The 1,153,433-nt window shown below is 46.7% G+C and overlaps 2 protein-coding genes across 3 annotated transcripts; one reads left to right on the forward strand and one right to left on the reverse strand.

Moving 5' to 3' along the window:
- The first annotated feature begins 602 nt into the window (after positions 1–602).
- Positions 603–553,903, forward strand: TTC39A (tetratricopeptide repeat domain 39A). Of its 2 annotated transcripts, none has more exons than XM_069232685.1 (18): positions 603–975; positions 216,801–216,905; positions 282,721–282,852; positions 305,070–305,146; positions 365,664–365,731; positions 381,107–381,171; positions 408,386–408,485; positions 410,621–410,686; positions 441,290–441,398; positions 442,934–443,001; positions 443,104–443,163; positions 444,906–445,067; positions 449,066–449,157; positions 455,978–456,098; positions 476,234–476,345; positions 500,894–501,008; positions 503,784–503,900; positions 552,037–553,903. In XM_069232685.1, exons 1-18 carry the CDS (start codon positions 926–928, stop codon positions 552,161–552,163), a joined length of 1,746 nt encoding a protein of 581 aa, XP_069088786.1. In that variant the 5' UTR covers positions 603–925; the 3' UTR covers positions 552,164–553,903. The 2 variants fall into 2 exon arrangements, with proteins under 2 accessions (XP_069088786.1, XP_069088787.1); XM_069232686.1 differs by lacking the exon at positions 603–975 and adding an exon at positions 121,428–121,546.
- A 79,880-nt stretch (positions 553,904–633,783) lies between these two features.
- RNF11 (ring finger protein 11) lies at positions 633,784–736,142 on the reverse strand. The gene is made up of 3 exons (XM_069232687.1): positions 735,688–736,142; positions 660,713–660,882; positions 633,784–643,087 (listed from the first exon to the last, which is right to left on the reverse strand). The coding sequence occupies exons 1-3, from the start codon at positions 735,808–735,810 to the stop codon at positions 642,916–642,918; spliced, it is 465 nt and encodes a 154-aa protein (XP_069088788.1). The 5' UTR covers positions 735,811–736,142; the 3' UTR covers positions 633,784–642,915.
- Positions 736,143–1,153,433: the final 417,291 nt, after the last annotated feature.

A 1,153,433-nucleotide genomic window follows, 5' to 3' on the forward strand; every position in this document is an offset into this window, starting at 1 on the left:
GCCTAAGACAGATTTGCAAGCACAATACCATATTCTTACACTCAATTAAATGAATTCACTCACAGACACTGTTGCTCACATAAATACACTCGTACCCACAAGCACACACACGAAACATACATTTAAATGCATTTTTACTTACCTTAGCTGCCATTAAAGCTCCATTCTAGGTAATTGTGCTCCTTTTGATATTCCACTAATAGTGAATAACACCTGTCCTCCTGCCTGCTTTTCCACCACTGCCCACAACCATGCTTCTTGAACAGAAACCTTTAAAAGGACACTTTTGTAAATGCACATGTGGCCGTTTGCCATCTAGTCCTAAATATGCATTGCAGCGACTAATACAGCTACCTAGCAGTTGATGTGTCCAGGGATGCAGTAGCCAGAATTTTACCAGCAAAGCGAGTATTTTTTCTTTGAGAAAGTTGGTAACACTAGCACTGTGCATTTCTTCAATTAACTAGTATGTTCTACCACTCTGTGGGTATCCACCGTCCACATGCTTTACTGTCACGTGATTTCTTCCTCGTGTGCCCACAGCCAAAGTTAAACAGAGTTCCCAAGCCGAATTCGGTGTCTGGAGATGAGGAAGCGAAAACAAGCGAGTGGTGAGGGAAAGGAGGCGGCGCCGGAGGCACTGGACGCTGTCCTTCGAGTCCCAGTCCCATCCCCCTTGTCCCACTCGAAGTCTGCGGCTGTCAGCTGGTTCCTGTCGATCCCCTGGACCCTCCCCGCCTGGTCTCGCTTCACAGCAGCAGCAGCAGCACAGGTGTTCTGAAGCTGCTGCAGCCTCACGGGATCAAACTCGAACTCCGCGCCTGCAGCTTACTTCCGGGTAGGGGGGCTTCACGGGGGCCGCCGACTCTCTGGACCCGGGCTCGTGCCATACAGCAGAGCGTGACCGCCGGCTGCACCTCCGCTCATGGATTTTATATCATTCTGGAAAGTGAACTCCAGGAACCGCGGCATCAGGTCAGACACCGTATTTATTATTCCTTGCTTCTAATTGTAGGTCCATTTCGTGCGTTTATTATACTTTCAGGGTGGAATGGTGACTGCTCAAAAAATAAAGCAAGTTGTGCCTGGAAAAAACAACAACTGGTAATTAAATGTACATGTTGAGGAGGGGCATTCTGCGTGTAAATCAGGGGCGTGTAGTCATATGTGGGCCATCACCACTAGCGAAGTAAGTAGTGAAATATCAGGTGCCGCCAGTTTAGTTAAAAAAAAAAAATACATGAGCTGCGTAATTCGTTAATGTGGACCGTGTGTCTCAAATTATTTTTATAGATTAAAACAAATAACGTCCAATACAAAGCTCGTCATCCTGCTTGTTTCGGGAACTTTACTTCAGGAAGCGTATTCGTTACCATCATTATGTCGTGCAAGTCTTGTGAAAGTTCTGTTATTGTAGCCTTGTTAGTGATACATGATGTGAAATTTTGTTCGTTTTTTTTTATTTAAAAAAAAAAAATCTGTTTTGTTTAATTGAATTTATACCAGCACAATAAACCAAACAACTTGTTATATGTGTTTAATTGAATTCACATGTCAGAGGTTTTTAATCAGAGCGGATATGTTTTTCTTCTCAACAAAACGCCGTCACAAAAAAGGGAAAATAGCCATAACGAACGACTCTAATTGAGACAACCCACTGACGGATGGGTGTTGTATTAAATGGGCGCACTGCCGGTTTGTTTGCTGTTTGAAAGGCACCAGTATTTAATTTAGCCTAAAGACGTCCGTGCTATTAATATTCGCATCAGTGGCGTAGCAAGGGTGCCATGGGCGTCAGTGCAAGCAATGAAAATGGCCCTCCTACTGTTTGTTGGAGACTAAAATACAACATTAATCAGGGCTTGATGCAGCCCGGGCCTCGGTGCCACTGCACCTGCTTCACCACTGATAGATATGCCCCTGCTTGAAATGTGGAAATATTGTAGATTTTAGAGTGCAATGCTCTTCCACATGTACAGTTTTATTTAACATTAACTGCTTTTCAAATGCTCTACAGATAAACAGCGATGTTTATTCAAAGAGAAGCCTACTGATTTGTTTGGGAATGTGTTCAGCCACTTATGGGAATGCTCTATAGAAATGCACCTATCTTACACGAGGTCATCAAAAAGCATACATGACTTAGCCAAAACTTTACCCATTCAAACATCTCTGCCAAAATAGCGGAAGTGGGAGACGGGTGTAAAGCCACATTTTGTAAACGAAATGATCTGAACACGTCGGGGAGGAGGCTCCTTATATGTGCTATGGCATGCCAAAGAAATCGTTCAATATAGGTTTGTCAACGTGTATTTTGATAATAGCACACAAAGAGTAGCCAAACGGGACACTACCAAAACATTAAAAATCACAAGTAATTAGGTGGCTGAATCTGTCAGGGCCTGTGTAATAAGATTATTAGAAAAAAGGGGTGGGACTGAAATGTGATCAACGATTCTTAAGTAGCCCATGAAAACTTTCAGGTGTTCTCCCACTGCTAGCCCAGCGTCTCACAGCTGCACTTAACATCAGCTGTACCAGCAGGAAGTATCGTAAACATAGGAGCATTTAGATAAATATGAAAACAAAATGGAAAACTTTAACCCTTTCGCTGCTAGGCCTCTGAGCCCTTTTTGACTAGTTGGGGTAGTTTGCGCTTAGGACCCCATAACATTTTGTCCACATAAGCCATGCACGCCAAATTTGCGTCCTTTTTTTCCCCAGCATCCCGAGGATTCTAAAGATAGCCAGAGTTTGTGGATTCCCATGGTGGAGGACCGAGAAATTAGTCAAAATATTGATTTTGGGGGGGAATGGAGAAAAAAGTGCTGCAGAAAAAAGTGTTATTTTTTCCCCTGCAAATAGAATCAACAAAGGGTTTGCAGTGCTATAATCATCATCTTCCCAGCTTTCAGGAGCATGCAGAAAACCACATTTTTCAACACAGTTTTGACCTTTTACTGGGACATAACCCATTTTTCCTATTTTTTGTGCTTTCAACCTCCTCCCAGTTAGTGGTAGAAGTAGGTGTGAAACCAATGGTGGATCCCGGAAAGCTATACATTTCTGAAAGTAGACAACATTCTGAATTGAGCAAGTGGTCATTTGTGTAGATTCTTCAAGGTTTTCCTATAGAAAGTATCAGTTGAAAAACAATTTTGAAATTGAGTTGAAAGAAACAGCCATTTGTGCCTACGTTTGTTTATCTGTAACTTTTAACTATGGCACATTTTCGAAAGCAATATACCATTATGTTCTCTGGACCCTTACGGTTGCTGGGTATAGGGCTTGCAGGTTCACCAAGAAACCTAGGTACCCAGAGCCCATAACTGAGCTGCACCTTGCAATGGTTTTTCCTTGTGTACCTGGCATACAGTAATTCATTTGTTAAAATATAAACAGTGAAAAATAGGTACCAAGGAAACCTATGTATTTCCAAAGTAGGCACAAGATATGGAGCTTAGAAACAGTGGTTATTGGCATATCTCTGAATTTGTGGATACCCATACTAGCATGTGAATTAGACAGCATTTCTCAAAATGACTTTTCCTACACACTGTTACATTTGGAAGGCGCAAATGCAGAGAAAGACAATTGATAACAGCACTTGTTTTACTATTCTATGTTCCCCTAAGTCTCCTGATTAAAAATAGTACCTAATGTGTGTAGGTAGGCCTAGTGCCCAGGACAGGAAACGGCCAAAAACACAACGTGGACACAGCACATTTATCCACTAAAACCTGACCCCTTTCTTTGCAATTTGCCTAGCTGTGGATTTTGGGCTGTAGCTCAGCCGGCAAACCTAGCACACCTGTATATTTTTGAGAACTAGACACCTACGGAAATCTAGGATGTATGACTTGGGTGGCTCTCACCAGTTTCTGTTACCCAGAATCCATTGCAAACCTCAACATTTGTCTAAAAACACCTTTTCCTCACATTTCTGTGATGGAAAGTTCTGAAAACTGTGGGGAGCCACAAACTTCCTTCCACCCTGCATTCCCACAAGTCTCCTAATAAAAACGGTACCTCACTTGTGTGGGTAGACCTAGTGCCTGCAACAGGAAACGCCCCAAAACACATGTATGTAGAGCATTTTTCCACTTAAAACTGACCCTCCTCCGATGTGGTAGCTCTAGATTTGTTACCTTAGCTCAGCCAGCACCTAGGGAAATCTAGCAAACCTGTACATTGTTGAAAACTAGACAACTAGGGGAATCCAGGGTGGTGTGACTTACGTGGATCCCATTAGGTTTACTTGCTCACAATGCCCTGCAAACCTCAAACTTTTCCTGAAATGACCAATTTCCTTACATTTCTGTAATGAAAACTTCCAGAATCTGCAGGAATCCACAAAATTCCTACCCCATCTGTGCCAATACAAATTTTGTCCCACCTGTGTGGCTGGGCCTAGTGCCCAGACAGGAATGGATTAAACCAAGGGCAATGGAAGTGCTTGCACGGAGACTCCTATTGACCTGTCGCTGGCACTAGGCCCAGCCACACAAGTGGGGCAGAGTTTTCGTCGGCACAGGTGGGGCAATGCTGGGTGCATGACTTCAGGCACAGCTGGAGTTTTCAAGGGCATTGTGGGTAAGAAAATGATGTTGGGTGCATTGAAGCACACCACTCTGGACTTCCACAAATGTCTACTTTTCAGAAGTGACTTGATGGGGTGTGGTAGGTTTTTCCAGGTAGCAGTCTACCCAAGCTCAAAAAGTGTAGCCGCTCATCATTGCAAGTGGAACAATATTGAGAGTTAGCCAAGCTCTGCAGGCCCCTATGTGAAATCCACACCCAAAAGAGTCAAATCTCCTTTTCCTTGCTTTGGAATGAGATACTTTAGTCAGCAGGGGAAGCAAAACAACTATGCCCATTTTGAGGGGTGGGGGCTTTGCTATGCCCATTCTGGGCAGCTCCAAACCCCTAACAGTCCCTGATGCCTAGTAGACTTTATGCCTCCCCCGGGGGGGGGGGGGAGGTAGATCAGGGGCTTTTGTCCCATCTGCTCTCCAAGGGGGCAGAAAGACTATGCCCATTTTGTCAAGGTGTGGCATTGCCATTCCCACACTGTGCAGCCCCTACACTAATTTAAAAAGAAAAACATAATCCCTGGTGCCTAATGGGTTTTCTGCTCCTCTGTGGGGCAGATCGGGGACTATTGCCCTCTGTGCCTCTCTTTTTTTGGGGGGGGGGGGGGGAGTATTAACAAGGCCATCATGGCCAGCTCCCAGCCCCTACACTAGTAATAACAAATATTCTGTGGTGTGCTAGTGGGCTTTCTGCCCCCCCTGGAGGCCAGATCGGGGACTAATGCTCCACCCTCTGCCCCCTAAGGGGGGTCAGAAAGATTGTGCCCATTTTTTTTAGGGTGAGAGCTGACCATGATGGCCCTGTCAATACCCCCACCCACAAAAAATGGGCACAACCTACACTAATAATAACAAATATTTCCTGGTGTGCTAGTGGGCTTGCTGACTGTGCCCATTTTTCTGGGGGTGGGGGCATTGAGAGGGTCATCATGGCCCACCCACACACCCCTTCTACACTAGTTAGATACAAAAAAAAACTGGTGTCCTTGTGGGCTTCCTGCCACCCTGGGGGGGGGGGGGGTGCAGAGAGGGGGCTATTGCTTCCATCTGCCCCCCTCCCAGGGGGGCAGAAAGGCTGAACTTTGGCAAAAAAACACAAGGAGGGGGGCAAAAGCCCTTGCCCAAGGGGCCACTACCCCTTCCTGGGGTCTAGTGGAGTGGATCCCTGCTTGGGGTTTGCCCTCCTTAGGAAATCTCAGAGCAGGGATCCACTAGGTAAGAGTATCATTGGAAAGGGGAGATTCTCTCCTTTCCAACGATACCTCTTCTGTTTGAATCGATGCTTGGGGGGGCTGAGACTGCCCCACGTTCACTGATGCAGAGAAGATGAAAGGAGCCGATCAGCTAATTTCACATTCATTTTTAGGAAAATTACATCAGCGTGCTGGTTGAGCGCACAGAGGAACAGGAGATCTGACAGGGCACTGTCGGACAACAGCAGCAGTGACAGGAACAGCCGGGGCCCAACGGAACACAGGTGCTTTAACCCGCTCCGTGAGACTGGCAGGTGAGAGCCAATACCCCCAGTGAGCCCCCACTGGGTCCCTACTGTCCCTCTGGTCTTTTTTGTTGGGTCTGCTGCCCGGTCTGGGTCCGAGAACATGCTGTGTGAGGTGCTTAGGTGTGTGACAGAAGGCACTGCACTGACTTGCTCCGCTGGGGGAGGAAGACCCCAATTTGGCGCCACAGTCAAAGTACACAGCGGTGGACGGAGCAGCTGCGCCCTGCACATCCCGTTCAGACCATCAGAGCACACCGCCCTCCTTCGCCGTACTGCCAGATTCAACCGACCGCTCTGCTCTCCACCATTTCCAGTCACAACGCATCAGGCTGAGGGGAGCTCACAGAGGACATCCTGATCTAAAACAGTCGGGCACCCAATTCTGCAAGCGCCTAATTTTGTCCACCAGTTGTTGCCGCTTTGAGACTTCTCCAGATATTGCACTCATTTTCTACTGGACAAACACTTCTTGCCCACTCAGTACACGAACATCGTCAGCGATAGGGAGGTTTCAGTCTGACTCCACTTCCTGACCCCCACCAATGACGGGACAGGTGTTAAAGGGTCAAAATTATTCACCTCCCTCTGACAGTACCCCCCTCCACATACAACAAACTAGAAAGGGTACTAGAGGCCAGCGAACAATCCTGAGCCTCTATTGAAACCAAATTCGCCCACTACCGACAGAGCTGGGCTTTCTGTGGGATGACCACTGCAAACTAGCAGACAAAGTAATGACCAGCGAAATTACACTTGCCACTTTACAACCTCTGACAGCAGACCACCAGGCGGCAATCTGTGACCTAAAGGGCAGAGTTGCACAACTGGAAGACCGAGCTGACGACTTGGAAGGGCGATTCCGCAGGAGTAGCATACATGCCCTAGGACTCCCAGAGCGGACAGAGGGTACAGACCCTCTTGCATACTTAAAAACCTGGTTCAAATCCTTCACCCCAGCCACGGAACTCTCTCCCTTTTTCTCCCTGGAGTGGACACACAGAGTGCTGACCTGACGCCCAACACACCTGTTAGCCAGACTATTGTGCTTCAAGGACAGTGACGATATCCTTCAAGCGGCCAGACATAGACAGGCGGGCCCCCTCCGAGTGGATGGTGCACCCATCATGCTTTTCCCAGATTATATGCGCAATGCAGCACCAACGCTCCTCCTTTCTAGAAGTACAAAAAAGCAACTGCACCAGCTGAGAGTGCAGTATTCCTTGTATGTAGCCCTGCTCAAAATAATGAAAGCCGGAGCAACTTCATTCTTCACGAGCCCACAGGAACACCACCGAAATGCAATGCTGCCCAAGCTCTCTCATCCCTCCTCCATCTGGTCCACCTCCAAGAGGTGACGCTGGGGAAAACCAGAGAAGAAACCCTCAGCCCATTCATCAATGGTCTTGTTGCCCAATCTTGAACAGATCATCACGGATCGCAGAAGAACCATACAGGCAAAGCTGGGACCCCACCGGATGCCACTGACAATGAAAAAGAGCCACACATCTTCTGCTCACATGAGGACACCGCAAAATCACCGGACTCCTTCAGGGCCTCACAATTAACCCCTCCCACCCCTTGTGACACTGCAAACAGCAGACACTATAATTTAGGTCACCCCCCCCCTCCCCAAACCTTTTCTTTTTGGCTCCCTGTAGGAAGTTGGCTCTGTATATACTATCTCAAAGTGAGCGATAGTGTGCACAGAGTCCAAGGGTTCCCCTTAGAAGTTGATAGTGGCAATAATAGATAATACTAATGCTCTATTTTGTGATAGCGTGGTCAAGCAGTAGGCTTATCAGAGGGTAGTGTTAAGCATTTGTTGTACACACACAGGCAATAAATGAGGAACACACACTCAAAGACTTAACTCTAGGCCAATAGTTTTTATATAGAAAAATATATTTTCTTTATTTTAGAACCACAAGATTCAAGATTTGAGGTAAGTACATAAAATGCAAGGTACTTCACACAGTTAAGTATAGAACTTTGATTTAAAACAGTAATAAACATAGTTTAGGTTAAAATGTCACTAAGCTATTTTAAAAGTGGGCACAGTACAAACATCAACAGTTCCTGGGGGAGGTAAGTTTGGTTAAGTTTCTCAGGTAAGTAAAGCACTTACACAGTCAGTCTCCTGGGCATAGGCAGCCCACTGTTGAGGGTTCAAGGCAACCCCAAAAAGCCACAGCACCAGCAACACAGGGCTGGTCAAGTGCAGAAGTCAAAGGAGGGCCAAAAACACATAAGCGCCTATGAAGAACAGGGGTGCTCCGGTTCTAGTCTGCTTACAGCTAAGTACCTGCATCCTCGGGGAGCAGACCATGCGGGTTTTGTAGAGCACTGGGGGGAGGGACACACACAAGCCCACAAAACACACCCTCAGCGGCACAGGGGCAGCTGGGTGCAGTAGGCAAAGTAGGCATCAGGTTTGCTATTGAAAGCAATGGACGGACCCGCGGGTCACTTAGGCGATGCAGGCAGGGCACAGGGGGTCTTCTCGGGCCAGCCACCAACTGGGCTAGGATGAGGGCTGCCTGCTGGTCACTCCTGCACTGGTAGGTCGTTCGTCTCGGTCCTAGGGGCTGCGGGTGCAGTTCTTGGTCCAGGCGTCGGTTCCTTTGTTACCAGGCAGTCGCGGTCATGGGGAGCCTCTGGATGCTCTATGCAGGTGTCGCTGTGGGGGTGCAGGGAGGTCGACTCAGGGTGTCCACATCATTGGAGTCGCCTGGTAGTCCTCACTGCAGTGTTGGTTCTCCTGAACTCGAGCCTGGGGCGTCGGGTGCAGAGTGTGAGGTCTCATGCTTCCGGTGGGAAGGGAGAGTCTCTTTAAAAGTTGCTTCTTTGTTACAACGTTGTTGCAGGTTCTGAACAGTGCCGCTGTTCTTGGGAGTTTCTTGGTCCTTTAGGTTCAGGGCAGTCCTCTGAGTCCGCAGAGGTCGCTGGTCCCTGTCGGATGCGTCGCTGTGCAGGTTCTTTGAGTCTGGAGACAGGACAGTAGGGCTGGGGCCAAGTCAGTTGGTGTCTCCGTCGTCTCTGCGGGGCTTTCAGGTCAGCAGTCCTTCTTCTTTCTTCAGGTTGCAGGAATCTGATTTTTTGGGTTCAGGGTTGCCCCTAAATACTAAATTTAGGGGTGTGTTTAGGTCTGGGGGGCAGTAGCCAACTGCTAATATCCTTGAGGGTGGTTACACCCTCTTTGTGCCTTCTCCCTGAGGGGGGGGGAGGGCAAACCCTTATTCTTATTGGGGGAATCCTCCAAACTCAAGATGGAGGATTTCTAAAGGCAGGGGTCACCTCAGCACAGGGCACCCTATGGGCTGTCCTGACTCCTCCTTGTTTTCCTCATTATCTCCTTCAGCCTTGCCACTAAAAGTGGGGGCAGTGGCCGGAGGGGCGGGCATCTCCACTAGCTGGGATGCCCTCGGGTGCTGTAACACCAGGCTTGAGCCTTTGAGGCTCACCGCCAGGTGTTACAGTTCCAGCAGGGGGATGTGAGTAGCACCTCCACCCAGTACAGGCTTTGTTCCTGGCCACAGAGTGACAAAGGCACTCTCCCCATGTGGCCAGAAACTCGGCTGGTTGTGGCAGGCGGGCAGAAACTGGTCAGCCTAGCACTAGGAGTTGGACTGGTATTCAGGGGGCATCTCTAAGATGCCCTCTGGGTGTATTTTACAATAAATCCCACACTGGCATCAGTGTGCATTTATTGTGCTGAGAAGTTTGATACCAAACTTCCCAGATTTCAGTGTAGCCATTCTGGAACTGTGGAGTTCGAAATTGACAGATTCCCAGACCATATACTCTTTATGGCTACCCTGCACTTACAATGTCTAAGGTTTTGCTTAGACACTTTAGGGGCATAGTGCTCATGCAACTATGCCCTTACCTGTAGTATAGTGCACCCTGCCTTAGGGCTGTAAGGCCTGCTAGAGGGGTGACTTACCTATGCCACAGGCAGTGAGAGCTGGGCATGGCACTCTGAGGGGAGTGCCATGTCGACTTAGTCATTTTCTCCCCACCAGCACACACAAGCTGTGAGGCCATGTGCATGTGCTGAGTGAGGGGTCTCCAGGGTGGCATAATACATGCTGCAGCCCTTGGAGACCTTCCTTGGCTACAGGGCCCTTGGCACCAGGGGGTACCATTTACAAGGGATGTATCTGTGTGCCAGGGCTGTGCCAATTGTGGGAACAAAGGTACAGTTTAGGGAAAGAACACTGGTGCTGGGGCCTGGTTAGCAGGGCCCCAGCACACTTTCAATCACAACTGGCATCAAAAAAAGGCAAAAAGGGGGTAACCATGCCAAGGAAGGCATTTCCTTACACTCCCACTTCAACAGATCCAAGTGGGAAGACACCTTAGATCCGCCAAACGCTGCCTGAAGGCCTCAGCCACTCACTAAAACTGGAAACGTGCAACTCAACGACATCCCAGCACCCACTCTTGGATACCCCCTACAGAACGCTAAAGTAAACGCACACTTCAGTTTGGACGTGTCACCTGTTGTGACAGGTCCCCTGAGTTGAGTTCATTCCACCCCCGCGCTTGGTTGTTACTCCTCTCCCCATCTCCGAATGCAGCCACAGCAGCAACAACCTAGTGAATCCCAAACATTACACTTGTAAGATATTGATCAGCAGCCAGCACCCTTTCTCCGAGTCGAAGCTTGTCATTCCACACATACACCACACCTTCAGGACACCACATTCCTCATGTTCAGTATCCGAGGGATGCACACACCTCCAGAAAGATATATGTGCTGTACTCCTACATCAAGTGACAGCAGCCTCAAATAGCACTACTGCAGGAAACCCAACGCACTTAGAGCGGGAGCACCTACAGAAGTGATAGCAAATTTACGGCACAACTCACTCTGCATATGCCAGAGGCGCTATGATATGGGTCTGTCCTGGTGTTCCGTTTCAAGAACTAAGCTCTACTATGGATAAAGAAGGTCGCTACATCCTGCTGGAGGGCCGGCTTGACGACCAACCTCTGCTCATTGGTAGCGTGTATGCTCCTAACACCAACCAGGGCCCCTTCTGGGACTTACTCTCCACTGAGGATATGCCATAGGTACTGGGAAAATGACTGCTTAATAGATTGCACCCCCCACTATCCCGATCCCTCCGCAAGCACAGACACAATGTATCCTCACATGGACGCAGCATTGGGCGTTGATGGATGCATGAGGCACTCAAAACCCACAGATCGCCTCTGTTCTTTCCACTCAGCGGCACACAATCTTTATGTGGCACTGGATAGATTTGTTTGTTCTCCAGTGCTCTTATCTTGCCTGTAATGCTCTGACTACCTCGGATGCATTGTATCCAATCACAATGCCCACATCCTAGATATCTGCTGGACGTCTCCACCCCGCCAGTCCCCACTTGGAAGCTCCCCAAAGACTGCCTGGAAGACCCCATCTTTCAGCAGTAACAAAAAGAGCACATTTGACATTACTTTACAGAGAACTTCTAGGGTGCTTGAGTGGAACACCTTCAAGGCAGTAACCAGAGGGGTTTGCGTTCAAAAGATAGTGGGAATCCACCGCATTTTGGAGAAACACTTAGGCAAAATAAACTAGCCGACCTTAGCAAAGAGGTGGATGCACGTCCAGAACTTGCCCCATCTCATGGAGGTAAAGACCACCTATGCAACCCTTATAGAAGACCTACTCCGCTATAACTTCAAGGCCTGTGCCTCTAGAGTGCACAGGGAGGGTGATAAAACCAGCAGACTCCAAGCCTGGCTAGCTCGACAAGAGCTCCATACAGGCCCATAGCCATCCTGATCACTGAGCTAGAGAACCCCAATTGTGTCACAGTGTACACTCAAACAGACATCCTGCATGCTTTTGCAGACTATTACTCTACACCATACCAACCTCTTGCACTCCCCTCCACCATATCACCAGAGGCCTTTCTCGTGCACATCTGCTTCCCAACTATTCAGGTCCCTACCACTCACCCTTGATGAAGTCATCACGGCTATAGATGTCACGCAGGCAATTTGGGACCTTGCCTTGAACAAAACACAGGGCCTAGACGGCATACCGATAGAATAGTACAGCACCTTCTCGTCTTTACTTGCGCCTCACCTTGTGAATTTATACAAGGTAGCACAGCGCTCCAGGGAGCTCCCCAGCACACAATAAGATTCCTTGCTGGTTTCCATCCTGAAGCCGGATAGAAATCCTACCTGTTTGATCTCATACAGGCCTATTGCCATTCCGATTATAAAATAATCAGAAAAATCCTAGTGAACAGGTACTCCCAAATCCTCCTGGGTCTCGTTCACGCTGACCAAAATGGATTTATGCTGGGGCACTGCACTGACTCTCTCTGCTGTAGGAGGAGGACCCCTGCGTAACACCTCTCCCAACATTTGCTGCTTGTTCCATATACAGGATCAGATCGAGGACCACTACCCTCATTCTGCCTGCCTTATCCTAGATTTAGAAAAAGCTTTCCACACCCTGACATGCTCTTATCTATTCGAGGTTCTACATCGTGTGGGAGCCGGGCCTAAACTACGGGTATATACAAGACTCCTATACACCAACCCATCCACTTGAGTTCGCTTAGGCCGTCTCATCTCAGCACCATTCCCAATTGGGAGGGGCACAAGGCAGACGTGCCCACTTTCGCCCCTGTTAGTCACACTTACTATGGAGCCCTTAGGTCTACGGCTTTGTGCAAGTGGAGAGGACTGGGACATATCACTGGCAGATGCAGGCCATGCGGTATCCCTCTACGCCAATGATCTAATTTTATATGCCCAAGACATCACCATGTAACTCACCCCAATCCAACGCGTACTAAAGAACTTTGCTTCTGCCGCTGGGCTTCGAGTCAACTGGGAGAAACTGACCACTATACCCAGGGCAACCACCACGTGACCTGGCACTCGGAGACGCCCATCTTGGCTGGCACCCTCAAGCAGTCCCGATACCTTGGGGTCCATCTGTATCACACTCCTGCCGATCTCTTCGATGGCAACTACCGTCGAACTCTTAAGTGGGATCGGCTCCTAGGTGCGCTTCTAGCAGACCCTCTCACTAGCCCCCATCAGCAGGGTGGCTTTGGCGAGGATGATTATTCTGCCACCCTTGCTTTATTAATTTACAAACCTCCCACTCGTACCGCCCGCTCCTTTTTTGTGGAACTAAACACTCTCCTTACCACACTAATCTGAGACACCTGCCGACACTGGGTTGCCCTTGCCAAGCTACAATTACCGACCGGCTGTGGAAGCCTGGGGGCACCTTCCTTTGGGGCTTACGTTCTAGCAGCACAGCTTCAATCGCTCTCTCACTGGACAGCAGGCTGCAATCTGAGAGAAGCCACTGACACCCAGGGACTCATCCCGATGCCAGGGTTGAGAGGATTCCTTCTAGAAAAGCCACTACCTCCATATACCTGGCCATTTCAGGTGCCTGTGGCTCTGCGGTGTGCAGCCCGTATACACTGACTGTCCCGCAACATCCCATTATACACCACATTGTTCCCCCTTGTTGGGCTCCCACACCAACATGGATATTATATTACTGAGAAACTGCGAACATGGTCAGACAACTCGATCCACACAGTCGGCAGTCTCTTCCAAGGAGGTCATCTCCTCCCCTTTGCATAGTTGGCTGAGGAGAAATGCCTTCCGACTGGATAATTCCTTCTCCATACTTGACTGGTCTTCATGTCTATCACACTAGGACATAACAGAGGCGGACCCCCCACACACCCAGTGCTAAACTCCATCTTGTTGATGTTGGCTGGTCGCCACCTAATCACGTGGTTATACAGAGCAACCAGTGAACTTATACATGCTCCACTGACTGCTCTGTGCTAACAATGGGAGGACGATTTCAGGAGGGCGCTTCGAGACAAAGAATGGGACACAGCTCTGTGGTCCCCCAAGATTGTATCGCGCAACTAATACTTCAAAAACATACAGCTCTTCATACTGCACAGGGCATACCTTAGCCCAACGCACATACACTGCCTATTTCGAAGTGCACCATCAAACTGGCCGCCTTCGGAAATGCCTGATGTCACCCCATTGGGCCACACTACTTGCACACTTCCATCAGGAGACATCACACGCTGCCAGTCCTTCTCTTCCTCAGGAATAATTTCAGGGTCCCAGTCTGCCCTGTTAGCAATATTGCTAGGATGCCTACTTGGCGACTCATCACCATGAGCCTACACAACCCCTACATTAACTGCTGACCCAACTAGCTGGATTTCCCTCCTACCCCACTGAATATGGCTGCTCTCCCCCAACACCTGGCAATTCCGAGTTCATCTTCACCTCCCCCTACTTGTTTGTTATTGATTTTCCAAAGGAACACAGTACCACCATTCAACTTTTAGATACTACAAGGGGCGTGTGTAATCATCTCATAAACCACCGTACTTCTTACCTGATGTACACAGAACGCATTTCGCTACCTATCTGAGTCCCCAAGCAATGTTAATCGCTATCTCTGTGTTCTCACTTTGCTTGCCCGTAATTGCAAATTGAAAATTTAATAAAAATAATTTTTTAAAAAGAAAGAGATTCGGAGGTAGGGAAGCTATCCCCCAGCTCCCGAGGCTGTTCTTTGCTAAGTAAATCTCTCTGTGGTGCACACACCAAAGGGAATTCCAGTGCCGTGTTTATGTTGGGCGGCCGGGAGCCGTCCGACGTGGATGACCCTTGTTTACGAGTCTAGTGCTTCTGGGCCCAAAACCTGGATTGACAGAGGTTGCCTCCTTGATATGGTTCCATAGAACTGGAAAAGATAATGAATCATGGAGGTTCAGCATTGTCAATTGTTATAATAATGGGAACATTGTCATTTCGTTCCCCCAAACGGATTTATCAGGAGTCGTAAGGAAAGAGAGAGAGCAAAGAGTGTGCTTCCATAGAAAACCCATAATCCTCTGTATCTTTTAAGTCTTTTAGTATCAAAATGTGGTTTAGAATTATTGTATTGTATAGTTTCACAATAACTATACAATCATAAATAAATTGCTAATTACGAAACTTGCCAAGATATTAGAGCTAAACTATGGGTGCTTCTGCAAGCTAAGGCATTTTACCAGTGTCTCTGGCACACCGTGCTTAGTTTTTTAAAGGAAAAAAATGTGCAGAGGATCGCAGTTTTTCATATGCGCTACTAAATGGCGAGTTGTGAAATACCAATATGGCCAGTGAGGTGCTGAGGTCCCTGGGATTAAAGTGATCCACTACCCTGCCCTCGTATCCCGCCTGACATCCACCAGTGACCTAGCCTGGGACCATCTTTGGAGTTGAGATCCAAAGAACTCGGGCCATATTTTATTGTACACACAAAACAATTATTCACATTAAAATGTCAATCCCTCCTTCTGGCTCTCCCTCTGGGAGCTCTTGTGCAGGGGGGCCGTCTTCCCCTAGGATACCTACTTTGGGCATCCCCTGCACCCATTTTTTTCCTCCCCCAAAGGGCCTGCGCTCTCTCACACCCATTGCTTCTGCACGGGAGGCGACAGGTAAGGACCGTGTGTCAGTGACTGCCCCAGCCCCCCTGCAACTTCCTTACAAATTGCCGCCAGCTCGCACCCCTTTGAGTTTCCTCAGACACTGATGTTTTACCCGTTGTTTTGCTGATAAGGATGCTATGGGGGACCGAAGAGTCCCTGCCAATCATGACCTTGCCCGCATGAAAAATTCAACAAATCAGCATTAAAATGACACTTCGATCTGAAAGGAAAAAGTAATGTTGGACAATGCACACAACCATTTTACAATGCTGTGAACTCCTCCTGGTGATCTAGACCTTCCCCTGTCCCTTGCTGTGGGGATGGTGGCTGGGGAAACAAGTACCCTGCCCATGTGGCTCCCGAAGTGCCGGGGACTGAGAGGCCGGGAGCTGGGGTGTGATAAGGGTCGTTGGAGTTGCGGTGGCATGAGGGGTCCGTGACGGAAAGCGGGCTACAAAGAGGCCCGCTTCCCGCCTCCCGCCTCAATGCCCTTTTTAAAGGCGGGCCTGCTCTCCAGCCGGAACTGCGTCTAACCCCGGAAGGACTTGGTCCTTTGGAGGGTGACGTAGCACTGTCCATGCCCCCAGGCCGGCACTGCCATGCCAGAGGTGCGATCACCATCATCTGCTTTGCAGCCCTCTTAGCCCCTCATAGCCGTCGGTTCCCCTGATCTGGGGGAGTCTTGCCCAGTCTGCTTAGTCTTTTATTCCGTTTTTTGCCTTTCTTTTACCTCCTACACTTCCTGCCTCTATCTCCCTCTTGCAGGTTCTGTTTTTATGCCCGTTTTCTCCCTTGTAAATGATTCCTCTCTGTCTCTTCCTGCTTTCTTCTTTTTCTGCCTTTCTTAGGTCTGGTGTTAGCCCATGACCTTTTTGATTTTACTAAAACATGTATAACATACCTAAAGGAGATTCTAAAGCCAGGCCTCTTCTTCCTTTGACTTTTCATTGTGTCATTCGCATTTTTCTTCTGCTTACTTCAGCATACAGCATGGGCAATGCATTATACTCATTTAGCCATTAGTTAACTTCACTGTGAGCGATGGCACTCTGTCCTTTCACAAGCAATACATCAACACACAATAATTCACTTAAATGACAGGGACTACTACAGCATTGTATGCTTTTCGGGACCAAAAATATTTTCATCCAAAGTGTTTCTGGGTTAAAAAACAGAACTGGTTGAAGGAGTAACACATGTCATGGGTCTGCTTAGCAACTGTGACCTTATATTGTACTAACTTTGGTTTATCAAACACAGATATTTGCTGGCAACCAGACTTCCCACCTCTTCCCCTTTTTCATTATGTCTCATTCTCTCTGGACAAAATTGTATCACTTTCTGCTTCCAAAGTTATCTCCCACCCCCTGTCCACTGTGTGGTGAGGCCGGGACTGCTGTGGTTGTGCCCTCCTATAAATAGTCGAATCCATGGGCTCTCTCGAGATGGTCTTTAATAAGAAGCAGTGTGTTTACAATTACCCCTGGAGGCAGGAAATCCTAATTGCATCTACTGGCGAGCAGCTGAGATCCTATCAGTGAAGAATGGGAGGCGGCACAACATCGTTCCTGCATGATCATGGCCTTTCTTTCTTTGTGATCAAATGTTCTTTCGTCAGTTCTCTCCTCCTTAGAAAGTACAGAGCAACAATAAAAGGCAACCAGGTATAAATGTGCACACGAGGGTTCATAATAACAAAAGAACAGTAATTTAAGCATATGCTCCATTGGCAACAAAACTGTACAAAAGGTTTTCACTGAATAAGTAGTTATTAATTACTGTTACGGTTGTCTTATACACGCGCATATAAATACAAGCCAGTATATGCTCCACAGAACTGTACATTGATAGCGGTTTGGGAGAAGTGATCAAAAATGTGCTGGTGTTCAATTTGAGAAACACAAGCTCAAAAATAAAGTTCAGGTTTGAGAACTGTAGTATGCATTAGTTTCAGTCAACATATGCATATCTAAACATTTCTACCCCTAATCAAAGGGATTTCCAACAGGGGCTTCATCGGGGTGACTTATAAATATTTAAATGAAAGGTTTAGGACTGTCAAAAGGGGTTATTTCAGTATCTCCCCAAATGGAGACACGCTTTCATATGATCTATGGCTAATCAAGATAAGGACACTATTAATACATGGAAAATTGTATATGATTTAGCAGACAAATCTTGTCAGTTCAGCCAATTATGGAATCCAGTTTTGCTATACTTCGACAAGGACTATGGGAACCATGCCTGCCTGCGTTCTTTGGAAGCCTGCAGCCGTGTTGATTACACCACAATGTCCCACTTCGGGACGTTGTCCCACCCATACAGTTGGTGTGAGACCGCACTAGCGGTTACATAAGTGGTCAGGGGTAGAGGGTAGGGGTATTGGAAGTTCAGTAGCAGCTTTAGATTAAGGGAAGGGTTTGGGGGGGTTGAGTTCCGGTGGGTATTCCCACCTTAAAGTTGTTCCGTATGTTTACTCAACAATAAAAACGATTGAAACAAAAAAAATATAATCAATAATAATGTAGCTTATCAACCAGTATATAACCTGGGGAGGGATGCACCGAGTGTACCCTCATTATGGGAAGAAGACAATTGTACCTAGCAGAGCCACCTCTAGGAATGCCACAAGGACTTTGGTTAGCAAGGAACTGCTGGTCAGTCTTCCTGAGCACTGCATTTGGGCTGATTTCGGCCAGGTGCAGAAACCTCAACCTTTGTTGTGAGTTCTCCATTTTGGAGTCCGACCCAGTGTTAGCTTCTGTGGAAGGCGGAATTCTACTGAAAGGCTATGTCTGGAGAGCAGCCTCGGTGGGGCACTTAAAAGAATAACCACCCCAAACCAGTTGCACAGGTTGAGACAGTGAACCCACATCATTTGTATGGAAAAGATAGGTAAAAGAGGAACTCAAACCAACCTAATGTGTTCATATTCCAAACCTTTTATGACCAGGGAAGTTAATGCTTCGCAGAGTACTCGAAGGTCTGCTGTGCAAGCAAGGCTGGTGTCTGCCTAATAGCCAGTCTCTGAGTAGTGAGGGGACATCAGCTGAAGTTTTCTTGTTCTGTTGAAGGAGCTGAGGATCTGTCCAAGTACCTGGAAGCCTACCTGCTTGCTGAGAGAAGGAAGGAGTTTGTCTTACCCTGCAGTAAGAGAGTGTGCAGGAGGAGAGAGGACCAGCATGTCCCTGGGGACTGAGGGACATCTAGTGAGAACTACCTTGCGGAGATTAATCTGGAAGTGACCTGTGTTGTAGGTTGTCTTCCTGGGCTATTATCACTGGTTCCTGGTGGGAACCTTTGCACGTTGCTGTGCTGCTCACCAGGTCAGGGCTGCATCTGCTGTGATCATCAATAAGCCCAATTGTGGCCTGAAACTGCCTTTGGCCCGATCGGGACTGCATCTGCTAAGGTCTTCATTTGTCCCGTTCATGGCTGTAAATGTCACAGGCCAGTTTGCCACAAGGTAATTGCTGAAAGTTTGTGTCAGCCTTTGTGGAGGCTTTCTTGGTGTGTCTAAAACACTGCAGTACACAAGCAATGGCAGACTTATAGTTGACTTTCTTGGCAACGTTCTAGGTGTCATTATCATCAGTGGCCTACCTTTGACATGTACAGGGAAAATTCTGCAATGTTCTTGATTTCCCTGGCTTAATAGTGGCCCATCCTTGACCTATTGTGAGCATTCATGTTGACTTCTTACTGTTACTGGTATAATAGCGGCCACTCCATATCATATAACTGGCATTTGTGTGACATTCTGTGTGTCCATCAGTTGAGTTCTCCATCCTTGACAAATAGTGGCCATTCTTTGGCTATATTCTGGCCATCTTTGGCATAATAGTGTCCCATTGTTGACATATTGTGTTTACTCTTTGCTGCATTCTGGATTTTTTGCATAGTTTGGACGTTCCTGAGAGGGATCTGGCAGTCCCTGGCATAGTGCTGACATACCCTTGACATATTGTGGACATTTATGACAACATACTGGGTATCATTGACAATATGGACCATCCTTGATATGGTGGACATTCTTGGCAAAATGATGGCTATGTCTGGCTTTTGAGTGGGCCCCATCCTTTTACATATCCTTAGCATTTCAGGAGACCTCTGGTTAGTCTGGAATAACAGTCGTCTGTCATTGACATAATTGTGGCTATTCCTGGCCACAATGGTGGGGTACATGATGGGCAATCCTAGTACTTGATGATGCTGATAAATGGCCATGAAAGGTAGAACCAGTCCACTTGTTTGGTAGTATATGTGAACTCTTAGTGAAAGGATCTGCTTTTATGTGTCGACCAAATATGGATTTGCTAAAAATGAAAATGTAGCACTTTAAGACAAAAATACAGCTCTTTACTGAAAATTATAAGTTTATGTTTGCAGGTATTGATCTTATTTATCAAAGATTAAAATGATGTATTGTACGGTGAAATGTCTGGATTTTGAGAAACTGGCAGGCTGATGTTTCAGACAAAATGACTTCATTTCAGCAGTATAGCTTATTCTGATATTTGAGGTATAGCCAATGCCAAGTTTATAAGGTGTATTTGCTGATTCTCAGTCCTAGCACATGACTGACAATCAATTTGGAAGGGGCAACATTGCAAAGTGAAGTGAAGAAACATTCTATATCAGTGTTCCTACCTGCGGTTCGTGCCCCACCAAGGGGTCCATAACACATTCCCAGTGGGTCTGCAGGCCTGGGCTGGCAGGAAGGCACTTCTCCCATAGAAGACAAAAACATGTGTGATTGTATCTTTGTTACTTCCTTTGTGCAGCAGTTCTAAAAGCACTGCAAAGTTCCTTGTACATCCAGCAGCTTTCCGGCAAAAATAAAAGTGTCAAGATAACTCTTGTGATTAATGTATCTGCTGGAGAGAGATGGGAGTTTACTCTAGTGGCAGTTTTGACTCGTCTAAGGTAGCGCAGATGGTTAATATGCCTGAAGCAAAGAACGTGTATTGTCAAAGAACAGTATTTTACGTGCATAGCACAGTGGGTTACTACTTTTGTCATAGAGATCCTTTATTTACTGCGCAGTCCATCAGTTACAACCTGATCTTGCACAGTGATCTATTAACTGCCATCAAAGAGCTGCATGCAGTCTGCATGACACAAATGAGAATATGTTTTTTTTCTCAGTCTTTCATTTTCCGTATACTGGAAAGAAAATTTTGCTTGCGTAGAAATACATTATTATTAAAGTCAATGTTAACCACTGTGTTATGTTCTGAATCCTGAGTTTGTGCTTCTCCAGACCAAGTACTCTTTGAAAATGCCTACCAGTGTGGATGACATGTGAATCCTACACCTTGTAGTCCCCTGTAAAGTGCTCCGACACCCTGCCCTGGTATGAGGGGTGCTATAAAACAAATTAATTATACGTGACGGACAGGCTGAGAGATGAGGCCCTTATAGTTTTACCTCCTTTCCCCACTACATATTTGTGAAAAACCTTTCTCAGATCCTATGTACTTAAAAAATAAAAACGGAAATTGCTTGGGAAATGTATAATCTCACTTGAGGATTTAGCTTTCCTAAATAAAACTAAAGATTGAAAAGTTAGTCGCTGAGATGCAGCTCCAACCTTCCTATTAAAATATTTTGATTTTCACTTTTTTTTTAAAAATATAAAATAATTATATTATGTAGTAATTCGCATATTTGTTTGGTGTGTTCTTGTTTGTGTATTTTTGCAAATTACTGTTTTAATGTTTGAAATTTAAATCATACAAATTGATAGGGGGGCTCACCTGCTTCCAGTTGTGATTCAGTGTCAAAAGGTTGGAAACCACTGTTCTATGTTAAATAATGGATTGTATGCTGTGTACATGCCTAATCAGATTATTTTAACTGCAGTATTATGTGTAGATCTTTACTGAGTTTTTAAGGAAACTGTTTTGCCACCATTTTTAGATCTGGCCTCAGCCAAATGCTTTTGATTTCACTAAAGTTTTATGTATAATATGCTAAAAAGGGTTTTTATACATTCGTCTTCGCCCACTGGTCTGTTATTGTCACTACCTTTTCTTCTGCTCACTGCTATTGGCTAAATTCTCTGTGAGTGACAGCATTCTGCCTTTCACGGAGGGCACATACACACTTACTAGTTCCCCTGAGTACCAGGGATTACTACAGCACTGTATGCTTTTCGAGACAAAAAAATATTTTTGCTTATAGCATTTTTTTTCATTGGCGAGGACCCAGCAGCTTCCGCAACAATAAAGTTGTATAAACACTATGAAAAAACAAGCATTGACAAGTCAGGTTGGCAAGCAACACCAGTCCTACTGGATGTGCCAAAGCTTGTTCAAAGTTTTCTTTAGGAGGTTTGTGGTTTGTTTTTTGAGCCAGCACCCTTAAGGTCAAGGCTTACCGGTATGCAAAAATATTGAAACTTCTTTGGTGTCTCTCCAGAAATACTTGATTTGCAAGTCAATATATACACCTTGTGGGGACAACCCGACTCCCTCCGGATCCATAAGTGAAACTCTCCTTTTACTCGCTAGGTCCAATTTGGGGCACATATTCACGCTTTCACTCTGCAAACTGGTGGTGGGCGAGCCACTGAAAGCTCAAGCCAGGCTCAGCCTGAGACTTGGCCCAGATTGAAGTCCTATTGGAACCGCAAGCTCTTAACAAGCTGAGCTTTGGCGTGGCTTCTTCCTGCCACCCTCGCTCTACCCTCCTGGCCAAAGGAGTAGAAACAAAGCATTAACATTTCAGTTAAAAAGGAGAGACCAATAGATACCCCTTTAGTGGCTGATTTGTACAAAGTGAAACGAGAAACCTATATTAATCGCGATTCCCCAACCTAATTGTGTGATCTTAGGCAAATATTTTATTTTGACGATCCCCCTTTTTCTTCACTATTGCACATAAAAATACCTTCATAAGCGTGAGTACACAAACCTATTTTGTTTCATTTAATACACTTTATTATTGCTCTGTCGAGAAGAAATGGGGCCACTCACAGGGTCGCATCAACTGTCTTGCTTCTTAGTTTGCTAATGGCACTATCACCAGGGAGGGGGCGGGGGAGGCGTGGTTCTAAATTAATGGTTAAAAAATATCACTTTGAGTACTTCTCAGTACACAGGTATAATGTGACATATTGACATCAAAGCTCCCAGGTTTAAGAAATTCACTTTTTTTTTTAATTTGGAAGACGCTCTATCATATTTTACGTGTTGTTTGTTTTATGATATACTTGGCAAATATTTGCAGGGCTCGACTCGTGCACCGGCTCCAAGAGACAATCCAGACTCTTGGCTCGGCTCGCCCCGTTTATTTCTCGGCTTGCCGACCTACCTACCTCTCTATTCTGCTGCCTCGGTCTGAATTTATTCTCTTCATCAGTAATGATTGCTTATGAACTGGGATACGTTGGTGCATTAATAATCGTGATTAAATTAGGATTTATAGATTGGTGAAAAACTGTATTAATTAGTTTAATAAAATGTGCAGTGTACCTGGTGATTTCGTTAATTGCATACGATCAAAGCCTAATAAAAAAAAAAAGTTGCCTTCATCTGTCTCATAGAGTTAAGCAATCGTTGATGGTATTTGGTGTGACCTACAGCTGATGCGTGTTCATTTCTGCAAAGGCCAAATCCGCCTTTTTATATTCTTTAAAGTCGATAAACTGGACAGCTTCACCATTATCACAGTGAGCATTAAATCACATCTAGAAAAACCATACAAAAATCACGTTTTAGGATAATGATAGGAAGCTACCGCCGCCTGCTGGTTGACTTTCAGTATTGTCATTAATCAAATTCGATTTCTGCTACCCTTCAGATACAGAGGGGCGGCGGTACTTTTCTAACCTGTCTCGTTGCGTCAAGCATTAGGTCAAATAATACTCGCGCATTACATGCATAGGGTTATTTTCTGTGACGGAATATAGGAACTCGTTTAGGAGGCCAATGCAGCCTAGTAAACTGGGGGTCATTCTTTAGTGTCCCAGCAGCAACCGCAGTGATCGGCGCCGATACAGCCGCGCCCTGTGCCGTGAAGATTCCTATAAAAGAATTCAAATGTCGCATAAGATAGACACATGTTTAAGGGACATCTGTTTCTGCACTGGAAAATGTAGTGTGCAGCGACGGACAGTAACTGCCTCCTTCCCCTAGGGAGATGGACCGCAGCATGTGTGTGTGTTGTGGCTGTACATAGACTGATGCCCTTTCATTCAGTCCATGACACACACTGACTCCTTACAGTGCTGCGCTGCCTAAATATACTCGTGGAATCTCTGAATAATGGCCGAGGTCTCGTGACTTCTGTTGTATGTAGAAGCAGTTATTTTACAATGTCTCAATTTCCCAAAATAATTATTAATTTCTTTACGTTAGTAATGTAAATAATCGCTCTCTCTCTAGTGATTGTAGAGGATTATCTGGTTCTTCAGGCAGTAGATCGGAGCGTGCTCAATTTGTGCCGGGGCTGCAGGTGGGCACAGACACTAATTATTGAGGATCAGGACTTATTTTTATCATTCAGACTTTGACCTACAGAAAGAGGGAGAATAGCAGAAAAGGGCGAAAGAAGGAGTAAGACGTAAACAGGAAAACAGCGAAAAAAGGAAAAACAAGTGTAGGAAAGTACCACCTTGCCTGGCATGTTACCCCCATTTTTACTGCATGTATGTTTTTGGCTATGTGTCACTGGGATCCTGCTAGTCAGGACCTCAGCGCTCATAATGTATGCCCTGTATGTCTTCCCTGTGTGGTTAATAACTGTATCACTGAGGCTCTGCTAACCAGAACCTCAGTGTTTATGCTCTCTCTGCTTTTAAAATTGTCACTGCAGGCTAGTGACTAATTTTACCAATTCTGATTGGAACACTGGAACACCCTTATAATTCCCCTGCATATGGTACCTAGGTACCAAGGGTATTGGGGTTCCAAGAGATCCCTATGGGTTGCAGCATTTCTTTTGCCACCCATAGGGAGCTCAGACAATTCTTACACAGGACTGCCACTGTAGCCTGGAGGAAATAAATTCCACGTTATTTCACAGCCATTTTACACTGCACTTAAGTAACTTATAAGTCACCTATATGTCCAACCCTCACTTAGTGAAGGTTAGGTGCAAAGTTACTTAGTGTGTGGGCACCCTGGCACTAGCCAAGGTGCCCCCACATTGTTCAGGGCAAATTCCCCGGACTTTGTGAGTGCGGGGACAGCATTACACACGTGCACTACATATAGGCCAATACCTATATGTAGCGTAGCCATGGTAACTCCGAACATGGCCATGTAACATGTCTAGGATCATGGAATTGTCGGGGACAATTCCATGCAACCCCGGGTACCGCCAAACTAGCTTTCCGGGGTCTCCACTGCAGCTACCGCTGCTGCCAACCCCTCAGACAGGTTTCTGCCCCCCTGGGCAGCCTGGTCCCAGGAAGGCAGAACAAAGGATTTCCTCTGAGAGAGGGTGTTACACCCTCTCCCTTTGGAAATAGGTGTGAAGGGCCTGGAAGGAGTAGCCTCTCTTGGACTCCGGGAAATGCTTTGAAGGACATAGATGGTGCCCTCCTTGCATAAGCCAGTCTACACTGGTTCAGGGATCCCCCCAGCCCTGCTCTGGCGCGAAACTGGACAAAGGAAAGGGGAGTGACCACTCCCCTCACCAGCACCTCCCAGGGTAGGTGCCCAGAGCTCCTCCAGTGTGTCCCAGACCTCTGCCATCTTGGATGCAGAGGTGTGAGGGCACAATGGACAGCTCTGAGTGGCCAGTGCCAGCAGGTGAAGTCAGAGACCCCTCCTGATAGGTGCTTACCTTTCTCTGTAGCCAATCCTCCTCTGTGGGCTATTTAGGGTCTCTCTTTTGGGTATCTCACCAGATAACGAATGCAAGAGCTCACCAGTGTTCCTCTGCACTTCCCTCTTCGACTTCTGCCAAGGATCGACCGCTGACTGCTCCAGGACGGCTGCAAAACCGCAACAAAGTAGCAAGAAGACTACCAGCAACATTGTAGTGCCTCATCCTGCCGGCTTTCTCAACTGTTTCCTGGTGGTGCATGCTCTGAGGGCTGTCTGCTTTCACCCTGCACTGGAAGCCAAGAAGAAATCTCCAGTGGGTCGACGGAATCTTCCCCCTGCCAACGCAGGCACCAAACCTCTGCATCACCAGTCCTCTGGGTCCCCTCTCATCCTGACGATCGTGGTCCCTGGAACACAGGAGCTGGGTCCAAGTGTCCCTGACAGTCCAGTGGCCCTTCTGTCCAAATTTGGTGGAGGTAAGTCCTTGTCTCCCCACGCCAGACAGTAATCCTGTGTACTGCGTGAATTGCAGCTGCTTGGGCTTCTGTGCACTTTTGCAACACTTCCTTTGTGCTCAGCCTAGCCCAGGTCCCCAGCACTCCGTCCTGCATTGCCCAACTCGCTGAGTTGGACTCCGATGTCGTGGGACCCTCTTTTGTTGCTCTGAGTTGACTGTCATCCACAGATCTTCTAAGTGCCTGTTCAGGTGCTTCTGTGGGTGCTGCCTGCTTCTGCATGGGCTCTCTGTGTTGCTGAGCGCCCCCCCCTGTCTCCTCCTCCAAGGGGAGACCTCCTGGTCCTTCCTGGGCCCTGGCAGCACCCAAAATCCTCAACCGCTACTCTTGCAGCTAGCAAGGCTTGTTTGCAGTTTTTCTGCGTGGAAACAACTCTGCATCCCCCAGCACGCCGTGGGACATCTTCCGACCAAAGGAGAAGTTCCTGGCACCTTCCGTTGTTGCAGAATCTTCGGCTTCTTCCACCCGGAGGCTGCCCTTTTGCACCTTCATCCGGGGTTTAGTGGGCTCCTGCCCCTAGGCCTATTTCTCCCTATTGCATTCTATTGTGTTCTACGTTGTTTGCACTACTTTTCTAACTGTCACTTACCTGATTTTGGTTTGCGTGTGTATATTACTTACCTCCAGACGCAGCAGCCATGGTATTAACCCATCCATTCTATACCTATGGAAGAGGATTCCCAATAAAAAAATGTATACGCTTGCGCTTTTTTTTTTTTTTTTTTAACTAATGCAAATGAAACGCAGGCACTGAGCTATCCACAGCTAAAGGTGACTATTGCCTTGCCTTTCCCTTTCTTTCTCTAGGTCAGGTCAGATGTTTTAAAATAAGTCCTGGTCCCAAAAAATAAGTGGTGGTGTCACCACATGAAACCAGCAGCAGAAATTAAGCGCTGGCCTGTTGTCCTTTGGACCCCCTCCACCCTAAAAAAAACATACAACTAAGAAACAGACAATTGGTCCACTAATTGATTTAAAGTTTGGTATTGGAGCATAGCTAATGGCATTTATCAACCTACCGACCTTAGAACTGCCAATAACTAGCCTTTCTAGACAAGAGACCAACAAAGATTCTCTTCCACCGTTGACATGTTCGGTCAGCCAGTGGAGTGGAGCCCAAGAGGCTGCTGACAGGCAGCTGACAAAGTCCACCGGCAAAATAAAATGCAAGCACAGCCAAGTGACCTTTAGGTGCTACTTTTGCAAATATTTTGTCAAGCTTTAATGCATTTTGTAGCAGAATAATACTCCAAAGGGCTAGTATCTTATGTCCACTAATTATGCTTTTCTTTGCCTGGAGGAGTTTTCCATTCATCCAGTAGGGTAAAGGAGCTGTCCTTCATTAACCGACTCATTGGACACAGCGTAGCAGTTCACTCCAATGCATACCTAAGGTGGGTGGTGTTTTTCTCTGGTGCTGGCCACTGATAATCCATTGTGTACCAAGCCCTGCATGTAATAGTCCTTAGAACACCTTATATATTTTGTTCAATGTCCTATACAGACTACATTGAATGGTTGTGTGTTGGGATATCAAGTAGAAAAATATGGTGGCAAAAACACCAAGAAGGTAAGTGCATATAAGCAAGTAGATTCACAGTTCTGAAATTCAAATCTGTGTATTGTCAGGATACATAGATGTGAAGCTAAGTATGGTAAACATATACTTGCCTTCACAATATTTTGGTTCTCAATGTGTACATCTTGATATTTGGCACTATGATATTTTCAAATTAATACTCAGGTGAAATCCAGATTGAACGGATGGACCACTGGATCCTTCTAATCTGCTTATTTCCCTGCTTAGCGTAACACAAGCAGAGTGACTGGACCAGAAGGCGGTACACTACGCATTATCTTGGCTTGACACCCCCCCCTTTCTGTAAGCATGGCCAACAAGACGGACTAGGCAAGTGCTCCATGGAAAGATATAACAATATGAAGATGACTGCAACTCTCTCTGATCCCAAATGTTAGTTTGGGTATTACAACTCCATCATGCTTCAACCCATATTTTAAATTGCTGAGAACAGAGATGTTTCCGGATTTGCACGGCCATGCCTTTCTACAGCATCTTCAAAGGATATGCTGTACTTGATATTGGTGAATACTTAAATACTAATTGGAGTCCAAAGTCGACAACCACGTCTTCTGTAAGTATGACAGGGATTTGTAGATAATCAGTGGTATTCATGCTTCCATCCACCTCTCAAAGGTGTTGCACACAAAATAGATAAAACCTAACTTGGTGACTAAATTTAAAGAGGGGTTTGATAACTTTAAGTCAACATAGCACTGAAGACAGTCTCCCATTCGGCACAGCAGTATCAATGGTCTGATTGTGGTATGTGTATTAAATGGACCCCATCATTTTATTGGTACCGTAGCTAGACAGATAGCCAATACTTTCTGATTCATGACCAAAGGTGAATGAGGTTCTCGGAGATAATCCCACTGTCAACACTGGAGAACATTGTGACGAAACAATAACAGCCTGACGCCTGCCCTCCAACAGTAATATTTCTGTAGTTTTTATGATATAAAGATCAGTTTTATTCAAATAATTTCAGCATCTTGTTCCCCTATTCCACCCCCCGGATCCTCATATTATTTTTTCTTAATGTTCAGTTTACCTGTGAGTTATTCAATCAAACTTTTTCTGGGTTTACTGTGCAGTCCAACCTAGTTCAAAACATGCCCTTTACTAGAGGGACTTCTATAAATCATAATCGTACATGGCTCTAAGAAAATGGTAATAAATGAAGTTTGCGCAATGCACAGCCACATACTCAGATTTCTCTCACGAGCTGGGCATCGTTCCAGTGAGGCTGGTGTAAAACAATTATAAGACCAGACGTGGTAAGTGGATGATTGGTCTGGGTCATCCGACAGGATTCTGTGATAGCCAGGGTACATAGATTGTTTCAAATGATTCTGTCTTGGAGGTAATAGCATGAATCACAACAACCGAAAATTCAACAATGCCCAGCTAGAGTTCCAAGCTCACATAGAGATATTTCTTGACTATGCGATGATTGAGCCGAGTGCATTTAAGGGTTTGATCCTAAGGAAGCAGATAACTGCAGATGTTGCAGCCTGCCACTAGTCCATATAGATTAATGCTCCCAAGGCTCAACTGCATCAAGTGACCCTGGTCAAAAGGTTTCTACAAAAAGCAATCCCTCAATGGATGGACAATTCGAGCTAAAACGAAACCCTGCAAAAATAGGTTACTATGTGTGAGATAACACTCAAGGTGAGGATGCAAGAAATCTAGCCAGAACTTATGGGTAAAAACACTTTTTGCCCCTCCAGCCCCAGTGTGCTGCTTCAACCCTGTCTTTGTGAGGTAACGCTCGGCCCCCTCAATTTTTGTTAATTTCATGGAAAGGTAGAGTCAGGACACTCTGCTGATGAAGCACAGATTCTCTTTTATGCATCGTAGCTGTTTCTCTCAAGGTGCTGCCGAAAAAGCCACCTTCCCTTCCTTTCTACGGGGTGCCAGCGCCACCCCTTGCCCTGCTTAAAGCAACCCTGATCACCCACAGCCAGAACAAGCATTGGCAAATGCAAGAGGCCCCGCCTGTTGACCTTTTGGATTTGCCAGTGCTTTTATCGATGTTGTGCAGCATCTATTTTTAAACAAGCAGTTGCAATGCAGTGGGTCTTACATTTGCTTGAGTTTGAGCTAAAAGCGTTGTAAACTCCTAACCGGACTTTTCCTGCCACATAAACTGAAAATGAAAAGTAAAACAGTTTCACATAATCAAGCCGACGACCACCATGAGCGTGAAGGAGACACACAAAATGAAACAGAAGTTCGCTCGCAGTCAAATGTATCAGCAAAATTGAAATTATCCATTTAACTGGCAAAACTGCAACTGCAATTATCCATGTAACAGGGTCGATATCATGTGAACTACTGCCCAGCAAGATCGCGCTGTATAGGAAATAAAACTAAAAAGTAGTCCAGAAGCCATGCAGCAAACACAGAGCCTTGTATGTTTTCAATAGTTTATCGGTGCTCTTGAGGAGGGCTAAACACCGGAAAAAGCATTACATATGCATGCCTTTCACAAATGAAATCAAGCAAATTTTGAAAGGCAAGCCCACAAACCAACCAAACTGATGGGCGTGACAAGGGCGTGCTTAAAACCCACAGAGAGATTACATCAGGGGCCAGAGCGCTTGCACGCTTGACCCTAAAAAAGAAAAAAAAGAAACAAAAAGGAGTGATGCAACCGCCGCTGCTTCCCTTCTCCTTCTATCTGCGCATGCGTGTGTGGTGACGTATGCATCTGCATGCATTAGATCACTACATTTAATTGGTATGAAAGTCTCTTTTGGATAGTGGAGCAGTCCAACCGCAAACACCAACTCCTCGGCCCTCCAGCAAAATGTTAAAAATAAACAAATAGCTGATGGGGAGGTATGGGGTAGTAGCAGAGGAGTGTGAGAGGGGTAGTGGCAAAGCAAAAGAGGAGTGGGGAGGCAACAGAGGTGCACAAAAGCACCAGAATGCTAGCAGCTTGGCAAAAAAACAGCAACTGCCGGATTCCTCCAAAAAATAAAATTAATTAAAAACATATGTCTCAGGGGCCGAGAGGGGTAGGGGAGCAACAGAAGTGCAGGTGGGGGTGGGAGAAGTGGAGGTCAGCTATTTGAGAGGCTATGGTCTAGAGGAGCTACAAACACAAGAAGAGGAAGGGGAGCCTTCAACTAGAAGCTAACAAATGAGTTACAATAAAACCAGCCTATAAGCTTACTGTTACATTTTTGGTCTGCTCCAAGAGAGGCTTTTGCCTACAAGCAGCTAAAAGTTGTCTGTACTTTGGACTTAGAATTGAAACCTCTCTTGGCTAATTGGGTTGAGTTTCAAGTGAGCCATCCTTTTATCCTTTCACAGTGCGGAAGTCCATAGAAGGAGGGGTGCCTGATGCCAAACAGGACCCTTCTCTGTACATTAGAATGCACAGTGGCAGTCAAAGATAAGTGCTGATCTGCTTAACACAAAGTATTTCTTCTTTCAGTATAATTTTATAATTATATATTTGTGTGTGTGTGTATGTGTGTGTGTATATATATATATAATCACCTACTGGCACCAGCCAATAGGTAGTTGTAGTTAGGACTGACTTTTTCCAGAGACGTAGCGTTTTTTGTTTTGCCAATAACTTTGGCCCTGTTTGCCCAATCTTCATGAGACTTTCAAAACTAATATGGCAGTCAGTTCAGCTGCTGTGTTGAAAATGTCTGGGTGACTCGTGAATTGGGGACCAAGACAATTGGGGTTGGGGGGGTCTAAAACACTGTTTCCCCATTCTGTGTCTATGGGGTATTTGCATTATTTTAGACACAGCTGCAGCCCGAACCGCTGAACAGAATTACGTCAGATTTGTCAAGAAGCTAGATCTCGGTCCGTAGATCGTGCTTTTGGTGCTTTGTTGTAAATCCATTCAGTAGTTTAAGCGCTATTAAAGGAAAAAATATAGATATCATGGAACACAGATCCTCCGCGGATCTAACAGTCCTGGTGCTCATATCTGATTGACTGCCAACACTTCAACCAGGATGATTTGGCAGCATTTTGGGACTTTGCTTCAGTCAATTTCCCCCAAAAAAGCAAAAAAAGAAAAGTGTAGAATTTTTTTTTTTTATATACTTTTTTGCCCAAAGTCTGCAGTGGATTTGTGGATTTTGTGGAAAAAAAAAAAAGCATGGTCTCTCATACTTGTTTTTCATTTTGCTCCAGGTGGGCTAGGTCCCGGGGACACGCTACCTTTAATAAATACTATAACGTCCCTGTAACCTTTTGGTTCTTGTCAGTGAATGAAAATATATATATATATATATATATATATATATATATATATATCCAAAATCGGATGCCAGATATCCTTTATTATAGCAAAACTATTTGGCAGAGCAACATTGTATGCATTTAAGAGATAACAAATATTTTATTGCAAACAACATAAATACCAAGTGTGCATTTGTAATCCTCATAAACAAAAACGAAGGACAAAATTTTGTGGAGCCTTATACCATTGTGACACAGCAGCGGCCATCTTTTCCTAGTCCTGGCATTGTGCATTCTGTCTAAAAAAAAATAATATATACTGAAAAATCAAAGGTTACAGGGGCATTATAGTTAGGAAATAGGATTTAGAAAACCTTAGAAACTTAAAAAACAGAGGTTGCAAGGATGTTGGAGTTACATTCAGAATTTACATGCACAAAACCGTAGAAATTCAGCTGTTAGTTATTTCAACTGAGTATAACTCGTGCCGGAAGGTAAGTTGTTTAACTGGCGGCCCGCCATGCACCGTTTTTTCATCAGTAATTTTATTGGATATGTTGCAGTGACATTATCAATGATGCCAATCACAGATCCTCCATTGATTTGCAGTAAAATTCACAAAAAAAATTGGAGGCTCCTGGCAGCGTCCTGTGGGACCTCAGCACCAGGTGTAGGGATGAATGTGTACCACGAAGGGAGTAAATAATGGAGAAAGGGCACAAATTAACCTGCAAATTATATAAATATAGGAGAGGTGGTGCATATAAACAGAGGCTTAGCTAACATTAGTGCCGGAGGTGCAGTTGTAGAAATGAGACCACTGCAACAATCTGCCCAGTCTCTGCCCAGTCACTGCCACCGCTCAAGCCAAACTGACAACCGTCCTTTTCAACATTCAACTCACGAGTCTCGTGCTCGACAAAGCACACAAGGCTACACGATTTATACCACTACATTATCCTCTTCCCTTACAAATGGCAAATAAAACACTGCAGATAATCATTTCGAAATACCCATCAAGAAATGTAAACAACATGAGAACAAAATGATAAAAAACATAAAATAAAGAACATTGAAGAACAGCAAGAAAAACACAAAATCATAACATTACTAATACATTTCAGCAGAAACTGTAAAGAAAACCTTACAAAAATTTGATATCAATAAAGTAGATGAAATCACAAAATCAACGGTATCTCAAAGGTTTTACCCTTTTTCTACCACTCCTGCGTACTCCCAAATCTGGATCAAACCTATTTGCAGCTCCTGGATTTTTTTTGTCAACAACATGTTTGCTTGGGAGTACATTGCTCTGAAACACAAAAGGTTGATTAGAATCATACATTTTGTTAGACATATCCTTGACCTTGACCACCTTATTAACATTCCACCAATTTCGCATATTGACCCTGACAGGATTACCACATATTTTGTCAATAACCATTGGTTCAGAAAACTTATTTTCTCCCTTCTTCCTGTGAACTGGTATTTTAATTCTAATCTTATCCCCTACCACAAACTGGTGGGAACAGACTTTCTTTGATGAATCAAAATATTCCTTTTGTTTGATCTGTGCCATCAGGACATTTTTCCTGATCATATCATCAATCACACTCCACTCACTTTGTGTAACCCACCTGGACATCCAACCAGGACAGATCTTTGAAGATGGTTTTCTGCCAGCAACAACTCAGAAGTAGAAACTCCAGTTGACAAATGGGGAGTTGTGCGATAAAGCCAAAGCATAGATCTTACAGAAATTTCAACATTTGACTTGTTAACAATAGCCCATTGCACACAATTCCCCATGCGTTCTACAAGACTATTAGTTTGAGGATTATATAGTGAACTCCTTATATGTTTGGCATCTCCTTCTAGTAAAAATTCCTTACATTCATGACTAACAAATTGCACACCATTGTCAGAGACAATAGAAGAAGGAAACCCCTCACATAGAAAAACATCTCTCAAAAATTCAATCACATTCTTTGTTGAGGAATCACCTATAAATTTAACTTCTGGCCACTTAGAGTAATAGTCAATTAAAACTACGGCAAACCTCAACGAGACTGGTAACGTGTTGAATGGACCAATACGGTCAATTCCCAACTTTTCCCAAGGTCTAGAGGGTAATTCAATAGGTTATAAAGGTGGGGTCAAACCTTTTTTCACAACTGTTGCATATTACACATTCCTCCACACATGCATCAACACACTGATCCATTCCAGGCCACTGAAATGTTTCATGTAACCTACGCTTAGTAAGTGTCCTACCTAAGTGACCCTAATGCGCACCAGCAACTATTATTTTCCTCAAGCTCACCTGGGGAGCAAACCTCTCACCCCTCATCAGAATGTCATCTTCAACACACATTTCACTTGATACTTTGACAAATGTTTGGAACTGAATTGGAACTTTTCTCTCTCTGGGCCAACCATTTAAAAAAACAAAAACAAAATTCATGACCTGGGCTAAAGCCAAGTCCTTTGCTAATTCCATCTTCCACTCACTTTCACTTATTGCACACATACCTTCTAAATCTACCGCTGCTATAATCCACATCATCTTCCTCCCAAACCTCACCAACACCAGCTTCTTCAAGTTTCGGGAATCTAGATAAAAAAATCTGCCCTGACATTCTTGTTGCCTGGAACATAGTGGACTTCAAAATCATATTGCAATAATTTTGTGACAAGTCTTGAAATATGAGGTGTCAATTCCTTAATCTTGTCTTCAGTCAAAATAGAAACAAGAGGGCTATGATCGGTGCACAAAACAAACTTGTTTCCCCATATTGCTAATAGCCCACCAACATGCTAACAATTCCTTTTCAATAACTAAAAAAATGTATTTCAGACCCTCTCAAAACCCTTGATGCATAACCCAAAGTATTTTCCACACCTTTTTTCACCTGAGTCAACACCGCACCCACACCTAAACTGCTAGCATCTACAGTTATAATACACTGCACATCTGGATCAAAAGGTTTCAAAATTCTTGGTCCAACTAATTGGGACTTGAACTAATCAAATGCCTCCTGACAGTCTTTACTCCATTCGAATGTAGCATTCTTCTTTAACAAATTTGTAAAAGACTTTGTTTTAGCTGCGTAATCATTCATGAAGCGTGAATACAATTCACACATACCAATAAAAGACGTCAATCCAGCTTTGTCACAAGGTGGTGACGCCTCCATAATTGCTTTGACTAAACCAGGTCTAGGTTCAATTCCTTATTCAGACACAACATGCCCCAAATATTCAACTTTATTTCTCAAAAATTGGAATTTCTCACTTCTTCACAAAACTCCTCTATCCTGCATGATCTTTAACACTCTTCTCACAATGAGATCATGTTCCTCCTTGGATGCTGCATGAATCAAAAGATCATCCTGAACAACAGCTACACCTTTAATGTCTTTTAACATCTGAGACATAACCCATTTGAAAGACAGCTGCCGCAGAAGCTAATCCAAATGGCATTCTGCACTATTGAAATGTACCTAAAGGTGATACAAATGTGGTAAGATGTCTTAAAGCTGGATCTAAAACAATTTGATGGTATGCTGCAGCTAGATCCAATTTGGAAAACCATTTAGACTCTCCAATAGTAGCCAGCATCTCTGTAATCTTGGGTAAAGGGTGCGAATCCACCCACATATGTTTGTTCAAACTGCAAAGATCAACACAAATTCTCAAATCACTATTTTTCTTCCTGGCAACGACCAAGGGAGATCATTATAGAGAGGATTCTATGGGTTCAATAATACCCTTCTCACTCAAATCCATCAATTCTTTTTCTAATTTGTCTCTTACACTGAATGGTACACTCCTGAATTTATGCTTGACTAGTATGACTCCCTCCTTGACTTTTATTTCATGAGTAAAGTGCCCAATTTTTCTGAGAACACCAAAGGAAAATCTTCTATTAAAATGGCCCCTTAATCACTTGATTCTCTAGAAAAGGTGGCGGTGGATTCACAGACTGCATTGGAAGACTGTCACAATCCTGGATACATAGTGCTGCGTTCAAGCAAAATGTAAGCTACGCACTATAAGGTCACTGGGAAGGTAAAGAAAAAAAAAACCTGTTGAAGATGAAGTACCCAGTTAGTTTCCCTTTATCCTTTTCTTCATGAAAGATGATCCTGTAAACATTACTTATGCGGCTTCAGTGCTAACTCTTTGCTGTTCGTATTATGAACAAGAAATGCAGATAGTCTCCGAATTTATGCCGTAATAGTGCCCACAAGGACTCGTGCACAGCAGGCCCTGAGAAAATGTATGATTTTAGCAGCCAGTTCACGCAAATAGGCTTGCAAAATTAAATTTTTCCTTTAACAATGAACACAGGGTGCAGTACCTTTTTTCCCCAGTAGGTGGCAGTATTGTGCTTCCTTTGAATATAAAGTCTTTTCCTTCTACTGGGCTCGTCGACAGAAGACGTTGACAAATACCCAATTAGGAGCCTTCCTGTGCATCGACAGGAAATCAGCGTCTATTCCTTTGATGCTACAGCAGAGGAACAGAGAAAAAGTATGTGGGTCCAACGCAGCGGTCTATAAAGCTCGTCACCAGATTTCCTTGTAAAGATAAAGTCTCACAAGGATCTGTAAGTACCACGTTTATTTATAGAAATTAGACCGCCGCAACGATCTGCCCAGTCGCTGTCACCGCTCAAGCCGAACTGGCAACCGTCCTTTTCAACATTCGACTCGCGAGTCTCGTGCTCGACAAAGCGCACTAGGCTGCATGAGATATACCACTACACATTTACTAAAAAAGTGCCCGTAAATGAGATACTGTGAGGCGAGTGAGAGGCTCCTAAGTGTACCAATAGGAGGAACTAAGGTGGCCTAATAAGTTTTGAAGCACAGAAAAGGACATAATTGAGGGACACAGGACTCAAATGAGGGGTATTGTGGCATTGAAATTGTCACACTGAGTACTACTAATGAGGGGCAATAAACAGTACTCATAAGTTTAATTGCCTCAGAAAACAGAGGAGGTCATCGAAAGTGGAGCAGAGTTTTGTGAAACCTGTGAGTAAGTTTTATCAGCACTTGATATTGCCTTGATGTTTAAAATTCTGCTCAAGGGGGATTACCTAGATCTACATTTGTTTGAATTTGGGGTGCCCATTTGTGATGGAAGCTATTCATAGTAATTCTGTTCGAAATGAGAAGGAAAATAAGACATAAGGGGCAGATGAGCACAAATGGGGCTGTGATCAACACAAATGAATGAAACTTGAGGGCACAAATGAGGGATAGATACTGAGAGACCTATATGAGGGAAACAATGACACAAAAGAGACACCAGAACACAAACAGGAGAGACAGACGGTACAAATGAGGGGCACTCCCCGAAAACCAACAATGGACAAAAATGAGCTAGAAGGGATCCCAATGAGAAATACTCGAGGGTATGAATGACTAGACCATTGAGGACACTGAGAATGTAAATGATGCAAATAGAAGAAATTAGATGATATGGTTTGTGGTTATAAAAGAGGCTTACAAACAATGGGCACAGACTATGCGTGTGAGTGTAACCCAGAGTATCAACAAGGGCAGTGGCAATACAAAGTATGGCCATTGGCTACTAAAAATAGTTCAAATGGGAAGTTTGAAACGGACGCTGAAGGCATTAAGAAGGAGCATTGATAGGCTGAATGTGGGACTTTGAAGGGCCCAAATTGGCATTAAGGGGTGCAAATTATAATGGTAAGGGGGCAACGGATGATCAGACTATTGCTAATGAGGGCCATGGTGATCACATATACGTTTTTTAGAAGAATATTCTGGCATCTACTTTTTCATCTTATTTCTTTGCGTTTTTTTTTTTTTTTTACTTATTCAGTTGCACCAAATATATCACTACAAAATGATAATTCTATTTCATTTTTAACACAAATACTCTTTTAACATACAAACAATTACAAGTCATTTAACAGCAATACATGGCTCATTTGGTAGAAGCTAATTATCTTGGCCAGGAGTCCTCTTTATTCCCCATTGTGGGTATATCCAGGATCTAGTAACAAGAATCGTCCTTGACAGGCCATATTCACAAAGATAACTGCAACCATTAATTTTCAGAACAAGCCTAGAATTTCTTTGTGTCTCTCCACCAGGGGGGAAATATCTGTTTTAAACGTGGTAGATGGGAGTAATCTCATCTCCAAAGGGGAGTGACTAGAGGGAGAGCTGCAGCTGGAAGAAAGCTAGGGCCAACTTAGGTGAGGGAGTTTGGGAAGGTTTACACTAAACTGAGAGAGGAAGTGCTAAAAAAGGAGGTGGTAATTCGGTGAGAAAATGTCTACAATCGGCTGTGAGGAATTCTGCAAACACTTGCTAGATCACAGGATGAGACTAGTACACCTCCCCAAGTTCAGGACATTCCTAGACCTGGAAATAAACATTTTGAAGAAAGAAAAAAAGTGTCTGACTGCTGGAATAAATAAGGCACAACGACTTCTGACTAATATTGGCACCCAAGGACTGGACCTGCTCTCCAAGCAGCAGGTGGGTTGTTTCCGGTTACCTGGTACAGGTACACAAAAGCAGAAGGGCTCATGACTTCAAGAACCCCCATCTGCCCACTGTGCCACTGGACACTGCAAAAGCTTTGATTGGCGAGAGACCTGGTGCCCAAATGTTTTTGTGGGTACCTGGGAGCTGCAGGAGTGACCATGAGTGGGTTGCAGCACCGATAACTGAGAGAGACTTAGGTCCTCATTCAGAGTTTGGTGGGTGTTCCTCCATCCATCAGGGTAGTAGATGTCATTACCTCCACCACCCTGGAGAACTATCACTGGCCATATTTATAGTTCTCCACCAGCCTGGTGGAGCTTTCTATGCCCTCAAAGCAACCACTGTTGCAGTGATTCACCTGAAAATTTGCTGAGCTGTCACCATGTTTCATGCCACCACTCAACAAACTTTTTGATTTACATAAATAAACTACCAAATAAGGAGTTTGCTTTTGTAAAAGTCACTGTTCACAGTTAACAAGGACCCAGGTGCAATTTGAGGCTCACTGTAATAGTGCATAGGTCAGATGCACCAAGCAGATTTTACCTTCTGATTTAGTCTCTGAAATAGAAGTAAATTTTTTAGAGTGGGACAGGGTCCTAGGCTGAGGTGTGCTAGGGTCTCTCTAATTCTGATATATAGTCATGTGGGATCCCACTGACGTGGATTTTGGTGCCAAATGCTTAGAATGGGACAAACCTGGATTTCGTAGCCATAGCAATTGCTTCCACTGTGAAATAGATTTGCCACCTCACCCTGGTCCAACATTTTACCTCCAGACTAAGGGCCTGATTTAGATGTTGGCAAAGGGAATTCTCAGTCACAAACGTGACGGAAATCCCGTCCGGCGTTTTAAGATCTCCATAGGATATAATGGGATCATAATACAGCGGACAAGATATCCATCACATTTGTGACAAAGTATTTCCCTCTGCCAACATCTAAATCACGCCCTTGGTCATTTTTTCGGAAGTTGAAAGCCTCTGGTGGGGTAAGGTTTGAAGTTATAGCTGGGCAGAGCTCCATGAGGCCAGATACCTTCTCAGCGAGGTCCTGCTGAATCAGTTTTCAGTGTGGCAAAAACTCTGAGCTGTTCAAACCTGATTTTCTTCCCTGGATTGGGTGTGATCTTCTTGGGAACACTTAAGCATCTTGTCCTGGGCCACCGGAGTTCAAGATAAAACTAAGGGCCTGATTTAGAGTTTGGGGGATGGGTAACTCTGTCACAAACATGACAGATATCCCATCCACTGTAATACCATTCTCATAGGATATAACATACTTGTAATAAGATGTATGGAATATCCCTCAAATTTCTGAAAAACTAACCAATTCACCAAACTCGAAATGGAGTTCCGAGGTTTAACTTTTTCAAAGTACTAGGAAATTCCTCCTTGTCCTGTAGCACTAAGCTCTTCAGGGAAAGGGTCTAGGTACGAAGTCTCTCCCACCAGGTCTTGTGGAGAGTCCAGTACACAGTAGTCTGCTGTGCCATTTTTGGATCAGGAGCAGATTTGATTATGTCCCTGAAAGAGGAAAACAAGAAGCCAACCACTTGACCCCTTGGAGAGCAGTTCTGATTCCTGTGTTATTCATATTACAGAAGGGGTCAGGAGCCTTTTCCCAGCAGGGCCTTTTTCTTCAGACAGAGGCTTCCAGGAATTTTATGAAAATGTGGTGGTGGAGGTAGGAGATGTACCCTGTGCACTAGCCAGTGATTTAGAAATTCTGCCACCAAATCCTAACTATTTTCTATCAGTTCCACCATGTGCATTTGTAGCACTTCCACTTTGTCTTACTGTAAAAAAAAAAAAAAAATCCCAGGAGCCCCAGTTTGAAGATAGCAAACTCCAGCTGCCACCATGCAGGCCTCTCTTTAGGTCCTAATGTCTCCCCTATTTAGATTACGTTCGGACTGGCTGTAGCGGGCATCAGGCATTTTCCCCGGAGTCTGGAAGAGTGGGGGCCGGTTTTGCAGCAGTGAAGGCTAGTTTTGTGACTTGAGACTGGTTTTGCAGAGGTGCTGCAATATCGGCCCCCAGTAGCAAAAGCAGCAGTGCTTAACACTTGCACCTGACACCCCGCCTCCTCACACTACCCAGGGCCTTGTCCAACAAAATTGCCAGGGCTGCTCTGGGTTCCCAGCGTGGCCCTGAATCAGATGACCTCTCCTCCCACCTTTTTTTTCTTTTCTACTGTAAGCCTAGCTGTCAAGGAGGGTCCAGGAATGAAAAGGAAATGTCCTCCTTGGCATCTTCATGTCAAAAGAGGGAGTGCTAAAGTTGCCCTTTGTTCTGTCAACTATTCCTGTCTGCTCCCACATAGGTAAGTTGTTAAAACCCATTGACCCTTCCTTGGCTTAGAGGACGACCAGGGCCCTCAGAGTGAGGGGTGTGAATTCTCACTGCGAAGGATGTGTATTCCAGCTTCGGAGGTATGATGACAGTAGAACTGGTCTTAAGCCAGGTCTGGCTCAGACAAACTAGAGTACATTTTTAAAGTTATTTTCCCGCGTAAGTTATCAAAATATGGCTTCACCATTAAATCAGGGTTTAAAAACCAAGCAGGAAATAATTGTCGTCATTTTTCTAGCCATTTCCTAGTCAGAAATAGGGAGTAAGATTTTATTCCCATCTAAAGGTATTTGGGGAAAGGTCTATCAAGGCTTACACAGTGAAATAAAGTGTTAGCTTTTTTTCATTGTTACATAGTGTGCCCTATTTGTATGTTGCAGCCTACCAGACAGAGTAGCTGTCTGGTTTGCTAAAGACATCTTGAGGACTTTCAGAAAGTTAACCTAGGAATGCATTCTGGGCTTTGTGGTTTGTAACTCCCACTTTCTGGCTTTCGATTTGCTGGCTTTTATTTGCTTTAGGCTCTCCAGGTTCAGTTTGTCCCTCCCGTTGCTTAAACTTTGTTTTCTGGATCGTTCCACGAGCTTGCTTTCTGTTAACAGGCCTTTAAATCTTTTTCTTATCTCATCACATTTACAGTACATTCGAAGATTGAGGTCAAATGTCAGGCACTGTCTTACAAGGGCGCTTGTTTACTTTTCTTTCTCTGACTTCAAAGTGAAAGGATTTATGTGACAATCTTGCTGAATGCTGGGGGGGTAGGAAAGAGTGTTTTTTCTAGCACTCAACAACGTTTAAATGAACTGTGTAAGTATTTCAGAATATATCAGAATTATGATTTAAGCACATTTTTGTTGTTGTTCCTGAAGTGTGTTAGAAACAAATACTTTAACCCCTTACCTGCTTGACATTTCTCCCTAGTGTTGAGCCCTTATTTGTCTATTTAGGGTAGTTTGCACTTGGGGCTCCATATCTTTTTATCCACACAAGCTATCCATGCCAAATTTGTGTCCTTTTTTCCAACATCCCGGGGACTTTAAAGATACCCGGAGTTTGTTGATTCCCTTGGAGGGGACAGACAACAGGTAAGAATAGCAATATTTTGAGTTAAAAAAAAATAAAAATAGGGAAAAAGTGCTCCAGATAAACGTGTCTGTCCCCCCCCCCCCCCCCCTAAAAATGGCATCCACAAACTGTTTACTGTACTGATGTCACGACCTTCCCAGCTTTTAGAAACATGTAGAGGTGAATCTAAAAACCTAATTTTATACTACAGTTTTAGCATTTTTCTAAGAAGTAGCCTATTTTTTCCTACTTTTTGTGCTCTCAAACTACTTTGTTAGTGGTGGAAACCAGTGTGAAACCAATGGGTGATCCAGAAAAGCTATAGAATTCTGAAAAGTAAATAAGATTCTAAATTCAGTAAGGTGTCATATGAGTAAATCCTTCAAGGTTTCCCCAAGGAAAATAGCTGTTGAAATAAAGAAATATTTAAAATGAGTAGGAAAAAACAGGCATTTGTGATAGCATTTTCATCTGTACCTTTTTGTCATTATGGTCGATTTACAAAAGCAATATACCATTACGTGCGCTAGACCCTTTTGGTTGCAGGGATATATGGCGTTTGCAGGTTCTCCAAGAACCCAAGGTACTCAGTGTAAACAAATGAGCTGCACCATACTAATGGTTTTTCATTGAGTAACGAGTATAGCCCATTACCTATAGCGAAATAGGGAGGGTGAAAAATGGGTAGTAGGGAAAGTTATGTATTTCTGAAATAGGCACAAGATGTAGAGTTTAGCAGCAATGGTTATTTCTGCATTTCTGAATTTGTGGGTACCTGCACTAACTTATGATTTTGAGAGTATTTTTCAAAATGTCCTATTTCTTATACACCAGAATACAATTGAAAGGCATAAATGCAGCGAAGTCCAATTGGTAATAACAAGTGTCCTACTATTCTATGCTCCCACAAGTCTCCTGATAAAATTGGTACCTGACTTGTGTCAGTAGACCAAGTGCATGCAACAGGAAATGGCCCAAATGCAACATTGACGCAGCACATTTTTCCACCAAAAACGGACCCTCTTTTTCCAATATATGTAGTGCTAGGTTTTGGACCCTAGCTCAGTTGGCATTTAGGGAAACCTAGCCAACCTGTACATTTTTGATAAGTAGATACCTAGGAGAATCCTGGGTGGGCCAACTTGCTCAGCTCTTGCTGTGCTTTTTTACCCAGAACCCATTGCAAACCTCAAACTTTAACTTAAAAAAAACACATTTTCCTCAAATTTCAGTGATAGAAAGTTCTGCAATCTGCGGGCAGCCTGCAACAGAATAAATCAAACCACAACCAATGAGGGTCCCTTTGCGAGGACTGCCATTGATGTTAGTTTGATCTATTCCTGTCACAGGCACTAAACCCGGGCACACAAGTGGGGCAGCATTTGTTTTGGGACAAGTGAGGAAACTCTGAGTGGTAGGACTTTTGTGGTTCCATTCTGATAGCAAATGACACAGAAATGCAAGGACAATTTGTGATTTTATTCACATTTTGAGGTTTGCAGGGCATTGTGGGTAAGAAAACTTGTTGGGATCCATGAGAGGCACAACACCCTGTACTCCCCTGGGTATCTAGTTTACAAAAATATCTGGAGTTGGTAGATTTTATCTAGAGACCGTGTACATCCTGGCAGAGAAAGAGAGAAAAGACAGATATTACTGCACAACCATCTATTCCTCAAGTACATACACATACTGGTTGGATATGGCACGAGGGTGACTGAAAGGTACATTTTATTTACAAGAGATTAACAGGGAAATACACTGTTAATAATTGAAAGATCAAAAAACTGAACCAGTGACTTGCAGCCATGAGCTGTAAAGCTCTGACAGGGCACCAGCCGCTTTACAGGCCATTCACACACATTTCATGCATAACACAAACAAGACCATTCACACAGCCAACCGTGGACCCAGCACATTATAACACTTGCATCAACAGACAGTGCCATTCATCACTTCCATACACCCACGTGACTGTCACAGCAATCACACCGGCTGGCGGTTGATGTAGTGTGTGGACTGGCGTTTGGCTAACAGTGTGTGTAGTGACCAGCAGCATGTCACGTCACTACTCACACACCGCCAGCCAAATGCCAGCTCACACATCCCGCTAGTCCGAGCGGAACAAAAAAGAAAGCACAAACTAGTTGAAAGTAGATGAAAAACTATTAACTACAACCACAGATACTCTAACTAAATACATCACACTAATGGCAATTGTGAAATCTGAATAAAAAAATAAAAAATGATACAGACCAGTCAGTTCACTTTTACGCTCACGGTTGCTCCAAATAACTCAGTTGAGTGTGATCCAAGTTAAAACATGTGGGCAGACATAGCCCAGGAACAGAAGGGCACTGGGGGCAGTACATATGGCTCTCCTTCCTCACTCCTCTTTGGACACAGACTCCACATCTCCTACAGGGAAAGTTTGTTTTGGGTGTGGGAGGAATGTAATCAGAAAAGTGGCAATCTTTCAATCTAGCCACATCTTCTGCCACTCCAACTCTAGGAACACTTGCCTGCTCCACTACAACAAGGCTGCCTATCACAGACTACTAAAACTGAAAAAAAAAATCATCTTTGAATCTGGAGAACAATGGTTGAATACAACAAAAGCATTGAAGGTTGCCAAATGAAACAAATGGATAGTCAATGTCTTATGTGAAATGTATGACTTGTGATCAGCACTGTAAGGCTCCAACCTCTGATCTACTCTCTCTACACCACCCATTGTGGTCTAAAATGCACACAGGTTTGCGTACTTCAGCAGCTTGGCTCTGAAGAGTCGCAGGTTAAGTACTTTCTTATGAATGGTAGTCAGCATGCTAGAATTTCATCACTACGCAAGGCACTGCACTGTCCCCCTCAAGATTTTTTTATTTTTACAAACAAGCTCTTTAGAGTAACCTTTACAGTTCAAGCGTTTTGCTTCACATACAATAGTGTCCACTTTGAACAATTCCCTGAACAATTGCACACCAGTGTAGAAGCTATCTATGTATAAATGGTGGCTTTTGTTAAAAAGTTGCCACACAATTTTTTTTAATGACTACAAAAGTGGACGGACAGCCAGGGGGGTCCATAGTGGAATCCCTACCAGTGTACACCCTAAAGTTATAGACATATCCAGTACTACTCTCAGACAGCATATACATCTTAATTCCATAAGGTGCTTTCTTGCTAGGAATGTACTGCCTAAAAACCAAACATCCCTAGAACAGGACCAAAGGCTCATCCACAGCTATTTCTTTCCCTGGAAAATAGATCTCTGAAAAGCGATCTACAAAATGATCAAGAACAGGCCGAATCTTGAAGAGATGGCCACAATCAGGGAGATCTTGTGGCAATGCTGAAGCATTATCAACAAAATGCAGCATCCGAAGCAGAAGCACATAACGATCATGACTCATTGTTGCAGGAAATATTGCTGTTGCCAGCAAGGGACTAGTAGAGTAGTATGAAGACATCAACAGCTTCCCTATCAAGCCCCTCAAAATTTAAGAACTTCTTAAACTCATCTAGATTTGTGTGATTCCACCCGCAAGTTCTAGAGCGGGGCTTAAGCCTGGCACTGTTGTCCATCAAATACTGTTCAGCATACAAATAAGTCTTTTCAGCAATCTCATCCAAAAATACATCGTCCCTAAACAACTGAAAGAAATGTATAGACAAAAAGTATCCGTATTCCCTCTACACCCTGCAACACCAGTAAAAGCAGGCAAGACCGGCTGCACCATGTTTGGGGAAACTCAGAGTTCAGTGCTTCCAAAGTTCAATGTGAAGCCTTCCAGCCCCAGGCTGCAATTCAGATGCCTCTTGCTGCACTATCGGCACATCAGTGTCCTCCTCTAAAAGAGACACTACCTCTGCACTGAGAGTGGCTTCAGCAACAGATGATTCCTCTTGGGCAGAAAAATCACTGCCAGAATCTTGGACTTCCTTCTCTCCCTTAGATGCAGAGTCAGTCTCACAATCATGGTCAGAGGAAGATTAAAAAAGCATACCAACAACCTGCTGAACGGTAATACTGTGGCTAGCCCTGATCCTTACTAATAAAAGTAACATGACAAATAAGTCAACAATAGTTAACAATATGTAAAATAGGTAATAAACTAAGTGTGGCTTTATCAAACAGAATGTAAAACTACAGGCATATAGCAATCTGGACAGAAAAGTCAATCAATGCAAAGCACACAGAAACCTATATACTCAAATATGAAACCACGCAAATGCCAGAGACCGCTAGATTAAGGATCACCTGCACCTACTCTGCACAGACACAGCAGCCGCCAATGATATCCCACTAGAAAAGATAGACAAAAGAAGATTACACACAGGATAACACAATGCACATTGTGCACAAATCCAATGAGAATTTCACACACAATAAAACTGAAGCTAAATATGCTGCTGTTATTACACCATTTACAATAAATGCATTCATGCAGGGCAAGGATACTCATTTGGAGTAAACCGTACAAAAAACATGTTCTTACCAAACAAATGCAACTACATAAACTGCAGATATACCAGTGCTAAAACCACAAGCAGCAGTTGCAGCAAAGGAAAACAAAAGCTTTGCACTAGAATAAAAACGAGAAATAAAACAATATGATCACAAATGCAAATGATGGCAAGAAATAACAGTTAATATTATAAAATACTATGAAGTCTGCCCATCACCATTCAATTGTTAGCCACACACATCACCAGCCAGAAGCCAGTCAACACACACTGTCAGCCAGAAGCTGGTTGACACACACTGCCAGCAAAATCCCCAGTTCAAACACACTGCCAACCAAGCACCAGTCTACACACAGCGCTAGCCAAGTGCCAGTCTACATGCATCCCCAGCCAAGTGCTAGTCCACACACCGCCAGGAAAAATGCCAGTGCGCACACAGCCAGCCAAATGCCAGTACATACAGACCTTCAGCCAAACCCCAGTTTCCCCCCCCCCCCCCCCACACACACACAGAAACATTCCCTGGTATCTAGTGGTTTTCTGCCCACCTCCTTGTGGTAGATGAACCTAAAAATATCACTGATCTGCCCCCAAAGGGGGCAGACCAGGCCAAAATATGTTCCCAAAAAAATGGGAGCGACACTTGCTCAAGGGGTCTCTCTCCAACATGCTCAAATAAATATACCTGCCTCCCTTGGGTGCAGAGTGGCCTAAAAATATGGCTGATCTTCCCCCAAGTATGACAGAAATGGCCAGAATATACTGTATGCCCCCTAAATCGGAGCGACCCTTGACCAAGGGGACGCTCCCCAACATGCCCAACGTTTCGGCTATAAGCATCACATGGGCTGAAGTTTATCACCATCTATGGACAGATCTATAGAGACTGGATAATTGGATATACATTATATGAACTGGAGTCACCTTTATTGGCTGATGCCTTACAGACAGTGGACTTTTTGAGTTTCATTGTTGAATGGAACTTCATATGAATGGACATTAGTTTTTTATTGTGCTTTTGGAATGAGCAAAAACTGTTTTTAGTTTCCCATATATCTATATGAATTTTGGACTCTATAATGTAATTTGTTGATTTTTTTTCTTTGTATATAGAAATGTAATAATATTAAAGCTATTAATGAATGAATTGAATTTGGACACCCATATCATTCCACATATTTGATTGTCTCTTTTCTCTCATTTATTACTGTTTTGAAATACTTTTCCCTAAATGGTCCTATTAGGTACTGTATTAAGTTTTCAAAATATAATATCTGAGTGCTCCACTATTATTCAATGTTCAGATTAACTGGTATTTCCAGCGTACACATGGTGGCAACGGATGTGTTATAGTGTTAATGAGCACCTTTAAGCTGATATCTTGCCATTTGGATGTGCGGCTAGCTTATAGTCATTGTTGCCATGTTTTTCCTTTCAATTAAAAAAAATCCCTGGTAACTAGTGGCTTCTGCCCACCCTGGGAACAGATCAACCTAAAAATATGGCCGATCTGCCCCAAAGAAGGGCTTTGTGGGGCAGGAATGGCCAAAATATATGCCCCCTAAACATGGGCCACTCCCCAAAACAACACAAAAAGAATCCCTGGTGGCCTAGTGTGTGCATTACTCCAGCACGATTGCAGCCCCACGCAGGCTTGTGCAGCAGGAAAGCACTTCAAAGAGACACCAGGGGGGAAAGGAAAATCTCTTTCCTTTCCTGCTGGTGCCTCTTAGCAGCCCTCACCTCTCCCAGGAGGAAAACTCACCTTTCTCTTCCTGGTGCTGGAAGCAAATGGCATCCAGCACCGCCGGCCTGCTTTGATGATGCCTGTGAGCGCGTGGATGCCATCAGATGATTAGGGAGGAGGCAGGGGTGGCACTTCTGCTGCTATCCCTGGGGGAGCCATACTGTGGGCTGGTCCACAGGGGGAGCACCAGCGCTTCCCCCGCGGGTGGGTGTGAGGATGGCTTGGAGCCGTCCTTCGCACACATCCACCATGTGCACGGATGGCTTCAAGCCATCCAGCACATGCAAGAGGTTAAAATGATCAAAACGAATCATTAAACTAGGTGATGCAATTGCAACACATTTTGTCTGTGCACTGTATAGTTTTATTAGTAAAGCTATATGTCTGTGCAAATGTAGTGGTAATTTCAATTGAAAATGTTTTGTTTGTTATGGCAGTACCACCACACCTTTTATGCTCCACTATATGCCACTCCACTCTTTTCTGCACCACCACTCCACACCACTACACTCTACTCGGCACCACTCCACCCCACCCCACTCCACTCTGCACCACTCCACTCTGCACCACTTCACGCTACTCCTCTCTACTCTACCCTCTACCACTCTACTCTATGCCAATGCACTATTCCCCACTCTACACCACTGCGCTCTTCGTCTCAGCACTCTACACCACTCCAGCCTAGGCCACACCAACTAACTCTACACAACTTCACTCTACAGAGTTATATGCCACTCTGCAACACTGCAGTCTATGGCACTGCACTCTGACTATACACTATACGTCAATGCACTTTACTCTGTAACACTCAACTCTCTGCCCCCCCACTATACGCCAGTCCACTGTACCTGACTCTAATCTACTATGCACCACTGCACTTTACACCACTTTACTCTATGCCATTACACTCTACGCCACTCTACGCAACTGCACTCAACCCTGAAACACTCTACTCCGATCCACTCTACTCTGAAACAATCTACTCTACTGCACTGCACTCTGTCACTCAACTCCAATCTGTGACACTCCTCTTTATGCCACTGCACTCTACCCCACTCTACTCTTAATCACAGCACTCTAAGCCAGTGCACTCTACGCAACTGCACTCTGTCACTGCACTCCAAGCCACAGCACTCTACTCTGCATCACTGCTCTACGCCACTCAACTACACTCTACACCACTGCACTCTGATACACTACTCTGCAACATTGCACTCTCTGCCACTGAATTGTATGCCACTCTATTGTGCACTACTCCACTGTATGGCACTGCACTCCATGGCAGTGCACTCAATTCTACTCTGCATCACTCTGTACTACTCTACTCTCCACCACTCTAAGCCATTGCACTATATGCCACTCTACTCTGCACTCTATGCCACTCTACTCTGCACCACTGACCCTCTGCAGCACTCCACTTCTATGCCACTGGACTGTACACCACTGCACTCTACTCTGCGCCACTCAACTCTGTGCCACTCTTATCTGCTCCACTCTGTTAGCTGAATTCCATGCCACTTCACTCTACACTACTATACTCTGTGTCAATGCACTCTGCAGCAGTCCACTCCACTCTACTCTATGCCGTTCCAGTGTCTGCTACTCTACGCAACTCCACAGTATGACACTCCAATACACAATAGTCTCTGCCACTCCACTCTACAACACTCTACTCCACCCTTTGCCATTCTACTCTAAGACACTCCACGCCACTCTCCTCTATGCCACTAACATTTAGCCATACTGAACAGCAGCCAGGCTGGTGAACAACATGGCTAAAACACATTGGCAAAACCAATAGCCCTTGCGTAGGCAAGACATATTGGTTTTGCCAATGCATGTTATATATTAGCACCCTGCCCTGTGGGCCTACTGTAAGGTATACAAAATGTGATTGATGGAATGCTTGAATTAATCTCTGCCACTGGTAGTTACTCAGGCTTCATATCAGTCCATCGTTAGTTTGCACATCATGCCACCTCAGTTTGGACCCAGCCATATACAAATCAGTCTTGACCCTGTACCAATGGGAACAGAACCGCCCGAACTGCCAAGTCAAGTCTTCCCTAAACCAGGACACAAGCAACCCAGGACCGGTTTCTCCCTAGTAAAGGCTCATCAGCCTGATATAGCTTGATTCCAGTGACTTAGGACTTCATTACGAGTATGGCGGTCTGTGTACTGCCACGGTGGAGGTGGCGGTCGCACCGTTGTGGGCCGGGCGATGAAGACCACCATATTATGAGTAGGGGGAAGGCAACTGCAGAACACAGCAAGGTTTCCGTCCGAACCACCAGTGTGGACAGACCATCACAACCACGGCATGCATCTCCAGGTCGGCGGTCAGGCAGTTTTCCATGTCCGTATTACAAGGGTGCACACTGCCAGGATTTCCAGGGCGGTCTCATCGCCACGAAAAGCATGGTGGAAATAAACTACATTAAAGGGAACACTCACCTTCAGGAGCACAGGCATGTCCAGAGGCGTCATTGCACGCAAATTCTTCCCAATGCTCCTGCTGGCCATTGACCTCCAGGACCAGCGACGCTGACCAAGACACCAACCGTAAGTACACCGGCCTAGCACACACTGAAGGGAAGGACATTAGTGCATACACAAACACGCATAATTGCACATTCACCACACATTCACAGCGAATGAAAGCCATGACAAGGTTGTTACCATCGACATCAACGGTGCAATGGTGCACATATATTGACAAATTAAAAATTTGTAAGAAGCAACTATATACAAAGGGACCCAAGGGACAGTCCAAAAGTTCTGCAGTGCGAGTACACTGGGCACAGTAGCACGCCCCAACTTGACTCCTGACTGCAAAGTGCTGGCCTCCACAGGGCAGAGGCATCTCTCCCACTGGTCCCCTCAGCTCCACTGGTATCAGCCTCCTGGGTCCCGTAGGCTGCAGCTTCCCCACTCGTTGCTGCCCCTTCTTCTTTGTCAGATAATGTTGATGCACACAAAGGCCGAGTAATAGAGTAGAGTAGAGTAGAGGGAGGGAGGGAGGGTTGGTGGGAGAGAGAGAGAGAGAGACAGAGAGAGACAGACAGGGTGCAATCGGTCAATACCAGCACAACAGTCAAACAAAGTAACTATATCATCTTCTGATGCCATGCCATGACACGCCATGCCCTCACCTACACATGCTACAACAATGAAACACCATGGGGGAAACCACAGCGATGCACATGTATACCGCTGATACAGAGGCAATCGTGTACATGATGAGAGGCATACCTGCCAGATCTGCCCAGGACCTGCCCTCTTCACATGCTCGTAGAGACACACTATTCCTGGACTATAGAACCAACAGAATCCTGCATGGCTAGTTGGCATGCCCACTAGGCCATTGTCAAATAGCACAGTGACATCTTGCCCCACCCTACCTCACTACACCTACAGTACCTGGCAGCAGATTGAGGACTCTACATTCACCCCTGGCTCAGTGGTTGGCATCAACTGATTACAATGGCCTGACACCCCATGTACTATGATTCTGCTGGCATGTGCTGCCTAGCACATCTTGGTAGTAGGTGACAACACAGATACCACATTGGAGCTAACTGCCCCTCCATTCATAGACTGCATGGCCACACATCTATGATGCCAATCCTGCCCGGCTGTCTAATACCCATAGTGGACATGACTCCACCTAGTACCCACGCTACAGCTTCCCAGTAGTACACACTCAGAGCCACTATGGCGACACATATCATAAGTGAGAGTGTGTACGCACCCCCTCATGGCTGCTGTGTTGCCCTCAAGCACCCATCCACCTCAGGGTAGGCCAATGCCAAAAGGTGGGCCATCAGGTGGGGTCAGAGTCCGACTGGCACCCCTCCCATATTGGGCGGACCTCCCCAGGTGGGCCTCTGCGGTCTTCCGGGCCCAGCGTCTCAGGTCCTCCCACCTCTTTCTGCAGTGGGTGCTCCACCGGGCATGGACCCCCAGGGTCCGCACTTGCTTGGCGATGACACGCCATATTCCCTTCTTCTGATGGGCGTTGACCTGCATGGGTGACACAGACAGAAGGACATATTCATGCAGAGTGGCATCACAGGGACATCAGTGGACAGCACACATCTCACGACCACACTCACAAGTCATCAATCCTCGTAGGCTCAGACTCAGAAATGGCAGACACGGCTGCCGCAGACATCACCGTCAATGCTGGCGGCGATCACCGTTGGCTCCTGTCTCCCGTAGGCAACCATGTTAACCAATGGGAAGTTGCATGACGCTTAAGAGCGCCTACCGCCATGACGTGTTACGCCGGTGGGATGAGCTCACTTCCATCTGTCCTGTGCACGCAGGACAGGCAGATGCCATTTTACATGTGCAATGTGTATTGAGGGTGGATTTAGGTGTGTCATGGGTGACATTTGGTGAGCTGTGCACAGCTCCACTACGTCCACACAGTCAATGATGTACACCATGATTTCTACTCCCTCCTATTTGCAGGTACAGTGGAAGGTTGAGGATGAAGAATGCTCCAGTGTTCAGGCCCCTAGTCGACCTTGCCACCCTGGAAGAGTGACATGTCATTCAGACCTATTGTCTGAACAATCAGACCATCCAGGAGCTGGTAACCCAGCAGGAGCCAGAACTATTACCTGCCATTCGTCAACCCAATGCCATCCCTCCCACAGTACAGGTGTTGTCAATCCTACACTTCCTTGCCTCAGGGTCCTTCCAGATGACAGTGGGTTTGGCAGCAGGGATGTCACAGCCCATGTTCAGCAACGTCCTGAAGGACGTCCTATGTGCCGTGCTACAACCTCTGCAGAGCTACATCAGGTTCCCACATCGTGCTGATTTGCCCAAGGTAAAGGCTGCCTTCTACGATCTAGCACATGTCCCTCATGTGATGGGGGCCATAGATGACACCCACATTGCCCTGGTTCCACCCAGGAGGAGTGAACAAGTGTATAGGAACCGTAAAAACTTCTATTCCACCAATGTGCAGGTGGTGTGTCTCGCTGACCAATATATCACACAAGTGGCGGCCAGGTTCCCTGCGTCTGTGCATGACTCGCACATACTGCAGAACAGCACCATCCCTCACATAATGGCACCACTACAGTGGGACCGGGCCTGGCTCATTGATATATATCCTTTCATATGTGTGCCTCTCTGCTCTCTACACTCTTCTCAACCTGCCCTATCACCCTCCCAGTCTTGACATGGTTCTTACCTCTGTGCACACAGGTGACTCTGGCTATCCCAACCTTCCTTGGCTACTGACGTGAGGCATCTGACTACAGCTGCCGAGAACAGTTACAATGAGGCACACGGTAGGACAAGACAGGTGGTTGAGTGGACCTTTGGCCTGCTGAAGGCCAGATTTCGGTGTCTGCAGATCTCTGGAGGTGCCCTACTCTACACACTGCAGAAAGTGTGCCAGATCATTGTTGCTTGCTGCATGCTACGCAATCTGGCCCTAAGACGTCACATCCCATTGCTGGATGCAGAGGAGGTGGCAGCTGTACCAGTGACTGATGAAAGGGACTTGGAGTGATGAGGGTGTGGTGGTATGTGCAAAGTGTGCAATGTGAAGGTGTTTGTTGTGTGTGGGGTGTGCTTTGTGGCTTGTGGCTCTCTGGCTGGTAGTGATAATCGCAAGGGATTGTGGGTATGTGGGGGGTTGTTATATGGTACTGTGAGCAGGGGTGTGTGGTGTGTGTATGTGTTTCAGGTGTGAGGTATTCGAACAGTCCAATGTGGTGTTGGCTACTATTGGTGGTGTCTTTTTGTACCGTGGCAGAGTGGACTGCTGTTGGTTTACCTCCATGTATGTGCCACTGAGCTGAAAACTGACTCGTAATAGGGCGGTCGGAATGAGGTCGGTGTGGCTGTGGAGGTGCCGGCTGTGGGTCAGTCAGCATTTCTCCGTCGGACGGCCTGGCGGTGTTGGTTTTGTGCCTGTATCTGGGAGGTTTGTTCTCTGTGATTCGTAATACGGCAGTCGCTGTACCACCACCACTGGCAGTATGGTGGCGGCATTTCGCATGGCGGTCTTGCCCTCAAACCGCTGAAGTCATAATGAGGGCCTTATTGTGCACGGGACTCATGTCTGGGCATACCCATCCCACTCAGGGCGACACACTGAAGTATGCAAACCGTGATGGATGGAAGCCCTCTGAGCTTACTGGACACACTTTAGGGGTGGCTAATGAATACAAAAAAAAATCTTTCGTACATGACAAAGGTATTTTTCCCTGCCATGTGTCACTGCAGGGAATATAAACTGCAGGATCACATTGGTGCTCCTGGCAGACACATTTTTGTTATGTACATGGGTGGTGTAATTACATTGCAACCACCACATCACATTCAACTTTCCATTGTATAGATGTAGTTTAGGCATCATCTACATGCACTTCTTGGCAAATGGAGGGGGCAATATACAGCATGTGGTTTAGAGGGGAAGTACAGACACTTTACTACTATTTAGGAGTGGTAAAGCACACAACGTCCTAAAGCCAGCAAAAACTGGGATCAGAAAAAGGCAAAGAAATCTTAAGTGACTTGGCTGAAAAGGTGGAATTTCTATGCTATATCTGATTTAAACATTATATGGAAAGAAAAGTGAGAAATGAGGAACAAGAAGTAAGAAAGACATATAAAAAGAAAGGTGTTCCTTTCTCATAAACTTCCAGTAGGTCATCCGACCAGAATGGCAAGTCACTTTTGTACAGCTAGGAATTAAATTACATTTCAGCATAACAAATCTATAAGGAATAGAAGAAATCACAGGAGACTGAAGAGAAAAGGCAGAGGCAGGAGTGGTTCCCAAGATATCGCCTGATAGGGGTTAAGACTGAGGCAGAACCACCATTAGTAAGAATGACACAAAATGAGGTGAGATGGGGATGAAAGAAACTCAAAGGACTAATCTGATTTTAAAAGCCCTGATGCAATATGTGCATTTCTATCGTGCATAGGAATCTACAAAACCCCCTAATTATCATATAATATTGAAGATCAATTCATATCTCAAACTGTTGGGTACACGTGCAGACATTGTCCTTCAGGATGAAACACTGGTTATTGAGAAAATTAAAAGTGAAAAGTTCAGTAACCATCAACATATTTTTAGCAACTGGAGGTGTTATAGAGTAATACCCCACAGGGGGCCTCACTAGCAATATTGCAACAAATTTTAAATGTCAGAAAAAATGCAAACACTGTGCCTACAAATGTTAATGTAAAATGTGCTGAACTGGTTATTACTGAAAACGTCTTATGAAGGAAAGTTACTACAAAGTAAAAAGACTACAAATGATGCAAAATGTTGAAGAGAAGCATATTTATAGCGATTCCAGCAGTAGTAATGTCAGAAATTGGAGTTGCTGTATTTATGATTTGCTCTTCATAAGGAATAGTTAAATGTAGAGCTTAAAGGAACTCTGTACATTGAAAAACGATTAATAAAAAAATCCACTTTTAAATTCAGTAAGGAATAAATTGAGTTCCTTGACCTGCTGACATCTTGGCAAGAAATAACACGAATACAATGCTATATATATAAAAGAAATCGAACATGACACACTACTTCACTACGAGAGTGACCATAAAATGAGTCTTAAAGAAAATGTATCTTATGATCGAGTTCCCCATATTTGGAGGAATATGTCAAGTTACAATAAATATGAGAAACGTGCAACGATTTTAAAAACAAAACTAGTACAAAAATTATTAAGTACATTCTGTGACAGGGTTAAATAATATTACGAAAATATTTTAATGGATGTTGAGAAGAATGGAATGATGACTACAAAATAAAAAATGCACTCTTTACAAATAGGAGTTTTACATATGAGAGCCAAATTGATGCTTAAAAATCAGTCAGTCTTTGCAGGGATTCTGAAGCTCCACTGGCTACCAGTAAACAAACGCAAATTTTAAAAACACTTTGTATTGTTCACAAGGCCTTGTACAACATTGGGCTTGAAGGAATTGGAGCCATGTTACAATGGTACATTCCTTCCAAGCAACTTTGATCTTCAAGCCTTGTTCCCCAAATACCAAAAGGCAAAGTGGGGAGGTAGAGCCGTTTCAGTGGCCACATCCAAGCTAATGAACTTCTTTCCTTGTTCAATCTCTTGTCTTCAGTCCCATACCCTATTCAAAAAGCCTTAGAAACCTGCCTGTTTACTCTCTAAAGGGTGTTATGTGTACTTAGATCAGGTTATGCTTTATGCTCTCTTTGTTTTCATTACACTAATGGTGAATAATAATATTTTTTTCACTGTTAGTGTAATAAAAACGTGAATATGCCCTTCCACAGCAGCTAAGATAAGTAAAAATGCTTTTAAAGGTAAGTTGTGTGCGTGCTTGCGAGTGAGAGTCTGTTTATGTGAGAAAGTGTGTGTGTAAGTGTGAATTTGTGTATTTGTAAGTATGTGTCTGTGAGTGAAAGTGGAGGTCAAAGGACATGTGATGTCACTTCCGCTACCGTGGCATTTTGTTGAATTGACGTCCGTATGGGTAATGGGTTAAAATTTAAGCCTTTACAAATACCTGAGACGCATTAAGTAATATGAAAAGAAATTAGCTTAAAACATGCAGTTCAATAAAGAATAATGTTGGTGAACATTGGAACAAATGAATAAGGTAAAAACTAGAGACCAGTGTACTTTCTGTGGCATGTACGTTTTAATAATCAAAGTGTATTTATTGATGTGCATAGTCACCTCTTTGTAGATTATATAAAAAGGTATGTGGTAAATACTTAATGTGAAAAATAGAACGTATACGTACAAATTACTGTTATCAATAATGATCATAATGTGTTTTTGTGATAACTATTCTACATAAGTGGAAATGTATTTGTTTTTAATGTGCCCCATAACTAATTTCATACCTTAAGGAAGGCAAAAAATAAATTGCCGTCAAAACTTTGTACTATCAAAAAATGGCAAGGGTACAGGAAACTCATAGATCAAATATTTGTCCATCATTACTCTGATAAGAACATTGGGGTGATTCATGTACCTAGATCTCGAATGTGCCTAGAAATGTGAATTAAGAGAATGTCTGATAATGGTAGTTAGAGAATTTTTATCATACGTGGGGTGTATCAATATTTTATGACTTGAAGTTATTTAGTAAAGAAAGTATTTTTAAAAATATAATATTAAGTTATCAAATATTTACATAAGTGATATTGTATGAACTTATGTATTTTGTGCTACTCAATAAGTAAAAACAACAGTAGTGCACATGTACTCAAGCGTTTGTTCATGCTTTTCCCACCATGTTCCATTTGCTAAAGTTCTACAACAAATCTGTTCTGACCTGTCCTCGTCATAGGTAGTGTTTCATCCTGTGGTGCATTGGTGTTTTTATGTTGTTTGATATTTGGAATAGGGCGCAAGTTAAGCTCACCTAAGCAGAAAGATGTGATGGTGTCAGTTTTAATGTAAACTTGAAGAACAGATAAACATTGTTCCTAGAGTAATTGTTTTCCACAAAACTTGAAATTTCTTTTGTATCTTAAGAAAGAGAAGGAACTAGCCAATTAAGGATATGTTTTATGCCCCAGTGGCAAATTCAATTTGTGATGCATAGGATACATTTCTGTGTATTGGAAACTTTTCATCTTTTCAGAGTTCCTTTCTTATTATAATGAGTTTGGCTCCACATTAGAGATCATATATTTTATAGCCCCTATCTCATTATCACACCACATACTTGAAACTTAGAGGAAATACGTCCTAATTCTAAATGAGTTTACTTTGATGCTGTTTTCCCTATTAAAACCAAAGTAAATTAAATAAATGTTTTATGCCCCAATGGCAAATTTAGTTTATATGACACTTAGGATAAATGTCTGTGTATTGTAAATATTTTTCATCTTTTCAAAGTTCCTTTCTTATTATGAGTTTGGCTCTGCATCTGAGATCAGATCTTTTATAACCCCCATCTCATTATCATGCCACACACTTGATACTTGGAGGCAGTAAGTCCTAATTCTAAATGACTTACATGGGTGCAGTTTTCCCCATTAAAAACAACAGTAAACAACACACTGTGAGAACCGATTAGTTGAGAAGTATTTAATGTGTAGCTTGAATTTCATATTTTGTGCTAATGCCACTGGTAAATATTTGCAGTGGGACACCAGTTCCAACCATTCGCCATCCAAAAGTCAACTTGTTTCTCATTTGGTATTTCTGAAAACCATGAACATGCTTTTCTCATTACTGATCTTCAAATAGTGCAAGCCTGCATACAGATGCGGGGCTTTGAGACCACTTTGAAACCCATTAGCTGTTGGGTCCAGGGAAATTACACTGTCTGCATAAAGCAGAACAATTAGTTCATTACCACATAAAGTAGAATGGAATTTTGAAGTTGAATCAAGTACCTTTGAATGATCTTGTAAAATTAATATGTATGAGGAGAGAAAGATGGGGCTAGCAGACAGCCCTTTTTAGGCCTATTCTTTTGATAACAGTGGTAGAAGACCTCATTGCTCTAGCTCATGTGTCTGTACATAAAGTGATTAAAGCTTCAAGAAGATCCCCTCCTATTGCTAGGGCAACTAGTTTGTGCCGTAAAACAGCCCTACCAATCTTATCAAAGTCTCTGCAAAAATCAATGCATGCTGCATAGAATGGTTGCTCTATACAGACAACATATTTTTCAGAAATGAATTTGAGGGTAGTGAAAGTTTCTAATGAAGCCCTATTTGCTCCTTGGGCAGTGTGCCTTTATATTTCACCTGTGAGTGTAAATGATCCAAGACCGTGTCCGAAAATAATATACCAGTCACATCTAATAATGCAGTTTGTCCAAAGTTTTGCAACTGCAAAAAATAACCCTGCTTGTGATCAGGGAGAATAATCTCCCCTGTTCCAATACTCTAGACCTTTGTCCTGACTGTTGTATTCAGCAAACATGGGGCCTACAAATTGTCATATAGTTTGGGCTTTTTGAACTAGTGTTGTTCTTCCCTATTTAATGCTCTTTACTATTAAAATGGACAAGGAAGCTTACAGAATACCTCAGGTATATTGGTTACTTTCCCCACTATTAAGGGCTTCACATCATTGTGGAATAAAGCAATAGAACATAATAAACTCAGGATCCTTTGGGGATATACACTATATATTACCAGATTTTTGAAACAGAGAGCTTAGTGATAAGTCTCCAAAGCTCCCTGGTATTTTTAGGTCTCAGCTAGACAGTGCTTGCGCTGCCTCTTTGAGACATGTTGTATATACTTTATAGGCTTACGGCCCGCCCATTGCCTTTTTATTAATTCCTTCCATTTTCCTTTAAAAATGCTTACTTGCTAAAGGTGAATTCTTCGTCTTTGTTCCTCCCTTTTATGTTTTGTTTCCTCCCACAAAGCATCACCCAAGTACTGTGGTGGTCATTACGAGTCTGGCGGTCACTAGACCACCAGACTCGCAGATGGTGGTCGGACCACTGCCAATGCGGCGGTCCGAGCGCCACATTACAATCCTGTTGGGCGGGTCGCAGGGAACTGCCAGCTCCGCCAGGCCTGGAGGTGGTGGCTGCTTTGCAGACAGTGAACATTGAGAGGGTACTGGTGCACCCTACAGGCTACAGCATTGCCGCTGGCTCGATTTACAAGCCAGAGACAAAGTGTAGCCTGTTTCCTGCTAGGCCAGTGGGCGGAAACTCAAGTTTCCATCCACTGACCTAGCGAGAAACTCTTAATGGGGCCAGCGGGGAGGTAGCCTGTGTGGCTGCAACCTCCCAGTCAGAAGTTCGGCAGATGATAAAAACTGTCCGCCGAACTCATAATGACCCCCTGTTTATTTATGCTTTAGTTGTTTGTGTTCGTTTTGTGGGACTCTTTTTTTTTTTTTTTTTTTTCCTTCCTTTCCTGCCCTTGTTTGCTGTTGCCTGTTTATTGTGTTGATCATCCTTTACTGTTAAGAAGTCTGTGGGTGCTTGAGATTCTTTTTTTAATAATTGAAGGCTGAAAAGTGCGATGTATTACAAGCAAGAAAAACTATTTTCTTTAAAATGTTGAGCAAAACGTGCTCTTAAATGGGTTTGAGTCTTGGCAGTTTGCTCCCGGTCTTCTCTTCTGAATGGCCTGTGCCTGCCCCTTTAACAATCCTCGTGTCCCTGGGCTCCACTTCGCCTTTAACTCTGCCCCTTTTAATTTCCTAGCCTTAGCTGGAAAAGACCAGCTTTTGTGTTTTGATCTGAGGGGCTGCTCTGCTGTTCGGTGGGTGCAGGCGCTCACTGTCATTGATACCACTAGTTTTTGTTCAAGCTTTGAAACACTCACTTGCACCCTCTTCACTTTGCTGTACACCCTCAGTCAGTCACATACCATACTCCCTATGTAATACTCTTCTCCTTAAAAAAGGAACACTTCCCCAGCCTCTTGTTCTCTCAGCGCAGTGTAACATCCCTGGATGTCTAGCTGCGCTAAGCTCTGTATCGATCTGCTTTATGAATTCTATGGGAGCAAGCACAGTGATGTGAGGTGAACAAGAGCCCTCCCTTCCTAACGACTGCGAGTGTCAGCAGTCTGACTATATTAGGCATATGAGAGGAAGAATGACCACCAAAGAAAACATTCATTCAAATGTAACCCTGCTGCTGTACCACAAATACTTGTCAACAACATCAATGGTCACGGACACACTGCTGACACCTACTTTAGTGTGCACATGATGCACACTCCATCACACCTAGCCTTCTGAATTAATCGCAGCTACGGGTGAAAAACAAAAAACGGTGAGGGTGTCTTCGACGCCAGCTCTAGGTATTGCTCTCATTAAGGGGCCATCATCTCTGGAACTTCTCCTAAGCACCGAGCTGCATTAAAAGCTTGCATGGCTGATGCAGCCCCACCCCTCCACCAACACTCTGACCTTCATCGGGACGCCTTCTGTGTTGTGTACGATTTCCATTGTACTCCTCACACTTTGTAGCACATAGTGTGGACGGGTGTATGTGAGTATAACCGCCCTCCTCCCCCGCTCAGTCATTCTCTCTTTAGGTCACCCTCTGCACTGTTAAAGACTCAATTTCTTGCCCACAACAGCTGACTAATAACTTATTTTGTATACCGACTCCTCCTCCAACACTTCTAATACTAAGAACATTTTTTTGCATGTAGTGCTTCTTACCACACTTCTGATTTTAAAGTCTGTTGTTAGCATAGATCTTCTGATGTCAGTAAAATTTGTATAATGTACTTAACATATAGGGGATTTTACCACCTCTCTTCTTCCATTGGTCTCCTGTTGTGTCATTCACATTATATTTCCGCACATTACATCATACTGCACTAGGCAAATAGAGACTCTTGAGCGCGCCTCAACAGAGTCATCTAGGAATGGAACCATGTATTTATTTTGAATGAGGGAACCCTCTATTGAAAGACAAACATGGCACATTTCTATTTTGTGAATTTCTTAGGTTCAAGTGAAAGCAGTTGTGAAAGCATACAAGTTGCGATGTTGGCCTCTGGGGGTGGGGGATGGGGTACTGCCCGTGAATGAATACTACTGCTGGGATATCAATAAAACCAGCCCTAGAGCTATATACAAATGTATTACATTGCCAATGCCTATAGCTCTTGGATTACCGAGACCTATTGGCTTTGCCAATGCTTGTTTGTAGCAGTAGCTCCAGTTGACAAAGCCCACACTTGAACCTCTTGCTCCTCTCACAGATGTATCTTAAGTTGGGGAATTTCTTGAACTAGGGTTTTGATAGGATTCACATGTTGACACCAAAGTCTCTCGGTTGTTTGAGTTGGAGACTAATGTTTTAAGGGATTCCCGTTGGCTAAAAGAGTTACCCAGATGTTTCCTTTCTGAGACCAGTTGATAAATTAACACTTCAAAATCAGTGAAAATATGCCCTTCTCAAGATGAAAAACCTTTAACCATTTTCTCAGTAATTTAACTGGGTAACTGGCCAATAGACTATAATGTGGATAATGAGTATGCAAATTGTTTTTAAAAATTAATAATGTTCAATTAAAGTATAGCCAGGGATGCAAGCAATACGCAACCTCTCAAGTTTACCTAAAGTCAAAGTTGGCCAATCAGTAGGAATTACTCATGTTTGAAAACAGACAAAATATATTTCTGAACCTGGGACTATTACCAGTGAATAGGGAAAGAATAGCACTCTTAAATCTCCCATGTTATACTTCCACAGCCAACCTGAGTTAAATCGACTAAAGGTTGTTTATTATGTTTGTCCGGTTTTGGAGTTGGCAGAAAGGTTTTGATATACCCTAATGTGTAGGATATTACTCATTTGCCATCATTTTTCGAAGAGATGGTGTGATTTTATTATTAAAATCTCCCAATGAAAGCAACTCAGTAAGATCTTCATTCAAGAGCATTCCTTTTAGCTCATCACAAATTTCCTGTACAAGTATCTCATTTGAGCTCCCATGGGAAAAGATATACATGTTACAAAGAGGGAGACGTCAACATTCATTCAGTTAAGACGTGGGAACGGTCAACTTGATACTTGATAAAGTGAATGTGTTAACACCTTAATAGTTCCACAGTGTTTTGGTATTTAGAAGAACTGAAAACCCTGCACTAGAATGACCTCTAATCAAGACATTAGTTGGTTTGTAGAAAATATTATTTTTTAGGAAATCCAGTTGTGCTACTACATAGGTTTCTTGTAAGCAAACTTAAAGGTTAATTTGGAACATTAAAAAAGGCTTTGCCTCTTTTGGACTCTTAATAAATCAAGGACAGTCCCAACTCAAAATGCGTTGTTAAACATTGAAAGAAGTTACATCTGGGATAGTTGAGGAGTGTATTGCCACTGAAAGCCAATCCTAAATTAAATCCTGCATACTAGAAGTTTCAGTAGTAGGAACTGAAACCATTCTCCCACACCTTGAGAACTGAATGGTCCAGTTAGGAACAGAATGGGTTGTTAATGTAATCTGCTATGTTTGCCTTTTGGGCACATTTGCAAAATCATGCTCAAAACCATCAGGCTATGATGAGAATGTAAGCCTAATGGTGTAGTAAGAGACAGTAAAATGCCAATATCTTCCCATGAAAAACTCAAGATTGGATAACATCAAGTTAGCATTTGCTTTATTTGCTAATATCACTCTAGAGATCACTATAGATACAAATGTTCCTCAGTTGAAAACATCTGCATGAATGTGACAGTGTGCTATAGGCATTGTGGAGTGGACATAATTCAACAGTGTACACCGGTACCCAATGTTCTAACAGCTATCAAGTGATAAAGGACATAACCATTAACAACATGCAGAACACTTAAGATATCTGCAAACTCACCCACATTTGGTGATGTCACCCTGTTTATACTCGTATTCACACATCTAACAAACAAAATACCTCTGTAGACTTTAATAAAGTGACACACTTTTTAAACCTTGTACGTTTGTTCAAAGTTTGTTTCTCTATTCAGGTTAATGGGATTACACTGTTAAAGACCTCTCAAGACTCACAATTTTGAATCAAGAGGTTATTTATGTGTTTGCCCCTATAAGGGCACCTCCATCCTTTTACTATGCGCAACTTCATAATTTGGTAAAATGCACTGGAAACATTTCAGAGAAGACTAGAAATGCATACAACCTTAAAGCTAAAGTTGTAACCACACTCTGTTACACTATCTGTAATTGGCTCACCTTAGATTGTACATTGATTAACAAACTGCAAAGCCTTAATATTATGAGAGAAATTCTAGAAATAATTGTTCAGAGATTATAATTTCCCTGTTTACTTACAGTATATCTATATTTGTATATGACATGTATTTAGCTATGTGCCCAAACGTCCACAGGTCTGACCAGAATCTCTCCCCCTTTTCTCACTGAGTTTTGAAAAATGCCTTTGTGTTCAATCTGCAGCTGGTTCTAAAACATGGCCGTGCGGCCCCCATCAAGTGCGCTTCTCCTTCACCTTGTTGAACATGGAGGAAGCAAAGCACTTATAATTGTATTGGTAGGTTCACCATGCAACATATAACCCATTTTGTGCACAGGTACACTTGGCTCCATGGCCTAGACTATTTCGATTCTATCTACACAGTAAATGTATGCTGTATTTGACCATATTCAATTACTACTGTCTTTATTCTTTTAAATAATGTAAATGTTTACTGGGTAACGAGAATAGCAGTATAATGGATGATATCATCAGTGGTGTCATTTGAGATGTCAACATTGAAGTTATTAATGATGTAATTCCCCCTTGTCGTGTGTTGTAATATCTGCAGTCATAAGCAGTGTGTGAGGGGGGCACAAGTTCTAGTTAGTTAAGAAAACAATAACCATTGAATTTCTGTAGTTTTCTTTTTTAAACATTAGTTCTTCTGTCACTTCGCCACCTAATCATGTCAGTGAGTTTTGTTAGTTCACTGAATATCTCTCTCTCTCTATCTCTTTTTTTTCTCTCTCTCTCTCTCTCTCTCTCTATATATATATATATATATATATATATATATATATATATATATATATATATATATATGTTCGATGGCACGTGTAGCTGCAGATACACATGCTTTGCACATCCCGCCATCTAGTGTTGGGCTCGGAGTGTTACAAGTTGTTTTTCTTCGAAGAAGTCTTTTCGAGCCACGAGATTGAGGAACTCCTCCCATTTCGGCTCCATTGCACATGGGCGTCGACTCCATCTTAGATTGTTTTCTTTCCGCCATTGGCTTCGGACGTGTTCCTTTTCGCTCCGTGTTTCGGTTCGGAAAGATAGTTAGAATCTCGGAAAATTCGACGGTATTGTTTGGTTAGTTACAACAGATCGACACCGATATTTGGAAGAGCTCCGGTGGCCCTTTGGGGTTTTTTCAATCCCCCGTCGGGGCCTGGTCGGCCCAACCACGTGTCTCTTCAAGGCTGATGGAACGGACCCCATTCCGCTTCTGTCCCAAATGTCACAACAAGTATCCTCATACAGATCAGCATCTGGTCTGTAACTTGTGTTTGTCTCCAGAACACAGAGAAGATACTTGTGAAGCCTGTCGAGCATTTCGGTCAAGGAAGACATTAAGAGACCGAAGAGCAAGAAGACTGCAAATGGTGTCGGCACCGACAGGACAAAGACACTTCGAGGAGGAAGAAGAAAACTTCTCCGTCCAGGAGTCGGACTCGGACGAGCTCGATCCCAAAGAAACGCCTAAAACCGTGAGTAAGATGTCGACACACAAAACTCACGAGAAGACCACAAAAGCCCAGGGGACACCACCGCCAACAGGCCATGGCTTAACCCGAAAAATAGGTGACCGATCATCGGCACCGAAAAAGGGCACGCATGTGTCGAAGTCATCCGAATCCGATCGAGATACCGGCACACAGCAACCTCGACCCCGAGACAGCGGGTCCGAGCAAGTTCGGCACAGAATCAAGCCGGCACCGAGAGACCGGGACGCCGAAAGTAAACAAAGTGTCGTCGGAGCCTAAAAAGGCTACCGAAAAGGTCTCCATTCCGAAACATCCAGCCTCGGAACCGAAATCAGGTTCCTACACAGAGGAACAGGGACTGTCCTCACAAATGCAAGGACATAAGTTCAGACAAGAACTAGAGTCAATGGAGCCAAACTACACTCGGAGAAGGCTCCACATCTAAAAGGACACAGGGAAGATAAGTACTCTTCCACCAATTAGGATGAAAAGAAGACTTGCCTTTCAAGAAAAAGACAAGCAGCCACAGGCAAAGGTGGCAAGACAAACAACTCCGCCACCGTCTCCATCACCATCAACCCACACATCACCGGTAGCCACTCCACCACTGATGCAATCCCCAACTCATACTGGAATGAGTCAGGATGATCCCGACGCATGGGATCCTTATGATGCGCCGGTGTCAGATAACAGCCCAGACTGTTACCCAGCGAGGCCGTCGCCACCTGAGGACAGTACAGCCTACACACAGGTGTTGTCAAGAGCAGCAGCATTTCATAATGTCACCTTGCACGCAGAACCTATTGAGGATGACTTTTTGTTTAACACACTGTCCTCCACTCATAGCCAATACCAAAGCTTACCTATGCTACCTGGAATGCTAAAACACTCAAAACAGGTGTTTCAGGAGCACGTGAAGGGCAGGGCCATTACTCCAAGGGTGGAGAAAAAGTACAAGCCACCGCCAACAGACCCTGTATATATTATGCAGCAATTAACACCAGACTCTGTGGTAGTAGGGGCAGCTTGCAAGAGAGCAAACTCTCACACCTCAGGAGACGCACCACCTCCAGACAAGGAGAGTCGCAAATTCGACGCTGCAGGGAAAAGGGTTGCAGCACAAGCGGCCAACCAATGGCGCATTGCCAATTCGCAAGCACTGCTGGCAAGATATGACCGGGCTCATTGGGACGAAATGCAGCATTTCATTGAACACTTACCCAAAGAGTTTCAAAAAAGGGCACAACAAGTGGTGGAGGAAGGACAAAGTATCTCAAATAATCAGATGCGGTCTGCAATGGATGCAGCAGATACAGCTGCTAGGACAGTAAATACAGCAGTAACCATAAGGAGACACACATGGTTGCGTACGTCAGGATTCAAGCCGGAAATACAACAAGCCGTGCTGAATATGCCTTTTAACGGACAGCAGTTGTTTGGGCCGGAGGTGGACACTGCTATCGAAAAACTTTAAAAAGACACTGATACGGCCAAAGCCATGGGCGCACTCTACTCCCCACAGAGCAGAGGCACATTTCGCAAAACACAGTTTAGAGGGGGGCTTCGAGGACAAACTACAGAACCCACAACCTCACAAACAAGGCCCACTTATCAGAGCCAGTATCAGCGGGGAAGTTTTCGGGGACAATATAGAGGGGGACAATTCCAAAAGAGTAGAGGGAAGTACCAAAGTCCCAAAACTCCTCAAAACAAGCAGTGACTTCTACGTCACAAATCCCCACACATAACACCTGTGGGGGGGAGACTAACCGAATTTTACAAACATTGGGAGGAAATAACAACAGACACTTGGGTCCTAGCAATTATCCAGCATGGTTATTGCATAGAATTTCTCAAATTCCCTCCAAACGTCCCACCGAAAACACATAATCTGTCAAAACAACACATGGACCTTCCAGGACTAGAGGTCCAAGCGCTGCTACAAAAAGGAGCAATAGAATTAGTACCAATTCAACAGAAAGGAACAGGAGTTTACTCTCTGTACTTTCTCATACCCAAAAAAGACAAGACTCTAAGACCTATATTAGATCTCAGAACATTAAATACCTACATCAAATCAGATCACTTTCACATGGTGACATTACAGGACGTAATCCCACTGCTCAAACAACAAGACTACATGGCAACACTAGACCTAAAGGATGCATATTTCCATATACCGATACATCCTTCACACAGAAAATACTTAAGGTTTGTATTCCAAGGGGTACATTACCAATTCAAGGTGTTGCCATTCGGAATAACAACTGCGCCAAGAGTTTTCACAAAATGCCTGGCAGTGGTAGCTGCACATATCAGAAGGCAGCAAATACATGTATTCCCGTACCTAGACGATTGGTTAATCAAAACCAACACGCTAGAACGGTGTTCACAACACACAAAGTACGTCATAGAAACCCTCCACAAAATAGGTTTCTCAATCAACTACACAAAGTAACACCTTCAGCCGTGTCAGACACAGCAATACTTAGGGGCGACAATCAACACAACAAAAGGGATTGCCACTCCAAGTCCACAAAGGGTACAAGCATTTCACAATGTAATACAGGCCATGTATCCAAAACAAAGGATACAGGTCAAGATGGTGATGAAACTACTAGGCATGATGTCCTCATGCATAGCCATTGTCCCAAACGCCAGATTACACATGCAGCCCTTACAACAGTGCCTAGCATCACAATGGTCACAGGCACAGGGTCAACTTCTAGATCTAGTGTTGATAGACCGCCAAACATACACCTCGCTTCTATGGTGGAACTATATACATTTAAACCAAGGGCGGCCTTTCCAAGACCCAGTGCCTCAATACGTAATAACTACAGATGCCTCCATGATAGGGTGGGGAGCACACCTCAATCAACACAGCATCCAGGGACAATGGGACACTCACCAAAGACAGTTTCACATAAATCACTTAGAACTACTGGCAGTATTTCTAGCGTTGAAAGCATTTCAACCCATAATAAGCCACAAGCACATTCTTGTCAAAACAGACAACATGACAACGATGTATTATCGATACAAACAGGGAGGAACACACTCGACACAGTTGTGTCTCCTGGCACAGAGAATATGGCATTGGGCGATTCACAACCACATTCGCCTAATAGCACAGTTTATTCCAGGGATTCAGAATCAGTTAGCAGACAATCTTTCTCGGGATCACCAACAGATCCGCGAATGGGAGATTCACCCCCAAATACTAAACACTTACTTCCAAAGATGGGGAAGACCACAAATAGACCTATTTGCAACAAAAGAAAACGCAAAATGCCAAAACTTCGCATCCAGATACCCACAGGATCAGTCTCAGGGCAATGCGTTATGGATGAGTTGGTCAGGGATATTTGCATATGCTTTTCCCCCTCTCCCACTCCTTCCATATCTGGTAAACAAATTGAGTCAAAACAAACTCAAACTCATACTAATAGCACCAACTTGGGCAAGAAAACCTTGGTACACAACACTACTAGACCTCTCAGTAGTGCCTCATGTCAAACTACCAAACAGACCAGATCTGTTAACTCAACACAAACAACAGATCAGACACCCAAATCCAGCATCGCTGAATCTAGCAGTTTGGCTCCTGAAGTCTTAGAATTCGGACACTTGGGGCCAGATGTAGGAAAAAAGCAATTTGCGACTTGCAAATTGCGAGTCCCTGCGACTCGCAATTTGCAAGTCGCAAATTGCTATGCAGTACGGTGTCTCAGACACCGACTGCAACTCGCAATGGGGTCGCAATGACCCACCTCATGAATATTCATGAGGTGGGTCGCAAATTGCGGCCCCATTGCGAGTATAGGCACTCGCTAACATGGAGGCCTGCTGACGTCAGCAGACCTCCATGTTAGCGACCTGCTTTTAAATAAAGCAGTTTTTTTTTTTTTTAAGTGTAGCCCGTATCCCCTAAGGGAAAACGAGCTGCACTTAAAAAAAAAAAACGAAACCTTTAGTTTCGGGGTTTTTTCAGGGCAGGGAGTGGTCCCTTGGACCACTCCCTGCCCTGAAAAAATATTTTGGGCTCCAGTCACAAACTGGAAGGGGTCCCATGGGGACCCCTTCCAATTTGCGATTGGGTTACCATCCACTTGAAGTGGATGGTAACTGCGATGCCATTTGCGACCGCATATGCGGTCGCAAATGGTATTGCATCCCAATGCGACTCGCAAATAGGAAGGGAACTCCCCTTCCTATTTGCGAGTCTGAAATGCATTTTGCGAGTCGGTAACGACTCGCAAAATGCATTTCTGCATTGGGATACGCGTTTTGCGACTCGCAAACGGCAAATTTTGCCGTTTGCGAGTCGCAAAACGTTTGCTACATCTGGCCCTTAGACCTTACACAGGAATGTATGGAGGTCATAAAACAAGCTAGGAAACCAACCACTAGACATTGCTATGCAAATAAGTGGAAAAGATTTGTTTATTATTGCCATAATAATCAAATCCAGCCATTACACGCATCTGCTAAAGACATTGTAAGCTACTTACTACATTTGCAAAAGTCAAAGCTAGCTTTTTCATCCATTAAAATACATCTTAACGCAATTTCAGCTTATCTGCAAATTACGCACTAAACTTCATTATTTAGGATACCAGTCATAAAAGCGTTTATGGAAGGCCTAAAGAGAATTATACCACCAAGAACACCACCAGTTCCTTCGTGGAACCTCAACATTGTCTTAACACGACTCATGGGTCCACCTTTCAAACCTATGCACTCATGTGAAATGCAATACTTAACATGGAAAGTTGCATTTCTAATTGCTGTCACATCTCTAAGAAGAGTAAGTGAGATACAGGCATTTACCATACAAGAACCATTTATTCAGATACACAAGCATAAAGTAGTCTTACGAACAAATCCTGAATTCTTACCAAAAGTCATATCACCGTTCCACTTGAATCAAACAGTAGAACTACCAGTGTTCTTCCCAGAGCCAGATTCTGTAGCTGAAAGAGCACTACATACATTAGACATCAAAAGAGTGTTAATGTACTACATTGACAGAACAAAACAAATTCGGAAAACAAAACAATTATTTATTGCTTTCCAAAAACCTCATTCAGGAAATCCAATTTCAAATCAAGGCTTTGCTAGATGGATAGTTAAATTCATTCAAACTTGTTATCTCAAAGCAAAAAGAGAACTGCCTAATACACCAAAGGCACACTCGACTAGAAAGAAAGGTGCTACCATGGCCTTTCTAGGAAATATTCCAATGACTGAAATATGTAAGGCAGCCGCATGGTCTACGCCTCATACGTTTACCAAACACTACTGCGTGGATGTGTTAACGGCACAACAAGCCACAGTAGGCCAAGCAGTACTACGGACATTGTTTCAAACAACTTCAACTCCTACAGGCTGAACCACCGCTTTTGGGGAGATAACTGCTTACTAGTCTATGCAAAGCATGTGTATCTGCAGCTACACATGCCATCGAACGGAAAATGTCACTTACCCAGTGTACATCTGTTCGTGGCATGAGTCGCTGCAGATTCACATGCGCCCACCCGCCTCCCCGGGAGCCTGTAGCCGTTTCGAAGTTGATCTTGAACATTTGTAACTTTGTAAATATATCACTTTAAACTACATTATGTACATACATATTCACTCCATTGCATGGGCACTATTACTATAATACACAACTCCTACCTCACCCTCTGCGGGGAAAACAATCTAAGATGGAGTCGACACCCATGCGCAATGGAGCCGAAATGGGAGGAGTCCCTCGATCTCGTGACTCGAAAAGACTTCTTCGAAGAAAAACAACCTGTAACACTCCGAGCCCAACACTAGATGGCGGGATGTGCAAAGCATGTGAATCTGCAGCGACTCATGCCACGAACAGATGTACACTGGGTAAGTGACATTTTCCATATATATATATATATATATATATATATATATATATATGTATATGTATATATATATATAAACTTCACCCAGCTATTCCTGAAATACTGAGGCTCATTAACGTGGCGGTCCAACCATGGATTCGGGGATTTCCATAAAACATACAAAACCATTTCCTTGCAATCAAAGAAAAGGTCAGGACACTTCCAGTCAGTTGCAAAAGAGTTTACTTTCACACAGAAAGTTCCTCCCAATGCGTTTCAGCCGTAGCCTTGTTCACGGATGGGGGAAATGAGCACATTAACCCATGAAATACATCAACACAAAAGACAGACTCCTTAAATAAACCCAAACAAACTACACATAACGGCAGTGGCCATATTGGAATGGTGTGTAGTGCCTAATTTGCTCAAACAGAAGAATCAAAAGTTAGAAGCTTTTTTAGAAACTTTTTTGGGAAACTTTTTTTTTTAATTCCTCAAATATCAAGGGTCATCAGCATCATAAAATTATAATTATACTATCAATATGCATAAATAGCATTATTCATGTGTTCCTTAAATACACACATAGTAACTGAAGGATGCCCTGCACATATCATTGGATTTACCAAAGGTCCCTTATTGTTTGCACTCAATTAGGTATACTGATCACAATTGCATACCACTGCCGGAGAGTCTATGTTTAAAAGTGCCCAATAACACCCCACACCCCATATTAGAAAACCCTTTCAAAATTACAAATATTTACACTCTAAAAAATATAATCATTAATAGCATCACCAAAATATATACCTAACCCTCAACTCATCTAATACCCAGAATTACTTTCCTAAATGACTGATAATTTCCTCACTGGAATTAAGTCCCCCAGGGGAAAGAGTCATGAATCTAATGATGTATTTAGATTCCAATATTCGTAATGTTTTTTGTCTGTCACCACCCCGCATATCTGATCTAACTTGATCACAAACCAGATAGCAGAGCAATTTCTCATTACCCTGATGTTCTTCTTGAAAATGTCTTGCCACAGGGTAATTACGGTCATTATTACGAATAGCTCTTATATGTTCCAGGATTCTCTTCTTTGCTTTATGTATAGTGCTCCCTACATATATTTTGTTACATGGGCATTTCAAACAATATACACAGAATTCTGTATTGCAATTATAATGACCCTGAATCCTGTACCTATTCTGTCCATTACCCCAAATGACATCCAGGCGATTAGCACTATACCTACAAGCCTTACACTGCTGACAGCAATAGAACCTGGAAACACTTGAACTATCCTGTGTCCTCTTATACGAACTGACCACCATATTATGGCTCAAGCTATCCCGTATAGATCTCCCTCTCCGGAAGGTGATGGATGGCAAATCACAGACAACATTCATCAAATGGGGATCTGTCTGCAGAATATGCCAACTCTTATTCAGAATCTGTCTCAACCTTAAAGCTTGACTTGAAAAAGTCATAATAAATCTCATTTGTTGTTCATTAACGTTGGTTTTATGTGATGGTCAAAGTAGGTCTGTTCTAGACCGACACTCTACCTTCTTCATAGCTGTATTGATAATTTGCTCACTGTAACCCCTCTCTGCAAATCATTTGCACATTACCGTGCATTCTTGTTGGTAATTATCATTGGTACTCCAAATCCGTTTGGCACGCAATAGTTCACCATATGGAATGCTCCTAATCAGGTTGGGGGGATGAGCACTCTTAGAGTTTAACAAACTATTGCCAGCTGTTGCTTTTCTATACAGTTTTGTCTTCACACAATCATTTTCAATGCCAACTTCACTGATACACAGGCACATAGTAATCCAATTACGAATTTGGAAGTTTTGGGTCTGGAAACAGATATTGCATGCCCTAGCCCATTCAAACCTAAATCTACTATTTTTACCAGCTATACAGAGTGATGCCATAGAGGTTTTTGAGAGGGACGTGATTAACCAGCTTAAAAATACTTTCAATTCCTCTTCGGTATTCCAACCTAGTGGACACTTAGCTTCTATGTCGGTGATGTTTCTAGACTCCTTTGTCTTCAGTGTCCATGTTCTGCTACCAGGCCCCAGGCCCCAATATTGTGGAAAATCTGCCCAGTATGAGAGTTTATTCCTGTTAAATAAATGTGCCTCTTTGAAATGCCTAGCCATGGGAGAATGCGGATCATTGCTATCCATGACCCTCATATGCTTTAGGACCCCCTTCTTCACCTGATCTATGGTGCTCCCCACATACCTCTTATTGTAGTAGCAACTCTAAACCTAGATGACAAACTGTGAGCTGCAGGTAAGGAATTGCACAATTTCCTTACTGCTTCTGCCATAACGTATGGAAAATTACTTTTTACTGCTGCTATTTCTACATGCTCTGCATTTACCACAGGGAAAAAACCTTTGAGCTCACTGCAACTGGATTTCTGTTTTCCTGTGATGTCACTATGGACCAGTATGTCTTTCAGAGACTGACTCTATCTGTAGGTGATGCAGGGTTTATCACTAAGTACCCTCCCCAATTCCTGATCACTACACAGGATGTCCAGTTCCTTTTGTAATAACTTCGGCAGAAGCCACCACTAGAGTCCAGGTCTGGTAGAGTTGGCACTGGTCAGCAAGGTACTTCAGGAAAAAAGTCTCTGGTAGTTTGTTGTGTCCCTGTAGCCACACAAGAGGCCAGCCAATTGGCCCTTGGAGTCCTTGTATCAAGTGGGAGCAGGGCCAGCCCTTCAGGACTTCGCGCAGGTCTCACATAGTAGCTGCTGTCCTTCTGTTCCTCCCCAGGTCCAGAGTTTTCTGAGGATGGCATCTTGGGGGGCAAAATGTATGCCTGGCACTAGCAAGTGGGTGGCTCCTGGCCCCTTCCTAACCAATGGAGTAATCGTTCCCAAGGGTAAACCTAGCCATTTTTAACTGGTCCCTATCCAAAGATAGCAGAATCAACATTTAATATTGCTTCCCAGTGTTTCTGCAGTGCCAGGCAGCCTTCCTACAGTGAAAAAAGCTTTTGGGTGCTAGTCACTGCAATGACATGTTAACTTTAAATTTCTACATGTCCTACTTTTAAATACCACGCACCCTGGCTTGTGTGCTGCAAGGCTTACGTAGGGGTGACATTAATATATAAAAGGAGGTTATCTCCCCTCAAGAAGAGTAATTTTGGCCGGTCGAGCTTCAGTTTAAAAAGTGCAACAGCCAGGCTACAGTAGTAGGCCTCGAATAATGCTTGTCTGCTCATACTAGAGGATGGCACAGTAGTGCTATAGTCCATGGGTGACTGTGGGATAGCACCATTTTTGACATGGTTAACTGCCACTTTTTGCCTGGTTTCTGACGTGGCTTTGACTGCTAGTGCACTGAGTCCCTGATAACCAGGTGTCAGTGTCCCCAGTCCTAGATCTTTTTCCCCAAAATGCACAGTTATTGTGCACAATTGACACACTCTTTAGCACCCACTGTAAGTCCCTAGTAAATGGTGCCTGGGTTACTACGGAAGGTCTCTGAAAGCTGTAGCACCAGTTGTGCCTCCCATAGGGGACTCCTCACCAAAACCACACAGTAATGACATTGCAGAGTGCGTGCGTTGGTGCAGGCAAATTGAAAACACGACCTGTCACACACCCCTGTGTGGCAATCTCCCTATCACTGCATGTGCCAGGTCTAAGTCACGCCTAAGGCAGGGTGCATGAAGGCACATGTGAGGGCATATATGCACGAGCAGATATGCTCCTGCTATATCTTTCGATTCTGAGACATAGTAAGTGAACAGGGAAGCTATTTTAAATGCATATGCGGGACATTGGTCATTACGAATTCCCCAGCTACATTATGGCTTCTCTGAATCCTGGGATATTTGGTATCAAACATCTCAGGATAATAAACCCTCACTGAACCCGGTGATGGATTTATTAATAAATGCACACAGAGGGCACCTTAGAGGTGCCCCCTGTAAACCTACCAGCTCCTAGTGTGCTGACTGACTGGTCCTGACTAGTTCAGCCACCACAGACGTGTTTCTGGCTCCCCAAGGTGAGAGGCAGAGCGCTTGAGGGCCTGAGACAAAAGCCTGCATTAGGCAGAGGTGTTATCACCTCACCCAGCCAGGATGGACATACCAGGGCCGGGGTAGCAGCCCTTGTAATGTGACCCAGGTCTCTCCAAATGGTGGATATGACGACCCCCCCGTCCCACTTTTGGTGCCAGCACAGGTGGGGAAATTAGGAAGAATAGGAGGTGTGCCCACTGCATGTCAGTCCCACTCCTAAGGTGGACGAGCTGAAGTGGACACTACTTTTTAAATTCATCCTTGGAAGGATTTAGGCCACTAGGGTTAGGATTATTCCCAATTCCCAGCAGAAGTGGTCATGGAAAGTGTGTAATCACACTAAAGGTGGGCAGCTTATTGGCCACCACTTGACACTCCCTGTAATGCCTCTAAATTGAGTATTTAGGTGGCACCCCTGAACCCCAGAACTCAGATCCTGACTACCCACGAAGCAAAGGACAAAGAAGAGTTGCTCCTGCAGAAGAAGAAAAGAAGAAGCAGCTGACTTGGAACTAGCCCCTCCGGCCTGCCTGCTGACCTCGATGGACTCTGCCTAAAAGACGACTCGTCCTGCAGCTCAGCCTCCAAGAAACCCAGGAGGACTGCATGCCTTCTACAAAGATTCAGGTGCTCATTTCGACTTCTGCAGTCTTTTTGAAAGAACGCTGAATCCGTGGGTGCCAAAAGGCCACCAGTGCTGGTGGTCCGAAGACCGCCATATTACGACGTTGTGCCAATTTCTGTCCAGTTTCAGGCCGAAATCTGACACTGTTGGCCTGGCCCACGTCGTAATAAAGGCGGTTTCCACCGCTGGCACTGCCCTCCAATAGGGCGCCACCCGCCGCATCATGATCCGTAATACGGTGCAGCGGTTTCCTGCACGGCGGTGAGGTGCTGATGGTGGAATGCGCCTGGCCCATCCCCTGCTGGATGGCCACCTCACCAAAGCAGGTAACTTGATCGTCTGAAAGGGGGGGGGGGTGTTGTGTGAATGTGTGTGTGTATGGGGGGAATGGGGTGTCTGTGTGTGCGTTTGTGAGTGAGTGTATGCCGAAGGGGGGGTGCTCTGTGTGTGAGTGCGTGTATGCCGAGGAGGGTGTTGTGTGTGTGTGTGAGGGCGTGTACAAGGGGGGTGGTATTTTGTGTGTGTGTTGGTTTGTGAGAATGCAGAGGGGGAAATGGGGTGTCAGTTTGAGTGCGTGCATGCAAGTATATGTGTTTGATTGCGTGGGTGTGCGTGAATGGGTGCGAGTGTGTGTGGGTGTTTGTTAGCGGATGCGTGGCTGAGTGGGTAGGTGAGAATGTAGGTGTGTAGTCATGTGGGGGGGGTGTCTGCCAGCGACAGGAATGGAGATTCCTGTTGCCGGGTGCATGACCGTCAGCATTTTTGTGGTGGTGCGACCGCAACGAAAATGCTGGCGGTCTGCCGAATCGTAATACTGATGGCGGTATGACAGCTACCGCCAGAGGTCCGGCTGTCCTGGCGGTACAAGCGGCGACATTGCGGTTTGCCTTTGGGCAAACCGCCAAAGTCGTAATATGGCAATTTTTATCACTGGCGAGGCAGCGGTAAGACCGCCACTGCGAGTCTGGCTGAGGGCCTCAGACTCTTGTGTGTAGCAGAACTGCTCTGAAACAATGTTTCATGAAAGGACTCTGAATCCCCTGGAACATCAAGGACCCGACACCTGAAGTGACCTCTGCACCCGATGACTACAATCAGAGGTGAAGCCAACCAACGGTGCCAGCCTGGTTCCCCAACCGTCTACAGTCCGAGTCCACTCAGGATTCTCTCCTCTTGGACTCCACCAAGTTGCCTGCAGCCTTTGCACACAGGCCCCCTCTCCTTCAGTCTTGCGGTGAGAGGAAGCCTGACACCTCCAGCAACCACTGCATCTGTTACCCCCTGACCACGTCTGAGGTGACTCATTGGTGCCAATGACATCCCCCAGCTCCCCTGAGCTTGAGTCCACCTTTGGTCCACCCCTGCTGGACTCCCCGACGACGCCAGCAGCCTCAACACACGGGACCCCCTGACTGCGAGTGCTCCCGGATGAGAAAACCTGATACCTAAAGACGCTCCTGCCTCCGTTGCCCTTGGGCACAGGAGAAGAGCACCAAAGGTGCACCTATGTCCCAGAACACACCAAGTCTTCTACTTACCTACCTGCTTGTTGTCCCTTATTGGCTTCCTAGCCAGAGCCTTCAGCCTGTTTGTCACGAGGTTCAAATCCCATGGATAACCATTGGGCACCCGCTGCTTTACTGCACCCCTGCACCCTGCAGGGGTCAGAGCACACGAACTGGGACCTGGTTAGCAGCATCCCAGTGACCACAAAAAATGGAATGATCTCACAAAAAGAGCCACTTTCTCACATATATATTTTTGCATAAAACTCTTTTAAAGTTTTAGCACATTTTCCTTTTCAAAAAGACGTTTCTCACCAGATATATCTGCAGTCTGTCAAACAATGAATACTAAATAGGTGCCACTAAAATATTTCCAAAAGTACTAAAATAATTCAATAAATCATTTAATATAGAAAAAGATATAATGAATAATATGAGCCTATTTTGCCATATATGGGTTAAGCCTTGTGGCTTATAAATTTGACCGAATTACCCGTTATATATTATCTCTCTCTCTCTCTCTCTCTCTCTCTCTATATATATATATATATATATATATATATATATACACACACACACAATGCTTATCAACTGACCTGTAACGTAATGTGAAGACTCCTAATGTGATTACCTGTGAAGTAAGTAACAACTGACATTACCACTCTGCGCTCTATATAGGATGCCCTGTGAGCTGATATAAAATTAGTTCACTTCCGGCAAGCATTATCTGAAGTGGGGCAAGCACCTGCCTGTGTGTTACTGTATTATTCCTCTTCATTGCATATGTTAGGCAGACCGCTAAATCTGTCAAGCAGAGCTGCACCCGAGATCTATCAGTGATGATATAATTCTATTTTTAGACCCAGGCTTCTCATGTGTATTTGTTTAAACACTCACTCTGTCAGCAGGGTACGTTAGTCTTGGGCGTGCAACTAGGCTTGTTTCATTGCTTAACTTTGAGTGTTATATGGTACCAGCGGGTTTCGCCCTAGTTTTTAACTAGTGAAAGCGTGCTGCTCGGGACACGTTTTATTTGTTCTCCCAGTTTTCTCACATTTCTACAGCAGTCATCTCACTGTGATGCACACACACCTCACGGCAACGCAAAATGCAGCCTCGTGCTTCCCATGGCGAGATGGGACTGGCCCGGGTACTCCGGTGAGTCACAGGGAAGGTGCCTGAGAGTTGTCTCTCGGTGTCCGACTGCCCGTGTGTCCGCACAGCAGCATCAAAAGGAACAAACAACCGTCGACAGAGCAGGGTGCGAGGTGCGATCTCTTTGCCAACAGAACGATATTAAAATATAATATTCTGCTTAACCTTAAGTTATGATCTCAAAAAACGAATGTTTGCCGCCTAGAATTGTCTGTGACAGGGAGTGGCCTCATAAAGCTGCGCGGTTGTCGTCACCCTGCCAACATACTCAGAGGCAGTAGATAAAGAAGTAGTTTCAACCCTCTGGGACGGGCAAAAACAGGAAATTCAGCTTCTTGCAAAATCAAAGGTACATGAAGAGTCTGGAAAGGCAGTAACTACAGCTGCTGCTGTCCTCACTGGTTCACAGGACGGGGGAGAGGAGTCTGCGTGCTGCCGACCTGTGACTCCACTTCTCTTACACGAGCCTGAATCGAATCAAGTGCCAGGGCGTTATTGCACCTCGGTGGTTTTCTGCTCCACATCCATGTTGTTGTCGTGCTGTGCTTACTCCATTTCTGAGCAATGCTGGTTTCCTGCAGCATAAAGGAGTGTTCGTATTTCGTTTACTAGAACAAACACGGTGAGCGATTTTCGCTGCCACAGATCTACACAACTCGCTGCAAAAAAGAAATAACAACCATTGGCAAACCCACTAGGACTGGCTCATAGCAAGGTGGTGCAACGTTTAAATATATTAAAGTGTATTTTCCATTGCAAGCATATACCACAACAACAAAAAAGAAAAAAATAGCTTGCTTCTGCCTAAACGTGAAGGCCATATGCTGCCAATAATAATTTTACACTAAAAAAGAATCAACATTGCATAAAATTGTAATCGATCGTTTACTTAGAACGGGTGTAGGACCCCTTATTATTACTTTTACTGCATTTCGCAAGAAAATTGCACATCATATCGACACCAGCACTATCAGGAGCAAGGAAATCTTCACCATCATTTCACTGCGCCTCCTGGCACCTCCATCAACATCACCCACTCACAAGACCTGTGCGCAAGCTCTCGGAATTCGTCTGTAACAAAATCACTCTATATACAGCAACTTCTACCCTCGACTGGTCCCCGTCCACTATCGAATTTGCTGCTACCATGAAGACCATTCATTTGGAGCTCTATCTGACTCTTGCCTCAACCACTCCTTCACCGAAGGACTCCTGCCGATCAGCAAAGCACTAACACTCATCCTCAACACCTCCATCAACTCGGCCACAGTCCCAGATACCTGGAAACATGCCATCATCTTGCCCTTGCTCAAGAAAACCATCAACTGACCCAGCAATGCTTTCCAAATACAGACCGATCTCCTTCCTACCATACCAGGCAAAAGTTTTATAGAAACTAATCAACTGCCTGTCTCAGCAACCACCAGCTCCTTGATGCCACACAGTACAGAAACAGCACACATCGCAAATGACAACATCCTTGACTGAGGAAACGCGGCAGCCCTCATTCTCCTGGACCTCTCTGCAGCATTTGACACCACCTCATACCCCACCCTTGTCAGGAGCCTGCACGATATTGGCATCCAAGAACCCACTCTCTACTGGATCTGCTCTTTCGTAACAAATAGAACACATGCTATAAGCCTGACACCTTATTCCTCAAAAGCCAGTAAATTCCTCAGTAGAGTGCTCAAGGTTCATCACTCAGCTCCACCCTCTTCAACACATCCGTTATCCTTTTGGCCAATGTCATATGTGCGTATGACATCAACATCCTCTCCTGCACAGATGACTCACAACTCATACTCTCCCTCTCAGACAAGACCCCCAGAACAAGAAACAAGTTCACCTACTGCATGTCCAAAGTCAGTAACTGGACGAAAGCCAACTGTCTCAAGCTCAACACCAGCAAGACAGAAGCAGTGATCTTCAGCAATAACACCTCAGTATGGGACTCCAGCTGGTGGTCTGGTGAACTCGAACCCACACCAAGAACCCATGCCAGGAACCTCTAAATAATCATCAACCGCAAACTGGACATGACCGCACAAGTCAATGCTGTTACTGCATCCTGCTCCCTCACTCTGAAGATGCTGACAAAGATCTTCAAATGGCTGCCAAGCTACACTGGAAACACTGTTACTCAGGCCCTAGTAGCTAGCAAGTTGGACTATGGGAGCACCCTCTATGCCTGTATTACCAAGCAACTCACTAGAGGACTACAAACTATCCAGAATTTGGCAGCCAGACTCACCCTCAACCTCCCACACAGAATATGCATCACACCACACCTCCAGGGACTACCCTGACTCCAGATAGACAAACACAACTCAGGGCCCACCTACCTGAACAGTCACGTTTCCATCCACCAACCACCCAGACACCTCCGCTCCACAGGACTCCTACTCGCACACATCCCACACATACACAGAATACACATAACCAGATCAGGAGTACCGGTGGTCTCTTACATCCCTCCTAAAACGTGAAATGACCTCCAACTCCACATCCAAGCCTCCTCCTCTCTTTTTGAAATCCGCAAGAAGCTGAAGGAATAGCTTTTCAATTAGCCAACCTACCATAGGCAGTGCTAGGCACACACAGCTGTGAGGATACCTTCACGGGTGATAATGTGTTTTACAAATACACATAACAAAACATTCTGTTAGAGGGAACAAAGCAGCAGCCTGTCAGGAATCACCAGCTGTTGCAACCTTCAGGACACACACTTTTATTACTCCTACCTCATTCACCATAACATTCTGATATATGAGGTCCCTATTCTTATATCACAGACCTTCTCCTTTCTTAAAACAGAGATTTAGCACGTTAGATGTCGTTTTTTAAGTAAAAAGATTTAACACACTTTTGATCATAGGAAAGAAATAATAATGGAAACTTCTTCATCAATCTTAATGTTTTCATGATGAATCAGTTAAGAATAAACTCCTGCAGCCTAAAAGGCACCTAAACTCGCATACCCAAACAGGTGAGTCTCAAGGCGTTACACCCCCTTTATGAACCACGCAAGCCAGCATCAACTTGTACACCTCCCAAACTTACAGGAGCCATCCTGTCATGCACATACAATACACCAAGAATGCTTGGAGTACCTGCAATCTCCATGAAGTCTGTAAATCGTGCTCTCTATTCCACTTCTGTCCGGACACATTAGCTAACTTGCAGTCTCTATTCACATTCACCATCCACCATCCTTCAGACACACTAAATTCTTTCCAACTCTAATCACATTGCTTGGTATATAATATTTTATGTACTTTTGACTTGCAAACTTGGCTTTGTTACTCTGACTGGATCACCTGACCTCACACAGACAATGACAACTTCTGGCTTAGTATCATGATAGTTGTATACTTCACCTGACTTATATGTATCCTGTAGGAAAGTACCATCTTGCTTGGCATGTTACCCCCATATTTCACTGTATATATGTTGTTTTAGTCTATGTGTCACTGGGACCCTGCCAGGCAGGGCCCCAGTGCTCATAAGTATGTGCCCTGTATGTGTTCCCTGTGTGATGACTAACTGTCTCACTGAGACTCTGCTAACCAGAACCTCAGTGGTTATGCTCTCTCTTTACAAATTGTCACTAACAGGCTAGTGACCAATTTCACCAATTCACATTGGCATACTGGAACACCCATATAATTCCCTAGTATATGGTACTGAGGTACCCAGGGTATTGGGGTTCCAGGAGATCCCTATGGGCTGCAGCATTTCTTTTTGCCACCCATAGATGATCTGACAAATCTTACACAGGCCTGCCAGTCCACATTATTTCACAGCCATTTACCACTGCACTTCAGTAACTTATAAGTCACCTATATGTCTAACCTTCACCAGGTGAAGGTTGGGTGCTAAGTTACTTAGTGTGTGGGCACCCTGGCACTAGCCAAGGTGCCCCCACATTGTTCAGGGCAAATTCCCTAGACTTTGTGAGTGCGGGGACACCATTACACGCGTGCGCTAAACATAGGTCACTACCTATGTATAGCATCACAATGGTAACTCCGAACATGGCCATGTAACATGTCTAAGATCATGGAATTGTCAGAATGGCATTGGGGAGACAATTCCTGGGTCTCTAGCACAGAACCCGGGTACTGCCAAACTGCCTTTCCGGGGTCTCCACTGCAGCTGCTGCCAACCCCTCAGACAGGTTTCTGCCCTCCTGGGGTCCAGGCAGCCTTGGCCCAGGAAGGCAGAACAAAGGATTTCCTCTGAGAGAGGGTGTAACACCCTCTCCCTTTGGAAATATGTGTGAAGGCTGGGGAGGAGTAGCCTCCCCCAGCCTCTGGAAATGCTTTGATGGGCACAGATGCTGGCCATCTCTGCATAAGCCAGTCTACACCGGTTTAGGGATCCCCCAGCCTCGCTCTGGCGCGAAACTGGACAAAGGAAAGGGGAGTGACCACTCCCCTGACCTGCACCTCCCAGGGGAGGTGCCCAGAGCTCCTCCAGTGTGCCCCAGACCTCTGCCATCTTGGAAACAGAGGTGTTGTTTGCACACTGGACTGTTCTGATTGGCCAGTGCCAGCAGGTGACGTCAGAGACTCCTGATAGGCTCTTACCTCTGTTAGTAGCCAATCCTCCTTCCTAGGTAGCCAAACCTCCTTTTCCTGGCTATTTAGGGTCTCTGCTTTGGGGAATTTTTCAGATACCGAATGCAAGAGCTCACCAGAGTTCCTCTGCATCTCCCTCTTCACCTTCTGCCAAAGGATCGACCGCTGACTGCTCAGGACGTCTGCAAAACCGCAACAAAGTAGCAAAGACGACTACTGCAACCTTGTATCGCTTCATCCTGCCGGCTTTCTCGCCTGTTTCCTGGTGGTGCATGCTCTGGGGGTAGCCTGCCTCCTTTCTGCACCAGGAGCTCTGAAGAAATCTCCTGTGGGTCGACTGAATCTTCCCCCTGCAACCGCAGGCAACAAAAGACTGCATCACCGGTCCTCTGGGTCCCCTCTCAGCACGACGAGCGTGGTCCCTGGAACTCAGCAACTCTGTCCAAGTGACTCCCACAGTCCAGTGACTCTTCAGTTCAAGTTTGGTGGAGGTAAGTCCTTGCGTCCCCACGCTAGACTGCATTGCTGGGTACCGCGTGATTTGCAGCTGCTCCGGCTCCTGTGCACTCTTCCTGGATTTACTTCGTGCACAACTTTCTGAGTTGTCCTCTGGCGTCGTGGGAATCCCTTTTGTGACTTCGCGTGGACTCCGGTTCACTCCTCTTCTACGTGCCTGTTCCGGTACTTCTGCGGGTGCTGCCTGCTTCTGTGAGGGCTCCCTGACTTGCTGGGCACCCCCTCTGTCTCCTCATCCAAGTGGCGACATCCTGGTCCCTCCTGGGCCACAGCAGCATCCAAAAACCCTAACCGTGACCCTTGCAGCTAGCAAGGCTTGTTTGCGGTCTTTCTGCGTGGGAACACCGCTGCAAGCTTCTTCACGACGTGGGACATCCATCCTCTAAAGGGGAAGTTCCTAGTCCTCTTTGTTTTTGTAAAACACCAAGCTTCTTCCATCCGGTGGCAGCTTCCTTGCACCCTCAGCTGGCATTTCCTGGGCTCCTGCCCACTCTTGACACTGTCGCGACTCTTGGACTTGGTCCCCTTGTCTTACAGGTACTCAGGTCCGGAAATCCACTGTTGTTGCATAGCTGGTGTTGGTTTTCCTTGCAGAATCCCCCTATCACGACTTCTGTGCTCTCTGGGGGTTGTAGGTGCACTTTACACCTACCTTACAGGGTCTTGGGGTGGGCTTTTTTTCTAACCCTCACTGTTTTCTTACAGCCCCAGCGACCCTCTACAAGCTCACATAGGTTTAGGGTCCATTTGTGGTTCGTATTCCACTTTTGGAGTATATGGTTTGTGTTGCCCCTATACCTATGTGCTCCTATTGCAATTTATTGTAACTTTACACTGCTTGCATTACTTTCTTTTGCTATTACTGCATATTTTTGGTATTGTGAACATATATCTTGTGTATATTTGGCATCCTGATACTGAGGGTACTCGCTGAGATACTTTTGGCATATTGTCATAAAAATAAAGTACCTTTATTTTTGGTATATCTGTGTATTGTGTTTTCTTATGATATTGTGCATATGACACCAGTGGTATAGTAGGAGCTTTGCATGTCTCCAAGTTCAGCCTAAGCTGCTCTGCTATAGCTACCTTCTATCAGCCTAAGCTGTTAGAAACACCTCTTCTACACTAATAAGGGATAACTGGACCTGGCACGAGGTGTAAGTACCTCTGGTACCCACTACAAGCCAGGCCAGCCTCCTACATATCCTTTCTTCAAATAATTTTCTGTTACTATTATTCCTCTGTTCCACACAAAGTTTATCGTTCCACAACAGCATCCAAGGGAACAAAGTTGAAGATGGATTCCTAACCCTTATAAGAAGAAATACTCCTTGGTAGCATTGTAACTAGTAGTTCTATGAACCCAAGTCGAGAATTGTATTGCCTTAAAGACATCCACTTTGGCATCAATAGCCCATTGTAAACACTCTTTAAAATTATGGTTATCTCCCCCTGCCAACCTATTAGGTTTTGGGTGATACAACACACACTGCTTGTGCGAAATACCAAAAGATGACAAATAGGCCTTTATCTCTTGAGACGTGAACAGTCATAACTGGTCATCACCGCTGGATAGCCTTTGCTCACAAAAGTGTCTTATAAAAGCTTGATGTCACAACATGAGTATCTCGCCAGTAAACCTCCACTCAAACTATTTGGTGTGATATTCAGTTTAAATAATCAAATATCTAATTTCTGTCTCAGAGCTTAACAAAGGGCATTAAAAATCAATTCCCAGGGCATGCTACTGCTACATGAGAAATTCTACTGGCTCAAGAAAGACTTCATACATAATCAACAAATTAACAGCATTGGAACAAATTTCATATTCTTGCACCAAAGCATCTATGTCAGAATCCATACCAGGCCACTAAAACATCTGTTGCAACCTTTTCTCAGTAAGCATTTTTCCAAATAAATGCTAAAGTATGATCCTGAAAAGCAATTATGCCTATCGAATCATGGAACAGATTGTACATTAACGATGATACACAAAAGAAGCAGATTCTAGTCTGAATGGCATCCTTGTGTACCCAGGTGCAACAGCTAGGGTGACAAACAAAGTAAAATCCCAAGATTCCATCTCTTGTCAGATTTGATGATCCACACTTCTTAAATCTAATGTGCGGAACAAAATGGCGCCTTAGAGGATGGACACAAGCTCATTGATTTTTGCAGGGGTTGACGGTATACCAATATGTTGCAATTAACTGATTGGTGAACAGCCTGATTTCTCCATTCTTTTGCTTTGCCACCACTATAAGAGATAACTACAAAGATGTCTTTTTAGGCTTCGTAATGTCCTCATCACACATTCTTCAGAGTAATATGAACACATCCTGCTGAGTTGACAATAGTATATCCCAAACTTTGTTTTATGGGGCAACTACCATGTTTCAGTTGTATGGCATGCTGAAATCCTCTTAGTTTGCCCACTTATCTGAAAAGACCTTATTATACTCTTGTAATACCTGAGGTCCTGAACACGGATCAAAGTTCATCCTAAGAGTTTGTAAGTATTCCTCCTTATGATACTCTCTTTTTCTTATGGTATATAAACTTTTACAAAAGTATTCCTTCCCTGTAATTACATTTTAGCCTGAAAGTACCCATCTAACTTTATGCTGTCCTTTCGATAACGCCTGAGGTTATGTCAGGCTCACGTATGCTGAATCCAGACCATTTGTTGTTGATCACATCATTATCAATATTGGTGATAGACAGACAACCATGAGTCTGCTACGCATTCAGTAATGCAATTTTGGATGTTTAATTTGTATATCGGGTTGTGCTGAGATCTGCAAATTACCACTAGGACTAGATCATCCCTATTCTCTTCTTCTTCCTCAACTGCATCCACCTTTTTCATGTGTGATTTTGATATTAATCTCCACAACATTACCTTTGAGTCCACATTTAATGCATTCTTTACCATACAAGGCACAGTATTGAGATTTAGCATTTAACATGCGGTGACTATAACCACAGTTATTGCAGTCTCTCACTTGCACAAACATTTTTTTAGAATATACAGTTTCATATTACTTTCCTTTGCTATCTTTCATATTGGACCTATCTTTATCAACTACTGTCAGACACGAGTTCTCTTGTTGAGACTGCTTCAAAACTTCAGAAAACTGCTTTTACTGGTCTCTGCCCATGGCTGTAGATATCACCTCCTCTTAACTAGAATAAGTGCAAGCCAGCAAGTTTTTTTGTACTGTCTTGTTGTAAAAATGGCAAAACAATTTGGCCTCTTATCATCTAGTCTACAAAGCTTTTGTTCTCACAGGTGACTGCTAAAAGGCAAAGCCCTGCCACATACTGGCCAATGGTAAAATGCGCTTGCTGGTATCGCATTAAAGATTTTCTTCTTTTCACAACAATGCTTTGTTCAGACACACAATTGCATTCTAAATGCAAAACTGCTTCTTCCTATATTCCCAGCTATAAAGATTCATCATCAGGCACATACTGCCCTTCATTGCCCAAAAAATGAAACCATATCTCAAATTTTCTTTCAAGTGAAAACTTTTCACCATCAACGGCAGTCAGATAATTACTGAAAAACCTAAGCCAACTTTAAGATTTTTTCTTGGGCTCTACTGGTGAATCTAAAAACATGGATGAAGCACTAAAACCCCTTATATGGTATAGTGAATATAAAAGATCTTAATTTGTGCTTGCAAACCACAGAAGCCTGAGTTTACTTTGGTCAATATATCTGTTCTCCATGGTCCAGAAACAGCCCCATAGTGTAACCTTATATCTCTACACGAACACCATAGAACAGGGCAGTCATTGATTTTTTGACGCCTTAGAAACAAGTGTGTAGAGTTTTTTTTTTTTTTTTTTTTTTAACCAATCTTCCTCAATATGTAATCAAAAGGGACTGAAAGGCCTTAGTCAGATTCTCCTGTAAGATTACTGGGAGTGGTGACGTTAAGCATGTGCGTCACTGATTTCGTTTTAATTAGATATGCCTACTTGTACACCATTAATCAAGTAAATCAAAATGGTTACTAAGCAAGTGCGTAATTGGTTGCCACTTATAGTCATTACATGCTTGCAAATTAATTGTAGAGTTTAACCTTTGGCTGCTAAGATTTGTGTTCTTTATATATTATGCAGTAGCACAATTATAAATAATCATGTTAGCATTCCTTTGACTGCTGTGGAACACATGTTCTTACTGTCTTATATATGAGCTCCATCATACTCAACTTACACTTCACAACTTAAACACACAAATAGGCAGTCAATCTTAATAATGCACAACAATACAAATCCATAGAAATCTTTCACAACACTTAGACATATTTTTGTGGGGAAATTCTTGAGTTCAGCCGCAAATTTCACAAAACTCTGAATAGTGATTCTGGCACGAACACTGTGAGAAAGTAGCCTCTTTCTAGCCTTGTTACCCCCATTTTTGGCCTGTTTGTGAGTGTATGTCAGGGTGTTTTCACTGTCTCACTGGGATCCTCCTAGCCAGGGCCCAGTGCTCATAGTGAAAACCTTATGTTTGTTATGTGTCACTGGGACCCTGCTAGTCAGGACCCCAGTGCTCATAAGTTTGTGACCTATATGTATGTGTTCCCTGTGTGATGCCTAACTGTCTCACTGAGGCTCTGCTAACCAGAACCTCAGTGGTTATGCTCTCTCTTTACAAATTGTCACTAACAGGCTAGTGACCAATTTCACCAATTCACATTGGCATACTGGAACACCCTTATAATGCCCTAGTATATGGTACTGAGGTACCCAGGTTATTGGGGTTCCAGGAGATCCCTATGGGCTGCAGCATTTCTTGTGCCACCCATTGGGAGCTCTGACAATTCTTACACAGGCCTGCCACTGCAGCCTGAGTGAAATAACGTCCACGTCATTTCACAGCCATTTACCACTGCACTTAAGTAACTTATAAGTCACCTATATGTCTAACCTTTACCTGGTAAAGGTTGGGTGCTAAGTTACTTAGTGTGTGGGCACCCTGGCACTAGCCAAGGTGCCCCCACATTGTTCAGTGTAAATTCCCCGGACTTTGTGAGTGTGGGGACACCATTACACGCGTGCACTATACATATGTCACTACATATGTATAGCGTCACAATGGTAACTCCGAACATGGCCATGTAACATGTCTAAGATCATGGAATTGTCACCCCAATGCCATTCTGGCATTGGGGAGACAATTCCATGATCCCCTGAGTCTCTAGCAGAGACCCGGGTACTGCCAAACTACCTCTCCCGGGGTTTCACTGCAGCTGCTGCTGCTGCCAACCCCTCAGACAGGTTTCTGCCCTCCTGGGGTCCAGCCAGGCTTAGCCCAGGAAGGCAGAACAAAGGACTTCCTCAGAGAGAGGGTGTTACACCCTCTCCCTTTGGAAAAAGGTGTCAGGGCTGGGGAGGAGTAGCCTCCCCCAGCCTCTGGAAATGCTTTGATGGGCACAGATGGTGCCTATCTCTGCATAAGCCAGTCTACACCGGTTCAGGGATCCCCCAGCCCTGCTCTGGCGCGAAACTGGACAAAGGAAAGGGGAGTGACCACTCCCCTGACCTGCACCTCCCCTGGGAGGTGCCCAGAGCTCCTCCAGTGTGGTCCAGACCTCTGCCATCTTGGAAACAGAGGTGCTGCTGGCACACTGGACTGCTCTGAGTGGCCAGTGCCAGCAGGTGACATCAGAGACTCCTTCTGATAGGCTCTTACCTGTGTTGCTAGCCTATCCTCCTTCCTAAGTAGCCAAACCTCCTTTTCTGGCTATTTAGGGTCTCTGCTTTGGGGAATTCTTTAGATAACGAATGCAAGAGCTCATCAGAGTTCCTCTGCATCTCTCTCTCCACCATCTGCCAAGGAATCGACCGCTGACTGCTCTGGACGCCTGCAAAACCGCAACAAAGTAGCAAAGACGACTACTGCAACCTTGTATCGCTGATCCGGCCGCCTTCTTTACTGTTTTCCTGGTGGTGCATGCTGTGGGGGTAGTCTGCCTCCTCTCTGCACTAGAAGCTCCGAAGAAATCTCCTGTGGGTCGACGGAATCTTCCCCCTGCAACCGCAGGCACCAAAAGACTGCATCATCGGTCCTCTGGGTCCCCTCTCAGCACGACGAGCGTGGTCCCTGGAACTCAGCAACTCTGTCCCAGTGACTCCCATAGTCCAGTGACTCTTCAGTCCAAGTTTGGTGGAGGTAAGTCCTTGCCTCCCCACGCTAGACTGCATTGCTGGGTACTGCGTGATTTGCAGCTGCTCCGGCTCTTGTGCACTCTTCCAGGATTTCCTTTGGGCACAGCCAAGCCTGGGTCCCTGACACTCTAACCTGCAGTGCACAACCTCCTGAGTTGTCCTCCGGCGTCGTGGGACCTTCTTGTGTGACTTAGGGTGAGCTCCGGCTCACTCTTCTTCGTAGTGCCTGTTCCGGCAGTTCTGCGGGTGCTGCTTGCTTCTGAGTGGGCTCCTTGTCTTGCTGGACGCCCCCTCTGTCTCCTCACACAAGTGGCGACATCCTGGCCCCTCCTGGGCCACAGCAGCATCCAAAAACCCTAACTGCGACCCTTGCAGCTAGCAAGGCTTGTTTGCGGTCTTTCTGCGTGGGAACACCTCTGCAAGCTTCTTCACGACGTGGGACATCCATCCTCGAAAGGGGAAGTTCCTAGTCCTCTTCGTTCTTGCAGAATCCACAGCTTCTACCATCCGGTGGCAGCTTCTTTGCAACCTCAGCTGGCATTTCCTGGGCATCTGCCCACTCCCGACTTGAGTGTGACTCTTGGACTTGGTCCCCTTGTTCCACAGGTACTCTCGTCCAGAAAGCCATCGTTGTTGCATTTGCTGGTGTTGGTCTTCCTTGCAGAATTCCCTTATCACGACTTCTGTGCTCTCTGGGGAACTTAGGTGCCCTTTACACCTACTTTTCAGGGTCTTGGGGTGGGCTATTTTTCTAACCCTCACTGTTTTCTTACAGTCCCAGCAACCCTCTACAAGCTCACATAGGTTTGGGGTCCATTCGTGGTTCGCATTCCACTTCTAGAGTATATGGTTTGTGTTGCCCCTATACCTATGTGCTCTCATTGCAATCTATTGTGACTGTACATTGCTTGCATTGCTTTCTATTGCTATTACTGCATATCTTTGGTATTGTGTACATATATCTTGTGTATATTTGCTATCCTCATACTGAGGGTACTCACTGAGACACTTTTGGCATATTGTCATAAAAATAAAGTACCTTTATTTTTAGTATATCTGTGTATTGTGTTTTCTTATGATATTGTGCATATGACACTAGTGGTATAGTGGGAGCTTTGCATGTCTCCTAGTTCAGCCTAAGCTGCTCTGCTAAGTTACCCTTTTCTATCAGCCAAAGCTGCTAGACACCTCTTCTACACTAATAAGGGATACCCGGACCTGGTGCAGGTGTAAGTACCCCTTGGTACCCACTACAAACCAGTTCAGCCTCCTACAAACACTTCTTTGTATCCCAGTCCAGACTTAGCGGTGACCTCGGAATGAAGAGCTAATAGGCAGTATTTTCATATAACGCTCCAAGACTTTGATAAATTATAAGCATTGCTCATCCTCTCGCTCACCAAAGACCCACGCACAGCCAAAACCAACCTCCACGAGGGAATGGAATCCATCGCCGAATGGATGAAAAGCAGCTGTCTGAAACTCAATTCGGACAAGACTGAGGTCCTCATCCTAGGACCCACCCCCTCTGCCTGGGACGACTCCTGGTGGCTGACCGCACTTGGAACCCCATTGACACCAACCAACCACGCACGCAACCTGGGCTTCGTCCTCGACTCCTCCCTTACTGTGTCCAAACAGGTCTACGCAGTCTCCTCCTCCTGCTACAACACACTCCGCATGCTCCGTAGGATCTTCAAGTGGATCCCGACAGAAACAAAAAGAACGGTGACACAAGCCCTCTTCAGCAGCAGGCTAGACTACGGCAACTCTACACAGGCATCCCAGCAAAAGAACTACTACGCCTCCAACGCATCCAAAACGCCTCCGCCCGGCTGATCCTCGACATACCCCGCTGCAGCCACGTCTCCCACCACCTGAGAAACCTTCACTGGCTCCCCGTGGACAAGAGGATTACTTTCAGGCTTCTTACCCACGCTCACAAAGCACTCCACAACACCGGACCAACCTACCTGAACAACAGACTCAACTTCTATACCCCACCCGTCAGCTCCGCTCTGCAAACCTCGCCCGCCGCTGTCGTCCCCCGCATCCAACGAAAAACCTCCGGTGGCAGATCCTTCTCATACCTCGCCGCCAAAACCTGGAACTCGCTCCCTACCAACCTGCGACAGACCCAAGACCTACTCACCTTCAGAAGACTCCTCAAGACATGGCTCTTCGATCAGTAACATCAGCTCCCCCCCCCCAGCGCCTTGAAACCCCCGCGGGTAGGTAGAGCGCTTTACAAATTACATGATTGATTGATTGATTGTTTAACCTTATTATCCACATAACAAGTAATGGCTTTTGTAGGTCTGCCTTTGTGTCATAATTAAACCTCTGTTGTATGACTATATATTAGACTGCTGTAGTATGATACTAAAGGGGATATATTTTAAATGTTGTGTCTGTTTTGAAGAACAAAAGGTCCCCATTATCACTTATTTTTTAAACATCTTTTTATTTTTTCATAACAAACTCAGCCAATGCCAGGTTCGAGCAATCAATGTATTCAGTACGATATGTTGCCATCTTCCTGGTAGGAGCACAATTTGTCCCAAATCTTTTCTCATTTTTCCAAACCACCCTCCCTTGATTTACCACTTTTTCAACATTGTGGCACTAGTCCATGTCCTTCTGCCACTCTTGAACCCAGGGAGGCAGTGTCGCTCCCCACGCTGTTGCTGTGTTCCTTTCTACCTCACGTTATCACTTAGGATTGCATTTGCAACTGAGGAATCTTTTGTGGTCCTGCCAGGTCTTTCTACTTCCTAGAATGGTCTATTTCCATGCATAACACATGTCCAGCCAGCTACGCAACTGGATCATTGGAACCCTCTGGCCGAATAATAACACTGCCCCCATGAAAACTCATAAGGCCTGGCAATAGTCTTCAAACTGGGGTAGGTATTCAGGAGAGCCTATCTATCAAACCAGTTTATTTTGTAATTTATCACCCTCCCCCTTTTGCTTGTGCTATTTATGTACAAAATGTATAGCATACACAGCACTATTCAAATCCCCTCTAGGCGACATGATACAAGATGCCAAATGAGCCTTGGAATTCGCACAGCTTTATGTGAAACTAAGGGTTTCAGCAGCTTTCTTAAAAGTGAGAAGTCAGTCAAAGGTGTGAGTCTACAGCAGCTCACGGCTACACAGCTTGAAGAGAAACAGTGATCCTCAGGGTTCAATACTCTGCACTGAGGAACGGTAAGGAGCTGGGGATTGGCAGAAATTACCTGTGGTGGAGAGTAGAGTGGGATTTTCTCGGAAAGCTTCATCGGCTCTAGGACTGACGCATACTTTTAAGTGAAGCAGAGTATTTTATACTTATAGCTACCCTTACCAGAGGGACGTTGGCATTCATATGGACAAAGGATCCCTTTTGATGAGACTGGCACTGAAGCAACCTGCTGCGTCCTGGACCCTTTGAAGGAAGTTGACCTGGTAGTTGGACGTCCGATTAAAGCACTTTAACAAAGCCCAGTATAGAGTTCACAAGGGTGACAACCAGGAACAAATGGATTCTGGGAGTGGGTAGATATGAAAGGGTAGATTGTTTTGTTGAAAAAGGAAGAAACCACTTTTTACAGAAAGATTCTTCTAAGATTTCATGCTGAGGTCATTTAACAGTACAACTCCCAACTCTTCAGGCTGGGTTTGAACACTGGCTTGTTTTGTCAAAAGAAAAGTGGAAGGGAAGATATGATGTATATATTGGCTGAGTTTGGTACCAATGAGCATGACATCTGTTTATAAGCCATTTGGCATAACCCGCCTCTTACCCATTCATTTCTCAATGACAGAGAGAGGTCTGAGAAAGAATTGGGAACAGGAAGAAACATTGGAGTAGGGGTGCAAGGAACAAACATGCATTTCGAAGCAGTTTTTGAGAACCAGTATGTAAATATTGAAAAGGTGTGCAGGAGGTGGAAAACATTGAGGGATCCCGCAAGGGATGCAGGCAGCTTCAGACATGAAAGTGTGGACGCTGACCTGATGTTTTCAGTCAAATGTGACTGTTACGTGACTCTTAAGGTAAGCAGCCTGAATAACTATCAAGCTTGAATAGAAAGATGGGCCCTTATCAGGCACAGTTGGAATGCCATACAAGATGGCAGCTTAAATAGTTTCAGTGCTGTGAACGGGCAGAAAATTTGTTGGCGAAGCAAGAATGTAAATGGCTTCAAGGTCGTACTGGAGTTTGGGAAAACCTGTCCCTTACAAGATTTTGACCGTGGGGGCAGCATGTTAAGTGGATAGTAATTAGACATTACCACTTTTTTTTTATTAAAAAGAGGAGTGTGAATAGAGCAGTGTAAGACTTTTTTCAACCAAACCTCAATACTAATGAGGAGCCAATGCAAAGATGTGGACTTGACAAGTGACCACTTTACAAAATCTTTAAAATGTGCAATAAAAATATATAAGCAAATGTTAGACCTGGCAGCCTTAGGGTGGTCACCTCTAACTTTTTGCCTGCCTCCCTCCACTTTTTGGACACTGTTTTTGCTGGCTTTTAGACTCTGTGCACGTTACCACTGCTAACCAGTGCTAAGGTGCCTATGCTCTTTCCCTTTAAACATGGTAACCTTGGATCACACCAAATTGGACTATTTGATTTACTTGTACGTCCCTAGTAGAGTGCACTATATGTGCCCAGGGCCTGTAGATTAAATGCTATTAGTGGGCCTGCAGCACTGGTTGTGCCACCCACTTTAGTAGCCCCATTTACCTTGTCTCAGGCCTGCCATTGCAAGGCCTGTGTGTGCAGTTTCACTGTCACTTCGACTTGGCATTTAAAAGTACTTGCCAAGCCTAAAACTCCCCTTTTTCTACATAAGTCACCCCTAATGTGTGCCCTAGGTAGCCCCTAGAGCAGGGTGCTGTGTGGGTAAAAGGCAGGACATGTACCTGTGTAGTTTACATGTCCTGGTAGTGTAAAACTCCTAAATTCGTTTTTACACTACTGTGAGGCCTGCTCCCTTCATAGGCTAACATTGGGGCTGCCCTCATACATTGTTGAAGTGGTAGCTGCTGATCTGAAAGGAGTAGGAAGGTCATATTTAGCATGGCCAGAATGGTAATACAAAATCCTGCTGACTGGTGAAGTTGGATTTAATATTACTATTTTAGAAATGCCACTTTTAGAAAGTGAGCATTCCTCTGCACTTAAATCTTTCTGTGCCTTACAATCCACGTCTGGCTGGGTTTAGTTGACAGCTCCTTGTGCATTCACTCAGACACACCCCAAACACAGGGTGCTGAGCCTCACTTGCATGCATCCGCATTTTTAATGGGTCTTCCTGGGCTGGGAGGGTGGAGGGTCTGCTCTCACACAAAGGATTGCCACACCCCCTACTGGGACCCTGGTGGACATGATTGAACTGAAAGGGGACCTGGTGCACTTCTAACCCACTCTTTGAAGTCTCCCCCACTTCAAAAGGCACATTTGGGTATAAAACAGGGCCTCTGCCCTACCACCTCAGAAACTTCCTGGAGAAGAAACCTGAACCAGAACCTGCACCCTTACAAGAAGAACTGCCTGGCTGCCTAAAGGACTCAACATACTGCTTTCTACAAAGGACTGCTGCCTTGCTGCTGCCCTGCTGTCTTGCTGCTCCCTTGCTTTGCTGCAGAAGTGCTCTCCAAGGGCTTGGATAGAGCTTGCCTCCTGTTCCCTGAAGTCTCAGGACCAAAAAGACTTCTCTCTTGCAACTGGACTCCTTGTGCGGCGAAAAATTTGATGCACAGCTTGTTCCACAGTGAAAAATTCACTGCACGCCGAACCGGAAAGACGCCGCTCGACTTCGCGAGGAAAAGATTGACGTGGCACCTGTGGTGCGACTGGAACTTCGACGCACGGCCCGCATAGACAACGCTGCCCGACTTCCAGAAGGGAAATCGACGCAGCGCCTGTCGTGAGGGAGAAAATTTCACGCACCGCCCACCGGAACGACGTGCAGCCGGTCAAGCAAGACCAGGATTCCACGCACAGACCCCGGGGCGTCTGAAAACCCGGCGACCCAAAGAGGAGACCTGTCCGCGCGCCGGAAATCGATGCAACGTCTTCCTTGCGTGAAAAATAACGACGCAAGTCTGTGTGTGAAGGGGCGAAACCGATGCACACCCCATTTTCCACGCATCTCCTCCTCTGCGGCCCTTTGTGGAGATTTTTCACTCCAACCAGGTACTTTGTGCTTTAAAGAGACTTTGTTTGCTTTTTAAAGACTTAAGACACTTTGGGGGTGATTCTGAGTCTGGCGGGCGGCGGAGGCCGCCCGCCAGACTTCCCCCACCAAAATACCGCTCCGCGGTCGAAAGACCGCTGAGGGTATTTTGGGATTTGCCCTGGGCTGGCGGGCGACCGCCAAAAGGCCGCCCGCCAGCCCAGGGCAAATCAACCTTCCCACAAGGACGCCGGCTCAGAATTGAGCCGGCGGAGTGGGAAGGTGCGACGGGTGCAGTGGCACCCGTTGCGTATATCAGTGTCTGCAAAGCAGACACTGAAATACAAAGTGGGGCCCTCTTACGGGGGCCCCTGCAGTGCCCATGCCATTGGCATGGGCACTGCAGGGGCCCCCAGGGGCCCCGCGGCACCCCCTACCGCCATCCTGTTCCTGGCGGGAGACCCGCCAGGAACAGGATGGCGGTAGGGGGTGTCAAAATCCCCATGGCGGCGGAGCGCGCTCCGCCGCCATGGGGGATTCACAAGGGCAGCGGAAAATCGGCGGGAGACCGCCGGTTTTCCGCATCTGACGGCGGCCGAACCGCCGCGGTCAGAATGCCCTGCGGGGCACCGCCGGCCTGTCGGCGGTGCTCCCGCCGACCCTAACCCCGGCGGTCTCTGACCGCCGGGGTCAGAATGACCCCCTTTATATCACCAGTGGCGTAGCGTGGGTTGTCAGCACCCGGGGCAAGGCAAGTAATTTGCGCCCCCTAACCTGTGGATTTTAGCACTCGCGAGCGCGCCCCCCCCCCCAGATGTTGCGCCCTGTGCGGCCGGCCCCCCCTGCACCCCCCACGCTACGCCACTGTATATCACTTTCCAGTGATATCTTTACATTTTCATATTGCATCTTTTATCCTTTTGACCTTCAAATATCCAGATAAATATTATATATTTTTCTAAACACTGTGTGGTGTATTTTTGTGGTGCTATATTGTCTTATTGTATGATTTATTGCACAAATACTTTACACATTGCTTTCTAAATTAAGCCTGACTGCTCAGTGCCAAGCTACCAGTGGGTGGGCACAGGATAATTTGGATTGTGTGTGACTTACCCTGACTAGAGTGAGGGTCCTTGCTTGGACAGGTGGTAACCTGACTGCCAACCAAAGACCCCATTTCTAACAGCAAAGTATTTGGGAGACAGAGGATTCATGTGTAGTCACTGTGGACTAACGTTTTGAATACATTCAGTCTAAAGCTCAGTCATTTTGGATGTTCGTTAATAACTTAGATTTACTGTATCTCTCAACGACGAACAGTATCAAGCAGATTAGCTGAATATTGTTCATTGAATCTTTGTAAATATTAGCTGCGGGAGCCTCTACTATACCCCTGACCAAACGGTGGACCAAAAAAAAAGGTCATGCCTCTCTTTGTGTAAAACCTAAACCAATTTTGGAAGAATTTACTAAATAATATATCTTTGTGCATTTGAGCGGGCTATTACCCCTGATTCTTGGAAGGAGTAGCATGAGAGCGGCCCATTTGATGACCCTAAAAAACTTTGAACGATTGCTCTTCTACATGTTGAGGCCAAAGATTATGCCAAGACTTTTTTAGAAGGCTTTGAGACTTATGATGAAGACAATTAGTTGCTTCCACTTTACAAAACAGTTTTTTGTTCCCAGTGTGCCACCATGGATAAAATTATCCAATTAAATGTACTGACATATAATTATGTCCATACCGTAGAGGCAAGACTCTTTGTGTGTTTCATGATGGATTTTATATATGTGTCAAATGCTATCAAAGCACTATTTCAAATACTGGCACTTAACAGTAATTGGGTTAGTGCTTTGATATCATAGTTCAGAGCATTTTTATGTGTGTTTTATTTGTTTTCATTTATATGTTTACCAATGACATATAAAAAGGAAACTCCCATTATGTTTATATTGTTCTTAATATTGATGTAAGTTTAGATGCAAACCTTATTTGATTGTGGGTTGGTGAATAAATACAGATTATGTTTTTATATTATAAGAGCATCTGTCAATTTGTTTAGAAATATATGGTTTAGACTTGTTAGAGCATTTTCATCATTCCTTACCTAAGTATAGTAGCCCCAAAGAATTGTTTTTAATAAGGATGTTAGCATGAAAGGGAACTTTTATTGAGTTTTGTTTTACTCTGATCCTGTCCTTTTCGGTTGAATAGGGCGTCTCTCTTCCTGTATTGGTTGGACTTTTGGAATATTTCACATTCCCCCTCTATCTCACCGGCACTATTCTAAGTGGATGCAAACACCACTGATGACGGGATACTGTATTAATACAACTAACATAAGCGTATGAAGAAATTGAATACATTTAGTTGATTAGAGGTTGAGTGATTTTGTGTTTTGTTTTCTTCACCATCTCTAAGGAGTAAAACGTGCCTAGATTGGTTTTCTTCCCCTTTTTCATAAGCCTCGGGACTACTGGGTATTTTGGTGATGGTCTAATATAATTACAAAGCCCCTGCATACTTACCGCGTTGTTGCTCCCTTCCTCCGAGTGTATTGGCGGGCGTACATCCGGGAATCTGAAAAGAAAAAGGAGAATAATATTACCGCCTAGCCCCCATCAAGGCTTACAAGAAAAGCCTCCAGAGCCATATTTCCGTCCCTCCCTCCCACACCACTGTTCCTTAGAAATAGCATACGGTTCTGTAAGGTGGTTGTCCGCTTTTATTTCAATTGCACCTATCCCATTTTCTGAGCAAATGTTATCACATTTCTATCTTGGGTACCCAAAATTACCTGAATTCCAAAAGGCGTAATTATGATTGTTTGAAAACAAGACTCCTGGCTCTTGATAGGCTTATCTCTTTATTGTTCCAGAGACAAGCTTGGGTGACTCTGTTTTAGTTCATGTAATTGTTAGGCAAGTCTTGTCCATGAAATAAATGTTTTTAATGTTCTATCACGGAATAGTTCTCTCATTGTGCATTTTACTGTAGTGATTATAATTAATTTGTACAATAAATATTTACTAATTGACACGTTACCTTTTTGAGTGATAACTTTGTTCCATGATGTTACTTCCGGTTATGACAAAGCTGTTGGCTGCAGCACGCGCTGCCACTGGAGGCCTGAGAAGGCCATGACACAGCCTGCTTCACCACAGCGTTATCTGCAAGGATGGCACACATCAGCATGGCGCCCAGAGCTAGTCGGCACTTTTGTCCTTGTTTTATAAGAAATCATTTAGCCTGAATACACCACTGCGTGGTTTCTTCTTTAAGAGAGAAGAAACGTGCTACTGTCTTTGTGAAGAAGGTCCCTTGGATTTACATTTTTATGCAACAATTTTTCTCATGTAACGCGTCATAACAATCTTGTGCTGCTTCTACGAGCTTTAAGCAATAACGTTAATGTTTAATTGTACTCAGTTTACAGAGTGGAAAGGACGGCTTTGCTAGAATTTGAAAGTGTCCTCTGAAGATCGCCGCATATTTCAGTAGCGAGCGTTTAACTCACGGAGCCATAACTGAATACTGTGAATAAATTAAAATGTACAAACGAGGCAATCATCGCCAGTATGCACCTGTGTACGTGATCATTGAAGATGCAGGCGACACAATTCCCTGCAGCTAAACTGAAGGATATCACGTAGCAGGTGAACTACAAAACCTCTGCGTGTGTTGTGTGCAGTATAATTAAACCTCTCGCGCAACTTCTCCAACCCACACTGACTCTCCCTAATCTGTACCCACCCTGCTGCATGCCGTGTTCTCTGCCCCGAACTCACACCCTCCCTCGTCACCACCTCCCCTCTGTGTCTGTCCGCTTTCTTTTTCCACTTGTGATTTTTGATATTTTAAAAGGCTGAACTGGACGGTCTGGTTCGGTCAAACAATCAAGCGATTTCTGAGAAGAAACCAGCCTGTGTATAAAAGGAATCTTTGTCTGCTCCGCTCCTGCATAGTGTGTCTGGGCGAAACGAGTTCTTGGTTGCAGTTTCGGCATGCAATTTCTCTTCATAGGGAAGTTTTAGTATTTATGGTTGTTGGGACTACTGCGCTACTCAATCAAGCGCTGCAAACACCTCGTAGCGGGCATACATTAAATATCAAATGCCAGCCGCAGTCCGCACGTGCCAACACAAAGGCCCTGCCATGTTGGGACATCGTCACAGGTGAAAAAGGCTTGTGCTGATAATTCACTGGCGATCTATCCACAACAAAACGTGCACTTCAGCTCAGTCTACGAGTGCTTAGCATTGCGTCCATCACTTATGTTAATGGCGTTACTCCTTGTCCTACTCCCTTACCTCCCGTCCCTCCCTCGCCTTTCTTATAACCAATGAGATATAGCAAGAGAAAACAGGAGACGGACACTGAGTTGCAACAAGTTTAATCACAACCAACAAAGGACACCGAAAAACCACCCTCCTATTACATCATAGAGGACAAGACACGGTGACCCAATACCGACTCCAAACTGCCTGAGTCCGCCAGTCTGTAATGACGAACAAAGGTCAAAGGTGAGGCCCAAGTAGCGGCCCTGCAAATTTCCACCACAGAAGCGCCCTGAAGCTCCGCTACTGTAGCAGCCATACCCCTGGTAGAACGGTCCTGAATCCCATGGGGCGGAACCACCCCTTTCAAAGAATAAGCCATCAAAATCAGAGAGCGAACCCACTGACTCAAAGAAGCCGTGGACGGCTTCTCCCCTTTTCGAGCTGGACCGAAATTCACAAACAGAGAATCACCTTTCCGGAAAGGAGCAACCACCCGTAGATACTCCAACAAAGCCCGCCGCACATCTAACGAATGCAACCGAACCTCCTCATCCAAGGAAGGTTCTAGACAAAAAGAAGGAAGGATAACGTCCTGGCGTGCATGGAAAGACGAATTCACTTTGGGAAACAAACAAAGGAACCGAGATAAGCACCACCCGATCCGGAAAAAACGTACAAAACGGAAAAGAGCAGGCCAAGGCCCCCAATTCCCCCAAACGGCGGGCCAAAGTAATGGCCACCAGAAAAAAAGTTTTCAAAGAAAAATGACGCAAGTCACAGGAACCCAGAGGTTCAAAGGGACAAACAGTCAAAGCATCCTACACCAGCGAAAGATCCCAGGAAGGAAAGGACCACACCGGACGAGGAAACAAATTAAGAAGACCCTGGAAAAACCGAGGCATCAAATGACCCTCATCAGACAGATTACGCCATGGACCCCTAAAAGCCTGAATCGCCGCCCACTGCACCCTCAGGGAAGCCACAGACAAACCCAACTGGGCTCCATCCTGTAAAAACTGCATCACCTCAAATAGAGAAGCAGACATAGGATCTAACCCATGCCAGAAACACCAAGAAGAAAAAACCTTCCACTGCCGACCATAAGACATCAAAGTGGAACGCCGCCTCAAAGCCAGTAAAGTAGAACTCAAAGCTACCGGAACCCCTAAACCCGTCAAACCCCTTCGTTGAGCTTCCAGGCCGTCAAGTGCAATCGCCTCAACGACCCCATCGGGAGGCAAGGAAACTCCAGAGGCGATGAACAGAGAGGAAGAGTCCACACGTGATCCGAAGCCATCAACCGAAGCAACGGAAACCAATTTGCCCTCGGCCAATTGGGCGCGATCAAGATAACCCTGGCTTTCAGAAGACGTACCTTCACCAGAAACGCACAGAGCAACTGGAAGGGCGGGAATGCGTACAAAAGACCCTGAGGCCAAGGACACAACATCCCGTCCACTGCCTAAGCCTGAGGAAAACGAAACCGGGAGCAAAAGCGACTGACTTTCGCATTCTCTGGAGAGGCAAACATATCCACCACTGGAAGACCCCACAGGTGAACCAGGTGACGAAACAGAGACAACTGGAGACAACTGGAGGGAGAAAAGCTGAGACGAAGGAATGACCCTGCTCAGACGATCCGCCCAAACATTGACCACCCCTTGAATGTAGGTGGCTCGCAGGGAAAGAACCCATCTTTGTGCCAAACAAATATTTTCCTTGCAATGCGGAACAGTGCCCACGACCTGGCCCCCCCCTGCCGGTTCACGTAAGCTTTGGTCACCAAGTTGTCTGTCCGAATAGAACCGCCAAACCTTTCAGGGAGTCCTGAAAATGAATCAGAGCTAGAAGCACCGCCTTCAACTCCTGCCAGTTCAAGTAAAGTCTGGCTTCCAGAGGCGACCAAAACCCCTGTACCTGAGCCGACCCCATCCAAGCCCCCCAACTGTAGAGGCTGGCAACGGTCGTCACTACCACCGTGAGAGGAGGAGATAAAGACACCCCTACACGAAGATGAGCCGGCACCAGCCACCAACCCAACTCCCTGTGTACAAACCCCGACACAGGAATCCGTTCCCAAAGAAAACTCGACCCTGGAGACCAATGAACCAGAAACCAGTTCACCAGGCAAAGAAGATGGAACCGTGCCCATGGCACTAGAAAAATCACCGACGCCAAATGACCCTGCAGACGCAACCACTGAAGGGCTCTGGGAGCTGGCTGCAACAAGATCGACCACACCAGTGACTGGAGGCCCACTAACCGCTTTTCCGACACAGTCACCAAGCCTTGAAGAGTCAGAAACCGGGCCCGAGTAAAATCAGATCCTGGGAAGGAACCAAATGTGACTTCTCCCAGTTGACCAAAAATAACGTGGTTTTGCAGGACCAACAGAACCCGGGCCACATGCCTCTGTAACATAATCTGAGAGGGCGCTTGGATTAGAATATCATCCAGATAAGGATGTACAAACACCCCTTCGGAATGTAAAAGAGCCACCAGAGGGGCCAGCACCTTGGTGAAAATTCGGGGAGCGGACTTGAGGCCAAATGGTAGAACACAAAACTGAAAATGGTCCTGGCCCACCACAAAGCGTAGGAACCTCTGAGAAGACAGAGCCACTGGAACATGCAGGGAAGCATCCTGCAGATCCAGAGATGCCAGGAAATCCCCTGGACCGACCAGAGGGGAAATCGCCTGAATGGAAAGCATACGGAAATGCACAGTCCTGATCCAGGAATTCACCCCCTTTAGATTGAGGACAGGACGAAAGCCCCCTGACACCTTTGGAACCAGGAACAAGACGGATTAAGTGCCCAGACCTCTCTCCCCCAAAGGAACATGGGAGATGGCCCCCTTGAGAAGCAAGTCCCGGACCCCTTCCAACAACGCCTGCCTATGGGCTCCGTCCGCAGGCAGTGGAGTGGGACGCACCCCGGAATCTGGAGGTACAACTTCGAAATCTATGGCGTAGCCATTGTTCACAATGTCCAGCACCCAGCGATCGCTGAAACTCTCCTGCCAAACAGAAAGAAAGTGCCTCAGCCGTCCCCCAACCGGCCCTTTGCCAGGCCCACAATGATTGTCAGGACCCCTTCTTGAATCCTCCCCACCCCGAAGGAGCAGACTTTTTAGGAGAAAAACGGGGCTGAAAACGATGTTTCCTGAAAGAAAAAGATTTGGAATCCATTTTGGGAGAGGACCGCAAATGCTTCCGCCAACCCTTGCCAGAAGAAGAACCACCTTTGTAAGGCAAGGCGTGTTTCCTCTCCTTAAAGGCCTTCGAAAGCATGGAAGGCAACTGATCTCCAAATAAATTGCGCCCTACAAAAGGCAGTCTCAGGAGAGCAGATTTCTCCCCAGGATCCGCCTGCCACATCCTCAACCAGCCGGACCTACGAGCCCCAATCAAAGCTCCTGACACCAGAGCCGAAGTGCGGACAACATCAGAAGACATGTCCGCCAGCAACCTGGCCTGCTGCTCCATAACAGCCAGAAGTTCTGAACACTCCGAACCTTCCTGAACAGCAACCGCCAGCTTGTCAAAATACTGCACCAAAGATTGTGCCAAATAAGCAGAAAAAATACCCGCTCAGAGGGCCAAATTCTCCACCACAAATGCCCTTTTAAGACCAGAATCCACCTTACGGTCAGTGGCATCAGCAGGAACACAATCCTCCGGATTGACCGCCGTCTTGCCAATCAGAGTTGCCAAAATGGAATTCAGTTTAACTGATGGTGGCAACACATCTTCCCCTTCCAGCAAGTACAGCTTCTGAAGGAACTACGGAACCTGAGACTTGTCCACATCCTTCCACTCCCGGAGTACCATATCCTTAACAGGGCCCTGAAAATGCATGGCAAACCTCGAAGGCGTTTGATACTGAGGGAACAAGTGCGAATCCGTCCCCGTAGGTTGAAAAACAGGAAAACCTAAATTGTCCCGAACATGAGACATAACCTCCCACATCTCTTCCCTGGCGACATATTTCCCACCAGAAGAAGTAGAAGGTGCGTCATCATCATCATAAGAAGAGGACCCTTCCGCAGCCCCAGGAGAACGGGCAGCCGAAGAACATCCAGGCCAGGCTGCACCAGCTTGTAGAGCTCGAGACACAGCCACCTCAATCATGTCCTGAACCTCTTCTCTGGACATGAGAGGGGCAGGAGCCCTCACCGTCCCCTGGTGACCCCCAGGAGTGGAGAGGGGAACCTCAATATCCTCCCCTGAAGAAGAGGAAACAATCCTTCGTCGCTTTGCAGGAACCTTCGACATAATCCCAACAAGAAATGTAGGCCAGAGGTCCCAGCCCCCATTGAGTAATGGAGAAAGCCCTCCCCCTAAAAAAAATAGCAGCAAATGAAAAAGCGGTAACAATTAGCCCCAAACTACTAAAACGTGGGCAGAACGCCCTTCCTACCATCAAAAATGCTGAAAAACCACAACCGTCACAACCCATCTACGTGAGCCGAAGATCCGGAAGTAAAGCCCCAGACGCAAAGAACCGACTGACCCAGTCAGCCGACTCCTAGGATGCGTCTCCAAGGCAGTATCGCCTGCCTCCAGAAGACGCGACTGCCGGGAACTCTCGACAAGGAGCTCCGCGCTCGTCGAGAGTGAAGCCGATGTCCCCAAGGCCCCGCCGTGGAGGAAGAAGAAAGGTAAGTCTAGCGGGGCTAGACAAAAATGAACTGGAGGTGGTGGGGGTGGGATGGCTTTTTAAAAGGAAGGGAGGGGTCTAGGGGGAGGCAGGGAGCCTCATTGGTTATAAGGAAGGCTAGGGAGGGACGGGAGGTAATGGCGCTTATTCTTTTAGACACATATTCTATGCGCTTGCGTGGCAAGGGCAGTGAATAGTCCCGTCCCATTTGTGTGATGATTATCCATGTTTTCTTTGTGTATCCTTATTATCCCCTTCTCCAGTGGCAGTGTCTAAGGTTCCTATTTTTCTCCTTGTGAGAAATTGCCTCTTTGTGTTGTCACCCCATTATTTACTAACTAGTATTGCTTGTTTTTGAACAGTTGAAACGTTTAATACTGCTATCCAGACTCCAGTGTATGTGCTATGACCCCTAAAACATGGTCAAGTTACCTAATGAAATAGGACATGCCTTCCAGCGGCTACTCTCCACCACCTTGACCCAACACCTTCTTGAGGCACCCACTACTGAGGCTCCATGGCCCCGGGCTGGCACTCAAAGCTGGAGAAATACCTTAGACTAGTAGAGAGTGAAACGACTTGGCGGCTCTCCTCTTCTGGTGGGTTGAGTCTCTGCACCTGCTCCTGGCTGCGCAACCCTGAGAATGTGCAGCTGCCATCGTGGGGACTGTGCCGGTGACTACTTTGCCCCATGTCCTACTGTGGTATTACTACACTGCGGTCCCCACTGACTGACGGATGGAGCCCAAGCCATCCACAGCTTCAGTCCTCCTCTCTTTGAGCCCCCTCAGAGCACGTGGCCCACCAGAATCTATGACCGCCATCTTGGGTGCTGCTCAGGCTGTTGGCCTGCTACAGAATCACTACCGGTGGTAGTGACACACAGCAGGTGCTTAAAGGCCCTACGTCTGTACAGACTAGCATGCGAGAGCCACTGATCAGCCACACAAAGACAGAGCAGGATTACACTTTTATCAGTGTTGCTATTGTCGCCATTTATAGCCCCATTGTGCTCTGAGACCGCAGCTCCTCTCCTCCACCAGTGCACCTGGCGCAAGGCCACCGGAAGAGACAATTGGAGGTGGTATGTGGACTAAACTGGGCTGGATGCATGCAGCACAATACATCACCTATGTCCCTGTAACATTGCCCCTCTCGGAAACACTCTGGTGCCTAAGGCAATGGCTAAGGTTCAGTGATCTGTGACGATGCTAAACAGCCACCAAGCCCACCATGGAGCTAACATTGGCCTCCCTGCTTCTGGATGGGATACACACTTCATCAGCACAACAGGTGTGCAGATCTCTCCTGGTGGGGACTGAGAAGCACAACACATAACCCGGGTGTTCGATGGGCAGAGTTACAACCTTGTGCCTTAGCTAGTACGTGACTTGCAACCCATGTGGACACAAAGATCTTTAGCTTAGTAGCCACCTAGCGGGAATAAGATATAATGGGGGCTCCCAAACCCTGGTGCACCATCTGTTTGCCACTGTGCTACTCTGATGAGGCCGACCATTGTTACCATGTGTCTCAAATCATGGTAAAAGACTCACTGCTGAACACAATAAGAAACTGGGTCCCAACTTGTAGTCCAACATAAGCATCGCTCCCTGCTCATAGTAGCCCTGTTCTTTGGACTTGCAGCCCAGCGGCCTCCTCCATGTCAAGGGAAACACCACCAATCTCATCCAATGTGTGGCATACTTTAGACTCATAAAGTATACCAATATAGCCCCCCCACTAATCTATTGACTAACCAGCAGAGTGACGCCTCTAGCAACTACCCACTTGAATTACAACTGTGGGAGATAGACGTTTATCTCACGTATCACCCTACCTCATTAAAGCATCATAGTAAGGGGCAAGCCCCAGAATGAAAGCTCTGTGGTGGTGATGAGGGACTGTTTTGCAATGGGGATAGTGCTAAGAAAATGAAGGAAGCCACTAGCGGCGCAGATGAGCCTGCAGCAGTCCGCATACTGCAGGAAATCGTGGACTGCTTCCACAGTGACCTCCTCATGGAGATTAGGTCCACAAACAATGACTTCTAATCATGTATCCAAGGCCTTTGCAAAGACATCTCAGAAACTAGTGATGGAGTAGATGACTTTAAACAGTAAGTGGATGCCTGGACAGAGAACCAGAAGATGCTTAGGCGCAGAGTCCAGGGTGTGGAGGAACAGCATGTCGAACTCCTAACAAAGCAGGACGTCCTTGAAAACAGAATTAATCACAACAATAGTTGCATCCAAGGTGTCCCCAAAGGAGCAGAAGGAGAAGACATCCTGACCTTTACTGGGGAGCTGCTTCAGACCATTGGGTGGGCGGACTAAGACGCCCCTCCAATCCAACTAGACTGAACACACATAATTCCCTCCATTGCAATTCAAGCAGACAACCCTCCGGGTATCGTAACACAAAAAACGTTTTGTGGACAAAGAATCTGTTATGAAAGTGGTCAGAGCTAAAGTAAACGTTATCCTTCGAAGCTCTGCTGTATGTCCTTATTTGAAAAAAAAACACACGTGTAACTCATGTAATGATTTGGTACCCTCCCTTGCAAATGCTTCTCCCAACCAGAAAGTCAGCCATGTTATCCCAGACTTAGCTGCCCCCAATTATCTCTTCCCTCTTTCTCTCGAAAGTAGTGTCCAGCACTTTCGAGCTAGGCTCGCATTGTATCAAATAGTTAAAAAATTGAAATGTATTACCCCCCACCAAAAAAAACGTATCTGCAAGAAAACGAAATTAATGTTTTATTGAAAAGTTAAAATGTCTGCTTCTTCACAAAAGTGGTGTAGAAATCTAAAAAAACAAATTGCACGTCAATGATTTTGTGTGGGTGTGGTATCAAATGTAGCGTACACCAGAATGTGGGGTGAGAGCAGGTGGGGACGGTCAGCACCTAAAGAAGTGGAAACATAATCAATTCATTCTGGAACACATCTTCAAAAAGATTCTTATTTATTGAATCCAAAGTGCAGAAGCGTGCATGGTGCAGCCACATGTATATGTCCCGATGCATTTCGGCGGACTCCGCGGCCTTTGTGAAAGGAATGGCAAAATAGTAGCAACACTGCAGCATTCAACTTGCAACATATCTGAAGATAACGAGGCGTCATTTCAGTAACAACATAGGCAGGGCTGGTCTTTAGAATGGGCGAGTTGGGCCCAGACCCAGGGTGCCATTATTCCGAAGGAGACATGGAGCTGTGTGCTTTCAGGTTATGCAAACAGGAGCACCCTTCTCATCTTGCTCCAGCCTCTTCCTTGTCCAAGCCTGTTCGTTTCTGTCTGATTTGCCAGTTTGAAGTGGTTTTAGTCCTTCATCGTCATCCCACGGGTGATGTTTTAACACCCCTTTAGTTCCCTTTCTTGCCCTCCCTTCACCCTCTGACACACATCAACAAAACCATCATCTATATGAGGCAGCTAAGCTATCAGTGATTAAGTTGAGCTGGTGAGGTCCAGGGATGTTTGAGCTCAGCGGCCATTTGCAGCTTATCCAGGTACTGACCAGCGAACACAAAAGGTATCTCCTGCTGCCTTATTTAATTCAGTACTATCAGCAAGGTCGCCAAATTTCTCTCATCCCACGCCTAGGGCACTATCATAGCAAAGGTCAGCTCTGAACACAGGGTTCCAAAAGTGATGTCATGCTGATGGGGGCTGGGAGAATCCATGACAGAAGATTCATTTTCAAACAAGCATACACCAGGCCAGGCAGAAGCAAGTGGCAGGTGACAAATTCCATCAACTGAAGCCAGTTGCTTGTATTTCAATTTTTCCTACCTGCACCACGTACAGTGCAGATAACATGCAACAAGACTCAATGCTTCTCCCCCCTTTTTGATTCAAAGCCAGGCACAAATACAGAATAAGTAAACAACATTGTTCAGAACATCAAAATGCATACTTGAGAACAGTGTGTGCAGAGGTTACTTGCCCTAAAGTGAATGATCGCTCATAACCTCTGCCACAGCGGTGTTCTTGAAACTCTTGTGACAACTTGCTAAACGCTTTCTCCATCCCACACTGGTTCTCCTGCTACAGAGGATGTTGTGTCTGATTCTACATCTGTTCTGTGTTTCATCCTTTTCAGTCGTTCCCCTCACCTATTGACCATTGATTGTCTTCAGGTGCAGGACCTTATCTTTCAAGGCTGAATCTCGGCACTTGGTTTTCCCTTCTTGAACACACCTGCCAGCGTCAGACACGCTAGTTCACTAACCAACACATCTCTGGTCTTTGTCCCACTTTTTCCATGATTACACTTGCAAGCCTCTTGCCTGGTCCTGACACTGCTCCTAATCTATTCACCAGCCACCACCACCAGTTTGTCACCCTGGGCCACTCTGGCACAAGCAATGTCATGGCTCTTCATCCTCTCCACCTTCAGAGATCTGGTCGTAACATGTCACTCATGCCTTAACTGTACACATTCTGTGAGTAATAAAAGCTTATTCTAGTCTACCCTGCTGAATATGCTCTTAATGAAATATAAGATTGCTCCTGCTGTCTCCGTTATTTATTTTTTTAAACAAACTTTTTTATTAGCAGTTATGACTTCTAAGTAACCGTACATTAACATTGCAGAGTACATTTGTCATCCTGCATTTTTCACCCAGTAATACCATCAAATGTCATGTGCTTAGTAAATGTTTTTTACCCCATCGCTCTGCCCCCCCGATGAGTCATGTCCAATATGCTTAGGGTGTAGTGTGTCATTAGGCCATCTGTGTCACATTTTCATGTGAGTGAGGTATCTTGGTCTCTTGTTCAGGGGCGATCCATATTACCAAGGGGGAGGTGGTTGTGACTGAGCGGCCCCTATTCAGGGTCTGGGGCATTCTGAATCATCTCCTTCATACTTTCCACAAGGGTTTCCCATGCTCTTGCCATATCTAGAGGTCTCATCCCCCTCTTGGCCTCCCTGAAGAGAGCATCCCCTCACAGATTGACCATCTTTCTAGTTCCCTATACATTCTAGTTACCTTCGGGACATCCGGATTTTTCCACTTCATGGCAATTTCCCTCTTGGCTAGAATATAGGCCAGGTCCTGGAATCTGCTGGTCACTTTTGTCTTAGGTGTATGTGGAAACCACCCCAGCAAACAATGGCTCAATGTTCAAGGGACTTCCCTATCTATCACATCTGTCACCTTCTGTGTCACCTCTTCCCAGTATGTTCTAAGCTGTGGGCAGTCCCAAAACATGTTTAAATTCCACTCCTAATGCTCTACATCTTGGGCAGTCCGCCCCTTCTGTGTTGAAATGTCTGTTAATCTGACCTGGAGTCAAGTATTCCCTATGTAATATGTAGAAGTTTATCAACTTAAAACTGACCTTCCTCGAAACCTTGGGGTTCTTTCCAGTATAATTTCCCAAGACTTGTCTGGGGTGCAGGTTCCTAAATCCTCTTCCCATTTAAGCCTCTGAAAATCTAGTGAGAGGATCATATCTGTTCGTATTCTATTATATAAATTTGTAGCTGCCTTTACGGTGCCTGTTGAAGCCGCTAGATAGTTACAGGTGTTCTCTGTTTGGGGTTCAGCTAAACCTGCACGCCAATGATGAAGAGTACCTGCAGCGACCAAGCCATGCAACAGAAAATGTCCCCTCAGTAGGTCAAACTCTGCGCTGCGGTCTTCAAATGAGATCAAAGTGCCATCTCTAAAAAGACTGGCAACTGTTTACAATCCTGGTATTCAGCGGGATTGTTACCTCTTCCATTTACCCATTTGTGGCAGTGCTTGCAAGAACAGTAGAGGGCGGTCCGGAGCGTAGGGAACGTTTGTCTTAGCCTTACGTAAATAGCGTGTCCAGCATTGAGTGAGTACTTTCAATTCGGATGAGTCCATCCCCCTGGGTCGTCGGATTCTCAGCAAGACTTCTATCAATCTCGTCCGTTGAGGGATAAAAGGCTTTACCAATGCCCCAGGGGCACGTCTACTCGACAGCCATTGTGTAAACCATTGGAGTTGTGCTGCAAGATAATAGGCTTCAAAGTTCGGGACTGCCAGCCCCCCATCCGCCAACTGTCTTTGCAGTTTGGCCAAAGCCACCCACTTCCGGTAATTCCCCCATAAGAATAACGTTACCAGGGTATCTAATTCCATAAAAATTGCCCTGGGCAGCCTCACCGGTAACACCTCAAAATAGTACAGCAACCTCGGCAAGACTAACATTTTGTGTTGTGCCACCCTACCTGCCAGTGACTGTAGTAATGTCTGCCAAAAGGCCATACTTGATTGGGTGGATCACACAGCTCGCCCCACATTACCGTCTAGGATATCGTGCATATCATGATATATTTTAACCCCCAAGTACAAGAGACCTCATGGTTTCCATAACAATGTACGCAGGTCAGAGGGGGCCACCCCGGCGACCCCCAGGGGGAAGAGGCAGGTGTTCTGCCAGTTCACTCTGAGTTCCAAAAGGGCCCGAACATGGACAACATGAGCAGGACCCTCAGTAGATCTCTCTACATATTACTCAGAAAAATAAGCTGGTCATCTGCATAGTATCCCTTGTCCCACGCCTCCCTCGCGAGCCAAGGCTGTCAGTGGTTCCATGCTATCATAAATAACAGAGGGGAAAGAGGCCAGCCCTTTCTGGTGCCCCACTTGACTGCATAGCTATCTGAAATTGTCCGGCCAGTGCGGACTCTAGCCATTGGGGCAGTATAGGGTAGTTTTGCCCATGCTATGTAGTCTTTTCCCAACCCCATCTTTGTCATCGCCGCATAGAGAAAGCACCACTCAAGACTGTCAAATGCCTTTTCAGTGTCCACTGCCAGCTCACCTACTGTTGCTTCGTCATGACAGCCAGCAGTCTGTGTATGTTACCAGCAGTATTCCATCTTGGGACAAAGCCTGATTGGTCCAGGTGTTCCAAGAGCATCATATGAGGGAGGAGTCGCATTGCCAGGATTTTACTAAGAATCTCATAGTCCAGATTCACCATGGACAATGGACTATGCGCCCCACATTCAGTCGGGTCTTTGCTGGGTTTCAACAGGGGTTACCACTGCCTCCCTTGTCGTTGCCGGCAATAGTCACATCTGCTTTGTGGCCTTATAGAGGGCTACCAACTTTGGAGCTAACAGGTCAGCGTATGTGGCATAAAACTTCAAGGCGAAGTCATCAGTCCCCGGCGTCTTGCCCCAGTCCTTAATGGCCTTCATAATCTTCTGCAGTGTAATGGCTGCCCCCAGCTGCTCAGCCGCCTCTGGTGTAAGTGCGTTGAGTGGTACCTGATCCAAGTATGCATTGGTGGCCTCCATGTCATAATGAAGGGCGCTTTTATATAGCCTCTCATAATAGTACATGAAATGGGCATTAATCTCCTCCTGTTTGTAAAGACTGTTCCCTGTATCCGTTTTTACCTCCATAATGACCGTTCCTCTCTTGGTCGGTGATGTCACCCATGCCAGCATTCGACCCGTCTTATCTCTCTCTGCGTGAGCCTGTGATATGTAGTTCGTATGAAGTCACTCACCATGTTCCGCTACTGTCTCTTTTAATTCCAATATTCTATGTTGACTGCATGGTTGTTCTGGTCTATTCTTTTCCTCCTCTCTCAGTTTATCTTCCACCTCTATTGTGTCTCTGATCAATGCTCGCCGCACTCCTACTGACCCCGCTATACACCCCTCAGCACTGCCTTGAAAGCATCCCAGTCGAGCAACGGGCTGATAGCTGTGGCATCATTTTCCATGAAGAATTGGACAATATGTTGCTCTTGCTGTCTTCTGAGAGAGGAAAGCTTGCCTTGCTTCTGCCATGTACTACCTGTTCTTTGAAGAAGCAAATTTGTTCTGCAGCCGGTGCTGCCATGTGAGGCACCAGGACCTTTAGTCTTGAGGAATGTTCAAATGCTGAAACACATGGATGGAAGAGAGAGACAAGATCCGTTGCTGGAATGTCCTATTTTTAATATTGTGTTAAGAAGACAACAGAAAAAAACATTTTAGCTCAGCCACATGTCATTTTACTATAGGTCTGACACCAACAAAGGCAGACATAAATGTTGACATAAGAGACCATAACCTCACCTAAACTAGGGAACCCAGAACTAGGAGTCAGTACAACTAGTGAACAATAGTACTATTGGATGCTTCCCTGTGCACAATGTGGAATCCCCCATATCATACTAAGTAGTTGAGGGCTCATTATCCTATATGAATACATGAATATATGGGAATTCCATAAAAGGTTTGTCTGTTTCTTCTAGGAGTTGTGTACTTATGTTTATGTTTGTTTGTTTACGGAGATCATACAGTAGTTCTTTAACTCCTCTGACTCTCTTTGTTAGCTATCCGCCCTGTATGTGTGAGAAAACTGTTATTTTCCACCTGCCCTTTACTTATTCTTTGTGACAGGGAAGTTTGCACTGCTTTTGGCCATGTTGTACCTTTCTTGGGATGTTCAGTAAAAAAAGTCCCACTATAAAAAACAGACAAAGGTCTTGATTTAGACCTTGGCGGACAGGTTACTCCGTCTCAACGGTGACAGATATTTCATCCACCGCTATATAAATTCCATTATATCCTATTGGATTTCTATTTCGGCGGACAGGATATCCGTCATCGTTGTGACAGAGTAACCCATCTGCCGAGGTCTAAATCAGGCCCAAAATGATTAGCTTTGCCAAAGCAAGTTTTAATGCGTGGTGTGAAATAGAGAGTTAACCCTGACAAAATGTGGGAGCAGAGTCTGTTTGTTTTTTGTTTGAAACAAGCAGTTTTTAAATGGAATAAACAACTTTTAAAACCTAGTTGGGAAATCTGGCCTTTTAACCAACAGCATTTTGCATGCAGGGGTTTTGAGTCCATAAGGACAGTGTTGAAAGCAAAACTACCAGCCCCTCTGTGCAACATTGTTAGACCTGACAGCCTTAGGGTGGTCATCCCCCAATTTTCTGCCTGTCTCCCTCGATTTTTTTTAACCCTATTTTTGCTGGTATTAGGACTCAATTTACCACTGCTGACCAGTGCTAAAGTGCATGCGCTCTCTAAATAAAAGCATGGTAACATTGGCTCCTACCCAAATGGCATATTTAATTTATCTATAAGTCCATAGAAAAGTGAACTACATCTGTCCAGGGCCTGTATATTAAATGCTACTAGTGGGCCTGCAGCACTGATTGTGCCCTCCACATAAGTAGCCCCTTAACAATGTCTCAGGCCTGCCCTTACAAGGTCTGTGTGTGCAGTTTCACTGCCACTTCAACTTGGCAATTAAAACTACTTGCCAAGCCTTAAACTCGCACTTTTCTACATATAAGTCACCAGCAAGGTAGGCCCTAGATAACCCTTAGCGCAGAGTGCTATGTAGGTAAAAGGCGGGACATGTACTTATGTGTTTTTCATGTCCTGGTAGTGAAAAACACATATATTTGTTTTCCATTACTGTGAGGCCTGCTCCTCTCATAGACTAGGATTAGAACTGCCCTCATATACTGTTAAGTGGTAGGTTATGATCTGAAAAGAGTGGCCCTGTCATGTTTAGTATGGCCAGAATGGTAATAGAAAATCCTGCTTACTGGTGAAGTTGGATTTAATATTACGGTTTTAGAAATACCACTTTCAGAGCGTGGGCATTTCTCAGCACTTACTGCCATCTGTGTCTTACAGCCTGTCTCCAACCCCTGTCTGGCCTGTGCTGGTTGACAGCTCCCCTTGTGCATTCCACCCAGACAGCCATAAACACAGGACACTCAGTCACATCTGCATTTATCTGCATACTGAATGGGTTTCCCTGGGCAGGAAGAGTGGAGGGGCTCCCTCATAAATTTCAAAGGCCAGTGGCCTGCCCTCACACGAAGGACTGATAACCCACCACAGGGATCCTGGCAGACAGGACTGGGCTGAGAGGGGAACCTGTCCACTTCAAAACCCCTCTTTGAAGTTTCCCCCACTTCAGAGGCATTTTTGGGTATATAAAATGGGTCCCTGACCCCACCAAATCAGACACTTCTGGATCTACACCTGACCTCTGTCAGAGGAACTGTCTGGCTGCCCAAAGGACTCATCTGGACTGCTTTGCTGAGAAGGACTGCTGCCCTGCTTGTTGCCCTGCTGCCTGCTGGCCTCTGACTTTGCTGGGAGGACTCTGCCTTCCCCAGAAGTGCTCCACAAGGGCTTGGATTGAGATTGCCTCCTGTTCTGAAGTCTCAGCGACAACAAAGACTTCATCTAGTTGCTTCTAGCTAGTTTTCCGACTCCAGGACCGACTTGAGCGACTCCAGCACAAATGCCGCTGCCTGACGCCACACTGCTGCCTGACGCCACACTGCTGCCTGACGCCACACCGCTGCCTCCTCCAGCTCCATGACCCTCACTGCATGCAACGACTGTGGCCTGCAACATAAGACTGATGTTGCTACGATGCCTTTGACATCATGCAGTGTGATCGCGACACTGCAAAGTCAACTCATCACGTTTTGACCGACTGGATTCATTGACTACACTGGGTGACAAGGAACAGATGACTCACCACCGCCGCCGTACCAACTCCCCCTGCAACCAGATGGAACCGATGCCTTGTCTCCCCTGCCTTGCAGTACGGCACCGACACCTCACCTTCCCAGACTTCCTAAGGGACTGATTCCACACCGGCTCCAGCAACGCTTCATCTCCACGACTCCATGCAACATCTCTGTTTCTCCATTTTCAAGGCTACTGCACCTGGGGGTTCGTGCGACTCTGACTGACGCCTGTGGCATTGGATTATTGGGAACTACTCTGTCAACGACACTCCAGTTAGAGCTATTGAGTTTCTAAGTGCTTCAATGGGATTTAATCTTTAAGAATTAATAGCTTTGCTTGTGCACATTGGATTTTCATCATTTTTACTTTATTTAATTCAGATAAATATCTATTTTTTAAACCTATGTGGTGTATCGTGGTGTTTTCACTGTGTTACTGTATGAGTTATTGCACAAATACTTTACACATTGCCTTCTAAGTTAAGCCTACCTACTCTGTGCCAAGCTACCAGAGGGTGAGCACAGGATAATTTGGGTTGTGTAGTGACTTATCCTGACTAGGATTGTGATCCCTACTTGGACAAGGGTGTATACCTCTGCCAATTAGAGATCCCAAGTTCCAACAAACATACTGTTGTCATGAAAGCCAGGAATGGCTGCTGGTATCACGCCATAATCCCACTTTGCCAGCTTTGGAAATGCAAAATAAAATTCAGTTCCTGGTTTTTTGCCTTGTTTTATTCACCCAGCCCAGTGGGTGAGAGGGTAGAGATAGCTTGCCAAATGCAAATGTGAGTATCTCACTTGTAATGAGCTAGCTTTAAGCTCGATGGAAAATCAAATTGGTGCATTAAGATGTTATCTAGCAGAACAAAATGAGTAGCAGCAGCTAAACATCTGAAGAGACACTAAGAATGGAAGAACATTGTTCTTCTACCTGCATCCTTCCAGGTGTCAGGCCTGGTAGTCATTAAAAACTGTCATGAAAGGGGTCCCTGTATTCATATACATAACTTTACTGACAAAAACCCTGATCGATTTCTGAACAATGACTGTAAAAAATATTGAGGTAGTGTATGTCAGCGATTTACTGCCTGTTTCTATTTCACGTTTTACTTAATCTTGCATTCCATAAGCATATTAGCTATTCCCAGGATGGAGTGTTTATGCATTTCTTTTGTGTGGCATATTACTCTTGTAAAGTCCATACTTTGAACCAAGTCACAGCCAATTGTTTATAAAGGGTCAAGTTTGAGAGCTCTGGATTTGAGGCTGAAGGCAGTGCGAGTTTCTCACGGCACCTGTCAGTGGGTCAAAAAGGTGTTCAGAATACATGGTCATCCAAACCCTGGCCCTTCTGCAGAGTGCACAGAGCAATTGCCACGTAGTCCAATTACAATTGTTATTCTGTGAAAACGTATGTGAAGTACGAAAATAGTTGTCACAATAAGGGAAAAGTAAAAGAAAATGAGGTGCTTACAAGTGAGTCGGTTCGTTCGGTGTTTGGGAGTGAAGTGAACGAGGTGCGTGGAATTGCATTCAGGAGAAGTGTAAAAAGAGATTCTATAGAGGAAAGAGATGAAGTGCAAGATAGGCAAATTGATGAGGTGTGGAGAGGAAAAGGGCATATATGTCTAACAGAGTGCACATAAAGGGAGTGTTTGTAACATTCTGAAAACCAATAGCCCCTGCACAGGAGTCAACAATGTTTAATTCAGTGTCACAATTTCACAATTAAAACATTTTCATTATTAATTATTTTGATTACTCATTTATCTTAAACAGCTAACAACCATTGACAAAAGCAACTGTTCTGTTTGGTTTTAAGTGTATGTCACTAGTACTATAGCAGCTAGGTAAGAAGTATAGCACATCCAGATTCAGCCCCAATTATCAAGTTGGTGCACAGTCTGTACAGCACCAACAGCTAATGGTGCTGCTCGAGCAGAATAAATGTAACGAAGAACATCAGGGTGCTCCCAAATGAGTATTGATCATCTAAGAGTTCAATCCAGTTAGAAGTATGGTCTTGCAACCATAATTGATAATTGTTTACCTTAAGAATATGAGCGAAGAGGAAGATTTGGGAATCCATTGCCCATTTTTCTGTACCTTGAGTCCTATTACAGCATATATCCGGTGACATCAATAGAGCGAAACGTGTTGACTGTGGTTGTATCTATGTTCATATAATAATAAGATTTTTTGGAACTTAATACAGAAGAAAGAAATAAAAAACTTCTGTGGTTCCTGTGAACATATTCAAAATTGGATTGAACTCTGTCAGTTCATGTGCTATATATTTGGATGCAATAACAGAAAACTCAGAGAAGACCCAAACTACCAGCCTTGTGGCACAATCTGAATCACAGAAATGTAGTATATGTGTTTAAGCCATGCCCTTAATTACAAAGGCCCAGTGCTTTAAATGGGCAGGTGCTGTCGGGTACTGAATACCAGTACTTCTCGGGAGCAAACAAGTACTCTAAGTAATGAGTTCCTGCACTTCTTTTTTTTTATTAGTTTCAAAGAAAGATATATATCTCAAACTGAACACACCAATTCCATATATAATCAGAATAAACAGGTGTCACACATTGCAGTTCTGGGGTACATAGGAAGTATACAGCAGCAAAGAGGCGAAAGCATGACACATCCATGATTAACAACGACCTAAGAGGGGCAACAATAGTCTCATTTCAGTCACTAGCCTCTTCAGGGGTCGATAACTGAGTCACAGCAGGATCAGACCCAGCTCAGCCAAGGTAGGCAGGGTAAGGCTCCCATAAGATGCTGGGTCGTGCCATAGGCAGTTGCTCCTTTTGCATATTTCCGCCATGTCACCACAATAGTTCACGATCATAGCCATGCTGTTACTGCAGGACTTCTGTTACTCAACCATATCATAGCCACCACCCTCCTAGCCAGGACGAGTAAGATGGATATGAGAAGTCTGCATGCTGCAGACGGTCATGACGTGTCCCTCCAACAAAGCAACCTAAGGAGAGGGGCCCAGTGCACTGCCAACGATTTCAACTAATACATGGAGAACATCTTGCATGTGTTGGTGACATTCACACAGCTCCAGGACAAGTGTAGGATGTCAGCAACCTCCATCCCACACCACTTGCACGCACTATGTTCCATACTCCTGAATCTTACCAAACGTGCAGGTATATAATAATAATGTTGAAGAAACTTAAACTATATCAGTTTGTGCCCATAATTAATGGGAGTGTCTTTTAACTGAATGCAAGAGTGTGCCCCTGTTTTATCTAGAAGTGCACAGCCCAGGACTGCCTCCCACCCCGCCTTGCCCTCCCCCACAAGATTCCCATCCACAGCCAGGAAGGCAGATTATAGAAAGGATATGGAGCAACCGTCATCCACCCGCTTAATACATGCAGTAAAAAGTAACACTTCAGTTGGTTCTGCAGGGTAAATAGTGCCCCTTGGTTCGGCCCCATCACCCCTTCGGGTGGGGGGGATATAGCTGGACCATGGGCCTTAGTGGAGGCCCTCCCCCAGGGAGCAGAACCTGGACTTGGCAGGTGTAAGGGAGGGAGATAAGGCAGGCAAGGAACTTTACTGGTTAGGAAATGGGACACTGGGTCCAGCCCAGTCGTAAATTTAGCAATAGGAATGTGGCAGGGAAGGTATTTAACTGCGGGCACCTGGCACGGGCCCTCTTTCTCCTGGGGATTCTTCAGAGGACACCCACCCGCAGAGAAGATAAGGAGCAGCGATTGAGTACTCTAGGGGATAACTGTCGCAGAGGCATAGGAGACTTACAGGAGGTGCTGGAGGTGAACAGGCCACAAACAGGTGACAGTCAGGACCCAGGGTGGTACTGACAGGCTACCACAATGGCCTTGTGTGTTAAACCGGAAGGAAACAATCAAGGGCAGAGCCTGTGGCCCGGAAGAAGTTGGTGTAGAGGTGACTAGGTCAACTGGCAAAGAAGGGTGGAAACGTTCACCCAGGACACCAGTTCATTATTGGGCTGGAAGCTGACGCTTGCCCTGATTGAAATGAATAGTGATATCGGAAGTGAATAGTCACCCGGTGGGCTGGAAGCAGACGCTTGCCCGAAAGGAAGGTGTGGTGGTGCCTGAAGTGAAAGGTCACCCGGCTGGGTTGTAAGCAGATGCTTACCCGGAAGGAACTGAGTGGATGCACCGGAAGTGAAAGGTCACCCGGTGATAGGGCACCTGGGTCAGACTGGCCAGCGCTGAATGTAGGGCACAGTGCTTGGGGCCGTGACAAGGAGGGCACAGGCTCGTTCCGGTTGGGGCTGGAAGCAGACGCTTGCCCTGAATGCAAACAAATGGTTTCTGGTTGGGGCTGGAAGCAGATGCTTGCCCTGAATGCAAACGAATAGTTACATACCCCAAGGTGATAAGGCACCTGGGGCAGGCTGGCCAGCACTGAATGTAGGGCACAGTGCTTTGGAGGCCCATGAAAAGAAGGGCAATAGCTCTTTGAAGAATTGAAAATGGCGGTTCAAGGATCACTTGTAAGTTGAAAATTGCCTAGTAAACTGCGGCCTCAATTCTTCCACAAAAGCAAAAATTGCTGTGGTCTGAGTTTGTGGGATCCGGGTGGGAGACCAGGTGGGAGGTGCCGCCGCTATGAAGCCAGCCTTTACAGCAGACCTCAGTCTTTGGTAAGCTAAGAGTGGCAGGGTGGACTCATCTCAAGCCTTGAAACTGACCAAGGACAGGAAGCTGCCATTTTCAAAGAGATCACCAAGCTTCATCAAGTTAACTCTTCATAGCAAAGTTCTAATGGAATGTTCACAGGTTCGGGACAGCAAAGGATTATCCAGCAGGGGGATGAAAGCCTCCCTGCCAGAAGCCACCACACCCTGATCCGCCCTCACCCCACTGGGCCAAAGGGACTTCCTATCTATAACAATACTAGACCTAGCAAGCGCCCACTCTACTCTGGCATGTGTAACAAGGGGTATAGCAGGGGTTCAATAGCGCAAGTAATGCGCCTACGTAACTAGATAGTAAAGGTAGAAGTCAGGTCCAAAGTTCCTCCGCGGTTTAGTAAGAATCTCCCACCATATCCTATATTGCCACTCACCCATATCACCCTGTGGCGCAGTTGTCTGAAAAAACTTTGCAGGAGCTAACTGCAATATTGGCGTATAGAAATAAGAACTTCGGCACTACCTCCATTTTCACCGGGGTGATGGGGCCCATCATGGAGAAGGGCAGGAGCAGCAACCTGTCCACTTGTGTTTGTAATTTATCCAGTGCTGTCCCAAAATTGGTTCTAATCAGGTCAGTCGCGTGTCACCCAAATCCCCAGGTATCTGACCCTGTATGGCTCCACTGCAGTTGATATTGAACAGCGATTTTTTTTCAGTACGGTCAGAAAGTGGGATTATTTTGGAATTGGCCCAGTTAACGCAGAGGCCAGAGTGTTCCCAGAAACAAATGACATCTCAGATTATGGATGACAGGTTCTCGTTTGGGTTTTGAAAATATAGGATGACATCATCCGCATATAGCGATATGATGAGGGAGTGACTACCAAGCCGCAAGCCGCAAGCCCCAATGCCTGTGCAGTTTCCAAATACTGCACACCAATGGCTCTATTACTAAAGCAGATATCATGGGAGATAAAGGGCAGCCCTGACTCGTGTCATGAGCGATCTGAAATGTGCTTGAGTGTAAATCCTGACTCTTGCACTGCGCTTAGAACAGGTGTAGCTCGTGCTGCAGACGCTGGCCGCGAGAGCCGCCCGCGGACGCGCACTTCCTTTTACGTGGATGTATACATGTAATAGGGTTATGCTGTCCCTCACAGTGCAAAACAACAATTGGATGAGGTGGGCTGACACATTGCTCCATGCTGTATGCTGGAAACAAAATACGAATGACAGTTAACTAATGGATTTAAAGTGATGATGCAAAGCCCCTGCATGTATGTATGGAGGTATTGATTTTTCTTTGATTATCTGGGGCCGATGGCACACTTTAGGCCAGACCTAAACGGCGATTACCAACAGCTACTGAAAGTTAAAGGACGTCTTATTTCAATAGACGGTCATTGAGTCGGGATACGTGGCCGGGGTCACAAGCAGCAGTGTAGTACCCCGGTGTGACGTCCCTGTCGTGCACTTAGCGTGTGCTGGGAGTGAATCACCACTGAGCGCGGGGCTTTAAATTAAACTAAAGCCGCCAATGAGTAAGCCTGATGCAATCAGTGTGCACAGCGTGCCCTGCCCCAGGCTCTGTGTGTGACAGTCATTCAGAGCTGGTAACGCAGTGCTGCTTCCCTGCGGACTGAGGCCGGACGCACTGACTGCTGCGGGCACTTTACGGAGAAGCGCCATGTCTAGAAACGCGAGCGCCCCCCCGCCGCCAGGGTAAGTGGGCACCGGTACTTCTCGGTTGGCTGCTGTTTGCAGGGAGGGAGTCTGCAGGAGTGAGCTCCCTAGGACGGTGGCACCGTCCCGCACTCGGATGAGCGCAGGTGCCTCACTCAGCGGGCGCTGTTCGCTGCCGGCTGTGTAGCGCTGTGGTTTGAAGGTGCTGGTACTTAGGCAGGAGGGGTGGGGGGATCTGTGCAGGTGCCCCAGGGCCGCCCGCGAGAGTCCCACTTTAAGACCTAAAGCGACTATACGCGCTTCTTTAAAGGAAACGTTTAATGTCTCCCTACACAGACTAGTTCCTCTGTTTAACAAAACATCGTGTCACCGACATGAATGTACCCAAAGCTCGGCGCCGCTCGCACATACAGTCTAAGTTAAGAATGTAGCGAAAACTTAGAAGAGGCAGTGATGTTTTAACTGCGCTCTCGCTTTGTCTGTTGTTGCATTTCTTGGAAGACGAAGGACACTGTGTTCATCTTCTGCTGAGTTAAAATAATGTTCAAGACCGAAGAGCAGCTGTCACGGATCTGGAGGAGGCGCTGACCCTTCAAACCCTCAATGCCTTTGTTTGCCAAGGGCCGGATGAACTGAAATGACTGTAAGGATAGAGCCGATGCATTTAAAAGAAGGACGCTGTCCTTCAAAGCAATATTGTTTTAAAAGGAGTACACCTTTTAAGCGGTAATTTGTCCTCTTATCACGTTGGGTCATCCGCTGCTTTATAATTCTGCATATAGTGCTCCCACTGAGCAGAGCTTTGCCTGCGCTGGGAGTCTCCGCAGGGCCTATGGTCAGGGCCACTAGAATTATGCGGCAGGAGAGAGCCACATTATGAGACAGCTTTGAGTAAATTATTCAGCAAGTAAAGTCAAATTATGCATCGTAATGTGGCACATTTTGCGATACTTTTATTTTATCTTAACATTTCTACACGTGTTAACACTGTCTGGGTAAAGATTTCACATCATTACTACTAGTTTAACACCCAAATGTAGCAATAAGCAACAGAAAGGTGATCAGTGAACCTTTTCAAAGGGCCTTCCACTGCACGGCAGCACAGTGCAGCGTTTTTAGTAACTTTTAAACCGTTTGAGCTAGAATTTTTTTTTTAAAATCTGCAGATTATACAGCAGATGATGGATTGTTTGCCAAATGTGGCATACGAAAAATGCTGTGGCCTCACAATTACATATTGCCAGTGGCCATGCCTATGCTCTGGAAGTCTCTGAAGGGCCTATGCTATAAAGAGCTATGCCCCGAAAGTCCTTGAGAGGCCTATGCTTTAAAGAGGTTTGCTCTGGCAGTCTCTGAGAGGCCTAAACTGCCACGTGCTGTGCTCTATGCGTCTCTGAAGGGCTTACGCAATGAAGAGCTGTGATCTGACAGGTTCTGAAGGGCCCACTGTGCCATGAGTTGTGCTTTGATAGTCTCTAATGGGACTGTGCTGCCTTGTGTTATGCTCTGCCAGTCTCTGAAGGGTCTGTCCCGTCATGAGCTTTATGCTCTTCATTGTATGTGAAGGGCCTATGCTGCCATGCTTTATTCTCTCACCGTCTGTGAAGGGCCTATGCTGCCCCGTGTTATGCTCTGACAGTCTCTGATGGGCCTTTCTTCCTTGGGTTATGCTCTGACAGTCTCTGATGGGCCTTTCTTCCTTGGGTTATGCTCTGGCAGTCTCTGAAGGGCCTGTGCCACCATGTGCTATGCCTTGACAGTCCCTGGAGGGGCTACGCATATGCTATTCTTTGACAATTTCTGAAAGGCCTATGCTGATGTGTGTTATGTTTTGGGTCTCTGAAGGACCCGTGCTGCCATTTGTGTAATGACACTTTAAAGGCCTATGCTGCCATGTGTTATGCTCTGCCAGTCTGTGAAGGGCCGATGCTGCTTTATGTCTTGAAGGGCCTATGCTCGGACATTCTCTGAAGGGCTTTTGCTGACGTGTTATGCTCTAAAACAAAAACAATATGAAATGCCATACAATAGAGAAAGCTATATCTATTATTACAGCAACAGTGAAAACATCAATTGATCACTGGAGAAAATGTCAAAACCTCTTTCTGCAGTTATTTGTCGCACACTGTCCCACCCTTCACCATAGAGGCACACATTGACTCTTACATGTGGAACAAAACACAATACAATCATACATATCACACAACTGATAATCCAAATAAATGTATATACCAAAAAAGTAGTTGTAACGTACAAAATGAATAAAAAGGAGTGGAATAACCACCGCACTTCAGTCTTCCTGTATTATGCATACGTGAAGTGGCTGTAAGTCCAGTTTACCAAACACAGTCCACGTGACGAGGTAGTAATAGTAGGAACCGCAGATGGGAAATATTCTTTATCCGTGCTGATTCGATGCAGATCAATCCCTTTTCATATGTGCCATTCTCAAATAGGACAATACTCCTCAATGGGTAGACGCGTTTCGGCTCTGTATACTTATGGACCTCATCAGGACATTAGAAGATAGAAGTACGGTTGTCTGTCACCAAGTTATCAAGAGCTGTTGGTGAAGCTTGTATAGAAATCTGGAGTTTGCTGCCAAACGTGCTAATCCTAGTTGCGAAAGGCGTTAACACTCAGGGATATTTTTGAAAAGCAGTAGCCACTGCGCAGATCCAATTCGATCTTTGCAGTATGCTGGAAATGCAGAGAGACAAATTGTTTGGTTTCCACTTCTCTCGGAGCAGGTGCCTTGACGAGAGATTAAAAGGGCACAGCCGTGTTATGCTCTGACAGTCTCCGAAGGGTCTTTGCTGCCACATTTTATCCCCTGACAGTCTTTAAAGGGGCTTGCTGCCATGGGTAATCCGCTGAATGGTCTAGGCTGCCTTGTGTTGTGCTCTGACAGTCACTGAAGTGCCTATGCCGCCATGTGCTATGCCCTGATAGTCTTTGAAGGGGCTATACTACCATATAGTTTGCTCTGGAAGGCCTGTGCTGGCGTGTGTTATGCTTATGTTAGTCTCTGAAGGACCTGTGCTTCCCTGCTGGGCTTTGACAGTGTATGAAGAGCATATGGTGCTATGTAGTATTCCTTGACAGTCTCTAAAGAGACTTCTGTGTAATGTGTTATTCTGTTAAGGGTTTAGTTTGCAACGAGCTTTGGTGGCAGTCTCTGAGGGGCCTATGGTGCCATATGCTATGCTCTGACAGTCTCTGAAGGGCATATGCTGACTTTTGTTATACTCTGACAGTCTCTAAAGGACATATGCTACCTTGTGTTATGCTGTGACAGTCTCTGAAGGACCTAAGCTGCCATGTGTAATGCTCTGACAGTCTCTGAAGGACCTAAGCTGCCATGTGTAATGCTCTGACAGTCTCTGAAGGACCTGTGCTGCCATGTGTTATACTCTGACAGTCTCTGAAGGACCCAAGCTGCCTTGTGTTATGCTCTGACAGTCTCTGAAGGACCTAAGCTGCCATGTGTTATGCTCTGACAGTCTCTGAAGGACCTAAGCTGCCATGTGTTATGCTCTGACAGTATCTGAAGGTCCTGTGCTGCCAAGTGTTATGCTCTGACAGTCTCTGAAGGTCCTGTGCTGCCAAGTGTTATGCGCTGATGACAGTCTCGGAAGGGCCTACGCTTCCACGTGTTATGCCCTGACTCTCTGAAGGACCTGTGCTATGTTCTGGCAGTCTCTGCCCATCTTGTGTTGTGGAGTGCAGAGCCCTGTCACCTTCAGAAAGATCCATGCCGCAAAACGCTGTGCTCTTCCCTCCGACCACAAAGAGGGTTTGATTAATTCCGACAGGGGTTCTGCGCGGCCACTCACTCACTCATGGTCTCTGGGAGCCCGAGACTTCATTGGTCCCTCGCCCCCAGTCTTCCTTTATTTCACGCCCTCCACTGAGTGTTTGACAGCCACAATGTTTGCTTTCTCATGCCTGCACTCCACGCCCAAAAAGTACACAATGCCGGGGCCTTCCGGGCATCCGCGTGCGCCTTTACAGAGCTCTCCCAGTGTCTAGGAGGGGCTGACACCCAGAGGACTGGTATTTGGCACCCTAGCGTTATGTCACACTATATTATTCTGCATTTATTGACGCTCCTCCATGCTATGATGATAAGTTTGTAGTGCTTCGCACTCCACTTCTGCTGTCTCTAAGCGCTGTAAGTTACGAATGTTACTATGACCCAGTTCAGTAGCACTCAATGCTATCCAGTTATTCCACAGTACGCCTTAAGTGGTTTACTGGACGTACTGCGAGCCTACCGGCGTGCATACATAACGCACCGTTTTCTATCCTTCTGTCTTCCGACTGATGACGAGAGATCCTGACAAGAATCTAACTGGGAAGCTGGGGTCTTCAAGAATAACCCGAGACATCCATGTCCTGTGTGCAGTCTGTCTGGAACGGGTAAAGGGCGCCTCAGCATCTTGCAAGTCCCCCTGTAGCTGGCTTGGCTTTGAGTTGCACAGTGCTTAATTTGTAAATAAAAAGGTGCCGGTGCCCAAAGCTCTCCTCTTAAACACGCGACTCCTGCAATTAAACGTGCGAGCACGGAATACTGAGGCAGCGTAATTCTGAAGCCACCTCGGGCCTCTTCAATCCATATAAAGCCACTCCCTGCCCCTTCAGCTCACTCTTGCAGCTTTCTGCTTTTCCCCTTTCTGACACTTTTTTGTTTTTCTCTTCTTCCGTCTTTCCCATATGTGTATTTTGCCTGCAGCACATGCTTGAGACAGAAGAATAAGCCTCGGCCCTCAAAAACAAGTGCCGGTGCTCAGCACCGGAAATAACAAGCACAAATTAAGCACTGGTGTTGCATCACTTTTCAATGTCCATTTGACCGCAGGGATCTTTTGGGCCAATCCCTTTTAAGCCGTAAACAGAGGTATTTTGGGACTTTCCTCTGAAAATCTGGTATCAAATTCACAGAGCACCAAATGGCCTTCTTTCCACCATTGGTATCTACTGACGTGTTTCATCCTTTGGCACGTGTATACCAGTGCTTTTTTTCAATGTCAGTCGAGCTGCAAGATGCTATAGATTTTGTAATAAGGCCGAGCGTTCGATTTACAAAAGCAATGTTCCAATTGAGGTCTTTGTGTAGCATTACATTATTCTGGTGGAGGTTGCACCTTGCAGAGGAAACGTACTCTTAGTTTCTCTTAATTCTCCCAGTTGGGGTGTGTCGAGAATGGTGTGTCAGAGAAGTGGGAGGACAATTCCACTCAAATGTTGTTCATATGCACACCGGTGCAACTTTCTGGCTCTTTATCAAACTTTGTGAATGCATTTCTCGTATTTATCTGCACTATTAAGTTACAACTGAAAGGTAAAGACATAACTGTGACCGAAAGGGCTGGAGGAAGAACCAACAATTTTCACAAGAGCGGCGGGAAAAAAAGGACGTGAGAGCGAAACATAGTTTCAAGGGAGAGAAAAAAGGATGTTTCTGAAGTTATTTTAAGAATGTGTCATATTTCCTTCACGGGTGTTTTGCTCAGTATGTGAAATATGCAAAGTTAGGACCAGGAAACAGATTTAAATGTTTTTAGTAATTCACATACTTATTACTATTCCTTATGCCAGTTAAAAGTTACACCCGTTTGAAAAGTGGGATTGAGTAACTACATCCGTAAATCATTTCTATTTTAATGAACTGGTCCCATATTTTTGTAAGGCTCCTCGGTGCAGCTAATTGCAGTAGACTGGCCTGGATCAGACAGATGCCAGGATGAGAAACATATTTCACTTGTCCGCTTCTTAATCCGTTTTAGATAGTTGTAGCTTCTGGCCTTGGCCATGAACTGAGTAGAAGGTTGTGTTTTATTGCCAAATCACATCACTGAACAACTGCCCCCTCTGCTGGGGCTTGGAATACGTCCTTCATGTGATGAAGTTAGTGTTCTTAAAAATGTGCCCCATATAGACTGTAGGGAGCAATGTTCAGGATCATCTGAGCCGCTGTTCTATCCCTAAAACTGTGGGGCCTTTGAGCCGGAGGAGCCCATCAAACTGCAGACCAGGTGCCGCTCAGGGACACCCTGTGGTGGGCTCTGAGCCCGGGGAGGTCATTCATTGGTGTCCCCACCGAGTAGCTCGAGGAGACCTCTCTGCAATCTAGGTATAAGGTGAATTAGCTGTGTCCAGGGTACTAATCTTCCTTAAAAATGAAGTTCAGTGGCTTAGTTGCTTGTAATGGTCCCAAACATCTTCATACGTTTTTTAAGAATAATTATAAGCATCAGAACGTGTGCATTTGGAAGATAGTTTAGGATCACTAGCTTTGGGGTTATATTGTCTGGTTGCAAAAATCGTTTAATTGGTGACATAGCAAGGATGGCGAATGGATGCTGCCCACAGAGTGAAACAAAGAAATCCCTTCCCTGTTCCTTTTTCCTTGTCTGTTGCCTGTCAGTATGGAACACACGAGGCCTTCCCAGAGAAGGCGCCTGGAGGCTATAGATGTCCAGCTGCTTGTTTACAGTGAATTCCGAGAGTGTGGCCATGGTACCCTTCTCAGAAAACTCTGATGAGGAAACACTGCTCCGGTCTGGATGGCTGGATTATCAAACTGCATAAGAGAGTCCGATTGGCTGCTTCTCAGCTGCCAGAACTTGGTAACATAAACTAGATTGTCTCTTCAGAATACCAAACGCCTCTTTGGACCAAGACGTGTAGACCCTGCTGCTTCAGTACATCCATAATATGGTGCCGGAACCTGCCCATTTCTTATTGGCTGAGAAGAAACAGGAAGGCGATGCTAAATGTGCAATTGCCTGAATTATTGTTACAGCTAACCTTCCCTTGTTTGGAGCGCACAGCCAGATCATGGAGTCTGAAGAACGGACACAGCTCCTAGAAGCCATCACTGTCTCTCACAGTAGGGGAGAGGAGGGCTGCCCAATAAACTGCAGCTAAAAGTGCAGGTGAACTGAGTGGCGACCTGCTAGTAAACACACTCACTTGTGCACCAACATTTATTCTTTGTTTGTCCCAGCTTTCATGCAGAGGTCCAGCACTCAGTTGGCCTGTCTGCTAGCCAGATAAAAGCAGGCATGAATGGCCCAGAGTGAACTCTTTGTGCCTGTGGTGTTGTACACCACATTCCTAGACCACACCCCAAATACCTCTACACGACTACCTCTTCACCATTAGCGAGGGCTCCGTGGTTGTGAGGGCTCACCATGTTTAAATGACTAACACCCCCTAACCTGAAAGTTTGCTTGTCTTCCTGGGTTATGGTATCCTGCTTCTCAAACACAGAGATACTTTTTAATTCATTTGCAGGTTACTGTTGCAGCTTATTTTTGTTTGTTTCAGCTATATTTAGAAATCGTGATCAGTAGGTTTTCAAATGTTATTAATGTTTACGAAGTAACCAATTTCTTGCAGTTGGATTGCAATCACTCATTTTACAATGCAATTGTGGTGAAGGGATAGCTATCATGAACATCACTGTAAGAAATGTGGTCGTTAGTGGGCTGATGTGGGAGCCCTAGTTAAGCAGCAACCACAGTTCTTGTCAGAGTAAGGCACAATCCAACCCTAAATTAATCTGTGCTAAACTCTCTGGTGGCTTGGTAAGAGTAGTCAGACTTAACTGTGAGACAATGGGTAAAGTATTTGTGCAACACTTCAAACAATAATAAAGTGACAAACACCACACAAAAAAGGATTCCACACCAAGTTAGAAAAATAGGGTTTATTGTAATAAATAAAACAAGACCAAAGCAACAAAAATCGAATCAGTAGAACAGTAGATATGCAGGGTTAAAAATGTCAGTAAAAATAGTTCAAAGAAGCACAAAGCGTCAACTATGGATGGATGGTCCCACCTGACCCTGACAAAGTCGCAATTTCAGACCAACTACAATGGTGTGGGGGCTGGGCACAGGGACCAGGTAGGCCCGCTGAACAAAGTACCTTGAATCCTGATTTGCAAAGCGTTGCGAGGATTCATGGTAAAGATGTGTTACGCAGCCAAAGCTATCCATCAGTTCCGAGATGCAACTAGGCTGCAGTGCAGAGTCCGCAGCCGTTGACGAGGGATTGAATGATTGGATGTGATATGGGGCTTTGCGGTAGTACTGTTCCACGCAGCAGCAATGCATCGGTTCTGCTTGGGGTTGCATCACACAGCAGAGGAGATGCGTTGGTTCTGCTGGATCCACAGAAGCTGGCAGAGCACCTTATGCCCACTTCCAAGGGTCGAGGACCGGGTGGCACCACTTGTCAGGCTAGATTCACAGATGGCAGAATCCGGGTGCTGGGTTCAAGGTTGTTGGAGCCTCCTGTCCCTGAGGCTCTAGTCGAGAGACTAGTCAACTAGCCCTTGGGGCCCTGGGTTCAAAAGATGCAGGTCTAGTCCTGGTGCCTGCTGCCCTCCTGCCTGGGTAGGCCTTCTCACCCAGGCAAGATAGCAGCAGGTCAGCAGAGCAGGGCAGTAGTCTTTCTTCCTGGCAGAGTTTCCACAGGTCTGAAAATGTACTGAAAAGTCGGTGTCTCAGGTCCAGTATTTATACCCAGTTGCCCCTCTGAGGTGGAGAGACATTTCTAGAGGCATACCTTTGAAGCCTTCCTTGCCCTGACCCAAGACTAAATACAGGGGTATGCATTCCTTTGTGTGGAGGCAGGACACAGCCTATTCAAGTGTAAGTAGGGCTGTGCTCAGCTCCCCCCTCCAGTCCTGCCAGCGATGGCCCTTCTAGGCACACCTAAGCTTCCTATTGTGTGTGGCTGTCTATGAAGAATACATAAAGCCCACCCCGCAGGTGACCCAGAGAGAGGCTGCGGGCACTAAATGGCTGAAGCAGGAAAATGACAAATGTCTAAAAGTGGCATTTTCAAAATTGTAATGTAAAATCTGACACCATAAGTTAGGATTATTCATTACAATTCAAAGACACCAAACATGAATGAATATCTTGTTCCCATTTGAAAGTTACAGCTTTTTCCGTACAATAAGATAACTCCAATGCTACTGTATGGGAGAGGTAGGCCTCGCAATAGTGAAAAATGAATTGAAGAGTTTTTCAATGTCAAGACATGTAAAATTAAGATGTACATGTCCCACTTTTTAAATACACTGTACCCTGCCCCCTGGGCTTTCCGGGGCCTACCCAAGGGGTGACGTGCATGTATTTAAAATTAAGGTTTGGTACTGGCAAACATTTTAGTTTGCCAAGTCTAAATGGCAGTTTGAAACTGCTCACACAAGCTGCAATGGCAGGCCTGAGACATGTTTAAAGTGCTTCTTAAGTGAGTGGCACAATCATTGATGCAGGCCCATTAATAATATTAACTTTACATGCCCTGGGCACAGGTAGTGCCACCTTACTAGGGACTTACAAGTAAATAAAATATACCAATCGGGTTTGAGACAATCTTACCATGTTTCCAGGGGAGAGCACAAACACTTTACCGCTAGTTTGCAGTGGTAAAGTATGCAGAATCTTACAGCCAGCAAAAACAAAGTCAGCAAAACAGGAGGGTTGAAGGCAAACGTGTGACCTTCTTCAACTTAGGCTTACAGTTATCTACAAAAATGAAAAAGTGATTGGTAGAGTGCTTGAATTAAACTCAGCCACTGATAATTACTCGCAGCTTTTGTTACCACTGAACTACATTAGACTGAGACTACCTATGTGCAAATCAGACCTGTTCCTTCTCCAATAGGAACAGTCCAACCTGAACCCCCCAGATATGCTCCCTCTGAACAGGAATATAAGCAATCCCTGACTGGCTTGGGCCTATTTGGGCCTAATGCGCTACATGCAATTTGATTCCAGTTGTAAGAGAATGTAGGTCCCACGTTTGGGCATATCTGTTTCTCTTAAGGTGTGTCACTTAGAAAAACAAAAAAGTGATGGGTGGAATGCTAAAATTAATCTTAGCCAATTGTAATTATTTGAAGCTGCATGTCTGTTAATCATCTTTGTGCCTACTGTGTCACTTTAGACCGCAAATAGCTATCTGCATATCAGACTTAGTTCTGCTCCCGTAGGCACACTCCAAAATGAACCTCCAGGCCAGCGAGCTTGGAGTGATATTCCACTTTCTGATCATTCTCTTTGGGCATGAGCTAGGGGGTGCAGATCAGGACCCCTACTTTTTAACTGTGCTCAAAATGTCAGCTTCTTTTATTGGGTGGAATTTAAATACAAAATTAGCTAGTGGGTGTGATCCGTGGTTTTACAGTTATTATTTACTGTGTGTGTGCCTTTCATACTTTTCGGCTCTGATTTACCATTATCTTTGAAAAGGTTAGAGCATACTTTTGCAAATGTTTGAGAAGACAAGAGGTGAGGCAAATGTTAGCTGACTTATCTGTTTTCTACAGAGTACAGGCGAGGAGGTCGTTGATGAGTCTATCTTCAGAGTGAGTTGGAGAGTTTGTGCTCTCACAGTTACTTTGTCTAATTCCGTTTGGTGGACACAGTACTTGATAACACCAATGTGTACTTTAATTTTGTACCATTTTTACACAGTTTGGTATGTTTTCTTACTTCTGTACAGTTCTGAGGTACAACTTGTTGCTTATGTTTCTATGTCTGAGTTAAATAGCTTTGACTTTAGCAATTACAAAGCACATTCTCTTGGGTTTTAAGTGGGTTGTGTTTTTGGTGTGGACATTTTAGGGGTTATCCTGGCTATCTTTTCGCAAAAACAAATATTTTGTCAAGGACGTTTTCGAGTAATGTATTGCAATCTACTCTGAGCTAGTAGTGGCCGAGTGGTGCTCCTCAGTGACCTTGAATTTACGTTGACATGGGGAATTAAGTGATTTATCTCCATTGAGTGCCCATATCGGAGGAAACGTATATATTCTAGATGAGGTATTGTAGAATTGGCTGTTGGATCTAAACACCAACAGAATACTCTTCATCATGAGAGAAGATATATTTGTGATTGTGTCAGTTTAAACCATTCAGCATCTGTTATTGCTTTGCTCATTCTAGAAAAAGGTTGGGTCAAAGCACTTGAAACCTCTCGTAAAGTAGCATGTAACCAGAGACAAAAGGCTTTCTTTGCCATTTATGTGGTACTGTGGTATCCTAATATTTATGGGAAGTGGCAGCACAAACTATGCATAAACATGTGAAATGTTAGTGCCAGCTTGTTGGACATCAGTGCTGTTTACCTGTACACCTTATTCGTGCAGTCTTGGCACCTGTGCTGAGCTCTCAACACTTTTTGGTGGGAGACCATTCCAGAATTTGTTATTGACCATTATACCGATTGACTGTTATTGAAATATCTACTTTCTACAAGACAGACAACACAGAAGTTTCGATTCTTAGTATAGTGAATTTTAATACTAAAGAACCCTGAGGAAGTTGTTGAATTTCCCAGCTGTTTGACTTAACGTGGTGATGGAAGGAAGAACAGGATGACTAGAAAGTGTGGCCATAACAGATCTGGATTGCACTGTATATTATGATGGGTTCCTGACAAAGAATCGTGAGGAATAAGTAACCAATGGACTTAAATACAGCATACAAGCATCTGTATACAATTTGTACAAGGATCACAGATGTGCTTTTCTCCTGGAGATCCATGGTGGGAGGTCATTCTTCATGCTGGCGCATTTGGTAGTGAATTTGAAGCATTGTATGTGGTGTGCGTCTTCTATCCTTTTATTGCCCTCAATGTTGTATCCTTGCTTGTAGTTATTGTTTCTGTTGCAAACAAAAAAGCCCTTATTCCACGGGCCACTAAAATCCATCAGATTAGGATTGCACCTCTAAACATCCACGATTTCAGCCAAGCAACACTTAAAAGTGACCAGGTAACTGCCTCAAAGTGTTGTGTGGGATTAGATCCTGCGTGCAGCAATTTTAATAACCCTTGATTTGTTTGAGCAAGAAACAAAGTGTATTTTTGTTAACATTTTCAAATTATGCAGCAGATGTTGGATTCCCTGATAAGTGCATCAAATTCATGTTTACCTGGAAAATACCATGGCCTCAGAATAAGTCTGTTAGTAGCCCTGCCTATTACCCACAACCGTGGCTAATTACGTCCGACACACCTGCATATTTCTTTTCTCCACTAGTCTGGTCAGCAAAATGTCAATGGAAATCTCTAAGCGATAGCCTTAATCTCAGTCTTGATCTCTCCCATTAACTCAGGAGTAGTCAATGAACTAATCAGTAACTTTCTTACATGAAGAGCTAAAACATGTCAGATTCGCTTGTATTTACTAGTATAGAGATGTTTATATTTTGACACGGGGGCACCATAGAACACCAACAACAACTTCTCTAACTGCTAAGATCCTGAAAACACTGTCTGCCAAAATTATATAACTATAGAATCTCTTGGATGCATCACATATTACATTTTGCTGTATGAACGTGAACACAGAGCAGACCGTATCCTCATACTCAAGGAGTTTACAAATGCTGAATTGTTTCTTTCTCTGTTTTGTTCTAATTACTATTACTATGAAAATATGTTTAAAAAACAATTGCTGGTGTTCTAAGAAAAAAACCTTACTGTATCCTCTATGACTGCATTTTTCTCAAGTCAGATTCAATTATTTTTAAACTTTTTTTTTTAGCTTGAAAATTCCTGATGTTATACCCATATTCACATGTGGTTCCATAGATTTCTTTGTGCCAAACATAACATCCAGGGCCACGTAGCATAAAATCTGCAATGGTGCACAAATTGGGAAGATCAGTTTCCCATCATAAGTGAAGCTTACATAATAAACAATGAAGAACATAGATCTTTCTAAAGCCCACAACAAGTCTGCTACTCGTGAGGAGGGACACAGGAGCACATCGTCCTGGCCTGAGGTGGTTAGTCTGCCTTTCCTGCTACAGAAAGACTCAGCAAGAGTTGGACCTTGAGATTACAGAATGTCAGGTGAACCTTCAGGAGTCTGTGGTGCTGAGGGAAAATCAGTAGAACTTGTTTTGGTTAGACAGACAGGGAGGACCTAAGCATTCATTGAGTAAGAGAGCAGAGCCCGTGTGGTACTCGAGTCCCTGTGTTTACCCCAAGAGCTTACACTGGTCTGCTGCAGGCGCTTTAAACTCGGGTTATTCTCGTTACAGCAGAGAGGTATCATGTTAGATGCACTGCTTTGTATTTTACTGTATCTCCGTCCTCTGGCCAGAGCATCGGGGCTTTGGAGAAGGATTACACATGCAAGGTGACTGACATTTTCTCACTCTATTCTTAGAAATTAAACTGTCTGGTTTAAGGAAGGCGTTCATTTTTGCATGCGAAAAATGGTGTTCCCATGAATTTGTGTTTTTCGTTTGGCAGTCTCTAGTTTCTTAAACTCCCTTTGGAGAAATTATTGATTAGCTTTTTAGTGTTAAAGTATAACATTTCTTGTAGACTATCTATGTAGAAAGATGAATTGAAGCCATAAATAGCACAATTGCAGAACTTAATATATATGCATGAGGAAAGGCAAAAGTGCTATCAAGTCCTAGAGGCTGATGAGGCCATAATTTTCTTTACAGCGGATGTTCTTTCACATTTGAAGTTGTTTATACAAAGTGTATTGGCAATGTACGATTGTATGTATCGTTCAGCTGTTATACAACGACCTGTGTGTACTAAAGTTGAAAACCACGAATAGGAAATAGGGGAGGGCAACGTAGAGGCCGACTTGCATTTGGATAACTAAGCTGGAACAAGGGGCCAAGGAGGCTGTAACCGATACATGGATGAGTGAATGTTTAGAGGGAAAGAGGAATGACTGTCTCTCTACCAGCTAAGATCTTCATCTATGTCGTTGGTAACAATCATCACATTCAGTGCTGAGTGATAGATGGTAATTTATTTGGCTTGAGTTTGATCGTTTTACTGATTTACATGTTCGCCATCGAAGGAGCTTTGGTAAATTAATTGTAGGGCCTGCCAGCACTCAGTTTGCTTTTTCTTTATTCGAGGTCTCAAGAGTGCAGTAGCCTGTGAATGATTTTAAACGTGGCTTTGAAATGTCTGAACTGCAAGATGCAAGAGGAGTTTGCTAGATGTCAAATTGATGTCCATGTTTCTGAACTGCAGATTACGAAGAAGAGTGCCCACATAAGGCCATTGATCTTGGCTTACATAGACTTCCTGGACAGGGCGAGGATGGGGAATGTAGTCAAAAATGTGACTGCTGCAGATTACAATTGTAACTTTGTCTAACAATGACTGTATGTCCCAGCACTGCATTGAGACTTTATACTCTTCTGAAATCCCTTGTCATTTTGGATTTTGATCAGTCTGCACACCACACCTTTCAGGCAGGAATTGTTTACGTTGGTCACACATTTTCTACTTCTTTAATGGATTTGACAGCCAAACTTTCCTCTGCGGTACCTAGTTTTTAAAATAATAAGTGCCAGGGCTCATGTCAGGAGGCCACTGCAGTGTACGCCACCCGTTGCCCCAGCTAACACTGCCAGTGACAGCCCCAGCACTGCTACTAACAAGCACACTCCTGCAAGTGTGACAATCCAGACTATTTCAGGCCCCAAAAGCTATGAGAATGTCTTGTGTATTGAATTAATAAACAACTGTTGTTGTGCTCATCTCTAAACTAGACAAGCAGCACTACCACGTGGCGTGCTAGCATAAGTGCTAGTGTTGACATTTAGGTACAGTTAGGTTTTGAGCACCGGAAATCACATGCTCAAATTAAGCACTGTTCCTCTGGCGTAACTGCTACTACAATTGTAGCTATTTTCTGTCTTGTTCTCATGTTGTAGCGCAGAAACTCTGACACCAGATTTGTGGAAAACAGGGCTTTTATGTTTAAATCAACTCCAGACATTTAGCTTCAGTGTAATAGAAGGAAAATTAAATGTGATGTTTGATAGCTGGTCTCGCAGATGTAGGAGGTAAAATAGTTTTAATAGATCCGACTCTGTTCGTCAAGAGAACAGAAAAGAGAAGGCAGGTATTAATTTGTGGGTATTTCAAAATTATCCCAAGACCCTTTTCACCCCATGCAAAAATATCTTACAAGTGGGAGGGTGGAGCAGGCAAGTTAAATTCCTGATGTCTCCTTCTTGTTAAATACTCCAAGCAGTGGAGGTGTGGGAGATAATAGCGCTCTTAATACAAAGTAGAAAAAAGATGTTAAGAATCTCCTTACAACATGTGAGGAGGGATAGTAAGCTTATTTTTCAGGTGTGACACACAGTCTCCTTTACTTGCCGTAAGCCACGGTCCATCCTCATGACTGTAGTGGTTGGAGACACAGTGTGTGGTGCTCCCTAATGACTGAAATAAAAAAATAACTATTCCAGAAGACTTTAAATCAGTGACTAATCCATCTGTCCGAAAAAAGCTCATCCACCTCAGCTACTTCCTGGAAAGTTTTGAGGTGATCCATCAAGCAGGGACCAAGGAAACAAGCATTTGCAATGCAATGGGTGTTGCATTTGCTCAAGTTACAGCTATTCGCATTTCAAACTCCTAACCAGACTTTTCTTGCCACATAAACTACAACGTAAAACAGTTTCACATATGTGAGCCCACGGCCACCATGAAGCATGATTGAAGACACACAAAAGAAAACAGTAGTCCGCTCGCAGTGAAACGTATTGGCTAAAGTTCAATTATCTACGTAACCGGCAAAAGTGCAATTATCCACGTAACCGGCAACAGTGCAATTAGCCATGTAACAGGGTTGATGTCATGCAAAGCGCTCGACTCTTTTCCAGTGAGATCGCACTGCCTGCGAAATAAGAAGAAAAAGTAGTCCAGAAACCATACAGAAAAAAATTGAGCCTCGTATGTTTTCAGTAGTTGGCTGGTGTGCTCGAGGAGGGCTAAACACCGGGTAAGGCATGACGTATGCATGCCTTTCACTAATGAAATGAAACTAAATTTAAAAGGCAAGCCCACGAACCAGCCAAACTGATGGGTGTGGTTAAAAGACCATACAGAGATTACACCAGGGACAGAGCGCTTTGCGCTCGACCCTAAACAGAGAGGTCCCAAAATGTTGCTTTCCTATGTTAATTTCTATAGGAAATTTTGGGAAGCAATACCAAAAAAACAGTTTCACAGAATGACTCCAAATTTGTCATAAAGTTAGAACTTCAGTCAGAAACTGTACGTTTTGTTATTTGGGCTAAATCTGGTCAGCCATTTTGAAGAAATTTGCAGTTAAGGAGCCACTTGAGGTAGTCATTAAAGGGTTAAACTCATAGTGATATATGGACTGTTACTTCAGTGGGAGTCCTGCAGTACTGCAAATTTAAGAAAACTAAACCGATTTGATTAGTAAAGAGATCTTTTTCCCCAACAGGTATTTTGGTCCCTCTGGACCAAGTGATCTGACTGGCTGGCCTCAACATGAAGTAAAATGTTGTGGAGCATTGATACAGGACTATGTCGTAGTGGTGGACTGCCGTGGAAGGCCTGGTACAGCGAGACCATGCAAGCTGCAAAATGTGAAGGTTGTGCAGTCTGGCGGTACTCCGGATGGTTTTTCAGTTGTAGTGCGTCTGTACTCCCATGGGAGGTATGGTACAGTGAGACCTCTAAAACTTCAATAAGTGAAACTTACACGGTCATGGGTGGCGCATCAGCTGCGATACTGTGTGAGTACTGTGGTACCACAAAACAAGTTACAAAAATAAATAAACAAAGAAAGTGTGGAGTGGGTGCTTGTTGGGGGGTAGACCTTCTACTGCGACACAGGCCAGGCCCTGCGGCCAACCCCATGTTGCACCCAGTAAAAAGCTATGCTAAGTGGAAGAGTTGGGTAAACATGATAAAAAAAGAAAATTCACTGAAAAAAACAAAGGTTAAAATAACATTATTAGATATGGCAATACGATCTTTCTTTACTTTCAATACATGGAAAATCGCTGAAAAACAAAGCTTAAAGTGACATCATAGTTAGGTAAGATACTAAGATCTTAGTTTGCATTTGAAAAACTCTTGGAATTTCACAGAAAATAACAAACGATAAAGTGACATTATAGGCAAGAGTTCAAATAAAATAAAAACTAATGCTTAGAATGAAAAAAATGCTGAAATTCATAAGTTATATTTTACAGAGCTAACTAGAACTTCCACCCCTAACGTATACTGCTCATATCCTCACATATTACATCACTCATGACATAGTAAAGGACATCATTGGTGACCTCATCCAATGGATACAACAATTTGCTATAAAGTATACGTAATTTGTTATCATATAGAGACCCTTTTCCCTCCTTTCTCACATGGGCCTGGGGATCAGGGTGTGCTCAACCTTTCTTTTTATGTGCCCTTTTAGTTTTTTTCAGAATATGGGGGAATAGTCACAACATCCTGTAATGCTGGGCACAACACTTTCCCTGATGTTGCTGCTGACAAGTTGGAGGGCCATGGTTTGCAGTCTGTAACTGGGTGACTGTGCACCCCTCATCATATCCAGACACAACCAGGGTGTTGCACTGGCTGGAGATGGGGGGCCTTCTGTTGCTTTGGGTGGTGGGACAGTAGACAGACTGGAAACTAGCAATTCATATCAACTGCTAAAACCAGATCCTAGAATTCCATTATTCTAGCTCTGAAAGATAACACTGTGTAACATTGTCTGTAAACTCCAGTGCTACCTGTCTTTATGATAGTGGGTTGAGTCAGAACTGTGGCCCAGAGGGTAGTAGAGACTTCTAGTTTTTATAACTTAGTTTTATTTTTATAATATGCCTTAAACTGTTTTTATTCCATAATAGTTTTTTTACATTTTTTTTTATTGGTGTGCAGTTGCATGCATTATACACAGTATGGGGAACCACAAACATCACAGCCTGAGAACAGGGTGATACAAAGCACCATCCAGGACTTGGCCGGAGTGGACCCTAAGTAAGAACCTACACATTTTGGGTATAAGAATGTCCAACAGCCACCCCCTTCCCCTCCTGTCTAAACTTAGCCCTATCACCCCTCTCAGCCCCCCCCGGTGCCAACAAGTCACTTCCTATAGCACTGTATCTGCCTGCAGTAAGAACAGAAATAAGGGTCACACCGTACTACACTCCCCAGAGAGCTTGGGGACAGCCACACCATCGACATGTCAAACCATATAACCGACCCCCTTAAGACCCAGTGGTCAAATTCTAGATGAGAAAATCCCCAAACTGCCCTCATCAGGGCAAGTGTCATCCCTGAAAATTAATTTAAAACTGTTCCAGCAGAGAAACCCAGGCCTGTGATATGTTATAATTCTGGAGACCTGCCCATGCCTTTCTATGCAACAGTGTACTGTCTGCACAGCCCCACACAATGAACCCCTGCGACCAAGAGGTAATGGAGTGGACAGAGGACTGTTGTCACTTTATAGTGACTTTGTGCTTGGCTAAAAGGAGAGCTAGATCCTGGAAGCAAGTAGTGGGACGGCCAAGAGGTGGGCAAGGGAATAGGCCAAAAAGCAGGCCTGTTGGGGAGTCGGCAATGACAAGGCCAGTTGTGGTAGTCTGAATATTGAAAATCTGGGCCCAGTACTGTTGCAGAGAGGGGCAAGCCCACAGCATATCAATTAGGTCCTCCCCAAGCAGTGTACATCGTGGACAAGTAGGGTGGAGTTCGGAAAAGTCATGCTGAACCTAGCTGGTGTGAGATAGGCCCTGTTAAGGATTTTAAACTGCCTATACTGGAACGTGGCCCCACAGGACTACCTGGATCGGTAAGCAAGTATCTTACACTAATCAGAGTAGCGGAAAGCACAGGCAAGGTGCATCTCTCAGGCTCTCCGGAGTGCCACACGCATCTGGTCCCGCCATTGCAGAAGCCTATGGAGAGCCATCTAATGAATTTGCCCCACAAGCCTGCCATGCGTAGAGGCTGGAAAACTTTGTGTGTGGATGGCACCACATCCCAGACATGAAACAACTGCTGTAAAAGATGTGTAGTACATTCATGTGTCATGAATTGCCCAGCCGGGAGGCCGCTCTCAAACACTAAGATAGCAAAGGTCATCATTTCCCCATTCTGGAAGAGATCCTTCTATCGTGGAGATTGCAAGTCTCATGCCAAGTCTGCAGATAACTGAGCTGCAAGCGACCTGTGGTGGTTGGAAGGCCCAGTAAAGAAATAGCAGGAGCAAAAGGGGTGCATCCTACCATCAGTTTACCCACCCCGGCCAAACATGCCATGGCCACCCAAAGCAGGCCGTAGGCAGAACCATAATTTGTGTTGAGGGGTGGAGCATAATGCAACAGGTCATTCCATAAGTCCCTGTGACACAGCCCCGTCTCATGGAGGCAGCTGCCCGCCAGCCATTTGGCCACCCATTGCAGCTGAGCCTCCAAGTAATAGCATTTGAAATCAGGAAGAGCAAGCCCCTCCACCTGCAGCCACTACATGGTAAGTGCAATATGGTGGTGACCAGCACCCCACCACAGGGTCACAAGAGAAGAATCAAGTTGCTGAAAAAAGGATTGAGAAATGAGAAGAGGAAGATTAACACCATCCTTCCCAAAGCTACCCTCCCAATCAGTGATAGAGGCAGAGATTCTCAGAATGCTGTCTGGGACCAGAGAGCATGAGTAGCTTTCCCAAGGTTACTTTCTAACAGATCCACCGGTAAGAGATAAATCTGAATACCAAGATAGCGGAATTTTGTATCTTCGAACGACAGGCAGTGGTTGGGGGGGCAGCAAAAGGCACAGACAAGATCATTTGAGCGGGGAAAATACTGAATTTATCCCAGTTAACCTAGAGGCCGGAAAAACCTGCAAACTCAGTAAGTATCTGTGCAATAGATGGCATTCTGCACATATAACAGAAACTGGTTAGCATACAATGAGATCGTATGTGTCCAGCCACTGTCGGAATACCCCACTCCACCCCTCGCCGGTGCATACATGCCGCCAACAGTTCCATGGTAAGGGCGTTCCATGGTAAGGGCAAATAACAAAGGGTGTAACAGGCAGCCTTGCCTGGTGCCCCGAAAATGTTGTCCAGTTTATCAGGGGCAGGTGGTGATACAGCCAAATCCATCCCTGGTTTGGGCACCGAGTCAGAAGCCATCGGAATGGGGTTCTCCAAGCAACCCAGGAGTGGAGAATGTAGGTCCCTGGTAGGGGTCTTGGGACAAGGGCTAGTACTTTGCGTGCTCAGCCTCCTCCATCCTCCGATAGGGCCCCCCAAAGCACTCTTCCAGCATGGAGCAGCTCCACTTCCAGATCCAGACCAACATGAATACCACCCTCCATGGCACCCACATCTACAGACCACCCCCTGGGCCCCGTTCCCCTCTTCAGCGAATCCTTAGACTACTTCATCACACACCACGCTCTCACCTCAGCAGACTACATCCTCTTCGGTGACCTCAATTTCCACCTGGAAAATCTCAACGACCACAACACATCCTCCCTACTGGAGAACCTGGCCACCCTGGGACTCCAGCAACTGGTCACTTCGCCAACCCACTCAGCAGGACACACACTCGAACCCGTCTTCTCCGCTAGCAGCGTCATCCTCGTCATCCACACCTCTGAACTGCACTGGATGGATCACCACTGCGTCCACTTTTCCTTCACATACCTACCCAGCACCACCGCATCCACTGCCACCCACAAAGAAGCTGGGACAAGGTCTCCGAAGACCAACTTGCCACCACCCTCTGACAAATACCACCACCAGCCACCACAGACCCCAGCACATTAGCACACAACCTCCACCAGTGGATCTCCAACTGCGTCAGCACACTAGCCCCCCTCAGGAAACCCTCCGACAAGCACCCTCCCAAGAAAGCCAGCTGGTTCTCCCCTACGCCAAGAGTCCAAGGTTACCTGCAGATGGCTCGAGAGAAGATGGAGGAGCAACAAGACCCCGGCTGACCGCGCAGCCTTCAAAACCTCCTTCACTACAACCACCATCTCAGTAGAACCACAAAGAATAGGGCCATTCAGGAACGCATCAATGCCAATGCACACATCAGCAAAGAACTCTTCACTGTGATCAAATAATTCACCAAACCCAGCATGGACTCTACAGACATTTGCCCCTCCCAAGACCTGTGCGACAACCTAGCCACCTTCTTCCACCGCAAGATCTTCTACATCTATGACAGCTTTGCAATCCAAGACCCAACCACCGCACCCAAAGGCTCCAGTTCCCAGCCAACCCTGCTCATCTAGACCACTCTCTCCACTGACGACACCTTAAAGATGATGAAATCCCCCTCAGACCCATGTCCCCACCACGTCTTCTACTGAGCCAGCGTCACCATTGCCCCCGAACTATGCCGCACCAACACCTGCTCCATCAAGACAGCCACCTTCCCGTAAGATTGGAAGCACGCAGAAATCTACCCACTGTTGAAGAAACCCTCTGCCGACCCGATGGCCTTCAAGAACTCCAGACCCATCTCACTGTCTCCTTTCCCAGCCAAGGTCATTGAGAAGGACATCAACACTCAATTCACCAAATTCATTGAAACCAACCACACCGTGGACCCCTCCCAATCAGGCTTCAGAAGCAACCACAGCAGCAAGTCCGCATTCCTCACAGCAATGGATGATGTCCACATTCTCCTCGGCCGAGGTGAAACCACAGCCCTCATCTTCCTGGACATCTCTGCCACCTTCAACACTGTCTCCTATCGCACCCTCTCCACTATACTCCACGGTGCCATCAACAACTTCCACAACAGAATGAAGGTAGTCGCTACCTGGATGAAGGACAGCTGCCTGAAACTCAACTCTGACAAAACAGAGGCCCTCATCCTGGGTTCCAACCCCTCTTCCTGGGACGACTCCTGGTGGCCCTCCTGTCTCGAACACCCCTCAAACCCACCGACCATGCACACAACCTCTGCATCACCCTTGACTCCTCACTCTCAACGAACCGCAAAGTCAATGCCGTCTCATCCTTGTGTTTCGAGGTCAGGAGAACAGTTACCCAGGCGCTCGTCAGCAGCAAATTAGACTGCAGTTATGCACTCTATGCCGGCACCACCCAAACATTGCAAAAGAAACTACAGAGAATCCAGAAAGCCTCGGCCAGACCCATCCTGGACACTCTCCACTGCAGCCACATCTCTGGTCACCTGAGAGACCTCCACTGGCTCCCGATCAACAAAAGAATCATCTTCAAGCTTCTCCTGTACACCTACAAGGCCCTCCACAACATCTGACCCGCATACCTCAAGCACCGCCTCACCTTCCAGACGTCTACTAGACACCTCCTCTCTGCCAAACTGGCTCAGTGCTCTTCCGCTACACCTCAGGCAGTTACCATCACTACCCCAATTCTGGAAGGACCTCCAGACCTGGCTCTACAACTGAACTCATAATCCTCCCCCAACCAGGCGTTTTGAGACCCTTACAGGTGATTAGGCATGCTCTACAAGAATTTGATTGATTGATTGAGTGCTCCACCAGATGGGGTAACAGTTCAGAAGGAGCCAACGAAGCCAAAAGCATCAGACACCTGCTACACCTAGAGCCAGCGCACTGTAGGGTAATAGGGGCACAAGCAGTCTCTGGGTTCAACAGTAGTTAGGTTGAAGGCTGTCCCCACAGCAGATCGAGAACTGGGACAGTTTGAAATGCAGCACTCCCGGAAGTAAGGTCTGGCCTGAGTGTGGACTCATATCCAAGGGGGACGCACCTGGACCAGGCAAAACCTGGTTGGCAGCACTAGTGATCCGCCATGGTGATGGGTCAAGGTCCTGGCCAGCTCCAAGGTCTTCCATTGCACAGTGTTGCCAGTTTCAAAGTTTGGAGCTCCCCTCCACCCCAAGCCTTAGGTCGATGAAGTCCCTTGGTTGGCCTAGCCCGCTCTCTTCAGTGTCCCAAGCGCATAGTCATGGCCCCCCCACAGGCCGGCGGCACATTTCAAAGAACCCACGGTCCAATCCCAGGTGCAGACTACGGGGAACAGAGAGGGGCACACTCAACCCGCAGGCCCGGGTCCTCCAATTATTGAGGGCCCGCCAACTCCCAGACTGAAAGAATTAGAAGCCTCTGCGGCCCAGGCCCGAGCAGGCAATGCCATGCCGCAAGGCTATGGAGCCCAGGTTCGGACCTCCGGACAGTGTGAAGCACTCCTCTGGGAGTTCAGGCACAGCCCCTTGCACTCCAGGGGGCCAGGCGTAGCCGCACAATAATCTGCCTTAGATGGAAGCCCCCAGCCGATGTATCAGGATAGCCGCGGGTTGGGAGCTTCTTCCCTTCACGTCCGCCATGTTAGGTGGTCAGGCCACACACAACCATTTTATGACGTATGCACTGAATGGGCATGGTTCTTATTAGCTGATATTACAGTGTAAAATGTATTCTGATTGTCAAAACAAAAGCAGAGTATGTTTTGCTTCAATGGGTGCAGCTGAAGCCCAGTAATCCCCGATTGCCTGAACAACTCAGGAATAAGGTTGTCTTAATTGGTTCTAGGGTGGATTTCTTCAGGAGACAGTCTTGAGGGCTTCTGGTAGGATGTTTTAGGTAAGAGAGGTGACGACTATGGCTAGTGGGAATGAGACCTTCTCCATTAAGGGCTATGATGAAGAAAGAAGTTAGGACATCATATGTTTATGAGAGATAAGAGGTTGAAGCTTCACTGATGCTGAATGTTGCCTTGTGGAGCTGTTGATAGGGAGAATCAGGCTTTATGCTGTTGGTGTGCTGTCATATCTAGATTAAGAACTCAGAATGCTTTGAAGGATCTTAAGGTTGGTCTTCCTCTTTTGGGTTCCCTGGATGAGTTGGTTGGACGTGAGGCAAGTTGATAGAAATGTTAAAGTGGTTGTGGATTTAGTCTTTGGAGTCTACTTTGAGCTGGTTTTTGCATTACTGCAGTATCCCACCAGTCTGTACCACTTACTCGTCTCTGGTTTCTCACTTTATTGCAGCTGGTGCAGCGAACTCCCAAACTCCTGCTTGTGAGTAAGACCTTCTGTAACGCTCACAATCTATGCAGTCCAGAGTATGAACTCCAGTCCAGTGTTTCTCGCTCACTCCCTTCCCTTGGACCACTACAGTTAGTGCGTAATCTCCATTGTTCACTCCCACAGTAATTCAAGAGCGACTAGGGCCTTCAGTTTTAAATTATAAGAACATAAAACATTAGTGGATCTAAGAAAGGCCTAGTCTTATCCCTTAGGAATGAGCTCCCGAGGCCCCTAACTTCATCTTGTGCACAGACAAAGGCAATGACCAATGGGAAACTATCTTGCAACGAGGAAATACACTCTAGTGCAGGGTGTTTTTTCTCCATCAACCCACCACAATGTCTTTCAGCCTTTTAGTTCAGTGGAAGTTGGAACCTTTTTACAAAAACGGCAAAACTTATTTTTGAGGGGTACATGTTGTGCTGTATATCAGAAAAAGATGCAGATTGATTTCCCAACTTCTGATTAAAGTGAATACTTGTGTAACTTAGTAAAACATTATGTCGACTAGGATGTAAGAATTCATAGCCCCAGGAAGGTTTGACATTTAGAGCAAAGTGGGTTCTTCAAGTAGATCCAGTTCTGGGGTTGATGAAATCAGGTGAAGTTAGCATCCCTGCCTGACTTGACAGTGCAACAGAGGGAAGCATAATCGGAATGCGTGTTAAAGTTTTTACATAGGGCTCACAGTTTTATGGTGCTTGTCGAACATTTTCGTTTGTATTTATCCATATTTATATTTGGCCATCTTATCAATGTTTATCGATATTTATTTTGTATTTTATGAATAAATGAAGCTGTAAAATTATATATTTTCCCATTTATCTGGGACATGCGCGCTCATACTTTGATGTCTGTTGTGTTTTAGCAAATATAGCAATGCATCCAGAAGTAAATATTAGCATTATACTATCAAATGATGTTGATACATGCCATCATTTAAGGAAATGTCTTCATATGTTTAACTCCCCATGCTGTTTCTCTGCTCAAATGTTGGCCTGGCATTCATGAAAGTCAGTACGAGGAGTCACTTAAAAGAAGTCAAACTTTCTGTATTTTTCTGCTTTTAAAAATAAATGCAAACAGAAAACACAATTTGTTTTCCGTCTAAATTTAGCTATAAAAATCAGAACAAATGGAAAACGGCGAGTTTTATTTATACAATACCGTTCTACTGTATAGTTCGCAGCTCTTTACTTTCATTTTGCACAGGTTGGTTTCCCTACCGACACATCATGTTTTCGAATAAACAATATAGCGCCGATAATTTGTGTGACGGGTCTCAGTCGGCGATAGGAGGTGCTGGCGCTGGCACGGTTGGAGCAGGTGGCCCGCCCAATGTTTAATATCAGGGCACGGCCTCGAGTTGCACCTTTTGATAAAAGGTGAGTGGGCACAGGCCATTCTTGGGTTCCCTTTATGACTTATTTGAATGGCGTTCACCGACATAGCGCAGTCTTGAAGAAAACTGTGGCGGGTGTGAACTGCAGGGGTTCCTACAACATTCTCGGCCTGCAGCTCGAGCGGTGACCCGCCCTGTACCCGGCCGGATCATGGAGAGGGAGAGAGGGGAGTGGTGAGGTGAGGCGAGGCCGACAAACAAAAAGGCGCTAGTTGTGCCGGTCAGGGGAGAGGCCATAGGGTAGTGACGTAATCGGCATACCTCAGAGTTCTGAAGATGCTGTAAAGCGTGGCGCGTTCACCCAAGTAAGTACACATACCATGTGATCTGCATGCCAGGATATGTTTCTGCTACTTTGTATATTCGTATGTTGTTGAAACGCATAAAGCGATATTTCTATCCCCATTTCCCTGAAAAAAGTGCTAACCCATGAATGCATTGTTACTTGGACAAGTGATGCATATCTCATCCATGAATCACTGGAAAGGACAAGGTTATTCACTGCTCTTGAAATTATGTGACATTTTAAGAACGTGTCACCGTGCCAATTCTGTAAGGTCCTCTGTAGCAAGGCCAGTATTACAGTTGTCCCTTCATGATGTTTACTGTGAATGTTACCTGGCAGTGCCGGTTAATGGTGGGCGTTCCCCAAACTTTACCCCTTGCTCCTTCACGGGTATCGCTGGGGTATCCCGAATGATCCCATTTATTGATGTTTGCCTTCCATGACCGATTCCTCCCAGGCCAGATTAGGACATTAACGGCAGAGATGGATGGAATGCTTGAATTAATATCAGCTACTAGTGAACTCTTGGGGTCAGACCCCAATCCATTTGTTTCGTCAGCCATGCCACCTCAGTTTGGACTAAGCCATATGCAAATCAGCCTTAACCCTTCTCCAGTGGGAACAGCTCAACCTGCCAGACCAGGTCCTCCCTGAATCGGAACACAAGTAACCCAGGACTGGTTTTGCCTCTATTATGGGCTCATCAGCCAGGTAAAGCTTGATTCTGAGGTGACATGCTGGGCAAAAAATGATGGCTGGGATGAGGCCCTAAGCGGTCACTAGTGGCTGAGATTAATTCAAGCATTCCATCCATCTCATTGTTTTTTGCTGCCCCAGAGAAGGACATTACCACTGGTGTCTAATGACACCATCTCTTTGTGAATTCTGCTGGGTGTTGTGATAAAATGCCTGACCCTTTCTGGGCAATTTTTATCAAAACGTTTTCCATCATTTGCTTTCAAAAGACAAGAGACTTGTGTAAAGTTAATTTATAGAAATTCAATACGTTGACTAATACTGCTACCAAAGGATCAAATGCGTCACCCGTCTAAGGGCTCATGATTTGTACTTCTGTTGACATCAAGGCTTCAGTTACTCTATAGACTTGCATAGACTTGAACAAAAGTGTGTAATAGGATGTCAAAACCTAATGTTGAGTAATAAGTGTTATGTATATTAAATGGGCTTTTTAGCATTTGTGCATGATCTGTTATGAATGGAAGAAACCATGCTGTAATTGTGCAGGATATCTTAACTCACAGATACAACTAGGGGGGTTACAATTATGGAACTTCTTTGAGGTAGAGAAGACATAGGACATTCCAGAAGTGTGCTACTGTTCAGTAATCACCAGCTGTCCACCAATTAACAAACTTGATAGTCATCCATTTGCCTTTGTAACAATAGGTTTCCAGAAGACAAACCACCTTCAACCCTTTTGAGTATTTTGCTAGGTTACAATCCGTCTGTGTGGATGGGAGGCAATTCTTTTACAGCTTAGACGTTTATATGCCGCTTGAGAGCGGCTGTGCAATGAACATCTTTGGAAGAGGCACTACAGATGAATTTTTGGCTACTGATTAAATGGCAATGTCTTTCAAGATCAAATGGATAAGCTTGGGCCTCTCAGAAATTCTTCCGGCTTCGTGAAGCAGGTTTTAATTGTACATCTTGGTAATTCTGTAAGGTAGGTATTTGGACAAAGTGCATATTCTTGAATTCAACAGGTAGGTTAGGAATCAGATAGGTACCCTCTCTCAAAGATTTTTGTCAGACAAACCCACACACTTGGTTTCACAATGTGTATCTAGAGGCTAACTGTAGTTGAACTCTACTAGTGCAAAGATGTTTAGTAGTTTGAGTGAGTCAAAAAATATAATAACTATCGAAGAAAAACTTACATACATTAAACTCATCTGATCTCTAACAATGAAAATCAAATGAAATTTTGGAAATGGCTGACTCATAGTGTCCAAGAAGTCCTAATGGAACCACAGTACACTTCCCAGAGAGGGTGAGGTTCACCTACTACGTTTCATAACTATATGTTACAGTAATATCAGATGAAGTCAACTAAAGTGGCATTTGATCTTGTAAGTATTAACAAGGAAGATGTCCCTAAATTAATGAACTGCTGAATTAATACACTTACAGCACATACGCTGCCAGCAATAGGTTTCTTGACTTGTGTCTTAGACGTTACCCAGAATAAGTAGGATTTTAATAATAGGTGGAGAAATTGGAGAGATTCTTGATTTTTTCATGGCAGAGTATTCCCGAAAAAGAGGTAATTAAATAAAGAAACCTTTCCCACCTATGTATTGGAGCGTTTATCAATGAACGGGGATGAACAACTTGTCCTGGTTCCTAAGGTCACAAATGGGCAAATGTAAGACAACACCATTGGGCAGGGAAGGGGTAGCATAATATTACTGCTCTAGATCATACGATTTCTTAACTTGGCACAAATAAGGTAATTGAGTGAAAGCCATGTAGATGTCCTCTTGCTTGACAAACCTGGTGTCTTCTCTGTGGTCTGGCATTTATGTGGGCCCTGGCATTCTGCAGGTGTTGCATTTGGAACAAGGGAAGGCTGACCTAAGTTATGGTAGGATTCTAGGCTACAGATGACAACTGCTTCTCCACTAAACCTTTTAGAGTATGTTACAGTAGAGGCAAAATAGTCCTTTACTTGGCAAGTTAGTGGCAGCAGCCTCCAAGTGTAGGTCCTATCTGTTCATCAGATGCCATGCTGGCATCAAACTGATCCCTGACAGCAAAACAGCTAAGGGGGTGTCCGTGAAGACAGACTGGCTAATTATTTTGCCCAAAAATGATCATCTGCAATTTAGTGCTATTAATGGGGATATAGTTACTTTGCATTCAGATCTCACGAACACAGACCTGCTTGGTATTTGAAATCCAGCAAGTTCAAACACCAAGGACTTATCCAGTGAAAATGTAATGTATAGCTGTGTTACGTCAAGTGAAGGGACTAGTTGTACACTGAAAAAAGTTAGTGATGAAGGAGACATCTGCAGGACCCCACATGGAGGAGATACCTCCTGGGACAAGTAAGGTCCCAATGAGATTCTGTGAGATCATGTTGATAGAAACACCGTGAACCAGATGATAGTATTTTCCTTTGCATTGACTGTCGAGGATAGCTTACCCAAAAGGGCCAGGTGATCCACCCTATCAATGGTAGTGGAGAGGCCAAGTTTAGACAGAAAAAAACATCATCTTGGAAGCTAATGAAGATGCTTTCTGTCCTGTGACCGACCGGAAAGCCAGATCGCATGTTGGAAAGAATATTTGTCTTAACAAGGTATTCTTCGTCTTTTCTTGTGTTTTGTCCAAGACTGATAAGTTAGCAATGGGTCTGTGACTGACAAATACGGACGGGTAAGGGTGCAGTTTATTTAACCGTAGAATGACTAAATGTGTTTTATTAAACTGAATTGAGGTAGAGCTTAGAGACAGTTACACGGTGGGGCTGATGATTGGTGCAAGGTCAGGTGCTAACTGTAGGAGCTATGCTGGAACAAGCTAATCGTGAGGGTCAGTAGCTTTAAAAACGTGGTTGCGGTTCAAGCTCTGCTGGAGAAATAGGATGTAAGGAGAGCCCCAAATTAGTTTGAGGTGTACAGCGTGTCACATGGACACAGTGTTTGCCATTCACATCCAACCTCTGCCTTATTTTATTCATTTTATACTCTTGTTTAACAATGCAACAGAATTGTGGTGAACAGTTTTAGAGAACCTCTTTGGCTGCTTTTCACCTTTATTGACATTATTTGTTGTATTTCTGTTTTTTGAATATAACGAGGTAGGTCACTTTATTCTTCAGTGAGTTGTGTTAATGTCACTTGGACTCGAAACTCCGCTTTGCCTACTTCATGCATTTTTGTGTCATCTGTACCATGGGTCTTCTGTACCATGGGGTACTATTGTTTTGAATCTTTAGCTTGGTGTATATATGGTGGTGTTTTTCAAATAATTAGAATTATAGTGTAATAAAAATGCTTGGACGCTTTGGGCCAGTGTATAAGGTGGAGAAATACAGCCCTGGCATGGAAAGGTATATGTCACTCTTGGACTGTAGCACCTATTGTGCCATCTACTGTAGTCACAGTGAAAACATGGCTTCAGGCCCACCCCTTGTAGCCTGCCAGCAATAGCATGAACCCTGCTGGCCCGACCTGGCAAATAACCCCTTTGACAAATAGGAAAACCGGATTTCAGTTAATAAATAAGTCACCCCCAACCACAGGCTGCTGCCCACAAGGTAGGGTGCATTGTATTTAAGAGTGGGATGTGTGACTTTAGAAATGACATGTTCCTCCAGTGACTAGGCCCAAAACAACATTGCCATTGGTCAGGCTACATCAAGTACATTGGAAAGGTGAAAGCATAGATCATGCACTCTAATCAATAACTTTTTACCTGTACCAGCTACAGACTCCATTCAAACACTTGAGTAGAATTTTTATTGCATTTACAGGAAACATAACCTTTAGAAAGTAACCTTTAGCCTGCCTGAAGATGCTGGAGGCTAATTTGCATTAGTGTTCCAGTTACTCCCTATTCTGAATTAGGTATGAAAGAGGTATGGAGCCGAGATAATGGCCTGGGAGTGAGGAGGTGTTTTCTTCCCTGGGCTGGAAGACAAAATGGGGTATGCCCATGCACTTAATTCAGTTCAAAGGGTCATGCTCTGTCACTGGTAAATGTTAAGTGACACCTGAAAAGATTGGCCCAAGCTGTGTTCACCTAGTCAGGCTGGCACCAAACCCAGTGGGATGAAAGCTACCCCCAGAGCTGGTTTTGAAGGACCAAAGAGGAGGAGACTTCTCATTATCACGAAGTCCCATATTGTGTTGGTACTTAAAATATTTATAGCAAGGAATCTCCTGAGGTGCAGAGGGATTAACTTGCTTCAAGAAGCCGACCTCTGGTTCTACTGCAAAGGCTATAATTTCAGTGACAGCCTTCTCAGGGAGGGTTTTTGTTTTAAAAAAGTGACAAAGTTCCTCTCTGTATTGGGACTTTGAAACTTTCACACACTTTTTGAATTCCAGGGTTTCGCTTGTTGTATCCGGTCAGGACTCCATCGCGGTCACCTTCAAATCACACCCAGGTACAGGTTCTTACGCTATCATTGGTGCTTTTTGGTGCTACTTTCAATTAAATCTTAAAAAATTCCCATCTCAGTTCCCCTTATTGGAGTTTTGTTGTTTTGGTCTTATTTTACCTATAAAACATTTGTTTGTATTTCTAAATTAGTTTCTGGAGTTTATTGAGTTTTGTGGGACTTTTGCTACTGTGTATATTGGAATTTTGCTTAAATATTTTACCCTTTGCTTTTGATTTAGGCCTGACTGCTTTCTGTCACTTTACCAGGTATTGAGCACAGGTTTATTTTATTTATTTTGTGAGACATCCAGCAGGCAGTGGCTCGATCCTTTCAGGAGGACACATGCCCATCCCAATTATTCCCTTTAATGTAACCCACATCGATACCTTTGCCTGTGAATGCTTGTTAAGAGACGTGAAAGAATCTCTAAATTCCAAGTCACTGAAACAGTTGAACAAAGCTGTGTGATGGCCTTTACCATACTACAAAGAGTTCCTCAATACGTGACAATTTGGCATGTGTGGATTAATTCATTTAGCAACCGTGAGCATATGACGTTTGGTGGACTCATTTAGGAGAAATATTCAAAAGACAACCCTTTGAAGAAACTAAACAAGGACTGCAACAGAACTGATAATCATTTGATTTATCGGTTAGACAAATATGTGTGTATCATGTGTTATGCTGATTGATTATGCAATATATGTACAAATTTGGTACCCAAATGAGTAATAAAAGCAAATTCAAGTTGCAGATGTAAATAATTGCGTTCTCCAATAGTGAACTAAGGGCCTGATTTAGATTTCAGTGGATGGAGCACTCGGTCATAAATGTGACGGATATCCCGTCCACTGTATTACAATCTCCATAGGATATAATGAGATCGTATTATGGCGGATGGGATATCCTTCGCATTATAACAGCATTACATTTCACTATTGTCAATGTCCCCATAACTCCCCTGCCCCCCCCCATAAAGTGTCCCCATAAAGTGTCCTGTGATTGGTACAGTCAGTATTGGACATTTGACGTGACAGTAAGAGCAAACCAGCGCCGTGAAAGTGTATATAGTGAGATAACCACAATCGTGATTAAATGTGACCTAGTGTTCCCCTAAGGGGTCTCCTGGAGATGCATCTCCAGGGTACCACAGCACCGCTACCAATGGATGTGTAGAGAAGGGTTCTGAGTATATCCAGGTCTCACTCATCTGGGTTCAGCTGCGCATCCGCCAGGGCCGTCCATGCTCTTCCCCTTTTAATGGAGTCCTGCCCCACTTAGCCTCCTGAAGTCTAACCTCAGATTCATAGCTCGCCCATTTGCTTAACTCCCTCTTGCAAATGATTGCACACAGGCCTCTCTGACTTTTCCAGTTCTGGGCTATTTCTCTTTTACCAAGGATGAAGGCCAAGTCCTGAAAACGACTTGTAACCTTATTCTTGCTTGTATGGGGGAACCAAATCAGGAGACAGTGTTATGCCAAGCACAGGACCTCACGCTCCATAATAGTTGAAAGCATCCCTGTTATTGCTCTCCATAATCCGGTGAGCTCGGGGCAGTCCCAAAACCTATGTAAGAATGTAGCACCTCCCTCACCACAGACAGGGTATTGTGCATCCTATTACTTTCTCCAGAATCAAATATGCTCTGTGCAGCACATAGAAATTAATTAACTTAAATCTAGCATTTCTTGTGGCGTTTGCCGAATTGTACAGAATATTGCCCCAGACCTTGTCCCCGATAGGTTTACCAAGATCTGCTTCCCATTTATCTTTCCGTTTCATTAGGCCTCCTTCTGTTACCGGCCTCCGAAGGGTAGCCCGAGTCCCAAAGAAAGCTCATGACTATTTTATGGTTGTCTCTGAAATATATACGTAGCACTCAGAGGGCAAGTGTTGTAAGATAGTACAACAGCCTGGGAGAGCCACCATTTTCAGAAGGGCCATCCTCCCTGCTACAGATATCAGAAAGGTAGACCAGAAGACAGTTCTCACTCTGAGTGCTCTGACGGCCCTCCCCAGATTACCTTCCAGCAGATCCTCTGCCTTATGGTAGATATGTACCCCCAAGTACAGAAGTGAATTGGACTGCCAGACCAGGGATCCCAGTTCAGCTGGGGGCAGTCTGCCAGTTTGTGTAGGGAATAAACAGGATTCACCCCAATTGACTTGGAGTCCGAATAATGCCCTGAACCTTTCCAGCAGGGCCCAGGCACCCCTCAGGCTGTCCTGGGTGTCGTGAGAAAAAGAAGCAGGTCATCTGCGTATAGGGCAATGTACTGTGTCTCACCACCTACCTACAGACCCTGGTATGTGCCTCCCATTTGGGCCTGGCACACCAGTGGTTCCACAGCGAGAGCGAAAATCAAGGGTGAGAGAGAACACACCTGTCTAGTACCCCTCTCCACCTTATAGGGTGCCAATATCTGTCGCCCTTTTCGGACTCTAGCTGCTGGCTTTGTGTAAGGTAAACGAGTCCAAGCTATAAATTTGCTGCCCGTGGTTCCATACAGGAAGCGCCATTCAAGGCTGTCAAAGGCCTTCTCTATATCCACCGCTAGGACCACTGCATGTTCTTTATCGTATGTACAGGCGCTCAATATTGCACAAAGGCGCAGGATATTATGGACCGTGCTTCTCGCACAAAGGCGCAGGATATTATGGACAGTGCTTCTCCCTGGAATGAATCCCGCTTGATCAGCATGGATCAGAAAAAGCATATAAGGTAGAAGACGTGTGGCAAGAATTAGTATTCAGTAATCAGTATTCAGCATGGACAACGACTGATAGACTTATGTGTCACTAGGCTCCTTGCTAGGTCTCAGTAATGGGACAGTCAGGGCCTCCCGAGTAGTCCTCAGCAGTATACAAGCATCTTTGGCCATGTTAAACATGGTAGCCAGTTTAGGGCCCACAGCCTCTGCATTCAGTCCCTCCTCTTAATATATTATTGTAGGGCCCATATTATTCAGCATCTCTATTAGTGATGATTCGAACTGACCATTAAAGGCTACTTTGGGCGCCCCTGTTTCAATAGTTGAAAAACATTTTTTTCGCTGTTTGGGTACCATGTAGTAATGTAAATCTTCCCAATTAACGTGACTGGAGGTTTCAGTTCTATGAAAGACAAGGAGGTGAAGATTGTGGCTTAAGTCTCCTTTACTGAAACACTAGCAGCAAAGAAATGGATGAAATAAAAGTTTATAAGCACATATGAACAGAAGGCCAGTTTTGCATTCCTGGTTTGACCTCATAATACATTAGTCAATCATAACACACTGTGAATCATGACAATCTCTGGAGAGCAACGAACGTTCTCTTCTTTGCAATTGGAAGAAACATTCTTATAAATTAAATAAAGAAAAAGTGAAACTTCTGAGGGTGCATATCTCCTGCTTTCTCGAAATGTTTGAAGTTGTGAACCCTGAACCTGCTTTGCTGATGCCGGACTGTAATGCGATGTCTCTTGGCCTGGCCACAAATGGATTTTCCATTCCAACCATCCATCTGGGACAGCCACCTCCCCTCTCCCCCAACACCTCCTTTGTCTCTGGAGAAAGGGAAATTAATGTTGAGTAATGGACCCTTATGAAGATGCAGTGCCTTTAGATGTGCAAGCTACTAATAAAGAAGGAGAGCTGGAAAAATTGTGTGAATGGATGCAAAAAAAAAAAGCCCTGCAATCCTGGCTAATCTCCTAAGGGAAATCCTGTATATTCTGAGAGGCACCTTTATATCCTTCCTTAGTCATTTAATCGTCTTCTGAGGAAGAAAGACTCTATCAAAAAAATCTCTCTATTATAATCCCCAGAGCCTGAACAATCTGAGAGGAAATGAAGATGGACTTCTTCTGGTTTTCACAAAACCAAACTGCAGAAGCAGAGATACCACCTATGTTATGTGTCTTGTGATGATGTTGTGAGAATTAGCCATTATCAACATATTGTCTAGATAAATCTGAATTTGGACCCCGTGAGATCTCAGAAAACACACTACTGGTTTTTAGAGGGTTTTGAAACACCAGGAAGCCAATGACCGATTCAAATTGAGAATACAAAAACAATTCATCTTGTCCTTCCATCTGCACTAAAGAAATTGTCTAAGAGTAAGCAGTAGACCCCGGGCATACTGCCTACTCTTAAAAAATATTATCTTCAACATTCTCATTTACGAATGACTTAGTTTAGTTTAGAGTTTTTGTAGAGCGCATGGCTACCCAGAGGCATCCCAGCACTAAAGCAGAACTAAACAGACCAACAAAGGGGTTATGCTCTAAACAACCACCAGGAGCCAGTGGAGAAGGGAAATAGAAGATTTCCGGATGGATTCATGTCTGGGGATGCGCAGCGGCATTCTTGACCACCTGCAGCCTTTTTACTACATACTTGGGGGGGCAAGTTAAAGAGCATTGCCATAGTCAGATACAAGATAATCAGGGCCTTGACTAACAGCTTCCTGGCTAAGAATGGGAGGATTTTGAAAACTTTCCTTGAAAGACTTAGAAGACTAAAACGAGTCGCTGCTGTCACTTTGGATTGATGGTCCATGATAAGCCGGGAGTCAAAGCAGACTCCCAGGCTTTTTATCTTATCTTTGGGAAGAGGCAGGACTTTAGGGGACTCCAGGGTAGATGACTGGAGCCCTTGGGAGAGGTGGTTCCCTAACAGATTTACTTCAGTTTTGTCTTCTTTAAGTCTTAGTTTGCAGTCAGACATCCATCTGGTCACTGCTTGGAGACCAGGGGTCAGAGAGGAGTGATCGGTATTAGATTGAGTGGAGAAAGAAAAAAACAATTGAGTATCGTCAGCGTAGGACACCAGCGTTCGACCAAGAGGTTTTATAACCTCGGCTAACAGACACATGTAAAGATTAAATAAAGTGGGGCTCAGGGAGGAGCCCTGAGGGACCCCACAGTTGAGCGAAACACATTTAGAAAAATAAGAACGATTGAGAACTTGAAAAGTCCTATCCTCCAAAAAGGACGAGAGCCATTTTAAAGCACTGCCAGAAGTCCTGGCGTCTGACATTCTCTGAATCAGCATGGAATGGTCAACCGTATCAAAGGCTGCACTGAGATTGAGTAGGATGATAGCTGCTGCGCCCCCTTGATCGAGGCGCCTTCTGACCTCTTCCATAACTGCAAGAATTGCAGTCGCAGTACTATGCTGAGGCCTAAAACCTATTTGTATGGGGTGAAGGTGGTTATGATCAAGGAAGCCTGTGAGATGTTTATTTACATGTCTTTCATTTATTTGGACACCATGGGAAACAATGAGATCGGCCTGTAATTATTAAGAAATGCTGCATCAAGGTGGGGCTTTTTCAATAGGAGCTTAACTATGGCATGCTTCCACTGATGCAGGACATGGCTCAGGGTAAGGGAAGAGTTGAGGAGATTGGTCAGGACCGGAGCTATGACTGCAGACCCCAAGGCCAAGATGTGGGGAGGTGCCGGGTCAAGGGGAAAAACCTTACTTTAGAGACTGAAGAAAGTTGATAACCAGATCTTCTGTGAGAGGGAGAAAGGATGAGATAGTGTGAAGTTGTGGCGCTGAAAAACTGAGGGGTTCTGTTGTCCGGTAGGGATTGTCCAGGAAAGGAGAATAAATGTCAAGAATTTTCCCTTGAAAAAAGTGAGCAAGATTGTCGCTATGTTCTTGTGAAGCATCTGGAAGGTCAGTGTGCGAGAGGGGGTGGACAGTTTCTTTAAGAATTTGAAGGACTTCCTTAGGGGTATTTGAGGAATGTTCAATTGTAGACACATAATAAGATGCCTGAGCTGCTCTGATTTCTGAGTGAAAGTGTCTGATTGCTTTCCAGTACTCATCTTTTATGAGGTATGTCATAGGTCTTTCTCCATCTCCTATCAAGGCATTTACATTGCTTTCTTGAAAGATGAAGGTGGGGAGAAAGCTAAGGGGCGTTTGTTTAATGTCGACCTCGTGTTTTAGTAACTACTGGTAATATTGTGTCAAAGGCATCGGTAATCCATTCAACAACCTTTTCAAAGAGGCGAGTGGGGTGGTCCATAAGCTTAGGTTTAAGACCTTCTAGAGCAGTGACCCAGTCATTAGGATTGAGCTTATGCCAGTGGTGTTGTAGTTGTTTTATTTTAGGGGGTGTTCTAGGAACAGGAGGGGTGGGAAGCTTCAGTGTGATTAATGAGTGGTCAGTTCAGACCAAGGGGCGGGGGTGAAGGGAAGTCAAGTCAGTAACATTACTGAAGACGAGGTCAATAATGTGACCCATGGAGTGGGTCGGGCCACTAATTAGCTGATCCAAGCCTAAAGCTGCCAGATCTAATAGAATACTTTTGGTGGCTGAATTGCATACATTATCTACATTGCATACATCGTCTTACATCTTACATCGTCTACTTACTACTTCATGTTTGAAGTCTGTAAAGTACTAATGTTTCGGACCAGATTTCAGTCACAAAAAATTAATACATGCCAATTCTATTCGGTATTTAGAAGGGATGAATCGTAATGTAGTATTGTACATAAGAAAATGCCTTTTTGAGGTTTGCAAGTTGGACCCTTTGCAAACAAAAAGAGACTACGTCCATATGGCCCTTACAATCTTTTGAGGTACCGGTGCTCTTTTTAGAGCGTGGAGGTAAGTTGTCAGTCGGCTAAAGTATGAAGTTATGGAATGACTAATGGCATTCTGCATTGATTGAAGAGACCCAGTCACTGCTGACTGGTTGACATTTCTTAAAGTAAGTTGATCCTCCTTGACAGATTTCTGTCTAGACAGGTCTTCCTGACCATCCTCCTCTCTGAAGTCTGAGACCCAATGTCATCTGAGCTCAAAGGAGGTTACTCATTGCAGCTTTTCTCAAGTCATTCTTGTCAGTACTGTCCATGAACCTGAGTAGCAAGTAACCAAAGAAAGTGAGCAGCCTGTTAAACAATGCAGTATACTGAAAGTTGCACATCTATATGTATTGTATGCAACAATAAATAATGACATCTAAACTTTTCCAATTTAATATATATATATATGTGTGTGTATATATAGGTATATATATATATATATATATATACATACATATATATATATATATAAATGTGTGTGTGTGTGTGTGTTTTACTTACTTTACGTATACTTACCATGGGTATACGAGGTAAAGGCTGTGAGGAAAAAGCATGCATGGCAAATAAGTGCTTAGATGCGTTGTAATGGTGGCTTAAATTGTGGTAAGTCTCCACAACGAATCCATTTGCCCTGCCTCTTAGAAATTCTGTGATGTTTTTGGCTCTTTCCTTACATTGTACAGTTATCAAAATATTGAATTGTTCCTTCTGGAATGTTATACATTTTTCACCAAATCTGTACAGGGTTAAAATATTTTGTACCTTTAACGATAAAAACTTGAGCCCCAGGAATAACTGGCCCCAGGAATAGCTATGATAGTTTGTGCTGTGCTAAAATTATGTGCATCTGGTTCCTACTGTTGTGATGCTTGTCTCTGTGGTTAAGGGTTTCCATGTTGTATTTTTCAAGTCTGTGTTTGTAGTTAGGTATAAAGCCAAAAAAGCAAAGCTGTTTAATCCTCGTTAGAGCAGCTGACCTTATCCACCAGTGATATATTGAAGGCAGAATTATATTTTTTCACATTTATAAGGGAGTCCTCCGGGTCCACAATTGAATATATAGCTTCCATCACAGATGTCTTAATTTCGTCTTGAATTATTCTTTTTCAAATCGTCTGACTGACACTTCCCTCAGGAATATCATCAACCATACCCTCCTGCTCAGAAGCCGTAAATTCCTAATCCATAAATATATGATATAAAAAATCCTTCAATATTTGTCTTTCAACAAAATCTGACTAGCGCATTCACTGTCAGCTGTGAAAAAGAAGAACCTAAATTGACAGTTTACAATATAACCATCAGCTGTAGCAATGATGTAAGCGCAGTAGCCATTCTGAAGTTAGAGTTAGAATTCAGAGAAATAGGAATGCCTCAAATTTTTTACCTTTAGTAACTGTCGCCTGTTTGATAACATAACGTGTATTTGTAAAGCGCACATTCACCCGTAGGCCTCTTGGTGCTGAATAACAGATGTTCATTGTTACCCAACTCAATGGTCCTCATTTTATCGACCTCAGAATTTCGGATGAAAGGCTGAGTGGACCCGCCGGGATTTGAACCTGTGACCGTGAGGTCAAACACAGGCCCCTACAGTGGACGCATTAGTCCACTAAGCCACCAGATCCGCTAATGAATCTCCATGAAACTTTGCAGACATGTAGGTTTTTCTACATTGGTGGAGGATGCAAAGTTTTGAGATGAGTGACCAAGGGGATGCAAAGAAAAAAAGGGGAGTCTCAAAATGCATTTTTACTGCACTGTATTTCACATAGACTTTTGAATCCCAAGTAGCGGCCAAGGATTATAGATAATGGTGTACTGATGATCTTTAACTACATTAGCTATAACTCGCCATTCTACCATGCACTGTGTTCTCACAAGTTATATCATTTACGATGTCATAAGTATAATTATGAATGCTATGATTCCATATGGTATATGTGATGTAATCCGATGGGTAAGTTATAGTTAATGTAGGGTGGTTACCCAGTTGACTACACTGTGTATGAGGTGTTCAAGTTATAATCATTTGAAAATGGTAAGTAAATTATACATTTAAGGTATATCTATAACTTAAGGGTTTGTAATGTGTGTGAAATTTGTTTGATTTGTACAGAAAGAATAAATCAAATTATAGTAATTTAAGGGTGGTGTGTAAATTATAAAGTTTTGGTTTAACTATAACTTTAGAATTTCTAATGTTTGCGTATTTCAGTTTGGTTTGATTTTTGTATATATATATATATATATATATATTTGTGTGTGTGTGTGTGTGTGACAGTTCTGCACTTCTGGTGGTCTTGTCCATCTATTCGGGCTGGTGCTGGTGAAAAAAGAGTGCCAGATCCTGTTTTAAAATACAAAGAGTTCCTAAGCATACATATTGCAAAGGAAATACCTCACACAGTGTGTCAGCATCTTAAAATGATTAATTTGTGTATGTATATATATATATATATATATATATTTATTTTCACTAAATAAACATACGTTACAGGGACGTTATAATTAGGTTCAGATTTCTCACACACAAAACCATAGACATTCATTTGTTATAGTTAGTTGTTTCAAGTAACTATAACTCGTGCAATAAGGTAACTATAGCTTGCGCCCTCACCATGCACAGTTTTCATAATAATAATTTTACTGCAAATGTTAGTGATATTATCAATGATGTCATAAAAGATGCCATGAGTGCTGTAATATCTGGGGTAATTAGTGCATGGCAAGGGTGCTAGTTATAGTTATCTTAAGCCACGAGCTATAGTTACTTGAAATAACTCTAAAACAGCTTAATTTCTATGGCTTGTGCATGTAAAATTGGAACTTAGATATAACGTCCCTGTAACCTTTAGTTTTTTTAGTGAATTTCCAAAGTTTTTTTAAATTCTATTTCCTATCTATAACGTCCCTATACCCTTTGTTTTTTTTAGTGAATTTCTATGTTTTTTTAATGCAGCGCAGCCAATGCCCCGCATGCAGCCAACCCCTGTGCATGCTTCCAACTAGACGCCACACCATGCACACCCTTTGAAGGAAAAGCAAGGAGAAGGCACACAAAAAACTGTTGAGAAAGCAAGGAAAATGCAGTGAGAAGGAGAGAAAGGCAAAGACAAGGTATGCAAAAAATGGGGGGTGGAGAGCAAGGCAAAAGCAGTGAGGAGGGAAAGGCAAGAAACAGGCATGCAAAAAATGGGGGTGGAGCAAGGCAAAAGCAGTGAGAAGGAGGAAAAGGCAAGGAACAGGCATGCAAAAAACGGAGGTGAGAGCAAGGAGAAAGCAGTGTGAACAGGGAAAGACAAAAAGGGCAGGTACACAAAAACAGGGGTGAGAGCAAGGAGAAAGCAGTGAGAAGAAGGGAAAGGCAAGCAGCAGGCAACCCCAAAACGGGGCTGAGAACAAAGATAAAGCGGCAGTGAGAAGGAAGGAAAGGACAGGAGCAGGCACACACAAAATGGGGCTGAACGCAAAGGAGAGCATTGAGAGCAGGGAAACACAAGCAGCAAGCACCAGCAAAACAGGGGTGAAAGCAAGGAGAAAGCAGTGAGAAGGAGAGAAAGGCAAGCAGCAGGCATGCACAAAACAGGGGTGAAAGCAAGGTGTAAGTAGTGAGAACGAGGGAAAAGCAGGCAGTAGGCACAGACAAAATGGGGCTGAGAGCAATGACAAAGCAGTGAGAATGAGGAAAAGGCAAGCAGCAGGCATGCACAAAATGGGGATGAGAGCAAGGAGAAAGCAGTCAGAACGAGGGAAAGACAAGCAGCAGGCACGGAGTAAGTGGAGCTAAGAGCAAGGAGAAAGCAGTGAGAATGAAAGAAAGGCAAGCAGAAGGCACACACAAAACAGGGCTGACAGCAAGAAGAAAGCAGTGAAAACGAGGGAAAGGCAAGCAGCAGGCACGTACAAAACAGGGCTGAGAGCAAGGGGTAAGCAATGAGAATGAGGGAAAGGAAAGGAGCAGGCATGTAACAAACCGGGGGGGTGGACAAGGAGGAAGCAGTGAGAACACAGGAAAGGTAAGCAGCAGGCACACACAAAACAGGGCAGAGAGCAAGGAGAAAGCAATGGGAATGAGGGAAAGGCAAGGAGCAGACACGTCCAAAATAGGGCTGTGAACAAGGAGAAAGTAGTGAGAATGAGAGAAAGGCAAGCAGCAGGCATGCGCAAAACGGGATGAGAGCAAGGAGAAAGGAGTGAGAGCAAGGGACAGAGGAGGAACAGGTACACACCAAATGGGGGGGGGGTGAGTGTGAGAAAGTAGCCTCTTTCTAGCCTTGTTACCCCCACTTTTGGCCTGTTTGTGAGTATATGTCAGGGTATTTTCACTGTCTCACTGGGATCCTGCTAGCCAGGTCCCAGTGCTCATAGTGAAAACCCTATGTTGTCAGTATGTTTGTTATGTGTCACTGGGACCCTGCTAGCCAGGGCCCCAGTGCTCATAAGTTTGTTCCCTGTGTGATGCCTAACTGTCTCACTGAGGCTCTGCTAACCAGAACCTCAGTGGTTATGCCCTCTCTTTACTTTAAAATTTGTCACTAACAGGCTAGTGACTAAATTTACCAATTCACATTGGCATACTGGTACACCCATATAATTCCCTAGTTTAGGGTACTGCGGTACCCAGGGTATTGGGGTTCCAGGAGATCCCTATGGGCTGCAGCATTTCTTTTGCCAACCATAGGGAGCTCTGACAATTCTTACACAGGCCTGCCAGGGCAGCCTGAGTGAAATAACGTCCACGTTATTTCACAGCCATTTACCACTGCACTTAAGTAACTTATAAGTCACCTATATGTTTAACCTTCACCTGGTGAAGGTTGGGTGCAAAGTTACTTAGTGTGTGGGCACCCTGGCACTAGCCAAGGTGTCCCCACATTTTTCAGGGCAAATTCCCCGGACTTTGTGAGTGCGGGGACACCATTACACGCGTGCACTATACATAGGTCACTACCTATGTACAGCGTCACAATGGTAACTCCGTGCATGGCCATGTAACATATCTAAGATCATGGAATTGTCACCCCAATGCCATTCTGGCATTGGGGGGACAATTCCATGATCCCCCAGGTCTCTAGCATAGTACCCGGGTACTGCCAGACTGCCGTTCCGGGGTCTCCACTGCAGGCGCTGCTGTAGCCAACCCCTCAGACAGGTTTCTGCCCTCCTGGGGTCCAGGCAGCCCTGGCCCAGGAAGGCAGAACAAAGGACTTCCTCTGAGAGAGGGTGTAACACCCTCTCCCTTTGGAAATAGGTGTGAGGGCTGGGGAGGATTAGCCTTCCCCCAGCCTCTGGAAATGCTTCGATGGGCACAGGTGGTGCCCATCTCTGCATAAGCCAGTCTACACCAGTTCAGGGATCCCCCAGTGCTGCTCTGGCGGCGCGTAACTGGACAAAGGAAAGGGGAGTAACCACTCCCCTGACCTGCACCTCCCAGGGGAGGTGCCCAGAGCTCCTCCAGTGTGTCCCAGACCTCTGCCATCTTGGAAACAGAGGTGTTTGTGGCACACTGGACTGCTCTGAGTGGCCAGCAGGTGACGTCAGAGGCTCCTTCTAATAGGCTCTTACCTATCTTGGTAGCCAATCCTCCTTCCTTGGTAGGCAAAGCTCCTTTTCTAGCTATTTAGGGTCTCTGCTTTGCTTTGGGGAATTCTTCAGATAACGAATGCAAGAGCTCATCAGAGTTCCTCTGCACCTCCCTCTTCACCTTCTGCCAAAGGATCGACCGCTGACTGCTCAGGACGCCTGCAAAACCGCAACAAAGTAGCAAGACGACTACTAGCAACCTTGTATCGCTTCATCCTGCCGGCTTTCTTGACTGTTTCCAGGTGGTGCGTGCTCTGGGGGTAGCCTGCCTCCTTTCTGCACCAGGAGCTCTGAAGAAATCTCCCGTGGGTCGACTGAATCTTCCCCCTGCAACCGCAGGCACCAAAAGACTGCATCACTGGTCCTCTGGGTCCCCTCTCAGCACAACGAGCGTGGTCCCTGGAACTCAGCAACTCTGTCCAAGTGACTCCCACAGTCCAGTGACTCTTCAGTCCAAGTTTGGAGGAGGTATGTCCTTGCCTCCCCATGCTAGACTGCATTGCTGGGTACCGCGTTATTTGCAGCTGCTCCGGCTCCTGTGCACTCTTCCAGGATTTTCCTCATGCACAGCCCAGCCTGGGACCCCATCACTCTTACCTGCAGTGCACAACCTTCTGAGTTGTCCTCCGGCGTTGTGGGGCTCCCTTTTGTGACTTCGCGTGGACTCCGGTTCACTCTTCTTCCAAGTGCCTGTTCAGGTACTTCTGCGGGTGCTGCCTGCTTCTGTGAGGGCTCCATGACTTGCTGGGTGCCCCCTCTGTCTCCTCCTCCAAGTGGCGACATCCTGGTCCCTCCTGGTCCCTCCTGGGCCACAGCAGCACCCAAAAACCTCTACCGCAACCCTTGCTGCTAGCAAGGTTTGTTTGCGGTCTTTCTGCGTCGGAACACCTCTGCAAGCTTCATCGCGACGTGGGACATCCATCCTCCAAAGGGGAAGTTCCTAGTCCTCTTCTTTCTTGCAGAACTCCAAGCTTCTTCCTACAGGTGGCAGCTTCCTTGCACCCTCAGCTGGCATTTCCTGGGCTCCTGCCCACTCTCGACACTGTCACGACTATTGGACTTGATCCCCCTGTGTTAGATGTACTCAGGTCTGGAAATCCACAGTTGTTGCATTGCTGGTGTTTGTTCTTCCTGCAGAATCCCCCTATCACGGCTTCTGTGCTCTCTGGGGGTAGTAGGTGCACTTTACACCTACCTTTCAGGGTCTTGGGGTGGGCTGTTTTTCTAACCCTCACTGTTTTCTTACAGTCACAGTGACCCTCTACAAGCTTACATAGGTTTGGGGTCCATTCATGGTTCGCATTCCACTTTTGGAGTATATGGTTTGTGTTGCCCCCATACCTATGTGCTCCTATTGCAATCTACTGTAATGTTACACTGCTTGCATTACTTTTCTTGCTATTACCTGAATAATTTTGTTTGTGTACACATATCTTGTGTATATATCTTATCCTCATACTGAGGGTACTCACTGAGATACTTTTGGCATATTGTCATAAAAAATAAAGTACCTTTTATTTTTAGTACTTCTGTGTATTGTGTTTTCTTATGATATTGTGCATATGACACCAGTGGTATAGTAGGAGCTTTACATGTCTCCTAGTTCAGCCAAAGCTGCTTTGCCATAGCTACCTTCTATCAGCCTAAGCTGCTAGAAACACCTCTTCTACACTAATAAGGGATAACTGGACCTGGCACAAGGTGTAAGTACCTTTTGGTACCCACTACAAGCCAGGCCAGCCTCCTACAGTGTGAGCAAGGAGAAAAAGTGATAACAAGGGAAAGACAAGCAACAAGCACACGCAAAACGGTGTTTTGCGTGTGCTGTGAGCAAGGAGAAAGCAGTGAGAATGAGGGAAAGGCAGGCAGCATGGTATGCACAAAGCAGAGTAGAGAGCAAGGAGAAAGTGGTGAGAAGGAGGGAAAGGCAAGCAGCAGGCATGCACAAAACGGGGCTGAGAGCAAGAAGAAAGCAGTGATTATGGGCACAGGAGGTGGTGGTCCCAGGGGAGGGGGTGTCCATGAGCCCCCTTACAATTTTTTGTAATATATTTTCCCCAGGAGGTGGTGGTCAAATGGTTACAGGGATGTTATAATTCGGAAATAGAATTAAAAAACCCTTAGAAATTCCCACAAAAAAAACAAAGGTTACAGGGACGTTACAGTTAGGTTCAGATTTTACATGCACAAAAGGATAGAAATTCAGCTGGTATAGTTAGTTATTTCCAGTAATAACTCACGCGCTAAGGTAACTATAACTCGCGGCCTCGCCATGCACTGCAAGTTACTCCAGATATTACGCCACTCTTGACATCTCCTGTGACATCACTGATAATATCACTGTAACATTTGCAGTAAAATTATTGATGAGAAAACTGTGCATGGTGAGGGTGAGAGTTATAGTTACCTTAGGACACAAGGTATAGTTACTCAAAATAACTATAACAGCTGAGTTTCTATGGTTTTGTGCATGTAAAATCTGAACCTAACTATGTCATCTCTCTCGCTCTTCTTTCTTTCTTTTTTCCTCTCTTTCTTTGTTTCTTTTCTTTATTTCTTTCTTTTCCAAGGCTTGCATTGTACAAATAGCTATTTAAAATATTGACAAAGAAAGAATTCCCTTTACAAACAGGAAAAATTAACTTCAGGCAACAGAAAGCTTTTCTAAACTGGACCGCTGCCATGAAATAAAAAACAAACAACATTTCTTTGACTTGCATGCTTTGCTCAAACACAATGCCTCCAGACAGGGACCTCCTGACTGAACCTGAGAGGAATTAATTTGCGCTGCAGTATTGTCCTGAAGGTTTGAAATGTTAACTAGAAACTATGTGCTCGGTATATAAAAGCGTTTCAACACAGTAGAGGAAGCATTGTGAATGAAAACCACCAGTTAAAGACATAACCAAAATAAGCAAGCACCATAATACTAGAACACAACGGTAAATAATGTACAATAAAGAGAAATGCGACATTGTACTCCTCTGCTAGAGCAACAAAGAAGAGGACGTTTGTTGCTCTGCAGAGCTATTTATGCTTCACCATACGTTATGATTGGTTAGTGTAGTATGAGGTCACAACAAAACTACAATGCTGACATTCTGTTCATATGTGCTTGTTAAGGCTTTTATCATCCATGTTGGGCGGTTCACTTGCTTTTCTTTGCTGGTAGAGTTACAGTAGATGACACTCAAAATCTGATTTAGACATTGGCGGATGAGTTACTCCGACACAACGGTGAAGAATATCCCGTCTGCCAAAATCTAAATCTCATAGGTGTAGGAGGCTGGCCTGCCTTATAGTGGGTACTGGATGGTACATACACCTTGTGCCAGATCCAGTTATCCCTTTTCAGTAGATTAGTAGTGTTCTAGCAGCTTAGGCTGATAGAGGTAGCAATAGCAGAGCATCTTAGGCTGAACTAGGAGACATGTAAAGCTCCTACTATGCCACTTATATCATATAGCACTATATCATAAGAAACACAATACTCAGAGTTACCAAAAATAATGGTAGTTTAATTTAGTGACAATGTGCCAAAAATATCACAGAGGATATACTCCCTTAGGAGGTAAGTAAAATACTCAAAATATACACACAAACCAAAATCAGTTAAGTAAACAGAGAAGTAGTCCAAACACTGTAGAATACAATAGGATGCAATAGGCCTAGGGGCAACACAAACCATATACAACGAAAGTGGAATGTGAAACACGTAGGGACCCCAGGCCCAGTGTAGTGTGTAGAGGGTCACTGGGAGTGTAAGAAAACACCAAGAGTGTCCAAGATGCCCCACCCCAAGACCCTGAAAAGTAGGAGTAAAGTTATCCTACTTCCCCAGAAACACACTAAAGTTGTGATAAGAGATTCTGCAAAGACAACAACTGACTGCAAAGCACTGAAGATGAATTCCTGGACCTGAGGGCCTGTAAAGGAAGGGGACCAAGTCCAAGAGTCATGAAAGTGTCCAGGAACTTCTCCTTTGCACAGAAGATGTACCACGGCGTGCTGGAGGATGCAGAGTTGTTTCCACGTAGAAATACCACAAACAAGCCTTGCTAGCTGCAAAGGTCGCGGTTGAAGAAAATGGGTGCTGCCTGGACCCAGGAATGACCAGGAGGTCGCCCCTTCAAGGAGGAGACAGAAGGGGTGCTTAGAAACACGGAGAGCCCACGCAGAAGCAGACAGCACCCGCAGAAGCACTTGAACAGGGGTTCAAGAAATCTGAGCACAGCGGTCATCTCAACACTACAAAGGAGGGTCCCACGAAGCCGGTGGTCACCACAGCGAGTTGAGCAATGCAGGACGAAGTTCTGGGGACCCGGGCAGCGCTGTGCACGAAGGATTCTGTGCAAAAGTGCACAGAAGCCCTAGCAGCTGCAGTTTATGCAGTACACAGGATTACTGTCTGGCGTGGGGAGGCAAGGACTTACCTCGACCAAATTTGGACAGAAGGACCACTGGACTGTCGAGGTCACTTGGATCCAGCTCCTGTGTTCCAGGGACCACGCTCGTCAAGATGAGAGGGGACCCAGAGGACCAGTGAAGCAGACTTTTGGTGCCTGCCGTAGCAGGGGGAAGATTCCTTTGGTCCACAGGAGATTTCTTCTTGGCTTCCAGTGCAGGGTGAAGGCAGACAGCCCTCAGAGCATGCACCATCAGGAAACAGTCGAGAAAGCCGTCAGGATTAGGCGCTACAATGTTGCTGGTAGTCGTCTTGCTACTTTGTTGCAGTTTTGCAGGCGTCATGGAGCAGTCAGTGGTCGATCCTTGGCAGAAGTCGAAGAGGGAGATGCAGAGGAACTCTGGTGAGCTCTTGCATTTGTTATCTGACGAGAAACCTACAGGAGAGACCTTAAATAGCCCTCAGCGGAGGATTGGCCAGGGAAGCACCTATCAGGAGGGGTCTTTGCCATCACCTGCTGGCACTGACCACTCAAAGGCCTCCATTGTACCCTCACACCTCTACATTCAAGAAAGCAGAGGTCTGGGACACACTGGAGGAGCTCTGGGCACCACCCCTGGGGTGGTGATGGACAGAGGAGTGGTCACTCCCCTTTCCTTTGTCCAGTTTCGCACCAGAGCAGGGGTTGGGGGATCCCTGAACCGGTATAGACTGGTTTATGCAAGGAGGGCACCATCTGTGCCCTTCAAAGCATTCCAGAGGCCAGGAGAGGCTACTCCTCTCAGGCCCTTAACACCTATTTCCAAAGGGAGAGGGTGTAACACCCTTCTGTCAGAGGAAATCCTTTGTTCTGCCTTCCTGGGACTGGGCTGCCCAGACCCCAGGAGAGCAGATGCCTGTCTGTGGGTTGGCAGCAGCGGTAGCTGCAGTGAAAACCCCAGAGAGCAGCTTGGCAGTACCAGGGGTCCATGGAGCCCCGGGGATGCATGGGATTGACACCCCAATACCAGATTTGGCATGGGGGGACAATTCCGTGATCTTAGACATGTTACATTGTGAAGCTACATATAGGTATTAACCTATATGTCGTGCACGTGTGTAATGGTGTCCCCGCACTCACAAAGTCCGAGGAAATTGCCCTGAACAATGTGGAGGCACCTTGACTAGTGCCAGGGTGCCCTCACACTTAGTAACTCTGCACCTAACCTTCACTGGGTGAGGGTCAGACATATAGGTGTCTTATAAGTTACTTACGTGCAGTGTAAAATGGCTGTGAAATAACGTGGACGTTACTTCACTCAGGCTGCAGTGGTAGTCCTGTGTCAGAATTGTCTGAGCTCCCAATGGGTGGCAAAAGAAATGCTGCAGCCCGTAGGGATCTCCTGTAACCCCAATACCCTGGGTACATAGGCACCATATACTAGAGAAAAAGGGTGTTCCAGTGTGCCAATTAGAATTGGTAAAAATAGTCACTAGCCTGCAATGACAATTTTAAAAGCAGAGAGAGCATAAGCACTGAGGTTCTGGTTAGCAGAGCCTCAGTGACACAGTTAGGCACCACACAGGGATCACATTCAGGCCACAAACTATGAGCACTGGGGTCCTGGCTAGCAGAATCCCAGTGAGACAGGCAAAAAAAAACTGACACACAAGTAAAAATGGGGTTAACATGCCAGGCAAGATGGTACTTTCCTTCAATAGGATATCATGGGGTTTTTATTTCGGCGTACGGGATATCCGTCACCGTTGTGAAGGAGCAACTCATCTGCCAATATCTAAATCAGGTCCTTTGTTATAATTGAGCCTCCTGCCTTGTAATGAAATTCATACTAGAACAGCATCCTGGATAGTCATTGGGGATGATTTGTTTGACTATTCAGCTTGATTACAAACCACTTGAGGTGAACTATAGATGGAATGAATGCAAGCACGTGTTGCAGGGGTGGCGGGTCGCTCACTTTACCTTGGCTTGTCCCAAAAGAACATGAAAATTAACCTTTTGAAAATCAGCTTTTTAGCTTTCTTTCCTTAGACAACATTAAATTCCAAGTTATTTGTAAATGGTAGCGTGATCAAAAGGTCGAATGTCATCAAACTATGAGACACTTAACACTCCAATTAGGAAAAAACAGAAAAGGGTAATGCATGTAGAGCCTTCCTTCTCTGTAGGTTTAAATATTTGATGCGAGGGCGAGTTTCTCGAATGAAGATGCATGGAATGCTTAAGTGCTACCAGAATCAATGTATGGCACCGAGTTTTGGGGACCGAGTTTAGCAGGAAAATAAAGCAAACTGGAAGCTTTTCTTCAAATCATGAATGCAGCTCAGCTGTAGCAGCATGCCTAAGGTGTTTTGGAAGTCAGACATTTTAAGGGCAGCAAATAGATGCTTGCTTATGTAGGCCATCGTAGATCTGCCTCCATATCATAAGGTGATCATAAGGTGATTTAGGATGTACTGCCTACCTCTGCTGGTAAACAGTTGCCTTTGCCTTGTATTAAGATACTTCTGTTGTTATTAGCATCAAGCTTTACTCTTGTAATCTCTAATTACAAAATCTGGCACTGTGGTCCTGAAGAAACATTTTTGAAGCTGAATGGAGAAAAGGCTTTTGTTAATACTAGGCTAATGGCATAAGTCATTTTTGGAGGTCACACCTGTTTTGGGAGAGAGAAATAGCTTAATTTAATTTATTCAATTTACTACAGAATTTATTTAAACAATAGGCTGGGCATATTTTTATTGATCTGCTTTAAAATTGAAATCTACCGTAGATAACATATACATGCCACGTTTGTCCCCTCTCTTTTGAAAGTGTGGTGGTTTTACTCTTTCTCTCACTTAAGAGACAGAAGAGAAGGTATTTGCATAGGCCATTGCTCACCAGCTTTAATTTAAGGAATGCTATCTCTGCATTGCTAATTTTCTGATACGCTGCTGCTGTTTTAGCTGTTGCGACTATGTTGGGAGCGCTTGTAGTTATAGAAAGATGTTTCTTTCTTTGCACTGATTGTCACCTTTCATATCTGTTAATTACTGAAACACCAGGGTGTTTTGTAGAGGAACAATGTCCTTTGGGAAGTAGTTCAGAGAGTAGTGATCTAAATCTTAGAGAAAATAGTTTCTTGAGTAATAAAGTTCTCAGACCAAGTCTGATTAGGTCATCTTTAAAGGCCTAGAATATTTGCGCACCTGTTGTTTATCGGTTTGCTACCTAAGATTAATGTTTCAGTAATTGTTTTTAACTGATTCTTCAACATAAAAGGATATTAAGTCTTCTACATATTTTAGATAGATGTGTAAATTGTTACGTCTGTGCTAGGTGAAAAATATATCAGAATAAACATAGTAGAAGAACTAATGTTCTGAACAAATTAAACAAATATGCTTGCGAACTAAATGCACAAACTACACGTTTCAGAATCGACACAGTTGATCACAAAAGCAAACAGTATCAGGTTTCAATGTGAATTCAGCTTTGACACCCCTTTTGTGTATTTTTTTGTTCTGTATATTACTTAATAATAGTATTGTCATTCTATGGAAAGAGCATTCTGTGGCAACCACTACGTGGGTGCCACCTCCCCCTTGGATGTCAGCCCCTTCACATGTTCTGCTCTATTCACAGTTTTGTTTTGTAAAATGGTGTGTTTGGTGTCCTAGGACTTTATAAGGGCAGTTCACATGAAGCATGACATTTGCATTTTTGCTGGTGAATATACTTTGCCATTGTTATGTGTTAAGCTGTCTGTAGGCAGACCTATTTTTTAAAATATACAACATATACCTAGAGTTGGCTTTTAGTTCACCCACTTGCCCATTAATGGATATTGTTCTTGATTCAAAAGCTTTCCTCTCTATTCTTGTCTTTGTCCTGCCTAGAGTCATTTTGGTCTTACAGTGTCTTGACAGGATGAGTTATGCCTTTCCATGGCATACTTGAAGAGACTGTGTTTTTTCTTTTATTTATAATTGAGCTCTCCGTTGGAGTGCCTGTGTTTCTTTGATTATTATCACTCCTACCCACCCTCTCACTTTTTCATTCCTTCTTTACTACTTTGCATCCTACACGACATCAATCGAGGCTTACTTGTTTATGTAGTTTACGAGGCCCAGCGGCTTATAATAATTTTTAACATGCACTTAGCTACCATAACTCTTGACTTTTCAAGGCACAGATGATCGCAGAATTTCGCCCGGCCAAGATTCAACTTGTTTGGCTCTCATAAAAAAAAAAAAAAAAAAACTTTGAGTTTTGAAGCAATACATAGAATGGAATACACAATGGCCATACACAGGATCAATTACATGACATCATGCATGCATCGTACATTGTATTTACGTCCAGCGTTGGCTCCTCCGCTACGGTATCATAGTCAGGGCCAGTCTGGAGTGTACGAGTGAGCTCATCCCATGCTACTGCTATGGAATGCTTACGTAGACCTCAGACTTGCTCTTGTCGCAGCACCCCAGATTCTTCCTGTGCCCATTTGACCATTACGAATGGGCCCAGTGCATTAACCAGGGTGACAGGGTGGTTAGAACTAGAATTGTCCAGTATTGCGTAGGTAAACACTATCCAGTCATCCCGCCATTCTGGCCAATATTCTCTTCACCAGGATGTGTGACGCCCTACTGAGTCTACTGCAACTTGGCTGAAGGGGACTGCTGGTCAGATCCCTATGTGTCACCCCTCTTGCATACCCGGAGTAGCCAGTGCCATAGCACTGGGCCCTCCTGCGCTTTTGGAGTTTAGTATTTTCTCCCTTTGCCAGATGGGTTTCCGCCATTTACCGAATCATTCTCTATGATGCACAGAGTTTGTGTGTCCACACTAAGCAGGATCAGGAACTAGTGGTGGAAAACTCATCCACCGAGGCCCACCGTCCCTCAGCTGTATCCTCCAATGCATGCGAGCTAGGAAGGCGTAAGCAACCTTGTGATGTGCTCCAGCATTTGTAGGCCTGACAGAGGGTGAACGACAGAAAGGGTCCAAGGAGGGTTCTTTTTTCTGGTTGCCACCCTTTGCCATGTTCCCCGTGCACAAGATGAGGGGAAGGCCACTCATATCAATACTCACCAGTGTCAATGGGATGGAGGGGTTCAATCTCTGCCAAAATCTCTGTCCCAACCTGCCACCACAAAAATGGCGGTGACCGGTTCAGAGGTGTGAACCCTCAGCTGTCTAGGTCCACCATCGCCCAGCATCATCTACCTCGTTCAGAGGAGCTGGGCAGGCATGAGCAGCCTCATGGCACATTTCAAGGTTCGCCCCTCAGAATGGCAGCTGCCAGTGTGGTGAAGAGGGCAACACAAAGGAAGTCCATGCTGCCAATAAAGTCACTTGATTATGCCACCCTCTAGGTCCAGGGGTACGGGACTGCGTGGAGACGATTAACTAGAGCATACCACAGTTTTACCACTGCTGGTGCACCTTGACTCTGTCTTGGAGGGGGGAAGGAAGTATGCTACAATGGGGGATATCTGCCCCTTCAACTGCAATGTTCCTTTTGATGATGGCCCATGCCCTCCAGTCCCTGCCATGCTTTGTAGGCCAGACTTTGCAGTACAGGGCCCAGTGAAAAGGCAGGCCTCCAACCAGTTCTGCGCCTGCCATGCCCCTCGTAGGCAGTCACACAGTCAGTGTGTGGGCCAAGTGGCCCTTGATCAACCCCTACACAGGTGGCTCAGGATTCCCTGCGCACGGATGGGGGGGCAAAACTATCTCCGTTTTCAGTAGACCCGCTCCTTGAGTCCCCAGGGGAGGCAGCAGCTGCTATGCCAACCCTCGGACCAGTGTGTGGGCCAAGAATCCTTGATTGCCCCTCATCCCCTCTGTGGATGGTGCAAGGCTCACGCTTGGTCCTGCGAGGGGTTGTGGTTAAAGGATTATCCCAGTTTTCGCTGGCCCCTTTCTTCAGGTCTCCTGGGATTGAAGCGGGTTGCTAAGTTGCCGTTCCAACCATGGCTTCCTGTAATGTGTCCCCAGTCAATCACTTCTGCGGTCTGCTCACCCACTGCAAGAGTGCTTCATCGAGTCTCCAGGCCCTTTCGATGCTATCCTGACAACAGCAGCAGCTATGTTGTCCCCTGAGTTTGTATGCTCCCTCAGGGCGCAGAATTAAAGTGGATGTATGCCCCCATGTGGCGGAGCTCTAGTCAGACGCCTTCCCATCTTGTGGAGTCTGCCCACCCTTGCTGGACTCTCAGGAACGGACTCATAGATGGAAAAACCCCTTTCAGCCTTTATGATGGAAAGTCAATTGAAAACAGCATGCATAATCTCCTAGAGTGTATGGTACTCCAAGAGTTGAAAGAGCTAAGGAGAGTTCAGTTTGAAGAACCCTCCACTGATCTCTGCTTAAGGGAGACTATTGCCAAGAAGTCATTTAAAAAGTAGCAAATTTCCCAAGAGCAATCTGGAAAATTAGAAATGCAATTAATACTACCGTTGGTCAGTACTTTAAAAGGCCAAACAGGAGCGAATAAGGCAAATTCTTAGATGCATGCTGACATAGCTTATTTTCGGTTCAACTGGGCACCTATTTTGGGTTGGATTGGTCTAATCCACTAAGATTTGGACCACAATGTAATGATAAAATAAAATGACCATAAAAATGAAAAGACGGCAAAGCTGTCAAAAACATGACTACAGAGACTTGAATTTTAATATAGAATTTACCATAGTTTATAGACGGTCTTCATCTATTCTGTAATTATACTCACCTTCTCCACTATGCGCCTGTCCTCGCAGGCCTGCGGACACATGACAGTCTCAATTCTTCTCTTTCCTTTCCATCTATTTTATTCTGTTTTGCTGGGTGCTGTGATGTTGTATTCAGAGACCTAAATGATTAATAAAGTTAGAAAAAGTAAAGAGCACACATTGGACTGCACCTGTTTTCTCGCTCTTTACCGTGTGACCCTCCTGCTGTCTCCTGTCACTTCTCCCGGTCCACTCATCATCCCACGCCCGATGCTAATTTTATATCATCAGGACATTGAAGCTGCAAAGTGCAGCCCGGTCACTCAGTTAATTTTTTTCACAACCATCTTGACATTTTCATTTTAATTTACCATCCTAACCTTGCCATCTTCCTTGTTAGAACAGTAAATCAAACGGGCTTCTCTGTGCCCTGACAGACTTATGTGCTTCCCTAATAAAGCATGATTTCTGGCCCAGTACCACTAAGCATTGGCAAAGCTCAGCTTTTTAAAGGTGAGATCTTTTGACCCTGCCAAAGCTTACTTGTCCCTGGGAACAAGAAGAAATGTGCTGGTGTGGATGAATTGCCCTAATAAAGAAGGGACAGTACAAAATAGATAAGACATGATTTTTGCAGCAATGTAAGTAATTTTTTGACGGTGTCACTGTAATTTGATCCACTGTAGGGAGTTTTCATCATGTTGAAAATATTCATACCCTCCCTGGATTTGATACACCATCTTTGAGAGAAAACCGTTTTTGATAATAGAAATACGATTCAGAAAGCTTTTATGAGGACTCGTTCTATAAATTCGTACATATCTTTCTCATCCATCTCAGAAGAAAGTCTAAGTTGAGTGAAATATAATTTACAGGTTAGCAGTTCATCACTACGTCACCAGATAGACTGGCCCATTATCCAGTTGGTGGTTCTGATCAACCCCGATCCCGTTCCTCTGCTTCACTTCTCATAGCTCCCCCAGGATGAATAGCCCCTTCAACAAGGGCAGGCTGGGTAGGCAAGAAGAGTGGTCATTCATTTGGATCACTCCCCTGCCTCCAGCTCCCTCAATCCAATCTTGTGTGTCCTACCATGGTGGGAGATCAAGGTGTTCTGGGTCACGGGGAGGTGAGGGTTACCCCCTGCGACACCAGTTCTGCCCCATTAATTCATCAGAGGACTTCCAGTTGAGTGTAGGTGAGCATGAATTGTACTTAGCCTAGCTTATAGAAAACTGAGAACACAGCGACACCATAAGGGCAGCGGGTTTGGTTGATATAAGTCCAGCTCCTGCACCATCCCGAGACAGAGCAGAAGACTCGATACCCTTTCTCACATCACTTAAATTTAGCAGACATTTTTGATGCAGTACCAGGAGTTATTGGCAGTTCTGCATAAAGACTCTTGCCCAGGGGGGCTGAGGCTACAGCAGCCAGAGCCAAGATAGAAAGAGAGTTGCTCAGCTTCCTCCGCAGATGAATAAGCGTCTTTCTCCCAGTTCGATCTCCTTGGATATTAACCCTACTACTCATGCAAAGCAGTCATCAATTGTCGTAGCAGCTGAGATAGAGGAAATTGCCAGGCCTCAGGTGCATGCCACAGCACTCCAAACCTCTACTCCAGCGAGAGTGGGTAAGACTGAATACAAGGCACCCAGGCCTGGTACAACTTGCTCTGATTGACATGCTACAGCACAGAGTCCCTTTGACGTTCACAACCCCATTATGGCACTTCTAAGACTTGAATTCAATAGGGGGGGCTAGCTGGAACATTTCTTCCCATAAATGAGGAATAACTACTATCCTTTGAAAGGGAAGTGGGACTGGAGTATTGTCGCAGGGAAAGCTAGTGTGCCTGCTCTCGGAAGAATGTACATATTATTTATACATCAATACATGGATGGATGTACGGAACGCCCATGCACCAACCATGTAATGCCTACCGAACACACGGTAGTGAAAGGCAGTGGAATGTGCTGCGTGGCGTTAGATATTTTTTTTTTACAAAGCCATGCAAAAACTATCCTGTGAGGCTGTTTCCTCTTTAGAGAGTTTACATCTAGGTGTTAGGCTCCAGGTAGCTCCTGGCCAGGATACTTAAACAATAGGAGGCCTGACGGCCCCTTAAATTCAGCCTTTGTAATGGGCCTAGCTGGAGTTTAAAAAGACCCCTCCTTGCCTGCACATTGTTGCTTGGATTGAAAGCAGATAATGTGAAAGTGCTACTGAATGTGCCTGGTGTTTGAAAATTACACCGGAATGAGTTCAGCATCTTTTAACACATGGCCAACTTCTTAGCAGGGTGGATGCTGTCCACCCTTTGAAAATAGTGGGTGGATGCTGTCCACCCGTGTCTACCCCAGACTTGTGCTCGGACTGAAAGCCAACCCTCTGCCACTTGCCGGCATTGGGTTTGAAGATGCAGAGAAGGGAGAAGGGGAGCAGCAGGGATCTGTTGGCAGGCACGAGCATGGCAGCATGGAGGTGCTCTATAAGGTTAGTTGGAATTTTCCCTGCTCTACCATAATAGGTAAAGTACGCCCTCCACCACAAATGAGTGACATATGCCACTTAAGAAACCATTCATAAACAAATATATTGTGCGGTTGGGCTGCAAGCCTTGCTCTGAGGGAACCCTTCTGATTAACTAAGTCTATCCCATGTTTTACGGTACTTTTGTTCAAAACCCATTTCAAGAGTTACAAAAAAAAATTTGAAATTCTTCTGTTAACTTTTTGTGTGGTCTTCTAGTGCCAGTGGCTTTTCCTGACACTTGTTTCTCTTTGCAGGTTTCAGGTTGCTTTTGACACTTTTAGTTCTGCTGTTATCATTGTGTGGTGAGCTCTGCCACTGCTCCTACTTCAGTGTCTTCTACCTCTTCTTGAGCGCAACCACTCCTCCGCAAGAGAATCTCGTTGGTTGGTTATTGCTGTTTGTCTATGCTGTTTATCATTTTGCCTATATTGAAGTTTTTTTTGTTTTTTATCAATCTCTTTATTGATTTTTACAAAGTGGCCACCCTAACGCAAACAAACATAAAATTGAGGTATAAAACATATAATGTTGCAAAATCCCTTATCTGAGGCACCAGCCCAACCCTTATAAGGCCAGAACATGGATACACAAAGTACGGCCCGGTGGCCGCATGCGGCCCAGTTGACTTTTACATGGACAACAGCAGTACAGGGTTGCTCTTCACTCGATCGTAAATAAAGAGGCAATTGTTTATTTCAAGGTTAACTGGTGTTCAGGAAAGAAAGTAACCAGGGAGTCCTGAGCTTCACTTTAGAAGCAAGTTCATTTTTAAAGACATCTTGCAGCAAAAGTGTACAAATATAACAGTCACTTCAAAAAAGTATATTAAGTTAACACGCAGTCCATTTCACCTAAGTATAATTTATTGTATCAGTGCAATGAGAAGTAGTAGTTTAAATGTGATCGTTTTCAATCAAGAATTTAGAAACATTTATTTTTACTTCCACCCTGACAAATACGCCAATAGTAAATTAAACAAGTAAGCCAGATGTTATATGCACTTTCTGAGTGGCCTGGGTTCATATTATAGATGAACAACATTCTAGTTTATTAAATCAAACACAGAAGCAGATTTGTACGGTGCAGACCCTGAACCTAAAATTAAGCAATTGCCAAGATCACACAATTTGGAAAAGTGGAGAAGCTAAGATAAGCCCAGGTTTTCTAGTTTCATATTGCTCAATTCAGCCACTAGATGTATACCCTTCGCTTCACCTACTAATTCTTAACTGCCAGTCCTCCCAACCCCCTCGCTTGACTGCCATTCCACTGGTATTGATGCGGCCCTCAGTCACATCACAGACCAAACTTTTTGGCCCCTGGGAAAATGTTTGCGATTACCCATGGCCAGAATATGAGGGGATACCCACTATAAACCTCGCCCTATGGTACTGACTATAAATCCTAGACTCGACCAATTCCCCCTCCTGGGCCCCACCCTCATGAGAAGTCCTCCATGGCCTGGCACCAGGGCCTCCACACCTTATCAAATTTCTTAGGGTACCCATGCACCCTATACAACATTTATTAAAGGTTGTTTTTGATGTGTTTATTTTTGTCTCATGTAGTACGCTGGGCTCCTTCTCCATGCATGCTTGCTCATATGTTACCACTGTGGCAAGGACGAGGGACAGCAAGATAATGCCCAGATTGCTTATGGGTAATCTTCATCACTCAGAGTCCGGCTAGTCTCAGTCCTTCAATAACCCCACCTTCTCAGAGGGAGCGTATGCCCACTTGCTACAAGCCTTAAATAGGTAATCGCAAAGGGAAAATGCTAATACTTTTTAACTATATTATGTGGAGAGGTGCTTGTCTAATGGAAGGTAAAACCTCATCTGTTAGAACTGTGATGAGGAAGAGCAGGATTTTGATTAATGAATACCCCTGGTAAGTAAGCGAGCATTCCCTGGATACAGAAATGTATTTGTTGTATACTCTGATTTGAGAAAGAGTGGCTTTAACCATTTTTCAGATATTTAGGCGCAGTGAGTGTCACAGATACACTTTGAGGATTACCCATTCACTCCTCGTACAACCTTGTAGCTGCAGAGTTAAATTTTTCTGCATGGTAAGGAAGGGAGGGGACGCAGTGGGTGTTGTGCTACTGTAGGAAATCCCATCTTGCCTGGCATGTTACCCCCCTTATTTCACTGTATGTATGTTGTTTTAGTTGTATGTGTCACTGGGACCCTGCCAGGCAGGGCCCCAGTGCTCATAAGTATGTGACCTGTATGTGTTCCCTGTGTGATGCCTAACTGTCTCACTGAGGCTCTGCTAACCAGAACCTCAGTGGTTATGCTCTCTCTGCTTTCCAAATTTGTCACTAACAGGCTAGTGACTAAATTTACCAATTCACATTGGCATACTGGTACACCCATATAATTCCCTTGTATATGGTACTGAGGTACCCAGGGTATTGGGGTTCCAGGAGATTCCTATGAGCTGCAGCATTTCTTTTGCCACCCATAGGGAACTCTGACAATTCTTACACAGGCCTGCCACTGCAGCCTGAGTGAAATAGCGCCCATGTTATTTCACAGCCATTTACCACTGCACATAAGTAACTTATAAGTCACCTATATGTCTAACCTTCACTTAGTGAAGGTTGGGTGCAAAGTTACTTAGTGTGTGGGCAACCTGGCACTAGCCAAGGTGCCCCCACATTGTTCAGGGCAAATTCCCCAGACTTTGTGAGTGCGGAGACACCATTACACGCTTGCACTATACATAGGTCACTACCTATGTATAGCGTCACAATAGTAACTCAGAACATGGCCATGTAACATGTCTAAGATCATGGAATTGTCACCCCAATACCATAGTGGTATTGGGGTGACAATTCCATGATCCCCCGGGACTCTAGCACAGAACCCGGGTACTGCCAAACTGCCTTTCTGGGGTTTCCACTGCAGCTGCTGCTGCTGCCAACCCCTCAGACAGGTTTCTGCCCTCCTGTGTCCAGGCAGCCCTGGCCCAGGAAGGCAGAACAAAGGATTTCCTCTGAGAGAGGGTGTTACACCCTCTCCTTTTGGAAATAGGTGTGAAGGGCTGGGGAGGAGTAGCCTCCCCCAGCCTCTGGAAATGCTTCGATGGGCACAGATGGTGCCCATCTCTGCATAAGCCAGTCTACACCAGTTCAAGGATTCCCCCAGCCCTGCTTTGGCACGAAACTGGACAAAGGAAAGGGGAGTGACCACTCCCCTGACCAGTACCTCCCAGGGGAGGTGCCCAGAGCTCCTCCAGTGTGTCCCAGACCTCTGCCATCTTGGAAACAGAGGTTTTGGGGGCACACTGGACTGCTCTGAGTGGCCAGCAGGTGACATCAGAGGCTCCTTCTGATAGGCTCTTACCTCTCTTGGTAGCCAATCCTCCTTCCTTGGTAGCCAAACCTCCTTTTTTGGCTATTTAGGGTCTCTGCTTTGGGGAATTCTTCAGATAACGCATGCAAGAGCTCACCAGAGTTCCTCTGCAACTCCCTCTTCACCTTCTACCAAAGGATCGACCTCTGACTGCTCCAGGACGCCTGCAAAACCGCAACAAAGTAGCAAGACGACTACCAGCAACATTGTAGCACCTAATCCTGCTGGCTTTCTCGACTGTTTCCAGGTGGTGCATGCTCTGGGGGTAGCCTGCCTTCACCCTGCACCAGAAGCTCCGAAGAAATCTCCTGTGGGTCGACTGAACCTTCCCCCTGCTAACGCAGGCACCAAAAGACTGCATCACTGGTCCTCTGGGTCGCCCCTCATCCTGACGAGCGTGGTCCCTGGAACACAGCAACTCTGTCCAAGTGACTCCCACAGTCCAGTGACTCGTCAGTCCAAGTTTGGTGGAGGTAAGTCCTTTCCTCCCCACGCTAGACTGCAAAGCTGTGTACCTCGTGATTTGCAGCTGCTCCGGCTCCTGTGCACTCTTCCAGGATTTCCTTCGTGCACAGCCAAGCCTGGGTCCCCAGAACTCCGTCCTGCAGTGCACAGCCTTCTGAGTTGTCCTCCGGCATCGTGGGACTCCCTTTTGTGACTTCATGTGGACTCCGGTTCACTTTACCTCCAAGTGCCTGTTGGGGTACTTCTGCGGGTGCTGCCTGCTTCTGTGAGGGCTCTCTAACTTGCTGAGCGCCCCCTCTGTCTCCTCCTCCAAAAGGCGACATCCTGGTCCCTCCTGGGCCCCTGCTGCCTCCAAAAACCTCTACCGCGACCCTTGCAGCTAGCAAGGCTTGTTTGTGGTCTTTCTGCCTGGGAACACCTCTGCAAGCTTCTTCACGACGTGGGACATCCGTCTTCCAAAGGAGAAGTTCCTAGTCCTCCTCTTTCTTGCAGAACTCCAAGCTTCTTCCAACCGGTGGCAGCTTCCTTGCACCTTCAGCTGGCATTTCCTGGGCTCCTGCCTCCTCTCGACACTGTCGCGACTATTGGACTTGGTCCCCTTGTCTTACAGGTACTCGGGTCCAGAAATCCATTGTCAGTGCACTGCTGGTGTTTGTTCTTCCTGCAGAATCCCCCTATCACGACTTCTGTGCACTCTGGGAGTAGTAGGTGTACTTTACTCCTACTTTTCAGGGTCTTGGGGTGGGGTATTTTTCTAACCTTCACTGTTTTCTTACAGTCCCAGCGACCCTCTACAAGCTCACATAGGTCTGGGGTCCATTCGTGGTTCGCATTCCGCTTTTAGAGTATGGTTTGTGTTGCCCCTATACCTATGTGCTCCTATTGCAACCTATTGTAATTCTGCACTGTTTGCATTACTTTTCTTGCTCTTACTTACCTAATTTTGGTTTGTGTACATATAACTTGTGTATAGTACTTACCTTCTTACTGAGGGTACTCACTGAGATACTTTTGGCATATTGTCATAAAAATAAAATACCTTTATTTTTAGTAACTCTGTGTATTGTGTTTTCTTATGATATTGTGCATATGATATAAGTGGTATAGTAGGAGCTTTGCATGTCTCCTAGTTCAGCCTAAGCTGCTTTGCCATAGCTACCTTCTATCAGTCTAGGCTGCTAGAAACACCTCTTCTTCACTAATAATGGATAACTGGACCTGGCACAAGGTGTAAGTACCTCTGGTACCCACTACAAGCCAGGCCAGCCTCCTACAGCTATAAACTATTAGAAGTCACTCAGGACATTAAGTTTTGTGTTGACAGAGGATTGTAGCACTATTGGCATATCAAATCTCTGTAATGATGTTGTCAATGATATTCCATACATTTTGTGGATTGCTTTAGTTTATATTTGTCTGGCAGATCCTTCAAGAAAGTTATGTATTATTTACCTAGGGATGTTGGGACGCATGTTTATGTATGTGCATTTCAACACTTTACCCTCTGTCTAATCAATATAATGAACATAAATAATATATACTATTTCCATAGTACTCAGTTCCACTGTGTGTGTTTATAAAGGTTTTATAACTTACAAGGGGACGATGAATAGGTCGATGAACATTTTGACTCACAATTAAGAAGTTATTACCATAGCTCCAGTACATACTCAATAATCAATACACAATAATGAATAATAATTATTAATCAATAAAATCAATAATGAATGGAGTCAGTAATTGTCATGCACCATCACCTTTCAGTCATGAATAACCACACCTTTAGTAAAAAAATTAGTATGTTTATTTCCCTATATTAACAATGCCAAGGTCATGTAGATTAATCTCAAAATCAAATGAAACACATACAGAAACAACACTGGTTCTTTAAAGTGGCGGAAGAAACGCAATCTAATCAAAGCTTGAACTACAACACATTCTAAGGTTACGGTGCAAATCAATAGCAGAGTCAGCTGCGTCAACGTTATGGTGTACATGAAATTCAGCAGAGAAATTCATCAAGCATTAGTCCCAGTTATCATAATGCAATTAATGAGATCCTTGACTTACATCAGATTAGCATCAACATGTTGGGCTTCATGCAAAACAATTTAGTAACACAAATTTGGAAAAACATCTATCTATCTATCAAAATCGGCGCAGTTGGTACCTAGAAAGGAAAAGCAAATATGCATAGTAATCACAGTTATCACATTATACCTATCCTCAGTTAGGATCTGCAAAGCAGAATCAGTCTTCGTCCTTAGGACATCAGTTGATCAACAAGGCATCAGGCTCTCAGTCAGGGAATATGAGCCCATTGAGCCAGAATATCGGAATGATCTATTTTCTCTCTCCTAAAGTCTGAAATCTCTCATAATCTGAATAAATCTCTCTCCCTAAAATCTCCAAAAATCTGAAGTCTCTAGTCTCTGGTCTGAAACTTTTCTCTCTGTCAAGTTGTTATATCAAAGTCACCTAAACTATTCCCTAATTCCTTATTGGTCAGTTAGTCGTACATTTACACTCTTGTCCAATGAAATAACTATACCAAATCTGTGAATTCTAATATTTCTCTATTCTCATATACTTGATTGGTTCGTCTTGTGATGTCCTCATCATCCGGCTGTCAGGTAACAATATTGTTGCAGCTTCCACTCTAGTCAGTATCTTCGTTGTTCTTGAACTGGGAAAGTCAGTCCCACACATATTACACATAAAATGTTGCATTAGAAAGAACAACATCTCCTAGCAGTCAGTTCTCATGCAAAGCTTCTGTTATGAGCACATTTAAACAATACAATAGACATTTCACAGTTTAATTCATTTGGTCAGCATTTTCTATTAAACGCTAAGACATACAGCTTCTGCATGAGGCCTGGCAAAATAAGCCAAGACACTCGCTAAGTTAAGGCCTACAATTTATAAAGTAAAGGCATACTTCATAACCCTTAATATGACATATCACTGCATTAATCTACCATATATTCAATATTTCATAAGTATTAATCATTGATTAGTACATTTCGTTAACATTAGTGGCCATTCTTCGTGATCACATTTTCAAATTTGTGCATTATTTTTCTACGTTATTTCTTTTTCTGCATTAACTCATTATTCAAAATACATAAACATTCATTTATAGTTTTTATTAAAAACACCTGCGCTAGCAGATACACTTTGATTTAGGATTACCCATTCACTCCTCGTGCACCTTGTAGCTGCAGAGTTAAATTTTTCTGCATGGTAAGGAAGGTGGTGGCGTGGTGGGTGTTGTGCTATAAACTATTAGAAGTCACTCAGGACATTAATTTTAGTGTTGACAGAGGATTGTAGCACTATTGGCATATCAAAGCTCTGTAATGATGTTAATGATATTCCATACGTTTTGTGGACTGTTTTAGTTTATATTTGTCTGGCAGGTCCTTCAAGAGAGTTATGTATTATTTACCTTGGGATGTTGGGACGCATGTTTATGTATGTGCATTTCAGCACTTGACCCTCCGACTAATCATTATAATGATCATAATAATACATACTATTTTCATAGTACTGAGTTCCACTGTGTGTGTTTTTAAAGGTTTTATGCATCAGGTGTTTATATTGCCCAAGTAAATGATTTATTGACATCGGAAGGGTGGAAGACTGAGCTGGCTGTGCTGGAATGCCGAGTGTATTCGATGCAGTGTTTGTATTGTTTTTTAAAGAGGAGACGCGCAATAAACGGGTGGTTTAGTATTACATCGTTCTGTATTTGCAGAAGACTTGAATGGAAACGTTTGTTTGATATTTCTGAGGGGATATCACATTGTGAGCCCTTAAGGCAACCCTTATATTTTACTGTGACATCACCACAGGATCTTGACGTTGGTGTCATGAAAAAAAAAACACTAGAACAGTATTTTATATGAAATCACTAGCCTGAGTTTCACAGAGGCAAATGAAACAATTTATGGAACACATTGATGGAAAACAGCACTCCCCTCAGTAGCACATTTGGCAATACAACTGACTAGTGATTTTGGGTGGACGTTGTGGTGAAATTGCTTACTAAGTAAAGTGGACTGGGACATTTTCTTATACCACTTGATTAGTCATAGTAAAGCAGTCTGCCGGGACAAAGGTGGCTAAGGGGATAGAACTTGAGCGTGGGCGATTGCATCATCAGCTGATGTAACAATAGGTGCCAGCACTCTCTAAAGAATGGTGAACACTTCCTGGCAAAGACGGAGAGAGCAGGTGTACGCCCGGCCCACCTCAAGTTATTCTGCAGATGACGCCTTTCCTTTAGCCAACATGCTGGTCCACAAGACGTAAATAATGAACTTTTTTACACCATTGATGTGAATCAAAAATTCAAAAATTGCTTTAAGGAATTGTAATCTGTTTTCTTCCCTGCGGATTGTAATGTGGAACGATGCGGACACTTGATTCACGCGCCAGAAGAGACAGTCGGCCATTTGCTATCCCAGCCAAGAGCTGGCTTGGGTATTTGAGAAAGTTTGTGTATGATGACGTTCCCCCTAAAGTTTTGGATGTGTCAGGTTCTTTCTCTTGACAGCAATTATATAAACCAGATACTCAAGACCACCTACTGTTAATGTTGTGTACCGCTTCTGTTTCTCACAGTAAATGTTGCGTACCACTTCTGTTTCTCACAGTAAATGTTGCGTACCACTTCTGTTTCTCACAGTAAATGTTGCGTACTGCGTACCTGCGTACCACTTCTGGTTCTCACAGTAAATGTTGCGTACCACTTCTGTTTCTCACAGTAAATGTTGTGTACTGCGTACCACTTCTGTTTCTCACAGTAAATGTTGCGCGCCACTTCTGTTTCTCACAGTAAATGTTGCGCGCCACTTCTGTTTCTCACAGTAATGTTGCGTGCCACTTCTGTTTCTCACAGTAAATGTTGCGTTCCATTTCTCAATATCTTACCCCTTCAGCATGAAATACAATCTTATCCTCATAAAATGCCCTCTGTAGTGTGCTGGTTAGTTCTGTCTTGTTTATAGTTACCACTTAATGTTGCTTCACTGTACGCCGTGGATTCTGTTAGCAGTTTCTTGTCTGGAATGTAGGGTGCTGGGAGCAGAGCATTAGGTGGAGTGTGGAGTAGGAGACGCAGAAGCGGATAGCTGTACATATGATTGTTGGTCAATAAATTGCTTTTGGAACTTAAAAGTGATCGGCATTCGTTACAAGGTTAGCAGGGAGCTCTTCTGCTAGCCCAGTGGAGATCCTAAGCAAGAAAAAAGTGATATGGAATAAACTGAGTCCCAATAGCCTACTAATGCCATCCTATGTGGTATGGTATTTAAATGCCTTTATACTTGTAATACGTTTCCTATGTCATTGTGTAGAGTGTCTCTTGTGTGTTTAATACTGGTCAGTTGCTCTAAGCTTTCATCGTAGCTGGTCGTCTATCGTTGTGGGCGTTGCTCATTAAAGCTTTTACCAACTTACCTGGCTGGAAACCTCATTAAAATTACCAGATAGTAGTGCCCAGATTTCTGGCACTGTGGAGCCTACCAACCTTGCAGACATCGTAGGGAAGACCTTGCTGCTTTGAAACCTGTGGTTTGCTTCATGTTGGAGATTACAAGGCGGATCCAACAAGCAGGAACTAGCCCTGCAGGTCATGGAGAAGTTCCGTGTATGGGGAGTACCAGACTCTGGGCAAGTAAATTGCACGTGTGCAGCAGTCATTCCTGCGGAGGCAGCATGATGTTCATTCAGAAAACACTTGCTCGCTCTGTCTTTCACTGACACCGCATGTCATCTGTGATGCACACACTTGAATCGCCCCACAATGCTTTGCTCAGTAAGAGCACGACAGTGGCCATCTTGGATTGAGCAATAATGGCAAAGCACACTGTGCTCTTTCATTGAAACAGGTTGGCAGCATATGTATATTTATAAAAAAAAAAAGCTTTTACTTCAGAGTGTAACATTATTGAGGAGTGTTTAATACTATTAATTGCACTACTTGTGGAGAATTTTTCAAAAATAACGGAAAGAAGAAAAAGACAATAAAACATTGGAAGGTGCAATCTAATATCTTCTACTCATCCTTGCCTGGATCATTATTACAATAAATATTTTTCTAGCTAACGCGTCAAGAATTTTCAATTCTATTAAGGACACGGAGGCGAGGATTATGCTCCTCTCTCTATGCTTTATTTCTACAGCAGCCAATCAAAAGAGAGTATCAAAACAAAAACATATCCCAACATTAAAGATAATACATCATAACCATAGTGTCACGGGGTAGGTACTCCTCAGACTCGGTGTGATGCAAACAAGGTCCACCTCCTGACACCACCAAGTCACTGATAAAAAACCACAGTGCATTGGAGTAATCAAGCGAGGGAAGGAAGGGGAAGGATCAGCAGGGACGGGATAACTGTAAGAAAAATACACAGTGTTAATTATCACATTATCTGTCTATTCTCATAAGGTCTCACTAAAACCAAAACGACCTGGACTGCCCATAACTCATAAGGGCAGAACTAGTCCAAAGCCTGACTATGTTCCATCAGCATCACCAATGGATGCCCCAAGCCACCTACGGCCACTAATAATCACCTAAGGGTCTCACCGCCCTTCCTCCTAAACAATACTACGGTACGTATAATGAAACGAACATGAGGAGAAAGAATAAGGTGAAGAAAATCTATTTTGTACTTCTTCCTGTGATTCAGTTAACCCACTAAGCCTTTCGTTAATGTCACGTATATTTGAAGAAGTACTTCGTTCATATCTCAGTGAATGTTGACAAGAATTATTTGTCCCGGCTGTTTGGAATCCTGCAAACAGTAAATCTCATTCTGAATCGCCGCCAACTAAAAGCCAAAAGATTATGTCTCATAAGATCGCCGTTCCTTTATTATGGTACTTCAAAAAGTAAAGTGCTCCAATTTATGACAGTCACCCCCAACCTGGCCGTAAGGAATGCAGAAATAAAGAAAGGCGATAGCCTCCGGCAAGTAGCAAGCTTGCCGCCTACCACCTTCTTAGTACTTGGAATTCGAAAAGGAGGAGCAGCTCGGAACTCCTTCTACCGGTAAAAGGTCAGTTTCCATGAGGGGGCCATGCTGAATCTCATTCCTCTTTTCGGGCCGCCGATGAATTCCCCCCTGGGGAACGCCGTCCGCTCCAACTTCGTTGAGGCTCCGACCTGCCTCATTAGCACAAATAACGCACACCCTCTCCAGGGTGCGCCGACTTTTACGCGATCTCTACCGCGCTGGGCTTCATGGGAAGTGTAGTCCTTAATGACTACAATCTCCCGATCGGCCCTGTAGGCGCCGGCTGGCACCTGACACATAGAGACTGTCCATATATATAACCCAACGAGGATAATGAACTTCCTCTTTCTTTGCGAATTCTGAACCAAAGTCAATAGGAAAAGTCAATAAAGGAAGGACCCCCAAATGAAACCCACAGACCATGCTGTTAACAAAACCAAGAATCCAGGAGAAAAACGACTCGTGAATACAGGGAGTGTCCAACATCTTATTGTTTCTGGTCAAAACCTAGAAAAAAGAAACATAACCAGTCATAGACTATGGAAATTTCATAGCCATCAATATCATAGTCAACATATGCAGTGGGAGGGAATGCAAGAAAAACAGGAATATAAATATAAATATTAAAATACTGAACTCTTAAATTATAGTTAGTCCTGTAATCCGGGTGGGATAATCCTCGCCTCCGTGTCCTTAATAGAATTGAAAATTCTTGACGCGTTAGCTAGAATTTTGTTTCTTCTATTTCAGGACCGGAGGCTTTGTATTATGCTAGTTCAAAGCTGACTTACCACCACTGATGCTATATCTACAATGGGTTTGTAATAGAAGGTCTTAAAAGTCGACTCAGCAGACCAGTCAGCTGCTCTCATAATGTCTTCTAACCTAACTCCCAAGGAGAAAGACATCAAAGCCATAGCTCTGCGAACAGAATGAGCTCCAAAGATGGAAACGTCAATACCAGCTTCCGCCAGAATCCATATAATCCATCTCGCTAAAGCAGCCGACGAGACAGGGTTCAAAGGCTTTTGAAGAGCAATCAAAAGTTGGCCTCCAGGATCTCTCCTGAGCTCTTCTGTAAATGCCTCATAAGCTTTCAAGCACTGAACTACACAAAGTTTGGGGTTAAGAGGGAACGCAGAATAGGAAACTGAGGAGGTACCAGTCTTAGTACGTCTGAAAATAGCAAAGGAGACTCCAGACGGAGTGAACATCCTTCCAGCTAGATCCAGAGCTCTAACACCAGAAACTCTTTTACACGAAATTAGACACAGAAGTAATGCAAGCTTGGCTGAAAGTTGCTTACGTGACAAAAATCTATTGTCGGGCCAAGAGGAAACAAATGACAGAACTATGTTAACATCCCAAAGAGATGAGTAACGAGGAAAAGGAGGTTTAGCAAGACGAATACCTCTCATCAATTTGCAAACTACAAAGTGTTCACCAATAGGTTTACCTGATACTGGAATATGGCCAGCTGAAATGGAAGGTCTATAATTATTAACCAATCTGTAAGCTAGACCTGAAGCTGCCAGGGAAGATAGAAAATGAACTACGAGATTGACATCCACCTTAAAGGGATCGGTATCCCGTTCCGCACACCAATTAACCCATCGCTTCCAGGCGGAGGCATAACGTTTATGTGTGTTAGATGACCATGCCTGATGGATGAAGATTGAAGCTTGTTCAGAAATGCCTGGCATAAGCTATTGTCTCCGGAAAGTTTCCACTCTACCAGCTTTAACTGGCCCGACATAATCAGAGGGTGTGGATTCCCGAGAGGGTCCAGCAACAGATTGTACTGAAGAGGAATCAGAAGGGGAAAATCGCACAACAACTCCAGAGCTAGAGGAAACCAGGCCTGAGCTCTCCAAAGGGGAGTCACAAGGGAGATTACCACTCTCTGTCGGCGAACCTGGGACAAGACTCGAGGGATCATGCTGAAGGGAGGAAACTCATATCCCCAATGGAGAGACCAGTCCTGGAGGAAGGCATCCGTGGCCGCTGCTTCCGGATCTGGTCTCCAACTGAAAAATAATGGAAGATGACGGTTCAGTCTCGAGTCAAATAGGTCGATGGAAAACAGACCCCACAACTGGTGGAGGTGAAGAAACACCTATGGGGGGAGTCTCCAGTCGCTGCCGTCCCGCAGGAATCTGGAGTTCCAGTCTGCCACAGTTTTGTTCACTCCCGGAAGGTGTTCCGCAATCACTGAGATGCGGTGCTGAAGACAGAATTGCCAAAACTCTTTGGCAATCTGAGCAAGAAACTGAGATCTCGTACCACCCAGTTTGTTCACATACCTGACCGCAGGTATGTTGTCCATTCTCAAAAGAATGCAACAATCTGACTTCAGGGGCAACAGACTTCGTATTGCAAAAGAACCGGCAAGAAGTTCCAGGCAGTTGATGTGGAAGTGAAGTTCCTCCTGCGACCAACGACCTCCCGTGGTCAGAGAACCGCAAGGATCTCCCCAGCCCCAACTGCTGGCGTCCGACTCCAGAATCTCATCCGGCGAGGAGCCGAATATTGCCCGGCCATTCCAGGCTTCCATGTAGTTCAGCCACCACAATATCTCTGATTGAGCTTCTGCCGACAGAGGAACCTTGTCTGAATAAGAAAGGCCCTTCTGAAGGTGAGAAATCTTGAGACGCTGCAGAGCCCTGTAGTGAAGGGGACCCTGGAAAATGGCCTGAATCAAGGAGGATAAAAGACCTACCATCCGGGCTAAGCCCCTCAAGGACACACTCTGTTTGGATAGAAGAAGCCTCAACTCTTTCTTTATATTGCAAATCTTCTGGGATGGAAGAATCAAAAGGGTTTTCACGGAGTCTATTTGGAGTCCCAAGAACTCCATCTGTTGGGAGGGAATGAGGCAAGATTTGGGTTGGTTGATCAGGAAACCCAGATTCTGAAGAAGGTTGATTGTCCAAGACAAGTGATCTTGCAGGACAATCGGATCCTGGGCCATAATTATCAGATCGTCGAGATAGACAATTAGGCAAACTCCCCTGCCGCGCAGGGATTTCACTACTGGTCTCATCACCTTGGTAAAGCACCAAGGAGCGGATGAAAGGCCAAAGGGGAGAACCTGAAACTCGAAGCATTGGTTCATCCTGAAAAACTGAAGAAAACATCGATGGGGAGGAAAAATAGGAATGCTTAGGTATGCGTCTTTTAAATCTAGACGAACCATCCAATCTCCTTCTTGTAGGATGTCTCGTAGGAGGTGGATTCCCTCCATTTTGAAATGCCTGTAAACTATCAAGGCATTGAAATCCTTGAGATTTAGAACCAGTCTTGAACCGCCGCCCTTCTTGTCTACCAGAAAGATGAGGCTGATGAACCCTCTTGGGTGGGGATATGAAAGGCAAATAGCTCCTTTTTTGAGAAGGGAAAGAATCTCTGAATTTATTACCTCTTGGTCGAGACGGGAAAAATGGGGAGGGGGGTGGAAGAAACGTTGAACGGGGGAATGATAAAACTCCAGCTTGAAACCCTGGACGGTCTCTAACACCCAAGGGTCCTTGGTTATTTTCTTCCATTCCAACAGACATGTCTGGACCCTGCCACCCAGAATTACATCTGAGAAAGGAATGAGTCTCACCTGAAGTGGAGGCATCTTGGGAGGATCCTTGCTGTCCCTTATAGAAGTTCTTGTGGAAGCGGGTTCTCCCTCCACAGGGGTGTAAGGGGTAGAAGGTGGTATCCGCTTGTTGGTCTCTGTAGTACCCCTGGCCACGGGCAAAGGAATCGCCTCTGAGGCCTTGATAGTAGAAGCGGCCTGACGAGCGACCCCGCATACATCCGGCCCTGCGAAAAAGGGTCTCTCTGAAAACCTTTTTTAGAGATAACTGAGCCTTGTCCATGGAATTAAAGGTAGCTGCAACAATAATGAAAGGAGCACCGAAGAGGAGACCTTGGGCTACCTGACCTGCTTCAGAGGAAGCCAGTTCATTGAGGTGGGGATCAATGCGCATCAAGATAGAGCGTCTTCTTTCTGTCGAGATCGCAATGTTTGCATTACCCAGGAGGCAAATGGATCGTTGGGCCCAACCCACGAGAATATCAGGGTCAATGGGGGGGTGTTTGATTCTTTAGAAATGGATGCTAGTTCCAGAATCTTTGCCAGCGGCCCGCGAGGTCAAGAAGTTTGTCTTGACACGATCTCAATGCTCGGTCTAGGCCCTGCTTGGGGTCCTTTGTCTACTTTTTCATGAATGTAACCATTGTGGGGTCAATGTCCGGTGTGTCAGAGACCTTACCCTCCAGATCCGGTCCAGGGCATTCCACTCGTAGTCTTGCCATTACTTCCTTGTCGAAGCTAGCTCTAATGTGCTCTTGCATGTAAAGCGCTACCTCAGGGGGAGTGGTCCAGCTGGAGGATCGAGGGTGGACAATGTCTTCAGGATTGAAGTTAAGAACTCGAGGAGTCTTGGAGGCAGGGTTCTTAGCCTTGTCAGTCCTCTTGCGCTTACTAGGGCCCGGGAGCCCGCTCCGAGCAGAGTCAGATTCTGAGTCAGAAGAGGAATCTGAAGAGGATTGATCAGAAGACTGGTCTGAATCCTGGGCCTCCTGTAGCTTGGCAGAGCTATAACCATGTTCGTTCTGGATGGAGGAGGTTAGTTTATCAAAGAGTTCTGAATGAGCCCATTTCTTTGGTTTAGATTTGCCCTTGGAGGTAGAGGGAAGACCTTTATGGGCATCTTCAGCAGGGGGGATGGGAGAAAACCATCCTTTCTGGCGAGCAAAGCTCTCAAAGTGCTGCGTAAGGGGTCCCAAGGTTTTAGCCGGAGCCTTATTCACAAATAGCTGAACGCTATTGTCTAGAGCACCCACCAAATTTTCTTCCAAAGAAGGGGCGTCGTCGCCAAAATATTCCTCCTCATATGAAAATGAGTGAGCCATATTAATAGACAGTATGGGTAACTGTAATCAGGGGTAGTCAAAGACTACAATCAGGGGGAGTGCGAAACCCCAACAGGCTATAAGGCACCAATATAAAATATAAAACATGGAGGGAGCAGCCTGCAGCACTCTAGGCAGAGCCTATGCAAATTATTTCAACCCTGGGCTGACCAGATGGTCCCAGGGCGTCAGGGAGCACAAAAGTCCTGAAAGAATGTCAGGATATGGAGTAACCGGCTCAGGGGGATGAAGCGCTGCACAGGGGAATCCAAGAAGAGGCAGAATGCCTCTAGCGCGCGATCGTTCCGCTTGGCAAACCGCCAAAACCTTGAAAAGAAAGGTAATGGGCGGAAATGAGGCAGAACGATCGCGCGCGGGTGAAATGTGGCTGGTACTCTGGTCCCAAGGACTGATTTAATCTACGGGCAATGCCTCGTAGAAAAGCTCCTGCTCCCACTCCACACTTAGGTGCCAATGAACGCTGAGCGCGCGCTATATGCGTTAAGTAAATATCACTAATTAAATACATATATGGGAAAAGCACTTAACTGGCTGCGGCAGCAGCAAAGAAAGAGGAAGTTCATTATCCTCGTTGGGTTATATATATGGACAGTCTCTATGGTTATGACGTATTATCTTGAATGTTGGGATATGTTTTTGTTTTGATACTCTCTTTTGATTGGCTGCTGTAGAAATAAAGCATAGAGAGAGAAGCATAATACGAAGCCTCCGGTCCTGAAATAGAATTAAATTCATTCTGATATTTGTGTATCTTGCTACAACATGGCGTCTTTATAACAAGTTCACCACCACCGTTCAATTCCAGGGAAAACAGAAATAAAATGGAAACAGTGGTCACGTGCATTCAAAATCTAGTTAGCAACAATAGATTCTATGAAGTATGAACCATCCAGGAAAATTGCACTTTTGTTTACCCATGCTGGGAAAGCTGGGCAGCAGATTTTTGAAAACTTACACGAAGAAGCATGCAAGGTCAATTTACTATGTGGAATGAGTAAAGTGAAGCGAAATCAAGACTAGGACAATGTTTTTCTGAAGAACCGAGCATCCTGCTTGATCAACATCATTTCTTCAAGAGGAAATGAGGACGTGATGAAAATATGCACTAATAAATGTCTACACTATGTAAATTAGCTGTCACTTGTGATTTCAAAATCAAAAGTGATACATCAGAGATCAACTCGTATTTAACTGGTATTAAAAAAGATACAGGAACGCTTATTGGCTTGCAGGAATCCAACACTCCAGGAAACTGTGGACATAGAAAAGAGCATTGAAAGAACATTATTATCATCTCTGGCACTTGCTGTAAATTAAAGTGCTTCTCCAGTTAATTTTGGTCAAGACACATTACCTATATCTGCAGTGAATATGAAAGATAGATTTAGCTGGTTCAGCAATTAGAGAAGTGGTGTGGATCAGAGATCCATATTGGAAACAAACCCAAGTGTCCACTACAAGGAAAGAGGTTTAATCATTGTGGGTAATCTGGTCATATTTAAACTGTTTGTAAACCTGGTGTACCCAGTGTAAAAGTTAATAAGGTTGAAGTTGCACAATGTAAGAGTTGCACAATGTTGTACTGACAGTTGAAGTAGGCAGAGTTTGATGGTAGGACGGCATTTAAAGGCACCACATGTGATGCACATATTGATGGTGCGTCAAAGTTGTGGTGGCCCTGGGTTCACCGATAGCAATACTTTCAGATGTTAAAACTGGGACAGTATAAATGTGAAATTAGAAAGTACTGAACCTTAATCTGAAAACTTTTGATGACTCTGATATCAAAATAGCTGAGTTTTGTAAGTACTTTGGATGTTTGGGCAGACTTACCAAAACTAAAATATATCTAACCATTAGAGGAAGAGATATTCTAGGGTGGCACGATTTGGCCAAATTATCTCTACTTCTAAAATGTGGATACAATAATCCCATTATTTTGCAGAATTTACCCATTTTCAGGATGTGAATTAAAATTTTAAAGTTGTGGTTGATTTATTGGCAACATTTTCTTATGTTTCCATTAACAAAGTAGGTTCAGTGAAGGGTTTTGCACATTCTATTGGCTAAAAACATTTGATGTACCTATTGTTAGTAAGGTTAAACCTGTTCTAAGGAGTATCTGCATATTCACGATATGCTGACAATTTTAGCCAAAGCTACATATTTCTCTGTGATTGATTTGCACTATGCGTATCACTAAGTTCTTTTGAGCAAAACTTCACAAGAACTTGCCAGTTTCATAACACTTTTTTGGACCTACAAATATCTTAATTTGCCACGTGGTTTAGCTTAGGAGACTAGTGTGTTTCAGCATATGTTGGACTGTTTATTTGGTAACACATCTAATGTACTAGATTTTAGGGATGAAATCTTGATATTAATGAATATCCAGAGGAACATCTTGGGTCTCAGAAAAAGTTTTTCGTACATTGAGAGATCATGGCATGACTGTCGGGCCAGGAAAGTGCAAACTTTTCACAAAAGAGGTGGAGTATCTTGGTCATACTGTACAGAGGGGATCAGACCAAAGCTCAGTCTTATTAATGTCATTAAAGAAGCACCTACACCAAAAGACATATATGCCTCAAGATCCTTCTTAGGGCTGTGCAATTATTATACAGGTTTTGTACAAGGATATGCAATTTCTGTGCAGCCATTAAGACTTATTTTAAAGAAAGGTAGTACATTTGAATGGACAAAGAATTTTACTGAGGGATTTGAAAATATTAAGACAATGGTAATAGAAGCACTTGCACTACATTCTTTTGTCAGTGGTAGAATGTGTTATTAGTGTACATGCTAGTTTTTCTGGTTTAGGTGTAGTTCTGTGACAATACATTGGAAACAAGGAACACACCGTTACCCTTGCATCAAGGACTCTAAAGAAATCAGAAAAATATTGTAGCACTATAAATGATACTTTTTCCACCTTAAATCTTAGCAACTGAAACAACTGGGGAGAGTCAGTGCTGCACCTCATTTTCCAAACAACCCCCGCAAGAAGAGAATGATACTGACTGTATCATAATAGGGGAACTTCCGTTGATAGATCTTTCGGATACTTGTTCAGATACACCTCAAGGCAATCAGATCGCAAATAATAAAACAAAACTGAGATCCATCTGCAGCACAAGCTCACCAAGGAAAGATCACTCATTTTGTAAAACAATAACCACAGCATCTGACACGCATGGAACTTCCGTTGTCACGGCAACGGAGCGACAAGAGGAAACTGATGCCCCATTGGATCATATAATGGGGGCTAAATCTAATGTTGATCCATCAACATCTGGAGACTCGTGGAAGGCCTTGCTATCAACAATGGATGTGATGTCAGCAGCTATCCAATTTCAAGCAGACAAACAAGACACTCAGGTAGACTTCCTCAATATCCTGGTGGTCCACATTGTGAGCATCGATAACAAGCTTCAGACTTTGAATGATCTGATAAAGAGGGCTCAAACCCACTCATATACCCAGCAGGTAACATGTCAGTGCGCCACTATAGGCAACAACTCACAAAGAACCCTGGAAATCTTAAATGACATCTTGAAAGAGGTAAAAGTCCAGACCCTCAGAACTCAAGATCACCTTAGTAGTAGTGGCGAGAAGGCCCTAAAAAACCCAGCGAATAAGGAAAGCACACAAAATGTGGAGGATCCCCCACAGGAAAGCACTAATCTTACGGAAAATTACTTATCTGGACATGAAAGGCCTCAAAGCAACACAGAGGGTAGATCATGCCTCAGTACACAAGAAACAGACTCCTCCACGGGCAGATCGAAGAAATCAGTTCCTAACAACTCAATAGTGGAGGACTCCTCCCTCACGAAAAAGGAAAAGAAATGACAAAGGAAAGCACAGAAAAAATCAAAGGGGTTCCAGCAACACAGTATATGGAAATCATTTGCTAAATGTAATGGCTTGTAGAGTAAGGAATCAGGAAGAACAGACAACAGTAATAAGACAGTAAGCAAGGCAAAATCTGTTAAGATGAGGGAAGAACAGCCGGCTAGCGAGGACAACCCCACGTGCAAACCAAGTGTTCCAGCTAATCAATTAACATCACAGCAACAGTCTCCTAAAACCCCTCTTTCCAGTAGCCAGCGGGACAGAAGCCTCTTGCATGGTGAGGCGGCCTCCAGAGATCCACAGGGAAAAAGAACAATTTTCGTCACTGCTCAGAACAGGGAACTCAGCCGGTTAGGGACAGGTTGGAAACCGTCAAACTCTGGGAATATAACCCTCAATGTGCAAGCTCCGAACATACCCCGATCACAATAAACCAATCTGCTGGAAACAACCAACAGATTTTAGATCACGGCTACTATCGTTGGTCAGACGACTGCACATACACCGCAGACAAAAAAGAATTCCAGGACACCAGACATTTCATGATAAGGTGGCTTCAAAGGACAACAAATTACTTTCAATTCCTTGCTATGATTCGAAGGGGGTATTTGACATTCTAAATAGAGGCACCATACTGAAGCTAATAAACGCGATTCACCCCCGGCTCATATCTCAACAACAGAACTGATGACTGTTGAGTTAATTCCACATACAAACAATAAAGACAAAGAGCAACGTTGACATCCTGGGTCACGTCTGCCATAATTGACCACATTTTAGTACATCAAGACACGTTTAGCTCATGGGGCATCGTCCTGCAAAAATTAGAACAGCCCTGATACCCCAATCTTCTGATACCGCAACAAAAGAAAGGCGGTTCAATTTTAAAAGGGGCCATGGGAGTAGAAACCTCCTCAGGTAGTCGTGAACACTTAATAATAGTAAAGCACCAAAGCTTGCTTCACCACGGCATGTACCAACAGGTCTTCATTGGTACGCCCTCGACAGTCAAACAGGTTGGAAGGCAATATTTAAACATCAATCATAATTGGTCCTGATGAAAATCCAGAAAATATCCATGTATGCTCCCGGAACACGCATGGCCTAAAAAATCTGGTTACTGACAAGGCGGCTCTGAGTTTCCTACAGGAGTTTGAAATCATTATGTTGCAGGAAACATGGTGCATGGAGCAAATACAAATTTCTGGATACACTGGGACGGACGTTTCTGCAAAACAACCTCAGAGACATGGACACCCCAAGAGGGGCCTCACAACTGATTGCTCCACGAAAATTAACTGGGTGATCAAACAGATCGACCTGGAAATCGATTGGCTGCTACCAATAAAGTTGGAACATCGGGCTTCATCAGGCAATAACAGAACTTTACTACTGATCAATGTATACATTCACCCTAATAAAACTCAAACAGCGAAAATATGGAAACATTGATCAGCATTTTAAATATGCTGCAGAAGCAAAACAAGGACGCAAACCTCATAGTGTCCGGCGATGTTAACCTTGATTTGAGAAAGGGCAGCACAAAATCCCTCAATGGAACATATGTGAATACAAAGCTTGAAAACTTGGCTTTGTGCTGCCTGATGCCTCTCCCCAAGGATGCTTCATCCGCACAAGTTAACCTTCTTAAGTGGTACAAAAAAATCCTATATTGACTTCACATTAATAAATGAAACTGCACTGCCATTGATCTTAGCGTATAGGATCCAACAACGCACAGAGAGCAATCACTTCCCACAACTCATTAAGATCCAGAATTAATGGAATCGGCTCCCCTCCGCTAATATCATAATTTCAGCCCAGTGACTTATAATACAAAAAAATTGAAATGGAAAGGGCCGAGCCGGCCCTTGGTAAAGTAATCGAAGAAGTGTACCGCAGTGCAGGTACAACTGAAGAGCTCAAAGAAACCTTAAGAATCCAGGAACAAGAAGATCATCCTCCAGGAGAACGGGTGACTGCTTGGATGCACTTGTGCGATTCCTTAATGAATAAATTTACCATCAAAAAACGTCTCCCAATTACAGTCATAGCCACAAACAACAAAATCAAGAGAGGCAGAGCAGAAAAGCCATTGTATAACCAAACACTGCGTAATCAGAAAAATCAAGTCTCTAGAGAACTACAAAAAGTCCTAAAGAACATACACTGGGGAAGGAAATCTGATAACACAAGGCTTTCTGAACTAAGAGCCAAATATAAGGAAAACTGCTGGAAGGCAAAACAGAGATATCATGAGGACTTGTGGACCAAGCTTCTCATGTCCAACAAACAGAAAAATAACAAAAAGTTCTGGGAACTGATAAATGGACTAAATCAGGGAAAAACATTGTCATATGAACGCAGGCACTGACGCGGCTACATGGGAAGCCTGCTTACAAACAATGTTCTAACCCCCAGAGCACCACGTGAAGAAGGAGGTCATTCAGGCAGCTAATGACTTAAGTAAGATAAACTTTGGCTTTAGTGTGACAATACAAACTGATTTATCTGTAAATGATAACGAACAAAAGCACGCTTTAATGAACATAGACATCGAAAAGCTTACAAACCTAATCAAGAAACTAAAACTGGAAGAGGCAGCTGGCGAAAACGGAATTCCGAAGGCCCTTTTCAAAGGAGACCCTTCATTCTGGGCTCATTATCTGGCACTGCTTTTTAATGACCTCCAGAGCACTATGAGACTACCAGACGCATGGAAAGGCAGTATTATTCACCCAATATACAAAACAGGAAATCCTGCACGCCATTCAAACTACATGCTAATAGCCTTGATAGATGTGGAAGCAAAACTCTATGCAGCCTGTCAACTGGCAGAATGGATTCATGATAGACATCTAATTCCACAATGCCAGACAGGCTTTAGAGCTGGTATGGGAGCCTCTACTAACCTGGCAGTCCTGGCTCTGCTGGGAAACAAAGCCAGGCTTAAGAACAAAAGGCTGTTTGCGTCCTTTATTGACCTGAAGGTAGATTTTGATTGTGTACCAAGAACCCGCCTATGGGAGAAACTGAAAGGTTGGGGCCTACCTTGCAGCCTTGGACTTGTACACAGGCACTTGGGCGCAAGTAAAAATCGGAGAGGGTGGCCATCTCACCAACAGAATATAAACAGCAAAAGGATTAAAACAAGGGTGTGTGTTAGCCCCCACGCTGTTAAATTTATAAATTGCAGACCGAGCCGAGGCTTTTGCACCTGTAAATAGCCATCCACCAGTATTGGCCAGGAAAGGAGTAGCATGGCTACACTATGCAGACGACATAGTTTTACTCAGCCAAACACCAGTCGGACTACAGCATAGCAATGACGCACTTTTTACATACATAACAATGCAAGGTCTGGAATTGAACTTGAGTAAAACTAAGGTCATCCGCCTAGTCGATAAGAAGTTTAAATCTGCTTCATGGTTCATGGTTCATAAATAGAACCCGGGTGGTGGCCGCCCCCACGTACAAATATTTGGGATTCACTATGGATCGCCTTTTGACTTTCAAGCCACAGCTTGCTGTTGCTCAAGCTAAAGCCCTTTCACTGACCTACGGCTTCAAAGTATTAAAACAAAACCTGAGCTGCCTGTCATACACTCCCCTGCTTTCTGTTATGGCAGCACGGCTAACACCCATTGTCACTTATGGAGCCGAAATCATTCTGGGGAAGGAGGCACTTTTTTCAATCAAGTCCAGACGAAGGCCTACAAAACAGTCTTTCGGATTCCACGACTAGCATCTCTAGCCCATGTCCGCCTAGAATTGGGTCTGAAAAACTACGAATTTCAGAGTGTTACAAATGGGGTCTTTGGTTGACAGTCAGGTTACCCCCTGTTCAAGCAAGGACCCTCACTCTAGTCAGGGTAAAAGAGAATCACCTGCAGCTAACCCCTGTTTACCCCCTTGGTAGCTTGGCAGAGCAGTAGGCTTAACTTCAGAGTAGTAGGTGTAAAATATTTGTACCAACACACACAGTAACTTAATGAAAACACTACTTACTCTGGCAGAAGCAGCAACTTCAGGATAGCTCCACAAAGCACAGTCACAGGCAGGGCAGCACTTCTCCTCAGTTCTTCTCCAGGCAGAGGTTCCTCTTGTCTCCAGAAGTGTTCTAAAGTCTGTGGTTTTGGGTGCCCTTCTTATACACAATTTCTCCTTTGAAGTAGGCCTACTTCAAAGGAAAGTCTCTTTTGAATGCGAAATCCTGCCTTGCCCAGGCCAGGCCCCAGACACTCACCAGGGGGTCGGAGACTGCATTGTGTGAGGACAGGCACAACCCTTTCAGGTGTAAGTGACAAGTCCTCTCCTCCCTCCTTGCACAGATGGCTCATCAGGAAATGCAGACTACACCCCAGCTCCTTTTGTGTCACTGTCTAGTGTGAGGTGCAACCAGCCCAACTGTCAAACTGACCCAGACAGGGAATCCACAAACCGGCAGAGTCACAGAAATGGTATAAGCAAGAAAACGCTCACTTTCTAAAAGTGGCATTTTCAAACGCACAATGTTAAAATCAACTTTAATAAAAGATGTATTTTTAAATTGTGAGCTCAGAGACCCCAAACTCCACATGTCCATCTGCTCCTAAAGGGAATCTACACTTTAATCAGATTTAAAGGTAGCCCCTATGTTAATCTATGAGAGGGACAGGCCTTGCAACTGTGAAAAACGAATTTAGCAATATTTCACTGTCAGGACATACAAAAACATTACTATATGTCCTACCTTAACCATACACTGCACCCTGCCCTTGGGGCTACCTAGGGCCTACCTTAGGGGTGCCTTACATGTAAGAAAAGGGAAGGTTTAGGCCTGGCAAGTGGGTACACTTGCCAAGTCGAATCTACAGTTAAAATTGCACACACAGACACTGCAATGGCAGGTCTGAGACATGATTACAGAGCTACTTATGTTGGTGGCACAACCATTGCTGCAGGCCCACTAGTAGCATTTGATTTACAGGCCCTGGCACCTCTAGTGCACTTTACTAGGGACTTACTAGTAAATCACATATTCCAATTATGGATAAACCAATCACATACAATTTTACACAGAGAGCATATGCACTTTAGCACTGGTTAGCAGTGGCAAAGTGCTCAGAGTTCAAAAGTCAACAGCAACAGGTCATAAAATATAGGAGGCAGGAGGCAACAATACTGGGGATGACCCTGCAAAAAGGGCCATTTCCAACACAGAGCAAATGTGCCTTCACTAAATTATGTTGGAGAATGCATGCAGCAGGGATTGGCACCATAAATAACCTATGTTGGATGGAAATCAAGGAGCAACAGCGTCACAACGATAAAGGCTCCTGGGGTCATCATTTAAACAACTGTATAAAAGTGCTAGGTTTGTGAGAAGCCTGGGAGCGGAACCTGGGCAAAGCGGAGTTTTATTGAAGGCAAATGCTGTCACTAAGATGAAGTCTTTAATTTCTGACAGACAAAAACTGTCAAGAAGACAGCATGCCTGGACAGTAATAACATCATACAAAACATTACGGGCCCAGGAATATCTAGCGGCATCTTTCAACCAGTCGCTGAAACATCAGTTCATGCTTTTTCAATGTAGGTTGATAGAAACGAAAGATATGGTCCCTTTATGGAGACAGCAAGATCTGACATATTTCTGTTGATTGTGTGGGTACAGACAGGAGTCATTAGAACACATCCTTTGCGTGTGCTCGGCTTTGCAAGGCCTCAGGACATTGTATCTGAAAAATATCCTTAGGACATTGAATATACGCTCACCCAGGCCGGCTGTCATCAGTTGGGTTAGTGGACTCTCAATTCCATTTTCTTGTCGAGGGACCAAATTTATGGTACAGGCCCAGAAAGAATTAGAGAATAAAGTCTAGTAAACTGAGTGTGCATGGTTTATCAACTTATGCTTGAAGAGCTCTCAAACGGTCCACTCCAGCCAGAAATTAGTCACAGGTACAACTCAGTATTAATTACTTTAGGATATTCCCTGAGCTTCACTTTCAGAAACCAGGACGCAATCTAGTTTTAACACGGGAGTAAGAAAGTCCTAAATTTAAGCCCAAAAACAAGGATGGTATCAGTGGAGTAGGTCTTTGTCACGCTCAATTTATTACCATGACAAGATTTAGTTTTAAACTATTTAATATAGTGAGTATGCTAAGTTTTTGTATAAGTATGTATGTCTGAATTGCAATGGTTTTAATTAACCGTGCCAATAAACTTGAACTTGAATTGTAGCACTATTGAACACGAGGCATTGGCCTTTATGTTGGCAGTTCAGGAATTTTATTTGGGGTAACATATATACTGATCACAAACCTTTTGTCTACCTACTCAATGGTTGTGGCACGGGCAAGGCCTCTGCAAGACTTGAGGATTCTTTCAAAGCTACAAGAATACAATCTTATGGTTAAATATGTCTCTGGGCAAAAAACTTCAGGGCAGATTGCTTGTCACAAATTTATTTACTAGTGGACTTCGTGAATAAAAGTTTTGATAACCATGAATGTGTTCTGGCAATAGTGGATGCATTAACTGAATTTAAAATGATTGGCTTTAGGCTATGGAGAGAGACAGCATTCTTCAGAAAGGTATGAAACATATTAAAAGAAGGCTGGCCTAAAGATTTATGTCTAGATGTGAGCCTTTGTGGATTTGCTTAGGTAGCTTCCAAAATATCTGTAGTTTACAGCGTAGTTAGGAGACATAGGCCCTCATTACGACCCTGACGGTTGGCGGTAATTTGGGGAAAGGTACTGCCGACAGGATGGCGGTACCTTTTCCCAAATTATGACATTGGCGGTTTGACTCAGGCCAAACCACCAGTGTGCCAAACTGCCAATGTACCACTCTATCCGCCAGGGTGGTAACGGCCGCTGGGCTGGAGACATCAGTGTCCAGCCAGGCGGCCGTCACAATCCCACCCTCGGATTATGACCCCCACCTATTGCCATGGTTTTCGTGGCAAGCATACCACCACAAAAACCATGGCAGTAGGCACTATCAATGCCAGGGAATTCCTTCCCTGGCACTGATAGGTGTCTCTCCCACCTCCCTCCCCCTTCCTCTCCTGCCCCTGCACATTTTAACACCCACATGCGCACACACATACACACATGCACACATGCATACCCACATCCACCCCTGTATGCACACATACATACCCACACACCCCAGCACACACCAACATACTCTGCCGCACACATGCATTCACAACACACAACATACACATACACTCACATTCAGGCATTCACGCACTCATTCAACGCGACTCACACCCGCATGCACGCAATCATAAACAGACACCCTCCCACACCCCCCACACACACAACACCCCCCACCCCCCTCTCCTGTTGGAGCACCCGACTTACCTGCGAGCAGGGGGTCATCCAGCTGGAGACAGGACGCAGCGCTGCTGTCAGCAGCAGCGTCCACCAGCTAAACACCGCCAGGCTGTATCACTGCTCATGATACGGTAGGCAGTGTTTTGCTGGCGTGGCGCTGCTGCTGACAGCAGCACCACTTTACCGCCGTCCGCCGCCATGACCGTCGGCAGTATTCCGCCAGCCTTCTGGCGGAATTCTGTCAAGGGTCATATATGCGGGTGGGCGGCTGGTAGCCACGACGACAGTATGTTGGCAGCCGTTGCCGTGGCGGCAGTTACCGCCAATGTCTTAATGAGGGCCATAATCTTTTTTGCCTCCAACCCAATTGAGAGAAGAATAGATTAGCATAGCTAAGGAGTGTCATTTGGGAATATTGGCCACATGTAAGAAAATAAAATTGTATTACTGCTGGCCATTGATACATGCTGCACTTGTGCTTGTGGCTGAAATGCGCAAAGAGTGTTTGTTTCTGATAACCACTGGAAGGTGAAAGAGAAACAGCTACAACTTGTCTTTGTGCCAGGTGGTCAGTGGGAAAAATTGGCCATAGATATTTCCAAAGCATATAATTAAGTACCACAATATTAAGTTTTTAATTGTTTTGGTGGGTTACGAACAGTGCCATTACATTCCTGGGTAGTGCTTTTGACTATAGAGGCCCATGGAAACCTATACCTACTGATAGTGGCACTCCATTTGTATTGGCTGTAAAATGTAATTTGATGATATTTAATTATGTAAAACAGTTGAGAGTGGCTCTTTATAGCCCTCCCTCATGCGGATTGGTTGAGAGAGTCAGTTGTGTTTTAAAGGACACTGTTCAAATGGCATTGGCATCTGGCTTGAATGTGGATAACAGCATCAGGTAAAATGTGTGGAATTCAGTTACTGCATCTCAAAGTACTATTGAGGGTTCTCCATTTAGATTTTTCAGAGGAAAAGAGTCTAAGAGTAGACTTATGCCAATGTGGTTTAAAACTTATACCAAAACTACAAGTGAGAGGCTGGATGGGCTGTCTGAGAGAGTTTGTTCAAATGATCGAGAGTAAAATGTATTTTAATGAACACAAGAGAACTAAAGCAGTATCCAGGTTATTGAATGTTGATAAAGACACCTAGCAAAGTGTTTAAAGAAGAATCAAGATTTTCTGGACCCATCATAATTTTTAAAACCAATAGATTTTCAGTGTTATTGAAAGAAAACGGCTGGTGGAATGTGAGAAGTTAGTTAAAATTTCACCTGAACTAGCTAAGATTTGTAGTTGAGTAAGGCTTTGGGTGAAAATTCTCCTTCTGGTTTTATGTTTGATGCAGCAAAAGCGGTGTCTGTTAATTGTGATGTATGCTCATTTGATTACAATACAGATGCACATCAGGGCACCAACTTCAACTCAAGTTTAATCATGAGCCTGCTCCTTCAAGATTCTACTAACCTCAAATATCATTCTGAAATGATACACTCTTATACATCTGAACCTAGATGTCCTTAAACACACAGCAATATATCTGAATTTAGCTATTCTTATACCAGTGTAACTTGGTCAAACGGTTTAATTGTTTGATTGTTATTCCAAAAATAAAATATTTTTTTATTTTTTTAAATATTTAGTTTGCAATTTTGTTTAGCATCTTTAGTAGACATTATTTATTTCTATTCATTAATATGAAAACATATTGGTGTTTAAAGAAAACAGAGTTTATGGTATGGTGTAGGAAGTTGGGTCTGTGTATACTATCTCAAAGTGAGAGATAGTGTGCACAGAATCCAAGGGTTCCCCTTAGAGGTTGATAGTGGCAAAATTGGATAATACTAATGCTGTATTTTGTGGTAGTGTGGTCGAACGATAGGCTTATCAGAGGGTAGTGTTAAGCATTTGTTGGACACACACAGACAATAAATGGGAACATACACTCAAATACTTAACTCCAGGCCAATAGGTTTTTATATAGAACAATATTATTTTCTTAATTTATTTTAGAACCACGTGATTCAGAATTCAAGTAAATACATAAATTGTAAGGTACTTGGCATAGGTAAGTGTGGAACTTTGAAGTAAAACAATAAGGTACACATTTTTGGCAAAAATGGCAATAAGCTATTTCAAAAGTGGACACTGCAAAATTCAACAGTTCCTGGGGGAGGTCAGTAAAAGTTAGTTTAGCAGGTAAGTAAACACTTACAGGTTCAGTCTCTGGGGCATAGGCAGCCCACCGTTGGGGGTTCAAGTCAACCCCAAAAACCCAGCACAAGCAACACAGGGCCAGCCAGGTGCAGAGGTCAAAATAGGGCTCAAATGACATAGGCACCTATGGAGACTAGAGGTGCTCCGGTTCCAGTCTGCTGGCAGGTAAGTACCTGCATCCTCGGGGAGCAGACCAAGGGTGTTTTGTAGAGCACTGGAGGGGGGGTCACAAACAGGCACACAAAATACACCCGCAGTGGCACAGGGGCGGCTGTGTGCAGTGTGCAAAGTAGGTGTCTGGTTTTGAATAGAAATCAATGGAGGGACCTGGGGGTCACTCTGGCAATGCAGGCTGGGCACAGGGGGGCTTCTCGGGCCTGACACCAACTGGGCAAGGGTGAGGGCCTCCTGCTGGTCACTCCTGCACTGGTAGTTGGTTCCTCTCGGGCCTGGGGGATGCGGGTGCAGTGCTTCTTCCAGGCGTCGGGTTCTTTGTTACTGGCCAGTTGTGGTCAATGGGATCCTCTGGATTCTCTCTGCAGGCGTTGCCGTGGGGGTGCAGGGAGGTCGTCTCGGGGTGTCTACGTCATGGGAGTCGCCTGGGGGTCCTCGCTGCAGTGTTGGTTTCTCTGGGCACGAGCCGGGGGCGTTGGGTGCAGAGAGTTGGGGACTTACGCTGCCGGAGTGAGGCTGGTGTCCCTTTAAAGATGGTTTCTTCTTTGTAGATTAGACAGAGCCACTGTCCAATGGAGTTTCTTGGTCTTTTGGGTTGCAGGGCAGTCCTCTGAGTTGACAGAGGTCGCTGGTCCTGCTGGATGCATCGCTGTTGTAGGTTCTTTGAGTCTGGAACAGGCCAGTAGGGCTGGGGCCAAGTCAGTCGTCTCTGCGGGGCTTTCCTGTCAGCAGTCCTTCTCTTGTTCAGGTCATCAGTAAATCTGTTTTCCTGGGTTCAAGGTCATCCCTAAATACAAAATGTAGGAGTGTATTTAGGGCTGGAGGGCAGTAGCCAATGGCTACTGTCCCAAAGGGTGGCTACACCCTCCTTGTGCCTCTTCCCTTTGGGGAAGAGGGCACATCCCTAACCTATTGGGGGAAATCCTCCAAAGCAAGATGGAAGATTTTCTAAGTAAGTGGTCACCTCACCTCAGGACACCTTAGGGGCTGTCCTGGCTGGAGGGTGATGCCTCCTTGTTTTTCTCATTATTGCCTCTGGACTTGCCGCCAAAAGTGGGGGCTGAGTCCGGGGGAGGTGGGGGGCAGGCATCTCCACTAGCTGGAGTGCCCTGGGGCGCTGTAACACCAGGCTTGAACCTTTGAGGCTCATCGCCAGGTGTTACAGTTCCTGCAGAGGGACGTTTGAAGCACCTCCACTCAGGACAGGCTTTGTTCCTGGTCACAGAGTGCACAAAGGCACTCACCCCATGTGGCCAGAAACGCGTCTGGATGTGGCAGGCTGGCAGAAACTGGTCAGCCTAACACTAATAGTTGGGCTGGCATGCAGGGGGCATCTCTAAGATGCCCTCTGCGTGCATTTGTCAGTAAATCTCACACTGGCATCAGTGTGGATTTATTGTGCTGAGACGTTTGATACCAAACTTCCCAGTGTAGCTATTATAGAACTGTGGAGTTCGTATATGATAAACTCCCATACCATATACTCTTTATGGCTACCAGGCACTTACAATGTCTAAGAATTGGCTTAGACTCTGCAGGGGCATAGTGCTCATGCAGCTATGCCCTCACCTGTGGTATAGTGCACCCTGCCTTAGGGCTGTAAGGCCTGCTAGAGGGGTGACTTACCTATGCCACAGGGTTGTGGGCATGGCACTCTGATGGGAGTGCCATGTCGACTTAGTCGTTTTCTCCCCACCAGCACACAGAAGCTGTGAGGCAGTGTGCATGTGCTGAGTGAGGGGTCCCCAGGGTGGTATAATACATGCTGCAGCCCTTAGAGACCTTCCCTGGCCACAGAGCCCCCGGTACCGGGGGTACCATTTACATGGGACTTATCTGTCTGCAAGCGCTGTGCCAATTGTGGGGAAAAAGGTACAGTTTTAGGAAAAGAACACTGGTGCTGGGGCCTGGTTAGCAGGGTCCCAGCACACTTTCAATCGTAACTAGCATCATCAAAAGGCAAAAGGTTAGGGGGTAACCATGCCAACAGTGGCATTTTCCTACACATGGTATTTAGATATGTTTATCCTTTGTAAAACGTCTTCTATGTCACTGTTTAGAATGTATAGATGCAAGTTCTAGATCTCTGCTTCTTTTATGTTCTGTTCTGGTCAGTTGCTCAGACTTTTCATCCTAGCTGGTCATGTATTGATGTGGGCTTCACTCATTAAAACTTTTACCAACCTCCCTGGTGGGAAACCTCTTCTTTTAACTTACAACAGAGCAATCATTGCAAAGCTGGTGATGAGCTCTTCTGCCAGCTGAGTGGAGAACTCTGGCAAGGAGGAAGTGGTATGGAATATAGGGTATTCCAACACAACCTGCAATAGCCTACTAATGCCATTGGCTTGACAAAGTCAATTCTTAATGTTTGAATTATCTGACGCAATCAACTCTACAGAGGATCATCGATTCATCGATCCTTGTATTGAATGGTAGTAGCTACATTAGCAGAAAAATTGAGTGCATGTTGGAGTCAATGATTCTGCAGACCTACAGCAAACTTAAACATTAATGTGACCAGCGTCACTACGCAATTAACACGAGTCATGCAATGTCATGACCATCTTAAAGTCACTGTTCATGAAAAGGTACTACCAGTACGAGACACAGATTCCACATACAGGTGTTTTCAACAGCTCTGCTTTGGAAAAACACTTACGTTTTATTTAAAAGAAGAAAACATTCCGATCAACTGTAAATGTATTGTTAGATTTCCTTGTTCCGGATGAATGCAAAAAATGAATGTGGAACTAACTGAAGGCATTATTGTTTTATAAGACAACAGCTTACTATAGTTGCTTAAACAACAACTGCCTACAACAATCTGTAATTGAATCTACAGTTGATCAATACATTAAATCAATACATTTTAAAACGAGGAGTTACTCATATTGGGCTCGGCAAACGTTATTTCCTAAAAATATTGTATTCCACCATATAGGCAACAAATGTAGTCAAGTCTACAAGTATGATTCTCAATCATCCAATTATTGTCTTAACCGAAGATCAGCAGTAGTTGGTGCCCAAAGATATCATATTTGTTTTATATTTCTTTATTCATTATTACAAAACAGTTTACATACTGTTTTCCCTTCATTATTATCCAAGTCCAAGTATGACTCAACAATATGTTGCTGTGTTACATATATTGATAGCATATTGCAATTAGAAATAGTGGAGATCATTACACTTTATATTATAGTTTTGAAGTATAGCACAAGATGGTGCATCATACAATCTACTTACATTGTTATGCTAGTTTATCCCATGTTGTGTAGTTTACAACCGAATTCGGCTCCAAGCCTTCATGTCAACACCACCTCGATTTTTTTTTTTTCAGCTCCCAGTCATTAGCTGTATAGGGTGAAAGAATATTTTCCTAATTACGTATCTACAATAGAGGACAAGGCACTTACAAAAGAAAAGAAAAATAATATTCTTCATTCTTTGGGATTTGACTGACATCAAATGTTGAAGCAACCAGTGAATTCACCTCTAATACCAATGGTGGCAGTGGTTGACACACACCTGAAGGTTCTGGTAAAGAAGTAGTAGTGGCATATTCTTCTGTTTTATTTTTCTCCCTCCGAAAAACAATATTCAGTAGAGAAACATGAGGCATTTTCATATGTCAGAGCGATGGAACACATTGATAAGTTTGATTAGGGAAAAACTTTTTCTACATTGTAGTCCCAAACCATTGACCATATGTAGACAATAGGTGGTTTATTTATTAAGAGCGCCAGCAGGAATTTCTAGGTTGTCTGTGTGCATTCAAGACTTCAGTCACAAGGTTTAGTATGTCACAGGAATAAAAAATGTTGTGGCGGAGTTTGTTAACAAAATGTCTTCAACAATTAAAGAAAGTGGCGGACATTAAAGGAACAGATGCTATATAGAAAAGGTGTTAAAGGAGAATGAAGATGGTGAGGAGGAATAGAGTGAACAGAAATTCATAGATGCATATGAGTGTGATTCCATTTTGTATTCTATTATAGACAATTTGAAGAAACGGGGGCCCAAAAAAAGAACTGATGTGTCAGGAGATAACCCTTTAGCAAGATTTGTTATTAAATACGATAAGATGTATACTTAGTACTGAAAGGTAAAGTAATTCCTTCCATGTCACTAAGCAATCAGTTATTCAAATGTACCATGAAGGACACATGGGAATAGTAGTGACAAAAATTAGGATAAAGATTGTGTGGCAAGGAGTGGAGGGTAGGAGATCGAAGAGGAGTTGTGTGGAATGCAAATGAGCAGACAAACCCAGAATTCTTTCAATCCACTATTGTGCCCTGCAAAATGTCCCAACATGCGAAGGGATTATGGACCTAGAACATTGTTGGGCCTGTAATGTGGCTGACAATGGTTTCAGGTAGATAATGGATTTGATGAATATACTCTATGAAAGCCGAACTTTGAAAGTGTGTCAAGAGTGCACACCATTGGTATAATACAACTCTTGAATCTGATAGTTTTAAAAGGCCTATTGCCTGTTTGGCATGCAGATTAAGTTGAAAAGGACTGAGAAGTTCTTGGAAGTCCAGTCTGCAACATAACAGGCTGTAGAAATGTTTAACGCAGTTACAAAGGGAACACTATACTGTTAGCTGGAAAGAGTACTCACGTCGTTGAATCAGAATAGGCGAAAATATTGTGGACCTTGAGGTGACCCTTTTTTGTATAATGACTTGTGTTCCTGGCTCAATAATCAATCCAATTTATATAGGTAGAGTGAGGAGAGCAATGTGGGATATGGAGGACGTCAAACAGTGCTATAAATGTACTTGGATATGGACATCTGAGATGGACATTGGATATGAGTTAAGAGTGCGGTTAGGTTAGCTGAAGGAGCTGGTATATTTTCTGAACAAATTAAAGTTATCCCAGAATTAAAGAATGCTGTGGGTTTGCCATCTGTGCTGTGTGGTTGTTGTCAATAAAATCAGTAATGCAGAATTGGACAATAAAGGACAGGAAGAGTTGAGCTAATGGTGAGTGATTGGATGATGAGGATGATCCATGAAGGAGATTCGGGTGCCATCAGATAGTTAACGTATCAGAGATCCTGTTAGTGTGGAAGTATTTTGACTGAGTATGTAATAAAGTGTTATGAATGGTTATCATGCAACACCATTGTCTTTACAAATGAAAACTAGGTGGTTTGGAAGCAGTATTAAGCCTCCTTTGAATCTACAGGATTATGAATGTAACTAGTCACATTTATAAATATGAATTAGTTATTTGTTCCACAAGATGTTGCTAGCTTGTGCTCTGTGTATCAGCAATTGTGTAATTTTAATATTTTTTGTTAGTTGTTATTTTTTGGTGGTAAGGTTGATGTGGAGTATATGGAGTTGGTTTTATCTTTCATAGTGTTACATCCTCATGTTGCCCCACCTTAAAATGTACTAAATCAGCACTGTTCTGGTCTGGAATGAAGGATGCTGAGAAACGTTGGTTTGGCAGATGTTAGAAATGGGGTCTCTGGTTGGCAGTCAGTTTGCACTCTGTCCAAGCAGGGACCCTCACTCTAGACAGGGTAAAGGAGTTACATTCCTACCACAACCCCTGCTCACCCCCTTAGTTGATAGCTTGGCACAAGCAGTCAGGCTTATCTCAAAGGCAATGTGTAAAGTGTTTGTACCAAAACACAGAGTAATACAGTGAAAACACTAAACCCTGGGCACTATACCAGTTTAGCAAAATAGCCAATATTTATATAAACCAAACAAGACCAAAGCAACAAAAATCCAATATACACAAGTAAAGTTATGAATATTTAAAGTAAAAAGAGTCTCACTCCATAGAAAACAATGGAAATGTTGTTGTTACACAAAGTACCTGGTTTGCATCCCCAACAAAACTGCCTGGGTGAGCGTGCGTCAAACAAATCAGCGATGCAATGTTTTCTCACTCACAAGTGAGGCCATACTTTATTTTCCTGGTGGGGCACCTTGGGTCCGTGCAGGTTTAAGTTTATTTTGACACCCAGCGATGATGTGTGAAATGTCCGGCCGCACGGTGAGGGAAAACTGTGTGGGGTTTGCGTTGTTTTCAGCAGCCGAAGTGGGTGTTGCGTTGTTTCTCCAGCCACGATACAGGTGATGTGTTGATTTCCCAGCCACGATGCGGATGGTACATCGATTTCAGCCGCGAAGCAGGTGACGCACTGTTTCTACAGCCACGTTGCAGGTATTGCGTCTAAATTTTCCCCACACGGCTTCTTGTGTGTGGATTTCAGTCCTTGTTCTTCCAGCTTCACCTTTTAAGGGCAGAGAGACTGGGATAGGGTACCACTTGGCAGGCTAGGAGTCTCAGCAGAGTCCAGATGCTGGCAGAGGAAGTCTTTGATGATCCTGAGACCTCATAACAGGAGGCAAGCTCAGTCCAAGCTCTTGGAGACACTTCACAAGCAGGAATATACCACAAAGTCCAGTCTTTGTTCTCTTTCAGGCAGACGCAGCAACTGCAGGCCAACCCAGCAAAGCACAGTCACAGAGGGGCAGTACTCCTCCTCCAGCTCTTCTTCTTGGTAGAGGGTCTTCTTGAATACAGAAGTAATCTGAAAATCTGGGGTTATGTGTCTACTACTTATACCCAATTCTGCCTTTGAAGTAGGCAAACTTCAAAGGAAAGTCTCTGTTATTCACAAGATCCTGCCTTGCCCATGCCTAGCTCCAGACTCACACCAGGGGTTTGGAGACTACATTGTGTGAGGGCAGGCACATCCCATTCAGGTGTAAGTGATCACACTTCCCTCCACTCTAGCCCAGATGGCCCATCAGGATATGCAGGCTACTCCCCAGCTCCCTTTGTGTGACTGTCTAGAGGGGATTCACAAACAGCCCAACTGTCAGTCTGACCCAGACAGGGAATACACAAGCAAGCAGAGTCACAGAATGGTTTAGGCAAGAAAATGCTCACTTTCTAAAAGTGGCATTTTCAAACACACAATCATAAAATAAACTTTACTAAAAGGTGTATTTTTTAAATTGTGAGCTCAGAGACCCCAAACTTCACATATCTATCAGCTCCCAAAGGCAATCTACACTTTAATCATATTTAGAGGTAGCCCCCATGTTAACCTTTGAGAGGGATTGGCCTTGCAACAGTGAAATACAAATTTAGCAATATTTCACTGTCAGGACACATAAAACACACATTACTATATGTCCTACCTTAACCATACTCTGCACCAGTGCTTAATTTGTGCTTGTTGGTTCTGGTGCGGAGCACCGTCACTTATTTTTGCGGGCCAGCGCTTATTTTTCTGCCTCATGCATTTACTGCGAGCAAAAGACACAAATGGGAAAGATGGAGGAAGAGAAAAACGAAAAAGTGTCACAATGGGAGAAAGCAGAAAGCTGCAAGAGTGAGCTGAAGGAGCAGAGAGTGGTTGTAAATGGATTGAAGAGGCCCGAGATGGCTTCAGAATTACTCTGCCTCAGTATTCTGTGTCCACATATTTAATTGCAACAGCCTCATTTTAAGAGGAGGGCTTTGAGCACCTGCACCTTTTTGTTTACAAATTAAGCACTGCACTCTGCCCTTGGGGCTACCTAGGGCCTACCTTAGGGGTGTCTTACATGCCTGGCAAGTAACTTAGTCAAAACTGCACACACAGACACTGCAGTGGCAGGTCTGAGACATGATTACAGAGCTACTTATGTGGGTCGCACAGCCAGTGCTACAGGCGAACTAGTAGCATTTGATTTACAGGCCCTGGGCACCTCTAGTGCACTTTACTAGGAACTTACTAGTAAATCAAATATGCCAATCATGGATAAGCCAATTACATATACATTTTGTATAGGAGCACTTACACTTTAGCACTGGTAAGGTGCCCAGAGTAACAAAAACAGCAAAAACAGAGTCCAGCACATATCAACAACCTGGGGAACAAAGGCATAAAGTTAAGGGAGACCACGCCAAGGATGAAAAGTCTAACAGTGTATTTGTATAGATCAGAATTATTTACGAACCAAAATGTATTACCATCTCATAACGTTTAATGGTCGGATCGTTCTGTTCAGAGTGCCTGAGGGCCCGTTGTGAAAACATTGAACTGAATAAATCATTTATATGCTCTTATAGTTGTATAAAACTGTTATTAACCATACGTTATGTATTGGGTAATGATTACAAGAAAGCCTTTCCCACGTGTTCGTCTGGATCAGCTACCATACTCACTTTCTCTGCATTTTCAGTTGGGTTGGTTCCCCTCAAAGCATTGCCTCATTTGTTAAAGTGATATTTATTTTCATCTTTTCAATCCATTAAAGTTTTTTGGTACTTTTTATAGCGATAAGAGAAGGAAATTGACCCTGTGGATTCTAAACTAGCTCTGTTTTAGGACCTGTAGCCTGCATTGTTAGCTTTTATTTAATGACATTTTTTATTAGAACTTGTGCGATTAACAAGGTGCTGTTTGGCTCAAAAACAAAGACCAGAAAACGGATAATATTGCAAGACCCAAAGTGATCCAACCATGGGCCTGGGTCTTGGCGTGCTTATTTGGACAGCCCCCTTTTGATAAATGGGCTTTATTCAACATCAAACACCTGCCCTTTCCCAGCCGCCATTCACGGCACCTTCACTATTTGGCAATGACTCTCTTGCCACCTGGTTAGCAATTTCATCTTGAGCTCACCTACAAAATGTTCTGCTGTAGCAAAGCTTTCTCTTTCAGGTGTTACTCATATAGGAACTATAGTCTAACACGCCCCTATGGGGCGAAACACGTGCTGGGTGAGTGTTCAATAATGTAATTGATTACATGACATGTACCTGAAATAAACAGTCAGATTTCGCATATTCTTTTGCTTTTTGGTATTTCTCAAGACTGATGTGAATATCTACAGAAAGGATTTCTTTCTGACAAACCTAAATCCAGAATCGTGTATTCATTGAAGAAACAGTGACTCATACAAACCCTTTTACTAGGTATTTTCATCTCCTCTGTGCATACAAATTGGTTTTGGAGGCGGTTTTGTGCTTTTACTTATACAGGTGCATTTACAATCAATTAATTAACAAATTGTCAGGGTTTAATTGGACCAAGGGTACCCATAAATAGCCCACTTCTTGCCACTTATTCATGTAGGAACTAATCTCTAATTAGGGGATAACTTTACTCTTTGTGCCATCGCACATTTTTTATTTGAATCGTGCGTTACTCATTTTTGGGGGATTTTCTTGAATAGTTTAATTATATGGAATTATTTTGCATTAAATGTTGGCAGGCGTCCAAACAAGAGCTCCGAGTCCTGTATTCAGATCTATTTATCTGCTTCTTCTGTACAAGGTCATGATGAACGTCTGATGTGCATATATGTGGACTTTATTAATAGCATAATACTGTTTTACATGTGTCTCTCCTGCACAGGGCATCTCAGTCGGACCTGAACGTTGCACTCAGCGAATGTATGACGGCTCTAGACTTGTTTCTAAGCAACAGCTTTCCAGATGCGCTGGCACACCTGCAAGCCAAGTAAGATATGATTATGCCTGCGAGCTTTGCACTGATTGTCTGAAATGGCCGAGGGAAGTGGGAATTACTCGACTAATAGCGTTTACTGGTTCTAAATGTTGATTATCCTGTATCCATTATGGGTCGTCTCACCATTAAAATCTCGAAGTAATGATTCATGCGAAAGCACAGAACGTGTGTCTACAATGGGAATGGCTGTGGGCCTTAGGTGCGATTGCAACCCAGCAATGCGCACACGGATTGGTTTGCAAATGCAAATTGTGATTTGATAGGTCACATCGCAAATTATACATCGACAAAAGGTCTCAAAATGGCCTTCTGAATGAATATTAATGAGAAAGATCACAATTTGCAACCCCCTGTGATTGGCTGCTGATGTGGGGATGGTGGACTGCATGAGGTGGCACAGATGGCTTCAGGGATGGGCAAAGTGGGCACTGGCTCAGGGTCCCAAACAGTGGTGTAACAAATCGCCTGCGGTGGGGGGGGGCGAGCTTCAGGGTGCCCTTGGAGCACAGTGCTCTGGCTTTGGAACTCCTGTGTGGTCTGACGGGGAGCCTCCATTTACTGTGCAGGGGGGGGGGGCTCCATGTACTGTTAAGTATCGTTACGCTACTGGCCCCAACCTTTCAGAGGACTTCCCTCCATCACCCCCATCCCAATAAAGCCAGCTCTGTTCTGTAGTCTTTCGCACTGAAGGCCTTAAATAGCTCTTTAAAAGATTGTTTTAAATACGGTTTCCTTTTATGTTTAATGTGGGTGATGAGTTAGAGGCCATTACAGACATTTTGCTGAGAAATGTTTAATTTATGGTTCATGCAACATCCATAAAAAAGTTTATTTTAGATCAAAACAGGAGGTCGCCTCTGAGAAGTGGGAGGACGTCACAGAGACTATTTGCAGAAATACTAGTGAGCTGGTGCTGTGTCACAATATTGAAACACACCTCACTATCCCTAAGTATTAGATATAAACACATTTAGAATTTGGATGAGTGTGCCTGTGCAGTGTCAGTGACCTGACTAAAGAGGTCATGAAAGAGCTGAAATTGTGTCATAAATTCAAAGCTGTTCTGAACAGGGGCTCCCAAAATACGTTTGGCCCAGGGCCCCCAAATCCCTACGATGTCCCTGAGAATGGGAGACCTCCATCCCCGCTTTTGTATTCCCAAATAGGAAACATATTTATTTTTTACATCAGCCACTGTCTATTAAAGGGACAGGTGCTGCATTTTTGGGAACATTTTTCGGAGAGTGGTCCTATGGATCTCTGCCTGCTACCCTTGAGGCCACCAAGACACTTGCCTAAAGGGAAATCTGTCCTAAAGGGACAGCGTCCCCTTTGCGAATTCATTACCACCCCCACCTTGGTGATCGGTAACTGATCTATGGCTTGCGACCGCAATTACAGTTGCAAAACGTTTATACTTTCCATTTCAAGTCTGCAATAGGGGGAGAACCTGCCATTCCCTTTGCTACTTATGGCTCACATTTTGGAAAACTTTTCCCCCTCATGAAAAGGCTCTGTTATATTTTAAAAGGTGTTATGGAGTCACAGACCCCATGTTTCCCTGAATCACAGACTTTGAGATCACAAAACACCTTTACATGTGAAGCCCTAGATCGTTTCCCATTAATTTTTATGGAGGAGACTTTTCTTAATAGTCTCAGTGCTTATGGAAATAAAGATATTTTCCTAATATGAGGGGGGTGCTTTGCTGCTCAGTGGCGCTGCCTAGGACAAAATTAATTTATTCAAATACACCCCTCTCACCTTTCTGTTTATTATAGCCCCAGGTAATAAAGGAGCCAGAAAAAACACATTACAAACGGTATCTGGCTTTGTCCACTTTACCCGTCGCCTGAACCAACGAGTCATACTGATGACACTTTCGTCCATGAAAACTCTATGTACTTATTATAATCCATCCAATCTCATCCATCCACATGATGTGACCAGTTCCTGACTTTGTGCATTGCCGTCAGACATCTAGGTTCACATGGAGCAGTGGCCGAAGGAAAGAATTCTGCACACATTTGCGGTTTTCCCCTTACCTATGTTATAGGGTTGACTACATTATGAGATCAGACAAGACAAATTAGGGGGCAAGGAAATAAAATTATGAGGTAAAGTCTGATAATAAAATCCAATATTGCACATTCTGTGGTGTTAACATATCCATTTTAACATTTAATGCACATTCATGGAAAAAGAATAATATTACCGTTTTTTTTCTTTGACGAAAAGAAGCTATCCTCATTCAGTAGATCTTATTGAAAAAAATATGAGCTAAGAATGGGTGATTTTCTCTTGCATGGAGGCACATCATACACTCCATCTTATCACCCCATTCTTTCTAGCTCATAAAGTTAAATTGTTAGTTTATGACATACAGTGTTACACTCAGTAGAAAAAAGACTACATAGATACACTTCTTCCAATAAAAGGTGTGCCTCATTCATTTAGTGCATAAGAGTTGTGTCCTGAAGTATGTTCCCGGTTTCGAGTTGCTGTGTGTGTACCACAGGTCCTCTAGAGACAAGTCTTGTCCTCTGCTGCGGGTGCTGTGTGATGCAAGCTTGCACTTCTGCTCTTTATGTGGTACAGATTCCATCGTGCTCGTCATTGATGTTCTGTAAATCTACTGACCATCCTTGGCTGTCTTTAGTAATCACCGTGACTTAAAATTGCTGATTAAAACATGAAAATGATTTCAGTAGTGAGAAAACAGCCAGTTTAGTTACTACAATTACTGGTTCTCTGTCAAAGTGCACAGCATGGATCTGGGTTCTGTTTCTGTTCTGTAACATGTTTTTAGCTGTTTGAAACTCCTGGAGCGATTTTGTGTGATGAATTTGGAAAAACAGAAATCGCTTGAACGTTTTTATTGACCGTACCTACAAGTCACTGGCCATGGCTAAGCCACAGATGAGTGCAGGGCAGTGCAGAGAAGGGCACCTTTTGCATAGAATGTTTGACTATTTGGAAAGTCAGGGGCATCATTGTTTGCCTGTGGGTGCAGTCTGTGGCACCATTCACTCTAGGGCGTGTGAGAATTAGTGAAGTCAGAGGTGCCCCTCCTTGTGGGGTGTGTTTGTAGCGGACAATCATTTGCGCCCATCCTATTTACTGTAAAATTGCCTGTACATTTTTTATAATGTGTAAGCAAGAATTGTGCAGAGTTACCGGCCAGGTGTACTTAAAATATGTCATTATCAGATAATTTCCTAAAAATAGAAACAACACACAAAAACATAACCCCTTGTGAAGCCAAAAACTTACTCATGCAGACAGGGCTGACATAAGAACATCATTGGGGAAGAGGGGGGCATTTTATTATTTCATTATTGGCCATGGCAACCATGCTAGATCTCTGTTCTTTAACATGTATTATAACCATATGTATTATACATTTGATTTGCATGATTATATTTATTTTGTGCAAGGACAGCTACTTCTGCTCAAAGAAAACCATTATGAGTTAGTAACTATGATTAACAATCAGCTAGCAGGTAATCTAACGAAGAAGTGATACTTAAATTATCACCCAGTAGGACAACCACCAATGGAAAACCAGGCTGAAAACTGGTGGGGGACATTGTCTAAGGAAGAACGTCAAGGGAACTTCAAGGGAAGGCAAAGTACTCACGAAACTCGTACAGATTGGTAGTCGCACAAAATAGCATGTAAAATTGTGCTGGTGTGTGACTTCAGAGAGGGTGGGAAAGAGTCTCCCTTCTTTAAGTCATTTGTCTTATTGCCTTATGGTTCATGTAGTCTTTGAATTTCCAATATATTTTTATTTACAAATTGATCCTTCCTTGGAGCACGATCCAAGCACAGTGGATCAGAGTGGAACACACTGGTTTGCTTTCTGTTAAGCGTATTGGAGGAGCATTGCCTGGATAGGAAGTCCTGGTTTGAATCCATTTAAAAGATTCAAACCACTTATAACATTGTATTTGTTCTGCTAGGAATCCCTGGTGCAAAACCTTCAGACCCAACAACCCATAGATTTATAACCAGGGGGCATAGCTTGGTCAGTAAGATTGGGGGGTGGGGGGGTGACGCGTCCACAATCACTCTGGCATAGCTTGTTAACATATGTTGCCTGAGAAGTAAGACATGAGCGGGGCCTAAGGGGCAGTGGAAAGGGAAAGCAATGTGGATTGTTAGTGGTACTTATAAAAAAATATTTTGTAAAATAACCACCATTTTTTAAGAACTTCAAAACAGAGAGGAGAAAGCATGTGTGTGTTGTAGTCTGTCTATGCTTGTAAAAATCCTAGATGAAATCTGACAGACACCTCAGCATACTCGACTGTTCCCAACTATTTACTACATTTATAAGAGGGGTGTAACACCTCAAACACCCCCCCTGAAGCCATGCCCCCCTGTTCATAACTCACAATCTATAGCAACTGCACGCAGACTAACCAGTATGCATGTGTAAAGAAAAGTTTATTAGGCCATAGTCCGTTAAATATACCACATTAAGCTAAATATATACAGTTAAAAAGAATAAAAACAAAGAAAAATTGTTTACAATCCAGTCATTAAAAGTTCCTAACTGCGGCATCCCTTTCACCCAGCATACTAGCTACTAATTTAACCAACGTTATTCCCCTCATGAAGGGCCGGCGCAGATGCCCCATAGCCGCCAGCTAGGACACACTGATGGGGGAGCTGCGTGCTAACCTGTGCGGTACTGACCGCCCCCTTTAATACACAACAGTAGCTGCACGGTTTATTCTGGTCCATAAGGCAGGTGCGGGCTAGTCTGGCAACTGCTGTTACAAAAAGTTTCCATTCCATCAATGCTCGTGTACTCATACATTTCGTCTCCACTGAGTCGCATCTGACTCACTGTCATTATAGATTGCAGCCACCCATACTTCTCTAACAACTTGTTCAAGAAATGGTGAAAATATAATGAGCTTTGATGTGTCAGTAATGTTTGGCACACCTCTGAATTGCAGTCTGAGCTGTATATTGTGATATGTACCTGTAAAATGAACAAGAAAAAGTTTTTTAAAAAAATCATTCCTCTCATTAAGATTGATCAGAGATTTTACTATTAATTGACAATAGAAAATATCCAATTGCGTATTTCACTTAAAGGAACTGCATGCAGAATAAGAATTTCAAATCTTCCCAACTATTAAATACCCCATATTTCATTAAAATAGGCTTTACAATTATCTATCTTTCCATCATAACATAAAAACAATCCCAAAAGTTATGAGAGTTGGTACATTTCATCTCCAACCCACAATTACATACCCTGCCTTTCTCATTAAAGAGCTTAGCTGTCTCTGTAAAGAAATACAAGTGATTAAGACCAATTCTGAGTCTAAAATCTTCCGGTCTCATTTCACAGATAGCCAAAAAACATAAATATGAAAATGATGGGTAATTATGCCATGCGCCCCACGAGTTGGTAGGTGACTTCTCTGTAAACATGTACTTAAAGTCCCTAAATCTAGAGTTTATAGCCATTCTTAAACACACTTCATTTCTGGGAGGTTTACTGGTACGGATATAATAGGAGAGTCACAGGAAAACATTTAAGACCTCTTTTCTTAGACTTGAAGCCCATTTCAACTCACTTTTCACAATCTCATCTCTACAGTAAGATTCAACTGTATCTTTACCTGCACCTTGTCTGTTCCGAAATTTCTAAGTGGCCATCTCGAAAAGGTTGAACCAAGATATAAGCACAGTCTCCAGCCTTATTGCTTGGGCCGTACCCAATTTAGGTAAATGCAGTATACGTTTCAGACACGGCCCCTCAATATTTTTCCATTTTGGCATGCCCCTCAAACATTGACCTAGAAAATCAGTTATTACCTTTAGTGAGTATGTGTAGTCAATGAGGCTCTGCAACCAATGCCTTCTTTAAATGAAACACAGTGTAAATAAAATATAATCCAAAAACCCAAAGGTTAGCCAGGCTAAGACTGAAGGTCAAGGTGCAAGCCCTCCAAAGGACAGTAAACTAGTGCCTTATTAGGGCTTTGAGAAAATCTATTCTTAACCCCTAGTAGTAAAGACATAAAGCAGCAGCACCAAAACAACATTACATTTAAGACATCAGGAAAATTGCCAAACCAGTTTAGTAAAAATTTGAATAATGTAATGAACAAAACAAGATTAAGTTGACACAGGATGAGTAGACCAGGAGATAAGATGTTTTGAAGAAAATCTAAAAAAATGCCCATTCACATGTAATTTAAGGCGTTTCAGGCAACATGAAATTAAAATTGTTTTTGGTGACTTATTGCATAAGGCTCTGAACAGACTTAGATCTGTGGCCAGTTTAAAGATTTTAAACTGGAATGTGAAGGTGCTTAACTACCACAGTAAGCATCAAATGAGAGGGGAGAAATATCGACCAGGGATATTGTGTTCACAGGAAACCCACATTGCTACGGTATGGCAACTTGAATTTGACATAATTGGTTTTCATTCAAGACAGTGTCATGTGGGGTAGCTATCGTGGCTTGCTGTCTTGGCTAGGTCAGGGTATTTGCTGATGGAGTGCATGCGGCCAGCACCCAAGGTCGATGGGTGATAGTTCAAGACAGTCGAGATTTCAAAACCTTTGTCTTGTGCTCCATGTATGACACTAATGTTGACTATCCATCTGTTGGATTCACTGGCTTTCATAATTCTAAACCTAGGAGGAACACAGTATCAACTATTCTGAGGTGAAGTACTTTGCTTATTTCATTGTTGGCAATCTTCACAGACTAAGAAGCTGCGCTGTCACAAGGTGCCAAAAAGAGCTAAGTAAAGCGCGCAGGGGCACTTTTGAGGTCATGAATAAATGAAGCCGAGTGTAAGGCATACATATGTACATACATTATAGAATGTTTGATCTACAATTTTAACACTACACCAATATCAGTTGTTTGGGATACCATGAAAGCTACGCCTGGCTATGTTACTTCAAGAAATAAAAAACAATATAATGAGAATATGATGTTGAGATGGCAGGTTCACTTATTGGAGATCTAGAACCTCTGTCTTTCAGGAGGCCTTCATTTTTAATTAGGGCATTTCACCTTCATGGAGCAGAATGTTCTAATGGCCTTATGGCCCACTATAGCGGGCTGAGTGATGAAAGCTGTAATGCCCCCTCAGGCCTGCCTTCGATAACTTGGCTGTTGGCTCCATGGTCACAGTCTCAGTGTTCTCCTTCTATCTTAAATTGGAGGACCTGATTCCCTTTCAAAGATTATGGATATCAGGTAGTCCAATCTACATTGCCTGCAATTGTTGAGGGTAAATTTTTAATACATTTTGAAAATTGGCAGCATTGGCTCTATGAAAGGTAATTGTTTCTGCCCCATGATACAGCTTAAAGATACTTTGTCATTATATTATTTGAATTTGGCAATGATTGTGTGGAACCTTTCTCGCCACAATCTTCTCTGCTACCTGTCCAATTATAACTCCTTTTACCTTAAGTCATCAAGTTTCAGTGTGATTTCTTCTCTTCTTTCTTGTTCAGCTACCGTCATTCGAATCTAATCTTCAGGGCCAGACAATTTGGGTTGGTATGCTACCAGTCCTGATACTTTGTCTTCTGACACCAACAGGCTTCACGTAATTTCCTTAACTGACCCTGTTAAATATGTGCACCACGTTTGCCGCTCCTCTCGGTTGCTTTTTATGCTTTTTGTAGCACCTCTGACTTGTTCAGTTTCTTTGGCTGCCACTGGATATTGTTGGTGGCTTGGCCTGCTTTTCTTTCCTCTTTTATACTGCTGAAACATTTCCTTCCTTCAAAGTAATGTGTGATCCTGTGATGCTGTTGAAATTCAAGGATGTAAGTACCATCTGCTTTCCGTATCACAAATCAGTTTCAAAGTTGTTTGAGAGCCTTTGACACATACACGTCTACTATCGAGGGGCTTTTAAATATGAGGGATGGATGTGAGTTATTCCCAGAACCACATGAGTGCCTGAGTAATGACTCTTTCACCTGCTCATTTTTTCTTAAACCACACGTTCAGAAAGATCTGGTCTCCGGACTGATTGTCACAGCAGAATCCACTTATCAGAGCCAAAAGTGTTCACAGTCAATCAGCTCCTATGGCTGTTCAGGGTAATATTGGTTGGTGTTACACACTCCAATAGCCTTTGAATAGCTCCCTTTTCTTTGTTTCTTCCTGACTTATTTTTATGACCCTGATGCCTCAAGAGATCAACTGTTCTGACTTAACAGTGGTATTTAATTCACCACAGAAGGTAAGAGCTTAAGGGTTTGACTACAATGGAATCCTTCTCCTATGTTCTGTTCTCTTCTTAGTCTTGTCTCCATCTATCTATGTTTTATTCTATATCCATCATCTCCTATGTTCTAAGGGTCCCATACTTTCCCCAACTCAGTAATTTACATGGTCAGTTTTTTAACTAGAGGTTCCACAATAGGTAATTTGAATCACTCATTCAGGGCCCTGATTTTCTATATCTCTGTGCTCTCCTCATAGTTTACAGTCTTGTTTACTCTTTAGGTCTTCACATCTGTTCTCAAGAAACAAGAAGGAAAAACTAGCCTTGACCAGTAGGTTTGTGTTTAATGTTCTGACACACAGAGTGTGAGCTATCTCGCAGGAGGGAGCCAGCAGGAGCAGACAGAGAAGGTTATAGTGTGAAGTAGTTCCTCATGCAGTTCAAAGTAAATACTCTAGTGGAGGCAGAAGACTTCACCCCAACAGCCAGTAGCATTACAGGAGAGACATACTACACTGGCTGAGTCAAAGCATGATTGCCAAAAACTCAGGTCAATGGCAGAAAGAGGCTGATCAAAGAAAGTCAAAGGCTGGAAGAGGCAAACATAAAGCCCACTCTATATAAATTGTAAGCAATAGGTGAGTTTGAGAGCTGCACTGTTAAATCCCAGACCTAAAATTTAAACACGGTGGATGCCAGACTCGCATAAGAAGCCAATATATTTTAAGAGTGCTGACGGACAAGACGTTTATCTGGGTAGTAGCTCTTATATGGCTCCTCCCAGAGAAGGGCTGACAGTTTTTGGGCAATAACAAAGTTCTTACGGTGTTCAGTTGGGGTACCAGTTCAGGTGGGTGCAGGTGTACATGACAGCTGTGACACGTAAGAAGGAAGAGGGACATGGAGGTAATGTTTCCTGTCTAGTGCTATTCACTGCCTAAAAAGATCTATTTCAGATTGGATTTCTGTTTCATATGTCTGTTGTGGAACATGCTATAATTGTTCGTCCCGAGTTAGCCTATAGGTCTGAAAATAGCAGGATAAAGTTGTTCTGCTGATTTTATTTTCTTATTTATTTTCGGTTTTCTATATTTCTGATTATGTTTCCTCTTTGCCAGTTTTTACATCATATTTAATCATTGCATTTTTTTAGCCCTGACATGCTTATTCCTTTCTGATTAGTCCTCCTGCATCATCTTTCTTCCTATAGAATTAGGGTGACCACTCATTCGAGATCATTACAGGCACTGTCTCCTGTCCCGAACCTTTCACCTGCAAATCATTGATTTGTGGTGTGTTAGTGTAATTCGTTCAGTGGGAGCAAAACAAGACTACCACACCCAGAATGGAGCGTTTAGGAGAGGTTGTACTTTAGTAGTAGGGCTGTCTAGCTGCATGCCTCTTCTAGTTCCACACACTTCCTAAATTACCTGGCATGTTGCTGGAGCTCTTAGACATAGATGGTCAGCTATCCTTCAGTATCTCTTGGTGAGCTGGAAGTCAGAATATCACAAAAATGGAGAGAAGCATATGAGAACATGCCCCTGGGGGAAGATGCCACAGGGAGGCTAGAAGTGGACTGTCAGTACAAATGAGATGGGTTTTCAGTGAGGATGGAATGCAATGCATTCTGGGAACCCCTGTTGCTAGTCACCCATGATTCACCCCATAATGAGTCTGAGGGCCAGCATAGGAAGCGTAGAGTTGAATTGTGTTATTGTACAACCGTTCTCGTCCCATCACTACCCATTCAAGGTCCTCCGTTTTGGCATGAAATCAGCATACGTAGCATTCATTAAGCTACTTTGGTGTGTTTATTTATGCACAAGAAATTGTGCTCAATCGCTACCCTGACAATTGGTTGGTTAAAAGCCCTTCTCTGATAGCAGTGAGAAGCACACAAGAAGTGTGAATTATTCTGCAGGCTCATACATTAAATGTAGACCAGTGGTCCCTAACCCACAAAGCCTTTTCAGGGGGCCTGTGGGTGCACAGAAAAATAATATGAACAGATTGATAAAGTATGTATAACTAAAGAAGCAAAATGTAAAATGTAACATTTTAAAACATTCTGTAAATGTAAAGTCATTTGAAATTGCAGGTTCATGGTGGATGCCCTAGTGGATGCACTAGTGGCACAATCCCCACAATCAGAATTCTCACTGTGGAGATTCTGCCACGGGATGGAAGACTCCCCACCACTACGAGGCCTCCGCCACAAGTGCAGAGACCCTTTGTGAATCAGGCCCTCATTTAGTATCCTCAGACGGATTCACGGGAGCAGTGCAAGTGCATCAAACAGAATATAGCATGGACAATTTGTGGCCTCAATTGAATTTAGAAAAGCTCCAACCTTCCCATTCAAATTAACATTTCAATGTTTTCTGTTTGCTTGTGAATTAAATTCAATTTTTGATCATTTGAATATTTGTTTGATGAATGTTTCTGTATTTTTGTGTGTATTGTTTTGCAGTTCAAATAATCAAAAATGCTTAGGCTGGGGTCCTCGCCTCAGTGTCTCAGTGGGGGTCCCTGGATTCCAATAATGACTCAGTGGGGGTCCCAGGTTTCCAGTAATGGTTGGGGGTCCACAGACGTTAAAAGGTTAAGAACTACTGTTGTAGTCTCCAGGCATCAGCTCTGGGATTTAGCAGGCTTGGTGGTTCTTTGTGAGGAAAGGCATAAATAGGCACCTGTGCTTTGCTTATTGCTTATTTCTGCTACACAGGTAAATACACCATCGGCTATAAATGAAGCACAATCAGTTAACTATGTGAAATCATCCTTTAAACAATATGTTACAATAATGATTGAAAATAAGTCTTGGAACTAATAGAGCATCCTGCAAGTGCTTAGAAGCAATTAATTTCTGCAATAAGCATTGTAGCACTAAACAGAAAGACCTGTGCTTAATGTTCTAGCGATGTGCTAGGGAGAAAGACATTGAAGGCTGTGAAGGGCGCAGAGTTTGTACAGTTTCTCCACCACAATTCCCATGCAGGTATGGAGATTGGGGTCTTATGCAAAAATTTGTGTGCACTGGTCACAGCCCATCAGTGGGCAGTTGATGAAGGCCTCTGCATTCCTTATAGCGCTTTGGCAATAGATTATGTGCAATTTGGCGCATGTTTTTAAAAAGCACGTGTTAAAGACAAAGAGCAAACATGAGGCCTGTTATCAAAGGATCTCTTCACACTCAGTTCTCTCATGATGAAGGTCAGAATACCAGAGACTCATCCTGTAGCTCACCCAGTGGTAGCTGCCCACTGTCTCCGCACACGGGCGCCATTTTCCTTTGTTTATCACTGAGGACAGAGAGGAAGTAAAGTCCTTCATTTCGGGGAGAAGCAGGGACACTAGAGGGAGGGCGGGACACCTGGCACATGCCACAGATCCTGGTGAAATAACCCCAAAGAGGGAGTCAAGTGGGTCCTACTAGAGCTGAAGGAAGAAAGATACTAAGAGTAACTTCTGACTGGTGTATTTGTGTATCTGGGGGTCATAGGGTGTTTGACAGCCGGGATATAGTGGCACTGTCTACACACAGAAATGACCCACAAAACACTGATTGGTGAGGTGTATATAGTCTCAAAGGTCTGGCCTTACCTTGTGCTACCAGGGGCGTAGTTTCAAGGGGGTGTTTGGGGTGTTCCACCCCAATCAATACATTTTCTGATAGTTGGGTACAGGTGCTTTCAATCGGGTATTGTGAGATGTCAGTTGGATTTCAGCCGGGATTTGCACATACAAACAGACGCAAACACACACACAAGCTCACTCTGTTTTGAAAATCCTCAAAAATATTGGTTATTTTACAGACGAGTGTGCTTTCTCTCCCAGTCTGCATTCCTCTCCTTTTCCACTGCCCTTTAGACCTCTCTTATGCACCCTGCTTGTGGTATAATGTATTTAAACATTGTGTGCCAGCCTGATTGTCGAAAAACCTAAAGCCCCACCCCCCATCTTACTGGCCAAGCTACACCACTGTGTGCTACGGACGTGCAAGGAGCATGCGGGACGGTTTACCAGGGCATGCTGGGAGTCTGGCCTGTAATTAAGGAGCCCGCGACTCCAGGACTAATGCCTATTTTGAATGCTGTTATTTTAATGACTTTGTTTTGTCAGCGAGGGAATGCTGTTGAGGTACAGATGTATTTAAAACATCAGTTTGCGTGTCAGTTTATGCTACAAAATAAAAGCCTGAAACCCTACAGGCAAGAATAGCGAAAGCGTATCTCTTGGAGCCTCAATTAACTTTGCGGTTTCGCAGATAAGTTCCAACCACTTTCGGGTAGCACCCATCACGGCAGGAAGAGGCGAGGACAGAACGCCTAAACCCCAAGGCGGGAAACATCACATGAGAAGGCCCACATCCCAGGGCAGATATTTTTACACCTACGGTACCAGGTTAAGGGTATGTTTTTAATGTAGCAACACAAAAGGATGATGGACGGAGTGCTGAACAATGCAAACACTCACCCCCAGTCACAGATCTGGGTGTAATCCGTCGTTCTTTTGCTCACCATGCTACCCCAGTTTGGACCCAGCCATATGCAAATCAGTCTTGACCCTGTTCCTGATGGGACAGTCCAGCCCCAACTGCCAAGCCAGGTCCTCTCTGGACCGGAAACAAGCATCCTGGGACCGGTTTCAGGGTTTCACCCTTCATCAGCCAGGCTAGCTTGAATCCAGTGGCACAGTGAGCATATGGCTGGGTCCAAACTGGAATGGCATGGGCAGCGAAAAAACGATGGATTTAGGCCCAGATCTCTGTACTGGGGGTGAATGTTTGACATTGTTCAGCATTCCATCCATCACTTGTTCTTTTTGCATATGTTATTAATGTAGTCTGTGAATCAAGGTAAGATAATGACCACATATTGATAGTCTTTTTTTTAATAGAACTCAGTTGTTTCCTTAAGCAAGAAGCTAAACAAGGAGGAATGATCAATGGGACATGAATTAACAACGGTTTGAAAACGGATAGGAATTTATTTATGAATTAATTTTATTTGTTAGGTATAGGCAACAACTACATTTGAAAACACATTATTTAAAACTTGCAGACAACTCAAGAATAAAGACGTGTCAACATTAGCCATCTAACAGACATGGTTGACTAAATAAAGAGAAATATCTCAAGATATTTTCTGAAACTCAGCTAATTAGGCATTTATTGTATACTCTCCGGGGGTGATTTCCAAATTGCCCATCCCAACAGGATAAACCTGTCATCTTCTTCTCAGTGGAACTCAGAACAAATGTCACTGTGAGAGTGGGTGGGTCTTCAGGTCTAGGACTGCATAAGAGGCACTTCTGCCTCCTCCCCTCACAAACATCTCTCCTACCCCAAAACACACAGAAGCTTACTGGGCCTGCTGTCGATGTCCTGGTGTGATTTTAAAACCTGTAATGGACACCGGCTGTTGGAGCTCCAAAAGACATTCTGAAAACCCACTGTTTACCAGGATTTCCTCCTCTCCTTCCCTGTTTCCAGGTGATATCTGCTCTTCTTCAGGTGGATGTGTGAGGGGAGCTGATATCGTGTCACACACAGTGGCGCTGTGTGAGTTGGCAGATTTTGTGGAACTGCTTTTTCGGAACAGACCAAGTCATCTAGATGACAACCTGGTGCATATCGTGAAGACTGCAAGGGGCCTTGAGCCACTTGAAAACTAGACAAGCCAGTTTGAAAGTCACACATTTGGATATGGGTACCCAATGAAGGGAATAAAGGCCTACGGCGATAGTATTGCATTTCCTGACTTTTCAGCCTGAGCTGACATGTCATGATTTGCACTTGTTGCACTTTTTGGAATTTGGCCACCTGGCTCTTTGGTAATCAATCCAGTGCTTAATTTGTAAACTAATAAGTGCCAGGGCCCAAGATATTTCTCAGAAGGCCACTGTTGCTTGTCCCATTTCAGGTCTCTGCCCGCACTGCCAGATACCAAAACCACCAATACCTATTTGCTATTACAGTCCTACAAATGTTACAATTTGTACTGGACTAGTTTACTCAAAGCTTTAGGAATAGCTAAGTACCCTGGTAGTATTATTTTTTTATTATATATGTAATTGTTAAACTCACTGCTCATCTGCTTTTTTTTTTTTGTAAAGCAATAGATTGCCTTAAATACGTACCGGTGTTACAAAACAAGTGCTGGTGCTAAGCACCGAAAATACTATATTACAAATTAATCACTAAATCCATCCAAGACAGAGTTGAAATGATCTAACCTACTTTGGAGACAAGAAGTGAGCCTCCTTTTTTCCAGGCCCTTGCTTTATTCATGTAATTGTAGAGCACTAAAGGCGCACCTTGACTTTCTGCGGAAATAAAAAGCCTTTCATTGTGTCAGTGACATCAGCGAGAATATTGGTTATTGTTATTGTGCATAGATAGACCCGGCGGGTATTTTCACTTTTTTTTACCCTCAGCTCTTAAATTATCTCTTCTCAAAGGTGTATTTTGCCTACAACTTAGTGAAAAGCTTTTCCGGTACGATATCATCCGGGTTACTTTTTTTAATCTCGTGCACAACATATAAAATATGTTTGTTCAATGCTGAACGAAAGGTCAGGCCTTTCCAAATGAATTATATTGTCTTTGTTACTTTTTTTTTCAAGGACAGCTCACTCATTAACCATGATAGGTGTCATGGGATTTTGCATTGTCAGTTCCAGGGTTACTGCCTTTCTGTGCACAATGGTCTCCACCCTCACACACAGTGAGGTGCTGCAAGCTCTCCATTGTGTGCTGCCTGCTCACCACCTCTGCTGACGGGGGGGGTGTTCTCACTTCCACCCTTCAGTGTGATTTTTTTTTTTTTTAGCTTGGTGTCGGTCCACGTTCGGCAGGAGGCTGCTCGGAACCAGGAGTGAGAGCGATTAGGTATTAATTGATAATAAGAGACCTGCTATACAGATGTAGTTCCATCATTCACTCATGCATACACAGTTGCGCAACGACCACTGGGCTGAGAGTGGTTTAGTTAGGTCCTCTGGGCTGAGAGGGGTTTAGCCCTATACCTCAGTCAGCCCCTCTGGGCTGAGAGGGCTTAAGCCCTACACCTCAGTCAGGTCCTCTTGGCTGGGAGGGGTTTAGTCAGGTCCTCTGGGCTGAGAGGGGTTTAGCCCTACACCTCACTCAGGTCCTCTGGGCTGAGAGGGGTTTAGTCAGGTCCTCTGGGCTGAGAGGGGTTTGGCCCTACACCTCAGTCAGGTCCTCTGGGCTGAGAGGGGTTTAGCCCTACACCTCAGTCAGGTCCTCTGGCTGAGAGGGGTTTAGTCAGGTCCTCTGGACTGAGAGAGGTGTAGTCAGGTCCTCTGGGCTGAGAGAGGTTTTGTCAGGTCCTCTGGGCTGGCCTTACTGGGGCTGTGGCCTGACCTTTAGCCACAACAAAAGCATTCGTGCAAGGACAGATACAGCCCTGGCAATCCTCTGTGTGTCTTTTATTGCTCTCTATAATAGCTGCTGACTTCCTGTCTTGGCAAAAACAAATCCATGCTATTGTTACATGAAGCGAGTGTTTCATGTCTATAATAAAGAGCTGCGACTCGCTATGTAATGTGGATAGCTGGAAGGTGTAAGAGGCTGGACTGGCTTGTAGTGAGTACCAAGGGGTACTTACACCTTGCACCAGGCCCAGGTATCCCTTATTAGTGTAGAGGGGTGTCTAGCAGCTTAGGCTGATAGAAAAGGTAGCTTAGCAGAGCAGCTTAGGCTGAACTAGGAGACGAGTGAAGCTCCTACAGTACCACTAGTGTCACTTGCACAATATCATAAGAAAACACAATACACAGATATACTAAAAATAAAGGTACTTTATTTTTATGACAATATGCCAAAGTATCTCAGTGAGTACCCTCGGTATGAGGATAGCAAATATACACAAGATATATATACACAATAACAAAATATGCAGTAATAGCAATAGAAAACAGTGCAAACAATGTATAGTCACAATAGAATGCAATGGGGGCACATAGGGATAGGGGCAACACAAACCATATACTCTAGAAGTGGAATGCGAACCACGAATGGACCCCAAACCTATGTGACCTTGTAGAGGGTCGCTGGGACTGTAAGGAAACAGTGAGGGTTAGAAAAATAGCCCACCCCAAGACCCTGAAAAGTGGGTGCAAAGTGCACCTAAGTTCCCCAAAGAGCACAGAAGTCGTGATAGGGGAATTCTGCAGGAAAGACCAACACCAGCAATGCAACAACGATGGATTTCCAGACGAGAGTACCTGTGGAACAAGGGGACCAAGTCCAAAAGTCACGATCAAGTCGGGAGTCGGCAGATGCCCAGGAAATGCCAGCTGTGGGTGCAAAGAAGCTGCCACTGGATGGTAAAAGCTGAGGATTCTGCAAGAACGACAAGGGCTAGAAACTTCCCCTTTGGAGGATGGATGTCCCACGTCGTGAAGAGTCGTGCAGAAGTGTTTTCCTGCAGAAAGACCGCAAACAAGCCTTGCTAGCTGCAAGGGTCGCGGTTAGGGTTTTTGGATGCTGCTGTGGCCCAGGAGGGACCAGGATGTCACCAATTGTGTGAGGGGACAGTGGGGGCATCCAGCAAGACAAAGAGCCCACTCAGAAGCAAGCAGCACCCGCAGAAGTGCCGGAACAGGCACTACGAAGTGGAGTGAACCAGAGCTCACCCGAAGTTGCACAAGAGGGTCCCACAAAGCCGGAGGACAACTCAGGAGGTCGTGCAATGCAGGTTAGAGTGCTGGGGACCCAGGCTTGGCTGTGCACAAAGGGAATCTTCGGTGAGTGCACAGGAGCCGGAGCAGCTGCAAAACACGCGGTTCCCAGCAATGCAGTCTAGCGTGGGGAGGCAAGGACTTACCTCCACCAAACTTGGACTGAAGAGTCACTGGACTGTGGGAGTCACTTGAACAGAGTTGCTGAGTTCAAGGGACCTCGCTCGTCATGCTGAGAGGAGACCCAGAGGACTGGTGATGCAGTTCTTTGGTGCCTGCGGTTGCAGGGGGAAGAGTCCGTCGACCCACGGGAGATTTCTTCTGAGCTTCTAGTGCAGAGAGGAGGCAGACTACCCCCACAGCATGCACCACCAGGAAAACAGTCGAGAAGGCGGCAGGATCAGCGTTACAAAGTCGCAGTAGTCGTCTTTGCTACTTTGTTGCAGTTTTGCAGGCTTCCAGCGCGGTCAGCAGTCGATTCCTTGGCAGAAGGTGAAGAGAGAGATGCAGAGGAACTCTGATGAGCTCTTGCATTCGTTATCTCAGGAATTCCCCAAAGCAGAGACCCTAAATAGCCAGAAAAGGAGGTTTGGCTACCTAGGAGAGAGGATAGGCTAGCAACATCTGAAGGAGCCTATCAGAAGGAGTCTCTGATGTCACCTGCTGGCACTGGCCACTCAGAGCAGTCCACTGTGCCAGCAGCACCTCTGTTTCCAAGATGGCAGAGGTGTGGAGCACACTGGAGGAGCTCTGGGCACCTCCCAGGGGAGGTGCAGGTCAGGGGAGTGGTCACTCCCCTTTCCTTTGTCCAGTTTCGCACCAGAGCAGGGCTGAGGGATCCCTGAACCGGTGTAGACTGGCTTATGCAGAAATGGGCACCATCTGTGCCCATGAAAGCATTTCCAGAGGCTGGGGAGGCTACTCCTCCCCTGCCTTAACACCTTTTTCCAAAGGGAGAGGGTGTAACACCCTTTCTCTGAGGAAGTTCTTTGTTCTGCCTTCCTGGGCCAAGCCTGGCTGGACCCCAGGAGGGCAGAAACCTGTCTGAGGGGTTGGCAGCAGCAGCAGCTGCAGTGAAACCCCTGAAAAGGCAGTTTGGCAGTACCCGGGTCTGTGCTAGAGACCCAGGGAATCATGGGATTGTCTCCCCAATACCAGGATGGCATTGGGGGGCAATTCCATGATCTTAGACATGTTACATGGCCATGTTCGGAGTTACCAATGTGAAGCTACACATAGGTAGTGACCTATATGTAGTGCACGAGTGTAATGGTGTCCCCGCACTCACAAAGTCCGGGGAATTTGCCCTGAACAATGTGGGAGCGCCTTGGCTAGTGCCAGGGTGCCCACACACTAAGTAACTTAGCACCCAACCTTTACCAGGTAAAGGTAAGACATATAGGTGACTTATAAGTTACTTAAGTGTAGTGGTAAATGGCTGTGAAATAACGTGGATGTTATTTCACTCAGGCTGCAGTGGCAGGCCTGTGTAAGAATTGTCAGAGCTCCCTATGGGTGGCAAAAGAAATGCTGCAGCCCATAGGGATCTCCTGGAACCCCAATACCCTGGGTACCTCAGTACCATATACTAGGGAATTATAAGGGTGTTCCAGTATGCCAATGTGAATTGGTAAAATTGGTCACTAGCCTGTTAGTGACAATTTGGAAAGAAATGAGAGATCATAACCACTGAGGTTCTGATTAGCAGAGCCTCAGTGAGACAGTTAGTCATAACACAGGTAACACATACAGGGCACACTTATGAGCACTGGGGCCCTGGCTGGCAGGGTCCCAGTGACACATACAACTAAAACAACATATATACAGTGAAATATGGGGGTAACATGCCAGGCAAGATGGTACTTTCATACAGAAGGGGTCAAAGCTGCTTGTGTCACATCAAAGACCCACCAGCAAATAACCGCAGAGCCACTCCGCAACACTGTCACACCAAAGAATTAGGGTAAAAATCCATCAAACAGTAGTTAAAAGCCGAAGGAATTTTGCCTTCCGAAAAACTGCATAAAATGTATTTAAATATAACACATTGAAATAGTATTTCGTCTTATGTTTTCTATGTGCCGTGAAGCTATTGATATTATGCAGCACTTTTTGAACATAAAGTGCACAAAGCAAATATTGCATTTTGATGGTAAGGAAGAAAGAATGTTCCACTCTGCTTAATGCACATTGTAGGCAATTGGATATCAGCCGTATTTGGTACCATTACTGTGCCATCTGCAGACGTCTATGCACAACCTGCAGACGTGGAATTCCAGTAGGGGTGTCTCGCTCAACCTTTTATCTTTCCGAGATTGATAAAATGGATAATACTTAGATAAGGGCAGCACACGTGCCGTTTACAGTCATGCAAAACTGGAGCAGGACCAAAGTTGATTTACAAGTCACTGGTTCCTTCCTGAAGGTGCATGTTGGCCCAAAAAACTCCAATGGGCTGGAATGTGGCTCTGAGCAATTATCAGGAGCTGAGCTTAATTCAGGTATTCCACCCATCACTTTTTTGCTTTCTTTAGTGTGACGCCCAAAGAGCGACAGGTTTGCCCAGATCTATGTTCGGTGTTCACTATGCTATAATGCTCAAGCTGACCCCCATTAATGAGGCCCAAATAGATAGAAACTGGTTTAGGGTTGCTTGTGTTCCCATTCATAGGTTCCTGGCTTGGTAATTTAGACAGGAATGTTCCTAATTGGCAGAACCAAGGCTGACTTGCATATTTCCCCTTCCTGTGTGGGGAGGCATGGTGGTAAAAAAAAAAAAAAAACATTTGACTGGATTATGCTCCCAAGTAATTACGATTGGCTGATATAGTTCAAGCATCCCACCCATCACTTTTTGCTTTATGCAAAATCTGATGTAGCAAACACATTATATATTTGTTAAATGAAAAAGGTTCCATGAATTTCATTAGTGTGTGTCCCTTGGCCTGCCTGGTACTTTTGGATAGGTTGTGACAAAATCCTAATTGGTAATGCAGATCCTGCACGTATGTCTTTTTAAAGTGCTTTGGATAAGGTGCTAATGTAAGTACACTCAAATAATAAACAAATACATCTATAAAAGACGGAACGAGGGGTTGGGGAAGGTTTAAGAGGAAGTGGAAGAGAGGAAGATAAACAGAAAAACAGGACACCAGTGGGGAAAACGAACAGAAGGAGATTGAGTAAGAGTCTCTCGAGAGCCAGCTAAGAGAAACTTAGGTCCTTTGAGGGGCAGCAAATGGTGTCACATGGTGGGCTCATAACAAGTTGAGGGTGTCAGTGGAAAGGTGGACCCTGAGTACAGGGAGGTATGATAGAATGAACTCGTTCACAGAGGGTCTGAGCACCGACAGAGCTGGCCTAAATGTAACATGAAAGGTTGAATGCCAGGTGAAGGTTTTGATGGTTGATTTGTTTGCTAGCACAAGGGCTGGATGAGGGTATCTCAGGGCCAGTAGAGGGCTACTGCAGGTGGCTGTGAGCTAACTTAGATTTGGATGAAGTCTGTCTTATGATATATTAGCAATGGCTCAGTGTGTATGTACGAGGGCCAGAAGCAGGTATCTCAGAGCTAGGTGGAAAAACAAGAAGAGCCCTCTCATGCCCCTGAAAGCCAGCAGCCAGTCTGTGAAGGTTAACTAAGAGGTCTCGTGACAGCTGCCTAATGGCCTCCTACAAGCCAGAAGAGAACGTGTAAGGGGCTGGGTGGCTCGCAGATCAGCACCGAGGGAAGAGGATGGGGGATGACAGAGCTGTCAGCAGGAAGTCGGTGCCCCCCCAATCTGAGCTAGCGTGTACACTCACCCTTCTTCTTGCATTCATTGTGGGGCCTCAAAACCGACGTCTGTGCTTACTCAAACATCAGACACACACTTCAATGCCAGGAAGCCCCCAGCAAACCGTGCCCATCACACGGCCTGCATACACTGTTGGGACCGGGGAGACCAAAGCGTCTGCTTTCTGCTTCACATGCTACACATGTGAGGAAAGCGCGTATCGGTCTGCAAATGATGTACCTGTTTTGTTTGGGAGAAAAATATGTATATTTTCTACTTAGGCTGTGCCAGTTTAGTATGTATGCATGGCAAGCTTACAATGTTGCCACTGCCTTTGATGTATGATATGTTTTTGAGAGCAGAGGAGGATAATGTACCAGAAAATACGTGTGTTCTGTTATCTTTCAATTGGGCCCAAATAAGTATTCCAAACGTCTAATGTGGAACACCTTCAGTATTCAATGTTCACTGTTAAACATTTTAACAGGTTATTTCATGGCTCGGGGTTGGGGTAGGGGCCAAATTATCTTTACCTTAAGTGTGGCTCAGCATAAAATATTTGAAGACCACAGCATTAAAATGTGCCCCCTTGATCATTCTACACTACATGCTTTTATAGCAGCATTGCCAAAGACGTAGCCAGGCTACTGACAAAATACATGGCCCATGTGCCCCATCAGCCAAAAAAACGTGCAGCTGTGAATTGACTGCTGGCAGTTAACATCAGTGCTTTAAATGGGCCGGTACTCTCCGGTACTGAGTACCGGCACTTTTTTATTTTGAGAGAGAGAGTACCGGCATATCTCAAGAAAAACGTAATACTTTTAATTGGAGAGTACCGGCACTTCTCAGAAACAATCAGGTACTCTATTACACAGTACCTGCACTTCTATTTTTCCATTTAAAGCACTGGTTAACATGGTGACCATCGAGTAAAAAGCGTCCCCACTAGTTGGGTGTTCTAGTTTCTGACTGTTTGATCTGTGTTTGATGTACATAGCACTTGCAGCTCACCCTAGAGAACACTTCTCCCAGGTTTCTTGTAGCAGATCTGGTATCTCAGTGTGGTGGGGGACTGGGGTGAAAGTAGATGAGAGATTGATGAAGAGAGCAAAATGATTTCGGGTGGAGATTAACGGTGGAATAAGCATGAACGTCAGTTCACTAAAAGGCCAGGACTAGCGGAAGTGACATCACACACAATTTGACCTTTACATTCACTCACACACACATGCTTATACATTTAAACACGGTCCCATGTACAATCACTCTCTCACACATAAATGCACTTCACCGGCAATCACACACACAACATACATTTAAAATCATTTTTAACTTACCTCAGCTGCCAAGGAGGGTCATATTCCAGCTAATTGTACTTCATGTTTATTATACCAATAGAGAATATTCTAATATTATTCACAGTTAGTGTACTAACAAAATGGACAAAAAACTAGAAAAGTGGAGCACCAACCAGTGTTAATACAGGCAAGCTTCCCATGAGTTCCTGCGACTGATATTGCCACCTTCGAGGCCAGGTGTCGCAAATTCAGTGCCAGGGATTGCAAGGGAGAAGCCAGGGGTCACAACTGTGACCCCTGGTGACTCCTAAATGACGTCCTTGGGATGAAGGTCAGCAGAGAAACTAGTAGAAGGGACTTTGGTGGAAGTTGGGAAAATGTGTAAGGGAAGAGGATGTGGACAGCGAAAGGATGAGCAGGGCTAAGTGGAAAAGGAGGAGGAAAAGCTCTGTGGTAGATCTGGCGAGAGAAGAATGAGTAGGCCAGTCACCAAGGGGAGATGGTTAATGGTAGTGAAGTGGTAAGTGGTTGAAGGATGATGAGCAAAGGAGGGGCACAGAAGGATTAGGGGATGAGGACAGGCCTGTTAGTGTAGGCCAAGTGCATGATGAACTTTGTAGCCGAGACTGCAGGTCTGTTTGGTGGAAGATAATAGAATGAAGGGTAACCGAGATTACAAGGTCCCCTCAATGACTCTTGTTTTCCACACTGACTCTCTGCACAGGCCAACATGGGGCACTTAAAAGAGAGATCTAGGGGGAATGGAATAGAGAGAAAAATAGACTGAAAGAAGCCTAGTAATATAGACCCAGACAGACACGTTTTAAGATAAGAAGAGAGATACTCCGAGAGCAACAGAGCAACAGAAAGCGGGAGATAGAGAAACACATTAGTGGTTCAAAGTAAAGGAACTGTTAACTTATAATTTCAGTGCAAAAGAGACTTCAGTTGTTGTGTTTGTTTGTCTTAAGATGTTATGTTGCATAGTTGTATAGCTTTTCAGGCCATCATAAGATCATCTCAAAGCACATAGGGAGTGGGAGCGAGTAAACATGGGCAAGACAGAAAGACTGAGAAAGACTTGTGGATGAAGTGGGTATTCTCAACGACATTGGTATCTCACTGGACAGGCACCAGTGCCTTATGGGTGACAGCTTTAGGCATCTGACAACAGGTAGGTAGTGGAGAAAAGGCAAAACAATAGGTGGCAGGGGGGCTGAGGAGAAGGGAGGAGGGTTTTGGGGTGACGGTGAGAAGAATCAGATGATGACAATGCTTTGTAAATCATGGTATACTATCAAAGTTATGCTAAAGAAGGTAAGGCAGAATACTGCTCAGCTGCTCCACAGTACCGAAAGGTTGATTTCTCACAAGCCTCCTCCTAATAATAACATTTAATGTGAACCCACGTCTGAAGATGGACATTTGGAGGAAGACTTGAGAACCTGGGTGGACAGGGGCATCAAGGTTAGGGATTATGTCTCTTCACAGTTATTTAAGAGGTGTAAGTGATAGTTAGGTCAGCAAGAGGGGCAGTGCCCATTACTTCTGTTTATACAAAACTGTTTTCTCATTTGTTACTTTGGCCACAGCCCTTTTGTTGGAAACCAGTCTACCATTGTTCATCTAGTACTTCGTTACGCTTCTACCAAGTATTACCACTAGAAGTCACATTTCATTATCCCTTGGCCTTATACAAAGATTCCAATTACATATATGCTGCATGTCATTTGTAAAATGGTATGTAAAATTTCCACAGACTTAAATTGCAGCATTTTCCCTGTGCACTGTTGCTAACATTTTCTAGAAAGTATTACTGCTCAATACACTCCTGCTAATAATATACATGTATGCAGTGCAAGCTCTTCATAATCTGGCTTCTGTTGGGAGCAACTTCCTTGTTAGCATGCATTGCCATGTTCATGCTCCTACCTTGGATTCAGCGTGAGAGCACTGATGAACAGTGGACTTAATTCTGTACATCTTGGAGTTGTGCCCTGCACTTAATCTGTAGAGAAGTGCAAGAAGGTATATCATGTTCTAATACATATTTTTGAGTGCTTCATAAATGCAACATTACGTAAAGGTGTTGTACTTTATTGAATTCCACAAATTAGTTTTGTTACTTCACGTTGGAAAATGTAGATTTTCCTAGTAAACTCTGAAGGAAAGTCTTAATTTTATTAAAGACACGGAGGCGAGTATTATGCATTCTTTTCATGCTATAATAAAATAGCAGCAGTCAAGAACTACACATCCCAAGGGGCTTATCAACAGCCTAGCCATGGGAACAAAAACATAGGAATAGTCAGCACCAATGGGATAACACCTAGGACCTTAGAGTACACACTTGACTGCAAGCAGCCCTCTTTTCTTGTGTGAGTAGGTCAAATAGAGTCATGAAACAAAGGTAATATTGAACCAATAATAGCTATCGCCAGAATGAAGGGTAAAAGTTCTTGGCAACAGGAGACAATCCAGGCGTAACTTGGAGAAATCTGAGAATCTTGAATTAAAGAGATCCAGGAAGTCCGCAGCCCAGAAGCGGAAGAGGCAAGCAAAGAACATTTGGCATCATCAAATGGAAGGAGGTAATGCCAGATTCGATCGGAGGGAAAGAGAGAAAACATGTTAACAGTAAAAGCGGTGGGATAATACTCGCCTCCGCATCTTTAATAAAATTAAGACTTTCCTTCATAGTTTACTAGGAAAATCTACATTTTATGTCAAGACTGGAGGCTCCTATTATGCTAGTTTAAAGCATATCAACCACCAAAGAAGTTGCAGTTTTAACAGGTTTACAATAGAAAGTTCTAAAAACATTGTCGTTAGACCAATCAGCCGACCTCAGACTGTCCTCTAGTCTAGAGCCTACTGAAAAGGCTTTTGAGGTCATGGCACCCCTGGAAGAATGGGCCCCAAAGGTGGCGATATCAATCCCAGCTAAAGACATGACCCATTTAACCCAACAAGCTAAAGTAGCAGAGGAAACTGGTTTGTGGGGTTTACAGAAAGACATCAGGAGCTGGTGGAGGGAGGACATTCTGAGGTTGAGAGTACGTTTCTAGTATTCCTTTAAACACAGTCCCACACAGCGTTTAGGTTTGTTAGGAAAGAAAGGATAAAATACTGTATGTAGATTGGTTTTTGTGCGCTTAGTAATGTGGAATAACACTCCTGTATGCATGAATTGACGAGAAGAAACCTCTAAGGATTTGATATCAGACACACGTTTAATGGATATAAGGCACAATAACATGGTCAACTTTGCTGAGAGCATTTTTAAGAAAAGATCTGTGTTCTTGGGCGATGAGAGGAACAAATTTAAAACTAGTGATACATCCCACAGATATGTGTATTTAGAAGAAGGCGGCTTGGAAAGTTTTACTCCCTTCAATAGTCAGCAGACTAGGAGATGTTCTCCAACAGGTTTGCCGTTGATATGTTGATGGTGCATGGAAATAGCTGATCTATAGTGATTTATGGTTTTGTAAGACTTACCTGAACTGGCTTCAGCAGCCAAGAAGTTAATGATAAGATTTATATCTGTTGAAAAGGGATTGATACAATTTTCCACACACCAGCTTGTCCAAAGAGACCAAGCTGATTTGTAGGTTTTCCTTGTGCCGGTAGCCCAGGCATTGTTAATGAGTTCTGAAGCTTCTGCCGAAATAAGAGTGGTTTGTTGGGTCATCCAAAGACCCTCCAGGCTGAAAGAGTTAGGGAATTGTTGATTATTAGATTGTGGTGAGATCCAGAAGGATCTAGAAGGAGAGAAGGGAAACAAGGAAAAAGAAGTGGAAAGTCTGTTGATATTTTGAGGAGAGGGAGAAACCAAACTTGAGACTGCCAGAAGGGGATCACTATGACTAATGAGGTTTTCTGGCATCTGACTTGAGCTAAAACTCTGTTGATTAAAATGAAAGGAGGGAAGGCATAGTTGGTTTTCAGGGACTAATCTTGTAAGAGCGCATCTATTGCCATTGTTAAAGGATCTGGACGCCAACTGAAAAAGAGTGGTAAATGAGGCTTGAGCCAGGAAGCAAAGAGATCTATACGGAAAGGGCCCCATTTGTTCAGAAGAATTTGAAAAACAGAGGGATGGAGTTTCCAATCGCTGGTATCTTTGAGATGACAGGAGTGCCAATCTGCTATGGAATTTTGGGAACCTGGAAGATACTGTGCTAGAAGAGAAAACTTGTGGGACAGGCAGAATTCCCAAATAATTTTTGCTAATAGAGCTCAAGGTTTTGATTTGGTTCCTCCAAGGTGATTTATATATTGGACTGCCGAAACGTTGCCCATGTGAAGAAGAATAGAACATTGTACTTTGTGTTTTGCGAAGCTTCTGATCGCAAAGGAGCCTGCAAGCATCTCTAAACAGCTTATGTGCTATTTGGACTCCTCTATGGACCATGTACCGCCAGGCGATATTGGTCTACAGCGGGCACCCCAGCCCGTGAGACTTGCATCTGATTCTAATACAAGATCGGGCGCAGAAGGGAAGATAGTCCTGCCGTTCCAGGCGTCTAAATGGTGTATCCACCATACTAGCCGAGATTCTGCATCTAGAAATATAAGATCGGAAAAGGCGAGACCTTTGCGAAGATGGAGAATTGTTAGGCGTTGTAGAGCTCAGTAGTGAAGAGGTCCTGGGAAAATAGCCAGAATGGAGGAAGAGAATAGCCCTACCATTCTTGCCAGGGACCTGAGGGAGATCTGATCTTTGTGAAGAGTGTGAATGAGTTCTTTTTTTCTTCAAAGACACCTTTGAAGGGGGAAGGTGGAGAGTAGCTGTGGTGGAATCTATTAGGAAACCCAAGAATTCTATTTATTGAGTAGGGATCACAATAGACTTTTCTGAGTTTATGATAAAGCCCAGATCCGAAAGGAGTGAGCTTGTGAACTGAAGATGGGAGTAAAGAGATTGTACCTTTTGGTGCATGAGAAGGATATTGTCTAGATAAATTAACAATCTGATACCTAGCGATCTGAGACGGGCAACAATCGGGTTCATTACTTTTGTAAAGCACCAGGGGGCTGAAGAAAGCCCGAAAGGAAGGGAAGAAAACTGATAGGTTTTTGAATGCCATTGAAATTGTAAAAATATTCTGTGAGATGGGTGGATAGGAATTGTAAGATAGGCGTCCTGTAAGTCCAGTCTCCCCAGCCAGTCGTTCTGAAGTAAAATGTCTCTGAGATGAATTATGGTTTCCATTTTGAAATGGCAATAAGTTACGAATTGATTGAATGATTTGAGATTGATTACTGGTAATAACATTTTGTTTTTCTTTTGGACAAGGAACAGAGAACACATAAACCCTGAGGGATCGAGAAGAGAAGGCTGGATAGCGTTTTTCTCTAGGAGTGACTGAATTTCTGTTGTAATGAGAGATTTCTATAGAACATTTTGGAGAAGGTGGAAAAACATTTTGGATTGGAGGGGAATATAGCTCTATGCAATAACCCTAGAATGTATTTATTAACCAAGGGTCTGATGTAATTGAATGCCATTTTGGAAGACAATATTGAAGGCACAAGACCACAGGAAGGCCAGAAAACAGGCTAACTTTTGGAATTATTTGATTTGGAATATTGTTGTCCGTGTCGCGGAAACCTCTGGGGGGAAGAACTGAGGCTTGTAGTCTTGGACATTGTAGGATGTGTTGAAGGAGCCTCTTGAACCTTGATTATGGTAGGTGCGGCCGGTAAAGTGGCTCCTGCCTCTACCGGTCCGTGCAAAAACATGTTGGTTGAAGACGTTTTTTAAAGATGGTTGAGCCTTATCGATAGAGGAAAAAGTTGTAACATATCGACTAAGATTCTTGATGAAAGAATCTCCAAATAGTTTACTGTCCGCTTGAATACCAGGATCAAGGGAAGCGAGATTTGCCAGTTTTGGGTCCAGTTTTAAAAGTATACCTTTTCTTCTCTCATGGATAATAGCCGAATTGGCCTTTCCCAAAAGGCAACAGGCTCTTTGGATCCAAAGAGAGAGATCTGTAGGATTGATGGTTGTCTCATCCAATCTGACTGATTCAGCCAGGTCAAAAATGCGGGCTAGAGGGCCAACCACATTGAGTAGTTTGTCCTGGCAGGTAGTCCATGCTTTATCAACCACTTTAAGAGGGTCCTTGCCAAATTTAGTAAAAAAAGGTTATTAGGGATTGGTCAGTGGAGGGAGTGATAGTTATGTTGGACTGTAAAGAAGGTCTAGGGCACTCCGATTTCAAATTTGCTACAGTTTGTTTGTCTAGGGGAAGACGCAGGCGGGAAGAAATATAGTCCCCAACCTGGGTAGAAGGTTACCATTCGGTGGAATTGGGATGATGGATAAGGGTAGGTTCAAACATAGGGACTTTGTGGTGTCTAGGTATGTGTGTTCTGGAATCCCTTTTGGGTTTTAGAAAGGAATGTGTGGGAGAGAATGAATGTGAGAAGGAGGCAGTTTGAGAGTTGGTGGTTGGGGTCTTCTCCACTTACTCATTCTTGGAATACACGTTTAATGGATGAAACTTTGGTCCCTGAGATATCTTCATACATATCACAGACTCCTTCGGTATCCTCAATGGAGAAGGACAGATCAGAAATGGATACTTTGCTTTTCTTAGCAGGAGGAGGGGAAGAGGTGGAAACGTTGTCACCAGCCATATAGGATTGATTTAAATCATCCAAATCATCGTCATCAGTGTCCAATACATTTGAAACAATAATCTTTTTTGGCGCTTCATCAATATTTTTTGATTTTTATTTGCATTTAGAAAGCAGGGTAGAGGAGTTCTTAGTATTTTTTAGAACTTTTCCCCTCCTTACACAGAGGCCTGGGAGGAACTAAGGCGGTCATTCCGACCCTGGCGGTCATGGACCGCGGGAGCAACGGAAAACCGGCGGTGTACCGCCGGTTTTCCGCTGCCCTGGGGAATCCTCCATGGCGGCGCAGCCTGCTGCGCCGCCATGGGGATTCCGACCCCCATACCGCCATCCTGTTCCCGGCGGTTTTGGCCGCCAGGAACAGGATGGCGGTATGGGGTGTCGTGGGGCCCCTGGGGGCCCCTGCAGTGCCCATGCCAATGGCATGGGCACTGCAGGGGCCCCCATAACAGGGCCCCACCACGATTTTCAGTGTCTGCCATGCAGACACTGAAAATCGCGACGGGTGCAACTGCACCCGTCGCACCCCTTCCACTCCGCCGGCTCCATTCGGAGCCAGCATCCTTGTGGAAGGGTGTTTCCCACTGGGCTGGCGGGCGGCCTTCTGGCGGTCGCCCGCCAGCCCAGCGGGAAACCCAGAATACCCGCGGCGGTCTTGTGACCGCACAGCGGTATTCTGGCGGCTCCTGCGGATACCGCGGCTGGCGGGAGTCAGAATGACCCCCTAAGTCTCAAAACTTGTCAGCTGTGCACCATTAGAGGAAATGTTCTTTTTTATTAGAGGAATCAGTTTGCGTTTTCTGCTTTTCCCTGCATAATGGGCCAGTAAACTATTGGACATCATACTCCTGACAGAGTTTTCAATATTTTTTTACATTTTGTCCATAGAAGCCTGTAGGGCTTGTTCAACGGAAATTGAATCAAAACATTTAGTTCCTGTTTAAAAGATTCCCCATCGTCATTCATGTCAGGCATCAAAGGGGAACTGTCTGACTCCATGTTAATAAAAAGGCTGTATGAGGAAAAACGGCAGATAAACGGTTAAAAATAGCAAAGAAAAAGAAGAAAGAAGGTCCCAGTGAAGCAGAACGAACGTCCGTAAGAAGCGTCTGGAGGAGCTGAGGCCGATTCGGCAAATGGCCCAAAGAGAGGAATTATGCGCGGCCCCAGGAACAAGTTTTGCATGGCAGAACGCTAACGATGACAGAGGCACTGCAGTGAGGATTTCCTCGACGGTTGAAAACCGTTATAGAACGCGCGAACCTCTGAGAAGGACGCTGCAGCAAAAGGTGGGAGGGGAGGGGAGGGGAGAGGAGAGGAGGGATGGTCGGAAAACAGGATAAGCGCAAGCAGCCCAGAGCGAACCCAGAGAACGGAAAGAGTACTTTCCGAAACCGCTAAGTAAAACAGTGAAATACCATATAAAACAGTACAATATATAAAGTTGAAGAAACAATAAGTTGAGTACTTATCTTGACTGCGAGCAGCAAGAAAAGAGGGCTGCTTGCAGTCAAGTGTGTACTCTATGGTCCTAGGTGTTATCCATTGGTGCGGACTGTTCCTACGTTTTTGTTCCCATTGGCTAGGCTGTTGCAAAGCCTCTTGGAATGTGTAGTTCTTGACTGCTGCTATTTTGTTAAAGCATTAAAAGAATGCATAATAGCAGCCTCCGGTCTTTACATAAAATTATCGAAGGGCCTATTGGAGCCTTCCATTTCTCTTAGTGAACTAGATCTTCTATGGACCAAACTGTTATAGTGCAAAATACAAGGCATGGGGTTGGGCAAGACTTTCAGTGGCTTAGGCCAAGGATGGCACTGTATGTATTTTTTGATGGATTTTTATTGTGCACATACATCCTTCACAGCATGTCGGCGGTTGTGAGCCTAGAGGAAACATGTATATAAAAGAAAAGAAGAAGTAATCGTGGTGATACAGTGCAAGATATGGCTAGTCTGTAGGATAGTAGCAAGATGTAACTTTGATGGCCCTCTTGTACTGTAGATACTGTGGCTGTGGACAAATGCTCCAAGGCTAAAGTTCTCCCCTACTGCCTGGCTCACAACAAAAATCTTGGAGCTCCATGAACATAATTGCAAGTATATGTCGATCTGCTCCTAGTGGAGTTTGGCTGTAAGACATGTTGTACGTCTCGGTACACAGGATAGACTGCAAACGTTAGTGTTGAGTGCAGTACATACCAATATGGTAGGTACAGAATCTAGGACAAGCATGGAGAAGGGAACAGTTCTTGACTGAGTGCATTATAGCATACGGTCTTGAAATCTGGCGGAGCTTGGCAGGTCCTTGTCAGTGCACAATGTAGCATTTGAACGTTTGTCCATGTAGGATCAAAGATTCTTTAAGGTGAGCCACACATCTTGAAGTCACAGATTTGACAGGCAAAATGATTTGGAACAATCTGCAGCTCTTTTTAAGCATCATTGACAAGCCTTCAGCTTTTTATAACAATAGTTCGATTGTTGCATGGCTCACTGCAGATGGTAAAATACCTTGAGGATATCAGAGTTTACCCATGCATATAAGGTACCACTGTGGAAATACAGGTTCTGACATCTATTATAGGGCAAGGACCAGAGAGTGCTCTATTTTTCCACAACAAGACGTTTACAATGCAGAATAATGTGTGGTTGCTGAAATGACGCACCAGAACTGATAGCAGTCCTTAGGCGTGATAAATGCATGTGGCCAATGAACAATTGCTTTGATCGGTGAGAGAAACCTGACCAACCCCTGGTTTGCTTTTTCTGTGTGGAGCTTGGCTATGTGAAATCTGAATACAGTTTGTTGATGAAGTTGGCTGTGGAATGTAAAGCTTCGATTTATTAATTTTTGCTAAGCTAGTGTCATGGTACTAGGCTAGTCACATTAATTTCTGAAGAAGCTGTTTGACCTTTAGTGACATTCATGGTTTCTTGATGCCACTGTTATTGAGGGACCAAGCATTTATGTCGTAGCACAAATAATTCTTGTTTTTGTATACCTTGATTATGACTTTGTGCACATGCTTAGTCTTCTTACAACAAAACAGCCAAGGCTGACTTTACGACTTTAAGAATATCCTGCTACAATGAATGCTATGGGAATACGGTAGCAGTAAACTATCTTTTCCCCAAATGTTTAATTATGAGCATTATTCTGACTGAAACTTTGCTAAATTCATTTTCCCAAGCATAATTGTGTTATTTTCTTTAAAACCTTTTACAGTCACTTTAATTCATGTGTATTTCCTCACCATATGCCGGCGGGGTGCAAGAATACAGGACCTAGTTGAATAGAGAAGATGCAGCTTTTGTCCTTTCTAGGGAATTCTTTTAATGTCACCTGAAAGAGAAATCTATTCATAAAGAAAAACCCGGATACACCCCTTACAGTTCAATGGGTACACGGAAAGCTAAGTCGCACTAGGCCTTTAATCTGCCAACAAGTTTCTGACCGTGAAAGTAAAAATAAATGCCTCTCTTTTGTCAGAAGAAGAGGAGGTGAAAACAGTGCAAATCCAAAGTTCCTATGCAGTAAAACTCAAAGACCTAAGGGGAAATGGGAAAGCATTATTTAGTAATAGAGTTCGCTGTAGAGCCCTTATTATTCTATTCCTTGTCTCAAGATACTTTGGAGCAGTTCAGGGACATTTTTAATAGCAGCCTACACCAACGTGCAACTCCTTGCCTGGCGCCATTATGCGAGAACCTGCACTCAATCTTCTTGAATCCTTTGCCATTAAGAGCTTTTTACTACATTCTTTGTGAGGGCTTGAACCGAGATTGTTGTAACAGCAGTTTGCCTGCAATACAGGACCTATTATCATGACTGCTGAAGTTCTCGAACTATACCCATCTGTAAGAAATTGGGTTATTAATTGAGAGGAGTGGAAGCCCTACTCAAATAATAAGCACAATCTTCATCAGGGTGAACCATACAAATCTCTAAATAAACCTGTGCCTAACCCTCTGGTAGCTTGGCACAAAACAGGCTCAACTTGGAAGCATTGTGTGAAGAATTTATGCAGCACTTAAACAGTAAGAAAATGAAAACACAGTACAAGAAAAATCCCAAACTAATTTTGAAAAAGAGAATCAATTAAAAAAAATGGCACTACAATGCAGAAAAACAATAGAACCGAAGGTATTAATTTGTGTAGTTCTAGGTGGAAATAGCTCCAAAAAGTACAAAGCACCTCTCACGGTTATCTGGTCATGCTGGACAGAGCAAAAGTCACACTTTTAGGCCGACCAAGATAGAGCTTGGGTCTGATACAAGGAGCAGGTCTCCATGTCTGAAACAAATATACAATCATAAACACAAGAGGGACTGGGAGATTAATGGTCCAGTGTACTATCTCCCTATACATGAACCTATAATCAAAGTGAGTACACTGTTCCAGGGTGAATTGTCACAGGGGATTATTGAAACAAATACACAACACAACACAGGAGAGACATTCACAGTCATATGATCCTGGACACTGACAGAAAACTCATTTGTTTTATGCAGAAAAATGGCAGCTTCCTAAAAGTAGCATTTTCAGATTAGTAACTTAAAATTCGACTTCACCATTGAAGAGAGTTTTAAATTACAATTCAAATGAGTGGAAGAAGCATTTCTCTATCTATTTCAAAACTTTAGTTTTCACTTAGTAAGTGCAATAAGATAACTCAGTGTTAATTTGTGAGATTGACAGTCTTAAAACAGTGAAAAATATATTTTGGCGCTTTTCACTGGCAGGACAAGTAAAACCTAAGTACACATGTCCTACTTTTTACGGGTGAACACAAAGCGCTCTGTTCCGTGTTGTTATCTCTCTTTGGGCTTCAAACCACACCCATGTTACCTCATTGTCTTTCATTGGTTCGTGAGCTTGCCTTTTAAAATCTGCTTGCTTTCATTAGTGGAAGGCAGGCATATGTCATGCCTTTTTCGGTGGTTAGCCCTCCTCGAGCGCAGCGTCCAAGTACTGAAAACATATGAGGCTCGCTGTTTTCCATCGGGTTTGTGGACTACTTTTTCTCTATTTTCACAGCGCGATCTCGCTGGGCAGAAGTCGAGTGCTTTGCATGACATCGACCCGGTTACATAGTTGATTGCACTTTTGCCAGTTATGTAGATAATTGCACTTTTGCCAATAGGTTTCACTACGAGTGAACTGTTATTTCCGTTTGTGTGTCTGCTTTGCACTGATGGCGGCCGTCAGCTCGCTTATGTGAAACTTTTACTTTTCAGTTTATATGGCAAGAAAAGTCCAGTTAGTCATATGAAACTGTTTTATTTTCATTTTCAATTTATGTGGCAAGAAAAGTCCAGTTAAGAGTTGACAATGCTAATTGCTCAAGCAAACGCGAAACCGTTTGCATTGCAAATGCTTGTGATTTCTGCTGCCGACTAGCAGCATTTAATGCACAGCCCCTGTGTACATGTAGTACCATTTTCTAGGGACTTATAATAAGTAAATGAAATGTGCCAAATAGGTGTATGTCAATTTTTTCATGTTTAAGGGAGACAGCACATGCACCTTACTACTGCTTAGCAGGGTAAGGTACACAGAGTCTTAATTCCAACAAAATGAGTTCAGCAAAAACAGGTGCTGGAAGACAAAGAACTCAGGGGAATATTACACCAAGGATGTCAGGTCAAATATCACTGAATTAGTGAATTAGTTGCTATGATAGTGAGCCTTTTAACCTGTAGCTTCCTGATTCTATGATGTCAGTTGCTGGATGGACCATGTAGAAAAAGTGGAAGTATACGTCTTGTGGTGATTGCCGTTACCTGGAAAGCCAACTTTAATTCTGGTTTGGGAAACCAAAGCTGATGGCTGATGACCCAGTGAGTGCTGTTCCAATTTCTCATCCAGCATCATGGGCACTGAAGCAGGTAAAGACTGTGGCCCTCTTTAAGACCCTGTCGGTCGGTGGTAATATGGTGGAAAGTCCTGCCAACAGGCTGGCGGTACTTTCCACCATATTATAACATTGGCGGTTTGGCTAAAGCCAATGTACACACCGACAGCCACAGCGGTAACAGCTGGCGGGCTGGAGCTAGCAATCTCCAGCCCGGCGGCCGTCACTGTACCGCCTGTGGGATAATGACACTGCCCACTGCCATGGTTTCCGTGGCTTCCTTACTGCCACGAAAACCATGGCGGTAGGCACTATCAGTGACAGGGAATCCTTTCCCTGTCACTGATAGAGGTCTTCCCCACCACCAACCCCCTTTAGAGAAACTCCCCCCAACCCCATCTTCCTCTCCAAACCCCCCTACATTCACGCCCCCTTCACACACACACACACACACACGCATACACACCCATACCCACATGCATCCACACATGCACACATCCATTCACACACACATCCGCACACACTTTCATACATACATGCAGACATGCATTCACAGAACACAACATACATGCACTCACACCTACATACATGCACGCACATTCAACATAGTACACACACCTGCATACACGCATGCAACACCCCCCACCCACCTCCCTTGTCAGAGCACCCACTTACCTGTGTTCAGGAGGTCCTCCGGCAGGAGACGGGTGGGGGAGCAGCTGCCAGCAGCAGCGTCCACCAGCAGAACACCACCAGGCCGTATTATGGGTCACAGCCGGATTTCCGCCATTCTTGTGGCGGAAATCTGGCTGTGGTCATATTATGGCAGACGGCTGGTAGCTGCGGCGACGGTCTTTTGGCAGCTGTCGCTGCAGCGGTAGACGGGTTTTACCGCCAATATCATAATGAGGGCCTGTGTTCTTCTGGTGATTTTCAGATGTTAAGGACCAAGAATGTCAACAAAATGTTTATGCAAACTGTTAACGACATCTGGTACCCATGTTTTCATGTGAAAGATTTCATAGCAAGAAACGTTTAAATTTAAAAACCTCTTTGTAAAATTACACTGGATGCTGGACCGCTAAATCTTCTTAGATTTCCCTAAACTCTATACTGATGCTTTCCATACCCAGGACATACAGTTACTTAGAGCCCTGACCTCCTTCACAGTGATTTTTATCTCCAGATATATTGGCATTTGAGTTTAAGCCTGCATCATAACTGTAACCTATGCAGACAGTATTGTCATGTGATTTTTATGGCCATAATGCCCTATAATACTCCTAAACCTGTCGTCAGTACCGTGCTGATGTATAAACATTATATTTTCGGTTTATCATAGAAAGGATTGCCCTCATTTATACTTATCATCAAACCCAACCTTCATCAGAATAAAGGTCCATCTATAATTGGGTCACATGCACACAGAGGGCTTACCAGAGGTGGTGAGGGCTCGGGAGAAGCCAATGCGCTCACCATGCAGTGAGGTAGAATGCCACTCTCAGCACGTTGTTATGCATCTATACTCCCTGAACCATGTTGGTACTGTTGTCGTGATAGCTCAAAGGTATGCTCAATGTCTGACAGGGAGTTTTGAGCGAGGTGGGCATTGATTGGACAGCAAAGTTCTGCATTTGGCAAACATGTAAAATCTGTGTTTCTTCTTCGCATACTAAGCGGATTCCCTGACTTCGTGGACAAGAACAGTGTAACGTTTTATGAACTGCCCTTCCCAAAGTTGTGGTCTGATTAGAGGATTCTGTCTGAGGCTCCAAACCCAACATGAAGATGAGTCTTTTCCTGTGATGCCAGTTCTTTTTAAATCATATGTAAAGGAGGAAATAACAAGTGAAGGATGTGTTATAACGCATTCATCCCCTTATTTTTTTTTTATTGCTTTCTTCTTTCTTCTATTTTTGCCCATGATTTATGCTCCTTTGCAGATGGATGTCTGTTTGGATTTTCTCCTAGATTTCTTGCTCGGATCTTTAGTCTCCCCTGATATCGGGGACAGCTTGTTGTCGATTTTATTTTCTTCTGCATTACTATTCATTTTTAATAAAGAACCATGAGCTTGCCAAGGAGGTTTTTTGCATTGTGATTTTTTCTACCTAAAAGGGGCCATCTTAAGAAGACACTTGACAATTTTCATAGTCATATCTAAGTGCAGCGTGGCACCTTGGCTACTGAAAGAAGTCGCCTTTCCTTTGGCAGTGAAGCTGAAAACTTAATGGTTCTTGCCAGAGTCGTTAACAATTTGTAAAATGTGCCAGTCATTGGGCTCATTCAACTAAAACCCTACATGTGTCTCTTTTCCAAATGTCTCTAGTCCTACATGGTACATTCAGTGTAAAGGTGCATTTGATTGGCACTAATAAAATTTTATCAACTTTCTAATAAAACTAGTGTACATGTTTTGCACCATTGAGTAGTAACATAACCCAAAGTTCTACTCTACCAGTTAACCAGGTCATATTCAGCATGCGTTGTTTATAACATCTAGGTACTTTCTGCTGCCTTATTTTCCACATTTTGTAATTTCTCTAAAACCATGTCAAGCACGCAGTTCAAGTTCCAGCTCCACATTAGATCATAACCCTAGGTTTTAGATTGTTTGACTCACAGAATTTAAAAACTTATGTTACTTTTACAAAGGGATTACTGATACCCTGTACATCCTCCTGTAGTCATCTACCTTCTGAGATGTTACATGCTTTAAGAAAAATATACCCGTATTACCGTGGAATAGATGTGGCTTGCCCTTCTCCAAACCCTATACTCTGATCTGCTGAAATGCATCTCCTCTACATAGGCCATGGTACACTTTTGTCTCAAGCATTGCATTCGCTGCCATTTGATAGTATTGTTAATCCATTAGCATTCAGGTATATCCACTGGGCTTCCTCCATCCCCAATTTACAAATAATTTTCAAGCACTTCCTTTTGGGACTTCTGTGTTTTTCTCATGCATAGCTGTTGTGCTCTAGTTATAAATAATGGTGCTTTCAGAGATAGAACTATTCATTTCTTAGTTACTCATTCTCCCATACCAGTTCTCATCCTCAATTTAGAAAATGCAGAACTTTGCAAGAGATAAAACCTTCACCAATACAATAATCATTTGTACCCAACTCAGGATTAGCCTTTCTTCTAATATGTTTTGTGAGGATTGTGGGGTATTATAGGGTGTGGTTGTGTGTCCTTACTGTGTAATGCACTCAGAGGAGCATGTTGGGTCAAATTAGGCTCGTTTGTAAATCATCTTGCTCACTCGGGGTAGCGGTGGCTTTGAGCAGTAAGGCTAAAACAAAGGAAAATAGTGTAAAGCATTTAGACGCACCAAACAACAAAAGAAGAAAGTCACACAAAATGAAAGAAATCCGACATCAATTTAAAACAAATAATTATATTTATATGAATTTGTAGACAGCAAGATGAGTAAAATCCACTGAAAGGTTCCATGGATATAGATTTTTAAGGGAAACCTAAACCTCAGCTTTTTAGTCCTCAGTACAATCATTGGTAACCGTAAAGTTTGTAAACTTTTAAAAAATTTGAAAGAGTTGTGCTTGGCTACTCCAACTTGAGTGGGACAACTAATTCCAACAGGGGGAAGGTCAATTATGGCCAATAAGGATTATTTGGACAGTTCCCTGGACACAAAAGCAGTCTCATGTCCCCAATCTTTAAATCAAGACCGCCCTAGACTTCCATGGAGCGGTTCTGATGCTTGGAATGCAGGATGCTGAAAGATGCTCTGGGTGCTGTGCGGTTGATGGGGGCATCCTGGGGTTATTCCTTGGTCCAAGGGTAAGGTGGAGTGACTTTGGCCACAGGAGTTAGAGCCCCCCGAAGGCCTCTTTGAGCCAATAGAAGTCCAGCTGTGGCTGGACTACAGATTTCCAGGCACAGCGCGTCCAGCGATATCCTTTGGTGATGGCTAGTGTCGTTCTTTGGTGACTAATCTACACTCTGATGACTCACCCAAGTCTGGCAGACACAGGTCCAACTTTTGATTCAGGGGAGGAGGTCTTCCACATCAGTGTTCAGTGGCAGATCCTTGCGAGTGGCTACTGACGGTTCAAGATGGCCAACCAACCTCAGTTTTTATGGCCCAGTGCCAGACCAGGGGGTCAGCTGACTGACCCTTGGAGTCATAACTTTGATCTGGGGCTCAGGAGCAACTTTTCCTCTGGCCAGACACTGCAGGCACAGTCCAATCTTTACTAGCCCACAGGGCAGCAGGAGCAGTCCAGTGGTTGGTGCAGCCTCTCTTGCCAGGTCCAGGGGTCAGCAGGGCAGTCCTTTTTTGGTCTTCTATCCAGTTCAGAAGCTTTTTGAGGTTCAGGGTGCCAGGGGTGCCATATTTATGCCCAGTCAGTGCCCTGACAAGATGATGCAGTCACTAGGCATTGGGCCACCAGGATACCTCCTGCCCTATGATGACGTCTGGCTATGTGTGACATCCAGCAATCCCAGAGTGCACTTTTCTGCTCACTCCTGAGATGTCTGAACCCTTCCTTAGATGTTAGGAGCTTGGTAGCTCACTCTCAAAACGTGGCTACCTGTGGGCTACACGCCCATGGGAAAAGAGATTTGGCAACTGCTTTCCTCCTTCTGTTGTCACCGCCATGTTTTCTACCTGAAGAAAGGGGCAGCCCTTCACGAGTGTGAATGCCATATGCTCAACAAAGGCGCCTTCCCCATTGAAGCTCGCCTTTTGGCTTCCTGCAAGGGGGAGATAATACCTCTCTCTGTGGGAGGCCTCTATTGTTCTTGAGACTGGTAGCTGTTCATAGTACTCCCCGGTAGGGCAGAAGGCTGTCTGGCGCCCAGCAACTGTGAAAGGCCACTGGATATACTAGGCAAAAGTGGCAACTTTCTAAAAGTTGCCTTTCCGTAAATGTAACATTACATTTGATTTGAGCATCGTCTGGTTTAATGCCATGATTAATTTGATACCATGAAATACCCATTTTAGTAGTCCATTCAGTTAGCAGGACTGAGATGTCAGTCTAACTCTGTAGTAGCCAATGGGGCTACACACTTTCCACAGCAAAAATGACAATTCAGAAGGTTTGTAATTAGGACATATTAAAGTATACGTCCCACTTAACAATATACAGCTCCCTTCCTTAGGAATTGATAGGTCTTCCTTAGGGCTTTGCTATTGGTTTATGAATCAATTCTGTTTATTAAATCCACCACAAGTTAAAATCATACACAGCTGGATGCCTTCAACCCAACGGGCTGGCAGCGTCGAGTGATAGACACAGTGCTAGTGGAAAACAGCTTTTCACCTACAACCCGGAGGCCGGCAGTGTAGTCAGTGGCAGTGGTTTAACTGTTCATTAATCGTAAATAATACATGAACATGAAGATATCAACGATCCCCCCTTCCACCTTCCTCTTAGGGATTTCGATAAGCTTGCTAAAGTCCAGGCCTGCCAGGGGGTGGGGGTGGACAGTTGTTAGTGTGGGTGAGGGTTTTTAGCTTGGTGAGGGGATCAAGCGCAGTAATTTGATATTCAAATGATATGTTAGCTCTCTAAACTCAGTCAATAAGATGCGTATTAAGGGGGCCCAATCTGAGGTATATCTGTTTAGTCATTGGCCCAGGGCTATCGATAGCTGTTCGATGTCCAATATCTGACACAGTTTATGCACCCATACGTTATGCTGGGGGATTCTGTTGGTGCACCATATGGCCAATATCACCTGGTGTGCAGCTCCTAAGGCTAGGGCCATTTACTTGCCCCTACGGGAGCGGAGTGGGAATGTGAGAGGGTTGGGTAACCCCAGGGCTGTATTTTGTGTGACATACCTAGAGTCCAGAGAAAGGTGCCTGAGTCCCATAGGAGCAATATTCAAGCACTAAAACATGTAAATAGAACAAAAGCAGGGTCCATTGCTCAACCTTCCAGCTTCTAAACTTGTGGTAGTAAGACAACAGAAAAAAAAAACACATTTAGCTCCCACAGAGTGTTTTTTAAATAAAGGTCTTACAGTTTAACAAATGCAAAAGGGTTTGAACAACCCAACCAAGCGTCTGGTCATCCTTTCCTACCTGGAAAACACCAGGGCGGACCTATGTCTCATGCAGGAGACCCATCTACGTTCCGCAGATCGTCAGATGCTACGTTCGCAGGCCTTCCCAATACAGTACTTTTCCTCAGAAGAGAAGGTAGTGGGAGTGCCACTCTTAGTTTCACGATCCTTCCATTGGAAGGTGGTAGACAAAATCGTGAAAATACCGAGCTGGCTACTGGCCTTCAGGATACACCTGGGGGGACTTTCAGGTCATCGTGGCTTCCATCTATGCACCTAATGAGAAGCAGGAGGGGTTCATAGGTCACGCGCTGGGCGAGGTTATGACACACAGGATAGACAGGTACTCATAGGGGGGCACCTTTAATATTGTCCCCAACAATGACTGGACAGGTCGGCCTCCAAATATGGGGGGGGGGCGGGAGCTATGTCACTGAGGAGACTGCAGAGACTGTAGGGGCTTGGCCTGAATGACTTGTGGAGAAATAAACACCCCACAACCAGGGACTACACGTTTTACTCCCACCCACATAAAATCTACGCCCGCATTGACTACTTCTTGGCTACTAGAGACATCCAACAATCTTTGAAGGAGATAGGCATAAAACCATGTGCGGATCAGGCAGCAGTCTCCCTTACACTGACCATTCCTACACAACCCAGGACCACTCTCTTGTCAAGGCCTGAGGTAGTGGCCCAGATATAGAAGGTCATCTCTAGCTTTTTAGATATTAACGACATAGCCGATACTCCGATCTCCCTATTGTGGGAAAGATGAAGACGGTCATGAGAGGCGAGTTCATTGTGATCTCAGCTGCAGACAACAAGACTCCATGAGAAGAGGACCCAGCTACAGCTGGAGGTGACAGAACTCCAGAAGATTCACAAACGTACTGGAGCTCCAAGGGTCTGGAGAAAGCTAAGTGCACCCAGGGCTCAGCTAGCCAATCTAGACATTGATAGGGCAGAGACCGCAGCACTCCGGCTGCGTCATTCCTTTTACATGGGGGTGTAGGAAAGTACCATCTTGCCTAGCATGTTACCCCCATATTTAACTGTATATATGTTGTTTTAGTGTATGTGTCACTGGGACCCTGCCAGCCAGGGCCCCAGTGCTCATAAGTGTGCCCTGTATGTGTTCCCTGTGTGATGACTGTCTCACTGAGGCTCTGCTAACCAGAACCTCAGTGGTTATGCTCTCTCTTTGCTTTCCAAATGGTCACTAACAGGCTAGTGACCAATTTCACCAATTCACATTGGCATACTGGAACACCCTTTTAATTCCCTAGTATATGGTACTGAGGTACCCAGGGTATTGGGGTTCCAGGAGATCCCTATGGGCTGCAGCATTTCTTTTGCCACCCATACGGAGCTCTGACAATTCTTACACAGGCCTGTCACTGCAGCCTGAGTGGAATAACGTCCACGTTATTTCACAGCCATTTTCCACTGCACTTAAGAAACTTATAAGTCACCTATATGTCTAACCTTTACCTGGTAAAGGTTGGATGCTAAGTTACTTAGTGTGTGGGCACCCAGGCACTAGCCAAGGTGCCCCCACATCGTTCAGGGCAAATTCCCCGGACTTTGTGAGTGCGTGGACACCATTACACGCGTGCACTATACATAGGTCAATACCTATGTATAGCGTCACAATGGTAACTCCTAACATGGCCATGTAACATGTCTAAGATCATGGAATTGTCACCCCAATGCCATGGGGAGACAATTCCATGATCCCCCGAGTCTCTAGCACAGACCCGGGTACTGCCAAACTGCCTTTTCCGGGGTTTCACTGCAGCTGCTGCTGCTGCCAACCCCTCAGACAGGTTTCTGCCCTCCTGGGGTCCAGCCAGGCTTGGCCCAGGAAGGCAGAACAAATGACTTCCTCAGGGAGAGGATGTTACACCCTCTTCCTTTGGAAAAAGGTGTTAGGGCTGGGGAGGAGTAGCCTCCCCCAGCCTCTGGAAATGCTTTGATGGGCACAGATGGTGCCCATCTCTGCATAAGCCAGTCTACACCGGTTCAGGGATCCCCCAGCCCTGCTCTGGCACGAAACTGGACAAAGGAAAGGGGAGTGACCACTCCCCTGACCTGCACCTCCCAGGGGAGGTGCCCAGAGCTCCTCCAGTGTGCTCCAGACCTCTGCTATCATGAAAACAGTGGTGCTGCTGGCACACTGGACTGCTCTGAGTGGCCAGTGCCAGCAGGTGACGTCAGAGACTCCTTCTGATAGGCTCTTACCTGTGTTACTAGCCTATCCTCCTTCCTAGGTAGCCAAACCTCCTTTTCTGGCTATTTGGGTCTCTGCTTTGGGGAATTCTTTAGATAACGAATGCAAGAGCTCATCAGAGTTCCTCTGCATCTCTCTCTTCACCTTCTGCCAAGGAATCGACCGCTGACTGCTCAGGACGCCTGCAAAACCGCAACAAAGTAGCAAAGATGACTACTGCAACCTTGTATAGCTGATCCTGCCGCCTTCTCGACTGTTTTCCTGGTGGTGCATGCTGTGGGGGTAGTCTGCCTCCTTTCTGCACTAGAAGCTCCGAAGAAATCTCCAGTGGGTCGACGGAATCTTCCCCCTGCAACCGCAGACAACAAAAGACTGCATCACCGGTCCTCTGGGTCCCCTCTCAGCACGACGAGCGTGGTCCCTGGAACTCAGCAACTCTGTGCAAGTGACTCCCACAGTCCAGTGCCTCTTCAGTCCAAGTTTGGTGGAGGTAAGTCCTTGCCACCCCACGCTAGACTGCATTGCTGGGTACCGCGTGATTTGCAGCTGCTCCGGCTCCTGTGCACTCTTCCAGGATTTCCTTCATGCACAGCCAAGCCTGGGTCCCCGACACTCTAACCTGCAGTGCACAACCTCCTGAGTTGTCCTCCGGCGTCGTGGGATCTCCTTTTGTGACTTCGGGTGAGCTCCGGTTCACTCCTCTTCGTAGTGCCTGTTCTGGCACTTCTGCGGGTGCTGCCTGCTTCTGTGAGGGCTCCCTGTCTTGCTGGGCGCCCCCTCTGTCTCCTCACGCAATTGGCGACATCCTGGTCCCTCATGGGCCACAGCAGCATCCAAAAACCCTAACCGTGACCCTTGCAGCTAGCAAGGCTTGTTTGCAGTCTTTCTGCGTGGGAACACCTCTGCAAGCTTCTTCACGACATGGGACATCCATCCTCCAAAGGGGAAGTTCCTAGTCCTCTTCGTTCTTGCAGAATCCACAGCTTCTACCATCCAGTGGCAGCTTCTTTGCACCCTCAGCTGGCATTTCCTGGGCATCTGCCCACTCCCGACTTTGTTGCGACTCTTGGTCTTGGTCCCCTTGTTACACAGGTACTCTTGTCCGGAAATCCACTTTGGTTGCATTGCTGGTGTTGTTCTTCCTTGCAGAATTCCCTTATCATGACTTCTGTGCTCTCTGGGGAATATAGGTGCACTTTACACCTACTTTTCAGGGTCTTGGGGTGGGCTATTTTTCTAAACCTCACTGTTTTCTTACAGTCCCAGCAACCCTCTACAAGCTCACATAGGTTTGGGGTCCATACGTTATTCGCATTCCACTTTTGGAGTATATGGTTTGTGTTGCCCCTATACCTATGTGCTCCTATTGCAATCTATTGTAACTATACACTGCTTGCATTACTTCCTTTTGCTATTACTGCATATTTTTGGTATTGTGTACATATATCTTGTGTATATTTGCTATCCTCAGACTGAGGGTACTCACTGAGATACTTTGGCATATTGTCATAAAAATAAAGTGCCTTTATTTTTAGTATATCTGTGTATTGTGTTTTCTTATGATATTGTGTATATGACACCAGTGGTATAGTAGGAGCTTTGCATGTCTCCTAGTTCAGCCTAAGCTGCTCAGCTATAGCTACCTTCTACCAGCCTAAGCTGCTAGAAACACTCCTTCTACACTAATAAGGGATAACTGGACCTGGTACAGAGTGTAAGTACCCCTTGGTACCCACTACAAGCCAGGCCAACCTCCTACAGGGGGGTACAAGGGCGGACGCCTATTGGCCAACAGACTCCACACCCAGGGGCAAGCCACATTGGTGGAGACAGTGAGGTCAGGGGTTGACACAGAGGTGACCACTGTCACGGGGATAGCTGTGGCATTCCGAGATTTGTACTGGGGTCTGTATACTCCCCAACGGCCCAACATAGATGCCACCCGGCAGTATCTCATTGGCACACACATGACACGCCTCTCAGCGGATGACGCATCTCTGCTTGAGGCTCCCATATGAACTGAGGAGGTTATATCAACAATAGCCAGGATGGACGTTTTGAAGTCCCTGGGAACAGATGGCTTCCCGGGCCTGTTTTATAAAACCTTCTGTGGTGAGCTTGCCCCGATACTGACTCACCTTTTTAACACTATCTCTGGACCGGACATCCATGTTAGATGCAGCCATCGTGGTCATCCCTAAACCTGGGAAGGACTCCACCCAGTGTGGGTCGTACAGACCCATTTCCCTACTCTATGTCGACATTAAACTGGTCATGGGTATCCTGGCTTCCCACCTGAACCCACTGATGCCTGGCGTGGTGGATCCGGACCAGGCTGGCTTCATACCACACAGACAGTGCGGGGACAATACCAAATGGATCATGCACATCATTGGTAAAGGCCCGTGCTCGGGGAGAGAACAAATGCTGCTCAGCATTGATGCTGAAAAAACATTCAACCATGTCCACTGACCACACCTGCAGGCAACGCTGGAGCACTTAATAGCACTTTACGCGGATGATGTGGTGGTGGCTCGGGTTGACCCACTGAGGGCACTGCCAGCATTTCTGAGGAAGGTGGAGACTTTTGGGGAGTTGTCTGGCTTTAAGATAAGCTCTCAAAATCACGGGCTCTTAGCCTCATTCTCCCGAAGGAAACAGTGGAGTTGCTGGCCCAGCGATATCCTATCAATGGCAGTAGCAATTCATTCCATATTTAGGTATTCAGATAGCTAGGACAGTTGCGAGTCTCATGTTTGAATTATCAGCACCTCCTCCAGAATGTCAAACGAGATGTAGCCCAGTGGAGAACCCATCCCATCTCATGGCTGGGCAGAGTAGCCGCCATAAAAATGTCGGTCCTGCCCAGGGCTCTATTCCTCTTTCAGACGCTTCCGGCGGAACCCCCGCCCGACTCCCTCCAAGCGCTAGAGCACGATATTAGCCACTTCATATGGGCCGGTGGGAGACCTAGAATGGCGAGACCCCTATCTCCTCAATCCCCGCTCAGGGGAGGACTGGGCTTCAGCAATACTACAGGGTGGCCGAACTCCAATACCTGATAGTGGTCCTGGCCGGAGTCCGATAGGAGATGGCTCTTTATGGTTCGAGCAATTGCGGGAACTACCATCTGGAATATCCCCTTTCTTCTGCAGTGCCATAGACCACGGGGTTTGTACTCCTCCCCCATCACCAGAGCAACCATGAAGGCATGGGACCAAGTGGCCCGCACTAAGGACCTTACTACCTTCCCGTCTCCACTGACCCCCTCCCCATAGTGGGGAACCCGGAATTCACAACAGGACTGCGCCAGGGCTCCTACCGGTTCTGGTCCACCACAAAATGTCGCTGCATCAGACACTTGTTCGACGAAGAAGGCATATTGCCCTTTGATAGCTTAAGGAAGGCACATTCATAGCCTTGGACCGAGAGAATGTGATATCTCCAGATTCGTCATTATGTGAGGCACCTAATGATGCGCGAGGGAGCAACTCAACCCCTTCTGAAGTTTGAGAGATGGTTTTTGACTAAGAACACAGTTAAACAAATCTCAGACTTGTACGATTTGCGGAGACATAGGTACACTAACACACCTCCTGTGGGAATGTCCAAAGCTGGCTCCATACTGGGAGGGTATCCTGGATGAAATAGACCATCACATGACCACTCAATGTCTGAGATTCCCAGCCTACATCGTTTTGGGCCCTCCGAACCCCTTGACATTTCCACTCAAATCACTAAAAGGACCCCAGATTAGTGTTGCACTAGGCGCAGCACTGCAGAATATTTTGACACATTGGGGTTCCCCAAAGTCTCCACACAGCTGGGCTGGCTACATCGGCTATGGAAGATCCTGGAGCTGCAATGTCTTGCTCTTACTGTTAAGGCACAGGAGAGAACTATGGCACCCCTTCCTGACTCTACTTGCTGAAGAATTTCGATAGCTGACCTGTCCTACATACTTAAGACACTTGCGTCTCACATTAGACGACAGCCCCCAGAGAAATGAGAGGCAGTAGGATACCATAATAGTACTCCACACACACTTCATAGTTCACGAGCTGTAGGGGCCCCTTGGGGGAAGGGCAGGGGAATGGGGGCTGGGGAGGTACTGGCCGAGGCCTTTATCTCCCCTTTTGTTTCCTTTTTTGGAGGGCATAACTCAGCCCTGGTTTATATTGCCTGTTGAAACTCAATAAAGAAATGTAAACATATAAAAATACTTAGAAATTTACAGAAAAAAACAAAGGGCAAATTGGTATAGTTAGGTGAGATTCTCAATTACAATGTAACATTATAAGCATACAAAACCACTGAACACCGCCAATTATAGTTAGTTCTGGTAACTATAATTCGTACCCTAAGGTAACTAAACCTCGTGCCCCTGCCGTCCACAGTTTTCTAATGAGTAATTTAATTGCAAATGTTGCAGTGATGTTATCAGTTATGTCATAGAAGATGACATGAGTGATGTATTATATGGGGTAATTAATTGTGGGAATTTGAAGCAAAATAATAAAAAAAAAAGCTTTTTTTGGCCCCAATCTGGTTCCCTCTGGAACTCCACTGCCAGGCCTCTGTGGTCAGGGTATCCCTACCCTGTCCCTTTCTGTTTTGTTGTGTTTTTTAAGCAGTCAGGACTGAGTCCCGAGTTCCAAGATGGCTGTCACAACTTGGTTGATGTGGTGGCGTCCAGTCAGATCTTAGCAGGGGATCTTTGGTCTGGGGTGCCTCTGCCACACGAAATGTGCATTAATTGCTCAAATTTCTGAACTGATTTACAACAAATCACAACAAAACACTGTTTCTGGACCAATATCTAGCTTTCTGGCAAATTTGATGTAAATTCATTCAGCAGTTTTGGCTGTAGCTGTGTCTAAAATTCCTATGGAAAAAGGAATGGGGCAAACGCATTTTGGGACCCCCCTTTTTCTCAGCCCCTGTCCAAAACTTTTGTGAAAAGAGCTGAGGTGAGACTAATTGATTTTAGAAGGCTTCCTGTAGATTCAGTTTCCGATCCAGGGAGGACCTAGCCTGGCAGTTCAGGCTGGACTGTTCCCATGGGGAACAGGTCTAGACTGATTTGCATAGGGCTGGGTCCAAACTGGGGTGGCATGGTGAGCAAAAGAACAATTGATTTAACCCAGATCTGTGACTGGGGGTGAGTGTTTGAAAAGTTTCAGCACTCCCACTCCGTCCATCATCTTGTTGCTATTTGCCTATGCGTCATACCCCAGGTCCTCCCTGTATGCTCCCATCTTGTCACCAACCTCTGTCAGGCACACCTTTCTAGGAGGCTCTCTGCACTCCCCCAAAATCCATTCCAATCTCTGCCCTGTGATCCCACCATCGTCCCACACCCTGTCATCCCCCCCCTTACTCCATTCTATATCTGCTATCAGCCGCACAGTTCTGAGGTTGCACTCAATCCACTCCCCCAGTACCTCTGGAGCCAACTGTTCTCTCGCTCCCATGGGCACCCTGTCAAGTAATCCCACCTGTAATAGGGAGACCAACACACTAGAAAATTCCATACTCTTGAACCTGCCAGAGCTCCATTGCTGTCTGCTCTTCCCACACAGTCCCTCCTCAAGAGCTGCCCAGAATTGGGCCCTCACAGCCATGCTCCTCTCCTCCCAGCTGCCACCTTCCCTAACCTGTCCCTCCTCCTCCTCCTCCTTCCCAACTTCCTTCATAAGCCTCATACCTGCCCCAGAGAAACCTGACAACTCAGTGCCAACCCCCTCACTAACCCACTATCCCCCATCCCCTTCCCTGTTCCTGCATGGACTCTCGCATTGGTTTGGGCCCCATCCCTCCTACCATACACACCATGCTGGGTCTCTCCTTTTTGCTCCTCATTCTTCAAGGCCCATGCCATCGGTTGTGTTATTGCAGGCCCCGCCCCTGGGCTCCCGCGCATGTTCTCTGAGCCACTCTCCGCACTTTGGAGCGGCCCTGTCCTCATACCTGTGACAGTGCTGTTGCGGAGGTTAATCTCAAATAACTATAACGCCTGCCCAAAGGTAACTATAACTTGCACCCTCACCATGCACTGCTAGTTACCCCACAAATTGCGGCACTCATGACATCTTTGATAACATCATTGATAATATCACTGTAATATTTGCAGTAAACCTTTGGACAAGAAAACTGTGCATGGAGGAAGCACGAGTTATAATTACCTAAGGCACGAGTTATAGTTACTTGAGATAACTATAACTGGTGAAGTTCTATGGTTTTGTACGTTTAAAATGTGAGCCTAACTATAACATCCCTGTAATGTTTGTTTTTTCAATGAAAATATATATATAGAAATATATATGTATGTATGTATACACACACATACTCCTAATGTAATAATATGCAATGTGAAGGTACTCCCTTTATTATAACCACGCTATAATGACTCCTAATGTAATAATCGGCAAAGCAACAACTGACATTCCTTCATCATATAGTTGTGGAGCATCGGGAACACTTGCTACTCACGAACATGTAATTCCTGATTTTCCATAACAGCTCAAACATTTTTTTTTAAAGTGTGCACAATGAAATAACATATTAGACTTTCATGAAATGATTGATTAAATGCAGTCCCCTTATACCAACATTTGAGGTATACTCCAGCCCTCATTACTTGTTTTGTTGTAAAACCGATTTGAGCAGAAAAGATGGGGGGGTTCTTTCCTATACTGGTTTCATAAAAAATATTGGAATACTGCACTGTATGAGACTTTTGCAGACCAATTTTGTCCGGTAAAACCTCGTGGACTATATCTGTGGAAAATTGCCTGAAGCACGGGAAAGCTGTGGGTGCCACATTTATTAAAATAGCTCTCTCGCGTGTGTTACAGTACCCATCTATCCATGTAATGTCTTGTAGTCATTGCCGGCCTATTATATCCATGCCTCCAGCATTAGGTTTTAAAAGTCAGAAAGATTAGGTCTATGTTTGCTGAGAGGTTTAGCCCTGGCTTAATCATCCAGTGCAAACATAGGACTGGAAAATCTGTGTGTTGTTTATTGGCTAAAGTGATATATGAGCAGGGCTACACCTGTACCCGGAACTCACGCAGTAAGTGGTCACGGAAGAGACAAAATACAGTTGTATCTTGAAGACAGCCTAGAGAACCACATAGAGATTTTTAGTCAATGGAAATTTAACAAATGAAGCCAACACAGGAGCAAATAGAAGGCCATTGAGAAAATACGATATGCTACACTTCAGTGGTGTCCATGACCATTTAAAGGTGCGACATTCAACATGTCTTCAACAGGACTACCACTTACCTTAACAAAGAACTCACACAATATTTTTAAAACGTAAATTCTGCTCTTTTGCACATTTCTCTTTTTTCATGTTCACCAGTCTTCACTTGTACATAGTATTTCAAACAATAACAATACACTTTAGAAAAAGCATAAGTGTAAACAGTATACAAACAGTACACATTACAAAGATCATAAGTGCATCAAACCCAGATCGTCTAGTTCAAAATAATAATTTCTAGAGAAGCGGTTCAAATTATCACTGTGTGTGTCAGGAACTTCACTTTTCACATGCGTTAATTGCTCAGACCCTGGAGCTATTCTGTCAAGTATGAAGTCTCATAAATATGTATACAGTCCTGTATTTAAATTTACGTATGTAAAAAAGAGCACCTTAAGAACAGGAAAGGCAAACACAGATTGCAAACATGCCTTCCTTTGTCTAGGTACATATCTCCTGTGGGCTTTTTTTTATTAAATGTTGGCATGAAGCATGTGTTATACCTTCAGATACGGTCCACTAACTTTGGAAAGCTGGCCTGCTTGAACGTTATAATCATGTATTGGAAAATAATGGACTTACTGGAATGCTCAAGCTGTCATGTCAGGTCATCATGAAAACCAGTGCTGGAGACCATTGAAAGTGAACCATAAATGGTCCAAGCCCCTGTGTTCAGTGCTCATGTTACATCTCTCCCCTCACTAGTGCAGACTAAGATCACTCTTAAGAGGCTGTATCACATATAATGGGCACAAGGTATGACAGTCTCTTCCACAGTTTTGGGCTGACTGATGTCTTAAATAGCTGAAGCAGAGCTATGGTACCACCTTAAACGGTGTTAAATTGTATCTTGGCATCTTCTTGTATTCAATTTCATAAACATCAGTCTAAGCTAAAATCTTCTCAGAGTAGTCAGAGGGTCATCAGATCATACTATGTATAATAAAGTTTCATTTGTTGTTCCACAAGATTGGTAGGTACAATTGCCCTCTGTAGGAGGCCCGCTTGGCTTATAGTGGGTACCTTGTGGTACTTACACCGTGTGTCAGGTCCAGTTATCCCTTATTAGTAGAATGGAGGTGTTCTAGCAGCTTAGGCTGATAGAGGTAGCTATAGCAGAGCAGCTTAGGCTGAACTAGGAGACATGCAAAGCTCCTACTATACCACTTATCTCATATAGCACTATATCAAAAGAAAACACAATACTCAGAGTTACTAAAAATAAAGGTACTTTATTTTAGTGACAATATGCCAAAAGTGTTTCAGACGATACACTCCCTTAGGAGGTAAGTAACATACAAAAATGATATGCACACAAACCAAAATCAGGTAAGTAACAGTTAGAAAAGTAGTACAAACAATGTAGAATCACAAAATAATACAATAGGGAGAAATAGGCCTAGGGGAAACACAAACCATAACTCCAAAAGTGGAATGCGAACCACAAATGGACCCCACGCCTAGTGTAGGTTGTAGGGGGTCACTGGGAGTGTTACAAAACACTAAGGGTGTCCAAGATACCCCACCCCAAGACGCTGAAAAGTAGGAGTAAAGTTACTGTACTACCCCGGAAAGACAGTAAAGTAGAGATAGGGGATTCTGCAAGGACAACAACTGACTGCAAAACACTAAAGACAGATTCCTGGACCTGAGGACCTGTAAAGGAAGGGGACCAAGTCCAAGTGTTCGGGGGGGGGGCAGGAGCCCACTAAACCCCGGATGAAGGTGCAAAAGGGCTGCCTCCGGGTGGAATAAGCCGAAGATTCTGCAAGGACGGAAGGTGCCAGGAACTTCTCCTTTGGTCAGATGATGTCCCACGGCATGCTGAAAGATGCAGAGTTGTTTCCACAGAGAAAGACTGCAAACAAGCCTTGCTAGCTGCAAGAGTCACGGTTGAGGATTTTGGGTGCTGCTTGGGCCCAGGAAGGCCCAGGAGGGGTGCTCAGCAACTCAGAGAGCCCCCGCAGAAGCAGGCAGCACCCGCAGAAGTACCTGAACAGGCACTTTGAAGATCTGAGGACAGTGGTCAACTCAAAGTCACAAAGGGGGGGGGGTCGCACGACGTCGGAGTCTAACTCAGTGAGTTGGGCAATGCAGGACAGAGTGCTGGGGACCTGGGCTAAGCTGAGCGCCCCCTCTGTCTCCTCCTCCAAGGGGGGGGCATCCTGGTCCTTCCTGGTCCCAAGCAACAGCCAAAATCCTCAACCGCTACTCTTGCAGCTAGCAAGGCTTGTTTGCAGTATTTCTGCCTGGAAACACTACTGCAACATCCAGCACGCCATGGGACTACATCTATCCAAAGGAGAAGTTCCTAGCCCTTTTTGTTTTGCAGAATCTTTGGCTTCTTCCACCCGGAGGCAGCCCTTTTGCACCTTCATCCGGGGTTTAGTGGGCTCCTGCCCAACCGGACACTTTTGTGACTCTTGGACTTTGTCCCCTTCCTTTACAGGTCCTCAGGTCCAGGAATCTGTTTTCAGTGTTTTGCTGGTGCTTGTGGTTCTTGCAGAATCCCCTATTACGACTATTCTGTCTTTCTGGGGTAGTAGAGTAACTTTACTCTTACTTTTCAGGGTCTTTACTGTTTTCTCACAGTCCCAGCGACTCTCTAAAACCTCCCATAGGTCTGGGGTCCATTCGTGATTCGCATTCCACTTTTGGAGTAGATGGTTTGTGTTGCCCCTAGACCTATGTCTACCTATTGCATCCTATTGTGACTCTACATTGTTTGCACTACTTTTCCTACTGTTACTTACCTGTTTTGGGTTTGTGTACATATAATTTGTGTATATTACTTACCTCCTAAGTGAGGGTATCCTCTGAGATACTTTTGGCATATTGTCACTAAAATAAAGTACCTTTATTTTTAGTAACACTGAGTATTGTGTTTTCTTATGATATTGTGCTATATAAGTGTTATAGTAGGAGCTTTGCATGTCTCCTAGTTCAGCCTAAGCTGCTTTGCCATAGCTACCTCTAACAGCCTAAGCTGCTAGAGCACTGCCTACATGCAAAAGAGGATTCTCCAGTTAGAAGAAGTCTGCAGAAGAGCACCAAAGACGATGGTTGTGGGTTCCTGCATGGTGCAGGAGATGTCCCACGTCGAGATGTTGGATGCAGGCAGTTTGCGGCACTGGATTCATCCAACAAGCTTTGGTTCAAGCAAGGTTGCGTTTTGCGTCAAAATGGTGCTGCCTGGACCCAGGAGGGGCCTGGGGGCCTCAACTCAGACTGAGGAGGCAAAGGGGGCTCCCAACACTGGAGAGAGCCCACAGATGAGCAGGCAGCACCCACGGGAGTCCCAGGAACACGGACAAAGAAGGTGCAAATTGCGGTTGGTGCAGCACAACAAAAGAAGGTCCCATGCCGCCGGACAACACCTCAGCGAGTTGTGCATCACATGAATGAGTGCTGGGGACCTGGGCTACACTGTGCATGAAGGATTCTTGGCAAAAGTGCACAGATGCCCCAAGAGCTAGAGATGACGCGGTGCACAGGGGTACTGTAGCAAACAGGGAAGGAAGCTCTTACCTCCGCCAAATTTGGACAGCTGGACCTTAGGACAGTCTGGGTCGAAGGGGTCCACCACCTGTGTTCCAGGGAGCACGCTCGTCGCCAGGAGAGGAGTCCCAGAGAACCGGTCGTTGTCTTGGAAGGTGCCTGCTGGAGCAGGGAAGTGACTCTGTCACTCCATAGGAGATTCCTTCAGTTTTTTGTGGTGCAGGGTGAAGGCAGAGAGTCCTCAGAACGTGCACACCTTGGAAACTTTTGCAGTTGCTGGCTGTAGCTGAAGTTGCAGGGTCACAGTAGCCTTTCTGTATACTTTGTTGCAGTTACAGCAGTTCCTGGAGCAGTCTGCGGTTGATTCGACGGTCAGAAGCTGATACAGAGGATTCCTAGAGGAAACTTGCAAGCTGAATCTTAAGAGGAACCCACAGGAGATACCCTAAATAGCCCCTAGAGGGGGATTGGCTACCTACCCAGGTATGCACCTATCAGGAGGGGTCTCTGACGTCACCTGCTGGCACTGGCCACTCAGAGCTCTCCAGAATGTCCCCACACCTTGGAAAACAAGATGGCTGACACCATGGACACACTCGAGGAGCTCTGGGCACCACCCCTGGGGTAGTGATGGACAGGGGAGTGGTCTATTCCATTTCCTTTGTCCAGTTTTGCACCAGAGCAGGGACTGGGGGTCCTTGAACCGGTGTAGACTGGCTTATGCAAGGAGGGCACTATCTGTGCCCTTCAAAGGATTTCCAGAGGCTCTGGGAGGCTACCCCTCTCAAGCCTGTAACACCTATTTCCAAAGGGAGAGGGTGTATCATCCTCCTCCCAAAGGAAATGAATTGTTCTGCCTTATTGGGACTGAGCTGCTGAGACCTCAGGAGGGCAGAAACCTGTCTGTGAGGTGGCAGCAGCTGTAGCTGCAGTGCAAGCCTCAGAATGCTGATTTGGCAGTACTGGGGGTCCATGGTGGAGCCCCCAGGATGTATGTGATTGGCCCCCCAATACCAGATTTGGAATGGGGGTAATTCCATGATCCTAGACACCTAACATGGCCATATTCGGAGTTACCATTGTGATGCTACACATGGGTATTGACCTATGTGTAGTGCACGTGTGTAATGGTATCCCCGTACTCACGAAGTCCAGGGAATTGGCCTTGGACAGCATGAAGGCTACCTAGGTACCATATACTAGGGACTTATAAGGGGGTGCACTTTGCCAATTGGTATTGGAATATGAAGTCCGTAATCTATAGTGACTAATTTGGAAGTGGAGAGAGGATAAGGGCTGGAGTTCTGGTTAGCAGAACTTCAGTGACACAGTTAAGCACTACTGACAACACACACGTTAGACCACAAACTATGAGCACTGGGGTCCTGGCTAGCAGGATCCCAGTGAGACAGGCAAAACACACTGACTAATAGGGTTTAAACTATGAGCACTGGGATCCTGGCTAGCAGGATTCCAGTGAGACAGTAAAAGCACATTGACACACATTCACAAACAAGCCAAAAGTGGGGGTAACCATGCTGGAAAGAGGCTACTTTCTCACATACCTTCAGAATCCTGTTTTCGTAGCACGATGGTGAAAGGTATTTGGAGCAAGCACTGTGTCAGCTTACCACCAAGGACATGAAAAAATGCCAGCCCATAAGGTTTTGTTATCTGACCTATAGTCTCACATCGCCGCAACACCAACTTAGTGATTAGCTGAAGCTAGCAACAGGAGCATCAGCTAAGCCATAACAGCGCCAAAGCATTCTAGGCGGGCACCCATCAGACAACAGGAGCAGCGAGGGCACCCTCGCAATACTCTGACACCTATTAAATATCCAGAGCATCATAGAATCCACAGAGAGAAATTATTCCAAATCACCAGAAAGACTAGTTTGCTTCACTGGAAAGTGTCTTATGTCACTTCAGACGAAGTACTATTTCACAACATTGTAGGTAACCAATGTCGAAAAAAAGGAAAAATAGACATGATCTCTCTTTTTCTTCCTAATAATTCACGTGTTTTGTAACGCAAAGTGGTGTTCTTTCCAAATGTGGCTCTGAATAAGACCTTAACGTTCCTTTGGAGAGCTAGAGGCAGCCTGGATACTAGAACCAAAACAATTAATTTTAGCTGCTCTTATAAGAGATTTGGCAGGTGAAGCTCTGCGTACCTTGTGGGCGTTTTGAGACAGAGGAAGATTGATGTCAAGTATTTTCTTACTGTCTGGTTGTTATTGTCTGACTAACCAACATGCCCTTATCAGGCTGTAGCCTTGGAAACATCACAACAGTGTGTACATTTCCCCAGGTGGAGCAAATATTAAGTCAATAGGGCTTAATGGTTGGGTCCTTATTGATCCTCGGTGGACTCCATATTGTATTTTGCTTGTGGCCTAGCTGTGCCACCAGGGAAGGATCCTCTACCCCTCCAGGCTGAACTCTGTTGAGTGTTCAAGGGTCTTAACAGTGCCCCAGCGGCTGGTATTCCATCACTCCTCAGTGAAATCCAAACAGTGTTCTGCTGGTATCTTAAGAGTGCCTCAGGGGTTAGGCTCCTTTTACGGCTAGGTGGACGCCATATAGTTTTCTGCTGATCCCTTAAGAGTGCCTCCGGGTTTAGGCTCTTATCACGGCTAGGTGGACACAATATAGTTTTCTGCTGGTACCTTAAGAGTGCCTTAGGGGTTAGGCTCCTTTTACGGCTAGGTGGACGCCATATAGTTTTCTGCTGATCCCTTAAGAGTGCCTCCGGGTTTAGGCTCTTATCACGGCTAGGTGGACACAATATAGTTTTCTGCTGGTACCTTAAGAGTGCCTTAGGGGTTAGGCTTTTTATCATGGCGTGGTGGACTCACTATAGTTTTTTGCTGGTACCTTAAGAGTGCCTCAGGGGTCAGGCTCTTATCATGACTTTGGTGGTCTCTATATATTTTTCTGCTGGTACCTTACGAGGGCCTCAGGGGTCAGCCTTTTATCACACCCAGTTGGACTCCATATAGTCTTCTGCTGGTAGCTTAATAGTGCCTCAGGGGTTGGTCTATTGCTCCTGGTGTGGCCCCAATAACTGTTTTACAAGTGACTTAAAAGTCCCCCAGGGATTGAATCCCTTTTGCTACTGGGTGGACCCCATGTACTGTTCAATGTTCTGCTGGTCCCTTAAGAGTGCCTCAGGGGTTGGTCTATTGCTCCTGGTTTGGCCCCTAATAAACAGTTTTCACAAGTGACTTAAGAGTGCCCCAGAGATTGAATCCCTTTTGCTACTGGGTGGACCCCATATACTGTTCTACCGGGGCTGAACAGTGCATTGCGGGGTGAATCCCTATCTCTTCTGGGTGGACTCCATGTGGTATTCTATTAGTGACTTAAGAGTTCCTTGTAGGGGTTAAGTTGCTATTATTTCTGCATTTACTCCACGTAGTGGCCTGCTGGTGGCTTAACAATGCCAGAAAGGTTCAGCTTCTTTTACTTCTGATTGGACTCCATATGGTTTCCTACTGGTGGCTAAACAGTGCCCCAGCACGTAAATCCCTAATGCTGCTGGGTGGACTCTACAGTGTTTCCCTAAGGTTAAACATGTCTCTGCATATTGCTGTTGACCAGAGAAGCAGGGGTGGTTGGAAGTACTCTTCGTAACACAACTAATTGTCAGACTGGCATCTTTCTTCAGTTCAAATTCCTTTACAGTAAAGGTCCCTGTTAGAATCTGAGCCATGCAAATAATTCTAACATCACGTCATACACATTACATTCCTTGTTAACTTTTCTTCCTCCATTTTACTGAAAATTGAGACGCAGCTGCATACCTTTACGATTTAACCAGCTATTTCTTTGTGCCTGATGCATGCAAACAAAGGCTTTCACGAAAGCAGGTGCTAGCACTTCAAAGCCAAACACACTGGGTTTGCCAGCGCCTATTGTCTTTGACACGTTTAATATATTAAAACAGAGGACGAGAATGATTGTGCGGAAGATAAATGAGCCAACTAATTTGAAAGCATTTTCCTCTTACCTAACCACCTGTCCCTGACCTTTAATAAATGTTTAATATGTTTGGCAGGGACTGTGTTCTCTGAAAAAAGAACACGTAGAGCCATGTACAGAAGCATGCAGGCCTTGTGTTTGAGGAGATGTACGATAGTTGGACACAGTAGCCCTTTTAGGCAATGTCTTTGTGCTTTTTGTATATGTTGCAATCCAAGTAACCCTCACTCCACAAGGCAAACTGGCACAGTAAAGGCACTCCTTAACGCACCACAACAGGCTGTAAGTCTCTTCGGCTCACATTACATTTGAAATGACTGGCGTCTCCCCACTGCTGGCCCTGGACAATTAGAACAAAAGGTGAAAGGATTTCACTGAAAGGCCCTCTGCTCTGATACCCAGGAGGCTCAACACAGATTCATTGTACTCACGCCACGCCTTTGAATGGGAAACCGAGAGATGTGTTGGCAACAGTGTACAGGCACATAAACCAACGCCAGCAGATGTCTCAGAGAAGGGTAAACGGGGCATTTAATTAGGTGAAACGGGTGCTGAGGCCTGGTATAGCTCTGCATGTTTGGTGGACCTATATAGAAAACACAACAGAAAACAGGCTGAACCCATAGACATTGTTTATACGATGCATTGGTACGTCTTTGTGGTTTCCTTGCAAATAACGTGGATACACTTGCAGCAGCCAGGCCCGTTGTCAGGATTTGTATCTTTTTACACTCTCACACCTAGCTGAGATCCTGGAATCATGTGACCAGACAATCGCTTATTACACTGTTTACAATTGCATTTTATGAACAAACCTCAAATATCCTTATTAAAAAAGTTAACATTCAGACCCTGGCTTAGGAATCCTTCCCCTACTGCTCCAATGTCCCGCGGTTATTTGATGCTCGGCTTGAAAGGGCCCTCCTAATCATAATGACTTCTGGCACAAATTGCTTGGGCCCTCATTACAACCTTCCGCCCACCAAGGTTGGACCGCCGGACGGCCGCCAATGCAGCCACACTCCCGCCGTGGTCATTTTGAGATCCCCGCCGGCCCAGCGGAGATCACAGCCGCAACACAGGAGCCGTTGGTGTTGCGGCTGTGCGACGGGTGCAGTTGCACCCGTCGCGCTTTTCACTGTCTGCACAGCAGACAGTGAAAAGCGGCACAGGGCAGTGTCAGGGGCCCCGCGACTCCCCATACCGCCAGGAAAAGGCTGGCAGTAGGGAGACTCGTAATCCCCTGGGCAGCTCTGCCCTGGCGGATTAAAACCGCCGGTACTGAAGTGGCGGTAAACCAGCGGTGTGACCGTGGCACTTCCGCGGTCGTAATACCATGGGAAACACTGCCAGCCTGTTGGCGGTGCTTCCGTCGGAACAGCCCTGGCGGTCTTTGACAGCCAGGGTTGTAATGACCCCCTAAGTCTTTTAGATTGTGGGTCTTAATTGTTTTAACAAGATACTACACGTCCTCAGCCCATTGCCAATTGTCTCACAGTCAGCACTTCAGATGGGGAAATTAGGCCCTCATTCATAGTCGAGCTGGGGATCGTGGGTCAGGTGCAAACAGGAATTGCATGAGAGTCAGGATTACAATGTAAGCGGTAATACCGCTCCTTTTCCATGCACGATTTTTACCAGGTAAAACCTGGTGGGGTTTGTGAGCGGCTCATACTGCATATTCCATGTTTTACAGCTCTGAATGAAGGGAAGCATGCAGCATTACCACTCTAGCCTCATTCCAAGGCAGGCAATACAGAATGGAGCTACAACACTGCACCAACTAAATACTACAATCCACGGTATCGGGCATCTCATAAGGAGGCCATTAGCCGCATTCTGGAAATCTATTTTGGCAAGTCTCTGGAGCGCACCACATCACACATGGCTGCCTTTCAGAAACACTGGAACCCCCAGTAGAGGCGTTCCAGTCTCTCTTGTAAGGGACCGCTGTGAGAGACTGCCCTTCAGTATCCTCCTCGCTGCTCTGGTCAAGTGCGCCTAATTTTCCTCATTCTTTCATAACAAAAGAATTCTAGTCACGCTATACCTTTGCAACCATACGATAATCCATTTGGGGCCTTCGCATATTTTTTCATAAACGGAAGGCACAATATGAGGGCGCGGTTCAAACAAGAAAGGCGACTTTTTCTGCCAAATGCCTGTTGAAGGTTCATTGCAGGGGCAGCGTGGGATGTGAGCAGGTACGTCACTGTAAACACGGTAGAGGTGTGTACATGCTGAGGCTGCCCAATGAGAGAGTTTGAGGAATCCTTTACTCATCTTGTGTTTGTCTTGTCTGGGTGTTGGGAAAGAAAAACAAAACAAAAAGCATGACAGGTGTTTCAGTCTTGTGATCCAGATGTCATCTCCAGCTCACATGAACCCGTCAAGAGCTTTGCATGATGCTGTTACTCAGGTATTTCTTCCCACTCCCGTACCTAATGAAGAGGCCACCTGTTCAGTCCTTAATTTGAGTCAGTGGTTGCCGGTAGTGGCCCTGGCACTCATTTCTAGGGACCAGCATTTATTTGTTTCTCCTGAGGCACTTACAGACTGTAAGAGTGAGAAAACAAACAAAGCGGAAAAGTGAGAGGAAGAGAAAAATTGGAAAACTATCAAAAAAAGAGACAGCAGGGGATAAAACGGCAGGGAGAGTTCTGAAAGTGCATTGCAAAGGCCTGAGGTGGATTCTTGATGAGTGCGGTGGGCGGGGGACGAGTGGAAGGGGACTGTAATTATGTGTGTGTATTTACAGAAGTATTTTTATGCCTAAAATATGTTTCACCTTCTAGGAGTCGTGACTGTATTGTATGGGTTTTTGTATATGAATCATGACCATGTCTGTGATCTTCATGAAAACAATGAGCAAACACACTTTCTATTAGTTTAACATAACAGAATAATGTCTACATTTGCAGAAGGTATGCTTTCTTAGTTCAACATGAAACCATGTCTCCTGCGTGGGAGCAGGTCTTAAAATTATTTAAAAAATAATAATAATAAAATAAAAACGTACCTGCTCCTCATGCGCCGCTCCTCTCCTTTGTCTCCTGCCTCAGGCACATGCTCCCAGCCTGCCCTGTGGCAAGTCCTGACGCTGGCAGACTTGGACCATGTGCAGGCACTCTCCAGCCAGCATCCGTGTTGCTGGCCTGGAGGGAGCCTACAGCGCATGTGTTTTTGGCCGGCCCAAGACGGCCGGCCAAACACAGATGCGCTCTGAGGGGAGTGCACAGTGCACTCGGTGCTCGCACCCCGTGGCCTCGCCCCTTCCACCACTACATAGTTTATTATCCCTTCGTGGTGAAAGGTTTGCAGCTTCTGCTGCTGGTGGGGGGTCATGCTCCTCCGCCTATACGGAGGAGCCGCCCTGATGGCCCAAGCCCTCTCTTTAATGGCTTTCTTTGATAGCAATCAGTTAAAGCACGTAGGGCCTGATTTAGACTTCGGCAGAGGGGTTACTCCATCACAAATGCCATATTAAAAAGGGAACCACAACTTGTTGTGTTCAATTGCCACCCCTGAGTGCCTGGCAGGCATCATTGGAGGTATTTTTTGCCGTAAATGTACAGTTGTGTCCGAAAATACATTTCTGAATCTGGCCAACTCTGTTAAAGTTGCATATTTACCTGGGTCTTCCAGACCTAGAACTTTACTATTACGCATCCAAGCTGCAACGTGCTGCTCAATGGGTGTTGGGGGATGACAACTGGGAGACAAGGATACTGTGTGGGACATACGGTGCTCACGCCTTGATGGAGCTGCTCATTGGAGGCTCACGCACAGTATCAGATACTCCTTATCTGGTTAGACAGGTGGCAAAAGTCAGGGAACAAGTAGTTACGAGGGTGTTTAAAAGACCTCCCTTTGCTAGGGAGCTAGATAAATAGATGTCGCTCCCATTACAACATATTAGGGAAGACGTCTGTAGTAAGATGGAGGGAGGGGGATGTGAAACACTGAGCAGTTTGTACCCAGGAGAGGTGTTCCTCACCTTTTCAGAGGCATGAGAGATATTTGAATTTGGGATGAGGGGAGGTATTCCTCCAGTACGCTAAGCTGGTGAGCACAGCACAAGAGATACGGACGGAATTCCAGAGCATGCACAGAGTGACGGAAAGCCTGCATTTATTACTAATGACCAGGTCAACAAGACATATGGTGACGCACCTCTACAAGATACTCAACACAGACAGGGTATGGGCAGAGCCTGTTGTGGGGCGAGCATGGGGTGGAGGAGTTAGCAGCACCCTTTACTGACCTGGAATGGGCCACTACCTGCAAGTTGGTGAAGACCATCTTGTGAAATGGTACATTCAAATTGGCCCACTTTATCTACCTTCATTGCATGTATTTAAAACCAGTTAAACTTAGCAGGATGTATGTGGGTAGGGAAGCAACCTCATGTAGATGTGGGGGGAAGGGGGCCTCCGTCCTTCATATGGCATGGAATGTCAGAGCCTGCATGATTAATGGCAAAGGGGTGGTGGCGAAGATGCGGGAGGTGACAGTGTTAGAAATAGAGGAATCACCCCAGGTGTGTCTGCTTGGTATTATTAGAAAGACCCAGAGGAGATAAAATGAGCTAGAAGTTCCTGCAATTGGCGATACTACTGGCCAAAAGGAGGGTGGCCATTGGGTGGCTGAGTATGAGGGTCCCTTCCATCACACTGTGGTGCAGGGATGTGGAAGATTGGGTAATCACTGAAGAGGTACAAATGAAAAGTAATCGTAGAGAGGACAAATTGCAGGTAGATTTATAAACGTGGGCTGTATTACTGGAGAACATGCACACACCCCAGGAAGGACATGATGAACGGGGACCGCAATCATAGGTACAAATCTTGCCACACTCAAGGGCATGATTTGGGGAATGTGGGGCAGCCACGATCCCACTGGGCCACAATGAGTGGGCAGAGAATAGAACTGGGGAAACAAAGGAGACCCTAGGCAAAGAGAAAGGTGTGGTAAATCGGGCTGCACAGTGGGTGTTATCTACAACCAAATTGACAGTACCAATGGGAACCTCAGGGTTGGAGAATGAATTAAGAGAGGCGTAAGACTGATTTCCTTGTAGTGTATCATTGATGAAGATGCAACTGTATGATGACTGTACCATTTCATGTTTTTGTTGTTATTGTTACTATTCAATTTGCTCTACTCATTGGCAGAAACAGCAATTGTATGCATGTTATTACTGCAAAGTTGTGTATTGCCCCATAGTGGGCCAATGGCTGACTACAGATTAATAAAAGTAAACTTTTTTTTTTTTTTTTAAAGATGCCTATTTACAAAGGAATAGCAGGATTCTTGGGACAGGGGGCCACAACTGTCTTTTTGCCCCAACCCTTGCGGTGTAGGGTACAAATATATGCTATTAACATTACATGGACTTTACATGCAGTCCATTTTAGAACACCAAGGGCCAGATGTACAAAGGTATGTAGCGGTCGCAAATGGCCACATTTGCCGTTTGCGATCGCTAAATGGGCTTGTACAATGTATCAACCCTATTTTGTGAGTCGGTAAACTGTTAAAACATTGCAAAATAGGGCCTGTGACTTGCTGTCAGGAAGGGGCATGCCAAAGGTGTCCCTTCTTAATAGCAAGTCCCAGGGGGATGTATGATTGTTTTGCAAATGTGGATGTGGTCCCCAAAAAATCACAGTTACCACCAATATCAAATTGGTGGTAACCCATTCACAAATGGGAAGGGGTCCTCTTTGGACCCCTTCCCCTTTGTGAATAGGGGTGTCAAAAAAAAAATCAGAACACACAGGCAGTGGTCCCACTGACCACTGCCTACTCTGAAAAAAATTAGGAGGAAACTTTTCATTTTCTTTGTAATACTTCCCATTTTCCCTTAAGTAAAATGGGCTGCATTTAAAACAAATGCTTTATTTAAAAAGCAGTCACAGTCCTGGTGGTCTGCTGACCACAGCATGCCGCCACCCCTGTGATTGTAGCCATTCACAATGGACCTGCCTCATGAATATTGATGAGGCAGGTCCCTTGTGACCCGTTTGCCTATCACAAAAAGTGTTGAAGACACTTTTGTACATTAGGGATTGCGACTTGCGAATCGCTAAAATTAGCAAATTGAGTCGCAATCCATAGTGATCGTACATATGGCCCCTAGGTCCCTGCGACAAATGAATGATCCTACTTAGCTCTGTTACTAGGATTGAAACCTGTGAGCTACAGCTGATGCAAAAGACACATTAATTATCTGAGCTATGTTGCCATGTCTGTATCTGCCTGAGAGATTCAGCAATCTGCCCTGTTCACCATAACCCAGTGAGTTATACATAACACAGATTACGGGCTGCATCAGAATTACAAGGCCCACAGGTTCTTGCACAAAACAGTCTAAACCCCAGGGTGAAATACAGTCTATGAAATGAGGAACAGCCAGGCGATTTCCTGTAGTATTCTTTGTTTCTTAAGGGGAGCTCCGCATCGGCTTAGCTATTCTCTGAGTTGCATAGACCACACGTTTTAAAATGGTTCCCTAGTAATATAGTCCTTTTAGGTCATGTCCAACTGTTCTTTAGCTAAACCCAATATAAATCTTCTTTTCTGACGCTGTAACACCTGCCCCTTGTTTTCTTTCCACTTAAAGCTTTGCCCCAGTCTCCAGTAACCATCACTTGACCAGAAATAGCAGCTTACTATAAACACTCTTGCTTCTTGTAGACAAGTTACAGGTTTTAGCTTTTTGACAGCTTTTATCATAATCTCTCCAAGAGGATCATATGTTAAACTTTGGTCATCCTTGTTAGATGCATTTTATAGACTTTGAAACGTTTTGATAATACGCTAATTAGATTCAGGTTACCACCAACATCACATTGCTTTTAATTTGAAAACACAAGGATACTATCCTGTTGCTGTTGTCAAGTTCATCATATTGAACAATAATCTCTGCCCACCTAGGCTTCTGGTGGAAAACCATGTTGGCAGTAATTAAAGAAAATCATAATAGCCCAAATGGCAAAACAAAACATGCTATGATGCTAAATGTTTCTGACATTTTCTCGATTTTCTGCAACTTTCGTGAAATTTGCTAAGTTCAAACTGAAACAAAAACATTCTGAGAGCATGGGTTTCAGTGAAAAAATATCTCACCTAAAACATACTTCTAAAGGGCAAATTATGCCATAAACATATTTTTAAGAGAGAGTTTTTCTAGAAGAGTGTTTCACTAGTTTATTGAACTTTGCAAACTTTTGTTAAATTTGCAAGCGAAATTTAAATTATGTCCTCTCTTAAAAATCATATCATGTTATAAATATGTGCAAATTATTTACTTTTTTTTTCTCCTCGCTAAATCTCCATTTATTGTTTAGGTTACATCCAAAAATGCATTGCACGTTTGCTTTACATTACAAGTATAGTTGCGCGTGATCATTTGAATACTCAATCACCACTCTTTGGAGCCGATCTACTCATATGGAATATTATACCATACTAGGGTAATATAACGTGGAAGTAAATAGATGTACAAGTGTGAATACAAAATGTGAATTTGCAAGAGTAAATCAAGCCATTTGCACATGTAATTTGAACGCACACACTCAAATGGCTTTGTGAGTCGGTCTCGAAGTAGCAATCCTACAGAAGATATCGACTCACAACCATAGTTAGAAACTCTGAGTGAATGACTGGTTTTAACTGGCTTTTGGATGCACTAACTGCATTTGAAAGCTTTTAAGTGTTCCTCACTCCACCCAAGAGGGACAGAACCCAATTTGCATTCTTTTCTTGCTATTACCTGAATAATTTTGTTTGTGTACACATATCTTGTGTATATATCTTATCCTCATACTGAGGGTACTCACTGAGATACTTTTGGCATATTGTCATAAAAAATAAAGTACCTTTTATTTTTAGTACTTCTGTGTATTGTGTTTTCTTATGATATTGTGCATATGACACCAGTGGTATAGTAGGAGCTTTACATGTCTCCTAGTTCAGCCAAAGCTGCTTTGCCATAGCTACCTTCTATCAGCCTAAGCTGCTAGAAACACCTCTTCTACACTAATAAGGGATAACTGGACCTGGCACAAGGTGTAAGTACCTTTTGGTACCCACTACAAGCCAGGCCAGCCTCCTACAGTGAGAGCAAGTTCAATTAATCACTAGTGTATTTGCACCAAAATATACTGTCTAGTGCAAAAATATTTTTTTTACAGGGCTGAGGGTCCTACAAATAATATTCTTTCTCTTCTCTACAGAGCCAAAGACAGTATGTACCATGCATTGACATATGCCACCATGTTGGAAATGCAAGCAATGATGACTTTCGATCCTCAGGATATACTCAATGCTGGGAACACCATGAAGGAAGCTCAAGCAATATGCCAGAAGTAAGTATTTTTTCAGATTAAAATAGGATAGAGTAGAGCAAATTCTGTTTTCTTGAAGCAGCACCTTAAGATATTGTTAAGATGTGGCTTTCATGTCTCTGTATTGTTTGCAGTCTATTACAAATATAATTTATTTATACACTTATTTAGGACATCCTAGTCTGATAAAGGGAGGGTCTCTGTAAAAAAAAGAAGAAACAAACATGAATAATTTAATAAATACAAATACGTGAATGAAAAGAAATGTTACTATTTCAAATAAATTCAAAGCCTTAAAACAGGAGCAAATTAGACCTACTAATGGATAGATAATTAAGCATAAATGTCGGGATGGGAATGTCCTTTGCATGGCAAATGGGTGTGTACCCCTGCCCTGAGTGACCTAATTGCGGGTGGAATCTGATATCCTAACTTTTTGTTGGCCCAGCTTACCTGCTCATCTGGTGTTTACTCTGAGGCCTAGGGTTGTCCATGATGATTCCAAGGTCCGGAATCTGTTCTGTGACCTGGAGGACCACACCACATGTGCCCCCTTTATTGACATAGGACTCCTGTGCTGTTGTTATCAAGCACTAGTGGAAGCATGCTGATGGTTTCATAGATTTATAATGCTGAAAAAAACGTTTTTTCTGGTTCGAGGGTTACTCGTGAAAAACTCTGCTTAAATGTGACTCCCAGGCCCAACATTAACATTTTATGTATATATTGAGTATGTGAATGTGACGTGTGAATGGTAGCAAGGCTTTGTGTTGTGGTGATAGTCTAATTGCTGGGACAGTGAAATCCATTGTGATGAGTCCTCTTCTGACATGGCACAAGATGGAGGATGGAATACAACTTCTTCAGACAGTGGAAATTTATTTCTTGCCTTCCTAGAGCTTAAGGGAGATATCTTAGGCACTGAGGCATGGGAGGATGAAGACAGAGCTAACCTTAGAAATGCTAAGAAGGCCCTTTTTGTAGGGAATTACTGATCAGTCCTTGAGCACTGCCATTAGGTTGATGGTAGGGGAGTGAGGGTGAGTCAGCAGATTCTGTGATTAACCACTTCGCTGCCAGGCCTTTTCCCCCTCCTGTGCCAGGCCTTTTTTTGCCTATTTGGGGCAGTTCGCGCTTAGGCCCTCATAACTTTTTGTCCACATAAGCTAACCAAGCCAAATTTGCGTCCTTTTTTTCCAACATCCTAGGGATTCTAAAGGTACCCAGACTTTGTGGGTTCCCCTGAAGGAGGCCAAGAAATTGGCCAAAATACAGTGAAAATTTCGTTTTTTTCAAAATAATAGGAAAAAGGGGCTGGAGAAGAAGGCTTGTGGTTTTTCCCCTGAAAATGGCATCAACAAAGGGTTTGCGGTGCTAAACTCAGCAGCTTCCCAGCTTTCAGGAACAGGCAGACTTGAATCCGAAAACCCAATTTTCCAACACAATTTTGGCATTTTACTGGGACATACCCCATTTGTGCAATTTTTTGTGCTTTCAGCCTCCTTCCAGTCAGTGACCGGAATGGTCATGAAACCAATGCTGGATCCCAGAAACCTAAACATTTCTGAAAAGTAGACAAAATTCTGAATTCAGCAAGGGGTCATTTGTGTAGATCCTACAAGGGTTTCCTACAGAAAATAACAGCTGAAAAAGAAAAATATTGAAATTGAGGTGAAAAAAACATCAATTTTTCTCTACTTTTTACTCTGTAACTTTTCCCTGCAATGTCAGATTATCGAAAGCAATATACCGTTACGTCTGCTGGACTCCTCTGGTTGCGGGGATATATAGGGTTTGTAGGTTCATCAAGAACCCGAGAAACCCAGAGCCAATAAATGAGCTGCACCCTGCAGTGCATTTTCATTCTATACCGGGTATACAGTAATTCATTTGCTGAAATATAAGGAGTAAAAAATAGCTATCAAGAAAACCTTTGCATTTCCAAAAAGGGCACAAGATAAGGTGTTGAGGAGCAGTGGTTATTTGCACATCTCTGAATTCCGGGGTGACCATAGTAGCACGTGAATTACATGGAATTTCTCAAATAGATGTCTTTTTTACACACACCCCTATATTTGGAAGGAATAAATGTAGAGAAAGACAAGGGGCAATAACACTTGTTTTGCTATTCTATGTTCCCCCAAGTCTCCCGATAAAAATGATACCTCACTTGTTTGGGTAGGCCTAGCGCCCGCAACAGGATATGCCCCAAAACACAACGTGGACACATCACAGAAAACATAGCTGTTTTTAGCAAAGTGACTACCTGTAGATTTTGGCCTCTAGCTCAGCCGCCACCTAGGGAAACCTACCAAACCTGTGCATTTCTGAAAACTAGAGACCTAGGGGAATCCAAGGAGGGGTGACTTGTGTGGCTCGGACCAGGTTCTGTTACCCAGAATCCTTTGCAAACCTCAAAATTTGGCTAAAAAAACACATGTTCCTCACATTTCTGTGGCAGAAAGTTCTGGAATCTGAGAGGAGCGACAAATTTCCTTCCACCCAGCATTCCCCCACGTCTCCCGATAAAAATGATACCTCACTTGTGTGGGTAGGCCTAGCGCCCGCGACAGGATATGCCCCAAAACACAACCTGGACACATCACAGAAAACAGAGCTGTTTTTAGCAAAGTGACTACCTGTAGATTTTGGCCTCTAGCTCAGCCGCCACCTAGGGAAACCTACCAAACCTGTGCATTTCTGAAAACTAGAGACCTAGGGGAATCCAAGGAGGGGTGACTTGTGTGGCTCGGACCAGGTTCGGTTACCCAGAATCCTTTGCAAACCTCAAAATTTGGCTAAAAAAACACATGTTCCTCACATTTCTGTGGCAGAAAGTTCTGGAATCTGAGAGGAGCCACAAATTTCCTTCCACCTAGCGTTCCCCCACGTCTCCCGATAAAAATGATACCTCACTTGTGTGGGTAGGCCTAGCGCCCGCGACAGGATATGCCCCAAAACACAACGTGGACATATCACAGAAAACAGAGCTGTTTTTAGCAAAGTGACTTCCTGTAGATTTTGGCCTCTAGCTCAGCCGCCACCTAGGGAAACCTACCAAACCTGTGCATTTCTGAAAACTAGAGACCTAGGGGGATCCAAGGAGGGGTGACTTGCGGGGCTCGGACCAGGTTCTGTTACCCAGAATCCTTTGCAAACCTCAAAATTTGGCTAAAAAAACACATGTTCCTCACATTTCTGTGGTAGAAAGTTCTGGAATCTGAGAAGAGCCACAAATTTCCTTCCACCTAGCGTTCCCCCACGTCTCCCGATAAAAATGATACCTCACTTGTGTGGGTAGGCCTAGCGCCCGCGACAGGATATGCCCCAAAACACAACGTGGACATATCACAGAAAACAGAGCTGTTTTTAGCAAAGTGACTACCTGTAGATTTTGGCCTCTAGCTCAGCCGCCACCTAGGGAAACCTACCAAACCTATGCATTTCTGAAAACTAGAGACCTAGGGGAATCCAAGGAGGGGTGACTTGTGTGGCTCGGACCAGGTTCTGTTACCCAGAATCCTTTGCAAACCTCAAAATTTGGCTAAAAAAACACATGTTCCTCACATTTCTGTGGCAGAAAGTTCTGGAATCTGAGAGGAGCCACAAATTTCCTTCCACCTAGCGTTCCCCCACGTCTCCCGATAAAAATGATACCTCACTTGTGTGGGTAGGCCTAGCGCCCGCGACAGGATATGCCCCAAAACACAACGTGGACATATCACAGAAAACAGAGCTGTTTTTAGCAAAGTGACTACCTGTAGATTTTGGCCTCTAGCTCAGCCGCCACCTAGGGAAACCTACCAAACCTGTGCATTTCTGAAAACTAGAGACCTAGGGGGATCCAAGGAGGGGTGACTTGCGGGGCTCGGACCAGGTTCTGTTACCCAGAATCCTTTGCAAACCTCAAAATTTGGCTAAAAAAAACACATGTTCCTCACATTTCTGTGGCAGAAAGTTCTGGAATCTGAGAAGAGCCACAAATTACCTTCCACCCAGCGTTCCCCCACGTCTCCCGATAAAAATGATACCTCACTTGTGTGGGTAGGCCTAGCGCCCGCGACAGGATATGCCCCAAAACACAACGTGGACATATCACAGAAAACAGAGCTGTTTTTAGCAAAGTGACTACCTGTAGATTTTGGCCTCTAGCTCAGCCGCCACCTAGGGAAACCTACCAAACCTATGCATTTCTGAAAACTAGAGACCTAGGGGAATCCAAGGAGGGGTGACTTGTGTGGCTCGGACCAGGTTCTGTTACCCAGAATCCTTTGCAAACCTCAAAATTTGGCTAAAAAAACACATGTTCCTCACATTTCTGTGGCAGAAAGTTCTGGAATCTGAGAGGAGCCACAAATTTCCTTCCACCTAGCGTTCCCCCACGTCTCCCGATAAAAATGATACCTCACTTGTGTGGGTAGGCCTAGCGCCCGCGACAGGATATGCCCCAAAACACAACGTGGACATATCACAGAAAACAGAGCTGTTTTTAGCAAAGTGACTACCTGTAGATTTTGGCCTCTAGCTCAGCCGCCACCTAGGGAAACCTACCAAACCTGTGCATTTCTGAAAACTAGAGACCTAGGGGGATCCAAGGAGGGGTGACTTGCGGGGCTCGGACCAGGTTCTGTAACCCAGAATCCTTTGCAAACCTCAAAATTTGGCTAAAAAAACACGTTCCTCACATTTCTGTGGCAGAAAGTTCTGGAATCTGAGAAGAGCCACAAATTTCCTTCCACCCAGCGTTCCCCCACGTCTCCCGATAAAAATGATACCTCACTTGTGTGGGTAGGCCTAGCGCCCGCGACAGGATATGCCCCAAAACACAACGTGGACATATCACAGAAAACAGAGCTGTTTTTAGCAAAGTGACTACCTGTAGATTTTGGCCTCTAGCTCAGCCGGCACCTAGGGAAACCTACCAAACCTGTGCATTTCTGAAAACTAGAGACCTAGGGGAATCCAAGGAGGGGTGACTTGCGGGGCTCGGACCAGGTTCTGTTACCCAGAATCCTTTGCAAACCTCAAAATTTGGCTAAAAAAACACATGTCCCTCACATTTCTGTGGCAGAAAGTTCTGGAATCTGAGAGGAGCTACAAATTTCCTTCCACCCAGCGTTCCCCCAAGTCTCCCGATAAAAATGATACCTCACTTGCGTGGGTAGGCCTAGCGCCGGCGACAGGAAACACCCCAAAGCGCAACGTGGACACATCCTAAATTTTGGAAAAAAACAGAGGTGTTTTTTGCGAAGTGCCTACCTGTAGATTTTGGCCTCTAGCTCAGCCGGCACCTAGGGAAACCTACCAAACCTGTGCATTTCTGAAAACTAGAGACCTAGGGGAATCCAAGGAGGGGTGACTTGCGGGGCTCGGACCAGGTTCTGTTACCCAGAATCCTTTGCAAACCTCAAAATTTGGCTAAAAATACACGTTACTCACATTTCTGTGGCAGAAAGTTCTGGAATCTGAGAGGAGCGACAAATTTCCTTCCACCCAGCATTCCCCCACGTCTCCCGATAAAAATGATACCTCACTTGTGTGGGTAGGCCTAGCGCCCGCGACAGGATATGCCCCAAAACACAACCTGGACACATCACAGAAAACAGAGCTGTTTTTAGCAAAGTGACTACCTGTAGATTTTGGCCTCTAGCTCAGCCGCCACCTAGGGAAACCTACCAAACCTGTGCATTTCTGAAAACTAGAGACCTAGGGGAATCCAAGGAGGGGTGACTTGCGGGGCTCGGACCAGGTTCTGTTACCCAGAATCCTTTGCAAACCTCAAAATTTGGCTAAAAATACACGTTACTCACATTTCTGTGGCAGAAAGTTCTGGAATCTGAGAGGAGCGACAAATTTCCTTCCACCCAGCATTCCCCCACGTCTCCCGATAAAAATGATACATCACTTGTGTGGGTAGGACTAGCGCCCACGAAAGGAAAGGGCCCAAAACACAACGTGGACACATCACATTTTTTTATAAAAAGCAGTGCCTACCTGTGGATTTTGGCCTGTAGCTCAGCCGACACCTGAGGAAACCTAGCAAACCAGTGCATTTTTGAAAACTAGAAACCCAGGGGAATCCAAGATGGGGTGACTTGCGGGGCTCTGACCAGGTTATGTTACCCAGAATCCTTTGCAAACATCAAAATTTGGCCCAAAAAACACTTTTTCCTCTCATTTCGGTGACAGAAAGTTCTGGAATCTGAGAGGAGCCACAAATTTCCTTCCACCCAGCGTTCCCCTAAGTCTCTCGATAAAAATGGTACATCACTTCTGTGAGTAGGCCTAGCGCCCACAAAAGGAAATGGCCCAAAACACAACGTGGACACAACATATTTTTTCACAGAAAACAGAGGTGTTTTTTGCAAGGTGCCTACCTGTGGTGTTTGACCTGTAGCTCAGCCGGCCCCAGGGGGGGGGGGGGCAGAAATGCCCTAAAATAAATTTGCCCCCCCAACCCCCACCCTCCCCCGCCGGGAGCGACCCTTGCCTACGGGGTCGCTCCCCCTGCGTGACATTGGCACCAAAAAACAAATCCCCGGTGCCTAGTGGTTTCTGCCCCCTTGGGGGCAGGTTGACCTAAACTCAGCCAATCTGCCCCCAAGGGGGGCAGAAATGGCCTAAATACAATTTGTCCCCCAGGGGAGCGACTTTTGCCTGATGGGTCGCTCCCCATCTCTAAAAAAAAAAAAAACAAAGAAAAAAACGAAAAATTCCCCTGGCGCCTAGAGGTTTCTGCCCCCCCCCCCCGGGGGCAGATCGGCCTAATAATAGGCCGATCTGCCCCCGGGGGGGCAGAAATGGCCTAAAATAAATTTGCCCCCCCAACACCCACCCCCCCCGGGAGCGACCCTTGCCTACGGGGTCGCTCCCCCTGCGTGACATTGGCGCCAAAAAACAAATCCCCGGTGCCTAGTGGTTTCTGCCCCCTTGGGGGCAGATTGACCTAAAATTGGCCAATCTGCCCCCAGGGGGGCAGAAATGGTCTAAATACAATTTGCCCCCCAGGGGAGCGACCCTTGCCTGATGGGTCGCTCCCCATCTCTAAAAAAAGAAACAAAAAAAAAAAAAAACACACAAAAAAAATTGCCCTGGTGCCTAGAGTGTTCTGCCCCCCCGGGGGCAGTTCGGCCTAATAATAGGCCGATCTGTCCCCCGGGGGGGCAGAAATGGCCTAAAATAAATTTGCCCCCCCAACCCCCCTCCCCCGGGAGCGACCCTTGCCTACGGGGTCGCTCCCCCTGCGTGACATTGGCGCCAAAAAACAAATCCCCGGTGCCTAGTGGTTTCTGCCCCCTTGGGGGCAGATTGACCTAAAATTGGCCAATCTGCCCCCAGGGGGGCAGAAATGGTCTAAATACAATTTGCCCCCCCAGGGGAGCGACCCTTGCCTGATGGGTCGCTCCCCATCTCTAAAAAAGAAACAACAAAAAAAAAAAAACACAAAAAAAAAATTGCCCTGGTGCCTAGAGTGTTCTGCCCCCCCCCCCCCCCGGGGGCAGTTCGGCCTAATAATAGGCCGATCTGTCCCCCGGGGGGGCAGAAATGGCCTAAAATAAATTTGCCCCCCCAACCCCCCCCCCCCCCCCCCCGGGAGCGGCCCTTGCCTACGGGGTCGCTCCCCCTGCGTGACATTGGCGCCAAAAAACAAATCCCCGGTGCCTAGTGGTTTCTGCCCCCTTGGGGGCAGATTGACCTAAAATTGGCCAATCTGCCCCCAGGGGGGCAGAAATGGTCTAAATACAATTTGCCCCCCCAGGGGAGCGACCCTTGCCTGATGGGTCGCTCCCCATCTCTAAAAAAAGAAACAACAAAAAAAAAAAACACAAAAAAAAAATTGCCCTGGTGCCTAGAGAGTTCTGACCCCCCCCCCCCCCCCCGGGGGGCAGTTCGGCCTAATAATAGGCCGATCTGTCCCCCGGGGGGGCAGAAATGGCCTAAAATAAATTTGCCCCCCCCAACCCCCACCCCCCCCCCCCGGGAGCGACCCCTGCCTACGGGGTCGCTCCCCCTGCGTGACATTGGCGCCAAAAAACAAATCCCCGGTGCCTAGTGGTTTCTGCCCCCTTGGGGGCAGATTGACCTAAAATTGGCCAATCTTCCCCCAGGGGGGCAGAAATGGTCTAAATACAATTTGCCCCCCCAGGGGAGACACCCTTGCCTGATGGGTCGCTCCCCATCTCTAAAAAAAGAAACAACAAAAAAAAAAAAACACAAAAAAAAAATTGCCCTGGCGCCTAGAGTGTTCTGCCCCCCCTCCCCCCCTGGGGGCAGTTCGGCCTAATAATAGGCCGATCTGTCCCCCGGGGCGGCAGAAATGGCCTAAAATAAATTTGCCCCCCCCAACCCCCACCCCCGCCCCCCGGGAGCGACCCTTGCCTACGGGGTCGCTCCCCCTGCGTGACATTGGCGCCAAAAAACAAATCCCCGGTGCCTAGTGGTTTCTGCCCCCTTGGGGGCAGATTGACCTAAAATCGGCCAATCTGCCCCCAGGGGGGCAGAAATGGTCTAAATACAATTTGCCCCCCAGGGGAGCGACCCTTGCCTGATGGGTCGCTCCCCATCTCTAAAAAAAAGAAAGAACAAAAAAAAAAAACACAAAAAAAAAATTTGCCCTGGCGCCTAGAGGTTTCTTCCCCCCCTGGGGGCAGATCGGCCTAATAGGCCGATCTGCCCCCAGGGGGGGCAGAAATGGCCTAAAATAAATTGCCCTCCCCCCCAGGGAGCGACCCTTGCCTAAGGGGTCGCTCCCTTTGCGTGAAATTCACGCAAAGAAAAAACTCCCTGGTGTCTAATGGTTTCTACCCCCCTTGGGGGCAGATTGGCCTCATCAAAATAGGCCAATCTGCCCCCAAGGGAGGCAGAAATGGCCAAAATATAATTTTCCCCCAAGGGGAGCGACCCTTGCCTAAGGGGTCGCTCCCCACCAAAAAAAAAAAAAAATGAAACCAAAAAAAAAAAAAATGAAACCAAAAAAAAAAAAAAGGTCCCTGGTGCCTAGAGGTTTCTGCCCCCCCTGGGGGCAGATCGGCCTAATAGTAGGCCGATCTGCCCCCAGGGGGGGCAAAAAAGGCCTTCCCGAAAATATGCCCCCCCTGGGAGCGACCCTTGCCCAAGGGGTCGCTCCCTTTTGTCAATAACAATAAAAAATAAAAAAAATCCCTGGTGTCTAGTGGTTTCTACCCCCCTTGGGGGCAGATTGGCCTCATCAAAATAGGCCAATCTGCCCCCAAGGGGGGCAGAAATGGCCAAAATATAATTTTCCCCCAAGCGGAGCGACCCTTGCCTAAGGGGTCGCTCCCCACCTCAATAAAAAAAAATGAAGCAAAAAAAAAAAAATGGTCCCTGGTGCCTAGAGGTTTCTGCCCCCCCTGGGGGCAGATCGGCCTAATAAGGCCGATCTGCCCCCAGGGGGGGCAGAAAAGGCCTTTTCAAAAAAATGCCCCCCCTGGGAGCGACCCTTGCCCAAGGGGTCGCTCCCTTTTGTCAATTGCAAAGAAAAAAAAAAAAATCCCTGGTGTCTAGTGGGGTTTCAAAAGCCGGATTGCAAGCAATCCGGCTTTTGAAACCCTCGGAGGGACTTCAAAGGGAAGGAAATACTTTTCCTTCCCTTTGAAGCCCCTCTGGGCCTCCCAAGTGATTGAAAAAGAAATGCTTTTGCATTTCTTTTTCAATCGCGCTGGAAGCAGAGCTTCCAGTGCGACTAGGGAGGCCCCTGTGACAAATCAGCGCGCGCTGACGTCACCGGGGGGGGTGGGGGGGGGGTCGGGGGTGGAAGGGGAAGGGATTCCCCGGTCAGCCCTGACCTAGGGGGGTGGGGGGGCGTCCCTCGGGAGGAGCGCTAGCGCTTCTCCCGAGGGAAGCATTCAGGACGTAATGGTTACGTCCATGGCGCCACACGGGCGCTGCCATGGACGTAACCATTACGTCCGTGGCGGGGAAGGGGTTAAAGAGGAGGGAGTTTCTAGGCAAGCCATGACATTTTATCTTATTATAATTGCTACCTCAGGGAGGCTGATGAAGGCAACATGCCGAGTCTTCACACTTCAGCGTTTCCATATTTTGGATACTTCTTCTTGGAGCCAGTATCATCAGTACCTGCTGAGTGGGTAATCCCCTTGCACAAAAGCTGTGTCTGCACTACAGCCAGAAAATGAAATTTGAAAAGGAACCACCCGAAACCAGTTCCTGGACTTTAGAACATGGATTAACATCCCTTGTCTAGAGAATGATAAAAAGGGAGGGGCACAAACCATTCAACTTTGTTCCATTTCCTCTTCTTTTTACTAGGGAAGGAAGTGGTCTATAAAGTATGTGAAGAAATGGTGTGATCCAGGGTTTATGTCTGCATGACAGCCAGTCTCCCAGAGGTGAAGGAACCACACGTGACCTCTGTAAAACCTGCTGAAGAAGCTGTAGGGTTGTCTAGCCCCTTGAGGTCTGCCTGCCTGCTGGTAGGGGGAAGAATGTGTGGCCCTGCAGGAGAAGATGCTGTCCCAGAGAAGAAATACAGCTGTGTTCCTAGTGTCTGAAACACCAAGAAGTGCTGACTCGGTCTCAGTGGTGATCTGAGCTGTGAGGGGTCGCCCTTCCCTGCACGATTCACGTAGCAAAGTACATAAAGTAGCAATAACTCTCAGCAATAGTGTTATGTCTATCATCCATGCAGCATAACTGGAGGTAATGTTTCTGCCACTTCCTTGACATTCTTTGGGCCTTGCGAGAATCAATGACTCTTCTATTGCGGAGACTTTCCCAGTAGCCTGGAAACCGAAAGTGCTGAAGATGAGTAACTGCTCTCAAAGCATGCCATATTTTTTGTTCCCAGTGGCAAAGTTTGAAAAATGGGTGCCATACCCGCAATCCTGAATCCACTGCGGAAGACGTTGAGGGTGTGACTGTAAAGAGCACACCATCCTTCTCTTTTCTAAATTGTGTTCCAGTAAATGGATAACATGGGGCTAAACTCAAACACTGAGAGACTTGTTCTTGACCTCGTAACGATAAGCCTACCCATTCGAACGATTGCAAATGCCAGTGTGAACTCTTTTGCTCAAGACCTAAAAAAGCTGACTGTCGAATAGTGAGCTTGCACCCGTGTCAGCCTCTGTCTTTGACCTCTATCTTCACTAGACACAGTAGAAATGTGGGCAGCATTGGAATTGTGTTGGATCACTGTAGAGCAGGACAACTGCACTGGGCTGCTGTTTACTGGACCGAGCAGTAACATTGAGAAAGATGTTAAATAAACAGTAGGCATTTAATTTAACTAACTGAAGTAGAAGAGAAGAAGCAAGTAAGGTGTCCTGCACCACTTAACTTAAGGAACCCATTAATCTTTAAAGACATTTAACAAGAAGCGTGGACAAAAAAGTAAGTCTCTTCAAAATTCCAAAAAGTGTATTTAAAAAAAATGCAAATGTGTTTCACCTTGGTATATCACATTATATCCGTGCTTTTAGAAGTATTTTGAAAAATGATAGTTTTAAAAAATGAATGCAGAAACTTTTATGCCTCCGCCCACCATGACAACAACGCCAATAGTAAAATAAGGGCAAGTCAGTTGTCACACAGAACCTTCTGGGCGGTCTGCGTTGTTATTATACATGGAGAACATTATAGTTTATTAAATCAGACACAAGAAAAGCTTTGGTACAGCACATATCATGACCTCATGTATTTCATGGTGCTCTTAAATCTCATTATGAACAAAAAGGAGGCAAAGTGAAATTAGACAATTCTTTAGGATCGCACAATTTGGTCAAGTGGGGAAGCCATTGATCCCAGGTTTTCTCATTTTACATTGTATAATTAATTATATGTCATTCAAATTCAATAATCTAGTTACTTCCTTTTCACTCTGCAATCTCCCAAGCTATCAATATCACCCACGTTAACTCCTACCCTCACAAAACCCTACTCCCACGTGCTGGCATCAGAGTGGCCCTCAGGCACACCACAGACCACACTTTGCAGCCCCTGGGAAAATGTTTACCAGTACCCATGCTGTAAAGGGTGTGAGGAATGTCATAACAGGCTAGAGCAGGAACTGTGGCTGTAGAACCTAGTAGCTAAATCCTCATTAATTTGTGTAGTATTTTAGTTTGCTGTGCTACTAAAGTACTTATCTTTTTTACTAAGACAAGCACTGGTCTGGAAAGTTAGTTATTGTGTCTCTTGTTTGAGTTCTGAGTCTCTGCCCCTCACACTACCTCCCTGAGAAGCATTTGACTGCTCATCCACCCTCCCCCGAGTGTCAAGACACAGAGGGTCTACTTGGCCCAGTTTGCACAGCTATAGTACAATGGACCCCAGGACTTCAGCTCTGCCTGCCCTATGGTCCTCCTGAATGGGATCTGACAGAAGAGACTGGTTACATAAAAGGTGAATCTTCAAAGCACGATGACCGGCCAGTAGATCTAGGATAAAGACAAACATGTACTTAAAGATAAATCCACAAATGTGGAATGCATGTTTGGAGAAAGTGAGTTGATGAAAAGTTCAAATGTGTCTATTATAGTAATGATACAATCCGAACCTTTCCTATCATGAAGTTACATGTTTCTCATGTTGTGTTTCACAGCGTTACAAGCTTTTCCAATGCATTTCGGGCAACTTGTGTCCTTCATCAGGGAAAAATTACAAAAGATCGCAAAAGTATAAATTAACTAAGGAAACTCTCATTTTCCTGCACGCCTATGGACGGGCAAACATTATCTGTATGAATCACGTGTATAAAAGGCAGGATCCGTAACTGCAGGTGTCTCCTAGTTCACTATTTTACTCACTAAAGTTTATTTGCTTTGAACACTAGGTGCATCCCGACGGTGTTGTTTCTGGCCGTCCGGAATTGTTTCCTGAGTTAATTTATACATTCTTCCCAACTTGGAAACTCCTGTAAATGTTGTCTTACTAACACCAATGGGATATCTTAGTTTAAAAGCCTATAAAAGAGCACTCTATAAATGATGGGGTGGAAGTGGATTTCACTTTGGATCAAAACGTTTTTGCCTGTGCAAGAAAATGGGACATTAAAAAATGACTTTTTATTTAGGCATTAAGTGGAACTCTACAGGTTCATTTTGAGACTAAAGGCCAGATGTATGAAATATTTTTGCATTTGCAAAAGGTCCGATTTGCGGATCTGGGCCACTTGTGACTACAAAAAGGCTTTTGGTCATTATGTAACCTAGATTGCAATTCAGTAACATGTTGTCGAATCTCAATTTGGATTTGTGACAAATGTTTAGGGAGTGCCTTCCAAATACTGAATTAGAATGATGTGTTAATGGTTTGTGACTGAATTCTGGTCACAAAATATTAATACTTGACCAACTGTAAACATGTAGTGGTAAACACACAGTGGTTGCTAATCGAAGGGGCCCACAAGAGACCCCTTCCCCTTTGTGTATGTTGACACATACCTTTTTGAAGAGTGCCTACTCTTAAAAAAAAAAAAGGCACTTACATTTTTCCCTTTTTTAAACACATCCAGTTTTCCTTTAAGGAAAACAGATTGCATTTAAAAACCTTTAATTGTTTAAAAGAAATCACAGACATGGTGTTCTGCTGCCCCCAGCAGGCCTTGACCCCCATGATGGCTGTGCTTCTTAGTGTGTTGCAATTTGTGATGTACTTCATTAATAGCATGAGGTAAGTCAAGTTGCAACCTATTTGGAAACTTTATTAATTAATAATAATTTTAAAAAAACCTCCCTGAATCGTTGCCGTCGTCACCTCCGTACTGCTTCTCTCCAGCGCAGACAGGCTGTAGGCACTGGCTCCCAGCCGGCCCTGCGGCCAGTCCTGACACTATATTCAGAGCAGCGTTAGGATTGGCTGGGAGCAACCAGCCAGGGCGTTCCCAGGCAGGCTGGTAGCCTGTGCCTGCTCTCTCCAACCCGACAACACAGTGCCGGGCTGGAGAGAGCCTACTGCGCATGTGTGTTTGGCCGGCCCAAGACAGCTGCCAAACATACATGCGCAGTGAGGTGGAGTCAATCAGTCAGTCAATCAATCAGGGATTTGTAAAGCACACTACTCACCCGTGAGGGTGTCAAGGCGCTGAGGAGGGGATGGTGAGACGGTGGGGGTGGACAGAGGTGCTGCTACTGCTCGAACAGCCAGGTCTTCAGAAGTTTCCTGAAGGTAAGGAGGTCTTTGGTCTGGCGCAGGTGGGTGGGAAGAGTGTTCCATGTTTTGGCGGCGAGGTGTGAAAATGATCCACTGCTGGTTGTAGTTCTGCGGATGCGTGGGATGGGCGCAAGGGCGAGGTCAGCGGAGCGGAGATGCCGGGTCCGGGTGTAGAAGGAGAGTCGTTGTTTGAGGTATTCTGGTCCGGTGTTGTGCAGTGCTTTGTGAGCATGGGTGTGGAGTTTGAAGGTGATTCTCTTGTTGACTGGGAGCCAGTGCAGATTTTTCAGGTGGTCTTTGATGTGGCAGTTGCGGGGTATGTCCAGGATGAGGCATCCGGAGGCGTTCTGGATGTGTTGCAGCCTCTTCTGGAGTTTGGCTGTGGTTCCTGCATAGAGGGCATTGCCCTAGTCCAGAGTGCTGTGCACTCCCCCTCAGTGCATGTCACAGCCTGTGGTCCCGCCCCTTTCACCCAAAAAACGATAGTAAACATAGTTTGTAATCATTTTTTGGTCAAAGATTTGCAACTGCTGCTGCTGGCGGGGGGGGGGGCGCACTCCTCCGCCCTAGCGGAGGAGCCGCGCCTGCTTGTGGGCACATCCTGCGTGATTCGTGAACTGTGATGCATGTGCCATTGTTCTGTCCACTGCTTTTAGTTTCAGCAAATACGTTTAAAATGCTGTTTTCAAATTATCTATTCATAATAGTCAAAGCAAATCTCTTTTCTAATAAAAACACAACTAAATTTTTGGACCTGTAAATATTTGATAATGCTTGTATATTATTTTAATAATGGAGCCTGTTTCCTGATGGTTTAAGTAGTATAATCAGTGACGTGGATGAGGCTAATATGCTTCTCTCCAGTATATATGTGGTTTCAGATCCATTTTAGCAGTTTGTGTTGTTCGGTGTGTGTAGCCGCAGGTTTTAGAAGTTCAAGTATGTGCCATCTCGAGGACTGGCATGTGCATTTTCCGGCTTGAAGTATGTGTTTGAGATAATTTAGTGTGCTGGCGGTTACCCAACTATATGAAATATAAGAGCGAGATGCGTTGGAGGTTGCTTAAGGTTCTGCCTATTGTGTTTTGTAGGATGTTGTCTGTTGTCACCTATTGGTAGGTGCAGTTGTATATACAGTGACCTCCAAGTGCCGGTCTCACCCTCAAGGGACTCCATTCAAGTGTGCACCCCAGGCTTGGTGGAGTGTGCTGTTATGAGGTCATTAATCCCCTCAAATAAAGATTGACTGAAACTACATAAAACACCTTTAAATAATTTAGGCATACACACATACAAAATATAGTTAGTTTGAAAATATGTTATGTTAAATTGCACCTCACATACGAAATTATTTACAAATGGATTTCGCAGAAAGAGATAAATTGACTACTGCCAGCAGCTCTCATTCTAAAAAACATAACTGTTTACAAAGATTGCTTCTGTTTTTAAAACATATTACGCAACTTGGATTTGTAATTGAGCATTAAATGAAGTGTTTGTCTTCGAAGTCGTTGGTTGTGCACGTTGATGTTGTTTATCTTCCTTGGGTCACAAGATTCTGGGTGCCATTAATTTCAAAGGGCACATGAAGTACTTGATTGAATCATAACAGCTGTTAAATCTAATTGATTCCTTCACTGTAGTGTTTGGCCAGATGTTTTAAGATACGGGTCACATTTTGCAACCAGTATTTGATTTTGTGAACCAACCTACACAGTATTAGTTCCACTGTAAAATTCACCATTCCCAGGGGGCAGCAGAACGACCTGCCTAATGAATATTATCTAGTCAGGCCACAATCCGCTACAGACACGGTGATGGTAGCTTGCATCTTGGGGTTTCCAGTTCCAAATAGAAAACTGCTTTTTTGTTTTGAAAGCTGTCAAAAATAATCACTTTGAAAAGCCATGAGGAGGAGTCCATCCAACCAGACGCTGCCAACAAGATTCCCAAAGGATTGTCCTTTGCAAATCGCTAGTCAACACCTCAAAACAGGTGGTAACCCTAACTGCAAACCACTGACACGTTGCATACCGAATTGCCTCGTTTACGCCACTTCCAATTACGATTCACTACGGATTACAAAACCCATTTTAGGAGCCAGAAAAACGTTTCTGAATCTGAAAATGAGTTGAGTACATTTGAAACAGCCATTTCGCTCACAACCTGTGATTTTGCAATCTCATACTTGCCAAGTCTGGCCCTTTTTACCTTTGCAAATCCACCTTACTAATTCACTACATTAGGTGGACAAATGAGTTACTAGTTTTCGTGTGCCCAGTGTTCTGCTAGGTAATACTGTGCCTGATAACTGCCAATACCGCCAGGCGCGGTATTTACCAGGTGTGGTATTAGAACCGCATCCAGAGTTCAGCTCCCTGAAGTCAGGGATAACACAATAATACCCAATGCTTTCCCCTATTCCGAGCTGCAAAACTCTGATTATTGCAGTGTTTCTTTCCATAACTTACCTTGCAAAAAAAATATGTTTGTAAACGTTTGGCAATTTCGCTCAATTGATTCAGACTCAAAAGATCTCAGCTCAGGGAAAGATGGCTGCGTAGAATTGATTTTCATTTTGTAGTTAATAGGCATGGCTATCCACTCTCATTTGTACTGCGTGTGTGATAAATACTAGTATGAGATGTAATTGTGCTAGCACAGTGAGTGACGCCCATTAATTAAAGCTACAACTCTCTTTATATCTGTCTCTCTCTCTCTCTCTCGTGTGTGTGTGTGAGCTAAAATATTGCACTGCAAGTACAGGAGAAGTTTTTATAAGTAAGCCATGCTACATTAGATTTGTTTGAATAGCTTGGTTTCTCCCGTTATTATTGTTCTGAAACACTAATCTACTAAAATAAATACGTTTTTTAAATTTGATTTTTCCAAGTTTCAGCTGGATCATCCACAAACAAAGATGCCATGGCTAATCTGACATACAAGGGCGGAGAGTATCCAAAACATTGCTTCGTAAATTATAAGATTATTTTACCACATTCAGTTTAGGGGGTGAGTGAATGGCCACGATCAGAGCACTAGCTTCATTGGCCAAGAGGTCAGTTACTCATTTAAAATTTGATGACTTGTTTCTCTAATGCAAAACAGGTCTTGCTCAATACCTGAGATGCTTTTATGAAATTCTTATAAGGTTATGTATATATTTAACTCTAGGTTATGAATTTGGAAAGTATCTTTAAAAAAGCCTCTTTTCCTGTTTAAAAAAAGAGTTGAGACCACGAAGCGAGCTCCATTGCCCATAAAAAGGACATTGCTGCACCTTGCTGTCAGACATGGTAATGAAACAGGCTACTGGGAGAACCAATGGGCCTGCTTTTGTTGAGAATGTGGCCCTCACCAAACCAGGGGAGCACACAATCGAAGTAAATTTGTTCTTTGCTTCATAGCATCTCCGAGGAAACTTCATCAAATTATATAGCAGTTACTCATGCAAATAAGGGACCTGCATCTAAACCTTATTTTGAGTTCCCAATCATGGCAGCTTGTGTATTATCAGACAAATCGAAGACCGTTTAGGTGCAGACTTAAACAATTAATTCAGAAAAACTGAAAAGGTCTCCCATTGAACCAGCTCGCTATGCATTATATACCACTCATCTTGAAACTAGATTAGTGTGGCGTTTTTGCATATTACACGTAATGTTTTTTTGTGCAGTCAAGAATTGTAAACCTAACTCAATCAAGAGGTTTTTCTGGAGCATGGCTTGTCACTCTGAGGGGGTCTCCAGGTGCTGGTTTGGTATTTTGCGGTCGGACTCTCTGGTCTGGTGGAGGTGATGATCGAAAATCCAGTTCTTGAGCTGTTGCTTGAAGTCTTTTAGGGACGGGGCAGTCCGCAGGTGGGGGCTGGGGGGAAGGTGGTTCCAGGATTTGGTAGTGAGGTGGGAAAAGGGAGTTACTCTGAGGCACTTGCGTCAGATGCAGGGGACATGTGCGAGGGAGGACGAGCAGAGGTATCTGGTGGACCTTGAGGCACTGGTTGATGTAGGTGGGCCCAATGTTGTGGAGGGCTCTGTACCTGTGAGTGAGGAGTTTGAAGAGGCATCTTTGCTGTATAGGGAGCCAGTCAAGGGCCCTGAGGTGGGGAGTGATGCTGGGTCTTTGCGGAGGTCAAGAATGATTCTGGTGGCGGTGTTCAGGTGATCTGGAGGTGTCCTATGAGTTGTTTGGTGGTCCCAACGTAGAGAGTGTTGCTGTAGTTGAGGTGGCTGGTGATGAGGGCCGGAGTGACAGTCTTCCTGGTGGACAGCGGTAGCCAGTAGAAAAGCCCGGGTAGCACGTGGAGGGTGTAGAGGCTGGCCACAGAGGCAGTGTTGACTTGTTTTCTTATGATGAGGTGGGTGTCCAGAATGATCCCAAGGTTGCATGTGTGGTCAGCGGGGGGGTAGTGGAGAGGCCGAGGGCAGAGGGCCACCAGGTGTCATCGCATGGTGAAGGCTTGTGTCTGAAGATAAGTATTTCCGTTATGTCCCAGTTACGCTTGATGCAGTTGTCCTTCATCCAGAAGGCAATATCTGTCATGGTGTCTTGGAAGTTGGCTCGGGTGGAAGTGGCATCGTTGGTAAAGGAGAGGACGAGCTGGGTGTCATTGGCGTATGAGATGATGTTGAGGCCGTTCATGTGGACGAGGTCTGCTAGCGGAGTCATGTACACATTGAAGAGGTTGTGGGGCTGAGGTAGGAACCCTTAGGGATGCCGAAATTGTTGACCTGTTTCCAATATCCTGTGAACAGTTGTGCAATGGACACTTTAGATGTTGAGAAAAACAATATCGGGGTGATCAGTGAATACTGGCTTTTTTAATTTTGAACCATCGAGCATGAAACAAATAAAAGCTTTTGCAAGCAAAGATCATAACTTTTTGAGCTTTCTTCAAACATTAATCAGCAGGTTCCTCTTTCTTTATGAGTTGGGTTTTTATAATATCTCTTTTTGAACATTTTATTTGCAGATCTCCTAAAAAGAATCCTAGTATTGTTAAAATTTCAGACTTGCGTGTTGTCAGGCTCTTGATTCGCACCTATCAAGCACATGTCCATCCAAAGATTTTGAGCTTAAAAGGTCGTTAGTAAATTCAGTCAATGGTTTACACATGCTGAATATCTAGTTTTAAGAATTGTTACATCGCCTTTCTAAATTTAAAGAATTTATTTTTCATTTCACCATTTGCAAAGATCCCCATCCCATAAGAAAGTAGAGACCTTTATGCAAATCAATCTTGTTAGTACCACTCTTATCCAATCCTACTTCCATTTTGTTCTTAAAATGAATTCTGTGGCATATGTGAAGGGATCTTGACTAGTGACAAATAAGTCCACATTAGATAAACTGTTTGATTATTGTTTACCATGTAGATCCCTTGGTTCATCCACAACTTGTTGCTATTGTGAAGCCCTGAGGTCCATCAGGTTATGGCTTTTGCACTTGTGGTCAAGAAATAGCCAATACTATTCTTGCGAAACTTTAGCAATTTGCAAGAGTTCACACAAGATCTAGCGGGGTGGGTAATGTTTGGTTTACCTTCCTGGTTTAGTAGTGTTGTATTGTTAGCTGTCAGTGATATTCAGAATGTCGTTAGACTGGTGTTTTCTGATCTCCATGGCTTTGTAAGTATGAGTGATGACTTCATCAGCTGTGTCATATCCCGAAGACTTCATAAAGTGCAACTGAGTAACCACTGTGCCATGGATGAATGTTAGTTCTTTGGATGTATCCTAGAGTCGTTTTGGTATGTTTTATAGCAGGCCGCGTGCTAGCAGACCACACCCATTGAAAAATCAAGATTTCAAATATGCTTTCATGCTTTACAGTGTTGAGAAATGTTTTGGAATTAGTGTCTTGCGGCAGGAGGCTTATATTAAATTTGTAACAACTCTCAGATCCATGTATGCTTCATGTAGTGCAGCCAAATGTTATAAAGCTTGGCCCAAAAACACAAAAAGGCATTCCAGGTCACCTTGCACGCAAGTATGGAGTGCTGGTTAACATTTAGCCTTGTGGTCTGGTGGCGATGAAAGTGCATTATTACAACCAGGAACATTGGCTGCTAGTGTCATGTTCTAAAAGGGCCCTTACTTTTAAAGAGCCTAATTTAGTGGATAAATTACTGACTTTGGAACGTGTACACCTGATCCTAATCCTGTCTTCAGCATATGACAAAAAATTGTGTGGTTGTGGACAACTCACTTAATCTCATTTGCCTCGAATTTATTCTGAATATTTTCAACATAATTGAACTGTGTAATGTGAAAAGATGCGTAAAAAAGATATGTAAAAGCCCAATTTAGGTATGCTCTCTTGAATGATCTTCCATACTCCTTTCAGCATACAGTGCTCTGTTACTCTTTAGGTGCATTTAAGCTACATAAATACTACTACACAAGTTCTCATTTTTATTGTTCAGAAAGGCCATAATCCACATTTTGCTCATATCTAGTAGGATCATATAATAAATAATCAGTGTAATAAAAAAACTATAAATAATCATGTCAAAACCTCAGTTAAAGGACCATTATCGTTATGATGTACAACCTCAACACCACTGAAGTTCACCAGTTATGGTGAGATATGCGAGTAGAACTCCCCCAGTGCACACCTCATGGCCTCACATACGACGTTCAGATAACATGAATCACAACATCGAAGACAACACTTCTGACTTCTCATATTTCACTCCTGACACTATTGATAACATTGGTCTTGACCAGTAGCCTCTGAGTACAGGACCTGTCCTACGGCTACATTTTATGTCCCATCCTCTTCCTCCTGAGTCAACAGGGCAAGGGTTTACAATGCTCTTCAGGCTTGGAGCAGAGTGTGGCTGAAACCTGACCGCCAATCCCCAAGACCCACGGTACTAGGCCTTCAGATGAGCACATCATACTCTGGTTGCATGGTGTGGCCTTCAGTTGCACCCTCTGTCTAGCCACCATGTCCCAAGAGTCAAAGCATGGCCTTTGGCCTGGCCCTATCAGCTCTGGACATGGCATGTGATTATGCTGTACACACAGACCCCCTAGATCATGTGTTGCATTTCCCTCCCCTTCTGCAGGACGTCCATAAGTATTTTTCACACATATGTGTGTTCTAAAGGCTTTTCAGGTGTGCACACTATATTGAAATGAGACTGACAAACTAGTTCAGAAATGTTTTTTAAATTATCGTTTTCTTTCGGAAAACTATATTTCATTCCTCCTGGTTTTGCCATTGTCCCTTTTGGTTTTGGGGTGTGTTCACTTTTCTTATTATTCATACTGATTTATGAACCTCTTAATTACTTCTAGAGAAAAGGTTCCTCCACTAATTAAAATATGATTTATAAACTACATTTGGGTAAATGAATCTTTTAAGCATCTCAGTAGTCCAGACAAAAACTGTTCCATGGAGTCACACTAGCCTCAGTAAGGTGTTTCAGTTAGGCTGATTTTGATCTTCATGTTATAAATACTATAATTGTCCCCAGTGGTCTTCACAATACCAAAAACTCCAATAGGAATTTCAGTGGTGTTTGAGTAACAAAGACATCTTATGCAATTTTTTTAATCGGTTCCTGCAATAATGTTTCTTCCACTTGTTCCATAAGCATGGCATTCTGATTCGTAACATGGCTGGTGGTCCATGGGGATACTCCATGGGGATACTGGATCCCAGTCGAGTTCTGCCCTCAGTATAGACCATCTCAACAACTTGCCTGCTGACAATGTTTGAGAAGGTGCCACTCATTGATGATAAAGAAGTATGTTAACTGGCTCCAACAAGTGTTGTTCTGTATCATAACTGCATAGTAAGAGTTGCATAGTTAGATGCGCAAAAGGCATTTAGTTCTGTGAGGTCAGAATTCAATTTTGAATGGCTGAAATATATGCCATTTTTCTCACATTATCCGAACAAAAATCAAATTGTTACTCACCAAACCCTGTGTACGAATGAGTGGGAACACACAAACATCTGGGAAATAAGGGCTGTCCCCTCTCCTCGTTATTATGTGACATATCAAATGAGGCCTTGTATCAGTACCTACACCTGCCATGTACTTACCCCTATGACTGTATTATAAATAACTCACAATGTCTTCTTTTCTCTAGGTATAGAAAAAAGTCTACAGTAGCAGATTCTTTCAACAGTTTGGTACGCGGCCAAAGTCTTGAACAGTTTACTGAAGGTACATATTCCATCCAATGAGGTTTCACTTTCAATTTCTTAATTTGTCTAATGGGGTTTCTATATGGCGAGGATTAACTGGAGGTATGAATTCTTTCAAAAGGGTTTTCTATTTGGTGGATGTTCACTCGAGTCATGTGTTCTATCTAGTTGGGTTTCGCTGAAGGTGTGTGATCTATCCAATGTAGTTTCACTGAAGGTATGGAGTCTATCAAAAGAGATTTCACTGGAGGCATGTATTCCACCTAATGGGCTTTCACTAAAAGTGATCTTTCTGTCTAATGGGGTTTAAAAGAATAGATATACGTATTGAGTCCAGGTGGTTTCCTTGAATGTGTGCATTGTATCTCATGGAGGTTCACTTAAGGATACACAATCTGTCCCTTGGGGGTTTTCATGAGTAATTCTCTTTTTTGTATTATCTTGTTGAGAAAATGACTTGCTGAAACAATTTATGAGCAGTCAACGTGTGCTGCGGCATGATCTAGCAAGTGAACTTCAGTATCTTAAATGTAAATCAAGAATTAGTACCCTTTGCAGAAATGTGGCCCAGAGTCCAGTCCTGGATGAATCCTGAGGGCAGACCTCAACACTTTTTGAAATTGTAAAATGGTTGCCATGTTCCTGTCTGTCATTACCATCTGGTCACAGGTCTTGTCTGTGCCACTGTGCCTTGAGGTGGATCAACATACAGTGTGAGTCCCAAACAGTTTCCATCCTTATTGTCTAACCAGTGCACCTGTGGGCATTCTGCCACTCTGGCATTCTCCTGGTGGGCTGCAGTTTAGGGGGCAGCTTGATCAGCTGCCATGAGCCAACCATGAGCACCAGTGTTGGACTGGAATGTCGGACAGTCTGTCGCTGCCAGATGGGTCAGCTGGAATGGCTGATTGTTTGGTCCGTGGTCCATAACGGACAGACAGATTCATTTGTCTCTAACTTCACTTTTCATGCACTGTGGCTTGAGTGCAAGGTTAGCGCAGTGCAAGGTATTTGTTTGACATCCATCTGTGCTCGGAACACATATGGTGCTCTAAACTGGGCTGGGCCTGATACCTGTAAATGATTAAAACTTCTGTTAATAAGATACTGCATCCTGTTTCGTGGCTGCTCTTACTCTATTGATCCAGTTCACCTTCTGAGGTATGTCATCACTAGAAAATCAATCGAAAGCCAAGTACCTTTCCAGTTAGTCACTGGTTTGGCACCCCACCCAGCACAGGCGTAACCTTACAATTCGGCTGGTTCCCATCGCTTTGTTTTGTTTATACTTGTACATGGGAATGCAATACTTTTCTGTCGGTCAGCTTGTTACAAAATGGTGGATTTAAGATGTTTTCTCCATAAAAGAATCACAATTCAACATGAACATTGCATGTACCAGACTGTATTAGAACTGGTTCAGGTGGGCTGACAGTCTGCTCCTCTTCACTGTTTAGAAAGCCAATATTCTTTAAGCCTTTTGTCTTTCTAGCATTTCCTTACATCATTTGCCAAGAGTGATGTATACTGCAATGAAATCACTTCATTTACGTTCATAGTCTGGGAGCTTTGGAAAACAATAAATTATGTGATTTTTTCAGTCTATTGGGTGCACACACCATCGGTTTAGATCATGGCATGGACATTTCTGTGCCTCTCCAGAAGGCTCTAGGAAACTGTGTGGACGTTATCCACCCCTCCGAACTTGTAGGCTGGATTCTGTGGCCACAATTCCTTTTGATGGTGGACATTCTGTAATTTTTGCTTGTATACAAGCCAACTGCTCTCTTTATCGCTGTTGGTAAACACTTCTTTCAATAATGCGTTGTCTTCTCTTGCCGTAGAAATAGGGTGCTCAGCTCTCTCATTGCAGCTGGTTTAGTGAACTCAGTCTTGCTACACACTAGAATCAGCAGAGTTCATGGATGTGGTAATTGTGGGGAGGTTGTGGGACAATGAAAGGAAGAACATTGCTCAGTAACTCAGGGGTCAACACTGCATGCACATTTAACCATGGCCGAGCCCACTTTAAAGATGGTGTCTCGTTAATCACGCCTTTTCTCTGAAGTTACAATAGCAAGAATTCATCATTTGTGGCTGGCAATGCAGCTGGCATATATCACAGATCCTTATCCTCAATTCGGGACCTATGGGGTCGCTACTGTAGATGCTTAGATAAGCCTGACTGTTGTGGAGAGGTGACTCTGGTGCACTGTTCTGTGTCCCCAGTGTCGTTTATTCTGCACTCTGGTTGGGTGCAAAGGTCGCTGAGGTTTTTATTGTTCCAGTGCCAGCCACAGTTCAAGCCTCCTGAGATGCCACAGAATGTTGGAGCTGGTGCTGAGGTGAAGGGCAGTGCTTTGTCAGTTAGTTGTGGGAATTAGAAGTTAAAGGTAGAAAGGGTGGAGGCCAAGAGTTGCTGTTTTTCAGTGGCCTGGAGGATTCCTTCATACAGATAGCCTTGGGAAAGCTTTTACATTAAGGTCTGATTATGACTCATTTGGATTTAGGTGCTGGAACACTGAGCCACTGGAAATAGTGCTTCTGACTGGTATCCTCAAACATTATTTCAGCAAGTTAAGCACAATGCCATGAGAAATGCCATGAAAAATAACCATGTGGACCCAGTTTTTCCTGGTCAAATTCTGCATTGAATTCCATATGGACAAAGTGGAAGCAGGTCTGTGGCGAGGTAAGGGGATAGGATGGGTGGCAAGGAAGTGGAGACTGTGGGCTGGCAGGAGCATTTCATTCTTCCCATGCCGCAGATGATGGTCAGCCAGAGACTGGTTGTGCTTGTATTCCAATCCTGTTATTTTGCCAGCCAGATTTCCTGATCAGCAATATTGGCCCTGATGTTTCAGTCCCTGAGAATTCTGGGTGTGAGTTCACTGGACCATTTGAAATCTGGTGGATTGGTACCTCACATGAGGATACCACTTTGCCTGAGTTGTAATCGATCCTTTGAAGTACCACCCATGGCCTCCATCAGCCTACCCCGAGAGAGGTCCTACATTTCTGGGACAAGAAATGGTGTTTCAGTGAACCACCCTCCCTTCCTAAGTCGAAGAGCTGCAGGTTGAATGCAGAAGTGTAACGCAGGCCTCTAAAGTCCCTGTGTGTATGGGGTGGGGAGGCTCAACACATAAAAGGGCTCCAAATCCTACAGGGCCTCCCATTCAGCCCAAGGTCAGTGAATATATGTGAGATATGGGAAACTCGGGGGGAGGGTCATCAAATTCATTGGGGGCATCACGTTCTGTTACTTCACTGCTTGAAAGGTTGGACCCTGACGTAACCAGTGTCCAGATGAACCATCGGAGCTCTACATTTTGGCAACAATGAGGTAACAAAGTTGCCCTTTGTTTCCCTTAAGTACAGACAGCACTCAGATAGGTCTGATAGAAAAAAAAAAATACTGAATTGTGTGGAAGAGTGGTTGAGAGGAGCCAAAGTAAGTGCATAACATAGTGTAAGGATAGGCAAAGCTCAGGTGAAAGCGGATGGCAACTGAATACTGTAATTCAGTCACAAGAAAATCATCTCTGCATTTCAAAGTGGAAGAAAGTTAAGCAGATGGAAGGATTTGAACTGTACCTTGTACATATTTGACCTTTAATTGCAATGCACCAGCACACTATTATGACAAAAGAGGAGGAAAAAGTGTTGCATCAGTCACGTCCATGTATTGGTTTGAGGGTTTCTTTGATTCCCTCCGTCCCCCCTCCTCCACCAACCCACCCGCCACTGATGGGGAGTTAAGGTGGAGGTAAGAATCAGTGGAATCATGATACCTCTGCTCACCAGTATAGATGGATGTTTTTTCTGTGGTTTCCATTTGTGCTCCATTGGTTGAGCAATACATGCTCTCTCTACAAGGTCTCTCCTAAGACTTTTTCTGAGAGCTTGAAATTGTAAGAACCACCCTGGATTATTAACAGCAAGACTGCATTTTTATCCAATAACAAGGATTCTGGTACATGGTAGGCTCTTCTCTTCTTGACTCTTCCGGGTACTTTGATCGAAGAGTGAAGGTCTCTTTGAGTGATCTGAAGGCTGAGTCAGACCCCATATAACTCAAATATTACACATAAATAAATATACTTGTCTACCCGTCATATTTGTCTATAGAACTAACACTTTAATAAACACTTTTATAATACAGAACTGTAAAAAGGATGGATGACCAGTAATCGCAAGTCTCCTGACCCAACCATTCCAGAGATATTTCAGAAAAAAACTCTTGTGGGTAGGGTGCTGTTGTCTGCTTTGTAGACCGGATCAGGTTATTATGTAATTTCTTTCAGTGCAGGATATGGCACACAGAAATAATGCATCAGTAATATATTATCAAAGCTCAGCATCCTTGATTGCTCCAGAGCTGTCCAGAGTGGCTGAAGTTTTTCAAAGATATGCATATGTGCCGAAGATACACATGTCAAAGTCTGAAAACACAATGGTGGGCACTCACTATCGAGCCTCTCAAAAAGGTCTAACTACCTCTTTCGTTAATTTGAGAAATAAACACAAATTTGAATCAAGTACAATCAAAGTGATGAAACTCCAGCTATCCTATCTTCTACTACCCCTGTCAAAAAGTGTAGGCTGCGATTCACTATAGGCTACTGTGACCGATATCTTAGTAACCACTGGTCACATTTGATAAATTCTGGGAGATGTATAGGCGATCCAGAAACTTACTCCTGTGTAAATTTGTAACACTAAGCATTGTCTGAAAGTTTCAAAAGGTTCATGCTGCAGGCATACATGTATGTTTTCCCTTATATTTAAGGACTACTTGAACTTTGAAACTATGTAGTGCCCACCTTTTAGAAGGTAGCTACTTGAAGTCAAGGGTCTTGGGCTAATTCGGAGTCCAAGGTAAGAATGAGGGACATTTGGACTGGCTTCAGGCTGCCTCATGCAATGTATTTGTATTTCTGTCTTGGAAGGACTAATATTCACCATTTAGACCTTGCAGTCCTCCTCACACAGGTCTGAATCAAAGGGGCCGGCCCTGTGCTGGACTTCTGCACATCTCAGCTGGGTTTTGAGGGGGGCACCTCTAGTGTACCTCAGGGCCCCAAATCCCGTTATGCAGACATAAGGCTATTAGTAGATTAAACTCATATCATGATGTATGGGGACAATGAGATGCTAGGAAATAACAAAGGATGGAGGCTACTCATCGTTTCCAGTGGTCTATAGCTGGTTTCTAGGGGACCTACTAGGAAGGCTCTGGAAGTTGCAGCACCTCTCAATTGTCCTCGGTGAGGAACCTCTGGAGGGGCTTAATATGCTCTGGGCAGCACACCTGCTCTCCTTGGACAGGTTGTGGGGAGATTCCTCTGGGGCAGTACTTCTATTCAACAGGCAGGTGGGCAACAGCTCGGCAGTGGGCAGAACTGCAGCATTAGTGCTTGGCTTGAGGGAACTTTCAGTACACTGGTCCAGTCCACGAAGTACCAACAGGTCATCCAAGATATTGTTAATGTGGAGCTCTTCAAATTGCTGCAGTGAAGTTCCAACTTCTAATCTTAGTTCATACCATTTGGACAAACATTTCATGGCAAATCAGAATTGTTCGGGAGAGGTGGCACGGGCCAATCAGACTGCTTGCATCTTTGCTGCCTTTCTCCCAAGCTTTTAGGACAAAGAGGGTGTGCTCCGCTTCCAGGCTGTTCAGATGCTGATACAGAGCAGATTCAATGGGTCCTTTACAGGTCTGGCTAAGGAGAGCTTTAGCAGTCTTTCAGACCTTTTACTACCAAATAATTAAGATATGCACAAAGCATTTTTCTTTCACCGCATGCTGTTAGCTATAGTATCATTTTGATCCCTATCCGTGTTTCCACATCAATGCATCAGGGATTACTTTACATCTAAGAGGCACACTCATTCACACATTGAATTCTTTATGTGATACACACATTTTATAGATGCTTTATCACCACCACTGTTACTGAAATCACCATTATTTTAAATCCCCACCCTACGATCACCACTCCCATCATTACAGTCACCATCAGAACAGTTACCACCCACAACATTCAGTAGCACCACTTCCAATACCTCCACCACTGCCATTACGATCACTATATCATTACCAACACTGCCACCATTAATACTTCCACCATTCCAGTTACTTTCACCACCACCACTAATATTGCTTGTGAGCCATTAGTCATAAAACAAGCATTGGTAAAGCCAATAGGTTTGGGTTTTAACTGAAATGCAAGCCAAATCTATTGACTTTGCCAATCTTTGTTCAGAAACGAAGAACTGAAGTTTGGGCCTGACTGTCATGCTGGCAGGTTCTTATCCACTGTTTGTCTCTTTTACTCTTTCTCTTACACTCCACACTCACTGACCACACACACATTCCGCAGGACACATTTAAAATCACATGAATAAAAATCCAATGCACTCGGAATGAGGAGCAAAATAGTCCTCTTTGCAAGACGATCACTGCGGTCTACAGCCCTGCTGTACTACTTAAAATGATTAATTATGGTCAGAAGCCCGTTGCCTCTCATCGATGGAGATCCCCTTGATGACACATTGCAGGAGGACGGGCTTGAGGTCTCTCTTGGCCCAGCAACAATCTATTGATTTGATGGATAGCAGAGAAGTTAGAGGAACAGTCAGAGAAAAAAGTTAAACAATGAATAAAAATGGAAATATGTGACTGCTACTGAAACAACTTTGGACTCAGGTAGAGGGCCATAATACATTAACACACGGAGGAAAATGTGCTGCATGGACTATTTAAATAGATGCAGAAATACAAATAGGATCATCTCTTCTCTTTGATCAAAGACGCTGTCCCTGTGAAGCTTAAATTCTGAATCAGCAGCTTGTTGCCTTACCCTGCATCCCCTAGAGAGGCGCCATTGCCCTATAACTACCTAAATGTTTCTACTGTCACACTATGTCTCCTCTGAAGCCCTGTGACGGTAGGCGCTGAAGCCCCTCTATGTAGGGCAATACGTGATGAGACATGAATGCCTACAGTCTGGCCCTGTTCTCGTACTCTGTGAAGAACTTGAGTGGGTCAGCAGCAGACCGTCCAAGGCCGATCTTCTCAATAAACCAAACCGCGCCTTTAAATAACCAGTGGGCATGGTTCCTCTTTCCTGACACTGTTTCACTGCTTGCGGATACCTGTCTGTGAATGCCTCTCTGCCAAGCTTGTTTGTTAGCCGCCTTTTCTGTTTCGTCACTATTTTCACTTGTACTAAAATTACCACCCTGCTTTTTTTGTTACACTTGCAAATGACAACTCTCCTATGGTTTTCAAAAAATGCCGATACTTTTTGAGTCTGAAACCATACAGTGCATTCGACTTGGTATCCTTGTAAACCAAAAGCTCTAAAAATACCAGCACCTAACTAAGCTTTCTTTAGCAGATCAAACAAGTGCAAAACAGCGTTGCCACACATTGCAATCTTGTGTCAGTTATATGTGAAATAGCAGGTGTCTGGCTTCAGTGGGAAGAAAACAGCTGGTGCTCATTGCACAGTCTGGTTTGTAAAGACTGAAGTAAACTCGTTGATTTATAGAAATTGAGTTGACGTAGCATTTACATGCTATCGCTTGGAAAACAAATAAGAGTTTTGATTGCAACCATAATAACAGTGTCAGGCAGTTGGGTGTTTGCAGCAAAGACAGGGCGCACAATTTTCCAATAATCAACTCTTACCTATATCCACTAACGACCAGATCTACTAAAAGACTGGTCACAAAAAGTGGTTGCAAATTGTGCATGACTTCTTCCAACTAGCCTTTCATTTTGCAGTAGATCGTATGCGTTAGCAGGTTGCATCGCAGAATCTACAGTTTTTTGCATAATGATGTGCCTAATGATTGCTAGGCAGGTCGCTATTTGCAATCTATTGTGCTTGGCTGCATACACAGGGTTGGTGACCTGTTTTAACGATCAGACCACCATCACTGCTTTTGCATTCCCAAGTGGGGCTTTTTTCCCTTTTTTGGGCAGCCCTCATTCCTTAAAAACATAGTGCTGCATTTTTAAAAAATGTTTCTTGTATGAGAAAACATCGGGGAGATGAGTCAGTGGTCATTTGGACCACTCTCTTCTGCCCCCCAGACTTTCAAAATGATTAAAAAAGGGGAAGGTGTCCCTTCTTTGAGGTCTTTGTTACTGATCAGTGGTTTGCAACTGCAATTGTAGTTGGAAACCATTGATACTTAACTATATTGAATTGTAATTAGTAGAGAATGCTCCTTTCATGCCCCTTCCTAATTGTTGTTCGATATGGGTCAGTTAACCCAGTTTGTGAGTTGGAAATGTTTTACCGACTATTACAGGTTTAATACATACCAAAAAGCCATTTTGCGGTTGTAATCTCTTAGACCTGACATCCTTGGCGTGGTATTCCCCCAAACCTCTGGCCTTCACCCTTCCTATTGTGTTAATTATTATTATTTTTTTCTTTAGGTCTCTGCACCTTACCACTGCTAACCGGCGCAACATGCCTGCACGTTGTCCTTAAAACTTGGTACATTTGGCATATACCTGATTGGTACATTTAATTTACTTTTAAGTCACTAGGAAATGATACTACATGTACCCAGGGCATGTAAATTAAATGCTACTAGTGGGCCTGCCGCTAGAATAGTACTTTAAAATCTGTCTCAGGCCTGCCATTGCAGCTTCAGTGAGGGCTTACACGTCTGTTTCAACTTGGCAAAATAAACATTTTGCCAGGCCTAAACATTCCCTTTTCATACTTATACAACATCCCTAAGATAGGTGCTTAAGGCTCATAGGGCAGGTGTGTTGATTTAAAAAGTAGGACATTTGCCCTTAAGTTTTACATGTCCTGGCAGTGAAAAACTCCTAAAGTCATTATTCACTGCTGTAGGGCCTATCTCTCCCATTAACTAACACTGGGTTACCTTATTACATTTAATAAGTGCTAACTTTGCATTGGGAGCAGGTAGAAATATATTATTTACACTCAATTGAATTTTAATTTGAAAACCTGTTTAACAGTACCCTTGTCTATCGACCACCTGGACCACAAGCCTCATTTGCCAACCTCTTTACTGACTTCCTCCCTCCACTCACCATTGACTCCAGAGCCTTCATGCTCCTCAGCGACATCTACTTACACTTAGATGACAGAACTGACTTGGGCTGCGCTGCACTCCTCAAAATCCTGAACAACATTGAACTCACTCAGCTAGTCAGAGAACCAACTCACATCTCATGACACACTCTAGACCCCATCTACCAGCAACAGCATCAAGTACATCTCCATTTCACCGCTCACATGGGCTGACCACTTCATCATCCACTTCCGAATCAAAACACCTCAAGCAAACGCACTCACCAGTGTCAGCCTACTCAGCTGCAGCTGGATCAAAATCGCAGAGGAAGACTATCTCAACTCACTGAGCACTGACCCACCTAAAGACACTGACAACCTCAAAGAGGACATCACCTACTTCGAGAACTATATCAATAACTTTGCAGACTCCCTCACACCCATCAAACCCAACAAGCAAAGGAGAACAAACAAGCATGCCAGCTGGTACACAAAGGGCCTCTGAGACTCCAAACAACACTGCAAACCTATCCCTGGAAGGGGTAGATTGACAATGCGCCTAGGCACTGGCTATACAAGAAGAGGTGCCCCCACAGTGTAATCTTATCTCATGGAACATTGCAGGCTATGATGCTAAGTTATCTGATCAAGCATGGGTTGGGTGTGTGGCTAATTATGATGTTATCATGCTCCAGGAAACTTGGTCGGCGGGACTGGCTGTGTGGGATGGGTATGATAGATATGCAATTCCAGCGGTACAGTCTCTTGGTGGTCGCTCGAAAGGTGGCCTGGTCACTCTAATTCGCCTCTTTAAGATAGTGGGTGCTTTCCAGATTAACTGTAACCATCAAGGTATATTGCTGGTTTGGGTGCTCTTCTCCAATCATTTTAATGTATTATTGGTCAACTTTTACAATGCTGTGTGGGGTATGTGGTGCCAAATTGGGGCCCTGTTCTCCATTCTTAAGATTATGAAATATAGAATGGAGAAGGTGGGGTTGGAATTTTGTGCCATCATTTCCGGGGACTTTAATGCCAAGTTGGGCCGGTCCAGTACTGTGGTTAATCCCTTCATCTGTGACTGTGAGGTCTATTCAGCGCAGGGTCTGCAGGACTCGAGAGGTAGAGATCTACTAAAGGAACTCGGGGAGATGGGCCTCTTGAATTTCTATGACATTGAAGCAGTAGGCACTCACCAACTTCCAACCTATGTCGGAAGAGGGTCTGGATCCACCATCGACTATATTTTTGTGTCCCCTCCTATGAGAGACTTGGTGATTGGGGGTAAAGTGTTAGGCGAGTGTTTTAGCGATCATAATCCCCTTATATTGTCCTTTAAGCTCCCTGGGGCCCTACGATCACTAGGACGAGGCAGGCCTGTAATGGTGGTGACAAAGGACCAGGGTAGGCGGCTTTTGTGGAAGCAAGTAGATCCCCAAAAAGTTGTGGGAAGGGTTGTGGGGGATAACCTACATCTATTTATGGAAATACTCCTGACAGAAGCGCCAAATCCCACGACTGTTATAGATGCAATAACAGTAGTATATGCAGCTGTCAGAGACTGTCTCTTTTCAGTAGGCAACCACCCTAATAAACGTAAATGTGGCTGGTACGACAAAGCCTGCTTTGATACAAGGGCAAATTTAAAGATGGCTACCAAGACTTACCCTAGAGATTGGGTTCTCGTAAAAGAAGCCAGATTAAGGTATAAAAGGACCCTGAGGTATAGCAAGCTAAAATATAAAGATAAAGCCTGGGAAGAGTTAGAGCGTGCTACAGCTTTGAAAGACCCCGGCCTGTTTTGGAAGGTGGTGAATAGAGGCTCCTTTGAAACAGAAACCTCTGAGGGCCTTGGATGTAATATTGCCCCGGAGGCCTGGGTAACACATTTCTGTAGTATATTTGAGGGTACCCCCCTAAGAAATATGCGGTAGAATGTGTATGATGTGGCTCCTAACCTAGCAATCAGATTCTCACTACAGGAGGCTTTTGATGCAGTACAGAGTTGTGCGCATAATAAAGCACCGGGCCCGGACTCAATCCCGATGGACCTGTTTAAAGCTAACCCTCCGTTATGGGCACCCATTCTCCTAAATGTTCTTAATGCAGCCGTTACTGTGGGCATTCCTGCCTCTTGGAGATTGGCATGCATAGTCCCAGTGTTTAAAAAGGGTGATCGAAATGATCCTAAGTCTTATCGCCCTATTTCACTGCTGGATTCCTCTGCGAAAATTCTGGGTCGGATTATCTTAGGCCGTCTGGAGGCCTGGATGACAGGAAATGATATCCTAAGTCGGGAACAGTATGGCTTCAGGGAAGGCCTCGGCACGCAAGAACAGTGTCTTAATTTACTGATGATAATCAATAAATACACGCAGGCCAGGAAAGGTACCCTTTATCTTGCTTTTATGGACCTTAGCTGTGCTTTTGATAAAGTGAACCGGTCTTTATTATGGGAGAGGCTAATTCAGTCAGGGTTGGACCCTAATATTGTAGAGCTTCTCCGATATCTCCACTCAGGGACAGTTGCAAACGTGAGGGTGGGCCCAAATGGGGAATGCTCGGAGGCTTTCAAGCTTTCAAGGGGTGTGCGCAAGGGGTGTGTCTTGGCCCCTACCTTGTTCCTTCTATACACAAATGGACTGTCAGATTTTCTGATTGAACACTGCAGGGATGTCCAGAAGGTGAAGGGTATTGATATCCCTGTACTGACGTATGCGGATGACGCGGTCCTTATGGCCTGCACAATGAATGGTCTCCGTGACTTAGTTAGAGCTTATGTCGTCTTTATGTCAGCTTTGGGACTGGAGGTCAATTTTAAGAAGTCGCACTTTATGGTTTGTGGTAAACCTATGAGTAGGGTGGGGGAGCTAAGGGTGGAGGGTCAAATTATTAGCAGAGTCCATGAGTTCCCATACCTAGGGGTAATTTTTGTTGAGAAAGGATCTTGGAAACCCTGTATTGCCAGAAGGATTGTGCTTTTTCATGCAACAGTTGGTGCAACCTTTGACTTTGCAGCTAGGGTAGGTAGTAAACCTATCAAACCCCTGCTTGAAATCTATAGGCGGAAATGCCTACCTGTCCTTCTGTATGGTTCAGCACTTTGGGGGTTTAGGGATACCCGAGCCCTTATGGTGGAAGAAAATCGTTTCTGTAGAAGGCTTCTGGGTGTTGGACAAAATATTCCTGGATTTTGCCTTCACTTGGAACTGGACCTTGAGTATGTACAGGACACTATCCAGCTGGCTCCCCTTTTGTTATGGATTTCAGTCTGGAGTAACGTACATGCCTCTCTTAATAGGGATATCCTAAGGGATTGTTTGGCCTGCGATAATGTAAAGCATATTCCTTGGCTGTCGCACATTAGGAAGCTGGCACATGATCTGGGGCGGCCTGAATTGTTTGACTATCCCGAGGACCTGACTAGCTATGATAAGAAATGGGTTAAGGATAACTTTCAGAGAATCCAGGAGACTAAAAGGGAGGGCGAGGCTCTAAGGAAAAAATCGATCAGGGAATTTTCTATGCTAAAGATGTGGCGGGTCCTGAGCGATATCTTTCAGAAATTAAGGATGTGAGGGAAAGGTCTCTCATAACTCGATTCCGCTTGGGGATCATTAGAAGTAATTTGTGCTTCCCCCTAGGTCAATATGGGGAGAAATGTATTAGACCCTGCCCCTGTGATGGGGTGTCCCATCAGACCTTGATCCATTTTACACTGTTCTGTGTCTTTTATGCACCATTTAGAACCCGATTTTTACTACCGCTCCTTAGGCCCAAGGGTTTTGTGCAATACCGTCCTGCTTTCATGTGGCTGCAAATGGCCTCGGATTTACTGGTATGGAAGGGCTTGGGATCCTTCCTGAAGGGAGCTACTACTTGGCGCAAAAATGTTGAATTTTTAGAATGATTTTACTTATTTTCTTCCAGTTTTTATGAATGAGGTTTTTATCTTCTTCTGTTTTTTATTCTTATATATATATATATATATATATATATATATATATATATATATATATATATATAAAATTATATGTACTTGTTTTTATGATGGGTGCTTTTATTATACATGATTTTTATTGGTATTTTTACAATGTTTTGGTGATTATGTGTTGTAATGGATGAATTTTCTCATACCGAATAAAGCTTCTTCTTCTTCTTCACTGCAAACAACTAAAAAGAAAATGAAGAGCCAGACACAAAACCATTGATAGAACTACCTACAGAGGGGTAGGGTGCCTTGTAACTATAAGCAGGGACATTATAAAATATGCTTTATGTGCCCTGGTGAGGGAAAAACTGGCAATTTTGTTTTTCCTGATTGTAGTACAGTAGCTCCATAGTCTTAACATAGAAAAACTTTATTAACCCCTTCTGTGCCCAGGTCGTAATTGTTACGTCCTGGGGCACAGTGCTCGTGTGCCCAGGATGTAACCATTACGTCCTGAGCACAGAGCCCAGAGCCCAGAGGGAGCGCTCCCTCTGTGGGGTTCCCCCCCTCCGCCCAAGACAGGGATGGAAGGGGAAGCCCTTCCCCTTCCACCCCGACCCCCTCACCCTCCTCTGTGACGTCAGCATGCGATCGCGCGCTGATTGTCACAAGGCCTCCTCCCATGCTTCCAGCGCAATCGGAAGAGAATTGCTTTGCATTTCTCTTCCGATCACATGGAGGAGGCCGGAGAGGCTTCAAAGGGAAGGAAATGAATTTCCTTCCCTTTGAAGTCTCTCTCAGCGTTTTAGCAGCCGGATTGTAAAGCAATCTGGCTGCTAAAACACCCACTAGACACCAGGGATTTAAATTTTGAAAGGAAATTGGCATAAGGGAGCGACCCCTTGGGCAAGGGTCGCTCCCGGGGGGGGAGGGGGCTTTTTTTTAAGGCCTTTTCTGCCCCCAGGGGGGGCAGAAACCTCTAGGCACCAGGGATAAAAAAAATTTTTTTTTTGTTTTTTTAGAGGTGGGGAGCGACCCCTTAGGCAAGGGCCGCTCCCCTAGAGGGCAAATTATATTTAGGCCATTTCTGTCCCCCTTGGGGGCAGGTTGGCCTATTTTTATGAGGCCAATCTGCCCCCCGATGGAGACAGAAACCACTAGACACCAGGGAGTTTTTTTTTTCTTTTTTTCATTAATTTCACGCAAGGGGAGCGACCCCTTAGGCAAGGGTCTTTCCCCTGGGGGGCAAATTTATTTTAGGCCATTTCTGCCCCCCTGGAGGGCAGATCAGCCTATTTTAATTAGGCCGATCTGCCCCCAAGGGGGGCAGAAACCACTAGGCACTGGGGATTTTTTGTTGTTGTTGTTTTACAGATGGGGAGCGACCCCTTAGGCAAGGGTCGCTCCCCTGGAGGGGCAAATTGTATTTAGGCCATTTCTGCCCCCTTTGGGGGCAGATCGGCTGATTTTAGGTCAATCTGCCCCCAAGGAGGGCAGAAACCACTAGGCACCAGGGATTTTTTTTTTGCGCCAACGTCACGCAAGGGGAGCGACCCCGTAGGCAAGGGTCGCTCCCCGGGGGAGTGGGGGGGGGGGCAAATTTATTTAATGCCATTTCTGCCCCCCCTGGGGGCAGATCGGCCTATTGTTATTAGGCCGATCTGCCCCCAGGGGGGGCAGAAACCTCTAGGCGCCAGGGCTAATTTGTTTTGTGTTTTTTTTTTTTGTTTGTTTTTTAGAGATGGGGAGCGACCCATTAGGCAGGGGTCGCTCCCCTGGGGGGCAAATTGTATTTAGACCATTTCTGCCCCCCTTGGGAGCAGATCGGCCGATTTTAGATCAATCTGCCCCCAAGGGGGGCAGAAACAACTAGGCACCGGGGATCTTTTTTTTTTTTGCACCAATGTCACGCAAGGGGAGCGACCCCGTAGGCAAGGGTCGCTCCCTGGGGAGGGTTGGAGGGCGGGGGGGCAAATTTATTTTATGCCATTTCTGCCCCCCCGGGGGCAGATCGGCCTATTGTTAGTAGGCCGATCTGCCCTCAGGGAGGGCAGAAACCTCTAGGCACCAGGGCTAAATATTTTTTTTTTTTTTTTTTTTTTTTTTTTTTGTTTTTTTAGAAATGGGGACCGACCCATTAGGCAAGGGTCGCTCCCCTGGGGGGCAACTTGTATTTAGACCATTTCTGCCCCCCTTAGGGGCAAATCGGCCAATTTTAGGTCAATCTGCCCCCATGGGGGGCAGAAACAACTAGCCACTGGGGATCTTTTTTTTTCGCCAACGTCACGCTGGGGGAGCGACCCCGTAGGCAAGGGTCGCTCCCCAGGGGGTTTGGGGGGGGCAAATTTATTTTAGGCCATTTCTGCCCCCACTGGGGCCGGCTGAGCTAGAGGCCAAAATCCACAGGTAGGCACTTTGCAAAAAAAACCTCTGTTTTCTGTGAAAAAATTTGATGTGTCCACGTTGTGTTTTGGGCCATTTCCTTTCGTGGGTGCTAGGCCTACCCACACAGGTGAGGTACCATTTTTATCGGGAGACTTGGGGGAACGCTGGGTGGAAGGAAATTTGTGGCTCCTCTCAGATTCCAGAACTTTCTGTCACCGAAATGAGAGGAAAAAGTGTTTTTTTGGCCAAATTTTGAGGTTTGCAAAAGATTCTGGGTAACAGAACCTGGTCAGAGCCCCACAAGTCACCCCATCTTGGATTCCCCCAGGTGTCTAGTTTTAAAAAATGCGCTGGTTTGCTAGGTTTCCCCAGATGCCGGCTGAGCTAGAGGCCAAAATCCACAAGTAAGCACTTTGTAAAAAACACCTCTGTTTTCTGTGAAAAAATGTGATGTGTCCATGTTGTGTTTTGGGCCATTTCCTTTCCGTGGGAGCTAGGCCTACCCACACCAGTGAGGTACCATTTGTATCGGAGACTTGGGGGGAACGCTGGGTGGAAGGAAATTTGTGGCTCCTCTCAGATTCCAGAACTTTCTGTCACCGAAATGAGAGAAAAAAGTGTTTTTTTGGTCAAATTTTGAGGTTTGCAAAGGATTCAGGGTAACAGAACCTAGTCAGAGCCCCACAAGTCACCCCATCTTGGATTCCCCTAGGTGACTAGTTTTCAAAAATGCACTAGTTTGCTAGGTTTCCCCAGGTGCCGGCTGAGCTAGAGGCCAAAATCCACAGGTAGGCACTTTGCAAAAAACACCTCTGTTTTCTGTGAAAAAATGTGATGTGTCCACGTTGTGTTTTGAACCATTTCCTTTCGTGGTCGCTAGGCCTACCCACACAAGTGAGGTACCATTTTTATCGGGAGACTTGGGGGAAGACAGAATAGCAAAACAAGTGTTATTGCCCCTTGTCTTTCTCTACATTTTTTCCTTCCAAATATAAGGCAGTGTGTAAACAAGACGTCTATTTGAGAAATGCCCTGTAATTCACATGCTAGTATGGGCACCCCGGAATTCAGAGATGAGCAAATAACCACTGCTTCTCAACACCTTATCTTGTGGCCATTTTGGAAATACAAAGGTTTTCTTGATACCTATTTTTCACTTTTTATATTTCAGCAAATTAATTGCTGTATACCCGGTATAGAATAAAAACCCATTGCAAGGTGCAGCTCATTTATTGGCTCTGGGTACCTAGAGTTCTTGATGAACCTACAAGCCCTATATATCCCCGCAACCAGAAGAGTCCAGCTGACGTAACGGTATATTGCTTTAAAAAATCTGACATCGCAGGAAAAAGTTAGAGTAAAACGTTGAGAAAAATCGCTGTTTTTTTTCACCTCAATTTCAATATTTTTTTTATTTCAGCTGTTATTTTCTGTAGGAAACACTTGTAGGATCTACACAAATGACCCCTTGCTGAATTCAAAATTTTGTCTACTTTTCAGAAATGTTTAGCTTTCTGGGATCCAGCATTGGTTTCTCACCCATTTTGGCCACTAACTGGAAGGAGGCTGAAAGCACAAAAAATAGTAAAAATGGGGTATGTCCCAGTAAAATGTAAAAAAGAAAATTGGGTTTTCCAATTCAAGTCTGCCTGTTCCTGAAAGCTGGGAAGATGGTGATCTTGCCACCGCAAACCCTTTGTTGATGCCATTTTCAGGGAAAAAAACACGAGATGCCTCCTGCAGCCCTTTTTCCCCATTTAAAAAAAAACAAAAAAACATTTTCACTGTATTTTGGATAATTTCTTGGTCTCCTTCAGGGGAACGCACAAAGTCTGGGTACCTCTAGAATCCCTAGGATGTTGGAAAAAAAGGATGCAATTTTGGCGTCGGTAGCTTATGTGAACAAAAAATTATGAGGGCCTAAGCGCAAACTGCCCCAAATAGCCAAAAAAGGCTCAGCACAGGAGGGGGGAAAAGGCCTGGCAGCGAAGGGGTTAAAGTATAACTATCGCTAGGAATGGGTTAAACCAGTGATTCCCAACCTGTTGTCCGGGGACCCCTGGGGGTCCGCGAAGCCTCCTCAGGGGGTCTGTGACTGCTTAGACAATAAAATAATATTAACAGATTAGGGGCCTGATTTATACTTTTTTAGTGCCGCATTTGCGTAATTTTTTGACGCAAAAGTGACGCAAATGTTCAAAATATTATTGAATTTTGTATGTTTGCGCCGTTTTTGCATCAAAAAGTGTAAATCAGGCCCTAGCTCCCCAATTTTCAGTAATGGCTCATTGGGGGGTCCCTAGATTCCAGTAATGATTCAGTGGGGGGGGGTCCCCTGGATTCCAGGAATGATAAAGTCGGGGTCCACAGAAGTCAAAAGGTTGGGAACCACTGGGCTAAACGTTTCATTCTTGGACTTAAAATGATAAAATAAATCCAACAATTTGCCACTGTTAGATTTATAGTAACTATCACAGAAACAAAGTTAGTGTTTTTTTTTCTGTGAGCTAAAATCCAGCATTCCAGCAACTCTTCTCTAATTGCCCAGCCTCTACCAGGCTGAGTCAAGCTGCCTGAATGAGGTGTTAAGTGACCTGCACTGAGACAATGGGACATCTGGTGAGGGGAGATCTGCAAGCTTCAGAGCAAATGCCAGGAAGGGGGCTGGGCAGCCAAACTGGTCTTCAAAGGTAGAATGACACTGGCTCATCCCCACTTCCTGCTATCCCAGGAAGGGGAGTGTTAAGGGAAATAAACCACATCAGTGAGCCAGCTTAGCTAGATCTTAACTCCAAAAAGGAATTTCCTCCATCTTGGATTTTGGCAGAATGTTGCTTCCTGGGATTGATTTTTACTGCCCTTCGCAGGAAGTGGTCACCCCAGAGGGTGTTACCCTGCACCCCATTGATCAGGGGTGCTACCTTGCTTTCCAGACCAGGTACACTGAATAAATATGGGAGATTTGCCCAGCAACTCAGCTCACTTCCTGAACTTCAAGGAGAATAAGGACTGTCATGCTGGAACCCTGGTCTTCACCCCAAAAGACTGCACTCTGCATGACTCCACCTTCTGCACACTAAGGAACTACAGCTCTAAGGACTTTGCCTGGCTTCAAGAGAGTGAAGGAGTAGACTACCTGAAAGCAACAGGTTAAAAGAGCTTAACCTGCAACATCCCGACCGAGAAGGACCCAGCTCACCACCTTTAACCCCTTCGCTGCCAGGCCTTTTCCCCCTCCTGTGCCAGGCCTTTTTTTGCCTATTTGGGGCAGTTTGCGCTTAGGCCCTCATAACTTTTTGTCCACATAAGCTAACCAAGCCAAATTTGCGTCGTTTTTTTCCAACATCCTAGGGATTCTAGAGGTACCCAGACTTTGTGGGTTCCCTTGAAGGAGGCCAAGAAATTGGCCAAAATACAGTGAAAATTTCGTTTTTTTCAAAAAAATTGGAAAAAGTGGCTGCCGAAGAAGGCTTGTGGATTTCCCCCTGAAAATGGCATCAACAAAGGGTTTGCAGTGCTAAACTCAGCAGCTTCCTAGCTTTCAGGAACAGGCAGACTTGAATCAGAAAACCCAATTTTTCAACACAATTTTGGCATTTTACTGGGGCATACCCCATTTTTGCAATTTTTTGTGCTTTCAGCCTCCTTCCAGTCAGTGACAGGAATGGGCATGAAACCAATGCTGGATCCCAGAAACCTAACCATTTCTGAAAAGTAGACAAAATTCTGAATTCAGCAAGGGGTCATTTGTGTAGATCCTACAAGGGTTTCCTACAGAAAATAACAGCTGAAAAAGAAAAATATTGAAATTGAGGTGAAAAAAACATCAATTTTTCTCTACGCTTTACTCTGTAACTTTTCCCTGCAATGTCAGATTATGGAAAGCAATATACTGTTACGTCTGCTGGACTCCTCTGGTTGCAGGGATATATAGGGCTTGTAGGTTCATCAAGAACCCGAGGAACCCAGAGCCAATAAATGAGCTGCACCCTGCAGTGCGTTTTCATTCTATACCGGGTATACAGCAATTCATTTGCTGAAATATAAAGAGTAAAAAATTGCTATCAAGAAAACCTTTATATTTCCAAAAAGGGCACAAGATAAGGTGCTGAGGAGCAGTGGTTATTTGCACATCTCTGAATTCCGGGGTGACCATACAAGCATGTGAATTATAGGGAATTTCTCAAATAGATGTCTTTTTTACACACTCTCCTATATTTGGAAGGAAAAAATGTAGAGAAAGACAAGGGGCAATAGCACTTGTTTTGCTAATCTATGTTCCCCCAAGTCTCCCGATAAAAATGATACCTCACTTGTGTGGGTAGGCCTAGCGCCCGCGACAGGAAACGCCCCAAATCGCAACGTGGACACATCCCATTTTTTGACAGAAAACAGAGGTGTTTTTTGCAAAGTGCCTACCTGTAGATTTTGGCCTCTAGCTCAGCCGGCACCTAGGGAAACCTACCAAACCTGTGCATTTCTGAAAACTAGAGACCTAGGGGAATCCAAGGAGGGGTGACTTGCGGGGCTCGGACCAGGTTCTGTTACCCAGAATCCTTTGCAAATCTCAAAATTTGGCTACAAAAACACATGTTCCTCACATTTCTGTGGCAGAAAGTTCTGGAATCTGAGAGGAGCTACAAATTTCCTTCCACCCAGCGTTCCCCCAAGTCTCCCGATAAAAATGATACCTCACTTGCGTGGGTAGGCCTAGCGCCGGCGACAGGAAACACCCCAAAGCGCAACGTGGACACATCCTAAATTTTGGGAGAAAACAGAGGTGTTTTTTGCGAAGTGCCTACCTGTAGATTTTGGCCTCTAGCTCAGCCGGCACCTAGGGAAACCTACCAAACCTGTGCATTTCTGAAAACTAGAGACCTAGGGGAATCCAAGGAGGGGTGACTTGCGGGGCTCGGACCAGGTTCTGTTACCCAGAATCCTTTGCAAACCTCAAAATTTGGCTAAAAAAACACATGTTCCTCACATTTCTGTGGCAGAAAGTTCTGGAATCTGAGAGGAGCTACAAATTTCCTTCCACCCAGCGTTCCCCCAAGTCTCCCGATAAAAATGATACCTCACTTGCGTGGGTAGGCCTAGCGCCGGCGACAGGAAACACCCCAAAGCGCAACGTGGACACATCCTAAATTTTGGGAGAAAACAGAGGTGTTTTTTGCGAAGTGCCTACCTGTAGATTTTGGCCTCTAGCTCAGCCGGCACCTAGGGAAACCTACCAAACCTGTGCATTTCTGAAAACTAGAGACCTAGTGGAATCCAAGGAGGGGTGACTTGCGGGGCTCGGACCAGGTTCTGTTACCCAGAATCCTTTGCAAACCTCAAAATTTGGCTAAAAAAACACATGTTCCTCACATTTCTGTGGCAGAAAGTTCTGGAATCTGAGAGGAGCTACAAATGTCCTTCCACCCAGCGTTCCCTCAAGTCTCCCGATAAAAATGATACCTCACTTGCGTGGGTAGGCCTAGCGCCGGCGACAGGAACCACCCCAAAGCGCAACATGGACACATCCTAAATTTTGGAAAAAAACAGAGGTGTTTTTTGCGAAGTGCCTACCTGTAGATTTTGGCCTCTAGCTCAGCCGGCACCTAGGGAAACCTACCAAACCTGTGCATTTCTGAAAACTAGAGACCTAGGGGAATCCAAGGAGGGGTGACTTGCGGGGCTCGGGCCAGGTTCTGTTACCCAGAATCCTTTGCAAACCTCAAAATTTGGCTAAAAAAACACATGTTCCTCACATTTCTGTGGCAGAAAGTTCTGGAATCTGAGAGGAGCTACAAATTTCCTTCCACCCAGCGTTCCCCCAAGTCTCCCGATAAATATGATACCTCACTTGCGTGGGTAGGCCTAGCGCCGGCGACAGGAAACACCCCAAAGCGCAACGTGGACACATCCTAAATTTTGGAAAAAAACAGAGGTGTTTTTTGCGAAGTGCCTACCTGTAGATTTTGGCCTCTAGCTCAGCCGGCACCTAGGGAAACCTACCAAACCTGTGCATTTCTGAAAACTAGAGACCTAGGGGAATCCAAGGAGGGGTGACTTGCGGGGCTCGGACCAGGTTCTGTTACCCAGAATCCTTTGCAAACCTCAAAATTTGGCTAAAAAACACATGTTCCTCACATTTCTGTGGCAGAAAGTTCTGGAATCTGAGAGGAGCTACAAATTTCCTTCCACCCAGCGTTCCCCCAAGTCTCCCGATAAAAATGATACCTCACTTGCGTGGGTAGGCCTAGCGCCGGCGACAGGAAACACCCCAAAGCGCAACGTGGACACATCCTAATTTTTGGGAGAAAACAGAGGTGTTTTTTGCGAAGTGCCTACCTGTAGATTTTGGCCTCTGGCTCAGCCGGCACCTAGGGAAACCTACCAAACCTGTGCATTTCTGAAAACTAGAGACCTAGGGGAATCCAAGGAGGGGTGACTTGCGGGGTTCGGACCAGGTTCTGTTTCCCAGAATCCTTTGCAAACCTCAAAATTTGGCTAAAAAAACACATGCTCCTCACATTTTTGTGGCAGAAAGTTCTGGAATCTGAGGGGAGCTACAAATTTCCTTCCACCCAGCGTTCCCCCAAGTCTCCCGATAAAAATGATACCTCACTTGCGTGGGTAGGCCTAGCGCCCGCAACAGGAAACGCCCCAAAACGCAACGTGGACACATCCCATTTTTTGAAAGAAAATAGTGCCTACCTGTGGATTTTGGCCTGTAGCTCACCCGGCACCTAGGGAAACCTACCAAACCTGTGCATTTCTGAAAACTAGAGACCTAGGGGAATCCAAGATGGGGTGACTTGCGGTGCTCGGACCAGGTTCTCTTACCCAGAATCCTTTGCAAACCTCAAAATGTGGCTAAAAAAACACATGTTCCTCACATTTCTGTGGCAGAAAGTTCTGGAATCTGAGAGGAGCCACAAATTTCCTTCCACCCAGCGTTCCCCTAAGTCTCTCAATAAAAATGGTACCTCACTTCTGTGGGTAGGCCTAGCGCCCACGAAAGGAAATGGCCCAAAACACAACGTGGACAGAACATATTTTTTCACAGAAAACAGAGGTGTTTTTTGCAAAGTGCCTACCTGTGGAGTTTGGCCTCTAGCTCAGCCGGCCCCGGGAGGGGGGGGGCAGAAATGCCCTAAAATAAATTTGCCACCCCCCAGCCCCCACTCCCCCTTGCCTAAGGGGTCGCTCCCCCTGCGTGACATTGGCGCCAAAAAACAAATCCCAGGTGCCTAGTGGGTTCTGCCCCCTTGGGGGCAGATTGACCTAAAATCTGCCAATCTGCCCCCAGGGGGGGCAGAAATGGCCTAAATACAATTTGCCCCCCAGGGGAGCGACCCTTGCCTGATGGGTCGCTCCCCATCTCGAAAAAAAAAAAAAAACACAACAAAAAAAATTGCCCTGGTGCCCTGAGGGTTCTGCCCCCCCCTGGGGGCAGTTCGGCCTAATAATAGGCCGATCTGCCCTCAGGGGGGGCAGAAATGGCCTAAAATAAATTTGCCCCTGGGAGCGACCCTTGCCTACGGGGTCGCTCCCCCTGCGTGACATTGGCGCCAAAAAACAAATCCCCGGTGCTAGTGGTTTCTGCCCCCTTGGGGGCAGATTGACCTAAAATCGGCCAATCTGCCCCCAACGGGGGCAGAAATGGCCTAAATACAATTTGCCCCCCAGGGGAGCGACCCTTGCCTGATGGGTCGCTCCCCATCTCGAAAAAAACAAACAAACAAAAAAAAAACACAACAAAAAAATTTGCCCTGGTGCCCTGAGGGTTCTGCCCCCCCTGGGGGCAGTTCGGCCTAATAATAGGCCGATCTGCCCTCAGGGGGGGCAGAAATGGCCTAAAATAAATTTGCCCCTGGGAGCGACCCTTGCCTACGGGGTCGCTCCGCCTGCGTGACATTGGCGCCAAAAAATAAATCCCCGGTGCCTAGTGGTTTCTGCCCCCTTGGGGGCAGATTGACCTAAAATCGGCCAATCTGCCCCCAAGGGGGGCAGAAATGGCCTAAATACAATTTGCCCCCCAGGGGAGCGACCCTTGCCTGATGGGTCGCTCCCCATCTCGAAAAAACCAAAAAAAAAAAAAAAAACACAACAAAAAAAATTGCCCTGGTGCCTAGAGGGTTCTGCCCCCCCTGGGGGCAGTTCGGCCTAATAATAGGCCGATCTGCCGCCAGGGGGGGCAGAAATGGCCTAAAATAAATTTGCCCCCCCCAGCCCCCACCCCCCCGGGAGCGACCCTTGCCTACGGGGTCGCTCCCCCTGCGTGACATTGGCGTCAAAAAACAAATCCCCGGTGCCTAGTGGTTTCTGCCCCCTTGGGGGCAGATTGACCTAAAATCGGCCAATCTGCCCCCAAGGGGGGCAGAAATGGCCTAAATACAATTTGCCCCCCAGGGGAGCGACCCTTGCCTGATGGGTCGCTCCCCATCTCGAAAAAAACAAACAAACAAAAAAAAAACAACACAACAAAAAAAAAATCCCTGGTGCCTAGAGGGTTCTGCCCCCCCTGGGGGCAGTTCGGCCTAATAATAGGCCGATCTGCCCCCAGGGGGGGCAGAAATGGCCTAAAATAAATTTGCCCCCCCCCCCGGAGCGACCCTTGCCTACGGGGTCGCTCCCCCTGCGTGACATTGGCGCCAAAAATCAAATCCCAGGTGCCTAGTGGGTTCTGCCCCCTTGGGGGCAGATTGACCTAAAATCTGCCAATCTGCCCCCAAGGGGGGCAGAAATGGCCTAAATACAATTTGCCCCCCAGGGGAGCGACCCTTGCCTGATGGGTCGCTCCCCATCTCGAAAAAAACAAACAAACAAAAAAAAAAACACAACAAAAAAAATTGCTCTGGTGCCCTGAGGGTTCTGCCCCCCCCTGGGGGCAGTTCGGCCTAATAATAGGCCGATCTGCCCTCAGGGGGGGCAGAAATGGCCTAAAATAAATTTGCCCCTGGGAGCGACCCTTGCCTACGGGGTCGCTCCCCCTGCGTGACATTGGCGCCAAAAAACAAATCCCCGGTGCTAGTGGTTTCTGCCCCCTTGGGGGCAGATTGACCTAAAATCGGCCAATGGCCTAAATACAATTTGCCCCCCAGGGGAGCGACCCTTGCCTGATGGGTCGCTCCCCATCTCGAAAAAAACAAACAAACAAAAAAAAAACACAACAAAAAAATTTGCCCTGGTGCCCTGAGGGTTCTGCCCCCCCCTGGGGGCAGTTCGGCCTAATAATAGGCCGATCTGCCCCCAGGGGGGGCAGAAATGGCCTAAAATAAATTCCCTCCCCCCAGCCCCCACCCCCCCCGGGAGTGACCCTTGCCTACGGGGTCGCTCCCCCTGAGTGACATTGGCGCCAAAAAACAAATCCCCGGTGCCTAGTGGTTTCTGCCCCCTTGCGGGCAGATTGACCTAAAATCTGCCAATCTGCCCTCAAGGGGGGCAGAAATGGCCTCAATACAATTTGCCCCCCAGGGGAGCGACCCTTGCCTGATGGGTCGCTCCCCATCTCGAAAAAAAAAAAAAAAAAAAAAAAAAAATGCCCTGGTGCCCTGAGGGTTCTGCCCCCCCCTGGGGGCAGTTCGGCCTAATAATAGACCGATCTGCCCCCCGGGGGGGGCGAAATGGCCTAAAATAAATTCCCCCCCCTGGGAGCGACCCTTGCCTACCGGGTCGCTCCCCCTGCGTGACATTGGCGCCAAAAAACAAATCCCAGGAGCCTAGTGGTTTCTGCCCCCTTGGGGGCAGATTGACCTAAAATCTGCCAATCTGCCCCCAAGGGGGGCAGAAATGGCCTAAATACAATTTGCCCCCCAGGGGAGCGACCCTTGCCTGATGGGTCGCTCCCCATCTCGAAAAAAACAAACAAACAAAAAAAAAACACAACAAAAAAATTTGCCCTGGTTCCCTGAGGGTTCTGCCCCCCCCTGGGGGCAGTTCGGCCTAATAATAGGCCGATCTGCCCCCAGGGGGGCAGAAATGGCCTAAAATAAATGTGTGTCCCCCCCAGCCCCCAACCCCCCCCCGGAGCGACCCTTGCCTACGGGGTCGCTCCCCCTGCGTGACATTGGCGCCAAAAAACAAATCCCTGGTGCCTAGTGGTTTCTGCCCCCTTGGGGGCAGATTGACCTAAAATCGGCCAATCTGCCCCCAGGGGGGCAGAAATGGCCTAAATACAATTTGCCCCCCAAGGGGAGCGACCCTTGCCTGATGGGTCGCTCCCCATCTCTAAAAAAACAAACAAACAAACAAAAAAAAAATTGCCCTGGCGCCTAGAGGTTTCTGCCCCCCCCCCCGGGGGCAGATCAGCCTAATATTAGGCCGATCTGCCCCCGGGGGGGCAGAAATGGCCTAAAATAAATTTGCCTCCCCCAACCCCCACCCCACCCGGGAGCGACCCTTGCCTACGGGGTCGCTCCCCCTGCGTGACATTGGCGCCACAAAACAAATCCCCGGTGCCTAGTGGTTTCTGCCCCCTTGGGGGCAGATTGACCTAAAATCGGCCAATCTGCCCCCAGGGGGGCAGAAATGGTCTAAATACAATTTGCCCCCCAGGGGAGCGACCCTTGCCTGATGGGTCGCTCCCCATCTCTAAAAAAAAGAAACAACAAAAAAAAAATTTGCCCTGGCGCCTAGAGGTTTCTGCCCCCCCAGGGGGGGCAGAAATGGCCTAAAATAAATTGCCCTCCCCCCAGGGAGCGACCCTTGCCTAAGGGGTCGCTCCCTTTGCGTGAAATTCACGCAAAGAAAAAATTCCCTGGTGTCTAGTGGTTTCTACCCCCCTTTGGGGCAGATTGGCCTCATCAAAATAGGCCAAAATATAATTTTCCCCCAAGGGGAGCGACCCTTGCCTAAGGGGTCGCTCCCCACCAAAAAAAAAGAAATGAAACATAAAAAAAAAAAAAAAAAAAAAAATGGTCCCTGGTGCCTAGAGGTTTCTGCTCCCCCTGGGGGCAGATAAGGCCTTCTCAAAAAAATGCCCCCCCTGGGATCGACCCTTGCCCAAGGGGTCGCTCCCTTTTGTCAGTTTCAATAAAAAAAAAAAAAAATCCCTGGTGTCTAGTGGGGTTTCAAAAGCCGGATTGCAAGCAATCCGGCTTTTGAAACCCTCGGAGGGACTTCAAAGGGAAGGAAATACTTTTCCTTCCCTTTGAAGCCCCTCCGGGCCTCCCAAGTGATTGAAAAAGAAATGCTTTTGCATTTCTTTTTCAATCGCGCTGGAAGCAGAGCTTCCAGCGTGACTAGGGAGGCCCCTGTGACAAATCAGCTCGCGCGCTGACGTCACAGGGGGGGGTGGGGGGGGGGGGGTCGGGGGTGGAAGGGGATGGTCTTCCCCTTCCATCCTGACTTGGGGGGGGAAGGGGGGTGCACGGGGGCGCGCTAGCGCGCCCCCAAGTTCCCCTGTGCCATGGACGAGATGATCTCGTCCAAGGCACAGGGGAACTGTAGCCTTGGACGAGATCATCTCGTCCAAGGCACAGAACCGGTTAACTGGACTTTTGAGGATTTCTCAGGTGCATTCTGGGAAACGTAGTCCCAACATTTCAAGGACCATCTCAGAGCTTCTAGACCCTTTGTTTGGTGTTGTGGAGCACTAGAGACCCAAAGGAGGACTTCCGGAAGTAGATCTAGAAGTTTGGAGAAGACTGGTGAACTTTTGGAAAAAAGCTCCATAAGGTGACCGACCCATTGACGAGAGTCAAGCTGCCGAAGTCAAACCATGACACGGCGTGAAACTGAGGTTCTTCCCACTGAAGCTTTTCCCCATCTACGAGACCTCCAGGAGTAGACCGGGAGCCCATGCTGATCCAAGCCGACGACCTTGCATCAGATCCCGGCCTGACGAGGAGCCTTGGCCAACAACGAGAGAAAAAGCTCCAGAAAAATGATCAAGTCCGAAGGTAAAACGTTGACTGAGTCCTCCCACTCAGTGTATTCGAGCAGGGCTCCATTGTAGTCAGCCTCATATATTGACTTGGTCCCGGTCAAGCATGACCAGATGTCCCCGGTTGGCACTATTGTTTTTTAAGCACTAGAAAGCACATATCTTTATTTTTTCTTAAAAAATGTATATCTATGATTCTCTACATTGGATTTTTGTCATTTTGCTGTCATTTTAAAGATAATAATATGTCCTATTGTTATACAGTGGTGTTGGATTCTTATTGTGTGTTGTGTCTTACTTAATGTACTGGTGTTTTTAACTGCTACTCATCCGAACACTCCTGGCGCTTTGGAAGTTACAGAATGACTGCCCTGTTGCTTTAAGAACTGCCTTGCTGTCTGAGAAGGAAGACTGCTTGCCCAGGCTCATCAGAGTGACTCCAAGGGTCAGTTGGCTGACCTCACATGTGAGCTACAGAGACACAACATTTAGAGGCCTCCCTGCAACTGTTCAACTGATCTTCTGCAACTGGGCCTGCCTGAGCCTGGCTGACCTCTGTTCTAGTGAGTCATGATGCCCAAACGGTGCCTTCCAAAGTCATGGTCCCTTGGCTGGCATCAAAGTATATGCCTCCTAACGAAAAGGTACATATCCTGAAGTTTGGGCTCATTGTGACTGTGAACTAACCCTTTCGTGCCAACACTCTGGTGCCCACGATGACCGCTGATGCAAAGCTCTGGTGAAACTTGCTCTTTGAGTTGATGACAACAGTGTACGGCAACCAGCAGTGTGAGACCTGCACTTCATGCTACAGCAACGACAGTCCATGACGACCGCCAAAGTGAAGCCACAGCAATGACTGTTGGTGATGCTTGACTGGCTCTTCGCACTGTAATGACCACCGACCACAATGGTTAGCCTCCTCCAACGTGAACAGAACACTTTGTTCACATTGGGTAACTTTTCCGCAGGACTAACCTGGTGCCTCTATACGACCCACACTCTATCACGGTCAATCTGAAATGGTGACTTTCCCCTGGTGTAGCATGATCAGATGACTGAGCGAAGCTGTGTGCTTTTGGGCACCATTTTCAGTAGACGTTTTGAAATTGAATATCTCCTGTTCTGCTGATTGAATTTTTGTCCTTCTAGTATAATTTTATTTATTTAAATTTACTCTGTAGTTCAAAATTTGTTTGGAATTTTTCTTGTGTTATGATTTCACTTTATTGCTGTTTGTGTGCTGCATATTTACATAGTGCCTCTAAGTTAAGCCTCACTGCTGTTTGTGCCAAGCTACCAGATGGTTAAGTACAGATTAATTCAGCTACTTACAGATGCTCGAGACTGCTACACTTGCGCAGGGGACGGTGTACACAGCAAATTCCACCACAGATGCAGGCAACACTACTGCAGTTACATAAGTGTGACATAAACAGATCAACGTTGCTTTTGCTCCACGTGTTCGTTAATATGGGTGCCCTTGTTTTTTTCTTGTCTCTTCAACCATTCACCAAATAGGATTTCCCCGATTATGGTATACTCTACATATATTCTGTTTCAGGAATTCGAACTGCACGATAAGGTGATAAGGAACATGTTTATTCATGTTGATCCTGGCTGAAATGCTGTGTCGATGTTCCCAGCGTGTTAGTACATGGGTGACTCTTTTGGAGAATGTCTTTAGTTCTGTATCATGTATGTTTTGTTTGTTGCTGAAAATTCAATAGATAAATACATAAAAAAAGAAAAAAACTACAGATTAATTTGGTTAGGTTTGCAGTTCATCCTGGCGAGGATTGTGGTTAATTGAGTAGGGATTCCACCCCTCTCAACCAATTACCCAATTTCTTACATGCACCCTGTGATTTTCGGAATCACTGATTTTGCAACCACGAAATGGCTTTGTACATCTTGCCCTTAAATTAGTTAAAATGTTCGGCACATTGCTTTATTTTCTTATCTGAGATTTTATTATAACACCAGAGCTTACTGCGACCTTTTTCAAAAATTAAATATTTGGTTACTTTTTACTGTTTTAACTTTAGACAAATGTCTTATTTCATATTCTGTACAATCTATCAACCTTTGACATGTTTTGACAGCATGGAGTGACGGTGATCTAGATGGTAGAAGCACAGAGCAGCATTGAAACCTTCAGAGAAGAACTCATCGTTAGTTTTAACTCAGTCATGACTTTGAAGTGTTTGTGCTCAGCGAGTAAATGTTAGTTCTCTCAAAGTACGCCTGTAGGAAAGTACCATCTTGCCTGTTATGTAATCCCCATATTTCACTGTATGTATGTTGTTTTAGCCCTTGTGTCACTGGGATCCAGCCAGGCAGGACCCCAGTGCTCATAGTATGTGCCCTGTATGTGTTCCCTGTGTGGTGCCTAACTGTATCACTAAGGCTCTGCTAACCAGAACCTCAGTGGTTATGCTCTCTCTGCTTTTTAAATTTGTCACTGCAGGCTAGTGACTAAATTTACCAATTCTCATTGGCACACTGGTACACCCATATAATTCCCTTGTATATGGCACTGAGGTACCCAGGGGATTGGGGTTCCAGGAGATCCCTATGGGCTGCAGCATTTCTTTTGCCACCCATTGGGAGCTCAGACAATTCTTACACAGGCCTGCCACTGCAGCCTGCGTGAAATAACGTCCACGTTATTTCACAGCCATTTTCCACTGCACATAAGTAACTTATAAGTCACCTATATGTCTAACCTTCACCTGGTGAAGGTTGGGTGCCAAGTTACTTAGTGTGTGGGCACCCTGGACTTTGTGAGTGCGGGGACACCATTACACGTGTGCACTATACATAGGTCATTACCTATGTATAGCGTCACAATGGTAACTCCGAACATGGCCATGTAACATGTCTAAAATCATGGAATTGTCCCCCCCAATACCATTCTGGTATTGGGGGGGACAATTCCATGATCCCCCGGGTCTCTAGCACAGAACCCGGGTACTGCCAAACTGCCTTTCCGGGGTTTCCACTGCAGCTGCTGCCAACCTCTCAAACAGGATTCTGCCCTCCTGGGGTCCAGGCAGCCCTGGCCCAGGAAGGCAAAACAAAGGATTTCCTCTGAGAGAGGGTGTTACACCCTCTCCCTTTGGAAATAGGTGTGCAGGGCTGGGGAGGAGTAGCCTCCCCCAGCCTCTGGAAATGCTTTGATGGGCACAGATGATGCCCATCTCTGCATAAGCCAGTCTACACCGGTTCAGGGATCCCCCAGCCCTGCTCCGGTGCGTGAAACTGGACAAAGGAAAGGGGAGTGACCACTCCCCTGACCAGTACCTCCCAGGGGAGGTGCCCAGAGCTCCTCCAGTGTGTCCCAGACCTCTGCCATCTTGGAAACAGAGGTGTTGGGGGCACATTGGACTGCTCTGAGTGGCCAGTGCCAGAAGGTGACGTCAGAGACCCCCTCTGACAGGCTCTTACCTTTCTTGGTAGCCAAACCTCCTTTCTTGGTAGCCAAACCTCCTTTTCTGGCTATTTAGGGTCTCTGCTTTGGGGAATTCTTCAGATAACGAATGCAAGAGCTCATCAGAGTTCCTCTGCATCTCCTTCTTCGACTTCTACCAAGGATCGACCGCTGACTGCTCCAGGACGCCTGCAAAACCGCAACAAAGTAGCAAGACGACAACCAGCAACATTGCAGCGCCTCATCCTGCCGGCTTTCTCGACTGTTTCCTGGTGGTGCATGCTGTGGGGGTCGCCTGCCTTCACCCTGCACCAAAAGCACAGAAGAAATCTCCTGTGGGTCGACGGAATCTTCCCCCTGCTAATGCAGGCACCAAAAGACTGCATCACCGGTCCTCTAGGTCCCCTCTCATCCTGACGAGTGTGGTCCCTGGAACACAGGAACTCTATCCAAGTGACTCTCGCAGTCCAGTGACTCTTCAGTCCAAGTTTAATGGAGGTAAGTCCTTGCCTCCCCACGCTAGACTGCAAACCTGTATACTGCGTGATTTGCAGCTGCTCCGGCTTCTGTGCACTCTTCCAGGATTTCCTTCATGCACAGCCTAGCCTGGGTCTCCAGCACTCCGTCCTGCAGTGCTCAACCCACTGAGTTGGCTTCCGATGTCGTGGGCCCCTCTTTTGTAACTCTGCGTGGACTCCAGTTCACAAATCTTCCAAGTGCCTGTTCAGGTACTTCTGCAGGCGCTGCCTGCTTCTGTGAGGGCTCTCTGAGTTGCTGAGCGCCCCCTCTGTCTCCCCCTCCAAGGGGCCACATCCTGGTCCTTCCTCGTCCTCAGCAGCACCCAAAAACCTGTACCGCGACCCTTGCAGCTAGCAAGGCTTGTTTGCGGTATTTCTGTGTGGGAACACTTCTGAAACCTTCATCGCGACATTGGACATCTTCCTTCCAAAGGAGAAGTTCCTAGTCCTCTTTGTTCTTGCAGAATTCCAAGCTTCTTCTATCTGGAGGCAGCTTCCTTGCACCTTCATCTGGGGTTTCCTGGGCTCCTGCCCCCCCTGGACACTGTCGCGACTATTGGACTTGGTCTCCTTGCTTTGCAGGTCCTCAGGTCCAGGAATCCGTTGTCAGTGCACTGCTGGTGTTTGTTGTTCTTGCAGAATCCCCCTATCACGACTATTGTGATCTTTTGGGGTAGTAGGTGTACTTTACTCCTACTTTTCAGGGTCTTGGGGTGGGGTATCTTGGACACCCTGACTGTTTTTTTACAGTTCTAGCAACCCTCTACAAGCCCCCATAGGTCTGGGGTCCATTCGTGATTCACATTCCACTTTTGGAGTATATGGTTTGTGTTGCCCCTAGACCTATGCTTGCCTATTGCAACCTATTGTAATCCTACACTGTTTGCATTACTTTTCTGACTCTTACCTATTTGTGGTTTGTGTACATATAACTTGGGTATATTACTTACCTTCTTACTGAGGGTACTCACTGAGATACTTGTGGCATATTGTCATAAAAATAAAGTACCCTTATTTTTAGTAACTCTGAGTATTGTGTTTTCTTATGATATTGTGCATATGATATAAGTGGTATAGTGGGAGCTTTACATGTCTCCTAGTTCAGCCTAAGCTGCTTTGCCATAGCTACCTTCTATCAGCCTAAGCTGCTAGAAACACCTCTAGTCTACTAATAAGGGATAACTGGACCTGGCACAGGGTGTAAGTACCTTTGGTACCCACTACAAGCCAGGCCAGCCTCCTACATTGGTGGTGCAGCGGTGGGATAAGTACTTGTAACTGCTTTACCACTTTGTCATTTTGTACTTTTCATAAGAGAATCCTATACCAAACAGTTCAGTGTATGTACACTTAACCCAAAAAGTTTGCTTTTCTATCCTAAAACTTTTTACAAAGTTCTGAAAAGTTACTTAAAACTTCTAAAAGTTTTCTAAAAGTTAGAAAAAGTTTTTTTTCTCTGTGCTTTCAAAAGTTCTAAAACTGTTTCTCTTTTCTCACTATCTCTAAACCTTTTACTATCATGTCTGTTGTAGATTCCACTCTCAAAACTGTCAATGCTACTTATGACATTTTGAACTACAAAAGTTTAAGGAGTCTCTGCCTAGATAGAGGTTTAGTTATAGGAAAGAACCCTACAAAATAGTTTCTTTTTAACATGCTTGTTGTGGATGACCAGAACCAGTCTGGTGTATCAAATGAGAGGTTAGAAAATGTAGAAACTTCCCAGTCTGACTCAGGAGAGTTCCCTGAGAAGGGTGGGGAGGGTTCTGATCAGGGCCTGCCCCCTAGCAGGGCACCTAGTAATACTGGTAGTGATAGAGGTTCCCATCACTGTAGGGCATCCTTTATCCCTAGAGGCCAGGTTACCAGGGTCCAGACAGTTAAGGACAGGTCCCCCTCTGAAGTTTCCAATTTGTCATCTGTGTCAAAGCATTCCCAACCCACCCACCCTGAGGATAACTTGTTAGAAAGGGAACTCAAAAAGTTGAGGGTTGAAGAGACCAGACTGAAGCTTAAACAGCAACAGCTGGCCTTAGATAGGTAATCCCTAGACATTGAGAAGGAAAGACAGAGGATGGGGTTAGGACCCCATGGTGGCAGCAGCAGTATTTCTGATAGCAATCCTGTTAGAGAGCAAGATTCCAGGAATCTGCACACGATAGTCCCCCCTTACAAGGAGGGGGATGACATCAACAAGTGGTTTGCTGCACTTGAGAGGGCCTGTATGGTATAGTTGGTCCCTCAAAGGCTGTGGGCTGCTATTTTGTGGCTATCTCTCACTGGAAAGGGTAGGGATAGGCTCCTTACTGTTAGAGAAAGTGACGCTAACAACTACACAGTATTGAAAGATGCACTCTTGGATGGATTTGGCTTAACCACTGAACAATACAGGATTAAGTTCAGAGACACCAGAAAAGAGTCTTCTCAAGACTGGACAGATTTTGTGGACTGTTCAGTGAAGGCCTTGGAAGGGTGGTTACATGGCAGTAAGGTATCTGGCTATGAAAGCCTGTATACTCTTATTCTGAGAGAGCATATTCTGAACAACTGTGTGTCTGACTTGTTGCACCAATACCTAGTGGACTCGGATCTGACCTCTCCCCCAGAATTGGGAAAGAAGGCAGACAAGTGGGTCAGAACAAGGGTGTACAGAAAAGTTCATACAGGGGGTGACAAGGATGGCAAGAAGAAGGATGGTAAGTCTTCCCACAAGGGTGGGGACAAAAGTAAACATTCTGAGTCTTCATCAGGCCCACAAAAATCCTCTGGGGGTGGTGGGTCCAAATCCTCTTCCAAAAATCAGCCTAAAAAGCCTTGGTGTTATTTGTGTGTTCTGATTGGGCAACTGATTCCAGTTGTCCAAAGAAGAACACCAAACCTCCCACCACCACAACCCCTGCTGCAAATTCTAATGCCCCTAGTAATAGCAGTGGTGGTGGGAAATCAACTGCTAATAGCCAATCTAAGGGTGTAGCTGGGCTCACTATTGGCAATGTAGTTGGGGTTGGTCTTGTTAGGGAGACCACAGAGGCTATTTTAGTCTCTGAGTGTGCCATTGATTTGGCCACCTTGGTTGCTTGTCCCCTTAATATGGATAAGTACAAGCAACTTCCCCTAATAAATGGTGTTGAGGTTCAGGCCTACAGGGACACTGGAGCCAGTGTAACTATGGTGATAGAAAAACTGGACCACCCTGAACAACACCTACTTGGTCAGCAGTAGCAAGTGACAGACGCTCATAACAACACTCTTAGCCACCCCATAGCTGTTGTGAATCTCAACTGGGGTGCGGTTACTGGTCCAAAGAAAGTTGTGGTAGCCACTGATTTACCTGTAGACTGTCTACTAGGAAACAATTTGGAGACATCAGCTTGAGCAGACGTGGAGTTGGAGGCCCATGCAGCAATGCTGGGCATTCCAGGGCATATTTTTGCTTTAACAAGGGCTCGGGCCCAGAACCAAAAGGACAGGGTAACTTGAATCCTGGAACAATGGACCAAGTGCTCCCTAAAGATAGGGGTAGCACGAGTAAATCCCTACCCACTATCCCTCCCTCTACAGATGATTCCCCTTCTGAGGAAGAGGAATTTCCTCCCTGTGCAGAACCTACACCAGAGGAGCTGGCAGCAGGGGAATCATCTGTAGAGGGAGGGATAATGGGTAGGGATTTACCCTTGTTACCCTTAGCTTTAGGGAGCACTTGGTCCATTGTTCCAGCATCCAAGTCACCCTGTCCTTTTTGCTTTTTGGCCTGAGCCCTGGTTTCTGGACTACTTTTTCTCTTTGTTTCTCAGGCAGTGCGATCTCGCTGGGCAGTAGCTGCACACTTTGCATGACATTGATCGTTTTACATAGATAATTGCACTTTTGCCGGTTACATGGATAATTGCACTTTTGCCGTTAACATGGATAATTGCACTTTTGCCAACACGTTTCACTGCAAGCAAAATTCTATTTTGTTTTGTGTGTTTGCTTCACACTCATGGCGGCCATTGGCTCACTTATGTGAAACTTTTTATCTTTTCATTTTAAGTTTATGTGGCAAGAAAAGTCAGGTTAGGAGTTTACAACGCTAATAGCTCTTACTTGAGCAAACGCAAGACCCATTGCATTGCAAATGCTTGTTTTTGTTGGTGTCTGTTTGATAACACATACACATTCTGCATTGTATCGTGAGACTATTCTTTAGGTAATATGTTAACACATCACAGGCTTCTCCAACAAGTAGCTCATGAGCTACCGTTGCTCTCCAGCTATCTGTGTGCAGCCCAGCCTATTACTATGGAAGCATTTGCTTGGTTAAATTAAGATGTATACCAAAATCTTTTAAAAAATGTATTCGAGACAAGAATGTGTGTATTTTCAGAGCTCATGAGATGATGTTCGTAAAAAAATGGCTGACTTTCCAAAATGTCTTTAAAACTACTACTTGAGATATAAATCACATGGCATAGGAGAGACTTGCTGTTCGTATTATTTTCTTGGTGCCATGGACATTGCAACTATGGTTGCTATGTGTTAACCATTTAGAGACATTCCAAATTGATGATGCTTTTTTACTTTAATGCTGGCAACCCTGCCTGATGTGCCAATGTGACCACTGCTGACAATATTGGATGTGCTGGTAACTATCCCATCACTAATATCAGAAGCTCGAGATGGTTTTCATTGACTATAAGTAGCTCTTATTATTGAAAAGATTGGAGATCCCTAATGTAGCACATTGTCTTTGGAAAGTTGTTCTATCACATGTATGATTGTGTTTCTGTATATGTTGCCATTATGTACTTGCATATTTCGGTGAAAAAAGCAATGCCAGTTTGTGTATTTCCTGCCCTCAGGATTGCTGAGGAAAACACTGCCAAATAAATGTGCACGTAGGTTTTTGTTAGTAAAACTGATGTTGGGTGCAACACAAGCTTACGGTTATTATGGTAATCTGCAATGCCTGGCTACTCCAGCCCTATAAGACCCACAATAAGTACATATCATGGCAACCAGATGAGTTATATTTATTAATATGTTTGTGTTTGCAAGCATTGATTGAAGTGCAGGAGGTTTGTACATTCATCGTTGTAAAAGTTTTAATAATGGGTCAAAAATGTGTAACCCTGCTGTTAAATCACTTGCTGTGAGATTGATGCAAAACTCTGTACTGGAGTGTGTGAAGACGATTGACTTATACTTATGAAAAATTCCTGCTACTTTAATCTTTTCAGACTTTCCCAGTAGGGCTTAGGTCTTTCAATGCACAATCTTTTGTCTATGGCAAGTGCTTGCTAAAAGGCTTCTCATGAACACTATCGAATTGCAAACATACTTATTTAATTCCTTCATGGTGCTGACTATGTGGTACTATGTCTTCTGAGGTTTCTGGATAATGAAGTCCATCTGTCACAGTTGCTTTGGATTAAATCCTGTACCTGATGGACCAAGGTCCTCATCAAAAACCTAGTGGCCACTGCTGCTGTTTTCAAGGAAAACTGTTAAACAAATATATTTAAACTTTAAGTGAACCTACTTTTAAGTAAGTGCTAATTAAATGCCCATGATGCTTCTTCAGCTATTGTAGTTCTGAACACCATCACCTAGCAACAGTTTACTCTGCCCTCCATGCTTTTAGGTGATGGCTTATGAGCTTACCTCATGTAATGCTTCTAGAGTACATGCTGGACACTATGGATTGACTCTTGTTTCCGATCGCTGTTTATCCCTCTTCACAAAGGCGACTGCTAAAGTGTTCACAATGTGATTAGCCTGGGTTAAACTAAACTCAAACTGTCTGCTCTCACTGGGGAATATGTGCCCCTGGACATCCTTCTTCCTGCATGTCTACGAATACTTGTAACTCAAGTCAGTGTTGTGTTTAAAGGGTCTATGAGCACCATTTTCCAGAGAGATACTTATGTCTGTGTTGTAAAACTGAAGTGCAAAATTTTGTTTTTGTTTTTCTATGGAAGCTATGATGATTGTGTGGGTCATAGTCCGTGCTTTTCATTTGCCTTCAGGCCCGTTGCAGCCATTTTGGAGCCATCTGGTCAAGTAGTAGGTGTCAGCTGCCTACCTCTTATAGATGGAGCGTGTTACTTTCCTCTCTCTCTTTCTGTTCAAGACGTATCTACTCTCTAGCATGTTCTGCAAGCTCTCATCCTGGAGGGGGCTTCTGGCAGCGTGGAAACAGGCAGGGGAGTCTTGGAAGAACATTCCTCTTATGTGTGAAGAATCACTAATTAGCTCATCCAGTAACGTGTACTTTGTCATTGTTTTCCAATATTACTTCCCCCTCATGGTCTGACTTGCTAAAATATTTTATTTCCTTTTATAGCTTATTTTAATCAGTTCTGGACCATGTTGTATGAATATGCTTCAATAACCATTGTGATTTGCTTCACTGTTTATTGAACAGAGACCGCATGGTTCCTTGTTCCACGCTATCATTTCATGATTGGTAAAAGGACCAAATTATATTTGCAATAGCTCTTTTTTTTAGTAGTTATGATATCAGTAACGGTAACGATGTTATTTATGGAAAATCTGGTGGCTGTAGGCTTTGTTTACATATTCAAAGTAATCTCTCTCAATATGCTTCAATTTTTCAGTTTGATCATTAAGGTAATCATTTATGCCATCTATTTCAAGGTTAGAATACATTTTTATTGATACTATAATGCATCAACAAAACAATAATAAATCAACAATTAAGAAATAAATAGAAAACCCTAACCCTAACTCACGTGCCCCACCTCCCCTCCAAACCCACCTCCCCTTTTACGACCACCCTCAGTAACCCAGTAAAGTAGGGGACCCATAGTAGGACCTGTCCCTGTATTTTTGTAACTGTGGATTTGAAGGCAGAAATGTTAAGAATCCCTGTGACTTAGCTGCATTGATTTTAAATCCCAAGACATTCTGGTACACCTCAACCTCCATCATGAGATAGGGAAGGGAGCAAAGGGGGGCAGTCACCCATTGGAGGATCTCATCTATGAACATGGTGAGTTTCATGCCTTCTGCGCCAAATTTGATGTCCTTAATGTGGAGGTTAGCCCGGATGCATCAAGAAAGTGGCTTCTGGGTTATTGCAATGAGAAGGGGCGATAGGGGACAGCCCTGCCTCATACACCTACTTACGGTTACCCACTGAGAATAGTGCCAGTTGAATTTGATCAGGGCTCTCGGGTTCTGATACTCCAACATCAGCCAATTTAGGTAGATGCCTCCTATCCCATGACTCTCAATGTATCAACCATAAAATCCCAATCAACCCTGTCATATGCTTTTTCAGCATACAGGGTGACCAGGAAAGTTTTGGTTTCTCTGGTACCTATATCTAGCAGGTGGAGTGCTTTTTTGAGTTATTTTCCACCTGCTGCTCATTGATGATGCCGGATTTGGTCAGGATGCACTAACTCTCTCATCAATGTTTGCAAGCGTAACTTTGCAACTTTAGTGAATATTTTTGCATCTACATTAAGGAGAGAAACTGCACTCAAGGCACTCCACCCCATCCCTCCCAAAGCATCTCTTGGAGCAGGGGAAGGAGTGCTGTGGTGAAGCATTTATAGAAAGCAGTCAAAATCTATCCACGACTGGGGCTTTGGAAGGGTGGAACTTAGATATAGCCAGGGTGTTTCTTCTTTTGTTATGGCTCTTTCTAGTTTCTCCTGATCTTCCCATCACAATTTAGGGAAGGCAGCTTCCACTAGGTAGGCAGCTCTAGTTTGGGGGTCTTTTGGTTTCCTTGTGTAGAGTTGAAAGAAAAAGTCATGGACGCATCTTTCTTTATCGGCGTCCTGCGTAGATATGAGTAACTCTTGTGGTTTAACCTCCAGTATGATATACTTAGTCTGAAGAGCCATTAAAAGGCTTGATAGCAATTTGTCTGCTTTATTACCTAGGTCATAGAATCTGTTGTCTAACTTAGCTAAGAGGCATGCTGACCTGTCTGTTGCCAGGTTATTAATCTGGCCTTAAGTCATGAGAATTTTCCACCATACTTTCTGTGAATGGGTGTGTTTGTTGGTCTGTTCGAGTTCCTGGATTCATCAGTAAGCCTTGTGAGCATGGCCTCCCTTAGTCACTGCAAGTGGGCCACTTCTGCAATAAAGTTCTGCACAGGACAGCTTTCAGTGTCTGTTGTGGTTTCAAATGTATCATTGTGTTTCATGTAGTCATCAGTACTGTTTCTGATATTGGTGTCAGAATGGATTCTTAGAGATGCCATGTTCTCCCGTTCTCTGGGATGCCACGTCATGTGCAGATCAGGGCACAGGAGACTGGCTGATGGTCTGAAAGCGTGATAGGGTGCTTGGTGGCTTCAGGAAGGGTTGGAATTAGTCACTTATCCAAGGAGATGTAGTCCAGCCAAGCATATGTTTGATGTGCCCCAGAGTAGTCTGAGAAATTCCTTCCCAAAGGATGCCTTGTTCTTTAGACGCCGATCAGGTCTAGTTCCTCGAAAGGTTGTTTCCCTGTAGCTGATAGTGTTGTAGATCCTACTTTCCCTGTCTGATCTGTCTGTCTTTCTACTACTAGATTGAATTCCCCCTCTATTATGATTTGAGCTGGGTACTAGGCTGTGAGGGTATAGTCTGCTTCTGTCAAAAGCTTTGTTGGCCATGATTGTAGCTGTATAATGAGGCCAGGGATAGTGGCTTGCACCTCGAGATTTCTTTTTAGTAGCACCCATTAGCCCTCTTTGTCCTTTTGTGTTTCCTCAGCCAGGAGTAAGCATCTACTGTGTATCAATTTCCCCACTGCTGCATTTAAGTCCCCGGACATTATATGTGGTGATAGCATGATAGTCGTCATCGAAGTGGCCAGTGGTCCATAACACTCTTCTTATTCCCCATTGTCAGAGTAATAAAAGTGTCGCTGGTGCAGATTGACCACATGCAAAACCCCGCCCCCCTGTTTTTTCCACCGCAACTCATGAATAACAAAGCTTGATATGGCAACAAATGAGCAGTTAAGTGTAACAGTTTTGGGTCTGGAAATTAGGGTTAAGTAATGTAATAAAACACTACCCATCTTATCATCCAAAGTCAAAGAATATGCCATCTCTCTCTGGCTTACACTTTGATGTGTAGAGACTTTGATTCATCATTATAATGCTGTCTAGTTTTTTAAAGAGCTCTGTTTTACCTTCCTCTCCCGTTCCTTGGTTGTGCCACAGCTGTTATTGTATGTCTACAGACTCCCAGCCATGCCTCCTTGAGATGTATGGTGAATCCCCTTTTTCCGTAGAAACTAGGTATATTTGGTGTGTCCTCTTCTACAATATTCTTCAACATTATCTCTGACTGTTGGGTAATTCAGAAGCTTCCTGTTTATGTACTTAGTTGATTCATATGTAAAGCATGCCATGCAACTGGCAGCCAATACAGACCACTTTAGGTAAGGTGACATGGTAATTGCAGTTGGAAGAATTCTTTTTGAGGGAAATTGCTATATTCCAATGTGACTGTGAAACTGCAAGTGGTCAATGTGGTGGAAAACCTCTGACAATGATTAAAAATACATTCCCTAGACATGAACTGGTGTAATGTGAGGCTGGAGTTAAGCACACTTCCAGACTGAAGTGCAGAGGATGCCTCAAAAGTTCTGAAGCAGAGTTGGATTTCAGTCTGTAGGCTAGGTGAAAAAAGCAGGATCTTCAGACTTCTCAGAAAACTTTAAAGAAGTATTTTGTGTTGTAGGTGTACAGGTAGGCTATTTCACAATGAGGATAAAGGCACACTAAGTGATCTGTCTTTGAAATATTTGCTTTTGACAGGAGGTGAGAGTGTTGAGATTTGGATCACTTCAGGCTCTTGTAATGCTAATAATGCAGGAGGATATTGGTAAATTTTGAGAAGGGGTAAAGACTTGACTTATTGTGTGTATGAGATATGCAGCCTGGTTTTGAGTTTGAATAGATCTTTCTTGTTGTCAGTACTTTATATGGTATTTTAGCAATCCAGCTTAGAGGACACCAACAAGATGACTAACTTATATTTGCGAGGAATAATTGTCAGAGAGAGCGTTCCAAGTAGGACGGCTTAAAAGAACACATTCTCTGTAAAAGGACTAAAGGGAGCGTACAATAGAGGTCACTATCAAAAGGACTTCAAGGGTGTGTGTCCTCTGGACTGTTTTGATAGTTATGCCCATAAATTAGGCCGAGTGATGGGCAAGGAGGACAGATCCAGTGGGTCCAGAAATAGGCTTTTTATTTTGTGGATATTTAAGATGAGCTAATTATGTTTTGTGTATTGCTGTGCATCTGTCAGACACTTTGCCACTCTGTAAAGGTCTCCTGGAAACAGGTGTTCCAGGGTGGAGATTCATTGCAAACTTTTGAGTTTCTAAGTAATAACAAACATTTGCAAGTGGCATTCTGTTGGAAATTTACTTCTGTCAAGGGCAGGATTAAATCTGTATACAGGGTGGGAATGAGGGGCAACACCCCCAAAATTAGCAGGGGTGAACTTAAGGGGTTCTCCAGTAGGATGGGGTGATGTTTCATGTACAGAAAAAAGTGAAAGAAAACAAAGCAAAAATGTACTGCTACACTTTTGTAAGCGTTTACAAATGTGAGTACTTCTCAACCTCTTTAGATTATAATGATTTAATATGTAATATCACTCAGCTAAGAAAACCTCACAATGTTTTAGCTTTATAGATCTGAAAAAAGGCTTTGATATAATATCACAGCCACTACTATTCTCCTCTTTAGCTTGCCATGATCAAGACCAAGCATTTATAAAAACTATTAAACATTTGCATATTGTAAACAGGTGTGTATCATACCTGTGTTCTGGCTCTAATACATCTTACCTTTTGTACCAATTCACTGGATGCAACCCTAACTTGAATTAAAGCTGACATCCCCTTGATAGATCGTCTTCTCATAGCAGTCCATCTGTGGCTGAATGCCATAGTTATAGCAACAACAAAAATGCTGTACATGTTGAGACATTAATATTAAGCTCTTTTTTGGAGAAGTTTTGGAGTGGTGAGCAAAATAATTGATGGCTTAAACCCAGGTCTGTGACTGGGGTGAATGTTTGATTGGTCACGCATTCTGTCCATCATTTGTGTTTGTTTGCTTTTGTCGCTCACTATGCCACTAGATTCAAGCTAGTCTGGCTGATGAAGGGTGATACCCTGAAACCGGTCTCAGGATGGTTGTTGCCAGTCCAGGGAGGACCTAGCCTGGCAGTTCGGGCTTGACTGTTCCCATGGGGAACAGGGTCAAGACTGATTTGCATATGGTTGGGTCCAAACTGGGGTGGCATGGTGAGTAAAAGTATTGATGGATTAAACCCAGATCTGTGACTGGGGGTGAATGTTTGATTGGTTCCGTATTCCGTCCATCATTTGTGTTTGTTTGTTTAAGTGCTTGTGTGTCCTGTTTTTAAACATAATTTGTAGGTTGATATATTTAAACTATACTTAACGTTTATGAGTTCAAAACCGGACCCATTGTACTCCACAGAGCTGAACTTTGCAAAAACTTACAGTTTAATGTTCCTTTATTGATTGGAAATACCTTTTTATACATACTATTAAATATCCATTGTAGGAGGTTGACCTGGCTTATAGTGGGTACCTGATGGTACATACACCTTGTGCCAAGTCCGGTTATCCCTTATTAGTAGCTTAGTAGTGTTCTAGCAGCTTAGGCTGATAGAGGTAGCTATAGCAGAGCAGCTTAGGCTGAACTAGGAGACATGCAAAGCTCCTACTATACCACTTATATCATATAGCACTATATAATAAGAATCACAATACTCAGAGTTACTAAAAATAAAGGTACTTTATTTAAGTGACAATGTGCCAAACCAAAATCAGGTAAGTAAACAGGTAGGAAAGTAGTGCAAACACTCTAGAATACAATAGGATGCAATAGGCCTAGGGGCAACACAAAACGTTATACTAAGAAAGTGGAATGCGAACCACTTAGGAACTCCAGGCCTAGTGTAGTGTGTAGAGGGTCACTGGGAGTGTAAGAAAACACTAAGGGTGTCCAAGATACCCCACCCCAAGACCCTGAAAAGTAGGACTAAAGTTACCCTACTTCCCCAGAAACACACTAAAGTAATGATAGGAGATTATGCAAAGACCACAACTGACTGCAAAGCACTGAAGACCTGGACCTGTAAAGGAAGGGGACTAAGTCCAGGAGTCACGAAAGTGTCTGGGGGGGGCAAGAAGCCCACTAAACCCCCCATGAAGGTGCAAAATGGCTGCCTCCGGGTGGAAGAAGCTGAAGATTCTGCAACAACGGAAGATGCCAGGAACATCTCCTTTGCACAGAAGATGTCCCACGTCATGCTGGAGGATGCAGAGTTGTTTCCATGCAGAAAGACCGCAAACAAGCCTTGCTAGCTGCAAAGGTCACGGTTGAAGAACATGGGTGCTACCCAGGCCCAGGAAGGACCAGGAGGTCGCCCCTTGGAGGAGGAGACAGAGGGGGCACTCAGGAACACAAAGAGCCCACGCAGAAGCAGGCAGCCCCCGCAGAAGCACTCAAACACGGTTTCAACAAAACTCAGCACGGCGGTCGTCTCAACACTACAAAGGAAGGTCCCACGAATCCGGTGGTCAACTCAGCGAGTTGAGCAATGCAGGACGGAGTGCTGAGGACCTGGGCTGTGCTGTGCACGAAGGATTTCTTGCAAAAGTGCACAGAAGCCATAGCAACTGCAGTTCACGCAGTACACAGGATTACTGTCTGGTGTGGGGAGGCAAGGACTTACTGCCACCAAATTTGGACAGATGGACCACTGGACTGTCTGCGTTACTTGGATCCAGCTCCTGTGTTCCAGGGACCACGCTCGTCAAGATGAGAGGGGACCCAGAGGACCAGTGAAGCAGAAGTTTGGTGCCTGCTTTAGCAGGGAGAAGATTCCGCCGACCCACGGGAAATTTCTTCTTGGCTTCCAGTGCAGGGTGAAGGCAGACAGCCCCCAGAGCATGCACCACCAGGAAACAGTCGAGAAAGCTGGCAGGATTAGGTGCTACAATGTCGCTGGCAGTCTTCTTGCTACTTTGTTCGTTTTGCAGGCGTCCTGGAGCAGTCAGTGGTCAATCCTTGGCAGAAGTCGAAGAGGGAGATGCAGAGGAACTCTGGTGAGTTCTTGCATTCGTTATCTGAAGAGAAGCGGTCTCTGACGTCACCTGCTGGCACTGGCCACTCAGAGGCCTCCAATGTGCCCTCACACCTCTGCATTCAAGATGGCAGAGGTCTGGGACACACTGAAGGAGCTCTGAGCACCACCCCTGGGGTGGTGATGGACAGGGGAATGGTCACTCCCCTTTCCTTTGTCTAGTTCCGCGCCAGAGCAGGGGCTGGTGGATCCCTGAACCGGTGTAGACTGGCTTATGCAAGGAGAGGGCAACATCTGTGCCCTTCAAATAATTTCCAGAGGCTGGGGGAGGCTAGTCCTCCCCAGCCCTTAACATCTATTTCCAAAGGGAGAGGAAGTAACACCCTGTCTCAGAGGAAATCCTTTGTTCTGCCTTCCTGGGACTGGGTTGCCCAGACCCCAGGAGGGCAGAAACCTTTCTGTGGGTTGGCAGCAGTGGTAGCTGCCGTGAAAACCCCAGAGAGCTGGTTTGGCAGTACCCGGGGTCCATGCTGGAGCCCCGGGGATGCATGGGATTGGCACCCCGATACCAAATTTGGCACGGGGGGACAATTCCATGATCATAGACATGTTACATGGCCATATTCGGAGTTAGCATTGTGAAGCTACATATATTTATTGACCTATGTGGGGGTACCTTGGCTAGTGCCAGGGTGCCCTCACACTTAGTAACTTTGCACCTAACCTTCACTAAGTGAGGGTTCGACTTATATTTGACTTACAAGTTACTTAAGTGCAGTGTAAAATGGCTGTGAAATAACGTGGACGTTATTTCACTCAGGCTGCAGTGACAGTCCTGTGTAAGAATTGTCTGAGCTCCCTATGGCTGGCAAAAGAAATGCTGCAGCCCATAGGGATCTCCTGGAACCCTAATACCCTGGGTACCTAGGTACCATATACTAGGAAATTAGAAGGGTGTTCCAGTGTGCCAATCAAAATTGGTAAAAATGGCCACTAGCCTGCAGTGACAATTTTAAAAGCAGAGCGAGCATAAGCACTGAGGTTCTGGTTAGCAGAGCCTCAGTGACACAGTTATGCACCACACAGGGAACACATTCAGGCTACAAACTATGAGCACTGGGGTCCTGGCTAGAAGGGTCCTAGTGGGACAGGCAAAAACAAACTGACACACAATTAAAAATGGGGGTAACATGCCAGGCAAGATGGTACTTTCCTACACAACCCCACCTCCCCCTCCCCCCCCTAAACGAGGGACAATATGGCTAACCTTGCCCAGATGAGTCTTCATTGTCTAAGTGGAAATATCTGGAGAGTCCATCTGCATTGGAGTGGGTACTCCCAGGTCTATGTTCCATTGTATAGTCCATTCCCTGTAGGGAGATGGACCACCTCAACAATTTAGGGTTTTCTCCTTTCATTTGTTTAAACCATAATAGAGGTTTGTGGTCTGTCTGAACAATAAAGTGAGTGCCAAACAGGTATGGTCTCAACTTTTTCAGTGCCCAGACCACATCAAAGGTCTCCCTCTCTAAGGCAGACCAACACTTTTCTCTAGGGGTCAACCTCCTGCTGATAAAAGCAACAGGTTGATTCTGGCCCTCAGGGTTAAGCTGTGATAGCACTGCCCCCACCCCTAATTCAGAAGCATCAGTCTGGACTATGAACTTCTTGGAGTAACAAGGGCTTTTTAGGACAGGTGCAGAGCACATGGCCTGTTTGAGCTCATCAAAAGCCTTTTGACAGCTAGCTGTCCACAATACCTTTATAGTCATCTTCTTACTAGTGAGGTCATTAAAAGGAGCTGCAATGGAGCCAAAGTTCTTAATGAACCTCCTATAGTACCCTGTGAGGCCTAAGAAGGCTCTCACCTGGGTTTGAGTTGTAAGGGGAGCCCATTCCATAATGGTTTGGATCTTCCCCTGCAGTGTTGCAATCTGTTCCCCACCTACCAGGTGGCCAGGATGAACCACTTTCCCCTGCCATATCTGGCACTTTGAAGCCTTGATAATGAGGCCTGTATTTTGCAGAGCCTCCAAAAATGTCCATAGGTGGACCAGGTGCTCATCGCAGGTGGAGCTAAAGACAACTATATCATTTAGATATGCTGCACTAAAAGCTTCCAAACCTTGCAGGACTGTGTTCACCAACCTCTGAAAAGTGGCAGGTGCATTCTTTAAACCAAAGGGCATCACAGTGAACTGATAGTGCTCTCCAATGGTTCCAATGGTGGAAAATGCAGTTTTAGGTTTAGCATCTTCTGATAATTTAATCTGCCAATACCCTGCAGTTAAATCAAACGTTCTTAGATACTTGGTGGAAGCCAGTGTATCAATTAGCTCATCTGCCCTCGGTATAGGGTGAGTATCAGTTTTAGTTACTTGATTGAGTCCTCTGTAGTCAACACAAAACCTCATTTCTCTTTTACCATCTTTACTGTGAGGTTTTGGGACAAGCACCACTGGGCCAGCCCATGGGCTTTCTGAAGGCTCAATCACTCCTAGGTCCAGCATTTTCTGTACCTCTTGTTTTATGCTATCCCTGACATGGTCAGGCTGCCTATAAATCTTACTTTTGACAGGTAAACTGTCTCCAGTATTGATTGTGTGCTCAGACCAGGTAGTGGTACCTGGTATCAGTGAGAAGAGGTCAGCAAATTGACCTAGGAGATTTATACAGTTGTCCTTCTACTCAGCAGTAAGGCAATCTGCAAGCACCACTCCCTCCACTAAGCCATCCGCTTCAATGGTGGAGAAGAGGACAGGGAGAGGGTCGCTCTCTTCTTCCTGCCCCTCACCAGTTGCAATGAGCAGGGTTAAGTCAGCCCTGTCATAGTAGGGTTTTAGGTGATTGTCTTGGAGCACAAGAGTGTCCAGTCTTGAGAGGATTCTTTTCTGGTATCTCTGAACTTTATCCTGTTTTATTCAGTGGTTAAGCCAAATCCATCTAAGAGTGCATCCTTCAAAACTTTGTAATTATTAGCATCACTTTCTCTGACAGTAAGGAGCCTATCCCTACCCTTACCAGTGAAGGATAGCCACAAGATAGCAGCCCACTGCCCTTGAGGGGCCAACTGTACCCTACAAGCCCTCTCAAGTGCAGCAAACCACTTGTTAATGTCATCCCCCTCCTTGTAAGGGGGGACTATCTTATGCAGGTTTCTTGAATATTGCTCTCTTACAGGATTACTATCAAAAACACTGCTGCTGCCACCTCGGGGAACTAACCCCAACCTCTGCCTTTCCCTCTCTACATCTAGAGATTCCCTGTCTAAGGCCAACTGCTGCTGTCTCAGCTTCAGTCTGGCCTCTTCGAACCTCAGCTTTCTGAGTTCCCTTTCTATAGTGTTATCCTCAGGGTGGGAGGCTTGGGAATTCTGAGACACAGAGGAGATGTGGGAATTGGTAGAAGTGAACCTGTCTCTAACTGGCTGGATTCTAGTAACCTGGCCTTTTGGAGTGAAAGGTGCCCTACTAGTGTGTGACCCCCTCTCACTACCAGTGTCACTAGGTGGCCTGTTAGCTGGTAGGCCTTTGGATGAACCTTTCCCAGCATCCTCAGGGGACTCCTCTTATTCCTGCCGGGTACCCCCCCTCCTCTACCTCCTGATCCTGGGATGGGCCGGACTGGTTCTGGTCACTTTGTAGGAGAAGGCTAAGGAGAAGATCTTTGGTAGGGTTCTTACCAATGCTTAAACCTCTTTCTATGCAGAGACCCCTCAAACTTTTAAAGTTGAAACTACCATAGGTTGCCTGGACACCTGTGGGAGTAAGTTCTACTGCAGACATGATTTATAGAAAGGGTTTAGGACACAGAGAAAAAAGTTTAGAAACTTTTAGAGAAAAGAGAAAAACTTCTTCAAACTTTTCAAAACTTTTGAAAACTTTTCAGAAACGTTTTAGAAAGTTTGTAGAAAGAAAGTTAAACTGTTTAGGTTAACTGCGCATTTTTTAAAGTATTTGGTAAATGTTTTTCTTATGAAAAGCACCAATGACAAAGTGGTAAAGCAGTTACAAGTACTTATCCCACCGCTGCACCACCAATGTAGGAGGCTGGCCTGGCTTATAATGGTTACCTGATGGTACTTACACCTTGTGCCAGGTCCAGTTATCCCTTATTAGTAGATTAGTAGGGTTCTAGCAGCTTAGGCTGATAGAGGTAGCCATAGCAGAGCAGCTTAGGCTGAACTAGGAGTCATGCAAAGCTCCTACTATAACACTATATCATAAGAATCACAATACTCAGAGTTACTAAAAATAAAGGTACTTTATTTTAGTGACAATGTGCCAAAAATATCTCGGAGGATATGCTCCCCTAAGAGGTAAGTAAAATACACAAAATATACACACAAACCAAAATCAGGTAAGTAAACAGTTAGAAAAGTAGTGCAAACACTGTAGAATACAATAGGATGCAATAGGCCTAGGGGCAACACAAACCATATACTAAGAAAGTGGAATGCGAACCACTTAGGGACCCCAGCCCTAGTGTAGTGTGTAAAGGGTCGTTAGGAGTGTAGGAAAACACTAAGGGTGTCCCAGATACCCCACCCCAAGACCCTGAAATGTAGGAGTAAAGTTACCCTACTTCCCCAAAAACACACTGAAGTCGTGATAGGAGATTCTGCAAAGACCACAGCTGACTGTTAAGCACTGAAGACGGATTCCTGGACCTGAGGACCTGTAAAGGAAGGGAGCTAAGTCCAAGAGTCACGAAAGTGTCCAGGGGGGGCAGGAGCATCCTAAACCCTGGCTGAAGGTGCAAACTGGCTGCCTCCGGGTGGAAAAAGCGGAAGGTTCTGCAACAACGGAAGATGCCAGGAACTTCTCCTTTGCACAGAAGATGTCCCACGGCATGCTGGAGAATGCAGAGTTGTTTCCACACAGAAAGACTGCAAACAAGCCTTGCTAGCTGCAAAGGCTGTGGTTGAAGAAAATGGGTGCTGTCCCGGCCCAGGAAGGACCAGGAGGTCGCCCCTTGTAGGAGGAGGTTGAGGGGCGCTCAGCAACACAGAGAGCTCATGCAGTAGCAGGCAGCACCCGCAGAAGCACTTGAACACGGGTTCAAGAAAACCGAGCACAGCGGTTGCCTCAACACTACAAAGGAGGGTCCCACGAAGCCGGTGGTCAACTCAGCGAGTTGAGCAATGCATGATGGAGTGCTGGGGACCTGGGCTGTTATGTGCACAAAGGATTCCTTGCAGAAGTGCACAGAAGCCCTAGCAGCTGCAGTTCACGCAGTACACAGGATTACTGTCTGGATTGGGGAGGCAAGGACTTACCTCCACCTAATGTGGACAGATGGACCACTGGATCCAGCTCCTGTGTTCCAGGGACTGCGCTCATCAAGATGAGAGGGGACCCAGCGGACCGGTGAAGCAGAAGTTTGGTGCCTGCGGTAGTAGGGGGAACATTTTGTCGATCCACAGGATATTTCTTCTTGGCTTCCAGTGCAGGGTGAAGGCAGACAGCCCCCAGAGCATGCACCGCCAGGAAACAGTCAAGAAAGCCGGCAGGATTAGGCGCTACAATGTCGCTGGTAGTCTTCTTGCTACTTTGTTGCAGTTTTGCAGGTGTCCTGGAGCGGTCGTTCCTTGGCAGAAGTCGAAGAGGGAGATGCAGGGTGTAGGAGGCTGGCCTGGCTTATAGTGGGTACCTAGTGGTACTTAGACCTTGTGCCAGGTCCAGTTATCCCTCATTAGTAGATTAGAGGTGTTCTAGCAGCTTAGGCTGTTAGAGGTAGCTATAGCAGAGCAGCTTAGGCTGAACTAGGAGACATGGAAAGCTCCTACTTTACCACTTATATCACTTATCACTTTATAAGAAAAAACAATACTCAGCGTTACTTAAAATAAAGGTGCTTTATTTTAGTGACAATATGCCAAAAGTATCTCAGAGGATATACTACCTTAGAAGGTAAGTAGAGTGCATGAAATATACACACACAAACCAAAATCAGGTAAGTAACAGTTAGAAAAGTAGTGCAAACAGTGTAGAACACAATAGAATGCAATAGGGAAAAATAGGCTTAGGGGCAACACAAACCATATACTCCAAAAGTGGAATGTGAACCACAAATGGACCCCAGGCCTATTGTAGTGTGTAGAGGGTCGCTGGGAGTGTAAGAAAACACTAAGGGTGTCCAAGATACCCCACCCCAAGACCCTGAAAAGTAGGAGTAAAGTTACCCTACTACCCCAGAAAGACAGTAAAGTCGAGATAGGAGATTCTGCAAGGACAACAACTGACTGCAAAGCACTGAAGATGGATTCCTGGAACTGAGGACCTCTAAAGGAAGGGGACTAAGTCCAAGAGTCACGCAAGTGTCCGGGGGGGCAGGAGCCCACTAAACCCCGGATGAAGGTGCAAAAGGGCTGCCTCCGGGTGGAAGAAGCCGAAGATTCTGCAACAACGGAATGTGCCAGGAACTTCTCCTTTGGTTAGAAGATGTCCCATGGCACGTTGGAGGATGCAGAGTTTTTTCCACTCAGAAACACAGCAAACAAGCCTTGCTAGCTGCAAGAGTCGCGGGTGAGGTTTCTGGGGGCTGCCAGGGCCCAGGAAGGACCAGGAGGTTGCCCCCTTGGAGGAGGAGACACAGGGGGCGCTCAGCAATACAGAGAGCCCACGCAGAAGCAGGCAGCACCCGCAGAAGCACCTTAACAGGCGCTCAGAAGATCTGAGGATGACGGTCCACTCAGAACAACAAAGGAGGGTCCAACAACATCGGAGTCCAACTCAACGAGTTAAGCAATGCAGGACAGAGTGCTGGGGACCTGGGCTAGGCTGTGCACAAAGGAAGTCTTGCAAAAGTGCACAGAAGCCCAAGCAGCTGCAGTTCACGCAGTACACATGATTACTGTCTGGCGTGGGGAGGCAAGGACTTACCTCCACCAAATTTGGACAGAAGGGCCACTGGACTGTCGAAGACACTTGGACCCAGCTCCTGTGTTCCAGGGACCACGCTCGTCAGGATGAGAGGGGACCCAGAGGACCGGTGATGCAGAAGTTTGGTGCCTGCGTTGGCAGGTGGAATATTCCGTCGACCCACAGGAGATTTCTTCTTGGCTTCCAGTGCAGGGTGAAGGCAGACAGCCCTCAGAGCATGCACCACCAGGAAACAGTCGAGAAAGCGGACAGGATGAGGCGCTACAATGTTGCTGGTAGTCTTCTTGCTACTTTGTTGCGGTTTTGCAGGCGTCTTGGAGCAGTCAGCGGTCGATCCTTGGCAGAAGTCGAAGAGGGAAGTACAGAGGAACTCTGGTGAGCTCTTGTATTAGTTATCTGGTGAGATACCCACAGGAGAGACCCTAAATAGCCCTCAGAGGAGGATTGGCTACAGAGTGAGGTAAGCACTTATCAGAAGGGGTCTCTGACGTCACCTGCTGGCACTGGCCACTCAGAGCAGTCCAGTGTGCCACAAACACCTCTGTTTCCAATGGCAGATGTCTGGGACACACTGGAAGAGCTCTGGGCACCTCCCCTGAGAGGTACTGGTCAGGGGAGTGGTCACTCCCCTTTCCTTTGTCCAGTTTCGCGCCAGAGCAGGGCTGGGGGATCCCTGAACCGGTGTAGACTGGCTTATGCAGAGATGAGCACCATCTGTGCCCTTCAAAGCATTTCCAAAGACCAGGAGAGGCTACTCCTCCCAGGCCCTTCACACCTATTTACAAAAGGGTGAGGGTGTAACACCCTCTCTCAGAGGAAATCCTTTGTTCTGCCTTCCTGGGACCAGGCTGCCCAGGCCCCAGGGGGGCAGAAACCTGTCTGAGGGTTGGCAGCAGTGGTAGCTGCAGAGAAAACCCCGGAAAGTTAGTTTGACAGTACCCGGGCTCTATGCTGAAGACCCCGGTGTAGGAGGCTGGCCTAGTTTGTAGTGAGTACAAAGGGTCCAGGTATCCCTTATTAGTGTAGAAGAGGTGTCTAGCAGCTTTGGCTGATAGAAAAGGGTAGCTTAGCAGAGCAGCTTAGGCTGAACTAGGAGACATGCAAAGCTCCCACTATACCACTGGTGTCATATGCACAATATCATAAGAAAACACAATACACAGATATACTAAAAATAAAGGTACTTTATTTTTATGACAATATGCCAAAAGTATCTCAGTGAGTACCCTCAGTATGAGGATAGCAAATATACACAAGATATATGTACACAATACCAAAAATATGCAGTGATAGCAATAGAAAGCAATGCAAGCAATGTACAGTCACAATAGATTGCAATGAGAGCACATAGGTATAGGGGCAACACAAACCATATACTCCAAAAGTGGAATGCGAATAACGTATGGACCCCAAACCTATGTGAGCTTGTAGAGGGTCGCTGGGACTGTAAGAAAACAGTGAGGGTTAGAAAAATAGCCCACCCCAAGACCCTGAAAAGTAGGTGTAAAGTGCACCTAAGTTCCCCAGAGAGCACAGAAGTCGTGATAGGGGAATTCTGCAAGGAAGACCAACACCAGCAATGCAACAACGATGGATTTCCAGACGAGAGTACTTGTGAAACAAGGGGACCAAATCCAAGAGTCCCACTCAAGTCGTGAGTGGGCAGATGCCCAGGAAATGCCAGCTGAGGGTGCAAAGAAGCTGCCACCGGATGGTAGAAGCTGTGGATTCTGCAAGAACGAAGAGGACTAGGAACTTTCCCTTTGGAGGATGGATGTCCCACGTCGTGAAGAAGCTTGCAGAGGTGTTTCCACGCAGAAAGACCGCAAACAAGCCTTGCTAGCTGCAAGGGTCGTGGTTAGGGTTTTTGGATGCTGCTGTGGCCCAGGAGGGACCAGAATGTCGCCAACTGCGTGAGGAGACAGAGGGGGTGCCCAGCAAGACAAGGAGCCCTCTCAGAAGCAGGCAGCAGTCGCAGAAGTGCCAGAACAGGCACTACATAGAAGAGTGAACTGGAGCTCACCCGAAGTCACAAAAGAAGGTCCCACGACGCCGGAGGACAACTCAGGAGGTCGTGCACTGCAGGTTAGAGTGTCGGGGACCCAGGCTTGGCTGTGCACAAAGGAAATCCTGGAAGAGTGCACAGGAGCCGGAGCAGCTGCAAATCACGCAGTACCCAGCATTGCAGTCTAGCATGGGGAGGCAAGGACTTACCTCCACCAAACTTGGACTGAAGGGTCAATGGACTGTGTGAGTCACTTGGACAGAGTTGCTGAGTTCCAGGGACCACGCCCGTCGTGCTGAGAGGGGACCCAGAGGACCGGTAATGCAGTCTTTTGGTGCCTGCGGTTGCAGGGGGAAGATTCCGTCGACCCACAGGAGATTTCCTCGGAGCTTCTAGTGCAGAGGGGAGGCAGACTACCCCCACAGCATGCACCACCAGGAAAGCAGACGAGAAGGCGGCTGGATCAGCGATACAAGGTTGCAGTAGTCGTCTTTGCTACTTTGTTGCGGTTTTGTAGGCGTCCAGAGCAGTCAGCGGTTGATTCCTTGGCAGAAGGTGAAGAGAGAGATGCAGAGGAACTCTGATGAGCTCTTGCGTTCGTTATCTAAAGAATTCCCCAAAGCAGAGACCCTAAATAGCCAAAAAAGGAGGTTTGGCTACTTAGGAAGGAGGATAGGCTAGCAACACAGGTAAGAGCCTATCAGAAGGAGTCTCTGACGTCCCTTGCTGGCACTGGCCACTCAGAGCAGTCCAGTGTGCCAGCAGCACCTCTGTTTCCAAGATGGCAGAGGTCTGGAGCACACTGGAGGAGCTCTGGGCACCTCCCAGGGGAGGTGCAGGTCAGGGGAGTGGCCACTCCCCTTTCCTTTGTCCAGTTTCTCACCAGAGCAGGGCTGGGGGATCCCTGAACCGGTGTAGACTGGCTTATGCAGAGATGGGCACCATCTGTGCCCATCAAAGCATTTCCAGAGGCTGGGGGAGGCTACTCCTCCCCAGCCCTGACACCTTTTTCCAAAGGGAGAGGGTGTAACACCCTCTCTCTGAGGAAGTCCTTTGTTCTGCCTTCCTGGGCCAAGCCTGGCTGGACCCCAGGAGGGCAGAAACCTGTCTGAGGGGTTGGCAGCAGCAGCAGTGAAACCCCGGGAAAGGTAGTTTGGCAGTACCCGGGTCTGTGCTAGAGACTCGGGGGATCATGGAATTGTCTCCCCAATGCCAGAATGGCATTGGGGTGACAATTCCATGATCTTAGACATGTTACATGGCCATGTTCGGAGTTACCATTGTGACGCTATACATATGTAGTGACCTATGTATAGTGCACGCATGTAATGGTTTCCCCGCACTCACAAAGTCCGGGGAATTTGCCCTGAACGATGTGGGGGCACCTTGGCTAGTGCCAGGGTGCCCACAAACTAAGTAACTTAGCACCCAACCTTTACCAGGTAAAGGTTAGACATATAGGTGACTTATAAGTTACTTAAGTGCAGTGGTAAATGGCTGTGAAATAACGTGGACGTTATTTCACTCAGGCTGCAGTGGCAGGCCTGTGTAAGAATTGTCTGAGCTCCCTATGGGTGGCAAAAGAAATGCTGCAGCCCTTAGGGATCTCCTGGAACCCCAATACCGTGGGGTACCTAGGGACCATATACTAGGGAATTATAAGGGTGTTCCAGTGTGCCAATCAAAATTGGTAAAAATGGTCACTAGCCTTCAGTGACAATTTTAAAAGCAGAGAGAGCATAAGGACTGGGGTTCTGGTTAGCAGAGCCTCAGTGACACAGTTAGGCACCACACAGGGAACACATTCAGGCCACAAACTATGAGCACTGGGGTCCTGATTAGCAGGATCCTAGTGAGACAGGCAAAAACAAACTGACACACAAGTACAAATAGGGGTAACATGCCAGGCAAGATGGTACTTTCCTACATCCATTTTTTATACCCACTGATGCCCCTAAGAGCAAATTTTAAGTCAAATAATCATATTATAGGTCACAACCATTGCCTCTTTTCTGTGTGTGTGTGTGTATATATATATATATATATATATATATATATATAAACACTTCTAATGCATCCCTGTTTAGATTAGCATTTAAATATCTTCTAGCAAACCTTGAATTCTATCAAACTTCACCGGGTGCAGTATGTGAGGAAAACATTGATCTTTTTTGGAACAGTCTTATAATTTAACAGGGGCACGGATCAAGAATATCAAAAATTTATATTGGCTAAATTTGCTGCTTAAAGTTGGATAGCATCAGCTCAGGTATATTGAGTACTGTGCCCACAAACTAACTTAAGGTAGAGAGATCTACCTTCATGTAATACTCCTAGGGGCTCAATGAGCACGCTAGATTAAATTTACTTTAGTAACTATCTCATCGAGTGATTATAAAAGTTGAGGGTCATCACAGTTGTCTTCTATAAGATCCCTATTCTGTTCCTGTAATGCTAACTAGATCTTTACAAACACTCTCCCATTTTCTTTGTCTATCTTACAGTGCTATGAAGAGCAAATTACATATTCTGGTATGGGAAGCCCAATATATAAACCTTCAAAATGATGAGCTGATGTTTTATTGATCAGGTGTTAGTTACACAAACATCAGAATTATGTGCAGATAAAACATTTTCTTGTCTATGTTTAAATGGGTTAACACTTGGTTTAGAATTTTAGATGATAATTGCTCTCTCAAATAATTGAACTATATTGTTTATATTACATAATTACAATAATGTTTCAATGACACATTGCCTCCATTGTGTATATTTTGAATGATATGTAACTTTTGTTTTATCTTTGCACTAAACACTTTAGTCCAACTACGAAGCACCACAAATATAAGAATACAGTGCATACTTTATTTTTATGTATTAGACTTTATTTTTTATGGCAAGACGTTTGTTTTGTGTAGGATGAACTGATCCATTTTTATTGTTCTAATTTTATTGTAATTTACATTCATACAGGTTAATAGATTTATTTCTAAATAAAGTATTTGAAATTGAAAAGAAATAGAATTGAGTGACAGCCACAGTTTCCCTGCAGTACTCCTGAATCTTTGTTGTGAATTTCTCAAATGTTATTATTTTACTTTATATTTAGGAGTACATTTATGATTTGTTTTGTGAAGTGGCTGAAAGTGTTGTGCCCGGGGTCACATATTTTTGTAATACTTTGGGCCTGATTCACAAACTGTACTTTGTACTGGTTTTTTTTTAGTTCTACAGTAGTACTACTACAAAACCTGCTTTAAAATGCTATTGACAAACTGCAGTTTTGTAGTCACTAACACTTTTGAGTAAGTTTACTACTTTTGGGCATTCACAAACTGCAACTTTTGGTAACTTACACATTTTTAGTAATTTACAATTTTGTGATAAATCACTACCTCCCTTATTGTCCATGGGAGGATGTTGCAGTATCAGTGGTTGGCCATGTGTAGTGCTGGCCTTACTCCAGAAGTGTAAATTACCAAACCTTTCCTGCTCACCCTATGGATTGAAATCCCCCTCAGACTCAGATTTGGTCTTTCTGGTGTCATGGACATGAGCCACAGATTTTAACATTGCATAAACCCAGAGTAATGTTTCTGCCACAGTAGCTTGCAAAAACCTCAGCAGTCAAGGAGTTGACATTTAAATTCTGTAAAAAATTACTTTTTCAAAACAGGATATTAAACCTTAAATACACGTCGTATTCACTAGTTGTTTTTTAGTAGGTACGTGCTAAAAATTCAAAGTAATCTGCATTTTCAGGAAAGTGGAACTCAGGAATGAAGACAAAATACACTTTAACTAAATTGCATTAAGCATTTAGTTTGGATTCGGCGTTCCCACCCCATCTGGCGTTTTACTCACATCCTGGCTAAGTCCCTGGGAGGAGAATGGAGTATCCACCCTGGGGGATCTTTTTGAGAAGGGTCACCTTATACCTCATTATGAGTCATGGCCCTGACCCGGCTACCGATTACTCTATTCCTAACACATGCCAATATATTACACCACATATGCCAACAGAGGACTCCAGCTGGGGATGAACCCCAGATGCTGGCCCTGGTGCAGGCACTTTACGACACGGGATCGGGTAGGCATCTAGTTAAATAGTTGTACAAAGCTCTGTGCACACATTCCTCCCCTTCACTAACCCCACTCCAGGAAAAATGTGAAACAGATCTGGCACGCTAAATACATAAAGAATGGAAATTCCTTATGGAACACACAACCCATATACCACGCAATTCACGGTTCAAATCATCTAATTTGCAATATTTCATAGAGCCTACCTGACTCCTCAAAAGGTACACTCTCTTTTCCCCAATGCAAAGTCATCATGTCCCCAATGCCATGCGGAAGAGGCTGATCTCCTCCATATGTTGTGGGCATGCTCATCCCTGAGAACCTACTGGGGAATCATTTGTGACACACTCAGTGTGATCACTGAGTCCTGACATTAGGACTTGGCATATCACTGCATACTGGATCTTTACCCAAGACCCATTAAGTCTGTAGTGGTGCCTGGATTTGTTGACCCGGCGCTAATACTAGCCAAGAGACTTATCACAATCCGTTGGAAATCTCCAGACTCCTCCATCGAAATAGTCACGGCAAGCAGAGCTGCTCTATTTAGGGGAGGCAGAGGGTGCCATCTTAGGTAGGGGAGAATATATGGTGGTACGGAAGCGACCCATATCAGCAGTGTGGGAGTTGTTGTTAGAGCATCTCTGACAACAAGGGACAGATGAGAGCTAGAGAACCGTAGAGGGCATGGAGGTAGCTGTGGCAGGCTGAGCCGAGACGCCCGGTTCACATAGTTTACAAACCTCTTCCATGCTCTACATCATTCTAAATCAGGACCTGAGGGCTGGGGTTGATTCGGTTGGATCCCTCTCCTCGCAGCAATCCAGTACACGCACTGTCAATGGAATACACAGAGCAAGGTGCAGGTTTAAAGCTAGTTCAGGGGGTGGGAGAGGGAAGGTTTACTACCTCAGTTTAAGTTGGTAACCAGTCCCAGGAGAGGCCCACAGCCCTGCGAAAGGCATGCACCAATTCTTCAAAATTGCACTGTTGTTCAATTGTGGCATCTCCTTGCTTGTTTCTCTATAAAACCTTATAAACTCTGTTTTTAAAGAAAATAAGCGTTCAGTTCGGATGATATATGTTCCCTTCTCATAAATGTACTAAGTGTGCACCACCTCACGTGTGCTTAAATTGTGCACTCTTTTTTGGGGACTGGGCTTAGATTGCATCACCAGACTTTTACCCAGAGCAAGAGAGAAAAAGTCAGAAAAGGCCGAATAAAGGAGGTGGATAAAGATAGCAAAGCAGTGGCCGAGAGAGAAAGCAGGGATAAAAATGAACCTGCAAGAGTGGGATAAAGAGGCAGGAGGTGTATGATGGTGGTAGAGGGGCAAGAGGTGGAATCAAGACTGCATACCAGTGTATGATGGTGGAAGAGAGGGATAGAGGTGGGATCAAGTCTCCGTACCTTTGATGTTAGGCTACCACAGCATTCAGCAGCAGTGGTAGCGAGCTGCAAAGAAACACATTGGGCTCCTGCACTTTTTAAAAACGATGTAGTCACTGCATTTTGCACAACTCTATAATCTGGCTGCTGCTCTATTTCTGCCCTTAACCACCATCGCTCCAACGGATGATTCACCCTTGGTGGCCTGTTACACCTATAAACACGAATAAGGGAGAGTGAAACATGATCAGACCTGAAACCCTTCAGGTCCGGAATGGTTTAAGTTTGCCCTAGTTACAAAAACAATGTTACAAAATAACTGGCCGAGCATATGTGAGGTAGTACACACGCTGGCTGACACCATTAATCCTGTATGCTTGCCCTTAAATAAGTAGCCACCTGCACTGAAGGCCTGAGGTGGCCTCCCTACACCACACAACAAGCTCTCTACGGATGAGAGAATGTTTTGTTTGTGTTGTCAGTACAAGCGTTGAAGAGTATTTATGGCGAAAGATGTAGGGGGGGGGGAGGGGTGAAAATGATGGAAGTGTCCAAAGAGCATGCCCAAGAGTTGATGGTGGTCCTACAAGCACCTGCTATGGTTGTGCCAATTTGATTAGTGCAGGAACAATGGTGCCTAACTGAGTCATTCAAGCGAACTATAATCAAAGCTAAATGGTAATTTAATTTACAAAACAATGTAATAAACAACGGAGTGGGTGCTAGTGACAAATGTGCCTGGTGCCTTGAGACCTGAGGAGGTGGGTAGCACACACCCCTTTCTTCCATCACGTGTATGCTGCCCTTTCCTTATATCTCAGAACTTGACTCCGTTCTCTTTCCTTTTACAGTGTTCTTTCGGGATCCATATTTGACTGAATCCCGAGGATGATTCTGCATTCACAATGGGATCAAAACATTGTCCTTGCAGGCAGCGTCATTTCGCTGTATATTATAACTCACGGGTGGTGCTGGTCTTTAATACTTTGATCCGCTCTTTTGGTCACCTTTATCACGCGTATTTATCACACTTCAAAGAGCATCGAGCACATTTGTCACAAAACCCACTCCATCATTTATTACAACTTTGCATCTTGCTTTTTTTATTTTATTTGTACTCAAAATTACCATTTGGCTCGGATTATAGTTTTCTTGAATTACTCCATTAGGGACCATTGTGCATGCATTAACCTGATAAAACCTAGGTCCCTAGTGGCCTTAGGGTTTCCTTCTATGCGTGTAACTACCATGATTATGCCAGTTGTCGCACCCCATGTCTGGCTAGAGATGGAAGCAGGTGCATATGGGTAGGAGTGCGATAGATTTCTCCCCTTTCCATCAGACCTTTGAATTGAGTAGTCAGGAATGTTTAAGCAGAAACCACGCATGGCAGGAGGAGTGCAGCAGCCAGGCAGATCCTGCAGGTTTAAAGCCTCCTGCACTGCCTTGAACTCCCTGCTGGTGAGATCTAATTTTCCATGTGCGAGGAGCGGTTATTGCGCACCCTGTTACTACCATGTTCTGTGTAAGTTAAAGTTGGTTAATACTCTGCATAAATTAAATATTACATGATTCCTAATTTGTCAAGGACATTTGTGTGAGATGTTAACTCACAGAATAGTCAATAGATGCTATGATAAACGTGCAAACGATGAATATTTCATATTAATTTGGGGAAATACTTGAGGGTATGACCCAGGAACTCTGACATCAAACATACACTTTCCCATGCAGCCTGTATGTGCATTTCAGCTCGTGTGCTTTGTATTTTAAGCTTCTGCACGCTTGGCACTACTGTAGCGCTGTTCTGTGATGTATTCTGTCTTCTTTGTCTTCTAATTCGTTGTCTTTGTTTCTTCCCCCCCAGAGGAAATCCATGCTGAGGTTTGCTATGCTGAATGCTTGCTTCAAAGAGCTGCACTAACATTCCTGCAGGTACTGTTAGAAGGTATTCAAAGAGGGCAATTTACAACACAGTAGTGTCCAAAATGTCCTCAGTTTCTAAAAATGCTTTAGGTTAACAGCATAGCAAGGAGAACTGAATGTCCTTTGTTTATCTGTCTTCAGCTTTTTCCATTTTTCTCCCACCTTCAAGAGAGGAGCAGGACATTGTAACTGCTTGTAAAACGTGCCAACACTATCTTACTTTAACCCCACCTGTTCCACAGAGAAAGCTCCACTTGGTCATCGGTGGTGACTTTCTTTCTATGATCGTATGACAGGCCAGTAAAGAATTAGACTCCAGTATTTTGCTGTGCTGTATTTTTCATAAATTGTTTTTTAAAGCTACTGGTGTAGCAACTTTTTCTTCTCCTTTGTTTCATTTCAGCATTGCCTTGTGATTCGTTTCCTTTTATTGTATTTAGTGTCAGTCATTAAACTCTTAGATGAGAAAGTAGCTGAGAGCATTATATTGCAATAGAGACAGTAAGGTGGGAAGCAGTCCTTGCAAGTATAGATGGGATACTCTGCCATATACTTCTGCTGGTAACTCAAACTGCTAATACTTAAATTGAGCTACTTAGAAACCTTTTAGGACCAGAGCCCATACAGTGTGCAGGGGGCTCCCAGCTAATAGCACCCAATCAGAAACCATTATTTCAGGCCACTTACACCCTCCAGCTAATGTATTCATTTTGAGGAATAGAATACCAGGTATAGTAAAGATATGTCAACAGTGTAACTTAAATTTAGGGTCACCTACAACATGTTCTGGAACACACACAAGAAAAGAGAATTATTGGCTGCTCTCCAAGCAAAAAGGTTTCCAACAAAGCCCATCAAGCTATGACTACCCACTGTTAAACCTGTATTGTAAGAATCCAAAATAATTCGTGGTCAAACCTGGACAAATAAATCATAGTAACTGAAATATGCTCATGAGAGAGGAGATAACAATTTCAAATGGAAGGCCTGTATCATGATTCATAGTTACCTAGCAACAAGTCATACTGATGGGCTTACACACCCACTCTCGCTTGAGTATAATGTCCACCTGTGGAGCAACCTGAAAGGTCAGCCCCACAGAGGGGTAGTCACAAAAGGTCTTTATGTGAAAGCAGCGATGGCTCTCTTTTATTACCGCGGACTGAAAACTGCCTAAACATATGTTTAGACCTGAATTTAATTTGGACCTTTCCCTCATTAAAGAAATAATCACATCTGCCTGTATTAAAAATTATTTCGAAACAGATGGTGTACTAGCTATGTTGAAGCCAGTAAACATTCTGTGAGTGGTCAAATGAGCTTCAAACTAAAAGAGAACTGGGACTTATTTGGTTATAAAGAAGCCAGTGAGTGGGAGCAATGTAATATATTTCATACATTCGTACATTATAGCGATATTGCAAGTCACTGAGGAGTTCTTCAACCTATTTAAAGCAGCAAGACCGAAGGCCACCAAAAAGCGTATATCCTTGGTGCTTATTCTTATGGAAGAGACCGCAAGGTTGCAGGCATGAAGAAAAAAGCATAACTTGCAATAGCACGAAACACCAAAAAAGCAGTTACTAATTTATTGCAAAAACATGTTCGAATACGTTTAGTGTAAGTCAAGTTAACTTGACGTACACTAGTAATGAGTCAGATATTTGACAGTCAGACATTTTCTTTCTTCTGATTAACTGTATGTAGTGGGCAAAAAATAAACACTTTGCCATAAATATTTCCTTTCTGTTGCTCACTGTTCTTTTTAGAAAAACAGATTACAGTAACAGAAAGGCAGTTGTCCTTGTTTAAACTTGAGATGCCTTGATGCTCCATGACCCGCTTTCCACCTTCGCTATTAGCTCCGGCATCAGGCCTTATGACATCACAGCTCATCTGTAATAACCAATGACAATTGATCAACTGTGGCATTTTCTTATTACAGGTGACTGGGATGTCTCAGCTCAGCAGGTATGAGGAAACCGGAGACAAGTATTTAGACAGGGACTGCAGGCTTGATTGTATAATAATAAAAATACAATTGAAAAATATGCCCGTAGCAAAGAAGGTAAACTGTAGGACTTCAAATAAGTAATATTTTATTTGTTTCATTTTACTGGTGCGTTTTCTTAACATGGATGTCAGGGTGAGAGGAACCCAAAGCACTTTACAGAGGAGCAGGGAAATGTGATCCCGAAGCACAGTTACGGATCACCTAAAGAAAAGTTTGCATAGTGTTGGGGAACGTCAAAATATATACCAGTATCAAGGGGACTGGGAAACCACGGGTCTAGTACTAATTATACATTGTAGTAGCTGGGTACCCTGTGCCATATTGCCTATCAACTCGAGCGGAAGAACACTGTACCCCTCTTTCTTTTCTTCTACAAGCACATTGGCCTATACCCTTGTAGGGCATGGGTATCATAGGCTGTAACGGGGCGGGATTACTCCCAGAGAGTAGAGTGAAGAGGGGCAGGGAACAGAGTTTAAAGTTAGTGGTCAGTTAGAGTAATCTGTTCTCTGTATGCAGTCAATGATGGGTGTATCTTCTTCACATGAACAATGACATTTACATGCACCTGTAAAGCTGCGCGAGTGTATTTACATAATCAGTAAATACGTATTATTACTTCTAATCTGCGCTCACCCTCTCAAATAATGCTTATATGCCCACGGTGTAAATGCCATGCATTTATCACATGGAAAACTCAATACAAATCCTTTTTTTTAAATAAAGGAGAGAGGGAAACAGTGCTCAGTCTGGGAGAGACCGGAAGACGGTGAAGGGTGTTCAGATCTGCATACATTTTCGACAATGCAGCAAAATGTATCATTCCATAAGAAAAACTGCCAACAGTGGAAGCAGTGGTAATGTGTGCAGACTGTTCTTGGGGAACATGTCTCTGTGGCCCCTATCCCTAGGCTGAGTGTTGACCTCTGTGAACCCTCAACAACACTGTAGGAAGGTAGCCTCTTTCTAGCCTTGTTACCCCCACTTTTGGCCTGTTTGTGAGTATATGTCAGGGTGTATTTACTGTCTCACTGGGATCCTGCTAGCCAGGGCCCAGTGCTCATAGTGAAAACCCTATGTTGTCAGTGTGTTTGATATGTGTCACTGGGATCCTGCTAGCCAGGACCCCAGTGCTCATAAGTTTGTGGCCTATATGTGTTCCCTGTGTGGTGCATAACTGTATCACTGAGGCCTGCTAACCAGAACCTCAGTGTTTCTGCTCTCTCTGCCTTTAAAATTGTCACTGCAGGCTAGTGACTAATTTTACCAATTCTGATTGGCACACTGGAACACCCTTATAATTCCCTTGTATATGGTACCTAAACACCCAGGGTATCGGGGTTCCAGGAGATCCCTATGGGCTGCAGCATTTCTTTTGCCACCCATAGGGAGCTCAGACAATTCTTACACAGGACTGCCAATGCAGCCTGAGTGAAATAGCGTCCACATTATTTCACAGCCATTTTACACTGCACTTAAGTAACTTATAAGTCACCTATATGTCTAACCCTCACTTAGTGAAGGTTAGATGCAAAGTTACTTAGTGTGTGGGCACCCTGGCACTAGCCAAGGTGCCCCCACATTGTTCAGGGCAAAGTCCCCGGACTTTGTGAGTGCGGGGACACCATTACACACGTGCACTACATATAGGTCAATACCTATATGTAGCGGCACCATGGTAACTCCGAACATGGCCATGTAGCATGTCTAGGATCATGGAATTGTCACCCCAATACCATTTTGGTGATCTGCAGCTGCTCGGGCTTCTGTGCACTTTTCCAAGACTTCCTTTGTGCACAGCCTAGCCTGGGTCCCCAGCACTCCGTCCTGCATTGCCCAACTCGCTGAGTTGGACTCAGAGGTCGTGGGAACCTCCTTTGTGACTCTGAGTCGATCGCTGTCCTCAGATTTTCTAAGTGCCTGTTCTGGTACTACTGCGGGTGCTGCCTGCTTCTGTGGGGGCTCTCTGAGTTGCTGAGTGCCCCCTCTGTCTCCTCCTCCAAGGGGCGACATCCTGGTCCTTCCTGGGCCCCACCAGCACCCAAAATCCTCAACCGCAACTCTTGCAGCTAGCAAGGCTTGTTTGCGGTATTTCTGCGTGGAAACAACTTTGCATCTTGCAGCACGCCGTGGGACATCTTCCGTTGCTGCAGAATCTTCGGCTTCTTCCACCCGGAGGCAGCCCTTTTGCACCTTCATCTGGGGTTTAGTGGGCTCCTTCCCCCCCCACCCCGAGCACTTGCGTGACTCTTGGACTTGGTCCCCTTCCTTTACAGGTCCTCAGGTCCAGGAATCCGTCTTCAGTGTTTTGATAGCAGTTGTTGTTCTTGCAGAATCCCCTATCTCGACTATACTGTCTTTCTGGGGTAGTAGGGTAACTTTACTCCTACTTTTCAGGGTCTTGGGGTGGTGTATTTTGGACTCCCTTACTGTTTTCTCACTGTCCCAGCGACCCTCTACAACCTACCATAGGCCTGGGGTCCATTCGTGATTCGCATTCCACTTTTGGAGTATAGGGTTTGTGTTGCCCCAGGCCTATTTCTACCTATTGTATCCTATTGTGATTCTACATTGTTTGCACTACTTTTCTTATTATTACTTACCTGATTTTGGTTTGTGTACATATAATTTGTGTATATTACTTACCTCCTAAGTGAGGGTATCCTCTGAGATACTTATGGCATATTGTCACTAAAATAAAGTACCTTTATTTTTAGTAACTCTGAGTATTGTGTTTTCTTGTGATATAGTGCTATATGATACAAGTGGTATAGTAGGAACTTTGCATGTCCCCTAGTTCAGCCTAAGCTGCTCAGCTACAGCTATCTCTATCAGCCTAAGCTGCTAGAAACACCTCTATTCTACTAATAAACGATAACTGGACCTGGCACAAGGTGTACATATCACAAGGTACCCACTAAAAGCCAGGCCAGCCTCCTACAAACACAGAATAGACCAGCAAAGTCCATATTTGTTATTAGACAATGTACATCCCCCACCATAAGACCAACAGCAATGATCCAGCAGTTGCATCAGCAGTAGAAGGGGGCAGAGATGCATTTGCATGGGGGAATGCTCTGATATCAAGGTGACTCCGACCACCTACTGGCGGTGACAGGCAGAGGCTTTCACCTGATGGGGTTTCCCCACTGACTGGACCCTCTGCCTCTCACTGAATTTTCTGAAATTGGTTACAAAGTCTACTCTGTGGGTGCACCACCGACTGCACTACAGAAGGTAACACTGATTTCTACAACTGTGCCCATCATGTATTTTTCTTCTTTACCTTGAAAAGGATTGGCCAGCATCACTTACTGCCTGGAGAAGTCATTTGTGGGCTCCAGGTTAGTCAATGATGGGGATACTGTTACTAAAGGAGAAATGAACTCATTGTGCACCACAGGGGAGTCAAAGCATTCTATTACATTTTAGGATTTTGTAGCAATATTTTGAATTTACTGTAATATGCTTTCCATTTCTCCTAAACAAGTGTATATCTCAACTATAAGAGCTTGCACAACTTAAATAGTCTTCTGTTTGCAATATCTGTTGAATCCTTAGTGCATTTTCTGACTCTTTTGTTTATTGTTTAAGTTCACTTAAGCACAGTTGTCAAAAGACAGGAAAATTAATAGCATGCATTCTCAAGGAAGGATTGCCCAACACCATATTAGGGTTAAGAGATAAAGAAGTCAGGTTGACGCTGGAATAATTAATATACTTTCAACACATCTGGAAAAATTGTATATCCAGCCCGGAGTGAATGTAGAGGATAATGTTGAAGACCTTTTGAATGAGAGCAGATTGAGGAGCTGAATGCTCCTTTAGGCAGAGAGACAAGTAGTGAAAGCCACTGGAGATATCAAGACAGGGATTTTCCTGGGTAGAGAGACAGTCCCCCGGCAGTATTTATTCAGCCTCTGCGGATACATTGGCAGATAAGCTGCACTGGGATTTTCAGGAAGTGAGCGATGACCACATCCTATCTCCCTCCAATAAAGTGATCATCCCAAAACTGGAAAGGGACCCCCTAGCCTCGTAGCTCATATTGACCTATATCAGTAACTAACACTGATCTAAAGATTGCGAGTAAGGCTCTGTCTAATAGACTGCTTAGGGTGATAGAATCCCTGGTGCACGTAGACCAGTATGGTTTTATACAAATTAGGTATATTGATTAAATCTCAGAAGACTTACCCATTTTATTCATAGCATAGAAAGGATGAATGCTAAACCCTAGCAGTAGTTGATACAAAAAGGCCTTCAATACAGTAGGCTTAGTTTTCGTATTATAGGTTGAGAGGAACATGGGATTTGGGAAGATTTTTTGGGGGTAACAAACTGCTTTATAAATAGTCTTGCACTCTTGTAACGAATGTCCCCTAGTTACCCCAAACTGGAGAATTGAAGGATGGATGAGACATGGTTAGCCCTTCTCTTGCTTTCATTGGTCATGGATCTTTTAGCATGTTGTATTAGGCTAAACGATTACTGTATAGCTCTTGGATCAACTACACATGGGCTGAATGGGGGGAGATGGCCCTTTAATTTATCTGAGAGACCTGGAGAAGGGAAGCAGCCTGAGCCACGACTCCCGAACAAGGAAGTCGTGGACAACGAAAGCGGAACGCTTTAGTTAACGACGACTTCCTTGTTCAGTGCCTTAACCACGCATGTCAGGAGTCGGCTTCGGAGTACGACGTGATCAGGTAAGTGGGGCTGGGACTGGGGCTGTTTTAGGGGTGGGGTAATTTTAGTTTTAGGGGCGGGGTGGGGTCAGGGTATTTTTAGTTTTTGGGAGGGTCGGGTGGTTTAGGTTTAAAGGTGGGGGAGGGGGGTCGGGGTATTTTTAGTTTTAGGGGTGGGGAAGGGGGGTCGGGGTGGTATAGGGGCGGGGAGAGGGGTCGGGACATTCTTAGTTTTAGGGGCGGGGTGGGGGGGTTGGGGTATTTTTAGTTCTAGGGTTGGGGTGGGGTATCGGGTATTTGTACTTTTTGGGGGTGGGGGTTGGGGTAGTTTAGGTTTTAGGGCTGTGTGGGGGGTTGGAGTGGTTTTAGGGGCAGGGTGGGGTGTCACGGTAATTTTAGGGGTGGGGGTTGGGGTGGTTTTAGGGGTCAGGGTGGAGGGTTGGGGTGGTTTAGGTTTTAGGGGTGGAGGGCTGGGGTGGTTTAAGTTTTAGGGGCGGGGTGGGGGCTTGTGGTTTTTAGGGGTGGGGTGGGGAGTCGTGGTAATTTAGGGGTGGGGTGGTTTTAGGGCCGGGATGGGGTTGTGGTCATTTTATTGGCGGGGTTCGGGTGGTTTTAGGTTTTAGGGGTGGGGGTCATGGTAATCTTAGGGGTAGTTTTAGGGACGGGGGTGGGGAGTCGCGGTAATTTAGGGGCAGGGGTGGGGGTTGGAGTAGTTTTAGGGGCAGGGGTGGGGGTTGGAGTAGTTTTAGGGGCAGGGGTGGGGGGTTGGAGTAGTTTTAGGGACAGGGGTGGGGTGTCACGGTAATTTTAAGGGCGGGGGTGGGGGCCAGGGGGTTCGCATGCTGGAACCATGCATGCCATTACACGCATGCCTTTACCAGGAATGCCTTTACAAGGAAAATTTGTTGTTAAGGCATTCGTGATGGTAACGCGGTCGTTGTTCCGACTATGTTGTTCAGGCATGCGTGGTTCCTGCATGCGTTGTTCCAACATACATTCCCTGGAGAGATCAGTGCTAATACTACCAGGAGCACTAGACCAATTTGACAAACAGTCTGGACTCAAGGCTAATAGACAAAAATCTAATTCTTCCCACTTGTGGGGTGGCGGAGGGCTAGACAGCCTGAACAGTGAAGACTACCCTCATCTAGGGATACACTAGCAGTTAACTAAATTCTGATATTTAGGAATCCAGATAACCCAGGAGGTGGTGGAGCATTACCAATGAAACATGGCACAGGGGATGAGGGGCTTACATAAACCTGTGATATTTTGGAACCCACTGCTGCTTTTGGTGATGGGTTGCATGTTGCTGGCAAAGCTGGTCTTCCTTCCTCACTGTTTGTACCTATTGCAGGGCACTTTATACCCCTTACCAATACATTTGATTGAGTAGCTATACCAATTATTGTTACTGTTACCATTGGTATAGTTGGGTTAACGTAGCAAGGTAGTATTAAAAGTACTGAAATGACTGTGGGACAAGAGACATGGGGTTGCTGGATTTTGAACTGTATTACATGGTAAATCAGTTGCAACATGCAGTTCGCTGGTTTGATGACGGTCCTAATTGGGAGACCACCTTGATTGCACACACAGAAGCCCTTAGAGAGCTATTGTTGGGTAGTTGGATACCTAATCCATACCCATACATAATAAGAAAAGTGAGTAGAACATGGGAAAGGGCAGTGAGTAGAATAATTAAAGGAAGCCCTCCTTGAACTTGATCTCTGCTTTAACAAGATCTGAAGATTACACCACCAGTTTAGGGAGAATATGAAATGTTCCTAAGACCTAAACCCAAGCAGCACCTTTCTCTCTTGTGAGGCAGCACAGGACATCTTTGGCATTAGGCCAGGAGAGGGTCCTACATATCACCTGGTCTTGTATGGTCCTTTGTGCCAAGACATGATTTGTGTTACCTGACAGGCTACAAGTCCCTTTCTGTACTAACATATTGTGTGGTGGGTTCGAAATCTTGCACAAAACGCAACACATCTCAGTTATTTAACTTCACAGTATTTTGGACACACTCTTGTATGCCCAACAAAATATGGCCTATTCTTGTCATGATTCTGTTACACACAAACTGCATTGAAATTGCATCATCTATTACTTTTCATTCAGTTCTCTGTGTATGGCTCAATTTAGCTCTGTGTTGGTTTTTGGAGAATGAGGTCTCTTCGTGAAGAGGGAAGAGAGTTATTGTTCTCTGTTTCTTGTTAGTTGTTTGGTAAATTGCATTAATTGGTTATAATCTTTTGTTCACACACTAAACATGTAATAAAGAGCTGAGTGACACTCATTTGTGTGATTAGAAAAGGTGACCAAATTAAAAAAATGAGTCCACTCCTGTCTCCTGCAAATGAAGACATTTTCTCAAACAAATCTCACAAGAACAATTACTTTTCATTCATAGTACAAGTAGGAAACTCAAGTCAGTTGTGCAGGAGAGCCTGCTTATTTTGCTTGGAAATTTCGTTGCAAAAAAAGACCCTTTTGCTTTGAAACAAATAATATTTATAAACAATCATAGGAAGGTCTCCGATGAGATATCATACCCATCTGTTGACTCTGACAGAAATGTTTGACCCAAAATGTAATGACCCTGGCCTTGAACTTATTTGTCTCACATGGAACGTAAGGGGTCTTGGTGACCCGCGGAAGAGAAGACATATCCTTGCATACCTAGATAGACACAACATCCGTCAGGCACTACTGCAAGAGACACACTTCATTGCTAACTTGCAGGTCTCGTTTGCCACACGGTGGGCCTCTTACCGCCAATTAACCACTTACTCATGTTTATGGAGCACAGCTATCTTGGTATGCAAGGGCACGTCAAATGAGCCCCGGGGGCCCTGAATGATCCACAGGCAGGGTACACTATCATCTCGGGCAAATCGGCGCAATCCTCCATCACCATTATCAATTGTTATGGTCCTAACATGGATAATCCCTCCTTATTTGATAGCTTGTGGGGTCACATAGCAGACATTGGGTTCACACGCACACTCTGGGGGAGGTTTCGATCTAGTGCTCAATGCCACTCTAGATAAGATGACCACCACTTCTGTTTCACATAAGACGGCGGACAGTCACCTCCATCCGATAATGTCTGACAATGCCCTACTGGATGGCTGGCGCGCGCTGGCTACACCCTCAAAGTAGTAAGGGGACCTTTTACTCGGTGCTCATGCTAGTTGGTCCAGCCTGGATTTTTGGCCCATCTCCCGTGCCCTCATCCCCATGGGTATGCGATGTTACACATCTGGCGCACACCTACTTGGATCACTCCTCGGTTCTCCTGCTAACTCACTCTACAGTCACCTATGTCGCCTTTAATCAGATGATGGTTATCCCCCACTCTCCTCTTAGACCCTCCCTTTTGGGACGGCAAGACATTACAGAATGCTCGCTAATAATCGCGATACAGTGCCCAACGTCTGTTCGATATGGAAGGCCTTCAAAGTTACGATTTGTGGCCTCTGCCTGGCTAAGAGTGGAGGTATACTCCAAGCCATACGAGCCATGTTGAAAAAGATGGAGGCTACAATCCACTCTTTAGAAACTGCTCTAGTAATGTCCCATAACACAGGAGTCGCCCAGCAACTCCAGACAGCCTTGACTGACTACCAGGAGACTGCTGAACGAGACATTCTCTACCATGATGAGTATGCTCAAGCTAAGTCCTACGGCGAGGGAGAACAACTGGAATGCATCTTGGCGACAATGATACAAACATCACACTCTGCTAACACTATTCTTGAGATAGAGGATTCCACCAGCCTCCTCTCACAGGACACTTCGGATATACTTAGGATGTTTGCGACATATTACACACAGATCTACACCTCGACCAGACATCAGTCAACAGACGTTGATGCCTATTTGAAAGATGTTGCACTAAGCTGGTTAAGTGGTGTTCAGCAAGAGTTTTTAGCGGCAGACATTGAGTGTGACGAGATATGGGAAGCCATAATACAGTTGCAGTCAGCAAAAGCCCCAGGCCCAGACAGCCTACCGACTGACTTTTATAAGACACAGACAGGCATTATTTTACCACTGCTGGTGGTAGTCTACTCTGAAGCCAAGAGGGATGGAATCCTCCCACCATCTATGAGAGAGGCCCTGATCATCACATTACCCAAACCAAACAAAAACCAGCTTATAGCTGTGATTCATATAGAACGTTGTCCCTCATCAACTGTGAAAATTTGCACACGATCTTTGCACTACTGCAAAGTGTCGATCCAGACTTCTCAGCAGCAGCAATTTTTCTAGATGCTACTAAGGCTTTTGATTTGCTAGAGTGGGACTATCTTATGGTCATACTTCGACGGATGGGATTCCCACCAGCATTCATGTCCTGGATTGCGCTGCTCTACATCAACCCTATGGCACGGGTGCAAGTGAATAGCGCACGCTCGGCGCCTTTTCTCATCACCCAGGAAATGCAGCAGGGGTGCCCTCTGTCACCCCTGCTGTTTGCGCTTGTGATGGAGTCCTGGCTGCCAAACTGCATCAAAACCATAAGCAACATGCAATCAGAACACCTAACAGACACGTCTTAATATCTCTTTACGCAGATGATGTTACATTATATCTCAGAGACCTCGCAGACAGTCTCAATGCAGTGTTGCAGGAATTTGTAAGATTTGGCAGCCTATCAGGAATACAGAATAACTGGGAGAAATCTCATATCGTCCCATTAACCACAAACACACACAGATTTCAACTGGACTATCCCTTAAAATGGTACGACTCAAGCCTTCGATATCTGGGCATAGAGGTGTCGCGAGATAGAAAAGAATTGATGCACCTGAATTATTGCACCACACTAGCCAACATCACGGACAGCGTTACTCTCTGGATTTCACTGCCTGTGTCGCTGGCAGGCCGAATTTCCCTCATGAAGATGGTTATACAGCTTAAATTGTTATATTTGTTCCTTAAAATCCCATACTCACTGAGACGCTACTTCTTTAATATGCTTAAGACACAATTGATCTGACTGACTTGGGTGGGTAAACAGCCGCAGCTGATTTGGGAAATGCTTACCCAACCCTTTGACTGGGGAGGTTTTGAAGCTGCTGATATGGAATTGTGTCATGCCTATGCTCAAGCCCACTTTGCAATATACTGGTACCGCCCTTCCCCTTACATTCCACACCTAGCTATTGAACAGGGTTACGTGGCCCGGCCACGTCTTCTGCTTATCTGGGCCCCGGGACACTTGGCACAGCACCCTCTGATTCCACCATAGCCTGCATGCAAGCGCCGTGGGGCTAGCTGACTAAACGGGTGGGCAAGCAATTATTATACTCGCCTGCTATGCCACTCCATCACCAAGCCGCCTTCCCAATCACCTGAGAAACGGCAGACTAAAATATGCTGACGAGGGCAGAGTGCACACATGTGGTAATCTTTACAGAGAAGGCCAATTTGCAGACCGCAACACACTTCTGACTGCGACACCTCAGACACCATTGGATGTCTTCCTCTTCAGCCGCTTAAAACACAACGTAAAGATTGTTACACTTGACTTTCCTAAAGAGCCACTCACAGTCAGCACACTACATACATTGATAACCTCAGAAGGACCAAGCCATTTAGTGTCCATATTATATCATGTGCACAGCAGAATCAAACGGGGCTAAGAGCCAGGGATGAGGAGGGCTGGGATAGGGAGCTGCCTGCCCCACTCACCGTCAAACAGTGGCTCTTCTGCTGTCAATAAACAGGCCGCATTACCTCGGGTAGTAGATTGCGCATTATCCACTATAATTCCTACACAGACTATATTATACTCAGGTGAACCTCAATAAATTTGGCTTGCGCTTGGATGATCATTGCTTGGGGTCAGGGGCGGAGGGGGCAGATTTGCTATGTCTGGCATGGCCATGCCACCCAGTCTTTTGCTACCGGGGAGAAGCTGAAACTGTCCTTACCCAAATGATTTTAATGCCACTTACCCTCACCCCCCTGATGGTGTTATTGGGACACACTGTAGACATAGAGGCGGGATATCATAGATATGTCTCCCTCAGCCTCTACTTGCCAAGAGAAAAATTGCTTGTAGATGGGGCAGGGTACGTGTGCCAAATTTAAAGAATGGTTATGTGACTTGATATATTGCAAGGATCAACTCGCAGTATATGCTGAACTGTTGCCACTGAGTTCCAGCCCGAGGGACATCTGGGGGACATTGGAGGCTTATTTGCTTAATCATCCTCTGAATATTCTAGTTGGATCTGACTGATCCCCTGATACTGGTTGGTTTCTTGCTGTACCGCACTGACGAGCAATTTTACAGGGTCCACTTGGGCCCACGCCTGATGTTGGGACAGGCACACAGGGCATCCGTGCTGAGATGGGGTGGCGGGATGGGGCTAGCCAGATTGCAAGACAAGTACACTGTCGTGAAATTGCATTCAGGAGCTGTTATTTGCATTGATTGCTTAAACCTATGCAGAAGTATGATTCCTATGTTATGTCACTGCAAAATGTTAATAAAAACAATTATAAAAAAAAACAATCATAGGAAGGTCATGCAGATTTTTTTCACTTGTTTTGCTAAGGGCACAATCAACTTCTGATGAGCCAGCAACATTTTTCTCCATTGCTGGCTGCAAGTCAGAGTGATCGCTCCCGTGGGAGTTTGACTCCTGCTGTAGCAAATAGGCCCAAGATGGGAAAAGCTCCCTGGGCCAATCGGAGCACTCTATTTTTTAACTGCCACTTCTGTGAGACTCTTGCCAGCCTCAAGCAGACTCCACCATCCAGATACAAAAATATTTGTATATCTTAATTTTTAAAAACTGCTGAACGGATTTACACCAAATCACAAAAAGCACAATCTTTGTACCAAGTTCATTCAGTAGCACTACCTGAAGAAGTCTATGCAAAATGCATGGGGAAATTTGCTTTTGGAATCCCCCGCCTCCCCCTCTTTTTTTCTCAGCCCCTGCTTGATGGATGACCCCGAACATTTCCAGGAATGGGCTGAAGCGAAGTTGCTTTTTTTGGAACATTTTGTGAAGATTCATCGAACAACACCAAAGTTATTAGCAAACCAAAAAAAGCTGTTTCTATGGAAAAGCTATTCTAACTATAACTACCAGTGGTGACCTCCACTAGACACTAGACATATCCTAATACACAAATTCTAATGTACCTTCTCTTAAATGAATTGTGTGACCATTTTTCCCTTTAGTGTGACAGGAAGGCCATATGGCATTCTCATACCTCACTGTTGTTTTTTAATAATGAATCAATATGTGACAGTTACTGTTGTAACAATGCACACACATTTGTAGAAAACAGTGGATATAGATATAGGATAAACATAGACTATGTTTAGTAACAGGTTGGCTATTTTGCTTACAGAACTACTAATGAAATGTGAACAACTCTTGCCTATAATAATTATATATTTACGTTTTTCTCGTTTATCAAAACATTGTACATGACTCTTTGCCCTTGTAGGTGTCCCCTTACATCTGTGATGCCTCAACTCTTAATGTGAGAACTTACTGCTTGAGAGAGCTTTGTACATAACATATACAACCATACAATGATGTACTATGTTTCTGCTTTGTGACAGACTGAGTGAACGTCTACATTGACCATTGATTTACTTGTTCAACTTATACCAGCCTTTCACATCTTTTTAACACACAATGCTTTATCATCTAACTTCTAGTCTTCCCGAATCCGTAACTTCCTTTCAAAAAGTAAACCTCATAATCTTCTGTATTGCACATTATGCCTATTAAGGTCAATGTCCATCTTTCATTTTCAGTAGGTTGTTATGCTACACTAGTTGATGCTGCATCTGCGCCTCCTCCTGCTGTGGAATAGTGGTCCATTGCTTTTGCAGGATTAAACAATAGCACTGACCCCTATCTGTGCAGTCAGGCACTCTCTGGACTCCCTCCTGTTCCCATCGCAGTGAAATGACCACAGTAGCAGTTCCAGGAGCTATATTAAAACTTACCTATGCCCCTAATTATTTCCCACTTTATCCTCCTAATTTGTGCCCATTATCCAGAGGCCACCGCAACAGCATACTGATATTGTTACATACATGTTGTGTGTTAAATTGTTTTGAACAAAGCATAGTAATTATAACATGTAAGTATCTAGCTTATTAGGGAGCGTTTGCTTGGAGAGTGGATTTTTATCCAGGAAAATCTATTTTAACCATTACTTCCCAAACATGCTAATTAAAATGTATGCACATTATATGAAATTTAAAAGTGTTGAGCACTATTTGATGACATTTGCAGAAATGGCATCACCCATTGATACACCATTACTTGTTTGAATTACCGCCATTTTGCCTAAAAAGATAAGTAAAACAAACATTTTGCAATTTACAAAGTACCTATACACAAAACAAACCTTAAGCTAGTTCAAGAATGCAGGAAACTCAAGGCAACAACAATTCTGTTTGCTGTCCGCTGCATAAGGAACACTGAGATGCTTGTGCTGTTGAAGGTTGTTTTATATTGTTACCTGGAATATAGTGTTGTCCTGCTTCCAGCATGCTTTGGAAAGAAATATTAGCTAAGTATAGAAATACTACTGCCCACAACTATGAGAGACCTTACTTAATAATGTATCTTAAGTGAGGTTTTAAACTGAAACCTAATGTAAATGATACTCTTTTCCCTACAGGATGAAAACATGGTTAGCTTTATCAAAGGCGGGATTAAAGTCAGAAACAGTTATCTAACATACAAGTAAGTGTCGTCTTTTCATGTTTTTATATATAAGATGCGTTTTGTATTGCACTTTGGATCATGTGCATACTACTTTCATTTAATCTATGTAGATGAATCTCGACATTCGTTCTCAACATCATAGTACGTCTGTGTGGGTGTTTCATTTATTGAAACTGGTTAGTATTAAAAGTGTATGTCAGCTCCTATGCGTCTGTAGTTTGTCAGTTGATGATCATGCCTTCAAGATCCTACTCTTCAGTAGAGCAATTCTGTTGAAAACCTTGAGTGTGAGGTTGGCTGGTATTGCCAACATCAAGGGTTTTTTCTGTACTGTGAGTGATAAAAATAGAACAGTTTTGAGTTGCCATTGACTCGGCCCCTGGTGAAACATTTGTCCACTTTAGCATTAGAAATATGGGAGGAGTGGGTGTTTTGATCCCCAGTGATAAGCAAAGAACCCATTTAAGACACTGGGTTTTGTTGACTTATTTTCCATCTCGGCCTATATTATACAACGTGCCCCGTGGGGTGAAACGGGCATCTCTCATTAGTATTATGGAAGGGGTTACAGGTGAATGTGTGACCTCTTCTGTAATATGGGTTGTGCTGGGGCACAAAAGGGGTTGTTTCCTCAACTACATGGGGATGTGGCACCATGCAATTGAGTCAACCCATTGCCATTGGACGACACCCTTTTACATAGCTGAGGGCAAAGCAAAGAAACCGTTGGGAGGTCCATTGAGTGTGCACTACATAGAGGTGGTGCATGGTGTGCCCCTTGGAAGGGGGAAGAGGGAGCCTTAGCGACCACAAAGGCATCTCTCTGCAGGTAGGTGCAATTACTTACTGCGCTCACCTGTGGGTATCGCTTCCCATCTTTAAATTTAAGGCTTGGTCTCCTGCTGAAGTGAGAGGCAGACCAGTGGCTTCAAACACCTGGCCTACTTTTCACTTATGTGCTGTACACAGTGCAGACACGTGTTCATATCTGCCCTGTGGAGAGCGTGTTCACTGTAATAGAATGCACTGTCTCAGTCTTCACCTGGTGCACTCAGTTCTAACTACAGAGAGAAAAGCAGATACCTATAGTTCCAATGTCTGTCAGGAACCACAAGGAGGCGTTTCTGCCATCCTCTCAGCCAGGTTGGTGCCTTCTCTCTATTTGGCCATGGGAATTAAGGTGGAAGTTGCTTCGGGACCATGATGTACTGTAGCAGAGTATGGCTTAAGTACAGTCCCACAGTAACTTCCATTTTAGTTATTGCAAGCAACTTAAGATGACCTTTAGAGAAGTCAGAGCCCTGGACATGTTTCACATCTAGTTTTACCTGGTCATCACTTTTGCTAGAACAAACCAATTGAAAAGAAAATGTCAGTATTTGTAGAGTGTAGCACTATCGCCCCTGGGGGTATCTGGGTGCTGGGGGTGCGAGGTCTCCATCGAAATGCCAGGTCTTCACTTTCTTTCTGAATTCCACAAGGGAGGCTGTTCAGAGTTACAGGGTCAGGTCTTAGCAGTGATGTAGTAAAAGGACCACCTTACCACTGTGGCTGTGATGGATTCGATGGGTGTGTGCAAGGGTTATTGAGGAGAAGTGCAGATGTCTGACAGGTTGGTGGAACTTCAGTCGGTGGTTAATGTAAGCTGGTCCTTCATTGTGTAGGGATTTGTAGGCGTGTGTGCGGATCTTAAACTGGCTGGATGGATGGGGAGCCACTGGAGGTTTCTGAGGTGGGGGTTGACGTGGGGACCTTTGGGGAGGTGCAGGACAAGCCTCACAACTGCGTTCTGTATTGTCTGGAGTCTTTTGAGGAATTCAGTGGAGATGCCGACTTAGAGTGCATTGCCATAATTGAGGCAGCTGGTGACGAGGGCCTGGGCTACTGCTTTCCTGGTGTTGACTGGATCCACCTGAAGATTCTGTGGATCATGCGGAGGGTGTGGAAGGAGGAGGAGAATACTCCGTTGATTTGTGGCTTCATGATCAGTTCGCTGTCGATTATGATGCTGAGGTTGCGTGTGTGGTCTGTTGGTGTGGAAGTGGGTCCGAGTTTGGCTGGCCACAAGTTGTGGTCCCATATGGATATGTTTCTCCTGAAGATCAGTACTTCTGTTTTGTCGGAGCTGCGTTTGAGGCAGTTTGCTTTCTTCCAGCTGGCTATGTTGGTCATTGAGTTGCAGAAGTATGTTCTGTGGTGGAGGGGTCTTCAGTGAGTGAGAGGATGAGCTGTGTATCGTCTGGGTAGGCTACCATGTTGAGACAGTGGGATCTGATGATGTCGGAATGGGGGGTCACGAAGGTGTTCAACAGTGTGGGTCTGTGGGATGATCCTTGGGGTATGCCGCATATTATGTTTTTGGGTTCAGAGGTGAAAGGAGGCAGTCAGATGCTCTGAGTAGATTCTGCCAAGAAGGAGGCGATCTATTTTCTTGTATGCTGATGTTGTGGAGTCTGTTGGTGAGGGTGTGGTGGAAAACGGTGTTAAAAGCAGCTGAGAGGTCAAGGAGGATCAGGGCAGCTGTCTCCCCGCGACTGAGAAGTGTTTGATGCTGTCAGTTGCTGCAATGAGTCGGTCTCAGTGCTGTGGTTGGCACGGAATTCTGATTGGGAGGAGTCAATCAGGTCCTTTTGTTCCAGTTGTTCAGTGAACTCTTAAATGAGGGCCTTCTCGAGTACTATGGTAGGGTAGGGGAGCAGACAGATTGGTTGATAATTTTAGATTTCTTTAGGACGGGTCTGCTTTCTGCATGTTTCCATTTGACCGGGAAGACTGCAGTGTTAATGGAGGTGTTGAGGATGCTGGTGAGTTCTGTGCTGCCGCGATTGTTTCCGAGGTTGAACAGGTGGTGTTGGCATGGGTCGGTGGGTGCTTCGGAGTGGATAGATGACATGATGGCCGAGGTCGATTGAGTGGCGAGTGGTGCCCATATGGTGATCGTCCAACTGATGCACGCTGGTTGGGCAGGCTTCTGGGGTTGAGGGCTGTGGTTTGGGTGTCACAGTTGTTGTAGATGGTCGCAATCTTGCTGTGAAAGTAGTCCAAGCAGAGTTCTTGGGAAGGATGGATTGTGTTCTCTGTGGCTGCCCGGTTGGAGTATTCTTTGACTATTTTGAACAGTTCTTTCGTGCGGTTGGCTGCTGTGTCGATGTGGACTGTGATGGCTGCTCTCTTGGCTTCCTTAATTTGACAGTGGTAATTAAGGACTGCTTTGTGAGTGGCTCTGTTGGAAGGGTTCCTGGTGGATCACCATTGTTTCTCAAGTTGGTAGCAGCTGTGCTTGGAGGTTCTGAGCTCTGGGGTGTACCTGCTGGCTTCTCCTGAGGTTTTGTTGGTTCTGGCTGGCTTCAGCGGTGCGACTCTGTCAGCACATTCAGTGATGCAGGTGGAGAATTTCTGGACAGCCTGTTCCAGGTCCGATGAGGCATTAGGTTGGGAGGTGCTGAGGTCCTGGGTCCACTGTGTCTCTGTTACCTTGCCCCAGCTGCTGTGGCTGGAGCAATGTTGCTTGTTGTTGGTCTTCTCTGTGCCCGAGATGAAGTGAGCGATGGTGTGATCTGACCACGTGAGTTCTGTGACACAACTGAATTTGACTCTGTCGCAGAAGGTGAAGATGGGGTCAAGTGTGTCTGGCTTTGTGTGCGGTGTTGGTGACCAGTTGGACGAGGCCGGTGTTGCTTAAGTTCTCAAGGACAGTGGTGGAGTTGGCATCGTTGGGGTCGTCGATGTGGAAATTGAGGTCGCTGAGGACAGTGAAGTGGTTGGAGTTGATTGCTGGGGGGGGCAGGGATGTTGGGGATGGCATCGCAGAAGGCAGAAGTTGAGGTCCTGGGTGTCTGTATATGAGGGGCCCTCTTACAGTTATGTTTGTGTTGGTCTGTAGCTGGAATCTGAGGTGCTTCATGAGAGGTGTGGTTTCGTCATTGGTGGCAGTGCATCTGATAGTGTCTTTGAAGATGATGGCGATATCTCTGCCATGTTTGTTGGTGCGCTCTTGGTGTATCGTCTTGTAGCCATCGGGCGTTGTGGTGGCTTTGTCAGGGTTTGAGGAGGGATTGAGCCAGGTTTCAGTTGATGAAGGCTACATCTTGGGACAGGGAGGTGATGGTGTCCCAGATTTCCGTTGAGTGTTTGCAGAGGGATCGGCCATTGAGCAGGATGCACTGGAGCAGTTTTGGTTTGTTCGTGGTCTTCTGGGTGGGTGCAGTGCAGGATCCTGTGTGGGCTGGCAGTCCTGTTTTACAGGAGAAGTGGCAGCGTTGACAGGTAAAGGGTTCTTTAGTAGCTCGGGGGGAGTAAGTGCTGCATTTGCTGTTGTGGCACCTAGTATCCAGAGCCACAACAGCAAATGCAGCATCCTCGTTGGTGTAGGGGTAGGTGGCGGGAGGGCCATACTCCTGGCACTGGGCGCAATCTAGGTGCGGACGGGTGCAGGTGGGCCTGCCTTTGGTGTATCCACTGCGTGGCCGTGCTGTGGCCTCCTTTAAGTAGGTCCTGGGGGAGGACCTACCTAATGGAGGCAGCAACCTCCATTAAAGAGACAATAATGGCAAGAAAAGGCAAAAAGAGGCAATAAAGGCAGCAGGCGAGTAAAGAGACAATAAGGAAAAGGAAAAAAGAGACAAAGTCAGAATGCGAGTAAAGACACAATAATGGCAAAAGGCAAGTAAAGAGACAATAAAGTCAAGGAAAGGCAAAAAGACAATAAAGGCAGAAGGCAAGTAAAGAGACAGTCAATGCAGAAGGCAAGAAACAGCAAAAAAGTCACACAGAGGATTACAATAAAGAGAACCTAATAAAAAGCCGGCTGTAAGGAAACAGAAAAGGCAACTTGAGAGCTTAACGGGAAATGTGGGCACTGCAGCAGTGTCCACAAACCTGTCGCAGGGGAAGCCGGCACGAGGACCTTAAAGCTGCCTTTCCACAAAAATACACCTCCTTATGAAAAGAGCGACAAAAACCCTGCGTTGGCCTCATTCATGCCTCATTTTGTCTGTGCATGCCATCAAATGAACCCGCCCCTTTTAGCCTTTTACTTGCATATTTATGTAGCGTCTGGGAACCCATGTAACCTTTTAAAAATGTGTGTTTGGTTATGCTTTTAAAGATTTATCCAAATGTATACTATAGAAGGTTTGCTTTTACAGAGAATTCAATTCGGAGGAGGCCAGACCACATACATTAATTTTAAAGGAGTTCTGTAAAATAGGTCTGCCTAGCAGAGGGTTCAGTTGTCAGCAGAAGTGTGTTTCTACTTCTGCTTTGAGGCCTCGTGTTCTCAGGCACCTTTGTGCAGTGGATAAAAAAGGTAAGCTTGTAGAGAAATTGCATTTAAGAACTAAACAAGTTTTAAATGGTCATCGAGTGAGGGTTGTCACAATAGGCCTCAAAAACCAGTAGACGATATCTAACAAGGCAACCTTGTTGAATGCCTATTGTTGATGTTCGTTAGTGTTGCAGAAGTGAGTCTTTGCTAGGTAGCCCCTTTAAAGGTGGCCTTTAAGAATTCACTATCATTCTAGAATGGTACCGTTAGACACACCTAAGATCACGACTCACTAAGTTCTGTTTTCGAACGAGAAGTGTGCATAATATCCAGTTGGTAAATGTAAGTTTTGGTATTTGAAAACGTCATGCCTTATAGCCTCTGACCAGTCCTGTCCTTCCCTTGGAGCATCATTGTACAACAATGCGTCTAACACAATAGTTTAGTCCAGGTACCCTGGCGAGAGGTGGGAGAGCAAGGCAAGGGGCTACCGAAACCTCTTTCAAATGAATCCTTCATTTATACACGTTCTATAAAATGAGGTTGCGAAATATCTGTCTATTGCTGAATCTTCTGCTGCCATGGTCCCAACGGATCTTTTGCACAGTAACTCAGCATCAGTGGCCCCAGATCGGGGTCACAGACTCTGGCATCCATTCACAAAACTACCAAATGATGCATTTTTCACACAACACCACCACAGCCAGATTTGTTAATGGTGATCTATAAAAACTCCAAAGTACGATATTCTGTTGATAGTCTCTGTTTATCATTGCCGCAGCCTGGTTAAAATGTCTTTCAAATGGACCTCTGCCCCCAGGTAATGGCATGTTATCAACATCCTGCCCTACTGTTTAGTACTCAATGAAAAGTTTGAAGATTAAATAGCACTGTAAATATGCTTATGCGCAGAATAATGTACAAAATGTGGAGATAGAAGTTTGTTTAATTATTTATTTGAAGTTTTGTGAAGCGCTGTTAACCACACTGCAGTGTTTTCAGATCGTTTTTAGGTGGGGGTGTGAGTTAAATAGAATGGTGCGTTGCATTATATTATTCTACATTTATAAAACCAGTGGTGGGGACGGTTCTAACACTCAGCAGTGGTGGACAGTGTATGGAGAAACTTAGAGTAAATAGTTTCCTAACAAGATGACAAAGCCTCGGATAATTAGGACTCCTGAAAGTCTGAATAAAGAGGCAAAGATGGTTATTGTAGGTTGTGTGCCAATGACATAGAGCAAAAGAGTCTTGCAGGTAAATAATGTAAATATGCTTATTGGAGGATAACTGTAGAATATAGAAGCCCATCAACCAGCATCCTCTGTGTCCTGAGATCCTGATCCAACTGCCCAACCGATATCCATTGTTCCAGAACAGGGGCACAGAACACGAGAGAACATTCAGATGATGCACCCAAACCACATTCTAGTTTAAGAATCCCTGACATGTTACAATTCATAATATTAGTAATGATTACATAGGTTCAGTAAATGACAGAATAGTACAGAATACATCATACAATGCACCAAACAAAAACCCTGAAATATGATACAGTTGAAACACAAAAGAATTCAACTGAGAAATCATGCAGGTAGCCTGGTTTCCTAGACCTCCTACTGCTTCTGGCAGTACAAGCACCATTAGTATGAGCACTCACAGTTTTGCTAAGTGCTTCAACAGTGCTGAAAGCTTCCACAGCCACATTTGGAGATGCATTCAAGTTTAACACATTTGGTTGCAGCTGTGGAGAATAGTCATCCTTTGATGGAGAATTTACTAGAAGTAAAAATAAATACTCTGGTGGTGTCAATTTCCTCCTTACAACAGAACTTTGGAAATCATCAAGATGAACTACATTTATTTTTTTCCAGCAGCAAACATCTTTCAACATAACTGATGAGCGTGCAATTTTAGAAACCTTGTAGGGACCATTAAAATGAAATTCTACTTTAGATCTCCTGGGCCTAATATCTGTCAACATAACCCAAGATCCCACACAAACGTCACTATTACTCATAGAATTAGTACCATCAGGATAACCCTTGTTTTTTTTCTTTTTTGAGCAGCCTTCACTTTGGACTTCATTTAATCCAAATCAATCACCTCCCCCAATTTACTAGAAGACTTGTCATTCAGCCAAGCTGGATTTAAATCTGTACAAGACTGCCTTCCCCTCAGCAAGGCAAAAGGTGACACCCCAGTAACAGTGTGAGGCACATTATGATATGCCCAAATGTTGTGATAAAATTCTTAACGTCCATTCCACAAGTTAAAGCTGTCTGAATGCCTTCCTTAAGCAACCAGTTAACTCTCTCAATAGCACCATTTGCCTGAGGACTAGACAAAGCAACATTATAATGCTTAATCCCCTTGACATTCAAAAACGCTTACTTTTTCAGACACAAATTGAACTCCATTATCTATGACAAGTTCAATTGGGTATCTTCCCAATACAAATACCTTTTCCAAAAGGTCGATGACAACTTGAGTGGTAGTTTCATTAACAGAATCATAATGTATCCACTTTAAAAAGTAATCAGTCAACACAATCAAATATTTGAACTTATCTGGTAATGTTGCAGTAGGCCCAGAAAAGTCTAATGCTACTTTGTTCCATGATCCATCAGGTAAAGGAGTGGTTATTAAAGGTGTTCCATCAATGAACTTCCATTATTTATTAGGCATTAGGCATTCCTGGCATGCACTTACAAACTCATCAATATCACTGTTCATGTACGGCCACCAAAAATGGCACCGTAAAGTTTTCTTAGTGGCTGTAGATCCTAACTGACCTTTATGAGCAAGACTATTTACTTTCAATCTCAAACCTTTTAGTACCACAAACTTACCAGCCCACAACAAAATCCCTGATTCAGTGGTAAGTTGAGAGGATACTTGGCAAACACAATGCAACTCTCATTTAAAACATTTAGGTGCTCAAAATCCACAAATGTTGCCAACACTACATCCTCTTCACAAGCTTTATTCACCTTAACAGCTCCTTGACACTTATTAATCACCTCTATGCTTGCGACAACGCATTCATTTATCAAAAATCTCTTCAATCTATACTTCCTTCATACCTAAAAAGGGAAGCCTAGATAAACAATCAGCACAGGCATAAGTGCCACCTTGAATGTATCTAACTTCAAAATTGCATTCCTGTAGTTTTGATAAAATATGTATTAGCCTTGAAGTTGCTTACATACCTTTGTCACCCAACAGACACATTTCAGATTGATGATCTGTATAACATGACATGCATTCCCCAAATATAGGTTATAAATTTGTCAATAGCTCAAGCACATGCTAGGACGTCCCTCTCAATGGTGCTATATCTTTGTTCCACCTCAGAAAGTATGCAAGACGCAAACACAGTGGATATGTTCTTCAATACCAACGTGTTGACACAAAATAGCACCAAAACCAACTCTGCTGGCATCTACTGTTATCACACACGTATGACTGTTACCATACGTTTTCAACACTGGTACCTAGGTCAGAATAGCCTTAATTTCTGTTAGCACTTTTTTCTCCTTTGTGCCCCAAACAATGTTTTCTTTTTCCTCAATATTTTTTTAGAGGTTCCATAACAGTAGCATACCCCTCTACAAGCTTTCAATCACTCAATCCAAGGAATGATTTCAACTCATCCTTATTTTTTGGTGAAGATACCTCTCTTAAAGCCTTGATTATATCTTCTTTTGGTTTTATATTCCCTAAAGTGATGCTATGACCAAGATACTGAACTTTACTTGTCAAAAACCTATATTTGTCCTTGGATACAGTTATTCCATGTTCGTTCAGAATGTTAAGCACTCTATCCAAAATGCAATTATTTCACTTACCATTTTAGAAAATATCAGAATAGCATCCTGAAATGCTGGCACCCCAGATATATCCTTGAACAGGTAGATCATAAGCTTTTGAAATATGCTAGCTGATGGTGCTAGGCTGAAAGGTAAACGTAACTATTTATAAGGCCCAAATGGAGTGATAAATGTTGTGAGCAACTGTGACTCTTTAAAGGGAACATTCATACCCAGTCTCAACACAATCCCCAACCTTCCTTGATCAATCCAACCCATTATGTCACAGTCATTCACTGCCACGTTCATCTTGGTAAAAATCATTCTGAAAAATGCAAAACACCCTCATAAAAATACCACAGTTTAAATCTCAGACTCCCAATACGCAACAGCTCTAACGTCTGTTTTTTAACATTAGACCACTCCACAAAACTTAAATCTCCTCTGAAAGCATAGTCACCAGTGAACCAGAATCCACCAGAATCTTTAAATCAATCTTCCCAATTTTTAACATCCAAAAAGGTCCATTTGTACTGGCTACAACCCCTGCATCGTGTTCAACATCCACAGTCAAAATTGTCATAGTAGTCATACTATCCACAACTTGTGGAACATATTGTTCAGCCACAACTCAACTTGACAGCAACCTCCCCGCTTTTTACAAACTTGCATAAATTCACCCTTTTTTATTTATTTTATTTTTTACATTTGTTGCACTTTTTCCTTTGGGCATGACAGCTGGAATTACTCCCAACATGGATATATGATCCACAGGGGGCGTGGCTTGCTTGGCAAGCATGGCAAATGTGCTCTGAAAAAGTTCCACTCTCTATCCCAGTTATCCTACAGTAATCCTCTTGGGACCCTGAAAAATCTGCATTCTTCAGTCCCTCAAAACCCCCCCCCCCCCCATTGATACGGAGCCCAGCTGACCCATTAAAGTGATGACAACAACAAAGGAGTGGCTCCACCGCGGATGGGATCGGGCCTGATGGCTCCGGGGCCGGGTACGAGGGCGGCCTAGGAACTTTGGAAGCGTGGGTGTTGGCAGCGATTTCTTACGACTGCAACAGAGCCCAATGGGGAAGCATCTGAAATGCGCTACCCAACGCCAAAAAGAGATTGCTGCCTGGACGCTGGTAAGCCCTGAAGCGCCGAGCACCATGTAGCACATTATGGAAGGTCAGACCTGACACTCTGGCCCCCCCCAGGGATAAGAGTGACACTGGTTGAACAAACATTACTGAGTAGACACGACAGGGGACATCCATCAGAGCATACAGAGTTGGGGATTGATACAATGCTTTGCTTCTTCCCCCACACTCTCCATGTGGCCTATGATCACTGGACTTCCACACTACTAGGCCCCATTCATAGAGTCATTACCACTGTGATAAATCTCAGGGTTTTATTTATTTATTTTTTTGAAAGAAAGGAAAAGGAACAAGAAAGAAGAGAAAGAAGGGGGGAAAAAGGAGGAGAGAGGCATAATTTTCAGCACTTCCTCCTGATTGCGCACACAGAAGACCCACATGTGCACAGCTGTATACTAGACTCTATCCCAGGAGGTGCCTACCAATACTCAAGCACCTCCGTACCATCTCCCGCCTGAGAAACGGGGCTGCTCGTGCTGCTGCACCTTAGGCCACTGTAGGATGCAGGCAAGCGGGCCCTAACGCACACATCTGTATGATTTATTGAACTTTGTTCATGGGTGACATTAAAAGCCTGACAACTATTGGTGCATCCAGCTGATCACATTGACCCCTCCCCTCCCCCATCACCATTAGCAATTGTGAAGTGTACTGGGAAGACTGAATTTTTGGAGATTAGCGCTGCTCGTGCTGATGACCGACATCATCCCTGACGTGATCTGGCAAGCAGACCCCTGAGTGAAACCAGGATCTCCACAGATATGAACATCTACAACCCACGACAATGGGGCGCCCATGCACCACTGCACAGGAAACACCCGCGAAACCTCCTGCAGAAAGGGATCGACTAGAAAAGGACACAGGATCCTCAGATGTAGCAATATCCCCGCTGTGCATCAGCGATAAACTAGACACCGTGCTTGCAGCAATGGAGAAGATTGATACCACTCTCAAGACCACAAGGGCTTCCCTGTAAGTCAAAATAGATGCAGTGACAATGGATCTGGCACCACTAATGCAGATCACAGGAAACCTGCAGAGAAAGTTCATACCACTGAATTGATACTTAAGTAATTGCAACGGCGAACTTGAGACCTTGACTTGTCACTGAAGCAGATGACGGAATGAGTGAACTTTCTAGAGAGTCGCATGTAGGATACAGCGGACCGGACACGATGTAAAAATATATGCGTTGTAGGCTTCTGGGAGGGAACTGAGGGATCGGATGCTGTTGCATGGGTGGAAAAGTAGTTGCAACAACTACTACCCAAAGACACACTTTCCAGCTTTTTCACAGTGGAACTTGCCCATTGGGTGCCAATGTGCAGACCATCGTTGGGATCCAGTCCCTGACCATTCCTGTTTTGCCTAATGCACTACAGAGATAGAGACGCTGTACTGTGCGAGGTGCGGAAACTGGGTGAAGTTGCTGTGGATAATGCTAAAGTAATGTTTTTTCCTGATTTCACACTAACAGTGCAGCAGCAGCGGAACTCCTCCGTTGCAGTTAAACGGAGGCTTCCTGGAACTAAACACCCGTTATGCTCTCTTCTTCCTTGCGTATTGGCGTGAGGCACTCGAGGAAAAGATGCAATTCTTCGGCACCCCTAAGGAGAAATGGAACTGGGTACAATCAAAGGGATATTCCACAGTGGACTACCCCAGCCATACTGACACTATACCCCATGCCAGGAGGACCCCACAACCTATGCGCAGATGCTTCCAACCACGACAGTCACCTTTGCGAAGAGTGCACCTGGACTGGAACAGGTAATACAGGAAAGACACAAAAAGCAGCACAGCTTGGTGAGTTAAGTTGTTGATCTGAGACTGGCGATGAATCAGACAAGTCACTCACTGATGGTTCCTCTGCTATAGGGGAGTCTGGAGCAGATTCTTTTACTCCTCCGGACATCAAATGACAATTGGCTGTTATGACATGTTAATAGCACAAATGTGACTGCTTATGTTCTCCCTCTCACTAACAGACATGCCCATTACAGTTACCTTCTAAGCACCAACTGCAAAAACTTTTTACTGGTCCCTCTTTAGCAGAGGAACGACATTAACATCTGGGGACCTAAAAGGTGCCTACATCCTAGACAAAATATACTGCACATAAACACACCTAGGCGAATGGACCAGCTAAATATTACTGCATGTCTTAGGGTTCCCATTAGGGAATCATTTTTTTCCCTACATACCGTTCATCCCCACACTGACCGTCCAGCTAGAACCCCCCTTCAGTACCCCAACTGGCTGATTTGATTTGAGTTCTTGTTACCTAATAATTTGGGCAGGACACATGTTGTATCTCTGTTCTAATGGCATTTCAGGTTTTACGTTGCAAGTATTTGTAAAAATAGACCACCAGCTCATCACGGTTAAAACCCCCACCTCAGATCCTCCATGAATACATCAAATGACACTATCCCATTGCAGATACCCCCATGACCCCCATTGGTTGGATAATTTACTCCTTTCAACATGGCCCATTTTAATATACTCACCTGGAACGTGATGGGCATGCACACGCCAGCATGTCGATACTCTTTTTATTCTTGCCTGAAGATGGGAGCTATGCATATAGCTCTACTGCAGGAAGCTCACTTTATCCACTCTGAAGCCCTTAAGCTACAAAGGCGCTGGAGGGGACAGGTATTCGCTACAAACTACTCCACTTATGCCAGAGGGGTTAGACCCAGAACCCCATTCACAGTTGAAGAGACAGAGACATACGACTCCTTCTTTACTGACTTTCCAATGCTCTGTATCACAATTGAAGAGCGTACAGAACTCAATGGTCTCATTACATTGATCGAAGTCAAAGAGGCGATCAGGACATTAGCCACTGGTAAATCCCCGGGATTAGACGACTTGCTCACTGAAATATATAAAGCCTTTGCTTCCACATTGTCCCCACGATTTTAGTAACAATGTACCAGGGGGCCTTAGCTATAGGCAGACTTTCTGCTTCCCAAAGAGAGACAATTATTATCTCCTTGTCCAAACTGAATAAAGACCCCCCTGCTTGCTAGTTCCTACCGACCCTTGGCACTACATAACACTGATTATATGATACTGGCAAAAATGCTTGCAGAAGGCCTGGCACCATTGGTCCCCTGTTTGGTTCACACGAACCAAAACGGGTTTGTTCATGCTCGTAACACCTCATTGAATCTATGCCGCTACTTCAGAGTTATCACGAATGCCCATGAGGATGTCTGGTCTTAGACCTTGAAAAGGCCTTTCACTCACTGGAATTGGAGTATCTCTTCACTGTACTGTCATGCTATGGAATTGGACTTCGCTTTCTGCAACTGGTGAGGTTACTATACACCGACCCCCCTAATAAGGGTCATGATGGGACCCCTCATCTCAAACGCAATCTCCATACACAGGGAAATGAGACAAGGCTGCCCACTGTCACCTTTATTGTTCTCTGTTGTAATAGAACCACTTGTGTTAAACATGCGCAACCAAGAAATAACTTGGGGTATTCCTCTAGGAGATGGACCACGTGTGATTTTGCTATACGCAGATGACATTCTATTATACGTTAGAGATACCCACAGCATACGTGACTCAATCCCACTGTTATTGACTCGATTTGGGACCATTTTTTGACTCTGGGTAAATTGGGCCAAATCGTGCCTATTCCCTTTTCTACCTACTGTTCCTAACCCCAACTTCATTATTGAGGGAACCCCACTAACTTGGCAGCAACACACATTTCGTTACCTGGGTGTGCATGTGTATCACTCCCTCACTGACCTCTTTGACGGCAATGTCACACTCACAATAACTTCAACAAGGGCTCAAATGGCATTCTGGTGTACCTTGCCACTGTCTGTGGCTGGGAGAGTGGCATTATTGAAAACGGTGGTTTTACCCAGACTACTATATTGCTTCACCAATCTGCCTAATTATATCCCAGCTGCATTCTTCCGGTCATTTGACCAACAGATTTGTGAATTCATCTGGCATAAATCGAAACACAGGGTAGCGCTGACAAAAGCTTGCCTACCGATGAAGGGGGACTGGATGTTCCATACTCTCAACACTATCACTTAGCTGCTCAAATCCAGTGGTTTGCAAAATGGTTGTCACCTGCAGCTGTCAGACATGGCCACATTGTCACCTAGCTGGACTTTGTCAGCCCTACTGCATCTGTTTCACCCTGGTGCACAAACGCACGCTCCTGACACATTACTAGGGATAGCCTACTGACGCTACCGTTGTTGTCTTATTACACTAAACAGGAGCCCCCTTTTGCGCCAGATTTGACCCTGCTGGGAACACCCAGGCCTGCAGGTCCTACTTCATTAACAGAAAGTAGCACATGGCGCGCCGCGGGCTGCACACACTGGGTGATTTCTACAGGGGTTGTACACTAGCATCAATTGAGGTACTGACAGCTGAAGATGGCTTACCCCCAGGCCAGTTTCTATTATACAGTTCCTTACTCACCACACTAAAGAGACACTGAATGACCTATCTATTGAACCACCAACACACCTCACAGTTCAATATTTACATGTTCTGGGAAGTGGGAGACGTTTCATGAGCAGGTTTGCTAGTTCCTTTCGTATCCAGACTAAACCCCCCCCCCCCCCCCCCCCCCACTCTCACAGTTGTGGCAACACTGGGAAGCAGACTTAACACACTCTTGTATGGACCAATAATGGGCATCCCTGTTTAGAAGGACCAAAGTACATATCATGTAATGCCCAGTTTAAGCTTATTGAGCTCTACATTGTACCCAGGGCGTATCTTACTCCTGCTAATTTAAACTGGTTTTATCACAGAACTGATGCCACTTGTCCGCAATGCGACGTGGTAGATGCCGACTTGCTGCATATGTTATGGGCTTGCCCCAAACTACACACTTACTGGCTCAACATCACCTCTAGCTTCACAAAATGCACACAGCGCCCAAACCTCACAAGTGGGAATCATGTTTATTGGGGCTGTATCGTAGAAATACGAAACATAGGGTGACTTCCTGTTTTCTTGACTTGGGATTCATAGTGGCCAAATGGCTCATTATATGAAGATGAAAGTCATCAGAACCCCCAAAACATATTGCCTGGAAATGCTCAATGCTCAACTTGGCCCAGGCTGAAAGCATGACTTTGCACAGAGAAAACACACTCGGGCTTAGTAAATATCCCATTGCCACTTACTGGAACAACATACTAGTAGAATTGCGGACTAACCGAACATATGAATCCAATGACAATAATAGTACTGTGGCTCAATCACTGCATACACAACGGAAACGGATGTATCACATTACAAGAACAAAATAACGCAATGTTCTTCTTATGTACATTACTTTTTGAAATTCTAACTATTGGGGTGACTTGTGTTAATTTTCAAGACAATGCTTGTAAGGTGAGGTGGCAGCTGACTGGACTAGATGGTCTAATGAGTTGTGTGTTTTATAAAGTTTATCATAACACGGTTATTATATGTGTGAATCTGTTTGCTCGAACATAGGTGAGAAGCCTATCACACACATTTTACTTTTACGGTCACTATTTGTTTAGTCATCTGATAAATGTTTAGACATTGATATCTTATAACATGCTTTATGTTGTGTCAAGTATAGACAACACTATTGCTGTATTACCAAATGTGACGATTTAAAAACAAAATCAATAAACAGATCCAAACAAAAAATGGTTATATGATCCACATGTATAACATGTATTTGTTCTGAAAACCCTGTTGCTCCTATAATTGTCTGGTACTTTTTAACAGCACTGACATTCCCTGATGCACCAGACAGCACGTTTACAGATTCAGCAGAGCGCTTAATCCCTTTAGCTATTTTCACTGTTTCCTCTAAGGTAGCATTAGTACAACAATATTCCTGAACTTTCTTTGAGTGACAGTTCAAATGAGTTTGATTCCTTAGATACTGATCAACTGCATGTTTGAAGTTACATGTGCTGGGTAAAATTCTAAGTGCTGCCACATATTGGTTCATGTTCTCTCCTAATGCATGTTTCCTGAAATCATAAGTGAAGCGTTCAAACTCAATACTTGGTTCCTCAGAAAAATGCAATGAAAGTCTTTTCTTTGTGCCAATAAATATATTCCAATTTCCGCCATCATCTGACTCCTCTCTAGAAGGAGCTAGTTTTCTTACTGGGCCATAGCCCACACCATTGATGGCTTCTAGATAGTTTTTGAATACACAAAACCGATGTTTCCATTAGAGTACAGGTTTGCCAGGGTTATCCAGGAAATGCTAAGGTTGTTGCACACTGCCTCCTCCCGACATGGCAACTAACCTTTACAATTGTTCGGAAATTGTAAAGGATTGCCGTGATACTGAAATAGTAATGTGTAAACCAATTATGGGGCACTGAAATAGTAATGAACAAATAATACACTGGGAGACTAATTTTGTTATAAATCACTTAAGGACCCCCTCTAAAATGTAATTAAAATCACTTAATTGTACCACCATTTATGACTCCGCTCCTATAATAGTTCTGCGGTCGGTAATCAACCACCACTTCCAAAATGTGACGGATGCAAGTATCGCACAGTAATTTAATTCACCAGAAAGATGGCTGCACATTACGTGCATTTGCGTAATGATCTAGCATTGCCAAGTAGTTTACCAAACTAAAATTCCTGCCTGTAGTGTATGCTGACGTATGTACATTATGACACAATTGCAGTGGGACTCCTCTGACCTCCTGGTCAGCGTCTGTTGCCCTCCCCAACTCCTCCTGCTGTTGCCTCTGCATCGAACTGAGAACCTACCTGACTCTCAGTTCGAGGCCCTCCTCCACCCGCAGGCTCCTGCCTGCACATCATCCCAGGTGGCCTTGTGGCCATCTACAAGTAAGTATCTTGTGTGTGTCTCTCTCTCTCTCTCCTTACTCCTGCTCTTATACCTCTTCCTTTTCCCTCTGTTTTTACTTAATTTCTTTCTCTTTCCTTTTTGATGTCTTTGCTCTCATTTTTCTGTCTTTCTGTTTCCCCTCTCCCTCCCCCGCCGCAGCTGCCCCTGTGGCCCTTCCCACCTCTCCCGCAAAGCTCCTTTCCTACCCTCCCGTCTTCCAGCTAACCTGACTCCGCCTCCCTCCCCTTCTTAATGTTGGCCGAAGCACTGTGAGAGGGCGACTCCTCTGACCTCCTGGTCAGCGTCTGTTACCCTCCCCAGCTCCTCCTGCTGCTGCCTTTGGATCAAACTGAGAGTCTGCCTGACTCTCAGTTCGAGGCCCTCTTCCACCCGCAGGCTCCTGCCTGCACCACCTCCCTGGTGACCTAATGGCATCTACAAGTAAGTATCTTCTGTCTCTTTCTGTCTCTCCTTATTTCTGCTCTTATATCTCTGCCTTTTACCTCTGTTTTTATGTCCTTTTTTCTCTTTCCTTTTTGCATTTCTCGAATTTTTCTGTCTTTTTGTTTCCCCCCTCCCTCCCGTGCCGCTGCTGCCCCTGTGGCCCCGCACCTCCGCAAAGCACCATTCCCGCCCTATCGCCTCCCAGCTGACTGGACCCCATGCCTTCCTGCCCTTTTTAGTGGCAGCCGCAGTGCGGCCACGCGCAGTGGGCACGCCACTGGCAAGCCCATCTATGCCTGGTCTGCACCCAGCGCCAGGAACCCTGAATCTCCGACAAGCCACTCCCTGGCCACCCTCCATTACAACGCCAAGACCCTCCTCCGCCTCAACACCGAACGTCTCAGCACCTGCTGCAGCGCATCTCCTAAGGACACCCATGGACCTTTTTCCTGCCTAAACTGCAACCTCCGTTTTTGCCACAAAAATCAACCAGAACACCCCAAACCTGAAACCACTGATGCCTGCCACAAACTCATCAACTGCCTCCTTCTGAATATACGCTTCCTCCATAAGCACACCACCAAACTTTGGGACCTGATCGACTCTGCCCGTCCAGACATCGCATTCCTAACAGAGACCTGGACTCAACACTACCTCCGGACCAGACATCGCCATCGCAATCGCAGAGAGCTACAACATCCTAAGGAAAGACTGGCCCTCACGTCTGGGCGCAGGACTAGCCATCGTACACAAGCCCTCACTCTGCATCATGGTCATTACAGAGGAACACTCCACCACAATGGAACACCTACACTTCTGGATCCACGCCAGTCACAACTCCTCCCTTCGCGGCACCCTGGTCTACAGACTGCCCGACCTCCACTCAGCCTTCATCGACGCCATTATAGACATCGCCACTCCCCATGCCCTGGCGTCCACTGAATACCTCCAAATGGGCGACTTTAATTTCCACCTCAACGACCGAAACACCACTTCCCTACTGAACAATCTTGCCACCCTCGGCTCAGACAACTGATCACTGCGACTACGCATGCCACCGGACACACTCTAGACCCCATTTTCACCTCAAGCAACCGGATTGCCTTCAAGAATATCTCCACCCCGGACTGGACTGACCATCACTGCCTACACTTTGTCATAACTGCACCCAAAGCCCCCTCTGTGTCCCCAGCCCCCCCCACAGATAATGTAACGAAATGACCGAGTAACTCACCATGACCCTTGCCAAATCATACCTGCCCCCAACCAACAATGCCAACACTGTAGCACACAACCTCAATTCCTGGATCACCGAATGCACCAAATCCTTTGCCCCTTTCCGATCAACTTCGGTCAAGCGCATCCCAAAAAAAGCTAGCTGGTTCACCACCGAACTCCAAGAATCCAAATGCACCTTCAGGCGCCTAGACAAGAAATGGAGAAACAGCAAAACCAGCGAAGATCCCGCGGCCCTCAGGACCGCCACTGCCACCCATCACCAACGCATCAAGAATGCAAAAAAAGCTGCACTCCATGAACGCATCAACACCTCCCTGCACAACACAAGAGAACTCTCCACGGTAATCATCAAATTCACCAATCCTCCCTCCGAAGCCACCGAAATCCCCCATCGCAAGACCTCTTCGACAAATTGGCCACCTTCTTCCACTGCAAGATTAAGGACACCTATGACAGCTTTCTCCCACATAACCCACCCAGCATCAGAACCTGCAACCAACCCAGCCCCCCAGAACCCACCCAAACCATCCACAGCTGGTCCACTCTCACCACAGAAGAGAATGAAATCATCATGAACAGCATTCACTCCGGAGCTCCCACAGACCCCGTCCTCATCACATCTACAACAGAGCCAGTGCATCCACCGCCCCTGAACTCTGCAAGATGCTGAACTGCTCCATCAAAACAGCCACCTTCCCCGAAGATTGGAGACATGCCGAAGTCTGCCCCCTCCTGAAGAAACCCACAACCGACCCATCAGAGCTTAAGAATTTCCAGCCCATCTAGCTGCTACCCTACCCAGCCAAAGTCCTGGAAAAAGCCATAAATTCACACCTGCGACAATTTCACAAGGACAAAAACTCTCTGGATACCTCCCAGTCTGGCTTCCGCAGCAACCACAGCACGGAGACAGCTCTTCTTGCAGCCACCGATGACATCCGCACACTCCTCGACAATGGCCACACCGCAGCACTCATACTCCTCGACCTCCCAGCAGCCTTTGACACGGTCTCTCAGAGCACCTTATGCACCAGACTCCACGCAGAAAAGCCTTGCAATGGAATCACTCCTACCTCACCAAAAGAACACAGAGTCAGGCTCCCTTTATATCCAAACTAACAGAAGTCAGCTGCGGAGTCCCTCAGGGATCCTCCCTGAGCCCAACGCTCTTCAACCTCTACATGGCCCGCTTGCAGCCATAGTCCGAGAGCACGGAATGAATATTATGTTGTACGCCGATGACACACATTTCATCATATCCCTCACTGAGGACCCAGACAAAGCTAAGAGGAACTTTCACGCTAGAATGGAAGCCGTGGCTGCCTGGATGAGGGAGAGCTGCCTCAAGCTCAACTTAGACAAGACTGAGCTCATCATCTTCAGAAACTATAATTCAGCCTGGGACGACTCCTGGTGGCCCACATCGCTCAGTGTCTACTCCAATTGACCACGCCCACAACCCAGGAATCATCCTTGACTCTTCCCTATTAATGATCTCACAGGTAAATGCAGTCACCTCTTCCTGCTGGCACACCCCCGGCCAACTCCACAAAATCTTCAAATAGATCCCGGTCGACTGCCGGAAGATAATCACCCACGCCATATTCACAGGCAAGCTTGACTATGGCAACACCCTCTACGCCGGCACCACAACAAAGAACATCAGGAAACTACAACTCATCTAAAATGCTGCCATCAGACTCATCCTGAACCTCCCCCACCAGGAACACATCTCCTAAAACTTGAGGATCCTCCATTGGCTCCCAGTGGAGAAGAGAATCAACTTCAGACTACTCACCCACACCTACAAGGCCCTTCACAACAGCAGACCAGCCCACCTGAACTATCACATCTCATTCCATAACCCTGCCACACCCCTCCACCCCACCCAGCAGGCGCTAGCCACCAATGCATGCATTCGTAAACCACCGCCGGAGGAAGATCTTTTGCCTACCTCGCAGCTAAGAGCTGGAACAACCTACCCACGCACCTCAGGCAAAGCCCATCTCTCATCATCTTCAGGAAGAACCTCAAGACGAGGCCCAGACCCACCACTAGCGCCTTGAGACCCTCACGAGTGAGTAGCTTTATAAAAACTGAATGATTGATTGATTGAATGGGCACGGATGCCTGACCTAAGAACCACATGCTTGTCTGCCTGTCATGCCTCCTCACTGGTGTGTCCACTCGACCTCTCCGAGACTGCTCGACAATCACACAGAAGCCCAAATGATAGTTACACAAAGAGTGCCTCAGTGTATTTCCATGAAGCGACAGAAGTTGGATCCTGCTCTTGAAACTTTGTCACTTTTGAGGAGTCCATTTCATACATCTCATCCTCCTCACCAAATATGTTGTAGGTTGTGTACCGCTTGACATATGGCAAGAGTCTTGCAGGTAAATAATGTAAGCAGGTTTATTGGAGGATAAGAGTAGAATATACAAGCCCATCAACCAGCGTACTCTCTGTCTTGTGATCCTTCCCCAACTGCCCAACTAACAGCCGTTGTGCCAGAACAGGAGCACACAACACGAGAGAACACTCAGATAATGCACCCAAATCACATTCTGATTTCAAGATGTTGCAAATCATAACATTAGTAATGATTACGTATATACAGAAAATATCAGAATACTGCCAAACACAACAATGGTCTTAGGTGTACGGTGTGGGAGGCTGGCCTGGCTTATAGTGGGTACCTTGTGGTACTTACACCTCGTGCCAGGTCCAGTTATCCCTTATTAATAGAATAGAGGTGTTTCTAGCAGCTTAGGCTGTTAGAGGTAGTTATGGCAAAGCAGCTTAGGCTGAACTAGGATACATGCAATGCTCCTACTATACCACTTATATCATATAGCACAATATCATAAGAAAACACAATACTCAGAGTTACTAAAAATAAAGGTACTTTATTTTAGTGACAATATGTCAAAAGTATCTCAGAGGATACCCTCACTTAGGAGGTAAGTAATATACACAAATTAAATGTACACAAACCCAAAACAGGTAAGTAACAGTAAGAAAGGTAGTGCAAACACTGTAGAATCATAATAGGATGCAATAGGTAGACATAGGCCTAGGGGCAACACAAACCATATACTCCAAAAGTGGAATGCGAATCACGAATGGACCCCAGACCTATGGGAGGTTGTAGAGGGTCGCTGGGACTGTAAGAAAACAGTAAGGCTGTCCAAAATACCCCACCCCAAGACCCTGAAAAGTAGGATTAAATTTACCCTATACCCCATAAAGACAGAATAGTCGTGATAGGGGATTCTGCAAGAACCACAAGCACCAGAAAAACACTGAAGACAGATTCCTGGACCTGAGGACCTGTAAAGGAAGGGGACCAAGTCCAAGAGTCACAAAAGTGTCTGAGGGGGCAGGAGCCCACTAAACCCCGGATGAAGGTGCAAAAGGGCTGCCTCTGGGTGGAAGCAGCTGAAGATTCTGCAACAACGAAAAGGGCTAGGAACTTCTCCTTTGGATGGAAGATGTCCCACGGTGTGCTGGAGGTTGCAGAAGTGTTTCCTTGCAGACATACCGCAGACAAGCCTTGCTAGCTGCAAGAGTCGCGGTTGAGGATTTTGGGTGCTGCTGGGGCCCAGGAAGGACCCGGATGTCGCCCCTTGGAGGAGGAGACAGAGGGGGCACTCAGCAACTCAGAGAGCCCCCGCAGAAGCAGGCAGCACCCGCATAAGTACCGGAGCAGGCACTTATAAGATCTGAGGACAGCGGTCGACTCAGAGTCACAAAGGAGGGTCCCACGACGTCGGAGTCCAACTCAATGAGTTGGGCAATGCAGGACGGAGTGCTGGGGACCCAGGCTAGGCTGTGCACAAAGGAATCCTTGGAGAAGGGCACAGAAGCCGGAGCAGCTGCAAATCACGCAGTACACGTTTGTTGTCTGGGGTGGGGAGGCAAGGACTTACCTCCACCAACTTGGACCCAGCTCCTTTGTTCCGGGGACCACGCTCGTCAGGATGAGAGGGGACCCAGAGGACAGGTGATGCCGAAGTTTGATGCCTGCGTTGGCAGAGGGAAGATTCCGTCGACCAATGGGAGATTTCTTCTTGGCTTCCAGTGCAGGGTGAAGGCAGACAGCCCTCAGAGCATGCACCACAAGGAAACAGTCGAGAAAGCCGGCAGGATGAGGCGCTACAATGTTGCTGGTAGTATTCTTGCTACTTTGTTGCAGTTTTGCAGGCGTCCTGGAGCAGTCAGCAGTCGATCCTTGGCAGAAGTCAAAGAGGGAAGTGCAGAGGAACTCTGGTGAGCTCTTGCATTCGTTATCTGAGGAATAGCCCAGAGGAGAGACCCTAAATAGCCAGAAAAGGAGTTTTGGCTACTAAGAAAGGAGGCTGGGCTACTGAAAAGAGGTAAGCACCTATCAGGAGGGGTCTCTAACGTCACCTGCTGGCACTGGCCACTCAGAGCAGTCCATTGTGCCCCAACACCTCTGAATCCAAGATGGCGGAGGTCTGGGACACACTGGAGGAGCTCTGGGCACCTCCCCTGGGAGTTGTCCGGTTTCACACCAGAGCAGGGCTGGGGATCCCTGAACCAATGTAGACTGGCTTATGCAGAGATGGGCACCGTCTGTGCCCATCAAAGCATTTCCAGAGGCTGGGGGAAGCTACTCCTCCCCAGCCCTTCACACCTATTTCCAAAGGGTTAGGGTGTAACACCCTTTCTCAGAGGAAATCCTTTGTTCTGCCCTCCTGGACCAGGGCTGCTCAGACCCCAGGGGGGCAGAAACCTGTCTGAGGGGTTGGCAGCAGCTGCAGTGGAAACCCCGGAAAGGCAGTTTGGCAGTTCTGTGCTAGAGACCCGGGGGATCATGGAATTGTCACCCCAATACCAGAATGGTATTGGGTTGACAATTCCATGATATTAGACATGTTACATGGCCATGTTCGGAGTTACCATTGTGACGCTACACATAGGTAGTGACCTATGTGTAGTGCACGCGTGTAATGGTGTCCCCGCACTCACAAAGTTTGGGGAATTTGCCCTGAACGATGTGGGGGCACCTTGGCTAGTGCCAGGGTGCCCACACACTAAGTAGCTTGGCACCTAACCTTCACCAAGTGAGGGTTAGACATATAGGTTACTTATGTGCAGTGAAAAATAGCTGTGAAATAACGTGGACGTTAATTCACTCAGGATGCAGTGGTAGTCCAGTGTAAGAATTGTCAGAGCTCCCTATGGGTGGCAAAATAAATGCTGCAGCCCATAGGGATCTCCTAGAACCACAATACCCTGTGTACCTAGGTACCATATACAGGGAATTATGTGGGTGTTGCAGTGTGCCAATGAGAATTGGTAAAATTAGTCACTGGCCTGCAGTGACAATTTTAGAAAGCAGAGAGAGCATAACCACTGAGGTTCTGGTTAGCAGAGCCTCAGTGATACAGTTAGGCACCACACGGGGAACACATACAAGGCATACATTATGAGCACTGGGGTCCTGCCTAGCAGGATCCCAGTGACACATGGGCAAAAACAAACATACATTCAGTGAAAATAGGGGTTACATGCCAGGCAAGATGCTACTTTCCTACAGTGCCACACTCAGTTCTTCCCTGGCAGGCCCCCCTGCACACAAAAGCTTAGCAGTGTCTGCTGCCAGCTACTCTGGTGTAGGTTCTGCACAGGGAGAGGATTCCTCTTCCTCAAAAGGGGAATCATCTGTAGAGGGAGGGATAGTGGGCAGGGATTTACCCTTTCTACCCCTAGGTTTTGGGAGCACTTGGCCCATTGTTCCATGATCCAAGTTTCCCTGTCCTTTTTGCTTCTTGGCCTGAGCCCTTGTCAAAGCAAAAATATGCCCAGGAATGCCCAGCATTGCTGCATGAGCCTCCAACTCCACTTCTGCCCAAGATGATGTTTCCAAATCATTGCCCAGTAAGCAATCTACAGGTACCACAACTCTCTTTGGACCAGTAACCCCCTCCAGTTGAGATTCACAACAGCCATGGGGTGGCTAAGAGTGTTGTTATGAGCATAAGTCACTTGGTACTGCTGACCAAGTAGGTGTTGATCAGGGTGGACCAGTTTTTCTATCAGCATAGTTACATTGGCTCCTGTGTCCCTGTAGGCCTCAACCTCAACATCATTGATTAGGGGTAGTTGCTTGTACATTCCCTTATTAAGGGGACAAGCAACCAAGGTGGCAAAGTCAATGCCACCATCAGAGACTAAAGCAGCCTCTGTGGTCTCTCTAACAAGACCAACCCCAACTACATTGCCAATAGTGAGCCCAGCTACACCCTTGGATTGGCTATTAGTAGTAGACTTCCCACCACCACTGCTATTACTAGGGGTACTAGAGGTTGCAGTTGGGGTTATGGTGGTGGGAGGTTTGGTGTTTTTCTTTGAACAAGTGGAATCACTTGCCCAATGGCCTTTTACTTTACATAAATAACACCAAGGCTTTTTCTGATTGTTTGAAGAGGATTTGGACCCACCACCCCCAGAGGATTTTTGTGGGCCTGATAAAGACTCAGAATGTTTACTTTTGTCCAGTCTTGAGAGGACTCTTTTCTGGTGTCTCTGAACTTAATCCTGTATTGTTCAGTGGTTAAGCCAAATCCATCCAAGAGTGCATCCTGCAAAACTTTGTAATGACTGGCATCACTTTCTCTGACAGTAATGAGCCTATCCCTACCCTTTCCAGTAAAAGATAGCCACAAGATAGCAGCCCACTGCCTTTGAGGGGCCAACTGTACCATACAGGCCCTCTCAAGTGCAGCAAACCACTTATTAATGTCATCCTCCTCCTTGTAAGGGGGGGACTGTCTTATGCAGGTTTCTGGAATCTTGCTCCCTAACAGGATTACTATCTGAAACACTGCTGCTGCCACCATGGGGACCTAACCCCATTCTTTGTCTTTCCCTCTCTATATCTAGGGATTCCCTGTCTAAGGCCAGCTGCTGCTGTTTAGGCTTCAGTCTGGTCTCTTCCAACCTCAGCTTTCTGAGTTCCCTTTCCATTAAGTTATCCTCAGGGTGGGACGGTTGGGAATGTTTGGATACAGAGGAGATTTGGGAATTGGCAGAGAGAGACCTGTCCCTAACTGGCTGGATCCTAGTAACCTGGCCTTTAGGAGTGAAAGATGCTCTACTAATGTGTGACCCTCTAACACTACCAGTGTAACTAGGTGGCCTGCTAGGGGGCAGGACTTTGTAAGAACCCTCCCCAGCGTCTTAAGGGAACTCCCCTGAGTTTGACTGGGAAGCCTCCCCTTTTTCTACCCTCTCCTGAGATGGGCCAGTCTGGTACCCTGGGTACCTAGATACCATATACAAGGGAATTATAAGGGTGTTCCAGTGTGCCAATGAGAATTGGTGAAAATAGTCACTAGCCTGCAGTGAACATTGTGAGAAGCAGAGAGAGCATAAACACTGAGATTCTGGTTAGCAGAGCCTCAGTGATACAGTAAGGCACCACAAAAGGAACACACACAGGGCATACATTATGAGCACTGGGGTCCTGCCTGGCAGGATCCTAGTGACACATGGGCAAAAAACAAACATACATACAGTGAAAATGGGTGTAACGTGCTAGGCAAGAGGGTACTTTCTTACATACGGTTAGGAAGTAGGTTGTAGAGAGGATATGATTATCCAAATGCCAAGATGAAAAGATGAATCTTTAAGGATCTTTTGAATTTCAAGTGGTCATATTCGAGTCTCACATGAAGAGGTCTTGAATTCCATAAGGGGGAGCCTGGGTCATGAAAACATTGGTCACCGGATTGCCTTTAGCTAAATGATCAGGAAGACAATTTGACAGTAGGCACCGGTTTGAGGATCTGAGGCATCTGATTGTGTACTGAAAGACCTCCGAAAACTGTCTATCCATTACCAACCAAAGCCCTGCGTTATGAAACCTTTCCCAGTCGTGTAATTCTGCCACATAAATTTAGGCACATAAACATGACTTCTGTGTTGAATCCCATTTGTTATCTCCGTGACAAACCTACCACAAGAAACAAACATTTACTATGTTGTAAGAGTCCATGTAGTGCTCAGCATTAGAGCCGCCTGAAGAAAGAGCAAAAGTTGGGCAAAAGTAAGTCCTTTCCATCCACACCACCGTTCAAATTGTGTTTCTGAAACAGTGAGTGACACAATTCCGCAGTCGAAATAGTCCTTGGAAAGTTTCTAGGTTTGGTTACTCTGCAATACCGGGTTCATGCTTGGTCACCTAAGTTTTAATACACTTTCATGCACTAAATTTGATTAATACCAACCTTCTACAAATCTATAAATCATAAAATCTTCAGTGAGATATGATAAAATGATTCATAATTCATGTGTTTGTGAGGGTGTATCAGCAACTAAAAACTAGGCTTCGGTGGTCAGGCATTTTGTGATGTTTTTAAAATAGTGGTCAGTTTGCCATGCTGTGTTTCTAATTATTTTCCAACATTTTTCTTTTGTAAGGGAACTACACAGTCTTGAACAGTGCTCTAACTACGCAAAAGGAGAAAACCACTGCCATTTTGAAGGGGGTATAAAACTCGGAGTCGGGGCTTTCAACCTGGTAGGTATTAACAGGTATCAAAAACATCACAGATGCCATATCAGAAACCCCTTTTGGAAGTGAATGTGTTCTAAGCCAATGCTGGTTAAGCAGAGATTGTGTTCTTTTCTTGCCCGATGATTGGTCAACTATGATCAGCTTGTGCATGAGGGCGTACTTTGAAAATATGAGCAGATTGTAGGATGCTCTGGTGAGACATTTCAGAAAGTACCATTTGCCACAACCTGTAGCCACAAGAGGGCACCACATTTCAGCAACTGGCTTAAACAGGGTCTTTTTGGTTGCTAAGGTGTAGAGTGCAAATGGCAACATATCTTCATGCCTGGGCTGTGAACAATCTCACACTAGATTGTTTCTCCTTCTTTACTTCTCCAACTCTTTGCTACCAAGGCTCTCTACCGTAACTCTAACATTGTACGAGCCCAGGATCCTTTTGCCCTCTCAGATGTTGGAAAGTGCAGACCTCGGTCAGTTGCCCTTATATGTCTCGTTGTTAACTCCTGTAGTTTAAAGGAACCTTAAAAAACCTAGCATGTCATTGTTTCTTAAACTCGAGGCACCACTGTCCCGCCAACATCTGCCAGCTAGGTACTCTCTTCCTGCTTGCTCACTGCTCCGCTTCAAGATTATGCTAGCATCCTTACTTCCATTTAGTGAACTCTGACCTTCTCGAAAGTTTGGAACTCCCTGAAGCACTCGTGAGTACCAGGAGGAACCTCATGGCAAGCTTCGTAGAATAGGTGAACACTATCCTGCTTAAAATAGACTACGGCTCACTGGACTCTGGGATGCCGATCATAGAGTCTGAGTTGTGGTGTGGTGGGATGTAGCATGTAATGTGCCTGAATGACAGTCACACGCCTGTCAAAATGCTTAAATCGGATCATGCTTTGACCAATTTTAGGATCCCAATAAAATCACTTTCTAAAAATGTCATTAGTTAGAGTCTCAATCCCTTTGTGAAATGTTTTCTTTTAATCTTAACAAACTTTGGCCGCTTCCAATAGTCCATTCATATTTTTTTTCAATATCACTGGGAGAAACCCTCAAACTGTCTTTTCTCGTAAACTGATCTCTAAATTCAATGAAGTATCACATTTTTAAAGTTTTTACTTACCTACTGCACTGTAATTTTTATACAATATAAACGTGTATATAAGTAGTTCTGGAAGCGTGTGGGGAAGATTTGGTGCCTTCTACTGTAAATTATTTTATAAACGTTCCATAACTCTATATTTTAATTAAGTACAACTTACCCTAAACTAACTTTGCTGAAATGATGCTATGCCTCATAATGTAGTAGAGGTGAGGAGAGGCAGCCTGTAGTGGGAGCGATGCAGCAAGGGCAGTAGTTGGTGTTGAGAAGCTGATGTAGGAAGAAGTTGCAATACGAGTGGTTGGCAATGTACTGGAGGTGATGGAGTGAGGCAATGGGGCATGTACTGGAGGTGATTGAGTGAAGCAATGGGCAATGTACTACAGGTAATGGAGTGAGGCAATGGGCAATGTATTAGATGTGCTGGATAGAGACAATGGACCGTGTACTGGAGGCAATGGAGTGAAGCAAGGGGCAATGTAGTGAGGTGATGTAGTTGGGGGGTATGCCAGAAAAATTATTTGAAAATCTGGCCCATGACGTTTTTACATCTTTTTGTAAATCCCTTGTTGAAATAATGAATTAAAAAGTCAAAAATTCTGAATATCAACCAGGAGGTAATTGTATCTGCTCCTGGGCAAATAATTAACTTTTGTGAGTAGCTGAATCCTGTATAAATAATGCAGCTTTTGGGTAAAGTTTAAGGACGTGCTGGTCGAAAAAAGTAGAGCCCTTAATCCTCTATAAACATGCATTTATTTGTTAATATTCGATTAATAAAAGGCTTCAGCTTCAGCAATTTAACAGCAAAGAAAGGAAGAGAAGAAACATTGCCTCTGTCCCTCCTTTAATCCCTCGATCCTTGGATAGTTGACCTGCACACTTACTTTAAAAAGGTATCCAATGAACTCAAAATCCCTCGAAGTTACTATACTTAAATGTAATTATATTATTGATTCACAAGTTACTTACATTGATGAACAGTGAGGAAAGACTAATAATGCTGAGCATAACAAAGTCCGTTTTCTACTTCCTATAGACATTATCGATGCTGCCAACGCGGATTTTGCGATTGCTAGAGTTTGTTGGCTTTTCCGGAAACAAGGTAGTGTTACCATTAACTGTATAAAATGCCAGTTTCTATTTATTTGAGTCTTTCATGGTTAATACGCCTATCTCACTCAATGGAGCAAAATATAATGAATTCCATTCCGATTACTTCCAGGGCCACATAAAGGCATTTGAAGACCATAGGCACAATAATTTGGAGGCCTGCCTCACCATGTTGTGTTGCTGTGACACCAGTGCGTGTCGGGCCCAGCACTCTAGTAATGCATCAGTCAGCTCACTAAGGGCCTCATTATGAGTCTGGCGGTCTTCAGACCGCCAGACTTATTGGCGGTCGGACTGCCACGGTCATGGCGGTCCGACCGCCTCATTATGACCGGGGCGGAGCTGCATGCCACCCATACTGCCACATTGCCTGCAGCCTGGCAGTCCCGGCGGTTGTAACCCACCAGGGCAGCGCTGCAAGCAGCAGTGCCCTGGGGATTACGAGTCCCCATCCACCAGCCTGTCCGTGGTGATTTACACCACCATGGACAGACTGGTGGCATGGGGGCATCGGGGGCCTCTGGGGGCCCCTGCACTGCCCATGCACTTGGCCTGGGCAGGTCAGGAGCCCCATGCACAGCCCGTCCCGCAATCCACTGCCTGAATTACGGGCACCTTTTTAGGTGATATTTGAGTCATAATTCATTGTGATTTGGAAATACAGAGGTCTCATGTTAATACATTAGTGACTTGACACTTCAGAACAATTGCTTGCCACTTTGACAGGTATTTCATGACTGGGTAGTATCTCCTGATCTTCACTGATAGCTAATGAGTAGGAAACACTGTAAATGTACTGTTGAGTGGAGATTAGGGCTGAAGGCAGGAGTGGACGATCACATAAGTCATAGTCCATTAAGTAAGATGATGCTTTCTTTGTACACAAACTATGACAAATTCCACCTTCTAGCTCCCTGGATTCTTTACTATCCAACTAAGTATCCTTGTCACGTTTAAGCTTTTCATCACACCTGGCCAACCCGGACATACTCCAGACACTTCCATCACACAACACTACCACATTCTTCTTTACACGATCGATGCGCTTAGGTCGCCAGTGTAGGAAGTTGGCTCTATATATACTATCTCAAAGTGAGACATGGTGTGCACAGAATCCAAGGGCTCCCCTTAGAGGTTGATAGTGGCAAAATTAGATAATACTAATGCTCTATTTTTGTGGTAGTGTGGTCGAGCAGTAGGCCTATCAGAGGGCAGTGTTAAGCATTTGTTGTACACACACAGGCAATACATTAGAACACACACTCAAGGACTTAACTCGAGGCCAATAGGTTTTTATATAGAAAAATATTATTTTCTTAATTTATTTTAGAACCACAAGATTCAGAATTCAAGTAAGTACATAAATTGTAAGGTATTTAGCATAGGTAAGTATGGAACTTTGAATTAAAACAGTAATGTACGCAGTTTTGGCAAAAATGGCAATAAGCTATTTTAAAAGTGGACAAAAAATCAACAGTTCCTGGGGAGGTAAGTAAAGGTTAGTTGTTCAGGTAAGTAAAGCACTTACAAGTTCAGTCTCCGGGACATAGGCAGCCCACCGTTGGGGGTTCAAGTTAACCCCAAACACCCAGCACCAGCAACACAGGGCCAGTCAGGTGCAGAGGTCAAAGTAGGGGCCAAGTAACGTAGGCACCTATGGAGACTAGGGGTGCTCTGGCTCCAGTCTGCTAGTAGGTAAGTACCTGTGTCCTCGGGGAGCAGACCAGGGGGGTTTTGTAGAGCACTGGGGGGGTCACAAACAGGCATACAAAATACACCCTCAGGGCACAGGGGCAACCGAGTGCAGTGTGCAAAGTAGGTGTCAGGTTTTAGGTTGAAATAAATGGAGAGACCTGGGGGTCACTGGTGATGCAGGCAAGGCACATGGGGGCTTCTCGGGCCAGCCACCGACTGGGCAACAATGAGGGCCGCCTGCTGGTCACTCCTGCACTGGTAGTTGGTTTCTCTCGGGCCTGGGGGCTGCGGGTGCAGTGCTTCTTCCAGGCGTGGGGTTCTTTGATACCGGACAGTCGTGGTCAGGGGAAGCCTCTGGATTCTCTCTGCAGGCGTCGCTGTGGGGGTGCAGGGAGGTCGTCTCAGGGTGTCCACGTCATTGGAGTCACCTCGGGGTCCTCTCTCCAGTGTTGATTCTACTGGACGCGAGCCGGGGGCGTCGGGTGCAGAGTGTTGGGGTCTCACGCTTCCAGAGTGAGGCTGGAGTCCCTTTAACGTTGGTTTCTTCTTTGTTGCTTGGACAGAGCTGCTATCCACGGGTGTTTCTTGGTCCTTTGGGTGAAGGGCAGTCCTCTAAGTCAGCAGAGGTCGCTGGTCTCGCTGGATGCATTGCTGTTGCAGGTAATTGGAGTCTGGAGACAGGCCGGTAGGGCTGGGGCCAAGTCAGTTGTCGTCTCTGCGGGGCTTTCAGGTCAGCAGTCCTTCTTCTTGTTTCTGGTCATCAGGAATCTGATTTTCTGGGTTCAGGGTTGCTCCTATTGGGCTAGAGGCTGGAGGGCTGGAGGGCAGTAGCCAATGGCTACTGTCCTTGGGGGTGGCTATACCCCCCTTGTGCCTCCTCCCTTTGGGGAGGGGGGCACATCCCTATTCCTATTGGGCTAAATCCACCAAAACAAATGGAGGATTCCAAGGAGGGGGTCACTTTAGCTCTGGTCACCTTAGGGGGGGACCTGGCAGAGTTTTTTTTTTACCCATTATCTCCCTGGACTTGCTGCCAAACATTGGTGGCTGTGACCGGGGGGCAGGCATCTCCACTAGCTGGAGTGCCCTGGGGCATTGTAACACGAAGCCTGAGCCTTTGGGGCTCACTGCAAGGTGTTACAGTTCCTGCAGGGGGGAGGTGTGAAGCCCCTCCACCCAGTGCAGGCTTTCTTTCTGGCCTCAGAGAGCACAAAGCCTCTCACCCCAGGGGGTCAGAAACTCATCTCTCAGTGGCAGGCTGGCACAGACCAGTCAGTCCTGCACTGAAAGATTGGTTAAAATACAGGGGGCATTTCTAAGATTCCCCCCTCTGTGTGCATTTTTTTCAATAAATCCAGCACTGGCATCAGTGTGGGTTTATTATTCTGAGAAGTTTGATACCAAGCTTCCCAGTGTTCAGTGTAGCCATTATGGAACTGTGGAGTTCGTTTTGACAAACTTCCAGACCATATACTTAATATGGCCACACTGTACTTACAATGTCTAAGAATGTACTTCGACACTGTAGGGGCATATTGCTCATGCAGCTATGCCCTCACCTGTGGTATAATGCACCCTGCCTTAGGGCTTTAAGGCCTGCTAGAGGGGTGACTTACCTATGCTACAAGCAGTTTTTTGTGTGCATGGCATCCTGAGGGGGATGCCATGTCGACTTTGCCTTTTTCTCCCCACCAACACACACAATCTGCAATGGCAATGTGCATGTGTTAGGTGAGGGGCCCTTAGGGTGGCACAACACATGCTGAAGCCCCTAGGGACCTTCCCTGGTCACAGGTCCCTTGGTACCACTGGTACCTTTTACAAGGGACTTATCTGTGTGCCAGGTGTGTGCCAATTGTGGAAACAATGTTACATTTTTAGTGGAAGAAAACTGGTGCCGGGCCTGGTTAGCAGAGTCCCAGCACACACTCAGTCAAGTCAGCATCAATATCAGGCAAAAAGTGGCGGCGTAACTGCAACAAGGAGCCATTTTCCTACAGCCAATATCTGGATCACCCTTTTGGTGTCTATCCTGGTTTATTCCCAAAAAGATAGTCACCCACTTGCCAATCTCGCTTACAAACATTGTGGGTGCCATTGAAACAGTGTTTGTATTTCCTCTGGTATCTTTCCACCTCACTTGAGTCAACCACCTTCATCCTCTCATCACATTTCAACCACACTGAATTAAGCTTCAACCCCACCAACCTACTCCTCAAACACTGAGTGTACCCACACTTTCTCTCTGAGAACAGCTTTCAATGGAACCTTCTTCTCCAGTGCCATCTGTGTGGACACTTTAACCAACCTGTTTATGGATTCCACAAACCCATTTGCTTGAGGTGCATAGAGAGCTGTGCGAAAATGAGTATTACCCAGCTCCTCTAAGAAGTCTTTCATTTCACCCGAAAAAAATGTGACTCCATTATCCATGACTAGTGACCTGGGAATCCCGTCTGAAGCAAAAACAACTTTTAAGAACTCAAATACTGTCCTTGTGGTAACAGTGCTCACACACCTCGCTGCAACCCATTTGGAAGTGTAATCAGCTAACACTAAAACAACTCTTTCTCCTGATGGCAACAGGTCAAATGGTCCAACTATATCAAGCTCTAATTTAATCCACTGTTCTTCCGACACCTCCACTGGGGACAGTGGAACTGTCCTGGTCTCTTTGGCCTTGTCACTAGCTGCACATTGAATGCAATTCTTCACTACTTCTTCCACTTCATCCAAACCTGGCCACCAGTAATGTTCTCTGATCCTTGACTAAGTCAGATTTCTTGCTAGATGTCCCTCGTATGCCAAATTCACCATCTTGCTCCCCAATCCTTTAGGGGGAAAAATCAGGTTTCCCCAGAAAGGGTTATTTTCTTGAATGCAAAGTTCATCCCTGATATTTCAAAACTCCCTTGCCTTCACTCTCAAATCCTTAAAATTCAGCCACCTTGACATAATAAACTTTTTGACCAATTCTCTCAACTCATCTCTGGCTGCTTCACTGTCCCATTCTTTCCTCCCAATAGCCACTTCCTTGACCCACATGACATGGTCTGAGGAATCTTCGTCCCTTATAGACTTGTTGACTGGTGACCGTGACAGGAAATCAGCTGGTATGTTTCTGACACCTGGCAGATATTTAACTTGGAAATTGGATTCCATCAACCCTTCTACCCACCTTTTTATGCGTGCTGAAATATTATCCAAACTCTTACATGCCAACCCATGTAACAAAGGTCTGTAATCAGTCCTGAGTGTGAAAGGTAAACCTCACAAAAAAAAACTTGAAAGATGTATCGCCCATGTACAAGCCAACGCCTCACATTCAATAACTGAGTACGTTTCCTCAGCTCCCTTTAGTGCACGCGAAGCAAAAGCCCCCACTTTCTTTTCCCCATCTTTGATCTGTAACAACACCGCTCCAAGCCCTCTTAGACTGTCATCAGTCGTTAATAAGGTCTTCCTAGTAATGTCAAAATGACCCAAAGCTGGCATTTTTGCAATCTCCAGTTTTACACGTTGAATGCTTTCTCTGTTTCCACATTCAACTCAAATTGAACTCCCTTTTTTAGTTGCATCCTGATGGATTGCACTAAAAGCAAAATTCTTAACAAATCTTGAGTAATACTCGGCCATGCCGAAAAATGACCTGACATCATGTTTACTGGATGGAGAGGGTGCATTGATGATGGAATTAGCCAACTCAATTTTGGTACTGATTCCCTCTCCTGAGATAGTGTGCCCCAAATACTCTACTGATCTACGCCAAACTTGCACTTCTCCTTTTTTTAAGTCAAACCCTTGTCCTTTAACCTAGTCAACACCTGTCTCAAAATTGCATCATGTTGTTGCTTATCTTTCCCATATACCAGGATATTGTCCTAAATACTTACTACTGAATCAATTCACTCCCCTATCTTCATCAATCTCTGAAAACATGCTGCCACAGATGCCAGCCCAAAAGGTAACCTCTTGAACCTGTATGCCTCCAGAGGCGTGACAAAAGCTGTAAGACCTCTAGAATCTTTGTGCAGTAATACCTGGTGGTATGCCGCAGACAAATCCATAACACTAAATACTGTGGCGCCCCTTAAGATTTGCTAGGGCCTCGGTGATGTTGGGTAAAGGTTGGCGATCCACCCAAGTGAATTGATTAAGATTTCTGAGATCGACATACATGCGAATATTAGTCCCATTATTCTTCAATGCAGTACCAACTGGGGCCACCCATTCAGAGGATTCCATTTTGCAACATCATGTCTAATTCCTCTTGTAATAGTTTGATTATCAAATTGGGCTTTTTTCTTGCTTTATGTACTATCGGCTTAGAATTGAAAAAAACATAATAATCTTGTGTTCAAATCACTTGAGCAATCCCAGTTGGTCATTAAAAACTTCCGGAAACTTACTTGTCAGACCCATATCCTCTCCAAAAGTGGCCTCCATCATCACTTGATTGAGAGAATTATGGTCTTAAGCTGAAACCTAGAGCCCTTTGATGCCTCCATCCCAACAAATTGTCCCCTCTTCTTGCCATGTAGATTTTCCCTGCAGTCTCCCTTCCTTGAAAATGTATCAACATTACAGCATAACCACCAAATCTGTCCTCATCCCACTATATCCTTTGGGTCTGATGTCAGGTGGTAGCAGTGTAATGACACTCTTGCCCTATATTTTCTCCCAATTTTTGTCCCAGACATGTGTGAATCAAATTGCAGGTCACCTTTCTGTTGCTTTCTGCTTTTTATGGGTGTTAAACTAGTACAAATGAGGTGCAAATAATGAAGTAATACTACCACAAAATGTGCTGCATTCAGCCACATAGTTTGTCTTTTTTTGCTGCATAATTTAGGCATCCCTGTCACTTAATTTGACCCTCCCCTGCCACATAATTTCATAGGCTTTGAACATATTCAGCGATGTGCTTCACCAAACACCAACCTACATGTGTGCACGTCTTGTAAAAAAAGTTTAAATCTGCTTTGGTTTTTAAAGGATGTCTCATGAATATTGGTGGGAGGCCCGTTTTTTTGCCCACGCTCTGGATTGCTTGACTTTAAGGTGTTTCTGTGTTTTGTGCACCAGCCAATCACAGCAGTGCCTGGCCTTCCATGGCCATGTGAGTACGCTGTTCCAATTAAAATGAAGCAATGACGGGGAAAGTTCAAAACTTCATGTCTTAATAGAATGGTTTGGCAGCTAAACTCTATGCGTCATGCATGAGGATTTCATCCTACCCTTTGCACTAATCATGCAGAGATTTTTTAGGGATGTGCACTTTTAAAGGGGCCCCCTTGCTAAGCTTTGTTTGTTACAGACTGTCTAGATTTTTCAAATAATCAGTTTATTAACTTGCTTTCTATTTTTTAGCCAGCCCACACTGATTCTGGTTAGATTCAGAAAGCACTTTAACCTTTTATAGTTCATAGTCCCAGTTCAACGGCATAGGCCTTTGCCTTTTTGCTCCATATGCCACTTAATATGCAGTGCTCCCTTTGAGACTGCATAGACCTTGTATAGTAGCTGCCAGACAGGTGCAATCAGCCTAGTGCTACCTGACTCTGAATACCAGTCTCAAACAGCTCAGGCAGTGCAGCAAACAAAAGCACCGATCGGCAACGTATGCCTGAATGGTGCTGACAGAGTATCTACACCACATAAGGCTTGGGCGAATCACTCCTCTATCTGCCTTTCTAGCTCATTCCAGCTGGAGGCTGCTTCGCCAAAGTAGGGCCCGATGGCAGGCCGAGTATGCTGTGCAGAGCAACATTATATGCTCTCTCCATGACTGCACTGTCCATCGGGTGCCGCTGCTGGGTTAGTACGATCACAGTCTAGTACTACCTGACTTAGAATCCCTGTTCCTCCTAGAGCTGAGACAGGAGTTCAGTCAACATGAAAAAAACATCCTCTGTGTCTACAAGCTCAAAAGTGAGGCACCAGTCCGCATGTAGCGATCTTGATCACACATCTTGTCTTTTGGCTTTTCTGTTGCCAGCCAGACCGAGAGACTGTTTGTTCCAGGAATGTGCCCAGATGGAGGCTGGTTGTAGGAGGCTGGACTGGCTTGAAGTGAGTACCTAGGGGTACTTGCACCTTGCACCAGGCCCAGTTATCCCTTATTAGTGTAGAGGGGTGTCTAGCAGCATAGGCTGATAGATAATGGTAGCTTTGGCTGAACTAGGAGACGAGTGAAGCTCCTACAGTACCACTAGTGTCATATGCACAATATCATAAGAAAACACAATACACAGATATACTAAAAATAAAGGTACTTTATTTTTATGACAATATGCCAAAAGTATCTCAGTGAGTACCCTCAGTATGAGGATAGCAAATATACACAAGATATATGTACACAATACCAAAATATGCAGTAATAGTATTAGAAAACAGTGCAAACAATGTATAGTTACAATAGGATGCAATGGGGACACATAGGGATAGGGGCAACACAAACCATATACTCCAAAAGTGGAATGCGAACCACGAATGGACCCCAAACCTATGTGACCTTGTAGAGGGTCGCTGGGACTATTAGAAAATAGTAAGGGTTAGAAAAATAGCCCACCCCAAGACCCTGAAAAGTGAGTGCAAAGTGCACTAAAGTTCCCCAAAGGACATAGAAGTCGTGATAGGGGAATTCTGCAGGAAAGACACAAACCAACAATGCAACAACGATGGATTTCCAGTCGAGGGTACCTGTGGAACAAGGGGACCAAGTCCAAAAGTCACAAGCAAGTCGGAGATGGGCAGATGCCCAGGAAATGCCAGCTGTGGGTGCAAACAAGCTGCTACTGGACAGTAGAAGCTTAGGTTTCTGCAGGAACGACAAGGGCTAGAGACTTCCCATTTGGAGGACGGATCCGTCACGCCGTGGAGAGTCGTGCAGAAGTGTTTTCCCGCCGAAAGACCGCCAACAAGCCTTGCTAGCTGCAAATCGTGCGGTTAGTGTTTTTGGATGCTGCTGTGGCCCAGGAGGGACCAGGATGTCGCCAATTGCGTCAGGGGACAGAGGGGGCTTCGAGCAAGACAAGGAGCCCTCTCAGCAGCAGGCAGCACCTGCAGAAGTGCCAGAAACAGGCACTACGAGGATGCATGAAACGGTGCTCACCCGAAGTCGCACAAAGGAGTCCCACGTCGCCGGAGAACAACTTAGGAGGTCGTGCAATGCAGGTTAGAGTGGCGTGGACCCAGGCTGGACTGTGCACAAAGGATTTCCGCCGGAAGTGCACGGAGGCCGGAGTAGCTGCAAAAGTCGCGGTTCCCAGCAATGCAGTCTGGCGTGGGAAGGCAAGGACTTACCTCCACCAAACTTGGACTGAAGAGTCACTGAACTGTGGGAGTCACTTGGACAGAGTTGCTGGATTCAAGGGACCTCGCTCGTCGTGCTGAGAGGAGACCCAGGGTACCGGTGATGCAGTTCTTTGGTGCCTGCGGTTGCAGGGGGACGATTCCGTCGACCCACAGGAGATTTCTTCTGAGCTTCTAGTGCAGAGAGGAGGCAGACTACCCCCACAGCATGCACCACCAGGAAAACAGTCGAGAAGGCGGCAGGATCAGCGTTACAGAGTTGCAGTAGTCGTCTTCGCTACTATGTTGCAGTTTTGCAGGCTTCCAGCGCGGTCAGCAGTCGATTCCTTGGCAGAAGGTGAAGAGAGAGATGCAGAGGAACTCGGATGAGCTCTTGCATTCGTTATCTAAAGAATCCCCAAAGACAGAGACCCTAAATAGCCAGAAAAGAGGGTTTGGCTACTTAGGAGAGAAGATAGGCTGGCAACACCTGAAGGAGCCTATCAGAAGGAGTCTCTGACGTCACCTGCTGGCACTGGCAACTCAGAGCAGTCCAGTGTGCCAGCAGCACCTCTGTTTCCAAGATGGCAGAGGTCTGGAGCACACTGGAGGAGCTCTGGGCACCTCCCAGGGGGAGGTACAGGTCAGGGGAGTGGTCACTCCCCTTTCCTTTGTCCAGTTTCGCGCCAGAGCAGGGCTAAGGGGTCCCTGAACCGGTGTAGACTGGCTTATGCAGAAATGGGCACCATGTGTGCCCATGAAAGCATTTCCAGAGGCTGGGGGAGGCTACTCCTCCCCTGCCTTCACACCATTTTCCAAAGGGAGAGGGTGTAACACCCTCTCTCAGAGGAAGTCCTTTGTTCTGCCATCCTGGGCCAGGCCTGGCTGGACCCCAGGAGGGCAGAAGCCTGTCTGAGGGGTTGGCAGCAGCTGCAGTGAAACCCCGGGAAAGGCAGTTTGGCAGTACCAGGGTCTGTGCTACAGACCACTGGGATCATGGGATTGTGCCAACTATGCCAGGATGGCATAGAGGGGGCAATTCCATGATCATAGACATATTACATGGCCATATTCGGAGTTACCATTGTGAAGCTACATATAGGTAGTGACCTATATGTAGTGCACGCGTGTAATGGTGTCCCCGCACTCACAAAGTCCGGGGAATTGGCCCTGAACAATGTGGGGGCACCTTGGATAGTGCCAGGGTGCCCTCACACTAAGTAACTTAGCACCCAACCTTTACCAGGTAAAGGTTAGACATATAGGTGACTTATAAGTTACTTAAGTGCAGTGTAAAATGGCTGTGAAATAACGTGGACGTTATTTCACTCAGGCTGCAGTGGCAGGCCTGTGTAAGAATTGTCAGAGCTCCCTATGGGTGGCAAAAGAAATGCTGCAGCCCATAGGGATCTCCTGGAACCCCAATACCCTGGGTACCTCAGTACCATATACTAGGGAATTATAAGGGTGTTCCAGTAAGCCAATGTAAATTGGTAAAATTGGTCACTAGCCTGTTAGTGACAATTTGAAAGAAATGAGAGAGCATAACCACTGAGGTCCTGATTAGCAGAGCCTCAGTGAGACAGTTAGTCATAACACAGGTAACACATTCAGGCACACTTATGAGCACTGGGGCCCTGACTAGCAGGGTCCCAGTGACACATACAACTAAAACAACATATATACAGTGAAAAATGGGGGTAACATGCCAGGCAAGATGGTACTTTCCTACACTGGTCAATGTTGACAATGTCCGATCATAGTTGCCAGGGGCGTGAATGAGCTGTAAAAAGATACATTCAGAGCTGTTCAGTGCAGGGGGCCCCAAATTATGTTTGACCTGAGGCCCCTCAAATCCTTAAGATGTTCCTGCAATCACAAAGCCTACACCTTTACATTTCAGGCTTTGACATTCTTATGTATCAATCCGAAAGATCTGATATTATAATCAACTCTCAAAAATGTATTTTTAAATTTGTTTGCATGTTTTTTTCTTAATTAGAACATTGGAATGTTGGCAGCTCCATTGAAAACAATGGAGTGCTCCGGGCTTTTACTGGCCGGTAAAAACCCGCAGCGCCAACATTCCAATCTTCTTTGTTCACAGCAAAAGCTGTGAACAAAGCCTCACGGAGCCTGAGGGGATTGTAATCCCCTCCAGTTCCGTGAAGCCTTTGTTTTATTTAGGAGAACATTCTGCCCTCTAATGGCAGCATGTTCTAATAGCCTTAGAACCCGCCGTAGCGGGCTCTACCGGCTATTAAAGGCTATTAAAGGCCCTCTCCCCCGTTAAAGGCCCGAGCCAAAGGCTCGGGCCTTTAACGGGGGAGAGGGCCTTTAATAGCCGGTAGAGCCCGCTACCGTGGGTTCTAAGGCTATATTAGAACATTGGAATGCTGAGAGCTCCACTGGAGCCAATGGAGTGCTCTGGGCTTTTAATGGCTGGTAAAAGCCCTGAGCGTCAACATTTTAACGTTCTTTGTTGTCTCTTGGAGCCCTAGAGGATTTTAATCCCCTTGGGCTCCATGAGGACTTTGTTTTATTTATTAGCATATTCTGCCCTCTAGTGGCAGAAAGTTCTAACAGCCTTATAGCCCTTCGTAGCTGGGCTATACCCGCAATTAAAGTCCCGCTCCCTTGTAAAACAGACCTTTAATGGCCGGTATAGCCAGCTACCGCGGTCTCTAAAACGATATTAGTCTACTGTAAAATGAGTGTTTTCAGCATGTTAATGACACTGGTTTTCTCTTTGTGTTCTATACAATGACGTATACATACCTACTTCTTCAAATCCTACTTCCAGTGATGACCTCTTTCCATATTTTCATGATTTAGCCCTTCTTTGTATAAAGCCTGTTGGCCTCTACGCTGTTATAATAACAGTTGCTTTTTTTCTGAAAGGCTTCCATGGTATATAAATATTTGAAATATGTAAATAAATGCTGCGTACAGCATTTCAAAACACACTCGAAAGTAAGTTTGAAAAGATCCGAGAGGCTATATTTTACCGGGAACTCCTAGCAGAATAATATAGCAATAAAGTGACTCTCAAATATCTCGTTAGAAATATTGTTACTATGAATATTATTTCATTTACTCATATGTTTATTAATTTTGGGCGTGGGGTATGTGTTGTGTAATTATTTGTTGGATGATTTATGAAGATTTTTTTTTTTTTTAACGGGAATAAAATGTAAAATTAACGATTCCAGTAATTAATGATAATATACATCAGGTGTCCAGGAAATTTGAAGGTGAGGAGGTTGCAAGTGGGAGTTTCAGTTGTGCCTAAAATGGCGGATAAACCATCAGTTTATTTGCTGCGAAAAGGTGAGCAGTTGAAAGCAAGTTAGGTATTTTTCATACTTGCCAACATTTTAGGCAACACCAAGTTTACCGACAGTATTTAATCTTAGTTTTAAAAAAACGTTGGTTTATACCCTAATTATTGAATAGCTGCTTTCATGGGAAATTGGACATTTACTATTGATCTGATTATTGGATTCCCTAATCCGACGGTTTGTAATTGGTGATTGTTTTTCAGTTGTTTGTAGCTGGCTCCCTCTGGCGGTCGATAGTATGTAAAATATCGCTTTGAAACGTCAGCCTAGTGTTTGTATCCGAGGTATTTTTTGGGTATTTCATTCAGTATGAGATTATGATATAGGATTTCGGATGTACCTTTGTTTCAAAGCATTAAGTAATAGCTAAAACGATTCCTACATTTTCCACATGTTCACAAAGGAAGTTAGAGAATGACCATGTGCGTCAATTCACCAAAATGCCAGGGACAGCGATAGTGACATCACATGCCTCTTGACCTTTATTATGACACACACACACACACACGCATACATGGTTACACATGCATACACATTTTGGCTCACATGAACACACTCTTACCCGCAAGCATGCATACCACATACATGTCACATACATTTGAAAGCATTTTAGCTGCCAGATAGGGTCATATTCCAGCGACCTGTACGTACTCCATTTTATTACACAAATAGTGAATAATATTGATCACTATTAGTGTAATGAAAAAAATTGACAGAAAGCCAGGAAAGTGGAGCCCCAACTGACGTCCATTAGGATGTTCCAGGCACTGATTTTGCCACCTCAGAGGCCAGGCGTCGACCCCTAGATGACATATACTGGCGTCGTTTTATCTCCCCGCTCAAAACAGAGACAAACATGAGAAATGCAAGGGTGACAAGGACCTGGGAGGCAGCGTGGGTCAGCACTGCTTGGGGCATCACACAACCCACTTCAGTGCATTAAACAAACAAGCCGATGTTAAGGAAGACGGCAAACTGCAATTAACAATTGGAAATTGGAGGAGGAGGAGCTCGGGACCAACTGTCAACAAGCATTTGCAATGCAATATGTCGCGCACATTTAGAAAAAGTGAATTGTCATCTTTTGACGACAACACTCACGAGCAAAAAGAAAAGCAAAAATGCACGGTGACTGATTAAAGACAATGGCAAAATAAAAAAAAGTTAGATTTAAAAAATAAAACTTTGCAATTTTGTTTGTCCTGCTGTGCACGTTTTTGCCAGTCACAAGTCTTATGTTTGCGGGACACTGCAAGTTAAAAAGAAGAAATAGTACCTCAATCACGTTGGGAGCAGCGGACGGCATAAATTAAGTTGCATCAGTTAGTGCTTTGTCCCCTGCTCCACACTCAGAAAAGGGAGTGATGCCAGGCATGCCTTGGTGAATTACCGGGCTGTAAAGAAGAGTGCCGCGCAAACCAACCAATGGTGAGCGACGGGCGGGCGTGCTCCAAGCTCTTTACTGAACACAACAGTGCCTCACATGCGCATATACCCGCAGGCACGACCCTGAAAGTGTAGATGTAGGGATTGCAGAGTGATCGGGGGAGCATGGACAAAGCAATGTGGAGGTAGAAAGATCTGGGAACAGAAAGGAAGGGAATGAAAAGAAAAGGGGTCACGAAGGGGGGTAAAGTGACGTGGAATCGTAGAGTGTGAAAAGGGAGAAAGAGTGGTTCACTGATCAAGATGAAGACGAAACACATAGGTTTGAGTATTCTTTTGCAGACCTGCAGGAAGCTTGATGCCTGAGGCCCGCTGTGCAAAGATGTAGCAAAAATATAAATTTTGACAAACCCCTTTGAGAGCTAATGTTGTCTGAGGTGCTCTGAGAAGGGAACTAGTTGGCAAGCAAACAGCAGAGGAACATCAAATCCGAATTAAGAACAGTGCGCCCTTCATAGAACAACGGAAGAGGTTTGCCCTGCAGTGTGTTAAGGATGTCTGAAGACACTGGCGCAGCCTTGAAGCTGCTGGTCCAGTCCCCATGGCGGTGGGAAGGACGCGAAGATTCATGGGGCCTGTAGGAAAGTACCATCTTGCCTGGCATGTCACCCCCATATTTCACTGTATATATGTTGTTTTAGTGTATGTGTCACTGGGACCCTGCCAGCCAGGGACCCAGTGCTCATAAGTGTGCCCTGTATGTGTTCCCTGTGTGATGACTAACTGTCTCACTGAGGCTCTGCTAACCAGAACCTCAGTGGTTATGCTTTCTCTGCTTTCCAAATTGTCACTAACAGGCTAGTGACCAATTTCACCAATTTACATTGGCATACTGGAACACCCTTATAATTCCCTAGTATATGGTACTAAGGTACCCAGGGTATTGGGGTTCCAGGAGATCCCTATGGGCTGCAGCATTTCTTTTGCCACCCATAGGGAGATCTGACAATTCTTGCACAGGCCTGCCAGTGCAGCCTGAGTGAAATAACGTCCACGTTATTTCACAGCCATTTACCACTGCACTTAAGTAACTTATAAGTCACCTATATGTCTAACCTTCACATGGTGAAGGTTAGGTGCTAAGTTACTTAGTGTGTGGGCACCCTGGCACTAGCCAAGGTGCCCCCACATCGTTCAGGGCAAATTCCCCGGACTTTCTGAGTGCGGGGACACCATTACACGTGTGCACTATACATAGGTCACTACCTATGTATAGCGTCACAATGGTAACTCCGAACATGGCCATGTAACATGTCTAAGATCATGGAATTGGAGACAATTCCATGATCCCCCGGGTCTCTAGCACAGAACCCGGGTCCTGCCAAACTGCCTTTGCCAGGCTTCACTGCAGCTGCTGCTGCTGCCAACCCCTCAGACAGGTTTCTGCCCGCCTGGGGTCCAGCCAGGCCTGGCCCAGGAAGGCAGAACAAAGGACTTCCTCAGAGAGAGGGTGTTACACCCTCTCCCTTTGGAAATAGGTGTCAGGGCTGGGGAGGAGTAGCCTCCCCCAGCCTCTGGAAATGCTTTGATGGGCACAGATGGTGCCCATTTCTGCATAAGCCAGTCTACACCGGTTCAGGGATCCCCCAGCCCTGCTCTGGCGCGAAACTGGGCAAAGGAAAGGGGAGTGACCACTCCCCTGACCTGCACCTCCCAGGGGAGGTGCCCAGAGCTCCTCCAGCGTGCCCCAGACCTCTGCCATCTTGGATTCAGAGGTGTGCTGGCACACTGGACTGCTCTGAGTGGCCAGGGCCAGCAGGTGACGTCAGAGACTCCTTCTGATAGGCTCTTACCTTTCTTACTAGCCTATCCTCCTTCCTAGGTAGCCAAACCTCCTTTTCTGGCTATTTAGGGTCTCTGGTTTGGGGAATTCTTCAAATACCAAATGCAAGAGCTCACCAGAGTTCCTCTGCATCTCCCTCTTCACCTTCTGCTAAAGGATCGGCCGCTGACTGCTCAGGATGCCTGCAAAACCGCAACAAAGTAGCAAAGACGACTACTGCAACCTTGTATCGCTTCATCCTGCTGGCTTTCTCGCCTGTTTCCTGGTGGTGCATGCTCTGGGGGTAGCCTGCCTCCTTCTTGCACCAGGAGCTCTGAAGAAATCTCCTGTGGGTCGACGGTATCTTCCCCCTGCAACCGCAGGCAACAAAAGACTGCATCACCGGTCCTCTGGGTCCCCTCTCAGCACGACGAGCGTGGTCCCTGGAACTCAGCAACTCTGTCCAAGTGACTCCCACAGTCCAGTGACTCTTCAGTCCAAGTTTGGTGTAGGTAAGTCCTTGCCTCCCCACGCTAGACTGCATTGCTGGGTACCGCGTGATTTGCAGCTGCTCCGCCTCCTGTGCACTCTTCCAGGATTTCCTTTGTGCACAGCCAAGCCTGGGTCCCCGACACTCTAACCTGCAGTGCACAACCTTCTGAGTTGTCCTCCGGTGTTGTGGGACTCCCTTTTCTGACTTCGGGTGGACTCCGGTTCACTCCTCTTCTAAGTGCCTGTTCCGGTACTTCTGCGGGTGCTGCCTGCTTCTGTGAGGGCTCCTTGACTTGCTGGGCGCCCCCTCTGTCTCCTCATCCAAGTGGCGACATCCTGGTCCCTCCTGGGCCACAGCAGCATCCAAAAACCCTATCCGCAACCCTTGCAGCTAGCAAGGCTTGTTTGTGGTCTTTCTGCGTGGGAACACCCCTGCAAGCTTCTTCACAACGTGAGACATCCATCCTCCAAAGGGGTAGTTCCTAGTCCTCTTCGTTCTTGCAAAACACTAAGCTTCTTCCATCCAGTGGCAGCTTCCTTGCACCCTCAGCTGGCATTTCTTGGGCTCCTGCCCACTCTCAACACTGTTGCGACTCTTGGACTTGGTCCCCTTGTCTTACAGGTACTCAGGTCCGGAAATCCACTGTTGTTGCTTTGCTGGTGTTGGTTTTCCTTGCAGAATCCCCCTATCACGACTTCTGTGCTCTCTGGGGGTTGTAAGTGCACTTTACACCTACCTTACAGGGTCTTGGGGTGGGCTATTTTTCTAACCCTCGCTGTTTTCTTACAGTCCCAGCGACCCTCTACAAGCTCACATAGGTTTGGGGTCCATGCGTGGTTCGCTTTCCACTTTTGGAGTATATGGTTTGTGTTGCCCCTATACCTATGTGCTCCTATTGCAATCTATTGTAACTTTACACTGCTTGCATTACTTCCTTTTGCTATTACTGCATATTTTTGGAATTGTGTACATATATCTTGTGTATATTTGGCATCCTCATACTGAGGGTACTCACTGAGATACTTTTGGCATATTGTCATAAAAATAACGTACCTTTATTTTTAGTATATCTGTGTATTGTGTTTTCTTATGATATTGTGCATATGACACCAGTGGTATAGTAGGAGCTTTGCATGTCTCCTAGTTCAGCCTAAGCTGCTCTGCTATAGCTATCTTCTATCAGCCTAAGCTGCTAGAAACACCTATTCTCACTAATAAGGGATAACTGGACCTGGCACAAGGTGTAAGTACCCCTTGGTACCCACTACAAGCCAGGCCAGCCTCCTACAGGGCCTGTCTCTGTCGCATCCCTGTTAGACTGAAGATGACAGCACATGATTGTTTATCGATGCCGGACTGTGTCAGTGGCAAAAATATGGAATTCGGCGTACCTTGGATTTCTCCGGATGCCCCAAGGTCATTCGGGAGTATCCACTACGCTCCAGAGGTTTCTGAAAAGCACAACAAGGTACCGGAACCTGTTTAAACCTTGGTCTGCTCCGGTGATGCCTGGTCTTTGAGAATAATTAGTGAACAAAGACCGCTGAAGGTAGAGAACGAACAGGGACCAAAAGCAGTCATAACTTTGTTTATGTGGCACTTTATGCGTTCGTTTTTGACATCCCTGAGCACAGTGGATAACAGGTATTCTGTCATTTTATTCATTAACTCTTAGTTCACCAACTTTGGATACGCGTGGAATGCTCAGTTGACTTTGCCCTGATTTGCACTTGTGACCTGCAGGTTACCGGAGACGTGGCTAGGCTTTAACTCACCAGTTCGTGGACAGTTCAAGTGCATAGTGCAGAGTGGAAGCCCTCTAGGCTTAGATTCGCCCCACCATTCTAGTATTACTGAAAAGGGTAAATACCACAAGAAAATGGAAGAAAAAGCCAGCGCAGCGCTGCTTTCCGTGCACGTAACAACTAAACCGAGCTCGTCAGGGTGAATTGTACTTCCGGGCAATGAAAGTGCGACTATCCAAAAACTGGTTTCACTTTCAGGGCCAGAGCTAGGTTTCTGCTGACACAATTTTCCCATTTCAGGAACTTTTCAGAGGTTCCCTCATTTTTTGCTGTATTTTTCTATGATACATGTTACTACCAGTGGGAACCAGGCGAAGTGGATTTTAGCACAAGGCTCTTGTGCCTCATCCTCCCCCGCAAATCCAAAACTTGATGTGCAAACATATCCTAAAATAACGTAACAGTGGAAAATAGGCTGGAAATTAATGAAAATACTTATACATAGTTGTAGGAGGCTGGACTGGCTTGTAGTGAGTACCAAGGGGTACTTGCACCTTGCACCAGGCCCAGTTATCCCTTATTAGTGTATAGGGTGTCTAGCAGCTTAGGCTGATAGATAATGGTAGCTTAGCAAAGCAGCTCAGGCTGAACTAGGAGACGTGTGAAGCTACTACAGTACCACTTAGTGTCATATGCACAATATCATAAGAAAACACAATACACAGTTATACTAAAAATAAAGGTACTTTATTTTTATGACAATATGCCAAAGTATCTTAGAGTGTACCCTCAGTGAGAGGATAGGAAATATACACAAGATATATATACACAATAGCAAAAATATGCAGTATAGTCTTAGAAAACAGTGCAAACAATGTATAGTTACAATAGGATGCAATGGGGAAACATAGGGATAGGGGCAACACAAACCATATACTCCAAAAGTGGAATGTGAACCACGAATGGACCCCAAACCTATGTGACCTTGTAGAGGGTCGCTGGGACTATCAGAAAATAGTGAGAGTTAGAAAAATAACCCTCCCCCAGACCCTGAAAAGTGAGTGCAAAGTGCACCAAAGTTCCCCTAAGGACAAAATAGTCGTGTTAGAGGGAAAATGCAAGGAAAACACAAATCAGCAATGCAACAACGATGGATTCCTGTCTGAAGGTACCTGTGGAGCAAGGGGACCAAGTCCAAAAGTCACAAGCAGCTCGGAGATGGGCAGATGCCCAAGAAATGCCAGCGGTTGGTGCAAAGAAGCTCTTACTAGGCTGAAGAACTGTGAATACTGCAGGAACGACAAGGGCTAGAGACTTCCCCTTTGGAGGATGGATCCCCCACGCCTTGGAGAGTCGTGCAGAAGTGTTTTCCCGCCGGATGGACGCCAACAAGCCTTGCTACACGCAAATCGTGCGTTTGGCGTTTTTGGACGCTGCTGGGGCCCAGGAGGGACCAGGAGGTCGCAAATTGGACCTGCAGAGAGAGGGGACGTCGAGCAAAACAAGGAGCCCTCACTGAAGCAGGTAGCACCCGGAGAAGTGCCAGAAACAGGCACTACGAGGATGCGTGAAACGGTGCTCGCCGAGGTTGCACAAAGGAGTCCCACGTCGCCGGAGACCAACTTAGAAAGTCGTGCAATGCAGGTTAGAGTGCCGTGGACCCAGGCTTGGCTGTGCACAGAGGATTTCCGCCGGAAGTGCACAGGGGCCGGAGAAGCTTGCAAAGTCGCGGTTCCCAGCAATGCAGCCCAGCGAGGTGAGGCAAGGACTTACCTCCACCAAACTTGGGCTGAAGAGTCACTGGACTGTGGGGGTCACTTGGACGGTGTCGCTGGATTCGAGGGACCTCGCTCGTCGTGCTGAGAGGAGACCCAAGGGACCGGAGATGCAGCTTTTTGGTGCCTGCGGTTGCAGGGGGAAGATTCCGTCGACCCACGGGAGATTTCTTCGGATCTTCTGGTGCAGAGAGGAGGCAGACTACCCCCACAGCATGCACAAGCAGGAAAACAGTCGAGAAGGCGGCAGGATCAGCGTTACAGAGTTGCAGTAGTCGTCTTTGCTACTATGTTGCAGGTTTGCAGGCTTCCAGCGCGGTCAGCGGTCGATTCCTTATCAGAAGGTGAAGAGGGAGATGCAGAGGAACTCGGCTGAGCTCATGCATTCGTTATCTAACGTTTCCCCAGAGACAGAGACCCTAAATAGCCAGAAAAGAGGGTTTGGCTACCTAGGAGAGAGGAAAGGCTACTAACACCTGAAGGAGCCTATCACAAGGAGTCTCTGACGTCACCTGGTGGCACTGGCCACTCAGAGCAGTCCAGTGTGCCAGCAGCACCTCTGTTTCCAAGATGGCAGAGGTCTGGAGCACACTGGAGGAGCTCTGGACACCTCCCAGGGGAGGTGCAGGTCAGGGGAGTGGTCACTCCCCTTTCCTTTGTCCAGTTTCGCGCCAGAGCAGGGGCTAAGGGGTCCCTGAACCGGTGTAGACTGGCTTATGCAGAATTGGGCACCTTTGTGCCCAACAAAGCATTTCCAGAGGCTGGGGGAGGCTACTCCTCCCCTGCCTTCACACCATTTTCCAAAGGGAGAGGGTGTCACACCCTCTCTCAGAGGAAGTTCTTTGTTCTGCCATCCTGGGCCAGGCCTGGCTGGACCCCAGGAGGGCAGATGCCTGTCTGAGGGGTTGGCAGCAGCAGCAGCTGCAGAGAAACCCCAGGAAGGGCAGTTTGGCAGTACCAGGGTCTGTGCTACAGACCACTGGGATCATGGAATTGTACCAACAATGCCAGGATGGCATAGAGGGGGCAATTCCATGATCATAGACATGTTACATGGCCATATTCGGAGTTACCATGGTGAAGCTACATATAGGTAGTGACCTATATGTAGTGCACGCGTGTAATGGTGTCCCCGCACTCACAAAGTTCAGTGAATTGGCTCTGAACAATGTGGGGGCACCTTGGCTAGTGCCAGGGTGCCCTCACACTAAGTAACTTTGCACCTAACCTTTACCAGGTAAAGGTTAGACATATAGGTGACTTATAAGTTACTTAAGTGCAGTGTAAAATGGCTGTGAAATAACGTGGACGTTATTTCACTCAGGCTGCAGTGGCAGGCCTGTGTAAGAATTGTCAGAGCTCCCTATGGGTGGCAAAAGAAATGCTGCAGCCCATAGGGATCTCCTGGAACCCCAATACCCTGGGTACCTCAGTACCATATACTAGGGGATTATAAGGGTGTTCCAGTAAGCCAATGTAAATTGGTAAAAATGGTCACTAGCCTGTCAGTGACAATTTGGAAAGAAATGAGAGAGCATAACCACTGAGGTTCTGCTTAGCAGAGCCTCAGTGAGACAGTTAGTCACTACACAGGTAACACATACAGGCACACTTATGAGCACTGGGGCCCTGGGTTACCAGGGTCCCAGTGACACATACAACTAAAACAACATATATACAGTGAAAAATGGGGGTAACATTCCAGGCAAGATGGTACTTTCCTACACAACCCCCCCCCAAACGAAGGACAATAAGACTAGCCATTACCTGATGAGTCTTCATTGTCTAAGTGGAAATATCTGGAGAGTCCATCTGCATTGGAGTGGCTACTCCCAGGTCTATGTTCCACTGTATAGTCCATTCCCTGTAGGGATATGGACCACCTCAACAATTTAGGATTTTCACCTTTCATTTGTTTTAGCCAAAGTAGAGGTTTGTGGTCTGTCTGAACAATGAAGTGAGTGCCAAACAGGTATGGCCTCAACTTCTTCAGAGCCCAGACCACAGCAAAGGCCTCCCTCTCAATGGCAGACCAACGCTTTTCTCTAGGGGTCAACCTTCTACTAATAAAAGCAACAGGTTGATCCTGGCCCTCAGAATTAAGTTGTGATAGGACTGCCCCTACTCCTAATTCAGATGCATCAGTTTGGACATAGAATTTTTTAGAGTAACAAGGGCTTTTCAGGACAGGTGCAGAGCACATGGCCTGCTTCAGCTCCTCAAAAGCTTTCTGACAGTTTGCTGTCCATAATACCTTTTTAGGCATTTTCTTGGATGTGAGGTCATTAAGAGGGGCTGCAATGGAGCCATAGTTCTTAATGAACCTCCTGTAATACCCAGTGAGGCCTAGGAAGGCTCTCACCTGAGTCTGAGTGGTAGGGGGAATCCAATCAATAATAGTTTGGATTTTCCCCTGAAGTGGTGCAATCTGTTCCCCACCAACAAGGTGTCCCAGATAAACCACCTTACCCTGCCCTATCTGGCACTTTGAAGCCTTGATAGTGAGGCCTGCCTTTTGCAGGGCCTCCAAAACTTTCCAAAGGTGGACCAGGTGATCATCCCAGCTGGAGCTAAAGACAGCTATATCATCCAAATATGCTGCACTGAAAGCTTCCAGCCCTTGCAGGACTGTGTTCACCAACCTCTGAAAAGTGGCAGGTGCATTTTTCAAACCAAAAGGCATTACAGTAAACTGGTAATGTCCTCCAATGGTAGAAAATGCAGTCTTAGGTTTAGCATCTTCTGACATTTTGATCTGCCAATACCCTGCAGTCAAATCAAAAGTGCTTAGATACTTGGCAGATGCCAGTGTATCTATTAGCTCATCTGCCCTGGGTATAGGGTGAGCATCTGTTTTGGTTACCAAGTTGAGACCTCTATAGTCTACACAAAACCTCATTTCCTTCTTTCCATCTTTAGAATTGGGTTTTGGTACCAGTACCACAGGAGAAGCCCATGGACTGTCAGAGTGCTCAACCACTCCTAGTTCCAACATCTTCTGAACTTCTTGCTTTATGCAGTCCCTGACATGGTCAGGCTGCCTATAGATCTTACTTTTGACAGGTAAACTGTCTCCAGTATCTATAGTGTGCTCACACCAAGAAGTGGTGCCTGGCACAATGGAGAAGAGTTCTGAAAATTGTCCTAGGAGATTTATGCAATTATCTTTCTGCTCAGCAGTAAGACAATCAGCCAAAACTACACCTTCCACAAGAGCATCTTGTTCTGTGGAAGAGAAGAGATCAGGTAGAGGATCACTGTCTTCTTCCTGTCCCTCATCTGTTGCCATGAGCAGGGTGAGATCAGCCCTGTCATAGTAGGGTTTCAGGCGGTTGACATGGAGCACCCTAAGGGGACTCCTGGCAGTGCCTAAGTCAACCAAGTAGGTGACTTCACCCTTCTTTTCAACAATTGTGTGTGGACCACTCCATTTATCTTGGAGTGCTCTTGGGGCCACAGGCTCCAAGACCCACACTTTCTGCCCTGGTTGGTACTGAACCAAAACAGCCTTCTGATCATGCCATTGCTTCTGGAGTTCTTGGCTGGCCTGAAGGTTTTTACTGGCCTTTTTCATGTACTCAGCCATCCTTGATCTGAGGCCAAGTACATAATCCACAATATCCTGCTTAGGAGCTTTTAAAGGTTGTTCCCAACCCTCCTTTACAAGTGTGAGTGGACCCCTAACAGGGTGTCCAAAAAGAAGTTCAAAGGGGCTGAAGCCCACTCCTTTCTGGGGTACCTCCCTGTAGGCAAAAAGGAGGCATGGTAGAAGGATATCCCATCTCCTGCGGAGTTTTTCAGGGAGTCCCATAATCATGCCTTTGAGAGTTTTATTAAATCTCTCCACCAGTCCATTTGTTTGTGGATGATAGGGTGTTGTGAACTTGTAAGTTACACCACACTCCTTCCACATGGCCTTTAAGTATGCAGACATGAAATTGCTTCCTCTGTCTGATACTACTTCCTTTGGGAAGCCCACCCTGGAAAATATTCCCAGGAGGGCCTTTGCCACTGCAGGAGCTGTAGTGGTCCTTAAAGGAATTGCTTCAGGATATCTTGTGGCATGGTCCACTACCACCAAGATAAACCTATTGCCTGAAGCAGTAGGAGGGTCAAGGGGGCCAACTATGTCAACCCCTACCCTTTCAAAGGGAACCCCAACCACAGGCAGTGGGATAAGGGGTGCCTTTGGAGTGCCACCTGTCTTGCCACTGGCTTGACAGGTTTCACAGGACTTACAAAATTCTTTTGTGTCCTCAGACATCCTAGGCCAATGAAACAGTGGTACCAATCTGTCCCAAGTTTTCATTTGACCCAGGTGCCCAGCTAAGGGAATGTCATGTGCCAGTGTTAGGAGGAACTTTCTGTACTCCTGAGGAATCACTAATCTCCTGGCAGCTCCAGGTTTAGGATCCCTTTGCTCAGTGTACAAGAGGTTGTCCTCCCAGTAAACTCTGTGTGAGTCACTGACATCCCCATTAGCCTGTTTGACAGCTTGCTGTCTGAGACCCTCTAATGTGGGACAGGTTTGCTGTGCCACACTCAGCTCCTCTCTGGCAGGCCCCCCTTCACCCAAAAGCTCAGCAGTGTCTGCTTCCAGCTCCTCTGGTGTAGGTTCTGCACAGGGAGGGAATTCTTCTTCCTCAGAATTAGAATCCACTGTAGAGGGAGGGATAGTAGGAAGTGGTTTGCTTCTACTAGCCCTAGCTTTAGGGAGCACTTGGTCCATTGTTCCAGGATCCAAGCTTCCCTGTCCTTTTTGCTTTTTGGCCTGAGCCCTTGTCAAAGCAAAAATATGCCCTGGGATGCCCAGCATTGCTGCATGGGCCTCCAACTCCACATCTGACCAAGCTGATGTCTCCAAATCGTTCCCTAATAGACAGTCTACAGGTAAATCTGAAGCTACCACAACTTTCTTTGGACCAGATACCCCCCCCCAGTTGAGATTTACAACAGCCATGGGGTGGCTTTGTGTTATGTTGTGAGCATCGGTTACTTGGTACTGGTGTCCAAGTATGTGTTGTTCAGGGTGCACCAGTTTCTCAATCACCATTGTGACACTGGCACCTGTGTCCCTGTAGGCCTGGACCTCAACACCATTTATTAGGGTTAGTTGCTTGTACTTCTCCAAGTTATGGGGGCAAGCAACCAAAGTGGCTAAGTCAATAGCCCCTTCAGAGACTAAAGTAGCCTCTGTGGTCTCCCTAATCAGACCAACCCCAACTAAATTACCAAAAGTGAGCCCAGCTACTCCCTTGGATTGGCTATTAGTAGGTTTGCTCCCACCACCACTGCTATTAGTAGGGACACTAGGTGTAGCAGTAGGGGTTGTAGTGGTAGGAGCTGTGGTGCCTTTCTTTGGACAACTGGGATCTGTTGTCCAATGGCCTTTTATCTTACATAAATAGCACCATGGTTTCCTTTCCTTGTTCTGATTAGAGGAAGGTTTGGGCCCACCACCCCCACCAGAGTGTTTTTGTGGGCCTGATGAAGACTCATTTTTAGATTTGTCCCCACCCTTGTCAGAAGACTTACCATCCTTCTTTTTGTTGCCATCTTTGTCACCCCCTGTATGAACTTTTCTGTTCACTCTTGTTCTGACCCATTTGTCTGCCTTCTTTCCCAATTCTTGGGGAGAGGTCAGATCAGAGTCCACCAAGTACTGGTGCAACAAATCAGACACACAATTATTAAGAATATGCTCTCTCAGGATTAAGTTATACAGGCTGTCATAATCATTAACTTTACTGCCATGTAACCACCCCTCCAAGGCCTTCACTGCCTGGTCAATGAAATCAACCCAGTCTTGTGAAGACTCCTTTTTGGTATCTCTGAACTTGATCCTGTACTGTTCAGTGGTTAAGCCATAACCATCCAGGAGTGCATTCTTAAGAACTTGGAAATTGTTAGCATCATTTTCTTTTACAGTAAGGAGCCTATCCCTACCTTTTCCAGTAAATGATAGCCATAGGATAGCAGCCCACTGCCTTTGAGGGACATCCTGTACAGCACAGGCCCTCTCAAGTGCAGCAAACCACTTGTTAATGTCATCCCCCTCCTTGTAAGGGGGAACTATCTTATGCAGATTCCTGGAATCATGCTCTTTTGCAGGATGACTATGGGGAATACTGCTGCTGCCACCATGGGTATCTAAACCCATTTTCTGTCTTTCCCTCTCTATTTCTAAAGACTGTCTATCCAAATCCAGTTGTTGCTTCTTGAGCTTCAGTCTGGTTTGCTCCACTCTCAATCTATTGAGCTCCCTTTCCAACAATCTGTCATCAGGGTGGGTGGGAGGGACATTTCTAGATACAGAGGTATGATGGGAATGAACAGAAGGAGACCTGTCCCTTACAGAGGGCACCCTAACAGCTTGGCTACCAGTATAATGTGAGAGCACATCATCAGTATGATGTGATTCAACCTCTGTACCAACTATGCTAGACTGTCTAGTAATGGGCAGGCTGAGAATTTTCTTTCCAGAACCTTTTCCTGGGGGAGTCCCTGGATCAGATTGAGAACCATTAGCTACTTTTTCTACAGATTGGGCACTTATGGCCTTATCCTGTACTCTAAGCATATTAATTAACAGTTCTAAGGAAGGATTCTTCCCTACACTCAAACCTCTCTCTATGCAGAGACTCCTTGCTCCTTTCCAGCTAAGGTGATCATATGCAAGTTTGGACAGTTCAACTTTTTGGCCTGTGCCAGACATTTTTAGAGAGAGTTAAAGTGATAGACAAAGAGAAAAATGTTTTCAGAACTTTTTGGAAAGACAGAAAAAACTTTTTAAACTTTTAAGAACTTTTTGAAAGTTTAGAAGTACTTTTCAGCACTTAGAAAAGAGTGAAAAGAGGAAATGCAAAACTTTTTGGCTATGTGTATATACACTGACCTTGTTTTGTATATTTTTCTCTTATGAAAAGTACAATGACAAGAGTGGTAAGTAGTCTCAAGCACTTATCCCACCACTGCACAACCAATGTAGGAGGCTGGACTGGCTTGTAGTGAGTACCAAGGGGTACTTGCACCTTGCACCAGGCCCAGTTATCCCTTATTAGTGTATAGGGTGTCTAGCAGCTTAGGCTGATAGATAATGGTAGCTTAGCAAAGCAGCTCAGGCTGAACTAGGAGACGTGTGAAGCTACTACAGTACCACTTAGTGTCATATGCACAATATCATAAGAAAACACAATACACAGTTATACTAAAAATAAAGGTACTTTATTTTTATGACAATATGCCAAAGTATCTTAGAGTGTACCCTCAGTGAGAGGATAGGAAATATACACAAGATATATATACACAATAGCAAAAATATGCAGTATAGTCTTAGAAAACAGTGCAAACAATGTATAGTTACAATAGGATGCAATGGGGAAACATAGGGATAGGGGCAACACAAACCATATACTCCAAAAGTGGAATGTGAACCACGAATGGACCCCAAACCTATGTGACCTTGTAGAGGGTCGCTGGGACTATCAGAAAATAGTGAGAGTTAGAAAAATAACCCTCCCCCAGACCCTGAAAAGTGAGTGCAAAGTGCACCAAAGTTCCCCTAAGGACAAAATAGTCGTGTTAGAGGGAAAATGCAAGGAAAACACAAATCAGCAATGCAACAACGATGGATTCCTGTCTGAAGGTACCTGTGGAGCAAGGGGACCAAGTCCAAAAGTCACAAGCAGCTCGGAGATGGGCAGATGCCCAAGAAATGCCAGCGGTTGGTGCAAAGAAGCTCTTACTAGGCTGAAGAACTGTGAATACTGCAGGAACGACAAGGGCTAGAGACTTCCCCTTTGGAGGATGGATCCCCCACGCCTTGGAGAGTCGTGCAGAAGTGTTTTCCCGCCGGATGGACGCCAACAAGCCTTGCTACACGCAAATCGTGCGTTTGGCGTTTTTGGACGCTGCTGGGGCCCAGGAGGGACCAGGAGGTCGCAAATTGGACCTGCAGAGAGAGGGGACGTCGAGCAAAACAAGGAGCCCTCACTGAAGCAGGTAGCACCCGGAGAAGTGCCAGAAACAGGCACTACGAGGATGCGTGAAACGGTGCTCGCCGAGGTTGCACAAAGGAGTCCCACGTCGCCGGAGACCAACTTAGAAAGTCGTGCAATGCAGGTTAGAGTGCCGTGGACCCAGGCTTGGCTGTGCACAGAGGATTTCCGCCGGAAGTGCACAGGGGCCGGAGAAGCTTGCAAAGTCGCGGTTCCCAGCAATGCAGCCCAGCGAGGTGAGGCAAGGACTTACCTCCACCAAACTTGGGCTGAAGAGTCACTGGACTGTGGGGGTCACTTGGACGGTGTCGCTGGATTCGAGGGACCTCGCTCGTCGTGCTGAGAGGAGACCCAAGGGACCGGAGATGCAGCTTTTTGGTGCCTGCGGTTGCAGGGGGAAGATTCCGTCGACCCACGGGAGATTTCTTCGGATCTTCTGGTGCAGAGAGGAGGCAGACTACCCCCACAGCATGCACAAGCAGGAAAACAGTCGAGAAGGCGGCAGGATCAGCGTTACAGAGTTGCAGTAGTCGTCTTTGCTACTATGTTGCAGGTTTGCAGGCTTCCAGCGCGGTCAGCGGTCGATTCCTTATCAGAAGGTGAAGAGGGAGATGCAGAGGAACTCGGCTGAGCTCATGCATTCGTTATCTAACGTTTCCCCAGAGACAGAGACCCTAAATAGCCAGAAAAGAGGGTTTGGCTACCTAGGAGAGAGGAAAGGCTACTAACACCTGAAGGAGCCTATCACAAGGAGTCTCTGACGTCACCTGGTGGCACTGGCCACTCAGAGCAGTCCAGTGTGCCAGCAGCACCTCTGTTTCCAAGATGGCAGAGGTCTGGAGCACACTGGAGGAGCTCTGGACACCTCCCAGGGGAGGTGCAGGTCAGGGGAGTGGTCACTCCCCTTTCCTTTGTCCAGTTTCGCGCCAGAGCAGGGGCTAAGGGGTCCCTGAACCGGTGTAGACTGGCTTATGCAGAATTGGGCACCTTTGTGCCCAACAAAGCATTTCCAGAGGCTGGGGGAGGCTACTCCTCCCCTGCCTTCACACCATTTTCCAAAGGGAGAGGGTGTCACACCCTCTCTCAGAGGAAGTTCTTTGTTCTGCCATCCTGGGCCAGGCCTGGCTGGACCCCAGGAGGGCAGATGCCTGTCTGAGGGGTTGGCAGCAGCAGCAGCTGCAGAGAAACCCCAGGAAGGGCAGTTTGGCAGTACCAGGGTCTGTGCTACAGACCACTGGGATCATGGAATTGTACCAACAATGCCAGGATGGCATAGAGGGGGCAATTCCATGATCATAGACATGTTACATGGCCATATTCGGAGTTACCATGGTGAAGCTACATATAGGTAGTGACCTATATGTAGTGCACGCGTGTAATGGTGTCCCCGCACTCACAAAGTTCAGTGAATTGGCTCTGAACAATGTGGGGGCACCTTGGCTAGTGCCAGGGTGCCCTCACACTAAGTAACTTTGCACCTAACCTTTACCAGGTAAAGGTTAGACATATAGGTGACTTATAAGTTACTTAAGTGCAGTGTAAAATGGCTGTGAAATAACGTGGACGTTATTTCACTCAGGCTGCAGTGGCAGGCCTGTGTAAGAATTGTCAGAGCTCCCTATGGGTGGCAAAAGAAATGCTGCAGCCCATAGGGATCTCCTGGAACCCCAATACCCTGGGTACCTCAGTACCATATACTAGGGGATTATAAGGGTGTTCCAGTAAGCCAATGTAAATTGGTAAAAATGGTCACTAGCCTGTCAGTGACAATTTGGAAAGAAATGAGAGAGCATAACCACTGAGGTTCTGCTTAGCAGAGCCTCAGTGAGACAGTTAGTCACTACACAGGTAACACATACAGGCACACTTATGAGCACTGGGGCCCTGGGTTACCAGGGTCCCAGTGACACATACAACTAAAACAACATATATACAGTGAAAAATGGGGGTAACATTCCAGGCAAGATGGTACTTTCCTACAATAGTTAAGACAAGGACCCTCATTTTACGTTTTTCATTTATTTCTATAATTTTTCTCATAAATCACCATTCAGTTAGTAATTATAAGTGTCAGACACAACTCCAGCCTAGCTCCACTATAAGCACAATTCCACCCCCCAAAAAAAAACTCCTAGGGTCATTCTGGCAAGATGGGGGCAGGAAACACCCCAAAGCAACTCAACTGTGCACCAGGGTGTTCATTGTACCTGCATCACATTTGCAGAAGAAAGCAAATATTATGGACTACTCCACACAAACGGTATTAGGGCCTGTTTTGCATGCACCCGTTCGGAGGCACGTGAGCAAACCACGACCAAATACACTTCCACGTCAACTCCTAGTAGTGCTAGAAGAGATGCACTTGCGTTGTGCTCCCATTTTGGCCTTTGCTCAATAAAGGCGCTAGATAAAGGTCTGTTGCATTACCTTTATCAAAGAAGATTCACTTATCGTTGCACCAGAGTTCCTGCCTGGATCCAGCACTGGAATTGTGTTTGGTGATTTTCCCCTTCACAGGACTGCAAGCTCTTTGATTGGTTTCCCCATCACTTATTCTCCCAGAATGCTTTGCAGCGTACGCGCGGACAATGCAGTGGACCAAACACTAAATTTTGTAGTCTTAATTCTGACAGTAACAGAAGCTACCCACCAGATCAAGAGGGAAATCTGCACCTTTGGGTTTTCCCACACAGACATTTTTGTTATAGTAGAAGCAGGTAGAAGTGATCTGACGAAAAAACAGTGGAACGAGGGAAAACATGCAGAAATCCCTGCACAAATACATACGACCCATTCGACATGGTATAAATTATAATCATGCAGAAATACCACACAAGGTGATTACTGCACAATTCAGTGTTGGTAATGTCAGGTGTGGTATTGATGAATCGGTTTAGCCTCATACATTATGGTGAGAGCCATTGATGGAAATTGCTGATGGGCTCCCGTTGGTAGCCTATGGTTATATTACTGTGTGTGTACATACTTTTACATGTCTCTACGTAAATGCAGAGCTAAATATATGATATGTAGATGTGTTTTCCGTAGGAGTATGGCCTCCTGCAGCTACAAGAAGGGGCGTCACTTCACAGTTTCCGAGCCGTGCTGTGCACAATGCTGCTGCTGTGTTACCACACCTTTCTAAGCTTTGTGCTAGGTAAGAACATTTCCCTCTCTGGCTAACTTGAGGAGTCTTGAAGCACTGGTTGGGTCTGGTAGCTCGCTGGACTAATGCACCCACCCCAAACACTAAGGGTGACCTTATGTTCACAAGTTCGACACCTGATACATAGTGTTGGCCTTTCATCTCCTTAGGTAAATAAGTATCAATGACCAAGTCACAGTAAACGTCTACAGAAAAACAGCTCTTACGAGCAGACTAAGGTCTGAATTATACTATGTATTTCTTTGGAGAACTTCAAACACACAACAGCTGAAGGAAGGAATGTTTGAAAATCGTCAAAACCACTGGCGATTGCTCTGGGTAGCATTTCAACCCATATTCTTTGTCCTAGTGGGCCACTGTAGGAAGAGAGGCCCCTGTCTGCTGACTGGTGTTGCTTTTTTGCCTTTCTGGCAGGGACACTGGCTAGCAGTTCAGGACTGACTGTTCCCATGAGGAGCAGGGTCAGTACTGATTTGCATAAGGCAGGCCTCTTTCGCGAGTAGCAAGGTGGGCCAAAATATCGTCAGAACGAAAAGTGGCCCGAGTAAACACCAGTGGTTGTAATTAATTTAAGCACTTCCTCCGCCCCCTCATTGTGAGTTGCAGTTGACACCCTAAGTGTGACTGGTATGCCCAGATGTGGACCCTATATTCATTGTGCCACAGGACTTAAGCTACACTGTATTGACCAAGCCAAATTATGCCAAAACCAGTCTGGGGTTGCATGTGTTTCCTTCTTGAAGGGGCTTCGTCTGGCAGTTTGTGATGGACTTTTCCCATGAGGAGCAGGGTCAGTACTGACACATAAGGCTGAGAAGCGGTAGAGTAGAATGTCTCACAAACCAACCCTCAATACAGACCTTTTCCGAAACCCTACACCCTGCTGAACTGCGAAGGGATTCCAGCATTTTTTGATGCTCACCCCACAAGCCATGGCAAAGTGTAAGTATCAGGATGTTTACAGCAAAGGTACAAAAATTTAGCCTGTTTGGTAAGAATACCTGTTAGTAGAACATCATTTAAGGTCAACTTAGGCTTTTACTGTGAGAGGGTAACTGGCAAATTACTGTCAGCCTTTAACATGCTACACAAGATCATGTAAGTGGTTGTGGGGGGGAAGTATCCTATTACATACTCACATTATCTGCACATATATAACTTGTCGAGGTAGTCATGGACTTACACAGATAATTTAAAATGTGTTTGTTAATAATACTTGAGACATTGAGTGCCAATCGCCTGTCATCAAGCAAGTTAAGTAAATCCCACAATAGCTGGCCATTGGTAGGTGCCGCTAAACCAATCTTAAATACATTCCTGAGGGAGGGAAACGTGGAACAACATGCCTCAGTCCAAAACAGTGAGTGAGAGATTTAGACTATCAAGCCACCAAAGATAAAAGAAAATGGGGAACACCATAATTGGTTAGTTATTCACCTTCGGGCCAACTGAGTGTTGCGAATGTAGGCTGAGATATCCCATCTCACAAAGTTGCGCATTGTCCTACTTTACACTTTTGTTTGCAGGAACAGGGAAAGGAAATATTGAAGAAGCTGAAGAACTTCTACAGCCATACTTGAAGCGCTATCCAAAAGTAAGTTCACTGAGATCATGATTTTATTTTTGCATAGATGCATTTTAAAAGAACATTTGGGATATTACCTTTTAATAGCTGTCACTTTTCTTCTTATTATAGGGTGCCATATTCCTGTTCTTTTCAGGCAGGATTGAAGAAATTAAAGGAAATATTGATATAGTGAGTGTTCATTCTCTTAGTAGTTGTGCTTGTTTTCCTGTTTATGAGTTCTTTTATATTTTTCTCTAAGGTGCCTGACTTTAATCGTAAACACTTAACAGTCTACATGTAAGTACTGGATTCGGTTTTATAGGATAAAGCTCCCATTCTGGTGTACACCCATCCTTTCAGTAAGTCCTAATTATAGCCCAAATCATGAAATGTATTAAAACAGAATACCTGTAAAATTGACTTACATTGAAATAGCTTATATATTCAAGTGTAATTAGAATGTATGTTGGGAGCAGCCATTCATAAAATATACAAATAACACACAAACAACAGCATTTCAGGTATTTAAACAGAAAACAGGCAACATTAGGAACTGTAGCATTTTCGTGCATAATGCTACAACTAGTACACATTTCAGAAAAGGCTATCAACTAATTCATACTACTGGACTGGGAAAAAGAAAAAAGTATATGTCTTCCGAGGAAAAAGCCTTGCTAACCCATTTGCTGCAGATAGATTTGTGCAATGTATCCATAACATTTTCTTTTAGTAAACGCTATGTAAATCTCATGAACAGCTTTTACCATGATGGTGTTGCCACGCAATGCAATCACAAACCATTTTTTACATTGGAATTACTTTTACCATGCAGTTGTTTACCACACAATTCTTCACAACACACATATGTTTGCATTAGTGAGTGCGTGGTAAATAGTTTATATATTTTCATTTACTATTTTTATATATATATATATATATGTTTAAAACTAATTATTATAATACAAATTTTCGTTTCAATTAAAACACACAATATAAGGATTTGATTTAAGGGCAACTGGAAGCATAGCTATCCCTAGGACGGAGGTGAGTAAATCAGGGTGTGAGCGCAAAATCTCAAGAATTAAGGGAGCTGAGCCCCCTATAACTTACTTTAACCAGTTTAACCATCCTAGACCCCGTTAAATTGATAATTCTTTAAAACTTCTAAAATTCCTTGTCACACTTAAAGATATCACTATCAAACTGTTCTTTTTAAAACCTCCAAACACACATCTAAACTCAGCTGTATTGTTATTTAGGAAATGTGTCTATGACTATCAGATTCAGACCATCCTAATCTTTTTGGTGCCTCGGCTGGAGAAGTGTAAGCAGAGAAGGGAATCTGTAGAAACAAATTGGACAGAAGTGAGATTTCATTTTCCTCTTCAGTGTGTTGAATACATTTCTCACAAAGTCATTCAGTGTGAACAAATTCTTGTAACACTAGGGAGAAGAACACTAAGGGTGGAACGTTGTAAATGAAAAAGGGAGAAATAGAAAGACAAACATTGGAATGTTGGAGCAGAAAGTTTATACCAGCCATTATAAGCCCAGAGCCACTCCATTGTCTTCAATGGAGCTCTCAGCCTTCCAATGTTCTAATTACCACTATTTCATGATGATGTGATGACCCACGATTAGGACTTTGTTGTACGGCTCACTTGCGTGACAGTAGTTTATTTTTACTATTTTGTTACTATGGAAAGTATCTAGTGCATCTGCCAAAATTATATCATTATTGATATTCTATACATTTAACACCTTGTTCAAAATGGTTCTTGCTCAGAAAGGTTGTTTGAGATTTTGGGCCTTCACTAGAATACATTGTTTATTTTGCTGTAAGTTTTAAAAACTTAATCAAGACTTGTTTAGAATTTTTTTTTAAATGTGATTCTCTTTCCTTTTTAATAGTCCATTGTTCTGCCTTGTAGGCAATCCGCAGGTTTGAAGAATGCTGTGAAGCTCAGCAGCACTGGAAGCAGTTCCATCACATGTGCTACTGGGAACTTATGTGGTGCTTCACCTACAAGTGCCAATGGAAGATGGCCTACTTCTACGCCGATCTCCTAAGCAAAGAAAGCTCTTGGTCTAAGGTAGGCAGCCGTAGTTCCTTTTGTAGATAGAAACACAGAAGATGATTTATTAAAAAATAGTTATTATATTTCCATTTAATTTAGTTTTCCATTGAAGACATGGACCCAAGGGGTAGGCATTATCTACCTACGCTAAATTATAGTCACAATTTTAGATAATGTTATCGAGAATATCTTTTCATCAAAACAGGAGCATGAGAGGATGTGCTGATGTTTATTTTTGAGATGGCCACCTAACATCAGAAAGATAGTTCTTACTTGTTCCTCTGAGGATTGTTGTTTAAATAAGATGATGCTTTTCCTTGCTAGTGGGTTTCATCCGTAGAACATCATCTGGCCTTACAGCCTCCAAGGAGGGACATCTAGTTTCTGTTTAAGGCTTATTGATATTAAATTATCACTTTACGTATTTTTCCATAAACAGTCATGAATGAGACTGTGTTAATTTAACAATGAAAATCCACTTGGTAAGACTGCTTCAATAGACCAGGCATTTTCATACCATTTTATTCCTTCAAATCTTACCTTATGTTATGTTATGTTATATGGGATTAATGGACTGTATTCTACATGGGCTCTTTTTTGAAGTAGAGGTCCTGGTTTTGAGTACACACTGATTGCTTGTTACACATATGGTATTGTTAAGTCCATCTGAGAGAACTAATCTGCTATAGATTGTGATCTCCATTGGTGATATCCCAAAATGTTTGCACTTCAATGATAGCCATCAATTCACACACTTCAATGATAGCCAACCATGTATGCCTCTGATCTTTCAAGCCAGGACAATACTTTAAGTAGGAGAGTTAACAACTCATGGATATTTCAGGGTTATATATAAACTGGGACTGGACGGATGTGAAGAGCAACACAAACTACCCAAAGGCTTGACTACAGAAGGTTTGACTCTTATCTTGAGTTTGAGATGGTCTTGTTTGGTGCATAGACAGTTCCTTTCTCAGAGAATTTCAGAGCAAGGATCCTATAACACTTCACAGTCTACAGCGTCACCTCACCACTTTAAAGTGGACTCAAAATACTTGTTCTACATCTAATCACTGTCACATTTATGGTGCTGCTGTTGCACTGACTTTTTTCCCACTGGGATTTGTATATGAAGATTGCACAGAATCAATAACTCTATTCCCTGCCTTGCAGAGATGCAGTTCAGGCTCTTTATTGCTTTCAAGCAGAGTCCGTGTGAGACAATGTCGGCAAGGCTTCAAGAAATGCAGCTGGCAGGCAAAGGGATAAGATTGTCTGAAAAACCAAATCTTCATACCTTGATATGTGTCAATCTGTTGCTTCAAAACACTTTTATCAGCCGGACCTCTTAGCAACACACCAAAGGCCTCCTTACTTAATTCCTATCTTAATCAAATCATATTCCCCAGAGGTGCTAGAGCAGTGGGAAGGGATGTAAAGAGGATGGTGTAAGGATGCAACAGCTCATGAAACATTACAGTTAAAAGAAGTTAAATTGTACGAAACAATCAAAGTTCTTACAAATAAAAAATCAAATTGCTACCATGAAACAGATCTGAAGGCGATAGATATAGGCTTAATAAGGAAAATTGATAAAACTATTTGAATGGCAATCAATGGAATTAACTGTTAATCTGCAACTCTCTTAAAAGTGAATGTTATTCTATTTGCATGTCAAAAAACACTCTTCAAGTGCCTCAAAAAATCTTTATACCAGAGCAGGGACGAAACATTAGCCTCTGCCATTCCAACTTTTGAGCAATTTCGTATTTGCATATCAGTTCAATATCTGCTGGCTAGTCATCTTACTGATGAGTACACAACCAGACACAGGCCTCCAGAGCAGGAAGGATTTGAGCTCCAAGGAACACTGACACCAGATCCGTTGTCCTGAATTCTAGAGTTTCCATAACACATGCTTCTTGACTTTGTGACTGCTGGAGCACACAGGCAGGACATCAACAAAAGCTGGAGTAACAATTATCCCAATAATTATTCATGAGTAATACGAAAACTTTTTAATGCTGAAGTACAAGCAGAGGAGGTAGCAGCAAATGCATGACTTCACCTTGGGGTTTGGACCAATTGAACTTCCCCCAGTGGACCCAAGGGGTTTAATTACAGGCATGTTAGGAATGGAAGGGGGGTTTTATTGGTGTGCGCTCACCCAGTAACAAGATCCACCTAAATTGTGGATATCAAAAACTTCATTGAGTGGGCATCACACAAATGTAGTTCAATGAAGGAAGCAGAAACCTCTTAGATGACATTTTTAAGACTTTCTGGGCAGAGAGAGAAGATAAAACTGTCAGGGTTCTTCACTAAAAAGCAACAAGCATCTTCATTTGATACAGTTGCGCAATTTCTCCTTCAAATGTTTTCAGTGCCCGGTGGTGGTGTGCTCATGAGGACCAAACGTGCCATTTTCCTTAGAGCTCGCTTCGGGGGTATTTTACTTTATTTCACGAGGACATACATAAGCAGGATGAATTGGGTGAATTTAAGAGAGGAGAACAGAGGTAGAAGATAATGACCAAGACAGTGAAGGATATATTTCCTGAAAATCACACAGCATGTGCATGGTCTATCTCAGTGATCAGTTAGACTGGTTGGTTTCATTGGGGGTGGGTAACATAAGGTGTGTTTTTTGCTGTCCTAATGCAACCTGCTTTTTATCGACTGACCATTGTCATGAGAGAAGTCAGTATCACTGAATCCTCTTACCTGGAAGGCAGCATGCTAGAAATAGACCACATTCACCAACAATAATTTCCTACAAGTCTGAGCGAACCTACTTACAAGTGACTTATGCTTCCATGGAGGACCTGGTATCACATTTCAACGCCTCCCACTTGACAGTGTTTCATCGGTTGGCTGCTATGGTGGAGTGCTAAAATAAGACAACAGCTTAAATATTAGCTGCCTGGTTTGTGGGGGTATGAAGAAGCTTTACACTCCTAGAGAGCCGATGGAGGATGTCATGCATGTATCCTGTTAAAACAGCCTGCAGGATGGTGCAAATGGATCTCTGGGATAAGTCTGCTAGGTTTTAATGAGCAATGGTTAGGTAACTTCAGTGGGGCAGTTGGGTTGCATAAAGTGAAGGCTTTTGCATCAATAGCCGTCAGATAGCTCGTGCTTGTTCTCATGGGATATTGCACCTACGGGAGAATAATTTTTAATCTTAGATTGAAAAAGGGCAAGGCAGTGAAATAACTTTTGCCATAGGGTAGTAGATGTGACCAAGTCCAAGCAAGCGAACAAGGAGAGGATTTGTGATATTTCTATAAAGAAAGATGTTAGGACAGTGGTCTATGTTCTATGACATGTCTTCATGTGGAGAAGTTGTGCGTAGAAATAATAGAAAATCTGTAGGTTTGGTGAAATTTGGTTAAGCCAAGCATGATGTATATACACTTGTCCAAGGATGAGGACTTAAGCTGTTGAAATTACGCAGGATCCTAGAAAGCAATTTAAAAAGCTGGGAAATGCATGTAGTGTGTTAGGTGGACTGCAGCATAACACAGTTTTAGACAGGAAGCTGTGAAGCAAATGATACTAAGGGAGAGGGATTCCGAATAACAGACCATGACTCAGGCCGAAGGAATGAAAAGATGTGTCTGTTATGCCAGTGCAGGAATGAAGCAAAATTTACCTCGGGTCTTTCCAAATGATTTAGAAACTGATCATATAGAGAGTGATGTGAGAGAAGGAAGGTGGGCTATCTGGTGTGTTTCTTCAAGGGTGAGGTAGGGTAGGCTGAAATCGGTTATTACACAGGTTTATTGTCCCTGAAAGATTGCTGCGGTTGCATTGAGAAGAGTGCCTTAAGTGGGGTCTGGTATGCATGGGTGACAGGCATTTGTCTGTGGCATTTAAAAAATATATATAATGGTTCGCAAGAGTCCAAGAATTGCCGTACAAATGCTAATTTGAATATAGTCTTTCCACTGGTCTGTTTCAGTGGCTGGCTGGGTACATAAATTACATCGAAAACTGTGTTCTTCCTGCAGGCTACATACGTTTACATGAAAGCTTCATACCTCAGTATGTTTGGAGAGGAAGAAGGCAGGCCTTTTGGGGAGGATGAAGTCGAGCTATTCAAGTAAGTCCTATATGTATATCTATTTATATATACTGTAACCAAATCAGTTTTTCCCCTGTCGGTAGTTTATTCATTTATGTCCCAATATAGCAGCATTTATTCTTTATATATTTTAATAAATTTGAACTCTAGATAAGTCACTGGACAGACAGGGAGTACAGGAGGTGATACAACTTAGGTCCCTGTTTAGAGTTTGGAGGACATGGTGGGCCAAGCTATTCATCCGCCTGCTCCACCTTGAGTTGGGAGAGCGGCCATGTTTCAGCTGGCAGTCCCAGTTGAAACCATTGATGCTCTTGAGCAGTCGGTCACTGGACGTCAGACTATCCGCCTTATGAGAGCAGATGTTCCGTTGTCATTTTTCCTGTTCTGGATGGCCAGGAAAAAACTGTCAATTCTGAACAGTAAAAAAAAAATTACCCCCGATTTGAGGTGTCATTGCCATTAGTGTTTTTGAAAACTAAAGTACAAGTTTTTGAAAAAACAAAACACTGCTGTGCTGCCACTCTGAACATGGTGCCCGCTCAGAAAATCTTAAGAAGAGCATCCATCCACTGCCTTGGTGGAATAAAGTACAGTCTTCCAAACTTTAAATAAGCAGCTTCATTCACTAAATCACAGCTTGTCTAAAACCCAAACGTGGCTACTCACAATGCAATGGTGAGCCAAAGACCATTAACAGGCTGTAATGTACATAGGGCTCTGAATACAGTAGCTTGGCCATTCTTAAAGTAAAAAACAATGCAGATTAAAACCATAATGTCCAGATAAAGGGGATTCTATGTATAGTCAAAATGTATTAACTCTTACACATAAGCATTTGAGGTAAACAGAGAAGTCATCTATGTATAAATATACTTAACCCTTTCCCCAACTCCAGTAAGAAAATTTAGGTTAACATCTTAAAATAAAGTTTTATAACAGGAGGCAATTAATACTATGTTAAAAGGCCAAGTGTAAAGTAAACGTTGTTTTGGGTATATGTATCTTTAGTAAGACTGTTGACGAAAAGCCAGCATGTGATGGGCCTAGTCCTTTGTATTGTGGTGGTTGGGCCTGGTGAACAAGTTTGAAAGCTGCAGACTGTATCTAATGGAGTCACCACATTCTCACAACAGCTTGATGGATGGGCGGGAGCAGGATTGGAGAGTGTGGAATCTTTGGATGAACAAGGCACTCTCTCTTGCTTACTTCTCTGGGTGACATTAAAACATGCTTCTATTGAGCATGCACCAATCTAAGCCAAGGTTCAGAGATGGCCCCATGTCCTTGAACTACCTCAACTCGTACTTTTGGGGAACATCACTTAAGCTGACAGATTTTAAAAGTAAAGTTCTCTTTTCATTAATAGCAAGTCACAAATGTAGCCAGAAGATGGCTAGATATCCTATTAATAGCTTGAATGATAATGAGCAATTAATAATAATGGAGGTTTTCTTTTGAAAAATGCCAACTGGCAACATACTTCACAATGCAATGCCAAGCACCAACCTGGTTGACACCATCTTTGTGCTCCCCGTGTTCCTGCTACAGTGCAAAAAGGCATCAACTCACAATTTGTTACAACTCTGCTGCAGGCTTTGCTCTGTAGTGTCTCGAATTTTGGCTCGTACGTCCTCATGCCTTCACGAGCGAAGCACACCAAATGCCAGGCATCAGTTCTTACCACCATCAACTCAGAGCTTTTAGAAGTCAAGACAGTCTCACAGCTCCAACTATGGAGTAGACAATGTCCACTATTCCTGAGGCGTAGCCAAGGTGTAGATGACCCCTTTCTCTCGTTTGAAGCTCTACTTTGCCTAGGAAAGGGGGTACTTACTAAGCAAAGCTCTTGTTAGGCAAATTGTTTGGACCCCAACAAACAATCTGACTACTCTGAAAATAATCAAACTAGGCTCAGGTACAGTAAGGCTAAATTATTTACATCAAGTGCCTTACTCAAAAGACTGGTTTACTCTTTCTTTGTGCAATGATTAAAGTTGAATAGTTCATTAGAGCTAAATAAACCCGTAAAACGTTGCAAAATAGATCACAATAATACGCACACACTACCTCTTAATTATAATGTTTAATGCAAACCACTAAAGCCATTTCTTTAAAAAAAGTACCGTTGAATTTACAATATTTGCCCCAACTTAATACCAAAATCAAAAGAATCAAACTTGATAGGAAGGCTTTGGCCTCTTTGCCTCATTATGGCATTATATTATGCCGTAGAAACAGATGTCCTAAAACATGCTTCTGGGTACAGCCAACATGCAAATTAGCAGAAAATTATCAACAAAATAGAGCAAACTAGTTTGCTTTTGTCAGTGTCAAGAAACTAGAAAGCTTCTACCCCGGGTCAACGTTGATTTTTAGGTGCAATTTTTGGCCCTGCGGCGTCCTGAAATAATAACACAAAGAATCTCTGGCTACACCGGGAGGTGTCTGTTGCAAGAATTATTTTTCTTTGATAACGCATTCGCCTTTTAAAGTGCTAACAGTACAGATACCATTTTCGAGGAAGCTTTTGTTTAAGATTGTAAGCAATTATGCAAAGGGCTTTTAGTGTCAAAGATAACGCAGCAGGTCTCAATAGCTTGTTCATTGCATTTCCCCACTGTGGTATCACCCTTTTGAAAATCTGACCACGAAAGGCTGGAGACTGTGTTCTAGCGAGTTACTTTTTCTTTTTCAGAAATGTAACTGGCTTCATACATGACTGATTCATGCCATTTGAAGCACTAAATTTGTTGGAACTCTCACCCTCATTCTAAGAGGCTCTCATAAGAAATCATAATTCTGTTTGCATGCCATACTCAAAATGTTACTTCCATAGAAGTAAATGGAGACTATTTTCCCACAATATGCTTGTAAGAATAGACAATTCCTATATTACAGTGCTGTCCCTAGAAACAATGCATTCCTTTTATTGTTTACTCATTAAAGATTAAACATGATGTCCAAACACCTATAACTTACTGACCCCTTAGTTTTGTTTACCACCCAGTCACCATAAACTATTAACATTTCTTCTTCTAACTACCTACATTTTTGTTTTGTCAATATTTACACACTACTACCTTTTATTACAACTGTTTTTAAGTTTTCTCAGTTGGCCTGGTTAGCCGTGATTTGAAAAATAATAGGAATTGCATCCATATGCAAGGTAGTTGATAGTGGTTATTCTGCCATATGTTTGCACAGAGCAGCGGAAGGATTTGCCCGATAGTAAGAAATTATTGAATGGAAGTGTTCAGGTGAATTGACATCTTTATACATTATTTCACATATACACACGTTGTCCAATCTCATCTAGAGATCTTTCTGAAATGCTTAGGGGACCAAGGGTAGGAAGCCTTTTTATGATGGATATGAATTTTGGTAATGACTACAAAGTGTTGTACAACGATGCAATTGGTCAGCCTGCCTACCTTGCTGGTAAGCTAAACACTTTCTCAGGGCTCCCATGAGACGAGGAGCAAAGGAACCCGATGATTGGATGTTTCCAAATCCCCGCTTATTTGTTTTTGTTGACAGCTTTTTTCCATGACTGCTTTAGTTCTTTACAACTCCATACATGTTGTGATCCAACTTCTTCCAGGTCCAGGCCTGTGGCTGGACTTCAAACACTCATGTTAAAGTAGGTTTTAGCTTACTTTAACCTTAAGGTACATCTTACTCCTTGTTTACCATTTGTTTTTATTTAAATGTTATTCTCCTTTACATGCTTGCGCTTTCCACTTTCTTTTTTTGATCATGTTTGTGTTCATTTTGTATATGAGCATTATTTTTGCACAGTTTCCATTGCCTCCTGGCATTGCCTTGTCAACAGGTATAAATAAGGAATAGAAAGTTAAACGTCCTTTATATATGTTGCCTAAACCTGTCATTTAGTATTTTCATCGAAGCTCATATCCCAGGCATATGAGGAGATATTGTGATTTGCGCAAGACCTAACAGCTGATCAGTGTGGAAAACCTAGACTCTTGATCCTTAAATGGAGCAATATCTCCATGTCATTGTTGGACTACTAAAACAATACAATTACTCATTACTAGGGTATTAATTAGTGATTTTGCTCTGTAGATTAGGACATTGGGTAATTCCTTCAAATTGTCAGTAGTTGGATCGTGACTGGTGAGAAATTGGATGAGATGAAGAACTCCGCCCTCCTGGGGGAATTAAACTGTGGAAGAAGGTCCCCTGCAGATAAAAGGGATTAGGATCATCATGGGTGAAGACTCTGGGGTGTGAAAGGATAGTCCAAGCAGAGTGAACATCAGGATCAGAGAGCCAGCCAGTGGCAGATGGCAGCGAGTCAATTGAATATTTTAGCATGAAGGTGGAAGAGGAAAATAAGTTTGTGTGTTAACTGCATCGAGATGATATGTAACACCAAATGAGGAGATGATGTCCTTGAGGGACATTGTATGTAGGCAGAATTGGACTGTGCACAGGCTACACACGATGGGATCAACAAATCAAAAGAAAGGAGTGTGAGGATATGTTAAGGAGGCAAAGTGTGGTTTGAATGTTAGAAGGCAAACTACTCAAGAGTCACAACCGGCACATCTATGGAGGTTGGAGTCATAAACAATGTCTGGTGAGCAAAAGCTGCAGAACGGTTCAGGAGGATGATTACAGAGAAGAGATACCTGTCATGAGCCAACATCAGAAAATTCAATACATGAGTTAGAGCTGTTATACTGAGCAACATACAGACTTACTCTTTTCACACTATACACAGGTTTCTTAAAGCGTGGGTCGGTTCTTTGCTCAAGAAACAGAGGGCCAATCCGCTGTTTCCTCAACCCGGCTGGGATCTCAAATTTTCAGCACCACACAAGCAGATTTTCTACACCCAGAGGGGTTTCTAAAACACTGTGTTCCACCTTGAATTCAGCCTGCTTAAAGTGAACTGGTCACCTTCACTTTAGTTGAGATGGCAGGCTGGTGATAAGTCTTTCTGCAGTGCGCCTCACCATTTCTGTGAGAGACCACTTTCCCCACAGTAGGGTTTACGTCACACTAGGCTCTGCTTGACACTCCGTAGGATACAATGGTTCCAAGTTGCGTTCCAGGAGCATTCACACATCATTCACTCAGCCGTTTCTCCTATGGCTGCCAGCCACCAGTCAGCAGCAGACTGACTAGGACGATAAATGTGAAACGGATCCAGATGATTCACCCATAATGTTAAGATTATAGTGTTTGCCGCTTACCCGAGTCATCCATGGTCATAAGTGGTGGCCTGAAGCCATAATCACAAGTGATGTCCAGCACCACACTGGAAACTGTCCTGGAATCCTTCTGAATCAATTCTACCCAAGGACAAACAGGCAGAACAAAGTTATTCTGTAGGGGGTCCATAGGAGATTATTTGTAATCCAACAGTAATTCCATTTCACAGAGTTACCAATTCTGACAGTATCTTTTGATTGGTCAATGCCCTTTCAGACCCAGCTTCAGTACCTCGAAGCTTCCGTCTCCCTCTCTCGCTGTCTCTCACTCACGTTCTTGCCTCTATCACCTTTGTGACCTTTTAGTTCTGTTTTCATCTTATGTGCCACTGTCTTTTACTTTGTGCAGTGATTTTTCAATTCTTTTTGTCTGTGATTGTGCCTTTTGTTTGTCTCTTTATGCCCGTGAGTGAGCCATTTGTTTTGTCTGTGATTGTGCTTTTCTCTGCTTCTTTTGCCCGTCACTGTGCAGGAAAGAACATGCAACTCACGAAAAGACTGCAGACCATCCAGAATGTTGTGGCCAGACTTTTCCTCAATCTCCCATGCGGGTCCCACATCACATCTCACCTAAGGGACCTCCACTGCCTTCCCAGGCGCAAGCTCACACAGTTCAAGCTCCACATGCACAAAGCACAGCACAACAGAGGCCCTGCCTACCTGAATAGCTACATACATTTCTACCAACCCCACCCCTCCCACCCCCAACATATCCACTCAGCCTAACTGTTAGCTCACGTATACAAAAAAGATCGTGAGGTCGAGCCATCTCGTACATCGCACCTAAAGCATGAAGTGATCTCCCACATCACATCAGAGCCCTCCCCCTTTCTTCTTAAATTCGGCAAGAAGTCCCCATAGAGCTAGCTCCACTCACCTATGGCGCGCCAGGATACGGGTGGTAGTGTGATCCAGAAATACAACTAACATCCCTGCAATTATGGGGACAAAAATATTGCACTTGCAATAACCAGGGTGCGGGTAATGTGAGCCTCAGGTTCTAGAGCATGTACACGCTGTCGCGCTCCCCAAACGGAAACACGTTGTGGGTACTTGAAAGCTGGTGCCTATACATTTCAATCAGTAACTGAATGGTGGGTCTATGGTGGGTTTGCTTCTGAAGGCTTGGAAAGTCTGGTCCTCACCACCCTTAATTGGATAGTACCTTTAATATTAAAATTCAAGCACTGTAATAATGTCTTTTTTTCTTTTGGTGTTCTAATTTTCTTTTGTCTTGCATTTTTTAGGGAAAAGATGGGTCAGCTATTTTTATTCTTAATGCAATCCTCCACTGGTCCAAACGAATTCCTATGTATTAATATTTCAGGAAAAGAACAATGTTTACCCAGATCTCAGACCGTAGGAGGCAAAAACACTCCCATCCTAATTATTCGGTTTGAAAAGTAAAGTTGATCTGTTTTATCAATTTCAAGTCGTTGTTTGAACTAATTACTGAATTGTGAGCAAGCTAATGTATGCAGGGCCTAATATGAAGTTCGATTTATGGCAGCATTTTTGTGAATCTACAGATGTTGGAATACATTACTTCATATTGCCTAAAACGCTTAATAGGCTCGTTTTTTTCACTTTTTCAGAACTGTTCCTAGTCTAAAACTGAAAATTGCTGGCAAGTCCCTACCTACTGAAAAATTTGCCATCCGGAAATCTCGGCGATACTTCTCTCAAAAACCTGCGAGAGTTCCTGTACCTCCGCTGGTAGGTCTGAGAATTGATTTTAAAAAAATCTAAATTTAATTGCCAAAACGTTCACTCTTTACGGGACCACAGTAAAGGACCCATTCCTTGGTCACCGCGGAAGGTATAAGAGCCGTCTTTAAATGCAACTAGCTTTGTACTGTCAAAACCTTATGTGCGCCAATCATGAACGGAGGGCAAGCAACGTAAATTCGTATTTTTTGGGACCAGGCCCGTCATTATTCATTCTTGGAGCCCTGCGCTTTTTGAAGGCCACGCACTAATGCTGTGAAATACTTACTGTTTCATAGATTTTGAAGCAACTTAAACCAAAACTGCCCTCATCATTAATGACGAGGCAGCTAACACACATTCAACAAGTAGATGGCGCCAGACGCTGGCTCTGACGTGTCTTATGCTCACGAATTGTTTTTTAAACTTTGAAATAGTTCTCATTTCTGACATGTCTTGTTTGGGACTAGCAGTTTCCGTGAATGGTTTATCTTGGATCCAGGTTCTTATTGCGTTAAAGAGGATGTTGTCTCGCTAAACCAGGTTCTAGCAACGAGGGATGTGTGCATGTTGTTTAAAAGCACAGTTACTAGGTGCTTAAAGGCAATATGTTCGCCCACTAAACTACAGTCTGACATCCTCTGCTCTGTGTGTGTTCGGTTGCTAATCCCACCATGTCCAAAATATACTAATAACACCTATAAATTTATTTATTTATGGTATTAAGCTTTCCCCTGGCGGTCAAGGCTTCCAAAGTATCTAGTCTTGTTTTATGTACTTTGAATTAAATAAATGAACTCGAGCAAGTGGCTCACATTGGAAAGATTACAAAATAATCCGCTTTCATACTGATTATTCTGTGTGGCAAATATGGACACATTTTGGAATATCTGCAGAATGTATCACATTGCAGGTATGGCTCATCGGATTCGCCCTTTCTGTAATTATTTAGTGACTGGCATCTGGTCACTTCAAAAAGAGCAGCTCTTTCAAAGCATTACTTTTACCCTGATGGATCATAGTAGTTTTAATTGCAGCGGATAGGTTGTCGAGTAGCTAATTTTCAACCAGGAGAGGGCAGTGCATACAAAAGAAAACTAAAATGAAATCTACGAATATAAAAAGTATTGGCTCACAGCTTATTTGAGGGGAAAGCATGCAACATTTTGTATTTTGTGTCGCTTCCCAATTCTTTTCTTATGCTTTACTGAGTCAATCTTGAATTAATGTGATATCCCAGTAGAATTCAAGTGTAATAAAATACGTTTTTTAAAATAGTTCAAATATTTGCTCTTTCTCCGTGCTAGATTACATCACTTCTCAATGAAGATTGCATTTCCTGCAGAATATAAGTGTAGCCAGGACCCCAGTGCTCATAGTTTGTGGCCTGAATGTGTGTATCTGTGTAGTGACTAACTGTGTCACTGAGGCTCTGCTAACCAGAACCTCAGTCCTTATGCTCTCTCTGCCTTTAAAATTGTCACTATAGGCTAGTGACCATTTTCACCAATTCTAATTGGCACACTGGAACACCCTTATAATTCCCTAGTATATGGTACTGAGGTACCCAGGGTATTGGTGTTCCAGGCGATCCCTATGGGCTGCAGCATTTCTTTTTCCACCCATAGGGACCTCAGACAAATCTTACACAGGACTGCCACTGCAGCCTGAGTGAAATAACGCACACGTTATTTCACAGCCATTTTACACTGCACTTAAGTAACTTATAAGTCGCCTATATATCTAGCCTTCACTTAGTGAAGGTTAGGTGCAAAGTTACTAAGTGTGAGGGCACCCTGGCACTAGCCCACGTGCCCCCACATAGTTCAGGGCAATTTTTCTGGACTTTGTGAGTGCGGGGACACCATTACACATGTGCACTACATATAGGTGTCAATACCTATATGTAGCTTCACAATGGTAACTCCGAATATGGCCATGTAACATGTCTAAGATCATGGAATTTGTCCCCCCATGCCAAATCTGGTATTGGGGTGCCAATCCCATGCATCCCCGGGGCTCCGCCATGGACCCCAGGTACTGCCAAACCAGCTCTCTAGGGTTTTCTCTGCAGCTACCGTTGCTGCCACTGCAATGACAGGGTTCTGCCCTTCTGGGGCCTGGGCAGCCCAGTCCCAGGAAGGCAGTACAAAGGATTTCTCCTGTGAGAGGGTGTTACACCCTCTCCCTTTAGAAATAGGTGTTAAGGGCTGGGGAGGAGTAGCCTCTCCCAGCCTCAGGAAAAGCTTTGAAGGGCACAGATGGTGCCCATCTATGCATAAGCCAGTCTACACCGGTTCAGGGAACCCCCAGTCCCTGCTCTGGCACGAAACTGGACAAAGGAAACGGGAGTGACCACTCCCCTGTCCATCACCACCCTAGGGGTGGTGCCCAGAGCTCCTCCAGTGTGTCCCAGACCTCTGCCATCTTGGATCCAGAGGTGTGAGTGCACAATGGAGGCCTCGGAGTGGCCAGGTGACATCAGAGACCCCTCCTGATAGGTGCTTACCTCACTAGATGGCCAATCCTTCTCTGAGAGCTATTTAGGGTCTCTCCTGTGGGCTTTTCCTCAGATAACGACTTGCAAGAATTCACCAGAGTTCCTCTGCACCTCTCTCTTCGACTTCTGCCAAGGATCGACCGCTGACTGCTCCAAGATGCCTGCAAAACTGCAACAAAGTATCAAGAAGACTACCAGCGACATTGTAGCGCCTAATCCTGGCGGCTTTCTTGACTGTTTCCTGGTGGTGCATGCTTTGGGGGCTGTCTGCCTTCATCCTGCACTGGAAGCCACAAAGAAATCTCCTGTGGGTTGACAGAATCTTCCCCCTGCTCCAGCAAGCACCAAACAACAGCGTCACCAGTACTCTGGGACTCGTCTCATCCTCATGAGCATGGCCCCTGGAACACAGGTGGTGGACCCAAGTGACCCAGACTGTCCAGTGGTGTAGGAGGCTGGACTGGCTTGTAGTGAGTACCAAGGGGTACTTGCACCTTGCACCAGGCCCAGTTATCCCTTATTAGTGTATAGGGTGTCTAGCAGCTTAGGCTGATAGATAATGGTAGCTTAGCAGAGCAGCTTAGGCTGAACTAGGAGACGTGTGAAGCTACTACAGTACCACTTAGTGTCATATGCACAATATCATAAGAAAACACAATACACAGTTATACTAAAAATAAAGGTACTTTATTTTTATGACAATATGCCAAAGTATCTTAGAGTGTACCCTCAGTGAGAGGATAGGAAATATACACAAGATATATATACACAATAGCAAAAATATGCAGTATAGTCTTAGAAAACAGTGCAAACAATGTATAGTTACAATAGGATGCAATGGGGAAACATAGGGATAGGGGCAACACAAACCATATACTCCAGAAGTGGAATGCGAACCACGAATGGACCCCAAACCTATGTGACCTTGTAGAGGGTCGCTGGGACTATTAGAAAATAGTGAGAGTTAGCAAAATAACCCTCCCCAAGACCCTGAAAAGTGAGTGCAAAGTGCACTAAAGTTCCCCTAAGGACAAAAGAGTCGTGTTAGAGGAATAATGCAGGAAAGACACAAACCAGCAATGCAACAACTGTGGATTTCCAATCTAGGGTACCTGTGGAACAAGGGGACCAAGTCCAAAAGTCACAAGCAAGTCGGAGATGGGCAGATGCCCAGGAAATGCCAGCTGCGGGTGCAAAGAAGCTTCGACTGGACAGAAGAAGCTGAGGTTTCTGCAGGAACAAAAAGGGCTAGAGACTTCTCCTTTGGTGGACGGATCCCTCTCGCCTTGGAGAGTCGAGCAGAAGTGTTTTCCCGCCGGAAGGACGCCAACAAGCCTTGCTACACGCAAAACGTGCGTTTGGCGTTTTTGGACGCTGCTGGGGCCCAGGAGGGACCAGGAGGTCGCAAATTGGACCTGCAGAGAGAGGGGACGTCGAGCAAGACAAAGAGCCCTCACTGAAGCAGGTAGCACCTGGAGAAGTGCCAGAACCAGGCACTACGAGGATGCGTGAAACGGTGCTCGCTGAAGTTGCACAAAGGAGTCCCACGTCGCCGGAGACCAACTTAGAAAGTCGTGCAATGCAGGTTAGAGTGCCGTGGACCCAGGCTTGGCTGTGCACGAAGGATTTCCGCCGGAAGTGCACAGGGGCCGGAGTAGCTGCAAAGTCGCGGTTCCCAGCAATGCAGCCCAGCGAGGTGAGGCAAGGACTTACCTCCACCAAACTTGGGCTGAAGAGTCACTGGACTGTGGGGGTCACTTGGACAGCGTCGCTGGATTCGAGGGACCTCGCTCGTCGTGCTGAGAGGAGACCCAAGGGACCGGTAATGCAGCTTTTTGGTGCCTGCGGTTGCAGGGGGAAGATTCCGTCGACCCACGGGAGATTTCTTCGGAGCTTCTGGTGCTGAGAGGAGGCAGGCTACCCCCACAGCATGCACAAGCAGGAAAACAGTCGAGAAGGCGGCAGGATCAGCGTTACAGAGTTGCAGTAGTCGTCTTTGCTACTATGTTGCAGGTTTGCAGGCTTCCAGCGCGGTCAGCGGTCGATTCCTTATCAGAAGGTGAAGAGGGAGATGCAGAGGAACTCGGCTGAGCTCATGCATTCGTTATCTAAAGTTTCCCCAGAGACAGAGACCCTAAATAGCCAGAAAAGAGGGTTTGGCTACCTAGGAGAGAGGAAAGGCTACTAACACCTGAAGGAGCCTATCAGCAGGAGTCTCTGACGTCACCTGGTGGCACTGGCCACTCAGAGCAGTCCAGTGTGCCAGCAGCACCTCTGTTTCCAAGATGGCAGAGGTCTGGAGCACACTGGAGGAGCTCTGGACACCTCCCAGGGGAGGTGCAGGTCAGGGGAGTGGTCACTCCCCTTTCCTTTGTCCAGTTTCGCGCCAGAGCAGGGGCTAAGGGGTCCCTGAACCGGTGTAGACTGGCTTATGCAGAATTGGGCACATCTGTGCCCAACAAAGCATTTCCAGAGGCTGGGGGAGGCTACTCCTCCCCTGCCTTCACACCATTTTCCAAAGGGAGAACACCCTCTCTCAGAGGAAGTTCTTTGTTCTGCCATCCTGGGCCAGGCCTGGCTGGACCCCAGGAGGGCAGCTGCCTGTCTGAGGGGTTGGCAGCAGCAGCAGCTGCAGTGAAACCCCAGGAAGGGCAGTCTGGCAGTACCAGGGTCTGTGCTACAGACCACTGGGATCATGGAATTGTACCAACAATGCCAGGATGGCATAGAGGGGGCAATTCCATGATCATAGACATGTTACATGGCCATATTCGGAGTTACCATGGTGAAGCTACATATAGGTAGTGACCTATATGTAGTGCACGCGTGTAATGGTGTCCCCGCACTCACAAAGTTCAGTGAATTGGCTCTGAACAATGTGGGGGCACCTTGGCTAGTGCCAGGGTGTCCTCACACTAAGTAACTTTGCACCTAACCTTTACCAGGTAAAGGTTAGACATATAGGTGACTTATAAGTTACTTAAGTGCAGTGTAAAATGGCTGTGAAATAACGTGGACGTTATTTCACTCAGGCTGCAGTGGCAGGCCTGTGTAAGAATTGTCAGAGCTCCCTATGGGTGGCAAAAGAAATGCTGCAGCCCATAGGGATCTCCTGGAACCCCAATACCCTGGGTACCTCAGTACCATATACTAGGGAATTATAAGGGTGTTCCAGTAAGCCAATGTAAATTGGTAAAAATGGTCACTAGCCTGTCAGTGACAATTTGGAAATAAATGAGAGAGCATAACCACTGAGGTTCTGATTAGCAGAGCCTCAGTGAGACAGTTAGTCACTACACAGGTAACACATTCAGGCACACTTATGAGCACTGGGGCCCTGGGTTACCAGGGTCCCAGTGACACATACAACTAAAACAACATATATACAGTGAAAAATGGGGGTAACATGCCAGGCAAGATGGTACTTTCCTACACAACCCCCCCCCCCCCCAAACGAAGGACAATAAGACTAGCCATTACCTGATGAGTCTTCATTGTCTAAGTGGAAATATCTGGAGAGTCCATCTGCATTGGAGTGGCTACTCCCAGGTCTATGTTCCACTGTATAGTCCATTCCCTGTAGGGATATGGACCACCTCAACAATTTAGGATTTTCACCTTTCATTTGTTTTAGCCAAAGTAGAGGTTTGTGGTCTGTCTGAACAATGAAGTGAGTGCCAAACAGGTATGGCCTCAACTTCTTCAGAGCCCAGACCACAGCAAAGGCCTCCCTCTCAATGGCAGACCAACGCTTTTCTCTAGGGGTCAACCTCCTACTAATAAAAGCAACAGGTTGATCCTGGCCCTCAGAATTAAGTTGTGATAGGACTGCCCCTACTCCTAATTCAGATGCATCAGTTTGGACATAGAATTTTTTAGAGTAACAAGGGCTTTTCAGGACAGGTGCAGAGCACATGGCCTGCTTCAGCTCCTCAAAAGCTTTCTGACAGCTTGCTGTCCATAATACCTTTTTAGGCATTTTCTTGGATGTGAGGTCATTAAGAGGGGCTGCAATGGAGCCATAGTTCTTAATGAACCTCCTGTAATACCCAGTGAGGCCTAGGAAGGCTCTCACCTGAGTCTGAGTGGTAGGGGGAACCCAATCAATAATAGTTTGGATTTTCCCCTGAAGTGGTGCAATCTGTTCCCCACCAACAAGGTGTCCCAGATAAACCACTTTACCCTGCCCTATCTGGCACTTTGAAGCCTTGATAGTGAGGCCTGCCTTTTGCAGAGCCTCCAAAACTTTCCATAGGTGGACCAGGTGATCATCCCAGCTGGAGCTAAAGACAGCTATATCGTCCAAATATGCTGCACTGAAAGCTTCCAGCCCTTGCAGGCCTGTGTTCACCAACCTCTGAAAAGTGGCAGGTGCATTTTTCAAACCAAAAGGCATTACAGTAAACTGGTAATGTCCTCCAATGGTAGAAAATGCAGTCTTAGGTTTAGCATCTTCTGACAATTTGATCTGCCAATACCCTGCAGTCAAATCAAAAGTGCTTAGATACTTGGCAGATGCCAGTGTATCTATAAGCTCATCTGCCCTGGGTATAGGGTGAGCATCAGTTTTGGTTACCAAGTTGAGACCTCTATAGTCTACACAAAACCTCATTTCCTTCTTTCCATCTTTAGAATTGGGTTTTGGTACCAGTACCACAGGAGAAGCCCATGGACTGTCAGAGTGCTCAACCACTCCTAGTTCCAACATTTTCTGAACTTCTTGCTTTATGCAGTCCCTGACATGGTCAGGCTGCCTATAGATCTTACTTTTGACAGGTAAACTGTCTCCAGTATCTATAGTGTGCTCACACCAAGAAGTGGTGCCTGGCACAGTAGAGAAGAGTTCTGAAAATTGTCCTAGGAGATTTATGCAATTATCTTTCTGCTCAGCAGTAAGACAATCAGCCAAAACTACACCTTCCACAAGAGCATCTTGTTCTGTGGAAGAGAAGAGATCAGGTAGAGGATCACTGTCTTCTTCCTGTCCCTCATCTGTTGCCATGAGCAGGGTGAGATCAGCCCTGTCATAGTAGGGTTTCAGGCGGTTGACATGGAGCACCCTAAGGGGACTCCTGGCAGTGCCTAAGTCAACCAAGTAGGTGACTTCACCCTTCTTTTCAACAATTGTGTGGGGTCCACTCCATTTATCTTGGAGTGCTCTTGGGGCCACAGGCTCCAAGACCCACACTTTCTGCCCTGGTTGGTACTGAAACAAAACAGCCTTCTGATCATGCCATTGCTTCTGGAGCTCTTGGCTGGCCTGAAGGTTTTTACTGGCCTTTTTCATGTACTCAGCCATCCTTGATCTGAGGCCAAGTACATAATCCACAATATCCTGCTTAGGAGCTTTTAAAGGTTGTTCCCAACCCTCCTTTACAAGTGTGAGTGGACCCCTAACAGGGTGTCCAAAAAGAAGTTCAAAGGGGCTGAAGCCCACTCCTTTCTGGGGTTCCTCCCTGTAGGCAAAAAGGAGGCATGGTAGAAGGATATCCCATCTCCTGCGGAGTTTTTCAGGGAGTCCCATAATCATGCCTTTGAGAGTTTTATTAAATCTCTCTACCAGTCCATTTGTTTGTGGATGATAGGGTGTTGTGAACTTGTAAGTTACACCACACTCCTTCCACATGGCCTTTAAGTATGCAGACATGAAATTGCTTCCTCTGTCTGATACTACTTCCTTTGGGAAGCCCACCCTGGAAAATATTCCCAGGAGGGCCTTTGCCACTGCAGGAGCTGTAGTGGTCCTTAAAGGAATAGCTTCAGGATATCTTGTGGCATGGTCCACTACCACTAAGATAAACCTATTGCCTGAAGCAGTAGGAGGGTCAAGGGGGCCAACTATGTCAACCCCTACCCTTTCAAAGGGAACCCCAACCACAGGCAGTGGGATAAGGGGTGCCTTTGGAGTGCCACCTGTCTTGCCACTGGCTTGACAGGTTTCACAGGACTTACAAAATTCCTTTGTGTCCTCAGACATCCTAGGCCAATGAAACAATGGTACCAATCTGTCCCAAGTTTTCATTTGACCCAGGTGCCCAGCTAAGGGAATGTCATGTGCCAGTGTTAGGAGGAACTTTCTGTACTCCTGAGGAATCACTAATCTCCTGGCAGCTCCAGGTTTAGGATCCCTATGCTCAGTGTACAAGAGGTTGTCCTCCCAGTAAACTCTGTGAGAGTCACTGACATCCCCATTAGCCTGTTTGACAGCTTGCTGTCTGATACCCTCTAATGTGGGACAGGTTTGCTGTGCCACACTCAGCTCCTCCCTGGCAGGCCCCCCTTCACCCAAAAGCTCAGCAGTGTCTGCTTCCAGCTCCTCTGGTGTAGGTTCTGCACAGGGAGGGAATTCTTCTTCCTCAGAAGTTGAATCCACTGTAGAGGGAGGGATAGTAGGAAGTGGTTTGCTTCTACTAGCCCTAGCTTTAGGGAGCACTTGGTCCATTGTTCCAGGATCCAAGCTTCCCTGTCCTTTTTGCTTTTTGGCCTGAGCCCTTGTCAAAGCAAAAATATGCCCTGGAATGCCCAGCATTGCTGCATGGGCCTCCAACTCCACATCTGACCAAGCTGATGTCTCCAAATCATTCCCTAATAGACAGTCTACAGGTAAATCTGAAGCTACCACAACTTTCTTTGGACCAGTTACCCCCCCCCAGTTGAGATTTACAACAGCCATGGGGTGGCTTTGTGTTATGTTGTGAGCATCGGTTACTTGGTACTGGTGTCCAAGTATGTGTTGTTCAGGGTGCACCAGTTTCTCAATCACCATTGTGACACTGGCACCTGTGTCCCTGTAGGCCTGGACCTCAACACCATTTATTAGGGTTAGTTGCTTGTACTTCTCCAAGTTATGGGGGCAAGCAACCAAAGTGGCTAAATCAATAGCCCCTTCAGAGACTAAAGTAGCCTCTGTGGTCTCCCTAATCAGACCAACCCCAACTAAATTACCAAAAGTGAGCCCAGCTACTCCCTTGGATTGGCTATTAGTAGGTTTGCTCCCACCACCACTGCTATTAGTAGGGACACTAGGTGTAGCAGTAGGGGTTGTAGTGGTAGGAGCTGTGGTGCCTTTCTTTGGACAACTGGGATCTGTTGTCCAATGGCCTTTTATTTTACATAAATAGCACCATGGTTTCTTTTCCTTGTTCTGATTAAAGGAGGATTTGGACCCACCACCCCCACCAGAGTGTTTTTGTGGGCCTGATGAAGACTCTGTTTTAGCTTTGTCCCCACCCTTGTCAGAAGACTTACCATCCTTCTTTTTGTTGCCATCTTTGTCACCCCCTGTATGAACTTTTCTGTTCACTCTTGTTCTGACCCATTTGTCTGCCTTCTTTCCCAATTCTTGGGGAGAGGTCAGATCAGAGTCCACCAAGTACTGGTGCAACAAATCAGACACACAATTATTAAGAATATGCTCTCTCAGGATTAAGTTATACAGGCTGTCATAATCAGTAACTTTACTGCCATGTAACCACCCCTCCAAGGCCTTCACTGCCTGGTCAATGAAATCAACCCAGTCTTGTGAAGACTCCTTTTTGGTCTCTCTGAACTTTATCCTGTACTGTTCAGTGGTTAAGCCATAACCATCCAGGAGTGCATTCTTAAGAACTTGGAAATTATTGGCATCATTTTCTTTTACAGTAAGGAGCCTATCCCTAACTTTTCCACTAAATGATAGCCATAGGATAGCAGCCCACTGCTTTTGAGGGACATCCTGTACAGCACAGGCCCTCTCAAGTGCAGCAAACCACTTGTTAATGTCATCCCCCTCCTTATAAGGGGGAACTATCTTGTGCAGATTCCTGGAATCATGCTCTTTTGCAGGATGACTATGGGGAATACTGCTGCTGCCACCATGGGTATCTAAACCCAACTTCTGTCTTTCCCTCTCTATTTCTAAAGACTGTCTATCCAAATCCAGCTGTTGCTTCTTGAGCTTCAGTCTGGTTTGTTCCACTCTCAATCTATTGAGCTCCCTTTCTAACAATCTGTCATCAGGGTGGGTGGGAGGGACATTTCTAGATACAGAGGTATGATGGGAATGAACAGAAGGAGACCTGTCCCTTACAAAGGGCACCCTAACAGCTTGGCTACCAGCATAATGTGAGAGCACATCATCAGTATGATGTGATTCAACCTCTGTACCAACTATGCTAGACTGTCTAGTAATGGGCAGGCTGAGAAGTTTCTTTCCTGAACCTTTTCCTGGGGGAGTCCCTGGATCAGATTGAGAACCATTAGCTACTTTTTCTACAGATTGGGCACTTATGGCCTTATCCTGTACTCTAAGCATATTAATTAACAGTTCTAAGGAAGGATTCTTCCCTACACTCAAACCTCTCTCTATGCAGAGACTCCTTGCTCCTTTCCAGCTAAGGTGATGATATGCAAGTTTGGACAGTTCAACATTTTTTCCTGTGCCAGACATTTTTTTGAGAGAGTTAAAGTGATAGAAAAAGAGAAAAAAGTTTTCAGAACTTTTTGGAAAGACAGAAAAAAACTTTTTAAACTTTTAAGAACTTTTTGAAAGTTTAGAAGTACTTTTCAGCACTTAGAAAAGAGTGAAAAGAGGAAATGCAAAACTTTTTGGCTATGTGTATATACACTGACCTTGTTTTGTATATTTTTCTCTTATGAAAAGTACAATGACAAGAGTGGTAAGTAGTCTCAAGCACTTATCCCACCACTGCACAACCAATGTAGGAGGCTGGACTGGCTTGTAGTGAGTACCAAGGGGTACTTGCACCAGGCCCAGTTATCCCTTATTAGTGTATAGGGTGTCTAGCAGCTTAGGCTGATAGATAATGGTAGCTTAGCAGAGCAGCTTAGGCTGAACTAGGAGACGTGTGAAGCTACTACAGTACCACTTAGTGTCATATGCACAATATCATAAGAAAACACAATACACAGTTATACTAAAAATAAAGGTACTTTATTTTTATGACAATATGCCAAAGTATCTCAGAGTGTACCCTCAGTGAGAGGATAGGAAATATACACAAGATATATATACACAATAGCAAAAATATGCAGTATAGTCTTAGAAAACAGTGCAAACAATGTATAGTTACAATAGGATGCAATGGGGAAACATAGGGATAGGGGCAACACAAACCATATACTCTAGAAGTGGAATGCGAACCACGAATGGACCCCAAACCTATGTGACCTTGTAGAGGGTCGCTGGGACTATTAGAAAATAGTGAGAGTTAGCAAAATAACCCTCCCCAACACCCTGAAAAGTGAGTGCAAAGTGCACTAAAGTTCCCCTAAGGACAAAAGATTCGTGTTAGAGGAATAATGCAGGAAAGACACAAACCAGCAATGCAACAACTGTGGATTTCCAATCTAGGGTACCTGTGGAACAAGGGGACCAAGTCCAAAAGTCACAAGCAAGTCGGAGATGGGCAGATGCCCAGGAAATGCCAGCTGCGGGTGCAAAGAAGCTTTGACTGGACAGAAGAAGCTGAGGTTTCTGCAGGAACGAAAAGGGCTAGAGACTTCCCCTTTGGTGGACGGATCCCTCTCGCCTTGGAGAGTCGTGCAGAAGTGTTTTCCCGCCGGAAGGACGCCAACAAGCCTTGCTACACGCAAAACGTGCGTTTGCCGTTTTTGGACACTGCTGGGGCCCAGGAGGGACCAGGAGGTCGCAAATTGGACCTGCAGAGAGAGGGGACGTCGAGCAAGACAAAGAGCCCTCACTGAAGCAGGTAGCACCCGGAGAAGTGCCAGAACCAGGCACTACGAGGATGCGTGAAACGGTGCTCGCCGAAGTTGCACAAAGGAGTCCCACGTCGCCGGAGACCAACTTAGAAAGTCGTGCAATGCAGGTTAGAGTGCCGTGGACCCAGGCTTGGCTGTGCACAAAGGATTTCCGCCGGAAGTGCACAGGGGCCAGAGTAGCTGCAAAGTCGCGGTTCCCAGCAATGCAGCCCAGCAAGGTGAGGCAAGGACTTACCTCCACCAAACTTGGGCTGAAGAGTCACTGGACTGTGGGGGTCACTTGGACAGCGTCGCTGGATTCGAGGGACCTCGCTCGTCGTGCTGAGAGGAGACCCAAGAGACCGGTAATGCAGCTTTTTGGTGCCTGCGGTTGCAGGGGGAAGATTCCGTCGACCCACGGGAGATTTCTTCGGAGCTTCTGGTGCAGAGAGGAGGCAGGCTACCCCCACAGCATGCACAAGCAGGAAAACAGTCGAGAAGGCGGCAGGATCAGCGTTACAGAGTTGCAGTAGTCGTCTTTGCTACTATGTTGCAGGTTTGCAGGCTTCCAGCGCGGTCAGCGGTCGATTCCTTATCAGAAGGTGAAGAGGGAGATGCAGAGGAACTCGGCTGAGCTCATGCATTCGTTATCTAAAGTTTCCCCAGAGACAGAGACCCTAAATAGCCAGAAAAGAGGGTTTGGCTACCTAGGAGAGAGGAAAGGCTACTAACACCTGAAGGAGCCTATCAGCAGGAGTCTCTGACGTCACCTGGTGGCACTGGCCACTCAGAGCAGTCCAGTGTGCCAGCAGCACCTCTGTTTCCAAGATGGCAGAGGTCTGGAGCACACTGGAGGAGCTCTGGACACCTCCCAGGGGAGGTGCAGGTCAGGGGAGTGGTCACTCCCCTTTCCTTTGTCCAGTTTCGCGCCAGAGCAGGGGCTAAGGGGTCCCTGAACCGGTGTAGACTGGCTTATGCAGAATTGGGCACATCTGTGCCCAACAAAGCATTTCCAGAGGCTGGGGGAGGCTACTCCTCCCCTGCCTTCACACCATTTTCCAAAGGGAGAGGGTGTCACACCCTCTCTCAGAGGAAGTTCTTTGTTCTGCCATCCTGGGCCAGGCCTGGCTGGACCCCAGGAGGGCAGCTGCCTGTCTGAGGGGTTGGCAGCAGCAGCAGCTGCAGTGAAACCCCAGGAAGGGCAGTCTGGCAGTACCAGGGTCTGTGCTACAGACCACTGGGATCATGGAATTGTACCAACAATGCCAGGATGGCATAGAGGGGGCAATTCCATGATCATAGACATGTTACATGGCCATATTCGGAGTTACCATGGTGAAGCTACATATAGGTAGTGACCTATATGTAGTGCACGCGTGTAATGGTGTCCCCGCACTCACAAAGTTCAGTGAATTGGCTCTGAACAATGTGGGGGCACCTTGGCTAGTGCCAGGGTGTCCTCACACTAAGTAACTTTGCACCTAACCTTTACCAGGTAAAGGTTAGACATATAGGTGACTTATAAGTTACTTAAGTGCAGTGTAAAATGGCTGTGAAATAACGTGGACGTTATTTCACTCAGGCTGCAGTGGCAGGCCTGTGTAAGAATTGTCAGAGCTCCCTATGGGTGGCAAAAGAAATGCTGCAGCCCATAGGGATCTCCTGGAACCCCAATACCCTGGGTACCTCAGTACCATATACTAGGGAATTATAAGGGTGTTCCAGTAAGCCAATGTAAATTGGTAAAAATGGTCACTAGCCTGTCAGTGACAATTTGGAAATAAATGAGAGAGCATAACCACTGAGGTTCTGATTAGCAGAGCCTCAGTGAGACAGTTAGTCACTACACAGGTAACACATTCAGGCACACTTATGAGCACTGGGGCCCTGGGTTACCAGGGTCCCAGTGACACATACAACTAAAACAACATATATACAGTGAAAAATGGGGGTAACATGCCAGGCAAGATGGTACTTTCCTACAAGTGGTCCAACTATCCAAATTTGGAGGAGGTAAGTCCTTGCCTCCCCTCTCCAGACAGTAATCCTGTGCACCACCTGAACTGCAGCTGCTAGGGCTTCTGTGCACTTTTGCAAGGAATCCTTCGTGCACAGTCTAGCCCAGGTCCCCAGCACTCCGTCCTGCGTTGCCCATCTCACTGAGTTGACCACCGGCTTTGTGGGACCCTCTTTTGTAGTGTTGAGATGACTGCCATGCTCAGTTTTCTTGAACCCGTGTTCAAGTACATCTGTGGGTGCTGCCTTCTTATGCATGGGCTCTCTGTGTTGCTGAGGGCCCCCTCTGTCTCCTCTCCCAAGTGGCAAAATCCTGGTCCTTTCTGGGCCCCGGCAGCACCCTTATTTGTCAAACGTGACCTTTGCAGCTAGCAAGGCTTGTTTGCGGTCTTTCTCCAAAGAAACAATGCTCCGTCCTCCAGCACTCAGTGGAACATCTTCTGCACAAAGGAGAAGTTCCTAGCACCTTTCGTTGTTGCAGAATCTTCAGCTTCTTCCATCCAGAGGCAGCCATTTTGCACCTTCATCTGGGGTTTAGTGGGCTCCTGCCCCCCGGACACTTTCACGACTCTTGGACTTGGTCCCTTTCCTCTGCAGGTCCTTAGGTCCAGGAATCCGTCTTCAGTGCTTTGCAGTCTGTTGTGGTCTTTGCAGACTCATCTAGCACAAGTTTGGTGTGTTTCTGGGGAAGTAGTATAACTTTACTCCTACTTTTCAGGGTCTTGGGGTGGGTCATCGTGGACACCCTTAGTGTTTTCTTACACTCCCAGCGACCCTCTACACACTACACTAGCCTAGGGGTCCATTTGTGGTTTGCATTCCACTTTGAGAGTATTTGGTTTGTGCTGCCCCTAGGCCTTTTGCATCCTATTGTATTCTACAGTGTTTGCACTACTTTACTTACCTGATTTTGGTTTGTGTGTATATTTTGTGTATTTTACTTACCTCCTAAGGGAGCATATCTACTGAGATATGTTTGGCACATTGTCACTAAAATAAAGTACCTTTATTTTTAGCAACCCTGAGTATTGTTTCTTGTGATATAGTACCTATATGATATAAGTTGTATGGTAGGAGCTTTGCATGTCTCCTAGTTCAGCCTAAACTGCTCTGCTATAGCTACCTATATCAGCCTAAGCTGCTAGAACACTACTAATCTACTAATAAGGGATAACTGGACCTGGCACAAGGTGCAAGTACCATCAGGTACCCACTATAAGCCAGGCCAGCCTCCTAAAATAAGCGCAAACTAATATGGAGGGTAAACGCATGCAATCAAGAGTTTTACATAATCAATGTACAATCTGCCATATTAAATATAAATATTTAAAACATGAACATACAATGTTCTTATCCAATGAACTCCGTGGTTCTCTTGTAACTGCATTTAGTGATGTTTTTAGCACCCTTTTGCCTATTTCTTGATGTAAAAAAGAAAATGGTCTGTTCTGGCCATAGTTATTGTCTGTATATTTTCCACTCAAACAGACAGCAAAACGTGGGTTAAAGGTGTTAGTCCTTATGCCTGTGTTTTAAGATAAATGACATGGAAGTTCTCACAATAGAAAAAAAACGGAGGACCTCAATAATTCTGGGATTGTTTGTATTCCCTTCTGGAGGCGGCCTGGCCAGGCAGTTTAGGCTGGACTAGTTCCCACTGGAGCAGGGCCTCGGCTCATTTGCATATGGCTGGTCTCTATATAGAGTGGTTCATTGGGTGAAAAACAACGGCCTGCAGTGTGGCGCGAGCGTTCACCAGTGTCTGAGATGAATTTACCAGTTTTTCCATCTGTCTTTGTTACCTCGCTGATACACCTTCAGGACAGAGAGAGGGACTGAACAAGGCCCAAAGATACTTGGAGTAAGGGTCATTAAGGAGTTTACCACTGAGCTGGGAAAGCGGACTTTCCCAGGAGTCACACATAATGCTGGATGGTGTTGGTCTCAAGGGCCCTCCTGCACAGATTTTCTTATCCAAGTTATTGGGCTGTGGATTTTGTTTTTAGGCAGTGCTCTTTGGCAGGGTTACCTCCAGTACCTCCTTCTCTATTCCGCAGGTAGGCTTCTTCCTTCGAGAATAGTCCAAGCAGCCCTTACAGTAGGATGGAGGACTTCAGGTGTGATCCCAACCTGACAGGAAAGTTGGCCATCAAGGACGCCAGCTCAGGATCTTCACATTTCTGCATACACTGGTCAGAGAAAACATGTTTTAACAAGTTTATTCTAATCTGGCAGCCCCTTTCTGTTTTGGCTAAGGTTTGGAGTCAGGGGAGAGGGCCTCTCTCACACAGGATCATATAGAGATTTCACAGAAAGAGGGTGTAGCTGGGTGTTTCTGTTAGTCATTAAAAACCCAGGACATGTAAATTAAATGCTACTAGTGAGCCTGCAGCTCAGATTGTGACACCCACAGAAGTAGCCTTTCAAACTTGACGCACTGGCTTGGCCAGTCCAACTTTGTTCCAGGGCCTACACTCCCTTTTTACTACTCCTAAGTCACCCCTAGGGTAGGCCCTAGATAGCCCTAGGGGCAGGATGCTGTATTTGCAAAAGATAGGACATATATTTTGTGTTACATGTCCTAGTAGTGCCAAACAGCCTATTTCGTAACTCACTGCTGTGATTGCTGCTCCTCTCATAGGCTTTCAATTGGAATTCACTTATATATTTCTAAGTGGTAATTTCGGATCTTTGAGGAGTAGCGTGGGTATGTTTGGAATAGTAGTGAGAAATCTGGCTTACTGGTGCAGGTGGATTTTACATTACCATTTTAGAAATGCCAGTTTTAGAAAGTGGGCATGTCTCTGTGCTTGTAACTCTGTTGCTTTGCAGCCTGACTCCAATCCACATCTAGGGCAGAGTGACAGCTCTACTTTGAGCATACTTCCCAGACAGCCATCTATCAGGGAGGGTTAGGTGCAACAGGTTAACATCTGCATACTGATGGTCTCTCTGGGCTGGGAGAGGGGACGCGGGGCACACCTTACACTTGTATAGGCTGTGTCCTGCTCTCACACAAAGGGCTTGTTTACCCCCTACTGATGTCTGGAGCCAGGGTAGAGAAGGGAAATTCTTAGAACTGGTCAGATCTGGCAGAACTTTCCCCCACGTTCTAGAAGCTGAGCATTTTGAGTAAAAGTAGAGGTGCTGTAACCCCATGTTTGGAGAGCACTTTTACTACTCTACTGAGAAGGACATCCTGCCAGGAAGAAGGACTTTGAGGCTATCAGGAGGGACTGCCACTCTGCACTGCATTGCTCCGTTGGACTATTGCTGCTGTGTGCTGACTTGTTGGAGGGACTGCCACTTTGCTGCTGCCCTTTGTGCTGGTCTGCTTCTTCTGCCCTCCAGAAGGAGACTGGTCTCTCTGGGCTGTCCTGACCCCCACTAAGAGGCTCCAAGGGTCTGCTGGCTGGCCCCCAGTTCTCCAGAGTTCCCCAGGACATCAAAGACGTCCTCCCTGGCAGACTGGTGACAAGAGCTTGTCGGATTGTGCCTTGTAGGAGAGGGTGCAGTGTTTTTCCTTGGCCGCCACCTGCAAGCAATGCTCCCACCTCACCGTGAAGATACCTGCCAGTACCAGGAGCACAGCCTCACCCTCGACCAGCACCATGTCCACCTCTGCCAAGTGTGTTCCATCTCTCCCCTTTCGGCCGCCAGGCCTTTTTCATTTTTTTCCGTGAGCACCCAGCCACTGGACTTGCCATCAAGTGATTAATTTGCGTGCATCACTCTTCCTGCACTCACACCAGCACAAGTCAAACCCTGTCTGCCCAATCACAGAGTAGGAGGGCTATGGGGCTCACCTTGTTCATGGCTGGACTCCTCCTGCCTCCAGGATCACCATCCGGCACCACACTGACATTGCGGGGTCCGCCTGCCTCCAGGGATCATCACCACCACTGACAGGCCATAATCCCACAAAGAGAACCACTCCTGGTCCACACTGTAAAGCTATTTAAAGGATCACACCCAACTTCCCTTCTCTTTCTGCCTGACACACCGGGATCGTGTTTGGACCTCCCTGCACCATAAGTGCTATAACTTGGACGCTTCACAAAGTCACCACCCCTTTGGCACTGTGGTGCGGAGTTGACCATACGCGCAGTGGCCCGTACTTCTAGTATTCTGTGTCAGGGGGCCCGAGGCGGCTCCCCTGCGATCCTCTCTCATGTGCGGTGTCCCCCCACCCCACTCCACCAGGAAACATAAAGGGGAAAGCACCTGTTGGAGGCAGTCCTATGGGGAAAGACCTCTGTGGAGGCCGGTGGATGCTGAAGAAGTTACCACCACATATGTAGTAGCCTTGCATGGACTCCAGTGGCCTACTCATGTTTCTTTCTATCTGCTAATAACCGTATTTATCCTAATAGGAGCACAAGGCCATTTGCATCTACTTGGCCTGATGATCGCCAGTGTGTATTGGTGGTAACTCGGGGCCCCAGGATTTCAGGTGACAGATGGTAATTTAGGTGCATGGTATTCATGATCATGTGTTCCTATTTCAGTATGTGCATTGCATTTCACATCCTGATGTTAGAACATATGTACCTACTGCTTTTTTATGTAGCCAGGTGCTTTCCAGGGCCTAAGTAGCTACTAACCTTATGACGCTCACTGTGTAGATTCTGGCATTATCAGAGTACAGAAGACACTCACAATAATTGATGCATATGCCTAGTACTTAGGATTCATGTTGTGTGGCCATAGGATCTTTCCACTAAGCCTGCAAAATACTGCATGGTGTATACTACTTTCTTGGCCCTGACATTATCAGAATTGTAAGTATTATTCCATAAATGCACAACATGCACAGTGTTCATGATATATGTGATATTGCTCTATGATTTGTGGGTAATTATGTTTATATATATTATATTGTGTGGAGTGTCTTTTGCGGTGTATTTATTGTGCTATGGGTGGTAATGTGTTGCACACTTTACACATGACTTTTGAGGATAAGCCTGACTGCTCCGTGCCAAACTACCAAGGGGTTGAGCATGGGTTATCTTTGGTGTGTAACTGACTTGCTCTGACTATAGTGGTGGGTTCTGCCTGGCTTAGGTGCGTACACTAGCCAACCAGAAATCTAATTTCTAACACCGGCCATCCAGGGGGACATTTCTATCCCAACAAGAAACCATTCTGAGTTGGACAATGTAGAATCTGCACTTGGTGCTCCAGTGACTTGCAGGTCTCTCTCAGCTACACGTGAACTGACTGTGTGCCTCAAATCATCCTCCCTCCTACCTTTAAATTCTCGCACACCCTTTAAGTTGCTAAAAATGCATTGTTTATCCCCTCATCTTTGCCTCTTGCTTGTACAGCCCAAACGCAGACTCATGGATCCTGATTGACAAAGCTTTTTCTATGAGTAGCTGTGGTTCCAACAGTCTTAGTTGTGAACTGTGCTAACTATTATGGCTTCATTCACAAGACATTTTCTGTGAGTAGGTGTATTGTTCTCATAAATTTCCAAGCGTAAGCCATACTTACCCACAGGGAAAAAAGCTTTGTGAAGCTCTAAGTTTTTCTCTGTGATCCTGAATCTTACTCCAGGGGATATCTGAGGAAGCTGCAGCTAAGCTTTATGGGAGTTGCATCATAAATCAGGAAAACCTCAGGTGTACTTCACACTGTAGTAAGACACAACTATTCATAGAAAAAGCTTTGTAAATTGGGTCCACTTAGGGCACTTCCACAAAATTCCTCAGCACTCTGTTACTTACCAGTTGCATTCACAACAGAAATGCTGCAACGTTTACTCACCCTCTCCCCATCATTATTTCTTGTGTTTTTATAGTGTTGTTTTACAGAAAAACCTCTAATTAAAAAGTATGGAACTCATCAGAAAAGTAACAACACGAATTTTCATTCAGCATTTCCCCCACTAATATTTGGTCCTACCCATCCCTCTCTCTTGCAGGAAATGATGTACATTTGGAATGGTTACGCAGTAATTGGCAAACATCGCGACCTGACAGAGGGTATGCTAGAGGTCTTAAACAAGGCTGAAGCCGCCCTACAGCAAGCCCCAGGTAATGAGCCTCACACACTAGCTTCACGCTCATTGTGGTTCGGTTTCCAGTCGATTTGCAGAATTGGCAATAAACGTAATAATTTGTTTTCTAAGCAGCATTTCATACCACACTTCTACTATTCTTCAATGATGTGAATAATGTTTTCATATCACTCAATGTAATAATACCTAATATACCTCATATATAACTTTCAGAGAAGATTTCTACAAATATTTTCTATTTTTTACTGTGTTCAAATATAGTGAAAATTACCCCGTTAACGGGAAATTGGTCTCACAGTGCAGGAATATATTGTTGCTCAGGGAAAGGTAAGCAGAAAAACTTTCAAACTTTGTAAAGGGAAAACATCAGACATCAGGCTTGAGCTGTTCATATGAACTCCTTGAAGGATGATGGTAATTCTTCAGGTTCTTAAACAAGTGTCACTTCATTATTTGTGCCACAGTTCTGCTTTCATAGGATCCTGGTCTGCCACCTGATTTCTGTAGATCTAGCCAGTGTCTAAAGATCATCTAGCCAGTGTCTAAAATCAGTGATCAGAAGCCACAACCTCTTTATCCCCAACTCCTAAAGACAGAGACCTCAGCAGTCCTCCTGAAACTTATCTTAACTATCAGTCGAATGAGCCCTAATGTCAGAAAATACCAGGGTGTATAATAACACCTCACCCATACAGGAGGAGCAAATGTCTTTGAAGAAGACTGCATATTCCTTGCACATCCATGTTCTGGAAGGTAATAGCTAAATGATAACAGTATTGGAAATGCCAAGTGTGTCGTGAATCCTAGTTTAAAATAATAATTCACTTAGGCTGACTGACATGGATGATTCCTGCAAGAGGGCAGACTGCACGGGACTCCAAGCTCCACCTTAAAGCTATCCCCCATCTCCAGACACCAAGGAGATCCATGAGGACCATATTTACTGTATTATGATATAGTAAGCCTCGAGAAACCGCTAGGTGAACTATTGTCCATGGATTAAATCATATTTTGGCAGATATTCTCAGTATTGTATATGAAGACTGCGTGAGAAAAATACTTAAAATCCACAATCACAACACTATGATTTGTCCAAGATGAATTTATTTTAAAAAATGTAGAAGTATTCTGTTATACTACTTCATTCTGAATTAACTTAGACCATGAGCCAGGACCCTACATTTAGGCCATTGGTACCACTCGGGGAGGGGGGCGTTGTTCTAGCACGATTTGTGTTTGCAAGGTATGGATGCCTAGAGATGGAAAATATGTGATAGCAAGTCATCACTCTTTGCCTTTTGTCTGAAAATATTGGATTAGCAACAGTAGCCAAAAAAAAAAATGTTTTTCATATTTTTGACAAATAGCATACAGATTCATCAGAATATGTGGGAAAATAAATCTAATTTCACCAGATTGGTTACATTCAATATAAATATAAAAATAATTATGATTATTAATTGTAATAATAACTATATAGTCCTTAAAATAATAACAATAACACTTCATTGTATTTCTCACATATTATTATAGATAATATGCATAATTTTCACTTACAATTTCAAATAATAATTGTTGTCACTTCTTACATAGGCAATGTATGTCATGAGTGAGCATATAAACAACCTTATCATTCACATTCAGCTTCATCATCTTCTTCTGAATAGCTGTCATCATTCTCTGCATCTGCTTTTCACAGGCGGGATGTCTTCACATGTTAATACACTTGAGGTAATTTAGACAGCAGACACATGTTGGCAGTTTGCAGTTCCTAATGCAGTTGCAAGCTAGTAGATCTAACACAGCCTGAGGTGCTGGATGCCCCTCCATCTAGTCCACTACTAGTTGCTCTGCCCTGTCATGTTTTTCCAACTTCCACCCTCTCCCATTTGACTAGGTGTCTGTGGATCATTCAGAAGACATCTCTTGCTTATAGCGTCCTGATAATTTGCACGTTCAGCATGTTTTTTCAGACAGTCCCTGCAAGGTGGAAGTTGATGACTGTCTATCTCACTCTTCTTTGCGTAGAATAGCTAATATCTCAAGTCATTCAGATGATAAACCCAATATTTTGGTGCATACAGCAAGCACAAGAATTGCTCCAATTTGTCCATTACTTCTTCAGAGAGATCCCATTCATCTCGGAGCTGTGAAAATGCTTCCTGTGTATGTCTGTTGGCAGACAGTATTTTCAGAACACTTACTTTTCCTTTTCCGCAAAGCGATTACTGTGTAACATCCCGTAAATGTATGGAGACCTATCATAGCTCGACAAATATTTTCACCAAGAGTTGAAGCTATTTTCCCAATGTTAAGGACTCGTATGTGTACTTTAGTACCACATTTCAGAAACAATTTAGCCATGATTCTGTCATGGAATCCCAAACACATAATAAACACATCGGTGTCATCTGAGCTTATCATTACTGCCTCATCACCCTCATTAGCAGCGTAGGCAGCATACAGCTGGAACAAACAACCATCTGCTTTCTTGTGTGTACTGTTGAGATAAGGTACTTTGTGGCTCCCTTCAGATGTGATTTTGTAGCACTTATCTTCACAGTTATCAAACAGTGTTTTATTCTCAAATTTTACAGGCTACTCCGGCTTCCTTGATTCGTTAAGAAGAAATGCAGTGAGAGTTGTTTACTTCCTTATATGGCTTAGGAATTTCCTCCGCTTTCTGACAATCTGGGAAAGTCAGATGCTCTGTAACTGGTGCCCGAGTTCTTGCCCTCTGATTGTCCTTTCACTGTTCTTAACTCATTGTATGTATCAAACACAACATTGATTCTTTGACTCCTGTTTCCTTCCCCAAAAGCCATGGACAAGATAGATATAGCCAACTCACCAGAGTTTGATTCCTCTCCCTTTACTCTCTGAACAAGAACCATACCATCAATCAGTGTGGTTGAATTTCCAGGTATTTCCTCAGCAGGGGTAACATTTTTCTACAAGTGTGTTCTTAAAACAACTTTGATTGTCTTTCCCAACAGACCTTCTGGAGTTGCTAAAGCCCATCGTAAAGGTCCTAAGGGATAAGAAAGGTCATCCGCCATTTGAAAGTTCTGAATCTGTGCTGTCACATTGATTCGACTACATAGCGCTTTGTTAGCTTTCATGATCATTGCCCTGCCACTGCTCTTCACTGCCTTCTTCTTGGACATGCTAGTGAAGGTTTTTAGTTTTTTAATTTTTTATTGGGTCATGAAACTTCTTACTAGGTGAATTATTCTCAAGTCGCTCAAGTTTGAAGTCTGCATACCACTGTTCACCTATTTCATGTACCTTCATCATGTCGGATACTTTGTCTTGAGATGCCTTTTTGCCATGGAGAGACTAATGAGATCATGCGGCCCAACAAATGGGTGTATCCAGCTTTGAACCAGACTCACAGCTCTCATAACAGTATCTTTGTCTTTTTCAATTTTTGTCTTATGTAGGTATGCGTGAGTAAGATTTGATCTGTTACAAACAATTTCGCTTATCTGACCCAAGAAGATGCTTCTGTGTTCAGCCATTAAATTATATCTATTCACAGCACCCGCTTAGAGGTTAAATCTTGTTGTGCCACCCAGAGTCTGTGTGTCTTTGTTGACTGTTACCTCTATCGCTTGATGGACCGGAATTCATCCAAACGGATTAACATCTGACAGTTGAACTGAAAAGCATCTGTTGATGAAATTGTGGTGTATCGCTGAATGTTTAACTCAAGTAATGTAATTTCATCATAGTATACAGGAAGATATCTAGCATAGTTCATCCTGTCATACACAAAACACCATTGGATCATAGATCATATGGTGGTAAGAGGTAAATGCCAATTTGCTTCTCAAGAAGCACACTGCAGAGCCAGCAAGGCATTTTCAACAATATCCAGATATGACATCCAAAATGATCTCCATTGTCATAACGAAGATGTTCCAGGAATACAACCTAAGGCTGTTTTACTTCAGCAATGGCAGCATTCTGCAAGAGGTCATTCAATCTCTGTTGGCATGGGTCTTTTGCAAAGTCATTAACATCTTCAGTAAGGAGTAGACTACCTGAATGTTTTCTTTGTAATTCATCTCCACCCAGGGGATAAATTCCAACCAAGACAGTCTTAACATAGCTTCATGCACGCACTGAGTGTACTCGAACTGCACAATTGTACATACAACCTTCTAGTACTGATGATAGTGGGCCTCCTGCAATCATGTCTGCTTCAGTGCAAAGGACGTGATGGTCAGTGTCTTGAAAGCGTTTTCCAAGAATGGACATGACATTGCAAATGGTGTGAAAGGTGCCCATTCGAAGAATGATTCTGTTATACATTGCCTTATGTTTCCACACAATCTCAGTTGCATTTGCAAAGAGAGTCTGATCCATGACCACTACAATTTTTGCCAAATGCAGTGATTCCCTTATCATCTCTGACTGTTTCAAAATTTCAGAAACAGTTGTCAACAGTTGTCAACTCAGTTGCAGGGACATTAATGGTGAGCAAGTAGCCAATGGAATCCTGTGATACATGAACTAGGTCTCTAGTACTGATGTTAAATCCTGTCCTACTTGATATTATCTGAGCGAGGCTCACTTCTTGTCTTGTAACAACCTAGATTATGTTCTCATTTTGTGCAAGCTTTGATTGAGCAACACATTTTAGCATGGCTTCGGTACTTGTCATCAATGGCTGAGTGTAGGAAAGTACCATCTTGCCTGGCATGTTACCCCCATATTTCACTGTATATATGTTGTTTTAGTTGTATGTGTCACTGGGACCCCGTGCCAGCCAGGGCCCCAGTGCTCATAAGTGTGCCCTGTGTGTGCTACCTGTGTTATGACTAACTGTCTCACTGAGGCTCTGCTATCCAGGACCTCAGTGGTTATGCTCTCTCATTTCTTTCCAAATTGTCACTAACAGGCTAGTGACCAATTTCACCAATTTACATTGGCATACTGGAACACCCTTATAATTCCCTAGTATATGGTACTGAGGTACCCAGGGTATTGGGGTTCCAGGAGATCCCTATGGGCTGCAGCATTTCTTGTGCCACCCATAGGGAGCTCTGACAATTCTTACACAGGCCTGCCACTGCAGCCTGAGTGAAATAACGTCCACGTTATTTCACAGCCATTTACCACTGCACTTAAGTAACTTATAAGTCACCTATATGTCTAACCTTTACCTGGTAAAGGTTGGGTGCTAAGTTACTTAGTGTGTGGGCACCCTGGCACTAGCCAAGGTGCCCCCACATTGTTCAGGGCCAATTCCCTGGACTTTGTGAGTGCGGGGACACCATTACACGCGTGCACTATACATAGGTCATTACCTATGTATAGCTTCACAACGGTAACTCCGAATATGGCCATGTAACATGTCTAAGATCATGGAATTGCCCCCCCAATGCCATCCTGGCATTGGTGAGACAATCCCATGATCCCACGGGTCTCTAGCACAGACCTGGGTACTGCCAAACTACCTTTCCCTGGTTTTCACTGCAGCTGCTGCCAACCCCTCAGACATGTTTCTGCCTTCCTGGGGTCCAGCCAGGCATGGCCCAGGAAGGCAGAACAAAGGACTTCCTCAGAGAGAGGGTGTTACACCCTCTCCCTTTGGAAAAAGGTGTCAGGGCTGGGGAGGAGTAGCCTCCCCCAGCCTCTGGAAATGCTTTGATGGGCACAGATGGTGCCCATCTCTGCATAAGCCAGTCTACACCGGTTCAGGGATCCCCCAGCCCTGCTCTGGCGCGAAACTGGACAAAGGAAAGGGGAGTGACCACTCCCCTGACCTGCACCTCCCCTGGGAGGTGCCCAGAGCTCCTCCAGTGTGCTCCAGACCTCTGCCATCTTGGAAACAGAGGTGCTGCTGGCACACTGGACTGCTCTGAGTGGCCAGGTCCAGCAGGTGACGTCAGTGACTCCTTCTGATAGGCTCCTTCAGGTTTTGCTAGCCTATCCTCTCTCCTAAGTAGCCAAACCTCCTTTTCTGGCTATTTAGGGTCTCTGCTTTGGGGAATTCCTTATATAACGAATGCAAGAGCTCATCAGAGTTCCTCTGCATCTCTCTCTTCACCTTCTGCCAAGGAATCGACTGCTCACCGCGCTGGAAGCCTGCAAAACTGCAACAAAGTAGTAAAGCCGACTACTGCGACCTTGTAACGCTGATCCTGCCGCCTTCTCGACTGTTTTCCTGGTGGTGCATGCTGTGGGGGTAGTCTGCCTCCTCTCTGCACTAGAAGCTCCGAAGAAATCTCCCGTGGGTCGACGGAATCTTCCCCCTGCAACCGCAGGCACCAAAGAACTGCATCACCGGTCCTCTGGGTCTCCTCTCAGCACGGCGAGCGAGGTCCCTTGAACTCAGCAACTCTGTCCAAGTGACTCCCACAGTCCAGTGACTCTTCAGTCCAAGTTTGGTGGAGGTAAGTCCTTGCCTCCCCACGCTAGACTGCATTGCTGGGAACCGCGTGTTTTGCAGCTACTCCGGCTCCTGTGCACTCTTCCAGGATTTCCTTTGTGCACAGCCAAGCCTGGGTCCCCGGCACTCTAACCTGCAGTGCACGACCTCCTGAGTTGTCCTCCGGCGTCGTGGGACCCTCTTTCGTGACTTCGGGTGAGCTCCGGTTCACTCCACTTCGAGTGCCTGTTCCGGTGTTTCTGCAGGTGCTGCCTGCTTCTGAGTGGGCTCCTTCTCTTGCTGGGCGCCCCCTCTGTCTCCTCACGCAATTGGCGACATCCTGGTCCATCCTGGGCCACAGCAGCATCCAAAAACCCTAACCACGATCCTTGCAGCTAGCAAGGCTTGTTTGCGGTCTTTCTGCACGGAAATACCTCTGCACGACTCTTCACGATGTGGGACATCCATCCTCCAAAGGGGAAGTTTCTAGCCCTTGTCGTTCTTGCAGAATCCACAGCTTCTACCATCCGGTGGCAGCTTCTTTGCACCCACAGCTGGCATTTTCTGGGCATCTGCCCACTCCCGACTTGCTTGTGACTTTTGGACTTGGTCCCCTTATTTCACAGGTACTCTCATCTGGAAATCCATCGTTGTTGCATTGCTGGTGTTGGTCTTCCTTGCAGAATTCCCCTATCACGACTTCTGTGCTCTTTGGGGAACTTAGGTGCACTTTGCACCCACTTTTCAGGGTCTTGGGGTGGGCTATTTTTCTAACCCTCACTGTTTTCTTACAGTCCCAGCGACCCTCTACGAGGTCACATAGGTTTGGGGTCCATTCGTGGTTCGCATTCCACTTCTAGAGTATATGGTTTGTGTTGCCCCTATCCCTATGTGCCTAAGTTTGGTGGAGGGAAGTCCTTGCCTCCCCACGCCAGACTGCATTGCTGGGAACCGCGACTTTTGCAGCTACTCCGTCCTCCGTGCACTTCCGGCGGAAATCCTTTGTGCACAGTCCAGCCTGGGTCCACGGCACTCTAACCTGCATTGCACGACCTCCTAAGTTGTCCTCCGGCGGCATGGGACTCCTTTGTGCAACTTCGGGTGAGCACCGTTTCACTCTACTTCGTAGTGCCTATTCCGGCACTTCTGCAGATGCTGCCTGCTTCTGAGAGGGCTCCTTGTCTTACTCGACGCCCCCTCTGTCCCCAGACGCAATTGGCGACATCCTGGTCCCTCCTGGGCCACAGCAGCATCCAAAAACCCTAACCGCACGATTTGCAGCTAGCAAGGCTTGTTGGCGGTCTTTCTTCAGGAAAACACTTCTGCACGACTCTCCATGGCGTGGGGGATCCATCCTCCAAAGGGGAAGTCTCTAGCCCTTGTCGGTCCTGCAGAACCTTCAGCTTCTACTGTCCAGTAGCAGCTTCTTTGCATCCACAGCTGGCATTTCCTGGGCATCTGCCCATCTCCGACTTGCTTGTGACTTTTGGACTAAGTCCCCTTGTTCCACAGGTACCCTCGACTGGAAATCCATCGTTGTTGCATTGCTGGGTTGTGTCTTTCCTGCAGAATTCCCCTATCACGACTTCTATGTCCTTTGGGGAACTTTAGTGCACTTTGCACTCACTTTTCAGGGTCTTGGGGTGGGCTATTTTTCTAACCCTAACTGTTTTCTTACAGTCCCAGCGACCCTCTACAAGGTCACATAGGTTTGGGGTCCATTCGTGGTTCGCATTCCACTTTTGGAGTATATGGTTTGTGTTGCCCCTATCCCTATGTGTCTCCATTGCATCCTATTGTAACTATACATTGTTTGCACTGTTTTCTATTTGCTATTACTGCATATTTTGGTATTGTGTACATATATCTTGTGTATATTTGCTATCCTCATACTGAGGGTACTCACTGAGATACTTTGGCATATTGTCATAAAAATAAAGTACCTTTATTTTTAGTATATCTGTGTATTGTGTTTTCTTATGATAGTGTGCATATGACACTAGTGGTACTGTGGGAGCTTCACTCGTCTCCTAGTTCAGCCTAAGCTGCTCTGCTAAGCTACCTTTTCTATCAGCCTAAGCTGCTAGACACCCCTCTACACTAATAAGGAATACCTGGACCTGGTGCAAGGTGTAAGTACCCCTTGGTACTCACTACAAGCCAGGCCAGCCTCCTACACTGAGGACCAAGTCGTACACAAGAAACATACATGAACAATTCTTCAGTATTTGTGGTGGTCACTATTATTTGGTTTTATTTCTCAATGCTTGGAAGAGGAGCTTTAAAAGATTGTGGTCCAAACACAGGTATACCGTTGACTTGATGAGTTGTCCCCTTGCCATTAAGAGTCTCTTCCAGCCTATTAAGGTTATCCCATGCTAAGTTATTGAAGACACAAGGCTGAATGTTGGCTGTAACAGCAAGTTTTTGAAGACACAAGGCAGAATATATTTTTTCCAGTTGTGAGTATGAAATCCCATGACCAAGTCTGTTTAGAGTGAGAATGATTTCAAAATTGCCTTTCAGCGTTTTTACGGCGCATGGCAGCAACAATTGCTTGTGTGGTTTCTGCTGACCATTTGTAACTGCATATATAATGTCCTGAATGAATGATTGCAAAAGTAAGGCAACCCTTTTGGGCTGCTTGGTGTTTTCTGGATCTCCAGTCAGAAGTCCTAATAGGAACCGTTTAAGATAATCAAACACTGTAAATTAATGTTTGTCAATGGCTGAAGGATGATAAGGCCATGGTATTGATGTCAAGTTTGTTTTAATCATTGTTCTTAAGTGCGATGATGTTTAATCAATGATCTTGTTCATGTCTGTTGCCTTAACCTTTAAAACTGAAAATTCTCTTTCCAAACTCTGGTTTTCTCTTACAATGTCCTGTAGCATGACACTGTCAGATTGGGCCAATAATGTTCCATGGTTGTCTGGGAATATGGAGGCTGTCACCGAACCTGGAGTGCAATTTTCTTCTAATATGCTTCTTGATTGATTCATCTATTCCTTGTATTTCTCTGGGTGTCATGAGGGTTTCAAGCCTTTCAGTGAGAGTGTCACATGTATTACCTCTTTGTTATCAATAATCACAGTTCTGATGTATTGAAATAGTTAATCATATGCTTCTTCTCTCATATTTGTGTAGTGATCATCAGTTTGATGCTACATGCATGATCTTCCTCCTTTGCTTTAAGCCTTGCATAGTTCCTATAACAAGATGCATGATAATGGGCTTCTGCAGCCACTATGTCCCTACTACAAACTGCTAAGAACTTTGAATCACAATTAATGGCTGCACACTCTCGAAGCCTTTTGACAATTCTAAGCTTGATTAATTTCTCATTCGTTGATGTTCCCATGTAGCATTTTATCTTTCAAGAAAAAATACATTCTTCAGCGTACAAGTTTGACTTTAATGATGTTCTTCTGTTTAAGGGTTTACTTGTGCACTCACTCATTCCAGCATCTTCACTGACACTTGCTTCAGCTTCTCGCTTAATAGTCTGTAAATCTCTCTTCATAGTAAACAGGGTCCTGCACTTCCTGTGGTAGAATACTTGGGGAACCATATTGTTTTCCACGTTTATCGCAATGTCTAACAGTGGAATTTGATTCCTTACTTGAGTTGCCTCTAACAAAGTTTTCCATGATGAGTAGTCCTGCAGGCTTTTCAGCGTAACTCTGCGTTGGGCATTTGACCATAAATGAATTATACACTGGAAAGCAAATGGACAGGATGTGGTTGTTTCAGTCTTCTTCATGATGCTGCATTGTCATTCACCGCCTGCTATGGTAGTATAAATTAATAAAAAAATGTATTCATTTTACTTGGTGTACTTTTCTAAAAAAAAAATTAAAAAAAGTTATTTTATTAATTTTTCAATAGAAGGGTACAAACAATCATCAACACGATCTTGTCAGCAATGGCAAGTAGATAACATGTGATGATAACTTTGCATTAGGCAGTGATCATAAGATCTGAGACATCAACATATATAGGCTAGTATAATCTCTACCTATGCTTCAGTTGTACTTGGAATTCTGAACAGTAAACCACAATGATCAACTTCCGTTAATAATTTGTGTCATTGCAGCATCTTTAGAATGTATACATGTTGATAGGCCCCACCAACCATGGTGGGAGAGAAGGGGGGGTCAACTGGATGGATAAAACAACTTTATAGTGTCTAGTCTGGCGTGATAAGAGATGGTGGGAGTACCACCCGTTCATAAGAGAGATCTGCACCCTGGGAGCAACACAAAGGGGACAGAAGGATAGTGATGGCCTCTGCTATGCGCCGGGCCTGTGGTATCATTGTTTTGGGGTTATGGGGAGAATCATGTCTTAGGTTGAGGTTCATAAGGAAGAGTCTCTTTGAGGCCCTTGATAGGGTGATGGTAGTGCTCAGGGCGAGGGCAGAGCTGCAGCTACTGGAGATATATTATGGGTTCCTGTCTCAGGAGTCAATTGTGAAGCTTGTATTTTAGCTAATTTGTTATAGGTGCAGCCGGCAAAGCGGTTCCTACCTCTGCCGGCCCTGGCCACTCCACTCCCACCCCGGGGTCTATGATTGCACACCAGTGCATTAGTCTCAGCCGTGGCCCACCGCGAGGTTGTATGTAACCAATTATCAATATTGGGGGGTTGTGCTGCCTTCCATGACATGGCAATAAGCCTATTAAACAGTATTAATGCTAAGTCTACGAATTTTAAATAATGTTTAGTCTTCTTAGTTCTCTTTGTGATCCCTAGAAGGCAAAAGACTGGGTCTAGCGTGAGTGGTGTATCTATGATCTCTGACACATATAGTAGGGCTCGGGACCACATAGGACGTAATGTAGAACACTCCCATGTCATGTGTAAAAAAGTGGCATCATCGTGCCCACATCTCAGGCAATGGGATGAGGTGCCCGGAAATATTTTATGTATGTGATGTGGTGTTAGGTATGTTTGGTGCAAATAGTTGAATTGTGTATACTTCAATCTACTGTTACATGAAACATACTTCACCTGTTCTAATGCCATTTCCCATTGCTCGCTAGTTAAGTTCATGCCTAAGCAATATTCCCATCTGGCTTTGCTTCGGGTGCGACGGACAGTTTTAGGTTCTTGCAGTGCTAAATATAGTGCTGAGGTTGCTTTGCGGTTTTGTCCCTGCAACAACATACAGTGTAGTCCGCTGTGGGTTAGAGATTCGGCTTGTCCCATCTGCCATATTTTGCCTATCACCGTACTCACTGCAATGTGGGCAAGGAATTGCCCTGGGCCCAGGCCATGTGTTTCCATGAGGTCCCGGAAAGGTAACAGCAATCCATCACTGTACAAATCCCCTAAACATCGTACCTCGCCGTCTTCCTAGGGTGCAAAATTGTACAGTTGCTTAAGGTGTCTCAATTGAGGTATATGCCACAGTGCAAGCTGTGGGGAGTACGGCCTCAACGCCTTCGATGGTTGGATATTACGCTTTCACACTAACCGTGCTGTCTGCACAAGCATGCTGGGAGCAGAGCGTTGTGACCCAGTGTCTAGTATCCATTCAAGCACCAATCTCTCGCCCAGCGTGGCCCATACTATGTCCCCTTCTGTCGTCTGATCACCGGCAATCCAACGAATGGGCCATTGCAGCTGTGCTGCTGCAAAGTAGCGTTCCATGTCAGGGTCTGCCATTCCTCCCTCCCCCACTGGTTCCTGGAGTGTGTTGAGGGAAACCCTCTTTCATCCCTGTCCCCATATAAGTGTCGTTAGTTGGCTTCTTGAAGTTGGAAAAAAGGATTTCATATGGATTACCAGTAGTGCAGCAAAAAAATATAAAAGTCGGGGCAGCACCAGCATCTTAGCTATAGATGCTCTACCTATGGGAGCAGGGGGAGTTGTGACCAGAAGGGTAGGGAGTGGCGTATTGACGTCAGAGCCATGCCATGATTACCCTCAAGTAGATTGGCTTCTGTATGATATCTATGCACCCCAGGTACCGGAAGGTCCCCTGTGTCCAAGGAAGTTGCCCGCCACCCGGGTGTGTAGACTGTGAGTTGTCCATAGCACGCAGTGGGAAAACACAGGATTTCCCCCAGTTCACTCTTAAACCTGATGCCTCAGCAAACCCATCCAACAAAAAGAGTCAAAAAGAGTCAGGAACGCACCCGCTGTGTCTTTCAAATATATCAGAACATCATCTGTGTACAGTGAGGTTATGTGCCACTGGATTCCCCAATCAAGTCCCCTGTTCTGGAGACATATTGCCAGGGGCTCCATTGCTAGTGCAAATAGCTCAGGTGAGAGGGAACAGCCCTGCTGTGTTCCTCTTTGTATAGGAAAGGAGAGAGAGATATGGGTTCCGGTGGTCACCCGCGCCTGTGGGGCGGTATATAATAGTTTAACCCAGCGCGAAAAATTGGGACCCAGCCCAAAGTGCCAGAGGACCTGCGAGTTAAATATGGCCAATCCAAGGTATCTAACCCCTTTTCAAAGTCTAGAGAGACGGCCATTGGGTGGCCCATCTCCTTCGACACTGCGTCCATAATATGGCACAATCGTCTAATATTATGAAGCGTGGCCCTGCGTGGTACAAACCCACATTGGTCAGGGTGTATCAGGTGGTGAGTTAACGGTATCAATCTATTTGCAAGGATTTTTTTCAGAATTTTGTAGCCAATGTTTAACATTGACAGTGGGCGGTATGAGCTCACGTCAAGGGGATCTCTGCCCGGTTTAGGTAGCACCACTATAAGTGCCTCACAAAGTGAGCCTGGTAGTTCCCCTAGTTGGTGGGCAACTTCATACATGTCCAATAGTTACGGTGCAAGGATATCCCTGAAGGTGGCATAATATTCTACTGGGAACCCATCGGTGCCTGGTGTCTTCCCCCTAGCCATTTGTTGGATTGCTAAATGGATTTCATCTATTTCTAGGGTTTTTCCAACTCACTCACCTGGAGCCACATTAAATGAGGCAAGGTGAGATCCTGCAAAAACAATTGGGTTTTATAGGGAGAGGAGCAAACTTGTGAAGAGTAGAGTTGCTCATAATAAAGGGCAAAGGTTTAATTGATCGCCTCTTGCGTGTTTACCACCTGGCCTCTACAGTCACAGCTCACTCCCACAATAGTGCGGGGGGGTCTCAGACCACAACAGCCATGCCAGTGTGCGTCCAGGCTTATCGCCTTCCATGTGTTTTCGAATGAAGTATGACTTTTAATCTATATTGCAAAGGCGCTGAAGCTCCTCACAGTATAGGCACAGTTTAGCTGTCAGGAGAGGGCACACAGGACAGGAGTGATTGCCTCCTTCTCGAGCTTATGAATGCTATCTTCTACGTCTGTCACCGTGTGTAGGAGGGAAGACCTCACTCCCCATGAAGTAGCTATACAGTGGCCTCCTAATACCACCTTCATTGCTTTCCATTCCACCCTTGAGTCATCCAGTGAACCTGAATTAATAGCGAAGTAATTTGTGATACAATTTCTTATTGTTTCCCTGTATGCAGTATCATGCAGGGCCTCCGCTCTCATTCTCCTCGTGGGGATAGGCAGCCTGACTCTGCTCACTGAAATGTGATTTTAAGGGGGTTATGATCTGATAAAGTCCTGCCCAAATACTCATTATAGGCCAATCCTCTGAATTACAGAAAGAATAGGCTAGTCTGGTATGAATCTGGTGTCCCGATGCATAATAGAAGTATTCCCTGTCGCTGGGCTGGTGGAGGCACCAGATATTGCGTAAATTTAAAGAGGAAGACTACTGCCGGAAGTGTTTGGTGATCTGTATACCTGGGGTGTTCGGGAGGGGAGGTATTGTCTGATCTAATTCTGTATCGTGTATGCAATTGAAGTCCCCTCCCCATAGTCCTGGTGCTCTGGGGTTATGCAGGAGGGCTGGAGAAAGCATATTTAAGAAGGCGCCTTGTGGTCTGTTGGGGGCATATATTGATGCAATCATAATAGAAAGCCCATCGAGTGTGCCTTCTAGAAGGACATAATGGCCTTCCGGATCTACATGAATCGTCTGTTTAACAAAGGTCACCTCTGGGGCTATCCAACTAAGAGCTCCTCTAGCATAGGCAGAGTATCCTGTACCATAAATCTGCCCCCTCCACCTTTGACTAAGTTTAAGCAATTTGCTGTGTGTCAAATGTGTCTCCTGTAGGCACGCAAAATGTACCTGTCTGCGTCTGAGATAGGCATGCACCCTGTGTCTCTTAGCCGGGGTTCCCATCCCCTGAACATTCAATGTTAATGCAGCATAATCAGAAGCCATAAGAGCGGTATACAGTGCCCAACGCATTCCCCGTCCCCCCACCTCCTGTTCCCCTCATGCTCCACAGGTGTCGAAGGCTTCCCTGGTCAACTAGACACATCTGAACTATAAAAACTTTTTGAGCAACTCCCCGATCCCAGGCATGAACCACAACAAGTAGCATGCCAGGACTTCCCAAACATTGCATCCAATGCAAATCGGTGATTGTCAAACACTGTTAGTCAATGCAGGGGTAGCAGGCCACACACTATTCCACACCCTTCGGGTGCGACAGTGGACGTTCTACCAAGGAATATCCGCAGGGACAGGCCCCCGGAAGAAGATCACTGAGGTAGCCGGTGCCCATGGGGGGGATACAGGCAGCCGACGGGCGAGCCCACCATAGTATAGGCACTTTTCTGGTAGGGATTCGATGGGGCACAACATGGATCAGTGTTTCTGTTTCTATAGGTCATCAGCTGTACGAGGAGACAGCGCCGGCCTGTCTTCCTCAGAGGTGTGTGAGGAAGATGGAGTGTCCATCCCAGAGCCAGGTCCCTTGCCGGTCGGTCATCTAGGACATGGTAAGGGTTCAGTGTCAGTTCCGAGGCCTCCAGTACCACATCTGCTCTCACTTTAGCCACCTGTGCTCGAGTCGGTTTGATTCTATGCAGTCTGCGAGGTTGTCGTTTATCTCGGGGAGTCAGCCAGGTCATCCCATCCTTTTCTTCCCCTGGGGTGCGTATCAAATCCTTAGCGTGTAGCCATGTCCACACATCTTCAGGGGCTGAAAACATCTGAGTAGCCTCACCATCTACTACCGTCAGTTTGGCTGGGAATAAGAGCGCATATTTGAAGTTTAGCTCCCTTAGGCGTTGCTTCACCTTGCCATAAGAGCTGCGTTGTCTTTGAACCTCTGCTGTGAAATCAGGGTAGGCCGTTATTTCTGTGTTGTCATGTCGCCATGGACCTTTTGTTCGGGACAGCTGGAGAATCCAGTCACGATCTCTGAGATTAAGGAGGCGAGCTATGATGGGCCGTGGTGGGGATCTGGGACTGGGAGACCTCCCAGGTATCCTGCAAGCCCTCTCCACTGAGAAGAACCTGGAGGGAGTGCCTCCTAGCATATTGTCAATTGTAGGAGGCTGGACTGGCTTGTAGTGAGTACCAAGGGGTACTTGCACCTTGCACCAGGCCCAGTTATCCCATATTAGTGTATAGGGTGTCTAGCAGCTTAGGCTGATAGATAATGGTAGCTTAGCAGAGCAGCTTAGGCTGAACTAGGAGACGTGTGAAGCTACTACAGTACCACTTAGTGTCATATGCACAATATCATAAGAAAACACAATACACAGTTATACTAAAAATAAAGGTACTTTATTTTTATGACAATATGCCAAAGTATCTTAGAGTGTACCCTCAGTGAGAGGATAGGAAATATACACAAGATATATATACACAATAGCAAAAAATATGCAGTATAGTCTTAGAAAACAGTGCAAACAATGTATAGTTACAATAGGATGCAATGGGGAAACATAGGGATAGGGGCAACACAAACCATATACTCCAAAAGTGGAATGCGAACCACGAATGGACCCCAAACCTATGTGACCTTGTAGAGGGTCGCTGGGACTATTAGAAAATAGTGAGAGTTAGAAAAATAACCCTCCCCAAGACCCTGAAAAGTGAGTGCAAAGTGCACTAAAGTTCCCCTAAGGACAAAGAAGTCGTGTTAGAGGAATAATGCAGGAAAGACACAAACCAACAATGCAACAACTGTGGATTTCCAATCTAGGGTACCTGTGGAACAAGGGGACCAAGTCCAAAAGTCACAAGCAAGTCGGAGATGGGCAAATGCCCAGGAAATGCCAGCTGCGGGTGCAAAGAAGCTTCTACTGGACAGAAGAAGCTGAGGTTTCTGCAGGAACGAAAAGGGCTAGAGACTTCCCCTTTGGTGGACGGATCCCTCTCGCCGTGGAGAGTCGTGCAGAAGTGTTTTCCCGCCGAAAGAATGCCAACAAGCCTTGCTAGCTGCAAATCATGCGGTTAGCATTTTTGGACGCTGCTGAGGCCCAGGAGGGACCAGGAGGTCGCAAATTGGACCAGCAGAGAGAGGGGACGTCGAGCAAGACAAGGAGCCCTCTCTAAAGCAGGTAGCACCCGGAGAAGTGCCAGAAACAGGCACTACGAGGATGCGTGAAACGGTGCTCACCCGAAGTCGCACAAAGGAGTCCCACGTCGCCGGAGACCAACTTAGAAAGTCGTGCAATGCAGGTTAGAGTGCTGTGGACCCAGGCTTGGCTGTACACAAAGGATTTCCGCCGGAAGTGCACAGGGGCCGGAGTAGCTGCAAAAGTCGCGGTTCCCAGCAATGCAGCCCAGCGAGGTGAGGCAAGGACTTACCTCCACCAAACTTGGACTGAAGAGTCACTGGACTGTGGGGGTCACTTGGACAGAGTCGCTGGATTCGAGGGACCTCGCTCGTCGTGCTGAGAGGAGACCCAGGGGACTGGTAATGCAGCTTTTTGGTGCCTGCGGTTGCAGGGGGAAGATTCCGTCGACCCACGGGAGATTTCTTCGGAGCTTCTGGTGCAGAGAGGAGGCAGACTACCCCCACAGCATGCACAAGCAGGAAAACAGTCGAGAAGGCGGCAGGATCAGCGTTACAGAGTTGCAGTAGTCGTCTTTACTACTATGTTGCAGGTTTGCAGGCTTCCAGCGCGGTCAGCAGTCGATTCCTTGGCAGAAGGTGAAGAGAGAGATGCAGAGGAACTCGGATGAGCTCTTGCATTCGTTATCTAAAGTTTCCCCAGGGACAGAGACCCTAAATAGCCAGAAAAGAGGGTTTGGCTACTTAGGAGAGAGGATAGGCTACTAACACCTGAAGGAGCCTATCAGAAGGAGTCTGTGACGTCACCTGGTGGCACTGGCCACTCAGAGCAGTCCAGTGTGCCAGCAGCACCTCTGTTTCCAAGATGGCAGAGGTCTGGAGCACACTGGAGGAGCTCTGGACACCTCCCAGGGGAGGTGCAGGTCAGGGGAGTGGTCACTCCCCTTTCCTTTGTCCAGTTTCGCGCCAGAGCAGGGCTAAGGGGTCCCCTGAACCGGTGTAGACTGGCTTATGCAGAATTGGGCACCTCTGTGCCCAACAAAGCATTTCCAGAGGCTGGGGGAGGCTACTCCTCCCCTGCCTTCACACCATTTTCCAAAGGGAGAGGGTGTCACACCCTCTCTCAGAGGAAGTTATTTGTTCTGCCATCCTGGGCCAGGCCTGGCTGGACCCCAGGAGGGCAGATGCCTGTCTGAGGGGTTGGCAGCAGCAGCAGCTGCAGTGAAACCCCAGGAAGGGCAGTTTGGCAGTACCAGGGTCTGTGCTACAGACCACTGGGATCATGGGATTGTGCCAACTATGCCAGGATGGTATAGAGGGGGCAATTCCATGATCATAGACATGTTACATGGCCATATTCGGAGTTACCATTGTGAAGCTACATATAGGTAGTGACCTATATGTAGTGCACGCGTGTAATGGTGTCCCCGCACTCACAAAGTTCAGGGAATTGGCTCTGAACAATGTGGGGGCACCTTGGCTAGTGCCAGGGTGCCCTCACACTAAGTAACTTTGCACCTAACCTTTACCAGGTAAAGGTTAGACATATAGGTGACTTATAAGTTACTTAAGTGCAGTGTAAAATGGCTGTGAAATAACGTGGACGTTATTTCACTCAGGCTGCAGTGGCAGGCCTGTGTAAGAATTGTCAGAGCTCCCTATGGGTGGCAAAAGAAATGCTGCAGCCCATAGGGATCTCCTGGAACCCCAATACCCTGGGTACCTCAGTACCATATACTAGGGAATTATAAGGGTGTTCCAGTAAGCCAATGTAAATTGGTAAAAATGGTCACTAGCCTGTTAGTGACAATTTGGAAAGAAATGAGAGAGCATAACCACTGAGGTTCTGATTAGCAGAGCCTCAGTGAGACAGTTAGTCACTACACAGGTAACACATTCAGGCACACTTATGAGCACTGGGGCCCTGGGTTACCAGGGTCCCAGTGACACATACAACTAAAACAATATATATACAGTGAAAAATGGGGGTAACATGCCAGGCAAGATGGTACTTTCCTACATCAATCAGCCATTGTTCCACAAATAACTCCACGTTGGAGCCCTCAGTACGTTCAGGAAAGCCCAGTAATCTGATGATGTTGCTCCGAGACCTCCCCTCAGCATCCTCCGCTTGCTTATGTAGGGCGACGGCCTCTGCCTGAAGTTGTATCATTTGGGTTTGGAGTTCCATGACTGTAGGTATGAAGAGAGGTAATTGTGGATTCTGTCTCTGCAACCCGCTCCGCCAGGTTGTCATGATCCACCCTGAGCAGATTCACATCTATGGAAATTGCATCAATCCTGGATTCCAGGGAGGTCTTCGTATCCAGGATAGCTTGGAGTACTTTGTTGAATTGAGCAGAGTGCATCTTTAGGGTAGTTTCCAGTTGTGTGAAGGCTGTTGTCATAGATTCTTGGGGGATCATTGTTCCAGGACCCTGCATGAGGGTTTTACTGCCCCTGGGTTTCCCCATCATGATGGCACAGCAAACCCAGCACCCTCCCCACGACGAGTGATTGTGGTCTTCTAGTTGCAGACTAATTCCCAGTGGGCAGAAGAGCTGTCCCCTGGAGGGCCAGAGCGCAACAGCAGGTAGTCACAAGTCCTCTCAAGTTGGAGCGTGATGAAAGGGTCGATCCCCCGGTCTCCTCGCCTCCGAGGGACACACCCCACCATTCCACTCCCTAAGAAGTGCCACATAGCCACTCCGCCGCCCCGTATTTCAGTTCCAGTCACTTTCTCAAGGGACGGCCACTGTTCAGGGCAAATTAAATATAGTGGGTTAAACAGTTAATCTCCATCAGGGGAGCCATCAGCTCCTACAACTCGGCGAGGGCAGGTGGGTTCCTCGCAAGGGTCTTCCAGGGTTCAGAGATTGGGACCTTTTGCCCACAGCTGCCCTTGATCATCGGGGGAAGGCACAATCGGGCGGCAGCAGGCATGGGAGCCAGGGGCGTTAGCACTCTGCAGCCCCCACTCCCATCATCCGTCGGTCGGGGGTTCTGTGCCAGCCACACTCAGCCCAGCAGCAGCCAGACCCCACGCCCACTGCTGCCCGCTGCGGTCCTTGGCGTCGCCGTGTGCGTCACTGGGGCGTTGGGTTGGCTCACCATGCCGCAGCCACTCCACCCTCTGTATCTGCATGGGGTGAATTTTCCCTGCGGTCTGCGTTCCTCCTGCGCCTCACCTTCTGTTCGCACTGTGCTGGTGGAGGACCAGCCGTCACCTGCGCGCCACTCCGCAGCGTCTCAGGGCTTCACCTGCTCTGCCTTGCAGCCATGTGGCCTCCTAGCCCGCCACGCCTGCAGGCTGTGTTCCTTCCAGGGGTTCACTCGTGCTCCTCTCGGGGGGTCACTGCCCCATCGCCAGGCGCGCCAAGTGCCCTGTCCTCGCGTGGACCGGCTAGAGCCTCGTCGGCACCGGCTACCAGCCGATTTCAGGATAATAAGCAGGGGCCGCGCAGAGCTCCGGTTTATACGACTTCACTGGATGCCATCTTGGCTCCGCCTTCTTGGTGTACTTAATAAAATCATTACTATTATAATTATTATTGATTTATATAATCACCTTTACTGTAGTTGTAATTTTTTAATGATAAAACTCACAATAATATTCATTATGAAACAAATTCCATTTACATCAAGGTATCTTGGGGATGGAGTGGTAACTCACAAAAAGGAAAGTGTTATGAATTGCTATCACTTATGTTCCATCTATAGGTGTCCAAACCTTGTCAATAAATCACAATATAACCCATTCCCCCAAGTGGTACCGATAACATGGTTGGTTCAAGGCCTAACTGAATTAAACAGTATAAGACAGTTGTCACCGCATTTCTATGCTACTCTTCCCCACATAGTTGACACTTTCTGCACTCTGGATTTACAGCATACTAGTTGGATATACATAGCACCATCCATACATATTTGTACTATCTCTTTGGGTAACACCAGGGACTGTTCTATGTACCAATGTCCTAGATTTATTGCACTTTTGGAAATGTGTGAAGATATAAGCTAACTCTTTAAAATAATGCTGTCTTTGAGAGAGGCATTTATTAACTCTTTAACCAACTATAGAAAAAATACTTAACTCAACACATCAATGCAGACCTGTATCCAGGTGAAAATTATATACTTTGGCTATGTTCTGGTTTGAAAATGGGTAATGGTGATTATCCCACAAGATAATTCTGTGCTATACTTTTATTCTATCTGCAGATGTACGTACCAAGAATGTCAAGGTTTTTGATATGTGAAACATTTACAAGACAGTAGGAATTCAGGCGAGCATTGAATATGGCTGCATTCATGTCACTCTATAACCAATTACATTTGTCCTCCTGGAAGCTGAAACGGAGGCTATGTCTCTCAAATGACATTAGCACTATTTTAGAAAAGTGTATTGTTCCACTTTCCTTTTAGCTCAGCCAGAAGTTTTCTTTGTCAATGTGAGACAATGTATTCTTGGTTAAGGGAGTCTAACCTGAATGCTGAGATTCAACCAAACCTTCTAAACTTAGGGTTTGACCCCAAGAATTACTGTTGGTACCACAGGGTGACCTATTGCACCATATTATCAATATTTATGTGGATTCTCTAATACAAATTTACTACCTGGATGTTTATTCCCATGCAGAGAATGCAAATATGTTCTTATCTGACAGTGGCAACAAGACTTTAGCAGTGCCTATTGACTATTCATGTAGTGATACAACAAAGCTGGCTCTGAATCACCAAGTGTAAGAGTGGAGTCCTTACTCTGGTACAAATGAAAATCAGGAATAGCTTAAATCAGCTTTCCAGCAACCTCCATTTTGGAGGAAAGACTCTCCTTGCTAATATACATTGAACACTTGGGAGAGATAGTTAGCCCATCATTGTAGACTAAAACATGTTACTATATATTCTATGCATCAAACATGTATATTACTAGCAGTATATAAATACAATCCAAGATGCTGCAGATAGAATAGCAGGGGAAATGTAAATAACTGATTGTGTATCCACCCAAATCATTAAGCTCCTTTCCTAAATGCATTCAAGGGACTTGGCCATCATAGCCATCTGATCACATTATTCAGAGCATGGTTCTGGTAACGCAATTAGTTACAATTGAGGCTTACCTCCTCAAAGAAGGCCTTTTTACTAATAATATCAGCCACAATCAAAAACGTATGTATATGCAGGGTCCCTCCTAAGGCCCAGATTTCTATGAGAAAGGTCTATTGCTTTAAGAAGAGCAACTTAATTAACTTGTTCTTCCTCCTCCACTCCTGTCTTCCAAAGCCAAGATAAACAATAATAATGGTGTCCAGAGAGGACACACCATGAATATAATTTGCCATTCAACCCCACTGGAAGGTGCGCTCTCCCGGTTTGTCTCAGCCTTTCAAACTATTGTCAAACTATTTCGTTCTAGAAAAGTGAGAAAAGGAATATCCAGATTTCATTTGTGCCTCATACTCATTCCCTCCCTGTTCCAATAGTGTAGTTTCTAACACCCACATCTCATGAGATCCAGATGAACATGTGACAATAGAAGAGCTTTTCCTTGGAAGACAAGAAAGGTGATTCTGTTCCCAGTGACTTCAAAAAAGGGAGCACATGCTTGAGCCTCATACTGAAGCATGGTATTCAAGATGGTATGCAATGGTAAATTAAAGAGCCACTGAACAACGACCCTAAATCAAGCACATATGAAAAAGAACTTGCAAGAGTGAGATATCAGTAAGTGCATCGTCCTGTTTGAAGGAGGCATGAGGTGAACTCATGACTAGATAGCCCTGGCATGAGTAAGCCCAGCCTTTGACAGTACTTTTTGAGGGTTCTTAAGAAAACCTTTGGTCTCCTGTACGTAATTTTTTTATTTGCAAGTTAAGCAGTAATTATAACCAGCTGCCAGTGGTCCGAGAGAAGGATCCACTCTATTATTAAATAGAAAGATTGTGTGGGAGATCAGATGCTAACAGCTTTGCAGATTGTGTATTACATCGGAACCAGAATTTCTAGTGAGTGTCCTCATTCTTCAACAGTCAGACTCTTTCTGGTGATTGTTTTGCTTTGTGTCTTGCTGTAATTTCTTAACAGAATCTTAGAATTACTGATGTCTGTGAGCTTCTTCAGGTACTTTCTTCTTGTGACAAAGGTCTTGCCTAGGTGAAACAGATTGTTTTTTATATAAGGCCACGCCTCTTCTGGTTGTCATTCAACATTTGAAATAGTTCTTTGTGGACCACTACTCTTGTGTGACGTATCCTGTGTCTGGCTGAACACATGTAAGGATAAGTCTTTTAAATGATTCCACCCTGTATTGTGTGTCTAGAATGCAAGTGCTGGATAAAAGATAGGAATATGCCACTACTATGTGAAGATGCAGCATCCCACCAAGAATGGCCGAATCTTAGCGTCAGAAGTGATTATTCTCTCCAGCTGCAGCAATTGCAAATCTCAAGGGGAGAGGTGGGGGGGGACGGAGACAGACTGGGGGAGTGAAAATAATAAAAACAAATAAATTAATAAACCTACCTCCGCCATGATGCACCCGTCTCCTGCGGCCTTATTGTCGCTCTTTTTGCTGGAAAGTGATGTCCCAGTATTCACAGGGACACCCGCACAGGCTCCCCAGCAATCCTGGTGCTGCTTTCATGCTAAACCTAGCATGAAAGAAGCATCAGGATTGGTCTGAGTGGCTTGGCCAGCTGCTCAGACACAGACCTGGGGCCTCTGCAGTTTCTCTAGCCCGGCTGTTAAACATAGCCGGACTGGCGAAACCTAAGTGCACATGTGTATTTGGCCAGCCTAAGACAGCCGGCCACACACACATGCTCACTTAGATGAAACTCTCTCGCCCTCCTCCCTCCCACCTCCCGTGGCCCAGTCCCCCCACCCCCTGCACTGCTGGCTGAGCCAGCAGCAGAAAAGTAAAACAATAGCAAACTATTGTTTTATTTTTCTGCTGCTGGCTCAGCCATGTGAGTGATGCTCCTTCACCATAGCGAAGGAGCCTCGCCTGGTCTCGCATTGTCTTGGCTGTCAATGCCTAGTTTTCACTGCACTTGTTGTTTGGAAGGAAAACCTGAGTTAATCTTTGAACCTTTAGTGACCTCCGGAACTCATTGGGTTAGGATCTGATTTGAAACTCACGCAGGAGTACCATCCTACAAGTAATTCAGGCAGCTCTCTTTTACATTGAGATTAACATAGAAAAACACATGTAGCGAAGTTGACAAAAGAAAATGATTAACACTATCCCAGAACTAACATTCAACTTGAAAAAGATTTATCAACAACAAAATAATTAGTCACAAAAAATTCAATGTTTAGAAAGACAACTTTTCAAAATGATTGTAAAAGCAGACAAGGTCTTGTTAATGTTCTGAGGTCTCGGTTACCAAACGTGGTATTAATCTTAGATTATTCACTGAGTTGACAGTTGTCGCCGTTTGTCACAAAAAGAAGCTTATTTAGGAAAAATCCCTAGCTTCACTTTCTGATATTTTTTCCGTTCTATCCGCAGTGTTAAAAAATCGACTCTACAAAAATTATATAAAATTTATAATAAGTAATACATACTATTGAATTAAAGCACATACTTGTGGTCAGACTTTTGTACCCCAAAATATTAAGCCTGGCTTTGTTTCCCTTATAATTGCTACTTGTATTATTTGCTATCAGTTTTAAAATTAAAATGTGTCGAGGTTGTCACGTTTCTCGATTCTGGTGCACTTTCTTAGAATGGAAATTAATAAAAGAAAAACTGATAAAAATTGCGTGTGGTGTTTTGGTTAAAATACCTTTAATGGTGTACCTCACATAAGACTCTTTTCTTTTACAGTCACGGAATTCCTTGCTGATGACCAGTGTTTGGTGAAACTGTTAAAGGGGTTGTGTCTGAAGTATTTGGGCAATGTCTTGGAGGCAGAGGAGTATTTCAGTTATATCCATTTAAAGTGAGTTTTTATATATGTCAATGTATTTTCAGATTGCACAAACCTGTATAAGGTTAGTATTACTAACCAGTGCTTAACTTGTAAACACAAATAAGTGGAGGGGGGCAACGTTTGGCAAAATGTGGGGTTATCTGTAAATGAAGACCACTGCTGGGCAGAATCAATGTTTAACTAATTATATTTCTTGGCTGTTCGCAACATCTCCAGCCCACACTATGTTGTACATTATTCTGACAGACCTATGTTTTATTCAAGAGTAAGATGAAACAAATGTGCGATTATGTAATAAATAGGACATCAATAAATAGAAATCAACCACAGAGGCATACTTTGTGATAGAAGAACATGTGCATTAGTACAGTGTCTATCTACATAGCAAGCAGATTTTAAAGTAACGCTGTGCTTAGGGAAATTATGTGAGTATAGGCGCATGGATTCCACCTCCCAAGGTGTGAGGGAGCCCGAGGGCTTGGGTGGATTAATTCATCCCACGGTGGGCCTTAGGCCTAGCTTCGCAGAACATCAGCCCCTGTTCATGTTGTGGAGCTCTCCAGTGGTGGTCTCAGTACTGTGCGCTTTTGCCTGCTACACACTTGCTGATCACAGGAGGAGGAATAAGGTTGTTGCATGCGGAGTTCCCGTGGATGGTGACGTTAATGGAGGAACTGAAGTGTCATGTAATAGCCAGTGAGTGCGGTCGCTTCCACTTAAATTACCAGTTCACAGAGGGTTTCTGTATTTAAAAGGCATGCGTAAACTGAAGCTACTTGGTGCTGGGGACAAAGGAAGAAGTACAGTAATACAAATACAAAACTTAATTGACAGGTAAAGGGGTAAGTTTTTAAGAGTTAATGGAAAAAAGGAAAAGGCTGAGAAAGAACGAAGTTCTCTGGCTATTTTTTTCCACCTGTAGACACTGAAAATGCTCCGCTGTAACAGATTTTGGTGTTTGTTTTGGAGACGTCTATTAACAAAGAACTGGAAGATTGAAGGGGACTGGCAAGCAAATTAATTCTGAAAAATAGAAGGTAGAAACTGAGGCGCACTGCCGTGGATTACCCGGTGTAGGATTATTTTACCCCCTGCCTTAAATAGAATCCTTTTCATGTTGAGGAGTCAATGTAATTGTTTAAGAACTGAGGAGACGTGTTTAGTGATGAAGTGTGCCACTGATCAGATGCGCAACTGAGTTATGAACTTCCCGCAAACACTTAACAAAACGTTAATCTGAAGGCCCTAGGTGGCAGAAATGTCCTTACTCTAGGCGAGATTGAATCAGTGCTAGCACTATCAAAATATGATGACGGTAATCAATATAAGGAAGGATCTTTATGAACGGTTGAGTTTCCGGGAATAGGTGCTGGCTACCTTAGAGTGAGGTCTGAGTCTGGTATATGCTCTGATTACGTATCACGTTTAAAGGCTCAGGGCAGGGCCCTATCCAATAAAGCCAGATCAAGACCTGCGAATATGAACATCGTTCCCAGTGATCAGTCTTTCACTTTTGAGGTGCTGCAAGAAACTGGAAGGTGAAATGCTAATGTTGTGCTTGCTGGAACGAAGGATGTACAGTTCAGCCAGAGCAGAAGACACGTAGAAGTGAATTGGGCACCACCACGAGGTGTGTAGTCTGCCTGTGGCGTCTGTTAAATGTTATGGTCCTAGACAGAGCTGCAGCCCCTGGCAGTGGCGGTGCTGGTTTCAATGACGTGTGTATTGTGAAATGACAAGTCAGTCCCCGGTCTGTGAGGCTATACAGAAGATTAGACTATTCTTTCAAGGAAGAAAGAAGCTGTGTGCATGTGCAGAGAGGAAGAAGTGTCACATTGGGGCAGATGAATGTATCATTTTCAACAAAAATTCCAGAACAATGATGGGTTTCAGTTGTATGTAAGTAAATTCATGCATCTGGTCAAGGGCGGTGTGGCACCAGTTTCATATGTGGTGTGCAAGACACCATTTGCTGTCTGTTGTCAGTTGTGTTTTTTTGTAAGGAGAATGGTGAGTAATGTAAATCCTCCACTAATTTTTCTTCCTGGGCTGGTGATAAGGGGATAGGGAGCCCTAGAAAACCTTTGGATGAGCGTGAGTAACCTACTTGCTGCCTTGCTTATGTGTGGAAGGTCTTGGACTCTGTTGCCATTTGACTGATCTTGAAAGGGAGGGCAGGGATTGAAAATTATCCAGATGCCTCCAACAAACCAACCCTGATATATCTGTAATCATCTTAAACTTAACAAGACATGCAGAAAAATCAGTATTTGCATGTATATTTGCTAGTGCTCTGTTTCAGGCTCAGTAGTTATCAAACAATTGAATGTCTTTCTAAGTCGTGTTAGTGATGATGCAACAAGTAGAGCACCTTTTTACCTGCTGCAAGCAGTAAATTGCCTGGAATGTGCGTAGTGTTAATTTCAGCATCTGTGTGTTTTCCTTGATTCAGAGTCCATAACTCGCAGTAGTTGGTAAATGGGGAGGAGATAAAGACTGATATAGATAAATGTGGCCCTAGTGCCACGCCCTCCCGTTACCGACAATCTCGTAGTTAGAGCCAGTGTGGCTAGCTTACTTTGTTTAGTGATTTGGATATTGTCCTGGTCATTTATTCCCACTGATTTTCTTGGATCATCTGTTTTACATTAGTTTGCACAACAATCTTGTTGTTAACAAATTCAGGGCTCCTGGGATGGAAAAAGTGACCTACTATGTACACAAAGTAGTAATGATTAAACACCATGGATAGATTGTGAACAACGTGTCATGTTTGTTTTTCAGTGAAAAGAAGATAAAGTATGATCACTATTTAATCCCTAACGCCTTGCTCGAGCTGGCTCTCTTGTACCTGGAGTACGACAGAAAAGAAGAAGCAGCAAAGCTGCTGGAGTGGGCAAAGTAAGAAACTCTATCCTCGTCCTTTGTCACAGCCGTTTGTAGATGTCCCTCTTCCACTGTGGATGGGAGAAGGTGTCTGTGATCACCTCTCCACATGCTGAATGGTCTAAATGACTTGCATGCCTTCGGTTCTGCTAAGCTCAGACAGCAGAATGGTAGACCACGCAATAGTATTTACCATATAAATAAAATATGTGATGTTGTGTTGCAGCATCGAGCAGTGAAGCAGGGGGCATGACTGCTAAAATGGAATTAATTCTGCTAACTTTCTCACCTGCAAGTTTGTGAACGTTTATCTAGTTTCGTGTGCACGTGCGCATGCATGCTTGTGTGTGCGTCTATGTGTACATTCACGTAGTGCACATCTTGCTGGAGAGCAAAAAGGAGCTTCTCCTCACTGGGAATACAGGGGTGGCTGAGAGACAAATGAAGAGAATGTTTATTAACTGGGTTTTTACACATATAGAACACATTTTTGTAACAAAAAAACGTTTTATTGGTTTTGACATTAGCTATACACAGATATAAAATTTCTTATAAAGCAGCAATGATTACTTGAACAGACGTCCTTCTATGTGTCATTATGAGAAAGTCCAACACATACATGAAATCAACCCTTGTACACCAATCCATGCCCTTCAGCCGGTTGTCAGTCAGGCAAGTATTATGTTTATTTAGACCACAGTCTTTAGAACAATACTCTTTACTTATGTCTAATGATTACATAAAATAGATGCTCATAAACAATACCATAATGCACAATAAAATTCCAATTAAGCCTTTTAAAAACATTATTGTGCTTATAAAAATTATCCCCTTTAAACACACACCACCACGTTTTTACAATAAAACACCCTTCTTTATAACACTAAGATTAGTTGGTAATCTGCCTTCAAGGTGCCCTTATCTACAGTTGTGAAAGGTCAGGCTCACTATAAATGACCATCTTTTAAGATTCCCTTAACCTCTACTAAAAACTTCCAGTTGCACAGGTAATATCCATGTATTTCATATCTAATAACATGTCCAATGCTTGTTTACTATCTAAAATTCCATACTTAAAAAAAATTGGTTTTGGAAACATTGTACATATCGATAAAAACGTATAACAATCTAATAAAACATGTGCGCCGCCACACTTTGTTTCCAGCCCACATGTACACTTTCCATTATCATCTATGATTACAGATTTTATCATATGCTTTTCATATCACAGGTTTATTCCAGATCTAAATCTCAGTACTGCTTGCCCACGCAAGGGATTAGGCAGTGCCTTAACATATGAGAAACTATCATCTTCTTTCAAAGCCTTTCTCAAAAACTGCACAGATGATTTCCGACTTGGGTATCGCATATCCTGTTCCCTGACACACTTTTGGTCAACATATGCAACTATGACTTGGAAATATTAATTTCCAGATTCTTGCTGATTATCTTTAATGATAGTCTTCTACATGCCTCGCCCAATACCTTCCTAACTTCTTTTGCCCATCTTAATTCGCTCTGCGTACCCTAATTTGTACAGATTATAGAGATTTTTTTACATCCTTCCCTCGTTAGTCCAGACCAACATCTTTCCATGCCTGCATATGCCAGAAAACTCCTTTTGATAAATTGTGTTTCCATTCGTATGGCCCGTATCATAGAAGGCACAGGTAAAGATAATAATCTCTTTACACATTTTCCTTCCTCATAATTCCAGTTTGCCATTTAGGCTTAAGAGTTCTGCTCTGTACTGGAATTGAGGGTGAATCATAGGACATTAGCCTGACAGAATTTGGTGCAAAGAGGGACCTCCATATTTGCTACTAAGCTGCTTTAGCCCACATACAAAGACCGTGCTGTAGCTTATAGCAGTTCAATATGTTCTTTCCAGTTAAGCTGGTTCCAGTGAAGTGTGGCTCAATGGTTAGAGCGGCAGACCCTGATGCAGAAATCTGGCCAGGGACCAGGGTTCAATTCCTGCCTCTGCAGGTCTTGGGCTCAATTTCCTCAGACCTGATAATTCTCGCATTGGTGCCTAATCTAATTCATGGGTCCCACTCTGTAACTCTGGGCAATAGCTTGCTTAATCTCCACAACGGCCCCAACAGCGCTGGGATGCCTGGCTTCACCTTGGAGGATGCCGAGGAGTGGGCACCTCACAGGGAAAAGCCAGGAGGGGTTCCACAGCGGTATGCGTACAGCACCTTGAGACCCTAACGGGTGAGTAGTGCGCTATACAAGTCCGAAGTTTACAGTTTACAGTATCAAACCACATCCCTAGGTATTTATATTTTTTGACCACTTTAATTTTCTTTCCTTTAAGGTACCAGCTATAATTTACATTACTGTTTTAACAAAGCCACGACCTCTGTCTTATTCATATTCACAAGTAACTTCTTCCTAAGGCAGTACTCATAAATTACCTCCAGTTTCCTTTGCACACGTATTTCTGTCAAATCCATTATCACTAAATCACCTGCATATAAAAGACCATTCATGTTGGGGCTTAACCTTGCAGTATCTTGTACCATTGTAAACAAACCTGCTACAAATATGGAAAAGATAAGGTAGCCAAAACACAGCCCTGACACAAGCCATTATTACTTTTTACCTTTTAAGTTAGCATACCATCAATATCCACTATCATCTGTGCCCATTTCTGACTACATAGTTCTTGTAAGATCTGAAGCAAATCTTTGGGTTCTCAAAACGTATTAAATTTTCCCATAACAAATGGCATCCACCAGATCAAATGTGGCACGAAAGTCTACAACACAATAAAAGTTTTCCCCTTTGAGCTACACACATCTTTCCTATTGCCCATAGACTGAAACAGGGGTCTTATGTTGTGTGGCCTTCTTTAATACCTCCTTGTTCTATGGGGATTATATAATGTACTTCTTCCCTATCTTTCAATCATCAGCAGCAGTTTTGAAAACAAATTTCCTCCTACTTCTAATAGACTGATCAGACAATAATTTGGGGATCGGTAGCATCCTCTTTAATAAGGATAGGTCCTATTATTGCTCCTTTCCATCTATCTGGGAATAGACCAGTCGCTATTGGAGGCTGGCCTGGTTTATAGTGGGTACCTAGTGGTACTTACACCTTGTGCCAGGTCCAGTTATCCCTTATTAGTAGAATAGAGGTGTTCTAGCAGCTTAGGCTGATAGAGGTAGCTATAGCAGAGCAGCTTAGGCTGAACTAGGAGACATGCAAAGCTCCTACCATACCACTTATATCATATAGCACTATATCACAAGAAAACACAATACTCATAGTCATTAAAAATAAAGGTACTTTATTTTAGTGACAATATGCCAAAAGTATCTCAGAGGATACCCTCACTTAGGAGGTAAGTAATATACACAAATTATATGTACACAAACCAAAATCAGGTAAGTAACAGTAAGAAAAGTAGTGCAAACATTGTAGAATCATCATAGGATGCAATAGGTAGAAATAGGCCTGGGGCAACACAAACCATATACTCCAAAAGTGGAATGCGAATCACGAATGGACCACAGGCCTATAGTAGGTTGTAGAGGGTCGCTGGGACTGTTAGAAAACACTAACGGTGTCCAAGATACCCAACCCCAAGACCCTGAAAAGTAGGAGTAACTTTACCTTACTACCCCAGAAACACAGTATAGACGAGATAGGGGATTCTGCAAGAACAACAACTGCCAGCAAAACACTGAAGACTGATTCCTGGACCTGGGGACCTGTAAAGGAAGGTGACCAAGTCCAAGAGTCATGCAAGTGTCCAGTGGGGGCAGGAGCCCACTAAACCATGGATGAAGGTGCAAAAGGGCTGCCTCCGGGTGGAAGAAACCGAAGATTCTGCAACAACGGAAGGTGCCAGGAACTTCTCCTTTGGTCAGACGATGTCCCATGGTGTGCTGGAGGATGCAGAGTTGTTTCCTCGCAGAAAGGCCACAAACAAGCCTTGCTAGCTGCAAGAGTCGCGGTTGAGTATTTTGGGTGCTGCTGGGGCTCAGGAAGGACCAGGATGTCGCCCCTTGGAGGAGACAGAGGGGGCGCTCAGCAACTCCGAGAGCCCCTACAGAAGCAGGCAGCACCCACAGAAGTACCGGAACAGGCACTTAGAAAATCTGAGGACAGCGGTCGACTCAGTCACAAAGGAGGGTCCCACGACGTCGGAGTCCAACTCAGCGAGTTGGGCAATGCAGGACGGAGTGCTGGGGACCCAGGCTAGGCGGTGCACAAAGGAAGTCTTGGAAAAGTGCACAGAAGCCCGAGCAGCTGCAGATCATGCAGTACACAGGATTACTGTCTGGCGTGGGGAGGCAAGGACTTACCTCCACCAAATTTGGACAGAAGGGCCACTGGACTGTGGGAGACACGAGGACCCAGTTCCTGTGTTCCAGGGACCATGATCGTCAGGATGAGAGGGGACCCAGAGGACCGGTGATGCAAACGTTTGGTGCCTGCGTTAGCATGGGGAAGATTCCGTCGACCCACAGGAGATTTCTTCTTGGCTTCCAGTGGAGGGTGAAGGCAAACAGCCCTCAGAGCATGCACCACCAGGAAACAGTTGAGAAAGCCGGCAGGATGAGGCGCTACAATGTTGCTGGTAGTCGTCTTCCTACTTTGTTGCAGTTTTGCAGGCGTCCTGGAGCAATCAGCAGTCGATCCTTGGCAGAAGTCGAAGAGGGAAGTGCAGAGAAACTCTGGTGAGCTCTTGCATTCGTTATCTGAGGAATAGCCCAGAGGAGAGACCCTAAATAGCCCAGAAAGGAGGATTGGCTACTGAGAAAGATAAGCAACTATCAGGAGGGGTCTCTGACGTCACCTGCTGGCACTGGCCACTCAGAACTGTCCATTGTGCCCCAACACCTCTGTATCCAAGATGGCAGAGGACTGGTGTGAGAAAGTAGCCTCTTTCTAGCCTTGTTACCCCCACTTTTGGCCTGTTTGTGAGTGTATGTCAGGGTGTTTTCACTGTCTCACTGGGATCCTGCTAGCCAGGGCCCAGTGCTCATAGTGAAAACCCTATGTTTTCAGTATGTTTGTTATGTGTCACTGGGACCCTGCTAGTCAGGACCCCAGTGCTCATAAGTTTGTGGCCTATATGTATGTGTTCCCTGTGTGGTGCCTAACTGTCTCACTGAGGCTCTGCTAACCAGAACCTCAGTGGTTATGCTCTCTCATTTCTTTCCAAATTGTCACTAACAGGCTAGTGACCATTTTACAAATTTACATTGGCTTACTGGAACACCCTTATAATTCCCTAGTATATGGTACTGAGGTACCCAGGGTATTGGGGTTCCAGGAGATCCCTATGGGCTGCAGGATTTCTTTTGCCACCCATAGGGAGCTCTGACAATTCTTACACAGGCCTGCCACTGCAGCCTGAGTGAAATAACGTCCACGTTATTTCACAGCCATTTTACACTGCACTTAAGTAACTTATAAGTCACCTAAATGTCTAACCCTTACCTGGTAAAGGTTAGGTGCAAAGTTACTTAGTGTGAGGGCACCCTGGCACTAGCCAAGGTGCCCCCACATTGTTCAGAGCCAATTCCCTGAACGTTGTGAGTGCGGGGACACCATTACACGCGTGCACTACATATAGGTCACTACCTATATGTAGCTTCACAATGGTAACTCCGAATATGGCCATGTAACATGTCTATGATCATGGAATTGCCCCCTCTATGCCATCCTGGCATAGTTGGCACAATCCCATGATCCCAGTGGTCTGTAGCACAGACCCTGGTACTGCCAAACTGCCCTTCCTGGGGTTTCACTGCAGCTGCTGCTGCTGCCAACCCCTCAGACAGGCATCTGCCCTCCTGGGGTCCAGCCAGGCCTGGCCCAGGATGGCAGAACAAAGAACTTCCTCTGAGAGAGAGTGTGACACCCTCTCCCTTTGGAAAATGGTGTGAAGGCAGGGGAGGAGTAGCCTCCCCCAGCCTCTGGAAATGCTTTGTTGGGCACAGATGTGCCCAATTCTGCATAAGCCAGTCTACACCGGTTCAGGGGACCCCTTAGCCCTGCTCTGGCGCGAAACTGGACAAAGGAAAGGGGAGTGACCACTCCCCTGACCTGCACCTCCCCTGGGAGGTGTCCAGAGCTCCTCCAGTGTGCTCCAGACCTCTGCCATCTTGGAAACAGAGGTGCTGCTGGCACACTGGACTGCTCTGAGTGGCCAGTGCCACCAGGTGACGTCAGAGACTCCTTGTGATAGGCTCCTTCAGGTGTTGCTAGCCTATCCTCTCTCCTAGGTAGCCAAACCCTCTTTTCTGGCTATTTAGGGTCTCTGTCTCTGGGGAAACTTTAGATAACGAATGCAAGAGCTCATCCGAGATCCTCTGCATCTCTCTCTTCACCTTCTGCCAAGGAATCGACTGCTGACCGCGCTGGAAGCCTGCAAAACTGCAACATAGTAGCAAAGACGACTACTGCAACTCTGTAACGCTGATCCTGCCGCCTTCTCGACTGTTTTCCTGCTTGTGCATGCTGTGGGGGTAGTCTGCCTCCTCTCTGCACCAGAAGCTCCGAAGAAATCTCCCGTGGGTCGACGGAATCTTCCCCCTGCAACCGCAGGCACCAAAAAGCTGCATTACCGGTCCCTTGGGTCTCCTCTCAGCACGACGAGCGAGGTCCCTCGAATCCAGCGACTCTGTCCAAGTGACCCCCACAGTCCAAGTTTGGTGGAGGTAAGTCCTTGCCTCACCTCGCTGGGCTGCATTGCTGGGAACCGCGACTTTTGCAGCTACTCCGGCCCCTGTGCACTTCCGGCAAAAATCCTTTGTGCACAGCCAAGCCTGGGTCGACGGCACTCTAACCTGCATTGCACGACTTTCTAAGTTGGTCTCCGGCGACGTGGGACTCCTTTGTGCGACTTCGGGTGAGCACCGTTTCATGCATCCTCGTAGTGCCTGTTTCTGGCACTTCTCCGGGTGCTACCTGCTGCTGAGAGGGCTCCTTGTCTTGACCGACGTCCCCTCTCTCTCCTGGTCCAATTTGCGACCTCCTGGTCCCTCCAGGGCCACAGCAGCGTCCAAAAACGCTAACCGCACGATTTGCAGCTAGCAAGGCTTGTTGGCGTTCTTTCGGCGGGAAAACACTTCTGCACGACTCTCCACGGCGAGAGGGATCCGTCCACCAAAGGGGAAGTCTCTAGCCCTTTTCGTTCCTGCAGAAACCTCAGCTTCTTCTGTCCAGTAGAAGCTTCTTTGCACCCGCAGCTGGCATTTCCTGGGCATCTGCCCATCTCCGACTTGCTTGTGACTTTTGGACTTGGTCCCCTTGTTCGATAGGTACCCTAGATTGGAAATCCACAGTTGTTGCATTGTTGGTTTGTGTCTTTCCTGCATTATTCCTCTAACACGACTTCTTTGTCCTTAGGGGAACTTTAGTGCACTTTGCACTCACTTTTCAGGGTTTTGGGGAGGGTTATTTTTCTAACTCTCACTATTTTCTAATAGTCCCAGCGACCCTCTACAAGGTCACATAGGTTTGGGGTCCATTCGTGGTTCACATTCCACTTTTGGAGTATATGGTTTGTGTTGCCCCTATCCCTATGTTTCCCCATTGCATCCTATTGTAACTATACATTGTTTGCACTGTTTTCTAAGACTATACTGCATATTTTTGCTATTGTGTATATATATCTTGTGTATATTTCCTATCCTCTCACTGAGGGTACACTCTAAGATACTTTGGCATATTGTCATAAAAATAAAGTACCTTTATTTTTAGTATAACTGTGTATTGTGTTTTCTTATGATATTGTGCAAGTGACACTTGTGGTACTGTAGTAGCTTCACACGTCTCCTAGTTCAGCCTAAGCTGCTCTGCTAAGCTACCATTATCTATCAGCCTAAGCTGCTAGACACCCTATACACTAATAAGGGATAACTGGGCCTGGTGCAAGGTGCAACTACCCCTTGGTACTCACTACAAGCCAGTCCAGCCTCCTACATTGGTTGTGCAGCGGTGGGATAAGTGCTTTGAAACTACTTACCACTCTTGTCATTGTACTTTTCATAAGAGAAAAATATACAAAACAAGTTCAGTGTATATACAAATAGCTAAAAAGTTTTGCATTTCCTCTTTTCACTCTTTTCTAAAGTGCTGAAAAGTACTTCTAAACTTTCAAAAAGTTCTTAAAAGTTTAAAAAGTGTTTTTTCTGTCTTTCTAAAAAGTTCTGAAAACTTTTTTCTCTTTTGCTATCACTTTAACTCCCTCTAAAAATGTCTGGCACAGGCCAAAATGTTGATCTGTCCAAACTTGCATATGATCACCTTAGCTGGAAAGGAGCAAGGAGTCTCTGCATAGAGAGAGGTTTGAGTGTAGGGAAGAATCCTTCCTTGGAACTGTTACTTAACATGCTTAGAGAACAAGATAAGGCTATAGGTGCCACATCTGTTGAAAAAGTACCTAATAGTTCCCAATCTGATTCAGGGACTCCCCCAGGAAAAGATTCAGGAAAGAAACTTCCTAGCCTGCCCATTACTTGACAGTCTAGCATAGTTGGTAATGATGATGAGCCACACCATACAAATAGTGTTGTCTCACATCATAGCAAAAGCATTTATTCTCACCATACTGGTAGTAATGTTTCTGTTAGCCAAGCTGTTAGGGTGGCTTCTGTAAGGGACAGGTCTGCTTCTGTTCATTACCATCATACCTCTGTATCTAGGAATGTCCCTTCCACCAACCCTGATGACAGAATGTTAGAGAGGGAACTCAATAAGTTAAGGGTGGAACAAACCAGACTGAAGCTTAAAAAGCAACAGCTGGATTTGGATAGACAGTCTTTTGAACTAGAGAAGGAAAGACAGAAGTTGGGTTTAGATACCCATGGTGGCAGCAGCAGTATTCCCCATAGTCATCCTGCAAAAGAGCATGATTCCAGGAATCTGCATAAGATAGTTCCCCCTTATAAGGAGGGGGATGACATTAACAAGTGGTATGCTGCACTTGAGAGGGCCTGTGTTGTACAGGATGTCCCTCAAAGGCAGTGGGCTGCTATCCTATGGCTATCATTTAGTGGAAAAGGTAGGGATAGGCTCCTTACTGTGAAAGAAAATGATGCTAATAATTTCCAAGTTCTTAAGAATGCACTCCTGGATGGTTATGGCTTAACCACTGAACAATACAGGATAAAGTTCAGAGAGACCAAAAAGGAGTCTTCACAAGACTGGGTTGATTTCATTGACCATTCAGTGAAGGCCTTGGAGGGGTGGTTACATGGCAGTAAAGTTACTGATTATGACAGCCTGTATAACTTGATCCTGAGAGAGCATATTCTTAATAATTGTGTGTCTGATTTGTTGCACCAGTACTTGGTGGACTCTGATCTGACCTCTCCCCAAGAATTGGGAAAGAAGGCAGACAAATGGGTCAGAACAAGGGTGAACAGAAAAGTTCATACAGGGGGTGACAAAGAGAACACTAAGAAGAAAGATGGTGAAAAATCTCAAGATAAGCATGGGGACAAGGGTAAAACCAATGATCCCACTTCAAATCTTAAACACTCTTCAGGGGGTGGAGATAAAACAAATTCTTCCTCTTCTTCTCAACCTACACAATTTAAAAAGCCTTGGTGCTTTGTGTGTAAAAATAGAGGCCATAGACCAGGGGATAAGTCCTGTCCAGGTAAACCCCCTGAGCCTACCACCACTAATACATCAAGCTCTAGTGCCCCTAGCAGTAGTGGTACTAGTGGTGGGACTGCTGGCAACAGTCAAGTTAAGGGTGTAGTTGGGTTCACTTATGGGTCCATGGTAGAAACTGGGGTAGTCAGTCCCAAGACAGTTTCTGTCACACCTAGTGGCATTGGCCTTGCCACACTGGCTGCTTGTCCCCTTACAATGGATAAGTACAGGCAGACAGTTTCAATAAATGGTGTTGAGGCCTTGGCCTACAGGGACACAGGTGCCAGTATCACTTTGGTGACTGAAAACCTAGTGCACCCTGATCAACACATCATTGGACAACAGTATAAGATTATTGATGTCCATAACTCCACTAAGTTTCTTCCCTTAGCTATAATTCAGTTTAGTTGGGGTGGAGTTACTGGCCCTAAGCAGGTGGTGGTATCACCTAGCTTACCTGTAGATTGTCTCTTAGGTAATGACCTAGAGGCCTCAGGTTGGGCTGATGTAGAGTTTTATGCCCATGCAGCCATGCTGGGCATCCCTGAGGAATTGTTCCCTCTCATTTCTACTGAAATGAAAAAGCAAAGGAGAGAAGGCCTGAAAACTCAGGATCCCTCTCCATCAACAGGTAAAAAGGGTATCACAGTATCCCCTAACCACTCTACCATTCAGGATACCATTCCTGTGGTGGGAGAAACCTCTCCTGGGGTGGCACCTGTTCCAAGGGAATCATCAGCTGGCAAAGCTGGACTCCCTGAGGTAGAAGTACCTCTCTGTGGGATAACTAACATTGGTGACAAAAAGAGCACCATTTTAGTTAACATGGAGCATCCCTGCAACCCTCCCAGAGAAACTTTAGTGCAGAAACCCTGCACTGCCTCACAACACTTAGGACAGCATCCCTGCCCTAGTGTAGAGCTCATAGGACAGCATCCCTGCCCTGCTCCAACTCAAGAGAAACAGCATCCCTGTTCTCTCTTCCAGCCATATGTACAAAGTTTTTGCCCAGCTATGGCTTTTCTGAGACAGCATCCCTGTCTGGCATTTCCATCACTACAAATAGGTTCAGTGGACAATTCCCACTGCTCTAAACTAAAACTTACTGATAGAAACTCTGAAAATACATCTTCACATTGTTGCTTAGCTAAAAAACTTCAAAAAGGGTGGTTTACATCCCCACAGGGAAGTAACCATATAGTGGATGATAAAGGGAGTAACCAGTCTATTGCAGAGCTACTCTCTACTTATCACCACTTAGACAATAAAGTCTCAACTGGCCAAGGTTAGCCTTATTGTCCTTCGTTTGGGGGGGGGTTGTGTGAGAAAGTAGCCTCTTTCTAGCCTTGTTACCCCCACTTTTGGCCTGTTTGTGAGTGTATGTCAGGGTGTTTTCACTGTCTCACTGGGATCCTGTTAGCCAGGGCCCAGTGCTCATAGTGAAAACCCTATGTTTTCAGTATGTTTGTTATGTGTCACTGGGACCCTGCTAGTCAGGACCCCAGGGCTCATAAGTTTGTGGCCTATATGTATGTGTTCCCTGTGTGGTGCCTAACTGTCTCACTGAGGCTCTGCTAACCAGAACCTCAGTGGTTATGCTCTCTCATTTCTTTCCAAATTGTCACTAACAGGCTAGTGACCATTTTACCAATTTACATTGGCTTACTGGATGTAGGAAAGTACCATCTTGCCTGGCATGTTACCCCCATTTTTCACTGTATATATGTTGTTTTAGTTGTATGTGTCACTGGGACCCTGGTAACTCAGGGCCCCAGTGCTCATAAGTGTGCCTGAATGTGTTACCTGTGTAGTGACTAACTGTCTCACTGAGGCTCTGCTAATCAGAACCTCAGTGGTTATGCTCTCTCATTTCTTTCCAAATTGTCACTAACAGGCTAGTGACCATTTTTACCAATTTACATTGGCTTACTGGAACACCCTTATAATTCCCTAGTATATGGTACTGAGGTACCCAGGGTATTGGGGTTCCAGGAGATCCCTATGGGCTGCAGCATTTCTTTTGCCACCCATAGGGAGCTCTGACAATTCTTACACAGGCCTGCCACTGCAGCCTGAGTGAAATAACGTCCACGTTATTTCACAGCCATTTTACACTGCACTTAAGTAACTTATAAGTCACCTATATGTCTAACCTTTACCTGGTAAAGGTTAGGTGCAAAGTTACTTAGTGTGAGGGCACCCTGGCACTAGCCAAGGTGCCCCCACATTGTTCAGAGCCAATTCCCTGAACTTTGTGAGTGCGGGGACACCATTACACGCGTGCACTACATATAGGTCACTACCTATATGTAGCTTCACAATGGTAACTCCGAATATGGCCATGTAACATGTCTATGATCATGGAATTGCCCCCTCTATGCCATCCTTGCATAGTTGGCACAATCCCATGATCCCAGTGGTCTGTAGCACAGACCCTGGTACTGCCAAACTGCCCTTCCTGGGGTTTCACTGCAGCTGCTGCTGCTGCCAACCCCTCAGACAGGCATCTGCCCTCCTGGGGTCCAGCCAGGCCTGGCCCAGGATGGCAGAACAAAGAACTTTCTCTGAGAGAGGGTGTTACACCCTCTCCCTTTGGAAAATGGTGTGAAGGCAGGGGAGGAGTAGCCTCCCCCAGCCTCTGGAAATGCTTTGTTGGGCACAGATGTGCCCAATTCTGCATAAGCCAGTCTACACCGGTTCAGGGGACCCCTTAGCCCTGCTCTGGCGCGAAACTGGACAAAGGAAAGGGGAGTGACCACTCCCCTGACCTGCACCTCCCCTGGGAGGTGTCCAGAGCTCCTCCAGTGTGCTCCAGACCTCTGCCATCTTGGAAACAGAGGTGCTGCTGGCACACTGGACTGCTCTGAGTGGCCAGTGCCACCAGGTGACGTCAGAGACTCCTTCTGATAGGCTCCTTCAGGTGTTAGTAGCCTATCCTCTCTCCTAGGTAGCCAAACCCTCTTTTCTGGCTATTTAGGGTCTCTGTCTCTGGGGAAACGTTAGATAACGAATGCAAGAGCTCATCCGAATTCCTCTGCATCTCTCTCTTCACCTTCTGCCAAGGAATCGACTGCTGACCGCGCTGGAAGCCTGCAAAACTGCAACAAAGTAGCTAAGACGACTACTGCAACTCTGTAACGCTGATCCTGGCGCTTTCTCGACTGTTTTCCTGTTTGTGCATGCTGTGGGGGTAGTCTGCCTCCTCTCTGCACCAGAAGCTCCGAAGAAATCTCCCGTGGGTCGACGGAATCTTCCCCCTGCAACCGCAGGCACCAAAAAGCTGCATTACCGGTCCCTTGGGTCTCCTCTCAGCACGACGAGCGAGGTCCCTCGAATCCAGCGACTCTGTCCAAGTGACCCCCACAGTCCAGTGACTCTTCAGTCCACGTTTGGTGGAGGTAAGTCCTTGCCTCACCTCGCTGGGCTGCATTGCTGGGAACCGCGACTTTTGCAGCTACTCCGGCCCCTGTGCACTTCCGGCGGAAATCCTTTGTGCACAGCCAAGCCTGGGTCCACAGCACTCTAACCTGCATTGCACGACTTTCTAAGTTGGTCTCCGGCGACGTGGGACTCCTTTGTGCGACTTCGGGTGAGCACCGTTTCACGCATCCTCGTAGTGCCTGTTTCTGGCACTTCTCCGGGTGCTACCTGCTGCTGAGAGGGCTCCTTGTCTTGCTCGACGTCCCCTCTTTCTCCTGGTCGAATTTGCGACCTCCTGGTCCCTCCAGGGCCACAGCAGCGTCCAAAAACGCTAACCGCACGATTTGCAGCTAGCAAGGCTTGTTGGCGTTCTTTCGGCGGGAAAACCCTTCTGCACGACTCTCCACGGCGAGAGGGATCCGTCCACCAAAGGGGAAGTCTCTAGCCCTTTTCGTTCCTGCAGAAACCTCTGCTTCTTCTGTCCAGTAGAAGCTTCTTTGCACCCGCAGCTGGCATTTCCTGGGCATCTGCCCATCTCCGACTTGCTTGTGACTTTTGGACTTGGTCCCCTTGTTCCACAGGTACCCTAGATTGGAAATCCACAGTTGTTGCATTGTTGGTTTGTGTCTTTCCTGCATTATTCCTCTAACACGACTTCTTTGTCCTTAGGGGAACTTCAGTGCACTTTGCACTCACTTTTCAGGGTCTTGGGGAGGGTTATTTTTCTAACTCTCACTATTTTCTAATAGTCCCAGCGACCCTCTACAAGGTCACATAGGTTTGGGGTCCATTCGTGGTTCACATTCCACTTTTGGAGTATATGGTTTGTGTTGCCCCTATCCCTATGTTTCCCCATTGCATCCTATTGTAACTATACATTGTTTGCACTGTTTTCTAAGACTATACTGCATATTTTTGCTATTGTGTATATATATCTTGTGTATATTTCCTATCCTCTCACTGAGGGTACACTCTAAGATACTTTGGCATATTGTCATAAAAATAAAGTACCTTTATTTTTAGTATAACTGTGTATTGTGTTTTCTTATGATATTGTGCAAGTGACACTTGTGGTACTGTAGTAGCTTCACACGTCTCCTAGTTCAGCCTAAGCTGCTCTGCTAAGCTACCATTATCTATCAGCCTAAGCTGCTAGACACCCTATACACTAATAAGGGATAACTGGGCCTGGTGCAAGGTGCAAGTACCCCTTGGTACCCACTACAAGCCAGTCCACCCTCCTACACTGGAACACCCTTATAATTCCCTAGTATATGGTACTGAGGTACCCAGGGTATTGGGGTTCCAGGAGATCCCTATGGGCTGCAGCATTTCTTTTGCCACCCATAGGGAGCTCTGACAATTCTTACACAGGCCTGGCACTGCAGCCTGAGTGAAATAACGTCCACGTTATTTCACAGCCATTTTACACTGCACTTAAGTAACTTATAAGTCACCTAAGTCTAACCCTTACCTGGTAAAGGTTAGGTGCAAAGTTAGTTAGTGTGAGGGCACCCTGGCACTAGCCAAGGTGCCCCCACATTGTTCAGAGCCAATTCCCTGAACTTTGTGAGTGCGGGGACACCATTACACGCGTGCACTACATATAGGTCACTACCTATATGTAGCTTCACAATGGTAACTCCGAATATGGCCATGTAACATGTCTATGATCATGGAATTGCCCCCTCTATGCCATCCTGGCATAGTTGGCACAATCCCATGATCCCAGTGGTCTGTAGCACAGACCCTGGTACTGCCAAACTGCCCTTCCTGGGGTTTCACTGCAGCTGCTGCTGCTGCCAACCCCTCAGACAGGCATCTGCCCTCCTGGGGTCCAGCCAGGCCTGGCCCAGGATGGCAGAACAAAGAACTTCCTCTGAGAGAGGGTGTGACACCCTCTCCCTTTGGAAAATGGTGTGAAGGCAGGGGAGGAGTAGCCTCCCCCAGCCTCTGGAAATGCTTTGTTGGGCACAGATGTGCCCAATTCTGCATAAGCCAGTCTACACCGGTTCAGGGGACCCCTTAGCCCTGCTCTGGCGCGAAACTGGACAAAGGAAAGGGGAGTGACCACTCCCCTGACCTGCACCTCCCCTGGGAGGTGTCCAGAGCTCCTCCAGTGTGCTCCAGACCTCTGCCATCTTGGAAACAGAGGTGCTGCTGGCACACTGGACTGCTCTGAGTGGCCAGTGCCACCAGGTGACGTCAGAGACTCCTTGTGATAGGCTCCTTCAGGTGTGGTAAGCCTATCCTCTCTCCTAGGTAGCCAAACCCTCTTTTCTGGCTATTTAGGGTCTCTGTCTCTGGGGAAACTTTAGATAACGAATGCAAGAGCTCATCCGAGTTCCTCTGCATCTCTCTTCACCTTCTGCCAAGGAATCGACTGCTGACCGCGCTGGAAGCCTGCAAAACTGCAACATAGTAGCAAAGACGACTACTGCAACTCTGTAACGCTGATCCTGCCGCCTTCTCGACTGTTTTCCTGCTTGTGCATGCTGTGGGGGTAGTCTGCCTCCTCTCTGCACCAGAAGCTCCGAAGAAATCTCCCGTGGGTCGACGGAATCTTCCCCCTGCAACCGCAGGCACCAAAAAGCTGCATTACCGGTCCCTTGGGTCTCCTCTCAGCACGACGAGCGAGGTCCCTCGAATCCAGCGACTCTGTCCAAGTGACCCCCACAGTCCAGTGACTCTTCAGTCCAAGTTTGGTGGAGGTAAGTCCTTGCCTCACCTCGCTGGGCTGCATTGCTGGGAACTGCGACTTTTGCAGCTACTCCGGCCCCTGTGCACTTCCGGCGGAAATCCTTTGTGCACAGCCAAGCCTGGGTCCACGGCAATCTAACCTGCATTGCACGACTTTCTAAGTTGGTCTCCGGCGACGTGGGACTCCTTTGTGCGACTTCGGGTGAGCACCGTTTCACGCATCCTCGTAGTGCCTGTTTCTGGCACTTCTCCGGGTGCTACCTGCTTCAGAGAGGGCTCCTTGTCTTGCTCGACGTCCCCTCTCTCTTCTGGTCCAATTTGCGATCTCCTGGTCCCTCCAGGGCCACAGCAGCGTCCAAAAACGCTAACCGCACGATTTGCAGCTAGCAAGGCTTGTTGGCGTTCTTTCAGCGGGAAAACACTTCTGCACGACTCTCCACGGCGAGAGGGATCCGTCCACCAAAGGGGAAGTCTCTAGCCCTTTTCGTTCCTGCAGAAACCTCAGCTTCTTCTGTCCAGTAGAAGCTTCTTTGCACCCGCAGCTGGCATTTCCTGGGCATCTGCCCATCTCCGACTTGCTTGTGACTTTTGGACTTGGTCCCCTCTTTCCACAGGTACCCTAGATTGGAAATCCACAGTTGTTGCATTGTTGGTTTGTGTCTTTCCTGCATTATTCCTCTAACACGACTTCTTTGTCCTTAGGGGAACTTTAGTGCACTTTGCACTCACTTTTCAGGGTCTTGGGGAGGGTTATTTTTCTAACTCTCACTATTTTCTAATAGTCCCAGCGACCCTCTACAAGGTCACATAGGTTTGGGGTCCATTCGTGGTTCACATTCCACTTTTGGAGTATATGGTTTGTGTTGCCCCTATCCCTATGTTTCCCCATTGCATCCTATTGTAACTATACATTGTTTGCACTGTTTTCTAAGACTATACTGCATATTTTTGCTATTGTGTATATATATCTTGTGTATATTTCCTATCCTCTCACTGAGGGTACACTCTAAGATACTTTGGCATATTGTCATAAAAATAAAGTACCTTTATTTTTAATATAACTGTGTATTGTGTTTTCTTATGATATTGTGCAAGTGACACTTGTGGTACTGTAGTAGCTTCACACGTCTCCTAGTTCAGCCTAAGCTGCTCTGCTAAGCTACCATTATCTATCAGCCTAAGCTGCTAGACACCCTATACACTAATAAGGGATAACTGGGCCTGGTGCAAGGTGCAAGTACCCCTTGGTATTCACTACAAGCCAGTCCAGCCTCCTACATCTGGGATACACTAGAGTAGCTCTGGGCACCTCCCCTGGGAGGTGCTGGTCAGGGGAGTGGTCACTCCCCTTTACTTTGTTCAGTTTCACGCCAGAGCAGGGCTGGGGGATACCTGAACCGGTGTAGACTGGCTTATGCAGAGAGGGCACCATCTGTGCCCATCGAAGCATTTCCAGAGGCTGGGGGAGGCGGCTACTCCCCAGCCCTTCACACCTATTTCCAAAGGGAGAGGGTGTAACACCCTCTCTCAGAGGAAATTCTTTGTTCTGCTTTCCTGGGACCAGGCTGACCAGGCCCTAGGGGGGCAGAAACCTGTCGTAGGGGTTGGCAGCAGCTGCAGTGGAGACCCCGGAAAGCAAGTTTTGCAGTACCCAGGTTCTGTGCTAGAGACCCGGGATGCATGGAATTGTCCCCCCAATACCAGAATGGTATTGGGGTGACAATTCCATGATCCTAGACATGTTACATGGAGTTACCATGGTGACGCTACATATAGGTATTAACCTATATGTAGTGCACGCGTGTAATGGTGTCCCCGCACTCACAAAGTCCGGGGAATTTGCCCTTAACAATGTGGGGGCACCTTAGCTAGTGCCAGGGTACCCACACACTAAGTAACTTTGCACCTAACCTTCACCAAGTGAGGGTTAGACATATAGGTGACTTATAAGTTACTTAAGTACAGTGTAAAATGGCTGTGAAATAACGTGGGCGCTATTTCACTCGGGCTGCAGTGGCAGTCCTGTGTAAGAATTTTCTGAGCTCCCTATGGGTGGCAAAAGAAATGCTGCAGCCCATAGGGATCTCCTGGAACCCCAATACCCTGGGTACCTAGGTACCATATACAAGGGAATTATATGGGTGTCCCAGTGTGCCAATGAGAATTGGTAAAATTTGTCACTAGCCTGCAGTGACAATTTTAAAAGCAGAGAGAGCATAAACACTGAGGTTCTGGTTAGCAGAGCCCCAGTGATACAGTTAGGCACCACACAGGGAACACATATAAGCCACAAACGTATGAGCACTGGGGTCCTGACTAGCAGGATCCCAGTGACACATATCAAACACACTGACAACATAGGGTTTTCACTATGAGCACTGGGCCCTGGCTAGCAGGATCCCAGTGAGACAGTAAAAACACCCTAACATATACTTACAAACAGGCCAAAAGTGGGGGTAACAAGGCTAGAAAGAGGCTACCTTCCTACAGTCGCTAGGAGTCACATAATAAAAGTGTGCTCACCAGTCTCTATTTGTTTTAACTATGACCACTGGTAGGTTATCTGGGATTCTGTTTTAGCTAACTTTAAAGCCTGTATTGTTTCCTTAATCCTTTTAATAGAATAATATGATAAAACCTCTCCTCCGACTACAAAACACCCTGTGTGAGCACCTTCTCACTTCCATACCAAACAATGCCTCTTCTTCCGACAGGCATCTCATTTTCCTGGCACCCTTTCCTGCACCATCCCATACTTGCTGCCAGAATGTCCTCACATTTTTTTGTTCAAATCATATTTTCCAGTATTTCCCATAATGTTCTTTTTCTTTTTGTGTTCATCTTTTTTTTATATTCTCTTTTAGCCTTATGCAAGTTGTATTCTACCTCAGGGTCATTTTTTTCTCAAGAGTCCTCTCCAATTTCCTTACCACTTGCTTTAATATACTACATTCTTTGTCAAACCATGAATTTCTTGTCCTTCATCTATTTTCTCTCTTTTCCCACTTCACCTATTATCTTTTTCTTTGCCTTTGGAGAGTCAACAACTTGGACTATTATACCATTATGCAATTAAAAAAAAAGATATTTCATTCTCAAAAATTACAGGCTGCCGCTCCTGGAAATTACTCAAGAGCCATAAGTGTTTACCAATAATTCTAAAAGTTATTTGCCTGGGATATTCCACTTGCAGGGGGACCATTTTTTCCCTTTGACCTCTTACCTCCCTATATAACTTAAATGGAGAAGCCAATTATCACTTCCCTCTATTTTAAAGACCTTTTACTTTCGCACTGTAAAATAGTACAACGCATGAACAAAGATGTAATCTATTAGACACTCCTGTTTTCCATATTGAACAGTTTGTCTCCCTGGGCAATAAGAATTTACACGTCCATTTACAGGAAACAGCCCGATTAATGCGAAAAAGTTTTGTAGTATTACATTTCATGTTGAATGTACATTTTTTGGAAGACAAGCTGGGCTGGTGTTAAATGCATATAGCATATCTTTATATATTAGAGCACCTTTTTGTGTATCCAATTTATTGTTAAAAAACACTGGCATCAGGGATAAATATTGTGCACATATCCCACCAAGATATTCTTTCATAAGCATTAAATGAGCATCATCATTTTCTGCATTACATCTGGGTATATAAATTAATCACCACTCTGAAATACCCTTTCCATATTATTTTCAAACATTTCTATTGGCAAACCAAGATCCATTTACTATCTACTTTTAGAAGCTTCAATGTTTTTGCCACTTTGGTCAAAATCAATGTTATATTCCCACCTACCTTGGTTTAATCTTAACCTAGCAGGATAGTTCAAAACATTGCAGTTTGTACATTTGGGGCCTCATTATGACTTTGCTGCTCCTTTCACAGGACCGCTGAAGCCGCTGCATGCAAAAGGCTGCCAGTAATGGAGGTCTTTTGCCCACCATAATAGGAGTGTTTCACTAGGCCCACTAGCCCAGTGGACCATTCACCACAACATTGACACCGGCTCAATTAATTGAGCCGGTGGCAATGTTGTGGTGTGTCGCACCCGTCGCGCATTTCACTGGCCGTAATTCGTGAAGTGCGTGATGGGGCTGTGCATGGGGGCCCCTGCACTGCCCACACCAAGCGCATGAGCAATGCAGGGGCCCCCCAACACCCCAATTCCGCCAGCCTTTCCATGGGGGAGTTAACCGCAATGTAATAAAGGCTGGCAGATGGGGACCCGTAATCCTGCCCTGGCTGATTACAACCGACAGGACCGACAGGCTGCCTGCAGCCCGGTGGTGTCAGCGGTTGGACCGTGGCGGCTCTGCCACGGTCATAATGGGGCGGTCGGACCGCCCTGTCTGCGGTGGTCTGACCGCCATCGCGAGGCTGGCTGTCTTAAGACCGACAGCCTCATATTGAGGCCCTTTTTATTTTCTGTCTCAGATGCTTGTACTCGCTTAAACCTTCTTTCAAGTTCATGCCCGCTGCTTTTTACCAAGGCTGTCTTTACCAGTTGTGTAAAAAATAAAACCTTTGTCACTTCTTTTACAGCTTTATTTTTAAGAAACCCTGCCGGACTTTATATCACCTGGTGATATTTCTCGTAAAGTGGGCCTTTTTGAAAGGGAGAATAGAAGTTGAGATCGGTTCAAAGGATTTAGTTTGCTTAACTTTTTACCATTTTTGGGCCCTTGCTGTGGTTCTAGGTATACCCAATTACTTCTGTCCTGGAATTCCAACTTTTTTAGTTTATTCTTTTATCTCATCACAATCATTTAATTTCATCACAATTCTTCCTTCCCATCTAGGTACTATTTGCTCCCTATACCCACTGCCATCACCAGGGCTATGCTCCTTAATCTTTATTCTTCTAGCTCCCTCAGAGGAAAACACACCTTGCTCACATACAGTACAGGTGTTTTTAAATAGCGCACGGTTACCCATTCGGGCCTCCTAGCACTGAGACAGACACACCTGCTGGTTCCTGAAGTAACTTATATGATGTAACAGGGGAAATTAGAAAAGATCTGTCTTCAGGAGTTTCCTAAGATTGGATTATTCCCTAACTTGGGGACCAGATATGCAAAGGGTCATCCCCCACATATCTTGTTTCTGATCTACAGTACTGTCAGTAGTTTTAAGCTTCCCGATTGTAAAGGCCTCCTAGGAATGTGGAGTATCAGATGTTGCCGAATAAGGGAGGGAGGGAAGGCGGGACCTTTTCATATATATATATATATATATATATATATATATATATATATATTTTTTTATTATTAAGTCAGATTTCAACAAATCCATTACATACATAGCTAATGACAAGTACAGAAGACGAAGAATGGAGTAAACAATGAAGAAAGGTCATACAGAGTATGGATTAAGACCAGAAAGCATCAATTAAAAGGACCCAAAACGCAGATGTAACAAGACCATCAAAAATCCCAATTAAATCTAGTCCATATCTTCTCAAATTTCCTGAGCTAACGGATACCTCTTGCTATCTGTAGAGTCTTTTTCATATCATGTATTTGCCGAATGATTGCCCACCACTCAATGGGTCAAAGGGGGATAGCTGCAGAAACCCAGGTTCTGGCAAAATAGAGCCTAGCGGAGATGATTGATATGGACAACAGTCACCGTAACCCAAAGTCATACTCCATTCTTTGGCCTGGCATCACCTCTACTGAAGTAAACTGTGTTTTATATCCAAGGGCCGTTGAAACCAATTTGTTCACCCCTTGAGGGAACAAAGGAGCCATAATTGATTTAATGAGCCATTCGCAGTTTCAGTGTACTTGGCTTGAGTTTCCATTGCCAATTTGTTGTCCAGCCGAAGGTCTAGACTTCTTACTGCCTGGAAGAGTTGTGGATGCTTTCCAAGGAATTCTGGTCATGCTAGTTTGTTCCACCTTGGGAGATTGTTACTAACAACCAGCATCTCAGTTTTTCCACCATTGAGTTTAAGGCTACTGTCTGAAGTCCAGTCTGTGACATGCTTAAGGCATGAGTTTAATTGAAAGGCTTTAGCAACACAAAAGGATGATGGACTGAGTGCTGAAACTTTTCAAATACACACCCCCCTGGATTAAATCAGTTGTTCATTTGCTTCCCATGTTGCCCCAGTTTGGACCAAGCCATATTCAAATCAGTCTTGATCCTCCTCCCCAGCCTGAACTGCCAGGCCAGGTCCTCCTTGGAGTGGAGACAAACATTCCGGGATTAGTTTTAGAGTATCACCCCTCCTCAGCCAGGCTAGCTTGAATCCAGTGGTACAGTGAGCAAGGGGCCCACATCTGGGCATACCCTGGCCACTTAGGGGGACTTAAGCAACACAAAAGGATGATGGACAGAATGCTGAAATGTTTCAAACACTCACCCCTAGTCACAGATCTGGGTTAAATCTATTGTTCATTTGCTCACCATGCCACCCCCTTGCTCACTGTGCCAATGGACTCAAGCTAGCCTGGCTGATGGGGGATGAAACCCCAAAACCGGTCCCGGGATGCTTGTCTCCGGTTCAGGGAGGACATGGCTTGGCAGTTCAGGTTCTACTGTTCTGATGGGAAACAGGGTCAAGACTGATTTGCATATGGCTTGGTCCAAACTGGAGTGGCATGGTGAGCAGAAGAATGATGGATTAAACCCAGATTTGTGGCTGGGGGTCAATGTTTGAAAGATTTCTGCACTCCGTCCAGCATCCTTTTGTGTCGCTTTAATTGAAAGACTGCCTGCCTTGTTTCTGGAGTGAGAGCTATGAAAAACTGCCTGTCATCAACATATGAAACAAGTGCAAGACCATGTGCCTGCACTATCCCTGCCAGGGGAGCTGTGACCGGGCCGCCCCGGGCAACAGCGGGGAACCGGCAGAAACGGAACCGCTACGGCCGCGTCCCCAGGTTCCCCTGGGAACGCGGCCGCAACGAGGCCAGCGTCCTGAGGTTGCCTCGGCAACCTCCGATGACGAGGAGGCTCCGGATTGGCCACCAGGCGGCCAAAAGACGGAAGCTCCGGTCGAGAGGGGAGGAGCGAGGAAGGAAGAGAGAAAGGAGAACGACGGCGGCGACGGCGAACCGGAGAAAGAAGAGAGAGACGGCGACGAGGACATCGGAGGAGGACCCCAGTGGCCTGGAAGCGGCGGAACCCGAACCCAGAGGAACAGCGCCCGACCGGAAGCAGGGGAGACCAGCCCAGACCGACGAGAGGACCTCCACAGAGCCAGCCACGACCCTGGAGGGTCGTGGCTCTACAAGGTACGGTCCTTCTGGACAAACCGAGGGGCACAATAAAAGGGGAGAAACGCTGGGGAAGGGAGGGAGGCAGGGTGAGGGGAGGGAGGAGAGAAGGGCACTTTAAAGAGCACCGGGAGAGCACAAAAGGGTAAAGTACGGAATATACACAAGCCCTGAAGTCCTCACTGGCACCTATATCACACATAAACCCCCCCCCCTCCTTAAACCTTTTCCCCAGTAAAACATATACGTAGAAGACGTGTTATAAGGCGTTCGTTCCACTCACCAGCGGTATGTGTTCCCTTTTTTCTTATATGTCACATCCGGGACCTTATGAGGACGATCCGGTACGCCACCTAGAGAAAAGGAAGAAAAGGGACACAGATTAGAGTGAAGATATTCACCACTCCAGAGAAGAAACCAGCGCTAAACGTCATACTGACTTTTCATCAGTTCTTATTTCAATAAATACTTACCTCAAAAACCCAAATTTACCTCTCCTGAGTGTCTATACTGTGGGGACTGTCTACAGTGGTGTCAGAAGTGGGATCTTGTTTCTAAATCCCTCTCCATAAAACAGTCCAGACAGTATACACAATGAGTGAAAGTCCATCGTTAGAGACCGTGATTAAGCAACTAGCGGAAGGGCAAAGACACTTACAACTCGTATGGGAGGCCCAACAGAGAGAGGCCAAAGAAGACCGAGAAACCTTACAATCTGCTCTGAAGAGCCAGGCGACCATACTGGCGAACAACCAGTTAGTCCATGAAAGTGCGATGAAAAAACTAACGGAGACTATCGCCGCTAGTAAGGTACATCCGAATGTACCTAGTTCCGTATTACAGAAGTATCAGGAGGGAGAGGATCCGGAATCCTTTTTCACCAACTTTGAACGGGTAGCCTCCTCCGCCCTATGGCCAGAAGATAAATGGGGACAATATGTGGCCCCCCTGCTCACCGGTCTCTTACAATCAGCATATCAAGCCGCTAACCCAGGTGGTGTCACCCCCTATCAAGACATAAAAACAAGTATACTAGAAAGGGTGGGTCACGACACAGAATATTACAGGATGAGATTTCGTAAAGTCAAATGGGGCACCAACGAAGATCCTAGAACCTTTTATTTTCGTGTGAAGGATCTAGCATTAAAATGGTTAGGCCATATTGGAGATAGTCGGGAGGAAGTCATCAAAACCATTATACTGGAACAATATCTAGATGGTCTACCCCCATCCACAAAACACTGGATAAGACAACACCCAAAAGTGGATACTGAGACGGCCATTGATCTGGCCTGTGCTTTTCATCGATCCACCGATGTCAGAAACTGTCCCACGCGAAGTATCATTAAACCAGTTCTACCGACCCCAAAGACATTTGTAAAAAGTCCACCCGACTATCTAGTACCACGTAGGGTTCCTGAAGGCCCGCCTACCATGGGACCCCAATGTTATAGTTGTGGCGAATGGGGACACATCGCACGTATGTGTCCCCAGAAACAAGAAATGGGAGAACCAATGGAGATAGGGATGACAAGGCGAAGGGTGTTATGTACCGGGAAGGGCGCCCTAAAATTTAAAATGATGATACAAGTGGACGGGAAAAGTGTATATGCCCTGGTTGACTCCGGCTGCAGCCAATCAGTAATTAGGAAAGACTTGATAAATAATGATATAGAAGAGAAACAATGGGTATCTATATGTTGCATACACGGGGACAAAGCCCAGTATCCTATACAGATACTCCAGATCAGGTGGGGACCCTATCAGGACTTCCTCCCAGTGGGGATAATGCCCCGGTTAATCGAGGAATGTATCATTGGGACAGACTACATCCACTTCCAAGAACTATTAGACTACGTCAGAGATACCAAACAAACTAAGGATTGGTGGAGAGAGGCACCTTTTTCAGAGAGTGATATTGAGTGTCCGCTATATCGTAGAAAGTTGTCACGAAGGGAGAAACGACAGGGAAAAGGGGACTATCGGAAGACGAAAGGTGACAACACCTATGGAGAGATAGTGGCAGAAATTCATGAAGTTCCTAGTACTTTTGTTCAACAACAGAGAGAGGACCCCTCCCTTAACAATGCCTGGAGGTCGGCAGTAACAGAGGAGACAGAAGAGGTGGGTCCCTACTTTTTAGTGCAAAAAAACTTATTATATCGGGTTACTACCACACGACGGGGAGAACGTAAACGCCAACTTCTGGTACCTACCCACTATCGGGAACATGTTCTTACACTAGCTCATAATCACCCAGGGGGAGGACACTTTGGGAGAGAAAACACCGAGGAATATTTGCTCAGAAGGTTTTATTGGCCTGGAGTGTACGCCCACATACGTAGGTATTGCGCCCAATGTCCCCGTTGTCAGTTAACCGAACCTAGTCGGCCTAGGAAGGCACCTCTCCTACCCCTTCCCATCATCGATATCCCGTTCAAAAGAATAGGGATGGATCTAGTGGGACCTTTGATTCCTTCGTCAAAAGGACACACCTACATCTTAGTCATTGTAGATTATGCTACACGATACCCAGAGGCCATTCCCCTGACTAGTATGACAACCAAGACAGTGGCCCAAGCTATGATTAACGTATTTTCTCGTCTTGGGTTTCCACATGAAATCCTCACGGACCAGGGGACCCCTTTTATGTCCACCTTAATGAAACAAGTGTGTAAAACATTGGGGATAGCTCAGATCAGAACCTCCGTTTACCATCCTCAAACTGACGGACTAGTCGAAAGATATAATCGAACCATTAAAACCCTGCTGAGAAAGACTATCAATGAGACAGGGAAGGATTGGGATCAAAAGTTACCCCTAGTGTTGTACGCCATACGGACACATGAGCAAGCATCCACGGGGCATAGCCCCTTTGAGTTGGTCTTCGGACGCCAACCTCGTTCCCTTTTAGACATGGCGGTAGAATCCTGGGAGGCCGAGGCTGAGGAAGCAGGGACTCCTTTGTTAGAATATGCGAAAAAATTGAGGAACCACCTACACAGCTTATGGACCGACGTACACGCAAACCTGGAACAGGCCCAACAAACACAAAAGTCCTATTATGACAAAGGAAGTAAACTACGGGTTTTCCAACCCGAGGACCAGGTCCTAATAATGAGACCCACCTCCGAACATAAACTCCTGGCCAAATGGCAGGGCCCATATCGAGTAATCAAAGCAGTTTCCCCTGTCACCTACCTTATCGAAATATCCTCCCGTCCAATAAAAACACAAATATATCATGTAAACCTGCTAAAAAAATGGGAGACCCCCGCACAACCTGAACGTCCCATAGAAATGGGTCAGTTTGTGTGTCCCGACAAGACCCTAGATATCGAGTTCTACCCTACCAACCCCGATACTGAAAGTACCCTACCCATAGTAGACGATACTTTACCTGAAGGGCAAAAGCAAGAAGCCCTTAAGGTTTTAAAACAATGGCAACCACTCTTTTCAGAGAAACCAGGAAAGACGTTTTTAATTCACCATAATATACGCACGAGCTCTGGGAAGATCACAAGAGAACGCCCGTATCGTATTCCAGAAGCTAGAAAACACATAATCGAAGAAGAAATCAAAACAATGTTATCCCTAGGGGTCATCGAACCGTCCACTAGTCCCTGGTGTTCACCGGTTGTCCTAGTACCGAAGCCTGATGGTAGCATCAGGTTTTGCATAGATTTCCGCAAACTTAACTCAAACTCCCTATTCGACACCTATCCCATCCCTAGGGTGGACGATGTTCTCGAAAAACTAGGGAAAGCAAAATACATGTCTACTATCGACCTAACTAAAGGGTATTGGCAGATTCCCTTAGCTCCTCAAGATAGAGAAAAAACAGCTTTTTCTACCCAGTCCGGGTTATATCAATTCACAGTACTACCGTTTGGGCTTCATGGAGCCCCTGCAACCTTTCAAAGGTTAATGGATAGGATTCTAAAACCCTATCCTACATTCTCCGCTGCATATCTAGATGATGTAGTCGTATTTAGTGAAACATGGGAGGACCATTTAATACACCTACAGAGAATATTCCAAGCCCTTCAAACTGCTGGTTTGACGGCCAATCCCAAGAAATGTGTGATAGGTAAAACCGACATCTCCTATTTGGGATATCGGATTAATCAGGGTACACTACAACCTCAAAATGGGAAGGTGGATGCCATTTTACATGCCCCTCTTCCACACACGAAAAAGGAATTACGCTCCTTTTTAGGATTAGTGGGCTATTATCGGCGCTTCATTCCACATTACTCCACCTTAGCAGCACCTCTTACGGACCTACTCACTAAACAATATCCCAATCGACTTTTGACGTTTTCGGAGACGCAAAACGCGAGTTTTGAACAGTTGAGAGTTTCCTTAACCTCCGATCCCATCCTGCACTGCCCGGATTTTACGAAGCCGTTTCACCTCTACACTGACGCATCGGATGTGGGGCTTGGAGGGGTTCTGACTCAGCCTGATAGCGAGGGGCTTGACCATCCGGTGGTCTACATCAGTAGAAAACTGTTTTCCCGGGAACGTAACTATCCAATTATAGAGAGAGAGTGCTTGGCTATCAAGTGGGCCATTGACTGTTTGCAGTACTATCTCCTAGGGCGGCCGTTTATACTATTCACGGATCACGCTCCTCTTACGTGGCTGGCTGCGCATAAAGATTCTAACTCCAGGATACTGCGATGGTTCCTTGAACTGCAACCGTTCTCCTTTCAGGTTCGGCACGTCCCTGGATCTCACCAGGCCCCCGCTGATTATCTGTCCCGGTTTCCTCTGTCTTCGCCTGTCCTGGAGCAGGACAGTTCTTGGGGAAGGGTGTGTGACCGGGCCGCCCCGGGCAACAGCGGGGAACCGGCAGAAACGGAACCGCTACGGCCGCGTCCCCAGGTTCCCCTGGGAACGCGGCCGCAACGAGGCCAGCGTCCTGAGGTTGCCTCGGCAACCTCCGATGACGAGGAGGCTCCGGATTGGCCACCATGCGGCCAAAAGACGGAAGCTCCGGTCGAGAGGGGAGGAGCGAGGAAGGAAGAGAGAAAGGAGAACGACGGCGGCGACGGCGAACCGGAGAAAGAAGAGAGAGACGGCGACGAGGACATCGGAGGAGGACCCCAGTGGCCTGGAAGCGGCGGAATCCGAACCCAGAGGAACAGCGCCCGACCGGAAGCAGGGGAGACCAGCCCAGACCGACGAGAGGACCTCCACAGAGCCAGCCACGACCCTGGAGGGTCGTGGCTCTACAAGGTACGGTCCTTCTGGACAAACCGAGGGGCACAATAAAAGGGGAGAAACGCTGGGGAAGGGAGGGAGGCAGGGTGAGGGGAGGGAGGAGAGAAGGGCACTTTAAAGAGCACCGGGAGAGCACAAAAGGGTAAAGTACGGAATATACACAAGCCCTGAAGTCCTCACTGGCACCTATATCACACATAAACCCCCCCCCCTCCTTAAACCTTTTCCCCAGTAAAACATATACGTAGAAGACGTGTTATAAGGCGTTCGTTCCACTCACCAGCGGTATGTGTTCCCTTTTTTCTTATATGTCACATCCGGGACCTTATGAGGACGATCCGGTACGCCACCTAGAGAAAAGGAAGAAAAGGGACACAGATTAGAGTGAAGATATTCACCACTCCAGAGAAGAAACCAGCGCTAAACGTCATACTGACTTTTCATCAGTTCTTATTTCAATAAATACTTACCTCAAAAACCCAAATTTACCTCTCCTGAGTGTCTATACTGTGGGGACTGTCTACAGGAGCACATATTAATTAAAAAGTGTAAGGCTTGGGGAAGAGCCTTGTAGGAGCCCACATCCGATTCGGTAGGTGGCAGAGAAGGATTTTTCAGAGACCTAGAAACTTTTCTTTTCCAGAATAACTGCAAGACAAGTATGGGCAGTGCCTGTAATTCCAGCTTCTTTAATCCTTTGGATGAGAATAGGGTGTGAAACAATATCAAAAGCTGTACTGAGATCAAGCATAATCATGACTGCTAAGGGCGCTTCAGTCCAAAATGGCCCAAAGCTCCTTTGTGGCTATTAGCAGTGCAGCCTTACGGCTGCATCATGTTCTGAAGCCCATTTGTGTTGGATGGAGGATTGGATGCTTTTCTAGAAAGCCAGAAAGGTGCTTATTGATGTATTTCTCGCATACATTATTTGCTATGGGGAGTAGGGAGATCGGTCAATAGTTTTCTGTCAGAAGCGGACTGGCAGTAGGCTTCTTCAGTAGAAGTGTCACTATGGCATGTTTTCATGTAGGAGGAATATTGCTGCTAACCAAGGAACTGTTAAGGATGTTTGTTAAAATTGGTAAGATAATGTTACTGCCTTTTATCAAAATATTTAGTGGAGCTGGATCTAGCGGTGAGCCTGACTTTATAGAAGCTAGAATCCCTTCTGTATATTCCCCGTTTAAGGTGGGAAAAGAATTCAATTGAGCTGTGGTCACTGAGTCTCTCAAGACGGTAGGACTTGCTACTGACATTTTTTGGCAGTGAGTTTAAGGTATGTATTACTTTATTAGTGAAGGCATTTGCAAACATATCACAACGATTTAAAGAAGGAGGGGATCTGTCTTACACGCAGGTATCTTCAGTAGGCTATTTACTATCCCATTGTTAACATTTTCTATTTTTGTGTTAAAATGGAAGATTCTGGCATGTCTTATAGCATGTTGGTACCTTTTCGTAGCTTTTCTGTAAATTTCTTTGTTACGAATGTAGTATGAGTTCTTCCAGATTCTTTCCTTTTTTGCCTCTTTAGTTCCGCAGGTTCTGGAGTATACCACAGAGCCCGGCCTCTAGTCTGCTGGGGCTTTTGTGGTTTACATGGGACTAATGGATTTAAAGACTCCATTAGCCAGCTTTCAAAAGTTTTATACATTTCCGAGGTGTCATCCTTCATGGCTGGGGTGGATTCATTAGGCGTACTCTGCCAATTACCCACATCAAGTTTGGACCATGCACTTTTGGCTTTCACAGGGGGAGGGGCTGTTTGTATGCTGCGCTAAGAAAATCAAGCAAAAAGGGAACTACGTAGTTATCTGACCATAAGATAGGGATCCCATCTTCTTTGGCTATACTTGTTATGATCATGGAAATTGGATCAAGAAGATGACCACTGCAATGTGTAGGCATTTAAATAATTTGCTTTAGGTGAAGTGCTGCAAGATCTTGTGCTAACCTGGTAGCCCTAGTTTGAAACGCCTGAATATCCATCCCTACCAATCTTTTTGTCTATGTCTTGCAACCTTGCTTAACACTTAATCCTCTTAACAATGCCTGAGTCTCCACTTTATCTAATTGGTCTTTTTTAATCAGGTTATTTACCCTTTCAAAAGTCTTTCATATTTTTAATTTCTCCTTCCTACTGTTTCTTATAGATTTTCTTTGTACTTTTATATACTCTTAATGTATGAAGGATTTAACACTTGTATTCTATATGTATTCCCTGTCTTTTTTATCAGCATTGTTTTTTCGAGATATATACTGATGAAACACCCTCAGTCTTCTGGTGAGCATTCTCTCTATTCACTCGACCTTGACAAACTGATGATTCCCTATGTACTCCTAGCTTTAGTTCCGATGCAACATCCTGCAGCTGAGATTTCTGGGACTGTACCAATTCATTATTTACTGTTATGGCTTCCAAAATTCATTGTAGTTTTTTTTTTGCATTAAAAATATTCTGTCCAACATTGAGGATGACGGGGAGGCTGATATTTCCAAACAAAATAAGGTCTGTAGAGTGGGGGGAGGGGGCACTCTATGAATATCTACCACATCTGGCCTTCCCAGTTTCTTCCTACTACTGATGCTGGAATTAACCCCCGGTCCAATATTTTACTTTTACCTTTAAGGGGCTCCAGGATTTTCATACCCATTTCCATATTCAGCACTTCTCCTTTCGGCAGTTGGACCTTCTGTGGCCAATATTGAGAGACAGGGTGAGGAAGACAGCCTCGGCTCAGGAAAAGTCTTATTTTTTATTTTTGAATCTAATTCTTTCGTAAGTGATTGGTCCTGTATACATTCCGACTCTAGAAGGTTTATACTTTCACATACATTTACACTTCTCCCCCCTTTTCCTCTTTCATTAGCCTTTTTAGTAAATGTGGGTAACACTTTAACTTCAAACTTATTCTTAAATTGCTTACCCATGAAATCCTTTATAGCTTTGTTTAGAAGTGTCCTACTTGATACCTCCTACCCTTCCATCATAAACATACTTAACTTATTTTCCCTGCCCTGTTTGATTGTTTTTCAGTGGAGGACAGTCCCATACCGTTTTTTGGTGGCTGTACCCTTTAGGATCTGGACTTAATTTGTGGCATACTGTCCAACAAATTATCACAAGGTACACCTTCCACGGCCACTCTTTTGCCTCAGTGCATATCCCTTCCACCTCTACTGTATAGACAGTTTCCCAATTAAACAAATAACAGGATCCACCGTAATCACCTCAATTCTAGACGACCAGTATCTGATGAAGCAATCTGGCACTAGTTCCTGCTCTTCTGACTATGCCCCCAGTGGTAGCTTTTAGAACTTGAAGATCCTTTGGAGATGCTCCCAGATGTTTCTAGGCATGATGCCTCTCACTTTCCTTTGATGTCCAGCCTTTGCCAACCGTTCCCACTTTTCATACAACAGATATAAACTATGAAAATAAGGCCTGTATAGATGGTCCACATACCTCCTATTTGTCTCCGTTGTGCTCCACTGCTGATCTCGCTCAATGCAGGTCATAAATATATTCACAGGTTAGGCACAAATTAGGCACAATTTGAGCAACTATCACCTCAAGGTCCCAGTGTACCTGCTAACAAGCAAGACGCCCTGGACTGTCTCCACAGTGCACAGCCGGCACTAGTCCACCTTGCCATGCTCCTATCCCTGCTCGGATTCCCGGTTAGAGTGAGTACATCAGAGGAGCAGCCGCATGGTGGCATACACAACCCCAGGCGGTGAATGGGTAACACAGGACTCACTATGTCAGTGGCCTGCTCCCCGTGCCCACTGCCTCCTGAAATAAAGTCACTCTAAATCTCGGCTGTAGGGATTCGACTGGGTATCCATGATGCCCTAGTGACAACCACAGCCTCTAAGTCCTTCTGTCCGATTGCAAGTGACATCTGACTGGCGGCATGAGCGCAGCAGCGGGTATGCAGGTGTACAGCCTACGCTACGCTACAGAAGGAAGAAGCTGGATGGGGTATCAGCAAAAAACAGTCAGTCTGTTGTGGACCCCACCCTCTCCTTCCATTTACATGAGCCACATTTCAGACGTTGTATATGTTGGGCATGATGGGTCTAGACAAGGGTGTCATAACTGTAAAACTCTGGAACAGCTGTGTGTTATGAGATGTTGATTAGTACACACATAGGATATATCTTCCATCCCATCACAGATAGAAGCAGCCATATCCCTCTTTACTTGAAGCGAGGCCCTCGCCATTGATTTCAGGCAGCGAAGTGGGGTGAAATGCAGATTGGAGCTCTGCTTCCTGTGGCTATGGGAGAAACTGACTTCTTGAGGTCTATCATCAGATTATTTGGCCAGAATATTTTGTAGCAGTAAGGCGAGGAGTTGAAGCTCTTAGACACCAAGGGCCTGATTCATGAAAAGTTAGTGCTGTCTTTGCATCATTTTTTTAAGCAAAAGCGGCGCAAACTCACAAAATATAATATTGTTTATATTATAATATTTTGTATTATATATAATTATATTTTGTAAGTTTGCGCCGATTTTGCATAAAAAAATGACGCACAGGCGACACTAACTTTTCATAAATCAGGCCCGAAGTGTTATTTCACAGTGCTGCTATGCACACGCATCCCTGGTTGAGGGGTGATAACCAACTGGAACCTCTCGTTAGAGTGGGAATATCTGTGTGGAATAAACCCGTGAGATGCTGACCAGCCCCATCTTTCTGTGACTGAGGATTATTAAACATCCACGGAGAACATGATCCCGCCTCTTACTGGACTATTTGACATAGTCGTGCTGCTGAATGTGTTGTGGTGGATTTTCTTGCTAATGTGAAGCCCTGTGGACCAATGCACCGCCTCCTTCTTTGGATCCACCGAGGCTTCTGTAAAACTCTTTCAGAATCTTTCTTTAGCGAGCCGACTTCCAGAGACTGGTTGTTGAGACTTGCCCCGTACAGGCGCAGTTATTAGCAATTTATGAGCACTTGGCACCTTGAAAGAGAGGGAAGAGGCATGGCCATCGCGGAGTGATCCTAATATTTAACAAGCGTGAAATACACTCCTTGAAGCACATCTTTGGGCAATAGGTTATAATGTGACAACGAAAGGGACCAGGCACAGAAGTATTGTGAATTCCACGTATCTTTCAAAGGTGACATAAGTGTTTTTTGGTGAACGAGACCAGATCAATGAGATTTGCTTACTGCAGGAAATACTGTTGTTATGCAGTTACTTGTGGCAGAACCTAAACGGAGACGGACACACGCGCACAAACGTCCAGAACACACCAGATACACAAGAAAACATATATGAGTCATACATAGGATTTACGTAGCTAGGTAGATACTACAACCCTGCACGAATATCCAAACTGCATATGCCGCAGAGGGTGGAACTTACAAGAGATGAGGGCTCCCACAAAGAACACAAACCTTCACAGTAATGCAGACATCCAAACATCAGTAGCGTGAACACAATATTATGGGGTCTCCCTGTCGAATGTGACGAGGGGCCCCTCAGGCTCCAGTAGCTGACAGATAGTCGTTGATCTTGGGTTCAGTGGGGGCCCTTCGAAGTGTTGGGGGCCCCTATGGGTCGGGGCCCCAATGCACCACATGGGCTGCCGGGGCCTTCGTTAAGCCCCTCCCACACACATAAAAAGCTGTAACGTTGCACCAAGTAGTGGTCACGTTTGTGTTTGTGTATTTTCATGATCAATACTAGTAGAAATAAGTTGCACTAACGTTAAGCACATTTCAAACTTCCACGTAAAATAAACCTTCTAGCGTTATCCCAACTCATTGCCTCCATGCATTCATACACAAAGTTACACGATTAACTTGCAGCGTGCAAATAATTGTATTTTTTAAGAATGTTAATATCCCTCCTTAGTTCAATGGCAACTTGTGCCGTTTGCGCTTCAAAAGAACGTCTGGATTTTCTCCCCGTAGTCTGCACGTCGGAGCATCGCTGCCGGCCACAGACAGGCCCGAAGAGGTTACTGAGAAGTGGGAAAGGAGTTTCTTGCAGGCATTTTGCTGATGTGTACATGGCTGCAGGCCTATGCATTGTTCGCATTTTAAACAAGCTAAGCAGAATGTCAATGCACCCCCATCCCCTCTCTGTGTGCATAATAGTACTTTTGTTCTGTATTTAGTACCTTTTACCAAGTTCCAAAACTGAAAAAGCCAAACAGTCCAAAAATGCTAGCGATAAGCACTGCAGATTCAGCCAGCCAGACAACAGCCTCCGCACTGTGGCGGTAAAACAGTCAACTAACTGTATTCAGTAATGCAGGAGATTAGAAGTGCACACAATAGAAAGATTATCTACTTTAGGAGAGCAGAACTGTAACTGTTCTTATTTCTGAGGCGTAGGATATCCGTATTTATTAACTTATCATATTTTCACAGTGTGCAGGAGCTTACACGGTTTTAACTGCTGCAAAACATGTATTTTTCCCTGAATAACTAGTTCAGATCCTCAACTGACCAGCGCCTTCTTGCCCAGAAGAACTACCCAAGGGTAGATGTGAGAGAACTAAAAACAGGGAAAACAAAACAAGCTTTTGGGCCGCTAGTCCATTCTTTATTATTGAGCGAATCTGTTATTTTACAGCGTGGCTGGCGCTGATCCAACAGCATGCCGACTTACAGGTGCAATGCACTATACACAAGGTGTTGTGTGGGTGCACCACCGGCTGAACCGATGGAATCAGTCCAGCCCCTTCTAACTGGTCAGTTACCTGTGGTCCTAAAGCTGAAGGCAAGATACATGCTCTTTAATTACACGTCACTCCGCTTCCAAGGATCCTCACTTTCTTCTGCTGCATACCCACTTTGAACTGGACTACTATTTGAGTATGAAGAGCACTTTATGTGAACGCCGTAGAGGCGCCACCACTGACTCCGCCTCAACAGACCCGTTCTGTGTCCCTTTTCTCCCCACCCTACTGCTTCTGCGCTGGAAATCGGCCATCAAGCAGTATTAGCGCAACACAAAACCCATAAACAATTTTTTTTGTCTTTCTCCAAGTGTGTTGCTGTTTAACAGAACAGACGTTACAAACATTAAGAGCTCTAAAAATTCACTCTTAACATAATCTAACTAGCATCTGATAAAGTACATAAAGCATGCAAACAAAAGGCAAGCATAGATGTAGGAGGCTGGCGTGGTTTATAGTGGGTACCTTGTGGTACTTACACCCTGTGCCAGGTCCAGTTATCCCTTATTGTAGGAGGCTGGCCTGGCTTATAGTGGGTACCCTGTGGTACTTGCACCCTGTGCCAGGTCCAGTTATCCCTTATTAGTAGAATAGATGTGTTTCTAGCAGCTTAGGCTGATAAGAAGGTAGCTATGGCAAAGCAGCATAGGCTGAACTAGGAGACATGCAAAGCTCCTACTATACCACTTATATCATATGCACAATATCATAAGAAAACACAATACTCAGAGTTACTAAAAATAAAGGTACTTTATTTTTATGACAATATGCCACAAGTATCTCAGTGAGTACTCTCAGTAAGAAGGTAAGTAATATACACAAGTTATATGTACACAAACCCAAAACAGCTAAGTAAGAGTCAGAAAAGTAATGCAAACAGTGTAGAATTACAATAGGTTGCAATAGTCAAACATAGGTCTAGGGGCAACACAAACCATATACTCCAAAAGTGGAATGCGAATCACAAATGGACCCCAGACCTATGGAAGCTTGTAGAGGGTCGCTGGGACTGTAAGAAAGCAGTCAGGGTGTCCAAGATACCCCACCCCAAGACCCTGAAAAGTAGGAGTAAAGTACACCTACTACCCCAAAAGAGCACAATAGTCGTGATAGGGCGATTCTGCAAGAACAACAAACACCAGCAGTGTGCTGAAAATTGATTCCTGGGCCTGAGGACCTGCCAAGCAAGGGGACCAAGTCCCATAGTCTCAACAGTGTCCGGGGGACAGGAGCCCAGGAAACCCCGGATGAAGGTGCAAGGAAGCTGCCTCCGAATGGAAGAAGCTTGGAATTCTGCAAGAACGAAGAGGACTAGGAACTTCTCCTTTGGATGCAAGATGTCCCACGTCGCGAGGAAGGTTGCAGAAGCGTTCCCACGCAGAAATACCGCAAACAAGCCTTGCTAGCTGCCAGGGTCGTGGTAGAGGTTTTTGGGTGCTGGTGGGGACCAGGAAGGACCAGGATATCGCCCCTTGGAGGAGGAGACAGACGGGGCGCTCAGCAACTCAGAGAGCCCTTACAGGAGCAGGCAGCACCCGCAGAAGTACCCGAACAGGCACTTAGAAGATTTGTGAACCGGAGCTGGCTCAGAGTCACAAAGGAGGGTCCCACGAAGCCGGAGGCCAGCTCAGAGGGTTGAGCACTACAGGACGGAGTGCCGCTGACCCAGGCTAGTATGTGCACAAAGGAAATCCTGGAAGAGTGCACAGGAGCCGGAGCAGCTGCAAATCACGCAGTACACAGGTTTGCAGTCTAGCGTGGGGAGGCAAGGACTTACCTCCACCAAACTTGGACTGAAGGATCACTGGACTGTGAGACTCACTTGGATAGAGTTCCTGTGTTCCAGGCACCACGCTCGTCAGGATGAAAGGGGACCCAGAGGACCGGTGATGCAGTCTTTTGGTGCCTGCGTTAGCAGGGGGAAGATTCTGTCGACCCACTGGAGATTTCTTCTTGGCTTCCAGTGCAGGGTGAAGGCAGGTGATCCCCAGAGCATGCACCACCAGGAAACAGTCGAGAAAGCCGGCAGGATGAGGCGCTACAATGTTGCTGGTAGTCGTCTTGCTAGTTTGTTGCGGTTTTGCAGGCGTCCTGGAGAAGTCAGCGGTCGATCCTTGGCAGAAGTCGAAGAGGGAGATGCAGAGGAACTCTGGTGAGCTCTTGAATTCGTTATCTGAAGAATTCCCCAAAGCACAGACCCTAAATAGCCATAAAAGGAGGTTTGGCTACCAAGAAAGGAGGATTGGCTACCAAGAAAGGTAAGAGCCTATCAGAGGGGGTCTCTGACGTCACCTGCTGGCCCTGGCCACTCAGAGCAGTCCAGTGTGCCCCCAACACCTCTGTTTCCAAGATGGCAGAGGTCTGGGACACACTGGAGGAGCTCTAGGCACCTCCCCTGGGAGGTACTGGTCAGGGGAATGGTCACTCCCCTTTCCTTTGTCCAGTTCTGCGCCAGAGCAGGGCTGGAGGATCCCTGAACCGGTGTAGACTGGCTTATGCAGAGATGGGCACCATCTGTGCTCATCAAACCATTTCCAGAGGCTGGGGGAGACTACTCCTCCCCAGCCCTTCACACCTATTTCCAAAGGGATAGGGTGTAACACCCTCTCTCATAGGAAATCCATTGTTCTGCCTTCCTGGACTGGGCTGCCTGGACCCCACGAGGGCAGAAACCTGTCTGAGGGGTTGGCAACAGCAGCAGCTGCAGTGGAAACCCCGGAAAGGCAGTTTGGCAGTACCCGGGTTCTGTGCTAGAGACCCGGGGGATGATGGAATTGTCCCTTCCATGATCTTAGACATGTTACATGGCCATGTTGGGAGTTACTATTGTGACGCTATACATAGGTAGTGACCTATGTATAGTGCACGTGTGTAATGGTGTCCCCGCACTCACAAAGTCCAGGGAAATTGCCCTGAACAATGTGGGGGCACATTGGCTAGTGCCAGGGTGCCCACACACTAAGTAACTTGGTACCCAACCTTCACCATGTGAAGGTTAGACATATAGGTGACTTATAAGTTACTTATGTGCAGTGAAAACTGGCTGTGAAATAACGTGGACTTTATTTCAGGTAGGCTGCAGTGGCAGGCCTGTGTAAGAATTGTCTGAGCTCCCTATGGGTGGCAAAATAAATGCTGCAGCCCATAGGGATCTCCTGGAACCCCAATACCCTGGGTACCTAAGTACCATATACTAGGGAATTATATGGGTGTACCAGTGTGCCAATAAGAATTGGTAAATTTAGTCACTAGCCTGCAGTGACAACTTTAGAAAGCAGAGAGAGCATAAACACTGAGGTTCTGGTTAGCAGAGCCTCAGTGATACAGTTAGGCACCACACAGGGAACACATACAGGGCACATACTATGAGCACTGGGGTCCTGCCTGGCAGGATCCCAGTGACACAAGGGCTAAAACAACATACATACAGTGAAATATGGGGGTAACATGCCAGGCAAGATGGTACAGTCCTACACAACCCTCCCCCCCCCCCCCCCAAACGAAGGACAATAGTACTAGCCATGATCTGATGAGTCTTCATTGTCTAAGTGTTAATATCTGGAGGGTCCATCTGCATTGGAGTGGGTACTCCCAGGTCTATGTTCCACTATATAGTCCATTCCCTGTAGAGATATGGACCACCTCAACAATTTAGGGTTTTCACCTTTCATTTGTTTTAGCCAAAGTAGAGGTTTGTGGTCTGTCTGAACAATAAAGTGAGTGCCAAACAGGTATGGCCTCAACTTTTGCAGTGCCCAGACCACAGCAAAGGGCTCCCTCTCTATGGCAGACCAACGCTTTTCTCTAGGGGTCAACTTTCTGCTGATAAAAGCAACTGGTTGATCCTGGCCCTCAGAATTCAGTTGTGATAAGACTGCCCCTACCCCTAATTCAGATGCATCAGTTTGAACAATGACTTTCTTGGAGTAACATGGGCTTTTTAGGACAGGTGCAGAGCACATGGCCTGTTTGAGCTCCTCAAAAGCTTTCTGACAGCTAGCTGTCCATAGCACCACCTGGAAACAGTCGAGGAAGCTGGCAGGATGAGGCGCTACAATGTTGCTGGTAGTCTTCTTGCTACTTTGTTGCGGTTATGCAGGCGTCGGGCCAGGCCAGCCTCCTACATGAACTATGAGGGTGGAGCCTAGAAGAGCCTAAAGGAGATTACCTATAATTGGTGTCACTAGAAGAACTACAGTAAACATTTGTTGCTTTAAATTATTCTAGGGCAAAGTGGTTGTAGCCTATACAATTGAAATATGACTGGGAAAATTGGCTTACCTTTCAGATTATTTATATCTGAGTAAAAATATGAACTTACCTTTTCCATTCTTGAATTCTGCAGACTACATACTTTTGAATGTCTCATAACTATGACGTAAGAGTTAAAAAGTATAAAATTAATTGGAAATTGGTTTTGATGGAGTGGTATTAGTTCTAAGTGAATCATGAACCTTGAAATATTAAATCTGTCTGCATAAAAATGTCTTTTGCATTATACAGTGATGTTTACAATTCTCTTGTGGTTTTGCAATGCCCACCCTCCCTTGAAGGAATCCTTCCTAGACTATGAGTATCTTAGAGTTTCTGATAGAGACTTCTTGCTGTAGGTTCATCTTTTAAATATTCCCTATGCATCAGACTGGATCCAGAAACTTTTCAGCAGTACCTCGGTGCACTAGGTGGTGTCAGGTGGCTCTTCACTGACACAGGTTCGCTCTGGAAGTGACTTGTGGAGCCTATATAGGTGTAGGAGGCTGGCCTGGCTTGTAGTGGGTAGCAGTGGTACTTACACCTTATGCCAGGTCCAGTTATCCCTTATTAGTACAGTGTAGTAGTGTTCTGGCAGCTTAGGCTGATAGAGGTAGTTAACTATAGCAGAGCAGCCAAGGTTGAACTGTAGGAGGCTATCCTGGCTTATAGTGGGTACTTTGTGGTACTTACATCCTGGCCAGGTCCAGTTATCCCTTATTAGTAGAATAGAGGTGTTTCTATCAGCTTAGGCTGAACTAGGAGACATGCAAAGCTCCTACGATACCACTTATATCGTATAGCACAATATCATAAGAAAACACAATACTCAGAGTTACTAGAAATAAAGGTACTTTATTTTTATAACAATATGCCAAAAGTATCTCAGAGATTACCATCACTTAGAAGGTAAGTAATATACATAAGATATGTGTACACAAACCCAAAACAGGTAAGTAACAGTAAGAAAAGTAGTGCAAACAATGTAGAATCACAATAGGATGCAATAGGTGAACATAGGTCTAGGGGCAACACAAACCATATACTCCCAAAGTGGAATGTGAATCACGAATGGACACCAGACCTATGGGAGCTTGTAGAGGGTCGCTGGGACTGTAAGAAAACAGTCAGGGAGTCCAAGATACCCCACCCCAAGACCCTGAAAAGTAGGAGTAAAGTTACCCTACTACCCCAGAAAGACACATTAGTCGTGATAGGGGGATTCTGCAAGAACCACAAGCACCAGCAAAACACTGAAGACGGATTCCTGGACGTGAGGACCTACAAGTCAAGGGGACCAAGTCCAAGAGTCACAATAGTGTCCAGTGGGGGCAGGAGCCCAGGAAACCCCGGATGAAGGTGCAAAAGGGCTGCCTCTGGGTGGAAGAAGCCAAAGATTCTCCGACAACGAAAAGGGCTAGGAACTTCTCCTTCGGAAGGTAGATGTCCCACGGCGTGCTGGATGTTGCAGAAGTGTTTCCACGCAGAAGTACTGCAAACAAGCCTTGCTAGCTGCAAGGGTCGCAATAGAGGTTTTTGGGTGCTGCTGGGAACCAGGAAGGACCAGGATGTCGCCCCTTGGAGGAGGAGACAGAGGGGGCGCTCAGCAATTCAGAGAGCCCCCACAGAAGCAGGCAGCACCCGCAGAAGTACCGGAGCAGGCACTTAGAAGATTGGTGTAACCGGAGTCACAAAAGGAGGGTCCCACGACGTCGGAGTCCAACTCCGAGGGTTGGGCAATGCAGGACGGAGAGCTGGAGACCCAGGCTATGCTGTGTGTAGGAAAGTACCATCTTGCCTGGCATATTACCCCCATATTTCACTGTATGTATGTTGTTTTAGTCCTTGTGTCACTGGGACCCTGCCAGACAGGGCCTGTAGGAGGCTGGACTGGCTTGTAGTGAGTACCAAGGGGTACTTGCACCTTGCACCAGGCCCAGTTATCCCTTATTAGTGTATAGGGTGTCTAGCAGCTTAGGCTGATAGATAATGGTAGCTTAGCAGAGCAGCTTAGGCTGAACTAGGAGACGTGTGAAGCTACTACAGTACCACTTAGTGTCATATGCACAATATCATAAGAAAACACAATACACAGTTATACTAAAAATAAAGGTACTTTATTTTTATGACAATATGCCAAAGTATCTTAGAGTGTACCCTCAGTGAGAGGATAGGAAATATACACAAGATATATATACACAATAGCAAAAATATGCAGTATAGTCTTAGAAAACAGTGCAAACAATGTATAGTTACAATAGGATGCAATGGGGAAACATAGGGATAGGGGCAACACAAACCATATACTCCAGAAGTGGAATGCGAACCACGAATGGACCCCAAACCTATGTGACCTTGTAGAGGGTCGCTGGGACTATTAGAAAATAGTGAGAGTTAGAAAAATAACCCTCCCCAAGACCCTGAAAAGTGAGTGCAAAGTGCACCAAAGTTCTCCTAAGGACAAAATAGTCGTGTTAGAGGGAGAATGCAAGGAAAACACAAATCAGCAATGCAACAACGATGGATTCCTGTCTGAAGGTACCTGTGGAACAAGGGGACCAAGTCCAAAAGTCACAAGCAGCTCGGAGATGGGCAGATGCCCAAGAAATGCCAGCGGTTGGTGCAAAGAAGCTCTTACTAGGCTGAAGAACTGTGAATACTGCAGGAACGATAAGGGCTAGAGACTTCCCCTTTGGAGGATGGATCCCCCACGCCTTGGAGAGTCGTGCAGAAGTGTTTTCCCGCCGGATGGACGCCAACAAGCCTTGCTACACGCAAATCGTGCGTTTGGCGTTTTTGGACGCTGCTGGGGCCCAGGAGGGACCAGAAGGTCGCAAATTGGACCTGCAGCGAGAGGGGACGTCGAGCTAGACAAAGAGCCCTCACTGAAGCAGGTAGCACCCGGAGAAGTGCCAGAAACAGGCACTACGAGGATGCGTGAAACGGTGCGCGCCGAAGTTGCACAAAGGAGTCCCACGTCGCCGGAGACCAACTTAGAAAGTCGTGCAATGCAGGTTAGAGTGCCGTGGACCCAGGCTTGGCTGTGCACACAGGATTTCCGCCGGAAGTGCACAGGGGCCGGAGAAGCTTGCAAAGTCGCGGTTCCCAGCAATGCAGCCCAGCGAGGTGAGGCAAGGACTTACCTCCACCAAACTTGGGCTGAAGAGTCACTGGACTGTGGGGGTCACTTGGACGGTGTCGCTGGATTCGAGGGACCTCGCTCGTCGTGCTGAGAGGAGACCCAAGGGACCGGTAATGCAGCTTTTTGGTGCCTGCGGTTGCAGGGGGAAGATTCCGTCGACCCACGGGAGATTTCTTCGGAGCTTCTGGTGCAGAGAGGAGGCAGACTACCCCCACAGCATGCACAAGTAGGAAAACAGTCGAGAAGGCGGCAGGATCAGCGTTACAGAGTTGCAGTAGTCGTCTTTGCTACTATGTTGCAGGTTTGCAGGCTTCCAGCGCGGTCAGCGGTCGATTCCCTATCAGAAGGTGAAGAGGGAGATGCAGAGGAACTCGGCTGAGCTCATGCATTCGTTATCTAAAGTTTCCCCAGAGACAGAGACCCTAAATAGCCAGAAAAGAGGGTTTGGTTACCTAGGAGAGAGGAAAGGCTACTAACACCTGAAGGAGCCTATCAGCAGGATTCTCTGACGTCACCTGGTGGCACTGGCCACTCGGAGCAGTCCAGTGTGCCAGCAGCACCTCTGTTTCCAAGATGGCAGAGGTCTGGAACACACTGGAGGAGCTCTGGACACCTCCCAGGGGAGGTGCAGGTCAGGGGAGTGGTCACTCCCCTTTCCTTTGTCCAGTTTCGCGCCAGAGCAGGGGCTAAGGGGTCCCTGAACCGGTGTAGACTGGCTTATGCAGAATTGGGCACATCTGTGCCCAACAAAGCATTTCCAGAGGCTGGGGGAGGCTACTCCTCCCCTGCCTTCACACCATTTTCCAAAGGGAGAGGGTGTCACACCCTCTCTCAGAGGAAGTTCTTTGTTCTGCCATCCTGGGCCAGGCCTGGCTGGACCCCAGGAGGGCAGCTGCCTGTCTGAGGGGTTGGCAGCAGCAGCAGCTGCAGAGAAACCCCAGGAAGGGCAGTCTGGCAGTACCAGGGTCTGTGCTACAGACCACTGGGATCATGGAATTGTACCAACAATGCCAGGATGGCATAGAGGGGGCAATTCCATGATCATAGACATGTTACATGGCCATATTCGGAGTTACCATGGTGAAGCTACATATAGGTAGTGACCTATATGTAGTGCACGCGTGTAATGGTGTCCCCGCACTCACAAAGTTCAGTGAATTGGCTCTGAACAATGTGGGGGCACCTTGGCTAGTGCCAGGGTGCCCTCACACTAAGTAACTTTGCACCTAACCTTTACCAGGTAAAGGTTAGACATATAGGTGACTTATAAGTTACTTAAGTGCAGTGTTAAATGGCTGTGAAATAACATGGACGTTATTTCACTCAGGCTGCAGTGGCAGGCCTGTGTAAGAATTGTCAGAGCTCCCTATGGGTGGCAAAAGAAATGCTGCAGCCCATAGGGATCTCCTGGAACCCCAATACCCTGGGTACCTCAGTACCATATACTAGGGAATTATAAGGGTGTTCCAGTAAGCCAATGTAAATTGGTAAAATTGGTCACTAGCCTGTTAGTGACAATTTGAAAGTAATGAGAGAGCATAACCACTGAGGTTCTGGTTAGCAGAGCCTCAGTGAGACAGTTAGGCACCACACAGGGAACATATACATGCACACCTATGAGCACTGGGGCCCTGTGTGACAGGGACCCAGTGACACATACATATAGGCCACAAACCTATGAGCACTGGGGTCCTGACCAGCAGGATCCCAGTGACACATAACAACCATACTGAAAACATAGTGTTTTCACTATGAGCACTGAGGCCTGGCTATCAGGATCCCAGTGAGACAGTGAAAACAGTGACAAACACCCTGACATACACTCACAAACAGGCCAAAAGTGGGGGTAACAAGGCTAGAAAGAGGCTACCTTCTCACAGGGCCCCAGTGCTTATAGTATGTGCCCTGTATGTGTTCCCTGTGTGGTAGCTAACTGTATCACTGAGGCTCTGCTAACAAGAACATCAGTGTTTATGCTCTCTCTGCTTTCCAAATTTGTCACTACATGCTAGTGACTAAATTTACCAATTCACATTGGCATACTGGTACACCCATATAATTCCCTTGTATATGGTACTGAGGTATCCAGGGTATTGGGGTTCCAGGAGATCCCTATGGGCTGCAGCATTTCTTTTGCCATCCATAGGGAGCTCTGACAATTCTTACACAGGCCTGCCACTGCAGCCTGAGTGAAATAACGTCCACGTTATTTCACAGCCATTTTTCACTGCACATAAATAACTTATAAGTCACCTATATGTCCAACCTTCACCTGGTGAAGGTTCGGTGCCAAGTTACTTAGTGTGTGGGCACCCTGGCACTAGCCAAGGTGCCCCCACATCGTTCAGGGCAAATTCCCCAGACTTTGTGAGTGCGGGGAGACAGTTACACGCGTGCACTATACATAGGTCACTACCTATGTATAGCGTCACAATGGTAACTCCGAACATGGCCATGTAACATGTCTAAGATCATGGAATTGTCACCCCAACACCATTCTGGTATTGGTGTGACAATTCCATGATCACCCGGGTCTCTAGCACAGAACCCGGGTACTGCCAAACTGCCTTTCCGGGGTTTCCACTGCAGCTGCTGCTGCCAACTCCTCAGACAGGATTCTGCCCCCCTGGGGCCCAGGCAGCCCTGGCCCAGGAAGGCAGAACAAAGGATTTCCTCTGAAAGAGGGTGTTACACCCTCTCCCTTTGGAAATAGGTGTGAAGGGCTGGGTAGAAGTAGCCTCCCCCAGCCTCTGGAAATGCTTTGATGGGCACAGATGGTACCCATCTCTGCATAAGCCAGTCTACACCGGTTCAGGGATCCCCCAGCCTTGCTCTAGCGCGAAACTGGACAAAGGAAAGGGGAGTGGCCACTCCCCTGACCAGTACCTCCCAGGGGAGGTGCCCAGAGCTCCTCCAGTGTGTCCCAGACCTCTGCCATCTTGGAAACAGAGGTGTTTGGGGCACACTGGACTGCTCTGAGTGGCCAGTGCCAGCAGGTGACGTCAGAGAACCCTCCTCATAGGTGCTTACCTTTCTCAGTAGCCAATCCTCCTCTGTGTGCTATTTAGGGTCTCTCCTGTGGGCATCTCACCAGATAACGAATGCAAGAGCTCACCAGAGTTCCTCTGCACTTCCCTCTTCGACTTCTGCCAAGGATCGACCGCTGACTGCTCCAGGACGCCTGCATAACCGCAACAAAGTAGCAAGAAGACTGCCAGCAACATTGTAGTGCCTCATCCTGCCGGCTTTCTCGACTGTTTCCTAGTGGTGCATGCTCTGAGGGCTGTCTGCCTTCACCCTGCACTGGAAATCAAGAAGAAATCTCCTGTGGGTCGACGGAATCTTCCCCCTGCCAATGCAGGCACCAAACTTCTGCATCACTGTAGGAGGTTGGCCTGGCTTATAGTGGGTACCCTGTGGTACTTCCACCCTGTGCCAGGTCCAGTTATCCCTTATTAGTAGGACAGAGGTGTTTGCGTTCAGATCGCTGCATTGGCGGCTGTCTGGCTACCATCCACGTGACCGCCAGACTCATGATGAGGCCCATAGTGTGTAGAAGGAAAGAAAGGGAAATATACAATTTTATTCAGTATCTAAAAAACTTAGAATGATCTAAAAATAATAATATAAAAATAAGGTACTTCTGTATGGTGACGGCTCAGTGCAAAGTGACAAAGTGAACTTGTATTATATACATATATACATGTGACTGGAAAAAATTATAATAATGTTGTCCTGGGGTATCTATTCTTTAAATATCCACACCTACATTTCATCAATTTGAAAGCCAGACCACAGTTATGTATTCTGTGGACGTTTCGACCCTATATCCAGATTAATCAGTGCAGGGTCATCATCAGGATGGTAAAATTGAGTGGAGACACCTTGAAACGAAAGGGTACCAAGTGTGAATATAAAGCCTGGAATCCTTCTAAATAAACACTCAAAAGGACCAAAAAAGGTTTACCAAAAATCGTCCTTATTGATCTCCTCAAGTGGTCCGCGCGGGGTCTAGGAAAAGGGTCAGTCTTATTATTCTAAAATTATAAAGGTATTACGGTATGTCAAAAAAGCCGCATAAAACAGCCATCATTTAGAAGAAATTTCATGATTATGTTGAATCTAGTAGGGGGGTGCCTAACAACTAGCATGCACATGTGACATGCAACCATTATGTGCAAAAGACTTGAATTATTGTTGTATGGTGAAAAAAGACACAGTGTGTCGCGGACAGAAAATTCTGGAATAAGGCAAGCGTAAATTCTGGATGGCATTAACACGCACAAGTAACCATTGTACAGACCGGACCAACCAAGCAAAATATAATTTTTCGAACTTTAAAACTAACCCCCATCTGTGGGGAGAGAGAGTGAGTAATGTGAGTATTATCATCTAGTGGTTGGTGAGGGCCTGTGAACAGTACTTGTATGTGCCCAAATAGTTGAAAAAAACAACCTCCAATGCATCTTTACATGCTGAGAACCGCGCTTGCAAAATACGCAAAAGCGCGGGTACACCGGCCTGAAAAAACAAGAGGCAAGCTAAATCGGGATACATTGTGAACAACGCAGACGTTTACCACGCAAGGGTAACCACTCTTGCTGGAACGATGTCTGCCTTTTATTGTGCCTTAACCACACATGTGCTAAACTACGCATATGCATGGTTAAGGCTTAGAAAAAGTCAGAGTGGATCGTAGGAGGACACGGTGAGGTAAGTGGGGCCTGGCCAGGGTTGTGGGTAGTTTTTAGGAGTGGGTGGATTAAGGGCTTGGGGTGGGTGGTAGAGGGGTCGCGCTATTTTCTTTTAGGGGCAGGGGTGGGAGGGTTTGGGTCTTTTTTTGTAGGGTTTAGAGAACTTAGGGTAGGGGAAGGGCAGGATTTTTTTTTTTTAGGGCTTAGGGTGGGGGCAGGGTACTTTATTTTTCAGGGGTTGGGGGAGGTTTAAGGAAGGGCATTCGGAGGGAGGAGAGAAGAGGATGAAGGATATGGAGAGGACAGAGTGAGGTAAGTGGGGTTAGGGCATGGTTGGTGGGTAGTTTTTAGGAGTGTGGGTGGAGTTAGTGCTTAGGGTGGGTGGGTGGTCGGGGTACTTTACTCATTAGGGGGGAAGGTTTTAGAGCTCAGGGCAGGTGGGGGTGTCTGGGTAGTTTATTTATTAGGGGCAGGGGTAGTTTTGGGTCTCAGGGCGGGTGGGGAGGTTGTATTACAGAATGACGCATGCCGTTTCCACATATGTCTTTACTAAGCATGCTTTTACAACAAAATTCGTGGTAAAGGCATGCGTGGTCTGTCATACAACCAGCTAAATCAAGGTGGACAAAGTGACAAAAATAATTTAAATCAGAAAGGCAAACCGAAAACAAAGCCTAAAACGGCATTAAAAAACCTGAAACTCCTGTACATTGGAAAATGCAGCTACAGTAAAATAACAAGTTAATTCAAATGATAGGTCAAACAAGTCATTTAATTAAAACCTTAAATCATATATACACCTCAATAAAAAGGTTCAAAAAAGCATTGTTAGCGGTTACTTAACTGTGAAAAAGCAGCAATAAAGAGAAATATAACTGCTGAGTTCTGGCTTATATGGACTATGGCCTTCTGATTCTATTTTAAGTCTGGTTGAAGTTACTTTTAAAGGCTACATGGAGTTGCAATAAAAGATTTATTCTTAATGCTAGCCTGCTGATCTTGAGGTGAAGTTTTACTGAAAACTGTTTGTACATTATAGAACTACTGGAGGTGGATCCTGGTGAAGTGCATTCTACAGTAGCAAAATGTGAGATTTAACTATGTCTTAGGTGTTAGGTTCTTATATTGCCTCTCGTTTGTTTTCAGGAATAATTACAAGAATTACTCAATGGAATCCAGGACTCACTTCAGGATTCAAGCGGCTCTACTACTGGCCAAGCCACGTGCAGAAAATGGAGCGCATACACCATCACCGTCGCCTAAACGCAGATGAAGATTTCTCTTTAGTTTTGGGGAATTTTTTGTACTGTTTTTCGAGCCCACTTGTACAAAAATATTACAGACTGCAGAATTAAAAATGTTCACATTGAGAAAACAGCTTACATTTGGAAAAGCTCTGGCCAGATCTGTGAACGTGTAGAATTTTGCCCTGGCGCGGTTCCCTCCTCACTTCGTCTGCGGTTCGTGTAGGCTTGTGAAATTAAAATAGGTTTATGCTAAAGAGACATTTGCACTATTCACATAATAGCAAATCAAGGATACCCAATGCAAGAGACATTTGTGGTTTTCAAAGCACCTGACACTTGTGTCCAGTTTTACTCTGGCTGGACCGGGACCCTAAGCCTACATTTATAGTACCTCAGTAGAGGCAGAATTTTGATATTCTTAAGTGGTGAACCCGTATGTGTGCCATTAACTCACAATACTATTGTATTAAAATTGAGAAAATCTTCTTATCTGCTACTGGCGTGGCACAAGCCTGCTGGAGCAAAGGCAGGCACCAAGCAGAAATGTTTTTACTTACCTTTTTCCTGAAGATTCCCAGCTTCAGACGTTAAACCTTACAAGAGCTGGCCTCCCACTTACTTGTCCCATTCCTAAGGAGCCAGAGCTATACATATCTAACATGTTCAACAATTGAAGCAAAGCTTATTTTGCCAAATAGGAGTGCTCATCAGAATATCTAGGGGGAACTAAGTGTACATATGTAATTCACTCGAACTATTTATTAGACTACCTACAGGTATATAGAGGTCCAGATATCCTTAGCTAGAACTAAACGAAAAATGACACTTTTAAACACACATTACAATGCCTTTACTCCCAAATCTTTCAGATATTTAAAACTCTGTAACTTGACAACCGTGATGAAATAATGCACACTTTTTTTGGTAAAAGTTGCTGCCGGATCACGTCACTTGGGTTAAACCCAAGCACTTTCACAGGCCGTGTGTGCTAAAGACCTGGTGGGTGTACGGCGTGTTGCTGTGCAGGCTGGCACCCCCTGTTTGAGCCTGTGGGAGGTGGGAGATGGGAGACAGACACCCATAGAGATCAGTTCAGAGGGCTGAGAGCATGCTATTACGAATTAGATTGAAAGCAAGAACAGGCAAGGAGAGCAAAGACACAAATGTTACCTAACGAAGGCAGAAAGAATGCAGGAGATGGGGGAGGAGAAAGATGACTTAAAAAAACAAACCCTACAATCTGTTTGCGTTTCATGATATGAAATGGCCACATGATAGGATTTCTATACCAGAAACATTTTAAGCCGTCGTTTTGGGCAATTTCTGTGCAAATGAAAGGCATTAAAAGGCCATGATTCCTAGATTTCTGATTTTATATAACTGTAATCTCTATGAAAAAATGCCATAAAATGTGTCATGTTTTGCACTTAGGACCGGGGTTCTGATTTCAGATTTTATTATACCACTGGGATAACTCTATCTTGCAGGAAAGCTGTAATGTATCAGACACTTGGAACCAAAGCCCTAAACTCTGACTACGAACTCTTCATAATCCCAACATAAAAAGAGGCAGGAAAGAGGCTCCAAGATCCTACTTGAAGCTGCTAAATTATTAAGGTTTGTTCTGACGCAGAGAGAGAGAGAAAATCCAGTTTTTGTGAGAAATCAGACACCATTTCTTTTTATTTAAAGTGTTTTACAATATTATTATTTAGATGTATTTAAATATGGACAAAATAAAACATTGATTATATTACAAAAATACTTTACTTTCGCTTTTGATTTTTCATGTTTTTTCATTCACTTAGCTCCCTTTTCTTTGTTCTAATACTCTGTTGTTTCATTACCGACATTCTCATAATTGTTTTTTTGTCTGCACTCATGTTTTGTTTGGCTAATCGCCAGTATATACGTCTTGCTTTTTACCTGAAGTGCTCCCTGAGTTAGAAAAAGTAGCTGTAGTTCTGGCTCAAACCACTGAAATTTGTTGGTGAAGGTTAAGCAATGTACCCAAAACATGTGATACCTCTTGGGGCCCCTCCGTGGCAGCATATTGTTCTCTTAATCACTCTTTTGTTTGTTTCTGTACCGGCCCCAAATTGTTGTTTTGAGCATGGCAGTGTAGGAAAGCACCATCTTGCCTGGCATGTTACCCCCATATTTCACTGTATATATGTTGTTTTAGTGTATGTGTCACTGGGACCCTGCCAGCCAGGGCCCCAGTGCTCATACGTGTGCCCTGTATGTGTTCCCTGTGTGATGACTAACTGTCTCACTGAGGCTCTGCTAACCAGAACCTCAGTGGTTATGCTCTCTCTGCTTTCCAAATTGTCACTAACAGGCTAGCGACCAATTTCACCAATTCACATTGGCATACTGGAACACCCTTATAATTCCCTAGTATATGGTACTGAGGTACCCAGGGTATTGGGGTTCCAGGAGATCCCTATGGGCTGCAGCATTTCTTTTGCCACCCATAGGGAGCTCTGACAATTCTTACACAGGCCTGCCACTGCAGCCTGCGTGAAATAACGTCCACGTTATTTCACAGCCATTTACCACTGCACTTAAGTAACTTATAAGTCACCTATATGTCTAACCTTCACCTGGTGAAGGTTGGGTGCAAAGTTACTTAGTGTGTGGGCACCCTGGCACTAGCCAAGGTGCCCCCACATCGTTCAGGGCGAATTCCCCGGACTTTGTGAGTGCGGGGACACCATTTCACGCTTGCACTATACATAGGTCACTACCTATGTATAGCGTCACAATGGTAACTCCGAACATGGCCATGTAACATGTCTAAGATCATGGAATTGTCACCCCAATGCCATTCTGGCATTGAGGAGACAATTCCATGATCCCCAGAGTCTCTAGCACAGACCCGGGTACTGCCAAAATGCCTTTCCCGGGGTTTCACTGCAGCTGCTGCTGCTGCCAACCCCTCAGACAGGTTTCTGCCCTCCTGGGGTCCAGCCAGGCCTGGCCCAGGAAGGCAGAACAAAGGACTTCCTCAGAGAGAGGGTGTTACACCCTCTCCCTTTGGAAAAAGGTGTCAGGGCTGGGGAGGAGTAGCCTCCCCCAGCCTCTGGAAATGCTTTGATGGGCACAGATGGTGCCCATCTCTGAATAAGCCAGTCTACACCGGTTCAGTGATCCCCCAGCCCTGCTCTGGCGCGAAACTGGACAAAGGAAAGGGGAGTGACCACTCCCCTGACCTGCACCTCCCAGGGGAGGTGCCCAGAGCTCCTCCAGCGTGCCCCAGACCTCTGCCATCTTGGATTCAGAGGTGTGCTGGCACACTGGACTGCTCTGAGTGGCCAGGGCCAGCAGGTGACGTCAGAGACTCCTTCTGATAGGCTCTTACCTGTGTTACTAGCCTATCCTCCTTCCTAGGTAGCCAAACCTCCTTTTCTGGCTATTTGGGGTCTCTGCTTTGGGGAACTCTTCAGATACCGAATGCAAGAGCTCACCAGAGTTCCTCTGCACTTCTCTCTTCACCTTCTGCCAAAGGATCGACCGCTGACTGCTCAGGACGCCTGCAAAACCGCAACAAAGTAGCAAAGACGACTACTGCAACCTTGTATCGCTTCATCCTGCCGGCTTTCTCAACTGTTTCCTGGTGGTGCATGCTCTGGGGGTAGCCTGCCTCCTTCTTGCACCAGGAGCTCTGAAGAAATCTCCCGTGGGTCGACGGAATCTTCCCCCTGCAACCGCAGGCAGCAAAAGACTGCATCACCTGTCCTCTGGGTCCCCTCTCAGCACGATGAGCGTGGTCCATGGAACTCAGCAACTCTGTCCAAGTGACTCCCACAGTTCAGTGACTCTTCAGTCCAAGTTTGGTGGAGGTAAGTCCTTGCCTCCCCACGCTAGACTGCATTGCTGGGTACCGCGTGATTTGCAGCTTCTCCGGCTCCTGTGCACTCTTCCAGGATTTCCATCATGCACAGCCAAGCCTGGGTCCCTGACACTCTAACCTGCAGTGCACAAACTTCTGAGTTGTCCTCCGGCGTCGTGGGACTCCCTTTTCTGACTTTGGGTGGACTCCGGTTCACTCCTCTTCCAAGTGCCTGTTCCGGTACTTCTGCGGGTGCTGCCTGCTTCTGTGAGGGCTCCCTGACTTTCTGGGTGCCCCCTCTGTCTCCTCATCCAAGTGGCGACATCCTGGTCCCTCATGGGCCACAGCAGCATCCAAAAACCCTAACCGCGACCCTTGCAGCTAGCAAGGCTTGTTTGCGGTCTTTCTGCGTGGGAACACCTCTGCACGCTTCTTCACGACGTGGGACATCCATCCTCCAAAGGGGAAGTTCCTAATCCTCTTCGTTCTTGCAGAACACAAAGCTTCTTCCATCCTGTGGCAGCTTCTTTGCACCCTCAGCTGGCATTTCCTGGGCATCTGCCCAATCTCGACATTGACGCGACTCTTGGACTTGGTCCCCTTTTTCCACAGGTACTCAGGTCCGGAAATCCACTGTTGTTGCTTTTCTGGTGTTGGTCTTCCTTGCAGAAACCCCCTATCACGACATCTGTGCTCTCTAGGGGTTATAAGTGCACTTTACACCTACTTTTCAGGGTCTTGGGGTGGGCTATTTTTCTAACCCTCACTGTTTTCTTACAGTCCCAGCGACCCTCTACAAGCTCACATAGGTTTGGGGTCCATTCGTGGTTCGCATTCCACTTTTGGAGTATATGGCTTGTGTTGCCCCTATACCTATGTGCTCCTATTGCAATCTATTGTAACTTTACACTGCTTGCATTACTTCCTTTTGCTATTACTGCATATTTTTGGTATTGTGTACATATATCTTGTGTATATTTGGCATCCTCATACTGAGGGTACTCACTGAGATACTTTTGGCATATTGTCATAAAAATAAAGTACCTTTATTTTTAGTATATCTGTGTATTGTGTTTTCTTATGATATTGTGCATATGACACCAGTGGTATAGTAGGAGCTTTGCATGTCTCCTAGTTCACCCTAAACTGCTCTGCTATAGCTACCTTCTATCAGCCTAAGCTGCTAGAAACACCTCTTCTACACTAATAAGGGATAACTGGACCTGGTACAGAGTGTAAGTACCCCTTGGTACCCACTACAAGCCAGGCCAGCCTCCTACAGGCAGGTTGTGCAAATTGTACCATGTGTTGATAACCGTAACTGGCAAGTTTCAGTGGGTGTTTGAGCCAGAAGCATAACTCACTTTTTAAGTGGGTTTTGTTGAGTTAATACATTTTTTTATGTGATTTACTTAATTTTGAAACCCTGCTATGCGCGGTCTTTGTCCAGGAGCAGTGGGTCCGCTGCCAAGCCCTCTGCCAAACTAGCTGTGGCCTCCTAACCCCTACTGCACACAGCATGCCATGTACCCATTCTGCTTCGTGCACAACCTTCAGCCAGGCCCTCTGCCCAACAAATTCTGTTGTGAGCAGTGTGGGTTAGTTGTAGGGCTTGCCTAGCCTTGCACCAGACATAAATTGCTAGCTGCAATGCCAAATTTCAGGCATATTAATTGAACAGTGCCAAAGATATTATGCAGATCGAAAAGACAGTTCCAAAGTTATTAGTAAATCAAAAAAAAGTTTCGCTCACTGTAGGAAAGTACAATCTTTCTTTGCATGTTACCCCTAGTTTTACCTGTATGTCAGTATGTTTTTGCCTGCCTCATTGGGATCCTGCTGGGCAGGACCCCAGTGCTCATAGTTTATGGCCTAATCTGTGTGTGTGTACAGTGCTTAACTGTGTCACTGAGGCTCTGCCAACCAGAACCTCAGTGCTTATGCTCTCTCTGCTTTTAGATTTGTCACGATAGGCTAGTGACTTCATTTACCAAATTTCAATTGGCACACTGGACCCTCCCTTGTAAGTCCCTAGTATATGGTACCTAGGTACCCAGGGGATTGGGTTTCCAGGAGATCCTTATGGGCTGCAACATTTCTTTTGCCACCTATAAGGAGCTCAGACAAACCCTTTCACAGGACTGCCACTGCAGCCTGCGTGAAATAGTGCACACATTATTTCACAGCCATTTTCACTGCACTTAAGTAACTTATAAGTCACCTATATGTCTAACCTTCATTCAATGAAGGCTAGGTGCAAAGTTACTAAGTGTGAGGGCACCCTTGCATTAGCAAAGGTGCCCCCACATAGTTCAGCGCCAATTCCCGGAACTTTCTGAGTGCGGGGACGCCATTACACGTGTGTACTACATATAGGTAGATACCTAAATGTAGCTTCACAATGGTAACCCCGAATATGGCCATGTAAGGTGTTTAAGATCATGGAATTGTCCCCCCCATTCCAAATCTGTTATGCAGGAGCCAATTCCATGCATGCTGGGGGCTCCACCATGGACCCCCAGTACTGCCAAACCAGTTCTCTGAGGCTTGCAATGCAGCTACAGCTGCTGCCACCTCACAGACAGGGTTCTGCCCTCCTCGGGTCTAAGCAGCTCAGTCCCAGGATGGCAGAACAAAGCATTTCCTTTGGGAGCAGGGTGTTACACCCTCTCGCTTTGGAAATAGGTGTTACAGGCTGGGGAGGGATGGCCTCCCCCAGCCTCTGGAAATGCTTTGAAGGGCACAGATGGTGCCCTCCTTGCATAATCCAGTCTACACCGGTCCAGGAACCCTTTGTCCCTCCTCTGGCGTGAAACTGGACAAAAGAAAGGGGAGTGACTACTCCCCTGTCCATCACCACCCTAGGGGTGGTGCCCAGAGCTCCTCCAGTGTGTCCCAAACTTCAGCCATCTTGCTTTACAAGGTGTGGGGACACTCTGGAGGCCTCTGAGTGGCCAGTGCCAGCAGCTGACGTCAGAGACCCCTCCTGATAGGTCCATACCTGATAAGGTAGCCAATCCCCCTCTCAGGGCTATTTAGGGTCTCTCCTATGGGTTCCCTTCAGATTCTACTTGCAAGTTTCCAGCAGGAAGCCTCTGCAACTACTACTTCATCCTCTGACCTCGGATCAACCGCAGATTGCTCTAGGAACCGCTGTAAGAGCAACAACATATCTGGAAGGGCTACTTTTCCTCTGCAGCTCCAGCCAGCAACTGCAACAGTTTCCACGGTGTGCACGCTCTGAGGACTCCCTATCTTCACCCTGCACCAGAAGGACCGAAGAAGTCTCTCGTGGAGTGACAGAGTCGCTCCCCTGCTCAAGCAGACACCTTCTAAGTCGACAACCGGTTCTCTTGAACTCCTCTCCTGGCAACGAGCATGCTCCTTGGAACACAAAGGGTGGACCCCATCGACACAGACTGTCCTGAGGTCTTGGTGTCCCAATTTGGAGGAGGTAAGACCTTGCCTTCCCCGAGAATGACAGTACCTCTATGCACTGCGTCTTCTTCACCTCCTGAGGCCTCTGTGCACTATTTGCAAAATTTCTTTGTGCACAGCCTGGCCCAGGTCCCCAGCATTCTATCCTGCGACGCTCAACTCGCTGAGTTGTCCTCCGGCGGCGTGGGACCTTCCTTTGTAGTGCTGCACCAACCGCATTTTGCTCCTCCTTTGTCCCCGTGTCCTTGGATCCCCGTGGGTGCTATCTGGTGTTCTGAGGCCTCGCTAAAGTGCTGAGAGCCCCCTCACACAGAGTTGAGACCCCCAGGTCCCTCCTGGGCCCATATAGCCCCTAGTTGATGCAAAATGCGACTTTGCCGGAATCAAGGCTTGTTGGAGGAATCCAGCGCCAAACCCACCTGCATCCAACTTCACGACGTGGGATATCCAGTGCATCACTCAAGAACTCGCTGGCATCTTCCTGGGGTGCATTTCTGCAGTCTTCGCCCAACCAGGGACTCTTCATTTGCACCCTCTTCTGGGTTGGCAGGTGCTCCTGTCCTTCCTGGAACTTCTTTCAACTTCTGGACTTGGTCTCCTTCCTTTGCAGGTCTTCAGGTCCAGGAATCCACTGTTACTTGTTTGCAGACTTGGTTGGTTCTTGCACTAATTCCAATCACGAGGTGTAGTGTGTCCTAAGGAAACTTGCAGTACTTTATTCTTGATTTTCTGGGCTCTGGGGTGGGGTAATTTACTTACCTTTACTGTATTCTTACTCTCCCAGCAATTCTGCAAACACTACACTTGTCTAGAGGGGAATTTGTGATTCGCACTCTACTTTCTTAGTATATGGTTTGTGTTGCCCCTAGACCTATTTTCTCCCATTGCATTCTATAGCATTTCCTATTGTTTGCACTATCCTATGTCTAATTACTTGCCTTATTTTGGTGACTAGTGTATATATTGTGTATAATACTTACCTCCAGAAGGAGTATTGCCTCTAAGATATTTTTGGTACTGTGTCACCCAAATAAACTACCTTTATTTTTGGTAACACTGAGTATTGTCTTTACTTGTGTATAAGAACTGTATAACTATAAATGGTATTGCATGAGCTCTGCATGTCTCCTAGTTCAGCCTAAGCTGCTCTGCTATAGCTACATCTATCAGCCTAAGCTGCTAGAACACTACTACATTTCACTAATGAGGGATAACTGGACCTGGTATAAGGTGTAGGTACCCAAGGTACCCACTACAAACCAGGCTAGCCTCCTACAGTCATTTTCTGGATGCTTGAACCCGCCTTGCATCAATGAGATGCAAGGTAGGCATTCCGGTCCATAAAATGACTCAAACACCTGTGTGACATATTTATCCATCCGGGCAAAAATGGTGCACGGCTGGGAAGCGGACCTGAAAAATGATGCAAAGCCCGATTTGCGTCAAATTTTAACGCCTGGGTCAGGGCAGGCATTAAAATGGGGCAAAAACACCACTACTTAAGGAAATCTTACACAAGCAACATCATTGCTCAATAAGGATGACATGGAGGTGCTACTCATGCAGCATGCCAGGCGACGTAGAGCACAGGACCAACAGCAGCAGCTACCACCACACCAACGTGGACCACAAAGGCAACGCAGAAGGCAGGAGAGGCTCTTCAGGACCAGGACAACCCTCCTGGGCCTCGGGGAACAGGATATCATCCAGAGGTACAGACTCAACTGGTAAGCCATACAGCAGCTGCTGGGCCAAACTGAGCCACAGTTAACAGCCAGCCTGCAGACACCCCACAATATTCCACCGGAGACCAAGCTGCTAGCTGTCCTGCGCATGTTGGCAAGTGGCTCATTCCAAACTATGGGTGCCATAGTTGCTGGGGTATCACAGCCCTCATTTTCCACCTTCCTTCCCAAGGTCCTTGATGTCATCATCTCCCTCACATCCCGCCACATCAGCTTCCGCAAAACACAGCAGAAGCAGCAGGAGACCAAACAGGGGTTTTATCAAATACATGGCTTCCCGCATGTGCTTGGTGCTATTGACTGCACCTATGTCCGGACTGTACCAGCTGCTGCAACAGAGTACCTATACCGCAACAGAAAGCACACCCACTCCATAAATGTGCAGGCCATTGTTGGCCACCAGGGATTGTTCACAAACATCTTGGCAAAGTATCCTGGGAGTGTACATGGTTCCTTCATCTTCCGCCACATCACCATCAACCAGCACTTCCAGGATGGACGATATGGCAATGGCCTTCTTGTTGGTAAGTCCATATACCGAGAAATATAAACACGGCACAGCAACCTTTAGGACGTACAATACATACACCACTACATTGACACGTGGACAGGAAGACACTGAGGTGTGACACACGTAGTTATGTTTGACATCCCGACCCAATGGGATGCACACCTATGAACAAATGACGGCTACCAATAACAATAGATGCTACTCTAGAGCCACAAGGGGCCAATTTAAAAACACACAGTGACAATGACATGGCCTGCACTGGCAGTACAACTTGGAAGATTAACCATTTAATATTACATAAGACCACAAATTCACTCCCACACCCTCCAAAGCAATAAGTACTGTGGAAGGGGTGTGCAATGGGTGTAGCTGCAGGTCAAACACCATGAGACACATAGCATGATGGTGCCGACTCACATGGAGGTGACATGGAAATACTGAGGCAGTACCAACATCACACATCACTCCAGGTGTGACGTTGCCAGCTAGCAATAAGGAAGTGGACTGTGCTATGAAAACACATTGATGTGACACTAATGCAAAGTGCACACTGCTGCACATACTGAAAGAGCCAATTCTCCACCTCCATAACGGATATACAGGGAGATGGCCCTTCCTGCACACATACATCCACCTCCACAAGCCAGTTAGCCAGCTCACCTGGAGCAAGTTCAGTAGTGTAGGTGCACGGTTGCACATGAGCCACTGGCAGAGGGAACAACAAAGGTCAACATAGAACCAAGTCACACATGGGACAATTGGGCATTGTCAATACTGAACAACTCTGTGCTGGCAACTTAAGAATATGTGTTGGGCATTGCTACCAAGCCCAATCAAATGGCCTTGCCTCTGTTTTTCATTTGCAATTACATATGTTCAAGTGGATGGGAGGTCCAGGCCATGTAGTGCAACCATGTTACCACCACATTGGAATCTATTGTGTGTGTAGAAGTATCATGTCCCCTCCAGTGAGCGCACACTAAAACATCTTGCTCACTACATAACGCATGGGAGATACACACTGAACTGCGCTTTGGAAACTAAACCATAGATATCAGGTGAATGAGCCAGACACAAGTTTTCAAGTCAAACAATCCAATGCAGAAATAACCTCACAGAAGCCCAAGATCCCATACCAGGCCACAAACACATATGAGTCACAGACAACACAAGATATCAACTGCCATGCTACATGAAATTCCAGGTGGAAGAAACAACAAAATACTTACTCCTATTTTCTATTTCAGTTGATCAGAGTTATGAGATCCAGCCATGGATCATGACCCCATTCCCCAACCCAAGCACAGCAGCAGAGCGTGCCTATAATGAGGCACATCTGAGGACACGCACCATTGTTGAATGGACCTTTGGCATCCTGAAGTCCAGATTCAGATGCCTGGACATTACCGGAGACAGCCTCCTATATTCCCCAGAAATAGTCTGCAAGATCATATTGACTTGTGCCATCCTGAACAACATTTATGTTAGGAGGAACATCTCCCTATATGAACCTGAACAAGAACTGCCTGAAGAGGAGGAGGAGGCTGGTGGTGCCTGGAAAATGAGGTGGAACATCCAAACAGCTGCAGGAATGCGTCGCAGACAGCAGATAGTTCAAAACCTTTTTCAACAATAGTCACTATAAACACATTGTGACGATCTGGAATTAAACACCTCACTTTATCACTGAATCCTGCTCTGGGTAATTATTTATGCATTACATGTTCTTTAGGAATCTGAGTATTACCTCAGGGAGCATGTCGCAAAGCAAATCTGAATACTTCTGATGCCACATCATATTTCATGGGTATGATTGTACAGCAAACATCACCCACAGTTTGTATGAAAACCATCTTTTCTAATTCACATTTGAAGGACAAAATCATAGGACCACAGCTATGACAGACATCCATGTTTTCAACATGGTCTACTGTAGCACTTGACACACAACTATGGCATCTTCAACCATAAGGTAAAAAAGCACATCATACATGAGGCAGTGGATCTGAAATTGCATTGGTAAGAGGAATGTATGAACAGACCCTTGACATTAGTAAGTGTGACATTAGCTGTCTCTGCAAGGAGCTTGTGTGACAGGAGGTGCATCAATCCTGAAAATGGATAGCATGAGTGTCCCAGGTATGACAAGCAATGCTCACAAGACATGTCCTGCGCAGTCCATCCCAGGTAATAAGTCCTGCCACAGCCATGTTTTAAGTCTCTGCCCTCCCTTCTCTAGGGGGCGCTGTAAATGGACTATCTGTACCCTGGGAATCTTCATAATCACTCACCCAGACTCCCATTCTGACTCCTGTTTGCTTCCCTTTTCTGTATGGCATGCCATAGTACAACTACATTAGCCTGCATGGACTTCAGGTCCCATAATGCACTGCCTGGTAGTAGGTAACACCTGTAATCTTCTGTCCATAGCTTCCCATGGGAAAAGTCCAGTTGGCCCCTTATACTGGATTCTCTCCTCCAGGACTTGTAAGAGACTGAAGCTGCACCCACCTGTGAGCTCTCTCATGCAGCCCAGCCATTTGACTCTGCCCTGGCCTTGCTGCTGCCTGGAACTGCTTAGAAGCTGCCATTCCCTGAAGCTCCTCGTCGTGCATTGGAGTAAAATTCATTTGTGTACCAGAGCCTTTGTTGGATTGTGTTACAGTTCTGAGTACCCCTGAAACTGCTCTCTGTTTCCACAGTGTTGTTCCTGCTTGTTCCAGTCAGACTATGCTCCCTGTTTTTCTGCCTTGTTCATGTTTTTGTTCCTGACAGAGCCTGCTTCCTGTTAGCCAGACCGTTTCCAGTCTTTGCGTCAACCAGAGCCTGTTCCCTGTGCCTGCATTTGCCTCCTTTTTGGTTCCCATGCCCTCTGTTTCCTCTTGGGGTATTGTGTCTGGTAAGTGTACGATCAGTCCTCAACTGTATAGAATTGTTTAATTTTGTATTTGTACTGGCACATATTTTCCAGGAGGCTAATCCAGCCCCCATCCTTTGTCTGGTTTTGCATGTATTCATTAGTGCCAAACAGTGACATTGTGCTATGACTGTATTCCTGGATTTGTTACTGTGCTTCCAGCCCAACAAACAAGGGCTGGTCTTGTGTATGTAAGGACAATCCATGTTTGTGCCCTGACGGTCCAGACGACTGCTGCCACCTTTCGATGGAGCTTGTGTGGTGACTAGCTGTGAGATTAATCTGTACAGAGGCACTGATGTTCCCAGTTGCTGTGGGAAGTTCAGAACTCTACCCTGCGTACAAACGTAGTGATGAGCCCTGCGTGTTTGTCCATTACTGATCTGTTACATATTTGTCCACACCAAGGTTGCTCTGTCTTCCCTCTTCTGTATTATCTCCGTACCATAGCTGCCCTATCCCCTTGTATGCCTTTGACAGATACTCTGTGAACTCAAGGATTGCCTCAACAGACCCCTGACTTGACCTGCACGAAACCGTAACACCATGGAGCCCGATACTGACACAGGTTACACATGCCCACACACTTGAACTGGACACTTTTGTGCAAAGCACCTCTGAAAATATGTGAACACATGCAACCTGGGCTGCTGGTCCACCACAGCCACAGGAGGAACATAGGTAATTTACATTAGTCAAACTGACGTGTACATAACAATTTTATGATTGGAATTGAGGCTCTGTGTCGCAAACACTGTACCTACCAAACATGTTCAAATGCCTGACTTATGGGTAGTATACAACAAGTGACCATGAAGTGGTAGGCAACAATTAATGACATGTGAGGGGTAACATATCTGACATAGCCCTCATCAGCCATCCTCGATCTTCCCTGTGTATTGTTTCTCGTGGGAAATGTATTGTCCCAAAAGTCAAACAACTACACACAGCAAAATAGTCGACACATATTTCAAACACATATCATGATTGTTGTACCTCATTGAATGGCATCCTGTGTTGATACCCATTTGTAACACATTCATACATGAACATCACGCATAATGTATTGCATGCCGTTCCAACAGAAGCACACAAATAGTTGTAACAGTCAATTCACACACAAAACACACAGGCCATGATTTATATTTTTGTAGCATAGCCTTGCTGTCCTCTATTGATGCAACTTCTGTGCAAACTTACAAATTCCATTTAAATTACCTAAGTTTGCGCTGTTTTTGCGTCAGTAAAAAAAAGCAAACCCTGCACAAAGATAGTAGAAATGCAGGCCGCAGTTGCATGGTTTACCACATGTGGCTAAACACTAGAACACACACTGCAGGCCATACCATCCTATCTTTGTCTAGATATAGGCTGCATGCATGTTAAATAAAGAAAAATGACGTAAACAATGTTTCAGTCAGAAATTTTGACACAAATGCGTCGCAAAATGACGCAAATGCACACTAAACATCAATGGGTCCCTAGCGTTAATTCCACCAGCACACCCCACGCATGCGGATATCCATAAAAATTGTAGTTTTCCAGGAATGCGTGGGATTTTGATGCTTATGTAGCTTATACGTCAAAAATATTCACGCAAACTACGTAAGCGTAAAAAAATGTACACGCAAGACGGAAAACGAAGCGCAAAGGGGACAGGAAGTGATGTAATAGGATATCCTGTTTACAGACATGGTACAGTAGGTGTACTTTCACTTTCACTTTGCAGTCTGATTTTTCTAGACTGCGTGGCTGTGTGTTGGTCTTGCTCTCTTGTGGATTGTGTGTATTGTCTCTTATGTGGTCTATCTTTTGTCTTTTGGTGTTACCTAATTGTATTTTGTACCTGTGTAAGTGTTTTTGTGTCTTTTATTGTTGTCAGAATTGTATTTGTACTGTCGGGGGCCTGCTTGTGGGTAAGATTAGTTGGGGTACTTTGGATCTGTCATTGGGGTTTGCAAGTTTCCTTTTTTCTACTTTCCTTTCCTTTCTCATTTTATTGTAAAACATTTTGGACTGTACCATGTCGGGAAGGGCGAGGCTGGGGTGCATGGGTGAGGAAGAGCTTGGGGCATTTGTGTGGCTGGTGTGCCATTTCCTCCCTTTGATGCTGGAGGCAGGGGGCGGTGTGATACAGGGGTTTCACACGAGGCAAGATGGCTGCGTAGGGTAAAGGTGCTCTTCCACTTAAAAAGAATATTCAACACCTCCCGAAATGAGCACCAGCTGAAGCATCGCTGGGCTGACCTGGTGGCCCGAGAGCAGGACCTGCTGGACCACCTGGATGTGGTGATCAGGTGCCCTGTTGGTGAGTATCACATTGACAAATGTGTACAGTTGAATGCTCCTAAGTAACAGTAGCAGATGTCGTGACGTGCTTTATGCAATGTTTGTGGCCATGTGGAATGCAAATTGAACAAACTGTTAGTGTACCAGTAATGAGATGTATTACACATGTTAATACATGGTTAAAATGCAGTCCAGAGTTTCGTTGAGCCATGTCTGACTGTTATTCAGGGCCAAATGTACCAAGCTCTTTATAACTTTCACTAATGGCTAAATTTACAGAATTTTGTGTTTACATCAGGACAAATTTTTATTCAAATGCACAAACCTAAATGTCCCATTCTGCTATCAGATTGCACAATCTCAAAACCGGGTTTTCTAGTGGCATAAAGGATTAGGCATTCAAATCCTATCATTGGGTCGCAGGCACCTATTTCTTTTTTTCTTGCGCACAATTGCCAGGACTGAGCTATTGCAGTTACCATCCATTTCAACTTGGTGCTAACCCATTTTCAAAAGGGGCGGGGTCTCCATGAGATCCCTTCCTCTTTGTGAATGCAAAACTTTTTCTGAGCATGAAGTTGTGCAAGGGACCACTGACTGCTTCCAAAAATCTCTTTTAGTAATGAAATAAGTTGTTAAAATACTTTCTGTACACCCCTGCTGAAATATTGCTGCATTTCAACAAATATTTACATCTCAATATGAAAGCAGTCATAGACATAGTGGTCTGCTGAGCTTAGCAGGCTAGCATCCCTGTGAGTGCAGCCGTTATCAAGGGGTTTGCAAAATGAGACCTACATCATCATGATTGAAGAGGTAGGTAATTTGCTACCCCATTTTTTATTTGCAAACAGTGTCATTTGGAAGGTTCTACCTCTGATCATCCAACTTGCTAATTGCTAAGTCTCACAATACCTGATATAGGTACATATGGCCCTGAGTGACACATTTCAGGTGCAATGACTATACCTGTGCCCATGCATTTTGTCAATGATGATCAGCTAAGATGCTGTCGGCATACCATCTTTAGCAGTTTTGGAACAGCAAAGTGGGCAATCCATGTTTAACACTACATTGCCATCATTACACACACACAATCCCTGCCATCATGTTGTCATAGGGGGCATATACGGCTTAGGGGACACTGCCCATGGGGCATATGTTACCTACATATAACACTGGCACACCTATTATGGACCACTGGAATTCCTGAATGAAGATCGAACCACATGTCCGTCACACAGTTACTCATTGTCCCTTGATGCACAAGCCACAATACCTGAGTCACTTGTATTGCAGTGCACCAGGGAAGTGTCATTGCAATTGTCACCAAATAACAAATAATGAAATGGAGTGCCATCGGACCTGGATTAGCCACAAAAGTGTGTAGTCAGGTTTAGCACCACATGATTGTTAGGGCCAGTGCACTGGAGTGACAGTGTCAATGCAAGTTTGCAGTGGTATGTCCGTTGGAGTGTCTACATGTCTAATGTGCAGCTCTATCTTATAAAATGTCACACACTGTGAAATGTTGTTCCCACGTTTGTACAGTGATCAGATATGGAGCATATATCTCCCTTCCATGTTTTACAGGTGGACCAGCCCCCTATACCATCGAGGAAGTGGCTCGATTTGAGGACCCAGACTTATCCAGTAAGTGTGAAAATGGCTGTCCTGTGTTGTGATTGCAGCTGTTGTGTGATTGACTCTTGTGTGTTGGACTCATTGCAAGATATGATGAGCTGGCACGTGATCTGATATGTGACTTGACATAGCGTTCCATGCAAGGGTTAGACATTCACTGGCAGAGAGTCATATCTTGGGAGTCTAGTGCTGCGCAATAGGCAGGAGCCAGTGAACAAGGTGATTGGTAGCCACATGTAGGCCCACATTTGAGTTGGAAGTGGTCCAGTGTCAGCATTTTGTCAGCAAGTCATATCCTAATTTACACAAGACAGTGATGCATCAGTTTTCCCCATAAATTGTGCATCCCTGTATTGTAATGAACATTTAGCACTGTATGAGTGACTATCCCCTAGCATCTAGCCCCACATGTTGTACTCCATTTACGTGGCACTTAAATGGTATGTCATAGGCGTGCATGAAGGTCAAGGCCAGATGTGTGCTTGCATCAATGTGGGTGATTCATGAAATGTGTCAGTGAGATCTGATGTTGATGGTTGTCCACAAATGGAAACATGAATGTAGACGTGATTGGCCAATGGTTAACTCCCTACAGGTTGGCAGGCCTACTTACATGTGTTCCACTTGCTAAATTCATGTACAGCTGGACAAGGCTTTGTGGTTGTCCTTGACGGTGGAGAAGATGTATTGCATGCCCATCCCCCCTGAGGCACAGGGATAGGGGTAGAAAATATGTGTAGCTAGGTGTGATGGTGACAGTGTACATGACAGACATCTAATTCAAGCATGCACGTGTCCCAAACAACACTGACACCTTATGATTAGCAACTGCATACCATCCTGCCATTTCCATATACAAATCACAGGTCTTGTGTGTCTTGAAGTTGATCCAGATGATAGGGATTAGCCGGCGTGGCACATGTTGAGTACTTGCTGCATTTGCATTGTGACACATTGCACTACATAAATGCACAGCTCATTTAATTTGGTACACACCTTGTTGTGCTTTGTGGTGATGTTAAATACTTGATGGGTAGGCTGCGTTGCCATTTCCTTCCTCAGGGACAATCTGTCATCTGTACTGTGATTTGAACTGCATGTGCAATTTGAGGGAGAGTGTTAGATTATCATCTGTACATGCATCACACAATGATGACCCTAATGTTTGCCTGTCTCTTTTTTTTACAGCTGCCAACATGAATGCCACACAAATCAGAGAGTTCCAGAGGTGGGCAGTACAATACAGGCAAATCCTGGATGTGGAGTCTGGGTTTTGAAAGATGGCAAGTCGCTATCGTCAGGAGAGAGCCACTGGAGCATGTCGGGCTTTTAGCCAAGGGGGTCCAGCATTAGCCACAACAGGTGTCGCCACCACCCTGACTGCAGGCAGTAGCAGAGTGGGCACCAGTATCTCCGCCACACCTACTGCACCCTCAGCCTCTGGAGCTACAGCCACAACACCTACTACACCATCAATTCCACCACCCCGACCACGGCACCTGCAGTTGCTACTGTCGCGTGGGCTCTCATTATCCTAAATGAGACTACTGGATTTCTAGGCAGCAGGATCGATAACGGTGTGGGGGACTGAGTCTGACCCACGTGTAAGGAACTGTGTCACCCTAAATCCGGTTGTTGCTCCGGCTAACTAGCAGTGCCTCATTTCTCCCACGGGGAAGAAATGATTGGGCAGCCGAGCGCATGACATCTTTGGAACTTCTCAGGGAAGTCGTGGTCACTCAGATCCAAACTAACTCTCTCATTCACAATATGGTCTCATATACAAATGACAAAGACAGTATAAGTTTTATATAATGTTTTAATAAAACGACTGTATTTTAGATATTAAGGCGTGAGCCGCAATAACCAGAACAATACAACATAGTAGGATTGATATAGTAACCAGGAGAGTAAAACATAGAAATAAAGCTATCATAATTCCTAACCGTTTCTACTCTCCCTCTGCTTGTTCTATTTAGAGCACAGCATGTTAAGCTTTCAGCTTGCCTTTCTGTATCACTAGGGAGACGGACACACTCATACCTGAGAAAAGGCCTGTGATCTGGGTCAGCATCTGCAACGAGGCAGTCAGCGTCTAGTTGTGGTTCCCTGGTCGGAATCTCCCTCTTGCATGCATTGGGACAAGGAAGTGATTTTATAACTAACATGTCATCGTGATCACAAAATGTTCCTACGCAGGAATGGCAAGTCTAGACTCCTACCACGTCTATCGGCAATGTACCAGACTGTATCCTTGACTAAAGCACAGAGTGAATATGTAATGAAGAACTCCAGTGCTGAAGTAGGCAAAACAGTGTGATATGAATAAAAAACAACACCGTAGAACTGACTATTCTGTAAAATAACAGTACGAAGCCTAATAGAAAGCATTTAGAGTAAAGTGCACAGAGGCTCTAAGCTGTTAGCAAATGAATAAAATATATTTAGGGCAAAGTGCACAGAGGCCTAAGGCCTGAAGCTAATGCGCAAAATATACGTAAAACTGACCACACTACACCCTCCCCTTGTCGGTAGCAAGTGGTTCCAACAACATAAAAAAAAACATGACCTAAATTTAAACCCAACATTTCGACAAGATGAGAAGACAACAAAGTCATAAATTTAGGAAACATGTGACGATAGAGCGAATTGCAATATAGTGTCAATTTAGTCGGGAGAGAGAGAAAAAAAATCCAATCGTCAGACAGAAGCAATAGAACGTAGAAGCTCCTCCACTTCGAGATAGGTCAATATCGGAAGGTCCACGCCACAAAGTACCATGGAGCAGGTGTGTTCCAAAGCCCCAAAACCATTCAGGGCGGCACCCCGTGTAGCGCCAAGGAAAGAGACAAAACCATCTTCCTCCAGGAAGGGAATCTCATAATCCGCTTCACGAAGCAAACGCAACCGTAGTGCACAAGTCTGGGAATGAGCCCTAATCGGGAACATCAACAGATCAAGATCAACCACTGGAGAGCGCTGCAGTGAGAGACAGAAAGCCAGTGCATGTTCAAACGAGCACCAAAGGCATCGAAACACGGGTTGCACACAATCCAAAACCGGCCTGAATGACAGAGACCAGTCACACTCCAAATGTCCCAGGAGTGTCGCTCCAAAATGCTGCATCATGCGTTCACGACACAGCTGTGCTGACGGGAGCAGCAATACAGGATCTCGTTGCGGCGGGACAGCCATTGCGAAAAAATAGCAACAACAGCAAAACTCCAGCTATTAAAGCCAAAGTAATCGGGAAACCCCCAAAAATGCTTCCGAAAATAGAGTGTATAGCCGAAGGTATCAAACCGAATACGGAAGAGAAGGTGTGAATGAAACCAACACCAACGGCTTTGAAAAAATGAGCAATACCAGCAGTGATGGATGCATTATATATACGTCCCACAAGTTCACCGAAATGACTCGGAAAGTTAGTATTCAAAAGGGACTGTATCTCCGCCGATGACCTTGCCACTTGAAGTGCGTAGGTCTCGCTAGCAGATGTAAGGGCCACATGCTTTTGAAACAATAAAGCTTTCAGCCGACTCAACTTGTCGAAATCAACCTTGGAAGTAGCAATATGAGGCCAGATGTCCGCTACCTCCCCAAATTCAGTAGGGGGAAACAACACATTCCCGCAGCACGTAACGGCCTTGTTGACGACAACGACGTAAACTATTCCGGCACGCATGCCACAGCAGCGTTCGCTGTTAAGAACAATGTAACTGCCGTTAGAAAGCACCTGGAAAGTGTTTTTAATTACCGGGACTGGAACTCCCTTCAGATAACAAGCTAAGTTAGCAATCGAAGCATTACACGCTCCGTGCAAGGACAGCAGTTTACAAACCATGGAATCGCTAACAGAAGCTTCGCATTCGCTACCGCTAAGAAAAACTTCCCGCAAACCATTAACACATCTGTACTGAAAAGGAAGCTCCCACACCTCGTGTATGTAACTGTCACCCAATAGTTCATATCTAGCCACCGGAATGTGCTTCAAACAAGAAGTAAATTGCAGAGTGGAGATAGGCAAATTAATAACCCCATGAATCAACCACTCAGCTGACGGAATCTCATCCACCGTAAAAGGCAGTTTCTCCAACTTTTCAATATTTAACATAACATACGTCGCTTCCTTCTTAGCCATCAATTGTTGTTGACAAGTTAAATTAAAGGAGATAAAGATCTCTCTGGCACGAATGTGCTGCCATGGAACGCGACCCGCCTTCAAGGTCTGAAGAGTCCAACCCAGCTGCATGATAGATCGTGTCTGACTCTGCCCATGATATAAAGAAGACATGTCTGATTTTATAATGTCAATAGCAGAAGAGACAATGCTGTCAATCGTGTAAACACGGTCAGAAAGGGTATGCATGCCATTATCAACAACAGACAAAGTCTGCAGCAGATTTTCTTGATCAATCTGTCTTAACCGGGCTGCAGCCTCCTGCTGGGAAAGTTTCCAAAACTCATTATACACTTCGTATAAGAACCGTTTTCTCCGGGGCACCTTGGGACCTGATAAGAAATCTTGTAAATCAGTACCATTAGACAGTAACTTGAGGTGTGACTTAACTGCACCCAGCGTGGAGTACTTCAACCATTGTTGACAAAGTTTCCCCACACTGTATGTAGTTATTATATCAGCATGTTCTGGTGAAATGTAACGAGGGTCTGCCCTACTAGTCCTGAACCCCCCAGAAGAGGTAACAAAACGTTGATGACACTGATTAGTGTCTACAGGCCACAATAACCACCCGCCCGGATGTAACGATGAAGCGTTAAGCGTACCATTCTGGACCCAATGCGTAAATTCACTAAAAGTAGCATTCACATAGTGCTGCCAGTTATTTAATTTAGAAGGGACAGGTATACTAGGCAAAGTCAATTCTCTAATCGACGCCAAGCCCAAACAACTAGTCTGTTGTACTGTGTCATTGAGGAAAATCATTTGCACAGGGATAATGCATGCTCGAAATAATGTATCTCTGCCTTGCATTTGCCAATTTTTCGTACCCCAAACACTTTTCAAGTCAACAGTCTTCAACCAGTATTCATATCCTTCGACCGAAAGTTTAGATACAAACGAATTAGAATACAATAATTTAGTATCGGTCAACAAAATTTGCTTATTAGAATACGGTGTCACTTTAAAATAGTAAGACTTAGCATTCCGCTGATCATGCCCAGAAAAATATGCAAATTTATCATTATACGTTTTCGAACTCCCTTGTGGAGGAGTCGAGCAATGTTCCCATTGTACATAATTAAAGATGGACTTAGGGCTACTCGCTTTGTGAATAAAGTGGTGTCCATAATAGGTGTAGCAAAACATATCACCATGATTATCTCTAAATTGGTAAGCATCTTCATCGTCATAGACAGTATAATATTGTAAATCTTTTAGCATAGCATCTACTGTCTTCACATCCCAATCATCAGAAACAATGCCTGGAATAACAATATCATTCATTGATAACTTAAGAACATACGGTATTTGAATCAATTCAGTGGGACCATATATATCAAACAATACTTTATCCCACACAATCCCATCCGGAATTGGTATTGCAGAAATGTTCACATTGGATAAGTCTCTTCGAACCATATGAGACGAAAAATGTGGTCTCAACACAGTCTCCACGTGCTCAATGTCTGATCGATCAGGAAGAAAATGACCATGTATTACCAGAAAAAAGGTAACCACAAATCCCAACCATAAAAAAATAGTCAGTACAGCCATAAAAAGCCACAAATAGTTCCAAAGAACAACAAAATATGTACGTTTAAGCCAACTTAGTAGCTTACGTGGACCTCGGATTGAAGACAGCGAAGACGAAGAGCTGGATACAGCCGCATCCACGTCGTTGAAGCAGCCAGAGGCAGTTCTCGCAAAAGGTGCAACAGTGAACAAGGAAGCTGATGGAGGTTCTCTCCTAGGTACGCTATAAATCACATGTTCAGAAACATCAGTAGAACGTACAGCAACTTGAGAAAAAGAATCAATATCAATCGTTGACTGTGGAACAATCGCAAGATCATCTTCCACCCTCCCCAAGCTCGGAGAGGAAACAGGGTCGGTGCAAATCACCTGCAGCGGGACTTCTTCCCCAGTAGTGAGAGGGATGCCGGAACTACTGGGTGTCCCTCTTGGTCTGCTGTGCAGAATCGGCCACATGTTGTAACTTGACATTATCAATGGAAACAAAACGATTTCCTTTGGCCCCTTGCAGCGGCGGCAAAATCACAGTTCTCGTGCCGCTTACCCCCAACACCGGGACAGGTGCTCGATAAGAAGGACCAAATTCTTTCTTTACTGCGACCTTTTCACGCACTAGATCCCCAATCCTGGGTATCCAACCAGTAGGTGTTACTGGCTCATCCTTAATTCCAGAGGAGGCAGCACTCGCAGAAGAGTTATCTTCACAAAATTGTTGTAAATCCTGCAAAACAGTGACACGATCATTTATGTCAAAGGGCGTATCTGCCGCCTCCACACCAGGACCATCTAGATCAGGAACATACATTCGTGTTCCGAACAGGCACTCATATGAAGTACGACCCCCCAGTGACCTTCTAGGCAAGTTATTAAGTGCTCTCTGTACTCCATACAGGTGGGCTAGCCAACTACGACCCGTACCTATAACCCTGGCTGTTAAGGATTGCTTTAAATCACGATTTAAACGCTCCACGACAGAATTTCCCTCGGGATGAAATGGAGACGAGAATTGGAGCTGGACCCCCAACGAAGCCATGGTGTCCCTGAATGCCTTAGAGGCAAAAGCAGGGCCCTGGTCCGAATGAAAAGCCGCAACTGCAAATGTATCGACAAAGATACGCAAATCTTTAATAACAGTCCGAGCGTCAGCCGAGCGCTGTGGCCAGACCCACACAAATCTGGAGCACGAATCTACAGCAACCAATATGTATTTGTATGCACTATCTTGTGTCAGTGGACCACAATGGTCCAAGTACACACACTGTAATGGTCTATTTGATATCAGAAGAGGAGTCTGCTGCGGGCGTCTAGCCGACGATGCTTTAATTTGTTGACAGACGTCACAACAAAGGACATACTGCTTTGTCTCCTTATAGAGACCAGGCCACCAATAACGGGCCTGTAAAAGTGAAATCGTGGCAGCCACACCATCATGCGCAGATGCCACCCCTTCATGCGCTGCAGAAATTAATCGAGGTCTCTCAATCTTATTCGGTAACTCACGTACACCAACGCCTGGAATATTAACAACAGCATTTAGTGCACCACTCAAGCAGTAACTATATTTAGAAGGGAGTCCTTTAGGAAATGGCGTGCCATCAGCCGTAGCTTTTATGGCAGCCGAAATCTCTATGTCTGGTTTTGAACTCGAACGAGTTACCGCGGCTACAGTGGCGATAGCCACTGCCGACTTTGCAGCCTCATCAGCCAAAGTATTCCCAGCAACGTGTATTCCAACGCGCTGGTGTCCAAGTGTATGTACAACATGGACTTTAGGAAGCATTTCTTTCAGACCCGCAACCTTACCCCACAACAATTTATGTTTAATGGTGTTGCCTTTAGAATCTCTGAACCCATTCATTTTCCAATAATGCAGATATTCATTGAAGGATTGCACACAGTAGTAGGAGTCACAGACCAGCAAGGTCAATATCGCCGGCTCTGCATGCTCCAACGCTAACAAAAGAGCTTTGAGCTCAGCCAGCTGCGCCGTGCAATCTCCCAAGGTTTTAGTATAAGTATGTCGGGGCAGAAAACTTCCCCCTCCATAGTCCCGCTCACCACCGCACATGCAGCAGAATACTGTTGTTTAGTCCCAACCGCCGGTTGCGCAGAGCCATCAGTATACATGATCACTTCATATTGGTCAATAGGCAATGTGCCAGCAGGAACTGGGTACTCTATTTCATATTGAAGAAATTCTTGAGTCTGCAGCTTAGGGTCAAATACGTAATCCACATTAGTGGCCGTCAAAGACGTAGCCCATTGTATCCACCGCGGGTGTAAAGCTTTCGAATTAGGAACACTCGCTTTTGTAACAGCCTCTAAGGCCGGAATTGGGGAAACGACAATAATGCGTTGGCCCTGGGCTAGCGGTCTTTCTTTGATCACAGCCATCTGTACTGCAGTTAGAATTTTCTCAGTCTGTGCAAAACGTTGTTCTGCAGCAGAATACAAGTGGGACTTGTATGCTGTCGGGACTGTCTCCCCTTCATTAAAGGTGACATACGTAAATCCAACAGCCCCAGGAATCACCCTGATGACCAAATGAGTTTTATTGTCCCGTGTGTGTAAATGTTTAACCGCTAAGAGATCATTCTGCAGCTCTCGCAGTATGTGTGTATGCTCAATCGTCCAAAATCTACTTGAAAAATTCAGGCGAATCAGTTCATATAAGGGTTTTATACGTGTAGCATAATCAGGAATGTAAGTTCTGCCAAAATTCAGAAACCCCAACAAAGACTGGAGCTTCCGAACCGTATTAGGAGGCTGCAGTAAAGCACATTTCTCCAAAAAATGTGGCGCCAGGCTCTTGCCCTCACTCGATAACTCATATCCCAGGAAAATAACACTGAGGAAGGCAACCTTCGATTTCTTAAAATTAAACTTATAACCAATATCAGCAAAACCCACAACAATGCACGATACGCGACTGAGATGTTGTAGAATCTCATCGTCCATCAAATAAATGTCATCAACATATGATAACGCCTCAGGGTCCAACTCGTGCAGAAGTTCAGTCACACGAGCCGAAAACAGTCCTGGGCTATTCTTATACCCCTGAGGTAAACAACAAAACTTTTTCTGAGAGCCAAACGCACTGAAACTGGTATAGTCCCGACTTTCGGGTGCTATATTCTGGCAGAAAAATCCATTCGAGATATCCAAGGTTGTTTTGTATTTTTTACACACTATATTATTCATAAGCGCAGCGCTATGTGAATTCTGTATTGCATATGTGCGTGTATGACTATTCAAATGTCTGTAATCCACCACTATCCTATAGGAATGGTCCGGTTTAGCAACCGGAAATAAGGGATTATTCATCGGCGAGACACAAGGCTCAATCACACCTTGGTACTCCAATTGTGTAAGAATTTTCCAAACCGATGCCCTTGCTTCAAATTTAATAGGATATTGCGGCTGTGGCTGAGGTTCTCCTTTAATGGGAATGACATGATAAGGTGATTGTTTATCCCACCCCACATTATTTCTATATAGGGCGGGGGCTTGTGCTAGAGCCCATGATTTACCATATGACTCCGCTAGTTCTCTCGGAACAAGTGGTGAAAAGGAAGGCACAATAACCTCCTCCCCAACCGGACAGTCGCGAACAAAGTCAGGAGGCCAATCTTGTTCGGCCAACAGGACATCATATGATTTCACCACATGGTCCCAAAAGATGGCGTGTACAACGCGGTCAATGTCCCCTTCTAATCGTAGAGTCACAAGATATACTTGATCAGGATCAGAGACACGCATATCCGCCGTCTCGACTTGTATGAAGTCATCAGTTGCTTTCGCCTCCAGATGCTCTAGAAGACTCCGGCGAACTATTGTGACCTCTGCCGCGCTGTCTAACAGCGCTAACGCCCATGTCTTGTTCGTCAAGAGAACTCTCTTCTTGAGCGGCATGTCTAACTGAGACTGCTGCCACTTTCTTCTTTTTAAATTGCTGTTTTTGTTGCAGCGGTTTCTCTTCTTGTTTAATAGAAACCTCCGCTGAGCGTTGTGAATCCTGTCTCGGTTTCACGTACTCCGTCCTCCGCTCTGACCGCCCACCTCTTTCACTTCTTTTCTCTGAGGAGTCCTGAAAGGAACGAGATTGGCGCGTATCAGTATATTGATATCCATCAGGCGTCTTCAAAGTATCCCTATTCCTGAGATTATACTTATTTTGTGGGGTCTCCGGTTGCGGAGACTGCCCACCATCTTTCTTAGGTGTTTGGTGTTTCTTATCCCAGCGCTTCTTCGCACCCTCAGGTTGCTGTTGCTTAGAATTATCCTTATTATTTTTACCCTGCAATTGTGGCTTCTGCGGTCGAGCCCCTAGGCTATCACGACCAATACTAGAATATGTTTCAGCTATTATTCTCGGAAGTTCCCGCTCCTGATTAATCTGCGGAACGTCCCGAAGACGCATTCACACTGCTAGTGCTACAGCCTCCCCCTTGAGATTACTCAAAATAATAGAAGAAACCGCGTCAAAATTACCCATCAATTGCATGCCTAAATCCAAGGCAGGGGCAGCCCCATACTCATCCTGAATTTGTTTAAGCACCTCCGGCAAATTAGCCCAAGTCGGTGTACCGTGTGCTGTAGTATAGAGTGCGGCAAACACCGTGCCCCAAGTATTACAAAGATCCACCGTAGGAACCATCCCATACGGCAAACACATCGTCAAAATCCTATGCTTATCCTGAGGTCCCGTATGGGGAAATACTGCTTCCAGCGTATTAATTTTTTGCGCCAGCCAAAATGGAGTCTCCTCACGTTTAGCCGGTACTTTGCCCATTACAGAGTGTACAGTGGCCGGATTGATTCCCGGCACCACCGCATGTGGGTGAGCTGGAGCAGCACGCGCTGCATTAGTATTTAATGTCTGCATCACAAACTGAACTAATCGTCTGTACGTTGCAGTTAATTCCACATATAAACGACGCACCTCAGCCACTGCCACCGTTGCCACTCCAGGATATGGTGTATATGTAGCCAATAAAGGCCAGGTCGGACCATCATTACTCAACGGACCTAACCTTACTGGCGTTACTGAATGTGGGAGGGCGCCATCAAGCCAATTATGGTGTTCTTGATAAGATAAAGGTATTTCTAAGTATGCATAAGCCCTGTATTGTCCAGGGACATTCGCAACAGTATAGTCGTGAAAAGTATTTGTACCCCCATCAGCTGCTGGAAATACGACCCAAGAATAAAAAAGTTCTGTTCTATAGGCTGCATGGGCGTCCACCACAAAAGTGACCGGACCCCCCTGGACCGTCAGTCCATGTGCTATCAGATGACCCGTGAGCGGCAATCGCATATTAAGCGGTATATTTATTACAACTGGATTCGCCATTAGTATAACAATAATAGCTCTAGGACACAGAAGGCACACCAATATTGGGGTATTTCTTTTCAAAGTTCAAGCTTGAACAACCAACCACAAAGTATGAGGATGTACCCAACCTGTGGTGGCGGAAACCCTCAGCCCCACGGACGTCTCCGTATACGGAACCGAGGAGTCAAAATATATACAAGACCGAGAGAGTCAGTCGGACCCAAACATTAGAGCCAGACCAAACGTTGGCGGCGCCATGTCGCGTGGGCTCTCATTATCCTAAATGAGACTACTGGATTTCTAGGCAGCAGGATCGATAACGGTGTGGGGGACTGAGTCTGACCCACGTGTAAGGAACTCTGTCACCCTAAATCCGGTTGTTGCTCCGGCTAACTAGCAGTGCCTCATTTCTCCCACGGGGAAGAAATGATTGGGCAGCCGAGCGCATGACATCTTTGGAACTTCTCAGGGAAGTCGTGGTCACTCAGATCCAAACCAACTCTCTCATTCACAATATGGTCTCATATACAAATGACAAAGACAGTATAAGTTTTATATAATGTTTTAATAAAACAACTGTATTTTAGATATTAAGGCGTGAGCCGCAATAACCAGAACAATACAACATAGTAGGATTGATATAGTAACCAGGAGAGTAAAACATAGAAATAAAGCTATCATAATTCCTAACCGTTTCTACTCTCCCTCTGCTTGTTCTATTTAGAGCACAGCATGTTAAGCCTTCAGCTTGCCTTTCTGTATCACTAGGGAGACGGACACACTCATACCTGAGCAAAGGCCTGTGATCTGGGTCAGCATCTGCAACGAGGCAGTCAGCGTCTAGTTGTGGTTCCCTGGTCGGAATCTCCCTCTTGCATGCATTGGGACAAGGAAGTGATTTTATAACTAACATGTCATCGTGATCACAAAATGTTCCTACGCAGGAATGGCAAGTCTAGACTCCTACCACGTCTATCGGCAATGTACCAGACTGTATCCTTGACTAATGCACAGAGTGAATATGTTATGAAGAACTCCAGTGCTGAAGTAGGCAAAACAGTGTGATATGAATAAAAAACAACACCGTAGAACTGGCTATTCTGTAAAATAACAGTACGAAGCCTAATAGAAAGCATTTAGAGTAAAGTGCACAGAGGCTCTAAGCTGTTAGCAAATGAATAAAATATATTTAGGGCAAAGTGCACAGAGGCCTAAGGCCTGAAGCTAATGCGCAAAATATACGTAAAACTGACCACACTACACTACAACATCAGGGACACAGACCACAACAGCAGCTGGTCTGGACATGGCCGCATTCAGGCAGCTTCAGAGGGACATGCGGAAGGTCCTGAAGGGAATGGACAGTCTCCAGCGTGACGTTGCTTGTAATAGCCGGAGGCTGAGATCTATACAGAAAACTCTGAAGAGGGCAAACCTCAAGTCCTGCATTGCCTCACCCCTAATTCCGTCTCCTCCCTCCTCTTTCCTTATACTGTTTATTAGTAGGTTTAGGTGGTTTAGTGATAGGTTACAGTAGGCTATTAGTTTAGATAGGATAAGTAGGTTAGGGATGGAAGAGTTATATTATTACATGTTAGTTTGTGGGTGGGGGTTGATGTTGGGGGTTTTGGGTATTCTTTCATAAAAAATACAAAAAAATATAGATGTGTTTAGTATTAGTTAGTATCTGTTTAGGTTAGTATATGTTGTCCTACATGTGTCCCGTCATATACGGTGGATGGGGGGTTAATGTTTAGAGTGTTTAGTTACATGTGGTAAGTTTTAGAATAGGGTAGTTAGGGCCAGTTGTGGATAATGTATAGTTAGGATATGTTAGGTTAGTATAGGTGTGTGACATAGTTTTAAGTTTTCTTTTATACATAGTTAATACAGTTGTAGGTACTCCTTTATGGTATGTGTCATATGCTTGGGGATCTGGGCCTTTGCATGAGTGTAAAGTGGCAAATTTGTGTTTGCCTGTGTATTCCGTTCTGCATCCACATCCTATTCTTGACATGTTTATTCCCACTTCCAAATGAGCTGTCACATTGGCAGCTACAGCAAAGCTACTTCTCTATGCATCTGCCATCCATTGTACCCACCAAGCAAGATGACTATGGTTCCCATGTATTGGACAGGTAAGTGTGCTTTTTAAGCTGTCATCGTTTGGGTCCTGTGTTAGAATCTTGGGCATTGTGTGACGTCTGCCTGCAGCCTGATGTTCATGTGAACCCTAATAAACTGAGTGGTGTTAAATTATTATGAGGTTAAGTATACAAAATTCACACCTATGGGTTTAGATTGTATTCCCATATTATTTTATTGTCCAAACACGCTTACACAGCCATTATTGCTGTATGTTGTGGCTGTGGCATTTATGTTTAAATCATTTATGTTTTTAATCATTGTGTCACATACACAATGATTGTCTTGTAGGGGATTTGGCCAGCATTGAGTTTAATCTTGTAGATACCTTGGGCCTGACATATACAATTTTTACACAACATTTGACTAATTTTTTTTAATGTAACATCAGCACAAACTTACAAAGTGCAATGATATTGTGTGAGTTAGTGGTGCTTTTACTTCAGAAACGAGCCACAAGCAGCACATATGATTTTGAAATCCAGAGCCTTGTACATAGATATCAGCCCACATTATTTCTACGCTCTTGTATTGACATTCTGTGACCATTGACATGTTAAATGCATCACAAATCTCCAGAAGAGTAGATGTGTCACATTACACAGAGACAAAGTGGTTGTGTAGGTGCTGTTTATTTTAAAGTGCTGTAGTGCAATATTTACATAATCCAGGTTTGTAAGTCCATTAGTGTGACGCATTCTATTGTGACGCAACACAAGTGCAATGTTGATGGACATGTGATTGGACATGCTGCGATGGAGTGTCATTCAGTGCAGAGGATCATGAATTGCTAAGTGGGTAGTGAGAGACAATTGCAGTCCATAGTGGTAAGGTTAACAGTGTGTCCGAGAAGAGTGCATGTCACCAACTGTAGCAAGACTGGCATGTTGTCAAGCACAGGACAAAGGAAAAACAGTGCCAATGTGGCCTGGGCTTGTGCTATTGGGTACTCCTACGGGTGAAAGTGATCTGTTCCACATCTTCATCCTCTGATGTGTGTGTCGTCTCCTCTGCCCTTGATGGTGGTAGTGGTGGGTTTGAGGGGGCAACACACACTTCATTGTTTGGAGAAGTGGACTCTGAATTCCCGGTAGCTGCCAACCCTGGAACTATTAAGGGCATAACTGCAGCAAGGAGGAGCTGCTGGTTATTGAGTATGGCAGCAACATCCCTCTGGTAGGCAGCCATGTCTGCCCTGAGGATGTCCTGATTGTTGTCATGCATGCAGTGAAATGTTTGGGAGGTCAGGTGTTGTGACAACTCCCTCACTGCAGGGGTGAGGTCCCTCACACACTGTTGGAGTCCTTGCAGTAGTGACTGTTGGACTTGCATGGCTGCTGACTTCTGTGATGTCATCATGCACATGCGCATCCCCCTCAAGGCTGGCTGCCATATTTTGCATCTGCACCCGCACCTCCTTGGCCAGCTCCCACTGTACTCCCTCAACTGTCCTCTCAAAGGTGGTCCCAGTGTCATCAGAGTACTCAGCTGTGTTGGAGCTGGCAGGTCATACTATTGGGGTGGTGGGTGGGTCCTCTGGGATGGTTGCTACATATGTGCTCCTCCTTGCGACTGGGGGTGGTGTCTGGAGGGTTCCCAGGACATCTTGGAGGGTTTCCTGGCTGATGGTTGTCAGCTCGTCATCCATGTCATCAGGGTAGTCCAGGACAGGCAGATCCACAGGAGAGCCATCGTCCTCTGCAATGAGATATTGTAAAATTAGTGGTTCTTTGTTGTGGCAGTTGTAATGTGATGTCACTGACTTCCTATTGGTGGAACATTGTAATCTGGGATCCTGTTCAATTTTCCTGTCATTAATATTTGCATTCTCACAGGCCTATGCCCCACCTGCATGTCACATATAGTGTGGACAGTTTGGGGAATTGTCTGTATCACATCCTTTAGGTGTAGGTTATGTCCAAATTGTGTCTTGCCACCTTCCTGTCCTACTCAACCCTCCCTCTGCTACCATAAGCATGGTGAGGCCTTGCAATGCTTGTTGGTGTTTTGATGCCACATGCATCACACATAACAATATGGCCCTGACCCAGTCTATAATTTTTCACATACACCTATACGTTGCTGAGACCTATCACCATACCATGTATTGCATTGGGATGACACAATACAGGTGTCAGCATTGGTAGTTTGTCATGTTGATGTTTGCATATCTGTGCTACATTACATTGTCCTGATGAGCCTGGCAGAGTTCCATTTCCTCTCATGACTGTGCGGGTGTGTTTCACTAGTTACACACATATGTCCTCCTCCTCCTCAATGCTGTTGACTGAGCAGTATGACAGTTGAGATGTTGCAAGGTGGCATTGCAGCTATTGTAACACAGGCACGGGGTAGACCCTGGAATGGGCAGCATGGGTATGAGATTACTGCTGTGTACTTCATAATGTAAGTGACAGTGCCTGATTTTTATTGAGTCTATGGACATGAGCAGTTGACAGGAGTTGCAATTGGATAGGAATTGAAGGGGATTGATCATGTAGTCATCCTGAACCCTCATATTGAGTGTGTTTGTGCCATGGGCACCTAACTGCCATTTCCTAATTGACCAGCACACACAGCACAGGTAGTAATGCCAAGTGTTGTCAATGGTAAATGCTGCTTGAGGCAATGGCCTGAGACTAGGCATTGTCCTCTAGTTCACATTCTGACAATACCAGCTGTCCTGTGACAGCAGCCCAGTTTTACGTTCTACCCTACCCTCCTGGACTGCTTTTGCCTTTCCAGCAGCCTTGGCATGGCGGTATACCCCCATGCAAAGGTTGCTGGTGTTGTGTTGTGCTGTGCCTATGGATGCCCCTGCACAGCCCATGCACCTGTGCCATGCCCCTTTGCCCTTTCCACTGCCTGATTTCCATGGCTGACATGCATTGTGTAGTAGGTATGTACCTCCTCCTTCTTGCACTTGACATTTAGGCATTTTTTTCCCCCATGTAACTTACCCTGCATATGTGTTGTTTCCTGTAAATCTGCGCTGTCCTGTCCTGCGATTCCTCTGGTGATCTCCTCCAGGATGACGGCTGCAACCATCTCCTCCATCTCGTCCAGGGCCTTCTGCGGTGCTGGACTTCCACCTCTGGTCTGCAGTGCTGCCTTCCTGTTCCTTGCCATTTTCTCCTTTGTCCCGCGCCTGCAGTCATGCCAGCATTTCTTATACTCTGTGACAATTCTCCTGACCTCTGCCATGCTGTTAATCTTGTCCACAATTTGTTGCCAAATTGCCTCTCTCCTCCCAACTGGCAACTTAGAGGTGATGAAGAGTTGATGCTGGTGCTCTGTCACCTCTCTGACCAGTATTTCATGCTCCTCTGCGCTGGAATGACACTTCCTTTTCTTCTTGTCTCTCCCCTGGGTCTTGCCTGTGTCCTCCTGGCTGGTTCCTGGTAGATTGAGGTCTCCCTGGGGTCTCTCCTGGCTTCTGGGATGCTGTGCTTGCGTCACTTTTTGGTGCTTTTGCAGGGAAAAATGGCGCATATCCGGTTTACGACGTTTTCTGTGTCGCAAACCGGATTAGAGTCATTTTTCCTGCGTTAACGTCATTTTGCTTTATAACACAGCACAATGGTTAGCGTAAAAAATAATGACTCTAACCTGTTCTTAGCGCCACCGTGCGTCAAAATATAAATTTGATGCACGGCTGATGCTAAGAAATGGCATTAGCCCGTGTTAAAAACAATTACGCAAAACTGCATTAGCGCAGTTTTGCATCAAAAATTATAAATATGGCCCCAGGACTCAGAGGTGACTGATGGTGTTGTGGGCTACAACCAGCTTACAGAGCGTGAAAAGCATGCATTGAACAGATATCTATGCAAGTTGCCATATGGCATGTATGGGTCAGAACCAAGTGTTTGGAATTTTCCCTGATGAGAACACCTGTACAACTAATATGTGTGGAACAGAAGAGGCACATTTGATCAGTTATGGGGAGCTGTCAGTGTGCCAGGGTACATACCCCAAGTAAGTTTAAGTAAATGTGCCACACTTTACAAGATTATTTCTGAAAGACCTCAGCAATGACAGTTGAAGTTCCATACTTACCTGTCAAAGATTCCATATGTATACACAATGTGAATGTCAGGAACTGGGGATGACAAATGTTTTTGAGTAGTTGATGTCATATTGAAGCCAATCTGACAGCTCCTTGGTCATAGGGAATACACATAGTCATACATGTAAATCAATACAGGAGGCATACTCCAAGGCATTCCTTTAACTTGGCTAGTGCACACATGAGAACACCCAACACTCAACCAACATGGACACCTAATTTTCTAAAACTAACAGGATTTATTGAAACAATAAAACAACACCTTATTAAAACCTAACCTAGACACTATCCTACACTAAGCTAACCTATACTAACTTATCTAAACTTACCCCTACAGCTATCTATCCTAATCTAAACTTATCTTAAACTTTTAACACCACACACTAAACATTTTCCCCCACCCCCCTTTTAGAGAGAAGATACGAGTAGGACAACATAACCTAAAGCTACACATATACTAACCTAACCTATATCCTAAACAAATATATAATTTTATGCACATTTTTTTATTGTTTTTTTTTTTAAACATAGAACCCTAATACTAAAACTCACCTCCCCAATATACTTTCTCTATCCTACAATGAACCTAATCTATTTAACTAACCTATCACTCCCCACCTAAAACCCACTAAAACTGATAATATATAACAGGAGAAGGGAAGGAAGTGGGAGGCTGTGCATCAACATGTTTAAAGCTTTGCTTTACAAAACTTAAGCAACTTGTAATTTCTTGCATTGTCCTTCTCAAGTTGGTCCAACCCTGCTATTATGGCTGCCATGTCCCTCCTCAGGTCTGCCTCAAAGTTTCAGGATGTGGCTGCTGCAGGCGGCTGTTGCGGTGGCTGGGGAGGGATAGGTGCTGATGATGTGGAGGGGGTTGGACCAGCTGAGGCCCCCCCTGACCCCAGATGTTGTGCCCGATGTGCCTTGTACAGTTGTGGCCTGTTTTGGAGGTGCCCCATGTTGAAAAGCAAGCCAAGCCCCTGAAGATTTTTCACACCAATACCTCCTGGCCATCTTCCGGTACCCTGCGTGTATCACCATGATGCGGTGGCAACACTCTACCCTATTTTCAAACGCACACTTCTGTGCTGTGCTCAAAGTGCCTGCTAAAACATGAGGAGAACATGGCATCAAATACTGCATTCGGTAGTGCTAGAACAAACATGCAACGTACACAGCATCCTGAGATGGCACATGCTGTCCATCAGACAATTCACAACAATGTCAATTTCCAATTCAAGACTAAACTTCCTACCAGCCATCTACGGTGTCATGTACATGTCACTGGGTTAACAGCTATCCACTGTTGACCATTAGGGCCAAGAGGTAAGTGGAATAGTACATCCTTGCACAACATTTGTGTCGTCATACTAGTGAGGATCAAGTGGCCCAATAAGTCCTAAATCCCTGTGCCATAGTCACAAAGAGATGCATGCATTACACCACTTTGACACTCCTTGAGCTACATCAAGCCTTGTCCAGGCATCATGGATGCAAGGTGGGTTTCGCCCAGTAGGGGGGATGTAGGAAGGTGGCCTGGTGTGTGGTGGATACCTAAGGTACTTACACCTAATACCAGGTCCAGGTATCCCCTCTTAGTGAAGTGTAGGCAGTGTCTAGAAGCGTGGCCCTCTAGAGGTAGCTGTGGATGAGCAGCCAAGGCTTATCTAGGAGACATGCAAAGCTCAAGCAAAACCACTGTAGTCACACAGCACTTACACACATGAAAGCAAAAACTCAGTTGTACAAAAATAAGGGTACTTTATTTTTGGTCACACAATACCACAAAGTACTAGAAGGGCCACCCTCCAATAGGAGGTAAGTAATATACTAATTATATACACTAGTAAACAGCAATAGGCATAGAAAAGGTTAGAAAACAGTGCAAATGCAGTTAGACAATAGTGACCCGAGGGGGAGCCCAAACCATATATTAACAAAGTGGAATGCGAACACAGGACCCACACCTAGGTAAGTGTAATTGTCGAGGGGAGCTGGGAGTACTAGAAAACCAGAGGTAAGTAACACAGTCCCCCCCCAGCGATGAGGAAAGCAGGAGTAAATTGCTGGAATTTCCCCAAACCACCCAAAAGGAAGGAAAAGAAAAGACACCCAAACAAGTCTGCAAGAAACCAGCGGTGGATTCCTGGAGAGGAAGACATGTGGAAAGAGGGGACCAAGTCCAAGAGTAGGAGCTACTACCCACCCAGCTGTACTTGCAGGAGTTGCTTGACGATGCAGAAGATGTCCCAAGATGGAAGGAAGATTGCAGACGGGTGTCAGTGCAGGAATTCCACCAACAAGCCGTGGCAATGGCAAATGTCGCGCTTGGTGGAAGTGGTGCTGCCGGGGACCAGCAAGGCCCAGGAGGACACAACCCAGGAGTGGGAGTCAGAGGGGACCTTCAGGGACACAGAGCTCACAAGAGCAAAGGGGACACCCACTGGAGTGCCACAGGAAGGGGACACAGGAGTTGCAGAAGAGCCCACGCTGCATGACTGAAGAAGGGTCCCACGCTGCAGGAGAACCACACAGAGGGCTGTCGTCGCAGGAAGTAGTGCTCGGGGTCGGAGCTACACATAGCCTGAATATCCCTTGGAGGAGATGCAAACAAGCCTTGGCAGCTGCAAGAGCCGCAGGTCACTGGGTTTTGTCCTTCGTGGGAAGGCAAGGGCTTACCTCCACCACAGTTGGACAGCTGGCAGCGAGGACCAAGAGCACTACTCTGGACCACCACCCGTGATGCAGGATCCATGCAGCTCAGGATGATAGGAGATCCATGCAGCCGGTCGTCATTGCAGCAGGTACCTGCGGATGCAGGGGAGTGACTCCTTCACTCCAAGAGAGATTCCTTCTTCCTTCTCATGCAGACTGAAGACTTGCTGCCCACAGAGGATGCACAGCCAGGGAAATGTTGCAGAAGCTGTAAGGAGCCATGGAAATATTGTTGCTAGAAGAGTCTTCTTCATGGATGCAGATTTTCGGTTCCTGGAGGGTCCAGTCGCGGTTCCAGTGGCTAGAAGTCAAAGTGGAGGTTGCAGAGGAGTCCTGCTGGAATCTTGCAAGCTGAATCTGAGGACCCATCCAAGAGAGAGAGACCCTAAATAGCTCTGAAAAGGGGTTTGGTCACCTAGCCAGGTGGCCACCTATCAGGAAGGGGCTCTGATGTCACTTGCCTGGCCTGGCCACTCAGATGCTCTGAGAGGTCCCTGACAACCTTGAATTCAAGATGGCAGAACCCAGGGACCCTCTGAAGGAGCTCTGGGCACCAACCTTGGGGTGGTGATGAACAGAGGAGTGGTCACTCCTCTTTCCATTATCCAGTTTTGTGCCAGAGCAGAGACTGGGGGTCCCTGAACCAGTGTGGACTGGTTTATGCACAGAGGACACCAAATGTGCTCTTCAAAGCATACCAGTGGCTTGGGAAGGTACCCCTTCCAAGCCAGTCACACCTATTTCCAAAGGGAGAGGGTGTTATCTCCCTCTCCCAAAGGAAATCCTTTTGTTCAGCCTTCCTGAGCTTGATCAGATCATGCAGCAGGAGAGCAGAAACATGTCTAAGGGGTGGCAGCAGCTTGGGCTGCCCAGAAAACCCTAGAAGACTGGTGGTATTAATACTGGGGGTCCTCTAAGGAGCCCCCAGAGTGGATGGGATCATACTTCCCATACTTTCAACAGTATTGGGGTATGATTCCAACATGTTTGATACCAAACATGCCTAGTTTTGGAGTTACCATTATGTAGCTGGACAGAGGTAGTGACCTATGTCCAGTACATGTGTAAAATGGTGTCCCCCCATTCACTAAGTCCAGGAAAATGGAACTGGAAGTTTGTGGGGGCACCTCTGCTAGTGCAGTGGTGCCCTCACACACAGGTACTTGCACCCTGCCCTCTGGGGGGCCTGCCATAGGGGTGACTTACAGTGACCTAGTGCAGTGACCTGTAGTGATAAGGGTGCATGCACCCTTTCAAGCAGACTGCAATGGCAGACCTGCAGAACATTTTGCATGGGTTCCTCATGGGTGGATTAATACAGGCAGCCCACGGGAATCGCCTGGTACCCCAATGCCCTGGGTACCTATGTACCACATACTACGGACTTATATGGGTTCACCAGTATGCCAAATGTGGGGAGAAAAAAAGGTACAGTTAGCACGTTTTAAGGGAGAGAGCATAACCACTAGGGTCCTGGTTAGCAGAATCCCAGTGGACACAGTCAAATACACTGACAACAGGCAGAAAGTGGGGGTAATCATTCCAAGAAAGAGTATCCTTACCTACAGGGTACAGGAAAAATGGCACCGGGAATTCTAGGGAATGCCAATGCATCATTTATGTGTCCTTGGGTTAACACCTGCTCAGAGCAGACGTTACAAGGGGGCACACCATTGCTCCTATATACAGTTCAGGGTTAGTGCCCATATAGTGTGCCCTAAGCCTGAACTGTACATCTATATTGTCTACAGATGTTGTACTTATTGCCCCCTACCCTGTGGCATGGTGTGCAAAATTTCTTATGCCGCCCACACATGGCGGAAGTATGGGTGACTTAAGGGGCACAGGAACAGTGGAACTGCAATGGGTGCAGCTACAGTATTCCTTCTTATTGAACTACCTGTGCACATGCATGTTTGACATCTCCTAAGTACCAAGTATAGACTCAGCAACTACATTCTATACACACATGATTTGACCAAGCTCACTCACAATTATCATGATGGGTAGATCATGTTGGTAAATCTGCACACATCTAGTTTGCTACAATCTGTAGACATGTCCCACATCCACCTGGAACTGTGCTGTAGTCTCTTTGTGTACCCAACTGACTGTTGCCCTTGCACGGTTGCTGCCTCACTTAGGCCCGCATTACAATCTTGGCGGTTGGTGTAAAAGTGGCAGTAATACCGCCAACAGGCTGGTGGTAATTAGCGCCAAATTATGACCATGGCGGCTAGAGCTCCGATAGACAGCCACTTTACCACACCGACCGCCAGGGCGGAAACAACAAGCACCACGGAGGTAGCTTCCTACAGCTAGGCAGAAGTCAATGTTCCGCCTACCATATTATGACATGCCAATCCGCCACCTTTTCCAGGGCGGTTTCAACATCAAAAGCCTGGCGGAAACACTGCACAGAAGTGAAAGGACACACCATTGGAGACATAGGGGAACAACCACGACGCCATGGAGCCCGAGCTACATGGCTTCCCCATGGTCTTCTACGTGCTGCTCCACCACGAACACCAAAGATGGCGAAGACAATGACGGTGAGTACAGCCGACTAGCACACAAAGGAGGGGGGAGAAAAACGACAGTGACACACATACACACCCCATACACACAACCTGATGCGCAAGAAAACAAGTTAATCCCCCTAAATCGGCTGAATAATGCAAGGACAAAACAAATTTACTAAAGTGAGTGTAATAAGATCAACACAATATAAATAATAATTTAGTCAATGTAACAGATATTTACAAATGTACAGAACAAGGGACACTGCCCAGTCTTCAGTTTATGAGGGCCACATGGCCACAGGCCAAAGTCTAAGGCCTCACTTGTCACCTGCATCAACACGGAGAGAACAGTGCAGGGGCATCATTTGGAAAATAGGCAGGCACCTCAGGGGGATGGGAGACGGGGGGCACCTCAGCTGGCAGATGGAACAACACCACTGGTTCTGGAGGGGGCAACATGCCCTATGCGTGGTCCTGAGGAGTGCAAGGCCACAGTCTCTCAAGTGGGTGATTTGCCCACATGCTCTGGAGGGGGCTACATGCCCTGTGCTTGGTCCTGGACACTGCAAGGCCACAGTCTCTCAAGTGGGTGATTTGCCCACATGCTCTGGAGGGGCCAACATGCCCTGTGCTTGGTCCTGGGGAGTGCAAGGCCACTGCCTCTCCAGTGGGTGATTTGCCCCCATGCTCTGGAGGGGGCAACATGCCCTGTGCTCTTGATCCTGGGGAGGCTGGGGTAGGTGGGTGTCTTACCCACTGGTTCTGGAGGGGTCATCGTGCCCTGTGCTCTTGATAATGGGGAGGCTGGGGCAGGTGGGTGTGTTACCCACTCTGGTTCTGGAGGGGGAATCGTGCCCTGTGCTCTTGATCCTGGGAAGGCACCCCTTCCTCGTTGGGAGGCCATCCCCAGCTGGGCCTCTGCTGTCTTCCGTGCTCAGCGTCTTAGGTCCTCCCACCATGTCTGATATGAGGTGCTCCGCCTGCCATAGACCCCCAGGGTCCGCACGTCCTTGGCGTGGCACGTCATATACCCTTCTTTTGATGGGCACTGACCTGCAGAGGCAATACAGACAGGAAAATGGTATTAGTCAGACAGTCCTGCCTGTTACACTTATGGCCCACCATACCCCTTCACATCACCATTTCCACACACATGGCCCAGCACACAACGAATAAGCCACCCAGAAGACATCCACCCACCCCCTTACATGAGGCCTTCACACACACTACCCCATGCATTCATGCCACATGAATCGTGCCCACAGTGTACTCACCTGTTGGTCTGGAGGCCCATACAGCAGTCCGTACTGGGGTAGGACCCCATCCACCAGTCTCTCCAACTCTGCCGAACTGAAGGCAGGGGCCCTTTCCCCAGTCACACGGGCCATGGTAGGTTCCTGACACAGGTCACAGCAGCACGTGCAGTGTAGGTCCTCTCCTGTTGATGGTCAGGTAGCAAGTGAGGAATCAGATAGAAAATGGTGGTCACACCCGCAGGGCCACAATCACAGAGCTGTGTGCCCAATTGGAGCCTGACCTGATATCTGCTACCCGTCACCCCACTGGGATCCCCCCTCTTGTGCAAGTTCTATCTGTGCTCCATTTCCTGGCAACTGGTTCTGTCCAAGTGACAGTGGGCTTGGCAGCAGGAATGTCACAGCAAATGTTCTCAATTGTGCTGACAAGAGTGTTGTCTGCCCTGATTAAACACATGTGCAGGTACATTGTATTTCCCCATGTGGAAGATTTGGCCACAGTGAAGGCCGAGTTCTATGCAATGGGACATATCCTCAACATAATAGGGGCAATTGATGGAGCACATATTGCATTTGTCTCCCCCTCCACCTGTCAAAATGAACAGGTGTACAGAAATCGTAAGAGTTTCCACTCTATGAATGTACAGATGGTGTGCTTGGCGGACCAGTACATCTCCCACATCCATGCTAAGTATCCTGGTTCGGTACATGATGCCTTTGTCCTAAGGAATAGCAGCATTCCAAATGTGATGGGCCAACTACAGACGCACAGGGTGTGGCTAATAGGTGAGGCCTGGTCCCCACCAGTATATGTTGGTATATGGGTATGGTGTGGGCCGTATGGGATAGTATGTGGCTAAATGTTGTCCCTCAATATTTGGAGGTGACTCTAGTTACCCCAACTTATCTTGGCTGCTGACCCCTGTGAGGAATGCCAGGAGAAGGGCAGAAGAACGTTACAATGAGGCACATGGGCGAACCAGAAGGATTATAGAACGGACCTTTGGCCTCCTGAAGGCCAGGTTCCAGTGCCTCCATCTAACAGGTGGATTCTTGTGCTACTCACCCAAGAAGGTCTGCCAAATAATAGTGGCATGCTGCATGCTGCACAACCTTGCCCTGAGATGCCATGTGCCTTTTCTGCAGGAGGAGGAGGCTGGAGATGCCCGTGTGGCAGCAGTGGACCTTATAGACCGTGAGGATGAGGACACCAGAACAGCATTCATCAGACAGTACTTCCAATGACACACAGGTAAGACAGTGTTACTTCACATTTCATTGTCATTATTTTTAATATATGTGGCACTGGTGTGCTGCTATTTCCCACCTCTATGCCCACTTACTGTACCCTTTGGCAATTCATTTTACAGCTGTTGGTGCCTCACAATAGTTCCTGGTCTGAACAATGCAGCCAGCTACAGATCATTAACATATGCTCATTTACTGTTCAATTGTTTATTGAAGAGCTAAGAAAAAGAGGGGCAAGTGCGATGGGCTGGGGTGATAATGGAGGAAGGTCCACTGTATTGTTTCAGTCTATTTGTAGCACAGATTCATTGTCCAAGGGGACATAGGAATGGGAGCAATGGCAGTTCAAGGTGAACAGAGTGACTGTGTGGGACGGAAGGGTGACAATCAGGGGAGTCTAGTTTCCTGGCAGGGGTCTTGGCAATAGTCTCTGGCTTCAGTCTGATCACAGGGAACGTTTGCGGGGGGTTCTCCTTCTGCAGGGGGAGGGGTGCTGGTGGCCTGTTTGTCCTGTGGCGGGGCCTCCTGTCCACTAGCAGCAGCGGAGGTGGAAGGCAGTTCAGATGTCTGGCTAGTGGCAGGGGCCCGCTGTTGTGATACTGCCTCCCTCATAATATTGGCCATGTCTGCCAGCACCCCTGCTATGGAGACCAGGGTGTTGTTGATGGCCTACAAGTCCTCCCTGATCCCCTGGTACTGTCCCTCTTGCAGCCACGTGTTCTCCTGCACATTGTCCAGGATCTGGCCCATCGTGTCCTGGGAATGTTGATAGGCTCCCAGAATCTCTGCAAGTGCCTCCTGGAGAGTCGGTTCCCTGGGCCTGTCCTCCCCCCCGGTGCACAGCAGTCCTCCCAGTTTCCCTGTTGTCCTGTGCCTCTGTCCCCTGAACCGTGTGCCCACTGCCACTAACCCCAGGTCCCTGATTGTCTTGGGTATGAGGGGTGCCTTGGGGTCCTGTAAAGGTGGACACACTGCTGATTGGCATGTGTAGGAGGCTGGCCTGGTTTTGTAGTGGTACATTGGGTACTTACACCTTGCACCAGGTCCAGTTATCCCTTATTAGTGAAACGTAGTAGTGTTCTAGCAGCTTAGGATGATAGAGGTAGCTATAGTAGAGCAGCTTAGTCTGATCTAGGAGACATGCAAAGCTCCTGCAATACCACTTATAGTCACACCGTACTTATACACAAGTAAAGACAATACTCAGTGTTAACAAAAATAAAGGTAGTTTATTTGGGTGACACAGTACCACAAATATCTTAGAGGCAATACTCCTTCTGAAGGTAAGTATTATACACAATATATACACTAGACAATACAATAAGGCAAGTAATTAGACATAGGATAGTGTAAACAATAGGAAATGCTACAGATTGCAATGGGAGAAAATAGGTCTAGGGGCAACACAAACCATATACTAAGAAAGTGGAATGTGAATCACGAATTCCCCCCTAGACAAGTGTAGTGTGTGCAGAATCGCTGGGAGAGTAAGAATACAGTAAAGGTAAGTAAATTACCCCACTACAGAGCCAGAAAAGCAGGAGTAAATTACTGCAAGTTTCCTTAGGACACTCTACAAGTCGTGATTAGAATTATTGCAAGAACCAACCAAGTCTCCAAACAACAAATGGTGGATTCCTGGACCTGAAGACCTGCAAAAGAAGGAGACCAAGTCCAGAAGTTGAAAGAAGTTCCAGGAAGGATGGGAGCCCCTGCCAGACCAGAAGAGGGTGCAAAAGAAGAGTCCCAGGTTGGACGAAGACTGCAGAAATGACCCTAGGAAGATGCCAGCAGGTTCCTGCATGATGCAAAGGATGCCCCACTTTGTGAACTTGGATGCAGGCGAGTTTTGGCACTGGATTCCTCCAACAAGCCTTGGTTCCGGCAAAGTCGCGTTTTGTGTCAAGTAGGTGCTATCTGGACCCAGGAGGGACCTGGGGGCCTCAACTCTGTGTGAGTAGAAAGAGAGGGGGTTCTCAGCACTTCGAAAAGCCCTCAGAGCATCAGATAGCACCCATGAGAGTCCCAGGACACAGGGACAAAGGAGGTGCAAAATGCAGTTGGTGCAGCACTACAAAGGAAGGTCCCACGACGATGGAGATCAACTCAGCGAGTTGAGGGTTGTAGGACAGAGTGCTGGAGATCTGGGCCAGGCTGTGCATGAAGGAATTTAGCAAATAGTGTGCAGAGGCCTCAGGAGGTGAAGAAGACACGGTGCTCAGGGGTACTGTCGTTCTGGGGGAAGGCAAGGTCTTACCTCCTCCATATTGCAACAGCAGGACCTCAGGACAGTCTTTGTCGATGGAGTCCACACTCTGTGTTCCAAGGAGCATGCTCGTCGTCAGGAGAGAACCCACAGGAGAGACCCTAAATAGTCCTGAGAGGGGGACTGGCCACCTTATCAGGTATGGACCTATCAGGAGGAGTCTCTAACGTCACCTGCTGGCACTGGCCACTCAGAGCCCTCCAGAGTGCCCCCACACCTTGCAAAGCAAGATGGCTGAGGTCTGGGACACACTGGAGGAGCTGTGGGCACCACCCCTAGGGTGGTGATGGACAGGGGAGTGGTCACTCCCCTTTCCTTTGTCCAGTTTCGTGCCAGAGCAGGAGACAAGGGGTCCCTGAACCGGTGTAGACTGGCTTATGCAAGGAGGGCACCATCTGCCCTTCAAAGCATTTCCAGAGGCTAGGGGAGGCTACCCCTCCCCAGCCTGTAACACCTATTTCCAAAGGGAGACAGTGTAACACCCTGCTCCCAAAGAAAATGCTTTGTTCTACCTTGTTGGGCCTGAGCTGCTCAGACCCCAGGAGTGCAGGACCCTATCTGTGAGGTGGCAGCAACTGTAGCTGCAGTGCAAGCCTCAGAGAGCTGGTTTGGCAGTACTAGGGGTCCATGGTGGAGGCCCCAGCATGCATGGAAGTGGCTCCCCAATACCAGATTTGGAATGGGGGGACAATTCCATGATCTTAGACACCTACATACAGTAGGTAGTGCACGCATGTAATGGTGTCCTCGCACTCACAAAGTTCCGCGAATTGGCCCTGAACTATGTGGGGGCACCTATGCTAGTGCAAGTGTGCCCTCACACTTAGTAACTTTGCACCTAGCCTTCATTACATGAAGGTTAGTCATCTAGGTGACTTATAAGTTACTTAAGTGCAGTGAAAATGGCTGCGAAATAATGTGTGCACTATTTCATGCAGACTGCAGTGGCAGTCCTGTGAAAGGGTTTGTCTGAGCTCCTTATGGTTGGCAAAAGAAATGCTGCAGCCCATAAGAATCTCTAGGAACTCCAATGCCCTGGGTACCAAGGTACCATATACTAGGGACTTATAAGTGAGGTCCAGTGTGCCAACTGAAATTGGTAAATGAAGTCACTAGCCTATAGTGACAAATTTAACAGCAGAGAGAACATAAGCACTGAGGTTCTGATTAGCAGAGCCTCACTGACACAATTAAGCACTACTGACTATACACACATTAGGCCTCAAACTATGAGCACTGGGGTCCTGGCTAGCAGGATCCCAGTGAGACAGGCAAAACACACTGACATATAGGTTTTTATCTATGAGTACTGGGGTCCTGGCTAGCAGGATCCCAGTGACACAGTAAAAACACACTGACACACACTCACAAACAGGCCAAAAATGGGGGTAACCATGCTAGAAAGAGGCTACTTTCTCACATAAACCCACCCACCCCCAAACGAAGGACAATAAGGCTAACCTTGGCCAGTTGAGCCTTTATTGTCTAAGTGGTGATAAGTGGAGAGTAGATCTGCACTAGAGTGGTTACTCCCTTTATCATCCACTGTATGGTTACATCCCTGTGGGGATGTAAACCACCCTGTTTGGAGATTTTTACCTAACCAACAGTGTAAGTGTAAATTCTCAGAGTTCATATTAGTATGTTTTAAAGTTGGGCAGTAGGATTGGTGCACTGGGCCTATGTCAAATGCAGTAAATGCTAGACAGAGATGCTGCTTCAACAAAGCCATAGCTGGGCAAAACGTTTCTCCATATGGCTTGTAAGAGAGAACAGGGTTGCTGTTTCTCTTGAGTTGGAGCAGGGCAGGGCTGCTGTCTATAAGCTCCACATTAGGACAGGGCTGCTGTCCTAAGTGTTTAGAGGCAGTGCAGGGCTGCTGCACTGAAGGTTCTCTGGGAGGGCTGGAGGGATGCTCCATATTTACTAAAATGTTGCCATTTTGCACATCTGCTTTAGTGGTTTCACAGAGAGGTACTTTTACCTCTGGGAGTCCAGCTGTGGTAGCTGATGGCTCCCTTGGTACAGGTTCCACCCCAGGAGAGGTTTCTCCCACCACAGGAATGTTATTCTTAGTGGCAAGGTGGGGAAGGGATACTTTGATACCCTTCTTTACCTGTTGGTGGAGAGGGATCCTGAGATGTCAGGCCTTTTTCTCTCCTTTGCTTTTTCATTTCACCAGAAATAAGAGGAAGCAATTCCTCAGGGATACCCAGCATGGATCCTAAACTCTACCTCAGCCCACCCTGAGGCCTCTAGGTAATTTCCTAAGAGACAATCTACAGGTAAGCTAAGTGATATCACCACCTGCTTTGGGCCAGTAACTACACCCCAACTAAGTTGAACGACAGCTAAGGGGAGAGACTGAGTGGAGTTATTGACATCAGTAACTTGGTACTTCTATCCAAGGAGGTGTTGTGCAGGTGACACCAAGTTTTCAGTCACCAAAGTGATACTGGCACCTGTGTCCCTGTAGGCCTGGGCCTCAACACCATTTATTAAGATTGACTGCCTGTACTTATCCATGTTAAGGGGACAAGCAGCCAAGGTGGCAAAGCCAATGCCACCAGGTGTGACAGACACTGTCTTGGGACTGTCTACCCCAGTTTCTATTATGGTCCTAAACGTGAACCCAACTACACCTTGAGTTTGACTACTGCCAGTAGTCCCACAACTATTACCACTACTGCTAGGGGCACTAGAGCTGGATGTATTAGTTGTGATAGGCTCAGTGACTTTACCTGAGCAGGACTAATCCCCTGGCCAATTGCCTTTACCTCTGCACACATAGCACCAAGGCTTTTTCTTATTGTGTGAAGAGTTTGAAGAAGATGAAGAAGTGTTATCCCCACCCACAGAGGAGTGTTTTGGACCGGAAGAAGGATCTTTGTGTTTACTTTTATCCCCATGCTTGTCCTGAGACTTTTCACCATCTTTCTTTTTGCTGTCTTTGTCATCCCCTGTATGACCTTTTCTGTTCACCCTTGTTCTGACCAATTTGTCTGCCTTCTTTCCCAATTCTTGGGGAGAGGTCAGATCCGAGTCCACAAGGTACTGATGCAACAAGTCAGACAGACAATTATTCAATATTTGCTCTCTCAGAATTAAGTTATGCAGGCTTTCATAGTCAGTCACCTTACTGCCATTTAACCAACCTTCTATGTCCTTCAATGAACAGTCTACAAACTCTGTCCAATCCTGTGATGACTCCTTTCTGGTCTCTCTGAACATTATCCTGTATTGTTCAGTGGTTAAGCCCAGACCATCTAAGAGTGCACTTTTAAGAATTTGGTAATTTTCTGCATCATCCTCTCTAACAATAAGGAGTTTGTCTCTCCCCTTGCCAGAGAAGGATAGCCACAGGATAGCAGCCCACTGAACATGAGGGACCCTCTGAACTTTGCAGGCCCTCTCAAGTGCAGCAAACCACTTATATAGGTCATCTCCATCCTTGTAAGGAGGGACAACTGTATGCAGATTCCTAGAGTCAAATGAAGGTTCCCTAACATTTGTATTTCTGAAACTGCTGCTTCCACCATTGGGAACTAACCCCAAACCCTGCCTTTCCCTTTCCAGAGCCAGGGATTCCCTGTCTAAGGCCATCTGTTGCTGCTGTAGCTTGAGTCTGGCCTCCTCTAACTTCAGCTTTCTGGGTTCCCTATCTAGAGGACCGGTCCTCAGGGTTAGATTTGTGTGAAGCCTCTGAAACAGAGATAACATGTGAGTGTGCAGAGGCAGATCTATCTCTAACAGGGGCCACCCTAGTGACCTGGCCTCTAGGTGTGAAGGGAGCCCTACTAGTGTGTGAATCCTTCCTACTCCCAGTTGTACTAAGGGGTTACTTAACAGATAGAGCAGTGGAAGAACCCACCCCAAGATTCACTTTGCTCCTCTGAGCCTTCCTGGTTGGAATCACCCCCACCCCCGTCCCGCTTGTCTGATCTGGACCAGTGCTGAGCCCCTGGTCATCTTGGAGGAGATGATTTAAGAGGAATTCCTTATTGGGGTTCTTCCCAATCCCTTAACTTCTTTAATTACAGAGACCCCTCAAACTTTTAAAGTTAAGATTCTCATATGTTGTTTTCACAACTCTAAGGGTAGCTTCTACAGAAGACATATTGAAAGAGAAAAAGTTTAGAAAAGTGAGTAAAAAGTTAGTAGAATAAGAGAGCTAACTGTTTAAAGAAAAGAAGAAAACTTTTCAGAACTTTGTAAAACCTTTTGCAAAGTTTAAAGAACTTTTTAGAAAGTTAGAAAATTACTTCTAGGTATATACTATGTACGCTCTAAGTATTGGAGCAAGCTTTTCTTGTGAAAAGCGCCAGTAACAAAAGTGGAAAAGCAATTGCAAGTACTTATCCCACCGCTACACCACCAACGTAGGAGGCTGGCAGGTTTGTAGTGGGTACCTTGGGTACTGACACCTTGCACCAGGTCCAGTTATCCCTTATTAGTAAAATATAGCAGTGTTCTAGCAGCTTAGGCTGATAGAGATAGCTATAGCAGAGCAGCTTAGGGTGAACTAGAAGACATGCAAAGCTCCTGCAATACCACTTATAGTCACACGGTACTTATACACAGGTAAAGACAATACTCAGTATTACCAAAAATAAAGGTAGTTTTTTTGGGTGACAAAGTACCAAAAATATCTTAGAGGCAATACCCCTACTGGAGGTAAGTATTATACACAATATATACACTAAACACCAAAATAAGGCAAGTAATTAGACATAGGATAGTGCAAACAATAGGTAATGCTATAGAATAAAATAGGTCTACTGGCAACACAAACCATATGTAGGAGGCTGGCCTGGCTTATAGTGGGAACCTGATGGTACTTACACCTTGTGCCAGGTCCAGTTATCCCTTATTAGTAGATTAGTAGTGTTCTAGCAGCTTAGGCTGATAGAGGTAGCTACATCAGAGCAGCTTAGGCTGAACTAGGAGACATGCAAAGCTCCTACTATACCACTTATATCATATAGCACTATCACAATACTCAGAGTTACTAAAAATAAAGGTACTTTATTTAAGGGACAATATGCCAAAAATATCTCAGAGGATATATTCCCTTAGGAGGTAAGTAAAATACACAAAAATTTACACACAAACCAAAATCAAGTAAGTAAACAGTTAGAAAAGTAGTGCAAACTGTAGAATACAATAGGATGCAATAGGCCTAAGGGCAACACAAACCATATACTAAGAAAGTGGAATGCAAACCACTTAGGGACCCCAGGCCTAGTGTAGTGTGTAAAGGGTCACTGGGAGTGTAAGAAAACACTAAGGGTGTCCAAGATACCCCACCCCAAGACCCTGAAAAGTAGGAGTAAAGTTACCCTACTTCCCCAGAAACACACTAAAGTCGTGATAGAAGATTCTGCAAAGACTGCAAACCACTGAAGACGTATTCCTGGACCTGAGGATCTGCAAAGGAAGGGAACCAAGTCCAAGAGTCACAAAAGTGTCCAGGGGGGCAGGAGCCCACCAAACCCCAGATGAAGGTGCAAAATGGCTGTCTCTGGGTGGAAGAAGCTGAAGATTCTGCAACAACGGAAGATGCCAGGAACTTCTCCTTTGCACAGAAGATGTCCCACGGTGTGCTGGAGGATGCAGAGTTGTTTCCGCGCAGAAAGACCACAAACAAGCCTTGCTAGCTGCAAAGGTCGCAGTTGAAGAAAATGGGTGCTGCCCGGGCCCAGGAAGGACCAGGAGGTCACCCCTTGGAGGAGGAGACAGAGGGGGCGCTCAGCAACACAGAGAGCCCATGCAGAAGCAGGCAGCACCCGCAGAAGCACTTGAACATGGGTTCGAGAACACTTAGCACGGCGGTCGTCTCAACACTACAAAGGAGGGTCCCACGAAGCCGGTGGTCAACTCAGCAAGTTGAGCAATGCAGGACGGAGAGCTGGGGACCTGGGCTATGCTGTGCACGAACGATTCCTTGCAAAAGTGCACAGAAGCCCTATCAGCTGCAGTTCACGCAGTATAGAGGATTACTGTCTAGTGTGGGGAGGCAAGGACTTACTTCCACAAAATTTGGACCGATGGACCACTGGACTGTCAGGGTCACTTGGATCCAGCTCCTGTGTTCCAGAGACCACGCTCGTCAAGATGAGAGGGGACCCAGAGGACCAGAGAAGTGCCTGGTCCGGTACTTCTGCGGGTGCTGCCTGCTTCTGTGGGGGCTCTCTGAGTTGCTGAGCGCCGCCTCTGTCTCCTCCTCCAAGGGGCGACATCCTGGTTCTTCCTGGTCCCCAGCAGCACCCAAAAACCTCTACCGCAACCCTTGCAGCTAGAAAGGCTTGTTTGCGGTATTTCTGCATGGGAACACGTCAGCAACCTTCAGCATATCGTGGGACATCTTCCATCCAAAGGAGAAGTTCCTATCTCTCTTCGTTGTAGCAGAATCCTTGTCTTCTTCCACCCAGAGGCAGCCTTCTTGCACCTTCATCCGGGGTTTCCTGGGCTCCTGCCCCCCCCCCCCTTAGACACTATTGCGACTCTTGGACTGGGTCACCTTGCCTTGCAGGTCCTCAGGTCCAGGAATCCGTCTTCAGTGCTTTGCTGGTGTTTGTGGTTCTTGCAGAATCCCCCTATCACGACTATTGTGTCCTACTGGGGTAGTAGGTGTACTCTACTCCTACTTTTCAGGGTCTTGGGGTGGGGTATCTTGGACACCCTGACTGTTTTCTTACAGTCCCAGCGACCCTCTACAAGCTCCCATAGGTCTGGGGTCCTTTTGTGATTCACATTCCACTTTTGGAGTATATTGTTTGTGTTGCCCCTAGACCTATGTTCACCTATTGCATCCTATTGTAATTCTACACGGTTTGCATTACTTTTCTTACTATTACTTACCTGTTTTGGGTTTGTGTACATATGACTTGTGTATACTACTTACCTTCTAACTGAGGGTACTCACTGAGATACTTTTGGAGTATTGTCATAAAAATAAAGTACCTTTATTTTCAGTAACTCTGTGTATTGTGTTTTCTTATGATATTGTGCTATATGATATAAGTGGTATAGTAGGAGCTTTGCATGTCTCCTAGTTCAGCCTAAGCTGCTTTGCCATAGCTACCTTCTATCACCCTAAGCTGCTAGAAACACCTCTATTCTACTAATAAGGGATAACTGAACCTGGCACAGGGTGTAAGTACCACAAGGTACCCACTATAAGCCAGGCCAGCCTCCGACAGGTGTGTCCTGTGACCAGGGCACAGGCAGCACAACAGGGAAGTGCTGGACTAGTGGACCATGGAACAATGGGCCAAGCCTCCAAGAAGAAGAGAAAGGGCACTGGGTCTGGCTTGTCAGCCCCTACAAGTACAGAGGATCAGGAGGAATCCAAATCTGAGGGGGAGGATCTGACCTCTGAGGGAGGGCCACTTCCCCTGCAAGCTCTGCCTGACTTGGCAGAACTGCAAGTGGCAGGTGGGCCCACCAGAGAAGAGTTGTGCCAGGGACAAAGAGAGTGTCCCACTCTTGACGGTCTAAGGCAGACTGCTGCCAGGCAAGAACAAGGGGATACCAGTGGGACCCACAAGGTTTACTGGGAGGATGGAGTTCTCTACACCGAGGCAAGGGACCCCAAACCAGGGGCAACCAGGAGAGTAGTGGTCCCCAGAAGTATAGAGAATTCCTCCTTACTTTAAGCCATGATATTCCCTTAGCTGGACATTTGGGAAAGACCAAGACCTGGAACAGGCTGATCAACCATTTGTATTGGCCCCAAATGTCAGAAAAAGTCAAGGTGTTTTGCAGCTCCTGTGTTACCTGCCAAGCCAGTGGCAAGGCAGGGGGCAAGCCAAAGGCTCCCTTGATACCACTGCCAGTGGTTGGGACTCCCTTTGAGAGAATGGGGATTGACATTGTTGGTCCCTTAGACCCACCAACTGCTTCAGGGAATAGGTACATTTTGGTGGTTGTGGACAATACCCCTCCGGACAGTCACTGCTCCCACAGTGGCTAGGGCCCTACTTGGTGTGTTTGCCAGAGTAGGATTCCCAAAGGAGGTGGTCTCAGATAGGGGCACAAATTTGATGTCTGCCTATCTGAAAGCCATGTGGGATGAGTGTGATGTTACTTACAAGTTCACCACCCCCTATCATCCACAGACCAAAGGTCTGGTGGAAAAATTTAATAAGACCCTGAAGGGCATGATCATGGGTTTGTCTGACAAACTCAGGAAGAGATGGGATGTTCTCCTCCCATGCCTGCTGTTTGCCAACAGAGAGGTGCCACAGAAGGGGGTTGGATTCAGCCCCTTTGAGTTACAGTTTGGGCACCCTGTAAGAGGCCGATTGTGCTTGGTGAGAGAGTCTTGGGAGAAGCCTCTCAAAGAGTCCAAGGAGAAAGTGCTAGATTATGTGCTGGGCCTGCGGTCACGCATGGCTGAGTACATGAAGAAGGTAAGCAGAAACCTGGAGGCCGGCCAAGAGCTCATGAAGCTCTGGCATGATCAGAAGGCTACCATGCCTGAGTATCACCCAGAACAGCAGGTGTGGGTTTTGGAGCCCATGGCTCCTAGGGCACTCCAGGCCAAATGGACTGGACCCTATCCAGTTGTGGAGAAAAAGGGTAAGGTCACCTACTTGGTGGACCTTGGCACCCCCAGGAATCCTCATAGGATCCTGCATGTTTACAGGTTGAAACCCCACCAGGACAGGGCAGACATGACCATGCTGATGGTCACTGATGAAGGGAAGGAAGAGGAGAGTGAACCTCTGCCAGACCTCCTGTCCTCAAATGAACAAGATTGGTCAGTGGAGGGAGTGGTACTCTCTCCCAAGTTGACAGACCAGCAACAAAAAGACTGCAGACAAGTTTTGGAGCAGTTTGCTAGTCTGTTCTCCCTGACCCCTGGACTCACCAATTGGTGTGTCCATGACATTGACACTGGTGACAGCTTACCTGTCAAAAACAAGCTGTACAGGCTGTCTGACCAGGTCAAGGCCAACATCAAAGCTGAAGTGGCTAAGATGTTGAAGCTCAAGGTAATTGAGCCCTTTGACAGTCCTTGGTCCAGTCCAGTGGTACTGGTGCCCAGATGTAATCTTCAAGGTGGGAAGAAGGAATTGAGATTCTGTGTGGACTACAGAGGTCTAAATGCAGTCACTAGGACTGATGCTGACCCCATACCTAGAGCTGATGAGCTCTTGATAGCTTGGGGGCTGCCAAATTCCTGAGCACATTTGATCTGACCTCAGGATACTGGCAGATTGCCTTAAGTCCAGGAGCTAAGGAGAGGTCAGCATTTTCCACACCAGAGGGCCACTTTCAGTTCAAGGTGTTGCCCTTTGGCCTGAAAAATGCTCCTGCCACCTTCCAACGGTTGGTGAATAGAGTCCTGTCTGGGTTGGAATCTTTCAGTGAAGCTTATCTGGATGATATTGCTGTATTTAGTTCCACCTGGGAGGACCACCTGGTCCACCTGAAGGAAGTGCTTCAGGCCCTGCTTCAAGCAGGCCTGACTATCAAGGCAAGCAAGTGCCAGATATGGCAAAGCTCAGTTGTGTACCTGGGCCACCTTGTTGGTGGAGGCCATGTGTAGGAAAGTACCATCTTGCCTGGCATGTTACCCCCAAAATTTCACTGTAAATATGTTGTTTTAGTCTATGTGTCACTGGGACCCTGCCAGGCAGGGACCCAGTGCTCATAAGTATGTGCCCTGTATGTGTTCCCTGTGTGATGCTTAACTGTCTCACTGAGGCTCTGCTAACCAGAACCTCAGTGGTTATGCTCTCTCTGCTTTACAAATTTGTCACTAACAGGCTAGTGACTAAATTTACCAATTCACATTGGCATACTGGTACACCCATATAATTCCCTAGTATATGGTACTGAGGTACCCAGGGTATTTGGGGTTCCAGGAGATCCCTATGGGCTGCAGCATTTCTTTTGCCACCCATAGGGAGCTCTGACAATTCTTACACAGGCCTGCCAGTGCAGCCTGAGTGAAATAACGTCCACGTTATTTCACAGCCATTTACCACTGCACTTAAGTAACTTATAAGTCCCTTATATGTCTAACCTTCACCTGGTGAAGGTTGGGTGCAAAGTTACTTAGTGTGTGAGCACCCTGGCACTAGCCAAGGTACCCCCACATCGTTCAGGGCAAATTCCCTGGACTTTGTGAGTGCGGGGACACCATTACACTCCTGCACTATACATAGGTCACTACCTATGTATAGCGTCACAATGGTAACTCCAAATATGGCCATGTAACATGTCTAAGATCATGGAATTGTCACCCCAATACCATTCTGGTATTGGGGGGACATTTCCATGATCCCCCGGGTCTCTAGCACAGTACCCGGGTACTGCCAAACTGCCTTTCCGGGGTCTCCACTGCAGCTGCTGCTGCCAACCCCTCAGACAGGTTTCTGCCCTCTTGGGGTCCAGGCAGCCCTGGCCCAGGAATGCAGAACAAAGGATTTCCTCTGAGAGAGGTTGTTACACCCTCTTCCTTTGGAAATAGGTGTGAAGGCTGGGTAGGAGTAGCCTCCCCCAGCCTCTGGAAATGCTTTGATGGGCACAGATGGTGCCCATCTCTGCATAAGCCAGTCTACACCGGTTCAGGGATCCCCCAGCCCTGCTCTGGCGTGAAACTGGACAAAGGAAAGGGGAGTGACCACTCCCCTGACCTGCACCTCCCAGGGGAGGTGCCCAGAGCTCCTCCAGTGTGTCCCAGACCTCTGCCATCTTGGAAACAGAGGTGTTGGAGGCACACTGTACTGCTCTGAGTGGCCAGTGCCAGCAGGTGACATCAGAGGCTCCTTCTGATAGGCTCTTACCTCTCTTGGTAGCCAATCCTCCTTCCTTGGTAGCCAAACCTCCTTCCCTGGCTATTTAGGGTCTCTGCTTTGGGGAATTCTCCAGATAACAAATGCAAGAGCTCACCAGAGTTCCTCTGCATCTCCCTCTTCACCTTCTACCAAAGGATCGACCTCTGACTGCTCAGGACGCCTGCAAAACCGCAACAAAGTAGCAAGACGACTACTAGCAATATTGTAACATCCTGCTGGCTTTCTCGACTGTTTCCAGGTGGTGCATGCTCTGGGGGTAGCCTGCCTTCTCCCTGAACCAGAAGCTCCGAAGAAATCTCCAGTGGGTCGACGGAATCTTCCCCCTGCTAACGCAGGCACCAAAAGACTGCAACACTGGTCCTCTGGGTCCCCTCTCATCCTGACGAGCGTGGTCCCTGGAACTCAGCAACTCTGTCCAAGTGACTCCCACAGTCCAATGACTCTGCAGTCCAAGTTTGGTGGAGGTAAGTCCTTGCCTCTCCACGGTAGACTGCATTGCTGGGTACTGCGTGATTTGCAGCTGCTCCGGCTCCTGTGCACTCTTCCAGGATTTCCTTCATGCACAGCCAAGCCTGGGTCCCCAGCACTCCTTTCTGCAGTGCAGAACCTTCTGCGTTGTCCTCCGGCGTAGTGGGACTCCCTTTTATGACTTCGCATGGACTCCGGTTCACTTTCCTTCCAAGTGCCTGTTCAGGTACTCTTGCTTGTGCTGCCTACTTCTGTGAGGGCTCTCTGAGTTGCTGGGCGCCCCCTCTGTCTCCTCATTCAAGTGGCGACATCCTGGTCCCTCCTGGGCCACAGCAGCTTCCAAAAACCTCTACCGCGACCCTTGCAGCTAGCAAGGCTTGTTTGCGGTCTTTCTGCATGGGAACACCTCTGCAAGCTTCACTGCGACGTGGGACATCCATCCTCCAAAGGAGAAGTTCCTAGTCCTCTTCTTTCTTGCATTACTCCAAGCTTCTTCCAACAGGTGGCAGCTTCCTTGCACCCTCAGGTGGCATTTCCTGGGCTCCTGCCCACTCTCGACACTGTCGCGACTATTGGACTTGATCCCCTTGTCTTACAGGTAGCCAGGTCCGGAAATCCACTGTTGTTGCATTGCTGGTGTTTGTTCTTGCTGCAGAATCCCCCTATCACGACTTCTGTGCTCTCTGGGGGTAGTAGGCGCACTTTACACCTACCTTTCAGGGTCTTGGGGTGGGCTATTTTTCTAACCCTCACTGTTTTCTTACAGTCCAAGTGACCCTCTACAAGCTCACATAGGTTTGGGGTCCATTCGTGGTTCGCATTCCACTTTTGGAGTATATGGTTTGTGTTGCCCCTATACCTATGTGCTCCTATTGCAATCTATTGTAATTCTACACTGTTTGCCTTACTTTTCTTCCTATTTACTTACCTAATTTTGGTTTGTGTACATATATCTTGTGTATATAACTTATCCTCATACTGAGGGTACTCACTGAGATACTTTTGCTATTTTGTCATAAAAATAAAGTACCTTTATTTTTAGTAACTCTGTGTATTGTGTTTCCTTATGATATTGTGCATATGACACCAGTGGTATAGTAGGAGCTTTACACGTCTCCTAGTTCAGCCTAAGCTGATTTGCCATAGCTACCTTCTATCAGCCTAAGCTGCTAGAAACACCTCTTCTACACTAATAAGGGATAACTGGACCTGGCACAATGTATAAGTACCTCTGGTACCCACTACAAGCCAGGCCAGCCTCGTACACCATGTACAACATCTCCAGCCCAAGATCCAGACTATCCTGGAGTGGGAGGCTCCTAAAACCCAGACTCAGGTCAGGGCCTTTCTTGGCCTGACTGGGTACTACAGGAGGTTTGTTCAGAATTATGGGACCATAGTGGCCCCTCTGACTGAGCTTACCTCCAAGAAACAACCCAAGAAGGTCATTTGGACCCCAGAGTGTCAGTAAGCTTTTGACACCCTAAAACAGGCTATGTGTTCAGCACCAGTGTTACTGCCCCCTGACTATAGCAAGGAGTTTATAGTGCAAACAGATGCTTCAGAGGAAGGAATTGGGGCAGTGTTAGCACAAGTTAATGAAGTGGGCCAAGATCAACCAGTTGCCTTCATCAGCAGGCAACTACTCCCCAGAGAGAAAAGATGGAGTGCCATTGAGAGGGAGGCCTTTGCTGTGGTCTGGTCCCTGAAAAAGTTTAGGCCATATTTGTTTGGCACTCACTTCCATGTACAAACTGACCACAGACCTCTCAGATGGCTGATGCAAATGAGGGGGGAGAACCCAAAACTGTTAAGGTGGTCCATTTCCCTACAGGGGATGGAATTCACAGTGGAGCACATACCTGGGATTGCCCATGCCAATGCAGATGGCCTTTCCAGGTTTTTCCACTTAGCTGAAGAGGACTACCAGGGTGTAGGTTAGTACCCATCACCTTTCATCTGGGGTGGGGGACAGTGTAGGAAAGTCCTCCTTTTTGCCCTGGTCACCCCCACACGTTTTGGACAGGTACTGGTAGTTACTGACTCTTGGCTGTGCCCTGGGTACTGCTTACCAGTCCCAGGGCCAGTGCTCTGTGTAAAGTGGATATGCAAATTAGGCTAATTATAATTGGCTAAGTTAACCTACCTATAAGTCCCTAGTATATGGTAGGGCATGTAGGTTTAGGGACCACAGCATAGGTAGTGCACTGCTGAGGTGCCCAGTGTCATTCTAAAGACAGGCCTGCCTTGCTGGCTGCTTTTAAATTAAAGTTATATGCAAATTCGACTTTGCAATTAAAAGTAGTTCCATAGTCTTAAACCACCTTATTTTTACAAATAAGTCACCCCTAAGGTTTGCCCTATGTGCCCCTAGGGCTGGGTGCCATGTAACTATAAGCAGGGACCTTATAAAAATAGTTTTATAAGCCCTGGTGATGTAAAATCAGCCAAATTTGTTTTTCCCTCATTGTAGTGAATGGCCTTCATAGGCTAGAATTGGGAGACTTTACTTTAATTTTAAAAGTCCCCTTAAGTCACAGATACCAAGAGTTTGGTATCAAATTAATTGTTATAAAAAATCCCACAACTTCCAGTTGTTGGATTTAATATAACTTGTTCAGGTAAAGAGTTTTAAACTTTACCTGAAAAGTTGCCAACTTCAGCCCTGCATTGTTTTTGCTGCTGTGCTCTGATTGCCAGCCTCTGGCAGCCTGGCCAGGCTGCCTTGATGAGGTGTGAAGTGGCCTGGCTTCACACAAAGAGATGTGCCTGTGAGAGGAGATCTCCCCTCAGCAGATGGTGAGGCAGGGAGGGGAGGGCTGCCAAACTGGTCTTCAAAGGCAGAGAAGGACATTTGGAGCAACCCAGCAACACCACCACATCCTGCAAACCCAGACAAGTAGGTGCCCCCTTGATTAGATTAGGAGAGGGCAGGAGAGGGGTGTGTTTAGGATTTTTAGCAACACCAGTGAGTGGGCTCAGCCAGATGTAACCTCCAAAAATCACTTTCAGCCCTGATGGAGTTTTGAGGAATGTTGCCCCCTGGGATTGATTTTTGCCACACTTCTCAGGAAGTGGTCATCACAGGGGGAAGGACCTAGCACCTGATTGGAGAACCAGGACCCCCCTGTTTTTCACCCAGGAGCAAGGATAAAACTGACAGACCTGCACCAACACCTCAGATCCCCATCAGATTCCAACAAGGAAGAACCACAGAAGAAGAAGGACTGCCCTGCTGGACCCCTGGCCTGCACCTGGACCCTGCACTCTAAAGGACTGCACCAGCTGCACACTTGGGTTTCACCACAAGAAGGACTTTGCTTGGCTTCAACTGGTTCAAGGAGGGACTCCCTGTTTGTTACAGGTGCAAAATTGCTAACCAGAGTCCCCTGCACCAACTCCTGAAGAAATCAACCAGCTGACCACTGCCCAATGGGCAAAAAGGAGTTTGTGCCAGGTGCATTCTGGGAGTTGTAGTCCACACCCCCAAGGGTCATCTCAGAGCTTCTGGACCCTTGGGGTGAGCTGTGAACCCCAAAAGAACCTTAAAGGAACATCTGGGAGAAGATATAGAAGTTTGGAGAAGTTGGGAGAACTTTTGAAAAAAAAGCTCTATAGAGGGACCGACCCGCCGTGGCAACTCTAGCCGGCTTGCCTCAACCGCGACCCGGCCTGATTTGCAGGTTCGTCCAGTTGAAGAAAATCTCCAAAAAAGAGAATAAGGGGGTCATTACAACATTGGTGGTAAAAGCCACTTACCGCTGTGCAGAAGACCGCCAACACACTGCGGCGGCCGTGGAATTCCGCCACAGTCATTATGACCCAAAGCCCGGAATTCGCCAAAATCTAGACACCCACACAAGTCCGCCACACCAAAGGTCAGTGATAAACTGGCAATAACAAAACCTCCACCGTCACGCCAACAGGAATACGCCCATACTATCACGACCCACGAATCCACGTGGCGGTCTTTCAACCGCAATATTCCATTGGCCGTACACACTGCCGCGCTCAAAGTACACACACATTTACAAAACACAGCCACATTGGACAATTCGAAATACACACACCTGAAACACATACCACTCCCACACATCCAATACAATATAAAACACACACCCACATCACCCACAAACCCCTACGACAACAATTGAGAAAGAAGCACAGAGACACCACCATCTACAAATGAGCATCCACAGGCACACAACACCACCACTCACATAACATCCACTCACATAACATCCACACACCTCACAAAACACACCTCTAAATATCACCCCACACATCACAACACACAACACCCCACACATCACCCACACCACCCCATGGCACTGCAAAGACACCCCAGGTTCTCTGAGGAGGAGCTCAGGTTCATGGTGGAGGAAATCATCCGGGTAGAGCCAAAGCTATTTGGATCACAGGTGCAGCACACCTCCATAGCTAGGAAGGTGGAGCTATGGTGAAGAATTGTGGACAGGGTCAACGCAGTGGGACAGCACCCAAGAACTAGGGATGACATCAGGAAGAGGTGGAACGACCTACGGGGGAAGGTGCATTCCGTGGTCTCAAGACACCACATCGCGGTACAGAGGACTGGCGGTGGACCCCCACCTCCTCCCCCACAACTAACAACATGGGAGGAGCAGGTCTTGGCTATTGTGCATCCTGAGGGTCTCGCAGGAGTAGCTGGAGGAATGGACTCTGGTAAGTCAATTCTTTCATTACTGCATCCCCCACCCACCTGCATGCTATCACATACCCCCACCCTCACCCTCCCCCCCATCACTCCAACTCCTCACACATGTCCCAATATCACAAACCACACATCCCAAACCCAAGCCCTGCATGCAACACCAAAGCATGGACACCCATCACCAAAGCATGGCCACTGCATATACCCATACACCACCCTAAACCATCATCACACAAGGTCCTACACAGGAATGCAAGCACTGGGGTACACTGTCACCCGCCCATTGCACACCATGGCACACACAGATGCAATAATCATGCTTTTATACCCCTGCAGGACCCCTACCCAATGTCACCGGACAGGACGGTCCAGATATGTCCACTCCAAACACAGAAGAGGCCCACAGTGATGACAGCAGCTCTGTCCAACTGGATCTAGATGACCAGCCCGGCCCATCTGGGAGCTCGGGACAGTTGGTTTCCCTCACACTGGCACAACCCACTACAGAGCTTCCCCCCTCTGGAAACACCAGCACAGCACCCACCTAGCTGGCCCATACCTCTGTCCCCAGGACACGTCAAGCACCAGTGTGTCCACCACTACAGGGAACCCAGGCTAACCCACCACCCCAACAACACCAGGGACCTGGGGGCAGTGGCAGTGGGCACACGGTTCAGGGGACAGAGGCCCAGGAACACAGGGGAACTGGGAGGGCTGCTGTGCGACAGGGGGAGGACACGCCCAGGGAACCCACTCTCCACGAGGCCCTCTCCAACATCATGGGAGCCTACCACCATTCCCAGGAGACGATGGCAACGGTACTGGCCAAGTTTCAGGAGACCCAGCGGCTGCAGGAGGAACAGTATTTGGGCTTCAGGGAGGAACTCAAATCCATCAATTCCACCCTGGGCACCATTGTAGGGGTGCTGAAGGAAGTCGTCAACACCAGGAGGGACACTGTGGCACAACAATGGGCCCCTGACACTAGCCTGGACGATGAACTGCCCACCACCTCCGTCGGCGCTAGTGGACAGGAGGCACCGCCACAGGACCACCACACCAGCACCCCACCCCCTGCAGAGGGAGAACCACCCTGCAAACGGTCCCTGAGCCAGGACAAAGACAGAGAACGATGCCAAGACCCCCGCCAAGAAATGAGACCACCCTGATTGTCATCCTTTTGTCCCACCTTGTCACCCTGTCCATACTTAAACTGCCCCAGCTCCACTTCCTATGCCCCTTTGGACAATGCACCTGTGAGACTAATAGACTGGACTCTGCCATGGACATTCCTCCACCATCACCCCTCACCATTTTACAACCCCCTCCAATATTGAGCACTTAAATAAACACCCTTGAAGCACAAAACAATCAGGAGTCTGTCTGTGATTTCAAGTGGCAAAATGCTGTTTCAAATGTAATGTCAACATACCTATGTCCACAGCTCTAGTCCATGAGGAAACAAAGCAGATGTCACACAGTGGGACCCACATCTGTGAAATCGTAAGGGAAAGTGACAATTCAGTGACCATACACTGGGTGAAAATGACAGACAGTAGAGAGGTAGTAGATGTAAATCAGATGTAGCAGGCAGTGTTGTCTTCTTACCTGTGTCTCACTGGAAGTATTTCAGGATCACCGTGTTCCTGTTGTCGATGTCCTCTTCTTCTGCTTCCTCGTCTTCACTGTCCACAGGCTCCACAGCTGCCACAACTCCTCCATCTCGACCATCCTCCTGCCGAAAAGGCACCTGTCATCGCAAAGCCAAGTTGTGAAGCATACAGCAGGCCACGATGATCTGGCATACCTTCTTTGGTGAGTAGAATAGGGAACCACCTGTCATATGGAGGCACCGGAACCTGGCCTTCAGGAGGCCGAAGGTCCGCTCTATAATCCTCCCAGTTCATCCATGGGCCTCATTGTAGCGTTCCTCTGCCCTTGTGCTGGGATTCCTCACTGGGGTCAGTAGCCATGACAGGTTGGGGTAACCAGAGTGACCTGCAAATGGCGAGGGACAACTGTCAGTCACACACTAACTCATAGGGACATCCACAGACCCAGACAACTATTCCCTCTGTATTGGGTCCATGTCCTCACCTAATAGCCCCACCCGGTGCCTCTAGAGTTGCCCCATCACATAAGGGATGCTGCTATTCCGCAGGATGTAAGCGTCATGCACTGAGCCACGGAATTTTGCATTTACATGGGAGATGTACTGGTCTGCCAAACACACCATATGCACATTCATGGAATGGTAACTCTTCCGGTTTCTGTACATCTGTTCACTCCTGCGGGGGGGTACCAAGGCCACATGTGTCCCATCAATGGCACCTATGATGTTGGGGATATGTCCCAGGGCATAGAAATCACCTTTCACTGTAGGCAAATCCTCCACCTGAGGGAAAACGATGTAGCTCTGGATGTGTTTCAGCAGAGCAGACAACACTCTGGACAACACGTTGGAAAACATAGGCTGGGACATCCCTGATGCTATGGCCACTGTTGTTTGAAAAGACCCACTTGCTAGGAAATGGAGTACTGACAGCACCTGCACTTGTGGGGGGATTCCTGTGGGATGGCGGATAGCTGACATCAGGTCTGGCTCCAACTGGGCACACAGTTCCTAGATTGTGGCCTGTAGGTGATGATCACATGTCGCTCCTCCATTGTCGACAGGTCCACCAGCGGTCTGTACACCGGAAGATGCCGCCATCTCCTCACATGCCTCAGCGGACGGTGCCTATGGAGGAGAACAGCGAGCAGAGAGTCAACCAACTCTGAGGTACATAAACACAGCGTACTCTGAAAATATTAGCAAATCGAAATTTGCCTGTATGAGTGTTTAGGCAAGGCCTAGATATGTGTGACGCAGTTCAAAATAATGCCACGTGGGCCCATTAAATGGCAGCTGCCTGACTTGTAAAGTGGGACGGGGGATATGAGGTAACTGCGCTGGCGTTGTACACCATCGCGGTAGGCGGTCGAAGACCACGGCGCAATCCTGCATTGGTTAACATTGGACCCTATGGGGCCCAGGAGCCAATGACGATGTACGCCGGCGGTGACGGTACGCACCACCGCGGACGTGACTGCCATTTTCTCTCTGTTCAATCACTTGATACCTGATCTTCGACAGGAGAGGACCTACACTGCAAGTGCTGCTGTGACCTCAGTCTGGAAGAAACAATGGCTCGTGTGTCTGGGGAAAGGGCCCCTGCCTTCAGCACGGAGGAGTTGGAGAAACTTGTGGATGGCGTCCTCCCCCAGTACACGCTACTCTACGGTCCTCCAGACAAACAGGTAAGTACACTGTGAGCATGCTGTATGGGCAATGCCTGTGTGGAGTGTGGTGGATGAAAGATAGGGGGGGTGAGAATGAGGCGTGCATGAAACGACGGTGAGTGCATGTGCGTCATGGCAAGGGTAGGGATGCGGGCCAATGACTGTGACGGTGCAGATGGTAATTACTTCTCTTTTTCCCCTGTACAATTCCTGTAGGTCAGCGCCCACCAGAAGAAAGACATTTGGTGTGCCATCGCCAAGTAAGTCCAGACCCTGGGGGTCTACCACAGACTGAGCACCCACTGCTGGGAAAGATGGGAGGACATTTGCCGCTGGAGCAAGAAGACGGTGGAGGCCCAGCTGGGGATGGCCTCCCAACGTGGGAGGGGTGCCCATCGCACCATGACCCCCCTGATGCTCAGGATCCTGGCGGTGGCGTACCCAGAGCTGGATGGGCGCTTGAGGGCATCACAGCAGCCACAAGGGGGTGAGTAAACTCTCATTCTGCTGATTCAGCGCGCATTGTAGGTGTCTGGGTGGGGGAGGTGGGCTGTGGGTTCCCCTAGGCCAGGGCGAGTTTAGTAGGCAAGGACCCTTCTTAAGGCAGGCCATGTGGCACCCCACCCCACCTGTGTACAGTGCCAATTACACCTAGTGAGGCTACTGTGACATCCATGGGTGCAGAAATCGGGCATAGCCTTGTAACCCATGTCCCTGGGATTGAATAGTGGACTCCAAGTGCGCGACGTAGTGCAGGGGGCTTCTGTGTCTGTCGTGTCCGCCAACAGTAGGGGTATTGTATGCACTCAACATGTCTTTCTTCTGTCTACCCCCCTCCCCCCCTTTTTGTGGTCTCCCTGTTTTTGTGTGCATTAGCATCATCAGGCGGAGGAGCAGTGGCACCGGAGCAGGAGGGAGCTGCATCCCACATGGACCTGGAGGGCGACACTACGGAGTCTGAATTCACCAGTGGGACGGAGGGCGAGGGGAGCTCCACGGCGGGGACAGGAGCTGACACCAGCGATACGGACTCCTCCTCTGATGGGAGCTCCCTTGCGGTGGTGGGCCCATCTGTGCCCACCGCATCTACAGGTACAGCCGCCACCACCCTCCCAGCAACCCCTCAGCGTTTGCTCCGTGCCTGCTCACCCAGGAGGGTGGGCATCACCTTAGCCCCAGGCACCTCAGGCACTTCCCCAGGCACCACAGGCCCTGCCCCAGTCACCCCTGCTGCCCTCAGTGAGGAGGCCATTGACCTCCTCAGGTCCCTCACTGTTGGGCAGTCTACCATTTTGAATGCCATCCAGGGTGTAGAGAGGCAGTTGCAACAAACCAATGCATACCTGGAGGGCATTCATTCTGGTCAGGCAGCCCTTCAGCGAGCTTTTCAGACTCTGGCCTCAGCACTGATGGCAGCCATTGTCCCTGTCTCTAGCCTCCCCCCTCCAACTTCCTCCACCCAGACCCACACCCCTGTACCTCAGCCTATCCCAAGCACACCATCAGACCAGCATGCACACACATCAACACACAAGGGAAGCTCAGACAAACTTAAGCACCACACATCCCACAGGCACTCACGCAAGCATCACACACATGCAGACACACCAACATCCACTGCCTCCACTGTGTCCCCCTCCTCCCTCCCTGTCTCATCTCCACTCAAACCTGCATGCACTACATCCTCAGCCACTACGTCCATCACCAGCACACCCACCACCACAGCCCGCTCACGTGCAGTCACCACCCCCACTACCATTCACACGTCCCCTGTGTCCTCTCCCAGTGTGTCTGTGAGGCCACCTCCCAAGGTACACAAATGCAGCCACATACCCACCCAACAGCCATCCACCTCACTACAGCCTCCAGCCCATGCACCTTCACCCAAATTCAGCAAACTTACACCTCCTACAACCACTACCTCTTCCTCCACTCCCAAACCCCCTCCAGCTACCCGTCCCAGTGTTCCTAAGAAACTTTTCCTGGCCAACCTTGTCCTCTTTCCCTCACCTCCCCCACCCCTTCAGTCTCCTAGGGCCCGACTCTCCAGGTCCCAACCTAGCACCTCAGCCACAACATCGGCGGGACCAGTGGTGCCAGCAGTCACTGGATTCTGGAGTGCACCAGGCAGCAGGGCAGCCAGTGTGGCAAGGAGCCAGAGCACAGACTGTCCCCCACCTGTCAAGCATAAAAAGTTGGCCAGTGCCCGGCGGGAGAGGGGAAAGAAATCAGCCACCAAAGCCGCTCCCAGGGGTACAGTTGGGAGTGTGGAGACAGCTGCAACACCATCCAAGGTGGGGAAGGGGCACAGTAAAACCGGCAAGTCTAGGAAGAGCAGCCCGCTGCCCAGGACAAGACCGCCAGCAGCAGCCCCCCTGCCCAGGACAAGACCGCCAGCAGCAGCCCCCCTGCCCAGGACAAGACCGCCAGCAGCAGCCCCGCTGCCTAGGACAAGACCGCCAGCAGCAGCCCCCCTGCCCAGGACAAGACCGCCAGCAGCAGCCCCCCTGCCCAGGACAAGACCGCCAGCAGCAGCCCCGCTGCCCAGGACAAGACCGCCAGCAGCAGCCCCGCTGCCCAGGACAAGACCGCCAGCAGCAGCCCCGCTGCCTAGGACAAGACCGCCAGCAGCCCCGCTGCCCAGGACAAGACCGCCAGCACCACCGCAGGACAGTGAGCGCCAATGATTACAACGCTACTGAGGCCGCCAGGGGCAGGATGAAGCACTCTGGGCACTAAGCCCCCTCCAGAACCAGTGGAGATTCAAATCCACTACCTCTGTCCTTGGCAGGATGAAGCACTCTGGGCACCAAGCCCCCTCCAGAACCAATGGAGAAAGTCATCCACTACCTCAGTCCTTGGCAGGATGAAGCACTCTGGGCACAAAGCCCCCTCCAGAACCAGTGGAGAAAGGCATCCACTACCTCTGTCCTTGGCAGGATGAAGCACTCTGGGCACCAAGCTCCCTCCAGAACCAGTGGAGAAAGGCATCCACTACCTCAGTCCTTGGCAGGATGAAGCACTCTGGGCCCAAGCCCCCTCCAGAACCAGTGGAGACTGTTATCCACTTGAGAGACTGTGGCTTTGCACTCTCCAGGATTGAACAGTGGGCAACCCACCCACTGTAGAGACTTGAGAGACTGTGGCTTTGCACTCCCTAGGATGGAACAGTGGGCAACCCACCCACTGTAGAGACTTGAGAGACTGTGGCTTTGCACTCCCCAGGATTGAACAGTGGGCAACCCACTCACTGTAGAGACTTGAGAGACTGAGGCTTTGCACTCCCCAGGATTGAACAGTGGGCAACCCACCCACTGTGGAGACTTGAGAGACTGTGGCTTTGCACTCCCCAGGATTGAACAGTGGGCAACCCACCCACTGTAGAGACTTGAGACTGTGGCTTTGCACTCCCCAGGATTGAACAGTGGGCAACCCACCCACTGTAGAGACTTGAGAGACTGTGGCTTTGCACTCTCCAGGATTGAACAGTGGGCATGGAGCCCCCTCGTGGATCTGGCGTCGTGCACTCATCCAGCTGAGGTGCCCCCCCCCTTCCCTTCCCCCTGAGGTGCCTGTTTTTTTTCTATCTGATGCCCCAGCAGTGTTCTCTCCGTCTTGTTCGGGTATTGAGTGTGGGCCTTGTCCATACCTTTTGGGCCCAGTGGTCCACGGACTATGTTGGTGGAATCCCTTGGACTTGTGTTCTTGGTGTAGATAATTGTTTATAGTGTAAATGTATATATATGTAAATATTTTTGATTAATGTAATTGAAATATAACAATTATACGACTCATTTCTTTTTGTCCTTGCATTCTTCCGGGGGGGGCTTGGGGGTGTAACTGTAATGTATTAGTGTGTGTGAGGGTGGGGGTGTTGCGTGTTGCGTTGTGTGTGTCACTCTCTTTTCCCTCTCCCCTCTCCTGTGTCGTAGGTGCAGGACTCACCGTGGTATTCGCTGCCGGCGTTCGTGCTCCTGGTAGAGGAGCAGCAAGATAAAGGCTGGGAGTATCTGAAGTTCCGGTTCCATGGCGTCCTGATTCCTCCTGGGGTGTGTAGAGGTGAGCGTTTTCCCTTCCAATTCCTGTTTCCGCCGTGTTTTTGTTTGCGGGGGAATCCGTCCCGGAAAAGGTGGCGGATTGGACTGTTGTAATAGTGTGGGCGGTACATTGTCTTCCGCCTGTCCGTTGGTTACCGCCGCGGTGTTTGTTTGTACCGCCGTGGCGGTCTGAGTGTTAAAGTGGCTGTCTATGTTGGCGGTTTCCGCCACAGTCGTAATTAAAAAAAAATTCCCGCCAGCCTGTTGGCGGTTTTACCGCCGCTTTAACACCGACCACCAGGGTTGTAGTGACCACCTAAGTCCGAACGTACAAAGTTGACCGGGACCTCCCAGCCAGCGTATCCGAGGAGGGCTCCAAGGACTTCAGACCAAGATCCAGGTTTACCCCGGTTAAAGGATTTTCACCTAAAAAAAAATGACTACGTCCGAAGGTAAAAATCTCCACCGAGGACTCCCGTGACACGTATCCAGAGAAGAGTTCCAGGAGGTTGGAATGGACTGGCAGGTTCGTCCGCTGAAGAAAATCTTCAGAAAAACAACTAAGTGCGAAGGTAAACTTTTGACCGAGGCCTCCCGCGGCCTGTAGCCGAGCCGGGCTCCATCGCGGTCGGCCTTAAACTTTGACTTTGCCCTGGTCGAGGTGCAACCAGATGACCCAAATGGCGCTTTTTGTTTCTAGGCGCTAAAAAACAATAATTCTTTTAAAAATCATATCTCCGGTTCCCCTTATCCGATTTTATTCATTTTTGTGTCATTTTATAGATCCAAATATAATCTATTATCTATTCTTATAAATTGGTTTTGGATTTTTAAACTGTTTCCTGTGTTTTATTTAATTACTGTTTTGGGATATTTGAATGCTTTACACTCTGTCTCCTAAGTTAAGCCTTGTCGCTCGTTGCCAAGCTACCAAGGGTTGAGCTGGGTTTAATTCACTGAGACCTAACTGGACCTAAGTGGAGGTTAGTTGTCTATTGCTAAGTGCAGGTACTTACCTGCCCTTACCAATAACCCATTTTCCAACAAGCTGTAATTGCTTACACAGATTTTACCGCCCAATAGGCACCATAGTTGCCTTTATATCCCCAGCGCTCGTCCTTCTCCTTACTCGAGCGGCTGGAAGACGAACAACAGGTATTCTTACCGGGTATTTCGTTTGGAGTGGTAAGCCTTTATTTATTTATTATTTTTTCCCTGTGGAGGCCTTTCCTGACCTTTCTGACATTGTATTCCTTATAGACATTCTATTAACAAGTAGATCCCATTCTTGAACTATTAGTTCCCTTAAATTGCCTTTTTTATTTGATTTGCATTTATTTTTAAGCACTTTTCCACATTTAAAGTACTTAGACTTGCTATCTCCTATTTGCCTGCATTGTTTACTTTTACCTTGATCTCCTTATAGTTTTTGCTTCCTCAGTGCCATTGTTCACTCTCCTAACAGAGTGTAACTATTAGGGAAACCCTCCCTCCGGTAACTCCCAGACCAGAGGCAATCCGCCTTATGCCACGGGGTAAGTCTCTCTACCCCTTAGTGCATGTGTGTTTTTTGCGTGACACTCACCATATTTGATCACCTTGTGTGTTGTGTTGTGTGCTGTGTGTAGTGACACCAATTTCACCTCTGTTGTTATTCTTTTACCAGGCCTACCCAAAAAGAACAATCAGTTCCGGTAGGCCCCTTATTCTATTTCACTACCTGCCAAGCATGCTGTCATGCTTTCACCCTTATGGGTTCCATGACCCTGACGAATGCCCCTGACCTTCCAGCACCTAGAGAGGGCAGAAACATGTTGGTCCCTGTTTTTAGACTTTGTGAGTCATCAATCTCAACTGAGTCCCGAATGTAAGTTTTAACCTCACCTACATACACCTATATTAAAGTATTCTCCTAATTATGACAAGGGACTTGTAAGGTAATTTTATTCACACCTCATCTGGATCCCTGTAAATATCCAGTCAGATTCAAATTTCAGCACTCCCTCTGTAGTTCTTCTAACAATGAGGTTGAGTCCGCCTAGGTAGTATCATCTTACCTGGGTGGGGCTAGGTGGTCAAATGTTGAAGCATGATACTGTAATGTGTGTGAGACCACCTAGTCCATAAAGGGAACTCCCTCTTGCAGACACAGCAATAACCATTCACCTTATACTCAACCCTTGACCTAGAAATTACACGCTGAGCCAGCACTTCTCGAATAGGGTCCACTAACCCAGTTCCTTCTAACCTTATGTCCCACACTTTTAGTGGTTCTTTCACTTTTTTGGTCTCTTCGGGAGCAAGTGTGGGGTTGAACCATTCCCGTTACTCTCTTTTGTGTGTTAATAATGCAAGATTGCACATACAAGGATCATCTTGTATTCCAGGGACGGTGCATACAACAGGCTTCCTTCTGTTAGGGTCAGGCACCTGAACCTTGACTTCAGGAGCCCAAATGTACTCTCCACCACATTTTGTGTCTTTCTATGACCTACAGTGTATGCCTGCTCTTCCTCCATTGTCGAGTTGCCAAAAGGAGTCATCACCCATGGCTGGATGCCGTAACCTTGGTCGGCTACAAAGGAATGCGAGAACGTGCGTCTGTCATGTATATTTGTGGTGTCATATTTGCCATGGCAGATGTTAGTTTTAGATAGAGCGGTGACTCAGACTAGCATCTGGTTTTGTGTGTGTTCCTGTTTTGTTGAATGGTTGCACTGGTGTGTGGTGGTGGACATTACTATCAAAGGTTGTGGCCCAGGAACCTGGTGATTGTCTAATTAAATCTAGACTGTCAGTTTGACCATGCAAATTATGTGTTATGTTGTCCATATTTGAGGCTGTGTCCTAATGTTAGTGGAACCTACTACCTCCGTGCACCACAATAGCATCATTTGTATTGATACCATGGTAGCCCTACAAGGCCATACTCAGGCCACCATGTTACCAGTACAACACTTAGTGACCCTTTGTGGCAGATTATGCCTGTGCCAGCCAGCATGTGTAAAAATATGAGCTTCACACAATAGGAAGACTAGCAAAATTGGTGCAGAGGATTCTGCAAGGCTCCTAGATATGATTTATCACAGACACTTTCAACACCTGCACAGAGCAGGCGTTAGGAGGGGGCACACCATAGTTATGATTGGGTCCCTACATACTGTGCATGAAATGGTCAGGTATGTTCACAATACTCCTAACAGAGTCCAACTATGGCATCCATTATCATGACACTATAGTACCTACTCTGCACCATGGTGTGCCATTTATTGTATACAGAGCCCAGATGGTGGCAGTAGAGTACAGCAAAGGGGCACAATTACAGTGGCGCTGCTGTTGATGCTGCACCACTTTCCTGACATGTGGTCCTCTGTCCCTTCACTTTTGACCTGCAGATGAGTGATGGTCTGGGTCTTTGAAACTATTTTGTGTGTTGTGTGCCATGACACAAGTGTTGTGCCCTGTGTGTAGCATGTGATTCCCACCCCTTTTTCCTTGGAAAAGCTTCCTTGCACAAAGTTTTGTTGTTGGCAATTGCTGGCTGCCATACGTATATGCATGTGGATCATGGGCACAGTGTGGCACCGTTGTATGGTTTGTTTCCTGATGTATCCATGCGTTTTCAGACACCTGTGTGACAGGAGAGATAATGATGTGTATTTCTGCAATGCCCTGCATCTATGACCAGTTCTGTTAATTCCCATGTCTCCTCATTCACATGCATCTCTGTCCTCTCCCAGGACATTGTCAGTAGTCCAGCTCCCACAGTGCCCTGTTAGTACCCTGATATCATGTTATGGAGATGTGGAATTAGCAGGTACCATTTTAGGAGTGACGTGAAGCGTACATACCTACACATGGTCTTTCATGGCTGGTGCTGTACTCCTATGTGTGTGGCATAATGCACCAGACAGGTGAAGGTGGACACAATGGGTATGTCTGGTATGTTTAGGTGATATGTAGTTGGTGATGGCAACTCTTGGATGGCATTTGCTAATGGTGCCGCCGGAGGCCTCTACAGCATGACTGATATGGAGCTGTGCCTATATATGACTTTCTTTACACTGACATGGCCAATGCCATTCACATCGCTGAGCTATTCCTTGTTAGGTGTAATGTGTGTGGGGTCTGTAGTTAGTTGTCAATCAGTGGACACTTGTAGTGGTTTGGGCCCAGCTTCTGTATGCAAAGGGGACATAGCTCCACCTGTCATTCATGTGGTGTGCCAGTCAGGTTGTGGCTGTATCACGTATATACGGGTGAAAGGGGTGGGGGGGGTGTGTGAGATGCGCATTGACTGTGGTGTAGTGTGGCATATGTATTGCTGTCTGTACATTTGTGTTCCCCTGTCCATGTGTGTTTAGTGTGGTGTATGTATTGTTTGCCCTACAAGGTTGATGTGTTGTCTGTGTAATGATTGATATTGTGGCTTACCTTCTAGTAGGCCACTGCCATATTGTCCATCCTGGAATTGCTTGTTAAATGGTGGAGTGCCGAAATATGTATGCCGCATGGACACTGCCAGGATATTTGGCTAGGATGTTTGTGAAGAGCCACAGTGTTCCACAATGGCATGCCCATTTATAGAATGGGTGTGTTTGCGGTTCCTGTTCCATTGAAGCAGGTGGCACAAGTTGGACATGGATGCAGTCCATTGCACCCAACACATGCGGTAGCCCAGCAATTTGGTAGAAACCTTGCTTGATCTCCTGCTGCATGTGTTGGGGAAGCAGATGTGCTGGGGTGTGAGGCATACAATTGTATCCAGAACCTTTGGAAGGAAGGCAGAGAAAGAGAGCTGGGAGATACCACCCACTTGTGTGCCAGTTGTTTGGAACAATCTTGATGCCAGCATATGGAGGACAGCCAGGAGTTTGGTCATGGGTGGAGTAATTGTTGGAGTTTCCACCCTTGCAGTGATGTCTAGCACTATGTGGTGCAGCAGGTGTACAAAGGTCTTCCACTTCAGATGGTAGGTCCAGATGACATCTTTTTCCCCCGAGTGCAAGGATGGTTGTGCGCTGTCAAAATATCCTCTCCCTCCTTTTTTGCGCTGCCTTTGAGGCTGCTGTGGTGGTGTTTGGGGTTGCTGAGGTGGTGCTGATAGGACCTGTTGTCATTGCTGTTGTCTGCGGCGTGTGCCAAGCTGGAGCATTAACAGTTCCATGTTGTTCGAGGGGTTGCCAATGCTCCGTCTGTGTGTTTTCCTTATGTAGTAGTGTGTGGACCTCATTTTAACACCTGGTCTGACCAGGTGTTAAATGTTGATGTTAATTGGGCTTTTGTGTCATTTTCTGGGATTAGTTCCTTAATGTGCGTTGTTTTTGAGTCAGGCAGTAAATATGGAGCTGGAGGGCTAGAGTCATTTTTTGGAAGGGAATGCCGCCATGCATATCATTGTTGCTAAACACCCAAGGTGAGCTGGCGCTCCCAGAAAATGACGCTAACTCTAATATTTTGTCACTAGAAAGGTCTACAACAAAATAGAACTATGGTGCTAGGTTAGCACTGCTTTGCAAAAAAAAAAAGAAATGGCGCTAAGTTTCTTTAAATATGGTCCTTAAAATCTATTGCAAATTATCAAATTTAGCTGGTGAGGGGACACGGGGTACATTCATTTCTTTTATTTTCACCAAGCCTTAACACGTTGTTTGTTGTATGGTGTAATTGAGAAACAATTTGTAATGGAATAAAGCACGCTCAAAATAAAGCTTCGCTATCCTGTATTTGCCCATCTCTTGTTCCTCACACACTTTCTAAATGAATCGACTTCATCTAATACTCATAGCCTTCTATAGCCAAGTGGGATACTCTGTTAGCAGAATTTTTCTTGCTTTTCAAGGTGGTAATTTAATATAATAAGACTCAGCATTTTTAACATCATGCCCAATAGAATAAGAAAACTTTTCTGTTGGAGGCTGGCTCTGTAAATCCTACATCAAAATGAGATACAGTGTGCACAGAGTCGAGGGGTTCCCCAGATGCTTAACAGAGACTAAAGCAGATAATACTAATACTCTGTTTTGTGGTAGTGTGTTCGAGCAGTTAGGCTTATCAAAGGGTAGTGCATAGCATTTGTTGTACACACACAGATAGAAGAAGCACACACTCAATGACGTAACTGCAGACCAATTGTTTTTATATAGCAAAAATATATTTTTTAAATTTATTTCTTAAACCACAAGATTCAAGTTGCTGGAAAGTACATCAATAAATATTTCGCATATGCATCAATACCACTTTGATTGGAATTGGTAAGTTGTACAGTTTTTGAATACATGGCAATCTGTTTTAAAAAGTTGACACTGCAATATTTAGAACAGTTCCTTGGGGGGGGAGGCAAGAAAAGTTAGTATGTTTTGCAGGTAAGCACAACACTTACAGTTCCAATCGCCAGGGGTTAGGAAGTCCACTGGTTGGGGTTCACGTTAACCCCAAACACCCACCACCAGCAACATGGGGCTGGCCAGGTGCACAGGTCAAAGATGAAGCAAGTTTAGCCTGGGCTCCTATGGAGACTGGGGGCACTCGATTTCAGACCTACTTGCAGGTAAGCACCCACCTGCTGAAAGTTGCTACACCAGAGGTCGGGTTCCCCAAGGCCAGGGGGCTGTGGGTGCAGTGTACCTTTTGGCGTTCGATGTCTTTGTCCAGAGCTTTCGCGGTCAGGGGGGGGGGTCCTCTGGATTCACACTGCAGGTGTCATCGTGGGGGGCAGGAGAGGTCAACCAAGGATGGGCACTTGCTCGGAATCACCTGGGGATCCTCGCTATTCAGTTGGGCTACCTGGGCACAGGCTGTGGGCATCAGGTGCAGAGTGGTGAGGACTCGCAGATCCGGGGAGGTACAGGATTCCTTAGATGTTGTTTCTTCTTGGACAAGCCTGCTGTCCACAGGAGTTCTTGGTCCTCTGTGATGCAGGCAGTACTCTGGAGGCTTGGCAGTCATCGCTGGACCCACAGGATGCATCACTCTATTTTACAGGTTCTCTGAAGCAGGACACAGGCCGGTAGGGTCTGGGGCCAAGTCAGTTTTCGTCTCCCGTCTTCCCTGCTGGGGATTCAGCTTAGCAATCCTTTTTTTCTTATGAAATTGCCAGGAATCTGATGACTTGGGTTCAGGGGAGCCCTTGAATCCTGAATTTAGGGGAGTTACAGGGGTAGGAAGGCAGTAGACCATGGCTATTGACCCTTTGGGTAGATACAACCTTCTTGTGTCCACTCCCTTTGGAGAGGGGAACACAAACCTAACCCTATTGGTCCTTGTCCTCCATACGAAGATGGAGGATTCTGCAGGGAGGGGGGGGGTCACCTCAGCTCTGGACACCTAAGGGGTGGGCCTAGCTGGGGTGGTCACTCCTTCCTGCTTTCCCTAATTTTTTCACCAGACTTGCTGCCAAAAAGGGGGGGCTTTGTCCCAGGGGGCAGGCAACTCCACTAGCTGGAGTGCAGAGGGACACTGTGACAACAGGCCTGAGCCTTTGAAGATCACCGCCAGGTGTTATAGTTCCTGCAGGGAGGAGGTGTAAAGCACCTCTACCCAGGACAGCCTTAGTTTCTGGCCACAGAGAGCACAAAGGCTCTCACCACATGTGGCCAGAAACTTGTCTGAAAGTGGTACAGACTGGTCAGTCCTGCACTGGCAGTTTGGCCAACATACAGAGGGCATCTTGAAGATGCCCTCTGGGTGCATGTTTCAATAAATACCATAGTTGCATCAGTGTGGGTTTATTGTGCTGAGACGTGTGATACCAAACTTCCCAGTATTCAGGGAAGCCATTATGGAGCCATGGAGTTTGAATGCAAATTCCCAGATCATATACTCAATATGGCTACACTGCGCTTACAATGTCTAAGAATGGACTTAAACACTATAGGGGCATATTGCTCATACAGCTATGCCCTCACCTGTACCAGGGGTACGAGAACTACTCATGAGTCCTCATGGTCTATTGTGCAGGATCAACCACATGGTGCAATTTGACACTGTCAAGCGAAACAAAACTGTTTTCTTTAAAACCAGGTAGCAGTGGTAGAATGACAGTTCTGGTACTGGGTATTCCAAGGGCTTGAACTGGTGCTCTGCATGATTGATGTGCCAAATCCCCCCTTCACAGAAATATTTTCATGAATTAGGCTACATTTCTAAAGTTGGGGCTCTGTGATTGTTTGTGGCAAGTCCCTCATTTTCAAGGAGGAGGCACATGCAGATGAATTTTCATCACGTAACTGTTGTAATTCCTGCAAGATAGTGACACATTCATTTATGTCAAAAGGTGTTTCTGCCGCCACCATGGAAGGGCCATCAAGATTTGGGACATACATAGGTGTCCCAAACAGGACTTCATATGGGGTACCTCCTCCCAAAGACCTTATGGGCAGTTTATTTAGTGCTTTCTGGACTCCATACAGCTGATGAATCCAGCTGCAACCTGAACACAATATTCTAGCTATTAAGGATTGCTATAAGTCTAGTTTTTTTTCCGGTCAATAATCACGTTTCCCTCAGGATGATAGGGAGATAAAGAATGCACTTGAACACCCATCACTGCCATGGTGTCCCTGAATGCCATGGAGGCAAAGGCAGGGCCCAGGTGCAAGTGGAATGCTGCAAGTCCATAGGTCTCGCTGAAGACTTGCAAATATTTAATAAAAGTTCGAGCGTCAGCCGATCGTTGTGGCCATATCCATAGAAATCTGGGTCATAAATCAACAGCGACTAGAATAGATTTGTATGCACCATCAGTTTGTAAGGGACTGCAATGATCCAGGTACACACACTGTAATGGTTTGTTGGAAACCAAGAGAGGTGTCTGCAGTGGGTGTTTGATGGTGGACCCCTTAATTTGTTGGCAAATGTCACAACTAAGGACATACCACTTAGTCTGCTTGTATTGACCAGGCCACTAATAGCGTTATTCCAATAGGGAGACGGTTACCGCCGTACCAGCATGGGCAGTATGAGAGACTGGCTCCTTGTTGCGAACCCCTCCCCCTTTTTTGCCTGGTTTCTGAATGCAACTTGGACTGGATTGCACTGGGATCCTGCTAACCTGGCTCCCAGTGCCAGTGTTCTTTCCCTAAAACATTGTAAAAGTGATTGAATACACCTCTAGCTACCACTATAAGTCCCTAGTAAAAGATACTTAGGTAGCCAGGGCACAGGGTATTATGGGTAAGCCCCTGAGGGCAGCAGCACTGACTGTGCCAACCTCAAGGGCTATGCATCGAGATGCACCGAGCACTGCCATCGCTGGCTGAGTGCCCTGGTGCAAACCTAAAATACAAACTCAACATGGCACACTCTGTTTGTGCCCTGTCCACCCTACACTGCATAAGCTATGGGTAAGTCACCCATCTAGCAGGGCCTTCCAGCCGTAAGGCAGGGTGCACCATACTATATGTGAGGGCATAATTTTATGAACAATATGCCAGCACTGTGTCCTTGCCAATCCTGGCACATAGTGAGTGAAAAGAGCAGTCATTTTAATATATGTGCTGGACACTGGTCAATACGAGTTTCCCAGCTACAAAATGGCTACTCTGAACCCTGGGTTGTTTGATATCAAACAACTCAGAATGATAAATCCAAACTGGCACCAGTACTGGATTTATTATAAAATGTACCCAGGGGTCACCTTAGAGGTGCCCTTGGCAACAACTAACTATTCTAGCATGGTTGCTGACTGGTTCCAGCAAGCCTGCCACATCCAGACAGCCAATACACAAACCCTAGGGGAGAGCCCTGACTCTCGGGTTTGTGAACCAAAGCCCTTCCTGGGTGGAGGAGCTCACACACCCTCCCTCAGGAATGTGCACTGCCCTGACAGTGAGCTTCAAAGGGCTACTGCCCTTGAAACTCGACTCCTAGGCATGCTGCTAGCCCCCACTTCTGGAGGGAGCAAAGGCAGGAAAGCCACACAAAGGGTAGGAGGAGTGGCCTCACTGAGCATGCACCATCTCTAGGGGCTTGCAGGTGAAGTGGACCCTTCAATTCGTTTTCCTCCATGTTGGATGGCAGGAAAATAGCCTATTAGGTTTAGGGAAGTGACCTTTCCCACAGGAAGTGGTCACTGAAGTAAGTGGGTGTAGCCACCCAAGGCTAAGTGTCCCATTGGACACTACCAGGTTCCCACTAAAACGCCCACTAAATTCAGTCTTTAGTGGGCTCCCCTAGAACAAGAAATCAGATTTGAAAAGGGTTCAAAGAAACAAAGGAGACCAGCACCAAAGACTATCCAAAGCAAGAGAACTGTGGACCTGCTGCACAAGGCGCCAAACCCTGCCTGCTCCACCCAGGACCCGAAAGTCACTGAGGAGCTGGGCGCTGGACTGAACCCAAGAAACCCAGGGGACCTCCAGGCTTCAAGAATCGTCCCAGATCTCCTTCCTGAGTGGAGGCACCACTCAAAAACCAAGCAAGAACCAACAAACTGGTGAGGGTCACTTCACCAAATGGCCGATAGCTCCGCGATGGGAAGTCGTAGCCGGACCCGACGACACCCAAATGACAGCCGGGACATGACCTACAAGTGTGCCAAGTCCAGTGGCACTGCGCCCTCTAGTAGCCAAGTTACGCCAATACCCTGGGTACTGGTCAGCTGTCAGGCAACCAGAAAACTACCTCCCCCAGAACTGGTAAAGGATCAGGAGGAAGCCCCATTCAAGGGACTTCAGGCACACCTCGACCCTCCAACCAGAGTGCTCCTGTTGTCCTGTAAGCATCCCTCAAAGCGACTCACCTCCAGCTCCAAAGGACTCCATTGTGCACAACTACTGGACCTCCAACTCGCCTTGCACCTGGCCGCCCTGGGCCTTGCATCGTGGGATCTGCTGTGTGCCCCGGGTCCCCAACCTCTTGCGACCTCAACAGCCCAAGGCGTTTGCCCCAAGGCACCATCTTTAAACCTGCAAACCATCTCCTTTTCCAAGTGGCCCCTCCAGGTGGCCCAGTGTGCCCATCGACCACCCCGCAAGAGAAGAGACTGGTAACTCAACAGTGTGATTTGTACTGCATTTTTAAAGGAGACTGTGCATTGATTCCAATGGTGCGTAATTACACACAGAAAGACTAAGGCCCATATTTATACTTTTTGACGCTAAACTGCGCTAACGCAGTTTAGCGTCAAAAAATTTTGCGCCGTCTAACGCCATTCTGAAGCGCCATGCGGGCGCCGTATTTATGGAATGGCATTAGCCGGCGCTAGCAGACCGGCGCTGCCTGGTGTGCGTGGAAAAAAACCACGTAGACCAGGCAGCGCCGGCGTAGGGGGAAAATGGCGTTAGGGCGTCTTAAAATGGGGCAAGTCAGGTTGAGGCAAAAAAATCGCCTCAACCCGATTTGCGCCATTATTTTCGACGCCCAGACGCCATTTAAATGACTCCTGTCTTAGTAAAGACAGGAGTCATGCCCCCTTGCCCAATGGCCATGCCCAGGGGACTTATGTCCCCTGGGCATGGTCATTGGGCATAGTGGCATGTAGGGGGGCACAAATAAGGCCCCCCTATGCCACCCAAAAAAAATTAAAAAATATAAAAAATTATACTTACCTGAACTTACCTGAATGTCCCTGGGGTGGGTCCCTCCATTCTTGGGTGTCCTCCTGGGGTGGGCAGGGGTGGCAGGGGGGGTCCCTGGGGGCAGGGGAGGGCACCTGTGGGCTCATTTTGAGCCCACAGGCCCCTTAACGCCTACCCTGACCCAGGCGTTAAATAGTGGCGCAAATGCGGGGTTTTTTGACCCGCCACCTCCCGGGCGTGACTTTTGCCCGGGAGTATAAATACGACGCATTTGCGTCGCCGTCATTTTTTTAGACGGGAACGCCTTCCTTGCATCTCATTAACGCAAGGAAGGCGTTCACGCAAAAAAATGACGCTATTTGCCCATACTTTGGCGCTAGACGCGTCTAACGCCAAAGTATAAATATGGCGTTAGTTTTGCGCCGAATTTGCGTCGAAAAAAACGACGCTAATTCGGCGCAAACGGAGTATAAATACGGGCCTTACTTTGCCAAAACTTCAAAAAGTCAGAACTTAAAAAATACTTAATGTATTCTAAAGACCTTGGCCTTAAAATGTATATAAAAGCCTGAAGTATTTTTATAAAATCTGATCTTGGGTTATTCATTGAGTGTGTGTGGTATATGATTCGATTTGTGAGTACAGCAAATGCTTAGCACATCTCCTGAATTAGCCTAACTGCTCAACCAGCTACCTTAAAAATTGGAGCATTAGATGGTCTAATTGTTACCTCTGGAAACCAATGTGTGGTTGCCCTGACCCCCTGCATAGTGTACTTGATTTTGTACACTACATAGAGGGCCAGCCTCCAACCGGCAGAAGCAACCAATTCATGCGCTACTTTGCTAATATCTAATCTTTGGTCTTGGTTAGGGATCATGTGATCATTCACCTCTGGTATTGTTGCAATGTTTTGGGCACTTACATTGTAGGAATATTTTGCAGGGTATGCTTTTGTTAAGGGCTTGCCATCAGTTGAAGCTTTTACAGCAGCCAATGTTTCATTATCCAGCCCTGTATGGGAATTAACAAACAGCATCAGAAGCAGTGCCTACTGCAGATTTGGCAGTTTCATCAGCCAATTGTTTCACACAACCTGGATTCTAACATGAGAATGACCCATTGTATGAACTATATGGCCTGTGGCAGTTTCTCTTTAAAATCTGCTACCTTTCTCCACAAGAATTTGTGTTTTATGGTGTTACCTTTGTAGTCTTTTAACCCATTTAGGTACCAATAAGTAAGTATTCATTGAAGGACTGGACACAATAGTACGAATCGTACACAATCATGGTTGAAAGTTCAGGATTCCTGTGTACCAGAGCCAGGATTAGAGCCTTAAGCTCTGTAAGTTGTGCTGTGCAGTCCTCGAAGGTCTGCGTGTAGGTCTGTTGCGGCAGGAATTTAACATCCATCATTACCCTGCAAACAATATTGGTGTTTAGTACATACAGCTGGTTGAACTGAACTATGGGTGCTATTGATTAGATATTGTTTAAGAGGCAAAATGTTGATGGACCTAGGGTATTCAAGTTCATACTGCAGGAGTTCTTGGGTTTGAAGTTGTGGATCAAAAACATAATCCACACCAGTTGCAGGCAAAGAGGTAGACTATTGAATCCATGTGGATGTTACATTCGTGATGCTTGCTTTGGTAACTGCCTCAAGGGCCGATATTGGAATAACAACAATGATGAGTTTATCTTGGGCTAGTGGTCTCTCCTTTATGACAGTCATCTGGACAGCAGTCAGAATTTTTTCTGTGGGTGTAAAATACTGAACAGCGTTGGGGTACAAGTGTGATTTGTATGCTATGGTTACAGTGTCACCTTCATTGAATGTGACATAGATGAACCAAAGGGCACCAGGAATTACCTGGATTACCGAGTTTGTTTTGTTGTCACGTGTGTGCAAGTGTTTTGCTTCAAGCATGTCCATCTGTAATGCTCTGAGAATGCGAATGTATCCAGGTGTCAAATGTTTGCTTGAGAAATCTGAGCAAATTAAGTCAGAGTGGTTTTATGCATTGTGTATACTCTGGAATGTAAGTTCTGGCAAAATTGAAAAAACCCAGCAATGACTGTAGTTTCTTGGGGGTATTTGGTGGTTGTTATTGCACATTTTTCTAGAAAATGGGGTTCCAAACTCTTACGTCATTTGATAAATTGTATCCTAAGAATAGGACACTTAGAAAAGCAATTTTTGTTTTCTTAACATTGAATATTTAGCCCTGTTTGGCGAATCCCAAAACAGTGCAATCCACATTGGCTAAATGTGTTGAAATTGTATGTAAAATACAAGCTTATCGACATAAGACAACGCCTCAGGATCACTATAATGTAATATTGATGTTACACTGGCTGAGAACAATCCTGGACTGTTCTTATACCCTTGAGGGAGTCTACAAATGTTCTTTGAGAGCCAAGTGCAGTAATTTTGTTACTTTTGATAAGACAGTGGTATTTCTAAATATGCATAAGGTCTGTAGTGTAATTGTGGAAAGTGTGTATATTTCCATCTGTAGCTGAAAAAGTGATCCAGGAATGGAAAATGTCTGTTCTGCACGCATCGTGTGCCTCTACCACAAATGTAACATCCCCACCCTCTTCAGTGAGTCCATGAGCTAATAGATGTGTGAGGTGTCTCATTTACTGGAAATGCAAACTGTTGGGGTTCTGCCAAATTTTGGAATGGTTAGATTCAGAGATAGAAATACCAATTTGTGTTAATTCTTTTAAGGTTCAAGCTTCAACAACCTCAGCCTAACATAGGTAATCCCTATTTAGCTGAGAAGGATATTTCCCTAACACCACGGACATCCCTGTATAAAGTAATTAGGGTGCCTTTAGCATGTGAGAGACAGATACTCGAGAGATCATGCCTGACCAACCTTGGTGGCGCCATGTGGTAGGAATCTTACCATGGGGGTAAGACTGCTTGGTTTTGGGCGGCAGCACCACTGTGTGTCAGTGACTGAGTCAGTCCCATGTTGACCGGAAGCTGTTGGACTGACCTTCTTAGCTAGCTAGCAGCACCTCGCCCAACCTAGAAAGCAAAGGGGATCTGTGGCAGCCGGACGCATGACACTGACTCCTCAGGGAAGTAGTGGTGGAACAGATCTTACCCCTTTCTCTCATTTGCACAAAGTCTCATACTTGCAAAGACAAACAGAGAAATGCAGGTTAGGTTTCAATGTATTTTATTGAAGCAACTGCATTCTGTGTAAAAAAGGCATGAGCTGCAAGTATTAAGAAGATGAAACATAATACGGTTATTTTTGTGACCACTGGAGTAAAACACAAACAGTCCCAGCATCCTGACATAACCATAAGTCTAAGAATTCCTACCTACACTTCTAGCATCTAAGGTGAGTATAGCAGTGTTAGCCCTTTGGCCCGTAATTAGTCTATGGAGGGGTCCCCTTCCCGACCCCATTCCAGGAGAATACAAAGGGTCTGCCTGTTGTCTGCTGGAAGTCCTAGTGGTTGGCTGGAGAGACAATGACTGCAAATCTGTGATGAAGTGGTAGACAGAGTGAAATGGATGGCTGAAATGTCCCCTCTGCCCTCTTTCGGCATGTGTGGTGTTTTTATAACAAAATGTGTTGTATTCTGAGAACAGGCCTGACGTGATAATATGTCTAGCTTTCGAAGGTTGTCTCTGTACTCTTGGGCCAGCAATACTTGGTAAAATACCATGTACACCCTTGAGAAGGCGCAAGAGGAAATGGCATGCAAAGGAAAGGACAATCCTTTCATGGAAAGGCAGTTGATTAGAAAAGAAAAACATCCTTGCTAAAAGCAAGCCATGCTAAAGCATAAATAACTTAAATGAAATAGGTACCTGGATAAAAGAGCACAGGCCTGAAGCTAAAATAAGTGTGCTCAAGCAGGGTGCTAAGATGAACACACAACAATCAACTACAATACCGACAGAGAAGGAATCCGTATGGACTGAAGTGGAGCACGCGTCTGAACCCAACGGCGAGAAGAAAAAAACTAACCATGGAGTCAATGACCATGCACATTATCAGCAAGACGTGAGTCACTACCATGCGACTCAAAAGACTTCTCTGAAGAAAACCAACTTGCACACATCCAGGCCCAACACTAGATGGAAGCAGTATGCACTGCGTTACAGCATGTGTTTCTATAGCCACATACGCCTCAAACACAGCGATACCTAAGGTAATTAACTTGTTCTTCTGCTGGATGCTTCTCTGTGTAGATTTCTCAACTTGTGAATAGATACCAAAGTAGCACCTCAAACGCTGGTAGGTCAATAGAATGACTCATCCACAAAAACGTACAGGATAGGATGGGAAAAGTGCCCATCGCGCTAGATCCAGAAATCCAGATAGTAATGCCTTTTGAGCATGTTAACAGACGTCCATGTTGCAGCCTGGCAGATGTCCAAGACTGACACACCACGTCAGCACAGTTGTAGCATCCTTAGCCCTGATGGAGGCGCTCATAGACTTTCCAGAGGCTGTTTCTTGGCCAGTCTGTAGCCGATTTTGATGCAGAAGATAACCTATCAAGGGATTGTTTGTTTTTGCAAAGCTTTGACCTTTTTTGACTCTGAGAACCCCACAAACAGCTGACCTTCCCCCCCACTGGCACTTGGTGCAACTACTATACAGGCTCAGAGCTCTCTTTGAATCTAATTGATCAGGCATCTCTTCCTTAGATGAATGAGGGTGAGCAAATAAAGATGTAAGGGTTATAGAGTACTGTATATGGAAAGGCATGACAACTTTCAGCAGCTACACTACTTTGGACCAGAGCACTAACTTGTCTGGTAACAATGTGGTATACAGTTGCTGGTCTGTGTATGCTTGTAGGTTACTCATGCGATGAGATGATGTAATCGCTATGAGGAACAGTTTTTAAAATTAGTAAAGTGAGAGGACAACTGTGCATTGGTTCAAACAGAGCGCACAACAGGAAAGTAAGGTCCAGACTGAGGTGCTATTGGGCACTGCAAATAGCGTTGGGTAAAACATGTGTCTCTGCCCTTTTAGAAAGTGCATAACACTAGGTCATTTACGTAAAGACAGCTGAGCAGGTAACCATAGAGAGGCCGAAAAATAGCCTTTAACATTTGACACAGCAAGGCCTTTTGAGTTAAACAAAAGAGTAGTATGTGCACAAACTGGTCTTGCAAATGTTGACTATGATAGGAAAAACCACCAAACCTCCCAGCATCCTGATTAGATGGTCTTTTTAGAGGGAGACCTCCCTACCAAAATGACACTTACTACTTTGGAAAGGTCATAAGCCACCAACTGTTGCTGCGCAATCTCCAAACATGGAAGTGTAGGTTGTGCTGACTGATGCAGGACCCTGCCCTGCTGCTGCAACAGGAAAGCCTCCTGGAAGGGCAGTCATATTGGAGGACAGGTGCTCATGGGTAGTATTTCTGGGTACAACCCTCTCCTCTGCATAGTCCAGAGCCACTAAGTTGATTGTGCCCAGTGGTTCGTGATCTGTAGAACTATGGGCACAGAGGTAGAGGCGGAAAGGCATACATGAGTACCAAGGTCCACATGAATCGAAAGATAACCAAGTGAAAAATGCCTTGGGAAGTCCAATATGAAAACCCCTGGACACTACTTGTTCTCTAATGTGGTGAAAAGATTGAGCCAGGGTTCACCTAAATGCCGGAAGAGGTCCAATGCCACCTCTGAATGCAAATGCCATTTGTGATCCATTATGCAATGTTGGCTGTGATCGTCCGCCCTGGTGTTTAAAGATCATGCTAGGTGCTGCACTACCAGGGAGATGCCTGGACAATTCAGCCAGCTCCAAAGGTGCAAGGCTTCTTGGCAAAGAACCTATGAACCCACTCTACCCGGTTTGCTGCAATACAACAAGGTGGCAGTGCTGTCTGTGAGAAGTTAAGCCCTATCCCCCTTGATGGATGGAATCTAGGCTGTTTGTGCCAGGCGAATCACCTGCAACCCCAAACAGGTTCATTTGTGGTCTGGTTTCTACTGGAGACCAGAGTCCTCGGATCTTCACCTCTCCCAGACTGACCTCGCCTACCCAGCAACAATGTGTCCATCACAACTGTTAGCTCTAGACAGATAAGGGAATGGGGTCTGCCACTTGTGGCCCAGGAGCCACCAGTGCAAATATTTTGCAGTATCCTCTGGCACCTGGATGGAAACTGAAAGGTTCACCTGGTGCTGATACCACTGTGATTTCAGCACCCACAAGAGCTATCTTGCATGGTCCACTAACAGGATGCAGGAGGCCAAGAAGTCTCACAGCAGCTCTAACTAAAAGTGCAATGGCAGCGGAGGGAGATGGAGTGGATAGTTAGTTGCTCCTGGAGGCCTGGATGCTGTCAGCTGGATCCCCGACCTCTGCCCCAAAAGTCTTGGGATGGCTGCAGTTGCTGGGGCAAGGTTTAGCATGGCCCCTGCTGAAACCCTCTGGCAAGTCCTCAAAAGGGGCGAAATTGTTGGGGGGAGCAGGAAGGGGGACTGTTGTATTGGCACACCAGGCCAGCCACACGGTTGCCTTGCTCTATTTAAAGTGCACCAAGGCTAAGTCTATCTTGTCTCTGAGAAGACTTGTTCCATTAAATGGCATGCCCATTAACGATTATTGGATAATCCCGTGGAGTGAATCCAGCATGGTGCTGAACACACTGGTCTCGAATGCCTTACACAAGCAGTCGGTAGTGTCCAGACCTGAGCAAACTACCTATTTCACTTTGTTTGAACATCATGTATTAGCTGTTTTAGGTTTGTTTAAAGGTTGTCTAGCACTACTGGTAGGGTGTCATTCACCAAGTCCCACTATCATCCCAGGAGGTAGCTGGTGCTAACAGACCAGAGGGTAAAGCTGGCTGAGAAGTTTATACATTTGGCAAACATTTCCATGTATTTCTTCTATCAGGCAGGGTGATCAAAAATGTACTGGGTTTGAGCCTGCTGGTGGGGGTCTTCACAACCAGACTCTCCAGTGTCTAGTGTTGGATACTACAGAAGATAATCCAGGCTTATAGAGAAGGACTGTGCCTTCTGGATAGTTGCCTTATGAGTGGTGGGCAAGATCCTGGCATTGCCCTGGTCCCCCAACACGTGTCCTTTTGTGCCTCATTAAAAGGCAGGAGGGGTTCCCATGGTGTCTACTGTGGCTGCAGGACCTCAACTAGGAAGTTTGTCTTCACCCCAGTTGTAGGCAGTGTAGGTCAACTTTGCAAATGTTATGGCAGAGGAAGACTCTTCAGCTGATAGGTCAGGTGTATTAGAATGTAGGCCAGTGTCAAGAACGGTATAAAGACCTCTGGTCACCTGTAGGTGTTGATAGAGGTTCTTGTCATGATAAAGTTGAGAATAGTCATCATTGTCCTCATCAAGGTCTGGCAGTCTGAAATGTAAAGGAACCATCTCTAAATCAGAATAAGCTAGGGGACAAGAGGGTTGTAAATTCACAAGAGGTCACAGCGAATTTGCTTCAGAGTCCAAAAGGACTACTGCCTCCTCCTCTTGCATCAGTGGGCTTGATGCTCCGGCATCGTTGTGGCACCATATTGGGCAGCAGAGTAGGCCTTGGCCCCAGAATCCAGGCTGACCCTGGAACAGGGCCGAGAAGCACAGTCTGGGATGGATCCAGCAGCGATAAACTGACTGGACATCTCCTGGGCTCTGTAAGGCCCAAAGATGTTCCAGATGGATCCTGCAGAATAGTAAAAATGCACAGCATAGCCTCTTTAAAAGCCTGGAACTGCTGTTGTGTCACCAATGGACCTAGGAATTTAGGTTGAGTTGGAATAAGGGCTGGGATGTGTTCTGAGGTGGCAGATTGAGATAGCTACTTGGAGGTACCCTGAGACCATTGCAACTCCTCATAGTGAGAGAGTCGCAGGACAAGAGAGAGCTGTGATTCTACTTCTTATGCTTCTTCTTGGACTTACCTGATGACTTTGACCTGGACGAAGAGTATTTGTTTTGCGGGATCAGTCTTGAGGACAAAAGTGCATCTGTGCCCTCAACTTAGAGCAGGGCAAGGTCTTTCACACCTTTCAGCAATGCTCTGAGACATAAAACTTGGCCTTGCAGTCCTTGGTGGCCTTCGGATTCATCGCACAACAGTGGATTATGGGAAGAGCCCAAACACCAGAGACAGACTTGTGGGAGTCAGCCACTGACATTTGTTTGGGACAATCCTTACAAGGTTTGGATCCCATTGTCATAGGGGGAGGACATGTCCCTTGCACAATGGAAAATGTTATCTGTCTGATCTGACAGAATCAGAGTGAACAAACTTGAGATCCACGTTGGAAGGCACAGAAAGAAAGGAACCAATGTAATCGCACAGGGGTGACAACTATGTAGGTGCCAGACGTTATACCAGGGACAGGACAGATCAGATGTGGATCCGCATGTCACAGGCCAACCTGAGGGAGCTCCACTCCTGGGACTGGGGTTGGCATCTGTTTATTTGTGTTGAGGGTTTTCTCAACTGGGCCGAGGAAGAATCAAGGGCAAGATCCTGACAAACATGAACACCACCAACAATGCAGGCTCAGGAGACATGTGCTGCCACTACTTACCGAAAGGTTGTGTGCCCCAGCACTCTTCACGCACTTTGTCAGCTAACCCACGCCTCACTACATGCAGGGTGTGTATCACACAGCACCCAGATCTGGCTTTCTCTGCCAGCAACTTAGCTGGCATAATCTGCAGAACAGACGGCACAAACTCAACAGGACAGCAGCTACTTTGATCTTGAGCCCTGAATAAGCAGGTAGTGGTCAGAAGGGAATTAGCATTCACTGTGAGCTTTACTTAATATCCCCAAGATCCCCTTCAGATGAAGCAGACCAAGAGATTTTACCTTTGGGCATTGACCCTGTAATGCTCATTCACAGTTTTCCCATTAGAGCCATGGAATGTTCTTGGTCTATTATGTGTAACAATTCTAACTGCGTGTAGGACAGTACAAAAAGGTACTTTACTTTTGATAAACCTAAGTACTGGCTAGACAACAAATTATTAAATATTTGCTGTCCGTTGAGGTCTGAGTTTCTAACCCCACGCTACCTTCTGGAGAAAGCCTTTGACTACTCACCCACACTGCACTGAGTCATGTGCTAAAGGTGTGTACATTATGCGCAGTTTGGGAATTTACAGTACTCTAAAGCCCCAGGACTCCAAAGGTAAATGGCCCTGAATCCAAAAATCTGGTCCCACCAATTCCTGATTGGCCCCAGACTCCTGATAAAGTTCCCACGGTTCATCAGAGCTGAGATAATGGAAGATTACACAGGTTTCAAGATGTCAAGTGTCTTCAAACAGACCCCAAGTGGTGGAGGCATGAGTCTCGCAGATTAGCAAAGAGGCATGGACAGTGGCCCATGTAAGGTTGGTCTGTAGAGTATACATGCAAGAGAATGGGTCCACACCTATAAGATATAAATTTGTGGAAATAAACAAATGCGTGGAGACCCATTGGGAGGAGGAAAGACTGGTCCACGCGTGTGCAGGATTTGCATCACATCAGGATATGAAGTAACTGCAAAAGACATCATTCAGAAATTAAGATTATAGCAAATTGCTTACACTGCTATCTGCACTCTTTATGCATTTAGCAAACAGTTTCACTTGATCAAATGACAGCAGCATTCAGAGTTGAGAATGGATGTTGCCTGTGACCAAAAGAAAGGCCCTTTGCCATTTCCTTTGAAATGTTTAGGCCCGATGGGGCTTTTCCCCTGGGTAGCTGAATTCCTGTGACTTATGTAGAGTGATCAAAGGCACCCACACATTTTCTTCTTTCCATGAAAGATGATAGGACTTGCTCAGTCCTCAAAAATATTTCCTATACCGAATCAGCCATAAGCAGGCATCAAAGAAAGTTCTTCTGTGAGTGGTACAAACATATGTGTATAGTGTGCAGTGTTTTAAGGAGGTTTTGCATCCTGGCAACTGATTGGAAGGCTGCTCCTGCAGGGTGGTCTGCCCAGGTGCTGCGCACCAGCAAAGTCACCTGCTTTTCATCAACTGAGCTGCTAGGCATGGAGGCCAAAGTATAACAGTAAAAGTTAAGGAATTAAGATTCAAAAGTAAAGAATTTACCTGCCAGTTGACTGAAAAAGAAGCTGAAAGCTCCCGGGTGAGGTTTAGTGCGATCACCGGCCAATGGGGTAGTTTAGTTCAACCCTTCAAGCAACCAAATATATCAGGTGCACTCTAATGGAGGGCTTTGACAGCACTCCACCACTGGCCCCAAAAACATTATCCAGGTATTTGAATAATGTTGTGGCTGCCTCTTTTTTTTTTTTTTTTTTAAATATAAACCGATGAGTATCATGTTTATAGAGTCAATCTCCAATTTCTAATTCCAGGCTATTTTCTGCGGGCACTATGTGTACGTAACATGCACACATACGTAACAGCTACCACAAGCACCTGCAGGCAAGTGGAATGGTCGGCAAGTCACAAGTTAAAATCACAGAAGGGCCAAGTTAGGCTTTCATTATCCAGTGACAAATCTAAAGTAATTAGCAGCATAGCCAGCTAATTAAAACACTTAAAAACATCAACACTGGTGAATATTCAAGATAGATTTAACATTAAAAACAGAGGAAATAGTGAACATTGTAAGCAAAATGGAACCTTTAGTACAATTTCCTTTAAGATCCGTTTTCTACTAACTCCATTACGCGAATCATACGAGGAGAAAAAAAGTCTACACCGTAAGAAATAGAGACATTTGCAAAGAAAGGAATCACGAGCTGTAAGGATTTCCAAACATTTCTTTTTTATGGCATTTCTTTCGACAATAATGGAGATGAAGTTTTACCATACTGCGCCTGTTATTTAAACAATAGATGGTGAAAAGTATATTTATAGATTAAAGTCTCACAGGACTTTTTCATTACATATGAAATCCGTGCATTAAAAGTAAAACAACAGATCAAAGCTCTACTTTGATCCACGCGAAACATAGGCATGTTCAGTTCAGATCTAAGACTTTGCAATGTACCAGCTTTCAGATGAATGCATGAAAGTCATCGTAGTGCATTTCAGAAAACAAATTAGTATGATCATATTCATTATTTTGAATGTACTTCAACCTAAGATTGGAGTGTTTAATGATGAACCGCTGGTATGCATATCACTTGAAATCCGGGTTTACAAGCATCCATCAATTTAGGGGCAACCCCCAATACGTCAATCAAGGCACACTTTGTAGGTTTGGTTGGGTTTTAAAAAACAAAATAAAAATATTTTGCGCATGCCATAATTCTTTTTTTTCTTCTTTTGCGCAGGTCATTTCACATCTGCTTTGAAAACCCAATAATCTACAAACTGCCCTTAACGACAGAAACATTAAAGGAAATTTTGATGTTTGTTGGTATGTATTGAATACCCGAGGGAATCTACAAGCACCAGAGAAGTGCTATTCTTAAACTGAATTACTAGACGACTACTTGTAACAAAGTAGCTTCTCAAAAAACATTGCATTCCGAAGTGCTCTGCATGGTTCTTAAGATTCTGCAAACAATTCGTGCTCCTCCATTTTATCTTAACCGTCGATGACTGCAAATCTAACATAATACTCGGAGGTACAAGCATGTACTGCAGTGACAAACAGCTAAAGTTGCTAAAACCTGAATGTCACTCTTCTTCTTGATTCGTTTCACTGCCATGACCATGTATAACCCTATACAAAAAGTACAGCGACTCTCACTGCTTGGGTGCAAGCTGAGGAGTCACTGCAGTTCCGAGCTGCAAAATAAACATAGCACGTTTAGACAAGTGATAAATAAACTGCTTTCAAGCATAAGAGCCAGCCCCAACAATAACAATACACTATTTATAAAGACCTAAGGCAATGGATTCCATTTCAAATGGAAAAATAACTGTGCAAACAAGCTTAAATCTACGACTTTGTGCCAGTGTTACAAAATGTAGCTTTTAATAAAGCCTCGGCCCCAATGTTAGCACCTTGTGAAGAGATATCAAAACAAAAGTAACTTCCTGGAGAATGAAAATACCCATGCTGTGGAAACTTAACGTAACTTCCGATGGACAAACACCACGAACAGGTTACACCTTTGCTGGGAACTCGGGATGTTCCGAGTATGGTTAGAGTTTGAAACATAGGGCCAAGGCTTTGTGCACTTTCTACTTCTATGCTATTATTCGAAACCTACTGGAGATCTGCAGCCTTTCAAGGGGTTTAGGGACTATACTTTATTTGTGCACGACCTTGGGTATCACTGCTTCTTCCAGGTCAGTGACTAAGATTAAAAGCATTTTCAGTTTCTACGAAGAGTTCAGAAGAGCCAGCTCAGTTGGTTTCATAGGACGAGAGCAGAGCAGCATCCACCGGTTCCATGCAGGAGGGACAGGTAAAGGATCGCATCAGCCAGTCATCTATACAGTCCAGGTGGTATATGTGCATACAGGGCAGGAACCGGATGGGGTCCCCGTAAACAAAGTCCATCATACAGATAACACATCTGAAACAATAAGGAATAGGGTCAGCAAATTCACGTGTGAAGAGAAGTACTGGTGGCAGGCTCAAACCAATGTATTACTCAAAATCAGAGTGCGATAATGGTGGCAACATTTTACTTTATGATAAAATGTCTGCATTTAAGTAAAGGGTAGTAACCCAATTTTCCAAAATAGTCACATTTACCTCAGTTTACAATATTCATATTTCTTTTATCACAACAAAAAAGCCAGAAAGAGCAAATGACTTACTTTTATTCTTGATCTTCATGCACATTATTTAAATACATTTTCCAGTATTGAGAAGAGGGCTTCTTTTTTAATACAGAAAATAAATGTTAACTTTATAGGGTCCTGCAGCTGTTAACAGTCAGATAACTACAATTCCAGAAACCTCGGGGAAGGTAGTGCTTGCACAAGGGAACTCAATCACCTGTTCTCGGACAATACGGAGACAGGTTAGTAGTGCTCACCGTAATGACTGGTGAATACTCTTGAGGCAGTTCTGCCTACCCGGACTACTGCCCAAGAAGAGGACTCAGACGTTCCCGGACAACAGAAGAAATAAGGAAAGCCATCTGAGAGGAAATAATCTCCTTACTCACTCCTAATCCCTGCCGATGCGCTACCGGTGGAGTTCTATGCAACTCACAAACCTACTGGCTCTATGACTGCTTGAAATGTGCATGGCGGTTCTCAAGAGGGGAAGATTGCTTGCCTCGACTAGGAAGGCATTGACAGAATGTTAGAAAAGGGGATGTTAGTTGGGGGCAGGGCTGTGTGAGAAAGTGATCAGCTGGAATGAATGGTAGTCCTCTTCAAGTAATTATGGCACTGTTCCGCAATAGTTTGTTAGGTTTCAATAATTTAAACCTGACCTCAACCCTTAGTAGCTACAGCACAGAGAAGGCACGCTTAACTTAGGAGAAATGTGTAAAGCATTTATCAGTACAAAAACAGTTAGTAGGTAACACAGTAGAATGAAAATCCCACTCCAATTTATAAAAATGGAGGAATTTTAATGAATAGACACCATATCGGATATAGGGAACCAGTGATATGATTTTTCAAAGTTTTAGATTTTTCTAGCATCAGAAAGCACCAAGCACCAACCGCAGGTATCTGGTTGCGCTACAGTGGGTCAAAGTCAAAAGTTATAGCTGACCGTAGTGGAGCACGGGTCGGATACAGGGACCAAGTCTGGAAGCTTATCCTCTGACTTAGAGCCTGATTACGAGCCCGGCGGTGTACCCACAGTGGCTGTCTGACCGCTGAATCCCTGGTGGCTGGAGCACAACACCACCACTGACACTGGTGCAGAAAGCCGTGGTCAAGCACGGCAGTGCCCATGGAGGCACCACCATGCTGACCACAACTTGCCTTTCTGCCAGCCTTTTTAAGAGGGAGTGGGGGGATTGAGAGGACACCGGCTTTGCAGCCGCCTTGTGACCGTCGTAGTGGCGGTCCGACCTGTACCATTGTAATCAGGCCCTTAGTCGTTCTGAGAGAAAATCCGAGTCTGCAGCCAGCTGCAGTGCAGGACCTCAGTGGGAGGCTCACCACTAGCAGGATGTTCAAGGTTTAATGTCTAAATTGAGAAATTCAAGGCGTGCATAGTCCAAATAGCAGGCCCAGGAAGGTGTCAGCAGTGGCGGGGTGATGCTCGGCATTGGTCATAATGAAGTCTTCTAGTTTCGTACACAGAAACTTTTCTAGACGTCAGGAGCCTTTCTGTGGGCAAACTAGCAAGTTGAGCTTCAATAGCAGTTAAACATAGGTGGCTGCAGTCTGGTGGTAGCCTCTGGTTCTTGGTATGAAAAGTTCAGAAATAGATTCCAAGTGTCCATTCTTGCACATTTGGAAGGACAAAGAGTACACTAACACCAGCCAAAGGTTAATGATCTGTTGGGCACCACTTGGGGGTTACGACTCAATCTCTCAGAAGCCACCAGCAGGAACCTGGGGTAATCCAGCTGAAACTGGTCATCTGGGCCCAGCAGAGTCTTGAGCTTCTTGCAGCAATTTTTTTTATTCCTGGAGCTTTACTTGAGGCCAGCCAACTAGACCTTTGAGTCCACCCTTCGGTTCTGGGTACAAGTGCTGAGTAGGTGCAGCCCCTGGGGTTTCTCTCTACAGTTTCAAAACCAGTTGCCATCATTCTGTCTTATTTAGGCCCAGAGAAGTTCTGAGGAAAGTACCCAAGGTGTGCTAATTTTATGTCTGGAACTAGCCTGTGGGTGGGGGAAATTTCCAGGCCAAAAGGAAAAAAGGTTCCTATGGGCAATGTAATCCACTTCATCATCATTACTTGGCGTCCATACAGTCCCACAGTGTCCTGCCAAACTCCAACTTGCCAGACCCTTTCTTTGCCTGGGCATTGCTCTGGGAACTCTCCGGATGCGTTTCTAGGAAAATGAGGAAGTCCTGCTGCAACAGGTGTCGCCTCCCCACCCCCTCATCCACCACCAACACAATGAAATTGGTGCCACTCTGGCTACTTAAACAATGGCAAGGACAAGCCTAGGAGTGATTTGCATCTGCCTGAGATAGAAGGTACCCCTTTGAAGCTTGTGCAGCTGGTGGGCACATCATGCAGGCCGTCCTGTCAAGAGGAGGTCACACCTCCTCCCAACCAAGGCCCTTTAGTTTCCTCTCCTTTGAGACATTCACACATTTTTGCAGGAGGCCAGCAGGTGACAGTTTGGGATTAACTCTGAAAAGGCTACCAGAAGCCTTTGGCAGCAAAATTCCAACTTTCCAAAAGTGATATTTTAAAATAGTGATCTAACATCCAACTTGAACATTACATTGGCTTTTTACATTACTATTATTTTCAGTCCTTGAATCACTGTTCTAGCTATTCTCAAACTGAAGTTTAGAATTATAAGGTGCTCTGATATAACCCACTGCTTTTCAATGGGAGAGCCTGCCTTGCCACGGTAAAAAAACGACTTTGGAGATTTTTTCACTGCCACGACTTGTTAAACTTAAGAGAATATGTCCTACTTTTTAAATACCATGCACCCTGGCCTATAGATATGTAGGGCCTACCTTACAGTTGACCTAGAAGTATTAAACAGAAAGGATCGGCCTGGCAAATTGGTCATTTTGACCGGTGGAGTTTGCAGTTTTAAAACTTCCCATTCAGGCTGCAGGAGAAGACCTGAAAACATGCTTTGCACCGTCACTTTAGTGGTGGCACAATAGTTGCTGCAGTCCACTAGTGACATTTAACTCATGTCCTAGGGCCATCCGGTACATTATATTAAGGACTTTTGGTGAGTTAAATGTGCTAATTAGGATTTTCAAACAATTCAACATGTTATTAGGGGTCAGAGTACGTGCACTGGAGTCTGATTAACAGGGTTATAGTATAACAGAGTTCAAATAGCAACAGCATCAGTTCAAAAAATAATTGAGGGTGAACATGCAAAGAGATTTTTTTACAAGGTGGTACCACTACCACCACAATAAACCCACTCTGGCCGGATCAAACCGCAGGTGGGAAAGAATCTCTGTTCAACTCCTGGTAGCTATGGGATAAGCAGCAGGAAATTTCCAGAATAGTGCATGCTGAGTTCAAAAGGAATGCCAACAATTTTAAAGTGAAGAACATAAAACTGTAAAATTCCCAAAACAATTAAGAAAAATAAAAGCATGAGCAAAAGCACCAAAAAGAAATACAGTAAAGGGAAAAGGAAAAGGAGTCGTAAGGGAAAAGGCATCTAGAAAGAAATCAATAAATATAGAAAAACAAGTTTTGTGATGGACTGGACTGGATTTCAGGCAGACCGAGATGGAGTGGAGGACAGATACACCCAGCGGTCCTCCGAATGGAGAATCTATCACAATTCCTGAGCAAACTACATGAGAAACTGCTTTCAGAGCCTTGCACTGAGCATCTTTGGCGAGAGCCTGCTTATATTGCCAGTAATACTGCTGCTATGTTCAAAGTAGCACTTGTGCAATCTAAACTCAAGGCTCGCATTGGCTTGGCGTCCTCATCTATTTTAACTCACAATTATTTGCACATAAAGCACACCCTGTACCTGCATTTTGCCCGTTAAAAGGTACATTGCTAAATTCTCCAACAGATGCATCGATTCTGAATTCTATGATTGTGAAGTGGGCGGTAAAGAGTCAATAACACACTTCATGGTTTTTTGCATTAAGACAAAACATTTATGCACTAAATGGCTTATCTCATTGTTTAAAACAGTTTTCAATTACATCTTGCACAGAAGTACTAGTACTTTCTCCCAGATCAGAGGCACAAACTATTTACAAGCCTGTGGCTCGTTATATCTTGCAAGTCTGGTTTAAGACAAGAAGGGCACAGAGAGACCCTACTTTGGTTACTGATTAACCACGGTTTTATTTGGGACTGTTTTATTTTCAGATTTTAACCGTCATACTCGGTGAAACTGGAAAGTTTATTGTTATCAACAAGTTATTTTAGCATCTTATAGCATAAACATGTTAATAAAGAGATGATGAAGAGGTGAATACATTGTTTTGAAACACACAAAAAAGGTTTGTATAATTTATTTCATAGAAATAAATGTCCGGGTCAAATCTATACTTCAGAAGTCATCTAGCATGATTCTAAAGTTAGGCTTCTGACAATAATATCTTGAAGCTCAGCATGGCTTTAAGGGTGGTAAGACAGTGCAACAATGCCTTGATATGCACCTGCTTTTAAAAAAATAATGTATGTATATATATATATATATATATATATATATATATATATATATAAATATATGATGCATATCTCGATATTCCTTTTATGGATCTCACCTAGGCATTTGCTAAAGTTAACAAAGCTAAATTCTGAGACACTGTATATAATATGGGAAAGAGGTCCAACTCCTGATAGTTAATAGTTTGAAGAGACTTCACCGGAATATGTCAGCTAAGGTCAGATATGGCCTCCAAGGTGAACTTATCAATAATGTTCCACTGAATAGGGGTGTCCAACAGGGCTGTGTTCTCCCCCACCGCCTTATTGTTTAATTTATACACAAACCAACTTGGGGCATGATTTAGAATTTGGTGAAGAATGGCCTACTCACTCACAAATGTGATGAATATCCTATTAGCCTTATTACAAGTGCCAGAGGATATAACGCACTTGTGATGGGGCAGATGGGATGTCGCTCATATCAGTGACTGAGAAACCCGTCTGCCAGATTCAGCATCAGGACCTTCGGTCATCACTTAAGCAGTGTTGGGCAAGAGACACACAGAATAGCCTGAAAATCCATTCATGTACTTCCAGATGATGAGGTTTTACTTTCATGCACTGCTAATGGTCTAAAGGGCCATATAGGTTCATATGTAAACTGCACAGAAAATGTAGATTTATTTTCTAATTTGAGTAAGACGTATGTTTAAATGCTAGGGCCCAGACCAACGAAATCTAAACGTTCACTGTTCAAGGGCAACTGATAAGCAAAGTATCTTGTTTTTCTTATTTCGAAATATTTTTTCAAAATTCACTTAGCTGGTCTAATTTATTAACATTTAAAATGATAGAATGCATTAAATCATGTAGAGCTATGAGTTTTGTCACAAAAATGGGCAAGAAGCTAGTTAACCAATCAATACTATTTATAAAACCAAATAAGTGTCTGTGTCTGCTTACAGAGCTGGAGTTTAGGGAAGAGTAGATGTGAGACTGAAGGTTGAAGAAAATCGCTAATATAGGAAACTTATTGGGTTGCTCCAGAGTTCTTTGTATTTTTTTTCATGAACAACTGGGACTTCAGTACTGGAAAGGTTTATATATGTACGCTTCATATGTCAAAAGAAGAGATAAATTATAAACTTTGTGAAAATTGTTACTGGACACTGGCTTGCCTTCATTGCATATACCCTGTTAGTTAGGAATGTTGGGTGTTGGAGTGGGGGTGGTTTGCCAGTGGATGCATTACGTGTTTGGTGATGGTGATCCAAGATGATGCAATTCAAGTAAAGGGTGATGAAAACCTTATAAGGTTCTTCGGGATTCCCTTACCCCTCTAGGAATTAGGGGCCATTGTATTGGGTCTGAGACCAGTGGAGTACAGGGGTCTATCTAAAGATGACTGGTATTTGGTCTTGCATTGCCAGGGAGCAATGAAACAACCACAGATTTTTACTGGAAAGCGAACAAGCATTTGCAAATGCAATGGGTCTTGTGTTTGCTTGAGTTAGAGCTGTTAACGTTGTAAATTCCTAACCGGACTTTTCTTGCCACTTAAATTGAAAATCAAAAGTAAAACAGTTGACATAAGTGATTCGATTTAATGTGCTATGGCCGCCATGAGCATGAGCGCAAAGGAGAGACACAAAAGGAAAAAGAAGTTTGCTTGCAGTCAAACGTATCAGCAATCGTGCAATTATCCATGTAACAGGGTCGATGTCCAAGGAGGTACCCAAACCGCCCCAAGAGGGACAAAAAAAGCATTTACCAATGATAACAAAGTTTTTGAATGGCAAGCCCATGAACGAGTGATAGTGATGGGTGGGCGTGGTCAAAAGTCCACAGATACATTACAACAGGTCAGATCTAAAAAGCTGTCTTTGCAGACCCAAAGATACCACGGATTATGGTCGATCTCGAATGCCGCATAATTAACTTGCAGTGGACTAATATGTTTGAGGGAACATTACAACCACAGCTTGATTATATGTACCAGGGCTTCCCAATCACGATGGGCCCTTCAAAATGGAGAGCGAGGAGTTTCAATGAACTCTATGGAGGAAGGAGAAATTGTGGGCTTATTATTCAGTTGAGGATATGTTAACAGTAAATGATGAGTGCCTGACTATGTTACGGGTGAGATGTAGGGATCTGCAGATGACCAACGAGACGCTATATTATGACATGAAATTAATGGGGAAAGAGCACCTACATTTACAATGGTTTTCAAAATTTAATAAACCAATTTTTGACAAAGTGCGATCCATCTATGCACAGGCAACAGGTGCAAGATGAGGAGACTGTGGTGATAAGAGACCAACTGGGTAGATTAAGTAGCTGTCTGACAACTACATTATAAACAATGATGCTTGCAACAAAAAAAACAAAAAAAATGGAGAGACTCCAGTGTACAGCCTGGCAACAAAGTCAAAGTGGGAAAGCGCTAAGATGGCGGTTGTTTGAAATTTGAGAAAAGTTTAGGTATGGAATATTTGGCACATGTACCTCATCTTGTAGAGACTTTGTTTGGAAATAACATTTACTTGTGATGCAAGGATGACACTGGAGCACGAAATTATGCTAATTTCGCTTTTTGATGTATTTGATTGAGGTGGTTTGATAGCACCGTGTTGTCAACTGCTGGTGAACATTGTACAACTGTACAGGAACTAAGATCCAATATGTGTTGCTTCAGTTCGATTTGTCATAGATGCAGTCTGAGAATGAATGCGGATATTTGACCCAAGAGAGATTTTTCCCTAAGTCTGCCTACGAATGAGCCACTGGATTTTGGTGACTAGTTATACCTGAAGGAAAGGGCATGGCCGACTGGAAAAGGTTTTATGTAGAAATTATGAGTTCCTGTCAGCAACGTGCGTATTACTGCTCGGGCCAGAGCGGCTACAACGCCAATCGTTTTGACATTGTGTTACAAACATTTTCACGCCTCAGTAGGGAACAGACAATATGAACCACAAGGGAATCACCAGTTACCCACCTGGGGAAGCAGCCTCTGTTTGTTGCTACTAAACTGTCTATTTCAAGCAAGAGATGTGTTCCTGACGCAGTCAGGTAAGCATCGAACAACAATCGAGAGGAAGCCTTAATAGTACAGGACAAACATATCAACGTGCTGCTTTGCTCTTCTCCACAACGCGCTTATCACAGTGTTAACAATTATTAGAACATTGGAATGTTGCTAGCTTCATTGAAAACAATGGAGTGCTGCGGGCTTTTACTGGCCGGTAAAAGCCCGCAGCGCCAACATTCCAATGTTCACTTTGTTCACAGCAACAGCTGTGAACAAAGCCTCACGGAGCCCGAGGGGATTTTTATCCCCTCGGGCTCCGTGAACATTTTTTTTTTTTTTTTAATAGAACTTTCTGCCCTGAGTGGCAGAATGTTCTAATAGCCTTAGAACCCGCCGTAGCGGGCTCTACTGGCTATTAAAGGCCCTTTCCCTTGTAAAATGCCCTCGCCTTCGGCTCGGGCATTTAACGCGGGAGCGGGCCTTTAATAGCCGGTAGAGCCCGCTACGGCGGGTTCTAAGGCTATAGTAGGAGACTATGCCTCAGCATTAAGGAAACGTAGGATTAACAGGAGCTGAAGCATCCCATGCCTGGTGTAAGTGGTCTGCCCACTCTCGGTTTTCCCTTCTGTACGTGCAGTGCACCTTCATCATTATATAAAAGCAAACCTACAGACAGTAGAATGGGAAGAAAAAGACGGAACTGGGGACATAAGCGGACCTGACGTGGGACAGTGTACTAACTGGGAAGACAGTCACCAAAAGCTAGACTGAAATGGTGAACGTCTCCAATACGGTACTGCTGGAATGCAAATGATAAAGTCTACGTATTAAGCCTTCGTATCAATAATAAAGAATCAGGAAATGAGGAGTCCCGATTTTTCTTGGCTTTCTTTAAAAGTGATGGGTTTTTGGTAGGTGTTTAAACTGTCGTTATGTGGAAAAGTGGGAACAATGTTTAATATATGAGCATACTTTCAGGTAAATGGGTGGTAGATGGTTGTATGATTCTGGGGTCAGTATCAGTCTGCAAATGCTCCCGGTGTGGCGTGAATTGTGGAATAACCTGTGTTGTACTCACCCAGTCAGCCTTTTCAACTTTATTAGTGTAAAGCCATAATATAGAACGACTCCATTATTAGCAAACACTTGCCAATCACATATTTTTAGACAGTTTGCACCAGTACTACCAGAAAATGTTACTAAAACGTAACTGCGGAGGAGACCTAAACAATGCCTGTGTGCTCTGTCTGCGTGTTTTATGACAGCTACGTTTTAAATCCAGATGCCATTTAATTATTATTTGTATCCAAGCTGAAAAACGTCTTTGAAATTCATGGCGCCAGAATCTCATCAATCGACGCGTAAACCCGTGAATAAAACTCCAGTTGCAGAGAAGACACTTCAAGTGGCACGCGCAGCCCCGGTTAACCAACCGCTCGCCTTCACGCGCTGCCTCGTCGGTACCATATGTCATCACTAAGAAACTGTAGGAAAGTACCATCTTGCCGTGCATGTTACCCCCATATTTCACTGTATATATGTTGTTTTAGTTTTATGTGTCACTGGGACCCTGCCAGCCAGGGCCCCAGTGTTCATAAGTGTGCCCTGTATGTGTTACCTGTGTTATGACTAACTGTCTCACTGAGGCTCTGCTAATCAGAACCTCAGTGGTTATGCTCTCTCATTTCTTTCAAATTGTCACTAACAGGCTAGTGACCAATTTTACCAATTTACATTGGCATACTGGAACACCCTTATAATTCCCTAGTATATGGTACTGAGGTACCCAGGGTATTGGCGTCCCAGGAGATCCCTATGGGCTGCAGCATTTCTTTTGCCACCCATAGGGAGCTCTGACAATTCTTACACAGGCCTGCCACTGCAGCCTGCGTGAAATAACGTCTACGTTATTTCACAGCCATTTTACACTACACTTAAGTAACTTATAAGTCACCTATATGTCTAACCTTTACCTGGTAAAGGTTGGGTGCTAAGTTACTTAGTGTGTGGGCACCCTGGCACTAGCCAAGGTGCCCCCACATTGTTCAGGGCCAATTCCCCGGACTTTGTGAGTGCGGGGACACCATTACACGCGTGCACTACATATAGGTCACTACCTATGTGTAGCTTCACAATGGTAACTCCGAATATGGCCATGTAACATGTCTAAGATCACAGAATTGCCCCCTCTATGCCATCCTGGCATTGTTGGCACAATCCCATGATCCCACGGGTCTCTAGCACAGACCCGGGTACTGCCAAACTGCCTTTTCAGGGGTTTCACTGCAGCTGCTGCCAACCCCTCAGACAGGTTTCTGCCCTCCTGGGGTCCAGCCAGGCTTGGCCCAGGAAGGCAGAACAAAGGACTTTCTCAGAGAGAGGGTGTTACACCCTCTCCCTTTGGAAAATGGTGTTAAGGCAGGGGAGGAGTAGCCTCCCCCAGCCTCTGGAAATGCTTTCATGGGCACACATGGTGCCCATTTCTGCATAAGCCAGTCTACACCGGTTCAGGGACCCCTCAGCCCTGCTCTGGCGCGAAACTGGACAAAGGAAAGGGGAGTGACCACTCCCCTGACCTGCACCTTCCCCTGGGAGGTGCCCAGAGCTCCTCCAGTGTGCTCAAGACCTCTGCCATCTTGGAAACAGAGGTGCTGCTGGCACACTGGACTGCTCTGAGTGGCCAGGGCCAGCAGGTGACGTCAGAGACTCCTTCTGATAGGCTCCTTCAGGTGTTGCTAGCCTATCTTCTCTCCTAAGTAGCCAAACCCTCTTTTCTGGCTATTTAGGGTCTCTGCTTTCGGGATTTCCTTAGATAACGAATGCAAGAGCTCATCAGAGTTCCTCTGCATCTCTCTCTTCACCTTCTGCCAAGGAATCGACTGCTGACCGTGCTGGAAGCCTGCAAAACTGCAACAAAGTAGCGAAGACAACTACTGCAACTCTGCAACGCTGATCCTGCAGCCTTCTCGACTGCTTTCCTGGTGGTGCATGCTGTGGGGGTAGTCTGCCTCCTCTCTGCACTAGAAGCTCCGAAGAAATCTCCCGTGGGTCGACGGAATCGTCCCCCTGCAACCGCAGGCACCAAAGAACTGCATCACCGGTCCTCTGGGTCTCCTCTCAGCACGACGAGCGAGGTCCCTTGAATCCAGCAACTCTGTCCAAGTGACTCCCACAGTCCAGTGACTCCCACAGTCCAAGTTTGGTGGAGGTAAGTCCTTGCCTCCCCACGCCAGACTGCATTGCTGGGAACCGCGTCTTTTGCAGCTACTCCGGCTCCTGTGCACTTTCCGAGGGAATCCTTTGTGCACAGCCAAGCCTGGGTCCACGGCACTCTAACCTGCATTGCACGACCTCCTAAGTTGTCCTCCGGCGGCGTGGGACTCCTTTGTGCAACTTCGGGTGAGCACCGTTTCACTCCACTTCGTAGTGCCTGTTCCGGCACTTCTGCGGGTGCTGCCTGCTTCTGAGAGGGCTCCTTGTCTTGCTGGGCGCCCCCTCTGTCCCCTGACGCAATTGGCGACATCCTGATCCCTCCTGGGCCACAGCAGCATCCAAAAACCCTAACCGCACGACTTGCAACTAGCAAGGCTTGTTTGCGGTCTTTCTTCAGGAAAACACTTCTGCACGACTCTCCACGGTGTGGGACATCCGTCCTCCAAAGTGGAAGTTTCTAGCCCTTGTCGTTCCTGCAGAATCCTCAGCTTCTACTGCCTAGTAGCAGCTTCTTTGCACCCACAGCTGGCATTTCCTGGGCATCTGCCCACTCTCGACTTGGTCGTGACTTTTGGACTTGGTTCCCTTGTTCCACAGGTACCCTCGTCTGGAAATCCATTGTTGTTGCATTGCTGGTTTCGGTCTTTCCTGCAGAATTCCCCTATCACGACTTCTGTGCTCTTTGGGGAACTTTAGTGCACTTTGCACTCACTTTTCAGGGTCTTGGGGTGGGCTATTTTTCTAACCCTCACTGTTTTCTTACAGTCCCAGCGACCCTCTACAAGGTCACATAGGTTTGGGGTCCATTCGTGGTTTGCATTCCACTTTTGGAGTATATGGTTTGTGTTGCCCTTATCCCTATGTGTCCCCATTGCATCCTATTGTAACTATAAATTGTTTGCACTGTTTTCTAATACTATACTGCATATTTTTGGTATTGTGTACATATATCTTGTGTATATTTGCTATCCTCATACTGAGGGTACTCACTGAGATACTTTTGGCATATTGTCATAAAAATAAAGTACCTTTATTTTTAGTATATCTGTGTATTGTGTTTTGTTATGATATTGTGCATATGACACTAGTGGTACTGTAGGAGCTTCACTCGTCTCCTAGTTCAGCCTAAGCTGCTCTGCTAAGCTACCATTATCTATCAGCCTAAGCTGCTAGACACCCTATACACTAATAAGGGATACCTGGGCCTGGTGCAAGGTGTAAGTACCCCTTGGTACTCACCACAAGCCAGTCCAGCCTCCTACAGAAACGGACTGAGAGCTTTTTTGTTCGAAGGCGTTATTCGTTTTTTTGTTACGAGGACTTTGTTTTCAAAGTATTCATGACTTTTTATACCACGATAATACAATAACATATATGAAGTTCTTCAAGGTTTGAAGATTTCAAGAGGAAACGCAGCATTCAGCCATAGTCTATGATTGAATGGGACACCCACATCTTGCTGCCGAAAACGTTGTAAGCAAATGACATTTCCTAGCACTGTTTCATACATTGAATTGTAACTGTTTACTGACAAAATGGGATGAGGATTCAGAATTAACCGTTAAGGATACACATGTTCGACACTTACTTAAAACCCCTTATTAGTAATTGTTCTACTGCATATGCGGTTTGCTGGAAGTACAATTTAAACATGTTTTGCCAAAGCCAACTGGTCAGGCTTTATTATGTGAACACATGCAAAGGTATGCACAAATGCTGTTGGGGTGCATTATCACATTAAGGCCGGACCTGCTGGCTCTGCCAATGCTGGGTGTCCGAAGAGTGAGCAGCGCGAGCCCACAGTGCCACAGACAGGTAATGGCAATCCCGAGAGTCGGCAGCGCCAGCCTGCAGTACCACAAACCAGTAGTGGCAATCCCGAGAGTCGGCAGCGCCAGCCTGCAGTACCACAAACCAGTAGTGGCAATCCCGAGAGTCGGCAGCGCCAGCCTGCAGTACCAGAGGCGCGTAGTGGAAATCCCAAGACTGGGCTGCGAAAGACAGCAGTACCACAGGCCGGTAGAGTGAATCACAAGAGTGGGCAGGGCCAGCTTGCTTTACCACAGGCTGGTAGTGGGCAGCTCAAGCCTGCAGTACCAGAGGCCGGTAGTGGGAATCCCAAGATTGGGCTACGAAAGACCGCAGTACCACAGGCTGGTACTGGGGATCCTCAGATTGGCCTGTAAAAGACAGCAGTACCACAGGCGGCTAGAAGGAATCCCGAGAGTGGGCAGTGCAGGCCTGCAATACCACAGGCCGGTAGAGGGACTCCTGAGAGTGGGCGGTGGCCGGTAGAGGGAATACTGAGAGTGAGGAGTGCAGGCCTGCATTACCACAGGCCGGCAGAGGGAATACTGAGAGTGAGCGGTGCAGGCCTGCAGTACCACAGGCCGGCAGAGGGAATACGGAGATTGAGCGGTGCAGGCCTGCAGTACCACAGGCCGGGAGTGGGAATCTTGAGTGAGCGCAGCACAAGCTTGCAGAACCACAGACAGCTCCTGGGCTGCGGTATAAAAACTGAACTGTATTCTTCCCAATAATGCAGCAGGACCTATACTGCAAGCTCAGCTGCTCCGGATAAAAACAATGGACACAGCTCATTTCATTATGGATTTCTGTAATTTCACGCCTCCTTTCAGTGGGCCAGGATACAACTGTCTAAACAGTGGAAGAGAAAAAGCAAGATTAGGGCAGTGCAAGCAGAAACTGAAGATGAACAGCAGGTTTTAAAACAAGTTGAGGGCTTTGCTTGTGAATAGGCAATGTAACAGGACTTATGTGCTTTTTAGAGATCGAGATCCCAGAAAAGGTACAATGAGTTTACTCAGGAATACGGAATGGAAAGAGGCCATGAGTATATTCTTGGAGAAAAGCCACCATAATTGCAGACCGTTCACCGACTTATGCTTTGGTGCCACAGGATGGGAGTGAGTGAGTCTGCAAAAGAGAGAGTAACTTCACATGTGCCCGAGTGAGACAGCTGCAGACGCGCAGCCTGCTGCCAAGTTGCCTGAATACGCTTAGAACAAATATATGCGATGCAGCATGTTGATGAAAACGGTTGATGATGGTGAAATAGTTTTATGAAACAACCCCTGCCCTAACAAGGGTGTTCTGCAGTTACAAGACTGACGCAGCAACCAGCTTAATGAAAAAACTAAGTCTTTGGACCTTTAGAAAAGTTTAGGTTTCACCCCTTAACTGAAGGAGGAGGGTATTTCACAATTTAGGAGCCAAAAGAAGAAAGGCTCTATCACCCTTTCGGATCCGGCTTATTCGGGGAACAGTGAACATAAAAGCCTTAACAGAACATAGAGGCTGCCACTGAAAACAGTTCTGACGTTTCTCAATTATCATTTCATGGCACATCTTCTAGTAGGCTCGATGAGGTATACAAATGACTTTAAACTGAATTATTTTATCAACAGGTAACCAGCGCAGAGATTTCAATATAGAAGTGTCCTTCTCACTGCACCTAACAACTGCCAGCAGTCTAGCAGCCCAATGTTGGACCCTGCACACAGGCTACATCACCTTAGCCAATAACCCCAAGTAAAGGTCATTACAGTAGTCCTGGCACAATCAAATGGTAGCCTGGACTACCTTATGAGTCTTTTTCGGTACCATCGGGAGTACTTTAAAAAACATCCATAAGTATAAAAAAACAGAATGCTGAAATCTTATTTATTTGCTTTTCCATGTTAAGATTATTATCAATCATCATTCCCAAGTTTTTAATCTTCTGCAACTTGAGTAGGAGGATCGCCTAATTCGGAGGGCCACCAATTTGGTGCATTGGTAGTTCTCAATTAGCCAAAACATATCAGCACCATTTATCTCCATTCAGCTTTAAAGCATTGGTGCACACCCATTTCATCACTGAAATCAATCAATCATGTAGCTTTGATGCAACTTTAGATTCATTCACCACCAAGACAACAATGTTGGTATTGTCAGCATGTGACATAAGTGATAACCCACATTTGTTTTTACTGGTGAAGTAAGGGGAGAGGTATAAATATTAAACAAGGTTGGGATTAATATAGAGTTTTGGGGCTCGCTACAGAATAATCTTTCTTTATAGGACAAAAAAAATAAAAAAATAAAATCACTATTTTCACAGTTTGAGAATGATTGCATAAGAATGAAGAGAATCAATCTAAAGCTTTACCTCGCACTCCCAACATTTACAGTGTCTGGAGCAAAACACTAAGATCTATCAAACACAGAACTAAGATGCAACAGATCAACACAGCTCTACATCCTTCATCCAATATCTTCTTGAAGTTATCCAAAATGGACGCCAAAGCGGTCTCAGTACAATTAAGTAATAAAAAAATAAAAAAACAACTACTCGTGTTTTATCAAGCACTTTGTTGACCAGATTATTTTTCAATTGTCTATCACTATCTCTCTCTAGTATTTTTGCGACAAAAGGCAATCTTGAGATAGGCCAATAGTTCGACAATTCAAGCGGGTCTTCTGAAGGTTTCTTTAGGATTGGACATAACTGAATGTTCTACCAACACTTAAGACAAACTGCTGAACCGATAGAATACATAAATCTGTAATTTGCCAGTTTGTAATTTGTAAGTTGCCAGAGAATCCTATATTTCATGCACATGTTAAGGCTGTTTTTATACTATGGCAGTCTATTTTCTTGAAGGAAAAATTAAGGAAAAAGTGTATTCATAGAAGAAAGACCAGAATACAGAATCAGTTCCTCTAATGCTGTGCACACAGCAATCTTTGTCAAAGGTAGCTAACGCACTTTTTTTTTTTTAAACAAAAGAGTATTAGCAATGAGCGCCTCATAGTCCTTTTATTATTATTATTACTACTACTTTTAGCCATGCTGCTAAACAGCTTGGCTACAAATCATTGCCAAAGTCAGCAATGGCCATACTGTTGAGCATGAACAAAATGCAATGGCCAGGCCAGTAGTTTGAAAGGCAATACCTATTGGCTTTGTTAATCCTTGGTAGGTCTCAGCACAACACACCTGATACTAAGCAAATCAGTTAACCTCTCCAGGTGTGAAAAGACAAAAAATGATTTGATTTGACAAAAAGAAAAATCATAATGCATACAAAAAGCAATGGCGCCCACGCCATCAGGCCCAAGACTCGCTACCACAATCTTGGAAAAGGGTTTTCTAGAATAGCTTTGGCTTTAAACGAGAGGAAGTGCTGAAAAGTAAGGCAGGGACAGCAGGAGTACTTAGCAAGTATACGTTCACCACTGCTGGGTACTGATAAAAAAAGGCTGCTCAGGCTCTGAAAATGGAAACACTGCTGTAATTTGGAGAAGTCAAAGAGAGGGAGTCCCTGTAGCTTGTGGGAGAACTGAAGGCTCGAATCCCATTGTTTTTTATTTTTCTTGCTGAACCACAGTACTTTGCTTTGACCTGCACAAAAAAAAAAATCAGGTCTGATTCTCTTGAATGTGTCAAACTACTCACCCTTGCCTGCCCCACGCTGGTTTGCAGCAAGCCTGCCTCAGTACCAGCTCACCAGAGAACTTGACTGGGGAAACCCTGCAATCTCTTCCAATCTTCGGTGCACTGGAATCCGTAACTCGTGTTCCGATTTGCACCATCCTTCATTAATTTTAACTGGATATTTACTTCCCCCAGGACCTCCAATGCCCCTTATAATCGTTAGTGCATATTTCAGTTTGCCTTTTCGCTCTGTAATCCCAAACCTATGTTCAGAATAGCATAATCATTCAATTTTGCATGTAACTACATAAATGCACTCGAATCTTGAGTATTGTCCCCATTCGAATCACTACTTAGAAGTATAGGCTGCACAGCTATATTTACGTCTCTATTTATTAATCCTTAAAATATGGCCCGATTGGCACCACTAATGCTAACTAGTGTTCAGGTTCACGCCATTACTCTCTAATCTTCATTATAATCTTCATATTACAGTGCATATAAAGTTGTGTCATCAAATAATACTTAGCACATACTCAGATTTGTACCATCACTCAATAATCTTGAATAAATAGCTAGTCTCTGCACCATCACTCGGTAACAAATCAATGGATGCTGACAGTTATACAAACACTCTGAAACCTTTGAATGGGTCTCACGATTAGCCTCCTTGCCCACAAACTTGGAATGCATGCCCAGACTCCATCATATTATTGCTAGCACATGGTCAGATTTGTCCTTTCACGAATCCTAGTAAATGTTCATATTCACACCTTTGCTTCGTAACCCTTGCTGCACGTTTATATTTATAAATTCACTTACAAATGTATGAGTCTGCACCATCACTCATAAATCTTAACTACTTTTCACATTTAACAATTCAAAATGAGAGTGCTGGTGGCACAGGCAGAGTAGCCACCAGAAGGTCAGGATGAATCAGGAATGGCCCAGGAGCAAAGGCAGAGAAGCTGCACGGTCTATGGATAGATTATTTTTTTGCCCAATCACTATTGCAAAATGTAAACCCGGCCCAAAAGTGGGCCGGTCCAAAATGAGGATCCTGCCCATCAACCAGTGGGTGAAGGGAGCTGGCCAAAGCCCATTTGCTCTACATTGTTTAATACAAAAGATAATGGATACGTTAGACCCCAAAAACACGTACCATATTTGAAGGTTTGAGAGCTCTAGATTTGAAACAAAGTTGACAAAAAGAAGATAAAGAGAAACTAATTAAATGACAATGCGTTTCAATGACTTACTCTCTGATCTTTTTTTCAGAACCATCTCTTCCTGGATCATAGACTCCCTTAGGCAGATGATGTATCAGGCCAATCCTTTGTGCTATTCTTATCTGCTCTTCTTCTGTCAGCTGGGTTGCTAACCGCGTCTGGCTGGGTGTTGGATGATACACGGGAACTGGGACTTGTTCCTAAAAGTAAGAAATCCGAACGAAGATGTACATATATTTTTCTGCATTATGTTTTTTTACACCCATTATCATCATGCAGGACAACAATCTTCGGAGTAAAAACCTTAAGAAAAACAAACAATGTAATAAAAAATGTCAGTCCAGAGATTAAGATTGTAGGTTTACAATCAGGTCCTATAGGGAGGGGTGTGTTTAAAATGCAATTTACAAGCAAATTAATTTAAGTAGGTACTTGAAAATCTATGGGCTGCACATCAGAATTTTGTGTCATGTGCGGTAATGTACACGCTTCAGCTTGCACCAAAAACAACCCACTGCATTTTACACTAACATGAGAGGAAAACAAAAGTGGGACAGGTGGAATTTTGAATTAAACTCAGCCACTGGTTATTACTCAGGGCTGCATTCCAGTTGCTCTTTTTTTGCTAATTATATCCACAAGCCACCAATATGTAGTCATGGATCTGTCACAATATGAACAGTTCAGCAAGAAGTTCCAGGCCGGGTCCCCTCCAGATGAGAACACACCTCAACGCCCACAAGTTTCGTCCTACTTAGGTTTCATCAGCGAGGGATAATCTGAATCCTGTAGCACTGTGACCACAGGCCGACATCTGGAATGCAGCCCTAGCAACTGCCAATGACTAAGATTAATTCATGGATTCCTTCAACCTACGCAGACACTCGAAGGGCAATGAGTAGGTGCCGGTCCCATGGTCTCTGTGCCACAGGACTCAAGCTACATCTCAATAACAAGGGCCCAAGTAAGCCGAAACCTCTCAGATTGAAAGTGTTCCCATATTAGAAGGGGGACAGGGCAGTGGGGAAGGGAGCACTCAGCCTGGCAGTTTGAGCAAGACTGTTCGTATTGGAGCAGGACCAAGACTGATGTGAGCATGGCTAATCTTTGACCAGTGTGGCATAGTAGAAGAAAAATAAACAATGGGTGGGAACACAGCCCGATCAATTGCAGTGGCTGACATTCCTTTCACCACTTTGCCGTAGCATGTGGCTCGCAGAAAACAAATAGGAATGCCCATAGTGCCTCCTCGGCACCTTGAAGATGATTGTCTACAGCTCTGAAACACTATTTTCTTTATCCTGCACATATGTCATGAGTTCCTAAAACCAAAGCACTACAAAAATACGCCGGGTCCATGCACACATACAGTGAGCAGCAGTAATGGTGCATCAATTGTCAAACACCGACATTAATGCCACATCCTGAAAGCACAGGAACCATTTCATTCCGTAGCCTTGTGATTTGCTGCCTAACCAGTATGTCAGTTTGGAAAACAAAAAATGACCAGCTAAATCTGTCAACCTGTTAAGGACACACGGAGCACAGCTTTTACAAATATCAGACGTGGGAGGAAGTAGTAGTAATACGAGCCAGATTTAAACAAGCATTTGCAATGCAATAGGTCTCGCATTTGCTTGAGTTAGAGCTATTGGCATTGTGAATTCATAGCTGGACTTTTCTTGCCACATAAATTGGTCAACACTGCTTCATAATGTTGTCTTTTCCTGCCATATTATTCCAGTGTCCCTGCATAAAAAGCAATTCTATTTACCTTCTTCCTCTATCTGCAGCAAAATTTTAAAATGTTGCCATTGAGCATCCTAATTTAAATGCGTGGTGCTAATTCCAATAAAATACCACTTTCACTACCCCACCATCAGAGTTGCTGGTTGGCTAACACAATTCCACCAAAAAAGACACAAGATGGCCAAAGAGGAGAAATAAACTAGAAGGGTCACCCAAACATATCAAGAGTGTTGAAACAGTCATGTTGTAATGCGGATGTTAAATTGGCCTGAATTATGGGCATGGTTGTAATAAAGAGAGACCTAAGTGTAGAAATTGCTTAACAGACATACAAAACAAAACGAACTTGCACACCAACTAGAATACTTAAGACCTGTTTTATATCCTTGTTCTCTTCCTTCCTGTTATGAAAGATACCCTATATTTGCGGTGTGTAGATCTGTACTATGAAACTGATACATAAATATCCAACTTGCAGTTGCATGTTAAGGAGTTTAAATGTTACTTAAAGTTAAGAATGGATACTAACTTGTAGGTACATTCTTAATCTCTTATAATGAATTCATGCAGTGCACTCATACACAACAGATAATGTGTTAGCTCATGACAGCTTTTCACAGAAAATAGTTCAGAAGAAAAAGCTGAAAATGTTGATATTTTTCATTTTGATCAGTTATAATTCTGATCAATGGCCTGCCTTTTGTGCTTGTTTGTTAACATCAAAATGCAGATATCATTGCAATGGAGACCATGGAGGGGATCCCTGATGTACTGTGCACCGTACTGTAAACCATAAAATGCTTGCTCTACAAATGCACTCCAGTGCCTAGGAGTGCAGTTGGTGGCATGGGGCGCTATACAGTGACCATCCAGTGAATTGAAACAATCCCTTTTCGCAGCCTGTTTTATTAGTAACCAGTGAGCCCATTACGATGTGTTCCTGTTTTTTGTAACTATTTCAGGAGTGGGGTGAAAATGGGTGAAGGGCAGCTGGAACAAATCAGTCACGTGCCCTTGCAAGGTAATGGAGTCCATGGAGGGGATTGCTGACTTTCTTGCACTCTGCCCACGAATGCTCTTCTTCACGATTATAGCGACAAACAGACTGCTTAGCTTTGCCGAAAAGTAAAGTGCATTCAGCTTTGCAAATTTCAATATGCGCTCAGAGAATCATATTCATAAAGTGTAAAGTTAAATTCCGAAGTCTCTTACGTTTGGAGCAGACCTCCGTCTTAGGAGACGGTGTAATTGAATTATTTTTGGAAAGTTCAGTTTCTGCAATCTTGTCAACAGGGCTCCGAGTCAACCGCACACTATAATTTAGAATAGTCTAATTAAGGCGCCGCTGTTCTTTAAAAGGGGGATGGTATCAAGGCAACTCATAATATCTAACATCGTTTGTTGTTAAGCCCACAACAGGCACTGATGCAATATTTATGGTCGTCGTGCAGGTGAAAGGTGGACCATCAGGCGTAGAAAATGACATAGCTATTCGAACCACCACTTCATTACGAAAAGCGTGTTTCATTTGGATAGAAGGAAATGTGTATGGTCACACTTTCAGAAGCAAGTTACATCTGTATACATAAAGTCAGTGGTTTTGATTTCCTGCTCTAAGGATTTCTGTTTATTCCTTAGCAAATAAGGAGGCCTGCTACCTAATTTTATTGAGAGATAATTTGGCTGCTACAATTTCCATTTTTATAACCTCTCCCTCGTGTTAGATATTTTACCATTTCACGAGTGCGTCAACAGGGGTGTTTATGTCGCACAATATGTGCCTGCGTTGCTACTCCATCCCTCTTTACCTTGGCCTATTTCTGTAGCATACATTTCTGTAGGTGAAGTGGCCCTGTGGCCTTTGTGAATTCTGCAAGTTCCACTCAGCTCTGCAGATTTTCTTAAAGCCGAGTTTACCGCCATTAAGCAACTAAAGGCCACATTCATTACATTCTCAAAAGTTCACGTTTTCTTAATTCGCTGTAGGAGAGGAGAGGAGTGGCAGCAGCAGCTTGACCCATCCCTAAGGCTGCAACGAGGTCCATGTAGGAGGTACTCCCGGCCATGCATCTGCGTGCCGAGTTCGCATTGGTCACACGTGGTACAAGCACATCCAGAAGCCCAGCCCAGGTCCTTCTCACGTGGTCCCTCCCTCCCACGGCTCAATTACAATGCCTAAAGGGCTGCAACGCTGTTTTATTTGTTCCCCGAAGGTGAACGCGCGCCTGTAATTTAAACACCTGGAGAAAGGGGCGCAACTTTTCTTACAAGGCACAGGGGTTATGACTCTGCAGGGAGCACACATCAAGTCACAAGACTCCACCAAAAACGTAATCATTGTGCACAAACAGAAACATAAAAATAAAGAGGATCAGCTGAAAATAACAAGTGGGAGGTAGAGAGCAAATGTACCCTGGGGCTAGCGTCTGAGAGTTGGGGTGGGGCACCATCATGCATTCGTTTTTACAATAGTCTTGTGTTTGCTCGAGTTAGAGCTCATAGCGTTGTAAATTACTGACTGGACTTTTATTTCCACACAGACTGAAAACAAAACAACGTTTGAACTGCAATAGCTCTTGTGTTCGCTCGAGTTTCAGCTATTAGCGTTTTCTTGCCACAAACTGAAAATAAAAAGTAAAACAGTTGACATAAGCAGCCGGTTCAAAGCGCTGCTGAGCTCGCAGAGACAGACAAAAGGAACAAGCATTTTTAATGCAAGAACAGAAAATGTGCGAGGGAGAGTAATGAATGGAATAAACAAAGTCACACATCACTGCAGATGAAAAGTAAGTAATAGACTAGAGCCCTGTTAACAGAAACAGACTGGGGCCACTGAAGCATCCAGCGCTCTGGTCAAATGCTATTAGCCTTTGAACAAGGTAATCCCTAGGCACATGCTTCATAGGCACAAGTGGATGGGTACAAGTACTGGGGCCATGCTCCATGGGAGTGTACAACTGTGGAAAAGGTGGGACAAAGAGCAAGGATTGACCACTAGCAAGCAAGGATTTTTTAAGGACACTGAAACAAACCAGTGAAAAAGCAGAGACCCCACAAAGAAGTATAGAAGTATATACTAAAGTATATACAAGAGGCCTCGAATGCTCGACCTAAAAATGGGGTGCTGAGAGCTCCAACAAAAACATACTGTGATGAGGCACAATGCTTTAAAACAGGTTGAGCTAACTTGTATTTTACGCACACAAATGTAAACATTTCAAAAGGTAGTATAAATGAAGTCTGTACACTGAAAAAGAATAAAAGAAAATATGAAGATAGATTAAACTGTAACTGTGCAAACTGATTAAGTGCATTCAATGTAACATATTTGAGAGTAATAATTATTCTGAGGGGCGTGCAACACGCGCGAGATGGAGAAGGCTTCCCCACTGTCACAGACAAAAAAAACTGGGATATTTGTTGTTCCTTGCAAAATATCAGGGATGAGATTCCAAATGAAACGGGAGATGGAAATAGATGGTTGCAAGTTTACAATTGAACTACAGACCCACTGTAATTACATGAGGAGCATATGCAACATAAGTTTAATAAGTAGGGAGAAGAGTTTGAAATCTTGAGTGCATATGTGTTACCTTCCATGTACAGCGTATACCTCACACATAGGTTTTTTTCAAATAAATTTCAGGCAGCCAGGCGCCGAAGAGTACAACAAGAAGGGAGGAAGTTGAATGTCCCTTAAATTCAAATAAATCATAACTAAACCATAAACTTGTCAGCGATCCTGCAGGCAGAGGGTCTTGCATTTTAATAAGAGCAGGGGAGCAATGACTACGAAAACGGTAATTTGTCACACTCATCCCCTTCTCTGTATTAGAACTGTGGTATTCACCTATGGCAAAGCTTAAAGGGGTTAATAAAGGCTGTCGTACAAGAAGTCGACATAGCAACTTTGCAAACGTTGAACCATAGGTTTGAAGCGTTTTCTGCTTCCGGAATAAGTTGAGTTAATGCATCATATTTTTGGGGCATGTATTGTCCTCAACAGCAATCCTTAACGGCAACCATTTAGAATGTATGTACTTTTAATGTGCTAGCTGTATGCATGTTTATTCGCTTGTCTGACGATAGTAGCATGGTCATACATGCCAAAGTGACCCATCAGCGGTGCACCTTGTCCCACTAACAAAACGTACTGTATAAAAACCACTATCAGCAACGAAGAGAAGACACAAAATAGTAACTGCGCTAAAGTTTGATTGTATAGTAGAGTGAAAAGAAAAAAATGCAAGTAGGTTTGGTTTTTTCCCCCACCTATTTTGCGACTTCGCATCAAATAGCAACGAAAGAAAATAAACAGAGTGAAGTTTTCTCAACACCATGAGGAACTCTAGGGCAGTTTCCTTTTATCAGCTAATGAGCATATCTGGTGAATGGCCCCTATCATGTGACACCTTTAGCCAATTCTCGGTGAGGACAGCAGTTTATTGCACTAGTGCAATGCAACAGCCTATTATTGCCCCCATGTGTCATTAAAGGAAGCATTTACAACACAAGTACCATTCAGTCCGCCCCACTCTCACCTGTTAATGACAAACAGGATCTATATGGTCTTAAACGTAACTCCTGTTTTTGAGTACAGTTGTGTACAAAGCATACCTTGTCTTGTTTCATTTAAGAGTAGAACGCGCAAGCGCTCTAGCCTGGTGTAATCTCTCTGTGGGCTTTTACCATGCCCACTCTTGCTATTTATTCCTGCAGGTGCTTGTCTCAAATGCTTCATTTTCATTGGTGCATTTTATGAAATGTCCCTCCTTTGTGTGCTGAGTTCCCTGCCCAGGAAATATAACTAAGTGAACATTTCTGTTGGCTATCACACCAGGTCAAGCTTCCGCCTGTTATTGCGTGTGATGGCCCCTCCTCCAGTATCGGTTTGCCTTTCATCCCAGCTGCAATCCTTTCTAGACATTCATGCAGCGAGCCAATAACTCTTGTGCTCATGGGGTGCTTTGAATTGGCTTGCTTCTGTCAACGGTTTTACTTTTCATTTTCAATTTATGTGACCAGAAAAGTCCAGTTAGGAATTTACACCTCTAATAGCTATAACCCGAGCAAATGCTTGTTTGTCTTGGACTGACAAAGGGACATTATGGTTACAGTACTAAAACACTTTAACCATCGTGGTCTCGTTACAATTTTCGACGGGATGTATCTATGGACTGGTTTAGCCATCTGTCACAGAAAGCCCTGTAACTTATACCTTAACAAATATTTACAGGGGTGTGGAATAAAATATACACTTGTCCATGAGACATGTGCTTCATAAGTGTAATTATCTTGTAAAAAAAAAATCTGCTTGTCCGGAGGGGGTCGGGAGCAAATTATGGCAGTAATCTCATTATATAAGAGTTCGACTAATAGCCTCTCTGGTTATGCCAGGGTTCATATTTTGGGGTTTGAACCTTTCAGCAGATCTACATACTGGGATTGGAGGTAGGGGTAAGAAAAGTTCCATGGCTGGAATGCCCTTTTGAGTCTGTACAAACCTACTAACTTGCATGTTTTAGTTTTTTTTTTAACCAGGTCTCCACCAATCTTTTCTCCAAATTGAGAATGGTTGGAAATTTACTCCTGATGTGGGCAGAAGTAAAACTTCTTCCAGGGTTGGAAAAAAGTGGATGTAGGTAAAGTGAACCTGTGAACGCTCAACAGATTTTTACATGAGCAAATCTACACATGTGTATTTGCTCTTGATAAAATGTAGTTCACAAATATTTTATAGGAGTATGATATCCTACCCTACGTCTGTAAAATCGTGAATTGTGAAGTCCATGAATTCATGAAAGTCTTAATCTGCATTTATGCAAGGACATATACCAAGGGTGCACTTTTGTGATTTTCCTTAAGAATTGGGCACCTAATTGGTTATCCAAGACCTTTTGTTATTATTAAAATTCTGCCTCTCTTCATTTATCAGCTGGCTTTACTGTGAGTGACAGCATTGTCCTCTTTCCCAAAGAGCATATTGGCACAAAGTAGATTTATTCAGATCCTGCAATTGCTGTGGCAATGTGTGCTTTGAGACCAAAACACATTTCAGATTTTTGCCAATTCTTTTTATATTGAGGGCCCAGTAACTCCTACAACAATAATGTTTTACAAAAACCATGCCAAACAAGACACACATTGACAAAACCAAAAGGCTGAGCACCATTGTCAGACCTATTGGCTTTGCCGATGCTCGTTTATTTCCATGGTTCCCATAATCTTGTTGAAGTTGGTCATAGTGATTTGTCCATTAAGAATATTTTTGGGAAAGGCTAGCATGCATCAAACATTTTTAAAATGATGCTTCAAAGAAATGTTACCTAAAATTTCACAGTAGTTTACCAAAACTTTTTTTTCTAGTTGCATTTATAATGAGCATTTTAATTTGAAAGCAAAGAATCACCCTTGCTTTCAAGCTTATGCAAATATTTGCATCTACCCAGACAGCACTCCGGGATCATTATACATAGCCTCCGATTGTTTAACTTTGCAAACATGTCTACACATTGTTATGCTGTAGTGCAGTCCGAGCTTACAACATGTTCTTAGAGTGCTCATCCTAATAATAAAGGCTTTGCATTAATGAACCATAAATAAAAGTTCAAACAGCATTAACATAGGGACATAATTGTTACCTTAACTGCAGACAATGCCCTTCCTGATCCTGAATGTGGTACTGTAACTTGCAGCCAAAGGGTTGGTGCTGCAGGGTGTTGGGTCTACTTGTCCCAAGGACAAGATAAACATGAAAACTTGTTGTCCTTGACCCAAGAAAATATGTCCTGGGTGTAGGGCACTATAGGAATTCCACATCCCTGTATCTAGAGTCAGCTTTGGTGTCTGCCCCTTCTCATGACTAGATGGTTTTCTTGTCTATTTCAATTCTGTGCTCCAGTCTTTTCTCCCTATTTTTGTGTGCCTGAAGCACTTCGGATTCACCCAGCATTTTAGGCCACGCCTACTAGACAGTATGCGCTGTGTAATTGCTACAAGACCTATTATCAGCATACCAAGACCTTCCAATAGGCTTAAAGCCTGCCCACTGATTCCCAATAGTTGGTTTTGCCGTCACTCTTATTTGCATGCTTCTTAATGTTATCAGCTTGCTTCTTACTCAATTGCATGCCATGTCCATCTTGTGCTTTTTCCCCTCTCCTGGAGCCCTTGCATCCTTTCATTGCTCACTTTTAGAGAACTACCTTTTTTGCTTAAGCGTTCTATCAGAGTGCATGTGTTTCCCAGTTGTCTCCCGTATGATCTTCACTCCCAACTCCTCACCATACTGTGTTGCTCTCCGTTCTCTGGGCCATGTTATTTTCTCCCCCCAGCACTCTGTTACTGTTTATCGCCCATGTGCTTCTCCCCTTCATTACCTATTGCTCTCAAACATGTTATTCTCTGCCTCCTTTGTCTCCCCCATCCTCCTTGTTGCCCACTCTCTCAGATGCGCTTCCATTTCCCTTTCTTCCACATGTTTTTTTTCAATAATTTGACTTTTGTTTTTCAAAAGTTCAGGTAGGAAATTGGTGCAGGTCCTTTTGCTGTCTAAATAAGGGCACTTTGTACTATTTCCATTTGATATTTTTTATTTATTTATAGATCCATCTCAGATCAGTAGGTAAATACAAAAAATAAAATGGCCACTGCATCATCCGCACATCATCAACCATGTCCATGCACCTGCAAAATTAAGTGGTTGCATCACTGTGCCTTTCCCCCCATTTTGTTCATTCGGTACAACATTTGCTGATGCTGTGCAGCAGGAACAAAATGCATTAGCAGAGCCAAAGGGTCTTAAAAGGTGAGACCTCTTTACTTTGCCACAATTGTTGAATGGTTATTTGATTTCTTCCACTGCTGAAGTATGTTTTCATTTCATGATGTTTCTGTGGCTTTTACAAATTAGCACTTGATGGGAGTCGTGTTTTTTTTCCATCTCTCTCCATCTTACTTTCGACTCATCATAGGTATTCCAACCTCAACTGAGATACACACTGCCTTCATGTTGCTCTCGCACCAACTCCTTCTGATGACACCAAGTACAATGTTGATAAGTGTAGCCTCTCTCTCCCTCCGCCTTCCCTGACACTGCTCACCATTACAAGCTTTGCCAAGGCGTGCAATATTGTGTCACAAGCACTGGCAAAGCCAACAGAAGCAGGAAGCTAGCTTGGAAGCATACAAATATGCATTTCATTATGCCCATCAGCCAATAGGCCTTCTAGCTGTGCCACTGCGTGCAACACAATTTTACAACCACTGGCAAAGCCAACAGTGGTAGGGGCCATCTTGTAAGCATATTTTGTGTACTTCAAGATTGCCATCACATGATGCTAAGCTTAAAGGTAGCAGCCATTTTGCAATGGTATATCAAAGTATATTTTTTTAATACTTTTTGTTATATCGTTCCAAGGTGGCAGTCACATTGCATTTACACACAAAATGAAAACTTTCTTGAAAGTATACAATATAATACTCCAAGATAGCCAACCACCACTCTTAGCTTTGCCAACGCTTCCACCATTAACTCTCTAAACAACGGCAAAGCCAATATCAGACAGTGATTATGCACTAGCAAAGCAAGAGGCTGGCTTTGACATGCTGGTCTTTTCTTTTAAATAAATGGGATGGTATCTAAAATTCACCAGCATTAAAGGCAACCAGGCATTTCGTTTTTTAAGTGCACATTAAATCCACTGTTTGTGCTCAAGTCCCTTACAGTACCGACGTTTGTTGTATGCTCCAGAGTTGTGTGTTCTTTCATACACTCTAGCACAAAAGTTTCTATTCCATTTTCTACGCCGCCTGGGCCTTTACGTGCAACCCTGTGACACTTACATATTTGCTCTACTACTCTGCAAACCTGAAACTTTAATCCCAGTCCTGCATAGGGCCATTTATACATTTTGTTTTTGTCATATGACCTTTTGAGTATTCGGTCTATGCGATATTAGTGAATAACCAGGGTATAGCATGCGGCTATGGGGATGATCTCAATTCAGTTTCCCTATGTCACCTTGCAAGATCCACAACACAAAAACAGCTCAGAATAGAAATGTCTTGTTACGTGATTGTATGTCCTCGTGCATGTTTGTGAAATATGAACAGTGTGGACCTAGCCAAAATGGAAGCAGAGTGCTATAAAGGGTCAAAGACAATCATATATGTTGTCAGAGCGGTAGCAGTGTTACTGCACTGTGATGTAATGTTATTTAAATAGATATCTGTTCATCTCATTCCTAATTTGGAGCAGGTCTTGAACGGTCATAATAGATAAGGGCATGTTGTCCAGATCAAGGGTGCACAAGTGGGACAGGCCTGCTGCCTTCTATTTTCAGTTTTACACTTCTTAGTCTGTAGTCTGATGGTGGCCTGCTGCAGATGTATCAAGAGTCACTGCGAGGTGTGCTTGCCCAAAAGTTATGTGGGGTCCTGGTCACAATGGCTTTTTCAATGATGCAACTGGTTACGAAAATGGAATGGGCGCGGATTATATATTCTGCAGTGTGTAGGATGCATTTAATGGGTGCCAGTGAGGAGTCTAGGAGGCCATGGAGCAGGATGTTACCATCATTCAGATGCAAGAGTACAAGCACTTGAAGAGCAGTTCAAGACATTGTTTCACTTTCTTTAGAAAAAATAGGCAGCATCTCTCTCTGTTTTGTTTTTGTTTGCCAATGTATTCCTGGAGGTTGGTACCCAGGTGGAATCCAAGTAACTTGTCATTTAGTTAAAGTTGGGGTGCAATGCCATCAAGGGTCATGTGATTGAGCCAGGTTTGTACTGTTTCTTGTTTGTGGTTCTCGGCAAATAACAGGAATTCTGTCTTGATTGGTCTAAGATTCAGACAGGCACTGGACATTAAGGTCTAGGTGATGTGCAGGCAGTGTTTGATGCACTGGGTGTCTGAGGCAGAGGAGACTTTCATGTAGAGTTGTGTATTGTGAGCATATTAGAAATCTTGATGCTGTTATTTGCAAACAAAAGACAAAGCAGCTGTATGTGGAGGGTGAAAGCGACAGGGGATAGTGTTAAACCCTGGGGGACTCCACAGGCAATAGGAATCATTTGGGGCCTGAAGGTATCTATATGAAATACTAGTGTCAGTTAGAAAGGTAGGAGAAGAACTATTGTAGGCAATTGCAGAGTAATTCCATTGCGGACTGCAGGATGCATATGAGGGTGGAATAAGGATGGAATGGTCGGCTATGCCAAAGGCAGCTGAGAGGTCCAGCAAAATGAGGAAGCGTGGGGCATTATCTGTGGTCAGGAGGGCATTGACTACAATGTGTAAGGTAGCAGTCTCCATGCTTCAATCTGATCTCAAGCCAGACTGGTAGTCATGCAGGAGATAGCATTCACGGGTTTAGTAGTCTAAGTTTCTTTAGAAACAGAAGGATCTGGCCTGTCTTGAGAGTTTCTGATAATATGCCTGAGTGAGGGAGGTAATGACAAGGGCAAGTAGGGGTTAGAGCATCCCTAATGAGGCCTTTGATGAAGGATGAGAGTAAGACAGCTCATAACAAGTGGCTTTGAGTGAGCTGGGTAGGTCAGCAAGACCTGCAAGAGAGGGCTTCAAAGCATAACCCTTGCTGGATTCTACAGGAATGGGTGAGTGTAAGAGATGAAGCAGGCTTGGTGTAGTTACTGTACAGTTGAATCTTCAGTATTTACTGATGAAAGGTTGACAGCACTGCAGTTTTCTGTTGAGTGAGGAACAGTTATGTCTGGCAGAGGGTCGATGCAGTGCTTTTCTTGAAAACTGCTCAGTTTCTGTGAATTCATTGATGGTGTTGGAACTGTACTTTGCTTTGGCTGATGTGATGAGCTGTGTGTGCTGCGTGGAGGGACTTCAATATCATGAGGTCAACGGAAGTTCTACTTTTCTTCCATATTCTTTCCTGTCAGCAGGTGGATCGTTCAATGTCAGCAAGGTCTTTGGCTTGCACTGGTTAGTTTTAAATGAGTCATTTTCCTTTAAAAAAAAAGTGTTTAGAAGAGATGGGAAGTGATAGCATGAGGTAGGAGCTCAATCATGGAGTTATCTATTGAGGAGCCTTTGAATGTTCAGTCTTCTCTTTTGGGTTGATCTTGGTTTGTTGGTAGGATGGGGAGCAAGGAGATTGGGATGGGGGAAGTGGTCAGTCCAGAGGTATGGTTGGTTTCATTGAACTATTTGTGATATTGACGACAAGGTCAAGTGTGTGGCCTTTGGAGTGTGTTGGCTGAGTGACATGCTGACATTCTGTACCACACTGTCAATGAGTTGGAGGAGGGTATCTCCTATTGTGTTTTTAGCTTATGTACTGTGGGAAGCTGTAGTCACCAATGAGGGTGTTATGACTATGCTGGATAGATGAGGTGGCAAGGAGATCCGATACTTCATTGATGAAGGTCTTCTTCTGTCTGAGAGGCCTGGAGATGAGGTGGCAGATAACTTAAAAAGAATGGGAAATGACATGTCAGCCGCACCACTGAGTTAAGTTACTTGCTTGTCTAAGGTACAGGACCACGGGGTCTTATAGATAAGAGTGAGGTCTCTCCCTTATATGTGTGGTCCACACAAAGGTCACTCCTAGTTCCCACTGTGCAACTTTCTGTGAAAGGTGATACTCTACCTACTAATGAGGAAATTTCAACCCAATGCTATTGTACCTGGTTGTAGCTAGGTCTTGTTTTGTAAGCAACCACAAGGTATTCTTAAAAGAAACTCAACAAAAAAAAAAAAACTGACAAGAACCATGGCCTAAAAAGAACAATGTTTGAATATTAAAACAAGATGCTGTTTGTTTCAACAACATGCCCACCCACTAGTAACTTAAAGTTAGCCTGTTGAAAGTCGTCATATTCATAGTTAAAGCCCGAGTTGTGTAAAGAGCTTCATCTGCACAAACTGGACTTTACAGGGCATTCACCAGACACAGAAGAAAATTCCACTCCGCTGGGAACCCTACGCACAGCTGGCTCATTCCCAAGGGCAGCATGTGCACTATTTTGGAAAGGTAACACAGAAACCCGGGCAGACCAGCTTTACATCGGCAAGAAAATTCACTTGTTTAGGCACTCTACCGAAACAACGACATTCGCGAAGGCTTAAATCTACATGAAAACCACGTTTGAGCTACTTTAAAGGTAGTAAAGATAACTACTGCAACAGCCCAAACGAATTAGGATCAGAATTATTCGAGGCCAACCAATTAAAACATATTTTCCTTTTAATAACGTGCAAAGTCAATCTATTACACTCTTCTTTTTACCATTTAAATTATGAAACCTTAAAAAAATGCATTCGTCTACAATACAGCAAAATTTGTTTCGGTCATGATTACACTAAATGCAAAATATTAAAATAAAATGTAGCTATTATAAAGCAGAAGAGGAAAAGAGTAAAAAGCTTAATGAAAATAGTTCCCCATTAAAAAAGAAGGTTATTTTTTTATATTGAACCTTATCTACAACCCAAAAGAAGGTACATACATTATGTCACCCATTCACGAAGCATATTGATTTTTAGCACTTAATCTTACAGTCATTTTGAAGCATAGCAAAAACTGTGCTAATTTGGAGTGAAGGAATCCACCGGGTCTTGTGGGGCATTTCTAAGCTGTCAGTAATTAGTTTACGCAACTCGAATCAATGATTATCTCGTGCCTCATGTCAGTCTTTCGCCAATTTCCAAGTACTGAGCTCAGTTCGCTGGCACCAACGATGACATCATAAACCTGCAATAAGTATTCAAGCAAAGCAATTGAAGGAAATAAACTTTTTTTTTTTTTTTTTTTTTTTCTTTTTTTAGATAAATGGTCACCACGCTATGCATGCTGAAAACGGATTCAGTGAGGCAAAAACCCTAAAGTATAAGTATAACTATAAGTATAACTATAACTGCTGATTTTCTATGGTTTTGTATGGGTAAACCATCAACCTAACTATAACAACTCTGTAACCTTTGTTTTTTTTCCAGAGCATTTGTATGTTTAACGTAAAGTAATATCTAATTACCGTACGTTAATACAACCACCCTACAGCCAACAATCCCCCCCCCAAAAAAAATGCATCGAACACCTTTGGGCCATGGGCAGCAAGTTTTGGTGTGTGAGCGGGTGATTTTTTTTCTTTCTATTGGATTTTGGATACACAGATTTACACAGGGGTGGTAGCACTGAGCGCCACAGATCTGCGAATCGCCTAAAGAAAAAGAATTTGGGGGCAATTCTTTCCCCAGGAGTGATCCCTCAGAGAACCCTCTATCTGACCTATGGGGTCAGGATACCTGTATAGCAGTTATGTCAGTTTTTTTTTATTGATTTTCTCCAGCACTGCCCCATCCCCCACATCCCGAATTTACAAAACGCACTCTTTCTGGGACAAGACCAACCTTCTTGCCAAATTTCCATTCCGTCCAGTGGTTCGGGCTGTAGTCTGGTCTAAAATCCCTATGGGGATCTGCATGAGGAAAAGGAAAATGTGTGTTGGGACCCCCCCCCCCCCCCACCTCTCCCCCTTTTCTTGGCCCCCGTTTAATAAATCACTACAAAACTTTCTAAACAGCAGCAAAAGTGAGTGGCAAACTAGTTTTGAAGATTTTGTGAAGATTCATCAAACGGCACCACAGTTATAGACAAAACAAAACATGTTTTTCTTATGGAAACTAGGTCTCAAAATAACTACCTCCTGGCTATCACCAGTAGGTAATTACATCTAGGGATGTCAACCAGTTCTGACCAAATGCCTAGAATGGATTGAGGTATGCTAAAGAACTATGGAAGAGATGAAACTGTACTTAATAAAACACAATCAACAAAACCTGAAAGGCCTGTTAAATTAAGAATGCAAAAGGAAAAATAATGATGCACTACTTTCTCCTGCTGATTTGCCGTTTACCTAGTGATTGTTGTTTGGGGCCAGGGCTACATGGTTCATCAGGGATGCGGAATTCCTATCGCCCGACACATCTTGTTTGGGGTCAAGGGCAACAAGTTTTCATGTTTATTTTGCCCATGGGACAAGTAGGCCCAACCCCCTGCAGCACAAACCCTTTGGCTGCCAGTTTACAGAGAGGGGAACTGTCTGCAGTTGAGTGTATGTCCATATGTAAAAGCTGTTCGAACTTTTATTTATGGTTCATTAATTGAAAACCTTCATTATTAGGGTGAGCGCTATAAATAAATGTTTTAAGGTCACACTGCATTACCAACAGTGGTTCCAAAAACAAACAAAAAAAGTATACACGTTTAAAAATTTTAAGAATATGAGGCTAATTATAATGCTCCCAGAATGCTCTCTGATTAGATGCAAATGTTTGCAGAAGCTTGTAAGCAAGAGTGAGGATTATTTGCTTAAAAAAAAAAAAAAAAAAAAAATAAGAAAAAAAGCAACTAGGAAACAAAAAGGTATGCTTCTATGAAATTTTAAGTGCTATTTCTTTGAAGCGTCATTTAGTAAAATGTGTTGATGCATGCTAGTATTTCCCAAAAATATTCCTAATGGAAAATCAGTGTAACCATTTTCAATAACATTATGGGAAGCATGAAAATAAACAAGCACTGTCAAAGCCAACCGATCCAACATTTTTTTTGAGTCTTTTAGTTTCGTCAATTCATCTCTTGTGTTGACATGGCTTTTGTAAACACGTTATTGTTGTCGGAGCTGCCAGGCCCTCACCATTGTGACAAACTCTAGCAAAAAAAGAAAAAAAAAAAAGTTTTTGATTTCTAAAAGCACACGTTGCCACTAGTGCCATACCGGGGGCCCCGCAGCCCCCCTCTGGGGACCCTTTCAGCACAGCACCTTCCCTGAGTGTAAAGAGGGGGCCCCTCCATGTTCTTTGCAAAAGGGCCCACTCCAGTTTTGTTACGCCACTGATTGCCACTGTAGTTGATGGCACTGAACAAAACTACTTTGTGGGCCAATATGCTCCTTTTGGAAGAGCAGAATGTGATCACTCACAGTAAAGCTAGCCGATAGAGAGAGAAATAGAAGTTTAATAAAAACAAAATGTCTTTAACGCCAGACCTAATTAGGGACCCAATTCCTAAAGAAAGTCACAAACGTGCACCCATGTCTTTGAATTAGTGGCTTTCATGAATTCACAAGAAGTATACCGGGAAATCGTACTCCTATGAAATATTTGTGAACTGTATTCTAGCATGGGCAAATATGCATGTGTAGATTTGCTCATGTGAAAACCTATTGAGCGTTTACAAGTTCACTTTCCCTTCAACCCCTTTTTTCCCAACCATGGAAGAAGTTCTACTTCTGCCATTGTCAGGAGTAAATTTCAAACCTTTCTTATTATGGGAAAAGATTAGAGAAGAGCTGGTGAAAAATCCTTAAAACCTGCAAATAAGTAGGTTTGCAGACTCAAAGGCATTCCCAGCCCTGGAAATATTGCTTACGGCTTCCTCCAGCCCCAGTATGTAGATCTGTGGAAAGGTGGCAAAATAAACAAATTGCTACAGTAGGGATTGAAATTGCAAGTATTCAAGCCCTACTATGGTAGTAGCCCTGGCATAATCAGAGAGGCTATTATCAGAGCTCTTATAGAATAAGATTGCTGCCATAATTTGCTGGCGCACTACATGGCAACAAAGGGGCAAGTAAATATTTTGACAGGACAAGTAGATTTAAGAAGCAACCTGTCCCATGGACAAGTAGATATTTTAATAAATTCCACATGCCTGGTTCATATACTGCCTGCTCTGGAGGAGGGGAGAGGAGAAACAGGGGAGGATGAGGTGCCTTGAGACCGCAGCGTGCCCAGGCGAATACAAGGCCCAGAGGAGACCTGTCCACGCATGTTTGAGGCTGGGCTGGGCTGGGCTGGGCTGTGCCGGGCCACCCTTCCTTGCTCTGAAGTCTCTATACCCTGGACAACTTCATTTTTGCAGGGAGGTAGGCCTACACAATCTATACTTGTGGCATCAGCATGGGGAAAAGGTAAGGTGAGCCCTTTAAATGTAGAAAAAACAATGTTAGTAGAGCAATAGGAAAGAACAAACGGGATATCAAGATGATTTGTATAATGAAATTCTCCTAGCCCTGAGAGAGGGCTGAATTGGCTCATATTGCAAGAAAACAGATGGGGGCTGTGTGGCGATTCATTTAAAAAAAATCCACAGATTGTTAGGCATTTACTTTATCATCTAAAATATTAGCCTAAAAAAACACGATGGAATACAGGCACACCCCTTGGGGTATTCCTAAAGGCCAAACCCAGGTATAACTAATTTGTGCCCACAGCCCGTGCAGGGGCAAAGGTTGGCAAATGGAAACCAGGTCAGCTACAATGTGCCAACTAAGAACGGTGTAAAACTCCTTGAAGCATTGAATGCTGAGTGACTCCATCCCCCTACGAGGAAAGATCATGTACTTCCACAGTTAGATTTGCAGGTCCAAGCTCTAGCCACGGGCTCTGAATCTTATGGCCATTGTAGAGTTTCATGTGGTTCAATCGACATCCATAAATATGAGGAGCCTGAATCTTACCGGATGGAATACTGCGGGTGCCAGTACTAAAGTTTCAAATATAGATCGAATGACCTTTGACATTAATGGCTTCATGGCTTCTATTCCTTCTGCCAAAAGTCTATATATACCCCCTATACTGCTGGTAGGGCGAATTGGTGGGGGATTGGCTATGATAATTTTTGGTAATAAAACCCTCTATTCAAGCTGAATAACTTTTGTCTTCACCACACTTTTTATGAAAAAAAAAAAAAACTTTAAATGGAAAGTAAACGTACTACTTTTATAATTTGGGTGGGGGATTGTAATTTGTAATGTCACTATTTTTTTATTTTAGCAGCAGGCCTGTCTGTGGTTTTAAGGATTCGTGTATGTTGATGTGATAAGACGTTCGACTTATTGAGAGGAAATAAAAGGACAGTAATTATATATGCCCTAGTTTTTGCAAGCGATTCAGACAACGGAGGCAAATAATATTCCCACTTTTAATGGAAACGCAAAGGGAACTACTATAGATTTTATACAGCTTGCCACAGATTCCACCTTTTGTTAAATAACTTCAATATTAGAAGCGAGTGTCTATTGTTGCCTTTTGGGATCTACACTTGATGAAGGATGGCATGTTAGGATAGTCGAAGAATAGGGGCCAGAGGATAAAATGGGTAAAATACACCCAGACTCCTTCATTTGTAAAGCAATTCCTGAAAATGAAGCAGCTTTCCCATCTTGCTTATCCAATAAGGCAGATACATTTTCAAATGACTTTAAAATATTATGCTCTTCAATTTCAAACATGTTAATTCAACAACAGCTGACGCGCAACCTTGAAGATGATGTAATGCAGCTTGGCCCATCTAGGGCTTCAATCTGGCTGGGCGGAGGTTACACAAAATTACCGTAGCGTCACAAAAAGGAGAGATTATAGGTAGGGCTTGAGAAGCACTAACTGAAACAGGGAATGCTAAGGACAATACAAGATTTATGAAGTTGTAAATCGCCCGTTTTTCACAGACTAAATACCCTAAAAGGTTGAGTGTCTAATTCAAGTCAAAACATGGGTGGATCAATTTTCTAAATGTTTGAGTCAGAAGCTAAGGGCGGTGATCTACTTGACATAAATATGGATGCACCACTGGAGACACCAAAATTGCATGCTTTTCCTCATTGGATTTGAGAGCTGGAAGTCACCTTCACAATGCAAAGGAGCCCCTCTGGGAAGGTCTCTGGATCAAATGGCATACCGATAAATATTTGTAAAGTAATCATACCATTAAGCTCCTTTAATAATTTGGGCTGTAGATCATTTTTTGATAATACTGACAATATTATTGCTATCCATAAAGTAAAGTTAATACAGCTTTATGGTTCAGCGAGAATAGAATCTACGCTGGTGGGAGGGTTTAGAAATGTCCACAGTTATGAAATACATGCAGATTTGCACAACTTCTAATATAGAGCCATGCTTGTCATGGATGGTGAAACCTGAACACATTTTATTTAACCAGGTTAAGGCTGAATAGTGTCCATTATTTAGTGGCTTTTCCTGTCTGTGGTACCTGGCACGCATCTCTTCCGCCACGCCAATGTGATGAGGTAACTGAACAATCTACTTTGCACTTTATTTTGAACTGCGTATGCCTCTCCAAGGCTGAGATTTTGGCACACCATTTTGTTGCACAAACAATTCACATCACATAAAGAGGGGCTAATTTATTTGCAGTCTATGCCGTCTGTTGATATTTGCACTGCAGTCCTTAGCTATACAACTGCTGCTATTTCTATTAGAAAAGTTTATACACTGTAATGCTGGTTTCTTGCTTTTTATTTTTGGGAAGCGAGAGCCTCTGTTCTAAATACTGATTTTGTTATTATAGGTGTATAAATGGGTTTTTTAGATGTATTATTGATAGATCTTTGTGAAATGTTTTAATTAATGACTGTTTTAACTCTTATATCTGTGCTTTTATGGCTGAGTACTTCCGCCGAATAAAGTTTGACTTGACTCGATCTGACTTGGCTGCCACCAATAACAAATGTTTTGAGAGCAGTGGTGGCAGGTTCTCTACCAGATTATTGGAGAGTAGCAACTGTAATGCCCTTTTCGAATAAAGGAAAAAGTTGTTCACCTACTTGCTATTGTTCCATATCTTTATTAGATTCCACTGTCAAAGTTTTGCGTACAGTAATCCACGGCTGAAGAAAATAATAATATATCAAAGTACAAAATGACTTTTGCCCTGGAACTGAACTGTGAAGCAATGCTTCAATCTTTATCTTGTAGCCCGGACATAGGTACTGGCTAAGGGAGGTGCCTTACATTTAGCTTTTATGGACCTCTCCTGTGCTTTGACCCTATAAATTGCTCCAAATTGTTGGCCCCAATGGAGGATGTAGGGGTGGAAAAAGTATTGTTTACCTTGCTCAGACGCATTCCTTGGAAACTTCTGTTACCGCCAGGTATGTATCACAGTGTGAGTGTACTCGCCAAATTGGATCTAATTGAGATGTATGCAGGGATAAATCCTATCTCCCTTTTTGTTCTTACTATGTAAGAAAGGTGTGGACCGCCATTTAGGTCTTACAGGAATTGCTATCCCCCTGTTGGGATATTAATGTACCCTAATTTTACTTTACACAGGCAACACAGTTCTTATTGCAAGAAACGCCTACAGCCTCCAACAGTTGCTTAACTTATTTTTGTCTTTTATGGAGGACTTGGAATTATGGGTTAATTTTTTTTAAATCATTAATTATGACTTGCGGTCATTCAAGTACCAAGTCCTACCAAATGTGTGGTGCATTGCTAGAAAAGATTAAGACAATTATCTGGGAATCCCTTTCAACTCTTCCTTAAACTGCCCCCTTTGTAGCATTAAGAGCGCAGAAATTCAACAGAGCTATGAAATCTATCTTCCGGTTTGTACACAAACCACTGAGAGAAATATTAAGTATCTATCAGACCAAATGTATTTTTGCAGGAACCTATGTGGTGGATGTTTGAGGGTATAGCAATTCAGAAGTCCATCAATGAGGCGAAAATAGTTTTATTTGTAGAATTTAATCAGTACCTCGGAGTACTGCCACTGCTGTCATGCCGATATATAAATGCTATTAGCTTAGCACCTTTGATGCTGTGGATCAACTGTTGGTGTAAACCTGACACAGATTTCGTCATGTCCTTTCTTAATGATTGCTTACCGCCCTTGATCAGTGGTTCCTAAGCTTAACTTCCGTGGACCCTCATTTAACCATTACTGGAACTCCCGGACCCCAATAAATTATTACTGAAATCTGGAAAAACCCCCACTGAGTAATTACTGGAAGCAAATTTTTTATGCCCATTTTTTATGCTCTGTACTGCACCATTTTATTTAATTCACAAACAAATGTAAACAAACAAAAATGAATAGGAAGGTTAGAGTTTTTTTCTAAATGCAATTGCGGCCACTCATCATACTAGATTTTGTTTAACGTACTTGCAATGCTACCAATAATCAATATGGGAATAATAACAATTTTTTGCTTCGAATTTCAAATTCCTTCACATTTGCAGAATGGTTTAACATGTTCAATTGCCCAATTTTAATAATTTATTTATGTCGTTTATTGATCTTTCACTAGCATTTCATTTTCTGAGCAGTTGTGGACTCTGAGTAGGCTTTGCGGACCCAGAGGGGTCTTCGGACCACAGGTTAAGAATAACTGCCCTAGATAACATGGAGCAGATTCCTTCGCAATTGATGGAAGTTTTCGTGAACCTTGAGAGCTCAGTTCCCAGCTGTAAAGAAAAAACTAAACAGTTATCGTTTAACCACTGTACGAGATCGTTGATGGAAATGGCTCATTTCTTAGAAACAATGTTTAAGTATTCTGATATTTGAACTTCAATGGGAAAATAACCTTATTTACATGTAATAGCATTCTACATATCAATTTTATGACTCAATTACGACTACAGTGCTCTTTTTGGTCACTTTTCTGCTACAGGGACGATGATTCCTGGGCCTACTGAAATGTCCATGTAATGATGTCTTCACCCATAGCATGTGATTTTACGTAATGCCAATATTAAACATTATAAGGCTGGATGAATCTTTTTACAGAAACTTAGCGCACCCAACTTAAGTTTTGCAGTCATTAATTTTATTAGAAGTGCTCTTAAAATTAGGAAACAGAATGGGGTACCTGTTTGGGAGAGTATGACTGAATACTGTAGCAAGGTACAACTTTCTATTTTTAATATATGAGACATGTTCTCAAGAATTTTAATTAAGTTTTGTTATGTTATTGTATCACGTTTGGTATAACACAATTACTTCTTTACTAAGGCTGTTTGATTGGCAGATGGCTTTTAGCATAATATAGATCACTTGACTGCCTTATGAATGAGGTCAGTCAGTAAGAGCTGGCCAGCGAGTTTAGGCTTATTTGATCTGGAATTTAATGATCTTGGTCTGTAATCAGAAGAAAGAAAAAGGCATTACGAAGCAACTGTACGTCGATAATTTGTGTAGTAAGAGAAGCTCAGTAATATTATACCTTTCCGAAAACAGGTCAATGGCAGATAGGAAATCATTCTAATCCGCAGAATCCCCAGATCAAACTAAGTAGGGGATTACTGTTCTCCAAACGAAGAGCCTAGCTTTCAGGATTCTAAATGAATACAGCAATCTGTCCACTTTGAATCTCACTGAAGGTTGGGCGCTTTCCCATCACATTTTCATGACTCACATTACAAAACAAAGAGTTGGAATAACCTTAAACAGCAAATATACTGCATCCTGTTCTTCCTTGAACTCCGAGCTCTGCACTCTGAAGCGTGATTTGCCATTCGTTATGGAAACAGGTAGATATTTTTCTGAAGTTACGGATAAACCCTCCCCTTTGAAAAGCCTAGTTTACATCACAACATAACATTACCATTACCAATAAGGATATATTAACTATGTACTACTTTTAAATACCTTCAAGGACTACTTGGGGCGATTTAATATTTAAAAGGTTACTTTGACAGGTTCCATTGTAGGTTTTACATTGCAGTAGTTGGGGTAGGCTGAAGTCATGTTTGCCCTGTCACTATAGTGTGTGGCACAATACATGCTGCAGTCCACAAGTGGCATTTAACTTCCTGTCCCTGGGATCACTTTACACAATATACTAGTGACGTAGTTGAGTTGAACGTGCTAATTAGGAATAGGAATAACAAAGTCTAAATAGATTCCTCTTCCAAAACACAGTATAAAGCACAAATAAGGTACGTACGGTCTTAAAGGTAACCCGAGATAATTCTCTGAGGAAAGATTTTGCTGCACTGTTTGTCGATTCCTTGATTTAGGACGGTAACACTCACTCACCCCTTAGGTGGTATGCCTCAGTACTAATGGTTCCTAGTGTGGGCTGCAACTCCCTTCAATGAGGGAGGAGCTCTCTAGAGTATTTTTGTTATAACACCAGAGGCCCTATGACAGTCAATGGTGACAACACTGTATACAGAGTGCAAGGTGAGTATAGAATAGGATAAAACTATCTCTTGGTGGGATGACCAACTTTTTTTCTCGTGCCCCCAAGGGATAGGTTGAAACTGCAAGGGGGTGAACTTCAACCCAATCAGAGAGAGGTCTACACATGTTCTGCCTGGTTTGTGACATCACAAGGAGGTTCCAGGTATTCTTCAGGACCATTATTAAAGAGAATATCCACTGTACCAAATACCAGAGCTGAAGTGAAGCACAAGTAATAAAAATGTTACCAACTGTGACCCACAATAGTTGTGGTAGGAGTCCACTGTGTGTTTAGCTAAGGAGATACAACAGTACAGAGATTATTCCATATATGCATTAATCTGGTGCATAGTTGTGTCTTTTATGTAGTTGTAGTCATGCATATGTGCTGCAACACACGCAGTAAAGTTGTGGCCACTCGTGTCATAAAGAAATGATAATCAAGATACTAGATATCATACCAACAGGAGTTTGGTCTTGGGCCTCAACTCAAACCTACTTCCTCAAACCAGAGAACAGGGCTACATATGACATGGAAGACAAAACAAAACAGTTAAAAAACTACCAAATAAGATTAAGATAATGCAATATTCAAGAAGGTGTTGAAATTGCTAAGATTCAAGATAGATAGGCCCACATACTTACAATAGCCAGTATACAGCATGCATACACACGTCGTTTACACTTTGGAAAATGTCAGAAGGACACTGTGACAGTGCGCATTCCAGATGCAGACAACTGCTCAGAGTCATTACCTAATAGGGACGTTCATAAAATGACCATGTCCAGAAATCGACAGGGCTGCAGTAACTTAGCCGCCACAATCTGCTTTTGCTCCACAGGCGGTCTGAGATGCGAGGAGACAACCGTACTGTAGCAGGAAGTGATTAAAAGAGTACAGGAGGTCCTTCTGATGTAGACATCCAGGGTCTCTGTGATAACATGGCAGAACTGGAGGCATGCTGGGATTTGAAGCCCACAGCCGCCCCGGGTGTTGGAACGGTATGGCATCAAATGACACTGATGTGCAATGGAAAGTGTGTTCTACATAAAGAAAGAGGAATGTTTCAAACGGTCAACTTCTGGTCACTGCACAAATAACTGACATATTCTGCATCATACTGGGGCACTGCAAAATGCTCATGTTCACTATTTTATGTGGGATCCTGAGAAGGAAAGTGAGCCCTCCGAATAGGCGGGCGTATGCATGGCAATCTTCTTTCTAAAAAAAAAAAAAAGAAAAGAAAAAAAAAGTGATATAAATAGGACAGATGCGAACGCCTTTACACTGCTTCGCAGTGAGAGGTAGGTATATTGTCTAGTCTCGGGACAAGTTGATTAGCGGGGATACTGATTGAAACAATGCACGTTCATCCAGGGAATATCATTGCTGAGATCAGAAATGTACTTTTTCTGCCTAAAAAAGCAATGTTGTTCTTTCCGAGACAAAACTCTTTCTAAATCCAAGAGTGGCTGAGGGTTACTCGCCTTAATCACGGGACTGACCAACAGTACAGCAAAATCCTTTTCTAGAGTCATTTCAGGTGACTTTCTTTGAGATCGTAAGTTCTTTGTTTGTGCTTTATACTAATTAGCAGTTCAACCATGTTTAAGGGCGGAGCAAAAGAAGTTTATTAATAGTTAGCAGGGGTAAAGTGCCAAAAGTCCTTAGGCCAGCAAAAATACAGGGTCCTGCAACAGGCAAAAAGTCTGCAGTAGGCATGCAGAAAAGGCAGATTTAGAACAGACAGCAAGCTAATCTTTTTTTTTTTTAAGACTACAAGGTATGTTTGTAACCAATGTTAATCCTATACAACTGCAATTTTCCTTTTTTTAAAGTATTTTTATTGTAGAATGTGGCACAACTTAGGGATTTCTGTACATGGTTTACAGTCGCAAATTAAATGTTGGTATTAAATGGCATCTACTGACTTCAGATGAAGAGTAACATCTTGTGTTTGGTAAACAATATCATCTAAGGGAGCCATAAAATTAATCACTGCGGTAACAAAACCTTCAAAGGAACAGCTATCTGCTCATTCTAGATTCGAATGTGTGCACTATGCCTCTAGTTAATGTCCTGCTGCAAAAAACAAAAAAAAAAAAGTTCGCCAGATCACAGGCACATAATGACCGGATGAAGTGATCCACATACACTTGAACCTAATACAAAAGTAGGATTTTCAGATCCTCACTTCTGGAGAATATAGAGCGGGCCTTTACTGGATCATGGTGTAAATATGACTTTTAAAAAGACGAATAAACGCCACAAGTCATCAGGACCGACTTGTACAATCAAGGGTTCCATCCTCCAGAGTGGCTGTTATCCCAGAGGCCCAGAATGATGGTAATTACATCACTCTAGGTTAAAGTAGGTTTCCATGACTGAATGACTTAAGTGTAGTCCTTCAAGAACGGTGTCCTTCCGTGTCAAAATGAACCCTCGCCAATCTCCCATCTGCCTGATTCAGTTCTACACATTTTAATTATTAAAAAATGCAAGGTAAACTGGGCAAGAGACAGAATGGAGCACAACAGTAAGTGGCGTAAACGAGCTACTCTTAAAAGCACTAAGACTAGAGATCCTGTGGCAGTCCAGCTCTCAGAGCACTGTACAGCATCTTAATAAAAAACAGGAATGACCATGACCACCAGTGTCAAGAGCAGATGCAGGTCATGGCCCGCTCATGCTCTAATCGCCAACTTTGACTGGGATACAGTATATGAAAATAATATTAACTAAGATCTAAAAGTCTCTTCATCATCTGATACCCCTATCCCTCAATGACAGCCAGGCTCCAATGCATACAAGCAAGAAATGAAGTGCTGTTTAATTAACTGGACTGCCCAAAACTTGCTGGCAAAGCACAACCCACAAGGTGCTGACAATAAACTGCACCTGCCTTTTTGTCATTTGCCATGCCACCTTCATGGTAACCAATAGGTATGTGTGAGGGCAAGTTAAATCTCGGGCCTGTGTGAGTGCACCTTTTCAGAGGGATGATGAAAGAAAAACAGGTTAAAGTTAAAAACATCACCAGATTCAAATAGCTGTTTTTTTTTTTCTTTTTCAGTTGCTAAACAACCAACAAGGCTCACACGCAGGTGAGAAATGTCCAGAGCAAACATATACAACACATCCCTTGCATCACCCACTCTACAAGGACATTTGAACAGTCACATGTGTACACTAGGATTAGTCTCGTACCACCCTTAGTTCACCTATGAACACATCTACATGCGCCCTGCATCAGTTGTCACCTGAGTGTCATCTGAGCGTGCCGAAGTGAGACATAGTCAAAGGACTCCATATTTCCTTCTGTCTCAACACTCTTGGCAGTTCCTCTGCATATAGTTCCAACTGCGATTGACAATAAGCCATATTAGACAGACAGGCTTTCTTTGGCAGGTTTGACCCTGCCCATGCCCCCACCCCAATGAATGGCGATCCATCTCTTCGCTCGCAGAAGGCCAATCAACACATATCTTCGGTTCGCAGGTTGGAGGTCCTTGATCAAACCCAAAAGACAAATCGCCAGATTACACCTAACAGGCTCTGCCATCATAGTTGTCAAGGTCTTCGTGACCTGTGTCCAGTGTTGCAGAACCGAAAGGCAGAGGCAAGCCAGAAGTAGGAAACCAGCCTCCCCTCTCTGCATCTCGTACAACTTGCATTCTCCAGCAGCTCATATTTATACAATTTCAGAGGGGTGTAATACATCTGATGTAAGAATTTAAAATATATTATCCTCAAATTACAATTGGAGGAGAGTGTATGCAATTGCTTTCAACAAACGTTCCAGTCGGCATCTGATAAGTGCTGTGGTGACACTACATTCCAACCCGCCAGGGCTTTTTTGTCTGTGTGCATCCTGTCTGACTGTGCAGCATTGTAAAGGTGAGTTATTAGGTGCCACCATGTTGAGCTAGTCAACAAAGCCTATAGTATGGCCAATGTAGGTGGCTCATTTGGGGATTTGGGGTATAACAAGCGCAGAGCCGCACAAAGCCGGTAATACAGAAATGTCAACAATCTGGTGCCTCTCTGGGATTCAACTAGATCCCCAAGTGCTTCAAAGTTGCCAATAGTATACGCATCACCCATAGTGTTCAGACCCATCTTGCGTAGCAACTGGAGCGTTCTATCCTCCTGAGTTACCGTGATGTCAGGGTTGAGATTCAGAGGCAGTGCTGGAGCACACAACTGGAGTTTCCCTGCCCTCTTCTAGGGATCCCAAATCATGTATACAGCAACAGGGCCGAAAGTGGGATAGGATGTGCATCGCCATGTTCAATCGCACTATGTGGAATATAATCATGTGTCACGTACCAATAATGTGCTAAGTGTGCTTGCGTGCAGAGGTAATAGATGTAAAAGTCTGGCGCATTAAAGCCTCCACAATCATAAGGCATCGTAAGGATATCCCAGCTAATCCTTTGTTGCTTTCTCTCCCACGTTAGTGCAACCAACAGCCCACGTAGTCTCTGAAAGAAATGCACAGGGAGGACAATTGGGATGTGTGAGAAAGTAGCCTCTTTCTAGCCTCGTTACCCCCACTTTTGGCCTGTTTGTGAGTGTATGTCAGGTGTTTTCACTGTCTCACTGGGATCCTGCTAGCCAGGGCCCAGTGTTCATAGTGAAAACCCTATGTTTTCAGTATGGTTGTTATGTGTCACTGGGACCCTGCTAGTCAGGACCCTAGTGCTCATAAGTTTGTGACCTATATGTATGTGTTCCCTGTGTGATGCCTAACTGTCTCACTGAGGCTCTGCTAACCAGAACCTCAGTGGTTATGCTCTCTCTGTACAAATTGTCACTAACAGGCTAGTGACCAATTTTACCAATTTACATTGGCATACTGGAACACCCTTATAATTCCCTAGTATATGGTACTGAGGTACCCAGGGTATTGCGGTTCCAGGAGATCCCTATGGGCTGCAGCATTTCTTTTGCCACCCATAGGGAGCTCTGACAATTCTTACACAGGCCTGCCACTGCAGCCTGAGTGAAATAACGTCCACGTTATTTCACAGCCATTTACCACTGCACTTAAGTAACTTATAAGTCACCTATATGTCTAACCTTTACCTGGTAAAGGTTGGGTGCTAAGTTACTTAGTGTGTGGGCACCCTGGCACTAGCCAAGGTGCCCCCACATTGTTCAGGGCAAATTCCCCAGACTTTGTGAGTGCGAGGACACCATTACACGCGTGCACTACACATAGGTCACTGCCTATGTGTAGCTTCACCATGGTAACTCCGAACATGGCCATGTAACATGTCTAAGATCATGGAATTGCCCCCCCCCCCCAATGCCATCCTGGTATTGGGGAGACAATCCCATGATTCCCCGGGTCTCTAGCAGAGACCCGGGTACTGCCAAACTGCCTTTTCTGGGGTTTCACTGCAGCTGCTTGCTGCTGCCAACCCCTCAGACAGGTTTCTGCCCTCATGGGGTCCAGGAAGGCAGAACAAAGGACTTCCTCAGAGAGAGGGTGTTACACCCTCTCCCTTTGGAAAAAGGTGTCAGGGCTGGGGAGGAGTAGCCTCCCCCAGCCTCTGGAAATGCTTTCATGGGCACAGATGGTGACAATTTCTGCATAAGCCAGTCTACACCGGTTCAGGGATCCCCCCAGCCCTGCTCTGGCGCGAAACTGGACAAAGGAAAGGGGAGTGACCACTCCCCTGACCTGCACCTCCCCTGGGAGGTGCCCAGAGCTCCTCCAGTGTGCTCCAGACCTCTGCCATCTTGGAAACAGAGGTGCTGCTGGCACACTGGACTGCTCTGAGTGGCCAGTGCCAGCAGGTGACGTCAGAGACTCCTTCTGATAGGCTCCTCCAGGTGTTGCTAGCCTATCCTCCTTCCTAGGTAGCCAAACCTCCTTTTCTGGCTATTTAGGGTCTCTGCTTTGGGGAATTCTTTAGATAACGAATGCAAGAGCTCATCAGAGTTCCTCTGCATCTCTCTCTTCACCTTCTGCCAAGGAATCGACTGCTGACCACGCTGGAAGCCTGCAAAACTGCAACAAAGTAGCAAAGACGACTACTGCAACCTTGTAATGCTGATCCTGCCGCCTTCTCGACTGTTTTCCTGGTGGTGCATGCTGTGGGGGTAGTCTGCCTCCTCTCTGCACTAGAAGCTCCGAAGAAATCTCCTGTGGGTCGACGGAATCGTCCCCCTGCAACCGCAGGCACCAAAGAACTGCTTCACCGGTCCTCTGGGTCTCCTCTCAGCAACTCTGTCCAAGTGACTCCCACAGTCCAGTGACTCTTCAGTCCAAGTTTGGTGGAGGTAAGTCCTTGCCTCCCCACGCTAGACTGCATTGCTGGGAACTGCGTGTTTTGCAGCTACTCCGGCTCCTGTGCACTCACCGAGGATTTCCTTTGTGCACAGCCAAGCCTGGGTCCCCAGCACTCTAACCTGCATTGCACGACCTCCTGAGTTGTCCTCCGGCTTCGTGGGACCCTCTTGTGCAACTTCGGGTGAGCTCCGGTTCACTCCACTTCGTAGTGCCTGTTCTGGTACTTCTGCGGGTGCTGCTTGCTTCTGAGTGGGCTCTTTGTCTTGCTGGACGCCCCCTCTGTCTCCTCACGCAATTGGCGACATCCTGGTCCCTCCTGGGCCACAGCAGCATCCAAAAACCCTAACCGCGACCTTTGCAGCTAGCAAGGCTTGTTGGCGGTCTTTCTGCACGGAAACACTTCTGCACGACTCATCACGACGTGGGACATCCATCCTCCAAAGGGGAAGTTTCTAGCCCTTGTCGTTCTTGCAGAATCCACAGCTTCTACCATCCGGTGGCAGCTTCTTTGCACCCAAAGCTGGCATTTCCTGGGCATCTGCCCACTCCCGACTTGATCGTTACTCTTGGACTTGGTCCCCTTGTTCCACAGGTACCCTCGTCAGGAAATCCATCGTTGTTGCATTGCTGGTGTTGTTGTTTCTGGCAGAATTCCCCTATCACGACTTCTGTGCTCTTTGGGGAACTTAGGTGCACTTTGCACCCACTTTTCAGGGTCTTGGGGTGGGCTATTTTTCTAACCCTCACTTTTTTCTTACAGTCCCAGCGACCCTCTACAAGGTCACATAGGTTTGGGGTCCATTCGTGGTTCGCATTCCACTTTTGGAGTATATGGTTTGTGTTGCCCCTATCCCTATGTGCCCCCATTGCATTCTATTGTGACTATACATTGTTTGCACTGTTTTCTATTGCTATTACTGCATATTTTGGTATTATGTACATATATCTTGTGTATATTTGCTATCCTCATACTGAGGGTACTCACTGAGATACTTTGGCATATTGTCATAAAAATAAAGTACCTTTATTTTTAGTATATCTGTGTATTGTGTTTTCTTATGATATTGTGCATATGACACTAGTGGTACTGTAGGAGCTTCACTCGTCTCCTAGTTCAGCCTAAGCTGCTCTGCTAAGCTACCTTTTCTATCAGCCTAAGCTGCTAGACACCCCTCTACACTAATAAGGGATACCTGGGCCTGGTGCAAGGTGTAAGTACCCCTTGGTACTCACTACAAGCCAGTCCAGCCTCCTACAGGATGTTTACAAATGGATAGAGAATTTTTGGGAGGATCACCCGTTTGATGACAGCTATTCTGTCTGCCAGTGACATCGGCAATGTCAACTATCTAGTGACTTGGTCTTTGGAGATTGCCCTGTCATAATTCACCGCTTTACCACATGGATCCCTGTGTACCCAGATGTCAAAACATTTGATCGGATCTGTGCCCCAGACGAGCAGGAAGTCTAGCGCACACTGACTAACGGCAGACGTGAGCGGGGAAATGACAGATTTCGATCAGTTGAAACAGAGGCCAGAGTAATATCTAATTATTAGGTATTCTCTAATGACGTAGAAGAGATGGGTGGCGAGGATGGGTCTCTGACATATAGGACCATATCGTCCGCATAGAGAAATGCTCAGGGACCGTAAGCGGAAACCCAGAGGGAAGTCAGCATGTTTCTGACAGATAAGGCATGCCAGAGGTTCAAGGGAGAGAAAACAGCAATACCGATAGGGGGCAACCCTGCCGCGTTCCCCTACTCACTGGACACACCTCCGATGTGTGGCCATTTACCCTTACCCGGACCAACGCAGCACTATATAGCAGTCTTATCCAGCGCAAGTATTCCTCCAGCATGCCCATGCACAGCATGACAGCAAACATATACTCTCAGGCAAAGGAATCGAATGCTTTGGCAGCATCCAACAGGACCACTGTCGCCTCTGTTGTGGAATCCACCTGGTTTATTAGGGCAAAAATAATTTGTAAATTAAGCGCAGTTGAGCGGGAAGGTATGAAACGGGACTGGTCCGGTAAGACCAGGTTAGGTATAAGAGGTTGAGGGCACATTGTCAGGACCTTGGCAAGTATTTTCGGATTTATATTGATGAGGGGCAATGGGCGGTAGGACTCGCAGCGCTCAGGGTCCTTATCTGGTTTCAAAAATGTACTATCAGAGATTCGCACAGGGTAGGAGTCAATATTTGTTTTTGATAGGCTTCTTCCTACATGGCGTGTAAGTGTGGGGCAAGGAGCTCCACAAATTCATTATAAAATTATCTTGTCAACCCATCTAGCCCAGGGGCTTTACCATTAGGGAGGGTACGTATGGCATCCTTGATATCTTCAATAGTAACAGGTTGTAAGAGGTACTACCGTTGGCCAGGAAACAGCCACGCTAATGCCACATCACTCAGATATTCATCTACTTTGGACTGTGTAGCAGTCTCACAAGTGCGATATGATTCGGCATAGAAGTCTTTGAAGGCCGACAGTATGGATGGACTCGAGTAGTACGGGTGTCCTTCAGCATCCACTTTTTTAACTATAGTTTCCACACCTGGTCTTGTCTAAGCTTGCCTGCAAGGCTGTGACCCAGGTCTATCCCCCTACCCATTAGCACGCCCAATGTGTCAGCTGGAAAGGTGTTGCTATTCTTGTGCCGCTAGGTCTTGAAATTCTGTCAAACACTCTCTAATAGTCACCAAAGTGCCAGTGTCAGGGTACAGTTCATAATCCAACTCTAGGGAGTGCAGTATGTCTTTAGGTTTGCACAGCTGTGATCAGATCATCTTCAATACCCCTGCCTGGGTGCCAATACAAATCCCACACTGATGGTAACCTTGAAGACCTCCCACAGAGTGTCCTGTCCCTACACAGACCCTATATTTTTTTTTTCCTCAAAGTCTTCAAAGATCGCCCTGCGGACCTCGTCTGTCAACACTGCATCTAGTAAGGCCGTTGAACGAAATCGCCATGTAATTGGAACAGGTATAGTGTTTGTTATTAGTATGTGCAGTATAACTGGTGCATGGTCCGACAGTGTTTTAGGCATGTGGTTGACCTCGTCCAATCAGGCACAGGTTTCTGTGGATATGAGCCAATAGTCCAGTCTGGACCACGCTCCATATACAGACAACACAAATGTAGCCTCTTGTAAAGAGGGGTGCCTACGCTGCCAGTCATCCACTAGGCCATATTCTTCCATCCCCTCCCGCAACATCTGCGCCGCCTGCTTCCCATGCCAGTCTGCTGATGCAGACCCGTCCATCAAGGGGTCAGATATGTATTCAGATCTCCTCCCCCCATATTATATTGGCAGGTGCGAAAGAAAGTATGTGATGCCAGGTGGACAAGAAGAAGCCAGGATCATCTACAACGGGTTCGTATGTATTAACTAAATTAACAGGAACACCACACAATGTTCTTGTGCAATAACCAGGCGACCTTGATCATCTGCTATAGATCTGGTGAGAGTAAAGGGAACTCCCTTACTTAACTAGGATCAACACACCTCTTGCATATATGGAATACGAGGTCAGGTGATACACATCCTATTTAGCTCCGATGGCTTTGTCTGTGAAGCATCTCAAGTGGGTCTCCTGTAGGAGAGCAATCTGAATAATATGCAGCTCCAAGTATCTAAATACCAGTCTTCTTTTTTGGAGGCTGTTGAGCCCACGTATGATCCATGTCAGTAGGTTTATTTTACGATCAGTACCCTTCATCTACTATATGTGTGTATATATAATTATATACATACATACATACACACACACACACACACACACACACACAGGCATGTCACAGAAGCATACAAGCTACTTCGGGTGGGGTGTCCCATTGCAGAGGATGCAGGCAGTAAACAATTGAAATACAAACAACAACTCTGAACCCCTCCCCGCACTTCAGCATACAAACTTTGCCAAAGTAATTCCCTTACATGAAGAACACAAACGTATGGCATAGAAATAAACTTAAGGCAAATGTACTCATAAAAACCATCTGGGGTGCTCCCTCTGGAGGGGTCACCAAGCTCCTGGTATCCGTCCAGATGTACAGAGGTGGCCGGGTGATAAAGTAGTATAGTGCAACCCATGTTCACAGTTAGTCAGTGTCTTGTGAGCACCCCCTACATAAAAAGAGCAGCACTGTAGGCAGCAAGAGACACATTCAGAAGTGCGTGAGCATTTCGTCTGAGCGCTGATACTGTTTCCGTGGAGAGAGGGTCCTGACGAAATCTTTGACGCCCCTGGGTGTCGCGAAAATGTGCGGCTTTCCCTCTTATTCCATATGCAATGCTCTACCCAGTGCGTCTCCGGGAGGACTATTAACCTTCTGCAGCTGCCGCTTAAACTTATAGAAATTCTTTACGGGCTGCCTGGACTGACACCATAAAGTCCAGGTAGAACATGATCTGGTGCCATGATATTCAATCTCACACTTTTAAGATGCCAGGAGAAGGACCACCTCTCTATAGCGATAATTCATACATCTGTCTATAATCCGATGCAAAGGTGTACCAGCTGGGGGCTGAGCCATGAGGGATCTATATCCCCTCTCCACCACCAGTAGCCGGGACAAGTTGTCCGCACTGAAAACCGCAGTCAGCATCGTCTCAACGTAGGCCTCCAACAGTCCTGTATTTGTGGATTCAGGGAACCCAGTGATGCGCAGGTTGTTTCCCCCTGAGCGCACCTCCACGTCTTCATTTTTTGCTTGGATGACAGACAGGACCTTTTCCATAGAGAAGCATTTAATGCTAACAGATTGAAGAGCATCCTCCGCTTTAGAGGTACGTTGTTCCACTTCTGTGAGACGGGTGGATTGCTTGTCTAATTTCGCAGCCATATGGTCCATCCTAATATTCAGTTTATCTATCTTCTGGTCAATGGATTGGTGGCTACTCTGCATGGTCAGTAATGTGGCCTTTCCTGCGTGGGCATGTTTTGCGTCCCGAAGTCTGCTCCTGATCAGGTAGAACTCCCCCTTTACCCCCCTCCCCCCCAGGATGTTCAGGTGGCACTCCAGGTCTCAAAATTAAGGTGTGTTTGGGTCCTGTCTGCCTTCTCCATGTTGTCCTTTCTTCGCACTCTCAGTGATCTATGGATTGATTACTTCTCAGGCGGTCCTCCCTGGAGGTTATGTTTGTTAGTGTCTGTACCACTCGCTTCAGGGGGAGCGAAGGGCAAGGCTTCCGTGTCACGAACGGTCCACCTGTATTTCTCACTCTACCAACACAGTCGGGCCACTCAGATCAGGGCCGCTGCCCTCCTCTTCACTCCCGAGGCCGCAACACCCTAGACGCCGCCCATCCAGGAATGAGCTGCACTCAGGTCTCCCTGATAGGCGTTTCATTGGTTTAGTCTGCGGGCTGCTCCTCAGCTCTCCATGCCATGAGCCCCAGGTCAAGAAACGCCGATGCAGGTGCCTCTCAGTTGCTCACCGTCATCACACAGCCAGTGCAGCAGCATATGATAGGCCCAGCACACTCCCCTCCGCTGCTCCGATGTGCGTGCATGCTGGTGGCCCCCAAACGTTAAGAGCCCACATGGCGGGCTCCACAAAGGTCCCAGTAGGCAGTCAGGCCCCCAAGCAGCACCTGCAGCACACTCCAACAGCCCCTACCCCGCTGCAGACCTACAATGCTCAGGCCTGCCGGCCAGCAACTCCAGTATTTAGCAGCCACGGTGGTCCTGCTGCAGCTGCCTCAGCCTTGGGCTACGTACCAAAAGAATCAAGTAACTGCTCAATTCATCACAGTTCAGTCCAGGGGCAGCTATTCTCCATGTCTCTAGTGCACAGATGCAGGATGTCAGGTTTCTAAACCCTGCCAGCAGAGCTACACTAAAGTGCGACCATCTTGTTGTGAACTCTCTGGCGTCCCCTCGGTTCACAAAGCTGTTAAGGATCTGCTTCCAGCTATGAATGCCTAAAAAGAAAGAACTTGGCTCTCAAGCACCTCGGAAGATGTAGACGCAGGATGAAAATAATGCAAATTTACTAATTATAATAAAAAATCGGAAACAATTTAAATCAAACTAATTATCACGGGAAATAAAAAACAAAGCTCTACACCGAATTCAATGATGAGGCCTAAAACAGGCAGTGCTACTTTTTTGGAAAATAAGTAGTATAACCCATCATCAGGATGCTTAACTAATGCTCACTGTACAAAAGATCATAACAAGGAAGAAAACGAAGTGTGTCACATCAAAGACATTCATAGAGAAAAGCAAAATTACCTATTTCACCTAATCAGCAGAAAAACACGTATTCTATTCTGTAGATGTGTTTTTTCACTCATACGAGAGAAACAAGTACGTGAAGAGCTTCACTAAATGCAGACAGAGTGGGTTTACTAACCCCTATGAAATACAACTACTCAACGCCTACTCATGTCACGTTCGGATTTTATTTGCATTTCTACAACTCTTGGGTTTGAAGGGAAATCAAAAGCATGGAATGATAAAAAAATAATAGGACCATAAAAAAATGGAATTCTTTTTATTGAGACATCAACATCTGTCCAATTCAACTAGAAAACTTGCCTACTAGCCATCTTTTCATTGGGGACAGCACATCAACTAAATGAACGGGAACGAAATGTTAGCAATGTCTTTTGTGAACCTTTTTAAGCTTTAGCGAGGCCTTTAAAAAACCTTTCCTGCATCTATGCTGGGTAGAAGGAGCGAGGCCAAGATGCAATGAGTTCATATCGCTCCTCAGACCCAGAATGGTTGTGTGAACTCATCAGGATTCATTATATAATGATCCCCACTAATTCATACCAGGATTCTTCCACTTGGGGGGGGAAGGGGGGTGGAGGGGAATTTCTGTCAGGCTTTTCAACTTCCTACTCATCATTTTTTATGGGAAGCTTTTGCAGTCGCTCGTTTAGACATATAGTATATATCGTTAGGTGTGATGAATTAAGACTCTGCAGACATGGAAATCCTAAATACTGTTAGCAATAGGCAAATAGACCCATTTTCAAATCCTTCCTGTAGAGGGATTAATTAGGACGAAGCTGGGAAGACTGTTCCAAAAGACGTGACCAAGGCAAAATGTCACCCATTAGCTGTCTAACAGATGTACAGCAAACAGTAAACCGTTATTAGCCAAGGGCAAGGCACAGTTGGCGGTATAATTCGAAATTTACCTTTGGTGCAAGAAATCATGCACGAAGCACTGCACTTAAAAGTAATGGAAGCAGCAACTGTAAGCCAATAGAGCTAGTATGTAGTGCACTTTTAAAGCAATTTTTTGAACACACCATAAGATGAACAAGAGTTTTGCAGCACAAGAGGAAGCCACAGAAGGCCAAGATATAGTCCATCATTGTAATCAGTCCACCAGATGATAGATGTGACTGGAAATGCGAGCACCTCAAATTCGTGATAACCCCTTCTGATGAACAGAACATGCTCTGGTGACGGCAGACAAAGGAGAGGAACTGCAGTTTAATCTCAATTTTAAAGCCTAATTTCCTTCACCGATCTGACAGGCTTAGGACAGGTACTCAACACATTTGGCCAGAACTCGAGCCCAAGATCTATGCACTGCCTCCAACCGAGATTATTTCTGTTTTATGGAGTTTGAGCTTGATGGCCATCCAATCCCGCCCTTAAACATAAACAGTCTCAAAACAGCTGCGTCTGGAGAGTCCGCACTCCAAATGCATCCGAAAGATCTATTTATCAGCAATATATGTTTAACAAGAATAGGCAGAGCCAACAGGCGAGGACCGTAAAAACCTACCGATTTAGTCGATGCTCTTTTTAATACTTCGTTAACTAGAATTCATGACTTAATATGGACCTTCATAAAAAAAATAATAAAAAAAAAAAAATAAGACATGCTTACAAAGTGTAAAACCTCCGCTAAACAGGGACAAGTTAAGTAAGTACTTCTTGGTTTGGTGCCTTTTTCCATCTAGTTTTCTATGGCAAGTAATGGCCATAAAGAGGGCAGGAGTTACAGGTGAGTCGGTGCCGTAGAATATTCACAAGTGATAAAAACTTGGAACCATCGGCTCTGCACTCGGAGCAGAAGAAGAGTTTAGAATACACTCACTGTAGGCTTCAAAGCCAGGAGAGAAGTGACTGAAATAACAAAGTTAACACACTGCAATTTACTACAATTGATTATTTCGCACTATCAATGTTAATTTTTGAGAATTGATTTCTTGTTTGTCTGCGTGCCAGTGTCTTTATGTGCGTATGGTTATACTTATTTCTAACTTATGTAAATGAATGTGTGTATATATATATATATATATATATATATATATATATACATACACATATACACACACACACACACACATAAACAAACATGCATTCTTAATGTTGCATTTGTATAAAGATTATAATTGCATCCTGTTCTGTTCACTTCTCATGCCTGGAAGAGTGCCGCCATACCCCCGCTCGTGATACGTGAACGTACTGCAAGCCCCAGATACTGCAATGTCTGATTTGTGTACATCTCTATAACCCCTTAGCTGCTGGCACTCTATTCCGCACCCCCGTGCTGAGCTCTAGGTTGGCTATTTGGGGTAGTTTGCGCTTAGGCCTTCATAACTTTTTGACCATATAAAGCTACCCACGCCAAATTTGCAGCCTTTTTCACCCCAACATTCTAGGGATTCTAAAGGCACTCAGAGTTTGTGGGTTCCCTTAGAGGAGACCAAGATATTAGCCAAAATATCGCAAACAATTTTTTATTTTTTTTAAATGGGAAAAAAGGCTGCAAAAGAAGGCTTGTGGTTTTTCCCTGAAAATGGCATCAACAAAGGGTTTGCAGTGCTAAAATCACCATCTTCCCAGTTTTCAGGAACAGGCAGACTTGAATCAGAAAACCACATTTTTCAACACAATATTGGCATTTTACTGGGACATACCCCATTTTTACTATTTTTGATGCTTTCAGCCTCCTTCCAGTTAGTGACAGAAATGGGTGTGAAACCAATGCTGAATCCTGGAATGCTAAACATTTCTGAAAAGTAGACAATTCTGAATTCAGCAAGGGGTCATTTGTATAGATCCTACAAGGTTTTCCTACAGACAATAACAGCTGAAATAAAAAAAAATATTGAAACTGAGATTAAAAAAACCATAGCCATTTTTCTCCATGTTTTAATCTGTAACTTTTTCCTGCGATGTCTGATTTTTTAAAGCAATAAACCGTTACGTCTGCTGGCCTCTTCTGGTTGCGGGGATATATAGGGCTTGTAGGTTCATCAAGAACCGTAGATACCCAGAGACAATAAATTAGCTGCACCTTGCAATGGGTTTTCATTCTATACAGGGTATTCAGCAATTCATTTGCTGAAATATAAAGAGTGAAAAATAGGTATCAAGAAAACCTTTGTATTTCCAAAATGGGCACAAGACAAGGTGTTGAGAAGCAGCACTAATTTGCACATCTCTGAATTACGGGGTGCCCATACTAGCATGTAAAATACAGGGCATTTCTCAAACAGACGTCTTTTTTTTTTACACACGGTCTTACATTTGGAAGGAAAAAATGTAGAGAGAGACAAGGGGCAATAACACTTGTTCTGCTATTTTGTGTTCCCCCAAGTCTCCCGATAAAAATGGTACCTCACTTGCGTGGGTAGGCCTAATGCCTGCGACAGGAAACGCAACATGGACACATCATATTTTTACATTGAAAACTGACCTTTTTTTTTTTTTTTTTTTTTTTTTTAAGAGTCTAGCTGTGGATTTTGAGCTCTATCTCAGCCGGCACCGAGGAAAACCTACCACACCTGTGCATTTTTGAAAATTAGACACTTAGGGGAATCCAAGATGGGGTGACTTGTGGGGCTCCCACCAGGTTCTGTTACCCAGAATCCTTTGCCACCCTCAAAATTTGGCCTCACATTTCGGTGACAAAAAGTTCTGGTATCTGAGAGGAGCCACAAATTTCCTGCCACTCAGCGTTCCCCCAAGTCTCCCGATAAAAATGGTACCTCACTTGTGTGGGTAGGCCCAGTGCCTGTGTCAAGACTAGATCACACAACGGTCAATGTTGGTCCTTACATGTGGGCAACTGCTGACCCTGGGGTGATCCATTCCTGACGCGGGCACTAGGTACAGGCACTCAAGTTGGGTAGCATTTTTATCAGGGTGAGGGGAGGGAAGGAGGGGGGGGGGGGAGGGGAGGGGAGGGAAGGCGGGTGGGGGGGGGGGGGGGTGGAGGGAAGGCGGGTGGGGGGGAGGGGGGAAGACACTGGGTGGTAGTAATTTTGTGGATCCCAGCATATTCCTGTAGTTTATGTGACAGAAATGCAAGAAAAAATAGAGTTTTTATTCAACATTTCAGCTTTGCAGGACACGCTGGGTAAGAAAACTTTGGGGAATTCACACAAGTCACACCTCTGTGGACTCCCCCGGATGTCTAGTTTCCAGAAATGTCTGGGTTTGGTAGGTTTCCCTATATAGCCGCCGAGCCCAGGACCAAAAACGCAGGTGCCTGCCTTAAAAAACCAGGTTGTTTTGTGATAGATAATTTTGATGTCTTCACAATACGATTTGGGCGGTAGAATTTGGGGCTGAACTAAATTGGGGAGCTCCCAAGAGAGCACTCGCTCTGTGCTTGCCGCCGCATGTACCTGCTCTCTGGGTTGGGCTAACCTATTGTCCCGCTGCACAGACTGAGCTTGCGAAGGGACAGGACTGTCCTCATCACTTCCCTCATAATCAATGGAAGAGGAGTTATCGAATGGGACTCCACCGACTGAAAAATCACTCCCAGAGTCTGTGCCATTGCCCTATCCCTCAGATACTGTCTCAGTATCTGCTGTCTCAGTCTCTGATCCTATGTCAGAGCAGTCCTCTATAACCCGAGTGAGGGCTTGAGCAGCAGTCAACCAACGAGATGCCATCTCTGCTACTGGCTAAAACTGTCGCTCTAACACACTAGCCTATGTAGACAGTTACAAAATTGCTGGTGGGTGGGTGTGTGATACCTGCAACAGTAGAGGTCACCTTACCTTCGCTTCTTCCCTCAATCAGCATGTTTTCTCAAGACACTCAAAAAAAAAAGAATACAAAAAAAAAAGACTATTACATCACCTTGTCACATACCAATCGGCACAGTCTTTAGCGCCTCTAGCGCCTAGTCCAACAATCATTATAGGTTCTCCCACTCCCATTACCTCCTCATCCGATTCCCTCACTACCTCCCAGCAAAAGTGCATTTCATCTCTCCATAGCCCCCTCGCACATACATTTCATTTGTATTATAGCGCAGGTAATGGCTGGCTTTACTAATCCACTCAGCTAGTCACATATAATACAGTTTTGATCCTTTCAGTAGGCATATAAACCTTTGACGCTACTTTATGGCATCAAAACTGCCACTAGACAAAAGTCTGATCCTTCTAATGTCCAGTGGGGTTTCCTGGCTTTCGATCGCAGCGCAGGCCAGGAAACTGATTCAGGAAGGCCTCATTTGAAAGGGGAGAGTCTCCCCTTTCAAATGAGGCCTTCCCGAATGTCAGGAAGGCCATTTGGGGCTGAGCAGGAAGCAGCCGCAAGGCTGCTTCCTGATCCGGTGGAGAAAACAAACAGTGACGTCAGCGCGCTGCGCCACAAAAAAGCGGGTGGGGGGATAGGGGGGGAGACACAGAAGATCTTCCGTATCTCCCTGGGGGTTTCTTCATTTAAATTACAAAAAAAAAGAGCCACTGGTCATGACCCGCACCAGGGAGGTAGTGTGGGCTTCGGCCAAGGTTAAAACATAACTAAGGGGTACAGTAATGCATGATAAAAACATTTAGTGTAGGCACATGGATGCTCACGCCAAAATACGACAGTCTGTGTTTGCATGTGTGTTTGTATCTACGTACCAAAATACCTTTCCGATTGTTTAAAATATACGTGTTCTTATGCAAAATTATTTTTTTTAAATCGTGACTGAACACGTCACCTAGAGACTTGCTAAGAAACGGTGCTAAACTGCACTGACCTCAAAAGTGATACTATTGCCATAAATGCAAATGTAGGAAAGTACCATCTTGCCTGGCATGTTACCCCCATTTTCACTGTATGTATGTTTGTTTTTGCCCTTGTGTCACTGGGATCCTGCTAGGAAGGACCCCAGTGTTCATAGTGTATGCCCTGTATGTGTTCCCTGTGTGGTGCTTAACTGTATCACTGAGGCTCTGCTAACCAGAACCTCAGTGTTTATACTCTCTCTGCTTTCTAAAATTGTCACTGCAGGCTAGTGACTAATTTTACCAATTCTCATTGGCACACTGGTACACCCATATAATTCCCTTGTATATGGTACTTAGGTACCCAGGGTATTGGGGTTCCACGAGATCCCTAACATGTCTAAGATCATGGAATTGTCACCCAATACCATTCTGGTATTGGGGGGATAATTCCATGATCCCCCGGGTCTCTAGCACAGAACCCGGGTACTGCCAAACTGCCTTTCCGGGGTTTCCACTGCAGCTGCTGCCAACACCTCAGACAGGATTCTGCCCTCCTGGGGTCTGGGCAGCCCCGGCCCAGGAAGGCAGAACAAAGGGCTTCCTCAGAGAGAGGGTGTTACACCCTCTCCCTTTGGAAATAGGTGTGAAGGGCGGGGGAGGAGTAGCCTCCCCCACCCCCTGGAAATGCTTTGATGGGCACAGATAGTGCCCATCTCTGCAAAAGCAAGTCTAAACCAGTTCAGGGATCCCCCAGCCCTGCTCTGGCACAAAACTGGACAAAGGAAAGGGAAGTGACCACTCCCCTGACCAGTACCTCCCAGGGGAGGTGCCGAGAACTCCTTTGAGTTGCTGAGCGCCCCCGCCGTCTCCTCCTCCATGGGGCGACATCCTGGTCCTTCCTGGTCCCCAGCAGCACCCAAAAACTTCTACTGCGACCCTTGAAGCTAGCAAGGCTTGTTTGTGGTATTTCAGCGTGGAAACACTTCTGCAACATCCAGCACGCCGTGGGACATCTTCCATTCAAAGGAGAAGTTCCTAGCCCTTTTTGTTGTTGCAGAATCTTCGGCTTCTTCCACCCGGAGGCAGCCCTTTTGCACCTTCAACCTGGGCTCCTGTCCCCCCTGGACACTATTGCGACTCTTGGACTTGGTCCCCTTCCTTTTCAGGTCCTCAGGTCCAGAAATCCGTCTGCAGTGTTATGCTGGTGCTTCTGGTTCTTGCAGAATCCCCCTATCACGACTATTGTGTCTTTCTGGGGTAGAAGGGTAAGTTTACTCCTACTTTCTAGGGTCTTGGGGTGGGGTATTTTGGACACCCTTACTGTTTTCCTACAGTCCCAGCGACCCTCTACAAGCTCCCTTAGGTCTGGGGTCCATTAGTGATTCACATTCCAATTTTGGAGAATATGGTTTGTGTTGCCCCTAGACCTATGTTTGCCTATTGCATCCAATTGTGATTCTACAGTGTTTGCACTACTTTTCTTACTGTTACTTACCTGTTTTGGGTTTGTGTACATATAATTTGCGTATATTACTTACCTCCTAAGTGAGGGTATTCTGGGAACTTTTGGCATATTGCCACTAAAATAAAGTACCTTTATTTTTAGTAACTCTGAGTATTGTGTTTTCTTATGATATTGTGCCTATGATATAAATGGTATAGTACGAGCTTTGCATGTCTCCTAGTTCAGCCTAAGCTGCTTTGCCATAGCTACCTCTATGAGCCTAAGCTGCTAGAATACTACTAATCTACTAGTAAGGGATAACTGGACCTGGCACAAGGTGTAAGTACCACAAGGTACCCACTATAAGCCAGGCCAGCCTCCTACAGCAAACTCTTACTTATATGTACTCATTCAAGTCGAAACATCAATTCATGTTTACATGTGGACACTGAAACATAAATTGTCGTTTCTATCTGCACATATTCTCTGAAATAGATGCATATATTTTCTGAAAGATGATTTTGGATGCATATGTACACATACTGTCTGAAATATAAGTTTGCGTGAGTCTGTGCGTGTTCGTATCTAAAATAGAAATTAATGTTTACATGTGCACATACTGCTTGAAATACGAATTTAGGATTCCTGAAATATAAATTGTTTTAAGTGCACATACTTTCTAAACCAGTGGTTCCCAACCTTTTGACTTCCGTAGACCCCCACTTAATCATTGCTGGAACTCGGGGACACCCACCGACTCATTATTGGAATCCGGGGATCCCCAATGAGTCATTACTGGAAGCGGAGGACCCCGTTCTAAACATTGTTGATGATTTGAAACAAAACAATAAAGAAACAAGCAACAAACAAATGATAACATTTTATTTAATTTGAAAACAAATATAAACAAAAAAGTAAATTTAATAGAAAGTTTTGTGCTTTTCTAAATTTAATTGAAGGCACACATCGTCCATACTGTATTCTGTTTGATGAACCTGCATTGCTCCCATAAATCAATCTGAGAATATTAATTACATTTTTAGCATCCAATTTCAAATTCCTTGACATTTACAGTATGTTTAAAAAATTTCAATTGTACATTTAGCCACTTTATTTATAGACACTTGTAAGAGGCTGGCCCAGTGTGTGGGAGACACCTATGGTGTTACGCCTTATACTGGGTCCGAGCAACCCTTACTAGATAGTGTTACAGTGCCTATGGTAGTGAGAGCTCTCTAGTGGTAGCTGTGGTGAGCAGCCCAGATCTAGGAGGAATGTGAAGCACTCGCAATACCACAGTAGTCACACAGTAACTTACCACACACGAAGAGAACCACATAGTGCTGCAATAAATAAAGGTACTTTATCAAAGGAACACCAAACTAGATTACTGTAGGCCAATACCCTTCTGGAGTACACACAAAATATACACAAGTAAGTACTAGGAAATAGCAACAAAAAAAAAACAACAAGGGCCCTATAGGGGAGACATACTCCCCTATAGGGCCCTTGTGGAATGCGAGAATGGGACCCCCACCAGAGTGGAACCCTAAGAGGTAAGTATCTAGAAGATCCCCAGCGACCAGGAGAGCAGAATTAAGTTGCCTGGTGGTCCCATAGTCTAACATGGGGACTCGTAGATGGAATACTGCGGAAGCAGGGCCAGGTCGGTGGAGCCAAATGGTGGATTCTGGCAGAATAGAACCTACAAAAGATGGGAACAGAGTCCAGTCCACGCAAGAGTGTCCATGTGGGGCAGGTGGCAATGCCCACCCTTCTGTGGGTGAAGATCCAGGTCGACGGTGGTGGATGAAGTCCAGCTGTGGAGTCCAAGAGCTGCAGAGGAGTCCACGAAGTCTCCTAGGAGCTGTCCCTCGCCGGTCACTGGATTGCAGACGGGTCAGTGGTCAGGAGGATCACCAACAAGCACAAGCAAATGAGCCAGTATGAGCACTGGAAGCCCCCAAGAGCAACCCACTGGCAGCAGGCACAGTGAGCTGCAGTGAGGCCCAGGCAGCACACCTCCAGGAGGAGTCCCCCGTCGCCGGAGCAACAGAGAGAAAACTGTCCTTGCAGAGCTAGAGTACTGGGGGCCGGGGCTACATGGAGCCTGAAAATCCCTCAGAGCAGGAGTCAACAAGCATTGGTTGCTGCAACAGCTACGGTGCACAGGTGTTCTGTCTTGGAAGACGAGGCAAGGACACACAGTCTCCCAAGGTGGACATAAGGGAGAGAGGACCCAAAGGACCCTTCAAAACCACCACCTGGGCTGGAGAATCTTCGCAGGACCAGAGGACAGCAGATCCCAGCAGCCAGATGCAGTTGTCCTAGGCGCTTGCAGATGCAGGAGAGTGACTCCTTCACTCCAAGTGAGATTCCTTCCTTCTTCTTTGGTGCAGCTGAAGTCTTGGTGACCCCAGAGCATGCACAGCCGTGGAAATGTTGCAAGTTGCTAACAAGAGCAGCGAAAACAATGTTGGAAGGAGAGGTTATCTCAGTGTTGCAGCAGTCCCGGTGTCCAGGACCAGAAGAGGTCGTTGCAGAGGAGTCCTGGTGAAGTCTTGCATGCCGAATCTGGGGACCCACCCACAAGGGAGTCCCTAAATAGCCCAAAAAGGGGCTTGGTCACTTTGCAAGGTGACCACCTATCAGAGGGCTGGTCACTGACATCACCTGCCTAACCTGACCAGTCAGATGCTCCCAGGTGCCTCTGCCCACCTTGTTTTCAAGATAGCAGAATCAAGTGGCCACCACCCCTGAGGTGGTGATGGACAGGGGAGTGGCCACTCACCTTTCCTTTGTATAGTTTCACGCCAGAGTAGGGACCGGGGGTCCCAGACTGGTGTAATCCAGATTATGCAAGGAGGGCACCAAATGTGCCTTTCAAAGCAAACTGGTGGTGTGGGGAGCCTAGCCCTACCCAGCCTTGTAACACATATTTCCAAGGGAGAGGAGGTTGCACCCCCTCTTCCACAGGAAATTCTTTGTTCTGCCTTCCCTTGAGCTGGTCAAGCATTAGGAGGGCAGAATCCTGTCTGAGATGTTGCAGCAGCGTGGGCTGCTCGCAGACCCTGAAAGACTGGTAGGAGCAATACTTGGGGGTCCTGTAAGGAGCCCCCAGAGTACATGTAATCATGCCACCAATACTGGCATCAGTATCGGGGTGTGATTCTGACATTTTTTATACCAAACTTGCCTAGATTCGGAGTTACCATTATGTAGTTGGACCATAGATAGTGACCTATGGCCAATACATGGCTAAAATGACTTCCTCACACTTACGAAGTCCAGGTAATTGGAACTAGAGTTTGAAGGGGCACCTCTGGTCCTGCAGGGGTGCCCTCAAACACACACACACACACACACACACAGGGACCTGCACCCTGCACTTACAGTGACTTGGTGTAGTGACCAGCAGTGAAAGGGTGCATGCACCTTTTCACGCAGGCTGCAAATGGCAGGCCTGTAGACACCGTTTGCATGGGCTCCCATGGATGGCATAATACATGCCGCAGCCCCCCCTGGTGTAGCAATGCCCTAGGTACCTAAGTAACAGATACTAGGAACTTACAGGGGTACACTAGTCTGCTAATTGTGGGGTATAAAGTGTACCAGGCCAACCACATTTAGAGGGGAGATAACAATCCCTGGGGTCTTGGTTAGCAGGATCCCAGTGAAAACAGTCTAAGCACACTGACAAAAGGCATAAAGTGGGGATACCCATGCCAGAAAGGGGGACTTTTCTACAACAATTTATTAATCTGTTAATATTACTTAATTTTATAAGTAGTCGTGGAACGCCTGTGGAGGTTTCACAGAACCCTAGGAGTCCCAGACCAAGGGTTGGGAACCACTGCTCTAAAGCACATGCATATATGTGAAACCTGTCTGATTATAAATGTATGTTCATATGGGCACAAAGTGAAATAGGGATAAATGCTCAAAGCTGCACTTGCTATCTAAACAATGTGCACACAGTCAGAAATATGTATTCATGTTTAGATGTGCTCATACTGAGAATATGAACGTACTTTTTTGTATGTGAATGCACACACATTTAAACTCATTGATATACCATGGTTCTGAACACACACACGTCATAAAATAAATCCCATAAGTGCTTCCAATCGTTCTTCCGTCACAGATTTAATTCTGTGAGAGCCTAAACCTACATAACACCGAGTCTAGGAGCTCGAATAACAATTTCCAACATGGGGGGGGGGGGGAACAATCACCATTTATCTTAGGCTCTCGTGAAGAATCAACCTCACCACCTTCAGAGGGTTGCAGCCGTATGTAAAGGACTATTTACTAACGTAGGCACAGAAAAAAAAACACTCATAACTAAGTTTGTGACAAGACCTTTCAAATCAAATAAAGATAACGTCGCGGGCAACTGCACAGAGCATTACAAATACTACAGTGTAAGGTATCTTGAGAGAAAACAGCCTGAATTAACGTGTTCTTTACCAGTTACTTACCTGTCCATTCGTCAGACTTTTGCTCATGTGTCACTTCAATCAGGAGATAGCTGGCCTCTCCAGAACATACCAAGTGATGTGTGTACAGCAAGGGAGGATTCGTGTAAAATAAAGCCATAGATGCTTCCACACAGGTTTATTTTCTTTTTGCTGCTTGTGGCCATCAAAGTGTCCTTCAGTTGCTCTTGTCTTCACCAACACATTAGTAACAGAAAGAAGATTGTAACAGATGTGGTTTAATCTATTCATTTTAGCTTCAAACCTAAATCTAGACTTCACCATGAGTATAGGTTCCTTCCTGTGAAATAATACATCAATGCTTTAACATACAATAGCTTTGCTAACAAACATGAAGATTCAACGCGGTGTTCGAAACCTCATTGCTGAAACTTGCATTCCAGGTATGTTCACCCCCCTGCTGCTGCCCATTTCTGTAGATACATTTTAAAAACGGGGTTGGGTACAGGTCAAACTATCAGAGGTTGAACCCCTTGGACAATTATAAATACAGGGAAGGACCTCCCTGGTTACCCTTATGGGAAAAAGTACAGAACACTCACAAACCTGAAGTCTCCAGAAGAAAATATAATTTCAATCTTAAATAAATTATTCAGTATAAAATATAAATTAAGTATTCTCAAATGGCCAATAACATACACATTGCATAGCAACAATAACTTAGATACAGCATGTGAAGTGAAAACCAACACTGGTGACCAGATCGTGAGAATACAAAAAGACATACAATGGTGTATTCACATATTAATCATTTATGTTTATTGCACATGAAACCCTGTTTTTTTAATTTTGAATATTCAGATGTATCTGCTTGTTCTGTGTATGTTTTTACACAATTGTAACAAGGGAGGTTTTACCCTGTGTTTGGAACTGTTTCTGTAAATGGGCAGTTCAATTATGTTATGCACATGTGTTGGATTCCATTGGATGTATTGAAAACATCGTTATCTGGTGTTCTGAAAGGTGTGTGTACTAGAGGAAGACTCTTGAGAGACAGCAAAAAGGGTTCATCCTCCCAGACAGTTCCAAGTTGTACCCAGGGAAAACCCTTTCCTGACCAGCGAGAAGGTCTTAAGAAGTGGGGGAGGGAAGCATTGTCAGAGACCTTTCTGTTGCTCCTTTCTACTTGGGTGGGCAACACTTAACTCACCCACTGGAGGGAAAGAGGCCAATAATGTGAGAGTGTAGGAAAGTACCATCTTGCCTGGCATGTTACCCCCATTTTTACATGTATGTCAGTTTGTTTTTGCCGGTCTCACTGGGATCCTGCTAGCCAGGACCCCAGTGCTCATAGTTTGTGGCCTGAATGTGTATACCTGTGTAGTGACTGTCACTGAGGCTCTGCTAATCAGAACCTCAGTGCTTATGCTCTCTCTGCTTTTAAATTTGTCACTATAGGCTAGTGACCACTTTTACCAATTTCAATTGGCACACTAGAACACCTGTATAATTCCCTAGTATGTGGTACCTAGGTACCCAAGGTATTGGGGTTCCAGGAGATCCCTATGGGCTGCAGCATTTCTTTTGCCACCCATAGGGAGCTCCGACAATTCTTACACAGGACTGCCACTGCAGCCTGAGTGAAGTAACGCACACGTTATTTCACAGCCATTTTTACTGCACTTAAGTAACTTATAAGTCACCTATATGTCTAGCCTTCACTTGCTGAAGGCTAGGTGCAAAGTTACTAAGTGTGAGGGAACCCTTCCACTAGCAAAGGTGCCCCCACATAGTTCAGGGCCATTTCCCCAGACTTTGTGAGTGCGGGGACAACATTACACGCGTGCACTACATATAGGTCAATACCGATGTGTAGCTTCACAATGGTAACTCCGAACATGGCCATGTAACATGTCTAAGATCATGGCATTTTCCCCCCCATGCCAAATCTGGTATTGGGGAGCCAATTCCATGCATCCCCGGGACTCCACTATGGACCCCGGGTACTGCCAAACCAGCTCTCTGGGGTTTCCTCTGCAGCTACCGCTGCTGACCCCACAGACAGGGTTCTGCCCTCCTGGTGTCTGGGCAGCCCAGTCCCAGGAAGGCAGAACAAAGAATTTCCTCTGAGAGAGCGTGTTACACCCTCTCCCTTTGGAAATAGGTGTTAAAGGCTGGGGAGGGGTAGCCTCTCCCAGCCTCTGGAAATGCTTCGAAGGGCACAGATGGTGCCCTCCTTGCATAAGCCAGTCTACACCGGTTTAGGGAAACCCCAGTCCCTGCTCTGGCACAAAACTGGACAAAGGAAAGGGGAGTGACCACTCCCCTATCCATCAACACCCCAGGGGAGTTGCCCAGAGCTCCTCCAGTGTGTCCCACACCTCTGCCATCTTGTTTCCAGAGGTGTGAGGGCACTCTAGAGGCCTCTGAGTGGCCAGTGCCAGCAGGTGACGTCAGAGACCCCTGCTGATAGGTGCTTGCCTGACGAGGGGCCAATCCTCCTCTGAGGGCTATTTAGGGTCTCTCCACTGGGCTTTTCCTCAGATAACGACTTGCAAGAATTCACCAGAGTTCCTCTGCACCTCTCTCTTCGACTTCTGCCAAGGTTTGACCGCTGACTGCTCCAGGACGCCTGCAAAACTGCAACAAAGAAGCAAGAAGACTACCAGCTACATTGTAGCGCCTAATCCTGCCGGCTTTCTCAACTATTTCCTGGTGGTGCATGCTATGGGGGCTGTCTGCCTTCACCCTGCACTGGAAGCCACGACGAAATCTCCCGTGGGACGACGGAATCTTCCCCCTGCTTCAGCAGGCACCAAACTTCAGCTTCACTGGTACTCTGGGACCCCTCATCCTGACGAGCGTGGCCCCTGGAACACAGGTGGTGGACCCAAGTGACCCAGACTGTCCAGTGGTCCAACTGTTCAAATGTGGAGGAGGTAAGTCCTTGGCTCCCGTCTCCAGACGGAAATTCTGTGCACTGCGTGAACTGCAGCTACAAGGGCTTCTGTGCACATTTCCACAAAATCCTGCATGCAGTGCCGAGCCTAGGTCCCCAGCACTCTGTCCTGTGATGCTCAGCTCCCTGAGTTGATCTCTAGTGTCGTGGGACCCTCTTCAGTGTTCAGACGACCGCCATGTTCAGACTTCTTGAACCTGTGTTCAAGGACTCCTGCGGGTGATTCCTGCTTGTGCGTGGGCTCTCTATGTTGCTGAGGGCCCCTCTGTCTCCTCTCCCAAGTGGCGAAATCCTGGTCCTTCCTGGGCCCGGGCAGCACCTTTTTTCTTCAACCGTTACTCTTGCAGCTAGCAAGGCTTGTTTGCTGTATTTTGCCAAGGAAACAACTCTGCATCCTCCAGCACGCCATGGGACATCTTCTGCACAGAGGAGCAGTTCCTAGCACCTTTTGTTGCTGCAGAATCTTCAGCTTTTTCAATACTGAGGCAGCCATTTTGCACCTTTATCCGGGGTTTAGTGGGCTCCTGCCCCGCCTGGACACTTTCGGGACTCTTGGACTTGGTCCCCTTCCTTTGCAGGTCTTCAGGTCCAGGAATCAGTCTTCAGTGCTTTGCAGTCTGTTGTGGTCTTTGCAAAATCCCTTATCACGACTTTAGTGTGTTTCTGGGGAAATAGTAGTACTTTACTCCTACTTTCCAGGGTCTTGGGGTGAACTATCTTGGACACCCTTACTGTTTTCTTACACTCCCAGCGACCCTCTACACTAGCCTAGAGGTCCATTTGTGGTTTGTATTCCACATTCTGAGTATATGGTTTGTGTTGCCCCTAGGCCTATTGCATCCTATTGTAATCTACAGTGTTTGCACTACTTTCTGACTGTTTTACTTACCTGATTTTGGTTTGTGTGTATATTTTACTTATCTCTTAAGGGAGTATATCTTCTGAGATATTTTGGCACATTGTCACTAAAATAAAGTACCTTTATTTTTAGTAACCCTGAATATATTGTCTTTCTTATGATATAGTACCTATATGATATAAGTGGTATAGTAGGAGCTTTGCATGTCTCCTAGTTCAGCCTTGACTGCTCTGCTATAGCTACCTCTATCAGCCTAAGCTGCTAGAACACTACTAACCTACTAATAAGGGATAACTGGACCTGGCACAAGGTGTAAGTACCATTGGTACCCACTATAAGCCAGGCCAGCCTCCTACAGGGAGACTGCACTGTGCGAGGTTATGTGTATGTATGTATGTATGTCATGTGACTCATTGGGAGAAAAATGGCTCCTCTACGCCTGAAACCACTGTTGGTAGTAATGCTCACATGTACATGTGAGACTTGGAACAATGTTCCTGTAGGTAAAGAAGAATTACATTTGTTTTTTTTTCCATGGTGGTGCAGGGATCTGTGGCACTATCATGGTCTTGCTCCCGTGTACTTTCATGGTAGTATCGCAGCGGCACAATACAAAAAATGTATAGGCCCTTGGGTCGCACCACAACCAGTCAGCAGCAGGGTTTTACCCGCAGGCTAGACCCTGCGGCCAACCCCACGGAGGGAGGAAGGAAGGGGTGGGGGGATAGCAGCATCTGCTGTAGCAGTTATCTTCTGAGTAAGTTCCTTATAGTAGTCCACAAAACTATTTGATGTATAAAATAGTACAATTAAATTTCTATTTTAATGTTTCACTTCCAAGCATTTTTGCCTCCCATAAGAAAACAACCTACCCTAACTCTAATAGTTACTTTAACATGTAACAAGGCATGCTTATTTGTAAGCTTATTTAATCACTGAATGGAAGCCTTAGTGAGCACTAGTAAACCTTCTGAAGTTTGAAAATCTGGGTATTATACACTTGCATTTATTTTCTCGAATTTTCCAACGTTTCATTTTTTTTCAAAATTATAAAAGTGTTTTCAAAGACAAAATACCAATAACGTTCCAAGAAGGAAAAGCGTCAAAGAATCCCTCAACACTGACATTCTGTTCTATGAATTGTGACATCTCGGGCAAATTATTCATTGAACTTTGTATAATGCAACATAGGTGTGTTAAGCTCCCCAAGTTTAAATGAAGAACTATGACCCAGTGCCAAAGAAAATGGCAATGTCACTAACGTGTTATATACAGAAAAGATGCCGACTTCAGAGATATGCATTTTAGTCAAAAGACATGGACCTTTTTACTTTGGGTAATTCTGGACTCAGAATTACAGATACCCGAGGGTCTGATAATTGCTAGCTGTTGTTGAAGCAGATATGCTAATTAAGAAAATTATTAATGATTTATATGTCGTACTAATGTGAAAACGCATAGAGAAATTAATCGTAGAAAAATAATGTGCATATTCAAAAATGTGCCCTCAGGGTATGATCACCATGTGTACTAAAACAGCTGAAAATGAGAAAAATAATGAAAATATGAGAAAAATTAAGTAATATGTCATAATGAGACATATAACCTCTGTTTTGTGTATTAAGTTAGCTAAACTGGAGGCCTAGTTCCACTGGGCCTTGCACACTCTGAACATGGAGAAACCGGACACCTTGCAAAGGACTTGGAAATCGTGAACTGCAGCCTTGAACTGCTCGAAGTTCAAGTTATTTAGCTAGAACATTCTGCTATGTACCGGCGGACAGGAGATGGTGAAGACAATTTGATACAATTACATGTAGAGCAGACTAAATGTACTTTCCCAGGACTTGAACAATAGAGGCACTGACTGGAGAGCCATATGCAACAATTTTGATACCTGAAGGGCCAGATGTTGAGGGCATCGCAAGAAGAACCAATCCGTTTCGTGTAATTTGAAGTTTATTAAAATTAGTAGATTCAGTAAACAAAAACAATAGGCTAAAGTCATATCTGTTGACCAACAGACCAATTAGCAATTAGGGGAATGGACTGGGAGACCCTAATAAAAAGTCATGACAAGGGGTGAGGAATCAGAACTGCGGGGAGAAAATTGATGACGTCAGAGGAGACACTGTCCGAGGTGCTGATATTGGGCTCATACTGTGAGCCTGATCTGAAGCTGACTATCTGGAGACGAAGACTGACTTGTTGCTGATCCATCCTGGAAAGGTAGCTATTAAAATATGACTGACGATTTTGTGCCTTTTCTTCTTGGTACCAACTGCGCCGTTTATAAAGATTCACACTTTGGAAAAATGTACCTAATTAATGTTTTTTCTAAATTGTTTTTCGCATGAAGACCCCCATGCTAATGCTAATCTTGGTTAGGTAGACTGTTAGGGGTGACGTTGACAAACAACTTAATTGCTGAATTACATTATTAATGCGTATATTCATAGCTTATGGTGTTGCATATGTTTTCTTTAGGAGATGTCTTTTAACTAATGAATTAATAAAGAGTTGATTTGAATAAAGTTTGAACTAACAGATGACTTAGAATTGTAGGGAATAAAACTTAACCCTTTTCGTGAGTAGTGGTTATTTTTGATTAGTATGTTTTTTATTTGTGGTTTCATAGAGTGTACTTCTTGATTATTGATGTTGGTTATTGATTCAATGGTTACTGCAGGACTAGGATACTCCATGCGATTCAAAAGGTTCATCGACCTATACACATCCCCTTGTAAGTTTACTTACTAAGGACCAGGCACACTATCAGTGTAATACTACTGCAGTATTGTGAATTCTGACCCTCAACTGAGGAATAACTGTAGCAATCTGTTATGAATCGATGTGTATTGATGCTTCTAGCATTTTGAACATTCTTCCACAGGTACATTGCATGTGCTTTTCGTGGATAAAGTTGTCTAGGAAAAATTCCAGAGGTTCAGGTTTAATGCTCAGAATCGCGATCATTAGCAGCGGAATCGGAATTTATCCTCGTCTCGTAATGAGGGCCTAAGACTAGGCTCTTCCTGCGTTCTCAGTTTTTAATAGAGTGATGAGGAGTTTTACAACACACCAAAAACAAAAAATGCTGGGGGAACAGATTTAAACAGCTCAGCATTTACATGGCATAATCTTTTTTTTCTTTAGCCTAAAAAAATATATCCCAATGGGACCGACTGCCAGGTGAAGCCTATTTTCTTCAGCAATAGTACCCCAAGTAACTGCTGAGAACAACATCATGTTGCCACAAGCAATATTCCCACCTTTAAAATGATCATACAATTTCCTAACATTCCTCTGTATTCAAACTGAAGCTCTTTCATGTCGCAAAAAAGCCGATCTGCAGAACGTGCCACTTTGTGGAACAACAGGTCAGTCTACCTGTTTCGCATGTATGTAATTTCTCTGGGCAGGAACTTTGCCCGGTTGCAGTTCAATGTTAACAAAATAAGCTGTGAAACCCTAACCGATCCCAGCGTAGACTGGTGTTTAGCGGGTTTCTCAGCAAGGTGCAACAGATTGTTGGGTGTAAATAGAAACTCGTGTTTTTCTTCTATGCTGGTCGATATACTGGTAGTGAGAACCGATACAGACCAGTATGGACTAAAACGTGCAGTAGTACAATAGAATGCTTTCAAGGTGAAAGAGTTTATCAGTGGTATTTTTTGTTGCTGAGGCAAACTGCAGATTAGCCAAGGTGCCCTTGCAGCCGAGTTACCATTATCATACAACATCAAATAGTTTCGCCACAAATTGCAAAAATAAGAATTTTTAAAGAGGTGATCTGAGAAAAGGCTTATGTTATTTTTTTTTTAAACTGCATACAGGCATTGTTTAAATGGTGAATGAGTCAGCGTTGCGAAAAAGGATCTGCACGTAAAAAGCGATACTTTTTGGCTGTCGTCTCGTGCGCTTTGAAAGGGGATGAACAGAACATTTTGGCAGTATTCTAGACATGTCCACCGGTGAAAGGTCACACATTCTTAAGGCTATTCATGTTGCCAACTGCCTCTCCGGCACACTTCTCACTGTACACCTACTCCTTCAAGCAAAAGCTTCAGATTCAGCCTGGTCAGTTTCTGGTACCATATCTTAGAACAAAAATGTACACTCATCCTTTACGAAAAACAAACACTCAAAAGTATTCAGTCAGACTAAAAGCTCTTACGTCTCTAGCAATGGTCTAGCAATGTAAGAGAAACCCTGCAATGCAGCAACATCTGGTGTTTTGTGCAGTGCATGCGTCCTTTGTACAGCAATACAAGGATGTCTTTGTTGTAATGTCATTGATTAACATTTGTATACATACATACATACATAAACTAGAGCAATCATACAACTGACAACAACGACCCTCAAACAGCCTGCAAAAATCACTGGTCACAACTCTGCCGCCATTGACGGACTCGGATAGTTACCATATATGAACCCTTTCGCTACTAGGCCTTTTTTTCACCAAATGATAAGCCTTATTTTGACTATTTGTGGTACTTCACGCTTGGGCTTCCATACCTTTTTCTCCACATAAGCTATCCATGCCAAACCTGTGTTCTCCCCCACCCCACAACAATCCTGGGGATTCTAAAGGTACCCAGAGTTTGTGGGTTCTCCTGTGGGAGACAGAGAAAATAGCCAAAATATAGCTAAATTGTGAGTTTTGAGGAAAAATAGGAATACAGTGGTCTATATAAAAGATTCTGTTTCTTTTTTTTCATAAAAATGGCATCAACAAACGGTTTGATGTGCTAAAGTCACCTTCTTCCCAGCTTTCAGGAACGTGCTGAGTGGAATTAAAAAAAAAGAAAAAAATAAATAAATAAAATTTTCACCACAGTTTTGGCATTTTTCAAAAAGGTAGCCCATTTTAACTTTTTAGGTCGAGTGCACAAGCACTTTAGATCTGTTGTCATCGATTCTGTGGGCTTTAACTACACCCATTTCACACCAATTACTTTCATTCATTCAGGGCTTACCTTTCAAACTCAATTTCATTTGTCAAAGGCATGCATACTTCATGCCTTTTCCTGGGTTTAGCCCTCCTCAAGAGCATCAGCCAACTAATGTGAACATATGCAGCATCCATGTTTTATGGATAGTTTCTGGACTACTTTTGTTTTTATTTTTAAGTCGACCTTCTCTTAAATGGCAGTATTGGAGCAATTGGCATAAAGCGTCCAAATACTATCAGAGTTCCCGCTGTAAAAAACATGAAGGCGCTATGAGCGCGACTGAAAAACAAAACAATGTCAAGTAACTACCAGTTATTGTTTTTCAGTCACGCTCATTGCGCTTTCAAGTTTTTTTACAGCGGGACTGCCAATCAAGTTACCGCTGTATAAAACCTGAAAGGGCCATGAGGGTGACTGAAAAACAAAACAAACCAAACAATGATAAGTAACTACCAGTTACTTGTCAGTCTAGATGTATAAAACTTGAAAGCGTTTATTTAATTACCCAGGTCCATGGGTTACGGGGTTTTGCTTCATTTCATTTAATCATCTGATATGTAAGCACAGTTTGTAAGATCATGCGTTAAGAACTGCCCTTCATGTAGGGTACACTGGTCTTGCAGGGCCTGAAAGGGCTAGAGTAGGCCATCCTGGATTATGTCCCCCAATGTTCCCAGGTCTGTTGCAACCCCCCCCCCCCCCCTCCAGTGTCTGAGGCGGGTCCAGTCTAGCATAGTGCATTGTGCGGATTGGCCCCGAAGAGGAATGCTGGAAGTGTAAGGGGACAGGGTTTTTGTGACCAAGTAAAGCTGTGCCAGGCATCTCAGAGCTACCCGGAGTAATTTAGAGGAGACACAGACGGGACCATATTCAATACCTCAGTGATGTTAAGGGGTTTAGCCATTCCGTAAGTTTCTTCTAGAGCCGCACCAGAGAGCCATCCTCCAACCACTGCAGTTGGGCTGCTAGGTAATAAGCTCAAAGTTGAGAGCCTCTAAACCCCTCCGATCATCCGGGAGACTCGGAGAGGCCAGTGCCACCCTTCTGCAATTACTGACCCATATCAGGTCCCCTAAAATTGCATCAAGGTCCCTGAAGTGTCTGCAAGTTAAATAGATGGGGGGCGGCTGACAAAATATAGGAGCCTTTGGAGAATCCCCATCTTAAAGATGGCCATGTGCCCCATAATTGAGAGTGGGAGCGTTTGCCAGAAATATATCTGACTTCTGAGGGAAGAGATGCACCTCCCCAAGTTCCCCTTGCACAGAGCCTTTTCATCAACGTTGATATATATTGGTCCCCAGATATTTAATTGTGGTGTCCTCCCATTGTAGCAGTGCATCCTCAAGGTAATCTTTCCAGGGGGGGGTGGGGGGGGTGCAGAAGACACCATAAGGGGAAAAGGCAAGATTTCCCCTTGCTGACCTGGAGTGCTGAGGCTTGCCTGAATCTGTCCTGAATATGAGCGTTCCCGCTGAGACCTACTTAAAGGGTCTCTCAGTTAAAGGAGAATGTTATCTGCGAAAAGGGAAATTGCGTGGAGAGGGATGCCCCATGTTCACCCTGCCTGATGTTTCTGAAATGGTCAAGATATGCAGTCACCTAGTCTGACCCTAATTGCGGGGTCTGTGTATAACAGTTATAATAGGCATAGAAAGCGAGCCTGAAACCAAAGGGACAGAGGACCTCAAAGAGGTAGCTCAATTTAAGTGAATCAAATGCTTCCTTGAGATCCAAGATCAAGGCACCTGCTTCAGGGGATTATTATGGGGCTACACCCATGAATCTATAGAGCCTACAGATGTTACTGGAGGTACTCCGATCTGGGACGAAAGCAATCTAGTCAGGATGGATCAGAAGAGTCAAGACTCCATGCAGACGGTCAGCTAGGATCTTACTGAGGATCCTCTAATCAGCATGGAGTATGGCAACTGGTCTTTAGGATGAAAGATCAAGGGGGGGGGGGGGGGGGGCGCCTTCTGTGGCTTCAGGATGGGGAACAAATAGGCTTCCCTGAGCAAGCAAGGCAGAGTACCTGCCTCCTTGAAGAGTTGCACCAGTTTAGAAGCAAGTGTACCAGAGTAGGCTTGTAGAATTCTACAGAGATGCCATACGGGCCGAATATCTTGCCCGAGACAAGATTTTTATAGTGGCTTTATTCTTCTGGTTGTTGAGGTGGTTACTTGGGAGGACTAGAGGGCCTCAAATCTAGGGAGATCTAGGAACTTGTGGATTGCAAGCAGGAACTGCTCTGGGAGCAGAACCGTAGAGCTCTCTATAGAAACAAAACAGAGTTTGACAAAGGTCCTACTGCAAACAAGCCAGAGTGCCTGTCTTGTCGTGGAGGGCAGTGATTGAAGTGGGGGGGATTAAGTGTGCTTCTTCCTTGTTGAAGTTCTCCCAATATCGCCCTGAGAGAAGGGTCAGACACATCTTTACGCTCTGCATCTCTATGTCCCAGTTCAACCAAGGTAAATCCAACTGATGGGACTTATGGATACCCACCACCGCTTGGATACTGTGGCCTCGGATGAACACTTTCCTCACCTCCCATACAGTTGCCCTGTGGGACTCGATCCTTCATTATTTTTGAAGAATGCTGTTTGGTGAGTTACAAGTGTATCCCTCAGGACTCCGGTGTCTAGTAACAACAGGGATGCGCCGCCTAGGAACTAGCACACAGGGGCTCCTCAGGTCAGGATCAACACCATAGGGCTATGATAACAAATACTTCTCCCCATGTAGTCAGCCACAGAGATCGGGGTAATTCTAACGGTGCAGACCATCCTGGACAAGAGCACATACAGATTGTGCATTGATGAAGAGAAGAAATACAAGGAGGCGTTCGATGACGGCGTTGCCAGATGTCAGAAAAGGACCAGTGGCATAGGCTCTCGGACACAGTGGCAGCATTCATAGTAGTCTACGCTTTCGGAAAGGAAGGGCGGGGGGGGTGGAGGATTTGTCAAGCATTATGTCCAGCATGTTGTTAGTCATCTCCACGGAGCCAGAAGATGTGGGTCCAGTCTGCCAAATGTGTGGATAGTTGGTCCATGAATGTGGGTTGCTGTGTGTGGAGCGTATATACTGCCTAAGACCACCAGATTGGCACCTAGTTTCCGAAGAACGAGCATGTACCTGCTCTCTGGGTCTACAACCAATTCATGGACTACAATGGGGATACCTGCTCAAATCCAGATCATGTCTTCCATCAGCACCCCCCCCTTCCCCAGGCATAGGTGGAGAATTTGGTGGCCTGACCCCTCCAGTTTTTCTGCCAATGAAGACCTACATCAAGGTCAACGTGAGATTCTTGGAGATAAGCAACATGGACTTTGTGGAGCTATAATAGTGAGTGAATTTTATAGCGCTTGGTGGGTTTATTTATGCCGTGGATGTTCAATGCAAGGAAGGTGTACTTAGGTTGATGAGCCATGTTGCTTTCAGTAAACAGCAGTGTTAAGGGATTTGTCCCAGTGTCCCCCGGGATCCCCTTTACCGTCCGACCTCCAGGAGATGTAAACAAAGAGGGAAACCGCTTAAGGGGGTGGGGTTGTTGCAACAAAATCATGGTGAGAAAGGAACAAAGCAGACAAAATTGTTAGTGAGGCTCCGAGTAGCATACTGGTTGGGAGGGCCCAGCAATTGAGAAGCAATGGGAGAGGAGCTCAGTAACAGAAGGCATGACCTCAGAGGTGCCCCCAATCTCCAGCAGAGATCAACAGGGTGCTAAGCAATAGGTGAAGGCTCTCTGCTCTCCAAGGGCTCTATACATAGGGTGCTCAGTGTGCTCCTTATATAAGATAATCAACTGTTTGTGATGTCGTAAGTAGGGAGGACCCTTCCCATCACGTGGCGGGACAGAATCTATTAGAGGTCTTCAGAGTCAGAGGGGCCAGAGCGTTACGCAGCTTGTATAATAACATGTATTTCTCCTATCAAGCCTGGTGCCATAGTTTTCCTCTTGTAAAGTTTTACGGCCTGTTGTGTAAATCTGGTCAATGACAACAAGGATGAAAGGTGCCCCAAATCACCAGAGTCCCAGTAGGGCCCCTTAAATTTATATCTAGTCCACATAATATCCTCAACAGCAAAGAACCATATTTTTGGAAGAGGTAAGTCACAGAGCTACGTCATCAAAAAAAAAAAAAAAACTTTCCAAGAATCATATTCCAACATATAGGTTGGTATCAATGTAGGGACTTTTTGATAAAAAGGCCAAGTGGCCTGTCAATATATCATCTCAGCAGGAAAATCTTGGAGTAATTAAATGGCATCACGGAAGTTTTCGGTTATTTACCTCCTCTTCTAGGTTAGCCACGTCTAAAAAAAATAAAAGCTAGTAGCAACATGATCATTATATAAAAATCTGGTTAGGAATTAGTGTGATGTTGCTATACAAATTAACCCAATCTACAAATTGTATTGCACTGGGCAGGAAAGAAAAGGGGCAATGGTGCATGTAAGCTGTAATGCAATGTGGCTGTACAGGCTCGAGGTTGGCATAGAGTACACCATGAGGGGAGTCACAAAGGTATCACAGCTGATACAGGATAATCATCAAACAGATAAGCATGAGCTCACCTCAAAGATGGGGAGATATACTGAACTGTGGGGTCAAGTATCAGAGGAGCAGTTCAGTAAAGGAAAGGGGCACTGGATGGTTAAAGAGAGCTTATCAGCTTCCATCCAGATGCAAAAAGGATATAAACAGAAGAGACCCTAGGCTGAACCCTTTAGCAGCACACCAAAGTGTGGCCTGCTACCATGCACAGCTTGGTCACCTTCAGGGGAGAGGAAGCACAGCACCATCTTTGGTAGTGGGTTATAGGGTGACCAGACGTCGCGGTTTTCAGAGGACTGTCCCGGTGTCCGAACGTTTCTGTTAATTTTAAATAAAATGTCCCGGTTTTTGGGGCGAAGGTCAGGTCAACCTGTGAATGCTATGTTAATTTTAAAAGAAATATCCAGTTTTTTGGGACAAAGGTCAGGTCAACCTGCAAGGCAGAAGTGAAAGGTGTGCTCTCCTTTCACATGCAGCTCTACAGTCTTAAATAACCGACAAAGTAATGTACTGGTTTCTACCCGTCTGCTGCTGCCTGCTCCTCTGCGTGCGTGTGTGTGTGTGTATATATATATATATATATATATATATATATATATATATATATATATATATACACACACACACACACACATATATACACACACACAAAGACATATACACACACATTTACAGGGCAGGTCGAATATAAAAGTGAGACTAAGGGCTTTAGTCCTACTTTTATGTCTGACATGTCCCTTATTTTCCTTTTCAAAATCTGGTCACCCCTTATACGTTATGAAAGGGGTCAGGAGAACAAACCACTCTCCAGCAAAACACTCTGATACCAGCATAAACGTAAAACGCAGTGTAAGATCTTAGACCGTCCGGATGGCTTTGCAGAGCACAGTATTTATTTTTAAAGCCAACAATCCAGATTTTATGACAAGACCGGAGGCTCCTATTATGCGTTTCTTTTCTCACTTTATTCTATAGCAGCAGTCAAGAAGAAACTACAAATCCAATGAGGCTAACACAAACAGCTAATGGGATTGGAAACGTAGTACAAAACATACCCACCAATGGGGGTACACCTATGCCATTATGTCACTTGACTGCAAGCAGCCCTCTTTTCTTGCTGCTGCAGTCAAGATAAGTTCACCTTTCACGTTTCTCTCAAGTTATTGGCTTTATTTATATGTCTTTTAAGATTATTACTGTTTTATTGTTATATGTTGTATGTTTAAGCACTCCGCTCACGCTCGGGTTATTTTATTTTCAGCTCCAGGCAGCAACCGTTGCATTGCTCCTGGGCTGCATTTCTAAAATGTCAGTCTGCTCCGCGCACACAGCGTACCAACATTCTCTTTCGACTCAGGCAACAACCGTCATTCGGGTTGCTCCTGAGGCGAGGGAAACCCCTTGAGAAAGCGCTCTCCGCGTTCCTGTCGGTTTATCTGCCGTTCCTCACGGATTTCTGCACCGACCTGCTTGGCTCCTTCCAGTTCGACCGGCAATAATTGTTCTACTGTGCCAGCGAGTCACCTGGGGCTGAAACTCCACCCGGTGGAGGAGTTTTGGCTTCCTGCCCGTTTTCTCCTCAATTTTAACCCTGTGTTGACTGGGTTTCCTCAAAAAGGGCTCAAAGCTTTGTTTTCTTTCATTTTCTGATATGGAACCTGATATTTCTGAAATGGAACAGGGTGTTCCTAGCGATTTGGAGGATATCAGACACGAACTCTGTACATTTATTAGGAGTTCTGTACATCAGGCAGTGTCATCTTCCATCCAAAAATTATCTAAAAATTTGAGAATTTCTTTTTCAAATCTTTTGTCCAGATCTTCGGCCCAAAACTGCGGGGGAATGCAGTCAGCGCCCAGCACCCAAGGCAACTGTTCTGGCGCAAAAGGATAGTGAGCTTGTCTCACATATGACAGAGGATGCGGTTCCTCATAAGACTCCTGCCAAGGAGTATAATAATATGGCTTCTTCTAAACCAACTTTAAAACGTAAATTTAAAGCGCATAATGTTACTCCACCTGTCTCTGCCATCCCTGATACGGATGAAGACATGCCTGATGCAGACTCCGACTGTTATATTTCTGACAAGGATGATAATGTTCATTATGTGTTCCTCCTTTAAAGAAACCTAAGGTTTCCTCGGCTGCTTCTCTTTTTGATGCAGAGGGTTTCCCTATGTTTGACCCAACACATATTCTCCATCCCAACTCAACGGAATGGTTTTCCGCAGACCATGTGGGCCGTTATGTGGCTCAAAAATTATTTTCCCCTCTGGACAAACAAACGAGAGCCAAATTAAAGTCAGAATGCCCTCGACTGGCTCTTCCTCACAAGGCTACCATCACTCCTGCTATTGATCATCCTTTGCTGACCTTTTTCACCAAATTGGGCAAGGACCCTCGTAAAGGGGTTGACAAAGCATGGTCGTCCTGTCAGGACAAGCTGTTGGACGTCATTGGTCCACTTACACGGATCTTTGACCTGGTGGAATCGGCCAGGTTGGAAGGCACCTTTTTAGACCCAGAAGAATTGTCATTGTGGGTCCTACGTGGTTTTTGTCTACTGGGGAACGCAAACTCGTCTCTCATCCACGAACGAAGGAAAGGTCTCCTTATCAAACTAGACCCCAAATGAATCAATTTGGCAACCGTCCAACCTCATGTACAAATGGAAGGACAGCTTTTTGGGGAATTTTTTTTATAAAGGACTTGAGTAAATACGTAGCCACATTTACTTCATTGGAAATGGTCCATCTCATCTCTCTTGAAGTAGACTCCCTGCTACAAAAACAAGCGGTTTCAATCACCCGTCCGCATCCGTTGGGTTTTACCAGCCCAATTTTCTTAGTTCAAAAGAAGAACAAAAAGATGCAACCAGTTATCAATCTCAAGCATTTCAATCAGTTTGTGGTATATCGCCACTTCAAAATGGAGACCATTCTTCACCTCAGAGATATCCTACTCCAAAACGACTGGATGGTCCGTCTGGACCTGCAGGATGCATATTTGGTGGTTCCTGTTCATCCAGATTTCAAAAAATGTCTTCAATTTCAATGGTTGGATCGAACTTATCACTTTACCTCTCTGCCCTTTGGTCTATCGTCAGCCCCTTGGTGCTTCACCAAGCTCAGGAAACCCGTTGGTGCTTTCTTGAGAGCACAAGGGATAAGACTTCTAATTTACCTGGATGATATCCTCATCCTAAGTCAGTCTTCTCAAACTCTTCTTGTTCATTTAAACACTACCTGCTCTATCTTAGAGAAAAATCTCTTCTAATTCCCACTCAAGTCATAGAACTCTTGGGAGTCCAGATCAATTCTCTTTCGGCAACTCTTCTACCCACTGCAAAAATAAAATCCATTAAATCAGAAATTCTCAAAATCCTTTGCAGCTCTCTCATTGCTCTCCGATCTTTAGCTCGAGTAGTAGGTCTTCTGTCCTCCTTCATCCAGGCAATTTTTCCCGGTCCCCTTCATTACCGTTCTCTTCAAAGACTGAAGATCCAACACTTGAGGAAGGGGCTATCGTATTCGGACCTCGTTCCTCTAGACCTTGAGTCATGTACAGAGCTTCAATGGTGGATAGACCATTTAGATGCTTGGAACGGGAAAAGTATTTTTCCATCAGCCCCAGATAGAATCAGATGCAAGCTGTCTGGGTTGGGGGGCCTGTTGTGGTCCCATCTCGACTGGAGGTATTTGGTCATCCGAGGAGTCCAAATTGCACATCAAATTGTTTAGAGATGCTTGCTGGCTCCTTTGCAAACAAAAGTTTAGCAAAACACAAAGTTCATTGTGCAATCCATCTCAGGATGGACAATATCTAAGCGGTCAGATATATAAATCACCTTGGGGGCACAAAATCCAAACCCCTGGCGGATTTAGCCAAGAGCTTCTGGGAATGTTGCCTTTCAAACCATCTTTTGGTTCACGCAGAATATCTGCCAGGTGCTCTCAATTCAGTAGCAGATTGGCATTCCCGTCATCTTCGAGATGCCAGCGAATGGAGACTCCATCCATCGATTTTCCTTAAAATTCAGTCGTTATGGGGTCCCCGGTCTATAGACCTCTTTGCTTCCCGTCTGAACACTCAGCTTCCTCATTTTTACAGCTGGCGCCCAGATCCCTTAGCCTTGGCATCAGATGCCTTTTTACAGGATTGGTCACTTTCCCTCAACTACGCCGTCCCCTCTTTCATCTTGATCAACAGGGTGCCAGCACATCTCAGACATCAGCACGCCACTATAATTCTGATAACCCCATTTTGGCAGTCCCAGGTTTGGTTCCCCACTCTTTTGAAACTTTCTGTGGATTTTCCCTTACTCCTTCCATCCTTCCCAGACCTACTGTTGGACCCTCTTCATCGTCCCCACCCCCTTATTGTGGACAACATCCTCACCCTATCCACCTGGAAGATTTCGGGAATTCACAATCTTTCCCTCTTATTTCATCAGAAGCTTCTCAATACATCTCAAATTCCTGGGCCCCTGGCACCAAGAAGGCCTACTAATCAGCTTGGTCTTTATGGCACAGCTGGTGTTTGGGAAAAAGATATCGATCCCTTTTCAGCAGATGTAATATTTGTAATCAATTTTCTGGCTGCAGAGGCCAGTAAAGGTAAAGCTTTCCGCACTATCAACCTTTACAAATCAGCCATATCTTCTAATCATATCCATGTCAACGGGAAACCTCTAGGTGAACATCCGCTGGTGTGCAGACTTTTGAAGGGAGTAAAATTTTCCAAACCTCCTCTACCTAAGTACAGTCAGTTGTGGGACGTTAATGTTGTTTTAAAATTCCTGATGTCTTTGCCTGACAATCCAGTTCTATCCTTAAAACTGTTATCTGCTAAATTAACAATGTTATTATGTCTGGTTTCCATCAAACGTTTATCTGACGTTAAAGCTTTGGACGTCGCCAATCGGCAATTCACTCCTTCTTGTTGTTCTCGGTTGTACGACGGACTAAGACTAACCTACCGTCAGTTTTCTATCCTTATTTTCCACAACATCCGAAATTATGTGTGGGTCAATGTTTAAAAGTTTACAAACAAAGGACTGCAGATTTAAGAACATCGTCTGTTTCCCAACTCCTTATCTCCTTCAGGAAACCCTATAATCCTGTTTTTTCCGCTATGCTGGCCCATTGGGTTAGGTAGATCATGTCCTTAGCAGGTATCGACATTTCCAGATTTGGAGCTCCTTCTTCCAGAGGGGCTATGGCTTCCAAAGCTTTTTGGGCCGGTTCTCGTCTGGAGGATATTCTGAAATCTGCAGATTGGTCTAATGCTAATATATTTAAAGTTTTTTATTGCATACCTGTTGATAGTGTTTCATTCAATATAATTAATATGCTTTAACTCGCATAATAGAAGCCTCCGGTCTTGTCATAAAATGTAGATTTTCCTAGTTTATGACGGAAAGTCTTAATTTTATTAAAGACACGGAGGCGAGTATTATCCCACCTCTGGTATAAATGTTGCCTTCTCCCTCCCTTTCTTCCAGCGCCAGTTTCCACCAATCAACCGGCGACTTAGATGTCTATCCTGTTCCAACACCATTTTCCAGATGAACTCTTCGATCCCTTCAAGTTCTAGATCTTCCCCTTCTGGATTATCGGAGCATACCTACCTTAATGGAATTTTAGACTTCTGTTCTGACATGTTTTCATTTGTTATGGCTTTATTTATTCTTTGTTCCTTGTTCACTTTATTTACCTCCGATTGACTTCGTTCGCAAGTAAGAGGGTTGCTTGCAGCCAAGTGACATCATAATGGTATAGGTGTACCCCCATTGGTGGATATGTTTTGTACTACGTTTCTAATCCCATTGGCTGTTTGTGTTAGCCTCATGGGATTTGTAGTTTCTTCTTGACTGCTGCTATAGAATAAAGTGAGAAAAGAAATGCATAATACTTGCCTCTGTGTCTTTAATAAAATTAAGACTTTCCGTCATAAACTAGGAAAATCTACATTACAGCACACCTTTTAACATGGTTAAGTACACTGGGAAATAACTAAAATCAATCAAATAAAAATAAAAGGCAACGATTTCCTTTATTTATTTAAACAGAGACCACAAATGTTTTAAAAGTTGGTTAAACTAAAGGAAAGTAGCAAGCAAAATTCTAGAATAGGAATCTAGGTCGCAAATCAAAAGTTATCAATCCAAAGAAGATGTGCGCGGTCTGTTTTCGGGAACAAAATAAACACGAGTCCCAAGAAAGCTCCAGGTTGGTTCATTCTCAATCTCCCCCTTTTGAAACAACATCAATGGCACAATGTTGAGCGCCAAAAGAATTAACTTCAGGAAACAGCATCGGCTGTTTGTTTCAGCTAGTGCAATTCAGGAACGTGGAGTCAGGACAAACTTGGAAAATATGACAGTCTGGAAAAAGAAAACATTTATGACCTAATTTCCCCCAAAAAAGACCCCCCCCCCCCCCCCCTCGGTCAGGTTTTACGTTGCATATCTAAAACAGATGTTGGATCACAGTTTACAGACAAGTGCGTGCAGTCTATCCATAGAAAGTAGGTGGTTTCTCCTTCTCTATTTCCAGTAAATAAGAAACGAATGGCATCAGACGGTGATGTCATCCAAGAACTGCTACAGAGAAGCGCCACCACTAGAAGGCAGGATGTTTATTCATCAAATAAGTCAGCTAACCCGCTCCTGGGATCTAATTCCACATTAAAAAACACAATCAGGAGCTAAAAAAAATAATTCATGGTGATGTGCGTTAATAGTCAAGGGGAAACAGATTATTTGATCTGGACAGTCTAACAGGGCTTTGCTTCTTTGTTCAAAAAGGCATAAACATGTTTACGAGTTCCCTCACAACACAAAAGAAAGCTAGCACCCCATTGGCTTACAGTTTCAATAAGGTAGGTCTCAGAACAACAACCACAACAAATACACAATGCAAAGAATGAGAACGAAAAAATGGCTAAGACAGATCAGCAAGAACCACGTTAAAATCACAGTTCACTTACTATCTGGTACAGAAAGCAAAGGAATGCGTGTATCTGTACTGTATATAAAAATTGTTTATGATCACGTGGACCCCTGCGTCACCCTAGTAATCGTTATTACACTAGAATCGAGGCGCAAGAAGAAGGTGTGCATGTGAAACTCAAAGTTTCAGAGCTCAAGTTGGCAAACCATACATGACCTTTTCCAAATGTATTCAAGGAACGTTATCAATTGCCCAGTGCACGTCCTCTATTACCAGGGCATGTGAAAAGGGAGGGGGAGTGGGGTGCACCATTCCCTACTCCACCATATTTGCCATGTACCCCTTCTAGATTCTTACATCTTCCATGCACAAGGAAGCGGCCTACCTCCTCACTGGAAAGCTCGAACCCACTTCCTTGTACTAGCCCAGAAACAAGAATATCCACTTTTTCTCGTTTCATTGGTTCGACACTAAAGTACTATATAAAAGAGAGGGGGGGATTTTCGTGGCAAAGCCAGACAGCTATCCAAATCGCTCAACATTCAGTAAGCAACTTTGTGCAATTGTATTATCCCCCGAATGGCACTCATATGACGTGAACGTTATTTCACTGTGCAGCACCGTTTCCTCATACTCTCCACCTGGGTCGCTCGCAGCCAAGGCTGCCTATTATTGTATCCACTCCCCGCCCCACAGACTGTACGGTATGTATATGCCCCGCCCCTCGCCTCTGTAGAAGACTCTCCACTTCCGGGTTGTGTGTCTGGCTCACTCACAGACAGCAAAATGCTGACTTTCAAAGTCATACTTTGCTTGCAAACAAACCGTACCTTGCACAAGGCCCGGCACTGCCACCCTGCGCCTATTTTGTGCGGTAATGCAACGAGGACAATGCAGCATCCCTCGCGGTGTTCTGGTCCGGAAGCACGTGCTGCAATGCTGCGCCCGGACATCCCTACAACCGGCTTTGGACGCAGGTAGCACAATCATAAGGCCTCGTTGGCCCCTCAGTTCTGTACTTGGGCTGAAAATGCACTAAAGATGACCGCAGAGGCCGAGGTAAATGCCACACTGCAGAGTTAACATGATACTCCATTCTTTCTAGTTCAGAGCATTTCAAACACATACCTACCGCACTATCACAGTAATGCGGTGTAACTGAAGTGGGTGGGCTGTTGGCGATATTGAAGACTTCCAAGTATGCTACAAAGTTTACCAGTCTGTCAGTCCGAGAGAAGGAGTGTTATGAGAGACACACGAGAACGATTACCGCAAATGTGCTCATAACTAGTGACTAAACCAAGCTCCAGCACACCGATGACTGCAGACATACATGAGGGGTACAGCCCCACAAATACCGACGGATGGGAATGAATTCAGTAGGGTTTTTCGCTGTCCACACTGAGTGTGACCACGACTCTATGAGGATATACGAAAGACAATCGTGTCAAGCAGAGGCAACGAAGGAAGACAAGAAGTTATGGAAAGGTAGGCAGGGACTGTATGCTGCCAGGAGTTTGTGAGGTTCAAGGTAGCAAAGTGCAGGACCATAATGTGTAACGGCTTTTGTTCTTTAAATAGTTACGAGCACATCTTTCCTGAAGCTAGAAGTGGGCACTCACTGAGAGAGATGCCAAATAGTCTAGCATGAGAGGTTGTGACGCTAGAGGACAGAGAGGCAAAGCTTTGGCAATGCAAAGACAAAGGATAAGAGCTACAAACAGGCGGCATTAGCAGTCGTTATGTAGGGATGTGCTTGCTCCAAGAACGGCGCATAGAATGAAAATTATAGAATGACAGCATGTAGGAAAGTACCATCTTGCCTGGCATGTTACCCCCATTTTTACATGTATGTAAGTTTGTTTTTGCCTGTCTCACTGGGATCCTGCTAGCCAAGACCCCAGTGCTCATAGTTTGTGGCCTGAATGTGTCTACCTGTGTAGTGACTAACTGTGTCACTGAGGCTCTGCTAACCAGAACCTCAGTGCTTATGCTTTTCTGCCTTTAAATTTGACACTATAGGCTAGTGACCACTTATACCAATTTCAATTGGCACACTGGAACACCCTTATAATTCCCTAGTATATGGTACCTAGGTACCCAGAGTATCAGGGTTCCAGGAGATCCCTACGGGGTGCAGCATTTCTTTTGCCACCCATAGGGAGCTCAGACAAACCTTTACACAGGACTGCCACTGCAGCCTGAGTGAAATAACGCACACGTTATTTCACAGCCATTTTCACTGCACTTAAGTAACTTATAAGTCACCTATATGTCTAGCCTTCACTTGCTGAAGGTTAGGTGCAAAGTTACTAAGTGTGAGGGCACCCTTGCACTAGCAAAGGTGCCCCCACATAGCTCAGGGCCATTTCCCCGGACTTTGCGAGTGTGGAGACACCATTACACATGTGAACTACATATAGGTCAATACCCATATGTAGCTTCACAACGGTAACTCCGAATATGGCCATGTAACATGTCTAAGGTCATGGAATTGTCACCTCAATACCATCCTGGTATTGGAGGGTGACAATTCCATGATCCCCCGGGTCTCTAGCACAGAACCCGAGTACTGCCAAACTGCCTTTCTGGGGTTTTCACTGCAGCTACTGCCAAACCCCTCAGACGGGAACACCCTTATAATTCCCTAGTATATGGTACTTGGGTACCCAGGGTATTGGGGTTCCAGGAGATCCCTATGGGGTGCAGGATTTCTTTTGCCACACATAGGGAGCCCAGACAAACCTTTACACAGGACTGCCACTGCAGCCTGAGTGAAATAACACACACGTTATTTCACAGCCATTTTCACTGCACTTAAGTAACCTATAAGTCACCTATATGTCTAACCCTCACTTAGTGAAGGTTAGGTGCAAAGTTACTAAGTGTGAGTGCACCCTTACACTAGCAAAGGTGCCCCTACATAGTTCAGGGCAATTTCCCAGGACTTTGTGAGTGCAGGGACACCATTACATGCATGCACTACATATAGGTCAATACTTATATGTAGCTTCACAATGGTAACTCCGAATATGGCCATATATCATGTCTAAGATCACGGAATTGTCCCCCATGCCAAATCTGGCATTGGGGTGCCAATCCCATGCATCCCCGGGGCTCCAGCATGGACCTCTGGTACTGCCAAACCAGCTCTCTGGGGTTTTCTCTGCAGCTACCGCTGCTGCCACCCCACAGACAGGGTTCTGCCCTCCTGGGGTCTGGGCAGCCCAGTCCCAGGAAGGCAGAACAAAGAATTTCCTTTGAGAGAGGGTGTTACACCCTTCCCATTTGGAAATAGGTGTTGAAGGCTGAGGAGGGGTAGCCTCTCCCAGCCTCTGGAAATGCTTTGAAGGGCACAGATGGTGCCCTCCTTGCATAAGCCAGTCTACACCAGTTCAGGGAACCCCCAGTCCCTGCTCTGGCGCGAAACTGTACAAAGGAAAAGGGAGTGACCACTCCCCTGTCCATCACCACCCCATAGGTGGTGCCCAGAGCTCCTCCAGTGTGTCCCAGACCTCTGCCATCTTGGATCCAGAGGTGTGAGGGCATTCTGGAGTCCTCCGAGTGGCCAGGGCCAGCAGGTGACGTCAGAGATCCCACCTGATAGGTGCTTACCTGACTAGTTGGCCAATCTTCCTCTGAGAGTTACTTAGGGTGTCTCCAGTGGGCTTTTCCTCAGATAATGACTTGCAAAAATTCACCAGAGTTCCTCTGCACCTCTCTCTTCGACTTCTGCTAAGGATCGACCGCTGACTGCTCCAGAACGCCTGCAAAACTGGAACAAAGTAGCAAGAAAACTACCAGCGACATTGAAGCCCCTAATCCTGCCGGCTTTCTCGACTGTTTCCTGGTGGTGCATGCTTTCGGGGCTGCCTGCCTTCATCCTGCACTAGAAGCCACAAAGAAATCTCCGTGGGTTGACAGAATCTTCCCCCTACTTCAGCAGGCACCAAAACTTCAGCGTCACCGGTACTCTGGGACCCCTCTCATCCTGACAAGCCTGGCCCCTGGAACACAGGTGGTGGACCCAAGTGGCTCAGACTGTCCAGTGGTCCAACTGTCCAAATTTGGAGGAGGTGAGGCCTTGCCTCCTCTCTCCAGACAGTAATCCTGTGCACCGTGTGAACTGCAGCTGCTAGGGCTTCTGTGCACATTTCCAAGGAATCCGTTGTGCACAGCCAAGTCCAGGTCCCCAGCACTCTGTCCTGCATTGCTCAACTCCCTGAGCTGACCTTCGGCTTCGTGGGACCCTCTTTTGCAGTGTTGAGACGACCGGCGTGTTCAGACTTCTTGAACCTGTGTTCAAGGACTTGTACGGGTGCTACCTTCTTGTGCGTGGGCTCTCTACGTTGCTGAGGGCCCCCTCTGTCTCCTCTCCCAAGTGGCGACATCCTGGTCCTTCCTGGGCCCGGGCAGCAACCTTTTTCTTCAACTGCGACTCTTGAAGCTAGCAAGGCTTGTTTACATTCTTTTGCCAAACAAACACCTCTCCATCCTCCAGCACTCTGTGGGACATCTTCCGCACGAAGGAGAAGTTCCTAGCACCTTTCGTTGTTGCAGAATCTTCAGCTTCTTCCATCCAGAGGCAGCCATTTTGCACCTTCATCCGGGGTTTAGTGGGCTCCTGCCCCCCGGACACTTTCACGATTCTTGGACTTGGTTCCCTTCCTTTACAGGTCCTCAGGTCCAGGAATCAGTCTTCAGTGCGTTGCAGTCTGTTGTGGTCTTTGCAAAATCCTCTATCACGAGTTTAGTGTGTTTCTGGGGAAATAGTACTTTACTCCTACTTTCCAGGGTCTTGGGGTGGGGTATCTTGGACACCCTTAGTGTTCTCTTACACTCCCAGCGACCCTCTACACACCACACTAGCCTAGAGGTCCATTCGTGGGTTTGCATTCCACTTTCTTAGTAAATGGTTTGTGTTGTCCCTAGGCCTATTGCATCCTATTGTATTCTACAATGTTTGCACTGTTTTCTAACTGTTTTACTTACTTGATTCTGGTTTGTGTGTATATTTTGTGTATTTTACTTACCTCCTAAGGGAGTATATCCTCAGATATTTTTGGCACATTGTCACTAAAATAAAGTACCTTTATTTTTAGTAACCCTGAGTATTGTGTTTCTTATGATATAGTACCTATATAAGTGCAATAGTAGGAGCTTTGCATGTCTCCTAGTTCAGCCTAAGCTGCTCTGCTATAGCTACCTCTATCAGCCTAAGCTGCTAGAACACTACTAATAAGGGATAACTGGACCTGGCACAAGGTGTAAGTACCACAAGGTACCCACTATAAGCCAGGCCAGACTCCTACAGAGCTGTTTTGCTTAAATGTTATGACCAGCTGGCATAGCTGAAGCGGCAGAATTGCAAGGGGCCCGCCTGAGTGTTCCTCCCCAAACTATAAGAATAACCTATAGTACCATAACTTCTCACAAAACACATATGGTCTACCTCAGTGATTCTTACCCTGTGGCCCAAGGGGGTCCGCGATTCTTATTCAGGAGGTCTATTACAGCTTGGAAATTAAATATTAGCATATGTAAGTGTATGTAAAAAAAGAAGCAAAAATAGAAAATTTGAGCACGTTCTCGAAATGTAAAGGAATTTGAAAATGAAGGCTAAAAATTAAGTTTGTATCCTCAGATTGGTTAGTGGAAGCGCATCAAACAGAATATAGTATGGGCAATGAGTGGCCTCAATTGATTTTGGAAAAGCTCAACCATTAAAATTAACAAATTTGACTTTTTATATTTGCAAACTAAATAAAATATTTCATAATTTGTGTTTTCTATGAAAGCTTGATTTAGTCTTTAACGCTCTTGTACAGGCTCAAATCATTGAAAATCTCAGGCCGGAGTCCCTGGCTTCCGGTAATTTTCAAGTGGGGTATCAAAGAAGTCAAAAGGTTAAGAACCAGTGCTCCGCCTGGTTTAAGGACTTGGTATCACCCTCTACCCCGTGATCATCACCCAGTTTCTTAATTTACGTATTGGAGTTATCATTTTCTATTAGGACTGAGTAAGGCGGGTTACAAAGAACCGTTTTAGCTTAACGTCTGGGCTCTATACCTGGAACGTTAATGATTGTGTCCTGCCCCCCGTGCTCTATACTTGGTATAAACAGTGCTGTCCCTCCCCAATTCGTATTATTTCACAACACAGACTATGTTTTAACATGCAATAGTAGGTAGGGCTTCTTACAAAAGATTGTTTATTCCTATTGTAGTGTTCTTTTTGTTCCTCCAGACACCGTTTGTGTCGTAGGCGGAACTGTCATCACATCCATTTCCAGGGCCTCCCCCATTTTGTGGTATGCACAGTTTAACCCCAAACGTTGCACAGTTCTTGTTCTCACTCGTCCAAGTCCTTACAGCAGCATAGCTTATCCCTCCCATGGGTTCGCCTGTACAGTGATGCAATCCTCTCAAGGCGCAGTGCTATATCGGTACCGACCGTTTCTTTTTCTAACAAGGACGGCCCATACTTTAATGTCCCAACAAAAAACTAAGAGAATTTCCTAAAAACGCTATTTTCCCCTTGTCACTAGATACTTAAAACAGTAACCATAAAAAGAAAACACTTTAAACTGTTCTAGAGCTGCATTATTGACACCTTACTGTTAATTAAAATAAATACATACACCAGTGTTAAAAATGAAATCCTGTGGCTTTGTTTAAAAATATATTTAAGTGCAATGTCCGGGCCTTTTAAAACGCTTAAAATGTGAACAAATAGCCGGTATTTTTCTCTGGGAAAGGTGGCATCCCTACAACCCTGTGTTACCCAACCTCTGCTCCTAGTCTCTACATTTTAAGCCCCTTGCCGGATGCCTGGTCCCCCCAAGCTTTGTACCTGGTACGGCGGCGGCGGCTCCTGGTCCAAGTCATTTCCCTCCCCGTAACTCGCCCGGTCGGACTGAGATTCGTGCAGAAGAGAGATGTCATCGGAGGTGGGGGATTTCAGACAATTGCCCATACTGAGCCCCGTGCGCCTGGTCACTGCTGCTTACTGGCACTGCGGAGGGGTGCAGGTAAGCGTCCGTGCTGTTGCCCCATGTTGAACAGTAGGCCGGGATCCCCAACACTTTACAACTCTCCACCCGCAGCGATCTTTACGCACAGCCCGCTTGCGAGGGTGACTGCAAAGGACGCAGCCAAACCCCCTATGTGTGGCATCCAAGAGACTGCCTCCAGCCGCCGCCGGACTCGGACCAGACACTGCAAACAGGAGGGGGACCCGACGCAAGATGATGTGGTAGAAACTGGTGCTGTCCTTCCTCTGTGTTTGCAGTTTAGATGCCACCCCTTGGAGACAAAAACAATTGTGTCAGCGCGCCTCTTATCCCTGAATGGACGAACAAGGCGGCCATATTTAAAGGACGTATCAGTCCCACTGTTTAGTGATACTAAAATGTAACAGCGGAATAACTCAAAAATACTGCTTGCGCCAAACGTGTTTGCTCTCTCATCTTGCAATTTCCTGTTTTAATAAATATAGTTGTGCGCCGTTAATTAATTCACCTTCTTGGCTTTGAACAACACTAAGCAAACAGCAGCTGAGACAAACTGGCTTATGGGCTTGTACGTGGCGAGTAAAATGGAGTGGTCCATTTTTAAGTACGAAGGAATGCTAAATAAAGTACTACTTATTTATTAATTAACATTTCATTCATCATTTTTTCATTGTGTGTTTAGTTTTAGAATGTCAAAATACATATAAACTACATATCCTTCAAAACACCAATACCAGTATCATAAATCAAAGAAAGAATCACAGGTAGGTTTGAGAAAAGATATTTTGAAACTCAAAGGAGGAACATTTCGCAAACGTACGAAGTCGGACTACAATTTCACATCGCCCGAGGGGTATAAAACGAATTCAAAGACTTCGCCCAACAATGTGGAAAACACAAGCAACGAGGCACAGGGAAGAATGAATTCCCTGACAGGGCCAGAGGATTCTGATTATGTATTCGCCTTCTTGCTATTATTTAACAGCAGCCAATACAAAGGGCAATAAAGCATGATACTTTTTAACAAGTTTTTATTGGGTTTACCAATTTCCAGCAAAGCAATACAAGGGGTTAGTATATAAATTCGGTCTACAGCAAGTATTCACTAATCAGACCGGGTAAGTAATAAGCCTTAACAAATTCAAAGCGTTATTATCACATATTTAGACCAATTCGATATAAGGAATGCGAAATTTCCTAGCTAATGTGAAGGAAAGTTTCAATTCCATTAAGGACAGGGAGGCGAGGATTATGCAGATCTTTCTTCACTTTTTATTATACAGCAGGTTCAAAGTTCAACAAAAAAAATCACTGAACCAAAAGTCCCATGAGTCAGTTGCTTTGACAACCGTAGAACACCGACTCCTTTATCATAACCATATAAATGTCCACAACACGTCATATCGCCTCGACTTCAATGTGAAGGGATCTCCAACTCCTCAAGTGGCCGCCGCTTCTGTTCCTATAAGAAACATAGAATATAAGCCACGTAAACGCAAAGTATAACCAGCAAAATCCGTCTTGAATCACAGTAAACAAACTGGTTATAGTAAATCAATAATGAACATTGTCAGTACCATCAATCACCGAAAGTGCAATTCAATACATGAGAGCATGCATATACCAAGAAAAAGGATACCACCATTGTACCGAATCCAATCCATAGAATGTGGGTGGGTGTAGGAAAGTACCATCTTGCCTGGCATGTTACCCCCATTTTTCACTGTATGTATGTTTGTTTTTGCCCATGTGTCACTGGGATCCTGCTAGGCAGGACCCCAGTGCTCATAATGTAGGCCCTGTATGTGTTCCCTCTGTGGTGCCTAACTGTATCACTGAGGCTCTGCTAACCAGAACCTCAGTGTTTATGCTCTCTCTGCTTTCTAAAATTGTCACTGCAGGCTAGTGACTAATTTTACCAATTCTCATTGGCACACTGGAACACCCATATAATTCCCTTGTATATGGAACCTAGGTACCCAGGGTATTGGGGTTCCAGGAGATCCCTATTGTTGGAAATGGCCCTTTTTGCAGGGTTATCCCCAAACTTTTTTCCTTCTTCCTCCTATTTTTACAGGTCTGTTTGTGCTGGTTTATTGTCTCTGCGCACTTTACCACTGCTAATCAGTGCTAAAGTGCAACTGCTCCCTATAGAAAATGTACTGTTGATTGATTTATCCATGATTTGCATATTTGATTTACTGGTAAGTCCCTAGTAAAGTGTACTAGAGGTGCCCAGGGCCTGTAAATCAAATGCTACTAGTGGGCCTGCAGCACTGGTTGTGCCACCCACATAAGTAGCTCTGTAATCATGTCTCAGACCTGCCACTGCAGTGTACATGTGTGCAGTTTTGACTTTAACTTCGACTTGGCAAGTGTACCCACATGCCAGGCCTAAACCTTCCCTTTTCGTACATGTAAGGCACCCCTAAGATAGGCCCTAGGTAGCCCCAAAGGCAAGGTGAAGTGTACGGTTAAGGTAGGACATATAGGGGGTCATTCTGACCTCGGCGCTAAAAGTCGCTTACCGCCGGCCAGAAGGCTGCCATAACACCGCCGCGGCCGCGGTAAACCGCCACGGTCATTCTGACCCGCAACTGGGAAACCGCCAAAAACCTGACATCCACAAAAGTCCGCCACACCAAAGGTCAGCGGGAAACTGGCGATGACCAAACCTCCACCGTCACGCCAACAGAAATACACCCATGCCATTCCGACCCACAAATCCCCGCAGCGGTCTTTCAACCGCGGTATTCCATTGGCGGTACACACCGCCGCGGTCAAAATACACACACCTTTACAAAACACTACCACATTGGATAATTCAAAATACACACACCTGAGACACATACACACACCACTCCCACACACCCAATTAAATATAAAACACACACCCACATCACCCACAAACCCCTACGACCACATCCGTGCCCACCGCAACAACAGGTACAGCCGCCACCCAGCGCACCAGCTCCGCCCTCCCAGCAGCCCCTCAGCTTTCGCCCCGTGCCCGCTCGGCCAGGAAGCCGGCCATCTCCTTCGCCCCTGGCACCTCAGGTCCTGCCCCAGTTACCCCTGCTGCCCTCAGTGCGGAGATCATTGACCTCCTCCAGACGCTCATTGTTGGGCAGTCTACCCTTTTGAATGCCATCCAGGGGGTAGAAAGGGAGGTGCATTGGAGCAATGCATACCTGGAGGGCATTCATTCGGGTCAGGCTGCCCATCAGCGATCGTTCAACGCTCTGGCCTCAGCACTGACGGCAACAATTGTCCCTGTGTCTAGCCTCCCCCCTCCAACTTCCTCAACCCAGTCCCACTCCCCTGTTCCTCTGCCTATCCCAGACACACCTACAGACCAGCCTGCACACACATCAACACCCAAGGGCAGCTCATCCAGACATAAGCACCACAGATCACACAAGCATTCACCCAAGCAACATCCACATGCAGACACAGCAACACCCACTGCCTCCACTGTGTCCCCCTCCTCCTCGTCTCCCTCCTCCCTCCCTGTGACGTCTCCACTCACACCTGCATGCACACCACCATCAGCCAGTACGTCCATCACCACCACACCCACCAGAACAGTCCGCACACGTGCAGTCACCACCCCCACTACCATTTACACGTCCCCTGTGTCCTCTCCCAGTGTGTCTGTCACCCCCTCTTCCAAACCACACAAACACAGGCAGCCACCCACCCAACAGTCATCCACCTCACGACAGCCTCCGTCACAAGCAACTGCACCCAAAGACAGCACACTTGACTCTCCTACAACCACATCCTCTTCCTCCACTCCCATACCCACTACAACTACCCGTCCCTGTCTTTCTAAATTGATTTTCCTTTCCAACCTTGACCTCTTTCCAACAACTGACCCACCCCCTCCATCTCGTAAGACTCCAACCAGCACCTCAGCCACCACAAGCCCTGCACCTACTAGGACTATCATTCAGGGCTATTGGAGTCCACCAGCTCCTAGGGCAGGAACATCGGCCAGCAGCAAGGGGACAGCCAGCCCACCCCCTGGGAAAAGAAGCAAAAAAGGGAAGGGCCGGCGCCACAGGCCTGAGACGGCTGCCCCCAAGGACACCAGCCTTGCACCGTCACCTGGCCCATCCACCAAGGGAGGCAAGGGCCCCAGAGATACTTCCAAGGAGGGCAAGGGCCCCAGAGAATCTTCCAAGGGAGGCAAGGGCCCCAGAGATTCTTCCAAGGAGGGCAAGGGCAGCAAGGCGAAGATGTCCGGCAGCAGGCGAGCTGCCCAGGAGGGCCCCACCAGCCCCATTTGGGGTGTGACGGAGGACACCCAGGGGCCCAGGAGTCCAGCACAGGAGGGCCCGCAAGCGATAGGTCGGATGGCGACTGAGCGGGAATGATTGCCCAGATCTGGTTCCCTAGGAACACAAGTCAAGCACCGCTGAACAGGGCCCTGCCGTGAGAAGCACCGCTGAACAGGGCCCCGCCGTGAGAAGCACCGTTGAACAGGGCCCGCCGTGAGAAGCACCGCTGAACAGGGCCCCGCCGTGAGAAGCACCGCTGAACAGGGCCCCGCCGTGAGAAGCACAGCTGAACAGGGCCCCGCCAAGAGAAGCACCGCTGAACAGGGCCCCGCCAAGAGAAGCACCGCTGAACAGGGCCCCGCCGTGAGAAGCACCGCTGAACAGGGCCCCGCCAAGAGAAGCACCGCTGAACAGGGCCCGCCGTCTCTGCACCGCTCCGCCCTTCCTGTCAAGCACCGCTCCGCTGGGCCCCGCCGTCTCTGCACCAATCTGCTGGGCCCTTCCTGTCAAGCACCGCACCGCTGGGCCCCGCTGTCTCTGCACCGCTCCGCTGGGCCCTTCCTGTCAAGCACCGCTCCGCTGGGCCCCACCACCTCTGCACCGCTTCGCTGGGCCCTTCCTGTCAAGCACCGCTCCGCTGGGCCCTTCCTGTCAAGCACCGCTCCGCTGGGCCCCGCCGTTTCTGCACCGCTCCGCCGGGCCCTTCCTGTCAAGCACCGCTCTGCTGGGCCCCGCCGTCTCTGCACCGCTCCGCGGGGCCCTTCCTGTCAAGCACCGCTCCGCTGGGCCCCGCCGTCTCTGCACCGCTCCGCTGGGCCCTTCATCTCAAGCACCGCTCCGCTGGGCCCTGCCGTCTCTGCACCGCTCCGCTGGGCCCTTCCTGTCAAGCACCGCTCTGCTGGGCCCTTCCTGTCAAGTACCGCTCCGCTGGGCCCCGCCGTCTCTGCACCGCTCCGCTGGGCGATTCATCTCAAGCACCGCTCCGCTGGGCCCTGCCGTCTCTGCACCGCTCCGCTGGGCCCTTCCTGTCAAGCACCGCTTGTAGGAGGCTGGACTGGCTTGTAGTGAGTACCAAGGGGTACTTACACCTTGCACCAGGCCCAGTTATCCCTTATTAGTGTATAGGGTGTCTAGCAGCATATGCTGATAGATAATGGTAGCTTAGCAGAGCAGCTTAGGCTGAACTAGGAGACGAGTGAAGCTCCTACAGTACCACTAGTGTCATATGCACAATATCATAAGAAAACACAATACACAGATATACTAAAAATAAAGGTACTTTATTTTTATGACAATATGCCAAAAGTATCTCAGTGAGTACCCTCAGTATGAGGATAGCAAATATATACAAGATATATGTACACAATACCAAAATATGCAGTAATAGTATTAGAAAACAGTGCAAACAATGTATAGTTACAATAGGATGCAATGGAGACACATAGGGATAGGGGCAACACAAACCATATACTCCAAAAGTGGAATGCGAACCACGAATGGACCCCAAACCTATGTGACCTTGTAGAGGGTCGCTGGGACTATTAGAAAATAGTAAGGGTTAGAAAAATAGCCCACCCCAAGACCCTGAAAAGTGAGTACAAAGTGCACTAAAGTTCCCCAAAGGACATAGAAGTCGTGATAGGGGAATTCTGCAGGAAAGACACAAACCAGCAATGCAACAACAATGGATTTCCAGTCGAGGGTACCTGTGGAACAAGGGGACCAAGTCCAAAACTCACAAGCAAGTCGGAGATGGGCAGATGCCCAGGAAATGCCAGCTGTGGGTGCAAAGAAGCTGCTACTGGACAGTAGAAGCTTAGGTTTCTGCAGGAACGACAAGGGCTAGAGACTTCCCCTTTGGAGGACGGATCCCCCACGCCGTGGAGAGTCGTGCAGAAGTGTTTTCCCGCCGAAAGACCGCCAACAAGCCTTGCTAGCTGCAAATCGTGCGGTTAGTGTTTTTGGATGCTGCTGTGGCCCAGGAGGGACCAGGATGTCGCCAATTGCGTCAGGGGACAGAGGGGGCGTCGAACAAGACAAGAAGCCCTCTCAGCAGCAGGCAGCACCCGCAGAAGTGCCAGAAACAGGCACTACGAGGATGCGTGAAACGGTGCTCACCCGAAGTCGCACAAAGGAGTCCCACGTCGCCGGAGAACAACTTAGGAGGTCGTGCAATGCAGGTTAGAGTGTCGTGGACCCAGGCTGGACTGTGCACAAAGGATTTCCGCCGGAAGTGCACGGAGGCTGGAGTAGCTGCAAAAGTCGCGGTTCCCAGCAATGCAGTCTGGCGTGGGGAGGCAAGGACTTACCTCCACCAAACTTGGACTGAAGCGTCACTGGACTGTGGGAGTCACTTGGACAGAGTTGCTGGATTCAAGGGACCTCGCTCGTCATGCTGAGAGGAGACCCAAGGTACTGGTGATGCAGTTCTTTGGTGCCTGCGGTTGCAGGGGGACGATTCCGTCGGCCCACGGGAGATTTCTTCGGAGCTTCTAGTGCAGAGAGGAGGCAGACTACCCCCACAGCATGCACCACCAGGAAAACAGTCGAGAAGGCGACAGGATCAGCGTTACAGAGTTGCAGTAGTCGTCTTTGCTACTTTGTTGCAGTTTTGCAGGCTTCCAGCGCGGTCAGCAGTCGATTCCTTGGCAGAAGGTGAAGAGAGAGATGCAGAGGAACTCGGATGAGCTCTTGCATTCGTTATCTAAGGAATCCCCAGAGACAGAGACCCTAAATAGCCAGAAAAGAGGGTTTGGCTACCTAGGAGAGAGGATAGGCTAGCAAAACCTGAAGGAGCCTATCAGAAGGAGTCTCTGATGTCACCTGGTGGCACTGGCCACTCAGAGCAGTCCAGTGTGCCAGAAGCACCTCTGTTTCCAAGATGGCAGAGGTCTGGAGCACACTGGAGGAGCTCTGGACACCTCCCAGGGGAGGTGCAGGTCAGAGGAGTGGTCACTCCCCTTTCCTTTGTCCAGTTTCGCGCCAGAGCAGGGCTAAGGGGTCCCTGAACCGGTGTAGACTGGCTTATGCAGAAATGGGCACCATGTGTGCCCACGAAAGCATTTCCAGAGGCTGGGGGAGGCTACTCCTCCCCTGCCTTCACACCATTTTCCAAAGGGAGAGGGTGTAACACCCTCTCTCAGAGGAAGTCCTTTGTTCTGCCATCCTGGGCTAGGCCTGGCTGGACCCCAGGAGGGCAGAAGCCTGTCTGAGGGGTTGGTAGCAGCAGCAGCTGCAGTGAAACCCCGGGAAAGGCAGTTTGGCAGTACCAGGGTCTGTGTTACAGACCACTGGGATCATGGGATTGTGCCAACTATGCCAGGATGGCATAGAGGGGGCAATTCCATGATCATAGACATGTTACATGGCCATATTCGGAGTTACCATTGTGAAGCTACATATAGGTAGTGACCTATATGTAGTGCACGCATGTAATGGTGTCCCCGCACTCACAAAGTCCGGGGAATTGGCCCTGAACAATGTGGGGGCACCTTGGCTAGTGCCAGGGTGCCCTCACACTAAGTAATTTTGCACCTAACCTTTACCAGGTAAAGGTTAGACATATAGGTGACTTATAAGTTACTTAAGTGCAGTGTAAAATGGCTGTGAAATAACGTGGACGTTATTTCACTCAGGCTGCAGTGGCAGGCCTGTGTAAGAATTGTCAGAGCTCCCTATGGGTGGCAAAAGAAATGCTGCAGCCCATAGGGATCTCCTGGAACCCCAATACCCTGGGTACCTCAGTACCATATACTAGGGAATTATAAGGGTGTTCCAGTAAGCCAATGTAAATTGGTAAAATTGGTCACTAGCCTGTTAGTGACAATTTGAAAGAAATGAGAGAGCATAACCACTGAGGTTCTGATTAGCAGAGCCTCAGTGAGACAGTTAGGCATCACACAGGGAACACATACATATAGGTCACAAACTTATGAGCACTGGGGTCCTGGCTAGCAGGGTCCCAGTGACACATAACAAACATACTGAAAACATAGGGTTTTCACTATGAGCACTGGGCCCTGGCTAGCAGGATCCCAGTGAGACAGTGAAAACACGCTGACATACACTCACAAACAGGCCAAAAGTGGGGGTAACAAGGCTAGAAAGAGGCTACTTTCTCACACCGCTCCGCTGGACCCCGCCGTCTCTGCACCGCTCCGCTGGGCCCTTCATCTCAAGCACCGCTCCGCTGGGCCCCGCCGTCTCTGCACCGCTCCGCTGGGCCCTTCCTGTCAAGCACCGCTCCGCTGGGCCCTTCCTGTCAAGCACCGCTCCGCTGGGCCCCGCCGTCTCTGCACCGCTCCGCTGGGCCCTTCATCTCAAGCACCGCTCCGCTGGGCCCCGCCGTCTCTGCACCGCTCCGCTGGGCCCTTCCTGTCAGGCACTGCTCCGCTGGGCCCTTCATCTCAAGCACCGCTCTGCTGGGCCCTTCATCTCAAGCACCTGAATGGAGAAGTGTGGCTCAATGGTTAGAGCGGCAGACCCTGAAGCAGAGATCTGGCTCAAGACCAGGGTTCAAGTCCCGCTTCGGCAGGTCTTGGGCTCAATTCCCCTTGACCAGATAATTCTCGCCTCGGTGCCTAATCTAATTCATGGGTCCCACTCTGCAACTCTGGGCAATAGCTTGCTTAATCTCCACAACGGCCCCAACAGCGCTTGGATGCCTGGCTTCACCCTGGGGGTGCTCAGGAGTGGGCGCCTCACAGGGAAAAGCCAGGAGGGGTTCCATAGCGGTATGAGTACAGCGCCTTCAGACCCTAACGGGTGAGTAGTGCGCTATACAAGTGCTAATTTACATTTACATTTACAAGCACCGCTCCGCTGGGCCCCGCCGTCTGCACCGCTCCGCTGGGCCCTTTCTGTCAAGCACCGCTCCGCTGGGCCCCGCCGTCTCTGCACCGCTCCGCTGGGCCCTTCATCTCAAGCACCGCTCTGCTGAGCCCTGCCGTCTCTGCACCGCTCCGCTGGGCCCTTCCTGTCAAGCACCGCTTGTAGGAGGCTGGACTGGCTTGTAGTGAGTACCAAGGGGTACTTACACCTTGCACCAGGCCCAGTTATCCCTTATTAGCGTATAGGGTGTCTAGCAGCATAGGCTGATAGATAATGGTAGCTTAGCAGAGAAGCTTAGGCTGAAATAGGAGTCGAGTGAAGCTCCTACAGTACCACTAGTGTCATATGCACAATATCATAAGAAAACACAATACACAGATATACTAAAAATAAAGGTACTTTATTTTTATGACAATATGCCAAAAGAATCTCAGTGAGTACCCTCAGTATGAGGATAGCAAATATACACAAGATATATGTACACAATACCAAAATATGCAGTAATAGTATTAGAAAACAGTGCAAACAATGTATAGTTACAATAGGATGCAATGGAGACACATAGGGATAGGGGCAACACAAACCATATACTCCAAAAGTGGAATGCAAACCACGAATGGACCCCAAACCTATGTGACCTTGTAGAGGGTCGCTGGGACTATTAGAAAATAGTAAGGGTTAGAAAAATAGCCCACCCCAAGACCCTGAAAAGTGAGTACAAAGTGCACTAAAGTTCCCCAAAGGACATAGAAGTCGTGATAGGGGAATTCTGCAGGAAAGACACAAACCAGCAATGCAACAACGATGGATTTCCAGTCGAGGGTACCTGTGGAACAAGGGGACCAAGTCCAAAAGTCACAATCAAGTCGGAGATGGGCAGATGCCCAGGAAATGCCAGCTGTGGGTGCAAAGAAGCTGCTACTGGACAGTAGAAGCTTAGGTTTCTGCAGGAACGACAAGGGCTAGAGACTTCCCCTTCGGAGGACGGATCCCTCACGCTGTGGAGAGTCGTGCAGAAGTGTTTTCCCGCTGAAAGACCGCCAACAAGCCTTGCTAGCTGCAAATCGTGCGTAGTGTTTTTGGATGCTGCTGTGGCCCAGGAGGGACCAGGATGTCGCCTATTGCGTCAGGGGACAGAGGGGGCGTCGAGCAAGACAAGGAGCCCTCTCAGCAGCAGGCAGCACCCGCAGAAGTGCCAGAAACAGGCACTACGAGGATGCGTGAAACGGTGCTCACCCGAAGTCGCACAAAGGAGTCCCACATCGCCGGAGAACAACTTAGGAGGTCGTGCAATGCAGGTTAGAGTGTCGTGGACCCAGGCTGGACTGTGCACAAAGGATTTCCGCCGGAAGTGCACGGAGGCTGGAGTAGCTGCAAAGGTCGCGGTTCCCAGCAATGCAGTCTGGCGTGGGGCGGCAAGGACTTACCTCCACCAAACTTGGACTGAAGAGTCACTGGACTGTGGGAGTCACTTGGACAGAGTTGCTGGATTCAAGTGACCTCGCTCGTCGTGCTGAGAGGAGACCCAAGGTACCGGTGATGCAGTTCTTTGGTGCCTGCGGTTGCAGGGGGACGATTCCGTCGGCCCACGGGAGATTTCTTCGGAGCTTCTAGTGCAGAGAGGAGGCAGACTACCCCCACAGCATGCACCACCAGGAAAACAGTCGAGAAGGCGGCAGGATCAGCGTTACAGAGTTGCAGTAGTCGTCTTTGCTACTTTGTTGCAGTTTTGCAGGCTTCCAGCGCGGTCAGCAGTCGATTCCTTGGCAGAAGGTGAAGAGAGAAATGCAGAGGAACTCGGATGAGCTCTTGCATTCGTTATCTAAGGAATCCCCAGAGACAGAGACCCTAAATAGCCAGAAAAGAGGGTTTAGCTACCTAGGAGAGAGGATAGGCTAGCAAAACCTGAAGGAGCCTATCAGAAGGAGTCTCTGATGTCACCTGGTGGCACTGGCCACTCAGAGCAGTCCAGTGTGCCAGAAGCACCTCTGTTTCCAAGATGGCAGAGGTCTGGAGCACACTGGAGGAGCTCTGGACACCTCCCAGGGGAGGTGCAGGTCAGGGGAGTGGTCACTCCCCTTTCCTTTGTCCAGTTTCGCGCCAGAGCAGGTCTAAGGGGTCCCTGAACCGGTGTAGACTGGCTTATGCAGAAATGGGCACCATGTGTGCCCACGAAAGCATTTCCAGAGGCTGGGGGAGGCTACTCCTCCCCTGCCTTCACACCATTTTCCAAAGGGAGAGGGTGTAACACCCTCTCTCAGAGGAAGTCCTTTGTTCTGCCATCCTGGGCCAGGCCTGGCGTGACCCCAGGAGGGCAGAAGCCTGTCTGAGGGGTTGGCAGCAGCAGCAGCTGCAGTGAAACCCCGGGAAAGGCAGTTTGGCAGTACCAGGGTCTGTGCTACAGACCACTGGGATCATGGGATTGTGCCAACTATGCCAGGATGGCATAGAGGGGGCAATTCCATGATCATAGACATGTTACATGGCCATATTCGGAGTTACCATTGTGAAGCTACATATAGGTAGTGACCTATATGTAGTGCACGCGTGTAATGGTGTCCCCGCACTCACAAAGTCCGGGGAATCGGCCCTGAACAATGTGGGGGCACCTTGGCTAGTGCCAGGGTGCCCTCACACTAAGTAACTTTGCACCTAACCTTTACCAGGTAAAGGTTAGACATATAGGTGACTTATAAGTTACTTAAGTGCAGTGTAAAATGGCTGTGAATTAACATGGACGTTATTTCACTCAGGCTGCAGTGGCAGGCCTGTGTAAGAATTGTCAGAGCTCCCTATGGGTGGCAAAAGAAATGCTGCAGCCCATAGGGATCTCCTGGAACCCCAATACCCTGGGAACCTCAGTACCATATACTAGGGAATTATAAGGGTGTTCCAGTAAGCCAATGTAAATTGGTAAAATTGGTCACTAGCCTGTTAGTGACAATTTGAAAGAAATGAGAGAGCATAACCACTGAGGTTCTGATTAGCAGAGCCTCAGTGAGACAGTTAGGCATCACACAGGGAACACATACATATAGATCACAAACTTATGAGCACTGGGGTCCTGGCTAGCAGGGTCCCAGTGACACATAACAAACATACTGAAAACATAGGGTTTTCACTATGAGCACTGGGCCCTGGCTAGCAGGATCCCAGTGAGACAGTGAAAACACCCTGACATACACTCACAAACAGGCCAAAAGTGGGGGTAACAAGGCTAGAAAGAGGCTACTTTCTCACACAACCCCCACCCCCCCAAACGAAGGACAAAAGGCTAACCTTGGCCAGTTGAGACTTTATTGTCTAAGTGGTGATAAGTAGAGAGTATCTCTGCAATAGACTGGTTACTCCCTTTATCATCCACTATATGGTTACTTCCCTGTGGGGATGTAAACCGCCCTGTTTGAAGTTATTTAGCTAAGCAACAATGTGAAGATGCATTTTCAGAGTTTCTATCAGTAAGTTTTAGTTTAGAGCAGTGGGAATTGTCCACTGAACCTATTTGTAGTGATGGAAATGCCAGACAGGGATGCTGTCTCAGAAAAGCCTTAGCCGGGCAAAAACGTTGTCCATATGGCTGGAAGAGAGAACAGGGATGCTGTTTCTCTTGGGTTGGAGCAGGGCAGGGATGCTGTCCTATGAGCTCCACACTAGGGCAGAGATGCTGTCCTAAGTGTTGTGAGGCAGTGCAGGGTTTCTGCACTAAAGTTTCTCTGGGAGGGTTGGAGGGATGCTCCATGTTAACTAAAATGGTGCTCTTTTTCTCACCAATGTTAGTTATCCCACAGAGAGGTACTTCTACCTCAGGGAGTCCAGCTTTGCCAGCTGATGATTCCCTTGGAACAGGTGCCACCCCAGGAGAGGTTTCTCCCACCACAGGAATGGTATCCTGAATGGTAGGGTGGTTAGGGGATACTGTGATACCCTTTTTACCTGTTGATGGAGAGGGATCCTGAGTTTTCAGGCCTTCTCTCCTTTGCTTTTTCATTTCAGTAGAAATGAGAGGGAACAATTCCTCAGGGATGCCCAGCATGGCTGCATGGGCATAAAACTCTACATCAGCCCAACCTGAGGCCTCTAGGTCATTACCTAAGAGACAGTCTACAGGTAAGCTAGGTGATACCACCACCTGCTTAGGGCCAGTAACTCCACCCCAACTAAACTGAATTATAGCTAAGGGAAGACACTTAGTGGAGTTATGGACATCAATAATCTTATACTGTTGTCCAATGATGTGTTGTTCAGGATGCACCAGGTTTTCAGTCACCAAAGTGATACTGGCACCTGTGTCCCTGTAGGCCAAGGCCTCAACACCATTTATTGAAACTGTCTGCCTGTACTTATCCATTGTAAGGGGACAAGCAGCCAGTGTGGCAAGGCCAATGCCACTAGGTGTGACAGAAACTGTCTTGGGACTGACTACCCCAGTTTCTACTGTGGACCCATAAGTGAACCCAACTACACCCTTAACTTGGCTGTTGCCAGCAGTCCCACCACTAGTACCACTACTGCTAGGGGGACTAGAGCTTGATGTATTAGTGGTGGTAGGCTCAGGGGGTTTACCTGGGCAGGACTTATCCCCTGGCCTATGGCCTCTATTTTAACACACAAAGCACCAAGGCTTTTTAAATTGTGTAGGTTGAGAAGAAGAGGAGGAATTTGTTTTATCCCCACCCCCTGAAGAGTGTTTAAGATTTGAAGTGGGATCTTTGGTTTTACCCTTGTCCTCATGCTTATCTTGAGATTTTTCACCATCTTTCTTCTTATTGTTCTCTTTGTCACCCCCTGTATGAACTTTTCTGTTCACCCTTGTTCTGACCCATTTGTCTGCCTTCTTTCCCAATTCTTGGGGAGAGGTCAGATCAGAGTCCATCAAGTACTGGTGCAACAAATCAGACACACAATTATTAAGAATATGCTCTCTCAGGATGAAGTTATACAGGCTGTCATAATCAGAAACTTTACTGCCATGTAACCACCCCTCCAAGGCCTTCACTGAATGGTCAATGAAATCAACCCAGTCTTGTGAAGACTCCTTTTTGGTCTCTCTGAACTTTATCCTGTATTGTTCAGTGGTTAAGCCATAACCATCCAGGAGTGCATTCTTAAGAACTTTGTAATCATTGGCTTCACTTACTTTCACAGTAAGGAGCATATCCCTACCTTTTCCACTAAATGATAGCCATAGGATAGCAGCCCACTGCCTTTGAGGGACATCCTGTACAGCACAGGCCCTCTCAAGTGCAGCAAACCACTTGTTAATGTCATCCCCCTCCTTATAAGGGGGAACTATCTTGTGCAGATTCCTGGAATCATGCTCTTTTGCAGGATGACTATGGGGAATACTGCTGCTGCCACCATGGGTTTCTAAACCCAATTTCTCTCTCTCCTTCTCTACTTCTAAGGTCTGTCTATCCAAATCCAGCTGTTGCTTCTTGAGCTTCAGTCTGGTTTGTTCCACTCTCAATCTATTGAGCTCCCTTTCTAACAATCTGTCATCAGGATGGGTGGGAGGGACATGCCTTGAAACAGAAGTATGGTGAGAATGGACAGAAGGAGACCTATCCCTTACAGAAGGCACCCTAACAGCTTGGTTAACAGAAACATCACTTCTACTGTGGTGAGAAGGAATACTCTTGTTATGATGTGAGACAACACTATCTGTATGGTGTGACTCAACCTCAGTACCAACTATAGCTGCTAGACTGTCTAGTAATGGGCAGGCTTTGAAGTTTCTTTCCTGAAGCTTTTCCTAGGGGTGTCCCTGGATCAGATTGGGAACCATTAGCTACTTTTTCAACAGATGTGGCCCTTTTGGCCTTATCTTGTTCTCTAAGCATGTTAAGCAATAATTCCAAGGAAGGATTCTTCCCTACACTCAAACCTCTTTCTACACAGAGACTCCTTGCTCCTTTCCAGCTAAGGTAGTCATATGCAAGTTTGGACAGATCAACATTTTGGCCTGTGCCAGACATTTTTAGAAAGAGTTTAAGTGATAGAAAAAGAGAAAAAAGTTTTCAGAACTTTTTAGAAGGACAGGAAAAAAAACTTTTTAAACTTTTAATAACTTTTTAGAAAGTTTAGAGGTACTTTTCAGCACTTTAGAAAAGAGGTGAGAAAAGAAATGCAAAACTTTTTGGTTAGGTGTACATACACTGAACTTGTTTTGTATATTTTTTTCTTATGAAAAGTACAATGACAAAAGTGGTAAGTAGTCTAAAAGCACTTATCCCACCGCTGCACAACCAATGTAGGAGGCTGGACTGGCTTGTAGTGAGTACCAAGGGGTACTTACACCTTGCACCAGGCCCAGTTATCCCTTATTAGTGTATAGGGTGTCTAGCAGCATAGGCTGATAGATAATGGTAGCTTAGCAGAGCAGCTTAGGCTGAACTAGGAGACGAGTGAAGCTCCTACAGTACCACTAGTGTCATATGCACAATATCATAAGAAAACACAATACACAGATATACTAAAAATAAAGGTACTTTATTTTTATGACAATATGCCAAAAGTATCTCAGTGAGTACCCTCAGTATGAGGATAGCAAATATACACAAGATATATGTACACAATACCAAAATATGCAGTAATAGTATTAGAAAACAGTGCAAACAATGTATAGTTACAATAGGATGCAATGGAGACACATAGGGATAGGGGCAACACAAACCATATACTCCAAAAGTGGAATGCGAACCACGAATGGACCCCAAACCTATGTGACCTTGTAGAGGGTCGCTGGGACTATTAGAAAATAGTAAGGGTTAGAAAAATAGCCCACCCCAAGACCCTGAAAAGTGAGTGCAAAGTGCACTAAAGTTCCCCAAAGGACATAGAAGTCGTGATAGGGGAATTCTGCAGGAAAGACACAAACCAGCAATGCAACAACGATGGATTTCCAGTCGAGGGTACCTGTGGAACAAGGGGACCAAGTCCAAAAGTCACAAGCAAGTCGGAGATGGGCAGATGCCCAGGAAATGCCAGCTGTGGGTGCAAAGAAGCTGCTACTGGACAGTAGAAGCTGGAGATTCTGCAGGAACGACAAGGGTTAGAGACTTCCCCTTTGGAGGACGGATCCCTCACGCAATGGAGAGTCGTGCAGAAGTGTTTTCCCGCCGAAAGACCTCCAACAAGCCTTGCTAGCTGCAAATCGTGCGGTTAGTGTTTTTGGATGCTGCTGTGGCCCAGGAGGAACCAGGATGTCGCCAATTGCGTCAGGGGACAGAGGGGGCGTCGAGCAAGACAAGGAGCCCTCTCAGCAGCAGCCAGCACCCGCAGAAGTGCCAGAAACAGGCACTACGAGGATGTGTGAAACGGTGCTCACCCGAAGTCGCACAAAGGAGTCCCACGTCGCCGGAGAACAACTTAGGAGGTCGTGCAATGCAGGTTAGAGTGCCGTGGACCCAGGCTGGACTGTGCACAAAGGATTTCCGCCGGAAGTGCACGGAGGCCGGAGTAGCTGCAAAAGTCGCGGTTCCCAGCAATGCAGTCTGGCGTGGGGAGGCAAGGACTTACCTCCACCAAACTTGGACTGAAGAGTCACTGGACTGTGGGTGTCACTTGGACAGAGTTGCTGGATTCAAGGGACCTCGCTCGTCGTGCTGAGAGGAGACCCAAGGTACCGGTGATGCAGTTCTTTGGTGCCTGCGGTTGCAGGGGCACGATTCCGTCGGCCCACGGGAGATTTCTTCGGAGCTTCTAGTGCAGAGAGGAGGCAGACTACCCCCACAGCATGCACCACCAGGAAAACAGTTGAGAAGGCGGCAGGATCAGCGTTACAGAGTTGCAGTAGTCGTCTTTGCTACTTTGTTGCAGTTTTGCAGGCTTCCAGCGCGGTCAGCAGTCGATTCCTTGGCAGAAGATGAAGAGAGAGATGCAGAGGAACTCGGATGAGCTCTTGCATTCGTTATCTAAGGAATCCCCAGAGACAGAGACCCTAAATAGCCAGAAAAGAGGGTTTGGCTACCTAGGAGAGAGGATAGGCTAGCAACACCTGAAGGAGCCTGACGTCACCTGGTGGCACTGGCCACTCAGAGCAGTCCAGTGTGCCAGCAGCACCTCTGTTTCCAAGATGGCAGAGGTCTGGAGCACACTGGAGGAGCTCTGGACACCTCCCAGGGGAGGTGCAGGTCAGGGGAGTGGTCACTCCCCTTTCCTTTGTCCAGTTTTGCGCCAGAGCAGGGCTAAGGGATCCCTGAACCGGTGTAGACTGGCTTATGCAGAAATGGGCACCATATGTGCCCATGAAAGCATTTCCAGAGGCTGGGGGAGGCTACTCCTCCCCTGCCTTCACACCATTTTCCAAAGGGAGAGGGTGTAACACCCTCTCTCAGAGGAAGTCCTTTGTTCTGCCATCCTGGGCCAGGCCTGGCTGGACCCCAGGAGGGCAGAAGCCTGTCTGAGGGGTTGGCAGCAGCAGCAGCTGCAGTGAAACCCCGGGAAAGGCAGTTTGGCAGTACCAGGGTCTGTGCTACAGACCACTGGGATCATGGGATTGTGCCAACTATGCCAGGATGGCATAGAGGGGGCAATTCCATGATCATAGACATGTTACATGGCCATATTCGGAGTTACCATTGTGAAGCTACATATAGGTAGTGACCTATATGTAGTGCACGCGTGTAATGGTGTCCCCGCACTCACAAAGTCCGGGGAATTGGCCCTGAACAATGTGGGGGCACCTTGGCTAGTGCCAGGGTGCCCTCACACTAAGTAATTTTGCACCTAACCTTTACCAGGTAAAGGTTAGACATATAGGTGACTTATAAGTTACTTAAGTGCAGTGTAAAATGGCTGTGAAATAACGTGGACGTTATTTCACTCAGGCTGCAGTGGCAGGCCTGTGTAAGAATTGTCAGAGCTCCCTATGGGTGGCAAAAGAAATGCTGCAGCCCATAGGGATCTCCTGGAACCCCAATACCCTGGGTACCTCTTTACCATATACTAGGGAATTATAAGGGTGTTCCAGTAAGCCAATGTAAATTGGTAAAATTGGTCACTAGCCTGTTAGTGACAATTTGAAAGAAATGAGAGAGCATAACCACTGAGGTTCTGATTAGCAGAGCCTCAGTGAGACAGTTAGGCATCACACAGGGAACACATACATATAGGTCACAAACTTATGAGAACTGGGGTCCTGGCTAGCAGGGTCCCAGTGACACATAACAAACATACTGAAAACATAGGGTTTTCACTATGAGCACTGGGCCCTGGCTAGCAGGATCCCAGTGAGACAGTGAAAACACCCTGACATACACTCACAAACAGGCCAAAAGTGGGGGTAACAAGGCTAGAAAGAGGCTACTTTCTCACACCGCTCCGCTGGGCCCCGCCGTCTCTGCACCGCTCCGCTGGGCCCTTCATCTCAAACACCGCTCCGCTGGGCCCCGCCGTCTCTGCACCGCTCCGCTGGGCCCTTCCTGTCAAGCACCGCTCCGCTGGGCCCTTCCTGTCAAGCACCGCTCCGCTGGGCCCCGCCGTCTCTGCACCGCTCCGCTGGGCCCTTCATCTCAAGCACCGCTCCGCTGGGCCCCGCCGTCTCTGCACCGCTCCGCTGGGCCCTTCCTGTCAGGCACTGCTCCGCTGGGCCCTTCATCTCAAGCACCGCTCTGCTGGGCCCTTCATCTCAAGCACCGCTCCGCTGGGCCCCGCCGTCTCTGCACTGCTCCGCTGGGCCCTTCCTGTCAAGCACCGCTCCGCTGGGCCCCGCCGTCTCTGCACCGCTCCGCTGGGCCCTTCATCTCAAGCACCGCTCCGCTGGGCCCTGCCGTCTCTGCACCGCTCCGCTGGGCCCTTCCTGTCAAGCACCGCTTGTAGGAGGCTGGACTGGCTTGTAGTGAGTACCAAGGGGTACTTACACCATGCACCAGGCCCAGTTATCCCTTATTAGTGTATAGGGTGTCTAGCAGCATAGGCTGATAGATAATGGTAGCTTAGCAGAGCAGCTTAGGCTGAAATAGGAGTCGAGTGAAGCTCCTACAGTACCACTAGTGTCATATGCACAATATCATAAGAAAACACAATACACAGATATACTAAAAATAAAGGTACTTTATTTTTATGACAATATGCCAAAAGTATCTCAGTGAGTACCCTCAGTATGAGGATAGCAAATATACACAAGATATATGTACACAATACCAAAATATGCAGTAATAGTATTAGAAAACAGTGCAAACAATGTATAGTTACAATAGGATGCAATGGAGACACATAGGGATAGGGGCAACACAAACCATATACTCCAAAAGTGGAATGCGAACCACGAATGGACCCCAAACCTATGTGACCTTGTAGAGGGTCGCTGGGACTATTAGAAAGTAGTAAGGGTTAGAAAAATAGCCCACCCCAAGACCCTGAAAAGTGAGTACAAAGTGCACTAAAGTACCCCAAAGGACATAGAAGTCGTGATAGGGGAATTCTGCAGGAAAGACACAAACCAGCAATGCAACAACGATGGATTTCCAGTCGAGGGTACCTGTGGAACAAGGGGACCAAGTCCAAAAGTCACAAGCAAGTCGGAGATGGGCAGATGCCCAGGAAATGCCAGCTGTGGGTGCAAAGAAGCTGCTACTGGACAGTAGAAGCTTAGGTTTCTGCAGGAATGACAAGGGCTAGAGACTTCCCCTTCGGAGGACGGATCCCTCACGCCGTGGAGAGTCGTGCAGAAGTGTTTTCCCGCTGAAAGACCGCCAACAAGCCTTGCTAGCTGCAAATCGTGCGTAGTGTTTTTGGATGCTGCTGTGGCCCAGGAGGGACCAGGATGTCGCCAACTGCGTCAGGGGACAGAGGGGGCGTCGAGCAAGACAAGGAGCCCTCTCAGCAGCAGGCAGCACCCGCAGAAGTGCCAGAAACAGGCACTATGAGGATGCGTGAAACGGTGCTCACCCGAAGTTGCACAAAGGAGTCCCACGTCGCCGGAGAACAACTTAGGAGGTCGTGCAATGCAGGTTAGAGTGTCGTGGACCCAGGCTGGACTGTGCACAAAGGATTTCCGCCGGAAGTGCACGGAGGCTGGAGTAGCTGCAAAAGTCGCGGTTCCCAGCAATGCAGTCTGGCGTGGGGAGGCAAGGACTTACCTCCACCAAACTTGGACTGAAGAGTCACTGGACTGTGGGAGTCACTTGGACAGAGTTGCTGGATTCAAGGGACCTCGCTCGTCGTGCTGAGAGGAGACCCAAGGTACCGGTGATGCAGTTCTTTGGTGCCTGCGGTTGCAGGGGGACGATTCCGTCGGCCCACGGGAGATTTCTTCGGAGCTTCTAGTGCAGAGAGGAGGCAGACTACCCCCACAGCATGCACCACCAGGAAAACAGTCGAGAAGGCGGCAGGATCAGCGTTACAGAGTTGCAGTAGTCATCTTTGCTACTTTGTTGCAGTTTTGCAGGCTTCCAGCGCGGTCAGCAGTCGATTCCTTGGCAGAAGGTGAAGAGAGAGATGCAGAGGAACTCGGATGAGCTCTTGCATTCGTTATCTAAGGAATCCCCAGAGACAGAGACCCTAAATAGCCAGAAAAGAGGGTTTGGCTACCTAGGCGAGAGGATAGGCTAGCAAAACCTGAAGGAGCCTATCAGAAGGAGTCTCTGATGTCACCTGGTGGCACTGGCCACTCAGAGCAGTCCAGTGTGCCAGAAGCACCTCTGTTTCCAAGATGGCAGAGGTCTGGAGCACACTGGAGGAGCTCTGGACACCTCCCAGGGGAGGTGCAGGTCAGGGGAGTGGTCACTCCCCTTTCCTTTGTCCAGTTTCGCGCCAGAGCAGGGCTAAGGGGTCCCTGAACCGGTGTAGACTGGCTTATGCAGAATTGGGCACCATGTGTGCCCACGAAAGCATTTCCAGAGGCTGGGGGAGGCTACTCCTCCCCTGTCTTCACACCATTTTCCAAAGGGAGAGGGTGTAACACCCTCTCTCAGAGGAAGTCCTTTGTTCTGCCATCCTGGGCCAGGCCTGGCTGGACCCCAGGAGGGCAGAAGCCTGTCTGAGGGGTTGGCAGCAGCAGCAGCTGCAGTGAAACCCCGGGAAAGGCAGTTTGGCAGTACCAGGGTCTGTGCTACAGACCACTGGGATCATGGGATTGTGCCAACTATGCCAGGATGGCATAGAGGGGGCAATTCCATGATCATAGACATGTTACATGGCCATATTCGGAGTTACCATTGTGAAGCTACATATAGGTAGTGACCTATATGTAGTGCACGCGTGTAATGGTGTCCCCGCACTCACAAAGTCCGGGGAATCGGCCCTGAACAATGTGGGGGCACCTTGGCTAGTGCCAGGGTGCCCTCACACTAAGTAACTTTGCACCTAACCTTTACCAGGTAAAGGTTAGACATATAGGTGACTTATAAGTTACTTAAGTGCAGTGTAAAATGGCTGTGAATTAACATGGACGTTATTTCACTCAGGCTGCAGTGGCAGGCCTGTGTAAGAATTGTCAGAGCTCCCTATGGGTGGCAAAAGAAATGCTGCAGCCCATAGGGATCTCCTGGAACCCCAATACCCTGGGTACCTCAGTACCATATACTAGGGAATTATAAGGGTGTTCCAGTAAGCCAATGTAAATTGGTAAAATTGGTCACTAGCCTGTTAGTGACAATTTGAAAGAAATGAGAGAGCATAACCACTGAGGTTCTGATTAGCAGAGCCTCAGTGAGACAGTTAGGCATCACACAGGGAACACATACATATAGGTCACAAACTTATGAGCACTGGGGTCCTGGCTAGCAGGGTCCCAGTGACACATAACAAACATACTGAAAACATAGGGTTTTCACTATGAGCACTGGGCCCTGGCTAGCAGGATCCCAGTAAGACAGTGAAAACACCCTGACATACACTCACAAACAGGCCAAAAGTGGGGGTAACAAGGCTAGAAAGAGGCTACTTTCTCACACAACCCCCCCCCCCCCAAACGAAGGACAATAAGGGTAACCTTGGCCAGTTGAGACTTTATTGTCTAAGTGGTGATAAGTAGAGAGTATCTCTGCAATAGACTGGTTACTCCCTTTATCATCCACTATATGGTTTCTTCCCTGTGGGGATATAAACCGCCCTGTTTGAAGTTTTTTAGCTAAGCAACAATGTGAAGATGCATTTTCAGAGTTTCTATCAGTAAGTTTTAGTTTAGAGCAGTGGGAATTGTCCACTGAACCTATTTGTAGTGATGGAAATGCCAGACAGGGATGCTGTCTCAGAAAAGCCTTAGCCGGGCAAAAACGTTGTCCATATGGCTGGAAGAGAGAACAGGGATGCTGTTTCTCTTGGGTTGGAGCAGGGCAGGGATGCTGTCCTATGAGCTCCACACTAGGGCAGAGATGCTGTCCTAAGTGTTGTGAGGCAGTGCAGGGTTTCTGCACTAAAGTTTCTCTGGGAGGGTTGGAGGGATGCTCCATGTTAACTAAAATGGTGCTCTTTTTCTCACCAATGTTAGTTATCCCACAGAGAGGTACTTCTACCTCAGGGAGTCCAGCTTTGCCAGCTGATGATTCCCTTGGAACAGGTGCCACCCCAGGAGAGGTTTCTCCCACCACAGGAATGGTATCCTGAATGGTAGGGTGGTTAGGGGATACTGTGATACCCTTTTTACCTGTTGATGGAGAGGGATCCTGAGTTTTCAGGCCTTCTCTCCTTTGCTTTTTCATTTCAGTAGAAATGAGAGGGAACAATTCCTCAGGGATGCCCAGCATGGCTGCATGGGCATAAAACTCTACATCAGCCCAACCTGAGGCCTCTAGGTCATTACCTAAGAGACAGTCTACAGGTAAGCTAGGTGATACCACCACCTGCTTAGGGCCAGTAACTCCACCCCAACTAAACTGAATTATAGCTAAGGGAAGAAACTTAGTGGAGTTATGGACATCAATAATCTTATACTGTTGTCCAATGATGTGTTGTTCAGGATGCACCAGGTTTTCAGTCACCAAAGTGATACTGGCACCTGTGTCCCTGTAGGCCAAGGCCTCAACACCATTTATTGAAACTGTCTGCCTGTACTTATCCATTGTAAGGGGACAAGCAGCCAGTGTGGCAAGGCCAATGCCACTAGGTGTGACAGAAACTGTCTTGGGACTGACTACCCCAGTTTCTACTGTGGACCCATAAGTGAACCCAACTACACCCTTAACTTGGCTGTTGCCAGCAGTCCCACCACTAGTACCACTACTGCTAGGGGCACTAGAGCTTGATGTATTAGTGGTGGTAGGCTCAGGGGGTTTACCTGGGCAGGACTTATCCCCTGGCCTATGGCCTCTATTTTAACACACAAAGCACCAAGGCTTTTTAAATTGTGTAGGTTGAGAAGAAGAGGAGGAATTTGTTTTATCCCCACCCCCTGAAGAGTGTTTAAGATTTGAAGTGGGATCTTTGGTTTTACCCTTGTCCCCATGCTTATCTTGAGATTTTTCACCATCTTTCTTCTTATTGTTCTCTTTGTCACCCCCTGTATGAACTTTTCTGTTCACCTTTGTTCTGACCCATTTGTCTGCCTTCTTTCCCAATTCTTGGGGAGAGGTCAGATCAGAGTCCATCAAGTACTGGTGCAACAAATCAGACACACAATTATTAAGAATATGCTCTCTCAGGATGAAGTTATACAGGCTGTCATAATCAGAAACTTTACTGCCATGTAACCACCCCTCCAAGGCCTTCACTGAATGGTCAATGAAATCAACCCAGTCTTGTGAAGACTCCTTTTTGGTCTCTCTGAACTTTATCCTGTATTGTTCAGTGGTTGAGCCATAACCATCCAGGAGTGCATTCTTAAGAACTTTGTAATCATTGGCTTCACTTACTTTCACAGTAAGGAGCATATCCCTACCTTTTCCACTAAATGATAGCCATAGGATAGCAGCCCACTGCCTTTGAGGGACATCCTGTACAGCACAGGCCCTCTCAAGTGCAGCAAACCACTTGTTAATGTCATCCCCCTCCTTATAAGGGGGAACTATCTTGTGCAGATTCCTGGAATCATGCTCTTTTGCAGGATGACTATGGGGAATACTGCTGCTGCCACCATGTGTTTCTAAACCCAATTTCTCTCTCTCCTTCTCTACTTCTAAGGTCTGTCTATCCAAATCCAGCTGTTGCTTCTTGAGCTTCAGTCTGGTTTGTTCCACTCTCAATCTACATATTGAGCTCCCTTTCTAACAATCTGTCATCAGGATGGGTGGGAGGGACATGCCTTGAAACAGAAGTATGGTGAGAATGGACAGAAGGAGACCTATCCCTTACAGAAGGCACCCTAACAGCTTGGTTAACAGAAACATCACTTCTACTGTGGTGAGAAGGAATACTCTTGTTATGATGTGAGACAACACTATCTGTATGGTGTGACTCAACCTCAGTACCAACTATGCTAGACTGTCTAGTAATGGGCAGGCTTTGAAGTTTCTTTCCTGAAGCTTTTCCTAGGGGTGTCCCTGGATCAGATTGGGAACCATTAGCTACTTTTTCAACAGATGTGGCCCTTTTGGCCTTATCTTGTTCTCTAAGCATGTTAAGCAATAATTCCAAGGAAGGATTCTTCCCTACACTCAAACCTCTTTCTACACAGAGACTCCTTGCTCCTTTCCAGCTAAGGTAGTCATATGCAAGTTTGGACAGATCAACATTTTGGCCTGTGCCAGACATTTTTAGAAAGAGTTTAAGTGATAGAAAAAGAGAAAAAAGTTTTCAGAACTTTTTAGAAGGACAGGAAAAAAAACTTTTTAAACTTTTAAGAACTTTTTAGAAAGTTTAGAGGTACCTTTCAGCACTTTAGAAAAGAGGTGAGAAAAGAAATGCAAAACTTTTTGGTTAGGTGTACATACACTGAACTTGTTTTGTATATTTTTCTCTTATGAAAAGTACAATGACAAAAGTGGTAAGTAGTCTAAAAGCACTTATCCCACCGCTGCACAACCAATGTGGGAGGCTGGACTGGCTTGTAGTGAGTACCAAGGGGTACTTACACCTTGCACCAGGCCCAGTTATCCCTTATTAGTGTATAGGGTGTCTAGCAGCATAGGCTGATAGATAATGGTAGCTTAGCAGAGCAGCTTAGGCTGAACTAGGAGACGAGTGAAGCTCCTACAGTACCACTAGTGTCATATGCACAATATCATAAGAAAACACAATACACAGATATACTAAAAATAAAGGTACTTTATTTTTATGACAATATGCCAAAAGTATCTCAGTGAGTACCCTCAGTATGAGGATAGCAAATATACACAAGATATATGTACACAATACCAAAATATGCAGTAATAGTATTAGAAAACAGTGCAAACAATGTATAGTTACAATAGGATGCAATGGAGATACATAGGGATAGGGGCAACACAAACCATATACTCCAAAAGTGGAATGCGAACCACGAATGGACCCCAAACCTATGTGACCTTGTAGAGGGTCGCTGGGACTATTAGAAAATAGTAAGGGTTAGAAAAATAGCCCACCCCAAGACCCTGAAAAGTGAGTGCAAAGTGCACTAAAGTTCCCCAAAGGACATAGAAGTCGTGATAGGGGAATTCTGCAGGAAAGACACAAACCAGCAATGCAACAACGATGGATTTCCAGTCGAGGGTACCTGTGGAACAAGGGGACCAAGTCCAAAAGTCACAAGCAAGTCGGAGATGGGCAGATGCCCAGGAAATGCCAGATGTGGGTGCAAAGAAGCTGCTACTGGACAGTAGAAGCTTAGGTTTCTGCAGGAACGACAAGGGTTAGAGACTTCCCCTTTGGAGGACGGATCCCTCACGCAATGGAGAGTCGTGCAGAAGTGTTTTCCCGCCGAAAGACCTCCAACAAGCCTTGCTAGCTGCAAATCGTGCGGTTAGTGTTTTTGGATGCTGCTGTGGCCCAGGAGGAACCAGGATGTCGCCAATTGCGTCAGGGGACAGAGGGGGCGTCGAGCAAGACAAGGAGCCCTCTCAGCAGCAGGCAGCACCCGCAGAAGTGCCAGAAACAGGCACTATGAGGATGTGTGAAACGGTGCTCACCCGAAGTCGCACAAAGGAGTCCCACGTCGCCGGAGAACAACTTAGGAGGTCGTGCAATGCAGGTTAGAGTGCCGTGGACCCAGGCTGGACTGTGCACAAAGGATTTCCGCCGGAAGTGCACGGAGGCCGGAGTAGCTGCAAAAGTCGCGGTTCCCAGCAATGCAGTCTGGCGTGGGGAGGCAAGGACTTACCTCCACCAAACTTGGACTGAAGAGTCACTGGACTGTGGGTGTCACTTGGACAGAGTTGCTGGATTCAAGGGACCTCGCTCGTCGTGCTGAGAGGAGACCCAAGGTACCGGTGATGCAGTTCTTTGGTGCCTGCGGTTGCAGGGGCACGATTCCGTCGGCCCACGGGAGATTTCTTCGGAGCTTCTAGTGCAGAGAGGAGGCAGACTACCCCCACAGCATGCACCACCAGGAAAACAGTTGAGAAGGCGGCAGGATCAGCGTTACAGAGTTGCAGTAGTCGTCTTTGCTACTTTGTTGCAGTTTTGCAGGCTTCCAGCGCGGTCAGCAGTCGATTCCTTGGCAGAAGATGAAGAGAGAGATGCAGAGGAACTCGGATGAGCTCTTGCATTCGTTATCTAAGGAATCCCCAGAGACAGGGACCCTAAATAGCCAGAAAAGAGGGTTTGGCTACCTAGGAGAGAGGATAGGCTAGCAACACCTGAAGGAGCCTGACGTCACCTGGTGGCACTGGCCACTCAGAGCAGTCCAGTGTGCCAGCAGCACCTCTGTTTCCAAGATGGCAGAGGTCTGGAGCACACTGGAGGAGCTCTGGACACCTCCCAGGGGAGGTGCAGGTCAGGGGAGTGGTCACTCCCCTTTCCTTTGTCCAGTTTCGCGCCAGAGCAGGGCTAAGGGATCCCTGAACCGGTGTAGACTGGCTTATGCAGAAATGGGCACCATATGTGCCCATGAAAGCATTTCCAGAGGCTGGGGGAGGCTACTCCTCCCCTGCCTTCACACCATTTTCCAAAGGGAGAGGGTGTAACACCCTCTCTCAGAGGAAGTCCTTTGTTCTGCCATCCTGGGCCAGGCCTGGCTGGACCCCAGGAGGGCAGAAGCCTGTCTGAGGGGTTGGCAGCAGCAGCAGCTGCAGTGAAACCTCGGGAAAGGCAGTTTGGCAGTACCAGGGTCTGTGCTACAGACCACTGGGATCATGGGATTGTGCCAACTATGCCAGGATGGCATAGAGGGGGCAATTCCATGATCATAGACATGTTACATGGCCATATTCGGAGTTACCATTGTGAAGCTACATATAGGTAGTGACCTATATGTAGTGCACGCGTGTAATGGTGTCCCCGCACTCACAAAGTCCGGGGAATTGGCCCTGAACAATGTGGGGGCACCTTGGCTAGTGCCAGGGTGCCCTCACACTAAGTAATTTTGCACCTAACCTTTACCAGGTAAAGGTTAGACATATAGGTGACTTATAAGTTACTTAAGTGCAGTGTAAAATGGCTGTGAAATAACGTGGACGTTATTTCACTCAGGCTGCAGTGGCAGGCCTGTGTAAGAATTGTCAGAGCTCCCTATGGGTGGCAAAAGAAATGCTGCAGCCCATAGGGATCTCCTGGAACCCCAATACCCTGGGTACCTCTTTACCATATACTAGGGAATTATAAGGGTGTTCCAGTAAGCCAATGTAAATTGGTAAAATTGGTCACTAGCCTGTTAGTGACAATTTGAAAGAAATGAGAGAGCATAACCACTGAGGTTCTGATTAGCAGAGCCTCAGTGAGACAGTTAGGCATCACACAGGGAACACATACATATAGGTCACAAACTTATGAGAACTGGGGTCCTGGCTAGCAGGGTCCCAGTGACACATAACAAACATACTGAAAACATAGGGTTTTCACTATGAGCACTGGGCCCTGGCTAGCAGGATCCCAGTGAGACAGTGAAAACACCCTGACATACACTCACAAACAGGCCAAAAGTGGGGGTAACAAGGCTAGAAAGAGGCTACTTTCTCACACCGCTCCGCTGGGCCCTGCCGTCTCTGCACCGCTCCGCTGGGCCCTTCATCTCAAACACCGCTCCGCTGGGCCCCGCCGTCTCTGCACCGCTCCGCTGGGCCCTTCCTGTCAAGCACCGCTCCGCTGGGCCCTTCCTGTCAAGCACCGCTCCGCTGGGCCCCGCCGTCTCTGCACCGCTCCGCTGGGCCCTTCATCTCAAGCACCGCTCCGCTGGGCCCCGCCGTCTCTGCACCGCTCCGCTGGGCCCTTCCTGTCAGGCACTGCTCCGCTGGGCCCTTCATCTCAAGCACCACTCTGCTGGGCCCTTCATCTCAAGCACCGCTCCGCTGGGCCCCGCCGTCTCTGCACTGCTCCGCTGGGCCCTTCCTGTCAAGCACCGCTCCGTTGGGCCCCGCCGTCTCTGCACCGCTCCGCTGGGCCCTTCATCTCAAGCACCGCTCCGCTGGGCCCTGCCGTCTCTGCACCGCTCCGCTGGGCCCTTCCTGTCAAGCACCGCTTGTAGGAGGCTGGACTGGCTTGTAGTGAGTACCAAGGGGTACTTACACCTTGCACCAGGCCCAGTTATCCCTTATTAGTGTATAGGGTGTCTAGCAGCATAGGCTGATAGATAATGGTAGCTTAGCAGAGCAGCTTAGGCTGAAATAGGAGTCGAGTGAAGCTCCTACAGTACCACTAGTGTCATATGCACAATATCATAAGAAAACACAATACACAGATATACTAAAAATAAAGGTACTTTATTTTTATGACAATATGCCAAAAGTATCTCAGTGAGTACCCTCAGTATGAGGATAGCAAATATACACAAGATATATGTACACAATACCAAAATATGCAGTAATAGTATTAGAAAACAGTGCAAACAATGTATAGTTACAATAGGATGCAATGGAGACACATAGGGATAGGGGCAACACAAACCATATACTCCAAAAGTGGAATGCGAACCACGAATGGACCCCAAACCTATGTGACCTTGTAGAGGGTCGCTGGGACTATTAGAAAGTAGTAAGGGTTAGAAAAATAGCCCACCCCAAGACCCTGAAAAGTGAGTACAAAGTGCACTAAAGTACCCCAAAGGACATAGAAGTCGTGATAGGGGAATTCTGCAGGAAAGACACAAACCAGCAATGCAACAACGATGGATTTCCAGTCGAGGGTACCTGTGGAACAAGGGGACCAAGTCCAAAAGTCACAAGCAAGTCGGAGATGGGCAGATGCCCAGGAAATGCCAGCTGTGGGTGCAAAGAAGCTGCTACTGGACAGTAGAAGCTTAGGTTTCTGCAGGAATGACAAGGGCTAGAGACTTCCCCTTCGGAGGACGGATCCCTCACGCCGTGGAGAGTCGTGCAGAAGTGTTTTCCCGCTGAAAGACCGCCAACAAGCCTTGCTAGCTTCAAATCGTGCGTAGTGTTTTTGGATGCTGCTGTGGCCCAGGAGGGACCAGGATGTCGCCAACTGCGTCAGGGGACAGAGGGGGCGTCGAGCAAGACAAGGAGCCCTCTCAGCAGCAGGCAGCACCCGCAGAAGTGCCAGAAACAGGCACTACGAGGATGTGTGAAACGGTGCTCACCCGAAGTCGCACAAAGGAGTCCCACGTCGCCGGAGAACAACTTAGGAGGTCGTGCAATGCAGGTTAGAGTGTCGTGGACCCAGGCTGGACTGTGCACAAAGGATTTCCGCCGGAAGTGCACGGAGGCTGGAGTAGCTGCAAAAGTCGCGGTTCCCAGCAATGCAGTCTGGCGTGGGGAGGCAAGGACTTACCTCCACCAAACTTGGACTGAAGAGTCACTGGACTGTGGGAGTCACTTGGACAGAGTTGCTGGATTCAAGGGACCTCGCTCGTCGTGCTGAGAGGAGACCCAAGGTACCGGTGATGCAGTTCTTTGGTGCCTGCGGTTGCAGGGGGACGATTCCGTCGGCCCACGGGAGATTTCTTCGGAGCTTCTAGTGCAGAGAGGAGGCAGACTACCCCCACAGCATGCACCACCAGGAAAACAGTCGAGAAGGCGGCAGGATCAGCGTTACAGAGTTGCAGTAGTCATCTTTGCTACTTTGTTGAAGTTTTGCAGGCTTCCAGCGCGGTCAGCAGTCGATTCCTTGGCAGAAGGTGAAGAGAGAGATGCAGAGGAACTCGGATGAGCTCTTGCATTCGTTATCTAAGGAATCCCCAGAGACAGAGACCCTAAATAGCCAGAAAAGAGGGTTTGGCTACCTAGGAGAGAGGATAGGCTAGCAAAACCTGAAGGAGCCTATCAGAAGGAGTCTCTGATGTCACCTGGTGGCACTGGCCACTCAGAGCAGTCCAGTGTGCCAGAAGCACCTCTGTTTCCAAGATGGCAGAGGTCTGGAGCACACTGGAGGAGCTCTGGACACCTCCCAGGGGAGGTGCAGGTCAGGGGAGTGGTCACTCCCCTTTCCTTTGTCCAGTTTCGCGCCAGAGCAGGGCTAAGGGGTCCCTGAACCGGTGTAGACTGGCTTATGCAGAATTGGGCACCATGTGTGCCCACGAAAGCATTTCCAGAGGCTGGGGGAGGCTACTCCTCCCCTGCCTTCACACCATTTTCCAAAGGGAGAGGGTGTAACACCCTCTCTCAGAGGAAGTCCTTTGTTCTGCCATCCTGGGCCAGGCCTGGCTGGACCCCAGGAGGGCAGAAGCCTGTCTGAGGGGTTGGCAGCAGCAGCAGCTGCAGTGAAACCCCGGTAAAGGCAGTTTGGCAGTACCAGGGTCTGTGCTACAGACCACTGGGATCATGGGATTGTGCCAACTATGCCAGGATGGCATAGAGGGGGCAATTCCATGATCATAGACATGTTACATGGCCATATTCGGAGTTACCATTGTGAAGCTACATATAGGTAGTGACCTATATGTAGTGCACGCGTGTAATGGTGTCCCCGCACTCACAAAGTCCGGGGAATCGGCCCTGAACAATGTGGGGGCACCTTGGCTAGTGCCAGGGTGCCCTCACACTAAGTAACTTTGCACCTAACCTTTACCAGGTAAAGGTTAGACATATAGGTGACTTATAAGTTACTTAAGTGCAGTGTAAAATGGCTGTGAATTAACATGGACGTTATTTCACTCAGGCTGCAGTGGCAGGCCTGTGTAAGAATTGTCAGAGCTCCCTATGGGTGGCAAAAGAAATGCTGCAGCCCATAGGGATCTCCTGGAACCCCAATACCCTGGGTACCTCAGTACCATATACTAGGGAATTATAAGGGTGTTCCAGTAAGCCAATGTAAATTGGTAAAATTGGTCACTAGCCTGTTAGTGACAATTTGAAAGAAATGAGAGAGCATAACCACTGAGGTTCTGATTAGCAGAGCCTCAGTGAGACAGTTAGGCATCACACAGGGAACACATACATATAGGTCACAAACTTATGAGCACTGGGGTCCTGGCTAGCAGGGTCCCAGTGACACATAACAAACATACTGAAAACATAGGGTTTTCACTATGAGCACTGGGCCCTGGCTAGCAGGATCCCAGTAAGACAGTGAAAACACCCTGACATACACTCACAAACAGGCCAAAAGTGGGGGTAACAAGGCTAGAAAGAGGCTACTTTCTCACACAACCCCCCCCCCCAAACGAAGGACAATAAGGGTAACCTTGGCCAGTTGAGACTTTATTGTCTAAGTGGTGATAAGTAGAGAGTATCTCTGCAATAGACTGGTTACTCCCTTTATCATCCACTATATGGTTTCTTCCCTGTGGGGATGTAAACCGCCCTGTTTGAAGTTTTTTAGCTAAGCAACAATGTGAAGATGCATTTTCAGAGTTTCTATCAGTAAGTTTTAGTTTAGAGCAGTGGGAATTGTCCACTGAACCTATTTGTAGTGATGGAAATGCCAGACAGGGATGCTGTCTCAGAAAAGCCTTAGCCGGGCAAAAACGTTGTCCATATGGCTGGAAGAGAGAACAGGGATGCTGTTTCTCTTGGGTTGGAGCAGGGCAGGGATGCTGTCATATGAGCTCCACACTAGGGCAGAGATGCTGTCCTAAGTGTTGTGAGGCAGTGCAGGGTTTCTGCACTAAAGTTTCTCTGGGAGGGTTGGAGGGATGCTCCATGTTAACTAAAATGGTGCTCTTTTTCTCACCAATGTTAGTTATCCCACAGAGAGGTACTTCTACCTCAGGGAGTCCAGCTTTGCCAGCTGATGATTCCCTTGGAACAGGTGCCACCCCAGGAGAGGTTTCTCCCACCACAGGAATGGTATCCTGAATGGTAGGGTGGTTAGGGGATACTGTGATACCCTTTTTACCTGTTGATGGAGAGGGATCCTGAGTTTTCAGGCCTTCTCTCCTTTGCTTTTTCATTTCAGTAGAAATGAGAGGGAACAATTCCTCAGGGATGCCCAGCATGGCTGCATGGGCATAAAACTCTACATCAGCCCAACCTGAGGCCTCTAGGTCATTACCTAAGAGACAGTCTACAGGTAAGCTAGGTGATACCACCACCTGCTTAGGGCCAGTAACTCCACCCCAACTAAACTGAATTATAGCTAAGGGAAGAAACTTAGTGGAGCTATGGACATCAATAATCTTATACTGTTGTCCAATGATGTGTTGTTCAGGATGCACCAGGTTTTCAGTCACCAAAGTGATACTGGCACCTGTGTCCCTGTAGGCCAAGGCCTCAACACCATTTATTGAAACTGTCTGCCTGTACTTATCCATTGTAAGGGGACAAGCAGCCAGTGTGGCAAGGCCAATGCCACTAGGTGTGACAGAAACTGTCTTGGGACTGACTACCCCAGTTTCTACTGTGGACCCATAAGTGAACCCAACTACACCCTTAACTTGGCTGTTGCCAGCAGTCCCACCACTAGTACCACTACTGCTAGGGGCACTAGAGCTTGATGTATTAGTGGTGGTAGGCTCAGGGGGTTTACCTGGGCAGGACTTATCCCCTGGCCTATGGCCTCTATTTTAACACACAAAGCACCAAGGCTTTTTAAATTGTGTAGGTTGAGAAGAAGAGGAGGAATTTGTTTTATCCCCACCCCCTGAAGAGTGTTTAAGATTTGAAGTGGGATCTTTGGTTTTACCCTTGTCCTCATGCTTATCTTGAGATTTTTCACCATCTTTCTTCTTATTGTTCTCTTTGTCACCCCCTGTATGAACTTTTCTGTTCACCCTTGTTCTGACCCATTTGTCTGCCTTCTTTCCCAATTCTTGGGGAGAGGTCAGATCAGAGTCCATCAAGTACTGGTGCAACAAATCAGACACACAATTATTAAGAATATGCTCTCTCAGGATGAAGTTATACAGGCTGTCATAATCAGAAACTTTACTGCCATGTAACCACCCCTCCAAGGCCTTCACTGAATGGTCAATGAAATCAACCCAGTCTTGTGAAGACTCCTTTTTGGTCTCTCTGAACTTTATCCTGTATTGTTCAGTGGTTAAGCCATAACCATCCAGGAGTGCATTCTTAAGAACTTTGTAATCATTGGCTTCACTTACTTTCACAGTAAGGAGCATATCCCTACCTTTTCCACTAAATGATAGCCATAGGATAGCAGCCCACTGCCTTTGAGGGACATCCTGTACAGCACAGGCCCTCTCAAGTGCAGCAAACCACTTGTTAATGTCATCCCCCTCCTTATAAGGGGGAACTATCTTGTGCAGATTCCTGGAATCATGCTCTTTTGCAGGATGACTATGGGGAATACTGCTGCTGCCACCATGGGTTTCTAAACCCAATTTCTCTCTCTCCTTCTCTACTTCTAAGGTCTGTCTATCCAAATCCAGCTGTTGCTTCTTGAGCTTCAGTCTGGTTTGTTCCACTCTCAATCTATTGAGCTCCCTTTCTAACAATCTGTCATCAGGATGGGTGGGAGGGACATGCCTTGAAACAGAAGTATGGTGAGAATGGACAGAAGGAGACCTATCCCTTACAGAAGGCACCCTAACAGCTTGGTTAACAGAAACATCACTTCTACTGTGGTGAGAAGGAATACTCTTGTTATGATGTGAGACAACACTATCTGTATGGTGTGACTCAACCTCAGTACCAACTATGCTAGACTGTCTAGTAATGGGCAGGCTTTGAAGTTTCTTTCCTGAAGCTTTTCCTAGGGGTGTCCCTGGATCAGATTGGGAACCATTAGCTACTTTTTCAACAGATGTGGCCCTTTTGGCCTTATCTTGTTCTCTAAGCATGTTAAGCAATAATTCCAAGGAAGGATTCTTCCCTACACTCAAACCTCTTTCTACACAGAGACTCCTTGCTCCTTTCCAGCTAAGGTAGTCATATGCAAGTTTGGACAGATCAACATTTTGGCCTGTGCCAGACATTTTTAGAAAGAGTTTAAGTGATAGAAAAAGAGAAAAAAGTTTTCAGAACTTTTTAGAAGGACAGGAAAAAAAACTTTTTAAACTTTTAAGAACTTTTTAGAAAGTTTAGAGATACTTTTCAGCACTTTAGAAAAGAGGTGAGAAAAGAAATGCAAAACTTTTTGGTTAGGTGTACATACACTGAACTTGTTTTGTATATTTTTCTCTTATGAAAAGTACAATGACAAAAGTGGTAAGTAGTCTAAAAGCACTTATCCCACCGCTGCACAACCAATGTAGGAGGCTGGACTGGCTTATAGTGAGTACCAAGGGGTACTTACACCTTGCACCAGGCCCAGTTATCCCTTATTAGTGTATAGGGTGTCTAGCAGCATAGGCTGATAGATAATGGTAGCTTAGCAGAGCAGCTTAGGCTGAACTAGGAGACGAGTGAAGCTCCTACAGTACCACTAGTGTCATATGCACAATATCATAAGAAAACACAATACACAGATATACTAAAAATAAAGGTACTTTATTTTTATGACAATATGCCAAAAGTATCTCAGTGAGTACCCTCAGTATGAGGATAGCAAATATACACAAGATATATGTACACAATACCAAAATATGCAGTAATAGTATTAGAAAACAGTGCAAACAATGTATAGTTACAATAGGATGCAATGGAGACACATAGGGATAGGGGCAACACAAACCATATACTCCAAAAGTGGAATGCGAACCACGAATGGACCCCAAACCTATGTGACCTTGTAGAGGGTCGCTGGGACTATTAGAAAATAGTAAGGGTTAGAAAAATAGCCCACCCCAAGACCCTGAAAAGTGAGTGCAAAGTGCACTAAAGTTCCCCAAGGGACATAGAAGTCGTGATAGGGGAATTCTGCAGGAAAGACACAAACCAGCAATGCAACAACAATGGATTTCCAGTCGAGGGTACCTGTGGAACAAGGGGACCAAGTCCAAAAGTCACAAGCAAGTCGGAGATGGGCAGATGCCCAGGAAATGCCAGCTGTGGGTGCAAAGAAGCTGCTACTGGACAGTAGAAGCTTAGGTTTCTGCAGGAACGACAAGGGTTAGAGACTTCCCCTTTGGAGGACGGATCCCTCACGCAATGGAGAGTCGTGCAGAAGTGTTTTCCCGCCGAAAGACCTCCAACAAGCCTTGCTAGCTGCAAATCGTGCGGTTAGTGTTTTTGGATGCTGCTGTGGCCCAGGAGGAACCAGGATGTCGCCAATTGCGTCAGGGGACAGAGGGGGCGTCGTGCAAGACAAGGAGCCCTCTCAGCAGCAGGCAGCACCCGCAGAAGTGCCAGAAACAGGCACTACGAGGATGTGTGAAACGGTGCTCACCCGAAGTCGCACAAAGGAGTCCCACGTCGCCGGAGAACAACTTAGGAGGTCGTGCAATGCAGGTTAGAGTGCCGTGGACCCAGGCTGGACTGTGCACAAAGGATTTCCGCCGGAAGTGCACGGAGGCCGGAGTAGCTGCAAAAGTCGCGGTTCCCAGCAATGCAGTCTGGCGTGGGGAGGCAAGGACTTACCTCCACCAAACTTGGACTGAAGAGTCACTGGACAGTGGGTGTCACTTGGACAGAGTTGCTGGATTCAAGGGACCTCGCTCGTCGTGCTGAGAGGAGACCCAAGGTACCGGTGATGCAGTTCTTTGGTGCCTGCGGTTGCAGGGGCACGATTCCGTCGGCCCACGGGAGATTTCTTCGGAGCTTCTAGTGCAGAGAGGAGGCAGACTACCCCCACAGCATGCACCACCAGGAAAACAGTTGAGAAGGCGGCAGGATCAGCGTTACAGAGTTGCAGTAGTCGTCTTTGCTACTTTGTTGCAGTTTTGCAGGCTTCCAGCGCGGTCAGCAGTCGATTCCTTGGCAGAAGATGAAGAGAGAGATGCAGAGGAACTCGGATGAGCTCTTGCATTCGTTATCTAAGGAATCCCCAGAGACAGAGACCCTAAATAGCCAGAAAAGAGGGTTTGGCTACCTAGGAGAGAGGATAGGCTAGCAACACCTGAAGGAGCCTGACGTCACCTGGTGGCACTGGCCACTCAGAGCAGTCCAGTGTGCCAGCAGCACCTCTGTTTCCAAGATGGCAGAGGTCTGGAGCACACTGGAGGAGCTCTGGACACCTCCCAGGGGAGGTGCAGGTCAGGGGAGTGGTCACTCCCCTTTCCTTTGTCCAGTTTTGCGCCAGAGCAGGGCTAAGGGATCCCTGAACCGGTGTAGACTGGCTTATGCAGAAATGGGCACCATATGTGCCCATGAAAGCATTTCCAGAGGCTGGGGGAGGCTACTCCTCCCCTGCCTTCACACCATTTTCCAAAGGGAGAGGGTGTAACACCCTCTCTCAGAGGAAGTCCTTTGTTCTGCCATCCTGGGCCAGGCCTGGCTGGACCCCAGGAGGGCAGAAGCCTGTCTGAGGGGTTGGCAGCAGCAGCAGCTGCAGTGAAACCCCGGGAAAGGCAGTTTGGCAGTACCAGGGTCTGTGCTACAGACCACTGGGATCATGGGATTGTGCCAACTATGCCAGGATGGCATAGAGGGGGCAATTCCATGATCATAGACATGTTACATGGCCATATTCGGAGTTACCATTGTGAAGCTACATATAGGTAGTGACCTATATGTAGTGCACGCGTGTAATGGTGTCCCCGCACTCACAAAGTCCGGGGAATTGGCCCTGAACAATGTGGGGGCACCTTGGCTAGTGCCAGGGTGCCCTCACACTAAGTAATTTTGCACCTAACCTTTTCCAGGTAAAGGTTAGACATATAGGTGACTTATAAGTTACTTAAGTGCAGTGTAAAATGGCTGTGAAATAACGTGGACGTTATTTCACTCAGGCTGCAGTGGCAGGCCTGTGTAAGAATTGTCAGAGCTCCCTATGGGTGGCAAAAGAAATGCTGCAGCCCATAGGGATCTCCTGGAACCCCAATACCCTGGGTACCTCAGTACCATATACTAGGGAATTATAAGGGTGTTCCAGTAAGCCAATGTAAATTGGTAAAATTGGTCACTAGCCTGTTAGTGACAATTTGAAAGAAATGAGAGAGCATAACCACTGAGGTTCTGATTAGCAGAGCCTCAGTGAGACAGTTAGGCATCACACAGGGAACACATACATATAGGTCACAAACTTATGAGCACTGGGGTCCTGGCTAGCAGGGTCCCAGTGACACATAACAAACATACTGAAAACATAGGGTTTTCACTATGAGCACTGGGCCCTGGCTAGCAGGATCCCAGTGAGACAGTGAAAACACCCTGACATACACTCACAAACAGGCCAAAAGTGGGGGTAACAAGGCTAGAAAGAGGCTACTTTCTCACACCGCTCCGCTGGGCCCCGCCGTCTCTGCACCGCTCCGCTGGGCCCTTCATCTCAAGCACCGCTCCGCTGGGCCCCGCTGTCTCTGCACCGCTCCGCTGGGCCCTTCCTGTCAAGCACCGCTCCGCTGGGCCCTTCCTGTCAAGCACCGCTCCGCTGGGCCCCGCCGTCTCTGCACCGCTCCGCTGGGCCCTTCATCTCAAGCACCGCTCCGCTGGGCCCCGCCGTCTCTGCACCGCTCCGCTGGGCCCTTCCTGTCAGGCACTGCTCCGCTGGGCCCTTCATCTCAAGCACCGCTCTGCTGGGCCCTTCATCTCAAGCACCGCTCCGCTGGGCCCGCCGTCTCTGCACCGCTCCGCTGGGCCCTTCCTGTCAAGCACCGCTCCGCTGGGCCCCGCCGTCTCTGCACCGCTCCGCTGGGCCCTTCATCTCAAGCACCGCTCCGCTGGGCCCTGCCGTCTCTGCACCGCTCCGCTGGGCCCTTCCTGTCAAGCACCGCTTGTAGGAGGCTGGACTGGCTTGTAGTGAGTACCAAGGGGTACTTACACCTTGCACCAGGCCCAGTTATCCCTTATTAGTGTATAGGATGTCTAGCAGCATAGGCTGATAGATAATGGTAGCTTAGCAGAGCAGCTTAGGCTGAACTAGGAGACGAGTGAAGCTCCTACAGTACCACTAGTGTCATATGCACAATATCATAAGAAAACACAATACACAGATATACTAAAAATAAAGGTACTTTATTTTTATGACAATATGCCAAAAGTATCTCAGTGAGTACCCTCAGTATGAGGATAGCAAATATACACAAGATATATGTACACAATACCAAAATATGCAGTAATAGTATTAGAAAACAGTGCAAACAATGTATAGTTACAATAGGATGCAATGGAGACACATAGGGATAGGGGCAACACAAACCATATACTCGAAAAGTGGAATGCGAACCACGAATGGACCCCAAACCTATGTGACCTTGTAGAGGGTCGCTGGGACTATTAGAAAATAGTAAGGGTTAGAAAAATAGCCCACCCCAAGACCCTGAAAAGTGAGTACAAAGTGCACTAAAGTTCCCCAAAGGACATAGAAGTCGTGATAGGGGAATTCTGCAGGAAAGACACAAACCAGCAATGCAACAACGATGGATTTCCAGTCGAGGGTACCTGTGGAACAAGGGGACCAAGTCCAAAAGTCACAAGCAAGTCGGAGATGGGCAGATGCCCAGGAAATGCCAGCTGTGGGTGCAAAGAAGCTGCTACTGGACAGTAGAAGCTTAGGTTTCTGCAGGAACGACAAGGGCTAGAGACTTCCCCTTCGGAGGACGGATCCCTCACGCCGTGGAGAGTCGTGCAGAAGTGTTTTCCCGCTGAAAGACCGCCAACAAGCCTTGCTAGCTGCAAATCGTGCGTAGTGTTTTTGGATGCTGCTGTGGCCCAGGAGGGACCAGGATGTCGCCAATTGCGTCAGGGGACAGAGGGGGTGTCGAGCAAGACAAGGAGCCCTCTCAGCAGCAGGCAGCACTCGCAGAAGTGCCAGAAACAGGCACTACGAGGATGCGTGAAACGGTGCTCACCCGAAGTCGCACAAAGGAGTCCCACGTCGCCGGAGAACAACTTAGGAGGTCGTGCAATGCAGGTTAGAGTGTCGTGGACCCAGGCTGGACTGTGCACAAAGGATTTCCGCCGGAAGTGCACGGAGGCTGGAGTAGCTGCAAAAGTCGCGGTTCCCAGCAATGCAGTCTGGCGTGGGGAGGCAAGGACTTACCTCCACCAAACTTGGACTGAAGAGTCACTGGACTGTGGGAGTCACTTGGACAGAGTTGCTGGATTCAAGGGACCTCGCTCGTCGTGCTGAGAGGAGACCCAAGGTACCGGTGATGCAGTTCTTTGGTGCCTGCGGTTGCAGGGGGACGATTCCGTCGGCCCACGGGAGATTTCTTCGGAGCTTCTAGTGCAGAGAGGAGGCAGACTACCCCCACAGCATGCACCACCAGGAAAACAGTCGAGAAGGCGGCAGGATCAGCGTTACAGAGTTGCAGTAGTCGTCTTTGCTACTTTGTTGCAGTTTTGCAGGCTTCCAGCGCGGTCAGCAGTCGATTCCTTGGCAGAAGGTGAAGAGAGAGATGCAGAGGAACTCGGATGAGCTCTTGCATTCGTTATCTAAGGAATCCCCAGAGACAGAGACCCTAAATAGCCAGAAAAGAGGGTTTGGCTACCTAGGAGAGAGGATAGGCTAGCAAAACCTGAAGGAGCCTATCAGAAGGAGTCTCTGATGTCACCTGGTGGCACTGGCCACTCAGAGCAGTCCAGTGTGCCAGAAGCACCTCTGTTTCCAAGATGGCAGAGGTCTGGAGCACACTGGAGGAGCTCTGGACACCTCCCAGGGGAGGTGCAGGTCAGGGGAGTGGTCACTCCCCTTTCCTTTGTCCAGTTTCGCGCCAGAGCAGGGCTAAGGGGTCCCTGAACCGGTGTAGACTGGCTTATGCAGAAATGGGCACCATGTGTGCCCACGAAAGCATTTCCAGAGGCTGGGGGAGGCTACTCCTCTCCTGCCTTCACACCATTTTCCAAAGGGAGAGGGTGTAACACCCTCTCTCAGAGGAAGTCCTTTGTTCTGCCATCCTGGGCCAGGCCTGGCTGGACCCCAGGAGGGCAGAAGCCTGTCTGAGGGGTTGGCAGCAGCAGCAGCTGCAGTGAAACCCCAGGAAAGGCAGTTTGGCAGTACCAGGGTCTGTGCTACAGACCACTGGGATCATGGGATTGTGCCAACTATGCCAGGATGGCATAGAGGGGGCAATTCCATGATCATAGACATGTTACATGGCCATATTCGGAGTTACCATTGTGAAGCTACATATAGGTAGTGACCTATATGTAGTGCACGCGTGTAATGGTGTCCCCGCACTCACAAAGTCCGGGGAATCGGCCCTGAACAATGTGGGGGCACCTTGGCTAGTGCCAGGGTGCCCTCACACTAAGTAACTTTGCACCTAACCTTTACCAGGTAAAGGTTAGACATATAGGTGACTTATAAGTTACTTAAGTGCAGTGTAAAATGGCTGTGAATTAACATGGACGTTATTTCACTCAGGCTGCAGTGGCAGGCCTGTGTAAGAATTGTCAGAGCTCCCTATGGGTGGCAAAAGAAATGCTGCAGCCCATAGGGATCTCCTGGAACCCCAATACCCTGGGTACCTCAGTACCATATACTAGGGAATTATAAGGGTGTTCCAGTAAGCCAATGTAAATTGGTAAAATTGGTCACTAGCCTGTTAGTGACAATTTGAAAGAAATGAGAGAGCATAACCACTGAGGTTCTGATTAGCAGAGCCTCAGTGAGACAGTTAGGCATCACACAGGGAACACATACATATAGGTCACAAACTTATGAGCACTGGGGTCCTGGCTAGCAGGGTCCCAGTGACACATAACAAACATACTGAAAACATAGGGTTTTCACTATGAGCCCTGGGCCCTGGCTAGCAGGATCCCAGTGAGACAGTGAAAACACCCTGACATACACTCACAAACAGGCCAAAAGTGGGGGTAACAAGGCTAGAAAGAGGCTACTTCCTCACACAACCCCCCCCCCCCCCAAACGAAGGACAATAAGGCTAACCTTGGCCAGTTGAGACTTTATTGTCTAAGTGGTGATAAGTAGAGAGTATCTCTGCAATAGACTGGTTACTCCCTTTATCATCCACTATATGGTTACTTCCCTGTGGGGATGTAAACCGCCCTGTTTGAAGTTTTTTAGCTAAGCAACAATGTGAAGATGCATTTTCAGAGTTTCTATCAGTAAGTTTTAGTTTAGAGCAGTGGGAATTGTCCACTGAACCTATTTGTAGTGATGGAAATGCCAGACAGGGATGCTGTCTCAGAAAAGCCTTAGCCGGGCAAAAACGTTGTCCATATGGCTGGAAGAGAGAACAGGGATGCTGTTTCTCTTGGGTTGGAGCTGGGCAGGGATGCTGTCCTATGAGCTCCACACTAGGGCAGAGATGCTGTCCTAAGTGTTGTGAGGCAGTGCAGGGTTTCTGCACTAAAGTTTCTCTGGGAGGGTTGGAGGGATGCTCCATGTTAACTAAAATGGTGCTCTTTTTCTCACCAATGTTAGTTATCCCACAGAGAGGTACTTCTACCTCAGGGAGTCCAGCTTTGCCAGCTGATGATTCCCTTGGAACAGGTGCCACCCCAGGAGAGGTTTCTCCCACCACAGGAATGGTATCCTGAATGGTAGGGTGGTTAGGGGATACTGTGATACCCTTTTTACCTGTTGATGGAGAGGGATCCTGAGTTTTCAGGCCTTCTCTCCTTTGCTTTTTCATTTCAGTAGAAATGAGAGGGAACAATTCCTCAGGGATGCCCAGCATGGCTGCATGGGCATAAAACTCTACATCAGCCCAACCTGAGGCCTCTAGGTCATTACCTAAGAGACAGTCTACAGGTAAGCTAGGTGATACCACCACCTGCTTAGGGCCAGTAACTCCACCCCAACTAAACTGAATTATAGCTAAGGGAAGAAACTTAGTGGAGCTATGGACATCAATAATCTTATACTGTTGTCCAATGATGTGTTGTTCAGGATGCACCAGGTTTTCAGTCACCAAAGTGATACTGGCACCTGTGTCCCTGTAGGCCAAGGCCTCAACACCATTTATTGAAACTGTCTGCCTGTACTTATCCATTGTAAGGGGACAAGCAGCCAGTGTGGCAAGGCCAATGCCACTAGGTGTGAGAGAAACTGTCTTGGGACTGACTACCCCAGTTTCTACTGTGGACCCATAAGTGAACCCAACTACACCCTTAACTTGACTGTTGCCAGCAGTCCCACCACTAGTACCACTACTGCTAGGGGCACTAGAGCTTGATGTATTAGTGGTGGTAGGCTCAGGGGGTTTACCTGGGCAGGACTTATCCCCTGGCCTATGGCCTCTATTTTAACACACAAAGCACCAAGGCTTTTTAAATTGTGTAGGTTGAGAAGAAGAGGAGGAATTTGTTTTATCCCCACCCCCTGAAGAGTGTTTAAGATTTGAAGTGGGATCTTTGGTTTTACCCTTGTCCCCATGCTTATCTTGAGATTTTTCACCATCTTTCTTCTTATTGTTCTCTTTGTCACCCCCTGTATGAACTTTTCTGTTCACCCTTGTTCTGACCCATTTGTCTGCCTTCTTTCCCAATTCTTGGGGAGAGGTCAGATCAGAGTCCACCAAGTACTGGTGCAACAAATCAGACACACAATTATTAAGAATATGCTCTCTCAGGATTAAGTTATACAGGCTGTCATAATCAGTAACTTTACTGCCATGTAACCACCCCTCCAAGGCCTTCACTGAATGGTCAATGAAATCAACCCAGTCTTGTGAAGACTCCTTTTTGGTCTCTCTGAACTTTATCCTGTATTGTTCAGTGGTTAAGCCATAACCATCCAGGAGTGCATTCTTAAGAACTTTGTAATCATTGGCTTCACTTACTTTCACTGTAAGGAGCATATCCCTACCTTTTCCACTAAATGATAGCCATAGGATAGAAGCCCACTGCCTTTGAGGGACATCCTGTACAGCACAGGCCCTCTCAAGTGCAGCAAACCACTTGTTAATGTCATCCCCCTCCTTATAAGGGGGAACTATCTTGTGCAGATTCCTGGAATCATGCTCTTTTGCAGGATGACTATGGGGAATACTGCTGCTGCCACCATGGGTTTCTAAACCCAATTTCTCTCTCTCCTTCTCTACTTCTAAGGTCTGTCTATCCAAATCCAGCTGTTGCTTCTTCAGCTTCAGTCTGGTTTGTTCCACTCTCAATCTATTGAGCTCCCTTTCTAACAATCTGTCATCAGGGCGGGTGGGAGGGACATGCCTTGAAACAGAAGTATGGTGAGAATGGACAGAAGGAGACCTATCCCTTACAGAAGGCACCCTAACAGCTTGGTTAACAGAAACATCACTTCTACTGTGGTGAGAAGGAATACTCTTGTTATGATGTGAGACAACACTATCTGTATGGTGTGACTCAACCTCAGTACCAACTATGCTAGACTGTCTAGTAATGGGCAGGCTTTGAAGTTTCTTTCCTGAATCTTTTCCTAGGGGTGTCCCTGGATCAGATTGGGAACCATTAGCTACTTTTTCAACAGATGTGGCCCTTTTGGCCTTATCTTGTTCTCTAAGCATGTTAAGCAATAATTCCAAGGAAGGATTCTTCCCTACTGTAGGAGGCTGGACTGGCTTGTAGTGAGTACCAAGGGGTACTTGCACCTTGCACCAGGCCCAGTTATCCCTTATTAGTGTATAGGGTGTCTAGCAGCTTAGGCTGATAGATAATGGTAGCTTAGCAAAGCAGCTCAGGCTGAACTAGGAGACGTGTGAAGCTACTACAGTACCACTTAGTGTCATATGCACAATATCATAAGAAAACACAATACACAGTTATACTAAAAATAAAGGTACTTTATTTTTTATGACAATATGCCAAAGTATCTTAGAGTGTACCCTCAGTGAGAGGATAGGAAATATACACAAGATATATATACACAATAGCAAAAATATGCAGTATAGTCTTAGAAAACAGTGCAAACAGTGTATAGTTACAATAGGATGCAATGGGGAAACATAGGGATAGGGGGCAACACAAACCATATACTCCAGAAGTGGAATGCGAACCACGAATGGACCCCAAACCTATGTGACCTTGTAGAGGGTCGCTGGGACTATTAGAAAATAGTGAGAGTTAGCAAAATAACCCACCCCAAGACCCTGAAAAGTGAGTGCAAAGTGCACCAAAGTTCCCCTAAGGACAAAATAGTCGTGTTAGAGGGAAAATGCAAGGAAAACACAAATCAGCAATGCAACAACGATGGATTCCTGTCTGAAGGTACCTGTGGAGCAAGGGGACCAAGTCCAAAAGTCACAAGCAGCTCGGAGATGGGCAGATGCCCAAGAAATGCCAGCGGTTGGTGCAAAGAAGCTCTTACTAGGCTGAAGAACTGTGAATACTGCAGGAACGACAAGGGCTAGAGACTTCCCCTTTGGAGGATGGATCCCCCACGTCTTGGAGAGTCGTGCAGAAGTGTTTTTCCCGCCGGATGGACGCCAACAAGCCTTGCTACACGCAAATCGTGCGTTTGGCGTTTTTGGACGCTGCTGGGGCCCAGGAGGGACCAGGAGGTCGCAAATTGGACCTGCAGAGAGAGGGGACGTCGAGCAAGACAAGGAGCCCTCACTGAAGCAGGTAGCACCCGGAGAAGTGCCAGAAACAGGCACTACGAGGATGCGTGAAACGGTGCTCGCCGAAGTTGCACAAAGGAGTCCCACGTCGCCGGAGACCAACTTAGAAAGTCGTGCAATGCAGGTTAGAGTGCCGTGGACCCAGGCTTGGCTGTGCACACAGGATTTCCGCCGGAAGTGCACAGGGGCCGGAGAAGCTTGCAAAGTCGCGGTTCCCAGCAATGCAGCCCAGCGAGGTGAGGCAAGGACTTACCTCCACCAAACTTGGGCTGAAGAGTCACTGGACTGTGGGGGTCACTTGGACGGTGTCGCTGGATTCGAGAGACCTCGCTCGTCGTGCTGAGAGGAGACCCAAGGGACCGGAGATGCAGCTTTTTGGTGCCTGCGGTTGCAGGGGGAAGATTCCGTCGACCCACGGGAGATTTCTTCGGAGCTTCTGGTGCAGAGAGGAGGGCAGACTACCCCCACAGCATGCACAAGCAGGAAAACAGTCGAGAAGGCGGCAGGATCAGCGTTACAGAGTTGCAGTAGTCGTCTTTGCTACTATGTTGCAGGTTTGCAGGCTTCCAGCGGCGGTCAGCGGTCGATTCCTTATCAGAAGGTGAAGAGGGAGATGCAGAGGAACTCGGCTGAGCTCATGCATTCGTTATCTAAAGTTTCCCCAGAGTCCCCAGAGACAGAGACCCTAAATAGCCAGAAAAGAGGGTTTGGCTACCTAGGAGAGAGGAAAGGCTACTAACACCTGAAGGAGCCTATCACAAGGAGTCTCTGACGTCACCTGGTGGCACTGGCCACTCAGAGCAGTCCAGTGTGCCAGCAGCACCTCTGTTTCCAAGATGGCAGAGGTCTGGAGCACACTGGAGGAGCTCTGGACACCTCCCAGGGGAGGTGCAGGTCAGGGGAGTGGTCACTCCCCTTTCCTTTGTCCAGTTTCGCGCCAGAGCAGGGGCTAAGGGGTCCCTGAACCGGTGTAGACTGGCTTATGCAGAATTGGGCACATCTGTGCCCAACAAAGCATTTCCAGAGGCTGGGGGAGGCTACTCCTCCCCTGCCTTCACACCATTTTCCAAAGGGAGAGGGTGTCACACCCTCTCTCAGAGGAAGTTCTTTGTTCTGCCATCCTGGGCCAGGCCTGGCTGGACCCCAGGAGGGCAGATGCCTGTCTGAGGGGTTGGCAGCAGCAGCAGCTGCAGTGAAACCCCAGGAAGGGCAGTTTGGCAGTACCAGGGTCTGTGCTACAGACCACTGGGATCATGGGATTGTGCCAACTATGCCCGGATGGCATAGAGGGGGCAATTCCATGATCATAGACATGTTACATGGCCATATTCGGAGTTACCATTGTGAAGCTACATATAGGTAGTGACCTATATGTAGTGCACGCGTGTAATGGTGTCCCCGCACTCACAAAGTTCAGTGAATTGGCTCTGAACAATGTGGGGGCACCTTGGCTAGTGCCAGGGTGCCCACACACTAAGTAACTTTGCACCTAACCTTTACCAGGTAAAGGTTAGGCATATAGGTGACTTATAAGTTACTTAAGTGCAGTGTAAAATGGCTGTGAAATAACGTGGACGTTATTTCACTCAGGCTGCAGTGGCAGGCCTGTGTAAGAATTGTCAGAGCTCCCTATGGGTGGCAAAAGAAATGCTGCAGCCCATAGGGATCTCCTGGAACCCCAATACCCTGGGTACCTCAGTACCATATACCAGGGAATTATAAGGGTGTTCCAGTAAGCCAATGAAAATTGGTAAAAATGGTCACTAGCCTGTTAGTGACAATTTGAAAGTAATGAGAGAGCATAACCACTGAGGTTCTGGTTAGCAGAGCCTCAGTGAGACAGTTAGGCACCACACAGGGAACATATACATGCCCACCTATGAGCACTGGGGCCCTGTGTGACAGGGTCCCAGTGACACATACATATAGGCCACAAACCTATGAGCACTAGGGTCCTGACCAGCAGGATCCCAGTGACACATAACAACCATACTGAAAATATAGTGTTTTCACTATGAGCACTGAGGCCTGGCTATCAGGATCCCAGTGAGACAGTGAAAACAGTGACAAACACCCTGACATACACTCACAAACAGGCCAAAAGTGGGGGTAACAAGGCTAGAAAGAGGCTACCTTCTCACACAACCCCCCCCCAAACGAAGGACAATAAGGCTAACCTTGGCCAGTTGAGACTTTATTGTCTAAGTGGTGATAAGTAGAGAGTAGCTCTGCAATAGATTGGTTACTCCCTTTATCATCCACTGTATGGTTACTTCCCTGTGGGGATGTAAACCACCCTGTTTGAAGTTTTTTAGCTAAGCAACAATGTGAAGATGTATTTTCAGAGTTTCTATCAGTAAGTTTTAGTTTAGAGCAGTGGGAATTGTCCACTGAACCTATTTGTAGTGATGGAAATGCCAGACAGGGATGCTGTCTCAGAAAAGCCATAGCTGGGCAAAAACTTTGTCCATCTGGCTGGAAGAGAGAACAGGGATGCTGTTTCTCTTGAGTTGGAGCAGGGCAGGGATGCTGTCCTATGAGCTCCACACTAGGGCAGGGATGCTGTCCTAAGTGTTGTGAGGTAGTGCAGGGTTCCTGCACTAAAGTTTCTCTTGGAGGGTTGGAGGGATGCTCCATGTTAACTAAAATGGTGCTGTTTTTCTCACCAATGTTAGTTATCCCACAGAGAGGTACTTCCACCTCAGGGAGTCCAGCTTTGCCAGCTGATGATTCCCTTGGAACAGGTGCCACCCTAGGAGAGGTTTCTCCCACCACAGGAATAGTATCCTGAATGGTAGGGTGGTTAGGGGATACTGTGATACCCTTTTTACCTGTTGATGGAGAGGGATCCTGAGTTTTCAGGCCTTCTCTCCTTTGCTTTTTCATTTCAGTAGAAATGAGAGGGAACAATTCCTCAGGGATGCCCAGCATGGCTGCATGGGCATAAAACTCTACATCAGCCCAACCTGAGGCCTCTAGGTCATTACCTAAGAGACAGTCTACAGGTAAGCTAGGTGATACCACCACCTGCTTAGGGCCAGTAACTCCACCCCAACTAAACTGAATTATAGCTAAGGGAAGAAACTTAGTGGAGTTATGGACATCAATAATCTTATACTGTTGTCCAATGATGTGTTGTTCAGGAGGCACTAGGTTTTCAGTCACCAAAGTGAAACTGGCACCTGTGTCCCTGTAGGCCAAGGCCTCAACACCATTTATTGAAACTGTCTGCCTGTACTTATCCATTGTAAGGGGACAAGCAGCCAGTGTGGCAAGGCCAATGCCACTAGGTGTGACAGAAACTGTCTTGGGACTGATTACATCAGTTTCCACTATGGACCCATAAGTGAACCCAACTACACCCTTTGCTTGACTGTTGCCAGCAGTCCCACCACTATTACCACTACTGCTAGGGGCACTAGAGCTTGATGTATTAGTGGTGGTAGGCTCAGGGGGTTTACCTGGACAGGACTTATCCCCTGGCCTATGGCCTCTATTTTTACACACAAAGCACCAAGGCTTTTTAATGTGTGCAGGTTGTGAAGAAGAGGAAGAATTTGTTTTATCCCCACCCTCTGAAGAGTGTTTAAGATTTGAAGTGGGATCTTTGGTTTTACCCTTATCCCCATGCTTATCTTGAGATTTTTCACCATCTTTCTTCTTATTGCCATCTTTGTCACCCCCTGTATGAACTTTTCTGTTCACCCTTGTTCTGACCCATTTGTCTGCCTTCTTTCCCAATTCTTGGGGAGAGGTCAGATCAGAGTCTACCAGGTACTGGTGCAACAAATCAGACACACAATTATTAAGTATATGCTCTCTCAGGATTGTGTTATATAGGCTTTCATAATCAGTAACTTTACTGCCATGTAACCACCCCTCCAAGGCCTTCACTGAATGGTCAATGAAATCAACCCAGTCTTGTGAAGACTCCTTTTTGGTCTCTCTGAACTTTATCCTGTACTGTTCAGTGGTTAAGCCATAACCATCCAGGAGTGCATTCTTAAGAACTGTAAAATTATTGGCATCATTTTCTTTCACTGTAAGGAGCCTATCCCTACCTTTTCCACTAAATGATAGCCATAGGATAGCAGCCCACTGCTTTTGAGGGACATCCTGTACAGCACAGGCCCTCTCAAGTGCAGCAAACCACTTGTTAATGTCATCCCCCTCCTTATAAGGGGGAACTATCTTGTGCAGATTCCTGGAATCATGCTCTTTTGCAGGATGACTATGGGGAATACTGCTGCTGCCACCATGGGTATCTAAACCCAACTTCTGTCTTTCCCTCTCTATTTCTAAAGACTGTCTATCCAAATCCAGCTGTTGCTTCTTGAGCTTCAGTCTGGTTTGTTCCACTCTCAATCTATTGAGCTCCCTTTCTAACAATCTGTCATCAGGGTGGGTGGGAGGGACATTTCTAGATACAGAGGTATGATGGGAATGAACAGAAGGAGACCTGTCCCTTACCAAGGGCACCCTAACAGCTTGGCTACCAGCATAATGTGAGAGCACATCATTCAGTATGATGTGATTCAACCTCTGTACCAACTATGCTAGACTGTCTAGTAATGGGCAGGCTGAGAAGTTTCTTTCCTGAACCTTTTCCTGGGGGAGTCCCTGGATCAGATTGAGAACCATTAGCTACTTTTTCTACAGATTGGGCACTTATGGCCTTATCCTGTACTCTAAGCATATTAATTAACAGTTCTAAGGAAGGATTCTTCCCTACACTCAAACCTCTCTCTATGCAGAGACTCCTTGCTCCTTTCCAGCTAAGGTGATCATATGCAAGTTTGGACAGTTCAACATTTTTCATGTGCCAGACATTTTTAGAGAGAGTTAAAGTGATAGACAAAGAGAAAAAAGTTTTCTGAACTTTTTTGGAAAGACAGAAAAAAACTTTTAAAACTTTTAAGAACTTTTTGAAAGTTTAGAAGTACTTTTCAGCACTTAGAAAAGAGTGAAAAGAGGAAATGCAAAACTTTTTGGCTATGTGTATATACACTGACCTTGTTTTGTATATTTTTCTCTTATGAAAAGTACAATGACAAGAGTGGTAAGTAGTCTCAAAGCACTTATCCCACCGCTGCACAACCAATGTAGGAGGCTGGACTGGCTTGTAGTGAGTACCAAGGGGTACTTGCACCTTGCACCAGGCCCAGTTATCCCTTATTAGTGTATAGGGTGTCTAGCAGCTTAGGCTGATAGATAATGGTAGCTTAGCAAAGCAGCTCAGGCTGAACTAGGAGACGTGTGAAGCTACTACAGTACCACTTAGTGTCATATGCACAATATCATAAGAAAACACAATACACAGTTATACTAAAAATAAAGGTACTTTATTTTTATGACAATATGCCAAAGTATCTTAGAGTGTACCCTCAGTGAGAGGATAGGAAATATACACAAGATATATATACACAATAGCAAAAATATGCAGTATAGTCTTAGAAAACAGTGCAAACAGTGTATAGTTACAATAGGATGCAATGGGGAAACATAGGGATAGGGGCAACACAAACCATATACTCCAGAAGTGGAATGCGAACCACGAATGGACCCCAAACCTATGTGACCTTGTAGAGGGTCGCTGGGACTATTAGAAAATAGTGAGAGTTAGCAAAATAACCCACCCCAAGACCCTGAAAAGTGAGTGCAAAGTGCACCAAAGTTCCCCTAAGGACAAAATAGTCGTGTTAGAGGGAAAATGCAAGGAAAACACAAATCAGCAATGCAACAACAATGGATTCCTGTCTGAAGGTACCTGTGGAGCAAGGGGACCAAGTCCAAAAGTCACAAGCAGCTCGGAGATGGGCAGATGCCCAAGAAATGCCAGCGGTTGGTGCAAAGAAGCTCTTACTAGGCTGAAGAACTGTGAATACTGCAGGAACGACAAGGGCTAGAGACTTCCCCTTTGGAGGATGGATCCCCCACGTCTTGGAGAGTCGTGCAGAAGTGTTTTCCCGCCGGATGGACGCCAACAAGCCTTGCTACACGCAAATCGTGCGTTTGGCGTTTTTGGACGCTGCTGGGGCCCAGGAGGGACCAGGAGGTCGCAAATTGGACCTGCAGAGAGAGGGGACGTCGAGCAAGACAAGGAGCCCTCACTGAAGCAGGTAGCACCCGGAGAAGTGCCAGAAACAGGCACTACGAGGATGCGTGAAACGGTGCTCGCCGAAGTTGCACAAAGGAGTCCCACGTCGCCGGAGACCAACTTAGAAAGTCGTGCAATGCAGGTTAGAGTGCCGTGGACCCAGGCTTGGCTGTGCACACAGGATTTCCGCCGGAAGTGCACAGGGGCCGGAGAAGCTTGCAAAGTCGCGGTTCCCAGCAATGCAGCCCAGCGAGGTGAGGCAAGGACTTACCTCCACCAAACTTGGGCTGAAGAGTCACTGGACTGTGGGGGTCACTTGGACGGTGTCGCTGGATTCGAGAGACCTCGCTCGTCGTGCTGAGAGGAGACCCAAGGGACCGGAGATGCAGCTTTTTGGTGCCTGCGGTTGCAGGGGGAAGATTCCGTCGACCCACGGGAGATTTCTTCGGAGCTTCTGGTGCAGAGAGGAGGCAGACTACCCCCACAGCATGCACAAGCAGGAAAACAGTCGAGAAGGCGGCAGGATCAGCGTTACAGAGTTGCAGTAGTCGTCTTTGCTACTATGTTGCAGGTTTGCAGGCTTCCAGCGCGGTCAGCGGTCGATTCCTTATCAGAAGGTGAAGAGGGAGATGCAGAGGAACTCGGCTGAGCTCATGCATTCGTTATCTAAAGTTTCCCCAGAGACAGAGACCCTAAATAGCCAGAAAAGAGGGTTTGGCTACCTAGGAGAGAGGAAAGGCTACTAACACCTGAACGAGCCTATCACAAGGAGTCTCTGACGTCACCTGGTGGCACTGGCCACTCAGAGCAGTCCAGTGTGCCAGCAGCACCTCTGTTTCCAAGATGGCAGAGGTCTGGAGCACACTGGAGGAGCTCTGGACACCTCCCAGGGGAGGTGCAGGTCAGGGGAGTGGTCACTCCCCTTTCCTTTGTCCAGTTTCGCGCCAGAGCAGGGGCTAAGGGGTCCCTGAACCGGTGTAGACTGGCTTATGCAGAATTGGGCACATCTGTGCCCAACAAAGCATTTCCAGAGGCTGGGGGAGGCTACTCCTCCCCTGCCTTCACACCATTTTCCAAAGGGAGAGGGTGTCACACCCTCTCTCAGAGGAAGTTCTTTGTTCTGCCATCCTGGGCCAGGCCTGGCTGGACCCCAGGAGGGCAGATGCCTGTCTGAGGGGTTGGCAGCAGCAGCAGCTGCAGTGAAACCCCAGGAAGGGCAGTTTGGCAGTACCAGGGTCTGTGCTACAGACCACTGGGATCATGGGATTGTGCCAACTATGCCCGGATGGCATAGAGGGGGCAATTCCATGATCATAGACATGTTACATGGCCATATTCGGAGTTACCATTGTGAAGCTACATATAGGTAGTGACCTATATGTAGTGCACGCGTGTAATGGTGTCCCCGCACTCACAAAGTTCAGTGAATTGGCTCTGAACAATGTGGGGGCACCTTGGCTAGTGCCAGGGTGCCCACACACTAAGTAACTTTGCACCTAACCTTTACCAGGTAAAGGTTAGACATATAGGTGACTTATAAGTTACTTAAGTGCAGTGTAAAATGGCTGTGAAATAACGTGGACGTTATTTCACTCAGGCTGCAGTGGCAGGCCTGTGTAAGAATTGTCAGAGCTCCCTATGGGTGGCAAAAGAAATGCTGCAGCCCATAGGGATCTCCTGGAACCCCAATACCCTGGGTACCTCAGTACCATATACTAGGGAATTATAAGGGTGTTCCAGTAAGCCAATGAAAATTGGTAAAAATGGTCACTAGCCTGTTAGTGACAATTTGAAAGTAATGAGAGAGCATAACCACTGAGGTTCTGGTTAGCAGAGCCTCAGTGAGACAGTTAGGCACCACACAGGGAACATATACATGCCCACCTATGAGCACTGGGGCCCTGTGTGACAGGGTCCCAGTGACACATACATATAGGCCACAAACCTATGAGCACTAGGGTCCTGACCAGCAGGATCCCAGTGACACATAACAACCATACTGAAAATATAGTGTTTTCACTATGAGCACTGAGGCCTGGCTATCAGGATCCCAGTGAGACAGTGAAAACAGTGACAAACACCCTGACATACACTCACAAACAGGCCAAAAGTGGGGGTAACAAGGCTAGAAAGAGGCTACCTTCTCACACCTATACTCAAACCTCTTTCTACACAGAGACTCCTTGCTCCTTTCCAGCTAAGGTAGTCATATGCAAGTTTGGACAGATCAACATTTTGGCATGTGCCAGGCATTTTTAGAAAGAGTTTAAGTGATAGAAAAAGAGAAAAAAGTTTTCAGAACTTTTTAGAAGGACAGGAAAAAAAACTTTTTAAACTTTTAAGAACTTTTTAGAAAGTTTAGAGGTACTTTTCAGCACTTTAGAAAAGAGGTGAGAAAAGAAATGCAAAACTTTTTGGTTAGGTGTACATACACTGAACTTGTTTTGTATATTTTTCTCTTATGAAAAGTACAATGACAAAAGTGGTAAGTAGTCTAAAAGCACTTATCCCACCGCTGCACAACCAATGTAGGAGGCTGGACTGGCTTGTAGTGAGTACCAAGGGGTACTTACACCTTGCACCAGGCCCAGTTATCCCTTATTAGTGTATAGGGTGTCTAGCAGCATAGGCTGATAGATAATGGTAGCTTAGCAGAGCAGCTTAGGCTGAACTAGGAGACGAGTGAAGCTCCTACAGTACCACTAGTGTCATATGCACAATATCATAAGAAAACACAATACACAGATATACTAAAAATAAAGGTACTTTATTTTTATGACAATATGCCAAAAGTATCTCAGTGAGTACCCTCAGTATGAGGATAGCAAATATACACAAGATATATGTACACAATACCAAAATATGCAGTAATAGTATTAGAAAACAGTGCAAACAATGTATAGTTACAATAGGATGCAATGGAGACACATAGGGATAGGGGCAACTCAAACCATATACTCCAAAAGTGGAATGCGAACCACGAATGGACCCCAAACCTATGTGACCTTGTAGAGGGTCGCTGGGACTATTAGAAAATAGTAAGGGTTAGAAAAATAGCCCACCCCAAGACCCTGAAAAGTGAGTGCAAAGTGCACTAAAGTTCCCCAAAGGACATAGAAGTCGTGATAGGGGAATTCTGCAGGAAAGACACAAACCAGCAATGCAACAACGATGGATTTCCAGTCAAGGGTACCTGTGGAACAAGGGGACCAAGTCCAAAAGTCACAAGCAAGTCGGAGATGGGCAGATGCCCAGGAAATGCCAGCTGTGGGTGCAAAGAAGCTGCTACTGGACAGTAGAAGCTTAGGTTTCTGCAGGAACGACAAGGGCTAGAGACTTCCCCTTTGGAGGACGGATCCCTCACGCAGTGGAGAGTCGTGCAGAAGGATTCTCCCGCCGAAAGACCTCCAACAAGCCTTGCTAGCTGCAAATCGTGCGGTTAGTGTTTTTGGATGCTGCTGTGGCCCAGGAGGAACCAGGATGTCGCCAAATGCGTCAGGGGACAGAGGAGGCGTCGCGCAAGACACGGAGCCCTCTCAGCAGCAGACAGCTCCCGCAGAAGTGCCAGAAACAGGCACTACGAGGATGTGTGAAACGGTGCTCACCCGAAGTCGCACAAAGGAGTCCCACGTCGCCGGAGAACAACTTAGGAGGTCGTGCAATGCAGGTTAGAGTGCCATGGACCCAGGCTGGAATGTGCACAAAGGATTTCCGCCGGAAGTGCACGGAGGCCGGAGTAGCTGCAAAAGTCGCGGTTCCCAGCAATGCAGTCTGGCGTGGGGAGGCAAGGACTTACCTCCACCAAACTTGGACTGAAGAGTCACTGGACTGTGGGTGTCACTTGGACAGAGTTGCTGGATTCAAGGGACCTCGCTCGTTGTGCTGAGAGGAGACCCAAGGTACCGGTGATGCAGTTCTTTGGTGCCTGCGGTTGCAGGGGGACGATTCCATCGGCCCACGGGAGATTTCTTCGGAGCTTCTAGTGCAGAGAGGAGGCAGACTACCCCCACAGCATGCACCACCAGGAAAACAGTTGAGAAGGCGGCAGGATCAGCGTTACAGAGTTGCAGTAGTCGTCTTTGCTACTTTGTTGCAGTTTTGCAGGCTTCCAGTGCGGTCAGCAGTCGATTCCTTGGCAGAAGATGAAGAGAGAGATGCAGAGGAACTCGGATGAGCTCTTGCATTCGTTATCTAAGGAATCCCCAGAGACAGAGACCCTAAATAGCCAGAAAAGAGGGTTTGGCTACCTAGGAGAGAGGATAGGCTAGCAACACCTGAAGGAGCCTGACGTCACCTGGTGGCACTGGCCACTCAGAGCAGTCCAGTGTGCCAGCAGCACCTCTGTTTCCAAGATGGCAGAGGTCTGGAGCACACTGGAGGAGCTCTGGACACCTCCCAGGGGAGGTGCAGGTCAGGGGAGTGGTCACTCCCCTTTCCTTTGTCCAGTTTCGCGCCAGAGCAGGGCTAAGGGATCCCTGAACCGGTGTAGACTGGCTTATGCAGAAATGGGCACCATGTGTGCCCATGAAAGCATTTCCAGAGGCTGGGGGAGGCTACTCCTCCCCTGCCTTCACACCATTTTCCAAAGGGAGAGGGTGTAACACCCTCTCTCAGAGGAAGTCCTTTGTTCTGCCATCCTGGGCCAGGCCTGGCTGGACCCCAGGAGGGCAGAAGCCTGTCTGAGGGGTTGGCAGCAGCAGCAGCTGCAGTGAAACCCCGGGAAAGGCAGTTTGGCAGTACCAGGGTCTGTGCTACAGACCACTGGGATCATGGGATTGTGCCAACTATGCCAGGATGGCATAGAGGGGGCAATTCCATGATCATAGACATGTTACATGGCCATATTCGGAGTTACCATTGTGAAGCTACATATAGGTAGTGACCTATATGTAGTGCACGCGTGTAATGGTGTCCCCGCACTCACAAAGTCCGGGGAATTGGCCCTGAACAATGTGGGGGCACCTTGGCTAGTGCCAGGGTGCCCTCACACTAAGTAATTTTGCACCTAACCTTTACCAGGTAAAGGTTAGACATATAGGTGACTTATAAGTTACTTAAGTGCAGTGTAAAATGGCTGTGAAATAACGTGGACATTATTTCACTCAGGCTGCAGTGGCAGGCCTGTGTAAGAATTGTCAGAGCTCCCTATGGGTGGCAAAAGAAATGCTGCAGCCCATAGGGATCTCCTGGAACCCCAATACCCTGGGTACCTCAGTACCATATACTAGGGAATTATAAGGGTGTTCCAGTAAGCCAATGTAAATTGGTAAAATTGGTCACTAGCCTGTTAGTGACAATTTGAAAGAAATGAGAGAGCATAACCACTGAGGTTCTGATTAGCAGAGCCTCAGTGAGACAGTTAGGCATCACACAGGGAACACATACATATAGGTCACAAACTTATGAGCACTGGGGTCCTGGCTAGCAGGGTCCTAGTGACACATAACAAACATACTGAAAACATAGGGTTTTCACTATGAGCACTGGGCCCTGGCTAGCAGGATCCCAGTGAGACAGTGAAAACACCCTGACATACACTCACAAACAGGCCAAAAGTGGGGGTAACAAGGCTAGAAAGAGGCTACTTTCTCACACCGCTCCGCTGGGCCCCGCCGTCTCTGCACCGCTCCGCTGGGCCCTTCATCTCAAGCACCGCTCCGCTGGGCCCCGCCGTCTCTGCACCGCTCCGCTGGGCCCTTCCTGTCAAGCACCGCTCCGCTGGGCCCTTCCTGTCAAGCACCGCTCCGCTGGGCCCCGCCGTCTCTGCACCACTCCGCTGGGCCCTTCATCTCAAGCACCGCTCACCTGGGCCCCGCCGTCTCTGCACCGCTCCGCTGGGCCCTTCCTGTCAGGCACTGCTCCGCTGGGCCCTTCATCTCAAGCACCGCTCTGCTGGGCCCTTCATCTCAAGCACCGCTCCGCTGGGCCCCGCCGTCTCTGCACCGCTCCGCTGGGCCCTTCCTGTCAAGCACCGCTCCGCTGGGCCCCGCCGTCTCTGCACCGCTCCGCTGGGCCCTTCATCTCAAGCACCGCTCCGCTGGGCCCTGCCGTCTCTGCACCGCTCCGCTAGGCCCTTCCTGTCAAGCACCGCTTGTAGGAGGCTGGACTGGCTTGTAGTGAGTACCAAGGGGTACTTACACCTTGCACCAGGCCCAGTTATCCCTTATTAGTGTATAGGGTGTCTAGCAGCATAGGCTGATAGATAATGGTAGCTTAGCAGAGCAGCTTAGGCTGAACTAGGAGACGAGTGAAGTTCCTACAGTACCACTAGTGTCATATGCACAATATCATAAGAAAACACAATACACAGATATACTAAAAATAAAGGTACTTTATTTTTATGACTATATGCCAAAAGTATCTCATTGAGTACCCTCAGTATGAGGATAGCAAATATACACAAGATTTATGTACACAATACCAAAATATGCAGTAATAGTATTAGAAAACAGTGCAAACAATGTATAGTTACAATAGGATGCAATGGAGACACATAGGGATAGGGGCAACACAAACCATATACTCCAAAAGTGGAATGCGAACCACGAATGGACCCCAAACCTATGTGACCTTGTAGAGGGTCGCTGGGACTATTAGAAAATAGTAAGGGTTATAAAAATAGCCCACCCCAAGACCCTGAAAAGTGAGTGCAAAGTGCACTAAAGTTCCCCAAAGGACATAGAAGTCGTGATAGGGGAATTCTGCAGGAAAGACACAAACCAGCAATGCAACAACAATGGATTTCCAGTCGAGGGTACCTGTGGAACAAGGGGACCAAGTCCCAAAGTCACAAGCAAGTCGGAGATGGGCAGATGCCCAGGAAATGCCAGCTGTGGATGCAAAGAAGCTGCTACTGGACAGTAGAAGCTTAGGTTTCTGCAGGAACGACAAGGGCTATAGACTTCCCCTTTGGAGGACGGATCCCTCACGCAGTGGAGAGTCGTGCAGAAGTGTTTTCCCGCCGAAAGACCTCCAACAAGCCTTCCTAGCTGCAAATCGTGCGGTTAGTGTTTTTGGATGCTGCTGTGGCCCAGGAGGAACCAGGATGTCGCCAATTGCGTCAGGGGACAGAGGGGGCGTCGAGCAAGACAAGGAGCCCTCTCAGCAGCAGGCAGCACCCGCAGAAGTGCCAGAAACAGGCACTACGAGGATGCGTGAAACGGTGCTCACCCGAAGTCGCACAAAGGAGTCCCACGTCGCCGGAGAACAACTTAGGAGGTCGTGCAATGCAGGTTAGAGTGCCGTGGACCCAGGCTGGACTGTGCACAAAGGATTTCTGCCGGAAGTGCACGGAGGCCGGAGTAGCTGCAAAAGTCGCGGTTCCCAGCAATGCAGTCTGGCGTGGGGAGGCAAGGACTTACCTCCACCAAACTTGGACTGAAGAGTCACTGGACTGTGGGTGTCACTTGGACAGAGTTGCTGGATTCAAGGAACCTCGCTCGTCGTGCTGAGAGGAGACCCAAGGTACCGGTGATGCAGTTCTTTGGTGCCTGCGGTTGCAGGGGGACGATTCCGTCGGCCCACAGGAGATTTCTTCGGAGCTTCTAGTGCAGAGAGGAGGCAGACTACCCCCACAGCATGCACCACCAGGAAAACAGTCGAGAAGGCGGCAGGATCAGCGTTACAGAGTTGCAGTAGTCGTCTTTGCTACTTTGTTGCAGTTTTGCAGGCTTCCAGTGGGGTCAGCAGTCGATTCCTTGGCAGAAGGTGAAGAGAGAGATGCAGAGGAACTCGGATGAGCTCTTGCATTCGTTATCTAAGGAATCCCCAGAGACAGAGACCCTAAATAGCCAGAAAAGAGGGTTTGGCTACCTAGGAGAGAGGATAGGCTAGCAACACCTGAAGGAGCCTGACGTCACCTGGTGGCACTGGCCACTCAGAGAAGTCCAGTGTGCCAGCAGCACCTCTGTTTCCAAGATGGCAGAGGTCTGGAGCACACTGGAGGAGCTCTGGACACCTCCCAGGGGAGGTGCAGGTCAGGGGAGTGGTCACTCCCCTTTCATTTGTCCAGTTTCACGCCAGAGCAGGGCTAAGGGGTCCCTGAACCGGTGTAGACTGGCTTATGCAGAAATGGGCACCATGTGTGCCCATGAAAGTATTTCCAGAGGCTGGGGGAGGCTACTCCTCCCCGCCTTCACACCATTTTCCAAAGGGAGAGGGTGTAACACCCTCTCTCAGAGGAAGTCCTTTGTTCTGCCATCCTGGGCCAGGCCTGGCTGGACCCCAGGAGGGCAGAAGCCTGTCTGAGGGGTTGGCAGCAGCAGCAGCTGCAGTGAAACCCCGGGAAAGGCAGTTTGGCAGTACCAGGGTCTGTGCTACAGACCACTGGGATCATGGGATTGTGCCAACTATGCCAGGATGGCATAGAGGGGGCAATTCCATGATCATAGACATGTTACATGGCCATATTCGGAGTTACCATTGTGAAGCTACATATAGGTAGTGACCTATATGTAGTGCACGCGTGTAATGGTGTCCCCGCACTCACAAAGTCCGGGGAATTGGCCCTGAACAATGTGGGGGCACCTTGGCTAGTGCCAGGGTGCCCTCACACTAAGTAACTTTGCACCTAACCTTTACCAGGTAAAGGTTAGACATATAGGTGACTTATAAGTTACTTAAGTGCAGTGTAAAATGGCTGTGAAATAACGTGGACGTTATTTCACTCAGGCTGCAGTGGCAGGCCTGTGTAAGAATTGTCAGAGCTCCCTATGGGTGGCAAAAGAAATGCTGCAGCCCATAGGGATCTCCTGGAACCCCAATACCCTGGGTACCTCAGTACCATATACTAGGGAATTATAAGGGTGTTCCAGTAAGCCAATGTAAATTGGTAAAATTGGTCACTAGCCTGTTAGTGACAATTTGAAAGAAATGAGAGAGCATAACCACTGAGGTTCTGATTAGCAGAGCCTCAGTGAGACAGTTAGGCATCACACAGGGAACACATACATATAGGTCACAAACTTATGAGCACTGGGGTCCTGGCTAGCAGGGTCCTAGTGACACATAACAAACATACTGAAAACATAGGGTTTTCACTATTAGCACTGGGCCCTGGCTAGCAGGATCCCAGTGAGACAGTGAAAACACCCTGACATACACTCACAAACAGGCCAAAAGTGGGGGTAACAAGGCTATATAGAGGCTACTTTCTCACACCGCTCCGCTGGGCCCCGCCGTCTCTGCACCGCTCCGCTGGGCCCTTCCTGTCAAGCACCGCTCCGCTGGGCCCTTCCTGTCAAGCACCGCTCCGCTGGGCCCCGCCGTCTCTGCACCGCTCCGCTGGGCCCTTCATCTCAAGCACCGCTCCGCTGGGCCCCGCCGTCTCTGCACCGCTCCGCTGGGCCCTTCCTGTCAGGCACCGCTCCGCTGGGCCCTTCATCTCAAGCACCGCTCTGCTGGGCCCTTCATCTCAAGCACCGCTCCGCTGGGCCCCGCCGTCTCTGCACCGCTCCGCTGGGCCCTTCCTTTCAAGCACCGCTCCGCTGGGCCCCGCCGTCTCTGCACCGCTCTGCTGGGCCCTTCATCTGAAGCACCGCTCCGCTTGTGGGACTGTGGCTTTGCACTCCCCAGGATGGTACAGTGGGCATGGAGGCCCCTCGTGGATCTGGCGTCGTGGACTCATGTGGCTGAGGTGCCCCCCCTTCCCTTCCCCCTGAGGTGCCTGTGGTTTTATTATCTGATGCCCCAGCAGTGTTCTCTCCAATGGAATCGGGTCTCGTGTGTGGGCTTTGCCCATGTGTTTATGCACATTGGCCCACGAACAATGGCATGTAGCCAATATGTGCCGGACTTTTGGACTATGTATACATTGTTCATGTTGTGATTTATTTGTTTAAAAAATCTCATATTTCACTTAAGTTCAAATATGCTTGAATATACTTCTATTTTAATGATCATTTTATTTTGTCTTTGAATTATTCCGAGGGTTTGGGGGGTGTAAATCTGACTTGTTGCTCTGCATTGGTGTGTGGGGATTTGGGGGGGGGGGGGCGGGTGTCGTGTATGTGTGTGCCCGTAATCTTTTCTCCTCCCCCCTCCCCTGTGTCGTAGGTGCAGTACTCACCGTTGTCTCCTGCGGCGGCGTTCGTGCTCCTGGTAGAGGAGCAGGTAGACAATCGCTGGTAGGATGTTTAATTCGGGTTCCATGCTGTCCAGATTCCTTGTGGAGTGTATAGAGGTGAGCGTTTTCCCGTTCGTGGTCTGTTTCCGCCGTGTTTTTATCGGCGGGGCTCCCGCCCCGGAAAAGGTGGCGGATTGGTGGGTCGTGATAGGGTGGGCGGTACATTGTCTGCCGCCTGTCTGTTGGCGGTGACCGCCGCGCTGTTTGTTTGTCCCGCCGTGGTGGTCGGAGTGTTAAAGTGGCAGGCTCTGTTGGCGGTTCCCGCCAGGGTCAGAATTCAATTTTTTTTACCGCCTGCCTGTTGGCGGGTTGGCCGCCGCTTTAACTCCGACCGCCAGGGTCGGAATGACCCCCATAGTAATGTGTTTTATATATCCTGACAGTGAAATATTGCTAAATTCGTTTTTCACTGTTGCAAGGCCTGTCCCTCTCATAGGTTAACATGGGGGCTACCTTTAAATCTGATTAAAGTGTAGATTCCCTTTGGGAGCGGATGGACATGTGGAGTTTGGGGTCTCTGAGCTCACAATTTAAAAATACATCTTTTAGTAAAGTTGATTTTAAGATTGTGCGTTTGAAAATGCCACTTTTAGAAAGTAGGCATTTTCTTGCTTAATCCATTCTGTGACACTGCCTGTTTGTGGATTCCCTGCCTGGGTCAGTTTGACAGTTGGGCTGGTCACACCTCTCCTCTAGACAGTGACAAAAAGGGGGCTGAGGTGTAGCCTGCATATCTTCATTAGCCATTGTAGGAGGCTGGCCTGGCTTGTAGTGGGTACCAGAGGTACTTACACTTTGTGCCAGGTCCAGTTATTCCTAATTAGTGTAGAAGAGGTGTTTCTAGCAGCTTAGACTGATAGAAGGTAGCTATGGCAAAGTAGCTTAGACTGAACTAAGAGACATGCACAGCTCCTACTATACCACTTATATCATATGCACAATATCATAAGAAAACACAATACACAGAGTTACTAAAAATAAAGGTTCTTTTTTTCATGACAATATGCCAAAAGTATCTCAGTGAGTACCCTCAGTAAGAAGGTAAGTACTATACACAAGTTATATGTATACAAACCAAAAGTAGGTAAGAGCAAGAAAAGTAATGCAAACAGTGTAGAATTACAATAGGTTGAAATAGGAGCACATAGGTACCTTTATTTTTAGTATATCTGTGTATTGTGTTTTCTTATGATATTGTGCATATGACACGAGTGGTATAGTAGGAGCTTTGCATGTCTCCTAGTTCAGCCTAAGCTGCTCTCCATAGCTACCTTCTATCAGCCTAAGCTGCTAGAAAACACCTCTTCTCCTCTAATAAGGGATAACTGGTCCTGGTACAGAGTGTAAATACCCCTTGGTACCCACTACAAGCCAGGCCAGCCTCCTACATTGGTTGTGCAGCAGTGGGATAGGTACTTGCAACTACTTACCACTTTGTCATTTTGTACTTTTCATAAGAGAAAAATATACAAAACAAGTACAGTGTATGTACACCTAGCCAAAAAGTTTTGCTTTTCTTCTCTTACTCTATTGCTAAGTGCTGAAAGGTACCTCTAAAACTTTCAAAACGTTCTAAAAAGTTGAAAACGTTTTTTTCTGTTTCCTTAAAAAGTTCTGAAACTTTTTCTTTCTTTTTCTGTCCCTTAAACCTTTTTCTATCATGTCTGGTACAGGTCCTACTCTTGATCTGGTCAGCTCTGCTTATGACCACCTTAGCTTGAAAGGTGTAAGGGGTCTCTGCATTGATAGAGGGGTAGGGAAGAATCCCTCTAGAGAACTGTTGATTAACATGCTCATTGAGAATGATAAGGCCTTAGCTGGCACATTTGTTGAGAAGTTAGGAGATAGTTCACACTCTGATTCTGGGGCAGCCCCAACAAGAATGTTAGATGGTATTCTTTCCAACTTGCCCCTTAGCAGACCACCTAGCATAACTGGTACTAATGTGAGTTATCATCACAGCAGGGATGTCATTCATGCAGGTCAAGTTGTTAGAGTGCCAACTGTTAGGGACAATGCTCCCTCTGTTCATTCTCACCATTCTTCTGTGTCTAAGCATGCCCAACCCACCCACCCTGATGACAGAATGTTAGAAAAGGAGCTCAATAGATTGAGAGTGGAAGAGACCAGTCTGAAGTATTAACAGCAACAGCTGGCTCTAGACAGGTAAACTTTAGACTTAGAAAAAGAAAGACAGAGGTTGGGATTTGGACCCCATGGTGGCAGTAGCAGTATTACAGATAGTAATCCTGTAAAAAAGCATGATTCTAGGAATCTGCATAAGATAGTTCCCCCTTACAAGGAGGGGGATGACATTAACAAGTGGTTCGCTGCACTTGAGAGGGCCTGTGTTGTACAGCGGGTCCCTCAAAGGCAGTGGGCTGCTATCCTATGGATATCTTTCAGTGGAAAGGGTAGGGATAGGCTCCTTACTGTGAAGGAAACTGATGCCAATAATTTTACAGTTTTAAAGAATGCATTCTTGGATGGTTATGGCTTAACCACTGAACAGTACAGGATTAAGTTCAGAGAAACCAAAAAAGAGTCTTCACAAGACTGGGTAGACTTTGTTGACCATTCAGTGAATGCCTTGGAGGGGTGGTTACATGGCAGTAAAGTTTCTGACTATGAAAGCCTGTATAATCTGATCCTGAGAGTATTCTGAATAACTGTGTGTCTGACTTGTTACACCAATATCTAGTGGACTCAGATCTGACCTCTTCCCAAGAATTGGGAAAGAAGGCAGACAAATGGGTCAGAACAAGAGTGAACAGAAAAGTTCATACAGGGGGTGACAAGGATGGCAAGAAGAAGGATGGTAAGTCTTCAGACAAGGGTGGGAACAAATCTAAAAATGAGTCTTCATCAGGCCCACAAAAACACTCTGGTGGGGGTGGTGCGCCCAAATCCTCTTCAAATCAAAACAAAGAAAAGAAACCATGGTGCTATTTATGTAAAATAAAAGGCCATTGGACAACAGATCCCAGTTGTCCAAAGAAAAGCACCAAGCCTCCTACCACTACAACCCCTGCTGCTACACCTAGTGCCCCTAGTAATAGCAGTGGTGGTGGGAGCAAACCTACTAATAGCCAATCCAAGGGAGTAGCTGGGCTCACTTTTGGTAATTTAGTTGGGGTTGGTCTGATTACTGAGACCACAGAGGCTGTGTTAGTCTCTGAGGGGGCCATTGATTTGGCTACCTTGGTTGCTTGTCCCCTTAACATGGATAAGTACAAGCAACTACCCCTAATAAATGGTGTTGAGGTTCAGGCCTACAGGGACACAGGCGCCAGTGTTACAATGGTAATAGAGAAACTGGTCCACCCTGAACAACACCTACTTGGTCACCAGTACCAAGTAACCGATGCTCATAACAACACTCTTAGCCACCCCATGGCTGTTGTGAATCTCAACTGGGGGGGGGGGGTTATTGGTCCAAAGAAAGTTGTGGTTGCCTCAGATTTACCTGTAGACTGTCTACTAGGGAACGATTTAGAGACATCAGCTTGGGCAGAAGTGGAGTTGGAGGCTCATGCAGCAATGCTGGGCATTCCAGGGCATATTTTTGCTTTAACCAGGGCTCAGGCCAAAAAGCAAAAAGGACAGGGTGACTTGGATCCTGGAAGAATGGACCAAGTGCTCCCTAAAGCTAGGGTTAGTAAAGGTAAAACACTACCTACTATCCCTCCCTCTACAGTGGACTCAACTTCTGAGGAAGAAGAATTTCCACCCTGTGCAGAACCTACACCAGAGGAGCTGGAAGCAGACACTGCTGAGCTTTTGGGTGAAGGGGGGCCTGCCAGGGAGGAGCTGAGTGTGGCACAGCATACCTGTCCCACACTAGAGGGTCTAAGGCAGCAAGCTGTCAAACAAGCAAATGGGGATGTCAGTGACTCTCACAGAGTTTACTGGGAGGATAACCTTTTGTATACTGAAGCAAGGGATCCAAAACCTGGAGCTGCCAGGAGATTGGTGATTCCTCAGGAATACAGAAAGTTCCTCCTAACTCTAGCCCACGACATTCCCTTAGCTGGACATTTGGGGCAAATGAAAACTTGGGACAGGCTTGTTCCCTTGTTTCATTGGCCTAGAATGTCAGAGGACACAAAGGAATTTTGTAAGTCCAGTGAAACCTGTCTAGCCAGTGGCAAGACAGGTGGCACTCCAAAGGCCCCCCTTATTCCACTACCTGTGGTTGGGGTTCCCTTTGAAAGGGTAGGGGTTGACATAGTTGGCCCCCTTGACCCTCCTACTGCTTCAGGCAATAGGTTTATGTTGGTGGTAGTGGACCATGCCACCAGATATCCTGAAGCAATTCCTCTAAGGACAACTACAGCTCCTGCAGTGGCAAAGGCCCTCCTGGGAATCTTTTCCAGGGTGGGCTTCCCAAAAGAGGTGGTATCAGACAGGGGAAGCAATTTCATGTCTGCTTACTTAAAGGCCATGTGGAAGGAATGTGGTGTGACATACAAGTTCACCACACCCTATCATCCACAAACAAATGGACTGGTTGAGAGGTTTAATAAAACTCTCAAAGGAATGATAATGGGACTCCCTGACAAACTCTGCAGGAGATGGAATGTCCTGTTACCTTGCCTCCGTTTTGCTTACAGGGAGGTAGCCCAAAAAGGAGTGGGCTTCAGCCCCTTTGAACTCCTATTTGGACACCCTGTGAGAGGTCCTCTAACACTTGTAAAGGAGGGTTGGGAACAACCTTTAAAAGCTCCTAAGCAAGACATAGTGGACTATGTACTTGGCCTAAGATCTAGAATGGCTGAGTACATGAAAAAGGCCAGTAAAAACCTTCAGGCCAGCCAAAAGCTCCAAAAGCAATGGCATGACCAGAAGGCTGTTTTGGTTCAGTACCAACCAGGGCAGAAAGTGTGGGTCTTGGAGCCTGTGGCCCCAAGAGCACTCCAAGACAAATGGAGTGGACCCCACATTATTGTTGAGAAAAAGGGTGAAGTCACCTACTTAGTTGACTTAGGCACTGCCAGGAGTCCCCTTAGGGTGCTCCATGTCAATCGCCTGAAACCCTACTATGACAGGGCTGATCTCACCCTGCTCATGGCAACAGATGAGGGACAGGAAGAAGAGAGTGACCCTCTCCCTGATCTCTTCTCTTCCACAGAACAAGATGCTCTAGTGGAAGGTGTAGTTTTGGCAGATTGTCTTACTGCTGAGCAGAAAGACCACTGCATAAATCTCCTGGGTCAGTTTTCTGAACTCTTCTCTACTGTGCCAGGCACCACTTCTTGGTGTGAGCACACTATAGATACTAGAGACAGCTTGCCTGTCAAAAGTAAGATCTATAGGCAGCCTGACCATGTCAGAGACTGCATAAAGCAAGAAGTGCAGAAAATGCTTGAACTAGGAGTGGTTGAGCACTCTGAAAGTCCATGGGCCTCTCCTGTGGTACTTGTACCAAAACCTCATTCCAAAGATGGAAAAAGGGAAATTAGATTTTGTGTTGACTACAGAGGTCTCAACCAGGTAACACAAACTGATGCTCACCCTATACCCACGGCAGATGAGCTAATAGATACACTGGCATCTGCCAAGTATCTAAGCACCTTTGATTTGACTGCAGGGTATTGGCAGATCAAGTCATCAGAGGATGCAAAAGCAAAAACTGCATTTTCAACCATTGGAGGCCATTACCAATTCACAGTAATGCCTTTTGGATTGAAAAATGCACCTGCCACTTTTCAAAGGTTGGTGACTACAGTCCTGCAAGGGCTGGAAGCTTTTAGTGCAGCATATCTAGATGAAATAGCTGTCTTTAGCTCCAGCTGGGATGATCACTTGGTCCACCTATGGAAAGTTTTGGAGGCCCTGCAAAAGGCAGGCCTCACTATCAAGGCTTCAAAGTGCCAGATAGGGCAGGGGAAAGTGGTTTATCTGGGACACCTGGTAGGTGGAGAACAGATTGCACCACTTCAGGGAAAAATCCAAACTATTATAGATTGGGTTCCCCCTACAACTCAGACTCAGGTGAGAGCCTTCTTAGGCCTCACTGGGTATTACAGGAGGTTCATAAAGAACTATGGCTCCATTGCAGCCCCTCTTAATGACCTCACAACTAAAAAAATGCCTAAAAAGGTATTATGAACAGCAAACTGTCAGAAAGCTTTTGAGGCGCTGAAGCAGGCCATGTGCTCTGCACCTGTCCTGAAATGCCCCTGGTACTCCCAAAAATTCATTGTCCAAACTGATGCATCTGAATTAGGGTAGGGGCAGTCTTATCACAACTTAATTCTGAGGGCCAGGATCAACCTGTTGCTTTTATCAGCGGGAGGTTGACCCCTAGAGAAAAGCGTTGGTCTGCCATAGAGAGGGAGGCCTTTGCTGTGGTCTGGGCACTGAAGAAGTTGAGGCCATACCTGTTTGGCACTCACTTCATTGTTCAGACAGACCACAAACCTCTACTTTGGGTAAAACAAATGAAAGGTGAAAACCCTAAATTGTTGAGGTGGTCCATATCCCTACAGGGAATGGACTATACAGTGGAACATAGACCTGGGAGTACCCACTCCAATGCAGATGGACTCTCCAGATATTTCCACTTAGACAATGAAGACTCATCAGGTCATGGCTAGTCTTATTGTCCTTCGTTTGGGGGGGGGGTAGGAAAGTACCATCTTGCCTGGCATGTTACCCCCATATTTCACTGTGTATATGTAGTTTTAGTTGTATGTGTCACTGGGACCCTGCCAGCCAGGGCCCCAGTGCTCATAAGTGTGCCCTATATGTGTTACGTGTGTTATGACTAACTGTCTCACTGAGGCTCTGCTATCCAGAACCTCAGTGGTTATGCTCTCTCATTTTCTTTCCAAATTGTCACTAACAGGCTAGTGACCAATTTCACCAATTTACATTGGCATACTGGAACACCCTCATAATTCCCTAGTATATGGTACTGAGGTACCCAGGGTATTGGGGTTCCAGGAGATCCCTATGGGCTGCAGCATTTCTTGTGCCACCCATAGGGAGATCTGACAATTCTTACACAGGCCTGCCAGTGCAGCCTGAGTGAAATAACGTCCACGTTATTTCACAGCCATTTACCACTGCACTTAAGTAACTTATAAGTCACCTATATGTCTAACCTTTACCTGGTAAAGGTTGGGTGCTAAGTTACTTAGTGTGTGGGCACCCTGGCACTAGCCAAGGTGCTCCCACATTGTTCAGGGCAAATTACCCGGACTTTGAGAGTGCGGGGACACCATTACACGCGAGCACTATACATATGTCACGACATATGTATAGCGTCACAATGGTAACTCCGAACATGGCCATGTAACATGTCTAAGATCATGGAATTGTCACCCCAATGCCATCCTGGCATTGGGGAGACAATTCCATGATCCCCCGAGTCTCTAGCTCAGACCCGGGTACTGCCAAACTACCTTTCCCGGTGTTTCACTGCAGCTGCTGCTGCTGCCAACCCCTCAGACAGGTTTCTGCCCTCCTGGGGTCCAGCCAGGCCTGGCCCAGGAAGGCAGAACAAAGGACTTCCTCAGAGAGAGGGTGTTACACCCTCTCCCTTTGGAAAAAGGTGTCAGGGCTGGGGAGGAATAGCCTCCCCCAGCCTCTGGAAATGCTTTGATGGGCACAGATGGTGCCCATCTCTGCATAAGCCAGTCTGCACCGGTTCAGGGATCCCTCAGCCCTGCTCTGGCGCGAAACTGGACAAAGGAAAGGGGAGTGACCACTCCCCTGACCTGCACCTCCCCTGGGAGGTGCCCAGAGCTCCTCCAGTGTGCTCCAGACCTCTGCCATCTTGGAAACAGAGGTGCTGCTGGCACACTGGACTGCTCTGAGTGGCCAGTGCCAGCAGGTGACATCAGAGACTCCTTCTGATAGGCTCCTTCAGGTGTTGCTAGCCTTTCCTCTCTCCTAGGTAGCCAAACCTCCTTTTCTGGCTATTTAGGGTCTCTGCTTTGGGGAATTCCTTAGATAACGAATGCAAGAGTTCATCAGAGTTCCTCTGCATCTCTCTCTTCACCTTCTGCCAAGGAATCGACTGCTGACCGCGCTGGAAGCCTGTAAAACTGTAACAAAGTAGCAAAGACGACTACTGCGACCTTGTAACGCTGATCCTGCCGCCTTCTCGACTGTTTTCCTGGTGGTGCATGCTGCGGGGGTAGTCTGCCTCCTCTCTGCACTAGAAGCTCCGAAGAAATCTCCAGTGGGTCGACGGAATCTTCCCCCTGCAACCGCAGGCACCAAAGAACTGCATCACCGGTCCTCTGGGTCTCCTCTCAGCACGACGAGCGAGGTCCCTTGAACTCAGCAACTCTGTCCAAGTGACTCCCACAGTCCAGTGACTCTTCAGTCCAAGTTTGGTGGAGGTAAGTCCTTGCCTCCCCACGCCAGACTGCATTGCAGCTACTCCGGCTCCTGTGCACTCTTCCAGGATTTCCTTTGTGCACAGCCAAGCCTGGGTCCCCGGCACTCTAACCTGCATTGCACGACCTCCTGAGTTGTCCTCCGGCTTCGTGGGACCCTCTTGTGCAACTTCGGGTGAGCTCCGGTTCACTCCACTTCGTAGTGCCTGTTCCGGCACTTCTGCGGGTGCTGCTTGCTTCTGAGTGGGCTCTTTGTCTTGCTGGACGCACCCTCTGTCTCCTCACGCAATTGGTGACATCCTGGTCCCTCCTGGGCCACAGCAGCATCCAAAAACCCTAACCGCGACCTTTGCAGCTAGCAAGGCTTGTTGGCGGTCTTTCTGCACGAAAACAGCTCTGCACGACTCTTCACGACATGGGACATCCATCCTTCAAAGGGGAAGTTTCTAGCCCTTGTCGTTCTTGCAGAATCCACAGCTTCTACCATCCGGTGGCAGCTTCTTTGCACCCACAGCTGGCATTTCCTGGGCATCTGCCCACTCCCGACTTGATCGTGACTTTTGGACTTGGTCCCCTTGTTCCGCAGGTACTCTCGTCTGGAAATCCATCGTTGTTGCATTGCTGGTGTTGGTCTTTCCTGCAGAATTCCCCTATCACAACTTCTGTGCTCTTTGGGGAACTTAGGTGCACTTTGCACCCACTTTTCAGGGTCTTGGGGTGGGCTATTTTTCTAACCCTCACTGTTTCCTTACAGTCCCAGCGACCCTCTACAAGGTCACATAGGTTTGGGGTCCATTCGTGGTTCGCATTCCACTTCTAGAGTATATGGTTTGTGTTGCCCCTCTCCCTATGTGCCCCCATTGCATTCTATTGTGCCTATACATTGTTTGCACTGTTTTCTATTGCTATTAGTGCATATTTTGGTATTGTGTACATATATCTTGGGTATATTTGCTATCCTCATCTGAGGGTACTCACTGAGATACTTTTGGCATATTGTCATAAAAATAAAGTACCTTTATTTTTAGTATATCTGTGTATTGTGTTTTCTTATGATATTGTGCATATGACACTAGTGGTACTGTAGGAGCTTCACTCGTCTCCTAGTTCAGCCTAAGCTGCTCTGCTAAGCTACCTTTTCTATCAGCCTAAGCTGCTAGACACCCCTCTACACTAATAAGGGATACCTGGGCCTGGTGCAAGGTGTAATTACCCCTTGGTACTCACTACAAGCCAGTCCAGCCTCCTACAGTGTCCAGCTTGAGAAAATTCTCCAAGGGCTTGGAGTAGAGCTTGCTTCCTGTTGGAAGTCTCAGGGACACCAAAGACTTCAGCTTCCTCGACATGCAGCACTGGGAACTGTGCGTTTTGTGCTTCTCAAGAGGAGAAACCACCGCGCCGCCGCCAACGATGCCGCTGGCCTGCACCGTGACCTGCCAACGCCGCATGGAGTCGCATTGTCCCGCTTCGCACCGTGACCCTGGTCTCACCGACGCTGTCATCAGACGACTTCACCAAGCCGCTGCTCGCACCGCGACCTGTGGGCCCCACACTCTGGCGTCACCTGCTCACACCGCAGACTGGGCATTGTAGGAGGCTGGACTGGCTTGTAGTGAGTACCAAGGGGTACTTGCACCTTGCACCAGGCCCAGTTATCCCTTATTAGTGTATAGGGTGTCTAGCAGCTTAGGCTGATAGATAATGGTAGCTTAGCAGAGCAGCTTAGGCTGAACTAGGAGACGTGTGATGCTACTACAGTACCACTTAGTGTCATATGCACAATATCATAAGAAAACACAATACACAGTTATACTAAAAATAAAGGTACTTTATTTTTATGACAATATGCCAAAGTATCTTAGAGTGTACCCTCAGTGAGAGGATAGGAAATATACACAAGATATATATACACAATAGCAAAAATATGCAGTATAGTCTTAGAAAACAGTGCAAACAATGTATAGTTACAATAGGATGCAATGGGGAAACATAGGGATAGGGGCAACACAAACCATATACTCCAAAAGTGGAATGCGAACCACGAATGGACCCCAAACCTATGTGACCTTGTAGAGGGTCGCTGGGACTATTAGAAAATAGTGAGAGTTAGAAAAATAACCCTCCCCAAGACCCTGAAAAGTGAGTGCAAAGTGCACTAAATTTTCCCTAAGGACAAAGAAGTCGTGTTAGAGGAATAATGCAGGAAAGACACAAACCAGCAATGCAACAACTGTGGATTTCCAATCTAGGGTACCTGTGGAACAAGGGGACCAAGTCCAAAAGTCACAAGCAAGTCGGAGATGGGCAGATGCCCAGGAAATGCCAGCTGCGGGTGCAAAGAAGCTTCTACTGGACAGAAGAAGCTGAGGTTTCTGCAGGAACGAAAAGGGCTAGAGACTTCCCCTTTGGTGGACGGATCCCTCTCGCGGTGGAGAGTCGTGCAGAAGTGTTTTCCCGCTGAAAGGACGCCAACAAGCCTTGCTAGTCGCAAATCGTGCGTTTGGCGTTTTTGGACGCTGCTGGGGCCCAGGAGGGACCAGGAGGTCGCAAATTGGACCTGAAGAGAGAGGGGACGTCGAGCAAGACAAAGAGCCCTCACTGAAGCAGGTAGCACCCGGATGTAGGAAAGTACCATCTTGCCTGGCATGTTACCCCCATTTTTCACTGTATATATGTTGTTTTAGTTGTATGTGTCACTGGGACCCTGGTAACCCAGGGCCCCAGTGCTCATAAGTGTGCCTGAATGTGTTACCTGTGTAGTGACTAACTGTCTCACTGAGGCTCTGCTAATCAGAACCTCAGTGGTTATGCTCTCTCATTTCTTTCTAAATTGTCACTAACAGGCTAGTGACTATTTTTACCAATTTACATTGGCTTACTGGAACACCCTTATAATTCCCTAGTATATGGTACTGAGGTACCCAGGGTATTGGGGTTCCAGGAGATCCCTATGGGCTGCAGCATTTCTTTTGCCACCCATAGGGAGCTCTGACAATTCTTACACAGGCCTGCCACTGCAGCCTGAGTGAAATAACGTCCACGTTATTTCACAGCCATTTTACACTGCACTTAAGTAACTTATAAGTCACCTATATGTCTAACCTTTACCTGGTAAAGGTTAGGTGCAAAGTTACTTAGTGTGAGGGCACCCTGGCACTAGCCAAGGTGCCCCCACATTGTTCAGAGCCAATTCACTGAACTTTGTGAGTGCGGGGACACCATTACACGCGTGCACTACATATAGGTCACTACCTATATGTAGCTTCACCATGGTAACTCCGAATATGGCCATGTAACATGTCTATGATCATGGAATTGCCCCCTCTATGCCATCCTGGCATTGTTGGTACAATTCCATGATCCCAGTGGTCTGTAGCACAGACCCTGGTACTGCCAGACTGCCCTTCCTGGGGTTTCACTGCAGCTGCTGCTGCTGCCAACCCCTCAGACAGGCAGCTGCCCTCCTGGGGTCCAGCCAGGCCTGGCCCAGGATGGCAGAACAAAGAACTTCCTCTGAGAGAGGGTGTGACACCCTCTCCCTTTGGAAAATGGTGTGAAGGCAGGGGAGGAGTAGCCTCCCCCAGCCTCTGGAAATGCTTTGTTGGGCACAGATGTGCCCAATTCTGCATAAGCCAGTCTACACCGGTTCAGGGACCCCTTAGCCCCTGCTCTGGCGCGAAACTGGACAAAGGAAAGGGGAGTGACCACTCCCCTGACCTGCACCTCCCCTGGGAGGTGTCCAGAGCTCCTCCAGTGTGCTCCAGACCTCTGCCATCTTGGAAACAGAGGTGATGCTGGCACACTGGACTGCTCTGAGTGGCCAGTGCCACCAGGTGACGTCAGAGACTCCTTGTGATAGGCTCCTTCAGGTGTTAGTAGCCTTTCCTCTCTCCTAGGTAGCCAAACCCTCTTTTCTGGCTATTTAGGGTCTCTGTCTCTGGGGAAACTTTAGATAACGAATGCATGAGCTCAGCCGAGTTCCTCTGCATCTCCCTCTTCACCTTCTGATAAGGAATCGACCGCTGACCGCGCTGGAAGCCTGCAAACCTGCAACATAGTAGCAAAGACGACTACTGCAACTCTGTAACGCTGATCCTGCCGCCTTCTCGACTGTTTTCCTGCTTGTGCATGCTGTGGGGGTAGTCTGCCTCCTCTCTGCACCAGAAGCTCCGAAGAAATCTCCCGTGGGTCGACGGAATCTTCCCCCTGCAACCGCAGGCACCAAAAAGCTGCATTACCGGTCCCTTGGGTCTCCTCTCAGCACGACGAGCGAGGTCCCTCGAATCCAGCGACACCGTCCAAGTGACCCCCACAGTCCAGTGACTCTTCAGCCCAAGTTTGGTGGAGGTAAGTCCTTGCCTCACCTCGCTGGGCTGCATTGCTGGGAACCGCGACTTTGCAAGCTACTCCGGCCCCTGTGCACTTCCGGCGGAAATCCTTCGTGCACAGCCAAGCCTGGGTCCACGGCACTCTAACCTGCATTGCACGACTTTCTAAGTTGGTCTCCGGCGACGTGGGACTCCTTTGTGCAACTTCGGCGAGCACCGTTTCACGCATCCTCGTAGTGCCGGTTTCTGGCACTTCTCCGGGTGCTACCTGCTTCAGTGAGGGCTCTTTGTCTTGCTCGACGTCCCCTCTCTCTGCAGGTCCAATTTGCGACCTTCTGGTCCCTCCTGGGCCCCAGCAGCGTCCAAAAACGCCAAACGCACGATTTGCGTGTAGCAAGGCTTGTTGGCGTCCATCCGGCGGGAAAACACTTCTGCACGACTCTCCAAGGCGTGGGGGATCCATCCTCCAAAGGGGAAGTCTCTAGCCCTTGTCGTTCCTGCAGTATTCACAGTTCTTCAGCCTAGTAAGAGCTTCTTTGCACCAACCGCTGGCATTTCTTGGGCATCTGCCCATCTCCGAGCTGCTTGTGACTTTTGGACTTGGTCCCCTTGTTCCACAGGTACCCTCAGTCAGGAATCCATCGTTGTTGCATTGCTGATTTGTGTTGTCCTTGCATTTTCCCTCTAACACGACTATTTTGTCCTTAGGGGAACTTTGGTGCACTTTGCACTCACTTTTCAGGGTCTTGGGGAGGGTTATTTTTCTAACTCTCACTATTTTCTAATAGTCCCAGCGACCCTCTACAAGGTCACATAGGTTTGGGGTCCATTCGTGGTTCGCATTCCACTTTTGGAGTATATGGTTTGTGTTGCCCCTATCCCTATGTTTCCCCATTGCATCCTATTGTAACTATACATTGTTTGCACTGTTTTCTAAGACTATACTGCATATTTTTGCTATTGTGTATATATATCTTGTGTATATTTCCTATCCTCTCACTGAGGGTACACTCTAAGATACTTTGGCATATTGTCATAAAAATAAAGTACCTTTATTTTTAGTATAACTGTGTATTGTGTTTTCTTATGATATTGTGCATATGACACTAAGTGGTACTGTAGTAGCTTCACACGTCTCCTAGTTCAGCCTGAGCTGCTTTGCTAAGCTACCATTATCTATCAGCCTAAGCTGCTAGACACCCTATACACTAATAAGGGATAACTGGGCCTGGTGCAAGGTGCAAGTACCCCTTGGTACTCAATACAAGCCAGTCCAGCCTCCTACATTGGTTGTGCAGCGGTGGGATAAGTGCTTTGAGACTACTTACCACTCTTGTCATTGTACTTTTCATAAGAGAAAAATATACAAAACAAGGTCAGTGTATATACACATAGCCAAAAAAGTTTTGCATTTCCTCTTTTCACTCTTTTCTAAGTGCTGAAAAGTACTTCTAAACTTTCAAAAAGTTCTTAAAAGTTTAAAAAGTTTTTTTTCTGTCTTTCCAAAAAGTTCTGAAAACTTTTTTCTCTTTTTCTATCACTTTAACTCTCTCTAAAAAATGTCTGGCACAGGAAAAAATGTTGAACTGTCCAAACTTGCATATGATCACCTTAGCTGGAAAGGAGCAAGGAGTCTCTGCATAGAGAGAGGTTTGAGTGTAGGGAAGAATCCTTCCTTAGAACTGTTAATTAATATGCTTAGAGTACAGGATAAGGCCATAAGTGCCCAATCTGTAGAAAAAGTAGCTAATGGTTCTCAATCTGATCCAGGGACTCCCCCAGGAAAAGGTTCAGGAAAGAAACTTCTCAGCCTGCCCATTACTAGACAGTCTAGCATAGTTGGTACAGAGGTTGAATCACACCATACTGATGATGTGATCTCACATTATGCTGGTAGCCAAGCTGTTAGGGTGCCCTCTGTAAGGGACAGGTCTCCTTCTGTTCATTCCCATCATACCTCTGTATCTAGAAATGTCCCTCCCACCCACCCTGATGACAGATTGTTAGAAAGGGAGCTCAATAGATTGAGAGTGGAACAAACCAGACTGAAGCTCAAGAAGCAACAGCTGGATTTGGATAGACAGTCTTTAGAAATAGAGAGGGAAAGACAGAAGTTGGGTTTGATACCCATGGTGGCAGCAGCAGTATTCCCCATAGTCATCCTGCAAAAGAGCATGATTCCAGGAATCTGCACAAGATAGTTCCCCCTTATAAGGAGGGGGATGACATTAACAAGTGGTTTGCTGCACTTGAGAGGGCCTGTGCTGTACAGGATGTCCCTCAAAAGCAGTGGGCTGCTATCCTATGGCTATCATTTAGTGGAAAAGGTAGGGATAGGCTCCTTACAGTGAAAGAAAATGATGCCAATAATTTCCAAGTTCTTAAGAATGCACTCCTGGATGGTTATGGCTTAACCACTGAACAGTACAGGATAAAGTTCAGAGAGACCAAAAAGGAGGCTTCACAAGACTGGGTTGATTTCATTGACCAGGCAGTGAAGGCCTTGGAGGGGTGGTTACATGGCAGTAAAGTTACTGATTATGACAGCCTGTATAACTTGATCCTGAGAGAGCATATTCTTAATAATTGTGTGTCTGATTTGTTGCACCAGTACTTGGTGGACTCTGATCTGACCTCTCCCCAAGAATTGGGAAAGAAGGCAGACAAATGGGTCAGAACAAGAGTGAACAGAAAAGTTCATACAGGGGGTGACAAAGATGGCAACAAAAAGAAGGATGGTAAGTCTTCTGACAAGGGTGGGGACAAATCTAAAAATGAGTCTTCATCAGGCCCACAAAAACACTCTGGTGGGGGTGGTGGGCCCAAATCCTCCTTTAATCAGAACAAGGAAAAGAAACCATGGTGCTATTTATGTAAGATAAAAGGCCATTGGACAACAGATCCCAGTTGTCCAAAGAAAGGCACCACAGCTCCTACCACTACAACCCCTACTGCTACACCTAGTGTCCCTACTAATAGCAGTGGTGGTGGGAGCAAACCTACTAATAGCCAATCCAAGGGAGTAGCTGGGCTCACTTTTGGTAATTTAGTTGGGGTTGGTCTGATTAGGGAGACCACAGAGGCTACTTTAGTCTCTGAAGGGGCTATTGACTTAGCCACTTTGGTTGCTTGCCCCCATAACTTGGAGAAGTACAAGCAACTAACCCTAATAAATGGTGTTGAGGTCCAGGCCTACAGGGACACAGGTGCCAGTGTCACAATGGTGATTGAGAAACTGGTGCACCCTGAACAACACATACTTGGACACCAGTACCAAGTAACCGATGCTCACAACATAACACAAAGCCACCCCATGGCTGTTGTAAATCTCAACTGGGGGGGGGTATCTGGTCCAAAGAAAGTTGTGGTAGCTTCAGATTTACCTGTAGACTGTCTATTAGGGAACGATTTGGAGACATCAGCTTGGTCAGATGTGGAGTTGGAGGCCCATGCAGCAATGCTGGGCATCCCAGGGCATATTTTTGCTTTGACAAGGGCTCAGGCCAAAAAGCAAAAAGGACAGGGAAGCTTGGATCCTGGAACAATGGACCAAGTGCTCCCTAAAGCTAGGGCTAGTAGAAGCAAACCACTTCCTACTATCCCTCCCTCTACAGTGGATTCTACTTCTGAGGAAGAAGAATTCCCTCCCTGTGCAGAACCTACACCAGAGGAGCTGGAAGCAGACACTGCTGAGCTTTTGGGTGAAGGGGGGCCTGCCAGAGAGGAGCTGAGTGTGGCACAGCAAACCTGTCCCACATTAGAGGGTCTCAGACAGCAAGCTGTCAAACAGGCTAATGGGGATGTCAGTGACTCACACAGAGTTTACTGGGAGGACAACCTCTTGTACACTGAGCATAGGGATCCTAAACCTGGAGCTGCCAGGAGATTAGTGATTCCTCAGGAGTACAGAAAGTTCCTCCTAACACTGGCACATGACATTCCCTTAGCTGGGCACCTGGGTCAAATGAAAACTTGGGACAGATTGGTACCATTGTTTCATTGGCCTAGGATGTCTGAGGACACAAAAGAATTTTGTAAGTCCTGTGAAACCTGTCAAGCCAGTGGCAAGACAGGTGGCACTCCAAAGGCACCCCTTATCCCACTGCCTGTGGTTGGGGTTCCCTTTGAAAGGGTAGGGGTTGACATAGTTGGCCCCCTTGACCCTCCTACTGCTTCAGGCAATAGGTTTATCTTGGTGGAAGTGGACCATGCCACAAGATATCCTGAAGCTATTCCTTTAAGGACCACTACAGCTCCTGCAGTGGCAAAGGCCCTCCTGGGAATATTTTCCAGGGTGGGCTTCCCAAAGGAAGTAGTATCAGACAGAGGAAGCAATTTCATGTCTGCATACTTAAAGGCCATGTGGAAGGAGTGTGGTGTAACTTACAAGTTCACAACACCCTATCATCCACAAACAAATGGACTGGTGGAGAGATTTAATAAAACTCTCAAAGGCATGATTATGGGACTCCCTGAAAAACTCCGCAGGAGATGGGATATCCTTCTACCATGCCTCCTTTTTGCCTACAGGGAGGTACCCCAGAAAGGAGTGGGCTTCAGCCCCTTTGAACTTCTTTTTGGACACCCTGTTAGGGGTCCACTCACACTTGTAAAGGAGGGTTGGGAACAACCTTTAAAAGCTCCTAAGCAGGATATTGTGGATTATGTACTTGGCCTCAGATCAAGGATGGCTGAGTACATGAAAAAGGCCAGTAAAAACCTTCAGGCCAGCCAAGAGCTCCAGAAGCAATGGCATGATCAGAAGGCTGTTTTGGTTCAGTACCAACCAGGGCAGAAAGTGTGGGTCTTGGAGCCTGTGGCCCCAAGAGCACTCCAAGATAAATGGAGTGGACCCCACACAATTGTTGAAAAGAAGGGTGAAGTCACCTACTTGGTTGACTTAGGCACTGCCAGGAGTCCCCTTAGGGTGCTCCATGTCAACCGCCTGAAACCCTACTATGACAGGGCTGATCTCACCCTGCTCATGGCAACAGATGAGGGACAGGAAGAAGACAGTGATCCTCTACCTGATCTCTTCTCTTCCACAGAACAAGATGCTCTTGTGGAAGGTGTAGTTTTGGCTGATTGTCTTACTGCTGAGCAGAAAGATAATTGCATAAATCTCCTAGGACAATTTTCAGAACTCTTCTCCATTGTGCCAGGCACCACTTCTTGGTGTGAGCACACTATAGATACTGGAGACAGTTTACCTGTCAAAAGTAAGATCTATAGGCAGCCTGACCATGTCAGGGACTGCATAAAGCAAGAAGTTCAGAAGATGTTGGAACTAGGAGTGGTTGAGCACTCTGACAGTCCATGGGCTTCTCCTGTGGTACTGGTACCAAAACCCAATTCTAAAGATGGAAAGAAGGAAATGAGGTTTTGTGTAGACTATAGAGGTCTCAACTTGGTAACCAAAACTGATGCTCACCCTATACCCAGGGCAGATGAGCTAATAGATACACTGGCATCTGCCAAGTATCTAAGCACTTTTGATTTGACTGCAGGGTATTGGCAGATCAAATTGTCAGAAGATGCTAAATCTAAGACTGCATTTTCTACCATTGGAGGACATTACCAGTTTACTGTAATGCCTTTTGGTTTGAAAAATGCACCTGCCACTTTTCAGAGGTTGGTGAACACAGTTCTGCAAGGGCTGGAAGCTTTCAGTGCAGCATATTTGGATGATATAGCTGTATTTAACTCCAGCTGGGATGATCACCTGGTCCACCTATGGAAAGTTTTGGAGGCCCTGCAAAAGGCAGGCCTCACTATCAAGGCTTCAAAGTGCCAGATAGGGCAGGGTAAGGTGGTTTATCTGGGACACCTGGTTGGTGGGGAACAGATTGCACCACTTCAGGGGAAAATCCAAACTATTATTGATTGGGTTCCCCCTACCACTCAGACTCAGGTGAGAGCCTTCCTAGGCCTCACTGGGTATTACAGGAGGTTCATTAAGAACTATGGCTCCATTGCAGCCCCTCTTAATGACCTCACATCCAAGAAAATGCCTAAAAAGGTATTATGGACAGCAAACTGTCAGAAAGCTTTTGAGGAGCTGAAGCAGGCCATGTGCTCTGCACCTGTCCTGAAAAGCCCTTGTTACTCTAAACAATTCTATGTCCAAACTGATGCATCTGAATTAGGAGTAGGGGCAGTCCTATCACAACTTAATTCTGAGGGCCAGGATCAACCTGTTGCTTTTATTAGTAGAAGGTTGACCCCTAGAGAAAAGCGTTGGTCTGCCATTGAGAGGGAGGCCTTTGCTGTGGTCTGGGCTCTGAAGAAGTTGAGGCCATACCTGTTTGGCACTCACTTCATTGTTCAGACAGACCACAAACCTCTACTTTGGCTAAAACAAATGAAAGGTGAAAATCCTAAATTGTTGAGGTGGTCCATATCCCTACAGGGAATGGACTATACAGTGGAACATAGACCTGGGAGTAGCCACTCCAATGCAGATGGACTCTCCAGATATTTCCACTTAGACAATGAAGACTCATCAGGTAATGGCTAGTCTTATTGTCCTTCGTTTGGGGGGGGGTTGTGTAGGAAAGTACCATCTTGCCTGGCATGTTACCCCCATTTTTCACTGTATATATGTTGTTTTAGTTGTATGTGTCACTGGGACCCTGGTAACCCAGGGCCCCAGTGCTCATAAGTGTGCCTGAATGTGTTACCTGTGTAGTGACTAACTGTCTCACTGAGGCTCTGCTAATCAGAACCTCAGTGGTTATGCTCTCTCATTTCTTTCTAAATTGTCACTAACAGGCTAGTGACTATTTTTACCAATTTACATTGGCTTACTGGAACACCCTTATAATTCCCTAGTATATGGTACTGAGGTACCCAGGGTATTGGGGTTCCAGGAGATCCCTATGGGCTGCAGCATTTCTTTTGCCACCCATAGGGAGCTCTGACAATTCTTACACAGGCCTGCCACTGCAGCCTGAGTGAAATAACGTCCACGTTATTTCACAGCCATTTTACACTGCACTTAAGTAACTTATAAGTCACCTATATGTCTAACCTTTACCTGGTAAAGGTTAGGTGCAAAGTTACTTAGTGTGAGGGCACCCTGGCACTAGCCAAGGTGCCCCCACATTGTTCAGAGCCAATTCACTGAACTTTGTGAGTGCGGGGACACCATTACACGCGTGCACTACAGATAGGTCACTACCTATATGTAGCTTCACCATGGTAACTCCGAATATGGCCATGTAACATGTCTATGATCATGGAATTGCCCCCTCTATGCCATCCTGGCATTGTTGGTACAATTCCATGATCCCAGTGGTCTGTAGCACAGACCCTGGTACTGCCAGACTGCCCTTCCTGGGGTTTCACTGCAGCTGCTGCTGCTGCCAACCCCTCAGACAGGCAGCTGCCCTCCTGGGGTCCAGCCAGGCCTGGCCCAGGATGGCAGAACAAAGAACTTCCTCTGAGAGAGGGTGTGACACCCTCTCCCTTTGGAAAATGGTGTGAAGGCAGGGGAGGAGTAGCCTCCCCCAGCCTCTGGAAATGCTTTGTTGGGCACAGATGTGCCCAATTCTGCATAAGCCAGTCTACACCGGTTCAGGGACCCCTTAGCCCCTGCTCTGGCGCGAAACTGGACAAAGGAAAGGGGAGTGACCACTCCCCTGACCTGCACCTCCCCTGGGAGGTGTCCAGAGCTCCTCCAGTGTGCTCAAGACCTCTGCCATCTTGGAAACAGAGGTGCTGCTGGCACACTGGACTGCTCTGAGTGGCCAGTGCCACCAGGTGACGTCAGAGACTCCTTGTGATAGGCTCCTTCAGGTGTTAGTAGCCTTTCCTCTCTCCTAGGTAGCCAAACCCTCTTTTCTGGCTATTTAGGGTCTCTGTCTCTGGGGAAACTTTAGATAACGAATGCATGAGCTCAGCCGAGTTCCTCTGCATCTCCCTCTTCACCTTCTGATAAGGAATCGACCGCTGACCGCGCTGGAAGCCTGCAAACCTGCAACATAGTAGCAAAGACGACTACTGCAACTCTGTAACGCTGATCCTGCCGCCTTCTCGACTGTTTTCCTGCTTGTGCATGCTGTGGGGGTAGTCTGCCTCCTCTCTGCACCAGAAGCTCCGAAGAAATCTCCCGTGGGTCGACGGAATCTTCCCCCTGCAACCGCAGGCACCAAAAAGCTGCATTACCGGTCCCTTGGGTCTCCTCTCAGCACGACGAGCGAGGTCCCTCGAATCCAGCGACACCGTCCAAGTGACCCCCACAGTCCAGTGACTCTTCAGCCCAAGTTTGGTGGAGGTAAGTCCTTGCCTCACCTCGCTGGGCTGCATTGCTGGGAACCGCGACTTTGCAAGCTACTCCGGCCCCTGTGCACTTCCGGCGGAAATCCTTCGTGCACAGCCAAGCCTGGGTCCACGGCACTCTAACCTGCATTGCACGACTTTCTAAGTTGGTCTCCGGCGACGTGGGACTCCTTTGTGCAACTTCGGCGAGCACCGTTTCACGCATCCTCGTAGTGCCGGTTTCTGGCACTTCTCCGGGTGCTACCTGCTTCAGTGAGGGCTCTTTGTCTTGCTCGACGTCCCCTCTCTCTGCAGGTCCAATTTGCGACCTTCTGGTCCCTCCTGGGCCCCAGCAGCGTCCAAAAACGCCAAACGCACGATTTGCGTGTAGCAAGGCTTGTTGGCGTCCATCCGGCGGGAAAACACTTCTGCACGACTCTCCAAGGCGTGGGGGATCCATCCTCCAAAGGGGAAGTCTCTAGCCCTTGTCGTTCCTGCAGTATTCACAGTTCTTCAGCCTAGTAAGAGCTTCTTTGCACCAACCGCTGGCATTTCTTGGGCATCTGCCCATCTCCGAGCTGCTTGTGACTTTTGGACTTGGTCCCCTTGTTCCACAGGTACCCTCAGTCAGGAATCCATCGTTGTTGCATTGCTGATTTGTGTTGTCCTTGCATTTTCCCTCTAACACGACTATTTTGTCCTTAGGGGAACTTTGGTGCACTTTGCACTCACTTTTCAGGGTCTTGGGGAGGGTTATTTTTCTAACTCTCACTATTTTCTAATAGTCCCAGCGACCCTCTACAAGGTCACATAGGTTTGGGGTCCATTCGTGGTTCGCATTCCACTTTTGGAGTATATGGTTTGTGTTGCCCCTATCCCTATGTTTCCCCATTGCATCCTATTGTAACTATACATTGTTTGCACTGTTTTCTAAGACTATACTGCATATTTTTGCTATTGTGTATATATATCTTGTGTATATTTCCTATCCTCTCACTGAGGGTACACTCTAAGATACTTTGGCATATTGTCATAAAAATAAAGTACCTTTATTTTTAGTATAACTGTGTATTGTGTTTTCTTATGATATTGTGCATATGACACTAAGTGGTACTGTAGTAGCTTCACACGTCTCCTAGTTCAGCCTGAGCTGCTTTGCTAAGCTACCATTATCTATCAGCCTAAGCTGCTAGACACCCTATACACTAATCAGGGATAACTGGGCCTGGTGCAAGGTGCAAGTACCCCTTGGTACTCACTACAAGCCAGTCCAGCCTCCTACACCGGAGAAGTGCCAGAAACAGGCACTACGAGGATGCGTGAAACGGTGCTCGCCGAAGTTGCACAAAGGAGTCCCACGTCGCCGGAGACCAACTTAGAAAGTCGTGCAATGCAGGTTAGAGTGCCGTGGACCCAGGCTTGGCTGTGCACAAAGGATTTCCGCCGGAAGTGCACAGGGGCCGGAGTAGCTGCAAAAGTCGCAGTTCCCAGCAATGCAGCCCAGCGAGGTGAGGCAAGGACTTACCTCCACCAAACTTGGACTGAAGAGTCACTGGACTGTGGGGGTCACTTGGACAGAGTTGCTGGATTCGAGGGACCTCGCTCGTCGTGCTGAGAGGAGACCCAAGGGACCGGTAATGCAGCTTTTTGGTGCCTGCGGTTGCAGGGGGAAGATTCCGTCGACCCACGGGAGATTTCTTCGGAGCTTCTGGTGCAGAGAGGAGGCAGACTACCCCCACAGCATGCACAAGCAGGAAAACAGTCGAGAAGGCGGCAGGATCAGCGTTACAGAGTTGCAGTAGTCGTCTTTGCTACTATGTTGCAGTTTTGCAGGCTTCCAGCGCGGTCAGCAGTCGATTCCTTATCAGAAGGTGAAGAGAGAGATGCAGAGGAACTCGGCTGAGCTCTTGCATTCGTTATCTAAAGTTTCCCCAGAGACAGAGACCCTAAATAGCCAGAAAAGAGGGTTTGGCTACCTAGGAGAGAGGATAGGCTAGCAACACCTGAAGGAGCCTATCACAAGGAGTCTCTGACGTCACCTGGTGGCACTGGCCACTCAGAGCAGTCCAGTGTGCCAGCAGCACCTCTGTTTCCAAGATGGCAGAGGTCTGGAGCACACTGGAGGAGCTCTGGACACCTCCCAGGGGAGGTGCAGGTCAGGGGAGTGGTCACTCCCCTTTCCTTTGTCCAGTTTCGCGCCAGAGCAGGGCTAAGGGGTCCCCTGAACCGGTGTAGACTGGCTTATGCAGAATTGGGCACCTCTGTGCCCAACAAAGCATTTCCAGAGGCTGGGGGAGGCTACTCCTCCCCTGCCTTCACACCATTTTCCAAAGGGAGAGGGTGTCACACCCTCTCTCAGAGGAAGTTCTTTGTTCTGCCATCCTGGGCCAGGCCTGGCTGGACCCCAGGAGGGCAGCTGCCTGTCTGAGGGGTTGGCAGCAGCAGCAGCTGCAGTGAAACCCCAGGAAGGGCAGTTTGGCAGTACCAGGGTCTGTGCTACAGACCACTGGGATCATGGGATTGTGCCAACTATGCCAGGATGGCATAGAGGGGGCAATTCCATGATCATAGACATGTTACATGGCCATATTCGGAGTTACCATTGTGAAGCTACATATAGGTAGTGACCTATATGTAGTGCACGCGTGTAATGGTGTCCCCGCACTCACAAAGTTCAGGGAATTGGCTCTGAACAATGTGGGGGCACCTTGGCTAGTGCCAGGGTGCCCTCACACTAAGTAACTTTGCACCTAACCTTTACCAGGTAAAGGTTAGACATATAGGTGACTTATAAGTTACTTAAGTGCAGTGTAAAATGGCTGTGAAATAACGTGGACGTTATTTCACTCAGGCTGCAGTGGCAGGCCTGTGTAAGAATTGTCAGAGCTCCCTATGGGTGGCAAAAGAAATGCTGCAGCCCATAGGGATCTCCTGGAACCCCAATACCCTGGGTACCTCAGTACCATATACTAGGGAATTATAAGGGTGTTCCAGTAAGCCAATGTAAATTGGTAAAATTGGTCACTAGCCTGTCAGTGACAATTTGAAATAAATGAGAGAGCATAACCACTGAGGTTCTGGTTAGCAGAGCCTCAGTGAGACAGTTAGGCACCACACAGGGAACACATACATATAGGCCACAAACTTATGAGCACTGGGGTCCTGACTAGCAGGGTCCCAGTGACACATAACAAACATACTGAAAACATGGGGTTTTCACTATGAGCACTGGGCCCTGGCTAGCAGGATCCCAGTGAGACAGCGAAAACACCCTGACATACACTCACAAACAGGCCAAAAGTGGGGGTAACAAGGCTAGAAAGAGGCTACTTTCTCACACAACCCCCCCCCCCAAACGAAGGACAATAAGGCTAACCTTGGCCAGTTGAGACTTTATTGTCTAAGTGGTGATAAGTAGAGAGTAGCTCTGCAATAGACTGGTTACTCCCTTTATCATCCACTATATGGTTACTTCCCTGTGGGGATGTAAACCACTCTGTTTGAAGTTTTTTAGCTAAGCAACAATGTGAAGATGTATTTTCAGAGTTTCTATCAGTAAGTTTTAGTTTAGAGCAGTGGGAATTGTCCACTGAACCTATTTGTAGTGATGGAAATGCCAGACAGGGATGCTGTCTCAGAAAAGCCATAGCTGTGCAAAAACTTTGTCCATATGGCTGTAAGAGAGAACAGGGATGCTGTTTCTCTTGGGTTGGAGCAGGGCAGGGCTGCTGTCCTATGAGCTCCACATTAGGGCAGGGATGCTGTCCTAAGTGTTGTGAGGCAGTGCAGGGTTTCTGCACTAAAGTTTCTCTGGGAGGGTTGGAGGGATGCTCCATGTTAACTAAAATGGTGCTCTTTTTCTCACCAATGTTAGTTATCCCACAGAGAGGTACTTCCACCTCAGGGAGTCCAGTTTTGCCAACTGATGATTCCCTTGGAACAGGTGCCACCCCAGGAGAGGTTTCTCCCACCACAGGAATGGTATCCTGAATGGTAGGGTGGTTAGGGGATACTGTGATACCCTTTTTACCTGTTGATGGAGAGGGATCCTGAGTTTTCAGGCCTTCTCTCCTTTGCTTTTTCATTTCAGTAGAAATGAGAGGGAACAATTCCTCTGGGATGCCCAGCATGGCTGCATGGGCATAAAACTCTACATCAGCCCAACCTGAGGCCTCTAGGTCATTACCTAAGAGACAGTCTACAGGTAAGCTAGGTGATACCACCACCTGCTTAGGGCCAGTAACTCCACCCCAACTAAACTGAATTATAGCTAAGGGAAGAAACTTAGTGGAGTTATGGACATCAATAATCTTATACTGTTGTCCAATGATGTGTTGATCAGGGTGCACTAGGTTTTCAGTCACCAAAGTGATACTGGCACCTGTGTCCCTGTAGGCCAAGGCCTCAACACCATTTATTGAAACTGTCTGCCTGTACTTATCCATTGTAAGGGGACAAGCAGCCAGTGTGGCAAGGCCAATGCCACTAGGAGTGACAGAAACTGTCTTGGGAGTGACTACCCCAGTTTCTACTATGGACCCAAAAGTGAACCCAACTACACCCTTAACTTGACTGTTGCCAGCAGTCCCACCACTATTACCACTACTGCTAGGGGCACTAGAGCTTGATGTATTAGTGGTGGTAGGCTCAGGGGGTTTACCTGGACAGGACTTATCCCCTGGCCTATGGCCTCTGTTTTTACACACAAAGCACCAAGGCTTTTTAATGTGTGCAGGTTGAGAAGAAGAGGAAGAATTAGTTTTATCCCCACCCTCTGAAGAGTGTTTAAGATTTGAAGTGGGATCTTTGGTTTTACCCTTATCCCCATGCTTATCTTGAGATTTTTCACCATCTTTCTTCTTATTGCCATCTTTGTCACCCCCTGTATGAACTTTTCTGTTCACCCTTGTTCTGACCCCTTTGTCTGCCTTCTTTCCCAATTCTTGGGGAGAGGTCAGATCAGAGTCTACCAGGTACTGGTGCAACAAATCAGACACACAATTATTAAGTATATGCTCTCTCAGGATTGTGTTATACAGGCTTTCATAATCAGTAACTTTACTGCCATGTAACCACCCCTCCAAGGCCTTCACTGAATGGTCAATGAAATCAACCCAGTCTTGTGAAGACTCCTTTTTGGTCTCTCTGAACTTTATCCTGTATTGTTCAGTGGTTAAGCCATAACCATCCAGGAGTGCATTCTTAAGAACTGTAAAATTATTGGCATCACTTTCTTTCACAGTAAGGAGCCTATCCCTACCTTTTCCACTAAATGATAGCCATAGGATAGCAGCCCAGTGCCTTTGAGGGACATCCTGTACAGCACAGGCCCTCTCAAGTGCAGCAAACCACTTGTTAATGTCATCCCCCTCCTTATAAGGGGGAACTATCTTGTGCAGATTCCTGGAATCATGCTCTTTTGCAGGATGACTATGGGGAATACTGCTGCTGCCACCATGGGTTTCTAAACCCAACTTCTGTCTTTCCTTCTCTAGTTCAAAAGACTGTCTATCCAAATCCAGCTGTTGCTTTTTAAGCTTCAGTCTGGTTTGTTCCACCCTCAACTTATTGAGTTCCCTCTCTAACATTCTGTCATCAGGGTTGGTGGGAGGGACATTCCTAGATACAGAGGTATGATGGGAATGAACAGAAGGAGACCTGTCCCTTACAGAAGCCACCCTAACAGCTTGGTTAACAGAAACATTACTACCAGTATGGTGAGAATAAATGCTTTTGCTATGATGTGAGACAACACTATTTGTATGGTGTGGCTCATCATCATTACCAACTATGCTAGACTGTCTAGTAATGGGCAGGCTAGGAAGTTTCTTTCCTGAATCTTTTCCTGGGGGAGTCCCTGAATCAGATTGAGAACTATTAGGTACTTTTTCAACAGATGAGGCACCTATGGCCTTATCCTGTTCTCTAAGCATGTTAAGTAACAGTTCCAAGGAAGGATTCTTCCCTACACTCAAACCTCTCTCTATACAGAGACTCCTTGCTCTTTTCCAGCTAAGGTTGTCATATGCAAGTTTGGACAGATCAACATTTTGGCCTGTGCCAGACATTTTTAGAGAGAGTTAAAGTGATAGTAAAAGATAAAAAGTTTGTCAGAGCTTTTAGAAAGACAGAGAAAAAAAACTTTTAAAACTTTTTAGAACTTTTTAGAAAGTTAGAAGTACTTTTCAGCACTTAGAAAAGAGTGAAAAGAGGAAATGCAAAACTTTTTGGCTATGTGTATATACACTGACCTTGTTTTGTATATTTTTCTCTTATGAAAAGTACAATGACAAGAGTGGTAAGCAGTCTCAAGCACTTATCCCACCACTGCACAACCAATGTAGGAGGCTGGACTGGCTTGTAGTGAGTACCAAGGGGTACTTGCACCTTGCACCAGGCCCAGTTATCCCTTATTAGTGTATAGGGTGTCTAGCAGCTTAGGCTGATAGATAATGGTAGCTTAGCAGAGCAGCTTAGGCTGAACTAGGAGACGTGTGAAGCTACTACAGTACCACTTAGTGTCATATGCACAATATCATAAGAAAACACAATACACAGTTATACTAAAAATAAAGGTACTTTATTTTTATGACAATATGCCAAAGTATCTTAGAGTGTACCCTCAGTGAGAGGATAGGAAATATACACAAGATATATATACACAATAGCAAAAATATGCAGTATAGTCTTAGAAAACAGTGCAAACAATGTATAGTTACAATAGGATGCAATGGGGAAACATAGGGATAGGGGCAACACAAACCATATACTCCAAAAGTGGAATGTGAACCACGAATGGACCCCAAACATATGTGACCTTGTAGAGGGTCGCTGGGACTATTAGAAAATAGTGAGAGTTAGAAAAATAACCCTCCCCAAGACCCTGAAAAGTGAGTGCAAAGTGCACTAAATTTCCCCTAAGGACAAAGAAGTCGTGTTAGAGGAATAATGCGGGAAAGACACAAACCAGCAATGCAACAACAGTGGATTTCCAATCTAGGGTACCTGTTGAACAAGGGGACCAAGTCCAAAAGTCACAAGCAAGTCGGAGATGGGCAGATGCCAAGGAAATGCCAGCTGCGGGTGCAAAGAAGCTTCTACTGGACAGAAGAAGCTGAGGTTTCTGCAGGAACGAAAAGGGCTAGAGACTTCCCCTTTGGTGGACGGATCCCTCTCGCCGTGGAGAGTCGTGCAGAAGTGTTTTCCCGCTGAAAGGACGCCAACAAGCCTTGCTAGTCGCAAATCGTGCGTTTGGCGTTTTTGGACGCTGCTGGGGCCCAGGAGGGACCAGGAGGTCGCAAATTGGACCTGAAGAGAGAGGGGACGTCGAGCAAGACAAAGAGCCCTCACTGAAGCAGGTAGCTCCCGGAGAAGTGCCAGAAACAGGCACTACGAGGATGCGTGAAACAGTGCTCGCCGAAGTTGCACAAAGGAGTCCCACGTCGCCGGAGACCAACTTAGAAAGTCGTGCAATGCAGGTTAGAGTGCCGTGGACCCAGGCTTGGCTGTGCACAAAGGATTTCCGCCGGAAGTGCACAGGGGCCGGAGTAGCTGCAAAAGTCGCGGTTCCCAGCAATGCAGCCCAGCGAGGTGAGGCAAGGACTTACCTCCACCAAACTTGGACTGAAGAGTCACTGGACTGTGGGGGTCACTTGGACAGAGTTGCTGGATTCGAGGGACCTCGCTCGTCGTGCTGAGAGGAGACCCAAGGGACCGGTAATGCAGCTTTTTGGTGCCTGCGGTTGCAGGGGGACGATTCCGTCGACCCACCGGAGATTTCTTCTGAGCTTCTGGTGCAGAGAGGAGGCAGACTACCCCCACAGCATGCACAAGCAGGAAAACAGTCGAGAAGGCGGCAGGATCAGCGTTACAGAGTTGCAGTAGTCGTCTTTGCTACTATGTTGCAGTTTTGCAGGCTTCCAGCGCGGTCAGCAGTCGATTCCTTATCAGAAGGTGAAGAGAGAGATGCAGAGGAACTCGGCTGAGCTCTTGCATTCGTTATCTGAAGTTTCCCCAGAGACAGAGACCCTAAATAGCCAGAAAAGAGGGTTTGGCTACCTAGGAGAGAGGATAGGCTAGCAACACCTGAAGGAGCCTATCACAAGGAGTCTCTGACGTCACCTGGTGGCACTGGCCACTCAGAGCAGTCCAGTGTGCCAGCAGCACCTCTGTTTCCAAGATGGCAGAGGTCTGGAGCACACTGGAGGAGCTCTGGACACCTCCCAGGGGAGGTGCAGGTCAGGGGAGTGGTCACTCCCCTTTCCTTTGTCCAGTTTCGCGCCAGAGCAGGGCTAAGGGGTCCCCTGAACCGGTGTAGACTGGCTTATGCAGAATTGGGCACCTCTGTGCCCAACAAAGCATTTCCAGAGGCTGGGGGAGGCTACTCCTCCCCTGCCTTCACACCATTTTCCAAAGGGAGAGGGTGTCACACCCTCTCTCAGAGGAAGTTCTTTGTTCTGCCATCCTGGGCCAGGCCTGGCTGGACCCCAGGAGGGCAGCTGCCTGTCTGAGGGGTTGGCAGCAGCAGCAGCTGCAGTGAAACCCCAGGAAGGGCAGTTTGGCAGTACCAGGGTCTGTGCTACAGACCACTGGGATCATGGGATTGTGCCAACTATGCCAGGATGGCATAGAGGGGGCAATTCCATGATCATAGACATGTTACATGGCCATATTCGGAGTTACCATTGTGAAGCTACATATAGGTAGTGACCTATATGTAGTGCACGCGTGTAATGGTGTCCCCGCACTCACAAAGTTCAGGGAATTGGCTCTGAACAATGTGGGGGCACCTTGGCTAGTGCCAGGGTGCCCTCACACTAAGTAACTTTGCACCTAACCTTTACCAGGTAAAGGTTAGACATATAGGTGACTTATAAGTTACTTAAGTGCAGTGTAAAATGGCTGTGAAATAACGTGGACGTTATTTCACTCAGGCTGCAGTGGCAGGCCTGTGTAAGAATTGTCAGAGCTCCCTATGGGTGGCAAAAGAAATGCTGCAGCCCATAGGGATCTCCTGGAACCCCAATACCCTGGGTACCTCAGTACCATATACTAGGGAATTATAAGGGTGTTCCAGTAAGCCAATGTAAATTGGTAAAATTGGTCACTAGCCTGTCAGTGACAATTTGAAATAAATGAGAGAGCATAACCACTGAGGTTCTGGTTAGCAGAGCCTCAGTGAGACAGTTAGGCACCACACAGGGAACACATACATATAGGCCACAAACTTATGAGCACTGGGGTCCTGACTAGCAGGGTCCCAGTGACACATAACAAACATACTGAAAACATGGGGTTTTCACTATGAGCACTGGGCCCTGGCTAGCAGGATCCCAGTGAGACAGCGAAAACACCCTGACATACACTCACAAACAGGCCAAAAGTGGGGGTAACAAGGCTAGAAAGAGGCTACTTTCTCACAGGCATCCCCAACGACGTCGCTCCTGCCGACACCGGCGCCACTGCTTGCACCGTGGCCTGTGGACACCGCTCGTGAGGAGCACGAAACATCGTCCCGTCCCGTGCCGCAGCCCCGGTCCACCGACGCCAGCACCATCGGATCCAGTGTCGTCACCAGCCATCCTTGCCTGCACCGTATCCTGTGGACACCACTCGTGAGGGTCACGAATCTCCGTCCCCTCCCGCACCGCTGGCTTGGGCCTACAGATGACAGCGCTTCCGCTACAACGACGCAGCTGCCTGCACCATGACCTGTGGACACCGCACATTGCACTGCCCTGCTTCACACTGCAGCCCTGGTCTCACCTACGCCGCTGGACGCCGTCACCGAGCTGCTGCCTGCACCATGACCTGTGGGCACCACACGTCGCATCGTCCTGCTTCACACCGCAGCTCTGACGCCATCCCCGCCAGTGCACCTGATTTCATCAGCCCGGAGTTTGATCCCCGAGGTGCGTGACTTCAAGGGCCCAACGACTCATGCACCGACTCCGGAACTGACGCCAGCGACGCCGCTCTCCGGAGCTCACCGCGAGGAGCACGACGCCCTGCGAATCCAAGGTACTGTTTGTGGGTCTTCCCGACACCGCAGCTGGCCCGTGACGCCGAAGACAGCCTGAACTTTTGGTTTTGTTGTTCACGACGCCGTGATAGCCCTAAGTGGAGTTATCGACTTCAAGGAACTGGATTGTTAAGTACATCTTGAAGCATTCATATTTTTATTACTGTATGTTGGATTTGTTATCGTATTTGGTCTTGTTTTATATAGATAAATATTGCCTATTTTTCAAAAACTAGTGTGGTGTCCTTTTGTAGTGTTTTCACTTATTACTGTGTGTTATGTGCAAATGCTTTACACAGTGCTTCTGAGATAAGCCTGACTGCTCGTGCCAAGCTACCAAGGGAGTGAGCAGGGGTTATCAGAGCGGGTATCGCCCTTATCCTGAATAGAGTGAGGGTCCCTACTTGGACAGGGTGCAAACCGACTGCCAACTAGATACCCCATTTCTAACATTGGTTGTCAGCGGTGAGAATAGGACTTGCTTTTGCACTTGACCTACAGTGATTGGTGTACACTACTACCATATCGCAGACCATTACGTGCCACATACATTTTTTTGTTTTAGATTTTTTTTCTCTTTCACCTATTTTGGATCTTGAGTTCAAGTGAACCCCAACAACATCATGTCTCAATCAAGAGCATCTTCAGTTGTATCCCAGAATTTGGTTTTTGAGGAGGATAGGTTGGAAACCTATTCCATGAAGGAACTGAAGGCAGTTTGTAAAAACCTCAAAGTTCAGATCAGAGGCCTCACCAAAAAGGAGGAGCTACAGAAGGCGCTGAGGGCCTCGGTAGCAGCCAGAACTGCCAGTGGGCAGTCTGAAGATCCAAATGGAGAGTCTACTGACACAAATTCTAGGGACGATGTACTGAGGGTGCAGGAGCTGCCGGGGGGAGATACCCCCTGTGCCAAGCAGCAGTGGTGGATCAAAAGGACTGACTCCATAGGAGCTGGAGGACAGGAGAGAAGCCAGTAGGCACCAGATTGAGTTGGAGAGATTGAAAATGGAGGCTCAGAGGGAGCAGCGAGCCATGGAGGAAAGAAAGATACTTTTGGACCATGAGCTTAAAGTAAAAGAGCTGGACGTGAGGAGCAGGTCCAGCTAGGATGGTGGCAGCAATTCCTCAGTGCAGTCAGACAGAATTGTGCACATTCCTAAAAACATAGGGAGAGAGTACAAGAAGGGTGATGACATACAGAGGTGGTTTCAGAGATATGAGGCGTCCATCCACATGAATGGGGTCCCTGAGAAGAATTGGGGAGCAGGATTGTGGAGCCACTTCATAGAGGAGGGGAGGGACACTTTGCTAGCTTTGAGTAAGGGGTACAACCTCACCTACGCTGACTTGAAGGAGGCCCTTCTCACTTGTATGGTCTCACTCCTGACAAGTACAGGGAACAGTTTAGGCAGAGTAAGAAAACTGAGTCCTAGACCTGGTTAGAGTGTGTAGATTTGTTTTGCAGAGCACTGGATGGTTGGGTGAAGTGCAGTAATGTGACAGATTTTCAGGGGCTGTACAACTTAATTGCGTGAGAGCACTTGTCTAGTCTGTGTTTTGCAGAGCTGCGCACAGTAAGCTGACTGACTCCAGGAAGCTTGCTATGGAGGCGGACCGCTGGGTGAGTACCGGGGTCCACAAGAAGGTTTATGGGGGAGACTCTGCCAAAGGTGGGCAGGGTTCCCAGAAAGAGGAGCGGGGAGTCAAGGGAGATGCAGACAGGTCCCAGGATAAGGAGGGAGAAAAAGAGTCCCAGGCCCTTTCTGAAAGGAAGGAGGGAGGTTCTGGTAGGCGGTGGCCCAGGGCACCCTATTTTCAACCCAGGTGCTTTGAGTGTTCCCAGTTAGGACACATTAAAGGGGACTGTGTCCTAAGACAACGCACATTGGTGGCCCCTCTACCGAGGTAGCTAATGTGGCCTTAGGGGGAGGTAGCCCTCAGGGGCAGATCATAGACCATGCCATGATAACCCTTAGTTGGGAGGTTGACTCAGAGGGTGAGCTGGTGATCCCTGAGGGTGGGAGTCATCACTTCCACCAGGTAACAGTGAATGGGGTCCCAGTCACTGCTCTGAGGGACAGTGGGGCTAGCCATACAATGATGGTGGAAAGGCTTGTCTCCCCAGAACAGTACACCGGCCAAGTGTGTAGGGTGACACCAGCCCATGGGCAGGACTTCTTCCGTCCTATGGCCCTGGTATCCCTAGAGTGGGGCGGGGAGGTGACCCAGAGGCGGGTCATAGTCAGTCCCCAGATGCCCATAGACTGCCTTCTGGGGAATGAGTTGCCCCAGGTGTCAGGGGAACTGGGAGGGGTGGACCCGAGAGGCACCCTCACTGTTCAGTTGTCTGAGGTTACCACTCCAAGGCAGAGGGTACCAGATCCCAGCAAGGGGGACAGGAGGAGGGAGAGCCCACCCCTGCCCCCTGCTCAGCCTGAGGGTACAGACCCAAGGGTAAGTGACCAGTCTCAGGACACCACTCCCGAACTGGTGGGAAGGAAAGTGGAAAAATGGTGCAAGTCACCTGGGGTTACTGCCCCCACTTTTTAAAATCACAGAGGCTAGAGACCCTAGCATGGCCTGGGGCCTGGCTCTTGACACTCACACTGTTGGCCCTGGTGGTACTGTCTGCCTACTGGGATGCATCTGTGAGCAAGGTAAGGTTAGGTGCTGCACAGATGGATTTCTCAGATGACGAGAAGAGGTCCCCCAAGGTTAGTTCAGTGGGCCCTGAGAGTGTTGACCGAGGGATCAACCATGGTTCAGAGAGGCGTAGAACTGGCAAGAGCTCCTGCAGTAGTGGGCCATTGTCCAGGTTCTATCGCCCTGAGCAGGGAAGTCCAGCAAGGTAGTGATTGGCCTACCCTGGCTTTAGGCTGGGAGGGGGTTGTGTTGGAAATTTCCCTTTTTGCAGGGTTATCCCCAAACTTTTGGCCTTCTTCCTCCTATTTATTCAGGTCTGTTTGTGCTGGTTTATTGTCTCTGCGCACTTTACCACTGCTAATCAGTGCTAAAGTGCAACTGCTCCCTATAGAAATTGTACTGTTGATTGATTTATCCATGATTGGCATATTTGATTTACTGGTAAATCCCTAGTAAAGTGCACTAGAGGTTCCCAGGGCCTGTAAATCAAATGCTACTAGTGGGCCTGCAGCACTGGTTGTGCCACCCACATAAGTAGCTCTGTACTCATGTATCAGACCTGCCACTGCAGTGTCTGTGTGTGCAGTTTTGAATGTAACTTCGACTTGGCAAGTGTACCCACTTGCCAGGCCTAAACCTTCCCTTTTCTTATATTTAAGGCACCCCTAAGGTGGACCCTAGGTGGCCCCAAGGGCAGGGTGCAGTGTACGGTTAACGTAGGACATATAGTAATGTGATTTATATGTCCGGACAGTGAAATATTGCTAAATTCGTTTTTCCCTGTTGCAAGGCCTGTCCCTCTCATAGGTTAACATGGGGGCTACCTTTAAATCTGATTAAAGTGTAGATTCCCTTTGGGAGCGGATGGATATATGGTGTTTGGGGTCTCTGAGCTCACAATTTAAAATACATCTTTTAGTAAAGTTGATTTTAAGAATGTGCGTTTGAAAATGCCACTTTTAGAAAGTAGGCATTTTCCTGTTAATCCATTCTGTGACCTGTTTGTAGATTCCCTGTCTGGGTCAGTTTGACAGTTGGGCTGTTCACACCTCTCCTCTAGACAGTGACACAAAGGGGGCTGGGGTGTAGCCTGCATATCTTGATTACTATCTGTGCTGGAGGGGAGGAGTGTAGGAGGCTGGCCTGGCTTGTAGTGGGTACCAAGGGGTACTTACACTCTGTACCAGGTCCAGTTATCCCTTATTAGTGTAGGAGAGGTGTTTCTAGCAGCTTAGGCTGATAGAAGGTAGCTATAGCTGAGCAGCTTAGGCTGATCTAGGAGACATGCAAAGCTCCTACTATACCACTGGTGTCACATGCACAATATCATCAGAAAACACAATACACAGATATACTAAACATAAAGGTACTTTATTTTTATGACAATATGCCAAAAGTATCTCAGTGAGTACCCTCAGTATGAGGATGCCAAATACACAAGATATATGTACACAATACCAAAAATATGCAGTAATAGCAAAAGGAAGTAATGCAAGCAGTGTAAAGTTACAATAGATTGCAATAGGAGCACGTAGGTATAGGGGCAACACAAACTATATACTCCAAAAGTGGAATGCGAACCACGAATGGACCCCAAACCTATGTGAGCTTGTAGAGGGTCGCTGGGACTGTAAGAAAACAGTGAGGGTTAGAAAAATAGCCCACCCCAAGACCCTGAAAAGTAGGTGTAAAGTGCGCCTATAACCCCCAGAGAGCACAGAAGTCATGATAGGGGGTTTCTGCAAGGAAGACCAACACCAGCAAAGCAACAACAGTGGATTTCCGGACCTGAGTACCTGAGAAACAAGGGGACCAAGTCCAAGAGTCGCGACAATGTCGAGAGAGGGCAGATGCCCAGAAAATACCAGCTGAGGGTGCAAAGAAGCTGCCACCGGATGGTAGAAGCTGTGGATTCTGCAAGAACGAAGAGGGCTAGAAACTTCCCCTTTGGAGGATGGATGTCCCACGTCATGAAGAAGCTTGCAGAGGTGTTCCCACGCAGAAAGACCGCAAACAAGCCTTGCTAGCTGCTAGGGTCGCGGTTAGGGTTTTTGGATGCTGCTATGGCCCAGGAGGGACCAGGATGTCGCCACTTGGATGAGGAGACAGATGGGGCACCCAGCAAGAAGCAGGCATCACCCGCAGAAGTACCGGAAAAGGCATTTGGAAGAGGAGTGAACCGGAGTCCACCCGAAGTCCGAAAAGGGAGTCCCACGACACCGGAGGACAACTCAGAAGGTTGTGCACTGCAGGTTAGAGTTTCGGGGACCCAGGCTTGGCTGTGCACGACGGAAATCCTGAAAAGAGTGCACAGGAGCCGGAGCAGCTGGAAATCACGCGGTACCCAGCAGTCTAGCGTGGGGAGGCAAGGACTTATCTCCACCAAACTTGGACTGAAGAGTCACTGGACTGTGGGAGTCACTTGGACAGAGTTGCTGAGTTCCAGGGACCACGCTCGTCGTGCTGAGAGGGGACCCAGAGGACCAATGATGCAGTCTTTTGTTGCCTGCGGTTGCAGGGGGAAGATTCCGTCGGCCCACGGGAGATTTCTTCAGAGCTCCTGGTGCAAGAAGGAGGCAGGCTACCCCCAGAGCATGCACCACCAGGAAACAGGCGAGAAAGCTGCCAGGATGAAGCGATACAAGGTTGCAGTAGTCGTCTTTGCTACTTTGTTGCGGTTTTGCAGGCGTCCTGAGCAGTCAGCCGTCGATCCTTTGGCAGAAGGTGAAGAGAGAAGTGCAGAGGAACTCTGGTGAGCTCTTGCATTCGGTATCTGAAGAATTCCCCAAAGCAGAGACCCTAAATAGCCAGAAAAGGAGGTTTGGCTACCTAGGAAGGAAGATAGGCTAGTAAAAGGTAAGAGCCTATCAGAAGGAGTCTCTGACGTCACCTGCTGGCCCTGACCAGTCAGAGCAGTCCAGTGTGCCAGCACATCTCTGTTTCCAAGATGGCAGAGGTCTGGAGCACACCGGAGGTGCTCTGGGCACCTCCCCTGGGAGGTGCAGGTCAGGGGAGTGGTCACTCCCCTTTCCTTTGTCCAGTTTCACGCCAGACCAGGACTGGGGGATCCCTGACCGGTGTGGACTGGCTTATGCAGAGATGGGCACCATCTGTGCCCATCAAAGCATTTCTAGAGGCTGGGGGAGGCTACTCCTCCCCAGCCTTCACACCTATTTCCAAAGGGAGAGGGTGTTACACCCTCTCTCAGAGGAAGTCCTTTGTTCTGCCTTCCTGGGCCAGGGCTGCCTGGACCCCAGGAGGGCAGAAATCTTTCTGAGGGGTTGGCAGCAGCTGCAGTGGAAACCTCGGTAAGGCAGTTTGGCAGTACCCGGGTTCGGTGCTAGAGACCCGGGGGATCATGGAATTGTCCCCCCAATGCCAGAATGACATTGGGGTGACAATTCCATGATCTTAGACCCGTTACATGGCCATGTTCGGAGTTACCATTGTGACGCTATACATAGTTAGTGACCTATGTATAGTACACGCGTGTAATGGTGTCCCCGCACTCACAAAGTCTGGGGAATTTGCCCTGAACGATGTGGGGGCACCTTGGCTAGTGCCAGGGTGCCCACACACTAAGTAACTTTGCACCCAACCTTCACCAGGGGAAGGTTTGGCATATAGGTGACTTATAAGTTACCTAAGTGCAGTGGCAAATGGCTGTGAAATAACGTGGACGTTATTTCACTCAGGCTGCACTGGCAGGCCTATGTAAGAATTGTCAGATCTCCCTATGGGTGGCAAAAGAAATGCTGCAGCCCATAGGGATCTCCTGGAACCCCAATACCCTGGGTACCTCAGTACCATATACTAGGGAATTATATGGGTGTACCAGTATGCCAATGTAAATTGGTGAAATTGGTCACTAGCCTGTTAGTGACAAATTTGGAAAGCAGAGAGAGCATAACCACTGAGGTTCTGGTTAGCAGAGCCTAAGTGAGACAGTTAGGCATCACACAGGGAACACACACATATAGGCCACAAACCTATGAGCACTGGGGTCCTGGTTAGCAGGATTCCAGTGACACATAACAACCACACTTACAACATAGTGTTCTCACTATGAGCACAGGGCCCTGGCTAGCAGGATCCCAGTGAGACAGTGAAAACACCCTGACATATACTCACAAATGGGCCAAAAGTTGGGGTAACAAGTCTAGAAAGAGGCTACTTTCTCACACAACCCCCACCCCCCCCAAACGAAGGACAATAAGGCTAACCTGGGCCAGTTGAGTCTTTATTGTCTAAGTGGTGATAAGTGGAGAGTAGCTCTGCAATAGACTGGTTACTCCCTTTATCATCCACTACTATATGGTTACTTCCCTGTGGGGATGTAAACCACCCTGTTTGAAGATTTTTAGCTAACCAACAATGTGAATATATATTTTCAGAGTTCCTATCAGTAAGGTTTAGTTTAGAACAGTGGGAATTGTCCACTGGACCTATTTCTAGTGATGAGAATGCCAGACAGGGATGCTGTCTTAGTAAATCCATGGCTGGGCAAAAACGTTGTCCATATGACTGTAAGAGAGAACAGGGATGCTGTTTCTCTTTAGTAGGAGCAGGGCAGGGATGCTGTCCTATGAGCTCCACACTAGGGCAGATCTGCTGTCCTAAGTGCTGTGAGGCAGTGCAGGGTTTCTGCACTAAAGTTTCTCTGAGAGGGTTGGAGGGATGCTCCATGTTAACTAAAATGGTGCCATTTTTCTCACCAATATTAGTTATCCCACAGAGAGGTACTTCCACCTCAGGGAGTACAGCTATGCCAGCTGATGATTCCCTTGGTACAGGTGCCAACCCAGGGGAGGTTTCTCCCACCACAGGAATGGTATCCTGAATGGCAGGGTGGGTAGGGGATACTGTGAAGCCCTTTTTACCTGTTGTTGGAGAAGGATCCTGAGTTTGCAGGCTTTTTCCTCTCCTTTGCTTTTTCATTCTGAGGGGTTGGCAGCAGCAGCAGCTGCAGTGGAAACCCCGGAAAGGCAGTTTGGCCGTACCTGGGTTCTGTGCTAGAGACCCGGGGGATCATGGAATTGTCTCCCAAATGCCAGAATGTCATTGGGGTGACAATTCCATGATCTTAGACATGATACATGGCTATGTTCGGAGTTACCATTGTGACGCTATACATAGGTAGTGACCTATGTATAGTGCACACGTGTAATGGTGTCCCCGCACTCACAAAGTCCAGGGAATGTGCCCTGAACGATGTGGGGACACCTTGGCTAGTGCCAGGGTGCCCACACACTAAGTAACTTTGCACCCAACCTTCACCATGTGAAGGTTAGATATATAGGTGACTTAAGTATTACTTAAGTGCAGTGGTAAATGGCTGTGAAATAACATGGACGTTATTTCACTCAGGCTGCACTGGCAGGCCTGTGTAAGAATTGTCAGATCTCCCTATGGGTGGCAAAAGAAATGCTGCAGCCCATAGGGATCTCCTGAAACCCCAATACCCTGGGTACCTCAGTACCATATACTAGGGAATTATATGGGTGTGTTAGTGACAAATTTGGAAAGCAGAGAGAGCATAACCACTGAGGTTCTGGTTAGCAGAGCCTAAGTGAGACAGTTAGGCATCACACAGGGAACACACACATATAGGCCACAAACCTATGAGCACTGGGGTCCTGGTTAGCAGGATTCCAGTGACACACAACAACCACACTTACAATATAGTGTTCTCACTATGAGCACTGGGCCCTGGCTAGCAGGATCCCAGTGAGACAGTGAAAACACCCTGACATATACTCACAAACAGGCCAAAAGTGGGGGAAACAAGGCTAGAAAGAGGCTACTTTCTCACACCTTCATCCTGGGTTTAGTGGGCTCCTGCCCCCCCGGACACTTTCATGACTCTTGGACTTGGACCCCTTCCTTTACAGGTCCTCAGGTCCAGGAATCCGTCTTCAGTGTTTTGCTGGTGCTTGTGGTTCTTGCAGAATCCCCTATCATGACTATTCTGTCTTTTTGGGGTAGTAGGGTAACTTTACTCCTACTTTTCAGGGTCTTGGGGTGGGGTATCTTGGACACCCTTACTGTTTTCGTACAGTCCCAGCGACCCTCTACAACCTCCCATAGATCTGGGGTCCATTTGTGATCCCCATTCCACTTTTGGAGTATATGGTTTGTGTTGCCCCTAGACCTATGTTCAGCTATTGTATCCTATTGTGATTCTACATTGTTTGCACTACTTTCCTTAATGTTACTTACCTGTTTTGGGTTTGTGTACATATAATTTGTGTATATTACTTACCTCCTAAGTGAGGGTATCCTCTGAGATACTTTTGGCATAGTGTCACTAAAATAAAGTACCTTTATTTTGAGTAACTCTGAGTATTGTGTTTTCTTATGATATTGTGCTCTATGATATAAGTGGTATAGTAGGAGCTTTGCATGTCTCCTAATTCAGCCTAAGCTGCTTTGCCATAGCTACCTTCTATCAGCCTAAGCTGCTAGAAACACCCGTATTCTACTAATAAGGGATAACTGGACCTGGCACAGGGTGTAACTACCACAAGGTACCCACTATAAGCCAGGCCAGCCTCCTACATTGGTGGTGCAGCGGTGGGATAAGTACTTGTAACTGCTTTACCACGTTGTCATTTGGTGCCTTTCATAAGAAAATCATATACCAAATAGTTCAGTATATGTACATTGAACCAAAACAGTTTACTTTTCTGCTCTAAAACGTTTTACTAAGTTTCTGAAAAGTTCTGAAAACTTTAAAAAGTTTTCCAAAAGTTTGAAAAAGTTTTCTCTCTGTGCTTTCTAAAGTTCTAAAACGTTTTCTCTCACTATCCTTAAACCTTTTTGTAGGAAGTTGGCTCTGTATGTACTATTTCAAAGTAAGAAATAGCATGCACAGAGTCCAAGGGTTTCCCTTAGAGGTAAGATAGTGGCAAAAAGAGATAATTCTAATGCTCTATTTTGTGGTAGTGTGGTCGAGCAGTAGGCTTATCAGAGGGAAGTGTTAAGCATTTGTTATACACACACAGGCAATAAATGAGGAACACACACTCAAAAACAATTCCAAGCCAATAGGTTTTTATATAGAAAAATATATTTTCTTAGTTTAATATTAAGAACCACAGGTTCAAGATTTACAATCAATACTTCAAATGAAAGGTACTTCACTTAGGTATCATAGGAATTTTGAATCAACAAAATAGCATGTACAGTTTTGGCAAAAATGGCAATAAGCTATTTTAAAACTAGACACTGTGCAAATTTCAACAGTTCCTGGGGGAGGTAAGTATTTGTTAGTTTTGCAGGTAAGTAAACCACCTACAGGGTTCAAAGTTGGGTCCAAGGTAGCCCACCGTTGGGGGTTCAGGGCAACCCCAAAGTTACCACACCAGCAGCTCAGGGCCGGTCAGGTGCAGAGGTCAAAGTGGTGCCCAAAACGCATAGGCTTCAATGGAGAAGGGGGTGCCCCGGTTCCAGTCTGCCAGTAGGTAAGTAACCGCGACTTCGGAGGGCAGACCAGGGAGGGTTTTGTAAGGCACCGGGGGGGGGGGACACAAGTCAACACAAAAATAACACCCTCAGCGGCACAGGGGCAGCCGGGTGCAGAGTGCAAACAGGCGTCGGGTTTGCAATTGGATTCAATGTGGGGGACCTAGGGGTCTTTTCAGCAAAGCAGGCAGGCAAGGGGGGGATCCTCGGGGTAGCCACCACATGGGCAAGGGAGAGGGCCACCTGTGGGTCGCTTCTACACTGGAGGTTGGATCCTTCAGGTCCTGGGGGCTGCGGGTGCAGTGTCTTTACCAGGTGTCGGATTCTTTGAAGCAGGCAGTAGCGGTCAGGGGGAGCCTCTGGATTCCCTCTGCAGGCGTCACTGTGGGGGCTCAGGGGGTCAACTCTGGCTACTCACAGGCTCGCAGTCGCCGGGGAGTCCTCCCTGTAGTGTTGTTTCTCCACAGGTCGAGCCGGGGGCGTCGGGTGCAGAGTAGAAAGTATCACGCTTCCGGTGGGAAACGTGGAGTCCTTTAAAAGTTGTTTCTTTGTTGCAAGTTGTAGTTTCTTTGGAACAGGGCCGCTGTCCTCAGGAGTTCTTGGTCCTTTTAGATGCAGGGTAGTCCTCTGAGGCTTCAGAGGTCACTGGACCCTGGGGGACGCGTCGCTGTTGCAGTTTTTCTTGAAGTGGGGAGATAGGCCGGTAGGGCTGGGGCCAAAGCAGTTGGTGTCTCCGTCTTCTCTGCAGGGCTTCAGGTCAGCAGTCCTTCTTCGTCTTAGGTTGTAGGAATCTATTTTCCTAGGTTCTGGGGGCCTCTAAATACTCAATTTATGGGTGTGTTTAGGTCTGGGGGGTTAGTAGCCAATGGCTACTAGCCCTGAGGGTGGTTACACCCTCTTTGTGCCTCCTCCCTGAGGGGAGGGAGACACATCCCTAATCCTACTGGGGGAATCCTCCATCTGCATGATGGAGGATTTCTAAAAAGTCAGAGTCACCTCAGCTCAGGGCACCTTAGGGGTTGTCCTGACTGGCCAGTGACTCCTCCTTGTTTTTCTCATTATCTCATCCGGCCTTGACGCCAAAAGTGGGGCTGTGGCTGGAGGGGGCGGGCATCTCCACTAGCTGGAATGTCCTGTGGCGCTGTAACAAAGGGGGTAAGTGTGAGAAAGTAGCCTCTTTCTAGCCTTGTTACCCCCACTTTTGGCCTGTTTGTGAGTATATGTCAGGGTGTTTTGACTGTTTCGCTGGGATCCTGCTAGCCAGGGCCCAGTGCTCATAGTGAAAACCCTATGTTTTCAGTATGTTTGTTATGTGTCACTGGGACCCTGCTAGCCAGGACCCCAGTGCTCATAGGTTTGTGGCCTTTATGTATGTGTTCCCTGTGTGATGCCTAACTGTTTCACTGAGGCTCTGCTAACCAGAACCTCAGTGGTTATGCTCTCTCTTTCCTTTCTAAATTGTCACTAACAGGCTTGTGACCAATTTTACCAATTCACATTGGCATACTGGAACACCCTTATAATTCCCTAGTATATGGTACTGAGGTACCCAGGGTATTGGGGTTCCAGGAGATCCCTATGGGCTGCAGCATTTCTTTTGCCACCCATAGGGAGCTCTGACAATTCTTACACAGGCCTGCCACTGCAGCCTGAGTGAAATAACGTCCACGTTATTTCACAGCCATTTACCACTGCACTTAAATAACTTATAAGTCACCTATATGTCTAACCTTTACCTGGTAAAGGTTGGGTGCTAAGTTACTTAGTGTGTGGGCACCCTGGCACTAGCCAAGGTGTCCCCACATCGTTCAGGGCAAATTCCCCGGACTTTGTGAGTGCGGGGACACCATTACACGCGTGCACTATACATAGGTCACTACCTATGTATAGCATCACAATGGTAACTCCGAACATGGCCATGTAACATGTCTAAGATCATGGAATTGTCACCCCAATGCCATTCTGGCATTGGGGAGACAATTCCATGATCCCCTGAGTCTCTAGCACAGACCCAGGTACTGCCAAACTGCCTTTCCCGGGGTTTCACTGCAGCTGCTGCCAACCCCTCAGACAGGTTTCTGCCCTCCTGGGATCCAGCCAGGCTTGGCCCAGGAAGGCAGAACAAAGGACTTCCTCAGAGAGAGGGTGTTACACCCTCTCCCTTTGGAAAAAGGTGTCAGGGCTGGGGAGGAGTAGCCTCCCCCAGCCTCTGGAAATGCTTTGATGGGCACAGATGGTGCCCATCTCTGCATAAGACAGTCTACACCGGTTCAGGGATCCCCTAGCCCTGCTCTGGCGCAAAACTGGACAAAGGAAAGGGGAGTGACCACTCCCCTGACCTGCACCTTCCAGGGGAGGTGCCCAGAGCTCCTCCAGTATGCTCCAGACCTCTGCCATCTTGGAAACAGGTGACGTCAGAGACCCCTTCTGATAGGCTCTTACCTGTGTTGCTAGCCTATCCTCCTTCCTAGGTAGCCAAACCTCCTTTTCTGGCTATTTAGGGTCTCTGCTTTGGGGAATTCTTTAGATAACGAATGCAAGAGCTCATCAGAGTTCCTCTGCATCTTTCTCTTCACCTTCTGCCAAGGAATCAACCGCTGACTGCTCAGGAAGCCTGCAAAACCGCAACAAAGTAGCAAAGACGACTACTGCAACCTTGTATCGCTGATCCTGCTGCCTTCTCGACTGTTTTCCTGGTGGTGCATGCTGTGGGGGTAGTCTGCCTCCTCTCTGCACTAGAAGCTCCGAAGAAATCTCCTGTGTGACGACGGAATCCTCCCCCTGCAACCGCAGGCACCATAAGAACTGCATCCTCTGGGTCCCCTCTCAGCATGACGAGCGTGGTCCCTGGAACTCAGCAACTCTGGCCAAGTGACTCCTACAGTCCAGTGACTCTTCAGTCCAAGTTTGGTGGAGGTAAGTCCTTGCCTCCCCACGCTAGACTGCATTGCTGGGTACCGCTTGATTTGCAGCTGCTCCGGCTCCTGTGCACTCTTCCAGGATTTCCTTTGTGCACAGCCAAGCCTGGGTCCCCGACACTCTAACTTGCAGTGCACAACCTCCTGAGTTGTCCTCCGGCGTCGTGGGATCTCCTTTTGTGACTTCGGGTGAGCTCCGGTTCACTCCTCTTCGTAGTGCCTGTTTCGGCACTTCTGCGGGTGCTGCCTGCTTCTGTGAGGGCTCCCTATCTTGCTGGGCGCCCCCTCTGTCTCCTCACGCAATTGGCGACATCCTGGTCCCTCCTGGGCCACAGCAGCATCCAAAAACCCTAACCGCGACCCTTGCAGCTAGCAAGGCTTGTTTGCGGTCTTTTTGCGTGGGAACACCTCTGCAAGCTTCTTCACGACGTGGGACATCCATCCTCCAAAGGGGACGTTCCTAGTCCTCTTCGTTCTTGCAGAATCCAAAGCTTCTACCATCCAGTGGCAGCTTCTTTGCACCCTCAGCTGGCATTTCCTGGGCATCTGCCCAATCTCGACTTTGTCACGACTCTTGGTCCCCTTGTTCCACAGGTACTCTCGTCCAGAAATCCACCTTTGTTGCATTGCTGGTGTTGGTGTTCCTTGCAGAATTCCCCTATCACGACTACTGTGCTCTCTGGGGAATATAGGTGCACTTTACACCTACTTTTCAGGGTCTTGGGGTGGGCTATTTTTCTAACCCTCACTGTTTTCTTACAGTCCCAGCGACCCTCTACAAGCTCACATAGGTTTGGGGTCCATTCATGGTTCGCATTCCACTTCTAGAGTATATGGCTTGTGTTGCCCCTGTACCCATGTGCTCCTATTGCAATCTACTGTAATTCTACATTGCTTGCATTACTTCCTTTTGCTATTACTGCATATTTTTGGTATTGTGTACATATATCTTGTGCATATTTGCTATCCTCCTACTGAGGGTACTCACTGAGATACTTTGGCATATTGTCATAAAAATAAAGTACCTTTATTTTTAGTATATCTGTGTATTGTGTTTTCTGATGATATTGTGCATATGACACCAGTGGTATAGTAGGAGCTTTGCATGTCTCCTAGTTCAGCCTAAGCTGCTCTCCATAGCTACCTTCTATCAGCCTAAGCTGCTATAAACACCTCTTCTCCACTAATAAGGGATAACTGGTCCTGGTACAGAGTGTAAGTACCCCTTGGTACCCACTACAAGCCAGGCCAGCCTCCTCACCTCCAGGTGTTACAGCTCCTGCAGGAGGAGGTGAGAAGCACCTCCACCCAGTACAGGCTTTGTTCCTAGCCACAGAGTTACAAAGGCACTCTCCCCATGTGGCCAGCAACATATCTGGTGTGTGGCAGGCTGGCAAAACTAGTCAGCCCACACTGGAAGTTGGGTATGTTTTCAGGAGGCATCTCTAAGATGCCCTCTGGGGTGTATTTCATCTGGCATCAGTGTGCATTTATTGTGCTGAGAAGTTTGATACCAAACTTCCCAGTTTTCAGTGTAGCCATTATGGTGCTGTGGAGTTCGTGTATGACAGACTCCCAGACCATATACTCTTATGGCTACCCTGCACTTACAATGTCTAAGGTTTTGCTTAGACACTGTAGGGGCATAGTGCTCATGCACTTATGCCCTCACCTATGGTATAGTGCACCCAGGCTTAGGGCTATAAGGCCTGCTAGAGGGGTGACTTATCTATGCCACGGGCAGTGTGAGGTTGGCATGGCACCCTGAGGTGAGTGCCATGCTGTAGGAGGCTGGACTGGCTTGTAGTGAGTACCAAGGGGTACTTGCACCTTGCACCAGGCCCAGTTATCCCTTATTAGTGTATAGGGTGTCTAGCAGCTTAGGCTGATAGATAATGGTAGCTTAGCAGAGCAGCTTAGGCTGAACTAGGAGACGTGTGAAGCTACTACGGTACCACTTAGTGTCATATGCACAATATCATAAGAAAACACAATACACAATTATACTAAAAATAAAGGTACTTTATTTTTATGACAATATGCCAAAGTATCTTAGAGTGTACCCTCAGTGAGAGGATAGGAAATATACACAAGATATATATACACAATAGCAAAAATATGCAGTATAGTCTTAGAAAACAGTGCAAACAATGTATAGTTACATTAGGATGCAATGGGGAAACATAGGGATAGGGGCAACACAAACCATATACTCCAAAAGTGGAATGCGAACCACGAATGGACCCCAAACCTATGTGACCTTTTAGAGGGTCGCTGGGACTATTAGAAAATAGTGAGAGTTAGAAAAATAACCCTCCCCAAGACCCTGAAAAGTGAGTGCAAAGTGCACCAAAGTTCCCCTAAGGACAAAATAGTCGTGTTAGAGGGAAAATGCAAGGAAAACACAAATCAGCAATGCAACAACGATGGATTCCTGACTGAGGGTACCTGTGGAACAAGGGGACCAAGTCCAAAAGTCACAAGCAGCTCGGAGAGGGGCAGATGCCCAAGAAATGCCAGCGGTTGGTGCAAAGAAGCTCTTACTAGGCTGAAGAACTGTGAATACTGCAGGAACGACAAGGGCTAGAGACTTCCCCTTTGGAGGATAGATCCCCCACGCCTTGGAGAGTCGTGCAGAAGTGTTTTCCCGCCGGATGGACGCCAACAAGCCTTGCTACACGCAAATCGTGCGTTTGGCGTTTTTGGACGCTGCTGGGGCCCAGGAGGGACCAGAAGGTCGCAAATTGGACCTGCAGAGAGAGGGGACGTCGAGCAAGACAAAGAGCCCTCAATGAAGCAGGTAGCACCCGGAGAAGTGCCAGAAACAGGCACTACGAGGATGCGTGAAACGGTGCTCGCCGAAGTTGCACAAAGGAGTCCCACGTCGCCGGAGACCAACTTAGAAAGTCGTGCAATGCAGGTTAGAGTGCCGTGGACCCAGGCTTGGCTGTGCACGAAGGATTTCCGCCGGAAGTGCACAGGGGCCGGAGTAGCTTGCAAAGTCGCGGATCCCAGCAATGCAGCCCAGCGAGGTGAGGCAAGGACTTACCTCCACCAAACTTGGGCTGAAGAGTCACTGGACTGTGGGGGTCACTTGGACGGTGTCGCTGGATTCGAGGGACCTCGCTCGTCGTGCTGAGAGGAGACCCAAGGGACCGGTAATGCAGCTTTTTGGTGCCTGCGGTTGCAGGGGGAAGATTCCGTCGACCCACGGGAGATTTCTTCGGAGCTTCTGGTGCAGAGAGGAGGCAGACTACCCCCACAGCATGCACAAGCAGGAAAACAGTCGAGAAGGCGGCAGGATCAGCGTTACAGAGTTGCAGTAGTCGTCTTTGCTACTATGTTGCAGGTTTGCAGGCTTCCAGCGAGGTCAGCGGTCGATTCCTTATCAGAAGGTGAAGAGGGAGATGCAGAGGAACTCGGCTGAGCTCATGCATTCGTTATCTAAAGTTTCCCCAGAGACAGAGACCCTAAATAGCCAGAAAAGAGGGTTTGGCTACCTAGGAGAGAGGAAAGGCTACTAACACCTGAAGGAGCCTATCAGCAGGAGTCTCTGACGTCACCTGGTGGCACTGGCCACTCAGAGCAGTCCAGTGTGCCAGCAGCACCTCTGTTTCCAAGATGGCAGAGGTCTGGAGCACACTGGAGGAGCTCTGGACACCTCCCAGGGGAGGTGCAGGTCAGGGGAGTGGTCACTCCCCTTTCCTTTGTCCAGTTTCGCGCCAGAGCAGGGGCTAAGGGGTCCCTGAACCGGTGTAGACTGGCTTATGCAGAATTGGGCACCTCTGTGCCCAACAAAGCATTTCCAGAGGCTGGGGGAGGCTACTCCTCCCCTGCCTTCACACCATTTTCCAAAGGGAGAGGGTGTCACACCCTCTCTCAGAGGAAGTTCTTTGTTCTGCCATCCTGGGCCAGGCCTGGCTGGACCCCAGGAGGGCAGATGCCTGTCTGAGGGGTTGGCAGCAGCAGCAGCTGCAGTGAAACCCCAGGAAGGGCAGTTTGGCAGTACCAGGGTCTGTGCTACAGACCACTGGGATCATGGAATTGTACCAACAATGCCAGGATGGCATAGAGGGGGCAATTCCATGATCATAGACATGTTACATGGCCATATTCGGAGTTACCATGGTGAAGCTACATATAGGTAGTGACCTATATGTAGTGCACGCGTGTAATGGTGTCCCCGCACTCACAAAGTTCAGGGAATTGGCTCTGAACAATGTGGGGGCACCTTGGCTAGTGCCAGGGTGCCCTCACACTAAGTAACTTTGCACCTAACCTTTACCAGGTAAAGGTTAGACATATAGGTGACTTATAAGTTACTTAAGTGCAGTGTAAAATGGCTGTGAAATAACGTGGACGTTATTTCACTCAGGCTGCAGTGGCAGGCCTGTGTAAGAATTGTCAGAGCTCCCTATGGGTGGCAAAAGAAATGCTGCAGCCCATAGGGATCTCCTGGAACCCCAATACCCTGGGTACCTCAGTACCATATACTAGGGAATTATAAGGGTGTTCCAGTAAGCCAATGTAAATTGGTAAAAATGGTCACTAGCCTGTTAGTGACAATTTGAAAGTAATGAGAGAGCATAACCACTGAGGTTCTGGTTAGCAGAGCCTCAGTGAGACAGTTAGGCACCACACAGGGAACATATACATGCACACCTATGAGCACTGGGGCCCTGTGTGACAGGGTCCCAGTGACACATACATATAGGCCACAAACCTATGAGCACTGGGGTCCTGACTAGCAGGATCCCAGTGACACATAACAACCATACTGAAAACATGGTGTTTTCACTATGAGCACTGAGGCCTGGCTATCAGGATCCCAGTGAGACAGTGAAAACAGTGACAAACACCCTGACATACACTCACAAACAGGCCAAAAGTGGGGGTAACAAGGCTAGAAAGAGGCTACCTTCTCACACAACCCCCCCCCAAACGAAGGACAATAAGGCTAACCTTGGCCAGTTGAGACTTTATTGTCTAAGTGGTGATAAGTAGAGAGTAGCTCTGCAATAGACTGGTTACTCCCTTTATCATCCACTAAATGGTTACTTCCCTGTGGGGATGTAAACCACCCTGTTTGAAGTTTTTTAGCTAAGCAACAATGTGAAGATGTATTTTCAGAGTTTCTATCAGTAAGTTTTAGTTTAGAGCAGTGGGAATTGTCCACTGAACCTATTTGTAGTGATGGAAATGCCAGACAGGGATGCTGTCTCAGAAAAGCCATAGCTGGGCAAAAACTTTGTCCATATGGCTGGAAGAGAGAACAGGGATGCTGTTTCTCTTGGGTTGGAGCAGGGCAGGGATGCTGTCCTATCAGCTCCACACTAGGGCAGGGATGCTGTCCTAAGTGTTGTGAGGTAGTGCAGGGTTTCTGCACTAAAGTTTCTCTGGGAGGGTTGGAGGGATGCTCCATGTTAACTAAAATGGTGCTGTTTTTCTCACCAATGTTAGTTATCCCACAGAGAGGTACTTCCACCTCAGGGAGTCCAGCTTTGCCAGCTGATGATTCCCTTGGAACAGGTGCCACCCCAGGAGAGGTTTCTCCCACCACAGGAATAGTATCCTGAATGGTAGGGTGGTTAGGGGATACTGTGATACCCTTTTTACCTGTTGATGGAGAGGGATCCTGAGTTTTCAGGCCTTCTCTCCTTTGCTTTTTCATTTCACTTGAAATGAGAGGGAACAATTCCTCAGGGATGCCCAGCATGGCTGCATGGGCATAAAACTCTACATCAGCCCAACCTGAGGCCTCTAGGTCATTACCTAAGAGACAGTCTACAGGTAAGCTAGGTGATACCACCACCTGCTTAGGGCCAGTAACTCCACCCCAACTAAACTGAATTATAGCTAAGGGAAGAAACTTAGTGGAGTTATGGACATCAATAATCTTATACTGTTGTCCGATGATGTGTTGTTCAGGAGGCACTAGGTTTTCAGTCACCAAAGTGAAACTGGCACCTGTGTCCCTGTAGGCCAAGGCCTCAACACCATTTATTGAAACTGTCTGCCTGTACTTATCCATTGTAAGGGGACAAGCAGCCAGTGTGGCAAGGCCAATGCCACTAGGTGTGACAGAAACTGTCTTGGGACTGATTACATCAGTTTCCACTATGGACCCATAAGTGAACCCAACTACACCCTTTGCTTGACTGTTGCCAGCAGTCCCACCACTAGTACCACTACTGCTAGGGGCACTAGAGCTTGATGTATTAGTGGTGGTAGGCTCAGGGGGTTTACCTGGACAGGACTTATCCCCTGGCCTATGGCCTCTGTTTTTACACACAAAGCACCAGGGCTTTTTAATGTGTGCAGGTTGGGAAGAAGAGGAAGAATTTGTTTTATCCCCACCCTCTGAAGAGTGTTTAAGATTTGAAGTGGGATCTTTGGTTTTACCCTTATCCCCATGCTTATCTTGAGATTTTTCACCATCTTTCTTCTTATTGCCATCTTTGTCACCCCCTGTATGAACTTTTCTGTTCACCCTTGTTCTGACCCATTTGTCTGCCTTCTTTCCCAATTCTTGGGGAGAGGTCAGATCAGAGTCTACCAGGTACTGGTGCAACAAATCAGACACACAATTATTAAGTATATGCTCTCTCAGGATTGTGTTATACAGGCTTTCATAATCAGTAACTTTACTGCCATGTAACCACCCCTCCAAGGCCTTCACTGCCTGGTCAATGAAATCAACCCAGTCTTGTGAAGACTCCTTTTTGGTCTCTCTGAACTTTATCCTGTACTGTTCAGTGGTTAAGCCATAACCATCCAGGAGTGCATTCTTAAGAACTGTAAAATTATTGGCATCATTTTCTTTCACAGTAAGGAGTCTATCCCTACCCTTTCCACTAAATGATAGCCATAGGATAGCAGCCCACTGCTTTTGAGGGACATCCTGTACAGCACAGGCCCTCTCAAGTGCAGCAAACCACTTGTTAATGTCATCCCCCTCCTTATAAGGGGGAACTATCTTGTGCAGATTCCTGGAATCATGCTCTTTTGCAGGATGACTATGGGGAATACTGCTGCTGCCACCATGGGTATCTAAACCCAACTTCTGTCTTTCCTTCTCTATTTCTAAAGACTGTCTATCCAAATCCAGCTGTTGCTTCTTGAGCTTCAGTCTGGTTTGTTCCACTCTCAATCTATTGAGCTCCCTTTCTAACAATCTGTCATCAGGGTGGGTGGGAGGGACATTTCTAGATACAGAGGTATGATGGGAATGAACAGAAGGAGACCTGTCCCTTACAGAGGGCACCCTAACAGCTTGGCTACCAGTATAATGTGAGAGCACACCATCAGTATGGTGTGATTCAACCTCTGTACCAACTATGCTAGACTGTCTAGTAATGGGCAGGCTGAGAAGTTTCTTTCCTGAACCTTTTCCTGGGGGAGTCCCTGGATCAGATTGAGAACCATTAGCTACTTTTTCTACAGATTGGGCACTTATGGCCTTATCCTGTACTCTAAGCATATTAATTAACAGTTCTAAGGAAGGATTCTTCCCTACACTCAAACCTCTCTCTATGCAGAGACTCCTTGCTCCTTTCCAGCTAAGGTGATCATATGCAAGTTTGGACAGTTCAACATTTTTTCCTGTGCCAGACATTTTTTAGAGAGAGTTAAAGTGATAGACAAAGAGAAAAAAGTTTTCAGAACTTTTTGGAAAGACAGAAAAAACTTTTTAAACTTTTAAGAACTTTTTGAAAGTTTAGAAGTACTTTTCAGCACTTAGAAAAGAGTGAAAAGAGGAAATGCAAAACTTTTTGGCTATGTGTATATACACTGACCTTGTTTTGTATATTTTTCTCTTATGAAAAGTACAATGACAAGAGTGGTAAGTAGTCTCAAAGCACTTATCCCACCGCTGCACAACCAATGTAGGAGGCTGGACTGGCTTGTAGTGAGTACCAAGGGGTACTTGCACCTTGCACCAGGCCCAGTTATCCCTTATTAGTCTATAGGGTGTCTAGCAGCTTAGGCTGATAGATAATGGTAGCTTAGCAGAGCAGCTTAGGCTGAACTAGGAGACGTGTGAAGCTACTACGGTACCACTTAGTGTCATATGCACAATATCATAAGAAAACACAATACACAATTATACTAAAAATAAAGGTACTTTATTTTTATGACAATATGCCAAAGTATCTTAGAGTGTACCCTCAGTGAGAGGATAGGAAATATACACAAGATATATATACACAATAGCAAAAATATGCAGTATAGTCTTAGAAAACAGTGCAAACAATGTATAGTTACATTAGGATGCAATGGGGAAACATAGGGATAGGGGCAACACAAACCATATACTCCAAAAGTGGAATGCGAACCACGAATGGACCCCAAACCTATGTGACCTTGTAGAGGGTCGCTGGGACTATTAGAAAATAGTGAGAGTTAGAAAAATAACCCTCCCCAAGACCCTGAAAAGTGAGTGCAAAGTGCACCAAAGTTCCCCTAAGGACAAAATAGTCGTGTTAGAGGGAAAATGCAAGGAAAACACAAATCAGCAATGCAACAACGATGGATTCCTGACTGAGGGTACCTGTGGAACAAGGGGACCAAGTCCAAAAGTCACAAGCAGCTCGGAGAGGGGCAGATGCCCAAGAAATGCCAGCGGTTGGTGCAAAGAAGCTCTTACTAGGCTGAAGAACTGTGAATACTGCAGGAACGACAAGGGCTAGAGACTTCCCCTTTGGAGGATAGATCCCCCACGCCTTGGAGAGTCGTGCAGAAGTGTTTTCCCGCCGGATGGACGCCAACAAGCCTTGCTACACGCAAATCGTGCGTTTGGCGTTTTTGGACGCTGCTGGGGCCCAGGAGGGACCAGAAGGTCGCAAATTGGACCTGCAGAGAGAGGGGACGTCGAGCAAGACAAAGAGCCCTCACTGAAGCAGGTAGCACCCGGAGAAGTGCCAGAAACAGGCACTACGAGGATGCGTGAAACGGTGCTCGCCGAAGTTGCACAAAGGAGTCCCACGTCGCCGGAGACCAACTTAGAAAGTCGTGCAATGCAGGTTAGAGTGCCGTGGACCCAGGCTTGGCTGTGCACGAAGGATTTCCGCCGGAAGTGCACAGGGGCCGGAGTAGCTTGCAAAGTCGCGGATCCCAGCAATGCAGCCCAGCGAGGTGAGGCAAGGACTTACCTCCACCAAACTTGGGCTGAAGAGTCACTGGACTGTGGGGGTCACTTGGACGGTGTCGCTGGATTCGAGGGACCTCGCTCGTCGTGCTGAGAGGAGACCCAAGGGACCGGTAATGCAGCTTTTTGGTGCCTGCGGTTGCAGGGGGAAGATTCCGTCGACCCACGGGAGATTTCTTCGGAGCTTCTGGTGCAGAGAGGAGGCAGACTACCCCCACAGCATGCACAAGCAGGAAAACAGTCGAGAAGGCGGCAGGATCAGCGTTACAGAGTTGCAGTAGTCGTCTTTGCTACTATGTTGCAGGTTTGCAGGCTTCCAGCGCGGTCAGCGGTCGATTCCTTATCAGAAGGTGAAGAGGGAGATGCAGAGGAACTCGGCTGAGCTCATGCATTCGTTATCTAAAGTTTCCCCAGAGACAGAGACCCTAAATAGCCAGAAAAGAGGGTTTGGCTACCTAGGAGAGAGGAAAGGCTACTAACACCTGAAGGAGCCTATCAGCAGGAGTCTCTGACGTCACCTGGTGGCACTGGCCACTCAGAGCAGTCCAGTGTGCCAGCAGCACCTCTGTTTCCAAGATGGCAGAGGTCTGGAGCACACTGGAGGAGCTCTGGACACCTCCCAGGGGAGGTGCAGGTCAGGGGAGTGGTCACTCCCCTTTCCTTTGTCCAGTTTCGCGCCAGAGCAGGGGCTAAGGGGTCCCTGAACCGGTGTAGACTGGCTTATGCAGAATTGGGCACCTCTGTGCCCAACAAAGCATTTCCAGAGGCTGGGGGAGGCTACTCCTCCCCTGCCTTCACACCATTTTCCAAAGGGAGAGGGTGTCACACCCTCTCTCAGAGGAAGTTCTTTGTTCTGCCATCCTGGGCCAGGCCTGGCTGGACCCCAGGAGGGCAGATGCCTGTCTGAGGGGTTGGCAGCAGCAGCAGCTGCAGTGAAACCCCAGGAAGGGCAGTTTGGCAGTACCAGGGTCTGTGCTACAGACCACTGGGATCATGGAATTGTACCAACAATGCCAGGATGGCATAGAGGGGGCAATTCCATGATCATAGACATGTTACATGGCCATATTCGGAGTTACCATGGTGAAGCTACATATAGGTAGTGACCTATATGTAGTGCACGCGTGTAATGGTGTCCCCGCACTCACAAAGTTCAGGGAATTGGCTCTGAACAATGTGGGGGCACCTTGGCTAGTGCCAGGGTGCCCTCACACTAAGTAACTTTGCACCTAACCTTTACCAGGTAAAGGTTAGACATATAGGTGACTTATAAGTTACTTAAGTGCAGTGTAAAATGGCTGTGAAATAACGTGGACGTTATTTCACTCAGGCTGCAGTGGCAGGCCTGTGTAAGAATTGTCAGAGCTCCCTATGGGTGGCAAAAGAAATGCTGCAGCCCATAGGGATCTCCTGGAACCCCAATACCCTGGGTACCTCAGTACCATATACTAGGGAATTATAAGGGTGTTCCAGTAAGCCAATGTAAATTGGTAAAAAATGGTCACTAGCCTGTTAGTGACAATTTGAAAGTAATGAGAGAGCATAACCACTGAGGTTCTGGTTAGCAGAGCCTCAGTGAGACAGTTAGGCACCACACAGGGAACATATACATGCACACCTATGAGCACTGGGGCCCTGTGTGACAGGGTCCCAGTGACACATACATATAGGCCACAAACCTATGAGCACTGGGGTCCTGACTAGCAGGATCCCAGTGACACATAACAACCATACTGAAAACATGGTGTTTTCACTATGAGCACTGAGGCCTGGCTATCAGGATCCCAGTGAGACAGTGAAAACAGTGACAAACACCCTGACATACACTCACAAACAGGCCAAAAGTGGGGGTAACAAGGCTAGAAAGAGGCTTCCTTCTCACACATGCCGACTTAGTCATTTTTCTCCCCACCAGCACACACAAGCTGGCAAGCAGTGTGTCTGTACTGAGTGAGGGGTCAGTGGTGAGTAAGACATGCTGCAGCCCTTAGAGACCTTCCCTGGCATCAGGGCCCTTGGTACCAGGGGTACCAGTTACAAGGGACTTACCTGGATGCCAGGGTGTGCCAATTGTGGAGACAATGGTACAGGTTAGGGAAAGAACACTGGTGCTGGGGCCTGGTTAGCAGGCCTCGGCACACTTTCAAATCATAACTTAGCATCAGCAAAGGCAAAAAGTCAGGGGGTAACCATGCCAAGGAGGCATTTCCTTACAATTTTCTATCATGTCTTCAGTAGAACCGACTCCCAAAACTGTTAATGCAACATATGAGAGTTTAAACTACAAAAGTTTGAGGGGTCTCTGCCTGGATAGAGGTTTAAGTATAGGTAAGAATCCTACAAAAGAGTTTCTCTTTAACATGCTCATAGAGGATGACCAGAACCAGTCTGGCCCATCTCAAGAGAGGGTAGAAAAAGGGGAAGATTCCCAGTCAGACTCAGAGGAGTTCCCTGAAGAAGCAGGGGAGGGTTCTTACAAAATCCTGCCCCCTAGCAGGGGACCTAGTGACACTGGTAGTGTTAGAGAGTCACACATCAGTAGGGCATCTTTCACTCCTAGAAGCCAGGTTACTAGGGTCCAGAATGTTAGGGACAGGTCTCTCTATGCAAATTCCCAATCTCCTGTGTCCAAACATCCCCAAGCCTCCCACACTGAGGATAACTTAATGGAAAGGGAACTCAGAAAGCTGAGGTTGGAAGAGACCAGACTGAAGCTCAAACAGCTGCAGCTGGCCTTAGACGGGGAATCCCTAGACATAGAGGTGGAAAGACAGATATTGGGGTTAGTTCCCCATGGTGGCAGCAGCAGTGTTTCAGATAGTAATCGTATTAGAGAGCAAGATTCCAGAAACCTGCATAAGATAGTCCCCCCTTACAAGGAAGGGGATGACATTAATAAGTGGTTTGCTGCACTTGAGAGGGCTTGTATGGTACATTCTGTCCCTCAAAGGCAGTGAGCTGCTATCTTGTGGCTATCTTTCACTGGAAAGGGTAGGGATAGGCTCCTTACTGTCAGAGACAGTGGTGCCAATAATTACAAAGTTTTGAAGGATGCACTCTTGGACGGATTTGGCTTAACCACTGAACAATACAGGATTAAGTTCAGAGACACCAGAAAAGAGTCCTCTCAAGACTGGACAGATTTTGTGGACTGTTCAGTGAAGGCCTTGGTAGGTTGGTTGCATGACAGTAAAGTTTCTGACTATCAAAGCCTGTATGATCTTATTCTGAGAGAGCATATTCTTAACAATTGTGTGTCTGACTTGTTGCACCAATACCTAGTAGACTCAGACTTCTCCCCAAGAATTGGGAAAGAAGGCAGACATATGGGTCTGAACAAGGGTGAACAGAAAAGTTAATACAGGAGGTGACAGGGATGGCAAGAAGAAGGATGGTAAGTCTTCTAAGAAGGGTGTGGACAAAAATAAAGATTCTGAGTCTTCATCAGGCCCACAAAAATCCTCTGGGGGTGGTGGGTCCAAATCCTCTTCAAACAATCAGAAAAAGCTTTGGTGTTGTTTGTGTAAAGTCAAAGGCCATTGGGCAAGTGATTCCACTTTCCAAAGAAAAACACCAAACCTCCCACTACCACAACCCCAACTGCAACCTCTAGTGCCCCTAGTAATAGCAGTGGTGGTGGGAAGTCTACTACTAATAGCCAATCCAAGGGTGTAGCTGGGCTCACTATTGGCAATGTAGTTGGGGTTGATCTTCTTAGGGAGACCACAGAGGCTGTTTTAGTCTCTGATGGTGGCATTGACTTTGCCACCTTGGTTGCTTGTCCCCTTAATATGGGTAAGTACAAGCAACTACCCCTAATCAACAGTGTTGAGGTTGAGGCTTACAGGGACACCGGAGCCAGTGTAACTATGGTGATAGAAAAACTGGTCCACCCTGATCAACACCTACTTGGTCAGCAGTACCAAGTGACTGATGGTCATAACAACACTCTTAGCCACCCCATGGATGTTGTGTATCTCAACTGGGGGGGGGGTTGTTACTGGTCCAAAGAAAGTTGTGGTAGCCACTGAATTACTTGTAGATTGCCTGCTAGGGAATGATTTGGAAACATCAGCTTGGGCAGAAGTGGGCTTGGAGGCTCATGCAGCAATGCTGGGCATTCCTAGGCATATTTTTGCTTTGACAAGGGCTCAGGCCAAGAAGCAAAAAGGACAGGGAAACTTGGATCCTGGAACAATGGACCAAGTGCTCTAAAAAACTAGGGGTAGATAGGGTAAATCCCTGCCCACTATCCCTCCCTCTACAGATGATTCCCCTTTTGAGGAAGAGGAATCCTCTCCCTGTGCAGAACCTGCACCAGAGGAGCTGGCAGCAGACACTGCTGAGCATTTGGGTGCAGGGGGGCCTGCCAGGAAAGAGCTGAGTTTGTCACAGCAAACCTGTCCCACATTAGAGGGTTTAAGACAGCAAGTTGTCAAACAGCAGAATGGGGATGTCAGTGATAACCATAGGGTGTACTGGGAAGACAACCTCTTGTACACAGAGTCAAGGGACCCTAAACCTGGAGCTGCCAGGAGATTGGTCATTCCCTTGCAGTACAGAGAGTTTCTTCTTACCCTGGCTCATGACATTCCTTTGGCTGGGCATTTGGGCCAGATGAAAACTTGGGAAAGACTTGTCCCCTTGTTTCACTGGCCTCATATGTCAGAGGACACAAAAGACTTTTGTAAATCTTGTGTGACCTGCCAAGCCAGTGGCAAGACTGGTGGCACTCCCAAGGCCCCTCTAATTCCACTTCCGGTGGTTGGAGTGCCCTTTGAAAGGGTAGGGGTTGACATAGGTGGACCCCTTGACCCTCCAACAGCTTCAGGCAATAGATTTATCTTGGTGGTAGTGGACCATGCCACAAGATATCCTGAAGCCATCCCCTTAAGGACCACTACAGCTCCTGTAGTGGCAAAGGCCCTCCTGGGAATCTTTTCAAGGGTGGGTTTTCCCAAGGAAGTGGTGTCAGACAGAGGTAGCAACTTCATGTCTGCATACCTAAAAGCAATGTGAAAGGAGTGTGGTGTAACTTACAAGTTCACAACGCCTTACCATCCACAAACAAATTGTCTGGTTGAGAGGTTTAATAAAACCCTCAAAGGAATGATAATGGGACTCCCTGAAAAACTAAGAAGGAGATGGGATGTCCTGTTACCTTGCCCCCTTTTTGCTTACAGGGAGGCACCCCAAAAAGGAGTGGGCTTCAGCCCCTTTGAACTCATCTTTGGGCACCCTGTAAGAGGTCCACTTGCCCTTGTGAAGGAGGGTTGGGAACAACCTTTAAAAGCTCCTAACCAGGACATAGTAGACTATGCACTTGGCCTAAGATCCAGAATGGCTGAGTATATGAAAAAGGCCAGTAAAAACCTTCAGGCAAGCCAGGAGCTGCAAAAGCAATGGCATGACCAGAAGGCTGTCCTGACTCAGTACCACCCAGGACAGAAGGTGTGGGTATTGGAGCCTGTGGCCCCAAGAGCACTCCAGGACAAATGGAGTAAACCCCATCTAATTGTTGAAAAGAAGGGTGAGGTTACCTATTTGGTAGACTTAGGCACTGCCAGGAGTCCCCTTAGGGTGATTCATGTCAACCGCCTAAAACCCTACTATGACAGGGCTGATCTCACTCACCTCATAGCAACAGATGAGGGACAGGAAGAAGAGAGTGACCCTCTCCCTGAGCCTTTCTCCACCACTGAAGCTGATGCCTTAGTGGAGGGAGTAGTCTTAGCAGATTGTCTGACTGCAGAACAGAAAGACAACTGCATCAATCTCTTAAGTCATTTTTCAGACCTCTTTTCACTTATACCAGGTACAACATCCTGGTGTGAACATACAATTGACACTGGAGACAGCCTGCCTGCCTGTCAAAAGTAAAATTTATAGGCAGCCTGACCATGTCAGGGACTGCATTAAACAAGAGGCGCAGAAAATGTTGGACTTAGGGGTGATTGAACCTTCTGAAAGCCCCTGGGCTAGCCCAGTTGTGCTTGTACCAAAACCTCACACCAAAGATTGAAAGAGGGAGACGAGGTTTTGTGTAGATTACAGAGGGCTCAATCAGGTAACCAAAACTGATGCTCACCCTATACCCAGGGTAGATGAGCTCATTGATACACTGGTTTCTGCCAAGTGTCTTAGCACTTTTGATCTAACTGCAGGGTATTGGCAGATTCGACTATCAAAAGATGCTAAACCTAATACTGCATTTTCTACCATTGGAGGGCACTACCAATTCACAGTAATGCCCTTTGGTTTGAAAAATGCACCTGCCACTTTTCAGAGGTTGGTGAACACAGTCCTGCAAGGGTTAGAAGCTGTCAGTGCAGCATATCTAGATTATATTGCTGTCTTTAGCTCAACCTGGGATGATCACCTGGTCCACCTATGGAAAGTTTTGGAGGCCCTGCAAAAGGCAGGCCTCATTATCAAGGCCTCAAAGTGCCAGATAGGGCAGGGGAAAGTGGTTTATCTGGGCCACCTGGTTGGTGGAGAACAGATTGCACCACTACAGGGGAAAATCCAAACTATCATAGAGTGGATTCCCCCTTCAATTCAAACCCAGGTGAGAGCCTTTTTAGGCCTCACATGGTACTATAGGAGATTCATAAAGAATTATGGCTCCATTTCAGCCCCTCTTAATGATCACACTAATGACCAGTACCTCCCAGGGGAGGTGCCCAGAGCTCCTCCAGTGTGTCTCAGACCTCTGCCATCTTGGATTCTGAGGTGTTGGGGGTACACTGGACTGCTCTGAGTGGCCAGTGCCAGCAGGTGATGTCAGAGACCCCCTCTGATAGGTTCTTACCTCTCTTGGTAGCCAAACCTCCTTTATTGGTAGCCAAACCTCCTTTTCTGGCTATTTAGGGTCTCTCCTCTGGGCTATTCCTCAGATAACGAATGCAAGAGCTCACCAGAGTTCCTCTTCACTTCCCTCTTTGACTTCTGCCAAGGATCGACCACTGACTGCTCCAGGACGCCTGCAAAACTGCAACAAAGTAGCAAGAAGATTACCAGCAACATTGTAGCGCCTCATCCTCCCGGCTTTCTCGACTGTTTCCTCGTAGTGCATGCTCTAAGGGCTGTCTGCCTTCACCCTGCACTGGAAGCCAAGAAGAAATCTCCCGTGGGTTGACGGAATCTTCCCCCTGCTAACGCAGGCACCAAACGTCTGCATCACTGGACCTCTGGGTCCCCTCTCATCCTGACGAGCGTGGTCCCTGGAACACAGGAGCTATATCCAAGTGACCCTCACAGTCCAGTGGCCCTTCTGTCCAAATTTGGTGGAGGTAAGTGCTTGCCTCCCCACACTAGACAGTAATCCTGTGTACTGCATGATCTGCAGCTGCTCCGGCTTCTGCACACTTTTCCAAGGATTCCTTTGTGCACAGCCTAGCCTGGGTCCCCAGCACTCCGTCCTGCATTGCCCAACTCGTTGAGTTGAAATCCGACGTTGTGGGACCCTCCTTTTGTGACTCTGAGTTCACAGATCTTCTAAGTGCCTGTTCTGGTATGTCTGCGGGTGCTGCCTGCTTCTGCGGGGGCTCTCCTCCAAGGGGCGACATCCTGGTCCTTCCTGGTCCCCAGCAGCACCCAAAATCCTCAACTTCGACTTGTGCAGCTAGCAAGGCTTGTTTGCGGTATTTCTGCCTGGAAACATGTCTGCAACCTCCAGCAAGCCATGGGACATCTTCCATCCAAAGGAGAAGTTCCTAGTCCTTTTCGTTGTTGCAGAATCTTTGGCTTCTTCCACCCGGAGGCAGCCCCTTTGCACCTTCATCCTGGGTTTAGTGGGCTCCTACCCCCCCTGGACACTTTCGTGAGTCTTGGACTTGGTCCCCTTCCTTTACAGGTCCTAAGGTCCAGGAATCCGTCTTCAGTGTTTTGCTGGTGCATGTGGTTCTTGCAGAATCCCCTATCATGACTATTCTGTCTTTTTGGGGTAGTAGGGTAACTTTATTGCTACTTTTCAGGGTCTTGGGGTGAGGTATCTTAGACACCCTTACTGTTTTCTTACAGTTCCAGCGACCCTCTACAACCTCCCATAGGTCTGGGGTCCATTTGTGATTTGCATTCCACTTTTGGAGTATATGGTTTGTGTTGCCCCTAGACCTATGTTTGCCTATTGCATCCTATTGTGATTCTACATTGTTTGCACTACTTTTCTTACTATTACTTACCTGTTTTGGGTTTGTGTACATTAACTTTGTGTATAATACTTACCTCCTAAGTGAGGGTATCCTCTGAGATACTTTTGGCATATTGTCACTAAAATAAAGTACCTTTATTTTTAGTAACTCTGAGTATTGTGTTTTCTTATGATACTGTGGTATATGATATAAGTGGTATAGTAGGAGCTTTGCATGTCTCCTAGTTCAGCCTAAGCTGCTTTGCCATAGCTACGATTCCATCAGCCTAAGCTGCTAGAAACACCTCTATTCTCCTAATAAGAGATAACTGGACCTGGCCCAGGGTGTAAGTACCACAAGGTACCCACTATAAGCCAGGCCAGCCTCCTACAGTGGATAGTACACAGATTACGTGAGGGAGGGATAATCCTCGCCTCCGTGTCCTTAATAGAATTGAAACTTTCCTTCACGTTAGCTAGTAAATTTTGCATTCTATGACAGTACCGGAGGCGAGTATTATGCAAGTTCAAAGCTTACTCACCACCAGTGAAGCCGTCTCATGAATCTGTTTGAAGTAGAATTTCTTAAAAACTGACTCCGAGGACCAATCCGCCGCATTCATGATGTCCTCCAATCTACCACCCACGTGGACCGCTTTGGAGGCCATGGCACCTCTTGTCGAATGGGCACCAAAAACTCATGTATCAATACCAGCTTCCGCTAGTATCCACCAGACCCAGCGCGCGATGGTAGGACAAGAGACCGCTTTGAAGGGCTTCTTTATCGCAATCAACAACTCATCTTTCCCCAAAGGTCATAAACCTGCAGTCATCTCCTCATACGCCTTCAAGCAACGTACAACACACAGTTTAGGAGCAAAAGGAAACGCCGGGTAAAATACCGACCTGGTATTACATTTGGTCCTAAGGGCCACTGTAAAGGTTACGCCGTCTGGAGAAAATACTCTACCTGATACATCCGGGGCCCTGACGTCTGAGACCCTTTTGCAAGAAATGAGGGGCAGCAACATCGCTAGTTTAGCTGACAACTCCTTCCTGGATAGAAGGTGATTATCCTGCCACGATGAAAACAGACGTAAAACCAAATTGACGTCCCATAAAGCCGAATACCTTGGTTCCGGAGGACGAGAAAGCCTGATACCTTTTAGTAGTTTACACACCCAGGGATGAGTACCCAGCGGTTGATTATCTAGAAGGGGATGGCCCACCGAAATAGCAGAACAGAAGGAAGTCACCGTGCAATAAGACAGGCCGGAAGCTGCCAATTCCGCTGGAAATGTAAGATATTAGTAACGTGGGCCCCCATGGCATCTGTATGCCTGTCCATACACAAGCGAGCCCATCGAGACCAAGCCGATCTGTATCGCTGGCCAGTCCCTGGAGCCCAGGCCTGAGCGATGAAACCCTGAGTGTAGGAAAGTACCATCTTGCCTGGCGTGTTACCCCCATATTTCACTGTATATATGTTGTTTTAGTCTATGTGTAACTGGGACCCTACCAGGCAGGGCCCCAGTTCTCATAAGTGTGCCCTGTATGTGTTCCCTGTGTGATGACTAACTGTCTCAATGAGGCTCTGCTAACCAGAACCTCAGTGGTTATGCTCTCTCTGCTTTCCAAATTGTCACTAACAGGCTAGTGACCAATTTCCCCAATTCACATTTGTGAGAAGGTAGCCTCTTTCTAGCCTTGTTACCCCCACTTTTGGCCTGTTTGTGAGTGTACATCAGGATGTTTGTCACTGTTTTCACTGTCTCACTGGGATCCTGATAGCCAGGCCTCAGTGCTCATAGTGAAAACACTATGTTTTCAGTATGTTTGTTATGTGTCACTGGGATCCTGCTGGTCAGGACCCCAGTGCTCATAGGTTTGTGGCCTATATGTATGTGTCACTGGGACCCTGTCACACAGGGCCCCAGTGCTCATAGGTGTGCATGTATATGTTCCCTGTGTGGTGCCTAACTGTCTCACTGAGGCTCTGCTAACCAGAACCTCAGTGGTTATGCTCTCTCATTACTTTCAAATTGTCACTAACAGGCTAGTGACCATTTTTACCAATTTACATTGGCTTACTGGAACACCCTTATAATTCCCTAGTATATGGTACTGAGGTACCCAGGGTATTGGGGTTCCAGGAGATCCCTATGGGCTGCAGCATTTCTTTTGCCACCCATAGGGAGCTCTGACAATTCTTACACAGGCCTGCCACTGCAGCCTGAGTGAAATAACGTCCACGTTATTTTCACAGCCATTTAACACTGCACTTAAGTAATTTATAAGTCACCTATATGTCTAACCTTTACCTCGTAAAGGTTAGGTGCAAAGTTACTTAGTGTGAGGGCACCCTGGCACTAGCCAAGGTGCCCCCACATTGTTCAGAGCCAATTCCCTGAACTTTGTGAGTGCGGGACACCATTACACGCGTGCACTACATATAGGTCACTACCTATATGTAGCTTCACAATGGTAACTCCGAATATGGCCATGTAACATGTCTATGATCATAGAATTGCCCCCTCTATGCCATCCTGGCATAGTTGGCACAATCCCATGATCCCAGTGGTCTGTAGCACAGACCCTGGTACTGCCAAACTGCCCTTCCTGGGGTTTCACTGCAGCTGCTGCTGCTGCCAACCCCTCAGACAGGCAGCTGCCCTCCTGGGGTCCAGCCAGGCCTGGCCCAGGATGGCAGAACAAAGAACTTCCTCTGAGAGAGGGTGTGACACCCTCTCCCTTTGGAAAATGGTGTGAAGGCAGGGGAGGAGTAGCCTCCCACAGCCTCTGGAAATGCTTTGTTGGGCACAGAGGTGCCCAATTCTGCATAAGCCAGTCTACACCGGTTCAGGGACCCCTTAGCCCCTGCTCTGGCGCAAAACTGGACAAAGGAAAGGGGAGTGACCACTCCCCTGACCTGCACCTCCCCTGGGAGGTGTCCAGAGCTCCTCCAGTGTGCTCCAGACCTCTGCCATCTTGGAAACAGAGGTGCTGCTGGCACACTGGACTGCTCTGAGTGGCCAGTGCCACCAGGTGACATCAGAGACTCCTTGTGATAGGCTCCTTCAGGTGTTAGTAGCCTTTCCTCTCTCCTAGGTAGCCAAACCCTCTTTTCTGGCTATTTAGGGTCTCTGTCTCTGGGGAAACTTTAGATAACGAATGCATGAGCTCAGCCGAGTTCCTCTGCATCTCTCTCTTCACCTTCTGATAAGGAATCGACCGCTGACCGCGCTGGAAGCCTGCAAAACTGCAACATAGTAGCAAAGACGACTACTGCAACTCTGTAATGCTGATCCTGCCGCCTTCTCGACTGTTTTCCTGCTTGTGCATGCTGTGGGGGTAGTCTGCCTCCTCTCTGCACCAGAAGCTCCGAAGAAATCTCCCGTGGGTCGACGGAATCGTCCCCCTGCAACCTCAGGCACCAAAAAGCTGCATTACCGGTCCCTTGGGTCTCCTCTCAGCACGACGAGCGAGGTCCCTCGAATCCAGCGACACCGTCCAAGTGACCCCCACAGTCCAGTGACTCTTCAGCCCAAGTTTGGTGGAGGTAAGTCCTTGCCTCACCTCGCTGGGCTGCATTGCTGGGAACCGCGACTTTGCAAGCTACTCCGGCCCCTGTGCACTTCCGGCGGAAATCCTTCGTGCACAGCCAAGCCTGGGTCCACGGCACTCTAACCTGCATTGCACGACTTTCTAAGTTGGTCTCCGGCGACGTGGGACTCCTTTGTGCAACTTCGGCGAGCACCGTTTCACGCATCCTCGTAGTGCCTGTTTCTGGCACTTCTCCGGGTGCTACCTGCTTCAGTGAGGGCTCTTTGTCTTGCTCGACGTCCCCTCTCTCTGCAGGTCCAATTTGCGACCTCCTGGTCCCTCCTGGGCCCCAGCAGCGTCCAAAAACGCCAAACGCACGATTTGCGTGTAGCAAGGCTTGTTGGCGTCCATCCGGCGGGAAAACACTTCTGCACGCCTCTCCAAGGCGTGGGGGATCCATCCTCCAAAGGGGAAGTCTCTAGCCCTTGTCGTTCTTGCAGTATTCACAGTTCTTCAGCCTAGTAAGAGCTTCTTTGCACCAACCGCTGGCATTTCTTGGGCATCTGCCCATCTCCGAGTTGCTTGTGACTTTTGGACTTGGTCCCCTTGTTCCACAGGTACCCTCAGTCAGGAATCCATCGTTGTTGCATTGCTGATTTGTGTTTTCCTTGCATTTTCCCTCTAACACGACTATTTTGTCCTTAGGGGAACTTTAGTGCACTTTGCACTCACTTTTCAGGGTCTTGGGGAGGGTTATTTTTCTAACTCTCACTATTTTCTAATAGTCCCAGCGACCCTCTACAAGGTCACGTAGGTTTGGGGTCCATTCGTGGTTCGCATTCCACTTTTGGAGTATATGGTTTGTGTTGCCCCTATCCCTATGTTTCCCCATTGCATCCTATTGTAACTATACATTGTTTGCACTGTTTTCTAAGACTATACTGCATATTTTTGCTATTGTGTATATATATCTTGTGTAAATTTCCTATCCTCTCACTGAGGGTACACTCTAAGATACTTTGGCATATTGTCATAAAAATAAAGTACCTTTATTTTTAGTATAACTGTGTATTGTGTTTTCTTATGATATTGTGCATATGACACTAAGTGGTACTGTAGTAGCTTCACACGTCTCCTAGTTCAGCCTAAGCTGCTCTGCTAAGCTACCATTATCTATCAGCCTAAGCTGCTAGACACCCTATACACTAATAAGGGATAACTGGGCCTGGTGCAAGGTGCAAGTACCCCTTGGTACTCACTACAAGCCAGTCCAGCCTCCTACATTGGTTGTGCAGTGGTGGGATAAGTGCTTGAGACTACTTACCACTCTTGTCATTGTACTTTTCATAAGAGAAAAATATACAAAACAAGGTCAGTGTATATACACATAGCCAAAAAGTTTTGCATTTCCTCTTTTCACTCTTTTCTAAGTGCTGAAAAGTACTCCTAAACTTTCAAAAAGTTCTTAAAAGTTTAAAAAGTTTTTTCTGTCTTTCCAAAAAGTTCTGAAAACTTTTTTCTCTTTTTCTATCACTTTAACTCTCTCAAAAAAATGTCTGGCACAGGAAAAAATGTTGAACTGTCCAAACTTGCATATGATCACCTTAGCTGGAAAGGAGCAAGGAGTCTCTGCATAGAGAGAGGTTAGAGTGTAGGGAAGAATCCTTCCTTAGAACTGTTAATTAATATGCTTAGAGTACAGGATAAGGCCATAAGTGCCCAATCTGTAGAAAAAGTAGCTAATGGTTCTCAATCTGATCCAGGGACTCCCCCAGGAAAAGGTTCAGGAAAGAAACTTCTCAGCCTGCCCATTACTAGACAGTCTAGCATAGTTGGTACAGAGGTTGAATCACACCATACTGATGGTGTGCTCTCACATTATGCTGGTAGCCAAGCTGTTAGGGTGCCCTCTGTAAGGGACAGGTCTCCTTCTGTTCATTCCCATCATACCTCTGTATCTAGAAATGTCCCTCCCACCCACCCTGATGACAGATTGTTAGAAAGGGAGCTCAATAGATTGAGAGTGGAACAAACCAGACTGAAGCTCAAGAAGCAACAGCTGGATTTGGATAGACAGTCTTTAGAAATAGAGAGGGAAAGACAGAAGTTGGGTTTAGATACCCATGGTGGCAGCAGCAGTATTCCCCATAGTCATCCTGCAAAAGAGCATGATTCCAGGAATCTGCACAAGATAGTTCCCCCTTATAAGGAGGGGGATGACATTAACAAGTGGTTTGCTGCACTTGAGAGGGCCTGTGTTGTACAGGATGTCCCTCAAAGGCAGTGGGCTGCTATCCTATGGCTATCATTTAGTGGAAAAGGTAGGGATAGGCTCCTTACTGTGAAAGAAAATGATGCCAATAATTTTACAGTTCTTAAGAATGCACTCCTGGATGGTTATGGCTTAACCACTGAACAGTACAGGATAAAGTTCAGAGAGACCAAAAAGGAGTCTTCACAAGACTGGGTTGATTTCATTGACCATTCAGTGAAGGCCTTGGAGGGGTGGTTACATGGCAGTAAAGTTACTGATTATGAAAGCCTGTATAACACAATCCTGAGAGAGCATATACTTAATAATTGTGTGTCTGATTTGTTGCACCAGTACCTGGTAGACTCTGATCTGACCTCTCCCCAAGAATTGGGAAAGAAGGCAGACAAATGGGTCAGAACAAGGGTGAACAGAAAAGTTCATACAGGGGGTGACAAAGATGGCAATAAGAAGAAAGATGGTGAAAAATCTCAAGATAAGCATGGGGATAAGGGTAAAACCAAAGATCCCACTTCAAATCTTAAACACTCTTCAGAGGGTGGGGATAAAACAAATTCTTCCTCTTCTTCCCAACCTGCACACATTAAAAAGCCTTGGTGCTTTGTGTGTAAAAACAGAGGCCATAGGCCAGGGGATAAGTCCTGTCCAGGTAAACCCCCTGAGCCTACCACCACTAATACATCAAGCTCTAGTGCCCCTAGCAGTAGTGGTACTAGTGGTGGGACTGCTGGCAACAGTCAAGCAAAGGGTGTAGTTGGGTTCACTTATGGGTCCATAGTGGAAACTGATGTCATCAGTCCCAAGACAGTTTCTGTCACACCTAGTGGCATTGGCCTTGCCACACTGGCTGCTTGTCCCCTTACAATGGATAAGTACAGGCAGACAGTTTCAATAAATGGTGTTGAGGCCTTGGCCTACAGGGACACAGGTGCCAGTTTCACTTTGGTGACTGAAAACCTAGTGCCTCCTGAACAACACATCATTGGACAACAGTATAAGATTATTGATGTCCATAACTCCACTAAGTTTCTTCCCTTAGCTATAATTCAGTTTAGTTGGGGTGGAGTTACTGGCCCTAAGCAGGTGGTGGTATCACCTAGCTTACCTGTAGACTGTCTCTTAGGTAATGACCTAGAGGCCTCAGGTTGGGCTGATGTAGAGTTTTATGCCCATGCAGCCATGCTGGGCATCCCTGAGGAATTGTTCCCTCTCATTTCAAGTGAAATGAAAAAGCAAAGGAGAGAAGGCGTGAAAACTCAGGATCCCTCTCCATCAACAGGTAAAAAGGGGATCACAGTATCCCCTAACCACCCTACCATTCAGGATACTATTCCTGTGGTGGGAGAAACCTCTCCTGGGGTGGCACCTGTTCCAAGGGAATCATCAGCTGGCAAAGCTGGACTCCCTGAGGTGGAAGTACCTCTCTGTGGGATAACTAACATTGGTGAGAAAAACAGCACCATTTTAGTTAACATGGAGCATCCCTCCAACCCTCCCAGAGAAACTTTAGTGCAGAAACCCTGCACTACCTCACAACACTTAGGACAGCATCCCTGCCCTAGTGTGGAGCTCATAGGACAGCATCCCTGCCCTGCTCCAACTCAAGAGAAACAGCATCCCTGTTCCCTCTTCCAGCCAAATGGACAAAGTTTTTGCCCAGCTATGGCTTTACTGAGACAGCATCCCTGTCTGGCATTTCCATCATTACAAATAGGTTCAGTGGATAATTCCCACTGCTCTAAACTAAAACTTACTGATAGAAACTCTGAAAATACATCTTCACATTGTTGGTTAGCTAAAAAACTTCAAACAGGGTGGTTTACATCCCCACAGGGAAGTAACCATATAGTGGATGATAAAGGGAGTAACCAGTCTATTGCAGAGCTACTCTCTACTTATCACCACTTAGACAATAAAGTCTCAACTGGCCAAGGTTAGCCTTATTGTCCTTCGTTTGGGGGGGGGTTGTGTGAGAAGGTAGCCTCTTTCTAGCCTTGGTACCCCCACTTTTGGCCTGTTTGTGAGTGTATGTCAGGATGTTTGTCACTGTTTTCACTGTCTCACTGGGATCCTGATAGCCAGGCCTCAGTGCTCATAGTGAAAACACTATGTTTTCAGTATGTTTGTTATGTGTCACTGGGATCCTGCTGGTCAGGACCCCAGTGCTCATAGGTTTGTGGCCTATATGTATGTGTCACTGGGACCCTGTCACACAGGGCCCCAGTGCTCATAGGTGTGCATGTATATGTTCCCTGTGTGGTGCCTAACTGTCTCACTGAGGCTCTGCTAACCAGAACCTCAGTGGTTATGCTCTCTCATTACTTTCAAATTGTCACTAACAGGCTAGTGACCATTTTTACCAATTTACATTGGCTTACTGGAACACCCTTATAATTCCCTAGTATATGGTACTGAGGTACCCAGGGTATTGGGGTTCCAGGAGATCCCTATGGGCTGCAGCATTTCTTTTGCCACCCATAGGGAGCTCTGACAATTCTTACACAGGCCTGCCACTGCAGCCTGAGTGAAATAACGTCCACGTTATTTTCACAGCCATTTAACACTGCACTTAAGTAATTTATAAGTCACCTATGTGTCTAACCTTTACCTGGTAAAGGTTAGGTGCAAAGTTACTTAGTGTGAGGGCACCCTGGCACTAGCCAAGGTGCCCCCACATTGTTCAGAGCCAATTCCCTGAACTTTGTGAGTGCGGGACACCATTACACGCGTGCACTACATATAGGTCACTACCTATATGTAGCTTCACAATGGTAACTCCGAATATGGCCATGTAACATGTCTATGATCATAGAATTGCCCCCTCTATGCCATCCTGGCATAGTTGGCACAATCCCATGATCCCAGTGGTCTGTAGCACAGACCCTGGTACTGCCAAACTGCCCTTCCTGGGGTTTCACTGCAGCTGCTGCTGCTGCCAACCCCTCAGACAGGCAGCTGCCCTCCTGGGGTCCAGCCAGGCCTGGCCCAGGATGGCAGAACAAAGAACTTCCTCTGAGAGAGGGTGTGACACCCTCTCCCTTTGGAAAATGGTGTGAAGGCAGGGGAGGAGTAGCCTCCCCCAGCCTCTGGAAATGCTTTGTTGGGCACAGAGGTGCCCAATTCTGCATAAGCCAGTCTACACCGGTTCAGGGACCCCTTAGCCCCTGCTCTGGCGCAAAACTGGACAAAGGAAAGGGGAGTGACCACTCCCCTGACCTGCACCTCCCCTGGGAGGTGTCCAGAGCTCCTCCAGTGTGCTCCAGACCTCTGCCATCTTGGAAACAGAGGTGCTGCTGGCACACTGGACTGCTCTGAGTGGCCAGTGCCACCAGGTGACATCAGAGACTCTTTGTGATAGGCTCCTTCAGGTGTTAGTAGCCTTTCCTCTCTCCTAGGTAGCCAAACCCTCTTTTCTGGCTATTTAGGGTCTCTGTCTCTGGGGAAACTTTAGATAACGAATGCATGAGCTCAGCCGAGTTCCTCTGCATCTCTCTCTTCACCTTCTGATAAGGAATCGACCGCTGACCGCGCTGGAAGCCTGCAAAACTGCAACATAGTAGCAAAGACGACTACTGCAACTCTGTAACGCTGATCCTGCCGCCTTCTCGACTGTTTTCCTGCTTGTGCATGCTGTGGGGGTAGTCTGCCTCCTCTCTGCACCAGAAGCTCCGAAGAAATCTCCCGTGGGTCGACGGAATCGTCCCCCTGCAACCGCAGGCACCAAAAAGCTGCATTACCGGTCCCTTGGGTCTCCTCTCAGCACGACGAGCGAGGTCCCTCGAATCCAGCGACACCGTCCAAGTGACCCCCACAGTCCAGTGACTCTTCAGCCCAAGTTTGGTGGAGGTAAGTCCTTGCCTCACCTCGCTGGGCTGCATTGCTGGGAACCGCGACTTTGCAAGCTACTCCGGCCCCTGTGCACTTCCGGCGGAAATCCTTCGTGCACAGCCAAGCCTGGGTCCACGGCACTCTAACCTGCATTGCACGACTTTCTAAGTTGGTCTCCGGCGACGTGGGACTCCTTTGTGCAACTTCGGCGAGCACCGTTTCACGCATCCTCGTAGTGCCTGTTTCTGGCACTTCTCCGGGTGCTACCTGCTTCAGTGAGGGCTCTTTGTCTTGCTCGACGTCCCCTCTCTCTGCAGGTCCAATTTGCGACCTCCTGGTCCCTCCTGGGCCCCAGCAGCGTCCAAAAACGCCAAACGCACGATTTGCGTGTAGCAAGGCTTGTTGGCGTCCATCCGGCGGGAAAACACTTCTGCACGACTCTCCAAGGCGTGGGGGATCCATCCTCCAAAGGGGAAGTCTCTAGCCCTTGTCGTTCCTGCAGTATTCACAGTTCTTCAGCCTAGTAAGAGCTTCTTTGCACCAACCGCTGGCATTTCTTGGGCATCTGCCCATCTCCGAGTTGCTTGTGACTTTTGGACTTGGTCCCCTTGTTCCACAGGTACCCTCAGTCAGGAATCCATCGTTGTTGCATTGCTGATTTGTGTTTTCCTTGCATTTTCCCTCTAACACGACTATTTTGTCCTTAGGGGAACTTTAGTGCACTTTGCACTCACTTTTCAGGGTCTTGGGGAGGGTTATTTTTCTAACTCTCACTATTTTCTAATAGTCCCAGCGACCCTCTACAAGGTCACGTAGGTTTGGGGTCCATTCGTGGTTCGCATTCCACTTTTGGAGTATATGGTTTGTGTTGCCCCTATCCCTATGTTTCCCCATTGCATCCTATTGTAACTATACATTGTTTGCACTGTTTTCTAAGACTATACTGCATATTTTTGCTATTGTGTATATATATCTTGTGTAAATTTCCTATCCTCTCACTGAGGGTACACTCTAAGATACTTTGGCATATTGTCATAAAAATAAAGTACCTTTATTTTTAGTATAACTGTGTATTGTGTTTTCTTATGATATTGTGCATATGACACTAAGTGGTACTGTAGTAGCTTCACACGTCTCCTAGTTCAGCCTAAGCTGCTCTGCTAAGCTACCATTATCTATCAGCCTAAGCTGCTAGACACCCTATACACTAATAAGGGATAACTGGGCCTGGTGCAAGGTGCAAGTACCCCTTGGTACTCACTACAAGCCAGTCCAGCCTCCTACAACATTGGCATACTGGAACACCCTTATAATTCCCTAGTATATGGTACTGAGGTACCCAGGGTATTGGGGTTCCAGGAGATCCCTATGGGCTGCAGCATTTCTTTTGCCACCCATAGGGAGCTCTGACAATTCTTACAAAGGCCTGCCAGTGCAGCCTGACTGAAATAACGTCCACGTTATTTCACAGCCATTTACCACTGCACTTAAGTAACTTATAAGTCACCTATATGTCTAACCTTCACCTGGTGAAGGTTGGGTATAAAGTTACTTAGTGTGTGGGCACCCTGGCACTAGCCAAGGTGCCCCCACACCATTCAGGGCAAATTCCCCGGACTTTGTGAGTGCGGGGACACCATTTCACACGTGCACTACACATAGGTCACTACCTATGTATAGCGTCACAATGGTAACTCCGAACATGGCCATGTAACATGTCTAAGATCATGGAATTGTCACCCCAATGCCATTCTGGCATTGGGGAGACAATTCCATGATCCCCCGGGTCTCTAGCACAGAACCCGGGTACTGCCAAACTGCATTTCCGGGGTCTCCACCGCAGCTGCTGCTGCTGCCAACCCCTCAGACAGGTTTCTGTCCTCCTGGGGTCTAGGCAGCCCTGGCCCAGGAAGGCAGAACAAAGGATTTCCTCAGAGAGAGGGTGTGACACCCTCTCCCTTTGGAAATAGGTGTGATGGCTGGGGAGGAATAGCCTCCCCCAGCCTCTGGAAATCCTTTGATGGGCACAGATGTTGCCCATCTCTGCATAAGCCAGTCTACACCGGTTTAGGGATCCCCCAGCCCTGCTCTGGTGCGAAACTGGACAAAGGAAAGGGGAGTGACCACTCCCCTGACCTGCACCTCCCCTGGGAGGTGCCCAGAGCTCCTCCAGTGTGTCTCAGACCTCTGCCATCTTGGATTCAGAGGTGTTGGGGGTACACTGGACTGCTCTGAGTGGCCAGTGCCAGCAGGTGACGTCAGAGACCCCCTCTGATAGGTTCTTACCTCTCTTGGTAGCCAAACCTCCTTTCTTGGTAGCCAAACCTCCTTTTCTGGCTATTTAGGGTCTCTCCTCTGGGCTATTCCTCAGATAACGAATGCAAGAGCTCACCACAGTTCCTCTTCACTTCCCTCTTCGACTTCTGCCAAGGATCGACCGCTGACTGCTCCAGGACGCCTGCAAAACTGCAACAAAGTAGCAAAGACGACTACTGCAACCTTGTATCGCTTCATCCTGCCGGCTTTCTCAACTGTTTCCTGGTGGTGCATGCTCTGGGGGTTGCCTGCCTCCTTTCTGCACCAGGAGCTCTGAAGAAATCACCTGTGGTTTGATGGAATCTTCCCCCTGCAACTGCAGGCAACAAAAGACTGCATCACCGGTCCTCTGGGTCCCCTCTGAGCACGACGAGTGTGGTCCCAGGAACTCAGCATCTCTGTCCAAGTGACTCCCACAGTCCAGTGACTCTTCAGTCCAAGTTTGGTGGAGGTAAGTCCTTGCCTCCCCACGCTAGACTGCATTGCTGGGTACCGCGTGATTTGCAGCTGCTCCGGCTCCTGTGCACTCTTCCAGGATTTCCTTCATGCACAGCCAAGCCTGGGTCCCCGACACTCTAACCTGCAGTGCACAACCTTCTGAGTTGTCCTCTGGCGTCGTGGGACTCCCTTTTCTGACTTTGGGTGGACTCCGGTTCACTCCTCTTCTAAGTGCCTGTTCCGATACTTCTGCGGGTGCTGCCTGCTTCTGTGAGGGCTCCCTGACTTGCTGGGCGCCCCCTCTGTCTCCTCATCCAAGTGGCGACATCCTGGTCCCTCCTGGGCCACAGCAGCATCCAAAAACCCTAACCGCGACCCTAGCAGCTAGCAAGGCTTGTTTGCGGTCTTTCTGCGTGGGAACACCTCTGCAAGCTTCTTCACGACGTGGGACATCCATCCTCCAAAGGGGAAGTTCCTAGTCCTCTTTGTTCTTGCAAAACACCAAGCTTCTCCCATCCGGTGGCAGCTTTCTTGCACCCTCAGCTCGTATTTCCTGGGCTCCTGCCCACTCTCGACACTGTCGCGACTTTGGACTTGGTCCCCTTGTCTTACAGGTACTCAGGTCTGGAAATCCACTGTTGTTGCATTGCTGGTGTTGGTTTTCCTTGCAGGATCCCCCTATCACGACTTCTGTGCTCTCTGGGGGTTGTAGGAGCACTTTACACCTACCTTACAGGGTCTTGGGGTGGGATATTTTTCTAACCCTCACTGTTTTCTTACAGTCCCAGCGACCCTCTACAAGCTCACATAGGTTTGGGGTCCATTCGTGGTTCGCATTCCACTTTTGGAGTATATGGTTTGTGTTGCCCCTATACCTATGTGCTCCTATTGCAATCTATTGTAACTTTACACTGCTTGCATTACTTCCTTTTGCTATTACTGCATATTTTTGGTATTGTGTACATATATCATGTGTATATTTGGCATTCTCATACTCAGGGTACTCACTGAGATACTTTTGGCATATTGTCATAAAAATAAAGGGGGTTATTCTAACTTTGGAAGAGGTGTTAATCCGTCCCAAAAGTGACGGAAAAGTGACGGATTTACCACCAGCCGTATTATGAGTCCATTATATCCTATGGAACTCGTAATACGGCTGGTGGTATATCCGTCACTTTACCGTCACTTTTGGGACAGATTAACACTCCTCCAAAGTTAGAATAACCCCCAAAGTACCTTTATTTTTAGTATATCTGTGGATTGTGTTTTCTTATGATATTGTGCATATGACACCAGTGGTATAGTAGGAGCTTTGCATGTCTCCTAGTTCAGCCTAAGCTGCTCTGCTATAGCTACCTTCTATCAGCCTAAGGTGCTAGAAACACCTCTTCTACACTAATAAGGGATAACTGGACCTGGCACAAGGTGTAAGAACCTCTGGTACCCACTACAAGCCAGGCCAGCCTCCTACACTGAGCTTCCTGCGAAAGTCTGTGATCAAACCATCGAGTCCGGAAATCTTCCAGGCCACCAGATGCAGATGGCCCTGGGGGACCAGAGGATGGAACTGGCCCAACGGATCCCGAAGGATCGAAGAAGATGCTGGAAGGCGAAGAGCAAAATCGCACGAGAGCTCCAGGAGAGTGGGGAACTAAACTTGGGAGCGCCATAGAGGCATCACTAGAATCACCGTCGCTCCCTGACGACGGACTTGGGCTGACACCCTGGAAATCAGCAGGAAAGGAGTGTAGGAGGCTGGACTGGCTTGTAGTGAGTACCAAGGGGTACTTACACCGTGCACTAGGCCCAGGTATCCCTTATTAGTGTATAGGGGTGTCTAGCAGCTTAGGCTGATAGTAAATGGTAGCTTAGCAGAGCAGCTTAGGCTGAACTAGGAGACGAGTGAAGCTCCTACAGTACCACTAGTGTCACTTGCACAATATCATAAGAAAACACAATACACAGATATACTAAAAATAAAGGTACTTTATTTTTATGACAATATGCCAAAGTATCTCAGTAAGTACCCTCAGTATGAGGATAGCAAATATACACAAGATATATGTACACAATACCAAAATATGCATTAATAGCAATAGAAAACAGTGCAAACAATGTATAGTCACAATAGAATGCAATGGGGGCACATAGGGATAGGGGCAACACAAACCATATACTCTAGAAGTGGAATGCGAACCACGAATGGACCCCAAACCTATGTGACCTTGTAGAGGGTCGCTGGGACTGTAAGAAAACATTAAGGGTTAGAAAAATAGCCCACCCCAAGACCCTGAAAAGTGAGTGCAAAAGGGAACTGAAGTTCCCCAAAGAGCACAGAAGTCGTGATAGGGGAATTCTGCAGGAAAGACCAACACCAGCAATGCAACAACGATGGATTTCCAGACGAGAGTACCTGTGGAACAAGGGGACCAAGTCCAAAAGTCACGATCAAGTCGAAAGCTGCTACTGGAAGGTAGAAGCTGAGGATTCTGCAAGAACGACAAGGGCTAGAAACTTCCCCTTTGGAGGATGGATGTCCCACGTCGTGAAGAGTCGTGCAGAAGTGTTTTCCTGCAGAAAGACTGCAAACAAGCCTTGCTAGCTGCAAAGCTCGCGGTTAGGGTTTTTGGATGCTGCTGTGGCCCAGGAGGGACCAGGATGTCACCAATTGCGTGAGGGGACAGAGGGGGCGTCCAGCAAGACAAGGAGCCCTCTCAGAAGCAGGCAGCACCCGCAGAAGTGCCGGAACAGGCACTACGAAGTGGAGTGAAACGGTGCTCACCCGAAGTTGCACAAGAGAGTCCCACGCCGCCGGAGGACAACTCAGGAGGTCGTGCAATGTAGGTTAGAGTGCCGTGGACCCAGGCTTGGCTGTGCACAAAGGAAATCCTTGAAAAGTGCACAGGAGCCGGAGTAGCTGCAAAACACGCGGTTCCCAGCAATGCAGTCTAGCGTGGGGAGGCAAGGACTTACCTCCACCAAACTTGGACTGAAGAGTCACTGGACTGTGGGAGTCACATGGAAGAAATGCTGCAGCCCTTAGGGATCTCCTGGAACCCCAATACCCTGGTTACCTCAGTACCATAGACTAGGGAATTATAAGGGTGTTCCAGTATGCCAATGTAAATTGGTGAAATTGGTCACTAGCCTGTTAGTGACAATTTGGAAAGAAATGAGAGAGCAAAACCACTGATGTTCTGGATTGCAGAGCCTCAGTGAGACAGTTAGTCATAACACAGGTAACACATATAGGGCACACTTATGAGGACTGGGGCCCTGGCTGGCAGGGTGTAGGAGGCTTGACTGGCTTGTAGTGAGTACCAAGGGGTACTTACACCTTGCACCAGGCCCAGGTATCCCTTATTAGTGTATAGGGTGTCTAGCAGCTTAGGCTGATAGATAATGGTAGCTTAGCAGAGCAGCTTAGGCTGAACTAGGAGACGAGTGAAGCTCCTACAGTACCACAAGTGTCATATGCACAATATCATAAGAAAACACAATACACAGATATACTAAAAATAAAGGTACTTTATTTTTATGACAATATGCCAAATACACAAGATATATATACACAATAGCAAAAATATGCAGTATAGTCTTAGAAAACAGTGCAAACAATGTATAGTTACAATAGGATGCAATGGGGAAACATAGGGATAGGGGCAACACAAACCATATACTCCAAAAGTGGAATGCGAACCACGAATGGACCCCAAACCTATGTGACCTTGTAGAGGGTCGCTGGGACTATTAGAAAATAGTGAGAGTTAGAAAAATAACCCTCCCCAAGACCCTGAAAAGTGAGTGCAAAGTGCACTAAAGTTCCCCTAAGGACAAAGAAGTCGTGTTAGAGGAATAATGCAGGAAAGACACAAACCAACAATGCAACAACTGTGGATTTCCAATCTAGGATACCTGTGGAACAAGGGGACCAAGTCCAAAAGTCACAAGCAAGTCGGAGATGGGCATATGCCCAGGAAATGCCAGCTGCGGGTGCAAAGAAGCTTCGACTGGACAGAAGAAGCTGCAGTTTCTGCAGGAACGAAAAGGGCTAGAGACTTCCCCTTTGGTGGACGGATCCCTCTCGCCGTGGAGAGTCGTGCAGAAGTGTTTTCCCGCCGAAAGAACGCCAACAAGCCTTGCTTGCTTGGGTCCCAGTGACACATACAACTAAAACAACATATATACAGTGAAAAATGGGGGTAACATGCCGGGCAAGATGGTACTTTCCTACACAGGGTCCCAGTGACACATGCAACTAAAACAACATATATACAGTGAAATATGGGAGTAACATGCCAGGCAAGATGGTACTTGTAGGAGGCTGGACTGGCTTGTAGTGAGTACCAAGGGGTACTTGCACCTTGCACCAGGCCCAGTTATCCCTTATTAGTGTATAGGGTGTCTAGCAGCTTAGGCTGATAGATAATGGTAGCTTAGCAGAGCAGCTTAGGCTGAACTAGGAGACGTGTGAAGCTACTACAGTACCACAAGTGTCACTTGCACAATATCATAAGAAAACACAATACACAGTTATACTAAAAATAAAGGTACTTTATTTTTATGACAATATGCCAAAGTATCTTAGAGTGTACCCTCAGTGAGAGGATAGGAAATATACACAAGATATATATACACAATAGCAAAAATATGCAGTATAGTCTTAGAAAACAGTGCAAACAATGTATAGTTACAATAGGATGCAATGGGAACACATAGGGATAGGGGCAACACAAACCATATACTCCAAAAGTGGAATGCGAACCACGAATGGACCCCAAACCTATGTGACCTTGTAGAGGGTCGCTGGGACTATTAGAAAATAGTGAGAGTTAGAAAATTAGCCCTCCCCAAGACCCCGAAAAGTGAGTGCAAAGTGCACTAAAGTTCCCCTAAGGACAAAGAAGTCGTGATAGAGGAATAATGCAGGAAAGACACAAACCAACAATGCAACAACTGTGGATTTCCAATCTAGGGTACCTGTGGAACAAGGGGACCAAGTCCAAAAGTCACAAGCAAGTCGGAGATGGGCATATACCCAGGAAATGCCAGCTGTGGGTGCAAAGAAGCTTCTACTGGACAGAAGAAGCTGAGGTTTCTGCAGGAACGAAAAGGGCTAGAGACTTCCCCTTTGGTGGACGGATCCCTCTCGCCGTGGAGAGTCGTGCAGAAGTGTTTTCCCTCCGAAAGAACGCCAACAAGCCTTGCTAGCTGCAAATCGTGCGCTTAGCGTTTTTGGACGCTGCTGTGGCCCTGGAGGGACCAGGAGGTCGCAAATTGGACCAGGAGAGAGAGGGGACGTCGAGCAAGACCAGGAGCCCTCTCAGCAGCAGGTAGCACCCGGAGAAGTGCCAGAAACAGGCACTACGAGGATGCGTGAAACGGTGCTCCCCCGAAGTTACACAAAGGAGTCCCACGTCGCCGGAGACCAACTTAGAACGTCGTGCAATGCAGGTTAGAGTGCCGTGGACCCAGGCTTGGCTGTGCACGAAGGATTTCCGCCGGAAGTGCACAGGGGCCGGAGTAGCTGCAAAAGTCGCGGTTCCCAGCAATGCAGCCCAGCCAGGTGAGGCAAGGACTTACCTCCACCAAACTTGGACTGAAGAGTCACTGGACCGTGGGGGCCACTTGGACAGAGTTGCTGGATTCGAGGGACCTCGCTCGTCGTGCTGAGAGGAGACCCAAGGGACCGGTGATGCAGCTTTTTGGTGCCTGCGGTTGCAGGGGGAAGATTCCGTCGACCCACGGGAGATTTCTTCGGAGCTTCTGGTGCAGAGAGGAGGCAGACTACCCCCACAGCATGCACAGACAGGAAAACAGTCGAGAAGGCGGCAGGATCAGCGTTACAGAGTTGCAGTAGTCGTCTTTGCTACTATGTTGCAGGTTTGCAGGCTTCCAGCGCGGTCAGCAGTCGATTCCTTATCAGAAGGTGAAGAGAGAGATGCAGAGGAACTCGGCTGAGCTCTTGCATTCGTTATCTAAAGTTTCCCCAGAGACAGAGACCCTAAATAGCCAGAAAAGAGGGTTTGGCTACTTAGGTGAGAGGATAGGCTAGCAACACCTGAAGGAGCCTATCACAAGGAGTCTCTGACGTCACCTGGTGGCACTGGCCACTCAGAGCAGTCCAGTGTGCCAGCAGCACCTCTGTTTCCAAGATGGCAGAGGTCTGGAGCACACTGGAGGAGCTCTGGACACCTCCCAGGGGAGGTGCAGGTCAGGGGAGTGGTCACTCCCCTTTCCTTTGTCCAGTTTCGCGCCAGAGCAGGGGCTAAGGGGTCCCTGAACCGGTGTAGACTGGCTTATGCAGAATTGGGCACATCTGTGCCCAAGAAAGCATTTCCAGAGGCTGGGGGAGGCTACCCCTCCCCTGCCTTCACACCATTTTCCAAAGGGAGAGGGTGTAACACCCTCTCTCAGAGGAAGTCCTTTGTTCTGCCATCCTGGGACAAGCCTGGCTTGACCCCAGGAGGGCAGATGCCTGTCTGAGGGGTTGGCAGCAGCAGCAGCTGCAGTGAAACCCCAGGAAGGGCAGTTTGGCAGTACCAGGGTCTGTGCTACAGGCCACTGGGATCATCGAATTGTGCCAACAATGCCAGGATGGCATAGAGGGGGCAATTCCATGATCTTAGACATGTTACATGGCCATATTCGGAGTTACCATTGTGAAGCTACATATAGGTAGTGACCTATATGTAGTGCACGCGTGTAATGGTGTCCCCGCACTCACAAAGTTCAGGGAATTGGCTCTGAACAATGTGGGGGCACCTTGGCTAGTGCCAGGGTGCCCTCACACTAAGTAACTTTGCACCTAACCTTTACCAGGTAAAGGTTAGACATATAGGTGACTTATAAGTTACTTAAGTGCAGTGTAAAATGGCTGTGAAATAACGTGGACGTTATTTCACTCAGGCTGCAGTGGCAGTCCTGTGTAAGAATTGTCAGAGCTCCCTATGGGTGGCAAAAGAAATGCTGCAGCCCATATGGATCTCCTGGAACCCCAATACCCTGGGTACCTCAGTACCATATACTAGGGAATTATAAGGGTGTTCCAGTAAGCCAATGTAAATTGGTAAAAATGGTCACTAGCCTGTCAGTGACAATTTGGAAAGAAATGAGAGAGCATAACCACTGAGGTTCTGATTAGCAGAGCCTCAGTGAGACAGTTAGTCACTACACAGGTAACACATTCAGGCACACTTATGAGCACTGGGGCCCTGGGTTACCAGGGTCCCAGTGACACATACAACTAAAACAACATATATACAGTGAAAAATGGGGGTAACATGCCAGGCAAGATGGTACTTTCCTACAGTACTTTCCTACAAGGAGGAAAAGCGTAACCCCGAATCGGGTTCCAATCCTGAAGGAACGCATCCACGGTTTCCGCACCCGAATCCGGACACCAGCTGAAGTACCGGGAAAGTTGGATGTTCCACCTGGACGCAAAGAGGTCCACCGTGCAGGGTCCCCACCGAACCATGATTGCTCTGAAAACCATTGGATCCAGCCAATCGCTGGAGTCCAAAAGGAATCTGGAGTTCCAGTCCGCAAGAGCGTTTTGGGAACCCTGCAGATACTCCGCCGTGACCGAGATCTGGTGAGCCAGGCAAAAGTGCCAAAAGTCCTTTGCCAGATTCGCTATGGCCCTCGACCGAGTGCCCCCAGACGGTTGATATATTGCACCGCCGACACGTTGTCCATCCGAAGGAGAACCACGCAGGAAACCCGGTCCCGGGTCAAGGATTTGATTGCAAACGAGTCCGCTAACAGCTCTAGGCAGTTAATATGCATGTCGAATTCCTGAGGGCTCCAGCGTCCCCCGAAGGATACCTCCCCGCAGCGGGCTCCCCATCCATGCAGACTGGCATCCGACTCTATGACTAGGTCAGGGGAGGACCTAAAGATGGCCCTGCCATTCCATGCCTCCATGTGGTCCAACCACCATTGCAATTCCGTCCATGCCTCTGGATTGAGAGAAATCAGCTCGGAATACGCCAGCCCTCGGCGAAGGTGATAAGCCTTGAGCCGCTGCAAAGCCCTGTAATGAAGGGGGCCTGGAAAAATGGCCTGGATTGATGAGGAAAGCAACCCCACCACTCGGGCTAGCTGACATAGCGAAATTCTGTCACCCCTCAGGACTATTCGCAACTCCTTCTTGATCTTGGATGTCTTCTGCAGAGGGAGACTGAGAGATGCACCCTGGGAGTCTATGAGAAACCCCAGAGAAACCATTGTATGCGAAGGCAGCAGTTCGGATTTCTGTTGGTTGATGACAAACCCCAGGTCCTGCAGAAGAACAATAGTCATGTTCGCGTTGGATAGTAATTGCGATCTGGACTGATCCATCAGAAGGATATCGTCCAGGTAAATTATGAGGCGAACCACCAGAGAACGAAGGAGGAACTCTATCACCAGTTTGAGCAACTTGGTAAAACACCAAGGGGCTGACGACAGTCCGAACGGGAGAGAGGTGAATTCGAACACCTGACCCCTCCAAAGACACTGCAGAAAGCTGCGATGAGGCGGAAAAATGGGAACCGTCAGATAGGCATCCTTGAGGTCCTGACGGACCATCCAATCTCCCGGCAGGAGGATATCCCGAAGCATGTGTACACCCTCCATTTTGAAATGCCGGTAAACAACCCAATCGTTGAAGGAACGAAGGTTGATCACCAGACGGAGTCCTTTGTCCTTTTTCTCCACCAGAAACAGGTTGCTGACTAACCCTCCTGGGTGTAGAAAAGATGTACGAATGGCCCCTTTGCTCAGAAGTTCTTGAACCTCTGCGTCTATCAGAGTTGCGTCTGAAGCTGAAAAGACTAGGGGCCTAGGAAGATCCTGTTGAACTGGAGTTCCCCAGAATTCTATGTGGAAACCTGATACCGTCTGCAGCACCCACGCATCGGAGGTTATAAGTTCTCAGTTCCTTTTGAACAGGCGCAACCTTCCTCCCGATTCTAGAGGGGAAAAAGGGGTAATCCTTACCCAAAGTGCCTCCAGGGGCGTTGGAAGCTCCTCTGGCGATCCTACTCGCTCTGCCTCTCCCTTTTCCTCTGTTGGGGAAGAAGGTCCCTTGACGGCCGTCTCGCCAACCAGACTGCTTTTAGGGCGCAGGGCCTTGTTCGGGCTGGCGGTCGGAAGAGCGACCCTTGCCTCGTCCGGCCCCACCAAAAACCTTTCCCAGAAAAATCTTTTTAATTGATGATTGAGCTTTGTCAAGGACTGAAAACATGGCCACAAATTTTCTGAGCTCCTTTACAAACGGATCTCCAAACAATTGGCCCTGAGCTACCGCCCCTGCCTCCGAGGACGAAAGGTCCCCTAACTTAGGGTCGATTTTGATCAGCAAGGAGCGGCGCCTCTCAGCCGAGATGTCACAATTAACGTTGACTAGCAGACAAATAGCCCTCTGTGCCCATCCTGCCACAACCTCAGTTTGAAGTGGTGTGCTTGACTGTTTGGCACGTTCCACCAACTGAATGATTTGGGTCAGAGGCCCTATGACATCTAGGAGCTTGTCCTGGCACGCACGCCAGGACCGATCTATCCCTTTCTTCGGATCCCTCATGTACTTGGTGAAAAAGGTGCACATCTTGGGATCGATCTCCGGGGTAGCTGCCACCTTGTCGGGTAGGGTAGGGCATGGACACTCAGCCTCCAACATGGCCTGCACCTCCTTTTCCAAAGGTTGTCGGATTTTACTCGCCACATAGTCCGCCACCTTGCCATCCGGGCGCCATTCGGAGGAGCAAGGGTGGTAAATCCTCTCCAGCTCAAACATGTCAGAATCCGAATCTCCTGGATCCTGTGTATCCAGTAGTGAGGAGCCCAGACGACAAGGACGGCCAGGTTCAGCTTCCTCAACTGAGGAAGACTCCCCCTCGGAGTCTCCTGCAAAGCCCGGTTAGACCCCGCAAGGAGGTCAAATTTTGGTGGAGCTTCCCACTGATTACTCCAGGTGGGGAACCCGCCCGGCAGGGTAGACTAGCTTGCGCGCGCGCACTCTAGCAGGGGACCTCAAAAAGGGGTTTGAAATCCCCAAGATGGCCCGAGGCGCACTTGCATAATGCCTTGGGTACAGCACTAGGTGCAACCCCCGTCGCCCCAAACATGCCCGGCCCTTTAGCAACTTGCGCCGCCAGCTGCGCCACGCTCTCCTTGTTGGGAGTGAGAGCCTGCGCAATGGCCTGCGAGAGCAACACGTCCACCCCGGTGGAAGAAGGTAGCCTCTTTCTAGCCTTGTTACCCCCACTTTGGGCCTGTTTGTCAGTATATGTCAGGGTGTTTTTACTGTCTCACTGGGATCTTGCTAGCCAGGGCCCAGTGCTCATAGTGAAAACACTATGTTGTCAGTGTGTTTGATATGTGTCAATGGGATCCTGCTAGTCAGGACTCCAGTGCTCATAGGTTTGTGGCCTATATGTGTTCCCTGTGTGGTGCCTAACTGTATCACTGAGATTCTGCTAACCAGAACCTCAGTGTTCACGCTGTCTGCCTTTAAAACTGTCACTGCAGGCTAGTGACTAATTTTACCAATTCTGATTGGCACACTGGAACACCCTTATAATTCCCTAGTATATGGTACCTAGGTACCCAGGGTATTGGGGTTCCAGGAGATCTCTATGGGCTGCAGCATTTCTTTTGCCACCCATAGGGAGCTCAGACAATTCTTACACAGGACTGCCACTGCAGCCTGAGTGAAATAACATCCACGTTATTTCACAGCCATTTTTCACTGCACATTAGCAACTTTTAAGTCACCTATATGTCTAACCCTCACTTGGTGAAGGTTAGGTGCCAAGTTACTTAGTGTGTGGGCACCCTGGCACTAGCCAAGGTACCCCCACATTGTTCAGGGCAAATTCCCCGAACTTTGTGAGTGCGGGTACACCATTTTACGCGTGCACTACATATAGGTCACTACCTATATGTAGCATCACAATGGTAACTCCGAACATGACCATGTAACATGTCTAGGATCATGGAATTGTCACCCCAATACCATTCTGGTCTGTCCCCCCAATACCATTCTGGTATTGGGGGGACAATTCCATGCATCCCCAGTACTGCCAAACTGCCTTTCCGGGGTTTCCACTTCAGCTACTGCTGCTGCCAACCCCTCAGACAGGTTTCTGCCCCCCTGGGGCCTGGGCAGCCCAGTCCCAGGAAGGCAGAACAAAGGATTTCCTCTGAGAGAGGGTGTTACACCCTGTCCCTTTGGAAATAGGTGTGAAGGGCTGGGGAGGAGTAGCCTCCCCCATCCTCTGGAAATGCTTTGATTGGCACAGATGGTGCCCATCTCTGCATAAGCCAGTCTACACCGGTTCAGGGATCCCCCAGCCCTGCTCTGGCGCAAAACTGGACAAAGGAAAGGGGAGTGACCATTCCCCTGACTAGTACCTCCCGGGGAGGTGCCCGGAGCTCCTCCAGTGTGTCCCAGACCTCTGCCATCTTGGATTCAGAGGTGTTGGGGCACAATGGACAGCTCTGAGTGGCCAGTGCCAGCAGGTGACGTCAGAGACCCCTCCTGATAGGTGGTTACCTCTCTCAGCAGCCAAGCCTCCTTTCTCAGTAGCCAATCCTCCTTTTTTGGCTATTTAGGGTCTCCCCTCTGGGCTATTCCTCAGATAACGAATGCAAGAGCTCACCAGAGTTCCTATGCACTTCTCTCTTTGACTTCTGCCAAGGATCCACCGCTGACTGCTCCAGGACGCCTGCAAAACCGCAACAAAGTAGCAAGACGACTACCAGCAACATTGTAGCACCTCATCCTGCTGGTTTTCTCGACTGTTTCCTGGTGGTGCATGCTCTGAGGGCTGTCTGCCTTCACCCTGAACTGGAAGCCAAGAAGAAATCTCCCGTGGGTCGACGGAATCCTCCCCCTGCCAACGCAGGCATCAAACTTCTGCATCACCAGTCTTCTGGGTCCCCTCTCATCCTGAGGAGCGTGGTCCCTAGAACACAGGAGCTGGATCCAAGTGTCTCCCACAGTCCAGTGGCCCTTCTGTCCAAATTTGGTGGAGGTAAGTCCTTGCCTCCCCACGCCAGACAGTAATCCTGTGTACTGCGTGATCTGCAGCTGCTCCGGCTTCTGTGCACTTTTCCAAGGATTCCTTTGTGCACAGCCTAGCCTGGGATTGCGGTCTTTTTACGTGGGAACACTTCTGCATCCTCCAGCACACCGTGGGACATCTTCTTCCCGAAGGAGAAGTTCCCGACACCTTCCGTTGTTGCAGAATCTTCAGCTTCTTCCACCCAGAGGCAGCCATTTTGCACCTTCATCCGGGGTTTAGTGGGCTCCTGCCCCCCCGGACCCTTGCGTGACTCTTGAACTTGGTCCCCTTCCTTTGCAGATCCTCAGGTCCAGGAATCCATCTTCAGTGTTTTGCTGGTGGTTGTGGTTCTTGCAGAATTCCCTATCTCAACTATACTGTCTTTCTGGGGAAGTAGGGTAAACTTACTCCTACTTTTCAGGGTCTTGGGGTGGGGTATCTTGGACACCCTTTCTGTTTTCTCACAGTCCCAGCAACCCTCTTCAATCTCCCATAGGTCTGGGGTCCATTTGTGATTCGCATTCCACTTTTAGAGTATATGGTTAGTGTTGCCCCTAGACCTATGTTCAGCTATTGCATCCTATTGTGATTCTACATTGTTTGCACTACTTTTCTTACTGTTACTTACCTGTTTTGGGTTTGTGTACATTAAATTTGTGTATAATACTTACCTCCTAAGTGAGGGTATCCTCTGAGATACTTTTGGCATATTGTCACTAAAATAAAGTACCTTTATTTTTAGTAACTCTGAGTATTGTGTTTTCTTATGATATTGTGGTATATGATATAAGTGGTATAGTAGGAGCTTTGCATGTCTCCTAGTTCAGCCTAAGCTGCTTTGCCATAGCTACGATTCCATCAGCCTAAGCTGCTAGAAACACCTCTATTCTCCTAATAAGAGATAACTGGACCTGGCACAGGGTGTAAGTACCACAAGGTACCCACAATAAGCCAGGCCAGCCTCCTACAGTGGGTAGTACACAGACTACGTGAGGGAGGGATAATCCTCGACTCTGTGTCCTTAATAGAATTGAAACTTTCCTTCACGTTAGCTAGGAAATTTCGCATTCTATGACAGTACCGGAGGCAAGTATTATGCAAGTTCAAAGCTTATTCACCACCAGTGAAGCCGTCTCATGAATCTGTTTGAAGTAGAATTTCTTAAGAACCGACTCCGAGGACCAATCCGCCGCATTCATGATGTCCTCCAATCTACCACCCACGTGGACCACTTTGGAGGCCATGGCACCTCTTGTCGAATGGGCACCAAAAACTCCTGTATCAATACCAGCTTCCGCTAGTATCCACCAGACCCAGCGCGCCATGGTAGGACAAGAGACCGCTTTGAAGGGCTTCTTTATCACAATCAAAAACTCATCTTTCCCCAAAGGACATAAACCTGCAGTCATCTCCTCATACGCCTTCAAGCAACGTACAACACACAGTTTAGGAGCAAAAGGAAACGCCGGGTAAAATACCGACCTGGTATTACATGTGGTCCTACGGGCCACTGTAAAGGTTACGCCGTCTGGAGAAAATACTCTACCTGATACATCCAGGGCCCTAACGTCTGAGACCCTTTTGCAAGAAATGAGGGGCAGCAACATCGCTAGTTTAGCGGACAACTCCTTCCTGGATAGAAGGTGATTATCCTGCCACGATGAAAACAGACGTAAAACCAAATTGGCGTCCCATAAAGCCGAATACCTTGGTTCCGGAGGACGAGAAAGCCTGATACCGTTTAGTAGTTTACACACCCAGGGATGAGTACCCAGCGGTTGATTATCTAGAAGGGGATGGCCTGTCGAAATAGCGGAAGAGAAGGAATTCACCGTGCAATAAGACAGGCCGGAAGCTGCCAATTCCGCTAGGAAATTTAAGATATTAGTAACGTGGGCCCCCATGGGATCTGTATGCCTGTCCATACACAAGCGAGCCCATCGAGACCAAGCCGATCTGTATCGCCTGCCAATCCCTGGAGCCCAGGCCTGAGCGATGAAACCCTGAGTGTAGGAAAGTACCATCTTGCCTGGCGTGTTACCCCCATATTTCACTGTATATATGTTGTTTTGGTCTATGTGTCACTGGGACCCTGCCAGGCAGGGCCCCAGTGCTCATAAGTGTGCCCTGTATGTGTTCCCTGTGTGATGACTAACTCTCTCACTGAGGCTCTGCTAACCAGAACCTCAGTGGTTATGCTCTCTCTGCTTTCCAAATTGTCACTAACAGGCTAGTGACCAATTTCACCAATTCACATTGGCATACTGGAACACCCTTATAATTCCCTAGTATATGGTACTGAGGTACCCAGGGTATTGGGGTTCCAGTAGATCCCTATGGGCTGCAGCATTTCTTTTGCCACCCATAGGGAGCTCTGACAATTCTTACACAGGCCTGCCAGTGCAGCCTGCATGAAATAACGTCCACGTTATTTCACAGCCATTTACCACTGCACTTAAGTAACTTATAAGTCACCTATATGGCTAACCTTCACCTGGTGAAGGTTGAGTGCAAAGTTACTTAGTGTGTGGGCACCCTGGCACTTGCCAAGGTGCCCCCACATCGTTCAGGGCAAATTCCCCAGACTTTGTGAGTGCGGGGACACCATTTCACGCGTGCACTATACATAGGTCACTACCTATGTATAGCGTCACAATGGTAACTCCGAACATGGCTATGTAACATGTCTAAGATCATGGAATTGTCCCCCCAATGCCATTCTGGCATTGGGGAGACAATTCCATGATCCCCCGGGTCTCTAGCACAGAAACCGGGTACTGCCAAACGGCCTTTCTGGGGTCTCCACTGCAGCTGCTGCTGCTGCCAACCCATCAGACAGGTTTCTGCCCTCCTGGGGTCCAGGCAGCCCTGGCCCAGGAAGGCAGAACAAATACTTCCTCTGAGAGAGGGTGTGACACCCTCTCCCTTTGGAAATAGGTGTGATGGCTGGGGAGGAGTAGCCTCCCCCAGCCTCTGGAAATGCTTTGATGGGCACATATGCTGTCCATCTCTGCATAAGCCAGTCTACACCGGTTTAGGGATCCCGCAGCCCTGCTCAGGCGCGAAACTGGACAAAATAAAGGGGAGTGACCACTCCCCTGACCTGCACCTCCCAGGGGAGGTGCCCAGAGCTCCTCCAGTGTGCCCCAGACCTCTGCCATCTTGGAAACAGAGGTGTTGCTGGCACACTGGACTACTCTGAGTGGCCAGTGCCAACAGGTGATGTCAGAGACTCCTTCTGATAGGCTCTTACCTCTCTTGGTAGCCAATCCTCCTTCCTAGATAGCCAAACCTTCTTTTCTGGCTATTTAGGGTCTCTGCTTTGGGGAATTCTTCAGATACCGAAAGCAAGAGCTCACCAGAGTTCCTCTGCATCTCCCTCTTCACCTTCTGCCAGAGGATTGACCGCTGACTGCTCAGGATGTCTGCAAAACTGCAACAAAGTAGCAAAGACGACTACTGCAACCTTGTATCGCTTCATCTTGCCGGCTTTCTCGACTGTTTCCTGGTGGTGCATGCTCTGGGGGTAGCCTGCCTCCTTTCTGCACCAGGAGCTCTGAAGAAATCTCCCGTGGGTCGACGGAATCTTCCCCCTGCAACTGCAGGCAACAAAAGACTGCATCACCGGTCCTCTGGGTCCCCTCTCAGCATGACGAGCGTGGTCCCTGGAACTCAGCAACTCTGTCCAAGTGACTCCCACAGTCTAGTGACTCTTCAGTCCCAGTTTGGTGGAGGTAAGTCCTTGCCTCCCCACGCTAGACTGCATTGCTGGGTACCGCATGATTTGCAGCTGCTCTGGCTCCTGTGCACTCTTCCAGGATTTCCTTTGTGCACAGCCAAGTCTGGGTCCCCGACACTCTAACCTGCAGTGCACAACCTTCTGAGTTGTCCTCCGGCGTCGTGGGACTCCCTTTACTGACTTCGGGTGGACTCCGGTTCACTCCTCTTCCAAGTGCCTGTTCCGGTACTTCTGCGGGTGCTGCCTGCTTCTGTGAGGGCTCCCTGACTTGCTGGGCGCACCCTCTGTCTCCTCATCCAAGTGGCGACATCCTGGTCCCTCCTGGGCCACAGCAGCATCCAAAAACCCTAACCGCGACCCTTGCAGCTAGCAAGGCTTGTTTGTGGTCTTTCTGCGTGGGAACACCTCTGCAAGCTTCTTCACGACGTGGGACATCCATCCTCCAAAGAGGAAGTTCCTAGTCCTCTTCGTTCTTGCAAAACACCAAGCTTCTTCCATCCGGTGGCAGCTTCCTTGCACCCTCAGCTGGTATTTCCTGGGGTCCTGCCCACTCTCGACACTGTCGCGACTCTTGGACTTGGTCCCCTTGTCTTACAGGTACTCAGGTCTGGAAATCCACTGTTGTTGCATTGCTGGGGTTGGTTTTCCCTGCAGAAAGAATCCCTCTATCACGACTTCTGTGCTCTCTGGGGGTTGTAGGTGCACTTTACACCTACCTTACAGGGTCTTGGGGTGGGCTATTTTTCTAACCCTCACTGTTTTCTTACAGTCCCAGCGACCGTCTACAAGCTCACATAGGTTTGGGGTCCATTCGTGGTTCACATTCCACTTTTGGAGTATATGGTTTGTGTTGCCCCTATACCTATGTGCTCCTATTGCAATCTATTGTAACTTTACACTGCTTGCATTACTTCCTTTTGCTATTACTGCATATTTTTGGTATTGTGTACATATATCGCGTGTATATTTGGCATCCTCATACTCAGTGTACTCACTGAGATACTTTTGGTATATTGTCATAAAAATAAAGGGGCATATTTATACTCCGTTTGCGCCGAATTTGCGTCGTTTTTTTCGAATCAAATTAGACGCAAAACTAACTCCATATTTATACTTTGGCGTTAGACGCGTCTAGCGCCAAAGTTCATGGGGTTAGCGTCATTTTTTTGCGTGAACACCTTCCTTGCATTAATGATATGCAAGGTAGGCGTTCCCGTCTAAAAAAATGACTCCCAGGCATGTGCGTGGTATTTATACTCCCGGGCAGAAATGACGCCCGGGAGTGGGCGGGGCAAAAAACCCCGCATTTGCGCCTGAATTTAACGCCTGGGTCAGGGCAGGCGTTAAGGGACCTGTGGGCTCAGAATGAGCCCAGAGGTGCCCTCCCCTGCCCCCAGGGACACCCCCTGCCACCCTTGCCCACCCCAGGAGGACACCCAAGGATGGAGGGACCCACCCCAGGGACATTAAGGTAAGTTCCGGTAAGTATTTTTTTTCAAAAAATTTTGTGGCATAGGGGGGCCTGATTTGTGCCCCCCTACATGCCACTATCCCCAATGACCATGCCCAGGGGACAGAAGTCCCCTGGGCATGGCCATTGGGCAAGGGGGCATGACTCCTGTCTTTGCTAAGACAGGAGTCATTTCTATGGGGGATGGGCGTCGTAAAAAAATGGCGCAAATCGGGTTAAGGCGATTTTTTTGCCTCAACCTGACTTGCACCATTTTGAGACGCCCATACGCCATTTTCCCCTACGCCGGCGCTGCCTGGTGTACGTGGTTTTTTTTCACGCACACCAGGCAGCGCCGGTCGGCTAACGCCGGCTAACGCCATTCTATAAATACGGCGCCCGCATGGCGCTTCAGAATGGCGTTAGACGGCGCTAATTATTTTGACGCTAAACTGCGTTAGCGCAGTTTAGCGTCAAAAAGTATAAATACGGGCCAAAGTACCTTTATTTTTAATAGATCTGTGTATTGTGTTTTCTTATGATATTGTGCATATGACACCAGGGGTATAATAGGAGCTTTGCATGTCTCCTAGTTCAGCCTAAGCTGCTCTGCTATAGCTACCTTCTATCAGCCTAAGCTGCTAGAAACACCTCTTCTACACTAATAAGGGATAACTGGACCTGGCACAAGGTGTAAGTACCTCTGGTACCCACTACAAGCCAGGCCAGCCTCCTACACTGAGCTTCCTGCGAAAGTCTGTGATCAAACCATCGAGTCCGGAAATCTTCCAGGCCACCAGATGCAGATGGCCCTGGAGGACCAGAGGATGGAACTGTCCCAACGGATCCCAAAGGATCGAAGAAGTTGCTGGAAGGCAAAGAGGAAAATTGCACGAGAGCTCCAGGAGAGTGGGGAACTAAACTTGGGAGCGCCCTAGAGGCATCACTAGAATCACTGTCGCTCCCTGATGACGGACTTGGGCTGACACCCTGGAAATCAGCAGGAAAGGAGGAAAAGCGTAACCCCGAATCGGGTTTCAATCCTAAAACAACGCATCCAAGGCTTCCGCACCCGGATCCGGACACCAGCTGAAGTACCGGGAAAGTTCGGTGTTCCACCTGGACGCAAAGAGGTCCACCGTGCAGGGTCCCCACCGAACCATGATTGCTCTGAAAACCATTGGATCCAGCCAATCGCTGGAGTCCAAAAGGAATCTGGAGTTCCAGTCCGCAAGAGCGTTTTGGGAACCCTGCAGATACTCCGCCGTGACCGAGATCTGGTGAGCCAGGCAAAAGTGCCAAAAGTCCTTTGCCAGATTCGCTAGGGCCCTCGACCAAGTGCCCCCAGACGGTTCATATATTGCACCACCAACACGTTGTCCATCCGAAGGAGAACCACGCAGGAAACCCGGTCCCGGGTCAAGGATTTGATTGCAAACAAGCCCGCTAACAGCTCTAAGCAGTTGATATGCATGTCGAGTTCCTGAGGGCTCCAGCGGCCCCCGAGGATACCTCCCCGCAGCGGGTTCCCCATACGTGCAGACTGGCATCCGACTCTATGACTAGGGGAGGACCCGAAGATGGCCCTGCCATTCCATGCATCCATGTGGTCCAACCACCATTGCAATTCCGTCCTTGCCTCCGGACTGAGAGAAATCAGCTCGGAATACGCCAGCCCTCGGCGAAGGTGATAAGCCTTGAGCCGCTGCAAAGCCCTGTAATGAAGGAGGCCTGGAAAAATGGCCTGGATCGATGAGGAAAGCAACCCCACCACTCGGGTAGCTGATGTAGCGAAATTCTGTCGCCCCTCAGGACTATTCGCAACTCCTTCTTGATTTTGGATGTCTTCTGCAGAGGGAGACTGAGAGATGCGCCCTGGGAGTCTATGAGAAACCCCAGAGAAACCATTGTATGCGAATGCAGCAGTTCGGATTTCTGTTGGTTGATGACAAACCCCAGGTCCTGCAGAAGAACAATAGTCACGTTCGCGTTGGATAGTAATTGCGATCTGGACTGATCCATCAGAAGGATATCGTCCAGGTAAATTATGAGGCGAACCCCCCGAGAACGAAGGAGGAACTCTATCACCAGTTTGAGCAACTTGGTAAAACACCAAGGGGCTGACTGTAGGAAAGTACCATCTTGCCTGGCATGTTACCCCCATTTTTCACTGTATATATGTTGTTTTAGTGTATGTCTCACTGGGACCATGCCAGCTAGGGCCCCAGTGCTCATAAGTGTGCCCTGTATGTGTTCCCTGTGTGATGACTAACTGTCTCACTGAGGCTCTGCTAACCAGAACCTCAGTGGTTATGCTCTCTCTTTGCTTTCCAAATTGTCACTAACAGGCTAGTGACCAATTTCACCAATTCACATTGGCATACTGGAACACCCTTATAATTCCCTAGTATATGGTACTGAGGTACCCAGGGTATTGGGGTTCCAGGAGATCCCTATGGGCTGCAGCATTTCTTTTGCCACCCATAGGGAGCTCTGACAATTCTTACACAGGCCTGCCACTGCAGCCTGAGTGAAATAACGTCCATGTTATTTCACAGCCATTTACCACTGCACTTAAGTAACTTATAAGTCACCTATATGTCTAACCTTTACCTGGTAAAGATAGGGTGCTAAGTTACTTAGTATGTGGACACCCTGGCACTAGCCAAGGTGCCCCCACATTGTTCAGGCCAAATTCCCCAGACTTTGTGAGTGCGGGGACACCATTACACGTGTGCACTATACATAGGTCACTACCTATGTATAGCGTCACAATGGTAACTCCGAACATGGCCATGTAACATGTCTAAGATCATGGAATTGCCACCCCAATGCCATCCTGGCATTGGGGAGACATTTCCATGATCCCCCGAGTCTCTAGCACAGACCCGGGTACTGCCAAACTACCTTTCCCAGGGTTTCACTGCAGCTGCTGCCAACCCCTCAGACAGGTTTCTGCCCTCCTGGGGTCAAGCCAGGCTTGTCCCAGGATGGCAGAACAAAGGACTTCCTCTGAGAGAGGGTGTTACACCCTCTCCCTTTGGAAAATGGTGTGAAGGCAGGGGAGGAGTAGCCTCCCCCAGCCTCTGGAAATGCTTTCTTGGGCACAGATGTGCCCAATTCTGCATAAGCCAGTCTACACCGGTTCAGGGACCCCTTAGCCCTTAGCTTAGTCACTTTAACTCTCTCTAAAAATGTCTGGCACAGGCCAAAATGTTGATCTGTCCAAACTTGCATATGATCACCTTAGCTGGAAAGGAGCAAGGAGTCTCTGCATAGAGAGAGGTTTGAGTGTAGGGAAGAATCCTTCCTTGGAACTGTTACTTAACATGCTTAGAGAACAAGATAAGGCTATAGGTGCCCCATCTGTTGAAAAAGTACCTAATAGTTCCCAATCTGATTCAGGGACTCCCCCAGGAAAAGATTCAGGAAAGAAACTTCCTAGCCTGCCCATTACTAGACAGTCTAGCATAGTTGGTAATGATGATGAGCCACACCATACAAATAGTGTTGTCTCACATCATAGCAAAAGCATTTATTCTCACCATACTGGTAGTAATGTTTCTGTTAGCCAAGCTGTTAGGGTGGCTTCTGTAAGGGACAGGTCTCCTTCTGTTCATTCCCATCATAACTCTGTATCTAGGAATGTCCCTCCCACCAACCCTGATGACAGAATGTTAGAGAGGGAACTCAATAAGTTGAGGGTGGAACAAACCAGACTGAAGCTTAAAAAGCAACAGCTGGATTTGGATAGACAGTCTTTTGAACTAGAGAAGGAAAGACAGAAGGTGGGTTTAGAAACCCATGGTGGCAGCAGCAGTATTCCCCATAGTCATCCTGCAAAAGAGCATGATTCCAGGAATCTGCATAAGATAGTTCCCCCTTATAAGGAGGGGGATGACATTAACAAGTGGTTTGCTGCACTTGAGAGGGCCTGTGTTGTACAGGATGTCCCTCAAAGGCAGTGGGCTGCTTTCCCATGGCTATCATTTAGTGGAAAAGGTAGGGATAGGCTCCTTACTGAGAAAGAAAATTATGCTAATAATTTCCAAGTTCTTAAGAATGCACTCCTGGATGGTTATGGCTTAACCACTGAACAATACAGGATAAAGTTCAGAGAGACCAAAAAGGAGTCTTCACAAGACTGGGTTGATTTCATTGACCATTCAGTGAAGGCCTTGGAGGGGTGGTTACATGGCAGTAAAGTTACTGATTATGACAGCCTGTATAACTTGATCCTGAGAGAGCATATTCTTAATAATTGTGTGTCTGATTTGTTGCACCAGTACTTGGTGGACTCTGGTCTGACATCTCCCCAAGAATTGGGAAAGAAGGCAGACAAATGGGTCAGAACAAGGGTGAACAGAAAAGTTCATACAGGGGGTGACAAAGATGGCAACAAAAAGAAGGATGGTAAGTCTTCTGACAAGGGTGGGGACAAATCTAAAAATGAGTCTTCATCAGGCCCACAAAAACACTCTGGTGGGGGTGGTGGGCCCAAATCCTCTTTTAATCAGAACAAGGAAAAGAAACCATGGTGCTATTTATGTAAAATAAAAGGCCATTGGACAACAGATCCCAGTTGTCCAAAGAAAGGCACCAATGCTCCTACCACTACAACCCCTACTGCTACCCCTAGTGTCCCTACTAATAGCAGTGGTGGTGGGAGCAAACCTACTAATAGCCAATCCAAGGGAGTAGCTGGGCTCACTATTGGTAACTTAGTTGGGGTTGGCCTTGTTAGGGAGGCCACAGAGGCTGTGTTAGTCTCTGAGGGGGCTATTGATTTAGCCACCTTAGTTGCTTGTCCCCTTAATATGGATAAGTACAAGCAGCTACCCCTAATAAATGGTGTTGAGGTTCAGACCTACAGGGACACTGGTGCCAGTGTGACTATGGTCATAGAGAAACTGGTCCACCCTGAACAACACCTACTTGGTCACCAGTACCAAGTAACCGATGCTCACAACAACACACTTAGCCACCCCGTGGCTGTTGTTAATCTCAACTGGGGGGGGGGTTACTGGTCCAAAGAAAGTTGTGGTAGCTTCAGATTTACCTGTAGACTGTCTATTAGGGAATGATTTGGAGACATCAGCTTGGTCAGATGTGGAGTTGGAGGCCCATGCAGCAATGCTGGGCATCCCAGGGCATATTTTTGCTTTGACAAGGGCTCAGGCCAAAAAGCAAAAAGGTCAGGGAAGCTTGGATCCTGGAACAATGGACAAAGTGCTCCCTAAAGCTAGGGCTAGTAGAAGCAAACCACTTCCTACTATCCCTCCCTCTACAGTGGATTCTACTTCTGAGGAAGAAGAATTCCCTCCCTGTGCAGAACCTACACCAGAGGAGCTTCAAGCAGACACTGCTGAGCTTTTGGGTGAAGGGGGGCCTGCCAGAGAGGAGCTGAGTGTGGCACAGCAAACCTGTCCCACATTAGAGGGTCTCAGACAGCAAGCTGTCAAACAGGCTAATGGGGATGTCAGTGACTCTCACAGAGTTTACTGGGAGGACAACCTCTTGTACACTGAGCATAGGGATCCTAAACCTGGAGCTGCCAGGAGATTAGTGATTCCTCAGGAGTACAGAAAGTTCCTCCTAACCCTGGCACATGACATTCCCCTAGCTGGACATCTAGGACAAATGAAAACTTGGGACAGGCTTGTTCCCCGGTTTCATTGGCCTAGAATGTCTGAGGACACAAAGGAATTTTGTAAGTCCTGTGAAACCTGTCAAGCCAGTGGCAAGACAGGTGGCACCCCAAAGGCACCCCTTATCCAACTGCCTGTGGTTGGGGTTCCCTTTGAAAGGGTAGGGGTTGACATAGTTGGCCCCCTTGACCCTCCTACTGCTTCAGGCAATAGGTTTATCTTGGTGGTAGTGGACCATGCCACAAGATACCCTGAAGCAATTCCTTTAAGGACCACTACAGCACCTGCAGTGGCAAAGGCCCTCCTAGGAATATTTTCCCGGGTGGGCTTCCCAAAGGAAGTAGTATCAGACAGGGGAAGCAATTTCATGTCTGCATACTTAAAGGCCATGTGGAAGGAGTGTGGTGTAACTTACAAGTTCACTACACCCTATCATCCACAAACAAATGGACTGGTGGAGAGATTTAATAAAACTCTCAAAGGCATGATTATGGGTCTCCCTGAAAAACTCCGCAGGAGATGGGATATCCTTCTACCATGCCTCCGTTTTGCCTACAGGGAGGTACCCCAGAAAGGAGTGGGCTTCAGCCCCTTTGAACTTCTTTTTGGACACCCTGTTAGGGGTCCACTCACACTTGTAAAGGAGGGTTGGGAACAACCTTTAAAAGCTCCTAAGCAGGATATTGTGGATTATGTACTTGGCCTCAGATCAAGGATGGCTGAGTACATGAAAAAGGCCAGCAAAAACCTTCAGGCCAGCCAAGAGCTCCAGAAGCAATGGCATGATCAGAAGGCTGTTTTGGTTCAGTACCAACCAGGGCAGAAAGTGTGGGTCTTGGAGCCTGTGGCCCCAAGAGCACTCCAAGATAAATGAAGTGGACCCCACACAATTGTTGAAAAGAAGGGAGAAGTCACCTATTTAGTTGACTTAGGCACTGCCAGGAGTCCCCTTAGGGTGCTCCATGTCAACCGCCTGAAACCCTACTATGACAGGGCTGATCTCACCCTGCTCATGGCAACTGATGAGGGACAGGAAGAAGACAGTGATCCTCTACCTGATCTCTTCTCTTCCACAGAACAAGATGCTCTTGTGGAAGGTGTAGTTTTGGCTGATTGTCTTACTGCTGAGCAGAAAGACAATTGCATAAACCTCCTAGATCAATTCTCTGAACTCTTCTCTACTGTGCCAGGTACCACTTCTTGGTGTGAGCACACTATACATACTGGAGACAGCTTGCCTGTCAAAAGTAAGATCTATAGGCAGCCTGACCATGTCAGGGACTGCATAAAGCAAGAGGTCCAGAAAATGTTGGAACTAGGAGTGGTTGAGCACTCTGACAGTCCATGGGCTTCTCCTGTGGTACTTGTACCAAAACCCCATTCCAAAGATGGAAAGAAGGAAATGCGGTTTTGTGTAGACTATAGAGGTCTCAACTTGGTAACCAAAACTGATGCTCACCCTATACCCAGGGCAGATGAGCTCATAGATACACTGGCATCTGCCAAGTATCTAAGCACTTTTGATTTGACTGCAGGGTATTGGCAGATCAAATTGTCAGAAGATGCTAAACCTAAGACTGCATTTTCAACCATTGGAGGCCATTACCAGTTTACTGTAATAACTTTTGGTTTGAACAATGCACCTGCCACTTTTCAGAGGTTGGTGAATACAATCCTGCAAGGGCTGGAAGCTTTCAGTGCAGCATATTTGGACGATATAGCTGTATTTAGCTCCAGCTGGGATGATCACCTGGTCCACCTATGGAAAGTTTTGGAAGCCCTGCAAAAGGCAGGCCTCACTATCAAGGCTTCAAAGTGCCAGATAGGGCAGGGTAAGGTGGTTTATCTGGGACACCTTGTTGGTGGGGAACAGATTGCACCACTACAGGGGAAAATCCAAACAATTATTGATTGGATTCCCCCTACCATTCAGACTCAGGTGAGAGCCTTCCTAGGCCTCACTGGGTATTACAGGAGGTTCATTAAGAACTATGGCTCCATTGCAGCCCCTCTTAATGACCTCACATCCAAGAAAATGCCTAAAAAGGTATTATGGACAGCAAACTGTCAGAAAGCTTTTGAGGAGCTGAAGCAGGCCATGTGCTCTGCACCCGTCCTGAAAAGCCCTTGTTACTCTAAAAAATTCTATGTCCAAACTGATGCATCTGAATTAGGAGTAGGGGCAGTCCTATCACAACTTAATTCTGAGGGCCAGGATCAACCTGTTGCTTTTATTAGTAGGAGGTTGACCCCTAGAGAAAAGCGTTGGTCTGCCATAGAGAGGGAGGCCTTTGCTGTGCTCTGGGCTCTGAAGAAGTTGAGGCCATACCTGTTTGGCACTCACTTCATTGTTCAGACAGACCACAAACCTCCACTTTGGCTAAAACAAATGAAAGGTGAAAATCCTAAATTGTTGAGGTGGTCCATATCCCTACAGGGAATGGACTATACAGTGGAACATAGACCTGGGAGTAGCCACTCCAATGCAGATGGACTCTCCAGATATTTCCACTTAGACAATGAAGACTCATCAGGTCATGGCTAGTCTTATTGTCCTTCGTTTGGGGGGGGGTTGTGTAGGGAAGTACCATCTTGCCTGGCATGTTACCCCCATTTTTCACTGTATATATGTTGTTTTAGTTGTATGTGTCACTGGGACCCTGTTCACCAGGGCCCCAGTGCTCATAAGTGTGCCTGAATGTGTTACCTGTGTAGTGACTAACTGTCTCACTGAGGCTCTGCTAATCAGAACCTCAGTGGTTATGCTCTCTCATTTCTTTCTAAATTGTCACTAACAGGCTAGTGACCAATTTTACCAATTTACATTGGCTTACTGGAACACCCTTATAATTCCCTAGTATATGGTACTGAGGTACCCAGGGTATTGGGGTTCCAGGAGATCCCTATGGGCTGCAGCATTTCTTTTGCCACCCATAGGGAGCTCTGACAATTCTTACACAGGCCTGCCACTGCAGCCTGAGTGAAATAACGTCCACGTTATTTCACAGCCATTTTACACTGCACTTAAGTAACTTATAAGTCACCTATATGTCTAACCTTTACCTGGTAAAGGTTAGGTGCAAAGTTACTTAGTGTGAGGGCACCCTGGCACTAGCCAAGGTGCCCCCACATTGTTCAGGGCCAATTCCCTGAACTTTGTGAGTGCGGGGACACCATTACACGCGTGCACTACATATAGGTCACTACCTATATGTAGCTTCACAATGGTAACTCCGAATATGGCCATGTAACATGTCTAAGATCATGGAATTGACCCCTCTATGTCATCCTGGCATTGCTGGCACAATTCGATGATCCCAGTGGTCTGTAGCACAGACCCTGGTACTGCCAAACTGCCTTTCCTGGGGTTTCACTGCAGCTGCTGCTGCTGCCAACCCCTCAGACAGGTTTCTGCCCTCCTGGGGTCAAGCCAGGCTTGTCCCAGGATGGCAGAACAATGGACTTCCTCTGAGAGAGGGTGTTACACCCTCTCCCTTTGGAAAATGGTGTGAAGGCAGGGGAGGAGTAGCCTCCCCCAGCCTCTGGAAATGCTTTCTTGGGCACAGAGGTGCCCAATTCTGCATAAGCCAGTCTACACCGGTTCAGGGACCCCTTAGCCCCTGCTCTGGCGCGAAACTGGACAAAGGAAAGGGGAGTGACCACTCCCCTGACCTGCACCTCCCCTGGGAGGTGTCCAGAGCTCCTCCAGTGTGCTCCAGACCTCTGCCATCTTGGAAACAGAGGTGCTGCTGGCACACTGGACTGCTCTGAGTGGCCAGTGCCACCAGGTGACGTCAGAGACTCCTTGTGATAGGCTCCTTCAGGTGTTGCTAGCCTATCCTCTCTCCTAAGTAGCCAAACCCTCTTTTCTGGCTATTTAGGGTCTCTGTCTCTGGGGAAACTTTAGATAACGAATGCAAGAGCTCAGCCGAGTTCCTCTGCATCTCTCTCTTCACCTTCTGATAAGGAATCGACTGCTGACCGTGCTGGAAGCCTGCAAAACTGCAACAAAGTAGCTAAGACGACTACTGCAACTCTGTAACGCTGATCCTGCCGCCTTCTCGACTGTTTTCCTGTTTGTGCATGCTGTGGGGGTAGTCTGCCTCCTCTCTGCACCAGAAGCTCCGAAGAAATCTCCCGTGGGTCGACGGAATCTTCCCCCTGCAACCGCAGGCACCAAAAAGCTGCATTACCGGTCCCTTGGGTCTCCTCTCAGCACGACGAGCGAGGTCCCTCGAATCCAGCAACTCTGTCCAAGTGGCTCCCACAGTCCAGTGACTCTTCAGTCCAAGTTTGGTGGAGGTAAGTCCTTGCCTCACCTCGCTAGACTGCATTGCTGGGAACCGCGACTTTTGCAGCTACTGCGGCCCCTGTGCACTTCTGGCGGAAATCCTTTGCACACAGCCAAGCCTGGGTCCACGGCACTCTAACCTGCATTGCACGACTTTCTAAGTTGGTCTCCGGCGACGTGGGACTCCTTTGTGTAACTTCGGGTGAGCCCCGTTTCAAGCATCCTTGTAGTGCCTGTTTCTGGCACTTCTTTGGGTGCTACCTGCTGCTGAGAGGGCTCCTTGTCTTGCACGACGTCCCCTCTCTCTCCTGGTCCAATTTGCGACCTCCTGGTCCCTCCAGGGCCACAGCAGCGTCCAAAAACGCTAACCGCACGATTTGCAGCTAGCAAGGCTTGTTGGCGTTCTTTCGGAGGGAAAACACTTCTGCACGACTCTCCACGGCGAGAGGGATCCGTCCACCAAAGGGGAAGTCTCTAGCACTTTTCGTTCCTGCAGAAACCTCAGCTTCTTCTGTCCAGTAGAAGCTTCTTTGCACCCACAGCTTGCATTTCCTGGGTATATGCCCATCTCCGACTTGCTTGTGACTTTTGGACTTGGTCCCCTTGTTCCACAGGTACCCTAGATTGGAAATCCACAGTTGTTGCATTGTTGGTTTGTGTCTTTCCTGCATTATTCCTCTATCACGACTTCTTTGTCCTTAGGGGAACTTTAGTGCACTTTGCACTCACTTTTCGGGGTCTTGGGGAGGGCTAATTTTCTAACTCTCACTATTTTCTAATAGTCCCAGCGACCCTCTACAAGGTCACATAGGTTTGGGGTCCATTCGTGGTTCGCATTCCACTTTTGGAGTATATGGTTTGTGTTGCCCCTATCCCTATGTGTTCCCATTGCATCCTATTGTAACTATACATTGTTTGCACTGTTTTCTAAGACTATACTGCATATTTTTGCTATTGTGTATATATATCTTGTGTATATTTCCTATCCTCTCACTGAGGGTACACTCTAAGATACTTTGGCATATTGTCATAAAAATAAAGTACCTTTATTTTTAGTATAACTGTGTATTGTGTTTTCTTATGATATTGTGCAAGTGACACTTGTGGTACTGTAGTAGCTTCACACGTCTCCTAGTTCAGCCTAAGCTGCTCTGCTAAGCTACCATTATCTATCAGCCTAAGCTGCTAGACACCCTATACACTAATAAGGGATAACTGGGCCTGGTTCAAGGTGCAAGTACCCCTTGGTACTCACTACAAGCCAGTCCAGCCTCCTACAGGGAACCCATGTTCGACCCTACATCGATCCACCATCTTAATTCCTCTGAGTGGTTCCCTTCTGAGCATGTCTGAGATTATGTTTCTTTTTATTTAAGGCGCACTTTAGACAAGTCATGCAGGAATAAATCGAAGTCTGAATGTCCCAGACCTTCCCTTCCATCCAAGGTGACTGATACCCCCACTATTGACACGAACATGTTGTTATTTTTCACCAAGTTCAGCAAGGATCCCAAAAAAAGGGGTCGATAGATGCTGGTCTAACTGCTAGGACAGACTACTTGATCTGGTTGGTCCTTTAACAAGGATTTTGGACCTCGCCGAAGAGGCTAAATCGGAGGGCGGTCAGGTGGACCCTGAGACCCTGTCCAATTGGGCACAAAGGGCAATTTGCATACATGGCAATGCCAATGCTTATACATCTTAAGAGCGACGCAAGAGCCTTTTGCTCAAGATTGATCCTAAATGAAGTTCCTTAGCCACCAAATGTAGGAGGCTGGCCTGGCTTGTAGTGGGTACCAATGGGTACTTACACTCTGTACCAGGTCCAGTTATCCCTTATTAGTGTAGAAGAGGTGTTTCTAGCAGCTTAGGCTGATAGAAGGTAGCTATAGCAGAGCAGCTTAGACTGAACTAGGAGACATGCAAAGCTCCTACTATACCACTAGTGTCATATGCACAATATCATAAGAAAACACAATACACAGATATACTAAAAATAAAGGTACTTTATTTTTATGACAATATGCCAAAAGTATCTCAGTGAGTACCCTCAGTATGAGGATGCCAAATATACACAAGATATATGTACACAATACCAAAAATATGCAGTAATAGCAAAAGGAAGTAATGCAAGCAATGTAAAGTTACAGTAGATTGCAATAGGAGCACACAGGTATAGGGGCAACACAAACCATATACTCCAAAAGTGGAATGTGAACCACGAATGGACCCCAAACCTATGTGAGCTTGTAGACAGTCGCGGGGACTGTAAGAAAACAGTGAGGGTTAGAAAAATAGCCCACCCCAAGACCCTGAAAAGTAGGTGTAAAGTGCACCTATAACCCCCAGAGAGCACAGAAGTCGTGATAGGGGGTTTCTGCAAGGAAGACCAACACCAGCAATGCAACAACAGTGGGTTTCCGGACCTGAGTACCTGTGGAACAAGGGGACCAAGTCCAAGAGTCGCAACAATGTCGAGAGAGGGCAGATGCCCAGGAAATGCCAGCTGAGGGTGCAAAGAAGCTGCCACCGGATTGTAGAAGCTGTGGATTCTGCAAGAACGAAGAGGACTAGGAAATTCCCCTTTGGATGATGGATGTCCCACGTCATGAAGAAGCTTGCAGAGGTGTTCCCATGCAGAAAGACCGCAAACAAGCCTTGCTAGCTGCAAGGGTAGCGGTTAGGGTTTTTGGATGCTGCTCTGGCCCAGGAGGGACCAGGATGTCGCCAATTAGATGAGGAGACAGAGGGGGGGCCCAGCAAGTCAGGGAGCCCTCACAGAAGCAGGCAGCACCCGCAGAAGTACCAGAACAGGCTCTTGGAAGAGGACAGAACCGGAGTCCACTCGAAGTCAGAAAAGGGAGTCCCACAATGCCGGAGGACAACTCAGAAGGTTGTGCACTGCAGGGTAGAGTGTCGGGGACCCAGGCTTGGCTGTGCACGAAGGAAATCCTGGAACACTGCACAGGAGCCGGAGCAGCTGCAAATCACGCGGTACCCAGCAATGCAGTCTAGCTTGGGGCGGCAAGGACTTACCTCCACCAAACTTGGACTGAAGAGTCACTGGACTGTGGGAGTCACTTGGACAGAGTTGCTGAGTTCAAGGGACCTCGCTCGTCGTGCTGAGAGGAGACCCAGAGGACCAGTGATGCAGTTCTTTGGTGCCTGCGGTTGCAGGGGGAAGATTCCGTCGACCCACAGGAGATTTCTTCAGAGCTTCTAGTGCAGAGAGGAGGCAGACTACCCCCACAGCATGCACCACCAGGAAAACAGTTGAGAAGGCGGCATGATCAGCATTACAAGGTTGCAGTAGTCGTCTTTGCTACTTTGTTGCAGTTTTGCAGGCTTCCAGCACGGTCAGCAGTCGATTCCTTGGCAGAAAGTGAAGAGAGAGATGCAGAGGAACTCGGATGAGCTCTTGCATTCGTTATCTAAGGAATCCCAAGAGACAGAGACCCGAAATAGCCAGAAAAGAGGGTTTGGCTACCTAGGAGAGAGGATAGGCTAGCAACACCTGAAGGAGCCTATCAGAAGGAGTCTCTGACGTCACCTGCTGGCACTGGCCACTCAGAGCAGTCCAGTGTGCCAGCAACACCTCTGTTTCCAAGATGGCAGAGGTCTGGAGCACACTGGAGGAGCTCTGGGCACCTCCCCTGGGAGGTGCAGGTCAGGGGAGTGGTCACTCCCCTTTCCTTTGTCCAGTTTCACGCCAGAGCAGGGCTGGGGGATCCCGAACCGGGTAGACTGGCTTATGCAGAGATGGGCACCATCTGTGCCCATCAAAAGCATTTTCAGAGGCTGGTGGAGGCTACTCCTCCCCAGCCCTGACACCTTTTTCCAAAGGGAGAGGGTGTAACACCTTCTCTCTGAGGAAGTCCTTTGTTCTGCCTTCCTGGGCCAGGCCTGGCTGGACCCCAGGAGGGCAGAAACCTGTATGAGGGGTTGGCAGCAACAGCAGCTGCAGTGAAACCCTGGTAAAGGTAGTTTGGCAGTACCCAGGTTCTGTGCTAGAGACTTGGGGGATCATGGAATTGTCTCCCCAATGCCAGAATGGCATTGGGGTGACAATTCCATGATTTTAGACATGTTACATGGCCATGTTCGGAATTACCATTGTGACGCTATACATAGGTAGTGACCTATGTATAGTGCACGCGTGTAATGGTGTCCCTGCACTCACAAAGTCCGGGGAATTTGCCCTGAACGATGTGGGGGCACCTTGGCTAGTGCCAGGGTGCCCACACACTAAGTAACTTTGCACCCAACCTTCACCAGGTGAAGGTTAGACATATAGGTGACTTATAAGTTACTTAAGTGCAGTGGTAAATGGCCGTGAAATAACGTGGACGTTATTTCACTCAGGCTGCACTGGCAGGCCTGTGAAAGAATAGTCAGATCTCTGTATGGGTGGCAAAAGAAATGCTGCAGCCCATAGGGATCTCCTGGAACCCCAATACCCTGGGTACCTCAGTACCATATACTAGGGAATTATAAGGGTGTTCCAGTATGTCAATGTGAATTGGTGAAATTGGTCACTAGCCTGTTAGTGACAATTTGGAAAGCAGAGAGAGCATAACCACTGAGGTTCTGGTTAGCAGAGCCTCAGTAAGACAGTTAGGCATCACACAGGGAACACATACATATAGGCCACAAACTTATGAGCACTGGGGTCCTGGCTAGCAGGGTCCCAGTGACACATAACAAACATACTGACAACATAGGGTTTTCACTATTAGCACTGGGCCCTGGCTAGCAGGATCCCAGTGAGACAGTGAAAACACCCTGACATATACTCACAAAGAGGCCAAAAGTGGGGGTAACAAGGCTAGAAAGAGGCTACTTTCTCACCCCCCCCAAACGAAGGACAATAAGGCTAACCTTGGCCAGTTGAGATTTTATTGTCTAAGTGGTGATAAGCGGAGAGTAGCTCAGCAATAGCCTGGTTACTCCCTTTATCATCCACTATATGGTTACTTCCCTGTGGGGATGTAAACCACCCTGTTTGAAGTTTTTTAGCTAACCAACAATGTGAAGATATATGTTCAGAGTTTCTATCAGTAAGTTTCAGTTTAGAACAGTGGGAATTGTCCACTGGACCTATCTCTAGTGATGAGAATGCCAGACAGGGATGCTGTCTCAGTAAAGCTGGGCGAAAACTTTGTCCATATGGCTGTAAGAGAGAACAGGGATGCTGTTTCTCTTGAGTTGGAGCAGGGCAGGGATGCTGTCCTATGAGCTCCACACTAGGGCAGGGCTGCTGTCCTAAGTGTTGTGAGGCAGTGCAGGGTTTCTGCACTAAGGTTTGTCTGGGAGGGTTGGAGGGATGCTCCATGTTAACTAAAATGGTGCTCTTTTTCTCACCAATATTAGTTATCCCACAGAGAGGTACTTCTACCTCAGGGAGTACAGCTATGCCAGCTGATGATTCCCTTGGTACAGGTGCCACCCCAGGAGAGGTTTCTCCCACCACAGGAATGGTATCCTGAATGGCAGGGTGGGTAGAGGATACTGTGATACCCTTTTTACCTGTTGTTGGAGAAGGATCCTAAGTTTTCAGGCCTTTTTCTCTCGTTTGCTTTTTCATTTCAGTAGAAATGAGAGGGAAGAATTCCTCAGGGATACCCAGCATGGCTGCATGGGTAGAAAACTATACCTCAGCCCAACCTGAGGTCTCTAGGTCATTACCTAAGAGACAGTCTACAGGTAAGCTAGGTGACACTACCACCTACTTAGGGCCAGTAACTCCACCCCAACTAAGCTGAACTATAGCTAAGGGAAGAAACTTAGTGGAGTTATGGACATCAATAATTTTGTACTGTTGTCCGATGATGTGTTGTTCAGGAGGCACTAGGTTTTCAGTCACCAAAGTGATACTGGCACCTGTGTCCCTGTAGGCCAAGGCCTCAACACCATTTATTGAAACTGTCTGCCTGTACTTATCCATTGTAAGGGGACAATCAGCCAGTGTGGCAAGGCCAATACCACTAGGTGTGACAGAAACTGTCTTGGGACTGACTACCCCAGTTTCTATGATGGACCCATAAGTGAACCCAACTACACCCTTAGTTTGACTGTTGCCAGCAGTCCCACCACTATTACCACTACTGCTAGGAGTATTAGAGTTTGATGTATTAGTGGTGGTAGGCTCAGGGGGTTTACCTGGACAGGACTTATCCCCTGGCCTATGGCCTTTATTTTTACACACAAAGCACCAAGGCTTTTTAATGTGTGTATGTTGTGAAGAAGAGGAAGAATTTGATTTATCCCCACCCCCTGAAGAGTGTTTAGGGTTTGAAGAAGGATCTTTGGTTTTACCCTTTTCCCCATGCTTATCCTCAGATTTCTCACCATCTTTTTTCTTGCCATCCTTGTCACCCCCTGTATGAACTTTTCTGTTCACTCTTGTTCTGACCCATTTGTCTGCCTTCTTTCCCAATTCTTGGGGCGAGGTCAGATCTGAGTCCACTAGGTATTGGTGTAACAAGTCAGACACACATTTATTCAGAATATGCTCTCTCAGAATAAGATTATACAGGCTTTCATAGTCAGAAACTTTACTGCCATGTAACCACCCCTCCAAGGCCTTCACTGAACAGTCAACAAAGTCTATCCAATCTTGTGAGGACTCTTTTCTGGTGTCTCTGAACTTAATCCTGTACTGTTCAGTGGTTAAGCCAAATCCATCCAAGAGTGCATCCTTCAAAACTGCAAAATTATTGGCATCACTTTCTCTAACAGTAAGGAGCCTATCCCTACCCTTTCCATTGAAAGATAGCCATAGAATAGCATCCCACTGCCTTTGAGGGACCCCCTGTACCATACAGACCCTCATAAGTGCAGCAAACCACTTGTTAATATCATCCCCCTCCTTGTAAGGAGGAACTATTTTGTGCAGATTCCTGGAATCATGCTCTCTCACAGGATTGCTATCAGGAATACTGCTGCTGCCACCATGGGGTCCAAACCCCAATCTCTGTCTCTCCTTCTCAAGGTCTAGGGATTCCCAGTCTAGAGCCAGCTGTTGCTGTTTAAGCTTCAGCCTGGTCTCTTCCACTCTCAACTTATTGAGTTCCCTTTCTAACATGTTGTCTTCAGGGTGGGTGGGTTGGGAATGCTTGGACACTGAGGATATGTTGGAATTAACAGAGGGGTTCTGTCCCTAACAGTTTGGACTCTAACAACCTGGCCTTCAGGAACAAAAACATCCCTACTGTGATGGGAGCTTCTATTACTACCAGCATTGCTAGGAGGTCTGCTAAGGGGCAGATTTTGAAGAGAACCCTGTACACCTCTCTCAAGGGGCTCCCCTGAGTCAGAGTGTGAGATATCTACTAACTTCTCAGATGAAGTGCCAGCTAGGGACTTATCATTCTCAATGAGCATGTTAAACAGACATTCTCTAGAAGGGTTCTTTCCTACCACTAAACCTCTATCAATGCAGAGACTCCTTAGGCTCTTAAAGTTAAGATTGTCATAAGTAGTATTGACAATTTTAAGAGAAGTTCCTACATCAGACATGATAGAAGAAGGTTTAGAAACAGTGTGAAGAGAGAAAAAGTTTCATGACTTTTTAAAGAACAGGAAAAAAAACGTTTTCAAACTTTTTTGAAACTTTTAGAAAGTTCAGGAGTACTTTTCAGCACTTAGCAGAAAGTGTAAGGGAAGAAAAAGCAAAACTTTTTGGGTAGGTGTGTAGGAGGCTGGACTGGCTTGTAGTGAGTACCAAGGGGTACTTGCACCTTGCACCAGGCCCAGTTATCCCTTATTAGCATATAGGGTGTCTAGCAGCTTAGGCTGATAGATAATGGTAGCTTAGCAGAGCAGCTTAGGCTGAACTAGGAGACGTGTGAAGCTACTACAGTACCACTTAGTGTCATATGCACAATATCATAAGAAAACACAATACACAGTTATACTAAAAATAAAGGTACTTTATTTTTATGACAATATGCCAAAGTATCTTAGAGTGTACCCTCAGTGAGAGGATAGGAAATATACACAAGATATATATACACAATAGCAAAAATATGCAGTATAGTCTTAGAAAACAGTGCAAACAATGTATAGTTACAATAGGATGCAATGGGGAAACATAGGGATAGGGGCAACACAAACCATATGCTCCAGAAGTGGAATGCGAACCACGAATGGACCCCAAACCTATGTGACCTTGTAGAGGGTCGCTGGGACTATTAGAAAATAGTGAGAGTTAGCAAAATAACCCTCCCCAAGACCCTGAAAAGTGAGTGCAAAGTGCACTAAAGTTCCCCTAAGGACAAAGTAGTCGTGTTAGAGGAATAATGCAGGAAAGACACAAACCAGCAATGCAACAACTGTGGATTTCCAATCTAGGGTACCTGTGGAACAAGGGGACCAAGTCCAAAAGTCACAAGCAAGTCGGAGATGGGCAGATGCCCAGGAAATGCCAGCTGCGGGTGCAAAGAAGCTTCTACTGGACAGAAGAAGCTGAGGTTTCTGCAGGAACGAAAAGGGCTAGAGACTTCCCCTTTGGTGGACGGATCCCTCTCGCCGCGGAGAGTCGTGCAAAAGTGTTTTCCCGCCGAAAGAACGCCAACAAGCCTTGCTAGCTGCAAATCGTGCGGTTAGCGTTTTTGGATGCTGCTGTGGCCCTGGAGCGACCAGGAGGTCACAAATTGGACCAGGAGAGAGAGGTGACGTCGAGCAAGACAAGGAGCCCTCTCAGTAGCAGGTAGCAGCTGGAGAAGTGCCAGAAACAGGCACTACAAGGATGTGTGAAACGGTGCTCACCCGAAGTCGCACAAAGAAGTCCCACGTCGCCGGAGAAAAACGTAGTAGGTCGTGCAATGCAGGGTAGAGTGCCGTGGACCCAGGCTGCACTGTGCACAAAGGATTTCCGCCGGAAGTGCACGGAGGCCGGAGTAGCAGCAAAAGTCGCTGTTCCCAGCAATGCAGTCTAGCGAGGTGAGGCAAGGACTTACCTCCACCAAACTTGGACTGAAGAGTCACTGGACTGTGGGGGCCACTTGGACAGAGTTGCTGGATTCAAGGGACCTCGCTCGTCATGCTGAGAGGAGACCCAAGGGACCGGTAATGCAGCTTTTTGGTGCCTGCGGTTGCAGGGGGAAGATTCCGTCGACCCACAGGAGATTTCTTCGGAGCTTCTAGTGCAGAGAGGAGGCAGACTACCCCCACAGCATGCACCACCAGGAAAACAGTTGAGAAGGCGGCAGGATCAGCGTTACAGAGTTGCAGTAGTCGTCTTTGCTACTATTTTGCAGTGTTGCAGGCTTCCAGCGCGGTCAGCAGTCGATTCCTTGGCAGAAGGTGAAGAGAGAGATGCAGAGGAACTCGGCTGAGCTCTTGCATTCGTTATCTAAAGTTTCCCCAGAGACAGAGACCCTAAAAAGCCAGAAAAGAGGGTTTGGCTACCTAGGAGAGAGGATAGGCTAGCAACACCTGAAGGAGCCTATCACAAGGAGTCTCTGACGTCACCTGGTGGCACTGGCCACTCAGAGCAGTCCAGTGTGCCAGCAGCACCTCTGTTTCCAAGATGGCAGAGGTCTGGAGCACACTGGAGGAGCTCTGGACACCTCCCAGGGGAGGTGCAGGTCAGGGGAGTGGTCACTCCCCTTTCCTTTGTCCAGTTTCGCACCAGAGCAGGGCTAAGGGGTCCCCTGAACCGGTGTAGACTGGCTTATGCAGAATTGGGCACATCTGTGCCCAACAAAGCATTTCCAGAGGCTGGGGGAGGCTACTCCTCCCCTGCCTTCACACCATTTTCCAAAGGGAGAGGGTGTCACACCCTCTCTCAGAGGAAGTTCTTTGTTCTGCCATCCTGGGCCAGGCCTGGCTGGACCCCAGGAGGGCAGATGCCTGTCTGAGGGGTTGGCAGCAGCAGCAGCTGCAGTGAAACCCCAGGAAGGGCAGTTTGGCAGTACCAGGGTCTGTGCTACAGACCACTGGGATCATGGGATTGTGCCAACTATGCCAGGATGGCATAGAGGGGGCAATTCCATGATCATAGACATGTTACATGGCCATATTCGGAGTTACCATTGTGAAGCTACATATAGGTAGTGACCTATATGTAGTGCACGCGTGTAATGGTGTCCCCGCACTCACAAAGTTCAGGGAATTGGCTCTGAACAATGTGGGGGCACCTTGGCTAGTGCCAGGGTGCCCTCACACTAAGTAACTTTGCACCTAACCTTTACCAGGTAAAGGTTAGACATATAGGTGACTTATAAGTTACTTAAGTGCAGTGTAAAATGGCTGTGAAATAACGTGTGCATTATTTCACTCAGGCTGCAGTGGCAGGCCTGTGTAAGAATTGTCAGAGCTCCCTATGGGTGGCAAAAGAAATGCTGCAGCCCATAGGGATCTTCTGGAACCCCAATACCCTGGGTACCTCAGTACCATATACTAGGGAATTATAAGGGTGTTCCAGTAAGCCAATGTAAATTGGTAAAATTGGTCACTATCCTGTTAGTGACAATTTGAAAGAAATGAGAGAGCATAACCACTGAGTTTCTGGTTAGCAGAGCCTCAGTGAGACAGTTAGGCACCACACAGGGAACACATACATATAGGCCACAAACTTATGAGCACTGGGGTCCTGACTAGCAGGGTCCCAGTGACACATAACAAACATACTGAAAACATAGGGTTTTCACTATGAGCACTGGGCCCTGGCTGGCAGGATCCCAGTGAGACAGTGAAAACACCCTGACATACACTCACAAACAGGCCTAAAGTGGGGGTAACAAGGCTAGAAAGAGGCTACTTTCTCACACAACCCCCCCCCCAAACGAAGGACAATAAGGCTAACCTTGGCCAGTTGAGACTTTATTGTCTAAGTGGTGATAAGTAGAGAGTAGCTCTGCAATAGACTGGTTACTCCCTTTATCATCCACTATATGGTTACTTCCCTTTGGGGATGTAAACCACCCTGTTTGAAGTTTTTTAGCTAAGCAACAATGTGAAGATGTATTTTTAGAGTTTCTATCAGTAAGTTTTAGTTTAGAGCAGTGGGAATTGTCCACTGAACCTATTTGTAATGATGGAAATGCCAGACAGGGATGCTGTCTCAATAAAGCCATAGCTGGACAAACATTTTGTCCATATGGCTGGAAGAGAGAACAGGGATGCTGCTTCTCTTGAGTTGGAGCAGGGCAGGGATGCTGTCCTATGAGCTCCACACTAGGGCAGGGATGCTGTCCTAAGTGTTGTGAGGCAGTGCAGAGTTTCTGCACTAAAGTTTCTCTGGGAGGGTTTGTGAGAAGGTAGCCTCTTTCTAGCCTTGTTACCCCCACTTTTGGCCTGTTTGTGAGTGTATGTCAGAGTGTTTGTCACTGTTTTCACTGTCTCACTGGGATCCTGATAGCCAGGCCTCAGTGCTCATAGTGAAAACACTATGTTTTCAGTATGTTTGTTATGTGTCACTGGGATCCTGCTGGTCAGGACCCCAGTGCTCATAAGTTTGTGGCCTATATGTATGCGTCACTGGGACCCTGTCACACAGGGCCCCAGTGCTCATAGGTGTGCATGTATATGTTCCCTGTGTGGTGCCTAACTGTCTCACTGAGGCTCTGCTAACCAGAACCTCAGTGGTTATGCTCTCTCATTACTTTCAAATTGTCACTGACAGGCTAGTGACCATTTTTACCAATTTACATTGGCTTACTGGAACACCCTTATAATTCCCTAGTATATGGTACTGAGGTACCCAGGGTATTGGGGTTCCAGGGGATCCCTATGGGCTGCAGCATTTCTTTTGCCACCCATAGGGAGCTCTGACAATTCTTACACAGGCCTGCCACTGCAGCCTGAGCGAAATAACGTCCACGTTATTTCACAGCCATTTTACACTGCACTTAAGTAACTTATAAGTCACCTATATGTCTAACCTTTACCTGGTAAAGGTTAGGTGCAAAGTTACTTAGTGTGAGGGCACCCTGGCACTAGCCAAGGTGCCCCCACATTGTTCAGAGCCAATTCCCTGAACTTTGTGAGTGCGGGGACACCATTACACGCGTGCACTACATATAGGTCACTACCTATATGTAGCTTCACCATGGTAACTCCGAATATGGCCATGTAACATGTCTATGATCATGGAATTGCCCCCTCTATGCCATCCTGGCATTGTTGGTACAATTCCATGATCCCAGTGGTCTGTAGCACAGACCCTGGTACTGCCAAACTGCCCTTCCTGGGGTTTCACTGCAGCTGCTGCTGCTGCCAACCCCTCAGACAGGCAGCTGCCCTCCTGGGGTCCAGCCAGGCCTGGCCCAGGATGGCAGAACAAAGAACTTCCTCTGAGAGAGTATGTGACACCCTCTCCCTTTGGAAAATGGTGTGAAGGCAGGGGAGGAGTAGCCTCCCCCAGCCTCTGGAAATGCTTTGTTGGGCACAGAGGTGCCCAATTCTGCATAAGCCAGTCTACACCGGTTCAGGGACCCCTTAGCCCCTGCTCTGGCGCGAAACTGGACAAAGGAAAGGGGAGTGACCACTCCCCTGACCTGCACCTCCCCTGGGAGGTGTCCAGAGCTCCTCCAGTGTGCTCCAGACATCTGCCATCTTGGAAACAGAGGTGCTGCTGGCACACTGGACTGCTCTGAGTGGCCAGTGCCACCAGGTGACGTCAGAGACTCCTTGTGATAGGCTCCTTCAGGTGTTAGTAGCCTTTCCTCTCTCCTAGGTAGCCAAACCCTCTTTTCTGGCTATTTAGGGTCTCTGTCTCTGGGGAAACTTTAGATAACGAATGCATGAGCTCAGCCGAGTTCCTCTGCATCTCTCTCTTCACCTTCTGATAAGGAATCGACCGCTGACCGCGCTGGAAGCCTGCAAACCTGCAACATAGTAGCAAAGACGACTACTGCAACTCTGTAACGCTGATCCTGCCGCCTTCTCGACTGTTTTCCTGCTTGTGCATGCTGTGGGGGTAGTCTGCCTCCTCTCTGCACCAGAAGCTCCGAAGAAATCTCCCGTGGGTCGACGGAATCTTCCCCCTGCAACCGCAGGCACCAAAAAGCTGCATTACCGGTCCCTTGGGTCTCCTCTCAGCACGACGAGCGAGGTCCCTCGAATCCAGCGACGCTGTCCAAGTTACCCCCACAGTCCAGTGACTCTTCAGCCCAAGTTTGGTGGAGGTAAGTCCTTGCCTCACCTCGCTGGGCTGCATTGCTGGGAACCGCGACTTTGCAGCTACTCCGGCCCCTGTGCACTTCCGGCGGAAATCCTTCGTGCACAGCCAAGCCTGGGTCCACGGCACTCTAACCTGCATTGCACGACTTTCTAAGTTGGTCTCCGGCGACGTGGGACTCCTTTGTGCAACTTCGGCGAGCACCGTTTCACGCATCCTCGTAGTGCCTGTTTCTGGCACTTCTCCGGGTGCTACCTGCTTCAGTGAGGGCTCCTTGTCTTGCTCGACGTCCCCTCTCTCTGCAGGTCCAATTTGCGACCTCCTGGTCCCTCCTGGGCCCCTGCAGCGTCCAAAAACGCCAAACGCACGATTTGCGTGTAGCAAGGCTTGTTGGCGTCTTTCCGGCGGGAAAACACTTCTGCACGACTCTCCAAGGCGAGTGGGATCCGTCCACCAAAGGGGAAGTCTCTAGCCCTTTTCGTTCCTGCAGAAACCTCAGCTTCTTCTGTCCAGTCGAAGCTTCTTTGCACCCGCAGCTGGCATTTCCTGGGCATCTGCCCATCTCCGACTTGCTTGTGACTTTTGGACTTGGTCCCCTTGTTCCACAGGTACCCTAGATTGGAAATCCACAGTTGTTGCATTGCTGGTTTGTGTCTTTCCTGCATTATTCCTCTAACACGACTACTTTGTCCTTAGGGGAACTTTAGTGCACTTTGCACTCACTTTTCAGGGTCTTGGGGAGGGTTATTTTGCTAACTCTCACTATTTTCTAATAGTCCCAGCGACCCTCTACAAGGTCACATAGGTTTGGGGTCCATTCGTGGTTCGCATTCCACTTCTGGAGCATATGGTTTGTGTTGCCCCTATCCCTATGTTTCCCCATTGCATCCTATTGTAACTATACATTGTTTGCACTGTTTTCTAAGACTATACTGCATATTTTTGCTATTGTGTATATATATCTTGTGTATATTTCCTATCCTCTCCCTGAGGGTACACTCTAAGATACTTTGGCATATTGTCATAAAAATAAAGTACCTTTATTTTTAGTATAACTGTGTATTGTGTTTTCTTATGATATTGTGCATATGACACTAAGTGGTACTGTAGTAGCTTCACACGTCTCCTAGTTCAGCCTAAGCTGCTCTGCTAAGCTACCATTATCTATCAGCCTAAGCTGCTAGACACCCTATACACTAATAAGGGATAACTGGGCCTGGTGCAAGGTGCAAGTACCCCTTGGTACTCACTACAAGCCAGTCCAGCCTCCTACATTGGTTGTGCAGCGGTGGGATAAGTGCTTTGAGACTACTTACCACTCTTGTCATTGTACTTTTCATAAGAGAAAAATATACAAAACAAGGTCAGTGTATATACACATAGCCAAAAAGTTTTGCATTTCCTCTTTTCACTCTTTTCTAAGTGCTGAAAAGTACTTCTAAACTTTCAAAAAGTTCTTAAAAGTTTAAAAAGTTTTTTCTGTCTTTCCAAAAAGTTCTGAAAACTTTTTTCTCTTTGTCTATCACTTTAACTCTCTCTAAAAATGTCTGGAACAGGCCAAAAAGTTGAACTGTCCAAACTTGCATATGATCACCTTAGCTGGAAAGGAGCAAGGAGTCTCTGCATAGAGAGAGGTTTGAGTGTAGGGAAGAATCCTTCCTTAGAACTGTTAATTAATATGCTTAGAGTACAGGATAAGGCCATAAGTGCCCAATCTGTAGAAAAAGTAGCTAATGGTTCTCAATCTGATCCAGGGACTCCCCCAGGAAAAGGTTCAGGAAAGAAACTTCTCAGCCTGCCCATTACTAGACAGTCTAGCATAGTTGGTACAGAGGTTGAATCACATCATACTGATGATGTGCTCTCACATTATGCTGGTAGCCAAGCTGTTAGGGTGCCCCTTGTAAGGGACAGGTCTCCTTCTGTTCATTCCCATCATACCTCTGTATCTAGAAATGTCCCTCCCACCCACCCTGATGACAGATTGTTAGAAAGGGAGCTCAATAGATTGAGAGTGGAACAAACCAGACTGAAGCTCAAGAAGCAACAGCTGGATTTGGATAGACAGTCTTTAGAAATAGAGAGGGAAAGACAGAAGTTGGGTTTAGATACCCATGGTGGCAGCAGCAGTATTCCCCATAGTCATCCTGCAAAAGAGCATGATTCCAGGAATCTGCACAAGATAGTTCCCCCTTATAAGGAGGGGGATAACATTAACAAGTGGTTTGCTGCACTTGAGAGGGCCTGTGCTGTACAGGATGTCCCTCAAAGGCAGTGGGCTGCTATCCTATGGCTATCATTTAGTGGAAAAGGTAGGGATAGGCTCCTTACTGTGAAAGAAAATGATGCCAATAATTTTACAGTTCTTAAGAATGCACTCCTGGATGGTTATGGCTTAACCACTGAACAGTACAGGATAAAGTTCAGAGAGACCAAAAAGGAGTCTTCACAAGACTGGGTTGATTTCATTGACCATTCAGTGAAGGCCTTGGAGGGGTGGTTACATGGCAGTAAAGTTACTGATTATGAAAGCCTGTATAACACAATCCTGAGAGAGCATATACTTAATAATTGTGTGTCTGATTTGTTGCACCAGTACCTGGTAGACTCTGATCTGACCTCTCCCCAAGAATTGGGAAAGAAGGCAGACAAATGGGTCAGAACAAGGGTGAACAGAAAAGTTCATACAGGGGGTGACAAAGATGGCAATAAGAAGAAAGATGGTGAAAAATCTCAAGATAAGCATGGGGATAAGGGTAAAACCAAAGATCCCACTTCAAATCTTAAACACTCTTCAGAGGGTGGGGATAAAACAAATTCTTCCTCTTCTTCCCAACCTGCACACATTAAAAAGCCTTGGTGCTTTGTGTGTAAAAACAGAGGCCATAGGCCAGGGGATAAGTCCTGTCCAGGTAAACCCCCTGAGCCTACCACCACTAATACATCAAGCTCTAGTGCCCCTAGCAGTAGTGGTACTAGTGGTGGGACTGCTGGCAACAGTCAAGCAAAGGGTGTAGTTGGGTTCACTTATGGGTCCATAGTGAAAACTGATGTCATCAGTCCCAAGACAGTTTCTGTCACACCTAGTGGCATTGGCCTTGCCACACTGGCTGCTTGTCCCCTTACAATGGATAAGTACAGGCAGACAGTTTCAATAAATGGTGTTGAGGCCTTGGCCTACAGGGACACAGGTGCCAGTTTCACTTTGGTGACTGAAAACCTAGTGCCTCCTGAACAACACATCATTGGACAACAGTATAAGATTATTGATGTCCATAACTCCACTAAGTTTCTTCCCTTAGCTATAATTCAGTTTAGTTGGGGTGGAGTTACTGGCCCTAAGCAGGTGGTGGTATCACCTAGCTTACCTGTAGACTGTCTCTTAGGTAATGACCTAGAGGCCTCAGGTTGGGCTAATGTAGAGTTTTATGCCCATGCAGCCATGCTGGGCATCCCTGAGGAATTGTTCCCTCTCATTTCAAGTGAAATGAAAAAGCAAAGGAGAGAAGGCCTGAAAACTCAGGATCCCTCTCCATCAACAGGTAAAAAGGGTATCACAGTATCCCCTAACCACCCTACCATTCAGGATACTATTCCTGTGGTGGGAGAAACCTCTCCTGGGGTGGCACCTGTTCCAAGGGAATCATCAGCTGGCAAAGCTGGACTCCCTGAGGTGGAAGTACCTCTCTGTGGGATAACTAACATTGGTGAGAAAAACAGCACCATTTTAGTTAACATGGAGCATCCCTCCAACCCTCCCAGAGAAACTGTAGTGCAGAAACCCTGCACTACCTCACAACACTTAGGACAGCATCCCTGCCCTAGTGTGGAGCTCATAGGACAGCATCCCTGCCCTGCTCCAACTCAAGAGAAACAGCATCCCTGTTCTCTCTTCCAGCCAAATGGACAAAGTTTTTGCCCAGCTATGGCTTTACTGAGACAGCATCCCTGTCTGGCATTTCCATCATTACAAATAGGTTCAGTGGATAATTCCCACTGCTCTAAACTAAAACTTACTGATAGAAACTCTGAAAATACATCTTCACATTGTTGGTTAGCTAAAAAAACTTCAAACAGGGTGGTTTACATCCCCACAGGGAAGTAACCATATAGTGGATGATAAAGGGAGTAACCAGTCTATTGCAGAGCTACTCTCTACTTATCACCACTTAGACAATAAAGTCTCAACTGGCCAAGGTTAGCCTTATTGTCCTTCGTTTGGGGGGGGGGGTTGTGTGAGAAGTTAGCCTCTTTCTAGCCTTGTTACCCCCACTTTTGGCCTGTTTGTGAGTGTATGTCAGAGTGTTTGTCACTGTTTTCACTGTCTCACTGGGATCCTGATAGCCAGGCCTCAGTGCTCATAGTGAAAACACTATGTTTTCAGTATGTTTGTTATGTGTCACTAGGATCCTGCTGGTCAGGACCCCAGTGCTCATAAGTTTGTGGCCTATATGTATGCGTCACTGGGACCCTGTCACACAGGGCCCCAGTGCTCATAGGTGTGCATGTATATGTTCCCTGTGTGGTGCCTAACTGTCTCACTGAGGCTCTGCTAACCAGAACCTCAGTGGTTATGCTCTCTCATTACTTTCAAATTGTCACTGACAGGCTAGTGACCATTTTTACCAATTTACATTGGCTTACTGGAACACCCTTATAATTCCCTAGTATATGGTACTGAGGTACCCAGGGTATTGGGGTTCCAGGAGATCCCTATGGGCTGCAGCATTTCTTTTGCCACCCATAGGGAGCTCTGACAATTCTTACACAGGCCTGCCACTGCAGCCTGAGTGAAATAACGTCCACGTTATTTCACAGCCATTTTACACTGCACTTAAGTAACTTATAAGTCACCTATATGTCTAACCTTTACCTGGTAAAGGTTAGGTGCAAAGTTACTTAGTGTGAGGGCACCCTGGCACTAGCCAAGGTGCCCCCACATTGTTCAGAGCCAATTCCCTGAACTTTGTGAGTGCGGGGACACCATTACACGCGTGCACTACATATAGGTCACTACCTATATGTAGCTTCACCATGGTAACTCCGAATATGGCCATGTAACATGTCTATGATCATGGAATTGCCCCCTCTATGCCATCCTGGCATTGTTGGTACAATTCCATGATCCCAGTGGTCTGTAGCACAGACCCTGGTACTGCCAAACTGCCCTTCCTGGGGTTTCACTGCAGCTGCTGCTGCTGCCAACCCCTCAGGCAGGCAGCTGCCCTCCTGGGGTCCAGCCAGGCCTGGCCCAGGATGGCAGAACAAAGAACTTCCTCTGAGAGAGGGTGTGACACCCTCTCCCTTTGGAAAATGGTGTGAAGGCAGGGGAGGAGTAGCCTCCCCCAGCCTCTGGAAATGCTTTGTTGGGCACAGAGGTGCCCAATTCTGCATAAGCCAGTCTACACCGGTTCAGGGACCCCTTAGCCCCTGCTCTGGCGCGAAACTGGACAAAGGAAAGGGGAGTGACCACTCCCCTGACCTGCACCTCCCCTGGGAGGTGTCCAGAGCTCCTCCAGTGTGCTCCAGACCTCTGCCATCTTGGAAACAGAGGTGCTGCTGGCACACTGGACTGCTCTGAGTGGCCAGTGCCACCAGGTGACGTCAGAGACTCCTTGTGATAGGCTCCTTCAGGTGTTAGTAGCCTTTCCTCTCTCCTAGGTAGCCAAACCCTCTTTTCTGGCTATTTAGGGTCTCTGTCTCTGGGGAAACTTTAGATAACGAATGCATGAGCTCAGCCGAGTTCCTCTGCATCTCTCTCTTCACCTTCTGACAAGGAATCGACCGCTGACCGCGCTGGAAGCCTGCAAACCTGCAACATAGTAGCAAAGACGACTACTGCAACTCTGTAACGCTGATCCTGCCGCCTTCTCGACTGTTTTCCTGCTTGTGCATGCTGTGGGGGTAGTCTGCCTCCTCTCTGCACCAGAAGCTCCGAAGAAATCTCCCGTGGGTCGACGGAATCTTCCCCCTGCAACCGCAGGCACCAAAAAGCTGCATTACCGGTCCCTTGGGTCTCCTCTCAGCACGACGAGCGAGGTCCCTCGAATCCAGCGACGCTGTCCAAGTGACCCCCACAGTCCAGTGACTCTTCAGCCCAAGTTTGGTGGAGGTAAGTCCTTGCCTCACCTCGCTGGGCTGCATTGCTGGGAACCGCGACTTTGCAGCTACTCCGGCCCCTGTGCACTTCCGGCGGAAATCCTTCGTGCACAGCCAAGCCTGGGTCCACGGCACTCTAACCTGCATTGCACGACTTTCTAAGTTGGTCTCCGGCGACGTGGGACTCCTTTGTGCAACTTCGGCGAGCACCGTTTCACGCATCCTCGTAGTGCCTGTTTCTGGCACTTCTCCGGGCGCTACCTGCTTCAGTGAGGGCTCCGTGTCTTGCTCGACGTCCCCTCTCTCTGCAGGTCCAATTTGCGACCTCCTGGTCCCTCCTGGGCCCCTGCAGCGTCCAAAAACGCCAAACGCACGATTTGCGTGTAGCAAGGCTTGTTGGCGTCTTTCCGGCGGGAAAACACTTCTGCACGACTCTCCAAGGCGAGTGGGATCCGTCCACCAAAGGGGAAGTCTCTAGCCCTTTTCGTTCCTGCAGAAACCTCAGCTTCTTCTGTCCAGTCGAAGCTTCTTTGCACCCGCAGCTGGCATTTCCTGGGCATCTGCCCATCTCCGACTTGCTTGTGACTTTTGGACTTGGTCCCCTTGTTCCACAGGTACCCTAGATTGGAAATCCACAGTTGTTGCATTGCTGGTTTGTGTCTTTCCTGCATTATTCCTCTAACACGACTACTTTGTCCTTAGGGGAACTTTAGTGCACTTTGCACTCACTTTTCAGGGTCTTGGGGAGGGTTATTTTGCTAACTCTCACTATTTTCTAATAGTCCCAGCGACCCTCTACAAGGTCACATAGGTTTGGGGTCCATTCGTGGTTCGCATTCCACTTCTGGAGTATATGGTTTGTGTTGCCCCTATCCCTATGTTTCCCCATTGCATCCTATTGTAACTATACATTGTTTGCACTGTTTTCTAAGACTATACTGCATATTTTTGCTATTGTGTATATATATCTTGTGTATATTTCCTATCCTCTCCCTGAGGGTACACTCTAAGATACTTTGGCATATTGTCATAAAAATAAAGTACCTTTATTTTTAGTATAACTGTGTATTGTGTTTTCTTATGATATTGTGCATATGACACTAAGTGGTACTGTAGTAGCTTCACACGTCTCCTAGTTCAGCCTAAGCTGCTCTGCTAAGCTACCATTATCTATCAGCCTAAGCTGCTAGACACCCTATACACTAATAAGGGATAACTGGGCCTGGTGCAAGGTGCAAGTACCCCTTGGTACTCACTACAAGCCAGTCCAGCCTCCTACAGGGTTGGAGGGATGCTCCATGTTAACTAAAATGGTGCTCTTTTTCTCACCAATGTTAGTTATCCCACATAGAGGTACTTCTACCTCAGGGAGTACAGCTTTGCCAGCTGATGTTTCCCTTGGAACAGGTGCCACCCCAGGAGAGGTTTCTCCCACCACAGGAATGGTATCCTGAATGGTAGGGTGGTTAGGGGATACTGTGATACCCTTTTTACCTGTTGATGGAGAGGGATCCTGAGTTTTCAGGCCTTCTCTCCTTTGCTTTTTCATTTCAGTAGAAATGAGAGGGAACAATTCCTCAGGGATGCCCAGCATGGCTGCATGGGCATAAAACTCTACATCAGCCCAACCTGAGGCCTCTAGGTCATTACCTAAGAGACAGTCTACAGGTAAGCTAGGTGATACCACCACCTGCTTAGGGCCAGTAACTCCACCCCAACTAAACTGAATTATAGCTAAGGGAAGAAACTTAGTGGAGTTATGGACATCAATAATCTTATACTGTTGTCCAATGATGTGTTGATCAGGGTGCACTAGGTTTTCAGTCACCAAAGTGATACTGGCACCTGTGTCCCTGTAGGCCAAGGCCTCAACACCATTTATTGAAACTGTCTGCCTGTACTTATCCATTGTAAGGGGACAAGCAGCCAGTGTGGCAAGGCCAATGCCACTAGGTGTGACAGAAACTGTCTTGGGACTGACTACCCCAGTTTCTATGATGGACCCATAAGTGAACCCAACTACACCCTTAACTTGACTGTTGCCAGCAGTCCCACCACTAGTACCACTACTGCTAGGGGCACTAGAGCTTGATGTATTAGTGGTGGTAGGCTCAGGGGGTTTACCTGGACAGGACTTATCCCCTGGCCTATGGCCTCTGTTTTTACACACAAAGCACCAAGGCTTTTTAAATTGTGTAGGTTGAGAAGAAGAGGAAGAATTTGTTTTATCCCCACCCCCTGAAGAGTGTTTAAGATTTGAAGTGGGATCTTTGGTTTTACCCTTGTCCCCATGCTTATCTTGAGATTTTTCACCATCTTTCTTCTTAGTGTTCTCTTTGTCACCCCCTGTATGAACTTTTCTGTTCACCCTTGTTCTGACCCATTTGTCTGCCTTCTTTCCCAATTCTTGGGGAGAGGTCAGATCAGAGTCCACCAAGTACTGGTGCAACAAATCAGACACACAATTATTAAGAATATGCTCTCTCAGGATCAACTTATACAGGCTGTCATAATCAGTAACTTTACTGCCATGTAACCACCCCTCCAAGGCCTTCACTGAATGGTCAATGAAATCCACCCAGTCTTGTGAAGACTCCTTTTTGGTCTCTCTGAACTTTATCCTGTATTGTTCAGTGGTTAAGCCATAACCATCCAGGAGTGCATTCTTAAGAACTGTAAAATTATTGGCATCACTTTCTTTCACAGTAAGGAGCCTATCCCTACCTTTTCCACTAAATGATAGCCATAGGATAGCAGCCCACTGCCTTTGAGGGACATCCTGTACAGCACAGGCCCTCTCAAGTGCAGCAAACCACTTGTTAATGTCATCCCCCTCCTTATAAGGGGGAACTATCTTGTGCAGATTCCTGGAATCATGCTCTTTTGCAGGATGACTATGGGGAATACTGCTGCTGCCACCATGGGTTTCTAAACCCAACTTCTGTCTTTCCTTCTCTAGTTCAAAAGACTGTCTATCCAAATCCAGCTGTTGCTTTTTAAGCTTCAGTCTGGTTTGTTCCACCCTCAACTTATTGAGTTCCCTTTCTAACAATCTGTCATCAGGGCTGGTGGGAGGGACATTTCTAGATACAGATTTATGATGGGAATGAACAGAAGGAGACCTGCCCCTTACAGAGGCCACCCTAACAGCTTGGCTGACAGTGTAATGTGAGAGCACATCATCTGTATGATGTGACTCCACCTCAGTACCAACTATGCTAGACTGTCTAGTAATGGGCAGGCTAAGAAGTTTCTTTCCTGAACCTTTTCCTGGGGGAGTCCCTGGATCAGATTGAGAACCATTAGCTACTTTTTCAACAGGTGGGGCACTTATGACCTTATCTTGTTCTCTAAGCATGTTAATTAACAGTTCCAAGGAAGGATTCTTCCCTACACTCAAACCTCTCTCTATGCAGAGACTCCTTGCTCCTTTCCAGCTAAGGTGATCATATGCAAGTTTGGACAGATCAACATTTTGGCCTGTGCCAGACATTTTTAGAGAGAGTTAAAGTGATAGAAAAAGAGAAAAAAGTTTTCAGAACTTTTTAGAAAGACAGAAAAAAACTTTTTAAACTTTTGAGAACTTTTTGAAAGTTTAGAAGTACTTTTCAGCACTTAGAAAACAATGAAAAGAGAAAATGCAAAAACGTTTTAGCTATGTGTATATACACTGACCTTGTTTTGTATATTTTTCTCTTATGAAAAGTACAATGACAAGAGTGGTAAGTAGTCTCAAAGCACTTATCCCACCGCTGCACAACCAATGTAGGAGGCTGGACTGGCTTGTAGTGAGTACCAAGGGGTACTTGCACCTTGCACCAGGCCCAGTTATCCCTTATTAGCGTATAGGGTGTCTAGCAGCTTAGGCTGATAGATAATGGTAGCTTAGCAGAGCAGCTTAGGCTGAACTAGGAGACGTGTGAAGCTACTACAGTACCACTTAGTGTCATATGCACAATATCATAAGAAAACACAATACACAGTTATACTAAAAATAAAGGTACTTTATTTTTATGACAATATGCCAAAGTATCTTAGAGTGTACCCTCAGTGAGAGGATAGGAAATATACACAAGATATATATACACAATAGCAAAAATATGCAGTATAGTCTTAGAAAACAGTGCAAACAATGTATAGTTACAATAGGATGCAATGGGGAAACATAGGGATAGGGGCAACACAAACCATATACTCCAAAAGTGGAATGCGAACCACGAATGGACCCCAAACCTATGTGACCTTGTAGAGGGTCGCTGGGACTATTAGAAAATAGTGAGAGTTAGAAAAATAACCCTCCCCAAGACCCTGAAAAGTGAGTGCAAAGTGCACTAAAGTTCCCCTAAGGACAAAGAAGTCGTGTTAGAGGAATAATGCAGGAAAGACACAAACCAACAATGCAACAACTCTGTATTTCCAATCTAGGGTACCTGTGGAACAAGGGGACCAAGTCCAAAAGTCACAAGCAAGTCGGAGATGGGCAGATGCCCAGGAAATGCCAGCTGCGGGTGCAAAGAAGCTTCTACTGGACAGAAGAAGCTGAGGTTTCTGCAGGAACGAAAAGGGCTAGAGACTTCCCCCTCGGTGGACGGATCCCTCTCGCCGTGGAGAGTCGTACAAAAGTGTTTTCCCGCCGAAAGAACGCCAACAAGCCTTGCTAGCTGCAAATCGTGCGGTTAGCGTTTTTGGATGCTGCTGTGGCCCTGGAGGGACCAGGAGGTCACAAATTGGACCAGGAGAGAGAGGTGACGTCGAGCAAGACAAGGAGCCCTCTCAGCAGCAGGTAGCCCCTGGAGAAGTGCCAGAAACACGCACTACGAGGATGCGTGAAACGGTGCTCACCCGAAGTCGCACAAAGAAGTCCCACGTCGCCGGAGAACAACTTAGGAGGTCGTGCAATGCAGGTTAGAGTGCCGTGGACCCAGGCTGGACTGTGCACAAAGGATTTCCGCCGGAAGTGCACGGAGGCCGGAGTAGCTGCAAAAGTCGCGGTTCCCAGCAATGCAGTCTAGCGAGGTGAGGCAAGGACTTACCTCCACCAAACCTGGACTGAAGAGTCACTGGACTGTGGGGGCCACTTGGACAGAGTTGCTGGATTCGAGGGACCTCACTCGTCGTGCTGAGAGGAGACCCAAGGGACCGGTAATGCAGCTTTTTGGTGCCTGCGGTTGCAGGGGGAAGATTCCGTCGACCCACGGGAGATTTCTTCGGAGCTTCTAGTGCAGAGAGGAGGCAGACTACCCCCACAGCATGCACCACCAGGAAAACAGTTGAGAAGGCGGCAGGATCAGCGTTACAGAGTTGCAGTAGTCGTCTTTGCTACTATGTTGCAGTGTTGCAGGCTTCCAGCGCGGTCAGCAGTCGATTCCTTGGCAGAAGGTGAAGAGAGAGATGCAGAGGAACTCGGCTGAGCTCTTGCATTCGTTATCTAAAGTTTCCCCAGAGACAGAGACCCTAAATAGCCAGAAAAGAGGGTTTGGCTACCTAGGAGAGAGGATAGGCTAGCAACACCTGAAGGAGCCTATCAGAAGGAGTCTCTGACGTCACCTGGTGGCACTGGCCACTCAGAGCAGTCCAGTGTGCCAGCAGCACCTCTGTTTCCAAGATGGCAGAGGTCTGGAGCACACTGGAGGAGCTCTGGACACCTCCCAGGGGAGGTGCAGGTCAGGGGAGTGGTCACTCCCCTTTCCTTTGTCCAGTTTCGCGCCAGAGCAGGGCTAAGGGGTCCCCTGAACCGGTGTAGACTGGCTTATGCAGAATTGGACACATCTGTGCCCAACAAAGCATTTCCAGAGGCTGGGGGAGGCTACTCCTCCCCTGCCTTCACTCCATTTTCCAAAGGGAGAGGGTGTCACACCCTCTCTCAGAGGAAGTTCTTTGTTCTGCCATCCTGGGCCAGGCCTGGCTGGACCCCAGGAGGGCAGATGCCTGTCTGAGGGGTTGGCAGCACCAGCAGCTGCAGTGAAACCCCAGGAAGGGCAGTTTGGCAGTACCAGGGTCTGTGCTACAGACCACTGGGATCATGGGATTGTGCCAACTATGCCAGGATGGCATAGAGGGGGCAATTCCATGATCATAGACATGTTACATGGCCATATTCGGAGTTACCATTGTGAAGCTACATATAGGTAGTGACCTATATGTAGTGCACGCGTGTAATGGTGTCCCCGCACTCACAAAGTTCAGGGAATTGGCTCTGAACAATGTGGGGGCACCTTGGCTAGTGCCAGGGTGCCCTCACACTAAGTAACTTTGCACCTAACCTTTACCAGGTAAAGATTAGACATATAGGTGACTTATAAGTTACTTAAGTGCAGTGTAAAATGGCTGTGAAATAACGTGTGCATTATTTCACTCAGGCTGCAGTGGCAGGCCTGTGTAAGAATTGTCAGAGCTCCCTATGGGTGGCAAAAGAAATGCTGCAGCCCATAGGGATCTCCTGGAACCCCAATACTCAGTACCATATACTAGGGAATTATAAGGGTGTTCCAGTAAGCCAATGTAAATTGGTAAAATTGGTCACTATCCTGTTAGTGACAATTTGAAAGAAATGAGAGAGCATAACCACTGAGGTTCTGGTTAGCAGAGCCTCAGTGAGACAGTTAGGCACCACACAGGGAACACATACATATAGGCCACAAACTTATGAGCACTGGGGTCCTGACTAGCAGGGTCCCAGTGACACATAACAAACATACTGAAAACATAGGGTTTTCACTATGAGCACTGGGCCCTGGCTGGCAGGATCCCAGTGAGACAGTAAAAACACCCTGACATACACTCACAAACAGGCCTAAAGTGGGGGTAACAAGGCTAGAAAGAGGCTACTTTCTCACAAGGTGTACATACACTGAACTTGTTTTGTATATTTTTCTCTTATGGAAAGTACAATGTGACAAAGTGGTAAGTAATTACAAGTACTTATCCCACTGCTACACAACCAATGTAGGAGATTGGCCTGGCTTGTAGTGGGTACCAGAGGTACTTACACCTTGTACCAGGTCCAGTTATCCCTTATTAGTGTAGAAGAGGTGTTTCTAGCAGCTTAGGCTGATAGAAGGTAGCTATAGCAGAGCAGCTTAGGCTGAACTAAGAGACATGCAAAGCTCCTACTATACCACTGGCGTCATATGCACAATATCATAAGAAAACACAATACACAGATATACTAAAAATAAAGGTACTTTATTTTTATGACAATATGCCAAAAGTATCTCAGTGAGTACCCTCAGTATAAGGATGCCAAATATACACAAGATATATGTACACAATACCAAAATTATGCAGTAATAGCAAAAGGAAGTAATGCAAGCATTGTAAAGTTACAATAGATTTCAATAGGAGCACATAGGTATAGGGGCAACACAAACCATATGCTCCAAAAGTGCAATGCGAACCACGAATGGACCCCAAACCTATGTAAGCTTGTAGAGGGTCGCTGGGACTGTAAGAAAACAGTGAGGATTAGAAAAATAGCCCACCCTGTAAGGTAGGTGTAAAGTACATCTACAACCCCCAGAGAGCACAGAAATCGTGATAGTGGGATTCTGCAAGGAAAACCAACACCAGCAATGCAACAATAGTGGATTTCCGGACCTGAGTACCTGTAAGACAAGGGGACCAAGTCCAAGAGTCGCGACAGTGTCGAGAGTGGGCAGGAGCCCAGGAAATGCCAGCTGAGGGTGCAAGGAAGCTGCCACCGAATAGAAGAAGCTTGGTGTTTTGCAAGAACGAAGAGGACTAGGAACTTCCCCTTTGGAGGATGGATGTCCCACGTCGTGAAGAAGCTTGCAGAGGTGTTCCCACGCAGAAAGACCGCAATCAAGCCTTGCTAGCTGCAAGGGTCGCAGTTAGGGTTTTTGGGTGCTGCTGTAGCCCAGGAGGGACCAGGATGTTGCCACTTGGGTGAGGAGACAGAAGGGGCACCCAGCAAGTCAGGAAGCCCTCACAGAAGCAGGCAGCACCCGCAGAAGTACCGGAACAGGCACTTAGAAGAGGAGTGAACCGGAGTCCACCGAAGTCAGAAAAGGGAGTCCCACGACGCCGGAGGATAACTCAGAGGGTTGTGCACTGCAGGTTAGAGTGTAGGGGACCCAGGCTTGGCTGTGCACGAAGGAAATCCTGGAAGAGTGCACAGGAGCAGCTGCAAATCATGTGGTACCCAGCAATGCAGCCCAGCGAGGTGAGGCAAGGACTTACCTCCACCAAACTTGGACTGAAGAGTCACTGGACTGTGGGAGTCACTTGGACAGAGTTGCTGAGTTCCGGGTGTAGGAGGCTGGACTGGCTTGTAGTGAGTACCTAGGGGTACTTACACCTTGCACCAGGCCCAGTTATCCCTTATTAGTGTATAGGGTGTCTAGCAGCTTAGGCTGATAGATAATGGTAGCTTAGCAGAGCGGCTTAGGCTGAACTAGGAGACGAGTGAAGCTCCTACAGTACCACAAGTGTCATATGCACAATATCATAAGAAAACACAATACACAGATATACTAAAAATAAAGGTACTTTATTTTTATGACAATATGCCAAAAGTATCTCAGTGAGTACCCTCAGTATGAGGATAGCAAATATACACAAGATATATGTACACAATACCAAAATATGCAGTAATAGCAATAGAAAACAGTGCAAACAATGTATAGTTACATTAGGATGCAATGGGGACACATAGGGATAGGGGCAACACAAACCATATACTCCAAAAGTGTAATGCGAACCACGAATGGACCCCAAACCTATGTGATCTTGTAGAGGGTCACTGGGACTGTAAGAAAACAGTTAGGGTTAGAAAAATAGCCCATCCCAAGACCCTGAAAAGTGAGTGCAAAGTGCACTAAAGTTCCCCAAAGGACATAGAAGTCGTGATAGGGGAATTCTGCAGGAAAGACACAAACCAGCAATGCAACAACAATGGATTTCCAGTCGAGGATACCTGTGGAACAAGGGGACCAAGTCCACAAGTCACAAGCAAGTCGGAGATGGGCAGATGCCCAGGAAATGCCAGCTGTGGGTGCAAAGAAGCTGCTACTGGACAGTAGAAGCTGAGGATTCTGCAAGAATGACAAGGGCTAGAGACTTCCCCTTTGGAGGATGGATCCCCCACGCCGTGGAGAGTCGTGCAGAAGTGTTTTCCTGAAGAAAGACTGCCAACAAGCCTTGCTAGCTGCAAGTCGTGCGGTTAGCGTTTTTGGATGCTGCTGTGGCCCAGGAGGGACCAGGATGTCGCCAATTGCATCAGGGGACAGAGGAGTTGCCCAGCAAGACAAGGAGCCCTCTCAGAAGCAGGCAGCACCCGCAGAAATGCCGGAACAGGCACTACGAAGAGGAGTGAAACGGTGCTCACCCGAAGTCGCACAAAGGAGTCCCACATCGCCGGAGGACAACTTAGAAAGTCGTGCAATGCAGGTTAGAGTGCCGTGGACCCAGGCTTGGCTGTGCACAAAGGATTTCCGCCGGAAGTGCACAGAGGGCGGAGTAGCTGCAAAAGTCGCGGTTCCCAGCAATGCAGTCTGGTGTGGGGAGGCAAGGACTTACCTCCACCAAACTTGGACTGAAGAGTCACTGGACTGTGGGAGTCACTTGGACAGAGTTGCTGGATTCAAGGGACCTCGCTCGTCGTGCTGAGAGGAGACCCAGGGTACCGGTGATGCAGTTCTTTGGTGCCTGCGGTAGCAGGGGGAAGATTATGTCGACCCACTGGAGATTTCTTCGGAGCTTCTAGTGCAGAGAGGAGGCAGACTACCCCCACAGCATGCACCACCAGGAAAACAGTCGAGAAGGCGGCAGGATCAGCGTTACAGAGTTGCAGTAGTCGTTCGTCTTTGCTACTTTGTTGCAGTTTTGCAGGCTTCCAGCGCGGTCAGCAGTCGATTCCTTGGCAGAAGGTGAAGAGAGAGATGCAGAGGAACTCTGATGAGCTCTTGCATTCGTTATCTAAGGAAATCCCCAAAACAGAGACCCGAAATAGCCAAAAAAGAGGGTTTGGCTACTTAGGAGAGAAGATAGGCTAGCAACACCTGAAGGAGCCTATCAGAAGGAGTCTCTGACGTCACCTGCTGGCCCTGGCCACTCAGAGCAGTCCAGTGTGCCAGCAGCACCTCTGTTTCCAAGATGGCAGAGGTCTGGAGCACACTGGAGGAGCTCTGGGCACCTCCCAGGGGAGGTGCAGGTCAGGGGAGTGGTCACTCCCCTTTCCTTTGTCCAGTTTCACGCCAGAGCAGGGCTGAGGGGTCCCTGAACCGGTGTAGACTGGCTTATGCAGAAATGGGCACCATCTGTGCCCATGAAACCATTTCCAGAGGCTGGGGGAGGCTACTCCTCCCCAGCCTTGACACCTTTTTCCAAAGGGAGAGGGTGTAACACTGTAGGAAAGTACCATCTTGCCTGGCATGTTACCCCCATTTTTCACTGTATATATGTTGTTTTAGTTGTATGTGTCACTGGGACCCTGGTAACCCAGGGCCCCAGTGCTCATAAGTGTGCCTGAATGTGTTACCTGTGTAGTGACTAACTGTCTCACTGAGGCTCTGCTAATCAGAACCTCAGTGGTTATGCTCTCTCATTTCTTTCCAAATTGTCACTGACAGGCTAGTGACCATTTTTACCAATTTACATTGGCTTACTGGAACACCCTTATAATTCCCTAGTATATGGTACTGAGGTACCCAGGGTATTGGGGTTCCAGGAGATCCCTATGGGCTGCAGCATTTCTTTTGCCACCCATAGGGAGCTCTGACAATTCTTACACAGGCCTGCCACTGCAGCCTGAGTGAAATAACGTCCACGTTATTTCACAGCCATTTTACACTGCACTTAAGTAACCTATAAGTCACCTATATGTCTAACCTTTACCTGGTAAAGGTTAGGTGCAAAGTTACTTAGTGTGAGGGCACCCTGGCACTAGCCAAGGTGCCCCCACATTGTTCAGAGCCAATTCACTGAACTTTGTGAGTGCGGGGACACCATTACACGCGTGCACTACATATAGGTCAATACCTATATGTAGCTTCACCATGGTAACTCCGAATATGGCCATGTAACATGTCTATGATCATGGAATTGCCCCCTCTATGCCATCCTGGCATTGTTGGTACAATTCCATGATCCCAGTGGTCTGTAGCACAGACCCTGGTACTGCCAGACTGCCCTTCCTGGGGTTTCACTGCAGCTGCTGCTGCTGCCAACCCCTCAGACAGGCAGCTGCCCTCCTGGGGTCCAGCCAGGCCTGGCCCAGGATGGCAGAACAAAGAACTTCCTCTGAGAGAGGGTGTGACACCCTCTCCCTTTGGAAAATGGTGTGAAGGCAGGGGAGGAGTAGCCTCCCCCAGCCTCTGGAAATGCTTTGTTGGGCACAGATGTGCCCAATTCTGCATAAGCCAGTCTACACCGGTTCAGGGACCCCTTAGCCCCTGCTCTGGCGCGAAACTGGACAAAGGAAAGGGGAGTGACCACTCCCCTGACCTGCACCTCCCCTGGGAGGTGTCCAGAGCTCCTCCAGTGTGCTCCAGACCTCTGCCATCTTGGAAACAGAGGTGCTGCTGGCACACTAGACTGCTCTGAGTGGCCAGTGCCACCAGGTGACGTCAGAGACTCCTGCTGATAGGCTCCTTCAGGTGTTAGTAGCCTTTCCTCTCTCCTAGGTAGCCAAACCCTCTTTTCTGGCTATTTAGGGTCTCTGTCTCTGGGGAAACTTGAGATAACGAATGCATGAGCTCAGCCGAGTTCCTCTGCATCTCCCTCTTCACCTTCTGATAAGGAATCGACCGCTGACCGCGCTGGAAGCCTGCAAACCTGCAACATAGTAGCAAAGACGACTACTGCAACTCTGTAACGCTGATCCTGCCGCCTTCTCGACTGTTTTCCTGCTTGTGCATGCTGTGGGGGTAGTCTGCCTCCTCTCTGCACCAGAAGCTCCGAAGAAATCTCCCGTGGGTCGACGGAATCTTCCCCCTGCAACCGCAGGCACCAAAAAGCTGCATTACCGGTCCCTTGGGTCTCCTCTCAGCACGACGAGCGAGGTCCCTCGAATCCAGCGACGCTGTCCAAGTGACCCCCACAGTCCAGTGACTCTTCAGCCCAAGTTTGGTGGAGGTAAGTCCTTGCCTCACCTCGCTGGGTTGCATTGCTGGGAACCGCGACTTTGCAGCTACTCCAGCCCCTGTGCACTTCCGGCGGAAATCCTTCGTGCACAGCCAAGCCTGGGTCCACGGCACTCTAACCTGCATTGCACGACTTTCTAAGTTGGTCTCCGGCGACGTGGGACTCCTTTGTGCAACTACGGCGAGCACCGTTTCACGCATCCTCGTAGTGCCTGTTTCTGGCCCTTCTCCGGGTGCTACCTGCTTCAGTGAGGGCTCTTTGTCTTGCTCGGCGTCCCCTCTCTCTGCAGGTCCAATTTGCGACCTCCTGGTCCCTCCTGGGCCCCAGCAGCGTCCAAAAACGCCAAACGCACGATTTGCGTGTAGCAAGGCTTGTTGGCGTCCTTCCGGCGGGAAAACACTTCTGCACGACTCTCCAAAGCGAGAGGGATCCGTCCACCAAAGGGGAAGTCTCTAGCCCTTTTCGTTCCTGCAGAAACCTCAGCTTCTTCTGTCCAGTCGAAGCTTCTTTGCACCCGCAGCTGGCATTTCCTGGGCATCTGCCCATCTCCGACTTGCTTGTGACTTTTGGACTTGGTCCCCTTGTTCCACAGGTACCCTAGATTGGAAATCCACAGTTGTTGCATTGCTGGTTTGTGTCTTTCCTGCATTATTCCTCTAACACGACTATTTTGTCCTTAGGGGAACTTTAGTGCACTTTGCACTCACTTTTCAGGGTCTTGGGGAGGGTTATTTTTCTAACTCTCACTATTTTCTAATAGTCCCAGCGACCCTCTACAAGGTCACATAGGTTTGGGGTCCATTCGTGGTTCGCATTCCACTTTTGGAGTATATGGTTTGTGTTGCCCCTATCCCTATGTTTCCCCATTGCATCCTATTGTAACTATACATTGTTTGCACTGTTTTCTAAGACTATACTGCATATTTTTGCTATTGTGTATATATATCTTGTGTATATTTCCTATCCTCTCACTGAGGGTACACTCTAAGATACTTTGGCATATTGTCATAAAAATAAAGTACCTTTATTTTTAGTATAACTGTGTATTGTGTTTTCTTATGATATTGTGCATATGATACTAGGTGGTACTGTAGTAGCTTCACACGTCTCCTAGTTCAGCCTAAGCTGCTCTGCTAAGCTACCATTATCTATCAGCCTAAGCTGCTAGACACCCTATACACTAATAAGGGATAACTGGGCCTGGTGCAAGGTGCAAGTACCCCTTGGTACTCACTACAAGCCAGTCCAGCCTCCTACAAACACCCTCTCTCTGAGGAAGTCCTTTGTTCTGCCATCCTGGGCCAAGCCTGGCTGGACCCCAGGAGGGCAGAAACCTGTCTGAGGGGTTGGCAGCAGCAGCACCTGCAGTGAAACCCCGGGAAAGGCAGTTTGGCAGTACCAGGGTCTGAGGTACAGACCCGTGGGATCATGGGATTGTGCCAACTATGCCAGGATGGCATAGAGGGGGCAATTCCATGATCATAGACATGTTACATGCTCATATTCGGAGTTACCATTGTGAAGCTACACATAGGTAGTGACCTATGTGTAGTGCACGCGTGGAATGGTGTCCCCGCACTCACAAAGTCCGGGGAATTTGCCCTGAACAATGTGGGGGCACCTTGGCTAGTGCCAGGGTGCCCACACACTAAGTAACTTTGCACCTAACCTTTACCAGGTAAAGGTTAGACATATAGGTGACTTATAAATTACTTAAGTGCAGTGGTATATGGCTGTGAAATAACGTGGACGTTATTTCACTCAGGCTGCAGTGGCAGGCCTGTGTAAGAATTGTCTGAGCTCCCTATGGGTGGCAAAAGAAATGCTGCAGCCCATAGGGATCTCCTGGAACCCCAATACCCTGGGTACCTCAGTACCATATACTAGGGAATTATAAGGGTGTTCCAGTATGCCAATGTAAATTGGTGAAATTGGTCACTAGCCTGTTAGTGACAATTTGTACAGAGAGAGCATAACCACTGAGGTTCTGGTTAGCAGAGCCTCAGTGAGACAGTTAGGCACCACACAGGGAACACATACATATAGGTCACAAACTTATGAGCACTGGGGTCTTGGCTAGCAGGGTCCCAGTGACACATAACAAACATACTGAAAACATAGGGTTTTCACTATGAGCACTGGGCCCTGGCTGGCAGGATCCCAGTGAGACAGTGAAAACACCCTGACATACACTCACAAACAGGCCAAAAGTGGGGGTAACAAGGCTAGAAAGAGGCTACTTTCTCACACCGGGGACCACGCTCGTCGTGCTGAGAGGGGACCCAGAGGACCGGTGATGCAGTCTTTTGTTGCCTGCCGTTGCAGGGGGAAGATTCCTTCGACCCACTGGAGATTTCTTCAGAGCTCCTGGTGCAAGAAGGAGGCAGGATACCCCCAGAGCATGCTCCACCAGGAAACAGGCGAGAAAGCAGGCAGGATGAAGCGATACAAGGTTGCTGTAGTCATCTTTGCTACTTTGTTGCGGTTTTGCAGGCGTCCTGAGCAGTCAGCGGTCAATCCTTTGGCAGAAGGTGAAGAGGGAGATGCAGAGGAACTCTGGTGAGCTCTTGCATTCGGTATCTGAAGAATTCCCGAAAGCAGAGACCCTAAATAGCCAGAAAAGGAGGTTTGGCTACCTAGGAAGGAGGATAGGCTAGTAAGAAAGGTAAGAGCCTATCAGAAGGAGTATCTGACGTCACCTGATGGCACTGGCCACTCAGAGCAGTCCAGTGTGCCATCAACACCTCTGTTTCAAAGATGGCAGAGGTCTGGGGCACACTGGAGGAGCTCTGGGCACCTCCCCTGGGAGGTGCAGGTCAGGGGAGTGGTCACTCCTTTTCCTTTGTCCAGTTTCGCGCCAGAGCAGGGCTAGGGGATCCCTAAACCGGTGTAGACTGGCTTATGCAGAGATGGGCAGCATCTGTGCCCATCAAAGCATTTCCAGAGGCTGGGGGAGGCTACTCCTCCCCAGCCATCACACCTATTTTCAAAGGGAGAGGGTGTCACACCCTCTCTTGGTGGAAATCCTTTGTTCTGCCTTCCTGGGCCAGGGCTGCCTGGACCCCAGGAGGGCAGAAACCTGTCTGAGGGGTTGGCAGCAGCAGCTGCAGTGGAGACCCACGAAAGGCAGTTTGGCAGTACCCGGGTTCTGTGCTAGAGACCCGGGGGATCATGGAATTGTCTTCCCAATGCCAGAATGGCATTGGAGTGACAATTCCATGATCTTAGACATGTTGCATGGCCATGTTCAGAGTTACCATTGTGACGCTATACATAGGTAGTGACCTATGTATAGTGCACGCGTGTAATGGTGTCCCCGCACTCACAAAGTCCGGGGAATTTGCCCTGAACGATGTGGGGGCACCTTGGCTAGTGCCAGGGTGCCCACACACTAAGTAACTTTGCACCCAACCTTCACCAGGTGAAGGTTAGACATATAGGTGACTTATAAGTTACTTAAGTGCAGTGGTAAATGGCTATGAAATAACGTGGACGTTATTTCACTCAGGCTGCACTGGCAGGCCTGTGTAAGAATAGTCAGATCTCCCTATGGGTGGCAAAAGAAGTGCTGCAGCCCATAGGGATCTCCTGGAACCCCAATACCCTGGGTACCTCAGTACCATATACTAGGAAATTACAAGGGTGTTCCAGTATGCCAATGTGAATTTGTGAAATTGGTCACTAGCCTGTTAGTGACAATTTGGAAAGCAGGGAGAGCATAACCACTGAGGTTCTGGTTAGCAGAGCCTCAGTGAGGCAGTTAGGCATCACACAGGGAACACATACATATAGGCCACAAACCTACAAGCACTGGGGTCCTGGCTAGCAGGGTCCCAGTGACACATAACAAACATACTGACAACATAGGGTTTTCACTATGAGCACTGGGCCCTGGATAGCAGGATCCCAGTGAGACAGTGAAAACACCCTGACATATACTCATAAACAGGCCAAAAGTGGGGGTAACAAGGCTAGAAAGAGGCTACTTTCTCACACAACCCCCCCAAAACGAAGGACAATAAGGCTATTCTTGGCCAGTTGAGACTTTATTGTCTAAGTGGTGATAAGTGGAGAGTAGCTCTGCAATAGACTGGTTACTCCCTTCATCATCCACTATATGGTTACTTCCCTGTGGGGATGTAAACCACCCTGTTTGAAGTTTTTTAGCTAACCAACAATGTGAAGATATATTTTCAGAGTTTCTATCAGTAGGTTTTAGTTTAGAACAGTGGGAATTGTCCACTGGACCTATCTATAGTGATGAGAATGCCAGAGAGAGATGCTGTCTCAATAAAGCCATAGCTGGGCAAAAACTTTGTCCATATGGCTGTAAGAGAGAACGGGGTGCTGTTTCTCGTGAGTTGGAGCAGGGCAGGGATGCTGTCCTATGAGCTCCACACTAGGGCAGGGCTGCTGTCCTAAGTGTTGTGAGGCAGTGCAGGGTTTCTGCACTAAAGTTTCTCTGGGAGGGTTGGAGGGATGCTCCATGTTAACTAAAATGGTGCTCTTTTTCCTCACCAATATTAGTTATCCCACAGAGAGGTACTTCTACCTCAGGGAGTACAGCTATGCCAGCTGATGATTCCCTTGGTACAGGTGCCACCCCAGGAGAGCCACCACAGGAATGGTATCCTGAATGGCAGGGTGGGTAGGGGATACTGTGATACCCTTTTTACCTGTTGTTGGAGAAGGATCCTGAGTTCTCAGGCCTTTTTCTGTCCTTTGCTTTTTCATTTCAGTAGAAATGAGAGGGAACAATTCCTCAGGGATACCCAGCATGGCTGCATGGGTACAAAACTCTACCTCAGCCCAACCTGAGGTCTCTAGGTCATTACCTAAGAGAGAGTCTACAGGTAAGCTAGGTGACGCTACCACCTGCTCAGGGCCAGTAACTCCACCCCAACTAGGCTGAACTATAGCTACGGGAAGAAACTTAGTGGAGTTATGGACATCAATAATTTTGTACCATTGTCCAATGATGTGTTGTTCAGGAGGCACTAGGTTTTCAGTCACCAAAGTGATACTGGCTCCTGTGTCCCTGTAGGCCTGGGCCTCAACACCATTTATTGAAACTGTCTACCTGTACTTATCCATTGTAAGGGGACAAGCAGCCAGTGTGGCAAGGCCAATACCGCTAGGTGTGACAGAAACTGTCTTGGGACTGACTACCCCAGTTTCTATGATGGACCCATAAGTGAACCCAACTACACCCTTAGTTTGACTGTTGCCAGCAGTCCCACCACTATTACCACTACTGCTAGGGGCACTAGAGTTGGATGTATTAGTGGTGGTAGGCTCAGGGGGTTTACCTGGACAGGACTTATCCCCTGGCCTATGGCCTTTATTTTTACACACAAAGCACCAAGGCTTTTTACTGTGTGTATGTTATGAAGAAGAGGAAGAATTTGATTTATCCCCACCCCCTGTAGAGTGTTTAGGATTTGAAGAAGGATCTTTGGTTTTACCGTTATCCCTATGCTTATCCTGAGATTTCTCACCATCTTTCTTCTTGCAATCCTTGTCACCCCCTGTATGAACTTTTCTGTTGACTCTTGTGCTGACCCATTTGTCTGCCTTCTTTCCCAATTCTTGGGGAGAGGTCAGATCTGAGTCCACTAGATATTGGTGTAACAAGTCAGACACACACTTGTTAAGAATATGCTCTCTCAGAATAGGATTATACAGGCTTTCATAGTCAGATAGTTTACTGCCATGTAACCACCCCTCCAAGGCCTTCACTGAACAGTCAACAAAGTCTATCCAATCTTGTGAGGACTCTTTTCTGGTGTCTCTGAACGTAATCCTGTATTGTTCAGTGGTTAAGCCAAATCCATCCAAGAGTGCATCCTCCAAAACTTTGTAATTATTGGCATCACTTTCTCTGACAGTAAGGAGCCTATCCCTACCCTTTCCAGTGAAAGATAGCCACAAGATAGCAGCCCACTGCCTTTGAGGGACCAACTGTACCATACAGGCCCTCTCAAGTGCAGCAAACCACTTGTTAATGTCATCCCCCTCCTTGTAAGGGGGGACTATCTTATGCAGATTCCTGGAATCTTGCTCTCTAACAGGATTGCTATCAGAAATACTGCTGCTGCCACCATGGGGAACTTCCCCATTCTCTGTCTTTCCCTCTCTATATCTAGGGATTCCCTGTCTAAGGCCAGCTGCTGCTGTTTAAGCTTCAGTCTGGTCTCTTCCAACCTCAGCTTTCTGAGTTCCCTTTCCATTAAGTTATCCTCAGGGTGGGAGGCTTGGGAATGTTTGGACACAGAGGAGATTTGGGAATTGGCAGAGAGAGACCTGTCCCTAACTGGCTGGATCATAGTAACCTGGCCTCTAGGAGTGAAAGATGCCCTACTAATGTTTGAAACTTTCCCACTACCAGTGTCATTAGGTGGCTTGTTAGATATCAGGTACTTACTTCCTAAGTGAGGGTATCCTCTGAGATACCTTTGGCATATTGTCACTAAAATAAAGTACCTTTATTTTTAAAAGTCTGAGTATTGTGTTTTTGTAGGAAAGTACCATCTTGCCTGGCATGTTACCCCCATTTTTCACTGTATATATGTTGTTTTAGTTGTATGTGTCACTGGGACCCTGGTAACCCAGGGCCCCAGTGCTCATAAGTGTGCCTGAATGTGTTACCTGTGTAGTGACTAACTGTCTCACTGAGGCTCTGCTAATCAGAACCTCAGTGGTTATGCTCTCTCATTTCTTTCCAAATTGTCACTAACAGGCTAGTGACCATTTTTACCAATTTACATTGGCTTACTGGAACACCCTTATAATTCCCTAGTATATGGTACTGAGGTACCCAGGGTATTGGGGTTCCAGGAGATCCCTATGGGCTGCAGCATTTCTTTTGCCACCCATAGGGAGCTCTGACAAATCTTACACAGGCCTGCCACTGCAGCCTGAGTGAAATAACGTCCACGTTATTTCACAGCCATTTTACACTGCACTTAAGTAACTTATAAGTCACCTATATGTCTAACCTTTACCTGGTAAAGGTTAGGTGCAAAGTTACTTAGTGTGAGGGCACCCTGGCACTAGCCAAGGTGCCCCCACATTGTTCAGAGCCAATTCCCTGAACTTTGTGAGTGCGGGGACACCATTACACGCGTGCACTACATATAGGTCACTACCTATATGTAGCTTCACAATGGTAACTCCGAATATGGCCATGTAACATGTCTATGATCATGGAATTGCCCCCTCTATGCCATCCTGGCATAGTTGGCACAATCCCATGATCCCAGTGGTCTGTAGCACAGACCCTGGTACTGCCAAACTGCCCTTCCTGGGGTTTCACTGCAGCTGCTGCTGCTGCCAACCCCTCAGACAGGCATCTGCCCTCCTGGGGTCCAGCCAGGCCTGGCCCAGGATGGCAGAACAAAGAACTTCCTCTGAGAGAGGGTGTGACACCCTCTCCCTTTGGAAAATGGTGTGAAGGCAGGGGAGGAGTAGCCTCCCCCAGCCTCTGGAAATGCTTTCTTGGGCACAGATGTGCCCAATTCTGCATAAGCCAGTCTACACCGGTTCAGGGACCCCTTAGCCCCTGCTCTGGCGCGAAACTGGACAAAGGAAAGGGGAGTGACCACTCCCCTGACCTGCACCTCCCCTGGGAGGTGTCCAGAGCTCCTCCAGTGTGCTCCAGACCTCTGCCATCTTGGAAACAGAGGTGCTGCTGGCACACTGGACTGCTCTGAGTGGCCAGTGCCACCAGGTGACGTCAGAGACTCCTGCTGATAGGCTCCTTCAGGTGTTAGTAGCCTATCCTCTCTCCTAGGTAGCCAAACCCTCTTTTCTGGCTATTTAGGGTCTCTGTCTCTGGGGAAACTTCAGATAACGAATGCAAGAGCTCATCCGAGTTCCTCTGCATCTCTCTCTTCACCTTCTGATAAGGAATCGACTGCTGACCGCGCTGGAAGCCTGCAAACCTGCAACATAGTAGCAAAGACGACTACTGCAACTCTGTAACGCTGATCCTGACGCCTTCTCGACTGTTTTCCTGCTTGTGCATGCTGTGGGGGTAGCCTGCCTCCTCTCTGCACCAGAAGCTCCGAAGAAATCTCCCGTGGGTCGACGGAATCTTCCCCCTGCAACCGCAGGCACCAAAAAGCTGCATTACCGGTTCCTTGGGTCTCCTCTCAGCACGACGAGCGAGGTCCCTCGAATCCAGCGACGCTGTCCAAGTGACCCCCACAGTCCAGTGACTCTTCAGCCCAAGTTTGGTGGAGGTAAGTCCTTGCCTCACCTCGCTGGGCTGCATTGCTGGGAACCGCGACTTTGCAGCTACTCCGGCCCCTGTGCACTTCCGGCGGAAATCCTTTGTGCACAGCCAAGCCTGGGTCCACGGCACTCTAACCTGCATTGCACGACTTTCTAAGTTGGTCTCCGGCGACGTGGGACTCCTTTGTGCAACTTCGGCAAGCACCGTTTCACGCATCCTCGTAGTGCCTGTTTCTGGCACTTCTCCGGGTGCTACCTGCTTCAGTGAGGGCTCTTTGTCTTGCTCGACGTCCCCTCTCTCTTCAGGTCCAATTTGCGACCTCCTGGTCCCTCCTGGGCCCCAGCAGCGTCCAAAAACGCCAAACGCACGATTTGCGACTAGCAAGGCTTGTTGGCGTCCTTCCGGCGGGAAAACACTTCTGCACGACTCTCCAAGGCGAGAGGGATCCGTCCACCAAAGGGGAAGTCTCTAGCCCTTTTCGTTCCTGCAGAAACCTCAGCTTCTTCTGTCCAGTCGAAGCTTCTTTGCACCCGCAGCTGGCATTTCCTGGGCATCTGCCGATCTCCGACTTGCTTGTGACTTTTGGACTTGGTCCCCTTGTTCCACAGGTACCCTAGATTGGAAATCCACAGTTGTTGCATTGCTGGTTTGTGTCTTTCCTGCATTATTCCTCTAACACGACTTCTTTGTCCTTAGGGGAACTTTAGTGCACTTTGCACTCACTTTTCAGGGTCTTGGGGAGGGTTATTTTTCTAACTCTCACTATTTTCTAATAGTCCCAGCGACCCTCTACAAGGTCACATAGGTTTGGGGTCCATTCGTGGTTCGCATTCCACTTTTGGAGTATATGGTTTGTGTTGCCCCTATCCCTATGTTTCCCCATTGTAACTATACATTGTTTGCACTGTTTTCAAAGACTATACTGCATATTTTTGCTATTGTGTATATATATCTTGTGTATATTTCCTATCCTCTCACTGAGGGTACACTCTAAGATACTTTGGCATATTGTCATAAAAATAAAGTACCTTTATTTTTTGTATAACTGTGTATTGTGTTTTCTTATGATATTGTGCATATGACACTAAGTGGTACTGTAGTAGCTTCACACGTCTCCTAGTTCAGCCTAAGCTGCTTTGCTAAGCTACCATTATCTATCAGCCTAAGCTGCTAGACACCCTATACACTAATAAGGGATAACTGGGCCTGGTGCAAGGTGCAAGTACCCCTTGGTACTCACTACAAGCCAGTCCAGCCTCCTACATTGGTTGTGCAGTGGTGGGATAAGTGCTTGAGACTACTTACCACTCTTGTCATTGTACTTTTCATAAGAGAAAAATATACAAAACAAGGTCAGTGTATATACACATAGCCAAAAAGTTTTGCATTTCCTCTTTTCACTCTTTTCTAAGTGCTGAAAAGTACTTCTAAACTTTCAAAAAGTTCTGAAAAGTTTAAAAAGTTTTTTTCTGTCTTTCCAAAAAGTTCTGAAAACTTTTTTCTCTTTTTCTATCACTTTAACTCTCTCTAAAAAATGTCTGGCACAGGCCAAAGTGTTGATCTGTCCAAACTTGCATATGACAACCTTAGCTGGAAAAGAGCAAGGAGTCTCTGTATAGAGAGAGGTTTGAGTGTAGGGAAAAATCCTTCCTTGGAACTGTTACTTAACATGCTTAGAGAACAGGATAAGGCCATAGGTGCCCCATCTGTTGAAAAAGTACCTAATAGTTCCCAATCTGATTCAGGGACTCCCCCAGGAAAAGATTCAGGAAAGAAACTTCCTAGCCTGCCCATTACTAGACAATCTAGCATAGATGGTAATGATGATGAGCCACACCAAATAAATAGTGTTGTGTCACATCATAGCAAAAGCATTTATTCTCACCATACTGGTAGTAATGTTTCTGTAAACCAAGCTGTTAGGGTGGCTGCTGTAAGGGACAGGTCTCCTTCTGTTCATTCCCATCATAGCTCTGTTTCTAGAAATGTCCCTCCCACCAACCCTGATGACAGAATGTTAGAGAGGGAACTCAATAAGTTGAGGGTGGAACAAACCAGACTGAAGCTTAAAAAGCAACAGCTGGATTTGGATAGACAGTCTTTTGAATTAGAGAAGGAAAGACAGAAGTTGGGTTTAGATACCCATGGTGGCAGCAGCCGTATTCCCCATAGTCATCCTGCAAAAGAGCATGATTTGAGGAATCTGCACAAGATAGTTCCCCCTTATAAGGAGGGGGATGACATTAACAAAGGGTTTGCTGCACTTGAGAGGGCCTGTGTTGTACAGGATGTCCCTCAAAGGCAGTGGGCTGCTATCTTATGGCTATCATTTAGTGGAAAAGGTAGGGATAGGCTCCTTACTGTGAAAGAAAATGATGCTAATAATTTCCAAGTTCTTAAGAATGCACTCCTGGATGGTTATGGCTTAACCACTGAACAGTACAGGATAAAGTTCAGAGAGACCAAAAAGGAGTCTTCACAAGACTGGGTTGATTTCATTGACCAGGCAGTGAAGGCCTTGGAGGGGTGGTTACATGGCAGTAAAGTTACTGATTATGACAGCCTGTATAACTTGATCCTGAGAGAGCATATTCTTAATAATTGTGTGTCTGATTTGTTGCATCAGTACTTGGTGGACTCTGATCTGACCTCTCCCCAAGAATTGGGAAAGAAGGCAGACAAATGGGTCAGAACAAGAGTGAACAGAAAAGTTCATACAGGGGGTGACAAAGATGGCAACAAAAAGAAGGATGGTAAGTCTTCTGACAAGGGTGGGGACAAATCTAAAAATGAGTCTTCATCAGGCCCACAAAAACACTCTGGTGGGGGTGGTGGGTCCAAATCCTCCTTTAATCAGAACAAGCAAAAGAAACCATGGTGCTATTTATGTAAAATAAAAGGCCATTGGACAACAGATCCCAGTTGTCCAAAGAAAGGCACCACTGCTCCTACCACTACAACCCCTACTGCTACACCTAGTGCCCCTACTAATAGCAGTGGTGGTGGGAGCAAACCTACTAATAGCCAATCCAAGGGAGTAGCTGGGCTCACTTTTGGTAACTTAGTTGGGGTTGGTCTGATTAGGGAGACCACAGAGGCTACTTTAGTCTCTGAAGGGGCTATTGATTTAGCCACTTTGGTTGCTTGCCCCCATAACTTGGAGAAGTACAAGCAACTAACCCTAATAAATGGTGTTGAGGTCCAGGCCTACAGGGACACAGGTGCCAGTGTCACAATGGTGATTGAGAAACTGGTGCACCCTGAACAACACATACTTGGACACCAGTACCAAGTAACCGATGCTCACAACATAACACAAAACCACCCCATGGCTGTTGTAAATCTCAACTGGGGGGGGGTAACTGGTCCAAAGAAAGTTGTGGTAGCTTCAGATTTACCTGTAGACTGTCTATTAGGGAATGATTTGGAGACATCAGCTTGGTCAGATGTGGAGTTGGAGGCCCATGCAGCAATGCTGGGTATCCCAGGGCATATTTTTGCTTTGACAAGGGCTCAGGCCAAAAAGCAAAAAGGACAGGGAAGCTTGGATCCTGGAACAATGGACCAAGTGCTCCCTAAAGCTAGGGCTAGTAGAAGCAAACCACTTCCTACTATCCCTCCCTCTACAGTGGATTCTACTTCTGAGGAAGAAGAATTCCCTCCCTGTGCAGAACCTACACCAGAGGAGCTGGAAGCAGACACTACTGAGCTTTTGGGTGAAGGGGGGCCTGCCAGAGAGGAGCTGAGTGTGGCACAGCAAACCTGTCCCACATTAGAGGGTCTCAGACAGCAAGCTGTCAAACAGGCTAATGGGGATGTCAGTGACTCTCACAGAGTTTACTGGGAGGACAACCTCTTGTACACTGAGCATAGGGATCCTAAACCTGGAGCTGCCAGGAGATTAGTGATTCCTCAGGAGTACAGAAAGTTCCTCCTAACACTGGCACATGACATTCCCCTAGCTGGGCACCTGGGTCAAATGAAAACTTGGGACAGATTGGTTCCATTGTTTCATTGGCCTAGGATGTCTGAGGACACAAAGGAATTTTGTAAGTCCTGTGAAACCTGTCAAGCCAGTGGCAAGACAGGTGGCACTCCAAAGGCACCCCTTATCCCACTGCCTGTGGTTGGGGTTCCCTTTGAAAGGGTAGGGGTTGACATAGTTGGCCCCCTTGACCCTCCTACTGCTTCAGGCAATAGGTTTATCTTGGTGGTAGTGGACCATGCCACAAGATACCCTGAAGCAATTCCTTTAAGGACCACTACAGCTCCTGCAGTGGCAAAGGCCCTCCTGGGAATATTTTCCAGGGTGGGCTTCCCAAAGGAAGTAGTATCAGACAGAGGAAGCAATTTCATGTCTGCATACTTAAAGGCCATGTGGAAGGAGTGTGGTGTAACGTACAAGTTCACAACACCCTATCATCCACAAACAAATGGACTGGTGGAGAGATTTAATAAAACTCTCAAAGGCATGCTTATGGGACTCCCTGAAAAACTCCGCAGGAGATGGGATATCCTTCTACCATGCCTCCTTTTTGCCTACAGGGAGGTACCCCAGAAAGGAGTGGGCTTCAGCCCCTTTGAACTTCTTTTTGGACACCCTGTTAGGGGTCCACTCACACTTGTAAAGGAGGGTTGGGAACAACCTTTAAAAGCTCCTAAGCAGGATATTGTGGATTATGTACTTGGCCTCAGATCAAGGATGGCTGAGTACATGAAAAAGGCCAGTAAAAACCTTCAGGCCAGCCAAGAGCTCCAGAAGCAATGGCATGATCAGAAGGCTGTTTTGGTTCAGTACCAACCAGGGCAGAAAGTGTGGGTCTTGGAGCCTGTGGCCCCAAGAGCACTCCAAGATAAATGGAGTGGACCCCACACAATTGTTGAAAAGAAGGGTGAAGTCACCTACTTGGTTGACTTAGGCACTGCCAGGAGTCCCCTTAGGGTGCTCCATGTCAACCGCCTGAAACCCTACTATGACAGGGCTGATCTCACCCTGCTCATGGCAACTGATGAGGGACAGGAAGAAGACAGTGATCCTCTACCTGATCTCTTCTCTTCCACAGAACAAGATGCTCTTCTGGAAGGTGTAGTTTTGGCAGATTGTCTTACTGCTGAGCAGAAAGACCATTGCATAAATCTCCTAGGACAATTTTCAGAACTCTTCTCTACTGTGCCAGGCACCACTTCTTGGTGTGAGCACACTATAGATACTGGAGACAGTTTACCTGTCAAAAGTAAGATCTATAGGCAGCCTGACCATGTCAGGGACTGCATAAAGCAAGAAGTTCAGAAAATGTTGGAACTAGGAGTGGTTGAGCACTCTGACAGTCCATGGGCTTCCCCTGTGTTACTGGTACCAAAACCCAATTCTAAAGATGGAAAGAAGGAAATGCGGTTTTGTGTAGACTATAGAGGTCTCAACTTGGTAACCAAAACTGATGCTCACCCTATACCCAGGGCAGATGAGCTTATAGATACACTGGCATCTGCCAAGTATCTAAGCACTTTTGATTTGACTGCAGGGTATTGGCAGATCAAATTATCAGAAGATGCTAAATCTAAGACTGCATTTTCTACCATTGGAGGACATTACCAGTTTACTGTAATGCCTTTTGGTTTGAAAAATGCACCTGCCACTTTTCAGAGGTTGGTGAACACAGTCCTGCAAGGGCTGGAAGCTTTCAGTGCAGCATATTTGGACGATATAGCTGTCTTTAGCTCCAGCTGGGATGATCACCTGGTCCACCTATGGAAAGTTTTGGAGGCCCTGCAAAAGGCAGGCCTCACTATCAAGGCTTCAAAGTGCCAGATAGGGCAGGGTAAGGTGGTTTATCTGGGACACCTTGTTGGTGGGGAACAGATTGCACCACTTCAGGGGAAAATCCAAACAATTATTGATTGGGTTCCCCCTACCACTCAGACTCAGGTGAGAGCCTTCCTAGGCCTCACTGGGTACTACAGGAGGTTCATTAAGAACTATGGCTCCATTGCAGCCCCTCTTAATTACCTCACATCCAAGAAAATGCCTAAAAAGGTATTATGGACAGCAAACTGTCAGAAAGCTTTTGAGGAGCTGAAGCAGGCCATGTGCTCTGCACCTGTCCTGAAAAGCCCTTGTTACTCTAAAAAATTCTATGTCCAAACTGATGCATCTGAATTAGGAGTAGGGGCAGTCCTATCACAACTTAATTCTGAGGGCCAGGATCAACCTGTTGCTTTTATTAGTAGGAGGTTGACCCCTAGAGAAAAGCGTTGGTCTGCCATTGAGAGGGAGGCCTTTGCTGTGGTCTGGGCTCTGAAGAAGTTGAGGCCATACCTGTTTGGCACTCACTTCATTGTTCAGACAGACCACAAACCTCTACTTTGGCTAAAACAAATGAAAGGTGAAAATCCTAAATTGTTGAGGTGGTCCATATCCCTACAGGGAATGGACTATACAGTGGAACATAGACCTGGGAGTAGCCACTCCAATGCAGATGGACTCTCCAGATATTTCCACTTAGACAATGAAGACTCATCAGGTCATGGCTAGTCTTATTGTCCTTCGTTTGGGGGGGGGGGTTGTGTAGGAAAGTACCATCTTGCCTGGCATGTTACCCCCATTGTTCACTGTATATATGTTGTTTTAGTTGTATGTGTCACTGGGACCCTGGTAACCCAGGGCCCCAGTGCTCATAAGTGTGCCTGAATGTGTTACCTGTGTAGTGACTAACTGTCTCACTGAGGCTCTGCTAATCAGAACCTCAGTGGTTATGCTCTCTCATTTCTTTCCAAATTGTCACTAACAGGCTAGTGACCATTTTTACTAATTTACATTGGCTTACTGGAACACCCTTATAATTCCCTAGTATATGGTACTGAGGTACCCAGGGTATTGGGGTTCCAGGAGATCCCTATGGGCTGCAGCATTTCTTTTGCCACCCATAGGGAGCTCTGACAAATCTTACACAGGCCTGCCACTGCAGCCTGAGTGAAATAACGTCCACGTTATTTCACAGCCATTTTACACTGCACTTAAGTAACTTATAAGTCACCTATATGTCTAACCTTTACCTGGTAAAGGTTAGGTGCAAAGTTACTTAGTGTGAGGGCACCCTGGCACTAGCCAAGGTGCCCCCACATTGTTCAGAGCCAATTCCCTGAACTTTGTGAGTGCGGGGACACCATTACACGCGTGCACTACATATAGGTCACTACCTATATGTAGCTTCACAATGGTAACTCCGAATATGGCCATGTAACATGTCTATGATCATGGAATTGCCCCCTCTATGCCATCCTGGCATAGTTGGCACAATCCCATGATCCCAGTGGTCTGTAGCACAGACCCTGGTACTGCCAAACTGCCCTTCCTGGGGTTTCACTGCAGCTGCTGCTGCTGCCAACCCCTCAGACAGGCATCTGCCCTCCTGGGGTCCAGCCAGGCCTGGCCCAGGATGGCAGAACAAAGAACTTCCTCTGACAGAGGGTGTGACACCCTCTCCCTTTGGAAAATGGTGTGAAGGCAGGGGAGGAGTAGCCTCCCCCAGCCTCTGGAAATGCTTTCTTGGGCACAGATGTGCCCAATTCTGCATAAGCCAGTCTACACCGGTTCAGGGACCCCTTAGCCCCTGCTCTGGCGCGAAACTGGACAAAGGAAAGGGGAGTGACCACTCCCCTGACCTGCACCTCCCCTGGGAGGTGTCCAGAGCTCCTCCAGTGTGCTCCAGACCTCTGCCATCTTGGAAACAGAGGTGCTGCTGGCACAATGGACTGCTCTGAGTGGCCAGTGCCACCAGGTGACGTCAGAGACTCCTGCTGATAGGCTCCTTCAGGTGTTAGTAGCCTATCCTCTCTCCTAGGTAGCCAAACCCTCTTTTCTGGCTATTTAGGGTCTCTGTCTCTGGGGAAACTTGAGATAACGAATGCATGAGCTCAGCCGAGTTCCTCTGCATCTCCCTCTTCACCTTCTGATAAGGAATCGACCGCTGACCGCGCTGGAAGCCTGCAAACCTGCAACATAGTAGCAAAGACGACTACTGCAACTCTGTAACGCTGATCCTGCCGCCTTCTCGACTGTTTTCCTGCTTGTGCATGCTGTGGGGGTAGTCTGCCTCCTCTCTGCACCAGAAGCTCCGAAGAAATCTCCTGTGGGTCGACGGAATCTTCCCCCTGCAACCGCAGGCACCAAAAAGCTGCATTACCGGTCCCTTGGGTCTCCTCTCAGCACGACGAGCGAGGTCCCTCGAATCCAGCGACGCTGTCCAAGTGACCCCCACAGTCCAGTGACTCTTCAGCCCAAGTTTGGTGGAGGTAAGTCCTTGCCTCACCTCGCTGGGCTGCATTGCTGGGAACCGCGACTTTGCAGCTACTCCGGCCCCTGTGCACTTCCGGCGGAAATCCTTTGTGCACAGCCAAGCCTGGGTCCACGGCACTCTAACCTGCATTGCACGACTTTCTAAGTTGGTCTCCGGCGACGTGGGACTCCTTTGTGCAACTTCGGCGAGCACCGTTTCACGCATCCTCGTAGTGCCTGTTTCTGGCACTTCTCCGGGTGCTACCTGCTTCAGTGAGGGCTCTTTGTCTTGCTCGACGTCCCCTCTCTCTTCAGGTCCAATTTGCGACCTCCTGGTCCCTCCTGGGCCCCAGCAGCGTCCAAAAACGCCAAACACACGATTTGCGACTAGCAAGGCTTGTTGGCGTCCTTCCGGCGGGAAAACACTTCTGCACGACTCTCCAAGGCGAGAGGGATCCGTCCACCAAAGAGGAAGTCTTTAGCCCTTTTTGTTCCTGCAGAAACCTCAGCTTCTTCTGTCCAGTCGAAGCTTCTTTGCACCCGCAGCTGGCATTTCCTGGGCATCTGCCGATCTCCGACTTGCTTGTGACTTTTGGACTTGGTCCCCTTGTTCCACAGGTACCCTAGATTGGAAATCTACAGTTGTTGCATTGCTGGTTTGTGTCTTTCCTGCATTATTCCTCTAACACGACTTCTTTGTCCTTAGGGGAACTTTAGTGCACTTTGCACTCACTTTTCAGGGTCTTGGGGAGGGTTATTTTTCTAACTCTCACTATTTTCTAATAGTCCCAGCGACCCTCTACAAGGTCACATAGGTTTGGGGTCCATTCGTGGTTCGCATTCCACTTTTGGAGTATATGGTTTGTGTTGCCCCTATCCCTATGTTTCCCCATTGCATCCTATTGTAACTATACATTGTTTGCACTGTTTTCTATGACTATACTGCATATTTTTGCTATTGTGTATATATATCTTGTGTATATTTCCTATCCTCTCACTGAGGGTACACTCTAAGATACTTTGGCATATTGTCATAAAAATAAAGTACCTTTATTTTTAGTATAACTGTGTATTGTGTTTTCTTATGATATTGTGCATATGACATTAAGTGGTACTGTAGTAGCTTCACACGTCTCCTAGTTCAGCCTAAGCTGCTCTGCTAAGCTACCATTATCTATCAGCCTAAGCTGCTAGACACCCTATACACTAATAAGGGATAACTGGGCCTGGTGCAAGGTGCAAGTACCCCTTGGTACTCACTACAAGCCAGTCCAGCCTCCTACAGTTTTCTTGTGATATAATGCTATATGATACAAGTAGTATAGTTGGAGCTTTGCATGTCTCCTAGTTCAGCCTAACCTGCTTTGCCATAGCTACCTCTATCAGCCTAAGCTGCTAGAAACACCTCTTCTACACTAATAAGGGATAACTGGACCTGGTACAGAGTGTAAGTACCCCTTGGTACCCACTACAAGCCAGGCCAGCCTCCTACAATTTCTTCTTGGCTTCCGGTGCAGGGTGAAGGCAGACGGCCCTCAGAGCATGCACCACCAGGAAACAGTTGTGAAAGCTGGCAGGATGAGGGGCTACAATGTTGCTGGTAGTCGTCTTGCTACTCTGTTGCGGTTTTGCAGGCGTAATGGAGCAGTCAGCAGTCGATCCTTGGCAGAAGTCGAAGAGGGAAGTGCAGAGGAACTCTGGTGAGCAATCTGAGGAATCGCCCAGGAGAGACCCTAAATAGCCCAGAAAGGAGAATTGGCTACTGAGAAAGGTAAACACCTATCAAGAGGAGTCTCTGACGTCACCTGCTGGCACTGACCACTCAGAGCTGTCCATTGTGCCCCAACACCTCTGAATCCAAGATGACAGAGGTCTGGAATGCACTGGAGGAGCTCTGGGCACCTCCCAGGGGAGGTGCAGGTCAGGGGAGTGGTCACTCCCCTTTCCTTTGTCGAGTTTCACGCCAGAGCAGGGCTCAGGGATCCCTGAACCAGTGCAGACTGGCTTATGCAGAGATGGGCACCATCTGTGCCCATCAAAGAATTTCCAGAGGCTGGGGGAGGCTACTCCTCCCCAGCCCTGACACCTTTTTCTAAAGGGAGAGGGTGTAACACCCTCTCTCTGAGGAAGTACTTTGTTCTGCCTTCCTGGGCCAAGCCTGGCTGGACCCCAGGAGGGCAGAAACCTGTCTGAGGAGTTGGCAGCAGCAGTAGCTGCAGTGAAACCCCAGGAAAGGTAGTTTGGCAGTACCCAGGTCTGTGCTAGAGACTCGGGGGATCATGGAATTGTCTGGCATTGGGGTGACAATTCCATGATCTTAGACATGTTACATGGCCATGTTCGGAGTTACCATTGTGACGCTATACATAGGTAGTGACATATGTATAGTGCACGCGTGAAATTGTGTCCCCGCACTCACAAAGTTCGGGGAATTTGCCCTGAACGATGTGGGGGCACCTTGGCTAGTGCCAGGGTGCCCACACACTAAGTAACTTAGCACCCAACCTTCACCAGGTGAAGGTTAGACAAATAGGTGACTTATAAGTTACTTAAGTGCAGTGGTAAATGGCTGTGAAATAACGTGGACGTTATTTCACTCAGGCTGCAGTGGCAGGCCTGTGTAAGAATTGTCAGAGCTCCCTATGGGTGGCAAAAGAAATGCTGCAGCCCATAGGGATCTCCTGGAACCCCAATACCCTGGGTACCCCTGTACCATATACTAGGGAATTATAAGGGCGTTCCAGTATGCCAATGTGAATTGGTGAAATTGGTCACTAGCCTGTTAGTGACAATTTGGAAAGCAGAGAGAGCAAAACCACTGAGGTTCTGGTTAGTAGAGCCTCTGTGAGACAGTTAGTCATCACACAGGGAACACATACAGGGCACGCTTATGAGCACTGGGGCCCTGGCTGGCAGGGTCCCAGTGACACATACACTAAAACAACATATATACAGTGAAATATGGGGGTAACATGCCAGGCAAGATGGTACTTTCCTACAGGTCTTACCGCTTGAATACGGAGCACATAGCCTCGTAGAACTCCTTCACCTGAACAGGGAAGGAAGCAACACTGGAACTCAGGCTCCTGGAAAAGTAGGGAGGTATGAAGTCGAATCCGGCAACTGCACTTCAGAACCATGTTTGGAACACCAATGTTCCGTTGTTGTCACGTCAGCTGGTGACGAGGGAAAGTCGAAGCATACTTTGAATTCTTGTGCTTCTTCTGCCTCCTCCCAGAGTGTTCCGAGGACTTAGAGTGAGACAAAGAGGACTTGTGGCCTGAGACCTCCGAGGAGACAAGCGACACAGCGTTGCCTGCCAGGCTGCAAGCAGCTTTAGAGACTGCTCTCTCAAAGCCTTGAGTGCCATGGTCCGACAGTCCAAGCAGGGCTTGGAGTTGCGCTCGAAACACCACAAACAGACCAGATGGGGATCTGTATCTGACATGGCACGGTGACAGGCGCCACATGGTTGAAAACCTGTCTTCCTCAAAGACATCCTCGACACTTAAAAAAGGATTAGACAAAACATCATAACAATTCTGTCAAAAATTGTCAGAGGGGTAGTTCTGTTCCAGATCAGCTCTAACTGGCACAGAAAGAAAAAATCGGAAGTTCATGTGCCGAGGTGGAGCCTATACAGACAACCGCAATGTAACTTCCGGCACGTACGACGCCAACGAAGCCTTGCGGAACCGATGAAGCCACGTTCCAGCGTTCAGTTGTACTGCTCATGAAAAATCTTCCAGACCCTAGTCTGACACCTGGGAAATTCAAAGGTAAGGAACCTGTGGCCAGACTTTCCTTTATTTAATCAAACCTGCTTACATCCATTGGCAGCTCAGCAGCCCCTTCTTCACAGAATGAATCACAACATTTCAAAACCAGGATAAATACTTAGAACATTAAAAACAAAAACTCAGCAAATTTCAAAACAAGCAATACAAAGCCAATAGTACAACCATTTATTCGGGTCTTTGTTGAATTGGTCTCAGAGGTCAAGGATACCGAGGGCCAGATGGTAACAGCACACGTGGAAGCTTCTTGCAGTTGTGTGACTTTCTTCAGGTTTTGTAATAGTGTGTCATTGTCTATCTCCAGAATCATCATCTTATCCTGTAAGCTATGCATCTTCTTGTTAAGTACGGCAGATTCCGTGCTGTTTGGACTTCACAATTAGTTCCGACAAATTTGAGGAGCGTGACTTGGAGCTGACTCTCAGATTATTCTGTGAAGAAACAAAGACAAGGTCTGAGACCCCTGAAAAAGAAATCTTGTTGGACAGTTCGTTTTCCCTTTTGTAGAGAGAAAACTGAGCAGGAAGACCAATGATGATGAAGGGAAGACTGATGGTTATAGCTATGGGTAGAAGAAGATGCCTATAGAAAACTGAAACCAGTAATGCAGGCTTTGACAAAAGGAATGCCTTGGTTGAGTAACTACACAAATAGGGGATAAGGAAACAGTGGCAGGGAAGATGTGAAGGAAGCAACACTGGAACTAAAGGCCTTCGAAACACATCGAGTGGATCACTCTCTTTTATGGAGGAGAACCGGGAACCTGTAGTCTGTGCAGTTTGGACATGCTTATTGTGAAGTGTTGTACTGCAAACTTGAGTGAGATCTCCCACGTATGCATCTTATCCCATTAAATTGGCATATTGATTTGACAGACATTCTTGTCCTTGTGCCTGTTGTCTTCTCTTCGCCCCAGATCCCTCCAGATTGTGAATGACGTGTCCTTCGCTGATGTCTGCTGTATGACTATGCCGCTGAGATACGCAGCTCCAGTGGTAAGGGAGGTGCAGTTATCTTTAGGTTTCGGGTGACATGAACATCTGTTGTAACCTGCCAACCACACTGAGAAAGTAGAAGATAAGTAATCGGAAAGGACCACTATTACTAGTTTTAAAGTCTAGGAAACCGTGACATACAAATAATGATCACTTTTCAAGAAAGCAAGTTTAGGAAAATAAGAACAATTGATCCTCTTTATCTGGCATCTGGGTAAACCCCCAGTACATAGATCGGAGCCTAAATCTGTTGTTTTTTTTGCACACCATGTCATTCCAGTTTGGACCCAGCCATATGAAAATCAGTCTTGACCCTGCTCTCCATGGGAGCAGTCCAGCCCAAACTGCCAGGCCAGGTCCTCCCTGGACCGGAAACAAGCATCCTCTGACCAAGAATGGATTAAACACAGATCTGCGACTGGGGTGAATGTTTGATTTGTTCAGCATTCCCCCCCTCATCCTCTGTTCTTTTTGGTTTTGTCACCCTTAGTGGGAAGGGTATGCCCAGATGTAGGTCCCGTGCTCACTGTGCCACTGGATTCAAAGTTAGCCTGGCTGATGAGGAGTGATACCCCAAACCCAGTCCCAGGATGCTTGTTTCCAGTCCATGGAGGACCTGGCCTGGCAGTTTGGGCTTCACTGCTCATATGGGGAGCAGGGTCAAGACTGTTTTGCATATGGCCGAGTCCAAACTGGTGTGGAGTGGTGAGCAAAAAAAAAGATGGATTAAACCTAGACCGATGGCTGAGGGTGAATGTTTGATTTGTTCAGCATTCCATCCATCATCTTTTTTTTTGCTTAAATTGAACATTTTCTCCAGTATTTACCTGCCTGCTGTCTAAATATATTTTTTACTATTTGGCAGGCAGCCTTGCAGAAAAGCTTCGCTATTTACCTGGCAGCAGGCTAAATAGTGGAGAATCTGAACTGTTTCTCTGGCAGCTGTGCAATAGCAGGGAAATGTCACTGTTTACCCCGCTGCTTGCTAAATAGTAGAGTGTTTTTACTGTTTGGCTGCAGCAATGCAAATAGTAAAGAAGCATTACTATTTATTTGGCTTGTGGCCAGTCATTATGTACTGTTCTGCCAGAGGTTGAGAAAATGTCAAAGCAACTTCACTATTCATCCAGCCAAAGGCTAAACAGCCAACATTATGCATTATCTCTCCAGCCGCCAGGCAGACTGACACGAAGGGCCAGATGTATGAACATTTTTTGCACTCGCAAATGGAGCCATTTGCAAGTGCAAAAAAGTGGTCTGCGATGCATGAAAGGCATTCGTGACCCCAAATAAAAAATCTTAAAAATTGCGATTTCTTGCGCTGCGACCTGGTTTTGCGAGTCGCAATTTGCGATTCGCAAAATTCACATCGCAAGTTGATGCTGCAAAAAATCGCAAATTGCGATTTTTCTCAGAATGCCATTTTGCACATGCAAAATACCATGAAATGAAACCAGGTGGTAAACTGGTGCAAAATGTAAAAATACATTTAAAATGCATTTTTTAATTTAACATGTAAAGCACACATGCCCTTTTGGCATGTGTGCACCTTACATGTCCCCCAAAACATTTCTGGGGTGCAGTAGAGGGGGCCTTAGCCCCCCAGCACCCTGGGCATTTGCATTTCCAAAATTGCAATTTCTGGTTCAGAAATCGCATGGGGCCGGTATCGCAATTAGCGATTCGGTAACAGCATTTGCGATTTTTAAGAAATCGCTATTACCGAATCGCAAATGTGATGCATGGCACTTTGCGAGTCGGAAATAGCAATTTCTTGAAAATCGCTATTTCCAACTCACAAAGGGCCGTGTTGATACATTTGGCCCGAAATGTCATACTTTAACTGGCTGCTGTAAAATGCCAGATATGTACAATTCGTCAACAGGCTGTGCAAATAGCAAATAATCTTTATCATTTATCTGGTTACTAGCTAAATAGTAGTAATTATGTAGTGTATCGATGGTGGCACAGCAAACAGCTCAGGAATTTCACTATTTACCTGGCTGCTGGCTGAATAGCAGACATTAGGGGCTATCTGGCAGATGGCCTTGCAAATCGCAAAGAAACATCATTATCTACCTGGCCGCTGACTATAGAGAAGAAACTATAAACTATTTGGCCAGAAGCCATGCAAATGGCAAATACCTTATTTTACTCACCTTGCAGCTGTCAAGCTTCACATTTTACATGTCTGCTGTCTAAATAGCTGAAATTATATGCTACTATGCTAACCTAAATTGGAGTAGGCCCTTACCACACTTACCATTAGGTAGAACTTCAAAAAAGGAGTGAACACAATTGGCACGTATATCATTATACAAGTTAGTACTAAACTGGCTTAAATCCTATTTGTGCTCAAACAGCAATAAATTCCTAGGTCTTAAGGTCTCAATAACCATCAACAATAATGTTCAAATCTTTCTAAGTTAATTTGGAAGACATAGCACAGAACTTCCATTATACCAAGGGCCAGCATCCTGATAGGTCCATTATGGAGCAGTCAATTACTCTTATGGAGCAGTCATTTAACCACAAATGCTCCATTAAAAGTCTGAAAAGGTAGGCAATAATAAAGATGATTAGAACGTTTGCAAATGTAGACTACCTTTTTCTCTTTTACAGCTGTGGACTCCCTCTTACTAACAAAGTCATGGGAATATACTTGGGACAGATATAGGAATCTCAAAAGGCTCCATGTTAACATATATTTTTCTGCCCTGAGGTTTCATGCAACAAATCAGTGCATTCCGGGATTAGTAATTCTGGTTCATTGAAACTTAAACACCTGAAAATACGGATCTATAAAAGCAAAGGTAAGAACTTGAAAAGTTGTATCTTAGTGAAATGGTGTCATCTGTTATGTAGGGTGATCTTTTCAAACTACAAACAACTGCAAAGGACTTTTTTACGCAAGTCATCAACACAGTTTAAGTGAGAGGCTTCATTACAATCTCATGACAGAAGGAAGAAAAACTATGGGCCTGATTTAGATGATGGTGGTCTTACTGCCATGCCACATCAGCGGGGGGCCTGAAAAGACTGTCACGTCGGCGATCTCTCACCCACCATATTTAGATCTTTTGCAGATAAGTCAAAGTCCACCGCGACGGAGTGTATTCTGTTGCGTCCTGCAGATGAGGTGGCGGATTCCAATGTCGACGATTAGACCTCTGTCACCATCTTGATGGTGGCAACCCACCAAGCCTATCTGGATCACACAATTGTGCTGGCGGTGTGTCAGCTGTGGGCCCATGACGACAGGAGTCTGTTGTAGGGCTTACATCATTTATTGTCTTTTGAATCCAAGATATCCAAAAATGTGCTGTGGCATGCTGAACAGAATCAGTAGCCACACACAAGCTAAAATTCACTGTTCATATCATGACCAATTATAGTATCATGTGCTTATGAACCACTTTGTATCCAATTTTTTGCAGGCTGCTAGGCCTTCGAATGGTCCAGTACACCAATCTACTCACCACTGTGTTGGGTCCAATATCTGTCACATATAACCTACAAATCTGATCTAACACTTTGGCATTTCAGGACATATCTACAAGGCCTGCATTGGAGTTGTAATCTGCGTAAATCAGGCTGCATGGGTAAAACAATGAAAATAACGCAAAGCCCGAATCAGTCAATCTCACTCTAGGTTTTAGGTAGGCCCTTTTGTAGACAAAGACACATGAAATGCACAAACAATATTTTAAACACATATCCTCTGTATCCTTCACAGGTACAATCACCTGGCCCAGAGCAACATCGTCTGCCAGTCAAGACATCTCCACTCCAGCCCAGGAGCAAGCCTTCAGCGAGGATTCCATTGCTGCTGATGATGAGGAGCAAGCTGGTCCATTTAGTTTGTCTGGCCACAGAGCTCCAGTGAGTCAAACCCAGGCCACAGCTACCCCTCCCATCACAGCTGCAACAAGACCTCAGTGTGAGGACCCCTCCACTTCCTGTGCACCGAGAACCAGCACACCAATCCTGTGTCCACCAGCCCTGGCTACTGTTGAGCCACCACCAATACAGCCTCCGGCTCTCCCAGGACGTAGAGGTTTGAGGCACACATTAAGGGCACATGCTCATGGGGGTAGGGGTCTTGGGATGGAATCCGTGGGCCAGCCAAGGGAAGGCACTGGGGTATTAGTAAGTCAGACCACCTTTGACCAAGTCTTGGGGTCAGTTCAACAATTCCAAGACGTGCTGGGCCAGGTCCTAAACATGCTTTGGGACATTAAGCAGGTGCAGAGCGAGAACAATGGGGCGACGCAGAACATCAATTCCAATTTGTTCTCCTTGACTGGGGTGATGTATGACATTCTATCACATCATTGTAGGAAAGTACCCTCTTTTTGGCATGTTTGCCCCAGTTTCTGCCCTATTTTGGCGTGTTTGACTGTGTTCACTGAGTTCCTGCTAACCAGGACGCCAGTGATTATGTCTCTCTCCTCTAACGTTTGTCACTGCATACTAGTAACCCAGTATTTCACCCAAAATTGGCATACTGGTCACCCCTTATAAGTCCCTAGTATATGGTACCTAGGTACCCAGGGCATTGGGGTTCCAGGAGATCCCTATGGGCTGTAGCATTTCTTTTGCCACCCATAGGGAGCCCATACAAAGGCTTCTACAGGTCTGCCAATTGCAGCCTGTGTCAAATGGTGCATGCACCCTTTCACTGCCATTTACACTGCACCAGGTCACTTATAAGTCACCTATATGTCAGGCCTTCCAACCCTGATGGCTAGGTACAGAGTACCTGTGTGTGAGGGCACCCCTGCACTAGCAAATGTGCCCCCTGTAGGAAAGTACCATCTTTCTTGGCATGTTACCCCCAATTTCTACCTGTCAGTGTGTTTTTACTGTCTCACTGGGATCCTGCTAGTCAGGACTCCAGTGCTCATAGTTTGTGGACTATAAGTCAGTGTGTTTTACAGTGTTGTCAGGATTCTTGACTGTGTCACTGGAGTTCTGCTAACCAGAACCCCAGTGCTTATGCTCTCTGTTTCCCAATTTGTCACCATAAACTAGTCACTCCATATTCCAATCCAGATTGGCACACTGGAGCCCCCCCCCTTATAAGTCCCTAGTATATGGTACCTAGGTACCCAGGGCACTGGGGTTTCAGGAGATCCCTTTGGGCTGCAGCATTTCTTTTGCCATCCATTAGGAGATCATACAAACACCCCTTCAGGACTGCCACTGCAGTCTGAGTAAAATAGTTCACACACTATTTCACAGCCATTTTCCATGCACCAGGTAACGTATAAGTCACCTATATGTCTAACCTTCAGTTACTGAATGCTAGGTGCAAAGTTACTGTGTGTGAGGGCACCCTTGCACTAACAAAGGTGCCCCCCACGTTGTCCAGGACCAATTTCCCAGACTTCGTGAGTGCGGGGACACCATTATAAGCATGCATTACATATATGTCAATACATATATGTAGCTTCACAATAGTAACCTTGAATATAGCAATGTGAGGTGTCTAAGATTGAGAAATTGTATCCCAAATCCAATTCTGGTATTGAGGGGGCCACTTCCATGCACCCTGGGGGCCCCACCATAGACCCCCAGTACTGCCAAACCAGCTCTCTGAGGTTTCCACTGCAGCTGCTGCCACCTCACAGACAGGTTTCTGCCATCCTTGGGATTGGGCAGCTCCAGAAATCTTTTGTGCACAGAGTAGCCCAGGTCCCCAGCACTCTATCCTGCGACGCTCAACTCCCTGAGTTGTTCTCGGGCGGCTCCCTTTTGTGGAAACTGGCTAAGGAATCCATTTTATTATCCCCCCAGGCCTGACCTCATCCTGTGATACTCAATGATGTACAGGCATTTAGTACATTAACCCTGACAGGCAGCTTGTAATAGAAGGCTTGCTTACAAGAGACAGCTCATGCGACATGCATTGCTTCATTCGCCCAGCAACAGACAGACATCTCGATGTCCACATAGGTCTGAGGAGAGGTTATGAGGAAGTTGGATTGGTGACGCCTTGGAAAGTCCCAAACGTCTGAGAAATGTGAAGGTCACGCTTGTGGTCATCTTGTATCACGCTGCCACCATGAAATGTTATTCTACTCTGATTGGATAGATGCCTAATATATGTGTAATACCATGCATCTCCTGATCAACATCACGCCATGTACTTGATGAAGAAATTATCTTTCAGTTGTTCTGATTGGATGATGTATTTTCACCCTTTTGTGGTTTTTATGCATAAAAGATTTTTGTATTGGAGTTCCGCAATTCAGACTGCTTGGCCTTGGCCTTTCAAGCCACAGTCTCCGTGCACGTATTATTGAATATTTCTGTTTGTACCTTAAGGCTGGCTGGTCTCTGGTTTGTTCCTGAGGGCAGATAGAAAAGGAGGCTTTGACACTTTGAGTAGTGCTGCGACGACCATATTCTGCAACTCCTTTGTCCCCATGTTCAGGGACTCCTGTGAGTGCTGCCTGGTCTTCTGAGGGCTCTCTAAAGTGCTGAGAGCCCCCTCTGTCTCCTCAGGCTGAGTTGAGGCACCCAGGTCCCTTCTGGGACTAGGTAGCGCCTATTCCCACCAACCGTGACATTTGCGTGAGCCAAGGATTGTTGGCGGAATTCAATGACGAAAACCAGCCTGCATCCAACGACTCAACGTGGGACATCCCTTGCACCAAGCAGGAACCCGCATCTGTCTTCTTTGGTGCATTTCTATATTTTTCTTCTAACCGGAGAATCCACTTTTGCACTTCATCTGGGTTAGTAGGGGCTCCTGTTCTTCCTGGACTCTTCATCGACTTCTGGACTTGGTATCCTCTCCCCACAGGTCTTCAGGTCCAGGGATCCATTGTTGGTCTCTTGCAGTCTTGCTTGGTTTTTAAATAATCCTTTACCACGACGTCTAGTGTGTTCTGAGGAAACTTGCTGTACTTTACTCCTGTTTTCCTGGGCTCTGTGGTGGGGTATTTTACATACCTTTGGTGGTTTCTTACACTCCAAGCACCCCTCTACACACTACACTTTTCTAGGGTAGAAAACGACATTCACATACCACTATTTTAGTATATGGTTTGTGTTGCCCCTAGGCCCATTGCAACCTATTGTGTTTTTCACTGTTTGCACTATTTTATGACTGTGTACTTACCTGATTTTAGATACTAGTGTACACATTGTGTATAATGCTTACCTCCAGTGGGAGTATAGCCTTTAAGATATTTTTGGCCTTGTGTCACTAAAATAAAGTACCTTTATTTTTGGTAACACTGAGTATTGTCTTGTCTTGTCTACAAGTGCTGTGTGACTATAGTGGTATTGCAAGAGCTTTGCATGTCTCCTAGTTCCACCTTTGCTGCTCTACTACAACTACCTCTAGACAGCCTCAGCTGCTAGACACTGCCTACATTTCACTAAGGTGGATCACTGGACCTGGTATAAGGTGTAAGTACCTTTGGTCCCCACTACAAACCAGGCCAGCTTCTCACACCGTCACATCGTCCAGGACCATTTTCCCTGACTTCATGAGTGCGCGTGCACTGGACATAGGTGTAGGAGGCTGGACTGGCTTGTAGTGAGTACCAAGGGGTACTTGCACCTTGCACCAGGCCCAGTTATCCCTTATTAGTGTATAGGGTGATAAGCAGCTTAGGCTGATAGATAATGGTAGCTTAGCAGAGCAGCTTAGGCTGAACTAGGAGACGTGTGAAGCTACTACAGTACCACAAGTGTCACTTGCACAATATCATAAGAAAACACAATACACAGTTATACTAAAAATAAAGGTACTTTATTTTTATGACAATATGCCAAAGTATCTTAGAGTGTACCCTCAGTGAGAGGATAGGAAATATACACAAGATATATATACACAATAGCAAAAATATGCAGTATAGTCTTAGAAAACAGTGCAAACAATGTATAGTTACAATAGGATGCAATGGGGACACATAGGGATAGGGGCAACACAAACCATATACTCCAAAAGTGGAATGCGAACCACGAATGGACCCCAAACCTATGTGACCTTGTAGAGGGTCGCTGGGACTATTAGAAAATAGTGAGAGTTAGAAAATTAGCCCTCCCCAAGACCCTGAAAAGTGAGTGCAAAGTGCACTAAAGTTCCCCAAAAGACAAAGGAGTCGTGATAGAGGAATAATGCAGGAAAGACACAAACCAACAATGCAACAACTGTGGATTTCCAATCTAGGGTACCTGTGGAACAAGGGGACCAAGTCCAAAAGTCACAAGCAAGTCGGAGATGGGCATATGCCCAGGAAATGCCAGCTGTGGGTGCAAAGAAGCTTCTACTGGACAGAAGAAGCTGAGGTTTCTGCAGGAACGAAAAGGGCTAGAGACTTCCCCTTTGGTGGACGGATCCCTCTCGCCGTGGAGAGTCGTGCAGAAGTGTTTTCCCGCCGAAAGAACGCCAACAAGCCTTGCTAGCTGCAAATCGTGCGGTTAGCGTTTTTGGACGCTGCTGTGGCCCTGGAGGGACCAGGAGGTCGCAAATTGGACCAGGAGAGAGAGGGGACGTCGAGCAAGATAAGGAGCCCTCTCAGCAGCAGGTAGCACCCGGAGAAGTGCCAGAAACAGGCACTACGAGGATGTGTGAAACGTTGCTCACCCGAAGTTACACAAAGGAGTCCCACGTCGCCGGAGACCAACTTAGAAAGTCGTGCAATGCAGGTTAGAGTGCCGTGGACCCAGGCTTGGCTGTGCATAAAGGATTTCCGCCGGAAGTGCACAGGGGCCGGAGTAGCTGCAAAAGTCGCGGTTACCAGCAATGCAGCCCAGCGAGGTGAGGCAAGGACTTACCTCCACCAAACTTGGACTGAAGAGTCACTGGATTGTGGGAGTCACTTGGACAGAGTTGCTGGATTCGAGGGACCTCGCTCGTCGTGCTGAGAGGAGACCCAAGGGACCGGTAATGCAGCTTTTTGGTGCCTGCGGTTGCAGGGGGAAGATTGCGTCGACCCACGGGAGATTTCTTCGGAGCTTCTAGTGCAGAGAGGAGGCAGACTACCCCCACAGCATGCACCACCAGGAAAACAGTCGAGAAGGCGGCAGGATCAGCGTTACAGAGTTGCAGTAGTCGTCTTTGCTACTTTGTTGCAGTGTTGCAGGCTTCCAGCGCGGTCAGCAGTCGATTCCTTGGCAGAAGGTGAAGAGAGAGATGCAGAGGAACTCGGATTAGCTCTTGCATTCGTTATCTAAAGTTTCCCCAGAGACAGAGACCCTAAATAGCCAGAAAAGAGGGTTTGGCTACTTAGGAGAGAGGATAGGCTAGCAACACCTGAAGGATCCTATCACAAGGAGTCTCTGATGTCACCTGGTGGCACTGGCCACTCAGAGCAGTCCAGTGTGCCAGCAGCACCTCTGTTTCCAAGATGGCAGAGGTCTGGAGCACACTGGAGGAGCTCTGGACACCTCCCATGGGAGGTGCAGGTCAGGGGAGTGGTCACTCCCCTTTCCTTTGTCCAGTTTCGCGCCAGAGCAGGGGCTAAGGGGTCCCTGAACCGGTGTAGACTGGCTTATGCAGAATTGGGCACATCTGTGCCCAAGAAAGCATTTCCAGAGGCTGGGGGAGGCTACTCCTCCCCTGCCTTCACACTATTTTCCAAAGGGAGAGGGTGTAACACCCTCTCTCAGAGGAAGTCCTTTGTTCTGCCATCCTGGGACAAGCCTGGCTTGACCCCAGGAGGGCAGAAACCTGTCTGAGGGGTTGGCAGCAGCAGCAGCTGCAGTGAAACCCCAGGAAGGGCAGTCTGGCAGTACCAGGGTCTGTGCTACAGACCACTGGGATCATCGAATTGTGCCAACAATGCCAGGATGGCATAGAGGGGGCAATTCCATGATCTTAGACATGTTACATGGCCATATTCGGAGTTACCATTGTGAAGCTACATATAGGTAGTGACCTATATGTAGTGCACGCGTGTAATGGTGTCCCCGCACTCACAAAGTTCAGGGAATTGGCTCTGAACAATGTGGGGGCACCTTGGCTAGTGCTGAGAGGAGACCCAAGGGACCGGTAATGCAGTTTTTTGGTGCCTGCGGTTGCAGGGGGAAGATTCCGTCGACCCACGGGAGATTTCTTCGGAGCTTCTGGTGCAGAGAGGAGGCAGACTACCCCCACAGCATGCACAAGCAGGAAAACAGTCGAGAAGGCGGCAGGATCAGCGTTACAGAGTTGCAGTAGTCGTCTTTGCTACTATGTTGCAGGTTTGCAGGCTTCCAGCGCGGTCAGCGGTCGATTCCTTATCAGAAGGTGAAGAGGGAGATGCAGAGGAACTCGGCTGAGCTCATGCATTCGTTATCTAAAGTTTCCCCAGAGACAGAGACCCTAAATAGCCAGAAAAGAGGGTTTGGCTACCTAGGAGAGAGGAAAGGCTACTAACACCTGAAGGAGCCTATCACAAGGAGTCTCTGACGTCACCTGGTGGCACTGGCCACTCAGAGCAGTCCAGTGTGCCAGCAGCACCTCTGTTTCCAAGATGGCAGAGGTCTGGAGCACACTGGAGGAGCTCTGGACACCTCCCAGGGGAGGTGCAGGTCAGGGGAGTGGTCACTCCCCTTTCCTTTGTCCAGTTTCGCGCCAGAGCAGGGGCTAAGGGGTCCCTGAACCGGTGTAGACTGGCTTATGCAGAATTGGGCACATCTGTGCCCAACAAAGCATTTCCAGAGGCTGGGGGAGGCTATTCCTCCCCTGCCTTCACACCATTTTCCAAAGGGAGAGGGTGTCACACCCTCTCTCAGAGGAAGTTCTTTGTTCTGCCATCCTGGGCCAGGCCTGGCTGGACCCCAGGAGGGCAGCTGCCTGTCTGAGGGGTTGGCAGCAGCAGCAGCTGCAGTGAAACCCCAGGAAGGGCAGTCTGGCAGTACCAGGGTCTGTGCTACAGACCACTGGGATCATGGAATTGTACCAAAAATGCCAGGATGGCATAGAGGGGGCAATTCCATGATCATAGACATGTTACATGGCCATATTCGGAGTTACCATGGTGAAGCTACATATAGGTAGTGACCTATATGTAGTGCACGCGTGTGATGGTGTCCCCGCACTCACAAAGTTCAGTGAATTGGCTCTGAACAATGTGGGGGCACCTTGGCTAGTGCCAGGGTGCCCTCACACTAAGTAACTTTGCACCTAACCTTTACCAGGTAAAGGTTAGACATATAGGTGACTTATAAGTTACTTAAGTGCAGTGTAAAATGGCTGTGAAATAACGTGGACGTTATTTCACTCAGGCTGCAGTGGCAGGCCTGTGTAAGAATTGTCAGAGCTCCCTATGGGTGGCAAAAGAAATGCTGCAGCCCATAGGGATCTCCTGGAACCCCAATACCCTGGGTACCTCAGTACCATATACTAGGGAATTATAAGGGTGTTCCAGTAAGCCAATGTAAATTGGTAAAAATGGTCACTAGCCTGTCAGTGACAATTTGAAAGTAATGAGAGAGCATAACCACTGAGGTTCTGGTTAGCAGAGCCTCAGTGAGACAGTTAGGCACCACACAGGGAACATATACATGCACACCTATGAGCACTGGGGCCCTGTGTGACAGGGTCCCAGTGACACATACATATAGGCCACAAACCTATGAGCACTGGGGTCCTGACCAGCAGGATCCCAGTGACACATAACAAACATACTGAAAACATAGTGTTTTCACTATGAGCACTGAGGCCTGGCTATCAGGATCCCAGTGAGACAGTGAAAACAGTGACAAACACCCTGACATACACTCACAAACAGGCCAAAAGTGGGGGTAACAAGGCTAGAAAGAGGCTACCTTCTCACAGCCCACCACCCCCACCAGAGTGTTTTTGTGGGCCTGATGAAGACTCATTTTTAGATTTGTCCCCACCCTTGTCAGAAGACTTACCATCCTTCTTTTTGTTGCCATCTTTGTCACCCCCTGTATGAACTTTTCTGTTCACTCTTGTTCTGACCCATTTGTCTGCCTTCTTTCCCAATTCTTGGGGAGAGGTCAGATCAGAGTCCACCAAGTACTGGTGCAACAAATCAGACACACAATTATTAAGAATATGCTCTCTCAGGATCAAGTTATACAGGCTGTCATAATCAGTAACTTTACTGCCATGTAACCACCCCTCCAAGGCTTTCACTGAATGGTCAATGAAATCAACCCAGTCTTGTGAAGACTCTTTTTTGGTCTCTCTGAACTTTATCCTGTACTGTTCAGTGGTTAAGCCATAACCATCCAGGAGTGCATTCTTAAGAACTTGGAAATTATTAGCATCATTTACGTTCACAGTAAGGAGCCTATCCCTACCTTTTCCACTAAATGATAGCCATAGGATAGCAGCCCACTGCCTTTGAGGGACATCCTGTACAACACAGGCCCTCTCAAGTGCAGCAAACCACTTGTTAATGTCATCCCCCTCCTTATAAGGGGGAACTATCTTATGCAGATTCATGGAATCATGCTCTTTTGCAGGATGACTATGGGGAATACTGCTGCTGCCACCATGGGTATCTAAACCCAACTTCTGTCTTTCTTTCTCTAGTTCAAAAGACTGTCTATCCAAATCCAGCTGTTGCTTTTTAAGCTTCAGTCTGGTTTGTTCCACCCTCAACTTATTGAGTTCCCTCTCTAACATTCTGTCATCAGGGTTGGTGGGAGGGACATTCTTAGACACAGAAGAATGAGCAGAAGGAGATCTGTCCCTTACAGAAGCCACCCTAACAGCTTGGCTAACAGAAACATCACTACCAGTATGGTGAGAATAAATGCTTTTGCTATGATGTAAGACAACACTATTTCTATGGTGTGGCCCATCATCATTACCAACTATGCTAGACTGTCTTGTAATGGGCAGGCTAGGAACTTTCTTTCCTGAATCTTTTCCTGGGGGAGTCCCTGGATCAGATTGGGAACCATTTGCTACTTTTTCAACAGATGTGGCCCCTATGGCCTTATCTTGTTCTCTAAGCATGTTAAGCAATAATTCCAAAGAAGGATTCTTCCCTACACTCAAACCTCTCTCTATGCAGAGACTCCTTGCTCCTTTCCAGCTAAGGTGATCATATTCAAGTTTGGACAGATCAACATTTTGGCCTGTGCCAGACACTTTTAGAGAGAGTTAAAGTGATAGAAAAAGAGAAAAAAGTTTTCAGAACTTTTTAGAAAGACAGAAAAAAACTTTTTAAACTTTTAAGAACTTTTTGAAAGTTTAGAAGTACTTTTCAGCACTTAGAAAAGAGTGAAAAGAGGAAATGCAAAACTTTTTGGCTATGTGTATATACACTGACCTTGTTTTGTATATTTTTCTCTTATGAAAAGTACAATGACAAGAGTGGTAAGTAGTCTCAAAGCACTTATCCCACCGCTGCACAACCAATGTAGGAGGCTGGACTGGCTTGTAGTGAGTACCAAAGGGTACTTGCACCTTGCACCAGGCCCAGTTATCCCTTATTAGTGTATAGGGTGTCTAGCAGCTTAGGCTGATAGATAATGGTAGCTTAGCAGAGCAGCTTAGGCTGAACTAGGAGACGTGTGAAGCTACTACAGTACCACCTAGTGTCATATGCACAATATCATAAGAAAACACAATACACAGTTATACTAAAAATAAAGGTACTTTATTTTTATGACAATATGCCAAAGTATCTTAGAGTGTACCCTCAGTGAGAGGATAGGAAATATACACAAGATATATATACACAATAGCAAAAATATGCAGTATAGTCTTAGAAAACAGTGCAAACAATGTATAGTTACAATAGGATGCAATGGGGACACATAGGGACAGGGGCAACACAAACCATATACTCCAAAAGTGGAATGCGAACCACGAATGGACCCCAAACCTATGTGACCTTGTAGAGGGTCGCTGGGACTATTAGAAAATAGTGAGAGTTAGAAAAATAACCCTCCCCAAGACCCTGAAAAGTGAGTGCAAAGTGCACTAAAGTTCCCCTAAGGACAAAGAAGTCGTGTTAGAGGAATAATGCAGGAAAGACACAAACCAACAATGCAACAACTGTGGATTTCCAATCTAGGGTACCTGTGGAACAAGGGGACCAAGTCCAAAAGTCACAAGCAAGTCGGAGATGGGCATATGCCCAGGAAATGCCAGCTGCGGGTGCAAAGAAGCTTCTACTGGACAGAAGAAGCTGAGGTTTCTGCAGGAACGAAAAGGGCTAGAGACATCCCCTTTGGTGGACGGATCCCTCTCGCCGTGGAGAGTCGTGCAGAAGTGTTTTCCCGCCGAAAGAACGCCAACAAGCCTTGCTAGCTGCAAATCGTGCGGTTAGCGTTTTTGGACGCTGCTGTGGCCCTGGAGGGACCAGGAGGTCGCAAATTGGACCAGGAGAGAGAGGGGACGTGGAGCAAGACAAGGAGCCCTCTCAGCAGCAGGTAGCACCCGGAGAAGTGCCAGAAACAGGCACTACAAGGATGCGTGAAATGGTGCTCACCCGAAGTCGCACAAAGAAGTCACACGTCGCCGGAGAACAACTTAGGAGGTCGTGCAATGCAGGTTAGAGTGCCGTGGACCCAGGCTGGACTGTGCACAAAGGATTTCCGCCGGAAGTGCACGGAGGCCGGAGTAGCTGCAAAAGTCGCGGTTCCCAGCAATGCAGTCTAGCGAGGTGAGGCAAGGACTTACCTCCACCAAACTTGGACTGAAGAGTCACTGGACTGTGGGGGTCACTGGGACAGAGTTGCTGGATTCGAGGGACCTCGCTCGTCGTGCTGAGAGGAGACCCAAGGGACCGGTAATGCAGCTTTTTGGTGCCTGCGGTTGCAGGGGGAAGATTCCGTCGACCCACGGGAGATTTCTTCGGAGCTTCTGGTGCAGAGAGGAGGCAGACTACCCCCACAGCATGCACAGACAGGAAAACAGTCGAGAAGGCGGCAGGATCAGCGTTACAGAGTTGCAGTAGTCGTCTTTGCTACTATGTTGCAGGTTTGCAGGCTTCCAGCGCGGTCAGCAGTCGATTCCTTATCAGAAGGTGAAGAGAGAGATGCAGAGGAACTCGGCTGAGCTCTTGCATTCGTTATCTAAAGTTTCCCCAGAGACAGAGACCCTAAATAGCCAGAAAAGAGGGTTTGGCTACTTAGGAGAGAGGATAGGCTAGCAACACCTGAAGGAGCCTATCACAAGGAGTCTCTGACGTCACCTGGTGGCACTGGCCACTCAGAGCAGTCCAGTGTGCCAGCAGCACCTCTGTTTCCAAGATGGCAGAGGTCTGGAGCACACTGGAGGAGCTCTGGACACCTCCCAGGGGAGGTGCAGGTCAGGGGAGTGGTCACTCCCCTTTCCTTTGTCCAGTTTCGCGCCAGAGCAGGGCTAAGGGGTCCCCTGAACCGGTGTAGACTGGCTTATGCAGAATTGGGCACATCTGTGCCCAACAAAGCATTTCCAGAGGCTGGGGGAGGCTACTCCTCCCCTGCCTTCACACCATTTTCCAAAGGGAGAGGGTGTCACACCCTCTCTCAGAGGAAGTTCTTTGTTCTGCCATCCTGGGCCAGGCCTGGCTGGACCCCAGGAGGGCAGATGCCTGTCTGAGGGGTTGGCAGCAGCAGCAGCTGCAGTGAAACCCCAGGAAGGGCAGTTTGGCAGTACCAGGGTCTGTGCTACAGACCACTGGGATCATGGGATTGTGCCAACTATGCCAGGATGGTATAGAGGGGGCAATTCCATGATCATAGACATGTTACATGGCCATATTCGGAGTTACCATTGTGAAGCTACATATAGGTAGTGACCTATATGTAGTGCACACGTGTAATGGTGTCCCCGCACTCACAAAGTTCAGGGAATTGGCTCTGAACAATGTGGGGGCACCTTGGCTAGTGCCAGGGTGCCCTCACACTAAGTAACTTTGCACCTAACCTTTACCAGGTAAAGGTTAGACATATAGGTGACTTATAAGTTACTTAAGTGCAGTGTAAAATGGCTGTGAGATAACGTGGACGTTATTTCACTCAGGCTGCAGTGGCAGGCCTGTGTAAGAATTGTCAGAGCTCCCTATGGGTGGCAAAAGAAATGCTGCAGCCCATAGGGATATCCTGGAACCCCAATACCCTGGGTACCTCAGTACCATATACTAGGGAATTATAAGGGTGTTCCAGTAAGCCAATGTAAATTGGTAAAAATGGTCACTAGCCTGTTAGTGACAATTTGGAAAGAAATGAGAGAGCATAACCACTGAGGTTCTGATTAGCAGAGCCTCAGTGAGACAGTTAGTCACTACACAGGTAACACATTCAGGCACACTTATGAGCACTGGGGCCCTGGTGAACAGGGTCCCAGTGACACATACAACTAAAACAACATATATACAGTGAAAAATGAGGGTAACATGCCAGGCAAGATGGTACTTTCCTACAGATAGGCTCTTACCTGTGTTCCTAGGCTATCCTCCTTCCTAGGTAGCCAAACCTCTTTTTCTGGCTATTTAGGGTCTCTGCTTTGGGGAATTCTTCAGATACCGAATGCAAGAGCTCACCAGAGTTCCTCTGCATCTCCCTCTTCACCTTCTGCCAAAGGATCGACCAAAGACTGCTCAGGACGCCTGCAAAACCGCAACAAAGTAGCCAAGACGACTACTGCAACCTTGTATCGCTTCATCCTGCCGGATTTCTCAACTGTTTCCTGGTGGTGCATGCTCTGGGGGTAGCCTGCCTCCTTCTTGCACCAGGAGCTCTGAAGAAATCTTACGTGGGTCGACGGAATCTTCCCCCTGCAACTGCAGGCAACAAAAGACTGCATCACCGGTCCTCTGGGTCCCCTCTCAGCACAACGAGCGTGGTCCCTGGAACACAGCAACTCTGTCCAAGTGACTCCCACAGTCGAGTGACTCTTCAGTCCAAGTTTGGTGGAGGTAAGTCCTTGCCTCCCCACGCTAGACTGCATTGCTGGGTACTTCGTGATTTGCAGCTGCTCCGGCTCCTGTGCACTCTTACAGGATTTCCTTTGTGCACAGCCAAACCTGGATCCCCGACACTCTAACCTGCAGTGCACAACCTTCTGAGTTGTCGTCCGGCGTCGTGGGACTCCCTTTTCTGACTTCGGGTGGACTCCGGTTCACTCCTCTTCCAAGTGCCTGTTCCGGTACTTCTGCGGGTGCTGCCTGCGTCTGTGAGGGCTCCCTGACTTGCTGGGCGCCCCCTCTGTCTCCTCATCCAAGTGGCGACATCCTGGTCCCTCCTGGGCCACAGCAGCATCCAAAAATCCTAACCGCAACCCTTGCAGCTAGCAAGGCTTGTTTGCGGTCTTTCTGCGTGGGAACACCTCTGCAAGCTTCTTCACGACGTAGGACATCCATCCTCCAAAGGGGAAGTTCCTAGTCCTCTTCGTTCTTGCAGAACACAAAGCTTCTTCCATCCGGAGGCAGCTTCCTTGCACCCTCAGCTGGCATTTCCTGGGCATCTGCCCACTCTCGACACTGTTGTGACTCTTGGACTTGGTCCCCTTGTTTCACAGGTACTCAGGTCCGGAAATCCACTGTTGTTGCTTTGCTGGTGTTGGTCTTCCTTGCAGAATCCCCCTATCAAGACTTCTGTGCTCTCTGGGGGTTGTAGGTGCACTTTACACCTACCTTACAGGGTCTTGGGGTGGGCTATTTTTCTAACCCTCACTGTTTTCTTACAGTCCCAGCGACCCTCTACAAGCTCACATAGGTTTGGGGTCCATTCGTGGTTCGCATTCCACTTTTGGAGTGTATGGTTTGTGTTGCCCCTATGCCTATGTGCTCCTATTGCAATCTATTGTAACTTTACACTGCTTGCATTACTTCCTTTTGCTATTACTGCATATTTTTGGTATTGTGTACATATATCTTGTGTATATGTGGCTTCCTCATACTGAGGGTACTCACTGAGATACTTTTGGCATATTGACATAAAAATAAAGTACCTTTATTTTTAGTATATCTGTGTATTATGTTTTCTTATGATATTGTGCATATGACACCAGTGGTATAGTAGGAGCTTTGCATGTCTCCTAGTTCAGCCTAAGCTGCTCTGTTATAGCTACCTTCTATCAGCCTTAGCTGCTAGAAACACCTCTTCTACACTAATAAGGGATAACTGGACCTGGCACAGAGTGTAAGTACCCCTTGGTACCCACTACAAGCCAGGCCAGCCTCCTACAGTTACACCCTCTCCCTTTGGAAATAGGCGCTACAGGCTTGGGAGGAGTAGCCTCCCAGAGCCTCTAGAAATACTTTGACTGGCACAGATGGTGCCCTCCTTGCATAATCCAGTCTACACCGGTTCAGGGACCCACCAGTCCCTGCTCTGGCATGAAACTGCACAAAGGAAAGGGGAGTGACCACTCCCCAGTCCATCACTACCCCAGGGGTGGGGCTCAGAGCTCCTCCAGAGTGTCCCTGGGTTTTGCCATCTTGGAATCCAAGTTCTCACAGCACTCTGAGAGCATCTGAGTGGCCAGTGCCAACAGGTGACGTCAGAGTCCTCTACTGATAGGTGCTTAACTGTGTAGCTGACCAATCCCCCTTTCAGGGCTATTTAGGGTCTCTCTCTTGGGTAATTCTTCAGATTCTGATTGCAAGACTCCAGCAGAAACCCTCTGCATCATTACTTCACCTTCTTACCAAAGAAACACCATCTGGACCCTCCATAAACTCTACAAACTGCAACAAAGAAGCCAAGACGACTTCTGCAACACTGTATCTTCTGCTCCTGCCAGCAACTGCAACTGTTTCCAGGTCGTGCATTGTAGGAGGCTGGACTGGCTTGTAGTGAGTACCAAGGGGTACTTGCACCTTGCACCAGGCCCAGTTATCCCTTATTAGTGTATAGGGTGTCTAGCAGCTTAGGCTGATAGATAATGGTAGCTTAGCAGAGCAGCTTAGGCTGAACTAGGAGACGTGTGAAGCTACTACAGTACCACTTAGTGTCATATGCACAATATCATAAGAAAACACAATACACAGTTATACTAAAAATAAAGGTACTTTATTTTTATGACAATATGCCAAAGTATCTTAGAGTGTACCCTCAGTGAGAGGATAGGAAATATACACAAGATATATATACACAATAGCAAAAATATGCAGTATAGTCTTAGAAAACAGTGCAAACAATGTATAGTTACAATAGGATGCAATGGGGAAACATAGGGATAGGGGCAACACAAACCATATACTCCAGAAGTGGAATGCGAACCACGAATGGACCCCAAACCTATGTGACCTTGTAGAGGGTCGCTGGGACTATTAGAAAATAGTGAGAGTTAGAAAAATAACCCTCCCCAAGACCCTGAAAAGTGAGTGCAAAGTGCACTAAAGTTCCCCTAAGGACAAAATAGTCGTGTTAGAGGGAGAATGCAAGGAAAACACAAATCAGCAATGCAACAACGATGGATTCCTGTCTGAAGGTACCTGTGGAACAAGGGGACCAAGTCCAAAAGTCACAAGCAGCTCGGAGATGGGCAGATGCCCAAGAAATGCCAGCGGTTGGTGCAAAGAAGCTCTTACTAGGCTGAAGAACTGTGAATACTGCAGGAACGACAAGGGCTAGAGACTTCCCCTTTGGAGGATGGATCCCCCACGCCTTGGAGAGTCGTGCAGCAGTGTTTTCCCGCCGGATGGACGCCAACAAGCCTTGCTACACGCAAATCATGCGTTTGGCGTTTTTGGACGCTGCTGGGGCCCAGGAGGGACCAGGAGGTCGCAAATTGGACCTGCAGAGAGAGGGGACGTCGAGCAAGACAAAGAGCCCTCACTGAAGCAGGTAGCACCCGGAGAAGTGCCAGAAACAGGCACTACGAGGATGCGTGAAACGGTGCTCGCCGAAGTTGCACAAAGGAGTCCCACGTCGCCGGAGACCAACTTAGAAAGTCGTGCAATGCAGGTTAGAGTGCCGTGGACCCAGGCTTGGCTGTGCACACAGGATTTCAGCCGGAAGTGCACAGGGGCCGGAGAAGCTTGCAAAGTCGCGGTTCCCAGCAATGCAGCCCAGCGAGGTGAGGCAAGGACTTACCTCCACCAAACTTGGGCTGAAGAGTCACTGGACTGTGGGGGTCACTTGGACGGTGTCGCTGGATTCGAGGGACCTCGCTCGTCGTGCTGAGAGGAGACCCAAGGGACCGGAGATGCAGCTTTTTGGTGCCTGCGGTTGCAGGGGGAAGATTCCGTCGACCCACGGGAGATTTCTTCGGAGCTTCTGGTGCAGAGAGGAGGCAGACTACCCCCACAGCATGCACAAGCAGGAAAACAGTCGAGAAGGCGGCAGGATCAGCGTTACAGAGTTGCAGTAGTCGTCTTTGCTACTATGTTGCAGGTTTGCAGGCTTCCAGCGCGGTCAGCGGTCGATTCCTTATCAGAAGGTGAAGAGGGAGATGCAGAGGAACTCGGCTGAGCTCATGCATTCGTTATCTGAAGTTTCCCCAGAGACAGAGACCCTAAATAGCCAGAAAAGAGGGTTTGGCTACCTAGGAGAGAGGAAAGGCTACTAACACCTGAAGGAGCCTATCACAAGGAGTCTCTGACGTCACCTGGTGGCACTGGCCACTCAGAGCAGTCCAGTGTGCCAGCAGCACCTCTGTTTCCAAGATGGCAGAGGTCTGGAGCACACTGGAGGAGCTCTGGACACCTCCCAGGGGAGGTGCAGGTCAGGGGAGTGGTCACTCCCCTTTCCTTTGTCCAGTTTCGCGCCAGAGCAGGGGCTAAGGGGTCCCTGAACCGGTGTAGACTGGCTTATGCAGAATTGGGCACCTCTGTGCCCAACAAAGCATTTCCAGAGGCTGGGGGAGGCTACTCCTCCCCTGCCTTCACACCATTTTCCAAAGGGAGAGGGTGTCACACCCTCTCTCAGAGGAAGTTCTTTGTTCTGCCATCCTGGGCCAGGCCTGGCTGGACCCCAGGAGGGCAGATGCCTGTCTGAGGGGTTGGCAGCAGCAGCAGCTGCAGAGAAACCCCAGGAAGGGCAGTTTGGCAGTACCAGGGTCTGTGCTACAGACCACTGGGATTATGGAATTGTACCAACAATGCCAGGATGGCATAGAGGGGGCAATTCCATGATCATAGACATGTTACATGGCCATATTCGGAGTTACCATGGTGAAGCTACATATAGGTAGTGACCTATATGTAGTGCACGCGTGTAATGGTGTCCCCGTACTCACAAAGTTCAGTGAATTGGCTCTGAACAATGTGGGGGCACCTTGGCTAGTGCCAGGGTGCCCTCACACTAAGTAACTTTGCACCTAACCTTTACCAGGTAAAGGTTAGACATATAGGTGACTTATAAGTTACTTAAGTGCAGTGTAAAATGGCTGTGAAATAACATGGACGTTATTTCACTCAGGCTGCAGTGGCAGGCCTGTGTAAGAATTGTCAGAGCTCCCTATGGGTGGCAAAAGAAATGCTGCAGCCCATAGGGATCTCCTGGAACCCCAATACCCTGGGTACCTCAGTACCATATACTAGGGGATTATAAGGGTGTTCCAGTAAGCCAATGTAAATTGGTAAAAATGGTCACTAGCCTGTCAGTGACAATTTGGAAAGAAATGAGAGAGCATAACCACTGAGGTTCTGATTAGCAGAGCCTCAGTGAGACAGTTAGTCACTACACAGGTAACACATACAGGCACACTTATGAGCACTGGGGCCCTGGGTTACCAGGGTCCCAGTGACACATACAACTAAAACAACATATATACAGTGAAAAATGGGGGTAACATGCCAGGCAAGATGGTACTTTCCTACACAACCCCCCCCCCAAACGAAGGACAATAAGACTAGCCATTACCTGATGAGTCTTCATTGTCTAAGTGGAAATATCTGGAGAGTCCATCTGCATTGGAGTGGCTACTCCCAGGTCTATGTTCCACTGTATAGTCCATTCCCTGTAGGGATATGGACCACCTCAACAATTTAGGATTTTCACCTTTCATTTGTTTTAGCCAAAGTAGAGGTTTGTGGTCTGTCTGAACAATGAAGTGAGTGCCAAACAGGTATGGCCTCAACTTCTTCAGAGCCCAGACCACAGCAAAGGCCTCCCTCTCAATGGCAGACCAACGCTTTTCTCTAGGGGTCAACCTTCTACTAATAAAAGCAACAGGTTGATCCTGGCCCTCAGAATTAAGTTGTGATAGGACTGCCCCTACTCCTAATTCAGATGCATCAGTCTGGACATAGAATTTTTTAGAGTAACAAGGGCTTTTCAGGACAGGTGCAGAGCACATGGCCTGCTTCAGCTCCTCAAAAGCTTTCTGACAGTTTGCTGTCCATAATACCTTTTTAGGCATTTTCTTGGATGTGAGGTCATTAAGAGGGGCTGCAATGGAGCCATAGTTCTTAATGAACCTCCTGTAATACCCAGTGAGGCCTAGGAAGGCTCTCACCTGAGTCTGAGTGGTAGGGGGAACCCAATCAATAATAGTTTGGATTTTCCCCTGAAGTGGTGCAATCTGTTCCCCACCAACAAGGTGTCCCAGATAAACCACCTTACCCTGCCCTATCTGGCACTTTGAAGCCTTGATAGTGAGGCCTGCCTTTTGCAGGGCCTCCAAAACTTTCCATAGGTGGACCAGGTGATCATCCCAGCTGGAGCTAAAGACAGCTATATCATCCAAATATGCTGCACTGAAAGCTTCCAGCCCTTGCAGGACTGTGTTCACCAACCTCTGAAAAGTGGCAGGTGCATTTTTCAAACCAAAAGGCATTACAGTAAACTGGTAATGTCCTCCAATGGTCGAAAATGCAGTTTTAGATTTAGCATCTTCTGACATTTTGATCTGCCAATACCCTGCAGTCAAATCAAAAGTGCTTAGATACTTGGCAGATGCCAGTGTATCTATTAGCTCATCTGCCCTGGGTATAGGGTGAGCATCTGTTTTGGTTACCAAGTTGAGACCTCTATAGTCTACACAAAACCTCATTTCCTTCTTTCCATCTTTAGAATTGGGTTTTGGTACCAGTACCACAGGAGAAGCCCATGGACTGTCAGAGTGCTCAACCACTCCTAGTTCCAACATCTTCTGAACTTCTTGCTTTATGCAGTCCCTGACATGGTCAGGCTGCCTATAGATCTTACTTTTGACAGGTAAACTGTCTCCAGTATCTATAGTGTGCTCACACCAAGAAGTGGTGCCTGGCACAATGGAGAAGAGTTCTGAAAATTGTCCTAGGAGATTTATGCAATTATCTTTCTGCTCAGCAGTAAGACAATCAGCCAAAACTACCCCTTCCACAAGAGCATCTTGTTCTGTGGAAGAGAAGAGATCAGGTAGAGGATCACTGTCTTCTTCCTGTCCCTCATCTGTTGCCATGAGCAGGGTGAGATCAGCCCTGTCATAGTAGGGTTTCAGGCGGTTGACATGGAGCACCCTAAGGGGACTCCTGGCAGTGCCTAAGTCAACCAAGTAGGTGACTTCACCCTTCTTTTCAACAATTGTGTGTGGACCACTCCATTTATCTTGGAGTGCTCTTGGGGCCACAGGCTCCAAGACCCACACTTTCTGCCCTGGTTGGTACTGAACCAAAACAGCCTTCTGATCATGCCATTGCTTCTGGAGCTCTTGGCTGGCCTGAAGGTTTTTACTGGCCTTTTTCATGTACTCAGCCATCCTTGATCTGAGGCCAAGTACATAATCCACAATATCCTGCTTAGGAGCTTTTAAAGGTTGTTCCCAACCCTCCTTTACAAGTGTGAGTGGACCCCTAACAGGGTGTCCAAAAAGAAGTTCAAATGGGCTGAAGCCCACTCCTTTCTGGGGTACCTCCCTGTAGGCAAAAAGGAGGCATGGTAGAAGGATATCCCATCTCCTGCGGAGTTTTTCAGGGAGTCCCATAATCATGCCTTTGAGAGTTTTATTAAATCTCTCCACCAGTCCATTTGTTTGTGGATGATAGGGTGTTGTGAACTTGTAAGTTACACCACACTCCTTCCACATGGCCTTTAAGTATGCAGACATGAAATTGCTTCCTCTGTCTGATACTACTTCCTTTGGGAAGCCCACCCTGGAAAATATTCCCAGGAGGGCCTTTGCCACTGCAGGAGCTGTAGTGGTCCTTAAAGGAATTGCTTCAGGATACCTTGTGGCATGGTCCACTACCACTAAGATAAACCTATTGCCTGAAGCAGTAGGAGGGTCAAGGGGGCCAACTATGTCAACCCCTACCCTTTCAAAGGGAACCCCAACCACAGGCAGTGGGATAAGGGGTGCCTTTGGAGTGCCACCTGTCTTGCCACTGGCTTGACAGGTTTCACAGGACTTACAAAATTCTTTTGTGTCCTCTGACATCCTAGGCCAATGAAACAGTGGTACCAATCTGTCCCAAGTTTTCATTTGACCCAGGTGCCCAGCTAAGGGAATGTCATGTGCCAGTGTTAGGAGGAACTTTCTGTACTCCTGAGGAATCACTAATCTCCTGGCAGCTCCAGGTTTAGGATCCCTATGCTCAGTGTACAAGAGGTTGTCCTCCCAGTAAACTCTGTGTGAGTCACTGACATCCCCATTAGCCTGTTTGACAGCTTGCTGTCTGAGACCCTCTAATGTGGGACAGGTTTGCTGTGCCACACTCAGCTCCTCTCTGGCAGGCCCCCCTTCACCCAAAAGCTCAGCAGTGTCTGCTTCCAGCTCCTCTGGTGTAGGTTCTGCACAGGGAGGGAATTCTTCTTCCTCAGAAGTAGAATCCACTGTAGAGGGAGGGATAGTAGGAAGTGGTTTGCTTCTACTAGCCCTAGCTTTAGGGAGCACTTGGTCCATTGTTCCAGGATCCAAGCTTCCCTGTCCTTTTTGCTTTTTGGCCTGAGCCCTTGTCAAAGCAAAAATATGCCCTGGGATGCCCAGCATTGCTGCATGGGCCTCCAACTCCACATCTGACCAAGCTGATGTCTCCAAATCGTTCCCTAATAGACAGTCTACAGGTAAATCTGAAGCTACCACAACTTTCTTTGGACCAGATACCCCCCCCCAGTTGAGATTTACAACAGCCATGGGGTGGCTTTGTGTTATGTTGTGAGCATCGGTTACTTGGTACTGGTGTCCAAGTATGTGTTGTTCAGGGTGCACCAGTTTCTCAATCACCATTGTGACACTGGCACCTGTGTCCCTGTAGGCCTGGACCTCAACACCATTTATTAGGGTTAGTTGCTTGTACTTCTCCAAGTTATGGGGGCAAGCAACCAACGTGGCTAAGTCAATAGCCCCTTCAGAGACTAAAGTAGCCTCTGTGGTCTCCCTAATCAGACCAACCCCAACTAAATTACCAAAAGTGAGCCCAGCTACTCCCTTGGATTGGCTATTAGTAGGTTTGCTCCCACCACCACTGCTATTAGTAGGGACACTAGGTGTAGCAGTAGGGGTTGTAGTGGTAGGAGCTGTGGTGCCTTTCTTTGGACAACTGGGATCTGTTGTCCAATGGCTTTTTATCTTACATAAATAGCACCATGGTTTCTTTTCCTTGTTCTGATTAGAGGAGGGTTTGGGCCCACCACCCCCACCAGAGTGTTTTTGTGGGCCTGATGAAGACTCATTTTTAGATTTGTCCCCACCCTTGTCAGAAGACTTACCATCCTTCTTTTTGTTGCCATCTTTGTCACCCCCTGTATGAACTTTTCTGTTCACTCTTGTTCTGACCCATTTGTCTGCCTTCTTTCCCAATTCTTGGGGAGAGGTCAGATCAGAGTCCACCAAGTACTGGTGCAACAAATCAGACACACAATTATTAAGAATATGCTCTCTCAGGATTAAGTTATACAGGCTGTCATAATCAGTAACTTTACTGCCATGTAACCACCCCTCCAAGGCCTTCACTGCCTGGTCAATGAAATCAACCCAGTCTTGTGAAGACTCCTTTTTGGTATCTCTGAACTTGATCCTGTACTGTTCAGTGGTTAAGCCATAACCATCCAGGAGTGCATTCTTAAGAACTTGGAAATTGTTAGCATCATTTTCTTTTACAGTAAGGAGCCTATCCCTACCTTTTCCAGTAAATGATAGCCATAGGATAGCAGCCCACTGCCTTTGAGGGACATCCTGTACAGCACAGGCCCTCTCAAGTGCAGCAAACCACTTGTTAATGTCATCCCCCTCCTTGTAAGGGGGAACTATCTTATGCAGATTCCTGGAATCATGCTCTTTTGCAGGATGACTATGGGGAATACTGCTGCTGCCACCATGGGTATCTAAACCCATTTTCTGTCTTTCCCTCTCTATTTCTAAAGACTGTCTATCCAAATCCAGCTGTTGCTTCTTGAGCTTCAGTCTGGTTTGCTCCACTCTCAATCTATTGAGCTCCCTTTCTAACAATCTGTCATCAGGGTGGGTGGGAGGGACATTTCTAGATACAGAGGTATGATGGGAATGAACAGAAGGAGACCTGTCCCTTACAGAGGGCACCCTAACAGCTTGGCTACCAGTATAATGTGAGAGCACATCATCAGTATGATGTGATTCAACCTCTGTACCAACTATGCTAGACTGTCTAGTAATGGGCAGGCTGAGAATTTTCTTTCCAGAACCTTTTCCTGGGGGAGTCCCTGGATCAGATTGAGAACCATTAGCTACTTTTTCTACAGATTGGGCACTTATGGCCTTATCCTGTACTCTAAGCATATTAATTAACAGTTCTAAGGAAGGATTCTTCCCTACACTCAAACCTCTCTCTATGCAGAGACTCCTTGCTCCTTTCCAGCTAAGGTGATCATATGCAAGTTTGGACAGTTCAACTTTTTGGCCTGTGCCAGACATTTTTAGAGAGAGTTAAAGTGATAGACAAAGAGAAAAAAGTTTTCAGAACTTTTTGGAAAGACAGAGAAAACTTTTTAAACTTTTAAGAACTTTTTGAAAGTTTAGAAGTACTTTTCAGCACTTAGAAAAGAGTGAAAAAGAGGAAATGCAAAACTTTTTGGCTATGTGTATATACACTGACCTTGTTTTGTATATTTTTCTCTTATGAAAAGTACAATGACAAGAGTGGTAAGTAGTCTCAAAGCACTTATCCCACCACTGCACAACCAATGTAGGAGGCTGGACTGGCTTGTAGTGAGTACCAAGGGGTACTTGCACCTTGCACCAGGCCCAGTTATCCCTTATTAGTGTATAGGGTGTCTAGCAGCTTAGGCTGATAGATAATGGTAGCTTAGCAGAGCAGCTTAGGCTGAACTAGGAGACGTGTGAAGCTACTACAGTACCACTTAGTGTCATATGCACAATATCATAAGAAAACACAATACACAGTTATACTAAAAATAAAGGTACTTTATTTTTATGACAATATGCCAAAGTATCTTAGAGTGTACCCTCAGTGAGAGGATAGGAAATATACACAAGATATATATACACAATAGCAAAAATATGCAGTATAGTCTTAGAAAACAGTGCAAACAATGTATAGTTACAATAGGATGCAATGGGGAAACATAGGGATAGGGGCAACACAAACCATATACTCCAGAAGTGGAATGCGAACCACGAATGGACCCCAAACCTATGTGACCTTGTAGAGGGTCGCTGGGACTATTAGAAAATAGTGAGAGTTAGAAAAATAACCCTCCCCAAGACCCTGAAAAGTGAGTGCAAAGTGCACTAAAGTTCCCCTAAGGACAAAATAGTCGTGTTAGAGGGAGAATGCAAGGAAAACACAAATCAGCAATGCAACAACGATGGATTCCTGTCTGAAGGTACCTGTGGAACAAGGGGACCAAGTCCAAAAGTCACAAGCAGCTCGGAGATGGGCAGATGCCCAAGAAATGCCAGCGGTTGGTGCAAAGAAGCTCTTACTAGGCTGAAGAACTGTGAATACTGCAGGAACGACAAGGGCTAGAGACTTCCCCTTTGGAGGATGGATCCCCCACGCCTTGGAGAGTCGTGCAGCAGTGTTTTCCCGCCGGATGGACGCCAACAAGCCTTGCTACACGCAAATCATGCGTTTGGCGTTTTTGGACGCTGCTGGGGCCCAGGAGGGACCAGGAGGTCGCAAATTGGACCTGCAGAGAGAGGGGACGTCGAGCAAGACAAAGATACCTCACTGAAGCAGGTAGCACCCGGAGAAGTGCCAGAAACAGGCACTACGAGGATGCGTGAAACGGTGCTCGCCGAAGTTGCACAAAGGAGTCCCACGTCGCCGGAGACCAACTTAGAAAGTCGTGCAATGCAGGTTAGAGTGCCGTGGACCCAGGCTTGGCTGTGCACACAGGATTTCAGCCGGAAGTGCACAGGGGCCGGAGAAGCTTGCAAAGTCGCGGTTCCCAGCAATGCAGCCCAGCGAGGTGAGGCAAGGACTTACCTCCACCAAACTTGGGCTGAAGAGTCACTGGACTGTGGGGGTCACTTGGACGGTGTCGCTGGATTCGAGGGACCTCGCTCGTCGTGCTGAGAGGAGACCCAAGGGACCGGAGATGCAGCTTTTTGGTGCCTGCGGTTGCAGGGGGAAGATTCCGTCGACCCACGGGAGATTTCTTCGGAGCTTCTGGTGCAGAGAGGAGGCAGACTACCCCCACAGCATGCACAAGCAGGAAAACAGTCGAGAAGGCGGCAGGATCAGCGTTACAGAGTTGCAGTAGTCGTCTTTGCTACTATGTTGCAGGTTTGCAGGCTTCCAGCGCGGTCAGCGGTCGATTCCTTATCAGAAGGTGAAGAGGGAGATGCAGAGGAACTCGGCTGAGCTCATGCATTCGTTATCTGAAGTTTCCCCAGAGACAGAGACCCTAAATAGCCAGAAAAGAGGGTTTGGCTACCTAGGAGAGAGGAAAGGCTACTAACACCTGAAGGAGCCTATCACAAGGAGTCTCTGACGTCACCTGGTGGCACTGGCCACTCAGAGCAGTCCAGTGTGCCAGCAGCACCTCTGTTTCCAAGATGGCAGAGGTCTGGAGCACACTGGAGGAGCTCTGGACACCTCCCAGGGGAGGTGCAGGTCAGGGGAGTGGTCACTCCCCTTTCCTTTGTCCAGTTTCGCGCCAGAGCAGGGGCTAAGGGGTCCCTGAACCGGTGTAGACTGGCTTATGCAGAATTGGGCACCTCTGTGCCCAACAAAGCATTTCCAGAGGCTGGGGGAGGCTACTCCTCCCCTGCCTTCACACCATTTTCCAAAGGGAGAGGGTGTCACACCCTCTCTCAGAGGAAGTTCTTTGTTCTGCCATCCTGGGCCAGGCCTGGCTGGACCCCAGGAGGGCAGATGCCTGTCTGAGGGGTTGGCAGCAGCAGCAGCTGCAGAGAAACCCCAGGAAGGGCAGTTTGGCAGTACCAGGGTCTGTGCTACAGACCACTGGGATTATGGAATTGTACCAACAATGCCAGGATGGCATAGAGGGGGCAATTCCATGATCATAGACATGTTACATGGCCATATTCGGAGTTACCATGGTGAAGCTACATATAGGTAGTGACCTATATGTAGTGCACGCGTGTAATGGTGTCCCCGTACTCACAAAGTTCAGTGAATTGGCTCTGAACAATGTGGGGGCACCTTGGCTAGTGCCAGGGTGCCCTCACACTAAGTAACTTTGCACCTAACCTTTACCAGGTAAAGGTTAGACATATAGGTGACTTATAAGTTACTTAAGTGCAGTGTAAAATGGCTGTGAAATAACGTGGACGTTATTTCACTCAGGCTGCAGTGGCAGGCCTGTGTAAGAATTGTCAGAGCTCCCTATGGGTGGCAAAAGAAATGCTGCAGCCCATAGGGATCTCCTGGAACCCCAATACCCTGGGTACCTCAGTACCATATACTAGGGGATTATAAGGGTGTTCCAGTAAGCCAATGTAAATTGGTAAAAATGGTCACTAGCCTGTCAGTGACAATTTGGAAAGAAATGAGAGAGCATAACCACTGAGGTTCTGATTAGCAGAGCCTCAGTGAGACAGTTAGTCACTACACAGGTAACACATACAGGCACACTTATGAGCACTGGGGCCCTGGGTTACCAGGGTCCCAGTGACACATACAACTAAAACAACATATATACAGTGAAAAATGGGGGTAACATGCCAGGCAAGATGGTACTTTCCTACATGCATCCTCCGAGGACTGCCTGTCTTTAGCCTGCACCAGAAGAATGAAGGAATCTCACCTGCTTCAGCAGGCACCCCTCTACAGCGATGACCGGTGGCTTGGGTCCCCTCTCCTGAAGTAGTGCGTGGATTCAACAACACCGGTGGTGGACTGAAGTGGTCCCGATGGACCAGATGTCCAACTGTCCAACTTTGGTGGAGGTAAGATCTTGCCACCTCACGCAAGACGGTATCCCTGTGCATCATGTGTTTTGCAGTTGCCAGGGCTTGTTGGCATTGTAGGAAGTTGGCTCTGTATGCACTATTTCAAAGTAAGAAATAGCATGCACAGAGTCCTAGGGTTCCCCTTAGAGGTAAGATAGTGGCAAAAAGAGATAATTCTAGTGCTCTATTTTGTGGTAGTGTGGTTGAGCAGTAGGCTTATCAGAGGGTAGTGTTAAGCATTTGTTGTACACACACAGGCAATAAATGAGGAACACACACTTAAAGACAATTCCAGGCCAATAGGTTTTTGTATAGAAAAATATATTTTCTTAGTTTATTTTAAGAACCACAGGTTCAAGATTTACAAGTAATACTTCAAATGAAAGGTATTTCACTTAGGTAACTTAGGAACTTTGAATCAGCAAAATAGCATGTACAATTTTCACAAAAATGGCAATAAGCTATTTTAAAACTAGACACTGCAATTGTCAACAGTTCCTGTGGGGGGAAGAGTTTGTTAGTTTTGCAGGTAAGTAAACCACCTACAGGGTTCAAAGTTGGGTCCAAGGTAGCCCACCGTTGGGGGTTCAGTGCAACCCCAAAGTTACCACACCAGCAGCTCAGGGCCGGTCAGGTGCAGAGGTCAAAGTGGTGCCCAAAACGCATAGGCTTCAATGGAGAAGGGGGTGGCCCGGTCCCAGTCTGCCAGCAGGTAGGTACCCGCGTCTTCGGAGGGCAGACCAGGGGGGTTTTGTAGGGCACCGGGGAGGACACAAGTTAGCACAAAAAGTACACCCTCAGCGGCACGGGGGCGGACGGGTGCAGAGTGCAAAGAGGCGTCGGGTTTGAAATGGAGTTCAATGGGAGACCCAGGGGTCTCTTCAGCGAAGCAGGCAGCCAAGGGGGGGGCTCCTCGGGGTAGCCACCACCTGGGCAAGGGAGAGGGCCACCTGGGGATTTGCTCCTGCACTGGAGGTCGGATCCTTCAGGTCCTGGGGGCTGCAGGTGCAGTGTCTTTACCAGGCGTCGGGTTCTTGGAAGCAGACAGTGGCGGTCAGGGGGAGCCTCTGGATTCCCTCTGCAGGCGTCGCTGGGGGGGCTAAGCGGGTCAACTCTGGCTACTCACAGGGTTGCAGTCGCTGGGGAGTCCTCCTTGTAGTGTTGTTTCTCTGCAGGTCGAGCCGGGGCCGTTGGGTGCAGATTGCAAAGTCTCACGCTTCCGGCGGGAAACGTGTGGTCTTTAAAAGTTGTTTCTTTGTTGCAAAGATGTTTCTTCTTTGGAGCAGAGCCGCTGTCCTCAGGAGCTCTTGGTCCTTTTAGATGCAGGGTAGTCCTCTGAGGCTTCAGAGGTCGCTGGACCCTGTGAAACCCGTTGCTGTTGCAGTTTTTCTTGAAGTGGGGAGACAGGCTGGTAGAGCTGGGGCCAAAGCAGTTGGTGTCTCTGTCTTCTCTGCAGGGCTTTCTGGTCAGCAGTCCATGTTCGTCTTAGGTTGCAGGAATCTAGTTTCCTAGGTTCTGGGGAGCCCCTAGATACTGGATTTAGGGGTGTGTTTAGGTCTGGGAGGGCAGTAACCAATGGCTATTGTCCTTGAGGGTGGCTACACCCTCTTTGTGCCTCCTCCCTGAGGGGAGGGGGGCAAATCCCTAATCCTATTGGGGGAATCCTCCATCTGCAAGATGGAGGATTTCTAAAAGTCAGAGTCACCTCAGCTCAGGACACCTTAGGGGCTGTCCTGACTGGCCAGTGACTCCTCCTTGTTTTTCTAATTAGCTCCTCCGGCCTTGCCGCCAAAAGTGGGTCCGTGGCCAGAAAGTGCGGGCATCTCCACTAGCTGGAGTGCCCTGGGGCGCTGTAACAAAGGGAGTAAGCCTTTGAGGCTCACCACCAGGTGTTACCGTTCCTGCAGGGGGAGGTGAGAAGCACCTCCACCCAGTACAGGCTTTGTTACTAGCCACAGAGTGACAAAGGCACTTTCCCCATGTGGCCAGCAACATGTCTGGTGTGTGGCAGGCTGGTAAAACTAGTCAGCCCACAATGGAAGTCAGGTATGTTTTCAGGGGGCATCTCTAAGATGCCCTCTGGGGTGTATTTCACAATAAAATGTACACTGGCATCAGTGTGCATTTATTGTGCTGAGAAATTTGATACCAAACTTCCCAGTTTCCAGTGTAGCCATTATGGTGCTGTGGAGTTCGTGTATGACAGACTCCCAGACCACATACTCTTATGGCTACCCTGCACCTACAATGTCTAAGGTTTTGCTTAGACACTGTAGGGGCATAGTGCTCATGCACCTATGCCCTCACCTATGGTATAGTGCACCCTGCCTTAGGGCTGTAAGGCCTGCTAGAGGAGTGACTTATCTATGCCATAGGCAGTGTGAGGTTGGCATGGCACCCTGAGGTGAGTGCCATGTCGACTTAGTAATTTTCTCCCCACCAGCACACACAAACTGGCAAGCAGTGTGTCTGTGCTGAGTGAGGCGTCTCCAGGGTGGCATAAGACATGCTGCAGCCCTTAGAGATCTTCCCTGGCATCAGGGCCCTTGGTACCAGGGGTACCAGTTACAAGGGACTTACCTGGATGCCAGGGTGTGCCAATTGTGGAAACAAAGGTACAGGTTAGGGAAAGAACACTGGTGCTGGGGCCTGATTAGCAGGCCTCAGCACACTTTCAAATCATAACTTGGCATCAGCAAAGGCAAAAAGTCAGGGGGTAACCATGCCAAGGAGGCATTTCCTTACACAACCCCCCCCCCCCCAAACGAAAGAGGATGAGACTAACCTTTGCCAAGAGAGTCTTCATTTTCTAAGTGGAAGAACCTGGAAAGGCCATCTGCATTGGCATGGGCAGTCCCAGGTCTGTGTTCCACTATAAAGTCCATTCCCTCTAGGGAGATGGACCACCTCAACAGTTTTGGATTTTCACCTTTCATTTGCATTAGCCATCTGAGAGGTCTGTGGTAAGTTTGAACTACAAAGTGTGTACCAAAGAGGTATGGTCTCAGCTTCTTCAGGGACCAAACCACAGCAAAGGCCTCCCTCTCAATGGCACTCCAACGCTGCTCCCTGGGGAGTAAACTCCTGCTAATGAAAGCAACAGGCTGGTCAAGGCCATCATCATTTGTTTGGGACAAAACTGCCCCTAGCCCATGTTCAGAGGCATCAGTCTGCACAATGAACTGCTTGGAGTAATATGGAGCTTTTAGAACTGGTGCTGTGCACATAGCTTGTTTCAGGGTGTCAAAGGCCTGTTGGCATTCTACAGTCCAGTTTACCTTCTTGGGAATTTTCTTGGAGGTAAGTTCTGTGAGGGGTGTCACTATTGATCCATATCCCTTCACAAACCTCCTGTAGTACCCAGTCAAGCCAAGGAATGCCCTGACTTGAGTCTGGGTTTTTGGAGCTGCCCAGTCCAGAACAGTCTGGATCTTGGGCTGGAATGGCTGAACTTGGCCTCCACATACAAGGTGTCCCAAGTAAACCACAGTTCCCTGCCCTATCTGACATTTGGATGCCTTGATAGAGAGGCCTGCTGCTTGCAGGGCCTTCAAAACCTTCTTCAGATGGACCAGGTGATCCTGCCAGCTGGAGCTAAAGACAGCAATATCGTCAAGATAAGCTGCACTAAAGGACTCCAAGCCAGCAAGGACTTGATTCACCAACCTTTGGAAGATGACAGGGGCATTCTTTAAAACAAAGGGCATAACAGTGAACTGATACTCCAGGTGTGGAGAATGTTGTCTTTTCTTTTGCTCCTGGTGCCATTTTGATTTGCCAGTACCCTGCTGTCAAGTCAAAGGTACTTAAGTATCTGGCAGCACCTAGTTTGTCAATCAATTCATCTGCCCTTGGAATGGGATGGGCATCTGTGTTGGTGACAGAAGTAAGTCCTCTATAGTCCACACAAAACCTCACCCCTCTCTTTCCATCTTTGGTGTGAGGTTTGGGGACTAAGACCACTGGGCTAGCCCAGGGGCTGTCAGAGTGCTCAATGACTCCCAATTCCAGCATCTTGTGGACTTCCACTTTAATGCTTTCCTTAACTTGGTCAGACTGTCTGAAAATTTTGTTTTTGACAGGCATGCTGTCTTCTGTGTCCACATCATGGGTACACAGGTGTGTCTGACCAGGGGTTAGGGAAAAGAGCTCAGCGAACTGTTGTAGGACCTTCCTACAGTCAGATTGCTGTTGGCCAGAGAGGGTGTCTGAATAGATCACTCCAATAACTGAGCCATCTTTAGGGTCTGTGGAGATGAGATCAGGGAGAGGTTCACTCTCAGCTTCCTGGTCCTCATCTGTTACCATCAACAGATTCACATCTGCCCTGTCATGAAAGAATTTGAGGCGGTTCACATGGATCACCCTTTTGGGGGTCCTGCTAGGGCCTAGGTCTACCAGGTAGGTAACCTGACTCTTTCTTTCTAGCACTGGGTAAGGGCCACTCCATCTGTCCTAAAGTGCCCTGGGAGCCACAGGCTCCAGAACCCAGACTCTCTGCCCTGGCTGAAACTCAACCATAGCAGCCTTTTGGTCATACCACATCTTCTGGAGTTGTTGGCTGGCCTCAACATTTTTACTTGCCTTTTCCATGTACTCTGCCATCCTTGAACGTAGGCCTAGTACATAGTCCAGTATATCTTGTTTAGGCTGATGAAGAGGTCTCTCCCAGCCTTCTTTTACAAGAGCTAGTGGTCCCTGTAAGAAAGTACCATCTTGCCTGGCATGGTACCCCCATATTTCACTGTATATATGTTGTTTTAGTTGTATGTGGCACTGGGACCCTGCCAGCCAGGGCCCCAGTGCTTATAAGTGTGCCCTGTATGTGTTCCCTGTGTGATGACTAACTGTCTCACTGAGGCTCTGCTAACCAGAACCTCAGTGGTTATGCTCTCTCTTTGCTTTCCAAATTGTCACTAACAGGCTAGTGACGAATTTCACCAATTCACATTGGCATACTGGAACACCCTTATAATTCCTTAGTATATGGTACTGAGGTACCCAGGGTATTGGGGCTCTAGGAGATCCCTATGGGCTGCAGCATTTCTTTTGCCACCCATAGGGAGCTCTGACAATTCTTACACAGGCCTGCCACTGCAGCCTGAGTGAAATAACGTCCACGTTATTTCACAGCCATTTACCACTGCACTTAACTAACGTATAAGTTACCTATATGTCTAACCTTTACCTGGTAAAGGTTGGGTGCTAAGTTACTTAGTGTGTGGGCACCCTGGCACTAGCCAAGGTGCCCCCACATCGTTCAGGGCAAATTCCATGGGACTTTGTGAGTGCGGGGACACCATTACACGTGTGCACTATACATAGGTCACTACCTATGTATAGCGTCACAATGGTAACTCCGAACATGGCCATGTAACATGTCTAAGATCATGGAATTGTCACCCCAATGCCATTCTGGCATTGGGGAGACAATTCCATAATCCCCGAGTATCTAGCACAGACCCAGGTACTGCCAAACTACCTTTCCCGGGGTTTCACTGCAGCTGCTGCCAACCCCTCATACAGGTTTCTGCCCTCCTGGGGTCCAGCCAGGCTTGGCCCAGGAAGGCAGAACAAAGGACTTCCTCAGAGAGAGGGTGTTACACCTCTCCCTTTGGAAAAAGGTGTCAGGGCTGGGGAGGAGTAGCCTCCCCAAGCCTCTGGAAATTCTTTGATGGGCACAGATGGTGCTCATCTCTGCATAAGCCAGTCTACACCGGTTCAGGGATCCCCCAGCCACGCTCTGGCGCGTAACTGGACAAAGGAAAGGGGAGTGACCACTCCCCTGTCCTGCACCTCCCCTGGGAGGTGCCCAGAGCTCCTCCAGTGTGCTCCAGACCTCTGCCATCTTGGAAACAGAGGTGCTGCTGGCACACTGGACTGCTCTGAGTGGCCAGTGCCAGCAGGTGACGTCAGAGACTCCTTCTGATAGGCTCTTACCTGTGTTGCTAGCCTATCCTCCTTCCTAAGTAGCCAAACCTCCTTTTCTGGCTATTTAGGGTCTCTGCTTTGGGGAATTCTTTAGATAACGAATGCAAGAGCTCATCAGAGTTCCTCTGCATCTCTCTCTTCACCTTCTGCTAAGGAATCGACAGCTGACTGCTCTGGACGCCTGCAAAACCGCAACAAAGTAGCAAAGACGACTACTGCAACCTTGTATCGCTGATCCGGCCGCCTTCTCAACTGTTTTCCTGGTGGTGCATGCTGTGGGGGTAGTCTGCCTCCTGTCTGCACTAGAAGCTCCGAAGAAATCTCCCGTGGGTCGACGGAATCTTCCCCCTGCAACCGCAGGCACCAAAAGACTGCATCACTGGTCCTCTGGGTCCCCTCTCAGCACGACGTGCGTGGTCGCTGGAACTCAGCAACTCTGTCCAAGTGACTCCCACAGTCCAGTGACTCTTCAGTCCAAGTTTGGTGAAGGTAAGTCCTTGCCTCCCCACGCTAGACTGCATTGCTGGGTACCTCGTGATTTGCAGCTGCTCCGGCTCCTGTGCACTCTTCCAGGATTTCCTTTGTGCACAACCAAGCCTGGGTCCCCGACACTCTGACCCGCAGTGCACGACCCCCTGAGTTGTCCTCCGGTGTCGTGGGACCTTCTTTTGTGACTTCAGGTGAGCTCCGGATCACTCTTCTTCGTAGTGCCTGTTCCGGCACTTTTGCAGGTGCTGCTTGCTTCTGGGAGGGCTCCTTGTCCTGCTGGGCGCCCCCTCTGTCTTCTCACGCAATTGGCAACATCCTTGTCCCTCCTGGGCCACAGCAGCATCCAAAACCCTAACCGCGACCCTTGCAGCTAGCAAGGCTTGTTTGTGGTCTTTCTGCATGGCAACACCTCTGCAAGCTTCTTCACGACGTGGGACATCCATCCTCCAAAGGGGAAGTTCCTTGTTCTCTTCGTTCTTGCAGAATCCACAGCTTCTACCATCCGGTGGCAGCTTCTTTGCATCCACAGCTGGCATTTCCTGGGCATCTGCCTACTCCCGACTGGAGTGTAACTCTTGGACTTGGTCCCCTTGTTCCACAGGTACTCTCGTCTGGAAATCCATTGTTGTTGCATTGCTGGTGTTGGTCTTCCTTGCAGAATTCCCCTTTCACGACTTCTGTGCTTTCTGGGGAACTTAGGTGCACTTTACACCTACTTTTCAGGGTCTTGGGGTGGGCTATTTTTCCAACCCTCACTGTTTTCTTACAGTCCCAGCGACCCTCTACAAGGACACATAGGTTTGGGGTTCATTCGTGGTTCGCATTCCACTTCTAGAGTATATGGTTTGTGTTGCCCCCATACCTATGTGCTCTCATTGCAATCTATTGTGACTGTACATTGCTTGCATTGCTTTCTATTGCTATTACTGCATAATTTTGGTATTGTGTACATATATCTTGTGTATATTTGCTATCCTCATACTGAGGGTACTCCCTGAGATACTTTTGGCATATTGTCATAAAAATAAAGTACCTTTATTTTTAGTATATCTGTGTATTGTGTTTTCTTATGATATTGTGCATATGACACCAGTGGTATAGTGGGAGCTTTACACGTCTCCTAGTTCAGCCTAAGCTGCTCTGCTAAGCTACCTTTTCTATCAGCCTAAGCTGCTAGACACCTCTTCTACACTAATAAGGGATAACTGGACCTGGTGCAGAGTGTAAGTACCCCTTGGTACGTACCACTACAAACCAGGCCAGCCTCCTACATTGGTTGTGCAGCGGTGGGATAAGTACTTGCAACTACTTACCACTTTGTCATTTTGTACTTTTCATAAGAGAAAAATATACAAAACAAGTTATGTACACCTAACCAAAAAGTTTTGCTTTTCTTCTCTTACTCTATTGCTAAGTGCTGAAAAGTACCTCTAAACATTCAAAAAGTTTCTTAAAAGTTGAAAAAAAAAACATTCTGTTCCTTAAAAAGTTCTGAAACTTTTTCTTTCTTTTTCTGTCCCTTAAACCTTTTCCTATCATGTCTGGTACAGGTCAAACTCTGGATCTGGCCAGCACAGCTTATGACCACCTTAACTGGAAAGGTGTAAGGAGTCTCTGCATTGATAGAGGTTTAGGGGTAGGGGAGAATCCTTCTAGAGAATTGTTAGTTAATATGCTCATTGAAAATGATAAGACCTTAGCTGGCACATCAGGTGAGAGATTAGCAGATGGTTCACACTCTGATTCTGGGGTAGCCCCAGTAAGAGTGTTAGATGAGAATCTTCCCAACCTGCCCCTTAGCAGGCCACCTAGCATGGCTGGTACTAATGTGAGCTCTCATCACAGTAGGGATGTCATTCCTTTAGGCCAGGTTGTTAGAGTGCCATCTGTTAGGGACAGGTCTCGCTCTGTTCATTCACACCATTCTTCTGTGTCTAAGCATGCCCAACCCACCCACCCTGATGACAGAGTGTTAGAAAGGGAACTCAACAGATTGAGAGTGGAAAAGTCCAGACTGGAGCTTAAATAGCAACAGCTGGCTCTAGACAGGGAAACTTTAGACTTAGAAAAAGAAAGGCAGAGGTTGGGGTTTGGACCCCATGGTGGCAGCAGCAGTATTACAGATAGTAATCCTGTAAAAGAGCATGATTCTAAGAATCTGCACAAGATAGTTCCCCCTTACAAGGAGGGGGATGACATTAACAAGTGGTTTGCTGCACTTGAGAGGGCCTGTGTTGTACAGGGGGTCCCTCAAAGGCAGTGGGCTGCTATCCTATGGCTATCTTTTAGTGGAAAGGGTAGAGATAGGCTCCTTACTGTGAAGGAAAGTGATATCAATAATTTTACAGTTATAAAGAATGCACTCCTAGATGCTTATGGCTTAACCACTGAACAGTACAGGATCAAGTTCAGAGAAACCAAAAAGGAGTCTTCACAAGACTGGGTAGACTTTGTTGACCATTCAGTGAAGGCCTTGGAGGGGTGGTTACATGGCAGTAAAGTTTCTGACTATGAAAGCCTGTATAACTTAATCCTGAAGGAGCATATTCTTAATAACTGTGGGGGTCATTCTGACCTCGGCGGTAAAAGGTGCTTACCGCCGGCCAGAAGGCCGCCATAACACCGCCGCGGCCGCGGTAAACAGCCACGGTCATTCTGACCCGCAACTGGCAAACCGCCAAAAACTCGACATCCACAAAAGTCCGCCACACCAAAGGTCAGCGGGAAACTGGCGATGACCAAACCTCCACCGTCACGCCAACAGAAATACGCCCATATGTAGGAAAGTACCATCTTGCCTGGCATGTTACCCCCATTTTTCACTGTATATATGTTGTTTTAGTTGTATGTGTCACTGGGAACCTGGTAACCCAGGGCCCCAGTGCTCATAAGTGTGCCTGAATGTGTTACCTGTGTAGTGACTAACTGTCTCACTGAGGCTCTGCTAATCAGAACCTCAGTGGTTATGCTCTCTCATTTCTTTCCAAATTGTCACTAACAGGCTAGTGACCATTTTTACCAATTTACATTGGCTTACTGGAACACCCTTATAATTCCCTAGTATATGGTACTGAGGTACCCAGGGTATTGGGGTTCCAGGAGATCCCTATGGGCTGCAGCATTTCTTTTGCCACCCATAGGGAGCTCTGACAAATCTTACACAGGCCTGCCACTGCAGCCTGAGTGAAATAACGTCCACGTTATTTCACAGCCATTTTACACTGCACTTAAGTAACTTATAAGTCACCTATATGTCTAACCTTTACCTGGTAAAGGTTAGGTGCAAAGTTACTTAGTGTGAGGGCACCCTGGCACTAGCCAAGGTGCCCCCACATTGTTCAGGGCCAATTCCCTGGACTTTGTGAGTGCGGGGACACCATTACACGCGTGCACTACATATAGGTCACTACCTATATGTAGCTTCACAATGGTAACTCCGAATATGGCCATGTAACATGTCTATGATCATGGAATTGCCCCCTCTATGCCATCCTGGCATAGTTGGCACAATCCCATGATCCCAGTGGTCTGTAGCACAGACCCTGGTACTGCCAAACTGCCCTTCCTGGGGTTTCACTGCAGCTGCTGCTGCTGCCAACCCCTCAGACAGGCAGCTGCCCTCCTGGGGTCCAGCCAGGCCTGGTCCAGGATGGCAGAACAAAGAACTTCCTCTGAGAGAGGGTGTGACACCCTCTCCCTTTGGAAAATGGTGTGAAGGCAGGGGAGGAGTAGCCTCCCCCAGCCTCTGGAAATGCTTTCTTGGGCACAGATGTGCCCAATTCTGCATAAGCCAGTCTACACCGGTTCAGGGACCCCTTAGCCCCTGCTCTGGCGCGAAACTGGACAAAGGAAAGGGGAGTGACCACTCCCCTGACCTGCACCTCCCCTGGGAGGTGTCCAGAGCTCCTCCAGTGTGCTCCAGACCTCTGCCATCTTGGAAACAGAGGTGCTGCTGGCACACTGGACTGCTCTGAGTGGCCAGTGCCACCAGGTGACGTCAGAGACTCCTGCTGATAGGCTCCTTCAGGTGTTAGTAGCCTATCCTCTCTTCTAGGTAGCCAAACCCTCTATGGCTATTTAGGGTCTCTGTCTCTGGGGAAACTTTAGATAACGAATGCATGAGCTCAGCCGAGTTCCTCTGCATCTCTCTCTTCACCTTCTGATAAGACATCGACCGCTGACCGCGCTGGAAGCCTGCAAACCTGCAACATAGTAGCAAAGACGACTACTGTAACTCTGTAACGCTGATCCTGCCGCCTTCTCGACTGTTTTCCTGCTTGTGCATGCTGTGGGGGTAGCCTGCCTCCTCTCTGCACCAGAAGCTCCGAAGAAATCTCCAGTGGGTCGATGGAATCTTCCCCCTGCAACCGCAGGCACCAAAAAGCTGCATTACCGGTCCCTTGGGTCTCCTCTCAGCACGACGAGCGAGGTCCCTCGAATCCAGCGACGCTGTCCAAGTGACCCCCACAGTCCAGTGACTCTTCAGCCCAAGTTTGGTGGAGGTAAGTCCTTGCCTCACCTCGCTGGGCTGCATTGCTGGGAACCGCGACTTTGCAGCTACTCCGGCCCCTGTGCACTTCCGGCGGAAATCCTTTGTGCACAGTCAAGCCTGGGTCCACGGCACTCTAACCTGCATTGCACGACTTTCTAAGTTGGTCTCCGGCGACTCCTTTGTGCAACTTCGGCGAGCACCGTTTCACGCATCCTCGTAGTGCCTGTTTCTGGCACTTCTCCGGGTGCTACCTGCTTCAGTGAGGGCTCTTTGTCTTGCTCGACGTCCCCTCTCTCTTCAGGTCCAATTTTCGACCTCCTGGTCCCTCCTGGGCCCCAGCAGCGTCCAAAAACGCTAACCGCACGATTTGCAGCTAGCAAGGCTTGTTAGCGTCCTTTCGGCGGGAAAACACTTCTGCACGACTCTCCACGGCGAGAGGGATCCGTCCACCAAAGGGGAAGTCTCTAGCCCTTTTCGTTCCTGCAGAAACCTCAGCTTCTTCTGTCCAGTCGAAGCTTCTTTGCACCCGCAGCTGGCATTTCCTGGGCATCTGCCCATCTCCGACTTGCTTGTGACTTTTGGACATGGTCCCCTTGTTCCACAGGTACCCTAGATTGGAAATCCACAGTTGTTGCATTGCTGGTTTGTGTCTTTCCTGCATTATTCCTCTAACACGACTATTTTGTCCTTAGGGGAACTTTAGTGCACTTTGCACTCACTTTTCAGGGTCTTGGGGAGGGTTATTTTTCTAACTCTCACTATTTTCTAATAGTCCCAGCGACCCTCTACAAGGTCACATAGGTTTGGGGTCCATTTGTGGTTCGCATTCCACTTTTGGAGTATATGGTTTGTGTTGCCCCTATCCCTATGTTTCCCCATTGCATCCTATTGTAACTATACATTGTTTGCACTGTTTTCTAAGACTATACTGCATATTTTTGCTATTGTGTATATATATCTTGTGTATATTTCCTATCCTCTCACTGAGGGTACCCTCTAAGATACTTTGGCATATTGTCATAAAAATAAAGTACCTTTATTTTTAGTATAACTGTGTATTGTGTTTTCTTATGATATTGTGCATATGACACTAGGTGGTACTGTAGTAGCTTCACACGTCTCCTAGTTCAGCCTAAGCTGCTCTGCTAAGCTACCATTATCTATCAGCCTAAGCTGCTAGACACCCTATACACGAATAAGGGATAACTGGGCCTGGTGCAAGGTGCAAGTACCCCTTGGTACTCACTACAAGCCAGTCCAGCCTCCTACACCATACCATTCCGACCCACAAATCCCTGCAGCGGTCTTTCAACCACGGTATTCCATTGGCGGTACACACCACTGCGGTCAAAATACACACACCTTTACAAAACACAACCACATTGGATAATTAAAAATACACACATCTGAGACACATACACACACCACTCCCACACACCCAATTAAATATAAAACACACACCCACAAACCCTTACGACCACAATTGCAAGTGAAGGACAGAGAGAGAGAGCACAGCATAGAGTACACCATCACACAGAGGCAAATCACAACATCACCCACACAATTTCCACGCACAAAACACCATACACCACCACACTCACCACACTCTACAACACATACACCACCCCTCACCTCATCCACACCACCCCATGGCACCCCAAAGACACCCCAGGTTCTCTGACGCAGAACTCAGGGTCATGGTGGAGGAAATAGTTTGTGTAGAGCCCCAGCTCTTCGGGGCACAGGTGCAGCACACCACCATTGCCAGGAAGATGGAGCTATGGCAAAGAATAGTGGACAGGGTCAACGCTGTGGGACAGCATCCACGCAATCGGGACGACATCAGGAAGCGGTGGAACGACCTACGGGGGAAGGTGCGTTCCATGGTATCAAGGCACAACATTGCGGTGCAGAAGACTGGCGGCGGACCCCCACCTACTCCCCCAGAATTTACAGCATGGGAGGAGGAAGTCTTGCACATCCTGCATCCTGAGGGCCTCGCAGGAGTAGGCGGAGGAATGGACTCTGGTAAGTCAAATCTTCACTACTCCATTCCCCCCACCCCACCTGCATGCCAAATCATACCCCCACCCTCACCCCCATCACACCAACTCCTTGCAAATGGCTCACCATCACATCCCACCCATCCCAAAACCTAGCCCTGCGTGCGTCCCCAAAGCATGGACACCCATCCCCAAAGCATGCCCACTGCACACACCCATCACCCCCACAAGCCACCGTCACAAAAGCCCCCACATGGGAATGCCAGCACTGGGGGACACGGCCACCCACCCATTACACGAAATGCCACACACAGAAGCAATAACCATACTCTTATACCCCTGCAGGACCCGAACGCCACCACACTGCCACGGAGGGTCCAGAGATGTCCATCCCACCCCCAGAAGCAGCTCTGTCTCCCTGGACCCTGATGACCAGCCCGGCCCATCGGGGACCTCGGGACAGTCGGTTCCCCACAGACAGCCACAGGCTACACCAGACCTAACCCCCTCTGGGAACACCAGCACAGCTCCCACCCAGCGGGCCCATGCCTCTGTCCCCAGGACACGTCAATCAGCGGTGTGTCCACCACTACAGGGCACCCAGGTTGACCCACCACCCCAACAACAACAGGGACCTGGGGGCAGTGGTAGTGGGCACACTGTCCAGGGGACAGAGGCCCAGGGAAACAGGGGAACTGGGAGGGCTGCTGTGCGACAGGGGGGGGACAGGCCCAGGGAACCGACTCTCCAAGAGGCCCTCTCCTCCATCATGGGAGCATACCACCACTCCCAGGAGACGATGGCTACGGTACTGGCCAGGTTCCAGGAGATCCAGGTCATGCAGGAGCAACAGTACATGGAGTTCAGAGAGGAACTGAGGAACATTAGTTCCGCAATGGGGACCATCGTCGTGGCCCTAACCCAGATAGTCAACACATTGCGGGACCATGTGGCACCACAAAGGGCCCCTGTCACTAGCCTGGACCAGGAACAGCCTACCACCTCCGCCGGCGCTAGTGGACAGCACCTCCTGCAGAAGAAGAACCACCCCGCAAGCGGAACCTGAGATCTCACAAGAAGACAGAGTAGGATGCCAAGACCCCCGCCAGCAAACGATACCCCCTGATGTCATCCCACTGTCCCACATTGTCACCCTGTCCAACCTTGAACTGCCCCTGCTCCATCCTTCCACAGGCATATGGACAATGCACCTGTGAGACTGGGAACTGGACTCTGCCATGGACATTACTCTACCATCACCCATCCCCGTTTTACAATCATGTTCCTTAAATTTAGCACTTGAATTAAATCACTTCTTGCACTAAAAAAATCTGGAGTCTGCTTGTATTTTGAACAAATGTATTAGACATAACAGTGCCAAAATGTTCAGTTACATTGTGATGACAACATACCACTGTCACACAGCTGTAGTCCATGGGCAAACAAAGCAGAGGTCACGCAGTGGGGCCCACAGCTCTGAAAACGGAAGGGAAAGTCACAACTCAGTTAACAGGAACTGGGGGGGAACTCAGACAGTAGAGAGGCAGGAGACGTTAAGTAAATGTAAAATGGCGTGGTTGATTCGTACCTGTGTGCTACTGAAAATACTGTTGTATCACTGTGTCCCTGTTGTCTGTGTCGTCCCCGTCGTCCTCCTCCTCTTCACTCTCCACAGGCTCCACAGCTGCTACAACACGACCATCTGGACCATCCTCCTGCAGGAAAGGCACCTGGCGTCGCAAAGCCAGGTTGTGAAGCATACAGCAGGCCACGATGATATGGCACACCTTCTTTGGTGAGTACATTAGGGATCCCCCTGTCATATGCAGGCACCTAAACCTGGCCTTCAGGAGGCCGAAGGTTCTTTCTATAATCCTCCTAGTTCGCCCATGGGCCTCATTGTAGCGTTCCTCTGCCCTTGTCCTGGGATTCCTCACTGGGGTAAGTAGCCACAACAGGTTGGGGTAACCAGAGTCACCAATTAGCCACACACGGTGTCTCTGTAGCTGTTCCATCACATAAGGGATGCTGCTATTTCGCATGATGTACGCGTCATGCACTGACCCAGGGAACTTGGCATTTACATGGGAGATGTACTGGTCAGCCAAACAGACCACCTGGACATTCATAGAATGATAACTTTTTCTGTTTCTGCACACCTGCTCACTTCCACTGGGGGGAACCAAGGCCACATGGGTCCCATCAATGGCACCAATGATGTTGGGGATATGTCCAAGGGCATAGAAATCACCTTTCACTGTAGGCAAATCGGCCACCTCAGGGAAAACAATGTAGCTCTGCATGTATTTCATCAGGGCAGACAACACTCTGGACAAAACCTTAGAAAACATAGGCTGAGACATCCCTGATGATATGGCCACTGTTGTTTGGAATGATCCACTTGCCAAAAAATGGAGTACTGACAGAACCTGCACCAGAGGGGGAATCCCTGTGGGTTGGCGAATGGGGGACATCAGGTCTGGCTCCAGCTGGGCACACAGTTCCTGTTTAGTGGCTCGGTCAAGTCTGTATGTAAGTATGACATGTCTTTCTTCCATTGTCGACAGGTCCACCAGTGGTCTGTACACGGGAGGATTCCTCCATCTCCTCGCAAGTCCCAGCGGACGGTGCCTAGGAAGGACAACATGGAGCACAGAGTCAAGCAACCCACAGGTACGTAACCACAGCTTGCACAGTACACGATTCGCTATGCATTGAATGGCTTGTATGAGTGGCAATGCAAGGCCTAGGACTGTGTGACGCAGTAGAAATTCAGCCATGTGGGCCCTTGAAATGGCGGCTGCCTGACCTGTGAAGTGTGACAATGGGATGTGAGGTCAATGCGCTGGCGTGGCACACCGTGTCGGTAGGCGGTCGAAGACCGCGGCGCAAAGCAGCATTGGTTAACATTGAACCCAATGACGATGTGCGCCGGCGGTACGCACCGCCGCGGTACGCACCGCCGCGGGCGTGACTGCCATTTTCTACTTGCTTAATCACTCGAGACCTGATCATCCACAGGAGAGGACCTATACTGCAAGTGCTGCTGTGAACTCGGTCTGGAAGAGACAATGGCTGCTGCGACTGGGGAAAGGGCTCCTGCCTTCACATCTGAGGAATTGGATAAACTTGTTGATGGGGTCCTCCCCCAGTATGCGCTACTCTACGGTCCTCCAGACCAACAGGTAAGTACACTGGGAGCACATAGTATGGGCTATGCCTGTGTTGAGTGGGGTGGATGTAAGATGGTGGGGAGGGGAGCGAATGAGGAGTGCAACGCACGACAGATGAGAGCATGTGCCACATGGCAAGGTTGGGGAGGGGGGACGCGCACATCGACCATGCAGAAAAGTGATGATATTTATTTTTCAACCCTGTACATGTCACATAGGTCAGCGCCCATCAGAAGATCGACATTTGGCGTGCCATCGCCAACGACGTCCGGGCCCTGGGGGTCCACAACAGACGGGGCACCCACTGCCGCAAGAGGTGGGAGGACATCCGTCGCGGGAGCAGAAAGACTGCCGAGGCTCTGCTGGGGATGGCTTCCCAACGTAGGAGGGGTGCCAGTCGTCAATTGACCCCCCTGATGTCCCGGATCCTGGCGGTGGCCTATCCCGATTTGGATGGGCGCATGAGGACATCACAGCAGACACAAGGGGGTGAGTATCAGCACATTCCGCTATATTAGCGCACAGTGGAGGCGTCTGGGTGGGGGAGGAGGGCTGTGGCTATCTCTAGGCCAGGGCGGTTTCTGTAGGCTAGGCCCCTCCGTTAGACATGGCCCTGTGCCCACGCCCCCCACCTCTGTAGGGTGCTAAGTACAGCTATCCATGGCCCGGGCTCACCTATGTGTGCATTTGTCGTCCATAGACTTGTAGGCCAAGTCACTATAATTGAGTAGTGTACCCCGAGTGCGCGGCATAGTGCAGGGGGCTTCTGTGTCTGTCCTCTCTGCCAACGGTGCCGCCAATGCATGCACTCAACATGTCTTTCTTTCTTCTCCCCCCCCCCTTTTTTTTGGTTTTCCTGTTCATGTGTGCATTAGCATCATCAGGCGGAGGAGAAGTGGCATCGGCGCACGAGGGAGCTGCATCTCACATGGCCCCGGAGGGCCCTGCAACCGACTCGGAGTTAACCAGTGAGACGGAGGGCGAGGGGGGCTCCACAACGGGGACCCGTGGAGACGTCAGCGACACCGACACGTCCTCGGAAGGGAGCTCCCTTGTGGTGGCGGCAACATCCGTGCCCACCGCAACAACAGGTACAGCCGCCACGTAGCGCACCAGCTCCGCCCTCCCAGCAGCCCCTCAGCTTCCGCCCCGTGCCCGCTCGGGCAGGAAGCCGGCCATCTCCTTCGCCCCTGGCACCTCAGGTCCTGCCCCAGTCACCCCTGCTGCCCTCAGTGCGGAGATCATTGACCTCCTCCAGACGCTCATTGTTGGGCAGTCTACCCTTTTGAATGCCATCCAGGGGGTAGAAAGGGAGGTGCATCGGAGCAATGCATACCTGGAGGGCATTCATTTGGGTCAGGCTGCCCATCAGCGATCGTTCAACGCTCTGGCCTCAGCACTGACGGCAGCAATTGTCCCTGTCTCTAGCCTCCCCCCTCCAACTTCCTCAACCTAGTCCCACTCCCCTGTTCCTCTGCCAATCCCAGACACACATACAGACCAGCCTGCACACACCTCAACACCCAAGGGCAGCTCATTAAGACATAAGCACCACAGATCACACAAGCATTCACACAAGCAACATCCACATGCAGACATGCCAACAGCCACTGCCTCCTCTGTGTCCCCCTCCTCCTCGTCTCCCTCCTCCCTCCCTGTGACGTCTCCACTCACACCTGCATGCACACCACCATCAGCCACTACATCCATCACCACCACACCCACCAGAACAGTCCACACACGTGCAGTCACCACCCCCACTGCCATTTACACGTCCCCTGTGTCCTCTCCCAGTGTGTCTGTCACTCCCTCTTCCAAGCCACACAAACGCCGGCAGCCACCCACCCAACAGCCATCCACCTCACCACAGCCTCCAGCACAAGCACCTGCACTCAAAGACAGCACACTTGACTCTCCTACAACCACATCCTCTTCCTCCACTCCCATACCCACTGCACCTATGAAGGAGGCTGGACTGGCTTGTAGTGAGTACCAAGGGGTACTTGCACCTTGCACCAGGCCCAGTTATCCCTTATTAGTGTATAGGGTGTCTAGCAGCTTAGGCTGATAGATAATGGTAGCTTAGCAGAGCAGCTTAGGCTGAACTAGGAGACGTGTGAAGCTACTACAGTACCACTTAGTGTCATATGCACAATATCATAAGAAAACACAATACACAGTTATACTAAAAATAAAGGTACTTTATTTTTATGACAATATGCCAAAGTATCTTAGAGTGTACCCTCAGTGAGAGGACAGGAAATATACACAAGATATATATACACAATAGCAAAAATATGCAGTATAGTCTTAGAAAACAGTGCAAACAATGTATAGTTACAATAGGATGCAATGGGGAAACATAGGGATAGGGGCAACACAAACCATATACTCCAAAAGTGGAATGCGAACCACGAATGGACCCCAAACCTATGTGACCTTGTAGAGGGTCGCTGGGACTATTAGAAAATAGTGAGAGTTAGAAAAATAACCCTCCCCAAGACCCTGAAAAGTGAGTGCAAAGTGCACTAAAGTTCCCCTAAGGACAAAATAGTCGTGTTAGAGGAATAATGCAGGAAAGACACAAACCAGCAATGCAACAACTGTGGATTTCCAATCTAGGGTACCTGTGGAACAAGGGGACCAAGTCCAAAAGTCACAAGCAAGTCGGAGATGGGCAGATGCCCAGGAAATGCCAGCTGCGGGTGCAAATAAGCTTCGACTGGACAGAAGAAGCTGAGGTTTCTGCAGGAACGAAAAAGGCTAGAGACTTCCCCTTTAGTGGACGGATCCCTCTCGCCTTGGAGAGTCGTGCAGAAGTGTTTTCCCGCTGAAAGGACGCCAACAAGCCTTGCTAGTCGCAAATCGTGCGTTTGGCGTTTTTGGACGCTGCTGGGGCCCAGGAGGGACCAGGAGGTCGCAAATTGGACCTGAAGAGAGAGGGGACGTCGAGCAAGACAAAGAGCCCTCACTGAAGCAGGTAGCACCCGGAGAAGTGCCAGAAACAGGCACTACGAGGATGCGTGAAACGGTGCTCGCCGAAGTTGCACAAAGGAGTCCCACGTCGCCGGAGACCAACTTAGAAAGTCGTGCAATGCAGGTTAGAGTGCCGTGGACACAGGCTTGGATGTGCACAAAGGATTTCCGCCGGAAGTGCACAGGGGCCGAGTAGCTGCAAAGTCGCGGTTCCCAGCAATGCAGCCCAGCGAGGTGAGGCAAGGACTTACCTCCACCAAACTTGGGCTGAAGAGTCACTGGACTGTGGGGGTCACTTGGACAGAGTCGCTGGATTCGAGGGACCTCGCTCGTAGTGCTGAGAGGAGACTCAAGGGACCGGTGATGCAGCTTTTTGGTGCCTGCGATTGCAGGGGGAAGATTCCGTCGACCCACGGGAGATTTCTTCGGAGCTTCTGGTGCAGAGAGGAGGCAGGCTACCCCCACAGCATGCACAAGCAGGAAAACAGTCGAGAAGGCGGCAGGATCAGCGTTACAGAGTTGCAGTAGTCGTCTTTGCTACTATGTTGCAGGTTTGCAGGCTTCCAGCGCGGTCAGCAGTCGATACCTTATCAGAAGGTGAAGAGAGAGATGCAGAGGAACTCGGCTGAGCTCATGCATTCGTTATCTAAAGTTTCCCCAGAGACAGAGACCCTAAATAGCCAGAAAAGAGGGTTTGGCTACCTAGGAGAGAGGATAGGCTACTAACACCTGAAGGAGCCTATCAGCAGGAGTCTCTGACGTCACCTGGTGGCACTGGCCACTCAGAGCAGTCCAGTGTGCCAGCAGCACCTCTGTTTCCAAGATGGCAGAGGTCTGGAGCACACTGGAGGAGCTCTGGACACCTCCCAGGGGAGGTGCAGGTCAGGGGAGTGGTCACTCCCCTTTCCTTTGTCCAGTTTCGCGCCAGAGCAGGGGCTAAGGGGTCCCTGAACCGGTGTAGACTGGCTTATGCAGAATTGGGCACATCTGTGCCCAAGAAAGCATTTCCAGAGGCTGGGGGAGGCTACTCCTCCCCTGCCTTCACACCATTTTCCAAAGGGAGAGGGTGTCACACCCTCTCTCAGAGGAAGTTCTTTGTTCTGCCATCCTGGGCCAGGCCTGGCTGGACCCCAGGAGGGCAGATGCCTGTCTGAGGGGTTGGCAGCAGCAGCAGCTGTAGTGAAACCCCAGGAAGGGCAGTTTGGCAGTACCAGGGTCTGTGCTACAGACCACTGGGATCATGGGATTGTGCCAACTATGCCAGGATGGCATAGAGGGGGCAATTCCATGATCATAGACATGTTACATGGCCATATTCGGAGTTACCATTGTGAAGCTACATATAGGTAGTGACCTATATGTAGTGCACACGTGTAATGGTGTCCCCGCACTCACAAAGTTCAGGGAATTGGCTCTGAACAATGTGGGGGCACCTTGGCTAGTGCCAGGGTACCCTCACACTAAGTAACTTTGCACCTAACCTTTACCAGGTAAAGGTTAGACATATAGGTGACTTATAAGTTACTTAAGTGCAGTGTAAAATGGCTGTGAAATAACGTGGACGTTATTTCACTCAGGCTGCAGTGGCAGGCCTGTGTAAGAATTGTCAGAGCTCCCTATGGGTGGCAAAAGAAATGCTGCAGCCCATAGGGATCTCCTGGAACCCCAATACCCTGGGTACCTTAGTACCATATACTAGGGAATTATAAGGGTGTTCCAGTAAGCCAATGTAAATTGGTAAAAATGGTCACTAGCCTGTCAGTGACAATTTGGAAAGAAATGAGAGAGCATAACCACTGAGGTTCTGGTTAGCAGAGCCTCAGTGAGACAGTTAGTCACTACACAGGTAACACATTCAGGCACACTTATGAGCACTGGGGCCCTGGGTTACCAGGGTCCCAGTGACACATACAACTAAAACAACATATATACAGTGAAAAATGGGGGTAACATGCCAGGCAAGATGGTACTTTCCTACACAACCCCCCCCCCCCCAAACGAAGGACAATAAGACTAGCCATGACCTGATGAGTCTTCATTGTCTAAGTGGAAATATCTGGAGAGTCCATCTGCATTGGAGTGGCTACTCCCAGGTCTATGTTCCACTGTATAGTCCATTCCCTGTAGGGATATGGACCACCTCAACAATTTAGGATTTTCACCTTTCATTTGTTTTAGCCAAAGTAGAGGTTTGTGGTCTGTCTGAACAATGAAGTGAGTGCCAAACAGGTATGGCCTCAACTTCTTCAGAGCCCAGACCACAGCAAAGGCCTCCCTCTCAATGGCAGACCAACGTTTTTCTCTAGGGGTCAACCTTCTACTAATAAAAGCAACAGGTTGATCCTGGCCCTCAGAATTAAGTTGTGATAGGACTGCCCCTACTCCTAATTCAGATGCATCAGTTTGGACATAGAATTGTTTAGAGTAACAAGGGCTTTTCAGGACAGGTGCAGAGCACATGGCCTGCTTCAGCTCCTCAAAAGCTTTCTGACAGCTTGCTGTCCATAATACCTTTTTAGGCATTTTCTTGGATGTGAGGTCATTAAGAGGGGCTGCAATGGAGCCATAGTTCTTAATGAACCTCCTGTAATACCCAGTGAGGCCTAGGAAGGCTCTCACCTGAGTCTGAGTGGTAGGGGGAACCCAATCAATAATAGTTTGGATTTTCCCCTGAAGTGGTGCAATCTGTTCCCCACCAACAAGGTGTCCCAGATAAACCACCTTACCCTGCCCTATCTGGCACTTTGAAGCCTTGATAGTGAGGCCTGCCTTTTGCAGGGCCTCCAAAACTTTCCATAGGTGGACCAGGTGATCATCCCAGCTGGAGCTAAAGACAGCTATATCGTCCAAATATGCTGCACTGAAAGCTTCCAGCCCTTGCAGGACTGTGTTCACCAACCTCTGAAAAGTGGCAGGTGCATTTTTCAAACCAAAAGGCATTACAGTAAACTGGTAATGTCCTCCAATGGTAGAAAATGCAGTCTTAGGTTTAGCATCTTCTGACAATTTGATCTGCCAATACCCTGCAGTCAAATCAAAAGTGCTTAGATACTTGGCAGATGCCAGTGTATCTATGAGCTCATCTGCCCTGGGTATAGGGTGAGCATCAGTTTTGGTTACCAAGTTGAGACCTCTATAATCTACACAAAACCGCATTTCCTTCTTTCCATCTTTAGAATTGGGTTTTGGTACCAGTACCACAGGGGAAGCCCATGGACTGTCAGAGTGCTCAACCACTCCTAGTTCCAACATTTTCTGAACTTCTTGCTTTATGCAGTCCCTGACATGGTCAGGCTGCCTATAGATCTTACTTTTGACAGGTAAACTGTCTCCAGTATCTATAGTGTGCTCACACCAAGAAGTGGTGCCTGGCACAGTAGAGAAGAGTTCTGAAAATTGTCCTAGGAGATTTATGCAATTATCTTTCTGCTCAGCAGTAAGACAATCAGCCAAAACTACACCTTCCACAAGAGTATCTTGTTCTGTGGAAGAGAAGAGATCAGGTAGAGGATCACTGTCTTCTTCCTGTCCCTCATCAGTTGCCATGAGCAGGGTGAGATCAGCCCTGTCATAGTAGGGTTTCAGGCGGTTGACATGGAGCACCCTAAGGGGACTCCTGGCAGTGCCTAAGTCAACTAAATAGGTGACTTCTCCCTTCTTTTCAACAATTGTGTGGGGACCACTCCATTTATCTTGGAGTGCTCTTGGGGCCACAGGCTCCAAGACCCACACTTTCTGCCCTGGTTGGTACTGAACCAAAACAGCCTTCTGGTCATGCCATTGCTTCTGGAGCTGTTGGCTGGCCTGAAGGTTTTTACTGGCCTTTTTCATGTACTCAGCCATCCTTGATCTGAGGCCAAGTACATAATCCACAATATCCTGCTTAGGAGCTTTTAAAGGTTGTTCCCAACCCTCCTTTACAAGTGTGAGTGGACCCCGAACAGGGTGTCCAAAATGAAGTTCAAAGGGGCTGAAGCCCACTCCTTTCTGGGGTACCTCCCTGTAGGCAAAAAGGAGGTATGGTAGAAGGATATCCCATCTCCTGCGGAGTTTTTCAGGGAGACCCATAATCATGCCTTTGAGAGTTTTATTAAATCTCTCCACCAGTCCATTTGTTTGTGGATGATAGGGTGTTGTGAACTTGTACGTTACACCACACTCCTTCCACATGGCCTTTAAGTATGCAGACATGAAATTGCTTCCTCTGTCTGATACTACTTCCTTTGGGAAGCCCACCCTGGAAAATATTCCCAGGAGGGCCTTTGCCACTGCAGGTGCTGTAGTGGTCCTTAAAGGAATAGCTTCAGGATATCTTGTGGCATGGTCCACTACCATTAAGATAAACCTATTGCCTGAAGCAGTAGGAGGGTCAAGGGGGCCAACTATGTCAACCCCTACCCTTTCAAAGGGAACCCCAACCACAGGCAGTGGGATAAGGGGTGCCTTTGGGGTGCCACCTGTCTTGCCACTGGCTTGACAGGTTTCACAGGACTTACAAAATTCTTTTGTGTCCTCAGACATCCTAGGCCAATGAAACAGGGGAACAAGCCTGTCCCAAGTTTTCATTTGTCCTAGATGCCCAGCTAAGGGAATGTCATGTGCCAGTGTTAGGAGGAACTTTCTGTACTCCTGCGGAATCACTAATCTCCTGGCAGCTCCAGGTTTAGGATCCCTATGCTCAGTGTACAAGAGGTTGTCCTCCCAGTAAACTCTGTGAGAGTCACTGACATCCCCATTAGCCTGTTTGACAGCTTGCTGTCTGAGACCCTCTAATGTGGGACAGGTTTGCTGTGCCACACTCAGCTCCTCTCTGGCAGGCCCCCCTTCACCCAAAAGCTCAGCAGTGTCTGCTTCCAGCTCCTCTGGTGTAGGTTCTGCACAGGGAGGGAATTCTTCTTCCTCAGAAGTTGAATCCACTGTAGAGGGAGGGATAGTAGGAAGTGGTTTGCTTCTACTAGCCCTAGCTTTAGGGAGCACTTGGTCCATTGTTCCAGGATCCAAGCTTCCCTGTCCTTTTTGCTTTTTGGCCTGAGCCCTTGTCAAAGCAAAAATATGCCCTGGGATGCCCAGCATTGCTGCATGGGCCTCCAACTCCACATCTGACCAAGCTGATGTCTCCAAATCATTCCCTAATAGACAGTCTACAGGTAAATCTGAAGCTACCACAACTTTCTTTGGACCAGTTACCCCCCCCCAGTTGAGATTTACAACAGCCATGGGGTGGCTTTGTGTTATGTTGTGAGCATCGGTTACTTGGTACTGGTGTCCAAGTATGTGTTGTTCAGGGTGCACCAGTTTCTCAATCACCATTGTGACACTGGCACCTGTGTCCCTGTAGGCCTGGACCTCAACACCATTTATTATGGTTAGTTGCTTGTACTTCTCCAAGTTATGGGGGCAAGCAACCAAAGTGGCTAAATCAATAGCCCCTTCAGAGACTAAGGTAGCCTCTGTGGTCTCCCTAATCAGACCAACCCCAACTAAATTACCAAAAGTGAGCCCAGCTACTCCCTTGGATTGGCTATTAGTAGGTTTGCTCCCACCACCACTGCTATTAGTAGGGACTCTAGGTGTAGCAGTAGGGGTTGTAGTGGTAGGAGCAGTGGTGCCTTTCTTTGGACAACTGGGATCTGTTGTCCAATGGCCTTTTATTTTACATAAATAGCACCATGGTTTCTTTTCCTTGTTCTGATTAAAAGAGGATTTGGGCCCACCACCCCCACCAGAGTGTTTTTGTGGGCCTGATGAAGACTCATTTTTAGATTTGTCCCCACCCTTGTCAGAAGCCTTACCATCCTTCTTTTTGTTGCCATCTTTGTCACCCCCTGTATGAACTTTTCTGTTCACCCTTGTTCTGACCCATTTGTCTGCCTTCTTTCCCAATTCTTGGGGAGAGGTCAGATCAGAGTCCACCAAGTACTGGTGCAACAAATCAGACACACAATTATTAAGAATATGCTCTCTCAGGATCAAGTTATACAGGCTGTCATAATCAGTAACTTTACTGCCATGTAACCACCCCTCCAAGGCCTTCACTGCCTGGTCAATGAAATCAACCCAGTCTTGTGAAGACTCCTTTTTGGTCTCTCTGAACTTTATCCTGTACTGTTCAGTGGTTAAGCCATAACCATCCAGGAGTGCATTCTTAAGAACTTGGAAATTATTAGCATCATTTTCTTTCACAGTAAGGAGCCTATCCCTACCTTTTCCACTAAATGATAGCCATAGGATAGCAGCTCACTGCCTTTGAGGGACATTCTGTACAACACAGGCCCTCTCAAGTGCAGCAAACCACTTGTTAATGTCATCCCCAAGGGGGAACTATCTTGTGCAGATTCCTGGAATCATGCTCTTTTGCAGGATGACTATGGGGAATACTGCTGCTGCCACCATGGGTTTCTAAACCCAACTTCTGTCTTTCCTTCTCTAGTTCAAAAGACTGTCTATCCAAATCCAGCTGTTGCTTTTTAAGCTTCAGTCTGGTTTGTTCCACCCTCAACTTATTGAGTTCCCTCTCTAACATTCTGTCATCAGGGTTGGTGGGAGGGACATTTCTAGAAACAGAGCTATGATGGGAATGAACAGAAGGAGACCTGTCCCTTACAGAAGCCACCCTAACAGCTTGGTTTACAGAAACATTACTACCAGTATGGTGAGAATAAATGCTTTTGCTATGGTGTGAGACAACACTATTTATATGGTGTGGCTCATCATCATTACCATCTATGCTAGATTGTCTAGTAATGGGCAGGATAGGAAGTTTCTTTCCTGAATCTTTTCCTGGGGGAGTCCCTGAATCAGATTGAGAACTATTAGGTACTTTTTCAACAGATGAGGCACCTATGGCCTTATCCTGTTCTCTAAGCATGTTAAGTAACAGTTCCAAGGAAGGATTCTTCCCTACACTCAAACCTCTCTCTATACAGAGACTCCTTGCTCTTTTCCAGCTAAGGTTGTCATATGCAAGTTTGGACAGATCAACACTTTGGCCTGTGCCAGACATTTTTTAGAGAGAGTTAAAGTAATAGAAAAAGAGAAAAAAGTTTTCAGAACTTTTTGGAAAGACAGAAAAAACCTTTTTAACTTTTAAGAACTTTTTGAAAGTTTAGAAGTACTTTTCAGCACTTAGAAAAGAGTGAAAAGAGGAAATGCAAAACTTTTTGGCTATGTGTATATACACTGACCTTGTTTTGTATATTTTTCTCTTATGAAAAGTACAATGACAAGAGTGGTAAGTAGTCTCAAGCACTTATCCCACCACTGCACAACCAACATAGGAGGCTGGACTGGCTTGTAGTGAGTACCAAGGGGTACTTGCACCTTGCACCAGGCCCAGTTATCCCTTATTAGTGTATAGGGTGTCTAGCAGCTTAGGCTGATAGATAATGGTAGCTTGGCAGAGCAGCTTAGGCTGAACTAGGAGACGTGTGAAGCTACTACAGTACCACTTAGTGTCATATGCACAATATCATAAGAAAACACAATACACAGTTATACTAAAAATAAAGGTACTTTATTTTTATGACAATATGCCAAAGTATCTTAGAGTGTACCCTCAGTGTGAGGATAGGAAATATACACAAGATATATATACACAATAGCCAAAATATGCAGTATAGTCTTAGAAAACAGTGCAAACAATGTATAGTTACAATAGGATGCAATGGGGAAACATAGGGATAGGGGCAACACAAACCATATACTCCAAAAGTGGAATGCGAACCACGAATGGACCCCAAACCTATGTGACCTTGTAGAGGGTCGCTGGGACTATTAGAAAATAGTGAGAGTTAGAAAAATAACCCTCCCCAAGACCCTGAAAAGTGAGTGCAAAGTGCACTAAAGTTCCCCTAAGGACAAAATAGTCGTGTTAGAGGAATAATGCAGGAAAGACACAAACCAGCAATGCAACAACTGTGGATTTCCAATCTAGGGTACCTGTGGAACAAGGGGACCAAGTCCAAAAGTCACAAGCAAGTCGGAGATGGGCAGATGCCCAGGAAATGCCAGCTGCGGGTGCAAAGAAGCTTCGACTGGACAGAAGAAGCTGAGGTGTCTGCAGGAACGCAAAGGGCTAGAGACTTCCCCTTTGGTGGACGGATCCTTCTCGCCTTGGAGAGTCGTGCAGAAGTGATTTCCCGCTGAAAGGACGCCAACAAGCCTTGCTAGTCGCAAATCGTGCTTTTGGCGTTTTTGGACGCTGCTGGGGCCCAGGAGGGACCAGGAGGTCGCAAATTGGACCTGAAGAGAGAGGGGACTTCGAGCAAGACAAAGAGCCCTCACTGAAGCAGGTAGCTCCCGGAGAAGTGCCAGAAACAGGCACTACGAGGATGCGTGAAACGGTGCTCGCCGAAGTTGCACAAAGGAGTCCCACTTCGCCGGAGACCAACTTAGAAAGTCGTGCAATGCAGGTTAGAGTGCCGTGGACCCAGGCTTGGCTGTGCACAAAGGATTTCCGCAGGAAGTGCACAGGGGCCGGAGTAGCTGCAAAGTCGCGATTCCCAGCAATGCAGCCCAGCGAGGTGAGGCAAGGACTTACCTCCACTAAACTTGGGCTGAAGAGTCACTGGACTGTGGGGGTCACTTGGACAGAGTCGCTGGATTCGAGGGACCTCGCTCGTCGTGCTGAGAGGAGACCCAAGGGACCGGTGATGCAGCTTTTTGGTGCCTGCGGTTGCAGGGGGAAGATTCCGTCGACCCACGGGAGATTTCTTTGGAGCTTCTGGTGCAGAGAGGAGGCAGGCTACCCCCACAGCATGCACAAGCAGGAAAACAGTCGAGAAGGCGGCAGGATCAGCGTTACAGAGTTGCAGTAGTCGTCTTTGCTACTATGTTGCAGGTTTGCAGGCTTCCAGCGCGGTCAGCAGTCGATTCCTTATCAGAAGGTGAAGAGAGAGATGCAGAGGAACTCGGCTGAGCTCATGCATTCGTTATCTAAAGTTTCCCCAGAGACAGAGACCCTAAATAGCCAGAAAAGAGGGTTTGGCTACCTAGGAGAGAGGATAGGCTACTAACACCTGAAGGAGCCTATCAGCAGGAGTCTCTGACGTCACCTGGTGGCACTGGCCACTCAGAGCAGTCCAGTGTGCCAGCAGCACCTCTGTTTCCAAGATGGCAGAGGTCTGGAGCACACTGGATGAGCACTGGACACCTCCCAGGGGAGGTGCAGGTCAGGGGAGTGGTCACTCCCCTTTCCTTTGTCCAGTTTCGCGCCAGAGCAGGGGCTAAGGGGTCCCTGAACCGGTGTAGACTGGCTTATGCAGAATTGGGCACATCTGTGCCCAAGAAAGCATTTCCAGAGGCTGGGGGAGGCTACTCCTCCCCTGCCTTCACACCATTTTCCAAAGGGAGAGGGTGTCACACCCTCTCTCAGAGGAAGTTCTTTGTTCTGCCATCCTGGGCCAGGCCTGGCTGGACCCCAGGAGGGCAGATGCCTGTCTGAGGGGTTGGCAGCAGCAGCAGCTGTAGTGAAACCCCAGGAAGGGCAGTTTGGCTGTACCAGGGTCTGTGCTACAGACCACTGGGATCATGGGATTGTGCCAACTATGCCAGGATGGCATAGAGGGGGCAATTCCATGATCATAGACATGTTACATGGCCATATTCGGAGTTACCATTGTGAAGCTACATATAGGTAGTGACCTATATGTAGTGCACGCGTGTAATGGTGTCCCCGCACTCACAAAGTTCAGGGAATTGGCTCTGAACAATGTGGGGGCACCTTGGCTAGTGCCAGGGTGCCCTCACACTAAGTAACTTTGCACCTAACCTTTACCAGGTAAAGGTTAGACATATAGGTGACTTATAAGTTACTTAAGTGCAGTGTAAAATGGCTGTGAAATAACGTGGACGTTATTTCACTCAGGCTGCAGTGGCAGGCCTGTGTAAGAATTGTCAGAGCTCCCTATGGGTGGCAAAAGAAATGCTGCAGCCCATAGGGATCTCCTGGAACCCCAATACCCTGGGTACCTTAGTACCATATACTAGGGAATTATAAGGGTGTTCCAGTAAGCCAATGTAAATTGGTAAAAATGGTCACTAGCCTGTCAGTGACAATTTGGAAAGAAATGAGAGAGCATAACCACTGAGGTTCTGGTTAGCAGAGCCTCAGTGAGACAGTTAGTCACTACACAGGTAACACATTCCGGCACACTTATGAGCACTGGGGCCCTGGGTTACCAGGGTCCCAGTGACACATACAACTAAAACAACATATATACAGTGAAAAATGGGGGTAACATGCCAGGCAAGATGGTACTTTCCTACAACCTACCCTTCCCATTGCTCCCCAAAAGTTGTTCCTCTCCAAAATTAACCTCTTTGCATCACCTGACCCACCCCCTCCATCTCGTAAGAGTCCAAACAGCACCTCAGCCACCACAAGCCCAGCACCTACTAGGACCATCGTTCAGGGCTATTGGAGTCCACCAGCTCCTAGGGCAGGAACATCGGCCAGCAGCAAGGGGACAGCCAGCCCACCCCCTGGGAAAAGAACCAAAAAAGGGAATGGCCGGCACGACAGGCCTGAGACGGCTGCCCCCAAGGACACCACCCTTGCACCGTCACCTGGCCCATCCACACAGGGAGGCAAGGGCCCCAGAGATTCGGCCAAGGAGGGCAAGGGCAGCAGGGCGGACAAGTCCGGCAGCAGGCGAGCTGCCCAGGAGGGCCCCACCAGCCCCATTTGGGGTGTGACGGAGGACACCCACGGGCCCAGGAGTCCAGCACAGGAGGGCCCCGCAAGCGATAGGTCGGATGGCGACTGAGCGGGAATGATTGCCCAGATCTGGTTCCCTAGGAACACAAGACAAGCACCGCTGAACAGGGCCCCACCAAGAGAAGCACCGCTGAACAGGGCCCCGCCGTGAGAAGCACCGCTGAACAGGGCCCCGCCGTGAGAAGCACCGCTGAACAGGGCCCCGCCGTGAGAAGCACCGCTGAACAGGGCCCCGCCAAGAGAAGCACCGCACCGCTGAATAGGGCCCCGCCGTGAGAAGCACCGCTGAACAGGGCCCCGCCAAGAGAAGCACCGCTGAACAGGGCCCCGCAGTGAGAAGCACCGCTGAACAGGGCCCCGCCGTGAGAAGCACAGCTGAACAGGGCCCCGCCGTGAGAAGCACCGCTAAACAGGGCCCCGCCGTGAGAAGCACCGCTGAACAGAGCCCCGCCGTCTCTGCACCGCTCCGCTGGGCCCTTCATCTCAAGCACCGCTCCGCTGGGCCCCGCCGTCTCTGCGCCGCTCCGCTGGGCCCTTCCTGTCAAGCACCGCTCCGCTGGGCCCTTCCTGTCAGGCACCGCTCCGCTGGGCCCTTCATCTCAAGCACCGCTCCGCTGGGCCCTTCCAGTCAAGCACCGCTCCGCTGGGCCCCTCCTGTGAGGCACCGCTCCGCTGGGCCCTTCATCTCAAGCACCGCTCCGCTGGGCCCTTCATCTCAAGCACCGCTCCGCTGGGCCCTTCCTGTCAAGCACCGCTCCGCTGGGCCCTTCCTGTCAGGCACCTCTCCGCTGGGCCCTTCATCTCAAGCACCGCTCCGCTGGGCCCTTCCTGTCAAGTACCGCTCCGCTGGGCCCTTCCTGTCAAGCACCGCTCCGCTGGGCCCCTCCTGTCAGGCACCGCTCCGCTGGGCCCTTCATCTCAAGCACCACTCCGCTGGGCCCCGCCGTCTCTGCACCGCTCCGCTGGGCCCTTCCTGTCAAGTACCGCTTCGCTGGGCCCTTCCTGTCAAGCACCGCTCCGCTGGGCCCTTCATCTCAAGCACCGCTCCGCTGGGCCCTTCCTGTCAAGCACCGCTCCGCTGGGCCCTTCCTGTCAAGCACGGCTCCGCTGGGCCCTTCATCTCAAGCACCGCTCCGCTGGGCCCTTCATCTCAAGCACCGCTGGCCCATTGGCAGGGCCGGATCTGTGTCGGGCAGGGCTTCACGAAGCACTCTGGGCACCATGCCTCCTCCATAACCAGTGGAGTCTGTAATCCACCAGATGGACTGTGGCTTTGCACTCCCCAGGATGGTACAGTGGGCAATCCACCCACTGTAGAGACTTGAGAGACTGTGGCTTTGCACTCCCCAGGATGGTACAGTGGGCATGGAGGCCCCTCGTGGATCTGGCGTCGTGGACTCATGTGGCTGAGGTGCCCCCCCTTTCCTTCCCCCTGAGGTGCCTGTGGTTTTATTATCTGATGCCCCAGCAGTGTTCTCTCCAATGGAATCGGGTCTCGTGTGTGGGCTTTGCCCATGTGTTTATGCAAATTGGCCCACGAACAATGGCATGTAGCCAATATGTGCCGGACTTTTGGACTATGTATACATTGTTCATGTTGTGATTTTTTTTTTTTTTAATAAATTTCATATTTCACTTAAGTTCAAATATGCTTTAATATACTTCTATTTTAATGATCATTTTATTTTGTCTTTGAATTATTCCGGGGGGTTTGGGGGGTGTAACTCTGACTTGTTGCTCTGCATTGGTGTGTGGGGATTTGGGGGGGGGGGGTGTCGTGTATGTGTGTGCCCGTAATCTTTTCTCCTCCCCCCTCCCCTGTGTCGTAGGTGCAGTACTCACCGTTGTCTCCTGCGGCGGCGTTCGTGGTCCTGGTAGAGGAGCAGGTAGACAATCGCTGGTAGGATGTTTAATTCGGGTTCCATGCTGTCCAGATTCCTCGTGGAGTGTATAGAGGTGAGCGTTTTCCCGTTCGTGGTCTGTTTCTGCCGTGTTTTTATCGGCGGGGCTCCCGCCCCGGAAAAGGTGGCGGATTGGTGGGTCGTGATAGGGTGGGCGGTACATTGTCTGCCGCCTGTCTGTTGGCGGTGACCGCCGCGCTGTTTGTTTGCCCCGCCATGGCGTTCGGAGTGTTAAAGTGGCGGCCTGTGTTGGCGGTTCCCGCCAGGGTCAGAATTCCATTTTTTTACCACTTGCCTGTTGGCGGGTTGGCCGCCGCTTTAACACCGACCGCCAGGGTTGGAATGACCCCCTGTGTGTCTGATTTGTTACACCAATATCTAGTGGACTCAGATCTGACCTCTCCCCAAGAATTGGGAAAGAAGGCAGACAAATGGGTCAGAACAAGAGTGAACAGAAAAGTTCATACAGGGGGTGACAAGGAGGGCAAGAAGAAGGATGGTAAGTCTTCAGACAAGAGTGGGGACAAATCTAAAAATGAGTCTTCATCAGGCCCACAAAAACACTCTGGTGGGGGTGGTGGGTCCAAATCCTCTTCTAATCAAGTAAAGAAACTATGGTGATATTTATGTAAAGTAAAAGGCCATTGGACAACTGATGCCAGTTGTCCAAAGAAAAGCACCAAGCCTCCCACTACCACAACCCCTACTGCTACACCTAGTGCCCCTAGTAATAGAAGTGGTGGTGGGAGCAAACCTACTATTAGCCAATCCAAGGGAGTAGCTGGGCTCACTTTTGGTAATTTAGTTGGTGTTGGTCTTGTTAGGGAGACCACAGAGGCTGTGTTAGTTTCTGAAGGTGCCATTGATTTGGCCACCTTGGTTGCTTGTCCCGTTAAAATGGATAAGTACAAGCAACTTCCCCTAATAAATGGTGTTGAGGTTCAGGCCTACAGGGACACACGTGCCAGTGTTACCATGGTAATAGAGAAACTGGTCCACCCTGAACAACACCTACTTGGTCACCAGTACCAAGTGACTGATGCTCATAACATCACTCTTAGCCACCCCATGGCTGTTGTGAATCTCAACTGGGGGGTGGTTACTGGTCCAAAGAAAGTTGTGGTTGCCTCAGATTTACCTGTAGACTGTGTACTAGGGAACGATTTAGAGACATCAGCTTGGGCAGAAGTGGAGTTGGAGGCTCATGCAGCAATGCTGGGCATTCCTGGGCATATTTTTGCTTTGACAAAGGCTCAGGCCAAAAAGCAAAAAGGACAGGGTGACTTGGATCCTGGAACAATGGACCAAGTGCTCCCTAAAGCTAGGGTTAGTAAAGGTAAATCACTACCTACTATCCCTCCCTCTACAGTGGATTCAACTTCTGAGGAAGAAGAATTCCCCCCCTGTGCAGAACCTTCACCAGAGGAGCTGGAAGCAGACACTGCTGAGCTTTTGGGTGGAGGGGGGCCTGCCAGGGAGGAGCTGAGTGTGGACCATAACACCAGATATCCTGAAGCAATTCCTCTACCAGCTCCTGCAGTGGCAAAGGCCCTCCTGGGAATCTTTTCCAGGGTGGGCTTCCCAAAAGAGGTGGTATCAGACAGGGGAAGCAACTTTATGTCTGCTTACTTAAAGGCCATGTGGAAGGAATGTGGTGTAACATACAAATTCACCACACCCTATCATCCACAAACAAATTGACTGGTTGAGAGGTTTAACAAAACTCTCAAAGGAATGATAATGGGACTCCCTGAAAACTCCGGAGGAGATGGGATGTCCTGTTACCTTGCCTCCTTTTTGCTTAAAGGGAGGTACCCCAGAAAGGAGTGGGCTTCAGCCCCTTTGAAATCCTATTTGGACACCCTGTAAGAGGTCCTCTAACACTTGTAAAGGAGGGTTGGGAACAACCTTAAAAAGCTCCTAAGCAAGAAATAGTAGACTATGTACTTGGCCTAAGATCCAGAATGGCTGAGTATATGAAAAAGACCAGTAAAAACCTTCAGGCCAGCCAAGAGCTCCAAAAGCAATGGCATGACCAGAAGGCTGTTCTGATTCAGTACCAACCAGGGCAGAAAGTGTGGGTCTTGGGGCCTGTGGCCCCAAGAGCACTCCAAGACAAATGGAGTGGTCCCCACATTATTGTTGAGAAAAAGGGACAAGTCACCTACTTGGTTGACTTAGGCACTGCCAGGAGTCCCCTTAGGGTGCTCCATGTCAATCGCCTGAAACCCTACTATGACAGGGCTGATCTCACCCTGCTCATGGCAACAGATGAAGGATAGGAAGAAGAGAGTGACCCTCTCCCTGATCTCTTCTCTTCCACAGAACAAGATGCTCTAGTGGAAGGTGTAGTTCTGGCAGATTGTCTTACTGCTGAGCAGAAAGACCACTGCATAAATCTCCTGGGTCAGTTTTCTGAACTCTTTTCTACTGTGCCAGGCACGACTTCTTGGTGAGAGCACACTATAGATACTGGAGACAGCTTGCCTGTCAAAAGTAAGATCTATAGGCAGCCTGACCATGTCAGAGACTGCATAAAACAAGAAGTTTAGAAAATGCTTGAACTGGGAGTGGTTGAGCACTCTGAAAGTCCATGAGCCTCTCCTGTGGTACTTGTACCAAAGCCTCATTCCAAAGATGGGAAAAGGGAAATGAGATTTTGTGTAGACTACAGAGGTCTCAACCAGGTAACCAAAACTGATGCTCACCCTATACCCAGGGCAGATGAGCTAATAGATACACTGGCATCTGCCAAGTATCTAAGCACCTTTGATTTGACTGCAGGGTATTGGCAGATCAAGTTATCAGAGGATGCTAAAGCAAAAACTGCATTTTTGACTATTGGAGGGCACTACCAATTCACAGTAATGCCCTTTGGTTTGAAAAATGCACCTGCCACTTTTCAGAGGTTGGTGAATCCAGTCCTGCAAGGGTTGGAGGTTTTTAGTGCAGCATATCTAGATGATATAGCTGTCTTTAGCTCCACCTGAGATGATCACCTGGTCCACCTGTGGAAAGTTTTGGAGGCCCTGCAAAAGGCAGGCCTCACTATCAAGGCTTCAAAGTGCCAGATGGGGCAGGGGAAAGTGGTTTATCTGGGACACCTTGTAGGTGGAGAACAGATTGCACCACTTCAGGGGAAAATCCAAACTATCATAGATTGAGTTCCCCCTACAACTCAGACTCAGGTGAGAGCCTTCTTAGGCCTCACTGGGTACTACAGGAGGTTCATAAAGAACTATGGCTCCATAGCAGCCCCTCTTAATGACCTCACTTCAAAGAAAATTCCTAAAAAGGTATTGTGGACAGCTAACTGTCAGAAAGCTTTTGAGGAGCTGAAACAGGCCATGTGCTCTGCACCTGTCCTAAAAAGCCCCGGTTACTCCAAAAAATTCATTGTCCAAACTGATGCATCTGAATTAGGAGTAGGGGCAGTCTTATCACAACTCAATTCTGAGGGCCAGGATCAACCTGTTGCTTTTATCAGCGGGAGATTGACCCCTAGAGAAAAGCGTTGGTCTGCCATAGAGAGGGAGGCCTTTGCTGTGGTCTGGGCACTGAAGAAGTTGAGGCCATACCTGTTTGGCACTCACTTCATTGTTCAGACAGATCACAAACCTCTACTTTGGCTAAAACAAATGAAAGGTGAAAACCCTAAATTGTTGAGGTGGTCCATATCTCTACAGGGAATGGACTATGCAGTGGAACATAGACCTGGGAGTACCCACTCCAATGCAGATGGACTCTCCAGATATTTCCACTTAGACAATGAAGACTCATCAGGTCATGGCTAGTCTTATTGTCCTTCGTTTGGGGGTGGGGGGTTGTGTAAGAAAGTACCATCTTGCCTGGCATGTTACCCCCATATTTCACTGTGTATATGTTGTTTTAGTTGTATGTGTCACTGGGACCCTGCCAGCCAGGGCCCAGTTCTTATAAGTGTGCCCTGTATGTGTTCCCTGTGTGATGACTAACTGTCTCACTGAGGCTCTGCTAACCAGAAACTCAGTGGTTATGCTCTCTCTTTGCTTTCCAAATTGTCACTAACAGGCTAGTGACCAATTTCATCAATTCACATTGGCATACTGGAACACCTTTATAATTCCCTCGTATATGGTACTGAGGTACCGAGGGTATTGGGGCTCCAGGAGATCCCTATGGGCTGCAGCATTTCTTTTGCCACCCATAGGGAGCTCTGACAATTCTTACACAGGTCTGCCACTGCAGCCTGAGTGAAATAACGTCCACGTTATTTCACAGCCATTTACCACTGCACCTAAGTAACTTATAAGTCACCTATATGTCTAACCTTTACCTGGTAAAGGTTGGGTGCTAAGTTACTTAGTGTGTGGGCACCCTGGCACTAGCCAAGGTGCCCCCACATCGTTCAGGGCAAATTCCCCGGACTTTGTGAGTGCGGGGACACCATTACACGTGTGCACTATACATAGGTCACTACCTATATATAGCGTCACACTCCGAACATAGCCATGTAACATGTCTAAGATCATGGAATTGTCACCCCAATGCCAGTTTGGCATTGGGGAGACAATTCCATGATCCCCCGAGTCTCTAGCACAGACCCGGGTACTGCCAAACTACCTTTCCCAGGGTTTCACTGCAGCTGCTGCTGCTGCCAACCCCTCAGACAGGTTTCTGCCGTCCTGGGGTCCAGCCAGGCTTGGCCCAGGAAGGCAGAACGAAGGACTTCCTCAAAGAGAGGGTGTTACACCCTCTCCCTTTGGAAAAAGGTGTCAGGGCTGGGGAGGAGTAGCCTCCCCCAGCCTCTGGAAATGCTTTGATGGGCACAGATGGTGCCAATCTCTGCATAAGCCAGTCTACACTGGTTCAGGGATCCCCCAGCCCCGCTCTGGCACAAAACTGGACAAAGGAAAGGGGAGTGACCACTCCCCTGACCTGCACCTCCCCTGGGAGGTGCCCAGAGCTCCTCCAGTGTGCTCCAGACCTCTGCCATCTTGGAAACAGAGGTGCTGCTGGCTCACTGGACTGCTCTGAGTGGCCAGTGCCAGCATTTGACGTCAGAGACTCCTTCTGATAGGCTCTTACCTGTGTTGCTAGCCTATCCTCCTTCCTAAGTAGCCAAACCTCCTTTTTTGGCTATTTAGGGTCTCTGCTTTGGGGAATTCTTTAGATAACGAATGCAAGAGCTCATCAGAGTTCCTCTGCATCTCTCTCTTCACCTTCTGCCAAGGAATCGACCTCTGACTGCTCTGGACACCTGCAAAACCGTAACAAAGTAGCAAAGACGACTACTGCAACCTTGTATCGCTGATCCTGCCGCCTTCTCGACTGTTTTCCTGGTGGTGCATGCTGTGGGGGTAGTCTGCCTCCTCTCTGCACTAGAAGCTCCGAAGAAATCTCCTGTGGGTCGACGGAATCTTCCCCCTACAACCGCAGGCACCAAAAGACTGCATCACCGGTCCTCTGGGTCCCCTCTCAGCACGACGAGCGTGGTCCCTGGAACTCAGCAACTCTGTCCAAGTGACTCCCACAGTCCAGTGACTCTTCAGTCCAAGTTTGGTGGAGGTAAGTCCTTGCCTCTCCACGCTAGACTGCATTGCTGGGTACCGCGTGATTTGCAGCTGCTCCGGCTCCTGTGCACTCTTCCAGGATTTCCTTTGTGCACAGCCAAGCCTGGGTCCCCGACACTCTGACCTGCAGTGCACGACCTCCTGAGTTGTCCTCCGACGTCGTCGGACTCCCTTTTCTGATTTCGGGTGGACTCCAGTTCACTCCTCTTCCAAGTGCCTGTTCCGGTACTTCTGCGGGTACTGCCTGCTTCTGTGAGGGCTCCCTGACTTGCTGGGTGCCCCCCTGTCTCCTCATCCAAGTGGCGACATCCTGGTCCCTCCTGGGCGACGGCAGCACCCAAAAACCCTAACCGCAACCCTTGCAGCTAGCAAGGCTTGTTTGTGGTCTTTATTCGTGGGAACACCTCTGCAAGCTTCTTTACGGTGTGGGACATCCATCCTCCAAAGGGGAAGTTCCTAGTCCTCTTCGTTCTTGCAGAAACCAAAGCTTCTTCCATCCGGTGGCATCTTCTTTGCACCCTCAGCTGGCATTTCCTGGGCATCTGCCCACTCTTGACATTGTCGCGACTCTTGGACTTGGTCCCCTTGTTTCACAGGTACTCAGATCCGGAAATCCACTGTTGTTGCTTTGCTGGTGTTGGTCTTCCTTGCAGAAACCCCCTATCACAACTTCTGTTCTCTCTGGGGTTTATAGGTGCACTTTACACCTACTTTTCAGTGTCCTCGGGTGGGCTATTTTTCTAACCCTGACTGTTTTCTTACAGTCCCAGCGACCCTTTACAAGCTCACATAGGTTTGGGGTCCATTCGTGGTTCGCATTCCACTTTTGGAGTATATGGTTTGTGTTGCCCCTATAACTATGTGCTCCTATTGCAATCTACTGTAACCTTACATTGCTTGCATTACTTCCTTTTGCTATTACTGCATATTTTTGGTATTGTGTACATATATCTTGTGTATATTTGGCATCCTCATACTGAGGGTACTCACTGAGATACTTTTGGCATATTGTCATAAAAATAAAGGCCCATATTTATACTTTTTGACGCAAAACTGCGCCAGCGCAGTTTTGCGGCAAAAATGTTACCGCCGGCTAACTCCACTTTGGTGCGCCGTGCGGCTGTCAGATTTATACTTTGACGCACGGGGGCGCAAACAACAGGTGGGAGTCATTATTTTTTACGCACACCGCGGCGTCAAGTCATAAAGGAAAACTACGTTAACGCGGCGGAAATGATTATGGGTCAATTTACGACACCGCAAACCGTATATGCGCCGTTTTTTTTACGCAATAGCGTCAAAAAACACTGCGAACACAGCCATTTCACCAGAGGAGAGCCAAAATGAATCCAAGATGCCACTACAGACCCCAGGAAGATGACAGCAGACCAGGAACCAGCCAGGAGGACCCACACAAGAACCAGGACACTTTTAAGAAGAAAAGAAAGTGTCGCTTCAGTGCAGAGGAGCAGGAAATTCTGGTAAAAGAGGTGACGGAAAACCAGCACCAACTGTTTGTCACATCAAAGTTGCCAATCAGTAGGAGAGAGGCTATATGGCAACAAATTGTTGACAAGATTAACAGTGTGGCAGAAGTACGCAGAACAGTCATTGAGTGCAAGAAACGCTGGCATGACTGCAAACGCAGGACCAAGGAAAAGATGGCCAGGAACAGGAAGGCAGCACTGCAGACTGGAGGGGGGAGTCCAGCACACCAGGAGGCCCTGGACCACATGGAGGAGATGGTCGCAGCCGTCAACCCTGAGGAGATCGACACAGGGATTCAAGGACAGGACAGCGCATACTACCAGGACACAACGCACATGCAGGGTAAGTCGCATGGGGAATTATAATGCAATAATGTCAACTGTGAGCATGGGGGGGGATACAGACCACTAAATGCATGGAAGTCATCTAATACATGGAGTGGCATGGGTAAAGGGGCACGGCATGGGAGTATGGCCCGTTCTGAGAAGACCTGGGGCACACCATTACACAACACCAACAACAGTCCCATGGGGGCATACTGTCATGCCAACGATGGAGCAAAGGGAAAGCCACGACAGGAGGGAAGGCCACTACATCAAACTGACATCCTGGCACTCGTCAGCCAACATACCTTCTACATTAACTAGGGCCCTATTAGCAATCCTCTAGCCAAACCGACAACTGCAATGTAACTGCGACAACAGTTGCCACTACCACCTCTGATCTGTGTGCAGCTCAAGTAGCCAATGACAGTAACCTCCCCATGGAACATACACACCTAAATTAGGGGGTGAGGGTGACATCTGCAACAATCCCCTGAAACAAGACAAAGGCCCCAGTACACTCAAATGTCAATGCCCATAGTTGTCAGACAACAGCATTGAGGAGGGGACACATGTAACTGGTCACTGAAATACACCTGCACAGTCAGAGGACGAAATAGGACACTGATACGACTATCAGGGCAATACAATGTAACACACATTACCCAACATCAGCAGGACCCATTAACAATGTCAACATCCATATCAGATCATAACATTGCCATGCATAGGATATGCAACATGTCAATTACATTTAAGTAGATGTGAACGATCAGGCATTGGGGCAGGTCCTGATAGTTAAGTGTGCTGCCAGGGCCATCAGAACATCCACAGCCAGTGAAAGGTCTCACCATGAGAATGGATATACACGGAGGGTCGAGTAGGACAAGAAGGTGGCAATTCTCAATTTGGCATAAACCAACACCTAGAGGCGATGAGGCTGACAAGTCTGATAACTCAATAACATACATGTGACACACAGGTGGGCCATAGGCCTGAAACAATGCCCATCAGAAGGACTGCAGATATTAATACAAAACAAGATCACAAAGTGAATTCATCAAAAGGCAGGCATGTCACGTCAAAATTGTCACAACACAGACACACTAATTGTACACTGTTTCATTGCAGAGGAAGATGGATCTCCTGCCGATATGCCTGTCCCAGATTTCCCTGATGACATGGATGATGAGCCGATAAACATTCCCCAGGAGACTATCCAAAAGGTCCTTGAAACCCTCCAGACCCCACCATCAGTCACAAGGAGGAGCACAGAACAAGCAGCTATCGCAGAGGAACCACCCACCACCCCAATTGTAAGACCTGCCAGCTTCAATACAGCTGAGGACTCAGACGACACTGGCACCAGCTTTGAGAGAACTGTAGTTGGAGTACAGCGGGAGCTGGCCAAGGAGGAGCGGGTGGGGATGCAAAATATGGCAGCCAGCCTTGAGGGGGTGCGTTCGTGCATGATGTCATTTGCAGATCAGGCAGCAGCTATGCAAGCCCTAACATCTATCTTGCAGGAACTGCAGAAAACCCAGAAGGAAATCAGCACAGCTGTAATACAGTTGACCCAACACCTACAACAGCAATCCTGTCAACGCGTGCACGAATGCAACATTGAACCCCTCTGCCTTCCAATCTTGATGTGGCTGCTATTCTCAAGAATCAGCAGGCCCTCCTTGCAGCAGTACTGCCCTTAAGACCTTCACAGGGGGCTGTGTAGGAAAGTACCATCTTGCCTGGCATGTTACCCCCATTTTTCACTGCATATATGTTGTTTTAGTGTATGTGTCACTGGGACCCTGTTCACCAGGGCCCCAGTGCTCATAAGTGTGCCTGAATGTGTTACCTGAGTAGTGACTAACTGTCTCACTGAGGCTCTGCTAATCAGAACCTCAGTGGTTATGCTCTCTCATTTCTTTCCAAATTGTCACTAACAGGCTAGTGACCAATTTTACCAATTTACATTGGCTTACTGGAACACCCTTATAATTCCCTAGTATATGGTACTGAGGTACCCAGGGTATTGGGGTTCCAGGAGATCCCTATGGGCTGCAGCATTTCTTTTGCCACCCATAGGGAGCTCTGACAATTCTTACACAGGCCTGCCACTGCAGCCTGAGTGAAATAACGTCCACGTTAGTTCACAGCCATTTTACACTGCACTTAAGTAACTTATAAGTCACCTATATGTCTAACCTTTACCTGGTAAAGGTTAGGTGCAAAGTTACTTAGTGTGAGGGCACCCTGGCACTAGCCAAGGTGCCCCCACATTGTTCAGGGCCAATTCCCTGAACTTTGTGAGTGCGGGGACACCATTACACGCGTGCACTACATATAGGTCAATACCTATATGTAGCTTCACAATGGTAACTCCGAATATGGCCATGTAACATGTCTATGATCATGGAATTGCCCCCTCTATGCCATCCTGGCATTGTTGGCACAATTCGATGATCCCAGTGGTCTGTAGCACAGACCCTGGTACTGCCAAACTGCCTTTCCTGGGGTTTCACTGCAGCTGCTGCTGCTGCCAACCCCTCAGACAGGTTTCTGCCCTCCTGGGGTCAAGCCAGGCTTGTCCCAGGATGGCAGAACAAAGGACTTCCTCTGAGAGAGGGTGTTACACCCTCTCCCTTTGGAAAATGGTGTGAAGGCAGGGGAGGAGTAGCCTCCCCCAGCCTCTGGAAATGCTTTCTTGGGCACCGATGTGCCCAATTCTGCATAAGCCAGTCTACACCGGTTCAGGGACCCCTTAGCCCCTGCTCTGGCGTGAAACTGGACAAAGGAAAGGGGAGTGACCACTCCCCTGACCTGCACCTCCCCTGGGAGGTGTCCAGAGCTCCTCCAGTGTGCTCCAGACCTCTGCCATCTTGGAAACAGAGGTGCTGCTGGCACACTGGACTGCTGTGAGTGGCCAGTGCCACCAGGTGACGTCAGAGACTCCTTCTGATAGGCTCCTTCAGGTGTTAGTAGCCTATCCTCTCTCCTAAGTAGCCAAACCCTCTTTTCTGGCTATTTAGGGTCTCTGTCTCTGGGGAAACTTTAGATAACGAATGCAAGAGCTCATCCGAGTTCCTCTGCATCTCTCTCTTCACCTTCTGCCAAGGAATCGACTGCTGACCGCGCTGGAAGCCTGCAACACTGCAACAAAGTAGCAAAGACGACTACTGCAACTCTGTAACGCTGATCCTGCCGCCTTCTCGACTGTTTTCCTGGTGGTGCATGCTGTGGGGGTAGTCTGCCTCCTCTCTGCACTAGAAGCTCCGAAGAAATCTCCCGTGGGTCGACGGAATCTTCCCCCTGCAACCGCAGGCACCAAAAAGCTGCATTACCGGTCCCTTGGGTCTCCTCTCAGCACGACGAGCGAGGTCCCTCGAATCCAGCAACTCTGTCCAAGTGACTCCCACAGTCCAGTGACTCTTCAGCCCAAGTTTGGTGGAGGTAAGTCCTTGCCTCACCTCGCTGGGCTGCATTGCTGGGAACCGCGACTTTTGCAGCTACTCCGGCCCCTGTGCACTTCCGGCGGAAATCCTTTGTGCACAGCCAAGCCTGGGTCCACGGCACTCTAACCTGTATTGCATGACTTTCTAAGTTGGTCTCCGGCGACGTGGGACTCCTTTGTGTAACTTCGGGTGAGCACCGTTTCACGCATCCTCGTAGTGCCTGTTTCTGGCACTTCTCCGGGTGCTACCTGCTGCTGAGAGGGCTCCTTGTCTTGCCAGACGTCCCCTCTCTCTCCTGTTCCAATTTGCGACCTCCTGGTCCCTCCAGGGCCACAGCAGCGTCCGAAAACGCTAACAGCACGATTTGCAGCTAGCAAGGCTTGTTGGTGTGCTTTCGGCGGGAAAACACTTCTGCACGACTCTCCACGGCGAGAGGGATCCGTCCACCAAAGTGAAAGTCTCTAGCCCTTTTCGTTCCTGCAGAAACCTCAGCTTCTTCTGTCCAGTAGAAGCTTCTTTGCACCCACAGCTGGCATGTCCTGGGCATATGCCCATCTCCGACTTGCTTGTGACTTTTGGACTTGGTCCCCTTGTTCCACAGGTACCCTAGATTGGAAATTCACAGTTGTTGCATTGTTGGTTTGTGTCTTTCCTGCATTATTCCTCTATCACAACTTCTTTGTCTTTTGGGGAACTTTAGTGCACTTTGCACTCACTTTTCAGGGTCTTGGGAGGGCTAATTTTCTAACTCTCACTATTTTCTAATAGTCCCAGCGACCCTCTACAAGGTCACATAGGTTTGGGGTCCATTCGTGGTTCGCATTCCACTTTTGGAGTATATGGTTTGTGTTGCCCCTATCCCTATGTGTCCCCATTGCATCCTATTGTAACTATACATTGTTTGCACTGTTTTCTAAGACTATACTGCATATTTTTGCTATTGTGTATATATATCTTGTGTATATTTCCTATCCTCTCACTGAGGGTACACTCTAAGATACTTTGGCATATTGTCATAAAAATAAAGTACCTTTATTTTTAGTATAACTGTGTATTGTGTTTTCTTATGATATTGTGCAAGTGACACTTGTGGTACTGTAGTAGCTTCACACGTCTCCTAGTTCAGCCTAAGCTGCTCTGCTAAGCTACCATTATCTATCAGCCTAAGCTGTTAGACACCCTATACACTAATAAGGGATAATTGGGCCTGGTGCAAGGTGCAAGTACCCCTTGGTACTCACTACAAGCCAGTCCAGCCTCCTACATTGGTTGTGCAGCGGTGGGATAAGTGCTTTGAGACTACTTACCACTCTTGTCATTGTACTTTTCATAAGAGAAAAATATACAAAACAAGCTCAGTGTATATACACACAGTCAAAAAGTTTTGCATTTCCTCTTTTCACTCTATTCTAAGTGCTGAAAAGTACTTCTAAACTTTCTAAAAAGTTCTTAAAAGTTTAAAAAGTTTTTTTTCTGTCTTTCTATAAAGTTCTGAAAACTTTTTTCTCTTTTTCTATCACTTTAACTCTTTCTAAAAATGTCTGGCACAGGCCAAAATGTTGATCTGTCCAAACTTGCATATGATCACCTTACCTGGAAAGGAGCAAGGAGTCTCTGCATAGAGAGAGGTTTGAGTGTAGGGAAGAATCCTTCCTTGGAATTGTTGCTTAATATGCTTAGAGAACAAGATAAGGCCATAGGGGCCACATCTGTTGAAAAAGTAGCAACTGGTTCCCAATCTGATCCAGGGACTCCCCCAGCAAAAGGTTCAGGAAAAAAACTTCTTAGCCTTCCCATTACAAGACAGTCTAGCATAGTTGGTACTGAGGTGGAGTCACATCATACAGATGATGTGCTCTCACATTACACTGTCAGCCAAGCTGTTAGGGTGCCCTCTGTAAGGGACAGGTCTCCTTCTGTTCATTCCCATCATACCTCTGTATCTAGAAATGTCCCTCCCACCAACCCTGATGACAGATTGTTAGAAAGGGAACTCAATAAGTTGAGGGTGGAACAAACCAGACTGAAGCTTAAAAAGCAACAGCTGGATTTGGATAGACAGTCTTTAGAATTAGAGAAGGAAAGACAGAAGTTGGGTTTAGAAACCCATGGTGGCAGCAGCAGTATTCCCCATGGTCATCCTGCAAAAGAGCATGATTCCAGGAATCTGCATAAGATAGTTCCCCCTTATAAGGAGGGGGATGACATTAACAAGTGGTTTGCTGCACTTGAGAGGGCCTGTGTTGTACAGGATGTCCCTCAAAGGCAGTGGGCTGCTATCCTATGGCTATCATTTAGTGGAAAAGGTAGGGATAGGCTCCTTACTGTGAAAGAAAATGATGCCAATAATTTTACAGTACTTAAGAATGCACTCCTGGATGGTTATGGCTTAACCACTGAACAATACAGGATAAAGTTCAGAGTGACCAAAAAGGAGTCTTCACAAGACTGGGTTGATTTCATTGACCATTCAGTGAAGGCCTTGGAGGGGTGGTTACATGGCAGTAAAGTTACTGATTATGACAGCCTGTATAACTTGATCCTGAGAGAGCATATTCTTAATAATTGTGTGTCTGATTTGTTGCACCAGTACTTGGTGGACTCTGATCTGACCTCTCCCCAAGAATTGGGAAAGAAGGCAGACAAATGGGTCAGAACAAGAGTGAACAGAAAAGTTCATACAGGGGGTGACAAAGATGGCAACAAAAAGAAGGATGGTAAGTCTTCTGACAAGGGTGGGGACAAATCCAAAAATGAGTCTTCATCAGGCCCACAAAAACACTCTGGTGGGGGTGGTGGGTCCAAATCCTCCTTTAATCAAAACAAAGAAAAGAAACCATGGTGCTATTTATGTAAAGTAAAAGGCCATTGGACAACAGATCTCAGTTGTCCAAAGAAAGGCACCAAGCCTCCTACCACTACAACCCCTACTGCTACACCTAGTGTCCCTACTAATAGTAGTGGTGGTGGGAGCAAACCTACTTATAGCCAATCCAAGGGAGTAGCTGGGCTCACTATTGGTAACTTAGTTGGGGTTGGCCTTGTTAGGGAGGCCACAGAGGCTGTGTTAGTCTCTGAGGGGGCTATTGATTTAGCCACCTTAGTTGCTTGTCCCCTTAATATGGATAAGTACAAGCAGCTACCCCTAATAAATGGTGTTGAGGTTCAGGCCTACAGGGACACTGGTGCCAGTGTGACTATGGTCATAGAGAAACTGGTCCACCCTGAACAACACCTACTTGGTCACCAGTACCAAGTAACCGATGCTCACAACAACACACTTAGCCACCCCATGGCTGTTGTAAATCTCAACTGGGGGGGGGTTACTGGTCCAAAGAAAGTTGTGGTAGCTTCAGATTTACCTGTAGACTGTCTATTAGAGAATGATTTGGAGACATCAGCTTGGTCAGATGTGGAGTTGGAGGCCCATGCAGCAATGCTGGGCATCCCAGGGCATATTTTTGCTTTGACAAGGGCTCAGGCCAAAAAGCAAAAAGGACAGGGAAGCTTGGATCCTGGAACAATGGACCAAGTGCTCCCTAAAGCTAGGGCTAGTAGAAGCAAACCACTTCCTACTATCCCTCCCTCTACAGTGGATTCAACTTCAGAGGAAGAACAATTCCCTCCCTGTGCAGAACCTTCACCAGAGGAGCTTCAAGCAGACACTGCTGAGCTTTTGGGTGAAGGGGGGCCTGCCAGGGAGGAGCTGAGTGTGGCACAGCAAACCTGTCCCACATTAGAGGGTCTAAGACAGCAAGCTGTCAAACAGGCTAATGGGGATGTCAGTGACTCTCACAGAGTTTACTGGGAGGACAACCTCTTGTACACTGAGCATAGGGATCCTAAACCTGGAGCTGCCAGGAGATTAGTGATTCCTCAGGAGTACAGAAAGTTCCTCCTAACTCTTGCCCACGACATTCCCCTAGCTGGGCATCTAGGACAAATGAAAACTTGGGACAGACTTGTTCCCTTTTTTCATTGGCCTAGGATGTCTGAGGACACAAAAGATTTTTGTAAGTCCTGTGAAACCTGTCAAGCCAGTGGCAAGACAGGTGGCACCCCAAAGGCACCCCTTATTCCACTGCCTGTGGTTGGGGTTCCCTTTGAAAGGGTAGGGGTTTACATAGTTGGCCCCCTTGACCCTCCTACTGCTTCAGGCAATAGATTCATCTTGGTGGTAGTGGACCATGCCACAAGATATCCTGAAGCTATTCCGTTAAGGACCACTACAGCTCCTGCAGTGGCAAAGGCCCTCCTGGGAATATTTTCCAGGGTGGACTTCCCAAAGGAAGTAGTATCAGACAGGGGAAGCAATTTCATGTCTGCATACTTAAAGGCCATGTGGAAGGAGTGTGGTGTAACTTATAAGTTCACTACACCCTATCATCCACAAACAAATGGACTGGTGGAGAGATTTAATAAAACTCTCAAAGGCATGATTATGGGTCTCCATGAAAAACTCCGCAGGAGATGGGATATCCTGTTACCATGCCTCCTTTTTGCCTACAGGGAGGTACCCCAGAAAGGAGTGGGCTTCAGCCCCTTTGAACTTCTTTTTGGACACCCTGTTAGGGGTCCACTCACACTTGTAAAGGAGGGTTGGGAACAACCTTTAAAAGCTCCTAAGCAGGATATTGTGGACTATGTACTTGGCCTCAGATCAAGGATGGCTGAGTATATGAAAAAGGCCAGTAAGAACCTTCAGGCCAGCCAAGAGCTCCAGAAGCAATGGCATGATCAGAAGGCTGTTTTGGTTCAGTACCAACCAGGGCAGAAAGTGTGGGTCTTGGAGCCTGTGGCCCCAAGAGCACTCCAAGATAAATGGAGTGGTCCCCACACAATTGTTGAGAAAAAGGGTGAAGTCACCTATTTAGTTGACTTAGGCACTCCAAGGAGTCCCCTTAGGGTACTCCATGTAAACCGCCTGAAACCCTACTATGACAGGGCTGATCTCACCCTGCTCATGGCAACTGATGAGGGACAGGAAGAAGACAGTGATCCTCTACCTGATCTCTTCTCTTCCACAGAACAAGATGCTCTTGTGGAAGGTGTAGTTTTGGCTGATTGTCTTACTGCTGAGCAGAAAGACCATTGCATAAATCTCCTAGATCAATTCTCTGAACTCTTCTCTACTGTGCCAGGTACCACTTCTTGGTGTGAGCACACTATAGATACTGGAGACAGTTTACCTGTCAAAAGTAAGATCTATAGGCAGCCTGACCATGTCAGGGACTGCATAAAGCAAGAGGTCCAGAAAATGTTAGAACTAGGAGTGGTTGAGCACTCTGAAAGTCCATGGGCTTCTCCTGTGGTACTTGTACCAAAACCCCATTCCAAAGATGGAAAGAAGGAAATGCGGTTTTGTGTAGACTATAGAGGTCTCAACTTGGTAACCAAAACTGATGCTCACCCTATACCCAGGGCAGATGAGCTCATAGATACACTGGCATCTGCCAAGTATCTAAGCACTTTTGATTTGACTGCAGGGTATTGGCAGATCAAATTGTCAGAAGATGCTAAACCTAAGACTGCATTTTCAACCAGTTTACTGTAATGCCTTTTGGTTTGAAAAATGCACCTGCCACTTTTCAGAGGTTGGTGAATACAGTCCTGCAAGGGCTGGAAGCTTTCAGTGCAGCATATTTGGACGATATAGCTGTATTTAGCTCCAGCTGGGATGATCACCTGGTCAACCTATGGAAAGTTTTGGAGGCCCTGCAAAAGGCAGGCCTCACTATCAAGGCTTCAAAGTGCCAGATAGGGCAGGGAAAGGTGGTTTATCTGGGACACCTTGTTGGTGGGGAACAGATTGCACCACTACAGGGGAAAATCCAAACAATTATTGATTGGGTTCCCCCTACCACTCAGACTCAGGTGAGAGCCTTCCTAGGCCTCACTGGGTATTACAGGAGGTTCATTAAGAACTATGGCTCCATTGCAGCCCCTCTTAATGACCTCACATCCAAGAAAATGCCTAAAAAGGTATTATGGACAGCAAACTGTCAGAAAGCTTTTGAGGAGCTGAAGCAGGCCATGTGCTCTGCACCTGTCCTGAAAAGCCCTTGTTACTCTAAAAAATTCTATGTCCAAACTGATGCATCTGAATTAGGAGTAGGGGCAGTCCTATCACAACTTAATTCTGAGGGCCAGGATCAACCTGTTGCTTTTATTAGTAGGATGTTGACCCCTAGAGAAAAGCGTTGGTCTGCCATAGAGAGGGAGGCCTTTGCTGTGGTCTGGGCTCTGAAAAAGTTGAGGCCATACCTGTTTGGCACTCACTTCATTGTTCAGACAGACCACAAACCTCTACTTTGGCTAAAACAAATGAAAGGTGAAAATCCTAAATTGTTGAGGTGGTCCATATCCCTACAGGGAATGGACTATACAGTGGAACATAGACCTGGGAGTAGCCACTCCAATGCAGATGGACTCTCCAGATATTTCCACTTAGACAATGAAGACTCATCAGGTCATGGCTAGTCTTATTGTCCTTCGTCTGGGGGGGGGTTGTGTAGGAAAGTACCATCTTGCCTGGCATGTTACCCCCATTTTTCACTGCATATATGTTGTTTTAGTGTATGTGTCACTGGGACCCTGTTCACCAGGGCCCCAGTGCTCATAAGTGTGCCTGAATGTGTTACCTGTGTAGTGACTAACTGTCTCACTGAGGCTCTGCTAATCAGAACCTTAGTGGTTATGCTCTCTCATTTCTTTCCAAATTCTCACTAACAGGCTAGTGACCAATTTTACCAATTTACATTGGCTTACTGGAACACCCTTATAATTCCCTAGTATATGGTACTGAGGTACCCAGGGTATTGGGGTTCCAGGAGATCCCTATGGGCTGCAGCATTTCTTTTGCCACCCATAGGGAGCTCTGACAATTCTTACACAGGCCTGCCACTGCAGCCTGAGTGAAATAACGTCCACGTTAGTTCACAGCCATTTTACACTACACTTAAGTAACTTATAAGTCACCTATATGTCTAACCTTTACCTGGTAAAGGTTAGGTGCAAAGTTACTTAGTGTGAGGGCACCCTGGCACTAGCCAAGGTGCCCCCACATTGTTCAGGGCCAATTCCCTGAACTTTGTGAGTGCGGGGACACCATTACATGCGTGCACTACATATAGGTCAATACCTATATGTAGCTTCACAATGGTAACTCCGAATATGGCCATGTAACATGTCTAAGATCATTAAATTGCCCCCTCTATGCCATCCTGGCATTGTTGGCACAATTCGATGATCCCAGTGGTCTGTAGCACAGACCCTGGTACTGCCAAACTGCCTTTCCTGGGGTTTCACTGCAGCTGCTGCTGCTGCCAACCCCTCAGACAGGTTTCTGCCCTCCTGGGGTCAAGCCAGGCTTGTCCCAGGATGGCGCGAAACTGGACAAAGGAAAGGGGAGTGACCACTCCCCTGACCTGCACCTCCCCTGGGAGTTGTCCAGAGCTCCTTCACGGTGCTCCAGACCTCTGCCATCTTGGAAACAGAGGTGCTGCTGGCACACTGTACTGCTGTGAGTGGCCAGTGCCACCAGGTGACGTCAGAGACTCCTTCTGATAGGCTCCTTCAGGTGTTAGTAGCCTATCCTCTCTCCTAAGTAGCCAAAGCCTCTTTTCTGGCTATTTAGGGTCTCTGTCTCTGGGGAAACTTTAGATAACGAATGCAAGAGCTCATCCGAGTTCCTCTGCATCTCTCTCTTCACCTTCTGCCAAGGAATCGACTGCTGACCGCGCTGGAAGCCTGCAACACTGCAACAAAGTAGCAAAGACGACTACTGCAACTCTGTAACGCTGATCCTGCCGCCTTCTCAACTGTTTTCCTGGTGGTGCATGCTGTGGGGGTAGTCTGCCTCATCTCTGCACTAGAAGCTCCGAAGAAATCTCCCGTGGGTCGACGGAATCTTCCCCCTGCAACCGCAGGCACCAAAAAGCTGCATTACCGGTCCCTTGGGTCTCCTCTCAGCACGACGAGCGAGGTCCCTCGAATCCAGCAACTCTGTCCAAGTGGCTCCCACAGTCCAGTGACTCTTCAGCCCAAGTTTGGTGGAGGTAAGTCCTTGCCTCACCTCGCTGGGCTGCATTGCTGGGAACTGCGACTTTTGCAGCTACTCCGGCCCCTGTGCACTTCCGGCGGAAATCCTTTGTGCACAGCCAAGCCTGGGTCCATGGCACTCTAACCTGCATTGCACGACTTTCTAAGTTGGTCTCCGGCGACGTGGGACTCCTTTGTGTAACTTCGGGTGAGCACCGTTTCACGCATCCTCGTAGTGCCTGTTTCTGGCACTTCTCCGGGTGCTACCTGCTGCTGAGAGGGTTCCTTGTCTTGCTCGACGTCCCCTCTCTCTCCTGGTCCAATTTGCGACCTCCTGGTCCCTCCAGGGCCACAGCAGCGTCCAAAAACGCTAACCGCACGATTTGCAGCTAGCAAGGCTTGTTGGCGTTCTTTCGGCGGGAAAACACTTCTGCACGACTCTCCGCGGCGAGAGGGATCCGTCCACCAAAGGGGAAGTCTCTAGCCCTTTTCGTTCCTGCAGAAACCTCAGCTTCTTCTGTCCAGTAGAAGCTTCTTTGTACCCACAGCTGGCATTTCCTGGGCATATGCCCATCTCCGACTTGCTTGTGACTTTTGGACTTGGTCCCCTTGTTCCACAGGTACCCTAGATTGGAAATTCACAGTTGTTGCATTGTTGGTTTGTGTCTTTCCTGCATTATTCCTCTATCACGACTTCTTTGTCTTTTGGGGAACTTTAGTGCACTTTGCACTCACTTTTCAGGGTCTTGGGGAGGGCTAATTTTCTAACTCTCACTATTTTCTAATAGTCCCAGCGACCCTCTACAAGGTCACATAGGTTTGGGGTCCATTCGTGGTTCGCATTGCACTTTTGGAGTATATGGTTTGTGTTGCCCCTATCCCTATGTGTCCCCATTGCATCCTATTGTAACTATACATTGTTTGCACTGTTTTCTAAGACTATACTGCATATTTTTGCTATTGTGTATACATATCTTGTGTATATTTCCTATCCTCTCACTGAGGGTACACTCTAAGATACTTTGGCATATTGTCATAAAAATAAAGTACCTTTATTTTTAGTATAACTGTGTATTGTGTTTTCTTATGATATTGTGCAAGTGACACTTGTGGTACTGTAGTAGCTTCACACGTCTCCTAGTTCAGCCTAAGCTGCTCTGCTAAGCTACCATTATCTATCAGCCTAAGCTGCTAGACACCCTATACACTAATAAGGGATAACTGGGCCTGGTGCAAGGTGCAAGTACCCCTTGGTACTCACTACAAGCCAGTCCAGCCTCCTACAGGCTGTGACCGGGATGTCTGACTCCACGTCTTCTAACACTGAGGTGTGTGTTGCCCCTTCACAACCAACAACAACAAGGACAAAGCAGGCAACAAACACATCAGAAGAAGAAGACATGGAACCTATCACATTCACAAGGAAAATGACCCGGAAGCACAAGTCCCTGCCACATGGCCAACTATTACCAAGTCCTGTGTTTTGAAACATGACAGTCTTACAACAACTGTACTCAAGTACTGTTCTGCTAACCACTGTACATCTTGTCACGCAGCCCAGTGATTGTCTCTCTCCTACTCATTGGCTAAGTCTGTCCCTCTGCACTGTCTGAAACAGCAACCCCAGCATGACAAAAGCATTTCGGTAAACCCTTGTGTTGGATCACACTGAAATATATCACTATAATGGACTCACAATCATGGACAATGTACGTATAGCACTACAGCACTTTTCAATAAATAGCTCTTACACAACAAATCTGTCTCTGGGTAATATGACATATCAACTGCGCTGTAGATAATTGAAATGTCCCTAGTGTCAAATAATGTAGCTTGTCAATACAAATGTCCAGATATTATGTAGTTAGAGAAATCTGCACAGTGACTATGATTGCATCATACTCTGCCCATTCTGAGGGAATAATCTGATGAAGTGAGAAACCATACACCACCATGCTGTGTTGGACAAAAGAATGCTTCCTCAGGGGATAACTAAGTCATCAAATAGTGCCCGCTAAATGTTGGCAACATGCAAAAATAACACACTAAACATGCCACACTAATCTAAGTAAATACAAAAAAATAAACTGCACAAATGAAGGTGTCTGAGTTAACATACAAATAGGTAATTATGCCGAACTGTGTCACAAATGATGTATGAGGGTCATGAAGACAAGAATACAAGATTGCCAATGAGAACTCATCTTATAAGGGTGTGCATGATCATCACACTGCAGTCAGACCTAAAACTGTTTCCCCAATATCAAGTCTGGAAGCACTGTTAGTGACTTTGAAAACACACTTATCAACAGAAACACATTCTCATCCATATTAACTGTGATTGGTGGTTGCAACAAAGGGTAAACACTTTGCAAGGTAGCTCTGGGTTAGCTGCCAATCGTACAGCTCAGTTGGGATTTGTTTGTAGCATTGGACACAGATGTTATAGTACAAAAGAGATGTACACGGAATCCAAACCCACGATCAAGTACCATTCAACACATACTATTAAGGGGTAACCAAATATTTATTAAAAGCTAACCATAGATGAGGAAACTGAAGGAAAAATCTTACCTACCCTAATCTACCCTGACTACTCATTACCCACAACTGTCCCTAACTAACCTAAGCTACACTTACTTATCACATGTAAAGAAACGTTCTAAACATCTACCCCCCACCCCCCTTATGAGACGGGACACATTGAGGACAACACATACTAACCTAAACACATACTATACTATCCTAAACAAATATATATTTTTTTGGTAATTTTGTTTTTTATGTTTTTTGCTTTTTTGCTTTTTTTTACACACAATAACCCCAACATAGCCCCCCACCCATCCACCCACACATGTAATAAGTCCAAAAATAAACAAGCAGGACCCCCTACCCCCCACCCACTAACACTGACTAAACTAACAGCCTATACTAACCTAACACTAAGCCCCCTAAGCCCACTAACTATAAGAACAAGGAAAGAGGAGGGAGGGGAGGGTATCATGTCCATCTATTCAACTGTCTAGAGGTTGGCCCTCCGGAGGGTCCTCTTGATATCCTTGACCCGCCGTTTAATATGCTGCACGTCCCGGCTCAGGTGGCTCACCTTGCGCAGCACTTTGTCCATCTTGTGTTCAAGTCTATTGAAGGCTGCAGGGTCAACAGCTGGAGCAGTGGCAGTCTGGGTACCGGTGGAGGAGGTCTGTGTGGGCTGTCCTGCACCGGTGGCAATGCTGGGGCCAGGAATTCCAGCAGATGTAGATTCAACAGAGGCAGCTGTGGGTGGGGCCACCTGGCTCTGATTGGTGAATGTTTCTGTGGTGGCTGCGGTGGGCACAGTAGGCCCACCCTGTGGGAAGGCCAATCATGCCCCGGAGGCACGTTCATGGCGATATCGTCCGGCCATCCTCCGGAACCCCGACTCCACCAGCAGGATGTGCTGGTATCGCATGGCCCGACGCTGAAATTCACGGACCTGGTCTGGAGTCATGTTAGCTGCTGTGAAGACAAATGCAGATATGCCACATTAGTAACTGCATTGTGTGAAACGGCACAGCAAGTTAATCAGACATTACATCTACTGTACTTCTAACAGGTCATATCACGATACAGAGCATCGAATGTCCCTGAGGAAGTACATGGCAGGCCAGACAACAAAGGTCACATCACACAAAGCACATTCATAACCCACAAGATGGGTAACAACTGGCCTTGACTTGCAATCTGAGTTCTAACAGTTAACATCTAAGAATCATGCTGCATATCCTCCACCAAGAGCTGGGCTACAAATGTCAGTGTACGGAAAGCAAAACTAAAGCCACATGGTCGGCAAGTTGTAACTGGACTTTCCAGTATGGTACCAAGTGCCAAACCTGAGTGTGTATACTACTATGCAACCAAACCGTCACTTATTCACAGGTATGTGTAACATACTGGTAGCATCAATACTAGGTACCCCATTCACAAACCCATGGCCGTGTTTGAGGGGGGGGCGGTGGATACACAACTATAATTTGCCAACATGTACATCGAGGAGTGTATAGGCTAATCCACACATGTTTGTCTCTACAGACACACCACAGGTAAGGTCTATCTACAATTTGGAGTCAGCAAACCCTAGAGCACTCATAGGGTCAGACATGTCAGGAAAATCAGAACTTAGTACACAACATATACTTCCAGTGAGGCCTGACTTACATCAGACACAGAGTAGCTAGAACACCCATGATCATGAACTGCATGCACACCTAGGCCATTACACTCAGGTTCCACAGACTTGATGCACTACATGTGGAAGTACATGCTGTTAGGAGGTTCTACCTACTGTTTCAAAATTACGTAGGTAAATAGTGAAGCAGATGTCTATTGGGAAGCTATTAGCTCCACCAATCTTAGAGAATGTGGGTCTGACAGGCTGACAAAATAGGGGCTGACTTCCATTGCGACTCTTGGTGATACAAGTGTCAGAGACATGACTATCCCCTGTACTCACAGTGGGGCCTACAGGGATGTCCTACAATCCCTATATGATACCATTGGATATGCATTGGCTAACTCAAAACATGTGAGAACTGCATTCCCACTCATGGAACAAGTGAAAAACTTGCCCAACGCATCACACCTTGCTATGTGTCCAACTCGCACAAGTCCATAACCAGCAAACACAACACATAACAGACATATCAACACTTACTGTAGTGGTCGGGGTCCTCAAATGTCGCCACCTCTCCCACAGTGTAGGGCGCCGGTCCACCTGTAAGGTATGGAAGGAAGAAATGTGCTCAAAATCTGTGCACAGTGCAACATTTTCAGTATCATTTACAATGTGTAGGCTGAATAAGGAAATGTCAGACATTCAGACATGATGGTACTGCATCTGATATTTCACGGCCAAATTGTACATACCATGGGTCTCCTGTGACAGTTGCACACATATCTGCACACATACATTGGCCCTAACTATCATGTGGTTGCAAACTTGCCCCATAATTGGTGAGCACTAAAAAATATGGAGTGTAATTGTCTCATCATGTGCATCCAAGAGAAACATCCAACGCCTGGTTACTTGAGGACTGCATTACCAGTCAAACATGCCTTGTGGCCATGACAAATTTAGTGCACATAGGCCCAATGTACAGAGGGAGGGGCAGGGACTCCTGTAAGCCATCCTGTTGTTACAGTATAGTCAATTGATGTGGCCCAGCTATGGTGATTTGCACCAACCATGGAGATGTAAAGCCATGTGCATACACTTGGACTGCCATCCATATTCGGATTATGGCTCAACCTATTCCAACAAACATCTTAAGATGTTAGCTGAGGACACCTTACACCTTTTCACGATGTTTTCAAATCATGAACTGACATGCATCCAAAAAGATCAAGAAACACAATAATCCCACACATTCATGGTACTTCTGTGAACGCTTTCCTTCCACACTCACCAGACTAACATGAGACCAATTTTTGAGCCACTTTGCTATTATTAATTGACGTGAAGGCAGCATTCATTTTCAGCATCATGTAGTGTGAGAAAGTAGCCTCTTTCTAGCCTTGTTACCCCCACTTTTGGCCTGTTTGTGAGTGTATGTCAGGGTATTTTCACTGTCTCACTGGGATCCTGCTAGCCAGGGCCCAGTGCTCATAGTGAAAACACCATGTTTTCAGTATGTTTGTTATGTGTCACTGGGACCCTGCTAGTCAGGACCCCAGTGCTCATAAGTTTGTGGCCTATATGTGTGTGTTCCCTGTGTAGTGCCTAACTGTCTCACTGAGGCTCTGCTAATCAGAACCTCAGTGGTTATGCTCTCTCATTTCTTTCCAAATTGTCACTAACAGGCTAGTGACCATTTTTACCAATTTACATTGGCTTACTGGAACACCCTTATAATTCCCTAGAATATGGTACTGAGGTACCCAGGGTATTGGGGTTCCAGGAGATCCCTATGGGCTGCAGCATTTCATTTGCCACCCATAGGGAGCTCTGACAATTCTTACACAGGCCTGCCACTGCAGCCTGAGTGAAATAACGTCCACGTTATTTCACAGCCATTTTACACTGCACTTAAGTAACTTATAAGTCACCTATATGTCTAACCTTTACCTGGTAAAGGTTAGGGGCAAAGTCACTTAGTGTGAGGGCACCCTGGCACTAGCCAAGGTGCCCCCACATTGTTCAGAGCCAATTCCCTGAACTTTGTGAGTGCGGGGACACCATTACACGCGTGCACTACATATAGGTCACTACCTATATGTAGCTTCACAATGGTAACTCCGAATATGGCCATGTAACATGTCTATGATCATGGAATTGCCCCCTCTATGCCATCCTGGCATAGTTGGCACAATCCCATGATCCCAGTGGTCTGTAGCACAGACCCTGGTACTGCCAAACTGCCCTTCCTGGGGTTTCACTGCAGCTGCTGCTGCTGCCAACCCCTCAGACAGGCATCTGCCCTCCTGGGGTCCAGCCAGGCCTGGCCCAGGATGGCAGAACAAAGAACTTCCTCTGAGAGAGGGTGTGACACCCTCTCCCTTTGGAAAATGGTGTGAAGGCAGGGGAGGAGTAGCCTCCCCCAGCCTCTGGAAATGCTTTGTTGGGCACAGAGGTGCCCAATTCTGCATAAGCCAGTCTACACCGGTTCAGGGGACCCCCTTAGCCCTGCTCTGGCGTGAAACTGGACAAAGGAAAGGGGAGTGACCACTCCCCTGACCTGCACCTCCCCTGGGAGGTGTCCAGAGCTCCTCCAGTGTGCTCCAGACCTCTGCCATCTTGGAAACAGAGGTGCTGCTGGCACACTGGACTGCTCTGAGTGGCCAGTGCCACCAGGTGACGTCAGAGACTCCTTGTGATAGGCTCCTTCAGGTGTTGCTAGCCTATCCTCTCTCCTAGGTAGCCAAACCCTCTTTTCTGGCTATTTAGGGTCTCTGTCTCTGGGGAAACTTTAGATAACGAATGCAAGAGCTCATCCGAGTTCCTCTGCATCTCTCTCTTCACCTTCTGCCAAGGAATCGACTGCTGACCGCGCTGGAAGCCTGCAAACCTGCAACATAGTAGCAAAGACGACTACTGCAACTCTGTAACGCTGATCCTGCCGCCTTCTCGACCGTTTTCCTGGTGGTGCATGCTGTGGGGTAGTCTGCCTCCTCTCTGCACTAGAAGCTCCGAAGAAATCTCCCGTGGGTCGACGGAATCTTCCCCCTGCAACCGCAGGCACCAAAAAGCTGTATTACCGGTCCCTTGGGTCTCCTCTCAGCACGACGAGCGAGGTCCCTCGAATCCAGCAACTCTGTCCAAGTGGCCCTCACAGTCCAGTGACTCTTCAGTCCAAGTTTGGTGGAGGTAAGTCCTTGCCTCACCTCGCTAGACTGCATTGCTGGGAACCGCGACTTTTGCAGCTACTCCGGCCTCCGTGCACTTCCGGCGGAAATCCTTTGTGCACAGTCCAGCCTGGGTCCACGGCACTCTAACCTGCATTGCACGACCTCCTAAGTTGTTCTCCGGCGACGTGGGACTCCTTTGTGTAACTTCGGGTGAGCACTGTTTCACGCATCCTCGTAGTGCCTGTTTCTGGCACTTCTCCGGGTGCTACCTGCTGCTAAGAGGGCTCCTTGTCTTGCTCGACGTCCCCTCTACCTCCTGGTCCAATTTGCGACCTCCTGGTCCCTCCTGGGCCACAGCAGCATCCAAAAACGCTAACCGCACGATTTGCAGCTAGCAAGGCTTGTTGGCGTTCTTTCGGCGGGAAAACACTTCTGCACGACTCTACAAGGCGAGTGGGATCCGTCCTCCAAAGGGGAAGTCTCTAACCCTTTGCGTTCCTGCAGAAACCGCAGCTTCTTCTGTCCAGTAGAAGCTTCTTTGCACCCGCAGCTGGCATTTCCTGGGCATCTGCCCATCTCCGACTTGCTTGTGACCTTTGGACTTGGTCCCCTTGTTCCACAGGTACCCTAGATTGGAAATCCACAGTTGTTGCATTGTTGGTTTGTGTCTTTCCTGCATTATTCCTCTAACACGACTTCTTTGTCCTTAGGGGAACTTTAGTGCACTTTGCACTCACTTTTCAGGGTCTTGGGGAGGGTTATTTTTCTAACTCTCACTATTTTCTAATAGTCCCAGCGACCCTCTACAAGGTCAAATAGGTTTGGGGTCCATTCGTGGTTCGCATTCCACTTTTGGAGTATATGGTTTGTGTTGCCCCTATCCCTATGTTTCCCCTTGCATCCTATTGTAACTATACATTGTTTGCACTGTTTTCTAAGACTATACTGCATATTTTTTGCTATTGTGTATATATATCTTGTGTATATTTCCTATCCTCTCACTGAGGGTACACTCTAAGATACTTTGGCATATTGTCATAAAAATAAAGTACCTTTATTTTTAGTATAACTGTGTATTGTGTTTTCTTATGATATTGTGCATATGACACTAAGTGGTACTGTAGTAGCTTCACACGTCTCCTAGTTCAGCCTAAGCTGCTCTGCTAAGCTACCATTATCTATCAGCCTAAGCTGCTAGACCCCCTATACACTAATAAGGGATAACTGGGCCTGGTGCAAGGTGCAAGTACCCCTTGGTACTCACTACAAGCCAGTCCAGCCTCCTACATGTAGTATTTAAAGTCAGTCTAGCAATGGCGTCAACATAGTTGGCCTAAATGTTGGTACATCTGTACTTCTCTGTCAATAATACCCTATATAGACATGATTGGCTCCTATTTTGTTAGCTGTGCTGACAAAAAGGCCGCACCAATTTCCTTCATTGTAAAGTTACCTGAAAGTTTGCTGAGCACATGCTACCTGACAGCTAGCAATTGTGATCCTTGCCATAGTGCATCAATGATCCCCTTATATTTCCCCAAAATTACACACAGTCATCTAGTTAGTTGGCAGACATTGCACTAATCCACTGATGTCACTACAAAGCATTTAATTGTGCACAATAACAATAGTCGTACTCACCAACAGTGCCACAAATCATGATTCCCAGGTGGTCCAAGAGATCCTGCTCCCTGGTGATGAGGTCAGCCCACCGGTGCTTCAGCTGGTGGTCACTCCTCTGGCTGGCATACACACGCTGCAGGTGATGCAGCACCTTTCCCCACCGGATTCTGCGCGCCTCTGTCGGGTACCCCTGTATGACCCTGCCCCCTGCCTGGATCATGAGCGGCAAGAAATGTGTCACCAGCCAGATGAAGCCCCCCAACTTCTCTTCCCCCATCCTGCCAAGACGTGGCCTACCAGACATACTTATAATTGAAGAGAAGGAATAGGGGTAATACATATAGAAAGGAGAAATGGGTGAAAGTAGGGGTAAAAAGACAGAAAAAAAGTAAACCTAAACACTAAAAGAGCCCAACTATCCCCAAACTAACACTACCCACAACAGACTCCCACAAACAAGAAATACACAAGATAAATGGACAAATGTAGACAAAACACAGTACTACATTATACACAAACAACATTTATTTCACAAAAGTACTTTACAGATAGCACACAGGACAAATACAGCACTAAATCTCTGGACAACACTCTCTACACAGCCACACAGTCTAGAAGGATCATAGACTGCAAAGTGAAAGTGAAAGTACACCCACTGTACATGATCTGTAAACAGGATATCCTATTACATCACTTCCTGTATGAAAAGTCCTGTCTTTTTCGCGTTATGCATAATTTTTTGTTGCACAAAACTGTATTTGAGTCATTTTTTTTGACGCACAGACGTGAATATTAACCCGCATCCACATAATGATACACGGACTGTACAAATATCTGGATGTGGGCTAAGTTTCACTCCTGTGCATCAAAAATAATGACGCAAATACAGTTTTGGTAAACAAAAAATGACGCACACCGCTAGGGACGTCAAAATTAAAGTGCATTAACTGGTTTGGGGGCATTTTTACTTCTTTTGTGGTTATTTTACATTTGGAACACATCAGAGATTGGCTAATTGAAGACAGTATGGTGTTGATGGTGTATGTTCACATGTGTGACATCATACTGCAGCGGAACATCATCCACTACACCCTTCACAGTATGTTTACAGTTGGCTGACGTCATAGATGGTCATAAGTGTGGCCTACATATGTGTGGCACAAATTGTGCATGTTTGCCATAAGGAGAGGATAGCAATGTGACGCACATATGTACAATACCTAATTGCCTTTGGCTCAAAGTGTGTGCTTTGACAACTAATTTGTTGGTTGACCAAGTGTGTGTGTACATCACATGAAGCATTATTATACATTTGGTTGTATGAATGTGACGTCCATGTGTCCAACCCTAAGATGCAAGTAAAAATTGGAATGAGCAAGGGCATGTGTTAGTCATACATGTAACAACACCTGCAAAGTATACTTCCAAGTTTTAGGGTCACGTAGACACCACATGTGACATAGCATGCACCAGATGGATGGCAGATGCATGTTCATGTCAAAGGTCCACAATTTCTACATCATATGTCCTAGAGTATTGGTAACAGCTTCCTAGGCACTAGTTGATGAATCCCACAGTGAGTCATACACATGCATTGAGGAAGTGGGTCCCATGTTGTTTGCACAGACAGACAAGAGTCAATCTCATATGTATGATGACACCACAGTTGAGGCCATAGAAGAAAGCCCCAACTATCAAGTGGCTGTGGTGGACCAGCATACAAGACAGCACGTGTCCACATATTTCCAGTGATCAATTGCACATAGGTGTCTTGTTCATGTGTGTGGTCCAATGATGATCCTGTAAGTGTAATTTGTCACAGTTCGGACCAGGACTCATCATGAGTCAGTGGCAGCTATTCCTGTAACTACTGAGTATCCTTGGTTGATCAATGTGAGTAAAGTAGATGTGGACATGTGAACCAACATGTGAATGGTCCCACCCTGTCACTAAAGACATGTAATGAGACAGTCAACAGGGCAACCTTGGTGTGCTGAGTGAGATAATGTCTCAATTGTCATGTTCCGGCAGGTGTCATTACAACATTTGTACACAGGTTGGCCTCTGCACTTCCCACTGCATCTGGGAACATCATAGCCTCTGTGCTGTTTATTCTCGCAGCTATTCACCACACACGGCCCATCACTATGTTGTGCGCACTGTGATGCTGTGTGTGAACTGTCATGGTTCTGACATTTGTGTATTAGTCATGTACATTATCAGAGGTTGCTGGTTGTGCTGAAAGCCCCGTACCCAATCCCTGCCTATGACCCTGGGACACTGTCACACTTTGTCATTCATGCATAAATGCAAACCAGACAAGGGATGGGCCATGAATTTTGCATTTCCAAGAGGATTTAACTCAAATGGTACAGTTAAAAGGCAGATGATGCTATACAATGTATTTGTGTATGCATGGTAGAAGCCCATGCCCAATGCCCCCTGATGAATGGCAGGTTTGCTAACGCACATGTGGTACATATGTAGACAAAGGGATACTTTAGTGTGATGCACAGACATTTGCCAGTCAGGCTGACAGAATGCAAGATGATTCAGGAGCCAGCTACTGGACAAGTTACATAATCAGTGGTCTGACTGAGACTGTTTGGTGGACAAACTAGACAGTTGATATGTCAATCTGTGTACGTCCTGTGTTTTTGAAGGTGACAAATGAACCCAAGGGCTGTGTTACACGGCTTAATTACTATCAATGGTTGACGGTGTATTTGACATAATGGCGACTCCTATGCTGTTCCAGGCATCATCAGGGGCAGTGCTTTTTGTAATGGGTGGTGTGCATGGAGGTGATCACAGGTGTGGGCTGCATCTGCTTCTCACCAGTCCTGTAGGTGAGACTTGCATTCTAAGGGCCAACAGACATTTTCACAAGGGGAAGCAATCTACATGTGCTAACAGGGCTTTGAAACTAGAAGACAGTGTATAAATTGATCTGACGTCCATGCAGTCAGATGTTCTATGACAATGGCATACCTTAGGAAAGGGTGTAGCACACTGGTTTGCTAATGTTAGTCTGTGTATGTAGAGGAGGTATTATCAGGGTACACATCTTAGTATTCCAGGGACCTCTTCCGACAGGTGGGTTGTGACCAGGTGCATGGGTGTGTCAGGAGTTAGGAAATGGGCTGACATGTGCATGGAATGTCATGTGCGCAATGCATGTCATATGTGTGGCACTTGTGCTGTCTATGTTCTGCTTCTATGGAACTCTAGTCACAGATATTCCTTGCAAATTTTGGATGCAGTTGGACTAACTGCTGTCAAGGGTCTTGTCAGACATTCCTGTTAGTGATGCCAAAGCACATTGACTGCCTCATGTATGAGGCTTGTTTTCCCCTTATTGAGTGATGGTGTCATAGTTGTGTGCCATATGGTGCGTTGGACCTTGCTTTCAACAGGTATGTGTGAAATAGTTGTGGTCCTCTGCTATAGGCCTTCAAAGGAGATATGTACATGATATATGTCATTAAGAGTGTGTGTGTATGTGACCATTGTATGTTAGGCATCACATAAGCTCTGGGATGTTCTGTGTCCTACTCAGTATCTCAGCAATGCTCCATGAGGCAACACTCTTACTCTAATAAGTAGAGATGAAGGTGTGTAAAAAGGAATAGCCAGACCATGATATTGTGATTATAATAGGTGCTTATTTAAAATAGTTAACTAAAGTGGTGAAGGTGATCATATTCAGAAGAAATTATTTATAATCTGTTGCCGCCTGCGTATACCAGCAGCTGTGTTCTGTAGTTCCCCCTCCTGTTGCAGGCCAGCATCCTCCTCTTCCTCCTCTTCAGGCATGTGTGGCTCAGGTCCCAGGAGGGGAACTATCTAATCTGCCCCTTAGCAGACCACCTAGCATTACTGGTAGTAACAGAAGCTCCCATCATAGTAGGGATGGTTTTGTTCCTGAAGACCAGGTTGTTAGAGTGCCAGCTGTTAGAGGCAGGTCTCCCTCTGTTGAATCAAATCTTTCTTCTGTGTCAAAGCATTCCCAACCCACAGACCTTCAAGACACATTGTTAGAAAGGGAACTCAATAAGTTGAGAGTGGAAGAGACCAGGCTGAAGCTTAAACAGCAACACCTGGCTCTAGACAGGGAATCCCTAGACTTAGAGAAGGAGACACAGAGGTTGGGGTTAGGACCCCATGGTGGCAGCAGCAGTATTCCTGATAGCAATCCTGTGAGAGAGCATGATTCCAGGAATCTGTACAAGATAGTTCCCCCTTACAAGCAGGGGGATGACATTAACAAGTGGTTTGCTGCACTTGAGAGGGCATGTATGGTACAGGGGGTCCCTCAAAGGCAGTGGGCTCCTATCCTATGGCTATCTTTCAGTGGAAAGGGTAGGGATAGGCTCCTTACTGTTAGAGAAAGTGATGCCAATAATGTTACAGTTTTGAAGAATGCACCCTTGGATGGATTTGGCTTAACCACTGAACAATACAGGATTAAGTTCAGAGAAACCAGAAAAGAGTCCTCACAAGACTGTGTAGACTTTGTTGACTATTCAGTGAAGGCCTTGGAGGCGTGGTTACATGGCAGTAAAGTTTCTGACTATGAAAGCCTGTACAATCTAATCCCGAGAGAGCATATTCTGAATAACTGTGTGTCTGATTTGTTACATCAATATCTAGTGGACTCAGATCTGACCTCTCCCCAAGAATTGGGAAAGAAGGCAGACAAATGGGTCAGAACAAGAGTGAACAGAAAAGTTCATACAGGGGGTGACAAGGATGACAAGAAGAAGGATGTTAAGTCTTCAGACAAGGGTGGGGACAAAACTAAAACTGAGTCTTCATCAGGCCCACAAAAACACTCTGGTAGGGGTGGTGGGTCCAAATCCTCTTCTAATCAAGTAAAAAAACCATGGTGCTATTTATGTAAAGTAAAAGGCCACTGGACAACTGATGCCAGTTGTCCAAAGAAAAGCACAAAGCCTCCCACTACCACAACCCCTACTACAACCTCTAGTAATAGCAGTGGTGGTGGAAGCAAACCTACTAATAGCCAATCCAAGGGAGTACCTGGGCTCACTTTTGGTAATTTAGTTGGGGTTGGTCTTGTTAGGAAGACCACAGAGGCTGTGCTAGTCTCTGAAGGTGCCATTGATGTGGCCACCTTGGTTGCTTGTCCCCTTAATATGGATAAGTACAAGCAACTTCCTCTAATCAATGGTGTTGAGGTTCAGGCCTACAGGGACACAGGTGCCAGTGTTACCATGGTAATAGAGAAACTGGTACACCCTGAGCACCTACTTGGTCACCAGTCTTTCGTTTGGGGGGGGGGTTGTGTAGGAAAGTACCATCTTGCCTGGCATGTTACCCCCATATTTCACTGTATATATGTTGTTTTAGTGTATGTGTCACTGGGACCCTGCCAGCCAGGGCCCCAGTGCTCATAAGTGTACCCTGTATGTGTTCCCTGTGTGATGACTAACTGTCTCACTGAGGCTCTGCTAACCAGAACCTCAGTGGTTATGCTTTCTATTTACTTTCTAAATTGTCACTAACAGGCTAGTGACCAATTTCACCAATTCACATTGGCATACTGGAACACCCTTATAATTCCCTAGTATATGGTACTGAGGTACCCAGAGTATTGGGGTTCCAGGAGATCCCTATGGGCTGCAGCATTTCTTTTGCCACCCATAGGGAGCTCTGACAATTCGTACACAGGCCTGCCACTGCAGCCTGAGTGAAATAACGTCCACGTTATTTCACAGCCATTTACCACTGCACTTAAGTAACTTATAAGTCACCTATTTGCCTAACCTTTACCTGATAAAGGATGGGTGCTAAGTTACTTAGTGTGTGGGCACCCTGGCACTAGCCAAGGTGCCCCCACATCGTTCAGGGCAAATTCCCCGGACTTTGTGAGTGCGGGGACACCATTACACGTGTGCACTATACATAGGTCACTACCTATGTATAGCGTCACAATGGTAACTCCGAACATGGCCATGTAACATGTCTAAGATCATGGAATTGTCATCCCAATGCCATTCTGGCATTGGGGAGACAATTCCATGATCCCCCGAGTCTCTAGCACAGGCCCGGGTACTGCCAAACTGCCTTTCCCAGGGTTTCACTGCAGCTGCTGCTGCTGCCAACCCCTCAGACAGGTTTCTGCCCTCCTGGGGTCCAGCCAGGCTTGGCCCAGGAAGGCAGAACAAAGGACTTCCTCAGAGAGAGGGTGGTACACCCTCTCCCTTTGGAAAAAGGTGTCAGGGCTGGGGAGGAGTAACCTCCCCCAGCCTCTGGAAATGCTTTGATGGGCACAGATGGTGCCCATCTCTGCATAAGCCAGTCTACACCGGTTCAGGGATCCCCCAGCCCTGCTCTGGCACGAAACTGGACAAAGGAAAGGGGAGTGACCACTCCCCTGACCTGCACCTCCCAGGGGAGGTGCCCAGAGCTCATCCAGTGTGCTCCAGACCTCTCCCATCTTGGAAACAGAGGTGCTGCTGGCACACTGGACTGCTCTGAGTGGCCAGTGCCAGCAGGTGACGTCAGAGACTCCTTCTGATAGGCTCTTACCTGTGTTGCTAGCCTATCCTCCTTCCTAGGTAGCCAAACCTCCTTTTCTGGCTATTTAGGGTCTCTGCTTTGAGGAATTATTTAGATAACGAATGCAAGAGCTCATCAGAGTTCCTCTGCATCTCTCTCTTCACCTTCTGCCAAAGGATCGACCGCTGACTGCTCAGGACGCCTGCAAAACCGCAACAAAGTAGCAAAGACGACTACTGCAACCTTGTATCGCTGATCCTGCCGCCTTCTGGACTGTTTTCCTGGTGGTGCATGCTGTGGGGGTAGTCTGCCTCCTCTCTGCACTAGAAGCTCCGAAGAAATCTCCCGTGGGTCGACGGAATCTTCCCCCTGCAACCGCAGGCACCAAAGAACTGCATCACTGGTCCTCTGGGTCTCCTCTCAGCACGACGAGCGAGGTCCCTTGAACTCAGCAACTCTGTCCAAGTGACTCCCACAGTCCAGTGACTCTTCAGTTCAAGTTTCACTGGACTGTGGGAGTCACTTGGACAGAGTTGCTGGATTCAAGGGACCTCGCTCGTCGTGCTGAGAGGAGACCCAAGGTACCAGTGATGCAGTTCTTTGGTGCCTGTGGTTGCAGGGGGACGATGTTGCAGTTTTGCAGGCTTCCAGCGCGGTCAGCAGTCGATTCCTTGGCAGAAGGTGAAGAGAGAGATGCAGAGGAACTCGGATGAGCTCTTGCATTCGTTATCTAAGGAAATCCCCAAAGCAGAGACCCTAAATAGCCAGAAAAGAGGGTTTGGCTACTTAGGAGAGAAGATAGGCTAGCAACACCTGAAGGAGCCTATCAGAAGGAGTCTCTGACGTCACCTGCTGGCCCTGGCCACTCAGAGCAGTCCAGTGTGCCAGCAGCACCTCTGTTTCCAAGATGGCAGAGGTCTAGAGCACACTGGAGGAGCTCTGGGCACCTCCCAGGGGAGGTGCAGGTCAGGGGAGTGGTCATTCCCCTTTCCTTTGTCCAGTTTCGCGCCAGAGCAGGGCTGAGGGGTCCCTGAACCGGTGTAGACTGGCTTATGCAGAAATGGGAACCATGTGTGCCCATGAAAGCATTTCCAGAGGCTGGGGGAGGCTACTCCTCCCCTGCCTTAACACCATTTTCCAAAGGGAGAGGGTGTAACACCCTCTCTCAGAGGAAGTCCTTTGTTCTGCCATCCTGGGACAAGCCTGGCTGGACCCCAGGAGGGCAGAAACCTGTCTGAGGGGTTGGCAGCAGCAGCAGCTGCAGTGAAACCCCGGGAAAGGCAGTTTGGCAGTACCCAGGTCTGAGCTACAGACCTGTGGGATCATGGGATTGGGGCAACTATGCCAGGATGGCATACAGGGGGCAATTCCATGATCATAGACATGTTACATGGCCATATTCGGAGTTACCATTGTGAAGCTACATATAGGTAGTGACCTATATGTAGTGCATGCGTGTAATGGTGTCCCCGCACTCACAAAGTCCGGGGAATTGGCCCTGAACAATGTGGGGGCACCTTGGCTAGTGCCAGGGTGCCCACACACTAAGTAACTTAGCACCCAACCTTTACTAGGTAAAGGTTAGACATATAGGTGACTTATAAGTTACTTAAGTGCAGTGTAAAATGGCTGTGAAATAACGTGGACGTTATTTCACTCAGGCTGCAGTGGCAGGCCTGTGTAAGAATTGCCAGAGCTCCCTATGGGTGGCAAAAGAAATGCTGCATCCCATAGGGATCTCCTGGAACCCCAATACCCTGGGTACCTCAGTACCATATACTAGGGAATTATAAGGGTGTTCCAGTATGCCAATGTAAATTGGTAAAATTGGTCACTAGCCTGTTAGTGACAATTTGTACAGAGAGAGCATAACCACTGAGGTTCTGGTTTGCAGAGCCTCAGTGAGACAGTTAGGCATCACACAGGGAACACATACCTATAGGTCACAAACTTATGAGCACTGGGGTCCTGACTAGCAGGGTCCCAGTGACACATAACAAACATACTGAAAACATAAGGTTTTCACTATGAGCACTGGGCCCTGGCTAGCAGGATCCCAGTGAGACAGTGAAAACACCCTGACATACACTCACAAACAGGCCAAAAGTGGGGGTAACAAGGCTAGAAAGAGGCTACTTTCTCACAGTAAGTCCTTACCTCCCCACACTAGACTGCATTGCTGGGAACCGCGTGTTTTGCAGCTACTCCGGCTCCTGTGCACTCTTCCAGGATTTCCTTTGTGCACAGCCAAGCCTGGGTCCCCGGCACTCTAACCTGCATTGCACAACCTCCTGAGTTGTCCTCCGGCTTCGTGGGACCCTCTTGTGCAACTTCGGGTGAGCTCCGGTTCACTCCACTTCGTAGTGCCTGTTCCGGCACTTCTGCGGGTGCTGCTTGCTTCTGAGTGGGCTCTTTGTCTTGCTGGACACCCCCTCTGTCTCCTCACGCAATTGGCGACATCCTGGTCCCTCCTGGGCCACAGCAGCATCCAAAAACTCTAACCGCGACCCTTGCAGCTAGCAAGGCTTGTTTGCGGTCTTTCTGCACGGAAACACCTCTGCACGACTCTTCACGACGTGGGACATCCATCCTCCAAAGGGGAAGTTTCTAGCCCTTGTCGTTCTTGCAGAATCCACAGCTTTTACCATCCGGTGGCAGCTTCTTTGCACCCACAGCTGGCATTTCCTGGGCATCTGCCCACTCCTGACTTGATCATGACTCTTGGACTTGGTCCCCTTGTTCCACAGGTACTCTTGTCAGGAAATCCATCGTTGTTGCATTGCTGGTGTTGGTCTTACTTGCAGAATTCCCCTATCACGACTTCTGTGCTCTTTGGGGAACTTAGGTGCACTTTGCACCCACTTTTCAGGGTCTTGGGGCGGGCTATTTTTCTAACCCTCACTGTTTTCTTACAGTCCCAGCGACCCTCTACAAGGTCACATAGGTTTGGGGTCCATTCGTGGTTCGCATTCCACTTCTAGAGTATATGGTTTGTGTTGCCCCTATCCCTATGTGCCCCCATTGCATTCTATTGTGACTATACATTGTTTGCACTGTTTTCTATTGCTATTACTGCATATTTTGGTATTGTGTACATATATCTTGTGTATATTTGCTATCCTCATACTAAGGGTACTCACTGAGATACTTTGGCATATTGTCATAAAAATAAAGTACCTTTATTTTTAGTATATCTGTGTATTGTGTTTTCTTATGATATTGTGCATATGACACTAGTGGTACTGTAGGAGCTTCACTCGTCTCCTAGTTCAGCCTAAGCTGCTCTGCTAAGCTACCTTTTCTATCAGCCTAAGCTGCTAGACACCCCTCTACACTAATAAGGGATACCTGGGCCTGGTGCAAAGTGTAAGTACCCCTTGGTACCCACTACAAGCCAGTCCAGCCTCCTACGTTGGTTGTGCAACGGTGGGATAAGTACTTGCAACTACTTACCACTTTGTCAGATTGTACTTTTCATAAGAGAAAAATATACAAAACAAGTTCAGTGTATGTACACCTAACCAAAAAGTTTTGCTTTTCCTCTCTTACTCTTTTGCTAAGTGCTGAAAAGTACCTCTAAAACTTTCAAAAAGTTTTAAAAAAGTTTTAAAAGTTTTTTCTGTCCTTTCAAAAGTTCTGAAAACTTTTTCTTTCTTTTTCTGTCCCTTAAACCTTTTCTATAATGTCTGGTACAGGCCAAACTGTTGATCTGACCAAACTTGCTTATGATCACCTTAGCTGGAAAGGAGCAAGGAGTCTCTGCATTGAAAGAGGTTTAGGGGTAGGGAAGAATCCCTCAAGAGAACTGTTAGTTAATATGCTCATTGAACAGGATAAGACCTTAGTTGGCACATCTGTTGAGAAATTAGCTGATGGTTCACACTCTGACTCTGGGGCACCCCCAGCAAGAGTGTTAGAAGGTAACCTTCCCAGCCTGCCCCCTAGCATGCCACCTAGCATGGCTGGTACTAATGTGAGTTCCCATCACAGTAGGAGTGTTACTTCTGTAGGCCAGAATGTTAGAGTGCCATCTGTTAGGGACAGATCTCCCTCTGTTCATTCACATCATTCGTCTGTGTCAAGGCATGCCCAACCCACCCTCCCTGAAGACAGAATGTTAGAAAGGGAGCTCAATAGATTGAGAGTGGAAGAGTCCAGGCTGAAGCTTAAAAAGCAACAGCTGGATCTAGACAGGGAAGCATTTGATTTAGAAAAAGAAAGACAGAGGTTGGGGTTAGGACCCCATGGTGGCAGCAGCAGTATTCCAAATAGTCATCCTGCAAAAGAGCATGATTCTAGGAATCTGCACAAGATAGTTCCCCCTTACAAGGAGGGGGATGACATTAACAAGTGGTTTGCTGCACTTGAGAGGGCCTGTGTTGGTGGGGGCGTGGCCAAGATGGCGTTCGGAGTAGCAGCATAAACTGCAGCTCCGTCACCCAGCCCGCACAATTATCCTGCTGTTGAGTCCCTAGCCCCCCCGGTGCAGGGTAAGGAAGCCGCTCGGAGGGCCCCGGAGGGCTGCACTATCGACCGAGACCGCTGCTTTGTAGCTGCTGTGTTCCTGTAGAAAAATGCATCTCTGCGACCCTCGCTCGCCTTGAGGACCGTGCGGCCCGGCGGATCGGAGCTGAATGCTTGCCGAATCGGAGCCGTCGCTTGGACCCCGGCGTTATTGCGGAGGTAAGAGGTCGGTGCCGCGACCCCGTCGTGTGCGCCGGGACTGACCGCTGGCCCGCGGGGGGCTGCCCGGCGCGCGCAGGGCCGGCCGAGACCTCCCGATCACAACCCTGCTTAATCCAGTGCTACGCCGGAGCGTGCCTGCTTGGGCCGCTCCCTTTCCATGTGGAGGCACCCGTCGGACGCCCGTGGTACGTCCCGAAGTCTTGTCCCATACCTGGGACCTCTGCAACTTAAAGCAGGCACCGCCGCCGGCCCGAAAAACGGGCCGATCGGACGATCGCACAATTAGTGGCCGCCATTTTGGGTGCTCCAAACCTCTGCAGGGCCGCGGTCCTGCGGCCCAGAAGTGCCGATTTCACCAGCAAAGAGAACCAAACTGTTTAAACGCCCCCCACAAATGTGATGCATACCAGGTGCACTGACTGACCGCATTTGAGCAACAGCACCACCCCAAGCCCCCCTGTGCCCCCCTATGGCACCAAGAAAGACAGAATCAGTAAAGTTTGATCATCCTACACAGTCATTCCGGGCTTACACCAACTTTACCGTACTCCACCCCTCAGGAGTGGAGTGACAGCTGCAGTACAAATTGCGGATGGGTCCCTGGGGCAAAAGAGGTGTAGACAATAACACAAGGTGAGCCTCCTGGCGACACTCTTCGGGTCGAAACTTAATAATATGTCAAACATCCCTTCCAAAAACCCAAAACATCCAGTACAGACACTGCTTCTACCTAGTTTGGAAGCGCCAAATCCACGCCTCTTTAACAGCGTGATAGCCGGCTGACACCGCTAACTGCAGCCCTTTTAAGCAGATAGTTAACGCTTTTAGCTGCTCCTCCACAAGTTATTCGCCGGACATGTGCTCCGATCGGCTGGCTTGCCACAACATCTGACCAAGTGGCTCTCACCGCAGTGACTCCAAACGCAACACTAACTCACAGACACTGCTGCGTCTCTCAAATGGTGAAGCCAAAGACCACCCGAGCACCTCTCACCAAAATGGATCACACTGCAACACCCCCTCCAGAAGCTCACACCACTGCACAATCAACATTACAGAAGCTGGAACTAACTTTACAATCACATACTTCACAATTTGAAAAAATCTTGCAAGCTATTCTAGACACTAAGACCACCTTGGAAGCCAAAATAGGCTCTGTAACAGAAGATCTCAACATCCTTTGCACTGACCAACACGCTCTAGCCGATAGAGTATCCGAACTTGAAAAAGACACGGCGTCCTTACCTGGCTCCATGAAAGACCTGCAACTACAGCTAACGCAGCTGTCAACAGAAGTTGATTTCTTAAAGCGCAGAACGGAAGATGCAGAAGGCAGGTCCCGCCGCAACAACATACGCTTGGTCGGATTCCCCGAACGCGCAGAGGGCTCAAGCGCGGAACTGTTCATTGAACAATGGCTCATAGACACAATCCTCAAAAACAATATCCCGAAGTTCTTCTCTGTTGAAAGAGCACATAGGATCCCAGGCAGACCTCCAGCACCCGGCTCACAGCCACGACCTCTTATAATAAGACTCCTTAACTACCGAGACAGGGACCTTATTCTCCAATTATTTCGCAAATCAGGCCCAGTGTGCTATGAAAATGCTACGATAACAGCCTATCCAGACTTTACAGCAGAAGTGCAAAAAAAACGCAACTCCTTCTACCGAGTTAAAACATGCCTCCGCAAACACGATATCAAATACGCACTGATGTTCCCAGTCAGACTTCGGGTACAGGATGATTCTCGCTCCTTCTTTTTTACCACCCCGGAAGATGCCTGGACTTGGCTGCATGCCAAAGGCCTAGCAGACCCGTTAGACGCAAGCACTCAGGACGACAACAGATCTCTCTCCACGCTGTACCGTAAGCAACGTAAGAGACAAGGAGCTAGACCCGCACCTGAGCAGGCAAAATCCGAGCGCTCTCGGCTCCTTCGGACAACATCCAATTTTGTCAACGCTTCTTCCGCCGCCCTACCTTTGCAAACGGAAATTGAACTGGAACAGGATACAAACTCTGACTCAACTGAGTCCACACGTGGTCCTCTTCTTACACCGCGCACAGTGGACGACATCTGCTGAATGATCGGACTTAATATGCTTCTACCCACCAACTTCCCCCCTTGCTCACTCAACACCTAAAAGTTTTCGTCACAGTTTCTTCAATGCTCCTACACGTAGACTTGCAGCCAACGGGTGCCCCCCGGCCGGCGCGCTTCGCTTTCTAAACTACGTGAAACCCGGGCAGGGTAAGACCGTACCTTTGCACCAACGCTAATCGGCACCCCCCTGCTCCATATGGACAATTACCTCACACTGGATTTTTCCGGCATTGTTCTCCATATGTTAATAGTTTATTTGTTGTATGTTGTTTTAGTGTGCACCTCTATATTAGGTGAATGGATCTATAGAAGGCGGGTTAAACACAAAAACAGCGGCAAACGCACAAGAAACGCTTACTGTGGCAACAAACCTATAGCTCACAGCTGGTTAATTACTGATCGGCCAGTCACAGCGACTGAGTCCCATAACAATGTCAAAATCGGGTTGACAGATAATTATAATCCCGTTCATATAATATATATAAAACAACTATGGCCACTCACAAGCACCAAGGGACCCTGAAATACAAAATACTCACATGGAACGTTAAGGGTATGGCAAATCCTCGGAAACGCCAAAGGGTTCACGCTTTTCTCACAAGACATCAAATACACATAGCTTTACTACAAGAGACACATTTCACAAAATCCATCCTGGACACCGCACGCTCAAAATGGAAGGGCCAATTATACGGCACCACTTCTTCGTCCTTTGCTCGCGGAGTAGCCATCTGGATAGCACCCAGTGTCCCGTTTTTACCCTCTCGCACACAGTGTGATCCGAATGGTAGACATGTAATACTTGAATGCGCCCTAGACGGGTCCCCATTAGCCCTGGTCGCAATATACTCCCCAAACGCGAACCAGCGTGACTTCTTATCCACGCTCGCTACTGGCAACCTTAGCGACCCCACACTGGAATGCATATGAGGGGGGGGGTGACTTCAATAGTGTCCTGAACTAAGAGATATATGGAGAGTGCACCACCCCACTCACTGCGAATACTCTTACTTCTCCCCAGTTCATAAACTGCATACTAGGATAGATATATTCTTTGTATCCGCCACTATTAGTCATAAAATATGCTTGTCTGAATATTTGGCACGCACAATATCAGACCATAACCCATTATGCCTAACATTGGCATGGGACACATACACACTCGGATACCAACATGGCGTCTGCAACCAGAAGCCCTCCTAGATCCTCATTTTCAAAAAGATATCTCCAAAACTCTAACCGATTACTTTCTATCAAATAAAGATACAACCTCATCCCGTGCCATAGAGTGGGACGCTCATAAAGTGGTGATAAGGGGTCACTGCCTTTCGGCCACGGTCGGGGTCAGAAAGGTACTCATTAAGGAATTACAAGACTTAGAAACGAAGCTCCGAAACGCAGAGAATGCAAATGACAATAGTGAACCCGCACTAGCAACATTGCACCTGCTTAGGGCTACTCACAAGGAGACAGACAATAGATTGAGTAAACATGATTACAGACACTACACGGCCAGACAACACGCTGAAGGTGACAGATCTGGTAGATTATTAGCTTGGCTGACTCGGCAGCCATCACAACCAACACCCATTGGCGCAATACGCTTAAACTCTGACACCATTGTTAATACCCAAGCGGGCATAAATGACGCCTTCTCCACATACTATCGCACCCTCTATACACCCCCTCTACAACCTCCGGAGCTACATCTTATTGACACACTATACCTGGTCCCACAAAATCAACTTATCCTTGACAACACCGCCACCCTAGACGGCCCCATTACTATTGAAGAGCTGCGTCTTGCATTATCACAAATGGCACGTAACAAAACACCCGGGTCAGATGGCCTACCGATAGAATATTACAATTCCCACGCTGCCCACTTATTACACCCACTTACAGAAGTATTCAATGAAGCACACCACAAATTACAACTGCCGGACTCAATGTGTGAGGCACTGATAGTCGTCCTTCCAAAAACAGGCCGAGACCCTCTAGATGTCAAATCATACAGGCCGCTCTCCTTGCTGAACACAGACTGCAAATTACTAGGAAAAGTACTCTTAAACAGGCTCCTCCCCTATTTACCGACCTTAATACAGCATGATCAATCCGGCTTTATTCCTGGCAGAAGCACTTTCCTAAACATTAGGAGACTCCTACACATAATACACAGCAATACAAACTCGGAAGCAGTGGCCCTCTCCCTAGATATAGAAAAAGCATTCAACACACTCAGTTGGAACTATCTTTTACACACACTTAAAGCATTTGGTTTTGGCGCCGGTTTTATTAACTGGATCAAAACGCTTTACTCCAGGCCCACTGCCCGTGTCAAAAATGGACGAGTTATCTCCGAAGCATTCCCCATAGGCAGGGGCACCAGACAAGGCTGCCCATTATCTCCATTGCTATTCGCTATTGCTATGGAGCCACTAGCGATTAAACTACGGAGCTACGCACACATATGGGGTATCCCGGAGTCTAACACCCACCACATCGTATCTTTGTATGCAGACGATGCCTTAATATATCTGCGCGACCACTCGGCCTGTATGACAGAGGTATTGCAGATGCTACACTCCTTCGCCTCTCGACTGCACGTCAACTGGTCCAAATCAAGCATATTCCCTATCACTCCGTTCCCGGTAGCTCACCATATGACGCTACCGCAATATAAATTACCCTGGTCGTATATAACCTTTAAATATCTGGGAGTGCAGATCTATCATTCCATTACAGATCTAAAAGAAGGAAATATAGATAGGGTTCTTGGCTCCGTTCGTGGCTTAATACCCTTCTGGAGCTCACTCCCCCTGTCTCCAATGGGCCGTGTGGCGATAGCCAAGATGCTCATCCTTCCAAGGTTTTTGTATTATTTTACAGCTCTCCCGCTGTGCTTACCACGCTCCTTTTTTAACAAACTGCAATCAATACTAACTGATTTACTCTGGGGTAAAGATAGACGCAGAGTGGCGTTGTCAATAACGCAACACCCGCAGGAGATGGGTGGACTGGGAATGCCTAACTTTGAAAGATATTATGCAGCTGCTCAATTATCATGGCTGTCCACATGGTTCCGAGACACCCCGTCGGTTGAAAGCAGGATGTTACAGACACATACAGCACCACAGGGGCTGCTGCTCTCGATACTAACTAGCACTCCCCATACGTCTCCCAGACTAATATTACTAGAGGCAGCCCGATTCTGTTGGCGCAGATATGTGCAAAATAAGACCACTTCTTTCCCCTACTCGCCTCTGTTGCCACTGCTTCAATTGCCGGGCACCCAGACCCTGTCAATACACCATGATACACATGAAATGAACACGCTCCAATTAGGTGATTTATACTCTAGCTCCGCGATGCGTACTTTCGCGGAACTGGTGACCGCAGGCATAATGCAAAATGGGGCCTTTCTAACATTTAATGCCATAAAACTATTGCTCAACAATATCTGGGGCGTAGGAGACTCGGAACCTCCTGAGTCCTCGCTACTCACCACTATCCTAACCATTGGCAGCTCAAAGAGCATTATTACCACATTATATAAAGCATTGCTCGAGGCAATATGCACAACACTGCCACACGCGAAGGCGCGCTGGGACTCTGTCCTTCCAACCCCACTACCACAGAAGACCTGGGTTACCGCCCTTGCAACAATCAAATCAATATCCTGTAATCCTCGCCTATGTTACACCCAATTTAATTATCTTCACCAATCATATTTATCACCAGCCCGCATCCAAAAAATCTACCCCAATACAACACCAACATGTCCTAGATGCGCTACACCAGCAGCTGACTTCTAACATATGGTTTGGAGTTGCCATTCCATAAACTCGGCCTGGCAACGAGTGATGGAGATCACAGCAGAGATCTCATCTCACACCCTGGTACCCACGCCTGACTCCTGCTTACTCGGCATACGACATCGAGCCAAAGCAGACAAACATACGCACAGGTTTATAGACCTGCCATTTGTGGTGTATAAACGTTTGATAGCAACACATTGGAAAGCTCCACATGTCCCCTCCCACGCGACATGGCTGCATGATTTACATAGCCGTTCTCAAGCTGAAGCCCAGACACTTCACTTGCTACAACACAGAGGTCTCATTCTTGCGGGCCAGCAGGTTTGGGACACGTTTGTGGTAGCAATAGAGGCCAGAGATGACACGTATCCCAGTGAACAGGATACAATACACAAACACCACAGCTTGGGCTGACACTGTTAATACCTTAGCCACACGGCATCAACACTGATTGTCCTCAAAGGCACTCATCGCTAATATCCTCCTTCTTCCTCAAAAGATATCTCTTATCTGTGCCCAGTCACGCCCCACGCGTTAATACATGCATTTAACATATATTTATAACACGTAAAATATCCCTGCCCCTGAACCTGTCAACACCACAGACACTTTTTATATCCTTGAGGTGATTTCCACCTTAGTTACTGATACCGTCAGTGATTGGCCAGACCCCTTAAGCTGTAATCAGTTCCCACAATAGCTCGCTCGCTAAATGCTACTGTACCCTCCTTTTACCTCGCCCTTAATTACTTTGCATTCTTAAGATTGTTTATAAAGGTTCTCCCCTCCAGTTATCCTCGTTCTCCTCTTTTCATCCCCCCTTCCCCTCCTTTCTCTTTGACAACTTACGGTGTAGCAATGCTGTGTAAAATTATACAAGTGTATAAACGAACTGCAAAATAACGTACAGCTATTGTATTGTTGTGTGAAGATTGTGTTTAATAAACAGATTAAAAAAAAAAAGAGGGCCTGTGTTGTACAGGAGGTCCCTCAAAGGCAGTGGGCTGCTATCCTATGGCTATCTTTCAGTGGAAAGGGTAGGGATAGGCTCCTTACTGTTAAGGAAAGTGATGCCAATAATTTTACAGTTTTTAAGAATGCACTCCTAGATGGTTATGGCTTAACCACTGAACAGTACAGGATCAACTTCAGAGAAACCAAAAAGGAGTCTTCACAAGACTGGGTAGACTTTGTTGACCATTCAGTGAAGGCCTTTGAGGGGTGGTTACGTGGCAGTAAAGTTTCTGACTATGAAAGCCTGTATAACTTAATCCTGAGAGAGCATATTCTTAATATTTGTGTGTCTGATTTGTTACACCAGTACCTGGAAGACTCTGATCTGACCTCTCCCCAAGAATTGGGAAAGAAGGCAGACAAATGGGTCAGAACAAGGGTGAAAAGAAAAGTTCATACAGGGGGTGACAAGGATGGCAAGAAGAAGGATGGTAAGTCTTCTAACAAGGGTGGGGACAAATCTAAAAATGAGTCTTCATCAGGCCCACAAAAACACTCTGGTGGGGGTGGTGGGCTCAAATCCTCTTCAAATCAAAACAAAGAAAAGAAACCATGGTGCTATTTATGTAAAATAAAAGGCCATTGGACAACTGATCCCAGTTGCCCAAAGAAAATCACCAAGCCTCCTACCACTACAACCCCTGCTGCTACACCTAGTGCCCCTAGTAATAGCAGTGGTGGTGGGAGCAAACCTACTAATAGCCAATCCAAGGGACTAGCTGGGCTCACTTTTGGTAATTTAGTTGGGCTTGGTCTTGTTAGGGAGACCACAGAGGCTGTGTTAGTCTCTGAGGGGGAAATTGATTTGGCCACCTTGGTTGCTTGTCCCCTTAATATGGATAAGTACAAGCAACTTCCCCTAATAAATGGTGTTGAGGTTCAGGCCTACAGGGACACAGGTGCCAGTGTTACCATGGTAATAGAGAAACTGGTCCACCCTGAACAACACCTACTTGGTCACCAGTACCAAGTAACTGATGCTCATAACAACACTCTTAGCCACCCCATGGCTGTTGTAAATCTCAACTGGGGGGGGGTTACTGGTCCAAAGAAAGTTGTGGTTGCCTCAGATTTACCTGTAGACTGTCTACTAGGGAACGATTTAGAGACATCAGCTTGGGCAGAAATGGAGTTGGAGGCTCATGCAGCAATGCTGGGCATTCCAGGGCATATTTTTGCTTTAACCAGGGCTCAGGCCAAAAAGCAAAAAGGACAGGGTGACTTGGATCCTGGAAGAATGGACCAAGTGCTCCCTAAAGCTAGGGTTAGTAAAGGTAAAACACTACCTACTATCCCTCCCTCTACAGTGGATTCAACTTCTGAGGAAGAAGAATTTCCATCCTGTGCAGAACCTACACCAGAGGAGCTGGAAGCAGACACTGCTGAGCTTTTGGGTGAAGGGGGGCCTGCCAGAGAGGAGCTGAGTGTGGCACAGCATACCTGTCCCACACTAGAGGGTCTAAGACAGCAAGCTGTCAAACAAGCAAATGGGGATGTCAGTGACTCTCACAGAGTTTACTGGGAGGACAACCTCTTGTATACTGAAGCAAGGGACCCAAAACCTGGAGCTGCCAGGAGATTGGTGATTCCTCAGCAATATAGAGAGTTCCTCCTAACTCTAGCCCACGACATTCCCTTAGCTGGACATTTAGGGCAAATGAAAACTTGGGACAGGCTTGACCCCTAGTTTCATTCTCCTACGATGTCAGAGGACACAAAAGAATTTTGTAAGTCCTGTGAAACCTGTCAAGCCAGTGGCAAGACAGGTGGCACCCCAAAGGCACCCCTTATTCCACTACCTGTCATTGGGGTTCCCTTTGAAAGGGTAGGGGTTGACATAGTTGGCCCCCTTGACCCTCCTACTGCTTCAGGCAATAGGTTTATCTTGGTGGTAGTGGACCATGCCACCAGATATCCTGAAGCAATTCCTCTAAGGACCACTACAGCTCCTGCAGTGGCAAAGGCCCTCCTGGGAATCTTTTCCAGGGTGGGCTTCCCAAAAGAGGTGGTATCAGACAGGGGAAGCAATTTCATGTCTGCTTACTTAAAGGCCATGTGGAAGGAATGTGGTGTTACATACAAGTTCACCACACCCTATCATCCACAAACAAATGGACTGGTTGAGAGGTTTAATAAAACTCTCAAAGGAATGATAATGGGACTCCCTGAAAAACTCCGCAGGAGATGGGATGTCCTGTTACTTGCCTCCTTTTTGCTAACAGGGAGGTACCCCAAAAAGAAGTGGGCTTCAGCCCCTTTGAACTCCCATTTGGACACCCTGTGAGAGGTCCTCTAACACTTGTGAAGGAGGGTTGGGAACAACCTTTAAAAGCTCCAAAGCAAGACTTAGTGGACTATGTACTTGGCCTAAGATCTAGTATGGCTGAGTACATCAAAAAGGCCAGTAAAAACCTTCAGACCAGCCAAGAGCTCCAAAAGCAATGGCATGACCAGAAGGCTGTTCTGATTCAGTACCAACCAGGGCAGAAAGTGTGGGTCTTGGAGCCTGTGGCCCCAAGAGCACTCCAAGACAAATGGAGTGGACCCCACATAATTGTTGAAAAGAAGGGAGAAGTCACCTACTTGGTTGACTTAGGCACTGCCAGGAGTCCCCTTAGGGTACTCCATGTCAATCGCCTGAAACCCTACTATGACAGGGCTGATCTCACCCTGCTCATGGCAACAGATGAAGGACAGGAAGAAGAGAGTGACCCTCTCCCTGATCTCTTCTCTTCCACAGAACAAGATGCTCTAGTGGAAGGTGTAGTACTGGCAGATTGTCTTACTGCTGAGCAGAAGACCACTGCATAAATCTCCTGGGTCAGTTTTCTGAACTCTTTTCTACTGTGCCAGGCACCACTTCTTGGTGTGAGCACACTATAGTTACTGGAGACAGCTTGCCTGTCAAAAGTAAGATCTATAGGCAGCCTGACCATGTCAGAGACTGCATAAAACAAGAGGTGCAGAAAATGCTTGAACTGGGAGTGGTTGAGCACTCTGAAAGTCCATGGGCTTCTCCTGTGGTACTTGTACCAAAGTCTCATTCCAAAGATGGGAAAAGGGAAATGAGATTTTGTGTTGACTACAGAGGTCTCAACCAAGTAACTAAAACTGATGCTCACCCTATACCCAGGGCAGATGAGCTAATAGGCATCTGCCAAGTATCTAAGCACCTTTGATTTGACTGCAGGGTATTGGCAGATCAAGTTATCAGAGGATGCAAAAACTGCATTTTCCACCATTGGAGGGCACTACCAATTCACAGTAATGCCCTTTGGTTTGAAAAATGCACCTGCCACTTTTCAAAGGTTGGTGAACACAGTCCTGCAAGGGCTGGAAGCTTTTAGTGCAGCATATCTAGATGATATAGCTGTCTTTAGCTCCAGCTGGGATGGTCACCTGGTCCACCTATGGAACTTTTGGAGGCCCTGCAAAAGGCAGGCCTCACTATCAAGGCTTCAAAGTGCCAGATAGGGCAGGGGAAAGTGGTTTATCTGAGACACCTGGTAGGTGGAGAACAGATTGCACCACTTCAGGGGAAAATCCAAACTATTATAGATTGGGTTCCCCCTACAACTCAGACTCAGGTGAGAGCCTTTTTAGGCCTCACTGGGTACTACAGCAGGTTCATAAAGAACTATGGCTCCATTGCAGCCCCTCTTAATGACCTCACATCTAAGAAAATGCCTAAAAAGGTATTATGGACAGCAAACTGTCAGAAAGCTTTTGAGGAGCTGAAGCAGGCCATGTGCTCTGCACCTGTCCTGAAAAGCCCCTGTTACTCCAAAAAATAAATTGTCCAAACTGATGCATCTGAATTAGGGGTAGGGGCAGTCTTATCACAACTTAATTCTGAGGGCCAGGATCAACCTGTTGCTTTTATCAGCAGGAGATTGACCCCTAGAGAAAAGCGTTGGTCTGCCATAGAGAGGGAGGCCTTTGCTGTGGTCTGGGCACTGAAGAAGTTGAGGCCATACCTGTTTGGCACTCACTTCATTGTTCAGACAGACCACAAACCTCTACTTTGGCTAAAACAAATGAAAGGTGAAAACCCTAAATTGTTGAGGTGGTCCATATCCCTACAGGGAATGGACTATACAGTGGAACATAGACCTGGGAGTACCCACTCCAATGCAGATGGACTCTCCAGATATTTCCACTTAGACAATGAAGACTCATCAGGGCATGGCTAGTCTTATTGTCCTTCGTTTGGGGGGGGGGGGGTTGTGTAGGAAAGTACCATCTTGCCTGGCATGTTACCCCCATATTTCACTGTATATATGTTGTTTTAGTTGTATGTGTCACTGGGACCCTGCCAGCCAGGGCCCCAGTGCTCATAAGTGTGCCCTGTATGTGTTACCTGTGTTATGACTAACTGTCTCACTGAGGCTCTGCTATCCAGAACCTCAGTGGTTATGCTCTCTCATTTCTTTCCAAATTGTCACTAACAGGCTAGTGACCAATTTCACCAATTTACATTGCCATACTGGAACACCCTTATAATTCCCTAGTATATGGTACTGAGGTACCCATGGTATTGGGGTTCCAGGAGATCCCTATGGGCTGCAGCATTTCTTTTGCCACCCATAGGGAGCTCTGACAATTCTTACACAGGCCTGCCACTGCAGCCTGAGTGAAATAATGCACACATTATTTCACAGCCATTTTCACTGCACTTAAGTAACTTATAAGTCACCTATATGTCTAACCTTTACTTAGTAAAGGTTGGGTGCTAAGTTACTTAGTGTGTGGGCACCCTGGCACTAGCCAAAGTGCTCCCACATTGTTCAGGGCAAATTCCCCGGACTTTGTGAGTGCGGGGACACCATTACACGCGTGCACTATACATAGGTCACTACCTATGTATAGCTTCACAATGGTAACTCCGAATATGGCCATGTAACATGTCTAAGATCATGGAATTGCCCCCTCTATGCCATCCTGGCATTGTTGGCACAATCCCATGATCCCACGGGTCTCTAGCACAGACCCGGGTACTGCCAAACTGCCTTTTCAGGGGTTTCACTGCAGCTGCTGCCAACCCCTCAGACAGGTTTCTGCCCTCCTGGGGTCCAGCCAGGCTTGGCCCAGGAAGGCAGAACAAAGGACTTCCTCTGAGAGAGGGTGTTACATTCTCTCCCTTTGGAAAAAGGTGTTCAGGCAGGGGAGGAGTAGCCTCCCCCAGCCTCTGGAAATGCTTTCATGGGCACAGATGGTGCCCATTTCTGCATAAGCCAGTCTACACCGGTTCAGGGACCCCTCAGCCCTGCTCTGGCGCAAAACTGGACAAAGGAAAGGGGAGTGACCACTCCCCTGACCTGCACCTCCCCTGGGAGGTGCCCAGAGCTCCTCCAGTGTGCTCCAGACCTCTGCCATCTTGGAAACAGAGGTGCTGCTGGCACACTGGACTGCTCTGAGTGGCCAGGGCCAGCAGGTGACGTCAGAGACTCCTTCTGATAGGCTCCTTCAGGTGTTGCTAGCCTATCCTCTCTCCTAAGTAGCCAAACCCTCTTTTCTGGCTATTTAGGGTCTCTGCTTTGGGGGATTCCTTAGATAACAAATGCAAGAGCTCATCAAAGTTCCTCTGCATCTCTCTCTTCACCTTCTGCCAAGGAATCGACTGCTGACCGCGCTGGAAGCCTGCAAAACTGCAACAAAGTAGCGAAGACGACTACTGCAACTCTGTAACGCTGATCCTGCCGCCTTCTCGACTGTTTTCCTGGTGGTGCATGCTGTGGGGGTAGTCTGCCTCCTCTTTGCACTAGAAGCTCCGAAGAAATCTCCTGTGGGTCGACGGAATCGTCCCCCTGCAACCGCAGGCACCAAAGAACTGCATCACCGGTCCCTTGGGTCTCCTCTCAGCACGACGAGCGAGGTCCCTTGAATCCAGCAACTCTGTCCAAGTGACTCCCACAGTCCAGTGACTCTTCGGTCCAAGTTTGGTGGAGGTAAGTCCTTGCCTCCCCACGCCAGACTGCATTGCTGGGAACCGCGTCTTTTAAAGCTACTCCGGCTCCTGTGCACTTTTCCAGGATTTCCTTTGTGCACAGCCAAGCCTGGGTCCACGGCACTCTAACCTGCATTGCACGACCTCCTGAGTTGTCCTCCGGAGGCGTGGGACTCTCTTGTGCAACTTCGGGTGAGCACCGTTTCACTCCACTTCGTAGTGCCTGTTTTGGCACTTCTGCGGGAGCTGCCTGCTTCTGAGAGGGCTCCTGGTCTTGCTGGACGCCCCCTCTGTCCCCTCACGCAATTGGCGACCTCCTGGTCCCTCTTGGGCCACAGCAGCATCCAAAAACCCTAACCGCATGATTTGCGGCTAGCAAGGCTTGTTTGCTTTTTTTTGGCGGGAAAACACTTCTGCACGACTCTTCATGATGTGGGACATCCATCCTCCAAAGGGGAAGTTTCTAGCCCTTGTCGTTCCTGCAGAATCTTCAGCTTCTACTGCCTAGTAGCAGCTTCTTTGCACCCACAGCTGGCATTTCCTGGGCATCTGCCCACTCTGGACTTGATCGTGACTTTTGGACTTGGTCCCCTTGTTCCGCAGGTACCCTAGTCTGGAAATCCATTGTTGTTGCATTGCTGGTGTTGGTCTTCCCTGCAGTATTCCCCTATCACGACTTCTGTGCTGTTTGGGGAACTTCAGTGCACTTTGCACTCACTTTTCAGGGTCTTGGGGTGGGCTATTTTTCTAACCCTCACTGTTTTCTTACAGTCCCAGTGACCCTCTACAAGGTCACATAGGTTTGGGGTCCATTCGTGGTTCGCATTCCACTTTTGGAGTATATGGTTTGTGTTGCCCCTATCCCTATATGTCCCCATTGCATCCCATTGTAACTATACATTGTTTGCACTGTTTTCTATTGCTATACTGCATATTTTTGGTATTGTGTACATATATCTTGTGTATATTTGCTATCCTCATACTGAGGGTACTCACTGAGATACTTTGGCATATTGTCATAAAAATAAAGTACCTTTATTTTTAGTATATCTGTGTATTGTGTTTTCTTATGATATTGTGCAAGTGACACTAGTGGTACTGTAGGAGCTTCACTCGTCTCCTAGTTCAGCCTAAGCTGCTCTGCTAAGCTACCATTATCTAACAGCCTAAGCTGCTAGACACCCTATACACTAATAAGGGATACCTGGGCCTGGTGCAAGGTGTAAGTACCCCTTGGTACTCACTACAAGCCAGTCCAGCCTCCTACATTTATCGACGGCAGAAGCTGAAGCAGAGGATGCAGAGGAGTCCTGGAGGAATCTTCCAAAGTGAATCTGTGGAAACACCCAGAGAAGAGACCCTAAATAGCCCTGCTAGGGGGACTGGCTACCTATCAGGAGGGGTCTCTGGCGTCACCTCCTGGTACTTGCCAATCGAAGGTCTTCAGAGGGTCCCCACACCTTCAAATCCAAGATTTCTAATGCCAGGGACACCCTGGAGAAGCTCTGGGCACCACCCCTGGGGTGGTGATGGACAAGGGAGTTGTCACTTCCATTTCCTTTGTCCAGTTTCGCGCCAGAGCAGGAACTGGGGGTCCCTGAACCGGTGTAGACTAGATTATGCAAGGAGGGCACCGTTTGTGCCCTTCAAAGCATTTCCAGAGGCTCTGGGAAGATACCCCTCCCATGCCTGTAACACCTATTTCCAATGGGAGAGTGTGTAACTCCCTTCTCCTAAAGGAAATGCATTGTTCTGCATTCCTGGGATTGAGCCGCTCAATCCCCAGAAGGGCAGAAACCTGTCTGTGAGGTGGCAGCAGCTGGGGCTTGCAGGAGGCTGGCCTGGTTTGTAGTGGGTACCTTAGGTCCTTACACCTTACACCAGGTATAGTTATCCCTTATTAGTGAAACTTAGTAGTGTTCTCGCAGCTGAGGCTGATAGAGGTAGCTATAGCAGAGCAGCTTATACTGATCTAGGAGGCATGCAAAGCTCATGCAATACAACTTATATTTACACAGTACTTATACACAAGTAAAGACAATATTCAGTGTTACCAAAAATAAAGGTATTTATTTGGGTGACACAGTACCAAAAATATCTTAGAGACAATACTTCTGTGGAGGTAAGTATTACACACAATATATACTCTAGGCACCAAAATTAGACAAGTAAATAGTCATAGAACTATACAAACAGTAGTAAATCCTATAGAATGTAATGGGAGAAAATAGGTCTCGGGGCAACACAAACCATATGCTAAAAAGTGGAATCTGAATCACAAATTCCTCCCTAGACAAGTGTAGTGTGTGCAGAATAGCTGGGAGAGTAAGAATACAGTAAGGGTAAGTAAATTACCCTACCCCAGAGCCCAGAAAAGCAGGAGTAAAGTACTGCAAGTTTCCTTAGGACACACTACACCTCGTTTTTGGGATTTTGCAGCAGCCAACCAAATCTGCAAAGAACAACTGCTGGATTATTGGACCTGAAGACCTGCAAAGGAAGGGGACCAAGTCCAGAAGTCGAAAGAAGGTCCAGGAAGGACAGGAGCCCCTTCCAATCCAGAAGAGGGTGCAAAAGAAGAGTCCCCGGTTAGTAGAGGACTGCAGAAATGCATCCTAGGAAGATGCCAGCGGGTTCCTGCATAATGCAAAAGATGCCCCATTGCGTGAAGATTGTTGCAGATAAGAGTTCGTGTTGGAAGGCGCCAACAAGCCTTGGATACAGCAAAAGTGTGTTTTTCATCAAAATGGCGCTGGATGGACCCAGGAGGGACCGGGGGGCTCAGCTCTGTGTGAGGAGGAAGAGGGGGCTCTCAGCACTTTACAGAGCCCTCAGGATGCCAGACAGCACCCCCAGAAGCCGCAGGATCTGGGTTAAAAGTGGTGCAAAACGCGGTTGATGCAGCACAACAAAAGAAGGTCCCACACCGCTGGAGAAAAACTCAGTGAGTGGAGTGTCACAGGGTGGAGTGCTGGGGACCTGGGACAGCCTGTGCATGGAAGAATTTTGGTACCATCGTTCTCAGGTAAGGCAAGGTCTTGCCTCCTCCAAATTGCATCAGCAGGACTTCAGGTCCTATGTTGATAATGTCCACTGTCTGTGTCCTTAGGAGCACGCTCGTCGCCGTGAGAGGAGTCCCAGGGTTCCAGTCGTAGCCTTGGACGGTGCCTGCTTGGAGCAGGGGAGTGACTCCATCACTCCACTGGAGATTTCTTCGGTCCTTCTGGTGCAGGATGAAGACAGGGAGTCCCCAGAGCATGCACATCATGGAAACTGTTGCAGTTGCTGACTTGGAGCTGAGGTTTCTAAAGAAAAGTGTCTCTGGTAGACATTTTGTTGCAGTTACAGCGTTTCTTGGAGCAGGCTGCGGTTGATCCGAGGTCACAGGATGCTGAAGTTGTTGCAGAGGATTTCTGAAGGAAACTTGCAAGCACAATCTGAAGAGAACCCACAGGAGAGACCCTAAATAGCCCTGAGAAGGGGATTGGCTACCTTATCAGGTATGGACCTATCAGGAGGGGTCTCTGATGTCACCTGCTGGCAATGGCCACTCATAGCTCTCCAGAGTGCCCCCACACCTTGCAAAGCAAGATGGATGAAGTCTGGGACACACTGGAGGAGCTCTGGGCACCACCACTGAGGTGGTGATAGACAGGGGAGTGGTAAGTCCAGTTTCCCGCCAGAGCAGGGGAGAAGGGGTCCCTAAATCGTTGTAGACTGGTTTATGCAAGGGGCGAACCATCTGTGCCCTTCAAAGTATTCCAGAGGCTGGGGGAGGCTACCCCTCCCCAGCCTGTAACACCTATTTCCAAAGGGACAGGGTGTAACACCCTGCTCTCAGAGGAAATGCCTTGTTCTGCCTTCCTGGGATTGGGCTGCCCAGACTTCCAGAGGGCAGAACCCTGTCTGTAAGGTGTCAGCAGCTGTAGGTGCAGTGCAAGCCTCAGAGAGCTGGTTTGGCAGTACTGGGGGTCCATGGTGGAGCCCCCAGGATGCATGGAATTGGCTCCCCAATACCAGATTTGTAATGGGGGACAATTCAGTGATCTTAGACATGTTACATGGCCATATTCGGAATTACCATTGTGAAGCTACACATAGGTATTGACCTATATGTAGTGCACGCCTGTAATGGTGTCCCCGCACTCACAAAGACTGGGGAAATTGCCCTGAACAATGTGGGGGCACCTTGGCTACTGCTAGGGTGCCCTCACACTAAGTAACTTTGCACCTAACCTTCACCAAGTGAGGGTTAGACATATAGGTGACTTATAAGTTACTTAAGTGCAGTGAAAATGGCTGTAAAATAGTGTGTGCACTATTTCACGCAGGCTGCAATGTCAGTCCTGTGTAAGGGTTTGTCTGAGCTCCCTATGGGTGGCAAAAGAATTGCTGCAGCCGTTATGCATCTCCTGGAACCACAATGCCCTGGGTACCTAGGTACCATATACGAGGGACATATAAGGGGGGTTCAATATGCCAATTGAAATTGGTAAATTAAGTCAGCGGCATACAGTGACAAATCTAAAAGCAGAGAGAGCGTAAGCACTGAGGTTCTGGTTAGCAGAGCCTCAGTGACACAGTTAGGCACTACACAGGCATACACATTAGCAGGGTCCCAGTGAGACAGGCAAAAACATACTGACATATACGTTTGTATCTATGGGCACTGGGGTACTGGCTAGCAGGATCCCAGTGAAACAGTAAAAACACACTGACACACACTCACAAACAGGCCAAAAGTGGGGGTAACCATGCTAGAAAGAGGCTACTTTCTCACACCTCAAACTTAGTAACTTTGCACCTAAACTTCACCAAGTGAAGGTTAGACATATAGGTGACTTATAAGTTACTTAAGTGCAGTGAAAATGGCTGTGAAATAAGACGTGCGTTATTTCACGCAGGCTGCAATGGCAGGCCTGTGCAATGGTTTGTCTGAGCTCCCTATGGGTGGCAAAAGAAATGCTGCAGTCCATATGGATCTCCTGGAACCCCAATGCCCTGGGTACCTAGGTACCATATACTAGGGGCTTATAAGGGGAGTCAAGTGTGCCAATTGAAATTGGTAAATGAAGTCACTAGCCTATAGTGACAAATTTAAAAGCAGAGAGAGCATAAGCACTGAGGTTCTGATTAGCAGAGCCTCAGTGACACAGTCAAGCACTATACAGACAACACACACATTAGGCCACAAACTATGAGCACTGTGGTCCTGGCTAGAAGGATCTCAGTGAGACAGGCAAACACACTGACATATAGGTTTTTATCTATGAGCACTGGGGTCCTGGCTAGCAGGATCCCAGTGACACAGTAAAAACATACTGATATATAGGTTTTTATCTATGAGCACTGGAGCCCTGGCTAGCGGGATCTCAGTGACATAGTAAAAACACACTGACACACACTCACAAACAGGCCACAAGTGGGGGTAACCATGCTAGAAAGAGGCTACTTTCTTACACCATTGTGAAGCTACATATAGGTGTTGACCTATATGTAGTGCACACGTGTAATTGCGCCCCCGCACTCACAATGTCCCGGGAATTGGCCCTGAACTATGTGGGGGCATCTTTGCTAGTGCAAGGGTGCCCTCACACTTAGTAAATTTGCACCTAGCCTTCATGAAATGAAGGTTAGACATATAGGTGACTTATAAGTTACTTAAGTGCAGTGAAAATGGCTGTGAAATAATGGGTGCACTATTTCACACAGGCTGCAGTGGAAGTCCTGAGAAAGGGTTTGTCTGAGCTCCTTATGGGTGGCAAAAGAAATGCTGCAGCCCATAAGGATCTCCTGGAACCCCAATGCCCTGGGCACCTAGTTACCATATACTAGGGACTTATAAGGGGGGTCCAGTGTGCCAATTGAAATTTGTTAATTAAGTCACTAGCCTATAAACAAATTTAAAATCAGGGAGAGCACAAGCACTGAGGTTCTGGTTAGAAGAGCCTCAGTGACACAGTTAAGCACTACTGACAACCCACACATTAGGCCACAAACTATAAGCACTGGGGTCCTGGCTAGCAGGATCCCAGTGAGACAGGCAAAACATATTAACATACAGGCTTTTATCTATGAGCACTGGGGTCCTGGCTAGTAGAATCCCAGTGACGCAGTAAAAACAAACTGACACACGCTCACAAACAGGCCAAAAGTGGGGGTAACTGTATGAAAGTACCATCTTGCCTGGCATGTTACCCCCATATTTCACTGTATGTATGTTGTTTTAGTCTATGTGTCACTGGGACCCTGCCAGGCAGGGCCACAGTGCTCATAAGTATGTGCCCTGTATATGTTCCCTGTGTGATGCATAACTGTCTCACTGAGGCTCTGCTAACTAGAACCTCAGTGGTTATGCTCTCTTTGCTTTCCAAATTTGTCACTAACAGGCTAGTGACTAAATTTACCAAATCACATTGGCATACTGGTACACCCATATAATTCCCTAGTATATGGTACTGAGGTACCCAGGGTATTGGGGTTCCAGGAGATCCCTATGGGCTGCAGTATTTCTTTTGCCACCCATAGGGAGCTCTGACAATTCTTACACAGGCCTGCCACTGCAGCCAGTGTGAAATAACGTCCACGTTATTTCACAGCCATTTACCACTGCAATTAAGTAACTTATAAGGCAACTATATGCCCAACCTTCGCCTGGTGAAAGTTGGGCCCAAAGTTACTTAGTTTGTGGGCACCCTGGCACTAGCCAAGGTGACCCCACATCGTTCAGGGCAAATTCCCTGGACTTTGTGAGTGCGGGGACACCATTACACGTGTGCACTATACATAGGTCACTACCTATGTATAGCGCCACAATGGTAACTCTGAATATGGCCATGTAACATGTCTAAGATCATGGAATTGTCACCCCCAATGCCATTCTGGCATTGGGGGGACAATTCCATGGTCCCCCGGGTCTCTAGAAAATTACCCGGGTACTGCCAAACTGCCTTTCCAGGGTCTCCACTGCAGCTGCTGCTGCTGCCAACCCCTCAGACAGGTTTCTGCCCTCCTGGGGTCCAGGCAGCCCTGGCCCAGGAAGGCAGAACAAAGGTTTTCCTCTGAGAGAGGGTGTTCCACCCTCTCCCTTTGGAAATAGGTGTGAAGGAGTAGCCTCCTCCAGCCTCTGGAAATGCTTTGATGGGCACAGATGGTGCCCATCTCTGCATAAGCTCTACACAGGTTCAGGGATCCCCCAGCCCTGCTCTGGCGTGAAACTGGACAAAGGAAAAGGGAGTGACCACTCCCCTGACCTGCACCTCCCAGGGGAGGGGCCCAGAGCTCCTCCAGTGTGTCCCATACCTCTGCCATCTTGGAAACAGAGGTGTTGGGGGCACACTGGACTGCTCTGAGTAGCCATTACCTGCAGGTGAGGTCAGAGGCTCCTTCTGATAGGCTCTTACCTCTCTTGGTAGCCAATCCTCCTTCCTTGGTAGCCAAACCTCCTTTTTCTGGCTATTTAGGGTCTCTGCTTTGGTGAATTGTTCAGATAACGAATGCTAGAGCTCACCAGAGTTCCTCTGCATCTCCCTCTTCACCTTTTACCAAAGGATCGACCGCTGACTGCTCAGGACGCCTGCAAAACCGCAACAAAGTAGCCAGACAACTACCAGCAACATTGTAGCGCCTAATCCTGCCAGCTTTCTCGACTGTTTCTAGGTGGTGGATGCTCCGGGGGTAGCCTGCCTTCACCCTGCACCAGGAACTCTGAAGAAATCTCCTGTGGGTCGACGGAATCTTCCCCCTGCTAACGCAGGCACCAAAACACTGCAACACTGGTCCTCTGGGTCCCCTCTCATCCTGACGAGCATGGTCCCTGGAACTCAGCAACTCTATCCAAGCGACTCCCACAGTCCAGTAACTCTTGAGTCCAAGTTTGGTGGAGGTAAGTCCGCTTGATTTGCAGCTGCTCCGGCTCCTGTGCACTCTTCCAGGATTTCCTTTGTGCACAGCCAAGCCTAGGTCCCCGTCACTCCTTCCTGCAGTGCACAACCTTCTGAGTTGTCCTCCGGCGTAGTGAGACTACCTTTTGTGACTTTGCACTTTCCTTCCAAGTGCCTGTTCAGGTACTTTTGCGTGTGCTGTCTGCTTCTGCGAGGGCTCCCTGAGTTGCTGGGTGCCCCCTCTGTCTCCTCCTCTAAGTGGCAACATCCTGGTCCCTCCTGGTCCACAGCAGCACCCAAAAACTTCTACTGCGACCCTTGCAGCTAGCAAGGCTTGTTTGTGGTCTTTCTGCGTGGGAACACCTCTGCAAGCTTCATCGCGACGTGGGACATCCATCCTCCAAAGGAGAAGTTCCTAGATTTCTTCTTTCTTGCAGAACTCCAAGCTTCTTCAACAGGTGGCAGCTTCCTTGCACCTTCAGCTGGCCTTTCCTGGGCTCCTGCCCACTCTCGACACTATCGTGACTATTGGACTTGGTCCCCTTGTCTTACGGGTACTCAGGTCCGGAAATCCACTGTTGGTGCATTGCTGGTGTTTGTTCTTCCTGCAGAATCCTGCTCACATAGGTCTGGGGTCCATTCGTGGTTTGCATTCCCCTTTTGGGGCATATGGTTTGTGTTGCCCCTATACCTATGTGCTCCTATTGCAATCTATGGTAATTCTACACTGTTTGCATTACTTTCCTTGCTATTACTTACCTAATTTTGGTTTGTGTACATATATCTTGTGTATATAACTTATCCTCATACTGAGGGTACTCGCTGAGATACTTTTGGCATATTGTCATAAAAATAAAGTACCTTTATTTTTAGAAACTCTGTCTATTGTGTTTTCTTATGATATTGTGCATATGACACCAGTGGTATAGTAGGAGCTTTACATGTCTCCTAGTTCAGCCTAAGCTGCTTTGCCATAGCTACCTTCTATCAGCCTAAGGTGCTAGAAACACCTCTTCTACACTAATAAGGGATAACTTGACCTGGCACAATGTATAAGTACCTCTGGTACCCACTGTAGGAGGCTGGCCTGGCTTGTAGTGGGTACCAAGGGGTACTTACACTCTGTGCCAGGTCCAGATATCCCTTATTAGTGTAGAAGAGGTGTTTCTAGCAGCTTAGGCTGATAGAACGTAGCTATAGCAGAGCAGCTTAGGCTGAACTAGGAGACATGCAAAGCTCCTACTATACCACTGGTGTCATATGCACAAAATCATAAGAAAACACAATACACAGATATACTAAAAATAAAGGTACTTTATTTTTATGACAATATGCCAAAAATATCTCAGTGAGTACCCTCAGTATGAGGATGCCAAATATACACAAGATATATGTACACAATACCAAAAATATGCAGTAATAGCAAAAGGAAGTAATGCAAGCAATGTAAAGTTAAAGTAGATTGCAATAGGAGCACATAGGTATAGGGGCAACACAAACCATATACTCCAAAAGTGGAATGCGAACCACGAATGGACCCCAAACCTATGTGAGCTTGTAGAGGGTCGCTGGGACTGTAAGAAAACAGTGAGGGTTAGAAAAATAGCCCACCCCAAGACCCTGGAAAGTAGGTGTAAAGTGCACCTATATTCCCCAGAGAGCACAGAAGTCGTGATAGGGGACTTCTGCAAGGAAGACCAACACCAGCAATGCAACCAAAGTGGATTTCCGGACCTGAGTACCGGTGAAACAAGGGGACCAAGTCCAAGAGTCGCGACAATGTCAAGAGTGGGCAGATGCCCAGGAAATGCCAGCTGAGGGTGCAAAGAAGCTGCCACCGGATGGTAGAAGCTGCGGATTCTGCAAGAACGAAGAGGGCTAGAAACTTCCCCTTTGGAGGATGGATGTCCCACGTCGTGAAGAAGCTTGCAGAGGTGTTCCCACGCAGAAAGACGCAAAAAAGCCTGGCTAGCTGCAAGGGTCGCAGTTAGGGTTTTTGGATGCTGCTGTGGCCCAGTAGGGACCAGGATGTGCCACTTGGATGAGGAGACAGAGGGGGCTCCCAGCAAGTCAGGGAGCCCTCACAGAAGCAGGCAGCACCCGCAGAAGTACCGGAACAGGCACTTGGAAGAGGAGTGAACATGAGTCCACCCGAAGACACAAAAGGGAGTCCCACGACGCCGGAGGACATCTCAGGAAGTTGTGCACTACAGGTTAGAGTGTCGGGGACCCAGGCTTGGCTGTGCACGAAGGAAATCCTGGAAGAGTGCACAGGAGCCGGAGCAGCGGTACCCAGCAATGCAGTCTAGCGTGGGGAGGCAAGGACTTACCTCCACCAAACTTGGACTGAAGAGTCACTGGACTGTGGGAGTCACTTGGACAGAGTTGCTGAGTTCCAGGGACCACGCTCGTCGTGCTGAGAGGGGACCTAGAGGACCAGTGATGCAGTCTTTTGTTGCCTGCGGTTGCAGGGGGAGAGTTCCGTCGTCCCATGGGAGATTTCTTCAGAGCTCCTGGTGCAGAAAGGAGGCAGGCTAACCCCAGAGCATGCACCACCAGGAAACAGTCGAGAAGGCGGCAGGATCAGCGATACAAGGTTGCAGTAGTCGTCTTTGCTACTTTGTTGTGGTTTTGCAGGCGTCCTGAGCAGTCAGCGGTCAATCCTTTGGCAGAAGGTGAAGAGAGAGATGCAGAGGAACTCTGATGAGCACTTGCATTCGTTATCTAAAGAATTCCGCAAAGCAGAGACACTAAATAGCCAGAAAAGGAGGTTTGGCTACCTAGGAAGGAGGATAGGCTAGCAACACAGGTAAGAGCCTATCAGAAAGAGTCTCTGACGTCACCTGCTAGCCCTGGCCACTCAGAGCAGTCCAGTGTGCCAGCAGCACCTCTGTTTCCAAGATGGCAGAGGTCTGGAGCACACTAGAGGAGCTCTGGGCACCTCCCCTGGGAGGTGCAGGTCAGGGGAGTGGTCACTCCCCTTTCCTTTGTCCAGTTTCGCGCCAGAGCAGGGCTGGGAGATCCCTGAACCGGTGTAGACTGGCTTATGCAGAGATTGGCACCATCTGTGCCCATCAAAGCATTTCCAGAGGCTGGGGGAGGCTACTCCTCCCCAGCCCTGACATCTTTTTCCAAAGGGAGAGGGTGTAACACCCTCTCTCTGAGGAAGTCCTTTGTTCTGCCTTCCTGGGCCAAGCCTGGCTGGACCCCAGGAGGACAGAAACCTATCTGAGGGGTTGGCAGCAGCAGCAGCTGCAGTGAAACCCCGGGAAAGGTAGTTTGGCAGTACCCGTGTCTGTGCTAGAGACTCGGGGATCATGGAATTGTCTCCCCAATGCCAGAATGGCATTGGGGTGACAATTCCATGATCTTAGACATGTTACATGGCCATGTTCGGAGTTACCATTGTGACGCTATACATAGGTAGTGACCTATGTATACTGCACGCGTGAAATGGTGTCCCCACACTCACAAAGTCCGGGGAATTTGTCCTGAATAATGTGGGGGCACCTTGGCTAGTGCCAGGGTGCCCACACACTAAGTACCTTTGCACCCAACCTTCACCAGGTGAAGGTTAGACATATAGGTGACTTATAAGTTACTTAAGTGCAGTGGTAAATGGCTGTGAAATAACATGGACGTTATTTCACTCAGGCTGCAGTGGCAGGCCTGTGTAAGAATTTTCAGAGCTCCCTATGGGTGGCAAAAGAAATGCTGCAGCACATTGGGATCTCCTGGAACCCCAATACCCTGGGTACCTCAGTACCATATACTAGGGAATTATAAGGGTGTTCCAGTATGCCAATGTGAATTGGTGAAATTGGTCACTAGCCTGTTAGTGACAATTTAGAAAGCAGAGAGAGCATAACCACTGAGGTTCTGGTTAGCAGAGCCTCAGTGAGACAGTTAGTCATCACACAGGGAACACATACAGGGCACACTTATGAGCACTGGGGCCCTGGCTGGCAGGGTCCCAGTGACACATACACTAAAACAACATATATACAGTGAAATATGGGGGTAACATGCCAGGCAAGATGGTACTTTCCTACACCCACTACAAGCCAGGCCAGCCTCCTACAGTAACCATGCTAGAATGAGGCTACTTTCTCACCGGGGTTCAGTGGAAACCTCAGAGAGCTGGTTTGGCTGCACTGGGGGTCTAAGGTGGAGCCCGCAGGGTGCATGGGATTGCCCCCACCCATACCTGGTTTGGACTGGGGGGTCAGTTCCATGATCTTAGACACTTCACAAGGCCATATTCGGAGTTAACATTGTGAAGCTAAATACAGTATATGTAGTGCATGCTTATAATGGTGTCCTTGCCCTCACAAAGACTGGGGAATTGGCCCTGGACAACGTGGGGGCACCTTCGCTAGTGCAAAGGTGCCTCACACACAGTAACTTTGCACCTAGCCTTCAGTAAATGAAGTTTAGACTTATAGGTGACTTCTGAGTTACGTAGTGAGTGAAAAATGGCTGTGAAATAGGGTGACATTAGAGCCCCCTCCTGATAGGTGGTCACCCAGCTAGGTGACCAATCACCCTTTCAGGGCTACTTAGGGTCTCTCTCTTGGGTGGTTCCTCAGATTCAGATTGCAAGACTCCAGCAGAAATCCTTTGCATCCTCCACTTCGACTTAACACTAGGACAGGGCTGCTGTCTTAAGTATTCAGAGGTAGTGTAGGGCTGCTGCACTAAAGTTTCTCTGGGAGGTCTGGAGAGTTGTGCCAAATTTACTAAAACAGTGCAATTTAGCACATGTGGTTTAGTTGTTCCACTGAGAGGTACTTCTACCTCTGGGAGTCCAGCCGTGGTAGCTGTGGGCTCCTTTGGTACAGGTTCCACCCCAGGAGAGGTTTCTCCCACCACGTGAATGGTATCCTTAGGGTAGGGTGGGGAAGGGATACTTTGATACCCTTTTTACCTGTTGATAGAGAGGGATCCTGAGATTTCAGGCCTTTTTCTCTCATTTGCTTTTTCATTTCACCTGAAATGGGTCAGGGATACCCAGCATGGATGCATGGTCCTAAACTCTACCTCAGGCCAACCTGAGGCCTCTAGGTCATTCCCTAAGAGACAATCTACAGGTAAACTAGGTGATACCATCACCTGCTTAGGACCAGTAACTCCACCCCAACTAAGTGGAACTACAGCTAAGGGGAGAGACTGAGTGGAGTTATTGACATCAGTAACTTGGTACTTCTGTCCAAGGAGGTGTTGTGCAGGTGACACCAGGTTTTCAGTCACCAAAGTGATACTGGCACCTGTGTCCCTGTAGGCCTGGGACTCAACACCATTTATTAAGACTGACTGCTAGTACTTATCCATGTTAAAGGGACAAGCAGCCAATGTGGCAAGGCCAATGCCACCAGGTGTAAGAGAAACTGTCTTCGGACTGTCTACCCCAGTTTCTATTATGGTCCCAAAAGTGAACTCAACTACACCTTTAGTTTGACTATTGCCAGTAGTCCCACCACTATTACCACTACTGCTGGGGGCACAAGTCTGACGTCTTAGTGGTGGTAGGCGCAGGGGCTTTACCTGTGCAGAACATATCCCCTGGAAAAATTCCTTTATTTCTACACACATAGCACCAAGGCTTTTTCTGACTGTGTGAAGAGTTTGAAGAAGATGAAGAAGTTTTATCCCCACCCCCAGAGGAGTGTTTTAGACCTGAAGAAGGATCTTTATGTTTACTTTTATCCCCATGCTTGTCCTGAGATTTTTCACCATCTTTCTTCATGCCATCCTTGTCACCCCCTGTATGAGCTTTTCTACTCGCCCTTGTTCTGGCCCATTTGGCTGCCTTCTTTCCCAGTTCTTGGGGAGAGGTCAGATCTGAGTCCACAAGATACTGATGTAACAAGTCAGACACACAATTATTCAAGATATGCTCTCTCAGAATCAAGTTCTCTAGGCTTTCGTAATCAGTCACCTTACTGGGCCTTCACAGAACAGTCTACAAAGTCTGCCCAGTCCTGTGATGACTCCTTTCTGGTCTCTCTGAACTTAAGTCTGTACAGTTCAGTGGTTAAGCCCAGACCATATAAGAGTGCATTTTTAAGAACCTGGTAATTATCTGCATCATCCTCTCTGACAATAAGAAGTCTATCTCTACCTTTGCCAGAGAAGGATAACCAAAGGATAGCAGCCCATTGTACATGAGGGACCTCTGAACTTTACAGGCCCTCTCAAGTGCAGCAAACCACTTGTTTATGTCATCACCATCCTTCTAAGGAGGGACAACTTTGTGCAGATGTCTAGAATCAAATAAAGGTTCCCTAACATTTGTATTTCTAAAACTGCTGCTGCCACCATGGGGAACTAACCTCAAACCCTGCCTCTCTTTCTCTACAGCCAGGGATTCCTCTAAGGCCAACTGCTGCTGGACCTGAAGACCTGCAAAGGAAGGGGACCAAGTCCAGTAGTCGAAAGAAGTTTCAGGAAGGACAGGAGCCCCTGCCAACCCAGAAAACGGTGCAAAAGAAGAGTCCCTGGTTAGATGAAGACTGCAGAAATAGACCCTAGGAAGATTCCAGCGGGTTCCTGCATGATGCAAAAGATGTCCCACGCCATGAAGATCGTTGCAGATGAGATTTCGTACTGGAAGGCACCAACAAGCCTTGGCTACGGCAAAGGTGTGTTTTTCATTAAAATGGTGCAGAATTGGCCAAGGAGGGACCTGGGGACCTCAACTCTGTGTGAGGAGGAAGAGGGGGCTGTCAGCACTTTCGAGAGCCCTCGGGATGCCAGCCAGTACCCCCAGAAGCCGCAGGATCCGGGTTCAAAGGAGGTACAAACCGCAGTTGATGACGCACAACAAAACAAGGTCCCACACTGCCGGAGAACAACTCAGCGAGTTGAACATCACAGGGTGGAGTGCTGGGGACCTGAGCCAGGCTGTGCATGAAGGAATTTTGAAAAGAGTACACAGAGGCCTCAGGAGGCGAAGAAGACACAAAACACAGGGGTACCGTTGTTCTTAGGGAAGACAAGGTCTTACCTCCTCCAAATTGTGTCAGCAGGACCTCAGGACAGTCTATGTCAATGATGTCTGTAGAAGGCTGGCCTGGCTAATACTGGGTACCCAATGGTACTTAAACCTTGTGCCAGGTCCAGTTATCCCTTATTAGTAGATTAGAATTGTTCTAGCAGCTTAGGCTGGTAGAGGTAGCTATAGCAGAGCAGCTTAGGCTGAACTAGGAGACATGCAAAGCTCCTACTATACCGCTTATATGATACAGCACTATGGTGGTCATTACAACCATGGTGGTCGGTGTTAAAGCGGCGGTAAGACCGCCAACAGGCCGGCGGTAAAAAAATTGCAATTACGACCTTTGAGAAAGTAGCCTCTTTCTAGCCTTGTTGCCCCAACTTTTGGCCTGTTTGTGAGTATATGTCAGGGTGTTTTCACTGTCTCACTGGGATCCTGCTAGCCAGGGCCCAGTGCTCATGGTGAAAACCCTGTTTTCAGTATGTTTGTTATGTGTCACTGGGACCCTGCTAGCCAGGACCCCAGTGCTCATAAGTTTGTGACCTATATGTATGTGTTCCCTGTGTGATGCCTAACTATCTCACTAAGGCTCTGATAACCAGAACCTCAGTGGTTATGCTCTCTCTGCTTTACAAATTGTCACTAACTGGCTAGTGACCAATTTTACCACTTCACATTGGCATACTGGAACACCCTTATAATTCCCTAGTATATGGTACTGAGGTACCCAGGGTATTGAGGTTCCAGGAGATCCCTACGGGCTGCAGCATTTCTTTTGCCACCTATAGGGAGCTCTGACAATTCTTACATAGGCCTGGGACTGCAGCCTGAGTGAAATAACGTCCACGTTATTTCACAGCCATTTACCACTGCACTTAAGTAACTTATAAGTCACCTATATGTCTAACCTTCACCTGGTGAAGGTTGGGTGCAAAGTTACTTAGTGTGTGGGCACCCTAGCACTAGCCAAGGTGCCCCCACATTGTTCACATTGAACATTGTTCAGGGCAAATTCCCCGGACATTGTGAGTGCGGGGACACCATTTCACGCGTGCACTATACATAGGTCACCACCTATTTATAGCGTCTGTAGGAGGCTGGACTGGCTTGTAGTGAGTACCTAGGGGTACTTGCACCTTGCACCAGGCCCAGTTATCCCTTATTAGTGTATAGGGTGTCTAGCAGCATAGGCTGATAGATAATGGTAGCTTAGCAGAGCAGCTTAGGCTGAACTAGGAGACGAGTGAAGCTCCTACAGTACCACTTAGTGTCATATGCACAATATCATAAGAAAACACAATACACAGTTATACTAAAAATAAAGGTACTTTATTTTTATGACAATATGCCAAAGTATCTTAGAGTGTACCCTCAGTGAGAGGATAGGAAATATACACAAGATATATGTACACAATACCAAAAATATGCAGTATAGTCTTAGAAAACAGTGCAAACAATGTATAGTTACAATAGGATGCAATGGGGACACATAGGGATAGGGGCAACACAAACCATATACTCCAAAAGTGGAATGCGAACCACGAATGGACCCCAAACCTATGTGACCTTGTAGAGGGTCGCTGGGACTATTAGAAAATAGTGAGGGTTAGAAAAATAGCCCACCCCAAGACCCTGAAAAGTGAGTGCAAAGTGCACTAAAGTTCCCCAAAGGACATAGAAGTCGTGAAAGGGAAATTCTGCAGCAAAGACACAAACCAGCAATGCAACAATGATGGATTTCCAGTCGAGGGTACCTGTGGAACAAGGGGACCAAGTCCAAAAGTCACAAGCAAGTCGGAGATGGGCAGATGCCCAGGAAATGCCAGCTGTGGGTGCAAAGAAGCTTCTACTGGACAGAAGAAGCTTAGGTTTTTGCAGGAACGACAAGGGCTAGAGACTTCCCCTTTGGAGGACGGATCCCCCACGCCGTGGAGAGTCGTGCAGAAGTGTTTTCCCGCCGAAAGACCGCCAACAAGACTTGCTAGCTGCAAATCGTGCGGTAAGCGTTTTTGGATGCTGCTGTGGCCCAGGAGGGACCAGGATGTCGCAAATTGCGTCAGGAGACAGAGGGGACGTCGAGCAAGACAAGGAGCCCTCTCACCAGCAGGTAGCACCCGGAGAAGTGCCAGAAACAGGCACTACGAGGATGCGTGAAACGGTGCTCACCCGTGTAGGAAAGTACCATCTTGCCTGGCATGTTACCCCCATTTTTCACTGTATATATGTTGTTTTAGTTGTATGTGTCACTGGGACCCTGGTAACCCAGGGCCCCAGTGCTCATAAGTGTGCCTGAATGTGTTACCTGTGTAGTGACTAACTGTCTCACTGAGGCTCTGCTAATCAGAACCTCAGTGGTTATGCTCTCTCATTTCTTTCCAAATTGTCACTAACAGGCTAGTGACCATTTTTACCAATTTACATTGGCTTACTGGAACACCCTTATAATTCCCTAGTATATGGTACTGAGGTACCCAGGGTATTGGGGTTCCAGGAGATCCCTATGGGCTGCAGCATTTCATAGGGAGCTCTGACAAATCTTACACAGGCCTGCCACTGCAGCCTGAGTGAAATAACATCCACGTTATTTCACAGCCATTTTACACTGCACTCAAGTAACTTATAAGTCACCTATATGTCTAACCTTTACCTGGTAAAGGTTAGGTGCAAAGTTACTTAGTGTGAGGGCACCCTGGCACTAGCCAAGGTGCCCCCACATTGTTCAGGGCCAATTCCCTGGACTTTGTGAGTGCGGGGACACCATTACACGCGTGCACTACATATAGGTCACTACCTATATATAGCTTCACAATGGTAACTCCGAATATGGCCATGTAACATGTCTATGATCATGGAATTGCCCCCTCTATGCCATCCTGGCATAGTTGGCACAATCCCATGATCCCAGTGGTCTGTAGCACAGACCCTGGTACTGCCAAACTGCCCTTCCTGGGGTTTCACTGCAGCTGCTGCTGCTGCCAACCCCTCAGACAGGCAGCTGCCCTCCTGGGGTCCAGCCAGGCCTGGCCCAGGATGGCAGAACAAAGAACTTCCTCTGAGAGAGGGTGTGACACCCTCTCCCTTTGGAAAATGGTGTGAAGGCAGGGGAGGAGTAGCCTCCCCCAGCCTCTGGAAATGCTTTGTTGGGCACAGATGTGCCCAATTCTGCATAAGCCAGTCTACACCGGTTCAGGGACCCATTAGCCCCTGCTCTGGTGCGAAACTGGACAAAGGAAAGGGGAGTGACCACTCCCCTGACCTGCACCTCCCCTGGGAGGTGTCCAAAGCTCCTCCAGTGTGCTCCAGACCTCTGCCATCTTGGAAACAGAGGTGCTGCTGGCACACTGGACTGCTCTGAGTGGCCAGTGCCACCAGGTGACGTCAGAGACTCCTGCTGATAGGCTCCTTCAGGTGTTAGTAGCCTATCCTCTCTCCTAGGTAGCCAAACCCTCTTTTCTGGCTATTTAGGGTCTCTGTCTCTGGGGAAACTTTAGATAACGAATGCATGAGCTCAGCCGAGTTCCTCTGCATCTCTCTCTTCACCTTCTGATAAGGAATCGACCGCTGACCGCGCTGGAAGCCTGCAAACCTGCAACATAGTAGCAAAGACGACTACTGCAACTCTGTAACGCTGATCCTGCCGCCTTCTCGACTGTTTTCCTACTTGTGCATGCTGTGGGGGTAGCCTGCCTCCTCTCTGCACCAGAAGCTCCGAAGAAATCTCCCGTGGGTCGACGGAATCTTCCCCCTGCAACCGCAGGCACCAAAAAGCTGCATTACCGGTCCCTTGGGTCTCCTCTCAGCACGACGAGCGAGGTCCCTCGAATCCAGCGACGCTGTCCAAGTGACCCCCACAGTCCAGTGACTCTTCAGCCCAAGTTTGGTGGAGGTAAGTCCTTGCCTCACCTCGCTGGGCTGCATTGCTGGGAACCGCGACTTTGCAGCTACTCCGGCCCCTGTGCACTTCCGGCGGAAATCCTTTGTGCACAGCCAAGCCTGGGTCCACGGCACTCTAACCTGCATTGCACGACTTTCTAAGTTGGTCTCCGGCGACGTGGGACTCCTTTGTGCAACTTCGGCGAGCACTGTTTCACGCATCCTCGTAGTGCCTCTTTCTGGCCCTTCTCCGGGTGCTACCTGCTTCAGTGAGGGCTCTTTGTCTTGCTCGACGTCCCCTCTCTCTTCAGGTCCAATTTGCGACCTCCTGGTCCCTCCTGGGCCCCAGCAGCGTCCAAAAACGCTAACCGCACGATTTGCAGCTAGCAAGACTTGTTAGCGTCCTTTCGGCGGGAAAACACTTCTGCACGACTCTCCACGGCGAGAGGGATCCGTCCACCAAAGGGGAAGTCTCTAGCCCTTTTCGTTCCTGAAGAAACCTCAGCTTCTTCTGTCCAGTCGAAGCTTCTTTGCACCCGCAGCTGGCATTTCCTGGGCATCTGCCCATCTCCGACTTGCTTGTGACTTTTGGACTTGGTCCCCTTGTTCCACAGGTACCCTAGATTGGAAATCCACAGTTGTTGCATTGCTGGTTTGTGTCTTTCCTGCATTATTCCTCTAACACGACTATTTTGTCCTTAGGGGAACTTTAGTGCACTTTGCACTCACTTTTCAGGGTCTTGGGGAGGGTTATTTTTCTAACTCTCACTATTTTCTAATAGTCCCAGCGACCCTCTACAAGGTCACATAGGTTTGGGGTCCATTCGTGGTTCGCATTCCACTTTTGGAGTATATGGTTTGTGTTGCCCCTATCCCTATGTTTCCCCATTGCATCCTATTGTAACTATGCATTGTTTGCACTGTTTTCTAAGACTATACTGCATATTTTTGCTATTGTGTATATATATCTTGTGTATATTTCCTATCCTCTTACTGAGGGTACACTCTAAGATACTTTGGCATATTGTCATAAAAATAAAGTACCTTTATTTTTAGTATAACTGTGTATTGTGTTTTCTTATGATATTGTGCATATGACACTAAGTGGTACTGTAGTAGCTTCACACGTCTCCTAGTTCAGCCTAAGCTGCTCTGCTAAGCTACCATTATCTATCAGCCTAAGCTGCTAGACACCCTATACACTAATAAGGGATAACTGGGCCTGGTGCAAGGTGCAAGTACCCCTTGGTACTCACTACAAGCCAGTCCAGCCTCCTACATTGGTTGTGCAGTGGTGGGATAAGTGCTTGAGACTACTTACCACTCTTGTCATTGTACTTTTCATAAGAGAAAAATATACAAAACAAGGTCAGTGTATATACACATAGCCAAAAAGTTTTGCATTTCCTCTTTTCACTCTTTTCTAAGTGCTGAAAAGTACTCCTAAACTTTCAAAAAGTTCTTAAAAGTTTAAAAAGTTTTTTCTGTCTTTCCAAAAAGTTCTGAAAACTTTTTTCTCTTTTTCTATCACTTTAACTCTCTCTAAAAAAATGTCTGGCACAGGCCAAAGTGTTGATCTGTCCAAACTTGCATATGACAACCTTAGCTGGAAAAGAGCAAGGAGTCTCTGTATAGAGAGAGCTTTGAGTGTAGGGAAGAATCCTGCCTTGGAACTGTTAATTAACATGCTTAGAGAACAGGATAAGGCCATAGGTGCCCCATCTGTTGAAAAAGTACCTAATAGTTCCCAATCTGATTCAGGGACTCCCCCAGGAAAAGATTCAGGAAAGAAACTTCCTAGCCTGCCCATTACTAGACAATCTAGCATAGATGGTAATGATGATGAGCCACACCAAAAAAATAGTGTTGTCTCACATCATAGCAAAAGCATTTATTCTCACCATACTGGTAGTAATGTTTCTGTAAACCAAGCTGTTAAGTTGGCTTCTGTAAGGGACAGGTCTCCTTCTGTTCATTCCCATCATAGCTCTGTTTCTAGAAATGTCCCTCCCACCAACCCTGATGACAGAATGTTAGAGAGGGAACTCAATAAGTTGAGGGTGGAACAAACCAGACTGAAGCTTAAAAAACAACAGCTGGATTTGGATAGACAGTCTTTTGAATTAGAGAAGGAAAGACAGAAGTTGGGTTTAGAAACCCATGGTGGCAGCAGCAGTATTCCCCATAGTCATCCTGCAAAAGAGCATGATTCCAGGAATCTGCACAAGATAGTTCCCCCTTATAAGGAGGGGGATGACATTAACAAGTGGTTTGCTGCACTTGAGAGGGCCTGTGTTGTACAGGATGTCCCTCAAAGGCAGTGGGCTGCTATCCTATGGCTATCATTTAGTGGAAAAGGTAGGGATAGGCTCCTTACTGTGAAAGAAAATGATGCTAATAATTTCCAAGTTCTTAAGAATGCACTCCTGGATGGTTATGGCTTAACCACTGAACAGTACAGGATAAAGTTCAGAGAGACCAAAAAGGAGTCTTCACAAGACTGGGTTGATTTCATTGACCAGGCAGTGAAGGCCTTGGAGGGGTGGTTACATGGCAGTAAAGTTACTGATTATGACAGCCTGTATAACTTGATCCTGAGAGAGCATATTCTTAATAAGTGTGTGTCTGATTTGTTGCACCAGTACTTGGTGGACTCTGATCTGACCTCTCCCCAAGAATTGGGAAAGAAGGCAGACAAATGGGTCAGAACAAGAGTGAACAGAAAAGTTCATACAGGGGGTGACAAAGATGGCAACAAAAAGAAGGATGGTAAGTCTTCTGACAAGGGTGGGGACAAATCTAAAAATGAGTCTTCATCAGGCCCACAAAAACACTCTGGTGGGGGTGGTGGGTCCAAATCCTCCTTTAATCAGAACAAGGAAAAGAAACCATGGTGCTATTTATATAAAATAAAAGGCCATTGGACAACAGATCCCAGTTGTCCAAAGAAAGGCACCACAGCTCCTACCACTACAACCCCTACTGCTACACCTAGTGTCCCTACTAATAGCAGTGGTGGTGGGAGCAAACATACTAATAGCCAATCCAAGGGAGTAGCTGGGCTCACTTTTGGTAATTTAGTTGGGGTTGGTCTGATTAGGGAGACCACAGAGGCTACTTTAGTCTCTGAAGGGGCTATTGATTTAGCCACTTTGGTTGCTTGCCCCCATAACTTGGAGAAGTACAAGCAACTAACCCTAATAAATGGTGTTGAGGTCCAGGCCTACAGGGACACAGGTGCCAGTGTCACAATGGTGATTGAGAAACTGGTGCACCCTGAACAACACATACTTGGACACCAGTACCAAGTAACTGATGCTCACAACATAACACAAAGCCACCCCATGGCTGTTGTAAATCTCAACCGGGGGGGGGTAACTGGTCCAAAGAAAGTTGTGGTAGCTTCAGATTTACCTGTAGACTGTCTATTAGGGAATGATTTGGAGACATCAGCTTGGTCAGATGTGGAGTTGGAGGCCCATGCAGCAATGCTGGGCATCCCAGGGCATATTTTTGCTTTGACAAGGGCTCAGGCCAAAAAGCAAAAAGGACAGGGAAGCTTGGATCCTGGAACAATGGACCAAGTGCTCCCTAAAGCTAGGGCTAGTAGAAGCAAACCACTTCCTACTATCCCTCCCTCTACAGTGGATTCAACTTCTGAGGAAGAAGAATTCCCTCCCTGTGCAGAACCTACACCAGAGGAGCTGGAAGCAGACACTGCTGAGCTTTTGGGTGAAGGGGGGCCTGCCAGGGAGGAGCTGAGTGTGGCACAGCAAACCTGTCCCACATTTGAGGGTCTCAGACAGCAAGCTGTCAAACAGGCTAATGGGGATGTCAGTGACTCTCACAGAGTTTACTGGGAGGACAACCTCTTGTACACTGAGCATAGGGATCCTAAACCTGGAGCTGCCAGGAGATTAGTGATTCCTCAGGAGTACAGAAAGTTCCTCCTAAAACTGGCACATGACATTCCCTTAGCTGGGCATCTAGGACAAATGAAAACTTGGGACAGGCTTGTTCCCCTGTTTCATTGGCCTAGGATGTCTGAGGACACAAAAGAATTTTGCAAGTCCTGTGAAACCTGTCAAGCCAGTGGCAAGACAGGTGGCACTCCAAAGGCACCCCTTATCCCACTGCCTGTGGTTGGGGTTCCCTTTGAAAGGGTAGGGGTTGACATAGTTGGCCCCCTTGACCCTCCTACTGCTTCAGGCAATAGGTTTATCTTGGTGGTAGTGGACCATGCCACAAGATATCCTGAAGCTATTCCTTTAAGGACCACTACAGCTCCTGCAGTGGCAAAGGCCCTCCTGGGAATATTTTCCAGGGTGGGCTTTCCAAAGGAAGTAGTATCAGATAGAGGAAGCAATTTCATGTCTGCATACTTAAAGGCCATGTGGAAGGAGTGTGGTGTAACGTACAAGTTCACAACACCCTATCATCCACAAACTAATGGACTGGTGGAGAGATTTAATAAAACTCTCAAAGGCATGATTATGGGTCTCCCTAAAAAACTCCGCAGGAGATGGGATATCCTTCTACCATGCCTCCTTTTTGCCTACAGGGAGGTACCCCAGAAAGGAGTGGGCTTCAGCCCCTTTGAACTTCTTTTTGGACACCCTGTTAGGGGTCCACTCACACTTGTAAAGGAGGGTTGGGAACAACCTTTAAAAGCTCCTAAGCAGGATATTGTGGATTATGTACTTGGCCTCAGATCAAGGATGGCTGAGTACATGAAAAAGGCCAGTAAAAACCTTCAGGCCAGCCAAGAGCTCCAGAAGCAATGGCATGATCAGAAGGCTGTTTTGGTTCAGTACCAACCAGGGCAGAAAGTGTGGGTCTTGGAGCCTGTGGCCCCAAGAGCACTCCAAGATAAATGGAGTGGACCCCACACAATTGTTGAAAAGAAGGGTGAAGTCACCTACTTGGTTGACTTAGGCACTGCCAGGAGTCCCCTTAGGGTGCTCCATGTCAACCGCCTGAAACCCTACTATGACAGGGCTGATCTCACCCTGCTCATGGCAACAGATGAGGGACAGGAAGAAGACAGTGATCCTCTACCTGATCTCTTCTCTTCCACAGATCAAGATGCTCTTGTGGAAGGTGTAGTTTTGGCTGATTGTCTTACTGCTGAGCAGAAAGACAATTGCATAAATCTCCTAGGACAATTTTCAGAACTCTTCTCCACTGTGCCAGGCACCACTTCTTGGTGTGAGCACACTATAGATACTGGAGACAGTTTACCTGTCAAAAGTAAGATCTATAGGCAGCCTGACCATGTCAGGGACTGCATAAAGCAAGAAGTTCAGAAAATGTTGGAACTAGGAGTGGTTGAGCACTCTGACAGTCCATGGGCTTCCCCTGTGGTACTGGTACCAAAACCCAATTCTAAAGATGGAAAGAAAGAAATGCGGTTTTGTGTAGACTATAGAGGTCTCAACTTGGTAACCAAAACTGATGCTCACCCTATACCCAGGGCAGATGAGCTCATAGATACACTGGCATCTGCCAAGTATCTAAGCACTTTTGATTTGACTGCAGGGTATTGGCAGATCAAATTGTCAGAAGATGCTAAACCTAAGACTGCATTTTCTACCATTGGAGGACATTACCAGTTTACTGTAATGCCTTTTGGTTTGAAAAATGCACCTGCCACTTTTCAGAGGTTGGTGAACACAGTCCTGCAAGGGCTGGAAGCTTTCAGTGCAGCATATTTGGACGATATAGCTGTCTTTAGCTCCAGCTGGGATGATCACCTGGTCCACCTATGGAAAGTTTTGGAGGCCCTGCAAAAGGCAGGCCTCACTATCAAGGCTTCAAAGTGCCAGATAGGGCAGGGTAAGGTGGTTTATCTGGGACACCTTGTTGGTGGGGAACAGATTGCACCACTTCAGGGGAAAATCCAAACAATTATTGATTGGGTTCCCCCTACCACTCAGACTCAGGTGAGAGCCTTCCTAGGCCTCACTGGGTACTACAGGAGGTTCATTAAGAACTATGGCTCCATTGCAGCCCCTCTTAATGACCTCACATCCAAGAAAATGCCTAAAAAGGTATTATGGACAGCAAACTGTCAGAAAGCTTTTGAGGAGCTGAAGCAGGCCATGTGCTCTGCACCTGTCCTGAAAAGCCCTTGTTACTCTAAAAAATTCTATGTCCAAGCTGATGCATCTGAATTAGGAGTAGGGGCAGTCCTATCACAACTCAATTCTGAGGGCCAGGATCAACCTGTTGCTTTTATTAGTAGGAGGTTGACCCCTAGAGAAAAGCGTTGGTCTGCCATTGAGAGGGAGGCCTTTGCTGTGGTCTGGGCTCTGAAGAAGTTGAGGCCATACCTGTTTGGCACTCACTTCATTGTTCAGACAGACCACAAACCTCTACTTTGGCTAAAACAAATGAAAGGTGAAAATCCTAAATTGTTGAGGTGGTCCATATCCCTACAGGGAATGGACTATACAGTGGAACATAGACCTGGGAGTAGCCACTCCAATGCAGATGGACTCTCCTGATATTTCCACTTAGACAATGAAGACTCATCAGGTCATGGCTAGTCTTATTGTCCTTCGTTTGGGGGGGGGGTTGTGTAGGAAAGTACCATCTTGCCTGGCATGTTACCCCCATTTTTCACTGTATATATGTTGTTTTAGTTGTATGTGTCACTGGGACCCTGGTAACCCAGGGCCCCAGTGCTCATAAGTGTGCCTGAATGTGTTACCTGTGTAGTGACTAACTGTCTCACTGAGGCTCTGCTAATCAGAACCTCAGTGGTTATGCTCTCTCATTTCTTTCCAAATTGTCACTAACAGGCTAGTGACCATTTTTACCAATTTACATTGGCTTACTGGAACACCCTTATAATTCCCTAGTATATGGTACTGAGGTACCCAGGGTATTGGGGTTCCAGGAGATCCCTATGGGCTGCAGCATTTCTTTTGCCACCCATAGGGAGCTCTGACAAATCTTACACAGGCCTGCCACTGCAGCCTGAGTGAAATAACGTCCACGTTATTTCACAGCCATTTTACACTGCACTCAAGTAACTTATAAGTCACCTATATGTCTAACCTTTACGTGGTAAAGGTTAGGTGCAAAGTTACTTAGTGTGAGGGCACCCTGGCACTAGCCAAGGTGCCCCCACATTGTTCAGGGCCAATTCCCTGGACTTTGTGAGTGCGGGGACACCATTACACGCGTGCACTACATATAGGTCACTACCTATATGTAGCTTCACAATGGTAACTCAGAATATGGCCATGTAACATGTCTATGATCATGGAATTGCCCCCTCTATGCCATCCTGGCATAGTTGGCACAATCCCATGATCCCAGTGGTCTGTAGCACAGACCCTGGTACTGCCAAACTGCCCTTCCTGGGGTTTCACTGCAGCTGCTGCTGCTGCCAACCCCTCAGACAGGCAGCTGCCCTCCTGGGGTCCAGCCAGGCCTGGCCCAGGATGGCAGAACAAAGAACTTCCTCTGAGAGAGGGTGTGACACCCTCTCCCTTTGGAAAATGGTGTGAAGGCAGGGGAGGAGTAGCCTCCCCCAGCCTCTGGAAATGCTTTGTTGGGCACAGATGTGCCCAATTCTGCATAAGCCAGTCTACACCGGTTCAGGGACCCCTTAGCCCCTGCTCTGGCGCGAAACTGGACAAAGGAAAGGGGAGTGACCACTCCCCTGACCTGCACCTCCCCTGGGAGGTGTCCAGAGCTCCTCCAGTGTGCTCCAGACCTCTGCCATCTTGGAAACAGAGGTGCTGCTGGCACACTGGACTGCTCTGAGTGGCCAGTGCCACCAGGTGACGTCAGAGACTCCTGCTGATAGGCTCCTTCAGGTGTTAGTAGCCTATCCTCTCTCCTAGGTAGCCAAACCCTCTTTTCTGGCTATTTAGGGTCTCTGTCTCTGGGGAAACTTTAGATAACGAATGCATGAGCTCAGCCGAGTTCCTCTGCATCTCTCTCTTCACCTTCTGATAAGGAATCGACCGCTGACCGCGCTGGAAGCCTGCAAACCTGCAACATAGTAGCAAAGACGACTACTGCAACTCTGTAACGCTGATCCTGCCGCCTTCTCGACTGTTTTCCTGCTTGTGCATGCTGTGGGGGTAGCCTGCCTCCTCTCTGCACCAGAAGCTCCGAAGAAATCTCCCGTGGGTCGACGGAATCTTCCCCCTGCAACCGCAGGCACCAAAAAGCTGCATTACCGGTCCCTTGGGTCTCCTCTCAGCACGACGAGCGAGGTCCCTCGAATCCAGCGACGCTGTCCAAGTGACCCCCACAGTCCAGTGACTCTTCAGCCCAAGTTTGGTGGAGGTAAGTCCTTGCCTCACCTCGCTGGGCTGCATTGCTGGGAACCGCGACTTTGCAGCTACTCCGGCCCCTGTGCACTTCCGGCGGAAAACCTTTGTGCACAGCCAAGCCTGGGTCCACGGCACTCTAACCTGCATTGCACGACTTTCTAAGTTGGTCTCCGGCGACGTGGGACTCCTTTGTGCAACTTCGGCGAGCACCGTTTCACGCATCCTCGTAGTGCCTGTTTCTGGCACTTCTCCGGGTGCTACCTGCTTCAGTGAGGGCTCTTTGTCTTGCTCGACGTCCCCTCTCTCTTCAGGTCCAATTTGCGACCTCCTGGGCCCCAGCAGCGTCCAAAAACGCTAACCGCACGATTTGCAGCTAGCAAGGCTTGTTAGCGTCCTTTCGGCGGGAAAACACTTCTGCACGACTCTCCACGGCGAGAGGGATCCGTCCACCAAAGGGGAAGTCTCTAGCCCTTTTCGTTCCTGCAGAAACCTCAGCTTCTTCTGTCCAGTCGAAGCTTCTTTGCACCCGCAGCTGGCATTTCCTGGGCATCTGCCCATCTCCGACTTGCTTGTGACTTTTGGACTTGGTCCCCTTGTTCCACAGGTACCCTAGATTGGAAATCCACAGTTGTTGCATTGCTGGTTTGTGTCTTTCCTGCATTATTCCTCTAACACGACTATTTTGTCCTTAGGGGAACTTTAGTGCACTTTGCACTCACTTTTCAGGGTCTTGGGGAGGGTTATATTTCTAACTCTCACTATTTTCTAATAGTCCCAGCGACCCTCTACAAGGTCACATAGGTTTGGGGTCCATTCGTGGTTCGCATTCCACTTTTGGAGTATATGGTTTGTGTTGCCCCTATCCCTATGTTTCCCCATTGCATCCTATTGTAACTATACATTGTTTGCACTGTTTTCTAAGACTATACTGCATATTTTTGCTATTGTGTATATATATCTTGTGTATATTTCCTATCCTCTCACTGAGGGTACACTCTAAGATACTTTGGCATATTGTCATAAAAATAAAGTACCTTTATTTTTAGTATAACTGTGTATTGTGTTTTCTTATGATATTGTGCATATGACACTAAGTGGTACTGTAGTAGCTTCACACGTCTCCTAGTTCAGCCTAAGCTGCTCTGCTAAGCTACCATTATCTATCAGCCTAAGCTGCTAGACACCCTATACACTAATAAGGGATAACTGGGCCTGGTGCAAGGTGCAAGTACCCCTTGGTACTCACTACAAGCCAGTCCAGCCTCCTACAACCCGAAGTTACACAAAGGAGTCCCACGTCGCCGGAGACCAACTTAGAAAGTCGTGCAATGCAGGTTAGAGTGCCGTGGACCCAGGCTTGGCTGTGCACAAAGGATTTCCGCCGGAAGTGCACAGAGGCCGGAGTAGCTGCAAAAGTCGCGGTTCCCAGCAATGCAGTCTGGCGTGGGGAGGCAAGGACTTACCTCCACCAAACTTGGACTAAAGAGTCACTGGACTGTGGGGGTCACTTGGACACAGTTGCTGGATTCGAGGGACCTCGCTCGTCGTGCTGAGAGGAGACCCAAGGGACCGGTGATGCAGTTCTTTGGTGCCTGCGGTTGCAGGGGGACGATTCCGTCGACCCACAGGAGATTTCTTCTGAGCTTCTAGTGCAGAGAGGAGGCAGACTACCCCCACAGCATGCACCACCAGGAAAACAGTCGAGAAGGCGGCAGGATCAGCGTTACAGAGTTGCAGTAGTCGTCTTTGCTACTATGTTGCACTTTTGCAGGCTTCCAGCGCGGTCAGCAGTCGATTCCTTGGCAGAAGGTGAAGAGAGAGATGCAGAGGAACTCGGATGAGCTCTTGCATTCGTTATCTAAAGTTACCCCAGAGACAGAGACCCTAAATAGCCAGAAAAGAGGGTTTGGCTACCTAGGAGAGAGGATAGGCTAGCAACACCTGAAGGAGCCTATCAGATGGAGTCTCTGACGTCACCTGGTGGCACTGGCCACTCAGAGCAGTCCAGTGTGCCAGCAGCACCTCTGTTTCCAAGATGGCAGAGGTCTGGAGCACACTGGAGGAGCTCTGGACACCTCCCAGGGGAGGTGCAGGTCAGGGGAGTGGTCACTCCCCTTTCCTTTGTCCAGTTTCGCGCCAGAGCAGGGTTAAGGGGTCCCTGAACCGGTGTAGACTGGCTTATGCAGAAATTGGCACCAAAAGTGCCCATGAAAGCATTTCCAGAGGCTGGGGGAGGCTACTCCTCCCCTGCCTTCACACCATTTTCCAAAGGGAGAGGGTGTAACACCCTCTCTCAGAGGAAGTCCTTTGTTCTGCCATCCTGGGACAAGCCTGGCTTGACCCCAGGAGGGCAGAAACCTGTCTGAGGGGTTGGCAGCAGCAGCAGCTGCAGTGAAACCCCAGGAAAGGCAGTTTGGCAGTACAAGGGTCTGTGCTACAGACCACTGGGATCATGGGATTGTGCCAACTATGCCAGGATGGCATAGAGGGGGCAATTCCATGATCATAGACATGTTACATGGCCATATTCGGAGTTACCATTGTGAAGATACATATAGGTAGTGACCTATATGTAGTGAGCGCGTGTAATGGTGTACCCGCACTCACAAAGTCCGGGGAATTGGCCCTGAACAAAGTGGGGGCACCTTGGCTAGTGCCAGGTTGCCCTCACACTAAGTAACTTTGCACCTAACCTTTACTAGGTAAAGGTTAGACATAAAGGTGACTTATAAGTTACTTAAGTGCAGTGTAAAATGGCTGTGAAATAACGTGGACGTTATTTCACTCAGGCTGCAGTGGCAGGCCTGTGTAAGAATTGTCAGAGCTCCCTATCGGTGGCAAAAGAAATGCTGCAGCCCATAGGGATCTCCTGGAACCCCAATACCCTGGGTACCTCAGTACCATATACTAGGGAATTATAAGGGTGTTCCAGTATGGCAATGTAAATTGGTGAAATTGGTCACTAGCCTGTTAGTGACAATTTGGAAAGAAATGAGAGAGCATAACCACTGAGGTTCTGATTAGCAGAGCCTCAGTGAGACAGTTAGTCACTACACAGGTAACACATTCAGGCACACTTATGAGCACTGGGGCCCTGGATACCAGGGTCCCAGTGACACATACAACTAAAACAACATATATACAGTGAAACATGGGGGTAACATGCCAGGCAAGATGGTACTTTCCTACACAACCCCCCCCCCAAACGAAGGACAATAAGACTAGCCATGACCTGATGAGTCTTCATTGTCTAAGTGGAAATATCTGGAGAGTCCATCTGCATTGGAGTGGCTACTCCCATGTCTATGTTCCACTGTATAGTCCATTCCCTGTAGGGATATGGACCACCTCAACAATTTAGGATTTTCCCCTTTCATTTGTTTTAGCCAAAGTAGAGGTTTGTGGTCTGTCTGAACAATGAAGTGAGTGCCTAACAGGTATGGCCTCAACTTCCTCAGTGCCCAGACCACAGCAAAGGCCTCCCTCTCAATGGCAGACCAACGCTTTTCTCTAGGGGTCAACCTCCTACTAATAAAAGCAACAGGTTGATCCTGGCCCTCAGAATTAAGTTGTGATAGGACTGCCCCTACTCCTAATTCAGATGCATCAGTTTGGACATAGAATTTTTTAGAGTAACAAGGGCTTTTCAGGACAGGTGCAGAGCACATGGCCTGCTTCAGCTCCTCAAAAGCTTTCTGACAGTTTGCTGTCCATAATACCTTTTTAGGCATTTTCTTGGATGTGAGGTCATTAAGAGGGGCTGCAATGGAGCCATAGTTCTTAATGAACCTCCTGTAATACCCAGTGAGGCCTAGGAAGGCTCTCACCTGAGTCTGAGTAGTAGGGGGAACCCAATAAATAATTGTTTGGATTTTCCCCTGAAGTGGTGCAATCTGTTCCCCACCAACAAGGTGTCCCAGATAAACCACCTTACCCTGCCCTATCTGGCACTTTGAAGCCTTGATAGTGAGGCCTGCCTTTTGCAGGGCCTCTAAAACATTCCATAGGTGGACCAGGTGATCATCCCAGCTGGAGCTAAAGACAGCTATATCGTCCAAATATGCTGCACTGAAAGCTTCCAGCCCTTGCAGGACTGTGTTCACCAACCTCTGAAAAGTGGCAGGTGCATTTTTCAATCCAAAAGGCATTACAGCGAACTGGTAATGTCCTCCAATGGTTGAAAATGCAGTTTTAGGTTTAGCATCTTCTGATAATTTGATCTGCCAATACCCTGCAGTCAAATCAAAAGTGCTTAGATACTTGGCAGATGCCAGTGTATCTATGAGCTCATCTGCCCTGGGTATAGGGTGAGCATCAGTTTTGGTTACCTGGTTGAGACCTCTGTAGTCTATACAAAACCGCATTTCTTCCTTTCCATCTTTGGAATGGGGTTTTGGTACAAGTACCACATGAGAAGCCCATGGACTTTCAGAGTGCTCAACCACTCCCAGTTCTAACATTGTCTGCACCTCTTGCTTTATACAGTCCCTGACATGGTCAGGCTGCCTATAGATCTTACTTTTGACAGGCAAACTGTCTCCAGTATCTATAGTGTGCTCACACCAAGAAGTGGTACCTGGCACAGTAGAGAAGAGTTTAGAAAACTGACCCAGGAGATTTATGCAATGGTCTTTCTGCTCAGCAGTAAGACAATCAGCCAAAACTACACCTTCCACAAGAGCATCTTGTTCTGTGGAAGAGAAGAGATCAGGTAGAGGATCACTGTCTTCTTCCTGTCCCTCATCAGTTGCCATGAGCAGGGTGAGATCAGCCCTGTCATAGTAGGGTTTCAGGCGGTTGACATGGAGCACCCTAAGGGGACTCCTGGCAGTGCCTAAGTCAACTAAATAGGTGACTTCACCCTTTTTCTCGACAATTGTGTGGGGCCCACTCCATTTATCTTGGAGTGCTCTTGGGGCCACAGGCTCCAAGACCCACACTTTCTGCCCTGGTTTGTACTAAACCAAAACAGCCTTCTGGTCATGCCATTGCTTTTGGAGCTCTTAGCTGGCCTGAAGGTTTTTACTGGCCTTTTTCATATACTCAGCCATCCTTGATCTGAGGCCAAGTACATAATCCACAATATCTTGTTTTGGAGCTTTTAATGGTTGTTCCCAACCCTCCTTGACAAGTGTTAGTGGACCCCTAACAGGGTGACCAAAGAGGAGTTCAAAGGGGCTGAAGCCCACTCCTTTCTGGGGTACCTCCCTGTAGGCAAAAAGGAGGCATGGTAACAGGATATCCCATCTCCTGCGGAGTTTTTCAGGGAGACCCATAATCATGCCTTTGAGAGTTTTGTTAAATCTCTCCACCAGTCCATTTGTTTGTGGATGATAGGGTGTAGTGAACTTGTAAGTCACACCACACTCCTTCCACATGGCCTTTAAGTATGCAGACATGAAATTGCTTCCCCTGTCTGATACTACTTCCTTTGGGAAGCCCATCCTGGAAAATATTCCCAGGAGGGCCTTTGCCACTGCAGGTGCTGTAGTGGTCCTTAAAGGAATTGCTTTAGGATATCTTGTGGCATGGTCCACTACCACCAAGATAAACCTATTGCCTGAAGCAGTAGGAGGGTCAAGGGGCCAACTATGTCAACCCCTACCCTTTCAAAGGGAACCCTGTAGGAGGCTGGACTGGCTTGTAGTGAGTACCAAGGGGTACTTGCACCTTGCACCAGGCCCAGTTATCCCTTATTAGTGTATAGGGTGTCAAGCAGCTTAGGCTGATAGATAATGGTAGCTTAGCAGAGCAGCTTAGGCTGAACTAGGAGACGTGTGAAGCTACTACAGTACCACCTAGTGTCATATGCACAATATCATAAGAAAACACAATACACAGTTATACTGAAAATAAAGGTACTTTATTTTTATGACAATATGCCAAAGTATCTTAGAGTGTACCCTCAGTGAGAGGATAGGAAATATACACAAGATATATATACACAATAGGAAAAATATGCAGTATAGTCTTAGAAAACAGTGCAAACAATGTATAGTTACAATAGGATGCAATGGGGAAACATAGGGATAGGGGCAACACAAACCATATACTCCAGAAGTGGAATGCGAACCACGAATGGACCCCAAACCTATGTGACCTTGTAGAGGGTCGCTGGGACTATTAGAAAATAGTGAGAGTTAGAAAAATAACCCTCCCCAAGACCCTGAAAAGTGAGTGCAAAGTGCACTAAAGTTCCTCTAAGGACAAAATAGTCGTGTTAGAGGAATAATGCAGGAAAGACACAAACCAGCAATGCAACAACTGTGGATTTCCAATCTAGGGTACCTGTGGAACAAGGGGACCAAGTCCAAAAGTCACAAGCAAGTCGGAGATGGGCAGATGCCCAGGAAATGCCAGCTGCGGGTGCAAAGAAGCTTCGACTGGACAGAAGAAGCTGAGGTTTCTGCAGGAACGAAAAGGGCTAGAGACTTCCCCTTTGGTGGACGGATCCCTCTCGCCTTGGAGAGTCGTGCAGAAGTGTTTTCCCGCCGGAAGGACGCCAACAAACCTTGCTACACGCAAATCGTGCATTTGGCGTTTTTGGATGCTGCTGGGGCCCAGGAGGGACCAGGAGGTCGCAAATTGGACCTGAAGAGAGAGGGGACGTCGAGCAAGACAAAGAGCCCTCACTGAAGCAGGTAGCACCCGGAGAAGTGCCAGAAACAGGCACTACGAGGATGCGTGAAACGGTGCTCGCCGAAGTTGCACAAAGGAGTCCCACGTCGCCGGAGACCAACTTAGAAAGTCGTGCAATGCAGGTTAGAGTGCCGTGGACCCAGGCTTGGCTGTGCACGAAGGATTTCCGCCGGAAGTGCACAGCGGCCGGAGTAGCTGCAAAGTCGCGGTTCCCAGCAATGCAGCCCAGCGAGGTGAGGCAAGGACTTACCTCCACCAAACTTGGGCTGAAGAGTCACTGGACTGTGGGGGTCACTTGGACAGCGTCGCTGGATTCGAGGGACCTCGCTCGTCGTGCTGAGAGGAGACCCAAGGGACCGGTAATGCAGCTTTTTGGTGCCTGCGGTTGCAGGGGGAAGATTCCGTCGACCCACGGGAGATTTCTTCGGAGCTTCTGGTGCAGAGAGGAGGCAGGCTACCCCCACAGCATGCACAAGCAGGAAAACAGTCGAGAAGGCGGCAGGATCAGCGTTACAGAGTTGCAGTAGTCGTCTTTGCTACTATGTTGCAGGTTTGCAGGCTTCCAGCGCGGTCAGCGGTCGATTCCTTATCAGAAGGTGAAGAGAGAGATGCAGAGGAACTCGGCTGAGCTCATGCATTCGTTATCTAAAGTTTCCCCAGAGACAGAGACCCTAAATAGCCAGAAAAGAGGGTTTGGCTACCTAAGAGAGAGGATAGGCTACTAACACCTGAAGGAGCCTATCAGCAGGAGTCTCTGACGTCACCTGGTGGCACTGGCCACTCAGAGCAGTCCAGTGTGCCAGCAGCACCTCTGTTTCCAAGATGGCAGAGGTCTGGAGCACACTGGAGGAGCTCTGGACACCTCCCAGGGGAGGTGCAGGTCAGGGGAGTGGTCACTCCCCTTTCCTTTGTCCAGTTTCGCGCCAGAGCAGGGGCTAAGGGGTCCCTGAACCGGTGTAGACTGGCTTATGCAGAATTGGGCACATCTGTGCCCAACAAAGCATTTCCAGAGGCTGGGGGAGGCTGTAGGAGGCTGGACTGGCTTGTAGTGAGTACCAAGGGGTACTTGCACCTTGCACCAGGCCCAGTTATCCCTTATTAGTGTATAGGGTGTCTAGCAGCTTAGGCTGATAGATAATGGTAGCTTAGCAGAGCAGCTTAGGCTGAACTAGGAGACGTGTGAAGCTACTACAGTACCACTTAGTGTCATATGCACAATATCATAAGAAAACACAATACACAGTTATACTAAAAATAAAGGTACTTTATTTTTATGACAATATGCCAAAGTATCTTAGAGTGTACCCTCAGTGAGAGGATAGGAAATATACACAAGATATATATACACAATAGCAAAAATATGCAGTATAGTCTTAGAAAACAGTGCAAACAATGTATAGTTACAATAGGATGCAATGGGGAAACATAGGGATAGGGGCAACACAAACCATATACTCCAGAAGTGGAATGCGAACCACGAATGGACCCCAAACCTATGTGACCTTGTAGAGGGTCGCTGGGACTATTAGAAAATAGTGAGAGTTAGCAAAATAACCCACCCCAAGACCCTGAAAAGTGAGTGCAAAGTGCACCAAAGTTCCCCTAAGGACAAAATAGTCGTGTTAGAGGGAGAATGCAAGGAAAACACAAATCAGCAATGCAACAACGATGGATTCCTGTCTGAGGGTACCTGTGGAACAAGGGGACCAAGTCCAAAAGTCACAAGCAGCTCGGAGATGGGCAGATGCCCAAGAAATGCCAGCGGTTGGTGCAAAGAAGCTCTTACTAGGCTGAAGAACTGTGAATACTGCAGGAACGACAAGGGCTAGAGACTTCCCCTTTGGAGGATGGATCCCCCACGCCTTGGAGAGTCGTGCAGAAGTGTTTTCCCGCCGAATGGACGCCAACAAGCCTTGCTACACGCAAATCGTGCGTTTGGCGTTTTTGGACGCTGCTGGGGCCCAGGAGGGACCAGAAGGTCGCAAATTGGACCTGCAGAGAGAGGGGACGTCGAGCAAGACAAAGAGCCCTCACTGAAGCAGGTAGCACCCGGAGAAGTGCCAGAAACAGGCACTACGAGGATGCGTGAAACGGTGCTCGCCGAAGTTGCACAAAGGAGTCCCACGTCGCCGGAGACCAACTTAGAAAGTCGTGCAATGCAGGTTAGAGTGCCGTGGACCCAGGCTTGGCTGTGCACACCGGATTTCCGCCGGAAGTGCACAGGGGCCGGAGAAGCTTGCAAAGTCGCGGTTCCCAGCAATGCAGCCCAGCGAGGTGAGGCAAGGACTTACCTCCACCAAACTTGGGCTGAAGAGTCACTGGACTGTGGGGGTCACTTGGACGGTGTCGCTGGATTCGAGGGACCTCGCTCGTCGTGCTGAGAGGAGACCCAAGGGACCGGAGATGCAGCTTTTTGGTGCCTGCGGTTGCAGGGGGAAGATTCCGTCGACCCACGGGAGATTTCTTCGGAGCTTCTGGTGCAGAGAGGAGGCAGACTACCCCCACAGCATGCACAAGCAGGAAAACAGTCGAGAAGGCGGCAGGATCAGCGTTACAGAGTTGCAGTAGTCGTCTTTGCTACTATGTTGCAGGTTTGCAGGCTTCCAGCGCGGTCAGCGGTCGATTCCTTATCAGAAGGTGAAGAGGGAGATGCAGAGGAACTCGGCTGAGCTCATGCATTCGTTATCTAAAGTTTCCCCAGAGACAGAGACCCTAAATAGCCAGAAAAGAGGGTTTGGCTACCTAGGAGAGAGGAAAGGCTACTAACACCTGAAGGAGCCTATCAGCAGGAGTCTCTGACGTCACCTGGTGGCACTGGCCACTCAGAGCAGTCCAGTGTGCCAGCAGCACCTCTGTTTCCAAGATGGCAGAGGTCTGGAGCACACTGGAGGAGCTCTGGACACCTCCCAGGGGAGGTGCAGGTCAGGGGAGTGGTCACTCCCCTTTCCTTTGTCCAGTTTCGCGCCAGAGCAGGGGCTAAGGGGTCCCTGAACCGGTGTAGACTGGCTTATGCAGAATTGGGCACATCTGTGCCCAACAAAGCATTTCCAGAGGCTGGGGGAGGCTACTCCTCCCCTGCCTTCACACCATTTTCCAAAGGGAGAGGGTGTCACACCCTCTCTCAGAGGAAGTTCTTTGTTCTGCCATCCTGGGCCAGGCCTGGCTGGACCCCAGGAGGGCAGCTGCCTGTCTGAGGGGTTGGCAGCAGCAGCAGCTGCAGTGAAACCCCAGGAAGGGCAGTCTGGCAGTACCAGGGTCGGTGCTACAGACCACTGGGATCATGGAATTGTACCAACAATGCCAGGATGGCATAGAGGGGGCAATTCCATGATCATAGACATGTTACATGGCCATATTCGGAGTTACCATGGTGAAGCTACATATAGGTAGTGACCTATATGTAGTGCACGCGTGTAATGGTGTCCCCGCACTCACAAAGTTCAGTGAATTGGCTCTGAACAATGTGGGGGCACCTTGGCTAGTGCCAGGGTGCCCTCACACTAAGTAACTTTGCACCTAACCTTTACCAGGTAAAGGTTAGACATATAGGTGACTTATAAGTTACTTAAGTGCAGTGTAAAATGGCTGTGAAATAACGTGGACGTTATTTCACTCAGGCTGCAGTGGCAGGCCTGTGTAAGAATTGTCAGAGCTCCCTATGGGTGGCAAAAGAAATGCTGCAGCCCATAGGGATCTCCTGGAACCCCAATACCCTGGGTACCTCAGTACCATATACTAGGGAATTATAAGGGTGTTCCAGTAAGCCAATGTAAATTGGTAAAAATGGTCACTAGCCTGTTAGTGACAATTTGAAAGTAATGAGAGAGCATAACCACTGAGGTTCTGGTTAGCAGAGCCTCAGTGAGACAGTTAGGCACCACACAGGGAACATATACATGCACACCTATGAGCACTGGGGCCCTGTGTGACAGGGTCCCAGTGACACATACATATAGGCCACAAACCTATGAGCACTGGGGTCCTGACTAGCAGGATCCCAGTGACACATAACAACCATACTGAAAACATGGTGTTTTCACTATGAGCACTGAGGCCTGGCTATCAGGATCCCAGTGAGACAGTGAAAACAGTGACAAACACCCTGACATACACTCACAAACAGGCCAAAAGTGGGGGTAACAAGGCTAGAAAGAGGCTACCTTCTCACACAACCCCCCCCCAAACGAAGGACAATAAGGCTAACCTTGGCCAGTTGAGACTTTATTGTCTAAGTGGTGATAAGTAGAGAGTAGCTCTGCAATAGACTGGTTACTCCCTTTATCATCCACTATATGGTTACTTCCCTGTGGGGATGTAAACCACCCTGTTTGAAGTTTTTTAGCTAAGCAACAATGTGAAGATGTATTTTCAGAGTTTCTATCAGTAAGTTTTAGTTTAGAGCAGTGGGAATTGTCCACTGAACCTATTTGTAGTGATGGAAATGCCAGACAGGGATGCTGTCTCAGAAAAGCCATAGCTGGGCAAAAACTTTGTCCATCTGGCTGGAAGAGAGAACAGGGATGCTGTTTCTCTTGAGTTGGAGCAGGGCAGGGATGCTGTCCTATGAGCTCCACACTAGGGCAGGGATGCTGTCCTAAGTGTTGTGAGGTAGTGCAGGGTTTCTGCACTAAAGTTTCTCTGGGAGGGTTGGAGGGATGCTCCATGTTAACTAAAATGGTGCTGTTTTTCTCACCAATGTTAGTTATCCCACAGAGAGGTACTTCCACCTCAGGGAGTCTAGCTTTGCCAGCTGATGATTCCCTTGGAACAGGTGCCACCCCAGGAGAGGTTTCTCCCACCACAGGAATAGTATCCTGAATGGTAGGGTGGTTAGGGGATACTGTGATACCCTTTTTACCTGTTGATGGAGAGGGATCCTGAGTTTTCAGGCCTTCTCTCCTTTGCTTTTTCATTTCACTTGAAATGAGAGGGAACAATTCCTCAGGGATGCCCAGCATGGCTGCATGGGCATAAAACTCTACATCAGCCCAACCTGAGGCCTCTAGGTCATTACCTAAGAGACAGTCTACAGGTAAGCTAGGTGATACCACCACCTGCTTAGGGCCAGTAACTCCACCCCAACTAAACTGAATTATAGCTAAGGGAAGAAACTTAGTGGAGTTATGGACATCAATAATCTTATGTTGTTGTCCAATGATGTGTTGTTCAGGAGGCACTAGGTTTTCAGTCACCAAAGTGAAACTGGCACCTGTGTCCCTGTAGGCCAAGGCCTCAACACCATTTATTGAAACTGTCTGCCTGTACTTATCCATTGTAAGGGGACAAGCAGCCAGTGTGGCAAGGCCAATGCCACTAGGTGTGACAGAAACTGTCTTGGGACTGATTACATCAGTTTCCACTATGGACCCATAAGTGAACCCAACTACACCCTTTGCTTGACTGTTGCCAGCAGTCCCACCACTAGTACCACTACTGCTAGGGGCACTAGAGCTTGATGTATTAGTGGTGGTAGGCTCAGGGGGTTTACCTGGACAGGACTTATCCCCTGGCCTATGGCCTCTATTTTTACACACAAAGCACCAAGGCTTTTTAATGTGTGCAGGTTGGGAAGAAGAGGAAGAATTTGTTTTATCCCCACCCTCTGAAGAGTGTTTAAGATTTGAAGTGGGATCTTTGGTTTTACCCTTATCCCCATGCTTATCTTGAGATTTTTCACCATCTTTCTTCTTATTGCCATCTTTGTCACCCCCTGTATGAACTTTTCTGTTCACCCTTGTTCTGACCCATTTGTCTGCCTTCTTTCCCAATTCTTGGGGAGAGGTCAGATCAGAGTCTACCAGGTACTGGTGCAACAAATCAGACACACAATTATTAAGTATATGCTCTCTCAGGATTGTGTTATACAGGCTTTCATAATCAGTAACTTTACTGCCATGTAACCACCCCTCCAAGGCCTTCACTGAATGGTCAATGAAATCAACCCAGTCTTGTGAAGACTCCTTTTTGGTCTCTCTGAACTTTATCCTGTACTGTTCAGTGGTTAAGCCATAACCATCCAGGAGTGCATTCTTAAGAACTGTAAAATTATTGGCATCACTTTCTTTCACAGTAAGGAGTCTATCCCTACCCTTTCCACTAAATGATAGCCATAGGATAGCAGCCCACTGCTTTTGAGGGACATCCTGTACAGCACAGGCCCTCTCAAGTGCAGCAAACCACTTGTTAATGTCATCCCCCTCCTTATAAGGGGGAACTATCTTGTGCAGATTCCTGGAATCATGCTCTTTTGCAGGATGACTATGGGGAATACTGCTGCTGCCACCATGGGTATCTAAACCCAACTTCTGTCTTTCCTTCTCTAATTCTAAAGACTGTCTATCCAAATCCAGCTGTTGCTTCTTGAGCTTCAGTCTGGTTTGTTCCACTCTCAATCTATTGAGCTCCCTTTCTAACAATCTGTCATCAGGGTGGGTGGGAGGGACATTTCTAGATACAGAGGTATGATGGGAATGAACAGAAGGAGACCTGTCCCTTACAGAGGGCACCCTAACAGCTTGGCTACCAGCATAATGTGAGATCACATCATCAGTATGGTGTGATTCAACCTCTGTACCAACTATGCTAGACTGTCTAGTAATGGGCAGGCTGAGAAGTTTCTTTCCTGAACCTTTTCCTGGGGGAGTCCCTGGATCAGATTGAGAACCATTAGCTACTTTTTCTACAGATTGGGCACTTATGGCCTTATCCTGTACTCTAAGCATATTAATTAACAGTTCTAAGGAAGGATTCTTCCCTACACTCAAACCTCTCTCTATGCAGAGACTCCTTGCTCCTTTCCAGCTAAGGTGATCATATGCAAGTTTGGACAGTTCAACATTTTTTCCTGTGCCAGACATTTTTTAGAGAGAGTTAAAGTGATAGAAAAAGAGAAAAAAGTTTTCAGAACTTTTTGGAAAGACAGAAAAAAACTTTTTAAACTTTTAAGAACTTTTTGAAAGTTTAGAAGTACTTTTCAGCACTTAGAAAAGAGTGAAAAGAGGAAATGCAAAACTTTTTGGCTATGTGTATATACACTGACCTTGTTTTGTATATTTTTCTCTTATGAAAAGTACAATGACAAGAGTGGTAAGTAGTCTCAAAGCACTTATCCCACCACTGCACAACCAATGTAGGAGGCTGGACTGGCTTGTAGTGAGTACCAAGGGGTACTTGCACCTTGCACCAGGCCCAGTTATCCCTTATTAGTGTATAGGGTGTCTAGCAGCTTAGGCTGATAGATAATGGTAGCTTAGCAGAGCAGCTTAGGCTGAACTAGGAGACGTGTGAAGCTACTACAGTACCACTTAGTGTCATATGCACAATATCATAAGAAAACACAATACACAGTTATACTAAAAATAAAGGTACTTTATTTTTATGACAATATGCCAAAGTATCTTAGAGTGTACCCTCAGTGAGAGGATAGGAAATATACACAAGATATATATACACAATAGCAAAAATATGCAGTATAGTCTTAGAAAACAGTGCAAACAATGTATAGTTACAATAGGATGCAATGGGGAAACATAGGGATAGGGGCAACACAAACCATATACTCCAGAAGTGGAATGCGAACCACGAATGGACCCCAAACCTATGTGACCTTGTAGAGGGTCGCTGGGACTATTAGAAAATAGTGAGAGTTAGCAAAATAACCCACCCCAAGACCCTGAAAAGTGAGTGCAAAGTGCACCAAAGTTCCCCTAAGGACAAAATAGTCGTGTTAGAGGGAGAATGCAAGGAAAACACAAATCAGCAATGCAACAACGATGGATTCCTGTCTGAGGGTACCTGTGGAACAAGGGGACCAAGTCCAAAAGTCACAAGCAGCTCGGAGATGGGCAGATGCCCAAGAAATGCCAGCGGTTGGTGCAAAGAAGCTCTTACTAGGCTGAAGAACTGTGAATACTGCAGGAACGACAAGGGCTAGAGACTTCCCCTTTGGAGGATGGATCCCCCACGCCTTGGAGAGTCGTGCAGAAGTGTTTTCCCGCCGAATGGACGCCAACAAGCCTTGCTACACGCAAATCGTGCGTTTGGCGTTTTTGGACGCTGCTGGGGCCCAGGAGGGACCAGAAGGTCGCAAATTGGACCTGCAGAGAGAGGGGACGTCGAGCAAGACAAAGAGCCCTCACTGAAGCAGGTAGCACCCGGAGAAGTGCCAGAAACAGGCACTACGAGGATGCGTGAAACGGTGCTCGACGAAGTTGCACAAAGGAGTCCCACGTCGCCGGAGACCAACTTAGAAAGTCGTGCAATGCAGGTTAGAGTGCCGTGGACCCAGGCTTGGCTGTGCACACAGGATTTCCGCCGGAAGTGCACAGGGGCCGGAGAAGCTTGCAAAGTCGCGGTTCCCAGCAATGCAGCCCAGCGAGGTGAGGCAAGGACTTACCTCCACCAAACTTGGGCTGAAGAGTCACTGGACTGTGGGGGTCACTTGGACGGTGTCGCTGGATTCGAGGGACCTCGCTCGTCGTGCTGAGAGGAGACCCAAGGGACCGGAGATGCAGCTTTTTGGTGCCTGCGGTTGCAGGGGGAAGATTCCGTCGACCCACGGGAGATTTCTTCGGAGCTTCTGGTGCAGAGAGGAGGCAGACTACCCCCACAGCATGCACAAGCAGGAAAACAGTCGAGAAGGCGGCAGGATCAGCGTTACAGAGTTGCAGTAGTCGTCTTTGCTACTATGTTGCAGGTTTGCAGGCTTCCAGCGCGGTCAGCGGTCGATTCCTTATCAGAAGGTGAAGAGGGAGATGCAGAGGAACTCGGCTGAGCTCATGCATTCGTTATCTAAAGTTTCCCCAGAGACAGAGACCCTAAATAGCCAGAAAAGAGGGTTTGGCTACCTAGGAGAGAGGAAAGGCTACTAACACCTGAAGGAGCCTATCAGCAGGAGTCTCTGACGTCACCTGGTGGCACTGGCCACTCAGAGCAGTCCAGTGTGCCAGCAGCACCTCTGTTTCCAAGATGGCAGAGGTCTGGAGCACACTGGAGGAGCTCTGGACACCTCCCAGGGGAGGTGCAGGTCAGGGGAGTGGTCACTCCCCTTTCCTTTGTCCAGTTTCGCGCCAGAGCAGGGGCTAAGGGGTCCCTGAACCGGTGTAGAATGGCTTATGCAGAATTGGGCACATCTGTGCCCAACAAAGCATTTCCAGAGGCTGGGGGAGGCTACTCCTCCCCTGCCTTCACACCATTTTCCAAAGGGAGAGGGTGTCACACCCTCTCTCAGAGGAAGTTCTTTGTTCTGCCATCCTGGGCCAGGCCTGGCTGGACCCCAGGAGGGCAGCTGCCTGTCTGAGGGGTTGGCAGCAGCAGCAGCTGCAGTGAAACCCCAGGAAGGGCAGTCTGGCAGTACCAGGGTCTGTGCTACAGACCACTGGGATCATGGAATTGTACCAACAATGCCAGGATGGCATAGAGGGGGCAATTCCATGATCATAGACATGTTACATGGCCATATTCGGAGTTACCATGGTGAAGCTACATATAGGTAGTGACCTATATGTAGTGCACGCGTGTAATGGTGTCCCCGCACTCACAAAGTTCAGTGAATTGGCTCTGAACAATGTGGGGGCACCTTGGCTAGTGCCAGGGTGCCCTCACACTAAGTAACTTTGCACCTAACCTTTACAAGGTAAAGGTTAGACATATAGGTGACTTATAAGTTACTTAAGTGCAGTGTAAAATGGCTGTGAAATAACGTGGACGTTATTTCACTCAGGCTGCAGTGGCAGGCCTGTGTAAGAATTGTCAGAGCTCCCTATGGGTGGCAAAAGAAATGCTGCAGCCCATAGGGATCTCCTGGAACCCCAATACCCTGGGTACCTCAGTACCATATACTAGGGAATTATAAGGGTGTTCCAGTAAGCCAATGTAAATTGGTAAAAATGGTCACTAGCCTGTTAGTGACAATTTGAAAGTAATGAGAGAGCATAACCACTGAGGTTCTGGTTAGCAGAGCCTCAGTGAGACAGTTAGGCACCACACAGGGAACATATACATGCACACCTATGAGCACTGGGGCCCTGTGTGACAGGGTCCCAGTGACACATACATATAGGCCACAAACCTATGAGCACTGGGGTCCTGACTAGCAGGATCCCAGTGACACATAACAACCATACTGAAAACATGGTGTTTTCACTATGAGCACTGAGGCCTGGCTATCAGGATCCCAGTGAGACAGTGAAAACAGTGACAAACACCCTGACATACACTCACAAACAGGCCAAAAGTGGGGGTAACAAGGCTAGAAAGAGGCTACCTTCTCACAGAGGCTACTCCTCCCCTGCCTTCACACCATTTTCCAAAGGGAGAGGGTGTCACACCCTCTCTCAGAGGAAGTTCTTTGTCCTGCCATCCTGGGCCAGGCCTGGCTGGACCCCAGGAGGGCAGCTGCCTGTCTGAGGGGTTGGCAGCAGCAGCAGCTGCAGTGAAACCCCAGGAAGGGCAGTCTGGCAGTACCAGGGTCTGTGCTACATACCACTGGGATCATGGAATTGTACCAACAATGCCAGGATGGCATAGAGGGGGCAATTCCATGATCATAGACATGTTACATGGCCATATTCGGAGTTACCATGGTGAAGCTACATATAGGTAGTGACCTATATGTAGTGCACGCGTGTAATGGTGTCCCCGCACTCACAAAGTTCAGTGAATTGGCTCTGAACAATGTGGGGGCACCTTGGCTAGTGCCAGGGTGCCCTCACACTAAGTAACTTTGCACCTAACCTTTACCAGGTAAAGGTTAGACATATAGGTGACTTATAAGTTACTTAAGTGCAGTGTAAAATGGCTGTGAAATAACGTGGACGTTATTTCACTCAGGCTGCAGTGGCAGGCCTGTGTAAGAATTGTCAGAGCTCCCTATGGGTGGCAAAAGAAATGCTTCAGCCCATAGGGATCTCCTGGAACCCCAATACCCTGGGTACCTCAGTACCATATACTGGGGAATTATAAGGGTATTCCAGTAAGCCAATGTAAATTGGTAAAAATGGTCACTAGCCTGTTAGTGACAATTTGAAAGTAATGAGAGAGCATAACCACTGAGGTTCTGGTTAGCAGAGCCTCAGTGAGACAGTTAGGCACCACACAGGGAACATATACATGCACACCTATGAGCACTGGGGCCCTGTGTGACAGGGTCCCAGTGACACATACATATAGGCCACAAACCTATGAGCACTGGGGTCCTGACCAGCAGGATCCCAGTGACACATAACAACCATACTGAAAACATGGTGTTTTCACTATGAGCACTGAGGCCTGGCTATCAGGATCCCAGTGAGACAGTGAAAACAGTGACAAACACCCTGACATACACTCACAAACAGGCCAAAAGTGGGGGTAACAAGGCTAGAAAGAGGCTACCTTCTCACACAACCCCCCCCCAAACGAAGGACAATAAGGCTAACCTTGGCCAGTTGAGACTTTATTGTCTAAGTGGTGATAAGTAGAGAGTAGCTCTGCAATAGACTGGTTACTCCCTTTATCATCCACTATATGGTTACTTCCCTGTGGGGATGTAAACCACCCTGTTTGAAGTTTTTTAGCTAAGCAACAATGTGAAGATGTATTTTCAGAATTTCTATCAGTAAGTTTTAGTTTAGAGCAGTGGGAATTGTCCACTGAACCTATTTGTAGAGATGGAAATGCCAGACAGGGATGCTGTCTCAGTAAAGCCATAGCTGGGCAAAAACTTTGTCCATATGGCTGGAAGAGAGAACAGGGATGCTGTTTCTCTTGAGTTGGAGCAGGGCAGGGATGCTGTCCTATCAGCTCCACACTAGGGCAGGGATGCTGTCCTAAGTGTTGTGAGGCAGTGCAGAGTTTCTGCACTAAAGTTTCTCTGGGCGGGTTGGAGGGATGCTCCATGTTAACTAAAATGGTGCTCTTTTTCTCACCAATGTTAGTTATCCCACAGAGAGGTACTTCCACCTCAGGGAGTACAGTTTTGCCAACTGATGATTCCCTTGGAACAGGTGCCACCCCAGGAGAGGTTTCTCCCACCACAGGAATGGTATCCTGAATGGTAGGGTGGTTAGGGGATACTGTGATACCCTTTTTACCTGTTGATGGAGAGGGTTCCTGAGTTTTCAGGCCTTCTCTCCTTTGCTTTTTCATTTCACTTGAAATGAGAGGGAACAATTCCTCAGGGATGCCCAGCATGGCTGCATGGGCATAAAACTCTACATCAGCCCAACCTGAGGCCTCTAGGTCATTACCTAAGAGACAGTCTACAGGTAAGCTAGGTGATACCACCACCTGCTTAGGGCCAGTAACTCCACCCCAACTAAACTGAATTATAGCTAAGGGAAGAAACTTAGTGGAGTTATGGACATCAATAATCTTATACTGTTGTCCAATGATGTGTTGTTCAGGAGGCACTAGGTTTTCAGTCACCAAAGTGAAACTGGCACCTGTGTCCCTGTAGGCCAAGGCCTCAACACCATTTATTGAAACTGTCTGCCTGTACTTATCCATTGTAAGGGGACAAGCAGCCAGTGTGGCAAGGCCAGTGCCACTAGGTGTGACAGAAACTGTCTTGGGACTGATTACATCAGTTTCCACTATGGACCCATAAGTGAACCCAACTACACCCTTTGCTTGACTGTTGCCAGCAGTCCCACCACTAGTACCACTACTGCTAGGGGCACTAGAGCTTGATGTATTAGTGGTGGTAGGCTCAGGGGGTTTACCTGGACAGGACTTATCCCCTGGCCTATGGCCTCTATTTTTACACACAAAGCACCAAGGCTTTTTAATGTGTGCAGGTTGGGAAGAAGAGGAAGAATTTGTTTTATCCCCACCCTCTGAAGAGTGTTTAAGATTTGAAGTGGGATCTTTGGTTTTACCCTTATCCCCATGCTTATCTTGAGATTTTTCACCATCTTTCTTCTTATTGCCATCTTTGTCACCCCCTGTATGAACTTTTCTGTTCACCCTTGTTCTGACCCATTTGTCTGCCTTCTTTCCCAATTCTTGGGGAGAGGTCAGATCAGAGTCTACCAGGTACTGGTGCAACAAATCAGACACACAATTATTAAGTATATGCTCTCTCAGGATTGTGTTATACAGGCTTTCATAATCAGTAACTTTACTGCCATGTAACCACCCCTCCAAGGCCTTCACTGAATGGTCAATGAAATCAACCCAGTCTTGTGAAGACTCCTTTTTGGTCTCTCTGAACTTTATCCTGTACTGTTCAGTGGTTAAGCCATAACCATCCAGGAGTGCATTCTTAAGAACTGTAAAATTATTGGCATCATTTTCTTTCACAGTAAGGAGCCTATCCCTACCTTTTCCACTAAATGATAGCCATAGGATAGCAGCCCACTGCCTTTGAGGGACATCCTGTACAACACAGGCCCTCTCAAGTGCAGCAAACCACTTGTTAATGTCATCCCCCTCCTTATAAGGGGGAACTATCTTGTGCAGATTCCTGGAATCATGCTCTTTTGCAGGATGACGATGGGGACTACTGCTGCTGCCACCATGGGTATCTAAACCCAACTTCTGTCTTTCCTTCTCTAATTCTAAAGACTGTCTATCCAAATCCAGCTGTTGCTTCTTGAGCTTCAGTCTGGTTTGTTCCACTCTCAATCTATTGAGCTCCCTTTCTAACAATCTGTCATCAGGGTGGGTGGGAGGGACATTTCTAGATACAGAGGTATGATGGGAATGAACAGAAGGAGACCTGTCCCTTACAGAGGGCACCCTAACAGCTTGGCTACCAGTATAATGTGAGAGCACACCATCAGTATGGTGTGATTCAACCTCTGTACCAACTATGCTAGACTGTCTAGTAATGGGCAGGCTGAGAAGTTTCTTTCCTGAACCTTTTCCTGGGGGAGTCCCTGGATCAGATTGAGAACCATTAGCTACTTTTTCACCAGATTTGGCACTTATGGCCTTATCCTGTACTCTAAGCATATTAATTAACAGTTCTAAGGAAGGATTCTTCCCTACACTCAAACCTCTCTCTATGCAGAGACTCCTTGCTCCTTTCCAGCTAAGGTGATCATATGCAAGTTTGGACAGTTCAACATTTTTGCCTGTGCCAGACATTTTTTAGAGAGAGTTAAAGTGATAGAAAAAGAGAAAAAAGTTTTCAGAACTTTTTGGAAAGACAGAAAAAACTTTAAAAACTTTTAAGAACTTTTTGAAAGTTTTAGAAGTACTTTTCAGCACTTAGAAAAGAGTGAAAAGAGGAAATGCAAAACTTTTTGGCTATGTGTATATACACTGACCTTGTTTTGTATATTTTTCTCTTCTGAAAAGTACAATGACAAGAGTGGTAAGTAGTCTCAAGCACTTATCCCACCACTGCACAACCAATGTAGGAGGCTGGACTGGCTTGTAGTGAGTACCAAGGGGTACTTGCACCTTGCACCAGGCCCAGTTATCCCTTATTAGTGTATAGGGTGTCTAGCAGCTTAGGCTGATAGATAATGGTAACTCAGCAGAGCAGCTTAGGCTGAACTAGGAGACGTGTGAAGCTACTACAGTACCACCTAGTGTCATATGCACAATATCATAAGAAAACACAATACACAGTTATACTAAAAATAAAGGTACTTTATTTTTATGACAATATGCCAAAGTATCTTAGAGTGTACCCTCAGTGAGAGGATAGGAAATATACACAAGATATATATACACAATAGCAAAAATATGCAGTATAGTCTTAGAAAACAGTGCAAACAATGTATAGTTACAATAGGATGCAATGGGGAAACATAGGGATAGGGGCAACACAAACCATATACTCCAGAAGTGGAATGCGAACCACGAATGGACCCCAAACCTATGTGACCTTGTAGAGGGTCGCTGGGACTATTAGAAAATAGTGAGAGTTAGAAAAATAACCCTCCCCAAGACCCTGAAAAGTGAGTGCAAAGTGCACTAAAGTTCCTCTAAGGACAAAATAGTCGTGTTAGAGGAATAATGCAGGAAAGACACAAACCAGCAATGCAACAACTGTGGATTTCCAATCTAGGGTACCTGTGGAACAAGGGGACCAAGTCCAAAAGTCACAAGCAAGTCGGAGATGGGCAGATGCCCAGGAAATGCCAGCTGCGGGTGCAAAGAAGCTTCGACTGGACAGAAGAAGCTGAGGTTTCTGCAGGAACGAAAAGGGCTAGAGACTTCCCCTTTGGTGGACGGATCCCTCTTGCCTTGGAGAGTCGTGCAGAAGTGTTTTCCCGCCGGAAGGACGCCAACAAACCTTGCTACACGCAAATCGTGCGTTTGGTGTTTTGTGGACGCTGCTGGGGCCCAGGAGGGACCAGGAGGTCGCAAATTGGACCTGAAGAGAGAGGGGACATCGAGCAAGACAAAGAGCCCTCACTGAAGCAGGTAGCACCCGGAGAAGTGCCAGAAACAGGCACTACGAGGATGCGTGAAACGGTGCTCGCCGAAGTTGCACAAAGGAGTCCCACGTCGCCGGAGACCAACTTAGAAAGTCGTGCAATGCAGGTTAGAGTGCCGTGGACCCAGGCTTGGCTGTGCACGAAGGATTTCCGCCGGAAGTGCACAGGGGCCGGAGTAGCTGCAAAGTCGCGGTTCCCAGCAATGCAGCCCAGCGAGGTGAGGCAAGGACTTACCTCCACCAAACTTGGGCTGAAGAGTCACTGGACTGTGGGGGTCACTTGGACAGCGTCGCTGGATTCGAGGGACCTCGCTCGTCGTGCTGAGAGGAGACCCAAGGGACCGGTAATGCAGCTTTTTGGTGCCTGCGGTTGCAGGGGGAAGATTCCGTCGACCCACGGGAGATTTCTTCGGAGCTTCTGGTGCAGAGAGGAGGCAGGCTACCCCCACAGCATGCACAAGCAGGAAAACAGTCGAGAAGGCGGCAGGATCAGCGTTACAGAGTTGCAGTAGTCGTCTTTGCTACTATGTTGCAGGTTTGCAGGCTTCCAGCGCGGTCAGCGGTCGATTCCTTATCAGAAGGTGAAGAGAGAGATGCAGAGGAACTCGGCTGAGCTCATGCATTCGTTATCTAAAGTTTCCCCAGAGACAGAGACCCTAAATAGCCAGAAAAGAGGGTTTGGCTACCTAGGAGAGAGGATAGGCTACTAACACCTGAAGGAGCCTATCAGCAGGAGTCTCTGACGTCACCTGGTGGCACTGGCCACTCAGAGCAGTCCAGTGTGCCAGCAGCACCTCTGTTTCCAAGATGGCAGAGGTCTGGAGCACACTGGAGGAGCTCTGGACACCTCCCAGGGGAGGTGCAGGTCAGGGGAGTGGTCACTCCCCTTTCCTTTGTCCAGTTTCGCGCCAGAGCAGGGGCTAAGGGGTCCCTGAACCGGTGCAGACTGGCTTATGCAGAATTGGGCACATCTGTGCCCAACAAAGCATTTCCAGAGGCTGGGGGAGGCTACTCCTCCCCTGCCTTCACACCATTTTCCAAAGGGAGAGGGTGTCACACCCTCTCTCTGAGGAAGTTCTTTGTCCTGCCATCCTGGGCCAGGCCTGGCTGGACCCCAGGAGGGCAGCTGCCTGTCTGAGGGGTTGGCAGCAGCAGCAGCTGCAGTGAAACCCCAGGAAGGGCAGTCTGGCAGTACCAGGGACTGTGCTACAGACCACTGGGATCATGGAATTGTACCAACAATGCCAGGATGGCATAGAGGGGGCAATTCCATGATCATAGACATGTTACATGGCCATATTCGGAGTTACCATGGTGAAGCTACATATAGGTAGTGACCTATATGTAGTGCACGCGTGTAATGGTGTCCCCGCACTCACAAAGTTCAGTGAATTGGCTCTGAACAATGTGGGGGCACCTTGGCTAGTGCCAGGGTGCCCTCACACTAAGTAACTTTGCACCTAACCTTTACCAGGTAAAGGTTAGACATATAGGTGACTTATAAGTTACTTAAGTGCAGTGTAAAATGGCTGTGAAATAACGTGGACGTTATTTCACTCAGGCTGCAGTGGCAGGCCTGTGTAAGAATTGTCAGAGCTCCCTATGGGTGGCAAAAGAAATGCTTCAGCCCATAGGGATCTCCTGGAACCCCAATACCCTCGGTACCTCAGTACCATATACTGGGGAATTATAAGGGTATTCCAGTAAGCCAATGTAAATTGGTAAAAATGGTCACTAGCCTGTTAGTGACAATTTGAAAGTAATGAGAGAGCATAACCACTGAGGTTCTGGTTAGCAGAGCCTCAGTGAGACAGTTAGGCACCACACAGGGAACATATACATGCACACCTATGAGCACTGGGGCCCTGTGTGACAGGGTCCCAGTGACACATACATATAGGCCACAAACCTATGAGCACTGGGGTCCTGACCAGCAGGATCCCAGTGACACATAACAACCATACTGAAAACATGGTGTTTTCACTATGAGCACTGAGGCCTGGCTATCAGGATCCCAGTGAGACAGTGAAAACAGTGACAAACACCCTGACATACACTCACAAACAGGCCAAAAGTGGGGGTAACAAGGCTAGAAAGAGGCTACCTTCTCACACAACCCCAACCACAGGCAGTGGAATAAGGGGTGCCTTTGGGGTGCCACCTGTCTTGCCACTGGCTTGACAGGTTTCACAGGACTTACAAAACTCTTTTGTGTCCTCAGACATTGTAGGCCAATGAAACAAGGGAACAAGCCTGTCCCAAGTTTTCATTTGTCCCACATGTCCAGCTAGGGGAATGTTGTGTGCTAGAGTTAGGAGGAACTTTCTGTACTCCTGAGGAATCACTAACCTCCTGGCAGTTCCAGGTTTAGGATCCCTTGCTTCAGTGTACAAGAGGTTGTCCTCCCAGTAAACTCTGTGAGAGTCACTGACATCCCCATTAGCCTGTTTGACAGCTTGCTGTCTTAGACCCTCTAGTGTGGGACAGGTTTGCTGTGCCACACTCAGCTCCTCCCTGGCAGGCCCCCCTTCACCCAAAAGCTCAGCAGTGTCTGCTTCCAGCTCCTCTGGTGTAGGTTCTGCACAGGGTGGAAATTCTTCTTCCTCAGAAGTAGAATCCACTGTAGAGGGAGGGATAGTAGGAAGTGGTTTACTTCTACTAGCCCTAGCTTTAGGGAGCACTTGGTCCATTGTTCCAGGATCCAAGCTACCCTGTCCTTTTTGCTTTTTGGCCTGAGCCCTGGTTAAAGCAAAAATATGCCCTGGGATGCCCAGCATTGCTGCATGGGCCTCCAACTCCACATCTGACCAAGCTGATGTCTCCAAATCATTTCCTAGTAGACAGTCTACAGGTAAATCTGTGGCTACCATAACTTTCTTTGGACCAGTAACCCCCCCCAGTTGAGATTTACAACAGCCATGGGGTGGCTAAGTGTGTTGTTGTGAGCATCGGTTACTTGGTACTGGTGACCAAGTAGGTGTTGTTCAGGGTGGACCAGTTTCTCTATGACCATAGTCACACTGGCTCCAGTGTCCCCGTAGGCCTGAACCTCAAAACCATTTATTAGGGGTAGCTGCTTGTACTTATCCATATTAAGGGGACAAGCAACTAAGGTGGCTAAATCAATAGCCCCCTCAGAGACTAACACAGCCTCTGTGGTCTCCCTAGCAAGACCAACCCCAACTAAGTTACTAAAAGTGAGCCCAGCTACTCCCTTGGATTGGCTATTAGTAGGTTTGCTCCCACCACCACTGCTATTAGTAGGGACACTAGGTGTAGCAGTAGGGGTTGTAGTGGTAGGAGGCTTGGTGCTTTTCTTTGGACAACTGGGATCTGTTCTCCAATGGCCTTTTACTTTACATAAATAGCACCATGGTTTCTTTTCTTTGTTTTGATTAAAAGAGGATTTGGGCCCACCACCCCCACCAGAGTGTTTTTGTTGGCCTGATGAAGACTCATTTTTAGATTTGTCCCCACCCTTGTCAGAAGACTTACCATCCTTCTTTTTGTTGCCATCTTTGTCACCCCCTGTATGAACTTTTCTGTTCACCCTTGTTCTGACCCATTTGTCTGCCTTCTTTCCCAATTCTTGGGGAGAGGTCAGATCAGAGTCCACCAAGTACTGGTGCAACAAATCAGACACACAATTATTAAGAATATGCTCTCTCAGGATCAAGTTATACAGGCTGTCATAATCAGTAACTTTACTGCCATGTAACCACCCCTCCAAGGCTTTCACTGAATGGTCAATGAAATCAACCCAGTCTTGTGAAGACTCCTTTTTGGTCTCTCTGAACTTTATCCTGTATTGTTCAGTGGTTAAGCCATAACCACCCAGGAGTGCATTCTTAAGAACTGTAAAATTATTGGCATCACTTTCTTTCACAGTAAGGAGCCTATCCCTACCTTTTCCACTAAATGATAGCCATAGGATAGCAGCCCACTGCCTTTGAGGGACATCCTGTACAGCACAGGCCCTCTCAAGTGCAGCAAACCACTTGTTAATGTCATCCCCCTCCTTATAAGGGGGAACTATCTTGTGCAGATTCCTGGAATCATGCTCTTTTGCAGGATGACTATGGGGAATACTGCTGCTGCCACCATGGATTTCTAAACCCAATTTCTGTCTTTCCTTCTCTAGTTCTAAAGACTGTCTATCCAAATCCAGCTGTTGCTTTTTAAGCTTCAGTCTGGTTTGTTCCACCCTCAACTTATTGAGTTCCCTTTCTAACAATCTGTTATCAGGGTTGGTGGGAGGGACATTCCTAGACACAGAGGTATGATGGGAATGAACAGAAGGAGACCTGTCCCTTACAAAGGGCACCCTAACAGCTTGGCTGACAGTGTAATGTAAGAGCACACCATCTATATGATGTGACTCCACCTCAGTACCAACTATGCTAGACTGTCTAGTAATGGGCAGGCTAAGAAGTTTCTTTCCTGAATCTTTTCCTGGGGGAGTCCCTGGATCAGATTGGGAACCATTAGCTACTTTTTCAACAGATGGGGCACTTTTTGCCTTATCTTGTTCTCTAAGCATGTTAAGTAACAATTCCAAGGAAGGATTCCTCCCTACACTCAAACCTCTCTCTATGCAGAGACTCCTTGCTCCTTTCCAGCTAAGGTGATCATATGCAAGTTTGGACAGATCAACATTTTGGCCTGTGCCAGACATTTTTTGGAGAGAGTTAAAGTGATAGAAAAAGAGAAAAAAGTTTGTCAGAGCCTTTTAGAAAGACAGAAAAAAAAACTTTTTAAACTTTTAAGAACTTTTTGAAAGTTTAGAACTACTTTTCAGCACTTAGAAAAGAGTGAAAAGAGGAAATGCAAAACTTTTTAGCTATGTGTACACACACTGAACTTGTTTTGTATATTTTTCTCTTATGAAAAGTACAATGACAAGAGTGGTATGTAGCCTCAAAGCACTTATCCCACCGCTGCACAACCAATGTAGGAGGCTGGACTGGCTTGTAGTAGGTACCTAGGGGTACTTGCACCTTGCACCAGGCCCAGTTATCCCTTATTAGTGTATAGGGTGTCTAGCAGCATAGGCTGATAGATAATGGTAGCTTAGCAGAGCAGCTTAGGCTGAACTAGGAGACGTGTGAAGCTCCTACAGTACCACTTAGTGTCATATGCACAATACCATAAGAAAACACAATACATAGTTATACTAAAAATAAAGGTACTTTATTTTTATGACAATATGCCAAAGTATCTTAGAGTGTACCCTCAGTGAGAGGATAGGAAATATACACAAGATATATGTACACAATACCAAAAATATGCAGTATAGTCTTAGAAAACAGTGCAAACAATGTATAGTTACAATAGGATGCAATGGGGACACATAGGGATGGGGCAACACAAACCATATACTCCAAAAGTGGAATGCGACCCACGAATGGACCCCAAACCTATGTGACCTTGTAGAGGGTCGCTGGGACTATTAGAAAATAGTGAGGGTTAGAAAAATAGCCCACCCCAAGACCCTGAAAAGTGAGTGCAAAGTGCACTAAAGTTCCCCAAAGGACATAGAAGTCGTGAAAGGGGAATTCTGCAGGAAAGACACAAACCAGCAATGCAACAACGATGGATTTCCAGTCGAGGGTACCTGTGGAACAAGGGGACCAAGTCCAAAAGTCACAAGCAAGTCGGAGATGGGCAGATGCCCAGGAAATGCCAGCTGTGGGTGCAAAGAAGCTTCTACTGTACAGAAGAAGGTTAGGTTTCTGCAGGAACGACAAGGGCTAGAGACTTCCCCTTTGGAGGACGGATCCCTCACGCCATGGAGAGTCGTGCAGAAGTGTTTTCCCGCCGAAAGACCGCCAACAAGCCTTGCTAGCTGCAAATCGTGCGGTAAGCGTTTTTGGACGCTGCTGTGGCCCAGGAGGGACCAGGATGTCGCAAATTGCGTCAGGAGACAGAGGGGACGTCGAGCAAGACAAGGAGCCCTCTCAGCAGCAGGTAGCACCCGGAGAAGTGCCAGAAACAGGCACTACGAGGATGCATGAAACGGTGCTCACCCGAAGTTACACAAAGGAGTCCCACGTCGCCAGAGACCAACTTAGAAAGTCGTGCAATGCAGGTTAGAGTGCCGTGGACCAAGGCTTGGCTGTGCACAAAGGATTTCCGCCGGAAGTGCACAGAGGCCAGAGTAGCTGCAAAAGTCGCGGTTCCCAGCAATGCAGTCTGGTGTGGGGAGGCAAGGACTTACCTCCACCAAACTTGGACTGAAGAGTCACTGGACTGTGAGGGTCACTTGGACACAGTTGCTGGATTCGAGGGACCTCGCTCGTCGTGCTGAGAGGAGACCCAAGGGACCAGTGATGCAGTTCTTTGGTGCCTGCGGTTGCAGGGGGACAATTCCGTCGACCCGCGGGAGATTTCTTCGGAGCTTCTAGTGCAGAGAGGAGGCAGACTACCCCCACAGCATGCACCACCAGGAAAACAGTCGAGAAGGGGGCAGGATCAGCGTTACAGAGTTGCAGTAGTCGTCTTAGCTACTTTGTTGCAGGTTTGCAGGCTTCCAGCGCGGTCAGCAGTCGATTCCTTGGCAGAAGGTGAAGAAAGAGATGCAGAGGAACTCGGATGAGCTCTTGCATTCGTTATCTAAAGTTTCCCCAGAGACAGAGACCCTAAATAGCCAGAAAAGAGGGTTTGGCTACTTAGGAGAGAGGATAGGCTAGCAACACCTGAAGGAGCCTATCACAAGGAGTCTCTGACGTCACCTGGTGGCACTGGCCACTCAGAGCAGTCCAGTGTGCCAGCAGCACCTCTGTTTCCAAGATGACAGAGGTCTGGAGCACACTGGAGGAGCTCTTGACACCTCCCAGGGGAGGTGCAGGTCAGGGGAGTGGTCACTCCCCTTTCCTTTGTCCAGTTTCGCGCCAGAGCAGGGCTAAGGGGTCCCCTGAACCGGTGTAGACTGGCTTATGCAGAATTGGGCACATCTGTGCCCAAGAAAGCATTTCCAGAGGCTGGGGGAGGCTACTCCTCCCCTGCCTTCACACCATTTTCCAAAGGGAGAGGGTGTAACACCCTCTCTCAGAGGAAGTCCTTTGTTCTGCCATCCTGGGACAAGCCTGGCTTGACCCCAGGAGGGCAGAAACCTGTCTGAGGGGTTGGCAGCAGCAGCAGCTGCAGTGAAACCCCAGGAAAGGCAGTTTGGCAGTACCAGGGTCTGTGCTACAGACCACTGGGATCATGGGATTGTGCCAACTATGCCAGGATGGCATAGAGGGGGCAATTCCATGATCATAGACATGTTACATGGCCATATTCGGAGTTACCATTGTGAAGCTACATATAGGTAGTGACCTATATGTAGTGCACGCGTGTAATGGTGTCCCCGCACTCACAAAGTCCGGGGAATTGGCCCTGAACAATGTGGGGGCACCTTGGCTAGTGCCAGGGTGCCCTCACACTAAGTAACTTTGCACCTAACCTTTACCAGGTAAAGGTTAGACATATAGGTGACTTATAAGTTACTTAAGTGCAGTGTAAAATGGCTGTGAAATAACGTGGACGTTATTTCACTCAGGCTGCAGTGGCAGGCCTGTGTAAGAATTGTCAGAGCTCCCTATGGGTGGCAAAAGAAATGCTGCAGCCCATAGGGATCTCCTGGAACCCCAATACCCTGGGTACCTCAGTACCATATACTAGGGAATTATAAGGGTGTTCCAGTAAGCCAATGTAAATTGGTAAAATTGGTCACTAGCCTGTTAGTGACAATTTAGAAAGAAATGAGAGATCATAACCACTGAGGTTCTGATTAGCAGAGCCTCAGTGAGACAGTTAGTCACTACACAGGTAACACATTCAGGCACACTTATGAGCACTGGGGCCCTGGATACCAGGGTCCCAGTGACACATACAACTAAAACAACATATATACAGTGAAAAATGGGGGTAACATGCCAGGCAAGATGGTACTTTCCTACAGCGTCACAATGGTAACTCCGAACATGGCCATGTAACATGATCCCCCGAGTCTCTAGCACAGACCCGGGTACTGCCAAACTGCCTTTCCCGGGGTTTCACTGCAGCTGCTGCTGCTGCCAACCCCTCAGACAGGTTTCTGCCCTCCTGGGGTCCAGCCAGGCCTGGCCCAGGAAGGCAGAACAAAGGACTTCCTCAGAGATAGGGTGTTACACCCTCTCCCTTTGGAAAAAGGTGTCAGGGATGGGGAGGAGTAGCCTCCCCCAGCCTCTGTAAATGCTTTGATGGGCACAGATGGTGCCCATCTCTGCATAAGCCAATCTACACCGGTTCAGGGATCCCCCAGCCCTGCTCTGGCGTGAAACTAGACAAAGGAAAGGGGAGTGACCACTCCCCTGATCTGCACCTCCCAGGGGAGGTGCCCAGAGCTCCTCCAGCGTGCCCCAGACCTCTGCCATCTTGGATTCAGAGGTGTGCTGGCACACTGGACAGCTCTGAGTGGCCAGGGCCAGCAGGTGACGTCAGAGACTCCTTCTGATAGGCTCTTGCCTGTGTTACTAGCCTATCCTCCTTCCTAAGTAGCCAAACCTCCTTTTCTGGCTATTTAGGGTCTCTGCTTTGGGGAATTCTTCAGATACCGAATGTAAGAGCTCATTAGAGTTCCTCTGCATCTCCCTCTTCACCTTCTGCCAAAGGATCGACCGCTGACTGCTCAGGACACCAGCAAAACCGCAACAAAGTAGCAAAGACGACTACTGCAATCTTGTATCGCTTCATCCTGCCGGCTTTCTCGACTATTTCCTGGTGGTGCATGCTCTGGGGGTAGCCTGCCTCCTTCTTGCACCAGGAGCTCTGAAGAAATCTCCCGTGGGTCGACGGAATCTTCCCCCTGCAACCGCAGGCAACAAAAGACTGCATCACCGGTCCTCTGGGTCCCCTCTCAGTACGACGAGCGTGGTCCCTGGAAGTCAGCAACTCTGTCCAAGTGACTACCACAGTCCAGTGACTCTTCAGTCCAAGTTTGGTGGAGGTAAGTCCTTGCCTCCCCACGCTAGACTGCATTGCTGGGTACCGTGTGCTTTGCAGCTGCTCCGGCTGCTGTGCACTCTTCCAGGATTTCCTTTGTGCACAGCCAAGCCTGGGTCCCCGACACTCTAACCTGCAGTGCACAACCTTCTGAGTTGTCCTCCGGCATCGTGGGACTCCCTTTTCTGACTTCGGGTGGACTCCGGTTCACTCATCTTCCAAGTGCCTGTTCAGGTACTTCTGCGGGTGCTGCCTGCTTCTGTGAGGGCTCCCTGACTTGCTGGGCGCACCCTCTGTCTCCTCATCCAAGTGGCGACATCCTGGTTCCTCCTGGGCCAAAGCAGCACCTACAAACCCTAACCGCGATCCTGGCAGCTAGCAAGGCTTGTTTGCGGTCTTTCTGCGTGGGAACACCTCTGCAAGCTTCTTCACGACGTGGGACATCCATACTCCAAAGGGGAAGTTCCTAGTCCTCTTTGTTCTTGCAGAAACCAAAGCTTCTTCCATCCGGTGGCCTCTTCTTTGCACCCTCAGCTGGCATTTCCTGGGCATCTGCCCACTCTCGACATTGTCGCGACTCTTGGACTTGGTCCCCTTGTTTCACAGGTACTCAGGTCCGGAAATCCACTGTTGTTGCTTTGCTGGTGTTGGTCTTCCTTGCAGAAACCCCACTATCACGACTTCTGTGCTCTCTGGGGGTTATAGGTGCACTTTGCACCTACTTTTCACGGTCTTGGGGTGGGCTATTTTTCTAACCCTCACTGTTTTCTTACAGTCCCAGCGACCCTCTACAAGCTCACATAGGTTTGGGGTCCATTCGTGGTTCGCATTCCACTTTTGGAGTATATGGTTTGTGTTGCCCACAAACCTATGTGCTCCTATTGTAATCTACTGTAACTTTACATTGCTTGCATTACTTCCTTTTGCTATTACTGCATGTTTTTGGTATTGTGTACATATATCTTGTGTATATTTGGCATCCTCATATTGAGGGTACTCACTGAGATACTTTTGGCATATTGTCATAAAAATAAAGTGCCTTTATTTTTAGTATATCTGTGTACTGTGTTTTCTTATGATATTGTGCCTATGACACCAGTGGTATAGTAGGAGCTTTGCATGTCTCCTAGTTCAGCCTAAGCTGCTCTGCTATAGCTACCTTCTATCAGCCTAAGCTGCTAGAAACACCTCTTCTACACTAATAAGGGATAACTGGACCTGGTACAGAGTGTAAGTACCTCTTGGTACCCACTACAAGCCAGGCCAGCCTCCTACACGACCGTGGCGGAAACCGCCAACAAAGACAGCCACTTTAACACTCCGACCGCCATGGCGGTACAAACAAACAGCGCAGCGGTCACCGCCAACAGATAGGTGGGAGACAATGTACCGCCCACACTATTATGACAAGCCAATCCGCCACCTTTTCCAGGGCGGATTCACCGTGGATAAAAACACTGCGGAAACAGGAGTCCCGAAAGGAAAACGCTCACCTCTACACACCCCACGAGGAACGAGGACACCATGGACCCGGGACTCCAAATTCTACCTGCAATAGTCTTCTTGCTCCTCTACCAGGAGCACGAACGCCGGCGGCGAAGACCACGGTGAGTATTGAACCTACGACACAGGGGAGGGGGAGGCAAAAAACAGGGGGACACACACGCAACACCCCCACCCTCACCCACTACAACACACACACTAATGCATATCAATACATCACAATTACACCCCCCAAACCCCCTGGAAGAATGCAAAGACAATAGAAAATGAGTGTAACCATTGTAATATATTAAAAGCAAGTAGGCAGAAATATATATATACACCATGTACATAATATATACCAAGCATAGTAGTCCAGGTAGTGCTCTAAGAAACTCAATGGAACACTGGGACCACATGGTATGGGCGAGGCCCACACAAGATCCCCCACCATGACGGGGAGAACACTGCAGGGGCATCAGAGAGCAACTAAACAGGCACCTCAGGGGAGGGAAAAGGGGGGCACCTCAGCCGCTTGAGTGCACAACGCCAAATCCACGAGGGGGCCACATGCCCACTGTTGAATCCTGGGGAGTGCAAAGCCACAGTCTCTCAAGTCTCTACAGTGGGTGGGTTGCCCGCTGTTCAATCCTGGGGAGTGCAAAGCCACAGTCTCTCAAGTCTCTACAGTGGGTGGTTTGCCCACTGTTCAATCCTGGGGAGTGCAAAGCCACAGTCTCTCAAGTCTCTACAGTGGGTGGATGTAGGAGGCTGGACTGGCTTGTAGTGAGTACCAAGGGGTACTTGCACCTTGCACCAGGCCCAGTGATCCCTTATTAGTGTATAGGGTGTCTAGCAGCTTAGGCTGATAGATAATGGTAGCTTAGCAGAGCAGCTTAGGCTGAACTAGGAGACGTGTGAAGCTACTACAGTACCACCTAGTGTCATATGCACAATATCATAAGAAAACACAATACACAGTTATACTAAAAATAAAGGTACTTTATTTTTATGACAATATGCCAAAGTATCTTAGAGTGTACCCTCAGTGAGAGGATAGGAAATATACACAAGATATATATACACAATAGCAAAAATATGCAGTATAGTCTTAGAAAACAGTGCAAACAATGTATAGTTACAATAGGATGCAATGGGGACACATAGGGATAGGGGCAACACAAACCATATACTCCAAAAGTGGAATGCGAACCACGAATGGACCCCAAACCTATGTGACCTTGTAGAGGGTCGCTGGGACTATTAGAAAATAGTGAGAGTTAGAAAAATAACCCTCCCCAAGACCCTGAAAAGTGAGTGCAAAGTGCACTAAAGTTCCCCTAAGGACAAAGAAGTCGTGTTAGAGGAATAATGCATGAAAGACACAAACCAACAATGCAACAACTGTGGATTTCCAATCTAGGGTACCTGTGGAACAAGGGGACCAAGTCCAAAAGTCACAAGCAAGTCGGAGATGGGCATATGCCCAGGAAAAGCCAGCTGTGGATGCAAAGAAGCTTCTACTGGACAGAAGAAGCTGAGGTTTCTGCAGGAACGAAAAGGGCTAGAGACTTCCCCTTTGGTGGACGGATCCCTCTCGCCGTGGAGAGTCGTGCAGAAGGGTTTTCCCACTGAAAGAACGCCAATAAGCCTTGCTAGCTGCAAATCGTGCGGTTAGCGTTTTTGGACGCTGCTGTGGCCCTGGAGGGACCAGGAGGTCGCAAATTGGACCAGGAGAGAGAGGGGACGTCGAGCAAGACAAGGAGCCCTCTCAGCAGCAGGTAGCACCCGGAGAAGTGCCAGAAACAGGCACTACGAGGATGCGTGAAATGGTGCTCACCCGAAGTTACACAAAGGAGTCCCACGTCGCCGGAGACCAACTTAGAAAGTCGTGCAATGCAGGTTAGAGTGCCGTGGACCCAGGCTTGGCTGTGCACGAAGGATTTCCGCCGGAAGTGCACAGGGGCCGGAGTAGCTGCAAAAGTCGCGGTTCTCAGCAATGCAGTCTAGCGAGGTGAGGCAAGGACTTACCTCCACCAAACTTGGACTGAAGAGTCACTGGACTGTGGGAGTCACTTGGACAGAGTTGCTGGATTCGAGGGACCTCGCTCGTCGTGCTGAGAGGAGACCCAAGGGACCGGTAATACAGCTTTTTGGTGCCTGCGGTTGCAGGGGGAAGATTCCGTCGACCCATGGGAGATTTCTTCGGAGCTTCTAGTGCAGAGAGGAGGCAGACTACCCCCACAGCATGCACCACCAGGAAAACAGTCGAGAAGGGGGCAGGATCAGCGTTACAGAGTTGCAGTAGTCGTCTTAGCTACTTTGTTGCAGGTTTGCAGGCTTCCAGCGCGGTCAGCAGTCGATTCCTTGGCAGAAGGTGAAGAAAGAGATGCAGAGGAACTCGGATGAGCTCTTGCATTCGTTATCTAAAGTTTCCCCAGAGACAGAGACCCTAAATAGCCAGAAAAGAGGGTTTGGCTACTTAGGAGAGAGGATAGGCTAGCAACACCTGAAGGAGCCTATCACAAGGAGTCTCTGACGTCACCTGGTGGCACTGGCCACTCAGAGCAGTCCAGTGTGCCAGCAGCACCTCTGTTTCCAAGATGGCAGAGGTCTGGAGCACACTGGAGGAGCTCTGGACACCTCCCAGGGGAGGTGCAGGTCAGGGGAGTGGTCACTCCCCTTTCCTTTGTCCAGTTTCGCGCCAGAGCAGGGCTAAGGGGTCCCCTGAACCGGTGTAGACTGGCTTATGCAGAATTGGGCACATCTGTGCCCAAGAAAGCATTTCCAGAGGCTGGGGGAGGCTACTCCTCCCCTGCCTTCACACCATTTTCCAAAGGGAGAGGGTGTAACACCCTCTCTCAGAGGAAGTCCTTTGTTCTGCCATCCTGGGACAAGCCTGGCTTGACCCCAGGAGGGCAGAAACCTGTCTGAGGGGTTGGCAGCAGCAGCAGCTGCAGTGAAACCCCAGGAAAGGCAGTTTGGCAGTACCAGGGTCTGTGCTACAGACCACTGGGATCATGGGATTGTGCCAACTATGCCAGGATGGCATAGGGGGGGCAATTCAATGATCATAGACATGTTACATGGCCATATTCGGAGTTACCATTGTGAAGCTACATATAGGTAGTGACCTATATGTAGTGCACGCGTGTAATGGTGTCCCCGCACTCACAAAGTTCAGGGAATTGGCTCTGAACAATGTGGGGGCACCTTGGCTAGTGCCAGGGTGCCCTCACACTAAGTAACTTTGCACCTAACCTTTACCAGGTAAAGGTTAGACATATAGGTGACTTATAAGTTACTTAAGTGCAGTGTAAAATGGCTGTGAAATAACGTGGACGTTATTTCACTCAGGCTGCAGTGGCAGGCCTGTGTAAGAATTGTCAGAGCTCCCTATGGGTGGCAAAAGAAATGCTGCAGCCCATAGGGATCTCCTGGAACCCCAATACCCTGGGTACCTCAGTACCATATACTAGGGAATTATAAGGGTGTTCCAGTAAGCCAATGTAAATTGGTAAAATTGGTCACTAGCCTGTTAGTGACAATTTAGAAAGAAATGAGAGAGCATAACCACTGAGGTTCTGATTAGCAGAGCCTCAGTGAGACAGTTAGTCACTACACAGGTAACACATTCAGGCACACTTATGAGCACTGGGGCCCTGGTGAACAGGGTCCCAGTGACACATACAACTAAAACAACATATATACAGTGAAAAATGGGGGTAACATGCCAGGCAAGATGGTACTTTCCTACAGTGGATGCCCACTGCCATATCCTGGGGAGTGCAAAGCCACAGTCTCTCAAGTCTCTACAGTGGGTGGGTTGTCCACTGTTCATTCCTGGGGAGTGCAAAGCCACAGTCTCTCAAGTCTCTACAGTGGGTGGTTTGCCCACTGTTCAATCCTGGGGAGTGCAAAGCCACAGTCTCTCAAGTCTCTACAGTGGGTGGATGTAGGAGGCTGGACTGGCTTGTAGTGAGTACCAAGGGGTACTTGCACCTTGCACCAGGCCCAGTGATCCCTTATTAGTGTATAGGGTGTCTAGCAGCTTAGGCTGATAGATAATGGTAGCTTAGCAGAGCAGCTTAGGCTGAACTAGGAGACGTGTGAACCTACTACAGTACCACCTAGTGTCATATGCACAATATCATAAGAAAACACAATACACAGTTATACTAAAAATAAAGGTACTTTATTTTTATGACAATATGCCAAAGTATCTTAGAGTGTACCCTCAGTGAGAGGATAGGAAATATACACAAGATATATATACACAATAGCAAAAATATGCAGTATAGTCTTAGAAAACAGTGCAAACAATGTATAGTTACAATAGGATGCAATGGGGACACATAGGGATAGGGGCAACACAAACCATATACTCCAAAAGTGGAATGCGAACCACGAATGGACCCCAAACCTATGTGACCTTGTAGAGGGTCGCTGGGACTATTAGAAAATAGTGAGAGTTAGAAAAATAACCCTCCCCAAGACCCTGAAAAGTGAGTGCAAAGTGCACTAAAGTTCCCCTAAGGACAAAGAAGTCGTGTTAGAGGAATAATGCAGGAAAGACACAAACCAACAATGCAACAACTGTGGATTTCCAATCTAGAGTACCTGTGGAACAAGGGGACCAAGTCCAAAAGTCACAAGCAAGTCGGAGATGGGCATATGCCCAGGAAATGCCAGCTGTGGATGCAAAGAAGCTTCTACTGGACAGAAGAAGCTGAGGTTTCTGCAGGAACGAAAAGGGCTAGAGACTTCCCCTTTGGTGGACGGATCCCTCTTGCCGTGGAGAGTCGTGCAGAAGTGTTTTCCCGCTGAAAGAACGCCAATAAGCCTTGCTAGCTGCAAATCGTGCGGTTAGCATTTTTGGACGCTGCTGTGGCCCTGGAGGGACCAGGAGGTCGCAAATTGGACCAGGAGAGAGAGGGGACGTCGAGCAAGACAAGGAGCCCTCTCAGCAGCAGGTAGCACCCGGAGAAGTGCCAGAAACAGGCACTACGAGGATGCGTGAAATGGTGCTCACCCGAAGTTACACAAAGGAGTCCCACGTCGCCGGAGACCAACTTAGAAAGTCGTGCAATGCAGGTTAGAGTGCCGTGGACCCAGGCTTGGCTGTGCATGAAGGATTTCCGCCGGAAGTGCACAGGGGCCGGAGTAGCTGCAAAAGTCGCGGTTCCCAGCAATGCAGTCTAGCGAGGTGAGGCAAGGACTTACCTCCACCAAACTTGGACTGAAGAGTCACTGGACTGTGGGAGTCACTTGGACAGAGTTGCTGGATTCGAGGGACCTCGCTCGTCGTGCTGAGAGGAGACCCAAGGGACCGGTAATACAGCTTTTTGGTGCCTGCGGTTGCAGGGGGAAGATTCCGTCGACCCACGGGAGATTTCTTCGGAGCTTCTAGTGCAGAGAGGAGGCAGACTACCCCCACAGCATGCACCACCAGGAAAACAGTCGAGAAGGGGGCAGGATCAGCGTTACAGAGTTGCAGTAGTCGTCTTAGCTACTTTGTTGCAGGTTTGCAGGCTTCCAGCGCGGTCAGCAGTCGATTCCTTGGCAGAAGGTGAAGAAAGAGATGCAGAGGAACTCGGATGAGCTCTTGCATTCGTTATCTAAAGTTTCCCCAGAGACAGAGACCCTAAATAGCCAGAAAAGAGGGTTTGGCTACTTAGGAGAGAGGATAGGCTAGCAACACCTGAAGGAGCCTATCACAAGGAGTCTCTGACGTCACCTGGTGGCACTGGCCACTCAGAGCAGTCCAGTGTGCCAGCAGCACCTCTGTTTCCAAGATGACAGAGGTCTGGAGCACACTGGAGGAGCTCTTGACACCTCCCAGGGGAGGTGCAGGTCAGGGGAGTGGTCACTCCCCTTTCCTTTGTCCAGTTTCGCGCCAGAGCAGGGCTAAGGGGTCCCCTGAACCGGTGTAGACTGGCTTATGCAGAATTGGGCACATCTGTGCCCAAGAAAGCATTTCCAGAGGCTGGGGGAGGCTACTCCTCCCCTGCCTTCACACCATTTTCCAAAGGGAGAGGGTGTAACACCCTCTCTCAGAGGAAGTCCTTTGTTCTGCCATCCTGGGACAAGCCTGGCTTGACCCCAGGAGGGCAGAAACCTGTCTGAGGGGTTGGCAGCAGCAGCAGCTGCAGTGAAACCCCAGGAAAGGCAGTTTGGCAGTACCAGGGTCTGTGCTACAGACCACTGGGATCATGGGATTGTGCCAACTATGCCAGGATGGCATTGAGGGGGCAATTCCATGATCATAGACATGTTACATGGCCATATTCGGAGTTACCATTGTGAAGCTACATATAGGTAGTGACCTATATGTAGTGCACGCGTGTAATGGTGTCCCCGCACTCACAAAGTCCGGGGAATTGGCCCTGAACAATGTGGGGGCACCTTGGCTAGTGCCAGGGTGCCCTCACACTAAGTAACTTTGCACCTAACCTTTACCAGGTAAAGGTTAGACATATAGGTGACTTATAAGTTACTTAAGTGCAGTGTAAAATGGCTGTGAAATAACGTGGACGTTATTTCACTCAGGCTGCAGTGGCAGGCCTGTGTAAGAATTTTCAGAGCTCCCTATGGGTGGCAAAAGAAATGCTGCAGCCCATAGGGATCTCCTGGAACCCCAATACCCTGGGTACCTCAGTACCATATACTAGGGAATTATAAGGGTGTTCCAGTAAGCCAATGTAAATTGGTAAAATTGGTCACTAGCCTGTTAGTGACAATTTAGAAAGAAATGAGAGATCATAACCACTGAGGTTCTGATTAGCAGAGCCTCAGTGAGACAGTTAGTCACTACACAGGTAACACATTCAGGCACACTTATGAGCACTGGGGCCCTGGATACCAGGGTCCCAGTGACACATACAACTAAAACAACATATATACAGTGAAAAATGGGGGTAACATGCCAGGCAAGATGGTACTTTCCTACAGCGTCACAATGGTAACTCCGAACATGGCCATGTAACATGATCCCCCGAGTCTCTAGCACAGACCCGGGTACTGCCAAACTGCCTTTCCCGGGGTTTCACTGCAGCTGCTGCTGCTGCCAACCCCTCAGACAGGTTTCTGCCCTCCTGGGGTCCAGCCAGGCCTGGCCCAGGAAGGCAGAACAAAGGACTTCCTCAGAGATAGGGTGTTACACCCTCTCCCTTTGGAAAAAGGTGTCAGGGATGGGGAGGAGTAGCCTCCCCCAGCCTCTGTAAATGCTTTGATGGGCACAGATGGTGCCCATCTCTGCATAAGCCAATCTACACCGGTTCAGGGATCCCCCAGCCCTGCTCTGGCGTGAAACTAGACAAAGGAAAGGGGAGTGACCACTCCCCTGATCTGCACCTCCCAGGGGAGGTGCCCAGAGCTCCTCCAGCGTGCCCCAGACCTCTGCCATCTTGGATTCAGAGGTGTGCTGGCACACTGGACAGCTCTGAGTGGCCAGGGCCAGCAGGTGACATCAGAGACTCCTTCTGAAAGGCTCTTGCCTGTGTTACTAGCCTATCCTCCTTCCTAAGTAGCCAAACCTCCTTTTCTGGCTATTTAGGGTCTCTGCTTTGGGGAATTCTTCAGATACCGAATGTAAGAGCTCATTAGAGTTCCTCTGCATCTCCCTCTTCACCTTCTGCCAAAGGATCGACCGCTGACTGCTCAGGACACCTGCAAAACCGCAACAAAGTAGCAAAGACGACTACTGCAATCTTGTATCGCTTCATCCTGCCGGCTTTCTCGACTGTTTCCTGGTGGTGCATGCTCTGGGGGTAGCCTGCCTCCTTCTTGCACCAGGAGCTCTGAAGAAATCTCCCGTGGGTCGACGGAATCTTCCCCCTGCAACCGCAGGCAACAAAAGACTGCATCACCGGTCCTCTGGGTCCCCTCTCAGCACGACGAGCGTGGTCCCTGGAAGTCAGCAACTCTGTCCAAGTGACTACCACAGTCCAGTGACTCTTCAGTCCAAGTTTGGTGGAGGTAAGTCCTTGCCTCCCCACGCTAGACTGCATTGCTGGGTACCGTGTGCTTTGCAGCTGCTCCGGCTGCTGTGCACTCTTCCAGGATTTCCTTTGTGCACAGCCAAGCCTGGGTCCCCGACACTCTAACCTGCAGTGCACAACCTTCTGAGTTGTCCTCCGGCATCGTGGGACTCCCTTTTCTGACTTCGGGTGGACTCCGGTTCACTCATCTTCCAAGTGCCTGTTCAGGTACTTCTGCGGGTGCTGCCTGCTTCTGTGAGGGCTCCCTGACTTGCTGGGCGCCCCCTCTGTCTCCTCATCCAAGTGGCGACATCCTGGTTCCTCCTGGGCCAAAGCAGCACCTACAAACCCTAACCGCGATCCTGGCAGCTAGCAAGGCTTGTTTGCGGTCTTTCTGCGTGGGAACACCTCTGCAAGCTTCTTCACGACGTGGGACATCCATACTCCAAAGGGGAAGTTCCTAGTCCTCTTTGTTCTTGCAGAAACCAAAGCTTCTTCCATCCGGTGGCCTCTTCTTTGCACCCTCAGCTGGCATTTCCTGGGCATCTGCCCACTCTCGACATTGTCGCGACTCTTGGACTTGGTCCCCTTGTTTCACAGGTACTCAGGTCCGGAAATCCACTGTTGTTGCTTTGCTGGTGTTGGTCTTCCTTGCAGAAACCCCACTATCACGACTTCTGTGCTCTCTGGGGGTTATAGGTGCACTTTGCACCTACTTTTCACGGTCTTGGGGTGGGCTATTTTTCTAACCCTCACTGTTTTCTTACAGTCCCAGCGACCCTCTACAAGCTCACATAGGTTTGGGGTCCATTCGTGGTTCGCATTCCACTTTTGGAGTATATGGTTTGTGTTGCCCACAAACCTATGTGCTCCTATTGTAATCTACTGTAACTTTACATTGCTTGCATTACTTCCTTTTGCTATTACTGCATGTTTTTGGTATTGTGTACATATATCTTGTGTATATTTGGCATCCTCATATTGAGGGTACTCACTGAGATACTTTTGGCATATTGTCATAAAAATAAAGTGCCTTTATTTTTAGTATATCTGTGTACTGTGTTTTCTTATGATATTGTGCCTATGACACCAGTGGTATAGTAGGAGCTTTGCATGTCTCCTAGTTCAGCCTAAGCTGCTCTGCTATAGCTACCTTCTATCAGCCTAAGCTGCTAGAAACACCTCTTCTACACTAATAAGGGATAACTGGACCTGGTACAGAGTGTAAGTACCTCTTGGTACCCACTACAAGCCAGGCCAGCCTCCTACACGACCGTGGCGGAAACCGCCAACAAAGACAGCCACTTTAACACTCCGACCGCCATGGCGGTACAAACAAACAGCGCAGCGGTCACCGCCAACAGATAGGTGGGAGACAATGTACCGCCCACACTATTATGACAAGCCAATCCGCCACCTTTTCCAGGGCGGATTCACCGTGGATAAAAACACTGCGGAAACAGGAGTCCCGAAAGGAAAACGCTCACCTCTACACACCCCACGAGGAACGAGGACACCATGGACCCGGGACTCCAAATTCTACCTGCAATAGTCTTCTTGCTCCTCTACCAGGAGCACGAACGCCGGCGGCGAAGACCACGGTGAGTATTGAACCTACGACACAGGGGAGGGGGAGGCAAAAAACAGGGGGACACACACGCAACACCCCCACCCTCACCCACTACAACACACACACTAATGCATATCAATACATCACAATTACACCCCCCAAACCCCCTGGAAGAATGCAAAGACAATAGAAAATGAGTGTAACCATTGTAATATATTAAAAGCAAGTAGGCAGAAATATATATATACACCATGTACATAATATATACCAAGCATAGTAGTCCAGGTAGTGCTCTAAGAAACTCAATGGAACACTGGGACCACATGGTATGGGCGAGGCCCACACAAGATCCCCCACCATGACGGGGAGAACACTGCAGGGGCATCAGAGAGCAACTAAACAGGCACCTCAGGGGAGGGAAAAGGGGGGCACCTCAGCCGCTTGAGTGCACAACGCCAAATCCACGAGGGGGCCACATGCCCACTGTTCAATCCTGGGGAGTGCAAAGCCACAGTCTCTCAAGTCTCTACAGTGGGTGGGTTGCCCGCTGTTCAATCCTGGGGAGTGCAAAGCCACAGTCTCTCAAGTCTCTACAGTGGGTGGTTTGCCCACTGTTCAATCCTGGGGAGTGCAAAGCCACAGTCTCTCAAGTCTCTACAGTGGGTGGATGTAGGAGGCTGGACTGGCTTGTAGTGAGTACCAAGGGGTACTTGCACCTTGCACCAGGCCCAGTGATCCCTTATTAGTGTATAGGGTGTCTAGCAGCTTAGGCTGATAGATAATGGTAGCTTAGCAGAGCAGCTTAGGCTGAACTAGGAGACGTGTGAAGCTACTACAGTACCACCTAGTGTCATATGCACAATATCATAAGAAAACACAATACACAGTTATACTAAAAATAAAGGTACTTTATTTTTATGACAATATGCCAAAGTATCTTAGAGTGTACCCTCAGTGAGAGGATAGGAAATATACACAAGATATATATACACAATGGCAAAAATATGCAGTATAGTCTTAGAAAACAGTGCAAACAATGTATAGTTACAATAGGATGCAATGGGGACACATAGGGATAGGGGCAACACAAACCATATACTCCAAAAGTGGAATGCGAACCACGAATGGACCCCAAACCTATGTGACCTTGTAGAGGGTCGCTGGGACTATTAGAAAATAGTGAGAGTTAGAAAAATAACCCTCCCCAAGACCCTGAAAAGTGAGTGCAAAGTGCACTAAAGTTCCCCTAAGGACAAAGAAGTCGTGTTAGAGGAATAATGCAGGAAAGACACAAACCAACAATGCAACAACTGTGGATTTCCAATCTAGGGTACCTGTGGAACAAGGGGACCAAGTCCAAAAGTCACAAGCAAGTCGGAGATGGGCATATGCCCAGGAAAAGCCAGCTGTGGATGCAAAGAAGCTTCTACTGGACAGAAGAAGCTGAGGTTTCCGCAGGAACGAAAAGGGCTAGAGACTTCCCCTTTGGTGGACGGATCCCTCTCGCCGTGGAGAGTCGTGCAGAAGTGTTTTCCCGCTGAAAGAACGCCAATAAGCCTTGCTAGCTGCAAATCGTGCGGTTAGCGTTTTTGGACGCTGCTGTGGCCCTGGAGGGACCAGGAGGTCGCAAATTGGACCAGGAGAGAGAGGGGACGTCGAGCAAGACAGGGAGCCCTCTCAGCAGCAGGTAGCACCCGGAGAAGTGCCAGAAACAGGCACTACGAGGATGCGTGAAATGGTGCTCACCCGAAGTTACACAAAGGAGTCCCACGTCGCCGGAGACCAACTTAGAAAGTCGTGCAATGCAGGTTAGAGTGCCGTGGACCCAGGCTTGGCTGTGCACGAAGGATTTCCGCCGGAAGTGCACAGGGGCCGGAGTAGCTGCAAAAGTCGCGGTTCTCAGCAATGCAGTCTAGCGAGGTGAGGCAAGGACTTACCTCCACCAAACTTGGACTGAAGAGTCACTGGACTGTGGGAGTCAATTGGACAGAGTTGCTGGATTCGAGGGACCTCGCTCGTCGTGCTGAGAGGAGACCCAAGGGACCGGTAATACAGCTTTTTGGTGCCTGCGGTTGCAGGGGGAAGATTCCGTCGACCCACAGGAGATTTCTTCGGAGCTTCTAGTGCAGAGAGGAGGCAGACTACCCCCACAGCATGCACCACCAGGAAAACAGTCGAGAAGGGGGCAGGATCAGCGTTACAGAGTTGCAGTAGTCGTCTTAGCTACTTTGTTGCAGGTTTGCAGGCTTCCAGCGCGGTCAGCAGTCGATTCCTTGGCAGAAGGTGAAGAAAGAGATGCAGAGGAACTCGGATGAGCTCTTGCATTCGTTATCTAAAGTTTCCCCAGAGACAGAGACCCTAAATAGCCAGAAAAGAGGGTTTGGCTACTTAGGAGAGAGGATAGGCTAGCAACACCTGAAGGAGCCTATCACAAGGAGTCTCTGATGTCACCTGGTGGCACTGGCCACTCAGAGCAGTCCAGTGTGCCAGCAGCACCTCTGTTTCCAAGATGGCAGAGGTCTGGAGCACACTGGAGGAGCTCTGGACACCTCCCAGGGGAGGTGCAGGTCAGGGGAGTGGTCACTCCCCTTTCCTTTGTCCAGTTTCGCGCCAGAGCAGGGCTAAGGGGTCCCCTGAACCGGTGTAGACTGGCTTATGCAGAATTGGGCACATCTGTGCCCAAGAAAGCATTTCCAGAGGCTGGGGGAGGCTACTCCTCCCCTGCCTTCACACCATTTTCCAAAGGGAGAGGGTGTAACACCCTCTCTCAGAGGAAGTCCTTTGTTCTGCCATCCTGGGACAAGCCTGGCTTGACCCCAGGAGGGCAGAAACCTGTCTGAGGGGTTGGCAGCAGCAGCAGCTGCAGTGAAACCCCAGGAAAGGCAGTTTGGCAGTACCAGGGTCTGTGCTACAGACCACTGGGATCATGGGATTGTGCCAACTATGCCAGGATGGCATAGGGGGGGCAATTCAATGATCATAGACATGTTACATGGCCATATTCGGAGTTACCATTGTGAAGCTACATATAGGTAGTGACCTATATGTAGTGCACGCGTGTAATGGTGTCCCCGCACTCACAAAGTTCAGGGAATTGGCTCTGAACAATGTGGGGGCACCTTGGCTAGTGCCAGGGTGCCCTCACACTAAGTAACTTTGCACCTAACCTTTACCAGGTAAAGGTTAGACATATAGGTGACTTATAAGTTACTTAAGTGCAGTGTAAAATGGCTGTGAAATAACGTGGACGTTATTTCACTCAGGCTGCAGTGGCAGGCCTGTGTAAGAATTGTCAGAGCTCCCTATGGGTGGCAAAAGAAATGCTGCAGCCCATAGGGATCTCCTGGAACCCCAATACCCTGGGTACCTCAGTACCATATACTAGGGAATTATAAGGGTGTTCCAGTAAGCCAATGTAAATTGGTAAAATTGGTCACTAGCCTGTTAGTGACAATTTAGAAAGAAATGAGAGAGCATAACCACTGAGGTTCTGATTAGCAGAGCCTCAGTGAGACAGTTAGTCACTACACAGGTAACACATTCAGGCACACTTATGAGCACTGGGGCCCTGGTGAACAGGGTCCCAGTGACACATACAACTAAAAGAACATATATACAGTGAAAAATGGGGGTAACATGCCAGGCAAGATGGTACTTTCCTACAGTGGATGCCCACTGCCATATCCTGGGGAGTGCAAAGCCACAGTCTCTCAAGTCTCTACAGTGGGTGGGTTGTCCACTGTTCAATCCTGGGGAGTGCAAAGCCACAGTCTCTCAAGTCTCTACAGTGGGTGGTTTGCCCACTGTTCAATCCTGGGGAGTGCAAAGCCACAGTCTCTCAAGTCTCTACAGTGGGTGGATGCAGGAGGCTGGACTGGCTTGTAGTGAGTACCAAGGGGTACTTGCACCTTGCACCAGGCCCAGTGATCCCTTATTAGTGTATAGGGTGTCTAGCAGCTTAGGCTGATAGATAATGGTAGCTTAGCAGAGCAGCTTAGGCTGAACTAGGAGACGTGTGAACCTACTACAGTACCACCTAGTGTCATATGCACAATATCATAAGAAAACACAATACACAGTTATACTAAAAATAAAGGTACTTTATTTTTATGACAATATGCCAAAGTATCTTAGAGTGTACCCTCAGTGAGAGGATAGGAAATATACACAAGATATATATACACAATAGCAAAAATATGCAGTATAGTCTTAGAAAACAGTGCAAACAATGTATAGTTACAATAGGATGCAATGGGGACACATAGGGATAGGGGCAACACAAACCATATACTCCAAAAGTGGAATGCGAACCACGAATGGACCCCAAACCTATGTGACCTTGTAGAGGGTCGCTGGGACTATTAGAAAATAGTGAGAGTTAGAAAAATAACCCTCCCCAAGACCCTGAAAAGTGAGTGCAAAGTGCACTAAAGTTCCCCTAAGGACAAAGAAGTCGTGTTAGAGGAATAATGCAGGAAAGACACAAACCAACAATGCAACAACTGTGGATTTCCAATCTAGGGTACCTGTGGAACAAGGGGACCAAGTCCAAAAGTCACAAGCAAGTCGGAGATGGGCATATGCCCAGGAAATGCCAGCTGTGGATGCAAAGAAGCTTCTACTGGACAGAAGAAGCTGAGGTTTCTGCAGGAACGAAAAGGGCTAGAGACTTCCCCTTTGGTGGACGGATCCCTCTCGCCGTGGAGAGTCGTGCAGAAGTGTTTTCCCGCTGAAAGAACGCCAATAAGCCTTGCTAGCTGCAAATCGTGCGGTTAGCGTTTTTGGACGCTGCTGTGGCCCTGGAGGGACCAGGAGGTCGCAAATTGGACCAGGAGAGAGAGGGGACGTCGAGCAAGACAAGGAGCCCTCTCAGCAGCAGGTAGCACCCGGAGAAGTGCCAGAAACAGGCACTACGAGGATGCGTGAAATGGTGCTCACCCGAAGTTACACAAAGGAGTCGCCGGAGACCAACTTAGAAAGTCGTGCAATGCAGGTTAGAGTGCCGTGGACCCAGGCTTGGCTGTGCACGAAGGATTTCCGCCGGAAGTGCACAGGGGCCGGAGTAGCTGCAAAAGTCGCGGTTCCCAGCAATGCAGTCTAGCGAGGTGAGGCAAGGACTTACCTCCACCAAACTTGGACTGAAGAGTCACTGGACTGTGGGAGTCACTTGGACAGAGTTGCTGGATTCGAGGGACCTCGCTCGTCGTGCTGAGAGGAGACCCAAGGGACCGGTAATACAGCTTTTTGGTGCCTGCGGTTGCAGGGGGAAGATTCCGTCGACCCACGGGAGATTTCTTCGGAGCTTCTAGTGCAGAGAGGAGGCAGACTACCCCCACAGCATGCACCACCAGGAAAACAGTCGAGAAGGGGGCAGGATCAGCGTTACAGAGTTGCAGTAGTCGTCTTAGCTACTTTGTTGCAGGTTTGCAGGCTTCCAGCGCGGTCAGCAGTCGATTCCTTGGCAGAAGGTGAAGAAAGAGATGCAGAGGAACTCGGATGAGCTCTTGCATTCGTTATCTAAAGTTTCCCCAGAGACAGAGACCCTAAATAGCCAGAAAAGAGGGTTTGGCTACTTAGGAGAGAGGATAGGCTAGCAACACCTGAAGGAGCCTATCACAAGGAGTCTCTGACGTCACCTGGTGGCACTGGCCACTCAGAGCAGTCCAGTGTGCCAGCAGCACCTCTGTTTCCAAGATGGCAGAGGTCTGGAGCACACTGGAGGAGCTCTGGACACCTCCCAGGGGAGGTGCAGGTCAGGGGAGTGGTCACTCCCCTTTCCTTTGTCCAGTTTCGCGCCAGAGCAGGGCTAAGGGGTCCCCTGAACCGGTGTAGACTGGCTTATGCAGAATTGGGCACATCTGTGCCCAAGAAAGCATTTCCAGAGGCTGGGGGAGGCTACTCCTCCCCTGCCTTCACACCATTTTCCAAAGGGAGAGGGTGTAACACCCTCTCTCAGAGGAAGTCCTTTGTTCTGCCATCCTGGGACAAGCCTGGCTTGACCCCAGGAGGGCAGAAACCTGTCTGAGGGGTTGGCAGCAGCAGCAGCTGCAGTGAAACCCCAGGAAAGGCAGTTTGGCAGTACCAGGGTCTGTGCTACAGACCACTGGGATCATGGGATTGTGCCAACTATGCCAGGATGGCATAGGGGGGGCAATTCAATGATCATAGACATGTTACATGGCCATATTCGGAGTTACCATTGTGAAGCTACATATAGGTAGTGACCTATATGTAGTGCACGCGTGTAATGGTGTCCCCGCACTCACAAAGTTCAGGGAATTGGCTCTGAACAATGTGGGGGCACCTTGGCTAGTGCCAGGGTGCCCTCACACTAAGTAACTTTGCACCTAACCTTTACCAGGTAAAGGTTAGACATATAGGTGACTTATAAGTTACTTAAGTGCAGTGTAAAATGGCTGTGAAATAACGTGGACGTTATTTCACTCAGGCTGCAGTGGCAGGCCTGTGTAAGAATTGTCAGAGCTCCCTATGGGTGGCAAAAGAAATGCTGCAGCCCATAGGGATCTCCTGGAACCCCAATACCCTGGGTACCTCAGTACCATATACTAGGGAATTATAAGGGTGTTCCAGTAAGCCAATGTAAATTGGTAAAATTGGTCACTAGCCTGTTAGTGACAATTTAGAAAGAAATGAGAGAGCATAACCACTGAGGTTCTGATTAGCAGAGCCTCAGTGAGACAGTTAGTCACTACACAGGTAACACATTCAGGCACACTTATGAGCACTGGGGCCCTGGTGAACAGGGTCCCAGTGACACATACAACTAAAACAACATATATACAGTGAAAAATGGGGGTAACATGCCAGGCAAGATGGTACTTTCCTACAGTGGATGCCCACTGCCATATCCTGGGGAGTGCAAAGCCACAGTCTCTCAAGTCTCTACAGTGGGTGGGTTGCCCACTGTTCAATCCTGGGGAGTGCAAAGCCACAGTCTCTCAAGTCTCTACAGTGGGTGGTTTGCCCACTGTTCAATCCTGGGGAGTGCAAAGCCACAGTCTCTCAAGTCTCTACAGTGGGTGGTTTGCCCACTGTTCATTCCTGGGGAGTGCAAAGCCACAGTCTCTCAAGTCTCTACAGTGGGTGGGTTCCCACTGCCATATCCTGGGGAGTGCAAAGCCACAGTCTCACAAGTGAATAACAGTCTCCACTGGTTCTGTAGGGGGCATGGTGCCCAGAGTGCTTCATCCTGCTAAGGACAGAGTTAGTGGATGACAGTCTCCACTGGTTCTGGAGGGGGCATGGTGCCCAGAGTGCTTCATCCTGCCAAGGATTGGGGTAGTGGATGCTTTTCTCCACTGGTTCTGGAGGGGGCACGGTGCCCAGAGTACTTCATCCTGCTAAGGACAGAGGTAGTGGGTGACAGTCTCCACTGGTTCTGGAGGGGGCATGGTGCCCAGAGTGCTTCATCCTGCTAAGGACAGAGGTAGTGGATGACAGTCTCCACTGGTTCTGGAGGGGTCATGGTGCCCAGAGTGCATCATTCACCCCGTGACAGACTCAGTTGCATCAGTGCCCTTGCTGCTCATGGGCCAGCGGTGCTTGAGATGGCGGTGCCCTGTTCAGCGGTGCTTGAGATGGCGGTGCCTTGTTCAGCGGTGCTTGAGATGGCGGTGCCCTGTGCAGTGGTGCTTGAGACGGCCTTGCCCTGTTCAGTGGTGCTTGAGTTGGCGGTGCCCTGTTCAGCGGTGCTTGAGATGGCGGTGCCCTGTGCAGCGGTGCTTGAGACGGCAGTGCCCTCTTTAGCAGTGCTTGAGTTGGCGGTGCCCTGTTCAGCGGTGCTTGAGATGGCGGTGCCCTGTTCAGCGGTGCTTGAGACGGCGGTGCCCTGTTCAGCGGTGCTTGAGATGGCGGTGCCCTGTTCAGCAGTGCTTGAGATGGCGGTCTCCATTGCAGGGTCTCAGCTGCTGGCGGTCCTTCATGGCCCAGCGGGGCTTTTGCTGGCGGTCCTTCATGGCCCAGCAGGGCTTTTGCTGGCGATCCTTCATGGCCCAGCGGGGCTGTTGCTGGTGGTCCTTCATGGCCCAGCGGGGCTTTTGCTGACGTTCCTTCATGGCCCAGCGGGGCTAGTGCTGGTGGTCCTTCATGGCCCAGCGGGGCTAGTGATGGCGGTGGCCTCCTGGGCAGGTGGGCTGGTGCTGGTAGTGGCCTCCTGGGCAGGTGGGCTGGAGCTGGCGGTGGCCTCCTGGGCAGCTGGGCTGGTGCTGGCGGTGGCCTCCTGGGCAGCTCGGCTGGTGCTGGCCTCCTGGGCAGCTGGGCTGGTGATGGCGGTGGCCTCCTGGGCAGGTGGGCTGGTGCTGGCGGTGGCCTTCTGGGCTGCTGGGCTGGTGCTGGTGGTGGCCTCCTGGGCAACTGGGCTGGTGCTGGCGGTGGCCTCCTGGGCAGCTGGGCTTGTGCTGGAGGTGGGCTCCTGGGCAGCGGGGATGATGGCGTTCTTCTCCGCCATGCTGCTCTTCCCAGACTTGCTGGGTTTCTTGTGGCCCTTCCCCTCCTTGGAAGGTGTCAAAGCTGACTCCACACTCCCACCAGGACCCCTGGGAGCGGCTTTGGTGGCTAGAGTCTTCCCCCTCTCCCGCCGGGCACTGGCCAACTTCTGATGCTTCACAGGTGGGGGACTGTCTGTGCTGTGGCTCCGTGCCACACTGGCTGCCCTGGTGACCGGTGCACTCCAGATTCCGGTGACTACAGGCACCACTGGTCCCGGAGATGTTGTGGCTGAGGTGGTAGTTCAGGACCTAGGAGACGGACGGGGTAGGGGAGGTGTGGGAAAGAGGTCAAGGGTGGACAGGAAAAGGTTTTGGGAGACACTGGGACGGGTAGCTGGAGGGGGTTTGGGAGTGGAAGAAGAGGTGGTGGTTGTAGGAGGTGTACGTTTGGTGACTTTGGGTGAAGGTGCATGCGCTGGAGGCTGTCGTGAGGTGGATGGCTGTTGGGTCGGTGTGTGCCTGCGTTTGTGTATCTTGGGAGGGGGTGTCACAGACACACTGGGAGAGGACACAGGGGACGTGTGAATGGTAGTGGGGGTGGTGACTGCACGTGAGCGGGGTGTGGTGGTGGGTGTGCTGGAGAGGGACATAGTGGCTGTAGAGGTAGTGCATGCAGGTGTGAGTGTAGACGAGACTGGGAGGGAGGAGAGAAACGAGGAGGAGGGGGACACAGTGGAGGCAGTGGATGTTGGTGTGTCTGCATGTGTGTGATGCTTGCGTGAGTACCTGTGGGATGTGTGGTGCTTATGTTTGCCTGAGCTTCCCTTGTGTGTTTACATGTGTGCATGCTGGTCTGTAGGTGTGCTTGGGATAGGCTGAGGTACAGGGGATTGGGTCTGGGTGGAGGAAGTTGGAGGGGGGAGGCTAGAGACGGGGACAATGGCTGCCATCAGTGCTGAGGCCAGAGTCTGAAAAGCTCGCTGAAGGGTCACCTGACCAGAATGAATGCCCTCCAGGAATGCATTTGTTTGTTGCAACTGCCTCTCTACACCCTGGATGGCATTTAAAAATGGTAGACTGCCCAACAGTGAGGGACCTTAGGAGGTCAATGGCCTCCTCACTGAGGGCAGCAGGGCTGACTGGGGCAGGGCCTGAGGTGCCTGGGGCGAAGGTGATGCCCACCCTCCCGGGTGAGCGGGCACAGGGCAAAGGCTGAGGGGCTTCTGGGATGGTGGTGCTGGTAGGGGGGGGGGGTGGCTGTACCTGTAGATGCGGGAGCACAGATGTTGCCGCCACCACAAGGGAGCTCCCATCAGAGGACGAGTCCATGTCGCTGGTGTCAGCTCCTGTGCCCGCCGTGGAGCTCTCCTCGCCCTCCGTCCCACTGGTGAACTCTGAGTCCGTAGTCTCGCCCTCCAGGGCATTGTGGGATGCAGCTCCCTTGTGCTCTGGTGCCACGGCTCCTCCGCCTGATGATGCTAATGCACACAAGAACAGGGAGACCACAAAAAGGGGGGGGGACGACAGAAGAAAGACATGTTGAGTGCACGCACTACTGCTACCGTTGGCGGACACGACAGACACAGAAGCCCCCTGCACTACGCCGCGCTCTTGGCCTCCACTGTTCAATTCCTGGTAAATGCCCTACAAGGCTATGGACGACATCTGCACACATAGATGACACAGGGGCATGACTAGGTGTAGTTGTCACTCTATAGAGGTGGGGTGCCACATGGCCTGCCTTTCGGAGGGGCCTTGCCTACAGAACTCGCCCTGGCCTAGGGAAACCCACAGCCCACCTCCCCCCCCCAGACACCTCCACTGCGCGCAAAGTCAGCACAATGAGAGTGTACTCACCCCCTTGTGACTGCTGTGATGCCCTCAAGCACCAATCCAACTCCGGGTAGGCCACCGCCAGGATCCTGAACATCAGGGGGGTCATGGTGCGACAGGCACCCCTCCCACGTTGGGAGGCCATCCCCAGCTGAGCCTCCGCCATCTTCTTGCTCCAGCGGCGAATGTCCTCCCATCTTTTCCGGCAGTGGGTGCTCCGTCTGTGGTAGACCCCCAGGGTCCGGACGTCCTTGGCGATGGCACGCCAAATATCTTTTTTCTGATGGGCGCTGACCTACGTGAAATGTACAGGGGAAAAAGAGAAGTTATTACCAACTGCACCGTCAAACTGATTGGCCCCCATCCCTACCCTTGCCATGTGGCACATGCATTCACCGTCTTTCATGCACACAGCACTCTCCCCCCTTCCTTCCTACATCCAGCCCTCTCCACACAGGCATAGCCCATACAACATGCTCCCTGTGTACTTACCTGTTTTTCTGGAGGACCGTAGAGTAGCGTGTACTGGGGGAGGACTGTGAGAAAGTAGCCTCTTTCTAGCCTTGTTACCCCCACTTTTGGCCTGTTTGTGAGTGTATGTCAGGGTGTTTTCACTGTCTCACTGGAATCCTGCTAGCCAGGGCCCAGTGCTCATAGTGAAAACCCTATGTTTTCAGTATGGTTGTTATGTGTCACTGGGACCCTGCTAGCCAGGACCCCAGTGCTCATAAGTTTGTGGCCTATATGTATGTGTTCCCTGTGTGGTGCCTAACTGTCTCACTGAGGCTCTGCTAACCAGAACCTCAGTGGTTATGCTCTCTCACTTCTTTCAAATTGTCACTAACAGGCTAGTGACCAATTTTACCAATTTACATTGGCTTACTGGAACACCCTTATAATTCCCTAGTATATGGTACTAAGGTACCCAGGGTATTGGGGTTCCAGGAGATCCCTATGGGCTGCAGCATTTCTTTTGCCACCCATAGGGAGCTCTGACAATTCTTACACAGGCCTGCCACTGCAGCCTGAGTGAAATAACGTCCACGTTATTTCACAGCCATTTTACACTGCACATAAGTAACTTATAAGTCACCTATATGTCTAACCTTTACCTGGTAAAGGTTAGGTGCAAAGTTACTTAGTGTGAGGGCACCCTGGCACTAGCCAAGGTGCCCCCACATTGTTCAGAGCCAATTCCCTGAGCTTTGTGAGTGCGGGGACACCATTACACGCGTGCACTACATATAGGTCAATACCTATATGTAGCTTCACAATGGTAACTCCGAATATGGCCATGTAACATGTCTAAGATCATGGAATTGCCCCCTCTATGCCATCCTGGCATTGTTGGCACAATTCGATGATCCCAGTGGTCTGTAGCACAGACCCTGGTACTGCCAAACTGCCTTTCCTGGGGTTTCACTGCAAGCTGCTGCTGCTGCCAACCCCTCAGACAGGTTTCTGCCCCCCTGGGGTCAAGCCAGGCTTGTCCCAGGATGGCAGAACAAAGGACTTCCTCTGAGAGAGGGTGTTACACCCTCTCCCTTTGGAAAATGGTGTGAAGGCAGGGGAGGAGTAGCCTCCCCCCGCCTCTGGAAATGCTTTCTTGGGCACAGATGTGCCCAATTCTGCATAAGCCAGTCTACACCGGTTCAGGGACCCCTTAGCCCCTGCTCTGGCGCGAAACTGGACAAAGGAAAGGGGAGTGACCACTCCCCTGACCTGCACCTCCCCTGGGAGGTGTCCAGAGCTCCTCCAGTGTGCTCCAGACCTCTGCCATCTTGGAAACAGAGGTGCTGCTGGCACACTGGACAGCTCTGAGTGGCCAGTGCCACCAGGTGACGTCAGAGACTCCTTGTGATAGGCTCCTTCAGGTGTTGCTAGCTTATCCTCTCTCCTAAGTAGCCAAACCCTCTTTTCTGGCTATTTAGGGTCTCTGTCTCTGGGGAAACTTTAGATAACGAATGCAAGAGCTCATCCGAGTTCCTCTGCATCTCTTTCTTCACCTTCTGCCAAGGAATCGACTGCTGACCGCGCTGGAAGCCTGCAACACTGCAACAAAGTAGCAAAGACGACTACTGCAACTCTGTAACGCTGATCCTGCCGCCTTCTCGACTGTTTTCCTGCTTGTGCATGCTGTGGGGGTAGTCTGCCTCCTCTCTGCACCAGAAGCTCCGAAGAAATCTCCCGTGGGTCGACGGAATCTTCCCCCTGCAACCGCAGGCACCAAAAAGCTGCATTACCGGTCCCTTGGGTCTCCTCTCAGCACGACGAGCGAGGTCCCTCGAATCCAGCAACTCTGTCCAAGTGGCCCCCACAGTCCAGTGACTCTTCAGTCCAAGTTTGGTGGAGGTAAGTCCTTGCCTCACCTCGCTAGACTGCATTGCTGGGAACCGCGACTTTTGCAGCTACTCCGGCCTCCGTGCACTTCCGGCGGAAATCCTTTGTGCATAGTCCAGCCTGGGTCCACGGCACTCTAACCTGCATTGCACGACCTCCTAAGTTGTTCTCCGGCGACGTGGGACTTCTTTGTGCGACTTCGGGTGAGCACCGTTTCACGCATCCTCGTAGTGCCTGTTTCTGGCACTTCTCCGGGTGCTACCTGCTGCTGAGAGGGCTCCTTGTCTTGCTCGACGTCCCCTCTCTCTCTTGGTCCAATTTGCGACCTCCTGGTCCCTCCAGGGCCACAGCAGCGCCCAAAAACGCTAACCGCACAATTTGCAGCTAGCAAGGCTTGTTGGCGTTCTTTCGGCGGGAAAACACTTCTGCACGACTTTCCACGGCGAGAGGGATCCTTCCACCAAAGGGGAAGTCTCTAGCCCTTTTCGTTCCTGCAGAAACCTCAGCTTCTTCTGTCCAGTAGAAGCTTCTTTGCACCCGCAGCTGGCATTTCCTGGGCATCTGCCCATCTCCGACTTGCTTGTGACTTTTGGACTTGGTCCCCTTGTTCCACAGGTACCCTAGTTTGGAAATCCACAGTTGTTGCATTGTTGGTTTGTGTCTTTCCTGCATTATTCCTCTAACACAACTTCTTTGTCCTTAGGGGAACTTTAGTGCACTTTGCACTCACTTTTCAGGGTCTTGGGGAGGGTTATTTTTCGAACTCTCACTATTTTCTAATAGTCCCAGCGACCCTCTACAAGGTCACATAGGTTTGGGGTCCATTCGTGGTTCGCATTCCACTTTTGGAGTATATGGTTTGTGTTGCCCCTATCCCTATGTTTCCCCATTGCATCCTATTGTAACTATACATTGTTTGCACTGTTTTCTAAGACTATACTGCATATTTTTGCTATTGTGTATATATATCTTGTGTATATTTCCTATCCTCTCACTGAGGGTACACTCTAAGATACTTTGGCATATTGTCATAAAAATAAAGTACCTTTATTTTTAGTATAACTGTGTATTGTGTTTTCTTATGATATTGTGCATATGACACTAGGTGGTACTGTAGTAGCTTCACACGTCTCCTAGTTCAGCCTAAGCTGCTCTGCTAAGCTACCATTATCTATCAGCCTAAGCTGCTAGACACCCTATACACTAATAAGGGATAACTGGGCCTGGTGCAAGGTGCAAGTACCCCTTGGTACTCACTACAAGCCAGTCCAGCCTCCTACAAGGACCCCATCCACAAGTTTCTCCAACTCCTCCGATGTGAAGGCAGGGGCCCTTTCCCCAGACACTCGAGCCATTGTCTCTTCCAGACCGAGGTCACAGCAGCACTTGCAGTGTAGGTCCTCTCCTGTCGAAGATCAGGTATCGAGTGATTGAACAGATAGAAAATAGCGGTCACGTCCGCGGCGGTGCATACCGTCACCACCGGCGTACATTGTCATTGGCTCCTGGGACCCATAGGGTCCAATGTTAACCAATGCAGCATTGCACCGCGGTCTTCGACCGCCTACCGCAACGGTGTACAACGACAGTGCAGTTACCTCACATCCCATTGTCCCACTTTACAGGTCAGGCAGCCGCCATTTCAGGGGCCCACATGGCTTCATTTTCAACTGCGTCACACATACCTAGGCCTAGACTCTACACACATACAGGCCATCTTTTGTATATGAATGGTGTTCTGTGTAAACTGTGGGTACGTACCTCTGAGTTGTTTGACTCTGTGCTCGCTGTTGTTCTTCATAGGCACCGTCCGCTGGGACATGTGAGGAGATGGCGGCATCCTCCGGTGTACCGACGGTTGGTGGACCTGTCAACAATGCAGGAGCGACATGTGATTATCACATACAGGCTTGACCGTGTCACAATCCAGGAACTGTGTACCCAATTGGAGCCCGACTTGATGTCAGCAATCCGCCATCCCACAGGAATCCCTCTCAAGTGCAGGTGCTGTCAGTGCTCCATTTCCTTGCAAGTGGGTCATTTCAAACAACAGTGGCCATAGCATCAGGGATGTCCCACCCTATGTTTTCCAACGTGTTGTCCAGAGTGTTGTCTGCCCTTCTGAAACACTTGCGGAGCTACATCGTTTTTCCTCAGGTGGAGGATTTGCCTATAGTGAAAGTTGATTTCTATGCCCTGGGACACATCCCCAACATCATAGGTGCCATTGATGGGACCCATGTGGCTTTGGTCCCCCCCCACAGGAGTGAACAGGTGTACAGAAACCGGAAGAGTTATCATTCGATGAATGTACAGATGGTATGTTTGTCAGACCAGTACATCTCCCATGTGAGTGCCATGTTCCCTGGCTCAGTGCATGACGCCTACATCCTGCGGAATAGCAGCATCCCTTATGTGATGGGTCAACTCCAGAGGCACCGTGTGTGGCTATTAGGTGAGCACCTGGAAGCAAGTCAGTGGGAATGGTTGTCTGGGTCTGGGGATATCCCTCCAGGTTAGTGCGTGTCTAACAGTTGTCCCTCACCATTTGCAGGTGACTCTGGTTAACCCAACCTGTCATGGCTACTGACCCAGTGAGGAATCCCAGGACAAGGGCAGAGGAACACTACAATGAGGCCCATGGGCGAACTAGGAGGGTGATCGAGCGGACCTTCGGCCTCCTGAAGGCCAGGTTCAGGTGCCTCCATATGACAGGTGGATCCCTATTCTACTCACCAAAGAAGGTGTGCCAGATCATTGTGGCCTGCTGTATGCTTCACAACTTGGCTTTGAGACAACAGGTGCCTTTTCTGCAGGGGGATGGTCCAGATGGAGGTGTGGTGGCAGCTGTGGAGCCTGTGGACAGTGAAGACGAGGAAGCAGAGGAAGAAGACATGAACAACAGGGACTCAGTGATCCAGCAATATTTCCAGTGAGACACAGGTAAGAGTACAGACAGACCTGCCTACTACATGTACTTTAACACTACTACCTCTCTACTGTCTGTCGTTTTCACCTAGTGTATGGTCATTGAGTTGTCACTTTCCCTTACGATTTCACAGATGTGGGTCCCACTGTGTGACATCTGCTTAGATTCCTCATGGACTACAGCTGTGTGACATAGGTATGTTGGAATTACAATTGAAAGAGTATTTTGTCACTTTAATTGCTAATACACTATTTTGAAATCACAGACAGACTCCAGATTGTTTTGTGCTTTAAGTGTGTTTATTTAAGTGCTCAATATTGGAGGGGGTAGTGAAATGGTGAGGGGTGATGGCGGAGGACTGTCCATGGCAGAGTCCAGTCTATTAGTCTCACAGGTGCATTGCCCATATGGGCATAGGAAGTGGAGCTGGGGCAGTTTAAGTATGGACAGGGTGACAAAGTGTGACAGTAGGATGACAATCAGGGTGGTCTCATTTCTTGGTGGGGGTCTTGACATCGTTCTCTGTCTTTGTCCTGTATCTCAGGGACCATTTGCGGGGTGGTTCCCCCTCTGCAGGGGGTGGGGTGCTGGTGCGGTGGTCCTGTGGCGGGGCGTCCTGTCCACTAGCGCCGGCGGAGGTGGTGGGCAGTTCATCGTCCATGCTAGTGTCAGAGGCCCCTTGTAGTGCCACAGTGTCCCTCCTGGTGTTGAGTACTTCCTTCAGCACCCTCACGATGGTGCCCAGGGTGGATCTGATGGTTCTGAGTTCCTCCCTGAAGCCCATTTACTGTTCCTCCTGCAGGCGCTGGGTCTCCTGAAACTTGGCCAGTACCGTTGCCATCATCTCCTGGGAGTGTTGGTAGGCTCCCATGATGTTGCAGAGGGCCTCAGGGAGAGTGGGTTCCCTTGGCCTGTCTGCCCCCTGTCGCACAGCAGCCCTCCCAGTTCCCCTGTGTTCCTGGGCCTCCATCCCCTGGACCGTGTGCCCACTGTCACTGCCACCAGGACCCTGTTGTTGCTGGGGTGGAGGGTTATCCTGGGTTCCCTGTAGTGGTGGACACACAGCTGACTGACGTGTCCTGGGAACGGAGTTATGGGCCCGCTTGGTGGGTGCTGTGCTGGTGTTTCCAGAGGGGGGAAGGTCTGTGGTGGCCCGTGACTGGGTGAGGGGAACCAACTGTCCAGAGGTCCCCGATGGGCCTGGCTGGTCATCTAGATCCAGTTGGACAGAGCTACTGTCATCACTGTGGGCCTCTTCTGTTGGTGGTGTGGACATGTGTAGGAGGCTGGCCTGGTTTGTAGTGGTACCAAGAGGTACTTACACTCTGCATCAGGTCCAGTTATCCCTTATTAGTGTAGAAGAGTGTGAGAAGGTAGCCTCTTTCTAGCCTTGTTACCCCCACTTTTGGCCTGTTTGTGAGTGTATGTCAGGGTGTTTGTCACTGTTTTCACTGTCTCACTGGGATCCTGATAGCCAGGCCTCAGTGCTCATAGTGAAAACACTATGTTTTCAGTATGTTTGTTATGTGTCACTGGGATCCTGCTGGTCAGGACCCCAGTGCTCATAGGTTTGTGGCCTATATGTATGTGTCACTGGGACCCTGTCACACAGGGCCCCAGTGCTCATAGGTGTGCATGTATATGTTCCCTGTGTGGTGCCTAACTGTCTCACTGAGGCTCTGCTAACCAGAACCTCAGTGGTTATGCTCTCTCATTACTTTCAAATTGTCACTGACAGGCTAGTGACCATTTTTACCAATTTACATTGGCTTACTGGAACACCCTTATAATTCCCTAGTATATGGTACTGAGGTACCCAGGGTATTGGGGTTCCAGGAGATCCCTATGGGCTGCAGCATTTCTTTTGCCACCCATAGGGAGCTCTGACAATTCTTACACAGGCCTGCCACTGCAGCCTGAGTGAAATAACGTCCACGTTATTTCACAGCCATTTTACACTGCACTTAAGTAACTTATAAGTCACCTATATGTCTAACCTTTACCTGGTAAAGGTTAGGTGCAAAGTTACTTAGTGTGAGGGCACCCTGGCACTAGCCAAGGTGCCCCCACATTGTTCAGAGCCAATTCACTGAACTTTGTGAGTGCGGGGACACCATTACACGCGTGCACTACATATAGGTCACTACCTATATGTAGCTTCACCATGGTAACTCCGAATATGGCCATGTAACATGTCTATGATCATGGAATTGCCCCCTCTATGCCATCCTGGCATTTTTGGTACAATTCCATGATCCCAGTGGTCTGTAGCACAGACCCTGGTACTGCCAGACTGCCCTTCCTGGGGTTTCACTGCAGCTGCTGCTGCTGCCAACCCCTCAGACAGGCAGCTGCCCTCCTGGGGTCCAGCCAGGCCTGGCCCAGGATGGCAGAACAAAGAACTTCCTCTGAGAGAGGGTGTGACACCCTCTCCCTTTGGAAAATGGTGTGAAGGCAGGGGAGGAGTAGCCTCCCCCAGCCTCTGGAAATGCTTTGTTGGGCACAGAGGTGCCCAATTCTGCATAAGCCAGTCTACACCGGTTCAGGGACCCCTTAGCCCCTGCTCTGGCGCGAAACTGGACAAAGGAAAGGGGAGTGACCACTCCCCTGACCTGCACCTCCCCTGGGAGGTGTCCAGAGCTCCTCCAGTGTGCTCCAGACCTCTGCCATCTTGGAAACAGAGGTGCTGCTGGCACACTGGACTGCTCTGAGTGGCCAGTGCCACCAGGTGACGTCAGAGACTCCTTGTGATAGGCTCCTTCAGGTGTTAGTAGCCTTTCCTCTCTCCTAGGTAGCCAAACCCTCTTTTCTGGCTATTTAGGGTCTCTGTCTCTGGGGAAACTTTAGATAACGAATGCATGAGCTCAGCCGAGTTCCTCTGCATCTCCCTCTTCACCTTCTGATAAGGAATCGACCGCTGACCGCGCTGGAAGCCTGCAAGCCTGCAACATAGTAGCAAAGACGACTACTGCAACTCTGTAACGCTGATCCTGCCGCCTTCTCGACTGTTTTCCTGCTTGTGCATGCTGTGGGGGTAGTCTGCCTCCTCTCTGCACCAGAAGCTCCGAAGAAATCTCCCGTGGGTCGACGGAATCTTCCCCCTGCAACCGCAGGCACCAAAAAGCTGCATCTCCGGTCCCTTGGGTCTCCTCTCAGCACGACGAGCGAGGTCCCTCGAATCCAGCGACACCGTCCAAGTGACCCCCACAGTCCAGTGACTCTTCAGCCCAAGTTTGGTGGAGGTAAGTCCTTGCCTCACCTTGCTGGGCTGCATTGCTGGGAACCGCGACTTTGCAAGCTACTCCGGCCCCTGTGCACTTCCGGCGGAAATCCTTCGTGCACAGCCAAGCCTGGGTCCACGGCACTCTAACCTGCATTGCACGACTTTCTAAGTTGGTCTCCGGCGACGTGGGACTCCTTTGTGCAACTTCGGCGAGCACCGTTTCACGCATCCTCGTAGTGCCTGTTTCTGGCACTTCTCCGGGTGCTACCTGCTTCAGTGAGGGCTCTTTGTCTTGCTCGACGTCCCCTCTCTCTGCAGGTCCAATTTGCGACCTCCTGGTCCCTCCTGGGCCTCAGCAGCGTCCAAAAACGCCAAACGCACGATTTGCGTGTAGCAAGGCTTGTTGGCGTCCATCCGGCGGGAAAACACTTCTGCACGACTCTCCAAGGCGTGGGGGATCCATCCTCCAAAGGGGAAGTCTCTAGCCCTTGTCGTTCTTGCAGTATTCACAGTTCTTCAGCCTAGTAAGAGCTTCTTTGCACCAACCGCTGGCATTTCTTGGGCATCTGCCCATCTCCGAGCTGCTTGTGACTTTTGGACTTGGTCCCCTTGTTCCACAGGTACCTTCAGACAGGAATCCATCGTTGTTGCATTGCTGATTTGTGTTTTCCCTGCATTCTCCCTCTAACACGACTATTTTGTCCTTAGGGGAACTTTGGTGCACTTTGCACTCACTTTTCAGGGTCTTGGGGTGGGTTATTTTGCTAACTCTCACTATTTTCTAATAGTCCCAGCGACCCTCTACAAGGTCACATAGGTTTGGGGTCCATTCGTGGTTCGCATTCCACTTCTGGAGTATATGGTTTGTGTTGCCCCTATCCCTATGTTTCCCCATTGCATCCTATTGTAACTATACATTGTTTGCACTGTTTTCTAAGACTATACTGCATATTTTTGCTATTGTGTATATATATCTTGTGTATATTTCCTATCCTCTCACTGAGGGTACACTCTGAGATACTTTGGCATATTGTCATAAAAATAAAGTACCTTTATTTTTAGTATAACTGTGTATTGTGTTTTCTTATGATATTGTGCATATGACACTAAGTGGTACTGTAGTAGCTTCACACGTCTCCTAGTTCAGCCTAAGCTGCTCTGCTAAGCTACCATTATCTATCAGCCTAAGCTGCTAGACACCCTATACACTAATAAGGGATAACTGGGCCTGGTGCAAGGTGCAAGTACCCCTTGGTACTCACTACAAGCCAGTCCAGCCTCCTACATTGGTTGTGCAGCGGTGGGATAAGTGCTTGAGACTACTTACCACTCTTGTCATTGTACTTTTCATAAGAGAAAAATATACAAAACAAGGTC

Source organism: Pleurodeles waltl, chromosome 4_2, assembly GCF_031143425.1.
Source record: "Pleurodeles waltl isolate 20211129_DDA chromosome 4_2, aPleWal1.hap1.20221129, whole genome shotgun sequence".
NCBI lineage: Eukaryota > Metazoa > Chordata > Amphibia > Caudata > Salamandridae > Pleurodeles > Pleurodeles waltl.

Coding starts and splice junctions, on each gene's coding strand:
- RNF11 (XM_069232687.1), bottom strand. CDS start 735,810: ATGGGCAATTGTCTGAAATCCCCCACCTCCGATGACATCTCTCTTCTG. Junction 660,883..735,687: donor AGCCGCCGCCGCCGTACCAG/GTACAAAGCTTG, acceptor TCTTACTTTTAG/GAACAAGTCCCAGTTCCCGT. Junction 643,088..660,712: donor TCTGAAAAAAAGATCAGAGA/GTAAGTCATTGA, acceptor TTATTGTTTCAG/ATGTGTTATCTGTATGATGG.
- TTC39A (XM_069232685.1), top strand. CDS start 926: ATGGATTTTATATCATTCTGGAAAGTGAACTCCAGGAACCGCGGCATC. Junction 381,172..408,385: donor AACAGTTATCTAACATACAA/GTAAGTGTCGTC, acceptor TTCTTTTGTAAG/GGAACTACACAGTCTTGAAC. Junction 449,158..455,977: donor GATGAAGTCGAGCTATTCAA/GTAAGTCCTATA, acceptor TCACTTTTTCAG/AACTGTTCCTAGTCTAAAAC.